Source organism: Diorhabda sublineata, chromosome 5 (genome assembly GCF_026230105.1).
Source record: "Diorhabda sublineata isolate icDioSubl1.1 chromosome 5, icDioSubl1.1, whole genome shotgun sequence".
Classification (NCBI taxonomy): domain Eukaryota; kingdom Metazoa; phylum Arthropoda; class Insecta; order Coleoptera; family Chrysomelidae; genus Diorhabda; species Diorhabda sublineata.
This window is the reverse complement of record NC_079478.1, coordinates 1-883,552: the sequence shown is the minus strand read 5'-3', so window position 1 is coordinate 883,552 and position 883,552 is coordinate 1. Positions and strand designations below refer to the sequence as shown.

The 883,552-nt window shown below is 30.9% G+C and overlaps 30 protein-coding genes and 5 long non-coding RNA genes across 78 annotated transcripts in view; 14 read left to right on the top strand and 21 right to left on the bottom strand.

The window, feature by feature from the left end:
- The window catches only part of LOC130444349 (dehydrogenase/reductase SDR family member 13-like), a 15,875-nt gene extending 6,254 nt beyond the window's left edge, over nt 1-9,621 (top strand). Inside the window, exons 2-4 of the mRNA XM_056779435.1 lie at nt 7,825-8,148; nt 9,040-9,368; nt 9,430-9,621. Coding sequence (XP_056635413.1) covers nt 7,825-8,148; nt 9,040-9,368; nt 9,430-9,621 — 845 coding nt within the window. The remainder of the gene's footprint in view (nt 1-7,824; nt 8,149-9,039; nt 9,369-9,429) is intronic.
- Nucleotides 9,622-18,216: 8,595 nt separating this feature from the next.
- LOC130444348 (uncharacterized) lies at nt 18,217-22,408 on the top strand. The gene is made up of 5 exons (XM_056779434.1): nt 18,217-18,256; nt 20,599-20,760; nt 20,822-21,137; nt 21,488-21,880; nt 22,282-22,408. The coding sequence occupies exons 1-5, from the start codon at nt 18,217-18,219 to the stop codon at nt 22,406-22,408; spliced, it is 1,038 nt and encodes a 345-aa protein (XP_056635412.1).
- Nucleotides 22,409-29,729: 7,321 nt separating this feature from the next.
- Nucleotides 29,730-81,360, bottom strand: LOC130444369 (uncharacterized). The gene is made up of 5 exons (XM_056779463.1): nt 81,073-81,360; nt 44,127-44,363; nt 32,726-32,964; nt 32,056-32,239; nt 29,730-31,989 (listed from the first exon to the last, which is right to left on the bottom strand). The coding sequence occupies exons 1-5, from the start codon at nt 81,136-81,138 to the stop codon at nt 31,432-31,434; spliced, it is 1,284 nt and encodes a 427-aa protein (XP_056635441.1). The 5' UTR covers nt 81,139-81,360; the 3' UTR covers nt 29,730-31,431.
- Nucleotides 81,361-86,625: 5,265 nt separating this feature from the next.
- Nucleotides 86,626-160,732, top strand: LOC130444346 (synapsin). Its single transcript, XM_056779433.1, has 11 exons — nt 86,626-87,051; nt 92,720-92,751; nt 92,800-93,022; nt 93,309-93,524; nt 97,068-97,289; nt 97,496-97,606; nt 98,594-98,698; nt 155,782-156,004; nt 156,233-156,393; nt 156,539-156,803; nt 156,878-160,732. The coding sequence occupies exons 1-11, from the start codon at nt 86,626-86,628 to the stop codon at nt 157,048-157,050; spliced, it is 2,157 nt and encodes a 718-aa protein (XP_056635411.1). The 3' UTR covers nt 157,051-160,732.
- LOC130444226 (tissue inhibitor of metalloproteinase) lies at nt 100,813-147,569 on the bottom strand. Of its 3 annotated transcripts, none has more exons than XM_056779284.1 (5): nt 147,419-147,569; nt 110,020-110,140; nt 102,078-102,266; nt 101,825-102,024; nt 100,813-101,403 (listed from the first exon to the last, which is right to left on the bottom strand). In XM_056779284.1, exons 2-5 carry the CDS (start codon nt 110,135-110,137, stop codon nt 101,263-101,265), a joined length of 648 nt encoding a protein of 215 aa, XP_056635262.1. In that variant the 5' UTR covers nt 110,138-110,140; nt 147,419-147,569; the 3' UTR covers nt 100,813-101,262. The 3 variants fall into 3 exon arrangements, with proteins under 3 accessions (XP_056635262.1, XP_056635263.1, XP_056635261.1); XM_056779285.1 differs by having other exon boundaries at nt 147,415-147,558; XM_056779283.1 differs by lacking the exon at nt 147,419-147,569 and adding an exon at nt 144,576-144,646.
- A 509-nt stretch (nt 160,733-161,241) lies between the features above and the next one.
- Nucleotides 161,242-174,223, top strand: LOC130444061 (uncharacterized). Of its 2 annotated transcripts, XM_056779036.1 has the most exons (6): nt 161,242-161,555; nt 163,682-163,831; nt 165,517-165,699; nt 165,754-165,948; nt 166,674-166,959; nt 169,423-171,489. In XM_056779036.1, exons 1-6 carry the CDS (start codon nt 161,273-161,275, stop codon nt 171,467-171,469), a joined length of 3,144 nt encoding a protein of 1,047 aa, XP_056635014.1. In that variant the 5' UTR covers nt 161,242-161,272; the 3' UTR covers nt 171,470-171,489. The 2 variants fall into 2 exon arrangements, with proteins under 2 accessions (XP_056635014.1, XP_056635015.1); XM_056779037.1 differs by lacking the exons at nt 161,242-161,555; nt 163,682-163,831 and adding an exon at nt 164,291-164,498 and having other exon boundaries at nt 169,423-174,223.
- LOC130444062 (glycine dehydrogenase (decarboxylating), mitochondrial) lies at nt 173,371-180,900 on the bottom strand. The gene is made up of 7 exons (XM_056779038.1): nt 180,681-180,900; nt 179,873-179,951; nt 177,883-178,049; nt 177,464-177,821; nt 177,250-177,410; nt 176,964-177,191; nt 173,371-176,907 (listed from the first exon to the last, which is right to left on the bottom strand). Exons 1-7 carry the CDS (start codon nt 180,867-180,869, stop codon nt 175,120-175,122), a joined length of 2,970 nt encoding a protein of 989 aa, XP_056635016.1. The 5' UTR covers nt 180,870-180,900; the 3' UTR covers nt 173,371-175,119.
- An 832-nt stretch (nt 180,901-181,732) lies between these two features.
- Nucleotides 181,733-185,612, bottom strand: LOC130444063 (protein transport protein Sec61 subunit alpha). The gene is made up of 5 exons (XM_056779039.1): nt 185,392-185,612; nt 185,186-185,253; nt 184,921-184,986; nt 184,530-184,740; nt 181,733-183,293 (listed from the first exon to the last, which is right to left on the bottom strand). The coding sequence occupies exons 1-5, from the start codon at nt 185,396-185,398 to the stop codon at nt 182,215-182,217; spliced, it is 1,431 nt and encodes a 476-aa protein (XP_056635017.1). The 5' UTR covers nt 185,399-185,612; the 3' UTR covers nt 181,733-182,214.
- Nucleotides 185,613-186,331: 719 nt separating this feature from the next.
- LOC130444068 (transmembrane protein 65) lies at nt 186,332-194,412 on the bottom strand. Of its 5 annotated transcripts, none has more exons than XM_056779047.1 (6): nt 194,332-194,393; nt 193,935-194,122; nt 190,622-190,747; nt 190,189-190,230; nt 190,016-190,083; nt 186,332-189,296 (listed from the first exon to the last, which is right to left on the bottom strand). In XM_056779047.1, the coding sequence occupies exons 1-6, from the start codon at nt 194,379-194,381 to the stop codon at nt 188,997-188,999; spliced, it is 774 nt and encodes a 257-aa protein (XP_056635025.1). In that variant the 5' UTR covers nt 194,382-194,393; the 3' UTR covers nt 186,332-188,996. The 5 variants fall into 5 exon arrangements, with proteins under 5 accessions (XP_056635025.1, XP_056635024.1, XP_056635026.1 ...); XM_056779046.1 differs by having other exon boundaries at nt 186,332-187,387; nt 188,981-189,296; nt 193,935-194,368; XM_056779048.1 differs by having other exon boundaries at nt 194,336-194,366.
- Nucleotides 194,413-194,841: 429 nt separating this feature from the next.
- On the bottom strand, nt 194,842-196,998 carry LOC130443711 (COP9 signalosome complex subunit 5). 2 transcript variants are annotated; one of them, XM_056778464.1, is made up of 5 exons: nt 196,509-196,998; nt 196,225-196,459; nt 195,968-196,162; nt 195,649-195,916; nt 194,842-195,342 (listed from the first exon to the last, which is right to left on the bottom strand). In XM_056778464.1, the coding sequence occupies exons 1-5, from the start codon at nt 196,679-196,681 to the stop codon at nt 195,164-195,166; spliced, it is 1,050 nt and encodes a 349-aa protein (XP_056634442.1). In that variant the 5' UTR covers nt 196,682-196,998; the 3' UTR covers nt 194,842-195,163. The 2 variants fall into 2 exon arrangements, with proteins under 2 accessions (XP_056634442.1, XP_056634443.1); XM_056778465.1 differs by having other exon boundaries at nt 194,842-195,321.
- Nucleotides 196,999-197,682: 684 nt separating this feature from the next.
- On the top strand, nt 197,683-200,269 carry LOC130443708 (sugar transporter SWEET1). Its single transcript, XM_056778461.1, has 4 exons — nt 197,683-198,340; nt 198,401-198,683; nt 198,792-198,911; nt 199,946-200,269. Exons 1-4 carry the CDS (start codon nt 198,171-198,173, stop codon nt 200,057-200,059), a joined length of 687 nt encoding a protein of 228 aa, XP_056634439.1. The 5' UTR covers nt 197,683-198,170; the 3' UTR covers nt 200,060-200,269.
- A 1,236-nt stretch (nt 200,270-201,505) lies between these two features.
- On the bottom strand, nt 201,506-204,687 carry LOC130443709 (uncharacterized). Of its 2 annotated transcripts, none has more exons than XM_056778462.1 (2): nt 202,583-202,733; nt 201,506-201,885 (listed from the first exon to the last, which is right to left on the bottom strand). In XM_056778462.1, exons 1-2 carry the CDS (start codon nt 202,671-202,673, stop codon nt 201,683-201,685), a joined length of 294 nt encoding a protein of 97 aa, XP_056634440.1. In that variant the 5' UTR covers nt 202,674-202,733; the 3' UTR covers nt 201,506-201,682. The 2 variants fall into 2 exon arrangements, 1 of the variants encoding a protein (XP_056634440.1); XR_008909871.1 differs by lacking the exon at nt 202,583-202,733 and adding an exon at nt 204,446-204,687 and having other exon boundaries at nt 201,781-201,885.
- LOC130443710 (uncharacterized) lies at nt 203,902-206,826 on the top strand. Its single transcript, XR_008909872.1, has 3 exons — nt 203,902-204,290; nt 205,325-206,154; nt 206,618-206,826. It is a non-coding gene; the product is annotated as an uncharacterized LOC130443710 (long non-coding RNA).
- A 2,105-nt stretch (nt 206,827-208,931) lies between these two features.
- LOC130444572 (G-protein coupled receptor 143-like) lies at nt 208,932-214,649 on the top strand. The gene is made up of 6 exons (XM_056779779.1): nt 208,932-209,387; nt 209,678-209,789; nt 210,016-210,110; nt 210,197-210,375; nt 212,374-212,701; nt 213,570-214,649. The coding sequence occupies exons 1-6, from the start codon at nt 209,238-209,240 to the stop codon at nt 213,786-213,788; spliced, it is 1,083 nt and encodes a 360-aa protein (XP_056635757.1). The 5' UTR covers nt 208,932-209,237; the 3' UTR covers nt 213,789-214,649.
- Nucleotides 214,561-216,243, bottom strand: LOC130444573 (uncharacterized). 3 transcript variants are annotated; one of them, XM_056779781.1, is made up of 4 exons: nt 215,893-216,243; nt 215,676-215,828; nt 215,418-215,619; nt 214,561-214,932 (listed from the first exon to the last, which is right to left on the bottom strand). In XM_056779781.1, exons 2-4 carry the CDS (start codon nt 215,697-215,699, stop codon nt 214,667-214,669), a joined length of 492 nt encoding a protein of 163 aa, XP_056635759.1. In that variant the 5' UTR covers nt 215,700-215,828; nt 215,893-216,243; the 3' UTR covers nt 214,561-214,666. The 3 variants fall into 3 exon arrangements, with proteins under 3 accessions (XP_056635759.1, XP_056635758.1, XP_056635760.1); XM_056779780.1 differs by having other exon boundaries at nt 215,676-215,842; nt 215,893-216,132; XM_056779782.1 differs by lacking the exon at nt 215,676-215,828 and having other exon boundaries at nt 215,893-216,139.
- LOC130444571 (dynein axonemal intermediate chain 4-like) lies at nt 216,234-220,186 on the top strand. 3 transcript variants are annotated; one of them, XM_056779777.1, is made up of 9 exons: nt 216,234-216,361; nt 216,432-216,678; nt 216,899-217,224; nt 217,753-218,256; nt 218,554-218,963; nt 219,051-219,183; nt 219,301-219,489; nt 219,564-219,785; nt 219,907-220,119. In XM_056779777.1, exons 2-9 carry the CDS (start codon nt 216,563-216,565, stop codon nt 220,071-220,073), a joined length of 2,067 nt encoding a protein of 688 aa, XP_056635755.1. In that variant the 5' UTR covers nt 216,234-216,361; nt 216,432-216,562; the 3' UTR covers nt 220,074-220,119. The 3 variants fall into 3 exon arrangements, with proteins under 3 accessions (XP_056635755.1, XP_056635754.1, XP_056635756.1); XM_056779776.1 differs by having other exon boundaries at nt 216,250-216,632; nt 219,907-220,186; XM_056779778.1 differs by lacking the exon at nt 216,234-216,361 and having other exon boundaries at nt 216,584-216,674.
- Nucleotides 220,187-220,647: 461 nt separating this feature from the next.
- Nucleotides 220,648-227,156, top strand: LOC130444565 (integrator complex subunit 5). The gene is made up of 14 exons (XM_056779768.1): nt 220,648-220,994; nt 221,047-221,239; nt 221,344-221,469; nt 222,043-222,278; nt 222,336-222,471; nt 222,540-222,619; nt 222,694-222,838; nt 222,892-223,047; nt 223,328-223,589; nt 224,100-224,344; nt 224,441-224,646; nt 224,704-224,991; nt 225,060-225,371; nt 225,430-227,156. Exons 1-14 carry the CDS (start codon nt 220,761-220,763, stop codon nt 225,655-225,657), a joined length of 2,847 nt encoding a protein of 948 aa, XP_056635746.1. The 5' UTR covers nt 220,648-220,760; the 3' UTR covers nt 225,658-227,156.
- On the bottom strand, nt 225,609-231,382 carry LOC130444569 (uncharacterized). Of its 5 annotated transcripts, none has more exons than XM_056779770.1 (8): nt 231,216-231,382; nt 230,540-230,626; nt 229,150-229,397; nt 228,696-228,960; nt 227,842-228,056; nt 227,191-227,460; nt 226,634-226,798; nt 225,609-226,581 (listed from the first exon to the last, which is right to left on the bottom strand). In XM_056779770.1, the coding sequence occupies exons 1-8, from the start codon at nt 231,253-231,255 to the stop codon at nt 226,306-226,308; spliced, it is 1,566 nt and encodes a 521-aa protein (XP_056635748.1). In that variant the 5' UTR covers nt 231,256-231,382; the 3' UTR covers nt 225,609-226,305. The 5 variants fall into 5 exon arrangements, with proteins under 5 accessions (XP_056635748.1, XP_056635751.1, XP_056635749.1 ...); XM_056779773.1 differs by having other exon boundaries at nt 225,609-226,538; XM_056779771.1 differs by lacking the exons at nt 230,540-230,626; nt 231,216-231,382 and adding exons at nt 229,574-229,677; nt 230,054-230,183.
- LOC130444570 (uncharacterized) lies at nt 228,969-233,279 on the top strand. The gene is made up of 3 exons (XR_008909974.1): nt 228,969-229,226; nt 229,294-231,944; nt 233,204-233,279. It is a non-coding gene; the product is annotated as an uncharacterized LOC130444570 (long non-coding RNA).
- LOC130444566 (A-kinase anchor protein 10, mitochondrial) lies at nt 233,089-235,349 on the bottom strand. Its single transcript, XM_056779769.1, has 3 exons — nt 235,160-235,349; nt 234,952-235,107; nt 233,089-234,779 (listed from the first exon to the last, which is right to left on the bottom strand). The coding sequence occupies exons 1-3, from the start codon at nt 235,191-235,193 to the stop codon at nt 233,299-233,301; spliced, it is 1,671 nt and encodes a 556-aa protein (XP_056635747.1). The 5' UTR covers nt 235,194-235,349; the 3' UTR covers nt 233,089-233,298.
- Nucleotides 235,350-239,966: 4,617 nt separating this feature from the next.
- LOC130443725 (uncharacterized) lies at nt 239,967-240,640 on the bottom strand. The gene is made up of 3 exons (XR_008909873.1): nt 240,503-240,640; nt 240,361-240,440; nt 239,967-240,000 (listed from the first exon to the last, which is right to left on the bottom strand). It is a non-coding gene; the product is annotated as an uncharacterized LOC130443725 (long non-coding RNA).
- A 1,434-nt stretch (nt 240,641-242,074) lies between these two features.
- Nucleotides 242,075-251,377, bottom strand: LOC130444345 (ras-related protein Rab-23). Its single transcript, XM_056779432.1, has 3 exons — nt 251,345-251,377; nt 243,133-243,254; nt 242,075-242,246 (listed from the first exon to the last, which is right to left on the bottom strand). Exons 1-3 carry the CDS (start codon nt 251,375-251,377, stop codon nt 242,075-242,077), a joined length of 327 nt encoding a protein of 108 aa, XP_056635410.1.
- Nucleotides 243,167-301,795, bottom strand: LOC130444344 (uncharacterized). Its single transcript, XM_056779431.1, has 5 exons — nt 299,783-301,795; nt 297,695-299,554; nt 294,396-297,365; nt 251,345-251,450; nt 243,167-243,254 (listed from the first exon to the last, which is right to left on the bottom strand). Exons 1-4 carry the CDS (start codon nt 301,709-301,711, stop codon nt 251,382-251,384), a joined length of 6,828 nt encoding a protein of 2,275 aa, XP_056635409.1. The 5' UTR covers nt 301,712-301,795; the 3' UTR covers nt 243,167-243,254; nt 251,345-251,381.
- On the bottom strand, nt 258,462-259,330 carry LOC130443726 (uncharacterized). The gene is made up of 2 exons (XR_008909874.1): nt 259,174-259,330; nt 258,462-258,684 (listed from the first exon to the last, which is right to left on the bottom strand). It is a non-coding gene; the product is annotated as an uncharacterized LOC130443726 (long non-coding RNA).
- LOC130443724 (uncharacterized) lies at nt 282,040-289,300 on the bottom strand. Of its 3 annotated transcripts, none has more exons than XM_056778487.1 (4): nt 289,173-289,300; nt 286,085-286,347; nt 283,026-283,296; nt 282,040-282,285 (listed from the first exon to the last, which is right to left on the bottom strand). In XM_056778487.1, the coding sequence occupies exons 2-4, from the start codon at nt 286,270-286,272 to the stop codon at nt 282,262-282,264; spliced, it is 483 nt and encodes a 160-aa protein (XP_056634465.1). In that variant the 5' UTR covers nt 286,273-286,347; nt 289,173-289,300; the 3' UTR covers nt 282,040-282,261. The 3 variants fall into 3 exon arrangements, with proteins under 3 accessions (XP_056634465.1, XP_056634466.1, XP_056634464.1); XM_056778488.1 differs by lacking the exon at nt 289,173-289,300 and adding an exon at nt 288,677-288,822; XM_056778486.1 differs by lacking the exon at nt 289,173-289,300 and adding an exon at nt 288,677-288,803 and having other exon boundaries at nt 282,040-283,296.
- A 3,245-nt stretch (nt 301,796-305,040) lies between the features above and the next one.
- Nucleotides 305,041-321,895, top strand: LOC130444076 (uncharacterized). Of its 4 annotated transcripts, XM_056779062.1 has the most exons (21): nt 305,205-305,505; nt 305,841-305,883; nt 306,258-306,276; nt 306,941-307,038; nt 307,523-307,612; nt 307,982-308,182; nt 308,387-308,506; nt 309,607-309,903; nt 309,989-310,069; nt 310,452-310,523; nt 310,943-311,023; nt 311,670-311,832; nt 313,097-313,257; nt 314,067-314,265; nt 314,808-315,120; nt 315,698-315,999; nt 316,690-316,891; nt 317,194-317,357; nt 317,513-317,594; nt 318,811-318,969; nt 319,991-321,895. In XM_056779062.1, the coding sequence occupies exons 6-21, from the start codon at nt 308,001-308,003 to the stop codon at nt 320,143-320,145; spliced, it is 2,733 nt and encodes a 910-aa protein (XP_056635040.1). In that variant the 5' UTR covers nt 305,205-305,505; nt 305,841-305,883; nt 306,258-306,276; nt 306,941-307,038; nt 307,523-307,612; nt 307,982-308,000; the 3' UTR covers nt 320,146-321,895. The 4 variants fall into 4 exon arrangements, with proteins under 4 accessions (XP_056635036.1, XP_056635038.1, XP_056635040.1 ...); XM_056779058.1 differs by lacking the exons at nt 305,205-305,505; nt 306,258-306,276 and adding an exon at nt 305,041-305,153; XM_056779061.1 differs by lacking the exon at nt 306,258-306,276.
- A 5,991-nt stretch (nt 321,896-327,886) lies between these two features.
- On the top strand, nt 327,887-753,755 carry LOC130443851 (ephrin-A4). 6 transcript variants are annotated; one of them, XM_056778717.1, is made up of 7 exons: nt 327,887-327,969; nt 328,700-329,004; nt 505,036-505,090; nt 514,599-514,661; nt 721,932-722,335; nt 722,957-723,176; nt 736,795-753,755. In XM_056778717.1, exons 5-7 carry the CDS (start codon nt 722,105-722,107, stop codon nt 737,169-737,171), a joined length of 828 nt encoding a protein of 275 aa, XP_056634695.1. In that variant the 5' UTR covers nt 327,887-327,969; nt 328,700-329,004; nt 505,036-505,090; nt 514,599-514,661; nt 721,932-722,104; the 3' UTR covers nt 737,172-753,755. The 6 variants fall into 6 exon arrangements, with proteins under 6 accessions (XP_056634695.1, XP_056634693.1, XP_056634696.1 ...); XM_056778715.1 differs by lacking the exon at nt 505,036-505,090; XM_056778718.1 differs by lacking the exons at nt 505,036-505,090; nt 514,599-514,661.
- LOC130444343 (mpv17-like protein) lies at nt 595,301-598,712 on the bottom strand. Its single transcript, XM_056779430.1, has 2 exons — nt 598,527-598,712; nt 595,301-595,672 (listed from the first exon to the last, which is right to left on the bottom strand). Exons 1-2 carry the CDS (start codon nt 598,710-598,712, stop codon nt 595,301-595,303), a joined length of 558 nt encoding a protein of 185 aa, XP_056635408.1.
- On the bottom strand, nt 600,120-614,413 carry LOC130443852 (mpv17-like protein). Its single transcript, XM_056778721.1, has 3 exons — nt 614,407-614,413; nt 602,169-602,387; nt 600,120-600,539 (listed from the first exon to the last, which is right to left on the bottom strand). Exons 2-3 carry the CDS (start codon nt 602,361-602,363, stop codon nt 600,189-600,191), a joined length of 546 nt encoding a protein of 181 aa, XP_056634699.1. The 5' UTR covers nt 602,364-602,387; nt 614,407-614,413; the 3' UTR covers nt 600,120-600,188.
- Nucleotides 753,756-754,433: 678 nt separating the features above from the next.
- LOC130444261 (enolase-phosphatase E1) lies at nt 754,434-770,741 on the bottom strand. Its single transcript, XM_056779327.1, has 6 exons — nt 770,426-770,741; nt 764,167-764,399; nt 762,974-763,227; nt 762,009-762,181; nt 758,602-758,737; nt 754,434-758,134 (listed from the first exon to the last, which is right to left on the bottom strand). The coding sequence occupies exons 1-6, from the start codon at nt 770,519-770,521 to the stop codon at nt 756,318-756,320; spliced, it is 2,709 nt and encodes a 902-aa protein (XP_056635305.1). The 5' UTR covers nt 770,522-770,741; the 3' UTR covers nt 754,434-756,317.
- Nucleotides 770,742-772,780: 2,039 nt separating this feature from the next.
- On the bottom strand, nt 772,781-801,945 carry LOC130443732 (serine/threonine-protein phosphatase 2A 56 kDa regulatory subunit gamma isoform-like). Of its 8 annotated transcripts, none has more exons than XM_056778503.1 (11): nt 801,579-801,886; nt 801,444-801,488; nt 797,706-797,853; nt 783,790-783,989; nt 783,102-783,277; nt 781,713-781,974; nt 780,468-780,758; nt 778,387-778,616; nt 776,927-777,104; nt 775,620-775,656; nt 772,781-773,939 (listed from the first exon to the last, which is right to left on the bottom strand). In XM_056778503.1, the coding sequence occupies exons 1-11, from the start codon at nt 801,579-801,581 to the stop codon at nt 773,935-773,937; spliced, it is 1,575 nt and encodes a 524-aa protein (XP_056634481.1). In that variant the 5' UTR covers nt 801,582-801,886; the 3' UTR covers nt 772,781-773,934. The 8 variants fall into 8 exon arrangements, with proteins under 8 accessions (XP_056634481.1, XP_056634483.1, XP_056634478.1 ...); XM_056778505.1 differs by having other exon boundaries at nt 797,706-797,826; XM_056778500.1 differs by lacking the exon at nt 775,620-775,656 and having other exon boundaries at nt 801,579-801,945.
- Nucleotides 801,946-802,148: 203 nt separating this feature from the next.
- On the top strand, nt 802,149-816,290 carry LOC130444332 (protein O-mannosyl-transferase 2). Of its 2 annotated transcripts, XM_056779417.1 has the most exons (15): nt 802,149-802,478; nt 802,532-802,615; nt 802,690-802,774; nt 803,472-803,576; nt 804,725-804,833; nt 805,067-805,335; nt 809,445-809,551; nt 810,264-810,313; nt 810,410-810,552; nt 811,478-811,660; nt 812,339-812,597; nt 813,547-813,695; nt 813,815-813,965; nt 814,896-815,036; nt 815,956-816,290. In XM_056779417.1, the coding sequence occupies exons 1-15, from the start codon at nt 802,447-802,449 to the stop codon at nt 816,171-816,173; spliced, it is 2,085 nt and encodes a 694-aa protein (XP_056635395.1). In that variant the 5' UTR covers nt 802,149-802,446; the 3' UTR covers nt 816,174-816,290. The 2 variants fall into 2 exon arrangements, with proteins under 2 accessions (XP_056635395.1, XP_056635396.1); XM_056779418.1 differs by lacking the exon at nt 802,690-802,774 and having other exon boundaries at nt 802,444-802,478.
- Nucleotides 806,635-808,525, bottom strand: LOC130444333 (4-hydroxybenzoate polyprenyltransferase, mitochondrial). Its single transcript, XM_056779420.1, has one exon. It carries the CDS (start codon nt 808,408-808,410, stop codon nt 807,325-807,327), a length of 1,086 nt encoding a protein of 361 aa, XP_056635398.1. The 5' UTR covers nt 808,411-808,525; the 3' UTR covers nt 806,635-807,324.
- A 787-nt stretch (nt 816,291-817,077) lies between the features above and the next one.
- On the bottom strand, nt 817,078-832,695 carry LOC130444128 (anillin-like). 8 transcript variants are annotated; one of them, XM_056779151.1, is made up of 7 exons: nt 827,997-828,094; nt 827,791-827,931; nt 825,692-825,910; nt 823,629-824,344; nt 821,392-821,743; nt 819,351-819,688; nt 817,078-818,510 (listed from the first exon to the last, which is right to left on the bottom strand). In XM_056779151.1, the coding sequence occupies exons 3-7, from the start codon at nt 825,756-825,758 to the stop codon at nt 817,899-817,901; spliced, it is 2,085 nt and encodes a 694-aa protein (XP_056635129.1). In that variant the 5' UTR covers nt 825,759-825,910; nt 827,791-827,931; nt 827,997-828,094; the 3' UTR covers nt 817,078-817,898. The 8 variants fall into 8 exon arrangements, with proteins under 8 accessions (XP_056635129.1, XP_056635131.1, XP_056635127.1 ...); XM_056779153.1 differs by lacking the exons at nt 825,692-825,910; nt 827,997-828,094 and adding an exon at nt 832,560-832,695; XM_056779149.1 differs by lacking the exons at nt 827,791-827,931; nt 827,997-828,094 and adding an exon at nt 826,529-826,717.
- A 5,466-nt stretch (nt 832,696-838,161) lies between these two features.
- LOC130444127 (uncharacterized) lies at nt 838,162-842,036 on the top strand. Of its 2 annotated transcripts, none has more exons than XR_008909912.1 (4): nt 838,162-838,596; nt 838,651-838,843; nt 839,207-839,469; nt 839,866-840,568. It is a non-coding gene; the product is annotated as an uncharacterized LOC130444127 (long non-coding RNA). The 2 variants fall into 2 exon arrangements; XR_008909913.1 differs by having other exon boundaries at nt 838,219-838,596; nt 838,651-838,847; nt 839,866-842,036.
- The last annotated feature ends 41,516 nt before the right edge of the window (nt 842,037-883,552 follow it).

Here is an 883,552-nt window from a genome sequence, read left to right as displayed (position 1 = left end):
AATAATTTAGCTTTGAAAGAAAATGCTGGTGATATATCTGAAAAATATTGTTTTTGGAAGAGTCCGACTGTGGGCTGTATACCAAAAAAGTTAAAACTGTAGTTTATTTTGTCGAAAAAACCAAAAATATGAAATCTTCCACGTTTTGGAGTGGGTTCTCAATTTTAAAGAATAATTTAGCTTTGAAAGAAAATGCTGGTGATATATCTGAAAAATATTGTTTTTGGAAGAGTCCGACTGTGGGCTGTATACCAAAAAAGTTAAAACTGTAGTTTATTTTGTCGAAAAAACCAAAAATATGAAATCTTCCACGTTATGGAGTGGGTTCTCAATTTTAAAGAATAATTTAGCTTTGAAAGAAAATGCTGGTGATTCATCTGAAAAATATAGTTTTTTGGAAGAGTCCGACTGTGAGCTGTATACCAAAAAAGTTAAAAATGTAGTTTATTTTATCGAAAAAACCAAAAATATGAAATCTTCCACGTTATGGAGTGGGTTCTCAATGTTAAAGAATAACTTAGCTTTGAAAGAAAATGCTGGTGATTCATCTGAAAAATATTGTTTTTTGGAAGAGTCCGACTGTGGGCTGTATACCAAAAAAGTTAAAAATGTAGTTTATTTTGTCGAAAAAACCAAAAATATGAAATCTTCCACGTTATGGAGTGGGTTCTCAATGTTAAAGAATAATTTAGCTTTGAAAGAAAATGCTGGTGATTCATCTGAAAAATATAGTTTTTTGGAAGAGTCCGACTGTGAGCTGTATACCAAAAAAGTTAAAAATGTAGTTTATTTTATCGAAAAAACCAAAAATATGAAATCTTCCACGTTATGGAGTGGGTTCTCAATTTTAAAGAATAATTTAGCTTTGAAAGAAAATGCTGGTGATTCATCTGAAAAATATTGTTTTTGGAAGAGTCCGACTGTGAGCTGTATACCAAAAAAGTTAAAACTGTAGTTTATTTTGTCGAAAAAACCAAAAATATGAAATCTTCCACGTTTTGGAGTGGGTTCTCAATTTTAAAGAATAATTTAGCTTTGAAAGAAAATGCTGGTGAAATATCTGAAAAATATTGTTTTTGGAAGAGTCCGACTGTGGGCTGTATACCAAAAAAGTTAAAACTGTAGTTTATTTTGTCGAAAAAACCAAAAATATGAAATCTTCCACGTTTTGGAGTGGGTTCTCAATTTTAAAGAATAATTTAGCTTTGAAAGAAAATGCTGGTGATATATCTGAAAAATATTGTTTTTGGAAGAGTCCGACTGTGGGCTGTATACCAAAAAAGTTAAAACTATAGTTTATTTTGTCGAAAAAACCAAAAATATGAAATCTTCCACGTTTTGGAGTGGGTTCTCAATTTTAAAGAATAATTTAGCTTTGAAAGAAAATGCTGGTGATTCATCTGAAAAATATAGTTTTTTGGAAGAGTCCGACTGTGAGCTGTATACCAAAAAAGTTAAAACTGTAGTTTATTTTATCGAAAAAACCAAAAATATGAAATCTTCCACGTTTTGGAGTGGGTTCTCAATTTTAAAGAATAACTTAGCTTTGAAAGAAAATGCTGGTGATTCATCTGAAAAATATTGTTTTTTGGAAGAGTCCGACTGTGGGCTGTATACCAAAAAAGTTAAAACTGTAGTTTATTTTGTCGAAAAAACCAAAAATATGAAATCTTCCACGTTTTGGAGTGGGTTCTCAATTTTAAAGAATAATTTAGCTTTGAAAGAAAATGCTGGTGATTCATCTGAAAAATATAGTTTTTTGGAAGAGTCCGACTGTGAGCTGTATACCAAAAAAGTTAAAACTGTAGTTTATTTTGTCGAAAAAACCAAAAATATGAAATCTTCCACGTTTTGGAGTGGGTTCTCAATTTTAAAGAATAATTTAGCTTTGAAAGAAAATGCTGGTGATTCATCTGAAAAATATAGTTTTTTGGAAGAGTCCGACTGTGAGCTGTATACCAAAAAAGTTAAAAATGTAGTTTATTTTGTCGAAAAAACCAAAAATATGAAATCTTCCACGTTTTGGAGTGGGTTCTCAATTTTAAAGAATAACTTAGCTTTGAAAGAAAATGCTGGTGATTCATCTGAAAAATATAGTTTTTTGGAAGAGTCCGACTGTGGGCTGTATACCAAAAAAGTTAAAACTGTAGTTTATTTTGTCGAAAAAACCAAAAATATGAAATCTTCCACGTTATGGAGTGGGTTCTCAATGTTAAAGAATAACTTAGCTTTGAAAGAAAATGCTGGTGATACATCTGAAAAATATTGTTTTTTGGAAGAGTCTGACTGTGGGCTGTATACCAAAAAAGTTAAAACTGTAGTTTATTTTGTCGAAAAAACCAAAAATATGAAATCTTCCACGTTATGGAGTCGGTTCTCAATGTTAAAGAATAACTTAGCTTTGAAAGAAAATGCTGGTGATACATCTGAAAAATATTGTTTTTTGGAAGAGTCTGACTGTGGGCTGTATACCAAAAAAGTTAAAACTGTAGTTTATTTTGTCGAAAAAACCAAAAATATGAAATCTTCCACGTTATGGAGTGGGTTCTCAATTTTAAAGAATAATTTAGCTTTGAAAGAAAATGCTGGTGATTCATCTGAAAAATATAGTTTTTTGGAAGAGTCCGACTGTGAGCTGTATACCAAAAAAGTTAAAAATGTAGTTTATTTTATCGAAAAAACCAAAAATATGAAATCTTCCACGTTATGGAGTGGGTTCTCAATGTTAAAGAATAACTTAGCTTTGAAAGAAAATGCTGGTGATTCATCTGAAAAATATTGTTTTTTGGAAGAGTCCGACTGTGGGCTGTATACCAAAAAAGTTAAAAATGTAGTTTATTTTGTCGAAAAAACCAAAAATATGAAATCTTCCACGTTATGGAGTGGGTTCTCAATGTTAAAGAATAATTTAGCTTTGAAAGAAAATGCTGGTGATTCATCTGAAAAATATAGTTTTTTGGAAGAGTCCGACTGTGAGCTGTATACCAAAAAAGTTAAAAATGTAGTTTATTTTATCGAAAAAACCAAAAATATGAAATCTTCCACGTTATGGAGTGGGTTCTCAATTTTAAAGAATAATTTAGCTTTGAAAGAAAATGCTGGTGATTCATCTGAAAAATATTGTTTTTGGAAGAGTCCGACTGTGAGCTGTATACCAAAAAAGTTAAAACTGTAGTTTATTTTGTCGAAAAAACCAAAAATATGAAATCTTCCACGTTTTGGAGTGGGTTCTCAATTTTAAAGAATAATTTAGCTTTGAAAGAAAATGCTGGTGAAATATCTGAAAAATATTGTTTTTGGAAGAGTCCGACTGTGGGCTGTATACCAAAAAAGTTAAAACTGTAGTTTATTTTGTCGAAAAAACCAAAAATATGAAATCTTCCACGTTTTGGAGTGGGTTCTCAATTTTAAAGAATAATTTAGCTTTGAAAGAAAATGCTGGTGATATATCTGAAAAATATTGTTTTTGGAAGAGTCCGACTGTGGGCTGTATACCAAAAAAGTTAAAACTGTAGTTTATTTTGTCGAAAAAACCAAAAATATGAAATCTTCCACGTTTTGGAGTGGGTTCTCAATGTTAAAGAATAACTTAGCTTTGAAAGAAAATGCTGGTGATTCATCTGAAAAATATTGTTTTTTGGAAGAGTCCGACTGTGGGCTGTATACCAAAAAAGTTAAAAATGTAGTTTATTTTGTCGAAAAAACCAAAAATATGAAATCTTCCACGTTATGGAGTGGGTTCTCAATGTTAAAGAATAACTTAGCTTTGAAAGAAAATGCTGGTGATTCATCTGAAAAATATTGTTTTTTGGAAGAGTCCGACTGTGGGCTGTATACCAAAAAAGTTAAAAATGTAGTTTATTTTGTCGAAAAAACCAAAAATATGAAATCTTCCACGTTATGGAGTGGGTTCTCAATGTTAAAGAATAATTTAGCTTTGAAAGAAAATGCTGGTGATTCATCTGAAAAATATAGTTTTTTGGAAGAGTCCGACTGTGAGCTGTATACCAAAAAAGTTAAAAATGTAGTTTATTTTATCGAAAAAACCAAAAATATGAAATCTTCCACGTTATGGAGTGGGTTCTCAATTTTAAAGAATAATTTAGCTTTGAAAGAAAATGCTGGTGAAATATCTGAAAAATATTGTTTTTGGAAGAGTCCGACTGTGGGCTGTATACCAAAAAAGTTAAAACTGTAGTTTATTTTGTCGAAAAAACCAAAAATATGAAATCTTCCACGTTTTGGAGTGGGTTCTCAATTTTAAAGAATAATTTAGCTTTGAAAGAAAATGCTGGTGATATATCTGAAAAATATTGTTTTTGGAAGAGTCCGACTGTGGGCTGTATACCAAAAAAGTTAAAACTATAGTTTATTTTGTCGAAAAAACCAAAAATATGAAATCTTCCACGTTTTGGAGTGGGTTCTCAATTTTAAAGAATAATTTAGCTTTGAAAGAAAATGCTGGTGATTCATCTGAAAAATATAGTTTTTTGGAAGAGTCCGACTGTGAGCTGTATACCAAAAAAGTTAAAACTGTAGTTTATTTTATCGAAAAAACCAAAAATATGAAATCTTCCACGTTTTGGAGTGGGTTCTCAATTTTAAAGAATAACTTAGCTTTGAAAGAAAATGCTGGTGATTCATCTGAAAAATATTGTTTTTTGGAAGAGTCCGACTGTGGGCTGTATACCAAAAAAGTTAAAACTGTAGTTTATTTTGTCGAAAAAACCAAAAATATGAAATCTTCCACGTTTTGGAGTGGGTTCTCAATTTTAAAGAATAATTTAGCTTTGAAAGAAAATGCTGGTGATTCATCTGAAAAATATAGTTTTTTGGAAGAGTCCGACTGTGAGCTGTATACCAAAAAAGTTAAAACTGTAGTTTATTTTGTCGAAAAAACCAAAAATATGAAATCTTCCACGTTTTGGAGTGGGTTCTCAATTTTAAAGAATAATTTAGCTTTGAAAGAAAATGCTGGTGATTCATCTGAAAAATATAGTTTTTTGGAAGAGTCCGACTGTGAGCTGTATACCAAAAAAGTTAAAAATGTAGTTTATTTTGTCGAAAAAACCAAAAATATGAAATCTTCCACGTTTTGGAGTGGGTTCTCAATTTTAAAGAATAACTTAGCTTTGAAAGAAAATGCTGGTGATTCATCTGAAAAATATAGTTTTTTGGAAGAGTCCGACTGTGGGCTGTATACCAAAAAAGTTAAAACTGTAGTTTATTTTGTCGAAAAAACCAAAAATATGAAATCTTCCACGTTATGGAGTGGGTTCTCAATGTTAAAGAATAACTTAGCTTTGAAAGAAAATGCTGGTGATACATCTGAAAAATATTGTTTTTTGGAAGAGTCTGACTGTGGGCTGTATACCAAAAAAGTTAAAACTGTAGTTTATTTTGTCGAAAAAACCAAAAATATGAAATCTTCCACGTTATGGAGTCGGTTCTCAATGTTAAAGAATAACTTAGCTTTGAAAGAAAATGCTGGTGATACATCTGAAAAATATTGTTTTTTGGAAGAGTCTGACTGTGGGCTGTATACCAAAAAAGTTAAAACTGTAGTTTATTTTGTCGAAAAAACCAAAAATATGAAATCTTCCACGTTATGGAGTGGGTTCTCAATTTTAAAGAATAATTTAGCTTTGAAAGAAAATGCTGGTGATTCATCTGAAAAATATAGTTTTTTGGAAGAGTCCGACTGTGAGCTGTATACCAAAAAAGTTAAAAATGTAGTTTATTTTATCGAAAAAACCAAAAATATGAAATCTTCCACGTTATGGAGTGGGTTCTCAATGTTAAAGAATAACTTAGCTTTGAAAGAAAATGCTGGTGATTCATCTGAAAAATATTGTTTTTTGGAAGAGTCCGACTGTGGGCTGTATACCAAAAAAGTTAAAAATGTAGTTTATTTTGTCGAAAAAACCAAAAATATGAAATCTTCCACGTTATGGAGTGGGTTCTCAATGTTAAAGAATAATTTAGCTTTGAAAGAAAATGCTGGTGATTCATCTGAAAAATATAGTTTTTTGGAAGAGTCCGACTGTGAGCTGTATACCAAAAAAGTTAAAAATGTAGTTTATTTTATCGAAAAAACCAAAAATATGAAATCTTCCACGTTATGGAGTGGGTTCTCAATTTTAAAGAATAATTTAGCTTTGAAAGAAAATGCTGGTGATTCATCTGAAAAATATTGTTTTTGGAAGAGTCCGACTGTGAGCTGTATACCAAAAAAGTTAAAACTGTAGTTTATTTTGTCGAAAAAACCAAAAATATGAAATCTTCCACGTTTTGGAGTGGGTTCTCAATTTTAAAGAATAATTTAGCTTTGAAAGAAAATGCTGGTGAAATATCTGAAAAATATTGTTTTTGGAAGAGTCCGACTGTGGGCTGTATACCAAAAAAGTTAAAACTGTAGTTTATTTTGTCGAAAAAACCAAAAATATGAAATCTTCCACGTTTTGGAGTGGGTTCTCAATTTTAAAGAATAATTTAGCTTTGAAAGAAAATGCTGGTGATATATCTGAAAAATATTGTTTTTGGAAGAGTCCGACTGTGGGCTGTATACCAAAAAAGTTAAAACTGTAGTTTATTTTGTCGAAAAAACCAAAAATATGAAATCTTCCACGTTTTGGAGTGGGTTCTCAATTTTAAAGAATAATTTAGCTTTGAAAGAAAATGCTGGTGATTCATCTGAAAAATATAGTTTTTTGGAAGAGTCCGACTGTGAGCTGTATACCAAAAAAGTTAAAACTGTAGTTTATTTTGTCGAAAAAACCAAAAATATGAAATCTTCCACGTTTTGGAGTGGGTTCTCAATTTTAAAGAATAATTTAGCTTTGAAAGAAAATGCTGGTGATATATCTGAAAAATATTGTTTTTGGAAGAGTCCGACTGTGGGCTGTATACCAAAAAAGTTAAAACTGTAGTTTATTTTATCGAAAAAACCAAAAATATGAAATCTTCCACGTTTTGGAGTGGGTTCTCAATTTTAAAGAATAACTTAGCTTTGAAAGAAAATGCTGGTGATTCATCTGAAAAATATTGTTTTTGGAAGAGTCAGACTGTGGGCTGTATACCAAAAAAGTTAAAACTGTAGTTTATTTTGTCGAAAAAACCAAAAATATGAAATCTTCCACGTTATGTTTTTTTTATGTTTAAAAAAGATTGTGTAAAAAAAGCATTTCGATTTCGTTAATTTTTCCAAAAGGACGCGTGATTGAAAAAAAAAGGATATATTTCCGATTTTTACGGCCGCCATTTTGAATTTTCCGAATCTGAAAAAACGTAAATTTTTTATAGCAGACTGTCTATATTTTCCTATGTCTCGATCTCGATACGGCTATTTTCAGTATGATTGCCAGTTAAAACATTTTGAAAACATTTTCATTTTTTGGAAAATTTCAAGTCGAAAAAATTTTTATTTCACAAATCGACTTCCATCATCATGTAGGGCATAAAATTTCCTATAAATTTCATCTCCACGATTTGTTTGTGCGAGTACTTCAGACAAAGTTATGAGCAAAAATACCATCGAATTTTAGAGCTTTCAAGCTGCGTTTCGAGTTTCCAGAGGATTTGGTTAGAAATCTAGGTGACCCCTCATTGATATATTTTTTGATCTTACTTCCCCGGACTATCGTGTCTTTCAGCGTGTTAGAACAAATAGTAGGTTATTGGATCATCTCCTACTGCCTAAATTTTTCTTTAACGGTTATCAATCCTTCAAACAAACTTTTTTTGAAGCTCATCAACTTTTTTTCACATTAATTCTTGTTATAGCTTTCCTAATTATTTGATTTTGAATTCATATTCATGTTGCAGCTGTTGGATTCCAAACTGCACTCCATCTAGCTTCGAGAGGATGTCGCGTTATCCTAGCAGATAAAAAAGAACCGGCTAAAGCTAAAGCTAAGATTATAGAAGTTACAAATAATACAAATATCGAAACTAAACTTCTCGATTTCACTTCATTGCAATCGGTGAGAAAATTTGCTGAAGAAATAAAAAGGGAAGAGGACAGATTAGACATTTTGATAAACAATGCCGAAGTTGGAAGTAGGGGAAACAAACACACTGACGATGGGTTGCATTCGACCATGCAAGTTAATTATTTCGGACCCTTTTTGTTGACGCACCTTTTGGCAGGTGAGTAGTTAGTTAACCCCCTCAGGTTAACGTTCATTATAAGGCGTTTGTGAATCATATTCGATTCGACACGTAATTTTAACAATGTTGAATCAAATATTAATTTCTTTGTCTGCGTTTAAACTAATATACTTGTGTGTTAATCAAAATAAACTTTTTTACTCGAATGACTTGAGATTACTACAAGACGGGCCATAAATTTTTACACTTTTGTGACTAGGAAACGCGTAGGGCTTAAATCAAGTGTAAATTTAATTAAATCATGGATTTACATCTTCGAAACAATCGGGCCGACACGAATGGGCATTTCAACGGAACAAATTGCTACTTTTGGAGCAGAAAAATTCTCCAATAGGAACACCAATATATCTAAAGGGATGCCTAACCTAACCTAACCTAACCTAAACTAACCTAACCTAACCAAATAATCTATTGTCGATCTAGAGCTCAGTTACACGCAATGGACGTTCTGAAACAAACAGCAGAAAATTTTACATTCCATTTTCTTACGTCGTTCCAGGGTTTCAAAACATTTAAACCTCTTCTTCTTTCGTGTATTAGGTTTAGTTGCCTGCTTTATCTTCGACATCCTTGCCTCCTATCCTGCCTCAAGGTTGTCGCTCCATCTTTTATCTGGTCTCCTTCGGTTCAATGGGTATTTATCGCGCGCCATCTTGACCAGTCTTTTCTTTCTTTCTTTCTTGATAGAAACCATTTCTTTCCTTGTCCAGTAGGAACTTTCATCTCTGCTGTTTCCATAATTCTTTTAGTTTCTGGCCGTGTCTCAGCGGTGTAGGTCTTTATGGATTTTACCTTGGCCTTGTATATTCTCGATTTAGCTTCTATTCCGATTTGTTTATTTCCGATACATTTAATATTTCTTCTTTATAGATCTGTTGAAAAAATCAGCTCCGAGTCGTATCATATTTGTTAGTTCCGCTCTGGCATTCTGCAGCAATTTGAGTTTGGAGAATTTGAATCTTCCTCCGGGACAAGCTCTATCGTTATTTCGTCAAATACTCCTCTACGCAAACTCCAAAGCTGCAGTGGTAATAGCTGCCAATGGATTCGCTGATAAACTGAAGGACCACGGTGTTACCAGCAATTCTCTACATCCGGGCTTAATAAATACGAAAGGTTTCAGAAGATCTGTTCGTATTGATGGTATAAGGACTATATACAGATTATTGAGATTCGCGTTTCTCTTTGTTTATGGAAAGGTAATGAAATTTTAATTATATTTCAGTAGTTACGTTATTGGGGTTTCAATTGTGATTTCAGACTCCCGAACAAGGTGCCCAAACCGCAATTCATCTGGCTCTATCTAATCAACTAAAAGAAACTAGTGGCAAACATTTTTGGGACTGTACAGTATTTCCTCAACCTCCCGTAACATGGAACAAGAAATTCTGTGATGATATTTGGAAGTCTAGCGAGCAGTTAGTTGATCTTAAAGACGAAGAAAAGTTGTAATTATTTATTTTCAAACTATTTATTATACATTATTTCCTATCCCTCTAGGTATTGGTAAAATTCTACTTTGTATTGAGATTGTTAACTACAAATTTAATAATTACATTTTTTTTTTAATATTAAGACTTTAATTACCAACAATAAACTGAATTGAAGCTACAGTAGGGATCTAGTCCTGAGTATGGAGTCATTACTGGGCAAAGCTGTCTGCTGTCTTATTACCTGGTATACCTTGGTGTTCTGGTGGCTATTTTAGGGATACTTTTAGAGTTTGTTTGTATTCCCACGCTAGCTTGGACATGCATTAAATACCTTTCTGGATGTGTTATTTTCCTAGTGGTATGGAGAGCTTTCATTATTGTCCACAAATGCCCGATCCAGCTCCTTGCGCTAGCTTAAACCATCGATGTACCAAAAAGATGCATTACAAGCTTGCGGAAGATCTTTATTGATGTCCAACATGCTGTGGATTTGGTCCATTGGTTTATCATTGCTCTCTAGCTAATCAGATTTTCTGGTTTCAATTTTTCTATGGAGATTAGCCTCTAGGTGTCTTTAGCAGAGCCTATAAGGCTGTGCTATAGCAGAGAAGCCTTTGAATTTTTCCTCAGTAATCAAGGGTTTGATGACTGTTTGACATACCATCTTGGTTGTTTTTTGCGATATATTATCAAGAAATACCAGGAATATTAATTAGTAATGTGGCATTCAAAATCGATTGTTTATACTACGTTTATCTATAAAACAAAAACACTGATGGGATTACGAGAATTATAATTTCGGTTCGGAACATTAATTTGTAAATTGTAATAAAAACTGAATCGTTTTCTATTATATTAAACTAAGAAGTTGTAAAAAAAAACATAGACAAACTAAATTGTCCGCTATCGATTCGCATATTGAATCGAGTTTAATCTAAGCTAGACAACCAAACGTACGTACACACACGAAAATTGTGTTGCCTACTATAAAGTTGAGTTTCACAAAAATTTTCTTGTTCAACTAGACATCCTTGTTATTTCCCGTAGTCGAATTATAAAGTCTTTTTTGGTCGACCTTCTTGGCGTCGACCTAGACACCACCGAAGACCATCATGTATCTGTTGATATTCTTCAGTCCTGAAAAGTGCGCGGTTCAGCGGTGAACTCAAATTTTGAATATTTGATCGAGTGACATTCTAGCACGTTAAGGTAAGTGCCCTTTTTGGGAAAGCAATTTAACGTTTACGTTTTCGACAATAGGAAATGGATTCGGTTTATTCAGTTTTATTTAAATTTTAAAAATCTGCGTACAATAAAAGTTAGAAATTTTGTTTTAATTCAAATATTTTAAAATATATTTTTAATTTATAAGAATATTTATGACATATATCGTTTTTCTGCACATAGAAGGATGCTAAATTTATATTTTAAATAATTCCTGTCGGTGTTTAAAACGTTTTTACCTGTTTTTGTAGTCTCTTTCCACGTTAAGTTCTCACCCCCCATAAAATGATGCATTTCGATTATTTCATGTAATATCTAATAAAGTTTCTATTTTTGCGTACTCCGATTTTTCTCTACGTTTTGTCGAAATATCCGAATATCTTTTTCGGGCTACAATTCTAGAATTCTTAGTAAACTTATTAGGTTTTGATTGGATCAACTTTCTAAACCTAAAAACATATTTATGGGGTTTAAAATCAGTACATCCCCTCGTAGCTTCTTTTTTGTGAGATGTCGTCCATTAGTTTATTTAAAATATTTTATCGTTGTATACTAGAAAGCGTTGGTTATAATTAATATAATTATTGTAACCCAAAATATTTTTCGTGGGTGTCATTTAAGTAAAATGTTTGTCGTTAGGACCTTGAAAATTAATAATCCCAAATCACGAATGAAAATTTAATCTTGTTTAAAGATTGATCTAGAATAACTTCAATTACAAATTTAATCTTTTCAAAGATCCACACACGACACACCTTTTTATAAAACAAGTATTTTTATTCTTATTATTAATCTGCAATCCAACAAACTCATTATACTACAATACAATTTTTGACAAGTCATAAGATAATTCTTCAATTTTCATAAAGGTTGTTGAACGTATAAGTTTTTTCGAGTTTTTTTCTCAAATTTTATTTCGATAAATTCAAGCAGCTACTATTTATTCTTTCACTTTTGTTTTCAAAACTGTCGGCAGATGCTTTACGAAATCTCGTAAAAATTTGACATTAATGATGGTTATCGATAGAAAAATATGAAATAGTTTTTTTCTGAATGTATAAAATAGTATAAATAAGAAATATCAGTTGACAGTTTTTTGAAAATTCTTCTCTATCCATTATTGACAGTTTCCTTTTTGATTCGGAATGATTGGTTCTGATATTTTTTTAATAAATTCTATTTGATAGTTTCTGAAATAATTATTCTGAAGCAATTATTCAAAAACTCGAAAAGTTTATATAAAATAATCAAGACATAAAAAGCAGCAAACTGCACCGAAAAAATTACCAAAAATAAAAAAGAAGAAACTGAAGTAAACAATGGGATGTCAAAAACATAACCTCGAAAAGCGAAACTTTCAATTCCTGTTTGTGGCAAAAAACAAACTAGAAAACTACTTTTAGATATAAAAAGCGTATTTGAAATAAAACTTTGTAAAAGATGAAATTTTTGTGGTTACTCAAATGGTTGGAACCAACACAGCCAGCTGTTAGAGAATGCAATCAGGTCTTATTTCCACACTTTCAAAGATCTTAGCGATACTATCTGTTTCCACATATAATCCCGAGAAGACTTTTTCTTCTTAAAACTCCACAAACCAAAAAAGACAAAGTAATCAATCCAACACGAAAGATAATTGATTAATTCGTTAAAAAGAAAGCTTGTAAACTAATTTTAATTATATAATAAGGGAATTTGGTTCTATTATACATATATGTAATAAGTAACACTTCATTAGAAGAATTTGGTTTCCTCTAGTTTTCTCCCAACTCTCCCAAACGAACATTCCATTAGAATTTGGTTTCCTCCAGTTCCCTCCCAATCCTCCAACGCCAACATTTCATTAGAAGAATTTGTTTTTCTCCAGTTACCTCCCAACTCTCCCAAGCCAATATTCCATTAGAATTTGGTTTCCTCCAGTTTCCTCCCAATCTTCCAACGCCAACATTTCATTAGAATTTGGTTTCGTCTAGTTTCCTCCCAACTCTCCCAAGCCAAAATTTCATTAGAAGAATTTGGTTTCCTCTAGTTTTCTCCCAACTCTCCCAAACGAACATTCCATTAGAATTTGGTTTCCTCCAGTTCCCTCCCAATCCTCCAACGCCAACATTTCATTAGAAGAATTTGGTTTCTCCAGTTTCCTCCCAACTCTCCCAAGCCAATATTCCATTAGAATTTGGTTTCCTCCAGTTTCCTCCCAATCTTCCAACGCCAACATTTCATTAGAATTTGGTTTCCTCTAGTTTCCTCCCAACTCTCCCAAGCCAAAATTTCATTAGAAGAATTTGGTTTCCTCTAGTTTTCTCCCAACTCTCCCAAACGAACATTCCATTAGAATTTGGTTTCCTCCAGTTCCCTCCCAATCCTCCAACGCCAACATTTCATTAGAATTTGGTTTCCTCTAGTTTCCTCCCAACTCTCCCAAGCCAAAATTTCATTAGAAGAATTTGGTTTCCTCTAGTTTTCTCCCAACTCTCCCAAACGAACATTCCATTAGAATTTGGTTTCCTCCAGTTCCCTCCCAATCCTCCAACGCCAACATTTCATTAGAAGAATTTGTTTTTCTCCAGTTACCTCCCAACTCTCCCAAGCCAATATTCCATTAGAATTTGGTTTCCTCCAGTTTCCTCCCAATCTTCCAACGCCAACATTTCATTAGAATTTGGTTTCCTCTAGTTTCCTCCCAACTCTCCCAAGCCAAAATTTCATTAGAAGAATTTGGTTTCCTCTAGTTTTCTCCCAACTCTCCCAAACGAACATTCCATTAGAATTTGGTTTCCTCCAGTTCCCTCCCAATCCTCCAACGCCAACATTTCATTAGAAGAATTTGGTTTCTCCAGTTTCCTCCCAACTCTCCCAAGCCAATATTCCATTAGAATTTGGTTTCCTCCAGTTTCCTCCCAATCTTCCAACGCCAACATTTCATTAGAATTTGGTTTCCTCTAGTTTCCTCCCAACTCTCCCAAGCCAAAATTTCATTAGAAGAATTTGGTTTCCTCTAGTTTTCTCCCAACTCTCCCAAACGAACATTCCATTAGAATTTGGTTTCCTCCAGTTCCCTCCCAATCCTCCAACGCCAACATTTCATTAGAATTTGGTTTCCTCTAGTTTCCTCCCAACTCTCCCAAGCCAAAATTTCATTAGAAGAATTTGGTTTCCTCTAGTTTTCTCCCAACTCTCCCAAACGAACATTCCATTAGAATTTGGTTTCCTCCAGTTCCCTCCCAACTCTCGCAAGCCAACATTCCATTAGAAGAATTTGTTTTTCTCCAGTTACCTCCCAACTCTCCCAAGCCAATATTCCATTAGAATTTGGTTTCCTCCAGTTTCCTCCCAATCTTCCAACGCCAACATTTCATTAGAATTTGGTTTCCTCTAGTTTCCTCCCAACTCTCCCAAGCCAAAATTTCATTAGAAGAATTTGGTTTCCTCTAGTTTTCTCCCAACTCTCCCAAACGAACATTCCATTAGAATTTGGTTTCCTCCAGTTCCCTCCCAATCCTCCAACGCCAACATTTCATTAGAAGAATTTGGTTTCTCCAGTTTCCTCCCAACTCTCCCAAGCCAATATTCCATTAGAATTTGGTTTCCTCCAGTTTCCTCCCAATCTTCCAACGCCAACATTTCATTAGAATTTGGTTTCCTCTAGTTTCCTCCCAACTCTCCCAAGCCAAAATTTCATTAGAAGAATTTGGTTTCCTCCAGTTTCCTCCCAACTCTTCCAAGCCAACATTCCATTAGAATTTGGTTTCCTCCAGTTCCCTCCCAACTCTCCCAAGCCAAAATTTCATTAGAAGAATTTGCCTTCCAACTCTCCCAAACCAAAATTTCATTAGAATTTGGTTTCCTCCAGTTCCCTCCCAACCCTCTCGAAATTTCGTTCTGGCTACGGCCTTTTTCCTCTTGGTCATCAACTTCTAAGCTTGTGCAGATAGCGGTCGCATTGGGAGACAGATTAAACACCCAACGTATCCAGGTGAGTGTTTAGGAAGATACTTCAATGTGAAGAGCTACTTAATTGGATTGGAAATGCTTGTTCACAGATTATTTGGTTTGGGAAGCTTTTGCTGGGCGTTATTTTGAAGATATATCACAATACTACTCTTTTGCCTCAATTGTCGTCGTATATTAATTCTTTTTCATCAAGACAACAACAAGCAACGAGACAGCTGATGATTCGCCGCGGCCTCCTCGTTTACCAGATTTAAATAACATCGAATATGTGTGACATGAAGAACGGAGAAAGTTCTAGTGTTAAAAATAGAAATTGTTTAATTGTCGATGCATTTTCTTTTGGATTTTACTGTTAGGTATTGAAATGTAGCTAGTTTCAGCGATCTTCTTTGGCTTAATTTATATAATCGTTGGTTATTGTTGTTTACATATATCAGTTTCATTAAAAATGATAATTAAAGAGGTAGTTTATTATTTTTTGATACTTGTAAACAATGATTAAAATTTCGAAATTATGGGATGAATGTTTTTAATGTTTAATAATTCAGGATCACTGTCCAAAATGTTTTCGCGTCATTATATTAATAAAAATGATTCATCATTCGCGATGGAGGGGCAAGAATTTTTTTTGAGGTTCTTAAAGATATTGCTAGCAATTAGAAGAAGTAAAACCACACTTTTTAATTACTTTCCTAAAATATAATAAAGTTACCAATGAACTTCAAAATCAGCGTTTCTTTTAGGTTTTTTTTATTAAAAATTAATCTACGAGGTACAGTTATTATGTAACTAACGCCGCTACAATAAAGTACGCATGCGTCCAACGACTGTCAGTTGTTTAGTCTTAAGCCTACTCTTTCGAATGCGATGTATACCGTGTTTGTAGACAAATCAGTGTAGCTGTTGCCTTTGTTTGTATTGGGTTTGTTGAGCAAAATATTGTTGTGAAATTTCACAAGAAATTTGAAAAAACTACAACTGAAACAAGTGTATGGCAAGGAATGTTTGTAGCATCCACGTGTTGATGATGATATCGAAAGAGTGGATGATCTTTTTTCGATGCGACAGTGCGATTGTTGAATCTACAGGAATTTTCAAATAATGTTCACATGAGAATTAAACGAATAGTGTGTGCAAATAAATGGTTTTTTAACCTAAAATTTTGTATTTTATAGTGGCGGTAGTTATGGGGGTTGATTATAGGGTTATTAGTCACGATATCGTCCTCAGCGAAAGCGTCAAATTTGACATATTCGCATCAGTGTTGCCATATTTAGAAAAATTTGTAACCTTGGATCAGTTTTTTCTACTAGGCCATTTTACATAAGTATAAGTGCACAAGTGGAATTTTAAATGAAGTTGTCCTCGTAAAAAAGGTCGAAAAATGTACCAATGAAACAACTACCAAAACATTTCGTCGATTTGAGTGTGTAACAGGCAGTCGCATGGTTTTACGGTTTATTGACTTTCGACGTTAATGAATAATGTTAATATTTTTTTTCGTTTCTCTCTCGTCAATTCTTTAGTGCAACTCGAATAATTAATTATCCTTTTCTTCATTGTTGATTTAGTTGAAGGAGGATGTTGTACTGTTAGATCAATACTCAAATAATAACTTTTGCCACTTTATACGAAGTAATAAACGAAGTAGTGACATAAAATCACAATGAACTCACAGTGGCGTCGAAAGTTTTCAAAGTATGATTTTTAATACAACGCACGAACGCAAATTTTTACTTAGATTTTATTTTAATGGAGAAGCGGGCTCCAAAACACCTTGACCAATTTTTTTAATGAAAGTGACAAGAATTTTTTATTAGACGGGTTTTTGAATACAGTTGCAACTGAATCATTAATTAATTGATTGTTTGTGTGAATTAAATTTCTGAGTGAAACAAAAAAATATACTGATCAAAACGTTACTAAGTTGATTTCCAAAAAACTTCATCCCAATGCTTTTTTCTGATGTATAGATAACCTACAATGGACATACTTCATATTCGTATCCTTGGAATCCTGGTAGCTTTTTACCATGACGCGTAAGTCCTGATACATTTTCGTTTTTATCTAGTGATTCTCATGATGCCCAATTTTTCCATGTAATGGTGGAAATATCTTTTTATCACGAGCTGAGAATGAATTCAGGACTATATTTTTCTTTACGGCTTCCATTTTGTCTTTCAAGGGTCAGTTACTTCTTACCCAATGGTCTTGTTTAGACTGTTTGTTTACTTTGTACTGGCAGCAGATTTATTTCCATTTTGAGCCGTCATTGTATTCTCAAGATCGGAATATATATTAAGAATATTACACTTTGTCGTTTGGTTTCCACAATCCCACAACAAATGGTTAAGGAACACCGAGTTCACCCATAACTTCAATTTGTAGACACTCATTTCTTTGGAGATGTGGAAGCTTCCCAGGCAGGTCTTCTCCCTCAACCAGTTTTTATTCTAAGTATACTTGCTGAGTAAAACTTTGATATTGTGTATTAGAAAATATCAAAGATATTAGAAGAAGCAAGGCGCAACTCATTGTAAAATCGACTGCTCAAAAATTTAATAAACACTCGGTAGTGAGTGCAAGGTTAATTTGGAGCTTATCGAAGATGACCTTGAGTTTTTTGAGTACTTCAGGATGACTCACGATAAAATAGATGGCGATAGAGAAGAAACTAATTTTCGTCATCGATTTCAACCAAAAGAAAGACTAGCAAAGTAAATTAAATCAAATAATTTAACAAGAATTCTATCAGTTCTTAAGAAGTATTATTTTTGGTACTTTTAACCACAAGTGAAATAGGTCTGGAGCTGCGTCCTTCTGACCCGATTGTTGGGATGCATTCTGTGAGATTGGTTTGCTTCAGAAAGGTCCTTGATGCACCGTTCTTAACTGTTCCAGTCTAACATCCATGTCTGATGGATGCGCTGTCCGGGGCTTCTATTCCGAAGGTGCGGAACGCCGTTAATGGCCGTGACGACGCAGTGGGGGCGCGGCTTAATCCATTGTCCATCTTGTCGTTAATTATCCCATTGGAAGATGCAAATTAAAAAATTATTTCGTCCTATTACCTATTCTTGGTAAATCTATTGCGTTATTTCATTAGATTTGTTTACTTTTTTGTTTTTGTTTTTAACCTAGGATTTGTTCATTTGATTGATTCGAACAATTGGAGTATCCGCTTCGGAAAAATTTTATAATTTCTTATAATTTCCATGTATACAATTCTTCATATTTTATTCAAATTCATTTGTGAAATGGTTGAACATAAACTTTTTGTTTAATAATTAATTTTGATGGTAATAGGAACTACAATTTAAACAAGATTTTCGAATTGCTACAGCCTTGACATTTTGTATTGATCTAATTGACAAGACGAGATTTTGTGAGGTGTGACTAATAGAAACAAAAGCACGTAGGATATTTTATCATATAAATGACAACCCATACTGTACCTGCTGGAAATCAAAATGCAGGTATCTGACTAATAGAATTAGAATTTGAACTTGACTATCATTTTTGGTTCGTTACATATCATACCAAATCACAAAACATATATTTTAAATTACCTTATCGAGAGAATTAAAGGAATTTGATTGACAGACTTTTTGCAATTAAATTCTGAACTCATTATAATTAAATTTTGCTTTGTCCTGAGTTTAAATAAAACTTCTTTTAAATTCCTATTTTGTGCTAGATTTTCTAAAGGGTATTTTAACATTTTTTAATTTAACATTTCCTGCTAAAATTCTTTATGTCCTGTCTTTTTGTTTGCTATTAATCTGGTTTATTTTCTAATAAAAAGGAATCTAATATCAATATATTTTTCAGAAATAATGTGATTTATAATAATAATCAATCAAATTGATGAATTTTTTAAAATATTTCTTCCGCATAAATTTGAATGAAACGAGGTCTGGCTATTAAATAACGAGACTGCGCGCCTAGAGGGCGCCCTAGGAATTGGGTATCTAGATATTTGGTCTATGTACGCCCCAAAACTCGATTCCTTCACTATTATAGTTTTTGTGCAGTAGCGGTTTTAAGCGAATATGTTTTTTTCTTGTGGAGCCACGCATCAATCTCAAATTCCTCGTTAAATTGGCAAAAAAACTCCGACTGAGTGCTATGAACTGTTGCAAGCGGCCTTTGGGGATAATTATCTATCTGGTGCACGTGTTTTTGAGTGGTGTAACCACTCTGAAGATGACCAGCGCCCAGGTCGGTCTTTGACTGTTTCAACTCCGGAAACAGTGACCAAAATCAACCAAATAGCGCGTGTAGATCGTCGAATGATCCTCCGGATGATTGCCGAGGCTGTAAACGCCGATAAAGTAACGGTTAGAAAAATTCCGCGCGAAGTTGGTGCCAAAAAATCTGACTATTGACCAAAAGCTCTTGCGTCAACGGGTCTGCTCAGATTTCCCTTGAAAAGTTAGAAAAAGATTGATGAAAAACGTTATTAATTGCGACGAAACGTGGATTTTTTAATACGATGTTGAAACAAAGCGATAATCGATGCATTGGAAGACGCCTGAATCGCCCAGAGGATCAGTTTGTCAAATAAACTTACTATTTGGCAACACTGTGCACCACAACTTGCTGGTCAGTAAGCGCACTCCACTGCTCGAGCACCCAAGGTACGTAACCAGATTTGGCACCGTGCGACTTTTTTTGTTTGATAAAATCTGCTTGGAAAGAGACCCGATTTGAGTCGATGGCAGCGGTAAAGCAAAAACCCAATAGCATATGACGTTTATGACCAACTTTCAAAAGATTTCATGACATTTCGATAATGGTGAACCTTCTGGTCGTCCAATTGTTCCAAAAAGTCCACAAATTCCTTATAGCTAATAGTAAATTGGAATAACTGAGGCCTGCATGAACATTGGACCATGAGAAAGGTTTTTTCGGAGTGGATACTTAGTTTACTCACAGTCGATCAAAAACAACAACGTGTTGATGTTATATGACAATGGAGGAAACATGGAGCCATCACTTCACTCCTGAATCAAAACGATCATTATATGAGTGGATTACAGCTGGTGAACCACAACAGTTAGCTGGAAAGGTTATGGGTTCAGTATGTTGGGATGCACATGAAGTATTCTTCATTTAATATCACCTAAAGGTGGAGATAATCAATAGCGAATACTACATGGAGTTATTGGATCGTTTGAATACAAAAATCAAGGTAATATGTTTCAATTGAATTGAACGAATTATACTTCGAATTGCTTCATCATCCACCGTATAGTCCAGATCTGGTCCTTAAATGACTACTTGCTATTCGCTGATCTCAAAAAAATGCTCGTTGGTGATAAATTCAGCTCAAATGAAGAAGCAATTTGCTGGAAGTGAACCCTATTTTGAGACATAAAGACAAATGCCTCTAAAAGCACGGCATCTTGAAGTTGGAGAAGGGCTGGAATGATTGTAGTGTTTTTGAAGGAGATTAAATTGATGAATAAAATCGATTTTTGCTAAAAAAATGTGTTTTTCTTAGTTAGTTACACGACTTATTGAATGATGTGTTACTATAAACTTTTGAGATCTGATCAAACTACCACTACAACATTATCAACAGATGCTAGGAGAAAATTCAAAAGAATCGTAGTTGGCCAATAGAATGAACTTTGTGTTTCAGCACACACACGTTTTATGACTCGCCAATATTTGCCTGAGCTTGTATGGTATAATTTTGAAGACCTCGTATCTTATTTAAGTCTATATAGAATTTATTTACGTTCGGTAAAACTACATTCAACTTTACCTAGTCTGTACATCATCTAATAATTATTTTTTAGGACATAAATAGTTGAAATGTCAAAGTTATTAGTACTAAGTCTATATTTGGTTAAGATGGTAGCTGGTCATGGTAGACTGATGGAACCTCCTGCAAGAAATTCCATGTGGCGGTTTGGATTTCCTAATCCTGTTAATTACAATGACAATGAATTATTTTGTGGGGGGTACGCAGGTACGTTGAGTTTTATCTAATGTTAAATATGAAGTGACTGTGTAAACTGTTTTATTTTCAGTGCAGTGGGAACAAAATGAAGGTAAATGTGGAATCTGCGGAGACGCTTACCACATCGAACAACCGAGACCGCACGAAGCTGGTGGTATTTACGCTAAAGGAATTATCAGCAGACATTTTAGTGTTGGACAAAATATTGATATCGAAATCGAATTAACAGCTAATCACTACGGAAGATTCGAGATTCTGCTGTGTCCTAATAATAATCCCAAGCAAGAAGCTACACAAAGTTGTTTTGATAGGTTCCCTTTATATTTGAATAATAGAGAAATAAGCTATATCATCCCGGAAAATGGGAAGAAGAAAGCAGTTTTTAGGTAAATCTTTGAAACAGCACAATTAAATTAATGGAATGATTGTCTGATTGTCACGACGTGGTTCTGGTATGCTGAGGTCTAGCTCTCTAATCATCTCTTGTAATCTGCCTAGAAGTCTTCCTTAAATTGACAATTTTAGATACCAGACTATCTCTTATGTTTAACTTCCTTCTTATATACCTAATCCATTGGACATTTTCCAGTTTGCATAATCTAATTCATAACCAATTTCGTTGTAAGGGATTCAGTCTATCTATAATAACAACCATTTTCAATTTGCAAGTGTCAGTGAGAAGTTGTGGGAGTAGATTTGGGAGTAGCGGACAATTTTCACCGTATTTCAATTGTAGGTATCAAGTTCGATTACCCCCGTACATAACTTGTACACAATGCGTTCTACAATGGACTTACTACACTGGTAATCAGTGGGGGATGTGCCCAAATGGTACACAAGCTCAGGGTTGTGGAAAATCGGAAACGTTCAGAAATTGCGCCGACGTGGCGATACATTCTAGCACCGGGGGTGCTGTACCCCCAATATTTGTGGAATCTTTGAATCCGTATCAGTTGTTTTATAAAGATCATAGACGACCAGCACCTTACAATGTAGTACCACTGGTGGTTCGAGATCAAGTTTGTCTTCCTCATGGCTTATACAGAATGATTCCCGGTATGGCGGATTGGTGTCAGAAAAATTGCTTGAAGTATCCACCAAATTGCCCATTGAACATTTGTACTTGCCCGTAAGTATGATAGCTTCTTTCATTTTATTTTTTTTTTAATTCTACATTTGAAGAAAATTTCGTAGTTTTGAAGTATTTTCATGGATATTTGTTAGTGGAAGAACATACGATTTTATTATTTTGCCATAAACAGATAGTTTTAATTCGTCGTGGGACACCCTGTTTATATTATTGTTGTTATAAAAACAAAATCACCGTCAATCTTAATTAATTATTTCCCAGACGATGAATACGCAAGTATTCGAAAGCTCAGAAAATATATTAAAGTTAGTCCACTTTGGTGTTTCATTGCCACGATCTCAATAAGAAACCGCTCATAATACAGCTGGCAAAGAATTCTTCACAATTAATATACAAATATATATATGAAAACATGATTGAAATGTTATGATTACTTTTAGGAATACTTGTGAAGCTGTCGGTGCTTATAAAGGAAATTTAGCTGCGGACGTTTTTTGTATGGACAAGTGCATAGTTTATCCAAATGAAAACTGCCCTTTAACAGACTGTTCTTGTTATGAAGAATGAAATAGAACACGCCGAAAAAAAAAGAGAAAAAGCTGATTTAGAAACATTTTATTCAACCCATAGAATTTTGTGAATATTATTTGGAAATACCGTTTATTAAAATTTGTACGAAATTTTGTAAAATAAAATATTTATTTTGTTGTTGACGTTTATTTTAAAATTTGAGATTGGAATGGTTGAAAATAGATTTACGGACAGAAATAAGGGATGCTGTCAACAGATAGGGGTTTAGGAAGAATGAGGGGAGAATAATAAACAATATATGGCACTAGAAAATGGAGTGAGGATACGCAAAAAGTAGAGATTTTCCTTTAAAATGACAAACAATAATATTTCTCGTTTTGATTCGCAAACGAATGTCTCGTTACCTCTCATATCCCGCGCGAGAGTCTCGCAGAGATCCTGCAAAAGTCTCGCAATTTTTTATGTTTCCTGAATAATGGAATCAACGAATTAAATAATTTTTATTGTAATGAACAAACACATATTAAACAAAGGCATCTATATTATGTAGTATCAAACCAGTTTCCTCATGGTTAACGAAACCCGGGAAAACAGTCTTTTTGTCGGTACAGATGTGGCTTGGATGCTTCATCGTATTACCTATAGCATTTCTATAACTTAAGGTGAAACTGGAGATTGAATTGAAGCTTGAACTCAAGATGAAACTCTAGTTTAAGCCAATAATAAGCAAATGTGCTTTATTTTTCGGGTTACGTTTGAAACAACATATTTTGTCAATCCTCGCGGAAATATAACACAACTTTTCCGAAAGAAAATAAATCCGTTTGGTTGGTTTAAAATTTTGTATGTACAACAAATAAAAATAATCGTGCAACTTCTCTGACGATGAGGTACCACTTTCAGTACATATCTTTATAGTCCGGTCAATTTAGATCAAATTTTGGTGAGAAGCTTGGCTTTATAATGAAAAGTCAAAAGTCAAAATTTGTGGTTTTTTTGAATTTTTCTCGAAAACAGAAACTCTTCTGTGCATGCGTCAATCATCATGACTTTTCACACACAGATCCATCTTGATGAGATCTATCGTATCGTATAGTTTATGAATAGAGTTTCATGATGAACGTCCTGGGGTTATCATACTTTATCAAAATGACTTTAGTTTATCCAAGGCAATAATTCTAAAATAATAGTGGCGATATCTCGGAAAGAAATATTTTTTGATAAAATTCATAATAATTACAGAACATTCAGACTTTTGCCAGATTTGAGATACGACAGATAGATAAACTTTCAGGTTTTTGCGAGACTGTAGAGCGAAATTTGAGATAAGACTTGAACAGACTCGTCTCGTTTCGTAAAAAAAGTATTGTCTCGAGTCTCGTCAATAATATCGTGAGCTAGTGGCATTATCTCGAAAAGAAATATGTTTTAATAAAATTCCTGATAATTAGATAAACTTTCAGATTTTTGCGAAACTGTAGGGCGAGATTTGAGTCAATACAGTCTCGTATTTTCTCGTAAGGACTAGTATCGTCTCGAGTCTCGTCAATAATATCGTGATCTAGTGGCTTTATCTCGGAAAGAAATATGTTTTAACAAAATTCCTGATAATTAGATAAACTTTCAGAATTTTGCGAGACTGTAGGGCGAGATTTGAGTCAATACAGTCTCGTCTTTTCTCGTAAGGACTAGTATCGTCTCGAGTCTCGTCAATAATATCGTGATCTAGTGGCTTTATCTCGGAAAGAAATATGTTTTAACAAAATTCCTGATAATTAGATAAACTTTCAGATTTTTGCGAAACTGTAGGGCGAGATTTGAGTCAATACAGTCTCGTATTTTCTCGTAAGGAAAAGTATCGTCTCGAGTCTCGTCAATAATATCGCGAGCTAGTGGCGTTATCTCGGAAAGAAATATGTTTTAACAAAATTCCTGATAATTAGATAAACTTTCAGATTTTTGCGAAACTGTAGGGCGAGATTTGAGTCAATACAGTCTCGTATTTTCTCGTAAGGAAAAGTATCGTCTCGAGTCTCGTCAATAATATCGCGAGCTAGTGGCGTTATCTCGGAAAGAAATATGTTTTAACAAAATTCCTGATAATTAGATAAACTTTCAGATTTTTGCGAAACTGTAGGGCGAGATTTGAGTCAATACAGTCTCGTATTTTCTCGTAAGGAAAAGTATCGTCTCGAGTCTCGTCAATAATATCGCGAGCTAGTGGCGTTATCTCGGAAAGAAATATGTTTTAACAAAATTCCTGATAATTAGATAAACTTTCAGATTTTTGTGAGACTGTAGGGCGAGATTTGAGTCAATACAGTCTCGTATTTTCTCGTAAGGAGAAGTATCGTCTCGAGTCTCGTCAATAATATCGCGAGCTAGTGGCGTTATCTCGGAAAGAAATATGTGTTAAAAAAATTCCTGATAATTAGATAAACTTTCAGATTTTTGCGAGACTGTAGGGCGAGATTTGAGTCAATACAGTCTCGTCTTTTCTCGTAAGGACTAGTATCGTCTCGAGTCTCGTCAATAATATCGTGATCTAGTGGCTTTATCTCGGAAAGAAATATGTTTTAACAAAATTCCTGATAATTAGATAAACTTTCAGATTTTTGCGAGACTGTAGGGCGAGATTTGAGTCAATACAGTCTCGTCTTTTCTCGTAAGGACTAGTATCGTCTCGAGTCTCGTCAATAATATCGTGATCTAGTGGCTTTATCTCGGAAAGAAATATGTTTTAACAAAATTCCTGATAATTAGATAAACTTTCAGATTTTTGCGAGACTGTAGGGCGAGATTTGAGTCAATACAGTCTCGTATTTTCTCGTAAGGAGAAGTATCGTCTCGAGTCTCGTCAATAATATCGCGAGCTAGTGGCGTTATCTCGGAAAGAAATATGTTTTAACAAAATTCCTGACAATTAGATAAACTTTCAGATTTTTGCGAGACTGTAGGGCGAGATTTGAGTCAATACAGTCTCGTATTTTCTCGTAAGGAAAAGTATCGTCTCGAGTCTCGTCAATAATATCGCGAGCTAGTGGCGTTATCTCGGAAAGAAATATGTTTTAAAAACATTCCTGATAATTAGATAAACTTTCAGATTTTTGCGAAACTGTAGGGCGAGATTTGAGTCAATACAGTCTCGTATTTTCTCGTAAGGACTAGTATCGTCTCGAGTCTCGTCAATAATATCGTGAGCTAGTGGCATTATCTCGAAAAGAAATATGTTTTAATAAAATTCCTGATAATTAGATAAACTTTCAGATTTTTGCGAAACTGTAGGGCGAGATTTGAGTCAATACAGTCTCGTATTTTCTCGTAAGGACTAGTATCGTCTCGAGTCTCGTCAATAATATCGTGATCTAGTGGCTTTATCTCGGAAAGAAATATGTTTTAACAAAATTCCTGATAATTAGATAAACTTTCAGAATTTTGCGAGACTGTAGGGCGAGATTTGAGTCAATACAGTCTCGTCTTTTCTCGTAAGGACTAGTATCGTCTCGAGTCTCGTCAATAATATCGTGATCTAGTGGCTTTATCTCGGAAAGAAATATGTTTTAACAAAATTCCTGATAATTAGATAAACTTTCAGATTTTTGCGAAACTGTAGGGCGAGATTTGAGTCAATACAGTCTCGTATTTTCTCGTAAGGAAAAGTATCGTCTCGAGTCTCGTCAATAATATCGCGAGCTAGTGGCGTTATCTCGGAAAGAAATATGTTTTAACAAAATTCCTGATAATTAGATAAACTTTCAGATTTTTGCGAAACTGTAGGGCGAGATTTGAGTCAATACAGTCTCGTATTTTCTCGTAAGGAAAAGTATCGTCTCGAGTCTCGTCAATAATATCGCGAGCTAGTGGCGTTATCTCGGAAAGAAATATGTTTTAACAAAATTCCTGATAATTAGATAAACTTTCAGATTTTTGCGAAACTGTAGGGCGAGATTTGAGTCAATACAGTCTCGTATTTTCTCGTAAGGAAAAGTATCGTCTCGAGTCTCGTCAATAATATCGCGAGCTAGTGGCGTTATCTCGGAAAGAAATATGTTTTAACAAAATTCCTGATAATTAGATAAACTTTCAGATTTTTGTGAGACTGTAGGGCGAGATTTGAGTCAATACAGTCTCGTATTTTCTCGTAAGGAGAAGTATCGTCTCGAGTCTCGTCAATAATATCGCGAGCTAGTGGCGTTATCTCGGAAAGAAATATGTGTTAAAAAAATTCCTGATAATTAGATAAACTTTCAGATTTTTGCGAGACTGTAGGGCGAGATTTGAGTCAATACAGTCTCGTCTTTTCTCGTAAGGACTAGTATCGTCTCGAGTCTCGTCAATAATATCGTGATCTAGTGGCTTTATCTCGGAAAGAAATATGTTTTAACAAAATTCCTGATAATTAGATAAACTTTCAGATTTTTGCGAGACTGTAGGGCGAGATTTGAGTCAATACAGTCTCGTCTTTTCTCGTAAGGACTAGTATCGTCTCGAGTCTCGTCAATAATATCGTGATCTAGTGGCTTTATCTCGGAAAGAAATATGTTTTAACAAAATTCCTGATAATTAGATAAACTTTCAGATTTTTGCGAGACTGTAGGGCGAGATTTGAGTCAATACAGTCTCGTATTTTCTCGTAAGGAGAAGTATCGTCTCGAGTCTCGTCAATAATATCGCGAGCTAGTGGCGTTATCTCGGAAAGAAATATGTTTTAACAAAATTCCTGATAATTAGATAAACTTTCAGATTTTTGCGAGACTGTAGGGCGAGATTTGAGTCAATACAGTCTCGTATTTTCTCGTAAGGAAAAGTATCGTCTCGAGTCTCGTCAATAATATCGCGAGCTAGTGGCGTTATCTCGGAAAGAAATATGTTTTAAAAACATTCCTGATAATTAGATAAACTTTCAGATTTTTGCGAGACTGTAGGGCGAGATTTGAGTCAATACAGTCTCGTCTTTTCTCGTATGGACTAGTATCGTCTCGAGTCTCGTCAATAATATCGTGATCTAGTGGCTTTATCTCGGAAAGAAATATGTTTTAACAAAATTCCTGATAATTAGATAAACTTTCAGATTTTTGCGAGACTGTAGGGCGAGATTTGAGTCAATACAGTCTCGTCTTTTCTCGTAAGGACTAGTATCGTCTCGAGTCTCGTCAATAATATCGTGATCTAGTGGCTTTATCTCGGAAAGAAATATGTTTTAAAAAAATTCCTGATAATTAGATAAACTTTCAGATTTTTGCGAGACTGTAGGGCGAGATTTGAGTCAATACAGTCTCGTATTTTCTCGTAAGGAGAAGTATCGTCTCGAGTCTCGTCAATAATATCGCGAGCTAGTGGCGTTATATCGGAAAGAAATATGTTTTAAAAAAATTCCTGATAATCAGATAAACTTTCAGATTTTTGCGAGACTGTAGGGCGAGATTTGAGTCAATACAGTCTCGTATTTTCTCGTAAGGAGAAGTATCGTCTCGAGTCTCGTCAATAATATCGCGAGCTAGTGGCATTATCTCGAAAAGAAATATGTTTTAATAAAATTCCTGATAATTAGATAAACTTTCAGAATTTTGCGAGACTGTAGGGCGAGATTTGAGTCAATACAGTCTCGTCTTTTCTCGTAAGGACTAGTATCGTCTCGAGTCTCGTCAATAATATCGCGAGCTAGTGGCATTATCTCGAAAAGAAATATGTTTTAATAAAATTCCTGATAATTAGATAAACTTTCAGATTTTTGCGAGACTGTAGGGCGAGATTTGAGTCAATACAGTCTCGTATTTTCTCGTAAGGAGAAGTATCGTCTCGAGTCTCGTCAATAATATCGTGATCTAGTGGCTTTATCTCGGAAAGAAATATGTTTTAACAAAATTCCTGATAATTAGATAAACTTTCAGATTTTTGCGAGACTGTAGGGCGAGATTTGAGTCAATACAGTCTCGTATTTTCTCGTAAGGAGAAGTATCGTCTCGAGTCTCGTCAATAATATCGCGAGCTAGTGGCGTTATCTCGGAAAGAAATATGTTTTAAAAAAATTCCTGATAATTAGATAAACTTTCAGATTTTTGCGAGACTGTAGGGCGAGATTTGAGTCAATACAGTCTCGTATTTTCTCGTAAGGAAAAGTATCGTCTCGAGTCTCGTCAATAATATCGTGATCTAGTGGCTTTATCTCGGAAAGAAATATGTTTTAACAAAATTCCTGATAATTAGATAAACTTTCAGATTTTTGCGAGACTGTAGGGCGAGATTTGAGTCAATACAGTCTCGTATTTTCTCGTAAGGAAAAGTATCGTCTCGAGTCTCGTCAATAATATCGCGAGCTAGTGGCGTTATCTCGGAAAGAAATATGTTTTAACAAAATTCCTGATAATTAGATAAACTTTCAGATTTTTGCGAGACTGTAGGGCGAGATTTGAGTCAATACAGTCTCGTATTTTCTCGTAAGGAAAAGTATCGTCTCGAGTCTCGTCAATAATATCGCGAGCTAGTGGCGTTATCTCGGAAAGAAATATGTTTTAACAAAATTCCTGATAATTAGATAAACTTTCAGATTTTTGCGAGACTGTAGGGCGAGATTTGAGTCAATACAGTCTCGTATTTTCTCGTAAGGAGAAGTATCGTCTCGAGTCTCGTCAATAATATCGTGATCTAATGGCTTTATCTCGGAAAGAAATATGTTTTAACAAAATTCCTGATAATTAGATAAACTTTCAGATTTTTGCGAGACTGTAGGGAGAGATTTGAGTCAATACAGTCTCGTATTTTCTCGTAAGGAAAAGTATCGTCTCGAGTCTCGTCAATAATATCGCGAGCTAGTGGCGTTATCTCGGAAAGAAATATGTTTTAACAAAATTCCTGATAATTAGATAAACTTTCAGATTTTTGCGAGACTGTAGGGCGAGATTTGAGTCAATACAGTCTCGTATTTTCTCGTAAGGAAAAGTATTGTCTCGAGTCTCGTCAATAATATCGCGAGCTAGTGGCGTTATCTCGGAAAGAAATATGTTTTAACAAAATTCCTGATAATTAGATAAACTTTCAGATTTTTGCGAGACTGTAGGGCGAGATTTGAGTCAATACAGTCTCGTATTTTCTCGTAAGGAAAAGTATTGTCTCGAGTCTCGTCAATAATATCGCGAGCTAGTGGCGTTATCTCGGAAAGAAATATGTTTTAACAAAATTTCTGATAATTAGATAAACTTTCAGATTTTTGCGAGACTGTAGGGCGAGATTTGAGTCAATACAGTCTCGTATTTTCTCGTAAGGACTAGTATCGCCTCTAGTCTCGTCAATAATATCGTGGGCATCACTATTTCCGATGTTTTGGAATAAAATACGATGAATTATTGAAACAATTGAGAATTAATCACAAATTTATTGTTGTATAATAATATTTACAAAGGTGATTACAGTTTTCTTTACAATTTTTAACAATCGATCATTAACCTATATATTAATATAATTTACATTTTCAAATTCCTTTAAATTCAGTTAGATATCATACTTCCTATTATATAATAAGAATTTTATTTTCTGTCAATTAATGGACTAGATAATATTTTTTTCTTGTTAGTTTTGAAAAATCTTTATCGATAATTATTAATAATATTAATGGGTATACCAGGATTAAAATAACATTAAAACTTATTAAAATTGATGTGTAGTATTTATCACAATAGTTAAGTGTGTACAATTAAAGAAAAACAAAAATATAATATTGCGTGATAATTTATTATTGAAGGCTTGCAACTTTAGTTAACTCAAATTGTAAAGGGGACGCTGAAGAATTATATCAAGTATTTATCGTAGTTTGAAACAAAGTATATAGTTAATTTCTTATTTGAAAAAAAAAACATTGAAGCATAATTATAAAGTTACTCGTCAATACTAGGTCGACAAATAAGCAAAGTCAGTTTTAGAGAAATCGTTCAATATAATTTATTAGAGATAGAGCAAGAGCACGCATCTAAATTAACTTACATTCATCCAAATTAGTAATTTTATTATCTTACCTTACAATCTAGTATTGTCTGTAATTCATTTTAGAATAATTAGTGACGAAATTACACGATAATGTTCTGATTTTAATAATATGATTTGTTTTGTGTACAATGTACAAGAAGTATAGATTTGAGGAAAGAAATATTCAATTTGAAGCAACAGCAAATAACCGATATGTAATCAAAGCTGTTCTTCATCTTCTATTTCATATCTTTCCATGTGAAATGTTGTAGATTTCCAAAGAATGTAGATGGAGGTCTTCTCCTCTACATAACAGAACTGCACTGCACGTGCATTGTCTGCTGGAATTAGCGTCTTCAAGTGTCCATTGACAAGGGGTTGACAGGAGCGTCTTTGTCTGTCTCAACCTCCGTAGACCTCTTCAAACCTTCTTTTTCAGTGCTGTATTGTTTTGTAACTGATGTTACTAAAAGATCAGGTTCTATGAAGAGTTTATCCGCTCCTACATTTTAATCAATCGAAGGGTAACTTTATTTTTTTTCTACATTTACTGAAACGGACATTATAGAGGTCCTTTGCTCCATTAAAAAAAATCTCAAGCAGCATAGAAAACGCGTATGAAGCAAGGATACATCTTGAAACATCAGGATTTAGTAGATCTATCAAAACATGGATCAGAATTAGAGTCAATGGATCATGGACGACACTACTAGGAAAATATTTGAAGAGTTGTGGATTCGATTCAATATCTAGATGAAGAAGATGATGTATTACAACAGAGAAGGTAACTTGGAAGAATAAAGGATATTAAAAGACTTGTTAACGATGATTACCAGGATCTCGAGTAGCTCCTTAGAGAGAGAATAGAGAATAATAAGCGTGGTAAGGAAGGGAAGGATATGGTCGAAATGATAAGATAATTGATGCGTTTTACACTTTTATCGTCTAATATTGTTCATTTTTCGGTTTATAAAACTGATTAGTTCCAATATTTCACGTCTATTCTTGAAAATTTTCACTTAAACTTTTAGTGCGACTATATGGTAGTTCATTTTGATTTGGTGAACACATTCAAAGGTACCTATTATCTTTAATTAATTCTATTTGTTGCTATAGTGACTTCCGATGTGTGACGGAGGACCTCGTGGTTTGGAATTATAACTTCTACTACCGGGTCTTGAATGGACGATGGCGTAATGGTCGCTGTGTGAAGATACGGATCGCGTTGAATTCATTGTCGAACCACCTGACGCGTATCCTTTTGGATTATGAGGCGCTCCGTTTAAGGAATACCTTGATCCGTACTGACTTCCGTGCCAGCTTCTATAAGGATCGTAATCTTCTATTATACTAGGTTCCTTTTCGATAATTTCCGTTCTAGCGCAGGCGCAAGTCATGGCGGAGCATAGGAAAATATTTATTATCAACATCAATAAGAACAGTATACCTAGTGCTACACATAACCACAGTAGCCATGAAGGATGTACGTTTCCATCGTCGCATAATTCTTGTATCCGTGGAGCGTCGGCTGGATCTACAACGAAGACACTTGTAGCTGCCATTAGTACACCTTCGTCTGCGTTTAGCGCTCTAGATTTTACTGAATCTCCGCTACATATTAACTGAGGACAAGTATCTTTGCAAAGGGATACGTCACACTGAAACAAAATATTTAAATTTTTAAATTCCGCTCTAAAATGATTTATTTTTATTAAAATAATCACCTGAAAATGGACTTCGGAGCTATCTGGAAACCTGAACATCGATTTGAGTTGCGCATTCGCAGTTCCTGTTTTGATATCGTAAGCAAACGGACCTAAAAGTGTATCTTCGTCTACCGGACATCCTCTGTCGTCCAAAAGTAGTACGGTGTCATTGGGTTTGTTGAAGGCAAAACAGTTCTTAACTCTAGAAAATAAAAAGGACACGCTTTATGAACAATCAACAGTTTACATTTGTATGATTTGTAATGATGCAGCAGGCGCTCGATTGATTCGAAAACGTAGAGAGTGCTAGACGGTCTTTTGGTGACGAGCCTGACCTTTACAAAGTTCAATTGGTGTAAGAATTGAAACCTCAGGACATTTTGCCACTACTGGAGGACAACAAATCCAAAACACGACATCAGATTCCACTACATTCGCGATGACAGAGCCAGAAATTATAATTTTTTAAGGATGCACATCATCGTGCCCGAAGGTTCCAGCGGATGGCAGCAACTTCACACACATCCAACAGATTTCTGACAGGAGTTCGTCAAATTTTTTCTGGCAAATTGATTTCCAGAAGAGGGGTTACGTAATATCTGAAATTTACTTTAACAAATCTAGTTTCCCTTGCACAATTACAAGAGAATACCTGTATAGGTGATATTAGTGGACGATTTGATCATACCTAAATCCATATATACCGTCCGGTCTGGATATTTCAGTTCGTAAGGTGTATGGTCGATGATAAACTGCTTCGGTGACTTTTCGGTTATTTTCAATAAGTCTCAGAGATACCGAGGAAGTTTCGTTTCTGGAATTTCTAAAGCCCAATTTTCCGCAAGTAATAACGTAGAATTTATCGTCGGCCAGCTCGAGTGTACGATGAATACGGACTGCTATAGGTACTGAACGCTCTTCCGTTTTCTGTAACCGAATGGAAATTATTTTATCATTAATTTATGTAAAAAAAGATTATTTGTATGCCAAGGACTGAAAGTGCTACTTTGTTGGACTCGTACACAACATTTTTTAGACGACGCATAAGATCCGAAACTATTTCAATTACTATGAGGAAGGAAAATAAATAATACAGAATTATAAATATTTTATTTATTGAACAATATAATGTACTTAATGATATTTGTAATGTCAATATTAATTTTTTTCTTTTTCATCATCATTCATTGTTATTCATTAATTTAAACAGAACTGTTTTGCTGTCACTTTCACTACATGGAACACACAAAACGCAACTTTCGGTATGTAAATGAATACAGAACGAACAACTTTCAGATACAATTTGTAAATGTGTTTGTGTCTTCGATAGAATTTGTTGATTGATTCGTATTTGTGGTGGAAGAGATCATCGAACTGATACTGTCAACTGTAAACGTTGAAGTTGTCTACTCCAGAGTGTCCCGAAAGTGTTTTGCTGTCACTTTCACTACATGAAACACACAAAACGCAACTTTCGGTATGTAAATGAATACAGAACGAACAACTTTCAGATACAATTTGTAAATGTGTTTGTGTCTTCGATAGAATTTGTTGATTGATTCGTATTTGTGGTGGAAGAGATCATCGAACTGATACTGTCAACTGTCAACGTTGAAGTTGTCTACTCCAGAGCGTCCCGAAAGTGTTTTGTAGTACGGAACTGTCACTACATGGAACGCAACTTTCGGTATGTAAATGAATACAGAACGAACAATTTGAGTTACAATTTGTAAATGTGTTTGTGTCTTCGATAGAATTTGTTGATTGATTCATATTTGTGGTGGAAGGAAATATTGTGTTAGCAATTTCAATGTTGTTTGTGAGTGAGTCATCTATATAAGCTTTAAGGTTATGCAAAATCATCGAAGTGAAACTATCAACTGTCAACATTGAAGTGGCTAGAGTTACATTTAAGGTTGTCTACTCCAGAGCGTCCCGAAAGTGTTTTGCAGTACGTAACTGTCAACTGTCACTACATGGAACACTCAAAACTCAACTTTCGGTATGTGAATGAATACAGAACGAACAATTTGAGTTACAATTTGTAAATGTGTTTGTGTCTTCGATAGAATTTGTTGATTGATTCATATTTGTGGTGGAAGGAAATATTGTGTTAGCAATTTCAATGTTGTTTGTGAGTGAGTCATCTATATAAGCTTTAAGGTTATGCAAAATCATCGAAGTGAAACTATCAACTGTCAACATTGAAGTGGCTAGAGTTACATTTAAGGTTGTCTACTCCAGAGCGTCCCGAAAGTGTTTTGCAGTACGTAACTGTCAACTGTCACTACATGGAACACTCAAAACTCAACTTTCGGTATGTGAATGAATACAGAACGAACAATTTGAGTTACAATTTGTAAATGTATTTGTGTCTTCGATAGAATTTGTTGATTGATTCATATTTGTGGTGGAAGGAAATATTGTGTTAGCAATTTCAATGTTGTTCGTGAGTGAGTCATCTATATAAGCTTTAAGGTTATGCAAAATCATCGAAGTGAAACTGTCAACTGTCAACATTGAAATGGCTAGAGTCACATTTAAGGTTGTCTACTCCAGAGCGTCCCGTAAGTGTTTTGCAGTACGTAACTGTCAACTGTCACTACATGGAACACTCAAAACTCAACTTTCGGTATGTGAATGAATACAGAACGAACAACTTTCAGATGGCGTCGTCTAAAAAATTGATTTTTTTTAAACCTAATTTCGGTTAAATTATATTTGTTGCTAGCGGTCGTATTTATACGAATCTGGCATTATAATTACCAAAAATTTTGATTTTCTATAGTTTGTCAAGATAACTGCATCCAGGGACGGTTGATTTTCAAAAATTTGACTATAATTATCATGTTTGTGCTGTTGACTTATTTTAATGCTTTTTTAGGCATCATATTCGCTTTAGTACTGGAAGTACTGGTGACATATCTGTTCATTATTCAAAACAATATACTATAATTCCCTTCAGAAATTTTTTATAACAATTCGTCATGGTCAACGAGTATACAAAAGAATTTATAACTAGAAGTATATTATATATTGAAATTGTGTTTTTATTGGCAATTAAATTTTAAATTGTTCGTTCGCAAGGCTTCGAAATGAGCGAACCGCCTCTGCGGTCGGATACAAAAGTCCAAACTATAAAATTATCTTTAGACGTAAATTAATGAGAACATAATTGGAAAATGGCGAATGCGAAGTTGATTAAGACGTTTGCATGAAGTATATAAAACGATTAAGAGAAATAATTAGAAAATCCCCCCGAAACTATCACTTAATTGATAAAGATGGCAACGTTGCTTACAAAATTGATATAAGTGAAAAAAAAACGAGGATGGACAAACATCAAAGTTTTATTTCGAGAAAAAATGTTAATTGAATTTTTCTTATCAATTTTTGTTCGTTACAGATCTAGAGTACAAAGTTTACATGTTTATTTTTATCTAAAATTGGGGATACATGTTCAAAATCGAGTTTTTAACCAATTAATTGCTCATAAGTATATTAGTGACATTTTAGAACCACATGTTGTTTCTTATGCCCATTTCACAGATAATGGCTTCGTGTTAATACATGATAACACACATCCCTTTGTTCTAGAATACTACCCCAGTACTTAAAGGTTTTAGACTGGGCATGTGCGGGGTAATATTTGCAGTTGCAGTAGTGGGACATTTTGGACCAAAATTAATTTGATTATTACCATCTGATTGCAATGATCAGAAATCATAGTGAATTGATAATTCTACAATTAATCAAAATTTTTTACTAACAAAGATGTTCAGTTGAGAATATCATGATATCCAAAGAAAAAGCGTATTAAAAATTTATTAGTTATACTCGTGAGAAAATTCTTGATGATATTATGCTTACTAATAAAACAATTCGTATGAAAAATTGATTTTACAGCCTTGATACCTCTATAGTTGTTGTTTTTATGAACGTTTTACGCTTCCATTAAAAAGCTAACAAAGTTTTAAATTGAAAATATAATTACAAATTCTCTAATAAATCAGACGGATTACATGATTGTGTATTGAAATTGCAGAATCATCGAATAAACATAAACCTTTTTTGTAATTAACTAACCAAATAGGTACTATTTTTATTTGCAAAAAACCAGGTGTTTGTTTAATTAAACTAACCGTTTTCTCTTTCACAGATTTTGTTCTTTTGAATACAGATTTCAACGAAAGTGTTTTGCAGTACGTAACTGTCAACTGTCACTACATGGAACACTCAAAACGACCGTTTTCTCTTTCGCGGCTTTTGTTCTTTTAAATACAGATTTCAACTAAAAAAACAGTTATAGAAAACGCGAATTGGAACTGTCAAAATTGAACTGGCTAGATTCACATTTATGGAAGTTCAAGTTGTCTACTCCAGAGCGTTCCGAAAGTGCTTTGCAGTACGTAACTGTCAACTGTCACTACATGGAACACTCAAAACGACCGTTTTCTCTTTCGCGGCTTTTGTTATTTTAAATACAGATTTCAACTAAAGAAACATACAGATATCGCGAAATGAAGCTGTCAAAATTGAATTGTCTAGATTCACATTTATTGAAGTTCAAGTTGTTTACTCCAGAGCGTTCTGAAAGTGTTTTGCAGTACGTAACTGTCAACTGTCACTATTTGGAACACTCAAAACGCAACTTTCAGTATGTAAATGAATACAGAACGAACAATTTCAGATACAATTTGTAAATGTGTTTGTGACTTCGATAGAATTTGTTGATTAATTCGTATTTGTGGTGGAAGGAAGTATTGTGTTAGCAATTTCAATGTTGTTTGTGATTGAGTCATCTATATAAGCTTTAAGGTTACGCAAAATCATCGAAATGAAACTGTCAACTGTCAACATTGAAGTGGCTAGAGTCACATTTAAGGTTGTCTACTCCAGAACGTCCCGAAAGTGTTTTGCAGTACGTAACTGTCAACTGTCACTACATGGAACACTCAAAACGACCGTTTTCTCTTTCGCAGCTTTTGTTCTTTTAAATACAGAATTAATGAAATTCTATTGTGGTCTAATAGACAATAGTGTTGCAGAACATTGCTGTAAACTTTCTGATATACTTATAACTTGAAAATACCCAATCAAATAGTTGAGATCAGCTATCTCGAGATTAAAATCTGCCAATCTATAATTTACCTATCACTCTATCCTCGACTAAGAAATATTTTCAGAAAGAATTTCAATGAACCGTCACTAGTAAGAACTCTGATTCACGACAACAAATTACGAATATATATTATTTGCAAGTGTGCGAGGAAGCATCGCTTATCGGTTATACCACATCTTTTAAGCTCATGACATAAATTCTTCAGTCGGTTCGTTCAGAGTTTCAAGCTTGCGCCGCAGTCCGCGTTCTATGATTGAAAAAAAATTCTTTCAATCGTGTTAGCCACGCATTGAATACCAAACAAAAGAATAAATACACGTCGTGATACCTACTTGCAACTATTTATAATGTATTAAGCAATTGAAATTAACCATGACGATATGCGATACCGTACGTTGATTTAATTTAATTATTAAACAATAGGTCAGACAGAGAATTAACAGCAACGTTGTTTATATGTTCATATTAGTTGGTTAGTTTTTTATTATTCATTTTCAAATTACGCGCCCAAAAATCATCTCATTACCATGATTTCTCATCGTTGCAATGATATAGATCAACCATTTTATTTATATTTATAGCAACGTGCTCTAATCACATCACAAGAACGCCTTGGCATACTTCTGATCCTCCAAGACCTCCAATTTTGATCCAAATTTTTTCATTAACACCTATTGCAGTTGGTATCAAATCGGTGGGTCTCATATATTTATTTTTGAATGTAATCTCCTTTTAGCTCCATACACTTTTGCTAACGATGTTCGATAAGTTCGATCACCTCTTCATTGTTGGAAAATCTTTGATTACCGAGCTATTTTTTCAAATCTGGGAAATAAGGACGTTTTTGCTCGATTTCTTCGCTGGAACGTTTCGAAAAGTTCGGTTAATAGTTTTTCCCTTTCCCTAGATAGTCAATAAAAATTATCCCATGAAACAGACGCCATGACCTTGTTTGCAGATGGAACGGTCTTTGCCTTTGCCTTCTTTGGAGTTGGTTTTGATTGTTGTTTTGTTTCGTCCATGATTATGAAAATACGCAAAAATTTGTGCAACGTTGCCAAATACTCCATAGAAACATCTTCACAACACTGTTTTTGTTCTATTGTGGGCAAACGCGGCATCCATCTTGTGCACAGCTTTCTCGTGTCTAGCGCACTTTTAGTCGACGCTTCGTGGATTTTCTTTGACCTTTTTGATTTGATCGACTACTGCGATTCTGGTCTTTCCAGGTCATACGTCCTCGTTTAAACTCTTCTACCCAATATTTTACTTTTAATAACGAAAAAGCAGTCTCACCAAGAATATAATCTAGTTCAGTTTTTATATTGCTTGGACTAATGCGTTTCAAGAACGATGATTTTACAAATTCACTTTTGATGGCTGCCAAACAAATACTAAAATAATATGGAGTCTTCAAACTTGAAACATATGCTTTATGGAGTGTATGGAGCACCATCTCACAGGGGGGCTTAACTTAAAAACTGTGTGCTTGTAGAAGGTAAACTATAAGTCAAAATTTGACCAGATTGGCGTTCCTGTCGAACGAGATATCATATGAACTTAGTTATTTTATGTAGATTGAAGTAAACAATGCTAAAAACTATTCACGTAGTCCAAAATAATTTTGTAAACTTAACCTAGAAAATTTACTGTGAGATAACGCTGAATGTTGATTAATTATTGTGAATTTGTAAGAATTTTTGCACGCGATCTTTAGGTCAGTGCAAGTATTTTTGGGACCATCCTCGTAGAGCAGAAACTGTGTTTTCCCGATCTGTCAAGATTAAAAACTTATAAGACGCTAAATACAATTAACATTTCAATATTTTTTCTCTGAGAATCAAACTATTCGATATTTGTCTTGTCTGTTTTTTTTGCAGGTTTTGTTCTAACAATAATAAAATTCCACTAACGCTAATTTTGTAAGCAATGTTGCCATAGCAATCTAAATAAATAATAATAAAGTTTCAGCATGCCAGACTTCTATTTCTACAAGATTATTTTTGCATAATAATTGATAGATATGTAAAAATTGCTTTAAACAATTCGAAATTACAAATCGCTTCCTCGCAATCAATGTTATTAAGTATTTTCACAATTAACAAATAATGCATATTATTATCTATACCTGCATGTTTCTGATTCATTGTGACATACCGAGTGTTGCAATTTCATTATAAAGTAAGACAGAAACTGTGTAAATTACCAACGAATAACTTTTTTTACAACAAAGTTAATGATATATAAGAAAAAAAACTGTTTAACCTTGATAATGTGGTTTGAGGTTTACATATTCAATATTCTTTCTATCATTAATAAATTAATGATATTGATGAAATAGTTGGGGGTCTCCTAAAAAACCGTTCACAATTGAGGACAAATAAAAATTATATGTCGTTGTTAGTGTTGGATTTTTGTTAATCATTATATGATGTAATAGAAGAACCAGTAGAGCAAACAACAATTGTTGCACTGGGTTACATTGAGTACACGGACCCAGGCGAGGCGTTTGGCATCGAGGAGAAATTCATTCTGTCTCCGTTTCCAGAAACTCAAATCGCTCGACTCGTAGAATTTTTCGTCAATTACCCTCGATACTAAATATCCTCATTTGGCTCTGAATTGTGTACTATTTTTGAACCTCTTTTAAAAATGTTCGAACTCGAAGTATGAAACAAACAAAATGCCAATTGCTCTAGAATTTTTGGAGAAGCAAGAAGGACGACGTGGTCGGGGATTGAGGTTAATAAATGTGGAAGATTTTAGGTCGTTCGAACCAATGAGTTTCTCAAACAGGACTGGAACAAATATATGTACTATTATCTTTTGTTGTGTTCCAAATATTTTTGCTCTAATCGAATGATTAAATCAATCAATATTGACTCTAATTGGATATCATCATTTAATTATAATTACATTATTTATGAAGCTAATTGACATATTTCAACAAATTGTGCCACCAGCGTTCTAACCCCCATTCATTTTTCAGTTTTCTCATCCATGATGGTATTTACGCAAACCGGTATTTATCTTTAAAATTGATTGATGATCATCGATTTATCGGATCACGATATTTTGAATAATAACAGCAACTGAATGAAACCACATCCGATGAAGAAAACTCAATTTTTTTTTTATTCAAAGTTATCCGTTTCCTGTCAAGGTAATTAGCGGTGGTAAATCAATTTCCAATATCAAATTTTGTTCTGAAAATGAACCCAGAAAGAAAAACTATTATATGAACGAAAATACCACCTGGATGAAAAGGAATTGTGGGATTAGTTATATAAGGACGAAGAGAATGAAAATCCACTGGGAAACCAGTATTTAAATGGACATAATGGTGAAGATAAAAACGATTTAAGAAATAACAAATACTGAGGACGCTGAAGGTACTGACGCTACCGATAAATCACCTAAAGGGAAGATAATAAATAACTAGAAGGTCAAGAGCATCGAACCTATAAAGGGGAGACTAGAATCCCGGGGGATGCCTCCTATTTTCGAGGTTGGAAGATTTTTCATCCAAAGTAACCCCAGAAATAGAAAGAACCGTAAATTTAAAGTAAAAAATGTCATATAAAGTTTTTTCTTCAGATCAATAGTTTTTGAGTTATTCGCAATTGAAAAATATGATTTTTCGTCAAAAAAACCGCATTTTTAATAGTTTTTTACGTATAACTCTGTAATGATGCATTTTATCGAGAAAAGTGTGATAAACAAAAATGAAGCTCATAAAAAAACAAAGAAATTGAGATATATAAAAGTCGTTTCGACTGAAATTTCAGTGAGATATGATGTAAAATAATTGAAGCTAAAAAAAATGCACTGAAACTAACGCCATTTCATTGCAAATCAAAATTAAACTTATTCCTTGTACCAAATACTCTATTTGGATGTTATTCACGACATCTGAAAGTTCGGCTGATTAGAAATGCATAATTTTGAGAAAAATTAGCTTTAAATAATACTTTTTTATGATTTTCCAAAAAGTTGTTTTTTGCTCATTCTTTCTCCATAAATATAAGAGACACAAAAACAAATAAACAATGAAAATAAAGAATTTTTTATGACGATTATTTTGCTTTTTTTATTTTTTTTGTAGTATAAAAATTGACGGAGTTATAACCAAATTAATCTGTCACTATAGTGCCCTGAAAATTATCTTTAAAATGGTTTTTTGTAGGATGTGTGTAGGAGTTATATAAGAAATTGAAATTTTTGAAAAAAAGTTTTCATTCATGAAAAACGCTACTTTTTTATTATATTTTTATTAAAGGGGTGGTGTTTAATGGGTGTCAGGGTGTAGAGAATGAAAAATCACTTTATGCTTGGAAAAGAAATCAAAATCAAAACAATAACAGTCATCAAAAAAATATACACGGTATAGACAATTAAAAATAGTAGAGACAAGAAACTTTAATATCAAAAAGAATGCAAAATCTAAAAGTTGGCAGTCGTAAGATTTATTAAATCTTTGCACACGGGTAGTTTTTAAGGGTAATATGAAAATAAATATGATAATTCTTATGAACATCCATAAATATTAGACAAATTGCCATATCGATGTAGTCGCTGCTGGGAATGATATGTATGTACATAATTTATGACGCCCCACTATGTGATATACAATAATTGACAATGAATATTCCATAATTACATGTTATTATTGATAAAACTGCCCGTGGTTGCGAATATGATGTCTAGTTCAGGTCAGGATTCCTATATCTTGAAAATAAAGTCCAATATCAAATTTGTAGCGAAGTGAATTAAACAAATAACATATGATAATCAGTGCTTAGAAATATATCAATAAACAGAGTCAATATTAATATAAAAATTCATATAATTTGAATGAGAACCAAACTTAAGAAGAAAATAATCCTTCTAAGCAATAAGCTGACGCATCCAACACGTCGAAACATTTTTTAAGGTGACTGGTTTTGAAATTTTGAGACACATCTACATGTGCAGTAAGACGAAACCTGGAGCCCACTCAAGAATTGTGCTCAGGAGTGTTTGCTCAGATCTTGAATGTCCTGAAAGCTATTGAGTGCACATTCAAACTAGTGCAGGACAGCATTAGCTAACAAAAGTAGACAGACTAAAATATTCATAATCATACCAGCTAAGAAGTTGTCCAGAAACGACATTAAATTGGTAGTTGGTTTTCTGAAAGGTCTTTGCAACGTCAAATAGTATCTGAAGTGCAAACCATGGATACAACAGAGCATCTACTTCGTAAATGGCTTTGGTATCTTGAAGGAATATTTTGGAGGCAGAAAAATGAGATGTAGAGTCTTGCGCAAAATATATTCTGGTGCGTAGAAAGCGAAAATGTCTCATCAAACAATCTAATGTAATATTTTTGATCGAGATTAGTTTCCTACAAAAATATTTGTCTCATAAAAAGGTATTTGTAGTATAGAAACAGGTTTATGTCATCGACCTACATAATCATCACGACTCTCTATATATGATTATTTTTGCTTCACAATTCTTCTTATAATTGAAGTAAATAATGAAGAATCTTATCTATTCTGTACGATTTAATATAAAAGAAGTAGGCAATACTGAAGCCGTTCGAAATTACGTTAAACCTTAATACCTTCCAGGATTGCGTCTTGTAATGAACTAGTTCAATTAGTCGGCATAATTAAAATACGGCACAGCTGCTTGAATGGGTGGTATTTGTGTCTAATGTGATAAATAAGTAGTTTGAATACAAAGGAGTGGTTTAACGTGCATAATATAAATGTATAAACTGTAAATTTAACATATTTATGACTTGTATATATATATATATATAACCGTGTATTGTTATTTATTTGTATTAACGTCGCTAGCTAATTGAAAATATTATGAATGAAATTTTATTCGTTATTCAATTACCTAAACATTCTATTCTATTTGAAGTAAATTTTTTGTATATACGAGGGTTGCTACTCAAGATATGGCAACACTGATGTGAATATGTCAAATCTGTCATTGACAGTTTGACATTGTTAATGGTAAACGTACTCAGACGAGAGCTATTTGAGTTATTTACAGATATTTAATCGGTAGACATTCAGTAGACCTCTGCAAATCTTAAAAATTTACTACAGAAATTCGGAGTCGGTGGTCGCTACTTTAAGAGCGGTAACTTCGATTTTCGGTCGTAATTCTCGACCTAGTAGACATGCAGTAACAAGTTTAGTGAAAAAGTTTGAGTCTACATATTCATGAGACTACGGTTTGGTCGAAGCCGTTGAAACGTCCGTAGCAAATGATCCAAATAAGTCAATTCCGCGGCGTTTTCAAGAGTTGGGCATCGCCAAGTCCACTTTACACCCATATAAGATAAGGTTCACTCAAGAATTGAAGCCGATGAACCTTCCGATGCGACGTACGTTCTCCGATTAGATGATTGGAAGATGATCAATTTCATCGCAAAATCATCTTCAGTGACGGAACTCATTTCTGGCTCAATGGGTTTGTCAATAAACAAAATATGTGGTATTGAGCGTTACAATCGATTTATTGAAGAACAAGTCTGATGAGCGGGTTATCTCAAGAAAAGGATCAGTCGATTGGCTGCCTCGTTCGCGCTATTTGACGCCTCTAGATTTTTTTCTTTGGGGCTACGACGTTGGAAGAGCTCAAAGCCAACATTTAACGCGAAATAGCTGCCGAAATGTGTGGCCGAGTCATGGAAAATTGGGTCCGACGAATCAACCGATGTCGAGTTCCGTTCATAAATGTTTTGAATGTACTTCGACCCGACAATAAAGTTTTTGAAATATCTCAAATGGTTTTCGTTTTATTTTGAAAAAAAGTTGTAAAGTCCTTATTGGAAAATTATAATTCATCGAGTCAATTTCCAGCATCCATCTGCTTCTTTCATTCACTAGTTATATATATTTTTAGCACTAAAATGTTGTTTTTTTTTTTCGTTTCCCAAAAAATTTATAAACGTTTTACTTACATTGTTAACAAACAGTCCGCAATAATCTGGCGCTCCAGGCTGAGCCATATAATTGATGTCGAGTGTAACTGATTTTGAGCCGTCTCCATATTTCATACAAGACGTCGTCCGGAAATCCCTAGCGTGTACAGCTCCACTAAACGAGTTATTAAAATTCACTCGAATATTCATGTGGTTTCCTTTACACGTAGCCGAAACTTGTGGAACGAAGTCTGTTTCTGTTAACTGACTGCATGTCTGAAACAAGAAATAAAAATTATATTACCTACCAAAGTTACAATTTATCCTAGAATATCATGAAAGGCTTCAAGAAATTATAAACATTTTTTGTTCCATAGACAATTTATATTAGAACGTTCTGCGGCGTCTTCCTTTCCTAATCCTCGCTCGTTTTTTCATCGTTTCATTCCTTCGATCCATATTTTCCTTGGTCTTTCTCTTTTTTGGTTTTCTGGTGGTATCCATTACGTTACTTTCTTGGGTAATCTTACTTCTACACTCCTTTGTTCCTTAAATCTAGATCCTTGGCTTTCTCATCTTCTTTAAAGTTTCTCACCATGTAGTGAAGAACCTGATCATCAGCAAATTGTAGTGAGCTTAAGTAACGTCTTCAATCCCTATGCCCATAACTCTGCATTCTTCTGTTCCACTTAGAGATTGCTCCCTTTCAATATACTACAATCCCCTCGCTACACACCTTTCCATACGTTTTTTCCATTGATCGAAGTAGTGCTGGAAGTCTTCTTTGGTGAGTCTTCCATCGACTAAAATCGGGTCCCTTTTAAAGCAGATCTTTTTCTAACCTTTCGAAGAAATCTTAGCAGACCCGCAAGAGCTTTTGGTCGGTCAATCAAATTTTTTGGCAATAACTTTTTGTCATATGTAATTCATCGTTTAAAATTTTTTTAACCGTTTCTTCGTCGGCGTTTACAGCTTCGGCAATCATCCGGATGATCTACAAGCACAATTTGGTTGATTTCGGTCACTGTTTCCGGAGTTGAAACAGTCACAGGGCGACCTGGGCGCTGGTCATCTTTAGTGTTCTCTAAAAAGTGGTTATACCACTCAAAAATACGCGTACGAGATAGAGAATTGGCCACATAGGCTTCTTGCAACAATTTAACGAGAAATTTGGGATTAATACGGTTTTCGGCACGTTCGTTTCAAACAGCTACTGCAGAAATAGTATAATAGTGAAGGAATCGTGATTTGGGCGTACATAGACAAAATATCTGGATACCCAATGCCTAGGAAGCCCTCTAGTAATTTTTCGAAAGGATAGATGTTTATTTTCGAACTTTTGTTATTGGTATTGTCAGATGTATTACATAACTACTAACATCATTTCTATAATATAGTAATTTCGATTGAACGAGAACAAATAACAGCTGTTAGTAAGCGGATATCCGCAAAAATTATTTAATTTGCATTTTTTTTTATTCCAGGAAATGAAGTGTTTTGGTTGAAACATGATTTATACATGGTAACTTGTAAGAGAATTATGTAAAATATAAATAACAAGAGGGGACTAATTAAAGAATAGAAAATTTCACTTTACACCAATTAAAATTAGTGAATACAAAGCTTATGAAAAAATACGAGGATGCTTCCAGAAATACCTAGCCCAATAAAGGAAATATAAAAAAGATCGAGCCCTTTTTCAAGTCTGGGAATAGAAAATAATACGGAGGTGCATGAGGTAGCAATTCGAAGTTTAATTCATTAATTTTGGCCATTGCAATAACAGGTATGTGAGCTGGTGCATTGTCTTGATTGAACAACACTTTTTTCTTAGCCATATTAGGCCGTTTAGCTTGATTTCTTCGCTCTTTTATTAAAAAAAAACAACGCCATGACCTTGCCTGCAGATGGAACGGTCTTTGCCTCTTTTGGATCCGGTTCTTCCTCTTCAGTTCATTGTTTTGATTAATATTTCGTTTCTGGTGTGCGATGTACAGTGGTATTTTACTGCCATCTTTGGTTGAAGCCAGGTTTTTTTAGGACAATCCTTGTAGTAACCAATTTTAACTTATCTTTTCGTAAAATGGGCATATTGCTAAATAAACTGGAGTTTGGAATAATGTATTTTAGTTCCACAGATAATTAGTTATATTTTAATTCGGAAATAATCTTTAAATAATCTAAAACTGCATATTTTCTTGAAGATTGATACAATGGATCATAATTTAAATTACCGGTGAAGCTTATTTAAGTACAGGTTTCTAGAAGATTGTGTAAGAGATATGATCGTCCATCGTCAGAAATAAATAATAATTTCCAAGTTACACCACGATTATAAGTAGGTAATAATAACGTGATTTGTCTGAAAGACAATGCAACTTCATCGACTCATCGTTATTTTACAGGGTGTTCCAATTGGAATGAGATATACGTCAAAAATATCGACATAAATTTTAAGTTGTCGAATTGTTATTTGTGGTTAACTTTGACGTAACTGCAAATTACCTTGATGGTTTTTATACATATAAACAAATATTATATGGCTTAGAATATGTTCTTTTATATAAACAAACCGTCTTTAAAGTCTTTTAAACCAAAAAACGAAACAGTTATTTGTCTAAATTCCTACAAATGAAAGAGATTATCAAGATTTTGAACTTGTCACATGAATAATGAGAATTCTTTTACGTAATATATATTTACCTTCCTATTTTATCACAATATAGTTAAAACGTGATGTTTAAAAACGCTTGACATTAGGATCTGCATGAACTTGACTTTTTGTCATGCAGAGTCTCATCTTCGTTGAAAATGTCACCGTTTCAAAATCGAGACTCGCAGGTTTGGTTTGCATTTCGCAATTCAGTTTTCTCAAGTTTCTACAAAAACCGTTAATTTGAGATATATGAATTTAATAGATTTTGGAAGCCATATTAGACCTGACGTACTTAATCTTAGAAATATAATTTTTTTAGTGGAGAGCTGCTTGTGTCCAAAAATTTAATAAAAACTATAGTTTAAAATAACGAAGTTTGGGTCCACTTCTGGTATTATCGGAAACCCATGCAAATTTTCAGAGCACTAGTCCCAGTACTTTCCCATATACGTATCGATTCAGCTCGTCCTGAAGGACGACCCTGTGTAGTCTACGTCGATTTGATACAAGGGTTGCTATTTAAACTTTGAGAAAGAAAAAAATATTAATAATTGGATAAAGTGTTGCTTTTCAAAGAGTTGCTATTTTTCAAAATATTCTACATTAAGATTAATGTGTTTGGACCAATTTTCGAAGCATTTTTTCCATTCTGATTGAGGTACTTCCCAAACATGTGATTTGAATACTTCAACCGGTTCTTCAGTTGTAGAAAAACGTTGATCTCGCAATTTATTTTTGATCAGCGGGAATAAGAAGAAATCATTTTGTGACAAACAAGGATTGTACATCAATTGGATGTTTTAATTGGTCAAAAAAGTTGGGGGATAACGATTCGTTTCCTGCGATTGGTTTCCCTGATTTTCTCGACCACTTTTGGCAAAAAAATGCTGTTGTACCATTCAGAATTGATGGTTCTACGTTGCTATAATAAAAAATTGGTAACAAGTTCAGTTATTCCAAAAATGTAGGCGATTTTTGTTTAGTTCCAAGATTCTTATATCTTATAGACGTTTTTTTGAAGCGTCGCGATTAAATATTTCTACGCGAAAAAATCTTTTTGGCCGCCAAATGTTCATCAACATTGAATGTATGCGATTGGAACTGATGTCCAAGGACGTACAGCATCTGGCACAACAGTCTATTTTGGACGACCTTCACTTTAGCGAAGTGCGACCAAGATTGAGTTGAAAAAACCAACAAACATGGTGGTTTATCATCAAAAGTCGAAGCGAGTTGGTTTAATCTACGTTGAAAGTCAGCGCCATTATTTCACCAAGATGAATGTTTCAAGTATCTGTAAATAACTCAAATAGTTCTGAGTACGTTCACATTAAAAATGTCAAACTTCATGATGGCAATTTGACATATTCATATCATTATTGCCATATCTCGAAATATTTCATTTGGCGTCTATTAAATTCGGCAGCTATAAACTGATGGTAATATTTATGAAATGTCTTTTGAAGATAGTAAAGTGTAGACATGAGATAGAGGCTATTTAGCCAAATTCAACTTATCAAAAATATCTAGTTTTCTTAAAATTAATTTAAAAAATTAGTTATCCAAGATACTTTTTTAACATTTCTTTTAACATTTTTACATAAAATAGTTCTACTATTCGAAATTGTTGTCTAATAGAATGATAAGATAAAAAAGTTATACCGGTTGTTGGAAAAATTGAGGTTATGTTGCGGGAAGTTATAGAAAAAAACGATTTTTCTAATAAATCTGAGCATCATTTTCAAACGTTTGTATGTCTGGTCATGAACATTTTTGGAGAAATTGAGTTGCTAGACTAATTTGCATCACTGGGTTATAATATACATGATACCACAACTACAAGCATTTTTGTACAGAGTCTTTATACAAGAAATGACCAACCGACCATAGATTAAGCCCAATTTGATATTAGACTTTCGATATATAGAAAATTTAGTTTTCGAAATATCAATTTTCAATTGCAACTTTTATCATCTCGCGTCAATTTACAAATTTCATTACAATATATCTTCGTTTTAATAATCGTATTCAAAATATTTTTCTGTTATTAATTTATTTATTAACGATACTTATTATTGATATTAAACACAATAGCACGTGAGAATCATTATTTACATATTTGTTGTAATATTCCTAATTGGTTCAAGCTGCTTCGCCTACTTTGTTCACCTCAAGGTTATTTGTTGATTGATCTTTTGTTGTTGAGGCACTAAAAATGTTAAAGATTTTATAATAATATTCTAATAATAAGTAGACCACAAACTATTTATACCGAGTGACTAGATAAAAGTGTATAATACTACATTTCATAATAAAGTAGTAAAGAAAAACTGTTGAAAATATTTCTGAGATGATTACCTGGGGCTAAATCGCTACCTCAAGCTTTTATAGTGAATCGTATATTCAAAAAAACTCGATATATATTATATAATATATCTTTCTCTCTGTTTATGTTACCCTATAATAATATATAGAATAGTTTTTTTAAAGAGTTTAAAAAGACCTTTCAAATGACCACTGATAAAAAAAAATTGCACTGAAACTAACGCCATCCCATTGAAAATCAAAATTAAACTTATTCCTTGTACCAAATACTTTATTTGTATGTTATTTACGACACCTGAAAGTTTGGCTGATTAGAAATGAATAATTTTGAAAAAAATTGGCTTAACGCTAATTTTTTTTTTGATTTAAAAAAATTTTTTTTGCTCGTTCTTTCTCCGTAACTATAAGAGATACAAAAACAAATAAGCAATCAAATTAGAGCATTTTTTATGACGATTATTTTGCTTTTTTCATTTTTTTTGTAGCATAAAAATTGACGGAGTTATATCCAAATTAATCTGTCACTATAGTGCGAGGATTGCACAGCCCTTTGACCCTTTATTAATAAAATGTGGAGGGTCTCAACTCCTTCTAACATACATAGGTTTATAGCCCTGAAAATTATCTTTTAAATGGTTTTTTGTAGGATGCGATAGCTTCAAAATTAATGGGGTTACATAAAAAATAAGAATTTGAATTTTTTTTGTGATTTATAGTATATGAAAAAGTTTCAAATTTTGAAAGTTGCTGTTTCAGTCTGTGGTTCTTAAGGGGTGTCAGGGTGTAGGGAATGAAAAATCAGTTTGGAAAATACACTTGAATATCGCAACAATTCAAAATCGAAATAGTAGAGACAAGAAACTTTAATATCAAAAAGAATGCAAAATCTAAAAGTTGGCAGTCGTAAGATTTATTCATTCTCTACAAACGGGTAGTTTTTAAGGGTTGAATAATAAAAATTGGTAACCAATTAAATTTTATTAAAATGCTATGAATTTTTCACAGTAAAAATGAAATTGCAACGTTTTAAATAGTTAAAAGATTGTTTCCTATGTTATTTTCATCAGAAGGGTAGTTTTTAACTATTTTTAAGGGTTGATACTTCAAAATACATAATTTTTGTATTATACAATATGTTAAGATACTTATGCTACATAAACGAAAAACATTTGAATTGAAAAAAAAGTAGGAAAAACTATAATATTGGTATTTTTCGATAAAGGGCGGTTTTCACCCCTTAAAAACAATTTGCACACCTTGCGATCATGTAGATATTGATATGGAGGGTAAGATGAGCTTAATTCTAAATTTTCAGGAAAATCGGAGAGAGAGTCCGGAGGTTTGACGACATTTTGAGCTTGAATGCCTGCACTAGGAGCTCAAGAAATAAATATTATTCTCAAATAGTAACTTTTTTCTCTAAAATTAATCTTTTTGGAAATTATTAATAAAATTGTCGTGACTTATAACGGGGAAGGAAGCTTTGTAGGTAAAAGCTTAGTCAAAATATTGGGAGGCTAATCTTTTCGGAACTGTATCCTTTATCATTGATATACTTATTAGAAAAAAGTGTCATCGTTATTTCCTTGTATTAATATCTAATTACAATCTATGTAGGTGAGTGACTCTTTGAAACAGTTAATACAGTATAACCCGACAGAATGTAATTGCATATCTGTTGCAGCTGTTATTGGATATTATTCAGATCGTTCTGGGTTCAGGGAACACACACCGCTGGGCAGTGGATCTTTATAATGTTTTATACCGTTATGTAAGTGAGAAGCGCCTAGCGAAACGAATTATTTTTCCACCGAGAAAGTAAAAAATCCTATTCCCGTAATGTTGAATCAATAGAACGGGCGATAAAAGCTTACAGGGAGCTACATATTTTTTTCTAACTGTCCGAATAGTTGAACGACAACCGTTTTCTTGGAAATATATGTTTCAGACGCCCCGAATTAGGTACAAATGTATGCTAAAAACAAATTACATTTAAAACGTCAGTTTTTATTTGTATCTTTTTCCAACACTATGAATGTAGATTGAGTTTTCGAAGTAATTACACGTACTAAAATTTTATGGAAACTTAATTATGTGAGTTATTGATAATTGTTTGCAAACAATAATGTTTTGTTGTCGAAAAACCAATTTCGTTAGTACATAAATGTCAATCTCAAACATTAAAACAAATTCAAACAATCAATTCTTCTTGTAGTGATGTTTCAGTTTGATCAGTATCAATAACAACAAATATTAATGTCTGTAACTATAAAATTTAATCGAACTGTATAAAGGGAAAGTTTATTATTATATTGTATAACATTTATCAATACTAGAATCTCAAAATTTATGGTCTTATTAATATGTCGAAATCGTGATTTAAATCTGTTTGTGAAAGCGTACCTGCCAAAAAAATTTGTTAAATGATATTCGAAATATTAATTTATTTAAACAGATTATTAAATTCGTTTTAAATGGTTATCAATCCAATAAAATATCATCAATATAACTTTCACTATTGCCTAAATTCCAGGGGTTCGTGTTACTGGTAATATAGGTCATACATTATACACGATTCGTTCCAGAAATGACGTTCATATAAAACTAGATACAATGTCTTTTCGATTCCTTTCTGTAGATTTGAAATTAAGCATCGAAAATTTTAAATACATTCGTTTCAAATGCGCTTAATTTTTGCTTCCCAAAACTCTTCAATAGGGCGCGATCATTGGGAACATTGTCTGGTTATTCTGTCGTATTGACAAGAGACTAAATCAGGTCAAAATATCATTTCGTCAATGATGTGTATTAATAAAACCAATTTTGGAAGGCATCTCCCTGTATGAATATGTTAATCCACCCAGGGCCCCCGTAAGGGCTATTGGCGCAAAAAAGGATTTTAGCGACCCTCAAGGCACTTTGAATTATCTTTTTTTATGGTAGGTAGGTGTTTGAAATAAAGCAAAGAACTGAACTTTAAAAGTCATTTTTATTTGTAGACTAAAATATAAAAATGAAATAATAATAATAAATTCTTGTTCACACTCATTTTAAAGCATTTACTTAACTAATGGGTACAGACACGTTGCTCATAAATACTAGAAAATAACTCAAAACTAAAAATCACATTTTTTTATGAACAAATAACAAAAATATTGCCTCGTATCTACATATAAAAGGTTGTTATTTTGAACAGCCCGCTATTTCGGTAAATGTCACTTTTGAAGCTGTCATTTTTTGACATTTGACAAGTAGAAACTACGCCATTAATGAAAATGCGTTCAACAACGCATTGGAATTATTAAAATTCACTATAAAAATGGTGAAAGTTTGGCAGAGACGGTTCGTAAAACTAAAACATTTTTGGGTCGACGTGAAGCACCTTCTCGGACCGAAATACAGAAATTGGTGGAAAAATTTGAGCTGTTGGGACAAGTTAGTGATGTGAAGAATAAAACCCGTGCACGTCGCTCAGGAACAACTGAGAATATTGCTGCTGTACCCCAAAGTGTTGAAGAAAACCCAGGTTTGTCCTTTCCTCGTCGTTCTTTGGAATTAGCCATTCCACAAACGTCATTACACCATATTTGGGTCTTAAGGCCCATGAAGTTCAGTTAACACAAGAACTCAAGCCGGTCGATCATCAACAACGTCGTGTCTTGGGGCTCGGAAAACCCAAGAGTTATTGTTTAAAATCTTCTCCATCTTCAACGCGTGACTGTTTGGTGGGGTTTATGGTCTGGCGGTGTCATTAGACTTTATTTTTTCGAAAATGAGGCTGGAGCAACAGTTACGGTGAATGGACTGCGCTATCGAAAGATGATTAATGATTTTTTATGGCCGTAATTGGATGGTATTGATTTGGACAACGTTTACTTTCAACAAGACGGCGCTACGTGCTACACAAGTAACGAAACCATCGATCTTTCACGGGAAAAATTTCCGGACCGTGTTATCTCAATTGGCCACCGAGATCTTGTGATTTAACACCTTGCGACTTTTTCCTTTGGGGCCAACAAAGAAAGATAAGGTCTACGCCAACAGTCCAGCATCGATTCAAGACCTCAAAGATGGAATTCGTGAGGCTATCGAGGACATAGGGCAGCCGCTTTGCAATTTGGTTACGGAAAATTTCATGAAAAGGATATGGTCCTGTAAGCGCAGTCGTGGCGGCCATTTGGCTGATGTTGTGTTCCATTATTAACGGCATACCTTCCTCTTTATAATGAAATAAACATCCGATCATTTATCTCAAAAAATGGCATTTGAATTAATCAAAATAACACCTCTTATTGGAAAACCTGCTACAACGTGTTAATCAGAAAGCGCAAAACATGAAATTAGTTTGTTCAGAATCGTGAGTAGAGTCGATTTCACTAATAAAAAATTAAATTTGAATCAAATTTGAATCAAAATAATATTTTATAATAAAAATAAGTAGGTTTTGCGCTTTTTTATTAAGTAGTATATAAATACTACAATATTGCAAAAAATATACTTCTTATAACAAATACCTGGAAAACTTCGTTATAAAATGGGATGTGGGACGCCAGATCAGAACAATTTTTTATTGAATTTATGTTTTCCGTGTGGTAAAATAAAAAAATGATGTCTTGTTAATGCATATCGAAATTCCGCGCAAACTGATTTTCAGTATATTTCGGACATTTCTTCCTTGTCCGATGTTTTAATTTTTCTTTAGGTCTCAGCTGAAGGTCATATAAGAAATTTATTAGTCAATCTTTTGGGTTTTTTTTGTCAAAACTTTAAACCGCCCACCTTGTGGAAGGTTTAAACATGTTACTGAGAATTAATTACCTGCCATATTTGACATTTGATTTTAAAACTTACAGTAGGATTTTTACGATAAAAACTAAGGTCCTTCCAGATATAAACATTAGGTCTCATCAAATATTCGATATAATTATCTTTTAATGGTAATGTACGAACTTGAAAACACCGGCGGTCAAAATTGGACACACTGTATATATATTTTCTAATTAATTATTAATAAAAGAAAGATTGAAATATTAGCCATGTAATTATACATTTCTGAGGTAATCATGATGTCAATTAATTTACAAAATAAGTAGGATCTACATTTCGTCTCCACAAAGTGGGGGCTGGAATTATTACAAAATTATAATGATTGTTGATTTAATTGAATTCTTATTATGTTACAAAACTCGTGAGTTGAGTAATTGAATTGTTTAATGGAAAATATGGGCGTATCTTACAATTTATAAAAATATTTTGCAATTATTATATTCGGAATCAACTTATTGCAAAACATCTTCATTAATTATGTCAGTCACGATTGGAGATTGTAGTATTTGAAGAAGAACTCCCATGTTATTCAAATATATACTCCCATACTATTTTTTTTATTAATCAATCGCGGAGAATACATTACAAAAAATAAAGTAAGTCTTGCCATTTAGCCAATCACACAATTTAATGTAACAACTTTTGCACATGAAATAAATTACGTCTTATAGTTCGGTAGATATGATCTTGCTATGCCATTCAGTTTAGACAAAATTCTAGACCGTTGATCCAAATTCATAAGGAATCCAAAATAAGTTCTTTGTTTCGCATACCCATTGGAACTGGAACCACGCGATTAGAAAACCGCCTACAATAGTTTTCCATGCATCTACAATTTCCTTTACAAAAACCAACTACTGAATAAGAAATTGTCAAATTTGATATATAAATTCATAACTGATTATTGAAATATTGAAATAATGAAAATGTTCAGTGAATTTGTGAAAATTATTCGTCGTTATTGAAAGGCATTAGTCCAACCAAGAGAAAGCTGTTTGCGAGATGGAACGAAAACTTTGTAGTAAAGATGTTTCCATCGAATGTTTGACAATGTTTTACAGAAATAAAACGGAATTTTCGCGGCGTTTCATAACCATGGATAAAACGTCAATCAAAACAATGGACTGAAAAGGGAGAACCGGATTCAAAGGAGCCAAAGATCGTTCTATATGCAACGTTTGGGTGAAGAAATCAAGCTAAACGGCCTAATATGGCTAAGAAAAAGTGTCGTTTCATTGCAATGACCAAAATTAATGAATTAAATTTTGAATTTCTACTTCATTCGACATATTTAGCCCCCTCGGATTATTTTCTGATCCAAAATTTGAAAAAAAAGGCTCAGTGGTAAAAGATTTTCCAACATTGAGTCGGTGACGTCGGACTATTTTGAGGAGCTTGACGATTCTAATTATCGAACTTATTGAACTAAACTTGTACATGTGGTCACTGTTGTCTGATATTAACACGTTGAGCCCCAACCAAAATTGATAAACTTTCTCCAGGACCCATATGGGTTGTTGATACAAGGCAAAACACATTCATTGGGGAAATTGGCGAAAAACTAGGACTACCCATAGACATTGTTCAAAAGGACCTGAAGCGATGAAATTACTAGCAGAGAAAACGATAAAGGAATAACAATACTAAAATGGAAGGATAATGATGCTTTCTACAAAGTGTGCTGATGAGACAATAATTTGTCTGATCAAATGCCAAGCTTCTTTAAGAAGGACGTTGAAGAGGCACAGGAAAATTGATATTGAGCTGTAAGTTGGTAAAGAAATTCCCAAATCAGTGTTGGTAGCAAGAAGTTGGCGACAAAAGAAACTACGGCTGTTGCTGATTAAGAGACGCCAAAACCAAAAAAAACCCATTGCCTAGTGAAGAAGTTACAAGGTACCAAGGAGTACCCTGTGTAGGGTACAGTAAAAGAAAACAAAAGGACCAAGAGTAAGATACTGTTTCAAGGACCAAGGACAGTTAAACCAAACTATAAAACGCATTTTAATATAGTCCCTTGGCCGCGGAGAAGGTTCGAAATAAAATACGTCGTGCGGTCCATAGGACAGCTCTGGGCAGTGGGGAAAGTGCAGTTGCGGGCCTACGGAGTCGCACCGGAGCTCAACGTGTTAACCACTATCATGATCATGAGTATCTTTTGATGTGGAACAATGATTTTGTACCTTATTTACGCCAATATTGCTAAATATGAAACAATGGACATATTTGAGTTTGAAATTACATAATTAAAAAGCATGTTCTGTGAAATTATTTCCATCAAGTATAACAAATTATTATTTAAATGAATGAAAGTAAAATCGAGCAAAAGGTGTAGGTAATAAACGATAATTGTTATTGGAATGTTATTAGAAACGGAATGTTGTTGATGCGTACGATTTCATTTGATTTGTTGTGCTCAAATAAAACAAACCTTTCCAATTCCAAAATCGCTTTTGTTCTTCATGGTTAGTCTTAAGTAATCATCGGGATATTGAGTAACCGGGTATTTTGTTTAATTTGACTTAGATTAATTCGCTTAGATTTCGGTCAAGTGTTAGATTAAATTTTTCAATTGATATTCTTACTAACAATTGATTTTATAATCCATTGTAGGTAATTTGTTTCGATAACTATGAGAAGTTGTACAAGAAATATCAATTTCATTCCATCATCAATCATTTGATGTGGATCCTTAAGGTGCTCCTCTATTTGAGACCCTTGCAAGTGCATTTTCTGTGAGTTATTTCAGCTCTGTGTCCACTGTGGTTTTTGTAAAAACACTTGGAAAACGTAGAATGTTGTCTGAACGAACAAACATCAGTAACCTATAAATTACGCTGCTCATAAGAATTTTTTTAAGTTCACAAAACCATAGACAAATGAAACAACCCGTCACCCCACCAATCTCGATTAAATCAGCTTTCGAACAACAATTTTTGATGCCGTTAGTGATATTCATACTGAACACACTGTAACCACTACACCGACACTCACAATTAGACTGTCTGACGCACGTTTCTAACTTAATTTACTTAGTTTTGTCTCTGAAGATGATAACTTGGATATCGAAACGCGCGTTAGACAGTGTGTTATTGTGAGTGTTGATGTAGTTGTAGTAAAAACAGTGTGTTCAGGTTATTTTCCGAACATTCAGATCATGAACGGGTTAAACCGATATACAGGGTGTCTCACGATGAGTAAAACTAACTGTATATGGCAAAATACTCATAGTAAAATCGTGAAAATTTCTACGTTCAGATTAGAACACCCTGTATATTAATATATTTTTGAAATCTACGTAAAATTTTAGTATACTTTTGTCTAAAAACTTTTTTCTAAAAATGCATACTTTTTGAGTTATTAATTGTTTTGTAAAAGATTTTACCGTTGTAGACCCTTATAAATTATTTTTTTCAAAAGACACCCTTAAAGATATAAAAATGGTTTCTATTCGATTGCTTTTAGTAAGGTTAGACGTATTTGAATCTATGTTGAAAAACTTTTCATTTTGTACAGGGTGTGTATTAGAAGTGTTCAAAGTTTAGCTTCATAAATATAAAATTTCTCTATTTTTTTAAATAGAATCACCCGGTTTTTTCTATTTTAATGCATTCAAGGGTTAAGTTAGGACATTTGGATTAGTAAATACGATTTGGTTTGATTTTTTTACAGACCTTGACAAGATAAAGAAATTTTTTTTATTTATTAGTGCTTGTATAAACGGGTCAAAATAAAATTTAGACCACACCTGCATATCTTGAAATTTACAGAAAACATTCAATATCTGGATAACGGTAACGTTTAGGTATAAGAAAGTATACATGAATTTGCCGTATTTTTACCTCTCAATGCAATGAAACTGAAAAAACCGGATGGTTCTATTTAAAAAAATAAAGAAATTTCATATTTATGAAGTTAAACTTTGAACACTTTTTATACACACCCTGTATAAAATAAAAGATTTTTCAAAATTGATTCAAATACGTCTGACTTTACTAAGATCAATCGAACGGAAATCATTTTTATATCTGTAAGGGTTTGTTCGTAAAAAAATAATTTATAAAGGTCTGCAAAAGTCAAATTTTTTTCAAAAAAATTATTGTCTCAAAAAGTATGCAGTTTTCGAAAAAGGTTTTCAAACAAAAGTATACTAAAATTTTACGGAGATTTTAAAAATGTATTAATATACAGGATGTTCCATATAAAATAACAAAGTTACAGTCGACTTCCGGTTGAACAGATAGTTTTAATTTGTCCTGGGACACCCTGTATATATGATAGTAATCAATTTTCGATATCAAAGTATTTATAACTGATATCATGTTAATCTCTTATAATGAAATGAGGAAGACAAAAAGCTTCTTAATGTCAAGACGTCCAATATAAAAATTTCAATAAATACAAAAAACAAACCGAAAAAAACTCAAATCAATAACATAAATAACGGAGTACCATTAATTCGTATCTGTTAATTAAATTAATTAAAGCAGTTATCATAAAAATTAATGGACTTGTTTGCAGATTGGGACATATATGCATGCATATAATTTTAATAAATTCGAATTCTTGAAAATAAATAAACAATCTAAATGAATTTCTGTTTAAAAATTCTCGACATATTTACACGAATAATAAAAAAGTGATGATTTATATGGTGACTAAGTTTGACTTTAGCGGTCGCGTTCATTAGAATTTCAAGAGATGTTTAATAACGTTAAGCGTTTCCTACCGACCATGTTTGTTTAATGACGTCAGTGTATTTACTTACGATGACATTGAGCTACGTAAATATATACTTGAACAAACTTATTTCAATTTCAAATAATACCAAATGGTGTGTTTGCTTTTGGTTTTACAAGGGTATCCATTCTTTATTTGGGTTACATTCAATATCAGGTAACTCAGAATAAATACCATGACAGTTTATTATTTACTAACTATTTTCATCCTTTTAGCGCCGAGAAACCTAAACGGCAAAAACTGTTAATTTAATTAATAACATATTTATGTTATTAGTTATTCATATTATAAGCAACCCCCCTTTGAATGATTTCCTTCTGAAAATTATGAAAATTTTCAGGATTATTACAACTTTCCAAATCGTAAAATACTCCGAATCAAGTAAAATATGTTTTAATAACAATCAAAAGATCGATATTTTTATTTAAATTTTTCTATAACAAAGCTTGTTTTTGGCAAAAAAAAAACATCAAAATTCCAACCAATTCGAACCTAAATTTAAATTTTTGACAAGCTTTAATACGAGGGACTTTTTTTTTCAACCTCCGATCGCTCCGTGCAGACGCTACGCAGGTAGAAGAAAGCGCTGTAGACGACTGCGAAGCTCTCACACTACACCGCCATTGTTGAAATTCAGGCGTCAGTCGGCGTTGTGCTACAGCTACGTAAACATGTCCGCAACTATTAATGCCCCCACCAAGTTCGATATGTTTTCTACAGGCTGCAAAAAACCATCGGAGAATGAGTCGTTGTGAATGGTGTCGAAAGTTTAAAGATGGCCGTAATGATGTACATGATGGTTGAAGAAAACAGCAGTTTCCAGAAGTTTCAAGGTCTCTTTCAAGGACCTTTCAAAGTGATTTAGTCGAAAAGTAACCGTTTTGGTAATAAAATTATTGTTTTATATGAACTTGACTTTTATTTATAGCCTATCGGAGGTTGAAACTACTTAGTTGCTTTAACAAAAAAACGCCGCCAAAAACGGTAGAATCCTTTGTTATTTTTTTTCTCTCATCGTATATTCTGCTTGCTAAAGTAAGCCATTGAATTTCTAATAGCGTTTGTTGCCGCCCCTCGCTTTAATTACAGCTTTCATTCATCTTGGAAGGCTTCTAGACAGATTTTGGACGTATCCTTGCGGAAGGTTTTCCCAGAAATTAGAAAGAACATTTTGAAGATCATCTAGTGTTCTTATTGGTACCGGATGTTGCTGAATTTGCTATCCTAGATGATCCCAGACATGCTCTATTGGGTTAAGGTCCGGGCTACGTGCAAGCCAATTCAGAGTGGGTATCTCGACCTTTTCTAAGTACTGCGAACCACTCAAGCAGCATTATCATGCATTAGCACAGAGTTGTCACCGATATGAGGCATATAAGGTACTACATGGGGTTCTAGGATATTGGTTAAGTACCTGTCAGAATTTAGTCTTCCATCATTCACTGGTACTAACACCGTGCGTTCCTCGAAAGAAACCATGGTAGAGCCACCATCAAAGCTTTCAGTTTGTTAAAAATTAACCGTTCACCACGTCATCTATATACTGGTACACGCCTATCTGATTAATACAGACAAAATCTGGATTCATACTTGAATAAAATATTGGACCAAAGTTGAATATTCCAATTTGCGTCTTCTCGAACAAATTCCAATCTTGCTATTCGATGTTCTCTCCTGGAGGACCTCTAGCTGGCACTCTGTTTGTAGGCTTATTCGGACATTACCAACAGATCTGTTTGCAGCCTTCGAGCGGTGGTATGCCTAATTCTTAACGCCGTTAACCTCAAATAACGATCATCTACTACCGAAGTTACCCTTCCGCGGCCTTGTCTCGGTCTTCTGGTTAGCTGCCCAGTTTCTTGGTAGCGAATACTCCAATTACCCCGGCGACGTATCTTTGACTGCGGCTTACAAAAAATTTGCAAAAAAATTGTGATATTTTTTTGCCCATGATAAGAAACCAGAAAAGATTAAAATTAAATATTAAAAATATCCTAAAATACTAGTGGTGCGATAATTTTTGTGGGTGGTTTATAAAAAGCGATTGAATTAAATAATTCTAGCAAAGACAAAAATTGGGTAAATTTGTGGTTCAAACTAAATCAAAAATTACGGAACAAGTGGAAAAATTTCACATACATGTACAGCATGAATAATATAATTTTTTTTTTAATAACTCGTACCAATGATTCCGATAAATATCACTCAAGTTGAGTAATAAAAAAATTATGATTATGGAGAGTGTAGTATGAATATAAATACCCTATACACCCTATAGCAAAAGATTTACGATTAAAAGTACAGTACAAATTAATGATATTTTTCCTCGCAAGTGAATGGTACAATCAGAACGAAGTCAACCTTGAATCAAACTGCAGTTCCATTACTACATCTTGGCCGTTTAACGTTCCTTCGAAGAAAACATGATTAATATCATTTCGTACGAATCCCATCCCATGTATTATTATATCCACCATTTTTCTAGCAGTTGAATCGAAGTTATTTAACCTTGTTAATGGTTAAGGGAGATATGAAAAATGAATATACTCGAATTAATACGGGTTAGAATGAAGTGTATACCTCCAATTTTTTACAAAACCGATTTTAAGTCAGGAGCAGAATATACTGAAATGGTATCGATAGAAAGGCCTGCGCCATTACCTGATCTTAACTTTTATATTTATAGGAGGAAATCTACGAAATATAAAGTTTCAAAGGATAAACAGAACAAATTTGAATATCAAATAACATACTCAAAAACACAATTAATTGTTATTTTTCGAATCAGTAACCTACTTTGTTGAACAACACCAAATATCGTGATGCTAATTTGTATTCTATATTCGATATACATATTAAAAATTCAAGCTTAATCCTCCTAGAACTGTCAATTCAATCTGTTAATATTTTGATTATCGGCTATTAAAAAAAACTATTGAAAAAAAAAGTTTTTTACAGATTAAGCTTATTCTAAAATCGCGATCAGAGCTAATACTCACGAATGGAACTAGTTAGACCTCCACAAGAAACTACTATGGAAATTTTTATAAAACTATTTCATAATTTGGAACGATAAATATCATATTAATCACTCAGGGATTTTCATTGTCTAATTTCTTAGCGAATATAATTATTCACCAGGTCTAGATATGAACGCCCACTACTTTCTAAACTTCTATTAGTATATCAATGGTTCTGAGTTTTCCAAAGTTTTGTTTTATCATCATTAGCTGAAGAAGTTCACGTTCTTAGTCAAAAGGATTTATGCATTACTTCTTTATCTAAACCAATTAGTATATGAAATTTTCATTTCTAAAACAACATCTTCAGCATTTTTTGTTTTAACTCTGCGGTATATTATTATTATTAATGTCTTTATTTTCAGTTTTAATCCCTATTTTTATTTCATCTAATACAGAGGTGTTAAACTCAATTTTGCAGAGTTTGAGTTGAGTTTGAGAGTTTGAAAATCTTATCAATGTTATAAAATATGGTAAATAATTATGTTGAGCTCGAGGATCCAGATACATGTGTTCTCTTGTTTTTGACACGCTCGTTGATGTCAGGTATCATATTCGTTGTAGTTATTTTTGAGAATTTACGGAGATGTATATTCTCTTAAAATATTTGTGTATAAAATGTAAGAGCGTTAATCTCATTAAATTTTTCTTTCAAAATATTGAAGATTGAAGATCTATCAACTCCATTTGCAAATGAATTGGTGCCTGTGAAGCTTCAAAATTGAATAAATTCATTTCGTGAATGTCTTCAAAACTAATGTTGAATTCTGTAATCAAATTTTGTTGAAGTTGAGAATATTCATACAATTTTTTTTGTTTACTTTGCCAAATGATTTTAAATGAGGGAAATGGTCTAAGGTTTGATTTTTTACCTGGTTTTCCAACATCCTCAACTTCTTTTCTTTGAATATATGAATACATTCGAGTGACAATCAGATTTTTAAACTGTAACTTTATTTTCAGTTCTGTCAAATATTTTTTGATATCTACCAAAAAGGCACAATCAATGAAAGCTTGAATAGGGTCATGTAATATAAAAAAATCTTTCTAAAACTACTCCTCGACTGAGACAAGGAACTTTTCGTCCAAATCTTGTAGAAACTGCCTGAACTGTCAATAATTTAGTCCTCTGATCCTTATAAAATTTACAATTTTTATTAATGATTGCATGACACGGTCCATTTTTAAACGTTTGAATGCCAATGATTCCTGATTAAATATACAGTGAAATCCCACGAAATTTCCTGATATTTTTCTTCTTAATTTAGTTCAACGCCGTAGACTTGAGAGTACGAGTATTTAAAACATCCGTGGAGGAATCGAATCAAGTCTAAAAGCTGTAAAAACATGATTCTTCCTCTGCGGGACGTATCTTTGACATCTGGATGCTTGGTTGTGGTTCCTTGGCACGGAGCCTCCACAAGTTTGATGTAGATACAATTTACTTACTTACAAGGGTTCCAATATCGATCGGGGTTTTAGTTTTCGAAGAGGAGGATCTTTTGGAGACAATAATTGTAAATCTTTCACTGTGGGTATGTGGGCTATGTATTGTAACCACGAAGTTTTGGATAACATGAATATTTAATAGCCACGGAGGTACTTGTTTTGTACCACCTGCAGGGTGCGGAAATTTTGTTTGGTATGCACTAACTCTGCCTTTTTGTTTTCAGCAGTATCTTTAGATATTTTTGCTTTGTTGTCTCGGTTTTCAGTTGTTTGAGAAAGTTATTTGTTTTTATTTACCTGAACAATAGTAACGAAAACTGCGTGGTGCTTTAGCAGATTATATTTTTCAATTAATACTAAACAAAAGATTGTAATGGCCTTGTAACAAGTTATCGAAAAAGATAGTTATCGTAACTACCTTGTTCTTTGTTGGCGTTAATTCTTTGTATAGTTTAATTCGCTTTATGATTTCCAATCAGCACGTTGCATTGCCATGAACTTTAAATCAAAGTTTTCTCTATAATAACTTGAATTTATAAAGTGCAACGTGATACGAATGATTTTTGATGAAGGAGAAAGAGACATTTATTTACAGTGAATGTTATTTCATAAAATATCATATAATAAATAACAAAGAACTTGAAAAAAATAACACATATAATGCAGGTACAGTTTTTTTTTTAATTTGACTCAATTTACAAGTTAATAATTTTATTTTTAACCAGAAAACATCATCCATTAGACATAAAATACGGTGTTGTTTCTCAAGATATCACTCCATAAATCGTGTGACTAAGAAAAAGACATTTTTTTTGTCAAAAATCGATTTTATTAATCATTGTAATCTCCTATAAGAGCAATACAATCACCCCAGCAATTTCTTCTTTATTTGAGCTGAATTTATCATATTTCTAAGATCGGCGAATAGGCATTAGTGCCTGTGAGTCAGATCTGGACTATACGGTGGATGAGGAAGCAATTCTAAGTTTAATTCGTTCAATTTAATCATCGTTGCCATCGAATTGTAAATCCGTGCATTGTATTAGTAAAACAATGTTATTTCTTTGGAATATGAGGTCGTTATACCTTGATTTTTGTATTCAAATGATCTAACAACTCCATGTAGTATTCGCTATTGATTATCTCCCCTTTTTGGAGATGGTCGATGAACAATATTCCATTAGCATTCCAAAATACTGAAGCCCCAACCGTCCTAGCTGATTGTTGTGCCTTTGGAAACTTCGGATGTGGTTCACAGGCTGCAGTCCACTAAGATGATGATCGTTTTGATTCCGGAGTGGAGTAAAGGATCCATCGTCACATATAGACGCAAAAAATCTAATTTATTACGTATAAACATGGCCAAACATTGCTCTGAATCATCAACTGTGAGAAAAAACGGCACCCACTTTGAAAGAAGCTTTCTCATGGTCAAATGTATCTCTATGACCTCAGCTATCTCACGTAATTTCATTTTACGATTAAATACAATCAACTTGTGGACTTTTTTATGTTTTCTGGAGTAAATACATCAATTGGACCTGACCAGAACGTTCACCATCATCAGTGTCTGTACGACCACGTTTAAATTCAACAAGCCAATAACAAATAGTTGTTTTCGATAGAGCAGAGTCTGGGTAACACTTTTGAAGCCAATGCTGAGCTTGTACAGTTTTTTTCTTCGCCAAGAAGTAATGATAAATTAACAGACTAAATTGGTTTGAATCCATTCGCTTCAATGGCTGTCACTATTTTCTGTCTAATCGAAATGTCATGAAATTTTCCACTTAGTCTTTTGAAAGTTGGTACTTCATGAACGTCATACGGATTTGACAATGGCAGCGCCATCTGTTTGTCAATCACATGTCTTATTGAGTGATATCAATTTGCACCGTCAGAATCAGAATCAGAAACAGCTTTTGTAAACCTCCTGATAGGAATCAAGTCCTTATTCAATGAGCCAAATTAAATGAAAGTTCAATGTACAGAATAAAACCATAATTAGTAACTAAATTATAGGTAATAGTAATAGGTAATAATTACTAAGTCCACAGGAAAAATTAAACCAGTACGCAGCATGCCCGGAGTCAAATATTATGACTAGAAGTCGTTTACAGAGTAGAAGACACTTTCCAGTAAATATACCCTCAAATTATTGCGGAATGATATATTTCAATTGAAAAGTGATTATGCATTTTTTTGCATTGTAAAATATTGAGCCGTGCAAATATCTTTCTAAAATTAGAGAAGCGTGTGTGTGTTTGTGAAAGAAAATGGATTGGAAGCAAGGCCATCAGCCACAGAATTTTTCAATGATACTTCTTAGATATTAATTTTAATATCCTTGATAAAATATATTAATAGTTCTAAAGTTTGTCGGTTATCTATGCTCACAAGGTTTATGAGGTTCAGAGGTTGGGAGTAACTGCAACAAATTGTTGAAAAAAATCTGATTGAGATCAGCACAAGGATTATCATCGCAGGCATCAGATACAACAGACTGATGATTGGTAAGATGGTAAGAGTCAAAATTTTTGATCTTCTAAAGAAGTCCCTTCAGTGAGTCCGAGTAAGTATCTAACAGTTCTCTTTTGTAGTTTGAAGATTCGTTCAAATTGAGTCGCACCACACGTGCCCCAAAAGAAAAAAGCGACTCAATAAAAGCATAAAAGACTGTTAAGGAGATGGTCAAGATCAGTTATTTGAAAACTCCCATTTCGAGGATTTACCCACAACAAGCCCTAAAAATGTTACAGATGTTGATATTATTTAATAAAAAAGGCTGCGATGTATTTTTATGTGATAAAATTTTGGTTTTAGAAACATTGAGACAGAGAAAGTTTGAATCGTACCATGCTTTAAGGGTGATTAGGTCACTAGATATAGTCCGTGAGATCAGGGTTGTTCTAAGAGAAACTAGTCTACAAAAAGACATATTTTACCACTGTTTATCAAACCTGCTTCATTCCCCTCTCTCTTGTAGGTTAATTTCTAAATAATAATCCATAGAACGGTAGGAAATAATTCAGTGAATAAATAATTGACACATAATTTTTAGAATTTAATATACTTCCTATGAATTAACATAATTATTAAATTATTTCGTTGCCAACAACAAAAATTAAGTTGAAAGGATTTTAATTGAACAGTTTTTTATAAATACAATTTTGAAATTCTATTATTTATTATTGGTACTCTGGTTAACCTCAAAATTTACTACTTTTCGGTTAAGTATATCGCAGTAAACAGACAATATTAATAATTTGAAAAAAAATATTTTAAAACCTTTTACATAAAACATAATCATATAAAAATATTGGATAACGTATGCACATGAGGATTACAGTCTCGATTCCTTAAAAGGAGCGGCCGAAGTGAGAGTGATCTGACCTCTAAGAACGAACGGTAAGTAGGCTCAAATCTGAAGTATCAACTTCCCACATGTCTTATGGGTAATATCAGTTTATGGGTAGAGTCAGTGCAGTGACAAAAAAAAAATGAATATTTGAATGAAATAATATGAAATATTTTGATAGACGAAAAGACCAAAATTCCTCTCCTGGTATATATTTATATCTCTCTATCAAGTAATTTTTGAAAAACTGCAGATTTCGAGTTTATCGCCACCTCTAATAACGAATTAAAATGTTAAAACATCGCGTGAGGTTTCTAATTAACACATCTCGTGCTATTTTTTTAATTCTAGAATAATCTCTCGGTTGTTTGGATGAATCAGTTTTATTAGTAATAAGTTTCAATACAGAAAAATGCTTCAATTCGTATGAACTTCAGTCGAAAGCCTAGCGTTTCAATATTTAAAGTTTTAACGTTTTTAAATATGTTAAACGTCTAATCTAGGGCATTTTTGAGTTCATTTTTCATTAAGAAATAAAAAATAATGTTTACTCCCCGTATAACATTCGGTAAAACATTTAATAAACCGTCAGTCCACGTGGACGCATCATCTCCATTGTTTACCAATCAAAACATCGAATCGTAAACAAAAACGCATTTCTATTGGCCGAAACTGTATTTTTTCGAAATATTCCTGCCAGACAGCTTGCGAGAAGCATTGGCGTTCATAAATTTCTTTAAGTAAATAGAAAATATGGCGTTATTTAGACCATGGGCGAATGAAGATAATGAAATTGCACAGTATAATCTGTTATAATAATAAATAAATAAATAAATTATCCATTATCGAGTAGGCACGAAAGGGGTTGTTGTGGATGATTCACAGAACCGAAAAACATATAAAGAAAAACTGAAATCAGTTAACAAACTGATCAAGATTTTAAACTTTTTATGATTAGATAAATTGCGACATTAGAAAAATGTAACAGATTATCCAGAATACAATTATACCAGTTTAGAAACATTGCGTCAAGTTTTGTTTGCAGCTTGAAGTTCTAATAGACGAAGGGGGTACAAAAAGGACTCAGCTCATGTCTGGTATCCTTTTTAAACCAAACTCTCTTACAAGAAGGTACAGTTTACTAGTCTATTTACGTTTTATAATTTGATATTTAGTTGTAGCAAGTTAACGAAGTATAATAATAATTTTTTTTCAAATTCCAAGTAAGACTACAATTAAGTGCATCTGTATAAATAACGGCGTATAATACCGTCCATTTTATAATGATTTGTTTGTCTTTTAACGAATACTTTCTCACATAAGATATACATATTATTATTAAAAGTATTTATTAAAATAATAAATTTATAAAATGAGGTATCTACGCCTATGGTAGATCGAACAAGGATTTTTATAATCTGCAATTGATTATAGTCAAAGAGCAATAATTTATTTATAAAGTATATAAATTTTGTTATATATAACGAAATAAAGTTATTTAAATATAAAACAATCATTTTTTAACTGTATTTACAAAATATTTTTGTCGAAATAACAGAATTTACAAAAGTTATTTTCGAAAAAATTTCATAATGAATTTATTTGCCATCTTTTTCTAATTAATGGCCATCTATTATTACAATTGAACATCGACTTTGTATATTTTAAAATCCATCGAATAATATTGCTCACAATTTAGTATTTTCTATTAAATTTTCATTTTTTCTTTGAATAGATTCAACTTTTAGATCTTGTTTTCCTCAATCACTTCTTCCCGCTAAGTTTTTACCATGCGAACTGGTAGAAGTAGTTACTGAATCCGATGAAAATAATCAGTCAAATATAGCCATCAATCGTAGACAAATACTTGTTACTCAAAATATCATTTTTTCTTTTTTAATCTATAGAAATATTCACAATAATATTCAACTAAATAAGCTTGATGTCGTAAAATAAACTATTTTATTAAAATTTTTCATATAAAGTATTGAAATTAGCTAATTAATATTACAAGCAGACTTGTTTCAATGATAATTTTCTCAATAACCCAATTTAAGTACAGTTTTACTGTTATCGTACTTATTTCTTCACGTACGATTTGAATAACTATTCTGTGTATTACCAATTAGGTGCTACCTTAAATAATAACTTTGGATAACGTATACCAGTGCTCGTGAAAAATTTTACACCTAATTAAATCTGTTAACCTTTCAATGTTTATATAACTTATGTTTAAATAAACCAATGAAATCCGTGAATTGATTTTTGTGTGAGTTTCCTCAATCGTGAGGCTTATAACCTCTTTGGAATGTCTCTATTCCCTATTTTTTATTGCCTCTTTGTATATTTCTCAATAATACTAGTGAAGTAGTTGGTCGTTGACTGTTTGATTTGACCAGACCATCTTATAAGCGATTGATTTCTATTTATTTTTCCCTTGCTTTTTCCATTGTCTAACACGCGTTTTGACTCAAAAAATAAATAGTTCACCTTCAGTCTCTGAAGACGATAACTTGGTGGTATTCATAATGAACACACTGTTTCCAGTACCACTACACTAACACTTACAATAACACTGTGTGACGCGTGTTAGTGTAAACAGTGTGTTCATTATGAATATCATAAACGGTTCCGAAAATTCCAACTTGGTTAACATATAATTTTATTTGATAATATTAAAATTTCAAGTGATTTCACTAGTGTAATTGTTAAAATAAGAGAAAGCGAGTCGTAAATGAATTCCGTAAAAATAAAAAAATAGTTACAACTATCTTGATTCATACTATCGAATACTTTCATCCAATCGAATCAGGTACTCTTTCAGTTCCTTATAAGCGACGCGTTTTCTCTATTTAGAAAAGTGTGCGACTGAGAAAAAATTGCGTATCTTATCAAAAGAAAAATTAAGCAGCTGTAAGTTATTTAAACTCGGCTCAAAACTAATTATTACGTAAACGAAAGATTAAAACCATTAAATTATAATATATAAGGTGTCGATTTGAATACGTACCACATTCCTGAAGATTTTGGAAACAAATAGATTACATACGAAACAATAAACAAATGGATGTTGACAATAGAAGATCCTGAAAATGGAAATGAGCGTAAAAAAGCTGATAGTAAACCCAAAAAAAGGGAACATGAGAAAGATCTAATGATTAGAGAACGGTAGACGCCGATAAAGAAACGATTAAAAAAATTTTACACCAGGAATTACATGATACAAGTCTGTGCGAAGCTGGTGCTAAGAAATCTTATTCCTGATCAAAAGCTCTCGCGTCAACGGGTCTGCTCTGGTTTCCTTGAAAGGCTAGAAAAAGATCCGCTTTGAAAGGGACCGGATTTGAGTCGATGGAGGCGGTAAAGCAAAAAACGGAGAGCTCCTAAAGGGCCTCACCAAAGAAGGTTTCCATCAATAGAAACAACGTTTGAGAGGGAGCATTCGAATATGGAATGATTTTTATAATAAAACCGTTTTTCGTTTTGATAAAAACAGTGACAGAAACGAAAAAAGACTAAGAAAATCAAGAAAGTTAAACTCAGAAGAAGAGAAAAAACAACATCACAAACGAATGAAGTTGTAAAAGACCGGATTGAGTGGCAAAAATAGATAAAAGGAGAGGAAAAACTAAAACCCCAATATTCTGACAATAGAAAGAGCATAAAGAAGTTTAGAGAAGAAGTTTTGATAATTTCGATAGGTATTTGACTCTTAGTTGCTCTCTTAAAGGGTTAACAATTATTTTAATGCCTTTATTAAAATGTATCTTAATGTTAATCAAGTTTCGATCATTATAGAATGACAACGTAAATGCAAAATGAAGTATTTTGTAATTAAAGTGATATTAAAATCATATTTAGCTTGTACTTTTACTTTTAAAAACAATTTTAATCATATTTACAACAATGCGCCAGAAAAAAAACCATATTAAACGTCAACTGTCGTCATTAAACATTTCTACACTGAGAAAACTGTTCTAGTAAACGAATAAATCACCATACAAATTCACAAATACGAATATTTCAGTACAAACACGAAATTTAATAGTGATTTTCATTGAACCGATATGCAGATAATATCACGGAAGTTTTCTTCATACATGGTTCATAAACTTATACAAGGACGACGTGAGCAACGGTAAAGAAATAATCAAATTAAAATGTATTATTTAAAATAACGTGTGTAGCGAAACATGCAAGTATTGCATAAAGCGCTGCGTGAATTATTAGAAAAATTTTAGTTAAAAGTTACTCGTTCAGTGAACGCGATAAGATATAATGAATTACCTTATAATTTAAGATAAAATGTTTATGATAAAGATAAAGCGAACTTATCTGCTCTTAATAAATAATAATTCTAATTATTCAATGCAGCTATTATATATTTTTTAACAATTAAATTCAAATTAACGATTAGAGCATTTCTAATTACTTTCTAACTGTTTCTTATTATCCACGATACGTATGTAACGTAAATTATTATTTAAATTGCTCGAATTAATTAAATACTATATACTGGATGTCCAAATAAGACTAAAAGTCGAAGTGAGGTTAAGGTATTTAGAAAACAAGAAGGTTCTTTGTGTTAATAAACATTTCGCGATATCATTTATCAAGATTTGCTGAAGAAAGTTATTCCCAAACTGTCATCAAAAATTTGAAAGGTCAACTTCTAAATGCTAATGTCTCGAATTAGGTAATTTATCGAGGTGATTGTTATTATGGTTTTTTTGTGTAGTTTATCGGCCGAGTTTGGTGTAAAATTCCTAACCGTGTGAAATTGTGAAACAGATCGTTTACATTGTTTATTTTTCCACGTCGTATAAATTGATTCAAAGCATTCATTATCAATATTTTTTAAAATTTGAAAAAATAAAATAACCTCTCATTTAATTATTGTGAAAAACTCTATATTCAGTCGAATATTTATACAAATTTTTTCCATTTTACAAAAAGTTATAATGTTATAATCTTGTTTATTATATTTTTTTATACGTATCTAACTATTAATCAGTTTTTCAAGAAGAAATATATTTTTCTTAATAGATCGTCTTGATTCCAGGTCAGTTTTTGATAAAAAATTAGTTTCAAAAAACATGACAATGAGAGTTTGCATAATTATATTAATCAATAGATCGCCAACAATATGAATATCAAATTTAAAATCTGTTTTAACCACAAACTATAATTTTTCTTTCGCTGTTATTTTCCAAAAATATGTATATATAAGTTTCAATTTTGTGATTCTGTTTCAAATATTCAATTTTTATAATTGAAATTATGCTTTTTTGACCTTTAAGTCTATTTTCTAACTACTGAGATGTTTGCCCAATGTAAACAGCGTCACAATCTTTTGGTTTTGGTTATATATTTTAGTTTAGAGAAATATTTCGATAAACTATTTTTTTGGCATACTTTAATTTCATATTTATTGATATAATTGGGTAGTTATTGGGATAATTCTTGTACATATGGAAAAATGTTTAATGTTTTGATTCTTAGTTTCGGTTTTGTTCCTCAATTCCTGATTTTTTACCTGATTTTTGAAACTGTCAATCGCCAATTAAGGAGATTTATCGAGAAAACTCATAAAAAGATCTAAAAATTAACAATCCCATAGAGTTATTATGATGAAACTTGGAAACATCGTATCAAAACTAGTATTCTAATAAATCTCAGTACCGTTATATGACTGAAAATTTTTATATAATATTCAAATTCAAAGAATGTTACTTGGAATATTCAAATTTTGGGTTGAATAATAAATTTGACCACATATTTTTACGTAATCAAAAAGATTTCTTCCAAATTTTTGTTCAATAATAAAATTAATCAATTAAAATTTCATGATGATATAGTACATAGAATCTCGACCTCATTTAGCTGCTGGAATGTTTACTATACCGAATTCTACAAAAAAAATTTGATATAGCTGAATATCCAAAGTATTAGATGCGTTAAACAGTTTTTAATCACATAGATGATATTGAATTTTTAGTGACAATCCTGTATATATATATATATATATAAGGTTTTTTTACAAAAAAATTTATGGAAAACAATGTTTTTTACGAAAAACCAACGATTTACTTTGATCCATGTTTTAATAAAATTTAAAAGCCGACGAGTTGTGGTTAAATCGATTTTTCAAAACCTCTCCGTGTCGTAATAAAGAATGAAAGTTAACGTATTCAGAATCGAAGGATCGGAGAAGAAAATTGAGAAAAAACATTGAAAAATCACAATAAAGATAATAAATAAATAAGCAAATCGTCGATTAGACAAATGTGGAGTTCTCAATCATCTATATTGTTGGTTAAATTTCTCATATGATGTAAAAACTCAAAATATTACTGATAAAAATATTTGTTTTCAACTTTTTTCTATAAAATTACCGAGAATCAAGTTATTAAGCCGCCACGATGTGTTTTGTACATAATGTATAACGAATAATATTGATCTCAACTATTTTTTTTTTCATACCCAAACAATAATTTCGAAATCGGAGAGTAGAATTTTTTGAAAAATGAGAAAAACAAGAAGCGGTAATACATCAATGAGGGTGTTTTAAGTGTTTATCTTTTCGTCCTACTTCCTCTATCTAGGCAATCCATTCTCCTAGTTCTTTTATTATTTCGTGGGTATTCTTTCAATTAATACAAAGTGCTTTTCGATAAGACAGATTATTGAATATAAATTAGTGTTAAGATCTTATGAACAAAGAGAGTTAAAAAAAAACGTCTTGGCAAGCAAGATAATCCTTCAGACTACACAGCCTAGAAAGTGACAAATGATCAGTATCTGTGGTTGTTATAAATTATGCTTCTTTATCTTTCGACCGACGATGAAATTAAGCGAGCTTTTCCTTTTAGGAGTGTATGCAACTGTCCGACTTAATTATGTAACTTTTTTGGTATTACTTTTCATTTTATCTCGCCATACTACCGTCGATTATTTATATCTGCGCCTTCGAGTGATCATAGGCGGGTTATAAAATCGGAATGAGGAATTGCGGGCTTTAAAATATATTTTGATAATTGCCTTCCTTCAAGGCGACGCCTAATTCGTGTACGGATTTAAGCGTCTGTACTCGTTTTAAAGAAACTTCCATCTTATCAAAAAAATTGAGTAAATTTCTTTGATTTATGATTTCTTGCCCCTTTTTATATATTAATGCATCTTAATGTTCTTGATTTTAGGTCTTTTCTGTTGCAAAATCAGTTTTTTAATCATTGTTGAAAGTCTTTACCAAAATATTTTGATAACGTCAGATTTCATCTTCCAAAAATGATTTAAAAAAAACTAATTTGAACACAGAAAAGACCTAAAATCAATAATATTGAGATGAAAATATTTTGATAAACACTTAAAGTCGAAAAGTCAAATTTTATCTTCCAAAACTGATTTAAAAAAACTAATTTCAAAACAAAAAAGACCTAAAATCAAAAATATTGAGATGAAAATATTTTGATAAACACTTAAAGTCGAAACGTCAAATTTTATCATCCAAAACTGATTTAAAAAAACTAATTTCAAAACAAAAAAGACCTAAAATCAAAAATATTGAGATGAAAATATTTTGATAAACACTTAAAGTCGAAACGTCAAATTTTATCTTCCAAAACTGATTTAAAAAAACTAATTTCAAAACAAAAAAGACCTAAAATCAAAAATATTGAGATGAAAATATTTTGATAAACACTTAAAGTCGAAACGTCAAATTTTATCATCCAAAACTGATTTAAAAAAACTAATTTCAAAACAAAAAAGACCTAAAATCAAAAATATTGAGATGAAAATATTTTGATAAACACTTAAAGTCGAAACGTCAAATTTTATCATCCAAAACTGATTTAAAAAAACTAATTTCAAAACAAAAAAGACCTAAAATCAAAAATATTGAGATGAAAATATTTTGATAAACACTTAAAGTCGAAACGTCAAATTTTATCATCCAAAACTGATTTAAAAAAACTAATTTCAAAACAAAAAAGACCTAAAATCAAAAATATTGAGATGAAAATATTTTGATAAACACTTAAAGTCGAAACGTCAAATTTTATCATCCAAAACTGATTTAAAAAAACTAATTTCAAAACAAAAAAGACCTAAAATCAAAAATATTGAGATGAAAATATTTTGATAAACACTTAAAGTCGAAACGTCAAATTTTATCATCCAAAACTGATTTAAAAAAACTAATTTCAAAACAAAAAAGACCTAAAATCAAAAATATTGAGATGAAAATATTTTGATAAACACTTAAAGTCGAAACGTCAAATTTTATCATCCAAAACTGATTTAAAAAAACTAATTTCAAAACAAAAAAGACCTAAAATCAAAAATATTGAGATGAAAATATTTTGATAAACACTTAAAGTCGAAACGTCAAATTTTATCATCCAAAACTGATTTAAAAAAACTAATTTCAAAACAAAAAAGACCTAAAATCAAAAATATTGAGATGAAAATATTTTGATAAACACTTAAAGTCGAAACGTCAAATTTTATCATCCAAAACTGATTTAAAAAAACTAATTTCAAAACAAAAAAGACCTAAAATCAAAAATATTGAGATGAAAATATTTTGATAAACACTTAAAGTCGAAACGTCAAATTTTATCATCCAAAACTGATTTAAAAAAACTAATTTCAAAACAAAAAAGACCTAAAATCAAAAATATTGAGATGAAAATATTTTGATAAACACTTAAAGTCGAAACGTCAAATTTTATCATCCAAAACTGATTTAAAAAAACTAATTTCAAAACAAAAAAGACCTAAAATCAAAAATATTGAGATGAAAATATTTTGATAAACACTTAAAGTCGAAACGTCAAATTTTATCATCCAAAACTGATTTAAAAAAACTAATTTCAAAACAAAAAAGACCTAAAATCAAAAATATTGAGATGAAAATATTTTGATAAACACTTAAAGTCGAAACGTCAAATTTTATCATCCAAAACTGATTTAAAAAAACTAATTTCAAAACAAAAAAGACCTAAAATCAAAAATATTGAGATGAAAATATTTTGATAAACACTTAAAGTCGAAACGTCAAATTTTATCATCCAAAACTGATTTAAAAAAACTAATTTCAAAACAAAAAAGATCTAAAATCAAAAATATTGAGATGAAAATATTTTGATAAACACTTAAAGTCGAAACGTCAAATTTTATCATCCAAAACTGATTTAAAAAAACTAATTTCAAAACAAAAAAGACCTAAAATCAAAAATATTGAGATGAAAATATTTTGATAAACACTTAAAGTCGAAACGTCAAATTTTATCATCCAAAACTGATTTAAAAAAACTAATTTCAAAACAAAAAAGACCTAAAATCAAAAATATTGAGATGAAAATATTTTGATAAACACTTAAAGTCGAAACGTCAAATTTTATCTTCCAAAACTGATTTAAAAAAACTAATTTCAAAACAAAAAAGACCTAAAATCAAAAATATTGAGATGAAAATATTTTGATAAACACTTAAAGTCGAAACGTCAAATTTTATCTTCCAAAACTGATTTAAAAAAACTAATTTCAAAACAAAAAAGACCTAAAATCAAAAATATTGAGATGAAAATATTTTGATAAACACTTAAAGTCGAAACGTCAAATTTTATCTTCCAAAACTGATTTAAAAAAACTAATTTCAAAACAAAAAAGATCTAAAATCAAAAATATTGAGATGAAAATATTTTGATAAACACTTAAAGTCGAAACGTCAAATTTTATCATCCAAAACTGATTTAAAAAAACTAATTTCAAAACAAAAAAGACCTAAAATCAAAAATATTGAGATGAAAATATTTTGATAAACACTTAAAGTCGAAAAGTCAAATTTTATCATCCAAAACTGATTTAAAAAAACTAATTTCAAAACAAAAAAGACCTAAAATCAAAAATATTGAGATGAAAATATTTTGATAAACACTTAAAGTCGAAACGTCAAATTTTATCATCCAAAACTGATTTAAAAAAACTAATTTCAAAACAAAAAAGATCTAAAATCAAAAATATTGAGATGAAAATATTTTGATAAACACTTAAAGTCGAAAAGTCAAATTTTATCATCCAAAACTGATTTAAAAAAACTAATTTCAAAACAAAAAAGACCTAAAATCAAAAATATTGAGATGAAAATATTTTGATAAACACTTAAAGTCGAAACGTCAAATTTTATCATCCAAAACTGATTTAAAAAAACTAATTTCAAAACAAAAAAGACCTAAAATCAAAAATATTGAGATGAAAATATTTTGATAAACACTTAAAGTCGAAAAGTCAAATTTTATCATCCAAAACTGATTTAAAAAAACTAATTTCAAAACAAAAAAGACCTAAAATCAAAAATATTGAGATGAAAATATTTTGATAAACACTTAAAGTCGAAACGTCAAATTTTATCTTCCAAAACTGATTTAAAAAAACTAATTTCAAAACAAAAAAGACCTAAAATCAAAAATATTGAGATGAAAATATTTTGATAAACACTTAAAGTCGAAACGTCAAATTTTATCATCCAAAACTGATTTAAAAAAACTAATTTCAAAACAAAAAAGACCTAAAATCAAAAATATTGAGATGAAAATATTTTGATAAACACTTAAAGTCGAAAAGTCAAATTTTATCATCCAAAACTGATTTAAAAAAACTAATTTCAAAACAAAAAAGACCTAAAATCAAAAATATTGAGATGAAAATATTTTGATAAACACTTAAAGTCGAAAAGTCAAATTTTATCATCCAAAACTGATTTAAAAAAACTAATTTCAAAACAAAAAAGACCTAAAATCAAAAATATTGAGATGAAAATATTTTGATAAACACTTAAAGTCGAAACGTCAAATTTTATCTTCCAAAACTGATTTAAAAAAACTAATTTCAAAACAAAAAAGACCTAAAATCAAAAATATTGAGATGAAAATATTTTGATAAACACTTAAAGTCGAAACGTCAAATTTTATCATCCAAAACTGATTTAAAAAAACTAATTTCAAAACAAAAAAGACCTAAAATCAAAAATATTGAGATGAAAATATTTTGATAAACACTTAAAGTCGAAAAGTCAAATTTTATCATCCAAAACTGATTTAAAAAAACTAATTTCAAAACAAAAAAGACCTAAAATCAAAAATATTGAGATGAAAATATTTTGATAAACACTTAAAGTCGAAAAGTCAAATTTTATCATCCAAAACTGATTTAAAAAAACTAATTTCAAAACAAAAAAGACCTAAAATCAAAAATATTGAGATGAAAATATTTTGATAAACACTTAAAGTCGAAAAGTCAAATTTTATCATCCAAAACTGATTTAAAAAAACTAATTTCAAAACAAAAAAGACCTAAAATCAAAAATATTGAGATGAAAATATTTTGATAAACACTTAAAGTCGAAAAGTCAAATTTTATCATCCAAAACTGATTTAAAAAAACTAATTTCAAAACAAAAAAGACCTAAAATCAAAAATATTGAGATGAAAATATTTTGATAAACACTTAAAGTCGAAACGTCAAATTTTATCATCCAAAACTGATTTAAAAAAACTAATTTCAAAACAAAAAAGACCTAAAATCAAAAATATTGAGATGAAAATATTTTGATAAACACTTAAAGTCGAAACGTCAAATTTTATCATCCAAAACTGATTTAAAAAAACTAATTTCAAAACAAAAAAGACCTAAAATCAAAAATATTGAGATGAAAATATTTTGATAAACACTTAAAGTCGAAAAGTCAAATTTTATCATCCAAAACTGATTTAAAAAAACTAATTTCAAAACAAAAAAGACCTAAAATCAAAAATATTGAGATGAAAATATTTTGATAAACACTTAAAGTCGAAAAGTCAAATTTTATCATCCAAAACTGATTTAAAAAAACTAATTTCAAAACAAAAAAGACCTAAAATCAAAAATATTGAGATGAAAATATTTTGATAAACACTTAAAGTCGAAACGTCAAATTTTATCTTCCAAAAATGATTTAAAAAAACTAATTTCAAAACAAAAAAGACCTAAAATCAAAAATATTGAGATGAAAATATTTTGATAAACACTTAAAGTCGAAACGTCAAATTTTATCTTCCAAAAATGATTTAAAAACACTAATTTTAAAACAGAAGAGACCTAAAATCAACAACATTTAGATGCTTTAAAAATTATTACTATAGCTAGCTAGAAAAAAATATCAGATGACAGTAAGACGAAATAAATAAAGCATCTGGTATCTAGAATAAAGAATATCACAACAGTCTTGAACTTTAAAACAAACTTGCAAAATCAGAATCCTCAAAAATGTATTTGTACGTAATGAAATAACGGTTTTAAAAAAAGCCGTTTGTGCTTCGTATCCAATTTAAACTCTCCACTGATGGAAAATATATGTTGCGATTATCAGAGAAACAATAAATAAAATGTTCGGCACATTTAAAGAAGATGTAACGAAGTAGAAACAAGTCAAGAAATTAATGGGGTTTGGTTGTGCTGATTATAAATCTGTCAAATAGTGTGACTCGAATAAAAAAAAAGCGGTATACCTTAGATGATTTGTTGTAATTATCAAACGATTATTTTCTTAAGAATTCACCATAACCAAAAGCGAATAATGATCACTAAATATTATGTTATTAACAAAAATATTGATATGCGTTGAAAACTACACACATTCGAATTTCGTAAATTTTCACAGTTGATTGCATAAATGCACGATGACTTTTTTGTATTAACAATATACCATTACAAACATGGAAGGTTGTTCATGGTGGTTTGAGGTTCAACATAGTTATAGGTCATACTATTGTTGCATTGTTAGTAATTGTTATTGTATATTGTTGACTGCCTATTTTGGTTATACTTATATTTGTCAAGTATTGGTTCATTCTGTCCCAGCAAATATAAAACTAAATAAAACTTTCTATGCCTTTTTATCAATGGAAACATTATAAACAAACTTCAATCTCTTTAAGACCAAACTATTTGGTAGTCTCAAAAATACAAAGATTTGGACACTTCTGGAAAATTGCAGCCTGGAACTCCGCACCAGAATGCTTTGCTGTTACACCTATCCTGTTCTTCTATACGGATCCGAAAGCTGGACCATGGATGTCGCCACAGAGAAGAAAATTGATGCTGCGGATATCTTGAACGGAATATAAGACAAACATAGATATCCTATAACAAATGGATAACTTCTCACGACAATCAAGGAGAGAAAGTTGCAGTACCTAGGACATGAGCGATATGAGATTCTCCACCCGATAAGAGATATTTTGAACGAGAGAGACTTATGGGAGATATCTCCAATCCTGATCCAAGTTTGCCTTAAATTTTAAAGTAGAATTGGTGTAAAGTATGGCACGCGGATCTCCACCAGCTCGTCGTTCAGGACGAATGCTTTTATAAACCAAATTATCATTTTGGATTTAGAGAAAGCAACTCTAAAATCATGTCAAGTCGTTAGAAGAGAAAACTTGGCGCAGGCATTCGATAAATTTTGGCATAAGAGCTGGGAATACAAGATGTACTTGCCTAGACAGATTTCTGTTATCTTAGAATCCTACATCTAACGCAGACATTTCAGAATGTACACGAATGACATGCATGTATAAGAAAATGACACTCTAGCTACCTTTGCAGACAACACCTGTAAAAAATAGCCTTTAAGGAGCGGCAAAAATTGATATTTGATGATGATATTTAGCTATGAGGCTGTGCTAATCAAAGTAGTGTACAGATACTCCAAAGATTTCACAGCAAGGTACTAAGGAAAATCGTGGATGTATATTCGAAACAGTAAAGTTCACAAGGATCTGGATCTGGACACTGTTAACCAAACTTCTTCACCATACCAATGTTGAAGGAATCCAGCCCCTTGACGAAATTGAAGAAACACAAAAAAACCTCAAGAGAATTAAAACTTTTGAGTTAGTGAAGTGAGTATTTATTATATTGTACTGTATTTACCTCATATAATCTCGTAAAATTACTTAGAAAATGTATCCCTCTGTGTATTATACTGGGTGTGATCTGATTTTGGATATTTCTGGGCTATGGTAACTTCATATTCCTTGGATGAATTCAGAAGGTCATTAATGAGAATCACGTCCCAATTTTGTTACTTAGAGCCATATAAAAAAGATTACAATGTATTTCTTGTAATCAATAAAAGATAGCTTTTAGGTATGGACTAATCTTTACTGCTTCTAAGTCAATAGTAACTCGCTATATTTTGTTTTTACCTCGTCTTGGGATTGTTCAGATCTACCATGTCCTTTCGCAACAGATAAGCCGTAAATTTGTTTCCATTTCTTTTTTGTATACTTTTAACCAGAAAGATAAAAGTTTCTATATATTCTGAGTTCAAAAATAAAGCTATTAAGTCATTAAGTTATATTTTTAACACAATGTAACCATAATATTTGGATGAATAACTACAGTTTATTATAATTTATAAAATCACCTCACAAACGGTACCAAACTAACAGTTTCGTAAATGTGGGATTTCTGTACTTCATTGTTAACTTTAAACATTGTCGACCAAGTGATTCTATTTGAAATTATTTAAAGAAATGATGACGCTTGTCTAAAATTAGACACCTACCTCTCTGACATGTGCAATTATTAGAACTGTTACAAAAATCCTACACTTGACACTAATACCACGCATTTTTTTTTGTTCTATAATATTGCCTTCGAAACTACAAGCACTTTTCGATAACCGAAATCACATGTTCTGTCACCGAAAATGGTACAGAATGAATTTCTGTTCTTTTGGACCGCACACAACGGACAACCAGAGAAGCGACTACAAGAATGAAAGTTGGGTTCAGTTTGTTACCTATACGATCGTTGAATTCTCCATGTTCAATAGCGACAGTGTTGCCACATTGATTAGAGTTAATTTCCTAGAAGATGAACTTTATGTGGGAGTAACATAAAAGTGTCGATATAAATTGTAAAAACAGCTTCTATTCATTCATAATAATACGGATTTCTTCAATAACCATTAAAACCTCGTAACGGGTAATAACTCCAAGAAATATTGTAGTAAATTCGCCAGATTTTGATTTCAATTGCTGTTAAAACTTGATGTTTGGTACGTTTGTTCGATTTGAAAACGCTGTTTAGTATGAAACGTGGGCTTGTTTTTGTTCTTTTAGAACAGTGTTCTGAGTCGGTGAATCACAGTTAATGAATAAATAGCTGAAATACCTAATACCGCATATTTCAATGTTAATGATAAAAGACGATTTATATAGATACAGTATTTATTTATATTGATATTTCAACTTGACTTTCATACAGGAAGTCCCACGACGAGTTAAAACTATTTGACTATATGACAAAATATTATAAAAACACCCTGTATATCAATACGTTTTTGAAATAAACGTAAAATTTCAGTATACTTTTGTCTGAAAACTTTTTTCGAAAAATGCATACTTTTTGAGTTATTAATTTTTTTGTAAAAAATTTGACAATTGACAGACCCTTATAAATTATTTTTTTACGAACAAACCCTTACAGATATAAAAATGATTTCCGTTCGATTGATCTTAGTAAAGTCAGACGTATTTGAATCTATGTTGAAACATTTTTCATTTGATACAGGGTGTGTATAAAAAGTGTTCAAAGTTTAACTTCATAAATATCAAATTTCTTCATTTTTTTATATAGAACCACCCGGTTTTTTATATTTTAATGCATTCAGGGGTAAAATAAAAGGTAAATTCATGTATACTTTCCTATATTATAACCTAACCATTATACAGATATTAAATGTTTTCTGTAAATTTTTAGACAGATTTAATATTTAAAAAGTTAAACTTTGCACACTTTCTATACACACCCTGTATAAAATAATAAAATTTTCAACATAGATTCAAATACGTCTGACCTTGCTAAAAGCAATTGAATAAAAACCATTTTCATATCTTTAAGGGTATCCACGTAAAAAAATAATTTATAAGGGTTTGCAACGGTAAAATTTTTTTCAAAAAAATTATTATCTCAAAAAGTATGCAGATTTTGCAGATATGTATGTTCCATTCCAAACAACCAAGTAACATATTAAAGTATTAAATATTTTAGTTAAAAAGATCGTATCCGAAAATCCAAAAGTAGAAATTTTCATTATTTTTTTGACATATACAGATATAGTTTTAACTTGTCGTGGGACACCCTGTATTCGTACTAAATGGATGGGATAAATTTTACGTATTCACCTCATTTTTATTCCGGAGCAGTTAAGATCAATTTCCTGCTCGATTTTTGCGTCTAACATATTTAAATTCAATGACATCGCTCAAGAGCTCAATTGTGTGGCATCAAGCATGGATATCCCAGAAAAAGACATTGATCTAGAGACCCTGAGATGAATTATATTAAATAAAAAAGTCTGTCTATAGTTTTATATATAAATTTTCATTTTTATAACAATTTGAAGTTTTAGTTATTTGATATCGATGTTGAGTGAATCAAAATGTTTCTTGACGTTAAAATCGCACCATTTTTCAATTGTTTGGTAGACCAGGACGTATCTACTTCTTGATTCTTCAAGTAGTTTAATACCTGAAGCATTTGCAAACTATCTTACTTCAAATGGCATGTCTGATTTGCTATCTGAAGACATTCCAAGTAATTTGTTTCAACTTATTTTGAAAAATCGTTTTCTTTTCATAGTGACAATATTTCTCAAACTATTGGCGGTTTCTAAGAATTCAGCTGAATGTTTCCACTAAAAATTATTCATCAACAATCGATGAAAGAGCCGAAGGGACTCCGCGATCGCGGAACTGCGGGCCTTGCAAGTTAGAACGTGGTCCGAAACAAATATTACGCGTTCCAATATTTTTTGAAGATAATTGCGACTCAATTCCGATTAGACATAAATCATATTTGGTACATTAAAAATTTATTTATCATATCCGGGAAACAGAAATAAAAATAAATTCGAGATAACTTATCGGAAAAGTATATTTACCTCGAATTTGTTCGATGCAACGAAATCGCTTCTTATTTATGAGAGAAATAAAGTTATTGATCAAATTCAAGATGAATTATAGGATATAAAATAACTTGAAATAAAGTAATATTTCAAAAGATTGAAATTTATGTATTTATTTATATCAAACGTGAGGATAATAGTATACTAAAATGGAAATGTATTTCAGTAATTTCATGCTGAATATTATTTTATTCGCGCGTTTATTAGAAAGTATAAAAATATAGAAAAACGACATTACAGTTTTATTAAAAATCAGTTATCAGAAATCCTAATAAATATTTAATGGCGCTGTTTTTGAAATAGTTTGTATCCATATTTTGATTTGAACATAATCGAATTATAGATGCCGTTCTTTTGAAAATGAAAACCAAAAACCAGTTCATATATTTAGAAAATCAATATTGTCTGGAAAATGGTGGTTTTTCTGGTTTGAAAAATTGGATCTATTTTGTTTAATGTTTGTTTTTTCATATTTTGAGAAAGTGAAATATACGTTTTGTAGTTGACGATGTTAGCTTATCGGAACTTTTTCAACATTTGAATTACCGTTTCGAGTAAACTAATAATTCAATGGCATAGATTTTTTTATTAAAATTTTAACGTTGGGAGCTGTGAATTTTCGAAAACATGCCCAATTTTTCAGTTATAAGCAAACTGAATAATGATATTTTCCATGATTTCTGTTGTGGTTGACATTACAAAAAACTGCAAACGTCGTTCACTGCAATTTCACTTAGAATATAATATCAGTCGAATCAGGGCGATCTGCATAATTTAAATAGAAGTTTCATCAAAAGCTATAAGTCATTAGCGATTTCAGTAACTTTAAGCAGAACAGATATTTGAAACAAAGCTACAATTTTTCCCGAATTACTTATGAACCAGAGATGTCATATGATATAAATACCGCATTCTTTTCCACGTACAGATAGTTCATAGTATTATTGTTTACATTAATATACAGAAAAATTGAACAATTACCTTCTCAAATCAATCATTTTCTGTTTATTTGACTTTAGACATCCGTCACGATTATGAATCATACCGAACAACTGGTCCTTAGCAAACTCTGGACACCCTTAAGTCCAGATATTCCATTAGATTTCTATGATAATAATTTAATCAGTCTTTTTAAGTCTTTCAAATATATGAGTGATGTATCATCTAGAATAATTCATTAATTTTATTAAAATAATTGCAATAAATTCGTAATTAGTTTGTAGGATCTATCATATGGTTTTACACGCACTGCTTGCGGTGATTTTTTTTATATAAGTATATCAATTTTATCAATAATATCGATAACATATCATAACATTTATAAACTATTTTCCTCCAATGAACGTTAACATGATTACCTATTAGACCTCATTGACTATTAGTATTTCGAACATATTTCACAATTTTTTAACATGTAAGTACTTTTTTTATAAATTACATTCTAGTACATTCATTTGATCAATACTCGATTCATTGATTTTGAAATTAATTCAAAAATTAAAGAAGCTTTCCAAAGCTCAGTAAATAGGATCGGTAAAAATATTGAAAATCCTTAAATTCCATTTTTTTCTAATAATCTTACTTTTAAGATTAGTTGAGGGTTGATATCCAGTGCCTAGGTAAATAAAATATGATAAAATTGATACTGTAGATGTGTTTATAACCTATATAAGTTTATAACCTCCAAGAAATATCAAATTCGTATTTTTATTCCCCGAGGAAAGTTAACTTAAGTTAGTAGTGGTAACATCGATCTGGATTGGTCGTGATTTAGAATTAACTATCTTTTCTTAGATTATTCAAACATTTCCAACCCAGAATGAAGTTTTTTCAATTTTTCTATTTCTAATTCAGCTAGTTTTTCGAGGCACTTTATGATGTCAACCTCCAGCATTTGGCGTCAGGTCTTCATTACATTCTGTACAATAATTGTCCGTTGTTACTTCTTATTTCTGTCCCAACAGTACAATAGTCTTCTGGATTGAGTGTTTCGTGAACCAATTATTGTATTCTCTTCATTAATCCTTCGCTAAATCACTCAGGATATGCTATCACTTCTGTTTGTGTCTTTTCGGCGTTCAATCCCCTCGTATTTTAACAAATCTATCTGCCTTGGAGCCCCCTTCCATTTCATAGTGTCCAGGTTACCAACCGAGGATTACTCCAGTGTCCCGAATCCAGGATATTGCTTTTTAACAAGCTCATTACCACATTTTTTTGGTGATTCTTTTAAAGGTTGCTTGGCTGTCGTGTAGTTTGTTGTGATTGTGTTTGAATCACCACCTTGATAATACTTTTGGAGACTGAGTTCCTTTGGAAACCCATTTATTCCCCGAGGAAAGTTAACTTAAGTTAGTATTGGTAACATCGATCTGGATTGGTCGTGATTTAGAATTAACTATCTTTTCTTAGATTATTCAAACATTTCCAACCCAGAATGAAGTTTTTTCAATTTTTCTATTTCTAATTCAGCTAGTTTTTCGAGGCACTTTATGATGTCAACCTCCAGCATTTGGCGTCAGGTCTTCATTACATTCTGTACAATAATTGTCCGTTGTTACTTCTTATTTCTGTCCCAACAGTACAATAGTCTTCTGGATTGAGTGTTTCGTGAACCAATTATTGTATTCTCTTCATTAATCCTTCGCTAAATCACTCAGGATATGCTATCACTACTGTTTGTGTCTTTTCGGCGTTCAATCCCCTCGTATTTTAACAAATCTATCTGCCTTGGAGCCCCCTTCCATTTCATAGTGTCCAGGTTACCAACCGAGGATTACTCCAGTGTCCCGAATCCAGGATATTGCTTTTTAACAAGCTCATTACCACATTTTTTTGGTGATTCTTTTAAAGGTTGCTTGGCTGTCGTGTAGTTTGTTGTGATTGTGTTTGAATCACCACCTTGATAATACTTTTGGAGACTGAGTTCCTTTGGAAACCCATCGGCTCCTGTTTCATATTTTGTTTTTAATCCATCCTTGAAAATTGATTCATTTTTTGTATTCTCTTCACTAATCCTTCTCTAAATTACTCAATTTCTGTGTCAATAGAATCTTTTGAATCACCACCTTGATTTTCTCTTGAAGGATGTTGTGTAATTCAATATTTTCATATTTTGTGATAATTTATGATTTCGTTTTGTAAAAAATGATTTTTAGGATGTTTAACGACGACGCTCCGGTGGTTAACATGATCAAAATTTACAAATGGGAACCGCGATTTCCGTACGTAGGTCATATATCAATGAAACTGTCGGATAATACTTACATCAGTTTCTGGCCGCCTTTTACTTACTTTACATTCGACCCTAAATTTAACGGAAAAGAAACTTATTTAAGTGATGCGTTGAGTGAAGGAAGACGTGCCGATGAAATCATCCAGATACCAGCGAACAAAGATACCCAATCGAGAATCAAACAATTTTGGAATCGATATCTTAATGAAAATACCTACGATTTATTGAGAAATAATTGTGCTACAGTTGTAAAGGAAGCTTTGCGTTACGGTTGGAATTCCGATAAAAAAACTAGTTTTTTTCAAATAGTTGACACCCCTAATTATATATTTCATTGGGCAAGTACTAACTTTCGTAAAAATGATGTGTTACATTTCATTATCACGATTTTAAATTTTTTAAGAAATATTTCGATGATATTTATTTTATATAAACTGGTATCGTCATTTTTTATTGAGAAATCTAAAAAAAAGAGTTAATTCCTAAAAAAAATAGAATACAAAGTTTTTTTCAGTATATCCTTTTTGTTTATCCTTAGATTCAAGAGGTAATTTATGCTGATTTTTTTATTTTTCTCCACATTTCTTGCCTATATAATATAAAATATTTTGTCCAAGACGTAATTTTGAATATTAATCGTATTAGTTATGATCTTGAATACCGTCTTTGTAATTTAATAACTTTATGATCTGCATAATTTCAATATCTGTAACAACGTTTAATAATTCATTTTCATTTGATCCTATTTGTGTTTAAATATTTTTTTAAATTTTTGTGGAAAATCGTTGTTTATTGTATCGGTAGTTTTTGCATGAATTTAGCCACAATATGTTTTAATTGCGATAACAATCAAAAATGTACATTCCATCAATAAAAATGATAATTTATTTATTATTGATTAATTTTTCCCATCAATTATAATACTAACTGACCCCGATATATCGGAAAATTGTAGAAAAGTGAGTTACAAATACTGAGGAATGATCTAAATGTTTGTGCACTGTAAACAAATTGGTATTTTCATAGATATAGTTTTGGGATCTTTAAAAAAAATTATTATTCTCTTTTATAATCCTTTAATAAATATTTTTTCGGGTATCCGTTATTTCAATTCACCCTAAAAGTTTTTTAGATCTAGATTTTATACAACCCTATATTTTGGAATTTGAAAAATCTAAATTCTTTTGTTCAATATTTGACTATTTATTCCACTTTTACAAAGGTCGATATCCGCTCCAATGTGAAAAGAGTTACAAGTGTGTCCGCATTCAACAAGAATTTCGAAAACTACCCCAAGTCGAACTAGAGGGTATGCGTATTATTATCGACGAAATAGTTTGTGCAACGACCGCCGTACGGCGTTAAATTCGCCGCCCTTTCGAAGCCCGATATTCAGTTAAAATCATACTTTCATACAGACTTGATTTTTCGTGAAAATTTCAAAAATTGTTGGTGAAAATTGGTGCGAATATTTCAAATTTGTTTTTCCGATATTAGAGGTAAATATATAGGCAAGTTTGAAAACTTTTATGTAGTACGTGTTGCGGATACAATAGTTAATATTATCTAGTTAGAATTTTACTTCAAATTTTGTAGGTACGTGTGATAATACATTTTTTTCTTTAGAATTTTTTTAAAATTCACAACAGTAATATACTGATTATAAAATGAATCTTTTTTACAAGATTTATAGGATATTATTCAACAAACACGTAATGATAGAAACGGGGAAGAAGTTTGTGCTATAAGTCTCACCCTTTACTATCCAGTAGGATACTATACTTTTTCTATAACTATTGGATTAAATTTGATTTTTCCGTTACAAAATGAATTGTGAATCTAAAACAGTTTTGATAATTAATAGAAGGTTATGAACACAAATTAATTATGATGGAGTCTCCTTAATGGAATTCAATATATTTTATAATTAATCATCACAATAACCTTACGCTATACCGATTTCCAACCCCCATTAACCAACGTTTGTTCGAAATAATGATATATATGTTGAGTTTCGGGAACTTTTCCATTGCGTCAAGTTTATTAACACCTTTCTTTTGATTGATTAAAGTTTCTCAAACTTTTTGTCTATTACAATAATCTAATTTAATATTGCAAAACTCAGTTACCAAATATCTTTCCTTGGGGGCTTGATTAATAATATAGATTCAAAGTGGATTTGATGAAACCTTATTATATTTTTCCCTGTAGATTTACCAGATTTCATCAAATTACAAATACAACTGTCAAAATAATAAGAATCTACATCTAATAGTTCCAAAGTTTGTAAAAGAAATATTTAACCAACAAGAAAAAATACGATTCTAGATTATGGTTATCGTCAGAAACTTATTTTGAGCTAGCTCTATAATTTATTGGTTCCTATCTGTATATCTTGGACATGACATCCGAATGGAAAGAAAAAATAGAAGGATATGACTGTCTTGGGCCGTATTTGGTAAGCTAAGATACGTATTTAAGACAGATATACCGACATATCTCAAACGAAAGTTATTTGACTAATGCTTCATCCATTATGGATCAAAAATCTGTGAATACAATAAGAATAACTCAATCATGGAGTCATGGAAAGGTTGGGAATGACATTATGAGATAAAATTCGAATCGAAGACTAAACAAAAGTTAAGAATGCAATTGAAAGATTCAAACATTTGAAATGGAACAGGGCTGCAAGATTGTCAGATAATTGATATACGATTGAAAAGGATATCTTCCAACTGGATCCAAGATAACCAAGACCGAAAAATGATGCTTATGTCCTGCAGTGGATAAGATAGGTTGATAAATAATGGTGATCTAAATCGCAACCAGCTTTCCAAAGATGTAGTTTAAGAGATTGGGAAACATTTGAAAAAAGTGGGTTCAACTAAAAATCTCATTATAACTGTTCAAACAAAAACTGTAACTATTTTGTAGAGAATGTACATATAATCAAAAAATTCTTCACAATATGATATTAGTGTAGAATTTTTATTTGTAACAATTATAAATTATAAACTTTTGAAGTAACACTAGCACGGAATTGGATGCAGATGGATGCAGGAACATAATTTAAAAATTGATGTTTGGGTACGTAATCTCAGTACTATTGCTATTCAACCATTTTTAGTAGAATGCATATTCAAATAGACCAAAATATGAACCAGCACAAACCACATCGAAAGCTGAAAACCATAAAAAAAGCTCATGCTGTTAGTTTTGTGGGATTACAAAGGTTTTGTGTTTTTTGAGCTGCTTCCAAGGAACCAAACGATCGATTCTGATGTTTACTGTCAACAATCAAAGAAACTAGATAAATCAATCAAATAAAAACGACCAGAATTTTCAAATCGAATTATGCAAAGCCTCACACATCTTTGGCAACTTTTGGGGCTCGGCTGGGAAGTGATGCCATATCCCCCATACAGCGCGGATCTCGCACCATTTGATAACTTTTCTGAATTCTTTGAAATGTTAAACTTTCACAAATGAATATGACCTTCAATCACACTTGGTTCACTTTTTCATGAAGTTGAAAGAACGATGACAAAAGGTTATTGTGCAAAAAGGAAAATATATATTTGATTAAAAACTATTCTTTGTTGAAAAAAAGTGTCGTCAACCCATTCAATATTTGATAATGCGCAGATAAAAATAATAAAAAAAAAATCTTGAAGTAGTAACTCTCAACAGCCATTTTATTTAATGTTATCCCGTTATCCAGAGACCATTCGTTTCTCCCGATTCCACTGCGTATTGATCCATACAAACTCCCTACACAAAGTTTAATGACGGGAGAATGTACATTTTAATTTTTCCTTTTGCAGGCCATTAACAAGGATATCCACAAAGGATATTTTGGTTAGAACGACATCTTTAACCTTTTAAAATTTACTATAAAAACAGTACCAGAAAATTCAATCAAATAATTTGACTTTGACTAATCTACTAAACGGAGATTGAAATTGACGTTTTGAAAGATTTCTTTTCAATTGTTGGTTTTTATCGACTAAAACGCGATCCATATATTCAATTTTGTAACAAAGGAGATCAGAAAATATGGGTCGAAAGTTATAATTCCGTACTTCTCAAAATTCTTCCAGAAAATTATCCATTTCAATTGCGTACCAAGTAAATACACGGAGGTAATTGCTCACGAAGTTCAAATAAGAAACGGGCTAACGAAGTTTCCTCTTTTCCACTGTACATACAAAAGAAGCTTAATGTGCTTTGTGAAAAAGGTCTGGCATCTGATGGCTCATAATTAGCTATCTTGAGATTGTGCGAACGTGGGCATTTTGTTAATTACCACTACTTGTGCTTAGTCAGGTAAAATTATACAATTGAATTAAGTGGGATATTCTCAGTTAAAAAATGTTTGCTCATTACGAATTTTCAACAGATTTTACTCTTCTTGAACAATGTTCGATTTCCATTTGTATTCTAATTCATAGAAGATTGTCGAAATATATGTTGGAATAGTCAGAAATCTGAGTAAACCAAGTCTGCTAAATACGGCAGATGTTTTGGTTTAGTTTTTAATTCAATAATTTTAGAAAGGTTATTTGAATTTTATGGAAGAGTTCATTATCTTGATGAAATATGTTTTTCGTTGTAAACCAGGTTTTTCATAATGAATTTTGACTTACAACTAAACCAAAATATCACAATAATATCCAGAATTTAGTGTAGTGGTAATCCAGTGGCCAGATTCATTTTAAATCTCAAAAAACTAATATTTCTGATTCCTCAGACCTTTTAATATGTTTATGTTTCTAAATATTTTTGAATTTAGGTCTCTTCTGTTATAAAATTACTTTTTTTAATAATTTTTGAAAGATAGATAAAATTGAAATAGGTCAGACATCTAAGTATTTAGAAAATAGACTTAGAGATCATCAATAAATAGAACTGCACCTCTGACAGACGCAAAGACAAGAAGTCTTTCTAAGAATTGTTGTTGAGAAAGACCAAAAATAATCATCCAACGTAAGCATACAGGCTTACTTGTTTTAAACGTTCACTATCAACTCGCTCAGTCAAATTCGATGTTTAGTGGTGCCGCAACTTATTAACGCAGCATTAACAAGTTTTATACGCAGGAGCCGATGTTTCTATTGCTCAAATTAAGGGTGATGATCCTTATAAATAAATCGACAGCCCTAATAGCATAATTTTTTATTCGACGACAAAACTGTTATTATCACAGAATCTAACATTGTTTTGGGACGGAATGAAGTATGTTTGAGACAGTATTGTCGTTTTTCAAAACTAGTCTGGTCAAATTAGAACAAAAAATAAGAGTGAAGCTACATAAATTGCCATCAAGCTGAAAATCAAAAATAAAATTGTTTAAAATACAATTGAACATAAAATTTGAATATTTGAAAGGTCAAAAAAATGAGTTTTTCGTGATTATCAACAAAACAGTGAGTTTTATCATGAAAATACCTTTGACGAAAATTGTAGATCATAAAATTATCTACAAAAAACGTATAAATACTTTTTTTCCTACGAGCCACCGTTTCTAAGATATAACGATTCAAAAAGTTGTAAAAGCTGTCGTATTTAATTTTAATATTTTTAGCAGTAAACTTTTCTTACAACATTGAAATAAACCGAGACTTGTTGTGAGTATTTGTAAGAAATTTTTACGATAAAACGTTTGGCTGAAAAACTCATTTTTGACCTTTGACCTTGATTAAAATTTTTTCCACTCACGGAAATGATGGGGACCATTCAAATTTTATTTTCAATTGTATTTTAAACAATTTTACCAATTTTCAGCTTGATTATGTAACTAAATTGACCGGATTATACATAATTTCATAGAATAATATACCAGAGGTTGTTGTAATGATAATATTTTGTAATTTGATAAAGCCACTTTTACGAGATGCGACTAATATTATATAGAAATAGTCTCTAATTTGTCCCCCTTTTTTTTTATAACCAGTAAATATTTTAAATTTAACATATTTTTGAATGATTTTCTATTTATTTCAGAGTGTATCGCGTCGATATATTGAAAAATACAAGTTGATCGACATTTAATACCGCGTCGTCGTTTGAACGTACTGCGGTAGAAGTACCTTTAGAACCGGCAAAATTAGCGACTGTGGAAAGTATTGCGGCCCTACCGCAAACGGCCCCACCATTTCGTTCAGCAGCTTCAGACAGTCCTTCACTTCGAATGTCAATTACTTAAAGAGGAGGTTCAGCTCCGGGGATTTGTCCTCGGAGTGCGATGACGCAGATGCTCCCGTGGATCCATATTCCAAACCGCCACCGGTCACGTCGCAACCACAGGTGATCCGCGTAAACTCTTTACTCATAACCTCACTTTATTTTTAATATTACATTATTTCAGTTAAGTAGAAATAAGCGTCTTAAAATGTATTACAAGATATAAAATGATATTGTATTGGTGGCATTTGAATTAAGGTTTTGTCAGAAATTACACTTTCGTTGATGTCATCCACGTGTCTTATATTGTCAAGAGGTTTATTCTCGTATTAAACATTCTTCCAGTTACTTAATTGATCTTCCGGAACAGCGATCGCTGTTAATAGCGTGTGATCTTATTTTTTTTCAGGCACCTCCTCCTCCGCCACCATCGCAATCTAGTACCGCCGGGGATTTGTCGTTAAACTTAAAACCGGGTTCTAAAACAACTTCTGCACCTAGTTCGCCGGCCAAATCACGAGAGAGTCTCCTCCAAAGAGTACAGTCTCTTACTGGACAAGCTCGCGATCAAGGAGCTTCTATATTGGGAGCGGCTGTTTCAAGCGCAACAAGAGTAACTTCTTCGGTAAGTTTAAATTTCCTCAAACGTTGTTTCTATATACATTTGTGGAAAATATATTGATAAAAAACGGGACCAAATTAAAGAATATACAGAATTTATAAAAGCTATAGAACTCACTCTAACAACAACGTACTTCAAAATCAATTTTCTCGATGTTACATTATATAAAATTAATAATAACATGAAAATAGAATGGTGTACGAAACCAGCTTGGTCTTCAAGATATTTGAACTTCAATTCGTGTCATACTATGTCACCAAAAAAGATCAGTGACAATAAGTTTGGCTGCTAGATCTATCCAACCATCAGATCCTGAATTGAGAGGATTAGCTGTTCAAAAAGGAAAAACTGCATTCAAAGAAAATAATTATCCGTAAAAAATGATGAATAAGATATTAAAGAAAACGATAAACAGACTCTACAATCAATTAAAGAACAAAACAGAAAGAAAACATCAAAAAATAAAACATTTCCCTTACCATATGTACAAGGACTTTCCCAACAACTATCAAATTATTTTAATAAATTTGATATTAGTATGAGTTATAGAGGACATAATAAATTATCCAAATTAAAATTTAAAGCACCAAAAAAGGATATCATATATCAAGTGTCTTGTACTAATTGTGACGCTGTCTACATAGGGCAGACATCTCAGTATTTAGAAAATAGACTTAGAGGACATCAATACGCTAAAAAAAATAATTTGAGTGAAATTTATGGTTGTATTTTGTAAATTCTAATAAAACTACAAATAATTTTATTGATTAATCAAGTAATGCTACATATTTAAGGTGTAAGGATTAAAGAAAAAATTAATTTTCTATTTTCATTTTATTCTTATTTTGATTTTCATGAATTAGGTGATCTATTGATTAATATAAATACGAAAATTATCAGTGTCAATATCATATTTTGATAAAATCGAAACGTCAAATTTTATTTTCCAAAAATTATTAAAAAAATGTATTAGACGATTATGCGATATGTATATAAATTAATCATTATACAAATTAAAAAATAAAGTCCTGTGAACTTGTCTATGATAAAAGAAAATTCATCCACTTTACGAAATTTTAAAAATATTTTCTCGTAAAAGTAGCTACAACGCCATAATCCCGAACCGATAAAATTCAGAAGAAATGATGAGAATTCCACACGTTGAGCAATTTATAGCGAATTAAGAGAATTCGTGGCAACAAATCTTATTAACTCGACGCCACGGCGATTGAATGAGGTAATTTCGGCGCCAGAAAATCACAATCAATTTTTTTCATTAATTTATTAAAGCGACAAGTTTTAATATTAAATTTTCGACGTGTTGATATCTAAAAATCGTCGACTACAAAAACGTGAATCATTTTTTGTGTGTTGTTTCAATATCCTTCTCATTTTCGTTCTTTAACGGAAGACTTCTTTTGTATTCCCTTCATCGTTCCTCTCATTATTCGATAATTTGTTTATCATATTCTTCTTTTACTAATTCCAGCACCTTCACCATCGTTTGATCTAGATTTAGACCGAGGAAAAAACTTCTTCTACCAGCGCGATTCTCAAATAAAGTAAAAAATCCCAAAAATATGTACTGAATTTTTTTTACTATAATTGTTTATCCTCATAGCAATCGCAATGGACATTTCGAAGGCTTTTGACAGGGTTTGGAATATCAACTGACTAAATAAATTAAGATCGTACAGATTGTCGTCCTCACTTATCGACTGGCTTAGTAGCTTTCTCAAAGACCTTTCCATCCAGGTCGCTATCGATGGACACTCTTCACAAAAGTTTGAGATCAACGTTGGGTTTGGGATGGGATGGAAGCAATCTGACATAGTCAAGTGGTCGAATTACTTTAATTATCTTCACCAAATCTTGGAGCTGTCTTCGTCTGGATTCGTCTACCGTTGGAATATTGCTCGCTTATTTGGAGCTCGAACTTTAGGACCTTTGGCCCAATACCTTAAGAGAGCAATTTGACTTATGGGCGATTCAGAGTTGACCAGAAACAGCTTCGAACATAGAAGAAAGATCGCTGACCTGAGTCTGTTTTGCCGATACTTCCACGGCAGATGTTCTTTTGAGCTGTCCACCTTAAACAGTTCTTGTAAGACCTACTCAACAGGCAGGCTCATGAAAGCTGAGTTTGTCTGCAGAAGCCCAACACGTCAATTTATTGGTACATCTTCCTTTGATTAAGATCAATATTCAAAGACATCTACACGAACTGCACCATATACTCTGTACTTTGTTGTTTATCTTTGGATTTCTGCTTTTTATTTTCAGAACCTCCTTTCTCACATCTCTACCTTTTTCCAGTTGTCTTTAATTAGTTATTTTGCTTGTATTAGTTAAATGTAGATTTCGAGTTCATAAGTTGGTGTTTTTCTTTAAATTTCAAATACAAATCGGTTGTTTACGTTCGCAACTTTTAAAAAAAACCGAATTTTGTGTTATCTTATGAACAAAACTTGATTCACCATAAAACTCAATTCAAATAAAAAATTTTCGTTAGCTAGGTTCATTAATTGTGGGAGATTTATTGTCCCCGAGGAAACTATTTTTGGGGTTTAATGCATCTGATTAGTCTGCTTTCTATCAAATTTTTAGGAATTCTCGTGGAAAGTACGAATGTGTAAATGGGTATTTCATGATTTACAATGATTATTTAGTCTGTTTATATGAAAGTTCTAGCTCTAATCAATTTGAAATTTTGGTGGAAGCACCATAGTTACATAATATGGCGGGAGCGCAAGGTTTAATGTAGAAAATCAGATGTTCGAAAATGTAGAACTTTAAGGAAACTGTGACAAAACATGAAAAAACCAATAATACCAATATCAGAGGGTAATAATTTTTAGAATTGTAAATATGATAACGATAACTATTTTTAGAATAATTCACTTTTACTTAGAATACGTTTTTATAATTTGTCTATACGTGCAAAAACTTTTCCGAAAGGTAAAATAAAAATAGCGACTAACAAGAATTTCTGGAAAGTCAAATACTAATGGAGAGCTGGGGTCTACCATTACAAATAAAGGTTGTGTGCGCTACAAAAGATCAATGGTCAAAACTTGAGGTTTTTTGGATTTTTCTCAAAAATGGTAAGTTCTATCAAAAACAACCCTCAAATCAAAGTTGTAGATCGTAAAATTCTCTATAAAAATGATTCCGATGGTGTTTTTTCTAAAAGTTATCATTCCTGAAATATCGCTCTCCACCAATAATTGGCTTTCCGGGAATTTTTGTTATTTTAATATCCATATAAACCACATCAAAGTTCTGATAATGTTCACATAGAATCTTCATTTTTTTAATTAGAAACTGCATTAATAAACTATAAAATACAATCAAAATTTTTAGAAATTTGAGTGTAATAACTCAAATTGATAATTGCTTCGTATTCGTTTACTAAAATTTGTGTTTTGACTGATTTTATTTTGATATTTGGTTATATTTTGATAAAATATTTTATTTACGTATCGACGAGAATATTTTTGTCAGTGTATTTAATCGAAAATCGATGTATATCCTTCATTTTGACAGGTATCAGGAAGACACTTGACTCTCCTTGTTATAGACGATCAAAACACGGATTGGAGTAAATATTTCAGAGGCAGGAAAATCGGCGAATACGACATTCGAGTCGAACAAGCCGAATTTAGGGAAATCACGGTAACGGCGACAGCCGAGGGTGCCACTGTCTCAATGGCAGTTATTCGTGGAGGCACGAGAGTTGGAAGATCTTTCCGGCCCGATTTCCTGCTAGTGAGTAAAATTGAAGATCTGATTTTAACATGAAATTTCTATCAGATTATATTCATAAGCAAGATATGAAAATTAAATTAAAATAATTCTCAACTTTTAATCCATTTCGAAATGTAACTTTTCTCAAATCAATATTTCCGATAATCTTTCTCATCAATCAGAAAATTTTAAAAGTACGAGCGATATATATGGAAGTAATATTCTAGGTGAGGCAAAATTTGAAAGATGCCGGAGAAGATTACAGAAAATTATTACTAGCTCTGAAGTTTGGAGGAGTTCCAAGCATTAATAATTTGACATCGATTTTCAATTTCCAGGTAAGATCAATAATAAGTATATAGTTTTATGAATCAAATCAATATTTTTCAATCAATCTTTGAATTTAGTAGTTTATTATCCGATATAAAACTTGAAGCAACGAAACATCGAAAGTTAATGTTTCCTTACAAGTTGACTAGTCACCGTACTTAACTTGTTATCACATTTATCAATTTTGAAATTGATAAATACGAATTACAATGTTTCTAATACTGAACACTAAGAAAACAATTATTTGTTACCATTCTTAATATTGTTACGAAGAAGTTCGCAAAAAGGTTCGGCGAATTCGCGCAGCGCTTTCAATTTCTCATAAATGGCCGAACTGTGTAAGTTTTCTAATAGCAGACGGTTTGTTTATAGTATTTCTTCTAAATCATTTCTAGGAAATTCTATTTATTTATTTCTTTTTGTTCTAAACCAAGAAAATTCTTCTGGGACAGGTATAAAAGTATATATGTAGTGCAGTTAGCTCAGTTTTAAATAATTAGTCGTAGTAAAAAGAACGTGATATTTATAAGTAAATTATTATAAGTTAAGTGTAAATAAATTAAGAGACTGTGTTTATTAATTCACCCCACGAATAGGGAATGCAAAAAACTTTACATTGTAAACTTGTAATTTCGAATGGTGTTGAGGACTCAAAATAAAACTGTCCAAGTTTTTTTCAAAATGCCAACGTTTCGATTTTTTATTTGTTCGTTATCAAGGCTTCAACATTTGAATCACCTCTATGCCATATACGTTATCGATGTGTTCGTAAAACCCAGGTGAAGAAGTCAATCTTGATATTAATGTCCTTCCTAGTATGTAATTTCGAATGGTATGTGGATTGAGGACTCAAAATAAAACTGTGAAGAATGACATCTGGGTTTTCAAATCTATCGACAGCACATATGGCACAGAGTTAATTCGAATGTTGAAACTTTGATGAAGTTCAAATAAAAATTCGAAACGTTGGCATTTTTAAATGTTAATGTTTTCAGGACAAACCTTGGGTATTCGGCCATTTGGTACAACTTCAAAGACGTTTAGGCAAAGAAAATTTTCCGCTTATCGAACAAACTTTCTACCCAGATCATCGGGAAATGGTGAGTGATTTTTTTTATTATAAAATTCTCATCAACCATATACTAGTTACTAGTAATTCAAGATATTTGTTCAGATCAGTCAGAGGTACATCAGAGGTCGTAAAATATCAGATACTATTCCGAGTGGTACATTTGGTGATGATCTTTATCCGTTAAAAAATAGAAACTCTGCGGTTATGTGTTTTTTAGTTAATTCGCAATTGCGGCTGTCACATTTAGGTTTAGGTTTAGCATCAAATAAGTAGCTATAGGTCAGTCGGTTACGGCCTAGCACTGACCATGGTTTTAAGTAGTCTTTCATTTCAGGAAGTTTAAGTTTTATGGTTGATGGTGATTGATTCTTAATATGTTTCCAAATGATATGAATTGATCAAGTTTAATTGGACGAATTACAATAATTTTATTCAATATCACCAATATTGAGAGCTGTTCCTTATTGGGAACGTGGCAATGAAACACCAAAGTGGACTAACTTTAATATATTTTCCGAATTATGTATTCGTCGTCTGGGAAGATTTTCGGTGGTTTTCAATTGTATTAATTCTTGTAAAAATTTTTAAAGTAAATTGAAATTTCGTTCATATATCTTTAATGAAAGTCTCCTTAATCACGTTGGACTAATTTTTACCTGATATATTCTTTTTGTGTGGATCATTCCAATCCAGATTTTTCAATGTCATAGAACTTCATTCAGTTTTATCTTCTATTTCTGTAGACTCCACATCATTTTAAGCAATTTTCCAGTAGCTGTTTTATTTGTACTTTTTTTTGATTGTCGAAATTAGGATTTTTTGAATAGCATAGTGCCTAATTCTTATATATACCAATGTGGAATTATAGTCCAATAATAAAGAGGTTAATGACGTGTTTTTTTTTAATTATTATTGATAGTTGTTGTAAAATTTCCTAACTTTAGTTCCACTGTATACTTCGAAAATATTAACTGTTGGTTTATTTTATAACATATGACTCATATTGAAAGGGTATTGTTATTTTATGATCATAAATTTTTTATTACAAGTTAATTCACCTCAACAAACTAATTTAGCAACTCCAAACAAACGATACTTTTCGATATAATAAAGTGTTTAGTAGTTTTTCAACAATTTTTTGAAATATCATTCTAAAAAAATCAATAGTTTGCACATGCGTGTCTAAATTTCTGTTTTATGGAAAAAACTATTTCTACAAATACACCCCAACAAAATGAATTTTATGCTGATAACAACAAGCACACAAAATTATTTATATAACGTCGAAAAGGCACAGCGAAGTAACTAATGTCGTGTATTTTCCTTAAATACATATGAAATTAATTTGATTTCTTCCATTTAACCATTTTAACCTCGGTCTTCCATCTTGCGTCAAACTTTTCCCAGCACTTCTTCTATTTCTGTATTTGTTCTTCTTCTGTTTACAACATTATCTTTTTTCGGTCCCATAATAGTTCGTTCTCAACATTTACAATTCTCACAATAGGCTAGTTAACAAAATTTCAAGTTCAAAACTATAGCTTAGCATCTATTTCATCCCAAAAATATATTAAATTAAGAACGAGTTGATTTAGAAACGAACTTGAAATTGACCGCGTAAAAGGCCAAGACTGTCATGGCGTTATTAAAACTTTGTATTCGCTAACCTCAAAATCAGTATTTACATTCCACGGTAGTTAAATACGAGTCTCTGACTGCTGTTAGCTTTGTTAAATCCTGGCATATTATACCTGGTTTTCAAGATTAAACTAAAAACGAACCGTATTAATTCAACAATAATTGCTTAAAACTCGAAAAAACTCTATACGAAAATGACAGTTACAACATGGTGCGACGTCACGCTTCCATGCGTTTCTCTGATCGGTGTTTAATGTCACGTGATTAAACGTCTCATTTTGTCGATTTTAATTTCCAAAAATATTATTGATCTTTTGTTATTTTAATAGAAAAATTGTTTTTTTTTGTTTACTAATTTTGATCTATTTAATATCTTGGTAAATTTGATGTATTATATATACGTACAGTTACGAACTAGCCCACTGAGAATGACCCTTAAGCCGGTCCTGCTTCAATATGTTGTCGTAGTAATACAAATGCAATCAATAAACAATCAAAAAAAAGTAGTAGAAATAAATTTATTCAAATAACAATAATAACTTAATTATTTAACAAAATGAGTTATATTTACATAGTTATTTGAAAAATAACTTAATTAGAATTATAGAATTAGTTCTGATTCGCTAAAGGTAAAAAAAGTCTTTGATTAAATACATTAAATCAAATTTCAAAACTTCAATTAACATTTAAGCGTTTTCCTCGTTAATTAATACTGTGTAGGAAATCATTTTCACACTAGTTTATCTGAATTTATTACTTGGCTTTTGTACAACTGCTAAAAAACATGAAGATGTGACTGTCATACAATTTTGAGATTTTGTTTCGTCTTTTGCAGTGATTATAAATTATTATTTGAATACCATGCGACCAATTCAACTAGTTTGAGTTGTTCAATAAAAGTGAAACACACCAATGAACATTCTGTGAATATTTTTTATATATCAATTGTCAAAACTAGTGAGAAAAATTCAAGTTGAATCTGTGATTGCGAGCAGCGGTGATGGTGCTATTCCTTCTCCATTCTTTCGTACATGTCGATAGCAATCTAGTTTTAGCCCACATACACGATTGGTTATTTTGACGAAGACATATTCCCTGGAAATATAAAGAAAAAGAAATCAATATATCCCGGATTTGATGATTTATAGATGGTGTACAGTTTTCAAACAAAAAACTTAGTTATCAAAATTAATCATGTATATTCTTTAATAAGAACTAACCTGAGTAAATACTGTGATAAATCAATCATTCTAATGAAAGTAAAAACTGAAATTTCAAAACTTAGATTACGATTAACTCAATAAATTCTTCACGCATTGTTTGGTGTAGATTTATCATCTTGATCATTATAATTCAACGTCTAATTTTTTTTTTTCCTCACAATAATCTCATACTGAGAAGGCATTCAACCAATTTCTAGCTATTACTGTTTTTTTTTTTAAATATCTGACCTAAATTGCATTAGTAACTTAGTGACTTCGAATAAAATTAAATTTTTGAGCGTTGAGATACTCACTTCGTTGGATTCGCAAGAATTCCTCCAAGTACAACTATCGATTTGTCTGTGGCATCTTCCGTAGAAACATCTCCGTATTTTGCAATTACATCCATGTCTATAGAGTAATCTTAATCCTTTCTTCTGTCTTTTCGTCAAATGTTGCCACTCAGTATGAATACCGCACAAATTTACTTGTGCTCGTAACGCGTAGATTCGACCTAACAACTATATAAATCACACGACGAAATTATAATGTATATAATGTCAATACCTGATAGAACATAAGTTTTTCCAATATCTAAATTAACTCCACATAGTGAATCTTGCGCAGCTGTCATCAATTTTCCTGATTTCAAAGCTATTATTGCTTTTTCCGATGTCTTGAATTCCTTTTTTACTCTAACTTTATACACTCTTCTGTCTCCTATTATATGTTCTCTCTTCACTCGAGCCAAAATAACTGAAAAAAATCAAAAGTAAATAACAAATAATTGGTTCAAATATCTCATCCATTGATTATATCAGAAAATTTCTATGGAATCAACATTTAATCCGATACAATTTCATAGTCTGAATAAAAACCCTCGCAACTCGGTATGTTAGGTCACTTGAAACTATTTTTCTTCAATATTTTTTCGAAATTTGATATCTAGCTACTATTTCAATTCCTCATTGAAAAAATCTTCATCCATTTTTTTTTCATCGTCAAGTTTTTTGTGCCTACTGATCAATTTGGTTTGCGGTTTAAATCGACGATTTGTATGTTTGTAAATAAGTTTTTTTCCCAATTTTTCCCTACTTTGGGCGATGAGACTCAACTTGTCGACGACAATATTGCGAGAAAAAATTATATGTGACAATAACTCGACTATAATAAGCTATAAAATATGTAAAAGGTATAGTGAACTATTACGTTTCTATTTTTGTTCCGACCAACAACATAAATAAAGCTATTGAATGGTCTATTACTCTCATAACAATTGGTTATAACTTTAAATACTTCAGTCAACATCAACAATCGACAATACAAACGAAGTAGGTCAAATTAAAAGTTGCTTCTATCCAATTTTAGTCGGGCTGTTAATATTTTACTCCGTTTCGAATGCTTCTTTTACGATCGCTAGGTTGGGAGAATGCAGATCAATTCGATTTTATTGAGATACGGAAACATTAAATAATATTATGTTTTCAACGATTTCAATGTTATTCAAAAGTGAATAAAATTTGGGAAACTTTCTAAATGTGGCATTTATACTCGGGTTTGTAGATATGACAACACCGACATTTTTAATGACATTTGCGTCCATCATCAAATTTGATATTTTTACCAATGAAAATACTCCGAATGTGTTGTTATACGAGTGCCATTTAAATTGTTTATAGATATTCGATATATTGGTCAAAAAATTGAATGAATCTTGAAAGTTTTTTGCGCTAGTTTTCCGAATGTAATCATGGTCTTCCAAAATCGGCTGTTTTGCCAGAAAACATCGATGTTGTGAATAAACTGATGCAAAATCGTCATGTAACATACCGTAGAATTGATGCATGATTATTTAGGTGCCTAAAAGATTTTTTCAAGTTAGATTCCGCGTCTATGAGATCGTAACATGCGAAAAATCATGGATCTATGCATATAAACTCGCTAACCTAAACAACTATCGACTGTTTAGTCTTTCAAGTTGAGCCAAATCAAACGAAAGTCGGACGCGCACGAAACACTTCTAAGCAAACGGCCGCCTGTTTTTCCGAACTGGATTTCATTAGAGCCACGTAGAATGGTCAATTATGAATGGTACATCGGGATTTGTTTGCCAGAAAAAATCAAGGAAAACAATCGAATCATTCGCCACCAAGCTTCCACACATCAGTTCAAACAAAAACGTTTTGGAACAGTCAAAACATCGACTGATAGGTTATCAGCCGTACAGTCTTTGTTTGGCACCCAATGATTTCTTCTTATTCTCGCAGATCAAAAATAAATTGAGAGACGAACGTTTTTGTACACCTGAAGAAGCGGTTGATGATTTCAATTGACATATTTTGGATGTACCTGAATCGGAATAGAAAAAATGCTTCGACAATTAATTCAAACGCATGCAAAAGTGTATTGATCTCGAGTAACCCTCGTAGTACATATATTACATTACATTATTATTACATTAAATATTATTCTACATAATATTAAGAGATATTTCTCAAGATATGTTGTAAATTCCAAAGGGAAACGCTGGTCCAGATAAATCTTGTGAAAAAAATTAATAAATTAGTTCGTTTCTAAATGTAGCAACGCATAATTATCTACATCTTAAATTGTATAAATATTTTAATTATCCTTGAATATCCCGAACATATAATTATCCCAATAAATTTCAATCCGAGTTTTATCCATTGCAGACACCAACTATACCGGCAAATTAGTTGGGAGACGTAAATTCATAATCTGAAATTACATTTCAAGTACACAATTTAGATTTACGTCATAATATAAAGTAAAAAATTTAGTCTCGATAAAACTGCCTACGGGATTAAAAACGAATATATAAAACCGTAAGAAACAAGTTTTGTTCATAAATAGGCAGAATGTGGGAAAAAACGGCAAACCACAGACAAAAATTCGATTCAAAATTAATTATTTTCGTTGGAATATAGTTAAATATTTTACGTAACAATACGCAATTGAAAATTGAAATAAAAGGCCAATCATACAAGTCTCTAATTTGGAATACTGGTAACAAATGTTGGTTACTTTTTTTTTTGAGAGATTGTCAAATTCGTGAACTCGTACATTCTGAGTACGTTCAACATTAAAAATGTCATGCCACATTGTATTCTAAAAAAGTTACGTTACGCTGAATTATTGCCGCAAATGACTAATACATTTCCTCACCCTTAACCTGCTAACGACCCAAATAGAGACATATCAATGATTGATGTGCCCGTTTTGCAAGATTTATTAGAACGCCACTGAAATTCCAAAACTTTAGACTTGTATTTATATTTTTTGAAGCTTGAAAAAACACGGAGTTTATCAAATTATAACCGAAGTGAATTCTACCTTAAAATTCATGTTCTATTTTGAAAAATATATGGTTGGCCAGCCAATACAAATAACATAGAAATGATTTAATTTCATTACTTTCGTTCAGCCCACACCAGCATGTTTTCAGGTTTACGTTAAAACAACAACAATAACAATTTTTGAGGGAGGTAATTCGTAAATTCTAATTTTTAGCTCGAACCATCATTTGTAGATATTATTTTATATATTATACCTGAATTTCCACAGTCTGTCTACCTCTTCAATCATAAATAATAAATTCAAGGTAAAGTGTTGAATCTAGTTCGGTCAGTTCATTAATGTTGATACTCTTTTTATATATAATAGGCCAGAATACAAAAGAAACTTTTCGCTTTACTAAGAAAACAAGTGGAAGATCAAAAGAGTGATTGTGTACAAAAGAGACAATTGAATGTTTCTTTCATACTTTTAGCTCTTCCTTTACAAAGAGATTACTATAACAATGGCTGTTAGAAAACTTCGAGATTTATTGATCGATACAGATCCATGAGATACATTTCCACATTTAACGAAAAAACAAACGATTTTCATCTATAGTTGAATTTTTTCGTATTTATTAATAAAGAGTGATTTTTTTGCTGGTATCATTTTCTTAACATTGTTTTTGACAGATCACTCGTGAATCGTGTTTTGTGTCATTGTCAAACTCGTTCAGTTTGGTCTATAATTTAATCATGAATGAACAACGCTTGCAAATTGTTGAATTTTACTATCAAACTTCATACTCGGTTACGCGCACTTCTTCCAATTTGTGGGCAGTTTGGTCGGCCTACTGAGGGAACTATTCGGAAACTTGTGACTAAATTTGGGACCCAGTTTACACTATTGGACATTGAACCACTAACACGCGAACGTACAGTGAGGACCGAAGAAAATATTTCGACTGTATCCGCCAGTGAAATGTCGATTCGCCGCCGTTCTCGCCAAATCAGCCTCTGGTACTCCAGTACGTGATAGGATTTGGGTGTAAAACCTTATAAGATACAGCTGGTGCAAGAACTGAAGCCAATTGATGAATGGGTGATGGTAAAGTTGGAGTTTTTTAACGAAAGCTCATTTCTGGTTGAATGGATACGTCAACTATGAAAATTGTCGTATCTAGAGTGAAGACCAGCCGCAGAAATATTGCAAGAGCTACCAATACATCCCGAAAAAGTCACTGTTTAGTGTGGATTATGGGCAGGTAGCATCATCTTCTAAAGCGACGTTACTGTGAATGGCGAGCGCTACCATGTGATGATTGACGATTTTTTTTGCCCAAAATGGAAGAATTGGACATGTGAATTCAACAAAATGATCCCACATACCGTACGGCCGAATTGAGAACCGCCTTCGGTGAATAGTTTATCTCACGTTTGGGGCCTCTCGATTGGCCGCCTAGATTGTGTGATTTAACGCCTTTGGACTACTTCTTGCGGTTTTATGTTAAGACTAATGTCTACAGGAATAAACCGGCGGCGATTGACGCAATGGAAGCCAATATTGAAGCATTTATTCGTGATATGTTGGAGAGATTGTGCCAAAATCGGACTTTGCTCATGGGCTATCTAAAGCGGAGCTGCGGTCAACATTTGCATGAAATCATCTTCATACATTAAATTATACTGATCGTTCTATCGATTCCAATAAGGCTTTAATCAATTTTTATTTTATTTCCAATGCACTACACCACTCTTATGAAGATATTTTCAATATGGCGTTATTCTATATCCAATCTCATTCGGTACTGACCGCCCTCCATTGTCCAATCTCTCTATTAGGAGGCTGTTAAACATAATTCCCTGCAACGAAACGAAGAATCCTTTTTTTAAATTTCGATAATTACATGGTGGTTGCGAATTCTAAGCACGTAATGAATGAAATTAATACTTAAAAACTGATAATGAGTTTTTTAGTCATTCATTATACCGCCCTATAAAATTGTCCAGTAGAATATTATGTAGTTTTGTATTCCTAGATAGAAACATAGACAACATATCCGCTTGTTATCAAGCACAATAGACAAAAAAAATAATATCAAACTTGGTATCTAATTGGACATTCTTGAATATATGTTGATATATTAAGTTGGCAATTTATAGTATACTGTCAAACATCGGAATTTATTATCTAACAGGTAGATTATAATTAAATTGATTTGAATTTCCAATGTAACCATTAGTGAATTAACTGACAGCATAAAGGTTTTATAGTAGCATATTTATGTCATGTAAGCACATCACATTTTCAATACGAAAGGGGCCCGTTGAAAGGTCAATATTATGATATTATCTAACATTAAAAAATCGTAATTCAATCATCATCGTATTAATGGATTTTTTATACCCACATACATGTTTGTATGCAACAAATGTTTCATCCGAAGGATACTTAAACGATAAGTTTCCACCTGTAGAAAACGCGTTGCACTCTACTAGATACTAATAACTTTTATATATAACATCACTCAATAAGTCGCGTGACTGATACACAGATGGCGCTGCCGTCAAATCCATATGACGTTCGTGAAGTACCAACTTTCAAAAGACTAAGTGGAAAATTTGGTGATATTTCCATTAGTCAGAAAAAAATGAGAATCATTGAAGTGAAGCTACTTTTGTTATTTTCAATGGATTCAAAACAATTTCGTAGGTTAATTTATCATCGATTGTTGATGAAGAACAAAAATTGTACAAGTAATGGCTTCAAAGAACCATTTGTTAATGGTGAACGTTCTGGTCGTTCAATTGAGGTAGTTATTCCAGAAAATATCGAAATTGAAATTGCTTCAGATAGCTGAGGCTGTTAAGATATTAGAAGGCAGTGTGCTTACAATTATGAATGAACATTTGACAGTGAGAAAGATTTTTTCAAAGTTGGTGCCGCGTTTACTCACAGTCGATCAAAAACAACAACGTGTCGATGATTCAGAGAAGTGATTGGCTATGTTTACATGTAATAACTCAAATATGTAACAATGAATGAAACATGGATCCATCACTTCACTCCAGAATCTAAACGATAATCATCTGAGTGGACTACAGCCGGTGAACCAGGTTCGAAGCGTCCAAAGGCACAAAAATCAGCTGGGAAGGGGAGATACAATCAAAAATTAAAGAAAACGGCCTTATATTTCGCAGTTCACCAATACAATGTATCGATTCACAATTCGGTGGTAACGATGGTTAAATTGAATGGATTACACTTTTAAATGCTTCATCATCCACCGTATATTCCAGATCTAGTCCTTAAATGACTACATGCTATTCGCTGATCTCAAAAATATGCTTGCCGGTGATAAATTCCGCTCAAATAAAAAAGAAATTGCTAGAACTGAATCATATTTTTAATCAAAAGATATAAGCAGGAAAATTTTCGAAATATTTGCCCTGAATAGGCAACAGGACATGGGAAGCGATTTATGAAAATAAAAATAGCAAATCATGAATCATCCAATTAATTTAAATCATTATTTGAGGGGAATTTATCACTGTCGAAAATTTGTTATTTTTTTTCTACGGCTTTGAACAATCGTATCTTTCAATCTCTTTGTGAATATTCATTATGTATTCCTACCAAAAATAATGTAACAGTTGGAGATGAGATAGGATCAAATATTCCAAATTAATGGTTGTAGGCTTATTATTACGCGTTTAAACTTTTTTGGTCTTTGATCAGTACTAAAATTGACGTTATATTATTAAAATGTAATACAGTTTATAAAGGATATTATAATGTTTAATTCATCGCCGAATTGATCAAGTTGATTTAAAATATATGAGAATTGTACACGCTATTCACAAATTGAGGCCTACCAAGGGTGTCACGCCATGGGGTTACTTTTCACTCGTTGCAGCGCTACTTGAATTATATCTAAACTTTGAGTACAACAAAATGGACTTTAACATTGACATTTATTATGTTTGTTTTATAAATAAATATTCAACGTCGATGAGGTATTAAGCTGAATTGCACATTGCAAACATCTCAGTTTCCACAAAGTCATTTATTTCTATATCTTTTATTGAAACTTCTTTTATATTTCTTATCACATTTTCAAAAATGTCTTTTTGAGGTAGTTTTTGATACATTTTTAAATTATTGTGAGTACGCTAACATATTAACAAATGTCTGCCTTTTTGAAGGTATGTTAGGTTAGGTTCGTACGGATGAAATCGATGATGCTGAGGCTTGAGGTAGTACCCTTCATTATCCACGATCTGTAAACTTAGTTACTAGCCAACCAACCTTCCATCTTCCTTTTCATAGATTATTTTCAACCATTTGCAACACAGAATAGATTTTTTTCTAATCCTGATGTTTTTTCCATCAATCTATTATGTGGTTTCCCAGTATTTCTCCTTCAACGTAAAACTCCAACTGAGCAAACGCTCGATCGTCTTTTTCGCCGTTACTCTTTTTCGTTAATCTTATTATTATTTTTGTTTCCAATTATTCATCTCATGGCCAAATCACTCTGGATACCATGCAATTACTTCTGACTCGACATATACCTTACTCCGATCTCCGAGTCGATAGTATATTTTAACCATTCCATCAGTAATAGCACTGTTACTGTCCTTTCGGAATTATCTTTCCTTGTTTCAGCTCTAGCAAGCATATCCGTTTCACTTCATGGAGTACAGGAAGCCAGTGACTCAAATTGCTTACACTTCTTGGTTTTATAGTTTTTGATGTAATTGTTCCTAAGGTTTTAAAGGCTGTGTTTGCAGATTGTTTCCGTTTTATTAATCCCATTCCATTATTTTTAGTTTTTAGACGTTTGGAGATTCAGTTCCGTTGGTAGCACCTCCTTTATGATGGATTTTCATCTCATCTAGAAGACCCTTCATTCTTTTTCCATCAATTTCCTGCAGTTTAGTTGTATGTCCATAATTATTTTGCTGCTCAACCGAAAAGCGCTTTTTGAGGCTACTCCTTTTATGAACAATTCTATGGTCTACAGACTTGGCATTGCTTCTGCATCCTCTCTAGCATCCTCTGCAGTTTCTTTTGATAGGCAAAGTTCTTGTCCATCAATTTTGGTGTTTTTATGAAGAGAATTAGTTCGTGGTAATTCGAAACTCGCCATACAATGAATTTGTTATAAACTTTTTTGACTATTGACCACTATTTAATAGAAAAAACTTACCAAAATCAGACTCACAGAACCTTTCTTGCATATGTTGAGGCATGCACGAACAGGCATTTGAATAAACGATAATACTACAGAGACATCCAAAAGTGAAAAGAAGCCTGTTTGTATTCATAATCTGAAACAATTAAATATAACAATATAACAGAAAATATAAAACAGGTTCGTAGCTTGATTTACAAGACACAATTTATAAACTGTATATGTGACAATTAGAAATTAGAATAAATGTTATTGAGTCTTCTATTAGTTTGAATTTTCATTCATTTAAATATTAGTAAATATTAATTTCAGTGTAAACTCTGGTATAGCGAAAAAGAGAATGATTATTTCAAGGGTACCGTTGCAGTTTTTTAAAGTCTTGGTATGTCTCAATGTCAATGTATAACCACATCGATCATTGAAAAAATAATCAAGTGTGCATCCTTCAACCGTCGACAATTACTGATATTGGAGATATTTGCTACTATGCAGATCCATCATTCGGAAAAAATTGACACAAGACATGATACAAAAAAACACACTTTGAAATCGCTTCGTGTTTTTTAATGCTGAAAATTGAATTTTAATGTTTTTATCAATTTGATTTTGAAATGAAAAATCGTTGAGTGTACTCAACAATGTGACCAAACAACTTTCCAGCTCACAACTTTAGCATTAACAGTAATATTAATAAAAATGTCGATATTTGAAAAATTGCAAATAAATCTTTGGCTAGAGAAAACATAAAATTCTACATTCTACTTTACAAAATCACCTATATTACACAATCCAAACTGAAGGGCAAGTTACTATGAGGAATTTATTAAACGATGGGGGATTTTTTTTGACACATAATCATCAAATTATGCAATAAATATTTCTGTAGATGCGATAACCTATTTATTTTTTATTTGGCGCCGTTTACTAGTGACGCAAAACTACAAGTTTTATTCGAGTTATTTTTATAAACATTGTTTATAAACAGTATCTTAGTGCATCCTATGAAAATAACTTGATCTCGTCACATGGCATGTGTGATATTCAACTTAAACTGCATCAATTGTGCCAATAAATATAAAATAAAAACTCAATTATTAGAAACAGATATACGAGATATGGTAAGAAAATTTATTTTCTTTCGCTCTTTATTTTATCCATTTGAAAATTGTTATCACAATCTTATCTTTAGCTTCAATTTCTTCTACTGTGTTAAAGTTTTATGTTCTTATCATTTTTTTGGCAAATTTACTCTTTTGTTAGATTTTTTTTCCTTCATTCCTTCAAAATTTTCTCTTCCCGCATGTCCGCTTTAAAATCCTTCACTTCCTATATACAATCTAAAACAACTATTCGAACAAAGACATTGATATTTATTTCCCAATGAAGTATCGGAAAACTTTATATACAGATTTAGTTTTATGTATGGAAACTGGTTCTGTAAAAGATTTAGTACGTTGTTTCGAGAATTGTCGATTCAAAACGATCCAAATTTTTTAAGTAATGTCATGTTTTGCGATGACGCCACTTTTTGTATTAATAGAAACGTAAATCGGCATAATTGTAGATACTAGTCACGTAACAATCCTCGTTGGATGCGTGAATCCCGCACCCAATATCTCGAAAAACTAAATATATGCGCTGAAATAATAGGCGACAAAATCCAAGTAAGTATTATTACAAATTTTCAGACAATAACAATATTCTAAACGACAATATATTTGGCTACAACAAGATGGTGCCCCACTATGGATGTATGGTGGGGTAAATACCTAAATAATGTTTTTCCCAGAAGATGGATTCGAAGGCGCGGTTTTATCCAATAATTCCCGCGATCACCCAACATGAATCCTTTAGACTATTTTCTGTGGGATTAAAAAATATGGTTTACAAAAAAACCTGACATTGGATTGGAAGGAATTGAGCATTGGACAAAATTTTGGGCAGCATCTGCTGTAATCACAAACTTGAATCTATTTATAACATGACATAAACATTTAAAGATTTATCTTCAGTTATTGTATATTTTCTGAGCATGATTTCGATTTGGACACTAGACCTTGTAACGAAATTAGTATTAGCACATAAATTATTAAAGAATATTCAAATTGAATGAGAATCGTAGCCTAAATGTACAATATTTACTGTAACTTTGGTGGAGATACTGTAAATGTAGCTATAACTCCGAAATTGACATATAAATATACAGAGTGTTTCATTTGATACAACAATGTTGATTATTTTTCCGGAAAAAGGTAAGATCTGACAACATTGTAGATACCACAATAATACCGGCGTTACCACAAAACCCTCGCGTACAAAAAATTAATAAGAATCGTTTTCGAGATAATTGAGGCGTTTCATAGATAAAACTCACGCTGTACAATAATAAATAGAAAAGTTCAACACTTATCAAACACAACTCGATTAAAATTTGTTCAATATAAAACTTGGCATCCATTTAGTATGACTAATGCATCGAAGCTTTCCGAGAGATATTTATTGAGCTAAAAAAGCCTGGATAATAACGTGTTTTTTAAGTTGCTTCGTTTTATCGCATTATATTTTTGAGGTTATATGTCAAATTATGATTTATGATATGTCATTTCACTTTAGTTGACACCAACAATTGAACGAATTCGTTATATAAAAATACAGAGTATGAATTATCGATTTGCGTTTAATAAATTTTATTTCAATTATATATTTAGAACTAAAAGACAAGAATTGTTTGATTGAGAAATTTCATTGAAATTTGGAAACAAAAACTGAAAAAAGTTGCCGTTATTTAGACTACATAACCAGCTTATTGGATCGTTAGTTGAAGGATGTGTAATATGTCTTTTACTTGTACGAAACCGTTAAATTAAGAGATCGAGCAGACTATGGGATAATGGCAATGTTAATTTCTTCAAAATATCGCTTACAGGACGCGCGTTATCCTGTTAAAAAATGGTCCTAGCATATTCACGATGTAACCAACTCCATTTAAGTTTCCATCTAAAAAAATCGTAACCCATGTCATTACTTTATATATGAAGACTCTGCGATCACCATAGACTCACTATCAAAATCATAACTAAACATAATTTGATCAATTTGTTGAAAGAAATTTGTCTATTTATTAGTTTGCGTAGTATAAAAAGAAGGCATCAAAATAAACGTTATGTACACGGACCATAAGTCCTTATCTGCAATAAACAAACGGCAGCAACTTTCTCGTTCTTATAACTAAAATCCAATCATTACAATCGAGTTGAATATCGACCTTTCTTCTGCCAATTATATCACCAAAATTAGTGAGATTCGAAAAATATTCCTGTCGACTTATTTTAGGCATTATTTTCAAGTTCCGAATGAAATTACGAATTATAGACTGAAACTTCTCAAACAATATGACAATTTCAAAAATACTTTGCAAGCAATTCCAATTTCCAATTTTGATTTCTTTTTCAAAATAACCAATTAGTTATCGGTGGCTATAATTATATCTGACGCCCCGACCTCTTTCAGTTCCAGTTTATTTAAATAAAAATTCAAACAAAATTGATTGTCCGGTCTTGTTGTAGTACTGTATCCAAGATAAATGATAAATCTGTGTATATTGCGGTTGACCGAGCTACAAGATCGGGGACAAGAAGTAAATACAGGCGCCTGGTCTGAATCGACTTATTTGAACAAATACAGCGTGAGGACTTAAAAGGAATTACAAATAGAACCGTGTTACAACTATAAAAATATATTGTTTATAACAAACAAGGTATTGCGAAATGTATTTAAACTAAGTGTGTGTGTGTGTGTGTGTGTCAATTAACAGTTACAAAATAATGTTATTTTATTCATATTCCAACGTATCATAATGATATTCTTATGGATTTCATTTTCGGTGTTAAATAGATGACATACTTTATTAAACTTAGTATTATAATGGTTTGATTTTAGAGCAGAAGTTCCAAAACTTTTTTTCCTCGTGAATCACTTTCAAAATACTAGTTTGAGTTGATGCATTTACACAAGGACACTCCTATTGTAGAGCTTTCCGTGATGCACTTGGACCACTGTATTAAAACACTGAGTCTACAATTGAATATAAAATATTGAAGAATTAATATAAATGGACAACGACATCCTTGGTTTTCCATTTCATTATCACGGTAACTGGAAAAACAAAAATTAATTTAGAATCTCTCAATTGAAACTAATATTTGTTATCTGAGTCTGAGTCTAGTTAGACTAGACCAGTTCCATGCATAAACAAAATATTGCGATTTTATCAGACCTTCGAATCGGGCTAAAACTGAATATTTCATATGAACGCTTTCATCATATAGTTCACGTCAATTTGAGCATGAGAAAAATTGCTGCAAAATGGATCCTCAAATGGATGACACTTGGGTACATTTCTACTATCCAGAAACAAAGCGACAATCGATGGAATGGAGACACTCTGGTTCTCCAAGACCTAAGAAATTTCGTGTCCAGAAATATGCTGGAAAAGTTCTTGCCTCAGTTTTTTGGGATTGCCATGGAGTAATCGTGATTGATTTTTTTTTGGATAAGGGTAGAACAATAACTGGTGATTACTATTCGACATTACTGACCACTCTACGGGAAAAAATTAAAGAGAAAATACACGGAAAGCTACCCAAAGGTGTTTTGTTTTTGCAGGACAACGCCCGTGCACACAAATATCATGTTGCCATGCAAAAAATTCGTGATTTAGTGTTTCAATTACTACAACACCCCCCTTATTCACCAGATTTGGCTCCGTCCGACTATCATCTCTTTCCTCAACTGAAAAAATGTCTAGAGACGTTGCAGGTTCGCTGTAATAATTTTGACATTGAAATTTTGTTTGGTTCCATAGTAGACTAAGAATTTTTTGATATATCCTTGTATTTATATTTATATACAACTGCAAAAAATGGTTTATCAACTGGATTGAAGAGCAAAAAATAACAGATACAGATGAACAAGTTATAAACACTTATCTTCATTACATTGCGAACAATGATGTAATCAATTATTTACGTTCGGTGAAGCAGTATAAATCATTGAGCCTCTAAAATGTGAGTAGTTTTTTTATGTACCAAGAAGGGGAGAATCTAGGGGTTGATATTCATATATTTCGATTCAGTTTCTTGTTATTTTAAATTGAACAATTATGAGAAATAAACCAAACTTGCGTTTAGATGTATAAAGATTGTCTTATAAATAATGTCAATTTCCAATGTTCCCTATTTATTAAATAACCATTTTAATATTCCAAGTATAGCTCAATAATGTATTCTCTGGTTTCAACCCAATCTTCAGCAAGATCTTGATAAAACCATTCTTTGATTTTAGTTGCAAAAAATTATCGCACATCTTTGAATTGAAAATTTTTCCCACGTAAGACTTTCCGCTCGAATTGAATCTTTGCGACGACGAGTTCTAGTAATTTATCTTTGTCTAACCACTGATTTTCTATATTCGAATTGTCTAGACAAATACATTTTTTCATCACAAGTAATAATGCACGTAATAAAACAATAATCTTTGATGAATTTAAATGACGTTTCGTTTCAAAAAAAAAACTTCCAACATGCTCATAACCAAACCAACTTTTCTAACGATAATAAACTTTTCCGTGTGCGCTTCTAAAATGCATAGTTACACGGTCACCTGGTTTTTTGGCTCTAGAAAATCGAAAAATGGATGGATTCACAAAAAATACACTTTCGCGGTTAACTGGTTTTTTGGTTAGGTTAGGTTGGCTCTAGAATATCGAAAAATGGATGGATTTTAATGATCTTGGTCTCAAAATGTTCCATTTTACGGCGGATTTATAAAAAAATTAGTAGAAATAGCCGGAATGAAAATTTCTCATAGTTTTACTGTTTTAAATCGTAAAAAAAACGGTTTTGCAAAATAATCTTTTACAAAAAATTATCTCATTATCAGATAAAGTTCTTATATTTTTTTGTATTCTACATAAATTAATAAACAATTTAAAAAAAAATACAAAAGGAATGATTTTTTCAGTTTTTATAGCTTAAAATGAAATCGATGAAAAACAATCAATTTTCGTGAATAGTTTCGTACTATATTCTATATTCTATATAATCCGCCGTAAAATGGAACATTTTGAGACCAAGATCATTAAAATCCATCCATTTTTCGATTTTCTAGAGCCAAAAAACCAGGTGACCGCGAAAGTGTATAATTACCATAATTTTTTGTAAAGGATTATTTTGCAAAACCGTTTTTTTTACTATTTAAAACAGTAAAACTATGAAAAATTTTCATTCCAGCCATTTCTAATAATTTTTTTTATAAATCCGCCGTAAAATGGGAACATTTTGAGATCAAGATCATTAAAATCCATCCATTTTTCGATTTTCTAGAGCCAAAAAACCAGGTGACCGCGAAAGTGTATAATTACCATAATTTTTTGTAAAGGATTATTTTGCAAAACCGTTTTTTTTACTATTTAAAACAGTAAAACTATGAGAAATTTTCATTCCAGCCATTTCTACTAATTTTTTTTTATAAATCCGCCGTAAAATGGGAACATTTTGAGACCAAGATCATTAAAATCCATCCATTTTTCGATTTTCTAGAGCCAAAAAACCAGGTGACCGTGAAAGTGTATAATTACCGCACAGTTCAGTAAATTTTCAGTCTATGGTGTTTAAATAATTCATTTTATGATTATTAAGCTTTTTAGTAATGAATACAATTCATTCATTAAATGTATATAAAATAAAAAATTATTCAATACCTCTTTAATATAATCACTATAATCCAACTTGATTAATACACTAAATTTTATCCACTTTTTTCCAACGATTGTAATTTTTTTGAAGACGTTTCAACGTTACCGACAAAAGTAATAATTTACACTCCATAAATTAATTGGTTATTTAAATATAGTTTCGATATGATTATCTGATAATTCGTAATAGAGATGAGGAATAATTTCGTCATTAAACGTTTATAAAGTATCACTCATTAATCAAATTTTATTTATCGAATACGCAATCATGTGTCATATCTGTGTATTTTTTTATCTATAGTATGAATTTTTAATGTCGTTTCATGGTAAACGTTCGGAATTTCTCAAGTTCACATAATAAATACAAAGATATATCTTGAAAATGCAGAATATGCTGTTCAACTGTATTGATTTCCTAGAAATACCATCAATTATTATTCAGGTCAACGTCGTTTTGTTCTAGGAAAGTGAAAGTTCGTTTAGAAAAAAAATATTTGATATTTATAATGAGATAATTATTTATAAAATCATAAAATAAAACTTCCATTTTAAAGTTTGTAATCTTGTCTCGCCGCTCAAGTTAAATGACATAATTTGGTATTTGGAAATTCAATCTAATTATCTTCTTATAATATTGACATCAATACTCAATAATTCCGATTTTATAAGGCGTTTTTGTCGCAAATGATAAAGTTAATAAGGTAGTTGACCCGCTTATAACCTTTTAAATAATACAAAAATCTAAATGTGGGCGGTTTTGTAAATAAAGAATTTGCAGTGGGATCGTTTTTATATCATCTTCGCAATATCAACATTATATTTAGAACACGAGTTGAATCACAATATGTACAGAAAAAGAAAATAAAATTGAAATTTGGTCGGTAACAAATAAGCGTAATTTTAACAATAGATAGATTTGTTTAGGTCCAAATAAACATATATTTGCAAATTCTTGTAATTTACTTTTTTTTCTAAACAAATATTTCAAAAACAAAGTTTACAATTTCAAAACATTGGGTGTACTACCACATGAGTTCGTACCTGTTTCTCTACCTCAAAAAATCAGATGAAAAAAAAATTAATATCGTATACTTAGAATCTGGATATCAATGTTAAAATAATTTTTTTGAAAAAATATAGCTACTAAGGCAATCTATCAAGCCTATAGATACTCGGGTTGACCTTCTAAGCCAAAGCAAACTACAAATTATCTTGATTCATGCTTATATTAGGTTATTTAAAAGGTTATATATCGTTGCTTCCAATAAAAATCTGATTTATAGGAGAATTATCTCGACAAGATAAATGATAAAAAGACATTTGCGAACATATGTCAAAATTTATGAGGTGGTAAGGATGTTATTTAACTGTAAGGCAATAAATGGTATAATCTACTTTGGAAATGACTTAATTGAAAATAATTTTAATAATTATCGTTGTATCAACAAGCTTTCTAAATAATATAGAATGTAAAGTTTTAAAATTTTCAAAACCCTTTACGAGGATGGTTTCAGAAGTACCTGCTCTGTACTAGAGATGGTACAGTCGATGTTTTAAGTTTGAAGACACCACGTTGTTTTGTATTTATTTGACAGCCATCAATAGTGAATATGTAAACATCGTTATGTGATATAAAACTTTTATTTAAAAGGCATCAGCCTAATTAATATAAAAGCTGAACTAGATTCTACTCTATCAAGTGACGCCTCCAGATTGTTAAAGAAAATCTGGATGATCATCGCCTGAAAGTGCATGAGTTAGCAGACATTTCAAAAAAGGCTATTTTCAGTAGCTTGACGATTATTATTGAAAAGTGTCGCTGAGAAAAGTGTATGGATCTAAAAGGAGATTATGTTGAAAAATAAATCTTTTTGTTCCAAAATTTTTGTGTTTTCTTTGTTGGGTCAAGTACTTCTGGGAATTTTTCAACATTTCTCATGGATAAAATAACAAATATCTAATATAAAAAATAACACTTTTTCTCAATATCTTCTATTTTTTTATAAGAAACCATTTACATGTTTTATTGGGTGCGGTACCTATATAAAAAACATGATGTATTATTCAAAAATTCGATTATGTAAAACATTAAAAACAGGTCATTCACAGTTTCGTTTATGACCTTTATTTACAATATTTTCTAAATTCCCACATTGGCTTTTTTGCCGCAATTATTTGAATAGAAATCCCTAAGATAATATTGACAGTAAAGACATCACATCAGTTAAACATATAAAATTGTGCACAAAACAGTTAAAACGATTTTTATTGAATTTCTTTTTGTTAAATTATTCAAAATCATTGTCTAAAGTCCATAAAATAATAGATGTTTTTTTGTTTCCGTTATTAATTTTTAGATTAATTACCCGGGCATCCTTCACTGCTATCAATGAGAGTTTTGTTGAAAATGATCAGCAATACATTCAAACAAAATGTCAACTTCTGACAATAAAAATACTATTTCCCTTGGGACATGTCACTACAAACTTGACTCAAGAGATATAGTCAATGAAAAGTTGAAATGTTGTTAGTTTCATATATAAACTAGCTTATACCCGTTTTAAAGGTAAATGAATACAAATGGCGATTTGTTTTTGAAAAATACAGTTTTCTAAATACGCTTGAAGATTTATTGTTCAAAAAATCAGTTTCTAGGAGTAGTTGACAGTTTGTTTTTTAAAAAAAAACGGTTTCTAAAGACAAATGACAGTTGTTTTTGAAAAATGCGGTTTCTAAATGCAAATTACGGATGTTTTTTTTTTGAAAAATTCAGGTTTTAAAAGCAAATGAATACAAATGGCGATTTGTTTTTGAAAAATACAGTTTTCTAAATACGCTTGAAGATTTATTGTTCAAAAAATCAGTTTCTAGGAGCAGTTGACAGTTTGTTTTTAAAAAAAAACGGTTTCTAAAGACAAATTACAGATATTTTTTTGAAAAATTCAGATTTTAAAAGCAAATGAAGGCAAATTGCGATTTGTTTTTGAAAAAGGCATTTTTCTCATGACAATTGAAAGTTTATTGTTCAAAAAAAACGGTTTCTAAAGACAAATGACAGTTTTTTTTTGAAAAATGCGGTTTCTAAATGCAAATTACGGATGTTTTTTTTTTGAAAAATTCAGGTTTTAAAAGCAAATGAATACAAATGGCGATTTGTTTTTGAACAATACAGTTTTCTAAATACGCTTGAAGATTTATTGTTCAAAAAATCAGTTTCTAGGAGCAGTTGATAGTTTGTTTTAAAAAAAAAACGGTTTCTAAAGACAAATTACAGATATTTTTTTGAAAAATTCAGATTTTAAAAGCAAATGAAGGCAAATTGCGATTTGTTTTTGAAAAAGGCATTTTTCTCATGACAATTGAAGGTTTATTGTTCAAAAAAACGGTTTCTAAAGACAAATGACAGTTATTTTTGAAAAATGCTGTTTCTAAAGGCAAATTACGGATGTTTCTTTTTTGAAAAATTCAGGTTTTAGAGACAATCAATACAAATGGCGATTTGTTTTTGAACAATACAGTTTTCTAAATACGCTTGAAGATTTATTGTTCAAAAAATCAGTTTCTAGGAGCAGTTGATAGTTTGTTTTTAAAAAAAACGATTTCTAAAGACAAATGACAGATATTTTTTTGAAAAATTCAGATTTTAAAAGCAAATTAAGTCAAATTGGGATTTGTTTTTGAAAAAGGCATTTTTCTCATGACAATTGAAGGTTTATTGTTCAAAAAAAACGGTTTCTAAAGACAAATGACAGTTATTTTCGAAATATGCGGTTTCTAAAAGCAAATTACGGATGTTTTTTTTTTTGAAAAATTCAGGTTTTAAAGACAATGGATACAAATGGCGATTTGTTTTTGAAAAAGGCATTTTTCTCATGACAATTGAAGGTTTATTGTTCAAAAAAACGGTTTCTAAAGACAAATGACAGTTATTTTTGAAAAATGCTGTTTCTAAAGGCAAATTACGGATGTTTCTTTTTTGAAAAATTCAGGTTTTAGAGACAATCAATACAAATGGCGATTTGTTTTTGAACAATACAGTTTTCTAAAGACGCTTGAAGATTTATTGTTCAAAAAATCAGTTTCTAGGAGTAGTTGACAGTTTGTTTCTTTAAAAAAACGGTTTCTAAAGACAAATGACAGATATTTTTTTGAAAAATTCAGATTTTAAAAGCAAATTAAGTCAAATTGGGATTTGTTTTTGAAAAAGGCATTTTTCTCATGACAATTGAAGGTTTATTGTTCAAAAAAACGATTTCTAAAGACAAATGACAGTTATTTTTGAAAAATGCTGTTTCTAAAGGCAAATTACGGATGTTTCTTTTTTGAAAAATTCAGGTTTTAGAGACAATCAATACAAATGGCGATTTGTTTTTGAACAATACAGTTTTCTAAATACGCTTGAAGATTTATTGTTCAAAAAATCAGTTTCTAGGAGCAGTTGATAGTTTGTTTTTAAAAAAAACGATTTCTAAAGACAAATGACAGATATTTTTTTGAAAAATTCAGATTTTAAAAGCAAATTAAGTCAAATTGGGATTTGTTTTTGAAAAAGGCATTTTTCTCATGACAATTGAAGGTTTATTGTTCAAAAAAACGATTTCTAAAGACAAATGACAGTTGTTTTCGAAATATGCGGTTTCTAAAGGCAAATTACGGATGTTTTTTTTTTTGAAAAATTCAGGTTTTAAAGACAATGGATACAAATGGCGATTTGTTTTTGAAAAAGGCATTTTTCTCATGACAATTGAAGGTTTATTGTTCAAAAAAACGGTTTCTAAAGACAAATGACAGTTATTTTTGAAAAATGCTGTTTCTAAAGGCAAATTACGGATGTTTCTTTTTTGAAAAATTCAGGTTTTAGAAACAATCAATACAAATGGCGATTTGTTTTTGAACAATACAGTTTTCTAAATACGCTTGAAGATTTATTGTTCAAAAAATCAGTTTCTAGGAGCAGTTGATAGTTTGTTTTTAAAAAAAACGATTTCTAAAGACAAATGACAGATATTTTTTTGAAAAATTCAGATTTTAAAAGCAAATTAAGTCAAATTGGGATTTGTTTTTGAAAAAGGCATTTTTCTCATGACAATTGAAGGTTTATTGTTCAAAAAAACGATTTCTAAAGACAAATGACAGTTGTTTTCGAAATATGCGGTTTCTAAAGGCAAATTACGGATGTTTTTTTTTTTGAAAAATTCAGGTTTTAAAGACAATGGATACAAATGGCGATTTGTTTTTGAAAAAGGCATTTTTCTCATGACAATTGAAGGTTTATTGTTCAAAAAAACGGTTTCTAAAGACAAATGACAGTTATTTTTGAAAAATGCTGTTTCTAAAGGCAAATTACGGATGTTTCTTTTTTGAAAAATTCAGGTTTTAGAAACAATCAATACAAATGGCGATTTGTTTTTGAACAATACAGTTTTCTAAATACGCTTGAAGATTTATTGTTCAAAAAATCAGTTTCTAGGAGCAGTTGATAGTTTGTTTTTAAAAAAAACGATTTCTAAAGACAAATGACAGATATTTTTTTGAAAAATTCAGATTTTAAAAGCAAATTAAGTCAAATTGGGATTTGTTTTTGAAAAAGGCATTTTTCTCATGACAATTGAAGGTTTATTGTTCAAAAAAACGATTTCTAAAGACAAATGACAGTTGTTTTCGAAATATGCGGTTTCTAAAGGCAAATTACGGATGTTTTTTTTTTGAAAAATTCAGGTTTTAAAGACAATGGATACAAATGGCGATTTGTTTTTGAAAAAGGCATTTTTCTCATGACAATTGAAGGTTTATTGTTCAAAAAAACGGTTTCTAAAGACAAATGACAGTTATTTTTGAAAAATGCTGTTTCTAAAGGCAAATTACGGATGTTTCTTTTTTGAAAAATTCAGGTTTTAGAAACAATCAATACAAATGGCGATTTGTTTTTGAACAATACAGTTTTCTAAATACGCTTGAAGATTTATTGTTCAAAAAATCAGTTTCTAGGAGCAGTTGATAGTTTGTTTTTAAAAAAAACGATTTCTAAAGACAAATGACAGATATTTTTTTGAAAAATTCAGATTTTAAAAGCAAATTAAGTCAAATTGGGATTTGTTTTTGAAAAAGGCATTTTTCTCATGACAATTGAAGGTTTATTGTTCAAAAAAACGGTTTCTAAAGACAAATGACAGTTATTTTTGAAAAATGCTGTTTCTAAAGGCAAATTACGGATGTTTCTTTTTTGAAAAATTCAGGTTTTAGAAACAATCAATACAAATGGCGATTTGTTTTTGAACAATACAGTTTTCTAAATACGCTTGAAGATTTATTGTTCAAAAAATCAGTTTCTAGGAGCAGTTGATAGTTTGTTTTTAAAAAAAACGATTTCTAAAGACAAATGACAGATATTTTTTTGAAAAATTCAGATTTTAAAAGCAAATTAAGTCAAATTGGGATTTGTTTTTGAAAAAGGCATTTTTCTCATGACAATTGAAGGTTTATTGTTCAAAAAAACGATTTCTAAAGACAAATGACAGTTGTTTTCGAAATATGCGGTTTCTAAAGGCAAATTACGGATGTTTTTTTTTTGAAAAATTCAGGTTTTAAAGACAATGGATACAAATGGCGATTTGTTTTTGAAAAAGGCATTTTTCTCATGACAATTGAAGGTTTATTGTTCAAAAAAACGGTTTCTAAAGACAAATGACAGTTATTTTTGAAAAATGCTGTTTCTAAAGGCAAATTACGGATGTTTCTTTTTTGAAAAATTCAGGTTTTAGAAACAATCAATACAAATGGCGATTTGTTTTTGAACAATACAGTTTTCTAAATACGCTTGAAGATTTATTTTTCAAAAAATCAGTTTCTAGGAGCAGTTGATAGTTTGTTTTTAAAAAAAACGATTTCTAAAGACAAATGACAGATATTTTTTTGAAAAATTCAGATTTTAAAAGCAAATTAAGTCAAATTGGGATTTGTTTTTGAAAAAGGCATTTTTCTCATGACAATTGAAGGTTTATTGTTCAAAAAAACGATTTCTAAAGACAAATGACAGTTGTTTTCGAAATATGCGGTTTCTAAAGGCAAATTACGGATGTTTTTTTTTTGAAAAATTCAGGTTTTAAAGACAATGGATACAAATGGCGATTTGTTTTTGAAAAAGGCATTTTTCTCATGACAATTGAAGGTTTATTGTTCAAAAAAACGGTTTCTAAAGACAAATGACAGTTATTTTTGAAAAATGCTGTTTCTAAAGGCAAATTACGGATGTTTCTTTTTTGAAAAATTCAGGTTTTAGAAACAATCAATACAAATGGCGATTTGTTTTTGAACAATACAGTTTTCTAAATACGCTTGAAGATTTATTGTTCAAAAAATCAGTTTCTAGGAGCAGTTGATAGTTTGTTTTTAAAAAAAACGATTTCTAAAGACAAATGACAGATATTTTTTTGAAAAATTCAGATTTTAAAAGCAAATTAAGTCAAATTGGGATTTGTTTTTGAAAAAGGCATTTTTCTCATGACAATTGAAGGTTTATTGTTCAAAAAAACGATTTCTAAAGACAAATGACAGTTATTTTTGAAAAATGCTGTTTCTAAAGGCAAATTACGGATGTTTCTTTTTTGAAAAATTCAGGTTTTAGAAACAATCAATACAAATGGCGATTTGTTTTTGAACAATACAGTTTTCTAAATACGCTTGAAGATTTATTGTTCAAAAAATCAGTTTCTAGGAGCAGTTGATAGTTTGTTTTTAAAAAAAACGATTTCTAAAGACAAATGACAGATATTTTTTTGAAAAATTCAGATTTTAAAAGCAAATTAAGTCAAATTGGGATTTGTTTTTGAAAAAGGCATTTTTCTCATGACAATTGAAGGTTTATTGTTCAAAAAAACGATTTCTAAAGACAAATGACAGTTGTTTTCGAAATATGCGGTTTCTAAAGGCAAATTACGGATGTTTTTTTTTGAAAAATTCAGGTTTTAAAGACAATGGATACAAATGGCGATTTGTTTTTGAAAAAGGCATTTTTCTCATGACAATTGAAGGTTTATTGTTCAAAAAAACGGTTTCTAAAGACAAATGACAGTTATTTTTGAAAAATGCTGTTTCTAAAGGCAAATTACGGATGTTTCTTTTTTGAAAAATTCAGGTTTTAGAGACAATCAATACAAATGGCGATTTGTTTTTGAACAATACAGTTTTCTAAAGACGCTTGAAGATTTATTGTTCAAAAAATCAGTTTCTAGGAGTAGTTGACAGTTTGTTTTTTTAAAAAAACGGTTTCTAAAGACAAATGACAGATATTTTTTTGAAAAATTCAGATTTTAAAAGCAAATTAAGTCAAATTGGGATTTGTTTTTGAAAAAGGCATTTTTCTCATGACAATTGAAGGTTTATTGTTCAAAAAAACGGTTTCTAAAGACAAATGACAGTTATTTTTGAAAAATGCTGTTTCTAAAGGCAAATTACGGATGTTTCTTTTTTGAAAAATTCAGGTTTTAGAGACAATCAATACAAATGGCGATTTGTTTTTGAACAATACAGTTTTCTAAAGACGCTTGAAGATTTATTGTTCAAAAAATCAGTTTCTAGGAGTAGTTGACAGTTTGTTTTTTTAAAAAAACGGTTTCTAAAGACAAATGACAGATATTTTTTTGAAAAATTCAGATTTTAAAAGCAAATTAAGTCAAATTGGGATTTGTTTTTGAAAAAGGCATTTTTCTCATGACAATTGAAGGTTTATTGTTCAAAAAAACGGTTTCTAAAGACAAATGACAGTTATTTTTGAAAAATGCTGTTTCTAAAGGCAAATTACGGATGTTTCTTTTTTGAAAAATTCAGGTTTTAGAGACAATCAATACAAATGGCGATTTGTTTTTGAACAATACAGTTTTCTAAAGACGCTTGAAGATTTATTGTTCAAAAAATCAGTTTCTAGGAGCAGTTGATAGTTTGTTTTAAAAAAAAACGGTTTCTAAAGACAAATTACAGATATTTTTTTGAAAAATTCAGATTTTAAAAGCAAATGAAGGCAAATTGCGATTTGTTTTTGAAAAAGACATTTTTCTCATGACAATTGAAGGTTTATTGTTCAAAAAAACGATTTCTAAAGACAAATGACAGTTGTTTTCGAAATATGCGGTTTCTAAAGGCAAATTACGGATGTTTTTTTTTTGAAAAATTCAGGTTTTAAAGACAATGAATACAAATGGCGATTTGTTTTTGAAAAAGGCATTGTTCTCATGACAATTGAAGGTTTATTGTTCAAAAAAACGGTTTCTAAAGACAAATGACAGTTATTTTTGAAAAATGCTGTTTCTAAAGGCAAATTACGGACGTTTTTTTTTGAAAAATTCAGGTTTTAAAGACAATCAATACAAATGGCGATTTGTTTTTGAACAATACAGTTTTCTAAATACGCTTGAAAATTTATTGTTCAAAAAATCAGTTTCTAGAAGTAAGTTGATAGTTTGTTTTCAAAAATAACGGTTTCTAAAGACAAATGACAGTTATTTTTGAAAAATGCTGTTTCTAAAGGCAAATTACGGACGTTTTTTTTTGAAAAATTCAGGTTTTAAAGACAATCAATACAAATGGCGATTTGTTTTTGAACAATACAGTTTTCTAAATACGCTTGAAAATTTATTGTTCAAAAAATCAGTTTCTAGAAGTAAGTTGATAGTTTGTTTTCAAAAATAACGGTTTCTAAAGACAAACGACAGTTGTTTTCGAAATACGCGTAAATCGTAAATCAGATCAGTAAATCAAACACTATCGATAAACAAAACGTTTCATGACAAACTCTAGTTTTAATCAACAGCTAGTGAACGTTTTGGAATGTATATGTATCCAGAATTTTTAAACTTAATAGCCTTTGTATTCAATTATAGACTTTTTTTAGTCAATATTTGAAGAATGAATTCGAAGTATATTTGACCGTTTTGTATAATATCCACTTAGATATTACTGAATTTTGACGAAAAGAATAAATCAATCATTGATTTTCCGTATATTTATAACTTTCAATTCCATGAGAATGTTTTCAATTTTTTTATTTTTAACAATATCAAAAAAGAACGTTGGTGTTCGGCGTTACGTTACTTTTTTAACACATTGTATTTATTATCTCCCATTATGTTTTTCGGTATTACCATTAAATTATCCAAATAGAAAAGCATTAACTAATTAATCACTTTTATTATAATAATGATTATAAATAGACTTGTATAATTATACCATATCTGATGTTGATTATTTCACAGTCGTAAAATTCGAAAGAAAGCTGCAAATCTAAAACTACCAGAGTTCCCCCCCTGGTTATATAAATCTATAAATATTTATGTGCTAATACTCATGTTTCATTTCACAGTTTTTAATGATAAACGAATTCCAATTATTATAATTTTTAAAGTAACGACGCATCTACGAGGTATATCCACAAATAATTCCCGTTTCTATTTTTGTTGTTGCTTAGACTGAAGCAGAAGAAATATACGCCATTTTCAAATCCTTTTTTTTTTGGTTTTTTTACTAAGATAACGCCCCGATCTCATTTTGTGAACATGACAAACAAAACTCGTACGGAAATTTAGCTGCGACGTGTTTAATCATCCTCGGACTTTGTACTTAGCGACTTCCATCTCGTCTTATGCCTAAAATTTTTCCTTAGTGGTCAAAACTTCAACGATGATGACGAAATGGAAGAAAGAAAAAATGAGCTTTTCAATACAATAATGAGAACGACAATAAAACTACGTTTATATTAGAAAAACTCAAAAAAATTTTATGAGAAATTTTTAATCTATGTAGTAAATGAAGTGTTCGAAATATTTTATGAATTAATATATGGGTTTGTAAGAACAACAACAACATATGGTGAAATAATTAAATATTGAAGAATTTTTAATGAAGGAATTTATTTTGTTTAATTTTAGTGTGTCGAGTATATTTTTGGAAAATGTTGATAAACAGCGAGGCGCCGATGCTATAACATAAACACAACTCTCTGTCACGTTTCGTTGTGGACAAAATCTAATTTAAGCACAAAAATAAATAGATCAAAATCAACTTATATCGCCCGATACGTTCGATCAATTTTTTTAAATTATTGGCGAACATGGATTTCACGAAATATTTTCTACGGAAATTTTGAAATTGTGGAAAATTGTAAATAATTCAATAAATCAAATAATTTCTCATGAATCTCCTACAAATTCATTCATTTTTCTAAAAAAATACCAGAAATTTTAGTTGCTGTTTGATGTTAAACCTCCAATAAAATATTTTTGCGGTATTAAGCACCATTAACGAATTCTTCTGATGGATTATTACTTTTCTAATCGTTATAAACCGTAGAAAAATTTCCGTAAAAATCACAAATTAAATTTGAAAAATATACAAATAATTGATTATTCATGATCTTATTTATTCATAAACGCCTACTTATATTATCGATAAAAGATAATTGTAATAAACGTAAAGAATAAATGTCTGGCTCAATAATATTATGCATTAATGTAAATCAAATTATGTCACGAAGAAAATGCAATTGAAGGAAGCCAATTACGATCTGGTTTATTACTGTTGATATAAATAGAAGCAAATTAGTGGATAAAAAATGCGACGACTCGAAGAATTTCATTATGACGAAGTTTGCTACTTAAGTTTTGATATATGGCAACACTTATGTGAATATGTCAAATCTGTTCGACAATTTTAATGGGTGAACGTACTCAGAACGTTTTGTCATACGACTGCTATTTGAATTATTTACAGATACTTGATACATTCATCTTGGTCAAAAAATACTATGACTTTCGACGTGGACTGAACCAACAGCAACATTTGGCATATTTTTGACATAATTGGTTCAAAGAAGGCAACGAATCGTAGATCTATGCATATGAACCCGAAACTAAACAACAATCGACTGCATTTTTGGAAAAACTGGACATGTCACCACTTTTTCATTAGAGAAATGTAGAACGATCAAATCTGAATGGTACAACAGCATTTTTTTGCCAAAAAAATGCTTGACAAAATCAGGGAAACCAATCGCAGAAGACGAATCGTTATCCCGGGTTCTCTCACGTCAGTCCAAATAAAAACTTTTTTGCCACCCGTATATCGAAAATAAATTTCAAGGTCAACGTTTTTGTACATCCGAAGAAGCGGTCGATGCGTTCAAATCACATGTTTTGGAGGTACTTGAATCGGAATGGAAAAAATGCTTCGACAATTGATTCAAACGCATGCAAATGTTTATTAATCTTAATGGAGAATATTTTGAAAAACTGTGAAGTCATATCCAATTATAGATTTTATTTGTCTATTTGAACACTTAATCGGCAACCCTCGTATTATTGTTTTATATGATAAAAATATATGTAGAATGCGGTTGTTTTTTATACTAAATTAAAAACTAGCATTTGGATTCGAAAATGTTATTTCACGGTTTAATGTTTTATTTGAACTTATATTTTAATTTTTTGTTTTTAAACATATAACTAGCTTTTACCCGCGGCTTCGCTCGCATCGAATCCATTAAATAAGTATCAGAAATCATTATAATAGAAAAGAACGAACTCTGTAGCTATTTTAGATCTTTGAATGTAGAAAAATTGCCAAAAACATACAAAAATCCATAACTCCACATTGAATGTCCGCGCCTACCTCCTCTCCATCTCAACCGATTTAAGTTTTGAAAAACTCAAAAGAAAGAAGGTTTTTCAACGAGTGTTTTCAAACCAAAACGAACTCTGTAGCTATAATAGAACCTGAGATATGGATCTTTGAATGTAGAAAAATTGCCAAAAACATACAAAAATCCATAACTCCACATTGAATGTCCGCGCCTAGCTCCTCTCCAACTCAACCGATTTAAATGGGCAAAAGCTCAAAAGAAAGAGGATGCTTAAGCTAGTGTTCTTAAACCAAAACAAACTCTGTAGCTATAATAGAACCTGAGATATAGATCTTTGAATGTAGAAAAATTGCCAAAAACCTACAAAAATCCATAACTCCACATTGAATGTCCGCGCCTACCTCCTCTCCAACTCAACCGATTTAAGTTTTGAAAAACTCAAAAGAAAGAAGGTTTTTCAACGAGTGTTTTCAAACCAAAACGAACTCTGTAGCTATATTAGAACCTGAGATATAAATCTTTGAATGTAGAAAAGTTGCCAAAAATCTACAAAAATCCATAACTCCACATTGAATGTCCGCGCCTACCTCCTCTCCATCTCAACCGATTTAAGTTTTGAAAAACTCAAAAGAAAGAAGGTTTTTCAACAAGTGTTTTCAAACCAAAACGAACTCTGTAGCTATATTAGAACCTGAGATATAAATCTTTGAATGTAGAAAAATTGCCAAAAACCCACAAAAATCCATAACTCCACATTGAATGTCCGCGCCTAGCTCCTCTCCAACTCAACCGATTTAAGTTTTGAAAAACTCAAAACTCAAAAGAAAGAAGGTTTTTCAATGAGTGTTTTCAAACCAAAACGAACTCTGTAGCTATATTAGAACCTGAGATATAGATCTTTGAATGTAGAGAAATTGCCAAAAACCCACAAAAATTCATAACACCGCATTGAATGTCCACGCCTAGCTCCTTTCCAACTCAACCGATTTAAATGGGCAAAAGTTCAAAAGAAAGAAGGTGTTTCAGCGAGTGTTCTTAAATCAAAACGAAGTCTCTGTCTTGAATAGAACCTGAGATATTGAGGATAGAACGTGTGTATGTGAAAAACTCCCATAAGTAATGTACACAGGGAAATCGCATTTGAGTATAACTTGAGAATGGTGAAAATTAGATGAAATCCGATGGTTGATGGCTGATCTGTGCATCAATACCTTCCATTGGAAAAAAAAAATTAAGCAAATCGATTGGGTAGAACGCCTGAACGGACCCGGAATGAAAATCATCAATTTTTTTAATATATAAGATTTGCATTTACATTAATTTTCAAATGATGTATTAATTATGTTGAAATGTTGTCAATATCTCCACTATTACCTTGTATTACATATTTTGAAATTTTCAATTTAATTTATCATTATTTTTGTTCAAATTCTTATACCTGTAATTAGCTTTAATGTATTCGGGAGCTTCATTTCAGTCTTCCTAAAAATTTTTGAAAAATTCCTATTTAATTCGAATTGTTTTTTTTTGGAAAATACGAAATTCCTTCAGAATCATTATTTTATGATTTTCATTTAACGAAAATTTTGGTTGAAAGTCAATCACAATTCTTCTTAATCGATAACGCGGACTGTTGAAAGTGCTGCCCTTGAGGATAACGACTTTTCGGAAACTATGATCATGATCAAAATGGAAATCAACCTATAGATCACGTTCACGGTTATTCGGAAACGGATCGTTATCATTTGATAGGATCCTTTCTGCCCCGGCAGACCAATGGGTCAATGGAATCAGCTGACGAGTTGTCTCGTTTGTTAATGTTTTTTCGAACTTCAACATTATCAATTCCTTTTATATGGTTGTCTATAATTAGTTCCCATAATCAGCATAATTGATAGAGTACTGAAGCTTTCGGGTTTTATACTTTTAGTCATTAAAATTTGGAACAAAATGTGAGCAATTCGCTGAATAATAATTTAATATCATACATTTAGAATCTATTATTCAATTGAATGAATAGCATAGAAACATTAACGCATTAAAAAATTAATAGAAATCAGAAAAGGTTTTTGTAGATCATGTAGGTCCATTTGGCCAGCAAAAATTGATAAAAACGTTCGGAAACTGTTATGTTTTGGGTTAATATCAGCTGATGATCCATCTAATCCAGTCATGTCAAAGATATGGCCCGCGGGCTGCTTTCGGCCCCTGGGCCGTATCAATAAGGCCCGCGATCGCAATGTACCACAGAAAGAAGAAACATGTTTTTCCTTGTTTTTAGACTTCATTCGATGTTTTGAATACTCGAACTCTCAAGTCTACGGATGTTTATAAGTAATCGCCATCTATTAGCAGCAAAGGAAAGTTATAAAAATTCAGTTTCTTAACTTTATTGAATGAAAAACATGAAGAAACCTTCTGTTCAGTTTGCATTGCAATATTTTTCGTGTATAAAATTAAAAACCGCAATTTATGTAATAAAAATGTAAATATAGTTTTGATTATATTCATACCGAAACCTTTCAAACCAGATTCAACACCAATAATAAATATAACGGGGAGTGTGATTAAACAAATGAACAGAAATAATTTTTGCAAAACAGAATTTTGAAATAGTTCTAATAATATTTTATTACTTGGAATCAAAGGAAAATGATAAAATCAATTTTCATTAAAATAAACAACTGGTAGTGATATCAAAAACATTTCATTTGAAAAGTGATAGAGGTATGTTTCTGAATAAAATGTCTGTCTTGGTTCAAATTATAACTCTCAATATTAACACCAAATAAGCACTCTGTCTATTCGATATACGGCAATTAACTGAGTACGAGACAATCGCTGTAACGAAAGAAAATATTGACCTGATTTCACATAAACATCGATGGATTCAACACAGTATTAATAAGATCGGTATCAGCAAGTTAATGACAAGGTATGTATTCATAATCATTGAATGACATCACCTTATGATTTTGAGTGTGGAGGAAGCGATTTGAAAACATTTGAAAAATGTCGATACATGTAGTTGAATAGTCCAAGTACAGGTATGACAGTCACGAATGAAATCTAATGGAAAATGAAAGAAATCTTTGAAAGCTTTGAACGGTTTGCTGGTATTTCTACAAGACTGGCAGTTATATTTTTTTATTTTATTGTATTCAGTACTTATTTTACAATGTACGTTAATACAAAATGTAATAAGATATTTTTTTAAACAGTATAGCTTCGTAGAAAATCGTTCAGATCTCGTGATATGAACAGAATGATTCAATACTTCAGTACTTCCTCGGTAAACATACAATCAGTGATTTTTTAAGAGGTATAGGATTTGATTTTGAGAGACACCACAAAAAATTTGAATAAAATGAAGAAATCTTTATTGGAATCGATAGAACGATCAGTATAATTTACTGGATGAAGATGATTTCATGCAAATGTTGACCGCAGCTCCGCTTTAGATAGCCCATGAGCAAAGTCCGATTTTGGCACAATCTCTCCAACATATCGTACGGTATTTCACGAATACATGCTTCAATATTGGCTTCCATTGCGTCAATCGTTGCTGGTTTATTCCTGTAGACATTAGCCTTAACATAGAACCATAAGAAGTAGTCCAAAGCCGTTAAATCACACGATCTAGGCGGCCATTTGAGGGGCCCCAAACGTGAGGCGGCTCTCAATTTGGCCGTACGGTATGTGACACCGTCAAAAAAAATCGTCAATCATAACACGGTACCGATTGCGATTCACAGTAACGTTCCGACCATCGTCGTTTTTGAAGATGATGCCACCGACCCATAATCCACACCAAACAGTGACTTTTTCGGGATGTATTGGTAGCTCTTGCAATATTTCTGAGGCTGGTCTTCACTCTAGATACGACAATTTTGCTAGTTGACGTATACATTCAACCAGAAATGAGCTTTCGATAAAAAAATGGATCTTCCTCCAACTTTACCAGCGCCCATTCAACAAATGTTAGACGTTGTGGGAGATCGACTGGCTTCAATTCTTGCACCAGCCGTATCTTTAGATCCAAATCCTTTGATAGTGAAATTCAATACTTTGTAACTGTTGTTCGTTCGTAAGTCGAATCATGATTTGATAATGACACAAGACACGATTCAATCGTCATCTTTCCATAAATGTATCAGCAAAAAAATCACTCGTTATATTCGCTAAATTCATTTTCACTTAAAGTTAGATGTAGTGCGATCTAAGACGCATATCGCACAAAGATCTCATTATAAATTTAGAATCGTTTACAGCGATGACATCAGCAAGTTACGAATGAATGAAAATCCTGAAACGTTTCATTTTCTCGGAAAGGTTTTTATTATGTAAATTTTACGCACAATCTATACCACTGTCAAAGAGGTCATTAACGTTGTGTAAAAAATAATAATCATTCAAACTAATCCTTGAAAGAATATATAATAATTAATATAGTTACAGGAAATTCCAGAACTATCTTAAAATTTATAATATAAAATAAAATTTTATATTGGAATTAACATTTGTTCTAAATATCGAAACTGACCATTCCAACAATATACAGCATGGTAAATCATAAATGACGTTTTTGCGTGTGTTAACTGGGGTTAATTAGAATCTATACAACCACACTCAATTGTTTCATGTGGCGTATTATTTAAACCAGAACAAAACCAAAGACTAATAGGCGTGAAGAATTCGTAGGTATAATTTCGTCTATTGAATATTTATACCGGGTGTCCAACGACGTATATCTGTATATGGCAAAATGCTTATAGTAAAATCATTAAAATTTTTATGTTTGGGTTAAAACAAGAGTTTTACTCACAAGACTAGAGAAGATTGTGGGCTAAGCATTCGAAATGCCTTCAATTTCCTTTATGAAATGATGGTAAGTCGTGCGACGAATGAAGGCGTACTGAGAAGGGTTGAAAAACGCATTTAAATTCAAAGGAGCAATTTTTTAATAATATTAGACTTTTTTCCTTTGGATTTAATTTTCCATTAAATTTTGTAGCACATATTATTATTGTTATAAATGATTTAATTCGATGAACTTTTTATTAAAATGAAGTTAAACTTTTTATACACACCCTGTATCAAAAGTTTTTCAACATAGGTTCAAATATGTCTGACTTTGCTAAAAGCAGCCAAACAGAAACGATTTTCGTATCTTTAAGGGTTTCTTCGTAAAAAAATAATTTATAAGGGTTTGCAACGGTCAATTTTTTTACAAAAAAATTAATAACTCAAAAAGTATGCATTTTTCGAAAAAAGTTTTTAGACAAAAGTATTCTGAAATTTTACGTAGATTTCAAAAATGTATTAATATACAGGATGTTTTATTTAAAATAACAAAGTTACAGTCGAAAACCGAAATAACAAAAAAAATTAATAACTCAAAAAGTATGCATTTTTCGAAAAAAGTTTTTAGACAAAAGTATACTGAAATTTTACGTAGATTTCAAAAAGGTATTAATATACAGGGTGTTTTATTTAAAATAACAAAGTTACAGTCGAAAAACGAAACCTACAAAAAAAATTAATAACTCAAAAAGTATGCATTTTTCGAAAAAAGTTTTTAGACAAAAGTATTCTGAAATTTTACGTAGATTTCAAAAAGGTATTAATATACAGGGTGTTTTATTTAAAATAACAAAGTTACAGTCGAAAAACGAAACCTACAAAAAAAATTAATAACTCAAAAAGTATGCATTTTTCGAAAAAAGTTTTTAGACAAAAGTATACTGAAATTTTACGTAGATTTCAAAAAGGTATTAATATACAGGGTGTTTTATTTAAAATAACAAAGTTACAGTCGAAAAACGAAACCTACAAAAAAAATTAATAACTCAAAAAGTATGCATTTTTCGAAAAAAGTTTTTAGACAAAAGTATTCTGAAATTTTACGTAGATTTCAAAAATGTATTAATATACAGGATGTTTTATTTAAAATAACAAAGTTACAGTCGAAAACCGAAATAACAAAAAAAATTAATAACTCAAAAAGTATGCATTTTTCGAAAAAAGTTTTTAGACAAAAGTATACTGAAATTTTACGTAGATTTCAAAAAGGTATTAATATACAGGGTGTTTTATTTAAAATAACAAAGTTACAGTCGAAAAACGAAACCTACAAAAAAAATTAATAACTCAAAAAGTATGCATTTTTCGAAAAAAGTTTTTAGACAAAAGTATTCTGAAATTTTACGTAGATTTCAAAAATGTGTTAATATACAGGGTGTTTTATTTAAAATAACAAAGTTACAGTCGAAAACCGAAACATACAAAAAAATTAATAACTCAAAAAGTATGCATTTTTCGAAAAAAGTTTTCAGACAAAAGTATACTGAAATTTTACGTAGATTTCAAAAATGTACTAATATACAGGATGTTTTATTTAAAATAACAAAGTTACAGTCGAAAACCGAAATAACAAAAAAAATTAATAACTCAAAAAGTATGCATTTTTCGAAAAAAGTTTTTAGACAAAAGTATTCTGAAATTTTACGTAGATTTCAAAAATGTATTAATATACAGGATGTTTTATTTAAAATAACAAAGTTACAGTCGAAAACCGAAATAACAAAAAAAATTAATAACTCAAAAAGTATGCATTTTTCGAAAAAAGTTTTTAGACAAAAGTATACTGAAATTTTACGTAGATTTCAAAAAGGTATTAATATACAGGGTGTTTTATTTAAAATAACAAAGTTACAGTCGAAAAACGAAACCTACAAAAAAAATTAATAACTCAAAAAGTATGCATTTTTCGAAAAAAGTTTTTAGACAAAAGTATTCTGAAATTTTACGTAGATTTCAAAAATGTGTTAATATACAGGGTGTTTTATTTAAAATAACAAAGTTACAGTCGAAAACCGAAACATACAAAAAAATTAATAACTCAAAAAGTATGCATTTTTCGAAAAAAGTTTTCAGACAAAAGTATACTGAAATTTTACGTAGATTTCAAAAATGTATTAATATACAGGATGTTTTATTTAAAATAACAAAGTTACAGTCGAAAACCGAAACTTACAAAAAAATTTATAACTCAAAAAGTATGCATTTTTCGAAAAGAAAAAAGTTTTTAGACAAAAGTATTCTGAAATTTTACGTAGATTTCGAAAATGTATTAATATACAGGGTGTTTTATTTAAAATAACAAAGTTACAGTCGAAAACCGAAATAACAAAAAAAATTAATAACTCAAAAAGTATGCATTTTTCGAAAAAAGTTTTTAGACAAAAGTATACTGAAATTTTACGTAGATTTCAAAAAGGTATTAATATACAGGGTGTTTTATTTAAAATAACAAAGTTACAGTCGAAAAACGAAACCTACAAAAAAAATTAATAACTCAAAAAGTATGCATTTTTCCAAAAAAGTTTTTAGACAAAAGTATACTGAAATTTTACGTAGATTTCAAAAAGGTATTAATATACAGGGTGTTTTATTTAAAATAACAAAGTTACAGTCGAAAAACGAAACCTACAAAAAAAATTAATAACTCAAAAAGTATGCATTTTTCGAAAAAAGTTTTTAGACAAAAGTATTCTGAAATTTTACGTAGATTTCAAAAATGTGTTAATATACAGGGTGTTTTATTTAAAATAACAAAGTTACAGTCGAAAACCGAAACATACAAAAAAATTAATAACTCAAAAAGTATGCATTTTTCGAAAAAAGTTTTCAGACAAAAGTATACTGAAATTTTACGTAGATTTCAAAAATGTATTAATATACAGGATGTTTTATTTAAAATAACAAAGTTACAGTCGAAAACCGAAATAACAAAAAAAATTAATAACTCAAAAAGTATGCATTTTTCGAAAAAAGTTTTTAGACAAAAGTATTCTGAAATTTTACGTAGATTTCAAAAATGTATTAATATACAGGATGTTTTATTTAAAATAACAAAGTTACAGTCGAAAACCGAAATAACAAAAAAAATTAATAACTCAAAAAGTATGCATTTTTCGAAAAAAGTTTTTAGACAAAAGTATACTGAAATTTTACGTAGATTTCAAAAAGGTATTAATATACAGGGTGTTTTATTTAAAATAACAAAGTTACAGTCGAAAAACGAAACCTACAAAAAAAATTAATAACTCAAAAAGTATGCATTTTTCGAAAAAAGTTTTTAGACAAAAGTATTCTGAAATTTTACGTAGATTTCAAAAATGTGTTAATATACAGGGTGTTTTATTTAAAATAACAAAGTTACAGTCGAAAACCGAAACATACAAAAAAATTAATAACTCAAAAAGTATGCATTTTTCGAAAAAAGTTTTCAGACAAAAGTATACTGAAATTTTACGTAGATTTCAAAAATGTATTAATATACAGGATGTTTTATTTAAAATAACAAAGTTACAGTCGAAAACCGAAATAACAAAAAAAATTAATAACTCAAAAAGTATGCATTTTTCGAAAAAAGTTTTTAGACAAAAGTATACTGAAATTTTACGTAGATTTCAAAAAGGTATTAATATACAGGGTGTTTTATTTAAAATAACAAAGTTACAGTCGAAAAACGAAACCTACAAAAAAAATTAATAACTCAAAAAGTATGCATTTTTCGAAAAAAGTTTTTAGACAAAAGTATTCTGAAATTTTACGTAGATTTCAAAAAGGTATTAATATACAGGGTGTTTTATTTAAAATAACAAAGTTACAGTCGAAAAACGAAACCTACAAAAAAAATTAATAACTCAAAAAGTATGCATTTTTCGAAAAAAGTTTTTAGACAAAAGTATACTGAAATTTTACGTAGATTTCAAAAAGGTATTAATATACAGGGTGTTTTATTTAAAATAACAAAGTTACAGTCGAAAAACGAAACCTACAAAAAAAATTAATAACTCAAAAAGTATGCATTTTTCGAAAAAAGTTTTTAGACAAAAGTATTCTGAAATTTTACGTAGATTTAAAAATGTGTTAATATACAGGGTGTTTTATTTAAAATAACAAAGTTACAGTCGAAAACCGAAACATACAAAAAAATTAATAACTCAAAAAGTATGCATTTTTCGAAAAAAGTTTTCAGACAAAAGTATACTGAAATTTTACGTAGATTTCAAAAATGTATTAATATACAGGATGTTTTATTTAAAATAACAAAGTTACAGTCGAAAACCGAAATAACAAAAAAAATTAATAACTCAAAAAGTATGCATTTTTCGAAAAAAGTTTTTAGACAAAAGTATTCTGAAATTTTACGTAGATTTCAAAAATGTATTAATATACAGGATGTTTTATTTAAAATAACAAAGTTACAGTCGAAAACCGAAATAACAAAAAAAATTAATAACTCAAAAAGTATGCATTTTTCGAAAAAAGTTTTTAGACAAAAGTATACTGAAATTTTACGTAGATTTCAAAAAGGTATTAATATACTGGGTGTTTTATTTAAAATAACAAAGTTACAGTCGAAAAACGAAACCTACAAAAAAAATTAATAACTCAAAAAGTATGCATTTTTCGAAAAAAGTTTTTAGACAAAAGTATTCTGAAATTTTACGTAGATTTCAAAAATGTGTTAATATACAGGGTGTTTTATTTAAAATAACAAAGTTACAGTCGAAAACCGAAACATACAAAAAAATTAATAACTCAAAAAGTATGCATTTTTCGAAAAAAGTTTTCAGACAAAAGTATACTGAAATTTTACGTAGATTTCAAAAATGTATTAATATACAGGATGTTTTATTTAAAATAACAAAGTTACAGTCGAAAACCGAAATAACAAAAAAAATTAATAACTCAAAAAGTATGCATTTTTCGAAAAAAGTTTTTAGACAAAAGTATACTGAAATTTTACGTAGATTTCAAAAAGGTATTAATATACAGGGTGTTTTATTTAAAATAACAAAGTTACAGTCGAAAAACGAAACCTACAAAAAAAATTAATAACTCAAAAAGTATGCATTTTTCGAAAAAAGTTTTTAGACAAAAGTATTCTGAAATTTTACGTAGATTTCAAAAAGGTATTAATATACAGGGTGTTTTATTTAAAATAACAAAGTTACAGTCGAAAAACGAAACCTACAAAAAAAATTAATAACTCAAAAAGTATGCATTTTTCGAAAAAAGTTTTTAGACAAAAGTATACTGAAATTTTACGTAGATTTCAAAAAGGTATTAATATACAGGGTGTTTTATTTAAAATAACAAAGTTACAGTCGAAAAACGAAACCTACAAAAAAAATTAATAACTCAAAAAGTATGCATTTTTCGAAAAAAGTTTTTAGACAAAAGTATTCTGAAATTTTACGTAGATTTCAAAAATGTGTTAATATACAGGGTGTTTTATTTAAAATAACAAAGTTACAGTCGAAAACCGAAACATACAAAAAAATTAATAACTCAAAAAGTATGCATTTTTCGAAAAAAGTTTTTAGACAAAAGTATTCTGAAATTTTACGTAGATTTCAAAAATGTATTAATATACAGGATGTTTTATTTAAAATAACAAAGTTACAGTCGAAAACCGAAACATACATAAAAATTAATAACTCAAAAAGTATGCATTTTTCGAAAAAAGTTTTCAGACAAAAGTATACTGAAATTTTACGTAGATTTCAAAAATGTATTAGTATACAGGGTGTTTTATTTAAAATAACAAAGTTACAGTCGAAAACCGAAACGTACAAAAAAATTAATAACTCAAAAAGTATGCATTTTTCGAAAAAAGTTTTTAGACAAAAGTATATTAAAAATTCACGTAGATTTCAAAAATGTATTAATATACAGGGTGTTTTATTTAAAATAACTAAGTTACAGTCGAAAACCGAAACCTACAAAAAAAATTAATAACTCAAAAAGTATGCATTTTTCGAAAAAAGTTTTTAGACAAAAGTATTCTGAAATTTTACGTAGATTTCAAAAATGTATTAATATACCGGGTGTTTTATTTAAAATAACAAAGTTACAGTCGAAAACCGAAACTTACAAAAAAATTTATAACTCAAAAAGTATGCATTTTTCGAAAAAAGTTTTTAGACAAAAGTATTCTGAAATTTTACGTAGATTTCAAAAATGTATTAATATACAGGATGTTTTATTTAAAATAACAAAGTTACAGTCGAAAACCGAAACCTACAAAAAAAATTAATAACTCAAAAAGTATGCATTTTTCGAAAAAAGTTTTTAGACAAAAGTATTCTGAAATTTTACGTAGATTTCGAAAATGTATTAATATACAGGGTGTTTTATTTAAAATAACAAAGTTACAGTCGAAAACCGAAACCTACAAAAAAAATTAATAACTCAAAAAGTATGCATTTTTCGAAAAAAGTTTTTAGACAAAAGTATTCTGAAATTTTACGTAGATTTCGAAAATGTATTAATATACAGGGTGTTTTATTTAAAATAACAAAGTTACAGTCGAAAACCGAAACCTACAAAAAAAATTAATAACTCAAAAAGTATGCATTTTTCGAAAAAAGTTTTTAGACAAAAGTATACTGAAATTTTACGTAGATTTCAAAAAGGTATTAATATACAGGGTGTTTTATTTAAAATAACAAAGTTACAGTCGAAAAACGAAACCTACAAAAAAAATTAATAACTCAAAAAGTATGCATTTTTCGAAAAAAGTTTTTAGACAAAAGTATTCTGAAATTTTACGTAGATTTCAAAAATGTGTTAATATACAGGGTGTTTTATTTAAAATAACAAAGTTACAGTCGAAAACCGAAACATACAAAAAAATTAATAACTCAAAAAGTATGCTTTTTTCGAAAAAAGTTTTCAGACAAAAGTATACTGAAATTTTACGTAGATTTCAAAAATGTATTAATATACAGGATGTTTTATTTAAAATAACAAAGTTACAGTCGAAAACCGAAACATACATAAAAATTAATAACTCAAAAAGTATGCATTTTTCGAAAAAAGTTTTTAGACAAAAGTATTCTGAAATTTTACGTAGATTTCGAAAATGTATTAATATACAGGGTGTTTTATTTAAAATAACAAAGTTACAGTCGAAAACCGAAACCTACAAAAAAAATTAATAACTCAAAAAGTATGCATTTTTCGAAAAAAGTTTTTAGACAAAAGTATATTAAAAATTCACGTAGATTTCAAAAATGTATTAATATACAGGGTGTTTTATTTAAAATAACTAAGTTACAGTCGAAAACCGAAACCTACAAAAAAAATTAATAACTCAAAAAGTATGCATTTTTCGAAAAAAGTTTTTAGACAAAAGTATTCTGAAATTTTACGTAGATTTCAAAAATGTATTAATATACCGGGTGTTTTATTTAAAATAACAAAGTTACAGTCGAAAACCGAAACTTACAAAAAAATTTATAACTCAAAAAGTATGCATTTTTCGAAAAAAGTTTTTAGACAAAAGTATTCTGAAATTTTACGTAGATTTCGAAAATGTATTAATATACAGGGTGTTTTATTTAAAATAACAAAGTTACAGTCGAAAACCGAAACCTACAAAAAAAATTAATAACTCAAAAAGTATGCATTTTTCGAAAAAAGTTTTCAGACAAAAGTATACTGAAATTTTACGTAGATTTCAAAAATGTATTAATATACAGGATGTTTTATTTAAAATAACAAAGTTACAGTCGAAAACCGAAATAACAAAAAAAATTAATAACTCAAAAAGTATGCATTTTTCGAAAAAAGTTTTTAGACAAAAGTATACTGAAATTTTACGTAGATTTCAAAAAGGTATTAATATACAGGGTGTTTTATTTAAAATAACAAAGTTACAGTCGAAAAACGAAACCTACAAAAAAAATTAATAACTCAAAAAGTATGCATTTTTCGAAAAAAGTTTTTAGACAAAAGTATTCTGAAATTTTACGTAGATTTCAAAAATGTGTTAATATACAGGGTGTTTTATTTAAAATAACAAAGTTACAGTCGAAAACCGAAACATACAAAAAAATTAATAACTCAAAAAGTATGCTTTTTTCGAAAAAAGTTTTCAGACAAAAGTATACTGAAATTTTACGTAGATTTCAAAAATGTATTAATATACAGGATGTTTTATTTAAAATAACAAAGTTACAGTCGAAAACCGAAACATACATAAAAATTAATAACTCAAAAAGTATGCATTTTTCGAAAAAAGTTTTTAGACAAAAGTATTCTGAAATTTTACGTAGATTTCGAAAATGTATTAATATACAGGGTGTTTTATTTAAAATAACAAAGTTACAGTCGAAAACCGAAACCTACAAAAAAAATTAATAACTCAAAAAGTATGCATTTTTCGAAAAAAGTTTTTAGACAAAAGTATATTAAAAATTCACGTAGATTTCAAAAATGTATTAATATACAGGGTGTTTTATTTAAAATAACTAAGTTACAGTCGAAAACCGAAACCTACAAAAAAAATTAATAACTCAAAAAGTATGCATTTTTCGAAAAAAGTTTTTAGACAAAAGTATTCTGAAATTTTACGTAGATTTCAAAAATGTATTAATATACCGGGTGTTTTATTTAAAATAACAAAGTTACAGTCGAAAACCGAAACTTACAAAAAAATTTATAACTCAAAAAGTATGCATTTTTCGAAAAAAGTTTTTAGACAAAAGTATTCTGAAATTTTACGTAGATTTCGAAAATGTATTAATATACAGGGTGTTTTATTTAAAATAACAAAGTTACAGTCGAAAACCGAAACCTACAAAAAAAATTAATAACTCAAAAAGTATGCATTTTTCGAAAAAAGTTTTTAGACAAAAGTATACTAAAATTTTACGTAGATTTCAAAAATGTATTAATATACAGGGTGTTTTATTTAAAATAACAAAGTTACAGTCGAAAAACGAAACCTACAAAAAAAATTAATAACTCAAAAAGTATGCATTTTTCGAAAAAAGTTTTTAGACAAAAGTATACTAAAATTTTACGTAGATTTCAAAAATGTATTAATATACAGGGTGTTTTATTTAAAATAACAAAGTTACAGTCGAAAAACGAAACCTACAAAAAAAATTAATAACTCAAAAAGTATGCATTTTTCGAAAAAAGTTTTTAGACAAAAGTATTCTGAAATTTTACGTAGATTTCGAAAATGTATTAATATACAGGGTGTTTTATTTAAAATAACAAAGTTACAGTCGAAAACCGAAACTTACAAAAAAATTTATAACTCAAAAAGTATGCATTTTTCGAAAAAAGTTTTTAGACAAAAGTATTCTGAAATTTTACGTAGATTTCGAAAATGTATTAATATACAGGGTGTTTTATTTAAAATAACAAAGTTACAGTCGAAAACCGAAACCTACAAAAAAAATTAATAACTCAAAAAGTATGCATTTTTCGAAAAAAGTTTTTAGACAAAAGTATACTAAAATTTTACGTAGATTTCAAAAATGTATTAATATACAGGGTGTTTTATTTAAAATAACAAAGTTACAGTCGAAAAACGAAACCTACAAAAAAAATTAATAACTCAAAAAGTATGCATTTTTCGAAAAAAGTTTTTAGACAAAAGTATACTAAAATTTTACGTAGATTTCAAAAATGTATTAATATACAGGATGTTTTGTTTAAAATAACAAAGTTACAGTCGAAAACCGAAACCTACAAAAAAAATTAATAACTCAAAAAGTATGCATTTTTCGAAAAAAGTTTTTAGACAAAAGTATATTAGAAATTCACGTAGATTTCAAAAATGTATTAATATACAGGATGTTCTATTTAAAATAACAAAGTTACTGTATTAAATATTTTCGTTAAAAAGATCGTATTCGAAAACTCAAACGTAGGAATTTTCATGATTTTACTAAAAGTATTTTGCCATATACAGATAGTTTTAACTCTTCATATTAAAGAATCAGCACCATATTTGACTGGAAGATGTCATGAAAATGAAAACATGCGTAGAAATAGAAAACCCTTGGCAGAAATTGTAGTCAAACTAAATTCAATAAAATAATATTTTTATTAAAATCAGATGCATTTATTGTAAAATAATTTTTTAATGTTTAATTAAAATCTAAAAGCCACCAAAAACTAGAACAATAAATTTGAAATGTCACAAGGTATAAAATCCCGAATTTACATTGTTCGATTAAATGTGAATTGATAATTTTCACGCCGCCCACTATATCGGTCTATATTACATCATTAGTGCATCTGCAAAACCGTGTCAAGTTCAACTCATGCTATTAACATAATCGAACAAAAATAGATAAAAAATAAACTTACTCCGACTTACATACAGATTACGTAAATAAAACGAACTACCAGACATACCAAGTAATTTTAGAATAGTAAATCCACTTGAATTAGCCAATAAAGATACTAAAATGGTGCAAATTCCGACATCGCCTATTTTTATCAAAGGTGTTAAGTAAAAAGAAAATACCAAATAAATGTAATTTTATCATTAAAACACATAATATCGCGTTAAGCCTAACAAAATAAAAGTTGAAGGATATTTAATTATTTTCACTAATCTGTAAAGTCAAAACAGATGAAGCCATCAACGGAAAACAAAAATACCCAGCGGTTTACTTGATATTTAGAATTTCGTAGTTTTTCTTCAGCGGTGTGGCGAAAATAACGCAACCCACCTCGCAAGGTACATGATAATTAACAGGCGAAGAAAGCGTACACCATCCAAAACCCCATGCCTAGCTAGCTGTTGAATAGAATACTCAAATAATTAATAAACATTTCAAATTTTACACAGAAACGAGAAAGTTGGTAACAAAGTGTTTCGTAGCTTTTTCAAAGTCTTCAATAGTTTTCTGAGGTGTTGGAAATCATCATTGTTTAACATTGGAAATCAGAAGAAGACATCCAGCGATAAATCGAGTGTAACATTGCTCCGAATTACCTCAAATATTTAGTAGTTTGACGTGCTTTATGGGAGTTGGCTTGAGGAATCCATCTTGAACATATCTTTATCACAACAAAATCGATTGTATTCCAGTCTGTTATATCCTAAGAAACGCATCTACCTTTTTTTAAAACACTTGTCAATAATTTTACGCATAGCATCGTTGTTTTTCATTCTCTCTTCTCCATCAAAAACTTCCCCAATCAATTTCTAAATTGCCACTGGTTTCGCAATAACAAACGTGAAGGTTCACAAATTTGAGTTTAGGTTAGGTTAGGGTTTTCTTCACCTGCTTCAAGGGTTAGGGTTTGTCTCATCCTCTCCTTCTTGGAATGGAAGAATTAAGAAGAACTTAAAAGAACCCAAAGAAAGATAATGAGAACTATAACAGGCCCAAAGATAACACAGGAAGGAGAAAGAAGAAATAGAGAGAAGTGAACTGGGGAAGGAGAATATAGTGAGATACATAAAAGCACAAAACCTCAACTTGGCCGGGCACGTAATGAAAAGAAAACCAATTGAAATAATCAAAAGAAAAAAACGCAATGGATGCCAAAGAGAAGAGGCGGGTTGTGAAATACTCGGGGAAACGAAATAGAGGAGGACATAAGAGCACTCAATATAGAAAACTGGAGAGCAGAATTCCGGAACTGAAAGGAATGGAAAATAATAACAAAAGCAGCCAAAACAAACTATAAAAAATTAGAAAACGAGGAGTAATCCACATGAGATTGAAAAACTTGATGATGATGATGATGATGATGATGATGATGATTCGTGATATGCATGAAATCATCTTCATAGATTAAATTGTACTGATCGGTCTATCGATTCCAATCAATTTTTTGTGGTTTTTTTTCCAAACAAATCCTATACCTCTTAAAAAATCACTGATTATAATAGGTACACACCTTTTTGTTAAACCCAATGTCTGGCGCCGCCCAAACAACAATTTCTTTTTCAGAGAAATTTCGTAATTCAAATTACAGTATTGTCGGATAATTTTTCTTGGAAGCAAGTAAACTATTTCTAGTTGGTAAATATCGTAATCTTGTTTATCCGAAATAAATGGATCGCGTTTTTAATATTATTCACACTACAATTTGCGCAGCTTTCTCGATTTGTACCGTAGGCATTCTCATTTTACATAATCAATATCAATCAATTATTTATTATTATTCAACACATTCGTTCTTGTTTAAATAATGATGTTTAAATTTTTTTATGTACCAATTGTTTTACTTATTCAAATCTAATATTGAAACTTTCGAAAACCTCATCACGTTTATTATACTTAAATTTTAAGTACTAAAATCGTTTTTTTCTGCAACTGACTTATTATGAGGCATTTATTTATGTTTACACATTCGCCATAATGAGAAGCATTTTGTCTCATTTTTGCCATTAAATTTTTCTTGAATCATGATTGCTGTATACCTATTGTCAAAATATAAGCGGTATATTTGAAAAGATAATATAGACGATAAACTTTTGACCTGTCCAACTTGTATTTACATAAGAATTTTTATGAATAATTTGACTATGACTTCCTAAATCGTGATTGTTTTGCTAATATTTCATAACTTCATTCATCATCTAATAAATATAACATTAATATTGTCGGCAAATCTTTTCGAGTCACACAATAATGATCGTAATATTAACCGCAATCATATGATTCGTTAAATTTCAACAACCGAAATGCAATTCATCATGTAGAAAAGACTCTTTCAACTGACCACCCAGGATGAACGACTTGCTGCAATAGATTTTTTGCTTCCAATTTGCTTCCAAATCTGTTTAACTTTTTTGAATTTTTTGTTGGAAAAGTTTGATAAATAATTGCTCTATGAGGTTCTGTCTTATTACAGCGTCTGGGATTACTATTTATTCAAATCCATACCGAAACTCTTGCGTAGAATAAAAAAAATTGAATCCAAAGAAGATGGTGGAAAATGTTTGCATCTATGCCCAAAGAATGATTTTACCAAGGTCTCGAAGAGCTTGTGTTAACACGATGGACTATACTTCGATTGTTAAGGTTTTCTTTTTGCATAATTATTCAATAATAAACAAAGTGAACATTTAATCATAATTACCGATTAAGTATCCATTACATATTATCAAAATACCACCGCAAAAATTCTGTTTGAATTGGCTATAAAAATTGTCTTTATAAATAAAATTTTTTTCATTACATACTTACGAGAAATTGGGCAAACTGTCACCGAAAATTGATCGAATCCAAAACCGCGAAATCATCAACGAAAGTATTTTCGAACCACGTGTGTTGTTACTAAAATTCAACAAAAACCGACCGAAGCGATACACAACGAAATTCGAACTGAACTGAAAACGTTTCGCGCTATCTTCACACGGTTATAAATATGCCTACCTCACCTAAGGACTAACGAGATATTTGTGCCCAATTGGGCATGAAAATTAGGTAAACACAAACGTACTGAAACGGTCAACGAAAGTGAAAAGTTTCATTTTTGGTTTTATATTTCACGAAACTATACAGCAACTTTAGCACATTCCTTAAACGGTTTTATTATTGAAAATGTAAACGTTTAATATTATCAAAATCTAAAAGGTCATTAATTGAAATGAATTATTACTGTACGCTAGAAAATGTTTTATTTTTAAATTGCAAAGAAACAGAATTACATTGTCACCCATTTGCAAAAGTTATGAATCTGAAATGGTTCATCAATCTTTAATCTATTATTTATTTGAATGAAAATAACATAATAAACAAACTAAAACAACAAATGTGTTCAAGATATGGAAGAAAAATAAAAATTGACAGTAAAAAACGATTATATAGTGAGTATAGAAAAAAACTAATGTATTCAAGATAATTGAGAAAACTAACTTCCAGGATAGCCCCATGGGGTTAAGCTTGGTACTTTCAGAGCAAACCTCGTACTATTAGCATTAGCCATTAGTTAAATGTCATCGTAAAAAGTTTTAGTTCCGTCTGACTATGAAAAAATACCGAAACGGGCAATGTACAACTATAATACCTGTTTATCAAATCTTCAAATAGTTCCACAATGAAATAAAGTCAAAAAAATATAAATGACTGAATATTTCTGGTAGCAATCTGTTAAAAATCGTAATAGGAGCATTAACTTATCTTCTGTGTTTCAACACTAGAACCAATAAAATTTAATAGTGGCGTAAATTACGTTTAAAATAAATATATGGATTTATAGTTAAATGAACCAAAACGTTTTAAGGCACTACTAATATATAATCTTCTAAATAGTAAGACAAATAAAAATGAAAAATTTTGATGCCTCTAACGTCATATCAATCACATTCACACAGTTATTTTCCAAAATTGTAAAAACCGAAGTAACTTAATATGTAAATATTTGTTTTATGATATTTTCCAGCCTGATAATTTTATATATTTTTCATAAACAATATTGCAAGTATAAAGCCGATTTAATAAATAAACAAATATCGTTAATATAAAAATAAAAAAATGTTTGTTGGAATATTACAATTAATATTAAAGATTATTGAATCTTGCAATTACGTGTTAGCTTCTGCGTTTCAATAATTACCATAGAAATTCTATAATTAACATTCAATTCAATTATTGTTTTGATATCTGTTGACTGATTTTGGCAGTGCGAGCATCATCTAAAAGTTACGCCAATATTTTCAAATAAGAGTTTATTTTCGGATAGAGTTATATAATTTATAGTTAAATATAATGAATTTCATTTAGAGGGCAGCCACTATTCTAAAAAACATTTTGTAATGTCATTTCTGAGCATCTCGATATTTGATTATCATTCATTAGCTTTGTATACTTCGAAGTCATACCATTATCAAGTTATTGAGACTAGTCCATTTCTAAATCTTCAATTATTAGATTTTTTTACAATTTGAGCTGAGATCATCTAAATACCAGCCAATATCCGAGTTTCTCAAAGGTGGTGACTCCACAGACGCAACCGAAAATATTTTGAATGTTTCTCCACGTGCATGAAACGTTTGTTTTAGTTAGTTAGTTTTAAAAGGTCAAATAAGGTAATTTTAATCTCGCTGACTCCTTTTGACAAGGAATCCATGTCAGAAAATCGATAAAGTATCAAACCAATCTTGGCAACCTCCAGCTAGAAATTTGAAAAATAATCAGAGCAAGTTTTTGGGTTCCCCATATTTGTCCAAATAGATCCGAGCTAACCGATCCATCATATAAAACGTATTGTTTCAACGGCTACATATAGAACCGTTTTTTAATCTTTGGATCCTTGCAGACGAAAAATGCAAAATATAAAGCGTTTCATTTCCCAAAGAAAAATTGCTTCTCGGTATTTGGTATTAAATTCTAAAAACCACATTGCCGTGTTTTAATTTAATCATTCAATAGAGAATGCAATTAACTAATAAAAAACAAACATACTGTGTTGCGTAATAGATTTTATAATAAGAGTATGTAAAATTTACACCTACGCATTAGATCACTGGGTATTTTAAACATTTGACTAAAATCGGGATTACTACGAATATAAAAACTTGATTCAGTATGCACACTTTGTGATACAATTTGTGAATCATCCATTCTTGTACATTAGACAGCTTGTCGTGGGATGAATGGAATCCAAAAATGAAGTTGTAAAAACATAATCGTAATACTTAGAAGACCAGATATGACTCACACAATCGCATTACCTACCTTAAGCACGAACGCGTTCATATATTTCATTCTTAATAATACCATAAATTCTCGAAAAAGATACGTAATCGTACACATTAATTAAAATTATTTTGTATTGTGAACTTTATAAATCGTCTAAGATGATGATTAAGTATAAATTTTACTACTTTACAAAAAAACTGTCATAATCAAATTGGTAAATGTACAAATCAAAACGGATACCTGTGAATTTTGTTCTGCTAAATCGATGTTTTATAAACTCGGTCTTGTTAAGAATTATTATTTTCCTTCAACGTAAAAGGAATCCTTATTTTCCAGATGAAAATCTGTCGATGATGCTTACCGCGATTCATTTTTTACTGGTTGCGTCATTAAACCTAACTAATTTTGGGGAATTGGGGGATTAAAACCTTCCTTTTTCAGACAACATGATCGGAAATAATACATTAAAACAATTTTTGGTCAATCCTAAGGATAAAATGCCGAATTTGGAATAGAATATATATGAAATATTGGGCAGACTAAGAGATCCGTTATTGTGCGGTTTAAAGAGCACATAGCTGGTTTAAAATATTGGACAGGAAAATCGAGTATTGGCCATGATGTTACCATAATCATAACATAAATATTAATAACGTAAAATTGTTAAAAAATGTATCCAATAATAAATTGTTGGTTGCATTTGAAAGCATTGAAATTGTTAGCTTAAATAGAGAGACAAAGGGCTAATTCCTTCTAGTCGGCAGGAATTAATTTTCGCGGGAGAAGGTTTATTGGTGGGAAAATTTAGTATAAAACATGTAAGTCAAATCACAAACGCTCATCAGACAGTGTAATTGTGAGTATAGTTAGTGTAGGGGTGATATAAACAGTGTGTTCAGTATATTATAAACGGTTTTTGGTTTATAGCAAAATAATCATATTTAATAAAACACCCGGTATCATTTATTTCATTGAAATCGGTATATTCATCAATAATATGTTTACAAAACTTTATTAACAGTCAACAATTAACGCACGTTTTGATGATGATCATCTTCAGAGTTTATCGGTTTATCTTTACGGTGCATGTTTAGTCCATTTATAGTAAAGGTACCTACCAGCCAAATTATGGGTTCATTTTCTTGACCTATTTTAGCAATTCGTTGTATTTGTAGATGGATTTCTCTGGTACATAGCTTAGTTTCGTAGATTTATGTAAAAGAGAAAACTTTAGAGTAAATTGTTGATAGACAAGGGATTTTGAAGAACACATACATTTTCCGAATATTAATATTATTGTCATTCTTTTTGTTCACTATTAGGTATATATAAAATTGAGAAAAGCATGTTCATAATCAAGTTTTCGAGGAACCAAATCAGCCAAGGGGTTCAAGATGAAATGAACTTTCAATTTCTATAAAGAAGATACTGTCTAATTGTTTTAATTATGCTCCATGTGACAAATTATCAGTTGTAATGACAAATTTAATATCAACTTTCATCATCCTCTTAGAGCAACAAACTTTTTTGTTAATTATTATCAATTTACGGGACATAATAAATATATAAATAAATTAGACATAATATTTTTATTTTGCGCCTGTAATTATTTATAATTATGTATTTTTAAATATGATATTGCACTAAACTAATGAAATTGGCTCCCTTAGGTGCTGACTGTGTACTGAAACTTTCGTCTTCCATTGCAAACGATTTATTGGATCTATTTCTGTCGAGTACTTTATCGGTCTTATCTTTCTTTATCGACGCTCCTGGTATAATGTTCATTCTTCTGCTAGCTGGTAAAGCCGACATGGTACGGAATAAGTGTGAAAATTCAGATCTAATTTTATCGCTTTGCATCATCGCCAAAATTTTCGCTTGTCTTTTTTGTAATTGTTTCTTTCCGCTCAAGTCGTCTAGTTCGATTTCATTTATAACAGCTATACACCTGAGGAATATCGTTAAAGAAAAATTTAAACATTTAAAATTGATTATAAAAATATAGAAAGTGAGGAAATTCACCTTTCCAAGTACTGTTTCAATTTCTGGTCTGCAATTTTTTTAGCGGCGGCAATGCCTTTAGTCGCTTCTGCTATAGCGTCGTTTTTATTCAATTGCCTTATGCAAATCCTCATCATTAGTACAGTTAAATTTACATACCAACGATTTTCTTCATTTTTTTCAGATAAATTTATTCCTCTCATACAATATGATCTCGATACGTCGTAATGTTTCGCCATCATATGATACCTGAAATTACAAAATTTTCGATCGTTTCCACTACTTTCAATTTAATTATAAACTTTCTCTGAACCTAAACTAACCAAATATTAAATATCTATTCCACAAAGAAGAAACCTCCAGACTTCAACACCTTAGGGTTCACATGACAACCGGATGTTTTTAAAATGATCATGGAAAATTGGATATTTACTTTAAAAAAGTTTTTTTTGTACAGGAACACTTGTCAAATCATACCACTTGTTATTTACTCACTTACGAACAATTATGTCCGGCAAGTGTTGTCCATTTTGGGCAATACGTTGTTGTAGCCTTTGACGGAAACTGTCCTCAATTATTTGCAGCAGTACACTCATTAACAATTTTCATTTCCTTCAAAAATGACATTTGTCGACAAAATTGTAATCGCTGCTGAGAATCTGCTGCCCGACGGCTATCTTGTAAGGATGGAAATTGTGCTGCTGTTGTGCTACTTGTGCTTATTTGAAGTGCTGCCGAATGCCTCTAAATAGAGCGGCGTGGGCTTCTGACAAAGGCTTCTCTTATGGCCCCTCAATACTCTCGCGAGAATCTCGTGGAGAGTGAATGTGAAAACTTCTTTTGGGTACACACTCTCACAAAGTTATCACTACAGTTCTCCGCTCGATAACAATTGTGTATCGAAGGTTGTTTACCCAACGCAATATTGTGTTACAAGAAAGGACACTTGCATTACGATGGATAATTAAACTGACGGCGGAAATCTCGATGAACAAAACACAGGAAACCCCACCATAAGCGCCCTTGTATAACCCACTTCAAAAACATCCGGTTCCCGTGGATAACCCTGTATAACAAATTAATAATGTTCAATTTTTTCAACCTAAATACTGCTTGACGGCCTTTATCGTCCTCCACCAAATTGTGATGTTTTATAAGTCACATATTACACGACATAAAAGAATTCAGGAATAGGGAAATGACAAGTTATATAGAATCGAAGCTTACCTCGCTAATTCATAATAATACCATAAAGTCTCATCATCATTTTCCGCTGCTTCTAATCTATTTTCAAACAACTGAATTTGTTGATTGTAATCAATAAGCGGCGCGCGATAAACTTCAATAACCGAATCTCGTGAAGGATCTTTACTAATGGGTTGCCCTAACGATAGCAAAATCCTTTTTTCTTGTTCCCATTTCGGTTGATCTGGGTTGAGTCTATTTAACATATAGAAACCGTCCCTTACACTTTCGTAAACCAAATTTAGGTACGATTGCTTTTCGGGAAGTAATCGTTTCGATTTGTTGTCGCAATACAGTTTTAGTTTTTCGACGAGTTCAAGAAGACCGTTAAGATTGCGTTCCTTCAAAGCAGCACGGAGTCTAACACAAATCTTGTCCGCTTCTTTTCTAGTATTATCTTGATGAAGGGACAATTCTGCTTCTAATCTGTCTTTAAGGGCGCCAGATATTTTAGCTTGTTGGTATTTTACGGTATAGAAAGGTCGCCTCGTTCGTAATACTTCTTGTTTACCGTACACGGTGCTATAACAATCTTTTATGATTTCTTTGATTTTTTTCACACCTGCAATGAAATTAATTGACTGCAGATAGCGCTTGAATTAGAACGCGTCCTCCAGTGACATTAATTGTCATTTGCAAACTAGATTAATGAAAATATTGGACTGCACCTCGTACTTACCAATGATTTACAAATATAAACTGGTCTGGTCATACGTTATATTTCACTTTTAACAAGTGCATATGCGTGAATTTTATCATTTACAAATCAGTTATAATATATAAAAGAGTATTGAGATAATGTTTCATACTAACCCGTTTCATTGGGACACTTTATCCCAGGTATATCAGATAACTCTTTAAGAAACACTTTTTCCTTATACATTCGTTCCAAATACGTTTCTGCCATGTAATTTTCGATGTTAGTTGTATATCTCTGCAGCGGGGAAAAATTGAAACTTTTTTGTAAAGGTGGTATAGCAAATTTATCGAGTTCGTGACTGTGGAGGCTATCCCATATTTTCATCTCTTCATCCACATCCTCTTTTCCCGTATCAGTTTTTTTCTGCTTGCGGATCTTCTTTTTGGGTTTTTTAATTTTTTTATTCTTAGCTACAAAAGCAACTCGTCTACCGGCATTGAAATTCTCAAGCCAAGCTAATTTCCTAATTATCAGGAAGTGATCCCTCAACGGACAACCAGCAACGTCTCCTAAGCAATTCTGGATAGCTATGGAACATTTTCTGATTCCCATCGAAAAATGATCCGGTTTTTTTCGCAATGGTAGCAGTCTGTAATTTTGTACGATAGCATCTTCGAATTCGCAGCTCAGATAAATTGCGTGGGATCTTTCAGCCAGGGAAACCAAATCATCCGGATCCAAATCTATAGCTTTGTTTATATCTTCTAAAGCTCTTTGGAAGAAACACAGCTTACCCAATACTTTTCCTACAAAGGTATTATTGAATCTACCAAGATATAGCAAAAATTGCAGATCATAATTAATCTAAAATACTAATGCATCTAAATGTTCTTCATTTTAGATGTCTTTTGTTTTAAAATTTGACGTTTCGACTTTTCTTCAAGTCTTTATCAAAATAAAGACAGAAGAGACCTAAAATCAAGATGCATTTTGTAAATCGAAAATGAGGAATAAAATGTTTCGATATCTCGCTTCGTTTTCGAGATATCGATACTTGAAGTTGGAAAAACTAACCTAATCTTCTCGTGGTGCACTTTGGGCGTAAAAAGTTCAAAAATCGTGAATTTTTTGCAGCCGAAATTGTCTAAAAAAATTTTCTTCGCGTGAGGATCATTTTAGTTTTATTTTATCATTTTTTTTCTTATGGGGGGCTTCGATTGTAACTTTAAATATCGATATCTCGAAAACGAACCGAGATATCGAAAAATTTCATACTTCATTTTCGATTAATTTTGGCCTAATTAAATAATTATTCGATTCGTTTTTGTATTTATAAATCTATCGTTTGGTATTGACGATACTAAGATATATCATATACGTTTTACCTCTATCGACTAAGATTTTTTTATCGTTTGGACATTTTAAAACAGCTTCGTCAAAAAAGGGCATCGATCGTTCATATTGTTCTAGTCTAGCCATGTAATTGCCTATACTGTGCCACAAAGTTTGATATCCGTATAGCTCCGGCGGAGGGCCGAACGGATTAGCAGCCATTATTTTATCAAATTTATATTTTACTTCGAAATATGTTTTTCTTTATATAAATAAAAAAAAATTGTACGAAAAAAAGTTGACACATTAAAAAAATATGACGTTTCGACAAAACTCTGTACTGTCAATTGCACCGACACCTTTAGTTACCAATAATTGTGAAATTATAATCTTCGGATATGTCGTTAAACTTGGGACAAACGCGATTAGATGAAATTATGTTTCATTTTTCAGAAATTACGTAACGTACTCTCCCAATCTTTATGAAAAATCAAGAATGGGAAAGATTATAAAAAAGTATTGTTTATTAAAGTTAAAATCATGATTTTAGAGGTTATGTTACAAATTATCGGTTTGACAACTGACTTTTATTAGCCACGCGAAGATACAGTCACCAAGCGAATAATTTTTTCTTTAGATTAAACATAGTGATAATTGTTTTATTGAAAAATTATATTTGTTCCAGATAACGGCTTCTCGATTCCCAGTAGTTATTAAAATAGGTCATGCTCATGGAGGTCTCGGCAAGGTTAAAGTTGATAACTTGAACGATTTCCAAGATATGGCTAGCGTCGTAGCTGTTGCCAATACCTATTGTACTGTGGAGCCTTACATCGATTCAAAGTATGACATCCATGTGCAAAAAATTGGAACAAACTACAAAGCTTTCATGAGAAAATCTATTTCAGGTAAATATTACACAAGATTTTTGTTAAAACGTCTACAAAATAGGAAAGGATATTGATAATTATCGCTATAAGCCAAATACTAGAGCATCAAAAAAAGCGAGAAACATTCAATCGAATAGTATTCATTCGAATTCCTTATTCACATTGGGCAATCGACCACAAATTGGTGTCTTTGAGTGGTAATTTGAATTTACGAAAGAGAATGATATCGATGATTTAACGTTTCAGGTTGTTGGAAAACAAACACTGGTTCAGCGATGTTGGAACAAATATCGATGCCAGATAGGTACAAAAACTGGGTCGACGATGTATCCGATTTATTTGGAGGTTTGGATATTTGCGCTCTAGAGGTTGTAGTGGGTAAAGATGGACGAGAATACATAATTGAGGTGAGTAGTCCACTCGAAGCCCAGAAAATTTAGAAGGGAAAAATTGAGAAATCACAATTTATGAATAAAAAAGCCTCTATGAAAATTGAAAGAATTTTCGATTCTCTATTTTGTAATTTAGCGCTTTTTAATATAATTATTTCAGGTAAATGATAGTGCCCTGACTCTCCTTGGCGATACTCAAGAGGAAGACAGAAGACACATAGCAGATCTTGTAACTTCCAGAATGCAGGCTATTTGTAGACCTAGGACACCACCACCTCTTCCTGAAGAACCTCAGCCGCCTCCAGTAGGTCCTAGAGGAATATTAGGAAGCCTCAGTAGCCTTACGCATTCTGACACGCCGCCGCCTAGCGCCGCTGCTTCGGACGCTCCTTCCTTGGGTAGCGGTGGTAGAAGAGACAGTCAAGGTAAGTATCATACAGATGATATCACGTTATTTATTCGATAGATTTCTAAATTAATGTATCTTGTATTACACCAGCATCTCAATCAAGCACAATAAGCAGTGCTCCTAGCACTGGACGTCTTCCAGATCCTCCACCTCGACCAGGTTTTCAACGTCAAGGTAGCCAATCCCAAACTCTCGCTGAGGATACGGAAGATACAATGAAGAATCTCAGAAAAACTTTTGCCGGCATCTTCGGAGACATGTAAAAATTTATCCATTTAAATCCACATGTCGATAATTACCAAATTTGTTTCTATTGTTAGGACAGTTGATCCAAGTATCAGTCTACAATCTCTTGGAATAAAACGAATGATTAATGGCAATTTATTTCATTTAATTTCAATAATAAATAATTGAAATTTTTTGCTATAAATATGTATTGAAGGTAAGGGTTGAGGAAGAATTTGAAGAGATTGTTGAATGATTCGTTTAACTTGAATTGTGGAGTTGGTGAATTTTGCTGAGCAATATGTTGATGTATGTTATTCACTGCCTTGGGCCAGGTGCCAACAGGTACCTCTTGTTAAGTTATCATTGTTGTTGATCTGAATGTAAAACATTAATTGAATTTTTTTGATGGTCGTTAAAGTTATTAGCAATATTTTAAGTTGGTAATGTTAACAAAATTAAATTTCCATTATAAATATATTTTCCACGACAATGGTGAAATTTTACCAGAAATTTCCCATGTTACTCATAATGTACAGTTTGAATAAAATTTATTCACCCAAGCTGTTAAAAGATAAACTAATTTATATTCTAGTTACGATCTCATCGAGATTTCGTGAATACAAGTCGCGTCTCAAGTAACCACATTTCACTCTTACCAAACTTTGAATTCTTATTCGGTCGTACTAAATGTAAAATAATCCAAATTTTTGTATTATGTTCAAGTAGTGTTTAAAAATAAAATGACAATATTACTTGTGTGTCCTAATATTTCGATCTACTCTCTATGTCCTCTGTAATCTATAACAGAAATTTTTCAAAAAAAAAAAATAAAGATAAATAAAATATAAAGTATGTTGTGTGCATCGATGGTTATATATATATATGGCAACGAATTTTTGTTTATATAATTCGAAAATGGATTATCCAAAACCTTTGCTAAGTTATGAATACTTCGATTTAATATTACTGAAATAAATCAAAACAATCAAAATATCAATTTTGAGGATAACCTTTTCGAATGTATCCCTTTTAGTTATGCAACCAGTAATGTTAAACTAAAACGATCTCTAACGTGGCTTTATTCTCAGTGTATTACGGTGAATATATTATAAATCACATGTTGTGAATACACTGGAGCTCTGTCAATATGCCAATAAGCTTTAAAAACTGTAACAAATTATTATATATAGATTTTACATGATACGTAGTTATAGTTTTGTGGAAAGTAGCAAGAAAATATATAATATAATTACCTCCATTTAATTTCCTTTAGCAATATAGGGTTGTTTGGTGGATGTATATGTAATAGTACGGTCAGTTTAGACATTCGAAGTTACATAGATCAAAAAAATACAACTGAACATAGAATTTGAATGTTCCCCATCATTTCCGTGTTTAGAAACAATTTTATCAAAGTCGTAGGTCAAAAAAATGAGTTTTTCGCGATTATCAGCAAAACGGTAAGTTTTATCATAAAAATACCTCAGACTAAAATTGGAGATCATAAAATTATCTGCAAAAAACTTATCAATACTTTTTTTCCTACAAGCCAATGTTTCTGAGATATAATAATTCAAAAAGTTGTGAGTATTTGTAAGAAATTTGACTGTTGACTGGTTGGAACTGTCATCAAATAAATTATCAATTGATGAAGTTCGACGATGTTAATATGCAGCTTTGCTATTTTCTTGTGCAATTTTACTGATTTTCAGCTTGATGGGAATTTATGTAACTTCATTCTTATTATTTGGGCTAATTTGACCGGACTATGATTGGTTCTAATAAAATTTAATAGTACAACCAATTCAAAATGTTGCTTCCGACAACAGGAGAAATAAATTTTTGTAAAATTATACCCAAAAATACAATGAAAACATAATCCAAATCACTATAAACGTGATTTAAATTCAACAAAACAACACTACTTGCAGAGACATCTATGATAATAAAAATTATCAAACATGAGAAAAGAAAACTATAATATCGAATGACATTGACAATTGAAATATTAGAGATTTGCCTGTTATAAAATTGAAATGTATTGTGGATTTCATTAAAGACATAAATATTAATCATGTATACTAATTGGTAAAAGAGAAAATATTATTAGGATCAATTATATAATTGCAGGCTATGGTTAGATGCAGTTTGTACGGTAGGGTTTACCTCAAGTGATTAAATGTCGCCATATCATTTTCTTCGTTTTTAAGGTAGTGAAATCCTCTTCGTTATCTCTACACTTAATTTTTTAAAATCAATACATATTTTCGTATTACAAATATTGTCTTTATTATTTGAAATTGTAAATTCAATAACTTGTTATAATATTTGTTAGTTGATTATTGTCATATAATAAAAGTTGATTAAGCTTAGTATATGAAATTGGTAAAATGTTGTTAATGTCTTAATTTTGAATTAATGATGTTTATGAGAAAACACCACCAGAAAATGGAATTAAAAAACAATTAAACGAATCATTGTCTAATGTAGTAAATACTCGACCTGAAACCTCCAAGCAAAAAAAAACTTATTACAGAGTGAAAATAGTTTGAAAAACGGATGTAGAAACATTGATGAGAACAAAATTAAGAGATTTTTGAATGTTATTACAGTACTTAGATCAGTAAAACATGTAAAAAATGAAATATTAGTACTGATTTCTAAACCTAATGATAAAAGTGACCTGAATTGTAGCGGATGAAAAAATTGAGAATAAACAAGTAAGTAGGTCATAGGCTACAAGACTTGCAATACTGTATAAATATAAACCTGATAAATTTATTATTCAAACCTTATTTTTATTAGAAAGTGCAATTATGCATTCGAAAGTGGCAACTACAATTTTTTTGTAAATTATTATTGTTATGTGAAACATATGATGGCTAAAATTAATAATCAGTTTACGTGAATTCACATTTTAATATTTATTTATTTTCTTACACAATATTGAGAAATTTTACTAAGACTAGGTGTAATTTTACGATTTTTCAATAAAAATCTTTCAAAAGAAATTTATTTATTTTTTTTTTTGGTTAGTTTAACATGTTTGGAGATTAAAGAAATTTGTTTCTGATTTAGAAGAAGACAGGATTTCATGTAAAAATAAAACCTGAAATAAAACTTTTTCATAAATTCTTATCACTTTGTTGTAGAGTGAATAAAACATTAATTATTTTTCAAATTGAGCCCAAGTTAATTGCAAATCAAATTTTCTATTACCGATTATGGTGAGATTACCAAATAAATTTCTAGCAGTGTGTGTAAAAACATAAAAAAGAAAATTTATGCGAATTATCATCTTGTTAGAATTTATATATTTGAAATGATAATTGTAGTAACATTTTTTATGTTATATAAGTAAAATATATCTATAAATGATTAATTATTCTTGCCCACGAATTTCAGTTGAGGAAGAAAAAAAATATTGAACTGTAATTGTTATTTTCACCGCATTATATAAATATTTTTTGACTTGTATATTTAGAAAGGCACCTTAATTTTAAGAGTGTAGTATGAAATTTTCTTCATAATAGCAATAAAATTAAAAGGTATTTATATTAAGATTTTTGTGATTGTTTAATTGGTTATTTTTCATTTAAACTTTAATTGGCGTATGGAGGTAACGGTAATTGAGATTGTAGTAGATCAGCTTATATAAAATTCAATTTGCAAATTGTATAGTGTTACATTGATGGATATTGAAATAAACGATAAGAATTTCATGTGTGTTTTCTTCCATTAGAAAACTGTTAAATGAAAATAAACCGATATTACAAAGTTTTAATCAAATTATAAATAATTTTTGAATATAATTTACATGGATATTTTATTTAAACAATATAAATATTTCAGAACAGTTATTCATGAGTATGTAAATCATATTAACAGGTGTCCAGTTTGACTAAAATCACAAATATACTTATTTGTCACCATATGGTTGTAGATAATCCGGTGTTTGACTAAGACATAGATTATTATAGACAGATATAAACAAATGCACCTGATTTAATAATTCAATTGACACACACGTCAAAACACGCGTTTAAAGCTAACCCAAAATAATTATAACAACGCGTCTGATAAAAGTTAATATCAGTTATCACAACATTCTATTTTCGTAGCAAAAGTTGAATACTAATAAAAGTAGGTACCTATACACACATATATCAACAAGCGGAAATTGTTATCGCACAATTACTGTTACTGTATATTATGACCACACATAAAATCGAACCATTGGTAGAATGTCATCGTGAGATGTTTGGAGATCTTATATTAACTTCTCCAAATCTTACAACGGATAATTTCCCTAGGAAAATTATTATGTCTTTAGCGTATGATATCGGTTTACAAAAAGCGTCCGCGTATAATAAAGTGATGGAAAACGGTGACGAAAGTGAAAAAAGACGAGCTTCTGCTTTAGTGGACCAGCTTTTAATGGATATTTATAATAGTGTTCATACCTCCACAGACTATAACTCTACTTCTGGAAAATCGCATAAAAGTTCTTGGGCCGAAGTTGTTAATTTAGAGGATAAAGGTGAAGCAAGTTCATATTATTCTTCATTATTTTCTATTATTATTTGATCCAAAACCTATTAGAATAATTATATCGAAATCACTTCAATACATAACGTTTAATTGATTCATTTTTATATGCTTTTCTCGTTGCCGTACATTTAATGTAATCCGATACACGTGTTTTATTCGCTTCTTCGTAAAACGAATATATAACTGTCGATCTTTTTCAGTTTTTTTTGACTGCATTGTTATCAATTAATATCCTTTCAAAGACGATGGAATATTTGTCAATGTTTGTATCCTCAAATCTTGAATACGAGAAATCAGTTTTCTGTCATATTTCAGATGTAATTTGTTTACAAAATCATTTCCCATTTCGTTGAGAAATTGTTTTCATTTCTATTCAGTGAAAATTATCAATTACAGTTATAATAACTGTTTTAAATTCATCCCTAGTTTTCAATTCAACTCTTGTTGGCTTCGACAACTCAATTATTTTCCGGAAATGTATTGATTTTACTACTCCTGCAACTAGATTTTATGTATTTTATGACTTTTACTACATACTAAAGTTTTATTAACACATTAGCTATGGATCTTTTTCATCTTTTTAGACAGAGTCTCTCGTTAATAATGGCAACTAATTTTCCTCACATATAAGACTCGAGGAATTTCTAAGTTCATTATCATTCTAATTTACATTGCTTTTTATGAAAAATATAACATTTATTTGATCACAAAATGAAGACATTCAGAATTTGACTGCATTATTATCAATTAATATCCTTTCAAATGAACTGTTTGTATTCTCAAATCTTGAATACGAGAATCCAGTTTTCTGTCATACTTCAGAGAAAACGGTAATTTGTTTACAACATTATTTCCAAAACCATTTCCCATTTCCCAATTATTATTAGCCACATAAATTTAGTAGGAACTGTCAATTGTCGAATAAATGTTTACCGTTTCTTCACCCTAGTTGGTTTTAAATCCGAACTAACTAATAAGTATTTGTCACTTTATTATGTATTTAAAAAATAGTCTACTGTTGGTAACATTATGGAAGATGTCTATATAGCAATCGTCCATGTATTCAATAAAGAAAGAAATAAGCTAAAAAACGACTTTGGTGTGCAGTGTTGCCAGAGCTTGTACAATTTTAGTACATTTTAGTGTATTTTATACGCTAGTACATTTTTCCTTTTTTCTAATACAATTTCCTCGTTTTCTCCCACTGGGAGTATGTACTATACCAGAGGTGTTGATATCCAATAAGTTATTCTATAATAGAATACAATTTTATTTTTGACTCTGAAATTTTATTTTTTTTATTTCATTACTTACCTTTCATCTTTATCGTTGATTTCTGCAAATATAAAGTTATTTTATATTTTAGTTTAATAAAATAAACTAGAAATTGTAACAATAATTAAAAACCAGAGCCAAGTTGATTTATATTTAGATCGCGAGATATTTGTACTGCATTGCTAATTTTATCGGTAAACTTTATATAAATTTTTCATCCTTAAAATACTAATTGGCACAGTCTATAACAGTTTTGGAAAAAAAAGTTTAATTTAAACTTATGTTTATACATCTTTTCTATTTCAATTTTTACATTCAGCTTTTAAATTGTGGCAACACTGTCTGTACGTAATTATATTCGCACGTGTTTTTTGTTAAGGTTAACGTTGAAGTAGTCGCTAGCTGGAGAAAGATATGTTAGTCTGAACATTTCTCATCAAACAAATCTTCTAAATCCTTAAAAGCATCCATATTAAATATTCAATTATTTGTATGACGAATATTTCCAAAAATGAACTAATCAAGTATAAGTATAATAAACAAACAAATCACGATTGATGTGTATATTAAAGTTTAAGTTTCTAGTAAACTCTTGTGACTGTTCTAATAACTTATTTGGCAAATAATTCGATTCACGCGGAGGTTTACTTTATTAGAAGGTGAAGACGCCGAAATTTTTGGTTTTTCGATAAATAATAATTAGTAGGGACTTTATTAGGAAGCCTTAATTCACAACCAAATGCTAGAAAAGTATCTTTGTACAGTTAAAAATGTATAAATCAAATAATAATTTTTGTCTGTCGAATTAAGACGTGTGAATCGGTTATAACTTTATTTTAGATTTGGACGAGTTGTTGACGTATCTAACATGTTTGAAGAATTACGTGGAGCGCATGGGTAGTGTACTCGTTAGACAGCTGAAACGACGCGACGCCCTGCGCCGTCAAAGAGACGCGTATTGTGACGTCATAACCGAACATCTTGGTAAATGTAAGTACAAAATCAATAGTGGCGTTTATTATAGACCAGTCACTGAGTATTCTATAAGCGGTAATATTGTGACTACACAAAACGATTATGAATTGCTTTAGTAACAAATTTTTTACTAAAAGTATATTTTAAAACTTAACCGATGTATAACAGAAGTTCAATTTCGATTCTCGTCGCATTCCTTCGTCAAAATTCCACTGTAACTACTTGGAAAATTTTGTCGATTATTTGTTACAAAAAAAAAATATTTAGAAAGTTACTTTTGTCGATGATTCTTGTCCTTGAAACAACTTGAGTAAAATTTGCTATTTAAATTGTACGACGAATTTTTCGTGAACTGTCATACGCTCCGATTCGGCGCTAATTTGAAAGATCCCTCGAAAACCCACAATTCCCAATTGATCCAGTGTCGCTGCGTCCCGGAAAAATCAATCGGTTAAACAGCATGCTTCTATTTTTCTCTAGCCGCATGCGTATGACAAAGATGAATGGAAAACCGTAACGTGCAATTCTATTTTCTGGATTTTGAAACTCACCTGATAAAATGTATACAATTTAGTTTTGAACAAGTTATGATCAGGATAAAGACATGTTTTACCAATGAGCGGTTTTTTAAATTCAATACGTAAAGCTACTACCTCGAGTACTGATGGTTCGGGTTGTTCCAGTAAGTTTATATATTTTTATCAATAATAAACTCATTTTATATAATTATTTAAGCTCGGTAGTTTTTTCTTATTGATATATTACAAGCATATTGCGTGTTTTTATCTTAGAAATATGGACAGTTTTAATGTGGATAATGCAGAATTATTTTAATATTTATTAACACCGTTATAATTTTTGTTTTCGTTATAAACATATAGGTTATCTTCAGTTGTTTTGATAAATCGAAAGGTACAATGACCTCTTTACGTAATTTTCTTGATAAATTTGCAAAAACTTTTATTCTATATATTCCTGGTACGAACTTATTATTTGTGTTTAAAGTTATATAACAAAACAAAATTCGATGTTACAATTCATAATAAAAATTATAATTTAGCTTTGTGTTTTACAATTTTAATGAAAAAAAAAACAACTGTTAATTGAAAAACATCACAAATTTAAAAAAAATTGTTATAAACATGTCCGAAAAGCTTCATTCTATTGACAAGTAAAACCTCGACTGTTAAATTTTAAAACCTATCTCAAAATATTCATAAAATCGAGATTAATCCTGAAAATCTGTTACAGAAATTATTTGTCAAAAAACTATGATGAATTCCGATTATTACCTTGTCGATAAGATTTGTTAAAATATTGAAATCATATCCACAATTCCAATTTGGAATTCTAAATTACGTACAATATGTAGATTTATTTTCAATTTTCCAATTATAAATGAAAACCTCTGTATATATATATAGAGTAATTTGTTATTCGAAAATCCTTCACAAATCCCAAATCCATCTCGTACGCGGATTTAGAATTAAATTGAGATCCTACAATCTCCATGTTTAATACGCGAATTCAATTCAATGTCCGAAAATTAAAAATAAAAGTGCGAAAAAACATTAAAAGTTGGGTATATAAAAAAAGTAGCCAATAAAAAAAAATATAAGCGTCAAAAATTGTAGTACATCGAAAATCTAACGGTTAATTTTTTGACGTTCAACAAAATGTTTTTATTATTATCGTTGTAGGTGTGCCTGAAGGCGATTCTTCCGAAGATAGGCGCTTCAGTATCCACCCTTTACCAGGTGATACTGGGTTTTCACAATGGGCAAACGCCATGAAAATGGTAGCTCAATTGCCTGGTGGGATACCACCAGAGTTCAGAAGACGACTCTGGTTAACATTAGCAGATAAACATTTGTTAGGAAAAGGTAACTTTCGTAATTGATATGAAGATAATTTGTTGAAAGCGTTATTTTTTACAGGAGTCGATTGGCCTAAAGTAGAAAGAACCTGTTTCAGCGAATGGTCTCATCCTGCAGATGCAGAACTTGGCGTTCAAATAGTTAAAGATTTACACAGGACTGGTTGTAGTTTATTTTGCGGAGAGGACGGACAGGAAAACCAGGTACTTCTTAAAAGGGTTCTTTTGGCGTACGCAAGGTGGAACAAAGTTGTGGGTAAGTTTATAATACATATAAATAAATTAATAATAAAAAGAAAAACGTAAAATTATTTTAAAATACGAATCAGGAAACATTTGGTTGGGCTTACATAAATTATCTCAATGTATCTAAAAAGCAAACAATTTTGAATGTTTTCCTCGTAGTTGTTGAAATTCATCCCTAGTTTTCAATTAATTTCTTGGTAGCCTTGGTGTTAGTTTTACTACTCCCGCGACTAGATTTTATGTGTTTCATGACTTTTACAACATACTAAAGTTTTATTAACACATTAGCTAAAAGACTAATCATTAAATTATAACTAGATGATATGGATATCTACACAGTCAATTCAAAAAAAAAAAAAATACAGTTGATATAAATACTGATTTCATCAAGTTAAATGGACTGATATTTTGACTAATTGAAATTAAATATGGATTTGTGAAAAACTCGCGTTTCATACAGCAAAGCAAATTGTTTTCCTTTTATAAAAAATATTCGTACGTACCTTGTAGGCATTATTATTTTGCTGCGATGTTTTGTTTTTGTAAAGTAAATTGAAAGCTTTGTAATTTCGTTTTTTATAAAAAATACTACTTTTAAATCTGTTACAAGTAAATGGAAAAAAATTAGATGATCGTTTATAAAAACACAATCCTTTTTGACCGACTAATATTTAAAAATCCAATTTGTGAATTCTGTATTAACATTTTTTATGAAATTTCTCAATAAATTCATAGGTTATTGTCAGGGATTCAACATGTTGGCAGCTTTAATTCTTCAAGTAACTGAAAAATGCGAAAGTGACGCTTTGAAATTAATGATATATCTCATAGAAGGAGTCCTTCCGGATTCTTATTTCGCAGACAGCTTGCGAGGACTATCGGTCGATATGGCGGTATTTAGGGAGCTGTTGCGTACCAGATTCCCCCGACTTTCTAAACATTTAGACAATCTTCAGAATGCAGCTAAGGATGGGAGTAGAAGTTACGAACCACCTCTCACTAATGTGTTCACAATGCAATGGTAAGTTACCACTTTTATATATACTTTATACACTTTTTTATATTGAGTTGAATATTGATTTATATTTATATTATTAAAACAATAAGCAACAAAATCGATTTTTAATTGTGGGCCTTTTGAAATAATTTGAAACTGATCGATTCCAAAAATTTATCAGCTTTTAACCTCAAAAAACCACGTCGATCGCCTCCAGTCTCGTCGAAATTAATTGATTTGTTTGTGAGTTATCGTTAGAGAAACAAAAACCGAAAATGAAGTTTTTGATAATTGAAAATTTCCAAAAATATGGAAGTTATTGGTTTTACCCCGTTTTTCGAAAATCGAGTTTCCATCAGATCTCTTATAACTTTTGAATGGCTCGATCGATTCCATCGCGGTTGGAACCATTCGAAAAGGCTTGAAAAAACTTGATTTTAAGTGCAATTTGAACTGATGCGGACCAGTAGATTTTAAAAAATCTCAAAAAAACCACGAGATAAGTGTCTAAAATTTCTATTTCACATATATTTTTTTCATAGTAATACGTAGAGAACGTTGTGATTGACTATCAACAGTCAATAAATTATTGATAATTGAAAAAATATCTAAATATATTCCTTCTTTTCTTTTAATAATTCAATAAATCAGCTGTCGTTGTTGCAATTTCCCCATCAACCTTTATTATACAGAGTGTATTGGTATATATACATCGTAATTTATTATTAATATGCCACCCGTAATTATCTGTCGGTCGAACAGATGCAATTTGATGGTATGGAGTGTCATAATTGACATAATCCTTTTATTTTAGCTCCCCTATTTAACCAAGCCTTTTTGTACCTTTGATAATTTCATAACGTTTATTAATTATTCCTGTTCAAACGAGAAAATATACGAGGTTTGTCTCGAAAGTATCGAATCTACCTCTATATCTTCACGTCGAAACGTCGGCGTCGTTGGTAAACGACGTGCGTTATTTTACGTATATTTTCATAGTTTTCTTTGATTTTGATGATGATGATGATCACTACAGAATACAGAATCTTGAAGTATAGAACAGATTGCGTGATCCAGTTATATTAAAACTTCGCCAAAACATTTATCGAAACTACAGCAATAATTAATTAACCAACAAGTCGGTAAAGATTTTCCAGCTTTCGTACAATCCCTTAAGGTGATATCAGGCGTTCACTTTTTATCCATTTCTGTCTTTCATTCAGCATCTTTCATTAAGAATGAAACGTCTAGGCATTAAATGAATCAAAAGTGATAAATCGCACTCCGATGAACGAAAAATTAACGAATAACGTTCATTGTTTTGCCATTTTGTGAGAGAACCGAAAAGTGAACCGTCTTATATCACCTTTAGTAACTTTAGTTCCAATATGGTCCAAAAACTAGTTTCCAGAACTGTGGAAACGTGCCATTCGACGAAATGGAGTCGGATAATAATTCTATTTAGAAATTGGTATTTTAATACTCGAAATTATATAGATAAAAGGTTCGGCGTTCAATGAAATAAACGTAAAATGTATTCATTCGATAATACAATGAAATACTCTATGTAGAATGAAATGTGGAGACGGTAAAGGCATTGTATGAAGAATATACAATGGTAAAGGTATTGAAAGCATTGTGGGAAGATTCGAAACATAAAGTATAATTCAATTTAATTAACTAGATGTGCGAATATAGAGATAATATGTCTAGATATTTCGGTCGCTTTTATACTGGAATAAGCTCAATACTTTCCTAATGTTTTTTTATGTATTTCTTTGGCGATGGAAAACTAAAGCTAGAATCCAGGATCAATACACCGAAAGGGTTAAATCACTTATGAAATCCGAATTAAATGCAGGCAATTTAGTCCAAGCAATCATCAACTATGCCACGCCTGTTTCATCATACCCTTTTGGAATCCTGAAGTGGACGAAAACAAAGCTAGAGGTTATTCAGAAGTTGACACGAACAAAGATGACGAAGAACAACAAATAAAAGAGGGTGGGAGAGGCTTGATTGACTTTATTAACCCGCACTTTCGACAGGTAAAGAAACTACGTGAATTCTTTCGTACTAAATCGGAAATATCAACTCTACACCGGATTATATCCAAAGGATTATTCACCCCTCAATCTCGCATCGACAGAATCTGACTTAAATAATGTGTTGGTAGACATCATCACGACCTCAACCAACCGCTTGTTGACAAAGAAGCTTCAAACAGATGCTCTGCAGAGACCGAAGGCTTCATGATAGCTATCCAGGATCAAGTTATTAACACGAATAACTACAAGAAAAATATTATTAAAGATCCGAATACTCAATATGACAAAGCAGAAAGTGCCAACAAACATCAGAGACCATCCAACATACAACATCTGTTTGTAGTGTGTTAGTTAATACCGATTACCTACACAGGTGTTCACTAATTTAGTATTGTACTATGTTGTCTTTCTTATATAATTATTTTCGATTTGTTTGCAGGTTCCTTACACTTTTTTGCAACTGTTTGCCTCATCCAACGGTTCTTCGCGTCTGGGATTTGATTCTTCTTGAAGGAAACGAAGTTCTTCTACGTACGGCGTTGGCCATATGGCAAGTGTTAGCTGATAAAATCCTTACAGTAAGAAGTGCCGATGAATTTTATTGTATGATGGGTGTTTTGACCAGGGAACTTCTAGAATTTGAGTTAGTAGACGGTAATACTCTAATCAAAGCGGTCGTAGATATCGGACCTTTAACGGAACTGAACACACTTAGGGAACACTATTTATATAATATAAATCCGTGGGGCGCTACTTTGCCGCAAACAGTTGACAAACAATTGAAATTGTACCCAAAACAAAGTATCGCGCTAGATATCAGTGGACTAAAAAAACAATACGCTAAACTAAAACAGAGGCAAAGGCAGGCACATATAATTATAAGCGCAGCTATTTCTAGACAGTCTCCACCAGCTCCTCCGGTTACTATGAACCACCTATTATTGGGTAAAAGCGCTCTAATACCCGCTAAAAGATTAGGACCTCCAAAAGGTGCTATACCTCCCGCTAGGCAAATATCTTCCAGTACACTACATTGGAAAGATGCCCCAAAGCAAACTTCGAGCTCCAGTTCCAGCGATACGGAACTTTGTGATGAAGAAAATGGTTCTTCCGATGAAGAAGAACTATGTCAATTAGACCACCTACCCCTCGATAATGATAAGGATCTTATGAAAATCGACAATACAAGTGCCACTGTAGAAATAGAAACAAATAGTTCACCTTCCAAAAATGAAACACTACTGACGACTGACAATGTTGAAAGTGACGATAATTTAATAGTATTTAAAACTGAATCTGATGATGAGAATTTTGATTTTGAACAGTTTTTATCGGATCGATTAAAAGTCGACGATTTAGTTGAGGAACAACATGATTACTCTAGAAGAAATAGCGAAAGAGCATTGAAGATTATTCAAGAAAATTCTTTAATACTCCACCGAATTTTGCAATGTCAACCTCGATTATCTCCTTCGCCTCCATTGACGATAGAACCAGTTAAAAGTCCATTAGACAACTCATTCGGCGGAAATTATTCCGAAGTAGATAATTATTATAGTAATAAATACGCGACACAAAATCAAATCGATATGGGTAAGACGGAGGATGTTAAATCTCCAGAATACGGATCAAAATATACCAGTATACTTGAAAAAAGCAAAAGTTTAGATGAAAAATATAACGAACTGATATTAAATAAACCTACATCTAAAACGTTTGAAGGATTGAGCGCTATAAACAATGATTTCAGAAAGGAAATGATAATCGAACCGAAGCTATTTACTACAATTAATGAAGAAAACTCAGGCGACATTAACAATGTGCAATTGAACGAGGAAGATATCAAAACTATCTATAATAAATCCAATTTAAGTCCGAATAATATTAAATTTGACTCCACTAAACCAGAAACGATATTCACTTTCGATCGTCCGTACATATCCGGACAATTCCCAATCGAAATCGATTCAGCGTCGCCCAAGAAAGAATGCAAATCGACAATATTCGATCCTACGGATTCACATCTGAATAATTGTGAAGTCACCTCAAACGTATTATCAACAAATCAATGCTCAGATGACGTTTCTACTACTGAGGATTCAATTTTTGCCACGGAAATACACGACGACATTTTATTAGAAGAATTAAAAAATTACGATGTAAGTACCGATGTCAACATTGTAAATAGTCCTTTGCGATGGACTCCTTCGACCACTTGTTATAGTTATCTCACCGCTGATGAAGAAGGAATATCATCGATAGACAAGTTCAAAGAAAAATGTGATATTAATCCAATTACAAAACCCTTTCACTTAGACGTACTACCATGTACTAGCTCAAATCCAAAATCACCTTCGAAAACTCCCCTATCTCCTTCAAAATCGCCGTTTAGATCTCCAAATCAAAACTTCAATCCTTTTCCTGTACCGCTTTGTTCCAGACAAAGTAAAGAAGTCCCTTTGAAACTCGGCTTGTACAAAAAGTAGCAATTTTGCTTCTAATCTAACAAAATAAAAGTTTAATTTGTTATGAAAGTGACAAACAGAAAAAGATAAGTTAGATTACAAACTATATCATTAAAATTTGATATTAAAGACATACTGATTGGATAATATTGGTTGTATTTTCAAAAAAATCTAGTTTTTAAGAAGAAAAAAAAATACGTCGTAGCGAATTAAAAAGTGTAAAAATGTGGTTTTGATATTTGACTTGTTTTCATAACAATTAATTTCATTAAAAATAACAAATTCTTGAGGGAACTTTTCGTAATTGGAAAAATGGAGTTTTTGTTGTTATCATTTCAACTCTCTCTATCTTGAGCTAGTCTAAACTGTTTTACTTCTCTTATCCCAGTCCATTAACTAATATTCTTCAACCAAGAAGCTTGTTTCCTTCCAATTCCTCTACGACCTTCAACTTTACCCATCATAATCAACCGGAAGATATTAAATCGGCTACCAAGCATTATCTGTCCCAAATAAGTCTATTTAACCACATTTCAAAAGCCTCTAATCGATTAATGGTAGATAGATAGATAAAAGTCCATGCTTCGATATATAAGAGAACTGACCATATGTAACATTTGATCATCCGTTTCCAGAGTTGAAATTATTACCATAAGCTACCTCAACTCTACATTTTATTTCCTTATCGGGATCCAGTTGTTCAGTAATGTAGGAACCAAGACACTCTTTGGATCGCTTGTCCGTTTACCTGTAGCCGTGTGTCATGGTACAGCAAGGGACTAAGTACGATATATTTTGTTTTAGAACAGTTAATGCTTCGACCCAGGCATTGCAGTCCATTCAATTCGTCACAAAGTACAACTGTATCTTCTGCGTGTCTGATTGTATTTTTAAGTTAATTTTTACTCAAATTAAACAGTGGTTTAACTTCTCTGAAGATTTTGCATTCTTCTCTCGATTTTCCGTTCCGCTCTTTGGCGTCAATATAATTTTTCGATTATTCTTACATCGGAACTATCAACTTCTTTTTCCCCTTAATATATTTATTAACTTATCGTCGAAGTGAAACTGTCAACTGTCAACACTGAAGTGGCTAGAGTCACAAAGTTGTCTACTCCATAGCGTCCCGAACTGTCACTTTCACTACATGGAACACTCAAAACGCAGCTTTCGGTGAATGAATGAATACAAAACGAGCAACTTTCAGATGACGTCGTCTACAAAACAAATTTCATGAGTACGTAATGGGCTTACAAATCGTGTAACGTACTATACTTTTTCTACGCCCATTCATTTTTTTCCATTAAATAAAAACATCGCAATTATTTAAATTTTATTATAATAGTTCGATTGTGCCTTATTATTTATTACTATCAGACATATGTGTAGATAAAATTGAGAAAATGTTCGGATACAATCATATTTTGTTCAAGAAATTGACAATATAAATGACATTTTTATAGCACGCTACTTAAGAAAACGTATCCTATTTTTAAAGAAATTGCATAATGTGCTGCCTACATTTAGGGGCATCCCTTTTTCAATTCTAAATATATCTCGCTAATGCTAAGTTTTTATGCTTTTTAATTGACTAAATTTGTGTAAATAGACCAAAATTTTATTGCAATTTAATTAAACCAGGAAGTTTAAGTTTTCTTCTCAAAACGCACGTGTATGTTATGAGATCTCATTACGTGCATGTTAATGTCAAATGTCATTTACAAGAAATGTTGACAGAACGATTTTTGACGTTTACAGACATGGGCGTAGAAAAAAATAATAATTCACATTTGCTTGATAATTTGGGATCTAATTTGTTTCATCTAACGATACGTAATTTAATGTTATTTTTAATTGCATAAGTTTGAAACAATAAACTAAATAGATTCGGTTACCAAGGATGGAAATAAAACTTCTTGTTATGACCTTTAACACTTTATTGTATAGATCTAAATTGTAAAACCGTAAACTACAAATAATTTATTATCTATACAGGTTAGGTTAATTAAGATATTATAATTGGTAATATTTTTTAAAACGGTTCATAGAAGCATCAACTGTTGCAACCGATGTCGTTGCAATATAATTTTCATGTACGTACTAAAATCCATTTGGAAACAGTTCATATTTTTGTTCGGTTAGTGCTAGCATTGTTTATACACCCTTTTTTCTACAATTTTATGATTGTAAGAAGTCGTTACGAAGTTGGAATTTTTTGAACTTTAGTGATATTTATATTGTCTATTGGTACCACTACAACAACATCCATAATTGCACTGTCTGATCCACGTTTCGTCTTCTGTCTCTGAAGACGTTAACTTGGTTATCGAAACGCGCGTCAAACAGTATAATTATGAGTGTTGGTGTAGCGGTCGCAATAAACAGTCTGTTTAATAAATAATTGACTTGCTAGAAATCGAATATTAGTATCAATATAATGTGCCATTTACCCAAAGCATTTGCTACAGTTTTTACTAAAATTTTTAAATCCCATTCGTAATTTCTGAATTAATATTTTGATTAGTTTTATTATAATTTTTGTTTTAAACGAAAAGTGAATAGAAGAAAAGGGAAATAAATAAATAAAAAATTAATAATATTAGCACGAACTGCAGTATGTTAAATAATCATATAATAGATATGTAAGTGAATATATCCTTGTTGAGACTATTTGTGCTGTGCCAGGTCCGTTCGTTCTAAAAATATTTTGTAGCAAATAATATATATTTCCAAAAAGTTGTTATGCAAAAATAAACGTTAATTAACTTAGACAAATAGTATTATTATATATAATAGAACTTTCCTTTCAAAGAGAGGTAATACTGGGTAATACGAGGGTTGCTACTCGAGTTTTGAGATACGGCAACACTGACGTGAATATGTCAAATCTGACATTGACATTTTCTATGACTTTCAACGTGGATTAATAAACCAACAGCAGTGTGTCGATCAACTCGCTTCGACTTATGGTGATGAAGCACCATCTTGAGCCATCGTGTTTCGCTGGTTTTCTGAATTTAATCGTAGTTTCATTTCGCTAAAATGAAGGTCGTCCAAAATAGACTGTTGTGCCAGATGCTGTACGTCCTTGGACATCAGTTGCAATAGCATACATTCAATATTGATCGACATTCTGCTGTCAAAAAAATTTGTTCGCGTTTCGATTGGTGCAAAGAAATATTTAATCGCGACGCTATCGTGACAGGTGACGAATCATCGATCTATGCATATAAACCCGAAACTAAAAAACAAGACCATTCAAAACGAGCCGAATCCAACAAAAGTTGTTCGCGCACGAAGCATTTCGAAGCGAATAATTAGGCATGTCTCTACCGTTCAATTTGAGCAACCTAAAAAGATCAATTCTGAATGGTATGCCAGCATTTGTTTGCCAGGAAAATCGAGGAAACTAATCGCTGAACATGAATCATTTTTTGAATAGTCAAAACGTCGAATTGATGGGTCGTGATCCGTCGTACCGTTCTTGTTTGGCACCGAAGAATCAAAAATAAATTACGAGGTGGACGTTTTTTTTACATTTTTTTGGATGTACTTCAATCGAAATGCTTCGACAATTGGTTCGAACGCATTAATTTCACTGTAGTGAAAAACGTTAATGTCTATTTGAAAACTTGAGCAGCAACCTTCGTACAACGTTTGTAAATAATTCATTAATAATTATATTCGTCCAATATTGGTGGACAAGTACAAACCAAATGTTTATCGCCGTATATATCATCAATTCTTGCCACAGTCGGCCATATTTTCGTTTCGGGTTTAACGAAAGGTGCGGGGAAAGCCGCCTGCTCTCTACTGTACGGCCTTTCCCAAGAACTACTAATAACTTGCCCTTGGGTATGAGGCGCCATTTTCAGAGGATTAATTCTAACGTCGGATCTTCCCTCTTCGATATCTCTAATCTCTTCCCTTATAGATATTAACGAGTCGCAAAATCTGTCGAGTTCCTGTTTATCTTCGGATTCGGTGGGTTCGATCATAAGGGTACCAGCAACAGGCCAACTCATCGTCGGAGCATGAAAACCGTAATCCATTAATCTCTTAGCGATGTCGGCCACTTCTATTTTAGCGGTTTTTTTAAATTCTCTAGTATCTATAATAAATTCGTGGGCTACTAATCCCGATGCGGAACTTTTAAACAACGTCGTGTAGTGCGATTCTAATTTTTTAGACATATAATTAGCGTTTAAAATAGCGATTTGGGTAGCTTTCTTTAAACCTTTCGGTCCCATCATTTTTATATACGCCCATGATATAGGTAATATTGCACTAGAGCCGTAAGGCGCTGCGCTTACGGCACCACCAGAGCTACCGTTGTGTCCTTGAGGTATAATCACTGGATGGCCGGGAAGGAAAGGAGCTAAGTGAGATTTAACCCCGATAGGACCCATACCCGGACCGCCCCCTCCGTGAGGAATACAAAATGTTTTGTGAAGATTCAAATGCGAAACGTCACTACCGTAATCACCTGGTCTGCATAGTCCTACTTGAGCATTCATATTGGCACCGTCCAAATAAACTTGTCCGCCATTATCGTGTATTATCTCACAAATATCCGCCACCGTTTCTTCAAACACCCCGTTAGTCGAAGGATAAGTTATCATTAGACAAGATAAATTATTTCGGAATTTCTCGGCTTTTCTTTTAAGATCATTTACGTCAATTGTTCCATCGACACGAACTTTTATCGGTTCTACTTTCATTCCAGCCATTTGCGCACTGGCCGGATTAGTACCGTGGGCACTTATGGGAATCAAACATACGTCTCGATGAACTTCTCCTCTAGCTTCGTGATAACATTGTATAGCTCTTAGACCAGCATATTCGCCTTGAGCTCCACTGTTCGGTTGAAAACTGATTCTATCGTAACCGGTTATTGCGCACAGATCCTTCTCTAGTTCTTCGAATAATTGATGGTAGCCTTGGCACTGCTCGGACGGAGCGAACGGATGAATATCTGTAAAATGTTTAAACGAGCACGGCATCATTTCTGTGGTGGAGTTTAATTTCATAGTACAAGAACCCAATGGAATCATGCTATGGACCAAAGATACATCTTTATTTTCCAATACTTTCATGTATCTAACTATTCTTGTTTCCGAATGATGAGAATTGAATACCGGATGAGTCAAAAACGGAGAGGTTCTTTTGTAAGGACTTTTATAAATTGCATTTTCTCTAACCATTGGGCTGTGTATGATATTTTCTACATTTTGTGTACACCCGAAGGAATAAAATATGTCGTCTACGTCCTGTAATGAAACGGTTTCATCTAGAGCTATACCGACGCCGTTATCCTCGTAATATCTGTAGTTAATTCGTTTAACGGCTGCTCTACTTTTAATTTCTTCGATTGGTAATTTTGGATAAACTTTCAACGTGTCAAAAAATAGCTTGTTACACATTGCGTTTCCATCTTGTTGTAGGCCATGATGCAATACCTGAAAATAAACTCACAATAATTTGAAAAACCGGCGTATTATTTCATTTTCCGTACCAATGTCATATTGTGTATTTTAGTCGCAATATCTTTGAGCCCTTGAGGTCCGTGATAAACTGCAAACATCGCAGATATATTAGCCAGCAAAGCTTGCGCTGTACAAATATTACTAGTAGCTTTATCTCTTCTGATGTGCTGTTCTCTTGTTTGCAAAGCGAGACGATAACCGTCCCTTCCAGCCGCATCTCTTGTTACCCCAATCATCCTACCTGGCATCAAACGTACCTAAAAAAAAAAACAATTTTTTCTTTTTTTGAAAAATAAAAATTATAATCGAGCTCACCAATGATTGATTGCAAGCGAAAAATCCTGCATGCGGACCACCATATCCTAAAGGAACCCCCAATCTTTGAGAAGTACCAATTGCGATATCAACCCCAATTTCACTAGGAGGTCGCAGTAAGGTAAGGCTCAATAGATCTGTTGCACAGCAAACCAGAGTACCTACAATAAAATTCGTATTTCAATTTCTTTATATTCGATTTATCCAAACTCACCATTCGCGTGTGCTGCCTCAGCTACCGAATCAAAATCTAATATATTTCCTTCGGTATCAGGATATTGGAACAGCACCCCCGCGATATCTCTTCCCGAAAAATCGGCTTCGAATACATCGACAACTTGTACGGTCAATCCTAAAGACTGACATCTTGTTTGAATAACGGAAATTGTTTGAGGATGAAGTAAATTGGATATCAACAACTTCTTCCTCTTATTTTGCCTGTAACATAAAGAGAGAGCTTCCGCTGCAGCTGTTCCTTCATCTAATAATGAAGCATTTGCGACTTCCAGACCAGTAAGCTCGCTTACCATCGTCTGATAATTCAATAGACCTTCTAATCGACCTTGGGCCACCTAAAAAATTCGGTTTACATAGGAACAATTCCAGTTATAAGTTCTCTATCATCCTATCTACCTCTGGTTGATACGGAGTGTATTGAGTAGTCCAACCAGGATTCTCAAAAATATTTCTCATTATAGTATGCGGCACGCAACAATTATGATAACCCATACCGATGTACGATCTCCATATTTGATTTTTTTCTGCTATACTAGATATTCTTTTGATGAGGTTGTATTCGCCTAAAGGAAACAAAATGAAAACACTAATACTTCACTATTTTTAGTAAATAAACGAGAGCGAATTTCACTTACACAATATATTATTATTTATTACGAAACTGGTGATTTTTGTTTAGAAAAATTTGATCATAAAAGCACGTGGTGGCTAAATTAAATTATTCTCTTCTATGATATCATTTTGGTTTTCAATAGCAACAATTTTTTCATCGTAGTATTTAAACGATTAGATATTCTGAAAATTTCCCTCGTCGGTATAGCTTCTTGAGTTTGATTGTAATAAACATCGTAATGTATAAAATTACAAGGTCATGAATAAAATAATTAACGTCATTCTATAATTTTCGAAATTTGAATAATCTGTTATCAAAAACAAAAATATGTTTTGACAAATAACATGTTTCTAGACCCCCTATGGACAAATCCGATAAATGTTATCTTGTGTTCTTGTTGATCGAGCGAAAACAAAATCGTACGCGTTAGACTGAAATAAATCAGTTGCTATATAGTATGATAAAACAAATAAATGAATTTTAAAAAAACAAAAAGGGATATTTTCCATACACTAAAACGTACTTTGATTACGCCACATATATAATTAAAAGTTATTTTATTTTAGACTATTACGGTAGGCATGACTAGAAGAAAAATGGGGGGCACATCATTTTTCCCATGTTTTGAGACCTCCTGAACAGGATTATGATGGTTTTTCGAATGTCTATGGGTCCGATTTGGCTCAAAATTAGCATACATGGCTTTTTTGGCGGCGGATTGATGTTATTAGAGTTTGGTTGAAAACAAATGAATATTTCGAGGGATCGCAGTGCAAAAAAAGTGGTTTTTGACCTTTGCTCACCTCTGCAGGTCAAACGAAAAGCGACTGAAAAATGAAATTTCACATGTAGGTTCAATTAGTTGCGAGATGATTTCCCGTCTAAGGTCGAAACTTTCCATCTCCACCCCTCTCCATTTTATGGGCGTTTTTGTTATATTTTCTTATTTTTTGGCCAGAAAAAGTTTAACTAGAGGGTTCGAACTTCGCATGCAAGTAGAGGTGATGTAGCACAAAACGCCCGAAATCATTTTGATCGTTGTAATTGTTGAACTGGACCGCCTCCTATTTAATGAATAAAACGAGTGTGATCGTTGCTAGGGTGATTTTTTTTACTTTTACTATTGAAATTATAAATTTTCATTCGAAAGAGAGTTAACTTGTGACACGAAAAGTTATTGGGGAATAGCAAATTTTCCATATAAAGAAATAAGATTGAAGAGAATTGATATCATTTCCAAGAAATTCATTTTATGGAAAGATTTGTTTGCGTATTAGTTAAATTCGACTTTCGTGATGGAGCTCTGCTGCTCGCGGCTTTTTTTTATTGATACACTGCAATTTTACGATCCACTTCATAACATAGTGGTAAGAAAATGGTTAATTAGTCATTAACGTGACTCAGAAACCATTCTCTAACGGTAATTTTAGAGAATTTATTGTGTGCCTTAGTCTCTTCACTTTTTTCTCTGCTTGTTTGGTTCCAAAAGGGTGCCAAGGGGCTTTACTTAAAATAATGGGTGTTTTGGATTTAAATGTTGAGTAGATTCGTATTCGCAGCTCCATAGTTCTATTTCATACGACCTTGTTTTTGAGATGTAACTTCGACGTAAGTTTTTTATCTAGATATAACCCTAAGTACAGTAACCTGACATTTGTAGACTTTCCAAATGATCTTATTATGGAAATATTAATTGTAACAGATCATAATGAAATGGATAAACTTCTAGACTTCGACAATAAGATACTTAGTTTGAAAAAATTTCATGCTTACTTATAGGATCATCGATATTTAATTTTCCTTCTAACCTAATTCTTTCTGGAACGGCTTTTTCTGTCAATTCATCCAGACTCTGTAGAAAAATTTATATTTTGTCAATAATGAATCTTTTGTTTAACTATTCTTTGTCTCACGCTTGAATAGTCAAAATGTTTGGCTTTAAAAGAAATTTTTGAACAATTTTAAATCCAAATCCAAATCAAATAAACATAAAAAAATTCTGAAACCGATGAGATTAACGTTCCAGGGCCGGATTAAGCTAGAGGCTTGGCGGGGGGGGAGGGCGGGGCTATAGCCCCGGGCCCCATCGTTTGGAAATCATTTTGTATTTTTTGATGTGTTGACACCACAAATCTAACGTATTGATATTATTTTGTGAATTTTTCCGGGTTTCCGAATTCCTTACGAGAGCTCCGTCATTATTTTAGCCCCGGGCCTTATAAATCTTAATCCGGCCCTGGCTGATTCTAATAAAAATGATTCACGAGCTTTTTATATATTTTGTTACTGCCATCTTTTTTATCAATTTCTTGTACTGAAGTTATTTCGCATGTAGCATACAAAATTTATTCTTTTTTTAATTTTATTTAGGTGGTTCTTGATATCTGAGTATTTTGCGTCTCATTGTATTTTTATTTATTTTCAATACCAAATAGAAGTTTAAATAATGTCCGAATTTAAAGCGGATAACAAATATTTGATTATAGATAACGATGAATAGTATGGAAATTAAAGTAGTTTTTCTTATAAATTTGGATATCTCATTTTAATAACTATTTTTGTAAGAAAAAAAAATGTGTACCTTAAATCCCAGCGTATCCAACATAGTACTGACATCGCTTTCTCGAGGTCCTATGTGTCTGGCAGGAAAATCGTCATTTCTAGGAAACAAGGGTCCATTGGGACGCGGTGGTCCCGCACTCGCGTACCTCAAATTTTTCAACAAACTCCATTTTAGAAAAACACTATGGCGAGTAACTATCTTGTACATTTTGTGGCTAATAACGAAATAAATCTAAATCGTAAAAGTCGTATTTAATTATAAGTCAATAGTTAAGGGTAGAGGTCACGTATTGTGTACAATAAATGATATCGAGTAAGATATGATTAGTTCATATTTTTTTTTAATCGAAATCGTAAATTTAAGGTGGACGTTTCAACATACTATTACTTTAATTGTAATCATTTATCTTGTGTAATCATTATAATTTATTCACAACAATTACATTATAGACTATTGATATGTTTAAAGGCCGCCAAATACGATTATCGGCTTTCTTTTTGGGAACGCTAATCATCAACTTTCCAATTTTTTCAACTGTATAATTGTGGACGAGTAACTTCAGCACCATCAAGAGAAAAGAAAAAAACTTGCCACAACATGAGATCCTGCGGCTCATAATACTGAATTATGGGAAAAGATCTATTGGAAGAAGAATATCTTAAGATAAGGTCACGTCATCTGAGCCTCAGCCAACTTCCGAAACGGTACATTAAGAAGAAGAAGCTTTTATTCCATCAACAAGTACAAATCTTTTGATCTACCGTTATTTTCATTTAGCGGCTGCGCTTGAAATACAATGGAATGGCTCATCGAGTCGGCAGATGGCCACTAAACAAAGTGAAACAATATATTGCAAAAAATTTATATCAAGAAATCTAGTAGTAAAGAATCAATGAAATACATAATATTTAAAGTGACCAACAATCTATACCATTAGGCCCAATTTTACAAGTGAAGATTAAACAGTTTTACAAATCACGTTCGGTTTCTGATCTAGCGGCAGTTCAAACTTAGTTGTGTTATAATTGAGTATGTGTCAATTATTTTCTTCGCATTCAATCAAAAGACAGTTTTTGAGAAATTTCTGTATTTAAAATAAATTATGTCTAACAACGAATATTATAATAAATGACCGATACACACACAATCATACTGCATGAGATGATGAAACGTAAAAATAAATTTAAATTATAGTATGGAACACATCCACACGATATGTGGAAATTATATTTTTATATTTTCTCATTTTCAAATGATAAACATAATAAAAATTATGTAATAATGTACAATGAAAAATATATACGGATATAATTGGATATAATTTGTATCAATTTCAATTTTAGTACAAAAAATCTTTCACACACAAAGTGAAAAATGACATGAAACATTGTTACAAATAAATAATAACTATAGTGAACATTTTCGAAATAAACAAATAATAAACATCACAATAGTTACTATTTACTAAACAAAAAGAAAAAAATCACAATATCAGTCAAGCTTACGGCTTAATGATATCAAGATTATATAATATGTATATACAACATTTATTCTAAAAGAGTAATGCTCCCATTCCGCCCATTTCACTTTGTTCTTTAACAAATATTTCGAAATATTGATAAATAATAGTAACGGCGAGAAGTATACCCGTTCCTGAACCAATCGCTCCCATGAAATCCGCTAATACGGATAAAGCTCCTATGCAAAGTCCTCCAAATGCGGCAGCTGTCGGTATATATCTGTTTAGTTCGTGTATCATCGAATTGTCTCTGTGTCCTCTCATAACCATTTGTTGGTCTTTCAATTGTTTAGCTACATCTTTGGCGGAACTTCCAGATACTTCGATCCACGTTTTAGAGAAGAAGGCACAGGATCCCAACATGAAGACAATATACAGCATTGCGTGTATGGGATCTTCGAGAATATGACTAACGCTTTCTGGTGGCGATAAATAATAACATAATCCACCGATGGGGTAAGATCTTGCCGGACCGCCGCCTCCTACATCAGCCCAAACACCCAATAAATTAATCAAAAAGTTTCCTTGAAATTTAACAGCCAACATTTGAGAAATTACATACAAATTAGATACTAGAGCAGATTGTAATATAATAGGAATGTTTGAAGTGTAGAAAAGTTTTATTGGGTAGCTGGAATACTGTCCACGGTATCTGGCGCTCTTGATTGGTAAATCGACTCTGAATCCTTGGAAATATATTACAATAGCAAAAACGAGGACAGTAGCCAAGAGGTTCATCAAATTGGGAAGGTTTTGACGGTAGAAAGCTTCACGTAAACCTCTAATCTTATCTTGTCTGGTAGTCAACAAATGGAATAGAGCAATCACAGCTCCTTCAAATTCGGTTCCTCTTCCTGTATTAACAGTAGCTGGGGAGAAAGCTTTCCAGATGATTGTTTCACAAATGTTGGTGGCAATGAAGAGGGAGATACCAGAACCTAGACCATATCCCTTTTGGAGAAGTTCATCGAGAAGTAACACAATTAGACCAGCAACAAAAAGTTGAATAATGATAAGCAGACACACTCCAGCTCCAATTTCGGCTGGGTCTCCGTACATACCAGTCATTACATATACAATGGCTTGACCAACGGTGATAACCATGCCAAACACTGGAAAAAAAATAATTCTCAATAAATTAAATTATATTTCAACAGTATAAAAACATATTTATTTTGATGCACTCAAATAATTTGGAGAGTTGAGTAAAATATATCAAGATAATGTCATATCTCTGTTGAAACAATACAGTTGAAGGTCAAGATCAAATACAAATTGTTTCAAAGGCAAATGGAGATAGTTAGAGCTCATACGACTAAGATGGATGTCTTTATAAAATATCAAAGATTTTGTGTCAACATTTGGTATGAGGAATTGGTAGATGAATTGAGACATAAATAGAAATTATTGAGTTTATTGAGTCATAGAATATCTAAACAACGAGTACAAAAGTACAGAAAACCTGCATTTTCAAAGGTATGTTCAATAATTTGACCAAATAAATGTCTGTTTAAGAAAGTATTATTGGTTTTTGGCATAATACAGATAGTGCAATAATATCAAGAAATTCACTGTGTTAATCTGATACCAAAGCGTTTTATATTTAATTTTAAAATGTGAGAAAGAAATTAGAGTGAAAAATAAATAAATAAATCACTTTAACTTGATTCTTTCAGAATTATTTACCTGTATATACAAGTAACTGTTTATTTGTTAACAACAGTCACTCAAACTATACAGGAATGTACTACCTATGTAAATATGTTTCCTTAAAATGGATTTTGGGAGACACATGAGTGAAGGGATAGCTGATAAGCTTGATAAAGCTGAAGCAGGCAAGCCCATCATGGAACCTGAACCCTTCTGTGGTATCAGCTACACAACATTAGAAAAAGCATTGGAAAAGAAGGTAGATAAAAGCAAAACCAATTATTAGGACATTCTACAGGGGCTGAGACATGCACAGACCAGAGAAGATCTGCTGAATGTACAAACCTAAGTAGAATAAAATACTAACAGGAGGCCTATCAGATTTTGTTGCACGTAGGCAACTACAGCCATTCCTAATTCTAGACTTTCTAAAAGGAGTGCGATTAATAGATCAGCCGTAAACACTGGATATCAAAGCAAAAAAGAGGACCACAATAGGTTGCAGTGTATACGATACCCCAATATCTACATACATAGGTAAATTTGTCAAATTATCTACTTCTCAAAATTCATTTTATAATGTCCCATTAATCCCATTAAATCACAGTTTATTATTTGCAATTAAGGAATTTTTAATCAAATGCTACCAATAGTCAAATATTGTTCAAGGTTGATGTTGTAGATATTTCAGAACTTACATTTTTGGGCACCATTGAATAATGCCCGATCTTTAGGAGTATCTCCAACTTCAATAATCTTTGCACCAGCCAATAATTGCATGATCAATCCCGATGTTACGATTGGTGAGATCCCAAGTTCCATAAGAGTACCTCTATTTGATGCAAGTATCACACGAATCCAATAAAAAGGATCTGCAGAATCTGAACTCATTATACCAAATAATGGAATCTACAAAATTGATACATATAATGAAATAATTATCAAAAATAATTGAAATATCAGTGTTGAAGTATTAAAGATGAAGGCTGAATAAATCTGAACACATCTAATTTGAATAATATAATCAAAATATAGAAAATAATTCAATCAATCAACTTTTCATTATTAAAATATGTTTAATTTGCTCACCTGACAACATACTAAAAATATGAATAGTGTTATTGCTGTCCATAGTACTTTCTCCCTAAATTGGATCTATAACAGAAAATATAATGCCACATGTACTATGATAAAAACAGATGGATTACAAAATATGAATGAAAATGTTGAAAAATATACATTAAAACGCTTAGGTTTACAGTGTAACAGCTGTTAGTTGTTTATAAGCAATTACATCAGGATTAAAACGGGAAAATCAGGAAACTCCTAAGAAATATAAGTAAAAAGTACTCACTTTCCTCTCTGGTTTCGCTATTTCCGGTAGGATACTACAGAACGGTTTAATAACTTCCAAAAATTTAACTGGAAATAAAGAAAGTCTTGTAAAAATGGAAAACGAAAATAAGTAACTTTCTGGATAACATCCAAAAAGGGTTTCACTTCTTCAGAATAATCAACATAAAGTTAAAAGAATATTAAATTAATAAAATAAGTACTTACTACCCATTTTGTAGGGTTTAAACTACAATTTCACTTATAAATCACAGTTTTTTTTTCATTAAACTTCCCTCGGGAGCTGTCACGTCTCTTCTACCTCTAAGTTTGAAAGAAATTACGGTACTTCTAAGAGTTAATTCTAGCCTACACGTCGTACACGTAGCACAGCACAACGGTCACGTGACCGATGATGTTGGCGACCGGAGAATGTATCACAAATGAAAGTGGAAAACAATAATCGATTTTTATATTTCGAAAGCAAAATTGTAATCGGTTACGAATTATCACATTGATGAAATATTCATATGAAAATCAATTTATTATAAAAATAGGATAACTATATTTTCTATTTCTTTTTATGAATGTCATTCAAAAAAATAGTTATAATAAGAATGTATATAAATTATTTAACAAATTCTAATAAGCTTGACGCTAATTATCTTTTGAATTTAGTGCACATATTTTCAGAATAAGCAAGGTAATATCCTTACTTATTATTATAAATATCATCTACATCGTTTTAACAATATTAAATTTTCCTCGCGTTACTTTCGAGTATATAATCGAAAAATTAGAATTAATCGATTTTTAATGTAATACTGGTTGTCTATCTTAAGCGATACAAAAATATTTGAAATCAACTCTCTATAATTCGTCATGACACGTAAGTATAAAAAAGATGAAACTTTGCGATATCCTAAAAGTGAAAGTACAATTTTTTCTCATTAAAATGTTAGTAGTAGATAGTTTAATCCTTCTGACTTTTTTCAAATTTATTTAAAATCGGTTTTTACAGAAAATATTTTTGAGTACGTTCCAGAAAATTATATATATTTCGAAAGAAATCTTGTGAATATTGCAACTCGAAAACGGCTAATTCAAAAGAAATATAAACCTCGTGGAACAATATTTTTTTAAAATTTTAAGGTAAAATAAAACTCCATTAAGTCACAAACAACATTTATTTTTCCAACTAGTTTAGCTAATACTTTTTATGAGCAAGAATTAAGCTTCCCTAACTACATTTTTCAGTAATATTAATTCATCTTTCAATAAAACATTTATTCGTCATCACGTCATAGAATTTTCTAAAAACCGATGATGAATCTTGATTTTATTAACCCATCTTGAGAAGAGTTATTTAGAGAAAAACAATGGATACAAACGGTTCCTTTTCAATTGTCAAGAATGATATATGACTCATAAAGTGCATTCTATTTTTGTACCGCTACCCATAGGTGAAATGGGGCCTCACAACACCGGGGACTTTACCACAGATAACTAATAAACTTGAAACTCCGTCACAAATTTAAAAAAGTATTTGTTGGGAGAAAAGCCTGTCTTAAGTGCTTCTGCGTGGCAGTTTTAACTACTTTTAACTGTTGAAGTACTTGATGTGTGGTAAAATCAGTTTTATTGAAAGCCGACTTAAATATATAGTATCTACAGTACATAGTTTGTGAAGAAGTTGTAGAAAAATAGTGATTCTACTTGCGGACTACATTTGTTTATAATTACTGGTCCTAGAAAGATGGCCGGCTAAAGTATCAACATCAATTTTTTTGGACAACAATTACGTGTATCTCCATATTTAATAAAATAGATAATTTCGAACTAACTTTACAAGTGATAGTATTAATGTATAGAGCTAAAATAGAAATTTACAATCATATATACAAATAAAAGTTTCTAAATCATCGCACAAGTACAATTTGTTGTTGTTTTGGAAGTATACGAAAGTTGAAGAATGTATTTTCTGCAACAATCTTTTTACATAAACGGTAGACAGAATAAACGTAAGTATGACAAGTCCTAGACCTTCATAAATGTCAAAGATAGTTAAACTTGTTGAGAAACTGTGATAACGTACGCAATGATCGCGCTTGTACTCGCTCTTGACATCGAAGTTAACCAACTTTCTATTTTTTACGCGCTAATCGTCGTTGAACATCAAAAACATAACCTCACTTTTCTAATGTAGTTTGTAGTTGTAAATACCCTGAAAAATTAATCTATGATAAGAACTGGTGATTAACTTCCTGATCTAATCGACAATCAGGTTTTCTTATTGATGTATTTTTAAGTATCCGCTCAATAATAATTTCATATAGTAAAGTAAGTATATAATACATTATAAATAATTCAAAATCGTTGATCACTGTTCGAATTTCTTTATATTCATTCAATTTTAAGGTTATGTTTACTAACGAACCAGCGTCATGTTCTCGTTCATTCTGTGCACCGCTTAATTATGAAATATTCAGTTTCAGGATTTGTGTACACTTGAACTTTTTATTCTGTTTATACCACCAGTACACCAACACTCACAATTACACTGTCCAGAGACTGAAGGTAAACAGTTAGAGTTGGTGTAGTTGTAGTGTATTTAGTATAAATATAACCAACGGTTCCAAAAATTTCAGCTTAACAAATTTCCTTTTTCATGTCGATTTGCTGTTTACATTATTGGAACCGTTGTAGTTGGTTCAATATTTAGACCCCAATTACTTTTCTGATCCTATTAATGGTAGCTATCTCGATATTTCTGCAATAATATAATATGAAAATGTTTCTATTAATGTATTCGGGCACATCAGATGGAAATAAATGACACAATAGAGAACCAAAAATATTTCCTTACGGTATTCTTGAGTTATATATTCATAACAATTTCTTCAAGAGTTATCGATGAATTGTATATACAAACTGTGATACTAAATAGCAATGTTTTAATTATATAAGGTGGTCCATTATAATTTACGTTCATTTCTAAAGATGATAAGTACGTCTAAAAATTAAAGAAACCCATTTATAAACACTTTCTTCTTCTTTTTGTCGCTAAAACGATCATGTTTTACAAATAAAGAAAAAAAAATGATAAAAACTTTTGGAACAAATTATCTTTGGATAATTGAATTGCAAGTTACTTGATATCGTATAGTATGGATGAATTACAAACTTGGTATTCCAGATGGCAGCGATGAAAAATGTAAAATCCATAAGCAATATGGAAAATTTTATTTTGATCTACAAAAATGCAGAACTAATTAATAATTACGAAGCTATTGATTATTATTTCAACACGAGGATGATGGTAATGAAATTGAATAATTTACACATTTTTACAAGGAGGAAATTGAAAAGTTGTTGAAATCTACAATCAAAAATCGATAACAATGTTAATAAATAATAAAATAAAAAAAGTCAAAACGTTTTCTTTATCATTTCTATGAAATAGCTCGGAAAATACTCAAAAGAAATTACAAATTAAATAAAAAATTGTAATAAAATCTGGTTTATGAAATACTTGTAAAAACCGAAATTTTTTACAGTGTAAATCGATCAACAATTCCATAGAATAGATAAAGTAGTAATAGACAATATAGCACCATTCAACAATTGCAATATAATTTACTTTTATGTACACATTTCTGTTTCTGTAGACTTGATTACTTGAAAATTTACAGTCTAAAAATATAAAATAGATTTTTTCTCAAATAAATAATATATTTTAACAGTTAAAACCAACAATTCTAAAAATGATATAATAAAAAGAAGTATTTGGCTATAAATTAACTACAATCAAACCTACCAGTGTTGTACTTAACCTAACCATCTTCTTTTTCTTCTGTGTCTTCTTTTCTTCTAAACAGTAACGGACACATACCTAATAAGCAGCCCAAGGTTACACCCAAAACTCTACCGGCGTTAGCGGAATTTCTACAACAATTCATATCCAGCTGAATTGGAGAAAGTTTGGGAGGCGTAAAACCGATTCTGTTAGCCAGACGTTCCACATAAAATGCCGAACCGATACCCATGATATCCGATAAAGTGTTGCCCAAAGCTGCGGCACCCATCGTCGACAGGCAAAAATAAGACCCTAAGTATAAGTCAATATAATCTCCCTAAAACAAATAAAATGTTTTAAGCATGTTTTTGAATGATTAGGATGAACGAAAACCGAAATTAATCAATATATAATACACCATTTGTTTTAAAAAATTAATTTTACAACCTGGGGTAATCGTAAAGTTGCTCTATATTTTAGGGTGACAGTTGAAATATAACATAACTTTTCAAAGAGGAGGTTTTAAATTTTGATTGTTTAAAAAAGGTGCATAAACAAAAACGAAAAAAAAACAAATATCATTCAACTTCTTTAACGATGAAGTATTGCTTCGGTTAACATATTTTCAAGGCAGCTTCTACAGTTAAATTTGAGCTAATCAAAATCGTATTTTCCTGCAACAGTTTTCATAATTTCTTCATCATTATCATCGTCGACTTAATCATTTTTATTGAACTAGAGCTTAAAATACCCCCAGACCGAAGATTGTCGGTAACGCCATCTATAAAACGATTAAAAAACGATCCTTGTGGTTTAAACTGACGTTTGAGGTTAAAATTCCACTTGTCCCTCTTATAGTTACACCTTAAAAGTGTATAGCATATCAGGTGATGTATGTCATCTGTCGTTTAAATCGATTTACGGAAAATTATTAAATTATAGAAGTAATTTGAATTTCTTTTTGACCTAATCCAAAATAATTTTCGATCAATCGTTTCAAGTTTGGCGTTTGATTTTGAATATAAATCAATTTGTATATAAAACAAGCTTACTTACAAAAAATAACATGAAGAAATTATCGAGGAATCCAAATCCAATAAACGGGATGGAATTAGCTATTCCAACTGAAAGAAAATTTTAAATTTTTTAACAACTGTGTTTAATACTATAAATAAATAAATCTTATCGTCATTTAAATAATTGAAAGTTTAAACATTTTAGATACTTACTATCTATAAGATTTTTTGTTGTTGGTCTAGGAACTGATGCAGCTGTGAAAAAAAATTGGAAATTAACAAATTACGTAATAAAAAAAATATATTTTCTCTTCTCATTGATAACCCAAACGAATTAACTTTTGCAAAGCGTTTATTATCTATAAATTCGACTTATTCGAACATTCTCAGTTTCATTAGGAATGTGTGACTGATGTGTTAGATGATAAATGTAAAAATAATAATGAACTAGTCATTAATTTCACTACCATCCTATCAAGAGAAAGCATCCTATAATATCTACAGTAGGATCAAAATTTCCTCAATTTTGCCGCAAAAAATATGATTAACTAAGAGGAGTACATAATTATTAGAAAAATAAATAAAAATGTTAGTAAATAGTAAGCGTTATTAGGCCTCCACCAGCAACAGTAAAATAAAATCCTACCAATTTTTTTCTTAAGCCAGTCTTCTGGAAAAGGACAGTAGGATCCCGTAGGATCTACATCCCCAAGCCTGGGAAGTTTGCTAGGCCTACCGTACATACTTCTCCATCTAGACGCTGCTAGCTGACCTTCAATAATAGAGTTGTGTATTAACAAAAAGCCTTTTTTTTAATTAATGCAGATGGTGAACAGAAAAAAAATTAGTTATAAATAATAATTAGTATAAAGTAAATAAACAAAAATTATCCATACAGTACGCACACGACTATTATCAAAATAATAATAGTTCATTTTATTTTTGACTGCGCAGTGGAAAATAATAATTCAAACTATATTTTATGAATTATAATATTTGCAATATTATAGTTGAATGATTCCACATACTTGAAATGAGGACAAAAGAATATATGTTACGCTCAAAGACCGAAAACGGTCAATAGTTAATATAAATTATTAACAGTCGTTTTAATGTGAAAAATTATATTACTAAAATCAATTTTAGATGCATATCCACTTACTTGTTTTTGCATTAGAAATTGTTGTGGCATTTTTATTCCATTGAACTTTATGTTTGACACAATTAGGTTAGGTTAAGTTAGGTTAGGTTAGTTATATTAACTGTTGACTATATGGATATAAAAACGTTGTCATTAAACATTTATTCAAATAATGAGTGTTGTACTATTTTGTTACCAAATGATTATTAATCTGCAGCATTATATTACGTGAGCTGATGTCTTCTAAATCTAAAATAATTTCATTCGAGCTCTGGCTATGTCAGAACAGCCACTGGCCGGTCTTTCACCTAATTGGAATATATACAAAAAAACTATCGACACAATCAGTCAATTAGTGCATTCCACTTCAGTTTTTACTCGGTAAAAGTTTAAAACGTTTTCTAAAATTTTGGAAAAATGATCATCTAAGAATATAGACAAATTTTCTATTTGTATCCACATATTTCACAATTTTCTCATGAATATAATTTTATTGTAGGTATCTAATTAAAATTCAAAAGAATTTTGTATTAATAGGAGCTGATATTATTCGTATATGTAAAATTTCTTTTGCAATATTTTATTTATTGTGTACGTCTATTTATTAATGCCCCATTCGTGTTCAAACTTCGAAATATAAACGAAAAGCATGCGGGAGAAGTTAAAAATTTGACCTAATAAAATTCGGTACGATCAATAAATACCTGCTGCTTTTCGACTATTACGAACACGAGCTGTTGTGATTGAGGAATAGCATAGCAATTGACGTCAAATTTCGAGTGTATTTAACCTTCATAAAATATCTTTTCTATTAAATGTTTTCAATTCAATAGATATTATAATAATTATTTTTCTATTACTAACACAGCTGTTAATTTTGTTGCTTCACATGCTAGAACAAGAATATTCTTTCCTGTTCTTAACTTAAATATACAGAGTTGCGTGAAAGTCTGAAATAAAGTTATTTCTGTCCAACCAATAACTTGATGAAAATAATTTAGGTTGATCGAGACTGATATAAATGAAATCATTATAAAATTTTAGAAAACAAACTCAAAAACCAATTTTTTACATTAAATTTATATCTTTTATTAATCACTGTACCCTTATTTACTAATTTTTAGGTTGGTTTATTATTAAAGCGTGTTTTCTGTTTTAAGCTATTTTTCACCCTTTTAGTTCTATAGACACAAAATATATTGAAAATGTTCTTCAATCTCTACTAAATCGGCTCCCAGACGATGGTGAAACCTGTCCATTGAATTCTGAATAAGGTCAGCCACTATGTGTTGACCAGCCCCAAAGAAAGTAATCGAAATACGACTTTTGGATACAGAATAAACTCACAGCCCCGTAATAATATTATTAATAAAGGATAGCGCTAATTATTCTAATGATTTAGCTTCAACTGTTCAAGTAATATTAAAAACTATATACCTAGTGATTATGTTAATCCGAGGTACCATTTAATATAATAAAAAATGAAATAAAAATCAGATTGCAAGTCTTTAAATATATTAGAACATGTTTGCATCACAAGGTCAAACATATGTTCTCCATTAATATACGAATTTGAACAAAAATATTTGCAGACAACTTGGTTTTTATTGGATTTTGCGGGTTAGGAAGATATCTTAGGTTATATCAGACATAATCAAAAAGGAAATGGGACGGAAATTACATCTCAATAAAAACCCTATTTCATTTTTACCTAGAAAAATGAAAAGTTTCTTCTGGTTTACATAACAAGATAGTAATTTAAAAAGATTGGTTTCAAATACTAAGGAAAAGATAAAAAGGGAATAAAATAGGAAGGAATTAATAATTAATAGTTGTTAGGCTACATGAAACTTTTATTGGTAGTGAAAAGTTCGATTAAACGTTTGTTGTTGTCCAAATTAAAAAAAAAGCCACCCTTCATGAAACTTGACTTACCCTAGCCTTTTTGAGGAGATAACAACCTGTGCAGATAAACTTTATGTTGAATGAACAATAATATGTTGTTTCATGAGATACTTCGAGAGAAATGTGATAAAAACAAAATACTAGTTTTTATTTATTTCTAATCTCACAATTCATACATAATACTCAATTATGATGTACAGAACACATTTAATAAAATTAAAAATCCATCAAGAGTTTGCAAATTTTTAATTAAGCAAATCGATTTCAAATTTCGAGTTTTCCAGGTTTCCAGAGGCAAATTAACCTGGATTCATACTGGACTCTATTGTTCTCTAAAGAACATTATAATGCTACTTCTCAATAAGTAGGTATGAAGATCAGCTTGCTATAAACTTTAAAGTCAATATGTAGGGATAAAAAGATTTTTCACATCTGTTCAAAGTATTATTCAGACTCTCCCTGATATACCTATCTATACAAATTGGTATACTATTGTCGTAATGTATACTTGTTTATTTGTAAACAACTTTGGTTACTCATAATATATTATTTGGATATTACCTTTTCTTCACACATTACTTTTATTAATCACACAATTACACTGTTGACTTAAAAGCTTGTAGTTTGGTTTTAGAATTAAATTCAGTTTTTTATTCAATAGATGATGATAGAATCATTAATAATTCATCAATTATAAATCATAGAAATTTATAAATATGACTGGACAAATATTTGTAAGAAATGCAGTTTGAATAAGTTACAGGCTATTAAAATTATATATATAGATATAGAATTGAATGTGATTTTCAAGTGTCTATTTATAAATCATCTGATGTGTGATAACATTATGTTATATTTTAGGTTAACTAATATATTGAAATTATTTAACTAATAAATACACATTACTTTTTACCTTCGTATTCGTCTTTAACTAATTTTGATTGGTATTCATGTAGTGCGGTCATCAAAACGTTTCTCTCTTCTCCGTTTAGTCTTAAAATAAGTTCTTGAGCTTGGAGCTTTGATAAACCTTGTGTGGTACTTGTTGTTTCTGCATGACCTGCAGTTCCCATCGACACTGAGCTCACACCAAATTTACAACTATTATTTAAAATTAAATTATTTTGGTATTTAGCAAAATTTGTTAAACTAGTCTTTTTGGTAAAATAAATCGAAATCGAATTATTTAATAAGTTAGATATATTTTTAGTTCTTACTAGTTTTGTTGCCATTTTTATTAATGATTCGCGTTTATTACTTAAACGTAAACATTCTGTAAACAAATAGGTTATAAACCATAAAATTATTACCTACACACTTGACTTGTATTCATTGAATGAAAAAAATGAACGTTCTTCATTGTTTTTGTGAATTATTTGACATCTGTCACTAACGTCACTTCTTTTGACGTCATAAGGGCTTTTCCGAAACTCTGACCCTTAATTACCAACTATCAGCTGATTGCGGAATCTATCAAAGAATGCGATTTTGATCAGTTTCCGAACGACGCCTTCAATTTCTTGTGGGAATTTCGAATGTTAAACTTATTCTTATTTCGAGCGTTAGTATTTTCGTGATAGTTACTCGATTGTTCCAGATTTTTAATAATTGTTATTGAACAAATTACAGGCTCACACAGTTTTTGCACAAAATTTTAATAAAGAAAAGAACATTAACAAACGGAAAAACTTGTGAGCTGATTGGAGTTATTGCTGGACATTCTGAAAAGTTCTAATAATTAAAATCACTCAAAATATATAGTTTTTTAATAGGCTAATTAATTAATGGTAAAAACTTCTGTATATGGAAAGGTATTAAGATTTCTCATTATAAAAAAAATTTATTTTGAAAATTAAGTTTTATACATTATCAACCATACAAATCATCGAAACCAAACAACATAAAAAACAGTAATATTCAGTGATATCTATGAATGAAGAGTTTATTTGTGGATATACTAAAATCTAGTTGTTGTTTACCATAATATGTAATGCATATTGGCTATGGAAAAATTAAAGAAGAAAAGTTCAGGAGGAAGGTAAGAAGGTATAGATAATGATTACATATAATGATAAGTCGACAGCTAGCTGTTAGTCACTCCAATCTCTATAAATATTGACATTTATATCACTTGACTAATTTTTATTGAGATGCTGTATTACTGCTACTTGCTGGGGCAACGCTATTAAACAATCTATCTTTCACCATTTGAGCCATAAGTCCGTGTATAATTTCAATGGTTGTCTTGCAGCTGTCCTTGGTTGCTTTTAAAAGTTTATCTTCAGTTCTCTTTTCTCCTCCTACAATACAACCACAACGTCCTAAAATGAATTAATTTCTAAGGGTGGGTTTTATAGGCTGTAAAACCTATATAACAAGTAAGGGTACAATTGAATCAGTAGTAATAAACTCAAATCATAAGTAAATATATAAAATCATATATAAATGTACAGAAACATGAATAATGTTATGCAAAAAACTGATGGGGTTACTTTTAGTTTATGTAACTCGCCTTGGTAGCTTCCCCACCTTTTCTACAACACTAATAATTGATACTACAGGTAACAATAACATAATACCTGGAAGCTGAAATGTATTAGCTAATTAGTGTATAAAAAGCAACAGACCTATTGCAGCTTCAGATTGTTCCAATTTTTCAGATAAATCAAAAATTTGTCCCGTTGTATAATCAGCATTAGTAAGTAAACTAGAAGAACTAAGTGTGTTGACCCAATATTTATTCCACAGCGAATCTAATAATCTTCTATCCAAAGCAGATTTGAAATAAGATACTTCTAAAGAATAGTACTGTTTACAATGAACACCGAAATCCTCGATTTTGTTTAAGGGAATTGTTTGATATTCAGATGGTTCTTCATTGGCTGGTTTATATCCCTAAAGTAATATAATATTATTATTTATTATTAACAATTTCTAAACACTTACCTTAGGATATGTTCGAAAAGCACCTAAACATACTTTCCCAGCTGAAATTGTACGCACAGGATCTATTACAATAGCAACAAATGGTTCTTGGAAATTTTGATTCAACATTTGTGTGCTAACATCTATTCCTGATAACCAACATCCATATCCAGGATGGCTGTGGTACCACCCTATTGCATTTTCTTGTCTGCCAACCTAAACACAGAAATGTATTGAATATATAAATTTAACTAGTAAGATAGTAATACAATACATACTAATTTTGCAGCTTCAATATATGAACTCATATATTCATAAGCTTGAGCTTGGGCGTTTACTCGAGTTTCTGTACCTTCTACTGGTAATGCAAAAGAATCCATGACGAACATTGTATTGCCATCAACTTTACCCAAAATTAATCCCATTACCTCAAGAGTACCACCCGATCTTGCATGCATTACCATTTTCAAAAGAGCTAATGCCGAAATTTTGATATCTTTAAAAAAATGTGGACTGAAAATAAAAATAATGAATCTGTCGAAACATAAGTATATAAACTTACTCTTTTTCCCACGGTTTAGCAGCTAATATATCCTGTTGTTGCTTTCTATCATACCTATATATTTCATCAACCGAACTAACAACTTCTACGTTGTTAGACATTACCCACATTTTCTGGGCAACAGCGGAAGGAGATTGAGAAGTTGAACTAGGAGAGTTTTTTGCTTTAGACATATTCGAAAATATATGCAATTATTATAAACAGTTTAAAAATAATTTACATTTAACTTGTCAAAGTAACAATAAGAACAATCATTCGATCCCACGATGATTGAATGACTGGTGTTCGATTGCAGAACGAATCGAATACTAATGAGATAATAGCGATAATGGATATTCTAATAAAAAAAATATATGTTCTTTCAGATTATCACAGGGTTTTGATAAATCTTTATTACCCCAAAAATTATGTGTTTTCTGAATTCTCTTCACACTCTAAAATTTTTTACTCTTATTGGCATAGGTTTCAATGGTTTACCTTCCATTGACCAAAAGAGCATAAAAATATATGTTGCAGGGACGGAGTAGACAAATTTACCTATGACGGATGTGTAAAAATATTAAAACATTTGTTAAAGCTGTTAACCTTGTAACATTTTGTTAAATTCAGTGTTTGATAAGCAGCCACATTGTAATAATACAATCTTACTTACTTTATCTGAAAATGTCTGAAATTTATTAATTTAACGCGAATATGACATGTAATAGCTGTTCTAGGGCAGTTGAACGAGTTCTAGAGAAGTTCAAGAGCAAAGGAGTAGATGAAATTACAATTAGTCTAGAAAATCAAAGTGTGAAAATTAAATCTTCAACTCCAGAGGAGCTCTTAAATATTTAAAAAAAAAACTGGAAAAGAAGTGAGTTTGATATCTGAATAACATTTTATATTTGAGAACTTACATTATAATTAATATATTATATTCAGTTTTTAATAATTGTCATGTATTCTTGAAAAAATAAAATTATTATCAAAATAATATTGAAGCTAAAGCCTAATAATATGTATTTACTCGTAACCAACTGCAGCAAATTTTTCAAATGAGTTTATAAAATTTAGTCTTAAGTTATTGCCTTTAAGCAATTCTAATTTTTATATAACATACTTGCGAAAATCATAGAATTATAAGAATGTATATCTATGATTTTGATTTTATCAGCTATGACATATATTTTTTAGGTTAATTACAACAGGACACGACGATAATGTTAACCATACAATGATCATATCTAATCCTTTTACTCCGTGGTTTTTAATGACATTTTAATAATATGTTCGTGCCTGTGTAATTAGAATTTTTTATTTATAAAAGTAATTAATTAAAAGTTTAAAAACGAACATCGGATCTATCGTTTCTGTTTCCTGGTGTGTTATCATGTTTTATCAATTTTCAACTTCCTTTCAAAGTTGTAGTTTAACCAATAAAATACTTATCACACTTGTCGGAGTGGGAGATAATTGAGTCTGAATAAATAATTTTTAACACATTTTTAGTCTAAGTGGTGTGTAACTGTCAAGTTGATCTTATACACATACATACATTCACACTCATACGTCTGTTTTACTGACATAATACTTTATTTAAAAAAAGAAAAATTCCCAAATTCCAAGTGTACATTATCAATTATTTTCTAAAATAGAAACATACTCAGTGCAACCAATAATATGGAAAAATTGTCAAATACTCTCCAGCCATACAAAAATTTTGTTGGACAAGCTGCAAGTATTCTTACAATAGCTCAGTTTTTTTCTGGTACTTTTATATGTAAGGAGATATACCATAAAAAATCTACAGCTGGTATTCCTGCTGTTCCTTTCATTGGAGGTTTGACAATGTAAGTACTTATCTATTGATTATGCCATAAATATGTTAATATATTTTTCATATTATTTAGTGGTATCTTAATGCTAAAATTAGCTCTATTGATGGATGATCCAGCTATGCTTCAAGTCAATATAGCAGCAATCATTTTAAACACATTATATACTGCATTCTATTACTTTTATTCAAAAGATAGATACAATGAGATTTGGAAACCATTTAGTGTAGCAATAGGAATGATGGCAGTATTTTTAGGATACGCCAGTATAGAAGATCCTGCACAAATTGAATTCAGATACAGTTTACTAGTAACGGTTTTAATGTTGATGCTTGTTGGATCTCCTCTTATGGATGTGGTATGTTTTTCTTCACTATTACTAAGTATTATGTTTAGATGGAAGTTTTGTTTTCCAACTGTAAAATAGTACTGGGAAAACCGTAAAATCAATTCTTTTTGCTTTCAGAAAGGAATCATAGAAAAGAAGGATAGTTCCTCTATACCTTTTCCTTTAACATTTATGGGTTCTATAGTCTCTTTCTTATGGCTTCTGTATGGTATAATATTAATGAATATATTTATGGTTGTAAGTATTTGAAAATAATTTTACAATTCATGTTGAGCATAAAACAGAAACAAATATTTGTTACTGATAGGGATTGCCACATTGAATGAATAATTTATGAATGTTTTTCAGAATTATAAAAAATCAATTCAAGATAAATTATTATATATACAATTGAATTTGAGTTGAAAAGAAAATATATTTAGTAGTAGAATTCAATAAATTTGTAGAAACAAGCAGAACAATTTTAGTTTCCTATTATAAGAACTTATCTCTGATTGTGAATTGGTTATCGATAAAACTTCATTTTGAATTATTGTTTTTAAGTATCACCTTGAAATACATCTGATCTGAATATTGATTTGGAAACGTTTTTGTGAATATACAATAGTATTCAAAATGTTATTTAACTATGACTGAAGTATTAGGTACAATATCAGATCGACCTTTAGTATGTAAACTGCTATTTTTCTCCATTGGCCCTTTAGAAGTTCAAAGTTTGTTTATAGTATTTGATGGTGGGTAGCTACCCTTTCTTGAAGAAGGCTTAAAGTATTTTAAGGTCATTATGTTTCTTGTTTTTAGTCAATTTCTTCACATTGTAAATTATTTCGCGACCTTGAGAAGAAAAACAACAAATAGATATAATAACATGTTTCTGCACATTAAAATAATAAATGTTCCAATATTTAATGGAGTGAGATATTAACATAAATATTTGCGTTTTTATAAAAGTTGATAAACAGTGTATAGTATTGACGATTGATTAAATATTTACTAAAAATACATAAACTAATTATAAAATGTAATATTGTTCAAATAACTCTTTATCAAATCCAACTTAGATACCACACAAATATTGAAACTTTCTTTACCAATAATCAAACAGAATTTTCACCCCTTGGTATTTCTATTTGAAATAATGATATTTTTATATGGGTTAGTAGGATTTACCACAAACTTAAAATAGTTGAAGGACATAGTTTAATCATTTATTTGAAAATGTTTATTACCTAATTAGGAGCTAGGTGCTATAAACAAATTTTTAATTTCAGGTTCAAAATGTGATTGGTCTAATATTGTGCATGATACAGTTATGGCTGGTATACAAGTATCCTGCAAATCCAGGTCAGGACGAAAAACAAAAAAAGGCAGCTAAAATCAATTAAAAATACTTGATCCTTAGGACGTTGTTAATTGTCGTTATTGTTATTAATTTGTTGTTATCCGTTGTAGGTCGTGAAGATTAATTGGTCGATTACATATTTTTTAATATCAACCATGTTGAAGATTTTCGACATTTTATATATATATATTTATGAAGAAGAAATACAATTATCAGTTTTCATTGGTTTTTTTTTTTCATTAAACGTCTTAACGTTTTTATGTGCAAAAGTTTTTGTCCATTTTATGGACGTTCCAAACAGATGGCACAAGGTTGAATAATTTTAGTAATTCAAGCTGAATCCCTAGACATATCTGCTAGCATAGTTTTCAAAATTTCATCTTTTGTGATTGTATCTTAAAAATATGCTTTTTTGAGAAATATAAATAAAAGAATAAATTTGAAAATTCATTAGTTCCGAAGTATGAACTATCTTCAAATTACGCGCCGTGAATAAAATTTAAAATTGCTAGGATATTATAAAGGATGTCATATTAATAGTTCAAGTTTAGACACCTAGTCGACGTCAATTTGGTTGTCGTCATCCATCTAAATATAAGGATTACTTTTTTCGACACAATTTTGTAATGGCGGCTTTGGGTATTCGTAAGGAGTGTCACACAATATTTTATATAGTTCAAAGCTCATATTTGACAGAGCCAAGAAAATTCATTACCTGGACATTCCTGTGGGAATAACTATATATATGCTGATTCTCTACATATCGATAAATAATATAAGTTTAAAAATAATAAAATATACGATATTATTTTATAATATCCCTAGCGCCATCTATAAGCGAACACTCAAAGCTACCCTTACAGAATCGGGTCGAAAAAGTCGTTAACTACAATACCTTTTATGTATTTCGACCACTCCTATATTATTTATCTATATGTAAAAAATATCTACCCCTAATGTTTTAATTCCTACAGGCTTGTTTACTACATCAATTTTTTTGGGCATGTTTAAATATGCGTTTTGAACTATATTAAAAATCATTTTATAATACCTTCAGTACCATCTATAGGCAAATATCCAAAGCTACCATTGTATGATTGGTTAGAGAAAATTAATAACTACAATTCATTTTATATATTTTCGATCACTTCTATATTATTTATTAGAAAATATCTACCTTTAATATTTTAATTCCTAGGGGCGTGTCCACTTGCTCAATTTTCTTTATCAATTCAAAATGGGAGCTTTCGGTATTTACTTATAGATAGCGCTATCGGCATCATCGAATAATATTATATTTGCTTAAAATTCATATTTAAGCAAACCCAAAAAAAATGATCAATTGGATACTTCCGTAGGAATTAAAACATCAGGAATAAATACTTGGATGCCGATTTTCTACATACCGATAAATAGTATAGGAGTGGTCGAAAATACATAAAAGGTATTTTATTAATAGATCTCCTCAACCAATTTCGTAATTTGGGTATACGCTTATAGATAGCGCTAAGAGTATCATAGAATAATATTGTATATAGTTCGAAAAACAATTATTGAGTAATGAATACAAAATTGTAATTTTAAATTAAAAGAAATTACGATCCTTGTATATTGTATAAAAGATAAGTCGAAATAATTTGTTTTGTTTATTTTAAACAAAGCAGTTTCAATTAGAAATATCTCGACATTGTCCATTGGGATCTTTTTCTTGTCCTTGTGGACATTTTGTAGGAACGTATATGATATGTCTCATATTATTATTGTCTTCGTCCTTATTTATTGATTTTTGATTATAGCTGGTTGATTGTTGTCTAACCTTTTCGCCCAGAATCAGTTTCTCGTCTTCTTCTACCTCGATACTAGAAGAATCTGACGACAAATAACATAAAATTAGTAATTACAGTCAATGGTGTTGTGCTAATTTTTTTTACCGGAACGTGTATATATAATTATATAGACCAGACATATATATATATATATATATATATATATATATATATATATATATATATATATATATATGGGTTTTCCAATAAAAGGTGTTATTTTGAACAGCCCGCTATTTCGGTAAATGTCACTTTTGAAACTGACATTTTTTGACATTTGACAAGTAGAAACTACGCCATTAATGAAAATGGAACGATACACGCTTCAACAACGCATTGAAATTATTAAAATTCACTATAAAAATGATGAAAGTTTGGCAGAGACTGGAAGGCTGGAAAAGAAATAAAAAGGGAACAATGAGAAGCGAAAGTGAAAAAGAACGAAACGGTTCTGCGGAGATGTGGTGAGGATTTTTGTTATTTGCCATTTGGCTGGTGAACCGGATCGCCAGGCTACAGAAAATCTGCAACATCGACTATCTAAAACCAATTAACAAAGAAATGACCAGTTTAAAATCCGTTATAACGTTTATTCATATTTATCCATCATTCGCTCAATTTTATGTTATATTTGAAACATTATAAATCAAATCTAAGTTATGAACCATGGAAAGTAGCATTTTATAATTCATCTCAGAGTTATTTAGTGCACTATTGTATACAAAGATTTTGAATCTTACCTAAATTCTTCACAGAATCTAATCCACGTGCATCTCCTTCCATAAAAAGACAATGGAAGGAAAATATCAAGAGAATTGCGAATAACTTCATATTTTCTTGTCAAAGTACTTATTATTAAAAATCGGAAATCGGTTTTATATAAGTACTCCCTCATTGTACACGTAAAAATCAATTTAAATTAAACAATTATTTTTTAACAATAGTCAATATATATTCGGTAATAATTTTTCAATTGAAAAATTAATTATTATAACCAATTATTAGGTCCTAAAAACATTTAATTTAATTATTGCCAAATTGAAATTAAATTTTTCCATTTAGTCGCCATATTTTTATAATAATCGTGTAGCAAAACGTTTAATATGAAATACAAATACATCGTCTGTAAAGGAAATGTAGAAATTATCTAAATATAATTGTTTGATTAATTACCATCAAATAATGTATTGTTCCTTCATTATTCATTGGATTCAGGTTTTTTTACTTGAATAGAATTATAAAATTCATCGAGATGGACAAATTGTAAACTAAAAAGTGTTTAAAAATCATTAGAAAGTATATGTTTTCAGTTATATTTATACACTCAGTTTTTTAAATCCCATCTATAATCTGTTCTTGAACTTGACTTACAAAATTGTTCAACAAAATCTATAAAACAGACTGGCTTAAATCAGTATTCATTCCATTGGCTAAAAACAACAACCCCAAGTCCTGTGACGATTATCGGATGATCAGTTTGATAAGCCACACGCTAAAAGAACTCTTGAAAATAATCCAACAGAGAATATATCAAGAATGTGAAAAATAAAAATGTATATGTCTGTTTCATTGATTTCCAGAAGGCCTTTGATAAAGTCGTACACGATAAACTTTTAGAAAATTTAACAATTATCAGATCCAAACGATATACGTAACAACCACCCACCGATATCCAAGATCCCACTAAATTAGTAAGAAATAATAATCCGTGCCCAAAAGGACAAATGAAAGATTATAATGGAGTGTGTCAAGTAGTATTTGATTAATCAAACATAATCAAGATTTGTGTTGAAAATAAACGCTGCAAATTATTTTTATTTATTTTAGCCCACCCCTATATTACTTAGCGGTACATAGAGAATTAGAATGTAATAGTTTCAAATCCTATGAGCGTCTTCACTTGATCGATATTTTTTGGGTCTGTTTGAATACTCAAAAAGAATTAGTTGCCTTATCATTTGAAACTATACGTAACAGAATCGTTATTTCAAAATGTCAGATTAATTTGAAATTTGGCAAAATTTCTACACTACATTCATCGTTTATGAAGTGGTATTTCATATTAAATGTTTTTTAACTCGATTATCGAAGCATGGCGTCTACATACCTAAAAACTCAGCAGAAAGTGCATTTTTCAAAGTGGCAATAATAAAATTTATCAGTTTAGTTTTAGAACCGATTAATCGATTATTAAAATGAATTTTTTAATTGAAAAACAACTAAATAAATTTATTGACCATGGTTAGAAAATAATTGTTTAATTTAGAGCGGATGTTACGTGTCTAGTTGAGGGAGTATATAAAACCGATTTTTACCAATACATCGATAGTCTAGTAATAGTAATTGCTAGTTAACAAGAAAATATGAAGATATTCCCAATTCTTTTGGTAGTTTCTTTTTACTGCCTCTTTATGGTAGGAGATACTCACGCACAAGCTTCTGGGATCGGTAAGATTCAAAAACTTTGTTTAATATATAATAAATTAAGTGAAAAAGCAACAACAAATGTTTTGTATTCGTGTAATAAGCTGGTGTGACTAAGCTTTTAATTATGAATAAAATGCTATTTTAAATTGATTTAAAAAGAGACAAATCATACAAACCATCCGAAGGATTTTCCTTCGTTCTTATAGCTACCCTTAGAATCGGCTATAAATAAAGAATAGTTATATAGTCATTCTGTACAGGAGATTCCCTGATTACGTTATTTTTTAGTTCATTTGTAATGGCAAATAAAATACTTAAACTTTCTTCTTATTCACCTTTACTACGTCATTAAACTATAAACCAATAAGTAGTGGACTGTATTTACTGTTTAACTAAATTGTACATTGAAACTAAAACATTTATACACTCTTGCTAATTGACATCAACCAAAATACATAATATATAAATATATTATAAGATAGTAGCGCGCTAATCATCACACGCATGCTACCAAGGCCAAAAACCAAGTGTTACATTTCTTTTTCTATTTATCTTACGGCCGAGCGTTGGCCGACTAGACAAAAAAAAGGTCTTAAAAAAGAAACTACAGCTTGTTGCCACGGTAACAAAATTCAGTAAATACGGCGAACAGATTCATAACACGAAAGAAATATACATATATACGAGGTGCGTTAACAACACATTCTTTTTGCATCGAAAACTATCAATCTGACCTAACCTAACCTACCTCTCATCTAAAATGATATTTCTTTTTTAATTGTTCTACCTTAGACGATGTTAGTAAATTTTCAAACGGATTTTTCCAGTCGCTGTGGAACAGAAATAATTAACTTAAAATGTATGAACTCGCAAGTTTTCATCGCAAATTTTAATTTTCTTGGATCCATTACGCTAGTATTATTATTTTTTGATTAAATTAATATTTGAGAATAATTTTTTTCCCATTAAACAGAAATGTTTGTTTTGTGCTAGGTATATTTATATATAAGGTTATTATGAATTATTTTCATCAGAACCTTCTACTATTATTTCAGAAAGCGAGGAAAAGGTTAGACAACTACCCAGCGATACCCAAGAAACAAAAAGTAATGACGAGGGCCCTACTAAATTAGTAAGAAATAATAATCCGTGCCCAAAAGGACAAATGAAAGATTATAATGGAGTGTGTCAAGTAGTATTTGATTAATGAAACATAATCAAAATTTGTGTTGAAAATAAACGCTGCAAATTAATTTTATTTATTTTTTTATTTATATTACTTATCGGTACATAGAGAATTAGAATGTAATAGTTTCAAATCCTATGAGCGTCTTCACTTGATCGATATTTTTTGGGTCTGTTTGAATTCTCAAAAAGAATTAGTTGCCTTATCATTTGAAACTATACGTAACAGAATCGTTATTTCAAAATGTCAGATTAATTTGAAATTTGGCAAAATTTCTACACCACATTCATCGTTTATGAAGTGGTATTTCATATTAAATGTTTTTTAACTCGATTATCGAAGCATGGCGGCTACATACATAAATTCTCAGCAGAAAGTGCATTTTTCAAAGTGGCAATAATAAAATTTATCAGTTTAGTTTTAGAACCGATTAATCGATTATTAAAATGAATTTTTTAATTGAAAAATAACTAACTAAATTTATTGACCATTGTTAGAAAATAATTGTTTAATTTAGGGTGGATGTTACGTGTCAAGTTAAGGGAGTATATAAAACCGATTTTTACCAATACATCGATAGTCTAGTAATAGTAATTGCTAGTTAACAAGAAAATATGAAGATATTCCCAATTCTTTTGGTAGTTTCTTTTTACTGCCTCTTTATGGTAGGAGATGCTCACGCACAAGCTTCTGGGATCGGTAAGATTCAAAAACTTTGTTTAATATATAATAAATTAAGTGAAAAAGCAACAACAAATGTTTCGTTCTCATAGCTACCCTTAGAATCGGCTATAAATAAAGAATAGTTATCATTTGATACTAATCATTTTTCAAGTCATTCTTTTTGCATCTAAAACTATCAATCTGAGTACCTACGTCTCATTTAAAATGATATTTCTACCTTAGACGATGTTAGTAAATTTTCAAACGGATTTTTCCAGTCGCTGTGGAACAGAAATAATTAACTTTAAATGTATGAACTCGCAAGTTTTCGTTGCAAATTTTAATTTTCTTTCCATTACGCTAGAATTATTATTGTTTGATTAAATTAATATTTGAGAATAATTTTTTTCCCATTAAACAGAAATGTTTGTTTTGTGCTATATTTATATATAAGGTTATTATGAATTATTTTCATCAGAACCTTCTACTATCATTTCAGAAAGCGAAGAAAAGGTTAGACAACTACCCAGCGATACCCAAGAAACAAAAAGTAATGACGAGGGCCCTACTAAATTAGTAAGAAATAATGTTGATGTTCCAATTACGTGCACAGAAGGATATATGAGAGATGAAGATGGAGAGTGTCAAATAGTATTTGATTAATCAAACATAATCAAAATTTGTGTTGAAAATAAACGCTGCAAATTATTTTTGTTTTTTTATTTATATTACTTATCGGTACATAGAGAATTAGAATGTGAGAATTTCTAATATTTGAAATACTTTGAGCATGGCAAGGTAAAATCTAGGCAACTGCTTAATCTATATTAACTTTTTAAACACTTAATAATTAGTTGCTATCGGAATACTCAAACTTCAAAGAGAACTAGTCGTATCATTTGAAACTAATCGAGATTTACATTAGCTTCAATTGTATAAAGATAGTTATCTATCTATGTAATAAAAGAGTTACTTAAAAACATCAAATTGCTTTGAAATTTAACACAATTTCTTAGAACTGATGATAAAATAATTTTATACCATGTATGCTATTATATTAATCAAATAAATTTAAATTTTGCATACTTGCGAAGTAGGTGCAAGAACACAAAACATGACACCAAAAGGCTTAATTTTTTCCGAAGACGTCCTGAGAAACGGAGTCTATTATAACTGCGGAGTGAACTAGTTGTCGTTTTAATTAATTAACATTCATGCGTCAAATTACCTTCAAATCTTTGAACAAATCTGCTCTGTGGAGGTAGCAGTTTTTCACATTCCAATACTCATCAATAGAGCCAATAAATCTAGCGTCGTCTTAAATACATCGATACAAGTTAGTAGAATGGAAAATTTTCTAAAATCTGAACCCACAAGAATATAAAAACTTTTTTCGAGGTAAACAAATCGACTTGTCGATTCAAACGCAAATATATTCATTTCCAAACATCTAATTCACGGAATGTTACATTAAAATTTAAAGTAACTATCAAAATAAAGCATTAAAAATACAATTCATACTTTTAGGTTCATCTGGGGCATTATTCTTTATTTTTAATAGTATCAAAATCGCTTTAGTTGATTTATTTTTTCCTTTAGCCAAAAAACTGTGACTGAACACTTTTTGTTGACAATTGACACAGAACAACAGATGCTATCGACAACTGGTACAGAACAATAGCTGTTCTCATTTGTTATTGACAGTTGGTACATAATAACCACAGATAAAGTAGAACCTGAGTATTGAAGATATGTTATTGGCATGAAATTAAAAACTTTTGACTGTAAAAAGTTCAATAGTAATTAAATCATCAACTAATTATTTGCTTTAAGATCATTACCAATTACTAATAAATGAGACGGATGGGTCAAATAATCTATAAAGAATGAATTCTAATTTAAAATTATGATAATACTGCACTTAATTCAATGTTTAAAATTATTCTTAAACAAATTATCCTTCAAAATCGAGCTACATCGTTTGACTGAAACCTTTCTTCGAAGCAACTCTCTTTATATGTGCAAAATATATCAATTTTCTACCTTAAACATTATCCAACCAAAAATTGTGTTTTACATGGAGCAATAGCTAGTGACAACCAGTATAAAACAACTGCTGTTGACAGCTGGCACAGAAAAACGACTGGAATTGACAACTGACACAGAACTGTTTTTATTGATTTGTTGTTAAATAGTTATTTTTTATATATTATAACTGTTACATGAAATTAACGGTTATCAATGGCTGGTACTGATCAACATTTATTGACAGCTGATACGATAACTGCTAGTATAAAACAAGGACTGTTAATGATAACTGACACGGAACAATTGCTATTGACAATTGGCATGGAATAGTTACAGTTGGTTCGCCGATTCAAGGTATATTTTCGGTGGTTTGCTTTATAGACATTTTCCATTACTGAAAACCAATAGTAATTTGGGATAGATAAAATTTTACAAGTTAATTTCACATTTAAAAATTAATTAGTAATTAATTTAAAAATGTTCGTACTTTCAATATTAAAGCCATATATTGCTAAATAATTTGAAATTCAAGAAAGTGCTTAATATGAGTTTGGTTTCGGTTTGATTGAACTTTATTACAATTTAATTCGTTTGGTTCGTTGTAAAACCACATTATATCATCTCCTTTTTATAAAATTAACCTTCATACGATTATCTAAATTTAAAGATACAAAATTCCCTGTTTCATTCCTCCTTCAAATTTTTGAAAATTCAAAATAAGTAGATTCCAATAAATTTAATCGTCGTAAATATCTTTTCATAAAAAGTTACGATAATATGTTGATGAGTCGAAAAAATAATTATCTAATTATCACCAAAATTAAATTTCTCTTAAGAAATATGACCCCGTACGTGATCTTTTACTACAGACAGTGATAACATAAAATAAGTTTAAAATTTTCTCAAAAGGTGTAATCGAATTCGTTCGAGAAATGTGATACGGAATATCGTACGATATACATTACACCTAGATACATACATCTATACTCTAATATTATAGTAGTGAAGTGTATTTCATTCCGGTAACTGCAACTTTATGGCTTCCAAAATATGTTCGCGAGTACAGTAGTTTATCGGTAAATAATACAAAAATGGCAGATCCTACAATTCAAACGTTTTGTTGTTATCATGGTAACGGAACTGATATGGCTGTTATGATTATGGAAGAATTCAACACGGAAATTTACAACAGTATTTGTTTATTTTCATCAGCTTTAGGAATAATTGGAGCTTTTTATCAGGTAAATTTTTTGCTTTTATTTACTTGTTTAAGCAAGACAGTGACGTATCGAAATACATTTTAATGACATTTATAGTCTAAACTTACAAATTTTATACATAAAAGAAAATATGTAATAAATAAACATAAATTAGTAATAAAAAATGGTGTAAATAGTGGAAGTATTTAAAATTTACGGCTGTTAAATATTAGTATAATATATTATGTATCATTTTTTTTGTCAATAATAAACACAAAACTTTCTACATTAATTTATTATAGCATGTATTATTGAAATAGGACATTTTTTAGATTTTACCTAGAGAAGAATTTACACAAAACCACAGATGGCTGTCTTTTTCTGCTAAGAGAGGGCGCAATATCATTGTCTGGTTAGCTGTGGCCGATCTTTTAGCATCTGTAGGTTAGTTTGAACTGCATAAATACAAAACTTTTTTAACATAATTTAATCCTTATATTGTAAATCGCATTTCTATAAATAATGCTTCGTCACAAATGTATTTTTCAATAGATGTTGTTTACAGTTCGTTTTCAGTTTTTTAAAAACAACTGTAATTCATATTTTTTGGAAATATGATTATTTCCTCATTGTTTCCTGTGTGAAATTGATTTATTTTTATATTAATTAGGTGTAATGACTCGATCGACGGTATGGATTAGTTTAAGAAACATAATGCCTTCATCTAAAGATGGCGAAAGTGTCATATTTTGTGCTCTGTCTTCGGTAAGTAGCATAAATTCTGTTGAGAATATTTAAACAATTAATAGAGATTATATTAATTTTATTAATGGCAACAAAAATATTTTAAGGCTTTCACTCAATATTTCTACACTGCAACTTGGGTTTGGACCTTGTGTTATGCTATAGATATGAGACTTATTTTAACACAGAAGGAAAGTCCCTTAAAACTATTCCATTTGGCATCTTGGATCATACCCGCTTTCTTGACAGCAATAGGTTTAGTGTTGTTGTATACACCAGATGCAAAGTAAGAAATTTGTATTAAAGATAAAATTTTTTAACTAATTGTGAAGTATATTTCAATGTAATACGTTGGCAGCATTATGTTTTATATTTGTTTTATTTATTCTCAGAAATGATTCAAATGCTAGAACTAACGAATTAATAAATGTATATACTGGATGGACCTATAAAACGAGATCTTTAAAGTTTTCAATTTTTTTGGTTGATTATACTGTTATTAGTTTTTGTTTCCTTATTCTTGATATATATTTCGAGTTTTCAAATACGTTTGTATTCATCATCTGGAACTCAATTTAAAAATATGTATATTGTATTAAAAGTATGACAATATTAAAAATTACTTAGTTCATCGAATTGAACAGAGAATTGTAGTGTCATGAAATTTTGTATGAATGATTGAATTCATGCGATTCAAAATATAATGTTCAAAATGACACTTGACATAAATATGGAGGTTGTTTACTCTTGTTGCAATTCAAATGTATTTTAAATTTGAAATATGTAAAATTTTAGGATAGATTCGGTTAAGTTGTTATAAAAGACTCACAGACATCAGAAACGACCGTTTAATAAGCTTTCTACCAGTAGTATACAAAATATTTATAAAAATTATTAACAATATAATACAAAATTAACTAGATGCTGCACAACCGAGGGAATAGTGTGGATTTATGAGTAGCTTCAGTACAATGATATAAAGATTATCAGCTGAATAAAAGAATACGAAATACCATTTTAATTAGCCTTCATTGACTTCGAGAAGGCATTCGATTGAAGGCAATAGTTTCAAAATAGAATAATTGAGAGAGTATGATAGTATAACCATTGTATAAAGAATAGGATAGTATTTGAGGCGATTTTGCACGCCATCTAGTTACTTTTACGCTCGTTATTCATAAAAATGACCCGTAGCTTAGTGCCATCTGAAATAAACTAAATTTTTTTGGAAAGATCCCAACTGAAGTGAAAGTACATTGTTGCCGATTTTACTTTTTTTCTATAGGAATCTTTACAATAGAAAGATAAATTGAAATAAATGAATGTAAATAAAAAAAATGTTAAATTTTGGCATAAACGTCAGAAATCACGGATTTTTGTTCTGAGGTAATTGCATCCTTCATTTTTAATAACTAAATAAAACACTTAAAGTTTTAGTATAATTATTTATTATAATTATAACAATTATAGACTGGGCGTTTGAGAAAATTATCAGAAACTACAATTAGTACGGTCCTGTATATATTCCTTGTGCATTTTACAGCTACAACATTGTTAGCGGGAAATTCGAATGGCCAACAAATTGAGTGAATTTATTGTAATTCTAAAACTTTTTCAAATTCTCAAAATGTTTGTTAAAAAGTATGTGCATATAGTCTTGCTTCGGAACATTATTCACACTCTAATATTTTTGTGTTTGGACTATGTATTAGCAAGAAAATATGGATAGAAATGGACAAAATCTACTAAACAACCTGAATCTCCGTTAAGACGACTGTAAAACCCCAAAAATGTAGTATTTTAAATAATTTCATTAAATATTTTTTATATAATATTAAATAATTTTGGCGCCATCTGTTATTGGGGTAATTCGGCAACCAAAGCTAAGAAAACACGTAGAACTCTCCGCTGCCATTTATTGGTGGCGTTCACGTCGTTAAATGATATCCTCGTAAGGTTAACCTAACCTATCCTATTCTTTATACAATTGTAAGGACATAAATTTAATGCTGAACTAGAGGCAGTGAAAAAATTAATTAAACCATGTTTCAATTGGATATATCGCAAAATAAGTTAATTCAATTATCATAGATATTTGGAATTAAAAAACAGATTTATTTCGTTGAATTATTTCAAAGTGAATTACAGAAAGACTGTATTGTCTATAAATTACAGTATATGTAAGAAACAGATAGATATAATTTACTTATCACTTTTATCGTAAGTTATGAATATGATATAATTATTGGCCGATTTGTGTTTGATTAAATTTTAATAATTTCAGTTGTCACGGTAGATTAAGTTTTGGAGACACGCTACTTCGAGTACTTCCCAATTATATTGCTACGTATGTCCCAATCGCTACGGTAATGATGGCAAATCCTTGCCTATACGTATCATCTACTAAGGACATGGAAAGAATAATAACTAGCGCATCGGGACAATTCACATTGAAAGAAAGAGATATGATCAAATCAATAAAAATCAAATTTTTCGTGATAAATATAGTATTTTACATTTGTTGGATACCTAACATAATAAATGGTATTTTACTGTGGGCTTTATGGTTCCACCTTCCTGTTAAAGTTGTTATATCTTTTTGGTATCTTATGGTAAGTAAATGAAACAAATTTTCTCTTTCTCTAGCTATCGAAATTATTATTTCAAAATTCTAAATAGAATAAGTGAAATTTAAATCTGTTAAAACTACAGGAGGCTCGTATCCAATAGATAATAGGCTTTATATAATATTTCCATTAAATAATTATCAGAAATCATTATAATATAAAAAAACGAATTCTGTAGCTATATTAAAACCTGAGATATTGAGAATAGAACGTGTGTATGTGAAAAACTCCCGTAAGTAATGTACAGGAGGAAATCGCATTAGAGTATAACTCGAGAATGGTGAAAATTAGATGAAATCCGATGGTTGATGGCTGATCTGTGCATCAATACCTTTCATTGAAAAAAAAATTTAAGCAAATCTGTTGGGTAGAACGCCTGAACGGACTCGGAATGGAAATCATCAATTTTTTTAATATATAACATAAAAGACAGACGTTGATGCACTCTGAGTCTTGCATTTTGTACACAATAACAATCATTTTTCGTCTTAAACGATTTTCCTTCTATATGGTAATATGCCAAAAATGCAGAAAAGAAGGTTCCTATCATAATAATGTATAGGAGCTCCCTTTCCAATAATTTGGAGGTAGGTTATATACCAGGCTAGACTCAAGAATTGAGTTTAATTTCATATTTTCAAGTTGGAAAAACTAGTTTATTGTCAGTGGTTATAATTCTAAGCAAAGTGACATAAAGGAAACATAATTGATTTCCAAAACTTCATTAGCAAGTAGAAATACTGCTGGGAACGTAGTATCCATAAAAATAAGAGCTACTTTGTAGGACAACGGGACGATAAAGAAAAATACCAATATATCAAGGATTTTAAGATTAAATCCCCTAATTTTTTAGGCTTTTGTAAATCCCCTTCAAGCCGTATTTAATTGCATTGTGTACAGAAGATGGAGCAGCGGTACTGAAAGAGTAATATTACCTTGGCGTCATTTAGAAGCACGCGCGGATGATGTCAAAAGTAGCTCCAGTTCAAAATCGTCTTCTTATAGAGAAGAATTGTATCCATTATTATATAATACGCCTACAAATAGTGTTAATTTATATAAAAGCGTATAAAATGTTGGTAAATTAATATTTTTATTTTTCCCATTGGTCTCAACGTTCATTTAGGTGGTAAAATTTAGAAATAATTCATTCAGTATTTAAAGTCAATATTATCGACTGATATATTTCAAATATTTGAAATATAGCGTATTTATTAAAGTTTGAATTTTTATATAAAAGTAATATAGTTTCGATGTATCAATTTCAAATTCATTAAACGTGTTAAGAAGCTAAAGGTGTCTTTACATTCAGGGCCGGATTAAGCTAGGGGCTTGGGGGGGGGGGGGCTATAGCCCCGGGCCCCATCATTTGGAAATCATTCTGTATTTTTTGATGTGTTGACACCACAAATCTAACGTATTGATATTATTTTGTGAATTTTTCTGGGTTTTCGAATTCCTTAAGGGGGCCCCGTCATTATTTTAGCCCCGGGTCTTATACATCTTAATCCGGCCCTGTTTACATTGTAAGTCAGATGTACAACGTGAACTACTAAACAGTCCAGAACGAAGTAATATCAGCGAGGTCATCGTAGTCATCTATAGCTTAAAATTTTATTGCATTGTTTTATACCATTACTGAATGTTAATTAACTAAGACCTCGAATAGATTAAAATGATGATACGGCGACTAGTTTTTCTTTGAAATAAAAAATAATGTCAACAGAAAATTCCCAAATACAAGGCTAGTTCAGTTATTATTCTAACAAATAAAAACGTTTGTGTATTATAATAACAATCAATTATTAGGTTGTTACAAGTTTTGAAGTTGTTTAAATTAATTAATAATTAAAAAAACTTTAATCAAGCAGATATAGGAATGATCTGAAATAAATAAAAGATATTTTATTGTATATATAATTATTAACAATTAGAAGCAGTCGTATTTAATTATTGAAATTCCGTTACACATTCTCCATCAGCATCTTTTCTCTTTCCTTGAGTGCAAGTGACTGGAACATCTACATTAACTCTTCTGGCTAAACTAACATTTTTATTATTGTTTTCGTCGCTATGCATTGGTTTTTGAGTGATAGCTGAATCAACAGGTGGTATAATTTTCATATTTCTATTGTTTTTGTTAGGTTTCCATTGACTAACGTCATCGTCAGGATAAATTATTTTTTCGACGTTCTTCGTTTTGGTACTAAACGAATCTGATGACAAATACAGGAATAATTAGTAGTTATCGTAGTAAATGACACATATTTTTCTTGAAATTAGAAACATATTATCAGTAATCCATATTTACCAAAAAAATAAATGAAATATTCTGATTTCGATTTGCATTTATCTCCGGCAAATCAAAATTGTGTTGGCCAATGTTATGGCTAGAAGTACAAAAAACATGAAAATCGAAAAAAAAATTTGTTCAATATATTGCTTCTTTTCCTAAACAATATTCTTAGTATCAATTAAAAGTAGAAATACTTTATATCAGTGTGAAATCAAATTGATCCAGTATCTATGAAGAGAATACTATATTTAAGATTAATTCTCACCAACTCTATGAATTAATTTAAAGGAGCATTTTATTAATAATTTTACATAATCAGTAAACAAAAAAACATAATTTAACTTCACATTTACATTCATTTTTAACTAAATTTATTCCATATACAAAAAAGGATTTGAGGCTTACCTAAACTATTTACAAAATCTTGTATTGATCTTTGTTTGTCATATACGCCTCCTTTGATAAAAAGACAGCATTGTCCAGTCAACTCATTATTATCTATATGAATTTGTTCACACATAGGAGGTTTGCACCAAACATGGCAAAACAATAACAACAAAACTGTGAGAATCTTCATGTTCTTCACAATAATCTCGTCAAAAGCCAACTACGAATAAAATTCGCTTGTTTATGAGAGAATTACTTAAAACCGGTTTTATATACTTCCTTAATTTTATACTGTAACATCCAGTCGGAATAACAATTATCTTTTAACAATAGTGTTTATATATATATATAACGTAAATTCCAATAAAGAGTAATTTGATAGAATTAACCTATCGAGAGGCGTTAATATTATTATATTTAGTTGCTTTTCTGAAATTTGAAACCTATTCATGAATAAATTAATAAAATACTTATTAAAATAATCAATACATACGGAATGCTTGGAATAATTATTTCATTTATAGGATACTTGTTGAAAAATTCTTCGCACCCATCTAATTTTCTGGCTCAATTCAACTCAGAAAAAATCCTATTTCCTCACTACAACCAAAATAGTCTGTATATGGAAAATATGATATTTCTTGTATTTGTTCAATGTGATGTGAAAGCTTTTATATCTTATCGAAATTAGATTTGTGATATGTTCATGTTTTACAAGGCATTTTCATTATTTTGAACAATGTCTACTTTTTTTCTTTTTGTGGTCGTGTATCTTGTATTAACCAGCTAAAAATTTATGATTGTAAACAGTCGCTTTAGATTTTAGCAGTTTACCTAATAGAGAACTGTAATAAATGTATTTTAATTTGACATGATATGTATTTATGATTAATGTCTTATTGATCAAACAAAATGTCTTTCATTTGAACATAATTTCTATTTTATTCGGGACAATCAAGCAGGTAAGAAACTTTTTAATAATAATAGATATCATTTGAAAATGGATAATAGCATACCACAATATTCTCAAAGATTACAGACAAAAAAAAGGTATCTTGGTAGAAAACCAATTTTAGTGGTAACAAGACAAAAAACACTTCAAGATCTCGCTATAACTTATGAAGGTAAAGATGTAACTCCCAAACCTTTGAGTCCAGAAATTTATGCAGGAGGCAGAGAGAGACAAATCAGCGTATTTGATATTGGAGATCGAGATCGCTACTCAGATTATAAGTAAAAATTCCTTAAATCTACCATTAAAACTAAGTAAAGCACGTAGGTATATATCTATTTCTTAATTCGTTTAAGATATATAAGCTGCAATTTTTTCATTTAAAACTATGTAACTGTAGTATAATGAGGTGTATCTATACCCTCTCTTCACTTTGAAAAATCCTAATATGTTTTAATGTGCTTTGCTTGTTTTTTTTTTTTTAATTGTTTTACATAATAAATATAATTATTTCTTTTATAATTGAATGAAATAATGATTTTTTTAGAGCATCAGAGAGCATGTCCATACAAATGTACAAGTCTCAATCTACTGTAAGATTCAAACATGACATTGAACGACAATATCAGCATAGTTCTGTACAATTTAGAGGAAGTATTCCTTACGAAACCAGCAACTATTACTTTGACATTTTTATGGCGCAGGATAGCCAGATCGAAGTTGCACCAACAGAATCAGTAGTTAGTGACGATCATAAACTAAGTATAACAATGAAACAAATTCCCACAACAATAAGTTTGATTTTAAAAGAGACATCCACTTTTTTCTTATTAGATATGCCAAGCTGCACAGCCATTAAAGATACAGATGAAGGTTAGTTTTTATTTCATTGATGATTCAACTAGATATCATTTGATGTAGGGCTATAAATTGAGATTTAGTGCCTCTTGGCGTCTATTAACAATGAAAAAATAAAACGAATAACATAACATAAACCTAACTAACTACATATGAGATTAACTCTTGAGCAACTGCCTGAAATAACAATTAACTGATTACATTACAGGACAGGTTGTCAACAATATTTGATAAAGGAAAATTTCTTTGTGTATCTACCTACTAGGTATATTAAGAAACTATCCTAATTTTATTGGAGATTAAAGCTTTCAATAATATTTATGACAAATCCATAATAAAGTAATATGACCAAGAAGGGGTTCCTCAAAGGGAATTAATAAATTATAATAGTCAGAAGTTTCTATTGATTGTTTAAATGTTTGTACTATGTTTGTTGAATGTACTGTGACAAAGTATAAATGGTATAAACCATCATAAAATGCCTTTAAGTATATTCATAATACATTTTAGAATGTTTTGAAAGTTTGTTTTTATTGGCTTCAGGTAATATGGTGGAAGAAGACAATGAATTATATGATTATTTAACGGTTGGAAAAGGAAAAAACAGAAAAGTACTGAATGCGGAAACTCAGACTGTTCCTCTAGTAATGAAAACTAGAAACACTTCTTGTTTAAGAACGAAAACACTAGTTGGTACTGCTTTTGCTTCTGCTTGGGACATGTACGATACTTTTCAAGACGTTCAAAGTGAAACTGAAGAGAGCGATGAGTCTGAAGACAGCGACATAGGCCATCGTAAAATTGACGAGGAATCGTCTATTGATAGTTACAAACTATCTGTTGATGAGAAACAAATGAGTAAATTGATAAAAAATCCCAGATTTCAAGAAGCTGTTTGTGTTACTGAAAGACTGTTGGCAAACAATTGTTATAATGAACAACAGAAAATATTTAGGGGGTTGACTGTTCCTGATCCATTTAGGGAAAATATTGAATTCAATTATAGATTAGATTTATTATGGACGTTCAGTAATGCCGATACTATAGGTATACCTAGATATAAATATTATACAGGGTGTTTGTATGTGTACCGAGTTCGCTTATAGGAATATGTTTCCTCCAACCTAAATGTGTAATAAAATAGTAAATAATTGTATCAAATAGGTATCAAATTATTCGAAAAATTCTTTACTACTTTAGCTCTGCTTAAATGAATTTTGCAAACTGACATTTTACTAGATATACTCTAGCTTCGTCAAATGAAATTTATAATGATTGAGATGATCCTGTTAATAAGTAGCGGAATATATCTTGTAAATTAATCCAAGTGTACATTTTCTAAAGGTAAATCGGTGAATTCATTCAACTGGAACCCTAGAAACAAAGATCTGTTAGCCGTAGGATACGGAAAATTCTTTTTTCACGACAACATAACCGGACTAGTTTTAATATGGAATATAAAAAATCCAGTTCAGCCCGAAAGAAAATACGTATTCAAAGAGCCAATAACCGCTTTGCATTTTTCGAATAGTAATCCAGTTCTGCTGGCTGTAGGATTTTATAACGGTTCTGTTAAGGTTTTAAACATCTCAAGTAGAGACATAACAATAATAGGAGAAAACGTTCCTACTTTTGAACCGGTTTGGAGTATTATTTGGCAGTTTGGTAGAAATGAGAAGAGAGATGAAGAACTTGTTATGGTTACGTTTGATGATGGAAGAATCTGTGCATATTCTGTTCAAAGAAAATTGGAGGTGAGAATAGAGGTCTATCAATTTTTTGAACACTTGATTCCTAAAGTTTTTTGGTAGAATAAATAATAACAATGTTCGATTTTGTAGATGTCCCAACTTATGAGAGTGGGGAAAGCAGATGGAAAACTTAAAGGTTACGATGCAATGAAGAAATGTACTAGTCTAACAATCCCTGTGTCCAGATATTCCGCGGCTCTATTTGTTAGGCCACACCCGTTAGGTTTGTTATATTCATATTTTGCAACATAATTGTTTTTCTATTTAAGTATTGACAAGTATAATCAGTTTTTCAAAATGTATCAGTGCATATATACACCCACCCTGTATACCTTTTCAGATCCCAGCATCTACTTCGTTGGAACTAACGAAGGAACTATTCACAAATGTTCTTTGAATTATCTGAGTCAACATTTGGATTTATTTCTTGCCCACGAAGGTTCGGTACATGAAATGAAATTTTCCCCTTTTTTTAAACAGATTAGCGCCACTTGTGGTGACGATTGGCATACAAGGATTTGGGCAGAAGGTACTTTGATCAAAATTAAATCGCGTAGAGAGAAAATTCGTGAAAGTTATATTTTCCACAATTGTTTTTCTTAGGAATGGCGGAACCGATTTTATCGTTTGCCGGCTTACAAAGCGTTCAAGGTCTTGATTGGAGTCCTACACATTCCACAATATTGGTAACAATTCGTGCACAATATATAGAAGTATGGGATCTCCAAAGAAAGGTATACGAACCCCAATCAATAACGCGTTTGCCTTCGAATGCGCGATGTACTACAGTACAGTTTACTGAAACTGGAAGGTGTCTAGTTGTAGGTGATTATAACATGTTTTGTTATGTCTTTTGGTATTTAAACGTTAATAATGATGATTATTATGAAATTTAATAAGACACTTTTGCCACTACACCCTATATTTGATTAATGTTTTTTTACAGGTGATGTAGATGGAAATGTACATGTTTTCTGTTTAGAAGATATGCCATTTGAACCGTTTTTTCAAGAAAATTTACTTTTTGAATCTTTATCAAGAGCCTTGGTAACGGAACCTTATTTATTAGCCAATATCAAAAAATTGCGAAGAATGGCTCACGATGAAATTTAAGAAGTAATTGGAATTATTGTTTACTAATGATCTTAACTCGAAACAAAAAAATATTTTGGATATATATTTACTTATATGTACTTATTTTTAATAAAATTGTATAAAAGTAGGTACTCATGATGCTTTTAGTTTTCTTAGACCCTTTTATGTTTTTGTTGGTAATTGTCTTAATTTTTGAATGAAAATTAGATTTTGAAATATGTTTCTTCATATTTTGGTCTTAGATGTTTCAAAATCTGTCAAATGAGATCTAAAATAAAGACAAGTACCCATAATTAAACATAAATAATAGTGACGTTGGAATCGATTCTATAATGACGTCAAGTAAAAGTTTGTCGAGCAATATTCTGCACTAATAGTACAAGTAAGTTAAACCCAACTTTACCAGGTCGCTTTTGATTGAAGAATTAGCGGTAACTACACTTTCTACAAAACTTCTAATTAATCATAGCTCTTTTTTACAATTCATATTTTCAATAATTTCTCTTTTAAAAGCTACCAATAGAAAACGTATTAAAATTAGTAAAAGCCTTACGCTAACATATGCCTAAATTAAACTTAAATATTTGACAAAAGTATCCAAAACGTTGACAGAATAAATAATAACAAATTTTATGGTTAGAAATGAAAAAATATCGCCGATAATATTATTTTTATAGTTAGCAAGCTATAGTGAAAATTATCTAAATGTCGCAGAATAATATAACTACCGTAGTTAGAACTGCGCCACAACAAGACTTGATGAATGAATTGAATTTTTTCTTAAAAGGTGTAACGAAGAAAGAACTATGTAATGAAATTGATTTGACTAAGTCTGCACTAATTCTTTTAAAATGCCTACCTTCTACTAAAATAGCCGTTTTAGAATATCTTTGTAGCGTCTTTGAAAACGCGGCAAAAATATATATACAAGCTCTTGAGGTAAACAACAACAACGAAATATAAAGGTATAATCTATCTTATATTATTTTAGACTGAAATAAATACAGGAAAAGCGCCGCTTTCTTCAGAAGATGATGAATTGATAGTATCAGATATACATTCGGTTCTTTCGACTTTAATTGCTGATAATCCAGTTGCTTGGGCACCTTTGATAAGTTCGTGGTCATTAGAATTACTCGGGGAAATTTCCAGCAAATATTCTGGGAGAGCACATTTTTCATCAAGTAGGCATAATACTGTTATATTCAATTTGTGTTGTTATATATTAAAAGTATCCATTTGATTGAGTAAAAAAATGTTCTCATAAACAAAATTATTTTTTTTTTAGATTTAAATGAAACTTTACAATTATGGATGAGCTGTAGAGGAACTAGAACATTGATGGATATCAATACAAAATGTTTATCTAGTCTCATCCATTCTAATACAGAAGCATGTATTAGTGCGCTTTTAGGTATGCAATACCTGGTTCATTGTTGTTTGATTATTGATGTAATAAAAAATGGAATGCAAAAAATTTAAACTTGGTTTATATTATATAATGGTTGATGGAAAAATGAAAATTGTCCATATATTGTAAAATACTGTTAAATCTATAAACAAGTGTAGTATGATTATTTCCATACTAGGAAATGAAATTGAAATATTTAATAACTTTGAATGAAAAATCACAGAGTAAAATAATAGTAAATGAAGATATGTTGTTTTTTAACCTTATACAAACTTTATCAAAATAATATTTCATATTATTTTTAATTAATAATTTTCCATTGACTTTGTAACATTATTATGTTCGATATTTTATTTTGTGCACCTGTTAATTACTTAGTGATGGTTCAATTGCTTCCATTTAATGATATTATTCAATTGATGTTATCCAATGTTGGAAATAACTATTATAAAATTCAAGAGACTCAACTCTAAAATATCATTAACTTGAACATCCAATGCTGTATTATCTCGCAAAAGTTTTTCATATTTTTTATAAAAAGATTTTTATTGAACAGTTGTTTTAAAATACTTGTAGATACTTCTGTGAAACATTCACCACATTTTGATTGGGTTGTCGCTCATGTTGGTAGTTGTTTTCCCAATACAGTGATAACAAGAGTATTGTCTGTTGGTCTGAAAGATTTCTGCCAAAATAAATCCTATGATCAAGAATGTAATGCACCAAAATTAAAGTCTGTTGTTGGTATATTAGGCCATTTAGCCGGTAGCCACGTAGAAGATATTAGAAAAGCAATTTTGGATATGTTTGTTGTAAGTTTTACCATTGCTATATTATACATTCAGATATTAATGTAATCATTATTTTAGTGGAGCCTTAGGGAAACATTACAAGACACAGATATAGAAAGATTACAGAAAAAAGCGACTGTGCCATATATTCTACAACTAATATATCTGTCATCAACATTGCTTTCTTCAATTTGTATTGATATTAGAAATTTTTGTAAGTATTTATTTATTCATGTATTTATCTTGAATTTATGTATTAATAAATATTATTGTTTTTTTTAGTGACGGTAGATGTTATTGTGAGGCTGTATTATTTTGTTGAAAATTGGTGTAAATATTTTGGAACACCAGAAGCTCTAGAGGTAAATTATATAATTGAGAAAATATTTTTTTTGTTAAGTTAAATATGTTGGCAAAAATTTTCATTTTGTCGTAGGAATTAGTGACATCTTTAATCCTTCGTTGTGAGAATAATGGTATTCAGCTAATAAAGCTCATGTTTGAATGCATATTAATAGACAATATTAAAACAAATGAAGAGATTAAAAATGAAATAGTAGATAAAACCAAAGATCTTCTTAGTAAGTTGTCAACATAACATCTGTGATAAAATTGAAATTATGTCTTATTTTAGCGATTGTATTACAAGAAATGGAGGAATCTATTAGACATAACAATGCAGTTGGTCTTATTCAGTCTTTGTCAAAGGAAAGTACAGAATTGGTACAGATGCTACTGAGTACGGAAAAAGTTATATCCGATACTGCCGCACAAATTGTTGTACTATTAGGTAGGTTAGTAAAATTAATTGTAGTACTTTTTGAGCGCTTCACAAAAATGTTTTTCATAGATTTTGATCAAAGGAAATTTAGAATTATTTGCTTGTTGAATTACTGAAGCAAATTAGACATTATTATTGCGAGTGTTGATGTAGTAAAAGGTCTAAGATATTGCAATTATTTCTTTTTCTATTAGTTTGATTTTTTCTATTGAAATGTATATTGAAAATCTCCAAATTCTAAAATTTATTTTATAATGATCTATTTATATTTAATATTCACTCATTTCAGGTCATCTTTACCCATCATTGTTGATAACAATCATTCAATGTTTATTGAAATCATCTACTACTGATAACCAGTTGATTTTACTGATAAAAATTTTAACAAATGATCTTATTGACAAAACAGCGTTGCCCTATTCAGAAAAAGGAGGACATTTTTCTGTTGTAGTTGAACAAATATTAAATCGTAATATTCAAAAGTTTTGTACATCAAATGAAGAAAATTTAGATTTATCCCAAATGTGGCATAATCTTTTGAAAATGTTAAGGTGAGATTATATTGTTATTTATAAACTTGTTTTGTGATTAATACTCACATTTTAAATAATTTTTTCAATGTATATCTTAAATCTCAGCATTAATTGTAACATTGTAGCCGCCAGCATTATTTTCTATATTAAAACTGGAACTTTACAGGCCAAACGTTTATTTTAATTTAATCAAGTCCTAAAGTCCTCATGTCTTATATTTGCTCCTAAGTTTCGCTCGCTATATTATACTGTGGGATATTATCCTTGAACCAAAATTGAGAATGGGTCCCAATATATTTACCTGTGGTTTCTATTTGTAGTGGATTGATTTTTTCCGTTATTCCTGAAGAATATTTGCTATATAGAATGTCAGTAATTTTCAATTTTTGATTGAATTGTTTAGTTTATAGATCAAGCCTTCATGATTTTAAAAATAACAGTATTGGGTGTAGTTGTACATGATTTATTTGTCATTAAACATATGTTTTTTAATGTAGTATTAATAAAGTTTTTTCTTAATTACTAAAGGTGGGAAAAAAGTGACAAAGCTCCTATCTTGAAATCTAGAATAATTACAAGGTCTTTGGAAGCCAACTTGACAAATTTAACTGCTTTATTGAGCAATGAAGTATTGCATATGCATGTTATAGCAGATATATTGGATACCATGGAAATACCTGTATTAAATGCTTCATACAATCCACCAATAGCAGTGGTTTTAAATTTGACTCAATCAACTGTAAACTATTTCTTTGCCTGTTGTAAGGACAATGGTAAGAATACACACAAATATTTATGTACAAAATTATATTATCAATCACTTTTATATCAAATCTGCAATGAGATAATTAACTAATTCATACTTTTAGGTACTGCTTCAAAGTTGAAGGGATATAAAAAAGTAAACAACATACTTAAACGATTGTGTTTATATTCTAAGGTTGCTAAAGTATTAGCTCTTAGAGAGCTATTGGAAAGAGCTTTATTTCGTTGTGATAATATTCTGTTTGGTGCTAAGATTAATGAGATAGATAACGACAATGAAAAAATGCTTCTGAAGCAAAATAAAAAAATTGTATGTTGAATATGGGTAACTATTTCTTATTAATACAATAGATTAATTTATTTTTAGAGCAAAACTATACCTCTTACAAAACATTCTACTGTTTTCAATGGTGGTATAATTGGTACGGGTAAAAGAAAGTCTGTAACATATGACACACTTCCCTCTCAGACAATAGCGCATAATAAGATTCAATTAATAAATGCCATCAAAGCTTGTTGCGCTTTACCAGATGAACACAAATATACAGATATGTCTTGGGATAGTATGACGCTTTTATCATTATTATTGGTACAATTTGTGAGTCCTGATGTTATGTACAACGGATTACCATGGCCAGAGGAGGAATTTTCAAAGGTAAAATACTAATAAATCCGCATTCGATTTTTTAAATTAATATGAAATTTCTATTATCTACGTACTAGGTAACAATGGAAAGAGATTTATTTATTAGAAGACTTTTTACTAATACACCACTCCTTTGGGATATACTTAGTTTTGTAGCAGTTTATCGTCCAGCAGTTTGTTATTGTTCAGTATTAATAAGGGCTTTAACGGCCACTTTGATAAATCAGTGGAAGAGTATGGGTGAACAAAGTAAAGACGACGATTCTGAAAATTATAAAAATTTAATGTACACAACAATTCAGTTAATAGATATAATGGCACTGGGGCAACTTCTACCACCTCCTCTGTCTAGTATCCGAGATGTTTTACCATATCTAAAGTCCTTCGAGGTAACTTATCTTTTGAGATGGTTTGTATTTATCAGATTACATAATTTATGTTTTTCAGATTGTTGCTGTTCTGAGAGAATGCGTTTGGTGTTATTTGAGAGATCATATTCCCTCTCCCGCATTATTTGGTTGTGATTCTAATGGAGTTCATTGGAGAGATCCCATCATCGCTAGACCGCCGGACATTTATACAAATACTCTAAGGATTATAATGCAGAGGAATATAAAGTCTTTAGGTCATATGTATGCACAGATGTTTATTAATGTACCTTCACATGAATCCTAGTTGTTTAAATTGGAATATAATTTATAATTTTAGTATTAGATTTATTATTTAAATCAATGCGTTTTATATTTTTTTTTTCTCTTTTACTCATTTTGTTCTAGAAGGATTCTTTGACGAAAAACTAAATATTGCACACAAATAAATATTTAAAGTTTGAGCCACTAACCAAATAGAAAATCTATTTCAGCACAATTTTTTTCAAGTTAAGAATCACATAACAGATTTAAGCGAGAAAAGTTTTCTACTTAGTTACACTGGAATGAAATGTTAAACTTAAACTAAGATATAATAGATTTCATTGTGAAATCGTTAAAAACTCTTGTATCAGACGGTCTTTTACATGTTGTTATATTTAAGCTTGTTTTTAAGCTCTTTTTACTTATTAGTTTAAGCGGTCTCTTTTGTGTATGGTATTTGTGATTATATATATAGAAAGTATTTTGCAATAAGTAAAAGTGTTTTGATCCTTTTAATCGTACCTAAACTTGTAAAGATAACGTTCAATAATAAGCTTCGGAAATTTTTGTATGGATAAATGTTTGAAAATCTTCTCTAATATATCACGTCACAATAAAAATATTTAAATATTTACAAATTGATCCGAAAAACATTTAAAACTCAACTTTTCATATAAATATGTCTATATATTTAGTAATCGTGTAAATTAATGTCTAATCTTTTAAATTCTTCATCTTCTAAGAATCTCCATTTGTATCCCAAAATTTGCGATACTTCTTTTTCGACCGATTCATACGTCTGACTATTAGTTTCCAACCAAAAATAAAATTCGTCAGTCCAATCGGGTTTCGGTTTCCAGTCAGTTTCTATTATCACAGCGTCACCACGAATATATAAACGTTTTAAATTCCTTCCGTAATAAGCTAAAAGCAAAACCGTACAAGTTGATATCCTCTCAGTAATTATCTGAAATAAATAAAACGATAGAATCAGATGAAACTAATATAAATACACTTACCAACATAGATAAATATGTGCATTGTTGAACTAACATTACTAAATTCTCGTCCGCTCTTTCGGTAATTAATTTTGATTGTTTGAACATAGGTATATTTTTGTGACCGTAAATTCTTAAATCATTTCCATAAAAATCTATAGCTGTCACTATCGCATCCAGTTTCACCTATAAATAATAATATACATAATACGCTCAAACAAATACGGGAATATAATTTTCTTTGAGGTTCGGCCCTAATTACATATTATAAAAATTATATACTCTCGAACACGTAAATTAATTCACGGTCTTATTTCATTTATTAATGGACGTTACAGGTACGAAACTGATTGTTCTGCAGAAAGGACTGCTGTTGCTCTTACGAATGCAGTTCGTGTCGCTACTGTAAATAAATATGTACAGCAGTAGTCGTAATAGATTTATGTTTTATGTGAAAAAATTTAAATGAAAAGAAATTTATAATAGTTAATATTTATAATGTGAACGTATTTTTGAATAAAAATATGAAAAAGAAAATTTATTCTAATTGTAAGAATATAATTTCAAACTTTACTTACCCCAATCTGTGGAGAATCGTAAGTTATTGACCTAACAGGAGCATTTTCTTGCCAAATCATAGTTTTTGTGTCAATGCTTTCAATTTCCAAATGTACGTTCAAAGAATTATTATCTGTGCGGCATTTTTTCCAGCTACGTGAAGAAACGGGCATTATATTGATTTTATCAGAAGTATATTTATTTTGAACTATATGTAAGTGCTTTAGTTTAGTATATCCGAGTAGTTCTACTAAGTTATCTCCTAGATTTTGAGGACTTATATGCAATTCCTATCAAAATAAAAAATATATTTTCAAATTAATATTGCAAAACAACTATGATAATGTATAAAAAATTTGTCCACTACAACAACGGTAAACCCAGTTTGATGAGAAAACAATATTTTAAAAACATTGATACCTACTGATGTTTGAATAAATGAGACGTATGTAAAAATGTGAAAACTGGATCATTTATTAATTAAAATCCTTTACAGCCAATATTAAAAAGTTAATGGAACAAGTTAGACCATCATTGGAATATGCAAAATTTAAAATAAAAATTGTAACTTCCCTAAAACTACAATTTCAATTGAAATGAATTTTATATGCATTAAATCTGTGTAAAGGATTCTATTTTTTAATGCGATACTTTCGACAAAAGAAAATTACCTTCAGATTTAAAAATACTCCAACATGTAAAAGCTCATATTGTACTTTGGTGGTATTAATAAGGAACAACGTTCTTAGGGTTAAACAACGAGATTCACATACTTCGTCTAAAAGATACTGTGCCTCGGTGGGATCAAGCATCAAATCAATCAATTGTAAATTTTCCAACTTTTTTAAATTACCCATCAACCTTTTAATAGCTTGAAGTATTTTGCCTAAATAGTGAGAAGAAAAAAAATAAGTAAGTTTTGAGTGAAATTTTCACTATGATTCATAATGACCGTTACACAAAATATGAAAAAAAAATTAATGTTAAACATAAAGACTATTTATTTGTCTACCAGTTGCGCAACTAAAAAGTTCTGTTGAACCATACGTTCGAAGAGCTACAATGTAATTTAAATTCGTTAGTCACAGGTTCGTTCCAACACATCAAAAAACCGTTCTTGGTACGGTGATGATTCTGCGCAATAGAGATTACGTGTTCCAACCGGGCGATTACAGTTATACAAACGATTCTTATTTGTGTTCCAACTGACTTTCGTTTGTAAACCGTTACCGCGACGGTATTTTTGGTGAGAAGCGTGCTAAGCCGGAGATTGCGCAGAAAATATCTTCCGATATCCGTTTCAAGACCGGTTCAGACTACCAGGTTGGAACAAACCTAACTAAGTATCGAAAAGACCGTCCCTGAAGCGATTTATAAACGATACCTAAGTCGTTTGGAACGCAAAACAGAATCATATGTATAACGGTAAACGCCCGGTTGGAACACGTAATCTCTAGTGCGCAGAATCGTCACCGTGCCAAGGACGATTTTTTGATGGGTTGGAACGAACCTATGAACAACTTACCACCAGTACCAAATAATCGATTTCGTTCGTTATCGTCTTCCTCCAATGTCATATCACACGGAAACGTAAATTTGAAAAATTTTATGTTGCTTCCAACGCCCAATTCTACATTTTCTTTCTGTTCCCTTTGTTCCGTGTACCAGGAAATCATGTTCATGAATTCGTAGAGATTGTAAAAATTCAACATTGGTTTTATAGTCAAGTGTTTGAAATGTTTTCCAAATCCTGCAAGACAAGCTTGACAACGAACGTGGTCTAAAACATACTAAAAAAATCGATTATTTGGGTTATCCGACAAAAGACGAAAGAAAGAAATGATTTTACAAAATCCTGCGTGATGATTGGATAATCAAAAGTAAATATATAAATCGAGCCCTTTTCGTTTGATCTCCAAAATTTGTGACGTCAAAGTTATTGAATATTATTGAAAAAACACCAAAAACAAAATGTTTACCTGCCATCCACTGTAGTAATTGAATCTGCTTCTGGTCAGTGTGTTATCTCTTAAAACAAAACGATTCCATACGTAAGGTAAGCGAAAAGCTCTATACCAATTTCGACAAACTAAACTAGCATAATATTTCTCTCTTATTTCTAGATAGGAAAAAATTTCTTCCAGCAAAAGATCAGGAAGTTCCGACCATTTTGAATATTCCTTATTTTCTTCATCGTCCGAAACATTTTCGATATCGATGTAAACAGCTAAAATGTTTACATTATAATTTTTGCTCATATATTTTCGACGAATATATGTAGAATCTTAACAATTTATTTTGGGAATTACAAGTATTATTGCATGCTATTATATCACAATTTTGACGATTACTTTTTGTTAACGTATTGGTTAAAGCGAAACACAACAAGCTGTTAATAAATACCTTCTGGGCTTGTAATTTTTTCCCCGTACCTCTCTGCCCATAGTTCAGGTTTAAGGTTATGTCTTTTTGATTGTGACCACATATTAAAAATACAATTTACAAACCTACAATGTAAGTTGTATTAATAAAATGCACTCATAAATACAGAACAAACATTGTGGAGTCTATAACACAACTGAGACTCAAACGGCTCTAAGGTATGATGTGAAAAGTGAAGTATAAATATATGGTGTTTTCAACTTGAAAATGTCGCATCTTCATCTATATCTTTGCTTGGAAAACTAATTTTTATTTATCTTTTAAAAAAATCACTCACTTCGATCATTGTTACAAATCGTCGGGCATAGAGAATAATCTAAATCGTGTTTTTCACATAAAATTAATCTATAGATCTTAAAAATATTAACCTTGTTAATAGAAACAATTCAAAATTATTAGTATGAGAAATTTATTTAATTATAGCAAAAAAATATTCCTTACGTAATTAAATACAAGTAACGGTCAAAAAATATATAAAATTAACGACTTAAAAACTTCCTTATACGTTGTCGCTTTATATTTTACCTCTTTTATCAGAAAACATGTGTTTGCAATTAATACAATGTGCTACGGCCTTCTAAACAACAACCCAAGTACCAGAGGTCATAAAAACTGGTACTTTAACGCACGTGTTTTACAAGAAATATAAAATTTATTATTTCGAAAATAAGATTCATTTTTGGTTCGAAGGAATTAACAGTTTCTAGTCAAGTATTTTGTTTTAATATTGAATATCTATAACCTTTCCGTATCATGTTTTTGATAATCGTATATAAACTTTTGTTATTAACTTTGCAAAGATAATATGCAAGAAGAGACGAATTCAAATTAATGACGTGAATAACATTGAATAAATCCCAATACAACTAGTTGTTGTTCAAGTTGTGATGAAGACATTAAAAACAATCGCCCTAAAGAGTAGAGTACCTTTAGAACCGGTATTTTTTGAAGAGTATAACTTGTTATAAAGTATTTTCGAAAAGTTATGGTGTCTATCAGATTTGGTTGGATGAACTAAAAATATTTATAAGAAGATATATTAATAACAATAAAAATATCTACGAAAGAAACAAATATGAACTTTAATTTACTATGAAAAATGTATTACCAACGGTTAAATGGCTAAAAAGTCACATAATCCTGTTATATAAATCAAGTATAACAAAAAAATCAATTTTTTCCAATATCCTATGACAATGAAAATGCACACGTTATTTTTTTATTTCAAGATATATACGTTTTCATAGTTGAAACAGTACTAGTAGTATTTGAAGTTTTTTACCAATTGGTAAAAGTTGGTTAGGTAGTCAAATAGCGGAAAATAACATTAAAATATTTTGAATAATCTTTTTGGTTACAATATATATGGATATGCCCAATAATTCTACATTTTCAAATATTCGAGTTTGTTTGTTAGAATTTCTTAAAACATATTTTGACCCTGAGAACAACGAAACATATTTTAAAAATATCTTAGTAATCCGGCACCTGCTAATAATACATTTTGTTTATCTAATGAACCGACAAGATTGTGCTTCAAAAATAAGATACTGTATGTTAGTAAAGTATTTATTTGTGTTGTTTGTGATATGGGAACTCTTACCTTCATCGCTATCATCAACTTTCCAACACCCTTGATTCATTATTCAAACGAAAAATTATTATTACTTGAAATTTATTTCATATAGATATTTATGCAACAGACCTACTGCTAATTTCTCGTTCTAAAAATATACGGATAGGATGCGCGTTGTATCTTTTTGAAATGTTTTTTTTGGTACATTAGAATTTTATGAATACTCTAAACAACTTACACATTTTGTTTTGAATATGATACGGAGCTAAACAACGTTAACTTAAGTCGATTAACTTTGAGAAAGTAAATGGATTTTACGTATTTCATTCGGGAAAAATTACGTTTGACAACATCGCAATTTAAATTTTCTTCTATATTAATTGACTTTGTATTCTAACATCATGTACGCTAATATACATAAATATAGTTCAGTACAGTATTCTGAATAGAGACTTATAAAAATTGAGAGACAGAAAAATTTCAAATCAAATCATTTAATCGAAGTATCACATTCGATCTTGACTTAACAGAAACAAAAAAGCAAAATACAGAGTACAGTAAGGAAATAAGGAATAAGGTTATAAATTTGTACTTGAAATCAATTCCAAACAAAATCGGGAAAGAGTAACTAAGATAGTTTGGTCATAAAATATATGAAACACGAACTAAAGGTAGCAAGGAAAAACGAGGAACAGGATAGGAAATAATGGGAACAGCTGTGGATAAAGGAATCCACATAATGATACACCTCAACAGGTAAAAAAGCATCACCTGGATTAAGCCAAGCTTATTTCAAATATAGACTTTTCCTATTTATATAAATATAATTTATTCATACTATATTACAATCATATACTCATTAACAAAATTTTTAAATAATTAAATTATAATCTGCACATATTTACATATTATACAAAGTATATTTGCATATTTCCTAACAAAGCCGCGTTATTCATGGAAAATTTTTAATGAAATTTTTTAATATAAACAAAATTTTCCTGAAAATTGAATAATATATTATTTGAAATTGCTTTGATTTTAAATTTTAGAGTATATCTTTATGAATATAACCACAAATTCATATTTTAACAAATTTTATTACGTTCCTTGATCCAATGGTGTAGTTTTATTAAAACTTAATTTTTAAAGTTCAATATTATTAGTATAAGATTTTAATATATCTAAATATGGTTTGTATAAAAGAGATTTCCACTACTGTTTGTTTTTAAATAGCGGAATGCTTCACTTAAAATATAGTAACCTATGCAATAAAGAATAAAGTAGTCTCTAACTAAAATCAACACTTAATTGCTGTTATAAAGAAAAATGAAACATTCCATACTTCCATTGAAACAATGGAAGTAACTATATAATAGGGGAAATTTGTATGTACCGACAATACAAAGTTTCAGATTTTCTATCATATTATATGGTTCTAGATAGAGAAATGTTTTTAAAATGTCTGATCTTTTCAATCACTTTACTATTTTTCCATTCAAATCTATACAAAAGAATTAATCTTCTAGGTAATTAGAACGTTTGTGGTAATTTTCACATGAAAGATATTTCGAGAAAAGAAGTAAAAGTGCCATTCCAACAAATCGAAAATTTTGGATATTTCTGTTCTATGTTATTTAATGGCATCTTACAGATTCCTAATTATTAGATATTGTTGGTAAAATACATGAATACATTGAATATAAAAATTAGATGTGTTTTTAGAATTTTTAATATGTATATATATATATATATATATATATATATATATATATATATATATATATATATATTTATGCAATAAATATTTAGAAAAAAAATGTACATCTGGATATACGAATATTTTTAAAATTAAATTGAATATATTTTATGAAAGATACAAAGGGAAAACAGAAAATTAATATTAGTCAAATTAGTTTCCTTTAATATGGCACAATTTTTACTATTAATATAACCATATTAATTATTTTCTTTTCAATTATTATTATAATAAATTTGATAATGAATTTTAATTTTAGACTGAGGAATAAATTAGCTGATCTACTTCTGTATCCTTCATTCCATTTCAATAAAAAATATAAAAGATCAATTGATGCATTGATTAATTAACCAATCAATTATCCTGCTGTCTCAATGTAACATTTGTAATGTCCTTTACAATCATCTCTGCTACTTGCCATGCCATATCTTCTCTCTTCTTATCTTCATCATCTAAACTTATCACTTTTCTAAATAAATCTTTCAATTTAAACTGTTTCTTGTCTGGCTCTGGCTCAAAATCAGCTTCATATTTTCCCAACTCATTAACTCGACCTAAAGAGAGTCTATAGCATTTTTTTCTTTTCCAGAGAGCGTCGGGATCATATAATTCTCTAGTATCTATTGTCATGTCATTGGTTTTCTCACTTTTTCTAATATCTTCACAAGGTATCTCTAGAGCTAAAAATGTACTTTGACTAAAGCTCCTTTCACTACTACAATCTGATGCGGCATTACGGTATCTTTCAACATTCAAATAATCTACAGATTGTACCGTGTTTATTAAGTCAGAGAGGTATTTATAAAATAATTGTGAACTCAAAAATAACTTCAAGTAATTTTGTTCCAGTACTTTTTCAACTATTTTTAATGGTAAGTGAAAGCAATCAGGCATCAAGCCGGTTTCCCCACAAATGCTCTGTTCAACTGCCATCCTTACTTTATCACTAAATCCCAATGGGCAATGTGCTTGCAAAGAAAAATATTTATCATATAATACCACAGCATCAGTTTGTGCTTCGATAGGATCAAAAAAATCTTTTTGGTTGTTTAGCTGCTGCTGAAAGTTTGAAGCAGCTATCCAAAACTCTAATAAGCTCCGTTGATTTTCTTGCTCTAGAAATTCCATAAAATAAAACAAAGCAGTTTCATTATACAGTATATCATCTAGAATAACATTTCCGCTAGTTAACAAGTCAATTTGATATCTACAAAAGTAATCAGATCTTAAGAAAGTAAGATAGTAATCCTCCTGCATTATTTTGTAAACAAGATTCTGTACAGAATCGAAACAGTTAACTGACATCACTTTCTCTGTTATACAAATATTTTCCATGATTTCTTTTCTAATATCTTCTGTACATTTAATGTTACAAGATGCTTCTTGTGCAATATATTTTTTAAATATTGTTAAAGCCCTATCAATTATATTTTGTACATTTTTCTTTTCATTAATATTATAATCATCACTTTCTTCATCACAAATGTTATCACGAGGGGCTTTTCCTTCAGATATTGTATTATTTGATGAATAGTCACAAAGACTATTAGAATCTGCTGTATAAGAGTCACAATCTGTACTAACGGATAAACTATCATGGTCACCCTGACCATGTGGCACAATTGAATATGTGTTGAGTAATTTTGTATTTTGTGAATTGTGGTAGTTTCTTGATAATGATTTAAATGTTTGTATTTCTAACCAACAGTGTATGTAATCTGAGGCATTTCTGGATTCCATATAATGAATGTAATATTCAAGAGCATTTTTGTCCAATAACATATCTTCAAGTGTTCTTGATAACCGAGATTGTTCTTTGGTGGAGTCGTATTCCCCTAAAAAATTAAACAATTCACAATTTTACCATAATTAACACTTGTATTGATGATTAATCTTTACATTTTTCATAACCACTATAAATTACTGTCGTGTAAAACAAATATAAAAATATCAATAATCTATTTCAAATAATTACTTTTAATTAATCATATTATTTAGAATGCTTACCAATGTCAAATAATCCCTCATCATCAAATGAAGATAATGGTAAAATTGCATTTTTCCCATTAACATTTTTAAATGTATTCCCTTCAGATTCGGGTAAAACTGAGTTAAAGGTTGTTGGAGGATGAAGCGATACAACAGACAAGTGTTTTTGATGACCTAAAATTACCTCATAAACATAAATTATTTAAATAAATAACAACCTACATACCGTTTTTGTTGCCTTTTTTCAAAAACTGTAGCATTGTACATATTAATGGTGGATTGTCACTAAGCGTAAATATTTTTAACTTACAACCTTTTTCATTGTTTAAAATTATTTTCTGTTTTTATTTTTCTACATCGCATTTCATAAACAAACTTAATTCTAACATTATTCGTATGACACTTATTTCGTGTCTACTGTCAGAACTGTCATGTATTCATTAGTCGGACATAGATAAACCACAAGTTTTTTATTGCCATAAATGAAGCACAAACACACAAACAGTGTGTTTAGTATGAATATAACTATAAGTAATAGACGCATAGAGATATTACCATAGAGTAGGCATGCCTACAAGTGAGAGCGTCTCGCGAATGAAAAGAGAAAGAGAATCATTTATGTATTTCTATCTCTTTTTTTGTTGCGTAATGCGCATGCGTGTCTCTGATTCAACGGGCAACGGTAAAGTGCGTACACGAAATCTAATCAACGCGCATGCGCCATTAGACAGAGACAGCAATACATAAATTATTCTCTCTCTTTCTATCGGCCAGACGCTCCCACTTGTATGGGCGTCTTATAGCATGCCTACTCTATCTGTAATATCTCTATGAATAGACGTCTCACTAGCGATCTTACACCCTGTATACGATCCACTTTCCACATTGCTCAAGTCAAATTAACAATCTACTATTTGTTTGGAATCGCTTTTCACATATTTTATTTTTGATAGATAGATACTCATAATACATAATTAGCTATAGGGTTGTTACTAAATTAATAATAGAGTTTTTTGTTTCATAAAAAACTTTGTATGTCAAAGTTTCAAATATTTTTTTATTTGTTCGTAGGTAAGTAGGTAGAAGATAGTTTTTAGGGATTGTTATTCTACTTTTAGAATTCGTATGTTTATTTTATGGTCCAAATGTAATATTTACGATTGATATTTTGATAAATTGTGGAACCTTCTCATACCCTTTCTTTATCATTCAAAGAATTTACTTTTTTTTGCTGCATTTGTTATATCCAGAATATAAATGTGTTATTGACACAACAACACGTCCAGGCCAACCCTCTACCTACTTTTTTTGTTCCAAGAATCGATACTGAAATTATTAGATATCTTCGAAAACCAACCACCCCTATTTGTTTATTTAAGCAAACTTATATACCTCTTCTCGATAACACAAACAAAGATAAGAATGATGTTTTCTTTTGTAAATCGTATTCTGAATATACACAAAATTTAGCACTTGATAAAGGCTTTATTACTGCGTAGAAAATGAAACAGAAACTTTGAAACTTGAAATAAATTTAACACTGTCTAAATTCTACGTTCTTTCTTTACTTAATAAACATTTTCATGTACATACCTACCTGTAATCCCTAATTCGAAAAACGAAGATATATCGTAGAAAATTAGAAGTATATACCTAGTGTCCTAAACAGAAATACAAATTTTTTGCTACTCATACGTAAATTATCATTAAATTTAATGAACATTTGTTTAGGTTAGGAGATTAAGGATACTTTAAACTATTGATTGGTTATACTTGGCGTTTTCTTATTTCACAATAGGGTTTTCAAATATTCAAGATTTCCAATTAATTACATCACTTTAATTATTTGGATCGGAACAACATTTCCTATATGTAAAAGTTTCATATACCGACAAGATAAAAACTTTTCTCTCTACACTACTATTAAGTGAGAACTGTGTCAAATTGAAAATGTCGTTGGGACAATCCGGTACAGAAGACGCACGTGTTTAAGTAGCGCCTTTCATATCCGCAACACGTTATACGACTCGCATAGATAAACTAAAATTCTAATTTTTTGAAATGGAACCTCAATACTTTTACTTATTCTATGATTTTACGATTTTGTCGCCGTCTACCGAGCGATGCCGGAATCTATAAATAGTCTACCAGTTCTAAAAGTGTATGTATGATTGGTTGCCTCTTCTTAAGGGTATCCAAATATGATATTTTTAAAAACAATAATAAATAGGAAAGTATCGAAAAAAAAGCGCGTGGTTATATGTATTTTCTCATGAAGATTCCGAAAATTGTATTTACGCAGAATCAGTTAATTTACAAACAGAAAAATCAGTTAATTTACAACTTTTCTCTCATATTTTCATGAAAATATGATCTTAATTGTTTTTTTTTATTCCTTTTTTGTTCTTTTAGGAAAACATCGATGTTTGTCAATGTATTGAATAAACGTTTCTCAGCATGTAATTAGTTTTTTAAAAATACGTCGAAATTCAGTAACATAATTTGTGCCAATTCTAGTGGGAGACTAATTAATATATGTACTGGAAAATCGATCATTATATCAAGATTTAATTTAAAAAAATAACCGCCATAAAAATCCAGAGTTCTATGATTATTTGAAATTATCAAAAGCTCAAATTTTTCAAAACAATATTCTTCTAAATTTGTGAAAAAATGGGTTATCTCAAATTCTTTTTCTCAATGATTGTTGTTGTTTTGATATCTATATGCCTTTCCATTTGTAACCTTTTTGCTAAAGTTATTTTTGCTCACCTATTTTTTCTAGAGTCATTTTAATGAATAATCAGGTACCGATTAAATACAATTGACATTTATTTTTTCCTCAAATATATTTTCAAATAATATCTCACTTGCTGACGGAAATTTTATTAATCAAACTACATTTGTAAAGAACTTGAAATAAGAGTATCAATTTCACAATCAATTCTTAAAAACATTAAGATATCTACTATCTAACTTTATAATACAAGTTCAAAGTCAACAAATACAAACTAAGGTAGGTACTACAATAAAGTAAAATATATTAGCACTTCACCAGTGGCCTTTGGGGCAAAATATACATACACATATTGTTACAAGATATCACGAACAGTGTGACTCAGAATTCCTCGATAATTTTTTTAAAGATTGAGCTTTATTATATTATAACAATAATTGAATTGTTGTTTCAATAAATTTTTCAATAAAAACGCCAATATTGCTTATTCGCTTCTATTCTTTACAGAAAATTAAGTCTGAGTTATACCGCCGTCGATATACTGTTTGGAAGGATAGGGATAAAAATAAGGCAGTCAAAAAACTAGTTATCATGACATATACATGGCAAACTGTCCAAAATCAAATTATATTTTGGTACTTGTGTTAGTAATTATTGCAAATTATAATATCCTACAGGCATTACGCAATACGTTTTTCTTTTTTTTTTGTTTGTTGGGTCGTAGAACTATGGTTCCGTTATGATTTTTGGAAGATTGACTAGGGTTGAATGCACCTAAAACAAATATAAGTTAGATTAGTTTTTATTTTTCTAATTTGCCGACCGATAACACAACCGAAACGTGAGCTGTCTATGTAGTATGGCTAATTGAATAGTATAATAATTGATAAAAACAACTAATACTTATTTTGGTTCATCTAAAAAGTATTTTTAAATGAAATTTCTTCTACACGAAGAAAAGAAACAGAATTTCATCCAGAACTCTCAACTTCCAGGCTTGCTCGCAGTACTCTAAATCTGGAGTCGCCCAATGAAATCAGTCCAATGCCAGAAAAGGAACAAATTTGGAAATTGCTTCTAAAAGCATAATAAAATTTCGGTTATCTGTATTGCCACGGAACAAAAGACCACGGATAACTATAGATTTTATAGTTACCACAACTCTAAGGAACACATTGCGCCATTATTTTCTTCTAACTGCTCGAATATATTGTCCTCGCTTTTTTATTTCCAAAATACAAACTAGTTTCATGTACATTAAATCTTTCATATGCATGTTTCCAAAAAGACAAATAGTCTGAAAAATACAGATCCAAGTGACTTTGAGTAAAGTAAATAATTTCGAGAACCTTTTCTCCATTTAATTGTTTTATTTTAAATAGATCTTTATGTAAAAATCGATATCGATCATCGGCTTTTGATTTCGAAAAATTTTCATCCTCAATATTTTGTTCAAATTCAATTCATGAGAAATAGTCTTCAGTCTTCATTTACTAGCAATAGAGATGAATCATTTTTGAATTTGTGCTTTTAGATTTACTAGTGGAAATAGAATCTTCATGCGGAGGGACAGACAGCCAAACAGAATTTAGGTCATTTAAGAATGGGGAAGAAGTTTTATTAGTATCAGGAACAGTGTTACTATTATTAGTAGCTATTTGATGTTGCGTAATTAAATTGAGTTCTTCAACCACATTTTGCAAGGAATTCGATAAAGTATAATTAATAAGTTTTTATTTATACTCTTTATAAATGCATGTTTAATTAATACACTATACAAGATAGCTCAGATGTAATGTGAGAATATATAAAAATTTTAAATTCAGTAACTTTTAGTAAGTTTGATAAAGATAGCAGAATAGCTACACCTTCAATCAATCAAATGTTACATAGTGTATAACTTCTGCCCCACAGACTGCCTGACCCCCATGGCTCTATGTTAAATACGAAAACTATTTAGATGAAATTCTTGTGATTGATTTGGATCAATATTTATTAGATTTAAATATGGTGAAGTAAAACCACAAATAACATTCACTATTGCTCTTCTTTTACTTGACTCTTTGTGCAAATAACATTCAACGGGAAACATAATGTTGAGATTGAGATTACGAAATGATGATTTTTGTACCCAGTTATACTTACTGATGGTAAGAGCATCGTGAAATGTAGTGGTAGGTGTGAAATAATCACTATCTCGAGGATCTCGAAGTTCTGCAAGGCACTTTGACGCCAAATGTCTAAAAACAGCTGCTACATTGATATCTTCTTTCACGGATGTACGAATAAGTCGACACCCTAATGCACGGGTCAAAAGATCAGCTTCTTCTCTAAAATAAAAACAGAAAATAACTTGAATGAAATCTGAATAGAAACATATTACGATACTTATTTCTGTAGATTACATAAATAGCTAGAGAATATTCTAAATTATTTTTAAGTCTTCTATTTTGTTCTAAGTGTATTTGAACAGATGGAATTTTGGATTGAAATCCCTGATGTAAAATGTAAATGATTTGGCCCAGTGTATTACAAACAGAAGGTTTCGTTTTTTGTACTTTAACCAAAAAAAAACATGAATATTAACGAAAATAATTTAATATGTGGTATAATAGCTTGTGTAGGTGTTTTTATTTATAGATTTAATAGCACTGTAATTACTTAGGTATTTGAATCATTAAAATACTCACGGATTGACAACGCTTTGATCTAATAGATCGATTTTATTCTGTACAATCACAGTTGGAATCTCGCCACACTCGTTTTCTACCTGTAAACATAAAAATGGGAGTAAATAGTTAGGTTAGGTTAGGTTATAAATGTGGTTATTACTTTTTTCGCTGAAAGGTATCTAAATAGTAAATGCTACAATGAACAAAAGTACTGCTTGGCGTTTGATCAACGGATTTTTACGACAAGAAGCACTCATTATGAGAGGAAAGATATAAATGTTTGTGATGATATGATGCAGGTACTTTAATTGCTTTAATTTCAATCCAAAATGTCAAAAATGTGTAATTACAACATAAGTATACCACATTTACGAAGAATTCATAAAGCAAACAGAATTTATCTGTACAAAGTCAAAGTCACAGTTCGATCAATTATTAGAGAGCAATTTCAAAAATGTATTGAAAAATGTTCAGGTATAGGAGGAGGGATTTAATATGAAGTTTTCAACTTGAAAAGGAAATATATATATATAGGAAACAGGTAGGTTCATAACTTTAGTGAAAGTATTAATATGAATGATTTACTTTCTGTTTAATGTTTAAAAAAATACCAATATCTGTAGATACCATACTGATATCTAATTAGTCAGTCGTTTCAGTTAGTATTTCCGTGAAACAAAGAACTTTGATTGTGTTATGTTATTTTGTATTTTCATATGCAAATTATTATTATCCTCATTATGTTTCCCATGAAAAGCAGCCATTATTATTTATTAGCAAAAATATTACACGTCAGTGAACAAAGTGAATAAATAAAAGTATCAATTTTATAGTTCACACCAAAACTTTCACTACTTTCGAGCAGAGAATAACGCAGTCTATAATTCAATTTCTAATTATTATTGTATAATATCATAACTATTGGAATGTGGCAAAATTAAACACCAAAGTGTACTAACTAGACGTTATCAGTAAAAATTCGCATTTGCCATAATTTTTATTAAAGTATTTTGCATGCATAAGCTATCTGAAACGACAAAAGAGTCAAGACAGTGGATTGCAATGGAGAATCTGTTTCGGAAAAGGCAAATACCGTTTCATCAGCCAGAAAAGTATTGGAGACCGTTTTTAGAGATAGTCTTGGGTTTGTGTTCATAGATTATCTTCAGGTTGAAACAATAACCAGAAAATACTACTCATACATACTATGGTGAAGATAAAAATTGTAGAAAATTGAAGAAAAAAATGTCTTGTTCCATTATTAGTCTGTAAAATTTTCAGATAACCTTCCTGTGACTATATCCATTTATTTCGAATACCACTGATAGGCAGAGCTCCTTTGGATATCCGGAAACATTCTGTCTGTTACTTAAGCATAGTTGAAGGTTGATACCAGGGTATTATAAGATCAAAGTGGCAAGTAACTTTGAGTTAGGACTAATTACATTACAGTTGTGACAATATTATCGCTAAACTCTGTAATTATGATCTGAAAAATATATTTTTTCTATTTGTTACTTGAAAATTCTAAAAAATGTTAGTATCTTCGATTATTTTGTTATTTATATTCTACCAAAATGGTTTATGAATGTTTATGAAGTTTAGTATAATATTTATTAGTATAAAGAATTCAACGAATTATCCATTCTATTATTCTAGAGTGAAAATAGTGGCTTAAATCTACTGTTTCTTATTAAATAAAAATGACAAATCTTTCCGTACAGTATATGACTCAATTTACCTTAAGTTTCCAAGAATGTGCAGCTTCGAATGAATCTCTATCTACAGTTGAAAAGGCAAGAACGCAGGCTTGTGCTCCTCTATAATAAGCTTTAGTAATGGCATCGAATTCTTCTTGTCCCGCAGTATCCCACAGCATAAGTCGAACATCTTCGCCATCTACTCTGAAGTTTTAATAATTGTAATATAAATTGGGTAAAATAATAACTATACATGAACATTCACGCCCTTATAAGTATTATGATACAAAGCATTTCAATGAGAACTATCCATCTTATTCAAATTTGAGGAACATTTAAATGCTGGGATGTATTTAGATTTTGTAGTAAACCAATTACCTCTTTTAATGAAAGAAATCCACACTGATGGCGCCTGCTCACGCTAATCAATTCATTAATGGTGAATTGAATAAACTATTTCCTTGAAGATGGCCACCAAGGTCAGCGGATTTCAATAACATGGACTCATTTTTCTGGGGTCATATTAAGAATGAAGTGTACAAAATACCTCCAACAACAAGGGATGACATGATGGAGAGAATACGGAATAAATTTTGGAATGTTTCGTAATGATAATCGTGTACGTATAATTTGGTAAATAGGATAGTTTTTCATTGTTTTCTTCCTGTAATTTATTTGTAATATACTCGATTTTTCTGTATATTTGCAATACAACCTCAACAATACCAAACAGCAATGATAAAATGTTTTGAACTAATTATTTTAAGTATGGGGAATGCTCGATAACAAAAAGAAGTGTATTGGTAGTACTCTTCTATATTCACATAAAATAAAGGGTGATTCATTTGGAAAAAACCGAGAAAATAATGCACTAGTGTTTTTATTCACCTTGTATCATAATAAATGAAAATTAACGAAATAAATATACTATAATTACTCTAATTTTCAAATTGATTTCTCAAAGGACAAAAGAGGCATGAACTTTATCACCCTGTATGTAGAAAATGCTTATAGAGTGCCGATTGTAACTAGGTGCCAGTAATCAATTAAAATGCATGCTATTCGTTTTCAACAAAATCTTCATACTTACTCTATTTGTCTTTCTAAAAAATCTACACCTATAGTTTTCTTATAATCCTTAGTGAAAGTCCCCTTGCAGTATCTTTGGATCATGCTTGATTTGCCCACCCCACCATTACCCACGATGACCACCTGCGAATAAAATATATTTATAAATTAGACATTTGACTATTATAAAGACAATGATTTATAACTTCAATGTATAAAAGAAAAAAAATATATTTATAAAGAAACCATAGTCATAACTTCGAAACAAGTTCAACCCATTGAACCAATTCCACTCCTGCCGCAATTTTCTGTAGGACTCAGTATTGTTTCCTTAATTACAATTTTGATTATTTTAGCCATTTTAATAACAGTCACTGTAAAGAATCGAAAAAGATTTTCTCAAATCCAGATTCTCAGAGACTTCGAGGATGAAGTCAACACCAAAGGAGGGAGGAGAAATGTAAAAAGTTAAAAGTGTCTCAAAAAACATTGAATACTATAAAATGTCATATTTTGCATATAACCGAGTGTGAGGTTATAAATGTATTTATAAAACTCCAGAAATCCAGAGATAGATTGTGTTCAATGCTTCAGAATATGTAACTTATACTTAGATAAAGGTTGGTTTATGCAGCTAAAATTAAAACTAAATTGAAATTAACATTAAATTAAATTGAGAATAACTATAAGTTTTTGGTAAATCAATATAAATGCCTTGTATGGATCCTTCTTGTATACAAATGTGGATACAGACACTGTCTATAATTGTTCCATCGTCTTAAGGGCGTTGTTGACTTTTAGCATTGCTAAAATATCAAAATACCACGAATAATATTTCCATAATCAAAGAACAAGGATGTTGTAAACCAAACAATACCATCGATACAGACTGACCTAACATATTCTGTACTCATAACCTCACAAAATTAAGGAATTAAATTAAGAAGTAAATAAATGATACACTTTTATAGCTTATACAAACCATTAAGTAATGTTGATCACCTCACGCTTTTAGGACAATGACATTAATGTCAGTCATTTCACTATTATCATATTAATAATTATTTATTTTAGTTTTATTAATTATTTAACTGTTTACAAGTTTTTTTAGCTATTGTTTATTATTAAACAGTAATGATATTACCGTGAGTTAGACTACCTCATTAACTGCATTGTTTATTATGTTGCCTAATTATTTTTATACTAATTTGTTTAATATTATGGTGTTATCTACTAAGATTGCATTCGTATCTCCGAAGTTAATTGCAGTATAATAGTTTACATAAAAATGGCAAGGTTCGTCGACTCGACCCTATTAATCCTCTTCGCCTCCAAGAGATACAACTAGTGAATTATACGGAAGAAGTAGTAATTTCGTGACTCGTGAAAAACCAACTAATATAGTTAATGTTAATTTAAAATGTTTTAGTGTTTAGCTATAAAGATTATAAGGCCAGGTAAAATATGTGTTGTTGAATGGGTTCGACAGATATTATTTGGTCCGTTATTTGGATTCGACGAACATTAGTGGGTTCAAAAGATATTTGTTCCGTTATTTGGATTTGACGAATATTACTGGTTTCGAAAGGTATTTGGATAGACAGTTGTTAATTAACAAATTATTTTCTAACCGGATTTTCTCCGTATTTCTCTAAATTAGAACAATTGGCGGAGTTATCCTACTCAAGTCAACACAGATTCACTGTAACAAAACAAACTAAAACTTACGAATAACTGATTTGGTTACACGTTCCATAATATTGTGTTGAAATCCTCAAATCACGATATAAAAGTCTCAGTAATATTGAAAATAGATTAGAATACATATTTCCAGTAGTTGTGTCAATGATCCAAAAATGTGTTTACGCAATTTGTTGCAATTGGTTAACATCATTTAATAGGCAGAGTTCATATAGTTTCCTCAAGAGGATTAACGTATCAAATAATATCAAAAAATTGGCTGAGAAACCTCATAACGGGCGTGCGTGAAACCTTTTGAAACACAAAATACATCTCGGTGCTCGATTGCCACAAAGCCACAACTTTTGGGCGTTTCGACTCCCACTTCTCATTTCGTAGCCCCGCCCACGTATAGTGTTGTTATAAATTCCACTTTACTCTGAGGAGTACCCTGAGTAACGCTGATATAGACCATCATAAAATGGCTTTAGAAAGATCAAATTTTTATACAAAAACCACAAATGAATATCACGTACGGAGCCGATTCTTGTTACTTCCGTGAATAAAGGAATCAGACACGCACCAATCAATAAAATAGACAATCCAATAGCATTTTACACTGCATTGTGATGACTTGGAATATTGATAAATATGATTCGAAATGATCGGAAAATTACTTATTAGTGATTTCAGTCTGCCTATATTTTCAATTGATTGAATTAAAAACTGAAACATGACACATACATAATAGTTAATTGTATGTGTGAATTATTATTGATGAAAGAGGGTTTTTTTATTATGTGCAACTTTAATAAATTGAATAAAATAAAGTTTGGATAGTAATTGTACCATTAGAAACAAAATTTGAAGTCATTCCGTCTAGTATGAGGTTCGTACAACAATGGTAATTTGAATATTCGGCAGATTATTACCTTTAGTAAAATTAGAATGAGCATTTTCCAGACAGCTACAAATATTTCTTTTCATCAGATCTCGAATCATTTGTTCTTTACAGTGCTATAATTTCCATAGAAAAACAAATTTCTAAATGTACAGCTGGTTCCAAGACATAAATTTAATTGATTTGTTGCATATTTATCAACAGTATGACAGTTATATACTATTATGAGATGTGAAACAATTAAATTATACTCCAGTTTGTTTTGCCAAAATTCTGTAATCTAATGCATAATTTTCTTGTTTAACATAAACAGTTTACACTCACTAATTTATATTCCAAGTACTTACTCCATTCTTGAAATATCCTTATGAAAAACAATATCTGTATTGTATTGTATTAATTGTATACAAAGTTGGAAAAAGAGATTATCCAATCCAATTTGTTTGATATAACTTGCGTAATAGAAAAGTAAGAAACAAAATAATACTGTGAATTATTCAAAGATGTTGAACCAGTATTGAAAATATAATTACTGTGACGTCGTTTTTCGTGACATTTAGCAATCTTCTTTATCTCTTCTTGGACTTTATATGGAGTTCTCGGTGTAGATCGTTATTGCGGACATACCTCGGGCCGTTAACTATATTCCTTAGTATTCTGTTTAGATTCTTTGTAGGCCAGCATAATTACTTTCACTTGTACAGTCCCATAGCTGTAAACCATACCGATTTGATTATTTGTTTGTATATTAGCACCTTATTTTTCAATAGTAAGTTGTGAGCCTCTTCCTAGTAACTAATATCGATTTTCACATCCAAGTTTCAGTTCCTCTATTTTCTTTTTGATATGTTCTTGTCGCTTTTGTGTCGTATCCAGATGTAATCCTAGATATTTGACCGTTTTCATATATAAGATCATCTTATCGATTGGGGTAACTGGGAGTTTGTTTATCTTGACGAAAATGTAGCTAATTTAACATTTTCTGTAACAGGGGTGTCACAACTATATAACAGGTTCAGTATTAGTCTCAAAACACCTCCTTGATCAATACTGAACATCATTCACTAAAACTTTTCATTATCTAACCTATAAAAATTCAACGTCATTCATAACCTAACCTATTAAAAATTCCTAAAGTAACCAGAATCAATATTTCAATTAATCGAATTTCTATCAACGTCACTTTGAATATTGAATTTAAAAACCTATGAATTTTAATTTTTTTTACAAGAATACGATTCAAAACTACAAAAAATCCTAATAATTGTAATTAGAAATTTTATTATTTTTATACATACTTCTTATATTCTATTTTACCATAATTTCAGTCCCAAATGATGAATACATAAGTATTCGAAAGCTCGGAAAATATATTAGTTAGTCCACTTTGGTGTTATATATTTATTCTCGACATAATTAGCATCAACTTCATATTAAATGTATCCAAAGGGCACCATGAATAAAACCAGTTATAAAGAGAATATGCACGTATTTTTTTTATATTTTCAATATACTTTTTATATAAAACTCCATAAAAAAATATTTACTGTTGACAAAAAAGTCCCAATAATTTTTGTAATAATATCTCGGTTAAATTAAGCTAGTTTTATTACATATTACATTATATTTCATACGTAATCATCCATTAAAAATTCATAATCGAATATATAATTTAGAAAATATACTATTTAACTCCTTGAAAACAGCTGTCAATGAATCTCTTCACTAAGTGTTGGTCATTCCCTGTTATTTCCATCACTGAACTATCACAACCGAACTTAGTATGGAATGTACGTTCTACAGAGTTCTACAGATTGCAAATTTTAAAACGCAAAACGCTTTGCGTACACCAGAAACATCACTTGCACATGCGCACTTGACAATAAATAAGTTTAATAAAATAATTATTATAATATAAAGCGTTGAAACCCCGTTATTCATTCAAAAGCAATCTTATTTCTATAATGGAGTCTACCATTGATTTCATATGCATAATGCTTGGAAAGAGCTTTTTGTAGAATTGCGAAATTATATGAATGCAAGCAGCACGTAGCCGAGAAACCTTTATTTATGACAGATGACAGATTTACAGACTTCATATTCATTTGCCTGACATCAGCATCTTCTATTTTTTCAACAAAGTAATGCATATCTACGTATATGCTGTTTAAGCAGCCTACATTTCGTTATAAAATTCCACATAAAATAAAGACAATCACTCTGTTTTCGCAAACGCGACAATGTCTACATACTTTATTGTAGATGTACCAGATAGTGAAATGAAACAAGTTTTGTTATGTTTGCTCTACACCTTAATGTGATCATTAAAAGGTATTCGACATCATTGAAATATTGAATATTTTATGTTATAGTGATCGTTGAATAAATTTGATAATCACTAATGGCCTAATGTATTGTTCAATAAATCAAACGCGTTTCCAGACGGATGTATATGATGATATGAAGAAACAGGTTCATGAAAAACGTTTTATCGAGATTACGGGACAACGGCATTATTTACATTCCTCGTATAATTGCATCTACTTTAAAACAACTGTTGGTCGTTGTATAATTTGATTCACTTACACAATTATAGAGTGTTTATACTCGGATATTATTTTAACTGAAAAAATATAAGCTAATAGAACGAATACGGTAATAATTAGTTAACAATACTTTTTAGTTGGTTTTTGTCTGTGGAGTGTGTAAATAATGTATCAGATTTAGACATTTATTCTTTTCGTTTTAGAAAGTGAAGCATGAAAAAAGCTTTGCTCTCATTTTTCTTGTTTCTATTTTTAGTTCCAGGATTGTTGCTTTTTTTCAGTACTCTAAAAACTTTGAAGAAAATACTCTCCAAAAATAATTTGAAACAGCAGCATTAAATTGTTATGATATACCATCCTGCTGAAACCATTTTTTATTGCTTCGCTATTTGATTGATCAAAAAATTTAAATAGTTTTTCCGTTAAAATTGCCGATAATACTTGTCCAAACATTAAATTATGAAACCTTATCTATTTTAGAAACCCGCATCTATCAAGGAAAAATTTATTTCAATAATGTCCCAGACGGATCCTACTTCATAATTAATTACTGTTTTCGGTTGGCCAGTTTTAAGGGGTTAGTGTTTGGTGAACATGGTTGAATTTTAAAGGGCAGATACCTAATTACAATGAATACCTTTCACTTATATCAATGAGTAATAATTCATGATATTCAAATACATTTAATCTTTTAACTTATATGTTTCCACCAGCAGCCCAGGGAATACCGACTTCTACATCTGTCACAAAATATGTGCAGTTCATTTTTGTCCTGATCTTAAATTTTGAAATAAAAAAATATACTTCTTCGAGTTATTCAATTGTAGTATACGGTTTCTTAGATAGAATAAATTCACCTGAAACGCAATAAAAACGGCCAGGTTGTACTTTACAAACCTTTTCGACTTTTTAAAAACAATATTAATCTACCTGAACATTACAATTAAGATAAACAATCTATATCAAATTCATTTTCATTCTGTTAACTGCTGTGGTAGGAAATTATTTTCATATTTCATACAATCAAAAGCAATTAGCCTAAATAACCAAAAAAAATAATGATATCTCTAAAAAGCGTATATATTTTGGTCATTAATGGCTTTTTGTAACTCCAAGTATGATCTATGCATGATCAGGTGACCGATGTGGAAATTTTAGATGATGAAAATCTACATTTTCTATTTCTATTGCAGTTCTTCTATCTAATAAAATCGACTCAGTACTGCTATTGACACATATATCTGCCTAGACGTTAATTATAACTTTTCATAAAAGATTTTTTCTGACTTAAGACTACGATGATGAATTATTAGTCATTCAGAATGTTTTATTTTTTATTATGACAATACATGACACAATTGAGAATTGGTGATATTTCCAATCATACTGAGTTAAATAATGATCTAAATTTTTAAATGAAACAGAGTTTGAGTTTTTGTCATTCCATAATAGTATCTTTCATTGACTTACTTTCACAATTTTCATAACTATTTGATAGTCTGTGACCGCAGTTCATGATCTATCAAATCTTATTAGGGATGTGAATCATTACTTTAATCTTATAGAACTGACAAGGATAAAATAAAAATATTTAAAAAAATTTTAATGTTACAAGTATTTAAGAATTATTTAAGATGTTGATTATGAGAGCTGAAAAAGAATAATATTGTGAACATTTATGTACAAAAATTAGAAGGAAATTTGGTCATATAGAAACTATAACTGTCTAATAATTAGCTAAAAAATCCGCTATTGAGTAAAATTAAAAATCATGTACAATGTGATAATGGGAACCATTACGATCTGTTGATAATATATTAATTGATACCATGTATCCCTTATTCTACCCTCCATTAACGTATTGTCTCGGATAACCTAATATTTGTTTTATATTAATGTTAAGAATCATAAATCTACCTATTTAACTTCGAGTTACTATTGTATTCGTTCAGATTTATTGTACCTGACCGTTCCTAATGAGAGTCAAGGTCATATTTAAGCGATTTCAAGTGTCCTTTTGTATACAATAAGATTAGTATATAATAGAGCATATACACACATAGTGTGTTCTTAATAGTCTTGACATCAACGAGAGCAGTCGTCAGATTATTGAAACCACTTTATTCATTTATATTTTTTGCTCAATAAATAACATTTTAGAAAGTTGTGAGATGGGTTATTTAACTTGTTCATACTTTATGGTAGTACTATGTATATTCCACTGATCAACAATTTTTTCAAACATTACAACCATAATTGATAACATTAACTTTTTGAGGTTAAACGTAAGAATCTATGACAAATAATTTATACTCAAATCAACAGCTGATTTTTGAGATAATTATTTGGAAGAAATATTTTCTATACAAACAACTATTCTTTACATTTCTCTACCCATAATTTTTCAAGTTTTTCACCATCAACTGTATTGAAACCATCTTTAAGATTTAAGAAAATTTGTATCAAAATATTTTGATACAATTTTGGCTTAAAAAATACTTTTATTCAATTTTTTTATATCTACTATATAAGTAGGTACTATAAATAGAAACTATTTCCATATTCTGTAATGATCAAAATTATAATTTGGTGTGTATCGACAAAAATGTGTGTACATGATTTCTGGAGAATAATTCAACATCCGTTAAAATATATAACTAGTGAAAAATAGCTTTTTTCTTCAAAATAGGATCAAAAGAGCTGTCACTTAAAACTATATACCTAAAAGTGTTTCATTTATATACAGAAATTCATAAATTATCAATTTATGTATACCATATATACTAGAGTCAGACTGAGTTTTATAGTTTAGGTTTGGTCAACTTTAGTCTGTCTTAAAGAAGTTCGTAACTTGGTACTTGCTCGGATTGAATGTTTTGAAGAGAAAGGCATATCCATTGTGCTGAAAAGGCGCAATAACGTGAAACTGGCTTACATAACATGTATCTACATTTCTAATAGTAGAAAATATGACCGCTCAAGTTAGACTTAAATCACTAATTGACGTATTTCTCACATGACGAATGTTGTTATTAAACAAGTGATATTATATTTAGAATTCTTTACTAAAGTTTTTTTTAGCAAAAGCAGAGATATTACTGTATTACCTTCAGGGCCACTTCAAGTTCTTCTTCCCTCATAATGTTAGGCACGTGGCCCGTAGCCCCTTAAAAGGGCTCCTGAGCTCATCGTTCCTCTGCTATTCTCTGAACCCTAAAACAAAAAAATATGTATTCGCACATTAAATTAAATGGAGTAAAGTTTGATTAATAAGGAAGTACTTCGAAAACTATAAATTAATTAAAACTGCTGATTATAGGAGTAAATGTTCCTTGAGATACAAAGTGCAAAAAATCTGCATAATTATTTGAAATGTCTCCATTTACCCCACATATTTTGCGTTAATAAAGTGGAATGATGATTCAGTGTTTATTCATTTTTTCTGGGTGAATTTATTTCTAATTAAGTAATAGTTATATTAATAGGAGAAATAAGAGATGAATGTGTATTGCTTCCACTAATAATATTGTACTACGAGAAAATTGATCAGGTCTTTGCTTTTTTGCAATTTTTTATGTTTGTCAATCTTCATAAATGTATACACGCCTCTACTGTTACATATCTAACACCAAGAGTTGCCTAAATTTAGATTTGCATTATACCACAAATGAAACAAAAAAGTAAAGGATGGTGGGAGATGATGATGTGTTTGTACAGGAGATTCCTAATTACGTTATTTTTAGTTCATTTGTAATGGCAAATAAAACACTAAACTTTCTTCTTATTCACCTTTACTACGTCATTAAACTATAAACCAATAAGTAGTGGACTGTATTTACTGTTTAACTAAATTGTACATTGAAACTAAAACATTTATACACTCTTGCTAATTGACATCAACCAAAATACATAATATATAAATATATTATAAGATAGTAGCGAACTAATAATCACACGCACGCTACCAAGGCCAAAAAGCAAGTGTTACACTTTTTCTATTTATCTTACGGCCCATTGTTAACGGACTAGACAAGCAAAAAAAGGTCTGATAAAAGAAACCACAATACGGCTTGTTGCCATGGTAACAAAATTCAGTATATGCGGCAAACAGATTAATAACAAGAAAGAAATATACATATATACGAGGTGCGTTCACAACAGTGTTTAATAAATCTTATTCAATTATTAAACAGATTACTACTACGTAATAGCAGGTTGACTCTCAATTGAGTAGTTTTTCAGTTTGTTTAGTTGACGTAAAATATCGTATGTATATAAAATACAGAACACAAATTTAATACTTGGCGAATTTTTTAGTGGATAAATCACATACGATTACAACACTAACCTTTTTTCCTACGAACAGAATATGAGGTCGTTAAAATTAGCTCTGGCAACTAGGTGTCACTAAAAGAGCAGTTATAGTTTATTTATAATTGAGATGTGTGATCACAAATTTCATATGATGGCTCTTTCCTATAATAAAATTTTCTCACACCACCCTTTTCGGAGGTATCAAGCCTACAAAGTGGGTAATGATAATGAGACATTTTTGTCAAATTTTTGTTAAATGTTATTTGGAATTAGTTCACTTATTTTAAGTGATCTATTGATTCATATGATCGTGCAGGTTGTCAATGTCAAATCGTATTTTGATAAAGACCGAAATAGTTCGAAACGTCAATTTTTTTTACGTTTTTCCAAATAGTATATTTCATTAAGAGTCTGGATATGAGGATTTCGGATTTCGGAACTTTCGTGTGAAAAATTACGAAAAAATCCATTTCTGGACGTATTATGAACGATAATTTTTATTATAGATATCTGAAAACAACGCTAAAAATAAGAATTAAATTTAAAACCTAACCAAACACGATTAACATTACCATAGCGACGATATATTTATTATAGTTATTGTTTTATTTTCAGTCAGTTTAATTCTTATTAATTTTGGAAAAAATGCTTGAAAGAAAATCCAAATATTCTTAAAACATATTAGAACTAGCAGCACAAGCCAGTGCTGATTGGTTAATACCAAAATCCAGGTCGAGATGTGAACACGAATATCAAATTTTTATGGAATGGCGAGATCTCCAAAAAGTTAAAACTGTAGGTTATGATATTCTTCTAGTTTATTTTGTCGACAACGCCGAGAATATGTCTCCTGTCGGGGATATAAGGTGCTAACGCTGTATTTTATAAAAAAAGTATGAATGCAGAAACTTTTGTGCAACATTTTGCTAAATTCAAACTATCGGGATCTTTTTTAATTTTACATTTCACCATGATTTATAGGTTAAGCTAAAAAACGCCAATATTAATAATTCATCAATTTTTAAATTTCTTTTGACCGCCTTAGGCTCTGTAGTCTGGTATTGACCGCTCACCACATGGCGTTCGACATCTTAAAGGATTATAAAAATTTTAACTAATGAATGAATGTGGAATGATATATTTGTATGGTGATTATATTTCGAACGAAATCACATTTATTTATTTGAAAAATTAAAGTGGTACAGAAACCAGACACCCAGTAAATATTATTTTATCTCAAATATATTTCACGTACATGTTTATTATAAAAATGTCAATACAAGCTTGGAATTTGATTTCGTTTTAACATGGAATAAGAAAGATAAAGTTATATTCTGCCTGGACATAGATGACGGTTACAACGAAGGTAAGGTAAAACTTGCAAAACTCTTCAATTGTTGGACAGTATTGTTCATCGTAGTGTTGAGAATTCATGAAATTAATTGTATATACTAGGAAAATATTGAGAACCTGATTATGAATGAATATGCCTAATCGGACAGTCGCGCGCAACAAAAGTGAGTCGAACATCTGTATTTCAGTTAAAAGTGTCTCTACGTCGTCTCATGTCTTTAGCTACACAACGGTCATTTACACTTTAGAGCGGTATCTCTTTCCGAACTTTCGTTGTGCAGTCGACGAAAATATTCGTCGGCCGTACATTACCGCCTTATTATTCACACGATATTGAAGCTAGATTTCAATCGTCTACATTCGCATCTGACATAATAAATGTCATTTCGACTACAAACGTGGAGGGAATTATTCTAAATTCAAATAGGGAATAATACTGCATTCTAGATAATTAGAAAACGTAGTTAGTTTTTCATGAGAAATTCGAGGAGATATGATATAGTATGATATTTTTTTTTTTGTAAATAATTTCAATTCAGTTGGAATTTCATTAAAAACGCAAAGATTATGAGTTGTATACATTAAGAAAGAAAAAAGCGTATTTTTCGACGGGTTTTTGCCTTGATAAATATTTTGGATCAGTTTTTAGCATTCCTGTGTATAACTGAATTGAATCTAATTTATTAATTGTCAAAAAAACAGATAAATTGAAGTGTGTGCATTATTCAATAAAAAAATACAGGATATCATATTTCACAGGGTACTGTTAATAAGATCTCCAACATGTTTGAGAAACATAGTAAGTATAATATAGAAGTGGCCCGCCATATATTTTAGACGAAGATAGAAAGTTATGATTCTCAATAATCGCTTAGGTGGGAGAAGAAGGTATGACTTCAATGTCCCTACACATGAGATACCTTTGCATTCGAAAACATTTAAGTGGGGCTGAAGAAAAAGATTCTCTTTATTGACAACCAGCAACAAACGTAAATAAACTTCAAGTTTATCAGCTTTTATTCAAATTAAGTTATTGCTTGTACGGTAATATTTGGTTTCGTAGAGAAATAATGTACTTGATTTGGAATGAATAGAAAATTATTGATTCACAAATAATATTATTAAATTATACTACATATATTATTCAGTTTTCACAACTATCAACTAAACTGCTTACATTTTAATTGTTTTACCATTTGGCAAAATAACATTGAGATATAGCAAAGCTATGTTCAAATATATTTATATATAATTTAGTCATTTTTATTGTAATCCTGCAAAACGGTGATTTGTGAAAATAATAGTCAAACCTCATCCTTTCCGAACTTTAATTATTATGGTTTAACCGTAATTTTTAATAAACGCTGTTGTTTTTATCAAAATTGAATTTTAAAAATATGAATTGCAGTTAGTAATTTGTTATGATTGTAATTTATGAGTGAAAGGTGCACTACATTAATCATGATACTTTCTACAAAATTTTATTTATAAATATCCCGATGTATTTGCAGATACGCTAATTAATTTATCGTAACGTCAAAACAAAAATCTCAAAATATTTCTCGGAAATTCATCTAGACAGGAATAAAACGAAATTATAAACACGGAAACAATATACGATAACTTTTTCTAGAGGAGAAGGTTGACATAGATCCGAGGTTAATTTTTCAATATATAATAATAAATACACAATTCTATTATTAATTTTTATACAAAATTTCCGTTTAAAATGATTCAAAAACTTGTTAATAACATGTAATTTGAAAAAAATATTAAAGGATAACAGCGTTTAATATTTTTTCAAAATTTACTATTCCGCAATAATCATGTAACTATTACCTATGCGATTATTTTATCTTCCTGTTCATAACCTTTGCAATGTATCAATTACCTTCGTTTTATGAATACTTTTACTTTGTAATTAATCGTGAGATTATTCTTTCATTCGTTACCATAACGGCTTCTTGAAAGTACTCAAAAAGTAATTACAGAACATATTCTAACTTTTGAAATACTTGTATATATTCGTACATATTTATAGAAATAAATCGAGATTTTAGACAAAGTAGTGAAAGAATGTCCAAAAGGCCCACCTAAGTTATGATTTAGTGGTTCAAAAATATAACGTGGTAGACAAAAGTAAAAAAAAATAACATATGCATGCTACACACACTTTTATACATATTTTTACGGCATATATAAATTCTTTTATGCAAAAACAGCACAGTAAATATAAAACATAGGTTTCTTTAAAAATATTTTGGGCGACAAATTTGTCGTCGATGTGTCTGATTTTGGCGACATTTCTTGATGATTTGGCGACAATTGTTGCTATGTCGCCATGCTGGCGTGAACCCTACAGTGATTATAGAAAAAATACAGAGCAAAAACAATTTATTTAAAGGAGCCATTAACAAAACAATAATTAGAAAAACTATAACTGATGAAAATGTATTTGCAATACGCATACTGTTAATAATTTTATCATGATATTCTTCCACAATATTCAAGTAGGGTTTCATTGAGTTGGCATTGTTCTGACCCGTAATTTTTATAAGGTCTTGCTGTTGTACACCACTTCTGGCCAATCGACTAACCGCGGTCGATCTATTGCAGTGATTAGTAATTGTTTTATTAGTATTCAAGCCAATCGCTTCAGCAAATGGTTTTGTAACGATTTATTCTTAGGAATAATTTGTTGATTTTAATATTTGGGCCCATTTGGACATCAATTTTTTGAATAATCTAATGACAAACATTGCTATCGTCGTTTTCAATTAAAACTTTGCTTTCGGTATTCGCTCCATAGATAAAGGATAGTGGGATAGGAAACTGTTCACATTATATTTGAACATTGCGACTAGCGCCACCTTGCGGGTTTAGGAAACAGCAACGACTAAAGATTTGGCGGAATGTTTAAAATTTTCAGTTCAAATCAATGTTCAGGTTATTTGGATTACGAAAAGCAAAAATAAAATACTTTCCCTACAATATATTTTTATTAACACTAAGTATATAACTAGATAGGTACTTAAATTATATTCAAACATTTGAGATTTTTCATTTTTTTTTATTATTTTAATTGCTTTTCAAATTTTTGTGCAGCGTATATTTTCATCTTATCTGATGATTTTTCAACTTTTTGTTTCCCTTTCACAATCTTATTAATGTTTTTCAACCATACAAATAAATAAAATTTGGAAACATAATAAAGAAACGATTTGAACGTATCATGATCTTCACAACGAAAAATTGTTACAGCCATTAACGCAACAGTTAAAAACCATGTTGAAAAAGTTCTTAATCAATAAGCTTAAAATCACAAAAAAATTGCGGAATCCGAATAATGAGAGAATAACACAAAACTATAAACGCACAAATCAAACTATCCAATTTACTAAACACCAATAATAACCACAATAGTAATAACGAAATAATAAACTTGTTGCTGTACCTCTCAGCTGATATATCGATAAATAATTGTATACCATGCGCAATCGCGGAGCTGTGTTGCGCCCTCTGATGAATTTAGGAAATAAGAATATGTAGTGAACTTTCACGCTCATTAAAGTTACCAGAGCATGATTCGCTCCGAGTGTGACTGCAGCGCCACAGTGAATATGAACTACGGCAGGATGTCAAAGCATGTTTTATTACGTTTTTCAATAGTAAACAGAAAAATTTTGGAAAAAAAGTATGATAAATAGTAATGAATTAGTCGTCAAAAATAAATGTGACAATTTAATACTTACTACAATTTTATAATTATCTTGAGAAGCCAAAAACACAAGTATGTATAATGATAAAATATATAACAGAATGCAGTAAACATATATGAGGTTAAGTTGCTTTAAACTGTTTTTTCAATGGGATATGGAAATATTTGCTTAATTAATTGATTTTTATATTATTTTTAGTTAAACCAAAGAAATGGATATTATTATAGAAACAGGATTTCAGCCATCAAATAAAATTTCAACCAGAAACTATGACCAAGGGTAAAAATCTTGTTTTTACTGGACATGTGAGAGAAATTGAGGAACATCGACGAAACTTTGACATCTTTTTAATAAAGTCTCTGATAATTTAGATACTAGTAACAAAGAAGATGAAAGTACATCTGAAAAACGAAGCTTTACTGGAAATGATCTTGCAAATATTTTGATATAATAATTTATTTTTTATGATGTATAGTGGTGTAAAAGTCAATACAGTATTTTTATAATTAGTTACTGAAAAAGCAATAATTATCAAGTGACTAAAAACTAAAAAGTGTTATTGTGTGTTACAATAATGTATATTAAAAGAATTTTATTATCAGTTACTAATTTGTTAGTTATCAACAAGTTGTAGTATCAAAAGTTTCATGTATCAACATAATATAAATATATATTACAATAAGTTTAGTTATTAATTTTATTAAAAGCGTACAATAAATTTAAAATTTCTTACAAATTATCGTTTGTATTATCACAAGTACTTAATGAACAATTTTCATGAGTAATAAAATAGTTTTCATTTTCAGGATCTTTTTTATAAGAAATAATTTAAATCACCTTTTTGAGTACAGGGTTATATTCAACTCGATTTGTTACATAACCATTGTTCTTTGATTTGATACATAAAAATCAAGAAAGTAGCAGTTTCCCATCTTGTTATTTTTTCGAAACTTAATGTAGTCGAACATTTTTTCCTTTATAATATTTGTCTTGTAACAGCTCACTTGTTAGGTCAACATGGTTTTGACCTTAGTTCGTACTATCGTTTCTTCTCATGTTCCCTTAAAATTAACGCAGTCCGATTTAAATCTAATTGATACTTTCTATCATTGAACAAGTCTATAAATGATTTCATACAAATTTTTTACTGTAAACTGTATTTTTTGGTATGTTTTATTCTAAAGTTTTATCAATATTCTCAGTACTACAACCAAATCGTGACATTTCGAAATATTAAATATTTGAAACGTCAAAATCGTAATAAATCAACGTGATAAAGTGGAAAAAGCTCATGGAATCCGTTTACAGTTAAATGTACTGATTGGTTGTTTTCAATTTATTTATTGGTTTTCTACTGGAGCAAAAAAATTTCATTTTAACTATGTGATGATTTTATATTATTGAATTATCACGAATATTTGTCATTAATCCGATGAAAAACAAAGAAAAACTAGATTTTCTCAAACTAGTCACGAGTGTAATAAACAGTGAAAAACCAATTTCATCTGAAAAAATATTTTTACATGAATACTTGTAGATAATGTACTAACTTTAATACACAGAATTTATTCTGGCCAATTGAGCATCCTCTTCAAGGTTGAGTAGAGATAAATAAGAAAAAAATATTACTATTGACTTAACAAAAATGTGACGATCGTTACAATTGTGTTGATCGTCAGCAACAACAACCACATTGCCGCATTTATTGCAACCGACCGCTGTTATAACCTCAATTCTTCTTATACAATATCTTGAAATCTATTATTTTATGTCATTGCCATCATTACTTCCTCAAATTATTAAACTAATATTATAATCCTTATTTTTGCTGTCGGCAATGGATTTTAATAGATTTGGAAACATTTTGAAATAATCGTAAATGTATCTTGTTTACGTTATGGTTACATTAAGCTGACGTTAAAATTAGCTCGGGATGTAGTTACTTTCGTTACTTGGCAGTATGTAGTTATTTATAATTTAATAAAGTCGGGGTCAATAGTTTCTCCTATTAAATTTAATGTCTTTATTCCAATGAACGTTATAAATTTAAAATACGCCGATATTTCCTATATATATTTTTAGAAATATACATTAAAGAAATTTTTTCGAATCGATAATAATAATAATAATAAAATTTCTTTCTTTCCGACTAAGAATGATTTATGTAAGTTATCCGTAGTAGATATACTGAAAAGACCATAACTATCCATATCAAAATTAATCATTTATTGAGATCTCTTTGTGGTAGAGCGTTTTCGATCAAATATAGAAACACCCTGTATAACTATCCTCAATAAATTGATGAATTAATGCATCTAAATATTCTTGATTTTAGATGTCTTCCGTTTTAAAATTAATTTTTTTAATAAATTTGGAAACAAAATCAAAACATTATTAAGAAAACTAATTTTAAAACGGAAGACATCTAAAATCAAGAATATTTAGATGCATTAATGATATTTATCATCCTTTATACCTTTGTACCATTATATACAAATAACAAGAAAACCATTTTCCAAAAAAGTTTTTAAATTCCAAACTCCAAAATTGATAAATGTCTTCTTATGCGATTTTTCTCAATAAATAGAGTGAATCATAGAGAAGGTTCAAGTATATGATAATAAATGACATTAATTATTTTGAGTTCTAATATTTTTTATATTTACCTGAAGCTTGAACTTCCGCCAAATTAATTCTTATAAATCCTTTATTACTTACGAATGAATAAAAGTATGTATAAATAATTTTTGGCAGTAAATTTGGAATATTTTGAGTCATTTTAAATATATATTATAGAAGCCGTTGACACTGTACTAACGAGAAACTCCTTCGACATCATAACGTCACAAACATAGCGTTTCAAGAATTTTTCAATACACTGTCGTATCAAATATTAATGTAATTAAAAAAAAAAAAAGGTTTTCTGCTTATTACTGACAATGGAAAGTTTACATTTACTGACCCTTAACATCATAAAACATCAGAAGCCACGTTTAACTGCAAGAGATGTTTGCAGTAAGTTTAAAGAACATTCTTATAATCTAACTATATTTTGACAATTTCATTTTTATATTTATTTTTATTTGAAAGCGTCACTCAAATGCAAAAAATAAATCTACACTAAAATATTAGAAATCGGCACCAAGTAAACCATAATACATATTCATATGATGCAAACAAAAACAATTATTCAAATTAACAGTGTTAAATTTTTCGTAACGATTCCATTCCAGCAAGAATTTGGACACGAGCGCGTAGCGAGAGTAGCCGAAGCTGGAATGACCTTCTGTTACGAGTTTATACTATTTTCTCTACTTCGGCTTGTATTCACTTTATTTATTCATAGAAGAATTGTTAAAAATATACATTAGGGAAATTACATTACATTGACAACAGTCTTTTGAATTACACAGAATTTGAATAACACAAATTCTGTATCAAATAGATGTAATAATTTCAATATATTGAATCATCCATTCATTTATTTTGAGGTTAGGTCTTTCCAAGAAATATTTATTTTTCACTCTTTCCGGTTAACTATTGGATCTACATAATGTCCTTTTCAGAATCAGTTCTATATCGTTCTTTGGCTCTTCTGTAAAATTTTGTATTTGTTGTTTACGAGGTGCTAGAATTAAGCCGAAGATATGTAATACATATAATTAAGGACAAGTATTTGTTAATGTGGTCGAAGATAAAATATTGTATGATACTCGTGCTTGGAGTATTTTTGCACGCTTTTATCATAAATAACTATTGTGAGTTATATCCATAGATAGTTGAATTTATTTTCATTTGAAACATGCGTTTTCACTTAGATATAGTATATTTATTTATACATACTGTTTAATCATGGTAATTGTATTTCTATTTAGCATTGGAATTTAAAAATACCACCACGGAACACGTTAATAAGGATGTAGATATACAAAATGTACTATATTTATATAAATATAATTGTATAATTTACTATGAAGCTACTGACCTCTCTAATAGCTATTTTTGCCCGGATTTCAACCCACGAAAAACTTTGACTCTTCATAGGCGTTTCGCTCAGCCACTGAATAAAAAATATTTTTATCTGTACCTGAGGTGTATACTCCTTTATTTACATTAGAAGTACTATAGGAAAAATAATTACTTGATATTCGTGATTTTTTGAAAACATAAAAATATTAATATCAGACCATGGAAATAAATTCAATAATTAATATTTTTTGTTTTACTTACGTATCAAAATGTCTCAGTACTGAAGACAACTTTTAAAAAATATTAATAATAATTAGAAGAAGACACGTATAATAATAGAAACAAACTTGAAAAAATGCAAATAAATTAACAGGCTCTAAGAGTTAACCTCAATTTTTTGTTATTGATAGTAACTGATAGCAACTGATTAGATAGAAATGGAAGTGAAAAATAAATGTAGAGAAGAGTAAATTGAGAGAAAGATAAATATATATATATAGACAGTGATAAGATTAAAAAAGAATATAAGCTTAATTGAGGAAAATAATTCATAAAACTAGTTAAGAAGAATGAACAAACATTTAAAATGACGACAAACGTAGTGAAAATTGACAAGAATTGTAATAAAAATAAACAAAAAAAAGAAGAAGAGGATATTAAAAATTAATTAATGAAACATAGGAACGATGTTATCAACGGTATAAATGGGAAGCCAGGAAAGAGGATCAAAGAAAAAATTGAGCTGGTTTTATAATTTGGAAATAAAATGACAGGTGACTCGATGCACAAATAGGTGAACAAGATTGTAAACAAGAAGTGGCAGGCAAATTATTCCGACATAAAGAACTACATAAAAAGACACGGATAATTAGAGGCCAAAAAAAAAAAAAAAAAATCGAACAGCAACCCACGAAGAACATTCCGACACAAACCATTTCCTTGTAAAAGGAAAAATAAAACAAAATATAGTACATCACTAAAAGAAAATGAATGAAAGAAGCAAATGATAAAAAATTGGAAGAGGATGTTGAGGTAGTAAAAAAAGCTGATTAAAAGAAGCAGTGCGATGAAAAACATAGAAGAATAGTGGACAAAAATAAATGTTAATGCAGCAACATAAAAGAAATTAAATAAGGAGATAGGACAAAAAAAGTGGCGATGTACAATAAGACAATAAAACAAGAAGGCTGAGAAGTTTGAAAAGAATGGATTCCGTGAAAATGAAAACAAGCATTGATAGGACGTTACGCATACTATTAAGAGAAGATGAAGGAGACAAAGTAGTATAAGACAAGGTGGAGTGGGGAATAGAACAAAATGATCAAGTAACAACAACAGAAAATATCGCGTGAGCATAAAAGTAGCTGAGGAATATAAAAGTACCAGGACAGGATAAAATGAGTGAAGAATTATTAAAATGCGAAGGAGAATAAATACATGATGAGTTAATTGCTGATAAAAATATAGAAAGAAGAAAAGATGCCAATACAACAACAGATTAACTATTGCTGCCTTATACATGTTAACGAAGGTGATAGAAGAGAACCAGGAATGCATAGAAATTGAAATTTTATTCATATACTTTGACACCATTAAAAGAGAAGAGCTGAGTAAAGTTTTGAAATATATGATAATCCCACAAAAGTTGATGAAACTAAGAAAAAAGACCATGGAAAACTTAAGTAGGATGTGATGATGCACCCTCAGTAACAAAAAGACGTCATTGAGAGGGTGAATAAGCAATAATAATTTTTGTATGATTTTTCCATGGTCCATTTATTTTTTCTTATATATCTGCACCTCAAATTTCCGTTTCTTCAATATCAACATATTAATCAAAAACATTATTAATAATATTAGGTCGAAATTGTTAAAATCCGTTCCGCATCTACAACCGTAATATGTAATCTACGTATATTCAATGGAGAATGTTTAAAATTCACACTTATAGATATCTCAAAATGGAAAAATATATCGAAATGTGTTTTTTTCTATTATATTGCTTCTCGTCTTCTTTTATAAACCCCTATAAGAACTGCATAACTAGTAATTAACATTGTCTAGCGTGAATGTTAATCATTCACCAAGTATGTAAAAATCATTTAAGTAAAGGCGGAGTTTAAACTTTTTAAATGATTTTAAAAGTAATTTCCAACTTTTTATCGTGGTTACATTTGTTATAATTTTTTTCCTTTTAACAGTTCTTGATATATGACCCAGAGCCAATTATTCTTTGGACACCCCGCCTACATAAATATGATAATTTTATTTGTAACTTTTAAAAGTAAATTTTCTTTCACGTGTTCTTCACAATATTTATATATAATATTATTTTCAGTACACCAATGTAGTCCATGCAGTTGTCGAGTTGTAAAACAAGAGTTTAACGATTCCATAACATACAGTTTATGTAGACTATTAAAATAGATTAATTGTGTACATTACAAAATAGTATGCTGGCAGAAATATTGACTATTTGTACAAACTTCTAAATTGTCACGAAATATAACTATTTATTAACAAATACTCCCCAAATATTCACCCCAAACATTTCCATTGATATTCTTTTTTTAGCATTAATGCGAATGAATTTTTGTCTGAATATAGTTGATCTATTTTTTCTACCTGGATTTTGTAGAGGTTAAATTTTTTTTTATTAAAGTTTCATACTATGTTGTATGTGAATATGAATGTTGTATTCAATAAATATTTATGTAAAATTAGATTTCGTAGTTTTATTCTATGGTATTTGATATGTTAATTGAAAAAAGATGTCCAAAAAAAGTAAGTAGGGCAGAGTGGGGTCTTTTGACCTGCGAGGTCTAATGCTCCACGTACAGTGTCTGGCACAAGGTGGGGGTGATATAAAACCAAGCGGGAGGTTGAGGGATCCGCTACTGTTAGATAAGTCACCGGCCGTCGTCCATTTTAAGGGACAGCACGTGATATTGGAAGTTAAGTGCTAAAAGAGAAACACTAATATTATCCTTTGGTTATGGATTAAGTGTATTTCGATTTTAACAAGATTTTAATTTTAGGATGCGAAATTACACAAAACAGAGTATGCTAATATTAGTAAAGAATCAATAAAATAAGCTGTAGATGAAGTCCTTGAAGGTTTAAGTATCCGCAAAACTGCTAAAGATAACAATATAATTTGATTTATAACAAGCTGAGTACAGTTATAGACAAGTATCAATTCCGAGCTTCCAGAATATAAAACATCGACGAAATTAGTGTTCCAACAGGGTAACTTGAAACCGGGTAAAATAATAGCAGCCAAAGGAAAGCAAACTGCTGGTTCTGTTACGTCAGGAAAACTTGGAACTAATATAACAGTACATGCGGTCGTATCGGCAGCTAGAAACTCAGTTCCTTGTATATTTATATTTCCTCTGAAGATGTTTAAAGATTACCAATTATTGTGTTAAGAAAAATAATAAAAAGTTTAATAAGAAGTAGTAGAACTTCTGCCAGCTACTGTGTAGAGGTGATTATTTTTGTCTAGTGTGCGCTGGGTCTCGGTCAGTCAGTCTCCCAGGAAAAGAGTGAGTTGCATCGTATCTATTTGCCAAAATGGGTTCATGATAATTGCACTTCTGGTTTCGGTGCATTTTATGTTTGCACGAACTGTGACAGTAACTAAACTATTTAGGTTTATTTTCCCCAATACAAAATTTATGTTTGTTTTTGTTTCTATGTTTCATATGTTTTAATAACCCAGTGGTTCTGGTGATCCCATTGGGTGATTCAAAAAACCCCGTCTATGAGGTAATTAGCCTGTTTTAAGCAAAATGTAGTATAGGAAACACCGGAATTGTTGAAGTTTTTTCATCTCAATAAATAATCGACTGATTTAAAATGAACTTTTTCTAAATTATTCCTTCGTAAGCACCTTACATTGATTTAAACAGAATACGGATTAAGTGACCCCGCTCTGCCCCAGTATAAAAAATATCAGGTAACGTTATAGTAGCTCAATACCCTACCGAGGAAACAATTATCTTTCTAACCACAACAGCTGTGTGTATGGTATTACCAATAAAGACTAAAAAGCTAAAATAATCCATGCAACATCAGGAAGACGAGTAACCAAACTGACGTTTAAAATAACCATTACGAAAATTTAAATCTTGATATATAATATCAAGTTTATCATTTATTATAATAAGAGATATAAGGTAGTTCAAACAATCTATATTGTTAAGTTATCAATAAGCTTGAGATAGGTTGATTATTAATTTGTATAGAAAAGAATACCGAAAAAATCAATATCTGTTATAAATATGGCCGGTCGGTAGTGAGAGTAATAAACACGCGTGATCGGCTCATGGGATGCTAGTGGTACCTTTTATAACGATTCGTATTGGCTGAAGCAATGTCTGAGAAAGTCAAGTTTACACAGCTGCACGTTACATTGATTTATTATTATTATATTCTAAAAATTTTATATTAATAATTATTTTAAGCTTTTGTTTTATTATGTTATTTATTTACTTTGATAAAAATTAAACTACATTTCTAACATGCCCTATTATACAGTCAATAATAGGGCATGTTAAACATGTACTTTAATTTTTATTATTCTTTAATATGTGGTATTATAGTTATGTTATACATTGACTATCCTCTATTTTAAAATAAATTTTATTGTTAAAAGTGGCTGTGATATTCATAGAACTAAATTTAAACTGTCTATTTACGTTATTCAATCTGAAGAACAATCATTTCTAAACGCGTCATTGCTTTAATACTTTTAGAATTTTGACAAAATGCATCTGACGATACAAAGCATAATAAATATTTATTATTTATAAAAACTGGAGCGATTTTCCTCATTGCAACCAAGTTATTGTTTTAAAATTTAAAATTCAATTCAAATTTGCCACTAAATACCTTTTAGTGTTGTGTAAGGTGTGATACAGGCTTTCAATTTCTCTCTCACGCACTATGCACGTGATTACTCTCTGTAATGAGCGGCCCGATTGAAATCGGGGATCACGTAGAGTGTGAACTTTCTACTTCTTTGACCTTTTTAACTATTTTTCTTGATAAATTGCCTTCATTTTATATCTCTTTTTAAACTAATTTTATATTAAGAGATCTAGTATAAAGACATCAAGAAAAAAAATATTTATTTGATTCAATAAAAAATACAACAATCACCAAAGCCTCATACAACATCCTCGCAGATGACCAGTTTTCAATTTATGCGTATCAGCTGAAAAGTAGATGCCAAACGGCAGTTTATATCCCTGAATGTGGAGAAAATGTAACAAAATTTCGTTTTATTTATTAATTTGGTAAATATATTTTTGCCAGGTGATCAACCCAAGCGATAAATTATTTCTCATCATAACAATTTGTGTCACACATAGATTAACTCTGTGGTTACGTAGAATTGATTTTAAATGCGTTGTTAAGTATAAAGAAAGACCGGAAAGAGAAACACACCACCCAAACTAGAAATACCGTTTGATGGTATACAGACGCTACTAAAATATATACAACGGAGCTGGCGCTGGAGTATTTGGTGCTGGTACTTACAGAAAGAAATACTGATGGGTGGAAGTGAATATAGAAATCGACCCAAAGTGCCAAACCTTCATGCTTTAAACAAGTAACCGATAAGAGAATGTCTAGCAGAAACTGACGAGTGAAGATTCCGTAAATTGGAAGAAATGTTCTTCCATTGCATAAATGTAGAAGCGAAGATCTAATCTTTTTGATTGAGGTCAGCACGTATACTAATGTTTCTTATACAGGGTGCGGCAGCATAACTTCCTTTTTTAAAAAGTTCGCCATTTAGTCGGTAGATGTCGTAACGGAGTGCTAGTGGTCTCGTTCGAGAGGGGGGACTATAAAGTTTTGTCCCGGCACAGTTCAGTCGCCATCATGCGTTGGAACAGTGAGGAGCGTGCGTTTGCCGTTGAGGTTTACTTTTCGAGCAGATGTTCTGTGATCGCAACCCAGCGCGCCTTTCGGAATCGCTTTAATTTAGCCCCCTTGGCCCCTGTCCCGGACCGGAAATCAATTGTTACGTGGGTCACTACGTTCAGACAAACTGCAAGTGTGACAAGACGAAGAACTGGAGTCTCTCGGCCCATTAGATCACCGGAGAACATTGAGTTAGTTAGAACTTCAGTGTTGCGATCACCACGGCGTTCTGCGCGCAAACATGCGTCTGCCCTTGGACTTTCCGATCGTTCTGTGAGGAGAATACTTCATGATGATCTTCATTTTCATCCATACAAGATGGCAATTGTGCAGGAACTTTCTGAACGTGACTTCAATTCTCGGAGGAACGCGTGTGAGGTTTTTCTGGAAGTCGTTCCTGAGGACGCTATTGTTTTTTTTTAGTGATGAAGCCCATTTTCATTTGTGTGGATCCGTAAACAAACAAAACATGCGCTACTGGGCTGATACCAATCCTCGACAATTGCATCAACGGCCTTTGCATTCACCTAAAGTCACAGTGTGGTGTGAAATTTACTCACGTGGAATTATTGGTCCCTGGTTCTTTGAGGAAAATGAAGTCACAGTGACAGTGAATTCGCACCGGTATGTAAACATGTTACAGGAATTTTTTTTCCCACGGCTAGATGAGTTGGACTTAGGGGACACTTGGTTCCAACAAGACGGAGCAACGGCACACACTTCAAGAACATCGATGGCTGTTTTGAGGGAACACTTCCCAGAGCGCCTTATCTCAATTAGGGGCGATTTGGAGTGGCCAGCCCGCTCTCCCGATTTGACCCCTTGTGATTATTTCCTATGGGGTTTTTTGAAATCCCGTGTGTATGTGAACCGTCCAAGGACCCTACAAGATTTGAAGACGAACATCCAGGAAGAAATTGCCAACATAACGCCTGCTATGCTGGCAAGAGTCATGACAAACGCCAGAAATCGGTTTACTCAGTGTATGGAGAATGGGGGACGTCACCTAACTGATTTGATCTTCAAAACTCAGTAAAACAAAACTTTATGTATGTGCCTTTATTATAAAAAACGAATAAAAATTTTCTGATTCCTACAATAAGTTTTATTAACTTTTGAAAAAAGGAAGTTATGCTGCCGCACCCTGTACATATATAAATATATATTTATTCAATTTATTCATTCCATATACATTTATTATAACTAATTGACGAAATATTTTACATTAAACTTTTTACAATAGTCAATAATCTCGATAATTCATATTGGGTTGATTATCTAATTTTATGTGTTGTTTTCAAATATATATTTATATGAACTACATCGGTAATTATTAAAATATTTAATAAATACAAATTGCACATGCTCATACATATAATACATGAATTATAACGTACCTTGCAACCACGTGTTTGTTAGATGTTCCGGCAATATCATCTACACCTCTTTCTGCCGTAGTTATTTGAAAATATGTTCAGTTCACTTTAGCGGAACACAATGATAAAAATTAAAACGTCGCAATAACAATATTAATTATTGACATTTATAATAAAAACAGCATTATAAGTATGTCGACACTGATAAATTAGAAAGTTGCGCATCATAGGGTGCGCACCAAAAACGTAACGAGGTCATTCATCGATAGATTTTACTCCTCACATTTTTCTCATACCGGGCCCCTTTTATATGCAAATCGATTCTTAAGGAGTAAACTCCAAAAAGACCGTAAATAATTTAAGTAAAATTTATAATTCTATTTTGTAAATTCTAATAAAACTACAAATAATTCAATTGATTAATGCTACGTATTTAAGATGAAAGGACTAAGGAAAAATTTATTTTTTCTTATTAGAAAAAAGTTCTATTTTGATTTTATTCTTATTTTGATATTCATTATGTAGGTGATCTATTGATCAATATAAATACGCAAATTGTCAATGTCAATATAATATCTTGATCAGGGCCGGATTAAGATTTATAAGGCCCGGGGCTAAAATAATGACGGAGCTCTCGTAAGGAATTCGGAAACCCGGAAAAATTCACAAAATAATATCAATACGTTAGATTTGTGGTGTCAACACGTCAAAAAATACAGAATGATTTCCAAATGATGGGGCCCTCTTGGATCTCGGGCTCCTAGCTTAATCCGGCCCTGATCTTGATAAAGATATCGAAACGTCAAAATTTATCTTCCTTTTAAAAATTACCGTTACACTACTTTACGTTTAGGTTGCTATTGTAAATTTGGTCGTGCAGAAACCGATATACTTACGATATTGTCAAGAAACTAATTGTATAACAAGTTTTTTAATGATATAACTTGTCGTTAATCAAATACTAGTAAAAAGGATATTGTATATACTGCATAAGTCGATTTCCATGATACATATTCTTTAGAATATAATCCTTTTTACAATCCTTTTTGTCCGTTATCGATATCATTGTCTAATCTTTGAATCAAGGAATTTATAGAAACTACACTTGTGTTGCATGACAACATTCAATCATTTATTATATTTACAATGGTATTATTAAGAGCAGTTATAATAAATAAACTATGTTGTTGTATTAACTTGCAAACATTAGATTCCGTGATAAAATCTGGGCCGTATGCACATGTACAAGGTGATCCAGAATTATTTATAAGAGTAGATAGTATGTTTAATAATAACTTTGAATGAATCGGAAGTATACCGATTTTGTGAATGATTATAAGATATTAATATATAAATTCAAGGTGGTTCGCATTATAAGACAAGTATTTTATGTATTAAAAAAAGGAAACATTATTAATAGACGACAAATAATGATTAAAGTTTTACATCAATTTCTATCATGATCCTCTTGATTTATCGCATGAATCGCAATAAAATACAGGTAATAAGTGCATAAATATATATAGTTTATGTATTAAAACTACTTTTTTGAATTTGTTTAATATCGGAGCTCGAATTTTTTTGCAGATTCTGGATTTGTTTTTGATCGAATGAATTTGAAAGTCCAACATGGAATAATAATTATAATGAAATATATAAAAAAGATCAAATATTGATTTTGCTGACAAAATGTTGGCATTTTGAATACGTTCAAATTCGTTATACTTCATAAAATGTGATACATTTGAAAAACTTCTTTCGAAAATGTTTAAAAAGGTTACTAAACTATCATTTTTAGATCTGCACTTTTAGATACATATTAGAATCCAATCATTATTCTTTATTCTCTATAACAAATACTACACCCTCCCACCCCATTAATGTGTGGTGTAATATATGGATTAGAAATAGACCTCGCCTTCCAAAAATGTTTTTTATTCAACGGTGACACCCAAATTGTAGAGCTCGTACTAAAAATCCTTTGGCAGGCATTGGAAAACAATATTTTGAATCCTAGCACTCTACATAATGCAATATATTCAATATTGGACTCAACATCAGTTCTAGAAGTTATTGCATATAATTTTACACTCAGTATTAACGAATATGACATCTCTTACAAACTCGAAAAAAGCGATATGGTTAAATATGATTAGCTCAGGAAAAATGCCAAATTTAAAAATAAAACTTGAGCATTTCTTTTCTTTTGTTTGTTTCATTACTGTGGATAAGTGCTAGATATTTCACCTAAATTAATTTTAGCTTTGAATGTGTATTTTTAACGTAGGTAGTCGTATTATTTTAAATACGAAATTAAATGGCACTGTTAGAGCACTTTTTTAAGTCTAGAGTGCGTCCTCCAGTTTCAAAGCTCTAATATATACATATATATATATATATATATATATATATATATATATATATATATATATATATATATATACAGGGTGCGGCAGCATAACTTCCTTTTTTCAAAAGTTAATAAAACTTATTGTAGGAATCAGAAAATTTTTATTCGTTTTTTATAATACAGGCACATACATAAAGTTTTGTTTTACTGAGTTTTGAAGATCAAATCAGTTAGGTGACGTCCCCCATTCTCCATACACTGAGTAAACCGATTTCTGGCGTTTGTCATGACTCTTGCCAGCATAGCAGGCGTTATGTTGGCAATTTCTTCCTGGATGTTCGTCTTCAAATCTTGTAGGGTCCTTGAACGGTTCACATACACACGGGATTTCAAAAAACCCCATAGGAAATAATCACAAGGGGTCAAATCGGGAGAGCGGGCTGGCCACTCCAAATCGCCCCTAATTGAGATAAGGCGCTCTGGAAGGTGTTCCCTCAAAACAGCCATCGATGTTCTTGAAGTGTGTGCCGTTGCTCCGTCTTGTTGGAACCAAGTGTCCCCTAAGTCCAACTCATCTAGCCGTGGGAAAAAAAATTCCTGTAACATGTTTACATACCGGTGCGAATTCACTGTCACTGTGACTTCATTTTCCTCAAAGAACCAGGGACCAATAATTCCACGTGAGTAAATTGCAGACCACACTGTGACTTTAGGTGAATGCAAAGGCCGTTGATGCAATTGTCGAGGATTGGTATCAGCCCAGTAGCGCATGTTTTGTTTGTTTACGGATCCACACAAATGAAAATGGGCTTCATCACTAAAAAAAAACAATAGCGTCCTCAGGAACGACTTCCAGAAAAACCTCACACGCGTTCCTCCGAGAATTGAAGTCACGTTCAGAAAGTTCCTGCACAATTGCCATCTTGTATGGATGAAAATGAAGATCATCATGAAGTATTCTCCTCACAGAACGATCGGAAAGTCCAAGGGCAGACGCATGTTTGCGCGCAGAACGCCGTGGTGATCGCAACACTGAAGTTCTAACTAACTCAATGTTCTCCGGTGATCTAATGGGCCGAGGGACTCCAGTTCTTCGTCTTGTCACACTTGCAGTTTGTCTGAACGTAGTGACCCACGTAACAATTGATTTCCGGTCCGGGACAGGGGCCAAGGGGGCTAAATTAAAGCGATTCCGAAAGGCGCGCTAGGTTGCGATCACATAACATCCGCTCGAAAAGTAAACCTCAACGGCAAACGCACGCTCCTCACTGTTCCAACGCATGATGGCGACTGAACTGTGCCGGGACAAAACTTTATAGTCCCCCCTCTCGAACGAGACGTTACGACATCTACCGACTAAATGGCGAACTTTTTAAAAAAGGAAGTTATGCTGCCGCACCCTGTATATTATTTTCATTAATTAACAAATTTACTCTTTTATACAGTATTAATCTTTTTTAAGTTAAATAAACTCTTTTTGCGGTTGGTTAGACTATCGAACTTGAGGAGTAAACTCCAGTCGTGCGTCGGAGCTGACACACACACACACACACACACACAATTTTTTATCACTTATAGACTTTTATCATTATAAATTCTTATAGATGTGAACCATTTCTAAAAATTCTTTTTTTCGTGTATTAGATTCCGTTCCAAGAATTTTTGAATCTTTATACTTGAATTTATGTTTTTTTTTTGATATTTCACGGTTCGTTAATGCAGTTCTATTTTATTTATCGTATTGATAACCTCTTAGTCTATTTTCTAAATACTGAGATGTTTGCCCTATGTAGACAACGTCATAATTAGTACAAGACACTTGACATATGACATTACTTCTTTTATTTTTTGGTGTTTTAGTCCTTGTCCTTGCAAATATGGTAAGGAAAATGTTTTATGTTTTGATGTTTCGTTTCAGTTTTGTTTTTAAATAGATTGTAGTATCTTTTAATCCTTTTCTTGAATATTTTGCTTATATTCATTAATTTCTTTGGATTGGATCCGATTGGATAGATCTTGAAATTTACTTGTTCGTAACGTAAAATGTAATGAGGGTCAATGAACTAGATCGTCTTGGTAGCATCCTTATCTTGAACAAAAGTCTTCTTTCATAATTTAATACATGAATAATACATCTAAATCAAGCGATTTAGTTTATGCAGGTTACTATTCAGATTTTACCGTTCTATCTATCCTGATTTCTCTATCGACCTATTTGGAAATATGATGTCCAGGTATTGCAGGAAATTACGTTAGTAATAAAGGTATGTTCCATTTCACTGGAAGCATATGGTACCTGCCAGGACTGCCTTTATCGAGGTATGAATTGTGAATTTTGAGGTACTGCGAAATAATTATCTTCGTTAAAATGTCCTTGAGAACAAAGAAGGAATGATTTTTGCTTTATCTCTGTAATTATAATTATTTGTAAAACGGTTATCTCACATTTCGGCTATTTTCTTGAGTTGAGTTTGACAAAATTTGAATGGAGATTCGGCACTGCTAACTTCTAATGACAACCGATATTTAAAAAACAATTTACAAAGACGTTTTGAACGAACATTACCTCAGAAATTGTTTAATGTATTTTTAATGGAAATATAAGTACTGAGTATTTGATAGGGTGGTACAAATATCAGCTGGAATTTGTTAATAAACGCACGAAACATTCAGTGTAAAATTGGCTGCACTGAATATTAGACTGGACTGTTGCAATGCAATATTATTTTTTTTTTTGTCTAAAGCTAATGTAAAATTGGCAGAAATTTATCGAAAACTACTCGAGGAATTCAAGGATAAGTGTCGTTCCAAGACTTGAGCGTATGACTGGTGTTCCACTTTCCGTTAAGGCCGAAAAACGGTGACAAACGTGCCAAAAGCGCGGCGCCCTATAACAAGTGTTACCGATGAGAACGTTTGCACTGTTGAAAACTCATCGAAAACTAAATTCCATTTGGATTATAACGAATGGGATGAAAAGAAACAGTTAAATAAATCTAGTGTCTAGTTAGTCCGTTCTCACTAAACATGGAGGCAAATAAACCATAACTTCTTAAAATAGATAAATGTATTTAATGATTAAATCACATAAGTCTTTTCAATATAAAAAAATTAACTTCGCGCCAGCATCTAGTGGTCTTTGAGCAGCGACCCTGAAGTGAAGATGTACAGAAGATACATACGGAGAATCAAATGGAAAATAATAATAGTCGCGCGTAAAGCGACCTTGTCGTTGGGTGAACGACCTCGTCAACTTTGTCATTTTAGAGGAATCGAGAAAGAAAATGTGGGTTGTGCACTATCTGGTTTTCGCTATTTAATGTTTTTAAAATGTATTTTATGAAACAGGGCTTATCGAATATTTTTAATTTCATATATTAAATCTGTGGTGTGTGAAATATTTCACTTTATAATTAAATTTACATTTTTTTGCTATTTCATCGATCTTTAATACAGTTTTATTTTTTTTATCGTATCGATGACCTTTTAGTCTGTATTCAAAATTCAAAATATCGAATTGATGGGTCATCCGTCGTTGTTTGATACCCAATGATTTCTTCTTATTCCTGCAGATCAAAAATAAATTGCGAGGTCGACAGTTTTCTACCTCTGAAGAAGCGGTTGATGCGGAAAATCACATGTTTTGAATGGAAAAATGGTTAAACAATTGCTTCAAATGCATCCAAAAATGTATTGATCTCAATGGAGAATATTTTGGAGAACAATAAAGTTGTATCTAATTATAAATATGTGTTTTTATTTGTCTACCTCAAAACTTAAGTAGCAGCCCTCGTGAGAGCTTTCCGTCAAGAATAATTTTTCAGTTTTCCTTTGAGCGAACCGACTTATACAAGTTTGAAGGAAAACCATATGTCGGGACAGAAAAAAAAATATCGACAAACGGCCCTCACTATTTTAATGTTAATTTAATTTATTTTTAAAGGACCTAAACAAATTTTTCTGCTTCTTTTTAAATTTTTCTAGCGAAATCCCAATATCTTAGATATATGAAATAACGCCCTTCACATGCTAAGTAAACTGCTAATGATTTACTTTTTCATAGAGGGACAGAATCTCTTTCAAACAACAACAACTGTTCACTCTCACTCACCTCCTATTTAAATACTAGATACTTATAGACTGAAACAGGTGAAATTTTCGAATACGAGTGGACCTAAAATTCTGAAAATGTTTTCCACGTGTTTCTAGGGTTCCCTTTTGTTAAATTTCTTTCCCTGAAGCTTCTATATAATCCATTCTTAGGATATTCACCACATAATTGTCCATCACCCGGTAAAGTTATTCAGATACTGAGATATTAGTGTTTTGCCCCAGAAATTGATTGATTTATCCCAGAACCGGACTTAGGCATGGGCCAGCACGGGCGTGCGCCGGGGGCCCCCGCTGCGGGGGGGCCTCGCGACGAGCCATATGATTGATTTTTAAAGCGAAAAAATACATCCATAGCCAATGTTCAGATTCAACACAAATTTTTTTATGCGCTTGTTTTTAGGCTTTCTTGAAATCACCTCGTACATTGCGAAACATAGGAAACACTGCAAACTAAATCAATATAGCGTATTGTATATTGAAAATGAGCTACTGAAATCGATTGACTGCACTAGTGTTATTGAAGAATTTGTTGGTAGCAAAATAAGAAAAAAATGTTTTTAATTTATGAACGTAATTTTGTACTATTTTTAGTTAGAAATAATGAATAAATTGACTATAATGAAAAATCAACTTGATGTAGTAAGAACTCAAGTAAAACGCCCGCCTTACATAGGCCCCTTAAGTATTTTGGCCCGAGGGCCACGATGACTCTAAGTCCGGCTCTGATTTATCTTATTAAGGATTGTAAGCGAAAATCTTTCGCAACTAACAATAACAAAACATATTAAACAACATATTAGAAAGTATTTCAATGTAGAACATAAAAGCATGAGGCAATTATAAAATGATTATTTTGCTACCTACCCTTGATTCAAGCAAATATATTCATAACGATCTTATATAATTCACAAGAAATTTTATCACTTTTGTCTTGATTTGAATTTAAAATTTAAAATGAAAGTAATTAATGCCAACGCCATATTAATATCTAATTAACCTGAAAGTAAGATAAACTTTTCACTTTCTTTCAATACTCGTAACATTTTTAATGTAATCATAATGTAGATATGAATAAAAAAGCCTTAAAGTTGGAACATGTGATAAGCTAAGTAAGTAAAACTACCGAGGCACATCACTACTTGACACGGTCTACCGTTACTAGTATAACATCGATATTAACATACATCAAATCAGAATAGAAAGTACAAAGTTGGAGTATTCAATGGAAAACTTGGAAATTATTATTATTCATATCAATAAGCCATTAATATAGCCATGATTGGTATCCATGATAACTTAGTAGCATTAGTGTTGGCATAATACAAAATTGCAGCTTGGAATATTACAGAGGGAAAGAATCTAGAGAAGAAGAATATACAAAATTATTAGCGCCAAATGACAAAATATGGACAGTAGGGAAAACAACTGAGATCATGAAAAGATGAATAAAACTAGGAAATTAAGCATATTTTGCCAATCGAGACCTCAAGAGCTGCTAGATTACAAATAAAGACTAACCAAAGCCCCATTATTGTGGGGAACAAAAGTATTTAGAAGGATTTATGAAACATTTGGATTAACAAAGCAGATTGGCACATAATATACACACTCAGAAGAAGACTAAGTAGTTAAATTCAGAAAACTGCGAAGGTAGAAGATGGAAGAGTTGTGAGAGCACTCTAAAAACAAGAATTTTTACCAAGTAACGTATCCCCAAGAAAAAGTTAAAAAATAAGATTAATACTACATTTTAAGCAGGCTTATGACAAATAAATGGATACTGAACAGACTGTTTATACTACCACTACACCAACACTCGCATTTACACTTTCTGATGAGCGTTTCGATAACCATATTATCGTCTTCAGAGACTTAATGAGTTTACCTTTTGTGGTAAAGTGAAAAGTGCGTTCAGTATGACTATCACCAACAGTTCCAGAAATTCCAACTCAACAATAAATGGAGATAATCTACTAGGAAACTCGAAAAAAATTGTAAAGCTAATCAACCCCACACAGAAATAAACTATAAGGGGTTGCAAAAATTATGGACTAGAAATAAACCAAGAGAAAGCAAAGTAGATGGTGTTAAGACAGAAAGTGGTTGGTAATGAGGAATGCACATAGCAGTTGAAGCAGTAAAAACCGGAAAATATAAGATAGGAAAAGTTTCTGAATACGAATACCTGGGAGCATTAATATCGAATAAAAATGAAGAACGGACTGAAATAATAATTATAAGATTAGACAGTTAAGCGGTGGAATTATCTAGAGCAGCCAAAATTAGGAACAATAATATCACCACACACGGTAGCAAAACATGGATTTCAAAATACTTTGGTGGATAAAAGAAAATTAAGGATTTTGAATGTACTTAGTTCGACTATAATTTCAGTCCCCGAAGATGAATAAATAAGGAATCCTTAGTTCGGCAACCGAGGGCAAAAATAGGAAGGTGTGGCAGAAAATAATGTCCAGTTATGGGCATAAAAGACCTAATTTTTAAAAACACATAAAACTCTCACATTCACCGTTCACCCTGTAAGAACGAAGTACGCCAAGCATAAAATGTTGATTTGGTGGTATACAAGTACTAACAATAAAGATTCAAATTGTGCTCTAGACCGAGACAAAACATCTTCGAGTTGCAAAGCATTTCCCGTAGAATTTAAAATAAATTTATAGAATTAGTAAACAATACAGGATGTTTTTCAAAAGTTTCCATCCGACGCGTTTGTATGAATATGGTAAATTAGAAATGAAACAGATTTGGTTACATCAATGAAAGTTGTAAATTTGTACGTATGAAAATGTCTCAATTGAATTAGTAGTTAATTAAACATAACTATGAAATCTAACCTCAAACTCATTCGTTTCAAATTACTTCAGAAATCAAGGCAACAAACCTAACTTTGTTTTTAAATTATTGAAGACCGAATTAAACAAAAAAAATGTTTGACTCATTTTTTGTCTTGGCTAATTTTGTTCAATTAATCGATTTTTTTATATGGTATTCCATACACTTTCAACGGATTTTCACATTGGATGAGTATCAGGGTATTTCATTCGATTCCAGTGCAAATAATTCCCATAACTTCTTTTTTTGGAAATTGCCTACTTGTGCTTTGTTTTTTAAGCTATGTTCATTGATTGTCTAATTAACCTGAGCAATAAGTAACCCTTCGGTTAATAACCGCTTGTAAGATGACGAATTGATAATGATTTAGTTCAAGTTTTTTTCATTTATTATTTTGTGCTTAAAAGTTAAGTGTACTAGAAGTATAGTACAGTAAAATCAAGTGTTGACAGTTACACAACAGCACGATATAATTAGTTAATCAGCTATCTAACAAAAATGTCAAATTGCACCGTCCCCAATCACGTCTGCATCGAAAACCCTCCTGCAAATCGCCATATAAAAACAGAATTTTGCATATATACGAATTTTTTAAGCCAGACACGTCTCCCTTTACCTGGAAGCACCTGACTTTTTCATCAAAACTACGAAACTTTTTTATCTCATCCCAAAAGTATCTTATCCATAGAAAGACCGTTTGAAATCGAGTTTTTTATTATCAAGAGCTCTACTAGGGAGATAAAAAATTCAGGGAATTTCAAATTTGAAGATCACTTTGAACCCTTTGTGGTTGCGGTAAACGGTTCTCGAGATATTACAATATTTTAATGGATTTTTACAATTAGTTTAGTGTCGTTGATGTTAAGAGTAGATAACTAATAATATTTTTTTTAATTTATAATTCTTCAACTTATTCATACGTACGCCCCTGACACAGTGTTCGGCCCCGCCTTGAATTAAGACAACAAGCGAACGCCGCGCATCTTCCGTGCTTGTCGTGGCCCATTTACTTCAGACTCTACATAAGTGAGTTGATACTATTTATTTTAGTACAATAATAGTTAAAATAATTCACTATTTATACTTCAAGTCAATTTCTGTTTCAAATATTCTTACATAGTACATGTACCTGTATTCCTAACCTAACCTAACTTAACCTAACCTATATTCGTAAAATATATCAACCGGGTTATTAATTATAAATTACAAACTCCTCTTCACACACATCGTTCTCATTACTCATGGAAATAAATATATTATGTCATTAGCATCGTTATTATTTCTGATGAAAAATAGAATATTGCTCATTCGGACTAAAATTAATACAGATGAATCACAAAATTATTTTTTACTCCAAAAACACACAAATATTTTTTAAATATATACACATACAAATATTTTGATAGACTTTTCAAAGTAAAATGTAACTTGCTAATTGTGATGAATTACTTGCTTAGAGATATAAGAAGTGTCTTTATTACAGTTTTGGACAATATCTCAGATTATCGAATCTTTTTTCAATTTTAAAACACTCTTTCCTTCTAATGAATACAAGAAAAGTCCGATTTTAATCTTGAATCAAGTTTAATGTTCAAAAATATTCTGTTTTTTTATTTTTATAACTTCAAATTAAATTACTTGATGAATGGTTGCGAGCTGCCCGGCACTTAACCACCAAATCTTTCCATTCAAGTTTGAAGTTGAGCTTAATGACCTTCTGATTCAGGATAAATAACTTAAAACTTAATTATTGATTGAATTTTTATTATTTTTCCATTTAAATAAAGTAAACTCGCATATTTTAGAGAAACAAACACCTGCACTTTGAATGAATCAATATGCCACTATAGGGACACACTGTATCCGCTTACAGATTTGTATTTAACAATTTTTTTATTGTTAAATCACATTTGACTTAATCAGAGATGTGATTTTTGTCCCGTCTTATTGTTTATAAACTTTGCTGCTATGGAAATATGTAAAGTATAATATATACAGTTAAATAAACTTTGTGAAAATATTGAGTGAAACAAATTGCTCGTAAAATTAATAATTTGAGCTACGAGAAAGTTCAGTATATAAAATTAGCCATTTCAATAATAAACAGATTACTTGGTAATTGACGCGTAGAGTATGTGTCACATAATAACAGATTTTTCAAAAAGAAACAAATTTTAGATTATTTTATATCTTTATTAACCAATTGAAATATCATTAATAGAATGTTGTGAAATGAAAAAGGATTGGAGATTTGAAACAATTTGTAAATTATTGCTATTCCTTTACGTATCTTTATATTACGAAAGGAGTTTTAAGCGAACGGCTGCAGGCGTAGATCTTAACGAAATTTCTTCGCGAGAAACTATGTTTCGTATATCAAACTGAAAAGAAGACGCAGACGGATGTCGCGTGGTAACGAGGTTTGTTGGTTTCGTCCAGTTCATTAGTTACTTCAGGAAATATTAAGAGAGTGAGATATATGATAAAAAAAGATTCGAAAAAATACCTATTGAGCTATTGAGGCATCTCTTTCAATTTTAATTTTGATATATATTTTAAAACTCTAATAAATAAATAATTTTTTTAAATACGACATTATTCTTTCCATTAAAAACACTGTTGTGTAAATTTTTAAACCGTTTTTACATATTATTGAATATTGATTATCTCCTCCTACCAAAGGAGGTTGACACAGTCTGAACTATAGTGTACATAGTGTCCAAAAAAAATCTTTTTATAACACAGGAATAAAGTAACTAATAGCACAGTGAAGCAAATAGTCCAAAATAAAAAAAAAAATGAATACCGATTGTGTAAGTTGTAGTTCATTTATAATTTAATTCACAAGCAACAACAAACATAGTATTAGAAAAATTCAATTGTAATGTAAACATGATATTCATAAATCCAAGCCCCTAGAATCAGCTAAACGTAATGCTTGAAAATTTTGTTGAATGTGAAACATATGATACTTTCAGAAGACTTTATTTTATTATTCAATTTACATATTAAATGATGTACTATAACTATACGAACCCAAGATAATATTAATGGCTTTGCATTCTTTAACTGCAAAAATTTCTACATTAAATCATTTCAAACAGTTTAAAGGCGTTCTGAATTAATTCATAGTAATTATAGATAGGCGTTTCTTCCTAGCAAACAATCTGGTTTAATAAATTCCACGAATATGCTAGCAATACCTACTTGTCGAATCAAAAGGTAAAACGATGAATCTAGTAAACCTTACTTACATTGTGTCAACTCAAGGGAATAAAAACAATATCTTCGGAATTACCACACCAACAAAAACAATATAAGTGCCGCACTAAACTTGTCAACAGTCAAAAAAGTGTCGAAACGAGATGAAGATAACAGGAAAATGGTTTAGACAATCCGCGCATGAATACCTGAACGCAACTGAGTGTTGTTAGCTTAAGAAGAGAGAGAGATGGTTCAAAGAAGTCTATTCACCTGTTGTTGGACAGGTGCAAAGAGAGAATGGGCACCCCTCCGTCTTTATTGGAAAATATTTTTTAAATAGCTAACGTAGTATGACAGAGCGAATATTTGAAAAAAAAAGTATGTATGTCAGTGATCCTATTGGGAAATGGGACAATGTTGTATATTATCCATCATTGCAAGAAATATTTTAATGTAATTTCAACTGACTTTATCGAACAATATTATGATAATGAAACGTATAAATGTTGTGAAGACTATGCTCATTAAGACCATTATTGCTTGTTGAGTAGGCATAATGTTTTACGTCGATGAATTGCAAATGTAAAAAAGGGAATTCTTAGAACAGAGTATAGTTCTAGAATACATTTTATTTTTGAGATACAAATTTTATTATTTAAATAGAAAATTAACGTATACATATAACCAAATTATAAATGTTTTTGATATTTTATTGCTTCAGTTGTGAAGTCTATTATATTAATTTTTTGTCCAGTTATACAGAGTAAGTCACGAGGAACTTCTACCATATATATAAGACAATTTCCAATATATCTGTGGTTTTGGTGACACAGTCAATCAAACACAATTGTGTTTCTCTGTAAGAAAAGCGATTTATTGTTATTAACATGTAAACTAAAAATTACATGAAACAAAAGTATGCACCTATTTAGTACTAAACAAATATTTCATACCTGTAAGAAAAGAAACGACATTTAATGTTATTATTAACAATGTCTGTTCCAAAATCACAAATTAAAATAAACTTAAAAATGAAATTGTTTTCCAGCACACAATCACACAATACGACATTCGAGGTTATGCCCTGCTTCCCATCGATGACAGTGACAGATCATCTGTCACAAACGGACTTACGGCAAAATAACACGCAAAAGAAAATTATATTTTTCTTTACATATATATAGAGTAGAATACATCATGTAGGTACTAAACAGTGTCAACTCCTCTTTTATATTAATTTACTGTGGATTTTTGGATTCAAGGAATAATTTATCCCATCTCTTGTAAATTGGACTTCACCTGTACACAATGTCCTGTACAGCATTGGTGGATGATTGTTAATCCATCTACAAATTCCAACCTATGGATTTCATCTCCAGGATATAATCGCTGAACTAATTGAATATGATTTGGGTATAGATGTTTTTGTTTTATAAGAGTCTAGTGTTAATTGTAGTAACAGTAACATAGTAACAGCGTCAATAATGTCATTTTCCCGCGCGTGATGGTTGAAACAAACTATAATGTAATAATTGTAATGCTGTGGAAACTCATCATGATAAATAGAGAATTCTACAATTTTAAAATCATAACTTACAAAAATTCCTCTTCCAATCAATTCTGGAGAAATATATTTTCTTCTATATCCTAGCCCTACTCTCTTCTTGGGCCGTTTTTCCAAAAATCTCTCGTGTGCTCCAATACATTTGTAATCTTCAAGATGTTCAATCGTTTCCTTCTTCAGTTTTAGAGCAGCAAACATATGAACGGGCTTAAAGATTGTAACTCCTTCATCTTCAACCAGAATGTAAGGTACTCTACCAGACAGTACGTCCTTTGTAGCCTCAGCCGGTACTACGATTTTATAACTAATTGAAAAAAGAAATATACTTATTGGATATTTATAAAATTATTCTTCACGTTTATATGATATTTATTCACCAAACAGGAAAACGCTGCCGGACAGTATCACTATGATATAGTTTGACAAGTAATAATATTCAATTGATAGAATTTAATTGGAATTATGCCGGGTTATGTAACGCACCAGCAATATATGAATGACCGTCATGCGTGGATTAAACTGGAAGACGTTCTGGCGAAGTTTTCTTCTGTCGGTTTGAAACTTTGCCCACAGAAATGTCATCTATTCAGAGAAGAAGACAAACCTTACCTAGGACACGTAATATATGCAGAGAGAAAAAACTGATCCAGAGAAAACTGATTGCGTGTTTATAGGAAATCCCAATCTGAGCAATATTGGAATAGGCTGGAAAGAATTACTGCGTGGGAAGAAGAGAACAAGGGACAAAGTATCGCGATGGATTGAACAACTCCAAGAAGATGAGTACAAGATTGAATACCGTAAAGACCATTTGCACAGAAATGATGACACTCTTTCAAGAAGAGCTTGGAAGCAAGCACTGTTACTGAGCAAAACAAAAAGATAGACAAGTGATTGTAGTGCAGCCGGTAGAGGAGTGAAGTCGGAAAGCCGTCAACAATGTACAATTGATAATAAAGAGATAAGAAGCCTCTTGGAATTCAAAGAAAGTGGACAACGACCCAAACGGCACGATATTTCATCAAAGAGTCTGGATACAGGAAAAGCCTAGCGAATATTGTGCTTAGAGGGGAGCTTTAGTTAATAAACGACCTTTGGTACTTCATTGGAGCCAAATGTCGCCGCCGAATACTACCCTTGAATCATTATAACACTGAAAGTGATACTTTTCCGGTCCAGAAATATGATTTTACTAGGAAGTACTCAAACTATTATTTCTGAGATCAACATAATCATAAATTACAGAATTATTGCGCATAACATTTTTTATTGTCTATGAAATTGTTTTCTTGACACTCACTGTTTGTTTATTGTGGTGAGAAAAAATTTTATATAGAAAACATTTGAAATAGATAGTGATGATGATTTCAGATGTAAGGAACTCCATCGTAGTGCTGCTTCTGTAATATATTGCTAAATAAAATCCACGATAGAATATGAATAAACTAACAAATGTTCCATGGATTTTGGCCAAGAAATTATTATTACGGAAAAAGATATATTAATACTAAAAGATATTCGAAATTCGGTCTTTCTACGTACGCTAAAATGACAACTATAACCAAACAAGTTAAAAAATGCGTTGATTGAACAAAGTTAAAAGTTCATTAGGTGTTTTTAGAACTTATCACCATCTATATTTTCGCCTCTTCAGATAATTAAATAATATATAACCTACGTCGCACCTATTTATGAGGTGTACAGTTAGTAGTAGGCCCGTTTTAGTAGGTTTTCAATCAAATTTGATAGCACTCGAAACGCATACAAAATAAGGTGAAAAAATTAATTTTATGGCCCGTCAAATTGGAAACAGTGAATATAGCAAATTAAATTAATTTCACTCCTATAAAATGCAAAAACTAACAGCTTTTTGGAAATGATTGAATGGTTAATTTCGGAACAGTGATGGCTTTTATAATTAACCTAACCAATAATAAAATTATCGCTATTGGAACGATGGAATTCTCGCCTTTTTAGTGAAATTCTTACACAGTTCACTTTCTTCGTAAACTGTTGGCTGATACTACTGGAAATAGTATTATTGAACCTAGTTCAACGGTTAATCAATAAAAGATGAAGTCACTCACCATCTTGAACAGTTTCTACTATGATGACCGGCACAGTCAACAGGCGTGCGGCTGTGTATCCATCATAACTAGTTTGAACACGTTACTTTCTATCAAATAAGACAGTTGTAGATCCTTTATCAGATAAAGTAATAAAATTTAAAATACATTCTTTATAAAAAACGACCTAATTTGAAGCTTCAGTCGACTTTTTTCAAAATTTAATTGAAAAGCAATGTACAAAAAGTCCGACTCAAAAATAAAGCGACGTGATTTTGCACATTTTTCAATTTTCTTTAGGGGCTAAAATATAGAAGGTGGTGCTTTATCAAAACGACATTTTGTAAACAAATTGAGTAAAGTACATTTAGAATCTTAAACGTTGTGATGACTTATATCAACAAAAATTGAATGGCATTGAAGATGTTATACGTGAATCTTTTATTAAAACATTGTTTAATAAAATAAACAGACCAAGATACTTTATGGTATGCCATTGTATGGAATATACGTCGACTAAAAAAATTTTGTTGCTTATCAAAATACCCCGAATTGTTGAAAATGGTTCATTAACATATGGAAACATAGGACATCACATCCATAGGTTCACAAAGACAATTTTGTTGAATGCTTACAGATTCCATTGCTTCAAATAAGCATTGGGGATGCAAATCTTCATAATACTATAAGTATTATACCAAAGAACAAAATAGTAACATCTAAATTTAGAGAGAACAGTAATAATGTGAATTACTTCCTTATTTTAGGTAGAGTTCTAGCTATGTTTAATAATTGTACCATAAAACTTCAAAACTGTACAAAAAAAGGTATGATAAACGCTTCGTCTATGAATTTATCCATTTATTCTCAAAAAATCTATTTATAAAAATCAGTGATGAACTATATTTACCACCTTGGCCCCTCAAAGATTTTGCTAAATCTTTTTCGGTCAGAGAATAATTTTGTGGTCTGCCGAACAGCCGAAAAACTAGAAATTCTTGAGAAAAAAATGATTTACGGAATTACCTAGATATTAACATCGGTAAACGCTTCATTTCTTCCTCTTCTAGTTCCTGATATTCTGGTACAGCCGCTTGGGTTGGTGAAGGAGCTCTTGGTTCAGGCGGTGGAGATGGTGCAGGTCTGCCCATAGGAATTAGAGCTTCCTGCATAGTGGTTGTACGGTATTTAGAACACTCAGGTTTATATAGCATAGACCTGGGATGTGATGGGGGATAAACGTGCTCCGTTTTGATAGATTTTTCAAAACTGCTCAATCAAAACCAGATCTGTACAACAATGTTTCTTACTTATCATTAATAGTGGTATAAAGGGTATCCCGTAAATAAGTACTTGATATATAATTATATTTTTACCTTATTTGATAAAGATACAAACTAATTAAAGTTGCATTTGTTCTCAAAAGAAAGATATACAATTGTTTCGTTGCAACATATTTATACAAAGACTTTATTATATCGACAAATATCGCGATTGTCCTATTTTTGTGCTTTTTTCTGATGAATTTAGATGACTAGCATTGAGCTGTTAATAGAAAATATATTTCATTATTCACACCTTGTAAAAACTTCTTCAACAATAAACCTTGTGAACTTTTTGGCTCTATAAGAAGATAATGCACTGAAAGGCTAAAATATAATTCGATAGATTTCAGCAACTACTCACACATTTTCATCTTTTTATTTCCTATTATTTATCCACTCATTTCTATCTTGAAACTGCGAATACCAACAATAAAAGCAATGGTTTCTAACCAATCAACCATGAATCACTTTAAACACTCTACAAGTTAGTACATTATCATCATAGACAGTTTATAAAGTTAAGTTAGTTTCTTATGTTTTTGTCCTGTTGTAAAAAGCTAATATTACACGTCTTCGAGATCCACGTTTCACGACAGATACTGCATCTACACGATCTCATAACGTGACATAGTAGATGACTGATAAGCAGGGACGGGTTCAACTTAAACTATTTGTTTCGACACATTAGGCAATGAAACGATGTATATATAAGACTGTCGATAGACACTTTACGTGTTTCAAGTTTAATTTTTTTCGGCACATTAATGCCCTAAATTTATGGGAGGAATGAATTATCCAGGCCAGGCCTACAGAATTATCTTTTAGTCTTTAGAATATTATTCGGTGTTTTGTGTGTGTGTGTGTGTGTGTGTGTGTGTGTGTGTGTGTGTGTGTGTGCGTGTGAAAGATAATTCCTTGAAATTAAGTCCATCAACCACAGAAATATAGTTCGGAGGTGACCTAACCTAACCTAACCTAACCACAGAAATATAGTTCGGAGGTGAGTGTAAGGTTCCCTCAGTAAATTAACCAAAGTTGTACACTTTCTCAAAGGCATTAATATATCCTCTAACTGTGATATTTTATAATGTATTGTCCATAAAGTAACTCGAAAAAAATATGTTTAACGTTAGTATTTTATCAATTATTGTTGCTATGTAATCTTGAAACGATCTGTATAGATGAATATACAAAAATTACGCCCACAGAATGGGGAAGATATTTCGAAAACTTCATAACTCAGAAAAAACAATATGAGGAATTTGAAATGTCAAATTACTAGTTTATCTTGTACTAAAAAGTGTGTTTTAATAGTCGTTGATTTTTGATGCCCATTAAGAAAGAAAGATTCAGTATCAGTTGATAAAAAAGTGAGTAAGCTCTAACAAAAACTGTTTAATATTTTACAAATATAAAAAACCTTTTTCTTTCGCTCACTCTTAGAGAGTAGTTTCATAAAAATCGTTTATATCTTCATCATAGACGATAAACAAAAAAAGGATAAATAGTTGACGATGTAGTAACCTGAGGATGAAGATAACTCACAGAGGCTTCTTTATAGGTTCCAAAAAACTGTTACTATGAACTGTTAAATATATAAATATTCATGAACTGAGTCGGCGCAGTATCTAGAGCACCTAAAAGATGCAAACTCGCGATATATATCAAGAGGTAACTATTGTAACCACTAGTAATCCAAAGGCAAACAATAAAGCCATTTAATACTTTAAACATAAATTACATCTAGGATTTACTATATTCGGTCGGAGGAGCAAAGTGGAAGACCAGGCAGGATTTAATCTAACCAGTGAAAATTGCTAGTGTTTCATTGTAATAGAAAGTGAAATATAGGAAGTACATTTTGAATGTAGATTCAAGAATATGATTTTAAAAAATTAGATACATCCGTGATACCATGTAACTTGTCAAAATTAAAAATTTTGGTAGAAAAATGATTTATATCTATTCTTTTAATTTAATGTACTAATTTACGGGACACGTTGTATAATCATTACTCTTGTTGATATAAAATTGTTCATAGAATCAAAATCTTATCACCGACAACCTAGAAAATGTAAATATATCATCGGATACTTATATTTAAAAGTTCTAGTACATTTCTATGGTTTTTTGTCCACATACTACAATTACCATGGCGGAATAATCATAAATATGAATAAAGAATATGATATGAGACTTGAGTAACGTGAAAATGGATACACAGTGTGAACAATCTACAATTTTCATTACATTAGTAAAAAATAAGTGTAAAAAATGCAATTTGATTTCTAACCTTTCAAGATCTCCGTGAGGGGCTCGAGAGAGGGGCAAATTTTGATGTGTTTGGAATAAAAATAACTTAAAGGCACACTCAAAATAAATATTTAACAAACTTGACGTCGAACGGTTACTTAAAGAATGACAATTAAGGACAAGAATAAGTCAGATATCTAGTTCGACAATCTATTTGTAGACAAGTTAATTTTGATCCAACCTCCTGGCAAACGTTTATAATTAATTACTACTGGGTATTATTCTCTCAAGAAGTGTAACGCTAACAATGTTCCCTGAAGTAAAAATAAAATCTACATTCGAAATATACGGTTAATTTCAGGCAGTAATACCTATATTTTCGCAATAAATTCAATCATATACATTCAAAGTCTTGCATACTAATCAAAGATAGATAGTAATAAAATAATTTCGCAAATTCGTATTACTGTCTTTGGCAGGATCATCAGAATAGCGTAAGTTGTCTACTTTCATGAACGATCAGATCACACACTTACGAAGAACCGATGATAATATAATAATTTCATAAATTTCTACAATTAACCCTGCTAGGTCACCAGGAGACTATGTAACGGAATAATTGGAATCGATTTTCACCCACTGATCACACTTATCAAGCATCAATAACAATACATCGAGTTAATAATTCCATCCCTATCTCCGTACCAATATAATCAGGTTCAACGGAGTAAATAGACATTGCGGCGGCGTAGTGTTGTGCAAAATATCGAACAGCAGTTGAGAGGTTATGGACATACCTATAGTGAGAATAAAGTAGGACAGAATAGTTACACTTAGGGTAAAACTTGATTGTTAAAGATTAACAAAGTCCCACGGTGAAGCATTAGATGAAATGATTAGAGTGTGAAATAATCCATAATACGACCTGATTACAAATAAATGATAAGTAAAAACACTAAAAACACATGTTTGTATTTAATCCAATTAAGAAAACGAGGGTTCTTCAAAATGTTTCCGATCTAACAAAGAAACAAGACGTTTGTTTTTCCGAAATCTTTTCCATTTTTCAAAAAGTTGTAAAACCGTTCTGTATGTATTGTATTATAGCAGAGTGTGAAAACTATATTATGAGGAAACAAAAATGAAAAGGTGTAAAGTTGTGAGGAGTATTTTAAAAATTATGTATTGTTGTGAATATCATTTTAGTGCTTTTACTCCTGTAACCTCGGCCAATGTATAATCTAATCTAACCATAGATGATTATTGATATCAGAAGAATAATCTGAAAACAAAATTATCAAGTGAATTAAAGAATTTTAGAACGGTGACATTAATTTTCTCGTCATTGACTTTACAATATGACAATTTCAATAATGAATTTTGTTTATTGCATGCGGGTTTCTTTTTTCGCAATTAGGACTATTTAATTAAAAAAAATTCGTCCGCTAAAAATCACTTAATCATCCATAATTAGAGTTTGCTCAGCGAAAATATAAGTGAACACGTTTTTTACGATTTTGTCAAAACTACCGGCACCATTGTAATAAAATTCTATTCGAGTATGTTTTGTAATCTGATATATTCCATGAATTTGTTTTTATACCCGACATTCGTAGAGATCAATAGTTCATACCAAGCAGTATTCAATACAACTTTTTGATGGTTAGATTCATTAATCAAAAATTCAAATCAACATAATTTTTTGTCACACCAAAAAAGTACTATTGGCAAAACTGGATACTGTGTACCGTTTTTTACATTTTTTGCTTTAAAAAAGATGAAGTAATAACCAGTGTTGGTATTCTGGGATTAAGTAACGACCAACGGTATATTCAAAACTTTCCAAAATAAAACTAGAATAAAGTTCATCTTGGCGAGATGTAACCATTAAAAAAAGAAAATTCAACATTTATTGGAATCAAATCTTAGTATTTATGACGTTAATTATAGTCTACCAAAATTTATGTAAATTCATATTAACACAGAAACAGTTTTTTATGGTAAAATCTTATAATTATAAAACATACTTCGTAGCTATTCTGAATAAATAATTATCTAGTTATCGGTTATAATTCCCATAAAAATAATAATAGACTGATTTATTTGGTAACAATAATTTATAATTATTATTAATGGGACACTTAAACTAATTATTGATAACACTAGTTAACAAAAAAATATTGGTTTATCGCAAATAATTTCAAGTGATTTTGGTTCCAGTGAGGTAACATTTAGGATTGTGATAAAAACGCACGTTACATACATTTTTTATGTAGCTATAAGGAACAAAAAGTGATAAGTGACTCCTTTCCGCATACTACATGTTCCTTGTCGACTGCGCAACCGCTCCATATTGCCGTCGTCTTCATAACAGCCAAAACCAGTGTTGCCAGAGCTAGTACAATTGTACAATTTTAGTGTATTTTTCCTTTTTTCTAATACATTTTCCTTGCGTTCGCAAATATAAAGTTATTTTATATTTTAGTTTAATAAAATAAAATAGAAATTGTACTAGATTGTAACAATAATTAGAAAACAGAGCCAAGTTGATTTATATTTAGATCGTGAGATTTTTGTACTGCATTGCTAATTTTATCGGTAAACTTTATATAAATTTTTCATCCTTAAAATAATAATTGACACAGTCTATAACATTTTTGGAGAAAAAAATTTAATTTAAACTTATGTTTATACATCTTTCTATAATTTTATTAAATTTGTTTAAAGTTGGTACAAGTTGTGTGAAGTTGTGGCAACACTGTAAACTACATCTTTCATTAAAAGTTATCTTAAAGCCTTCCAGTTAAGAGACAATGAAATTATCGAATACAGATAATTAACAATGACGTCAACCAAAGCTCTGGCAAACTTCTGGAATAATTCAACATATACTCAAGCTCTTTGTATCTAATGAAAAGTGGTTAATTTACCTAAAGCTTAAGTTTGTCCTTGTACCTCTCAACTGCCACTGGTAATCACTTTGCAAACACATGCACAAATACCGACAATCCACACGAATCGAACAATATATTTTTTCTATTTTCTTTTTTTAACAATTTTATCTATAATTTTACCAATTCAATATTATATTTTCAAAGGTTTTATGTGATAAACGTACAGTTGTTAAATGTACAATTTTTATATGGTACAGTTTCCTTTTTTAAATCTGCGTAGTTATTTTCTTTGATACTATTATAGATAGATGTTGATTCTATTAAAGTTTCGGTGAATATTTTGCATCAATATTGATGGCATAGCTTCGTGTTTTTTTCAAATGACCTTACAATAGTATTAGCAATGTCTGTTTTTACTCAAGGAACAAGGAATATATATATATATATATATATATATATATATATATATATATATATATACGTTTCTGTAATTGTGTTTGATTTCCAGCCACCGAAATTTTTCACTGTTAAGGCATCATCTCCTGCATCTGCAAGGATAGTAGCCTCTGAACGACAGAAACAATATCCTGAATGTAAATTCATATTTGGTAATTTTAAAAATTCGGAAATTATTTTTGGCTGATTACCAATTTTGTTAATTCTGATTACTATTTTGATACATTTTTATTTTTGGTAATTAACAAAAAATTGTTCTAGAGACTTCAATAAACATACCAGGAATTACAAAGAATCGTTCTGTTTTTGCTTTTGTATCAATTAATTTAATTTGAAATTCATTTTATAAAATTGTAACATGATTTATTTTTCAATTTTCTCATTTGTTGACAACAATATCCTCAAAAATCCACACTACCTAAAATTTTATGCAAATTACTATTTATAATGCAATTTATGGAGTCTACACTCCATAATACAATTATTATCAATAAAAACACCTGCAGCGGAGATTGAGCCAACCATAGATTAATATTGATGTTTTGTATATTTGTATGGATTATTTAAACTTACTTTTGTAAATAAATATTCTTACTCCGGAGCTTCTAGGAGAAACTTTTTTACTTACTCTAAAGTTCAATTTTTTGATTTTTTAGTACTATATCCGGTAAATTGTAATTTAAGAAATCAACGCAATTTAGTGTAACTTGAAATGTCAATGTTACTTTTAATATTTATCATTGTTATTAACATTGGATGTGTTGTCCAAAGAGTCGAGGGCTTGTTTTTAGTAGATATTTCTTTCGTATAAGCAGTGATGACATTTACTGTTATATTTTTTATTCCGTTTGTCAGAGTCCAATCTATGAACTTTTTGTAACAAAGTTCATATTTACTTTTTGATTTTGTAGTAATAATGTGTAATACGTCTCCTTTGCGTATCTGGCGAAGTATTATTTATTGATTCATCACTGGATTCACTAATTTTTTAGAAATAATTTCTTTAAAAACTATAGGAAAATTTTGACAATTCATTTTGACGTTACTTTGAAATTAAAAAAGAAGAGTTGATGGGTACTAAACGCAAATGCTGTTTAATGGATTTCACGATACATTCTAGGATATATCTGAAATCATATCCCTTCTGTTAACTGAAATGACTTACATTTCCATTCTCTAAATTGTGCAGATAATGGATAACGTACATGTGGATGTAGAAAAAATTATTTACTGCATGGAAGAATTAATGAAGAAACTGAAAATTTACGTAAATATTATCCTGAAAGTGATTCGTCCGGGGAAATGATTGAAAGGTGGTTTTCTGTTTCATGGTAGATGCCCTTGTACTTAGTGATCGTTGAATAAAAATACGTATGATAGTTGTGAAGTTAATACTTCATCTGAAGAAGTATGAAAGGATACATAGAAAAAGCTGGGTACACACAAGGTGGGTACGATTATTGCTCAATGGTAATCAAAAGTTGATTTACCTAAATTTTTCTTAGTTATGTCACAGTGAATCAAATTAAGGTACACCATTATATCCAAGGAATAAAAATACATTTGAAATAATGGACTTCTTCCAAGAAACGTGCCCCTAAAAACGCACTGTTGTTTTCAGTCAATAAAGTTATGATAAAGTTATTGACATAAAATCATTTGTGAAAGTTTATGCATTAATGAAGGCAATTAGCAAGAATGACATAGTCAAGAAGGCTAATTTCAAACCCTTATAATGTAACAGGAATATGGAAAAAAGACTCGTCCATTGTGAGTGCATTTACAGAATTTCAAATTTCTAGCTTTACTGAAATTTTAGAAAAACTCAATTTTAGTCACCAACTTTTAAGGGTGATATCTCGGAAGTGGTGGGCTGTGGAAATTCTTCATTACCATATAAAATAGTTCAAGAGGTATAAATACACATATTTACTACTACTAAACTATAATTATTGTGATAACTACTATAAGAAATACTCGGTAATATTATTAACACCAAAAATATAAATATTTACAAAAATTTTGTTAATCTATTAGATAACTAAAAACGCACAATAATAAAAAATTAGTTACAGAAAGTGTATTTAAAGATGTATTTAAAGGTTTATGATTCATAAACTCACCTTCCACGTTGGTGTTGGTTGATTCCAAATATACGTGTTGTGTGGGAAGTAGATATTTGTTGATGTAACATTTTAAAGTTGATATGATGAGGATATGAATTGGTGTGATAGATGATTGTTTATTCTTTCACAAGACACTCGGGAAACACACAATTAATTTGTATGAACAAAAATGTTTTAGTCTATTTTAATAATCGGATCAAGCTTTATTTACAAGTGTACAAAAAAGGATTTTGAAAACATTTCATGCATTTGTACGGTTAATTAATGTTTTTAATCTCCTTACATTGTTTTTAGTCTTGAAATAATTGGAAGAGTCACTATCCGGCACAACACTTAAATAATCCTCAATTCTTTTTTCGCGATTTTTGTTAACGTGTATGGCGGACATCATATGCATGGGCTTAAAGTTTGTCACTCCGGTTTCGTCTATAAGAACATAGGGCACTCTTCCAGCCAAAACCCCTCTGGAGGCGTCTTTAGGTATAACCGCTTGTAATGTTCCGCGAGATATAAGTACGGGAAATTCTATATTGGTTCTTTTTACTAAATAATCTTCTATGGCGAGTAAGTTTTGTTTTTTCATTAGTTGCAAAGGTATGCTTCTGGAGGTTAATAGCGGCGACGGGTTTGAGATGAGCACTGCACTCTCTCGAATTAACTGTCGAATTCTAGGATCTGATTTAGCACACTCGGGATTTTTCCTAATTCTTGCGATGGCCGTTTTCAAAGAATAATCCCGTTCGGAAAGTTGCTTTATAAGAGTCATCCTTTTAAGCATATTGATACTTTCTTCTAATAGAAAATCCTGTGATGGATTAGACAGATCCTCAACTACATCATCCAGCCCCAAAGCTTTAGCGAAACTGGAAGCTTCTTGTATTAATTCGGGATATGTTGATTTTTTCTTTACCTGTTCCAAATTGGAAACGAGTGTAAACCTTATCGTTTCGACGATAGATATTTGAAGAACTTTAACCGCATCCTCTTCAGATGCTATATCTTTCAATTGATTTTCAATATTTTCGACAAGGTAATGAACTATAATTGGATTTATTTTGAGTATTTTTGCAAAAGCAATATGCATTACATTTTCGCTGCCCAAAACTTTTTCAATACTCTCGATTAGATCGGATATCGACATTCGTTTATCGACTATCATCGCAACTATACAGACTTTGGTATCTTCGATTATTCTCGTTAATTGTTTGAAGGCCGTTTCACAAATTTCATCTCTATCCAATTGCGTTTTCATAACATTAGTTAATTCCAAAGTTAATTTAATATCATTTTTCATCGACTGCGCTAAAATTCCTCCAATAGTTGTAAGAGCGAGTATTTGATCTTTCGGTCTATTTTTAAATACATCATTAGCAGCTACAAGAGCAGTTTTAAAGATTATTTTAAGTTTGTTTGAACAAGAATGAAATTTAATTTCGTAATCACCGGCGTTTGTACTTAAATACGACAAGTCTATGTTATCTGCTCGTACGCTATTTTTATCGCGAAAAGTCGATGCTCTTCTAGTCATTGTTAAAAGTATGTCTACCAATCTATTAATAGTATCTTGATTGTCACTTATTTTCGAAGCTATTTCCAACGCATCTTTTTCGGTGGCGTACGAAACTAAATTATTTTCATTTTCCATATGTTGACGTCGTAAGTCTTCGAGCTTTTTTTTCAATTGGGCTTTTTTATCTTCTAGATTAGCGATAATATCGTCCATATTGTCGAATAATTGCATTCGTAATTTTTCCATTTCCAATCTGTGTTGTTCTTGATTTAATCTGATAGCTTCCATGTCGAGCTCTTCTATTTCTGAATTGTTCAATTCTACACTGGAGATACTTGTGGATTTTTCTTCAGAATCGGAAGGTTCTTCGGCAACTTCTTCAATTATCATTATTTCAAGTAGTGGTTCGCTTGGAATATTGGGCTTCTTCTTTCTTTTCACTTTTCTTTCGCTTTCCGTCTGAGGTGGAGGCCGTTCGTCGGGCGTGGTTGCAAAAGTAAGTTGTCCATCGGCGGTTATAGCTGCTTGAGATGGTAAAAACATCGGCTCTTTTTCGTCTTCACCCATAATCAAACCACTAATTAACGTCGGTTGATTGTCAACGTTGGTAGTTATTCCAGGTACATATTCGTCACCGTATTCATTTTGTACAGTTTGTCCGGGTATGAAGACTTCTCCGTCTTCAGTCAGTACCATCTGGCCGCTTACGAAACATTCTTTTCCAGAAGATAGTCTTACTTTGACTCCACTTACCCTACGTTTCTTTTGATTTTCCTCCGGTGGCACATTTTCAATTTCGGCAATTTCCGCATTTCCCATACTTTTGATTAAATCCGGTATTTCAGTTATAGTCGGAAGTTGATCCAAAATTTTTGGGCCGTGGCTTAGAAGAGTTTCGTTAACGTTTTTAGTCGATTCCAAGTCATCCACCTCCATCTCTATTGGAATCTCAGTCGAAGGATCTGAAATTTCGTCTATAACTTTTTTAGCGTCTTCTTCGAATTTGTTCCAATCTAAATTTTTCATAGTCCGTTTCATCATCTCTTTGTAAGCTTTCGAATTTTCCCATTTCTGTTTTTTTCTGCGTTTCAAAATTTTTTTAAGTTCCTCCTCCCATTTTTCTTCGCGAAGTTCTTTTTCTTCGAATATTCTAGCGATACTCATTGTATATTTACCATAATGGTGTTGTTTTTCTTCGGCTTCCGTTGTCGCACCCTCCCCGCACATTAAATTGTCAAAATTTCCTTCAAAATATTGAATTTCTATTGGAATTTTTTTCTTATCCTTAAGTTTCACTAAAATCTTATCGGTTTTTTGGGAAACCATTATATCTACGATGTCTCCATCCCTAATTGCATGCTCAAAATCTGATTCAAAGACGATATTATATTTTTTATCGTGTACTGTATACGTATAACAACCATTTTTATCTTTAGTTTCTAGAATATTGAGGAGCAATTTATGATTTTCATTCTCCAAATCTAAGCTCGGTGTCATATAAGTGTAATCAGATGATTTGAAATGAGGCAATTTTCCAAAATTTTCTACTTTTTTCGATCGTTTTTGAGCGTGGTTCAACAACACTGGAATATATCGTTGAATTTTAGCTCCTAAAAGCCATTTTCCGGTTATCCTTAAAGTACGTAAGGCCTCTTTTGGATTAAGTGGTTTAAGTAGAGGTAAATAAAAATGTTTTTTAAAAATCTTACTTGCTCCAGTAATTTTGCAGAAAGATAGCACGTAATTTACCATGTTTTTTCAATAAAATTTAACACCAGCTTTATTTATTTTTATTACAACAATAAATGTAAACGTTTACAGCGATATTAATTATGAATGATTTTTATAAACTGATTATAAACCGCGTCTTCACTACACTTTTTTGTATATATATATATATACATATATAAAACAATTTTTGTTTCTAACAATTATTATTTATATCAAACAGGATTCGAATTCGATTCGGCTCGTTCGACGTCAGTAACTACCATCGCCGCGTCGTCGATGTGACTGAAGTGGCGTCGGGATGTTTAGCGGCGCTCTAACTGCTTCGGTTAAAATCGTTTTCCAAAGTCGTTACCATAAGTGTTCAGGACATTTTGATATTTGAGCATTCTTGTCGCACTCTTCGCTTTCTCTAAGATATCCTTCGTTTTTTCGTCATCGAAGAAAGTACCTTTTTTTATGCTATTCTCCAACTCTCTCAGCTTCTGGCTTTTTATGACTGGTTCTATGGGAACATACTCTTTGGGTTTTTCGAATTTCATATTTTTGAATTTTCTTCTCATATCCAATCTTAATTGATCTACTTTCGATTCTTCTTTTAGAATTTTTTCTTCCAACCTTTCCTTCATCCTCTTTTTTTCTTCTTCTTCTCGTTTTCTTCTTTGTTCTTCCAAAACTTTCAGCGGGTCCTCCATAGGTAATCTCGGCGTCCTAACAATAGGTCTTGGAGGAGAATCAGCTTTTTTAATTTCAATCGGAGGTCTCTTTTTAACTTTTTCTTTTATAAGTGGCTCGGGTGGATCTTCAATAACACGTCTACGAATGACAATCTCCTCCTCGACTTTTGGTTTTCGTTTCGGCTTAGGTGGAGGTGGGGGACTGTCGGAGAGTTGACGCCATCGTTTCGGTCGGTCTTCTTCGGTCGCTTCGAATTTCAACTGTCCTTCTTCGGTTATAGTCGAATCACCTGGCAAAAACATCGCGGGAGATTCTTCCTCTCCCATTACAAGGCCAGGAATCAGGGTTGGCTCGTTATCGTCATTGATTGTTATACCGGGAGTATAATCGGTATTGCCGTCTTCGTTGACAATTGTTTGTCCGGGTACAAAAACTTCATTGTCATCGGTTTTAACCATCTGACCAACAACGAAACACTCTTTATTACTACTAGGTAGGATAATTTTAGCTCCGGATACATTTGATATTTCGCACATTTCCCCGCTCTCTAGATTTTTTATAACCTCCGGTATCTCTTTCATTACAGGTAATTGGCTGAGAACTTCCTCTCCGCCCGCTTTCAATTTTTCCGCTACGTCCGTGGTGTGATCCATATCGTTAACTTCCATCGGTATATTTTCTTCTTCGACGACTTGTTCTTTTTCTTCGACGATTTGTTTGGTTTCTTCTTCGAATTTATCCCAATCCATGTCTTCCAGACATCCGGATAACATCTGTTTCCAATCAACGTTATCTTCGCCCTTGTGCTTCTTCTTCCTCTTATTTGCCAGTCGCATCATTTCTAATTCCCAATCCTCGACACCAGATTCTTTAGCTTCGAAGAATTTAGCTATGGTCATCGTTTCTTTACCGTGATGATGCTCTTGTTCGACATATTCTTTGGTCCATCCACTACCGCGATAGAGCGGAACATTTTCGTTGAACGGTGCTAATGGGAGAGTAACTTTGATGCCGTTACTCAATTTAAAAACGACTTTTTCGCTACGTTGAGCCATTATTATGTCAACAATATCTCTATCTCTGACGGCTTTTTCCATTTGGGAATCAATTACTAGAGTGCAATTCTTATCGACTACTTCGTATATATAATGTTGCCCTTTGCCCTTTGATTTGGTACTCAAAATTTTTTGTAATACGGCGTGATTATCCATATTATCATCTAAAAATGGTTCGACGTAGCGTTCGTTTTGATGTCGTTTTATTCTTTTCTTGACTATCACCGCACCTTTTCCTCTTCTTCGTTTTTCGGCAAGTTTCTCGTCGTGCGGTTTAAGAACCGGAATATAATGTTCTATTCGATTACCGAGAACGTTTTGTCCTGTTATTATTTTTCTTCTCAAAGCGTCTTTAGGAGACAATGGTTTCAATAAAGGAAGATAATAGTTCCGTTGGAAGAGTTTGCTGGCTCTGGTTATTTTGCAAAGTGATATCTTCACATTGATGGGCATCCTGACGACCCCGTTCCAAGTCGAATATAAATTCAGTTAAATATTTTTGTTAAACTAGTTAAGTACTACTCTGTCCACGCGCGAATCGAGCACAACGGCGATAATGAACTAGATGTTTTAAATTCAAATGGATTTCAATAAATGCGGATGATGATTGTATGTAATCGATACTTGGCCCGATTAATTGTTCTTAAAATAGCACCATGGACTGATTGATGTAATTGGCAGCTGCCATGTCTAAATAACTGATTTCCATATGCGGTGACGCCATATCCCCACCGAATCGAAAATGTTCCGATATTGGGGTGGTTCCAACCAATTGAAAGGCGTGCTTCTCTCCTTACTTAAATATTTTTTGTGATCGACGTCAAAAAAGTTGCCCCTTTTTATGCTTCTTTCCAATTCTTTTAATTTTTCACTTTTCACAACTGGCTCTAAGGGTACATACTTTGGTTTCGGCGGTTTATTTGCGGCCATTTCTCTAAGTTTTTTCCTTATTTCTAACCTCGTTTTATCTATTTTTACCTCCTCTTTAGCCTTCTTCTCCGTAAAATTTTCCACTCGTTCTTTTTGTTGTTGAAGCAAGTCTTTTTCCAAGAGCGGCACAGATAAATCGTACAAAACCGGCCCGGAAGCGGATTTTTTCAAAACCGGCTGCGCTTCGACATTCGGAACCGATAATTTTTTACCGCCTTTAGGACCTTTTGGGCCTCTTTCGCGACGCTTAGGACCCATACTTTGTGTGAACTGTCGCTTCGGTCTCTCGTAAACGAACTCCTTCTTTTCTCGTTTGGGGGGCGGCCGAATAATTTCTATCTCCTCGTCTTCACTATTTTGCTCCTCCTCTAACTCGACTTCCTCCACTTCAGGTAGTTCTGGCAAAGGTGGGGAAGAATCTATTTTGTAGTCGTCTTCGGTTTCAGTAAATTGAAGCTCGCCAGATTGCGTAATAGTAGAATCACCTGGCAAGAACACAGCTTTGTTTGGATCGTCGCCCATTACCAAGCCCGGAATAAGCGTGGGTTCGTCCTCGAGCATAACAGTAAATCCAGGGGTGTACTCCTCTTGACCTTCTTCATTCGTTACCGTTTGTCCTGGAACGAAAAGTTCTCCGTCTTCCGATTTCACCATTTGTCCCGGTACAAATCGTTCTTTTTTCGAAGATTTTAATTCCAATTTTAAACCTGATACATTCGCAATTTCCGTCAATTCACCTTCATCTTTGATTATATTAATTATTTCGGGAATTTCGGGCATTACTGGTAACAAATTAGTTATTTCTTCGCCAGCATTTTTTATTTTTTCTATAACGTTTTTCGTTTTATCCATATCATCGACAGCCATAGGTATGGGCGTATCGTCAACGGGATCGTGTTGTTCTTCTACCATTTGTTTAGCGTCTTCTTCAAATTTGTCCCAATCGATATTGTCAGCTTGAGCTGCCATCATAGCTTTCCAATCTGCGGTGCCTTCTCCTTTGTGTTTTTTCTTGCGTTTTGCGGCCATTCTCATCATTTCCAATTCCCATTCTTCGACGCCGGATTCCTTAGCCTCGAATAATTTTGCGACCGACATAGTTTCTTTACCGTGATGATGGGTTTCTTCTATTTCCTTTCTAGTCCATCCTTCGCCTCTATAGAAAGGCGCATTACCATCGTAAGTGACTATGGGCAAACTTACTTTCGAACCATCTTTTAAAACGACCGCAATTTTTTCTGTTCTTTGAGCCATCATTACATCGATTATTTCTTTATCGCGAATTGCTCTTTCAAACTGATAATTTAAAACAAGCGTACAATTTTTATCCGGAACTTCATAAGTATAACACTGTCCACGTCCTTTAGGTTTTCTAGATAATAACGAAAGGAGTTTCGGATGACCGTCCATATCTTCGTCGAAAAAAGGCATAACGTATTTTTTGTTTGGCTTCTTTCTTTGTCTCTTCTTTCCTAAACCTCTTGGAGTATATTTTCTTCTATACTGTCGTGCTTGGTATTCTTCTAAAACTGGAATATAATGTTCCATTTTACTGAGGATATTCTTCCCGGTGATTATATGGCGTCTAAGGGCATCTTTGGGCGATAAAGGCTTTAACAATGGCAAATAAAAGTTGCGTTGGAAAAGTTTACTTGCCCTCGTGATTTTACATAATTGCAACATAACATTGAGCGTCATTTCGATGGGTTTTTTCGAGAAAACGCCACTAAAAAACTTTTTTCGAAAATAAACCGAAGAGGTCAGTTCTATAGGATTTAGTCGCGGTTCGGTAAACAACTGATCAAAAAATATACAATGTGGTGGTGGGGTATCCCTTGTACTTGAACTTATTTTTGTAGCTTACGCCAATTACATTATAATGTTAAGGAGTAGACAACCGAATTATTTAACGGTATCTTTAGAATTTCCTTTGATAAGTGTCTAGAAATAGTCATCCTGACTAATTACTTTTGAGCAGACGTTAATTGTAAACTTTGAAATTTTCAACTGGCGTTCCCTAGAATATTCTTTTAGAGATATTAGTCATTTAAAAACGATAATATGATTAAAAATCTACTTCAATTACAAATAGTATCTAGTATTTTAATTTCGAATACCTTCATTTAACATTGATTTGACCAATTTTTATTATACTTGTGTAACACACCTTCTAAATGTCAAGTTTTTAATTCTATTCATCATGTGACTATTTATTTAGGTGACGATTTATTGGTTGTTATTTTATTCTTGACACTAGACCTAATTGGAATAGTTTTTGTAACACGTGGTAGATAAATTTATCTCTCTTGCAGGGTCGCACAACAAATGTTAAAACAAAAATAAATCGATACACGATTTGTACCAACTTCAAGGTAATCCAAAATGCCAAACCAAAAATTTATCAGCTAATTAAGTAGTTAATATTTTTATCTGTGATGGAATTATATCATAGAATTTAGAACGTAATATATATATATATATATATATATATATATATATATATATATATATATATATATATATATATATATATATAATTCAAAATGTATGACAATTCGTTCAGAAGTCACCAGATTTTTCAAAAAAGCGAGGAGAAAACCACAGTCAAGTCCCAAATGATTAATAACCTCGTCACGTACCATGGTAAGAGTTCTATAAAGAACAGAACGTACATTTTGAGAAAAAAACAAGGTTTGTCGTTTCTGTACACCTAAAAAAAATTGAAAAAGTGATTTTTTCTAAATCAGATTCGAACCCTTTTGAAGACACTGAGCATTAATACTTAGCTGTTAACGACATTAAACGTGTTTGTCCTGTATCTGTGTTTTAACCTTCCGTGTTTTTTGAAACTCAATTAAAGTACCTCTTGAAACAATATAAATTTGATTCAAACCCGTCGACATCATTATATGTTTCGGTCAAATATGTTCCTGGTTCGTATCCTACATTTAAGGTTGACAATAATATTTAGTAAAATTAATGTTCCTACCCTTGACATGTTAAAGTTATTTCATGACGATGAATTAGGGCATATCTAAAACTATTTTTCTGAACTTTACTATCGCGGCCTCAACTCCCAAGTTCTGTATATCGCTACGAGATTAAATGTTCAGTATTTGCTTCTTATTAAACATAAAATTTATCTAATGGGTCCTTATGAAGATATTAATTTTCTATAGCAACGGATTTCCGCTGATTTGATAGGTCCTTAACCAAAACAAACATCTGATAACATTTGTTTTAGTAATTACTGATTGGTTCACTACATTTTGTCTTTGTGAAGTTTATAGAATACCAAGTTTTTCTTCTTTTTGGCGTTTCACACATTCAAAATGATATAATAAATTGTTCATAAATGTGACTACGGCTATGGTGGCCAAGAGAGGCGCTGATTTATTACTCTACATCCTTTCCGAATGGAGTATAGAAGTGAATAGTAACTGGGCAGAAATTGTCTATTATTAGACACGTTAGAAAGTTTCTGCGATATTATAGATATTAATTATAAATAGATAGATAAAATTGCCATAAAAACAGGTTTTTGTGGGTATATAAGAACAAAAATCAAACTTCAATCAGTTTTATTTATTATATTACAAAATAAAAATCAAACTTCACCACAACTCCCTGGCATTACTACCAAATACTTTAATTATGAGTTGTTTGTTACCTTTAAACGGCTTTGTTACTATCCACATGTAGATATAATTATATTATTTTGTTGAATTGTTTCTAGTCACCCCGTAATTTGAAGTTATTTGAAAAATTTTGTTTCTCGGATTTTTTTTTCGGTTGTAACATAGTTTGCTGCCTAGTTGCTTGAATAAAAAATTATTATCTGTCGTTAAAAGATTATTGAAACTAATGAAAATGAATAATTTTAATTTTTGCTATGTAATAAAAATGATCAATTTTACTTTGCTATAATTGTCAATGAAATTGATTGAAATTTTAAGGTTTTCAGTATCGAATATTTCCTCCACTGGCAGTGATAACAGCTTGCAAACGACGAGGCTGTCCCATTCCTGCACCAGTATGTCGCGAAGCTCTCTAGAATTTCCGGGAACCGGCATATGTCTCGGTAAACGTGATTCCAATTGTATTCATGGGATTTAAGACTGAACTGCGTGCACGCTGGCCGTTCTCCTACACAATCGGCGCTGATCACGGGCCGTATAAAATAAATACTGACTTCCAAACTTTATATGTTTGTTTATACTAATCCCATTGGCTTTAATTTAAATGTGCACCATTTATTTATTTATTTATTTTCGTAAAGAATGAATATACTTTTTTATATATTTTTTATGTCCATTATTCCACCTCCGAACAAACTTCCTATCCAGGGCCGGATTAAGCTAGGGGCTTGGGGGGGCTATAACCCCAGGTCCAAGAGGGCCCCATCATTTGGAAATCATTCTGTATTTTTTGATGTGTTGATACCACAAATCTAACGTATTGATATTATTTTGTGAATTTTTCCGGGTTTTCGAATTCCTTAAGGGGGCCCCGTCATTATTTTAGCCCCGGGCCTTATAAATCTTAATCCGGCCCTGTTCCTATCATATCTTCTATAACACTGTCCACTGGAACAATGATGTGAATACATGAATGTTTAGTTAAATTATTTTTACGACAAAATGGTTTCAAACAAACATCACATTTGAATGGCTTTTCCCCTGTATGGACACAAAAATGTTTGTATAAACTCTGTTGATGGGGAAAAGATTTCATACAAATATCACATTCTGTGAGAAAGACCTTAAACAAATGTCACATTTAAATGGATTTTCTCTCGTGTGTACTGGCAAATGTTTATTTAAACTCTTTTTATATGGAAAAGAATTTTTTCCAGTGTAAATAGAAGAATGTTAATAAAAGAACATCGGTATAACTATTTCTCTTTACTATATTCGGATTGGGATCAGTTCTTATTTGATACAACAATATAGAAAATAAAATTTAAAAAGTTGCTGACTCGTCTAACAAAACATGACCAATATGTGGTGGAAAAGAATCTGTCATTTGTCTTTTCATTTGAAATATAAGATTTTGAACTAAGAATATCATATTCGTGGTTATTGGGTATATAAGGCTTATTACATTTTAGAAACTAGAATAAAATGAGTTTGCAAACTACGTAAGATATTTTCCTCGAATATATAAACACAGCTTACACTTTTTATAACGCTTTTTATTTAACACAAAAGCACGCTTTTAAAAAGTTAACAAAAAATCTTTTATTGGTAATTAGTAATGTTATTTAGTTTTTTTATTTTAAAAATAACGTTAGTCTTGCTAGTTCGTAGAAAGATGGTATGCCATTTTAAATTTTTTTGCCTTTAATTAACGAAACCGTGATTTTATTATCGAATTTCACCACTAGCTTCTATTAAGCGTATGAACTATTCTGTGGTTTGCAGCGAACAGAACTTTAATAACAACAATCCAATTATTATCTTTTAAGAGCAATATTTTTATTCCTGTGGCAAGTAAGTATTTAGTGGTAAAATTGTGTATTGACGCAACTCTAGTGGAAGATGTTGTCTCTAAATTTCTAGTAACTTAGGCATCATTGATATATTTAATACATATCATTTAAATTTTCTTTCAAATCACTGTATAGTCTTAACAAGAATGAAGTATATTAAGTAAGGATCTATGGAGATTTAATTGAAATTGGATCTTTTAGTTAGCAAATAACCAAGAAAATTTTTTTTTTCAATTGAACAATAAATATATTTATCAATGGCCCTGAAGAAATGATCATGATTTTTCTTAGTATTGTGGTATATCTGTTGTAATTTATTCATTTTCATGGTTTTAGAGATTATTGTCACATATCTGGGTTAACTGAAGATACAGATAGGGTAAGTATTTCATATATTTATTTCTTCATATTTGGATTTATTTCTATTTTAATTAGTACTAACACATATAGGTCTTATAAATGACTTGTTGGATTACTATTAGCGATAACTGCTCACCAGCCAAACCAAACTATATGAGTACTGCAGCTATTGTTTGAAGGAAAGTCTGATTTAAATGCAGTTTCATAACACAAAATGGTTAGGTTAGGTTATTATTCTAATACCAATTTATTGGGTGATTAGGTTACCATTTTATTAGAGTATGAGGAGAAATTAGAGAATAAATATATTGTTGCTATAGTTCAAAGTAACCAAAATCCTTTATTTAAGATAAAAGTTTAAAAGTGTTTTTTTAAAATAATCATTTTTTTCAGATTTGATACTTAGAATCAAGTAAGCTAAGTAAATCTAAATTTCTTATTTCTTAGACCTTTTGATATATTAATGCATCTAAATGTTCTTGATTTTAGATCTCTTCTGTTATAAAATTTTTTTTTTTTGATAATTTTTAAGATAAATTTTGACGTTTAGACTTAAAGAAAAACGAAAAAAAATTATCAAAAAAACTATTTTTAAAAGAGAAGAGTCCTAAAATCAAGAACATTTAGATGCATTAGTAAATTTAAATTATATATTGTGTAAATAAACCTTTTTTAGTTTAAAATAATTAGTTTAATGTGAAGGGATACATTGGGATGATTTGAAATATTTTTGTTGACTTGAGAGAATTGTTTGTATTTGTGGATAATTTCATAATATTGCAGATAATTGTAAATGACTTGTTACTTCGAAGATTTGATTCATATCTATTTGATGGAATATTTTGAAATGAAAAATTGCTAAAAACTTATTTCATCATTAGGTCAGATACTTTTTCTAATTATTTTTATGCAAGTATTTTTTATTTCTATCACAACTTACAATATTTTATTTCCTGGAAATAAATTACCCTAAAATGGTATCTTAGGTTCTTAGCATGATTTTTTGTTGCATGCACATTGTTTGCTTAAAACGATCTGATTAATTCAATTAATAAATGAAAATGATTTGATTTTAGCTTTTTTTGAGGAAGGAGCTATCAAAATTTGGAGAAATTCGAAAAATCTTTATACCATCCTCAAGAGAATTTGCTAAAATATATTTTACTGATAGCCAGTAAGTTTTTACTACTATATTTTGTGAAAATATTGATGTTGAAACTTGAAAACTGTAGTGACTTGCATAATTGTTTTTTGTAACGTGCGAGGAACAGCCCACATTATCACCAACATACCACGTTTTTTTTATGTAAATAGCAAGCATAAAAGGGTAAACTCTACTATATTTATGGTGTGATATTAGGATTTAAATAATCTACTTTTGCTCTCAATTTGAAAGGATTTAGTGCGCTTTTCTTCTTTTGGTTTCCACGAAAATAGATGTGGAAGCATGATTCGTGTCTGCATAAGGAGGGTACAAGGAGGTTTTGACTGGTTGAAGTCTTACAAAACCATACAGTTTACTATTTTGTAATATGAGAGGTTATTGATCATTGATATTATTTATCACAATGGATAGAAACTCCATTTTTAATCATTATATTCCATTTTCCAAATTTAACAAATCATTGTTGAGAAGACCTACATTTGAATGTTTTCAGCTCTGCCAGAAGAGCTGTTCAAGTCTTGAAGCAAAATATATTTGGTTGGATAGTCTCAGTCCAACAAGATAGCAAATATAGTAGTTCCGAGTAAGTATATAATTAAATTTTAATAATGATTCCAATTTTTTGCATTTAAACTAAAACAGTGTTTTTATAATCATTCAGTATTGTTAAATATTGAAATTAAGTTCTTGTGTAACAGTCATATGGATTGAATTCGTTGATAAATAAATAAGGGTGTGTTGAGGAAAACGCTTGGACACGTCGATTTGTATTTTTAAATGCTCTTTAAAAAATATACAGGGTTCTCAAGAGTCACTGTGTTGTCTTTTATATACTCTCATTCAAATCATTATTCGCCCTTGCTCGTATGTTGTTATATTAATCCTAAGTATTTATTATCACTATTTAGAATTAAAACTTTTAGCTATAATATTTTCAACCTTGACATTTCAGAGCTAGTAGTACATCAAGAATGAACTGTGACGATGAAATTGATGTTCAAACCTCTCAGCAGCTGTATACTGTTCATGGAGACTGCATAGAATCTCTTGAAGATGATATGGGCAATTTATTTGTTAATCTTGACGATGTAAGAAGAACTGGATTTGCAGTATACTCAAAAGAAGATTACAATTTTTCTATAGAGGAGAAAAGGTAAAGGCATAGAACCTATCCATTTTTTCTATATAATTACTATACCGACTTCAATTATTTTTGTATTATATATCTATTGATTGTATTTACTAAGTCCTTAAAATACTAAAATAAGACATCGTACAGGATAGTGAATAAAATAGATTGTTAATTACTCATTTTCTGTCCTAAAAATGTTGATTGATATAAACTTTTATATTGCAGGAATATTATTTTGAACGACTTTCACCAGTATATGCTATCTCAGGCAATGGCCTACCTGTATAAAAATAAAGAACTTCATAAATTCATAAAGGAAGAACAAATTTTAAACACAATTGAACGGTAAGTGATATGAGTTTGATTATTATTATAGAATTTGAAATTTTTCTAAGAGAATCGAATAAATTAAACAATCCTAAAGTCATCAATTATAGAGATTAACTTATTTACCTATGCTTTGGTATCTTTTTACAATCATACAAATTTATTTTCTAATATAGATATGCTCTTCAACTTTTCAAGTTTAGTACGCTCCCAATCAGAGCTATTTTCAACGCCTACAGCTTGCCTTTCAGTTTCAGACTTCTAATAAGCTATATATTGGTTTCAAAAAGGCTAGACTCTCGCTCCTTCAGGCTTCTTGTTCGAAGCATCCGTTGTATATAATTATAATGACGAGTTATTCTAGAACTTGGAAGGTTTAACTCAATATTCTGCAATGTACTCAAGTGCATCATCTGTGGATTTACATAAGCTTTTAACTTTGTTGATACTTGAATTGGAAGATAATAGCAGAGCTTGTTGAAAAGAATGAACTACTCGAATATGAACAGATAGTTTTTTCCAAAGTGTTGCTTTTCATTAAGCAAGCACGAATCTGCCTAGGCATTGCAATCTAAAACAACAAATTAATATTATTTAGTTATTATTCTTCTATATTTTCTTGTGTAAGCCTACCAAAAGCTTTAAAAAGTGGTTGAAACCATCGCAGGATATCCAAATATCAGTATAGAAGTTGTTGATAAAACCTATCCTCACACTTGATAACCCATATCTAAAAATTTTTTGTTTCTTAGTTTTTTCGTTCAAATTATCCTATTGACAGAATTTATTGTAAATCTTATCATTGTAAAAAACGAAAGCTTAAGTTGTTAGTATTTAAAAATTTAAATAGATCACTAACTAACTAGACTGCACTTTACGAACATTCCTCTTTTTATTGTAAATATTAAAATGTTATCTAACAAGTTACTTGTTTTACATTCTATTATTGAGAATTTTTTTGATAGATCTGTTGAAGAAGAAATATGTATTGTACCATATTAGTTTAGTATTGGGTGTTGAAGAATCATTATATAATTTTGCTTTTCTCTTTTAATAAAATATTGTTTTGACACAGTAAGATGTTGAAGGATCTTGTAATAACTTTATTTTTTTTTCAGTTGCCGTATGAAATTATTAGTAGATTCTCATGATAAACTTAATGATCGTATTGTGACTCAGTCAAACAATAATATACAAGTACGTGTTCCAAATTCACCGACTCCTCGAGATACAAACAAACACATTCCCCAAGATAAATCACTTGGCAGTCCTCGTGAAACAGAACATCCTTTGGAAAATAAAAACTCATTTACTGATGAATTAGACTATGTATCAACACCGAAAGTGCCATCCAATAGTTTCACACCAATACATACTCAAAGTTGCGTCGCAATTGGGACACCGCCCGGAAATAGGTAAAAGGCACATAAATATAATTTTCGAAGTGTCACAAATTCTTTTATAGAATAGGCATGCTATAAAATATTCATATTATTTTAGGGATTCAACGTTTAATAGAAATAACAATGGCACTTCTAACAATAATAACCGTCAACGATTTGGTCAAAATCGAAATGAAAGGTAAAAACTTTTTTATCTTATATGTCTATGTGTGTATTTATATTACCAATCTACCAACTTTTTTATTTTATTTGCAACCCCTTGTATATTATTTATTTTTTGGATTCTTCATGAAATTCTAAAGAAAATTCATGTACAATGTACAATTTTGTAGATGAGTTTATCTAACAATAGGGTGTATAATGATAAAAATAATTTTTGAATTCAATAAATATTTATAACTTGTAATGTATAAAAATCCGAAACAACTACTTGGTAATTAATTATCCCAGGTTGTAAAAAAGGTCTATTGATAACAGGCCCCCCAACTTTACATGCTACTAAAAATAGAAATAATTTAGTCTTTCTTCCTATTCATTTTAATTTCTATGTACTGGTTTAGGCAAATATCAAGAAACAGCAAACACAAAAATAGAGGTAATGGACGACCGAAATCTAAACAAAGAAGTAATAAGTAAGCAGTAAACATTTAAATAGTTTTCTTCTGCTACATTGCGATGTTTTTGATTTAAGTTTTTAGTTAATATATTCTCAGTGAATATACATATTGTTAATATTTGTGTAGTACCATCAGTAATTTATATTATAATATTAACAGTAATATATTTAAATTGTATTAAATCCTTCTAACCTCACAGTAGTGATTGTTAAGATTGTCTCTGCATGTCACTGTATGTCTTTAACTTCTCTTTCTTTATTTATCTGTCTGTCTGGGTGACAAACCTCGATCAACCGAGCTTTTCCTTAGCAGAATAATTTGGTCTAATTTATATCAACGCCAATGTTGAAATGTGCATTTTTTATTCTCACTACTTGTAGATTATCTGCGGTATTTCATACTTTGATTGTAGTATTGGGTATTTTTCTTTTCAGGCCAGGTACTAACAGCAATAATGAAGAATTATGGGATAATGATGGAACAGAACCAAAACAACAGTCTCTACAATTTTCCAAGTAAGTAATGCAGAAAAAAGTAGATTCAAATGTCCAAATTAACGTGAACTATATGATGAACGCGTTCGTATGAAATATTCAGTGCTTCATATATCCGTTTAAGCCCAATTCGACGGTCTGATAAAATCGTGTCATTAACTGCATAGATATATTCGGGGACTGACTGACTTCCCGATCGGTCATCATCTTTAATGGAAAATTTACCTTTTTTGAAGCTTGCAGTCCAATTTTTCACCGGTCGAATATGAAGGACATTGATCACCAAGGGTATTAAGCATATCTTCGTAAATCTGCTTACCTCTTAACCCTTTTAAATACAGGTACTTGATGGCTCAGTACTCCAATTTTTCGATTTTCGCAATTTCGGTGGACATCTTTTTTCTTTTAATTTATTGCGTAACTCTGGTTTCATTTTTTGACGTCAAACTTTACACTGACACTTCTAATAAGTTATTGTTCGTAGCTATGGTAACGCAATATTTTATTTATATCTATAAGTTATATTTAATTTTTATATAAAACTATTTTGTATACATCGATTAGATTCCAATATGTTTGAGAACATTCTTTTCATTAATAATTAAGACCAAGAGAAGATTTAATTATCAAGTAATAAATTTTCTATTATATCATTTATTTGTTTTAGAGATTCTCAATTTGATAAAAGTAGACAACAAAATGCTACAAATAATTCAAACATTGATAAAAGAACTGACTCGGACAAATGTGACACCAAATCACAAATTAATGATACTATGCATATGGACAGTTTAGAGAAAGTTAATTTGGAAATTAACCGATCATATGATGTAAGTATAATGCTAAGTATACCCCAATATTATATGATTTTACTGTCGAAACTGTCCCAATTCATCAATTGCTTTTATTTATTATTTTTTAGTATTTCTGTATGGTTTTTCAATATTTTCAGTTTTCATTGTATATAAAATGATAAAGTTACATTTTTACCAAAACTGATTTCTTTGTTAAGCCAAACTGATCAAGAACCACAAACAGTAGAAAAAAATGTCCAGGCTCATCTTGACCAATTACAGGAGTGGCTACAAAAATGGAGGATTAAAGTTAATGAGACCAAATCAATAAATGTAACATTCACGTTACGTAAGGGTATATGTCCGCCAGTTAAGTTGAACAATATAGAAATACCTCAATCAGATAGTGCCAAATACTTAGGAATCCCCCTAGACAAAAAACTTAACTGAAAACATCACAACACTAAAAAAGAAAACTTGATATAAAAGCAAAAGAACTACATTGGTTGATAGGGAGAAAATCCAAAGTCTCACTTGAAAACAAATTCCTTATCTATAAATCAGTCATCAAGCCTATATGGACATATGGAATAGAGCTGTGGGGTTGCACTTCCAAATCTAATACAAATATTATTCAGAGATCCCAATCTAAAATACTCCGCCAACTAGTAGATGCTCCATGGTATGTAACTCACGTGGACCTGGGAGTGCCCACTGTACAAGAAGTTATCCAAGAGAAGATCATCAAATACCACCAAATTATAGAAACCCACCCAAATCCATTACTAGAGGAGTTTTTAACGCCATGAAACGCGAAAACTCTGAAAAAAAGTTGGCCAATAGACCCAATATGGATGTATTTAGTTTGAATAATTGTGCTTTTGTTTACATAGGACCAACATCTCAATAATTAAAAAATAGAAGTTATTAATGTGATTAGCAAACTAAAACTGCACTAACAAACCATGTAATAGCAGAAAAACCTATATTTGTTTGAAAAAATAAAAATATTTTGATAATAGAGTGAAATTTGTAATTCTATTTTACACATTTCGATGTAACTATAAAATTTTGAATTAATAGTTGCTTCTTTATTGTATTTTAAAATTTTTAATAAGATAATTAAGAATTGTAAAAATTGTATGTTTAAAACAGAACAGTAGAAAATATTTCCTATTTCAAAAAATATTATTGATTGAAATATTTCCAAAATTGAGATCTTTTATTTATGAGAATATATGTCTATATTTATTTATCATTATATTTTTTGTAAATATGTTGATATCGTATTTTTTGTAAGGTACAAATAACTGAAGTAGAAAAAAATAACATCTGCTGGGCCGTACAGACTAAGTCATTAATAGATTTAGCTGAGTTATGTTTGGAAGATGGATCAGATTTAAAAATAGTTGAAAATGTACATAAAGGACAACTGGGGTTAGCCGAGTTCGAAAATCTTTGGTAAATATTTTCTTTTCACAAATTTCTACTAATTTTTTCTCTGTATTATTTTTATTTGTTTCGGTTTTGTCTTTTCTCCAAAACATTGACTGTGTCTATTTATGTATAATTGAAACATTGATTCCAGAAGATATCATTCACATTCAACAAATGAATTTAAACACTACAGTATTTTAATTTACTAAATTAATATTGAGACATAGTGTCGAATTGTCCCATTATGCCGGTTGTTGATTTGTAAACTTTCGAATTTGAAAAAAGCAATCAGATAACTAAAACTCATCTAACATTTTTTTCATTACTGATAAAAAGAATAATAAATCTTATAAGAATTCAAACTTATTTGCACCCAAGAAATTATTTTAAAGGAATAAAATTGCATATGAAAATTTATCTTCGAAAACGATCCTGCAAATTAATATAAATTGCTGAAATCACTAAAAAAGTTTCAGTAATAATAAATCTATTAAAAAAGGAAAAACCCACGAATCCGTTTTTACCATTATAACCAAACGATTGTTTAGGTATAATAATTCATTTTATTATTGAATTTATAGTCAGAAACCCAATGAAACCCATAAAATAATATCAAGTATTTATAGCTCTCTTTCTAAAACGCCAAATTGCCACTTCGATGCACCAATTTCCAATTAATAGAAGATGTAAAACAGAATTCTCGGCTTGATTCAATTCAATCTGAAAGTGTTAATCAATTTTAATTCCAGAAAATTCAATCTTTTCTTATACTAACATAACAATGTATGACTGATATTATCTTAGTTTGTATCGCTAAGGTCAACAATTTTTAGGTGCAGATGTCAAGTGATGTCGCTGAAACCAACTAATGTTTTTTTTGTGGATTATGGCAATAGAGCTGATGTGAGTGAGATTAGGGAATTACCAGATACATTTAGAAAAATTCCAGCATTAGCAGTTAGGTTAGCTATTCACAAAAACTGTCCTGTCCCAAAAACCGATACAAATTTGACAGTAAAAGTGAAGAAGAAGGTATGCTACTTAATTTATTTAAATAAAGAAAATAATTGATACTCTATTATATAGTACTGTTAGTACATTTCAGAAGTGAAGGGTAGAAGCATCACGTTCGATCTTTGCTCGACTTCTTAAACCGAATTGTTACTAGGAAGAAACTTGGGTACATTTCTACGATTCAGAAACATAGCAACAAACGATGGAATGGCTACTTTCTGGTTCTCCGAGACCTAAGAAGTTTCTAAAAATCTGCTGGAAAAGTTCTTGATTCAGTTTTTTGGGATTGTCATGGAATAATCAATGATTGATTTTTTGGATAAGGGTAGAACAATAACTGGAGATCACTATTCGACATTACTACCCACTCTATGAGAAAAAAATAAAAGAGAAAATTTTATACCTGTGAAATTTTTACTCAAAATCATTGCATTATTACCAATCTGTTAGAGAGGATATGATTTAAATTTATTATTCAGCCTATTAACTATATAAATATTTGTATGACTTAAAAAATTTTTTTTCTGCTTTAGACGTCCTAATGTCTCTTTATTTTTTAGTACAGCGATGATACATACGTTGTCGAATTGGATAAAACGTTCAATTCTACATCTACAGAGGAAGACAACTCTAAAAAGTCGGCACTAGAATCTGTACCCAAGAGTGAAATATCTGCTCAATCAGTAGAAGAATTTAAAACTGAATTAAAAGAAAGGTGCTACGTTGATCTACCCAAACCTTTGATTAAACTAAAAAATAATGATAAAGTGATGTTATTAGATATGGTAGGTAATAAATTTGCTGTCAAAACAAAAGAATGTGCTCAGAAAAGCAAAGAGCTGCTTGAATACATCAAAACTATTCATAAATCAAGTAAGTAAATGGAACGCGATCTAAAAAAAAAACAAAATCGTTTCTTTGTGCCTATTTTGTAACGAGGCTAAATGAATTGTTAAATTAAATATGGTATTCTTCTCAAAAGTCAATTTACAAAGTGATCCAAGTAAAAGTAATCACATAATTTTTAATTTCTAATTATCTTCCATATCATTTAGAAAATTATAGCGTAGATTAGAGATTGTTTAGTATCGTAATTTGATGTTTGATAGTATGCAGTGAAGATCTGCAATACTCTTACGTTTCGCTGATATATGTGAAAATGTCATGATTATATATTTTTTTGATTTATCTACACTGTATACTTCGAAATTATCTTTGTCAAATGAACAAATTTTAATGTTTATTGCTTGAGTATCAAAATGTGATTAGGGCGTCTAAAATGTATGTCAAACACTGGTAGGGCCCGATTCTGAGGCAGGCAAACATTTTACTGAACTTATTGTTGGTCTAGAAAAGCTTATTATTATTAATTGGCTATAAAACATTCTTTTTGAAATTAAACTATTTCAACTGCATTTATAAATTGACAATAAAATTATTTACATTGCAGGTTTGATTTTGAAACAAGTGAAAGTAGGTCAGATGGTATTAGCTAGTAAAGATGGTCTTCCTGATCTATGTAGAGCTGTTGTAATTAAAAAACAATCACCTGTACAGGTTACTATAGAATATTTAGACTATGCGGGCAGCGAAAATTTGTCGATTAAATCTCTTAGAAATGTTGATGAATATTTAGCATCACAACCTATTACATTACTGCTTACTCCTGACATAGAAGTTATGAATAAAATTTCAGAAACTGGTATTGATTTTATTGTGGCCTTGATTGAGAAGAAAGAAAAAGCAAACGTGGTAAGTAGTTGTCATTTTTGTGTTTCTGAAACTCTAACAACAGCTCAGCTTTCATCTGACCTCAGACTTCAGAGAATGATATTTTATTTAACCTAATTTGCTAAAAAAATTACAGTTCATGTCATAATCTTTCATCTAATAAATGATTATTAAAACTTCCAGTAAAAGTGTCCCGTTAGTTGTAGTGCACAATTTTGCAGAAAAGCATCTCCAATTGTATATGATATTGATATCAATCCATATTTCATAATGGTTGTTTGTTTCGTTCATGTATTCCTGTTATTGGGTATAAGATTTAAACAAATATATATTAACCAACCATGCAATAGCACAAAACATACATTTAATTTTGAAAATGATAAAGCCTTGAATACAGAATCAAATAAGAAGAAAACCATTATTAGAGATATATGAATGTGAGAAGTTAAATAATACTAAAAACCTGATCACCAGTTACGGTAAAATTTATAATTCTATTTCATAAATAATTTCAATTATTATTATTATTCTCCAATCCAGAGTCATAGAACCCTTAACAGGATTGGTTAATTCGATTAGACAATGCTCCTATATACTCATTATTTGAACGTAAATATATCTATTTTTGATTTATTAGAAATGGAAAAATATTTTGTTCAAATCAATAATAATTACTATATTCATATTAACTTGGTTCGAATTTCATTGTAGGTACTCACCAACGATAATGCTTTTGATTTGAAATTAGAAGATGGATCGCTTCTTTCACAAAAATTATTAGACTTAGAGAAATCAGAAGTACCTAACGATTCAAACAATTCTCCAAAAATTAATGAACTCGAACTCGAAAAACCTATATCAGTGGAAGCAGCAATCACACCTCTGAAATCTGCAATTCTGGAAGTAAAACCAGGTAAGGTTTTCAAATATAATAAATAATTTGAAGTTATACATCATTCTTTTTGTCCAAATTAGATCCGTTGCTTTTCACTAGCTTTTAGAATTTTCATGTTGTCTTTGGATTTAATAATTTAATGTCTAGATAATTAGACGCATTGGAAGGTTTTTTGTTTTGTACACCAGTGACTACATCTACTCCAATATAAATATTAAAGCTAACTATCATCCAAACTTTATGTCCAGTAAATTATTGATTTAGTGTCTAACTCTATTTTATTTATGTTAACAAACTAACTTACTGAATTCATTTTTTAGAATCAGACAACAGTATAATTACCTTATGTGACATGGATTACATTAAACCAAAAATTGGTTCAACTGATACTTATATCTGCTATACACTAAAAGATTTATCAGAAGTAGTATTGATTTCATTAGACGAAGATTCTGTAAGTTATTTGGAAAGTATTTATAATCTGGTGAGTCTTAGTTATGTTAATCTTATAAACTATTTTCTTGGCAATTGTTAGAATGGTCATCTAGATCATTCTATAAACCATCAGATTCATTTTATACAAACATATTGTATATGTTATATGATTATTATGATTTTCTAAACATCATTTGGTTACAGGAAATCAATGATGATGAACCATACGAACCTGAAGTATCTGAAATGTGTGTATTCTTGTATAAAACACCAGAAGAATCAGAAAGTAAGTAAAATAATTTTAGAAGAAGACTCCGCATTATAGAATATCTTTCAGTCACTGCAAAATATGCCTTATTACGTTTATCACTTATATTTACATTACATTATGTTTTAAATAACTCCAACAGAAAAAAAAAAGAGATGATTGTGGCTTAGTGGCTACATTAAAGACATCACATGAGCAAAATTTTTAACCTCATGTTTATTGTGACTAGTGCAACCATCTTATCGGAAACAAATCCTATAAAACTAATAGGAAATTATTGTACTGTAGGACTTATTTGATTTTGTACAAATTTCAAATATCAACTTTCCATTAAATTTCTATTAATCTGGAAGGGGTCTATGATATAATTCCCTAAAATTCCAACAAAAAAATTCAGTATACCATAATTATTAACCCTTTCAGTCCAACCGAATCGGGTAAATCCTTACCATTCAAAAACATTTGTTTTTTGAAAGGTATGCTTAGGAAAAACAGCAGAGTATCTTTATTTCTTCTGAATACTACTTACTAAAGTGCAATAAGTCAATAACTCACTAATACTAAAAAATCTTTTGTCGTTGTATCTTTAACAACAAATACTCTTTTTACTTTATCTTTCTGAATCGTCCTATAAGGGCTTGAGTTAATATGGACACCTGGTCAAAAACTGTGTTTATTAGATATTAGGAAAAATGCTCATGGTGATCTACAATGAAACAAAGAAGATAAGATATTACCAAAAAGATCTACATAATAAAAATATTGAAACAAATCGTATTGATTCATACTAGGCAAATGAATTCTTTTGCTTTTCGGTCTGATTTCAGTAAAGACCCCGTAAAACCTTCAGTAAAACAAAATAAATAAATAATTGAATTGGGGTACACATTTTTTAATAATTAATTAGAGCTTCATTCTTTTCAATCACTTTTTCTAATCTTTTTCATGTGAGTGAATTAAACTCGGATAAATATTTCCATTTAAATTACGGTCTTCCCACGCTGTTTCAATGGCCTTTCTGGGACGAAAACCAATCCGTATTATTTTAAATATTTCAGCACATTTTCCAAACCACATAATTAAATCGCCAATGAAGATATGTAAAACATTAAACATTTTTCTTCGTTAAATTACTTTCGAAGTAAAATAGATAATAAATTAGCAATATACTGAATTTTAAATTGAATAGTCGTACAATAAAACGAGTTTTAAATATAATAAAATTATTTTTTAGCTGTTTGGTATAGGGGTGTTGTATTGGATAACGAAGGCAAATATACCATATCAATGGTAGATTTTGGAATATTGGTTACTACCACTAGTAAAGACATAAGAAAATTCCCTGATCATTTGAAAGACATTCCTATGTTAGGAATTTTCTGCAAGCTCATAAGTAAGTTTCTGATGTTCAAGATACTCAATTATTAGTATAAATATATTGTTTGGACGTGAAGATTAAGTAGAGGTCATTACAGATAAATGTAATTAAGAATAAGTGTAGACAAGTAACACTACAAAAATAATGGGAGTCACGAGGTGTATAAAAGTCCCGATGGATTATCAGTGAAATAATAAATTTGATAGATTATCTATAGGGGACTGCTTTCTTACTTCCAGTTGTGTCCCATCTTAGCTACTACATCGCTAAGCCTCCAGGTTCGTAGTTTTTAAGAACTCTACGATCTAGGAAGACTCACAAGTTTCTCATCCTAAGCATTTTTTTCTATTAACTTTTGATACTAGGATATTCTGTAGTTAGATAATCCAAAGTTGTAAGCGTAGCATATTTTTTAGACTTGCCATGAGTTCTGAACGAACTTTTTTAAGTAATCCATAATTTGCCATAGTATTCTCTTTCAGATAAGTCTTTCTCCTATATTTGTCTTAATTCCCTTGTTTCCCAAGTGACTAGGAATCCAAACCAATTCTATTCATCCATGAATCGTCACGGATTGATTAATATATTTCAAAAGATATCAATATAAAAAAGATAGTATACTGATACCGAAGTAACAGTAAAAAGTATACCTTTAATTGTCAAAATAAAAATATTATTTAAATGGAATGAAAATAAAAAAGGAGAATTATTCAAAATGTACATAAACAAACCTCTGAACTTGAGTTATCAAAACGCACCGCAGATAATGTAGATGTGGATATTTGCAACCACAACCTATAATCTTAAAAAATATAGCGAATAAGTGAATACATACAAATGAAAATTCACTTCTATAAAAGTAGAAAAATGGTGTTTTGTCGGTTTTATAATCAAATTAGTTCCTAACTTTTTAATTATTTCGTATTATGTTAATATACTTGATTTCATAATTATGAAACAATGATCTTTGGATGCTTCCATAAACTGAGATTAAGTCTTTGTGAATCACATTTTCAGTTAATTATTTCATTTTCAGATATTCCACATACTCCAGAAATTCTAAATGAAATAAGGAATATAGTACAGGAAGGGGAGAATGTTGATGTTACCATAAAGAATGAAAATGATTTAACATATGATGTAGAATTACCAAAAGTTTATGAAGAATTGAAGAAACGGAAGCTTTTGTGAATTTTCATTTTGGTTTTATATATTTTGACTTTGCATTTGTATTGTAAAGTGTCTGCTATTAAGTTTTATTATTCATTTGGAGAAATCCAAAGAGGATGAAAAATTAATATTTTCTTTTTTTAGTAAGCTTTTTTTGTATAAAAGTTTTTGTCATTATTTTATTTGAAATCATTTTGAATTTTTAATGATTCCACTTTTTTGGTTTTAAAATATGAACATACTTTGTTGAATAGTTTGTAGATATGTTTTATTTGTTACTCCATATTTTTTTAATTCACAATATTTCACAATTCACTATATGCAGTAGGTTCTTTTGCTATCACACATCTCCATTTATTTTACTGTTCCTTCTAGTGATTTGGCGTAAAGTTAGATTCCATAATAGATGTATTATGCCATTTCGATATATTTTTCAAACAGTGTTGGTTTTAAATAGAAAACAATAAACTTTCAATAAGTAGAGTAATTCCGGGGGAGATGGGCTAGTAACTTTAATGCTTTACTGGGAAGGAATTTTTTTGATTAAACCTTGAGTTTATAAAGAGAATTAAACTTTATTTATAACTCTCATCAAAAATCAACGATGAATCACTTTAATGAATTAAAAAATAGAATTTTAACCTTTTAAAACAAACTAGGACTGGTCACCACCCCAGAAAATTCGAGAGTGATGGCTATAGTGGTCTGGGAGAGATCTTATTTTGTCTTTCTTTGTCTATTGCGCCCCAATAACCATGTATCGCACTCAGCCTCTCCACCGCTTTGATTGTCGCAAAACTCTTTGGGTAAACTAAACAAAAATAATCAGATATTGTTTATCCTTTATATTTGAAATTTTAATAACATATGAAACGAGATAATATAGGACGTAAGTAAGAATTGACAATATTAAATCAAGGTATTTGAAAAAAAAAATGATTTGGTTGAAGAAAAAAATATGAGTGAGTATTTTTTATAACATTTTTAGATTTAAGGAAAGTATGTTGACATATATATATATATATATATATATATATATATATATATATATATATATATATATATATATATATATATATATAAATATCAAAAAAAATGTTATGTAGGCGTGAATGTATGTAGATATTGGAGTGTCATATACACCGCGACCCAAAGGATCAATTGTAGCCCCCCTTCCTTGCTGCGATACTAGAGGACCCAGTCTCTACAGCTGATCTTTTAGTCCCACTCCTCTTAGAAATTTCAGAATGTTGGTTGACTGTAGTTATCAGAGATCTGCGTCTTCTATTTTATACGCTCCTAGGTGTAGTGCTCTGGAGTTTCATAGTGTTTCACACTTCGAGAGAATGTATACATTTTCGACATTATACATAAATTTGTACACTGATTGTTTTGTATGTTTTATCCTATTTAAACCAGCAAATAATTATAGATAATAGAGTCCATTTACAACAATTATTAATATTGTTATTGATATAGATTTCTAAATTGATATCTTCAATAAAATCATATTGATATGAAATATATTTTAAAAAATGAATTGTTGAAAATCAAAAGTTTTTTAAATCAGTATATAAATTACTAATTTCCAATGCCACACTATAATGCGATAATAATTCCTTCATTATGTGCAGAAGTCAAGATATGTATAATATAAAGATTCGGAGATTAATGGTTTTGATTGAAAGTCTATCTTAAACAATTGTGTATTTTCTATAATTCTTTATAAGTATATAATATACTACTTTATATAGGTTATATTTTTCAAGTTTTAATTGTAAAAGTGATTTTTTATTTTGTATTTAGAAATAAAAATATGAAAAATTCCTGATTAATCTTTCATTCGAATTATATATTAATACCTATATTTACGAGGCTTAGCCCAAAAGTATTGAGCCTATGTTTATATATCAGTGTCAAACTGCCGAACGACCACTTGCGGCAATACTGAAACTTAATAAATGTCTACGAACATTCTGAGCATCTGCAGGCGAACTCTGTGATCATGTCTGCCTGTTAAGTATGTCTTTCAAATACTGCTTTAGGTGAAATTATGCTAGAACTCTCAGAATAGCATCTGCTGTGATAGTATCGGAAAAAGTAACGGTCAGCGACCTGACTCTGTTAGTTTCTGGATCGCCTATATGTCGAATTGAGTCTGGCTTCTAAGGATATGCTTGGGAGCCGGGCTATAATTGTGTAAGCAATACTCGTTGGACGAATTTGGGCCTCATAGAGGATTAGAAGCTGCTGAGGGGTATATAGCTTTTTGGTCTTTAAGAGGGCTTAAAGTGTTTGTGAAGCTGCCTAGCTAATTTGGCAACGTGACTAGTCCACGACACGCATAAATACGATATGCTTATACACAAGCACGTGCCATCTCTCCCACATAATGTGACATCACAATCGAATTAGATTGTGAAGTATAATGTATTCTGTATATCTGTTATAAAGTGTGATTTTAATTTAAAAAGTAATATTTGGTACAAATATTATTTATATATGGTTATTGAATTAACCAGTTAAATTCCTCGTTCTTAAGGCTGCGTGTTGTTTACAAAGAATATAATTTCCTGCCTGTTCCGTAAAAAAGAGAAAGCAAAATTATTGATTCATTCAATATTATTTCTGTTGTGGGTATATTAAATTTATTTTTTTGAGCGAATCATATAGGTAAATAAACAATGTTTCAATCCTAGATATTTTGTATTTTATGGAATTAAACAGATATTCAATTTAAAAGACCAAAAATTGCAAGAATCAGAACATAATTCAAGGAAACTATCAAACTGTCAAATATAAGAATTTGGAAGTTTCAAAACACTGAAAATATGTTATTATTGAAATTCAATTAATATTCAATATGTTTTTACTAAAGTGAAAGATAAAACACCAATCAACAAATTGCTTAACATAGTGTATGGAATACCTTGTTTAAATTGTGACAAAAAGTACATTGGTTAGTCGAAAAGGTCACTGATCAGTCGGATAACTTCCCACAAGAGTGATAGCAGATTATATCCTCATAGATGGTCATTAGCGACTCATGCCTATCATGAAGGACACAATATGAATTATGAATCTGCCAAAGTTTTCACAACTGAAAAAAACTAAAAAAAAACGTCTATTTTTATAAACAACATATATTGCCCAAAATGATCAAAGCATTAATAAGAAAACTTAATTAAATAACATTAGTGTAATTTATGCATATCGTTTAGATTTTGAAAAAACATTCTATAAAAATTCAACACCATTAACAACCAACTAACCTCACTTAACCTATAAATTTCAAATTCACCTATAACGACCTATAAAAATTAAATATCATTCATAATGTAACCAATTAAAAATTAATAAAAAGTCCTATAGTAACCAGAATTAATATTTCAATTAATTAATATTTCTATCAACGGCAATTTGAATATTGAATTTTGAAATCTATGAATTTAAAATTTTTATAAGAATTAATACCATCGAAAATCTTAATTAATTATTGTAAGTAGAAATTTTATTATTTTTATACAAATTTCTAATATTCTATTTACCATAATTTCAGTCCCAGATGATGAATACATAAGTATTCGAAAGCTCGGAAAATATATTAAAGTTAGTCCACTTTGGTGTTTCTTTACCTCGTTTCCAATATATGAATATAACTCATTCACCTCACATATGACTTCATTATCCAAATAATACCGTTTACCATACAAGTGTTGTTTAGATTTTAGAAACAGCCGGTAATCGCTGGGTGCCAAATCTGAAGAATATGCTGAGCTAATTCAAAGTCTGAGCTATAGTGGTGAAGAACCTGTGACTGGGTGCGTTATTCTGATGCAAGCTACTTGGAACGACGTTTTACTTCTATTTCCTAAATTAATTTTGAAATTCGCTTATCTAATAAACACTTGTAACTGTGGCTAACGGTTGCAGGCAATTTATTTAAATTTAAATTACCCTCCATTTATGGTAGTGTTTCTCGACGTTTCCTCGTCCTTACTCTGCAATGTGGTCTCATCATTATAGTCATTAATCCATGAGTCATCCATTACTACTACTACTAATTGAAATTCCTTAGACTTTTCTACATTGTATTAAAAAAAGACTGCGAAGCTTTGTTCGACTTTGCATCTGTTAACATTATCAAATCGGCAGTAAGCGTTTTATGTACCAAGTATACCTGCATGTTTGTCAGTAGGTACACGACTGTCTACTAAATTTAAACTATCGTTCACCTATAAGCAATAGCTTAAAAGGTTGTTGTTGGATTAATTATTGAAGGCAATTTTTTTTCCTGTCACTTATTAAAATCAGTACATACTACTCAAACGTGAATAATGGGATGGATAGTTGCCTACGTAATAGGTTTGTTTCCCAGGTAATAATGTGATTTAAATGAATAGAAAGTTCTATCCTTCTGATATTTCGTCGTCACGAATCATGAAAGAACTACATCGTTACAATAGAATTTTTGTATGCAACCCATCATACAAAATATGTATAAGGAATTGCCTATTGACAGTCTTCACAATCCGAAATAATCTTAGTTTTATATGCGTTTTAAGGTGATAATTTATTATGAAGATGTATTGTTACAAATATAGCTTTTATCTGAATGAATGATAAATCAATAAATAACACTTAGGGAATTTACAACGACAGTGCTCAACTAACTGTTGCCAAACCATTAAAATTAATTGCCTGAAAAATATATTGATCATAATAAATGTTATTTTGTGATGCTGCTTATATAAATATAAACTATAAAATGTATATTCATTTGATGATAACATTTAATAAAAGCGGAAATAACAAAAGTACTAAATTATTATTAAAAATGTGCACAGAAAAATTATTATTATTATTACCTATAAAGTTTGTTTATATATTTACACCTGCAAATTAAGAATAATATTTCGATATGGGAACACAATAATAAAGCGACTTGAACTATGATATGACAAAGTTTGAAATGTTATTATCAAGGAAAACTACCTTAATAGGAAACTGATGAAACTACTACGATCCTCAATGAAGTCCGAGACAGAAGATTCAAGAACCTAGATAAGGCTTTAAAGACAGTTCATGCCTGTGAGGCAACGGATATTAGTTTGAGTAGTTATGAGTTATGTTACTTTAGAAAAGTATTTATACAAACAAATGTTTACACACAACTTTAAGACAATAAATATAAACTTATAATGAAATGAATTTATTTACAGTAGCAACAATTAATAACAAAAAATTTATAGATCTGCCTTTTTGGCATATATCATGACAAAGTATTTGTATTGAAGGGGTAGATCGGTAGAGATTTCTATTTGTATATAGCCTCGACAAATATATAGTATGGAGAAGGGTCAATTAACGCCACAAATGGAATGGAAGTCAGAAGTATGGATCATAAAAAACTTACAGACATATAGCTAAAATGGACAAGTTTGATTCACTGATCCTTACTATCAGCTCAAAACAAAGCAAAGGCAGTAAACAACTTCACCGTCTTCGCATTAAACCACATCTTGGAAGTAATTAGATATTCACAGACAATGAATACACATATTCCAATATAAAAACAAGAAAATAATTCTATAAACACCGAGTTCACCAACACAAGTTCTCAACCGAAATTTTTCACTTTTCTAGAAAACTGGATAAAAGGATACTAGATTTAAATTTAAATTTAAAAACCAAATACCATCTACAACTTTGTAGCTTGAGGCAAAAAATTAAAACAAAGTATGCTGCACAAAAAGATCTGCATCACTTTCGGATCCCTCACAAGGCAACTTCTTCAACAAAACTGAAGGATTCATTTGAGCGATCAAATATCATATCATTGCAAAACCATCTCACAAGAAGAACTTTATAAAGGAAAACTTCAATAATATGAAATAACGAATCTGCAATCTTGCAGAAGAAACTGAAAGCATTTACCGAGAAAATAAACAAATATCAATCCACGACGATATATTGTGACACATGGACTCCATCACAATCGTACCCATTGTTGTAGGAACCTTTGGTTAAATACCCAAAAAATTATAGGAAAGTCTCATAACAATAGAGATTAAATACATGGAATTTATTGAAGTCTTGTAGCATTGTCAGTGTTTGTTTGTTTGTAAAGTGTTTATCACCAATTTGTATTGATAACTTTTGTTATTGTTTTCATGGTGTAAAATCTAGCATGTTACTAAATCATGTTCCAAAGATTATGATCGTTTTATGTGTTCATAGAACAACAATATATCAAATGTATTTTTGACAGATACACTGGCAAGTAAAATAACTCTACGTTTGGTCCTGATTGTCATCAAGATTTCAAGTGAGTAACCAACTGATAGGTATGTACATCAGACGAAGTTTTGATTATTCATCCTTCTCAAGCCTATTTTGTTACGCATATTAAGAGCTCGATTAGACTATTAGATATTAGAGGGAAATTCTTAGATCTAAATATTGACAAGTTTTAGTAACATTTATAATTGGAAGCAATCAAATCGCAAAACTTTTCGCGTTAGTGGTGGATGTAGAACTGACTCCTGATTAATTTATAACTATAGACTTGCAAGGAATGATAAAATAGACTTTTATACGAAATCTACCTGCCAGAAAGCGTCTCTTACATTTCTGTGTGTCCTAATGTAGTACTCACTTCAAATACGATCATTGTGTCTCTTTAAATCATGTTTGAGCTCCTATTTTAGGCACTATCTGAAAATATGCATATATATTAAGTATTGATTACGGCGAACAAACTAATTTGTATGGAATTTGATTGTGATAGACAATTTCAAACCAGTAGCTAGTCGGTAAGAAACACTTTCGTTCAATTTAAAATAATAATGTCTCTAAATTGTCTACGAATCAACAAGGCACCTTTTCTTTCGTACCCAAGGTCTACCAAATAAATCAGTCTTACCAAACATGCTTCGACACGATATATATACTCACGAAAAAATATAAATACGCTATGGTAGAATTTTGAAAAGTTGGTGCTGCTTCATAAAATTTCTTAACTTATTTTCGATACTTTCTAACATCAATTTCTTTCTGCAGAAGTTGTATATTATATGCATCAGGCAGTACCTTGTTCTTCGTAAAGCGAAGCAGCGATATTAAAACAAAATCGTGGAATCAGCAACTGATAAATAAACGACTAACTATAATCGAGTCACACGAAATAATTTGGAAGAAGTTAAAGGCTGTTCTTATGAAGCTTAAAATGAGAAATTACGTTTCATTAATATTTCAAAAATAAACGTCTGTGGATATCGTATTTAAAGAGGCCTCGGAAAGTTTCTTAAGTGCGAGGCCATGGGCAAGTCCAGCAACACCACTGTTTTAATATAAGCAATAATCACGTTGGCATTAACTCCTAGAATAATCTATAACAGTTTAGTTTAGGTCTCGTACAGTTTTCAGTACGTATATTGAAATTATAGGTATTTATAAAGTGCGTCTTGCCAATAATTTGTGGAAATAAGCGTATTAGCAGTTACCACTGTCCAATCTACAAGTATACATTTCAAATAGTTTGTAATTTTCAATTAGTTTGTAATAAAAATATATTGGTAATTTCATATTTTTAAAAAGTAAAATTTTCAACTGACATGATTCAGTGATAAACGTATTAGGCTGGAAACTTTTCAGACAACCCTCGTATTTTCTTAAAAAACAAACAAAAGAAAGTGATTGTTAATTATAAGTCGAAGAATTATTCTCGGCAAAACTAATATTATCGTAAATCGGCAAAAGGGAGACTCCAGCTTTAATCAGTACCAAATGTTTGAAGGTCAACTTCGTATTTAAACCAACATTTTCGATAATATACATGTGCAAGTATGTATATGCGTGTGTGTGTGTGTATTATATTTTGTCACAAAAAATCGTTTTTTCAACCTAACTTAGCCTATTGTGTCACGTTACAAATCAAACATTTGATAGAGATATTTCCTCAAATTTCAATAATAATAATAATGATAATTTCAATCTATTTCAATAAAATATAAACTATCAAAGAAATTCCCTCGGTACACTTCACTAATACACGAATAAAAATAGTGTGAAGCAAAAATCATTGAACGAATAAACCAAGTTGTTTTTTTGTATTCATAATTGGGATAATTCTAGGTTTGACAAATAACTCTACTAATTCTATAATTATTTGATAACGACTATGCTTTGCGAAATGAATAACTCAGTTAATATGGAGAATATTTGTGAGCTGTATAATAGAGCGATTTCTATAAATATTTAAATTAATATTTATATAAAATCAATCAACCAATCCCCTAAAAAACATCAATATAAACTTTGTGAATAAGTCATTTATATACATATTATTCTGATTTTATAGAATATTCAACATAAAACTTAATAGTCTATTTCAAAATTATAATATTTGCAAAACTACGAGAATATTAAACAAAGAAAATCTGTTTGATTTTCAATATTGTCATTGTTGTATTTTTTATTAGGGATAAAAGTATTATTTCAATTTTTGTTCATTTTCAATTATTATCTAATAATTTTTATTATAAAGTATTCAATTCTCCTGAAATAATTCCAGTGATGGCAGCATCGACCGTCGAGATTCTTGAAACTATGATTGCGTCCATTGGCCTCAGGTGGAGCCACGGTCGTAACCAGAGAAGCTGTGCAGTGACAAAATGGCAATGGAATGTTGCTGCAAGAAGTGAACTTGTGAAGTGTTGTCGTTACATTTTCCGTGGAATTTCGCCTAAATTTTCACTAAATGCGGCCTACAAATAACATTTAATATATAGTGAATCGTGTCGGTGTTTGTGTGTGTTGGTTTTGGATCAATTTGTGCGGTTTCTTTGCGAATTATGTACCATATACTTTTAACAATAGGTAAGCCATGTCTTATCGTTCACCTTTGTATATTTTTTATGAATAGAATTTGATTTATCGATTAGGTAATGGTTTGTCAAATGCATTAGTTGATGATTTGCTTAAAATAATATGTATTTTTATTCATAAATGTTTGTTTATCGGCTTAATAATCAAATGTCTTTTGACATGTCAGATGACTTGAATCGTTTTTATTTGTTTTTTTTTTATTCAAGTTTTGATGTAAATACCGATTAATTTTATGGTATAAATAAATTGTTATGTGAAATGAACGAAGACAAAAATCAATTTTTCGACCGTTCCCCTCGTTTCTATTGATGAAATTTTTATAATTTGAAGTTTCATTAACTCAATTATCTTGATACCTGCCTTTCAGAAATTTCTGTGTTTCTCCACTTATTTAATTTTCTTTTGTTATTTTCAATAAGAGCCAGTTTTTGAAAGGAAATTTAAAAGAGGAATAAGAGATTGATAAAATGAAATTCCGCGATGAAAGTTTCTTCTCCTAATTTATCATTCGTTAACCGGTTAAAGTATATATTGAAGTGTGGTGTTACATACAGGAAACTTATCTATATGTTATGTACGTATGCATGTGGCGAACAATGCAATATGATATTGCACAAAAACGTTGGTATGCAAAATCTCGCTGCCAGTTAAGGGATACCTAGATTTTCAGATAACAAAGTTGAATGAACTGCATGCACACTGCTGAAAATTTTTCCTTTTTTTTTTGTAACTGTACACGGACTTCTTCAAAGATTAGTACCTAACAACTTTATCTCGAAATAAAATCTTTGAAGGAGGCTGGTACCCACTTTCATAAAATTAATTACTTATTCTCAATTTAAACGAAAGAAGGTAAAATAAAAACAATAAATAACGTGTAATGCTTTAGACTTTAGACCACTGTTATTAAAGAAAAACTTTGTCACAGTTTGTCCCGTCCCATTTCAGTTGACCCAATTGAAAAAAAATTACTAATTATTGCTGTTTCAGCTATTAAAAAACGGCAAATTGTTTCGTTTTGAGCACTTTATATTTTCTTAACATAATATGATATAATCACAAACCCAGCAAAAACGAAAACCAAATGTAACTTTTAAAAGTTACCATTGCCTAACATCCCCTTCATTTTTAATAACAGCCGTAATTCTTTGAGGCATGGTGTTTATTAATTTCCGGCAGTATTCGGGAGTAAAATTATCCAAAATTTCTTGTAGTCTTTCTTTGCAAGCAACTGCCAAAGTGTTTCTATTTATGATAAATCTGGACTACTTGAAATCCACTCTAAAAGTGGAATATTGTTGTCTGAGAACCATTTTAAGGCCTTTTTTGACTTATGGCATACTGCTCCATCTTACTGAAAAATAAAGGCTTTCCCAGCGGTTAAAGTTACTTTTCTTGTTGGCAACAATGATTCTTCTAAAATATCCAGGTACTTTTCAGTATTGACGATTGCGTTTATGAAATGCAGTTTTCCCACTCCTTTTGCAGATATCGAGCTCCACACCATCACAGATGCCGGAAATTTTATATTCCGCTTCAAAAAATCTGGATGAAAAGCTTCATTTTTATGTCGAATAATTCTATTTCGATCGTCACCCACGTAAACTTCAAAACGAGACTCATCACTCCAATGTATACAGCTCCACTGTTCAAAATTCCAATTTTTTTTCTCTTTGGCCCATTTAAGTCTATTTTTCTTTTGAATTTGAGTCAATAATGGCTTTTCTTTAGCATAAGTAAACCTGTCTTTTTGAGCCTGTCTGTGACATGTGGATCTTGAAACCCGCCTACCCACTGCATTACTCCAAAGTACACTTAGTTGACCATAATTAGCACGTCTTTTGTGTCGAATTATTCTTTTTAACGTTCGTTTATATTTTTCTGACAATTTCTTACGTACCGGCGTTAGGGACAATCGAACCATTTGCAGTATACAACACTGTATTTTGACATATTCACAATTTTCTGGATTTCTGAGTTCTTTTACCCATTTTTAAATAAGTGTATTATGATTAATCGAATTTTTTTGATCAATAACTTTTCCTCTACCCATTTTAAAAATGATACTCAACTTATTACTTCAAAAATCTATCTGTCACTTTGTGAATATATGACTTACACAGCCTCTACTTTATTATTTGCGTATTTTAGATCTAATGAAACTTTGAAGACAATTTTGGAAACGATGAACCCTTGTATTTCCATCGTATTAAATATCATTCGAAATATTTGACAATATTCATCCAAAACCTATTTTAGACGTAAAACTAAAAGTTTAAAATATGTTACTAACATCTACTTTTTGGCATAATCTAAAATAGGGTTGGAATTAGACAGAGGCACTAATAGAAGGTAAAAAGGTACCTGTTAAAACGCAAATCTTAACTGTATAATCTACTACCTAAGTAATCCCTAAACAATATTTCGAGACCTACACCTATAGCCGATATCGAAATTGAGTGGAACTGGACGGAATTCCCCGTTTTATTACTCTATACCTTTCTGAAATAGATTATAGTTGTGTTTTATCATTTAAAATTTATATTCAGTCCTTTTGTCGTCTTATCAGATTGTTTATTTTGAATCCTCCATTAACCTTATTTACATTTTTGATTTGATCTAATCACACTAATAAAAAAACTCCAAAAATGAGAAAAAATCAACATCAGGAAAATCCAAAATTGATGTTATTTTCCTACCAAGAACTTCGTTTCATATACAAATATATTTTGTCTTGGAAATACATGATTTTCTCCATATTTTTGAAAAAAATATGCTGCTCTTTAACCAGCAATATTTGTTCGTTCCATTAATGCTCTTCTGTTAACTTCCTTTTTCTATTTTAATCCCAAATATTTCAATAACTCTAATAAAGAGGTACTTCTTAATTTCCTTATTTTTCAGTTCGTCATTTACGATTCTGACATGTTCCTGTTGAAAAATTACTAATTTGTATAGCTAAATATATTTATTCTATTTTCAATACCTAACCGGCTGAAGTAACACTAATACCAATTGTGTCTACAAGTTTAGGCTTAAATTATTACTTCACGATAGGAAAGTTATGAAACGAAAGACTCGGTACTTCTTTGATCGAACTTACATTAAAATGTCCCTCTGAGTAGTGTTAAGAAGTTGAATTATTTTCCTTGCTTTTTTAACGAAACACATCGTTTTTTACAGGTATTTTCAGCGTTATTTCCACTCTCTCAAATGTATAATATAAATAGAAATGTCCTTAAATAGATGTTAACTTTCGTGAATAGATAAAAGGGGCATAGTAGGTCCGCTGTTGTTTTTTTTTATTATTTTTCAAAATATTCTATCAAATGTATGACAAACACCTGGTGCTCGTGAATTAAGTTGTTTTCAAACCATTTTCTGGAGCAAATTGTACAAAATTATGAATACTATTTAATAAATAGTAGGATAAGTACAGTAATCTGCCCGTCTCACAGCATTTTTGGTTTTAGGGCTCTTTAAATGACTGATTTTGATAATAAATATACGTCGAATCCAAAAATTCGCTTAAAACAAGACGTTAAACAAAGCTCACGTCGATTTCAACTTTTAGTACGGTCAATTAGTTTGGTTATGTCAATTATATCGTCGCCTCTTTTTACGATTTAATTTAAGGAAACTATTACGGTTGTCCTTGTGAAGAAGACAATCGATCTTATGTTGTTACGTTTGATTTCTGTTAATAGAAGAAGATAGTATGTAGATTGAATCACGTGATGATAGACCTCCAGCGATTCTAATATAAATATATTTACATCCTCTGAAGTAATATAAGATTTTTTCTCCTTTCCGCAGAATTTATTCTTGGATTTTTATTAATTTAATTCGTTAATTTTCGCATTAAATTATGGACGGCTTTGACCAGTTTCTATTATACCATCATAAGCATTGTAACAATATCAAACTGGCAGTTTATTATCAAAAATGGAAAGAAAATGAAATTATGGATTTGAATAACAGCTAAGCGGCTTCTGCCAGATAAATCGAGGAAGAGGTATGCGGAAACGTATCATTACTTCAAGAAATGATGTTAAAAAAAAACAGCTTATGAAAATTGAGTCATAACGAAAGAACATTTATCCAAATTTTGTAATTAATTTTGCGATTAATATTCATATCACTTAATATTACTCAAATTTATAAAATCATTGTTAGTTTCATGCTTAAAATGAAAAAGATAATGTTTAAAAGGGTATAAATTATTGCCATCCAGCGTTAGTTGACTTACAAGCCTTCGTCAAGGGCAATCGATACCTTTTTAGTAATTCGTCCTTCAAGACGGTGTGAAGATGCGTTGTTTATTTTTTGGTAAATTTAGACGAAAAATCAATTGAATTTTACATTATTTCTTTATCTATAATATGATTTTCACATAGAATTTTCCCCAGTGAACAATAATTGCACATAACTTACCATTCTGAATTTTATAAAATGTACGTCAGTTTGTCGCACAATTATATTTTCTCTATATAGAATTCTTCATGACTGAAAAGTTACATTCGATCATGACTCTCCGAAGAAGTTTTACTTGCAGTGAGCTTTTTATCAATACGAGCATATTTTTATTGTAACGTAGAGAAAAATTGACAAAGTATTTCTTTCTTACAGACTCTCCGTTTTTTGTTGGTATTACTAAAGTTACCTGCACAATTGGCCAGGAAACTCGTCCATCCGATAATTTTCATGTAACAAAATTTGCTTTGAATCGAATATTGAATTTATTTCTTTCTTTAAAATTGTGAGTTACTCTCAATCGCTCTACTTTATATATTCAAATTCCGAGGGCTGAAACCTTTTTGTTTTTCAATTTGTTTTGATACATTTCAAGCATTATTAATTTGACATACGAGGTATGGCTATTAAATAACCGAATAATCTAAGCAAACATCTCTGAATTTGGTTATATCTGATGGTCTTCTCCCAAATTAAAGTAGCTAGTTAAGCTAAACAGTCGCGCTCAGTTTGACTGTAGCAGTCGATTCCCGTTAGAGCGGCGGGAAGTAGGGAAACGTGGAGTGAAAACATTGTTTTGTCGCTTATGGCTTGCGCTGGTTTACGCTGCAAAATTCTTAGGCATTTGCGGCAGTGCTGCTTTGAAACGCGCCTTTCCACATATCGAGCCATAGTGTACATCAGGAGATCTCAAAAACAAACGTGGACTGGTTGAAATAAAAATTATTTTTTTGTGAAGATTTATTTGGATTCTAGGTTTCTTTCGATAAAAAATCAGTTTGAAGTAACAGGTGAACATAAAGATAAACCATGACCAAAATCATAAAAAAAGGTCTAGACAATATATATATATATATATATATATATATATATATATATAGAGAGAGAGAGAGAGAGAGAGAGAGAGAGAGATACATTTAGAGCTTTGAAAAACTGGTCTGTCACGGTAGTTTTCCTCGTAAATCATCTGCATCAACATCATCTGCATGATCTTAACACAATGAAATATAAAAACAAAAAAACTGTCACAAACCTTAAAGCTGCCGGATTGACGTAGATCAGCTGTTTAATACATTGTCTAATTTCAAATATATTTCACATTTGGTATCTTCCATTTTCAAATTTGATCTATAATTGTGACAAAATAAAGGAAAGGGATGCATGAAATTTGAAGATTTGATCAAAATATGATTTCCTTGGATTAAAAATCGATCTATTTTCGCATTTTGCCCAAACAAACTTTGCTTGTTAAATAAAATTAAATCTGTTCAATAGTTTTTGATGCCGTACTCTGTAAATGCGAAAAATACATCAAAATAGAATTTTCCTAGTTTCAACATAAATTTATGTTCGCTGGTCAGTTTTGAATGGATTTTCTTGTTTTTTTTTTTTTTTTTTATTTAAAAGATAACTCCACTCGTATTTCGATGTTCGAAACTTGTTTATGGATCTAAATTATTGCGATAAATAATGATTGTAGCTAATTGTAAAAATAATATTTCAAACGCGGTAGTCGGGCGTTTTGCCAGCTTATTAATATAGCACCTTTGCGGCGTTAATCTATTTACTAACTGTCTCCTTCAGCACTAAATGATATCTGTATTTCAACAAATTATTCATGCGATGTTGAAAATTTTACATATTCTGAAATATCGTAACTTCAAAGAAATTAATTTTGAAATCCAGGACAGTAATGCAAAAAAATTTCATTTAGATTTGTCTTTTTGGTCATATTTTTTTGTTGTATTTTTGGTCTAGGTCTTTCAAATAATTCGTGATATATTCGCTTTCTTCTTGATGGAATCTGCAAAGTACTTTTTATACGTAACTTATACGTATACATAGATAGGTTTTGGCTAATTCCACTGCGACCTTTTTAGATCTAGCAATTTATCAGCTTGAATCTTCTATGTAGTCCTTTGCTAGTGCCTTTCTTACGCTTACTATTTAACACTATCGAAGTTCTATAGAATGTGTTTTGTGGTTTCTTTCTTGCTTGTTTCTATCTGTATGGGCATAGCCATCTTCTTGGTCTAATTATCTTAAGTTTGCTATTAAAGCTATCTGACCTATCACATTATGGGTCTGGTTTGCTTGTTGTTGGTTTTATCTTTATTAATCAGTGCAATACAGATCGGTCCTAGTCCTACGTGTGTGTGAGGATGGTAACTTCAGCAAGATTTCCATTGCAGCCGAAAAAGTGGTTCTTACAGACCCCGCGACACATTAGCATTTATCTGTCATTTGAAATTTGTAACCACTTACTTCCCCGGATCTGTCTCTCTCTCTCTCTATTAGAATTTAGAAGCTGTAGAAGATGCAGTTTTATTCTTTCTATCGTATTGATGACATTTTAATCTATTTTCTGAATATTGAGAAGTCTGTCCTATGTATCGGGTGTCCCAATAAGAATGGCTCTCGGCCTTTCAAATCAATTTTTGTGAGTGAAGGGGCATATTCGCCGTTTCAAAGTACTTCATTTTCCCGTCGTCGACAGAAAAAAATATGAATATATACCACTTAGGGGTAGTTTTTACCCCCGCGCTGTCAACCCTCAAGATGGATTTTTTGATTTGCTGTTTTGAGGTGTCGATTATTACAAGTGTACAGAAATTTAGCTTTCATTCTTGCGATTTCAGTGACTGGACTATAGTCTACTCCCGAAGCAAAAAAATACCGGAAAAGGGTAAAAGTTACAGGTTCCTATAATGGTTCGTTTCCGTTTTTCTATGACAATCCTCTACACGAAAGCAGAATTTAATAATTAGTTGAATAATATATTCATAATTTTGGCAAATGATATTAATTAACAATGAATTTAACTAAACGAAGGGTATAATAGACTGGTGTATAAATATTAACTAATATTATATGTAAATATATTATTTTCAAAGTTTAAATATTTGATGATCTTGTTTACATCATGATTAAAGTGATATACTTGAAAACAACCGAAGCAAGTGGCTGATACAAAACGCAAACATTGTTTTTTTTTTTTTTAGTTTTTGTTCAAATATTTGAATTTTGCGGAACTTTGATCATAAACATATATCTGAGCTGTTATCTGTAATTTAAAATACTTTTTTTTAGCGTTCCGTACAAAAGTTTTAGGAAAATGTAGTCGAAACAATGAGATGAAAGTGTTTCAGGTAATCATCTTAAATTTTATTGTATTATTCTATGTAAAGAGACCCACATAAAATGGGTAGCCCAAAACGTAATAAACATAAAATTATAAATATTTGTTTTTATTTGTCTTTTTCAAATCTTAAGTAACAACCCTCGTATCAGTAAAGTATTTTAAAAAAACGTCAATATTTAAAATAAGTAAATGTATGACTTGCAATTTCACCTACTACTACTGTACACTAACTCTCGACTGATTCAAGTTTCCTCAACGTGAAAGAGAAGAACAGACATTCTTCGGATTCTACAATATTTCAACGTTGGCTGTTCTCATATTTAATTCAAACAGAAAATACGCGACTTTGATGTTTTACGTATAAATATCTTACATATTTACCAACGTGTAGTTGTGTCAAATGAAAGTTACGATTTTTATTTGTAACAAATGAACAGACCAATAAACACTATGGTGTACTCACGACTTGAATTGTTGGTAAATACCGAGGAAGCTTGTCGATTAGGTGCCATTGAACGAAATTAAGAATATGACGAATTAAATTGACCCTCACTGTCAAGGACGAAATAGCTTGTGTTACATGATACAAAATAAATGTCAGTAGAGTAAATATCAAAGAGCATGATTATTGAACAATACAACGATCACATTTGAATCGTTATGAGGTCGAATTGTCACATATTTATGTTTCAATCTCTATTTATATCCACAAATTTTATTCATATTCAAATGTAGTTTGATGTAGTTTCTTAATGGTACCGAAAATTATTCCACCTCAATTTTAATCCTTAAATTATTCCATCGATGATATAAGTACATGTTGCCAAGGGGCAATCTGATGCCATATTGTTCAAAAAATGACTATAAATTATTATTTTCACATCGAAAATATTTTTTTATATTCTCTAATGAAATACTAACTACAGTTGTAGATCGTGAATAATTTCCGGTAAAATCTGCCATTTACACCATGCGGTTATTTCTTTGTGACCTGTTTACATTGTGTTGTGACTGTTTTTATAGAAACAATTTCAAAGAAGGCCTAAATGGTGGATGCAAATAAATTATGTAACAAGTGAATAGTGTAGGGCGAAGTGAATATTTTAGTGCAAGTGTTAGTGTATAAATGAATTACGTAAGTAAGATTACGCCGTGCATATAAATTCCTCCTCCTGTTTTGTAATCAAAGACTTTTCAAATAAATAAAAACATTATAATATTATAAAAAATCGTTTTGTATATATAATTTTTAACTGTTTATTGTACCCGTTCACTAGTATGCGTTACCAACTTACCTTGAAGAATCGCTATCCATCTCCGACTCACGCTCCGGTTTAGAATTAAGCATTAAAGAAGATTTAGAGAAATTCTAATTATATATTGGGAAATTTATTAATGAAAAATACTGTGTATATCGAATGCCTTGCATTTACATGCACTGAGAGCTTTTGCTCGAATATACACATGGAAAAATGGATGAAATCCTCAATATATTGGATTTCACGCGTTCTGGATATAAAATGGAAATATTTATACTATAATGGATGTAAGTAAATACGCGGTTCGAGCCTTGCATAAAAAGAAAGGTCATAAATAAAAAAACTATGATCATTTTTCAATATATTCTCCCTACATTTCCATATATGTCTGACTAAAACATTATAAACATGTTATGCATCTTTAGAACCTGTTTAATTACATCGTCGAAACATTGTCATGAAGTAGTAGCCAACAACTTTTTGGCATGGGCTCTCCTTTCCACTCCATTGAATTTATTTGGGAAGTCAGATCTAATAAAAAAACTATACCTCCATCACCCGTTACAATCGATCGAATTACACATTCTTCCTCCTCGCGGCAAAGCTCTAAAAATCGCTTACATTCTCCTCGACCACTGCGCTGAAATTCGAGTTGAATCTTGCTCTAATTTTTGTCGCATTTAAATGCTCATGTAGGATTCTTGAAAAATTTGTTTTGGACCTGCCTGGCCTGATATGTGCTGCAATTTGTTTTGTTTCACTTAGAACAATTTCCGTTACAAGACCTCCCGCAGGTGGGACATCTTCTAATGATTCTCGTCCCTAGCGAAACAACTCAGACCAATTTGTAATTGTTGGAAATGATGACACAAGTCGCAGTAAACAGCCTCCATTCTGTTTTTGATTTGTATTGACGTTGTAAATCTTTTTTATTCAAAAACGGGGCGAAACTCAATTGGAACATTTTTCGTAACAACTTGACTCAGTGGTCCTTCGACCCTATTATAATAAAATGGTTCGAAGCAGCAAGTTTAAACTTTGTGTAAAGCTTGTTGAGACTTGTCACTGACGCGTACGTAAAGTACTGGTTGTTAGAATTTTTCTAACTTATTCGATACTCTTCACATGAAATTATGGGCAGTTTTGACCGGTTTATATAACATCATAAGTATTGTTATTTATATTCTCGAGTAATATTATGGCAAATATCAGCCAAATATCAAATTCTAACAAGATTACATTTCAATGTGTCATCCCTAAATTTTGAATCTTAACGAATAGTCCGTCTTTGGCATCAAGACAATACTTCCCACCATACCAATATGAACATAACATTATAAACACGCTGATAATTTTATGAAGATCAAGTGAACAGTACGGAAGATGAAAATAAAAAATTAGTTAGTTTGGAGACTCCCAATTCCCAAACGAGGACATGTATCGGAAAAGTTTATATGAATTACTAAAATATAACTCTTTGCTCACGACTTTTTCCCATTAATCCTGAGACACCCAGTATATAATCCAGCCAAATAAAATAACTATTGGAGGTTACATCATAATCTAGAATTTGCTAGAGAGACATATAAGTAGTAAATTAAGATGTACTTTCAAGGCTGTGGTAAATTTCTTCAATGCCGAATAAGTTCGGAAAAGAAAAGTTGGGAGGTTGGACTGCGTAAAAGGAGGACCCAGAATTCTTGAAATAGAGAATTGAAGGGTAGCCGCCAACGAGAGAGACCATCTAGTAATTGATTGAATGTGTTCTGGGTAGTCAATCAAGTAGATTCAGGTCATTCCCATATTTATATCTTACAACATTCCACACGTAAACTTGGCCATAAAATCTAGTATTGCAGAAAGGCTATAGCAATAAAAAGCTCCGATATAGATATCAGTATAAACAAAAGTACATTTATAAAATTTCGTACCACTTTTGTGAATTGTGAACTGTCTATATGCCATAAACAGGATGAAACTTTGTCAAGAGGTGAAAAAAACGGGGATAATTAAGTACACCGCAGTCCAAAGATTATATTTCACGTTGCATTTGAAATTTGTCAAATTGTTTTGTAATTTACTAAACATTTTCATTATATTTTAATCATACATTCGACTTACATATCGATCCTTTCTTTTTCTAGGGCTCTGTGTAAAAAACCACGCTAATACTTAGAAACTTAGAAAGTCTTCCGAATCTTCATCCCATATTATTTATTTCAACCGCATTGATCCAACTCTCTTGTTTGTTGATCATTAGACAAAATCTAGTTCGTTTTCCTTTACTTACCTAAATGCATGTAAACTTACACAAACATAGTCAATACTACATAGAAAATCCTAGAAATTTTATTGGATGTTTACATTGAAGTCTTCGAGAGACGTTTATTTAGAGGTTAAATTTAGATTTAATGTTTTCCAAGTAATAGGCTAGTAAAATATGTTCAATTACAATCACTGTCAATGCAAATCATAATCTAATATTATTTAATTGGGTACTTCTATTTGAGAAACAGTATGATGTTATTTTCATTCTAAAAATTTGCCGAGAGCCAAATCTGATGAATACGGTGGGTGGTCATGCAATTCGAAGTACAATTAATGATGGAAATTTTCTTTCAAGTGCGGTCGATTGTTCGCAATTTTTCTCTCGATGTTTTATACTCTCCCGCCACCTTTTTAAAGATATTCAATGTACACAATCCCATGAATATTGAAAAAAATAGTCACCATCACTTTTCCGGCCGATGAAACCTTATTTGCCTCTCGTATTAGGTCTCTCTTTGCCACCCCACTTTCTTGATTATTTTTTAATTTTAGATATATAGTGGCACCCAATTCAAGGACAGCTTACCAGTACTTGTAAGGGTTGTTACGACGCCATCTTACAAGCCAATAGAATGTGGAGTGTTTCAAGGCTCAGTACTATTTTGTTTCTTCTGTTTTTCAACGACATCAGCAGTAAAATATGTCTTTTTGCGGAAGATTCTCTTTTTTCTTGGAGGAACCCTCATGTCACGTAACTTCAAAGGACCATATCTAGCAAGCACTGTCTACAGATTTTGAACAATTTTTTGACAATAAAGCATATTTCTTCTTCTTCTGTTTGTTGAGGCTCGTCGTCAGTCAAGCTGATATGACAACGGTTGAATTCGTGATCTTAAATGATGGTGCAAAGTTTCCGCACACAGTAATCAACTCCTCTTTCATTTGCGAAAACATATTGCCTTTCAAAAATAAATATTTATTGACGATAATTCAAAAGTTACTTATACGATTATTTTCCAGCAACTAAACAGTCCATAATGGTTTGGTTTTCGCAAAAGTCTCGAGGAAATTGGTGATGAGAGCAATAATAATAAAATTATTTGATTGAACCATCAATTTCAAGTATTGTTTCATTTGGTTTTATCCAAATCGTGTGTATTTTGGTGATTTCTCCACTGGTCTAATTTCTGGCGAATTTCTTCCTAGACGAAACGCAGACAGACGAAGGCTGATGTACCAGTGATTATTTTTATCGTAGTTATGTGTGAAGTGAAAATACCTAAACAAAAATAACATACGTAAGAATGTATCGTAAGTCGCACAGTAGTAAGAAAGAAATTCCAATCATCTATAGACCTTTATTTATATTATCTGAATGTTTACGAGTATATGTAATTTTTCAACGAAAATCTATATGAAACGTAAAATGTTGGTCAAAGTCGAACGAACAATGTTTTTTGAGAGTACATTTTTCCATTCAACAGACTTGTAATCCATTTAGTCGTATCTATAATTTTACTCTTTATAATTGAGCAGAAACATACCTCGAGTACAAAGCAAAACATATTACTATAGTTCATTTAAAAAGTACATGGAGAAATAAACCATAATCGTGCAGACGCGTTTTGTCGCCTCTCGAATTTTTTTTGGGGCTTTTTTGGTATATTGTGTGATGTGTATTCGGTTTCTCCCTAACGCCCACAACTTTTAAGAAAAAGTTTAATACAAAATATGAACATTCCAATTTATAAGCGAACTTGTAAATAATTCATTTGGTTTTCTTTTGTCGTTTGTATTCGCCAGGAGCGGTTTCGCGATTAAGAACCCAACAATAGTCCTCTAGCATATTTGGTTAGGTTAGGTAGAGTACTACATCAACATAAAACTAGTTTTTTGTTAGCAAGCATTTAACTTTGACAGTTCAGGATAATAGGGTCAGTTTTTGGCTAGTACCAAAGAAGCTGTTGTGTCCAGTGTACTGAGTATCCTTCCTTCTAACGCCACTGCTGCGCAGATTTGTTAACACCCGAATTTCTCATAGCTTTGCACTGATTTTTGTCTAATTCTAAACAAGATTGATACTTGATAAATACCACAAGTAGCCAAAAAAGTATCAGTGGAAAAAGTAGTGATTAATGAAGAATGAATAAAAACTGCACTTCACCACATTTTTTTGGTTAATATGTGAATTTTTGGTGATTGTAAAATCTTATACATTGATTTAGTGTCCCGGATTTCTGTCGCCCGGAGTCTGCAACCCTGATCCATACTATTCTAGTAACTTTTCGGACTTGGTATTATGAATATTCCCAATAACTCACCTGTTACATGACAATAAGCTTTATTTATTATTGCACGTTCGGATGCGGAGAACATTATAAATTCCGTCCTTAACAGATACATTTAGTACAGGAAATATTTGAGGATGTTTCAGACAGACAACTACACTGATATGATGACTGTCGGGCCGGAATTTATGAGGATCGTATTTGTTGGGCCATTTTGTTACACATTTGAACGTAAAAACATCATTATTAGCATTATTAGATTCATCCCGTTCTCGAAAATGATGGGTACTCAGACGTTCTCTTTTACCAACCTATACTTTACGGTACAGGTATAAAGCAATATTTTAATGAACCTTTTCCTAGGTAATGGATTAAAAGAAGAGGCTTTATTAATTGGCTTAATTTAGCGTTCTGGGAAGAGTATATGAATAACCTTTGAAATTTTTCGAAACGTTGGATATAATTTCGAACCATGACGTCGATGGACACCTAATTCATAAATTCAATATTAATTCATAATATTATTTGTACGAGGATGTATTGATATTTAATTAGCTTAGACCAGTTCCATGCGTAAACAAAATATTGCGTTACCATAGCAACGGACAATAACTTAGTAGAAGTGTAAGTGTAAAGTAAACCAGAGCTACGCAATAAATTAAAAGAAAAAACATGTCCACCGAAATTGTGAAAGTCGAAAAATTGGGGTAACAAGCCATCATCAAGTACCTGTATTTAAAAGGGTTAAGAGGTAAGCAGATTTACGAAGATTTACGCTTAATACCCTTGGTGATCAATGTCCTTCGTATGCGACCGGTGAAAAATTGGACTGCAAGCTTCAAAAAAGGTAAATTTCCCATTAAAGATGATGACCGATCGGGAAGTCAGTCAGTCCCCGAATATATCTATGCAGTTAATGACACGATTTTATCAGACCGTCTAATTGGGCTTAAACGGATATCTGAATCACTAAATATTTCATACGATATATTTCATATAGTTCACGTCAATTTGGACATGAGAAAAATTGCTGCAAAATAAATCCCCAAATGTTTGAATGTTGACCAAAAGCGTGCAAGGGTAGAAGCATCGCGTTCGATCTGTGCTCGACTTCTTAAACCGTATTGTTACTATGGATGAGACTTGGGTACATTTCTACGATCCAGAAACAAAGCAACAATCGATGGAATGGCGACACTCTGTTCTTGCCTCAGTTTTTTGGTATTGCCGTGAAGTAATCAAGATTAACTTTTTGGATAATGATAGAACAATAACTGGAGATTACTATTCGACATTACTGACCACACTACGGGAAAAAATTAAAGAGAAAAGACGCGGAAAAATATCCAAAGGTGTTTTGTTTTTGCAGAACAACGCCCCTGCAAACAAATCTCATGTTTCCATGCAAAAAAATCGTGATTTAGGGTTTGATTTACTAGAACACCCTCCTAATTCACCAGATTTGGCTCCGTCTGACTATCAACTCTTTCCCCAACTGAAAAAAAGTTTAAAAGGTCGAAAATTTTCTTCCAACGAGGAGGTCTGGTTTGCAGATCAAGAAGAAACATTTTTTTTTAATAGTCTAGAGACGTTGCAGGTTCGCTGTAATCAATGTATCCAATTAAGAAGAGAATATGTTGAGTAATAAAATATTTTGACATAGAAATTTTTCAATATATCCTCGTTATTTTTGATTTAATTGATGTTCGTTTTATTACAATTGAGCAATCACGGAATTGGCAAAATTATCTGATGTTGCCGTGGGGTAAACAAATGCTTGTGTCGTAAGTTTTTGTGATTTGTGAGTTTATTTCATCGATTTTAAACCTTATTATTTCTAGTTTTTTGCGAAATTGCTTCTTAAAAAGTTTCTACAAAAAGAAGTGAGGAATTTTCTCCCGCAATGAGGCTTTATCGGTTTTTGTCCACTATACAGTGTTGTGCTTAGTTTAGGTAAATATAATCTGAAACGCAAGTAAATTAGAAACTTGTGGAAAATGAGTTGGATTCTGACTAAAGCGCTTTGCACCCAACGAAAAGGGGTCCTAGTATCTTTAGACCGCAACTGGGTTAACATTTTACAACATACTCATGTTTGAAAAACTTTGGAACACATCAATGGAGATTAATGTCAAAAAAACTCCCGTAACTTAATCACAAAATTAGTACAAGTGTGCTAAATTTTGTAATAGCTTGAATTGTTATTTGTAGTCTAATGTCCAAAAGAAAAACTCGGTTTCAGCTATATTGTTCATACTGAAATATATGTAAAATGTATCTAAGGACTTAATACTATGAAACAATACAAAACAAGTGTCACTACCGGAAAAACCAAGAAAAACTAACACAGGTACATACGAGTGAACAATTGTCTACTCCACGGCCGCAAGTTTGACGTAATTATAATATTGTTTCAATATACTTTTGAAAGAATAAAACAATAGCGAATCATGAGTCCATTATTCCATTATCGCAGTTTGATTAGATTTTTTCTGCAACGACGGTGTAAATGTTGCGAAAATCATGAAAAAATATTACATGCGAATACTCCCTCTAAATGTCTTTCTAATGATGTGTCACACCTGGTATATTATCTATTCAAAAATAAGTAGTTGAGGAACGGAAAGGAAAGGGGTTGACAAATGATAGATGTCTATATCGTGACAATGTGATATTTAGAAAAAAAAATTCGACGAAATACTGCAAAATATCAATGTGATTATTTTCTGTTGCACCTTCTGTATAATTTTAATGATTATATCAATTTTGATTGGAATCAAAAAAATTACAATTTAATATAGAATATATCCTATATAAATCCATTTACGTAATTATGAATGTAATCACACAAAGCGGAGGTATGTAGGGGAGCCGAAAATATGGGGCAATTTACTTCTATACCAAGCTGTATCCCCGAGGAGCCATAGAACCTCAAAGTGAGGCTCTAAATTAGTTAATAACTTTTGGAAAATCACTCCAGCTAGTAATATCTGGAATCTCAATCTAAGCCTGATCTGTGTTCGTTGTTCAGATCGGATGGCAGCAAACTTTTCAATCTTATTGTGCCACCATTGTCGAGCACTAACTGGCTAGCACATTGGGATGCGCAGACACTCTTTTACTATGTATAAAACGTTTTAAGGTTTCTCTGACAGATTACAGGGGGATTACCCTGGGTATTGGAGTTACTGTATTCCGTATGTCCATATGGTTAAGTAATGTAATGCTTTTCTTATTTATTTAAACTATTTCTAGCGGTAGAATTATCCACTAATGCTTAACACTACACTTATCTAATTCTTAACAAATTACTACTTTATATCGATGTGTTAGGGATGACATCGAATTAGTATTTACTAAATTCTCTGAAAAATAAAAAGGTATTCCTAGAAATTGATTGTAAAAAATAATATAAACGAATCGCCGCTGTATATATAAAAATATGTAGAAAAAGAATGAAACGGTTTCTGAGAACCGGCGCATTCGCCAAATCTTATCATAACTTTATGGTGGGCGGGTTCGTAACAGTAAGTAGAAGTCGAGCGAACCATTCTGGGTGTTTAATTGAATTAACCTTACATTTTGTAACTGTAAAACTTTCTATATATTTGTAATTCTTCATAAAACTCTATCATTTTCAAGGAAAACATGTTTTAAACAATGTTATTACAGAAAAAAGTCAATAGATGGCAGTGGATTTATATTTCAAATTCGACAATTCCATATAAGATCCCACCAGATCCAGAATGTGATGATTTGTTTGGTATTTTTAATGGCATTAATTGATATTAGATAAAAGTTTATCGAAACCTTTTGAGGGTTTTGAGGTATTTTATTCGAAATAAATATTATTTGCGCATAGCATTTGATATGAATTTTAATGAAACATTCATAATTTAATGGAAAATTGCTGAAAATGATCATTTCCTCTTGAACATAAAATTATTTTTTGCCCAAAATTGATAATAATTTTTGTAATGCATCTTCAACACCCCCTAAAGATAGTAATCACATGTATTGTCGTCCGGTGAATGGGGAGGCCAATATTGAGCACAATTGTTTCCTCGTTAAATCCACTTTGGATATTGGCGGTTTAAGAAGTGTCTAACAGTGACACTAAAATGAAGAAAATCCAAATAAATTTCGCGGGTTTGATAAAATAACTGATCTGATCAAAAAATGATGGGTAAGACCGAGTGATAGGTGTGCATATTTGTAATATCTCATCAGTTTTCTTTTAAAAATTAATATCCTGACAAATAAATCGACAGAGATTCACTCGCTGTGTCTCTGTGAGTAACCACTCGATTACTAAACCTCCTTCGATATTCTCCCACGTTTCTTCTCCACTTTCCTTCACAAAAAACTTAATGTATCAAATCATAACCAACTCTTGGATTTTGATTTTATGGAAAATAAACTGCGAAAATAAAAAAGTTACAAAGACACAATTTATCTATGGAATAAAAGTCTCATACAAATTTGGAATTATTAAGTTGAAGGGTTGCAAAGAAATCAATTTTTAAAAGTTTTGGGCTATACTTTGAAACACTTTAATTCCTCGTTAATTTGTATAGAGGTAAATTGCCCCCAATCGTCATATTTTCGGTATATGAAATTGCATTTTGCGTCCAAATGATTCCCTGCCCCTTTCACTCTATAACGATTATGACCTACAAAATATATGAATAAAAAGGGGTAGTGTATGATCCCGCGTTTGAAAAGGTTTTCAATAATCAATCGAGCAACAACAGTGATAACAAAACAAATCAGTTTTCATTAATGAAGCCACAAAATGAAGTAATTCACAATAATTGTAGACCAAATACTATACTCAACATGAGTGCTGCTCTTTTCTTTAAAAATATACGCGGCGTATCGTCACAAACTACAACTACTGCTACACATTTGGTGTAATTCCATATTTTTGAAATCATGTTCTTTGTTGTCTTTAGAAATTAAAAGATTCCGTAGTAATTCACGTAATGTCCCCTCGAAAAAATATCTCCAATTATTCTGCTATTTATTGTGGCCAAAGGACCTTCTATAAAATGAAATTATTGTCGGTATCTAGTTAACCAAAATATATTTTAGCTAAAAGATAACTAATAGACTAATCTATTTAGTATCATCCGCCCCGTGGTTAGAAGAGATCGTTTAATTAATTCTAATTTATACTCTATTCGTAAAGTACATAGGGTAATAAACGAACGAATTCAGGAACATTCGTCGGAAATAATTTTCGATTAGTCTAGAATTACTATAAATGCTGAGATGCTGACCAGGAAAATAGGACGTTTTTGGAGGGGCGACATTTACACCAACGAAAAGATGTTCCAATAATTCTCCACTATTAGTGAATGAAAAACTTATTATTTTAAATGTACACGATTGCACAAAATACGATTAACCCAAATTCCCTACTGTACAAGAAACTGTCCACCGATGTTCCCGAATGACTGGAGTTGGAAAGTCATTGCCACCTCTTCATATTGAATTGAGGCTAATTAAGCAGTGCTGACAACGTATAAACCTCAAGGGTGCAAGATATGACCTTAAAAGTTCACTTCTCACACTCCCATATAAAATATTTTCCCAAAAACCTGGGTGCTTACAGTGAAGAACAAGTTGAAAGAAGATGGGATGGGGCGAAGTGAGAAACGAAAAAAGGAAACCAAAAACGAATTCAGAGAAGAATCAAAGAAAAAAAGAAACGATTTTACAAGAAAAAGGAGTAAACATGAAGCTGTGTATAAATTTAAATAAGAAAAACAACGGTTGATTGGTGCGAATAAATAGTTGACTTTTATCATTATTGTATTTTTATTATGTAAAAAAATTATACGTGATGGAGCTGAAAAAAGTGTCACATTTTTTTTTTCAATAAAAAATATCGTCATCGGAATTGAAAATATAAGCTTACCATTGATTAACGTGTCTCACCAAATACCGTTTCGGAGTTAATTGTTGTGAATGCCCCAAGACTCTATTAAATATCAGCACAAAAATTAACGTAAATTTACAGAAAATTACCAAGGAGCTAAAGATTTTACAGGAGACTGAAATGTTTGTTCCGCCATTTCGGCCATCAATCATTATATCGGTCAATCGAATCTCCAGCCCCCGGTTAAAAACAGGTTTCTGCGAAACTGTAAAACAGCTTTCATTAAAATTACATTTTTATAAACTTGAAATTACTTGCTCGTGCAAAAATGAATTGTAGAATAAGTCCGCAGGGATAATGAAATATAATATTATATAATTTACCATTCATTCAGAAGATTATGTAAATATTTTTTTACCAAATTCCAATAATACTAAAATAAAAAATTAATATTCGTTAATAACGTGGAATCTGTTGTTATCCGGATTTAAATTGATTTTTTTGTCATTGGTGTATGTATTTATTTACATTTCATGTTCCTGTTTCTTGTAATTTATTTAAACTGCTTTTATAGCGGGGTTAAGTTATATACACACGTCTCTTATTAATATATTTATCAACTAACACTAAACTAGTCAAAAATTACTGGACTATATACTATAACTAAAACAAATAATATTATCCCAATATTATTAAAAGACCTCACGAACTGTATATTGTTTTTATAAATGGAGTAATCATTCTACTATGGAATTATGAAAAATGTAATCAGTAGACATTTTCTTTTTCACACTTCGTTCGTGAAAACAAAATTTTTCTAAACATTGATGTTAGAAACGTCAAAGTTCATTTTGACAACCTGGTGCCCAGTAAGCGGTATCTCGGTAATTATACACTTTCGCGGTCACTTGGTTTTTTGGCTCTAGAAAATCGAAAAATGGATGGATTTTAATGATCTTGATCTCAAAATGTTCCCATTTTACGGCGGATTTATAAAAAAAATTATTAGAAATGGCTGGAATGAAAATTTTTCATAGTTTTACTGTTTTAAATAATAAAAAAAACGGTTTTGCAAAATAATCCTTTACAAAAAATTATGGTAATTATACGCTTTCGCGCTCACCTGGTTTTTTGGCTCTAGAAAATCGAAAAATGGATGGATTTTAATGATCTTGATCTCAAAATGTTCCCATTTTACGGCGGATTTATAAAAAAAATTAGTAGAAATGGCTGGAATGAAAATTTTTCATAGTTTTACTGTTTTAAATAGTAAAAAAAACGGTTTTGCAAAAAATTATGGTAATTATACACTTTCGCGGTCACATGGTTTTTTGGCTCTAGAAAATCGAAAAATGGATGGATTTTAATGATCTTGATCTCAAAATGTTCCCATTTTACGGCGGATTTATAAAAAAAAATTAGTAGAAATGGCTGGAATGAAAATTTTTCATAGTTTTACTGTTTTAAATAGTAAAAAAAACGGTTTTGCAAAATAATCCTTTACAAAAAATTATGGTAATTATACACTTTCGCGGTCACCTGGTTTTTTGGCTCTAGAAAATCGAAAAATGGATGGATTTTAATGATCTTGATCTCAAAATGTTCCCATTTTTCGACGGATTTATAAAAAAAATTAGTAGAAATGGCTGGAATGAAAATTTTTCATAGTTTTACTGTTTTAAATAGTAAAAAAAACGGTTTTGCAAAATAATCCTTTACAAAAAATTATGGTAATTATACACTTTCGCGGTCACCTGGTTTTTTGGCTCTAGAAAATCGAAAAATGGATGGATTTTAATGATCTTGATCTCAAAATGTTCCCATTTTACGGCGGAATTATAAAAAAAATTAGTAGAAATGGCTGGAATGAAAATTTTTCATAGTTTTACTGTTTTAAATAGTAAAAAAAACGGTTTTGCAAAATAATCCTTTACAAAAAATTATGGTAATTATACACTTTCGCGGTCACCTGGTTTTTTGGCTCTAGAAAATCGAAAAATGGATGGATTTTAATGATCTTGATCTCAAAATGTTCCCATTTTACGGCGGATTTATAAAAAAAATTAGTAGAAATGGCTGGAATGAAAATTTTTCATAGTTTTACTGTTTTAAATAGTAAAAAAAACGGTTTTGCAAAAAATTATGGTAATTATACACTTTCGCGGTCACATGGTTTTTTGGCTCTAGAAAATCGAAAAATGGATGGATTTTAATGATCTTGATCTCAAAATGTTCCCATTTTACGGCGGATTTATAAAAAAAAAATAGTAGAAATGGCTGGAATGAAAATTTTTCATAGTTTTACTGTTTTAAATAGTAAAAAAAACGGTTTTGCAAAATAATCCTTTACAAAAAATTATGGTAATTATACACTTTCGCGGTCACCTGGTTTTTTGGCTCTAGAAAATCGAAAAATGGATGGATTTTAATGATCTTGATCTCAAAATGTTCCCATTTTTCGACGGATTTATAAAAAAAATTAGTAGAAATGGCTGGAATGAAAATTTTTCATAGTTTTACTGTTTTAAATAGTAAAAAAAACGGTTTTGCAAAATAATCCTTTACAAAAAATTATGGTAATTATACACTTTCGCGGTCACCTGGTTTTTTGGCTCTAGAAAATCGAAAAATGGATGGATTTTAATGATCTTGATCTCAAAATGTTCCCATTTTACGACGGATTTATAAAAAAAATTAGTAGAAATGGCTGGAATGAAAATTTTTCATAGTTTTACTGTTTTAAATAGTAAAAAAAACGGTTTTGCAAAATAATCCTTTACAAAAAATTATGGTAATTATACACTTTCTCGGTCACCTGGTTTTTTGGCTCTAGAAAATCGAAAAATGGATGGATTTTAATGATCTTGATCTCAAAATGTTCCCATTTTACGGCGGATTTATAAAAAAAATTATTAGAAATGGCTGGAATGAAAATTTTTCATAGTTTTACTGTTTTAAATAATAAAAAAAACGGTTTTGCAAAATAATCCTTTACAAAAAATTATGGTAATTATACACTTTCGCGCTCACCTGGTTTTTTGGCTCTAGAAAATCGAAAAATGGATGGATTTTAATGATCTTGATCTCAAAATGTTCCCATTTTACGGCGGATTTATAAAAAAAATTAGTAGAAATGGCTGGAATGAAAATTTTTCATAGTTTTACTGTTTTAAATAGTAAAAAAAACGGTTTTGCAAAAAATTATGGTAATTATACACTTTCGCGGTCACATGGTTTTTTGGCTCTAGAAAATCGAAAAATGGATGGATTTTAATGATCTTGATCTCAAAATGTTCCCATTTTACGGCGGATTTATAAAAAAAAAATAGTAGAAATGGCTGGAATGAAAATTTTTCATAGTTTTACTGTTTTAAATAGTAAAAAAAACGGTTTTGCAAAATAATCCTTTACAAAAAATTATGGTAATTATACACTTTCGCGGTCACCTGGTTTTTTGGCTCTAGAAAATCGAAAAATGGATGGATTTTAATGATCTTGATCTCAAAATGTTCCCATTTTTCGACGGATTTATAAAAAAAATTAGTAGAAATGGCTGGAATGAAAATTTTTCATAGTTTTACTGTTTTAAATAGTAAAAAAAACGGTTTTGCAAAATAATCCTTTACAAAAAATTATGGTAATTATACACTTTCGCGGTCACCTGGTTTTTTGGCTCTAGAAAATCGAAAAATGGATGGATTTTAATGATCTTGATCTCAAAATGTTCCCATTTTACGGCGGATTTATAAAAAAAATTAGTAGAAATGGCTGGAATGAAAATTTTTCATAGTTTTACTGTTTTAAATAGTAAAAAAAACGGTTTTGCAAAATAATCCTTTACAAAAAATTATGGTAATTATACACTTTCGCGGTCACCTGGTTTTTTGGCTCTAGAAAATCGAAAAATGGATGGATTTTAATGATCTTGATCTCAAAATGTTCCCATTTTACGACGGATTTATAAAAAAAATTAGTAGAAATGGCTGGAATGAAAATTTTTCATAGTTTTACTGTTTTAAATAGTAAAAAAAACGGTTTTGCAAAATAATCCTTTACAAAAAATTATGGTAATTATACACTTTCGCAGTCACCTGGTTTTTTGGCTCTAGAAAATCGAAAAATGGATGGATTTTAATGATCTTGATCTCAAAATGTTCCCATTTTACGACGGATTTATAAAAAAAATTAGTAGAAATGGCTGGAATGAAAATTTTTCATAGTTTTACTGTTTTAAATAGTAAAAAAAACGGTTTTGCAAAATAATCCTTTACAAAAAATTATGGTAATTATACACTTTCGCGGTCACCTGGTTTTTTGGCTCTAGAAAATCGAAAAATGGATGGATTTTAATGATCTTGATCTCAAAATGTTCCCATTTTTCGACGGATTTATAAAAAAAATTAGTAGAAATGGCTGGAATGAAAATTTTTCATAGTTTTACTGTTTTAAATAGTAAAAAAAACGGTTTTGCAAAATAATCCTTTACAAAAAATTATGGTAATTATACACTTTCGCGGTCACCTGGTTTTTTGGCTCTAGAAAATCGAAAAATGGATGGATTTTAATGATCTTGATCTCAAAATGTTCCCATTTTTCGACGGATTTATAAAAAAAATTAGTAGAAATGGCTGGAATGAAAATTTTTCATAGTTTTACTGTTTTAAATAGTAAAAAAAACGGTTTTGCAAAATAATCCTTTACAAAAAATTATGGTAATTATACACTTTCGCGGTCACCTGGTTTTTTGGCTCTAGAAAATCGAAAAATGGATGGATTTTAATGATCTTGATCTCAAAATGTTCCCATTTTACGGCGGATTTATAAAAAAAATTAGTAGAAATGGCTGGAATGAAAATTTTTCATAGTTTTACTGTTTTAAATAGTAAAAAAAACGGTTTTGCAAAATAATCCTTTACAAAAAATTATGGTAATTATACACTTTCGCGGTCACCTGGTTTTTTGGCTCTAGAAAATCGAAAAATGGATGGATTTTAATGATCTTGATCTCAAAATGTTCCCATTTTACGACGGATTTATAAAAAAAATTAGTAGAAATGGCTGGAATGAAAATTTTTCATAGTTTTACTGTTTTAAATAGTAAAAAAAACGGTTTTGCAAAATAATCCTTTACAAAAAATTATGGTAATTATACACTTTCGCAGTCACCTGGTTTTTTGGCTCTAGAAAATCGAAAAATGGATGGATTTTAATGATCTTGATCTCAAAATGTTCCCATTTTACGACGGATTTATAAAAAAAATTAGTAGAAATGGCTGGAATGAAAATTTTTCATAGTTTTACTGTTTTAAATAGTAAAAAAAACGGTTTTGCAAAATAATCCTTTACAAAAAATTATGGTAATTATACACTTTCGCAGTCACCTGGTTTTTTGGCTCTAGAAAATCGAAAAATGGATGGATTTTAATGATCTTGATCTCAAAATGTTCCCATTTTACGACGGATTTATAAAAAAAATTAGTAGAAATGGCTGGAATGAAAATTTTTCATAGTTTTACTGTTTTAAATAGTAAAAAAAAACGGTTTTGCAAAATAATCCTTTACAAAAAATTATGGTAATTATACACTTTCGCGGTCACCTGGTTTTTTGGCTCTAGAAAATCGAAAAATGGATGGATTTTAATGATCTTGATCTCAAAATGTTCCCATTTTACGACGGATTTATAAAAAAAATTAGTAGAAATGGCTGGAATGAAAATTTTTCATAGTTTTACTGTTTTAAATAGTAAAAAAAAACGGTTTTGCAAAATAATCCTTTACAAAAAATTATGGTAATTATACACTTTCGCAGTCACCTGGTTTTTTGGCTCTAGAAAATCGAAAAATGGATGGATTTTAATGATCTTGATCTCAAAATGTTCCCATTTTACGACGGATTTATAAAAAAAATTAGTAGAAATGGCTGGAATGAAAATTTTTCATAGTTTTACTGTTTTAAATAGTAAAAAAAACGGTTTTGCAAAATAATCCTTTACAAAAAATTATGGTAATTATACACTTTCGCAGTCACCTGGTTTTTTGGCTCTAGAAAATCGAAAAATGGATGGATTTTAATGATCTTGATCTCAAAATGTTCCCATTTTACGACGGATTTATAAAAAAAATTAGTAGAAATGGCTGGAATGAAAATTTTTCATAGTTTTACTGTTTTAAATAGTAAAAAAAAACGGTTTTGCAAAATAATCCTTTACAAAAAATTATGGTAATTATACACTTTCGCGGTCACCTGGTTTTTTGGCTCTAGAAAATCGAAAAATGGATGGATTTTAATGATCTTGATCTCAAAATGTTCCCATTTTACGACGGATTTATAAAAAAAATTAGTAGAAATGGCTGGAATGAAAATTTTTCATAGTTTTACTGTTTTAAATAGTAAAAAAAACGGTTTTGCAAAATAATCCTTTACAAAAAATTATGGTAATTATACACTTTCTCGGTCACCTGGTTTTTTGGCTCCAGAAAATCGAAAAATGGATGGATTTTAATGATCTTGATCTCAAAATGTTCCCATTTTACGGCGGATTTATAAAAAAAATTAGTAGAAATGGCTGGAATGAAAATTTTTCATAGTTTTACTGTTTTAAATAGTAAAAAAAAACGGTTTTGCAAAATAATCCTTTACAAAAAATTATGGTAATTATACACTTTCGCGGTCACCTGGTTTTTTGGCTCTAGAAAATCGAAAAATGGATGGATTTTAATGATCTTGATCTCAAAATGTTCCCATTTTACGACGGATTTATAAAAAAAATTAGTAGAAATGGCTGGAATGAAAATTTTTCATAGTTTTACTGTTTTAAATAGTAAAAAAAAACGGTTTTGCAAAATAATCCTTTACAAAAAATTATGGTAATTATACACTTTCGCGGTCACCTGGTTTTTTGGCTCTAGAAAATCGAAAAATGGATGGATTTTAATGATCTTGATCTCAAAATGTTCCCATTTTACGGCGGATTTATAAAAAAATTAGTAGAAATGGCTGGAATGAAAATTTTTCATAGTTTTACTGTTTTAAATAGTAAAAAAAAACGGTTTTGCAAAATAATCCTTTACAAAAAATTATGGTAATTATACACTTTCGCGGTCACCTGGTTTTTTGGCTCTAGAAAATCGAAAAATGGATGGATTTTAATGATCTTGATCTCAAAATGTTCCCATTTTTCGACGGATTTATAAAAAAAATTAGTAGAAATGGCTGGAATGAAAATTTTTCATAGTTTTACTGTTTTAAATAGTAAAAAAAACGGTTTTGCAAAATAATCCTTTACAAAAAATTATGGTAATTATACACTTTCGCGGTCACCTGGTTTTTTGGCTCTAGAAAATCGAAAAATGGATGGATTTTAATGATCTTGATCTCAAAATGTTCCCATTTTACGGCGGATTTATAAAAAAAATTAGTAGAAATGGCTGGAATGAAAATTTTTCATAGTTTTACTGTTTTAAATAGTAAAAAAAACGGTTTTGCAAAATAATCCTTTACAAAAAATTATGGTAATTATACACTTTCGCGGTCACCTGGTTTTTTGGCTCTAGAAAATCGAAAAATGGATGGATTTTAATGATCTTGATCTCAAAATGTTCCCATTTTACGACGGATTTATAAAAAAAATTAGTAGAAATGGCTGGAATGAAAATTTTTCATAGTTTTACTGTTTTAAATAGTAAAAAAAACGGTTTTGCAAAATAATCCTTTACAAAAAATTATGGTAATTATACACTTTCGCAGTCACCTGGTTTTTTGGCTCTAGAAAATCGAAAAATGGATGGATTTTAATGATCTTGATCTCAAAATGTTCCCATTTTACGACGGATTTATAAAAAAAATTAGTAGAAATGGCTGGAATGAAAATTTTTCATAGTTTTACTGTTTTAAATAGTAAAAAAAACGGTTTTGCAAAATAATCCTTTACAAAAAATTATGGTAATTATACACTTTCGCGGTCACCTGGTTTTTTGGCTCTAGAAAATCGAAAAATGGATGGATTTTAATGATCTTGATCTCAAAATGTTCCCATTTTTCGACGGATTTATAAAAAAAATTAGTAGAAATGGCTGGAATGAAAATTTTTCATAGTTTTACTGTTTTAAATAGTAAAAAAAACGGTTTTGCAAAATAATCCTTTACAAAAAATTATGGTAATTATACACTTTCGCGGTCACCTGGTTTTTTGGCTCTAGAAAATCGAAAAATGGATGGATTTTAATGATCTTGATCTCAAAATGTTCCCATTTTTCGACGGATTTATAAAAAAAATTAGTAGAAATGGCTGGAATGAAAATTTTTCATAGTTTTACTGTTTTAAATAGTAAAAAAAACGGTTTTGCAAAATAATCCTTTACAAAAAATTATGGTAATTATACACTTTCGCGGTCACCTGGTTTTTTGGCTCTAGAAAATCGAAAAATGGATGGATTTTAATGATCTTGATCTCAAAATGTTCCCATTTTACGGCGGATTTATAAAAAAAATTAGTAGAAATGGCTGGAATGAAAATTTTTCATAGTTTTACTGTTTTAAATAGTAAAAAAAACGGTTTTGCAAAATAATCCTTTACAAAAAATTATGGTAATTATACACTTTCGCGGTCACCTGGTTTTTTGGCTCTAGAAAATCGAAAAATGGATGGATTTTAATGATCTTGATCTCAAAATGTTCCCATTTTACGACGGATTTATAAAAAAAATTAGTAGAAATGGCTGGAATGAAAATTTTTCATAGTTTTACTGTTTTAAATAGTAAAAAAAACGGTTTTGCAAAATAATCCTTTACAAAAAATTATGGTAATTATACACTTTCGCAGTCACCTGGTTTTTTGGCTCTAGAAAATCGAAAAATGGATGGATTTTAATGATCTTGATCTCAAAATGTTCCCATTTTACGACGGATTTATAAAAAAAATTAGTAGAAATGGCTGGAATGAAAATTTTTCATAGTTTTACTGTTTTAAATAGTAAAAAAAACGGTTTTGCAAAATAATCCTTTACAAAAAATTATGGTAATTATACACTTTCGCAGTCACCTGGTTTTTTGGCTCTAGAAAATCGAAAAATGGATGGATTTTAATGATCTTGATCTCAAAATGTTCCCATTTTACGACGGATTTATAAAAAAAATTAGTAGAAATGGCTGGAATGAAAATTTTTCATAGTTTTACTGTTTTAAATAGTAAAAAAAAACGGTTTTGCAAAATAATCCTTTACAAAAAATTATGGTAATTATACACTTTCGCGGTCACCTGGTTTTTTGGCTCTAGAAAATCGAAAAATGGATGGATTTTAATGATCTTGATCTCAAAATGTTCCCATTTTACGACGGATTTATAAAAAAAATTAGTAGAAATGGCTGGAATGAAAATTTTTCATAGTTTTACTGTTTTAAATAGTAAAAAAAACGGTTTTGCAAAATAATCCTTTACAAAAAATTATGGTAATTATACACTTTCGCAGTCACCTGGTTTTTTGGCTCTAGAAAATCGAAAAATGGATGGATTTTAATGATCTTGATCTCAAAATGTTCCCATTTTACGACGGATTTATAAAAAAAATTAGTAGAAATGGCTGGAATGAAAATTTTTCATAGTTTTACTGTTTTAAATAGTAAAAAAAACGGTTTTGCAAAATAATCCTTTACAAAAAATTATGGTAATTATACACTTTCGCAGTCACCTGGTTTTTTGGCTCTAGAAAATCGAAAAATGGATGGATTTTAATGATCTTGATCTCAAAATGTTCCCATTTTACGACGGATTTATAAAAAAAATTAGTAGAAATGGCTGGAATGAAAATTTTTCATAGTTTTACTGTTTTAAATAGTAAAAAAAACGGTTTTGCAAAATAATCCTTTACAAAAAATTATGGTAATTATACACTTTCGCGGTCACCTGGTTTTTTGGCTCTAGAAAATCGAAAAATGGATGGATTTTAATGATCTTGATCTCAAAATGTTCCCATTTTACGACGGATTTATAAAAAAAATTAGTAGAAATGGCTGGAATGAAAATTTTTCATAGTTTTACTGTTTTAAATAGTAAAAAAAACGGTTTTGCAAAATAATCCTTTACAAAAAATTATGGTAATTATACACTTTCTCGGTCACCTGGTTTTTTGGCTCCAGAAAATCGAAAAATGGATGGATTTTAATGATCTTGATCTCAAAATGTTCCCATTTTACGGCGGATTTATAAAAAAAATTAGTAGAAATGGCTGGAATGAAAATTTTTCATAGTTTTACTGTTTTAAATAGTAAAAAAAAACGGTTTTGCAAAATAATCCTTTACAAAAAATTATGGTAATTATACACTTTCGCGGTCACCTGGTTTTTTGGCTCTAGAAAATCGAAAAATGGATGGATTTTAATGATCTTGATCTCAAAATGTTCCCATTTTACGACGGATTTATAAAAAAAATTAGTAGAAATGGCTGGAATGAAAATTTTTCATAGTTTTACTGTTTTAAATAGTAAAAAAAAACGGTTTTGCAAAATAATCCTTTACAAAAAATTATGGTAATTATACACTTTCGCGGTCACCTGGTTTTTTGGCTCTAGAAAATCGAAAAATGGATGGATTTTAATGATCTTGATCTCAAAATGTTCCCATTTTACGGCGGATTTATAAAAAAATTAGTAGAAATGGCTGGAATGAAAATTTTTCATAGTTTTACTGTTTTAAATAGTAAAAAAAAACGGTTTTGCAAAATAATCCTTTACAAAAAATTATGGTAATTATACACTTTCGCGGTCACCTGGTTTTTTGGCTCTAGAAAATCGAAAAATGGATGGATTTTAATGATCTTGATCTCAAAATGTTCCCATTTTACGACGGATTTATAAAAAAAATTAGTAGAAATGGCTGGAATGAAAATTTTTCATAGTTTTACTGTTTTAAATAGTAAAAAAAACGGTTTTGCAAAATAATCCTTTACAAAAAATTATGGTAATTATACACTTTCTCGGTCACCTGGTTTTTTGGCTCCAGAAAATCGAAAAATGGATGGATTTTAATGATCTTGATCTCAAAATGTTCCCATTTTACGGCGGATTTATAAAAAAATTAGTAGAAATGGCTGGAATGAAAATTTTTCATAGTTTTACTGTTTTAAATAGTAAAAAAAAACGGTTTTGCAAAATAATCCTTTACAAAAAATTATGGTAATTATACACTTTCGCGGTCACCTGGTTTTTTGGCTCTAGAAAATCGAAAAATGGATGGATTTTAATGATCTTGATCTCAAAATGTTCCCATTTTACGACGGATTTATAAAAAAAATTAGTAGAAATGGCTGGAATGAAAATTTTTCATAGTTTTACTGTTTTAAATAGTAAAAAAAAACGGTTTTGCAAAATAATCCTTTACAAAAAATTATGGTAATTATACACTTTCTCGGTCACCTGGTTTTTTGGCTCCAGAAAATCGAAAAATGGATGGATTTTAATGATCTTGATCTCAAAATGTTCCCATTTTACGGCGGATTTATAAAAAAATTAGTAGAAATGGCTGGAATGAAAATTTTTCATAGTTTTACTGTTTTAAATAGTAAAAAAAAACGGTTTTGCAAAATAATCCTTTACAAAAAATTATGGTAATTATACACTTTCGCGCTCACCTGGTTTTTTGGCTCTAGAAAATCGAAAAATGGATGGATTTTAATGATCTTGATCTCAAAATGTTCCCATTTTACGGCGGATTTATAAAAAAAAATTAGTAGAAATGGCTGGAATGAAAATTTTTCATAGTTTTACTGTTTTAAATAGTAAAAAAAACGGTTTTGCAAAATAATCCTTTACAAAAAATTATGGTAATTATACACTTTCGCGGTCACCTGGTTTTTTGGCTCTAGAAAATCGAAAAATGGATGGATTTTAATGATCTTGATCTCAAAATGTTCCCATTTTACGGCGGATTTATAAAAAAATTAGTAGAAATGGCTGGAATGAAAATTTTTCATAGTTTTACTGTTTTAAATAGTAAAAAAAAACGGTTTTGCAAAATAATCCTTTACAAAAAATTATGGTAATTATACACTTTCGCGGTCACCTGGTTTTTTGGCTCTAGAAAATCGAAAAATGGATGGATTTTAATGATCTTGATCTCAAAATGTTCCCATTTTACGACGGATTTATAAAAAAAATTAGTAGAAATGGCTGGAATGAAAATTTTTCATAGTTTTACTGTTTTAAATAGTAAAAAAAATGGTTTTGCAAAATAATCCTTTACAAAAAATTATGGTAATTATACACTTTCTCGGTCACCTGGTTTTTTGGCTCCAGAAAATCGAAAAATGGATGGATTTTAATGATCTTGATCTCAAAATGTTCCCATTTTACGGCGGATTTATAAAAAAAATTAGTAGAAATGGCTGGAATGAAAATTTTTCATAGTTTTACTGTTTTAAATAGTAAAAAAAAACGGTTTTGCAAAATAATCCTTTACAAAAAATTATGGTAATTATACACTTTCGCGGTCACCTGGTTTTTTGGCTCTAGAAAATCGAAAAATGGATGGATTTTAATGATCTTGATCTCAAAATGTTCCCATTTTACGGCGGATTTATAAAAAAATTAGTAGAAATGGCTGGAATGAAAATTTTTCATAGTTTTACTGTTTTAAATAGTAAAAAAAAACGGTTTTGCAAAATAATCCTTTACAAAAAATTATGGTAATTATACACTTTCGCGGTCACCTGGTTTTTTGGCTCTAGAAAATCGAAAAATGGATGGATTTTAATGATCTTGATCTCAAAATGTTCCCATTTTACGGCGGATTTATAAAAAAATTAGTAGAAATGGCTGGAATGAAAATTTTTCATAGTTTTACTGTTTTAAATAGTAAAAAAACGGTTTTGCAAAATAATCCTTTACAAAAAATTATGGTAATTATACACTTTCTCGGTCACCTGGTTTTTTGGCTCCAGAAAATCGAAAAATGGATGGATTTTAATGATCTTGATCTCAAAATGTTCCCATTTTACGGCGGATTTATAAAAAAAATTAGTAGAAATGGCTGGAATGAAAATTTTTCATAGTTTTACTGTTTTAAATAGTAAAAAAAAACGGTTTTGCAAAATAATCCTTTACAAAAAATTATGGTAATTATACACTTTCTCGGTCACCTGGTTTTTTTGGCTCTAGAAAATCGAAAAATGGATGGATTTTAATGATCTTGATCTCAAAATGTTCCCATTTTACGGCGGATTTATAAAAAAATTAGTAGAAATGGCTGGAATGAAAATTTCTCATAGTTTTACTGTTTTAAATAGTAAAAAAAACGGTTTTGCAAAATAATCCTTTACAAAAAATTATGGTAATTATACACTTTCGCGGTCACCTGGTTTTTTGGCTCTAGAAAATCGAAAAATGGATGGATTTTAATGATCTTGATCTCAAAATGTTCCCATTTTACGGCGGAATTATAAAAAAAATTAGTAGAAATGGCTGGAATTATCTCATTATCAGATAAAAATCAGATAAAATTATCAGATAAAATTCTTATATTTTTTTCTGTATTCTACATAAATTAATAAACAATTTAAAAAAAATCCAAAAAGAATGATTTTTTCAGTTTTTATAGCTTAAAATGAAATCGATGAAAAACAATCAATTTTCGTGAATAGTTTCGTTCTATATTCTTCAATGTTAATAGTTTTTGAACCATTAAAAATCGAAAAATAGATAAATTTTATAATTTTGGTCTCAAAATGTTCCATTTTACGACGAATTTATGAAAAACACGGGGGTAGTGGCTGAATTTGCGGTTTTTAATAGTTTTAAACCTTAAATAGTAGAAAAACTTTTTTTTATAAATCCGCCGTAAAATGGAACATTTTGAGACCAAAATCATTAAAATCCATCCATTTTTCGATTTTCTAGAACCAAAAAAACCAGGTCGTAGCTAAATTATGACGCCTGGGTAGTAAACCTTCATGTCAACCCACATCTCCAATGCATTCCCTTTTATAGGAGTAACAGTAGAACATGAAACATATGCAACTCTGTTTCTGCTTTTTCCGATTTGTCTCCGATTAATTAACATTCTTATTTCGTGTACAGATGGCGGATTGAGGTGAGGAGAAGTATCTCATATCAGAGAAAATTTGGAACAGTTGAAGATAAATAACAATTAAAAAAACTCCAAAAATGGTGCTGGTGCAGACAAAATGTATGCCGGGTTAAAAAGTTTTTCTATAATTTTATACTGAAGCAGTTTTATCGTCTTCTCTTTTATACACTGAAATTAGTTTTTAATGACCTACTTACTTAAATGGATACCATAAAAAATTGTTTCGTGTACTTGACATATCAACCATAAACTTATTAATATTTAATAATTTTTAAATGCCGTTTGTTATAGTAGATACTCTATCCGGATTGATGTTGTTTGCATTTGTATTTAAATAAATAGGCTGCTGCTTCAATTAATCAATATACAATGATATACACTCGAGGAGCATGTTAATCGTTTGATGACGTGATAAATAACTTGAGAAAACTTGGGTTAAGTTCTAATTTTGAATATAATTTATTGGAACAATACGTGCTTTCTTTTATCTAATTGCGGCGATGAATGAAAGTTAAAATACGGCGATGGCTTTATTTCACAACTTATAATTACCTATCGGATTATGAGTGATGATGTATGCGATAAGATAAAATGAAAAATACCATGGTGTTTATATAATAACATTATATATTGATTCTAATGATAAAAAATGAAAGTTTCTATTATAATAGAACAATGAGATTAAATTGTGAATGATTGCCAATATGGACAGTTAGTTATATTATACTTTCTTATGTTGTTTTATATTTATTGCACATAAACTTATCTTTCCAACATTACGTGTTCGAATTTTTCCGTTTATTTTTTAGCTTTTTCTGACGTTGCATAGCCTACGAGGATGGTCCCAAAACTACCTGGTCTGATCTAGAGATCGCGGAGTTGCCACTATAGTGTAAAGTACATAATCTATACAGCATATGTTTCAAGTTTGAAGACGATAATATGCGATGATTATCTGGTACCTCTTTGTGGATTTTCTTCAACATATCTGGAATTGTCCCCTAACCTAACCAAACTCTGCTAGCCAATATTTTACTGTTAACAACGGAGGAGCAGTCTCACCCAGGGTAAAATCTAAATCACCTTCTTTCTTGGTTGGGCTAAGGCCTTGGCAGAGTTATTATAGAATTCTAGAACTGTCGCGCTATTTTTTTCCGTTTATTATTCACATTTCATCCATTGTTTATTCGTACATTTCAACTGTAATTATTCACTTTTATGCACCTTTCAAATGACCCTTTTTCAGAAAACATGCCAACTATATTATTTTAAAGGTTCTGAAGTATCCGTTTGTTGAGAAACAATGAGAGATAACCGAACCGAACACAGGGTGGTCTGCATCACCGGAAAATATATCTCGTTCTGAAATTGCCGCTATAACACTTTTGGTGTTTTAGGAATAGATAAAAAAATTATTTCGGAGTTGATTGCTCAAGATTGATTTTGTTAAGAGCTTTTTTAGTGTATGGTATGTAGATAAACGACGTTAATGTTGAGTAATGTAACGGATAAATTAGATGTCACTAAATAAAGATAAGAGAGTAAATTTTCAAGATAATAAGAAAAGGAAAATACCAGGGGGATACGATATTAATTCCAAATTATTCTATTTATTGGAAAATGAATAATAACATCTAATAATGTTAAAGAATTCCTATGAAAGCTGTTCATGAATATATTAAAAGGAGTAGAGTGTGTATTTTAGCCTATCTCTATAATATGGTTTGACCAAGGTTAGTAGTTTAGTCGAGTAAACATTAGAATGAACGCAATGTAATGAATGGAGTGATAATTCTTATTGTAATTTTTAAGTAAGTCCTCTTATATACCTCAAAAACGATGATCACGGCTTTTCCTTAAAATCACACCAATATTTTTTTGGTTTGAAACCCGTGCAGACTTGTGGCATACTGTACTATTCCAGGCACAAAAACTATCCTATCACATGTATGCCAGATGAAAAAAAGCTAATCGCTATTATTGAAATGGAGGAAAGCTCCACGTTAACCCAATCTTCATGCTTCTAAACTTCAAAGAACTAAACCATTGATGAATTAGTAAAAGAAGAGTCACTGTGCTATATTGCTATAACAAAAAGTGTCTCCCATTTTAGTTTGCGGTACTTCTTCTCTCTTACCATTCGAATATCATGTTTCGCTGAAACCTCACTACTATGTCGCCAATTCTATAATTAATTCCTGTTTCAGTTATGACAAATAACTCATAAATATTTCTTTAAAATAAACTACTTAGAAAGATAGACCACCCACATTGATTTGTGGCCGTAAATCTTGTACGTTTGCAAACTGAGTTTCCTCCTTTCGCAATTATTTTTAACTAACATAGAAACGTCATAAATTATAACAACAGTGATTATTTTTCAATATATTCTCCCTTCATTTCCATACACTTTTAACAACGTCTGACTAATTTTTCTATGCCGCTTTCTATAAAAATATAAGTCAAAATATCCGTACGTAGCTTTTTTAATTTCAAAGTTGCTGTTAAATATTCTACCCCTTAACTCGGTCTTCAGCTTTGCAAATAATAGTCGGACGGGGCCAAATCAGGAATATATGGTGTTTAATCTCTGTGAAGCCACATTAATTAAGTTTGGTAAGCGAAACAGTGTGGACTGGAGCATTGTCTTAAAGCGTTGCGTTCACGGTTGTATTTGTTTCCTTAAAGTTAATCATTGTTTAACACAGACTCTTTTTTCTTATGCTACTTCATGAAATCTCGTTTCGATGTCGGATTATGGCCATAGATTAGAGCTCCATCGCCTGTTGCAAATGATCGGATTATCCTTTTTTAGTCCTCGCAGCAAAAAAATCTCTCAACATTTTATGCTTTTACACTGCGCCGAGAATTCTACCTTGCATTTATTTTTGTTATAGACACCGGCCACAATAATTTCTAATTAATTGTTTTCTGAAGTAGTCACCGTCACAGGACTTCCCGCACGTGGGACATCTTCCGGTGATTCTCATATCCAGTGAAACAACCTGGACATTAATTTTAATTTTAGTAAAAATGATCGACACATTTCACCGAAAACGGCCTCCATTCTGTTTTTATCAGGCTCGGTGTTAATCTTTCTATAGACTAAAATTTATAAAAGCGCGAAACTCAATTTGAGACATTTCACAGAACAATTTAACTGAGCGGTCGTTCGAGCTCAACTATAATTAAATGGATCGAAGTAGCAAGTTCAAACTTTGTGTAGTAAAGCTTCAGTATATGAAGCCAAGAACTATATGTAAGTTCCTTCTACATGTTCGATGCATTGTGTAATTCTATTTTGTTCATATGATTTCGGACAGTTTTCTTTTTTCTTTTTCATTTAAATTTTCTTATTTCTCTTTCTAAGTCCCTCTGCACTTCACAGACCGGATCCACATGTATCAATAAATTCTAGATAGAATCCTTTTTTCCTGCAGAAAAGTTGTTCACGCACTTTGCCATCACATTCTTCGTTGTTTGTTTGTATTTTTTTTTTGCTTCTCCAGTCTTTTCTATTATTATTTCACGATTCATAAAATTGGAGCAAATTAATAAGCAAAGTTTTGCACTATTCAACAAATTATACACAATTATCCTTCCGCGGCATTTAATCTTGATCAAACAGCAACTTACAATTAAGAAATTACCTTTTTGTAAACTAAGGTCTCACTCCATTAACTCAAAAGGTTTAATTGCTAACTCTTCAATATCAAGGATGTGGATTATTCATTTTATTTTTATGCTTTGTTCGATTGATTTCTTATAGCAAAACGAGACGTCAAATTGCTACGAAAGTTTCGGCGACTATCGAACATTTTAGAAGAATGTCTCTCTCCCGTTTTTTCCTTAGGATATACATATATGCACATGTTTTATGCGTAATGTTTCTTATAGTTCTGAGAGGATAAAAGGGGACGTTCCAAACTTTTAAGAAGTGATAAATTGGGAAAAAGTCTCCTACGTCGATCACTAACATTTTTATTTCCTTTGTAGGTACCGAAATAAAATATTGATATCTCTTTTTTATGTGTCTGGATGCGAATTCTGAGAATTGTTATTTTTGTAACAAATCGATTGGCTTGGGGTTATTGTAACTGTGTTAACAAAACATGCTAAAAAATTGCAAAGTAACTTTTTGTAAGCATAAAAACGAATTATTCCATCACCTTTTCAATTATCGAGATGCATTATTTAATAGATGAAGATATAAAATAAGGAAAACTGTTGCAACTGTATATGTTTAATATTCGTAGCATCTTCGTAAATGCCACAAATTAACAGCAGCAGAATGAATGCAATTAATATGACAATATTTGAGTTTTTTCGTATGTTAAGAGTTCGAAATTTAAAATATTGCGGAAGTCATTGACTTGGGTTGGGAATGAACGTTTTGTAAACGAGAATTTTTGAATTAACAATTAGCCATGCGATTTTTAAAACTTTGCAATACATTTTGCAGCATCCCTTCTCCTTATCTCTGTGGTACTCCTATATTTTAATTCCTGAATATTGGCTGTCTAAAGTCTAAAGGATTCATGTCGGGTGATCGCGCGGGCCATTCGATAAAACCACACCTTCCAATCCATCTTCTGAGAAAAATATTATTTAGGTATTGCCTCATCACACACGAATAATGAGTTGGGACACCATCTTTTTATAGCCAATTATTGTCGTTTGGGATATTGTTATTGTCTAAAAAGTTTTAATAATGAAGTTTTTTTAAATTTAATTGAAAATACTTACTTGGATTTGGAAATATTCGAGTCAAATTAGATATAAAACCATTTTCCAACAAATCTAAATAAGCCGGACTATTCAAGTTACCCTTCATGAAAAAGGGATCAATTATTTTGTGGTCTATTATTCCAGATCATACATTCAGTTTTTCGGGATATTATTTGTGGGATTCACGCATTCAACGAGGATTGTTACGTGACTAGTATCTACAATTATGCCGATTTAGGCCTTATCCCAAAACATTAAAAGTTTGGATCGTCTTGTTTCAACATTTTTCGATCATTAGGTCTGCAAACTTTTCGCGTCATATCAAAATCCTCATCTGACAACTCTTGTACCAACGTTACTTGATATTTCAATTTTTATTATGAATTGAGATACTTATTACCTGGGTCAATTGTATATGAATTCGTCTCATTGAATGTCTATTTCTTAGTTTTTATCAGAAAGGATGATTTTACCCCTAAAGAGCAAGACTCAGACGTCATGTTTGTAAACCTGATGAAATAGGTATGATGATTCCAAATTTTCAAGGAAATCCGCTATAACTAGAGTATGTATATAGCTCAAAAAACTGCTATAATGCATTTTCAAATAAACTATACCTAACAAATTTGTTAAGAGAAAAATAACTGACAGTAATGAAAGAATTAAAAAATGCCAAATTCATTTCTCACCCTAATAAGATAAAAATATCAAATTATTCAGTAATGTATTCTCTAACTAATATGATAAAAGCAATTGAAACTTGAACTTGTTTTAATTTGTGTTACAAATTTAACTTGAACGAAGTTGGATACGTTTTTAAAATAAAATTAATAATACTCCCAACTTCGCTTTTACGATGTGCAAATCCCAACAACCCGTTTCAGTAAAATAAACCTTAACTTAATTACATTGTTCATCCATTTTATACCAAAATAAAACCAGACTCGTAAAAAACTTTTGTTTGTACGATACATTGTTAATGTACGGTTTTTTCATAAATTTGAATGAGCGTATCGAGTTGAATAGTTACGATTACGCTATCAACAAAAACCTCTATAAACGCCGAGTTTACATAATCGAAAACGGTGTTACTCTTACAGCCAAGTCTAACCAAGAAATATTCATTTCTAGATTAATTGAAATACTTACCTGCTTATAAGTAGGTATAATTACTGTATATGCATGAAAATAGAATTTAACCATGGTTAGAAATAAATTTATATTGATTTTGAATCATTATTTAGTTAGAACCATAATTTCGATGAAATGAATTTATTAAATTTCTAAATTTTCTATCAATCAGATGGGAGTGACTTTACTAAATAGTAATCGTCCGCCCGAGGTCCAATTAACGCCCTTTGCTTCGTTTTGACTATCAGTGTATCAATAATTTTATTCTTTTGTAGTTTAAAGACGAATTTATGGATTCATACTTGAAACAAGTTTTGTTTTAGAAAGATTTACAATAGAGATATTTTGGCACAAAAACTTCACAATCCCGAGGTTCACTCTTTTTGACTTGATCTTATAAAGTCTGTTTTTATTCTAAATCCAATACAGAGTGCTCCGGGATTTGATGATGAAGAAATTCTGGAGCTAGTAGATAACGTGAAAATAAAGCTGCGACCTAAAAAAAACATATTTGAGTATATTTTCTAAATTATACATTCGAACATCATGAATTTCTAATGGATAATTACGTATTTTCCAATCGATTTTTCAACAAAAAGATTTAACTCGATGAAATTTATGGTTTAGGAGATATGTAGATTTTTAGGTCGTTGTACATTCCAAAGAAACCGTTCGTCATGCAGAGACATACTGAAGAAAATTATTATGAATTGTAATTATTTATTTATTGAAAATAATTACAGGAGGTATTACATCGTATTGGAAGAGCATTCCGATATTTTGCTTCATAGTGTCACAATGAAAGTTCATTTCGTTCCTTGTACCTACCGGTGTAGATATAAAAGATATAAAAAAAATGAATCCATTGTATTTAATTCAGGGGAACGCGGTGGCAATCCACTTATTAGGATGATTTTTTACAACATTTGCTTACTTGATACTAGCCTACTAGATGAAAAATATCATTAATCTCTTTCAAGTTTTTCTTTGTGTCAGTAATATGATCTTCGATAGTACATAGTACAAATTTTTATTTATTTCCAAGAAATTTTTGATTATGTATTAATACCAACTCTTTTTGAGGATATCTTAAAGCTTGGTATATACCGTACCGATAAACGCAAGGAACGAGATGATCGATAGGCTGAACTTCGAACATTTATAAGTTTTTTTTTGGTTTTATTTAGTTGTAGGCTAACCAACTAAATATTTCCACATTCCAGTTTTTTCAAGTCGTGTGACTAATTAAGAAGAAAAAAGATTTTATTCATCAATGTGATCTCCTTCAGTTTCAGCAATTGCTTCACAGTCGATGGACAATATTCTATGCGCATTCCAAAATACTGAAACCATAACCTTCCTAGCTGACTGTTGTTCCTTTGGACGCTTCGGAAGTAGTTTACCGGCTGCAGTCAACTCAGATAATGATCGTTTTGATTCCGGAATATTTCATCAATTGTTACATATCGACGCAAAAAATCTGATCTATTACGTGTAAACTTGGCCAAACACTGCTCTGATTCATCATCACGTTGTTGTTTTTGATCAACTGTCAGTAAACGCGGCACCCATGGTCCATTGTCAAATGTCCATACATAATTGTAACCACACCGCCTTCTGATATCTTTATTTATAGACTTTTTTTATGTTTCCTGGAGTAACCATATCAATTGAACGACCAGAACGTTCACGATCATCGGGGTCTGTAGCAGTAACACTTTTAAAGCCATTGCTAAGCTGGTTTTTTTCATTCATTGTGAATCCGGATAATTATTTTCTTTGAACGCAGTTTTTGCTTTTTGAATAGCTAATCATCTAAATTCAGGATCCGATAGTTGGATAGATCTATCAGCCAAACTCATTATCACTGATCTTTATTGTGACAATGAATGATATGAATATCTTGAGGATCTTGTTTGGTTTTGTATTCCTTTCTGTTCTTATGTTATTGTTACTTTTATATAATGTGACATCAAGAAAATTGTTTCCATTATTTTGCTCGACCTCGATTGTGAATTTTAAAAGGTTTATTGGTGGGAAAATTTGATATGAAACAGGGGTATGTCAAGTTAATAGGTTTGAGCTTACCTTCAGTGTTGATTTAGTGGTAGTGTAAACAGTATAATACTAGACCTTGGTCTTGCATTCGTCTTGCTCTGGTCGGTCATTCTAAAGGTGATCATGTTGCTTTTCCAGCAATAGAAGACAGAGAAGAGAATTATTTGTGAGTAAGTTCGAGGAATGGATTATTCGTCGAAGAAGGATGCTTTTAACAGTGGCTCTCCATTCTATTGAAGTTTCTAATAATCATACTCTGTGCAACAAATATATATTTTGATTTTGATTGATTGATTTTGTAATGCTTTAAACCTTTATCAATAGATATACTCTCTCAACACTTTCTATACAATTTGAGAACCGGAAAGTGTAATTATTAGATATTTTAGATAAGCTAACCTTATAAACAAAGAGTCATTTAACAGTTTTTAGAAGTTTGACAAACTTCACCAACAGCTCCCGTACTCAGAAACATAATTCAATATTGTTAAATTGGAATTCCAGTAGCGCAATTTTAATTTTTTTTTTGGCCTAATTTAATCTCGTATGAATTTCCACCCATTCGTAAAGATTATCTCGCATTCATGCTTGGAGTGCATTCTACGGCGCATTTTTATTATAAGAAGCAAATATAGGGAGAAAATTTTTAAATCGAGAAGCATATTATAAAAATTTATTAATTTTTCGTGAATTTACTTATTCTTCCGAGTACCATACTACTACATTCGGAGGATCGCAAATTTAAATTAAAATAGTGGAAACTATTGTTGTTTTTCTTGACTAGAGAAAAATTGGAATGTCGCAACATCTATATTTGACTTTAAAAAATCTTATATTGGCATTCGCAAAGCTATGTGTTTCTTAGTATTGAGCCCAGTGTAAACCATGTATTTCTTGAATTGAGATATACTTTTTCTGGCAGCAACTTTTAAAAGTCTAGTTCTTGCAATTGCTAATGTCATACCGAAACTGCTTCGAATTATTTAAAAAAAATTACATGTTACATCCTTATTTAATAAGAACATCGCCAGTGGAAAGTTGGGTTGCAAACAGAAAGGTCTTGGGCCCCATGTTGGATGAAGTCCTTCTCTAAATAATTAATAGGGAAGAGGAAAATCATGGGAGACCCGAGACCCTGCGAATTCCACGTCCTTTTCTGTTAATTTTCCATTTCCTCATTATTCCAATATTTATCGACAATTTATTCAATCCGTAAAGTATGCAAGATATGATTACAGGTTCCAGGACTTTGCTACCAAATATATCAAAATTGGGTTTCTTGAAATTAACCCTACAGAAAAATCACTTTGATTTAAGATTTATTATGTGAGTTGTCCTACTTTTTATGAAAACATAAATAGAATTATTCAAAAATATCAAATCACTTTTCCAACAAAGTTACATCGTATTTTGGAATAAACGGCTATGAATGTGCCGATATGGTCGCTAAGCAAACGTGAAAAAATATGTTATTCCGTTTGTAGAAAACATTTCAGAAGCAGAGGGAAAGTTAATGGTTTGGTATAAATAAAACGAGGGATATCTTTTAAATTCCACTATATTAAACGTACAAAACGGCAGTTTTTTTTTGTGAGCATCTTTTCATATTGTGAAGATTGACCATAAATTGATAATGACAGATGTCCTTTTTTAATGTTTGATAATACTTTTAGCGTAAAAACATCACGTGTTACAATTTCTTAAAAACATTTTTGATAAATAAATTTGTTGATTCGAATTGAAGTTAGGGACTTTGCGGTTTCGAGATATTTTGAGAAAACCATCATTACTAATAAAAATGTTTCTATTCTAAACTAAAATTCTGATAGATGGAGTAGATCACAAAAATTTTTGGAACTGGATTGAGAGTTTTTTACCATTTTTCTGCAGCTTTCTTAGAAATCAACATTGAGTTATTCCAATTTAATCTGAGATTTTTCTTCGTGTTATGCCATAAGAAATTTCGACTATTGGACTTATATTTTAAAACTGGAATATTGTTTTTTTTATCAACATTCATAATACCTTTCCCGAAGTATAAGGTTTCCATTGCACTAGCTAAGATGGGTCCTCAAATCTAATTTTAACTTATTATAACACTTTTTTAATTCTAATAATACCCACTCCAATTCTGGCTTCATAACACCAAATTATGGAGCAGCTCTATTGGTTTGGAGACTAATTTGTGCCCACGCTACTTTTATTTTTGCTATTTTGCCTACAAATTTTATAGAATTCCTTAATTATAATTTATATATGCTGAAATTAATTATTTAAAAAATTTTAAAACAAGAGAATCAAAATATTTGTTTGTTATCATTATTATTATTATCAATAGAAAATTAGTGTAATTAAATTATGTTGAAAATAATTGTAAGGCAAAAATCAATTATTTATTCTTGATCCGACTTATCTGAAGTTGTACCGTAATCATCGAAATCTCGGTTATCGCATGGCGAATTTTCTCCATCATTATCATTTGAGTATTTTGCTCCATTTTCGTTCTCATCATCATCATCATCATCATCATCATCATCATTATTACATTTCTCTTGTAAAATATTATCAATTTTTAGCGGAGTTGCGTCTCCAACAAACCATCCAGGTTTCAAGTGATTATTCATAAACCAACCAAACTCCTACGGATTAAGTTTAATACAGTTCGCAACAGTCACGCTCCACCACATGGAATTAAAGAATATCGTTCGCAAAACTTGTTTGAGCGACTATCCGTATGGTGGTATTGAAATTGAATATCATTAACAGCCGAAAAATCTTTTTCAAAAACTATATATCGACATTAAAGACGTGAATTCATGAGGACCTTCCATTTTTTTCCGAGAAAAGATCTGCATCATTCGTTAACGACGCGGACATTTTCACTGCACATCTCCATAGTATAATTGTCATTTTTATTTTTTATAAATATAACAATTTCTTCATTAATCAGTTTTTAAAAAGCAAATAAAATTTTTGATTATGTTTTAACATGTATGACGCAGTTTATTGCGCGACGCAGCGCAGCGCTGTCGTATCCTTGTCTCTTGCACAACAAATCAGTTGTCAGAATCAGAATACATTTTTTTTTTTTTAATTTTCAGTGTTTCATCTGATTAACAGATGAGGTATAATATAATTTTCTATTCCCGGATCATAAACTATAAAGACTGCATAATTATACGTCTAATCGCTTCGAAGTCACAGTCGTTCCAAATTAAAATTTTAAAATTTGACCAAGATTACCGAAAAACAGAGAATAAAGATACTTATGATGATCGTAAAAGAACTTATGATGAAGTAGCTTACTTAATAATACCAAATTCCTGAACAGCTACAGTTCGTGAAACTTTTTGAGGAAGTGGATGAAGTAGAACCGTAAATAATGATGAGAAATCGTAAGCGTTATGCAGAATTTTGTTGAAAATCTTTATGCATCCGTTTAAAAAACTGTATTAAAAAGTTTCATCCTGAACGATCACATAATGGAATTTTTTGAAATCATAATACGATAATGTATTGTTGACAGTCTCTTCACAGAATTTGATTCTCACAAAATCAAAATCAATCGTACTCCATCCAAGATTTCCAATTAATATCTTTAGGTTTCTTTATGGGAAATTTCGTAACTAGTTCAACACAATATTTCTAATAATTAGGGTTCACACCAGCAATGAAAATTTAGTGGTCCAAAAGGACCACCTAAGTTATGATTTAGTGGTCCAAAAATATAACGTGGTAGACAAAAGTAAAAAAATTAACATATGCATGCTACACACACTTTTATACATATTTTTTCGGCATATATAAATTCTTTTATGCAAAAACATAGGTAGGTTTTTTTAAAAATATTTTGGGCCATAAATTTGTCGTCGATGTGTATGATTTTGGCGACATTTCTTGATGATTTGGTGACAATTGTCGCTATGTCGCCATGCTGGCGTGAACCCTACTTATAATAATGTTAAAAAACGTCTGATTTAATAAAAAATATTCATTTCAACACAACTAATTACACTTTGATTGGGGTGAGGTATCACATGCCTTAATAAACTGTCCAAATCTTGGACATAATAACATTTTTAATTATCTTCTTTCTATATTGCCACTTAATTGAGAAATATTGGGATTCGTTTTAACATTATTCATTCTGTTTCAATTGAATTGATCATACGTCTGCAGTTTTTATTAACTAGACTTTGCTTTCATTTCCAGCAGGAGATTCGATATCAAATTAAATTTGATATAATTGAATTCTTGTTGAAAGACATTCTTTTTACGGGTATATGATGAGTATTTATTTCAGAATTTAAAAAAATATATATAAATATATATAAATAAAACTTGATTTTCATTTTTGATCGCTAAGTACTTAATTCTTAGTACTCCATCGGATCTAAAAAACTTTTGTTAACTTTTTCCATTCCATTTTTCTTTCTAAACTTAATCTTCTTTTAAGTTTATACTTTTAGTCCTCCTCCGATACTCGAAACTTTCTCAACTCAAGCAATGATTCGTTCGTTCGTTCTGTTATTGTTATTATATTTGTTGATAGTCGATGCACACAATCCCGTGATTATACCCAAAAACAGTCGCCATCGCTTTTCAGACCGATGAAACCATTTTTGCCTTTTTCGAAGCAGAAATCCATAGTCTCGAATGTTTTTTTTTGTTTTTGGAATGTAGTGGTGGATCCAGGTTTTATTGACAGATGTGATTTCGATTCATTTTGCTTGAGTACATCAATAAGATCTGAGAAATGTTTCTTCGAATTCGTTTTTGATCCAAAGTAAGTAACACAACGCATTTTGATATAGCGATAGCCTCTTGTACCTCTTTAACATTAATCTGATGAACCCAAATTTTTGAACAGCTTCAATAATTAATTTATAAATATAAAATTCCGATACAATAATGGGATAATAACGCTTAAGATAGGAAAATCGTTGTTTATTTCTACTTTGACCGCATATATTGTTCCTTCAAAGGAGAATAGAACTAGTATAACAGTATAAAAGCACCAAGGTCTATTAGGATTCAAGATCTGTTCAATTCTATTTTTACTCTTCCTGTCTGGTCGGTTTATCTGTGATAAATGCGTGATGTCCGTTGAAGTGGGATGGATAACTAATAAGTTGATGTCAGAGTGAAATGTTAATATAATAAAATAAAAAGGCGTAATTTGTAATAATCCTGTCGCACATACGAACATCCAACACATATTGTAGGTTGTTTGTACACCCACAGATAATCGCTCGCGTCTTGCGCTGTCACAAGTCAATTAAATATATACGATTGGAGTAAATATAAGGAAAAAAGAGCATTATTATAAACAAACACTTAATTGCTTCAACTACTTAAGCCAATGTCGAAAGTGAACCGATCTACTGTAATAATATGTTTGGAATAATAAGAAATCGTGATTATTTCTTAATGTGACGACTAGGTAGGTATAATTTGACGAAGTCCTGTTATGGGAAAACATATATATATATATATATATATATATATATATATATATATATATATATATATATATACGTTGAGTTACACAATTTAGTATTGATCGAGAATTCTAAGATGTTATTTGTCTATCAATTAAGATTTCCAAAATATAATAATTAAAAGAGCTATAAAAATCTCTTTCGATTCAATGTAGAAAATATTTGTAGAGCTTTATTCGTGATGGGTATAGAGGCAATTAAATGAACTCAATATGCTTTGAATAATTATTTATTTGCTGAAAATGTGGAGTTTCAATTTAAAAAATATACGTCAGATTAAATTGATAATTAGAATAATTAGATGTATTTTTCTTATACAAACTGTTATCACGGATGCTTTCAAGTTTATACAAAAAGTGAAACAGAAACGTACGAAACAAAGTGTTTTATACATAATTGCATACGCTGAAATCAATTCTGGACACATTTTTTCTTCTCTAAAACTAAAATCGTACCAAAAGTCGCGTGAAGCCATTCTATGCCTTGTTGTTGAGTAGGGCCTTTCTTAAAATGGGCGATTTCTGTTTTTGTACAAACTACTGCTTTCAACTTTCATTATCAACTTGCTAAATCATTTTCTAAATTGCCTCTGGCTTTGTCAAGGTTCACAAAGTGGTGCCACAACACATTAACGCCACCAATTGTTTGAGTGTAACCTTCGCGCGCTGCTTAACACAGTTCTTTCTACGAGTCTGTCCATTTCTCGGGCATTGCATCAGAACTCTGTATTCTCTTCTACCTCTTTTTCCATAGTTTGACCGTTATTTAGTTCTATACCATCTACCTGGTCAATACAATGCGTTGGTCTTCCTTATTGTAACTACCTCCATCATTTCCTGCCTCTTCTTTGTTGGCTCATTCTACTTATATATCCAAACTGTTTCTTTTCTATTTTAATGATTCATTGGTTCTAATTGCTATCTAAAATATTATATCATTAGTAGGGCAATCGGAAGGGAAAAAAATTGAAGTGTAATAGTTTTCGGTACTCATGCGTCGATTCATCCTGGACTATTCGAAGTGCTTCCTTCGTACGCGACCAACTTTTGCTGAATTTGACTCGTCTTGAAAGACCATAAAGACAATTGTTGTTGTTTAGTTTCGGGTTCATATGCAAAGATCCTTAATCCGTCGCCTGTCATGATCTTATAGACATATTTGAATTTTTAAGGCATTTCTTTGCACCAATTGGCACGCGCTTTTTCTGAGCGATTGTCAAATTATGCGGAAACTAACGGAAACAGTGCGACCACGATTGAATTTGGAAAATCAGGGAAATACAATGGTTCGAGATGTGCTTCGTCACCAAAAATTCCTTTTTTTGACCAAGATGAATGTTTCAAGTATCGGTAAACAACTCAAATAACACTCGTTTGACAACCGGTTCTAAGTTCTAAGTTCACCATTAAAAATGTCAAATTTTATGATGGCAATGTCAGATTTGACATATTCATATCAGTGTTGCCGTACCTCAAAACCCTCATATTCGGCCACAGTTAAAGTATACGTAACTAGTACTACTCAAATGGGTTGAGCACTTAATGTTAAATTGAACGCAACCAGCTTTTTAACAAAACGAAATGCGATTTATAGAAAACGTGAAAAATTTTCAGCAAATAATAAATTTAAAAACAGTTATTGAATTCAAATGAGCTGCGCATTTAAGAAACACAAGATAAGAATTCGAGCTTATCTAAGGAAAGCCGGGATGGTTGTAGCTCTCGAATGTGGTTAAGTTGCGGAAATGACGCCATTATTGATGTGTCGGTGTAGTAAATTGTGGTTGAGTTTTTTATGCTTCTGATATGGTCAAACCTGCGGCAAAAATTAGAGAAGAAAACGAAAGTACGGCAGGGAACTATTGGAGATGAAATCTGAGCTTATGCTCTAAAATATACGAAATATCGCTAAAGAAAATTAAAATTTTGTTAATGCTACATATGAAAAGCAAAGTTAAAGAGATTTAAGAAAACGTTTCCAGCAAATATAAAGAATAATTTCACCACGATTTAACTTGAATTTACTCGAATTTGTACCAACGTTTTAACACTTTTTGAATTGACAACAAATTAATATCTCTAATAACTTGAGTGGCTTACATAGAAACGACTAATACCCTACAATATTTAATCAAGGAAATATGGAAAAATACTTGACGAAAAATGTAACATGCTGGTTTTCAGGTTAAAAGTTTAGAGGAAATAAATGAATTGAGTTTAATAGATAACCAGTTTCTAAATCCGTGGCAGGCTAAATCAATGGTACTCACGTGGTTTGGTTAAAAGTACAAGAATGCACACAATTGCAGAAAACAAAAAACGTTAAACTTATTAAGAGCAACCTTCATTTTCATAAGCTTCAAACCTGACCGTTCAAGTATCGCAGTGTTCAGTTAAAAATCGATAAAAGACCTGTAGTTCCAAGATTACATTAGAATAAACAATACCTGCGTTTTTTTTATTTGCACATGTTTCGTTATAATATTTCTCATGTAGTATAATGGAATAGCCTCATTACAGGGTGTTGTTCGCTTCGGTGTCATTTTTTCTTGTTGTAAGGCCGATGTCCTTGGTTGCTGCTATCTGTGGGAGTACATATACCAATATATAAGATATCGAAACGTATTTTTTTATCGTTGCGATTTATTCAGGTTTAATTATGAGGTGTAGGCGGTACAGAGATACATAAATTAATGTCGAATCAATAGTTTTCTGACAGCGGGGTCGCTGCGGAACAATAAATTACAATTGAATAGGAATTATAACAAAAATAACATTTCTATTATATACCTGGAATTTTTAGTTAAACTCTCTCTATTTATAATTACTTTGTGTTTTAGAAATGACGGTCTCTTTTATGGTAGAAAATAATTAAGTTTGTGCCGATTGGACATATGACAGAAGAGGTATATAAGGATCTAATAGTGGCCAATATACTGCGACAATTTCATGTTACTATAGCTACCCACCTCATACCTCATGTTTATTGATGGTTTTCTTCAACCAAGTCACATAGACATGCTTGGGATCAGTTTCAAAAAGCCATTGACGACGCTAACTGCGATCAGAAGGCATACAGAAGTTAAGCAATCGTATAAAATTTATTGAACTGCTGAACTGCTGAAGCATGGATCCTCACCACTACATTTATAAAACGAAAAAACAGCGGATTGCAATATCTCGATAAGGTAAAGTGTGAAAAATTGCAGAAAAGTTACCGCATTTGAAGAAATAGAAAGTGTTTTACTATTCGGATAACGCACCTTCTCAAACTCTAGTGTTCACTATGGCTAAAATTCACGAATTGCAGTTCGAATTGGTTGACCACCTACAATATTCACCAGATCTGGCCCCCAGCGACTTTTTATTGTTCCCTAAGCTTAAAGTTTCACTTGCAGGAAAGAGATTTTAAGCAGACGAGAAAAACGGCTGCTATTATTTGGAAACATTTGAGCATCACTGGACTAAGTTCTCAAAAGAAGAATAAATAAAAATGATTATGGAAAAAAATGTCTTGGTTCTTTATTATGTTGGAAACTTTCCAGACAATCCTCTCGTATTTGGAGCAATTCATACTTTCAGGTACCAATATCATTGAGTCCAGTAGGGCTATCGAATAATTATAAATATGATTGTACATGGTTTGGGATTAATCAGATGCCAACAACGGTATATGACGCTATATCAAACGAAAATTCAAGAAAATAGATTCGATATTGATGTTCAATACTTTTTAAACATTTTTTTCATATACGTCATGAAAATACTAACAATCGTTTCATTTATTCATTAATTTTTTTACTCAAAAATATACATATTAATATTTAACTGTTTTCCGCTCAGAATCTGGCGGAAATTTATTTCTGGTATTAGAGACTATCTTTTCTATACATATTTTTTATTATGTTTCTACAAATTTCAAGACTTACCAAATAACAAATAGGAAAATATTTATAGCGTTCTGTCAGTAGTTCTATCCTATTTATAATTTTCAGGTACCTGGCTATCAAAAATATATAAAAGTGACTGTTATACTAAAACCATTATTCACACTACCATTACATCAACACTCACATTTACATTGTCTCATGTGCGTTTCGATAACCAAATTATCGTCTTCATAGACTGAAAGTTATCGAAACGCGCATCAGACGATGCAATTTTGAGTGTTGTTGTAGTTGTATTCAGTATGAGTGTCATCAACGGTTCCAGAAATTTCAACTTAGTTAACGGTATTTTCGGGCAAATTCCACAGTTTAAATGAGTTACTCCATAACCTTTGGAATGATAATTGTGAATATCAGTATTACTGGAACATACAGAGGTCGGCATAAGTCAGACAACAAATTTGCATTAAGAGAAAAAAAATTAAACGTCAAAATGAGTTTATTAAAAGAAGGATTTGAAAAATGGTTACTGTAGGCCTTGGTCAATGCATTTACGACAACATTTCTCAACGGAAAGGCAAATCCGGCGAGGCCTGTCAAGCTGTCAAGCGAAGAGTTTCAAATTCTTCTTCAATTGCAGTTCGACGGTGCGTGAGAAGGGTGCGTGGTCCTCTTGCAAAAACGCGATCCTTGAGAAGGAAGGCACCACAGGATGTCAGGTCACATAACCGTGCGGGCTGAAAGAATTTTCGTTTGCTTAACCATTGGTACGAACTCGTCCGCGACATAGACCATGAGCCGGTCCAGCGCAGTTATAATGGAAGTCTAAAATTTGGCGAATACGCCGGTTCGTTGCGTCATAGTAAACGGAACGTAATAGAAAAGTGAATTTAAATAAATTAAAGTAGAGGATAGTTAATTCTATAAGTAGTGGATAATTATTATTATATAAGTTAGTTAAACCTAATGTAAATAAATTAAGTAAAAAAACGACAGTGTGTATTAATCTACCAAAGCTTTGACAAACAATTTAAACAAATTAGGAAATAAGAAAAACATTACAGTATATTGCACTTTAGCATTCTTGATTTCTTGCATTACGGCTAGACTTCTGTGACGAGGTTTGGTATGTAAGATGAGAGTGGATGTGGGAATTCTAAATATGGAATATAAAATAAAATTGCTGGGAGCGTAATGGGAGTTTTTGCCATGATAATGATAAGTGTTTTGAGCATGCACAAGCCGAGAAACAGCTAAAAATTTTAATGAATTTTTAATCATGCAATATCTCTTAACACATACATAGCCAAATTGACAAAGGTGCGTAATCTGTGATTCTGGATTCGAATATAAAATTATATATGTATACTTAGTCATCGTTTCAGGTAAGTAACTGACTTTAGCTTTAGCTTTTCTTGATACTTTTCGAATCTGTTTCAGTGAAATTATTACAACGGAAAAAGTATTTTTGAGGTTTCTGTAAGTAAGTTTTTAAGCAGTTGACAAAATTTAAAGTACTCACTTCTTTTGGTAATGAATTGCTACTATTGCGTTCAATTCTATCAAATATGAGTGAGTACATTTTAAGGTAGCAAAGTGATAATCTAGTGGCAGCTAAAAGGTACGCGGACGAACTTGAAGCTTCAGGTGAAATTAACCCGTTTCCATTATTCTTGCTTTTCAGACTATACTTACCGCTTACCTACAGCCATTTCCCAATAAAACCGAGGATAATAAGGTCTAAAATCTAGCAAATAACTTCACAAACCACACATAAACTTACGGCAAAAGCATGTGTTTACCCCACTGAGGCCGTTTTTAAACGGGCATAAACTGATTTTGACAATTCATTAGATTGCACGATAATTTACACCTAAACTGTAACAGGAAGAAACTTAGATCACTTAGAAACAACAAAATATGCCTTTACTCTCAGCAAATTGATGTCCTGTTCTTATAAGCAGGAGATAACCAGGAGATCCATACAAAACTGCTTTTCGCAAAAAATTGGGAAATTCAAGCCGAAAAAAGCGATACTCGAATATAATTCGAGCAGCACTCTTCAATAGTTACAATCATGAATCGATTACATTCAAATTGAATGTATTCTGAATTCCAGTATTATATTTGTCAACAATCAAGGAAATTTAATTGCTGAAAAGAAGTAGATTATTTGTACTGAATCGGACATTTATAAAGTATTTGTATATATTTTCTACTAACAGCTAAATTGTATATTACATTACACAAAAATTTTATTTGCATTGTCGTTAGTTTTTTTTTTGATGAAAAAATTTAATCATAAAGAAATAGCGCAAAAAAATCAAGTTGCCGATGAAAAAATCTAGAACGAATGAAAAGAGTTATCGAGAAAATAATTACATAGTTTGAAATAATTTGAACTTATTTCGATATATAATTTTCATCTTTGGAATTATTTTTTTTTTTTTTTGCTTTTTTTTATCTCTGTGAATCAGTGCAATGATCAGTGAGATCCATTGGCGTACTCTAGAAATACGGAAATAAAATTAATTTATTGTTATAATTTATAGGAAAATTTTATGCTCAAGTAGAAATCTAATTGATGAATCAATTAATTTCAAGTTGACAACCAATCAGTACAACATTATACTGAAAACAGATCCCATATTAAAATGTCACGATTTTGTTGTACTCCTGACGAGAATATTAATGAAATTATGGAATTAAACATACAAAAAAATACCGTTTACAGTAAAAAATTTATATGGACAGCATTTATGGACTTTTGCAATGAGACAGACGGCTGAAGGATTGAGCTGTATACATGAGCAGAAAAGATGGTAAAGATTTCAAAGAAACTACGGTCAAAACCTTGTGGAAGCTAACATTTCCGAGAATAAATTGTCACTGGAAATCCGAAAAGAATTACTGGTATGATAATATGCGAAATAGGATTTCGAATTGGACAAAATCGTCTTCCGAAGCGATTGGCTTCAATACCAAGGAAAAAAATTACTAAACACTCCACTAGATCGACCGCGGTTAGTAGATTGCCCAAAAGTAGTGTACCAAGAGCAAGAGCTTATAAGAATTACGGGTCACGACAATGCCAACTCATCAGTTGTAAAAACTAACAAGTCTGCCATCTTCACTTAACTTTTCTAATTGTTTTTTGTTAATTATAATACCTGCGAATAAATTGTTTTCGCTCTGTATTTTTTCCATAATTAGAAAAAAGTTTTCTATCCGAATAACCCTCGAACATTGATAAATCCTCAAAAATTTTATAGCAACTTTTTCAAAATCTGTTAAAAGATTGAGAAAGAAGTGGATGGCAGTGCCTAGGCACTAAAAAGTGATTTCTTTCAACCAATAGGCATTAATGTTTGAGTTTGAGATATATTTCAATTTTTATGAATCCGTTCAATATGAATAAAATGAAATTATTATTTATTATTTCTCATCTTAGTTCCTGTAAATTTGTAAAAAAGTCAGATTCAAGTACAAAATAATGACTTTCATATCATTAAAAATCTTGGGACCACTGATACAGGAAAGAATGAGAAACGAAAATTCTCGACTAACTACATTAAAACGCTGGGATAAGAAGATTAGGATCTGATAACTTCCAGCGACTATCCTAATGGCCGTCTTCTCCAAATACTTTAGATATATAAAGAAGGTTTTGAAAATTTCACTTTGAAGATAGGAACCACATTAGATGGCTTTCCTTTATCTCTAAAAACGACAATATATAATTCAATATTTAATGAATCTTATTTAAAATTATTAAGTGGCATTTTTCCCGTGAATAATAAGACTTTTTTTATTCATTCATATTAACCAATTAAACATTTAACTCCATCCTCATTATTCATAACAAAATATAGGTTTTTATTAATTTTTCACATCATATTATACTGAAGGAACATAAAAAGGAGGAAAGTGAATCCTAAAGATATGATTTTTATGTTTTCTTCCTAAAAATATGACGTGCGATAAAAAAGGCGAATTAATATAACTTTGTATCGAAAGAGACCTTAAATCAAGGCCACATATTAAGAAAATGATAATATTGTATAAATAAAATAGATACGTAATACAAGTGATGTTAACAAACAAAAAAATATATAACAATTGATAACTAGGTAAAGAGAACGAATGAAGAAATGACGAAATTAGAAGACAAGATCTCTGAAATGAATTTTGGGGGAAGAAATTCAAAACTACGCGCTTGGAAATGTAGCTACCAAAAGAAACACACTCGTGGAAGGAAGAAATTTATTTCTCTTAGTCACTTAGCGTTCGCTTGGAAATGTTTAACTAGAATGAACTCCATCCATAACGTTCACTCATACTCGGGAAACTGTTTTCACCAATATGTAAAATGAGAAAAAAAAGTCAATGATACTAATATTTTCATGAGGTTGGAAAAATTATTTTAGTTCATTATACAACCTCAACTCTTTTCGTTAAATGAAAGAAAAGGACGGACCCTACTAAAGTCTACTAAAGTTTTCTTATACTGAAGGCTAAATTAGTTCGACAAGTTTCGGATGGAATGCATCAGTTACACAGTACCAGCGTCGATTTTGCGTCAGAAATGAGATTGACGTGAATTGAATTAATAAAACGCGCGTTTTTCTTCAAGATTGACATAATTTATTATGTTTTTTGAAATACTGTGAATAAATTTTCCAGGCATGACGTAAATGAAACAAATATATTAAAGAAGTTCTATTATTTCATTCAAAAGAAGAAGATATGCTGCTACAGTGTTCTTTAGGTAACAAATAGGGATATGAATAATCGGGCAGGTGTTTTTTTAATATTTGGAAGGAATAAATATAAACTGAATGTTCATTCTACAATAGAAGAGAAGAAATCTCGAGTTATAATAATATATCTGATAACAGTCATCAAATATACTTATTTGAGGGGATTTATACTGTTTTTAATTTGGTTAAACTAAGACTATAATAATAACAAATTAATTTTTTCATTACCGCACATGTCTCAAATTATATTAGAGCATAACAAATGACTCGATAACTTTTTTTCATACAACCTTTTATAGACACTCAAACCCATTTACAAAATCCACCAAAGTAGGTATATTTATACGTCTACTTTAGATAAACTTTTAATACACATTAATAGAGTGGAAAGTTCCCAAACATTAAAGAGTCAATTTTTTTTGAATTATACTTCGTTTGAGAGAAAACGATGAAAATCTAAGCTTATAGAGAAAGATGAAATTATTTGTTGCAGGAAGCAATATTTGAGAGAGATTCGAAATTTAAGAAAAGAAGACAAATTTTTTATTCGGATGGAACAGGATATTTTGTAAAAAAATTTCCAAATAGTGAATGTAGCCCCTTAATTATTTACTCATATTGGGTGATATGAAAGCTGTTCGTCAATTGTTGTTTGAGGCAAGTAAGGAAACTGATAGTTTACTCCTTATTAGAAAGAAATTACTTATTTTTTTAAATATATTAATCAATTCCGGCGCCCTGTAACAGGTCGGCGTCTAAGCCCTATTAGGTAACAATTCCGCGTGAAATATTTGTTTAAATTTAACCGTAATAAAATGCTTTATGTGCCTATTGAAAAGTGTTCGATGGCCGCTATTAGGAACTACTAGGTCTCACTAAATAGCAGACATAAACTAAATCTTATTGAAAAGTATATGGGCATAGTTTTGAAAGAGCAGCCAAACTACACAACCATTATATATAAATAAAAGATAGTTTGTCTGTATTTCCTTTATGGAATCTTAAACTATATATTTGATCATGTGATGATATTTAGCAAAGTTGTTGTGCACGAGCCAACGAAGGTTTCTGAGTGGTGCAAAATTTTTTCGCTGTTTTCATCTCAATTCGAAACAGTGACAGAATCTGTCAAAAATTGGCGAAACTATCACGGTAGTGGTTGGGGATTTTGGAATGTATGATTCGAGGTTATTTGGTTTCAGAAGAGGTAATACCGGTTTAAGACGAGGTTGGAAAAAGTAATTAAGTAATAAGAATGACAATGATATACCATCTAGACCGGGGTTTGAGTCTTTAGAAGACTTTAAAGCTTCGGAAAGCTCTGCTAATGAAAAGGGAAGATCAAGGTTATCAATTTCGTGTCCGTCCTTTTCAAACGGTCTCCCTCCTATATCTTCTTTATGTGTTTGTTTAAAGTCGTTCATGTAATTCTCATTGTTGTTCGAATTCAATTTGTATTCTATCTCTACAATTTCTTCTCAATCGATAATCATTTTTGGTCAGAAATTTTCTCAAGATGAAATAAATTCTTTCCAACAATCATTCCTTTTGTTCTTAAGAGAGTGTACCTGCTTCTGCGTTTTTTAATTCTTTTATATTTTCGTCGGTTCTGTGTAGTTTCAATCTAATAAAAGCTGCTTCATATAACAGTTCCAATAATATGGCGAGAACCCATCAACCATTTTGATGATTTATATTTTTGTATGACAATGACTGAAGGTTTATCCGAGTCACATTGATTATCTTTATGTTATGTCTGTGTGAATCTGTAAAACATAAAATAACTTTACTACTGAAGAATGAACAGACAATTTATTTTAATTCCAATACAGTTGGTATAACTTGAAATAGTTCAGCAATAAACGAAATGTGACAACGATGCAACCAAAAACCGTCTGTGAAAAGTACACGCATCGTTGAAACACTTGAGTACATACTCGAGCCACCAATATCTCGAGTGGTCCAAGTACTCGAAACACCCGAACGATAAACACGTGGAAAAATGCACGGGGTGGTCCCGTTCTTGTTTTCTTATCCATTCTCGAATTTATCGAAAATAGTAGGTATATAGTGCTTTTGTCGCCTTCGGTGTGTTGTTCAGGCGATTGTAGTGTCGCGCCGGACGTTCCATGGATAAGATAACACGCATACGATTTGTCTAATGTCTACACCAGAAAGAAAACTTTGAATGAAAGACATATAAGCTTATTTATTTGGAAAGGACAATATTCTCTTTTATTTACTTCAGTTTAACGTGCCTTGACAGTGCTGGTCATTGGCACAGAAACAAAACACGTGAAAATCACATGATTTCTGTTCTATGGGAGCTTTGAGGAAATCCAATATTTTCTTGTATAACAAATAACTTTGACAAAGTTTGGTGTGGTTGATGCGGAGTCTTATTGTTGTAAAAGCTTCTTCCATGTTAGAGGTTCCTTAGGCGTGGAAATCTGCACGCCTAAAAAAACAGCATGACTTTTGTGAGAAAGAACTTGTTGTTGTAGCATTTACTTAATTGCATGTAATGACGTTCCCAATGCTTTGAGATTATCCTATATTCCTATATATTGATCTTACTTAATCATTTCACGATTATCGGCACCGCAAGATCCTAAAAATTGTAGTAGGACATGTTACACACAGTTTTACAAACTTTTACCAATTTATCTCATTAGAATAGAAAAATAGGTGCAATAGATCGTTGATTTGGATTGACCTTGCTACGTTTCAAAAGGATTTAATCCCGCGTAAAAAAATGTGATTTTCCATTTGCGGTAATATTTAAGAAATGAGAAAAAAAAGAACCTCGAGGATGGGGATATTTCAAAAGATTGAATACTCCCGGTACTCTATAGTTATTTATCATTTCAATTTAATTTCAAAATTCGCGCTCCATAAAACCGTTACAGACACACCGTTGCAAATAATAACGACGAGATTTGAATCAAGGCGATTTATCAAGAAAAATAGGTCTAAAAAGTAAGAAATTCAAAGGAGAAAACAAGTAATTTTCTAATTTTCCGGTTAATACCGCGACGAATATGGACTTACATTCCCTCCGCCCGCAATTGTAAGTACAAGAACGTAATTGCTGACTAGTTTCCAATTATTGTGTCTCATCAGAGTGATACAGCAACCTCTCGAACGGAGTCTCTAATACGAATTGATGACAGCATCAGTTAGAGCTGATATTTGGTTTGTGTAGTTAAACAAAACAAAGACAATAATCATTCGGAAATTCACGGTTGAAAACCTACATCGACTCGTAAAAAAAAAACAAAAATGTCGTACGATTTTATTACCATAACAATACAGTTATGTTTACTGGTGTTATTGACAGTACAGTATTTGACATTTACAGTGCAAGGCGTAGATAAAGAGATTTATGTATTCTGTAACTAGAACGTGATTTATTATTATTATTATTATTATGAAAAAGATATTTATTTGAAGATTTCCATTCCCTCAAAAGTATTCAACTAAGAATATACATTTGTAAAGATCGATGTTCTAGTGATTGTTAAATGATACTCGTTACCCGAAGCATTGTTCCCAATTTTTTGTGATATAACCTTGTCCTGGAATATTTCCTTTAAAAGCCACTGAAAAATAAAGTCTTAAATAGAGAATTGTTTTATTTTTCTATGTTTATTTTCCCCTCAAAATAGTTTGTATGCGAAATACGTGGTATCTCGATAAATTTTAGATTTTCTTGGTTCCATATCTTATCTTAATATTCTTAATCCCGTTTATTTATTCTCTATAATGTTGTTTTCAACAAATTATACAAAAGACTAATACAAATTTATATTTATATTGCTTATCATATTAATGAAATACCACGTCTGGTTAACATGTAATAAAAAGTATTCAAATCTTTAGTTTCCTTCATTTACTTTTGACATAGTACTTGAAATACTTAACTATAATTGAAATACCAAATCTGGCTTATGTACTACTTCTGGACAACATCTTAAAAATACTCTTCATATTTCCTACATGCTGATTTTTGTTAACTATAATGAAAAAATCTCAACAAAGGCGGTCTGACATCGATTTATATCCACATTTATTTATTTCAAGACAATTTCGTTATTATTAAATAAATTTTGATTAACTCGTTAAATGTTGCACATATTAGAAATATTAGAAACTACTGAAGCAAATAATGTTTTGAATAAGAATATTATCTCTTTGAACTTGATTTACCCTAGTCGTCCGTCCAGGCATAGTACTAAATAGAATTTAAATATATGTGTGCGTTACATAACGGTTTTATATCGAGAATATGTGATTTACAAATCCATTCAACTTTCTTTTGCCATAAATAACTACCATAGTACTCAAAAAATACGAAACATTACACCTGGTACAGTATGAAATAGAAATCGAAGATCTTGAGATAGTAGCTAAAGCCGTCGACATCACATTCTTTAATAATTATTTTGAACAATTGCGAGAAAATAATAAAGTGAATTTAAACTACATGCACATTGCCTGCTGTGAACGATATAGTTATATTATTTTGAAATCTATCATGAATATTTTTCGATTTATATTCTTATTAACTTACATTTCCTCTTCTGTGCTGGAACCAAAACTTTTTATTACTTTTTTCCAATTTCGCCACTCGCTGTTTGATATATATTTTTTTTGCTTAAAAATCTTTTACGCAAATCCTCAAACATGGAAAGACTTTAGCGCAACAACATTTCCATTTAAACGATTTTATTAGAATTTGTGTTTACAACCTCAACAAAACCCTAAATCGTTAGTCAATAATCCAAGGTTGAAAATAAAAATAGACCGGGCAATCCAGATTTGCATTTGCTAATATTACGTTCTCGGAAACCCTATCGAAACCAGAAGATTAAATCGAATAACACATTTACCTACATAGATTTATTACCCTTCAGGGCTTTAACTACATATTTTCTTATTAAATCGAGCTGCCTCTTCAGACAGATTATTATCGAGTAATTTTGTATGATGAAATTCATTCGTATACTTTGAAAAACATTCAAAAGATACTGACATATTGTTTTTGTTTCAGGTAAGGAGATAATGTTATATATACAACTATTAAGTGTACGTAAGTTTTTCTTATAGATGTGCCCAATTAAAGTAGTTATGTCACGGTATGATGCGAACGTCGTAAGTTAATAATAAATTTGATGAAAAATGCGCAATTGACGCATAATTTTTGGATAAGTTCTAATTTATCGATGTCAAATCGTGAGAAAAACTCGCAGGTTTTGTGATCTGTCCGGTTTTATCTCCTTTAAAATTTTGAACTGTCTCTGATTTGTTGGACTTCATGGTAAAAATACTGACGTATCATTGTGAACATCGTTATTCTATAGCTTCAGGTCATTTCAAACTGACAAAAAATTGTTAACTGCAATTAACCATTTACAAATTTCTGGATAGATTTTAATCTATCGATGTTAAATCGTGAAACAACCTGTAGGGTTTATAATCTGTCCGGTTTTATGGTTGTGAACATCGTTATTTTATAATGAAGTGGCGTTAATAAATTATCGATATCAAATAATGAAAGAACCTGCAGGCTTTGTGATTTATCCGGTTTTATCACTCTTAAACTTTGAACTGTTTGTGATTTGTTGGACTTAACGATCTGTCGTATAATTATGAAATTTTAATCTGATGAAAAATTGTGAACTGTTTATAAATCTATCGATGTCAAATGGCGAAAGAACCTGCACGCTTTGTGATCTTTCCGGTTTTTTATTTGTTGATAAATTCCAACAAATTCTTCCCTGAAAAACTCTCAGATTTGATGGGTGGGTTTTCAAACTCCTCCGTTAACCATCTGGAAATATATCTATAGTTTATTTCAGAAAGGTATGGAGCAATAAAACTTCATTAGGTATGCAAAGGAACCACAGAGTGAACCAATGAATATTTAAACCATTTTCATAGTTTGGTATTGTAAAATTCTTTCTTTCATATATTGACCCCACCCGGGTTGGGGTCAATATATGGGTTTAGTCTATCGTTATCCATTCACAAACACTGAAAATAGTGTGCCAAAGGCGTGCCTGTAGGATACTTGTAAAAAGGAAAAAAAATTTATTTTAACAGAATAAAAATTAGGCATAGGACGCGTGATTTTTGCCTTCAACGAAACATCTTGAACTCATTTGTAATTTTTTAAAATGACCGAAACAAGTTAACGCAAACAGATTCCATTCTGTTTTTGATTTGTATAGGTATTATAATCCTTCTTCAGTCAAAAATTTTATAACAGCACGAAACTCAATTTGAGACATTTCATTCAAAATTGACTCGGTAGTCGTTCAAGTTATCCTATGATAAAATAGATTCCAGCAGCAAGTTGGAAGTTTGTGTAAAGCTTTTTGTCAATGATGCGTGCATAAAGCTTTTTGCGAACGCACTCTATTTACTATATGATGCCAGGTACTCGAGGACCCCTAATAGGTACATATTTTAACAAATTGATTGATAATTCCAAATATTCATTTGCATAATCTAAATATTAATAAGGTAATAATTAAAAATCTTAGCATTTACAATGATTTAGAAAATGTAGTAGCAAGAAAAAAATCCAATGCTCAATAACAAAGATTTTGGCGAACGCCTCTTGTGTAAAAAAGAGATAAGTATCTGTGAAAGTGTTGGAATAAAAAGAAAATATTTACACATACCTTACGGATACTTGTAGAATATTACTTTGACAAGTGGAGAAGCTGAACGAGATTTTTTTGCTTAAAGATATTTTCTCAATAATTCGAAAAGTGGAATGGAACACTTAATAATGTTTGCTTTTTAAAGACAGCTTCCAAAAATTCTACAAATAGCCAAATATATCTGTTAATTGTGTATTTCATCGTACCTGCACACGTTAAACACTGCTTCATAATAAATAATAACTGAACACTGCAGGTTTACACAATATTAACTTTGTAGGTAATAGTTATTTAGACATTTTAGAATTTTTCATCTATATTATGAAGGGTGTCCATAAACTCTCTTACCAAACGAAATAAATTCTGCACTAGGGCGGTCCGATAAGTACTTAGCAGCACCACCCTGTAGCGCGAGGATGGCAAGAGTTTTGTCGTAGTTTTGTTTTAATTGGATGCGAATTTATCCTCGAAAAAATAGAAAAAATATTGGTTGATGATTAGATTGTTGCGTATGATGACTTCTCATTTGATGCCCAACAAAGTGTTCAGCGAGTTTCAATGAGGTCGTAATCCGGTTTTGGATAAACCACGTCCAGATGTCTCAAAAGCTTACTTCGTATGGACGTGCATTTTTGTTTTTAACAATTTAACAATTAAAGTGGGTTTAGCTTGTTTTACACGTCCATATGCTTTGTTTTTCTCTTTCGGATAGTATAAAAATAAAAGTTATTTTTTAATACGACATAAACATCAAACAGTCAAGATTTGTATGGAGAAAAATGAACCCAAACCTAATGTCTTGACCCCGAGTTAAGTTGAATGCATTCCGCTACTTGTCCGGGCATTTTTTAATTAGATGAATGTCATTCTAGTAATGAACCTACTTTTGTACTGATCGTATCCCAAATATGCTTGATATCTGATACTTTATTGTTCAAGCGGACTGATACGTGCTCCTTCTGAACGTAACAGCTGCTATGCGAAAAGCACATTATCCGTAAGTAAGAATAAACGTTATAAACGCAACCTTGAGCAATTAAACGCACTCGCAAACATATTAGAATACCCAAACTACCTACAAACTGGAAACTCCAATGTAAATCATAAAAATTGCCATTCCCAGCGAAGCTCGACGCTACCTCGCCCATCATAAACCCATAAAAAATCTGGACACGACTGAGAAAACCGTTCTTTTTCCCAATTTATTCGTAGATAAAATAAAGTGGTTAAAGCGATGTAGTTACTTATCTTGTTGAATAAATATAAGATCTAATGTAATTTGTTCTAGCTGAGCGATATATCACTCCAAATTCGATGATCCGACCGACCATTTTTTCTGTCTCTGTGAAAATTAAACAGGAATTTCTTGAGGAATTATTGAATTTCCATGATACTGTGGGTTATTATGATTTAAATTTACTAATTTAATACCTACTGACGTTGTAAAACTAGAAATAAAATTTGATATTTGTATTGGAAAGCAATAAAAATGGTGAAAACTAATGTTTTCATTTAATACTAAATTGTTATAACAAAATGTATAAAAGTTTCCCTATAGAGAAAAGAAAAATAAATGCTCCCTGGCTATAATCTAAGACAGACATTGAATTATTCATAAAAGTCGAGTTATTAAGAGCCATTAGTTATTGGGGATGGTTCAGAAGATTTCGATTAGACGGTACAAAGATACGCAGATATGAGTTGTGTGCTTAAAACCGCTTGCCTATGTACGGTTATCTAGTTTGTCACGATCGAGAATGTATGTCCCAGGATGGAATAAACACACAAAGAATTGAAGCTTCATGTCAACCAATGTGTGCAAACTTCCGTAGAGGTAATGTAATGGAAACATACCCCGACTACGTAGTCAGAGAGAGAGAGAGAGAGACACATGCTTTATTGTTAAAATTTATAAACAAAAGCTTGTAAAAACTAAAAAACAAACATAAAAATAACTAAATAAAGATAAAATTAATAAATAATTACTTTATAAGTTGTGTATAAGTCCACAGCAAAAGTAAACCAGTATGTAGCATGCCTGTAATTAAGTATTATTATTAAAATAGAAGTCGGTTACAGAGTAGGCACTTATCAGTAAATATACCCTCAAATTATTGCGGGAAAAGATGATATCGATTTGATTCGTTAGTTGAGTACCAATGGCGATGTTAGTGTATGAAAAATGAAATCGACAAGTTTCAAGACTTTTTAGATGAATTTGAGATTCTAAAAAATTTTTGGTTAGGTATGAACGAATCTAATCTAACTCTCTTAGTTATTTGAAGCCATTTCTTTTGAAATTATACGCCATTCATGCGAATTTTTTATTTCAGTACCTTTTTTTGGTCTAATTAAAGATGTAGATACACTTTTTCATAACTCCCTCCCTTTTCATTTCTGCAATAAACGGTTGCATATTTTTAGCCCAAACCTCCAACCCAACATACCAAAATCCACCCATTTGCTGCGGTATAATATGGAAGTCTTACTCAAAATAATTAAGTATCTAGTAATAAATAGTTTCTGAGGTATTCTTTTGAATTAAAACTATACGAACTTTTAATTTTAATCAGAGAATTCGCAATACTACAAAAGACGTATCTTTCCCATCCCCGGTGGATCAAATTAACCCCATCTCCTGTCTTCAATCAAATTTTGTATGCTTCTTATGCACTACAATAAATTAAAGTTATTTTTAACGATATAAAAAATTTTGTTTGAGGTTATAAAGTTTTTTAAAAAATTGATTTTTCACTTCCAAGGTCAGCAGTAGCATAATGAGCCAAGATCGTAAAATGCCGTAGAAATTTAAGTGTTTTGTTATTGCTACTTCTGCTTATGAATGTGACGCCTTTTTTTTTATTTAAGTCGGTAGTTGTGACATTTAGGGTTTTGAGGTAGCTCTATAAAATTAGGTAGAATTTTTAGTATTTCAGTAGTGTTTCTGTATCGACATTATATTTTTAAATTATCGCTCTTTTTTAAGGCTTTTTTAAAGCTCTCTAAAATTAAGAAATTCCACTTAATAGCTATTGACTTAAGGGGTCGTAAGCAAAGGGATTAGCCGTTAAAAAATTGATTTTAATATACAAAACAATATGTGATCCCCCCCGTCACAAGATTTAAAAAATATTTCCATATTGTTTAGGGAATTAAATTGAAACTTTAAGGATTTCTTCACGTTCTAATAATTGCCAAATAATAATTATTAGCCACATAACTTTAGTAGGAACTTAAATGTTTACCGTTTCTTCACCCTAGTTGCTGTGAATCCGAAATAATAAATATTTGTCACTTTATTGTGTGCTTCAACTATTTACGGCTTCCTATCGATTTTATTGTTGTTTTGGTTTAAAAATGGTAGTTGATCAATATATTAGAATATAAAACTACAGATTCTCACAATTGGGAAAAGAAGAAAGTTGCTCGGATTGAAATTGAACATAAATTTAATGCTCGTTACAGGTTATAGCAAGTACATATAAAAAGCGGTGTTATTATGTAATATGTGAAAAAAACTTGAGACAAATCGATTTTTATTTTTATATTGACAATTTACAGTATAAAAATATTATCCCACTCCAGCACATCCTCGAAAATTCTAAATAAGTAAGGGGATCGTGTGGCATCTTGTTGGATTTTTGTTCTCTGTTCAGCAATAAAAAGTGTTTTTAAATTTGGTGCAATCAAAAGTGAGAAAATTAATTATTAAGATATAAAATTTTGATAATAGGTTCGTTCTAACCCATCAAAAAAACGGTCCTTGGTACGGTGACGATTCTACGTGTTCCAACCGGGCAGTTACCGTTATACGAACGATTCTGTTTTGCGTTCCAACCGACTTATTTGTAAACCGTTTCAGAGACGGTATAAACGCTTCTAGTAACCGTTCCAAAAACAGTCCCGACTATCACATTGGAACAAACCTATCGTCTCTATCACAAGAGAAACTTACTAAAAGACGTCAGTTTGCGAAATTTTTAATAATAAATACCCTGATCAACACGTTTTGCAGTCTACAGTTAGCAAAGTTGGAAAACAGTGAAACTAGACATGTTAAAAATATTGAAAAAACCGGCTAGAAATCTCCAATTTACTGATAAGGAAAAGTTAGATGTACCTCTAGGGACTGAGATCGAGACAACTCGAGAACTTGCCACCGATAATAATGTAAGTAAATCATCTATTTTGAGGGTTTTGCATAAAGAAAAATACCACCCCTACAATTTTCAGTTTGTTCAGGAGTCAAATGAAGATGATCCTGATAAAAGGCAAGAATTTTGTGAATTGATGGTTGACAGAAGGAACGCAGATTTGCAATTAATAAAAAGAAAAATTTTCGACAATTTAATTATCAATAACAATGGTTCTGTATAACAATTAGTTAATTGTTTTTAAGATAAATGATAAATAATGATTAAGGACACGGAGAGGCAGATACTTTTATACTATACATAAAAAGTTCGGGGTTACTTTTAGATCACATTGTGTATTAATAGCTTCAACAATTGAGTATTTAATCTCACACGACTGCTACTTGTATCGGCAACTTCAGACCTTTTGAAAGATCTCGTTCTAATCAACAATGAAGATGATGGCTGACATTGAAATTAGTTTCATGAAATTGTATACATTCCAAATGGTATTTATGTCTTGAATGTGTATTATCTAGCATTGATCGGTGAAAAACCTTGTTCGTATCTATAAACTACACAACAGTATTATTTGAAACGAACTGTTTGTTCGATTAATTGTTTTGCTCCGATTTCTCCCTATAACTATCGACAACTTATAATAACAAGTTGAACTTGATCTCTCGGAATATTATTAGAAACGTGCTGACTGGCAAAATGTAATCTGCTGTAGTGCGGATCATATTTCAGAAGTAGAAGACAAGGTCGTATATCTTGATAATTTTTTAGGGATCCCAACATGTAAACTAATATCTTTTGGATGATAAAATTATGTTAACACGTTTTTTATACACCAAATACTTTGAAAGATGTCAGGAACATCCTATTATATCTAGAGAAAAACAGTAAATCAAATTTAAAATATCCTTATATATCGTAGCACCTCCAACTTGAACAAAAATAGTCGGACATTGGAATATATCATTCTAAGCACGTGAAAAATTATATAAAAAAACTTACAACTCGAAATTAATAATTTATTACATACATTGATCTTACATAAGTAAGATCAAGAAAAACTTTGTCCGTTTTTCATTTATTTTTTCCAGAAATGGCCTTATTTTGTACGGGGCTATTTAGGGTCTTATCGTTATCGAAGACAAGCAAATTTATTCTTCAAAGCATAATTTATTGAACGACTGGAAGACCAATAAAACCAAGTCCATAATAATCATTTTAAATATTCATTAAAAGAAGAATGAAGAGAAAAGAAATGTTGTTTCAATTGTAAAGTATCTGATGGTATATGGAAGTATAGTCACTGTTCTGTTTTTTTGACAGGCTGTACAAAATTTAAATCAGTTTTTCCATGTCATCTTAAATATCTATTTTGTATTGAACCAGTGAAACACACAAACATACTCTAACTTTTATTGCCTTTATTGTAAATATATAGAGGCATAAAAAAGCCCCTAACAAGAAGAAAGGAAAGCATTGATTTAAAATATATATTTGGGGCTAAAGTCAACATTTTATTCAATAGATATTCCATTGCTTAAGGTGTGTAAGATTTCTACGTTAAATCAGTGATTCCCAAAGTGGTCCAGGTGCATCTCCAGGGGTCCACGGGAAGCTATACAACAATATAGATGAGGTGAAACCGCGCAATTATGACCGTATTGGATCCGCCTTCCAAGTGGTGTTGACTGAATAAAAAAATTGATTTGAATTATATATTTTTATATTACTTTAGTATATGAAACTTTTAAGTCAACCTTAATTCTCAGAAGACTAAAAAATCACTGTCTTCTGGATCGTTTGCTAAATTAATAACTAGTTGAATGTCTTGATAAGCCTCTGTAATTCTCGTTGGAAATATTTATCTATTTTAATAACATGATTGCACCTTTTTCCCGTGAGTTAATCTTAGAAAAAGCAAATTCGAAATCCTCTAGTTCATAAGTTACATTTAATCGCCTTCTTTTTCCTTACGGTACCTCAAATAAGTTCTAATGGATTTAAATCAGATGTTTATGGGGAGAAATGCAAGAGAGTGAGATTACATATGGAGTTCGTCAAATTCTATTCTATGTAATTTGATTACTTCACATAACTCAGCTGGATTAACTTTCACTGAGTTAGCAGGCAGTTTATCTCATTATTATTTGTCTTAATTCATTGAATTCATTTCAAAATACTAATCTCCATTTGATACTTGACCTTTTAAAATATTTGTGAACAAAGCTTACTTAGAATTGTCTACTTTTCGAATATGTGAAGACCGAACAAACGCAATACGCTTATTTTGGTACCTAAAATATTTGATTTATCCTTAATGCTTCATTTTTAAAGTCTTCAATTCAATTTTTCCAATAAAAAGTTTTCGATTTCTTTGTGTTTTCCTTAATTTTTTTTCTAACACTAACTCAACAGTTTTGTCTTTTATAAAAATCGCGTACCGAATACCTCCCATTTGATATTGGAGTAGAGATATAATGATTACCCTTTTGACTCGTTTTTTAAATGGTAAAAAGTTCATTTCACTGCTTGCATTTAGCAAGAAATAAATCTTTCATTAGAGCTTATTGAAACACCTGTAACAAATAACTAATTTCATTTCTATTCCACAAATTATATCTATTATAAGATGTATTAGTTTTGCAGTCTTTCAGAAAATTTAAACACATTTAAATACAGTTTGCGACATAAGACTTTGTTATGAAAATATGATAATTAGGGAAAAACTCCCATATAATGTGGACTTGACAAATTAAATTCCAAGACGCTTACGTCTTGGTCTAGTTCACCGTTATTATTTTTGGAAAACTTAAATAAGTTGAATATTATTTCGCTTTTTTACACTGAAACATTTGACCCTCGCCAGGCTGGAGAATTTTAAGATCTGCGCAACAAAAGTTTAACTCTTTTTTGCATTAAATTAGCATTTTTACAATTTACTAGAAACGGCGGATATTTATTATTTATAACTATTATATATATATATAAAAGCGTAATAACAAACTCCCCATGTATAAATTATTTGTCGTGCAAAATATCTTTCAGAAAATACAAGGAATAAATTTAAAAATTTGCTTCGATAATGTTTTAACTTTTTTCTTATTTTTATTTTGCAAGCAGGTCGCTTCTATTACTTAGGTAATTAGTGACAAGAATTATAAATGGGTTTTATTCTGTTAAGATATTGATGTCGTTTAAATATTTACAAAGATTCTGGATAGTACAATTTTTGCCGAGCGTTGCTAAATAAATTGTTTTTAAAGAAGCAAATTGATGAATTTAGTTATTTAATTCTAGTATTAAAAGTAATGACTGGCTGAATTATTTATTTATTTATTTATTTATTTATTTACAGTGAAATGTATATGAACAATTAAAAAATTCTGTATATTTAACGTTAATTCGTTTTATTGACTAAGATTTACATTGAAGTCCTCAATGTAGCAATCAGCGACCGTTGACGGCCTCCATCATCCGTGTCGTTTGATTGTCGTCAGAACCGCTCCTGAATTCGAAAGTAATGAAGTTGAAAATCTTCGAAAGCAGTTACCAGTAAAGGACTTCGGATCGGATGATTGTAAATAAATAGCGACGTCGGCCGGCAGCTTACCAAACGTGTTTACTCCAACTGGCCGGATAGTGCATTTATTGTTAACGTATCTATTTCACAAAACGAATTTTCTAATTCGTTTCTATTTCATCCAACTTCACGGCGACATCTACTAAATATATTATTGCCACTTTTATTATTACCATTTAATTCAAAAATTGATCGATTTGTTCCCTTATGAGACGTTTCGTCGCTTCTGAAATTCAAGTTATTTGTGATATTTGTTAATGTCTTTATTAATCTTAATCGACAAACTAGCTTTTATCATGGAATGGTTGCACCATATTTCTACACCTTCGATGTTTCCTCTGAAAAAGCCAAAAATTCAGTTTCACAAAACTCTTCATCAACTTTTTTCGATTCACACCATCGCATAAATCTACTGAATGCAATATTATACTGTTGTTTCAATTTCTAAGGTAGCAGATCCGACGGAACAACAATGTCGGCTTCGACGTCGAACTATGAACACACAGCTTCATTTTCGATTTCATCACTATTCATCTTTGTTGTTGCAGTACAATACATATTATTAATGGAAACACTTGACTTTTTACAAATTTAAATAAATGTTTGAAGGTTGTCATGACAATATTTCATAACACTCTGATATTATTAAAAAATAGATGAAAATTTGTGAAAATATAAATATCTATTTGTTAGTCGACTTTTATTCCGTATATAAACGTTTCCTGGTGATGATTTAAAGATAAATCAAAACATTAATTTAAATATAAGTTTTCTTTACCAATCCACAAATTAATCTTTTTTCTAAGAAATACATTTCTTCAAAAGTAGTGTTCATTCTGTGGAAGCCATTAATCATAATTTTTATTGGTAAGAATGTTTATTGATGTAGAGTTAATAAGATTTTCTTAAGCCTTTGTTGCGGCGAAGAGGTCATGAACCTTTTTTAAATATAAACAGTGTAAAACTTTTGGGTACTTTCGACAAGGCACCAGCAAAATAAATTTTACAAATGCATGCTATGATGTAAATAAATTTGATCATTAATAAAACGACTATAGATTCTGTATATAGACGAATTTAATTTTCGGAAAGAACTCTGCCAATCGCCTCAATTCCAATTGGGTTTTTACGAAACAAAAATATTTTACAACTTTCTGCATAATTTTCATCTAAAAAATAACGTTATGCCGATTAAAATCGGACAATGAATGTCAGAGACCGGCAAAAGCTATTTCCGGTCCCAGTTTTTCCATTTTTTCAATTGCTATTTGATTTCGTTACTATGAGAACGTTGTGATTAATTGTCAAGTGAGAGTTGGTTGTTTTTTAATATGTTGTTCATGTCAAGCTTGTTTCATGAATTGAAAATATAGATTCGGGTTTTGGAATGTCCGTAGTAGAAATTGCCATCTATTCCAGATAAAAATATCGCATCAAAGAAAGCGACTTATTGCCAATAAAATCAGAAGCCTTTCACGAATAGTCATACGAAACATTTAAAAATTCACGTCAACACAAAATGCAACAATGTAAAAATTATCTCAAATTTTAACATTCACAATTTCATTGGATAGTTTGACCCCACATTAATTTTGTAATGAACAGAGATATAGCGAATTTGAGACAGAATTGGATAATTTAATGTACACAATGTGCAGTATCTCTTGATGATAGTTAGTTGTGGTTAATTTTTCAAAATGACGTATTTGTTAGCCTCTATTCTCATATCTTTGTCAAAGTGAATGGCTCATCGGGCACGAATGAATGATTTATACTATTCAAAAATTTAGCTACAAACTGAACCAAGTATAATTAGACACTTGATGCTATTTAGAGAGTTCTACTTCTAATTACAACTTATAAATAGTTAAATTAACATTGCAATCTTCCCGTTTTACGACATTTTAGGTATTATAAAATGTCAATAGCTTCCGAGTTGATGATGTGTTATATAAATTCATATTAATCGATGTAAATTTAAATAAAGAGTCAAATTAGCTCTGAAAAAAACTGATTTCACCCATAAATACACGTTAAATCCAAAAATTCGCTAAAAACAATACAGTAAACAAAGCTCACGTCAATTTCAACTTTTAGTACGGTCAGTTATTCACATTAAGTCAACTATATTGTTGTCTTTTTGCTATTACTACTGTCAATTTAAAGGAGGTATTACATTTCTCTTGTGTAGGAGACAAGGTAATGTTTCATTTCTATTTATAGAAGAAAATAGTATGTAGAAAATAAGTGTGCGGTAAATTTTAGATTGAGTCACGTAATTGAGGACCTCCAGCGATTCTACTATTTGTGTATCCACATTATATTGATGGTATAAACACTTTAACAAAAATTAGTATCGCATTTCTGAATTCGCTCGCTACAACAATTAAATTCAATGTAATTTAATTAAAACGAAAAACGAACTAACTATAGTTTTGTTATCAAACATTTACATAAAGTCAGTTGTAGTTCGGTTTGTTTATAGTTCAAACAAAAATAGTAGAGAAAATTTTTCATTTGTAGTTTACAAATTTTCTGTTTCTTACCATTCAAGGAATATTAGTTCCGAGTTCCAACATGATCTTCGAAATCAAATAATTATCTAGACATTTTGATACTCGAATACATTCTCTATTAAATTCTAGCTATGAATATATAAAAGTAAGAATAAAGAACTAGAAATAGGCGAGCTTATCACAATAAATACGTAAAATGAAAATATGGGATCGTGCATACGAACAATTTATTTATGTTTAAAAATCGGTAGATGGCGTGTTTTTAGAATATAATATATTTTACGTAATATGTTCGTGCCATATACACGTCATATATGCGGTAGTTTCGGGAACTAATTACTTTTGGGTTATAATCTTCGTTATAGACATTGTCAACCTCTTCAACAAACGGATATTTTGTTATCAACATTTTAAATTCCATTTGCTTCTAGATATAATACATTTATAAATTTAAATGTTCCGCCATTACCTATCATAAATAAATTGGCGTCTTCTAGTTTTGTTAGTGGTTATTTTTTTTTTTGCTAACACTTTGGTACCATAACAAGATCGCACAAGAAATAGTTCTAGCGTTCTAACTGTAACGAGTTTGCCGAATTCGTTATTTCATTTCGCTCGTTATTTACAAATATTTTTGCTATTTATATCACTACTCAAATTTGTTTGTGTAGGAGTTTTAATAGCATTCAATTCACTCAAGAATAGAATTTGAGCGAGTAAATAAGATGCATCCAGTATACGCATCCAAGACAACTTTTATCGATAATCATTTGAAGAAACTTCAAAATTTCATCTGATGTTATGACTTCACTATTGTTAATTTGATATGTGATGCCAAAATAATTGTATTATAATCCGAGTTTGAGTGACTGAGTAAAAGATTAATTCCAGTAATTTGAGGTGACAACATATTCTGATATCTTTGTCAAAGTTGAATGGCTCACCGGACATTATGAAATGAACCAGCAGCTTAACAATTTTACAAATCTGCGGAAGGTTATATGGTATCGTCTCAAATAAATTTACCATCGACGCAAACAAATCATTTTGATATTTTTATGAGGTTCACTTTTTTAATACTGTACTAATAATTAACAATCTTTCGATTATTGGATGTATTGTAAATCTATTATTATCAAGAACAGTACCAGGATGGTATCAGAAGTACTTAGCCTGGCCTAAAGATGGCAGTAGTTGCTTGTGAAATACCACTGTATTCATTGGATTTGTAAACATGGAAAAATTGGTCGTTATACTTATAATATACAATACTTTGGGTGGAACTGCTTCTTCGTTATCAACAGTAAAATATTTGGTAGCAAAGTTTGAACAAGGTCGCACGACCGGTATCACGTTGGTCGACAAGATGAGATGACGACTCCAGAAATGTTGAAGAAAATACACAAAGTGGTACGGGATGATCGTCGAGTGAAAGTGTACGAACTAGCAGACATATTAGGCATTTCTTTCCCATATTAAATGGAAATTTCGACCTTCGAAAGCTATGCGCGAGATGGGTGCCGCGTTTATTCACAACGGAACAAAATCTGCATATTTGGCAATGTTTTACAGAAATATAAACGAATTTTTGAACCGTTTCATGGTTATGAAGTGGGTCCACTTCCTTCCCACTCGAAACAAAAGAACAATCAAAACAATGAACTGAAAAGGAAGAACCGGCTCCAAAGAAGTTAAAGATCGTTCCATCTGCAGGCAAGGTCATGGCGTTGGTTTTTTGGGATGTGCGTGGGATAATTTTCATTCACTATAACAAGGAAAAACTATCATTGGCGAGTATTATTCGAATAAATCAAGCGAAAACGGCCGCTTTTGGCTAAGAAGAGAGTGTTGTTTCATTAAGACAATCCACCACCACACACATCGTTATTGCTGTGACCAAAACTAATGAATTAATATTTGAATTGCTTCCTCATGCATCCTAATCGCGAGATTTAGCCCCCTCGGATTATTTTCTGTTCCCAGACTTGAAAAATGGCTCGGTGGTCAAAGATTTTCCAAAAATAAAAGGCAATTAATGGTTACTTTGACGATTCTTATCATAAAAGAGTATCGAACTATTTAAAATCGCTCGGAAACTTTTATGGAGCTAAAAGGAGACTACGTTGAAAAATAATTATATTTTGTTCCAAAATTTTTGTGTTTTCCTTGTTAGGCCAGGTACTTTTGGCAGATGAGGTAATATATCGTAAGGCTAAACAGTAACGGACTAATGAAAATTAGATTGAAAAAACTTTGTGCCAACTAATGCAAAGTTCGACATCAAAATGTTTCAGAAAAGCAAAATCATATTGGATAGTTATTATTTTTCTCTTTTCGAGAGGGTTCACTTTGCTTCGTTTTTTTTTAATGAATCCGCAATCTTGGGACAAAATTTTGATTTGAATTTTGAAATATGTAAACACCTCAAATCCTCTTGGACCTTCCCCTACATTAGATGAATCTACTGAAGACAAGACAGAAGTTGTCATTAAGAAAAGCAGAAGGGTTTGCATTGTTCGATCCTTAAGAATTAATAAAAAAATTCAAGTTTATTTCAAGTTGTTATAAAATACTTTGACATAAAACAATCTTATGAGAAGATCTGGACATATCTTTGATATGGACGTGATTTACGGTTATAACATATTTTAACGAAGAAAAGCTTTTTATTCATCCGTTTAATGAGAGGCAAATATAGAAAACGAGGTTTTGAGGATGGTATGCTCCCAGGATATTCGGTGTACATGTCGGAGAAGTCAGTCCATGTCAATAATATCATAGTTTTATAATGAATTCAAGATTAATTTGTTATTGGTTGCTTGATGACCATGTTTCTAATTGCGTGAGGGATGATTTAATACTGTGTTGAACATAAAACCATAATTATTTGCTTCCCAAGTCTCTAGGACGTAATTTTGCAATCTCTAAATAGTGTTTTCTCAGAGAATTGAAATTAAACTCTCAGTTTGTAATTTATACATTAAAAATAATTCAAGATGAAACCTCACTAGCTCACAGGTTGAAGAAATGAAAGATGGAACATGATCGCAACTATAAATAGTGCAAGTTTAACATTAAAGACTTTGGAATTGTGTTATTCAACCCTTCTGCTATTCGAGATGATGCTTTTTTGACTGAAAATAGTACTGATAATAGTAAATTAGTAGATATCAACATAAACAGATTTCTGCTGGTATTTCTAAAAGTTGTCCCGATGCTTTAGCTGATAGTAATTAACATCATTGCTGTAGTTGTCCTACCTACGCATGTACCCCAATGAAACTACTACTGTGAAATGTATCGTTGAAAAAATATTAGATATCTTCTCGCCTGTTCCAGTTGGGTCTATTGTTTTCCATTCCATGAAGGAGCAAGCAGCTTGTAGAAATATTAACTGCAGATACGAGATTTGCAAAAAGAAAGAAAAAATCGGCATGAAAATAAAAGAAACGAAATTATATTAAAAAAAATAAAATAGTTTCAATGAAATCTAATGGAAAAAGGGAAACTATAAAAGTTTCCAGCTTATCTTGAGATGAGGATAATGGAACTACAGATATTGGATGACTCTTTCGATGATATGAATGACGATGATGAATCTTACACTGGTTATGCGCGAAACAACGTGACTTGTAGGGGAAGATGATGAACTATTTCTGTTGTCTCCATAAATTGTGAGTTTTATTTTTGTAGTTACTGCTGTTTCTCGATATCCTTTCCTAACACAATAAAGTTTATTCTTGAAAATTTCTCATAATATCATAACTCATGACAACATAATAGAGTCCGACTTATATAATTATAAAGCAGTTTAATTTGTCAAAAAGGAAAATGTGATGAACCACTTACGACGCATTTAGACTCATAGTGAATTAATAATTCAAGACTGTCAACTTGTTACCATAATCCTATTAATAGAATCGGTGAGAATACACGTTTGTAGATTTCTTTAGTTTATTGATTTGAAGAAGCCACGTAATTTGAATTGTGATCATTTCAATGTGATAAAATCTCATTAGTCGATCTAATAAATTACAAAGGGGATTACGACGGGTTTATGATTCAACAAACTATTTCAATTTATCGATTATTGTCGTTCTATTTATATTGACTAACGTATATTTAGATGATTCACCTCAAACTCACCCTAATTTTTCAAGATCAATTCTTACTTGTATATCCAATCCCAAAAATACTCATTACGATTATAAAAAATTTGATTTTGTTAGCATGTTATGCAGTCGTTTTATGTAATATTGGTTGGGAATTAGTGGCAGCTTGAAATAAATGTAAAAGTGAAATCAGAACCAATAAATTGGGAAATTTCAATTACCCTATGTGTGATTTTGCTTCGGAAAGGACGTGTGAACAAGTAGTTGATATTGGAATTTGTTCAAACCTACGAGGAATAGCAATTACGTTCATATCAATAAATCTCTTTAAAACGAATAAATAAATTGATTTTCAATGTTTACAGAGGTCGGAAATTGAGGAGTAATTTAGTAAACCTACTCAAAACACAATTTTATAAAATAATATTTCGTATTCGTCTTTTTTCCATACCTTGTAAAGTTTTGTTTATAGTCATTTCAAAGTATTAAAAAAAGTACATCACGCCCCTACAGAGGAAAGCAGCTTTTTGTCAATGTGAAACTTATAAAATTTCAATTCTGCCAGAATGAACAGATCGTCCTCAAATATCATAACAAACGGGGGGCCGTTTCCCCCATTGAATTATACTTGAATTCATTTGCATTTTTTCCGAATTTCACATTAAATTTAAATAGATTTTATCTATTTTTTTGCTGAAATCTAACACTTAACTTAATTACAATTTTTGTAATCGTTGTTTTCTTTTTGTTATTTTGCTTATAATTATTTATTATTATTAATTTAATTTCTTAGTAGATATTTTGATAGAGACATACAAAGGTGGAAACACCCCGATGTCTTACCTGTTTTCAAATTCAATTTAAAAGACCTAAAATTAAGACAATTCAGCAACCAAAATTGTATTTGAAGTGGATGATATTTATGTTATATGGCATGATAATTCAGTTTGATTATATTGTGATGATTCATCTTCATCAGATGTTTTATGAATAATTTTACTGTTGACATCATCTTGTGCTGTATGAAATTCGTCCGAAATTTTACTGGAACGTTATCCTCCAAGCTGTATAACTGAATTATAATAAGTTTCTGAATTTGCTATCAACTGAGCGGCAGTTCGTCGGGAAACGGAAACCATCATATGCTTCTGGGATTTGTTGTTGATATTGCGCCGATAAAACATCACTGCTATCAACATCCCGACTAGAATGTTTACCACATTTTCCTGAAAAATCACGACATTATTTATCAGGTTAAACCAAGAAGGAAAATCTAATAAGGATATGTTAGGTAGTCGTAATTGGGGAACAAGGTCCAAGGCAAATCTGATGAGGACTATGTAAAGTAATCCTGATCAGAACCTTATAAAGTAATTCTGATGAGTATCTTATAAGGCACGAATGCTCACGACCATATAAGATAATCCTAGTAAGGACCATACAAGGTAAATCTAATCAGGACCTCATTAGTAATCCGCTTTACGTTATCAACAGGTCCTTGTCAGGTTATGCTGATCTTTATCTTTTTATTAGGATGCGTAAATACCTGATGAGATCGTTATCAGATCCTCACAACAAATTCTAGTCTTATACTTCATAAAGTGAATGGTGTGGGAATATCTGATATTCCTTTAAAATAAACAAGAAACATATTCTTTGATAATGAGTTTCACTTATTTTCTTTCTCCACAAACACGCTGTAAGAAGGGTATTTATTCAGTATAGATTCAGCCATTCGCAGAAGGATTCTAAAATAATCTGGAAAACTGCATTTTAATGACGTATTAACCAAATTGAAGCTCCTAATATTTTTGTTCGCAGCATTCATAATCGACGTTACGATGTAAACTTAACTTGTGAAACATAGTGTAGTAGTACGAACGCAATATCTTGTGGACTCTCCATTTATTTTACACTTTCGTATGGGTCACGATCTAAAATAATTTAGAATTATTAGTCACTCTTGTGAATCGCGCCCTCGAGAACGCGCCATTATATATATATTAGCTCTATCTCCTTGTGAAATCTCACAAATAGTGGCATTCCAACTCCACAGTGCAAAGTTATATATAAAAGTTGGGATAGAATATTTCAGCGGTGAATTCTGTCATTATATTTTTCTATGATAAAAAAGGAATATTATATCAGTTCCTTATAATAGTTATGATAATACTTACGTCTATTAAAGAGAAATTAAAAGAAAAGACGAATTAAAAAGAAAAATAAACATTGTTTTTACTTTCCAAGTGGATAATTGATGGTTTAATATTATAAGAAGGGGTCTTAGTACATTGTATAACATATAAATTGATATAATTATATTCTTTTAATAGAAACCTAATTCCTGCCTGTCAAGGGACGACCTTGGTATACACGAGAAATCGGAATAAAGCTTATTTTTGTTTTATCCCGTATTGTTAATTAGATTTTCCTCTATTTGTTTTCGTCGCTATTGTATTCCATCAATAGAAATATCCTGTTTTCTCGACCTTAATGAGGAAAATATTCAATTAAGTTGTATAAAGATTCACCAGACAATAATAGTTTCAGATGTCATAGGGGCCCTTTCTAATCTTAATCGGATTAATTTTAGTTATTTTGATCTGCTTTTCTTGAGAACGTTTCACTTACTTGAAGAAGAAAAAAATAGATCAGGTTCTTAAATACGATATTTAACGAATCGACTAAAGAACAAACGCAAATCTGTTTTATCCAACAATACATTAAAACAATTGTTTGGAAAAGAATGGTATATATGAAATTAGATGTGGCGATATTGGGCAGACTAAGAGATCCGTTATTGTCCGGTTTAAAGAGCACATAGCTCATTTAAAATTTGGACGCACCGGAAAATCAGGTATTGCTGATCACGCCCCCAGTCACAACTATGACATAAATAGTAATAATGTAAAATTGTTGATTGATGTAATATTAGCTTAAACAGATACAAAGAACCAATTCCTTACAGCCCACTCTATAGTTTAGTAGTCAAGAAATGAATGTCTAGTCTCCCGCCAAGGAGTTTTTCCCGATGGACTTAATTTTCGCGGGAGAAAATTTATTGGAGGGAAAATTTATTGTGTTATTGTGAGTGTTGGTGTAGAAAGTGTATTTAGTCCAAAACTGCATGTGAAACGACTCCCAGAATTTAAATTGAGTACTTTAGAATAAGAAAAATTAGAGAAAATAAGTAAATATTAGTGCAATTTGAGCTATTTTAAAATATTTGTATTCAAAATCGAGAAACGCTAGAAAATTCCTGAAAAGTGCTTGAATGTGTATTAAAAATTTATTATTTATTGTAAAAGTGATACATTTACAAGGTTTAAGTACACAGATTACATATTTGAAAATTTTGACAAAAATTATTTCGAAACTCAAAAAAGTTCTTCTAACCTTTCTTCTCCCAATTTTTTTAGTCTCTTTATTTAGTACCCAAAATTTTTATTTAGTATACAACATAGAAACATTTTTCTATCAAACGTCAATTTCAATATTGAGTTTTGACATCGATGAATTTAATGTTTTATAAAAGAAATAACCAATATCAAGACTCCGCAATTCTTTACTAATTATTTCCCTGACGGTGTATACATAAGTATTTGAAAGCTCGGAATATATTAGAGTTAATACACTTTGGTGTTTAATTTTGCCACATTCCCACTACGTTGACGTATATATATTTATATATACACGAAAAAGCGAATTTTTAGAAATTTCAATTTTATTTATATCTTATTTTATATTTTAACAAGTCAAAATTGTTGAAAATTCCTATAGTAACCAGAATCAATATTTCAATTAATCAATATTCCTATCAACGTCAATTTGATTATTGAATTTTGAATTCTATGAGATTCTATGAGTAGAAAATCTTAATTAATTATTGTTTATTGTTCGAGCAAGTAAAATTTTATTATTGTTATACATTTATACATATTTCTCATATTGTATTTGACCATAATTTCTAATTCAGTCCCAGAAGATGAATACGTAAGTATTCGAAAGTTCGGAAAATATATTAAAGTTAGTCCACTTTGGTGTTTCATTTCCACGTAAAACAGTGCGAAAGATAAGAAGGACGTTGATATGTCGGTTTCATTCGAAAAGTGCTAAAAGGTATATTGGAGAAGAATTAGGTTAATTGTATGCCGTTACAATAGTTGGAAGATCATAAAAAAGGTAATTTGGATTTCCATGAGTCAGGGGTTGGTCAGTTGAGCGACGAAGATACTATTGTTTTATTGAGGTAGTTGTTCTTTGAAACGTTCGAGGGATGGAAAAGGTCGTGAATGGAGGTGTACATTTATAATGTATTTTTAAGTGCGTCGCTCCCTTGTTAATAGAAACATTTTTTTTTTTTTTGAAGGGTGATTTCAAATGTAGCTCTAGATCGAATTTCATTTAAAAAATTGAACTTGATATTTTGTTAATGTGGACTTCTTGTATTTTTACTTGGCTTCAGTTTTCAATTTGGGGTTGCCATATGATATTTTTTGAATAGTTATGGAGTACTGACAGACTTAAATTATTAACGTTTCATTAGGTATCAAAATAGGGCTTTTCATTTTAGTAAAATAAAAATAATGATTATACAAAGTGGAAACTTTGAATAGACCAAATTCTATTTTTCAGTTATATAAATATTTATTTTCGTGGCATTATTTTGAGCAAAAAAATTCACTCATGTAGTACTTTTAAAGTAAGGTAAGGTATTTTTTTTGAAACTAGCTAATTAATCAATTTAAATCGATATTTTTTACGCATAAATAAAAAAATGATATCGATTTTAATGATTTACTAATTCGGAAAAATTATTACTAAATACGTTGTAAAAATAACTTAATTTCAATTGTAATATCAGGTCGCTGTTGATATATTCTAAAAAATGCAAGAACGTAATTTATTTTATATAAGACGACTGCTACTTACTTTGAGATATGGCAACATTGATGTGAATATGTCAAATCTGACATTGTCATCATGAAGTTGGACATTTTAATGGTGAACGTACTTAGAACCGGTTGTCAAACGAGTGCTACTAGAGTTTTTTGAAACATTCATCTTGTTAAAAAAATGCAAATAAATCGCGAACATTTTCGTGCCATGATTTTCTATGAATTTCGACGTGGATTAAATCAAAAGTAGTGTGCTGATCTGGAGCTGTTGTGTTTCCCTAATTTTCCGAATTCAATCGTGGTCATACTTCGCTAAAGGATAAATTTCGGAAAGGTCTTTCAAAATCGTCTGTGGCGCCAGAAAAGATCGATGGTGTGCATAAACTGATATTTGAAGATCGTCATGTGACATACCGAGAGATTCAGGTATACTTGGGCATTAGTTCTATTCGCAAACCTCAATATTGCTTGAACATTTGGCTATCAAAAAGGTTTGTTCATTCAATAGAAAATTGTTCGCGCCCGAAGCACTTCGAAACACATAGTCGCCTGTTTTTTCGGAATAACTGGACATCGCTACCGTTCCATTTGCGCCACGTAAAACGGTAAATTCTAAATTGTATACCAGCATTTATTTGCCAGAATTTAAAACTATTTTCCTAACTCTTCCTGTTACATATTTATTATTTGCTGATTTTTAGCGTTACTCCGTTTTCAAAGAGCGCCTGCTATTATATATTTTTTGTTTCTGATGATTTTAGTAATGGTCTAATCTTGGATGAGGAAAATTGGTTTTGACACCAGAATAACTTGGAATTGGTTGCCTGCAGTTTCGGTATCTAATATTGTGACCGTTTTCTCCGGATTATTATGCATTGTTCCCTATTCACCTAGTTTTTATGCAAATGTGGGAGCAATGGAAGGGAATCAATAACATGACAACAAGGGTTATATTCCTAGTGAACAATTCCTATATAATTTGCGATATTTTCTTTTTTGTTCACTGTATATTTCTGCTCTTGCCATATATTTATGATCATTTCGATTTATTGATATTTCTTGTCATATGCTTTTGACAGAAAATCAATTGTAGGTTTCTCTTTTTTTTTAAAAAAAAAGTCAATACTTTATATTATCATTTTTATTTCCAAAGTAAATTTTGTTTTTCTTTTTTTTTATTACTGTATATTATATATATATATATATATATATATATATATATATATATATATATATATATATTTCTAAAGCTTTTTTTAGCAAATACATTTCGTATTTTTTTAATTTCAATATCTTCTTCAATTTTATTGGTTCAAGTTGTCTACTTTCTTTATTATCTACTTTACAAATTCCACAAATCTCTGTAACGGCCTTAATGATTATATCTATGTTTTATTATCAGAAATTAAATGAAATCGGTTAAAATCTTCAGATTTTACGTAACGTGTGCTTCCAACCTAAATGAGTTCTACCGTATAATGTTGTGAGGTGGGTGTACTTAACATTCCAACTACTCCATAAAAACTGTTTTCATATAGGTACAACTGGTTTTTAATTGCAAAACGTTTTTGTGTAATTTCAAGGTGATTTTTATCACTTTCAAATCGCAAGCCAGGAATCTAATATTCAAACTATTGAGATTTGTTTCAATAAGTAACGGATTTCTTAATTGCTTTGAAAGATTTTCATATTTAGTTAAAACAATTGTCTTTCGCACAAAAATGCTTTTACTTTATAATTATTTTCGTGTTTTGTTTTATGCAACTTTTGCGGATATTTCAGAATGCCCCGAGCAATGATAATAGTTTTCAATAAAATTACAAGTTATACTCAAGATAGTTGCTAAATTATAAAATGACGAAGGCAAATGATACTCAATACATACAACGTAATATTTATGTTCTTCTAGATACCAAGATACCAAGATGGGTGGTCACTATTAATATTTTAATGATTGACACATTCATCCTTTCATCACCTATATACGAGTTATGATCAAATATTACAGTGTGGTATGGAAATAAAGTGAAAAGATAATCTAAAATTCAAATTATTTTCCTTCACCATCGACTAGCAATACACTTAACCCACCATTGAATCTGAGTTCTCTTAGAATGCTTTAGAATCTGGTAAGGTGGATGTGGACAGTCGGGAAGACCTTTAGCCGTTAAAAATTTCGTCAAAAAATCGATTTGTAGATTAGCGTGCTGTTATAATGAAGAAGAAAGTCCTTAACCTCTTTTTCGGGTACTTTTCTTCGTATATTTTTGCGAACGTTCCAGTACGCCCTTACAAATTTCAGAGATTACATTAGCAACAAACTTTGATTCACAATTGTGGAAAACAATTATGGTGACCTTAATGTTCCATTTTCATCGCCACGCGAGAAAAGTCACTGCATTCCCATTAAGAAATTTGGGCTCAGGATCATAACTTATCATTTTTTTTTGCTTATGAGTTATTTACTAAGTTTTAGAATAGTTAATCCTCTGTGCAAAGATAACAGTAGTCCAAAATAAAAGAGGTAGATTTGAATTCTTCCGCGTTTCCGTTCATGCAATTACTTCTTAAACTACTACATCAGCTACAATTTTGTTAGTCCGATACTGAATCGTATCGTCGCAAAATGGGGTACATACACCACCGAAGGCATGGTCCTAGTATCCACTTTTGTAGTGTTGTTTTATACAGTATTCCTATGATAAATATAGAATGTAAGGTACGTCAATTAAAACAAAAAAATGATATTTTCAAGGTTTCTTCTAACATCTGGGCTTCCGGACCCTCTAAATTAGATTAAAAAAAAAAAAATAATAATTATCATTTAATTGAATGAAACAAAATTTTGTACGATTAATATACGGACCTAATCGCAACTTTCCGTAATTAAGACAGCAAGGTAACAAAAAAGTTCCACCGCCCCACCCTACTGTTAATCCTTCAGTTTTATGAACGAAATAAACAGTTTTGTTACACATTATACACATGAAAGGATTTTTGTTCAATTATACAAATGTAAGTCATATTCCTATTCAAGTTTCGATCTCAACACTAACTCAACATGTTCAATTTCAACTGTCTCGTTTAAAAACTAAAATATGACTTTTCTATTGTTTCATCCGACTCTGCATTACCATATACGTAAATCTATGGACTCGACTGTATAGCTTGCCATATTATATTTCAACACCTTAACGAAAACGAAAAAAAGTAATTACAAGAAATCATAGATCATCTTTAATTACAGAAATCTAATCGCATAATCAAACCCCGGGAACTTCTTAATAACTTTTTTTTATCGATTTGCCGAGACAAAGCGACGTTAAAAATACGTCATATGACATATGGTGTTACCCGTCGAGACTTGGTACAGATACTAACTCGCCCGTTCGGAGTTTCGTTGAATAAATTAGTGAATATACAGTAATTTCACAAATAATCATTAATGATTGTATTATTTATTACAATTTAAAAAATTTCCTTCTTATTTTATTTATTACTTTCAATTAGATACAAACATAGCTGTTGAATTTACGAGGTTGATTCAAATATAAGATTTTCTACATAGTTTCCGTCATACTTTACACACTTTTGCCAACTCTCCGGAAGCTTTTGTATCTCTTTTTCGTAAAAATATCTCGGCTTATCACATTACCATTTACGCACGAAGGATTCTACCCGCGCGGTGCTTTCGTCGAATCTCCGTATTTTAATGAACCAAATAAATAATCGGTCTAACGGCGACAAATCCGGACTACAAGAAGGGTTTTTCAATGTTTCCCAACCAAATTTGTTTGACGTTATAATCGTAAGTTGTGCTGTATGCAATCTAGTATTGTCTTGTAGCAATATCTCACTGCGAATTAAAATATCCACACCGTAAACGAGTGTTTACTCTCCGGAATATAGTGATCTACCCACGTATCGCCTGTGGTAAATATTGGGTGCTATAAATTTTCTCGAAGCAAGAGACGCGTGCAAACTTCTCAGCGTATGAATTTCTGCTCAAAATTCAAAAGTGTTGGCCCTCATCTGGCTGAAATTTTGCGATAATCGAGCCGTTCATGAATAATTTGCTCAATACGAAAGTGGTAAGTTTTCTATCACTTCCCGGCTTTTTCGAAAGCGGAAGATCCACTCTCACGGTACTGATTGTTTGGCTCGTTTATTCAAAAATTCCGGTTTGTATTTGAACCACCCTCGTAATAAATAATTAGGGTTATGATAAAATAATGCACAAAATTCATAAAACCTACAATGTTCATTAAGAAACAATGTAAAACACGTTAAACATTTTTTTATAAGAAGCACTACTATAGGAAAATACTAAAAATATCGCTCAGCTGTTGAAATCCTGCGAAAAAGAATAAGGATCAATATATTTTCCCCTGACGACTTTCGCCCAAGCCAAGTAGCGACAATTGTGTCGATTTACTTTACCACTTGAACCAAAGATTGCCTTGCCTAGAAATACTAAAAAATGCCATAAAATTTCAAACTTCTGTCCTGGATCATCTCCCGAAAGTTGGAGTTGAACATTTGTATTGGTGCAGTTTTTCTTCCTTAAAAAACTTTTCTACTAAGCTCTGTTGTTGTTGCGTGAAAGTTATCTGACACAGCGGAATATGTGTCTATTTTGGAGCATCCCTCATGCTTAACGTTCCATTAAATTTTGCAACAGTTCTGCTTACTGTGCTTCTAGCAATTGAAGGTATAATGTATTTTTGAATTAAACACTACGATTCACTTATATCAACCACAAAGTAAGCATCACATCTGGTTGAAATTTTTGTAAAATTTCTCAACGCATGTGCAAATGTGTTTCTCAAGTTATGTAGATGAGTTCTGACATATTTAGGCTAAGGTTTAAAATGGTTTGACAACGGAAAAGTAAACTCCTAAGCACACAGAATATTCTCAAAAAATTAAAAATTGAAAAAAATATATATTGGAATTATCTATGCAAAGCAAACAATTCCTATAGTTTTATCATTTTAGAGAGATTCGCTTCCAGCAAGATGATTGGTTGTCATACTTTCAACAATAGAATAATTTCTTCGTATATTGTTATCTTGTAGCCACTCAAATCAACAGACTCATTTCCAATTAATTTATAAACACTATTTTCAGAATTTACGCGTCAGAGTATTTTTGTTCAATAGAAAAACTTCTAGTCCATTTATTATAAATCTCAGTTTTGGAAAGTGTAGTACGATCCATGAACAATTATTGAAAAGGTATTTCTATGTGCATCCGCGCTAGAAAACAGCAAATAATGCAGGATTAGATTACCCAAGATCGTCGATTAACCGAGAGAGATTTATTAGAAGCCTCAGGCATCTCATTAGGAAGTGCGAGCAATATTTTGACTGTAGTCTTGAGTTACAGAGTGGTCAGGGCTTTTTAAAATAATTGTTTTAATCGCATTGCTTTGAAGGAGATACTAATTTTAACGATTCACGAAAAATTTTTGCAACATTGTGGTAGAGAGCTGAGGGATAATAGATAATAAATTTTGATATTATTGAGCTGTAAAATGGATATTGTTTGATGCAATGAAATGTTTTGTTATTTCTACACTACAACTACACTTACAACGACAATAACAGTAGTTTGTTTAGTATGAATATCAACAACGATTTCAGAAATTCCGTCTTAATTGTGGCAAAAAGACCTTGCAATTTACAACCAAGTGAAATTATGTGATAGTTCTTATCAATAGAACTTATTATCGCTAGAAATTTGTATGGTCTTGATGTAAGGGGGATAGGGGAGCATAGGATAGTCGGAGAATTGGGTTCCACTTTATAATTCGCGCAACAAAATGTCAAAAGTCATTTCGTTCAGTTGTCAATATCACTAGCGCTTGTTGTTTTCGAAAATGCTGAAGAAGAAGATTGGCTTCGAAGAAAATAATCATGCAGTAAGCTACAGAACATTCAGTTATGCTCCCACCTTTACATAATATAGGTTTAATACTTTAACATTACTTTTACTGATTAATTTAATAATTTCTGAGGAAAATGTCTTGAATAAAAAAAAAACCAAGCTACGTATAATTCTTAAATACATTATCTTGCGTGTCATAGAGGAGATTTCAAAACGAGAAGAAAATTAAAACCTCTGCTAGTAAACGCTTCATCCAAACTTTGTGTCAATGCAGTATATTTAACTTCACATGTAAAATCATCATCGCAGATTATAGATAGTTTTTATCTACGTTACTATCATCACTGTTTTTAAACGGGTATAATTCTTCTTCAAAATCTATGTTATCTACAATATCATTCACAGTTTAATCAATACTTATGGGACATAATATACACCAACTTGGTGTATAATATCAATCAATTTTAACACTGAAGTTTGAAAACGTCAAAAATAATACACTTTCGTAATTTGTTCAATTTAACCATCGACATCGTTGCCATTGACTTGTGAATCGGTGCATTGTCTTGGTGAAATAGTGGTGTTTCCTTGATTTCTGCATTAAAACGATCCAACATTTATGTAGTATTCGCTATTGATTGTCTCTCCCTTTTGGAAATAAACAATATTCCATGCTAATCCCAAAATACTGAAGCTATAACCTTCCCAGCTGATTTCCTTGCCTTTGGACGCTTCGGACTTGGTTCACCGGCTTCAGTCTACTCAGATGATGTTCGTTTTGATTCCGGAGTGGAATGATGGATCCATGTTTCATCCATTATCACATAACGATGCAAAAAATCTGATTTATTACGTGTACACATGGCTGTGAATCATCAACACGTTGTTGTTTTTGATGGAACGTGAGGAAACGCGGCACCCACTTTGAAAAAACCTTTCTCATGGTCCAATTGTTAACACACTGTCTTCTGATATCTTTACGGCCTCAGCTATCTAAAGCAATTTCAATTTACGATAAGATATAACCAATTTGTGACCTTTTTTTATTTTTTCTGGAGTAACCACCTCAGTTGGATGACCTGAACTATCATAGGTGTCAGTACGACTATGTTTAAAATCAGTAGACCAATAACAAATCGTCCTTTTCAATGAGGCAGAGCCAAGAACACAACGGAAGAGGGTTACTTTAATACATTTAATAATTCGAATAGACACAAAAAACAGCAAAACGAATGAAAAATATCTCATTGTCGAACAAACCACAGTCTTTTTATGACACAATATTCCTTTACTTCTATTAGATGCACGATAATTTAAATATTCTATTATGAATAATACACTAACTCCGTATCTGTCTTTATTAAATATGTATCAAAGATATCGTTACAGTAATAAGGATGTGTAATTACCTCCGATTTTTTTTCCTTTTCAATAATTTTATTTTCGTTGGTAACGGTTGGTGGTATATCAGGTGCATTATGCGTTATTGATGAGTTGAAAATTGACCTGATTGAACGTCAAGATGGGTGTCAGATTGGCGTAAAACACTCGGGAATTATTTTGATAAATTGATCTTGATAAAAGATTTTTAAATGTTATTCGATCCTCAGGAATGCGTATAGTGTGTTTATATGAATTAGTCGTTCAATTGAGCAGCAGTAACAATATTTTGTCCGTTGTCACATCAAGGACGACACTTTTTAAAAATGTTAAAATTTTTAAATCAGACCTGATTCTAGACTTAGACAACTTATACAGTGTGTCAATAAAGTAAAGCATATAAAATCATGAAATGGATGAATTTATCATGTATTCAAGGAATAAAACTATGATTATAGACACAAAAAATTTTTTATATATGAAATACCGTCCGTTTTACTTGATTTGCAGATCATATCACTATTCGAATCAAATTGTTTATATATTTATGCCTCTAAATGCTCTTGATTGTAGCTGTAAATGATAAAAAAGAGCTGAATAATTAAAGTCAAATTTATAGATCTATTTTGACATTTTATTCTTATTTTGATTTTCACGATGTCGGTTATCTATTCATTAATAAAAACACGTAAATTGTCAGTGTCAATATTATGTTTTAAATTGAAGATTGAAATAAGTCGAAACATCGATTTAAAAATAATATCGGCTGCTATTTTGCCGGTTACATTCTTTCAGACTTCCGAAAACCCGTTGTCACAGCACCGGGTATTTTTTGACGAAGTATTGTTCTTAGTTTATCCATATCAACTCGACGCTAAGAAAATAAATCAGCTGGAGAAAGGTCTGAGCTGTTGGGAGAGCTCCTCTGAGCGAGATCAACTTGTTTGGGAACTTTTCTTTAACCCTTGGGTAAAATTTCGTTAGATGTATTAAATCCATCTATGCTCTATTGTTGAAATCTTCAACATGTAACTGGGGTTGATAAAAATCTAGTAGCATTCTTACATAGTTACTGGATCGATGTGCACCCTTTCGAAAAACCATCACTTTTGGAGAATGTGTAGTGTTTTGATTTAGGATCTCCCAAAATCCTCGAACGTAGGCTTCGTCCAGGGAAAAAATGTTATTTAAATTGACGAAACCGCTTCAACATAGTATTATTTTTCAATTCTTTGCACCAACTGTTCCATTAATAGTAGTAGCGGTTGCTACGAAGTTTTCAACCCATGATTTGATAGGACATACATGTGGACACTAATTATTATTGGGTAATTGGTAAAATAAGAACATGCCTTGCTTTCTCCTCAAACAATCCATTCTAACTTTTCAAGAACCGAGGAATTTTATGTCCCATTTTCTATATATTTACTATTTTTTTGTGAAAGTTTTTAATGCAATACTGTAAGTGCGGATATTTTAGTTTTTCATTATAAATATTGTCTCCATTTGGGAACAATTGCTGCTGAATTATCTTGAATCTCTGCAGTATATCGACCTGAAACTAATTAGTATTCAAACAAAGAAGTGACGCCAATATAATTAAATTGTGTCGACAAGTTCAAAAGAGGATTTCATTTCAAAAAATAATCAACAACCACGACGCTAATGTCTAATATGGACGTACAAGTTTGTGGAGAATTTTCTCTCAAATAGAATTTAAATCGATTAAAATGGAAAAAAAAATGCAATAATTGAATCAAACCGATCAAGAATTTATTTATTGTTATAGAAATAAAAAAGTATAGAAGGGATAATCGATCTATTATCTATCTTGTGAGACACGATATGGATTTTAGATGCATTGTTATAATAAGCAAAAAAGTAGCATATCAAGGTTGACTTTTGGAAAATTACTTCCAAATTCATTGACTTTATTGGCGGTAAGCTTAGAGTTGTGGATGGAGGAGAATTAGCACAATGGAGCAGCCTAGCTCCGCTGAGATGTAGGCACTCCTGATTCAGAATGAATGTTTCCTCGATTCAAAACGTCTCGCCTGAAAGATGCAGGACCAAGGTTTGAAGATTCGCTCAAATTGAGTCGCACAACACGTACCCCAGAAGTGAAGGGTATATCGGGGATGCGACTCAAAAAGGGCATAATAAACGGTTATAAAAGTTCAGTTCCTTGGAAACTTATCTGAGCGCAAAACAGGCAAATCTAAATTTTCAAGATAAATCGACTCCCATCCAAAGAATTTTCTATCTATATCAAGCACTAAGAGTTTTAGAGATTCAAAGACATATTCCACACATTTTTCTCGAATAACTTAGGTACTAATCAATCCGAATTGAATCTTTATTTGAGAAAATCACTGGTTGTGGTAGAGATTTATTAAATTTCAGTTGTTTATATCAAACCGGCATTCGAAAAACATTCAAGCGTTGATAGTTTGTAATTTAGTTCCAATCGATTGCCTACAAAGTCGTCTCAGTTCTGTATGATTGTATACTACTTGAATTGGTGATTGCAGTGAGTACCTGACATAGTACGATACAACTTTTCACCAAACAAAAAAACAACATAATGCTGTATCCTATGCTAATTTCAATTAAGTCAGTTGATATTAAGTAACACGCTACATCGATTTAAATCAATTTTACATAAGAAATGATCCGAACAAGTCAATTCTAATGATTTACGGATAAAAAAAAAACAGTCATTGTGGTTCCATGGTCCATTAAACACTTTATAATGAAGTATTGTTTTATATCGTGTGTGTTAAAAAGATTGAATTAGCTTTCTCTATTAGCTATCCACTAATTTTAATTTCGACTGCAACAATTAAGATGTTATATATAAGGACCGTTTGAATATTTGTTTATATTTATATGCGGAAACATTGAAGCGTGTCCACTAGATACTTTTGTTTGTTACTGTAAGTGATTGGTACATTTGACGATGTTTCCAAGAGTGATTTGTGCTTAACTTATTAAAAGCGTATTTCAAATATAAATAACACCATATAAAAATGAGTCTTTAAAATGATAGTTAGAGAATTTATTAATGATTCTGTATTGAGGAATTGCACAGATTTTCATTAATTTTCACTTATCTTCACTGATATTTTCCTCTTCTCGTCGATTAAACCATAAACTGAATGTTTATGTACATGTTACTTAACTTATTGACTTCACTTTTGTGCTTAAACGCAATTAATTAAACTTTTGGGGAAGAATTCACAATGTTTTGATATAGAAACAAAGAGAACTCTCTATGTGTAAAGTGTTGGTACAGTTGCGAAACTACTGGCGCGACTCTATCAAAATTCGGGAATTTGTAACAAAGCGTTATTGAGGGCGCCATCGTGTGTAAAGTGTCCTTGCTATGGAAGTGTAAGTTATGAATTTTACCAATAAATATTTAACATTTATGAGGTATTAATCAATTTATTTATGAAGAAATTAACTCCTTCGATTGATTGTGAGCGCAACGACCTGTGAATATTTGAATAATTGACAGCCAGATATTAAAAAACTTCATCGTATGCTAATATTGGTTATTGTAGAATATTTTTCTAGTACACAAAGGAAAATTAATAAAATTTAGTCTAATAGCACGGCGTCCAAGTACAATTAATCCCAAACGAATGATAAATCATGAGCAAGACGTGGTCTTAATATTGCAGAAAAAGCAAAACAAAGAGTTAACCTTCTGTTGTAAGTTTTTTGGAAAATATATGGTTTGTCTCATCGTTAGTTTTGCCGTTCAAGACGTTTAAAAATGTAAAATGAATTAGTTTTGGAACTGTATCAAGCGGAATCCCCGAATGCACACAACGTATTTCTTTCTTACGCCTAGACATCTTAACGTTGGCCTGATGCTTAATAAAATGACCTTGGCGTCAATGTGTGGGCACTCTCTTAAAACGTCCAACGAATATAGTTAAGTTGATCCAAACGTTGGATCCAACATTGGCCTCAATCAATGTGTGGAGCCGACGTTATGCAAGACCACAGTTAAGAATTACAAGACTGACTTAAGACTAAAACTAAGCATGCAAAAATCTTGCGGTCTTGTGTTTTTTTTTCACAACAGAGTTTAGTTTAAAGCTTCCGATATTTAAAGTCTTTGACAAAAAATACTCCAACACAAGGTGTCAGGCGATATTAATTTCAAATTATTAACGTAAAAATTAGTACGATTAATAATATTTTTACGTTTTGTACTGTACTCTTGGTATATAAATTGTCCAATAGAAAATCAATGAAATCTGGGGTTCTGCGATCTTGGACTAATAATAAATTGTTCTGTTTAGACGTTTTAGATTAATTGATTAATGTAATAGATGTAAAATAGTAAATGTAATAGATACTTTTAAACAAAACAGTCCATTTATTGAAAAGGTTATTATTCAAATTAATGGTAATATCTTGAATGACTAAGAAGCAGAAACAATAGCTCTTAATTCATGCAAATTGTATTTCGTTCTTAGAGACATGTAATACTAAAATCAAATTATTATTATTATTATTATTAGTTTGACCGAGCAGTTTTTATTGTAAGACCAAGAAATATTTACATTACTCACCGACATGAACTAGACATGTTGGTATCGGTTGAATAATTATAATTCCGTGGTGGATTCGTAATTAGTACCCAAATAAAAAACTACTTATCTATCTGCTTTATATCTGCGGCAGTTTGGCGCACGGCAACATAAATGATAATTACTTTCGTTTTTACTTGGAGGAAGGTCATGCATATATTGACAACGTAAAACAAATGTGAATAAAACCTGTCTATCTCTTGAAGTAATTTTATTTATCAGTACGAATTTAGACTAATTTTTAAGATTTCCATTGTATCAATTAGTTTTTCATTAATAAGCTTCTAAACAATGGATTTTTTTTACATTTTTTTCTTCAGTTTGCTACTTTGTTTATTTGTGAGTAAGACAATTTGGATTTGAATTTAGAAGAACCTCAAATCAAATTGGGTAATTTGAAAATAGGACCAACACCAGTTTAACTCTTCGGTCAGCAGGTACAAAACGTTACAATGTACAAATACGTACCGTTTGGACGTTTGTTTCTGTATATTGGGTAGATTATTTAACCTTTAAGGAATTATTTAATTATGATAGAATAGAAACAAACAGCTGATAACTTTGTTTTTTGTTGGTTACCAACCATCTGCCCCACATACTACCATTTTTTGAATGCCTCTAGGCATGGTCTAGTTACCTAGGCTAATATAATTAAATTATAGACTATAGACATATTTTTTTGATGTATATATGTTTGAAACGGAAATGTCTCGTTTATTCGGTCGTTATCTATGAACGTCACCTGATTCATTTGTACGTTGGATATACTTGAGACAATACAAAACTCAAAATAATATATTAACAAAGAAAAAGAAATGATCTCGTCAAATAAAAGTCAATTAAAGAATAAAAACACCAAAATTTATAAATAATTTAAAAAATTCAGTATTCAAAAGCTTTTTGTTTCAATTTAACCAACCGGTAGGAACACGCGGTTGGTAATTTGGATTTGGAAAACTTACCTATAAAACTAAACAAAAACATGTCTCGCACTACAAATAACTGCGATAGAAAATAGAGAACAGAGAAACATTTCGCACAATCATTTTCTTTATCTTTTGAATCGTAACTCGGAATCGTCAAAAACTATGACTGCTTCTTCAGTCGACTCTTCACTGTCTTCAATTTTTATCTTTTTCTTTTTGCGTTGTTTTATCATTAAGTTTCTTGTTTTATTCAACAAGAGTTGGTTGATCGGTTTATAATTGCAATGGCACTTTTCTAGGCTCTTTAGCATTATGCTGGGATCTCTAAATCATTTTCATACGGAGAAGTTGTCAATTCAACAGCTTTTTCAGCGTCTCTGCCCGCGAATTGTTCCTGGCTAATAAGGATAGAATATTCAGGCTACTTTTGAATTAGTTTTACTTTGACGGCTTAGTAGCTAGAGATCTTGGAATAGAAAATATTGAGGAATCATTTTGTCCACCACTGGTAACATTGGTGACCAAAGCTTCAGCTGGTGCTAAATGGTAAATTTGTTACAATTTACAAGTCAGGTACCAGTTACTTCAAATAAATTGACAAGGTTGCCGATCGAAATACAGCTTCTGTTCATGTTTTTTCTTAATATAATTCTGCTTTTTAATTTTCATGGTTCGTTAAACATCGATATACATCAAATAACAAAAAAAAAAAAAAAATAGTTTATCAATCCAAACACAGGACGTTTTCAATTCATTAAAAAACTGTCTATATTTTCAATCATGGACGAAAGTTTTATTTCTGTTGACGGACATTTGTATTACAGATTTTTTTATTTCGACGACTTCTATTGAATGAAATGGAATGGAAAATTCGCTCAACTCCAGCCCGTTCGAGAGAGTAACTGAAGCTGAAATTAGAACTGAAATCCTCAAATCCATTACTGAAAATATGTTAATAAATGGGTTGTGCACGTTTATTTTGACACTGAGACGGCAACAGTCAGTCGTTACATATTTTAAAAGTTCTTTCATGTCAAAAGAAAATTAATTAGCTAACGTGGCATTAAGAAGTTGTTGTTTGTAGAAATATTAACTACAGAATGTTAGCACCAGGATCTTTCACTGTTATCTACATAAATATTAACTGAATATATAGTGCTATTCACAAATATCCTTTTTATCTATCTATCTTTCCTATCTTGAACTTGTTTTTAGGTATACCAGAGTACCTGGAGAGAGAATTCATACTCTCTGCAGATATAGCAAGGAGGACAGTCGTGCCCAGTTCATTGGCAAGTCGTTCCATGAAAATTATAATTCATGAAAAGAAGTGAACATTGATTTCAGCAACACCTCCAACCTAATCAGACGTACTATTATTGCAGAGTTAAGGGATGACTTGGTCCACAAAGTAACTATTGTCGAAATGATAGTCGACTTGACGAAAAAAAGATACACAAAATAACACGTTTAGGTACTAAGACATCAAACAAAGGCGTATCCATTGAAGCAATAAAGAGAAAAAGTGCATTAGCAAACAAATCTATGATCGAACTAACTTAAAAAGTCACCAATTATCCCTCAACACCAAAATGAAAACCCTGTCAGAAGTTTGCCGTTTTTAGTCTTTCTACACGGACCGGAATGCTGAATCGTAAAAAGAAAATAAATTTATGCGAAGTCTTCTGCTGGGGTTGAATATTGGCAGTACTTTAAACCACTACAGATAAACTAAAAATAAAAAAATATATATATATATATATTAAGAACTGTAGGGTGCGGAGAAAATCATGAAGTTTTATTGCCGCGTAATCTGAAGAATTACTCTGGAAAAAATTAGTAAAGAAGTAACGGTTCTAGGCAGAAGATCGAGTCAAGAATCGCCCTCAAGGTATACAACCCCCTACAAAACTCATTACCGAAATCAGTATATGAAATTACGATGCTAAAAATAGTGATAGGGTTACAACAAAGAGATCCATAGTTTAATTAAGTAATTTCATTATTCTTAGATCTTATAATTTGAAAGTTACTGCTGCTACTACGATTAGTTTCCTTCAAATTTCTTTTAAATGTCTGTCTCTTTACGAATTCAAATATACATCCTTAAGAAAAGACTGCGAACTAATATCATGCAAGTTCTTTTGTCACGTTATGCACAAAGAAAAAATTCGATTCAGTACGTAACCTTGTAAAAGATCTTAGATTAGAACATTAGAAAACGTATTCTTTGTACGTAATCGCGTTGTTGCCATCTAAATAGTATTTCATTATAATTAAGTCTGCAGTTTCGGTACTTTGTCAACTACGGTAATTCGATTATTTTCATACACACGTTGAGAATGTATATTATAATAAACTTCAATCTAAGTTAATGTTTGGGTATGATAATTTTTTTCCCTGAAAGTATCCAATTAAATTTGAAATAATTATTTTTTTGACATTTGAAAATAGCATAACAATGAAACACCTTCAGTGTTATCATACTAAGTTATGAATTTTAACTTAAAGCTTAATATACTTCGTCATTCAAGCTCATGCTTCAATCTTTCTTTTATTTTTGGGCTTTTTATACATCTACAGGGCAGTTAGGTATGAGTTATTTTCATTAAAATGCCTTTAAAAAAGTACCCGATGTACATGCACTGGATAAGTTAGATAATGAACGAGTTTTCAGAAAGGCTGTAGTATCTCTGCCTGCAGTTATTCCAAAAATACTTGACAACGGGTTAGAACAGTTCGTTGATGTAGCATACATCAATTTTTTCCATAAAATTGGACTAAAAACAAGCTGGTTATATGAAAATGTTAGAACTGGTTAAAATACTTTAAGTATCAAGACTGTTTGGCTGATGTTAAAAACTTGTCAGTAGTGAACGATGCTGCAGAACGAGGCGTTAAAATAGTCATTCCAAATATTAAAATTTAATCTTTTCTTAATTTCGATTTTTGTTTATTGCTATTTTGATAAATATATGTCATTTTTATTGATATGATTTCTACAATTTTTCGGAGTTATTCCGAAAAAACAGGCGCGACCATTTTCTTCAAAGAGCTTCGTGCCCGAACAACTTTTGTTGGACTTGGCTCGTCTTGAAAGAAACCATACAGTCTATTGTTATCTAGTTTTGTGTTCATATGGATAAATCCATGATTCTTCGCCTGTCATGATCTTATAGACGCGTCCTTTAAAGCACCGCGATTGCATTTTTTCAGCATTTTTTTGCACCAATCGACACGAGCATTTTAAAGCGATTGTCAAATCATGCGGTATCCAATGCGAACTAACCTTTTTAAGAACCAAATGCTCATGCAATATTGAATATATGCGAGTGAAGTTAATGCCCAAGTATACCTTAATCTCTCGATTTGTCCCATGACGATCCTGCACAGCATGTTTTCTGGCACAACTACTCATTTTGGACGACCCTCATGAAATTAATTTTGTAGCGAATTGCTATCACGATTGAATTCTAAAAACCAGTGATGGCTCGAAATGATGCTTCATCGAAGTCGAAGCGAGTTCATCGGCACACTGCTGTTGGTTTAATCTGAGTCGAAAGTGGTAGAAAATCATCGCAAAACAAAAAGTAGCTTAAATTGCAAAAGCTGCGTTGTATGCATGAAAAGCAGAACACAGATCTGATACTAATTCCGTGGAATTAGGTCTTTACAATTTTTTCGATTTGTCCATTTATCTGCAAGCCAACTTTTACAGTTGGAATTTTAAGGATATTGACCAAGTAAAATTATCAAAACATTTCTGTCTTTTGATTTGATTGACATTTTTTAACCTGCTGCTGTCAGCATGAAAAACAATTTATAAATTTGATTAATTATAATCACGAATATTTTTGAGTGGGTAACCCTATCAACCCTTTCATTCAATAAAATATCATTTTCTACTGTTGGAAAGTGAAAGGACGTTCTTGGTTAGGATCTTATATTGGGTTTCCATTCTTTAAACGGACTTTTTTAGTGAGTGCAAGTATTTATCCAGCAACACAATAAAAAATTCATTAACTTAAAATGAGTGCTCTAAAAGAGAATTGTGTAATGACGGAAGCACTTAACTTTTAAGGGCTTGAGTATTGCAGCACTCGTCAATGTTCACTAAATCTTTGTGGTATTGAAAATACTCAACAAATATTTTTTAGCATAGCTGCTTTTCTAATTGAAATACAAATGGAAAATGGAGAATTCAGTAGAAAATTGTGCTAGTCTAAAAGACATGCTTTCATGGTTCAAATAAATTTATTTTTTTCTCAATATCATATCAATGTGTATTTGTAACGTTTCGAATTATAGTTCTTAGTAATAAATGTTTGTATTTGCTTCGGGTGAGATTATAGCTAGATATTCACTGTTGGCAAACGCCTAGAATTCTATTTTTAAGGAAAACTCCTGCCAATAACGTGTTACGAATTTTCTTTTCTTCCATTTCAGCTAATTTGAGTGACATATTGGTTATTTCTTATTAGTATTCAGTTCCAAAGCAAACATTAATCTTTCTCGTATTTTTCAACAAGTCACGAAAGACATTTAATTTATTAAATTGATATTTTTTTCTTGAGAATTACTCTTAAATGCCTCTTTGGAGCTATGTCACTGCTTATGACGAATAAAGCAAAGCCATAAGACAAACAAGTAAAAGTTTGCCACACCTTTTCGTGCTCTAATCATCTGTAAAATCTCATTTTAATTTTTTGAATAAATTACCCATATTTCAGAGTAATAAATGTCAAGTTGCGTACTAATTAACTTCTGAATTCTAGTAGTGTTAGCAGTTTTTTTATTAGCCAATATATACCATATTATTGAATTTGGTTATTAAGAAGTGGCTGGTTTTATCAACTTAAATCAGTCTGGAAATATAAAAAGAAAATGAGTGGAATTTCTTTTAAAAAAGACAGCTCATTTAAAATGCATTAGAAGATAAAAATTAATATTCGGTACAATAGGACTTTAAAAAATGAATCAAATAATAGATGTTACACTAATTTTCTCCAGGCTTTTCATTTCCTAACGTTTTTGTTTTGAAATTGTGCTTTCCAAAGATTTATTTGGGCGTCCTACTTTCCTAATTTCTTGGATAGTAGTTTCACTGCTGCACATTTCAATCCATTCCAATCCACTTACCAGTCCGACTTGTTGAATGTTCCTGTCAAAAAAACCGTACTAAAAGCATTGGACTTTTTGTTTTATTTTGCTCATATGTAGGTACATGTACATTGTCCTGGTTGCTTGCTTACACTTGTAGTATTTAAGTTCTTCTTAATATCTTCTTAAGAAAAAAATGTAGACAGTAAAATTTACTAAATTAGAATGACTTTCGTGACTTGTTGAATGTTAGCTCTTTAACCTCCGGATTCGCCGGTAATGGTTCCAAATCCTGTACACGCTGTTTTTTTGGCAAATATTTCTTTGTTCATACAGGGTGTTTCTATATTCGACCGAAAACTCTCGACCACAGAGAGATCTCAATAAATGATTCATTTTGATATAGGAATACGGGGCCTAGTTGCTGAAAATTTTAAATCAAAATCAAAAATTTCCCATAAATCAAGAACGCCTCTAAATTTTTTTTTGAAATTTGGTAACCAACATGCTCCTTAATAAAGTAATATTTTGACATAAACAAAATTTGAAAAATATTTAACCAGTGGCGCGCTGTCAGTGTTAGTTGTCATTTTTATCCCCCTATTTTTTACGCCACTGAAACACATTCTATTTTTATTTGTTTTGAACTACTTACGCTTAATCATTATTAGAAATTAAATGAATAATTAATTAATTTGTAAATTACTTACGTGCTTGCAGACTTTTGTTTAGAGACAAATATCTACAACACCGTTCATTTTAGCTCCATAAAAAGTTTATTAGTTTCTTAACTAAAACCATTCAGGCAATTTAAAACTAAATTGAAAAAATATCTTTTTTCTCTTAATTTATTGCGTAGCTCTGGTTTAATTTTTCAACGTCAAACTTTACACTGTCACTTCTACTAATTTATTGTTTATGCATGGAACTGGTCTGGGCTAACTAGATATCAATACATCCTCGTATGTTTATTACGGGTTCACGTTTGCTTTCTTTGCAAAAATGTTTGAATAATAAAAAATAACTATCGCAAGAATATGAACTTGAAAACGAGTGGAAAGAAACCGCAGAAAGCTACCCTATGAATTTTATTCGCAACTTTGGTGTAGTCATGTTTCGCGATTCTGCCGACATTATTAAACACGAGAATAATTTCCATCGTTGTAGGAATCTACTATTTTCAACCTCAAAAAACATATCAACAATCAACTATTTAATTTTCAGCTCCTATTACGGGATGAGTCAGATTGTCTCGAGTTTTCACTGCTTCGCCGGCATGTTTGAGGGTGAAAATAATGTCTGGGGTTGAGGGAATCCACTACTGTCCATTAAGAAAATACGTAGCAACAATTTGCAGTTCGGCTATTTCTCTTTTATGAGCAAACCTCCCATTACTTAGTATGCCATCTTTCAGCGTCTCCTATCTTATAGCAAGTTGCATTTAGCAATAATTAAGCGTTGAACATATTTTACACATTTCACTCTGCAACCATATTATCGAAAAGAATGGATCTACCTTCTGGAAAACAGTCAAACAGCGTGGAATGAATTTTATTGGGATTAATAGAGCGGAACGTAAAACTGTTGGGTATTGATCGAAACGAATGCAGAATATGTTTATATTATTATAGCTTTCCAACAAACACACTCTTCAATTTCAAAATACTCCTATTAGAGGCCGTTTTTCCTATGTGGTAATTCGCGTATCAGGAAATTATCTTCCAGTACCATGTTCGTAATCCTTAGAACTGACCACAAATATGTGGTTTATAATTTTGAATTTATTTATAAATGAAGTTTTCATTTACCATTAGTAATCGAGCCCTAGTTTCAATAATCTACCGAAGAATAATAAGTAATTCAACTTTTAATAATTCTCGATTGCTTGAATTTTATTTTCATCTATTCTATCTAGTAGGAACTCCTTCAATTTATCTGAATATGTTGTCGGGCTTATATTTTCAAATGATTGGGCACGTCATGATTATAATCAAAAATTTTGCAATTCACCGCACGTTTCTAGCACTCATAATAGCGACCGTTACAAATTTCTGAAAGTGGAATACTTTTATTTCTCCGTACAACGCGCCAATCGCTTGCTTACGTCACTAGCGCCGATCGAGTTTTATCCGACAAGCTACAGCAGCATCCACACCACGTGTCGTATAAGTATAAAGTATTTTTAAGTATGCCTTAGGGAGAAAAATAATGTAATAAAATGAAAAGGGGCAGTAAAAGGGATACTGTTTTATCAAGTACAAGTAATCGGTTTTGTTGTGAAGATCATTTTCAGGTACTTAAATTGTTTAAATAGCATATTTAAAACTTAAAACTTACGACACAGGGTAGCTTGACTTATTATTGTAACTATAATGTTAAAGAAAAAAGGGGTTTACAGGGGCTTTTAGGAACTAATAATTTTCAAAATTCACGTTTAACATGGAGCAAATTTGATCTCTAGAGTATTTTTCTTAAGTAAAAAATAAAATCGATCTGATTTTCATATACTTTTTTCAACAAAAAATTTATAATACTACAAATTTTATGTAAGTTGGTTTTTGCTAATTATCAGGCATTAAGTATTTCTCTATTTCATTTTAATGATTTTCTGATGAGAATCAGACACTTTTTTACACGAATGCCTTAAATCCAACAAAATCGAAGTTGAATTTGCTCCAAATTAAATGTAATTGTTTTTGTTCAAATTTTATCACTTGGTATATCAAAATCAAGAGAAACTATTTTGGGTTAGTTGACTGAGGAACAACTAAAGAAACGCGGCTCCATTTTTATCAACTAATCAACTCTGTCGTCAAAATGGCGACAAGCCACTCCAGCCAGTAGCATTTGGTCAAACCGCTCTCCTACACAATCGGCTCTGATGACGTAGTATTTATTTTGAACGGATCTCGGGCGACATAAAATAAATCCAGACTTCTAAACTTTGTTGTATTTATTTTCGTTAAAAAAATTTTCCAATCCCATTGTTCGATTAACAATTTGGAGCAAGCACGTGTCTTTCAACTTATCTTACAACTACTTTCTAAAGAATTATATCGGAGCAAGTTATTGTCTTTATCTGTTTCAGAATGTTCCCGGCTATTGCATCTCACTTATAACGACAGTATCCTGTTTTTCTTTTCTTTGAATCATTGTTTTTACATTCCAGTTATATTCAAAGAATGCAGAACACCCATTTTGTACATCTGGTCCGTCGGTGTATAATATCAATTTGATGACACATAATTAAAAATACCAGTTTACCGTAACTAAGAAGTAATCTTCGTGTAAACATAATAAAACCGCAACGGCTTTGTATTTATTTAAGGACTTTCTTTAATTTACCAACTCTGTATTAAGATGTTGAGCCATAAAACTGTTCAATATTTAACTTACGAGTCGCTGTTATAGAAGGCAGCGAAGAGGTATATTTACTAATATAAGTTTAAAGTGTTTTAGACGCGGTAAGCTTTAAAATCATATAATATTTAATTAATATGTTGTGTGGTGTATTACCTCATTTAAATTTATTATAACTTTGTTTCAATTAGCTTTTTGTAACGAGCTTTATTTTACACGTTAAACATATGTTAAGAATAGTTAGTTATTCATCAACTGGCAATACAATGTAAATATTCTCGATGAAAATATGGATTCTGTTGCGTTAAATCGTAGAAATATAAGAGGAATAAATATATTAATTTATTACACAGGGAGAGTATTGCTTCTCACGTGATGTCTAATTCATCCAATTCAACTACGAGTAGTCCAACATCTACTTGACAAATTAGTTCCAAACAAATAAAATATTTTGTTGTCTAGGGAACGAATAAAAAATAATGTGAAATATGCGAACTGGTCCGAAATCAAATTATCTAATGGTTTACTTACTTACTAAGACAAAGAATAATATTAAAATCTGTTAAAGGAGGAAAATGAAATATTACTTATGAGAATCAAAACAGCCGAAAGAATAAAGAAATAAAATAAAAAAACAATACTTCAGGAAGAGTAACGACATACGAATATTTTGGTAATATTTTTACAAAAAACGAGATAATAGATGCATGGGCTAACAAAGGACAAATATCGACTAGGTAATGAAAAATAAACAATGGCAAAAATATATATGTTTTTGAGAGAAGTTAATAAATGAAACTAGAAAGTAAAACAAATGAAAGGATTTTATTCTACTTCGCGTGCCGCCGTAACCGTTATCAATCGTCGAATCCTTTATTGGCTATTATATTGAGCATCATTGCTTCATTTAGTGCTGCTCGGAATAGCTGGCTGAATATTTGATTCCTCGAACCTGGACGAAGATTTTTTAACCAAAATGTTGGCGGATCTATACTTCTCGTACCCTTTCCTTTACATTACATTATCAAGTGAAGAAGATCGTTCTTTACAGGAGTGCAATTATTCTATATCGCTTTTTCGACTCAACTTATCTTTAATATTCGGCTATAAGACTACATTTTAAATGTTTCAAACGGTTGAGCAAATTTTGTGCGACCGTCCATGTCTCTACGCCGTATAAAAACACAAGACAGACATAACATCGTGTTATCCTCTTATGTAGATCAAAGTTAAAATCCAAAAGTTGGAACAGTAAGTCTTCATCTTCCACTTAAACAGCCAACACCAGATTGCGTACCGCGACTGGTTTAAGGAACATAATACAAAATATAATATAATTGAAATTATTTTATTGAATTATTTTCAGCAACATAATTTAAACCTCCTGAATATTTCAAAGCTCTTTCTTTTACATACTTTGCCATCTTCCCACTAGAGATCAATAAAGTTCGACAACCTCTACCACAACATATAATTATGTGATATTATAAATTTATAATATAATTTTTGTTCCTATGCCTATGTCCAGCGCCGTCGAAAGATGTTAAAATGGAATAAAAATACCGTATTACCTAATTCCAGTCTCAAATAAACTGCTTTCTTCACACCTTGTTAAGCGGCATGTAACATCAAAAGAAAAATTTGCCGCCCTTTTCAAATGTCGTCACACTAATATTGGATAACCTTCACCTAACATATATAAATATTTATTTTGCTAAGCTTCAGAGATTTTGTATATATTCTTATTAGACCGTAATAATTCTTGACAAATGTAAATATTGGTGGCGTTGTTGCCAAAAGGAAAACTGTATAAGAGTTTCAAGATAATCACGTGATGTGGATATTCATAAATATATAGATTTTGTTTTTCTCCATTTATATAAAAATTCTAGTGCTTAAAATTTGAGTTAAATAAGGATACTACTCTGAATTCGTGGAAGAGTTGATTGGTTGACCATGTTTATACTTTTGCTCCATATATACCTTGCCTTTAAGGATCTTCTATAAAAGGACGTACCAGCTTCCGTTACGTATTACTAAAATTTTGTAAACTTCTAGTGTCAATTGTATTTAGGGCCAGGTTTTCCATTATTTTCCTTTTTAGCGTAGTGTTCGGGAATATCTACTCTATAAAAGATCAAAAACAATCGACATCTTAATTTGCATTGTCAGCTGTGGTTTTGGGATTGGTGAAGAAATTTTTCGTACATAATCTACATTTTTCTTCTCCAAAAATGCTATGACCTTAGAATGTTTTCTTACAACATCGCTATTTTCAATCAACGCAACGTTTGCCCATAACGTGTGCTGGTGTTTCTTTCACAAATTTATTCAGTTTCTTTGGTGTAAAAGTCGTGGTTTTTTTGGTCGATTGCCTCCTAAGTGGCTTCTTAAGAACGTTGGCAGCTTCATATACTTTTCCACATGGATATTATGGTGAATATTTGGTTTGTGAATATTGCCAATATATTAGGAGGAGTTAGCATTGTGTGGAAGTACAATACACTTTCAATTTTTTACGGAACTTAACCAAATTTGATTGTTAATTTTACTCGGTGATTTATTTCACTCGGTGCTCGTGACAGTAATCTTCACCTCGTGGATAGTCACCTTTATTATACACTCGTGAATAATTGAAACTATTGTTTGACATTTGACGTTTCAAAACTTTCTGAATTCAATTGTGAAATCAATGCAGACGAAATTACGAGCAGAATTGAGTATATCATAATTTTTATTTGAATTCACAAACAATATATTAGTCACTTATGGTACAATTTCATATAATAAATATTTTGATATTATTGAAAATGAAATATTATCGTGTATGTAAATATATTTATCCGCGCACTGTTTCCAGATTTTTCTGATCTTGAATAAAAACTAAATTATTATTTGCTATACAAGTAATTAATCAAAAATTCGATATTAATTATTATTTTATGTTTAAAACTACTTATAAATACTAAAAAATAATATATTAGTATGCATAATTTATGAGAAAAATATATAAAAAATTAATTAGCTTCACTACGGGTTCATATTCAGCTTTAATAACAATTTATCCACCACGTAATTTCAACCTACACATCTGCATTAAATAAGGTATTTGTACAATTTTTTTGTATTGGGAATGTTTTTAATTAGTGACGCCATAATTTACAACAGTCATACATCAATAGGTATGAAAACACATTATGTGTTGAGAGCTCTAACTATGATTATGATTTTCCAAAAATTTTATTCTTATGTTACGGCCAAACTAACTGTTTATCTAATATATAAAAATTTAATTTAGGTATTTGTGTATTATATTGAAATATAAATTGGAGTGTACCGATTTATTTAGTGAAAACCATTGTCCCTTTTTCTTTGTCTTCCTTCTGTACTCAGGTACCTGTGACTTGCGATACTTTTTGGCCGAATTTGAAGTTGATACTACCTTAGTGAAAGTGAAGATCAGATAATTAATTTAGCTCAATTTACATCCCCCGATTTTTTCTACGTATTAAGTATTCTGTGTTTTGTTGATTCTAGTGTATTAAAATCAAGATTCGTATAAAATTCATATGAGGAAATAGGAATTACAAACTGTCGAAGATAATATTGATTATCTTTCTGAACTGTGAACAGCGATTGCTTTTTGTAACAATCATCGGCAAACGCTCAATGAAATATTATTCAAGTATTACGTGGTGCTTATGCTAGTTTCAGTTTTTATTGTTTAAATAATTTAAATGGTTCCTTTGATATGAACATAATTTGATCCAATCGAATCAGTTACATTTATTATGGAAGATTTATCAGTGGCTGTTTCAAAGATTATATATACTGACAACTGTAAAGTATACACTATAAACTTTTAATGAGCGTAATTTTAAAAACCACATTTCTGGCTTCACAATATGTATACACACATGAAAGTTGTTTTTCTTTTCACTTACTTGATTCCAAAAATATCTTAATAACAGTTAGTTTTCTTGTTTCATATCATTTAATTTCTTTTTTTATACATTATTATAACAATAACTATATACATAGTTGGTACGTATACTATTTCCCAGAAACAGTTCTCGTTAGGTGAATCTAGTTTTTTAACATCGTTTGCCGTACGGTGAGAATGAAAAAATGTAGACCCGGCCAACAGGTGAACTTGCCTCTAACAATTGTGAAACTTTGAAATTTTTTAAGCATCTTCTATTATCATCTGAGTGTGATACACGATTTTTTCGGCGATTTTTATGCGATTGTTGACCCATAACGAGTCAACGATGAAAAGAAATAACTGACAGAGGCGTACGTTCTACAAAAATACAGAAGCAAACTTTAATGTTAAGAAAGTAACAAATGATCGATAAAATTAGAATAAATTTACATTATGACAATATGTATGAAAATTTTTGTTTCATTTTTAATAATAAGTAAGTAAGTTTTTTTGTGTTGTCTATCATTTACGTTTTCGGTTGTGACATCGGAAAATGGCGAAAATTACAATCCAAAGATATATATTTACAAATTCAACAAGGGTCCTAATATAAGGGCAGGTTATTTCTACCGAAGTAAGACGATGACCGAATGTGTCTCATCAAAATATTGGTATTTATCAAGATATACAGTAGAAAATTTTTTTAATTGCTTATTTTTGATTTATATGGTTAACATAGATATATTTAGCAAAACTTTTTTGACTAAAATATCAATATACTGTTTAAGTTTATTGTATTTATTAAAAATTGTTTTGATTATTTATTAGCATTAATTAAACATAGATCCATGATATTGCTTCATTATAACAATGATAGGAGAAACAATAACAATATACACAATCTTTTAAAATGTTTCCAAGGGCGTGAAAAAGTTATGAATCACATGAACGTTTTATGCTGCTAAAATAAGCCAAAAATCGAAACGGCAAAATAAACCAAATTCTACTAACAAAGTCAAAGGTACAGTTGAGAAAATTAGGTTATCTTTCGTGTCCGGGTGACCTCTTTTTTATTGGTCTGATTATTTCGATGTTTCCAATGGTAACTGAAGAATTTTATACCTAGCAGCACGTATCTCGTCACCAAGCTATATCCATCTAAATTCGCTACATCAGCGAACCCAGTTGCTCATGGAGAACTTTCATCACCAAATGCTCGTTATAATCGCTCAAGACTTTGTCCATCTAAAACCTTGAAATAATAGTAGTTCGCGCATGTACACGCTATCATCTTGAAATTAAAATTTTAACAAATCCATTTATTCTGTCATAGAAGTGAAGAAAATGCAGTGTTGTCAGCTTCAACTCCAGATTCGTGGCCCTTGATTCAACAAGTTTCATTTTAGGGGTTCTAAAACCTCCTAAAATCCTCATGGGTTCTATAAATTTCTTGGTATTATAGGAAGATGTGTATATTAGCATTACTGTAAGATCAATTGAGTTGTTTTTGCTCCCAGAATGTGTGGCTCAAAATGTGACTTCCTAATAGTTTGATAAATATTTTTCTTTTATTGACGTTTTGTTTATCGGAAATTTTTAGGAACGACTAAAATAAGTAGATACATAATTACGTTTTTGATTAAAAAATTATTTAAAAAGATTTCAGAATATTATAATTATTCGATAACACACACACATTTGTCTCTACGCTCTTATTTTCATAATTTCTTATTACTAAGAAAAATGATATGTATTTTCAGAAAGAATTTCAAAAACACTCAATCTAATCTATTAGATGCAAAAAAGTGAATAATATCCTGAAATTAACTAGGTCTCTTTTTAAAATTCTCTCTGCTATACGCTCTTTACTTTGTATATTCAAAGGTCATTAGGGTAATTACCTTGATCATTACACTCCTTTACATTATATTTCTTACGTAAATGATAAATGATGATTGACGCTATTCGTTAGGGATGATTCCCCGTATTATATTCTTGATTGACAAAGGGTTATAAATTGTACTATACAAATCTACTACCACACCTAGTTGTTTTGAAATTAATTTCAATGTGTCTATTAAGGCTTTTGTATATACATAAGGGAATTCTCGTTTCAGAATCTCAACTCTCGTATATATACTATTGCTATATTAAAATTTTCTTGAACCTCCGCTTTTTTATACTCATACTCTTTCCCTCTGAAAGTATTGATAATGATTTTGTTATTTAATCAATGGTAAAAGCACATATATATATATATAACATTTTATACAATAATATTTTTTGTGTTGATTTAAATTGGTTATAAAACCACAAAAATCAATTGCAATCAATTAAACATCGGTTTAAACAAAAATAAACTCAATTAATAACCGATGGCCGTTTTTAGAATAAATTATTACCAGGGGATGAAAAATAGGTGCTTTATGTTAATTACAAGAGACAGGCACATTGATTGTATAAAGGAAAACTTTGTGACCCACGCCAAATTCTGCCTTTCGAAAAGGTTTGATTTTATGTATTGAATACACTATTAACTATTAACACTACACTAAAATTCACAAATACACTGTCTGATGCACGTTTTGATAACCAAGTTATCGTATGTTTACCTTCGGTCCCTGAAGAAGATAACTTGGTTATCAAAACGCGCGTCGGACAAAGTAATTGAGAATGTTAGTGTAGCTATTATAGCGGTCCCATTTCATATTTATAACAGGTCTTGTTATAATATGAAATAAATTATTAAAAAATATTCAAATTTAACTAATTTATTCAATAATTTGAATGTATTAGTTTAACTTTGGCGGTGGCCGATGTAGATATAATATCTGGCAATATAGAAAATATTTAGATTTTTTCAAGGTTTAAAAAATAAAACAAACATACCGGGTTATTGAAAAACTTGGGATTTTACAAAGTTAATGCAACTATAATATTGCATATTACGAAATTCTTACACAAAAATATTTATAGAGATATGGCAAGAATATTAATTTTCCTCTTGTATTCAGATACATAATTGTGAATTATTTTATTATATTAGAAGTGAATCTGAATGAACCATGTATTTTTGGCATTTATGGAAATAAAATAGTTAGGTTCGTCAAATGGCGTACATTGTAAACAGATGATTATTTTGCGCTTTCCGATATCAATCAACGAGGATAGTTTAAAAAAGAAAACACAAAAATTTTGCAAAAAAATATGTCTCCTTTTAGTTCCATACACTTTTCACGGCGATGTTCAATAAGTTCGATATTGTTTTTATAATAAGAATCATCAAGCTCCTCGAAATATCCATTAACTGCCGACATCACCTCTTCATTGTTGGACAATTTAGGATATTGGAGACGCTTTTTTGAGTATAGAAACAGAAAATAATCCGATGGGGATAAATTTGGGATTGTGTTGATGAAAGAATAGACAAATGCATCCAATTTTGCATGATTGCTTCTCTCAAACGTTGAAATAATTTCGCATAATATTCGCCGTTGATAAATTTTTCCTTTTTCAAGATAGTCAATGAAAATTATCCCACACGCATTCCAAAAAAACGACGCCATGAACTTGCCCGCAGGTGGAACGGTCTTTGCCTTCTTTGGAACCGGTTCTCCCTTTTCAGTCCATTCTTTTGATTGTTTTTTGTTTCGGATATGAAGTGATGGACCCACGCTTTGGATTTTCTTCAACATTTCTAGAGTCGTCCCCTCATTTGGTCGACCCATTCAAACTCTGCTACCCATTATTTTACTGTAGATAATGAAGGAGCTATGCACCCAGAGCAGAATCTAGTTCAGATTTTATATTAGTTGTGCTGATGCTTTTCAAATAAAAGTATTGTATCGATGATCAAGTTTTTCCATTTTTACAAATTCACCGAAAACGTTTTTCACAATAATTATATTTCTTATGGTAGATACGATCACCAGACATTTTGGAGTCACATTTTTTTAAACCTTTCGTTTATAATATTTTCATTTGTGGTATTTAGTTTGTGGTTTCTATGTGACGATTTGTGTAGTAAGTCCACCATTGATGGACGTTCCATATATCCACATTCTCGTCATACTAACCAACTCTGAAATCATATTCCATTGATTTAGCACTACAGAGTCGGATTTTAAATCTTTTCTAAATTGAGTCGTTCAAAAAGCACAGAATGTGTCAACCTATGTTCCACTTAATTCAGATTTAATGTAAGGTTGTAAAATTATAATAATCAGTTATTAGTCCATATCCATACAAAATAGTCGAACTTTATTGGTGACGTATAATATTTAATGAGCTTGTTTATAACCCCGTTTGAAATTCTGATATCTTTATTGCTTTGGCGTTAAAATATTTTACAATTAATAAAACAGGTTTTTTTATTAATTGGCAAGTGCATTTATTAAGTAGGTATAATATAAAATCGTGTTCAATTAGTACGACAATTTTATCAGTATATTTATTTATTAACATATAATTACAATAATAATTATGAACACTGATTAAAATTATTATTAATGTTTCTTTGTATGAAAGAATAAAATTAACCCAACACTATTACAAAATAGGTAAGTCAAGTATTTTAAGATGATTTTGTCGATTTCGTTTTTAAATCTGGATCTGTATCGACACGAAGAAATTTTTTCTTTTATGGAATTTGATTTTATATACTTTGGTTTGGAAACCGATTATATTATAAATCATTTTTTTAATTTCGAATAATAAAATATCTAGTTCAGGACAAAATTATCGATTGAATTTGAATAAAAAATATCTACGCTGCTGGGTTCAGAATAATTTTAAATAGCTGTCACGGAAATTTTATGAAATATTTATTGATAATAATGTTATGACATAATGCCACTTTTAGCAAAAAGTCTTTAGCCGTTTTCTGCATCTATTCTGCGCATTCAGTTTGATATTTCCATCAAAAATAACCAGGCGTCCACAAATCTGATTGTGAAAATAAATAATCGCATACATCACTTTTTACAACGAACTCTCCTTTTATACAAACCAGTGAGACTGTCGTCCATTAGGTAATCTCACCTTCACGGCTGTTATATCCTAAATAAACTCGTTTTTTGTGGTTCATCAAATATTTATAGTTGTTCTTGTGTGTATCGAGAGATTTTATGGCCTTCCTAATCAAGACACGAGTCAACGACGGTATTATAGGGGCAAATTCATTTCATTCAAGTTTCTTTTCTTTGAAAATATGGCAGAATTCGTAGAATATTTATATTTTTATTTTATTTTATTTATTTACACCACCCCACACCCCGAGGGTCAATTAAAAGATGGAAACACATACATAAGAGTTAACAATTGAACAATTCAAGTTGTAAATTACAAATAAACAATGGTAGGTACATTTAGGTGAAGTGTGAATAACATGCGTACAAAAATAGGAAAAATGTAAGCAGTTCTAGAATTCCATGATAACTCTGCCAAATACGAATAATGAGAAAGTTAAAGAACGGTAAAAATTTCCATTTTTATGTAAGAAATAGTGCTGCAAAAAATATTCTGAGAGTTCTGCGTATTGATTCATTCGATATAAAGAAGAAAATTTGATAATATTAGCTCTAGCCAACTTGAGGAGTATTTATTCTCAAAAGAACTAGCAATTCTAAACAGTCACTTTTATTCACCACAATTTTGTGAAGGAATATTAAGAAGAAGAGCACATACGTCCAATTGTTAGATTCTTCAAGTTAAAGCGTTGTACCATTGTGTTTTGGGGTATTCCTAATGGTGGATAAATATTGTCAGACCTAAACCACATATATTTATCACACTTTTTGTGAATATTATTTATTTTTCTGATATGAATTTGGTAGCTTGGGTCCCATAAAAGAAAAGTATATTCTAGTTTTGGCAGAACGAATTTATTAAAAAGTAAAGATACGGTTTTAACTTTGGTAAACTGTCTAGAGTTACTCAGTATGAAACCGAGGTTTCTAAAGATCTTTGAATTAATTAATATGAAGTGAAAGTTAAGGTATTACACTTTGAAATATTGATAGGATGTGCATTTTTATCGCACCAATCACAAATTGTATCTATCTCAGATAGAAGTAAGTGGCAGTCATCAATATTCGATATGGAATGATATAGCTTCAGATCATCTGCGTAAATGAGAACGTTTAATCCTAAGACAGTCATTTACAAATATTAAAAATAATAGTAGCCCAAGTACTGAGTCCTGGGGCACTCTAAGAGACGCGTTAATTTCTATGGAGTTAAAACCATGGTAAGTAACGTAAGTTCTCTATTCGTGAAGAATGACATAAGAAAGTTGGTAAATGAATCAGTTGAACCATCAGTTGGATAGCTTAATCAGAAGAATGCCATTATCCGAGCGATCAAAAACTTTTTTAAAAATCTGTATAGATGTCACCGCTATCCAATTGTGTTGCCGTATACTGCGTTAACAATGTTTTCAAAATGCAAATAATGACGTATCATAATTACTACTTCATATTTTTTACAAATATATGAAATTTTATCTTTCGCAAGATGTACACGTAATTATATCATTTTAAAAGTTGTATAAAATATCGATTGTTTGAAAGACAAATACCGTTAGCTCGTACATTACCTGTTATTTCGCTAGAGATTATTTTAGACCCATCCGTAACCTACCATTGGGTTTTCTATGATCACAGGTTTGTCGAATTGGTGCTTTATACTATTTATTATGTAGAAACTGTTCCTTTCCATAGCGCAGTGCTTAAGGCTTATAAAAATGTTTGAAAGTACATACCTTGTAACATTTATTGAATTTTAAAGTCGTGCCACAAATAATATAAATCTCATCAACTCAAAAGTTTACTATTTATATCAAATTTTGGGTAGTTTCTCAAATTTTATTTACCTTTTGTTAAGGTTAAGCAAACAAGATGCAATATATATATATATATATATATATTAAAAATTATGGGAGTGGGATGATTAGTCCCCTATATATTCTGGCAGTATTTCAACTTAGATTATCGCAAATATTATTTAAGAAAATATATCAATACATTAGAAGTTACGCAAACAGAGGTTCTATCTCACTTTATGCTAAATCAAAAGCAAACAAATCTGGCATTCATGAATTATAATATCGAAATAGAACTTAGTAAAGGGAAATAAAATTGTGTTTATTTTAGTACTATTTATATAAGCCATTTTTACATTACAGTGTTGTCTTACAACTACAACGGATGATGCCCTCAAGAAAAAATATTACATAGTATAACTTTGATGTTTCTCGGTAATTTGTTATAAATTTGAATAATAAAAACTCCCATATAACATAAAGAGTTTTTGGAAACTAAAACTAACTAAAAGTTGGTAAAAGAATATGCCAGGTGAAGATTACTTAATAGGAATTGTAATTTTTCAAGCGATCATTTGCTTGTTGAAAACATATCAATATTACGTAATGTCTTTTTCCCACGTCCGTTTTATTTTTTTTTTATTCATATAGAACGTAATTTTTGAATCGGTTAAATAGCGTGAAAAAAAAGTACCGAAGTGGCTAATTTTTTCATGCTTTTGCGTTAAAAAAAAAGTACCGTAAATTATCATCTTTCTCATGTCAATTTGTTTCTCCGATAAACTGTCACACTTTTATTTCTCGATATTCGTTGAAGAAAATTCGTTTTGTGTCTAATTAAAAGGAGTATTATTATCAGTGATGGAGAGTAATAGTGATGTGAAAGTGTAAAAGGCACACCAGAAGATGTTGTTGAATCGACAACTGCAGCGACTATGAATCTTCTCCCTGAGAAATCCAGGGAACAGTATTTAAAGGAATATAATTCTTTTATAGAGTGGCGTACTAAAAAAGGCATAAACGGCTTCACAGAAAGAATGTTACTAGCTTATTTTGAAACTAAATCCAAAATGTGAAAGTCTTCAACACTTTGGTCGACTTACCCAAAAGTGGAAGGCACCCTAATAGTAAATAACGACGTAGACATCAGTAAATACTCATTGCATATTTGAAAAATAAATCAGTTGGCTTTAGACCCAAAAAATCTAAGACATGATAATTTCTTTTTGCAGTATAGAAATGGAAAACGCAAATCTCAAGTTGTAGGTATCAATACATTTTCAAAAATTCCCTCGCATATCATAACATATTTGAATTTACAAAAAACAACAGTGGTCATACATTTCGATGCTCTTCGGCGTCTCTATTAGTGGATTCCGGTGGTTATATAATTCAATTCAAGAAACACGTTGGGTGGAAATCCAACACAGTTGCGGAGGGTTTCGTAGACGACTCGATAAAAAACAAAATGGATTCCGCAGTGAAAATTTTAAGAGGAACAACTAGTTCGACTTCAAGCAACATTGTAAATGTTCACGATCCTACCAACAATCCAATAAGTACTAATACAACTATAGACGATGTTATTTATCTTCACTTCAAATTAATAATGTTCACAGTTGCACTTTTAATATTACTATTACGAAATAAAAATTGATAAAAGTTCTGTCGAATTTTTTTAAGTCTACGGGCATAGAAAAATTTTTCTATGAAACTCATGAGTGAAGTAATTTTTTTTCACCCGTAGGAATTGCCTGTCAAACCGTCCTACTCGTGACAAAAAGTATGCCTTTACTCACTTGTTGCATAAATAACTATTATATGATGTCAGCATTTCATTACTACGACAAGTACCCATTATGTCCAAACTTGAGGAAATTTTTTTACGTAATATGTATTTCTAACATTTTTTGCATAATATACATCATCTGGAGACGAGGACTTATAGTTTTTCGTTTCGTTTTTTGTTAATTGGACAAAGAGGAGGTTTTCAAAAAGAAGTAACTTTATTGATATTTTCATCCACGGAGTGTATAATTGATATAATTGTTTATATCAGACCCTCCACATTCGTGAAAAAATTACTTTCTCTCAATGGCTTGTCAGAAAAATCCGAAAAAATATAAAAAAAACAGCCTTACTAGACGATTCCTTATAAGATGTGTTCAAGCAGAGTATAATTGTAATTAATTGATTACTACTAACAAGATTTGTAACTTTACAATTTTGCTACTTTGAAGAGGTATAAACCCGACATCTACATATTTTTCGGTAAATATCTGGAATAGTTTAAATAAATTTTATTCAGAATTTTATTGTGTAATACCTAGAATTGCTGCTATTTAAAAATTTAAAAATTTACTGATCGAAAAGATAACTAAAATTTATTAACATACCCGTTAGATGTCACTTTATTTTTTTCCAACCTCGCTTTGTTGGATGTACATATACAACTTTCCCATTGTAAATAACTTGGTATTACATATTCATAAACAAGAAACTAATCGAGCAATACAAGGGTTTTTTATGACTTTAATTTTTTCCTTTTTTAATTTAACTAAATTAATTGTTTCCTATTATAATAATACCGAATTTTTTTATTAAAAATATTTTACAATAAACTTTTAATTTATAACTGTTGTTACCAAATTCCTTCACGTTCTCTCAAAAATCTTAATATTTCTTAGTCCGGGAGCCAGTTGGCCTATAGTTGACCATCAGCTTGAAAATTTTCAGTGGGTGTAGTCGCAATAGTCAGCCACACACGTGCACTACACCCATTGTAAAATTAGGGAAAATTAAAACTTCTTTGGTACTTAAATTATTATATAAACAAACAGTTGTAGATTGCGTGTCGGCTTTCCTTTCATACATGTAAAAATCTGCTTGGTAAAAAATAGCAAGAAAGTTGAAATTTGGGTAAGTAATAGTTATCCTTATCACTTCACGAATGGCTTGTTAACATAAATCGTCGTAGAGTGAAAGTTAGAGTAGACAGAAGGCGGGTTTAGCTACGGCTATATTATTCTAGTCTACCAAGCTACAAAAAAACTGCAGAAAATCTGTAACATATAACTTTCAATGAAATAAACAGAGCATTTTGACTTGGTAACTTATCTAGATGTTTTTAAACGCGAAAAAAAATGCAAAATTAACGAAAGATGTCGGGAAAGAAATTTGCTTGATGCTTACTTATTGAATAAAATATAAGATACTCAAAAATCTCTAAAAGTGGAGTACATTAAGTCGTTATAGTAATCTTTGCACTTGAAAACAGTAAATCGCAGATATATCGGAAAAGCAAGAAAGAATTAAAAGATTTTTATCATTGGGACTATGTGTCTGTTTATTTATGACTTTTCGATCATTCTACCTATTATAAGTTATGGTGATTATTTGTTTGATCAAGTTTGAAACGACTTCATCAAGCAGAGCTTAAGCATTTAAAATGGCTGACATTTTTCAGCAAACTTGTGACACGAGATTGTTGCAGATCCATTCACATACCAACAACGAAGCAAAGTGAAGAAAAGATATGACTTTATTGTTTTCCATATTCTTCTTTAAGATCAATATACCCATGCGTTTGAATCAATTTTCCTTTCTGATGGAAGTATCTTCAAACCATGTGATTTCAATGCATCAACCGTTTCTTCTTCAACCGTGATTCTGTTGTTTCCAGAGTTTACCGTTATTACTAAGAGACTGGTAACTGGCGCATCCGAGAGTAATGACCAATTCATTATCAGCACATCGCTAAGAAATCGATCACTACCTGATGTTCAAAGAGCTCACAGAAATACGAGGAGTAGCTATGAATGGCTTGACATTCAGAAAAAGACTTGAGGCAGTTTACCTAGAGCCGAAAAGCCCAGCTACGGGCCCCAAATTAACACTGCCAAAGAAGTTTATTGGACTGACCAACAATGGGACTCCTACATGGTAGCAATAGAAGATGACGAGGCTACAAAAGACACAGGACAAAATGGAATATGTATTTATGTATGTAGAGTAGAAAGCGATTTCAAAACTATATAGTTACTCATTCTCCATTCATTGTTTCAATTTTACTTTCACATTTGTCATTCCAATGCCAATTACAACAGGAAGATGATAGAGTTTTATAAATTCATATTAAAAAAGCTTAATAAAAGTATTTGCGTAGAAGGACTTCTGTTGATCTGAATACATCTCTGTCACGTTCTACGTTCACTAAATATTTCTCCCATCTGTTAGTTATATGTATATTTCACATTTCTACATTTTTTAAACTAGGGATTATGTACTACCCCTAAAATATTGCGGTTATGAGCTATAATTTATTACCGAAGACTAGATGGTACCCATAAATAAGTAGCTAAGAATATATGGATGAAATATACAATCGTGCAGTTATACAACTACTTTGGCTTAATCACTAAATCTGAGTATCTTCAACCATATCGTTTCCGGGTTTACCTGTTTTCCGGAATAGAATTAACAAAAATATTTCGTTTTATAATATTTATATAAGAATTTTTCAAATTTCATCCAATCTATCATTGAAACACGTTTCGATCACATTGAGATTGTATTTGTTCTCATTAAATAGATAGTTGTTAAAATGGTGAGATGTAGTTTCGAGGGAGTATGCATGCCTCACCAATATCTGTTGAACTTCATTAACTCACTAATAGTAATCTATATTTATTATCACAGTCTTCGTACAAATTTTCAACAAAACAATCCAGAAATAAAATGAATTAGGAAGAGGAAGATCCGTTTTCTGGTAACGACATTAATAATGCATATCAAAATGACGATGAAGATAATGAAAACTGGAGGAGGAGATGTAGTCGAGTAGCACAGCAGATTGATGCAGAATTTGACCAAGTCATTGATAAAGATGCTCCACCACAAAGCATCGTGGAAATAGTTAACATGATATGTAAGCAATCATATACCTGATTTTATCTCTAAATAAAAAAACGTGGCAGGATAAAGACAAACAATATTTTCACAATATTCAGAGAGCAAAATGAGAAATCAATTCAACATGAACTTATTAAACTTCAACTGTGTGATAAATTGAATATTTGCCTTTTTTCTTTCACGAAATTATGATCAAGTAGTTTAACAATATAAAGTTAAAGAGAATTTATAAGTCTTTTCGAAAACTATAATCCGAGTTCGGGTAAAAACCTATCAACTGATTGCAGATCCTAACCCAGAAGGAGATTTAGATCACAATTTCCGAACGTCGCGTTCAGTTTTAGATAGAAATTACAAATTTAAAGAAGGATCTACAAGATCTTTTGTTTTTATAACTTTTTTGTGCGTTAATTCTTGTACGATATTTATTTAGTTATGATAGATTCTAAATGTTTAATAATTATTATTGAACAGTTATCAACTATTTACCTACTCCCACGGATTTTGCATTAAAGTTTAAATTACTAATAAACTGAATAACCTAACCTAAGCTGGGACCCGATCGATTCCATCAGTTTCCGAACATTCAGATCAATATCGAGTTAACCCGATCATAGTTTTCGAAAAGTCCTTATGCAAGATATCTGATGTGCGAATTATAAAAAAAAAAGTACATTCAAGAATGGAAGTTTTCCCATTTCATTTAGACGAGTGGAAATAGACTTTGTGGACCAACAGTGCTGTCGAAATTGTTAAACGGTTTATTCGCAGAATTTCTCTATAGGTTCACAGACGATTTTTCTGGAAATTAATGGTTTTTCCCACTTCTGACACCAACGTTAGAAAACAGTTTGATGTTTATGGTTGGATATGGAGAGAGTGGATGCTAAAGACAGAAGTGATTAGTGCGGTGTCATCTACACTAAGTTGGATGTAATTATTATAGTTTCAAGGACAGAGATTTCATATGTATGAATGAGGGGTCATGATGAATCTTGTGGAATATTGTTACGTGGAGTAAATGACTAAGCAAGAAAGTGATAAACCTAATGCAATGGATTGATAGATATAAAGATATATCAATTTGATGGATGGAAATGGCATTTGGTATAAGCAGTTTTCCTGACAAGTCTGGCTGTCGAACTTAGTCAAAAGTTTACTGAATATACAAATTAAAACGTTGAACAGCGTCTTTTAGTTTATATCAGCCAGACAGACACCTTTTCAAAAATACTTACCATTTAATTTAAAAATCTTCAATGGTTATTATCTATCATAAAGATAATCTAATAGATTTCATTTTTCATCTCAAAAATTTTATTTTCTTTACCTCGTTTCGTTTCGTTTCCATGTTTTTGATTTGATATTTAAGGTACTTAAGCAACTCAAATCTTTAATGGAAACACTAAAAAGGATTTCTAAAATACAATTTTGATCAAAAAACATTCCTCTAGTCACAATAAATTGAATCATATGTACATGGATATTTTTTGCTCAAATACGTATTTTCGACGCATGATATTGAAGCTTTACGTTTGATACTAGGATTAATTTTAAATAGATACTTTTTCTCCATCAATTTATTCTGAATACAAGAAAATAATTTCACAATAAGCAGTACTAGAGTACAATAAAGCCTTTTCATATCTGAACGTCAAAAATGCTTTCAATTTGTGGTATCAATTAAAATATTCTTGCATCGTTTTTGAATTTGTTTACTAAAGTAAAAGAAATCGTTTTTTTGTTTTGTTAAAAAAAGGTGTTTTGCAGATTGCAAATTTGGATATTTGATTTAACGCTGGTTTTAAATAACTTTTAACCTAAAAGGTCACATTTTGGGCTAAGTTCATCATGCAAATTTGTGTTGTCCCCGAATCAGAAAACGACCTACAGAGACAACTCTTCCAGTTTTTCTTGGTAAGCCGCCTACTCAGTATGAACATTTCTATCAGCAAAACCAAATGTATAACAATCGCGAAGGATCCGACAATACCTTAGAACAAGTTATGCAATTCTGTGCATAGACCTATCAAGTACCCACGACCCAGTTAAAGACCTAAGAAGCCAGATTAACAAAGCATCAGGATACCTACGAGACTTGTATCAGACCCATCATGACGTACGGCACGGAAGTCCGAGAGGACACCAACCATAACGAAGCAAATGCTGAGGGTGGCCGAGATGAAAACACTGAGATCAATAGTGGGGAAAACAAGAAGAGACAGAGTAAGAAATACAGATGTCGAAGAGCAATGCGGGATAGAAGACATTGTGAGATGGAGAAGATAACGTAAGAGGCAGTGGTACAACCATGTACGAAGGATGGATGAGAACAGACTTCCGAGAATAGTCCTAGAAAACAACCCGCCCGACTCAAGGCCTCCCGGGAGACCACCTAAAAGGTGGAAAGATAGTTGGCAATCCACCTCTCAGGAAAAGATGCAGAGGCAGCTTCAGAATTAACAGATCGACAGATCTCCAAGAAGTAGAAGGAGAAGACTATAAATATATTGATTACTTAAGTCATAAAAAACAATCTTCTGTTCTGTTGGAGAGATTTTTTTATTAACTATTACGCCTTCTCGATTTTATCTACTATAATTGACCTTCCTTAATTATATTGAAGTGGTATTCTTTTCACCAATCCCTGATAACCCGTTCCTGTTTCCGTTCCGTTTCCCAATTTAAGTTGAAGTCGATATCTTTTAAATCGGAATAACTTAGTACAAATTAACGCACGATTCCCCACGCATTCTAACTAATTTAAATTAATCTTTCCAAAAAACGTATTTTATCTAATTAGAACTAGTTTTCTGTATATTCATTTTCAAGTAACAGTTCTCTAGTTGTAACAAAGGCAATCAGTGAAAACTAGTTGAAACTAGATAAAAAACGTTGGTGGTGATTTGGAACGGGTTTCTGTAACATATATGTAAACGTTGATCTACTGATTGTTTCAAGTTGAAAGTAGATTATGTTGAAAATATAGCATTTTATAAATTCGACCGAAGACTTTTCAACAAACCTGTTTGTATAATTTCCGATCTTGGGTAAACAGCTCACAAAGATACAGAGCTCTGTCCAAGAGTAGCACATATATACATCAATATAGGTATTTTGATAATTCAAATAAGTTTTCACAGTGCCGTTCGTTCAATTCAAGACAACAAAATTTTATGTCAAATATAACAAATAATTGTAGTTTACGGCTCAAGGACGAAAGGTTGAGTTTATTCATTCATTCGATCATCAGCAAGGTATTTGTAGTATTGGCTATCAAGTAGAGTTACCGAAAATTACATCAACGGCAACATAAATATCAAGGAAGTACAAGAAAGCAAAATTGTGGAAATAAGAATAAATGTACCATACAAAGTATTAACAACATTATGGGAACAACTACCATAGAAATGCTACTTTTTTTGATATAACAGATAAAGAAAATTCACCTTTAAATTTTAATAATACATATTTGGTGTTTTTTATTGATAGTTGTAGATAAATTATAGTATAATAGTCGCGAGTAATGGGTATTACTCGCGACAATTTATTTGTACTGTTTTTTTTTTTCATTTATTTTCTCAAAATTTAATATTTCATCATTAAGTTTGTTGTGTCTACTGTAAAATTTGCGAATTAAGCCGTCGATATGTCTCTTTTGCCTTATGTTTTAGTGAACAAAATACTAAAATAACATAGTTATTATTTACATATCCGTGCTTCGAGGAAAGTAAGAAATATTTCGGACAATATTCAAATGTACCATCTGCATAAATAACATAGGAGGAACAAATCCAAATCCAAATTCGCTTTAGTTTCAAATACAATAATATTTTTTTCACAATCATTTACAAGCCAAAAAGTTCCATTCCTTGATGCCTTAAGTTGAAGATCATCCCATCCAAACTTTCATGCATTTCCGCAATTGACCGAAGTAGCCGTGGTAACATCTTTTGTTGTTGTACATATTTTGATGCCTTCGAAATCGTGAGTAGTAAGGTCCTTAGATTCTTCATAAGTCATCAAATTCTTTTTGCACAATAATATGTCGTTTGACGTTACTGTTAGGTTCATGTTGATGTTGTCCTTTTTGATTTATCACAGTTCTTCTTAAGGATTCACCAATATTGTTTTTTGTGCACTTCCACCTAGATACTCCAGCTATTATGGTATTACTAAAGCAATACTAATATTGTTTATATCACTACAAAGATTTACGAACTTATTCTTCCAATTCCACCACCGTGATGTCAAAACTGCCAAAATATTTCAGTAACTGAAGAAACAAAACCCCAAAAGTGTTAGAGCTCTAACGGTGATTACATTTTTTAAGAATTTAATTCTTATTTTCGGCCATACTTCGTATTCCCAATCGTTTATCTTCTTCTTCCTGCTGTGTATAGGCATCATTGCCTCTGCTCAGGCACCTAGGAGGTTGTCACTCCATCTTTTCCTAGTTCTTCCAAGGCTTCTTTGTCCTGCTGGTGGTTCGTCCCTTGATATTTTCACAATTCGTTCTTCCGTCATACGGTCAATGTGCTCATTCCATTTTATCTTTCTAGCCAATACCCAGTCATTGATGTTATCTATCCCGCATGTTCGTCTTATGTTTTCACTCCTTTCTCTATCCCTTAGTGTTCTTCCCGCTATTCTTCGAACTATTTTCATTTCTGTGGTCTCCAATATCCGTTTCGTTTTAGAGACAAACAGCAAAAAAGTTCAATATGATAATATCAGCGGCAAAGACAAAATCAATGGTTACTTCCAAGACACCGATCAGATGTAAATTTGTGGTGGATAACAAAATAATACACCAGGAAATGAAATTTAAATATAAGGGAATCGAAATATCTGGACACGGGCACGTGGAGACGGAAGTAAGAAACCAAGCTACAAGAGCCTCAAAAACAGCAGCATACCTAAATGACACAATCTGGCGAAATAAATACATTCGAACTGAAGCAAAAGCCCGCATATACAAGATCGCAATCAGACCTGTATTATCCTATGCAGCAGAGACCCGACCTGAGACCTCTAAAAATCGTTTATCTAATATATAAAAATATAATTTAGGTATTTTATTATATTATTGTATTAAAATGTGAAGTAGAGTGTATGGATTTAGTGAAAACCATTCTCTCTTTTCCGTTTTCAGATACTTACCTAACTCGTATACCTGTGACACTTTTTGGCCGAATTTACCAGTGAATTTATAACGACCTTAGTGAAACTGTAGGACATCTCCTGAATTATATATGATCAACAAATTTCGAATTTATCTAAAGAAAATACCATACATTTTATTTAGATTATAGTTTCTCAATAACCATCCTTATTTAAATAATATGTAAATATTTTTGAAGCTAAAAAATGTCTTGGTCTAATTCCTTTGTGATTTGTTCGAATGTAGACATGACAATAATAAAAGAATCTAACAACGCCACTGTACCAGAAGCGAGCAGTAGTCCTATCCAAGTAAGAATAATATGAAGCCATTTTACCTGTTTTCTTGTGAGACCCTTACCTGATGTAAACATTTTGTAGTTTCTTTAGTTGGAAACCGACAGTTGTCTGAATTTTAAACGTCTCCCCGGAATCCAGCCAGCAACAAGAGAGAAACTGTCATCGTCATAATATAATTAAATGCGGCAGAAATGCTCGTTTTCGGAATTTCGTAATCCGAGATTTTTTATAGTCGGGGGAGCAAGCGGTCATATTTTTTTGTTTTGTCATTTTTTTATTGCGGTTCGTTTTTGTTTGATTTTCGGGCCTCTTGTGTTTGTAGACATTTGTTGTGTCAGATGGTTAGCATTTATTAGCTGAACGAAAATTTATTATATATCCGATTGACAACGTTTTTTTTTTTATGATGTTGTTTTACATTTTGAGAAGGCGGCTCGCGTACGTCTTCGTAAGTATTTTACATGATAACTAAAATTACATTTTACCGACATTACGAATTATTACAGAGACTGTATAAACTTGATGACTCTACTCAATTTTGTTAAATCAAATGAATAATTTTTGATGGGATCCTCAATTAATATTCCAAGTAAAACGAAAGTTATATTTATCTTTGGTTGAGACTGCGAAAAACTTATATTATAAATTATAAAAACACCAGATTTTTTTCAACATTTTTTTTTTCATTAAGTCAGTTAAATGAATTGAATTTTCACCTTTTACGTTGTTAGGAAATTTATTGATGATATATTTTCTGGTCATAATACAACTGAATTACTGCTCAAAGAATTATTCTCGTATCCAAATTAAAATATTTAAATTATGTAATTGCATAATAAATATGCAATTACATAATTTAATTAATTAAATGCATATTCTAGCATCTAGCTACAGTACCTATGTATATTGAGTGTCTGAAGTAAAATGTTAAAGCGTTAAAAGTATTATTTTAATCCAAAATATGGATCGGTATGCAATATAAATATAGATATAAATTATAAATATAATTTAAATAGAAATCAAAAAATAAGCATAATATAAATAAAAATCATGACTACATATATGCATGTATTTGAACCAATAGTCGAACCATTTCGATTGTGGTTACGTAAAAACATATGATTTGAATGCATCAACCGCTTCTTCAGATGTGAAAAAACGTTTCATCGCCATTTATTTTTGATTCGCGGGAATAAGAAGAAATCGTTCGGTGCCAAACAAGGAGTGTACTGCGGATAACCCATCAATTCGATGTTTTGACTGTTCAAAAACGTTTTGGTTTGATTTGACATGCGAGAACCTCGCATTGTCATAGTGGAGAATGATTTGTCTTCTGGTTTCGATTGGTTTCTCTGATTTTTTCGAACAATTCTGGCAAACAAATGCTGGTGTACCGTTCAGAATTGTCCGTTGCTCCAACGGAACGGTGGCGTCATGTCGAGACCATTCGCTTCGAAGTGCTTCGTGCGCGAACAAGTTTCGTTGGATTTGGCTAATCTTGAAAGACCCGTATGGTCGATTATTGTTTTAATTCGGGTTCATATGCGTAGATCCATGATTCCTCGCGTTTCACGATTCTATAGATGCAATAATGAACGGACGACCTTCACGAAATTCTTCCTGTAGCAAAATGCACGGTTGAAATCAGAAAACCAGCCAATCACGGTGGCTCGAGATGGTGCTTCATCACCAAAAGTCGAAGCGAGTCAATCAGCACACTGCTGTTGGTTTAATCAACCTCGAAAGTCATAGAAAATCATTGCACGATTGTTTTCTACTTTTTGACCAAGATGAATATTTCAATGTATTTGTAAACAACTCGAATAGGACTCCTCTGACTACACGTTCTGAGTACGTTCACCATTAAAAACGTCAAACTTTTTGATGGTAATTACCGATTTGATATATTCATAATCATTGTTGCCATATCTCAGATCTTAAATAGTAAATTTTTGGCTTTTTAACTATAACTTAGTAGATTTCGATAATCACAAAGTTTCTCTTTATTTATACTTATAGTATCGAGAATTTTGACATAATACAAACTAATCGTTATGACTCTTGAATTTCTACTTAGTAAGAATGAGAAAGAGTGAATTAAAAAACGTGAGGTATTAGAAATAATTCTACGAATCTCCCAATAAAAATTTCAATAAAACTCGCCCTCCAATATTCATTATTCTTATTGAAATATATTATTGTCAAAACAAGAGCGTGTAGGATTATTTTCAGTACATACAAATAAGAATTTTAAAATGATAATTAATTATTCTAAGATGCCAAGACACTAGAGCCACACTGAATTTTTAAGTACCACAAGTAGTGGGCTCTGTCTGTCAAGATAACATGTGCGCGCTATTTACTATGTCTTCAAGGTCAGTTTGCTGAACAAAATGCGATTGCAACATGAATTTGGTGATGAAATTCTTTCACGAGCAATTGTGTTTCACTGGTATACACAATTTAAATCCAAGATCCAACCATCAAGATATTGAGGCAATTCTTGCTGGAGATCCACCACATCACCAAATTCAATTTCACATGATTCTTGTGAAAGAAATTGCTCCTCGTTTGGTGTCATATTATATTCTTGACGATCTCCAAAAGACAGAGCGAGTAAGAATCGCGCGGGAATCGTTAGAAATAATATGGCGAAAGATACATATTCGTACTTTCCAGAAGAGCCGTGTGTGGATTCACGAAGATTGATCAACACCAACAATGGCGAAAAATCTGAGGCCTGTCAAGAAACTAGTGTACCCAATTTTCTTCCGTAGTAAGATTAGTGAAAGTTTAAAAATCAACGTATATTGTACAGTTACAGCAAACTAGTCCACCACAAAATGTTCACTTCAACTCTTTAAGTCCGTATGCTGTAGCCCATTCATATTCTCCGTACGGGAGCGGGAACAATTACAATTTATCGAAACTTTCTATTGAAAGCTATACTTGTAAAATGAAAATAAGTTTGTTGAAGTGTTTTCATACAAATCCGTATGTTCCGTTATTTCCGATACTGTGTAACTTCCAACACAATTATAATATTTGTAAATGTAACAAAAAGGTAGGTCATAAGTTGAACCCCGTTTCTGGAGACTTAAACCAAATTAAAATTGATTCCTACAAATTTTTAGAGAGTTTCTAGGAAAATATAAAAAAACTTTGTCAATTGGTATTGAATATCCATTTAATTGCTACAAATACAATAAGACATTTGCCATTTAGAATATTTGATAAACACTGTACATTTTATAGACTTCGTAAGTTTAGATAGATTTAATCGATCGATCTCATGAAATCTTTTCAATGGGAAACTCTAGATCATCCTCCCTACAGTGTTGATCTGGCGCCCGGCGACTTTCGTTTGTTCCTGCACTTGAAAAAACACCGGTCAGGCGGTCAGCGTCTTCAAGACGATAACAAAGTCAAAACAGTTGTGATACAGTGGTTAATAAGTCAGGCGGCAGAATTTTATGAGGAGGGTATTCAAAAACTGCTGCCACGTTATGACAAGTGCCTCAATATTCACGAAAATTATGTAGAAAAATGTTATGGGACGACCAAGTTTGGTTAAGGGCATTTGAGAGTTTCTCGATTATATGAAATAAAATTACTTCCACTAGTGTTTTTAGCATGTCAATCTTCGTGATAGATAGAAATCAGTGATATCCACATTACCAAATCTGTCCTCAGAGAACCATCTTTGGCAAACACTAACATAAATTTTTGTCGGTTGCAACTATTATGTTGTTGTTGTCGCGGAATACAAAAAGCATACATTGCCCGATATGTTATTATTGTATTTCAACCCGAATTGCAATAAAAAATGTGATATTCAATTATTTAGAAACCTTAAATATCTTTGAGACCTGAACACAACGATATGACAAATACCAAACCAAACTTTCAGGTCTGGAGCATCAGTATTGACGACGATGGAGCTGAAATCGCCACTGCATTCGTCTATACACTTGTATGTTAGCTTAATTATAATTGGGGGAATCAAAAACATTCTAATAAAATATCTTTCTATTAATAATTATGATGATACAAAAGCTCACTTGCCAAATGTAGATATTAATTGAAATATCACATGTACAATATCCTAAGCTAGGCTCTTTCGCGCAATCTGGAAAGTACTATTATAGAAAGCATCGATTTTGTGAAATTCGTATAACTTATTTCCGTACCCCTCCATTTTATCGGATATCTATATACTCCGCATCCGGAAGCTCATTGCCAATTGGTGGTTTTTCTTTGATCAAAGGGAAGAACAACCTCAACACCCAATCTACTCAGATGATTGATGAAAGTTTGTTTTGGAAATTAAAGTGTATCTCCCAAAATAGCGCGTAAATTTATTGTGTAAACAGAAAATGTCAATTAAAAGGCTACCTCAAAGACAGTCAATTTATATTTAGAAAATTGTCCGACCCGCGTCTGCTTCCTTTCTATTTGTTGTTGTACGGTTTTTACAACTTGGAGATATTTCTAGCAATATATTTTTGTTAAATTTACTGCCTCCGGAGATATGTCATTGCTTGGGAATTTTCTATTAGAGCGTCTACATTCAAAAAGGGATCCTTAATGGACGGTAATTTGTTCCAACTCTACCAATTTATATAGAATTACAAACGAATGTATATACGCCCGCTTTTTTCTGTGTTTACTTTTCTAAAGTGTTTATGAACATCTTGCATAAAACATTCTATGTTGACTGATTTTTTATGTGTGACGTTAACATCAGGACACGGTAGGTTGGTAGGAATGAATGTGAAAAAAAAAAAAAAACGAAAAAAGATGAATTATATTAGAGACAGTTACACCAGCCAACAATAAAATACAAATTTTCATATATTTTTATGAACTGAATCCAAATGTGGTGTTAGTTCTCTTTCTATCAACCATTATTTTAGAGAAATAAACTTTTTATTATACGAGGTGTCTATAAAAAATCTTTATATATGCATACCATATATTACTAAGACCAAACAGAGCCGATATAAGTGAATTACGTCGATCCAAAGAAGTTATTTTGTTATAAATTTTAAATGGTATTGTCTGAGTATTATTGGACGAATGATTGCAGACATTTTCAAAAAAATACTAATAATGAAAGTGAACTAAACAAGTAAAACTATTTATTCATTAACTGTTATATAGACTCAAAGTTTATTTCAAAGAGTAGTGAAGAACGATTACTTCGTGTGTCGTATATGTATATTAATTCGCTCTAATAATAATTTAGAAATCTCAACTTTTCATGACAATGAAAAATATATCGTAATACATATGCTATTGGCGTTTGGATTTTGCTCTAACTAGTCAGCAAAGACTATCCATTCCTTATTGGGAACGTGGCAATAAAACACCAAAGTGGACTAACTTTAATATATTTTCCGAGCTTTCAAATACTATGTATTCATCGTCTGTAAAATAATTATTTGTGATTTGTAGGGGCTTTAAGTTATATAAATTCTTGTAAAAATTTTAAATTCATTATTCAAAGTGACGTTGATAGAAATATTGATTAACTGAAAATTAATTTTCAATTAAGACAACTATATTCGTAACATAAAATATCAATACAAGGTCTTTTAGACGACGATACCGAAATGCGTCAAAGCCCCAGGTATGTCGCTTTGTTGATGAGCAAAAAGAAGCCGATATACATTATTTTTCACGTATTAAGCTTGTTTCATAAAAAAAGAATAATTAATTTTCAAAAGGATACGTGCGTACATTTAGAAACACACCATAAAGATAAATAACTTTCAACGCGAATTTAAACTTAATGTGGATTGGAGTAATTTGAAATTTAAGATTCAAAGATATTTTTGAAACTTTGTTTGATTTTGATTCTTTATCTTCTCATAATTGAAATTAGTGTCTGCAAAAAGCCATTCTTTTATAGTTACACATCTCGGGATTATATTTTTATTTAATTTATGAAACTTATTGTTAAGCTACAATCAATGTTCAACTAGTTAATGGATATAATCTGTGGCAAAACCGTACAATACATAATGGTCTCATCTACATATTATATTAACGCCTATTAATTATTGATACATTAATTATACTATTATAATCACTTTACGCGTTTCTCGATGAAAAATTAATAAATCGTTATATAAGGAATACCTTTATAAAATCGGTTCTACCAATCCTACCATAGAAAAACTTTTTTGCAAAAAATAGTGAATTGAGGAGGACACAATAGACATAATAGATAGTTACGTTACAAGAATCATTATACGATCATTATGTTACTAGTGATGAATATTGTCAGCCGTCAACAGGGTCTGATAATATTGCGTGTATCATGATTTTTTATTCCGACGATTATTTAGAAATTAATTCTTCGTTGCAGCTATGCAATTTAGATAATGTCAAATGATGAACAGTTTTTTTTTACTGAACATTATTTATCTTGGCGTTTTTTTTTTTTTTTTTCGTTATATATACGAGGTGCGTCCAAAAAGTTCGATGAATGGTATTTGAGAAGAAACATAACAGAAAACACATCTCTTATTGGCCTGAAAAGTAAACTTTGACACTTTTGACAAAATGCAGAATAGATATCACATTTCCTGGAATAGCTTATACGTCCCCAAAATATACTCTCTTTAGGACCTTCTTCATACGAGGAAACGAGTACGATAGATGATGGAGAACAGTTTACGCTGATCCAAGAATTGACGCACGGAGATTGCGTTATTATGCAGCAGAACCCACTGTCCATTCTTGCTCAACTGTAGCAATTGTTTCAAAACTTCCTCTTAGAATGCAGTGTTTGCGGTTTGACTTACACGAACGAATTTCTGATGGAAGATTTCACCGTTGTCTTAAAACTATCAACATTGTCTTGATAATGGACATTTGATAGCGAAACAATAAGTCAAGGGAAAAACTGTTTGCTTTCTGATCGTCTGATAGCATGTGTGGAACAGATCTTCCCCATATTCAAATCTTCGAGGGCGATGTTCCAAACTGCCTCAGTCAAATAACGTATCATTTTCACATAATTTATTCCTGATACCAAGAAACAAAATTTATTAAAGAACTAAAACTAAGAGGTAGATACATATTTTTTTAATTTGTAGTTAAGTAATTATTTATGCTAATGTTAATTAATGTGTAATTTTGAGTAGTGGTTATTTGAATACCACTAGAAGTGATACCAACGCAATTTTCGTGATATTTTCATTAAGAATATTAATTCAGCTGGTATCCCCTGAAAGTACTTATTAACTTGGGTGACTCCCATATTTTGATTCGAAATTTTTAACTGTTTTTGTTGTTAAATGTTAATAAACAATAAGTATTATTAGATTGACTTTATTAATAATACATAAATGAAGCACAATAATACATGAATAAAAGTATGCACGTAACGCAGTATATAAAATGCACTTGAAAAAGTCCTACGTTTAATTATAAATGAATGGACTGTAAAAAAAAAACACTTTTGTATAAACACTGATAACTGGATGTGAACTGCTGAATGCGACTGGCTGTCGCGTGGGCTGGTGGCGGACTGACCGTGGTGGGTCATCCTTCGGGGCTCTTCAGACGGAAGGGGAAGAGCAATAAAATTTGGCTCTCTTGGTTTCCCGTCTACCTGGCATTTTCATTTCGCACAGGCACAATTATATTTAGTGTGCGCATCGTTGCTATACTCCAACAGTTTTGCTAGTGATTACTGCCCTTATCTTTGCATAAAGTAAGAATGTCTCCTCCAGAATTTGCTAATAAACTTACCGAGGTTCTTCTGAAACTATGCACGGTATAATTTCTGGTACTGTCAACAGCACTAAACATATTTTAGCTACATTACTTTTTGTAATTTGTAATATCATTTTCGAATTAAGTATTGTCATCCTCTTCGGCACACATAGCTCTATACATTATCCTGCAGTCACCTCTAAGAAGTTTGACTGCTAAAAAATTAGATGTAATACATACTTTTTATGACCCCAAATTTATAATTAACATCTGTAGGCCGAAACACGTTGGGTGTTCGAAATTCGGCTATAAAAGGAAAGGCTTCTATTTGTTTTGTTTATTTGTTCTAGCCGAGATATTGTAAATAGATGATATCTAAACAAAACAAACACGTCGTAATGAAGTGTAACCGAGACACAAATACAAAAATGTTAATAGAACTGACAGCAAACAGGGACTTGAGATACACACACATTTTACGTGATGTAGTATAGATAAAATGGCGTTGTCTTTTGTATATTCAATATATTTTTTGACTTTCAGTAAATTAGAAGACTCAAGTTGTTTTTGTTTGCTTTCAAACTTCTAATAATGCATTTCATAAAGATGTTTTCGCTTTGCAGAACTAAAAACTAAATATATAAGAAGGTATCGTTACCTTGAGCTCTGCAATACTTTAACAAGGCGAAAAAACCAACAATATCTATAAAATGTTGAGTATATCCACCGTATTTTCGAAAATAATTTAATTGGTGTTTGTTACACAAATAGACACAGTAATCCACTATTTTTTAAATAGTTCTGTAAACGCTAGATTTCTAGATTTGATTTTGAATAGGTCGTAGGCACAATGCACTGGGCATTTCACACAAATAACCTGAAAAAAGTGATCCTTGCTTGCATTATGAATAAATAATTGAACGCAATTTGACAATGTGTGGGAGACAACGTATATCATTTTGTTTGGTTATTTTGGGGCATTTACAATTTATTTACATATTTGCATAGCTTTATTTCAAAAGAAATACATAAATAAACATTTCTAAAATTGAACAAATACCTAATTGCATAGATATCTGAGCATAGATATCACTAAATATACGCATATTTTTTAATAGTAAGTAAGTACCATTTTGGAATTAAAAAAAGAAGTGCGAAGATATAGCAATAATTTTATTTTTACCTGAAATCTTGTACCTTAATCTACTTTTCTACATAATTTCCGTGAATATTGAGGCACTTGTCATAACGTGGCACCAGTTTTTGAATACCCTCCTCATTATTTATTTGGTCAATTGAAAGAGGGACTACTTGGCGCACAGCCGACAAATTTTCACAACAAAGATATCTGGAAGATTTCGAAGAGGTGGCAAAAGTGTGTATAGTGAGATTATCTAGTATTTTAGTAAAACTATAAAAAAAAATCATTTCTGTAATTTAATAACAAAATTTCTTCCATCATAACTCCGATTTAAAATTGAACCGCCAAAAATATATCCAAATGATACATTTCTCTCACAATAATTCAGCCAATGTTATGAACTGACGGTAGAAATATTTCTACGTAGGTCAAGGCTGCATATCCTCTTAGGTCTTCAACCAATAAATTATAAAAATGGCTTTAAAAACAGTAACAGATGACGCAATCTCAACTTGTAAATTTTTTTCATGAATTCACGTTGAAAATGCACAGATTAAGCCCACAGTATGCACTGATCAACCGTTACAGTTAAAAACTAATATCTTAAAGACATAATAACAAAAGAAATTTTGCTGTACTTTTCAATAACAGCTTATTGTTTAATAGAACTCACTAAATTCGAAATTTAATAATTGGCTTTTTGCCATCCTATCGCCCTGCACCTATACTTCGAAAGATATTTTTTACACTATTCAAGCACTCGTGATTACATACGTTCATTATTAGCAGCTCTAATTGAAAAACAGTGAGTTATTTTTCTCACTTCGAATAGGATGTATCTGTTAATTGGTTAGTTTCTGCTTTCTAGCTGTATTCATTCTAGAATCTTTATCTGACCTATAAAATGTTCTTATTTTCATCTTTCTATCTAGATAGGCGACGCTTTCTTCATTATAAGGTGAAAAATAGTCGGGTTTAATAGCGCCTCTGAGGCTGTAGTTGGGCAGGTTGACATAGTGCCTGTGATATTTCGATTTCTTAAACATTCAGACTCATTAAAATTTGTATATACTTTTTATCAAATGCAATATTTCACCATAAACAGAAGTAAAATACAAAAGTTCCACTGAATCAAACATTTTATATATCACTTTTAGTACAAAGCTCTCTTCTGTAAATCAATCAATTTTGTCTCGGTAGTTTCCCCCAAAATTCGGTTATTTGGAAGCCACCTTGCAACATGTTTTATTAATAATTCATGATGTATAGACTGTCTTCGCTTGTTAGGACACATCGATCGTAATTTTAACTACTTAAACATTATTCAGTGTTTAGGAACTAATATATCAACATATTCCGAAATAATCTACCGCACAAATTAGCATATTTTGAAAACTATATTACCCGACCTCGAAGTAACCAATATTTAATCCAGTTACAAAATGTATCTTTCAACAAAATGGAATAATATGAAATAAAAGAAGTAATAAAGTATTGTCCATATTGTTTTTCACACATCATAATGTTTACATAGCACAAAGTTTTAGTAAGAAGAAACTAGTAATAATCGAGAGCGGTTTGACGAAAACGTGACTTTTTAATGGTCTTCACAGCCGTTTTCATCCTGACAGATATTATGCTGCTTACTACCACTACCTGACCATTGGCCTAACCTAGAACTGTAAATTCAGCAGCTCTGATAAGTCTATGAAGAATTTTGTCCACAATCAATGACCACAGAAGGGGGGATAGAATCCCTTTTTGCAGACAATCCTTCTCTGTAGTAATGGTAGGGGTGTCTCTGTTTATTTCTCTCGTTACTATACTCTGTTCCCATGATTCTCGGCATTTATGGTTCCTGAGTCGAACAGTAAGCCTTTGGAAGGATCTATAGATTGTTCCATTTGGTTATTGAGGTACTCAATAAATTCCTTTCAAATATGCTTTGGCTGAGATTGAACTCATGTATTCCCTCCCCGAATTATATTCGAGTCGTTCTCTTATATTTCCCAAGTTCCTTGAAATAGTTGACTAGAACTGTTCTATAGTTTGCCCAATCGCCAGTATTCTTTACGTTGTTGAACCGCTTTCTTAGCACAATCCTCAAACATCTCAGTTTCTCAGTTATCTTTGATTCCACTGGACAGTTGATACCAAATGCTACCTTAATTAAGTGATTGGAGGCTTCATCTAGTTTCTATACCGTCTCTATATTATAGGTAGTACATTAAAAATTTGAAAAATGTATTAAAAATTGTGGTAAGTTCAAAAATAGCGATATACAGAGTTGAATACGCCACAATAGAGAAAAAATGTTTGTGTTGCTGCTGGAACTACTGATTCTTGTTCAAACAAACTGCTTCAAAGTACAAATAATATTTCTCGTGGACAATATCAAACGGATGGAATTTTGTGAAATGATGGAAAGACAAAACTAAAACGATTTGAAAAACCAGATTTTATGCGGATGAATCTCCGTTTCAGATACATCGTTCACTGTGGGGTCTCGGGAAAGTAAACACTTGAGCACAAACATAGCATATCCGGCTAAAATTATAGGTATACACTGCCACACAACATTTTTTTGATATATGTACATTTTTAATTATTTTGTTCTAAATTTTAATATGAGTTTTTCAAATAAAACAATTTTTCAATGTATTAATAATAATAATAATACTTATATATGTTTTTGAGTGAAACGAAACGCAGTGGACAGGCGAAGTATTTACAGAGTCGGAACCGAAAGATCTTGAATAAGTTTAATTTGAATTGACACCTACAGCAAACAAGTCCCCTCAAATATTGTCACTCGGAATTCATGCTACAATACTAGAGATTACGTTCTTGTGAAATTTTCAACTAAAAATGTAAAATACCGTTATGCTGCCGTAATTAATGAGATTGATGTCGATGAAAACGACTAACGTCGTATTTTCCACAAGGCAGACAGAATAAGACATTTCAGACGTGACATTTGATCGAGTTATCCAAGAGTAAGATAATTCTGACTTGATTGTAAAGGAAAACAGAACATTAAGTAAACATCAGTTTACTAAAGTTGACGTTTTCGAGCGCTAATTTTTGTAGAATTTAGTTGAAATATCTCATTTAAGAAAAAGCAACTGTTTTCATGATACTGTATACTGAATAAAGCATTTAATTATTTATAGTATAATAATATGACTATGTTGTTATTTCCATTGAGGTACCTCCAAAACATTTGATTTGAACGCATCAACCCCTTCTTCAGGTGTGGAAAAACGTTGACCTCGCAATTTATCTTTGTTTTGCGGGAATAAGAACAAATCATTGGTTGCCAAACTGGAAGTGTACGACGGATTATCCATGAATGTTTTGACTGTTCCGAAACGTTTTTGTTTGAACTGATATGCGTAGATTCATGATTCGTCGCTTGTCACGGTCTTATAGACGTGACGTTTTGAAGTACCACGATCGAATTTTCTCAGGATTTCTTTGTACAATCTTCTTGACAGCCAAATGTTCATGCAATATTGAATCTATGCGAGTGGAACTAATGCCCGAGTACGCCTCAATCTCACTGTATATCACACGACGATCTAGCAATATCTGTTTACGCACAACCTCGACGTTTTCTTGCACTATATCCGATTTTGGATGGCCTCACGAAATTCATTCTGTAGCGAAGTGCGACCACGACAGAATTCGGAAAAGCATCGAGATGGTGCTTCATCACCAAAAGTCAAATCAAGTTGGTCGGCACACTGCTGTGATCCACGTTGAAAGTCATAGAAAATCACCGCTCGAAAATGTTTGCGATTTAATTTCATTTTTTGACCAAGATTACTGTTTCAATTATCTGTAAATTACTCCAATAACACTCGTACGACAACACGTTCCGAGTACATTTAACATTAAAAATGTCAAACTTTGCCATAACTCAAAACTTTAGTCGCTATTTGACAGTACAACAGTCCTCTGACTTACGTAACAGTCTTCTGTCACGGTCAAAACAGTCCCCTGTCATAATTTCTTGGAAAATCGCTAATAACTAGGAAAATATGAATAAATTCAGGAAGTCTCCTTACCTAACTAGAATAATAATTAATTTTATTCGAAATGGAACAAACATATGCTGTTAAAATATGATTTATTTTTCACTTATTAGTAATTTAAAAATGTGTCTCTCTGTGTTTTTAAATAGTATTTTATTTATGAATCCCGGTGAATCTCATCACGATAATCAGATATTTTGATCGAACACAAGTGTGCAAAGTTAAAAAAATGAATTTGATCGTTCATAGTAGGACAAAACCTAGGCGAAAAAGTCGTTAACAAACATAAATATGAAACTAATAAAAACGTGTGTAATGACCATCGTATAATCTTGTTGTAATTGACGTTACATTTTACAAATAATTTATAAACGACACATCCATTTTTATTTTCGTAGAACCATTCTATCTATATTAATAATATTAATCATTTTTAATAAGTCACCGCACAAATATTTGTCCCTAATTTAGCGAAAGTAAAAAGTAATTAATATAATTCCAAATGTTAAGCAATTGTTTAATTTTTATCAACTATTACTTTCGGTCCGTCACATTGAAAATGTAAATTACATAATTAGCCATAATCTTCGAAGGTTATTTAGTGCATAACTAAAGACATTGCTCGTTTATCTAATATCTACATATCACGGCAAAGATAAAAAATCGATCTATTTTTTATGGACGTTAATTAATTTAAAGACTGTAATGATTTATGTAATAGAATAATCAGTAGACTAATGGTAACTTATCGTTCTTATTAAGTTAAAATAAATGAATGTGTCCGATTAGAATGATTGAAAAAAAAAAAAAAATAGAAATAAATGTGTATCGAATAAATACAGATTGTGAATTGAAGTTGGTGGATCTAATCGGTGTACATTAATAAAAAGGATTCGGTATCCTTTGTCAACGCTTCTAGAGATGGACTAGTAGAAAAATTAAATAAACTTTTTTACAACTATGTTTAAACTATCTACTTCTATCGCTGCTGTATGGTTCGGCTATTTCTTTGATTCAAGCAGCCTTTGTGACACTTTACCACAAGAAGAGTTTGCAAACCTGGTAGCTGATGCGGACGAAACTGTTTTGGAAGGAAATGCCAAAAAAATACTTCATACAACCGAAAAGTACGCATCTAAATTCAAATCAGCAAAAAGTGTGTTATTGAACCAATTTATAGATCGTTATATGCTTTAAAAATCAAATGAAGGACTCTTGCCAGTGTTTGGGCGTGTTTATTAGAAAGAGTGAGTTACAAGCTCTATTTTCTGCGATTATGATCCACCGGAAAACAAAAAAAAAATAAGAATCTAGACCTTAAATCATCTATACTCATCCATGCGAACTTGAAAAAATGTATCCAATTATAAAAGTAATACCTTAACCTCCTAACATGACAGTCTCTAAGCTTACACGAGACGTACCTTCAAACTCGTACTGGATAATATGTGATGTTATCCTGAAATTAATATTATGCAATGTAGGGAGAAATTTGATAAAGGAATTATTGGAAGATGCCTTATCTATTGGAACCATGCTGGAAAAAGTTTTGGACTGTTTTTTCTCTCGAAAATGGCACAAATTCAAGCTTGAACTACAAACTTTCATACTAAACACACTGTTTATTACTATTACTACACTCAAAATTACAATGACATGGATTTTTGTAACCAAGTTATCGTCTACAGAGATCGAAGGTATATTGAAACTCACTAACTTGATCTATCTATATACATTAAAGTCCGTCTCTTCCCGCAAGAAACAATTCCAGCGCGTAAACCACTTCAGTGAGAAATTTCACATTTACTTCCTAACTAATAAACTATAAAGTGGACTGTGAGGAATACTAATTAAATCTATTGTTGGATACAGTGCTCAACAATTTTACATTATTAATATTTATTCCAAAATTATGACCGATAGCGTTTTCGACCAAGCTCGGTCCATATCTTAAAGGAGTTCTTGGTGATGTATAAACCGAACATTAACAGATCGCTTCGTTTTCCCAACATACATCTTGTTATAATGCTCTAAATTATTGTTTTTTCATTTTTTCGTTTTTATTTTGGAAAAGGAACTTTTTAAATTAGAAATATTTATAGACATAAAAAATCACCATGAGCATTACTGGACCGGAAGTTTCGCCGACGTTTTTACTTGTTGTGTATAAACGTCAAAGACCGAAAAATTTTAAGTTCGAATATTATTGTATTATATTTGATGTGCTCAAAAATTGTAATGACCATAATATCTAACAATATTGTACTATTAAATCCTTACGGCTTCAGTCCATTTTATTGCTCAATCACTGCACTAACAAAGACTACTGAAGGTAACTTATGATGGAGAAAATTGGCTTTATTGCTTGTTGGATTAATCCATAATCTAAGAAAACTAAACGCTGAATTTTATTAGCTCCACGAATCAATTAATATCATTTTAATTGCTTTGGAGGTTGACTTGGTGCTGAAATACCAATACAAGATTTTCTGTAGAACTTTGATAGCGTAGAGATTGCTGAAGACGAGTTTTTCAAAAGTGAAAGTAATATTGACGACTTTTTTATTTGATGATTGTTGTTTTGTAGAGGGTTAGTTGACCCCTGAAACTGAAACCTGTTTAATTCGCTGCCTTCTGATGTTATGACATTTAAGTTGGATTTATTAACTCTAACCTTCGAGTTCGGGTTCGCGTGGGAAACTAAGTTTTTGATTTTCCTTTATCGCTGGGGATTTAATAGGCAGGCCTTGTTTGGACCAATCAGAAATGTCTTTTCACATAACTACAAAATATTTTTCGTATTTCGACATTTTATTTGCATGGCAGAAGAAAAATCTCAAATTTCTCTTCAAGCATTGTCTTTATTATACTATTTTTATAAACTTTTTTTTCTCAAAGTTGTTTAATAATCCGTAATTGTGAATGATTTCCAAAAGCAATTCAACAATGTTTTTCGGGATCTACTCACATTGTATAATTTCCAACGTAAACTGCTCCGACATACCAATACCTTTTCGGTTCAGATTCATAAAATTTGAGAATACAAATAATTATAAGGTATGCCACATTAGTAGAATAAACGGAAAATTGGCCATGTCCCAGCGAAAAATCGGTGCGAATTAGAACGCGAGCGCGGACGTTTGTGTTTCTAAATCACGCTTTGTAATCCTTTTATGTTGAACGCGAACAAGGGCGTCGGTGCGGACGTGAGCGTAAAAACTTATAAATTGACCTTTAATAATAATGCATTCAAGGATATTCTGAAAAGGACTCAATAAATTTAGATGGATAACGTTTCAAACTGATAAATATCGATAATTGTTCAAAATACTCCATTCACTTAAACATTCGTATCACAAAACCTTCAGCGCTCCTTCGGTCGATGAAAATCATTGTCCACGAAATTTACATGTTTAATAGTGAGTGCAAGTAGTAATAATACCATGTAATTTCCAGTATTTATAGTTATGCTGTTGCATTTCTTGAGGCAGTCAATTAGCTGCATCCCAAGCGTATTCACAAACTACAGAGCCAGTCGAGGTTAATATTTAGTTACAAAACGTGCTTGGTGTATCAAAACATATGGGTTAGTTCGAAAGGTTTAATCAATGTTTTTTAAGCAATATTATGAACATTCACTATCTCTTGCCAGGCTTGAGAAAGTAGTTCGTGACACTGATGGAAGCAATATTACCTACTGAGGTTGATGTCCTATACCATCAGCTACACAGGTTGTGCTGGATGCTGAAAATTAAGATCCGTCCCCTTCCGAGCAGTCAACTTTGCAAGTGATCCGTCGAAGACCTTTGAAGATTCCGTTTATGCCGACTGCTCAGTCATAGCTTTCTCACAATTTTTTAAAAGCTCATTTGCTATTCCATCACTGCCTGTAGCCTCTAGGTTTTTTAGTTTTCTCTGAGCTCACTTCCTTTGTACTTATTCTGGTCTCTTCATCAGTTGTGATTTTTGGTGTTTCCGGTTCTTCTGTTGTGAGTTGGTTTTGTGAGTACAATCTTTTTAAGTAGTAAATCCAGGTATTTATTCCTATATGTTTTACTTCTACTATTTCTTTCTATTCAAAAACTCGAATGTAAGGCTACATACAATACGCGAACAAGATTGTAAATTTTGTGTTGTCTATTTCGTTTTTGTAATTCTGTTCCCCGACGTGCCACAAATTTGATTGGATAGCGACTTCCCACAATATATATCGAGAACTACTCGTATCGATATTATATGAAATAAAATATAAGTAAAAACAAAAACGACATAAGTTCAAAACAGTACATCGTATTAAATGACAAAAACTCTGTTGAAATTGTAGGATCTCCGTGTTATCTAATACAGTTGTATTCTCATTCATTGTGTAAAACCCATGTGTGCTTTTGTGTTATTTTTCCATTAGTCTGAACAATATCATAACCTCTATAATAATATTTATATGTCACGCCATTTCATTCCATGACGGACAAGCGAAACTCATTAGCATTTGTTGACTCCTTCGCAATACTATTTCAACGTTTTGGATATTATAGTCGTGTGTGAACTATATGTATAGTAAACAAAACACACTTCTTGTCAACTGCAACTTCACTTGGACAGAGGATAACATCGATATGTTGAGTTTTAATTAATACGAAATACTGCTAATGAATTTTATTGACTTGTAATTTATTTGTATTATAAAAGTACAAATTTATCCAATATTTCTTTATATCATTATCACTACTCGATAATTATTAATATGGAATAGAAAACATTATATTGAATTACCTTTTCGTTTTTTTTTTTTTTGGTTGTAAATTGATATCAAAATCGACACAGAAGTATTATTTAAGACAAAAAATATTATCTTATTATTCTTGCAATTCCACATTTTGTTATAGTCATTCTATTTTAAAAATTTCTTAGGTTAGCATAGGAAAATCTTTTTTTTTTTATCCAATTTGATTTTATTATTTAGTACAGTTGCTTTCGCGGCTTCAATTTCGGCGATAACTTCTTAATCGGCGCAAAATTTCTGTCCAGTAGCATCCTCTTGAGATCTGAAAACAGTAAAAAGATCTGGAGAATACGGTGGATGTAGAAAAACCGTGGAAACTAGACTACTAGATGAACATTCTATATAGAGAATCCTTTTGACCAAGCCATCGCAACGAAATGTTTTTATTTAAAATATCTTATTCCATTTACTTGGGATATCAATGTAACTCCAGATTCAATATCAAAATTTCGTATGTTACAAGACTTCAAGCTTCAATCATAATTTACCAGCTATATATTGTGAAATTCAAAAATTTCAGGGCTTGATTGTATATATAATCTATCAAAAGAGAGACTACCGAAATTTGCGTTAATATTAAAAATTCGTGCAAATCATAAAATTGTTTTATCGAATTAAAAGTTTGTTGGAGCAACGTGGAGAATTTTGCATCATCTCACACAATTCAATTGACTTAGAAGCTGAAGATAAATGATCGTAGATATCGAGGATGTTCCCTGGAGCAGGTAAAAACTAACTCTAATTTTACGAGAAATCATCTTCAGCAATGAGTTACAATTCTAGTCGAAAGGGTGTGTCAACAAACGATGTCTTCGAAAAAAATCCCTTTTTAGCGTATATTTTAGGTTCACATGAATACAAACTATAGTCATTATTACTTGAAGGTGGTGTGATTTGTCCAGCTACATCTTGTTACCTAAAGTCGTGAGTCTATAGGAATAAGCTACCAACCCAAGCGGATTTCAAAGCCAACGTAATCCATACCAAAAGGTCGAAAACAACCTGATTTATGTAGCTCAGTTTCAATGCGCCAAACATATGTAGACAATTATTTGATTTAAAAACATAGCATTGTAAGTGCTGATGGTACATTTCACACATAGTTATTAGCTTCAAGGTTTTAACTACAATTCTTAATGATATTTTTATGATATTTCATTTTACTTTGCCCAGCATTCTATCTTATTCTTTCATAATTTAATAAAAATGTATTCTTTGTTTCGTCATTATCACCCAGACGTAATAAAATCGTTTTTAAAGTTTTATATTGAGTTTCTGAACACCCTGTATAGACAACATCTACTCATTTAGCATGCTATTTATTTGAATATTCTAATTTATTCGTCTTACTCTAAGGGATTTCAAATTTGAAAATATGTTACATCAACTTTTAAATGTAATACTAAATACATATTTCTCCTCGTTCTTAATATCAAAGAATCAAGACTTGCTTTTACAGCTGCGCTTTTCAAGATTTGATGTGTATAATGGGGTACTAAAATGATAAATTACTCGAAATCTGCTACTGCGTTACAAAGAAAAAACTAAACACTCCCTTAAGAAATAATTATAATAAAGCGAATGCGAATAAAAAAGGAAAAACTTCTCAAGTACTCTCTCAACTTGGATAAACTCTCGCAAGATTTATGTCGTTTTTATGACTTTCTTAATTTTTATCGGATTATATCTCTTTAACAAAGGGGAAACATTGTATAACATGTACGGGAAGGAAAATAGCAAGAATATGGTGCAGTTCTCGCGAATGTCACATTTTATTACAATGATATAAAAAATTGATTTCAAATGCATTTAATTGAATTTTAGCTTACGATAAATAAATTTATTTCGATATAAGAATTCATTTAAACTATTCGACCCATAGTGATTCTTTTCCAATGTGTGTAAACTCGGGCTGTATTAAATACATCAGTCACGTTCTGTGACTAGGTCGATCAGTTAACTTACAACTGACCAGAATTGAAAATATACACAATCTTCTTCATTGGCATAAACGCATTGGCATTGGCATTTTTTTTTTTTTTTTAAAGTTGGTCCGTTAACCATGACACTTAATAGTCATCAGCACAAATGCGAAATAATTCAAAATCATACGGATGTACCTAAACTAAATTATTTTTTCATAAAGTCAGATCTTATATCTATAGAAAAGACGCGATTATTGAAATTGATTTTCATTCCGTGTCACATACATTTTTTATACACACATTTTAATCATTTTATCCATATATTCGATGGGAAATAATTAATTTCAATGTTCAATGCACAAAAGTGCATTTATATATGTGATTATTACTTTTATTATAAATAAAACCATTTTCCTACACAAAATTCTTTTTTTTTGTATATAAAAATATATTTTGAATTGCCATTAGTACATTAGTCGGAATTTTCGGTACCGTTGACGATATTCCATTTCAACACATTTTATATTTCCACTACACGAGCGCTAACAGTTTTTCATTGTTTGACATATCGATAACCATATCAGCAACTACAGTTTGTCTGTCGGTATTCAGACAAAAGACGTCAACTTTCTGTGTTTAATCGGAAATTCCTTTCAACAATGTTCACAGATACGAAAGCTTTGTATGAATGTGGATAATATAGATCCGTTTTAATTTATTTTACTTTCAAAACAATTTCACTTCACGCTGATCTACATAATATCTAAAACTAATTAAATCATACGAATAAAGTATTCAGTTTTCCCTCTGGTTATAGAAATATTTATAGAAGTCTCGATGGTAGTTCAAACAAAGTTCAATAATTTAAACTTACTTAAATACATCAACACAACCATATACAAAAAATATAAATTTCTTTAATTTCTCATTTATTAGACCTTTTGATATGTTTATGTTTTTAAATTTTATCGATTCTAGGCCTCTTTTGTTTCAAAATTAGGTTTTTTAATAATTTTTAAAAGATAAAAATTGACATTTCGACCAAGTCGAAATGAAACAATGAGAAGTAAGATAGAAAAAGTTCTCAATTTCACTGAAGGTTAAAGTAATTGAAACTGAGACGGTACTGTATACAGAAATAGGGATATTTTCAATGAGAGATCCTCCGATCTTCAAGACAGAATTGAGTGTTTGCTATTGAAGGGTGAGTTCTTAGATGTTCTGATGTCAGGGAATGGAAGGGTGGACGGGTTATGAAAAATTTCTCACACGAGAACGCTACCAGTCTGCTTAATTTCGGTAACCGTGTCATGAGAAAACTAATGGGAAGAAGAACTGGAAACACCTTTGATATTAAAGGCACTGGGGGATGGAGCTAGCCATCTCAAAAGATATCAACAACAAATCAAGGCTGATCATCGGAAAGCACCTAAATGCGATGAGTATTACGCAAGTTTCTCAATGAGGGGGAAAATCTACTCGACGTGCTTTTTAAATGCACTCCCCTCCGGTGTAATAGATAAGACATTCTAGGAAAGAGCGCCAGAGAATACATCAAAATCAAGAATACAGATTAGTAGGTCTTCATAATACTACTCCAATCCGTGAATTGTCCTTTGTAGGACCCGGGAACAATGGCAGAATTGTTGGTAGTCTGGCTCAATCAGAATCTAGTGGTATTTTGCTTACATAAAAAAATATTTAACATATTTTTTTGTATGTGCGTTTCTACTGTAAACACGTATCCATTATCTTTCATATCTATAATCTCTCATCCCCAACTTCGGCTTACATACGTGTAATTAACCATTATTATCAGATTATTGATAAAACAACATTTGATAATCAGTTTAATGAAATATTTTGATTAAAGAATTAATGTAACAATTTATGAAACATATGAATTTAATTAATACAAGTGATGGAACCGAGAGGAAATATTTCTATAAACACGCCACATTAACGACTTCAAATAAAAATTTGGTAGTTACAAAACGGCAGCCGTTAAATCTTGCACCCAAATTAACAAATTCTTTAGCACCGCTAATACAACTCAATATTGTAGTGCCAAATTGGCAGCATACTCATTTTCATCATGGAAAACAGAACCGTGTCGAGGTGGAATCTTAACAAGAATTTCTGTGTAAGGATCATTAAAAATAATTGTTTCAGTCATTAACATTTAACAATGTTGAGTTTTATATTGCTATTGACTAATTGATACAATTATTACGCATAAGTTTTTTTTTGATAATTGATCAACACTTTTGAACTATACTTAATGTAATATGGTTTTGTTTAATCGAATTCTTAATTGAACAAAAGAAGAAAAGGTAAAGTGCCTTCATTTATTCACGAATGGTCATTGTGTAGTTTATAAACGGAGCTGAAGAACTAAGTAATCCTTAAACTGTCATATCCAAATCTACCTAATTTACTGTATAACAATGAGATGGTTATTTATATGTCATCATTGTCCAGTGTCGAAATCTAGTATTAATACAATCGAATTTTGAAGATTACTTCGACTAAATTATTATTATTTCAAAATAGAGACAAAATATCCAAACACTTAATCCCAAAAGTTTGGAAGCGAATTGCGCGAGCAAAAATTTAGTCCGATTCTATAAAAACGGACAATCTATTGAAAACTATTATTGCTTGTTAAAAACTTGAGGCTTTAGATCAGTGGTGGATTAAAGATATATTAGTTAAAAAGTTTTTTTGTAGTTACATCGAGATAAGCAAGAGACGGTTTATGATTCACAAAATATATTAAAAAGTTTCGTATACTTGTAGGTATGCTTGATAAGATGACTTGTCTCATAAATCTACTGTGTCCCTTATACACTATAAATTTTTGAACATTGTTTGTTTATATCTACTTGCTCTTACCTGAATGCTCTTAAGTGTCAAGTACCTAGATGTGCCTTGCATGTATATAGGTAGATGTTTGCCCTTCTAATGTACGGCATTTTGCATCGTTGTTAACAGAGATATCCGTTCAAGCAGTAATGTTTTGTTAGAAGTTTAACGTGGTATCTCCTCAGTATATTTTACACCATTATGCTCTGGTATCTACCATAGCATCCATCCCTAGGTTAATTTTACCTAAGCATTCTGAAACCATTTTGGAATCGGCGCCATAATGACCACCTAGCTGTCAGACATTATTATTTTCTCTGTTGTATTTTTCTTATCGATCTTGCACCCAGTTATTTTTACTTGTGTCCAAGGATGAAAAAAGTCCAGTAATTCACGATAATGCGCTCCAGGTGCACGGCACTGAGGGACTGAGATGGCAACAGTAGAATTAATTAGATGATTAGAATTATTTCAAAGCTTTCCTCTCGCTTGACCACTAGATATTTAGATACGTAGAATTTTAGTCGCCCTTTCCGATATTGACATTATTTTTTTCTCATACTCCAGAATATTTACCATACTCTCAGTTAACTTTTTGTTGAAAATATAATTTTCCTTACAGTAATTTTCCAATTATCATTCATCATTGTTGAATAAATTTAGTAGCTCGCTGTGTCGATATCGAAACTATTGAAAGTAGTAGGATTTTTATAATGGGAGCTATTCACTATTTATAGACTATTGTGTCTATATTTTCATGTGGGCGTACTTACTAAGGTCAAGTCACAGGTATTTCCTTCGTTCTGAATAATTGGATGAGTCCAAAATAAAAACAGATTAGACACTTTTGTAAAAATATTGTTGAAGAAATGAATAATCCAACTTTGAAAGAGACAATCATGATATTAGTTTTGCTAGATGTTTGAGACGTTCAAGCCGACAAATATGCATCACTTTTTTGTCAAAATGTTTTCTTGTAAAATCTACATGTGCTTGTAAAATTTTTTATGAGCTCCAGCGCTTTCATATCCTATTTTTAACAGTCCATCTAGTGGTCTCCGTGTGTTTGGTTTATGGTTTTCTGCTCATTTTTTCTTTCGACATCATTGTTTATGTTCTCTATCCCATCTCACTACATCCTGCATTCCTAATAATTCTTAAATATCTTGACTTCTTATTATTCTATCTTTGAGACTCACTTCATTAATTGTGTCGCTTTCTATCTTTTGTAAATCCTCGTCTATTGTGTACTCATTGCATTTCAGTTTTTTCATATTATTCCTCTCAAGCATCCGCTGATACTTTCATCGCTTGATCTTGTGTTTTCTCTTTTAAATTCCTCTCATTTGATATTGCTTCTCCAAGCTATTTGAATTTCATTGTATTTTATTGTTGATGACAGTTAGTTTACGCCTAGTCGGATTTTTGGCTTTGACCACTGTTGATCCTTTCAATGATTCTCTTCATGATAATATTGAATAGTGAATTGAATACGTCTTCATGTTATATCCTAGTCATCATTTGTACTTCTTTGGACAGAACTCTTTTGATTTTTTTGTTAAACGTATTATGAATATAGCATCCACCGTCGGTCTATTATAATTTGATTTTAGTGAAACGTTTTAACGGGATATTAACAAGGTTATATTTTTAAAATTTTCGAATAAAGTGACGAGTTTCTTTTTCAGTTTCTCGCCTCTATAATTAAGTAACTCGTTGTTCAAATTAGGTGCTTTTCGATTTCTATATGAATATTTTACTTCAAATTACCCTGTAAAAAATAGATCGAGGAGCCAATTATTATCATAGATATTACCAGATAATGTTTGTAGTTGTGTCGTGAATGTAGGGAACCCTACTGCTGAAACATGACATGTTCTGCAAATCAATATCATTCAATTTGTTCACTGCTTGAACAGCTCATTTTCGAAAATGTATGGTCTCTATCTCATTATCTTCACGTTGTTAATTCATTGTTTTCTATCATATACACCAGTTTCATCGATTTATATAACAATCAAAGTGCAAATGAGCTTCTAAAAAATTATTTTTGTCATCACGATCCCGTGATACGATATTAGACTATTGTCCTTGTGTCAATTGAACTACATTAGTAAGTAAGTTGGAATTTGTGGAACCGTTGGCGATATTCATACTGAATACACTGTCACTACACCAACACTGACGATTACACTGTCTGACGCGCGTTTCGATAAACAAGTTATCGTCTTCAGAGACTAAAGGTAAACTGTTTACTAGTAACTGTAACTAGTTCGAATATGTGATTACTTTATGTAACGTTGGTTTGGATATGAAAAGTAATGAATATAAGCAAGTCTATAAACAATATTGTTATGATATTTGATGAATGAAAGGAATGAAACGTTGAGCTGCACCTTTAGACCTTTGTTGACTGTGAAGGATTCCGATACTTGATTTCCGATTTTTACAGACTTCATAACTTTCTATGAATTCGTGATGGCTTTTGTGGGAATATGGTTAATGTTGGTATTCTCAAGAACTTGTGTTATCGTAGGCCTTTTGTAAATCTATAAATATTAGGTGTACTAGTATATTTCTTTATGTTTCTTTATTTCGTCTCTTTCAACTGCTTTAAAGAGAACGCGTTGATGCCTGTACAGGACCTTCCAGCTCTAAATCCACTCTGTTTTTTTTTACATTTATATAAACAAAAAATGACAATTTAAAAAATACGATAAATATGTTAATCCTGTTTTTAGTTTGTTTAGACGTTTCGGTGATCTTAGACATATAATTTCAAAGTAAAAAGCAGCTCGCAGCTTATTTAACATAAATCATTGTGCTAAAAATCGCATTTTACCTAATAAGGTCCGTTGGGAATTGTATATGGTAATTTATTTACATACAAATTTTATGAAAATAAGTTTTTCTGCTATTATACGTCATACAATGAATCTAAAATGTTCACCATGTCATTTTATACTTGCTGAATGACTCTAAACTGCTTTTTGCTCGGTTTGTTCATCCCAATTACTTTCGTGTATATATTTTTGTTAAATTTGCATTTCACGTCCCGATTTTGGGAGTAGAACGTTTTCATGCACGGCATTAATATAATCGTGATTTCAGGAATAGTACTTTTTACTTCCATATCAGATTCATTCATTCATTATTATGAATTTAAACTTGCCCGACCATTTGACGATGTCATTTCTATCTGAAAATTCTTATAGAGAGCGCGATTAAAGTATAAAAAAAATTCATTGTTTTGTCAACAATTTATTCTCGATTTTTTCATTGAATCATTGTTTTGAATTGAAATGGAGCTCTTCTAATATCTTTTGTCTAATGTCTTTTAATAATTTATCCAGAAGTATTATACTGAACTGACTAAGTTATATTATAATTTATTCAACGGATAATTGTACACTTCGATTTTTGGTCGGTGGTTTGTGACTAAGAATGTAACCATCCGTGGAATTACCAGTCAAGGTGGTAGGAGTCAACCATGCTGTCTACTCTAGCTTCGAAGTAATAAGTTGCAGCTTGTCCTTCTCTTTATTGTTTTGATTTTTGCCTGTCGTTTTGGGTCTAAGAATGAAACTATCCGTGAAATTACTAGTCGAGGGAACTAATTTAGTTGCGAGATATGAGCTTTAAATCGTACGGTCTCTTCATTGTTTTGATTTTTTGTCCAGTGGTTTTGGATAAGAACGTTACAACTCGTAAAATTGCCAGTCGAGGTGGTAGTAGCTCCAAATTTTGTTGTGAGATATAGTTTTGTGTTTCTATTGGTTTTAGTCTTTGCAGTAATGGATGGTAACTTATGAAACGGGATTCTGTTGATTTATATAGTGTAATTCTTCATTTTTAAAGGTTAATTTTATCAACCAAATTATTTAACTACATTGCTAATAATTTTCAAAAAAAAAGTGGCAAATTCTTAAACTGAAAAATAATTGTTGTTCTCCCATTTTTCAACCAAATTATTTACGTATTTATGCGCATATTTTGGATTTTCCATTTGCATATTTGAGTTTCTTTACTCATAACATATTACCTCATAATTGTTTATTTATTTTACAGTTGTAAATAATAAGCGATTTTCAAACAAAACTAATTAACAGGAACAAATACATTTTCCATTCTACTTAATTAGTTGTTCAAATTGTCTTCGTTCTTTTCTTTCCATTTATCCAAGTCTATTATAAAAAGCTAATAGGAAATTACGCAGTTGCTGATTTGTTATTTGACGCGCTGTTATCAGTATTCTGTTTCTCAGCTCATCCCAATTATCAGCTTTTGTCTGGTACACAATGCTTTTTAGATAATCCAACAAAAAGTAGGCTATAGGTGATATCTGGCTGGCCCCTCTATTATCCCCGACCTCCAATCCGTTTGTCTTCGAAAACTTAATTCAAGTGACTTCGAACAGCAAACTAAAGTGTGTTGTATTTATTGTAATTCAATAGATTATGAAAAACTGACATTATATACTCTAATTCGTCACATTTTATTATCATTTCTAATAAGTATGAATCATTTTCAATGGTATCAGTGGCATCATGAATGGCATCATTTTCACGAGTTTCTTCTGTGAGAATTTTAGACACAAACATGAAAAAATTATTCATTCATTCATTATTATGAATTTAAACCCTGCCCGACCATTTGACGATGTCATTTCTTTCTGAAAATTCTTATAGAGAGCACGATTAAAGTTTTAACAGTGCGATTTTTGACAACAGTCCTTGCAAATAACATTTAACAAAAATATGCACGTAATGAAAACTCATAACATATACGCGCGTTTTGAGAAGAAAACTTCTTGGTTTAATTAAATTGCAATAAAATTTTTATTTATTTGGTCTATTTACACAAATTTAGTCAATTAAAAAACATAAAAACTTTTAGCATTAGCGAGATAGATTTAGGATTGAAAGAGTGATAAAAAAATTTTTCACTTCGTGCGTAATATACTATTTACACTACGGCGATTTATGCTTATGCTACAACTAGAGGTGTATGAATGTCACCCTTAGGGCACAATCATTTTCTTAGTAACCATGATATATAAATAACTATTAATCAATTTTAGTTAAATATTGTGCTAGAAATTTAATTTTTTTGATAGGTTGCCGTTATACTAAAAAGAGTATCTATTATGAAACTTTCGTTGAAAAATCTATTGATTGAAAGGGAAATTCACTAATATAAACATTATTTTTAATGATGTTGATCAATTTAGTTGATGGTAGTATTACATTTGTAAGAAATGATAATAATTATAAATAGCTCCATACAACAGAATTCCATGTCAGAGAACATTATCTCTAATATATTTCACGCAATAATATCTTTTAGTGTATCAACAAATCAATGTCTGTTATTGAATAACAGAGATAATAGAATTTGATAAAAATACTGTCGGGTTCGAGGTTCGAGCACGCCTCTGACTAATGATCCATATAAAAAACCAATTCTCCCCTTTTATCTCTATTGACTACCACTTCTCTCTTCATGATCCTTACGATATCGTGCACAGTATAAAGAACCGATAGCTAACAGCCCAATAGATAAAAATCTAACGAAGTCGGTACCGAAAAGAATTCGAAAAGAATAGAATGGCCTTGTGCCCTCTGGCCTATTCGACTGACTAAGGTATTTTTGGAAATTTCGGAGACTGAAAGGATGTAATGAAATTTTAGGACACGTTCATATTATTTGGTAATAAAAAATTTCTGTAGACAAAATGCAAAATATTTTTTCCCATCAAATTATAGTATATCTAACAGATGGAGGCCTATAACTATCAACTACAATATATTATTATGCTTACAGTTATTCAATAATTTCGTCAGTTGATTTCAGACTTTTGTGGGTATGAGAATGATTATAGTTATAAACATTTTTAATTCACATTCTTTTTTTTAATTCCCAACATATTTTTCATTTACGTTACTGATCGTAACTGTTCAGTATACCCACAATAAAAATCCTCAACAATAACATCTTAATTCTATTTTGAAAACGGTAACTAAATAAACATTATATACAACAAATAACCGAGAAAAAATCGTTTAGATATAAATACTTATATAGATCTATATGAAAAATATACAAACAAGAACACAAGGAAACTGGAATAATGGTTCTTTTGGTTCTTTTAATACAGTAGGTATTAACCATTCTTCAATGAAACATTGAAGACGAAAAAAAAAAGAGAGAGATAAGTTTTATTGTCATTAGAAAATAGTACAATTTTATCAACAAAACAACACAATTCCATATTAGATAATAAATAAATATAAAAAACAATTTCACTCAATATAGTAATCAAAATATATATAATAATCTTACTTTACACACTAAATTGGATTATCCCAGTCTTTTGAGTATACGGTAAATTGTAAAATTCTGCCACAGACTAAGAAATGTCTTTGTCAATCTTTGTCCAAAGATTCTTTCTTCTAGGATAGGCATGAACGGATCTTTCAGTTGAGACAAATCATAGCGAAGATTCAATTCGAAAACCGAGTAGTAAGTTGTTAAAGCAGTACGAGAGTTGAGCTGTTTTCTACATCTATACGCATAGCTACTCTTATTTGATGCGAAACCTGAACCAAAATGTAGCAACTGCAATTGCAAATTGACCATTAAACAAATAATCGGAGAATGTCCATTCTCTTAACTCAGAAATATGATAATCAAATCTACCACTCGGAACAATGCGTGAAATTATAGGACCTAAATACAATATTACTTAATATTTATAGATAAAACAATTTTTACTGAATCGTTAATGACCAGTATACGGTTGATGCGAATTTTGTAAAATAAAAATCTTTCATTTTCACAACAGTAGCCGTGTGATTTTATTATTCGAATAGAATCAAAATCAAGTCGATTAAATCACTTTTGGAAAGTTTTACTCAAAGTAAACACGAATGGCAATCTATCCACATGGACACAAACGTTAATTGACGTAATCTCTTCTTAAATGTAAATATTAAATTCAAACACGTAGAAAATGTTTGATGTTAGCAGACCCGTAGGTATATTAGTGTAGTGTGGTGATACCGAACATGAAATAAGGTTAAGCACCTTCACTTGTCTCTTGTGTCTGTTAATGTATTTGAAAACGACGAGTGTTAAGAGCGTCCTACAGTCGTCACTCGGTACAAATGAAACGTCAATGGCAGGTTTAATCGAATCCATAATTCGATTGAGATTGTCAATGATGGATTCCTCGTCAGTCGATTGGTGTGTTCACAACCACAGGCGCTTCATGAAAGAAAATCTTCGGTATAAGATGTATCAGAATATTTAGTTCTTATCTATATGTGGCGTTAAAATATTTGTGATGAGTTGAAATCTACAGGCATGTTCGTACTTTGATGATTTAAGAGAAATTTGAATTGTCCTCCAAATTTTCAACTCTTTTGACGACGATCAAACGACACGGAGAATGGCAGTTTTTTTCCTGTTCCTCCAATCTGTGTGATGAGCTTTCTGTTGCTTCAGCAGCTGCAACATCTGCAAATAGCAATAATCAACACTTTGAACTAGTATAATAATCAAGTAGCAACAATACAAGATGCTTAAAGAATTCATTATTAAAACTTAGTTAATAAAACAGTTAATGTTAAATAAGCGGAATTTTCTAATTAATATTTTACATTTCATATTATCCATTATACATTTATCACTGTAAATATAATTCCAAAAAAATTTATTTCTTAGAAAATTATTACTTTTATCTGTTGAAAGTCTTTTTTAACTAGTATTAAAAGTATTTATAATCATGCTTTGTTATAAAATTCAATTTTCAATCATGAAAACTTGAATAAAAATTGTCAATTTCAACGTCGGTTTCATAAAAAAATATTTTTAACATGCTTCCAGAGAACAATCACTTTTAACACTTTTGATTGTCATTAAAAGTTGCAGATTTAAAGGCAGTTGTAAACTTATTTTTTTGAGAACTCACCGGTGAACTCATTCAAATACTAGGATGTACTAAATCAAAAAATCGCTTTGATTTATAACAGAATTATGACATACAATAAAATTATTCATCGAGCATACATTAAAAAGTAGCTAAAAAATTTTAAATAATTTCACTTTATGTAAAGAACAAGAAAGCTACTTGTCCAGATCTTTCGACTTTTACGTAATTTTGAAAGTAATGTTACTATAATTAAATACTCTTAAATATCTTTCAAGATAAATATTATATTATTTTTTGTGAACTTGTTAAAGGAGTCTTGAAAAAAAATCCAGTATGGTTATACAAATTAGTAGAACTAATGCAGAATCGATTAAAATAGTGTTAACATATGCTGCAAAGCCTAGAGCAACATGAATTTTATGATAATGTGGGCAGATTTCCACAGCAATCACTGTTGTTGTCTATAGACAACCTCGTACACACGGAGTGAGGTATTTGGCGTTCTCTCTTTGGTTTCTTACAGAAACGACAAGAGCTATCGGGAGTTTCCACGATATTGGTAATTCATCGGACTGTTGTGTGCAGTGAAACATACCAGTAACTCTTCCTAGTTCATATTTGCTTCCTTTTAGAAACAGTTGGAAGAATAAGAAAAAAATATGTTTGAAAAATTTTTCTTTCTTCCTCAGGTGATCAACACGCACGATTAGCGTATCTTTCCAGCTGAAAAATATAAGATTCTGAGCCCATTTGGGTACCGAGCTTTGTTCCTGGGCCATATATTCTTGTCCCTACTTACCTATGTTTCATTTGGAATGGATAAGATAGTGGAAATATGTATTCCCAACAAAGTTAACAAAATTCGTTGTGTTTGTTTGGTATGACGTAAGTGTAAAGAAAACATGATGGAGTGTACGTGTTTACTAAATGCAAATGTTATTAAAAATCATCACATTTTTGCGATCCCGACAATTAACGTATTTCAAAGAAAAGATTTCAAATTTATTTTCTAGTTAGTTGTTATAATAATTCACCATTTGTCGTCGAATGAAATATATATTTAAACATATAGTAGTTATTGAAAAGCAATTAGTACAAAATCTATACCTCCCATAATTTCTGCACCGTTACGCTTATGATATAAAAGGGAGGAAACGATACAAGGTTTATGGATAAAGGTGTATCTTCGAATAAATTTATAATTGGATTGCTAATTGGTAAAATTTATTGCTGAAATAATTGTGTCAGAGGTAGTGGGCTTGTTATATTCCAACATATTGAGAAAATGGTTTTTATTTTTCAGTTTTCGAGTTTTGGAAGTGTGAAATAACGTTTTAGAATGCGTTTAGTTTGTGTATTTATTGGATTATATAACATCGTTAAATTAATCATTTGAGGAAAGATTGTTATTACAGATGATTCCTGTTAGTAAATTCAATAATATGCAGACATATCAGTCGATCAATAAAATATTCAATGACAGTTTAATCTGAAGTTATGACAAAGTAACGGACAAATTATATAAAACGTACAACGTTCATTTAAAAAAAAATGCAAAAACAAAAACAAAATAAACTCCAAACAATAGTGAAAATTTGGAACCCAGTATTTGGTACCAATAATATAATCCGCTACCAAATCATAGTCTTAATGTTGGAAGATTTCTGAATAACCAGTTTGAAGAAAGGTAGATTAGAAGACGTAGATAAATGGAGTAGTCACCTAGGTCAATGGTACGAAATAGACATGAAAGGACTCTTATAACTCTGTACGTCAGATAGTAAATGTTTGGTTTAATAAATTGTTATGGGTTTGTTAACCTGTGAGCTTTAAACACGCTTCTATTAGCTTCACTTGTTTGTGGGTTTGTGAGCGTGTGAGTTTGGACTAAGAGCAAGTGGCTGATTACTGTTAGTATATCCCACCACTTCAACTGTCTGCGTTTTTGGAAAGTCGCAACAAAAACGCTCTCTACAGGTACATATGTTGATGGTGTGGCGTTCGACCACGTTTCATTCAGTCTGTTGACAGACAATGTTGTGAAAATACGTTAAAAGTACGGAAATGTTTGATACTGAGGTATTTATAATTGAGATTCAAACATGGCCCCCGTTTTGGAAGGTAAATTTAAAGTAGAATTTTAATAGAGACATCAAAAAAAAAAAAAAAATTTGAGTAATTGCAAACAGTACGTTATACTTCATGGTTTGATCTGAACTGAAGTAGAAAACCGCTTAAGCATAGCCATGTGCAAAGAATTTACAATACAATTTAAAATCTTGACCGTAGGATTTCATCAAAAGAACTAGAATAAAATAAACTGTTTGACGTGTTGTCACATTGTACGTATAATCCTATAATATGTCAGTGAAGTCAATAGCCATTATTAAACCTATTTTATTCTGAAGAGAATATGATCAAAATACTTTCATATACATTTCATTCTTTTCCGTGATAGACACGCCAATTAAATGATATTGTATCAATTCTTGTTAGATACGTTATTCGATTTATGTCTAAAGTCATATGGATGACGTTTTTATAATTAATGAAAATTTTTAATCGATAGGGATTTCAAATTTTCCATTAAAATTCAATTTCGTTGGCGGAAGCAATGATATCTATACACAAGGCCTTCGAAAAGACCCGATATATCTGTGTCATTAGCTTCAAAAGTCCAGTCACCAACGGTAAAAATAGAGTTTATTTATTTCTCATTTTTTTCGGACAACATCGATTTACTTTTGAGGGATGAATACTACCATTTATCATACAAACGAAGTAATAAGTCAAGAGTTTATGAACTAAATGAAACAAATATTAAATTGGACACATTAAACATGCCCTCATATTTCAAAATGCAAATAATACCTTTTTACAAAAAATTAATTATTGTAAAAATACAAATAAAATCAAAATTGAAATTATTGGTATAATTTTTATTGGCATCACAATCAGGAAAATTATTAATAATATATAATTATAATAATAATATTTACCAAGTTTCTCTTTCATATTATGAAGCAAAGCACGGTTTTTTTACTTTATACGAGCGCATGTTTATGTTCTGCAAGTACTGACTGATTTGCTCATTATTCTTTAATTGTGAATTGTTTTTTTGGCGTTTATGATTGTAGTTCAGTCCGGCGAGTATATAAAATGGGTAAAACCAAGGAACTATCGTTGGAAACTGGTGAATTAATCGCATGTTTCCATAGTCTTGGCAGAAATAATAATACCAATGCCGCCGAATCAAAAATATTCATTCACCAGGAGCTTTGGCGATATAAAACGTTCGGGCGACTTAGAAAAACCACAACCGCTAAAGATGAACGGGGCAAGAGATAGCAGCTTCGATCAATAATTCTAGGGATCGGTCTCTAAGTACTACTAAAATGAAAAAGAGATTGAGATAAGCAGACCTTTTGGAAGGGTAGCATTGAAGAAATATATTTTTAAGACTTTTAAGACAAAATAAAATTAAAAGGTTGCAATAGGCTAAAGAACATTGGACGCATGAAGAGTGGGAGAGAGTGTTTTGTAGTACTGAGTCAAAGTTTGAGGTTTTTGCATGTAAGAGAAGAGTACTTGTGTGCGGATCTCGTATAAGAAGGTGGAGGATCGATGATGGCTTTTGGAGAAACGGCGATTGTAAACCTGGTAAAAATTGAGGAAATTTTGACCAAAGAAGGCTGATTGGCAGAAAATTTATCTTACAGCATTACTCGATGCTGTGTGAAAGGTATTTGAAAGAATGGGATAAGAATAATGTACTGAAAGTAGTGTTTTGACGAATGGAACCAAATAACCAGTTTTATCGTGAATAGTTTTTGAGTTCTCATCATTCTTTCATCTGGATTTTAATGTAAGAACTGTATCAACGTTTAAATTATCAAATTTCTTTTACATTTTTGTGCAACAATTTTGAAAAAATCTATGTTTAATATTAAATGGGGAAGTCTGGTAATCATACTTTTTAAACGAATAATTTTAATTCCTTGTACAATTCTAGGCAAAAAAGTACTTAGTAACGTTAATGGCGAACCCATTTACAATTTATCATTTATATCTTTTAAGATCTAGTTCATCTTTAACTACCTTACATTCTCAAGAAAATAAAAACAATCTTTCACAACACATCAATATTTATTATAAGGTATACCTTTTCGACAAGGCCCGAACACGAGTTCGTAGACGGTAGATGTACAGGATGTATCGGTAAAATCATATCAGCCAAACGAAATAAATTCGAAATTATAAATGAATCGGGACAAGCGCGAAAAAAAAAAACGTTGGAACCATACTAATAATTTATTTAAGAAGCACATCAACTTTCTTACGTAGTACATTATGTATTAATGTACTTTTCGCTCCACAATATTTCGTCTTGGCTCCAATAAACATCCGACAACTAACTTGTGGTTATCCCTGAAGAGGCAGTGGGTTATCCCAAATAACTAGTGTAGATAAAACTTGGGATGGGATGCATAGAGAATGATATCATTCAAATATCATCATCAAAAAATTAGTAATGGAATCGATTACAATCGCTTAAATGTTTCTTGCCGTCCCAAAATGACATCCCTCCAGATGAGTTTTAAATTTAGGTAAGAGAAAAAGGTCTTATGTTAAGTCAAGTAAGGATATTAAGAAGCCGCAGTAATATTTTTTTTGGTTACAATGTCGTTTATTATCAAACTTTCATTATCGAAGGTCTTCTGCTGCAGAGTTTAATTCCTATCGACTCTGACAATGCGTAAGATCCCCTAGGCTCTTAACAAAACACTCGCTTCGTAGGTCTGCTGAAGTTTTGCAAAATTTTACTTCAAATACAGTTTCACAAAACCAATTTAGTAACTCGCATTAAACTTCTATTGCATGTTAAGCTGTCGCGTGATCTCACAATAAGATCTTACAGACTTCCCGAAAACCATAATAGACATTTAAACTATAACACATCCACTCGCATATTAGTTAACCAAAACCTGACTAGAGACTACGAAACTTTGAAGTATTATATATCCTTAACAATGTGAATTAAGTGGAAGTGATAGATCTTCTATAAAATTTGAGCATCCCCTAGTGCCACATAAAAAAGGGAACACAATAGATAGAATGAATTATTGGACGAAAGCACTACCGTTAGTTTGTAGAGTATAACTGAAGACAACTTCATTTAACTGAGTGTCGGAGGAACCTTATCCTTTGATTAAAAACATCAAAATACTTTTCCATCAATTCAATTCTTCAAGTAATATTATAATGCCGTGTCCAGGGGATAATCGGTTTCGAATCACTGTTTCCACAACTTCCACAACAAGTAAATTGTCGTCCCCGCGATCGACAATTTTGAAAGTGCGGATTCGGATTCAGCCCCACGAACAAAGTTATATACTATTGCGACTGCCTTTGTACTATTGTATATTCAACCCTATTGAAAATATGTGGTATAAGTTAAAATCCAGAGTGAGATTTGAATTTCAATTTATAAATCTAAATGAGGACGACAGTAAAAGTGAAAAATTCAGGGCTAACAGTTGATAAAAACTTTTATGAATAATGCAAAGTCATTACAACTGTTTGTATCAAATTCTCATTCTACAATAATCAGTTGAAATATTACATTTTATATGTCATATCTATTAGTGATGTAACGAATGTCATTTTTCCAAAAATTTGCCGATGCGAATGCAAATATTTTGTTCAATTGTCTGTGACTTGTTGACAGTCTCGAGGTATATAATTTTTAACTTGGAAAATAAGTTTCTTCATTGCTATTTTTCCTTAAAGAAGTATTTTTGTTTGCAAGTCTATATTTTTGTTTTCACTAAATTTATAGCTCGATGTAGTAGAATATAGTTTTTGTTTAATTATTTAGCATATTTCAAACTAGGCCAAATTAGCTTAACTGCAGACACTTAATGGTACTAGACGACAGTAATTAGATGATACCGCGTCTGCGTAGTTTGCAATGACTTTTTTAGTTCTTGACGTTTTTTCAAGTTATCTAGCTGTCAAATAAAATCAGTGTTCATCCAATGTCACTGTTGCGTTTGTCTACACCTTGATATAAAATGACCCCATGACTGAAGAATTATGTGTGCTGAAGTTATCCGCGCATTAGGTGCCACTTTCAACCAAAGTCGTCTTATAGATGCCTTCTATGCAGAATGATTCGAATTTTTCGCGTCGGTTCATTGATATAGATGAAAGCTGCATCGAATACTATGTTTTTGAAATGAAAAAAATAGTCAAGAAAGTGAATTGCGTAGGGTAAACCTGCTCCTCAAATGGCAAAAACGGTTTTACCGAACAAAAAAGTGATAGCGCCCATTTTTTTGCACAGTCATGGGATTACGATAGATGAACATATCAACAGTCTTAAGGAAAACTTTATGCGTCATTGCTTGAGAAGTTAAAGGAAAAAATTGCAAAAATAATGCGAATTTGAAAAAAAAACAAGTGCTTATCTACCAGGAGAACGCACCTTCGGTGATCGACCTGGCTAAAATTTACGAATTGCACTCCGAATTGGTTGACCGTCCACAGTAACTAGATCTGGCCCTTTGTGACTTTATTCTCTTTCCTAACCTTAAAGATTTACATATTTTCATCAGACGATAACGTCATTACAAACGTAAACGCCTATTTCTAGGAGAAGGATATTCCTATTATTTTGAAGAGTTAAAAAATTACTTAGAGTTAACTGTAACTTGAACAATGTCTAGTTCTTTTGTTAAGGTCGTATGGTTTTTTTTACTGTTCTCTTACCGTTCAAACCTACATATTTGATTTTTCTCTGCAAATGTACGTTATTTCTTAACCTGGATTTGTATTACAGATTTATAACAAGAAGTTATTTAGAAGATATGAAAATTAAGAGATATTCAATTAGACAAAAACCAAACATTACTCCAAAACTTTGGCGGATTTTATAAGAACAAAATGGTTATGTTAATTCACATCAAACATGTATCTTCTCGAAGATACATGTTGCTTTAAGACAACTTATACATATACAAAATAAGAAGATTCATTAAGTTAAACATTACATCAGAAATACTTATCTTGTGATAAATATTACGAAGAAATTTAAGTGATGTTAATTTCTCATTTCAAACGGTTGTTCATTGGGCCATTGGCAGTATTATTTCGTCGACTGTATGTTATTTTATGAGAAGGTAGAAATGAATCAGTGGAGTAGAAAGGATATTTTTGTATAGTGGACACCTTTGACATTTCTACTTGATTTCGATATGTGATCTTTATCATCTCGTGTTCTTTTACGTGTACATGAAAAATATTAACTAACACTGAAATATCATACAAAAATGACTTAAAATAAAAATTGATTAGGTATTAATACGTTGAGTAGGCCACAATTTATCGAACAAAGTGAAAATCCACAAGGTGGATAATTTTCTGAAAACTGACAAACATGATGTTTTGAAGTAAAACAAAGAGTAAAAAATTAATGAATTCTGTTCAGAACAAATTTGGAATCTTTTGCGACATAAACCACTTGAAACTTTAATTTGGCAGGCATCGATGTTATTTCATTTGTAAACACGGTGGCTCGAAATAATGCTTCATCACCAAAAGTCGAAGCGAGTTTATCGGCACACTGCTATTGGTTCAATCCACGTCGAAAATCATATAAAATGATCGTACCAAAATGTTGGCGTTTTAAAACCATTTTTTCACCAAGATGAATGTTTTACGTATCTGTAAACACTTGTATCACATTCTGAGTACGTTCAACATTAAAAGTGTCAAACTTTATAATGTCAGATTTGACATATTCACATCAGTGTTGCCATATCTCAAAACTTGCAACTAGCAACCCTCGTAGATATGGTTTTAACTTACAGCTATGTGAGTTGCTAAATAATAGCAGTATTTTCATGCAGTTTTTTCAAATGTTTTTTGACCGTATGTTTCGTTTCCGCCTCGTTTAATCAAGGTTCTTATACTTATGGATCTTCAACGCGTGTTTTGTATTAATCAATATTCTACTGTAATTAAAATTTTAGTTTGTTTCCTCATTCCGTACGTTGTTTCAACTACATATTCTTCCGAATGCATGATTAAAAAGTGAAATTCTAATAAGAGACGCTGTTATAAGTTCCAAGTCGAATTTTATGGGCCTATAAGCTATTTCACAATAATTAGAGAAATGCTGGTAAAATGATTGGTTAGTTTTTTTTTCTAATAAAGACAACCAGAAACTAACCGGGTCGGTTGACTTTTGTAGACTTTTACAGACACTTGCAACCGAGCAAATCATCTGGTAATTTTTTTTTAAACTCAAATTTGTCTAATTAAAAATATACTCACAAGCCAGATTTGTGAAATTTCTCCCTAGAATTGCAACTTGCACGTAATAAAATGGCACCAAATCGATAATGTTGCGAGTGCAAGATTTTGCATGAAACAACCAACTGAATTTCATGCATGCATATTCTTGATCAAGAAATACTGCGTCTTGCATTGAATTGCACGTTGTATTGCATCATTCCAAGCGGCCTTTAGAAATCACGTCATCAATAAAAAACGCCACATTGTTTAGTATATGTTTGGGAGAATCATTAATGACTGTTCAACGTTATGAGATTCAATACTTTTACTTGAAAGACTTAACCAATATTCAAAGAGTGATACTTCTCTCTCTTTGCTCTCTCCCTCACACGTTTATAAATCGAAACAGTTGTTTATTATCATGTCACATTGTAAGCTATTATGTGTATACTCACGTCAAAAATCGACAAGTTTGAATTTGTTGTTACATGTCCACAGTAGAGGCCCGAATTCGAAATAATCAAAATGGATTGTGTCTATTTACGCATGGTGATTAAATACGTCGATTGCGGAAAGTTGAGAAATGTCTAAGTAACATTCTAAAAGAACAGAATGTAGTTCAAAAATTAGAGAAATCAGCTCACAAATATCAAAACTTAGTCTCAGTGACAACCCGCTAAAGATTTTGAAATCATTATGGATAACGAGTCATATTTTACTTTTGATAGGAGTGAAACAATGAAACAATGAATAAAAAGAGTTATTATTGTTAGAAAGTCAAGAAAGTATATTCAGAAGTGTATTTTATAATGGTTTTAAATTAATGCAGTTCATGTTTTGGCTAGATATGTCAACTGTTCATTATGCAAAAGACGTTGTAGGAGCTTTTGCGGAGTTGAATATTTCGTTTATTGAGAATTCATAGAGTAATTGAATACTTTTCGGACTAAACTTTCTTTTCTAGGTGAAATGTAAAAAATGGGTAGTGAAGAGCTGCTACCAAATATACCAAGTCTTAAACGGCAATTTGGTGATTAGTAATCGAAACAATTTTCAATTGAAGGCTATTTATTTGGAATTTTGAAATAAATTATTGATAGAATAGAAACAATTTACATGTTTAAACGTAAAAATGTACCAGCAGAGTACCTAATAAGGAATAATTGCTACTATTCTAACGAAACCAACATATTTCAAATATTTCCAATAATAAAAGTAGCTATTTCATAAATCTGGATATGTTCAATAAATACCAATTAAATTGTCACTATAAACGTGCTTGGCATGACTATACCCAACCTGCTGCTGATAGAATACAGAGAATTATGAAAAGAGGAAGATACATGTCGTTAACTTCAAAGAAAATTGGATAATTATTTTTATTCTGATATTTAAGGACAAAATATGGAATTTATATATGTTATTATTAAAATTTTAAGTTAACAGTTTTTATCCCATAAATAAATTGTATAATTAATTTTCAAAAAAATTAATGAGGTCTACGATGTTTGAATTTGCCATTAGATGTTTTGGTAAAGAGCATTTCATGCCAAATATCATTATTTGCGTCGGTATTGCATAATCCTCGGTGTAAAATGCTTTTTCTTATAATTATTGGGAAGTTGTGTTAAAAATATGTCATTTTTTTCCGAACAAAGCAGCCGTCTTCAACCTTTTCTTCATTAGGTGCAGGTGAAATAATAATATATTATGTAATAATATAATATAATTTTTAGTCTAATAAAATAGATTAATTGTCGCCCGTCCTCTGTCTATGTTTGCTTGTTATATTTCTACTTTGTCTTGCAGTATTCATTGATCTTCTACAGTCTCATTGTTATCTAGAAGCATAGTATGGAAGTGAATCATCGTGGATATTAGGATAAATTTGGACTATGTCAGAAAAATATCGAAAAATAAGTATTTCCTACAATACCAGCCCTGGTACACCGATTTTGTGTGGCCCGTGTGTTTGGTATTCTTCACCCAATTTGGATTTTCATCAAATATATTAAATGTTTTACTAAATAACATAGTGCTCAAATAAAATGTTACCTTGTTGTAACATGAAAATGGAACGGCTTCAAATAATTGGAATTGCTAATTTAATTATATAAATAAAATTCAGTTTCTCGATCACTGCCAAACTCAGCCAACTGAAAAATAAAACCTACTCTATATTGATGCTTTTTTCTTCAAATATTTGATTTTGAATACATGTACTGCTAATCTATTTACGACAAGCTTGTATCTACCTGACTTAGGAGCGAGCCTCTATGACATGTCATAGTTCTCTATATTTTTTTTTTGATTTTGCTTATTATTAGATTTAGAGAAAGGTTCAAGATTCAGTCGTATTTCAAATAATGTACTTGCTTCTTGTGGAGCTTTGATTCTGTCGCAAACACCAAACTTCATTATTGTATTTCAAATCACAAGTCTGCATGAAAATAAAACAAAATCCGTAATTAATAATATACAAACATGATTTCCATAAGATAAAAACTAATAATAATAACAGTATTCGAAGAAAAAAATAGTGAGACCAGCAAGAAAATTCAAAGAAAAAGAAGGGATACAATTGACGATGGTTTCTTCAAAGTAAGATTCACTTGACAATAGTATACAATTTGTGTTAATATTTTACGTCATAAATTTTTAAAGATATTCAAATACTTTTTACATGGACCGCTCTGTAATCGATGGGCATCAAGACACGTTGACGCTCGTTGTGAATACTCTTTTTCATTGTTTTAGGTGTTAAACCAGCCGATAACAACGGCTAAAGAGGTAATTACCGGGCATTACGTACACCCATAAAAAATGCCGTGACCACGATTGGAAAATAAGAACCTTAACATTCTCTTAAACAAAAAAATGACTCGACGAGAACGGCCTAGACCAGGGGTCGGCAAACTTTTAGGACAGGACAAGTCCGTAAATAAAATGTGTCATACAGGACCAAATTATAAACTTGTTTATTAATTATGAATTTTCGAAAACTATTCTTTCCAAAACGGAAGTTTGCATCCTATTACGAACTTTATGAAAGTTAGTTGTTTTGGAATTGAATGAGTTCATATTTCAAAAAATTAGAATCCGGGAAAATAGTTACTTGATAAGTGAAAACATACTTTTTCTTCTTCTCTCTCAGTTTTAAATTAATATTTACCCAACATAATTATTATTATAGTGGGTAAGTTCAAACGTATTGAATTACTCGTCTAATGCATTTCATAAAAGTTTTAATGTATTAAATTTCAAAGTAATTCTAATTATTTTGCAGTAATTCTGTACACATATAAATATCTAACAATAGTATTCCTAAACTTATCGTTGAGTTCTTTGTCTTTTATGACAGCTTCGCATAGCGAAGCACAAAGATTTATGAAAATATCGGAGCTGCCCAGGCTATTTTCTTGATACTTCTATTATTTTTAAGACAACCGATACCTTGTTATGATTTTACAAACTTAATTATGAATTCAAGATATTCGTTCTGCTGTCGCTTGAATCCACAAGTTTTGATTTAGTTTTTAGCAATATCTCTAGCTATTGTTTTGATTCCTTTTTCTGCATAAACGGTTAAACACTGTTCTTAATACATTTTTAGAGATTCTTCAATAACTTTTGTCGCTCAATAAAAAATGACTACGTCTTTTTGAAAACTTGTGAAGTTTCATTCCTATATTCTCCGTTGTTTCAATAATGAAATATTCTGCTGTAATAAAACTTTTTGTTTTGTACGGTGTGATATGAGAACTATTGTTTAAAATGTACAAATACTCTTCACCTTATATTCAAACAGTGTAAAACTGCATTTTAAACTGGTCTCAAAGTCAATCCATCTGAAGGACCTTAACACCAAAAAATATAACTATTGTAGATGACTAGAGTGTACCAGCATGATCCTGAATCAAAACTAGGAGCCAAGGAGTGGTTTGAATCCGAATCTTAGACTCCAAAGTCGGTTAAGGTCCGAAAATTTATTTTTTTGGTTACGAGATGTTTCTCAAATGACCGATTTATATCTTTTCCAAATAATTAGGTGATGCAGTTTGAAGACTTGGTACAATTGATCGAAGAGGTATGTCAGGTTTGTACAGTTTTGACAGATCATATATTTTAGGAAGATTTTTTTCCTATACGGACTCGTAGGATCCTGCTTAAATTGTTTTATCATTCGATAATGTCATTATTTCATCATTATAATCATCTGATTTTGTTTCATTAAATTCATTGGTTTTAGTAATATTTCGGGACTCAATATTAATCTGTTGATTTTTCTTCACCAACTCATTTTTAAAATTGATGATAATATTACAAGTATCAGATATTATTTTTACTTTAATCATATGTTGGTGCTCTATTCAATATTTCATAAGATACTTGTCACAAGAAATATTTTGTGCAAAATGTCAAGCCAGTATTCTATTTTCTGTGTATCTTCATAAATAGGCTGTTTTCTCAACATAAGGTTACTATTTATTTATTTGTTTCTTTGCATTTTGTAAAAAGTGATTCGGCAAAAACGTATTAAAAGGTCGAAGGTCTAAGCCTGCGGGAATCATCATATATGCAAGGTCTATTAACAAAGTTGCCAGCCAGTTTTCTCTCTAACCTACTTACTAATAATTTAAAAAAACATTTCACGAACATGTGGAATTTATTAATGAAACATTTTGTCTCTATTTGAATAGTTTTCAAAGTTATCCACTAAGAGTCGAACCATAGTTCTATTGGTATTCAATGTGTGGTTTGATATTACTTTTAGTTTCTTTTATATAAATTTTCATATCATTTTTCTTACAAATAGTATATATATTTTATCTACATTTATCAATACGAAAAATTTTCATTTGTCTAAAATTTCCACCGGGTATTGGTAACTAAAATTTCTCGTTTATCGTTTACAATATTTCATTCATTTTGATGTCTTTAATTTCCTCAATTGTTCATTTCTTAATCTTCTAAAGTGCAATGCCTGCTTTTTATTTATCTGAGAAATACTATGGAAACTTATTTTTTAATTTTAGTGCTCTTCTTCTTCTTAGAGTACCGCGTATCAAGTCCCCTTGACGTTGGCGTCAGCTCTATCTTGAACTAGTCTAGATAACCGTCCTATTTCCCTTATCCCAGCTCATTCTCTAATATTCTCTAATATTCGTATATTACTTTATTTAATAGTGGTTCGTTACAAGACATATTTTCATATTAGTTCCAAACAATATATTGATTATTCAGGTTTTTTCACCATAAAATGTGTGTGGTATTATTCGTTGAAATTCAGTTCAGCGGTTTCAATGTTTTATCAGTTATTATATTCTTATAAATTAGATTCATGTTGGGTAGTTATTAGTTTTTAATTTTGCTTCATTATTTCGGGTTACGATTCAGGATTGTAGTTAGTTTGATTGCTCTATCAAGTAATCCATTAATAACACATCGTGATAATTCGGATGGTTTGGATTAATTAATCTTTGTATCTAATTAACGTTGTGTCTTAACAGTTTATTCTTTTGGTATCTACAATGCCTAACTTGATTTGTATATTTCCATCGAAACTATTGAAAGCAGATGATCGATAATTAATCTTATGATGAAAAACAGCTGCTATATATCGTTTATATACTAATATTGCTTCAAATGTTTAATACTTGTAAGTAAATGCTCCAATACGAACTTGAACAGCCGATGAAGATGAATCGTTTAGTAACTGAAAGTGTTCTTTTATATTTTGCATAATAATTATCATTAAATGTACGATTTTTTTCTTTGGCATATTAACAACATCGACGAATTCTCTAAGTAAAGGTGATTATATAATTCATAGTAAAATTAGTTATTATTTAAGGCGTATATCTTGGCGACGTTGCTTAGTCACTTCGGTGTCTAGGTAGGCCCAACAATGTCTTGCGATGGTAATTATATTTTAAAATTTCCCCGAAAGCCAGTTAACTTTTTAAAATCATAATGAATCGTTTTGAAATAGTTTTAACTTTATAAATAAGTGAAGCAATTAGATCTTTAATGTCAAAAGCGAATAAGGATTTCTTGCGAAGTCTTCGAATGAATACTAGAAGACTTGGCTAAGATAATAAAACCAGTTATGAGAAGGGAATTGTAAAAACTATTTGGAGATTCTCGCGATGCTTTTGCAACAAAAGTTTTTAGAAGATGTTGATCCATAAATACTTTTTAAAGACATAGTTTTCGATGATGTCTGAAACGCATGTACGACCAAAAAAAAGCTCTGTACAGCTCTGACAATGGAATGATCAACAAGATTGTGGAAAAACTATCGTGACAAGACTGACAACAACAGAATGAATTACGAAAAACTACCAAATATCTGACCTTACGCCTAGTAGAATTTTTCAAGAACGGAGTCAATATTTATGGTAAATTCACTAGCAGATGTTATCGAAAACCATATCATATTCTCCAAAACTGCCTATAGCGAAAAAAACCCAATTGCTGCATCTAAATGGTTAACATCAAACTAATCGCTTGTTCTTAAGTCCTAAGTCTAGTTTTTTAATATAGGAATAGAGATTTATGGAAGTTCATTCTTGCAACTAAATGGCTTTTAAAACTGCGATACAAACTGTGTTTTCTCTGGTCTATATTTTATTCATTAATGAAAAAACCATCAAATCAGTTGCTTTATTGCCCTATAGACATAAAACTTATCAAATAATCATTTAAAATTTCCCACAGTGCTTGTTCCTGTGTATCAATCCCGCGTCTACGTTGCTGATAAGTAAATAAGTTTTGCAAAAGCCAACATTTTTGTTGTCGTTGGAGTCAGCGAGACAAGACAGTCTCCAAGCGGTACAATCCCGCCCGAAGTGGGACGAATGGTCACGTTATTTTCAACTTTACTTTCGTGATTTTTTGCAGGTTGTACTTAATTATATTCTAGTTCCTATGATATCATCACTACCCCAAAAGGTATTTTATTTGTCAGACCATTTTATGTTATTGCATTTTATTGTATCAAAGTCATACATGCTGATGCTTGCTTTTAAAATTCAAACCGATGTTTGATTATATTCAATTGGAATCCAAGTGAATGATATGTCACAGCAGATGAAACTTGGATGCAACATTTTATATCAGAAACAAAAATACGATCGAATCAATAAGTTTCATACTTGTTTCCAAAAAAAACCAAAGTGGAGAAAAATTATTGATACTATATTGATATATAAATGCTTGTTGTAAATAAAGAAATAATGGCAGACACTCTTGTTTAGCCGAACTTCCGAAAAATTATTTTTTAGTTTGAAAAAATGAGAAACTCGTTGTACTAAGTCTGTGAAGTTTGAAGAAGCTTGATAAGTCAGTTTTTTATTAATCCTTCCTCGTATAAACCCTACTTAACATAAAAAAAAGATTTTGTAAATGAATGTATGTGGAGTTTAGTTTTTGTATGTCTATGAAAAACACAAGTCATCGTTTTTCTTGAAAATAGCTTCGAAAATATTTTTACAGAAAACGGAACATTACTGCCAACGTGCAGATTATAATTATTATTTCCTCTAAGATATACTATTCCTTCAAACTGGACTTTCAAGTTAGTTGCTTCGTAACGGTCATTAGTTAATAATGATCTCCGTTTTCATGCAATTATCTTTTTACACGGGTGTAAAAGAAAATTGGCTGATGAAACACATTGAAGAAAAATGTTGCGAGCCAATATTTAGAATTCTCAATCCGCTAGCAACGCAGATCAGAATAAAAATGATGAGTGACAAGTTAAGTAGAAGATTTTGTATATTTTGGAAAAATAAATCGGATTTGATTTTACGTAACAAACCAAAAAGGAAAGTAGTCTGGAGGAAAGAAGCGTCTTATTAATTTGAAATCGCAGAGTATTTAGATTATTACTTTTTGTAGCATATAGTGAGAATTAGTGATATACTGACCACAGAAACTATTTTTAATAAAATACGGTCGTCCTTTGTGAAAACTGATAATACCTACAAAAGTACCGAGAAACCGCATTTGGATACCATTTAGGTTTAAAATATTTTAAGTTTCAGTGAGAGAGTTTGAAAGATTCCACTAAACCACACAGATAAACAAAATTGTGGATGACCAAAATTCCTATAAGAAATCTACAATATTTCAATTAATAATTACTAATATAATTACTTTTTTTTATTGGTTGTTGTGATTGATTGTAAATTTCTGTTTACAACTGTGTATAGTATATACATACATATATCTTAATTATAATGAAGTAGTTCTGAGAAAGGGTTGCTTTCTGAAGTATTGATCCGGATTCACCACTTATCGGAGTATGATGAAGATTTTTGATTACATAATCATCTTTATCTGCAAACATTTCTATATATTTTTATAGTATTCTTCAACTTTTCAATTCTTAGATCTTTTTATATGTTTCTCGTGCAAATTTGTCTTGATTATTTTAGGTCTCTTTTCTATAAAAATCAGTTCAAAATAACATGTAAAAATTGACCTACTTCGGTCTTTATAAAAATTTAACTTGTCACTGACAATCAACTATATCGTGAATATCAAAAATTATTCGTAGTTTTTTATCAAGTCACTAAGGATAAAATATTGAAAATTTAAAACTCCGTTGTGTTTATAAAATTATATTTTATGAACCTGTCAACAGAAAAACGTGAATTTTAACAGAAAAAAACGAATAAAATTATCCAAATATGATTAATTTTTATTTATTGAATGAAACAACTGTTTCAACGTTTTCGTGTGTGTGTGTGTGTGTGTATGTGTGTAAACTGATCTAAAATTTTCACAATTTTCTTTATTCAAAATTTACCAATTTTTGTATTAGCCACCTTGTACGCCGACAATATTATTACTTTTCGTAACTATCACCTGGGGGGTTGAATACATCGGTAGACAGGTGTGTTAAATTTGATGCAAATCGTCATCGAGTAAGGCCCATTTGCATATTTCACACTCTGCTAATACAGCTACGGAGAATTAACTGGAAGTAATAGAAAACCTCCGGCCAAACAGTAAATCATGTCATTTTTATTGCCTATGTCTTTTGAACAGGAAATTTTTAATTTTGACATTTTTGTAGGCAATCATTTACGATTGTCTGCCAGAGAATTACCATAAAAATTTTTAGTTGAGGAAACGCTTTCCTCATACAAAAGAGGTTTTGCTGATCTTTATATAGTGTCTTCAAATTACAAAACTGATTTATTTTTATAGCGCAGTATGGAGAGGTAGATCTATAGAAGATCTCTCTACTTTAAACAATTTCAAACGAATTAATTCTGAATATGCTCAATAATGTAAATACATTCCTTCTCAAGACCATTTTTCCATCTAGTAGGCATATTTTCCATGTTGGACCGATAAAAATCACATTTACATTTTGACAGCATCCAAATATCCAAATTCTTTGCCACTTAGAAAATGTAGAGATTGGAATAAATGCAATATTGGTTCAATTCATTAAATTTTCTAAGGTGCGTCAAAAGACAAAATTTTCATTAACAACAGTGAGCCTAAGTCTGCTTCTGCTGCAGACACAATTTTGGCGTTTACTAAACAGTTTCAAACATTTTATTTTAATTTTTTCATTAATTATTTTAATACGTCCTTTTACCACTGCTTTTCTTTTATAATTAATACGTCGATTTGTACAATATGAAGATGATTTTGTAACGAGTACAATTTTGTTATCGTTAATCTTGTTTGTTTACGAACTATTCCTAGTTTACTATACAACAAATGTTTGATTAAATGAGGAATATTTTCCACGCAACCAAACATCTTGTCGTACAAGATCTGGGGCATAAACTTGATTAGATGAAATAGTCAATTCCCATTCAACTGAATCTAATTAGGTGAAATTAGACTGGTTGGTATGAACTAGATAGCAAACAAAAGAGCTCAATGCGTTTGAAATACCTTGGTAGATATAAATCGCTATCGTAGAAATTTGTGGCATATGAATATGTATCAAGTGAAAGTACATAACATTCATTGAACCAATAAAATGTAAAATAAAAATGAATTCGTATCATTAAATCAATTATTTAATGTTAATATTTTAGAATGTTTTACAATGCACAACATAACAACATGTCATATTGAAAAATTGAGAAAAATATTTAAATTTTTTTATTACATTTGGAAACTGTCAACTTTTTTTAAGTTGTAAATATCAAACGTAAGGTTCCGATATTTTTTACATTCAAACATCGTTGAAAACCTTACACTGTTTTCTATTTGTCAACATAATTTCCACATTTTACTACACGCGTTTGAAGACGGTGCTCCAGTAAGTCTCTCGCCAATCCGTCGAGGGAGCGTATGACCTTTACTCGGACTTCATCGTCCTTCTTGAGGTGATTGCAACCTAAGTATTCCTTTAGCTTGGGACTGTACGTGGGATGAAGCATAACAGTGCACCCAAACTGCTTCAAAATCTCCTGTCTTTTGCGAGTAACGTGGGATTGAGCGTTGTCGTGAAAAATCCCTATTCCCGGTACTGTTGTCGGATTAATCCTAGGACCTACTCTCGAGGCTGTAGATCATTTAGAACCTTACTTTTTGTTTTTATTTATGTTAATAAGAAGTACTTAAAAACAAAATTGGCAACAAAGATTTTTCCCAGCTGCCACATTGGTTTCAGAAATACTTAAGCCGATCTACGAAAGCACCGTCTTCACTTCACCAAGATTTTTAAGCAAAAATACTGTATGAATAAGTTTTCACTGATTTTGATAATTTATTCAGAGTGTTGAAACTTGTTTTGGACTATTCTGCTGATCAATTAACGTGTGTTCTACTTATTTGCATATTTAGATGGTAAATATGCTTTTTTAAAAAAATTTCATGTTGCACAAATAATAGTCCGGATTCGTATCAACTCGCTTATCAGAAAGTCGAAACTTAAAATAAATATTGAATCATGCCGACCGGAACATCGAATATACGTACACAGAAAGCTGGCAACCCTGGGGCGAAGAATTTAGTCGACAATTGTGGATGGAACAAATTTACTCAACGTATGTTAAACAATTAAACAAGAATATTAAATTGAGTAGATCATCATCATGTACTCGGCTGAATTTTATCGACTCATTTCTGACGAATACTACAAAATGAATTTATACTATTTTTCGAATTAATACGGATCATATAAAGGTCCGTTGGCAGACGTTATTTAGAAGTGCGGAAATAGAATTATAAAATTGTAATAGTTTCTATGAAATTGAAAGAAATACGAGTTGTTTGTTTATTTAGAACTATATCAAATTAGTATTTAGTAAAGATTTTCATTCTCCTTTTTTAAAAAAAAAATTGAAGACATATGAGTTTTGATTGATTCCATTCGTTTTATTAAAAACTATTCCCTTTTTAAAAGGTTACAACATATAATAAAATGATATTAGTGAAAAATCGAGCCAAGAACTTTTCTAAAAATAAAAGTATAAAGAACTAGCTTCTACCTCCGGCTTCGATCTCATTGAAGCCATTAAATAAGTATCAGAGATCATTGCAATAGAGATAAATCAATATTGTAACTATATTTTATTGTTCGCTGAGATTATCAATGTTTAAAAATTACTACATACAATGAAGTGAAGAACAAAATATACTTATAGATTCCGGGACTTTCTCCGGTATTCACTGCAACCCAAAGGATCTATTGTGTCCCCCTCTCCTGCTGCGATACTGGAGAACCCAGTGTTTACAGTTGGTTCATCAATCCCACACCTTTTAAATAGTCTGGAATGTGGGATGGCTTTAATTGCCAGAGATCTTCGTCGTCTTCTATTTCTCAATCGCACCCAGGTGTAGTGCTTTGGAGTTCCTTTGGCTTTACCGCCACTCTGCACCTATACCTAGATAGATAGATATTTTGTACAAGACTCTGCATCCTATTGTTCTGCTTCCAAAATACATAGACTCCTCCCAAAGAAGGTTATTTTTTGGGGGGTTTTTGTGTCCCACTTCCCTAGTTGTCGGTACTATTCCTACGAGGTACTCAAGCCTTTAAACGGAATGGGCAGGATATTCGCATAATAGATGCTTTGCTGTTTCCATGGCTTGCTCGCAGAATCTGAAATTGTCGTCATTTGCCAAGTCTTAAGGTAGTATTTGACAGGACAGTGACCTGTCAGAAAACCGACTACCAGTTTCATGTCGTTTTTGGTCATCACGAGAAGTTTTTCAGACTTCTTAGCTGATATGGTTATGGATATTTTGGATTGTCGTTGGCCTGGAGTATTTCTCCAGTAAGACTCCATTTGAGACCACAGTAGGATTCTGGTCCAAGATATGGAGTCGTTGCTCCTCTTTTGGTAAGGCTGTCTGCTTCCGCATTTTTTGGTATACCCTTGTGGCCTGGAAGCCTCATTAGGATTACTTTGTTTTTGTTTGCTAGTGCTTTTAGAATTGCAATAAAATATTAGTATTGATTATGTAATTTTATATTATTAACCGCAATTCTATTATTTTAGCTATAAAATTTAGATTTTACTCTAAATATGACTTGCAGTAATCTATGTTCCCCATTTTATATTAATAATCGTAATTTTATTATTGTAACTATGAAATTTCGATCAAGTTGTAGCTTTTAATTTGAGAATCACTTTGTTCAATCAATAAACAAACTCTTTTCGCGACAGATGGCTCCGGCTTGATATATTTCGACCAATGATGAACCAAAAATGATTTTCCATTATCATTTTTCGGCTTTGAGGTTTAACGATTCCTATACTAGAGGTACTAACAAGCAAGAAGATCCAACAGCTGCAATTTCATTAATTTTTAATAAATTTATGGATAGTTGTCAAAATGTATATGGAATGGGACAGACTAAACTCAAATTAAAATTGTTTTGACGAGAAGATATGTACTATTCAAGCTCAATGGATAAACAAGGTACGAAGGCGTACTCTGATCCCTTCCTTTCTTCGCGGTGTTATGATCGGATAGGCAGATAAAGGCAGATGATTTTTGTTCTAATCCTAACTTTTTAATACTTCTAGTTTGAAAACTGACCTTCCACATCTCGGAGGGGGTCGGAGTTTTTTTGTAATTATAGGTGTTCTCAATGCTTATTTAATATTCGTAACTTATAACGTTGTAAAGCGCTCTAATTTTTTTGTTACCCATGTTGTCTGGTGATCATCGTAGATAGAGGAGAGAAAAGATTTATATTCATTTAAAGTAGTGTATAATTTGGTCAAACATCCATTGTCTGAAAATGGGCCCAAATTATAGATTTTTTCCGCTCTGGCCTAACTGAGCCACCTTTCCGATGATGTACTAAAAGTCCCATCTTCCCTGTTAAGGGTTATTCTACTTTCACAAATTTTAGTTTCTTTAGCATGAAATTTATTAACCATTTTTATTAAAATCCAATTTTGATTATGAATTTTTTTTTTCGAAGTGAAGAGTTTTGATAAGCAGTTTATTATCTCTATTATATAAGAATCTTATTTTTTATGATTAGATACAACACCCGATTATTTATACACACTTTCTATTCTAATATCCACAACTTTCTTTTGTTTCAGGTACAGTGGGTTCTATTATCTTGAATATAAATCTCAAAAGTAAAAGAACGCGAAAGTAAGTGAATACTGATTATTATATCAATCGTTGTCATATCTTTCTAGTAATAAAAATAACTGAATGGCAAAACTCTCAAAACAATTATATTTGTCTTATCTCTTCCTCAAATATTCAATGACAAAGTGATATAATAAAGTGCTGTTCAAAAATCTCCCTCCTTCTTTCAGTGTTTTCAACCATACATGTACAACAAATTTTAAGGAGTTTATCGCCCATTAATACGCATTAGGAGTGTCTAGTCAATCAAATAAAAGCTACAATACATTTAAAAACATACTAATTATCATGTAATATCCTCAAAAATATCAGAAAGTTATTTTTTTCGAAAAGATATTAGTTTTCGTAGCTTTAAAACCAGAAAAAAACCAATGCTATTTTTATCCAAAATACTTTGAAAAGATATTTGTTCTTTTATCTTTACAAAAAGACAAAAATCATTGGCCGAAGTTAGCACGAACATAAAATTCACACGTTGCAATCAAACCTCACGCGATGGGAGAGAGATCGTTTTTATCGCTCAACATCCACAGAATTAAAACATAACTTTTGAAATTAATTTGTTTGGTGCTCAAAATGACCTTCCTTGATTACGAATACATGCTCGAGCTTTGGACATTGGGTAATCTCCTTCGAGGATAGCGCTCTCAACGTGTAAAGTTTATGTTTGTACTAACTTGGGTCAATTTTAAAGTATTTTCTGTAAAAATGGTATTTTTCGTGTTTTAAAGCTACGAAAACTAATTTATTTTCGAAAAAAATTCCTTTCTGATATTTTTGAGGTCGTTAAATGATGATAATTAGTATGTTTTTTAAAGTATTGTAGCTTTTATTTGATTGATTGGAGACTCCTTATACGCGTTAATGGGCAATAAACTACTTAAAATTTGTTGTTTTAGTTTTATTCCATACAAGCGGCAGTAAAACTCTCATAAAAGAATAAAACACAAAATTAACCGTATCTCAAAATCCAACAAAAATTGCACTAAGACATGTATGCCTACATCGTTCCCCCTATTAATGTTCCCAAATCTTCATATGGAAGAGTGAGAAAAAACTGCTTCTACAGAAACTTCAATAATTTTCATCTTAATCAGATTACAACAATTTTATAGAAAATAAGTTTAATGGAAACAAAAAGTCAAGTATCTAGGTATGACGCTGGATATTTAACTCCTGTGAAACAACACGAAAAGGAAATAACACAAAGCAATCATAGTTCTAATGGTATGGAGAAACTCGCAAGAAAAAAAATTGGACTGCATTATAAATATCCTAATGTGGATGTACACTGCCAATGACATAACTATTTATCGGATAACGGATAACGAAATATGTATCTTAACAGTATTACTAGACGGGAAAAAATATCATTAAATGGTATACAAAAAGACTAAGAAAGAAACTGACAGATGTGTATAGACTTGGAACGAAATATGTAAGTACTCTGAAAGCTTGAAAAAAACTTCAACCATATTTCAAGCAAAAATTCACGCAATTAAGTGATGAGCTCAATTCAATATCAATAAGAAGAATAGACGTCAGAGAATAATTATTATGTGGGGTAGACATGCAGAGTTATTAAAACACCAAAATTTTCTGTAATTGGTTCTAAAATAGTTTGAAAATACTCAACGAAGTAGTCAGGAGTCAGGAAGAACTTTGTTGATGTGTTAGTGGGTAAAAGGATAAAATAACGAAAAAAGAGGTCAAAGCAATCTACTTTGGACCAGATCCTTTTTGTGGAATCAGCATTGGTACATATTGGAAGAAATTCATAAAAAATATACAAACGCCATTTGGCTAATTGTTTGCATCTTGACTCTGTAATTTTTAATTGAAAGTACTTAAAACCAACAACAAATTCATTTATTGAAAAAATGTTCAAAGATTTTCACTTGCTAAAAGAAAAAAAAAATGTATTATAATTCTCGATCGAAGAAACCTTACAAAAGTATTCGCGAGTTTTATCTGAGACTGTACATTATTGCTCTTCAGAGGGGCCTAATATTTTCTTGAGAAATCCCTCAATGCGATTAATTTGTAATAACGAAGTAAGAGGATGAAAAGATAAAAGAGCAATGATTATTATTTCTGAGTGGAATTGAAAAAAGTAAGTATGGCATAGGATAAAAGAAAATCAAGTTGTTTTCTCTGCGATTTTCTGAAAATTACATTTTCAAGCCGACTGACTTTTAGTACAATAACTATAATTGAGTTAATTAAATTTATGAAAATTGTACCTCGTTATCAGTTAAGTACTTGTTAGTTAGAAGAATTGGGAAAATTTTCTAAAAGGAGGGAAATTTAATTTGACAACAGTTATTTCCCATTTAACGACCGCAGAAAATGTTGTTTCAAGCTTCGAGTATATCTTTATTTTAATTGATTGACAAAATTTAATCAATTTTTCACCTCCGAGCATTTCCTCGCAGTTTTCTTGATATTCCTCCATCTTCACCAATAGTTTGTGGCTACTTATTGAGTGGATGTGGATGCTATTGTGGAAAAAGTTTCCCCTTTTTGCACTAATCGCTAACTTTAGGTTCAAAGGAAAAAAAATAAGAGTCCATTCAGGCAAGAAGAAAAGAAGCAAACGCTGGAAAGAATTCCACAACCAACTACAGGAAAAATTGCCACCAGCCATGAACGCGGAAGAAAGTTGGAACATAATCAAAACTGAAATACAGCAATCAACTGAGAAAGTTAGGGTTCTCGAAAACGGAAGTTAAAAAGCCATGGATGACAGAATAAATACTCACCTTAATGGAAGATCGAAGAATCGAACAACATGACCAACAAAAAATAACAATATGCATAGGACCATACGTAGTAAAATAAAAGAGGCGAAAAACAAGTAAATAGCTGACAAGTGTGAGAAAGTGGAACTACATAGAAAACATGATTCTGTCAATTTTCATAGCAAACTAAAGGAGTTAATACAAACTTTTAGAAAACACACCATCGGCTTGATTAGGGTAAATAACAGAAGTATAACTGAGCCAGAGAAACTGTTGTGGATGGATGAATGTCTGGGAGGAATACATTCAGAATCTATTTTACGATAATAGAAGGATAGATGTAAATAGTTACGAGACTCCAACGGGCCCAAGAATAACAGAAGCTGAAGTGGAATTCGGTATTAAAAATCTAAAGAAAGGCAAAGCTCCTGGACATGATAACGTCTACTCGGAAACACTAAAATTAATAGATACTAAACTCTTTAACATAATATATGATATATTCCCCTAAAATTCACTTTTGTGGCTATCCCGAAGAAACCCAGTGTCATGAAGACTACAGACTGATAAGCTTGATAAGCCACGCACTTGAGGCTTTTTTGAAGATTATACATAAACGAATATGTATTTAAAAAGTGCGAAGAGATTAGTGGTGAAACGGAGTTTGGGTTTAGGTACCAGGGAAGCACTAGTCTGTGTGCTGTTAGACTAATTCAAAAATGCAGGACATGATAAATTTTAGAACTTTCCAAGTGTACAAAGTGGATTAGGTATTAAATTCCAGGTAAAATTTGTAAGTTCTGTGTTCGGATTTGATTCTTGCGTAGTTAGATGCTAAAGTTTTGAATCGAATCGTTTCAAAAGTAATTCGCGTGCTTTTAGAATCGATTATGTTGCCAAATTACACTAGAATCCAAAGTTATTTTCTCACAATGAACTCAGTGATTCAATACGTAATCTGAGTTTATCACAAGAATAGAAAACGTCAGCCTTAAGATTAAAAGGAAATTTATTGGTACCAATTGTAACAATTACAACAGACTGAACGTAATAACGTAAGCTATTACCATTTTTTGCAAATTGAGCACTGGTGCTCACTGTAATGAAATCGCGAAGCTGCCTCTAGACATGGGTTTAGAAGAGTACAAATCAGTTGAGTGGCTTCTTTTGATGTAAAAGAAATTAAAAATGCTTCTTTCTACACAATGGAAATAAATTTGCATTAATTCCAATTGCCCATACAATAAAACTCAAAGAAAACTATAGAAATGTTGAGCTAGTTAGGAAATTATTTAATTTAACTTTCAGTAAATGTATTGAGGAAGCCGTTGGTAAGTAAAGACAAAATCGTACTTTCACCATTATATATCAATGAGCGATTTATCAAAGAGAAGGTTTGTAAAAGAAATGAGATTATTTTAATGACATTTAATGACAGAGTACTTTTCATATATTAATCTGAGGATTGGAAACAGATCCTAATCGGTATCATATGTACTTCCGACAAAGTCAAAGTGTCTTAACACGTATCGTTCCACGTGGGATTGCATGGAGTGGCGTGGAGTGGTGTGTGATGGGCTGAGGATGTACACAAACAATTGAATTGACGTGGCGTAGCGCTAATGCGTTCCGGCCTTAAATTGTCCACAGAACAATAGAAAAAAGTTTAGACCCGTAAAATTACGAAGCTTCAACATTTTATTTATCTCTATAAAAATAGATTATAGAAGAATGTTTTCGATTAAAATTATGAAATCGAAATTGTCTAGTAATATTTTAGATCAATTAAAAATTTAAAAACAAATATTTGCATTTGCAACAAATTGATTTACAACATCATATAATAGTCTGTATTTTAATATATATGTAACGCCCCGATATATTTATAAATCGACTAAATCGCCCATCAAACTTATTATCAAATCGAGTTACCTTGCTAACGGTAGATTAAATTAAGATTTATCATTATATCCTCATATATTTTAACACTCTATGAAACACCTCATATTTCAAGAAGTGCTCGTTCTCTACGCCGGGCACTTTAGACCCATTTCACCAATAATATACCATCGACAGGACCCCAGGTAATAAGAAAAAGAAATATGAAAAAAAAAGTACATATATCATCCCATTCAAATTGTCCATCTATATGAGAGAAGACTTGGAAGTAAAAGGTTCCATGACCTCTGTTCATACGATGATACCAACATTATAATACTTCACCTTGAGAGTGTTATATCTGCAACCAAACAACAATGAAAAAAGGAATGAACCATAGACGTCGACAAAAAAATTTTAATTTTTACCAGGCACATATTCGTACATGGGAATTGTACTAGATACTCATTATCATTATCCAAAAGTATGATATTTTCAAAACAAAAGTAAAATTGGGAATTGTTTAACCGGCGTCGATAGTGAGATAAAAAAAGTAATTGTGAATGTGTGGATGAACCGCAGATGCGCATCCTATTGGAATCAATCAATACTAGCCGAATTTGCTGACGAGACGTATAATATATATTAACGGATCTCAGACGAAGGATGGAGTTGGATGTGCACTAACCAAATATTATGAATCAGATTTCCACATATATTGTATGAAATCAAAATGAAATGAATTCGTCATTGCGGTTACTGTACATTTTTACGAAAAAATTGGAAACACATTAAGTTGAAGTATAAGTTGACATCGTTTACAATATATTTTCATTCTCTATTCAAAAATGTTGTAGATTTTATTACATATTATTACAAAACATCGTTTAACTCATTACATTCAGAAGAATCTGTTTTTTACACATATCCTCATACAAATAAATCAAATAATGTAAAATCAGGTGACCGTAGTGGCTATCCTATCGTTTCTTGTCTCACTATCTACCCATTGAGAGATATTGGATTGAAGTAATAGCCACAGATCATCTTTATTTAGATGGTTTACAATGTTATTTGTCTGATGTCCTTCAGATCACTGACTAAGTGTGTTAACGAGATGCAAGATAAAACCTTTACGCAAATTTTTCCGGTGCTTTTTTCATGTCCACACGTAATTTTGGAACTGAATTGTCACAACAAGCATTTCCTTTTACAGGAAATCTACCAAAATTACACCTTTAGAAACGTAAAATGCTGAAAGTTTCCACTAAAATTCCTACAACAGTTTCATCATAAGCGATTTTATCTTTCTTCTTATAATGAATGTTTTCTCTTGTAAGAAATTTATAATTTTTACGTATTAACCACCTAAAACGAATTTTTTTGTAGAGAAACACAGGTTCTTTAAAAATATTCAAATACTTGATTTTCTCCAATTCAAAAAAGAGATGTCAGAGATTAGTGTTTAACTAAGCAGGCTGAAAATGAAAATTTCAATGGAGAATTTTTAATTTTTCACAAAAATTGTTTGACCTACCCGGGGAGTTATGGAAATATTATTTTGATAAAACTTTTCAAATACATGCATAAAAAGACATGATAAAGAAACGACATAAAATTATCGATAGCGACAAAATTATTCTTTGGAAATGTTTTTCGAACGTTTTATAAAAATTCTTTCTTCTGACGGCAGCGTAATCCATCTCTGAATTCTTTAGTTAGCAACGTCCATCGCTGTCGTTTTATTTCCACCTGAATTTCTTTTTCATCTCTGACTGGTTGTCAGGGACACGTGATAATGATACTGTGAATGGGAGTTTTTTTAATGCACATTTGAGTTTCTCTCGCTTTCTAGATCATTTATCAACGATCTTGACCGTACAATAAGACATCTAAAAGCATCATAATTTTCATGAGAAGGTCAAATGGGTAAATTAAAAAAAATTGCAAAAATAATTCTTTGAACTTCTTTGAACATATTTCTTTTCATTCAGTGTTTGAAGTGCTCGACGATTACTGATTTTGCTTACCGATAGCTTACTTTTTGTTAAATATTTATAATTTTTTTGCAAATAAAAAATATACAAGTGAGTCTGAATGATCATTAATGTCACTGGTAAAATTGTGATAAGCCATCATAAAAACGGGACAGAGCAGAAATGAAAAAGCAAATCAAAATTTTTTATTCGTATTCCAATATTAGAACGAGATACGAAGAAAGTCACTGTATAGATCTGTGCCATATGTTGGATGTGTTTCTTTTAATTTCTTGATTAGTTTCACCGTTCTATTTAACAACTCCCTTACATTTCAATAAACACCGTGGATCAAAGATACCTCTACTTTAGAACATGGAGATGTGACAACGTAGTCGTAGTAATTGTTGTAAATCAAGTAGAGGGATCAACTTCACGTTTGATACGATCCTAGAGAAAATTTCGAGATGGATGGACTCAGTTGGCCTTAAACTAGCACAGCACAAAACAGGGCTGTACAGATTTCAAGTAGGGTCCAATTAGATGTAAGTTGAGGAGCAGTTGATCGCATCCCAGCAAGCATAGCTCGTCAGTGTAGAGGTCTATGGAGTAAGGAAAATTTTGGCTTATAACGAACTTAGGTTATCAAAACAGTGAAGGTGAGGACATCCGAGGAGTATATGTAATGAGGAAATCGGTGACACTGGTCTAATTAGAATTAAGGTGATATTAGCCAAGACATGGCACTGGTAGAAACCTGAATTAGCAGTCTCTAAGTAGAGGTAATTACACGTATAATAACATCACAAGTTCAAAAATAAAAATTAACAAAACTTATCAAAAATCTCACACATACTTGCCAAACTGTAATTTGTTTACCAACTCTGATTTCAAATTTGTTTCGTAGTGTTAAGTAACGTCTTCCCTTATTCGCTCAGTATCGAAAATTCTATGCGTTCATTAACACGAATACATCAAAAAGTTTAATATTCTTTACTAGGATATTATTCGTATCTAAATTATCCATTATTTGTTGACATAACTGCAGTTTCCTTTGTGGATCATCTTCTAATAGTTTTTTGAGGGCTGTAATTTTGTAAGGATGCAGTTTATGTCTTACTGACTTTCAACATTATCAGGTATTTGCCTAATATACATAATAGGATTTCTTATAATGGAAAGTAGTCTTATTTCTATAAGATATATCGATCGATGAAGGACGTATGATTATGTTAAGAACATAATCGAAAATGACGTGGAATCAAACAAACACTGTAATTGAGATGAAAAATATATGAAGCCAACTGGTCAAATATAAGCATGAAATTATAAGCGAATTCTAGATACAAATGCGCTATCTAAAATCTAGTAATAGAAATAGGCGCCATCTACCGGATATCTGTGCAACTTAACTCTCGAACCGCCATCTATTGGGATTTTATAGAACTAACCGATAAATACACACACTAGAGTCTTATAATAATTTGCAAAAACAAACGCTTATAAAATTTGAAGAAAATTGTTTCAGTAGTTTCGGAGTTTATTGCGAACAAACATCGTGACAGGAAATTTTTTTTTATATATATAAAGATATATACGCTTTTCCTGAAATTTCTTTCTATTCTATTGTTGCGATATAGGTGGCGAGTCGGATTATTTTTCTTTGAATAGATGCGTAACGTCCGTTTGTATTCTTACTTCATCATCAAATTAAATCATTCATAAAATCCCATTTTTGTATATTTCAGTTGAATAAACCATATTGAACGATTCCGTAGAAAAAACTGTCTGTTAATAATCGATATTTTCAAACCTCAAAACATTTGTTAACGTAAAAACCACAACAATACCAAAGCGACCAATCGAATATTTGAATCAATTATTGTGTGGTTATTAAAAACATTCAGCATTTTATTCTTTCATAAACTTTTCCGAGAAACGTATCAATTTGATATTCTGCCTAGACATTTTCATTAACTCACACATTTTATATCAATAAATATCACTATTTTATAAACATTCTGATGTGGCAGTTTTTTTTGTCATATTTGTGGCTTTTTATTCTATTTTCCAGGTATTGGCTTCTTTTGCCAATATATGTAGCTTCGCGCTTATTACAAGGAATTTCACAAACAATATTGCTCTTTTTTTATTTTGTTAGTTATTGATTTTATTATAGAAAAGTGTTTTAACATTAGGTTATTAGGTTTAGTGCAAATTTTCTTGAATAAATGTTGGAAATGTTGTTACAGACCATTTATAAAATGAAGATATATAAATTATTGATTATTATTATTTTGTAGGGCTTAAAATTTTTTTACTCTGTATTCTATAACTAGTTTTATGGGGTAGTTATCTCATTGTAATGCATTTTTGCATTGGCGATGCTAGTTTTTCGGCATCCAGTATCCAGTTTAATAGCACGATCTGCAAGGCCTATTATAACTGATTTGTTTTTTGAAAAAGGATTGTTTGAGTTGAAATTTATGTTTCTAGATGACCAGGTTACCTTGGTGTTATCATTCTGATTTTATACTGTTATTTTTGTGATGTAAAGTAGTATCTAGAAAGTTAATTTTATTATTTTCTTCAACTTCCATTGTATAATGTAATTTTTTTTCCAACGTTGCTATAACAATGGTTATGGTTATATAAATAAAAAACGAGATGCAATAATAAGATCACGTTTAATGTTCTTGACATACGCGAAAATTAATAAGAATACATTTTTGCTGATGCCTTTCAGAATTCGTGTTATGAAATATATTCACTTGATGTTGGGTGTAAGATGATGTGTTAGGACGTGATAAAATTATGCACAGTATGCATAAACTGTACAATGACCTTATTTAACTATTAAAAAAGCAGTAATGTTGATTATTTTTCAATAATTCTTTATTTTTTTTATTCCAGGTATAGGATCAATTCATAATTGATTTTCCAGGTTATTTCATATTTATTGATGAAGTTTTACAGGTAAGACGAATTTATTCCGCATATTTAGTAAACACAAACTGAAATTTTATTATTCAACGACTTAGTTCTAGCCATTACTTGCGAGTAGAACACTATATTTTATTTCCAAAAATATATTAATAATTTTTATCAATATGATAATGACACTAGTTTACAGTACCGTTTAAGAAATTTTAGTTGTTGCTGACTATGTATGATGTGCTATTTCAAAAAATATTATTAGATTAGAAGATTTTCATCAGCTCTAGTTCCTGAGCAATAGATAAGGATTCTTTCGAAATACAGAAATACCTATATAACACATTCTATTTATTTGTTTGATAATTTAAATGGTCAAAAACAATCCGTTATATTGACACGTGAACGTTTACATTTAAGTAAGAAGTTTGTTTGTTGTCCGTTACATATTCTCAAACATTGAGAGGTTTCTTTTGACTTTGAATTGATGTTTAGAAATAACACTGTGATTTTCTGGTATTTTCAACGGATTTGGGCTTCATTATCATTTCTAACTATATTTTAAAGTCCATTAAATAATCAAATATAATCGATAAAATGCCGAATATACGTATTTTATCATTACGAACTTCAAAGTAATGGTTTCGTAAAATTCGCTTACGTTCACTGTTACTTAGTGATCGGATTACTAATCGAATTATTTTCGTCTTGCTGTACCTAGTTGAATTACGGACTAGATGGTCATCGGACATACATTTTTATATGAAGTTATTGGCAATTCAATTACGCTACATTTCGAACAAATCAATATGCAATTTCGCAAAGTAAATGCACATATAAAGTACCACAGAAGCGTTAAGAATGCTTAAAAATGTACCGCCAATAAATTATCATCATAAGTATCATGTGCAAAAGTGAATTAATTACATTCTTGTTCTGTATTATTGTATAGTACAGTGGACCGTTATAGTTTAATTTCATCAATATAATTTACTAACCTAATAAGCGTTACAAATTATCAATCTAGTTATTGAGTGTTATTATTAGGATTAGGTTAGGTTAGGTTAGGTTAGGTTAGGTTAGGTTAGGTTAGGTTAAGTTAGGTTAGGTTAGGTGAGGTTAGGTTAAGTAAAATGATCTAGTTTAGATCGCAAAATGTAATAATAGATAAGATTTGATAAATACGATACAAACAAGTGTATACTGAGTGACAGAATTTATCCTCTGCACCTCCATTTGTAAAAAAGAAGACCTTTACTATGGCGAGTTGTAAATGGATATCTATAATATTAATTAACAAAAATAAACCAAATAAGAAAGAAATAAAATACAATATAATTACCAAAAAACATTTTCTATACTAATGAGACATGATATATTTATTAAAACTATAATACATATAAAAATTAATTCTTTAAAAGTTGGTATTTACTTAAATATATTAGGTCGACAGGCCTGTCTGAGAAGTTTATTTACATTATATACAATTCTACTCAATTTTTGTGTACTGTCGTTTCTCTGCCTTGATCATTTTTTATCGTGCAATTTGGATCATCTACGGACCATCGAACACGACTCAATTTTTCGACGACTTTCATGAGTTATAATTTCCGGTAACATTGCTTTTTTACCAAATACTAGTTCCAACGATTTATAATTGTGATAAGTACTGGAGCTGTGTTGTAACAAATAGCAAAATGTTGTATCAATACGCCCCAATCGGTATGTGTGTTGTGCACGATGATTCCGTCATATCCTCCAATAATTTGATTACGATAAGGTGAAGGAGTATTATGCTGATTGTTAAGTAATTAGACAAGGATTTGAATCAGTTCATTCTTGTATTCGGTACCTATATTTGTCCTGATTTCTTCCATTCAACAAAATCTTTAGCAACTGTAACCGCTTCATTATTTCGAATTGGTTTGATGACGGCTTGTTTTGTTAACACAGATTCGTGACAACATAAACGTGTTCGCGCTCCGGACAAATGTATCAATGTACCAATACATATAAAAATCAAAAGCTTTATGCGGTGAAAGTGTTATTACCAGGGCTCCAAATGTCTAGATGTTGCTTTATTAACTTGACATTTATAACATCTTTTACAAAAGTTAGCAACTTCCGCCAAACGGCCGACAACAGGGAATAATGTATTCGCAGCTTTACACGTCCACCCAACTACCCTACTTACTGCTTACTTGAATAAACAAAAGAAAATACAATACACAATTAAAGAAAAATCAAACAGAAAAATAATAAATAACAAAAAAAAAACAAACAAAAATATCTGCGAGGAACCGTTGCCTTTTGAATCGGGCGTCAACTACATTCCAAAAGCCAGAGGAGTAATTTTTGTATCAGATCCAAACATAATAAATACTTTCTTTAACAAAATCCTACGAACCTACCGCACTACCTCCCACCTCTCTCCTTCTCTCTGAAATACTGATTTGGTCATAGCTTGGTACCCGGATGGAGCTCGGGTCATTTATGTTGGACCTTTTTCGTAAAAACTGGACTATCAAGCATTTTCTACAAATGAACTATAGTTTGTTTATTTACGACTTTTGAATTATTGCGTGCTAATTATTATTAAGTATTAAGTATTTATTTGTAATATTTTTTTATAAAATCATTAAATTTACATTATTCTCAATCGGAATTTCTAAACTTCTCGCTTTCTCCCACCGCTGGTCGGTCGTCAGAGCTTTGATATAACACAGTAAGATACGGCTAGACTTGTTGTCTCACTCTAACTGCCATCTATCTCTCTGTATTTTATAAAGCAGAGCATTTTATAAATTTCGCCCCCGCCGCCGGACGAACTATGACTGTCATTTGCCGTCCCCGACCCTCTACTGCCGTCCACATTTCCTCCACCGCTTCCCATCTAGAGACTAAATATTTTCTAATACGTCCTAAGTGTCATTCAGTTTAGCGGTAAATTCTATTTGATATTTCATTGATGGGTGTACTCGTAGTTTACCACAAAAGAAAAAGAGTACAGTTGCGACCTTTCTGATAGAAAGAAAAGATCGTATTCATTTTAGATAACGAAACATTTTACGAATATTGATTATTAAGTGAGTCACTGTAAAATGTTTTCTCCATTATCAAATCATATAACAACAAAGTAACAAAAAACTTGGGACTCGCGGTTTTACTTCACAGTCAATTAATTTTGTCACGGTTGTTTCTTTTATTGACGAATAGTCTAGTTTATTAAGAACAGGAAACACAGAAAAAAAATATATATATAACACGATCCACTTAATTTATTGCTTTTATTATCTATAAAAACTAAATTTTTGTTGAAGGTATAACGCAACCTGGTATTTCATTTATTTGACGACCAACAAATATGTTTAGGATCGTTAAAAAAGTTTATTGGTTCTTTTGAAGCATCAATAACGAGCTGGTGATATTTTTGTATTTTACGGATATGCGGTTATTGAGTCACGCGTACAAATTCGAGCAGTATTTGATACCAATATTGCGAAATTTGTTACATAAGTTGCTTGTAAAAAATTTTTTGTAACTCGATCGAAAACTGTACCAAATTAGAAAGAACCAAATACGGTTTTTCACAAACGTATTATTAATACAATATATAAGGGTTATCTGAAAATTTTCAGATTTTCAGATTTCGGCCATTTTAGGCGCTCAATTTATATTTGACAATCGTAAAAGGAGCATTCTGAATGGCCAAAAACTCGATAAATTCACCAGGTGGTACTGTCATAACTATGCGGCTTTGCGTTTGCTCACCGACAGTGCATCGGATTAACATTTTCCAGGCCTTATTAACGCGTTTTAAGTCAAATTCGTCGGATTTTTTGCGCCGTTTCACATAAAATCTGGATTCACCACCACACTCCAAAAATGACCTTCATTTGGGATAGTCATGGGATTGAGTATCTTCGAAAATGTTAAACAATAACAGGAAAGCATTACATTTCATACCCTGATAAGGTGAAATATTTACAGAAGAATATTAGTCCATCAGGGCAACGCACATCTCACACGATGATCACCATGTCTAAAATTCACGAACTAAACTTGATGAAGGTTTGTGGCAAATTGTATTCACTAGCGTAGAATTTTTTCCTGTTTCCTAATTTCAAAGTTTTTTTTGCAGGAGACACATTAGAGCATCGCTGACTAGGTATATAGACTTAGAAAGACATTATGTTAAAAAAAAATGATTATAGAAAAAAATGTTGTTTGTTGTTTCTTTATTAGGTCGGAATTTTTCCAGGCGTAGATAAGAGTAGAAATCAAAACTGATTACTTTGTAATTAAAACGTAACTTTCCAGTTTATTTAAAAAAGTGAACACACACACTTTTATGGAATATTTCTCAATGGAATCTCAGATGGAATTTTCTGAAATTGGTAATATCTATATTATAAAGTGAATTTATTGCCAAAAAATGAAGTTTTCATTTTTTCTTGCCATCTAGCGGTTGAGTAGTAAGCTTTGAATTAATTTTTATCAACTTCTCTTATACAGCTTTGTCGAATATTTTGTTTGTTCGAAAAATAGTCTGTGAGAAACATATTTTTAATTAGACACCTGGTAGAAATGGTACAATAAATTTAATGAGAGTCCTGAACTTTACTGGAATGGTGGTTATGTAAGTACGGACACGAACAATTTCCGTTCAAGTTGAAATAAACAAAGCCCATATCTTTTTTAATTATCTGTTAAGCATCTGCATACCATACTTGTTTTGCTAAATGTTTCCCGTTTCCTAATTAATTAAACTTACCCTAGAAAATCAATATTGGTATTATTTTTCAATAGACCGAAATTTAATTAATCATATTTGTGTTTTAATCTTTACTGTAAATAGATGTAATTACATTTTACCCAGACTGGCATTTTTATCGTCGTCTTTATTGTCGTCTTTACCACACTCTTGTTGTAAGTCTTGGCTGGGATGGTCTTCAGTACCTTACGCGAATTACTTTTTACGACTCCATTAAAATCACGTCGTCTTCCCCGTAGCGTATTTTTGAGTTTCGAAAAATCAACAGGGAGCTAACTCTGGCGTTGGCTGAACGATGACCCTCATTCGAATTCATGGTGAGCCACATAACAATAATCGAAAAAAACGATGAGCATTATCTTGATTTTCGACCGACTCTTACGTGCAAAATTCGCTTTATTGTTGGGCAGTTTCACCAGTAATGAAACGTTTGAAGAATGTCCTTCCCCAGCTACATTGTTGAACTTGTCTTTTGCTATTTCCACTTAACGGTGTTTTTGTAAAAGATTCAGGTCTTTGGTACTAGTCTGGAATTTACACGCTTCTCATACAAAACATCAACCAATTTATAAGATAGGTTGAGATCCTCTGCTATCTGTTGGATGCCGACACGACGATTTTTGAGCACTTTTCCTCATTTTTCTCTTATATAAACAGAAGTAGATGGGCGACTCGCATGAAACAAGTTTTCGACGACTGTACGATCTTTATGCCATTCAAATAATATCCGTTTACGATGCAAAAACTCCACGTAATCCTCCTACAACATTTTCAACAATTCCGTAACCACAATTCTATTAGAAACACATTTGTTCAAGTTTTTTTCCATTGTCAATATCGCCTTCCAAATTTTCCGCATCGTAAACAAACAGCTGAAAAACGCATTAATTGATATAGGGCGTTGAAACTTTACATGCGTATAAAAAAAATTTGTATCGATTCAGGAAGAAAATGTGACCGATTCTATTTACCGGCAAAAGTATTCATATGCAGTTTGCAAGGCGCACAAACGACTCCGACCAGACGATCGCAACCAGCCAAAGTGAACCTGTGATATACAAGTGACTTGTGCGAGCATCAAAACACACTGTTTTGCATTTTATTTTCATTTCATTTACATTTTTATTTCTCGTAGTTCTTTATGTGTTTTTTACTTTACGTAACGTTGAATACATCAGGCAAATTTTATTCTAAACAATTTGTAAAATGAATTCGAAATGTCTGATAAAAAGTACGATCCATCTATTTCAAATGTATGTTTTGTGTGTTGAGACAAGCAACGCCAAGTTTGTACCCATTTTTGTTGGTAAATCTACTATAGGTTTGCTGTATGTGTTGTAAAAAATGGATTCGAACAACACACATACAATGAGGTTTGTGTTGAAGTGCTGAAGATGCTCACTAAATATCAAAATCTGTGTCTATGGTTTTCAAGACATCCTTCAAGTTCAAAAATAGATGAGGATATGTAAAACGTGGACAAACTTCTTCAAATATGCGATTAGAGTATTGGAATGTTTTTGAATGAGGAAGGAGACCTACCATCAGCTTTCTTCTTCGGTGCTGTACCACAACTCGCTTTTGAGTTTTTAGAAGCTAAAATGTTTCCTTGTAGACAGATTTCGACATGTATCCTCAATCACAAGCGAACAAGCATTTTCCATTTGTAGAGCTTCCCGTGGACCCCTGGTGCATCTGGACCACTTTTAGTGGTTTACTTTGTTTATTCTTGGTATATAAGAGTACACCAACTAACTACCAATACACACGTGAAAAGAAACTAAACTCGAAAGTGACTGAAGGTAACAACTGGTTGCCAACTGATTAGTGACATGTCTCTACACACACAGCAGACTATTCTTTTTACAATTAATTGTATCTGAAAAGTATATTCATTTCCTTATTTTAACAAAGTGACGAAGCTATTCCACATCCCCTTTTGAAGTTTAATTATAAAAAAAAAAAAAAATAAATAACCTTATCGTCGAATCAAACAATTCAAATTTCTTCATTCGATCATCAAGCATATCCCGAAGATGCTCGACCGAATGCAATGCAGAGCAATTTGACCTGTAGGCGATCCAGAGTTGACCAGAAACTTGGACAACTCAGAGTATAGAAAAAAGGTCGATGACCTGATTCTTTTTTACCGACACTACCACGGCTGATGCTTTTCCGAGCTATCCAACATAATTCCACCTAGAGCAGTATTTGCAAGACCTACTCAACAGGCATCGCATTAATTAGTGATTAGGAAATGTTGGTGTAAGATGTACCAACAATATGTTTTCGGATTCCGAATCATGCTTATAAGTTTTCTCGTTGAATTTATTACATTCTCATACAATCTCGCTAATTGATAAATTATGAGGTGATCCCCTCAACGTACCAGAAAGTTAAAATTATAATAATAATAAAATGATATGTTACGAGAATATATCTACTTCAGCAGCAAGGATACCGTTTGTTCATTTTTGAATTTCATCTATCGTTTTCATGTCCAGTCGTCTGATTCCACGACTAATTAACTCTAATTTAAAGACCGTTCCCTTTCCAGCGTCGCCGCTGTTCAAAGGCCTTGTGGTAATGGGGACGGTAAAGAGCTCTGGAATGGGTGAATAGAGAGGTGCCAGAGGGGGTGTAGAATATGGACGGACGGTCGGCGGTCGGCGGACGGAGGATGAAATTCAAAAGGTGTATTCGCGCCGTCTGTTTGGCTTATTGATTTGGTAAATATAATGGGAGCGAATTAAATTTTCGTTCTATGTTTTCGATGCTTTTTAGAGTGATAATAATGGATGAAGGCATAAAAGGTAGTAGAAATGGTAACTTGGGGCGGATTGAGACCGGATTGAAAGCTATTTTGATAAGGAAAAAGGATATGAAAAAGGTTTCTTCCAAAAAGCCTCGAAGAATCAGTTATGAATGATTTAGTAGAAATACGGGAATATTAAAATGCAAAGTAAGAATATTGAAAAGTTTGTTACATAGGAAGGGGAAAGAGAAACAACAGGATATTTGTAGATTATTTGTTATATTGGAAATTATATATTTTATGAAAATTTTATAATTATAAGAAGGAATTAGAAAAGTTCTGGGATATAAAGGTACTGAAATTCCGGAGCTAATTCTGGAAAAGCATAATTATGGGAGCTTGGACTGAAATATAGGAAAATGTACGGCTAATTGGAAGAAACCCCACTCTGTCTCTTTATAATAAACTTACGCTTCCTAAGCAGATACTTAAGCCTGTATGGTATCCAACTATGGAGATGCATCAATCCAGCAACTAAGTAATCATCCAAAGATTCCAAAAAAAAGCACTGAATGGAACATTCGCAATAGAGACCTCCATAGGGACCTGGAAATGGACACTGTTGACCAGACTGTTAAGAAATTAGTCAAAGTCATGAAGGAAGGCTCCATCATTATGTCAATCTTGAGGTTGTCCAGCTTCCTAATTATACTGGGTTGAAAAGAAGACTTAATAGGATCAAATTACTTCAGTGTTTTTAGTGTAGAAGCAGAACTTGTGTGTGTTCATGTTAAACTCAGTGCCATCTATTTTGCTCATTGATAACTGTTAACCAGATTGTAATGTTGTGTTTGCCCTGTGTGTTGATTGAAAAAAAATTCATATACATCATATGTTTATAGCTGACAGAATGGTGTAATAGAGACAAGGTGTGTTCTTGCGCACGACCAAAATTTCCAAAACGCCTCCATATTGGAAATTCAGATAATCAAAAGACTGCGAGAATCCTGGAGAAGCTAATATGGCGGCATTTTGGAAGTGCGCAGAACAGGTCGAAAATTGGTCTACGGAGAGAAAGAACGCACCTTGTTTCTATTACATCATGGCTTATAGTTGTGATAGTGGCGGCCAGGAATCGTTGCGTACATACCAATAACATAGTCTGAAGTTTTTTCTTCCTTCAAGCATCAGCGAAATTCCGGATCATCCGCAGTTCTTATAGGATGCAGACGGCCGGCGTCTCAAACAAGATAAATGTCCAGATAAAAGGCCAAATACCTGTCGTATTCCGCGCATTTTTAAATTGAGCAATTGAGATTGGTAAGACGGACAGAAAGCCCAGGCTGGCAAACAAACCGCATCTTCGTTGCATGTTTGATTCCTAATTACAAACGAGGGTTGTCTTGAGACTTAGTTTCAGTTTGACAATCGTAAAAATGAGTTGTTGCAAAGATTTTTATGAAAAAATTGAATATCGAGCTGTACAGTGTTAAAGAGGCTACAGCAACGCTGAAAAAAGTGTATAGACTTAAAAGGAGACTACTTTGTAAAATGAAAATGATTAAGGAAAACAAATATCTTGTTTCTTTTGATCGGAAACTTTTCAGACAATCTTCGTGCATAGATTCTTAAGTTGAGGTACGGCTAAAACTAAATGTACTTCTTAATGACAAATTATTTTTAAAACTGAATAATAAGGAAGGTACAACTCTTCACAGAAATGAATTGAGTATTTTAATTATCTGCCAAATGATTTAGACGACGCCGACGTAATTAATATTTTGAGAGCGATTGTAAGATAATAGGATAATTAATTTCTTGTCATCATCTACACCATCCCATATGAATACAGGGTAGCTCGCTTAATAAACGAAGTCGATTGTGCATTTAAGAAAATGTGCTAAATTTATGAACAATTATTTTCATTATTAATTGAATACGAAGCATAGTTTTTCAATTATTTCTATCAGCATCTACATACTGTATTTAAGAAATTAACTATTGTAGTAAAAGACATTTACACAATAAAAGACAGGTGATATTTATTGAATTATCACAGAGCTCATTCTTTTCCTAAAAAGAATATTTGACATAATTCATTTAAATGGATGAAAATGTACAAATAAATATTTCAGGTATTGACTCTCACTTCTTTTCCAAAACTACCCTGTATTCATATGAAAAGAGGTGGATGGTGACGTGAATCAAAAATCCTGTTGTTTTATCGAATAATGTCCAAACCAAAACCGAGTAGCGAGTAGATTAACCTGTACTTCATTATTATAAATAATCGATTGATAGAATATATATACATATATATATACATACATAGAAGTTTTATTTTTCTCTTCGATAAAGAAACTGCATAAACAAACTTTGAAGTATCGAAGAAACATACATTCAATTATGAAAATTCTTGAATCGGTATTAAATAACCTAAAAAGAGTCATCAATTATATAATAGAAAACAATTTCAGTGAGATATATTCCTTTTATAAAATTTTAATGGAATCACATATAATTTAATTGATGGCTACTACATATTTTTGAAATATTAAACTAAAGAGAAATCATTTATAAGTAGTTTATAAGAAGGGAAGAATTATAAAGTATTCTTGTGTGTGAATCATATTTATTCTGCAATTTTAGCGACTTTTTAAAACTATCAAATGATATTATTTCATTAAAATTCACTTAAATGAGGTGATCATTGATTTAATACTGATTTATTTTTTTTTAATTTATTGATTTCGTTGTATTGGCTCGTATTGCTTCCATTCTTTTTATAAAAAATATTCATGTGTTTGTTTTGGTGGACATTGTTTACTTTGATAATAACTAATCTGATTGAAATGAACTCATTCGAAAAACGGGAAAATGGATTTTAAATTTTTTATTTAGACCCTTAATTGTTAGTATAGTTGATCAAAAAATATTGCTATCTAAATGAAAACAAAATTTAGAAATCCTTGATCTTATTAAAAGCGAGGTGTATATAACAAATACAAAACTAAAAACTCGCGAAATAGGGGGATGTGATAATGATTTATGGATTTTGATGTTTTGGTAATGTGATAAAAAATTTAGATAAAAACCTTGGCAAGAAGATTTATAAACATGTCAAAGTATTGAGGAAAGTAGGTGGTCTGCTTAAGGTACTTCGTTCCAAACAAATAATAATTTTGGTAGAATCGCAATACGTTGTAGTTACCCAAAAACAGGTGTAATTTCATAGGAGGTATTTTGAATAATGATAAAGACTTATACACTCACTGTAAAAGAAAGGACGCAGATTCGACCGACATTAAAAAAAATGCAGAGTATATCTATTTGTGTCCTTACAAATTATTCATTAAAAAAAGGAGAGCTCTAAACAAACATTTTTATTAAACTAAATTAACCAAATATTTATATATAACCTGACCGTTTATCTGTAAATGGATCTCGATCGCGCACAGGCGCAATTTTGTATTTTTTTCGCGAATAAAATAGCAAATTTTTTTATGTACCGCGTAAAATTTTAAACCATTGATAAAAATTTTTCTAATGGTGACCAATTAATAAATCCAAAAGACGTTTTTTAACCAATATCTGACCTGTTTAGATGTTGCCGAAAAATCATTATCAAGGAGTTATTCTTTGTTCATTTTGGAACTTCTAATGTCACCGAGTATATTCAAATTTGTTGCATATATAACGAAAATTCTTGTAATCTCATTATTTCCCTATAAATAGCTTTTATATATTATAAATGTATCACCATTGAAACATTAAAAGTTTCTCTAGATATATTTACTCTCATTTAGACAAATATCATATCAGGACAAAGCTCAAATATAACATTCAAAGTAAGTAATGTCACCAGTAAAACAATATTTAAATCAATTTTCCATCAAATCAAAACAATTTAATTAAATTATGAATATTTGAATGCAAATTGTTGAAAAACATTTGAAGGCTATTTCAAAAAGAACGAATGAACATTTCATTGAATAACGTCGGTATACAATCAACAGTTTGTAATATAATAACTAAAATTATTGGCATTATTTAGAAAATTCGATTTTAAAAATGTTTATATGTTATGCATTGTATGCCTTTATTACCAGAGGCGTTTGTTTATGTTATCATTAATATCTGGAATAATTTAATTACAAGTCATTGAAAATCATGTGAATGTATTTTGGAACAAAATAGAATAGAAATTGTTGCATTTTTAATATTTGCATTTATATATTTGAATGCACGGTATTAAATTTCATGTCCAATTACGTCGAAAACAAATGAGAATATTTTTTATTTTTAGTTCTATGAAAATAGTCATATCTTCTGCATGTACTAAAACTTCTATCAAATTTCTTGTATCACATGCAAGGTTGGTCAAAAAATAAAAATTTTACTAGAGAAGAGTGAAGTATTTATTTTTTATAAATATCTTGTAACATGTACCTAATATACAGTGCTAGACTCTCAACACGGATCCAAAAGTCTATTTTGAGAGGCTTTTTGCACCAAATCCGCATTCAAATGAACCTTTCCTAGGCTTTATTGACGCGATTCCACCTCTACACACTGAAAATAAAAAAAGGTCAAAACATTGGATTGCAAAAGGCAAACCAATTCCGATGAAGAAAAAGATGGATTCATAGAACTGAAAAGTGAAGGCAACAGTTTCTTGGAATAGTCATGGGATTGTGTTCAACGATTATATTCAAGAAGTCAAAAAAATAAAAGGTATTATGCAACATTACTTGATGAGGTATAAGGAGATATTGCAAAAAAGCGATCACACTCTCATCAAATATTAACAGATAATAAATTTTAATCGTATTTTGTTGTTGGATTTTCAATGTGCTACTGGGAAATGAACGTATTTTATTATCCAACTTCGTACTTATTATCGGGAAAACTCATAAATCTCACGCCCATTTCAATCACTGTTGAAATTAGATTTTTACTGGAAACTGAAATTGTCCATGATGCACCGAGGAACTTGTATGGGAAAGCGAAACAAGACGGGGGTACTTAACAAATAGAGGTAAATAAAACAACAAAAAACTCAGACCTAATTGTACATAAGAAGTGAACAAATTTCACATATAAAAAGACAGTAAGTATTAATAAAAATATTTTACCTTTTATCGAACAAAAATTCATCTTGTTGGGCTTTCAATGGGGTATCATAATTTTACTTGTTTTGCTTAGCTTTTTCTATTTATTAAAATGATGGTCACTGAAAGATGGTATAGAAAGAATATCTTCTGGATTTAGGCATTTGTTATGAACCATCTCGATTTTATTAGCTGGAATGGTGTTCAAGGAAAATGTAGAAAATTGAAAATTCCTAACCTGTAAAGCAGTGTGGAATGGACCAGGATTAGTTGAGACGAACAGAAATGACCATTTTCTTGGACCATTTCATCAACTTTTTTGATGTTATCGTTCTTAAAAGAGGTGGATGGACCACCACTCGCATAAGGCAAAAGGCAAGTTTTTGACAACTTCACCACGAGCTCTATTGAATGCTTTGTGCCACTCAAATACATACGTTAGAATGAAGTAAATTTCCCAAAACACTTCTGCAACATTGGCAACGATTCTGTAGCTGTAATTCCATTGGAAACACAAACTTTCCAACAAACTCGTTGCTCAAATTTTGTTCCATAAACAAATTTTTGTATCATAAACAAACTGCTGACACACACACACACACATTAATTGAGATAGAGCGTTCAAACTTTACACGTATTTCGAAAAGTACTAATTTAGAAAAAAAAGTTACCGACTCGATCTACGACAAAATTTATGAAAAATCATTCCACCCGTAAATTCAATATTACGACTATAAACTGCACCTTTCATTTCAATTCAAAAATACTAAATGAATTTAAATGGAAAAATGTTATGTTTGTATGAAATGTAAATTTCTTACCGAAAATGTTGCTTACAGTGAGTGTTCCCATGTTTAAAAATATAAATATCAAACATATTATTTATTAAATATATCTCTCAATTTCTTATTTCTAGACCCTTTTATATGTTTTAGGTACTGAATCGTCTTGATTTTAGGTCTGTTGTAATTGTTTGATTTCTTTCAATTATTTCAATCTTTAAAAATATATCACTTCACATGGCTAGAAATTAATAATTTTTAATTATTTTTGTGCATTAAGGAAAAATTATTTCTTGTGATTGAAACAGATTGTTTACAATCATATTATTTTTGACTTGTTTTAGGAACTAATATTCAATCAGGAGAAATCCAAACTCAAGAAGATTTAGCAACAAAAATAATCATGATATATAATATGGCTAGTTCCCCTAAAGTAAGACTACCTTTATCTAGCGAGCGCTACGACTTTAGTGAGAAAAGACAATCGGTGAAGAACAAGCCACTTCTTTTCATATCTTATGATTTCATTTCAAGTCCATGGGCACGAGGATCGAGCATGACATAAGTGGGACAGACGCAACGTATAGCAACGATAAAGCAACTATAAAGTCTCTCCATCTAGCATTATGGACTGTAATATACCCAAATTACAGTTGTTTGTTTTAATTGTATATAATTATGTCTCTCGCAGATCTTTACTAATTATATTAATTTCCATTAATTGTTCCAAACTGATTATTACTTATTGAATATATAAAGCCAAATCATTATTTTTATAAACAGATTTGTTGTCGATATTGAAATATAGCACCATATGCCACCACATACTACAACTGAATGATTGTTTTGTGTGCTGTCTAATTAATTTATTTCCTTAATATTTCAATTAAAGCTTCAGTGATTTTATATCACATAATGCTACTCATCTTTGCTATAATGTTTCCTTTATGACTGGCTGTGATAGAACAAATTATTTGCAATCCAACAGCTGTTAAGGTGGATTTTTTTTGTAGCCTGTTGCAATCTTGATATTTTAATTACTCTAAAGAATTTTAATAAATCTAACCGAGTCAGATAAGGATTCTAGTCAGTCAGTATATTTTATAAGAGAACTACCCTATATATTCCGAGGTGTCATGAAATTAGAGGATTTAGAGCTGGCAACCCAACGTTTCTAAAATTCCACCATCCTCTATCAGTTCTGACTACAGTTGGTCTTTCAAGAGCAACTGTGTTTCGCAAAATAAAAAATATTTTGATTCACGTGGTATTTCATATTTATCCAATAATCGAGACGACACAATTCTCGATCAAAGAATTTCCAATATTTTCCAACTTTTATACAATGTATATATTTTTACATTGATGAATATGTATGTATTCGAAATATTCTAGATTTTGATCGACCTATGGTTCGCAGTTCGAAGTGAGGATCATGTTCGCCGGGGAATGTTTAGCAACACGAACCAAATAGGTTGCTGTTGGTTTTATTTTCGAATTACAGACTTCCAACTAGAAGATATTGTGCTGCTCTGAAGAGACGAAATTGCGAGACAGTAGAAATGTTGATAACCACAAAAAGGTTTATAAACAACTCATTTTTCAGAGGAGATGTAATTCAACATCCATCGCAGAATTACCCAGAAAATTAGTTGTTTTCGTAAAGTGATAGTTCAAAGATGGTGTTTTAACATTAAGATTATTATAGATTTTGAAATGTGACGCCACTTCCTCAACCCTCTTCCACCCCCTTAACGTGTGACATATTTTATGGATGGCCCCTTATGGATGACTTTAAATTTTCATAATTTGAATTAGGTTAGGTCGTTATGAGCGAAGCTGAATATTCATTGGTTAGATTATGAATGAACATTTTCAGGCCTTATTGATGTGGTTTAAACACAATCAGTCGGATTTTTTACGTCGATTCATATCTGCAGATGGAACTTGGAGAAAAACAGATAAAACAGTAGATTGCGAAAGGGGAACCTGCTCTGAAAAAGTCTAGGATGGTTTCATCGTCCTAAAAAGTGATGGCGATCTTTTTTTGGGATAGTTAAAACGATAAGAGCATCTTTGGTGTTTATACTTAAGAAGAGATGTTGAAAAATGAAAATGATTGTGAAAAAAAGTCTTGTTTGTTCGTTAGGTCGGAAACTATGATTGTTTTTAAAACCCTTATTTTTGCGTCAATTATTCATAACATAAAAAAAGAATAGGAGAAATCAAATGTTTTCAACTCACTATAGAAATTTTTTCATGGACTTTACATCAACGACACCTTAGAAGTGTGAGTGTGAAGTATTCCCCACTTCTGCGTAAAACTTGCGTTAATTGAATATCGAAAAAAAATCTAGGAACAATATACATTACCCACCTAACTAGTAAATAAAGTGGATAGAGTTCAAGTAATGTCAGTAATTCAATATGCCTTAACACTTGTCAAGCAAGCCATTCGATATGACAAATCCTTTTTGAGTAATTTTAGCACGCACGTCCGATGCTCTAGAATTTAATATACCTTGTGGAGAAAAAGTAATAAAGTATATATTCTGGTATATATAATATATAGTTTGACGTTTAATATTGGGGCTCAAATTTACGAATTTGGAAAGAAAAAGAATAAATAAATGAATGATATAAAATATAATTCCATTGTTCCATTTAAAAGAAATTCTTTGAACCACCATTTTGTTCAAACAAAATATAATGGATCTGAAATATATTTTTCGAAGGCAACTGTCATTCGGCCAATAAAAATTATTTGACTTATTCATACTTAGATAGCAACTGATACGAAAGCTGTCTACAAAATAAGGTTCCCAAGGACGCTAGATCTGTGCTCGATTTCAAAAGGATGTAGACTTCTTAAACCGAATTATTACCATGGATGAGATTTGGTTACATTTCTATGATCCAGAAACAAAGCAACAATCGATGGAATGGCGACACTGGTTCTCCAACACCTAAGAAGTTTCGTGTCCAAAAATCTGCTGGAAAACCTCTTGATTCAGTTTTTTGGGATTGCCATGGAGTATTCACGGTTGATTTTTTGGATGAGGGTAGAACAATAACTGGAGATTACTATTCGACATTATAAATTAATGGTTAACTTCTAAAATTAGATACTTCCAAAATTACAAAAAAGTATCGCAGATCAAAAACAAATAGTATATTACAATACAAGGGCCAAAAGTTAAATTTTCGGCCCTGCTTCGCCTCGGGCATCATGACGAGCAGGATCGAGATTTTAACTTTTGGCCCGTGTAGTTTATACGATTTTTCTTCATAACCGGTCGAAAGTACGTTATTAATTTCACTTTTTATGACATTAATAATTATTTATTAAGGTTCGAGGTAGCAATACTAATGACAGTAATTAACAATTGTCATACCAACAGAATAAATAGTCCCTAGTTACAAGCAAAAATACGCTTGAGAAATTTTTTCCTCCCGCTATTATGGGGGACGTGTGTGTACTTTCTACAGGGAGTAAATATTGAACTTTCGTCCCTGCTACTTTTGGACCGAAGTATGAAGAAAAAATTATTTCAATCATGCACTGAATATCGCAAATCAAACACCAAAGACCACGAAATAAGTTTACATCTGATGACGTTTGTTTGAAAACAAAATTTGACCAAAGAATGGCAAAAATAGCGACTATCATACATCAATTTTGTGTTTCAACCGACTTACACATCGTTCAGATTAGCAGGTTGGAACAATCCTAATTTTTTGGTTTGCCTCAATTAGTTGAGTTGGGAATTGTGTGACAATTATCGGGACGATATCTGACAAACATGCAATATATAAAGAAATGCAGGGACAACAAAAGTGTTTTATGTTTACTTATAATTGTTCATAAATAATAAATGATTTTAATGAATGATATAAGTTCGAATCGAGTATTCCTATTAATTCCAGAGAGAACAATGTACCTTCGAAGTAGTTATTTGGTTTGAAATAAATTACAGACCTAGTCGAGAATTTTCATAAAACCAGCTACTGATTCGAAATCGTTCCTTTCGTTTAAAATCATCTTCATGGTATATAAAGAATAAAGGCGAATCGTGTCTAAGGCCAAGGGCAATTCTGTGAATTTGAAACGAACCAGAAGCTGCGGAATTCACGATAAATTAATATTTAATATGAACTTGATACTATTTTAGAATCAGGGCTGTATTTGCAAAGTGGAATAGATTTATTGTCAAAAATTTTACTATATAATAATTTGAATTAGTTTTAATTAGTACTGGCCTCAGCATTGTAATGTTATACTGGGGCTCACCTTTTAGGTCATAAGAGTTTTTTATTACAGTAGATTTTGGGCAGTTTTACTAATATTTTATTATGGATTTTAATTAAATAGTGTAACCGAAGTGTTTTGTTTTATTGCTGCAAAAGTATCATTTAGTGCACTATTTTAATTAGGCGAGATTGTTGTTCTAAGATGATTCTAATAGTATAAAATTTTTAGTTTATTACCACTGATATTCAGAATAACAATTATTATTATAGCCTTACAACATATTAATGTTAACGATAACATTGAAAAAAGATTTGAAAAACGATATTTAGATAGGTAGAAAACAAAGTGTATGTTAAGAATTTAGTTCGCAATATGAAAGAATATGAATTCGAGTTTGAAAGCATAAAAGTACAAGCATTTTTTCAATAGGTCATCCCTCTCTTCGGTGTAATCAGAAGCTTCTATAGAGATTGAGAAACTGGAGTTGATAAAGAGATTTTTATTATACTTCTTTGAAAACACCTTATTCTTATCTGTCTTTGCAGTAAAGTAAGATGGACTTTTCCAGGTCAGCGCATTGAAAAAGTTTTCCCGATCTCAAATTCTGTACGTGAGCTGAATAAAAATACGTCTAAATAGAAATATGCAGCAGAGTAAACTGAATTTGAGGAAGTAGATAAGCTGTCCAATATTTGCAATATTTTGACTTTTCCTCTTCGGCACTTTTTTCTCTAATTACTTTATCTACAAAAGTTGGATAGAAAAAATGACTGATAGTCTTAGAAGTTCGAATTACAACTACAACAAAAATTGGTTAAGTGAAAAATGATACATCTACTACACTGATTAAATAAAAAATAAATTAAAGTTATACACAAAATATCTAGATCGGAATTCAATATTGAGATTGATAAAAGGATTAGAGCTTAAGACTGTGGTGTATAGTTAATTAATATATACTGATACAGATACAGATGAAATTAAATTAGATTAATTCATCTAAACAATATTGCACTGCTGTTATTAGCAGAAAACATTTATTTATATATATTTAAGCCAAGACTACCATTAATATACCACGGCTGGTATACACAATTTTGAAATGTTTTTTCTCCAATATTTATGGGAAAACTAATTTGATGCGAAACAGACTATATTATAGCCGAAAGTGTAGTAACTGAAGTACCAAATAAAAGAATATAACATTAATCGTTATCGTGACTAATGAACAAGTTCATTCTATCCGAAATTACTAGAAATTTCTCATAACTAGGAATCCTACTCAATAGAAGATCTTTGATTGTATTACCACTAATATTAACTCTAATATGCATTATTTTCCGAACTGCCATTTTGGTTCCTTCTATTTTTAGCGCTAATGGAGGTGTCTGATTGAGTGGTGTTGGGAAAGTTGGATTATTTTCCTCCATTTTTTTTTATCGCAATATACCGTTTCTACAGATATTTAGAACGCAGGTGTCAATATATGAAATATATAATTAGAAATGTCCTTAAATAGATATTAACTTTCGTTTAATACCTCCTGATGATGAAAGAGATTGAAAAGGTCCGTCGTTGTTTTTTTCTCGAAATCTCCAAATATCCATTCAAATTTATAACTGTTAGTTAATATACTGTTACAAGTATAATCATGCACTTGTTTGACGCAATTTTGAAAATTCTACAGATATTTACAACGATATTTTAGGTATTGTAAAGTTTACGAGTTGATTATGTATTTACCGATGAAAATTTTAATGAAGAATCAAGATAGTTCTTGAAAAAAACTAATTTTCATAATCAATCCAAAAATTCGCTTTAAAAACAACACAATAAACAAAGCTTACGTCAAATAAACTATTACGTATGTCGTGTAGTTGTTCTTGTGAAGAAAACAATCGATATGTCTTCGATAAATGTTACATTGAATCAAGTGATGGAAGACCTTCTAATTCGAAATTTTTGATCGTTTCTTGAAATATTACCAAATAATTTGAAAATTAACATTAAAACGTATTTAATATTGTTAATGAAAATGTTGTGAACTTTATCGTGTTTGTTTCAAAATAATGTAATACTACTACTACTAACAAACAAGGTTTATAAATTAAAAAAAAAATCTTTTTTATTTGACTGTAAATTTATCTTGACATTGGTTGAAAAATATTTAACTTTTTTTTTTTTAGAAAAATTTGATCGTTATGAAATTTGTTTGACTATAGCAAAACGTGTTTCATAAACTCGTTACATTATTTGTTGAATTTGGTGTTATAATTCTAAAAATCTGTTTTTATATAAGTAGAATGTAACGTCGAGTCCATTCCTGCGTTTCGTGATTCTTCACGTGCAAATATAATCAGAAGGCAAAATTCGGAAATTATTCCTAAATCGGATACGAACGTAATAAAATCAATAAAAAATGGGCTGTTATTATGCAAATTCATCACAATTTGGAACGAGATATTTTTTTGATTCCCCTCTAATGCCTACTTTATCGGTTTGGTCTCGGAATGTTGGAATGATTTAGTAATTTTCGAAGATTTGAATCGAAGTTCAATTGTTTGTGATTTAATGGAAGGTTTGTTTGTGTTAGGTGTACGTCTAATAGATAGGATCTACGTTATACGAAAGAACCGACTTCTTTACATTATTTAAAAGGCAACAGGATAATTATTTGAATGTTCAGTTTTAGTAACACAAAATGAAATATTAATTATTGTATTGTCTATATTCTATATAAGTAGTTTTTGTATTTTAGTAATCAATTCAATATTCAAATTTACTTTTTTTTGTAGATAATTGAAAATTCATTCAATACACCAGCAGTTTGATAGTGACTTTTAATTGATTATTTATTCGTATTTTTCATCATATTATGCTATCGACTCGGCATACTCAATCGAAATTTCTTCTAACTAACTTTCGTTAGCTCCGTAAAGTACACGTTTGGTGCTTCCCATTGCTTATGATATTGTGGTTACAGTTCGAATAAATGTACAAGAAGTAGAAAAAATTATAACTTCAACAACAATAAAAGACATAGAGGACTCCTAAAAATTGTCATTCTGCATTCCAATAGTACGAGGGTGGCTACTTAATTTTTCAGATATGGCAATACTGATGTAAATCTGTCACTACATTGTTAACAGATACTTAAAATATTCGTCTTGGTCAAAAAATGGAAATAAATCGCGCACTTTTTCGTGCAATGATTTTCTACGACTTTAGACGTGGATTAAACCAACAACAGTGTGCCGATCAACTCGCTTCGACTTTCAGGGGTGGAGCACTATCTCGAGCCTTCGTGTTTCGCTGGTTTTCCGAATTCAATGGTTGTCGCACTTCGTGTTACAGGATGAATTTCGTGAAGGTCGTCCAAAATCGGTTATTCTATTAGAAAACGCTGTGCGTAAACTGTGCGTTATGTGATTTGTTCACGTTGGATACTATATAACTCGACAATAATTGCTCAAAAAAGCTAGTGTTGATTGGTGCAAAGAAAAATCGATCATAGTGCTTCAAAAGAGGTCTATAAGATCGTGACAGACAATGAATCTTGGATCTAGGCATATGAACCCGAAACTAAACAACAATCGACTATATGGTAAACCAATCGCCGAAGACGAATCATTCTTCTCCACCACGACAATGGGAGCTCTCACACATCGTTTTTGAACTTTCAAAACAACAAATGATAGGTCATCCGCCGTGCAGTCCTTGTTTGGCACCCAATGATTACTTCTTACTTCCGTAGATAGAATAAATTGCGAGGTTGACGTTTTTCAATACCCGAAGAAGCGGTTGATGCGTTCAAATCACATGTTTGGAAGGTACCTCAATCGGAAAGGAAAAAATGCTTCGAAAATTGATTCAAACGTATACAAAACCGTATTGATCTTTGTGGAGAATATTTTGGAGAACAAAAAAGTCATATGCAATTATAAAGATTTGTTTTTATTTGTCTACTTCAAAACAATTACTATTTGTATTGTGTAACCTGTAAATATTGAACGTACTTTATGACTTAGAATCATTTGCATATAATGTTGATAACTTTCATGTTAATTCAAACGAAATAAACTAAGATAATAATTTCAGAAGTAAACGATGTTTTTAATGCTAGTTACTAATTCAATTATACTTACAATTAATTTATAAGTGTAAAATAAATTTATTAATAAATTGACGCAGTCATGTTATTCCATCGAACTGCTATTATTTAATTATTCTATATGGTATTTTCTGCGTAGACGCATATTTGTCAGATATATCAATTAATAGTTGTGAATAAACTATTATTAACGTATCCATGAAATAAGTGCCATCTATTTACGCTTTCAAAACATATTAAACACCTAAAAAAATCAAAAAAATACGTAAATAAGAAGCTATCGATAGTCTTGTTTACCTTGAGTAAAAGGTAAAATATGCGTTGCAATAAAAACGTTCCCAGCAATTTTCCGCAATCAGTATCAGTAGACGAATAATTAAGGTAATTTAAAGCAACTGTAACAGTTTAGAGAACTTACTATTATATTATATCATGTTTTTTTTTATCAATCGTTCACAGAATGAGAGTATGCTGTATCATTTTCAATGCGTAATTTGTAACTTCAACGATTTTTACGCTCTCCCATGAAAATCATGATGTTGATGGTAGAATATTTTGAATTTACTAAGGATGAAAATGTTCAATTCCTTCATTTGAACAATAGTCTAGTTAACATTTGAATAATTCCTCATGTTATGTATATTTTCTAATCAAACTATTGACTCGGAATTTCGCTTTTTATCACAATTCCTCCATAAAAGTGTTGCAGTAAGTGACGATACGAAATTGGATATTATGCTCGAATTTTGAGAAAACCCACATACTTTTAGTTGAAAAGCTGTTCAAAGGGAGACAAATCAAATGAATCCTTATACAATGCTACCAACCGAGGAGTTCGTGTGAGACGATTTCTATAGGAGAACGTATTTTTGTGAGCAAATGAGGGGGCAATGTTAGATATGCAATATCGTGAAACAGTTAATGTTTGGTTAGGCACTTGGTCATTGATGGCAACTTGAATGAAAATAAATATTTAGAACTGCTCAAACATAATGTCGTACCAACGGTGGATAGGGAAGCGCGGATGGATACAATGGGCAGCAACATCCCTGATCGGACGCCATTAGACTAATGTTTGTATGTCAAAAGTATTGTATATAAAACCCCTCAACAAAGATGACTAGAAAAGACGATTCACGCTTGCGATTAGATCAGTCACGCCTGAGATGTTAATTATATCATGTATAAGTAAATTCTGCTACTTGAATAGAATCCAACTAAAGTGGGAAATTGACAAATTCATTTTTTTAATCACGGTTACTCATTTTTAGTTATGGAATCTATTTGGACTGGGCGTTCAGATACTCCTCGGAATACTAATGATTAGAAATCAACCTGACCATTTATCTTATCTGATTTATTTCAAGTACTGTCTTCTTGTTTTCGATTTGTTCTCTCGCACTCCACCCCAAGATATCCTCTCGACCATTTCTTTTCACCTATTCTATTTCACCTTTACATCTTGCACATCGAGCATCTTGCGTAATCCATATTGTCTTAAAGTGCTTCGCGATATAGCTACCAATGGCCAAAAATCGACCCAATGACCAAGAGTTTTCTGATTTTTTTCGAGTCTCATGAGACAATCTCCCACTACCTAGATGGTTCTTTGAAGAGTGCCTGGAGGTGTTGCCAGTGCTCATGTAATATACCTATTTGCTTGTCTCAAAAGTATATTTTGGTATATTCATATCTACATTAATTTGAAGGTTTGAACCGATTACATTACAATATTGAATTTGATAATAATGAGTTCGCCCATCTTTTTATTCATTTTTATGACAATATAAATTCCGGAAATTCTTTTTTCAGAGTTTCGGTAGAGAATATGTTTGATGTGAAGTATGTATACACTTTCAAGGTTTCGTAACACTAAATTTCATTCATTTCAAAAGTCACAAAAGAATAAACAAAATGAACAGTTGCGACCAAAAGAATTTCGAGAATTGCATCGACCGGGTTTTTCAAATGTCAAGTTTCTATAAGTGAGTATACGAAAAGCACTTGCCCTTGTTTTCACCATAATAATTTAATAAAACTAAACTAACGACTAAAAATATTATGAGTCTATTTTGTTATTGAAGTTACCTATGTCTGTCACATTTTTTTTTTAAATTAAAATTTATCAAAAATGTGTATCGTTAATAAATTTCAAATTTATATTTCTGCTGAGTCAAAAGGCTATTCCACTATTACTAGTTTATTCCAAAAATTCAGTGGAAATATATATATTGAATATTCAGTTTATTGTTTAGCTGCTGCAAAGTTAGCCCTTTGGTTTCCAGGGATTTGGCTGAGTTCTGGAACAGAAACGTGTATTTTATTTATAGATATTGGAAACGTGTTGAATTCCACGTAATATTTCATGAGAAAACGTTGCTTATTGAATCAATAGTGCTAACTGCAATGCATGATTGATAGTTGTATCGGGTGTCCCAATAAGAATGAGTCTCGGCCATATCTCGGGAACCGTTTATAGTACAGTTTCGGGAAAAACAAATTTATAACAAAAGTGATTTCAAGAAAAACCTGGAAATTATTTACAGAGTTGTAGGTCCACCGTCAGAGGGCGTAATTAAATACCAAAAATTATAAAATGGAGAATTTACAATTTTTGCCTAATTAAGATGCATTTAAACTATGATTATCGTTTTCTTCAAGAAACTCAGCGTATACTCGATTTAACAAGTTTTAGTCTATCTCTTCAAATAAGAGGGAGGCGGAAAAACGCCTCTAAGTCCAGTTCTACTTGACCTATCTATGCAAACTTAGTCTTTTTGAAGAGAGCTCCTTTCTAACAATGTAAGAGTTATAATTTCGAAACAACCTAATGAGTAACGTAGACACTAGAGAGCGCTATTTATTTATTTTTTTAAATCTAGCTATCCTTGAAAAAGTTTTAGAGTTTTAATGAAGGAATATAAAAGTAGACCAAATTAGCAACAGAATAGCGAAAACCGCATGTCGATATCTTTTTCGTTTTACGAGATATCCTGCGAAATGTGTAAATTTTAAGCATTTATTCTTTGAAGAGTAGATTGAACAGCCTCCATACACTGTATCTAACTCCTCTTTCATTTGCCTAGGCGTATTTTTTTCCTATTTTCTCTATTTTCTTCGATTGTCAAACAGAAACTAAGCGTCCAAAATGGCTGTAATCAAAGTGAGAATCTATCAATGCATATTCAAATATATTTAGCAACTTTTAAAATCTCACATCTTCAGGTTCAGGTTGGAAACTTTTCATTCATGGACTTTCCCCGGCAGCTGGCTAGAACCTTGGAAAAAATAAGTTTCCAAAATCGATTATTTTTCTTTAGTAACATGGTTGATTTTTTTTTAGTTTGATATCTTGCAACGAGAGTAAGTGATTTTCGATAAAATAATGAATACTACTAATAAATAAATCAATATAACGACACTTTTTTAAACTTTCTATTAATTTGATATAAAGTCATTGAGTCAGATTGGGATTATTTTGATTTTCTGATATATTCTGAGTATTGTGAATGTTGGTACAAGTGGTAGTCTTAACAGTGTTTTCAGTAATAATTTTTCTCTTCTCTACTTCTACATGTTAAGACTAAAACTCCTTCCTAATCATCATTTACCACATTCTGTGCTAAAAATCAAGTAGAAAAGATTCGATATTAAATATATTATTACATTTTAACGATGTACTTACAAAGAAAACCTCATCTGATAAAAACAACCATTTAATTTTCAATTTTTTCGTTTAGTATAACTTTTTCCCAAAGCCCACGATGAACGACTTCCGGTATTCAGAGTCGTTTTGTTTCAAAAAAATGAGAATAATATATTCAAACAAATTCAAATTATACAATTACTCGGTCTGGGGAATCTCCGTATAGGGCGGCCATTTTGAGAAATATACTCTTGGCACGCCATTGCCAGTAGGTCCTTTACTATTCAGTCCTTTGTTTGCAGAATGCTAGCAGTTTTATAAATTTTATTTATGCACAAGGGCGTAGCGTACTTTCCTACTAACAATTTAAATAACATAAATTATTCAGTATAAATTGAATGAATAAAAACGTTTCTATGTAGTCGATTAAAAATATTTGATTATAGATCTAGTGTCACAATTTCCATTTGAATCAATTGAATGTACCATGTTTGTTTGTAATGGATGAAAAATAACTTTTATAAATTCTTTTTTTCAATAAAAAATTTGAATTTCCGGTGAGTAACATGGGAAAAATTTGATATTTTCACAAAAACTACATTAATATAATTTCAGTTGTTTAAAAATTTGACATATTTTGCGAAAACTATTAGTCAAGGCAATTTAGAAACTTGTACTTTTCAAGCAATTGTCGGAACTTCTTTCATAGCAAAAAAATAAGTACTATCCAATAATAACCGGTATAGCACTACTGTGGACCTTTGTAGTACGTAGTTGTTCCGATAGTGCACCTCATCATGAGTTCATTTCCCTCTGTTAAATCGATGTGGCCTGTGCTCTGTTCGTTTTCAGTGATAGTGCTATACATTAATATTCTCGTCAGTACTACAATTAAATCGTGACATTTTCAAGTATTAAATATTTGAAATATTGAAATCGAAATAAATCAATATGTATCCATGGCAACGTAATGAATTGAAAACATTCCCATGGGATCTGTTTTCAGTATAATATTGTACTAATTGGTTGTCCTCAATCAGATTACTTCAAACTAATTGATTTCATTAGATTTCTATTGAAGCAAAAAAATTTCAATATTGCAAAGCGGTGTTAGTGAAAAAATAGGCGATTTATGGCAGGCACGGATATGGTTATTCCACCATGACAATGTACCTGCACTCACAGCCATTATTGTTCAAAAAATTTTGCCCAAAATTGACGCTGCTTAATGCCATTTCAGCCATAAAAATGTACAACAATGTTTCGAACCATGGAAGATCAAACGTATTAGTTGTGATTAGTTAGAATATTTATATATAATATAATATAATATAATATAAAATAATTGGATTGAATCAACAAAAACTAGAGTCTGCATGTCGAATTGTTTATGACTTATGGTCGCAGTTTCTGTATTCTGACAAAACTCATCATTATATTTGATTCTCCATGGTCCATTCTATCTTTTCCTCAAAATCTTCCTTCCAAAAATATTTATGTAATCTGTAATTTTCTTTATTAAAATCCACGTTATTATTGGCATTAGAATGTTCTTATATTCTCTGATTTTATTGGTGATATGTGCTTGAATTGTTTGGTTGCATCTTCCTCAGTGTTTTCGTTTACATCCTTGGTAAGCTGTACACCCATGTGGAATATATTGCCCATTCCAGATCATCATCTCCTATTGTAACGTCCTCGATCATTCCGCATCTTAGTAACTGATATAAACGGTATCTGAAGACGATAATTTGGTGTAATTGTGAGTGTTAATGTATTGGTGGTGTAAACAGTGTACTCAGGATGATTATTACCAACGACTCCAGTTTCGTTACTCAGGTACAGAGTACTCCGAATAAAGCATAAAACAGTTTCTTTCATTACATTTTTTAAAAGCTGAAGGCGTTATTACATAGATACATATAATTGAAGTGTTCACTAAAATATTAGTTTGCGGATTTGGTTAATAATACGCATCATTATTTAGTATTAGATTGAACAATAAATGGTCAAAAATTAGTGGTAAGATGAACATTTTTACCTTAAAGGCTGAGACGATTGTTTGCGTGTTTCACGAAAATAAACATATTTTATAAATATCTGTTAGTATAGTTCCCTATTTTATCCTCTATTTTAAAATTTGTTCACTTTAATGAATTTCAAACAATTCTTTCTTCCATTATACTAATTTCCAGTTCGTTCACTCGCTATTATTTTATTATGTAAACCATTTTACGTTACTTATTATTTTGAAATGTAATAACAGATATGAAATTGGTAGTTACAGTTGTTAAAGATTAATACCATGAATTGTCGGTAATATCATCATATAAATTATGTATTTCATATAACATCATGTCATAAGTGGTCTTTATTTTATACAAGGTAGCACAAAATGATATTTACATGTGATATTTATCAAAAAAAGTTTCTAAAAGCGAATGATTATGCCAAACACATCGTAATATTCAATTTAAATATTCATTTAAACTCAGAATCACCAGAATTTATTCTGTTATACATTTATATTGTAGGAAGGCGGATGAAATAATACAAGTTAAGTTCATTCTTAAAACTTTATGACAACACTATACCAATTACACTAATTACTACATCACAAACACTGTAAAACAATTAACACTAATAACTAATTTTTGCGTTGTAGAATTTTTCTGAACTGTCTTGTAAGAAGCTCGACAATTGTTTTCCTAATGCAATAGGGAGTCACCTGCCTTTTAGAGCTTCCACTACATTATTTTATGGCCGGTTCCCTTGGATGGCGTGCGGCTGTTTACCCATCACATTATTCAAATCTTCCTGGAATCGTCCCCGTTGTAGGTATTCGAGAAGATCTTAGATGATTGGAGTTATGATTATTTTGATCTCGGAAAACGTGTGTTATACCAGATCATTGAAGCCACCACAAGATAAGAATCAACGACGAGAATACCAATGAAGTGTATTTCAGTACAAACTGAAAAATATTGGACCACTACGTGGTCATAGGAGTTATCGGTAGAAGATGAAATTTAGGGACGAAAACCAAAGTAATACATGATCGAGACGATTATTCTTATAGCAAACTATCGGCCCAAGACTGTCAACCTAACATTTATGTAAAGGAGCTAAAGGAGTATTAAAACGAAAGAACTATGTAAGGCAATCACGGTCAAGGAAAAAACTTCATTCCATTCTTCAAGGCTCAGTCGAATATACCATCGAAATTGGAATAAAATGGTTCTCTTCATTCAGAATGAATTGTTGTTTGGAGTTGTGTGTGTGAGGGAAAATCGTGATGTAATAAAAACCATTTATCAAATTGAATGAAGATACAATATTTTTTACTAAGAAAGTCAGCTATCACTTGTAACCGTTTTCTGATGCCTTCTAGTTTGTTGACGACTGAATCAAAACACTAATGGAGTGGAATGTCAACTGACAATTTTAAATATTCAATATATTTCAGTCGACACTTCTTTCGAGTCAAATAAGTAGATGATGAATATTTTATCCTGTCACAGCTAATGCCTATCTCATCTACTGGGAATCTCGATAAAATAATAGTGTCACACATCCTGTACATTTCGATCGACTCCAGTCTTTTCCTTTGGATATTTTATAGATTACGTGGCTGTTTCAAAACTAAAATGGCGGTGGCTGTAAAAAATTAATCGAAATTGATTTTATTGGAATATGAGTTGTTTCACAATAGCAAGAGATGACGTGGATTGACTAAGTGGTTAACGAGTTATCACAAATATTTGATACGTTATTGTACATCGTGAGTTTGTTTGAAGAATCTTTAAAAGAAATTTTCAAATCAAAATCCAACAGGACTAGTAATTTATCTACGTCGATAAACTTTGGGCGCAGTCGGGCGGAGTTAAATGAAACCTTTACTCTAGGAATATCAAAAATCTCCTAAAAAGCAGAATCGGAAAAATGAGGAAGTGATTGAAATCGCAATTGAATAACTTGAGCCTATAAAACAAGGTTTCAACTAAATTGCGTTTTACTAATCCTCTGGAAATTTACACACACACACAACCTTACTGTGTCATTTTTATAAAATTATTTTTCTTTGGACTTCGAAAAGCCAGTAATGTGGTGGCCAAATCAAGAAAAAACGGTTGGAATGCCATGGTGCACCGTGAATTTCGTCGCAGATTTCTTGGCTGTCCGATTCCAACACGACGAAAATTGTGACTTTAAGCCACTCTCACCGAAAATTATTATAAGCGAGCGATGAAACTCATTTCCAATTGAGCGATTAGTAAATAAATAAAATAATCGTTTGTGGGACCCCAGAAATCCATATATCACCCATCAAGCACCAATAATACCGCTCATAATTACTAATTGGTGGTGTGCTATTTTCATTGGAAGGGCTATCGGGTCATTTTTATCGTATCCATAGTAATAAAAAACAGAAAGCAATGAAACAGATGAAATTACAAAAGAAATTTTAAAATATATATTGTCGTATTATATAACAAGTTCTTGAAAATTTCAGAAACCGTAATAGGTAGTGGTACGAAAGCTATACAATCTCTATCTCCAAAAAAAGGCAAAGGAGAATAACTTTTCTCAATACAGCAAACAATCTTATTTGTAGATTATTAAAATTAAAACTATTTATCTGTTTTTTACCACTCTATTTAATATTAAATAAACAATTAGCTTCTCCATAGAAAATAATGATGAACAGTAAATATGTTACTGAAACAACTGGCAACTAGGTTTTATTTAGAATCCATGATTGTTATACAATAATAGTTTGCAAAATTCTTGATTAACAGTAGCTGCACGATTGTAAGTTTCAATACTTAATAGTGACTGAGGAAACTATTATCATAAATATAGAGAAGCAAGGATTTAAGCCACTTAATGTTAGTCTTTCTGGTCTTGGTGTACGAAATGGTGATTATGTTATTAAAAGCAGAGAAAACGGGTAATATAGGATTTGAATTAATATCTTATAAATAATACTTTTCACTGCATTCCGCAATTCGTTTTGTCATGATATCATCTTAGTAAAGAATTTTGTAAAAAGCTGTAATTTTGAGAACCTTCTTCTAATTTTGGAATTTATCAAAAGTCATATCATAAAGGAATAAGTTTACCGGGCAAAAACTCTTAACATAAAAGCGACTTATGGAACAGCTTGTTGTCCTTATAAAGAAGAAACTCCATAACTCCACATATCATTTAGAAAACGTTCCAATTGAAATAGATACAAACTAGTTTAAAACTCATTTATGATAATTATATATAGATAAACTTTAAATGAACAACTTTCCACTAACACTGACGTATCTTTACCATTATGTTATATCACTTTTAACTTTCATAATAATATGAATTCATTCGGGCATGTTATTTACAAGTTATGCCATGAATCTTTACTATACTTTTCAAATCCTCGTCAATTATACCATGCATCTTCGTTTTGCTGGTATATACATTACTCTCCTGCATTTATAGTTTGGCATAAATTAATTTTGGTATATTTCTTTACAGTTCGTCGATTATCGGCAACAACGTAATGTTGATATCATAGATACATCGACGACAACATAAATAACAAGTTAGTTTTGATCTTTATACATTGTCAGACCAGTTCTTTATTAATTTTCCAATTTTTGGATATGTTGTGATTATAGAATTGTAAGTAATACATATATCTGGTCTAAATCCTTTTAGAAACGATTTTTTTATACAAAAGGATCCTAATACTTTCAATTTTATGTTGTTGGAAAAGTGGCAAAAAAAATTTAGTGATTCTACATACAACATAATCAATATTTTTTGAAAAGGTTTTTACGTGCGATAAGTCGCAACAAATATTGAATTACCTTTTTCCGGAAAACGTGACTCAATTGTTAAATTGAAATACTCTACCCCTATACTTGCGTTTACCTAGGCTTTAAGGTAAATATTGTTTTAACATATTTTACATTATTTTTTATCAGGTTTACGTAGTTTATTCAATCGAATTCTTTCTCGAAGTTGATGTAAATATATGTATAATATGTTTTAACATTCTTGTGAAAGGATTTGGGGCGATAAGATTGTTTCTATCGTTTCGTAAATATGGTCGACTCTCCACAGTAACACTTTTTTTGATATTTTTCTTTTAAAACTGAAAAGTGCATGCAATAATTACTGGAAAGGATGATTTATCTTTAAAATCCGTAATCTGTTTATAACTGACTTGAAATCAAATATTCAGTGATTCTTGATATTTACTTAGTAGCTTAGATTCTGTTGCTGTTTTTTATGTTAACTATTATTTAGAATTTGGAATTCTCCACAAACAATTTTTGATCTGTTCCTAATTTGCTCTAGATTTGGATTAGGTTAGATGATATTAAAGAAACAACTTACAACAAGAAACTATCAAGGAAGAAATAAATAAGAGAATTCTATACTTATTTGGACATTTAACAAGAATGTAACAAGATAGATTAACAAAACGAATATAGGAAACAACAGATACAGGAAAAGAAAAGCAACAATGAATCAAATGATGATATTGGCACACATATTGTCTTTGAGGCCATCACTTTCTAATACGTGTTCCAGTAACGAGATAAGAATGGAAAAACGAAAAAATTTTATTTAATTTAAGACAAATAATCAGGTTTTCAAAAATTTGTGTTAACATCCCTCTTCAACTTTGGTACACTTAAATTTTATATTACTTTACTAGAATTATAGATATTTGATGTTGAATAAATCCTCACAATCCTCAAATGTTCTAAGCATTTTCATTTTTCGAATTTTTTCCATTTTCGGACTGAATATTAACATTATTTTCGTTCAGATCAACTTGATCAATTATAATACAAATTTACCTTCATTGTTTCTCAGTTTTTTTTAAGTCGATGTTGGAAGAAAGCCGAGACCAAATTAAAATAACTGCCTGGTTTTTTCATTCCGTTATTGCATGTTAACACGCAATGTCGAATATCACGTTATTTATTTGCAAAATTGGAAATTCTTACCAATCGAATCTAAGATGATTGCTACAAAGTATTTTCCTATTATTAAAAGATTTTTTAATCATAAAATTGGAGAAAAAATTACTTTTTAGAAATTATCGAATTGAAATTAATTCAAATGCATTAACGAGTCCTGTCATCAATTCCATTAGTTCATAGAAATGAAACCAAAGATTCGATTTAGTTCTTCCTCAGGTTCGAATGAATGTTCTGACGCTCTAGCGCGTTCCATATAAGCACAAATAAAAATGTAATTTGAAAAAATCTCCTTCGAAATAGAGTCCTTGGTTTTTTTAGTAAAAACATCGATGCTGTACGTTAACTAATATTGCAAATCGTCGCTGCAAAAATTCAATCGTGTTGCTTTAAAAGATGTCTATAAGATCGTGACAGGCCACGAATAATCAATCTATGCACTATGAATCCGAAATTAGACAACAATCGCCTGTATGGGTCTTTTAAAGACGACCCAAATGCAACAAAAGTTGTTCGTATCCCATTACAGCAACGTAAAATGGTTAATTCTAAATGGTACGTCATGATTTGTTTACCAGAAGTGTTCGAAAGAATCAGGGAAACCGATCGCAGAAGACGAATCATTCTCCACCACATGCAATGCAACTCTCACACATCAGATCAAACAAAAACGTTTTGTACAGTCCACTAAACGATTTCTTTTTATTCTCGCGCATCAAAAATAAATTACGTCAACGTTTTTCTATACCGAATGCCTTCAAATCACATTTTGTGGAAATACCTCAGCCAAAATGGAAAAAATTGTCCGGCAATTGGTTCAAACGCAATATTTTGAAACCCATAGTCAATTATAAATATTTGTATATCCCATAATTTGAGCAGCAATACTCGTATAAGTGAGTAGTTCTGAGGATTTTTTTGAAAATGGGAAAAACTGCCATCTAATATTTGTTTTTAAAAGTCAAGACTCCTACTCAAATAAAGGAGGAATTAGACATTGTGTACGAAGACTCTCATTTACTACCGTAAAATTTTGAGCAGCCGAAATCAAACGTGGCCATATCCAGCTTGACTGACGATATGCAATTTGAGTCGGTTAAAAACTGCGACAACGAGCGATATCTTCGAAAAAGTCTAAAAGTTAGATCAAAAGCGCATTCGAATGAATATTTCCCATGCTTTATTGAAATGGTTTAAGCAAAATGAGTCGGATTTGTTACATCACAACTGAATCAACCACAACATTTTTTAAACAAAAAAAAATCACTCAAGATACTGAACTACACGGGGGGAACATACTATTAAAGAGGAAGATTGTTTCATAGGCGGTGATGGCGACCGTTTTTTGGTATAGTCGTGGGATGGTATTCATTGACTACCTACAATAAGAGGAGAAGAGTATTGCGCTGCTTTTCCATCAGGACAACACATCTTCTTATATCCACTTCGGTGATCGCCATGACTAAAATCCACGATTTACATTTCGAATTGGTGTATCCTCCACCGTGTACACTAGATTAAACCTGCAGCGATATTTTCCTATCTCCTACTTTTGTAAAAGAGAGATAACGAGAACGTTATGTTTTGAAAAGGAAGATGTCAACTTTTATTTTGAAAGGTCCAAAGGTCGAAGCATCGCTGTAAGGAGACTATGTCGAAAAATTAGAATTGTTGTAGAACAAAATGTCTTGTTTCTTTGTTAGCTCGAAAGCTTTTCAGACAACCCTCGTATACTAAGCATTTTTGAAAAAATGCAGACTCTTTTATAATTTTTTGATATATTCTACATTTGTCTTTTCTCTTATAACAGACTATAATAATTCCTTCTTGTAAGGTAGTAGGAGTTGCAATTTTCAAATAGTAATACAAGAATCAAGTTACATTTAATCATTTGATTTTTTTAGACTTTATCATGCAGAAATAATTATTACACATAATTATAACCATAACCCATCGGGTGATTATATAACCCTTATTACGTAACACGTAATTGTAATAATCAAATTACTAATAACCTATACTGTTGATGTAATATACTATTTATTATGTTAGGAATAGAATAAGAAAAAAAAACCATTACATTAAATTCCTTTGACAGAAGCTGCCACAAACACTGCGATCATATTAAAAAGATAAATAATGTATCTTGTAATTTATTATTAATTAAAAGTTTTTTAATCAGTTTTAAATCATCTGCAAATCTTACAGTCTCTATAAAAGTATTTCATTATCATTATGTAAGGTTTCGGGTTATTAATGACTCTCAGATTAACCGAATATAATAAATAATGAGTAGAGTTTCACTTTTTATATTTGCAATGTTCACATTGCGTTTTCTATACCTTCTAATTGATAATTATGATGATTAGAAACTTTATGACAAATCTTTCTATATGAAACTAAGTTAAGGCATAAAATAAAGTGCGTATTTGAAAAAATAGAAAGGAACTCGAAACATTAGCAGGATATGTAGATGTAGATAATATATCGAAGACATAAAATTTAAACTGCTCTAAATAATAAAAACAAAAACCTGAGAAAAAATTTTGTCTTCCAAATACTATAAAACTGTTTCAAACGCTTGAAAATATACGTATTTTCTTTGAAATGGATCCTCAAAAGTTTTAATTGAATTTGCCCAGGCCATAATAAGACCGATTGAAATAGAAATCACCGCATTTTTGCATTTTTTTACACTACTTTACCTATAACTTTGGTTGTAATGACTATTTTTTCAAAATTCAAAAATGGAAATATTCGTTAGAAGATTTGCAGCCGGACTGTTTTATCAGAAACCCCGTTACTATTGTAGATAATAAATTATGGCCGTTTAAACAATTAAATTATTAATAACAAAAACTGACCAGGGTGCCGACCTCGCAACCCCCATAAAGGGCTACGGGAACCACTGCCAGCGCCCGTACTGTAGATTATTAGTTGTAGATAAAAACAGGAACAGCTACAATTTTTGCTTATTATAATAAATATTTCGTGTATTCATCTTCCTTTCACTTCATTTTTTTTTATTGTAGACAATTTTTACTTACACAGAGTAATAACCAATCATTACCAAGGTTGGTGCGATTTTAATTGCTGATAGAAATGGTTTAATATTTTCTCATTAACATTGCTCACTTGTACTATGACTACTTATGTCGATACCAAATATTTATAGGTTTGTTTTATTTAAAAATATCACTAACAGTAAGAGAATGTTGAATTAAAAGTGCACTATAGTTGTTGAAAAAAATTGTTGCGCCTGACATGAAAAGGATATGTTCAACTTTATTTATTAGACTAGTCATAGTTTAATGTTTCAACGTATAAATAACTTTATGATATTGCACCATAAATATTGCTAATATGAGAAATACGTCTTGTAAATTGTAAAACAATTGATCATACACAAGAGATATGATTTTATTGTATATTAAAGAATGAATAGAAATAATGGCTATTGATGATATTTTATTCTTGATTCAAATTATTCCATTCAAAAAGAAAAGTTATTTTTATTTAAATATCAATATATATGATGATGATTGTCTAGAAACAATTTATTGGTAATCGATTAGGGACTAAACTTTCAGAAACTACCAAAATATCGAAAAAAAAAAACAGCTAAATGACTAGAGCAGATGAGTTGTTATGAGGTTTTATCATACTGTCACATTCGTCTTCTTCTATCTCTGCTAATCTGCGAGTAAATTGGTGTCGCCTTTATCAGCGAGGTTCTGTTTTTTTTTCATAATAAAAGTATCACAATATACTTAAAAAATTACCTATAGTGATAGCTGTTTATACCTGACAACCTAGTAGTTTGTCTTGTTTCTTATTATCTTGAAGCAACATCTAATGAAGAATCATTTTTTTAAATAATTAAAAATATTTTGTCCAATATTTTTTAGCAAACCCATTTTCAATATATTTTCTAATGTATTAAATTTATTATGAAATATTTCTCTTGATTCTCTTATCAGCTCGGTAAGTTTGATTTATTTTATTAGACTATTACCGAATTAACAATGAATAAAGCCCATTATAATATAAACAAATTATGATTCCATTTACTTCTGTTGTTTAAGAATGCAATAACCTATAATATTTTATTTTTACTGGTTCAAAGAATTTATACCCGTTTAGGTTTTTTTTCCAAGAAAATCAAAGATTATTATGAATAATGTCGTCCTAATACTAAGTACTTGTTTTTGTAAATATTTAAATACAATTGACAATTTCTATTTATGTTGTCCAATCGATGTAACTTTCAATTATAAAAAAAATATGACCTCTTGTGGTGTATATTATTCTACATTCATTCTTTTTATAAGGCAAAAAGAAGTAAAATAATATTGTAACATCTCGATAATGGAACTTCTTATTTTTTCTGTAATACAATTCAAATTGATCGCCCAGTTTCGTCTCGTGTGAAACCCTAAATCTGATTTTACCGAAAAACCATACATATCGGTTTTGGTGAGAGAAAAAGTTAATATATGTCGTAAAAATTTATTGTGAGTGAGAAAACGTAATAAAAATAGTGACGTAAACATGTAAATTAGAAAATTTTATTCGTAGCTAGTTGTGAGTCAATTCTATTTTGTTAGTAATTTATAGCCACTTCTATATTTGTTATAAGTAGTCTAAGATCCGAATCGGATAAGTTATTCAGATGTATATATTAATTTTATAACAAATTTAATATATTAAAAAATATCACACTGATTTAGTAGGATACCACAAATGTATAGAGTGAATCATATTTTCAATGTAGATCTTTGCGAGTCCAAGGGGACAGGAACAATTTCATATGGGATATCTCACTTATTATCTATGATATGATTGGAAGAAAAATAACTAGATACTAAATTCATATTAGACCGATCGTAGTTTTAAGTTAGGTACATTCAAATGTATAATATATTTTTTATATTCCTATTATTTATTGTAGAAATCTCATTTCTATTAAATATAAAAAATTTTAGAAGATGAGAGTTAATTTTATTCTAATCTGAGACGACTTTATCATCTTTAGATTCACCAGTACTCATTACATTGTTGTCACTACCGTCATTTGTCGCATCCTCTGATTTGAAAGTGACATTGAGGTACTTTGTTTCCTTGCTACTCAGATAGTTTGTCGCAATTTGAGGTGCCGTTTGTATATATATTTCATTTTAACAATTGTCAACATGCTTAGGTACTAGTGGGCGCTAAGTTGTTGATTGCACCCGGGCGCTACGCGAGCTAGAGGCTCCTCTGCACTGTTCTTCGGAGCTTCCTTAAGGACATATGTAAAATACATTAAAGGCAACAAGCTTTGATTCCGTTGAAGCAGTGAGAGAGAAAGTGGCACGCGTCCTGAGGTTTGCATGGAGTGTTGTAGGGTTAGAAACAGAGAATACCTTGTATTTACCAAACATCAACTAAAAAACATATCATACTCAAGTAATATGAGACGTACGTCCTTAAGAAAGAATTTTGAGAATTGTAACTAGATACTCACGTTATATCCGTCTTTTAGTTAGAAGTTAACCAATTTTTACGAGCAGTTTAGGGCACTAGAATAAAAATTAATAGATAGGTTTCGGAATAGATCCGTTGGGGATCATAAATTCGGGTGATATCAGATCGGCAAAGAGCCACAACGAGGAAACTGGACAGGGAAGTAGAGTTCAACTAAGTCAAGCGTGTTATCTCTCAAGTTTACTAATGGACACCTCATATGATTTGAATAAAAATTATGATTAATTATGAGTAAAAAGTGTTTTGAATCATTATTATTCAAATAAACATGAACGACATTTAATGATAATGGAATATTTAGGTAAACGATAGCAATAAGTTATATAGCAAGTACTGTTTAGGAAATTACAATTATATTAATAAGTTGCTGTCAGATCTTTTTATTATACTAAATAGCTGACATGTAGATCGTTTATAATTATTGTTATAAGTTGCTTTACATATGTGTAGTGTTTAACTCGAACGGAAACTAATCGTATATCATCAATAGCGCTAATCGTATGTCTGTTTAAAAAAGGAAGATAACATCTACTAAATCAATCAATATAACGCTAATTCTCTCATTAGGTAAGCAATATAAAGTAAAATGCTTTTATTCACGGAAATACAACTAAAGTAAACCGTAAAATGATTTCCATAAATCATATTTTTATGGTGCCACAAAAAACTTTGTTTTAACAATTTACTAAACATGAACCCACTTATTTATAATATTCCATCAAAAACATTTTTCTCGCTCTTTATATTTTCATTAGGTTTCTTCATTCAGTTCTTCATACTCTTCTTATTTTCTTTCCTTTTCTTACAATCCGTAGTTAAGTTTTACTTGCAGTAGTTACGTAGCGTTACAGTAGATGTCATTCATCTACATTTTGTGAAAGTAGTTTGCAGTGATTTTGATTCCCCAGATTTTTGTCCAGTCGTTTATTTTGTTAAGATGTTGTTGTTTGTGTGGTTTTCCAATATTACTACTTTGTCGTCAACAAATGATGCGGTAGTTTTATTTCTATTTGTCGACAGTGAACAAAAAATATAGAATAGGTCCAAGCATGCTACACTGGGGTACTACCGACTTTACTGGGAAAAGTTTACTTCTTTCTAATATGAGGTATATGGTGTGGGAACTGTATCTTAAGTTTAAACCTTGGCGCGAAACCTTACCGAAGGCCTGGCTCACATCTAGAAAAAACTGCTACACAATAGCTTTTGTCTTCAAATGCACGATTTATAGTGCCCACTATCCTATGCACTTGTTCGGTGGAACTATGTTTCGATTATTGGTATTTTCCTAGTGACGTTATTAGGAGGTTTCGCAGGATTAGGGATATGGGTGATTTGGGAAACTTTACACTGGGCGGAGTATCTTAGACGTAGGGTTGCATTAAAGGTAATGGTCAGCAAGACTATATCTTTCCTATGAAGTTCTTAGACTAGTTTTCCTGTGATGAGGTTATAACCTGGGGCATTATTAGGACGAAGGTGGCTTTCAATCATTGTATTTACTTCTTTTGCCGTGAAGAGTTTAGGGAGTGGTGAGTTTCTGTTCTCTGCTTAATTTTTATCTCTTCTGTTTGACTCCAGTGTGATGGAAATGGTTTTTTTAGTTAATCAAGATATTTTATGTTTCTGATAGCTTTCCATAACGAATAGTCGGACTCAGCAGTGCTGGACAGGTTTTTAAAGGATTCTTCGAATTATTTGTTTTTCGAGCACTAATAAGTTTTTTACTTTACGGGAGGCAGTTTCTTATCGTGATTTGGCACGTGGATATCTAGTGCATTGCCATGTTAATCTTTTTTGTTGTAGTTTTTGTGCTGTTCTATTTGATAGACATGTTTAAAATTACTGAGTTTTGTCTAAAAGTGAGCTGACCTCATTTCGGTCAATTTCCTTCTTGCTAGGATGTTCGATATTTTGATTTATTATTAAGTAGGTACGTCAATTGGATACTGAGGGCATCATAAGGATTTCTTCCGTCTTGAAGTGCCTTGGCTCTTAACGTTGGTAGTGGGTTTTGGTAGCTTGAAGGTAGCCAATTTGTTAGTGTTCTCTTCTCGCAAAAGAGAAGCGTAAGTTTATCTAGGTTAGAGAATGACCACATCATGACCAAAAGACTGACGCCCAGCAGCTTCATACTGTTGCCATACAGTTACCATAAGGATGGGACCTCCAAGACATATTGAACAGACAGAAGCAGTATATATAAGTGTAGGTAGATAGATGGATATTTGTGGTATTATTTATTATTTTATTATTTATTATAAATTAATTTACAAAAGGAATACCGCGAGAAAACTATACATAAATCACATTAACTGATCATTTTGTTCATTATTCCGATAATTTTTCACACAAACACTCATAACTTTAATAATATTTTAACATATTTACATAAAACCATTTTATTCATGATTTCCAAAGCTGGAAAATAATTAAAAGATAATTAGATGCGCGGCCCAATGGGAAGCATTAGAACGAAAAGTGATATATTCTGTATATAAAAGTGTGGAACGAATTACCCTATGCAATTATGCAAAAACGTAAAGTGGAACCCTTTATTGCCGTCGTCGATATCAGGGAAGTAGTTTCTAAAATTATTCCCGACGACTGCTATTTTATATTCTTTATATATGAAAAATTGTTAACCGAGAACTTAAGTATTTTTTAATCGTTCAGCTTTGCGCTTTACTACTGTATTACAACTAAGTTCTACTGTATTTTTTGTTAATAATGTGAATAAATTGAAATCTATTAGTCCTGGAGTAATTATAACCAAGTGTTTTTTTTTTCTTGTTTTTACTGATTTTAGCCTCCTAGTTTCAGACATTATTTATAAATAGATCTTTTAACGAGGTGTTCATACGTTACATAATACATACATTTTTATATTCCGCCAGCTTGTACCCGCTTATATTTTATTAAATTTTTAGTTATTTAATTAAATCTCAGGCACCCTGAATCACAAACTATTATCAAATATTTATATTGATATATAGAAAACCACCGGAGAAAATTGTCAATTTGAAGAATTATTCTCATAGTTCCACCACTGATTTGCGTCGTCCGCCTACTACACAAACGCTGAAACGATTTTGCATCGAAGTCTTCTCAAAACGTCGTCGTTTATATGCTAGGAAAATGCCATGAGTAAAGTCGATGAGGATGCCATTAAAGCCCTGCCCTTATATTTAAAACATAGCAAGTTTAACTGACCGAGACAGCTCGGCCCGTTCCCTCAAATATTTATGGCTATATTTTTATGAATTTATAATTTTTCCGGGTCATCTTCCTCGTGACGGAGGTTAGATGTGAAGGGACTTTTCAAGCACGGAGCTGGATAGAGCAAACATTACGGAAATTGTTTCTTTTGATTGATTGTTTCTATGTTTTATTTAAACTTGATGGACAGATTTTCAGGGCGTCTCACAACCATAGCGATCCTAAACTTTCAAACTAATTTTTAACTGATATTCACTTGATAAAGGGTGTTTTTCAAAGCTGAATAATTTTTGTTGCAAAAATAGCAATATTACTTAGTTATATATCACGTTCCTCCTCTATTTTGCATTTTCCACACAATATTCCTCCATTCCTTCCTGTTCACAGCTTTTTCTCTCCAATTCTAATCATTATTATTTTTTAGATCTTCCATTACATAGACATACCATCTCTATCTTGGTCGCCCCTTTCTCTTTTTACCCTATTGGTCTTCTTTGTAGTACTAATTTTGGCATCCGTTCTCTATGTAGTCTCTCAACAACATGTCCCAACCATCTCACTCTATGTCCCTTAATAAACGAGCTTATTGTAGCTTCTTCATAAAGTTCCTCCAATTATTCATTAGTTCTTCTCCTCCAGCCCTCTTCTGTGTATACTCCTCCGTAGATTCCTCTTAGTATCTTCCTCTCCAATCTTTCCAACATGGCTTCATCGGCCTTTTTTAATATCCAAGTCTCACAAGCGTTTGTGTATTTGTGGTTTATGTATTCTTATTTTTGTTTTTCTTGACTTTATCAGTGATCTAATACTTACGAACTATATTTCTGTTGTTTCCTTTGGATCTCAAAGTGCAGAGTCTTTCAAAAATTGGTTTAAATGCTAATATATATTTTTTCCATTTGTTATTTAGAATAAAGCCTGACCCCAACATTCTGTCTCTACCTCGAGATCGAGGTTATCATGGATGCATGTAATAAGTAAATCAATGAATGTCGACGAGATCTGAACGATGAGAATTGTAGTGGCAGGAGAGAGTGGCAATCAGGTATCGGACAACATCTCAAGACGTTTTAAACGCGATTTTATTTATAATCATTAATCTTAGTAATAAAATTCAATATGCACCTTCCCCAATTGATAATAGAGTATCGTACTTTTCCGCTAAAACGCAAACTATTAAAAGCCATTAACTGAAATTGGCTATAAAAAAGTTGATATAGTTCTCTTAAATCTAAGTCACACTACTCAGTATATTCATAAATTGAATAGTTTTAATCGGTTTAATGTGTACTAATTATAGTCATTGGTTGTGTTCAAATTTTCGCCGCAACATTTAATAGTTATTCATTGTATAACTGTTTTAGATAGCATTTTATTCACGCAAGATTGTTAAAAACGCGAGAGTTGGCTAGAACGTTTAATTTTCTTAAGTGAATGAAATGTGTCTCAAACACGCATAGAATACAAAGGTTTATCCACAATCAAACTTATTTATAATCAAAATCGCCGAAATTTCCACTAATGTAAAAAAAATTCGATGTGTCCACTCTCACAGCAGCCGATTCTTCCAAAGATTACAAATGAAGTCAAGAAAAAGACCTATAACTTAGATATTAGATACGGAAATGAATGAAACTAAATATTAATAAAACTAATAGCATGATGCGAGTAATAGAAACAGAAGATAAAGTACATAACATACAAATACCGAAAAAAACAAAGTGAACTGATGAAAAGCTAGAATAGTGATAATAGAAAGTAATGGCAGAAAAGAGGCAGGAAATAAAAGAACTAGGAATTATTTAATTTATTGATTATTCTTTGGGAAACAAAAAAGATGGAAATAAATTGTGAAAAAAATATTTGAGAGCCCGTAGAAATGCAAAATGAAACATACACAGAAAAATTGAAGATACAACCAGTTAAAGGTAAAGTACCTACATGAAGCATAATAAAGATAGTTCGAATACACATGCAATATGCCCAAATACGTACAAGCATCTCTTACTCATACAATTAACATCGAGTTACTTTGGCTAAATGATTAGGCGGGCATCAATAACGAAGCTGACTGATAATTCCTTGAACAGTAATTTTATTTTGATAGATACCACGATCAGAATTATTCTGTTTGATAATACAGAACTATTAATGAATTAAGAAAAATAATTTTATGAAAATTTCTTTTAATTTATTGAGAGGTAGCAGATCAGTAATATACTCTTTATAATCATCCTAATCATCAGTAACACGTAAAAGTTGTGATATTCGATGAAAAATCGAATTGAACATAAAAATTAAATCTAAGATTATTATAAGATAAATATCTCGCACGTAAAGTTCAGTAGATCAAACAGGGATTTTGTAAGCTCCAGCGATGTGAAAACCGAATAGAATTTGGAAAGGGTGTAGAAGATATTTGATATCACGAACTATTTATTAATATTAATACGAAATGGACGGCTGAAGGGGTTGACAGAGGTCGGAATACATTGGAAACGATATATGTATAACGTAGAAATTGAGAAAATCACTTTACAGAAATTCGCATGGGAATTACATCGAATTATTCACACGAAGACTGAATAAAAAATGATCAATTCAAACCAATACAAAATTACATTATGTCGATTAAACCAAAAATGAAAATAATTATTTTCGTACATTGTTAAGCGATATTCTTTTAACAAAATGTCCCTTTAAGAGACACAAGCGAACGTTTTATTTCTCTTAGAAATTAAGTCATTAAATTTAATTGTATACTTTCAATAATTACCACTTGGATGTTCACCTCAACGTCGTTAACCTATTTTGTTTTTAGTTTGAAATCTAAATATTTGTGTAAGTAAATGCATATAAAAACAACTCAGTTCAAACAAACACCAAAACTATACATAGTGATGTAGCCCACTTAAATAGACTAAAAAATATGTTTCGGGATAATCAATTTTTTAACATTCCTGATAAATAAAATCCGTTTTTTAGACTATGAGAATTTGGTATGACTCAGGATAAATGAGACCACTGATATCACTTCTAAATATTAACATATTACTCATTGTCTATATTTGTTTGTATTAACGTGCAACGTACAGAAGTACTAACATCTGTGGGGTAGGTCTAGAGAGTCATATCTCTCAATTGGCTGATGGGTATAAAGATGTGCAACTAGTTTATTTGGGTAAACTCTTAACTGGTTCTGCTAATTCTTTGTTAGTTTGGCACATTCTACAATAATTGCTGGAGCTTTGAGATCTCTATGAAGTACGTGGCCATCTATCTGAGTAATTTGTATTGGAAATGCTGTAACTTTATTATTTTCGGGTTGCTTGCTAAACCAGAGTTGTGTTGTATTTTCTTGTAAATCGGTTCAACCTGTAATCTATTTAGCCATATCGAGGATTAGCACCTATCTAGATAGATACTTAGTTAATTAGCTTCCCCTTCCCTAGTCTATTTTTAAGCATTTTCAAATCAAAATTAAGTTCATTAATCTTTCTATTTCTAAATCTGCTATTTTTTCGAACAAATCTTGTGTGTTGTCCTTTCTCCGTCAAGGCGAGATACCCACAAAGCAGATGCTCTCTCTCTCTTCTTCTCCTTTACACTCGTTGAAACAGTTTTTTAGTAATCGCTTCAATGGTTCAGGGTTTCTTGAATCTAAGCATCTTTTTTGTATTCTCTCCATAGATCCTTTACGAAATCACTCTGGGTATCATGCAATCACTTTTGTTTGACCACGTATCCTGAAGTTTGATATTGGTTCCTGTGAATAACATCTTTTGAAAATTAGTAGTAGCACTATTACTGTCTATTTGGCATTCTCCGCCTTAGAGTTTCCTTTCTCTTGATACTTTCGACGTGCCCAGTAGAGGCTTACTTCGGAGCCACGAATCTAGAGTCTAGTATATGTTTCATACCTAGAGATCTTTCAGTGTGACTAACTCACAGACAAGGTAGACCACAGTACAGATAGGAACAGGTTTCTTAGGTTGAGTAACAGAGGAAGCTGGTTAGTCGTCGGTTATCACAGATACAACTCAGGTAGGGTCGCCGAATTGAACTTTCGGTTCGGTAAAGTAGAGGTAGAGACAACGTTTAGTTATAGGCAATGACTCTCCTGGAAAACTATGACCAGAGAAAATCTGTTGAATGTATCAACCTAAGTAAGAATAATCTACGGATACTAACGACGCTAGACTCAGTAGATAATGCGGCGTGTAGATTCTGTTGCACAGAGCTCATAACCTCTATTCAGCTTCTCTTGAATAACTACACCTGAAAGCGTATGAAATTGAAAACGAAGATCTCTAGCTAGCTACAGCCATCCCACATTCTGAACTTTCTAAAAGGAATGGGATTAACAGACCAGCTGTAAACACTGGGCTCCCCAGAATCGCATCAATAAATACATACATACGTTACAAATCTTCTGAAAAGGTCAAGGTTTTATTGACACATATAGGACAATTTTAGTGAGAGAGTTTTGCTTTGAATCCAGCAACGCACGGAGATTTCTCCAGCTCTGAAGAGCCTAATTGGTTTATGGCGAGTGCAACCAAAGAGACTGCAAATTTGTGACCGACTAGGCCTGTACCTAACCTGAACCTTATTTTATCAGAACAATCCGAATATACGAGGATGGGGTGGATATTGATTCGAATGCGGGGTTTGGGAATTTGGTTCCAAAGTAAGAAAACTCGGTCACGACGCGCGGATATCTTGCGCAAGTATAATTCTTCATTCAGTATCAGTAATGATAACGACTGACGTGTACAGGTTGAGTTTAGAAACTTTTGAAACTACCCTCGTATAGTAGATAAGTATTAAGTATCTTAAATCTATTAGATTATATTAAAGACATCGTTATATATAAAATATTTTTGTGTAATTATGATAATAAGGAATTATTATAAGTTGACAGAAACTATTGGCGTGTATTTTTCTTTTTCCCTTATTTAACTTATTTAACTTCTGCTATTTTAAGATCAATCGAGTAACACGATTTTCGTATTTTTTTCTATTGTTTTTGTTTCATATTTCCCAAAACGACATTGCTATGCTAGTTCGCTAAGCAGTTACTAATTATAGAAACCTGTATTCGGATTACCATGTAAATATAGTAATAAATTTCTAAGATGTAGCGTCTTATTAAACGCAAAGGTGAAAAATAATTGATAATAGAGCGCCTCGAAGCTTTGTTATTTACAGTCCACAGTAACAAACATTTATTACCATTCGTTCATATCTTGTCACGCAGTTAGCGTATCGAAATTCAGTAATTTTCCCATAACTAATAAATTACATGTTTATGATCAACTTTATGTCTGTTTGTTGTTGTAAAGGTGTTATAGACTGGGGATTATAGTAAACACTACTTAAAATATTAAATTCTTATTTTTTCCCAATTCAGCTGAACATGAAATGAAAACGGCTTTAACATAAAAGCATCCACTATTCAACAGGAAAGCAATATGATTCAAGTTAAATATACTATCTACAAACCACACGATTTGGAAAATATTTCATACTGAATCATAATGTGTTGGGGAATTTCCGAACTTGCCTCTACCAAATCGTGCAACAATGTGAAAGACGTACCAATAATTGTTAAAAACGAGCTTTGTTGCCGACTACTGGTATCTGTAACAACTAACTAAAATATGGAAACAGTGGCGCTAACGTTAATTGAGCAGCTGTATCAAACTGCAGTCCAGCTATCGGAAAAAATTCAAATATTCGATGGTTCTTTACGAAGAATGCTGAAACGCATGCACTCCGGTTTACTGTCCGCGTCGCCACCACGCATTTCAAGAGGATGATTTCGATCGCAGATTTGAATTTTGTGAGTTGTACCTCGGTTGCAGTCGGGATAATCCGCATATCCATCATTGCATTTTGTGGTCTGATGAAGCAACCTTTAAGCTGAACGGTACGGTCAATTGGCATAACTGCGTGTAGTGGAATCCATACGAGAGGTCTCGTGAGTACTTTTTTGAGGATCTGGAAATGCTCGAAAATTTATTTCATGCAGGATGGAGCTTCGCCGCTCGTTGGCACGTTATCGTTTTGTCTAATCAAGTTGAATTTTGTCTAACGTGGGAATTATTGAAATAAAACGAGTCAGTCGATATATATTTTAATAAAATTTGGATGGCAGTTTCAATCTTTTAAAGAGAACCAACATTTTAACATTTTTAAAATTTGCAAATGTTCCTAAAACTTCTCTTCGAACAAATATTAAATATTTCTGGACGTGCATGTCTGGTTGGTATTTGTTAATTATCGTTTCTTTGATGGCTTTTTTTATATTTTGTTGATTTGGAAAAACGCTATCATTCATCAAATGCAGACATGAAAAATATAGTTGCTGTTTGAAGTAAACAATATATCACCGAACGTGTTACGAAATGGAAATACATGAGATTTTCAGGCTGTCACATATGAGGAACAATTCAACTTTTACTTAGGTATTTAGGTGAAAATGGTTAATTTTATCCAAGAAGTAAAAACATTGTTCTATTTCAGGAAGATTCCCCTAATAAGCAACTCATAAAGATGAATGTCAATACTTTTCTTATAAAACATAATTCCCTATACCTAGCTTAGAATAGAATGGAAACAATTTCTTGTACTCGTCAATTTTGTAGGTTCTTTTTCGATTTATAATAAACGAATAAAAGAAAAAGGAACAAATTTGATGTAGAATATTCGTAATTGCTTGAAAAATACCATTGTATTAGAAAGTACACAATCTATAAAGCATAAGTTTGAAGACGCCACGTTGATTAGTTATTGTTTAGTAATCATCAATAGTGAACTTTTTGAGTGAATTTGTAAATATGGAAAAAAGTGGTCATCGTTATGTGCTACAATACTTTTATTTGAAAGGCCTTAGCCCAACCAAGAAAAAAGCTGATTTAGATTTTACTCTGGGTGAGACTGCTCCTTCCTTAGCAACAGTGAAATATTGGATAGCAGAGTTTAAATAAGGCTGTACGATCTCCAAAGATCAGCATCGCAGTGGTCAATCACAGTCTTCTTGTAAGTGACTGAGTAGTCGTTTGAAGCAGACCTCAACTACTTACAGAGCTTCCTGTTGATTTGTAAAGAGGTCTCATGAAATGAGTGACTAACCTTCGATTTCTTTATCGTTTGGTTGTAAGCCTCCTTTATATATAGGAAAACCTTAACTGCAGAGCTTCCAACCTACGCCTGGACCTACAATAGACATACCGCCGAGTTCAGTGCCTCTTGTATAGTGTTAAATAAGTTAAAAATACCCTTCTGTATATTTTTGTCCAACGAAAATAAAATACAATTGGTATGATGCTTAATTTAATGGCGATAAGAAATATTGTAGAGGCTTCTACATGGGGACTGACTAATTAATTACAAGCAATACAAATTTTATTAACAATAAATTATTTCTATGATAAATACCGTTTCAATAAGTTGACAACGGAATAGTTGGCTCGTATTCTAATGTCATTGTTAAACTTAAATTTATTGAATAGCAAGCATCGTAAAATAAATGATTCGCCCTCAGAAATTGGTAATTCTGCGAACGTCTGGGAAGTCTTAGAACGTATAATTTTGAATGAACAATAAATTACGAAAAATTATATTACAATCAAAACATCAGTTAAATAATATCTAAATGTCTCGTCTTAACTTGTTGGGATTCGTAGCTCTCTCAAATCCGTATCGATAAAAATATTGTTTCAAATAACTTCAAATTGAAAAATCATTTGGATATGAATGTGGCAATTCGGGTGGCCACTTGATGGCACCACGTTAAGATATAATTTTGAAACTCACGTTTTTTTCCTTGGACTCTAACCAAATATCCTCAGAGTGAACTGAAAGTGATAGGTCTGTAGTTCAATTTTGTAGAGATATCTCACTGTACAAGGAAACAATAAATACAAACTATTCGCGAACTCGGAACTGTTATTACAAATTCAGAACTCATCAACGCCCGCACGATCAATTTGCGCATGCGATCGGTCCCTAAACTGATTCAGAATCAGACCCGCGAACAAAGCTATTATTATTGGGTTTGTGTTTAACTCCTAGATAAGTTCTATGTATTTATATCTTACTGTTTCGTAATATTAACCTGTCTTGGTTTGAATCCAAAAAACAAAGATATGTAGATGTGTTGTACACTTGAAATTTCTCTAGCACTTGATCGAGTAGGAAAAACGCGTCGATAGAGGACTGCTTCATAAATTCTAAATATTAGTATCACTGAATGTAGTTATGTATGTAAATACATTTGTCCTCGCAACATTTTCAAGCAAAACTATTTTATACCCAGTCCAGATTTTATTATGACTTCAACTACCATTACCTTAATACAGATACAAAATTCCACTTGTACCGAAGTTAAAAATAGAAAATCTACTAAAACATTGAATAATTTAAGAAAGCTGTAGAAGAAATGGTATTAAAGATGTTAGGTAAATCCCTTTTAAGAAGTATGAAATTCCTTTATATTTGCAACTTGCCGTCTCTCGAATTACAAAGTGGATGAATTAGATATCCAGACATCTTTAATTCACTTAATGGAAATTTGATTGGGATATAACTGCAAAGAGAGCAGTATCGTTGGCACTGAAACACCAGAGTCGTACTAAAAAATTTTTTTATATACGTACGTAACAAATAGAGAGATCTAAGGAAATAATATATACTTACTCAGGATATACAAAATTTCGGCCAGACCCACATAAATTCACGAAGTAAGACCCGACATATCGAAAGTTATGTAGATCAATCATACCAACGAGTAAGCAACAAAGGACTATTCAGGGAAGCACTAGATTTAGAAAGAAAGACTGCGGGAACGTGGATGATATAAGAGATTAACTTGGATAGATACGACTTGTAAAACTTAAGTTAAACTCTGTAAGGAAGAAAAAATAACTTCCGATCTTCCTGTGTTAAAAGGGCAAAGTCATATATGAAGATTAGAGTCCTGAAAAGAGAGAAATATATCATTATATCACTACGATTCCTTATTATTAAGTTTTCAAAACGAGGTTTAGATAATAATTGTAATTGTAAAGCAATTCCTGGTAAATCCCTGGAAAAGTCCCGAGTTTCCACAGCATCGTTGTATTCAGGCTCTTGTTTCTCTGGAGGCTGAATTGACTACCATTGACTACTTTTTGATATTTCCATTTTGCCGGCCAAAGAGTTATCGACCCATTTAGTAACATTGTTGGATTTCCAATTCCCATGATGATGTAGTATTGAAAGATCTGCTCCCCTCAAAATTAGATTACCTACGGCCTTTATATACTTCCAGATTCGGTAATCACAGAAATTTCCTCATGTTTTTTGCCATTTTGTTAAATTTGTTAAATCTCACAGACTTCTGGATCGTTTACATAAAATGTGTATGGTTAAAGTTTTGTTTATTTGTTGTTGATTTGATATTAACTTCGATAAAAAGGGAGAAATGAAATCTTCCATATCATCAATTTTTAATTTTCGAGGTTCATTACAACGACATGCACCTTTGAAATCAATAGGTACAGTAGCTTGGAAATTGAAAAATACAATTTTTAATAAGATTCTTCCAACATACCTCTAACAGCTAGTACTTTTATTAGAATTGCGTATTTTGATATAACAACACAATTTTTAATAAATATGATACAATATCGAGTATTGAAATTGAAACTCTTCAAATTTTTTTACAACAAATTAATTTACCAACTAACAACCCATAAAGTTACTGAAAACGATTTCAAAATTTTGTATTGGTTTGCTTAGATGCAAATAATTACAAATATTGTTGGCTTGTTTTATCATACTACCAGTGAGAAATTATATATTATTATAATGTTTCTCATTAGTGAAAAATTTTTCGTTTCGAACATATGGAACCGATGAGAAAAGTTTTATTAAATCCGTCTTTGGTTTTGTGGTTTTTATAATAAAATTTCCCTTCCTACTAAATATATTGGATCCGACCCTGTTAAGAGGTCCACTTTAAAACGACTTCCATTTTTTGATGCAACCATTTAGCCAGGCGTATTCAAAAAGTTGAGTGGGTGAATGTGTGCAGAAAATATTGGGGTATACGAGCTGATGCCTTCGATTAGGGTGATTTTTTCTAGCATTTTTATTATCGGCATTTTTCATGATTCGTTGCACGGCTTATTTCTATGTTTATTTTCGGCGTGTAACTCTGCTTTAATAATGCGAATATTCGAGGATTTCGTACAACAATCCAAAGAATGTTTTTTATTGGAAAATTTGGTAGAGTCCGAATACTCGATTTTATTATTGTGAAATTTATGCGATGATGTGTCGCATTGATTTATTTTCAATTTAGTTTTATTGAATATTTTCCGTTTATTCATAGGAATACAAGTATTCCTCTGCTCCGGTGATAAGCACCATATCAAAATTATACATATAAAGGGTGTAGGCTAATTTTGAAATCTGTTTTATTATAGCACCTGGAAACTTTAAATACAACGACTGTAGATCGCTTAGGAAGTCGTTTGGTTTTCCAGTTGTTCTTCCTCCAAAATACGTAGATTTTTTTTAAAGGAGGCTATTTTTCTCGGGGTTTTTTGACTCACTATCCAAGGTGTTAGTACTTCTTCTTCGAAGTACCTATATACCATATATTGCATTTTGCTACAATCGGTCAGATATTCGGAAAGAAGATGCTCCTCTCTCTATACGCCATACTCGAAGAATCTACGTACCTATAGCCTTAGAAGTGTCAGAAGACTAACCACCAGCTTAATCTTATGTCTGGATATCTCAGGATAAATTCCTCAGACTTATTTGGTTATGAATCTTTTGGATTGTGCTAGACTGCATCTGATCCTTTAGCAACCTATTCAGTTTTTTGTTAATATGTCATCTGAACGAAAATTTGGAGTCGTTGCCCTTTTTGCAAGGCTCTCTGCTTTCTTATTATCTATTATACTCTGGTGGCTTGCTAGCTACATACTTGGTATCAGGTGATATTGTTAATTGTCGTCACTGCGAAATTTACAAGCATGCAAAATAACATTACAAGCAAATTTTGTGCTTACGTCCAGTTTAGAACTAGTTTTGAAGCGTACGCGAAACTAGCCCCCATTACTAGCGTAAGCTTGTCTGCTATCTAATTAAAGCACATGCATAACAAAAATACAGCTCTCATTGGCTATTATCCCCTTCGTTGCCACTAATCAGAGTCGATCGTCGAAATGCGCATACCGATCTTGCAGCAAAAATGAAACACTAGGGAGTTTCGTCGGTACGTTAGGAGGGCCGTCATAGGCATGTTTATATTACTCAATAGACCCGATAGTAGCATTAATCAAGGATCGATCGATATTTCGGTTACCTATCTCGTTAAATGCTAATAATGAAAGTAATTAGTGAAGAAAAATGAGATTCTGAAACTTGAAAAATATCATTATTATACTCGGTCATAGTTAGAACATAATAACCTTAAAGGAGTTTCTCGAGAAACGATAAAAATCATAACTAGAATATCAGAAAGTGATAACTCCACTCAAGTGTTAATCACTAAAAATCTATTGAACTATCAGTTTAATAACGACGTTGTAAAAAATCCCTGTTACACTGCCAAACATAAAGTAAGTGAGATTAATTCGTGAAACACACTAAATTTCAGTTTAGCGACAGTTTTGTTACGAGAACGACCTCGTTTGGGAGAAATGTGATTGCACAAACATATCGTGGATTTATATACTATGTTTAAAGATTTTCAGCGAACATATAATAATAGATAAACCCGTTAAACTTGACATAACTCTGAATTCTATTTGTTTTTTTTTATGATATATTGGAAGAGAAATTATCACTGAAAACTAGGTCCTAGGTAAATGGAGAAGTTATCAATAATCTGATTTAATCTCTTAGCACTAGAAGGCTAACAGATAATATTGTGGACGGAATGCTATCAAGACTAGTAAACACGTATCAGGTCTGCCTGAAGGATCTTTAGATCTTTAGATTTGCACCATCACCCTTACAAAATGGTTTAGGCATTGAACGAAAACGATTTTGCTTGACATGAGGAGTTTGCTCACCAGCCTCTGGTCGATTGACGAGGCATATTTTTATCCCACGGGATTTGTGAACAAACAAAACTTCAGGCACCTACAGAGTTCCTCAGCACATGCTTGGAGAATGATGTAAAAATCGTCTACAAGAATGAATTAATCGGGAAGAACGCCATCTGACTGGTGTTATTCTAAACATTGATTAACTATTTAATTACGTTCATGCTTTCAAGTTTTGTTTTCTAACTTTTATCGTTTATCAGGAACCGCCGGAGTATAACATACACTTTTTATTAATTCTTCCATTCCTACACAGAACTGATTATAAAAAATTCTTGAAACTTCTATTTTACTTATTTATTCTAATTCGAAAACATTTCACCAACAAGTAAATTTTCTGGATTTATATCGATTTTAGAATTTTTTTGTAGAAAGTGATGAAAATTTGCCTACGTTTATGCAAAAATATCAAAATAAGTATAATTACTAAAATAATTTGAAATTTTCGTAATTCCAAGGCGGGTAATGTAGATTTGGTATTATGATTAATAGATTAGAAGAATTTCAAATGAAACCAGTAGAATTATAAAGTTTATCCTCTATTATTCAATTTTCCAATAGAAAAAGTGAACACATGCATAAGACAACATCATGTTTAAAAATTTCATATGCTGATCTGGTGTGTGATTCTAAGCAAATACGAAAAATAAAGAAGAATATGCTCTTCATGCAGCACATTGTATTTGTACCTGTTCGTGAAAGTTTTGAAACATAAAATGAGTTTTTTTTATGCCAAATGTTTTCCATAGTTCGCCAATAAATCTATTTATCCCGTTATATCATTTTAACGATGTTTTTCAACGCAGTTGCTTCCATGGAATAGGTGTGCTTCTTTTTATCCAAACCATATAATTAATTTTACTGCCTTCATAAACCCTTTATAACAAAATCGTCAAGATTGGCAGAGAATGTAGGTCAACGAAAAGTGATTAAAAATATATGTATCTACATATATACATTCTGATTATGAAAACATAGTAAAAGTTTTATTATAAGCTCAATGAATTTGATCTTCTTTCTATAACAATTTGTGAACTATGTAATTTTAAAGAGAGAATGCAAATACGGTTCAAATAAAATGTCAAATGAACTTAATTCGATGATTAAATGATCGCAGGTATGAACCATCGAATTTATTTGTTTATACCTCTCAAGGATTAACCAAAAATATTGTATATCCAATGGCATTACGATAATTTCAGTATTTGTAGATAATTAAACACTAAGAATAAATAGCCGCTATAGAATAGCTTAAGATTCGACCTTTTCACCTTCAATTAACACGACTTCAAGTTTTTATTCAACACAGCTTATACATTCAACATCTCTGAAAGTATACTAATACACATACTCACACGCTATCGATTGGTTGAATTGTGATAAATATATATGAATGTCGTTAGGTATTGTAATAAATTTCTGATAAAAATTTTCATCAAAACGCTCTAATTGTTACAGCTAATTTCCAAAAGATCACATTTAAAACGTGGGACAGGACAACATCTGTTGGGTCCGCTAGTTTCAATAGATTTGTGTACAATGAATATTTTTTCTGTATCTGTGCATATATTTTTTATATAACGAAACGAAACTTACTCTGCTAATATACCTCGAATTCTGTTGTTAGACTTAGAGATTTAGAGCTTGCGGGAGATCTTTATTGGCCCATGGTTAACGGTCATTGATTAACACTTCTAATGAGATGTCTTTGTCCACCATGGTATAAATTTGATCTATTGGTTTCTCACTGTTTTCTAGTTTTATTGATTCTGGAATCCGTAAGTGGCCGGTTAGATTCCTTTCAATTTTTTTTGTGTATTAGCTTGTGAGCGCGGCTAAATGCCTCTATTGTCATTATCAGATGAAGCGGGCGCAGATTTTGCAACGCCTCTAAGGCTGTATTGAGGCATGTTGACATGGCCCTTGTGGTATCCAAACATATCAGCCTTTAAATATCATTCAATATTTTCTGATATTTTGCATGGTTTTCGACCACCAAACAAGTAATGCGGGTGTGACTGTAGCTTTGTTGACCTTTTGATATACCCAATACGCTTAAATCCCCATGTCTTGTCTAGGAGTTTGCGCCAAGTCTAAACGCAGTGATTCTGTAGAGTACCATGTGAAAGGAAGGAATTTTTAACAGTTTATAATTCCAAATATACATTAAAACAATTGATAGGTTAGGGTAAAAGGATAGAATACTAAATTTGGAAAAGAGCGTTATATGCATTTGGAACCATCGAGATCATCAAATGTGAGAACAGTTCGAATAGGGACAAAGATCCTATTCCTTACAGCCTTACACTCTATAGTTTAGTAGTTAAGGAATAAATGTGAAGATTTCCGTCAAGGAGGTTTTCCCCTTGGAATTATTTTTCACGGGAGAAGTTAATAGATTTTAGTTTACTTTCAGTCTCTGAAGACCATAACTTAGTTATCGAAACGCGCGTCAAACAGTGTAATGGTGAGTTTTGGTGTAGTGGTATGTAAATAAATTAGTTAAAAACAACGAAAAACTTTTAAAGCGAAAGTGAAATTAATATTTCCGTCATTTTATTCTTATTAAAATTCTTATTAAATATATTAATAATGTAATGCGAAAGATTTGGTTCGTTTTTAAAATACTGGACCAAGTACTTTCCCCATGATGATTTTCAATACATTTATAATTGAAACGGATTGGTCCATTGAGGATATACTTAAGATTATGCCAGTTTCTTGGAAATTTAGATAGGTTTACATGGCTAATTATAAATTCGACATTTTACAAAATGAATTAACTTAAAAGTGTTCGAAATACGTTTCATCGCAATAGAATATACAACATAATATGATTATCGCGGTTTCCACAAAATGCTTGTCTTCGTTTGTTATAATGCGTCTTTTGTCTATTTTAGTATTTCATTTTTCCGAAGAAATATCATTTCTTTACGATGCTAGGCGTCTGCAAAAATATAAAATCTGTTATTTATTTGTATACATAAATTTTCTGTTGTTATCTGCTTAATGTTTTTATTAAAATTATGATTTATTGAATAATCTTCGAAGTGTGGTACTTCAGGACCCGATTCGATCTTTAAACGGTAATGTACTCGTATTATATATGTCTTTATTTATTTATAATGACATTAGGTAATAATTTATCAAGAAATAAGTAACCGCACTAAATAAAAACTTCTTTCTCACCAGAAATTTCTTTGTGTAATTTAAAATTGTAACATGATTTTCATGATGAAGTTCATACAAAAATTTAGATTACTTTCTGTGCATAATCATATGCACTTCAGTTAGAGCTTGGATCTGTTTCCGATTAGTCCTACCAATCGTCCTTTTGCCTTCCTTGCCTTGTCCACTAAGTACCTAGTCGACATGCTCAGTCTTTAGTACATGAATCTCACATATTTGGCATCGATGATTCAGGTATTTTTTCTCCTGTGATGTCCACGCTATCCTCTGCTATTTTATTAGCATGTCGAGGTTAGCATGTCTGCCTTTCGATCAGGAATCTTCTGTTTTTTCGGTGGTAACGCAACAGCTTATTCAGTGCTCTGGAATATATGGCTTCTCTCATTTTGAATATCATGTCTTCGTGTCAAATACAGTCGCAAGCTCGTTAAATTAGCTCAAGCGTACAAGTCTTCAAACATGTTATAAGCTTGCACGTATGAACATACGGCATATAACAGGCACCAGAAATTATTATTGCAACCTTAATATTAGTTTTTAAACTGTCTAAAAGGTTACTTACGAAAATTATTTAACGTGTTTATATCAGTAGTTCAGCTGTTTTCGTCTTGCATTTTCCATCAACTTCACAAGTGTAGTCGGTATGTTATCAACAATGATTAGTGACCATTTCAATAATTTTTAATATAATGAAATAGCAAAAATTTTTGTAATTCTCATTTAAAATTATCATTTTTGTGTGATTAAAATGCTAACTAAAATACTTATTATTAGTACCAGTTAATAGATTTACCTGTTAAATTCAAGTTATTGCTCTGTTCCCAGTAAAACATCTCTAATCCTGGTAGATAAAAAAAATTGTTTTTTCTTTTTCGGTTAATGACTTGTCACTGTTATTTATGTATTTCTATGAACGAGGGAGTGAGTGTAGAGGATTACACTGATTTATTCCTTAAACGTTTCGAGCAATAAGCAGAAGACTTGCACTATAAGGGTGAACACTCACTACTCTTATTTTTAGCTACAACACTCTTTTTTCGTTTTCTATACCATAAATCACGTTGTTATATTACATAAATACAATCAAGCTCCATACATTTTCATAGAAACATACTAAAACTGACCAGTAAAATTTTTTCACTATAAAACGCATTTTAATAACTTTCTGAGAACAATTTGTGCCTCACAATTTATTGAGTATAATTTTATGATTTGCTTTAGTACCCAAAAATTCAATATACCTACGAGGGTCGCTACTTAAGTTTTTAGATATGGCGACATCATCATAAAGTTGTGTACAGATATTACAAACATTTAGCTTGGGCAAAAATGGAATTAATCGCGAACATTTTCTTGCGATGGTTTCCTATGACTTTCGACGGTAATTAAACTAACATCAGTGTGCCGATCGACTCGCTTCCACTTTTTGTGTTGAAGCATCATCTTGAGCCACCGTGTTTCACCATTTTTCTGAATTCACTCCTGGTCGGACTATGCTACAAGATGAATTTCGTGAAGGTCATCCAAAATCAGTTGTTGTACCACAAAACATCGATGTTGTTTGTAAATTGATATTGCAAGATTGTGATGTGACATACCGTGAGATTGGGGCATACTTGAGTATTAGTTCCACACATGCCATATTTCATGAAAATTTGGCTGTCAAAAAGATTTGTTCGTGTGTATTGATTAGTGCAATTAAATGCTGAAAAAATTCAAACGCTGTTCTTCAAAAGAAATGTCGTCACCGTTCCATTAAAGCAACGTAGAACGGTCAATCCAGAATGGTATAACAGCATTTGGTTGCCAGAAAAAATCAAGGAAACCAACGAGTCATTCTTCACCACGACAATGAGAGCTCTCGCACATTAGTTCAAACACAAACGTTTTGGAACAGTCAAACCATCCGCCGTACAGTCCCTTGTTTGGTAACCAAAGATTTCTTCCTATTTTCTAAAAATTCGTTATTTCGTAAGCCGGAGACTTTAAGGAAATATAGATAAAAAGGTATCCTTACGAATAGGCTGTTTATAAATAAAACTTTTATTGAATTGATTGAAAAGCAGCAATATTTGAATTGCTGAGCGTTCATAAAATGATGATGATGATGATGATACAATGTGTCCATGTTACATGACATGACATTTTTCAATTTAATTTTTTTTGTAATTGATAAAGAATAACAATTTCATATCTGGTAGTTATGTAATACTTCATATTTGTAATAAAATAGCCATCAAATTGATGGTGTCGCCTTTTAACGAATTTATCGAATCACCAATTATCAATTCTCTATCTGGGCAACAGAGTATAGAATAAAATAGATATTTGGACGTTTGACAGGTTAATGTAAGGTAAAAGTATGTTGTGAATCACTGTAAACTATTGAAGTTCCAATATATTCAAGGCATGTACCTATATCTAGTCGTTAAACTAGAAAATAAGCTTGATTTCTGACATGTACGACGAATTGTTAGAAAAGTTAAGGTATGAATACTCTAAATATTTATGGGAATATTTATGCGATGCAAACCGTAACTTCTATAATAAATATCAGTTTTATATGTTTTTGTTGATAAATCTTCTTGATTTTCAGTCTCTTCTGATAGAAAATTAATTTTTAAAACTGGTTACAACATTTACTTTTTGACATATTAGAAGAGACGTAAAATAAAGACGCTTTGGAAACAAAAAATTATTATTATTAACGTCATTCTCTTGCAAAAACTTCTTTCATTTGATATGAAATATATAGAAATTTTTGTATCACTATCATTTTGAATAAAAACTAGAACATATTCATATATACTATGATTTTGAGCTGCGCGCTGGAGTCAAATTCTAGAAAAGTCGACCGCGGTACTATCTTTCCATTTTTTTCTGGGTTAACTGTCAAAATCAAAACTATATGTTTTGCAGTCAGATCTCTATTTATAAATACAAGATTTTTCCAGGAGATTGATTGATATATTCTATTGATAAACATCAATAATTATTATTTTCTAAACCAATACAAAACCATTCGATTTATGGAATATTGGATAATCCATGATAATTTGTTTAACGCTAAGTTTCTTGCACGAGAAACCTTTCTAAAATTGCTTCTATATTGAAATAAACTTGGTTTCAGGTCAGTGCTAGCAATCATTGAAGTACTAAATAGTTTTTTAAAATTATCTGTCTATATCATAGTTACTTATTATATTATAGGGGTATATTCGTTCTATTTTCACTTAAAGGAGCAGAAAATTCGGTAGAAAAAAAAATAACAAACGATTCTGTTGTCTTGAGTAGCGACCCATTCTATAGTTTCAAAATAGACAAAGGACAATACGGTTCTAATATAATTTTTCGACTTGCAAATTAAAAAAAAATTCTAGTCATGAATTTAAATTATTTGCACTTATAATTCCCGAGTGCATTAAATACTGACCGCCACTGTCAACAGTCTAGACCGGAGGAAATATTTTTTTGAATGCAAATAATGGGACGACTTCTTTGAAAATAATCAGGAAACGCGTTCCCTGACGACACTTTCATTTGTTACCAGGATTAATAAGTAGTACTTTTGTTGTTGAAATGGTGAAATGCTCTAAAATTCACCCCAGTATATCATAACAGTTTTGCGGTAGAAAGTCTTTGATTCTTTTTACAGATCTTCACAAAAGAATATAAAAAGTATATTTCCATTAAATGGAATCACAAAAAGCCTTGTCATTCACCCACTGACTCATTTACGAGTATTTATTCATTAAGGATACACAGAAAATTTCCTTAAAATTGCAGTATTTTTTCACGAAAACTACTAGAATGCTAGCTGTAATCAGAAAGTGTACACAACAGCAGTTGAGCAACAATCAAACCTAAATAGAAACTATCGATTTGAAGATTTTCTAAGAAGAAAAAGTATACCACATTTTATATCGACTAGGGGCTACTTTGTAGGTTATCGACCTCAAGCATTTATTAAAATAATCTTATTGGACACCGTTTACGTAGGTTTTTTTGCTATGGTATTTGCAGATGTAGGTACAAGTGTAATAGCTTCTAGGGTTAGTTAGCAGTAATATCCAATGAAAAAACAAAATGTTAGCATCTTCAGAAGAAGGCGAAAATGCAGCCTCAGTGTCGACTACTATGTATTGTAAATATTGGAATCACACCTGCCGATTGACTGGTGCTCTAGCAATAACAATCAATTAATAAATCCAATTAATACCTTGAAAGGTGAAAAAGAAATTACGATTACGAACTAAATCCTACTTCTTCTTATTCTATGCTTATTTATGAACTATAAAATTGATGAATGAAATATGTCTAAGATAGTCTAAAATTAAAACAACTCGGTAACCATTTATTTACAATCGTGCATTAAATTCCAATTGACTTAAGGTTAACTTTTATGAGTCCGTAGACGCCAATACTCGCCGAGAGTATTAATATAGAAGACACACTATTGTTTTTACGTTTAAAATAAATTAGCAACATTTTAGAATATTGTGTGACTAAAGTACGAATTTTCTATAACAACACTAGTCGATAAGAAAAATTTTTATAGCATAAATCTCTTCAAGTGAATTTGGCTTCAAAACGTCGAAAGCCGAAGAAAACTATAGTATTAAGCCACCATTTTATGACACGCTACTTTTCACAATTATTGTCAAATATGAGATATTTACTTAAATTCTTTCTTGATGGTATTTTGCGGCTAGTTTCCCTGAATAACATACAGAATAACAGCTTTGTTCTGATAAAATCGCTCTAAGTACACGGAAAATGTGTAAATGATAGTCCAAAATATTTGCAGAAATTCATGATTATCTGAAAAATTTCCTGTGGCTGCAATTAAAATGTCTGGACTTACTTTTCGATACTTTTCGAGCATAAAATGAATGCTTCACTCTTAATTATTTTTCAAATATCCGAATGTACAATAATTATTTCTTCATTAATTTTGGCTTCGCTTAGAGATAGAACTTATTTTTCAAAACGTTAAAATCTGTACAAACTTTGATTGATATAAAAAGTTCTGATATCGCAACTTTAAATGCCTATAACTCAAAAACTAGGAGTCGTATGAGAACTTTATTTACATACATTATTTTCACGTCATCTACTCACTTCCAAAATTTCTGCTTCAAGTCCCGGCTTACCCTGTATATTTTGTATTGAGAAAAGCTCTTTCAAAAACATCAAGTTTATGAAAATCGGAGAAGCAGAATCGGACTTAAAGGCATTTTTTCGTTCCCACTTTAACCCACGTCTTATTTTGAAGAGATATCGTACATAAAGTGTCTCTCAACTGGATAAATTTAAAAAAAAAATTGTTTTTTTTTAATTTTAAATTTTCAAATATGCCCCATAGTGGTAGACCCAAAATTCAGTTCTCAGGTGTAATAAAATTTTCTCACACACCTTGTACACCAAGTAATTATTATTATTTCACATAATCATAAAAAATAATACGATGAACAGCTAACTGTTATGAAAAGTATAATATAAAAGAGAATATTGGTCGTTCAGTACTTCAATTAAAATGATTGTTGTTATTTTTTTTATCGGCTTATAAGAATATGTCGTAAACAAAACTATAGCATTCCTGAAATGCTGAAGGTAACCTGTTTAAAAAATATCGCAGTAAGAAGATGATTGCTCAAAACATTTTTTTCAACATTTTTCAAATATCTTTAATCCCTAACAACGGATTGGTAAATACGATGAAATGTAGCAAGTATGTTGGCCAGTATTCTTAAGAGAACTTGTCACTTAGCTTGATTTCCCAATTACAAAACAGATTTATATCATCGTTCCCTAATACAAAATGTCGACCGGTGGTATAATGTTTAATTATCATTTAACCGGTTTCATTCGAACATCAGGTGATGATCGGTAATTGCCATAGTCGTACCCGGACAATTTATTATAGAACAAAATTAGATAATAAGCAACTTGATCATTCTTTCAATAAAGGAACTTAAGGAATTTAAGATTTCAAGTTTAAGAATTCAATTTGTAACCAATATGAGAAGAGGAAACGATGTTCCAGAATTGTTTGGAAAACCCCAGTCGAGGTATGAACCAAGAAGGAGAACCGTTTGCACCATATTTATCGGTTAAAAACTCAAAAAACAGATGAATGGTCATTGGAATAAATCGACTCTTGCTGTTACAATTGATTTGTTTGGAAGAAACATACCCGAAATATAATAAATTAATGTATTTTAGATCTAAAATGTCAGATATTCTATTATCAAATTCAAACGTAATTATCTCTCAAATTTATTCATGTACCAAACTTGGAATATTTTGAGGGAAGAATTTTCCTTCGAAAAGCAGTAACTAACTTTCTTATCGTACAAGTTTTTGTCGCGAAATTCGTAGTAATTTGTTCATGGTAGATTCTATACTCAATGTAATAGAAACACGAACACCCATCTGATATCCCAACATTCCAACATTTAACTAACATGTTTATCATAAAAGTTTTATTATAAGATTAGAATGTGAGTTCTATCAGTTTAATATCCCTGTTTTCATATAACGATTTTTTTACTGTAAGTTCTGGACCATGCTGATTAGAAACTATACTGTGAGTTTAAAAGGACAAGTTGTCGTTCGAATAAAACTCTACTTTAATAAAGGGGACTGTTGTTATATGTTATCTGGCTTGGTACCAAATTCCCAAACAGTAAAAAGATATCAAATAAATCGACTTCAATGGTGCTAAAAACGATTAATGTAAAATGAAACATTATTGTGATGATGTGGGCAGTTATGATAAAGAGTTTCGTTGATTATCGCTTAATAACCTTCATCTAGGACAATATGAATGCGTTGCACATAGAAAAAATTAAGAAATAATAGAACCTAATATGATTTCTTACCTCAAGACACTTCAAAATCCAATTTCTCATGAAGATAACGCTTGACCAAACATAACCAGACAAAATACTACTACTAGTTTTAAATTCCTCTCATATCATGATCTTCAAGATCCTTAGATTTATCCTTAATTGCACATGTGTAAGACACAATCGCTCGAAGGTTGAGAAATGTACTGCGTCCTTTTCAAACTTTGATGAGATACCTTACTTAGTGTTTGAGTTTTATATTCCTAAGCATATAAATAAAGTTTGCATGTCTGGTTTTCCATAAAGGAAGAGTATGAATTGCTTCCAGAATGTGCTTGATGGTATCTGATACCCATGACAAGCAATGGAATATAATATATAACTTCAAGCTATTTTCATGTCAACTAATTTAGTTTTAAGCATCGTCCTGCTCTCATAGGTTTAGATACTGTTTCATATTTTCCAGATTTTTTATTCATTCATTCATTCTTCATTCTAGTGTTTATTTCGTAATCATTACACTGTCCTGAAATTTGACTACTACATGTTATTTATTTCATTTCGCTATTATTTCGGTATAAATTTATGAATGTTTAGATATTAGGTACTATTTAGATATAAAAATAGACACTAAAACATAATTTTTTCGTCTCAAGTATTTTTTTATTGTTGATTATGAGGTTTATAAATTATAGACAATTTTTTATTTAATCTTGCCTCTTAATATTCAATTGTTAAATTTTTAAACGAAACCAAATAATAATATAAGGGTCATAATTAAAAATTTTCAGTTACCAAACACTTGAAAATTATTTTGAACAATTGTATTAAATTTTTTCAAGATGTACCCTTTTTCATTAGATAAAATGATTCATCGAAAACTTCTGAGCAGCACTCTTTTAAATTTTTTTAATTAGCACTTCACAAGACATTAATGTTTAATTGTCACTGTTAAATCATCGAACGCGTAACTTTTTCTTGAAGGCCCGAACAGAAAAAAAAAATTGTTTGATGAAAAATATGGGAATGCAAGCAAGAGCATTTTTTTAATTTTGTGATATATTAGTCAGTTGTCACAAATCTAATCGATTTTCTCAATACTGCTTGAGCACAGGAAGCAGTTTCACCTCAAATCACCAAACAACTACGATTCATCACTCGAGGTATAAAACGTTTTCTGTACATTCATTAATACATTATCAATCATAAATGTATTACAATTCACTCATGCTTGTTTTTGTATATCAGTTGAAAAATTAGTTACCCTTCTTAAAAATCGTGATCTTCGGGTAACAATTTTCTTACATCTCCTTGTTTCCTGAGATAATATCATCAGTGGGTGCCCCGCATATTAACCTTCTCCTACTAAATTTTGCATAACAATTTAACTCTGTAGATGACAAAAGAAAAGGCTGTCCAAAACATTTCACCAAAGATTAATGACATATCTTCCATATTAGGTCTTTTTCAGAATCATAATGGATAGTGATACGAAAGTCACGTAAACATTTTCTTCTATTTAAGGACGTATAACGATGTTAAAAACATCAGTTAAGAAATGAGGCACTCTTCTTGAGGCGATAATTGGTCACCAATTTCCTCACAACCTCAGTGTTTCCTGTGGTAAATGCCAGTGGGTGTTTAGTCTGTTTTTTTGAATTCTGCATACCAATTGAACACTATCGCTTACGAAAATGAAGACGTATTAAAAATTGTCATCACAGTTTGAAAACATCGTCGTTTTAGATCCTTTTTAAAACTGCGAAAGTCACGTTGGTCTGCATTTAAGCAGAAAATTTCTCAACCTTCGTTAATTTGACAGCATCGCGCCCAACCTCGTACTAAACTGATCAAAACCTTTCTCACCATATAAATACATCAAATTCCAAGCATTCCCCCTACAAGTACGAGATTAATTTAGAAAGCGGAAAAAATTTTAAACGTATCAACATATTTAGATGTTATTTGGCATCAAAGTATTAACAGGCCAAAAGTTTCAAAATTATTTATTCAAAGAAACTACAAATATTCATTGGTCTTTTTCTTATTGCATGCCTAATAATAATGATCAGATTGAAAAGAAAAGGAAAGAAAGGAAAGAGGCGCAATATAAAGTATAAAATTACATTTCACCAACTTTATGGCCCGCAAAGTTTTGAATCTGTGTGAATAATTTTACAATAGCTACTGTTAACTCTAAGATAAACTACTACAGCTTACGATATTTATATTTGTGTTACTATATCTTAGCCAAAATATTTTTAAAATCATTTTAGACGTAATATCTATAAAAATAGTTCTTCACGCTATGGAGAATTATTAATTATCAGTCCTACCCAATGGATACGGCTTTGATAGTAGCGCATATGTAGTAAATGATAAATGACCGAGCCGTACACAATAAATATTTAAAATCGCCTATAACCGATGTGTTAAAATTTAAAAATGAATTACCTCCTGATAATAACTAATTCTCGCTATGTAAATCAATATCGTTACCAAAAATATTACCGATGTTATCTGAAAGCAGAGCAAATTGGAACTTTTAAATTATGAGGTACAACCCATTTCTATTGAAAGTTGGAAAATCAAAACGATTAATCTACAAGTCGTTATAAGTACTTGATAAATGTTGTCATGACCGCAAATGTGAATTCGGACGTATTGAGTTAATATAGTCCATAACGAATTACAATTACAATCACAGCATTGAAAAAGTAGAGAAGATTAAATATTCAGGAGACATTGTCAACAAACACGGAAATACAAATCTGGTACAGAAATAAATCCCGAATTCCATAAGCATGCTTAATATGAGCTTAAAAATGAATCGTTTTTAATTAAAAAGTGTTCTTCATAAAAATATTCATATTTATGCCTTCTTCGTTATGTTGAAATGAAGTTGAAACTTATGAGATTTGCTTTTATCTTTTGGTTGTTAATATAAGGTAATCTTAATATCGTTATTTTTTTTATTTTCACCTTTCCCATTTAATTTCCTCGCATTATTGGCGCTCTCTTTTGATTATACTTACTAGGGCAGAAGCTTGAGTTGTCTCCAGAAGGAAAAGAAGTTGTAGGCAGTCAATCAAGAGATTGGAAAAAGGGAAAATGTTCTGAAAGGAAAAATAGATATGCTGTTACTTTACTGATGTGATGGAGTGATGAAACATTTCAATTTCTCAAATTTTTAAAAGTCATATCAACAAACCTTGTTTGTTAATTCGGTTGAAATCCTTTTTGAAAAATGGAAATCTTGAATATATTGTAATTGAAAGAAATGTTCCTATGACCCAATAATTATGTGTTTCACGATTATGCTAAGAAGAATAGTTAAGAAAGAATATAGGAGTATTATGATTGAAAAAATTAAAGAAGTAATGTGGAAATAATAGTTACATTCATAGAGCTTAAACCAAAGATCAAGAAATATGTGAATAGTCCAAAATAACGTAAGAAGCAATCCCCAAATGTTTGAATATTGACCAAAGCGTCCAAGGGTAGAAGCATCGTGTTCGATCTGTGCTCGATTTGAAAACGATGTAGACTTATTAAGCCGAATCGTTACTAAGGATAAGACTTGAGTACTTTTCACGATCCAGAAACAGAGCAACAATCGATGGAATGGCGACACTCTGGTTCTCCAAGACCTAAGAAGTTTCGTGTCCAAAAATCTGCTGGAAAAGTTTTTGCTTTAGTTTTTTGGGATGCCACCCAAAAAATTCGTAATTTAGGGTTTGAATTACTAGAACACCCCCCTCATTCACCAGATTTGGCTCCGTCCGACTATCATCTCTTTCATCAGCTGAAAAAAAGTCGTAAATTTTGTACCAACGAGGAGGTAATAAAAGCTGTGGAGGTCTTGTTTGCAGAGCAAGAAGAAACACATTTTTTTTGAAAGATCTAGAGATGTTGCAGGTTCGCTGTAATAAATGTATTCAATTAAGAGGAGAATATGTTGTGTAAGAAAATATTTTAGCATTGAAATTTTGTTTCATGATGTTTCATGATTTTATTGAGAAAAATATTACTATACTATGAGTAGTACTAAACATTATAATGAACAAAAGGAAATATAAATATTTTAAAATGTGCTAAACATTACGATTCACGCGTACTAGACTGCTGTAAATTATTAATTGATATTTTTCATTTACGAATATTTACATATAATTTGACAAAATGAAGCTTCTAATGGCGATTGATAAATAAACAAAAATCACGCAGAACAAACAAACACCGGCCAAGTTAACTTGTAATGATTAGCATAATTAGTGACACCAGCACGAGACAACTTAATAGCGTTGACGGGTTTACACATTATATATTTATAAAGTCATTCTTTATAAATTCAATGGAAAGAAAATGTATAATTACTTCAAATATTAATTTATTCTTTTAATTTTTATCGACAGTAAATTAAATAAAAATGTGAGTTGCGGTTTTTTAAAAGTTTTATCATTTATTGTTTATATCGAAGATAATCATAAATAACTGCGCTTTGCAGGTTATTTAATAGGTTATTATTAACATTACAGTTGATTCGGTTTTATTTAGACACAAAAAAGGCGGCTTGACAAATAAATTCAATTATTTGAATGATCTTCAACATTAGTTCAATATTGGATGAGAACAGTTAAGCGAATTCGCAATTTAGTTTTAAATGTTGAGGTGTTTAAATTTATTTTGCAACTATAATTAATTAAAATAATCACTGTTATTTCCACGTGGAAATGAATATTTTCTGCACAAATGGTAATGCTGGAATCATATTAAATGTATATGAGTACCATGGGGCTTTACTTATTGTTTTGTGATTTCTATTAAAAGATATAGTTCGCTTTTTGTATCGCAAGAATATTGCGAAGGAACGAAAACCCGAAGTTTTATGGAAAAGGCAAATTGGCTCTCAAAATTTGAATTCAGCTGAAACTACACGAAGTAAATCCGATCCAGTAAACGTAATCAAAACTTTTAGAGAGTCCCAGTAAAATAAAATACGTTATTGCTGAATAAATTTGTTTTTTCGAAATCGGCAGTGAAGTGAAACATTAATGCCGGTCGATTGGTCGATAAAAATCTGCAGTGAAATCGCTTTTTAATGGCTAGGCCAAGAAGTATTGATACTAGGAGTCCGAACGCAATGTTAGAAGAACGGTATCTATATAGGGGACAGATATTTCGCCAGTAGGGCGCGCTACTATTCAATATGTACACTTTTAAATAATTACGCGGGTAGTCTTATTGCTATTGACACAGAATTAATACTAATAATATTTTAATATAAGCTAAGGCGATAAAGACAATATCAAACCCAGTGAATAATTCAAATATCAATTTTGTCCTGTTAAAATGTCATCAATGTTAAGTAAATTTAGTGATTTATGTTGTAAGTATACCTATATAATTGCTGTTACAATCTTCAGTTAACGTAGAAATATTCTTCATATAGATTAATGCTAGGACACTCAAATAAATAATTATTCTTATTCTTTATTTGGGGACTTGCAATTTGTTATATTACAAATTTGAGAAACACATTTTTCTGCATCTTATGAAGTACGCGCTCACTTTTTATATATCTATTGCAAACACTTTTGATATTCATTTGTATCTTCTTCACGCTCTTCCTCGCATATATTGCAAAACCAATTTTTTTTCTACGTTTTCTCAAATTCCGTTCTCCTGTTTTTTGATTCAGTTTCTGTTTAAACTTTCTACATTTTTTTCGGTAGCCCTTCTGCTTTCTTTGCTTTCTAGTCGTTTATGGTCCGAAAAATGAATTTAAATAATACTTCAATCACCACTGAATATAATTGTACATAATCAACATTATTGCTCATTTATGAACAATAACGGATCAATAAAACTCTGTCTCAAATAATTCAGAGATTTCTAAATTCTATGCCATCAAAAATTTAGTGGCGTTCAAGGCATTTGATGTAACTATCAATGTTTTCAATTGTAATTATTTGAATCATTACCCGTTATCGCGCAGACGAAGAGCTGTCGTTCTCTATTTGGCAGAAATAAAAATAATTTAACCATAAAACATTTGATATCTGATGGACGAAATGACGCAAAATATTTCTATAAAACTGATTTTCGTGATTTTGATTATGTGAAAACGCTCACATGTAGAGACAATATTTAGAGTACTAAAAAGTTCAAACAAACTTTCAGCTTATTCATTCTGATGTCAATTCATTGTCCAATTTAAAGTGACCGTTCTATGAACTATGCTGTACTAATGGATTCATAATCAGAGCTTGTCAAAAAATACGTAAACGACATTATTAAATATTAAAATTTATCATAATCATGTTGCGATTTTTACATTTGTTAAATGAAAATGAATAGTTCCTGTAAATTTTATTTGCCTCAATAAAATCTATGTTTATTAAATTTTTTCTCTATATCTCGTTATTTGAGGTACAAATAACACAATGTTCGATTTTGTTCAGTTCGACAGTCTCGAAGATTTATTAAAAGCGAAAGAAATCTTGATACTTTTTTATACCCTTTGTCAACCGTTTCCCTTTTCTATTTCAATCGGACATTAGTTTTGGTGCAATTTTTCGATGTGTGGATGTTAACTGGCAAAAAATCGGTAACCAGCGGACCGTTAATGCTTTGATTTACTACTTGGAGTTTAACCTACATCATCGTCGCGGTATAGTGGCGCGCCAATAACACGAACATTCTACGAAATACCGTTGAAAATATAAAATAACTAGTCATTCGATTACTAACCCTAAAAGATTGTTTTCGAAATATATGTGAAAAGAAATATATATTCTGATGAAAATTGTGACAAAGGAGATAAATATTTGTTATATATTTATTCTTAGTGGACTTGATTATTCACATACTTAACTGTCATTTTAAATAACTGACTAATTTATACGTGTATTGTGTAAGAAGTGCTGTTCATACCCTTACTAGATGTCATATGTCATATAACCACTGGTTTCTTTTGTATTAAAGTATATAATGTTATAAAAATAAAAGTTTGTATTTTTAGGGTATTATCAGACATCGCGCTTTGTCACAAACTATCAAAATTTGGCCCAATGATAAAAGTTAGGTGTCTCGTCAAAAACGAAGCTGTATATTGACTTTTATTAATCACTGAAATCCCTTATATGTGGGCCCGTGGACTATTATACATACATTTCTATCAATTGCTTTAAACTTATTATTTAAAATAAAATTTTGTGCAGATAAACGATTCTTTACTTTTAAAATTTTATTTACTAAGCAACATTCGAGGTCGTTTTCAATGAAATTCCAATCTTTCTATGAGACATTCATTTTCCCATTCGTCCATTCTTCTTCATAATATTTTGACAGCTTGGCATTTAATTTCTTGGCAGAGCCCGCCGCTTTTTAATACCACTACGGATATAATAACATACATTTTAACGTAATGAAACTGCGATAAAAAGTGTATTTAAATCTTTCGCGAAAACTACATTGTTTCAACTTTGCCAGCGGTTTTTGCACGAGTGTTTTCTGCATTCTGGCATTCTTTATGCTCAATAAATTTATGATATTACGTAATATGAATAATTATGATCAATAATATTTTAAATTAACACACTATTTACTACGCCAACTACGAAGGTACCGTCTTCGGAGACTGAATAACAAAACAATTTTAATTGAGTTTACATTTAATTTGAAATCTACGATATTCTGGAAGGGTGGATTGGAGAATAAATTAAATTCTCCACCAAAAACTTGGTATTTTAATCTAATGGAGTACATTGTAATTCAATCCAGTATAATCCAACATAGTTTATCCCAGCCGAAAAGGTAAATTTGACCTGACCTATAATTCAATTAATAACTAATCATCGATTATTCGGACAAGGAACTTTTAAATTCGCCACATGGTGTTGAACTAATCAATACTAATTAGGTTCTGACCCATTTTAATAAGTGACAATCAAAATAGATGGATTCAGATAACAGTAAATGACATTGAATATTCCAACACCATTCTATATATTTTTATCCACGTCCTCCATTAAAATTAAGTATTTAAAAACTCATATAAATAAGTGAAATTATTTGTTATACATACGTCTACAAGAGTGTGAAAAAGAACAATGCTTTTTAAATGAAAGTTTTATTTTAATACCCAGAAGCGTGCTAAAAAGTATAATGCTTTCAAATGGGATAATCACTATGATACTCTTTTTCATTTATAGATTTATTTCGTTAGATAATTTTGTGTTGTGTGGTCTATCAAAGACTCTGTAATTGTAATAATCTTTGTACAGCAATTAAGAATTGTGAAACGTCATCGTCATTTTACAAAACATTTTTCTAATTACGAAAATTGCGTGCAATGGAATTCAAAACCTGCTTCCGGAAAAGTCAAAATAAATAAAAGTTAATAAAACCATATGGCGATTTTTTAGATTGGTGTTATACTAAAAAAAATGAAAAATTACACGGAAAATGTTATCGTATAGTTATATTTATTGTATATTTCTCGGAAAAGTCAAGCCAATATCAATGGAAATCATCAACGTTATGTCCCATTATTCAATGTTGAAAACTTAATTAACATAAATCCATTATTATATTATTTGAAGAGTTTCTACCTTTGTGCTGACAAAAGATGGTAATTAAAAAATCGTAATGCGTAAACTAATCGTTTAAAACTAATAGAAATTTATTTGTTGCTATCTTGATAGTTGTTTTTTTTTGTTTCATTAGAAGAAATTAAAATATTTCAACTAGTATCTCTCTATTAGTAAAACTATTAGTCGAAATGTCTGACCGAATTTATAAACGACCGATCGTTTAACAACTTTGTGACTCCAAGTGGTGATGTGGTACAGGATGTTACTTACTCATCCATTTCGTTTCTTTTGTCGGCGAATTTAGATGTTTCCCTAGACATCTCGTTCGAATCGACAGTCCCTGTGAAACGATACACAACCGATGAAATCTCGATGATGGTAAGATGCATTAAGGCCGACAAACGTCGAACAATTAGCGAAATCGCCTAATCATCGGTGTCAATAGGCATTGTGATGTGAGAGGACGAGACATTATTCAAGAATCAAGAAGTCGAAACGGTGTTTGGTTGATGTAGAGACAAAAGTGTGTAAGAGAACCGGCTTAAAGACAGGCTGTATGCGGAGGACGACCCTTTCAACGTGACTCCTCAATAATTGTTAAAGACCTATTCGAATTATTTCTAAAATAAAAACCTAAACCCTATAATATGTAATTAATAGAATTATAAAGCATTTTGTAATCAAATGTACCGGTATATCGTAAACCGTTAATATATTTTGTGAAAAACCATCGTAAATTAACTAATCAGTAGGGGCTTTGTTGTTTATGAATTTGAAGGGAAAGTAACTACAAACCCATTTACAATATTATTAAGCTTTCCATCTATAGCTATAATTTACGGGACTTGTATGAGACCGATAAAGACATACAGAATAAAGGTTCCAAACCGGAACAAATAGAAAATCGTCGAAAAAACCACAAGAGATCGAATCGTAGATATACATACGAGGATTGCTACTTAAGTTTTAAGATAGACAAATCAATACAAATATTCATAATTCGATATTACTTTCCAAAATATCCTTCATCAAGATCAATATACATTAGCGTGCGTTGAAACCGATTGTCGAAGCATCTTGTCCATTCCAATTGAAGTACCTCCAAAACATGTGATTTGACTGCTTCAACCGCTTCTCCGCGTGCATAAAACCATTGACTTCGCAATTTATTTTTGATATGCAGGAATAGTTCATCTTCTGCAATTATTTTCCTTGATTTTTTGAACAATTCTTGCAAACAAATGCTATTACCCCATTAAAATTTGACCATTCTACGTTGCTCAAATGGAATGGTTATTCCGAAAAAGTGGGCTTCGAAGTGCGACCACGACTGCAAAGCACAATGGGTCGAGATGGGGCTTCATCACCAAAAGTCGAAGTGATTGATTGGCACACTGCTGTTGGTTGGATCCACGTCGAAAGTCATAGAGAATCATCGCAAGGAAATGCTCGCGATTTCAATCTATTTTTTGAACGAGATGAATGATTCGAGTATCTACTTTCACCTTTTAAAAAGTCTTCAACTTCATAGCATTATGTAAGAAATCGCGATTAGAAATACTAATGGATAGTTCTTAGTATTTTTCAAAAACGATTTATCATTTGAACTATTGTATTTGTGTCAAATTACACACATATTGTATTTTATAACTGTGTTGAAGCTTAGTGAAGAAGAAAAGCTCTTGGAACAGAAAATATTTCTTCTTCTCTTAAACGTACTAGTTTTATAGTTTCTCTTGATGTTTTTTTGTATTGCAAGGTTATAAAGTGTAAAAACACACAAACAATTCACCTTCACACCATCGTTCTATAAGAACAAAAAATAAACGTATAATCAGAAAGAAAGATATGTTGTTTCTAAAGCTCTCTTCGAACATATTTTGATAATAGAAAAAGATATTAAGCAGTTCTATATTTTCGAATAGCTATTATCATAGCTATCATCATAAAATTACTATCACAGACATCAAAAACGTAGTTGTGGTAATTTAACGGATTAAAATTGATGATAGATGAAACTCTAATATAGAAATTACAATAACATATACATACTTTGAATTACTACATGCGGATTAAAAGCGATAACGAACTATTTGAATAAAGCAGTGTATAGATAAAATAGTAATACAATCGAAAAGTTTAGTAATAGAAGCATAAAACTATATCTATCCCAATAGAAACCGATACAAAATATCTGTTTAAATATTACGAGTAATGTAAATTTTTTCTGTAGGCATAGAGAAAATTGTACAAGTGCTTAGTCGGTCTAAAATGACAGAGAAAAGATCTCGCTTCTTGGTGATATACTATGTTTTTTCTTTCTAGGGAAAGCTAATGCCAGATCTTCTTCGGTCATCGTTATTTTCCAATCTTTTTATTTAGTCATCTCCTCTAATCCGCCTATATTCTAATCGTTTTTGATATTACTTTTTTTGCATCAATCGATGATTTACCTAGATATTTGAAACTTTTGCACATCTTTTCATTGTTGTTAACAAGATTTTAGTGCCCTTATCAATTAATTTGTGAGTTTTCTTAACATTTATATCCTCTCAATAAGAACCCAGTCCTCAGGAAGTACAAGTGTCATCTCCAAGCTCTACGTCCATGCTGTACGTTCATGCGAACTTTTAGACTTAAGGACACTTTTCAGATACGTTTCAAATAGTATTAATAACAGAAAAACTATATAAAGTACCAATAGTTACCAATACATGTCTGGCAACTCAGTAGAAGTAATCGTTAGGAATAATATTCCAAAGGTGTACCTTTTAAGAATTGGTACTTAAACTTTAACTTTTTAATTGTTTGTATTTTATTTATATGTCCAACATCGATGTATTTAGCAGAATTCTTTTGATAAAAATAAAGGTATACTAGGTGGATATTATCCAAAATTAATATTATCTACGCTGGCTTATTATTGGTGGGCTGATTTTTTACAGGAAGAAATATTTAGGTACATAATTCACAAAAGTGACAAAACATTTAGTCTACATCTACATCTAAACTGCACTTTATAAACTGATTTATATTAGAACGTTTTTTTTAGTAACCATCTTGAAAAACTACGTTTCGATGAATATATTACCAAAAGATAAATATAAATAAATATTTTTGTCAAATTTAACAGTCAAAACAGTAAACCATTAATCAATAAATATTTACAGATAATACTCAACTCAACAAATTAAAAATATGCAGAATTTTTTTTATCTTGAAATTTTCATCACTCCTACCTTTGGAGCACCTACAAATTAGTTCTTAAAAGGACCGATCGTGACAATAAATATAAGTTAAATCCAAAAATTCGCTAAAAACAACACGGGTAATAAAGCTACTTCAAATTGAACTTTTACCACGGTATTCAAGTTACACCAATTATAATGATTTAAGATACTATTACGTATATGTCTTGTGCCTTGTAAAGAAAATAATGGATCTTATCTTTGATTTCTATTGATAGAAGAAAATAGTTTGTAAAAAATATGTTTTCGATAACTCGTACTATAATTATGTTAAACTTTCTAATAAGTTGCCATATTACAAATATACATACAATTTTTTTTATAATCATATATATTTTAAATATTCCTCGCAAATTGATTTTTGCGTTTATATGAATAAAGATACTACAAACATTTTTTTCGTAAAGTATAATCTCTAGACCCGTCTGACTTTATGTCGTTGCTCTTTTTGTAGAAAACATTGGTTCTTTATAGACGCTTTTTATCACAATCCGAATGGTGGAATTTCTCATAATTTGATTAATTTCAGATCGTGCATACATAATTTTTCACTTAATTGTCGCGACAACAATCTGCGCTCATTTGTTCTCAGTTTTTCATCATTCATGATAAATGACTTAACTTGCAAGACTGGCGACATCCTAAATATTTTTAAAAAAATCTGATACACCGACAGACCCAACATCTAATCCATTGTATTGCCTCTTTCTTTTTCTATAATCCTGAACAATTTCTGAATACTTTTCACTATCTTTTCTTCTATATTGTAGATATATATTAACATAATATAGTGAGCCAATTTGAGTAAATAATCTATTTCCCTAGAATTGTCAAGTTATATTTTTGGTCATGTACGGCAGATAGAAAAGGGGCGCTGCAAATGAATTGAGTGATGATGAAATCAAATTATATGTGATGATCGATAGAAAACATATTAAAAGCAAATCCCAAATGCATCCCTATAAAATGATATCTACTCAGAAAATCGTGGAAGACGATTTTGGCAATAGAATCACCCTAAAAAATTTCTATTCTTTGCTACTACATAATTCGCGTACGCTACTACTTTACCCTATCTATTTTTTATTGTCTTCTTTTTATTGGTATTTGTTGTCACATAATCCAGTGCCTAGATAAATAATGTTGCTAATAGTGCATTACCTTGCTTCATCTCTTTAGTTATTATAAATATTTCGGTATCACCACTTTGTGGTTTTACTAGAGCACTTGAGTTTTCTTTGGTCCTGTCGATTAGTTTTATCAACTTCGGTGAGTTTTTCAAGTATTTCAAAGCTTAACTCATCTCTTTTCTTTTACTTGTGTTAAAGGCCTGGCGGAAGTCTATGAAGAACATTTCTTTATCTATATTGCATTCCTAGGTCTTTCCTCTTATTTGATTTATCATGTGTATATCATCAATAGTAGGTCTGTTGGATATGAAAGTGCTTTATTACTCGTTTCTCATTTCTCTGCAAACTGCACTTTGTCTGTTTTGCACAATTCTTGTAGTTTGCAAAAAGTGTTTTTCCCTGCTATTCTTCCATTATCTCAGATCTCCGTTTTTAAGTAATTATTACTTCTTCCACTCCATTAATGCATATTTTTTTCAGCAAGTGACATAACTTTTCATGCAGTTCATAAAATATTTAAATATCTACTCTGTCAAGTAAAACACCAAAAAAAGTGATGACTACAATCATCATTTGGTGGCTGCGCGGTTATCTCATTAACTTACTTTAAGGAATTAAATGCAACCGTGAATTCGGCATATTACTCTGACTCCCTAAGGTAGTTACGTTAAGAAATGATCGAAAAAACGTGCTTACTTCATGAAAATACTCCAGTCCACGCTTTCCAAGGCTACTGTATACGAATGTGGCTTAACAGAGATTGAATATCCACCATATAGCCTTGATATGACCCTATCCGAATATTTTTTGATCTCAAAGCTAAGGGCAGAGTTAAGGTGTGGAAGATTTAACAGAGGTGATGTAATTAATAAACTGGCGATGTACGAACATTTTTTCCATAAGGATGCATCGTATTTTTATTGTGACATAGAAGCTATGTCAGACGGAAATAAAATGAAAATATATTATAACCATAATTAATATGATCATAGTTCTTTTAATTTCTTTCGATGTTTGGCTAAGCACTCATGTTTGACCAGTATCAACCTCATGTTGTGTGGATTAAATCGTCAAAATCCAACTCTCTAACAAACACTCATTCGTGTACTCTTTATCTCAAAGGGCTGCTGAATTGCTGCAAAAGTATAACTACAGACATCCTTTTATAATCTAATGGGTTTTTTCGAAAATTATCATAACGACGATTAAAATGTTCTTGAGGAATCCCTATACATCATTTTGTGATGTCAATACAAACGTTTTTAAAATCTCATCAAAGCTATGTCATTGTAGTGTGCATTCCAAAACCGCAAGCTCTAATAACTGTTACGACAAAGATACTGAAAAGTAGGTAAGCGCACCTTTTTGATGAACGACTTCATTGTTACGAAACTTTCTAACACCCTTTTATCAATTTACCACACTACGAGCGCTGATGAATCACACGTATTATATTCGAATTTATTGCAAAACGAGAGTGTTCAGTCGAGCCTTTCAATTACCGATCTCTTCCAATACCAAATGATGTCATTTCATTTGCAGTTATGCATATGATAAATAACAAAACAATTGATTAAATTGCCAATATATATTGAGCGCCTTCAATATCTTGTTAAGAACAAATTTTGAAAATATTTTTGTAGGTGAAAATCGAAAACGCAAAGACAACAATAAAAAATATTATATACAGCGATTGATAATGATTTGGACATAGCCCAAAGGTGGTTTATTTAGATCAAAATATAGAGATACCACCACCGTCCCGTTTCGGTTGGTACACCTACTGAAATTTTTAATTTTATTAAAAACAAGATTAAAAATTGAATTTAATTTTTGGAAAGTATATGCAATTTCTTGAGGTCCCATATGTCAAAAATTACTTCTTCAGGTTTCAACAATAATTGAACTTTCGTACTAAATTTGATTATAAAATATATCGCAAGGTAATAAAGAATATATAATTACTTACAAAGAAAAGAAAAATCCGATTCCCAATTCAAAACGTTTCGAAATAAATTGTAAACTAGTTGGTTATTACTGGCATAATGATTGATGATAAAGCAAAAAAACCTTCAACATTTCTATGAACTGAATTCCATCTTCTAAATTGTTATTCCTTGAAAATTCCAAATATGTGTTTCATTTTTTCCGGAAACTGTATCTATCAACTGGGTGCTACATGAATGATTCCTGATGATGGTACCTTTTTACTTAAAAAACATTTTGAGTTTGGTGCAACATCGGCCTATATTTTAATTTTAACACGTTTACCATTAATCATGGATAATATTCACGATTTGGATGCACCAACCAAAATTAATTCTCCAATCTCCCAGCTTCTAGTTGAAGGCGTTGTTAAAAAACAATTTCAATATTATAAATTGTATTCGAAAGCAATACTCACGATTCGAAACAACTTCGGATAATGTAGAATTGAATTTTAATGTTCATGACAGCTTTTATGGTTAAATAAACAAACAATTAAAATTACAATTTAGTCGAAAATATTTGTAATGAAATTGATTGAATACAAATAAGGATATATTACGAGGGCGGGTTTTTCAAATGAAACGGAGGTTTTTGGTTAGGTTGCAATATGATTCGGACGATTTTTTCCTTTATGGAAATACTCCAGATTTAATTTATCAAGCTGAATCAAATGAATTCATTAGGTATTCCCAATTATCAAGAACCGTAACAAAACTTCTTGAATCTCACACCAGTTACGAAACAGAAGTAGGGTTTACCGGGAATTTTTCAAAGGAGTAGGGGAATACTGCCATTGTACTAATATCCTGGCACTTTTTAAAGCAATGAATTAAATTAATGAACAATAGCGTTCGATTGCGGATTCCTCGAAATATAGTCTGAAAGCTTGTTTACTGAACAACAGTAAATCTCTAGAAATCAGAAATCTCTATATCAATAGAGATGACTAATTTAAACGATTGAATTGAATATGTCATTGGTATTAATTCTATTTCCAGTTACATTTGATTCTTTATTTCTAAAGTATACCAATGGATCTTATCGATTTCTGCTCGATATTTAATCAATTTCAAAATCAATATATTACTTAAAATATAAATAATATTCCATAAGAAAAATATCTAGTGAAACTCCATACATATTTTTGGGCTTGGTAACTACTTTTTGTTTGCCGGTCATCAGTTTTACTTTGTTTTCCTGCAACGTTTGTTGTTTGAGTTTTGTTTTCCTGGCAAACGATACTTACTCTCCACCAGTTTATTTGCAAAGTTTGACATTTCAATTCCTGTAGCGTGTTTTTAATTTTAGTATCTACTAAAATGCAAACTTGAGCAAGCCAGTGTTTTCGCTTATGATAAAAATACATATTTTCCGATTATTTTCGTTGTGTTTATGAGTTTGGTGAATATTCACTGTTTTTTCATATGATTATAATGAAACATTGTATTACAAATACGCCAAGTGTTTTACAGTTTCTAATTTCCCCTAACGCGCAGCATAGTAGTAAAAGTAACGATGATAATTTACTACCAATAATGTCGTTTGCTACCCGAAATAAATTTAATTAGAGAAAATAGAATAGCTTCCATTTAAAAAAGATAGAGTTGACATACATTAAAGTATTAAAACGATATTCTATTAAACTAAAATTTGAGTCAATCAGCTACATTATCGGCACATAAAAACATTCAAATTGAACTGCTAGGGGCGATGCATTTAAAACATTTTACTGATTCGGAGAGAGAGTAAATTCGTTGTTTTCAAAATTCATTTTGAATTTTCAATAAGATCATTGCTAAATGTGCCGTTTTGACCTTTGACTTCTGCCATTTTTTTATAAAATCATAATTCTGCCACAACTGATTATATTATAAAATTAAATAAAATTCTGAACATTACCTTGGCCGTTAACGTGTTTATGACTACCGTAATAGCTTCATTTTTCAATCTATTGATAATAGAAAAGATCCTAAACTCATCCTTAAAAGGATTGAAGAAATAGGAATAGAAAAATATCAATGGTCCGTGGTCATGATAATATTTGAATATTACTTATTGTTTTAGTTTTGAACGGATCAATGGAATTTATTACCTTGTCGCATTTAGTAATAAATTGTGAGCGGCGATCATTAAAAAAAAACTAATTAAACTACACTCTCCCATTATATTAAGAATGCACTAACAAGCACTGAAATTAACCTTCATATTTGGTTAACATAAATTCAGAGTGTTATAGCAAAAAGATGGAAAGAAAATAACATAGCAACATTGTTAAAGCTTCTTTATAGGAGAGATTCGAATCCGTAAATTATAGATACCTACATAAGATACGTTATTAAAAATGAATGAAACGCATAATATCATTGATTAAACAGATTTTTATTTAAAATAATTGCCGTCGAAGATACTCTTCACTTCTTAGGTTCCGGTTTATTTATGCGTACAGTCTTCCAGGTTAAATACGTATTCCAAAGAACGGCTACAGATTGTGTTACAAGTACCTGATAGGCTATTGGTACATAGTTGAAGTTTACGAATTGCACAAATGGCCATATTTTATAATTAGTTTTCATTATATCTTTGTACTTGTCTTTTATTTCCTCTTTCGTTTTTTCCCAAGAATTTCCATTTACAAATATATTGATGCTTGTTACAAAAAGCGGAATCAATATAAAAGGTACAAATACTAATTGATCTATCAGCATTTTTTTCAAACCAACGTAAGGATCTTTATTACTTATAGTAACAGCCAATACTCTGAAAAATGTTGAAACTGTCGGACCCTGAAACATAAATTTATGACGTTATAAATAATATATGTAGGTACCGACAAAAATAACGTTTTAGAGTACTCATTCGTTATACTTTTTATTATGATGTTAAATGAAATAATAAACAAAAATAAGAGTAACTTAATTTTGAAACTACAATTGAAAGGGAAATAAGTTGCAGAACATTCCACACAGACAGTCACAGAAAATTAAAGAACTGAAACACCTTCCGGGAAACTTGGATGAAACGTGTAATTTTTTCAAAGTATAGATAAGTGAGGTAGCAAAAAAAACAACCAAAACATTGACACCATGGTGGACTACCCAAATAAAGGAAGAAATAAAAAAGGGACATAGAGGGGATATCTGGCAAGCAGACAGTAGTTGGGACAAGTGATAGTTCGCCTCCCCGTGACTTCTCTCTATCCAGCCTTTTACATGGGGTAAGAGGCGCGCAGTCCATCTACCTCGTTGATCCGCATCATAGCTTAGCTGCCACTAATCTATGATCACAACTCTTTCTTCGTTCACGATTCTAGTTTTGTCGATCATTTCACCGGCCTTTTACGTATTCTCTTGTACATTTTCGTGCGTTCGAGTACTAGCATATCTCGTACTGGCTCTTATATAGAGCCGTATGCACTGCATATTCTAAGAGCGGCTCTACGTTACATCTTGGCTATTCTTTTACGGTAAATCTCTTTCGATACAGTCTCTCACCTCTGCGCTATACAGAAGTACTGATTTATAGAATATATTTTAGAGTTGAATGGTTGAATTATAATCATATTAGAAAATCCCTAATAATTCACTGGCGATAATGTAGATAATTAATTTCAATTTTTATAGTTTGTTAGATTATAGTATCATACACTTTTTTACTGTTGATGTAATTTGATAATACCCAATATGTCAATTTAAATAAACATTACATTACATTTCTGGATTTTCTTACACAATTAGTATGTGTGAGTTTTTCAATTTCTCATGAAAATTTACCGAAAAATAATTGAAAATTGGAGATTGATCAATTCAATCGTTTCTACACAAACATGACTCGATTATTCACAATGTTCAAAGATTTCATTTCATGACTTCAATCACAAAAACTAAAAATGTATCAAGATTAAAAGCTTTTAGCTCCTAATGCCCTTTTTTCTATTGTATATGAGACATTTTTAGAAAAGAACACAAAACGCCTCATTTTGGTATCTCAATCATTTTAAAAGAGGTTCCATTAAATTTGATAAAAATTAATAATTTTCGAATCCATTATTTTTATCAATTTGAATAAAAAGTTCCTGTCTGGTCACAAAAAGCTACTACAAATTGGTGGTATAAACACTATAAAAAATGATTCTTGAAAGCATTCTTTTCTCTCAATTAAATTCAATGTCTACATATTGTTGAAATATTTACTAACGGTATTATTAAACAAACAGAATTACTATTTAAGCAATTATACTACCATTAAAACTATAATAGCAAAAAACAAAAAATTGCTATTATATACAACTAGACATTCCATATGAAAATTATCAATCTGCTTTGTTGTTGACGCTTGCCGAACATTTAGCGAAGTAATTTTCAATGTTTGTTGTACGAGCAGTCTTCGCTTGCACATTCAGTACAGAAAAATTCTTTTGATTGTTGTTTACTAGAAACTAAATCTAACTTCAATAATAACAATCCTTGAATATGTTGAAATAATCATAAAAAATGTTTTTGATGAGAATTAAGTGTCACATCTAGAAGGTTTAATATGAGGTCTCAAAGGTATATATTTGTGCAAAAAATATTAATTTTCACGTGAAAATATAGTGCTTAATATAATTAATAATTAAAAACACATTTATTTTGTAACTTCAATAGAAGAAAAAAAAGACGAAAATTGAATGAAAACTGAAAACTTCCTAATTTAAGAATAGAATTGGCTATCTAAGTATATTTTTGAGAATTTTTTTGACCTTACACAAACAATTATGAGTTCATTCAAATAGGATCTATTTTTTTTAAATATACTGATTATTGTTATGTTGAAATTATAATAATACAACGACACCCAGAGGTGTATCATATTCCGACACTCTCTTTTACACAAGGTTCACGCTGAAGTACATTATTTTCTACCGTATAAAATGTTTCTGCACGATTGTTAGTGAACAGAATAATCTCGAAATCATTTTCAACAATAGAATGCAAACATTCTTGCTCTAGAGTGAGAATAATTACTTTGTCACACTTATTTCTTATGTGTTTTGTATGTATTTTTTAATATCCAACTAGTGTTATAACGAATATTTCCTAATCCAACTTTATAAACATTTTATTACCATTATTAAAATGTCAAGAAAAAAGTATACCCGATAAAATGCAAAAAATTCTTTGTGAAATTTGAAATTAAGCAAATAATATACACGAAGATCTGTTGCCGCGAAAATCAAACTTGAATTTACACAGCAAAGGAAAAACAAACTCCTTTTCAAGTGTTATCTTAATATTTTGGCTGGTTGACAAAAATGTGAAATCGTTCACAGTAATTTAAGAGTTGTCAGCAAATTGAAACCATCAACATTATGATCCCAGTACGCGATGCTGAGGAGTACCATAATGATTAAAAATAAAATAGCAAAACGACGTATATTTTTTAAACAAAAATCGTAAAAATATGTTAGAAAACACCAAAAAAGCTAAACATCTGAATAAAGTATTTGCTGCTAAACGCTTAAAAAAATCTCATGGTAGATTGCTTATAATCATAACATAACATAAAACATAACTATTAAGTCAATCCTTTCAATCAAATTTAAAATAATTATATATAAAATGATGATACGATGATAAATTATGTAAACGATATACTTACGATTATAAAGAGACCTACTAATCCAACTTTCAAAGTTCGCCTAAAATCAATTTCATTTATTGGCTTTCTTAGAACTACTGTCTGACCTAAGAGATCTCCAGTACATAGTAATGTTGACACTTGGAAGGCTTGACTTACTAATAACGGATTTTTCAATACTTTTTGTATGATGTGTCTAACGGCCATGATTTATGTTCGTAATTATTGCATTCCTATTTTAAATTCTCACAAAATCAATTTAGTAACGAAACATTTAACACATAATTTTTGACATATGTCTATCTTAAGTCAATTAATTGAATCGTTTTTTTGACAAATGCTTAGATTGTCTACCAACCTGAACAATTAAAATTTATTATTTTTTCTTCTTCTATGTTGACTTTGTGATTAAAATTTATTGAACTAAATAAAGTATCATTTACCTATTTATTAAATAGCTGATCCATCAAACATCGTTCCGCCTAATAGTCAATGAATGTATAGTCCAAAATAAATATTTAGTTAAGTATTCTCAAAATAATTCGAATATAAATGAAAAAGAACAAAAATTAAGTATCTCAATCGCGTCCTATCAAGACTTTATTGAATCTATGTAGGTACATTGTGAAGCATACGATGTAGGTACCGGATGGGCAACTAAGAAAGTCTTTTATTGTACTTTTACTAATCACTTCAATTTTTTTTAATCGAGATCCCTCGTAGTTATGTTATTGGACAATTACCATGAATCATTTGGTATCTCATCTCCAGAACTCTTTATTAAAGTCTCTCGATAGAATTTATATTTGGTAAATACGCTGAACCCCATACCTGGATTCCATGTGTCAAGTTTAAGTATTGTGAAGGAGGGACAGTTTGTTTGTGAATGTCACACAGTTGAGTATTCGTCTTGGAAAGCAACCATAAAGTAGCGATCTTCAAGGCAGGATTTGAGAATAATAAAATAATTTTAGGGACAGAATTTTCTGATTTTGTTAAGTAGACCAAAATACCTGACTTGATCAAAGGCCTGATTTACATCCAGGTATATACCGGAGCAGTAATTTTATCTTTCAGGTCTTGCATAATTTTATTTGTTATTGCTCGATGGTAGCATGTTCCTCTCGGAATCCGAAAGGATGCTTCGGAATAACTTGGCTTTCATTAAAAATTGGTTTTATTGTGGTTTTTAGAAGTTTTAATTAGATAGTATTAGAATTAAATTGATTGGTCTACAGGAAGTAACTTCTTCATCCGGTTTCCCAGGTTTAGGTATGAGGATTATTTCAGCAATTGCATTATAAATGAATATTATCATTGTACCGGCTTTTTAGGTAGTTGTTGGAGAAGTTTCGTTGTAATAAGGTCAGGACCCGGAGACGTTCTGATTTTTAGTAGATTAATTGCGTGTTGGTCGTTGTCGTTCTGGGCTAGGATCCTCAATCAGCTGAAATGTGATCTAGTTGATCTATGATCTAGTTGATCTAAGATCATAGTTCAAAAAAACTCTAAAGATAAGCATACTATAATCCGTATGTTTGATATAGAAGCAAATAGTCATAACGTCGTAGGCATCATAACAAGTTTAGAGAAAGGAATGGTTAAGTGAAAGACTTTTCTGATTTGAGTTGGTTGTGATTTATTGATAATAAATATTCACACTTAAATAATAGTTATGTGATTTTACACTTTACTAACTGTTTTCCAAGATAAATACGAATTCCAGAATAAACCAACAGTTTGTGCAAGCAATACTTGGTAACGAAGCGGCATAAACTTAAAATTTACGAATTGTACAAGAGGCCATACTTGGTAATTAGTAATAAGAATGTCAAAATATTTATCTCTTATTTGCTGCTTTGTGTGTTCCCAAGTAAAACTATTTACGTACATTTCCACAGCCGTCATGACAATCGGTAACATTCCAGGTGCAAAAATAAGTTGATCAATCAGCATTTTTTTAATCGGTGCATAAGGATCTTTCGCGTTGACGGTCCTAGCTAAAAATTTGTACCATGCTGACGTACTTGGACCCTAAAATGAAAATATGCGTCAAGAAAAGCAATAGACAAAAATGTTGAAATAGAAAAAAATTATTAAGCCACAATATTTATATATCTACAATGAACAGTATTGTACAATTTACAATCAATTTCTGGGTCAATCCCCAAGGTAAAATATGATATTTATAACAAGCCTTTGTCGTATCGAATCAACCTCAACTGAAACGTGTTACGAACTCGACCATTGATATGGACTGTGAAGCCGGCCCTGTTTTATTTCGCTGATGCGCTGGCTAATTTGTATTAGATCTGTTTACCTATTTTTTGTTACCTGTTTACATTATGTTGTGACTGTTTTTATTGAAAATAAAGCCTATTCATTTGTTTACGAATACCTAGAGATTTCCAGTAAATGAAATTTCTGCAATGGGATAATACTATTTAAATTAGGCTTCGGGAAATCAGTAAATAATTTGATATTATAATGAAGTGTTAATGCATGATTTAGTGAATAGTTATAGACTAAGATTCCTCATGACTAGATAAACACTTATTATCTTCAAAATTATCTGTTTTTTTTTTCTATTTTTTGCATTTTGGGAAGCGAAGCTCAGCTACACCATGAAAGCCTACTCAGTCTATATTTCGTTCTTATTCTTCTCGGATTCAGAGATATGTTCACGATCTGGATAAATTTCAATCAATTATGTATATATCTCGTGTCGAGTCCTCATCGTATCTCTTAACACTAAGCATCATTAAAATTTCACTTCACTCAGTTTCACTCACTCACGAGAATTTTGACACATTATTTAACGAAGGATATAAGATAAATAACGAAAAAGTTCTACTTGGGTATTTGCGACATTTTCAATCATGAAATTGAAAGATCCATTAGAACCTTCTGAACAGTTTGAATTAACCTGGGATAAGCATAATCAGTCTATATAATAGGTTATTCTTTTGAAAATTCATATAATGAAATCAAACTTTTCTTGTTTCGGAAATTTTTCGGTTCACTGTTGATGCAAACAATAATAAATTATGCGTTACTTTTTATTCAAATCAGTCTGCCAAATAGGTAAAATGTGATTGTGTGACTGTTTTTCGCAGTCCAAATGATCTTTAATAAACTATAGTCATGCTTATCGGTGTGCTGTGGTCAACGGAGGTCATTGTTACCTCAAATCTTCCCAATTTTTATTTATAACGTCACACAAACCCTCGAACAAGTGAAGAAAACCTTCTATTAGGGTTTATTCAAATGATAACTGGCTTGAAGCTTTTAAGTTGTGGAAAATTAGGTTACACAAATTCGTTGATGTATATGGTGACTACTTTGAACACAAATAAAATCATTTTCCTGAAAAAGTTTTCTCGTATATTTTAAGATATAGCGTTATCCATGTATTATCAAAAGTTTGTGCAACGCACGCTAAATAACTTGGATATACAATTATTCCTTACCTTAGAATTATATTCTGTAATTTTCTAAGTGATAGTTCGAATATAAGACATAACCTTTACCAATCTTCGTTAATTAAGTTATTCGTCACTACAGAATTTTATTCACTACTAAACTCGACTTTTATCTCTACTGATTTGATTTTTATAATTTATCAATTTGTCAAACATTTTGAAAATTTGATGTTGTACTTACCACTATAAATGCGCCTAGCGAACCAAACTTTATAGTTCTTTTGAAATTAATTTCATTGAGAGATTTTCCATCTATTATTGTTTGAGTAATTAAATCTCCAGCACTCATTAACGCAGTTACCTCAATGGATTGCACCAGCATAAGTCTATTTCTTGATATAATTTTTTTTATATTATTCACAAAATTGTTCGCCATCTTTATAAATGGTATAGCATGGTACTAAAAATATTTCTATAATTTAACAATAATCAATTTCGAATAAGTATTTAAGGTTAAACATTTCGAAGTAATCCGTCACTTTGACGGTTATGATGAAGCAGCGAAAGTCTATCAAATGTTCAAACGTTTGTCGAAAAAACGGAATCAAATGTCAGAAAACTTTTTATGTATAAATCAAAGATGACGTCACAACATCATTGTGACCAATAATTTGAAATGGAACCCTGTGGCAAACACCTCTTTTGTCTTACTGTGGGATGAAAAGTTCATTTTTCAACCCCTATAGGCGGGACAAAAATGTAGTGCCTTGTTCTCTTCCGGTTAGATTCCATTGCCGCGCCCGCGCAAAACTCACTTTTCCTCCCGGTAACCTAGCAACAAATTGTTAGTCCAGTAATAATAGTCAAATGAGGGTGAGTATCTCAAAATATGAGATGTGAGACCATAAAGTTGTATAAATGTTTATTTTGACAATTTAAATTTCAATTTTGCCATATCTTTAACCAATTTCGAGATAGAGGGTAGTTCCGAACTATTTAGATCTTTAATAGGTAGTCTCGATTAAAAACACGCTTTATAAAGTTATAATCTATTAATAAATATATAAAATCTACATAACTTGTATTTTTTTTTATAAAATACTAGCTTTTACCCGTGGCTTTACTCGCACTGAAGCCATTAAATAAGGAAAAGAGATCGTCACAATAGAAATAAATCAATATGATTGAAAGCATTGAAAGCATTGAAAGACTCATCTGTAACACTTAGAAATAAAATTTTGAAAAGCTCTTCTGGTTCACTAAGTGATGGAAGTGAAACTTTATTGCAACATTCCAACTGTTTCAACAATCAAAGTATTATTACGCATGAAATTTCGACGACGCGTGGTCTGCATTTCTGCATTATGAATTCTACTCGCCTGCGATTGTTCTGGCGTTTCTATCGCTCTCATATCGTAGTTTGTCTATCTGAACGAATTCGTACCTGAAAAAGAGTTTCAGCTGTTCTCAAAACACTTTGTCGCTGTCTGCTTGCTATTGTCTTCTCAGCTATGCGTCAGCCGAAGATTCCTTATTTCGTGCAACTTTTGATGAACGGAACATTTGCATCTGAGACATTTTTGAAAAACATAGTAAGAATGATAACCAAAGAGTAAAATCTAAAATAATGTAACCACAGAAATAACACCTAACCTCAAATAGTATTCTGCATATATAATGACTGAAACTTCATTATTGGAATGCTAGATGTCCTTGAAGAAGCTAAATTTTGAGATTTTCAACAAAAAATTGTTTTATATCTCGTAAAAAATATTTTTTTTGCAAAAAGTATCGCGTATGTTATTTCTAATACCTCCAAGAATATATGTACAAAGTTTTATGATGATCGGTTAAGTAGATTTGGCGTGAAAGCGTAACAAACAGACTTACATTCACATTTATTGTATTAGTAAGGATTACCTTATAATAATTAGTAATAGGAAAATACTTTAAATATTTCTTAATTCTAATCTCATTGATACTAATAATAAGAAAAGCAAGGTTGCAGTGCTCTTTAGCATACGGCCTGTGTAATGGGCAAGATTATCTCAATGCTTCACCATATCAAAGTGATATAAATGAAGATATTACTCTTGCCACCGAAAGGGAGAAAGAACTGAAGACAAATGTTGTTGACGGCGAGAACAGAGACGAATTTGAAATTTCACAACGACAAAAAGACTATAATTAAGAAAAAGGAAAAAATTTGAAATTAGAATTAGTTTTTATTTTTCAAATTTCAACGTCCAAGAATATACCTACGTATGAAATGGTATTTTTCAATGAAAACAATAATTAAAAATTTAATTCTTCTTTTCTCAGTTGATTCTGAAGTAATTAGTATAAATAAGATTAGAATTGAAAAATAATTGAACGTTTGAACAAAAGCTATAATCAATCAATCAATCCTTTACAATATTAATAATGAATAGGGTGCATATAGTATAAAACCCATGAGAAATGAGATATTTGCAAAAAATTTATGAACAATCGGTTTTTTGACCTTGGAATATCCGTAGTCGCAGACACCTCGCGGCAAGTAGGTTTTGAGACAAGTTTTGGGGTGTTAAAATAAAGGTTTATACAAGCTGTTTACCTTTTATTCAGAGGTGAAACCCCTAATATTTTCGAACTATGTTTATGATAGTTTCAAGGGCATCTTAAAATAAGTGACGAGTGTAAATTTTTAATTACGTTAATTTCTTATTTCTTAGACCTTTTAATATGTTTATGTTCCCAAATCGTCTTGATTTAATAAGTCTCTTCTAATCGAAAATTAATTTCTTTTAAAGAAAGATAAAAATATGACGTTTCGACCTACGTCGTAGAAGTAGAAGTAGAAAAGATTGCAAAAAAAATTATAAACTTCATCCTAATAGGACTCTAGCCGCCCACATTTCTCTGGTTCCATACGGTAGTATTTACAGGATGTCGAAATTGTCGCTATAGACTTCTATCGAGCATTTAAGGGATAAATTTAAGAGAAAAATACGGGCTAGAAATTTTGCACCAGCCACGAAATTTGACCTCAAAACGACTCACTGATGCCATCAAAGAAACTTATTAGGTTCATGAAAAATCAATTGTTATTACGGCCAGACACTAAATATTAATTTCAAATAAATTATTATTATTATGATGAATTAAAACTTGTATTTTTTTCTTTGCCAAAAAAATAACTCTATAACTACATAGACCACTAATTATAATGCTAAGACTAATAGCTTTGAGATACTGTAATCAGAAAAAAAATTGAAGCTACAGATTTTGACCGCGAGCATCTTGAATCGATTTTTATTTCTCACACGTTTATATTCCTGCAACATATAGTGAGTGTCAAATGTAAAAGATTTAATATCAAACATCAAAAGTATGTACTTATTTATGCAAAAAAAAAACCTTCATTTTCACTTTTCAAATTTCAATTAATTATTGTGGCTGAAGTGAATTTTTTTCAACATAAAATACAGTGAATGTTTGTCAAGTTTGCAAAGGATTTCAGGTGTTCAAGTACCGGAGATTCGTATTAACATGTGTTACCAGATTGCGGATACATTTAAAATTTAATAATGCAATAGATTAGTGTTGTACGACTTTCATTAATTGGATTTGAAAGGATGTGTCTACTATTGCACAAGAAAATTTGAGTTTTAGAGATAAAATTATATTTAAATTTTATAGTAGTATTAGTAGGTCTCACAAACAAAAAAATAAAGAAGCAAATTAAAGAAAATAATGTTATTAATGGTGATATTCCATTGTTTATGAGTTTTTCAATGACCCCGCGCGCGACATATCTTTGTACATAAAAAATAGTTTGGTAGGTTGGAGTTACGGGTTTCAAGAAATAAAATTCCATTTCATTCGCAACAAATATGTCCAACTTAAAATCAAAGGTTTCTTCCGACTCTGGATCGTGTAACCCTGATGGTTTTCAATGAATGTATCATATTAAATAACAATCATTTTCATTTCAGGTATGTGCGATATTAGCTGATATTATACATCAACCAAGGTAATTTTTTCAAACATTTATTAATTAATTAATACTCTTCCACAAACTAGTTAACATAGTGAACCCTAAACAACACTAAAATCCCCGACAGATATCGAAAAAGTCTTGGAGCTCTTCAGCTCAGCTACCAGAAAATATAATCCAATATAATTTATGCATAGTTTTATTGTAATCCTCTAAGTTATTTTCATATTTTTTGTTTCTGTACCAATGACCAGAGTCATCAAGGCATGTTAAACTGAAATAGAAAAAATAAGAGCCATAATCAAAAGAATTAACAAGATGATGCTATTTTCGGCAATTTTTGTCCGAAAATTTTGTTTAAGAAAAACATTATAGTGGAGCTTTCAATTTATTCCTTATTCAATCAAAATGTTTCCAAATCAGTTCCGCAAATAACAGTACTCATTAATGGTAATCTGAATGCAATGATTGATTACGTAAACGGTCTCAATATCTTATCATTCATAAAAATGATCGTAAATTGACGTGGAGCTATATAATTTTGAAAAAATTATCTTTTTTCATTAATTTTGTTTTGCTCAACGGAATAAAAAGCAGTGGATATTTCTTTGTAATGATATAGAAAATTGGTCATGCAAAAACATTCTTTATAATCGTTATGCCGTTGGTGAAATTCAACCCACGCGTAGAAAGTGTACACAAAGGTAGAGAATGTGCCAACTAGATTCAGAGGACGGGATTTTTTTGACAGTATAATTACAACATGACAATTTTCTCATCTTTTGAGGCTCTGTAACAATTCATTGCTGTATAATTTTATACAGGGTACCACAAAGTGTATTATTTAAAAACGCATGCTGTTCATCGCTAAATTTGTCGTCAAACACACATTTTTTTATTTATAAAAATACCTCTACATCTCGAGCATACAAAAAAGCTTTCTTTTATAGTACGATTTATCTTTACCATCAAAATAGCTTTCAGTTTTGGCAATAACCTATTGATCGAGGCCAAACTTCCGTACAGCAAGCATCCTTTTGTCTGAGAATAGGAAAAAGTCACAGTGGGCAGATTCCAATCCACGCAATTTTGACATCGTGTTAATTGATTTGTGACACGGTGTATTGTCTTGATAAAACAGCACTTTTTCAGCCTTTATCACATATCGACGCGAAAATTCGGGTTTATTGCGATTGAACTGCTCGGAATCATTTCTTTTCAGTCGATTTTGAGCTTACGCGGCAGCCACTTTGAGCTTTCCCTTGCTCAAATATTCATTCACGATATGTCCAACACGTTCCTTTGATATATTTAGGGTCTCAACTCTACGGTTTTCAGATATTATTCTGTGGAATTTTTTTATGTTTTCGCCGGTGACTACCTCTTTGGGGCAACCACAACTCACATCACCTCGTTGAAACTTAGCAAACCAATTCTCATCGATTGATTTTTCTGGAGCAAAAGTCGAATATATTTATCTTCTTAAATAGTATTTTTTTTTTTGACAAAAAGCAATGCTTTATCAACCCAAGATATTATTTTTTATCCATTGTTTCAAACTAAGAAAAGCAGCTTCGCTCAAAATACCATAACTCACAAACTAATAATACGACAGCTGTCAAATTTATACACGTGTCTATTGAAGGTTGTGTCTACCTGGAAATCATATCAGAACCACCATTTATGTTTGAATCTACCAACTTATCAGCCCACCTAATATACTTGTTCGGAATGTTGATTTGTCGTACAAAATAAAACCGTTCAACTCTGGTAGTTGGTTAACTAACAACCACCCACTGCATAGCAATTTCAGTGAGCATTGTAAAATAATCAAAACAGCTGCCTATGTGTAGTGTGAAGAGAAACAGCAACGTAACAAGTGAAAAGCTGTTCCTGCCAAAGAACCGCCACAAGCGTTGAGCCGATTGCCAGACAACTCCGACACGTTCGTTTCATTTTTGGGAGAATAGATGACGGAGAAAATTTTTGACTGCTATGATACAGGTTATAAAATACAACCAGATGTGTTTCTATGATACCGACTTCCTTTTTTAGACACAGTGAAAATAACCTCCCACGAAGTTACTACACTTTCTTCTGTTATTACCTCTTATAGTCGGAATCGTATAATTTAACAATGATACATTACATGGTTTCGCCCGTGGGTTCTCATACTATACGTTTCTGCTTGAGGTTTTAATTTCAACCACATGTGTTTGAATCAGCAAATTAAGTCCCCTTAATTCATTTATTAATTTCATCAATTAACAACCTACCTGAAGCATCTAGTTTCTTCTTTTTATTTAATGCCCTAGAATTGATTGTGCGGTAAACGTAACATTCATTCAATCATTCTAAATAAGAAATTGCGAGATTTTATATACATCATTATTCGAAATTCCGGAAACGTGACTCCTAGATCCTCTAAATCTTGTTCGATCGATTCATCTATACCGATTATAACCTGACGAAGGATACTGAAACGAACGGAACAATAACAGGGCGTCTTAATCCATTCCTTGTTAAAGACGATCCTTGTTGGGAAGATTCAATTTCTTAGTTCAAACCTTAATACTAATGTTTTTCAGGAATAATTACACAAGTGAATTTGGGCACCAATCGGCTGTAGATAATTGACCCATTAAAATAGATTATTTCTCTTTAGAAGCTACTTCATGGGACATAGAGAAATATAAGAGGGATTTAGCAGCTTTTAGACATTATTAGCTGTTAAAAAGGAAATCGTGCAACTATTGTATATTTTTCTTTCATATGGAGTATATTAAGATGTTAGCTATAGACATGTTCCCTCCCTCCGTTTCACTCCATTGACAAAATTGTCATTTCATTAGAATTTTTCGATGATCAGTTGAATATGGGTTAGAGACTATTTAAATCTGAAGATATGTTTAATAATAGGATTTATTTGTCACCCTTGGTGGTCTTCTTCTTCTTCTTATTTTAAGACTGTGTCTTGTGTTTTTAAAGAGGCAGCCTAAGTTGTGACTGCGAGGACCAGCTCTCATACCAGCGCTTTGGTGGTCTTCCAGGCGGTCTACTTGTATTGGGTCTCTCTTACTTTGCGATTTTCGCCAGTCGATCGTTGTTCATTCTATTGACATGATCTCTCCATGCTCTTCTTCTAGTTCTGGCCCATCTCACTATATCCGGAACGTCACACATTCGTCTGATGTCATTGCTCCTTATTCTGTCTCTTAGTGTTTTCCCTGTGATTGAGCGTAATGTCTTCATCTCGGTTGTTTTAAGAATCCGTTTAGTAGTTGCAGTCTCCGTACTCGTAATGTAAATTATCTGTGTTAACTATAACCCTGTTGGCTTTGGTCTAGAATAAACACATTACAACACAATAAATACGAGATATCCTAGGTAAGAAATGATTACTGATAATACCATATGAAAATATGTATAAAACTTTATACAAGAAATGTACAATTTGGTTCCCATTCGACTCGTACAGTTTGTTTATTATTAAGATAAAAGATTTTCTGATTTGGAAAAGTATTTGTGACTGAGTAACCATGAAATGGGAGGAGTCATTTATTTCAATCGACAATTCCTGGCTAATATTTGTTTCTTGGGGTATATGAGAAATTTAATATCCCCGCGAAAAAGAAAACTTTAAACTTCGCGCTGATAACGAAACTTCGCTCCCTCTGCCAATATAATTATATGAAAATTGATCGCTTACAAAGTTACCCATAATTACAGGATAATAAGGTTGTTTTCAATCTTGCATGGATGTATTTCGTCGTATATTAAGTGGAAATGATCAAAAAGTGTTGTCTATTGAAAGAAGAGTAAACATTCAAATTTTGTGGTAACTATAGCCTCAAAAATTCGACCCCTGACATCTAACTGAAATTAGTTTTTCCTAATAATTTTTGAAAGATAAAAATTGTAAACCTATTTTCAAACTTGGAATATCATTTTGGGAAACTTACTACTCACACCACAAGACTTAGGAAAGCTACTGGCAAATAACTACCTAAAGGATTCAGCCTCCAAGGTGATATACTTCATGGATGACTTTGAAGAATGGAGGTTGTAGTGATATAGACCTCAAGCCACCGAAATAAAATTCATGTTTAGTCCCATATTTGCTGGAAATGATCGAGTGCTAAATTGAAGAAATATGTTTCAGTTACTTATGGAAAACAATTGAAAATTTAAAATTGAATTTTAATCGCACATAATAGATAGAATCTTGTATTTGATGTTGGTGTTTGAGTGTTGCCGAAGCCAAAAATATTAGTAGCAACCCCCGTATTACAGACTAATCCCTAGAAATATAGGAAAAGAATAATCCACCCGCCTCTGATATAATTCAACCCTCACATTTGCACTTTAACGTACAGTGCAGCAGAGACCGTAACGCGAAAGGAAAAATGGAAAACAGAAGAAATAAATTAATGCGGCGAGTTGAAGTAGTCAAAGAAGAGGCGGAGGAAAACAAGGACGGACGAAATAAAAATTGGAATCGAGCTAGCTGCTTTTCAAACAGAAAGGAATGTTATTTCAGCATGACGTTTAAAATAACAGCTGTTCATTAAAAAATTTAAAACAAAAAAATACTGTTTATGTGAAACCTCTTTATGATTGAAACGTTTCAATTTAACATATAATTCTATTTAGAAAATGTGTTAACTTTGCAAGTGAAGTGGCATTAGCTGGATGAAATCAAATTCATTAACGAATACAAACTATCCTATTCTACTGACTGACAATACGCACACTTGTCTATTGAATAATGATGTATAGTACATTCTTTTGGAAACCATATTATGACCTCGTGGTGTTGAAATGAGATAGCAAAAAAAAACATTAGTTTCTAATCAGCAATCGAGTTCTTTTTTAATCCTTTTATTGTTAGTATTGACAAAAATCAAATATTATCTATATTCTAAGCATTTTTTTTGTAAATTAGCAGCAGAGGAACTATTTAAATACCTATATATTCACACTTATTTTTACACTTAAAAATTATATTTTGACAACATATTTATCTACAACTATCACATTACGATTAGGATGACCACGGGAATATTGACAACTGATCACGATAAATTGTCAATTAATAGTATATTATGCAATGAGCATTTAATGATAGGCTATCATTAAATAATGCAATGCATAATTTATGCAATTTCAGCCTAATCTGTTCCTGTAAAAAGGTTACAAAAATAGATAGACTTATTTTCATATGTATAATCGAAATGTGGATAGCATTCAGAAGAGCAGTGTCGCACTACCTGTAAAAATTAAACTACGATATTTAAGAAAAATATTCTTTGCTTACCACCCGCTTAACTGGAACGACGCGATGTCTGCATTCGTCAAACCGTCGCTGCGGAGTGCGGGAAGCGCGTCGCGAATTCGAACGAACGAACGACGAACCGTGGCTACCACGACGGGAGAGGTGGGGGAACGGTGAATATACTTGGTTCGTCGGTTGATCGTGGTGTGCGAGCATATATAGTGCGTGACTCGCGGGCGACACAATTTTTTTTAAATTTTTTTTATTTAAAAACCCGGTCTACAAATGAAACCTTCCCCGGACGCTCCCCGGATGCCCTCTAAACTAGGACAAATTCGGGGAAACCCGGACGGATGGCAACCCTAATGATAGCTATTGAAACACGATTTATGGAAGTTACGGCACGAGCCTTGACGAGTAAAGTAATTGATACGAGTGTCTTAATAGCCATTAAATGCAAGTTGCATGCGATATTCTTAAAATTTATTAAACTTATGAGAAAATTGTTAGTTATAATTGAAGTATTATTTATTTAAATTATGCAAGTTACAAAATAAACATTTTGGAACAATTTGGATGTCTCCACTATATGTTTGATAGTTTAAATTTTAAAATTGAATAATTTTTCCATGTATATTTGGCGATTTAATTTTTTTAGATAACTGAAAAGCTGCTAACCTTATTTTTGTATTTCCAATCCTTAGTAAATTTTTTCGTGTGCTTTAGCCGACTTTACTGGCAATTAAAAATTTTCATTATATTTTTCTGAAAGTGCGACGAGTCTGAAAATTGCGAGACGACAACAGACGAGTCGGTGACTCGTTCCTTACGCACGAGATTATCAGGCAACGAATTAAGAACGGCCGCATTCGGTGAATAAAGGTGGCGTGGATTCGAGTAACTCTTCATCGCTGATGTTTTGTTTTTCATCATCATTCATTAATTTAGACAAAACTTCGGGTAAAACAAATAGTTTCAGAAAATTAAAAATTTAAGGTTAAGCAAAATCATCGAAGTGGAACTGTCAACATTGAAGAGGCTAGAGTTACAAAGCTGTCTACTCCAGAGCAGTGTTTTGCAGTTCGGAACTGTCACTTTCAGTACATGTGGAACACTCAAAACGCAACTTTCGGTATGTAAATGAATACAGAACGAACAACTTTCAGATGGCGTCGTCTAAAAACAATTTTTTAAAAACGAACATGAATTAAAGTGACAGATAACAAAATATTGCTATGGAAATTGCGTTATTTTCAGATAAGTATGCTTACATGACGTTTCATATTCGGCTTCGCCTCTCACGAGGATTTTTCACGCACTCACGGAGAAATCCTTATTTTGAGACTCCTAATGAAATATACTATTGTGGCCCTTGTGACTTGGTCTATAATATTTGATGAAATTGGACATTTTCACATATATTTATTAGTATTAGTAAAATTGTACCTTGTATCTTAAAGAATATCATTAAAGTGGTAGTAGTGCATATTTGAAACACTAATTGTAGTATGGGAGTAGAAAAATAATGTTGATTCAATTCAATGGAATACTAATATTCAATCATTATGTCAAAAGTGACCTCCAAATAAAATCTTGTTCCTTCTTTCCTCTTTTCTTCTTTTCTCTTTTCTTCTACTAATCAACCTCTTGAGAAGTAGATGTCCAGCTTTCGGGCCATTTCTTGAGGAGTCAGCTAGGAGGTCTCCTTCAAGTTGGTTTTTCATCCTTTGCTCATTTGTCTCATCGATCTTTCATCATTCTACCGTGGTCTCTCAAATGACGTCATCTCAATCTCGTTAATCGTACTATATCCTGAAATTTCAGATCTTCTCTTATAGTTTTGCTTCTTATTTGATCTCTTAAGCTTTCAATGTTTCCATTGCTGCCCTCATCATGTTCTTCGTTTTTGTTGTGTGCGCTAGAGTTTCCTCTGCATATGTCTTACGATTATTTGGTATATGCAGATTTTACTATCAGTTGATATATATTCGTTTGACTATATTTAATCCAGCAGAATGCCAGATGTTCCTGAGAAAGTATCCCATAGAATGTGATTTAAAAACGAATCCATGATATACTTTCGTCTCAAGATGTTTTTTCTGCTAGAGAAGGAAACACTTGTCTTTTTTTCTAACTGAGACTATAGCAAAGTAGAATTGTTCAGTTCCATTAGTTCGAAATCAAATTACAATTGTCCATTTTCATTAGTATTAATAGACTTTGATCAACAAATACTTTTCACTTCAAGTAATCAATTAGTAAACTGTGTTACAATGAGAAAACAAAAAGCGACCAAAAAAATTTCGAAAATATATCCAAATTACGAGGTGATCCTTAATTTATGCAATGGCTTTAACATGAAAAAATTGTTTATTCTTTATAACATTGCATTGAAATTTAGATATTGAGAAACGTCCGGTAGCTAACAACTTGTGTGTGAGATGAAAATTCATTGTTGCAATATTACTTAAAATTATGCTACAGCTTTTCCTAGTTCGATGAACGTGAAACTTCTGATTAAATTGACTTGGCGTTTTCCGAACACGTCACTAGTGCTTCAACTAATTCAATCGACTGCGACAATAAAACTGATCGATTGGTTTGTCCAGTAAGTGGAGTACTATAAAACGTAGTAATATTATAAACAAAATATATAGTTTATTGTACGAACCTTGTTTTTAAAAACTTCGGTACAATCACTTCGGTTTTTAATTGGGTCCAGCGACGTGTCTTACACGTGCGATAGTAAGCACCTTTTGAAGTTTTTCAATAAGTCAGAAAACGTCTTAAAAATCCTATGAATTGCTTCATAGCAGCTCCAACTTTAGAAATAGACTAAGCAATAGGATCTTCAAGACATCTGATCACGTTTAAAACGCGGAAATCCGTTTAAAAGTCGTTTTCGGCATTCATCATAGCGTAACGAATACTACTCGAGAAATAAAAAATAATCGATTATTCTTTTTCACACTTTTTCACATTATCGCATTATTGAATTAAACGTAATGTTACAAACATACTCCTTTCAATATTTCCACCACACCAACACTCACAATTATACTGTCTGACGTGCGTTTCGACAACCAAGTTATCGTCTTCAGAGACTGAAGTAATTGTGAGTGTTGGTGCAGTGTTGGTGTAGTGACAGTGTATTCAGTGTATGAATATCGCCAACGTTTCCAGAAATTCAAACTTAGCTGTTAATGAAGAAATTGGTTAACTTACCAGTAAACTTTTACCAAAACTGCACAATTCAACGAAAGATCAATAATTTCAGGTCAAATTTAATGGAATTCAAAATGAATTTTACTTGAATCTCAAATGCATAATGTACACTTTATTTATGAATAATTTAAAAATATTTACAAGCAAATGATGTTGTGCAGTAAACTCATTTGATTTATGGTATAATTCCACTGTAAACGTACACATTAACCAGTTAATATATATTAATTTATAAACATTATCTTTTTTGCATATCACTACATACCGACTACTACCATGTTTTCTGTCTGATGAACGCCGTACGAAGACAGAATTTATTTTTTCTCACTAAAATCCAAAAGCTGTAAAATTTGTTATGAGGATCTGATGTTTGGTACAAAAGTTACAATGTAATGTGTGAAACAACTTTATATTTTTAAAACACCGCATAAAAATAAATTTCTAAATAGTCTTTATCTTTATCTATAACGGTCATTTGTTTCGAAACATAGAGGTTACGTGGAAAGTTTTTCGGGAGTTTTCAAAATTGGTAATTATATAGATTTTGATGTGCTTTTTCCGAATTTCAACTTTGTCCTTTCGTATTTTTGCAGTTCGCGGCACTATATTGGAAAAATGACGCGTAAAATCTGTTTTTTGACAATGTATCCTTTTCGACACATTTTACGATGAGAATCGTTATTTAGAAAATTAAACTACAAAATCAATACTTGTGACTCATGTTCATACCACCTTATCCGATGACATACAAACATGCTCAAAAGTATATATAGAATTTTTATGGTTAAAAGTTCCTAGATACTTGATTTTCGAAGCTTTAATTAGTAAGATAATATGAAGATTATTATATTTCACGATAGGACTGTTACTTGAATGTTGTTGTCTCAACGAGTGCTTTAATAAAAATTATTTTAATCATTTTAACAACGTGTTTCATTAAAGAAAACATTTTCATACATCCCCTAATACGATAATGGAATTATAAACTATTACTGTATATACATTACATTTATATATTAAATAGTTTTTGAAACAATATTTTATACATTTCCTAGATAGCTTCGGAATTATATAAATTTCCTAGGATTTGTATACAATTTCTAGATATCATACATTTCCGGTAACATATCTCTATGAGTCAATTTTTCAGCATTTGTTATTGCTCAAGGTTTACCGACAATACCTGAAATCTACTTGATAATGAGTAATGACCAAAACGCGTGTTGAGTAAACTATACGGTGCTCGTACGCCAAAACTATATGTGAAACTTTATGTGAAAAATTGTAGACGATTGTCTTCAGTTTCACTCTGCATATAACATTACTTATCGTAAAACGAGTCAAAAAGGAGATATAGTCAAAAAACTGCTTTTAGCCGCTTAGCTTTTTACAATATGGCATCGCGAGTGGAAAAAGTACGAAGTGGCAAAGTTGAAATTCGAAAAGGGAACATCAAAATCTATGAAATTAGCAATTTTCTAAATTCCCGGAAAACTTTCTGGGTAAAGCTATCAAACGACTATTATACGTCAATTAAATAGATATAATACGCTTTTTGCACTTTTAGAAAATTTATTGATAATTCTATATTATTAAACAGAATAATGCTGACGATCAACACAAAAGGATTAATGTTCAAGGAATTACTTACAACTCATTTGCGCATTATATATATATATATATATATATATATATATATATATATATATATATATATATATATATATATATATATATATATATGTTATCAGTCTACTTCGTTCCGTTTTTGTAGTCAAAAAAATTAATTAAACCCAGTGGAAAATAAAGGCATCCAAGTGAAACATCTTGCATACGAGTATTTCCTTAAGAGTATCTCATCTGAAACAACAAGACATTTTTTTCCTTAATCATTTCTATTTTCCAACCTAGTATCTTTTTCAGTCTATAGATACACATATTTGTCGTCTTTCTCCTCAAAATAGGCGTTTACGTATGCTATGACGTCCTTGTTTGATGAAAATCTCTCTTCTGCAAGAGAAGTTAGAAAATAGAAAAAAGTCGCTGGTGGCTAGATCTGGTGAATACGGTGATGACTATATGGAAAAACCTAAAATCGTATTTTCGGTGAAATTGATCGAGAAAAGATTCTTGGAATTAAAATTAAAAGTACAATATTAACTTCTTTTCTGCACTATAATCCTGTCTATTTATTATCATACACTCTCAAATAAACTGAAGAAAAAGTTTAATTTCTATCATCACGTATCAAATGTAGCAGCATTTTTTTTTATCGTGTAGACGTTAGCATTAATTAAAATATGGTGACTAAAGGTGCACCTCATACGACGAATCTGCAATGGAAACCACTCGTATTCATACAAATACCTTCTCACCCCATAAAAAGAGTGAGTGGCACATCAAAGTATCGCTGTGAAGCCTACCTGAGGTGACACGGAACTCTTCTTTATTTTTTTTTACGTCGTTCTCTTTTTATTTTGTTCGTCCCGGTAACCGAATCTTGTACCAAGTATTTCGCACGTCGACAATGTTGGGAAACTTGATACCCGCGAGTCCACCCTGTAATGGAGATAGAAAAAGTTTAAGGTGGCTTATTGTCATTAAAAAGGAAGTTTGTTTCTATATGCTGACTATATAAACAAAAAGTTATTTGCAACAATATAACATATTGTCTTGGTCTTATTGTCGTTTTGAAGGTTGTTTTTGAACAAAAGGAATTTACAATTTCACAATTCTCATTTAATTAATTTAATTAATTCCCTATTTAATATAAATATACACGCGTTAGGTGCTGCGTTTTGGACCAAAAGCGTATTCGAATAAATATGTCCCAGGACTCATGACACATGTCGGATTTTTTTGTCAATTTATGACTTAAGATGAAACCTGGATCCACCACCACACTCCTAAAACAAAAAATAGTCAAGAAAGAAAATTGGAAAGAGCGAACTTGTTTCGAAAAAAGCAAAGACGGTTTTATCGGTCGGAAAAGTGATGGCTACTTTTTTTTGTATACATAGAAGGTGAAGCAACAATAGTTGTATAGTATTAAGCATCATTGCTTGATAGGTTAAGAGAGAAGTTGCAAAAAGCGACCGCGCTTGAAAAAAAAAAATGTGCTTCACTATCAGTACAACGAACCTTATCACACTTCGGTGGTCGTCATAGCTAAAATTCACAAACTGCGCTTCGATTTTGTTGTTTCTTAACCTCAAAGTTCACTTGCAAGTGAGAGATTTCTTCAGACGAGGACGTTCTTATACTTGAACGCTCATTATTTGGAAGGGGGAATAAAAAATGATTATGGAAAAAATGTCTTGTATCTTTGTTAGGTCAGATACTTTTCAGACAACCCTCGTATACCTTGAAATAAAGCAACACGTCATATGCTGAACAATATCATAGCCCAATTCCAGCTTTAACAAGATTTCAGTCAATCAATTTCAATCATTTCTTCGACTCTTGTATTTATTTGGTTAAAGTACAGCATTTCGGTATATTTTATCTACTTATTGTTCCTTCATCATACCTAAACCATCTGGGAACTTTCACTTCCTTCCTACACACCAGCTGTGGATGACAAATCGCTCTATTTTTCACTCAGGGAAAAAATTTCTCCAAGTTATCGAATAGTTTGTAAGATATTTCTCTGTATTGTACTTTCTATTAATTGTATATATCATCAATTAAATTGAGAAACTCATTTGAACAATGGTTATTTCTAGGTAGAAGTTCAAATGTACGTGTATATAAGTAACGGCAAATTTCATCATTGAATCTTCGGATTAGGAGAAGTACCCTAGAAACCTTCCTCGCAAATCCGCCACTGTAGACGCACACCACACAAACAACACGCTACTCATATAATTGTCGTACGTTAGATACTCCAAATCACATCCTCTGTCGCGCTGTCAAAGGGTTCCTCAACACTTCTCTTCATTCCCCACTTCGTCCCACAACACTACCTACACACGCAATACTCTTCTCCTGGCTTTATTCACGGGCTTGTCCCTATCCGCCGACACCTCTTAACTTACTTTTTACACCCCCCAAGCTCGTTAACGCCACAGCTTTTAATATCGCTGTGTGCGTGAAAATGAAAAGGGCCTAAGAAAGGATATGCGGCGGGTTGTTGAAGGGGGTTCGGAGTTTTGACCTCGCGGGACGCACCTTACTGACGATGTATACGGTGAAAAGGGCTGATGTAGCCCGTATTGTATTAATATTTGCCAACGCTAACATCAGATATCAACTGTGCTGTGGTTCATAAAAAGAATTTCGTTCAATGCTTTAGTTAATGAGTATTTTCATAAATAGCTGTGTTTATTGGTTTCTGTAGTAAATTAAGTATTGAGGAAAATTTAAACGAAAGGAAAATATCAACATGAAAATTCTCTTTTATTCAGATATTTTCTTCAAATAGATTAGAGCTCAGTAGGCTCACCAATTAGATGAGCCAAATATCAGTTCATAGATTTTGCTATGCCTACAAAGATTACAGATTTTAAATATGTAAGAACTGAAAAAAAAGTTAACGCTCTTATTCATTATATTACGAGGGCAATGATTTTATTTATGTTGAAAGTAATAACCACCACTTACATCAATCCACTTATGTATCCGAAGCTTCCAAAGCTTGAAGAGAATAATCTTTTGGAATGCTTTCAAAATATTCGTTAAGGGTTTAATTTGTGTTTAACGTATACGGTTTCTGTATAATGTACAACTAACGTAATCTTGTTTCATTTATCCGCTGCCTAAACTCAAGAAAGATAATTCCTTGTAATTTCAATAGGGAACCGGCATACAGATCTTCTCCTAAAAGTGATATAATATTGATAAATTTGTAAACTTGTTCATATTTATGGTTGTATGTTATTATACTTCCACTGACAGCTGGAAACCAACTGGCACCACCTGGGGTATATCAATTTGTAAAATGATTCATAGCTTTCTGATATTTTTACTATTTAGAAGTACTACTCTACCGAATTTGATAATTATACGAAAAACCTAACCTAACCTAGCCCTTTTCTCTATTCATAGCTACATCTTTTGGAAACATCAAGGAGTTTCATGAGTTTGATAACATTTCAAAAACTTTTTACCACAACCATATTAAGTAAAACCGAAAAACAGAGTTTATGGGTGAATTGGTTTATAATTTCTAGCGTAGTATTGAATCAGATAGATATAAATAAATAATATCAGCTTTGAATTATAGTACTACATCCACACTATATACTACTATATCACATTATGTAGTGAATCTCTGTGAAAAATTAAAGCTTTTTACCGGAGTAACGAAATGGTGAAAGTACTTTGAGCTTATCACAGTTAATTCAGTTGAGTTGATTTGGGTGAAAGAGGAAAGAGAAGTACCAACGAAAAATACAACCGAATGGTGTTAAATATCTGACACAAACGTTAAATACGGTCTCCTCAACTGGTAAATGGAAAAAATGTGTTCGGCAAGATATCAAAGAAGAGTAATGTATGAGTAAAACGGATGAGATAATTGATACCGTTGTCGAACAATAATAATTGCTTTTCATGGCAATGACGTTTCAAGAAGTAGAGATTCCTAAATGCTATAAATATTTAAATTTAATTTTTTCTTATAATGAAATTAATTTTATTGTTGTCTGTATGTTGTGTGTTATCAACATCTATTACTGCTTGATAAATTGTGTGCTCTAAAATATTATGGGCTCAACTGAAAAAGGGAAACTATAAAAATTATTGTTTTCAATTAATTTTTAAATTTTCGTAAGTAAGCAATTGCCTAATTTGCTCTTTATATACAGTGTGTTCCCGAATAAGAGAAACGATTATTGTAAGATATAAAAAATATTAGATTCCAATTTTTATTTTCTGAGGTTTCGCCCTGCTGGACAAAAAAATAATTCATACCATAATTTATAAACTTCGAAAAATCAAGTATACTCCGGGATTTTTTGAAAAAACCTATTTTTTTTTTGTAGAGTAACGTGTTTTTAATGTGGCAAATCTGTTCCTCATAAGATACAGTACACCAAACATCCATTTTTTTTTAAATACTGCCTTCTTGAATTAATTACTTAATGGGATTGCCTTCTCTTCAGTACCCACAGTTTTGGAAAGCAGCTAAAGTACCTGCACCATAATCTTTAGTATCTTCCTTCTTCTAATGAATGCTTCATTGCAGTTGTTAACTTTTGTCACCTACAGAGGGTTTTTATGTATGAATTGTTGGCTCAAATCACTTTTTTTAAATTGCAACAATCCACCTAAGCACAAGAGATGGTGTTGATGGAGTATTCTCATTTTTTTCATAGTTTTTATTATTTTTGTATTCGCTTTTATGACATGTTACATACAACACAATAAACTGCAATTCTTATTCGATTTGTTAAAATATTAAAATAAAATCTTCTAACTTTATTCTTTCGAAACTATGAAAAATCGATTGGTAATTTATTTTTTTTAATACTCAACATACAAAATATCAATTCAAAGTTGATATAAGAATTTCCTTTGGAGTTTCTCCTTACGTTAAATACGAAAGATTGAAGAATTTATAATGAAAATTCAATATTTGGAGAAAAATATATTTTCCTCTTTAAAGAAAAGAGTATATTCGCCGGAAGAAAGAAAAAAACAATTTCTTTCCGTTGGCGGTATAATAATTATTTCCAATAGTAAAATGTGTTTGAAGTTGAGGAGAGTAGTTCCGCTCTATTAATTCACTGTAAAATTGGTGGTTAGTGTTTCACTAGTATTTTCTCCTTTAATATGAATGTAGGACATAGAGTTACATACACATTGTACAGTATTGAAAAAAATTACATAGAAAGCAGCAGCTGGAACGTAGATTGGTGGAAATGTATCACTTGATTATCAATTTTACACTCTAGTCCAACGTTAAGTAAAATACATGATAGGAGGAGACAATTATTTAAAAAATAATTTGTAGAAATGTAGCTGCTTCTTGTAAAATAAATTTTTGTTTATACAAAAGACTCGTTTCTAATTGATTGACCTAAGTAAATTTATGTGTTGTTCGTTCTATTTATTTCAACACTTTACTTCGTCATCTTGCTTTTTATTTCTTAGTTTTAATGTATGATAATAATAATCGAAGTCAATTCATATCCTTGTTTCCACACTCCTGTTCATAAGTTGGGAGAAGTAGAGTTTGTGCGGTTGTATTGCATGTAGCTACGTTTACCAAATGTTTATGTGTAGGTATATACATGACGTGTATCAGTAAATACGATTTTATTCTATTCAATGGCAGTTGAGTGAAAATGTTCGATGTATATACCGGAATTTTGCCTCTACGGTTGCTTTCAAAATATCAGAAACCCTATCACCATCAGCTGATTAAATTCTATTGAAATCGCTACACGCTGCAAAACAAACGGCTATGTTGTTTTTGTTTTATGTAGTTCATTTATTTATGTAATTTAATATTACACTGTTTTGCAGTAACTATACCAAAATGCGTTACCGAACTTACAATGTATGTCTGATAATAACGTTATGAATAGCGGAGCAACATAAAATAGTGAGAATTATAAATAAAAATAATTTGCAACTGTTGAATTTAAAACGTTCTGAGTGGCCACGAAAAAACACAGCCGCTGAAGATAATCGTATTGTATTTATCAGCAAACGTGATCAACGACCCAGCAGCAAGAAATATCAGCTCAGATCAATGAATCTAGGGTTCTGTTTTTGAGTACAGTGAAAAGCTGGTCATTTTGGAAGTATGGCAGTGGAAAACCTTTTTAAGGCATTGAAATAAAATTGAGAGCTTGCAGAAGGCTAAAGAACATAAAAATTTTTAGTTTTAGTTTTATTGAGTGATGAATGAATAAGAATATGATGAAAATTTAAACCCCAATACTCTAACACTTGAAAAGGTATGAGGAGCTTTAAAGCGAAAGAAGTTTTTATGTGTTGAATGGGTCACTACAGTTTCAGTAGTCGATATCTTTATATATTGTTCTGCCAGTTGAGAAAATATACAATTAAAGAATTACTCTGTATCTATTACTATCATTTCTTAATGTTACATTACTATCAAAAACTCATATTTCGTTCTTCATGTAATGAGACATATATCTATGAAAGGTTTGATTAATTAGTAGAAAACCTTCAGTATTCAGTTTTATTTATATCATAACTTTTCACATTTCATATTTTAATGAATATTTTTTTAATTTATTGAAAATTCAATGAAATCGTCGAAAGGTCAAATGTGAAATATTAATTACTATGAATAAAAATATCTCAAATATATTTAACTATATTCGCTTTATAAATCTGTTGTAAGGAAGGATTAGAATAATAGTACATAGAGTATGAGTTATTAAGATTGATTGAAAACACTCAGGTCAAATCTAACAAGCTTTATATTTAGAATTCAACAAAGTGCGTCAAGGCCAAGAATCTACATCGCTAAGACTTTCACTTATTGATGTGTATTGTATATCACCAGTCAGGACTTTGCTAAATGGACTACCTTTCTGGGGTCTATGCAGCTTAACTCTTCTGGTTTTAAAAAGCTTCAATGTAACGTACTGTAGCTGGCTGTTATTTTTGGTTCTTTGCAAAACGACAAGATCTGTCGGAAGTACCTCAGATGGTAACTCACTGGTCAGTGTTCGATTACTTCAAACCTCGCATCTTACTCTATGTTTCTGATTTAATATTGTTCTCTCAAATTTTTATGACCATTACTTGATCGTTTTTTTAGAAACCTATAAAATCATGTAGTCCTTTGAAAGAAGTTGTCTACTTTATTCGCCAGGTGATCAACTTTTTTGACAAATTTCGTTGTTTGCTCGCAGTAAATTCAAATTCTGTGTGCATTCCTATATTAGCTCTGATTCAATTTTATAAGAGTTTGAAGAGCTACTGCGACCCCATTAGGATAGCAAGCTTGGTTCTAGGACTATTTATACCTAGTACTATTTGTCCTTTCTACATTTTTGAGCCGTAAGTGTAAAACAACAATAAGCTTCGTTACAACCAAGTCACTCTATCTCTTAATGTTATAATCTTTTCAAAAAATATTTTGCAATTGCGCAGCAACAGAAAACTCGAAGGTGTACGAACATATCCAGTTTATAGCCGATTTATGGTTACATTCTTAAACAACCAGTAATTTAGAGGTTAATTCATAACAGCTTTAAATGTTGGATCACACAGTTTTAGAATACGTGGGTTGTCTGATACATTTCCTACCTGAATATAAACATGTCAACACTTATCAATATAAGGTGAATCATCAAAAAGACATATGCTACAATATTGTCGCACTCAATTTCTATTCTATTTCGATCCCGTTAATTACTATATTTGGGGACGATTGACGCAACTAGTTTACACAGGAATTATACTATTAGAAACCTTTTCCAATTTCCTAACGTTTCCTAAGTTTTACTAGTACAAGAGAAGGATACTTGAAAAATATGTTTGTTTGTTGAGCCGGAAATTTTTCAGGCAACCCTCGTACATGAGAAACTCCTAGAACCGCTCACTTATACTCATTAAATCATTCAATTTTTATTTCAATTTCAAATTGGATTGATTCTTTCAATGACCATTGAACTTTATCTACCGATTAAAACCATTTATCGACGAAATACGAAACTATTCCGTTTTCTTGTATTCTAAAGTCCGTCGCCTTGAGAAAAAGGTTTGCCTCGTTTGATAGGAAAGAATCTAAAAATCAGCTATCGCCGTAAAGTTTTTATCGATTAGAAAACAAAAACCGTTCAATAAAGCGTTCCGGAAATGAACACCAAGAAATAAAAATGAACCGATTCAATTCCCACATATATCTTCGTACCTGGCTTGAGGTTTGTTGTTATGCCAGCGTCACAAGAATTCGCACACGTGACACTGGACGTCTCTCTCGCAAAGCGTCTTTTGATAAGCGTCGGTATTCACAGAATCGGATTCCTCTATAGAAATATATCCATTAAAAATTGGAAAATATGTTGATATTTGATGAACGTCGAATAAATCTACACCTTTCGTATGTCAATATTAATGCATTATTATAAATATTATTACGGAGTGACAAAAATCTGAAAAAGCATCAATGGAAATATACACAAAAATTGTGTATATTGTTCTGGAGAATGTTAATTTGACGCCGCTATAATCCAATATATGCACGGTTTTTGGGCGACTATTCGACCGTCGTCGGTTGTATTTTACTCTTGACATTTTGCTCACAGGAGGAATTGACATCTACAGAACCTACTGTTAGTCACTAATAGTCGAACCGATCGCAACTTCTAAAGATACCAACCTCGATTGGCGACACATCAAGAGTAAGGAACCACCGACGATGGCCTCAAAAACCTTTATATAATTTACCCTATAATTTATTTGAAACTACATGCTAGAGTAGTACCACTTAGTCAACTTTTTAACTTTTTAGATATAACCCTCATATACTAATTTAAATCGATTTCTGAGAACTTCATACTAAACTCTCGCCAGCGTATCTATTCAACTTGAGAGTCATTTTGTAGATATAAACTGAGTAACGTTTTATTTTCAAAAACTGATTGTCCAAGGAAAGAAGGAAATATCAATAAGTTGCTTTAACGTTATATATTCTCAGGTCGTGAACATACTATGCCGATCCTGTGCTCAGTACATCGTTCGCAATATTAAAATAACCCGGAAAGCGTCCGGATATCTTGAACTCTATCCTGTGCGGATACGGACGCGTGAACTTCTAAAATATGCCAGACAATAAATTTGCGGCGGATGCGACTTTGATGGATCGACGGCGGAGAAAAATGCGCAAAAATAAAAATATGATACTGCCACCGGTTACACCCACGAATTACTCAGTTTACAGAAACATTTAATCGATCTACTAGGAAAAATTGGCTATAAATAACAATTTTCATAACGAGTTGTATGAAATTGGGTTAATTATATATTAGGAAGTCGATACTACAGCCTAATAAGTATCTTATAATATGTATTCAAATATAGTCGGAATATGCAATGGCATTATTAGACATAGAGGAAGGCATGAAGATTAAGATATAATCATAAGTTATAACAAAAATACAGCCATCTACAGATCTAGGAATTTACAGAGACTTCAATGGGCAGGCCAATAGTGCGGATGAATGAATATTGAATGCCGAGAAAATTATTTGATTTTAATTTTAAGGGGGTGGCAGGAATAAGTCGCAGAAAACGCAATTAGTATTTTAAAGATACGAAATTGGAAGAGGGCAGATCTGAGCACAATCAACTTGTGAAGAAATCTTAGAGATTTCAATGCCTGCAGCGGTTTGTAGCCCCATAGAAGAAGAATATTGAACAAAATAAATAATAAAAATAGTAGTTAGGTCTTCTAACGTCGCGGTATACGTTTTGTGGTCAAAAAATATGGCGATTGATTGATTTTTTATGAAAAATGACTCACACTGCGCTTATTCCAACTAGTACGTGTAGATGTATCCAAACTTATTTTTTTAATTGAAAAATAAAAGAATGAAACATGGGACAACATTGGATATATTGATTGTCTGAAACAAAAAGGTAGATTTTGAGATACCTGGTGACCTCTCACAGTACTTTGCCTTAGCGGGGTGAGGACGCACTGCCTCGCCGGACCCTCACTCGACCCTACTCATTGAATTATGTATGGATCAAACAAACAAAAACAAGGAGGAGAAGAGAAAAAGAGAGGAAGAGGAGGCGAAGAATAGAGAAGGAGATTTGAGAAAGAATTCCTCAGAAGACAGAGATGGATAGAGAATACAACAAAGAGAGATAACTGCGGACAGCTGAGAGGGCGATGGGAAAAAGAGAAGGGAGATAAAGCATGAAGATAAGAAGACGGTGGGTAATAACGGAACCTGACAATGTAAGGGCAATGAAAATTATAGGAAAAATGAGAGAAAAAGCAGATAAAAACGAATGTGAGGAACGCGGAAAGAAAGAGAATCGATTTGTCAAAACCAGAATTTTGGAACACAAATCAGTGAAAAACGCATTCTTCTATTTAAGTATATTTAGTAAAAAAATTTTTTTCCGAAAATAATTTAGCTAAAAAATACCTTTTCAAAAACCAATTTGATTACAAAATAGTGTTTTTAATATTTATTCTTCTCTCTTTGTAGAGGCTTTTCATTAGTTGTATTATCCTCCAAAATTGTTATAATGATTAAATTTGGGGAATGGTAGATAGAGTGGAAGGGTCTCGCTCGCTACCAAAATTGGGATTTTCTATAGATTTTTATGCACGTTTTAATAGAATAATTTCACAAGGTTATTACATTAAACATCAATACATAATATTTAGTTATCTTTTAATGAAATCATTATTATTCAGATAATTTAATTATACATCAAAGTCAGCCACATGAGAGTAATTAATTCCACAACTTTATAAACAATAATTTTTCCATCTAGTATTAGTGAAACCTATAAATGAAATAGTTTCAATTTCAGATTCAACTCTCATTAATTGAGAGGATTAATTAATTATTATTTCCAAAATATAAAACGACCTCCAATTAGTTGAAATTATAACGGTAGAATTTAATTTGGAGAGGATTTAGTAATGTAAATGCAAGTATTCAGAAAATTTCATGTTTAACATATATTATTACGTAATTCGATAATAATTTGAAAATAATGGAATAATTAACGAACTACACATTGACTAAAACAAAAAGATTCCAATAAATCCTGTTTAAAACTTCTATTAGCAAACAAATGAAAAGTTTAGGTCTCTCGAAGAAACTCATATCTTCCAAGTATTCAACACACTCACCAATTATTTGAAACATATTTGAGAAAAAATGACATGTGAAATCTACATGTATCACAATTACAATGTACAAAGATGTATTACAGAAAAAATTCGACAAAATTCGACGTACTAAACTAGTAGTATGAAATATATAAAAAAATTTATGTACTTTGGGGAGCATTCATAACAAGTGTTATAGCTCAATTAATGATGGAAAATCTTGTGGACACTTAACATAAATACCCCATCTTATTTTGATTGCCTGGATAACACTATATAAAAACAGAATGGTATAAAAAACAAATTTAGTCGTTAAGATTTTTAAACTTCAATTCTTGTAATACTGTGACTCTTAGGAAACTACGTTCATTGGTCAAAAAGATCACTGATTGAGGACCCTAATCCAGAACGAAATTTTTATTACAGTTTCCGATGGGTGTGTTGTTCTTGATATTTCATGTTATTATCTCCAAAATTCTTCTCAGTTTAAAGACCTTGATAAAAGAAAAATAAATAAAAAATATGGCTACTTAACGAAAAACCAGATCATAATCGGGTCACCCTGATCATAGTTTCCGAAAGGTTTTGTTGTCACTCAAAAAAGTCGGTGATTATTAGTTTAGCCAACTAGTAGATTATAAATTAAGATGTACAGCTATTAAAAAACCAAAACCTAACCGAAATGATTGATAACTTATTCAAGAGAATAATTGAAAATAGTCTCGTACAATAATAAATGGGTTAATAAACAAATCAGATTTTACATAACAAAATCTCGCCGTTTATCAAATTCTGTCAGTAATTATCAAATTGGAATAAACATAAATTTTGATGCTGTTTAAATTGGACAAATATCTCAATATTGGAAAAACAGATTTAAAAGTTATTGATGAAATAAAAAATATAAGCGCTTTAAAAAACTACAAAGTAGAAAAAACCATTAACTTCATTATAAAAATTTAAAACACAGCGGAAACAAAAATATCCTAAACATTAATATCTATGAGAAGAATATGTACAATTGATTATAGTTTATTTGAAAATTATTGATAACTAAATTTCTATGACGTAAACGCCATAAATAAGGGACGGGAAATTTCTAAAAAAAAATAAAATATTAAATTCCACCATCTTATTCCTTGTTCCTTGTGATTTAATAATATTTAACAAAATGATAAGCTTCACATTTCTGAAAATTATATAAGTACGAGGGTAGAGTTAAAATAAATTAGTAAAGTAAGTATTGTTTTACACAATATTCTCCAAAAAGATTAATGACTTCCATTCTTCTGAAAGACTTTGGAAACTGTTTTACCACTTATCCATTGATATAAACAAAATTTCGTATTGAAAGGCGTCGACTATTTATTCCAAAAACAAAAACCTTCATTCATGATATTCATTCAAAGAATTGTGCGAACTCAGGTCTTCTGCTGTATATTATGAAATTTTGATATCTGAAATGCATGCCAGATTGTTTTAGCGATGGATGAAACGTTTTAAAGGTTGATTCAATAAATCTTTAATATCTCATTTTCATTAGTACGAAATATAATAAAAAATACTCTAAAATGAAGAAAAACTCTAAATTCACCTCCGTCAAAGTATTATCCCTTACTAGCAACAAACATATCCTAAAATTGGATCCATGATGGAAGCATATCTGATACCTAATCTTCTGAATTGTTTTTATCTGTTCTATCAAGATCTTATGTCATGAAATTGATCTCCAAACGTCTGTCTTTTCAGGAAAAATAAGAAGTTGCGTGCATGGGATTGAAAGGTAGAAATTTTCAATCTCTATATTTGGATGAAAACTTTTTTCATATCGTTTTTTGTTTTTTAAATTTAAGAAAAATCTAAACCTAACATAACCTTACCTTCGAACGAATTTAAACGTTGTTTAATTATGAAAAATTATATATTTTCGTTAGGTGATGTTGAGAATTGTTCAAATTGACAGCTGACCCTACCTATCCCAACTCTGACCCTATCCTTACCTCACACTATTTTGTTTTATATACACCTACTCACCTACAACCAGATTTACAGCATTGATTGCGGATTTTCTTTCGGTAAAATCGAACTCCCGCATTTTTTATTTCAAATATTAGTTTTGCTTTATTAAGATGCTCAAGAATCTTTTCCGAATTTGGCGGGTTTCTCTTGTAGTAATAGCCTGTGTTCTATATTTTAGGGAACTCATCCTTGATAAGCTGATGGTTCATAATCAGCAAACTTGTTGTTTATCGATTTATCCCAGGTAGAATACAGTTGAATCCAAGTACTATGTCAAGTTTTATTACGATTTTTAACTCTTCTGAAGAGCAGAGGGGTATTTTGTCTTCGTAAGTATCTAATGGGCCCCCAATTTATTGTTGAGTCTATAGTACAAACCTGATATATTTCTATGAAACTACAATATAATATAAAGTGAATAAATTGGCTTGTCTCACTACCACATAATATCAATTTAATTAAAGGTAAATGCGAAGTTAAGGGTCCGTTATGACCTATATTGCTTAAATGGGGGATTTAATACCCAAACCAAATTCTAAAAACGAGTGAGTGTGTAATTTATTTTATGCACGAAGACTTCGAGATCTTTATTAAAAATTAATCAATTTCAGAGCGCGTGTACCGCAATTACCCGTCTGTAACAATAAAAAAATTGTCTCCTCCCTTTGATATTCAACATCGTGTTGTACAAGTAACTTCTAATCGCGGTTCATCCATTCCGCACCACACATCTTTACGTTAATTAATCATAACGCTTTGGAAAGTGTATGGAATGATGGAATCGCGGTAAGGGGGAAGTAGTAAAGAAGGAGGAGCAACGTAAGGTTCGGATTTAATTTGGGATTATTTATCATTTGTGATTCATTAAGCAATAACTTTGCTCGACGGTAACTGTTACAAAGTCGAAAAGTCGTGACTGTATTTACCACTTATTATTACCTCTTTCCATCGCTGATGCTTCTTACTAGAAAACAAACGTTCTTAGTGAATATAGTTTTAAGGGTTATTTTCATATTTTTTGAGGTATTAAATTACCCCATCTCTATATAATAATAGTTTTTACAAATATTACAAATAAAAAGCTATTAAGTTATTCTGCAAAACTTGAGTATGCACTGAAAATTAAAAGATCTAAGAAGAAATGTATTTGATATGTTAGGACAACTGCCAGCTTTCTTTTATGTTCCTAGGTGTCGAATCCTGTAATTATTTGATGCCTTGCATTCAGCAAGTATAGATATTTTCTTCTCTAGCCTACAGAATCTACAGTCGTCTTTTGGGTTTATCGAGTGTCCATTTAAACAGCACTTACCGGAGGTGAAAACCTGTACCTACATATTTCTTCTTCTGGCTAATGTATTCTCCCGATATGTTTTGTTAGAGTTTCCTGAAGTGCTTCCGCTTGTCTTAGCTCTACTATGTTGTACTGATATTGCTAACCAGGCCAATATTTTAGCCATCATATCAATTATCCCTATCGATAGCTAAAACTAGAGCTGCTTACTCTGTAGGGGAGAATAGGAGAATATTATTTCACCATAAGCCCAAATAATATCTGAAGCTTTATTTACTGAGAAGGAACAAAAAATTCCTCTTTTTAATACAACTGCAAAAAGAAAAATAGATAAAATGACAGATGAAGTAAAACAGTCAGTGGTTACGGTTTTTGAAACTTCAACTTCAACTGAAAGTTCTGATATTGCTAGCCAGGCCAATCTATTAGCCTTTGTTAGGTTTGAATCTAATGAAAGCGTAGAAGCAGAACTGCTCTTTTGCAAGTATTTGTCGTCAAAAACAACAGGCGAAGAGATTTTTAATTATATCGATGATTTTATTACAGATAATGAGATAAAATGTGTTGGATGACGACTGATGGTGCGTGCGTGCTTATATAGAAGTACTTTACTCTGATTATTCCGTTAATAGTGGGTACCATCCCGTTATTGTTGTCCTGAAAGGATGTCCAAATGTGCTTACTGCAACTGCTTTTAAACTACTACTTTAAACAAGTATATCGATCCCATTAGGCCTCGAACATGTGAAATCATTACTTCCACAATATTTTACGTGGGGACATTAGCCTTAATGTGGTGATCAAAAGGGATTGAGCGAATTCATTTTTAATTTTGTAGTTTTTTTGTAAATATCTTCATAAATGTGGGAAAGTATTAATAGTGTAGTGTAGTGTAGTGTAACAAGCATGTAATATCATACTGAATCAAGATTTTTCTGCTACCAAGTGAATGAAATTTACAATTATTAGGGTAGTCAGTGACGTGGGCTGAAAATATTTTAACCGATTTGAATATATTGAGTATAACTTGATGGTAGTTAATAGTTTCTCTTTATTTTATCCACAACAAGGGGGTTAAACTTATATTGAGCTGCGGATAAACTGAAAAACGAAGTATAAAAATTAATCTAATATTGAACTCATATTAAATAGATAGATAGATATGCTCAATGTATTGACTTATTGTGCCGCCTGATTTGTGAATAAACTATAATATTGTATGTTTGTGAAGTTTTAGAAACTTTATTTAAAATGTGAATAATGTAAACATATTTTTGTTTTATAAAACCTGTTTTTTTCTCGAGTTAAAAAAATTACTATTAATGTTTTTGGTAATTATAGTCCCAAAGGGCATAAAACATCGACATATATAAAAATAAAGCAATTAGCAAAGGTATTACTGGAAAGTCAAATATTCAATTTCCAACTTCATAAATCCCACCAACTGTTGAAAGTATCCAACGTAGTTGGTTCAAGTAATTACCTGCTATTATTTTACTTCTAACTACATATTCTAAGAATATTTCATCGATATCTCTGATCAAGATTTAACAGACTATGTTTATGGTATAGCTCTTATTCTGTCAATTTGGTAACGCAAGAATGGTTTCCGAATTATATTTGCAAGCAACTTATCTTTCCTCATTTTATGGCGAATGCGTCAGTATTAATACTTCCTTAACATTTTGGATTATTTTCACACGTTCGTGTGCAATTCTTCTTCGCATCCCATTCTCCGAGATTGTTTCACTAGATGTACGGGTCGCCTCTAATTACCATTTGCTATATATGGGTATGGGTTTAGAAGGATCAGAACGGAGCAGTATAAAGATATACGACAAGAGATATTGCTATTTATTGAATTTTTTATACATTTATAAACACCATCGTCGCGTAGATTCACTTACCATTTCCAATTAAAATAATTTTTAAATCAAGGAAATTAATAATCTTATTTTTATTGATTTTATAGCTAAAAATATGGAAAAGAACAAATTAATAGTTTGTATTTGATTATGTGCAAAAACATGCAAAAACTAACTCAATGAAAATGTTTTCGTCAAACCGCCGTCGTATATCTGAAATTGGGATAGAGAAAAGTTTCGAAGTTTGGAGTTTGCGGTGTGGTATTTTGAAAACGATTCAATCATAACCACTTTTTCACAGGTAAAATAACTGTTACCATGGGTGGGTAATTTATATTAAATAACTTCTATATTAACCTATGTAACTGATAGCTGAAAGTATGGTGGTATTGTTGCTTTTTTTTGGATAATCGACTATATCAATTCTGAAACTGTTCACTTGGGGATGACTTGTTCATTTTATAGTTCGTTTCAAGATATTTCGTTACAACTTTCTACCTGTAAATCGACAATAATCTCTGAAAGATTAAATTATTGTACTGAACAAATAAATTTTGTTTTTCTTTCTCTTCTATTTACAATATGATAGATAGTATAGGGAGAAATTACAAAAAAGCGACCGCATTTGAAGAACAAGTGCTTTCCCATTAGGTCAATGCTCCTCCTCTCCTCCACTTCGGTGATCGCCACGACTAAAATTCACGAATTGCACTTGGAATTGGTTAACTATTCTCCGTATTCAGCAGATCTGACTCTTAGCGACTTTCTCCTGTTTCTTAACTTTAAAATTTCACTTACAGGAGAGATATTTTCATCAGACGAGAACGTTATCGCATACATTAATTCCTATTTTAAGGATAAAGAATGCAGCAATTATTTGGAAAGGTGCAAAAGGTTAGAGTATTGTTGAATTAAGTGTTTCCATTAGGTATTTTTAAAAAATTATTATTAAAAAAATGTCTTGTTTCTTTGTTAGGTCTAAAACTTTTTAGACAACTCATCTTTATTTAGTTATTTTCATGTTCATTTATTCATTTCTATGTGAAGATTATTTCAATGAATTAATTCTGACGATCAACTACTTACCCAGGAATGCTTACAGGTAAATACCTGATATCAAGACGAAATATCTTGGAACGAACTATAAATATGGGTTAGGTATCGGTGGTGTATTCATGCAAATTATTTGGGATGTTAATATAAACTTTAGATTTCGAATAACCTCATTGAATAGACTCCAGATAATTGGTACTGGAGTTAGAATAGGACATTTAAATAATGATTGATGAAATGTTGGGTCTAAATATGCTTTTGATCAATTGTTATTGTATATACGAGGTGTTATAATGGATAAGAAAGCTGTTGGATCATTCTGTAAGTCCGCTTCCTCTCATTAACGCTTAAGTACCGCAATATCTTGTTTGTCATGTTGTCATCATTCTCCAAATGCTTTCCACCAACGAATTCTTTAAGTCTTGGATACAGATAGAGAAGTTTGATGGTGTAAGGTTAGTGCTGTATGCAAATTTTCCTATCAACTTTTTGTATTAAGTCTTCCTTCATGACATACGATTTTCAGATTGCTGTCCGATAACCTTTGTTCTTCATTCATTTGAAAGATCACATTATTCACACACGTATCCATTATTCATTACACTATTAACAGCGTATTTCAGCAAGACGAACTTTTTTGACATGGTGACAAGCGAAGCAATTTAATCTTACAATTTATACCGACCAAAATAACTCTCGTTTTTATTATTCAAAAATGAACAAGTATACAGGGTATTTCAAATAAAGGTGATCCCTAGGATAGGTAGGAAACCGACAAAATAATTGGCTTAGTAAAACGCCATTACTACGAATTTACCGAAACTACTGGCAACATTGTAATGAAATGTTATATAAATATATTTTGGAAAATATAGTAATAAAGTAATATAACTTGGTAACAAGGTAGTCTTGGTAAAACTTGATACTGTGTACTGGATTCGGAATATTTTGCTTAGAAAATTATGAAGTAATAACCGATGCTGGTGTAAAGTAATGATACAGCTATTAATTAAACACAAAATCACAAACATGAAAGCAAGAAAAATACCAAGAAACATAAAATGGAATTCAGTTGGAGTGGGCAAGTGTTTACACGAATGTACAAATGTATCGTTTTTTCTAAAGAATACATTAATCTTCTAAATGTTTAGTGATTTGTAATTAGGTTATTAAAGTGACGTTTTCCAATTATTGACATGAATTAACCAGTTTAGTACAGACTTATTCGTTAAGATACCGCCAAACAGTGTAATCCAAAGGATTAGAATCACAAGGCCGGGGAGGCCAATGAATCGGAGCTCTAGCACCTCTACCAATCCATCGATTTTGGATATGGTTACTCAATCAATTACCATACTTAAACAATACAGCAAACGGAAAGTCAAGTTTATGAATCGAATATAAGCGAATTTTTCTCATGCTTATGCTTCTTTTTTCCATCTGAGCTTTTTCATCTTCATCGACTACCTTTTTGTTTTGGTCTTTTGTTATTCACACTTTTTTACTATACTGTTCGTTTAAAAAATGTAACAGAATTTGTTGTCTCGAAAAATCATTTCTTGTTACTCTCAATTAGGTACTTAATCCTTATTATTTTCATAAAATTCAGTTTGATTTCCAGTTTGCTACTGGTTTACTCAGAGTTATTTGCGCTGTAGCGTAGCTATGAATGCCATTTTGTTTATGATGCCAATTAACTCCTTATTTACCACGTTGCTTTGTCTCTGTGCCTTACATATTGTCTAATATTTCTTTTTGATAATATGTCTTATATCCTTTTATGTTCCATATAATTTTTCTCAATTCTCCTACTATTACATAAACAGTTTCTAGAATTCAATTAACCTTCTTCGGATGAAAAAAATATATTTATTTTATACTACAACTTATGTAACACTCTGTATATCTATAACTTGTTTATCATATTTAATTTAGATGCCTACACTAAGATAGTAATTGTGTATTTGTTCTTGGTATTGTCAACCCACAATATAATTATATTTCTTTTCGAAAAAGATGCATTTATATTAATTTTTTTAAATTGAAACCTGATAATTTTATCTTCATACTTCAACAAAGGACGACGGCCAACATTCCATTAGAGCGTTCAAGACAAGGTTCAGCCGATCACAATGTCTTATAAAATACATAACAATAAAACCGCAGACAGTATTTTTGTGTACTGTCGATTACTTTCCCGATTTATTCTTGTAAATATTTTAATAATAATTGAAAATATATTTTCTATAGATAGAAATTTAACGTCGGATTCCAAATATTTAACCGTTTTAATTATAAGGTACAGATTAGTCGGTATACAATCAACCGTATACCTTAATACCGAATCCGAAATTTTAAGAACCACAACTAACCAGCCAGACAAGTGGGGATGTAGCGAATAGTTTCAAGTGGGGATGTAGTGTAAACGAGAAACTCACGACTTTTTGACTCAGTATTAAACGTGTGATGAAAGGGAGAGGTTATTTATTTTAATTTAGCGTAGACGCTAAAGGTTAACGGTGCGTGAAATTATAGATTCGTGTAGCGGGGCTAGAAAGGTGTTGTTCTACCTACCTCAACATGTAAGGCGTGAACTACATACACGTGTGTGAAAAGTGATAAGTTTGTGATTATTATAAAATGATAAGTGTATCTGTGCACGTTGGATCTTATGGTGTGAATAGTTCTTCGGTTTCCGAGCCTACAAATCTAAAGAGGAATGTGAGGTAAAATAAACATGCCGTCGTAGCATTCGTATAAAATGTTTTTTCACCTTCACATTAGATTCTGTTTGAATTTTCAAAGCAATTGTGAAAAATCAGTGTAAAATGATATTATTTTAAAAATATAGTGAATGAAAGATTAAGTTTTATGTAGTTTGATTCATAACATAATTATTTGGGCTTCTCTTATCGAAAATTTATATTGCCTCGGTTATAAGAAAGTTATAAGAAAACGTTTCTGATTCACATTCTTGGGTATTTTCACACGTGTAACATAAATATTTACAAAATTTATATGAAAAGGTAAATTAGGTTATGCTATTTTTATTCTGATAAACATTACGAATAAATTATTGATTTTATCCTAAAAAGAAAACTGTTTATATGTAAAGAATCAGTTTTAGATACTTTTCGTAACAAATCAGTAAGTCTTGTGTTAAACAAATGTATATATAAACTCTTAAATAATGTACTCCAATCTAACCAGGATAATAAACATCAAAAACTATTTATCACAAACTCTCGGCAACCCACTGAACATAGGACATAAAACCAAGAAGATCCTAAAATAGCAGAAACTTGTTTTGCTATCTAAAAGATGCATGAAGTATACTTTGAAATTGTAATTGCATTTATATGTTCTTTGTAGAGAGATACAAACGTGTTTCTTTGGGTTATTATCCGTTATCAGTACAGAATATTCAGATTTCAATACATCAATGCAAAATATCCAGATCATTTGGCTCAACAATTTGCAATTTGTGTGTTGTCGTTTATGAAGGTTGTTTTTTTGAACCAAATGAATTTAATAATCAGTGAAAAATTTATTACATCTCAATTCTTGATTAATTGAAAAAAGTAAATTTTTTAATATTTTTGTTGCTATTTTTTGGTTTTTCAAAATTGTAATCCGTCCAATTAAATGATTGTCACATTTTCACATTATCTTTGGACTCGTCTCGTCAAGCTGAGTTGTTTGATACATGACTACATTGAACGTTTTACAATTTTATAGACAAAGCGACACATATATTAGATAATATAAAATAACAATTTGGCTTAATAATAACTATAATACAATATTAATATCGTACTCCATACTAAATATTGAATGATGATATGGTAGATTGTAGAATTCTGCCACAGAAAGGCACACGCAATACGAGAATCGAGCTATCTAGACACAGATTTAAGGGTAAAACAAGCAGAGGATAATTTTTTCGCCAAGGACTCTACATATATTGAAGGTCCCCGTCAATATGTACACCAAGAAACTTGATCGCTGAGTTTTAGAAGTTGTAAAAATCCTTTGTAGGATAAAACTAAACTTTTCTCAGTGTTTAAACAGAGCCAGTTCGTGTCGGACCAGGACTTAATAGTAATGAGATCTTTGCATATGGTAAAATGTAAAGCTTTTATATCTGGACCACTCCAGGATACATTTGTGTCATCTGCTAAAGTCAATTTATCTTTAATTCGTAAGTCTGTGACATCATTAATAAATACCAAAAGACGTACTAGACCCTAAACTGAACCCCGAGGTACACCATTGCCACTTGGTAAATTACTCGAAACTTACTATTAGCTCGTATCAGTTTTCTACATTCAGGGTAAGATACCTACACTCTTGATCTAGTATTGAAGATTAAGGCCTTGAGTCACATGTTCACCTGCTACTCGTCCCAAATTCTAAGTGTTGCCGAATTTATTTCATTTTATGACAATCGCAACATTTCTAATATATTTTTTTGTATTCCACTAAAAGCTCCAATATCAATACATTTAAGAGTTTTCGTTGCAACTGTATCCCCAAAGTATTTTTCTCTCAAATTATCTCCATTTTAGGAAGAATTTAGATACGCCTAGATTATATTTATTTTATTTTCAAAGAAACTTCACTGTAATCACCTACGTATTGTTAAATTTTAATTGAAACATTTCAATAATGGCAACAGCAATTTATTTATAATATAATTTCTCAGCTTAGAATAATCAGTTTCAATTGTGAGCGTGGTTAGAATGGCAACGTTAATCACGACAACTGAAAAATAACATTTATAATATTCTTTTGTCTATAATAACGTTTACTTATGAAGGTAAGAAGTATTCGTTTTGTAGATTCCTGTGTTAGAATTTTTCATTAGTATCGGGCGATGAAAACTGACAGCATATTGTTTTTATCACTTAAACGACTTTTGAACTACTCAGCTTACTTATCCCGAATACAAACTGTCAAAAGCATTATACTCAGTTCACATACTAAACTTGCGCACTGTCTGAGACTATTTTCCACATTTTCGCTGTGCCACATCTGCTCAATCTCAATTGGGAGATTAAACTGAAAGGTCTGAATTGACTCTTGTATCAAAACTACGATGCCAGGTTTGTTATTCGTCACTTATCTATTGGTGATAATGTACCTATTGTATTAGAGTTTAAAATTGTCATTTCCGAGCACCTTCTGCGGCTGATACTTGTAATAAGGTGTACAAGTATTAAGAAGACGGAACTTGTTGGCCAACTTGATTATTCCGGTGCAGATAGTCAGTATTAGTTGAAAAACTACGAGCAGATGTAGGATGTTGAATGCTCTCTGTTATTTTTTGACACTTTCTGCATTTCTTTGATTGAGCCTTCGAACTCTGAAAAGAGAGTGCCGAGTTCTATATTCTATTATTATTAGAAATATCTTCATTTAATGGTTTTAGTTCAATAGTGACAAATTGAGAAGCCAAGCCCACATGATAATTCGATATTATGGCGATTTTTGGTTTCCCTGTTGATACCGATTACAATATTCGATGCTCCTCTCTAACTTTGTCTTTTCGACGGCAACTAAATTATTGGACGCCGCTGAAGCCAACAGAATCCTTTGTTATTTTATACTTTCACCGTATTTTTTCCTCCTTTAAGTAAGAATAGAACAACTGTACCAACGAAGAATTTTTTGTAGTGAAGATCTTTGTTCCAGGCATACGAAAAACAGAGTCTAATTTAAATAGCAATAACTTAATACTTGACAACAACGAAATTTGATTAGTACTAAAAATAAATATTAATATTCTATTATGGAGTTTGTTTAATACTAATTGAAATATTATAAAAACTAAACGCAGTCGGTATTGTCGGCATCTCTTTATATTCCATGGACGGAGGTGGAATGTTGGCTTATACATTATAGGAACACATATTTGATAATAAACAACTTCTATCTCTCATTTAGCCAATATTATATTTTGTAGATATTTAGTGTACCAGCTTTAGGAAGATTTGAATATTGTTTAATTTGTTAGTTCAGATTTTATACAAAAATTTTTGTAGCTTCGAGGATTGCTACTTAAGTTTTGAGATAGACAAATAAAAGCAATTCTTTTTAAAAAAAAGAATAAAATTTTGACGTTTTGACTTTTCTTTAAGTCATTCTTGGAGAATGAAGAGGTGTTTCCTTTTACTACTGCTAGATATCCGTAAACCTAAATGAATTGAATTTTGAAAATATCTATTCCAAAATTGACGGACTTTCATTTCATCGCTATACCACTGGACATGAAATGACAACTAATTCGGGATATTGTTTAATAATGCTATAATGTTTTTATGCTTTTAAATCTGCTCAAATCGAGATATTTATGTGTATTCAAGCTTAGAGACTAACCATCGAATTACTTAAAATTGTTATTTTACGAGAATATCGATAAAATAATCTTAGAGATTATGATCCCATAAGGAATGTTAAGACTTGCTCTTCTTCATTATATCAAATTAATAAAAGCGTTAGTTATTTCAAACTATAATTTTATTAAATAGGATTCAGATAAAAAGCATTACGAAGACCTCAAATGAAATTTATAGAATGTGTAATGCAATCTTCTTAGTTCTAGTTTTTTCTATTTAATTGTAAGACTATTTAAACTCTTGTTTCCAATTAATTGAAGTCCGAGATGACTTTTTATGATTCTTTTGAGACATTAACGGTTAATTAACTATGATTAGTTATTAAAATAATAACTGAGAACTTGAATTAGAAAAAATATTACGTTTATACTGTTTTTTGAAATCGCTGAATGTCTAGGAGAAGAAGACGAGAAACTTATTGTCTGATAAAATACAAATATTTATGATTTTTGATTTAGTCAATTAGTTTTAATACAGAAACTGAAAATGTCCGATTGCTCGGGATTTCCCATATTTCTGTATTCTTTTTCTTAAAAGCCAATTGTACCAAGATTTTTACATATTTCAAAATTCTTACATCCTTTATTAAATGTAAATAAAGTGTGTTTTATTACACAATGTTCCATATTTTGAATAGAATAAATCAAAGTAGGGCTAATAAAAAAATTAACTATTTAATTTCCCAAATTTCAATAACTTTCCACTATGAATTATACCTCGTACTAAATTCAGAGAAGAATCCGTTTTTCACATAATCACGCTTGTTAAAGTGAAGAATTTATTGAAATTATAACTGGGAACTATATAATTGTTTGTCTTTTAATGCCGCTATAATAGCATGCTTTATTCGTTTTGATTCGTCGAATTATAATCACGTGATACAATTAAGCAGACTTTTCGAGACGTGTTGTTATCACCTGTTATTTAATATCCATGGGAAAACATTCCATTGTTTCACTTTTGGTTGAATTTTTTTAAGATCGATTAAAAAACTTGTTTTATTAAAATTTAGAAGGCATTTCACACTTTCGATTTAATATGGTTAGTTAACTTATATTTCATCTAAACTATATGTTTATTCATAATATTTATCCCATAATTATTGAAATTGATTCAAGCACTATCCAATTTTCTAAATTTCTGACACCTCTGCTTCATTATTTTTTCAAAAGTTACTTGAACTATCTTTGAAATGTACGCAAAATATATGGAAATAGTAGTTAGTGTAGTAGGCGTCGAAATACAGACAGATTATTCATTTCAAACTTAATTTGACTTAATACATCACTGATCTTTTTGAACCCCCGGCCCCATTATGTTTGTCAAAATTAGACACAATTATTACAAGACAAGAAGTGTAATACAAAGTAAATTTAATTTGGTTATCCAATGAAAATTGGTTGACTAAAATTATTATTGAAAATGAAAATGAATACAAACGGAAAATAGTGCTCGACATACCCCTATAAACTTGGCTGGCTCAACTAAAAAAATGAATGTAAAATTTATCGTAAATAAAAGTCTTTTGAGGTACTATTTAGGTGTTCAAATGAAATATTAGGTGCATTTATAGTTATTGAAAATTTTACAAAAAACGAAATAAGTAAGTCTGTCAGGTTTTTATAGTCTATTTCAGAAATGTATAGAGTAATAAAATGGGGAATTCCGTCCAGTTCGGCTCAATTTCGGTGTCGGCCATAGATGTAGGTCTCGAAATTTTGTTTAGGGATTACTTAGGTAGTAGATTATACAGTTACGTTTTGCGTTTAACAGGTACCGTTTAACCTTCTATTAGTGCCTCTGCCTAATTCCAACCCTACTTCAGATTCGGATTTCCTTTTTACAAGTATCTTACCGGCACGCTTTTGGCACACTATTTTCAGTGTTTGTGAATGGATAACAATAGGCTAAACCCATATATTGACCCCAACCTTGGTGGCACTACCTGCACTTGTTAAAAAGAAAGAATTTTACAATGAAATCAATGCTAAACTATGAAAGTGGCTTAAATATTCGTTGGGTCATTCTGCGTTGCCTTTGCATACCTAATGAGGTTTTATTCCTATTTGAATAAAAATAATTTTGTTCCTTTTGTTTCCCTTAAGATAATTACTAAGTGCAACAGATTCTTCTTCAGATTGTTCTTTCGATGACCTCACTAGAAGTGATTCGTCTTGATGAGACGGGTGCTTGTTCAAATATCAATGATCGTATTTAAAATCGATTCCATTTTTCATTTTGTTCCTTAACTCATAATTTGGTAATGTTAGGTGCCAGCTTTTGATATTTCACCGAGCATACTTTCATCTAATAGTCTCAACAATAATCCATTCAAACAGGATTTACGTGCTCCTTAAGTGCAAGAGATTCCTGTCAAGAAGAATTTTACATTCAATTTCTAACTATCAAAAATTTCTTGAATAACTTTTTCTTTAGATGACGTTACTAGAATCTAGGATATTGATGAGACAAGGTCAAATATTATATTGGAACAAACACACGTCTCATCAAGATCCTCATCCACTTGTAGAAAGCTCATCGAAACAAAACTCATTTAAGGAATTTTTGAAGGTTAAAAATTGAATATAAAAAACTTCTTGGAAGGAATCTGTTGCACTTAATGTGTAGAATCTAACCTAACCTAACCAAATTATGAGTTAAGGAACAAAATGAAAATTGAATCGATTTCAAATAGGAAGGAATTCAAATCAAAGGAATTTTTGATTATTAAATTTTAAATATCGAATCGAGAAGAAACTCACTTTAGAGCAAAATCAAAAATACTAGTACTGTATTGATATTCGGTATCTAGAAGTTCTGTAGTAAGGAATTAAAACGTGCATAGAAACAATAAAGGTGTTAATGGTATCCGTTCTTCTTTGGCCACGAATATGAGTTTCTGGAAAGTGATAAAAGGATTGATTCTGTTTCGGATAGCTCGACCCATTCAATGCTTATGTCTTCAAATATTCTAAATCTCTAGTGCATTCGGACTATTCTTGTGCGATGGGACCTAGCATTGCCATCCATCAACATGAGATTGGCTCTAATTGAATTTTGGAGAAGATGAATTATTGGTTCAATAATATTTCGAAAATATTGATAAGTTCTGATATCATCGGATCGACGATCGACTTTTAGACAGCCAGTACTCTTATATCTTCACGTACGTTTAATATTAATAAAACAAGGATTATTTTCTATCACACTTCATATTGATTTGAAAAATAGTTTAGATCAATAGAAGTTAAAAAGTCTTGGTACTTCCCGTTTTCAAATTAAATTAAACTCTTCTATAAATAGCCAGTATTGTTCCTTTTTTCGACGGATAATCCCCACTACTAATAGGACTAAGAAAAGGACGGGTTTTCGATTGTGTTCACTCGTACGTAATGTGTGAAAAATAATATGGCCAGATGGCGTATTACTTACAGCGTTTCTAAGTGAGGACAAGCATTGTAAAAATAAAAACTCTCTCGCCTGCATACAATCGCGATCCGTACTCGGAACGCAGTGCCGGATAATTAAAAAGGAAATTTCAAGGGACGAAGACCCTTAATAAGCTACACTGAAAAAAATTAATACTAACATTGATCAGGTAGATGTGACGGGATTTTTGTATTGATATCTGGAAAAAAAGTTCAACTACCATCAGCTCTCCTGACATTCCTGCATTATTACAGATACGTTGACATTCTGATTAGTTGGAAGAATATCATCATAATCTGGACGTCACACGTGGGGCAGGAAGGTCCCAAACCTGGTAAAAAATCGAAAAAGTAATTAGCAAAGGAAACCTACTTTTCATAATTTTTGAAAAAACCAATATCTTCTTCATTATAACACAAGTGTTTATTATTCATCCTTTCACTACTATCTACGGATAGTGTACGTGTACTGTGAATTTTTTTGTGTGGATTTTCACAGCTTTTGTTTGAATTTCAACATGGAACCTTCGACTTCAGGTATGTAACAACATTTTAATAAAATTATATCCGCAGAAAAGTTAATGTATTTACTTGATATTATTTAAAATAAAAAACAGAATAAAACAATATTATTTTAACATTTTTCTCCAAAATATATTTAGCTTTTCAAAATTGTATAGTTTTATGTCTGTGTACTGATGAAATAAGATTGTGTAAGAATAATGTTTTGATTTTATCATTATTTTATTTCAGGAACGAAATCAAACGTTTATTTCAAGGAGAGAAATTTTTAATATTCACAGAATTTCAAATAAAAATGAAATTGATGAACAATTTGATTATTTAAAAGATGAAATAATGAAGGGAACTAAATGTGAAAGTGAAGAGCTTTTAAAGCGCTTAAATAAAACTTTATCATATTTCAAATCACAGTTTAAGTCGCGCTGGATGAAAGCGTTCAGGATAGAAAAAAGGTTTCTCAAAAATCGTACTGAGTGGCTTGATACATCAATTTCATTTACAATAAGAGACTCTTAAAAGGAAAAAAGGTCGCCCAGTAAACAGTTGAGAGAGTCTACATCAATAAATGTATTAAATTATGCCACTCAAATTAGTTTAAGAGTTACTGGACAAACGCAAGCTTCAAAATTGTTAGATGATATTACCAGCACAACTCCTAAACGTGCGAGTCGATACAGAAAAGCATTTGAGAAGTCGTTTAAGAAACTATGTCAGGTGAAGACGCTCTAGCGGTTTTAGTAGACGCGAAGTTATCTCGACACCAGTATGACATAATCAGGATGGGTGCTCAAGAAAAATTTCCTTCTTATAAAGGAGTTCAAGCTGTATGTAATAGCTGTATCTTTTTTGTATGGATTTATATCTTAATCTTAAGATAATGTCTTTTTAATTAAAGTAAAACTCAAAATGTAGAATATGTGATTTATTTGTTGTAATAACACATCCTATTGATAATTCTGAGTTCCTGATTTATCGCCAGGTATAGGACCTTTTTGTCCCAGTATGTGTCATGTAGTGACAATTTGAGGTTACTGCTGGTTAATTTCTCTTTTCATTGCTCTTAGCCACTGTCTTCTATTTTGCGTAAGATTATAGCAACTGTGTTGAAGAGTGTACAAAGCAAAGATCAGGTCCTCTTAATTTTTTCCAATAAATTGTTGGATTAATTTGAACGCATCGGAATTGTTTCAATTTAAGATAAGTTTGAATAGGGACAAAAGGCCTGTTCCTTACAGCCTACTCTATAGTTTAATAGTTAAGGAATAAATGTGAAATTTCCCACTGGAATTATTTTTCCCGGAAGGAAGTTCATTGTTTCGAAAATTCAGTATGAAAGAGGTAGGTCAAGTTAACAGGTTTTAGTTTACTTTCTTTGTTTTCGAAACGCGCGTCAAAGAATTTAATTGTGAATGTCGGTGCAGTGGTACTGTGTGTTAAGTATGAACGTCACCAACGGGTCCAGAAATTTCAACTTAATTATAAACGAGTTCAGAACTAATTTAAAAAAAAAAAATAGTAGTAATATTAATAAACGAATACAGTACTGATGAACAACATTTCACATACCTTAACGAAACTTTACCATTGCATTAGATCGCCTTTAACTTTAATATCAACATGGATTCTCCTGGGCATTATATTTACAATTTACAGTACAATTCTTGACAATATTTGTCTTCTATTTCATATGTTCCTCGACGTAATGCTCTAGACTTCCATAATCTTTCAAACGCCAAGAAAAAGTGGATAGAGATTTCTATCCACTTACCGTTGGTATTTGTAAATTATTCTTCTAGCCAGCTCTAACTCCTTTAGATTCATGGTATCTCAAAATATACACTCTCTGGCTCTCGAATTATTAGATATCCCGTCTATCTACCGTCCGTTTTGTTCTTTAAATGTATTGGAGTATTTTGATATTTGAAAATGAAACTGAGTTTTCTTCATGGAATTTGCAATTTGGATATTATTTTTAATATAAGTAATTACAGCATTAATTTTTAATTGAATTTCAATTTCAATTATTAAGCATTATATGTTTCTAAATTGGGCAAAATATGTATAAAATAGAGAATTTCTGGCATTATAATATCGCATGCATATAGTTAATTTATTCTGTATTGGAATATAAACAAATGAAAGGGGGAAGTAGCTAAACACTATCGAATCTTAATCGAAATTTTAATATGTCAATATTAGGGTAAACTACCATAAAATTTGTTTTAATCTGTCCGTTATGGTTTTGCACATACATGCTTATAGACTCTTAGTAGCTGCTATTATAAATTATTGCGTAGTAAATAAATTTCTAAATTAGTAAAACGCAATAAGTAGTAAGTCTAAAAAATTGTAGTGAAACATTAGAAATATCTCATAAAAAATTATAAAATAAAAACGAAATAATCGAATAAAAAATATTAATATCCACAAGAGTGGGAATGTATTTAAATACCATCGAAAAATTTTATAATACTTGATAACTATATTACTCTCCCTTTTAGGTATTTTTCACTATATGTATCATACCTGAAAATTTCTTGTGTCTCCAAATCGGAACTGGTTAAATTTCCTCATAAAAGCATTTTCTGCGTTGGCTTTCTAACAAATTTTACAATCGTCAGCTTTTGATAGACCTATTTTCATCATCTGGCTTTTCACTAAAATTTTCCTTAGATTCCACAATATAAAAGTTTTGAAGAAACTTTTTAGAATGGTTCAGTCTGGAAGCATCTGCTTGTACAGCTACTTAGCCGTAATGAGCATCAGGTGCTAGTCCTAATTACTTCAACTCTCATCATGGATTTTGGATTATCTATATTTGATTTGATTTTCTTTTCCTTGAAGATTTAAATGTTTAAAGATTCGCTGATGAGATATGTACATGCTTTGAGAGAACGACACTTTCTGCTTCTCAATAATCTCATTAAATGAACTTTTCTGAGATAGCCCTTTAGCTGAGCACATTCTATTAGCTCCAATGATAAACACAAAAGCATGAATTACTCTTCTTTAGGTACCAGGGTACCAATTTTTATGAAAGTCACTATGGCGTACATCTAGTGCGGTATTTTGAAGTGACTATTGAAATTTTGATTGGTTTGTGAAATTGAACACTTCAATAATTTTGAACGTTTTACATATTCAAATTAACTAACTCGTAGAAGAATATTCCTCAGGCCAGAATTTAGGGAAAGAGTTCCGTACGTGCCTTTACCTAAATTAGCCGTCTTAAACATCTGGAAATTTCAAGAATATTATCATAAAACATGATAATATTGCCTGTTATTCTTCATAGCGTTGTCTCTATTCAGTTATCTGGATTTCAGATCTCCCAAAGGGAGGAGTATATGCCGCAGTACGGTATAATCAAATTGTAAACATTAACCATATTTCTAACAATAAATAAATCAATATCTTTGGTCACAGTTAATTTTTATATATCAATAAGAATACCGTACGACACGACAACTCAATTTATTTGACATTTTTCACCCCTAGATCATATAATAGTAGTCAGATTACACAATACAGTTGTTCGATTCGAGAGGGGTCTAGGCGAAGGCAGGTGGAGCGCTTACAAGTTACCCCATCTACAGGCACTCTGTTACAAAAAAGGTGTCCCTTTGAATAATCAAAATATAAACAATAATTTGCTTTTAAAATGTTTTTCTAATAAAAAATTGATTTGAAAACGAAATTAAATCAAATCAACCTTTCAGATTATCAAATTTATTATCTATCTACTTTGTATTATAAGCGTATCATTGATCATTAAATGGTAAATAAATAGTACTGATATAAATCATCATTGTTAGAAAACTTAACTTGCAATATATCAGTGTAAATTCCAACAGAATGTCGCGGTAAATTATAATTAACTGGGTTTTCACCATACTATTCAAATCTAAGTAGATCAGTGTCAAAACAAAAATAATGCTATTACCTTTTTTATCAATATATATATATATATATATATATATATATATATATATATATATATATATATATATATATATATGTATAATCACTTCTGACCATTTGATCCTGTCTTTGGAGGTATTAATGAATTCTCCCGGACCAATTTTTAATATTATGGAGCAGCGACATCCTCTTTCTGCCCAATCCATTTCTTCCCTCTATCAAGAGTTGAAGCAAAAATGCTATCACATGTCTCAGGTATGCTTTTTTCCTACATTTCATCGCCCCCAGCAATTCACGTTCTCTTCTTATTCTTCTCTGGCTTTTCTTGCAGTCCATGGAACTCTCATAATTTTTCGGTAGATCCACATCACAGATGCCAATCCAATCCAATCTGTTTATTGTGTCAACTTTCAGTGTCCAGCCTTACAATAGTATATTTAATATTTTGTCCATTTTATTCTGAGGTTGAGTTCAAAGTCAGAGTTCCTAAACGCGTTTTTGAATTCCATGAATGAGCTCCTTGCTTTTTCTATCCGTGATTTCATCTATACGTCTGATGATGATCTTTACACAACCAAGTTCCTATACAGTTTAACTTTGTTATCCGTTCAATCTCTTTTCTATTCTATGATAGTTTTACTTCCAGGAACTTATCGCATTTGCGGACTAATACAATGAAGAGTAATTTTCATTTTAATGATGACAATAATGAAAAATTACATTAAAAACGATCTTTGACGAAATTTTTATAGTCACATCCCAAACTACGTAATTTTATTGGGCTTTGAGTAATACTTAAAGTTAGTTTTGGGGATTGAGTGAAGTGCACAGAAGCGCACAGAGCTTCGAGGTTCGACTATGAAATTTATATAAAGTTTTTCTCGCGTGTTAAGAATGAAAGTTAAGTTGAAAATGAACATTAATATCTTCATTTTTCGACTGTCAATGTCTTAACTGAACTGAACAGAGTTGCCCCGTTGCAGAATATGATACGAAACAGACTAATTAACTAGCTGGTAAAGTCATTGTTCGATGAAAAAGACTTTTTTGGGTTATTTTTATTAGTGTACGTTTATTTTCAATCAGTAATGAATGTATTTCACGACGTACCAATTTATCCATTTCTCAAATGTTATTTATCCTGTATAATAGATAATTATTTTAAAAACTAGTAAATTAAATGAAACAATCGGCTTGTTTTGGTAGTTCCGTTAATATTTATTTAATTATTACGGAATTTACGCGTTACTTTATTGACGCGCACCGTATATGATTTCTTTTAGAATATAATAGAAAAGGATTATGCCCATCGACAGTTTCTCATATGAAAAGTATTTGCATAGTTAGATGTTTTGTTAGTTGATATAACATTTATCTACTTGGAAATTGTAGATGTAAGAGTGTTAACCCGATCACTATCATCTAACAACATCTACAGTAAGCATAATGTATAAACATCCTGTTTGGTAATATTTTTCTTCTATCTTTCTAATTATCGGCATTTTGTTTGTTATGGATTGTTGCTCGTATTATCTTTGACTAGATTTTTCTGATGATTGTAATTTTAATTTTTGGACAATGTACCTACGTACTATATCTATCCTTCAAACTGATATGCTACGTAGGTACTCTAGAATAAACCCGATCTTATAATAATATTATACAGTTTTGTTCATCTTTTTAGAGGTTGACAACCTTTGCACTATGGTTAGTTTCTGTCAAAATTTTACATAAATCTGACAGACAAATTGGCTTTAATACTCTTATAAAGAAAATTGTTTGTTTTGTCTTTCGACAGTTGATTAATAGTTAGATATTTATGCAACAAGTGCAAAAAGTGTTTATTACACGCGACGTGAATTTGTCTAAAGAGGCCGCTTGGCCGAGTTTGATAAACACGTCGAGGGCTGCACACATTATTTTTCCTAAGTTTATGAAAAAAATGTTTTATTTAGGTGTAGATAAATAAGAAGCGTAATTTAAGAGGAAAATATTTAATAATTAATTAACACTATCGGTTAATATTAAGAAAGTTAGGAACTAGTAGGTATTTAGGAATAATTTAACTTAAATATTATTTGTACCATTAATATTTAATATAAAAGTACACTTTTTGCAATTTTCAATATTAATATTTCTTAGTGAATTATTGAGACGTAATTTCGTGTATTTGTGATATATATCGAACAAATTTAATCCTTCATAGTTTCATAGTTATCTTCTAAAAATTACGGTGAAACCTGTCTACATATCAAAACGACGCAATATTTCAATCCGTTGTGCGATATTGCCGCAAGACAACGCCAGACCACGTACAGCTCGGCTTATGATGGAAACTTTTAACGAATTGGGTTGGGAAACACTGGAATACCCTCTTTACAGTACCGATTTTTAATCATGTGACTATTAATTATTTGGTCCATTGGAAGAGGCACTTAACGAACTGCGATTCCTTCTTGCGCCGAAGGTTACGTGACAAACCGAGAAATTTCAGTTCTGTAAGTGTAATGAAATTTTTTATAGCGAAATTCTGATTTATATTTGATCCACCCTCGTATATATCATTCCAACATCCTCTTCATAACTCAGGATTTTTGATAAAAATTTGGTATCATATTATAAACGTGAAAATTATAAGAATAAGTTATGCCACATCAAAAAACAACTTAATTTTTGATCAAACACTCATCTCGTAAAAAAGCGTGGGTTTCATTTACATTTTTATAATGATGTTACATTTACATACAACTAAAGATGAAAAATTCGAACCAACTGATATCAAACAGCCCACGCTTTGTTTAGATTGATTCAGTTTAGTTAATTTCTTTGGTCAATTATTTATTTTTATTGTTTTTAAATGAAAAATGAAAAAATCAAGTTATTCTGATCTTTTGATCATTCTATAACCTTGTATATCAATTATTATAGTATGAATGAACTTAATAAATTATTTATTCTACAACTTTTGTTTTTGTTTTATTTGCTTCTATAGAGGGTAGAGGTAAAGTGAAGTAACTCAAAGCGAATAAATGTCTAGCTGTATACGACATATCGTTCAAAAACCTTCCAGAATAGCGCTATTGTAGACGAAGGGTATGTTCTGAATATACCAATACCAATTTAAAATATTATATATTATCATTGACTTCATTAGTTCATTATTGAAAATTTTAAAATGTGTTTGAACAAAAAAAAGTAGTAAATATAATCTAAAAGAAATTTATCCTGATGCAAATTTGGCTCCACCCGTATTTAACACATTTCTTCACTTTTCCATACAAACAGACGATTTTTCTTTGTCTCTACCTTCCATAAGGCTTTGCTAGAAGTGAATCCTGTCTGTGATTTCTGTACAACGAGAATTTCGTACCTCATATGATGTTTATCTACCTACAGTTCAAAATCCATATAATCATTACTTTTGAATTATAAATCTGTAAAATCGGATGATTCTTATTGAAACGCTCTGTATATATTACCATCTTAAAACTGGTGTAGGCATATGGTATCAAACTGTAGGATACTGCGGCAATTTTAACACAAAGGTTGATCAAAATTATACTCAGGTTAACTAGTTGTTACACCTTTCAACACCTCCACCACCCCTGTATTCAGATTAATTTATTTAAATACATGGGTCATGATATAAACTCGCGTGCATAAAGATCGGCCCACTGTAAACTTTTCGCTTTAAATATTTATTTTTTTAAATTATTAATCAGATCAAAAAATAAATATGCTCTTTGAAAGACATGACAGCATATCCTGAAAAAAATTTGAAACTGATTTGATTCATATCAAAAGAAATCACACAATCACAAAATTCGTTGTGACGCTGCGTTTTTTCTCTTAATGTAAATTTGTTACCTGACTCTGTAGATCATTGTTTCTCGTGATCAGTACCAAATTGTATATTCCTGAAACCTAGTTTGAAACCGAATGGTTATTAAAAAGTAGTGTTTTCATTTTCTATACTATAAAGACTGTTTCGAGTTGAAAGGTATCGATGTAACTTTCGGTGAATAGATTTGGCTACAGTGTTTCTTTCATTTACTTTGTATAGCGAAGTTAAAATAACGTATTTATCTATATTTAGTATTCTATTCACCAAGTAGTAACTTAAAAATAATTGTCTATTATAACAGATATTTTACCTGCTTTTCATACCATTCAAGGCAGTTCTAGGAACACTCCTAGACAATCCATTGTATTCTGAAGGTACATTGTTGTTAAGTTTTCTAACTTTGGTATTTGCACCCTATTATAACCTTGGTTTGTATTATTTTTATTTTATTTAGTTTGTGGTGAAAATCGATTATCGTTTAGCTTCTTCCTACAATAAATTAGTTATTGATTAGTGTGTTTATTTACAGAGTATTTGAAAATTCCACCACCAACAACCCTTGTTTCAAATGATATTCAATTAAATGAAAGTATTTGTGAAATTTGTCCACGAGTATAATATTCTCATAGTCGTTGAAATCAACTTTTATGTCAACACTCGGTTAATCTTTTACATATTCTTACTCGTATATATTTTTATTATATTTAAGAAAAAAATAGATTGTACTTTGTTTTTATCACAGGAACAAATATAATCGAAGAGCTCCCCGCGGATCTCTGAGATACACTTTGAATTATTTTCTCCAAAATGATTATTTTTCCGATTTTTCAAAGTCATACTTGGTAAAGGAATCATTTGTTATTTTTAAACCTTCTTCTTGCAGCCCTTTTGGCGTCTGTATTGACAACCTCCTCGTTTCTTGTAACATCGATACTACTGAAATTTGAATAACTGCAGGTGCTCGCTGATATTTAACGTGTTCAAAGTTGCAATTTCTCAATATACTTCTTGATGGCATCACGACGAGTAATTATAGTTGAATCATTTGACAAGCTCATTCGCCAACAACTCAAACCTCAAACTACCTAAACCCTACTAAATGGAAAATTTCAGTATTGTATGAAAAGATTCCAACAGAATTCAAATTATGTACCTACTTGTCCCCCATCGTATCGTATGAACGGTTATACTTACACTAATGAAATTTGGAGGGTGAAAATAAACGGTGGTGAGTTTCTCTATGAGTCTTATCAAGATACGTTATATGAACAGATGACGTCATACGGCCATTATGGCCAATCATTTTGAATGGGACCTCATGGCAAGTAAATACCTTCACAGCAATATCAATTTTGTTTCGATTAAGACGAGTTTTGAACTGATAAATTGATTAATTGATAAATTAAATATATAAATGCTGTGCTATATAATTATGACAAGATTGGTGTTTAATGTATATATGGATTTGGGATTTCTTATATACTGCAACCCAAAGGCCATGTTTCTTTAGTGTCATCATGTCTCCTCGAGATTCAACTAAAAGTGTAGCCGACGATCTTCAAAATGAATGAGCTGTACATGAGTTAGCGTTTTCAAGTTGAAGAAAATTAGCCACTATTTTGGGAACCTTATAAAACTGGTTTTTACTTAGCACTTGATTGATAAATTTCCATTGTAATATGCATAAAACAGGCGGCCATCTATTGCTGCTGCTCGGGTAAAGGGCTATGTACATTCGGTAAAATTCGACATATTTTTCATTAACTTAAAAATCTCCAGTTTACAATATTCTTTGTTTCCTCAAGTCACGACTTGTGCAACGACACGTTCTCGAGACAAGTCAGTAAAGATTTTAAGCATTAACACTGTGAGGAATAAAACACAAGGAAATGAAATTATTTTTAAAGATCAATGGAAGCCTATAACTAATGATTTCAGTGATTCCATGAATAGATAAGAGATCGTATTAAAATCTCAAGAAGTTCTTATAACAATAGAAGATTTATTCTGCCAATATTAAATGAAGAAAACTTGAACACAAGTTAAAAAATGAAAGCGTTTATTTTATACCACAAATATAAGAAATTTACTGATATTCATAGAGGTAAAACTGACTAAAAAAGTAATTTTTCAGTAGAGGTAGTTGTAAATCACAACCAATTTCACATCTTGTTTCATCAAGTTTTATAACACAACAAGTTAGAGTTAAGTGCCGAATGGATACTGGGTCATTATTTTCAACACTGGTACTTCTTTTTCACAAACAAATTCTCTCGCATTTCTGATGTGGGTTTGGGATTGACTGTATGAAATAGTAATACCTGACAAATTACAAGGGTCGCAGAAGTCATTGAGCTATTTTCAAGTTTTATTGTTTTTACTTTTAGCTGCTATAGATCCTTCAAGCAACGTCTAAATAAATAAATCACACGATCTACCGAAAACTCATTACTCTATCTTCAATATCAATACCAATCTATGATCGTAGATAACGTGAGAAGGAGTGCAATTGGGCATTAATTCGATACTTGAATTTTATCTTCTCCTGGCAGCTTTTATTGTCTTATCGACTAAATTTTTATAAAATTATTTATCATTTGTACCGAATAAGCTCATAAAAAATCAAGCTTTACTTGAAAATGTACCTTCAAAGAAATGTTAACGATAAAACTATTTTCGTTTTATGACCAGGTGCCGGTAAATAACAATAAGATGTTCCGTTTTTTTACTGTAAACACGTGTTTTGCGGTGAGATACAAACGGCGAAACAAAACAAGATGGTTTTAACAGATGTATCGTTTAAAATATGCGCGTATTCACTTGAAGGAAAGAATCAATCCGAGATTGAAGCTAATATCGAATGAATTCTTCATTTAATGAGATAATATGGAGAGAGTTAAGTTTTAAAATCCTTTCAATCTTTCTATTTTGTATAGGTACCACTTTTTCATCAAAATCCATACTTGTCCTTTAAAGTGGTGGCTCCGATCGGATGACATGCAAGCTGCTATATCTGTACCTCCTTGGTCTTATAATGGCTATTTTCAATTTGAGCTCAACTGAGGACGTGACTCAATGAAGCAACTACTTTTTTGCAGTTGTGTTTATGAGAAATGCTTGATATCTGATTAAGAAAATACACGGCGCGGTTCAAATACTTGAGTAAGCCTCACAGCTTGCCTAATGACATCAATTTGTTAAAGGACATCGTCCTTTTATAATGTAAAGTGGGGCACGACGTGCTTAACGTCCCTTGGCTCGTACAGTCGATTGTTGTTTTGTTTCGGGTTCATATGTATAAACCCAAGATTCTTAGCCTTTCACAATAATATAGACCTCCAACACGAAAAAATCTTTTTAACATGAAATATTGAATGTATGCGAATGGAACTAATGCCCAAGTATACCTCAAACTCACGGTATATCACGTGACGATCTTACAATATCAGCTTACGCACAGCATGGATGTTTTCTAGCACATCCTGTAGCGAAGTGTGACCACGACAGAATTCGGAAAAGCATCGAAATGATGCTTCTTCACCAAGAGTTGGAGCAAGTTGATCGGAACACTGCCTTAGATTTAATCCACGTTTGAAGTCTGCAAACAACTCAAATAGCACTCGTATGACAACACTTTCCGAGTACGTTCACCATTAAAAATGTCAAACTTAATGTTGCCATATCTCACAACTTAATTAGCAATTCTCGTACACTGTATATACATCTGCGGTTTGGTGTAATATGAATTTCAGTCTGTTAAATTTGATACAAATAGGATATTTGTGTATCTACTAAAACGTATTTTTATTTTCTTTGTCTCTGTTTATGGTCCATTTACGAGACAACTTAATCAAAATGCTCTCCGGTTGATCATATATTTTGATCTCGGAAAACATTGCGACGATCCTTAAATATGAAAATGAAATTAGAATTGAATAAAAAAAGACACGCCTAGATGAACTTTTATATATTATAAAGTACATCTTTACCGAAGGGAGCCCGTAGTTCATTTTTCAAAAACAGCGACAGCAGCTATCGGTTTTTTCCAACTTTAAATTTACTATATTATGATAATCAATCATCTGCTTTCAATTCGAGTTGGTAGGTACTCGTCGTTATCGAGTAATTTTCAAATGAAAATAAACTGTTCATTTGTTGAGGTCGGTTTGAAAACAAAAACGTTTAATAAAAATTTTAAATAATTTCTACTTGTATATAGCAATCTGCGATGGGCGCAGATCCACTTGTGGATAAAAATGGGCCCGAAATAATGAAAAACAGACGACTGGCGTTTATTCGTTGACAGCTGGAAACGTGACCTAAAATGTATTTTATTAAAATATCGGAATAAATACGTTGGGGTACCTCGCTAGTCTTGAGCTTTTGTCAATTTAAAAATGGTGAACATTCTTCTCGTTACACTAAGTTTCTCTGTGTTTCTATTTTTGGACAATAGAGCTAGACAAGGGCGATAAGTGAGAGGGAACTGGCCCTTGAGAGAAAATATGGAACCCGGAAAGAAAAACTTATTCTAGAATTCATTTGTAGCTGTATGGAAAAGATTAGAGTTGGTATCGTCATCTTGTGTTCTATTGACATTGATAACAACTTTTTTTTATATCGTCTACCGCTCCATATTGGAAGTTACATAGATGTGGATTTTTAAACACCTCACCTCTAATAAACATATTCAAAAGGTTTAAAGATAATGCCAGTTTGTTGATTGTTTGTTGATTTCTAGCCACTCAAACTAAAAACTATTTTCATTCTATCTTTATGTTATTCCAGTGCATGCAAATTTCACAGATGTGAAATTCAAACTCGGATTTGATAAAAGTTCATTCTGGAAACAATGAAAACCACTCAACTATGAAAAAAGTAATCTGTGTAACCGATATTGTAACCAAACTAAAATGCAGAGTAATAACCAGCATGTTAAATCGCTAATCAACGTTAATTAATGTTAACTACTACTAATTAAGATTAAAAGAAACGATTAAGTTGAGGTTATGAAATAAAATATCACTGTGTAAGATTAGATAAACATTTCAAATATGGGATTAAATTTAAAATTTAAATTAGCTTGTATGTTAACACAATGTTGAAAGTTTTTTGTGAATTCTGTATACATTTCCAAATCTGAATATAAATCAAAGCGTTTAGTACGAGTATATCAGTTAGAATTAAGCTATCTCGAAATTTCTTTAATTGCAAAGTTGTAGTAAGTTATTTGGCAAAATTGTCCTACTTTTCGTAGCAGATATGCTCATTGCTTTTTTCATTGTGTTTTTACAGTAAATATCGCTAACAACATTTTTTACATAGATATGTTCACTTTGTTTATTAAATAATCATACAAAAATAAAGCCTTAATATTCGAAGTATAGCCCTTCGTATTCTATGGTTTTAACGCATGGGTATTTCTCCAATAAACGACATACATTTGGATCAGCTGTCCACTATAGACCTAGACATTCATAGCTGAAGTGATACCATAGTACAATAATATATTTTCCACCAGACACAAGAATTTCTGCTCGAATCGACCGCTCTTTGCGACAGTATCTAATTATTATCCTAGTCTAACCAATGATTTTCCATGATCAGGTTGATTAGATAAATCCATTTTTCATCGTAAGTAAGTAATGCGGTTGATAAAACCATCATCTTTGGCAGGGCAGCTGTTCATAAACCTTCTACTCGAATTTTCGCTTGAACGTCTGTTAATTCGTGTGACACCATTCGACAAATTTAAAAAATCTTACCTAATTATTTTAAATGGCACTGAATTGTATCTTTAGAGTAGAAATGGTGGAGGTTCCCCATTATGCATTAATACTTTAGCACTATATTCAAATGAATCAAATTAAAATTTCGATTTTTTGTTGAATGTCATATTTATGTAGATCACAAATAGACCAAGGTCGAGAACTTTTTAAACCAAAAACAAATAATAGAGAATAAAGAGAATGTAATACAAATGAAAGGAAAATAACCAAGGTTGAGAAGGGGAAAGAGGTGAGTTCATACGGGTAAGAAACGGTTTATCTCGATTTCCGGCAAATCTACAAATCGTATAGAAAAAAGTTACATAGCAAAGTTGTAGGTAATAAAAAAATCTACAACTTTTGTATCAACAGTTTTTTCAAATAACCTCAAAATTTTGGTGAAAACTTACATTTTAATGTACCAAATACGCTGTAATTTATTTGATTCTGCAACCTTATTTTAACTTAATATCGAAAAGGCAACCTAATTTTCAATCGAAAATATAAGCTTTTTTTGAAATATTTGATGAGCTTTTTGTTCGTCGAAATATCTACTTTCTGATGGTGGGAAAAATATTACCCTCACCATGGTGTATTTCTCACAAAAAAAAATTATTAATTATTATTAATATTCAATTATTTATTTAATAATAATATTATTTTCACATATGAAAACCTAGTACGTATGTGACACACTCTATAATATTGTTTACCATTGACTTGTTCGGCTTTACTGCAGTTTCTCTTCCGAGTACAATTGAATAGCGACTTAACTTGAATTGCTAGATTGCTTATGATCTTGTTTGTATTCTGGTAATTTTATCGATCTATCAGTGCGTTTGTGTTTGTAATTCAATGATTGACAGTTGAATCATTGCAGGAAACTTTTTTAGAATACGCTTGAGATATAAGCCTGGATAGAATTTTGTTTTTTGAGTGTTATATATTTAACATTTCGTTATGGATTTCTATGAATACATTCTGTTTTCCAAGGAGAGCCGTTTTACTAATAATGTAAAGAATAACCGCATATATTGCACCAAGAAAAATTATTAAAACAAGAGAGTTTTCAAGAAAGTTTTCATTTTAGTGTTTGGAATGCAATAAAAGTTAATGATAATACTGTACCGATTTTTTCATTGATTTATATTAGAGGTCATGAAAGACAGGCATTAGTCAAACTGAAATAAACTTTCAAACCCTTTCAATGTACTTGAATAAACATTTTTCAATGTGTAATTCCTATTTTAAATTTACAACACATATCTATCAAATATGATAATTAATCTTCCACCTTCCAATTATGTTGGTATTGGATCAAGCGGAAGACGTAGAAGGGATTCAAAGACGAACTCACGACCTGACCTTTTTTACACTTATACGTTAGTCTAGTTGAATTATACACCATTTGTAAACGATTATCGGTTACTTCTGTCTATAAGGTGTTTATTTCATTGTTATTTTTTGTATAGCATGATATAAAAAAATATGACGTACTTACCATTTCAAATGAAAGAGAATATAAAAAATAAAACCTTTATTTGAAACTTTATCCTTATCATTAAAAATTTCAAAGTTTCCAATACTAATGAAATTTTATGTATTATCAGGTTAAAAACAAACGTATTACACTCTTGATATATGATAATACAGCAAGACCTCTTCAATCCGAACTGCGAAAATTTACCCCGTTCGGGTACGTGGAGCATTTGAATTATAGCACAGAAACTCTATAGGGTATATTTAATGAACTATAATTAATAGTATAGTGGAATTTTAAATGTATATTCATCTGTAAACGGAATAGTACATCCAGATTCCAATTCCTGTTGTATAAAAACTTGAAGCAAAAGTTTTTTCTCAAAATTCACCTTTGTTTTGAATAATGTTTTGGTCCATTGGCTGGATGAGAGCTGTGCCATTAGGAGGCATGTATAAAACTGTGTAAAGTATCCTTTCAGTCATTCTAGAAATATAGATCTCGACACCCTAGTATTTCTTCGCTCCCTGTAATATACTGGTCGCTTTCTTATATATGCAAAGGCACTAATCAAATTTGTTTTTGGCTTAGTATGTAGTCACATTTCAGCAGAACTTTTATTTTGGCGATAAAAAATTTGAGTGAAATAATTTAATTAATTTTCTTAAAATGTCTAAAATTTCACTTTTCTCAAATTCTGGATAATAGTTTCTTTTTCTCGAAAGCAATATTCTAGAACAATTGAGAACAAATTTGAACCAACACAGAACGCGATATCCCGAAAATGTGGGGCTACTTCAAAAATAATTTTTCGCGAAATTTCGAACAATATAGAATCTACACCATCTACCAAAATAGTGATAGGTCCCGAGAGGAAGTAGAAAGTTTTTTTCTCACTTAATTTAAAAACTTACAGTATGAACAAATTTACTCGGGTTCTTTCTTCGATTGATGTTTCGAACATTATTATTATTATTATCATCAATCCATTGTTAAATATTTTCTAGTTCAACTATTTCAGAAGTTTTCACATATCACCAAGCTTCTTAATTTGTTGTTTTGCTTGCATCGATGCTACTGGCTTACAAAACTGACCGCTCCCTCAAATGCTGTGGAACATCGTGGGAAGTACATTTTATATTTGTTTTAATTTCATTGTTTAGAGATATATTTGTTTGTAAACACGTAATCCATCCATTGTCTTGTTAATGTAGAATTTATAATATGGATCGGTATTTCTATATGTGGAATAGTTTTTAAGATATTTTTTAAAAATGAATTTGTTTTCGTAATTTTTAAATTATCTAGATAAACAATAATACGGAAAAGGGTGGAGTTTAAGAGTTTAATTTATTGAAATAATAATCACATCAGCAACAGGCGAAACATTTTTTTCACTCTGCAAATGCTTTACATATTGATCAAATTGATACGGCATGAACTAATTGTTTGTTACAAATACAAACTCAAACTAAAAAAGGGAGAGGCAGAGAATACGAAGATGGAGAAGAACTATCGAAAAAGAACTACAACAGATAAACATGGTAAAAGGCTAGCCAAAAATAGATGGACATGGAAAGACTTCGTCAATAAAATTGAACAGAACCCACTAAGCGACGTATGAGGATAGTAACCTCATCGTTTGACTGATTTTTCATTTCAGAATTGTAGTGGTAGATCCAACTTTATCTTTAATTATGAATTAATGCAAAAAATCCGACTAATACAGGTATAACTGTTCAGTCAGTAAGTGGCAAATGCGTTCTTTTAATATGCCAATAGCTTCTTCTATTTCTCTAACCTCAATTTGACGGAAACTAAGTGAGTAAAATGGATGAAATTTGGGTAAGACTGGATCAATGAAAATATCGCTCGATTCAGTGAAGCAAAGGTTTGGCTATACAAAGAGTGAAGGACGAGCGGATACCCAAAATTCACTGCAGTAAAAAAGATCCTCGTATCAGATGGATTAATCGATTACGAAGATAAACAATGAATGTGAGAGGATATACACGTTGATGAAGAACAGACCAGTTTGAAGGCGAATTATTAAGGAGATCAAGGCTCACACAGAGCTATAATGTCAATTGATAAGGTATATTGATAAGTGCTCATGTCTTCAAGTTGAGGTAGGAAACTTTTTAGACTACCTTCATAGTGAAATTAAATATTCAACGTTGGGATACGTGCATTGCTAATCAAGAACAGCACTTTGAACAGATTGATCCAAATTTTGTCATTCTTCCTTTGTTGTTAATAAATTAATTCACCGTATTTTATTACCACGCCTCGTATAATCAATAATTTCATGGAAAAAATAAGGGAAATACTGAAATAAAATTTCACTATTCGTGTTCGTCGATAAAATAAATTTTAAATGTGAATATTTCCTCTATACAATTTCTCAGCCATGTAAAAGAAAATGCCTCGTTAATTTGTATGAACCGACAGAGCAATTCTAATGGGCTAAACAGGTACTTCACTTCCTTTAACTCTACCTGCTTGGTTCGCTATGCGTACTTGTTTACACGATATGGCGGCGTACCAACTTTAAAAAATGATTGGTACCGTGTATAACAGCCTAAGGTTCAGATAGGTCAGCATTCTTTAGTCAAGCTAAAACCTATTTTAACTAATCCCCTTACATGCTCGTTTGAAATTATCGTCATTTCCTTTGGAAACACCAGTTATGTGCAGTTTATTATCAGATGTTGGGATTGTTGTTATATTTTAACGTCTGTTTGTAATAGGCTAGTCTCTTTTATTAATACGAGTTGATTGGAAGTCATTTTTATTATTGCCGTTATATGATGTATAAATATTGCCGTAATCCGTACTAAAAATTATATTTAACTATCAGATATGTACTCAAATCGAATCCAGTTGTCAGTTCGAACGCAAATCTGCTATAAAAATTACAACTAATTAAACATATACGTAATCTATTGCTCGATGTGGCGTGGGCAGAAATACAGATACTTAAAATATATTTTCGAATAACTGCAATTAGTTGCTTTAAGCTCAAAACCATTATTACAATCCGCATACCTGATTGTTGAATAAGTTTTAGTGTTCGATCTTCACCCTTGATTTGATTTGATTCAGTAATGTTCTAAGTTGAGATATTGAGTTAGCATGAAGTCGGAGAGGGCCAAGTCTGCTAAATAGTTATTTTTTACGAATGAAAAATGATCACTGGTAGAAACCATGCAAGAATGTCTAGGACAGGCGCACAGATGAATAATGTAGAGGAACCATGCAAGACAGATAAATAAAAATACAGATGAAGAAAGAAAACAGGCAAAAGCAGGAAAGTATGTGAATGAAGAAATAAGATATCTTTACCGGAAGGAGATTAAGAAAGTTGGCCGAATATTTCGATAATCTACTGAACGACAACAGAGAAAACTCCCAATATCATGAAACAACTGAGAGCAGAGCAGGATGATGAAAGGAAATCGAAGAACTTTCAGTCAGGTAAAGGGTGAAATATGGCGAATTAAGAATAATAAAAGTGTAGAAGAAAATGGTATCACAGCGGAGATTTTAAAAATAAATGGGCGAAGGCTGTATAAGAGGGTCTGTAGATTGATAAGAAAAATTTAAAAAGAAAAGAGGTTTCCAAATGATTGGAATACCAAGAAGAAGGCTTCAGAGAGGCCGAATAACAGTGGACCAGATTTTTTATTTTAAAATCAATATAGAGCAATAATCAAGACCAAAATCTAGAGCTACTACTTTTAAGTGTCCACGGAAACTAAGAATGGTGTAACTGACTTTAAATAGAAATAAGATCAAAGTATTATCTGAAAGAAGGCTGGAAAGTTTTCGAGTAAAAAGAGGGCCGAAACAGGGTGACCACTTATCTACTTTACTTTTTATCTTCACATTAGAGGTAATCAAAAGAAAAGCACAAGGTTTAATCTGTCACCGGAAGCATCATATAAATAATAATAACTCTTGTTAGAATGAAAAACCTTTTATTACTTATATTTACTTTTGCATTTAGCATCTTCAAATTTATAGATTAAATTTGAATGTTTATATGTGACGGTAACGTAGATGATGACTAATTTCATTATTAGTTTGTTAGACTATATGAAGTATATGAAAATTTATACAATTTTGAAGCTACATAGCAAAGTAATAATATATTTCCACCAACGGCAAATGTTCATTTGTTGTAAATCGCGATTTCAACAAGACTTTCTGAAAGGATAGCCTTTTCACATATTTTCTCATTTATTCAGGACCGGTAGGTGATAAAAATCGCATACCGATTCGCACCGTCTTCGTCGAAGCGTAATAACCACCAACCGAACCGACTGATTCTTCCTCTTGAATACCCGACAATCGAGATTCGTGGTACAACTTCCAACGTTACGTTACAGGTTCATACTATTTAGAAGGTTAAGACAAGATAAGCAAAACCGAAATAACCAATTTATAGTTGTGTTTTTATGGAGATCACACTTTTGTCTACCAATGTCCAAATAAATTAAATCGAATATAATATAAATCGACCCATCTTATTTTTTATCGCTTTTTTTAAACGAAAACTTTCTAAAATGGTTACTAAACCTGAAATAATTTTTATTGTTTAGTTTCGGATTCATGTACACAGATCCATGATTTTTTGCATCAATCTGACGGTATGTCACATTGACCCTCTTGCAATATCACTTACGCACAGCACGATGTTTTCTGTCACAACAGCCGATTTTGATCGACCATCACGCGTAATTAATCCTGTAGCGAAGTGCGACTACGATTGAATTCGGAAACCAGCGAAACATGGTGACTCTAGATGGTGCTTCATTAGCATAAGACGAAGCGAGTTGATCGACACACTGCTTTTGGTTTAATCCACGTCGAAAGTCATAGGAAATTATCGCACGAAAATGTCGCGATTTAATTCCATTCTTTGACTAAGATGATTGTTTCAAGTATCTATAAACTCAAATAGCACTCGTATGACAACACGTTCTGAGTACGTTCACCATTAAAATTGTCAAACTTTTTGATGGTAATGATAGAGTTGACATATTCACATCAGTATTGCCATATCTCAAAGCTTGCAACTAGCAACCCTCGTAAATACTAATTGACAGAATAAGACGGAGGTGTGACATATTTAGTCCAGCATCCAAAAAATATTCATCCGCAAAATATGCCCTTGTCTGTGCAATTACCTCTTCATTCTTCCGAAATCGCTTTCCACCAATTTAGTTTCTTGATTTTGGGAGAGAAAGAGATTGGAGGAGACCAGATGTTTTATTAGGAGCAAAGTTCTTTGTTTCAATTGTATTTTCACATCTCAAGTGTAGGTGTTTCGAAGTTTCATCTACATACAGACAAAAAAAAATCATTTGCATTGTATTTAAAGATATACTAACATTCGTTTGTATTTTTAATACAAAAGAGCTTAATCAGATTCCAGAAATCGCAGCACCAATCTTGTAAATTACTTTTTCATATGGAATGCAAAATAATAATAAATGCTAAATACTGTACAAACAATCGACTGGAATTATACATATCGATAGCTATATTTCGCACTTTCTTCGAGATTCGTTAAGTATAAGGGCATGGATTTTATTATTTCTGGAACAGTTACGGTAATTGACGGTCCTGGAAGTTCAACAAGCACAAACCGTGCTTGTTGAATACTATTTACGTAATCTTTCCTCGGTTTCCACGTTTCATTCACACTTTGAAATGTTTTTTCGTCTTATTTGCTCAACAACAAAAGCAGTTTTGATAAGAATGGTAAAACTAGTGTATCAATCAAATTATTGGCAGCATCTGAAAACTCTCTCTTAATAAAAATAAAAAGTCACTATGGCAAATATTTGCTTATTCAATCATTGCAAACTGGATTGTAATGATTAGTTTTTGGTTACTTTTTAATATGTAAATAATAATCAAACATCGAGTTACTGTATATTGTAATATTCAAAAAATGATTGTTATCATCGGTGGCAAAAAAAGAATGTTCTCGAGGCGTTATTGGATTGGTTGTTATTATTGGTCAATGAATTTTTTTTTAAATTATATTTATGCACCACCAGCTACTCAAACGTTGATTAAAGCAATACCATGTATGATCAATACTGCTAATCATTCTTTAGAAATACCAATTGTTACAGTTAAACAATTAATTAACGTTTAGCAACCATGTTGGCAGAAGGGCAACTGGCGATTGCTGTATTTGTTGCCACTGCATCAATGTGGTAGAGAAGGGATTGATTGATATGTTACACACTAATAAATCATCACTATGTATTTGTATTATAACTCAATATAGTTAAATTATTGCTTCTCTCTCTATTGATACAATTGATTTCACTTCAAAGACTGAAATTTCATTGAATTCTACTATTAATATCGTAGTTGTATATATGTTATCAATTTTCAAACATATTGCCTCTATATTGTCAACAATGTTCTTTAAAATATCTTTTCTCGCAAAATATGAACGTCTACTAAAATTTTTCAACAAAAAAACTGCTTTGATGGAAATTTTATCGGAAAAGTCTACGATCATTGCTTTTCCTCACATTTCCCACAGAACTCTAGTGATTTGTCTTTTAAAAACAGATAAAACGTACTTTTACCACCAGATTTGCAAGTTTTATAGGAAATTGATAAAACTATCTAAATCGCAAAATGTAAGAGCTTGCAGATATGTATTTTTAAGGAATTTTGACATTTCTATAATGTATTTTCACATAGCAAAATCGGAGATCACATAAATTATTTAATATTAACATTATTACGTTAAAATTTACTATTAATAAGTAGTATGATGTATTTTAAACACATTATTATTATACAGCAAAAACGGGAACTTTTGGATAAAAAATAATGAAGTAATAAACTTAAAAAAACTTTCATTTTGACTTTCTGCAAATCTCATAAAATCTATTTGTTAATTATACAAAGATACCATTAATTATTTTTTCTCCAAAATTATATTTCTGTGAAGACAGATGTGTTAGCCTGAGTTTCTGGTGAAAGTTATAAGCATTTGATTATTATCGAAATTCCTGAAGCTATGTAATCTTGTTTCACTCTAGAGAAGGCTACAACGCAACAAAAACATGCAGAGAAATTTGCGTATCGGGTTTGAACGTTTCCGCTTCTACCGGACTCTCAATTAAAAAGCCGATCAAATTTTACAACTGATCCAGATAGATCGTCATGTAATAAGCTGTTAAGACATCGCCGAAGCACTAGATATTAACCACAACCATCAAACAGTTTAGTATCATTTAAAAAGGCTGGAAATATTAAAAACAGACATGGTACGTAATTGTCAATTAAATATTCAACGTATTTAATTACTTGCTAATCTCCTACATACAAATCCTCCATAACAGAATAATCTACTTCGTCATATTGATATAACCTTATATCAATCTAGAGACTAGATTTTTCTAAACCACAACAGATTCAAATGAAATCGAAAGTCAATTATTCCCATTTCAGACCAAACATTGCTAGCTCTTTGTTGGATACCCATTTCAAAATCATAAACAGTTTGAAGTAGAGAAAACTATGAACCTGAATTATTACAATAAACAATTGATACTAAACAACTATGTAAAGAACTTTACTCTGAAGTTAAAAGTTCCCTCCTAGAACCTAGAACATAGTTATGTCATATTTAACTTACAAGCAAAATTATTTGGATTTACATTCATTGACTAGTAGAAACTTTTCCTTTTTGTTAGTTGTACATTCGATTTCTAAAACATTAAAAACAATTTTATTGAAAAGGAATGTCCATTTGCTTTTAATCACATGTAAACAAATCAAAATTTGACTGTTAATGGAGTCATAATTAGATTTAGTTAGAGAGTCTTTATAAGGACCACGAACGTGTTCTTTAAATGATAATAATTAGAATAATCTATGCATAAATTTGATGTAGATCCCGATATTTCAGGTTTCACTACTCTCACTAATCAATTTAAATTTAAAAATCACAAATATTCCACTAAATTTCCATTCCTCTCTTATTGGGATTAAAATCGATCACTATCAAAACAAGAAAGGAAGATTTACTTTACTTTAAGATACTCTGTCTCTCTCCCCCTCTCTATCTGTCTTCAAATCACAATTTGGTTAGGAAATTCCACGATGATTAAGCCTTTAGCGTTACAGACTTATAGCCCTTTTTGATATTTAGTATATTTCTGTCAATGTAAAAGTTTTATAACTGATGATTACTAGCACAAAATCATAACGAATATATATTCGTTTTGTGGTCTTGAAAGAAAACACTCGAATGGCTACTTTCAGATTCAATAACTCAAGTTAAATTGAAATACGTTAATTAAAGTTTATTCTGCGATTTGTGAATTATTATAAATAAGTTTGTTTAAAAAGTTTCGCAAACTTGTCCTTTCAAAACCTCAACGGTTTCCTGTTTTGTTATGACATTTGGTTGTTTCCCTATCCATAATAATTCAGACCCTTACCTTTTGATCTCTAGAAATGTAATTTAAATAAGTTGTTTGTATATTTCACATAATTAATTTATATATGTACATAATAAGGTTTTCCGCACGTAAAAGCCAATTAAGGGAATTTGAAGTCTATCAAAAAATATCTTCTTCAACGCTGCGATATTATATAAAGTATAAAGAATGCTTGAAGGATTTAGGTGATTTCAAGAGAAAATTCTATTTTTTAACTTGTACAATGTATGATCATAAAATAATTGTATAATGTATGACTTTATGTAGTACCAATCACTTTCGCTACATCTAATCAATTCACATCCATTCAAAATTTTGTTTTGTTTTTTTGATTTCAAGCATATTTCATTACAAATATTTTCACTGAAGATGTTTGTATATATCATAATCCTGTTGTGAAAATCTGGAGTTCTCAATTGAAAACCAGTTTACCTCATCCTAAATAAGCTCGTCAATCAATGTCAATTGAAAAGGTAATTGGTTTCTTCGTCTCTAAAGAACAACCGAATTTTATACAGCAACGTTCGCGAAAATATTTGAGAAGAAAGAGACCTAAAAATAGGCCAACGGCTTTAATTTTGTCGCTGTCTATTCACAACTGTACAACTTTCTCAGTAGATTTAGCAACGCTTGACACCATTCCAATCACGAAGAACCCGGCTTCCAGTTATTAACCGTTTTAGTTTGATTTTAATAAAATAGTTCACCGTATTTTTTGATTACACCTCGGTGCTAAGCGAACCTGCAACGTATGAATAGAATTCTACATTCCTCTTTTTGGTTACATATTTAATCTTAGGTTGCTTTTCAGATTCTTTTTTCATCTGTCCTTCAGGTTGCATTTCTTGGTGCGTATTTAATTTCAAAAATGTTTTATTTATAAAAAAAACTTGTCTTACCCATTACTTTAATAAATCTCGACTCTCATCTAAAATCGCTACATTTCGACAGCTCCACTTGCTTTCTCGAGAAACAAACAAGTAACACGAGATAGCTGTTTAGTTGCACTTTTCTACTTCAGTAGATATGAGGCGACAAATTTTACATCAAACACGATATTTGATATTCAACAAGATCGACTCGAAATCTTGTATAACGAGCGATGTTGTTAGATTTTGATTTTACATTATTGGAAAGCCAATACGTTGTCGTTTTTTATTGTTTTGAATTATAGTTCCTAAAAATGAATGTACTAATAGGATGAAGATTTTTATATTTTCCATTGTTTCTTAAGTAAATAAAATATTTATTCACAGATTTCTTCTAAAGATCAAAAACAAACTTCGAATAAAACTGTCTTCTAATATCTAAAGTTAATTATAGATATAATAGTAGGAAAACCAAGAACAAACAATAAAATGGAGGAAAAAAGACTCACAGACCGAGAATAGTTTGACGAAAACCCTTGAGAAGTTATCCATGAATTTCTACCAGGAATATTTTTTTACAATACAAACTGAACTTTTGCGAAAAAAATATTAATAAAAAAGACATATTTATATGACGTTATAATAGGCTACATAATTTTACTATCAAAAATTGGAGATTAAGCAGAGAAAAAATTTTTAAACACGTGTTTTTGTACATATTTAACGATTTTGAAACAAATTCTTAGTATTTTTTAAATGTCAAAAATAACTTCGTGAAGATTACATTTCCGCGCTGACGTATATCGTTCGTTTTGAAACCGAACCACCCAAAATTTGTTCAAATTTTCCTAAATTATTGGAAAGGATTAAAAATAAGGAATCTATTAACAAAAAATTGTATGTAAGTATTTTTGAAAGACACAACAGTTTTTCAGTTACATTTTCTATTGAGTATTTAAATGAAGTTACATACAAAATAACACAACAGTTACAAAACCTGTACACAGGTAACTCCCGAGAATCGTAAAATATAGTCCAATACTGGCGATATTTATCGAATCGCATATTATGTTAGTATGTAGGCGCACATGTTAATGATTCATTGAACGGATTCGTGCTCGAGAACGTGCTTGGACGCAGTGGAGGAATATTCCCTTCTTCGTATTACGCATAACTGCAGAAAATTTGTCCAAAAAATATTTCATCAAGATTAACAATAGATATATACGCTACCAGACAGTACAAATTGTCAAATTCTTATAAAATTTCTCTTACACCATTTAAAATGAACATGGTAGCTTTTTAAAGTTGTTGCCGAAAAATAGGCTACCGGTTCTAATGGGAGAAGTAATTTAGAGTTCTTCATCAAGAAAAACACATAGTAATAGTTAATGAAACTAAACAAATACAGTCGCTTTGACATCTAAAGTGAACGAATGAAGAAAGAGCAACAAAGATGGTAAGATGAAGTAGAAAATAGAAATTTGAAAATAGAAAGAAGGTCAAGAATGAGGCTGAGTAATAAAGGAGACCATAGACTGTATAACCGAGAAGTAAGTACGTAAGTACTGACCAATACCTCACCCAGGGAATTCCAAGTAAATTTTTTAACTTCCAAATAGCATACTAAATCCAGCCAAATATACCTAACTTTCGGAAAACCCAAAAGTCTTCTACCTGATCATTGTTCCATACTTACACGAACCCAGGCGATGCGCTTTGAATCATGAAGGAATTCGGTTGGTCACGAGATCGTTAAGCGACCAGATCTCGTCGGAGCTGCGCCGTTCCGGTGATCATAAATAAAAGGGTAAAATGATGTCTCATTTGAAACTCTGTATAACTTACCTTTTCTTGGATACTTAACTCTTCCAAGCATTTCGTGAGAAATCTGGTGAAAACTGTGCTTTAGGTATCAAAACAGTATATTACATAACGAGTTTGGAAAGTGATACCTAAGCTGATACCTAACGAGTGCGAAATACACTCTCCAACGAATTGTGTACACTATTTTTCCTACGACCACGTGAAAACTTGTTCAAAAAACGTATTTTTAACATAAGAAAGTCAATTAAACAATATAACACATGTGTAGAAAAGTATATAAACACGTGTGCTACAAAATATTTTTTAGTTTGTAATAGTAGAAATGTGATAAAAACGAAAAGATTGATTATGAAATATTTTTTGTAAACTCCTAACTCACCTGTTAGTAAAATCAAGATAGTCATGAAGAATGTTTTCCTTCACTATAGAGAATAAATTTCCATTTATACATTACCCAGTAATAGTAATAACACTTAATTTTAAAGTTTAAATTATCTTGCAGACACTTGTATCTATTTGAACACAAATCACAACAAACTTCTCTAAAATAACCAAAAAATCATATTGTCTACTTTTTCAGTCTTAAATTAGGCCTATTGCCTTTCGACACGCAGCTAGATTTATATTGTATTCGCGTATTCCCTTTATCTTTCGAGACCATATGTAACATAAGAAAAAGAAGCATTTCAATATTAGAGTAATTCACCTGAATCAGAAGTCTCTCTTGTTGAACAGATATTCTTTATTTATTATTACCGATATAATTTCTTTTCGCTAAAATTACTTAATTTTTTTTGCGATTTGGTTGCGTTGATACTTTTTTTAATAGTCTTTACTCACGCAACCCTCATATTTATTAGATATTTTTTTGTGCACCGACTTGAGGGTTTGATGTAATTTAATTGAAATTCAGCCTACAAACCATCCCCCTAAATAATGTGTGTGACGTCGAAAGTCTTGAAAATAATTTTTACTAGGTTTTGTCTAGAATTCATGATCGAGAAAAGTCAAAAAAAAAAGTTTATGGTTTGAACTCGTGAAACAATAATAGAGAGATGTAGAATAATTTCTCACGTATTGTAAAATATCTATCATTGTAGTGAGATCTAATTTCTCAGTTATCAAAATCCAAATCTTCCTTGAAGTGTTACAAATCCATTTGATACGGCAGTTTCTCCATCTTAGGCGATGCAATGCCAACAATTAGCGCACAAATTTTACTTATGCTTTGAAAACAGTTTAAAACAATTTCCATAACAACGCTACCAAAACAATCGGCAATTATTATTGCTGTCAACTTTCTAAACTTTCAACTTTTTCTGATAATACTTATATTTTTTTAGAATCTTATATATCACATTCTTATGGAACATCGTTTAGAACACATAAGAACCGCGTCGGATTAAGAAGTAGTGGGGTATGGGGCTAAAATCGACCCGGGGCCCACTTAAGGAAATAAAAAACTATTGTATAGAGTAAAAAATTAGTGTGTGGATTACATTACACTAATTCATTCATTTCATTAAAGATTCCAATCAATTTTTGGAAAAAATGCACATTTTACTGTAGATCCAATATTGCTTCTAAAATGAATGGCGAAATTAGTAAATTTGCTGGACCCCTACGTACTCGGAGCCTACGGTTCAGCCTCCGCTAGATCCTCCCTAAATCGGACACTGTATAAGAACAACGCATACGTAGATAAAGTACACTTGAAAAAATGGCACATTTCTTCCTCACTTGATTTGCGCTCTGGAGAAATATGCATGTATGGATTTTGAGGTTAGTTTAGTGTTTGTAACCAGCGATACGTTGAATGTTATCAATGTATTTTGATATTTTTTCAAACTAAATAATACAAAGTATCACAGTCGGAAATCATTAGGTTAGAAACTAATTTTGTATAAAGCTCCAAATCATCTGGATTTTTGTTAAACGTATTCTAACCAGCGTCAAATGTTACTTGTACTGACAGAAAAGACGACATTTATCTTGAAAACAACTGGGGCATATCGTTTAAATGAAATGAATCCGTTCTTTTGCGATACCTCCACCTTATTTGGAGCAGAGATTTTATCGCTAGTCCATTACCGGTCAGCTTCAACATAAGTTTTCCCTTTCTAGAATGGTATAATTCGTATATGGATCTACTTTGTCTATATTCAATTTTTTTACATTTAAATTGTAGTTAATTGCTTATTAAACAAGTTATATAATTGGTAATCTTAACGCTTTCTGTAGTGTGTATTTAATCATATTATATTTATTGACAACCGTTAAACTGACATTTATTGAGCTGTTACTTGTAAGAATTTATTACATTTGCTAAGTCCAAAAAACTAATTATAGGTTTATTACCTATTTATGATTAACGTATTAATGATGTTCCATTTGAAAATAATTTCAAATGAATACACATTAAAGAAGTTCCCGACAAATAAACCATATAAATAACCTACACATACCATGTCTTGGTAGAGGGGTTCGCTTTTGCGATTATACAAATTATCGTCTAAGTGATTTAATTTATCTATTGTTACTTAAAAGACTAAAAAATGATCAAAGAATTCGCATCCCAAAACTGATAAAACTGTGGCGGGTATCAAATTCTCACGACAATCAAAGTGTTGCTAAAGAAAACGTCTTGAATCATTTATAACATTTTCTCTCTTTCACTTCAATGGGCATGTCCACAAACAAAATTGTAGAAAAAACCCTAAATTAAAACATCAAACATCTCAAACTGACGATTTGGGCGGTAATAATTTCAAAAATCGCTTTTTTTTAAATTCACTGGACGATTTAGTAACTGTTAACTTTGTCATACAAACATATTTGTCTCGTGCAGAGGAGATATTCCAAGATCTCCCTGCACTCCAGACACATATCTCTAGCTGATTTGTTTTGGAGTTATCGATTCTATGTGAATAAACCAAGAATAATAATCCAATTACAGAAGAATGTACCTGGCGCTTTGTGTGGAAGAGTTCCACCAGCTATTTGACATCACCAAAATTATTTTTTATATCAATTTTTAAACCTTTAAGGTAGTAACAACCTTCAAGTACCTTAAGAATCTGATAAGAAACGATGCCAACAGTTCAATATCCATCAAGGAGCGAACAACACAAGCTGTATTCTGGGCATACTACGCGAATCTGAGTCCACTGAAGATCAAACAGATCATGCAGAACTACAAAATTCTTATTCGCATAGTAGTCTCGTACGATGATGAAATATGGACGCTGACATAGTACGATAAATAAAGATTAGGAAGTTTCAAAAGAGAAGTCATCTGGAAAATATATGGGCGCCTGAAAGTGGGACATTAATAGAGAATCCTATATAACTCTGAAATGGACATCCTACAAGATCAAGACATTTTTCGTTTCATCAAAGCTTGTTGAGGAGACCAAGGCTCACACAGGGTTGTAAAACGTGGTGAATAATGTAAGGGTAAGTATGTTCTGTATTATAAATAAAAATTTGTTTGCATACCATTTGTTTTCTTTCTTAATTTCAATTTTTAAAAGTATGAACCACCCTGTATTAAATATATTTCAAATCTTAGACTGTATAAAGTTAATAGGAAATACTATTTATAATTGTCTGTTGGAACCGTTTTTTTCTTAGAAATCTCCAAATAACAAACTTTGTAAACGCATCTATTTACTCACGGTAAATAAAGTGGATTTTGAAAGAATGGGAATTTACAAATTATAACGTGATATTTTTATTGGCGTAAATCTTACCGTGCATAAACTGTTTTATCGGCTTAGATTATTCCCTGTTTATGTAAGCATCATTTAAAGTAATTTCGGAAATATAATACATTATGTGGCCCTAAAATATGCTTTCATCTTTACAGTGAGCGAGTATATCATTCAAGTAACTTTATGGAATACGTATACCATATGTTTTAACGTAACAAACACAATTACAGCGAAACAATTCAAACAAAAGATGGTTTTTTAGCGAAATGAACCGATAAAGTTACTTAAACGCTTTGATATTAAAATTATATCTTGAGGTTTCGAAAAGCCGCCTGAAGATACCGGTAATGTATTAGCTAGAAACCATGTTATAGATATAGCATAAGGTTTTTTGTTGTTTCAGTCTTTATACTCCTTCATATTTTTAATAAAGACACTTTTTTATCCATGTATAGTTTGATGCATAAAGTGTTTTTTCATCAAAATAATTTTTTAGCGTTTCTGCCCAATTTCGACAATCCCGTCAATGTGATAGTTAGGGTGTATAATTCGATATCAGAATCAATATGCGTTCCAAAGGATCTATTGTGTCATCAAATGGTTCTGGACGACCTTCGAATCGAGGTTAGAGAGACAGAAGCGGTATATCAAACGAACTAACTGAAGAATTATGAATGCGGAAGCTATTCATATATTGAACCAAAAAAGCATTCGAATGAATATTTTCCTGTCCTTATTAACGCCGTTCAAACAAAATGAATCGGATTGTTTTGCATCTATCATAACTGTAGAAGAAATTTGGATTCACAACTACTCTTTGGAAACTAAAAAACAGTAGATTAAAAAAATGAACCGGCTTCATTGATACCATCGGGCAGGAAAGAGATTCACGTAATTCACGAATTGTACTTTAAGACCATTTAAGACCACCCACCGTGTTCACCATATCTGATTCCCAGCGAAATTTTTTTTGTGTTTTCTAACCTTCAAGTTTCACTTTGTGTATAGATTTAACAGAAGTCTATGGTAAAAAATGAAATGATTACGGAAAAAAATATCTTGTTTTCGGACAACCCTCCTATATTGGATTGTGTCTTCACTCAGGTGCGCGTAGTTCTATGGTTATATCTTTTTCCCAAGATACAATGAGTTCTTTGAATTCAAATTTAGCGGTATATATACGTTATATAATTATTAAGTTCTGAGTTGAATAAATGGAACCTCTTTTTTGAACTATTCAGAGAAACTATAAAAAATGACCTATTTAAATAATTAATGCTCATTGATACACAAAAGCATACAAACTAAAACTTCTCTATCTATATCTTCACAATTTTTCTGCAATTCGTTACCATAATCCAGGTATCTGTAAAATTTTTTGCTAGAATGATCTACATACTGCCGAATAGTATCGTCAAGTTTCGGATTAAAGGATCTTCCAACGACTTGCTATATATTGAGAATGTCGACAAAAGTACGATAACCAAGGTATAGTTTATTTTCAATCTCTGAAGATGATGGTCGAAACGCGCCTCAAACAGTGTAATTGTGAGTGTTGGTGTAGTGGCAATGTTAACAGTGTGTTCACTATCAATATCACCAATGGTTTTGGAAATTCCGTCTTCAGCCCTCATAATAATGTGCAGTGCTGTTGGCAGTACAAGGACTCCAGGATTCTAATTTGGATTTTATATTGTAGAATAAATCGTATAACCATAAAAATTCACGTCATCACCATTGCAACTGTTTCGCTTTACTCATGCAGGTATATTCGATAATTTTTAGTATTATCAACATTATTTTTTTAAAGATTTCATTTGAAGATTATTAATCAATATGGTGTCAAGTATACCGTAAAACATTATTCTTCGATGGCAATGAGCGTATTTCGTTTTTATTTGGTTATTTGAACTGTGGTTAAGGAATAAATAATTCATTTTCTTATAAATGATATCTAATTTACACTACATTAATAGACTATATCGACAGATTTTCAGTGCTTTGCCATCAAGCAACGTGATGGTTGGCACAATTTCATCGACAGAAAATATAATTAGGCGATCGATTAACGGCTGGCCTGCCAAGACTAATTTCTCGTCACCACGAGCACGTACAGGTTTGGATTTTCAGTAACACGTTTAAGGGATCATTTGATGTATTTTTAGTAATTATATTGAATTGAAATTAATTTTTCTACATTGCATAAGCGAATAATATTATTTCATTTATGTTTTCAAAATCTGTTATTAAATCTATAGTTCACTTTTCCAATTCTGAAAAGAATCTTTTTCTTTTGCTCAAAAAATATTTTCATATGTTAATCTATAGTCAAATTTATCCACTTTCTGTTTTTTCTAAACCAATTTTTCAATTATCAGTATTGCTTCATATATTATATGAGGTGTAATCGATCTTTTAAAGAGAATTTATATATTTTCACTGAATTCATGTATTCTGAATACATACCTCTCCTCTAATCGTATAATCCTCCATTCAAGCCTTCTATTGTTTGAAATCGTGTTGGAACTCTTCTTCTCTCAACAGGACGGGACGCGGACTTCCTTCTTTTAAAGCTTCAATTGACTCCAATAGATAGAAATTGCATGGTGCAAGAAAAATGAGGCTGATGTTTTAAGAACAAGAATTTTATCAATTCCTACAGTTTGGTCAAAACTGGCCAAGTTGGGCAACTATTCATAACTTAATTTCACATTTAATATTTTTCTGTCGAAATAGAAAAACGAACAATGATGCGAATGAATGCTAAACTGATATGTTTACAGTAGCGAAAGGGACTACATTCGTAACAGAAGATTTAATGCTAACAGCTGTCAGTTGTTTACGTTTAGTATCGTTGTAAACACATTGTAAACAATAACAAAAAAACGAAATAATACACATGCTGTTAATAATTTGATTATGATGTTAAACTCTGTACCATATTTTCTTCTCATGTTTATAGTCCAATTCTTCAGAATCAACGCCAATTTTTCCGCCGTCCGCAACAAATCGTGACATTTTGAAATATTAAATATTTGAAACATCAAAATCGAATTAAATCAATATGTACCTATCCATGGCAACGTGTTAAAGTGAATACAGCCCATAGGGTCTCTTTTCAGTATTATGTATTGATTGGTTGTCTTCAATTAGATGACTTCAGACTAATTGATTTCATTGGATATCTACGACTAAAAATTTTTAGTGAAATGAAGAATGTTAAGAATAAACCTAAGATTTTTCTCTGGAAATATCTAAAAAACCACAAATTTTGTTATAAATTGAAGGTTCGGTATACCAAACATGCAACGTGTAGTAAATTATTTTACTAACTATTGGGACATGAAATGAAATCAGTGTTGCATGCCCCAACCAGCAAAAACGTTATTAAGATCCCATTTTATGAGGTCGAGTAAATCCGTCTCAAGAGTTAATTATGTATTAGGAGCAGGAAGCTTACTCTAGAGAGTTAGGTTAACTGGATCTTATAAATTCGGCCCTGAAAATATTTTCACAAATTTTGCTAGTAACTTTTTTCAAAACCATTTTTTTTTAGTTTCTTTGGATGAAACAAAATAAGAAATTGTTGCTCGTATAGAGAATAGGCGAACAATCAATAAGAAAAGCCATTTAAGTACTATTGCATCATTATAAATGCCGAATTCCAACATTTTTTTTTAAATTGATAAGTTAGTACAAGAACTAACAGAATAAAATAATCGGAAACGGTACAAAAGAAATCACGTGACCTTACTACTCCTGACAATCATCATCCAACGCGTTAACACGTCAAAAGAGCCCAATACGTAAGCATATAAAACCTCTAATACATTTTTGACGTCACATAAGAGTCATCTGTATTCACTTTTAGCTCTACTCTAAAATGAATCTAAATCAGTGCTACATTTTTTCATAGTTTGATCAGAACCAGCGAAACCTCTGATAAACTATTCCTTTCATGCTATTCAGTCTTTCATGTTACCTCTCTATGTCAGCCCAATATAAACGTAAACTCAGAAAATCCTGTGTGTTGTGTGTCCACAATAGCAAAAGTAATCTGTATTCATTTTTAGCTCTACGCTAAAAACCATGTAAGTAATCCAGAGTTTTATTTCTAACTTTAATATTTTCACTGGAAACGGCAAGAGCTATCATAACAATTCCTTTGCTGACATTCTTTTCTTTTTTTCTTTCTGATTACTTAACCATAGTCTTTCTGGTTTTAATTCATAAGCTTTCACAACTGGCAGACAATAATAAGTACACATTTCGTTTGATAAACTTCTCTGATACACAAATACTTGCTAAAGATATTCTGTTGAGTTTCAGTTTTTTTGTAGTTCGTTTTTTGGTCTATTTAGGTAGCAAAGTCTCCTGGATCAATTGTTGGTGAGAACTAATTAAACCCGGCCTTTCAATGAGTTCTGACGATCAATGATCAGATGATAGTGCATTGAAGTTCATAGGGAGTATAAATGAAATGTCTTTCATGGACTATAATCCGGCTTTTCTTATTATTTAACAACCAGATGTGTTGTTCTTCTTTTTGAAGATCAGCTCTTATAATCAAATTAATAGACTTAGAACTTCTACTTGGTGCTCTAATTACAATAGACAAAAAAATTCTTGCCGTAGTATCAATTTCAATATAATAGTAGAATGAAACTACCTAAAAACGAAAATCGAATAGAAAAAGCTGTCAGTTTTTTTGTTAAATTAATAAACCACATACAAAACAATTATGTTTAATATTAATTTTAAAAATATGGAATGGACGCCAATATTTTCATATTTTTTTTCCATCGTCACTAAACATGGTTTTATATAATAACATAGTTTTTAAACATATGTCGATAAGTCTATGATCTCAAAAAAAATGCTTAATATTGAGTTTTTGCATTAACCCATATTAGTACAGGCTTATAACGAATTTTCCGTATTATAAAATGTGGAAAACGCGGAATTTCTTTTTCAAAATACCTTTTTCACATTTGGTCTGACTTGTGGCCTCACAATGAATTCTCCACAAATATAAAAAAACTTGTTAGGAAAAATTTTACAACTGTGGGGTGTTTGGTTTGTCATTTTTGTTGTTTAAAATTTTTATTAACTAAACAGAACCATACCAACTATCCTATGTTAGAACCTACCAAAACCATCTACAATATAAAAAAATCACTTGATTGGATTAATTGAAAAAAAAAATTGCATAACGAATGTTTTATATAAAGTTCTAATTATTAATTTTTGTTTTAGGTGAGTTCGTAAGGACAGACGGTCATTGTCACGTTTATTGGTAAGCGATATTTACTTTCGAATTTGTTTGTTAATCAAATAGTAATAGTTTAATTTCACCAATTTTTCAAAAATTGTTTCAATATAAAAACAGATCTACAGCTCCAGCGACATGACGCTTGTTTGACACTATTAGATTCGTAACCTTCGGTAATTAAGGGTATAAAACTTTCATTCCAATTAGAGGGGCAGTATTTATTGTTTAATAATATGCGTATGTTATAGGTAAATTGCTAATCATTGTCAATATATTTGACATACTCCGTACAATGCGTAGATAAATATAGAATAGCGCGAAAATTCGAGAAAAAGTTATTACTATTGAACTAAGCAGTAACGTCGATTGATTTTACGATGTTTTCTTCAACCCCTCAGATATTACATTATGTAACCTATATTTTTGTAAATATATGTCAGGTGTAGGGTCATTGAAAAGCACGTGAAAAATGGAATCTCACAATATCCCTTTTTTAATTTTATACGAGTGAGAGAGTTAAGAAATGAAATTCTTTTAAAAACAAACACTTCTTTTCGCTCCATTGTTTGTTTGTTTGTTTGTGAGTGAATCCACAATATCGTGACACAATTTTGATTTGAATTTTATGGTACTAAAAATCTCATTATTCCAAACTTAAAATACTTCAAAGTGAAGTATCGTTTTATTCCCAATTTTCTGATTAAAAAGCTCACTTCAGGTACAATTATTTATTAATGAATATTTATTATACAAATACATACTTTTGAAGCTTAATATTAATCCTTTAAACTTAATACATTCGTATCATGTTTAAGATTCATTTCACTTATAATAATTATAAACCTTTCTTGTTGACTAAATTCAATTTAATTTGTAATTGGTTCGAAAAAGATTGAAGCTTTCTCATGTCTGTATGTTAAAAATGCTTTCAGTTGTCAATTCAAATATTATTCCGTTGGTTCCATGAAATTTATATTTAATTCCTAGTAAACATGTTAGTTTCTTATATAATGACAGTCGAAAATTTAAAAAATTATAAGGGAAACTAATTTTAAATCAAAAGAGACCTAAAATCAAGAACATTTAGAAGTATAAAATATCAAAAGGTCTAAGAAATTGAAGTAAACATTTTTTCTATCGAAAATGCAAACAATCAACATTGTAGGTATTGATCCGTTCAAGACAGGCGTCATTAACGAAGCAGACTGATGATTTTTATATAGAGGGCGCAATTAACTTGTCTACAAGTGCTTACTTATTACGTGATACTTTAGTGTGGATATGATATTAATTCCTTGTACAGTGATTCTGTTTGTACTATGACTAAAATTGTTGTATTCAATAAACAAATATCAATATCCTAACAATGTAAATGAATCTTTGAAAATTCTTTTTTATGGTATTAATGCTATCGATAGATGAATTAATGTAGCATATTATATTGAAAGTTTTTCCTCAACACCTTCCAGAAGTATTAAAAACGCCGAGCATGGGAAGTCCGAACACCCAATTTTGTTGATTTACCATATTTAAACAGAAATGTTATTGCCATGGAAACAGTGTATCCAAGTCCTGATATTGTTGGAATGCGAGGATAGACTGTAAAGTCGAAGAGAAGTGTATGTAATGCAAATTATCGAGTAAATCACATTTCACAGGTCACTAGTAAGATTTTTCATAAATTTGAAGCTACAGTAAAGGTTTTGCCCAGAGCTGGCCGATCATATTTTTAGAACGAAAACAAAAAGTTTGCAATCGCCTTATCACTCCAAGAAGATTTACATTTGTGAACAGTTTCATTGGCAAAAAATTATGCTGCATCTAGACGACCGATCGGGAGGTTTTTGAAACAGAAGAATACTCTTCATATATGAATTCAGAAAATGTGTGCGTGATAGCGTATGCAGATACTCTTTGATTTGTTAATAGGCACAATTATCGTTTTTGAGGTCAGGAATATCCAGTCCAAAACATTATTGAAGCATAAATATATTGAAATGAGATTTTTTGTAGCCTTTTTTTCGAATTTATCAAGAAATTCGTTGAAAATTTGATAAAAACTGTAGATTTTCCTTATTCCTATACAAAATTTTCTCATAAGACCTCTCGTTTCTGAGAGTACATGAACATATGTAATCATCCATTGAACATTCATAATTCGTTGGTATGAATAATTTAGAAAATATACTTAAATGTAAGTTCGGATTACGCAGCTTTTAATGCCTATAACTCAGAAACGAGGGGTCGTATGAAATTCTCACTTCCCGAATTTTCTGCATCAAGTCTCGGAATACCCTGTATCACCAACATATTTATATTATTATTGGAAAACTCTTTAATTACCGTTTATCTTTTTCAATATATTTCCCATCCATTTCTAGGGTCGCGTGATGACATGAAAAATTACCACGTCTGTCAACACCTAAATTACTCAATTTTCTTCTTGTTCGAAAGCATATTACGACTTATTATCAAACAGTGAAAAATGAGTTGACGTTGACGTTTTCTCAATAAATATTTATTAAAAACGATTATGAAAAGTCATTTTTTCTAATCTTTTATTAAAACAAAGCTACTCAATAATTCTGTCATGCCATTACAAAAAAAAACAAATTGATTACTAGTGTGAAAACGTAAGATGAGTCAAAAACTTATGTTGAAATAAATATAGATTAGAACAAAAAAAAAACAGATACGTGATACATCATCAAATATTTTTTTATTGTTTAGAAACTGATTTGACTCTCACAAGTCTGATGTGACTAGTGTGTATTAATGTAGTTTTTGTTCGGTATCGAATATCACCAACGTTTCCAGCACTTTGAACCTAGTATATCTTTACAGTGCTTGTCATAAATAATGAAAACTATACAGTTTTGAACAATACATGTTTTAAAATTATATTTAACCGTTTTTTTTTTGTGAATGCGGATGTAAAGGTTTACCACAAAATTTAAGGTACGATATACTGTTTTTCTCTACATTTATAATATTAGGAAGGTTGCTACTTAAGTTTTGAGATAGAGAAATAAAAATAAATATTTTTAATAGGATATGGCTTTATTTTGAACCAATTGTTAAATAATTTTTTTGCAATTCATTTATGAACTACGGGAATAAGAAGAAATCATTGGCTGCCAAAAAAAGACTGTACGGAGGATGACCCATTTATTCGATGTTTTGATTGTTCAAAAACATTTTTGTTTGAACTGATGTGTAAGAGGTCGCTTTGTGTGGGTGCAGAATGATACGTCTTCTACGATTGGTTTCCCTGATTCTCTGATCTTAACACTTCTGGCAAACGAATGTTGGTGTACCATTTAGAATTGACCATTCTATGTTGCTCTAATGGTTTAGTTATTCCGAAAAAACAGGCGACCATTTGCTTAGAAGTGCTTTGTGCGAGAACAACTTCTTTGGATTTGGATTGTCTTGAATCACTTATACAGTTTATTGTTTAGTTTCGGGTTCATATGCACAGATCCAAGATTCATTGTCTGTCACGAGCTTATAGATATTTTGAAGTACCTTGATTAAATTTTTTCAACATTTCTTTTCACCAATCGACACGAGCTCTTTTTTGAACGATTTGAGGTATCTAACGCGAACAAATGTTTTTGACAACCAAATTTGTTGGTTAGTATGATTTTTCTAGAATTCAAAGAACTATAGCTTAGTACTAACGGGCCTTAACATTTAACAAGCCGGTCCTGTCACGAAATATCGCCGTTAATAAACGATTAATAAGAAAACCACCTTGGGAGTAATTAAAAGCTTTCGGATTATTACTTCTAAGTTTGTGATATACTATCTGGCAGAAATGTTTCTCCGGGAAATTTTATAATCAGCCTCCGTATCAGATTACTTTCATCCCTAACCCGTATTAATTATAAGTTTTTGCAATAGTTCCGCTCGTAAGTTTTTTCCGCTAACATTTTCTCTTTAGGCTAATTGTTTTTCGTTTTGGCGCCGGAGTTTGTGAAGTTCTTGTTGCGGGATATTTTCATTACTTCATTGTTATGGTTAAAGGTAAAAGTTATTCGCATCAAATCAACATTATCTGATTTTTGAAAAGTTAGCGACAAACAAGGATTATGTACGTATTATTTTATCAAGATTCCTAGTAGAGTTCTAAAGGGCGATTGTTGTGTACTCAACCATTTCTATTTTTTCTTTTAATTTTCTAGCTACTCACTTTTCTTTCCGATTATTTATTGATAGACGGAGAGATGGCCTCATAACTTTATCTTACTTTAAAAGAATCCTTTCGTCTAGTTGAAAAAGCGTTGTCTGCCAGAATTCCTACAAAAACAAAATACCTTTGGATATTTTTCCGCGTCTTTTCTCTTTAATTTTTTCCCGTAGAGTGGTCAGTAATGTCGAATAGTAATCACCAGTTATTGTTCTTCCCTTATCCAAAAAATCAATCATGATTACTCCATGGCAATCACAAAAAACTGAATCAAGGGCTTTTCCAGCAGATTTTTAGACACGAAAATTCTTAGGTTTTGGAGAACCAGAGTGTCACCATTCCATCGATTGTTGCTTTGTTTCTGAATCGTAGACATGTACCCAAGTCTATATCGTTTTCAAATCGAGCACAGATCGAACGCAATGCTTCTACCCTTGCACGCTTTTGGTCAACATTCAAACATTTGGGGATCCATTTTACGTCAGGGTATTTACTTTCAAAAGAAAATTATTTCCACTGCTTAGACTTGCTTTACTCGTAAGAGTAAACGTGAGTTTAATATTAATGTTTGGATTGACCTTATCGATCATTAAGATTGATATTGAAACATGCATAATGGTGGATTGTAGTGGATTGGACGAGGAAAAACTGTCCTCAAGAGTGGCCTCCCCGCTCACTTAACCTCAGTAAACGTTATTACTTTCTTTGAAGGACGTTAATGGAGTTTTTTTATTCTTCTCTATTTGATTCTTCCACGCATTATTTACAGCTTCTCTCACAAAAATTAACATAAACACTAATAACGTATTTACTCTTTCAAAAAATTATAATCGATGTAATAACTAGAAAAACTGAATTGAAAATTATCAAATTTTATATATAAATGCATAGCCAACTCTTGACTTTATTGCAACTTTTTAAATAACATTGTTAGAAATATGCTTTAAAAAGAAAAATTACAATAGTTTCAAATTTCAATTGAAATGATTTGAAAATATTTTTTTTTAATAATTTTGGATCCTTCTTTGAGTGCGTATAACTTCTCAGAGAGTCAATTTTGTATAGAGGTAAATCGCCCATAATAGTCATGTTTTGGGTTTCCCTATACTTTTTTGCTCATTGTTGATTCTTATGCTGGACTCACTGTATACAATGTGAAAGACGAATTTAATTTATTCAACTGACATATTGAAAGAAAAGAATGTAAAAAATAATTCATTTTCACACATTTTCCCCAAAAACAGCTTTCTACTACTACTAGTACTACATAGAAACAGTTTGTTAACATGAAATTTATTCTCGGTTTCTCCCCACGTCGAAGTTGAAATTTTCATAATGATTTTGTTTTCGCTTCGAGCGTATTAATCCAGAACAAATATTACCCTAGTTATAACTATGCTCGTTAGCATCGTTTCTGTTTCATCGTACTTATTTGGAAATTTTGACATTAACTAAGGCCTATATCAGATTTGCAACATTTGCATAAAACCGATGTAACGTGTGAAAAGTTAGATACAACTCCGCAAACCCCATTGATCGAGAATGTCGATTCCGTTTGGTTCAATTTTAGAAATTCAAATTTGTTTGCCTCGTAAGAGAGAATACAAATTTTCAATAGAACATTATTGATTGTACGAGGAAATGGAAAAACCAACACGATTTGTAAGAAAGAAATTTGGAAAAACTGGGATTAGTTCTTTTATAAATAAAGATGTGTATAGAAGTGAGCTTGAAATCGATGTGGATAAAAGACTTCTTAAGCAACTTGTTAATATAATTACCACAACGGTGACTACGTTCAAACAGTTTATCCAAAGTCAGTGAAAATATCCCGTATCATATTTTTTTGATTTGATTTAATTTAAGCATTCAACAGATCAAAATTGAATGGACAGTAACTGACTGAACAGTAGCTGACTGACAGTATGAAAAATAAAAAGATGATGTCTCCTTGGCCGCTGAAACCAGCACCAAATCATTATAAAAGTCCACTAAGTGAAAACACTTATCTGTGAGCCTGTTGACTTTAAGCCAATTAGGTTGACTCCCATAGATCAATTGCTACAATTTTGTGGGGAGTCTAATTGGAACTTGATTCAAGTTTCGATGGCTTAAAAATTTTATCTGTTCCGATAACGTTGAAATTGTTAGTAAATGACTACAATCTTAAACACTGAATAAATAATTCGATATCTATTTCTATGAAGACGATAACCAAGTTATCGTCTTCATAGACTGAAAGGTAAACAGTTTACCTCCAGTCTCCGACTGAAGATAACTTGGTTATCGAAACGCGCATCAGGCAGTGTAATCGTGAGTGTTGGTGTAGAGGCTGTGTAAACAGTGTATCCAGTAATTTTTCAAACTTCTGAACTGTTATAATGATTTATTTATATTTTCAGGGCTATAGTATAGTATAATCCCAAATGTCCAAGAATTCATTGATTTCAACATACTTCTACTCATCAAGGCAACTTCAAGATTTTCATTAAAAATTGAAAATACTTTGTATAATAAAACTTTAAAAGTTTGCTTTTACTTGAAAACAGATTTCAAAAATTTTTTTCCGAGCGATAACATTTAATGGTTGCAATTTACAAGTGCTCATGGAAACATTGTTGTCAAGCAAGGTTTGCAAAAATTATAAGAATTTCTGAATACGTCGGTTTCGTGATCCAACAAACATTTCATTAAATTATTCATTCTCAATTAATTACAAGCATATAGATAACAGGTATGGTCGAATGCATTAATATTTATTTGAACCAAATGACATCGATAAAAGTACAAACAATACCTCTACAATGTGGTTCTATCTCCAAATACAGTAGTGTGTTATGTCCTTTCAATTAATATTCAGAAAAAAATCTTGAAAAGAGATTCTTGGGAAGACATTAAAATATTTCCGTTCAGTGAATCACAACAGGGACGGATTACAATCGATAACAATTATTATATGGGAAAAATCTTTTTTACTGGTCAATTTAAATTTAATTATGCTGGTAGACAAAATGTTTACAACATGAAGATGATTGGCATACTCAAATTCTAAAATGACCAGAGCATTTTTGTCATGTCTGGATGCTTACAGTAGCAAAAGAGGGCCAAATCAGGCGGATAACATAGGCAATTAATCGATTAGTGCCCAAATTATTTCATTTTTTCTCTTCATATTCTCCGATACTGTATGGTATCCGCGAACGTTTGAAAGCATTTTTATTACGAAATATATATGTTATAATACAGAATAAATTTCCTATGTACTGACACTTTTGGCACATTGCTCTACCAAAAGATTTAGATCCTATTGTAGCACATCTACGTCTGCTACATGTAGTGAGCGATTAAATTGCAAGCATATTTTTATGTTGTTGAAGTCGAAGGCACATGTAAAGTCTCTCCAACAACTTCCTGGCAATAATTTGAATATTTTTACGTATTATAAAGAACAAGGTTCACTTACGGTCTCATTATTCTGACTGGTTTCTCCAATTCTCTTATTATTGAACAATTTCATTCTAGCAGGAACCCTTACTTGACGACCCACAATATCAAAAACTAATAGGAGGTATTAATAAATATATAGCAAAATAGGTGCCAGTGAGGTTATGAATTTGTGAGGACATTAGGATTACGAATAAGTCATCAACCTTTTGGAGCAAGTCATCATTGTCATTTACATACCCAAAACTTGCGAAAGCGAAAAACCTCTTCTAAAATGATAGAAGTATTTTTTATCATCAAATTATCTTCAATCAACGTTTTCCAAAAACGCCCATGGATACCATATGGTATCAACGACTTTAGGATGGAACACCCTGAATTAGAAGTATTAATTGATATTGTATCATTCATAAGCAACAAATAGATGAATTACCTAAAATAAAACAGAAATAGCTAAAAAACTACTTACGCCCATTGAATGTTTATTGTTTTATAAATAACAAAATCACATGGTGTAATTGATGTGGATTTTATTGAGGTGATTATGGAAAACCTGTTACTGTTGCCCAGGAACATTATAGATTAGTGAGTTCAACATGACAGGACGAACAGTCACAGTATTCGACAAACGATAGAATTGCTGCAGGAAACATTTGGAGGACACATTATTTTTGAAGGTTATAATTTCACCTACCTGTCACTGATCTTATGCCACAGGATGCCTATTTGTGTGGTATAATGCAGATTGAAGTCTTTAGTCGTACAAACCTATCCAGAAATTGGGATGATTTACGTGAGAACATCATGTTCATGATGAAGGTGATAAATTAATTAATATAAATACGCAAATTGTCGGTGTTAAATCATATTTTGATAAAGACCGCAACAGGTTAGGTTACCTTTATCTGTCTTCCAAATATAAAAAAATTATTTTAAATCAGAAGTGAGCTGTTATGAGACGATTTAGAATCATAAACATATCAAAGGGTCTAAGAAATAAAAAATAATAAGCAATGTATTTCAGTATTGTGTATTTTTGCACATACTATACTTCAAGAGATGTACGATTTATGTTAGACCATATCAGACTGGGGACTGGTTCAGGTGTTGTGTCCCCACGATCGCTAGATACTACCCTACCTAATAGATATACCCTTGCTATTCAATGAATAGTGTAGTGAGGGGATTTCCTGTATATTACTAAATAAATGGAAAATTAACAAATCGACGTATTTTTCGTGACCTCTCGAACTTTATTTGCGTTTTGTGCAATTTCATTGTTCGAATATCATGTCATTCTTATGAAAACCGAATCGGTGCTAATAAAATACTTCCTCTATATCGAACAATAGAGCAATCTCGATCGTATGTTTATTTTAGAAAATGGACAATATAGGCTTTGAAACAATACTCAGTATAAATGAAATCCCTGATTTTCATTGGAATGGAAATGACGAGAAAATTATGCGGAATCATATTCGGTAAGCTGAATTGACGAGTACATCAGGTATAGAGCAGTAAAGTATGTACTTAGTTGTCTGCACAATTCAATGTAAAACCTTAGCAACGCCCCACGTTACAAGCTCTTACCCGTATGGATTTTACTACATAAAAGAGATCTTTTTCTCTAAAATAGCAGCTGCTGATTTAATAAAAAAGCGAATTTCTCATAAAGACGTAAGCACTGAAACGAACAAAACAACCTTTGCGTAGAAAGATCGATTCTTAGTATGTAAATAACATGAATGCAAATTTTCTTTGATAATCCTATCCAACAAGAATTTACTTCGTAATAATGCCATTTGAAAATAATTAGTTACTTTGTACTTTCAAATATTCAATTACATCACTTAAATTGAATATTATAAACTATTAATTCGGCTAGAATTCGAATGGAAAAAATAATATTTAATCGTTGGTTCAATAAAAAGAATTGAAATTAAAACTGTCGTATGATTCTGTTCTATTTGTGTTAAAATATTTGTAAAAAATTCGCAATACCTAAATCCTGAATTTATTACGAAAACATTGCATTTTCACGTAAGCCGGCTTTCGAAGGGCATATTCATTCATTTTCATAGTATTACCGATATTTAAGAGATTAATGGAAATAACATTTTTAATTTTCACATCCCGAGAACTTGATTTTTTTCTATAGGGGGTACGCAAACATACAAATGTCGCTTATAATTTTATTTTTATCATCATTTAAATGTTCAATTGGTAATAAGTCACCTAAAAAGCTCGCCATAACAACCGTTGCTGCCACTGCTTAATGTATTGACCATATCTTTTCACATGCTTTAAATCAGCTTCAACATCAAAACTTCGGAAGAAAAATATCCATGATTTCATTTATATAATAATTTTATCCTCATTATTTCCTATATTCAATCGTGATCTAACTTTGCTAAAGAATGAATTCCTTCAAGATTGTCTAAAATCGGTTGATGTACCAGAAAGCATCTTCGTGAGTTTAAGGCATACTTGCCTTTTCTCGTTGGATACGGCATAATTTGACAATTGCTCAAAAATAGCTCGTGTAGATTGGTGCTGAAAAAATTCAATCGTGGTACTGCGGTACTTCAAAAGACCTTCATAAATGGGGACAGACGACGAATCAGAGATCATGGATATATGAACCCGAAACAACCGAACAATAATCGACTGTATAGGTTTTTCAAGACCAGCCTAACTGACCATGTCGCCAATGTTTCATTAGAGCAACGTAGAACGGTCAACGCTGAATATTAAGATAAAACAAAATCGAATATTGTGCTTAGTGAACATGTTAATATCTCTCATATACGGTCCTGTCAAACATTGAATGGCCATATTTCTCAAATCCGATATTATTATTCAGCAGAATTAAATGTAATGTTCAAAAACTGGACTTTAATTTACCCCCTTTTGTTAAAAAAGAACGGAATCATCGATTTATCAGGACAGCACGTTATCAGTTTTATTAAGTAATTTTTTTTTACTTTAATTGTCTGTTTTTCTAACTATCGACAATTTTCTTTGTTCAAGCTATATCTAATCTATACAATCAGTACTGAAAGGGGTACGTGTGGGAGTATTTTTTTAACTAAAACACGTAACTAGTATTTTTAGTTTACTGATTAGTCTACTGCGGATACGATTAGAATATATTGAGTGAGATGATACACGAGTGTGATTCATAAATAAAATTTGTTATTGTGTACGTGAGAAAATAATTTACATTTAAATAAAGGTAGGTTATATAAATTTGTAGTAATATAGAAATTTATATGAAAATTTTCAGACATTTGTTACGTTTTTTCATACTTCTCTAATTAATGTCTCCAACGTACCATAGTTAAATCTGTCAAGACTACCCGTTTCAAAAGTATTGAATTTGATGATTACTAAAGAAAGAAGATTAGAGTCTATCAAAAATAATCAAATAATCTTACCGTTCAAATAATCCAAAACATCTATTCAACAATTTACATAAATAAGAAGAGTTGCTAAAAATATTTTTTCATACACCTCTCGCATTTGGCTAGAGGTCACGGTGAAAAATCCCATCATGTTTTGCTTTAATCTCTAAAAAATAAATCCGAAGAATGCCTACCCAAACCATAAGTTATGGTATTTTTTAAAATGTTATGACTTTATGAGATAACAATACTGGACACGTTTAAATGTGAATATTTTCCGTTGTAACCCGTAGAGAATTGTCGATAATCATAAAAAAATAACCAGAGAATTGTGAATCAGGTTTTTAAACATTAGTCAGACATCGTGAAACATGAGCGTCAAATTTGATAGGGTTAGGGGATTTTATTTACTCTTTAGAAAATATTTTGTACCAAATAATTAATGAACTAATTAACCTTAGAACACTGTAATGTGATTTAAAATAATAAATTATACTTAGATAGTGTGTAATTTCGAATAAATTAGAGTTATGATGTCAACGTTGATATTAATATTGGAAACACTGGGATTTTGATGGCTATATTTATAACGTGAGTAGTACATATGCAGCGTTATATCTATTGAGATATACTACAAGGTTTTCTGATAAAATGATGATATTTATGTTCAATTTATTCACTATCAACATTATTGCAATTTAAAAGCTTGAAGACAATCATCTTTTAAATGTTGTCATAAAATTGATGCATTGTTTCATTTATCACCCCTTTCGTCATCAAACGTCGACGACGTAAATGTTTGTTTAGGTTAGGTTGGGTTTCTTTAGTTTAATTAATTAATCACACATGACCAAATCATATTAATAGGGTGGATGTTCACTGACTATAGCATTATTTTCATGTATAAATTTTGGGCTCACACCAGGGCGAACCATAATCAACACAATCCACATAATGAACCAAATAGTCCAAAACATATGGGGGCAACACATTTAGAGAGTTATACATAATCTTTATAAATTCTAAAAGCACCTTTGACTCAATAAATATAAAATTATAAAAGATTTGGAAACCCTAAAGGTACCCAGAAAATTAAAGATATAAATAGAAGCTATAATACAAAACCAGAAAGCCAAAGTAAGATATCTGAAAACACTAAGAGAAGAAATAAAAAGAAACGAACGAGTCAAACAATACAAATATGATTTTAGAGAACTTAATAATATGAAAACAAATCAAATATAAGCAGTAGCATACGCAGACGATGTAAGAATATTGGATAATACAAGAGAAGAACTGATAAAGGCAAACAAACTGGAAACAAAAGCAGAAAAAGTCGGTCTAAAAATAAACCAAGAGAAAAACCAAACGCATGAAGAAAACAAAAAAAGGCAAAAGAGAAATAGACCACCTAAGGACACGTATTTGGAACTGTATCCTCGTTAAATTATCTAAGAGTAACAATCGGACCCACGTTTAAACAAAAAATAAGAGAGAAAATACATAAAGGATATCGAACACTTAAAAAAAAAGTCACTCAAAAGCAAAAATATTAATAAAAAAACACTGAATAAAAATATATAAACATTAATAAGACCAACTTTTCCATACGACATTGAAACAATTGTCATAAAAAAAGGAAGAAGAAGATCTGAAGATAATCGAGACAAAAATACTGAGAACTATACTCGGACCAAATATAACAACAGATAGAGAGTGAATTGAAGAAAAATAAAGAAATAGAAGAAAAACTCGGACGACGAAAATATAATATGGTATATAATATCAGGTAGTTTAAGTAGTAGACGGAATGATAGTAAGGAGAATATTTAACTTTGATTACTTGTCCGCAACTTTAGTTCCATTATAGAACTTAATTTCCTTGAAGCATTTCAAATTAACGGATATTTCAAACGAACAAATAAAATTAGAAGTTTCTCCATTTTCAAAGTGCCGTCTATTTCAAGCTTTTTCACCTTTTTCCCATTAGTAATGTTATTTAACGTAAAAAAAAGAAATTATGAATCACATTTTTGGTTTACTTCACAAAAATTGTAAATATACGAGAGTGATTCGAAACGTATAAGAAAAACGAAAATTTTAAAGAGTTTCGAAATATTTCTCAATATATCTTTTTACTAAGATACACTGGGTATAGTGATACTTCAGCTTCTCTAAATCCTCTGGAAAATACGTTTTCTCGAGGTGTACAAAGAAGATATCTGCAACGGAGTTGACCTACTCTTATTTGATAAAAATTTCTGTCCGGCGAGTGAAGTTCTCAAGTTTTGAAACAAAAAGAAGTCATACTGATATAACAGTGGTAATCACCTTTGTGGCACTATTTCCAAACGATGCATAAACTTCTTCGAATTTCTCTTAACCGACAAACGACTACGTTGAAACCCGTTGTACCGATTGTTGATAGTAGCCATCGAAGAGAAATACACTGCATCCAAACGCTCTTTGATTTTCGCCACTCAATTTCAAACAAGAAATGAATCTCCAACCGATATTGTTGTCCTTTTACCATTTATCTAAAATCCGTGGATACGCTCGATCCACACGCGACCAAAACAGAACTACGAATCCGATCCGTCTGAAATTGCGACAATAACAGTCTACGAGAATATATTAGACTAAAGTGTAATGATCTTGAATGACTACTTATCAGACTGCCCTCGTACTTGGCAAAAATATAACGAAATTGCTATTTCATGTTATTTAAGTCATGTTTTCTTTATTCAGCACTACATTATAATATCAAAAGATTGAAACTCATTGATTTCTAAAAGGAAATTAAGTTAATTCACAATCTTACAATAAGATTGAAGAATTGTTGGTTATTTTGAAGAGAAGAATTAGTTTCATAATACTTTAACACTGAGGCATACTTTGAATACGTTACACAACAAAAAAGATTCAATTAACTGATTGGATTCTCACACATGAATGTTAATAAATTAAACTTTTAACAGTTAATACTAGTCTTTCAAGTTCAGCGTTTATTAAATAGGATGTAGTGGAAGCGAAGTTAGAAAGCGTTATGGTGAAAAGAATAACGTTAGTTTAGCAAAATTGCTAGAATTTTAGACTAGAAGTTTATAAATTATATGGTAATTGTCGACAAAGGACTTTCTAACAGCAATTCGTGTGTTACGTTATAACAGAGTAAAACTAGCAGACCTCACCTTATTCAATGTCAACTTTATATAAAATTTCCATTTTAAAATAATTAAGCCAAATTTAATATAATTTTCTTGATTCAAAAATAACGACTATCAATGAAATTCCTCTTTCGACGACCAATATAAACAAACATCGATCACTTAATTATACAATGTAAACATCGAAACTTGATAAAAATAGACTACATAGTCATAGTCATACTACTTAATTTCCGTTTGGGAAAAAGCAGTCTGATAAAGCTCATGAAGCCCTATGAGATTGGATTTTAAGGATAATTACCATATCCATAAAAAAGGGTTCACAAAGAAAGCCGATGAGAATCACATTAACTCTACTAATAAGTGTGTATCAGAGATTTACAAGAGATAATTTAAGAAAGATTTGAATATACATTGAAAGAAACAAAGAATCAACGCTATATTTATTATGAAACAGCTAGAAAAAAAAAACAATGGCAGTAAAATTCAAACTATTTATAAGGCGCTACAAAATATTCATATGAGGATTAATAGGGAAAAAACAAACTATAGCCGTAATCATCTTCATTCAGATCACGTATGTCCACTGCTGGACATAAGCCTCCCGTAATTGAATTCATCTGTGTCGATTCTGTGCGACATTCATCCACTCCATAATGTTTTTTGCTCAGCATCCTTCCGTGACTAGCCCAGTTCCATTTCAAGTTATAACTAACTATGGTAATAGAAAAGAGCATGCAGTATACAGTTAAGAGGATAATATGACGACCACCCGATGGCACCAGTATCGTATTATCGTGCAGTATAGTCTCGTAGACAACATTTGTCGAAATCTTAGCCGGATCGGACTCCTAGTTATGTTTTGACTAGAAAAAGAACAATATCGTTTGGTGCATTGATTCTTGCTTTTGGAAAGGAACTGTTGGTTTCTGATGTGCCGCATTCAGTTGTCCAGAAAACGTCTACCACGAAGGATAACAGGAAATTTTTGTCCCAAAAAAGCTGTTGGTGCTATTAGTACCGTGTTTGTTTACTCCGGTCATCAAACGCAATCATAAGACCACTTCAAGAGTTATGTTTGACGTTGTTTAGCGTTGCAAACCTTGAGGAAACATATTTTTAAGGCCACTTGACATGATGCAAGACAACGACAAAGTAAAGAAGAAAAAGTGGTCAGCTACTGCCTTGATTTTGGAGTCTTATGAGTTGGAGATAGAATTGGGCGAGAAAACATATAAAATTATATTTGAGAATGGATGAAGAAGCATGTGAAAAACTCCTAAGTAAAATAAAACATAAGATAACTAGGAAATCTTTGACGAAAGACGTAATATCAGCACACCAGAAACTCATTTCTTCCTAGAATTGCAACTTGTACGCAATAAAAATGGCACCAAACTGATAATGTCGCAAGTGCGAAATCTTGCATGAAACAATCAGCTGAACTTTTGATCAAGAAACGTTGCATTGCATTGCACGTTGCCTTTAAAGAGACGGAAGAAGTTGCAATAACGCTGGGTTAAGTTTGTCGCACTAGAAGAAAACTCTGCACAAAAATAAATGGACCCTTTTGCAAAAATGTTCGTTTATTTTGTGAAGGCTAAGTACCTACCAGAGCAAGAGTCAAAAAATTTAGATTTCAAATTTTCTTTTAGAAACGAAGTATAAACGGATAAAAGCAGGGAAGAGAATGTGATCTTCAGAAAAAAAAGTACCAAAAGAAATTGCAACAAAAGTTCAAAAAAAAGTAGTAATATCATTATTACGGTGCGAAAACGCAGACAATGAAATAAAAACTGAAGTAAAAATATAATTTTTGTGGATGATAATAACTGAAGGAAAACAATAATACAAAGGAATCACAATAAATCGACAGAATTGGAAGCTAGATCGACAAGAGAAAGAATTAGAGAACAATTGATATATCACTTACAATGAATAGGTGAAGAAAGTATGGTAAAATAGGTATTTGAAGCTAATTACTAGAGTTTAAAGGAAGACCAAGAAAAAAAAAGTAAAGGCGATGCAAGTGAAAGAAATAAAAAGACTTCTAAGGATTTGAATAAATTGAAAGGAACTGGAAGAATAAAAACAATCTCACATTCATCAACCTACACTTGTAATTATACAGGGTATAAGAATGAAGAAAAGCGAGTTTTATATTGACATTCTTTGTAATATATTGTGTGTACATTATGTTTCAAATTTATGTTGTATCTATATCTGTGAAAATACCATCTCCTTGATTTTATATCCGATTCGGTTTTTAAATCTTCTGGCTCTATAATCTTCTTATTTATCTATTTTTTTTTCGAAACTAATTTCTTTTTCTTTCTTCTTTTGATATATCGAACGAATAAAAAACAAAACGCCTATGGTACGACATCTTCAGAGTCTTTTCTTACTGCTAAAATCTCTACACCCATAATATAAATATGTAAATGCCTCTGCATAACTCAGATAACTCTGCCATTGTATGATTCTTTATGGGTTTTCTAATAAGGAGTGTAGGAAAAAAGTACTGCTCAAGATTTTTTTACTTTTCCATCATTTGAACTAATTGTTTTATTTTACTTTAAAGTAACGTTTAGAGACAATGGTATGATGTTAATTCTTGTTATAATCTGAATTTATATCTTAAAGCAAAGCAAATATCGATGTTAAATTATTTATAGTTCGTTCCAAGATATTTCCTCTTGACTTACCACCTGACAATTATCTCAGAAAGCTGTCAGTATTAAAGTAAATAGTAACAGGGTCGTGTTGAGACTTACTTCAATTTTAGAAAATAAATAAAAAATCAATTTTAGTCACCACCTTTTAAGGGTGATATCCAGAAAGGGGTGGAGGAGGCAATCACCTACTGAATTTTGTCGCATGAATTTGGTATATTAACCGAAACCTCGTAGGAAATCCTGTATTTTCTAGTTATCCATAATATAGAAAAAAGTTTTCTCCCGATAATCATGATATTCCTTATGAAAATTTATTCAAACTACGACTATGGTTATTAGTTTCCTTTTAGTGAATCTACATATTTCTTCATGTGATTTAGATAAATGAAAACACGGATAATATTTCAAATCAATTCAATTAACACCAAGTGACCAATCAACCCATAGGTATTTTAATGGTACTGTTAGAATATTAGGCCAGTATTAACAGTTACAGTTGATAAACAACAGTAAAAAACAAAAAGACATGGGATACAAATTTAGATGTTAGCTTTCCTTATCTTCAAATTAATTCTTAATTTCATTCTTTGGTAAATAAATACAGATTAAGTTAAGTTCGATTACCTAAGAGCAAAATGGAAAATAACAATTGGGAGACAGACCACGTTAGATAAATAAATAATAAAATTGAATCATAAATATTGAAAAAGAAGGAAGTGGTTGAGAAATTCAAAGAATATACCGAAGAGTATAAGAAATATGTGACAAGATCAAATATAAAGTGTATCAATAGAAGAGATATGGAGCAAAATGAAGTATATGACTCTACGATTTTCCTTTTGTCATAAGATGAAATCCACATCTTAAAAGCCACATCTACACTCGTCGAGTTTCTGCATTTTCCTTGTACCCTAATGAACTCATTTAAAGGCAAAAAGATCGACGAAAGATGATAATGTAGCTGTACCCTACTTGTTCAGTCTATCTCTTTCAACTAAGCTTTGTTTTTTATAGAATTTGTTTTTCTTTAATATAATAATTCCTGAATTCATTCAAGCGCGCATACGCACTCTAACAAACATTTCAACCTAGCCCTGCATTAGAAAATATTCCTTTATTAGTTATATACTATATACCACTACTATATACCACTACTATATACCATATCCACATAAAATTTTTGAGAGAAAGAAGGTCTCTCAAAACTTAACGGTAGCAATCACTATTTCTCCCGATTGACTCGTACTACATGTGTAGATATCTTTATCTAAAGATATCTAGATATCTTTAATAGAACATTTATTACTAGAACATTCATAAAATATTTCCAGAGTATTTGACAGCTGTATAGTTTAGATAAGGACAAGTTAAATGGAGAAAAGCAAATTTAGCTAACTTCGATAACCGTCGTATCATATCGGTAAACGACAAGTTAATAAAGAATAGCTTATGAAATAAAACTAGAAATCACTTTATTATAATAATTATCAACTGCAAGTATATTTCCTGAAATATATTCTTACTATATTGAAATATTAGATATTTTTTTTCATTTTTTGTCAATAAACATAAATTGTATTTTATCGTTTTCCAATTTACTGCCTTTCTACACAACAAAAGCAATTTAGTCTATTAGTAATATGTAACGCTCTATATACGTTTACTTTCGTATTCAATATATTGGATCTATTTAAGAAAACAATTTACATTTCAAAATTGGTAACAACACATTTCATTAAAATAAAAATTAATAAGTAGATTATGGTTTACAAATCTGATTCGGATGGAAATTTCTAATGAATATTTTTGAATTCAAGCTTCGAAGCCGGTTTCATGATCTTATCCCTTATCGGTACTCTCTCTTCAAGTTTCTTTTTGATTTACCATTCTAGTAGTGTCTAAATCATTTTTTTTTTATTCTTTTGTTGTATGCCGCAGCATGTCCCTTATTTCTAAGTCTGTCACATCTTGCGATTCTAGCCACAACTACTCACATAGTCCATCTTTTTGGCTTCGTGTAGATTTATTGTTTTTTTTTTAATTTAGAAGCTACATTAGTTGCTATTTGTTATTGTTAACCAGGTTTGGAACTACCATAGGAAACATCAGCAGTCATTCCTTCGAGGTAGTCTTTCGTAAAATTTAAAACAAACTGTAGTAATTCTTTATCTCTCCACTTTCAGTAAACGGCAACCTTCTCATTTTCATGTGGACCTTGACTCCTCCAGGTGCTTCCATCTTTTCTCCATTGGCTCTTTTTTTCTGTTTTTGAATTGGGTCCTGAACAATGATTACATATATTGGTTTCCAAATCACCGTTCTATATGTTCAACCAGGAATTCAAAATCTTTTTATCGCCCCTTTGGAATGCTTCGTAAACTTTCCAGTGCATCGTCTCGAAAAGCAACTATCAACTACATAGCTTTCTCTATGGAGTTCCATCCATTAGCATCGGTTACAACATTGGACTTAAGACGGTAGACCAAGACGATTCACCGTCAAAGTAGGGTGATTTGATTTTCGCACGGACTACTGCGCATCCCAGGGATTATGGTGTTTCGACAGAAACCACATGTTCATCAGTACCTTTGGCCGTTGTTTTACCATCGCCTAAGCTACCCAGCTCTTGTTCCATTTTATTCAACATGTTTTTCTTCTAGTCTGCTTCGATCTTGTTTGTTGCTTCGATCACCAATCTCTTCCTCTCTTGAACTTTCCATAGTTTCTACTTTGTTTGTGAATCTTGTCTAAAATAATTTACTTAACAGTTTTTACCGACTAAAAATTTGAATTTTTCCGAGTGTTAAATTGATCTTGAATTGTGAATATTTTTGACTTTGTTGATCAAAATTATTGGAACTGAATTTTTCATTAAATCAAGTAAGAAAACAAAAGATTTTATTTTATAACAAATAATGCTAAACATTCTATTTTGAAATGGTCCGGCATTTACGTTTGATGGGGTTCACCTCCTACGTTTTAAAAATTGTCCTATCAATGATTTTGAAATAAATTTTATTAATAACTTCTATTAATTTCGTTTTAATGATCGATTTGTAGTTAATTCCCTGAGTTCAGTACTGATAAATTTGAATTAAAGGTGCACAAAATATACCAGTGGTAGGTATATATTACCAAACAATTCTACTTGTTCACATGACTATATTGCGTCTAACTAATTTTATAAGAAAAGCTTTGGAAAAGTAATCAAGAGAAATAATATCCAATTGAAGTTCCGAGCTAGCGCATTCAAGTGCCTTTGGTCAATGCCGACAATTAACATAACGAACCATAGTTTTTCCTCCTATAACGGGAGTCACATACCAAGAATATTTCTGTAAAGATGAATATCTCAATTCACTGAAATTTTTTTTTGCTTCTTGTATGGTTCACAGCTAACTTACTCTTGCTTCTCGATAAAATTAATTGATTAAGGAAAAAATTTTAATTTTTATATTTATACTGAAGTGAAACGTTTTTTGAAATACCATACATCTTAAGCCATTTTGGTTGTCAATAAATATTACCCTATTACCATTTCTACGCACTTTCTGAATCGGTGTTGTAATGTCGCATTGAAACCTTATTCTCTCCATCGCGATCTAATAATCTCTCTAATATTATACGATTCTAATCCGCCGTATAGTCATTTGAATGCAAAATATTTTAGTAAAATCTTTGCTAGAGAAAGACACCCACAGGAAAATCTATTCAAATAGAAAACTTTAGACAGAATCTGTACCGGTACCGACGTAAACCCTCGCCGAGTCTCCCGTGGAGCCCTGGACCACTTTGGGAATCACGGACCTAAATAGTACAAATCGATTTTCATATGTATATAGAAGAAGATATATATTAGAATTGTCATCCTTTAAATGGAAATCGTAGAAGTCAGGAATATTTGATTATAATCATATCTGAGAATTGATTTGATGCGATGCTTATTGATCATTCACACCTATTAATAATCAACAAAATGTTAAAAAAACAAATATAATACTGCGAAATTTACACTTGTCGTAACCTCAAGTTGTCAACCTTACTTGGTAAAGTTATTTATTCATTGACAAAGACGCGGTCTCAAAGTTTCCTGGAAACAAATCCAGATAACTGTAGACGAGAACAAATGGAACAAACGAGCGATTATTCAAGGAAGTTGGGAAAAAGAAAATGTAGAGTAGGGGAACATTAACAATCACAAGAACGCTGTAAAGTACTACCAACATAATTACAATTATAAAGACAAATTAAAACGGAGGGAAAGCTTCATTTATTGATTATTGTAGAACTATACGAAGTTACTTACTTCTCATATCTATCTACCCTATCTACGGGCTTAAGACGTGGGGTTGAGTTTCTTTTACCGTCAAGTATTTCTTCCAAAATTGATTCCACTTCTTTCGGTCTTTTCATTGTGGTTGTACCTCATGTAACTTCTTTCCTCTGTTCTCAGTAGCTTTGTTGATTTTGTCCATACAGATATTCCTTGGTCTTTCACCGTTTCTCGCTCTTACTGTTTGAGCTTCTAGAGTTCTTCTTGTATTCTTCCCTACGCCCATTCTTTTCACATGTCCTGACCATTTAGTTGATATTCTTCTTTATATTGTTCTGCAGGTTTTGTATTTATTATACATACCTGTGTTTTGTTTTTGATGTGGTTCTCAAATTTCCGCGGGATACTTATTTCGATGTTTATATCTTTTTCCTGCGTCTTTCGGTGTATCGGAACCATATTTAGTATGGGTATAAATACTCATTTAGAAATTTCTACTCTCATTTCCTTGAGTATTTCATTATTCTCTAGAAAAGATGTTTTTATCGCGTTAGAAAGATTTCCTGCGTTTGCTGCTCTTTCTGGTACATCTTTGAAATGCTCTATTTGTCTATTTCTAATTTTGAAGCAGTGAGTCTGTTTCTGTGCTTCTGATTATCATCTTGGTTTGTTCTGTGTTAATGTTCAATATTCATTCAAATTCTCTTTTCATTTTGCTAGAAAATTTATTGTTGATTAAGTATAATTAGATTTACATAAATTTTCATTAATGTTCACTAATCTACATTGATTTTTACCTTTACTCGTTGATAAAACTATGAACTGCATGTTTATGTACACGAGAGCTGACTTCACTTTCACGTTTAAACATAATTAATTGAACTTTTGGCAAGAAAGCCGGAATGTTTTGATTGCTATTTAATAGAAACTAAATTTAATAGCGGCCCGAGAATATTTGAACTGAAATAAAAACTGACTCACAGCATTTTTCACAGGCAGGAAAAGCTTCATTGTATGCTTTTAATGTTTATTGTGTATTTTTTCCGTGTTCAAGAGAAAATTAATTGAATTTAGTGAAAAAGAAAGGTGAGTAATATTAATCCCAAACATATTGAGTGTCACAAAGCCTCTGAAGTATGTGTGTGTGAAAAAATTCCCATTTTGAAATTATAGTGTTTATTATAATTAGATATTGTGGTTAAAATGATAATAAAATATGAGAACAAAAATAATATCCATTTAAAATAATATCACCCCACAAAAATTATCGCATCACTGATTATTTTTTGAATATTTTAAATGTGTTGCCTGTTTTTCGAATTTTATTATTATTAAGAATTAAAACACCAATAGATACGTCTTTTGCAACATTTATTTTATATCAGTTTAATCTTCAGAGGACAAAAAGTTTGATTTACCAAAACATAGAAAATATCAAAAAAATTGTACAAAACATCTATACATAAAAAATGAACGGTGCATAAACTAAAACCAGCCAATGAATTTCTAATAGCGTGTGTTGCCGCTCCTCGCTCTAATTACAGCAATTATCTCCAGTTTAGACATAAAAAGGTGATTCTTCACTGAATTTCGTAATTATTCCAAACATAAATGTAACAAACCAAAATTGATTAGTCAATTTCACATAAATTTTTATGTTTGCGAAAAAAGTGTAATCAATTATTACCCAAAAATTTTCTATTCAAATTCTTTTCACAGAATTTGTAGTTTTACCACTAATCGAGATAAACCGTTTTTTACTCTTCAAACTGACCCCCTTCCATTGCCCGATCTCATATCGCTCGTAAATTATTTTTCCTCACATTCTTTTGGTTCCAAAAATTATCGACCCTGGTCTATGGTGCAATGACAATGAAAAAATTAAATAATTTACAGTTTGGACATCGAAACTATAAAAAGTGAGTTTATGCAGCCCTCATTTTGACTTTTCAAAACCTAACAAACACCTACTTTCAAGAAACATTTTCTCTATATTTTCTTATTTTATTAATTTCATTCTATTATTTTGATTAACTTGCCCCATTAATAAGAAAATAAAAAACTTAATCAACAATTTTCGGAAAATTTTTGTTTTTAAATCTACTTATTATTATATTATTTTGCGGGAGCAAAAATGGAAACTTTGTCAGCTTAAAAGGCTCGATTTTCGATGCAAGCCGCGTCGCAAACTCCAGCGGAATTTATTAGAGAATTCAGGAAAATGATGGTGGGTCGATATATTTCCCAACTTCCCTGGACTAATTTTGCATTTCTATTTGTTCTATTTTCATTATAAACATTATTATCAGCGAAATTCATTGTTCGTACTTCATTAAATAAATATTTTTACAAAAAAATTATAAATATTATTTACCTATTATGCTTTTCTAACGAACTCTATTTCGTTGAAGATTCAAATTTAGCACAACACTGCGAAGAGAAAGAGCATACGGATGTGTTTATTTGAAAAGTTCGTCATACAAATAATATTCTAAACAAAACGCATGCGATATTTATCATAGTAAGTGAGGAGTGCATGTGGCAGAGTAAGTTTAAACTCCAAAAGATCGATTTTTAATGGTCTTTCTAGTTACTGGGGGGATGAGCCTCATTATTCCAAGAAAATATAAAGCTGAAAACGCTCTTTGCCGAACATATTAATATGAAAAATTACTGCCGTCTCGACTTCTCGAATGTGAATGCTAGATTTCTAATGGTATACGAGGCAAAACAAGTTTTTTATACAGAGTGGAGGAACTATACTGCAAATACGTTTTTTGAAATAACAAAATTTTAGTTTTCATAACTAGAAACTAAGAAAAATAAAATCAAATTTGTCGTTTGTTCATTTATCAGTCCATCTTAAACTTTAGAACGAATTTTAAAGCAGTTTTCAATATAATTTTTCACCGAAAGTTGTACAATAATTTTCTTACACTCCCCATTGCTTAATTCTCATACATATAGAAATAAATAAAAATGTTTCATAAAAAACTTCACCAAATTAATTAATCTTTGTCAATATTACTTCACAAAATATATAGGGTGTTCCGGGACTTGTTGCAAAAAATACATAAATTTAAGGCTTGATATTGATATCATTTACATTTGCCATTCAATATTTATCATGTTAAGTATTGATTTTACCTTGAGACAAATTTAATTTATTCAACTGTTGTATTGATAGAAAATAATGTACAAAAACTATTTTTAATGTGAATTTATTTGAAAATGTTTTTCATGTTATTGAGTAATGTATATGAACGATCTGGATGCAACATCATGTATTTATATATTTTTAGCTTTCCATAATATGTTGATGTGTAAAACATAACAATTCAAAAAATAATCCACGTTTGTTCATCCTACGACCCGCACTGGTTTTCAGTTTCATACAAGTCTAAATTCCTTTGCTTTAAATGTCAAATGCAACAAATCGATTTTCATCTATAATTTGTCACATATACATAACATACGTTTCGAATTCAAACTTGTGTAGTTTTCGTAAAGATTGTAACCGCAAAATATTTTTTTTATTTCAATAAACACACCTATGACATTAGTCGAGATATGGATAAATGGATAAAGAGAGTGGGTGCTAAAATATCTTAAAATCACTCAAGTGTACAAACAGCGGACAAATGATATAGCACAAAACTGTTATCAGAGACAACTTAACCGGCCAAGTGTAGAGATTAAGAATAAGTAAAGTTTCATATGAAACCAGTTGAAAGCTAATATATTGAATACCAAAGAATAAGAAAGTGTGAAATGTGCGGGGAAATTAAAAATCAAAATAAACATTCAATCAAACAGGTACGTGGCAGGACAATTCCTGTTTATTCTCAGGTACGATTTATCGAAAAATTAATTAGTTATACTTATCTATTTTCTCGGTTCTGGAAATTGTATTATTTTCAACTACACTAACACTTACAATTACACTGTCCGTAGGGCGTTTCGAGAACAAAATTAACTTCTTCAGAAATCGATATCGAATGAATATCAGTAACGTTTAGTTCCAGAAATTCCTACTAATACGAGTAATTTCAAATTATTTTTATTGAGATAACTACTTAGGAGTGTTGATAAGTTAAATTTGGACAATACATAGATATGATGATCAATGATGCAACTTTTTGCTATGCCTCCAAAGCCATATATTCAAATACATTATGCAGCACTACTTAATAACCTTGTGTATCTAAAATCTTATGCTTGATATTTAAATTCCTTATTAAAAATTCTTTCGTAAAATGTACCAGTTTTTTGACAAACGTTTTATTTACGAATGTTAGCTGATACAATTGTCGACACCCGTGACGAACGCGCATTCAAAGCTCAAAGACAAAATCAAATTAGACAAGGTGCACATAGAATGATAAAATGATTTTCAATCCAAATACCTGGGTTTCATCCAAAAAGTCACGCCCCCGTAACGAAAAAGGAATTCTTTCATTTTTATTTTTTACTACTCGAACAAATTTAGTTCAAAAGTTCTTGGTATATAACAATAGACAATAAAATCAATACCGAGCAAAACAATAGTTGGTAGGTAGATTTCGTATTCGGCCATATTGAAACCAGCTTCAATATTAATTCATGGACGGTATTCAAATTATCCGATCGTATAATATTGAACGAAATACGGAAGTAATGAAGCTTTCAACCAAATTTTCTATTTGAATAAAAATTACAAACGCTATTAGCGAGAAATAATCCTGAATATGTGATGTACACCACTGAATTCGCAAACCATCAAGAGCAGCAAAGTGCATAATATAGTACTCATTTGAGAGCAATGTCGAAATCCTCTAGAATAGCTTGGTTTAAGCCGAGAGAGTTGAATACAACATAATAAAGTACGGATAAAAATATCTGACTTTAAACTATTCCATTTGGTAAAATCACTTTCAGGCCAGACTTCAGCTTAACAAAATTCGAATAAAATAAATTAATCAGCTATAAGTAACATTATATATTTATTTATTTAGGTTTCATTTTTGGCATAAAATTTTTTTGATTTGATAATATTTTTGAAATTACTAGGGCTGTTCAAAAAGTGAAGAAAGTTAACAAAATTAAAAAAAAAAGGAGTGTAAAAAAAGTTTATTATCTACACCTGAAACAGCGATAAAATAAGTTGAGGCACTTAGATAGTAGTGAACAAGCTTCGACATTAGACAGACAGCTGTAGCCTCTCGTCATTATAGCGCTGTGTTCCTAGAAGGTTGCGCCTTCTCCACTTGTCTCCACTTTTCACCCACCTGTTTTCTTCCATTCTTGCTATATTCCTGACGATATAACTTCTTCTCCATTTATCTTGTTCCACTCGTATCTCTCTCTATCTTAACACTCCTCCCTCCCATGCATTTAGCCTGCTTTCCTCTTATTTATGACCCAGCATTCACCACCATACAACACCGTAGGTTGTATAACTGTCCTGTAAATTCTTAGCATCGCTACCCTTGAGATATTTTTGGACCTAGGTTTCCTAGATTTCCAACCGTTTTATTGCACTTTATTTATTTACCAATCTCCTGTCGAATTTTCCAATTTCGTCCCCTTCACATTACCGTCATTTCCAGTTAATCAAACTCTAGTACTCTATCGAACTGGAACTCCTTGTTATAATCTGAACCCTCCTATTACCTGTGCTCAAGACCGAGATACAACGTGTCATCGATGAGAGAAAGCCACTCAAACTGTCATGGAAAATTTTATGAAATTAGCAAGGATATGTGTGCATAGCCACTGGGTTAACATGTTTTCACTATTTATTCCAATATATTGCAATAAAAATATCTTCACTCGCTTAGGAAAGTTTAATTCTAAAATTAAATTATGTTCTCTTATTGAGATACCTAGTATCATATTCATCATAAAATTGAGCTCAATTAATTCATAAATATATTTTATTTGGTACGCGTTGAAAGCATCACTTACTAAGGCATATTTTTGGTACCAAGGACTCCATAAAAACACGTAAAATAAATTTTATAGTTGAATTTATTTTCTGCTTGAGCATTAATGAATGTATCTAATAATTCCGAACTAAATTTCAACGAATGAATATGAAAAGTCTAAGGAATTTCCAACAAGAAAATTAAACGATCTTATTTTTCGAAAATTTTTTTGTGAATTAATAATAACACCATATAAAAACCTATTTAAATCATTGTTTTTATATAATACGTCAGTTAAATAAATTGAATTCGTTTCAAAATAATCCTACCCATATATGTTAAATATAAAAGGCTAAAAATCAATCATCAATGTCATTTTTATTAAATTATTGTGACTAAAATAGAATATAAGGAATAAAAAAACATCCATTTTGAGTTTGAAATGGATTTGAGGTGTTTAAGTACCACAAAATTCAAATCACAATTTTGTCTAGAGACAAACAAACAACAAAGAAAAGTGGAGAAAATAATGGAAACAAGTGACTCGACTCTATGGTCAATCTTGAAAGCAACATGAAAAAAAAACTTTGTTTTCTTCTCTTCTGGAAAATATGTAGCCAAAAATCAAAAGACTCCGTCCACAATGGAGGAAACAAATAATTTTGATTTCTATGAGAAAAATTGACGGAACAAAAGCGTAATTTTTTTTTCAATTATTCGAGCAAAACTACCGATAGAAACATTTTTGATGAAGAATGAGTTTTTCCTTGAAAGAAAAACTTATTTTTCGACTAGATCACCTCATCCTTTTAGTAGACACCACGATTAATATCTCGAATGGAAAAAAGGAATGCCTGGTATTATATTCATATACATAATCATATATGTCATAAACCAGTGTATATCTGCTGTTAGTCTCGTGTGTGTGTGTGTTATTCTTTTTTTTTCAATTGTGTTTTCCCAACATTTCTTAAAGCATCCTGGTTTCCTTTTTCCCGTTTTTCCAGACTGCCAAATGGTTTTGCCGGTATGTTGATCTCCATTCTTCAAAGGTGTCCAAACCATTTAAGTTTTTGTTCTTTTTCAATTGTTTTGATTTTGTTCTATACTCGTCTTCTTTTATTATTTGGATTCTTATTTAATCCTTTTTGGTGACACCTCTGACTCTGATTTTGCGTTAAAGTTACTATTGATTTATACACGTTCGTGTTGATATGTTTTCTTTAGGGGGCGAAATATGGAGAGAGGCTCATTAAAAAATCCACAAACTGATTGTAGTATGTGAATTTTCGAAGAAGTAACATAAATTAGCATAAATTACAAATTTTTATTGTACTTGCCCTACAAGACTACTTAATAAACAATAAATATAATATTACTATTCATTACAAAGGAACTATTTACAAAATACGGTAGTTTTCGAAAAGTATTTTCCAACATAATTCGTTACCCTTGATCCACCTATGCTCCAAAGTCTAAAAAATACATTTTCTGCAAAATTACTGTCCATTGACTTTTTCAATTTTGTGAAAGACAAAGCTCTCGGGGTCACATCTGAAAAATACGGTGGATTAGGCAGCAGCTCGTAGACTTATTCGACCAATTTGTCTGGGGCGAGTCTCCAAGTGAAGGCCAGTGCTTCGATGCTCGTTGACCTCTGGGTTGTACCAGTAGATCTATATCACGAAACGAAGCAGAAACAACTTCAGCTTGTACTTGGACAGCTTTTAGAGTAGTCTCTCGACTGCTTTTGTTGTTGAGATAACAAACGCGGCACCCATCCCGCCATTAGCTTTCTCATGCTCAAAATTTCATTTAGAAAAAAAGTAAATTTATGATTTAAATATATGTAAAGTAAACTAAAAATGAATTTATTCTTTTCTTATTCTATATTTGTTCAGTATATTGTTAAGTCCACCCTGTAAAATCTGTTCAATTTTAATACGCTTCGTAGCACCAAGTACTGGTTATTATAAAGAATCAAAATGAAATTCCAAAAAAAAAAACATTTGTGTTAAAGATCCTTAAATCTGGATTATCTTTAATTTACGACATGTAGCGCATCTTATTCGACAATTATTTACCATTTACCATATTAACAGAATTGGTATTCAAAAGACCACGACTGCAAAACCAGTCACAGGAGCCGAACTAAAATATTGGATTACGTACATTTGATACAAAAGCGAAAACCACTTGTCGCCATAAACAACTTACATTCAGGACTTTCGTCGTATTAAAATAAAATTTTGGTTGTTATTTAAAAAATATTAAGGTTGGATATGTCATGGTCAATATTCTCGGCTTTTCGAAGATATTAATTTATACTTATAAGATTAAAAATAAATTTCACTGTAATATATAATTGTTCATTATAAGTAATTGTACTATCTGCTAGTGAATAATACCAAACATTTAGAAGACATAAACAAAAAGATTCACGTGGTAGATAAATGTACAGCTTCATTACGGGAACTTCTGAGCCTAAAATGTCAATATTTCAAACAAAATACTTGAATGAAAGATCGTCCAGTTGGATCTAAAACGACATACCTATTAGTTGCCCTTCGGTAACATAATCAACTGGTTTGCCATAAAACGGGTTTGAAATGTTATATTGATGTTTATAATGTAATTAGGCTCAAAAATCTTATTACATAATTCACATACTAGACTGAAAATGGTTATTTATTCTCGTTTATGATCAGTGGAAGCGACATAAAGTCTCTTAAAATAACATCATTTCGGATGTTGCTTTGAATATATAGTTTCAAAGCTTCTTTTATATCAATTGCACAACTCGTGAATTTTAATTAGATGTAAATAATTAAGATGAGGAATATAAAACGCTGCTCTTTCACCACTTAGGCTCTTAAAACCGTCCGTATATATTCTGGGTGTTTCAAAAAAAGATTACAGCCTCATTGGTTTTACGGGTAAAACACTGCGGAAAAAAAAATGTGTACTCGCTCAGTAAAGAAAGTGATGGCATCCAAAACAATTACCTATTCATTAGAAATTATTATGTCATCAAATAAACATGAAGAAAACTAAAATGTGTCGAGTTTGAGAATAATGAATAATACGCACTTGCTTTATGACAATGCTCTGATCCACACTGCTTCGCTTAACAAGGCTAATGGACACAAATGTGGTTTCACAGAGATTGAACATACATCATATAGCTCTGTTCTGGTCCGTTTGACTATTTTTTGTTCACAAAAGTTAAGGTTTTAAGTGGTAAAAGATTTAACAGCGACAATGAAATTAAATTGGCAGTGTACGAATATTTTGACTCTTAAAGATGCATCATATTTTTATAGTGGTCTAGAAGCTTTAGTCAGTCGTTCTGAAAATGTGGGGGAATAAAACGAGAATAATAATCAGTTTTTCTTTTTTCTGAATATCTCTCTTAGGCTAAGAACTCATGGACTGCACTACATATTAGAACCAATCTCTTTGATACTATCTCTAGTTATGTCTCAAAGAAATAGTCTACAACCTCTTGTTCAGGCAATTTCTCTACGAAAAATATGTAATGAATCCAATGTACTCCTACTCTTTGTTTATCAACATCCGTTTAATTCTTTCAATCACTAATATGGAATTTTAATATTTCTCTTATTAATCGTCTTTATTTTATTACTATTATTGGAACGTGATAACGTGATGGTATTGAATTCAATAACTACAAAATATAGATTGTAACAACACATAAAACTGACGCCCTTTGGAAGAAAACAAAACAAGCAGAAATGCCCAGCTTTTCACGCTCAACTAGTAGGTACCTGTAAATATTAATCTTTGAAGTATATACCAAAATAAATGTTATATTATTTCTATTGAAGGAAAATAAATTCTATAACATTTTATTAAATTCTACAATTATTGCTCTCCCGATACAAATGTATTAATGTCATTGTAAATTTCATAAAGGCAAAATCTTGATTTTAATAAAGTACTTCAAATTTGATTACTGTTCAGTTTTTAAAAACGTTTGGAAACATCATACTTTCTACTCTGGTACAATGGGTCTACCTGAACTATTTATTTGAAAGCAACAGGAAACTTCCCTTACACTCACACACATGTCCATGGAGTTGTATTCATCACAATCCTGGAATCTGTTCTGGATATCTCTCTTGATATCTATTATTATTTCATGAAATATACTAAAATTTATGTCACATATTTCTTCTTTCAAATACTGACATAATGGGATGTGTGCTTCCGCTTTTAAATTTTTTGCAGAAACAGAACTTTCCTTTCCTAGCTAGATACATTACTGAATGTAGTGGAAATCAGAGTAGACACCTTATGGGTTATAACTGTCAAATATTGCCTCAATATGGCCGTTATAAAGTCGTTACATAGAAAATTGAATCAGTAAGAAGAGTAAACGCCTTTTTCTAAATATTAAATTAGAATATTTTCAAGTGAGAAGGGTAAAAGCCAATAAAAAATGAAGGAGAGTCGCCGGTTAAATCACAGAGCCTCATAATAACCAAAACCTTTTTACAAGAAGAAAGTTGTAGAGTTCTTGTTCAATACGTTTTATATGGATATCAGGAACTTTTTCTTATTTTTGGAACAGAGTATATGAGCTCCACGTTATATTTATCCCCGTTCGTTGATTGGATGCACAACATTTCAGTATCTTTTCCAAATTATACATATGATGATTACGTATGTCCATGTAGTGTGTTTAAATAAATAATTCTACACTACTATCTGAGGGCCAGGGGCGGCTCATGCCCAACTTTCACAGGGACGACCTTTACAATCTAAAGGTAGCAAAAATAGATTTTTTAACAATAAGGTTCTCTTTGTTTAACTCGATAAAATTTATGGTTTAAAAGATACGTAGATTTTTAGATCGTTGTACATGCCAAGGAATCTCTTCGCTTCGAACATTTATTATAGCTTTTTTTTGTTTTCATTTGGTGGTTGGAAGTTGTAGGCTAACCAACTAAATTTTTCTGCATATCACGTTTTTCCTTACGTAAGTAACACGATGTTCGACAGTATGCAGTTAAATTAGGAATGTCTGATTGTGTTTTAATATCTCCTGTCAGTATTTTCAATAAATAATCACAATTTATAATAATTTTCTTCAGAATGTCTCTTTATCGCGAACGGTTTCCTTGTCATGTACAACGATCTAAAAAACAAAGATTATCTTTTTGTTGAAAAATCGATTGAAAAATTCATTTTTGTCATCTTTAGATTGTACAGGTTGACCCTGTAAACGTTACATATCGTAAACCATTGGAGACGAGGCATCTTTAGCGTTCAGATAATAGAGTAGAATTATTTATTCCGTCTAACACACTACATGGATATACGTAATCATCCAATGAAAATTCATAATGTTCGAATTTATAATTTAGAAAATAAGTTCTGATATAAAGACAACTCGTCGTGTGAGACTTTTTTTTAAGTCACAGCCTTATTTTCACGTCTTCTACTCACTTCCAGAATTTTTCGCATGAAGTCCCGGAACACCCTGTATAGTGGGGGATACTGAATCGATCACAATGCTTGATGTGGTCAAATTATCGTCAAAAATAGTTCATAATAGTTTTAGTGGTATTGAGTAGTACAAAACAGGAAGAAGCAGTAAGTGTAAATTTCCTATATTTTCAGTAGCTAAATGAAAGTTGAATAAAAGAAATGAATGGATAAATGCAGTGAGGGAAAAAGTGTATAACCTCATTCTGTAGTGTGCTATGTTTTATTCTAAAATTAAGATTCATTTTGTGAATATATAAAATATTTGCATTTAAATAAATGTAAAATAACGATTAATCGCCGATTTATTAAAATCTTTCGCACTCTTTGGGTTTCTGAAGCAGTATGTTTACATCTGCCGCCAAGATTGTAAACGCAATAACATTAATTTTGTTTTTCAAAATGCTCAATGTCGATCTGTAATATAAAAAATTATTGTAGGCTCGATGTGAAATTGAAAAATATTTTACGTCCTGTACATCCATAATTGGAAGTAACTATCGATTGACAATCCAATTATCATTAATTTTTGTATTTTTTATACTCAGTTCACGATCATATATCTATTATACAATTCTTACATATGTTATACTAATGCCGATTTTAAGCCACCATCAGATGACGTTTTCGTCGCGCATCCTGCAAATAGAAAACATATTTCTTCGCGTTTTTCATCTCGACATTTCCTAATGATAATACCGAGGATGAGGATGGTTGGTTTATTTCTGTCTTCAAAAGAAAATCAATACATTTCATGGTCTATTTACGTTTAATATTTTGAACCCTGTTGAGAGTGTTTACTTCAATTACCACTACTAAATTTATCAATTACCGTAATTAATAATAATTAAGAAAGTGGTTAACCTATTTTAATAAGTTAAAAATGGGAGTAAATTAAGATCACACTCCTCTACTTAATGTATTTAAATAAAAGCTAGACTATAACAGTTTATATCTTATTGCCTACAGCCTGCTTCTCCTTACTTTAAGGAATTTCTAATATAAACTAATCAGCATACTCTCTAACAAATATGGTACAGACATTAAACATTGCATAAAGTAAATTGCTGCATGAGTTAGTCATTGTACGGTTTCAGACATAAACTATATTGCGAAATCTGATAAAGACAAAACAACGCCAAACTTAATATCCATCAACCATCAAATATGGGAACATATGAATATAATGTACGATTTCAATCTCTAGTGGGTTTCAAGAGAAACATTTAATTGCACCATATTGTTCTCGATTACAATTTGCTGGCTTTTTTTAAAAACAACTCATTCATATTCTTACCGCGATTATCAACACTTTGATGTTTCCATGTACCTACCTCGCTTAGAAAAAAAATAATAAATGCAAAAGAAATCTTTGTGATTTTTTTTGCTTTACATTTGTAATGAACATTGATAATTTCATTTAAATATACTCTGTTAAAAAATGAAATAGAGGGTGAGTCAAATATAAACCGGAATTTTTGAATAAAAGCACTAAAAATTTCGTGTCCTAAAACTTGTTTTTTAGTGTACTTATACCCATAAGCGAGAATGATGTACCAGTGTCTGTTGCCAACACATCAAAATTCGATTTTTGCTCAAAAATAATGTAAAATCCGTGGAAATTTGTCGAAAATAACTCGAGAATTTCGGGGATACGTGCTTCTCCAAGACTTAAGTTTATGAATGGTGTTTCGCTTTTCGAAAGAGCCGAAAGTGGTAGTAAACTTGTGGCATGCTCGGCACCCCGGGACTAGTGTTACCAATAACTTTTTTCGCGGACATGTTCTCTCACCATAGTAAACGCGCGTCTATGGAGTGGAGGACAAAAGACGCCCCAATTAAAGCAAAGGTTACACTATTAACAGGGAGGATGTTGTATACTGTGTTTAGGAACACGAGAAGAGTAATTGCGATTGTTTTTCTCACTTATGAACTGCGAACGCGCAATATCATAGTAACCTCCTAAAAAACACGGTGAAACCTGTCTACAAATCGAAACGACGCGATATTCCAATTCAAGACAACGCCAGACCGCTTAAACCTCGGTTTACGATGGAAACGTCGAAAGAATTTTGTTGGTTGGTTGATTTATCGACAAGTGACCATTATATTATATTTGGTCCATTTAAAGAGGTACTCAACAATGATACGAAAGCAATTTGGAGGTAGAATCCATCGTGAAAAATTATATTTTCTACAACAAAAATGCATTGATCTAAATGGCGAGTATAACGAAAAAAAAAAAAATAGAGGGAATTCTGAGCTTTCCAAATTCCTGCCAATATTAATAATTAATACCGATAAATATGTTTTTTATTGAGCAAATTCGTAGAGAACCTTATTTTATGGAACTGCCGGGAACTAACAGCTTAGTTTCCGGCTTGTCCATAAATATGAAGCTAAACTAAGTGAAACTAAGTATAACTAATTGATGAAGAAAGTTCCGATGATGAATACGTCACGCATAGAAATAAGGATTAATATTGTCTTATCTGTAACTTACTGCTTTTATAAATAGATCACATAGTTTGGTACGCATAGGAAAAATTACTCCAGCTATGTGAACTAAGGTAGTAGCTTAGCTTTCGGACTTTAATCCGAGTTAAGAGATTCAAAACTAAATGAATACAACTTATAACCGTTGAAGGTGGATGAGTTTATGACTAATAATTGCAAATGATACAGTCCCTCTCGAACTGAGAGGACAAATTAGTACAATTAATACTTTTTGATGTTTTGATTCAGAATTCGACCTGAAATGAATTTATACAATAAATTTTATTGAGTAAATTTATATATTTATAATAAATCCAGGCAACATTTATTTCATATTCACTTTATAGATTTAACGTTCAATAGGGTGCAATTTTAATTTATATTTGATTCAACTTAACGATTTATTGATGTGTTCAATGTACACGATGAATGAAATAACTAAATTAAAACAAAAAGCTAATATGTTATTCGTAAAATGAAAGCTACATCAAACAACCATATATGATAACATCAAAGGATTATTAGTACTTAAATTCCTATTTCGATTTAATTTTCTCCATAAATTTTTATAAGCTCATTATTTAATTAAAGTTAGTAGCCCCCGATTTTTTTTTTAAAAGAACAATGCAGTACAATCTCGCCTATATTTTTTGACCTTATCATCATTGCTGACTTCAGATGCGCATTGATGAGTATAGACCTTACGCAAAGAATGCCACAACAACCGCAGTTACCGCTGCTATTTGTGTTCTTGAAGTTAGAAATGTACAAACGTGGACTCAGAGGATAGGGTGTGTAAAATCAATCACCTTTCATCTTATGTGCAATTCAATTTTTTGTTAGTATTATTGTGAAATCCTGGCTCATAGAGAAATACAAATTTCAAGTTTTTTGTTAACGTAGTATATGTACAGAATCACTCATATTTTAACGTAAACCTTTGCGGGTTCAAGGGAAAGAAAATGTACGTCTCATAGGCGTGCGGCAATAATAATTATCGAATAAGTTATTACTTATGTTAAAGGACAAAACAAGTCTGACTAACTGCGATTCCTCTCCATGAATTACGAAACAATGATACCGTGTCCAGAAAGAAACTTTTTAAACCTCATCGGTTCTGGTGAAGCTTAGAAATCGTTTTTTCGACGATTCACATGAACTTACAAATGTATACATTTTTGAAAATTGATCTTAAAATGCAATATTATGCACACAACATAATTGACGTAGAGATAACAGATAAAGCATATTGAAGTTTGTTCATACCTCTTTTGATTACATTCTCTTCGATGAAATTCGGACCAATGATTCCGTTTCCATACTGGACACTCAATTTTGTACTTTCTAAAGGAACTTGTTGAACCGTGTTGGGACTAGTGAAGCCTAGAAATCGCTTCATATGGACTGACAAATGTAAATTCTACATTCTAGCATACCGTCTGGGTGGAAATAATACTCTACCAGGAACATTTTCTCTATACTAGTTGACTTGGTTATCACATTATGTAAATAAAATAGTGTTGTTGTAGTAGTATTTGGGTCTTACTATGTTTAAGTTTAGTTTTAATACTATTTTTAGGTTTTTTCTTTGTTACGTTTATTCTATAGTACGAGTATTTCATAATTAAACGTTTATTTGTATTGGTTTTATATATAAGCGAAAACTAGAATATATCGCGTACAGTAAAATTGTACTTCCAGATTGATACGCCCTCCGAATTAAAATAATTCTACGCGCCACTTATAGGATAAATGATAAATAATTATTAACGATATCTAGACAAATACGCTCAAATTTCTTTTATTTATAAATAAAAAAAAACAATTTTAGTTATTATTAGAAATATAAATAGAAGACTAGCATATATGTATGGAGTATGGAGTATATTGCGTGTTAAAAAATTATGAATTTATTTGAACCCAGCACCACCTGCTACCCCTTCTCATTTGAAAATTTGATAGAAATAATTATTAAGCACTTTAATATAAGTTGAACGAGCAGGAAAATAAGTGTAGTTTCACATATAAAAATTTATTTGTTTCGTAAAATGAACTCATCCATCACTTAAGAATCTACTGTATATCCAAATTTCGTGAAATTTGAGGTGCGAGGTAAAATAAATGTTTCCGAATATGTGTCAGTAAGAATCCTCTGTTCATACAATATTTACGTAATTACGTTTTACTCATTTCCTACTGCAAACAAACAATAAAAGTTTTAATGCGTTTTAAGTGCTAAAACAACGTAAAATATTAAAATGTAAACTGAAACGATTCAATTTATCTTTAAAACAATTAGGGGATTGATGCTAATGGAATACTCAGTTAGAAAGGACACAACAACAATAAGAATAAAAGTTTTGTTGTTAGATAATCTAACCAATATATCTATTTTTAATGGTGATTTTAAATCCATCTTAAAATATTTTTAAAAGCGAAAAGGAATAACTAATATACCGAAGAATAGATTAGATTGTAATCGTATCAAAATGTTGAAACAGCATTTAACGCTTTTACTATCATATTTTCATTTTCATCTAATGCAAACAAAAATATTTGAAAACAAGAAAACTTATCTGAAAAATGTTAATTAATCGATTAAGTAACCGATAGATTTATAAATAAACTCGGTTTAAATATGACATTGAATAAACTATGTCAACTGCTACTATGTCTTATACCGTCACATGTTGAGAGAAGCAGTCACAAGTTAAGACCCGTCTCGTCTCGTCTCGTCAGTTTGCTGCTACAGCAGTGACATCGTGTTTATAGTAGTATTATGAAAATTGAAAAAAATGACTCATGAAATGCTATATCTCTTTGGTGATAAAGTATTAAGTTAGTTTACAAATGGTATGAACAATTTGAAATTGAAAATGAGTCAGTCAAGCACGAGGACGTAAAAAACAGATAAAATGTGTTACAGTTGACATATGTTCAAACAGGCTAACAATTGAGTATTCGAGAGCTTAATGAAGAAATTACAATCTGATTCATGCATAACATTCCAAAAGATAATTGATACCTAATTCAGATTAAAATGGAAGCTTGACTTACTACTATTATTTTAACTGAAAATTTAAAGTTCTAACTGGAATATATCAACCCAAAAACCCCTGTAAAAAACGTCCTACATAAAGGTAATGGCCATTGTTTCATTCGATTGTGAGAGTATTGATCTATCGCGAGTTTTTGGCCCCGAAAAATGCTCCTGTCTCTCCTGAAAAGCTACTCACCATTTCTAACTCTCTAACACCCGAAAAAAAATGTGCTATGGAAGAAAAGTTTTGTAACCATTGAGCAAATGAAAACCATTCGGAAAAAGTCGCCCAGAAATGCTTCAAGTCATGATTTGTCTGTGCATTGTATCCAAGGGCAATATGCTCAAGATTTGTTGAAACAACATAATTCCACCTTGTATCACACACAACAAAGAATTTTGCTAGCATTAACTTGATCAGAAACTCTTGCAACAAAATGGGTTTTCAAGAGTTTTTATCGAGATGACTGCTGATGCGAAACCTGTGGAAAGCATTGTTGAAGTGATGCAGTCCATAAAAAAGCTAAAAACTTCCGTGCCTTGTGTAATGGCGAGAAAGGTTTTGGATACAAAGGAAATTGTTACTAATTGCGATAGCTGGTGCAAGAATTGAATGTTGAAATATTGATGGTAACTATGTTAAAAATTGAAATTCATGATACAATTTACGTACATAACTACATTTTTTCCTATTCCATTACAAAATGATTCTTATTCTAAGAAATGGCTCTCATATATTATTTTCTAGAGTCTAGATCCAATTTATATCAGTTATTGACTACAGCAAATGAATATCCTAGTTCGAATGTTTTAGAAAATCTATAAAAAAAAAACATTTTATGAAATGTAGATATAAACTGCTGCCGATATTAAATGAGAACGAATGATTTTCACACATGCCAAAAATACTGAGAGAGCTGAAAAGTTAATGAAATAGAGAAAAATGTCGAAATATAGATCTTAGATTCAGATAATGTCAAGAATGTGAGAGGGAGATTTAAATTATGACCATTTTCGAGGAAGTAAATCGATGAAGTTCAGTTTGAATCCTTTGTTTTATACTCAACAAAAAGTAGGACATCGGATGTCAAATAGCAATCGATTAAAATTATTCTGATTTCTGTATTTTTCCGAAAATATTAATGAAAAAAGTTTCATTTTTTGTTGTCAATACATCTTTTGCTTGAATACTGATAGAAGAAAATGAAAAAATGATAAAAGTATACCGAGAAAAATTTAACTCGAGCAAATATTATTGATGCGTCCCGATTTTGTTTTTAGATTTACAATGATCGTAAATAACGCCATAAGAATGCACTGAAACTGTGTTTAGATTGTTTAATAATTTATTGATTATAGACCGCGTTGTAACAGTTTCATTCAGACCACCTGACATCTGACAATTGTAATAAATACTCTACTGTTGAAAATATTGTAGTACATACTATTCCTTGTAATAATTTGATGATCGCAAGCGCATTTACTTAACTTGTTGAACACCTTTTTTTGCATTTTACATAATAGTGCGGCTGGGTCCCTTTGAGTTCCGGGAATTTTACCCTCAGCCCTGCTGGTAGTGCCTGATCCAATTTATAGGCCTACTTTTGTCAAAGATAAAAACTCTCGTTTCAAATTTAGATTCTTATACCAAATTTCAAAATCTTCGGTCTACTATAATTTTTAATTTTTCTATGTTCATGTCAAAAATAATAGACTAATATATTTAATAATAACGAATTTTTGGTCTATATTGAAAGATAAGATGTTTGGTGACACAAACATTTTGTGACGTTTCAGCTTTTTACAATGCATAAAGTTTGCGTTCTTGCGACTATACTTGTTTTTTGCCAAATACTTTTAAATATTAATACGCTTATCCTTATATTTTATGTTCATAAATCGCCGATAAAATATTATATATTCAAGTGTGGACACATATACAATGGAAAGACAATCATTATAAATACTATTAAAAACACCAAATCTATAATCTATAATAATAATAATCTTCGTCTTCAATTTCATTCACATAAAATCTCTTGTTGGAATTTTAGTAACCATAGAATATTTTCAATTTTTTTCCTACACAATCTTGATCAATCGGTAAATGGATTAGCGCCCCTCTAAGTTACAAAAGATTTGGCAAGAGATTTCTCGAGTAAGCAATCAGTAGCAATGGATCCATTTGAGATTTAAGATATCAGGCTTCGTTAATTAACTAATCGACTACACTCAAAAACAAAAAACTTTGAAATTCCCTATTCGACACTACTAAAGAATTTTCTTCTCTCTTAGTCTCAACGGAATTTCTTACGAGGAAGTTCATTAGTTGCTCGGTATCTTTAGATTAATTCTGTTGGAATTTTCAATAATCTCTTTCTATTCAGTAACATCGATAATTATCAAGCTGTTAATAAAATCTAAACTACCCAATACCTGAAAGATTTTTTCTAATAGATTCAAACAAAAAAAACTTCATAAAGAAATATTCGGCATTATTTGCAAATTTTCTAGTTAATTATAAGGTGAAATGTTTAGAAAAAAATGTCTAGTGTGAAATAAGATAAGACGAGATTTCTATTCTCTTTATGAGCAAGTAGATGAATAATAGTGAGGCGAGGCAGTATATTTTGTCGCCTTTTTGTAATAAATATAACCAAGTAAATACAATAAATACTTACTCCGAAAAAGGAAAAGCAGATAGCCATGTCGGTATTCTAGCAGAACTAGTATATGCACATACATGTCTTTCAACAGAAATATTTCACCCACTTCTCATATACAAAAACTGTAACGAAGGACAATTATTAACCACCAAAAAATGAAAACTGGCGAAACGTCACGTTGCGTGTGATATCATCGCTAGAATTATTCTGGAAAGAATAAGAGAACCACTAAACGACAAACTACGCTTAACCACGATGGATTCAGAAGTGATAACTTTTGCATTGACCATATTACATCAGTGAAAATAATATTGGAACAAAGAAAAGAGTGAAAACTTCTAAAATGCATTTGATGCCTATTACTAAAACAGAAGGGAACGAAGAGCTCTCCGCCTCGACACGATCCATTTTGATTCTGAGATGTGACTCTCGTATTTGGGCTTCTAATCTACCCTAATCTTATGCAAATCAAATCTTAATTTAACGTACAAGGTATAAACTTGAGCAAAAACTATTCTTTAGTGTAAAGTCTAAAAGTTCAGAGATAAAACTCTGAATGACGAATTTATGTTCCACTGGATATGTCTAAAAAGATCAAAACGGGTAGATGGGATAACGTGAATCGATTTATATATCGACCACAGTTGTTAGAGAACATTTACACCAATATTCGTACCCACATGTAGCTAGAAAAGTGGTTGTTTCTCATAATTATATAAGAAAACCGAAAAAATCTGGTGTGGAAATATGTTATTTTCAAACTGAAAGTTTCCATCTCTAGACTCCGAAGAAATATTTACTGTTAAACTGGACAATAACATTATATTAGGATAAACTTGTTGCATAAAATGTAATGTGAAATTCACTGCAATTTACTGCCAAAAGGCAAAAAGTCACTAATCGTCTGCAAACCAATACTCTGAAAGAAATTGCGTATAATTTCTAAAAATCTGTTAAAATGAATATTTATTACAGAAATTAATAATATTATTGTTGCTTATACTAACATTATTAACTTTTATTTTTTACATGGAAACATATTACTTTTTATGAAAGAAAACAAGTTGCTTACTTTACATTATAGAAATGGTTAACGCTACACAACAATGTTGTTTTTATTGCTGACATTGTGTGCTTATTATTTTCCTTTAAATTGTTTCTTCAAGCTCATAAAACAAGATATAAACAATTATTATTCTATAAAGATACAAAGAAAACTCCCTATAATAGTAGACAACAGTTAAAATTTTATTGAAAATAAAATTCCAACTCCATATCTCTATCGTGAAAATTCTTTTCAGTCCAGATATTTTATTCAGAGTTTTTATGTGTAACATTTTGCACTCAAAATCAAGACAGAAATATGGAATAAACGCAAAAAGAACAACTTTCTTATTCAAAATAGGTAGGTACTAAAGACCCTCTGTTTCGAAACTTTCCAATTCTATTTATAGATTTATCTCCTTGATACTTCATAGAAAGTCCTCTCGATATTATATTCATTTTCATTTCGATCTTTTATTACTTTTTTCTCTCTCTAGTGCATTTTTTTCTTATCTTGTTTCTAGTATTATTATAATATAGTCAATCACCGTAGCATAGTTGCCTTAACCTATCGACCAATTCTACATATTCTGCTTCTCTTAATCCCAAAATTTCACTAATCAGTTTCTTCTTCATCTGTTATTTTTTTCCCTGTATCTTTCTATTAAATGTCCACTATTCAATTATTTTTATCCTGTATAGTATTTTTTATGCAACTCTTGATATTTCTATATCCAAATTTTTGGCATGACTCTTTTCCATTTTACCAACCTCCCGTTCACTTCTCTGAGCTCGTTGCTCTGAGCCACTTTTTCCAACCTAGATAATCAATTTCCTCAATATTCTTTATGCTTTAGTCGTTTCTAGCATAAATATTCAGTGAAAAAGTATATACTTGTAGTCTCTCATGAATGTAGTTCTTATTTCCAAAAAAATAGAATGAATAGAAAAAATCCATGAGATGGTGTCGAATTCTTAAACCAGATGGTGTGATTGGCCTATTTCGTTTATAACTTTTGATATTTATAAACCCAGAACTCTGTATTTTCTAGAATTTATAAAAAATGAAACATTTTAGATTTATCTATTCATTATTTTATAATATCTAACCAACATATGTTTGAAAATTGAATTTTTACTAATTATAGTGTTTGTTTTCAGGTATCCGGTTGGTTTGTTAGTCATGTAAACGGTGTCCATGTCTCTAAAGATTATAATCGAGTGGTGTACGCGGTGGCAACACTAACGACGGGGACGTTATCAGTTAGACGACCACCCTTAGTGGCGGCGTCTACATCAATTAGAAAACCCTCATCCTCGGCGGAGGAGGCAGCATGACGATGACAACCAGATGGCAGTATTGTGAACCCAGCCGGCTGCTTCTGCACGCCGTCATTTTCCTAGCCTTCACTTGTCATTGGTTCGCACTAGCAACAATGCCAGGAGCAAGCAACGCCAAATTTTATACAATTTATTGGAATTCGTCGAACCCCATTTTTCGCATCGACAATACTGACAATGTAATTGACGTTAATCGAAATAACGTTAAATTTGAATATGATCAGGTAAGTTGAATTATTATTACTTTCATTAAACCTGCGCACTCATTAATCTCAATTTGTACGTTAAGTTAGGTTGATACGGATAACTTTTACCTAGATTGGTAGGAGAACTGAGACCCATTGTGCATCAGAAAATACTAATCAGAATCCTATTTTGAGGTCCAATGAAAATCGTTCTATAAAAATGACACGGATTGTAGGAAAAGCGTTGTACTCATTATATTGATGAATAAAACAAAATTAGGCTAAAAAACTTGTGTTTGGTTTACTAAACAATAGACTTTTAGCTCGATGTGCTATGTGAAGATTTTTTTATTACGAAAGAAAATTTCTCAACAATTATTATTTGAATATGAATTATCTCAGATATAACTATACTGTACAACTGTTTAGATTTAATTATATTGCTTTCTACCTTTTATTAGTTTAATATCAAATTTAATTGTTGTTTGGTTCAAATGTAGTACATAAATTGCTGTTGTAACGTACAAATTATTTGAAAAAGATTTAGGTACGTGTTGAAATCTAGCCTGGCTCTGTCCACTATATCGATGTGTCAAATATAATTTTCGACTTTTGCATGTATCATACCGTATCGATATTAATTATGTTGTGAACTTTTAGGTCGACCTAATTTGTCCGGTATATTCGCCTGGCACACGGGACGAAGAAATAGAAAAATATATAATTTATAACGTTTCCAAAGAAGAATACGAAACGTGTAGGATAACGAATGCCAATCCTAGGATAATAGCGGTTTGTGATAAGCCATATAAACTTATGTACTTTACCATAACTTTTCGACCGTTCACCCCACAACCTGGAGGATTAGAATTCTTGCCAGGTAAGTTTAATTATTCATTTTTGAAAAATGGACTTATAGATTTATCAATTTTATATTTTTGCTGTTATTCTGGTAACAAAAGATAATAATAATCTATTTCTCATTAGAAGTGATAATCAATGACCACCAATCATGATTCGCAAACTCAAAATGCATCTCTAGCGTATAAAGATTATTCAAAGCTAGCACATTGAATTGGATTGGGCATTTTTGGACTCCATACCACTAGGAAAATCACTCACAATCCTTCCTTCGCTATAAAACACATTCTCTTTGATACAAATGGCCTTAAAGACCCTGATGGCTTTTAAGTGCACGTCCAAGCTAGCGTGGACTCTAAAAGCACTAGCTAACAGAAACAATGTGGCCTAATGTGATTATCAGACAATGATGGAGCAGACAACCTTGTCAAAAAGGAGCAGCGACTTCATATTTTTGATGAGAACTCTACTGTTACCTCAAGAGATATCACATCAACCACGAACTGAACAGATACCTATAGAATTAGATGTCTGTCTGTCTGAGGTCACTGCCCCGTCAAGGAACTATAGGCTACGCATTCCAATAAAAAGCCTCGGAAGAGTACTGCCAACACCTCAGGAAATGAGATAAGGAAACCTCTTTTAGAAGGAGTCTACGTATTTTAAAAACAACTCTCTTTATAGGTATAGGTCTATTGTGTCACTAATTTATTCCACTCTTCTCATCCCTACTATGATATCTTTTTTCCTTTTTTTTCTTCTCCTACTAAGCATTCCTACTATCGTCTTGTTCCATGTTTGCTTCGGCTTTCTTTTCCATTATTAGTTTAGATTTTCTCTCGTGATTACCATACATAGTTAATACTGGTTGAATTTTCAATTATTCTCTTTTATGTTTACGTTTCGTATTATATATTGGATTGTAATTCCAATGTTCTTCTTAAATACATCACTCCTATGGATCGTTGACTAAATAAAATCATAAACAACACTTATTTTTGACTGTACGTCTTTCCTTTTCTTATACATCCTTATTCTTATTCTCATCTCCTCAAAATTAATTCCATAATGTTCCCGTTCAAAAATTCGATCCCTAAATCAATCAATTCAATTATTAGTTAAATTGGAAGTACTTATTTCCGACAACTGGGACCTTGATAAATTGATTGTACGACCTCGAAAATGCTAAACTAAGTTACTTGTTTTCATTATGATCCTAAACCATATAGCCCTGCCTATAATAGTCCATGAAAAAACGAAAGACCACTGCTCTATGCCGAAGTAACGGCTAGACTGCAATGAGCATCTCGCTACTTATCAGACTGGATCATTTTTTTTAAAAATGCTAACGGTTTTGCACTTCCGGTTACTGCTCTTTGTTACATGTTGAATAATCTTGTAATACCAAAGTTCTGTAATTTTGCTGGATTCGATTATAATACTTGGTTTAGTATTGGGATGACGACACCTCACATACTCCAATTCATCAGCAGAATCATTTTTATGGATTTTTCTCTGTGGGGTTACAGCACGATGCTAAGAAATTTAAACCGATGGAAAAAAAAACTATTAGATCGCATCGGCCAGTAATAGAACATTATCGGTTCTGTTTTAAATAGTGATAGCAGCGCGAAGGAAGACATTTTGATAATGTTTCAAAGCAGAACGGGTTAAAGAGAGGGCTGGTGTTCGCTTATGTCTTGTTTTCGAATTATCTAGTTGTCTAGTAAGGGATAAATAAATACCTATTCATTATTCGTCTACTCGGTATGATATATTACTTAAGCATTATCATTTTATTTCACTTTAATTAAGAAGTTTTTTTGTTGTAATGCATGGTATGTAATTATAATATGAATTTAGTCACTTGTATATAAAGTAAGAGTATAGTTTTGAAAAAAGAATGGGCGGGTAAGGGGTAGTAATATGGAAAGTTATAAGGGAAGTGATATATCATTGGCATATAGAAGTACGAAAAGGAGATTTGATTGGTAACGAGAACGACGTGAAAAAAAACTGAGAATGGTTTTATAGCCAATAGGCTAGATTCCCAATTATATTATTATCTCTAAATGATTCCTTTTTGTTGTGAAATAAAATGTACATCACATTTTATTAGCCGAGTTATAACTTATTGAAATGAGGAAAACATTTTGGAATACTTTGTATTAAATAGTTTTCGAATTCAAATAATAAATTGCTATCATGTGTAATTGAATATCTTATTACTTTTATGTTGAACGCGCTTCATAAAAACTGTATAAAATAAAAAAAAAGTATCTGAATACATGTGTGAAACCCTATAGTAATTGAAAAATAAAAAAGCGGTAGCTTTATTGAAATTCAACCAAGTGTATGTATGCAGCGTATTATAAATATGGTGTAAAAGCCCTTCATGAGACCCATACGAAGAGGGAGCACAAGTTCACACCCATAGTCTGACTTCTTTATTTATTAAAACAAAGGTCTTCCATGGGTACAAATGTCCATCCTTTATTTTAAAAAGAACGAGAAAGAACAAAAAGTATGGTGCTGAAACCCTATAAGGTTCACAAGATGGCTGTTTTTACAGTCAACGTCATTGGTGAACATTGTCGGACAATATGGAAGTAAAGAATGCTTGGGGGAGATCGAGCAAACAAATCATTTTTTATCGACTTCCTTTACTTATAAAAAAAAGTGTGTAGATGCGGTTGAGAAACTTGAGATCACGGTTTCTTATTTCAAATGCATGAGTCACTTGATTACTTACCTTTTACATTATATAATGTCACTGAGGTGTTTAACTTGTAGCCTGAGATCAAATTTTTATTTATTTTATAGAGACGGTCTTGCTCTTTTATTTTTTACTCAAACTGCACAATATTAATACTGTTCACAATTTTCAAAAACCATTCAATACAATTTATCTCTGTCTTTAATTTCCTCAAGAAGTATTTTGTTTATTGACTGACTTTGGCTGCATTTGGTAAGCTGAGAGATATTCGGTATGTCTCGAACGAAAGGTCTTTGGCCAATGCGTCCTTCCAGTATTGACTTATGGACCGGAAACACTAACATTGATACAAAAAAGTGTAAAGAAAATAAGGCATTTGAAATTAGCTATTGTTTGGTCTCAAGATCTTTTAAATGCAATGCAAAATGCTGAATTACCTCTGTGGTTAATGCAATGAAGGTTTTTTTTTATTATAATAACAACGAGTACTGTAACCAGAGCTCTTCTAATACACTCATGAATATGGCAGGATTCGGTCGATCTTTCATATCTATAAATTCACTAATCGCTACACATTAGCGGCCAGCTATTTAGTTTTCATTGTAATTTTCTCAGAATAACGCCACTAATAACAGAAATTCTTCAATAGGTGCCTACTAACAATAGGCATGGAATGTTGAGAATTGTCATGCCCTTATATAGAATAGAAGATTGAGTGATGTAAGAGGAAGATATAAAAATAAACTATATGAACGTAGCCCATCCATTGATAAATAGATGATCTTCACATTTTGGCTCCTACACGTCTCATCCAATCATTTTCAATTGATCGAATTGTTGGAAAATTATCTTTGGTAACCAAAGCCTTGAACGACGTTCTATACTATCAGTAGTCTTTGGAGGTTCTCCAAATCCAGGCAAAGTTGATCATAGGACCATTTGGAATAACATTTCCAATTAAACGGCATCCGTGAACATATTCGTAGTCAAAAATTGAAAAATTTCGAGGATCTTATAATCGATCAAAGGAATAACGAGTTGAAGAATTCTTCGGGAAATATTATAGTTCAATTCTCAGTTTGAATTCCAATATAAGAAATTGCTAGAATATCGAGATTACGTGACTTGACTTGACAATTTTAATTGGTTATGTTATTTTGAAAGCTGCAGAGACGTGATTTTTCTTCTACAATGTAAATAAAATGTTTAAATACAAAAAATATTTTGGGGTTATGTGAAATGACTCGAACATAACGCGAATGAGAGTGTCAGCGCGAGCGCGAACGTAAGTCTATTTTACAGACTATCCATATCTTATCATTTCAATAAATTGAATAATTTTATATATTTATAATCAACAAAAATACGCATAATATATTTTTCTAATTCACATCCTATAATAAAAATCATGATTTAAAATAGAAATATAAATATCATCACGGAATAAGTAGACTTACATCTACCACAAAATTGTTTGTGATGTGGGATGTCATTTCAACTACATCCCCAATTCATTCCATTTGTCTTTTCATAAGCTATTCAATGGCTTATTGTCATTTGACATTTATTAACCTACTCTTTTTTAGAGACCCCTATCCACTAGGGGAATTTTATCACTGCATCAACCGTTTATTGATCCATGCGTCAGTATTTTATCATATTTCTAAAACTATCAATTCTTCGTATCAATACAGTTGTTTCTAAAATATGAATAGTCAAAAGTACCGAAATATGGTCCGTTTGGAAAGTACTGGAGTAATATATCTAGAAAAATTGGAACTTACATATTTTTTAAAATAAATTTATAAACTTTTTCGCTCGCGCCGGCTCTGACGGCTTTGTTTGCATTAATCATAAATTAAACAGATTAGGAAATGTTATTTATAAACACAGACGCCCGCGCTCGCGTTCAAGTTCGCGGAGAGCGGCCAATTTTTATTTTCGATGCTCGCTTCCTGGTGTGCCGTACCTTGGTGTTATTTGTGTTTGAATTGTCGATGTGGTTTAATTTTACGACAGTATGGAGGCACAAAATTCCAGTGAATGCTCTTACCTGGGCTAATGCTAGGCTATCTTGTATATCAAACAAAATAACAGTATAAAACTTATTTATAACGTAAAATATTTATCGTTTGAAGAGTAAAGTAATTGTTTCTTTGTTTATTATTTGCAATAAACTTGCTGTTAACTTTTCGTTTATTCCCTTTACACTCCAGCTTTATATAGAGAGATTTGGATGATACTAAGCTTAGAAAGGTGAACACCGAAATTAATATTATCCAAAGTTTTAGCCGTAATATAACTATTGATAAAATTGATCAAATAAAAGATATCTGTTAAACGTTTGACAAAGTCTAAAAGATAATAAAATAAATTCTCAGAAGCCTAGAATGTTTCTAAAACAAACAAATAATAGCCTTTTATTTCTGATTCAAGTGTATAATGCTACATCCGGAACAATCCCGCACAACCAGTAAAAGATTTTATAGCTCGTCATAGAGCAGGAAAACAAACATCATTTCGAAAATATCGCACATTCCGGCTAATTATCAATTAGAAATAATTACTTTTCACGCCGTTCGCGCTCTTGCTGCCGAGTTATAAATTAAAACATAAAATTAATAGGCAACTCAAACAATTTCAACCGCCAAATATTTTCGTGGTCCTCTAGTTAACTTCATAACGAGTACATAAAAAAATAGAAGATGCTTTTAAGTTAATCAATCCATGCAGTCATTCAATACGGATCGAGCTTAAATTTACATAACTAAACTTTCGAAAAAAAAAGGAATGTATTATAATATTTTCAGCCACATTGTGAAAATACTTTAATTTTTAATTTGTCTCGTGGATTAATTTTCCCCGTTTCTCTCTCAATTGACAGAATCGCCGCTTCTGTTTTCGTTAACTGTTTATCTTCGAAATTCTTTTCTATAAAGCTATTCCATGACATTTGGCGGTCAAACGGCAATAGGCAAGCGGCAAACACCTATGAAGCGTCAAACGACAGCAATGTAATTTGGAATTGACCCGTTGGTAATTCCTACTGAACACACTATTCACGCTACCACTGCATAAGTTTTTAGATTCGGCAACACTGTGTGAATATATAAAATCTGACATTACCACTATAAAGTTTACCATTTTCAATGGTGAACGTACTCAGATCGTGTAGTCATACGTGTCAAAAAATGGAATCAACAGAAGTGTGCCGATTAACTCGCTTTGACATGTTTCGTTGATTTTCCGAATCCAAACGTGGTCGCACTTCTCTACAGAATGAATTTCCCGAAAATAAACAACAATTAACTGTATGCGTTTTACAAGACGAGTCGAATCCAAAAAAAGTTGTTAGTGCACGAAGCACTTCGAAGCAAATGCTCGGAATAAGTGAATATTTCGCCACGGTTCCTTTGGAACGTAGAACGGTTAATTGTGAATGGTACGAGTACATCAATCAGCATTTGTTCACCTAAGTGCTCGAAAAAATCAGGTACACCAATTGCAGAAGACTAATAATTCTCTATCACGACAATGCGAACTCTCACACATATGTTCAAACAAAAACGTTTTAGAACAGTCAAAACATGGAATTGAGGGGCCATCCGCTGTACAGTCCTTGTTTAGTACCCAATGATTTCTTCTTATTTCTGTAGATCAAAAAGAAATTGCCAGGTCAATGTTTTTCTACACCTGAAGAAGCGGTTGAAGTGTTCAAATCACATGTTTGGGAGGTACTTCAATCGAAATGGAAAAAATGCTTCTATAATTAGTTCAAACGCACGCAAAAGTATATTGATCTCAATGGAGACTATTTTGAAAAATTATGAATATTAAAGGATATCCAAATATGGTGACAGAAGTGGAGAATAAAGATAAACGAATAGAAATCATCCCCAGTGACCTACACGATAAGAAAAAAGAAATGCCCATCAGTTTTCATAAATAACATACAGCTACTACTGGTCAAAACTACAAAATACTCAGGAATATAATAGAATCGGAACTCACGCGGAAAGAACATTGAGTATAGAAACAAAATTACTTCCAGTTCGCTACCCATGTTAATTCGTCACAAAACTGTCGAAACAATCAGCTTGGGAGTTGGAACCGATCTTTTCATTATAAATAACAAAACATACAGTATATATATATGCACTTTGCACATGCGTTGCATCAGTTAAAACTGATGACCGTTTTAACTGATACGATCGAAATGACTGACAGTGATTGGGATCTTTTGGTACAAATATAAATTGCTGGTTAATTTAGAAATGTTTGGTGATCAATTAGCTATTCCCACTGACAGATTACATTTATCCGTTTACAAAAATACAAACAATTCGCTACCCTTTAACTCCATTTGATATAATCATTTGATAAAAAATTTCAGTACTTGAAAGTTGCTTCTGATAATTTGCCGATTAAAAGGTATTTGATGTATCAAAGGCCCTTTGAAAATGCGTAACTATTATTGCCTACTAATAAAGTTGTACAACAATTTGGTAACATAAATGTTATTAACTCGTTTCCAAGTTGGAATTAATAAAGTTACCTACTAATAATTGAAATTGATGAAAACTTTACGTTATGGTTTTGTAATCATGTTTCAATCATATACGAGTTTCAATACGGAGATTTAACTGGTAGATATTGAATTTAGTTTCATCAATTAGAGAATATTTAATTATAATATGTCGATATTACCAATATCATGAAAGTATAATTAAATGATTTTTTAGTATGAAAATAATATCTTAAATTATTATCATCAATAGTTTTGTCAGAATATTTACATTTCTTCAATTCATAAGTTGTATTCGCATTTCAACAGCTAATCGTTTCAGGAATTCAGCGTATGCGTTTTCTTGAATACAAAAATGGTAAAGATATAGATTTCATTTCTCAGTATAGTCTCTATTAAATTGTGCAACAAGTGAAAAAAGTTCAACTTTTCTCACAAATGTGTGCATACTATACTTTTTCTACAACTGCACAAATTGAAATAATAAAAGTAATGTAAAGTAATGTTTATTTCTATGATTAGTAAAACCAAAATAATACTAAGGTATCCTCTTAACTTAAATTTACTTTTACTGGAGAATATTCTCGTCATTTGTAGCATAATTGCCATTTTTCTGCTTCTGAAGGTAAATCATTTATTTTATATGCTTGACGGACGTTTCGATAAATTTGACATTAACAATGTCAAGAGAGTACAAACAAACAATTCCGTTGTTACCTTAAGTTGTTACGTATATTAATAAAATTGAGCCTCATTGCTCAAATGCATTAAGAAATGTATTTTTAAAAATTTGAAATGAGTAGTCATAAACGTATTTTATTGCTCTCAACTCTTTCACGAAATTTCATCTAAAAGTTCTTATTCTTTCTCGAAAGTGGTCCTTAAATCATTCCACTAAATCCATTTTATGTCTGTTTATATGCCCAGTCCTATTTAATTAGGTATATTCAGACACTCTTATCTACGCTACATTAAAAAGTTATATTTTGTATTTAAAAAATGTTATTTTTTTTAGTTGCATAATATTTGTTCAAAAATTTCTAGCTCTCAAATTTCCACTCTAAAATATAAAACATTTTTCAGAAAATACCAGATGTGAACATAAAATACAAAGAATGAAATATAACCAGCAATTACTTCCCCGTTGCCCACTTGTCAGACCGCTACCGTAGTCACTTTAGGAAGATCATGCTTGCAGCATCTATGTCGAAACATGAACCTTGAACATCGCATTTATATTAAAATGGAAAAAGAAATAAGTTCGAAAAAAAGACACAAAATGTCAGTATATAATATGTAGACTGTTTACAAATAATATGAGCAATTTAAAAGTGGCCTTTAGTTGCATCAATCGATTGATTACCTGGGAGTTACTTTGACGTAAGATGGAAAAACAGAAATCGTGAATAATCACGAAAAAGAAAATAAGCATAAACATAAAAATGAAAGTATACAAATCGATAACAGTACCTACCTTAATATATGGATGTGAAACATGGGAATGAACAAAAATATTTAGAATAATATAGAGATAAAACTACTAAGACAATACAGGATGGACAGGATGAGAAATGGAACGGTACGGAAACATAAATGGAAGAACACCACAAAGCCTTATAAGAAACATGACAGAAACAACAGGATATAAGAAGTGAAGGGAAATAAGGCCCAGAAAAAGTAAATAAAAGAAGAATGAAAACTAAAACCCCAATATTCTGATGCTCCAAAGGACAAAAAGAGTTTCTAGAGAAGAAGATCTAATTTTCTCTGTTTTCTTGTTGTTATTTGGCTTCTCTAATAAAATAATTTTATGAACATCATTAACCGTAATTATCTTTCGATTATGTCCATGTTTAAATTAACGAAGTTGAAGAATGAAAAGTTGATTTAACTATAATAGCTAGACATCTCAAGTTGTTATTAGTAATGATGAGTACTATAAACATGTAGTGCTTAGTTTTAAGTATTATCAATAACTATATAATATGAACAATGAAATGTTTTGTTAATAATTGTAGTACAATTATCTTAAAAAAAAACATGTCGCTTATACATTTTTACATTCTCAATGAAACCTCTAGTAGAAAGAAAATATCAAAACTTAGTAATTACCGAATATATTATGTACATGTCAATAACAATTTCATATAAGACAAACTAATAATTATTTCTAAAATCTATTTGAAGTAAAAACACCTAGAACATTAAGTAAATTGCTATGTTGAAAAGGCGGCCTATTCATTACACATCGTATTGATGTTTGCAGAGAATATTTAATGGAAAATATTCTAAGGCGTTTTTTATAGGCCATACTTAAAAAATTCATTGAGCTACCCGTCACGGTATCGATTTATTCGCTCCCCCTTTTAGATTTTTGTCATCTAAAATACCACATTTCTATTTTATTGGAGACATTTCATTGTAGCAATACATTTACTATTCTTTTTTTGGGTAAAGAGTCTCAATAATTTTATTTAAAAGGAAATTGGTCTGCTCTGTAACCATTATAATTACTCGTCATTAGTTATCAACACACTGATTATTCGTGTTTGAAGTTCATTAGCTAGCCGATTAACAGTTTTTTCTTTCACATATTATACTATTGTCAAACTTTCATTTTTATTTTTTATAATTGCTGATAAGCATCCTGATTTTGTTTGTGAAACACGAGCCATATCTCCACGTCAAGACTACCTTTACCATCAGTAAGGCCTGTTTCCAACGTATTTGGTTCGGTTCGTTATCGGGTACTTTTCGATCACAACCGACTAGGGGGCAACGATGCTTTGGTCTCTATTCGCTACCTAATAGGAACAGTACAGCACCGAATACTCCATCGACACAAGCATGTTCTGAATAGTTTGAATACATTCCCTCATAAATGTATTTTGGCGTTGAAGACAGTCCTTTAACTTTCCAAGAAATTCATCAAACGATTTAGTTGGAAGTATTTAAAAAATTGGTCTTCGTTTTCTCTTGACTTCGGGAAAATAGTACAGAATTCTAAATTCTTTCCGCAAAGGGATGAGAGGATGCACCCAATACATTTTTGTATATCTCCTTCGTTTTCTATACAGAAAAAGCATGGCGTTTTCTCCATGATGACTACACCACAAACCATCTCCAAGGAGATCTATTGGATGTATCAACCTAGGTAAAAATAATCTACGAATTATAACGTTAGGTTTAGCAAATAATGCAACATGCAGATTCTGCTACGTAGAGGACGAAACCTCTATTACCACTCTCTCGAATTGTGAGGGACTACGGAACTCCAGAACGTTGTACCTGGGAGCGTATGAATAAGACTGTGAAGATCTTTGGCAGCTAATCTGATCTAAACAATTTTGTCTCAAAATGTGAAAAGTACCACTGAAGTGTTGATATGTCTGTGATATCATATAGTAAACGTTGAAAAACAATGGTACAAGTTATTCAAAAGGCAGATAATAACCAAGAACGGTTTAAAAAGTATACAAATGTGTTAGTTCAAACAGCAAATTGACTATTCGAGAGCTTATGAATGCATCTTTGCAAATTGTCAAATTTTAACACAATCTTCATGTAGAATCGGATTTATCGTATCACATATCGTATATTGAAATGTATGATATAATTAAATATAAATTCTAATAAATTTATCATTTTTGTTTCTGTTCAATAAATCCTAGAAATCGGATGCTGTAGGACCGATTTGTCATTCATCAATTAACCAAATTCAAACGTATCAAATTCTTTTGATATATTTAGAAACCCAAATGTTAAAGACGCTATGTTCAATGAACTCTATCTCCCGAGGAAGTATTTTCGTATCCAAATCAAATCAATAATAAATTACGATACATTTCGAGCTTCTTTTAAAAAGGAAATTTTCAAATATCCTATTTTAAAGTTATAAAGATTTAAAGATCTCACTTAAATTTTAGATATCTGGGATGAGTCCAACCGGTTAGAGATTTGCTGGAAAAAATGTATACAGAAAACTTTGTTGGAATGTGAAAGTGTTTATGGAAAAAATGTCTTGTTTCTTTGTTAGGTCGAAAACTGTACAGCTCTCATTAGTTAAAATAATGTTTTGGTACTTGGATAAGTGCATTATAAAATACCTCATTTCAAATATTTACAAAGTTATTTTGTTGATAAAGAGACAATATGTAAAAACTTTGAGTTCGAAACTGTGGGAAATAAAAATTTATGAACGTTTTGAGTTCTAATAAAGCGAGTGGTTTAAATGATAGGCTGCAGGGCCAACCATATTTCAAAATTTTTAAATACTATTGGGATATAGTTAAGCTGGTTTATGAGAAGACCGGTTGGACTCATCCTTTTTTACTGACTCTTGAGATATCTACAATCATCGTTTCTATGAGTAACAAAATTATTCCTTTTATTTACTATGAATAAATGGCAAGTTAAAGTGGCATGACATTTTTTTTTAAATATTATACATAATTCGTTTTTAGTTGGAATCTCCAGCCGTGAATGTTGGTTAGATTAGGTTAACTAGCATTGTTGGCCTTTTTAAGGGTCTGATAGAGCAACAAAATCGATTTTTTTGGCAACTAATATAATTTTTACCCATTTCGCACTAATCTAGAATAATAAAATGTCATTATAGAACAAAATTCATTTGGAACAAAAAAAGTAGCCACCTATGTCCACAAATTAATTTATGCTAAATAGTCAACATGTTGTGTTTTGTGGAAAACCTGTTTAAGCCATACGAGTATTCACGTATTTCGAATTTTTTTATATGCATGCTAATTTTTTTAATGTCTGTGAACTTTCTTACATATTTTTAAAGCAACTAACCAAATCGGAATTGAATAAACAAACGTCATTTGAAATTTTCGAACTCGTGTTCACACAGCATGAAATGACTTTAATTTCACTTATTATAAGAGAAAAATTGCAGATATTACATTCATATATACACAATGGTAAGAATGTATCTAATTCGATTTCTGTGAATAGCGTGACTCATTTTATTATACCGTTTAATATTACTTTCTTATAATTTATTTCATTTGTATTTAAATAACAGTAGTTGAAAACTTTTATTATTTTTTGTCCAATATTGCGATATAAAACAATTTAAAACTTAGTAACCTTATCATTTAACGTATTCATTTAGTTTTTAATCGATTGAGTACTAATGTGTGTGTGTGTGTCTAAAGTAAATTTTTGGAGATGTTACACAGAACCTGTTTTTTCGATTTTTTGATTTTATTGATTTGGCAACCGTTAGTTTCGCCCATAAAGCAGTTCCTTAAATTCCACATTCTGTTTACCTAATCAATCATCACTGAAAAACGTTCTTAATCTTGATGTTATCAACACATGAATGATGGTCTAAATTATTCCGACCTCTTTCAACAGTTTCATATCTATTTAATTACGGTCAATCTTTTTATTCGCATTCTTTACCATTACAGGGATATAATTAGTAGTTTGTTTGTCAACATTCTAGAGATATTATCCGAATTTTAATCAAATTACAAAATGAGTACCGATCACAAATAATATTACTATTATTAATTTTTTTTTCAATAATTTACATTCTGTTCTTCATTTTGCTTCGATGTTTATTTGTGAGTGAATTCGCAAGTACTTGAACACCTCAAGTATTCAAATGCGACTTTAATTTATTTACCTGACATAGTTAAAGAAAAGAATGTTAAAAAATTTCATTTTTATATGTTATTATTATTAATATATTATTAAGACTCAAATACATAAACATATTCTAACATGCAAATATTTTCTAATGTATGATTATATATATATATATATATATATATATATATATATATATATATATATATATATATATATATATATATTCCAAAATACTATATGCTTATCATTACATGGAAAAATCCAAACTACAATCCTCATTTTGGCACTTATCCATGAATTCACGATTGGATCAGCCTTTTCACAACACTTTCCATTAATAATATTGATTTGTTATTTCTATTTATGTTAGGTTTACAAAAAAATGAATTGAAAGTTTTTTCAAATAATTTGGGCCATCTGCAGCCAATTAGAAGTATAAAAGGTGTTCTGTTATGCCAAGAAAACTTAGTAACATATTTTTTAAACTATATATAATTTCAGTTTTTCATGATCTATTAAATTTATTATTTTGTCAAATTTAGCCACGTTTACCGAACATAGGACAATCACATTCTTTTTTATGAGGTACTGCACTATTTAAACAAATATGTTGATGGGTTATGAACAGTATATTCAGTATACTTTTAATATACTTTATAGATGGTTATCATCATACATATTATCAAAAAAACTTACTCAACTTAACATTTTTGTGAATCTGTAAATTAGTGTTTAGGTTTCAAGTAAAATTTTCATTTAACTATTATATATTTGCAGGTCAAGATTACTACTTCATTTCCACATCTACAAGCGATGATCCCCATAGGAGGATAGGAGGTCGCTGTACAACCCACAACATGAAGATAATTTTTAAAGTGTGGGGACCTCCATCAACACCCGCAACAGCTGTCCCCCCTCCAATAACGGCGAAACCATCTTGGTGGTCCGTACCATCACCACGTACCACCACGTCCTCAACAACTTGGACGACTCCAACCACGGTGTCGTCATCTACTACCACTAAGAAGTCTAAGACTTACAACAAACATCCCAACGAAGTAGTGAAAAGTGAAGAATTGACACTGGGAGGTGGTGCACCCACCGCCACCAATTTAATAGTGGTCGCGTGCTTGGCGGCGTTATTTATACGATGAAATTTTTGATTAATTCCCGAAATTCGAGCTCAGAACCCTTCTGATCATAAACGATATAAAGAAAATACTTGACAGCTCCTCATACATATATATATGAAATTTCCGAACATACCGCACCTGTTGGTTTTTTGGATTATATTTCTGAGTATATCAATAAGACTTTATGTGTTCTGATACCCCTTGCCGTAGGTTATGACTCTTATTATGACCTAAAGTTATTCTAATTTATAAACAAAATTTGAGATCCATCGATCGTCTAGGTACTTATTGCGGCTCTAAAGAATTGATTTAATAAATACAAAATTATTTATTGAATTTGTATATATATAAGGCCTAAGCTGTGTGAATAGTTAATTTTATATTACATCTGATGAATGTGTTTTGAGAAAGTTCAATAAATTTTCACAGTATAGCAAACGTCATATGTCCAGCATTGTTTGAACATTTTGATGAATACATTATTATTTGTCTCAATAAGTTATTAGATATCTGTGAGAGTTTACCATAATGATGAACAAAATAATATTCTTTGACAACTATAAAAATTTGGAAAGTTACAACCATTTTTTTTTAAACCAGTTCTTTGGATAGCTGTGATATTTCCAAGATGCCTTAGGCAAAAACCCTGTATATATATTTGGTAACTAATTCGTAAGATAAATTATTTTTAGTCATTGGAATTTTACAATTCCTAATCTTTTATTGAGACATTTTACAATGCATTTCTCTAATATTATGCCTAATGTTATTGTCAGGGTTGGTGTCATTCTACAAAAACAGATATTTATTTAAACTAATTTTTATCTCTATTTATATCATCAAAATGTAAATATTGTTACACTCTTTTCAATACTTCAAAATAATATAGTTATTTTTAATTACAAAATTTGATGGAGGATAAAATAACATATACTTAAGACAAATATTTATAAGTATAGTAACATTCAATTTCATTGTGCAGGCAAATTTCCTATTGTTGCATTACATGATTTTTCACTCCTCAAAAATGTATTGTGTTCAATGGCTATTTCCAGGAAACTTTTTGCTTCAAAAATCCACTTCCCCTTTATAATATTTGTAAAAAGCGTTTATAAATTAATGTTTAGTAATTGTGAAAAATTTCAATAGGATACATCCTCGCATTTATTATATTTATAATAATTGTATAACAACAATACAAGTCATAATTTTTTCATAATATTTGTTAAAAAAATTCGTCATACAGTACAACCTAGATAAAATAAAGACCAAGGGCACCGTTAAATAATGTTAGTAATGGAGGTTTTTACTTACTAAAGATTTAAATTTTTTTAAGGAGTTTTTATTGGTTTATATTTTCACTTACAGAGGTTCGTTTATGAGCTTTCTTTAGAACTTTAGAGATAGACGAGCTAGGTTAAATGCAAATAAAACATTGAAAGGTCAATATATATGTACAAATACATACTTACTTTATTTTACATTTAAAGGTACTTTTACTAAAGTCAATTTTATTCTACATAAAAAAGTCTCCAATTTTTTTTGTTTCAAACTATTACATTTTCTACATCAATTTTATTTTCAATATTGAAAAAATAAGAGAAAATATCATCGTCTGCAATACTGCATAGTTCTATAGAAGGTCCTAAAGTGTTAACAGCTCTCCTTCCTTCGCTGATAGATATTGTTGAAGTTGGATCTTGTGACTCGTTATTTGAATAATCGACTATATCATCGCTCTCAGTATCATGAATAACGGTATACATTATTTCTTCTTCTGTTAACGTTCCAGCTGTGGCTACTTAATCATCGCATGTGCCAAATTATTCGAAAGTACTTTTAATGTGAAACATACACTTATTCTATTGCATCTGTACTGGAAAACCACAAGCTTTAAAGCAGTTTATCACTGAATTGGATGTTACATTGCAACATCCTAATTACTTGCAACACATTGATAGAAGAAACTGTATTTGGCTCCATATCAGTTATCATTTTTTTACACTTTCTTTTCTGCAAAAAGGTTTTGACATTTTTGGTTATATCTTGATTCAGCGGTCGAATTTGTGATCTTGTGTTTGCCGGCATGTATTGTATGAAGAAATTTTTTTTTTTTCGATAGTCATTTATTTGTCTATTTTAATAAGCTATTTTTAAAAAAGTTCTCTAGCTATCCATGCTTTTTATTGGTTTCATAGTCCAGAGGCAGTGATCTGCAGCTCGCAAAGTAACGAGGTTTCTTTAATTTACCAATCATTATTGGCTTGAAATTCTCTTTACCTGTAGAATTTGCACAAAGCAGAATCTTTAGTCGTTCCTTGCTATGACTCTCTCGATGACATTTTCCATTTTTAAATGTCAATGTTTTGTCAGAAGGGCATTTGAAAAATAGTCCCGTTTCGTCAGCGTTAAAAACGTAATGAAGGTCGTATTCATTAAATAAACTTTCCAATTGACTGTTTCATTCTGTGCAAAATTCTTTACTTACGCTTGCACTTTCATGAAGGCCAGATTACGTCGTTTTCTGAAAATTTCCATTCAACAATTACTAGCATTACTTGCATACTCTTCAGCTTTTCTCATGTATTACAAACTGGGCTTTCCTATTCAAACTACATTTCACTGTTTCGATCGCTTTTAACTTCTTAGTTGTTAGTGTTTTCACTCACAGTGTGCAAAGAGATGCTCTCGCAACAAAAGCTGAAAGCTACTGATACATACATATAAATGAGTTAATGTACTTAGACCTTAGAGTATTTTGAAATCATTTGTTCAGCATGTGTAAGCAAAACCAATGGGAACAACAGGGAACCTTTTTTTGCATATTCAATAATGACTATATTTTAAGTAAAAGAGTTTTTGGACTCGCATTTTATGAATTTATAGAGGTAATTACGTTGCCGAGGTTTAATTTATCAAAGTTTCCTTATATTTCAAACTAATGTGGCGAAATTTGAAATGCATTATACAGCTTCAAGTGTGCATATTGAAATTAATTATTTGATATTTTCCATGTGATAAATAGAAGCAACATTATTATCTTGAAGTTTTGAAAATGTTAAATTTTCGAACACTGTTTTTGTGTCTAGCAATTTTGCTTTAATGCAACGATTTTATTTATTAGGTATTACAATATAGACTGCTTTACAAAAAAGTGTGATATTTGATACAACCCTGCACATTCTATATTTTTATTTTTGTCTTATATTATTGCAAATTAACTTACAATTTCACATATATCTTACTTTTAACAATTAGTCTGCTTTAAAGAGGATTTACAGATAATAGAGATGACAATCATTCAATAAACCATTTATTAGAATGGTATCAATCACTGAAATATTAGTGTACTATTAAATATATTCTCTCAAATAAATGAATGCCTATTTATATTCGGGTATTTTTTGTTACTATTCCCTTTTTTGGTGTTTATGTTTTGAAATCATATCAAAAATACTTTATAATAAAAACTGTAATCTTTAGAACCTCCAAACAGTTTTTTATTTAGTATCTAGTTATTTGAATTGATATATCTATTAACAATTTTTTATTTGTTACTTCTTTTAATATTGCTATCTATAATAAAGTTCACACAGAAAAATAGAAGTTGGATTTAAATCAATTGATGTGATAATTAAAAATATTGGAGACACTATAAGTCTACAATACTAAAGAGAAATAATTGTGGATATCTATGTGTATGAAACTATCATTTGAAACTGATCAATCAATGTGTGTTTCTATTTTTGAAAATCAAACGTTTTTAAGTTTCATAAAAATGTAGATTAACACTCAAATCACCATTAGTAACGTAAGTATAAAAATTCTCAAGAACTTTTGCTAAATATAAAAATGATTAAATAAAAAGTTGGCTACTGTTGATTTTGTTAATATTTTGATCACCAATGATCAAATATTTTCTCTTAGTCCTCGCTGCATCCTATCAACTAGATAAAATTTTAATGATGGAAGGCTAATTTGAGCATTGTTTGCAAAATATTGCAACAAAAAAATAGCTGGAATAATTTATATTTTATAGAAAAAAGACATCGACAAGTTCTTAACACTTTCCAATTTTGCCCCATAAAAAAGATAACTTAAGTGAAAAAGGTTAAGTAACTGAACATGTTTAAAATCATCCAATATTGAAATATCCATAAATTTTACTTATCAAATATTTTGACCATTTATATAGATTACTTATCCATTTTTTTGCCACTGCAACAAGTTTTATAATTGTATTTGATTTTGTTTGAATATTCTTGTAAATGTCCAATGAAAATGTTTGCAAGGATCAATAATCTTCCATAAATTTAAAGTTGGATCCCAAAAATTGTTAAATATTCCTAACAAAATATGTTCACCAACAACTACTGCTATAATTTACTCTTTAATTTACATTGTTTCAATGTATTATTTCTTCACAGGTATCCTAAAATCTGATTTGGCAAATACAGTGTACATAGATTTAAACACTTACTGATTGCCTGTAAAAAACTCTTACTATTATTATTAAAATAAATGTTTCTGGCCCTCCCTCCCACAAGTTTTCAAATTGTAATACCCCATTTTACAAATCTGGGATCCATTAACTAATTGACAACTATTGTATCCTCGAATATTGCCGCAACAAATAGTTAATACGATATTTAAACTGAGAATTTCAATAAAATCATTAACCTAATTAATTCCAATTTTCTAGTGCAAATTTCACTAAAACGTGACTATAAATTATAATTAACATAACTGTTCCACTTGATTCTCAATCCACTCTATGATTACCCTTTTCTGTAATTTTATTACCATCAAAAAAAAATAAGTATCAAAACAATAGGGAGGTTTAGAAAAATTGGAAATTTTTGGAAATATTTAACAGATTCGTTTGTAATAAGAGCTCAAATAGTCCACTTTTATTAATAACAATGTGTAAATCTATTATATATGGATACAGCTGTTTTAAGCCATGTCAATAAACATTTCATTTTAAATAATCCTGAAGAAAAAAAATCATTTGGAGATTAATCTGGGGATCTGGGTGTAGCCTCATAAAAAAATAAAAAATAATGCTATTATTAAAAAGTATTTTCCAAATAATATTTAACCTCTTAGTTATTGTTAGCACAACAGCCTTGCTAAAACACATCTAGAAAGGTTTTTAAGAAAGTTTTCTTCTCCATTTTGAACCATACTTTCAAAAAACTGCATCTGTTTAATCTCAATAGGAAATTGTTTCGATTACATTTTTTTGAATTACAATATTTCAGCTGATAGCTGTTTAATTAATGAAAGCTGAAGACCACTATAGTCTGGTAAAGTAGAGTGGGAATCTAATGAAAAAGTTAAGTATTACTTACACTGGAAAGTTGTAATTAAGTTGGTTAAAGATTTGATACTGATATTCTAATGCTTTGAACACATGTTTTTCAATAGTATATACTGGATGATGTCAAAAATGATTATATGAAATACTCTACTTAAATTGCAATAACTTTCTTAAAAATTTTCAATTTTATGATGTAAATCCAAATTCATATTCCATAAAATTTGTGTGGCTTCCAATGAAATCGTTTTGTTACATTTTGATATGAATTTTCCATATTTGTTATTAACCATTATTTGGATTGAAAATAGTATATTGTGCAAATTGTGTAGAAAATGAGTGTGATAAGCCAATAAATCACGAGCCTGAGTGGTTTATCATCTTGTTACACAAGTATGAAATATCCAGTTTCCACACGTGTTGAACAATATACTATTCCGACGACATACCTGAAATACTTTATGAACTTACGCAGAAAATTGTGCATTTTGGTTTATTAGTACACAACTTCTGTGATAGTTGAGGGATGTATTCATTATTCCGTGTAAGTCGTCGGAAAATATCTTACACTCCCACATATTATTATTTGAAAACAGCACAGTACAATTTATGAAGTAATGTAGGTATTACTATTAATATGAGTAATAATTCACATTATCATTTACTTTCAAAGAATCCTCTATGAAGCAAACTATTAAAATCACAATAAACATTACGTGTTTTGTGAAAGTAATAACTATTATTATAAATAATCTATACTTTATCTGTAATGAAACGGTTCTAATTAGTTATTGTGTCAATACATTGAATTAAACCCATTAAAAGTTCATTTATTATAATCTAATAATATCAATCAACTACAAACAAATTATTATTAACTACAATAGTAATGCATTACAGCCAACTTTGGTTCTCATCTACAAATAGCAATGGTTTGTATTAAAGAATAAATTGGAATAAAGGTTAATGTATACGGGGTGTTTGAAATATTTACAATTTTTCACTATGTAAAGAAACTTTTTATTTAAAATTGAAAGTATTTCTAGCCCATTTATAAAAAAAGAAAAATATTCAAATTAATGATCAGATTCTATACTAATATTTTTCAATACAAGATATACCAAAAGTTTTTTTATTTCATCAGATCTTTGGAAATAAATCTTAATTACTTTCTCTACTTGTAACCTATGCTACAACCTGAAATTTTTGTATCAAGCTATAAAAGTTACTCAATGTCATTATCTTCGCTACATCTATTTTCTATCTCCATCAATAATAACCACATATAGCAAGATTCAATCGATTCCACCTGATACTTTTTTATCTCAATATTATCCACAATTTGATTTTAGTTCAGTTAATTAAAATTTTGAATTGAATAAGCTTCCTTGTACAAACAAATACAATAGTTTCTTACTATATGTTAGTAAATCGATTTTATTGAACTAATTCATTGAAGTTTGAAATACAGAATCTGTCGGAAAAACATTATGGGGGACTTTTCTTATGAAATTAGCCATGAAATATTGTAGGTATTGAAAAATTATCAAGTTTTGCTATAGTACAAAGGAAATTATCAATTTTCAATAATGAAAATAGATGAGAGAATGAATATTTTAGACATACGGATTTTCCTAATTAAGATGTCTTCAATATTAAATATTGTTATAGAAATGTTCGTTTTATAAGAAAAGTCTAGTAAGAGCCTTTGTTTGCTAGGTTTTATCTTAATGCAAAATGAGTGGCCCATATCTGGTAGTGATAATTTATCAGGATATAACCAATTCTTTTTTTATTTATCAAATAGTATAATAGTATTCAATAAAGTATAATTTGTTTGTATGATTGAAATGATATGGTCATACAATTACCAGGTATGTACATATCAGATGTCTTTTATTGTGATTTGTAATAAGTGGGCTAATGTATACTAGAAGATTGAGATTTTATTTTGAAATTGTTTTAACTATTTTGAAGGAAAATAGTCCAACAAAAACGTTATTCCAAAGCTGGCTACCAAATTATTTCATTATTGGTAACATAAAATGTTAATTAAACCAAGAGAAAATAATATATTGTTCAACTAGTGTGAAATATCCAGTTTACACATTTGATGTACTCGTATACTATAGTTTTTAGTCAATCTATAGGAACTAAAACTTTGCTTCATTATTGGAGTGATTTCTTTTCACACTAGTGCAAAATACACAATTTTCCACACTATTTCGTAAGGTGAAATATTAAGTATTTCATGCAAGTCATTATAACATACGTTTATGGAAAGTTACATGTATTGGGGATTGAAATTAATTGAAAGCAGTTTCAGTAGCATTGAAGACATAACTCGAAATATTACTGTTTAGTTGGTTTTAAAATAAAATCACAGGGTAAAAAAGTAAAAAATGGAAGAATATTTCCTTAAGCTGAAGAAAACGTTTTGAGGTATGATATACTTCAGTAAATTTTTCATTGTATCAATCAATTGAGAATCTTAGTCTAAATTTGGTATGATGCAATATAAATAGGTGTAAATATAAAGTTAACTTTAATGTCAAAAAGAATCTATGTAATATAGTTGCAAGTTATCAAATACGTTTAAAAATTCTACAGTATTGAAAATAATCTTATTCTATACTTATATAAATGGTTTAAAACAAATTTGAAAAAAAGCAAAGACAATGAGGCTATTTTACAAATTTGGAAACTGAAATATTTAGTAGCGTCTTCACTCAATCCAACGTCACCAATAATATAAAGAGGTTACGAGTAAAATAAATTCGAGTGAAGATGAATGGATATCAAGTCAATTTATTGTTGTCTTAAGATCAAATAATTTGAAAAGTTTATAAATGAAGCATTTAAAACATTTATAATAATTCCAATTAACAGCAATAAAAGATATTAAAATTTTTTTCATCCAAAATTTTCTTGAATATTAGAAATATGTTTATTCTGCTTACTTTATAGAATTTATTCAATATTCTCATTGTTGTATATCATGTTTCAATAGGTTTATGTATACTGATATGTAAACTAAGAATTTTTCTATAAATTTTTACCCAATAGATGCAGCTCTTAATTTAAATTAATATGAAAACAGTAAGAACAATAAATATGAAAAATAAATTTACTAATAAAAAAGGAATCGCCAGGCTGTTGAATATTTTATGTTGGATTAAAATGCTTTCAGAATAGAATCTCATAAATGGCCTAAAGTTTGAGTAGTGAGTAAAATTTCAACGACCAAATTTAGACAATATTTTTCATTTAATTGTCGTTTTGTTTGAAAGAATTGGTGGTGTACAGTTTTGGTGTTGATTGAACCCAATAATAATAATAATAATTTTTTATGCGTAGTAAAATAAAATGAGCGCATAGTGACCAATTCCGAACTAAAAAAGAAGAAAAAATGTGTAAATGTTATATTTTTCGGTCAGTTGATTGTTTCTTAGTATATAAACAGTGTTGAACATTTGAAATAACCGCGTATTTGTATAACTGTGAAGACTGAAACTAGTTTTTATTGTGTTATATATGAAGTATTATCCTTATAGAGTTCGGCTACTGGCGTTTTTAGCTCTACCCTCCTTTTTGCAGATTTTCATGCAAGTACTTATTTTTGTTTCAATAATGGTTGTGATTTTATTTTATATAAGACTATTTGACCATTTCAAACATCTACAAAAAAATAATGGTTTATAAGTTAAACTTATGTATAGTTTTTTCAATCATATACAAATTCACTCACTCAGTTTGGTTGTAATGTTGTAGTGCATGGAAAAATTTGGAAATTGTCATCAATATTGTCTTACTTATAATTATAATCTAAAAAATATTTTTGTTGCTTTGTTTTTAAAACACTTCCAACAGATTTGTTGTTGTGGATCAATTTACTATCTAGAATCTAATGGATTGAAGAGATCAGTGTGAGAAAAATGTCACCCTTCAGACTGGAATTATCAAAATAGAGGAAAAATTACCAGTGAACCTTAAGTGAATACTACAAAATGCAATGAAATTCTTAACAAGAATTTGAAGGTTTTTAATAGATGAATTTTGCAACTGGAATTTTTGTGTGAAATGGATTCATACACTTTTTACACTCAATTGCATCGTTTAGAAAGTTAATCATTGTTTGCCAACTTCTTTGAACACAAAATAAAAATTGGCAACATCATAAAAACCACAAATATTTTCCATGGAGGCTTTTTTAAGCAAATAATTGGAAAATTGGCGGTTAAGACCTAAGTAGGTATGTAAAGACAATTATAAAATCTTATTGCCAATGAAACGAACGAGAAAACTAAAAAAAATCCAAACTTTTACATCATTGGAAAAAAAGTTCTGATAAAAATTAGCACATCTACTGCTCTGGTACCCTTCCTAATAATTTTTACCTTACTACATTCAAATAGAAACAAATATAAACGAACCTCACTTACAAATAGTTATTAAATTCTATTGCTTTGTTTATATATAGAGATAGCTGAGAGCCGCTATATGTAAAATCTTTGAAAAAATAAGAAATGGTGTCGAAATATTCGCTGCAAAATAATTTCACCTGGCAAACCCTGTTTGTATGCCTAAATTTTTCTTTTCCTCTAAAATAATCATTCTTATTTTTACATCAGAAGACTGAAATGAGGTTTTTTTTGCAGCTCTTCTAATCCTTCATCTAAACGACTTATTATGAGAGATCTTCTTCAACCTAGCGATGCAAATCTTAAACGACGTTTTGCTATCAGATATATTTAATCAGATAATATTTAAACTAAATATTTAAACCACATTATTCAACTAAACGTTATAAAGCCATAGGTACATTGGGGTGTAACAATTTTATTACAGAGAAGGCTTTTGTCTGACTTGAACAATATTGAAGATTTTAAAAATTTAATTAAAAAAATTTAAGGTGTCGCGAAACATTTTACAAAACACAATAGTGAGAAGTATTCAAACTGCTCTATCAACATTCCAAATTGTATGTTAATTGGTAAAACAGCTGAAAGAAGTTTTTATTATAAAAGTTGTGGATACGGAATGCAATATCCACTTGAATCTGTTAAATAATGATGATTAAGTCCTCTTATTAGAATCTCTCTAAAAAATTTCAAGTTAACTGTTACCAGAAAATCTTGATATGTATAATATTAATGGTATATTACAAACAAAAACATAAAAGGAACATTCCTATCTTTTCATATATAGGAATCATACCAATAAAATTACAAAGACTGACAAAACCCTAAGAATGCATAATATATTTTGTGGGGGAAAAAAAGGAATCTACAATAAATGCTACCAGAATAATGTTTGTTATGAAACAGATAATAAGCTTCTGGTTTGAACATCTGGAAGGAAGAAACAGGAAAAAAGCTAAGGAGTGATTGAAATTGGAGTGTAACAAAAAAATCATACAATGAAATAAAAGAACTGTTCGTTGACAGAAAAAAAATATAAATTGTGGATAGGAGAATTTAAAACATTCAATAAGTGAACGGGTTGTTTGTAACTTTATTTTCATAATAAAATTTCATAATATAAAGAAAAAGTAATTTTGTCGGTAAAAAATAATTGTCACAATTATTCAAATTGACATACTATTAGTATTATTAGAGGAGTTCTCAGTATACGCTAGTTCACTTATGTTTCTGAATCCTAGTTAGTATTAACATTAAATTTAAATGCAATCAGGTTGACACTTCTTTATAATCCTTAAACTCTTGTGAGAATATCTAACTACATAATTTTCTTTTTCTCGTGCTTTTAGATAACTCCACTGACCTTAATACACCAATAATAGAAAAAATAAAAGCAAATTTAGACCTTTAAAAAAATTTATAATATAAGTGTGACTATTGGTTATGAATTGTTTTTATTTTATTTGAATATCAAAATAAACAGAAATAAAAAATGATTTTGATTAATAATTAATAACTAATATCTACTACTTTTTTAGGTTCGAACAATTTAAAATAGTATCAATTTAAAATTTCTTTGAAACGAGCTCTTATAAAAGTATGACAAAATTGTTTAAAGTTCCTTCCAAAAATTTTGTTTGTTGAGTGAGAGTAAATGTAAAACCATTTATAAAATACAAATAAACATTTATACATAGTTTTGTGAATATTACATTCCAAATGTTCCTATAAAATATTTTCCTATTGAAACGAATTTATTTATAAAATATTGGATATTTGAAATGGATCAATATGTCTAATCTGTACTTTTGTAATTGTTTGTATAGAGGTTGTAATCCAAACGAAATATTTTTAATAGTTTCCATAAATATTCTCCATTTAATAGTTAAACTGATATAAGACTTCACTCTTCTTTTTAGTAGAAAATACAATTACTTTATGTAGATCAGCAATTTTCAATTCAACAAATACTTTTTCCATGATTTGAAATTGTGGTGGAATCTAGACTCAATTTATATACCTTCGTTTAAAAATAAGCTATAAAGCGGTAGTTTACAAATTGTAGAAAATATATGGTAACATAGTGGACCTCAGGCCTCCGAGTAACCACAACCAATTTAAGTCGAGGTTACTCGAACCTTATCTAACCTAATATACCTTCACTACCTACAAATGATTAAAGAAGTTTTCAAAAAAATCTTTTCAAGCCGTGATATAATAAAGATAAGAAATATTTTGGTAAAATTTCAATTCTATTAATTCTATAATGATACACAGCAAAAGCAAGTTCATATAAATTGCCAGGAAACAATATCAGAAAATAAGGAGATAGTGAACTGGCATAAATTCTATAAGAAAAAGTACCAAGAAATATTTTTTATGCATGTACTTTCTAAGCTATAAATGAAATTATTTTCTTGATTTTATTATTTTCCTGTGAGAATTAGTAAATACGAGCTGCTACATAAAATAAAGACAAAAATGCTCAGATGCAATATTAATTATGAGTGTAGAATTACTTGAATAATTTATTTTAAATTGTAGAAATTTCAATGAGGATTGTTAGGAAATACTTAACAGGAAATGAAACGGGCATTACATTAAAAATGAATAGTTCCTTAAATAAATACTGAATTATGGAATAAAAAATGGTGAAACTTTCATATATTCACTGAAATAATGTTTCATTCAATTCAATATCACCAGTGAATATTTTAGATACCTTTCAGGGAATAATTTGATGGGTTACAAATGTTGAATATTAAATTCAAAGCCACTCCTCAACTCAATTCTAGTGAAGATTTTTATTTATGTTAACCACTATGTTACTTTTTAATACTTTATAATTTCCTGTCCGATGTTTTGCCAATAAACCAAATTCAGCTAGTGTTTGAATTATATGTATCATTGTAAACCCGCTTAAAATATTTGTATCCATAGAGTTTTAATTTATTATTTAATAAAATTTGCCATGTATTATTTCTTGCCATTTTTTGAAAGATGATTTTATACAGTTTATAAACTTAACAAAACTGTTTTGTTTTTTCTATCAATTTTAATGCATTTGAATTGTATTTTTAGTATAAAACAGCTGATTTTCTCTTATCAAGTATTAATATTGGTAACATTTTTGTATTAATGTTATTAGATTTTAGCTTTTTAAATAGGCCAACATAAGTTTTGATATTAAATATACAAGTACGACATGCAAATAATAAGCGAAAAATTTATTCTGAATGCTTTCTATGAAGTAAATAATGTGCTATACAAATGAATACATTGGATGATAGTTTTTCAAAAAGCAATGTACATATTATAACCATAATTTTAATAATACATTACTGAAAGAATGGTAATCTAAGAAATGTGCAACTGTTTATTAACTACGTTTCTCTCAAAATATCAGAGGATTAATTCTTTTTATTTTGATCATCTACCAACTAGTACTCAAGTCTGCCAACGACTAGCTGTAGAGTTTTTACCCAGGGCTAATTCTTTTCATTTTTATTGAATTTTAATCATCATCTTTTGCCCATCACTTCATCGGCGTTGACTTTATAATATTGTATCCAGATGTGATTAAACATGTTTGACACAAAGAGCCAAAGCTAACAACAAATAGAAAATATGTGGTGCTTTGCTTATAAAAAATATTCGAATTTTAAATCGTTTGATACATAAACTTATTTAGCGATTTAGTATTTCAGATAATTCTCCATTCTGCACTATTTAATGTAGTGTTTACTGAGAATAAGATGCACTGATAAAACAAACAATATATTATTCTGCCTGTCTTGTTAAAAGTAGAAACTATACCAAATAACAATTCCAAACCGTAAAGAAAACACTAAAATCTGATAGACAAAGCAGAAGACCATTTAGCAAGTGAACAACATTAAAAATTATGTAGGACAGGGGTAGGAGAACTTTCACTATGTTTACAAGAGTCCGTAGAAATGCGTTAAATTAAGGTTGTGCTGCAATAGCATAGGTCTACATTTTAAAAGAGCTTTTTTTAGGTTATATTTATAAAATAATTTTACGCTTCACTAACAATTGAGCTTTTCACTAATCCAGTCACAATAAAAATTTTCAGGTTTAATACCTACCATACATTATATCTGCTCAAACTATGAGTTTGATATCTAAAAAAAATCGATGTTTTTCCCAATTTTATTCCATCGGTTTTGTTCTAAAAACGGTAAGTTGGCTAGACAGTAATTCACACATTTTTTAATTCATAAGTGTATTTAGGATTTTCAACTATTGTACTGATCTAAATATGTACTACTTTAATTCAATGGCAAAAATTTCATTTTTCGAGAGCATATCTTAATATCTGTTTCTGGCATCATTAGCAGCAGCCAATGCTGTGATGAAATATAACTTTATGAAGCGAGGATCTCAAATAATCGCCTAGACTAAAAGCTTTAATATATCTTCAATATCTTACAACTCATCATTTTACACTAGAGATGGGCAATATGTCGATTAATACCGTATCGATGTTTTTAAACAAAATCGATTTATGCAGAACAAAAAATATCGATCGAATTTACACTGATACTCTAATAGCTGTGGATGAATATTAGTAATAGGTATTGATTTTTCCAAATAATAATATCGATATTACGATATTTTATTAGTGTTATTCTGGTAGTTTTGAACTGTAATTTATAGCATACATCTGGATACTTTCTCAACTTTTCCACATAAGAGATAATTCTCCTTACCTCTTCACTCCGAAATAATATGAATAACTAAGACCGACACATTGTAAATAAATTATTATATAAAACTAAATACGTTATAGGAACAACAGTACAACGCCAACTAGTGAATTTAAACACAATGATTACGTTTTGGACATGAACATTATACAAAACGACCCAATTCTGTAGTCAACATGGACGAAGAATATAAATCTACCTACATCAAATATAGAGCAGATGATGATAACTCCTGTAGATTGTTTTTCGATATCCCATTGGGAATCTAAGATTATTCTGGTGTGGAAGGTATCTGATTATTGGGTTCACATTCATTTTCAAAATTGAATGTTTTGAAAACTTCTGGTGACTTAGAGTATTTATTTGTTTCCAAATCTAATCTACTTCTTTCTCACCTTTATTCTAACTAATGTATTGTTAAAATTATCTAGATGCTTTCGTTGATTGGGTTAATTTTGTAATTTAATATTTTTCTGGTCGTTCCAACTTTAGCGGTTCTATTTATTTCCGTCGTCGTAAAAAGTGTGAAAATATGTTAAAATACTGAATCCATATTTTCAGAATACTGGTTACTTTTGGCATATAAAAAATTCATTGAACCTTTGCTTTATAGAAAATGTTCAAATTAAATTAATGCTAAATACTAAAACTAACACAACAAAAAGTTTTGATTCACCATGTTGCTAAGAGAATATATAATAATTGCACAAATCTTTTGAAAGATTAGAATATTTTTAAAAATGAAAATATTAATTTTTATGCTGCCGACCCGTAGAAAAGTTAATAAACAATTTTCTCAAAATCTTGACAAAACTCGCCACAAATTTAATTTCTACTGAATATTTTAAGCTTGTAAATTTAAAAATGTGCAATTTTTTTTTCTTTAAATGCCAATTTTATATAGTTTAATTGAATGGTAGTGCTAAGTTGTACGAATGCACTAAATAGTGAACATGCACTGGTAAGACAAAATTGCTTCATTAAATCAATAGGATTAAAGTATACTAAGTTAATTCACTACTATTTTTTTCATAAATGAGAAACATAATTGGATGATAGAATAATGAAAATTTATAATAAATATGATAAAAACTTCTAAAATCAATCAAATTTAGTAGATATACTTCTCACAAAATGGTTCGATCTAGTCCAATAAATATAGAAAAAATGTTATAACATCTCCTAATTCTATTTTTCAATAAAGTTCATAAAACCACCACATTTATGAGAAAAATATTAGCAAATATATTTATTCTTGCTCTCTTATTTTTGTTTTGTATTTAATATATTTATTCCAGTTTAGTATAATTTTTCAATTGCTAAAAACGTCAGTGAATCATTTGTGTCTAGAAAAGTAGGTTTAAATATAATAATCCGATGTAATAAGTTTACTTGCAAGCCATAGTGATAACTATTAATCCATGACAAAAAAAATCTGCTCGCAATGGTTTATCATCTTTTCAGAAAGCAATTCTTTGGTATGACCAGTATTTGTACAAATAAAATATGTACTCTATAGGTGAACTCGTCCAAAAATATCCCACATACTTACCTGCATGTATTGAGTTTTGTGTGACTGGTCGAATTTTTTAGAAATTTTTTTATTATGGCATTGTTTAAATTAAAGTACTGGTTTTCTAAGCTATTACAAATTAAATAACTTTGGCGAAGTTATTGTATTTTCCTGAGAACGCGAGATAAGAATTAATTTCAAGATAGATGTAGTTTGACTTCTTTTTGGTGTAAAAAATAAATAGGTATATACCTATAGTCAATACTACTACTTGTTCAAGCACATTTAACAATGTTTAATGTCTGCTTTGTTTTATTTAAGTATACTACTATAATTGTTTAGTATACTTAAATGAACAATGCACTAAGGCCATGTTAATTTGTTGCAGGCTATAGATATAAAGAGCACAGTACATTGATTTGAATACATGCTGGATTTTATGTCTCGGATCATTGTAAATTATGTTTCATTAGTATGAATTATTATCTTTTAACTTAACAAAATTGTATTTATATTGGATATTTTTATTACAAAATTTTGTTGAATAGATGAACACATTGTATGTATAAGAATTGTAAAATGCACTCTATATACATAATTATATAAATATACATACATGCCATTTTCCTGGGTTGTTTCATTTCTTGTCTGATTGCATATATGGTATTCTAGTCTTATTCGATAGTCCCTTCTGTCGAAAGTTATTCTAGTGAAATTTGGAAACTGAATAATAAAGATTGTAAAATTGGGAAACTATAACCAGAGTAGATTTGCTGAATGTATTAACCTAAGTAAGAACAATCTACGAATACTAACAGGAGTTCTATCGGGGCACTGTCGCCTCAACAAACAACTGAAGACACTAGATCTAGCAGATAATGCGGCGTGCAGGTTTTGTTGCACTGAAACACTAAGAAACTCCAGAGCACTACACCTGGGAGTTAAAGCTATCCCAAATTCTAGACTATTTAAAAGGAGTGGGATTAATGCTGAAGAACACAGGTTCTCCAGTATTGCAGCAAAAAAGGGGGACACGATAGATCCTTTGGGCCGCAATGTATATGATATATTCCTTCTGAAATTTTAGCACACATTCTTGGATAGTTTGGGAAGTTATTTTTGCATAAAATCGTTTTTAAGCCTCTAAAGCAGGTCCCCCTTAATATTGTAAGAATCATGATATTCCTAATTTTTTGTTTTTTTTATGTATACGTTCCTTGTCATTTTAGCCAACGATGCAGATTTCTAAAAATTAAATATCCTTGACATTAAAAAAATTGGGATTAAAAATAAAAACAATTTTCAACGCTACAAAATTTTTATTATGGTGCTTAAACGTATACAATAAATAGGGCCTCTTATTAGACCAATCGTTACACCAAAATATTAAAACCTAAACGAAAAAAAAAATACAAATAATGACAGTTACAGCAAAATTTATTATCACAATTCAATTGAAAATTGTAATGATTGAGTATTTTCAAATTAAAAAAAAAAACAATTAATCACAAAGGAATGTTTACTTTTACACTAAGTACAAAAACTAACTAGAAAAATTGTTATCGTCAAAATTATTAAATACGGGGTAATAACGTCTTCCCCTAATTACAGCTACAATTTACAGTCTTAAAATGGAGTAATACTCAAATACTGGGAATTATTACAAACAGATAATTTGATATAGAAAAAAATGCCAATTCATTCGCAGTCTTTACATCCAGTCTTCTTTGACTTGTTGGCACTTATTTTTTGGAAGTTACCCTTTACACTAACAGGAACAATTTAGATCACAAAATATGAGTAATACTCAAAAGTATGTAACCTGGAAACACTGGTGAAAAGAGTTAAGATAGAAATTAATTATTCTAATACTAAATTATAACCTACACAAACAGATTCAATACAATTTTTAGAGTATTTTTAGAATATCCCCGATACAAACAAGAGATTCATCAAAATAAATGCAGTACCAATTTGTTAATGTTTTTTGAATAATTGTTACCCCATTTGTTTACAGAGAGGAAAAACATTTTAATTATGTTGAAAAGATTTTCTTTATCAAGGTTCTGCGATGTTTTCAAAGCAACGGTTTTCTTTTGTAATTGTCATTTTTTCGTCAATATGTCAGGGAGATATGAGACACATTTCAGGTATGAGGCGCCTTCAGAAAACATAAATTTCAAATTTTGCGGATTGAAGAGCATAGATGCCAAAACTATTTTATTATGTTATCTGCCTAAAGAAGCCCTGTTTAATCTATGTAAGATCCAGATTTTGCTCAAACTGTGGCGCATTAAAGTTTACAAATCCCAATTTGAAATGAAACATAACCCGTCAAAACTAATGAGACTGAATTCCCACTAGCTAACAGTGCTAAGGAGCTTACTTAGACTGAAGACTAACTTGGCAGAAACACATATTCATCACGTAGAAGCAGTTAGGTCTAAAACTAGACTAAATGTACTCGCTCATAGACAAGAAATCCAAGCTATCAACTAAAAACAAAGTGCTACTGTATAGAAGCATATACTGATGTGGACATACGGAATTCGACTCTAAGGGATCACCAGCAATTCCAACATAGAGCTTCTGTAGAGATTCCAGAAATGTGTCTAATAATGTTACAAGTGCGAGACATCCAAATTAAATCAATCAAAAAAATGATATTGCAATTCAGTGAAGAATCCTGTAACAGAGTGTTAATACATTTAAATAGTTATTTAATCGAAGCGGTGAAGGACGGCATCTTAGAAGAATAAACCCCTCATAATCAAAATGGGTTTTGGTTTCAAAATTTTACTACATGAACAAATGTGTACCCATTTTTTCAAATCATACAGTAGTTTGCAAAGATAATCAACATATTTACATTTCAGTCTTAGATGTAAATTTTCGAGATCCAATATTCAGTCCAAATGAGACAGGAATGTTTCAACCTACCATTAAAATTGATTATTCAAATGAAGATTCATTTTTCACAGTACATTTTATCATAATTGTACCAGTGTTCCCAAAGTTTCTTGTGAAGTTTGCAGATTTTATTCTACATCACAAAAATAGAAATGCGAACCTCATTCTTTATGTGATATAAATCAAGAATAAAATCGTTGAATATTGATGAAAATAAATAAGATATAAAATAAAAATTAAGAAGTTTGTAGGCATAAGAAAAGAAATCACACATTACACTTCAACACTTACTGAAGGTGTGCTTTCTTTAGTGGGCTCCTCAATTTTTTTTAATTTAATATCTTCTACATTACTATCGGCAAGCTTACTAGATTCACCATTTTGTTTCTCTTCAGTGGTTGAAGTACCATTTGATACATCTTTTGTGATTAGGGAGGTTTCTTCTTTTGTAGTGCCGTTTGTTTCTTGTTTTGCAGTACAGTTAGTTTCTTTGTCTACGCCATTTGCCAAATCACTTTTATTTTCTTTTTCGACTACTGTAGATACGGTCTCTTGACTTTCTATTTTACTTTCTTCATTCTTTTCAGTAACTGCTTTAATTTCTATTGATTTTGCTTCTTCCCCATTTTCTAGCGAAGTCGTTGTAGACTTTTCTACGCAATCTGATTTTGGGTCTTCTTTTTCATTACTGGGAACAACTTTTTCTAATGCTTCATTCGTTGTGGAGTTCTTTTCAATTTCAACTTTAGGACGATTTTTTTCTAATTGTTCTTTATTTTCTAGTACACTATTTTCCTGCTTAGATTCCTTCATTTCTGTTTGAGTTGATTCATTAGTTTTAGTTATAGATTCTTCAGTTTTCGTTTTTGTTGTTTCTATGGTTTTTGTTTTTAGAGATTCTTCCTTCATCGTAGATATTTCTGTTTCCATTGTTTCAGATTTTGTTGGTTCCATTTCTGTCTTTGCTAAAATAACTGTTTCCATTATTATTGACCCTTCTGCTTTCGATTTAGTTTCATCTAATTCTGACTTTGTTGGTTCTATAGTGTCCATTTTTGCTGATTCTTCAGTTTCGGATTCTTCTGATATTTCGGGTTTTGTTACTTCTTTTGATCCCTGCTTCTGTAAATCGTCTGTTTCTGTGTTTGTAGATTCTTCAGTTTCCATTTTTGATTCCAAACTTTCTATTTTTGACGCCTCTTCAGATCCTGTGTTTCTTGACTGTTCAGTTTCTTCAGTTTTAGACTCATCTGTTTCCATTATTGACTGTTTATCTAGTTTAGAAATAGCAGTTTCTTCAGTTTGCTTTTCTGTTTCTACATTTTTAGCATCAGTTTTGTTATCAGATTCGCTTGGATTTTGTGCATTTGTGTTTACTTCAGTTACCACTTTAACATCTTTTTTGGTTTCTGCTAAGTCCTCTTTAATTTCCTGTTCAGTGGTTTCATCTTTACCTTCAACTTTATGGTCTTTTTTTTCTACCAAAACTTCTTTTTCTTCTACCTTAGTTTTTTCTTTTTTCTCTTTGGGATTTTCTTTTGTTTCAACTTCTGAGTCTGCCTTTGTTTCTAATTCAACACCTTTTTTAATTGCCAATTTATTATCTTCATTCGCCACATTAACTTCTTCTATTTTCTTACTTTTCTTCTCTTCTTGTGAATCTGTATTAGCTGCATCCTTCGATTCTTTTACATTTAATTTGTCCCCTTTGACAGTTTCAATTTGTTGTTTCTCTATCGCTTCTTCTGTTTCTGTGTCTTCTTTAGTGTTTTCTTGTTCTTTACTGTCTAATTTTGGTCTATCAATTTCAATTTTATCATTTGCTTCTCCAGAAACAGGTTCTGCTTCCATTTTTGTAACATCTGTTTCATTTTCGTTAATATTTGGTGGAACTTCTGTAATACTGACTACATTACAGTCAACTTTTGGTAGCTCAGTCGCATCTTTTTTAGTTCCAGCAGAATTATTGTCCGGTTCCATAGATTTGTCTTCTACTTGCGGTTTACTTGGAGATTCTTCCATGTTTGTGGCAGTAGTTTCAGTCTTCTTTTCAGATATTTCTTCAGTCTTTTTAGCAGTTTCAGATTTCCCTGTAAATTCAATTTAGATTACATAAACAGTGTTAACATTGTCTATATATTATAAATTATTTATCACTAATATTTTGTTTCCCAGGGGTAATGAGTTTGGTTCTAATTGAAGTTGAATACATTTGATATAGAAGTTTTAATATTTTGAAGCAGAAGCTATAGAAAAATCAGAAACCATTTTTTTAAAAAACTAAGCAAAATTACCCCGATGTAACAATGTATACACCAAAATCAGTGAGGTGCGTCTAGTGAAAACGAGAAGATATTATTGTTAGTGAGTTTTGATGGGAATGAGAAATGTCGAAAATAAAAAATATAAAAAAAAATAAAATAAAAATATAGTTAAAGTCAAAAGTTTACAGATGATCCATTTCTATGCATGCAAGTTTAGTAACGAACCTAAATAAATTTTTGATAATAAATGAAGAAATTTGGAAAGAATATTGTTATCTGATATTGAAAATTACCTTCTGCTTCAAGAGGTGTATCTACTTCCATGGCTTCATCTTCAACTTTTTTGCTGGTAGACGGAGTCTCAGAAACTGTCGATTGCTTTTCTTCAACTCCATTTTCAGTTTTTGCAATCTTAGAAGGACGTTCTTCCTGAACGAAAAGATCAAATGATGGATGACATGATAAAATGAGAAAATGATTTGATACATTTAATAGACAAATAATGAACATAACAAAATGCAATGAGTTAATTAGCTTTCTTTGGTTAAAAAATGATTTGTTGTGCACATAATAATATATTAGACTATGATAAAACAGAAGTTTATTTCGTATATCACCAGATAACTTGGTATTTGATCCATTTCTTATCCTATAAACTTTGAATATTTGATAATACATAAAACTTTACCAAGTAAATTATATGATTCTATGTATATATTATTTGAATATGGATGTAGAATTACGACTTGTTACTGATTAATGCCCAAAAAGTGATTACAAGAGGTTATTAGAGAAATTTCTTCACTATGAGAGTGAGAGAGCAAGTTAGTGATTATCATTGTGAATGCCGAAGGAAGTCAGTTTTTACTACATATTCTAGCAGTGTCAGAAGTATTTATAGACAATAAAGTCTATGTCGTTATTGATATGAAATATTCTACAGAATGGAAAAGTTGAAAATAGCGGACATAATAATATTTCTAGTTCCAGATTTCTAATAAATTCCAGTTTTGTGCTAAAAATGAGGTTTCTTTAGGTTTAGCCTGAAGTACTTTTTTCATTTGCTTGCAATGGCTTGTACTTCTTTCATACAATCTACAATATCAATTTCTGCTAGATCTATTCTCATCAGGTGCTTCATGTGAGAAAGTGTGGTTTGATTTTGCTTAGATCCAAATCTAAACACTTTTTTAACTGAAATACACTGCTGGGGTGCTCTTTTCTTAATTTTCTCTACTTCCTACACTTTCTCTTATAGAAGCACTCTCCAGAAATGCTCTAGGCCAATCAATGGAAATCTTTATCTGACAAGCACATTAGCCGCTCTAAACTTTCTTTCATTACTTTAAGGATAGGAGTTCAGACCATTATTTTTGAGTATTTCATCAAGTTTTGCTGCTTGACTATCACAATGAACCATTGTCAATTTCTTTCCACGCATATTTCTATGCATCTTTCAATTGCAAGTATTGTGCGATGCTCTGACAGAAACAGCAGTTACCTATAAATAGTCTAACGAGTTAAAATTGAGAATTGTGAAATACACATATTCAATCCAAAAAATATTGCCAGATGGGGGAATATAATTTTTCTATTGTTTGATTGAAAATTGTTAATGCTTGATGAAATTAGATTGTCGATTGAACTGATGCTAATTGAAATGAAATGTAGAATACCATTAATGTAGTGACGAAACATTACACAATGATAGAACTAAAATATAAGTAAAAATTTTTGCAGAAAAATTTCCGTATAACATCGATTTAATAAAGCATAGTAAGATATTAGTTTATGTTAATATCATATTACAAGTTAATTTCTAACTTTTAGATTTGACACGCAAATTGAAAATAAGTTTTAAAAAAGGGTAGGATAAGTAAGTGGTGGCCGGTAAACCAAAAAATGTAATTCAACAATTTATTTTTAATTCACTTAAAACATTTTTTAAATATGTACAATTTTTTGATTTGATACTACATAATCGATAATCTATGAGGTATCTTCAATGACTAAGCCAGATGACTTTAATAATAATTATATAGACTACTGTTCAGGTACAAGCATTATAAACATACTATTCTTTATGGAAAAATTGCAGTATTCATAGGATTTCGATTCGAAGGAACTGAGTTTAAGGTTGCTCCTAATAATTTTCTAATAGTAAATTAAGTAGATCCAGTTCATTCTTTTTCTAGGAATAAATATTTTGTTAGTGTGTTCAACAAAATTTGAATATTTCTCAATAGGGAGTTTTTAAGGGTTTCTTCATATTTATTTTTCTGTAAAAAAACTCAATTGTTTAAATGTCTTATATTCAGTATTTTCTCTATTCAAACTAATTTCTAAAACAAATTTAAAAAGTAATTAAAAACATGAAGCCTCTTAAACAAAAAAAGCCGCAATTGATCTATGAGGAGCTAAGTTGTTATCCTGTTGAAACATTTCAATTTCCCCTTGGTAGAAGGCAACTATTTGAATGTTACGTATTAAGCCTAACATAAGTTTACAGAAAAATAATTAATCATAAAGGAAGTAAATGCAGACAAAGCAAATATTAATTTGTCAATTTAAAATAACCTCAACTGTTGTAGTCATTGAAAATACCCGTATTGAAGGAATCTGTAAATAAGAGCACTGGATCCATAGTTTGCTTGGAATTAAAATGTTAGGTTGTAATTCTATTCCTAAAGCACAACAGAAGCAACATTTAAGACATGAAGCGAAGCTAATTAAGGTAAAGCTAATAAGATCTTCATTTTATTTTACTTACACCTTCATAACACTAACCATTTTTCAAACTGCAACTCACCACAATCACTTTCAATTGGTTTTAAACAAGATGAAATTTTGCCCGCAAAATTGGTATGGTAATGAATAATAAATTATAAATAGATACATATGAATATATTTAAAACCTCAAGACATTTTTTTTCAGTTTGTATATTGGTCAACATAATTTGTATCTAAACATAATTACTTACATGACTCTTCATTCAATTAAAAGAGGTAATTGTTCAAATGTTCAATATTTTACAAGAATTTGGATAATATGACTTAGATCCTTCTGCCTAACGTCTTATCATCAAAGCTTGAAGATATTAAGGTGAACTTTTCATTTATTCAGATTGAATACGATGGGTTTTCAAGGCATTGTAAGTGCTTTTAAGTATAAATGTAAATTTTGTTTTCAAAAATTTAAAATATATTTATTTTACAAGAGACAAAATTGGTTTTGTTTATTATAATTATCCTTGAACTGTAAATAAATAAAAAGCAAATTATCAACAAATATTCTTAGTTTAAGCATATAAAAATGGATCAGTCAATTGAAAAATACCTGATCTATTAATTTTTTTATTAATTGAAACGCCAAATATTTTGGAGAAAAATACTAACAGTTATAGACTTTTTATTTAAGAATTATTTACAAAAAAAATATTGCAAGTCACTAAACTACTTTTTCACATGTTAAATGACACTAAATATTATACAACACAGGTACCATTTAGCTTTATTAAATTAGAGCTGTCCTTTATAAAATTAATGAACAAAAATTTCCTTAAACAGTTTCATATCAACAACAATCTTATTTCAATTGAGAAAACATTTTAGAAATGCATTTGTTTTAATTTTTGCTCTTAAATAAAAATATTAAAAAAAAAAATATCTACTTATGTTTTCTAGATTTGTTTGAACGAACCTCTGTTGGTGTAGTTTCCTCTTCATTTTTACGTTTGGTTGGTTTGTCAAACGATAACTCCTTGAAACTGGAAATTACAGGAAATTCCTTGGAAGATTCTTCAGGTAAAACATCATTTCCTTCTCTAGTAATAAGAATTGCAATAATTCCAGCGGTCTTGGCTGCTTTGGCTTCTAAAAATGGTAAAATACGATTTTAGATTCATTAATAAATTTGTAAACCAAAAAAAAATTCAATCTATCACTGTATATTTCGAGGATAAATTATAATAAAATCAAATAGATTCTCACTTCAATCTTCCCCATTCATTCTTTGCTGTGTTTTATTTAGCATCAAAATCAAACAGTATTAAAACGGGTTCTCAAATTGATTTGAAACGATTATTTGTGGATGTCGAAAATAACCAACTTACAAAAATTTGAGAATTTGAAAAAAATTTATGGGGAGACCAGAATAAATTATTAATGCGATGGATGCTATTATGAGAAAAACTGAAATCTTATTTTATGAAATAGCAATGAATAAAATTATGTCAAGTGTACTTTGGAAATATTTTCAAGCATTAGATTATTTTTGACGGTATTATTTTAAGAATAATGACTATTGTAGCAACTTTAGGGGACAAAAAGAGCTACAGTAATATTGACAACTTCCATTATAAAAAGTTATGTTTGAAAGCTTTCCTTTTCTAAATAATATTTAGTAAACTCTTTGTTAAGCATTTTATTTCATGATTTAAAAAACTGTGGTTAAAATTGTTTCAAATCAATAAATGGAACGTAGGAACTTTCATGTTATACTGACTTCAATTGGAAATAAAAGCAAATTTGACCTTTAACCATTTCATTGATAAATAATCAATTTTTTCTCTGGTATTTATAAATATAGGGCTTTGGGAACAAATATTAAGAAAATCTTGATTAGGTTGCTGGTTCATAATTGCAAATAATTATTTTCTTAATTACCTTCTACTTCATCAGTGACAAATACAACTTCTTCTGGTTTGACATTGATTTCTTTACATATCTTTTCATAGCTAGCAGCCTCAGTTTTGGATCCAATACTCTGATCAAAATATTTGGAGATACGTTGAGATAAATCTCCTTCGGTGGTATGAGAGAATAAAAGCTCCTGAGATTTTTGACTACCAGTAGAATAAATAGCAATTACTCGTGTTTTGGCCCACGAATCCAAAGCAGCAGGAACGTCCGGGAATACACTAATAAAAAGAAAACAGTTAATGGATACATCAGTATAGTTCAATTTTCATAGTATTTTTTAATTTACTCAGTATTGAAATAGGCCGCAATCCAATTTTATGGGTTATGGAAAACAAAATGAGGAAGATATATTCACATGACTAGCTCCTGCCAACTTTAATAGACAACACATGTTCCATCGTCAGTTCAAACGAGAGACTCGTCACAACAATAAAATTTTAATATATTTTATTGAAAGGGACTGGTAATGTAAAGATTTAATTTCAAACAATAACTGTTATCACATATTGAGACATTTCCAGGATTTAAATTCATTAAAAACTTGATATTCTTATAGCAATTATTATTTTATCCTGGAATCAAGTACTATGTTCCTTCCAAAGTTGTAGAATCATACATATATTTCAAATTTTAAAATACTATTTAAAGGAGTCTCCTTTACCAAGGAATAAAGATTCTGGTTAAGGGAGATTTACAAATTTTTATTTTATCTTTAATATAAAATGAAGTTATTTTACCAAAAATAACAAAATACTAAGAAATGAAGACACATACGAAGAAAGAAATGAAGACACATACGAAGAAAGATATAAAAACTAAAAGGATTCAAAGAGAAATATAAATTGGTATGCCCATCATGTTTGTACACTGAAAACAACTGAGAAACTTCAGTGACATATGGAAAAGAGATGATATCGTTAATTTTGTTAAATAGCACACACTCTGATGCTTTGATCCCATTCTTAGGGTAGAAGACAATAATACTACAAAGAAAATAATCGAGATAAACCTCAAAACTTCAAGAGATGGTAACAAATCACAAAGTGTTGAAATATCTGTCATGAACATAATGAATGAAAAATGAATTATTGAAAATGTACGGATTCATTATGTGAAAAATTTTTAATTCTTAACGCAGTAATGAAAAGAAAACTTACTGTGCTTTGAGTTCACCATTTTTATATCCTTTTTCATAAATTAAACCTTGAATGGTTTTCAAACCTTTGTTTTCACTATTTTTCTCGGTAAGTTCCTTAATCAGAGTTGTAGCTGCCTCTTGATCAATGTCACCATCTTTTAATGATTTGATGGCCTCTTTAACGGACTCATCTTCCCAGGCTTCCTTAAGAAAAGTTTCTGCTTGTTTGTCAACATAAGAGAATAGATTTTCCTGAAAAAAAAAAATTAATAACATATATATATATATATATATATATATATATATATATATATATATATATATATATATAAACTATAAAACATGTAAACAACGACTTTAGTCACTAAGAGAGTAAAATAAGACCTCTATTGTGAAGTGTTTAAAATTAGTGATGTAAACTTACAAACTACCCTAGATTACATGGTTTTATACCATATTATTAATAAAAGTTATTAATTATTGTGTATTTAGTTAATTATTAACCAGAAAGGATAATAAAAATGTTCTTTCACGTCTAGTTTTAGAAATACTTAATTATTTATAAACTTGGTTAGTTTGGTATCAACAATATCAAAATAATTAAAAATGACAAATTTTGTCCTTCTATTTATAGTTTTTTGAGCCAGTTTCTCTTAATAAAGACCAATAGTAATCCTCTAACATTCTCATCCATAATCCCTGATAACGTCCAAAAATGTTTGAATCATGTTACTATAGAAAACATTCAAATGTGATGAATCTTCACTGACAAGTAAGCCATAACATATTCATAATTTTTTTTTCAAAAACTCTAATAAACTGTGTAATTTCGTTCAATTTTTCATGTTCATTTTCATTCATATGTATAGCCCAAAACTGATAATTTGCACGTTTCTTAGAGAATACCTCCCAAAAATACGTTTTTTCTATTTTAGGGGTAGCACACCCCAAGAGGGTGATAAGATTGTTGGTAATAATTCAGCACACTGTGACGACCATAAAGCAAAAAAAAAATCGTAGGAGCAATTTAAGTTGAACTTTTGGGAGAAAAATTGCTCTGTTTACTGGCCTAAGACAGGAGCCTGCAGTTAATCAACATTCAGTAAAATGTTGAAGGTAATAACATAATGTAAACAACTCTTGATTGAGTTTTATATACCTTTAAGGTCCAATTTTATTTCATTGAAAAGTAATTACATTAATATAGTTGAATGATGATTTTTTTTAGGTAGAAGTTGTATATTTTCTCATATTTAAATCACGACCAGCATGATTCTAAGAAATTTAGTGTTTATTAAAATTTTATGATTAAAAATACTGAAATGTATTACTTCTCAAAAAATAGCAGTAAAAGCCCCTAATTAGATATAATAATGGTTTGGAATATACCTTCTTCAATGGATTTTAACAAAATTATTTGAATGGTTATCACTTCTAGTTTAACCTAAATAATAAAATTACTGTAAACCCTGGTTGGCTTAATGTAAAATATTTAGGGTCATGAAGAATCAAGAATAGTATTTAAACATTTTATCATTTGTCTTCCAAACTGTTCAAATTAGACCCGTATATCTCAAAATAGAAGCAACTGTTTTAGTAAATTATATGTAAGATAAAAAAAAGTCAATGGGTAGACTGCTTTGTGTCATCGACCGCCCGCCTTCTACGCCTGACCTATCATCGCACGATTATTTTCTCTTCCCTTTAGACATCAATACAAGCAGCTGTAACACAGGTGTTTAAACAAAACTATGAATAAATTCGTCGATCGTTCCAAATGTTATTAACGACTTAAAATTTGAATAAGTATTAACTGCCGAATCTCATATAAGATTAAAGGAAAAAAAATGTAAAACAAACGGAAATAAAAGTGTCGTTCAAATATATATTAATGAAAAAGGAATGAATAACCACAAGTTATCAAAAGGTGAGAGCAAAATTTCGACTGTGAAAATATTACTCTTCATTCCTGTTTCATACATTAATTTGCAAACTATTGTTTTAAAGAACATCACGCCAACTTATGCGAGTAGAAGTTTCGAAACTAATCAATGTAGTCTTTGCAAAAAAATTATTACTTCACAGTACTTAATTGGTGTTTTGTGGATTTACTATTATCTTTTATTAACGGTATTAAAGCTAAAACAATACTTGTTTGAAAAAATGTATTTTATCTCACCTACAAACTGACAATAATCTTTGGAAGCTGTTAATTGCAAATAGCAGCAACCGGGTCGTACTTCGTAAGTAAATTTATTTCTACTTAATGTCGTATTTAAATTAGATTATACAACACTAATATTTTAATTGTAAAATAAATAAAAATTTGAATATAGAATTGTAAAATTGAAAATTTTATTAATTGATTACTAAAAATATGTTTTGACGGCTATTCCATGTGTAATGTCACTGTTGTCATCATTTAGATTTATAACCAAAGGGTTAAAAGCAACATTTGCATCTATATAGCAATCTTCAATTTTAATTAATTTCTCTATTCTACTACAGTCACATTAAACATGAGTGAAATATTTCTATATCTTACCCCAGATTACCGATAAATGGGTACAATTGGGTTGAATATGGAAGCAGTCACAGATCAGCCATAATATCACAAGATTCTCTTTTTCACAATTAAATGCTGCTAATGCATATCAGCTTTGGTCAAAATAAAAGTCACAATTCAACTATTATTTTCAATTTTTATTACTTGCTCTACTTTGTATTGTTTATTTGGAAACAACTTCAGTATCTTTATGGTAGTTGAAACTTAATCTTCGTTTTTTATTCATTACAATGTATTCAAAATCCAATCTTTTTTTATCAGGTCTGATTTATTGTAATGCATTGTCCTCTTATTTAATGGTGATATTCACCCACCTTTAAGTATATCCAATATCAGAATTATACCATATCTCATAATACTATATTATTTCTTATAAATATTTAGTAATATTTTACTTTATAAAAACCGATTTTGTGCAGCAAAACAATATAATATAGCTGAATCAAGTATCTGGCAGCAGTGATTAAGGATTTATTAATACATATAATATGTATAATGTATACATTATACAACAGTCATGGATAAAGATAGAAAAATGATCGATTCTCACTTCTGTATTAACAAATTAATGATGAATGGTACTCTCTTAACAAGTCTGGTATTTAAGAAAACTAGTGAAATCCAATTTTTTTCACTTATAAACATTAGATATGAATACAAACTTTGAAGAATTTTCTATCATTCCATACTTACGAAATTTTGATAATATTACACAATTTTTTGTTTATATTTTTGACCCATATAATGAAATCACTTGATTTGGAAACTTACCAATGTAATGTAGTATCAATTTATATGCAAAATTCATTACTAATTTAATCACTACAGAATAATTACAAAATTATAATAATCATGTGTTGATATATGATACTAGGTCAAGTTAGCTGTATCAGGACAGTCTAAGGTGTATCTGGTGGAAGTATAGGGTGTCCAATTACTTTGTAGGCTTTCAGCATCACAATTAGTTCTCTATACACTATCTGTCCAGCTTATGTGTTGTTGGTTGTGTATTTGAGTTACAAATCGTACAAACATATTCAGAATTAGTAGGTACCAGCTAGCCTTTCAAGGTAGCTTGAAAGTCCCCATTTGCAACTTATCCACCACGCCCTAAAGTAGCAACTCGGTTTATAATTTGAAATTTCTATTATGAACAACCTTTCATCTTAGAACAGTATCTAAAAATTTTAAGTTTACTTGGAACTTTATACATTGTTATTTATATTTACACTTAGTCAAAATGAACAAAATATGAAACATAACACAAATTGAGATCAAACTTTTTCTAAATTTTTCCCTTGTTAATTTTCTAAGGAGCCTATCCCGATTCCATAAAGGTAAAAAAACTTCAACAATATCATGATATTAAATATCTTGATAGTTATAAAAATTAATTGGTTAAGAAGTATATTCTTAATCAATAACTAGTTTATTCATTATAAAATATTATCTATAATTGAAACTTTGATAGATTCAAATTTAGTGGTTGTAGGATAAATAATGTAACAACATACTCTTAATAAAATAACAATATCTGTTGTTTGTGATATTTCCTAATTAAAATTCAGAAATTGAATGTGTGTATATTAAACATATTAAAGTCGAATTTCTGAAATCATGTGATAATTTTACAATTTTATCAAATTTATTAGCAATTAAAACAGAAAATGTTAAAATAGTTATTATTTACTTGATATCAATGTTTTATGTTCATACTTTTGGAATATTTTGTTGTTTTGTTTCAATAAAAATCATTTTAAATGATTTGCTATTTCATGCTTTACATACATTAACTGCTAGAATGGTCATTTTTCTAATCACAGCTAGTGATATTACTTTATTTGTGTCACATCTAGGCACGAGTTTACATAATGTTCCAATGTTTGAATATAATCCATTGGTTACAACACTTTTGAATATGGATGATAAGATTTATTTTTACGAGTCAATGTTAAGGTTCATGAATGTAAATACATCGCTTCTATTAATCCACTAATTGTAAACTAATATTATGAACATGTTTTATAGTTTCATGCTTTGTATGTTCTAGTAGCACTATTCATATTTACATAAATGATTTGCATATAGTTTTTTGTTGTCGTACACGGTATGAAATATGAAATTGATGTTGTTTGCTCAACATATTTCTCGAATATAAAAAATAACAAATGCTTATAGTCTCCTCTTTAATAATAGTTATAGTAACAAACTTAAGTTCAGTAAAAAATAGTAAATTCTCGAAATAAAGGTATAGAATTTTATTATAATTTTAGTTATGAACAAATAAAACCAATTCTATTCCTCATTCGAGTACAAGAAAATTGAGAGTGTAGAAACATGACACTATGGAACTGAACAAGAGGAGGAACATTGAGGAGAAATAATAAATGAGCCCAGGTTTAAATTGAACCCTTCCAATGTAATAAAAGGAAATAGTGGTTTTAAAAATAAAAGGAGTAGCAGACGATTAAAAATTAAGACTAAAATTCACTACTTCAGATCCATTCAATGGTAAGAACTAATTACCAATCATACTTTCATGATTGTGGTTTTAGGGAAATGGTTGACAAAGGGTTTGATTATTTAATTCAATGGATGGTTAAATAGTATTTTACAAAAAAGTTGTTTAGAATATCTATAAGTTAGTTTAGTGAAGAAAAAGAATATTTCAAATGTAATGCATATTTGTTAAGTTTAATAAAACAGGTTTAAAAATTATGCTTCAATTGTTGCTAATAATTTAAAAATAACAGGACACTGATATTCAATATTAATAATATATTTATAATTGTTATGAAAATTTAAGTTATGATTAACAAAAATATATTTTTGTTACCTTATACTAACTACAGAGAAAATAAAATTGTATGACATTCAAAACCTTTTAGATAAATGATCTGTAATTAAATTTATCCTACCAGAAAAAATAGAATTTCTATTCAGAGACAATCCTTTTCTTTGTGAAGAAATTTTACCTGCCAAAGCGCTTCTTAATTATGCTAAAATTCTTAATACAAAAAACCAAAATATATCATCTCATACTACACAACTAAAAAAAATCGTTAACCTTTTCCTGTATCAACAAGTTCCAAAAATACACTTTATGGAAGACAATAAAAAAAATCAATGTAATATCAACTAAATGAATTATAATTTACAATTCATGCTGACGTCCACTTAGCAACAATATTAATGCTTTATATTTATGCAATGCAAAAATGTTTACTATAAAACGTGTTACCAGTTTATACCCCAGACTACCTGGTCCAGGTGTCAGACTTTAAGAAAAAAAAAGATAACAAAAGATACAATAACATGGAAACTTTTCAAATGCAGTACGTAACAATTGGTCAAATCGAATAAAATCTACAAAGGAGCCGTTGAAAAAGAGCTACTTCTGCGAATTTGTGGCAAACATTTTGCAAAGACTGTACACAGATGTGAACGCACTATGTATGGATCAAGGGTTGATTTTTACCTGATTCAAGGACAACAAGCTAGAGCATTGTCTCTTGAAAACATGTGTAGTCAAAAATATAATCTATTTTTAGGTTTTCAATTTTATATTCGCAGAAAATATTTGGAAATTGTCAACAATTAAATAAATTCATTAAGCCCACCTAGACGATCCAATGAAAATCAATAAAAGTTCTTATTTGCGAAATAATTTGAAACAAAGAAGAAATTAACAAAATGTAAAACAGTTACTCACCTTCAGAAACGTTTTAGAAACCATTGTACCGGCGACGTCCAGTAATATAACAGTGGATTTTTCCACATTTAAAAGATTTGCGTTTTCGGCACTCATTTTGTGTTTTCCACAACTTCGAATGACTAGCACTATTTAATTTCAAGCAATTACTCGTAAAATATCGTTTTATATGAAAAATTAGGAAGAAACTATCAATTAACCGGTTCTAAGTGCAAGTGATCCGGTCTTTCTCTTAACGTAAATGGCAATATGGTGAACTTCGCGTCTATGGAGAATGCGCATGCAGAGAAAACCGCCAAACGAGACCAAACGAGAAACCACGAAGAAAGCAAAGCTTACCAACATTTATAAACGTTATAAAAATTACGTTCATCTTTTTATTTATATTTTATTAAATATATGGACAAAAAAACGTATATGTTACATGTTATAATATCAAACTTATATTTTTGCACATTAAATATAATTTTTATTTATTAATATACAAAAATTTGAGATTTAAAGTAGGTAGATAATAATTCCAGTTTCAGAAGTTTATATATTTGTTAATGGTATGCCTGATTTAGAATTTTTAAATTCGGAATCGTAATTATTCCAATACTGCTTGTAAATGGTATTTACAAATTCTTACAATGTTTTTTAGTAAAAGATGACAAAGCTAACAGATTTTGACATACAGAAAGTCCAGTTTTTTTTGTTAATTCCAAAGTATAAAATTAATTCTTAAATTAAACTGAAGTGATATTTAACTACCAATATTTTAATTTGGTGACCTATTAGAAGAGACATAAAATGGATAATAGTAGTGTTCCTTTTGTATGAAATCTCAGATAATTTGAACTCATTTCATTGTAGCTCATTCAATTCTAAGTCTCATTCAATTTGCCTCAAAATCAGATATTTATTATATTTAACCCCCCCTTGAGGATGCAGTAGCAACTTTTGTTTTATGGATAACTCGGTTAAGTTATTTGACAAATGATTTGAGTTTGAGGATATATTTACATGTTTTTGATTAATGCCTAATGATTAACATCGTAATTAAGATTTGCGAATTTATTTTTATTTTACTTTAGTAATGCATTAGTGCATTTTGGGTTACAGTAAAAGCATGTCTCAGTTTGTCATTGTCAGTTTCCATTCCATTAATATTTTTTATTACAATACTTTTAGAAGTGAATCTATCGCATAGAAAACAGCGCCATTTAGGTTAAACTGGTCTGGCTTATACAAGGTGTTTCGGAATAGCACTCCAATTTCTCGGGGAATGATTCGATAGGTAAATATAAGGAAAAAAGTTGGTATAAAAAAACTTCCAAGAACGCTTCATAAGCGAGTTATAGTGAGTGATATTGAATGTTTCGAGTCTGAAATTGTCATACAAATTTGTTTGGTCTTTGATCTGAAAAATTGAATAAAATAGGTCTCAGATCTGTAACTTTAATAGTTTTTACGTTAACTGACGTAAAATACAAAAAACTCAACAACATACACTTCTTTACGTTTAGATAACGTTAAAATAACTTCGTTAAATGCCTAATAAATGCAAATAAACCTTACAGAAAATTTAATTCTGAAGAGAATGATGTGTACAACCTTAATAAAAAGTAAATGCAAGTTGAAAATATCTTTTTTTTACTGAATGAAAATCAAAACAAAAATGAGCAAATTGTGTAAGTAAACTTATATTTAACGATGTTTTTACTCAAATTTTCAGGTCAAAAACCGTATAGACCAAACAAATTTGGAATCCGGGCGAAATCTATCGCTCACCATAACTCGCTTATAAACCGTTTTTAGAAGTTTTGTTATACCAACTTTTTTCCTTATATTTACCCACAGAATCATATCAAAATCAATTTATTGATTTTGATAAAATTGATACTATTAAAAAAGTGGAATTGCGTAAGTGCCTATTGAAAAATTCATTTGGTCTTCATTTTCTCTTAGCTTCGGGAAAATTCTTGCCGCAAACTGATAAGAGGATGCACCCAATAAATTCTATTATTTCTCCTTTGTTTTTTCATTCTTCTATAAAGAAAAGGAATGTCCTTCGACGCAGAAAATATGGAAATACGTTTGTGTTGAAATTTTCAGTGATTTTGTGTGCTCCAAATTCTTGCCGCAAAGTGAAGAGAGGATGTACCCAATAAATTATTGTCTTTCTTCTTTTTGGTTTCTATCAAAGACGAACCGAATGGAATCGCATATGTATGAAACAGGCCTAATGAAGATCGGCCCTTATGCGTCTTCGAACTTTGACAATATTTTTTCGAATAATAAGAATAACACATTAAATCTTCAAAATCAAATAAACCAGGAGCATATAAATATGAAGGATATTAAAAAACAATATGATTCTTATAATTTATTATAACGTTTACCGAGCATGTATTTAAACGATTTTACATTTCTTAACAAAAAAAATCAAGTGAAAACATTCAAAAATATACAAATACAAATAGTTTACGAATTTATCTTTTTGTATACGCTTTAATCTAATTTTCAACGAACCTTCTCTTTCTTATAGCAATTTATTATAATGAGAAAGGTGAACGGTTGAACAAATATACAATATTATTTATACTGTTATTAAGGATAAATAAGTCAATAAAAATAAAGTTTAAATTAAAATATATATATTCTACAAAAATATGTAACATTTTCAATACATTTATATCTTTATAGACAAAATTTGACCATTTACAAATTCTGACTACCGAAGTCAAATCTACTTATGACACTTAAAAAAATATTAACCTGCCCTACTCTGACCCAGTCAGTAATTCAAAAAGAAATATCCACAGAAATACCACCATCTATCTATCGACAGTTAATACAATATAGTTTATTTAAAAGCATTGTATAAAGAAAATAAAAGTATATAAAGATTTATATTTGAAAATTACATATCAATAACTTACATTTCTTAATTTGACAGGCTGCTGAATGATCCGATGTACAGTAATGCACTTTGCAATATAGTCAAAAAAATAATGCTGGTCAGGGGTGAGAAAAATTTTGATTTTGTTGAATATGTGATTAAGTGGTGAAAGTTGAGCTGTTTCATCTTTGAAACTTCATTTAAATATATACAAATATAAAAAAGAGTGTTAGATAAAGATGGCATATGAATTATAATTCTGTGGAATCCTAACTCGAGATGTTAACATTGACGTATAAATCATATACATAAATAACTACTAAAATCATAAAAAAATAACATTTTCTAACAAAATAAATATTATACAGTGATAAGCACGGTGACTCGTTCGGTTACTGATTGCCACGGCAGTTGACATACCGACATCTTGATTTGCTCCGTCAATTGGCACAATTCTCACTAAAGTAAGGGGAGCGTGAAGTGAGACTAGCATTTGTTGACATCTGGAGGTGTTACTAAATACTCATCGACCCTCTTGTGATCCGACAATGCGTTCATCGTGTACGTATCTTGGGGCAGTTCCGATTTACGACGGATTAAGGGTTTGTTCATATTACGCTGTTTTTTACTCTGGAGAAAATAATAAATTTCATTTACTTTATTGTTTTTGAACCATAAATTAAATTATTGTTAGATCCGAATTTATACGATCGATCATATATGTTGACAAAGAGAAAACTAAGGGATATATTGAAACATCTTAAAAAAAAACAAGACAACTGATTATAAACTTCCCAATACAGTTAACGTATAATTCATTATTTGGTTAAAACATTTGATAAGATTAGGTTAATAGTTTAATTTTGTTAGTGTAACATTTCTACATAAAATCAAATTAGTTTCTTATAAATACTTTTTGCTGCTGAAAAAACATATAAATTTGCTAGAATGTAGCTACTATTTTTCTTTTCATTTGTCATAGAGAATTCCATTAAATGCTTTCATTATTTGTTTTCTGGCCATGTATTCAGGATCCTTTTTCTTGTTTCCACATTCCTCTACATTTTCTTTTCCACTGAATTAGTGCCTTTGCCACATATATCTTAAAACGTATCTCGCAGACCCTTATCAATTCTAAATAGCTCTGATATTTTATTACCTATTTCTACAAAAGTTTTCATATTCGCGTATAGATTCTGAATGACTTTTAGCTGTTTCTTGGAGTACTTTCTCTAATTTAGTAATGAGTTCGTTATCGTAAGCTTTCTGTAAGTCAATGAACAATAGATTTGCTTTAGGTGGAATACATTATCTGTACAAGTTCTTCCCGCACTAAAACCAAATTGTTCCTTTTCTTGGTGTTTACATTCCGTTTCTATCTAAGATTTTTTATCATTCTTCCATAGACTCTCCATATGATATTAGTTACAGATAGTTTTTACAGTCTAATTTGTTGCCTTTATTGTGTATAGATGTTATAAAGTACAATTTTTTATATTCTGGTACAGCTTTTCGGTTCCACTTTTAAGTTGTTCTGCGTTTATCTTCCCTGGTCCCGTTTCTTTACAATGTTTTAGATGTTTAATTGCATTTTTACTGCATTTTGATCTATGTATTTTTTCACCTACGATTTGGAGCCCATTCTATGTTTGTAATTGTCTCTATTTTCCGAAAGAAGGTTTGTGTAGTGTTTTACCCGTTTATTTGTCGGAATTAACTGCAACGGACTATTGAGCTTTTCTTCTGTTTTTACTTTTTTAATAAATCTCCAAGCTTCCAAACTTCCTGATATTTCTGATCTCTTTTCCTCTCTCTTATTCTTTGTCTTTTTGTTCCCTGAAGTTTCTTAAGTCTTCCTTGTCTTTTGTGTTCAGCCATTATTGCTATAATCTCTTTTTTTCATCAACAAATTCTTTTGTTTTATTGTCCCATCAACATTTTTTACTATTAAGTATGTTTCTAATTTTATTAAAAATATATCAATCTATTATTTGTGAAGTTTCAATTAAAATTCTATATAATAATTTATTGCCCAAATTCATTACAATATTTCATAAGATTAAAAGTCGAAATTATGCTTTATTATTGCTGGAAATTGAATCAAATGAATTGTCTGATAATATAAAATGATTAACATTTTCATAATTCAACACTTTTAGAATTTCACACAATTCATTAAACATTGGCTAAAATAACACAGATTTTGTTGCTCTCGTATACAATGTGTTTTAGTTGGATAATTGATTTTTCAAATTTGGTGCTGGGATGGGTATTTTCAATTTAATGATAAAAAAAAGTATGTATACTCACCCAACCTAATTTTTTTTCTTGAATTGTATTTTATACCCTACAAAACAAAAGACTTAATAAACTCCCAAAAATTTAGAGAATTATAAAAGTATCAAAATTCATAGAAAAGCAGCAACTTTGTTACATTTCAGTAAAAATTTCTGTGTTATATAGCGAATGTTTAGCGAGTGAATTATTACTTATTATAAAGAGGCATGAATTAAATAGTGTTTATCGCTAGCAGCACACATGTCAGATGGAAATTTAAGTATATTGTATTATTATTTTTCCATGTAACTTCGCTTTTAGTTATAAGTTCAATTTATGAGTTGTGATTTCTATATAATTATTAGTTTAGTTTATAGAGTCTCCAGTATGTTATGATATTTATTACAAACTTTTATACTAAAACACCAATTTACTTTAAATTACTCTCAATGTTTGTGAACTTTGAATAGTCAATGGCATCAGGTGCAAACAATACATCATTTAAACTCAATACATTCATTGTATAGTTTATAAGAAAAAAAACTATAGTGCTTGATATCAACAACCCACGATTTCCGTTCGCTAAATAGGATACATGTACTAATATGACATGATTTAGTGAAAGAATAATCTAATAATTTTTTTTAAACTAGAGGTAATACAAAAAAATTAGTGCATCGAATCAAATTCACTATCAATTATTGATGGATTTTTAACAGTACTACTATTTCAACTAATGGATATTCTAAAATTTTTTCCAAAAAAAATTTAACGATTATTTAATATATCTTTCTCTATGACCTCCCGAACAGCGTGCCAGCGTGCCGGCCACATGGTTGCCGGTAAACGTTGCTTTTCAGGTAAAAATAATGATTTTTTATATAATTTTAAGACTAAATTTGGTTGAGTTGAGTAGCGAACCATAGAAGTTTATTCTATATTTTGTTGGATAAAATGCTTTCTGATAAACTGAAATTAATATTCACACATCTTAACCTTACATTTAATTCATTACAGGATAACACTTGATATATGTCAAACAATAAAGAACACATGAGTTGTATGACAACTAATTAGCAACAAATTTCCCCATATTCTGTCATTTGATATTATTGTATGTATTTCCAAAATTTTTGTAATCTTATTAAGTTACCATTAACGTGGTTTATTAGGAATCAGCTGAAGCAACAAATTTCATTCATCGGCAACTATTTTATAAGTTTGCCCTTGGAGAGTGAGGTAATGTAATGTTTTTTCCAGTTTTCCAGTCTGAATAATTTAAATTAAAATTATGTATCATTTCAATTTGATCAATGAAATTTATGAAATGTACCACTTACTTCTGGATCTTCATCTTTCAAGTTATTAATATTTAGGTCTTCATCATTTTCAGGGCTAGTTAATATGCTGTTAATCAAATTATAGTTTCTTGACACACTGTCATATTCGGGTTTTCTTGATGCCAGTACTTCTACTTTATTCCAAAGTTCTTGACGTTGATGCTCTCTTTCTTTTTCTCTAAAATAAATTGGAAATAATGTCAAATAATGTTTCCAAGATGAGAATTTCAAAGATCTAAGCAAAAATGTATGATGGATGATTGTATTTTCGAAATCGTAATATAATCATGACTGGAGCAAATAAATTAATGTTATCTATGAAAGATAGTTCAGTAAACATCTATTATATTGATAAACTCTATGTGTGTATCACATTTTTGAATGATCTGCGTCGTGAGCTCAAGAGTGTACTTCAGCCAATCTGTATGCATATGGTATTCCAATGCCTATAAAACATAGAGTTCTCTAGTTCTTGAGTTTTACTGTTAAATATGATAAACAGATAACTGGAGAGCCACATATTTGATTTAAGCAACAAAAACACATAAGGATAGAGAATAAAATAATAAATAAAATCGTTATAAAATTTTTTACCAGTCTTATGGTTCACGAGGTATTCAAAACGTTTTGGCAAAAAACATTTTTATCAAGAATATTTTTTGTTAAAGCAGTCATTAAAAATATGAAATGAACAGTATCTCAAATTTTTTCTTAATTTTGATACCTGAAGATATAACAAATAAAATGAGCTATAATTCATTTAGGTCGATTGAAAAGCTTTCCATCTATTAACAATTAAGTTAAAGCACCAAATTTTACTGACACTTTCTGAAATTATCAGTGACATATTTGTATTGATGTAATTGACCTTCAGTTTACCATAGTAATTGTTTCTGTTGATAATATTTATTCTTTTTAAACAAGTTACGAATAAAAAATCGTTTCAGACGAAATTTTCTTTAACCAGCATCAATGATGATGTGTGTGATAATTTAAAATGGTGAACAAAATGGTTTTACTAAATATCCTTACTTTATTTATTTGTTAGACAGTAATTTGAAGAGTGAATACTGGAATAGACAAGAGTAGCCACTTTGAACCATTGTTTAATTGGGGGTATTGAAAAGAACTAAGATACACAAAAAAGTCTGTAATATCTTCACTTATTTATAATTTTACACCAGTCACTGCATCTCATCAGTACGAGGTATATGATCTCATGTTCACACTATCTGAACCAAATATGACAAAAAATCGAGTATTGCAAAATGAAATCATTTAATATTTCATATTTCAAAGTATAATTCAAATATCATTAAATAGATATGACATCTGTTTGAAAATAAGTCAAAATAATCAGAAATAAAACTGATCACTTCTGCATTGTCTTTCCATTCAAAAACTGAAAAAATTTGTTTTAAAAATCTATATTGTAAAAATAAAAATGATATAATTCTTACTTTTGTCTTTCTTGCCGATACTGTTGAGTGCAATCATCAAATAATTTCTGATCCATTTCCATGAACAGCTTCAAAGCGTTATAAATAAGCCCGTGAATAGTCTTGTTCCAATGAGTCTTAGAATTTCTGTACAAACTTGGAAACATTATAGGTAGAATCTTTACAACATTCTCTGATACCAAAGACATCACATATTCGTTATTCCAGTAATATAACGCACGTTCTGCCACCTAGATAAATTATAATCAATATCACAGAGCACAAAATCAAATACAAATAGGAAATATTATATGAAAACTAATAAGGATTATAAAGAATAAAGACATATGGCTACATTAATGTGGTTCGGGATAAATTTTAATTCATAATAATATATTTGTGCAATAATCATTTAATAATAACTAGTGTGGTGAGGATCCAGTAAAACAGTTGGATTTATTCAAATTCAACATACAGTTTGGTCTATAAAAATTTAATAAATTCTATTCGAGTTAAATTAATTGCTCCTTCCAAAATTTTTGTTCAACACTGTATAAGGAGATATAATCGTTAATAAAAGAAAAAATTCCATTTAAGACATTTTATATTTAGAATAAACGATTTTACTTAGAGTATGCTAGGCTGTGTCATACAAGAAATGAAAATAAGCTGAAATCTCCAAATTATAAAATCAGTGATCATAGTAGGGATTAATTTTATTTGTCTTGGGTAGCAAAATATGATCATCATAAATTTTAGTATAGAGAATAATGGAAAAGTCATTCAGTATTTTAAAAAATTACACAACAAAATCAAAACTTTATATAATTAGCATGCCATTGGCAAATGAATAATCAAATATTTGAATTTGTTGTGGTACAAATATTATCGTTTAACCTGCAAAGGATTTTGCATACTGTTGTTAATTGATTTCTTTATGATTGTAAGGTCGAAGATATGCGGATATGAATGTATAATTGTGGCAGTACAAACATCGAAGTGGCTAAACCATTTCATTGTTTTGAGGAAAAATGGAGTCTATTTATTTATTTATATCGATCAATTAAATATATTGTAACACAACCACTTATTCCAGAAATTAAGGTTTACAATTTTCTAACGAAAATGTTAATGTTATATTAAAATTCCAAATGCCAAATTGCTTCCCTCCCTCTTGACTTACTCTGCTTTTAAAGCCAATTTAATTCTCTCTAGAATAGATCTTTCAAACCCTAGAAACAGAATAGCACTCCAGAATAATCATAGCTGTGAGATCATATACACAAATGGCAAGTTATAAGATAAAGAAAAATCACCACACCAATTACATTATACTGCCATCTCCTTAGTGATTCCTTCTGAAATGATTAAACACTACTGGCAAGGATCCAATTACTTGTAGAATTCATTCCTCTCCACCTTAAACCTACAGCATGCACTCATGGTTCCACTCGATCTCAGTGGGTTTTATTTTTAGACAGCCAAGCTTACGACAAGTTTTTCTCAATAGGCTTATGGTTACCTTTCGAGGTATCTGACCCAAAGTCCTATTCATTTGTATTTTTATCAGACTTGACTATACTAGAACCAGTGATTTCTTTACTCGTCAAATAAATATAAACACAACCACTTCTCCTGAAGTTGGTCGAGTTTATTGAGGCGGTTCAATTGAACGACGAGACTCCTGTGCTATCGTTGGCGAAGCTATATATGGAGTTTGCAGTTTTGTCGAGTATATCGTTGATAAACAAGAGAAAGAGAGTAGGTGATAAGATGCATCCCTGAGGAACACCAGCGTTGACCTCAAATCTTCAGAGGTGTGTCCTTCCATAGAGACCTGGATGGATGGATGAAGCTACTAGAGCAGTATTGATGATCTCAATATTTGATTGTTAACAACTTTCTCAATGACCTTGGCAATGGTTGGGTATTTCTTCAATACAATTGGTTCGACGTCAGTGGCTTTATTGATGTCTCAGTCTTTGAGCTTTTGCCACATCTTAGTATAGAATTTCTATTTCCGTTAATGATGAACCAACTCCAGGCAGGCTGGGTAGTAGTTTTTCCCTGCTTAAAAGAAGTAATTACTTTTCTAAACTTACTTGAAAGTGTGGAGAGCTGACACATTTTGATAACTGTCGAAACAAAGGTACCATCACTTTTTGGAATTCTGCTGGTTCTATAACATCCAGTATCTCTTCAAGTTCATTAAGGAACATCACTTCCTTCGGACTGTGGGTCTTTGGCCAATACTTCAACAAACTTTGGATTACCGATTGAGTGAGAGACGCATCCTTCTCTAAAAACTGAACTACGCAGTAGGCCAGTTGAGCATGGTATACCGAGAGGCTTTTTACTTTATGTAAAGGCATTAATGCTCTCAATAAAAATAGCTAAAACATATTGAAAAATAATTTTCCATTACAAATACTGAAAAATATGTGAATAGCTCTTTGAGTAATGAATTTGTAACAATAATTTTATTAGAATAGAACTATTAAAAATTTGATTTCATCATTACTTTTAGTTTCTACTTGACCTTTCAACAAAAAGTACAAGATTTTTTTTATTTGTCAATTAATAATTTTCGCAGTATATATTGTTGTTATCTCTTCTTTGATACTAGTTACAGAAAAACCTTGGTAATAAAATTCGAGGTACCATAAACAATAAAGAGAAATATTTTCTAAATAAAACATGATGAAAGTTAATTATAATTTGAACAAAGGAATAATCAAGCCTGGACAAAAGACTGCACATATTGCAAAGAGGTAAGAAAAGAAATTGATTGTCTTGTGTGTTCTAATAGACATCCTAAACTTCATACATATGGGTAATTGTTTTGAAAGTTATCACACTTTAAGAAATCTTAAGCTCTAAAATTAATGTTATTCTTTTACAATATAATTTAGCAAATATTTCTTCATTGAAATGCTGGGAACTAAATGTTTTGTTTTATTGCAAAGACTCCATGTTTCTTCTACATTACAGGTATGTACTTGTAACTAATGTAGTGCTGGAGTTATTGGTATCCTCTATGAGTTATTAGGCTGGAATGCAAAGAGTTAATATTAAACTAAGTAGCCAGATTCCTTTCACCCATAACTAGATAATATCGAAAACACAAAAATAAACAAAATATTTTGAGCACACTTCTAATGCGTACTGTGACCAAAAATGAGAAAAGTGGACATTTCAAGTATATTTTCTTGCACCCCCTTAAACACTTGACAATTTGGACTATCGGCCAGGTTTTCATTCCATCTGTCCCACTGTGCTTTGGGACATTTCTTGTTAGTTCTCCTTCTGACTATCTAAGACAAACGAAAGTTATACTACATATTTACCTTATGTTCATCTTTTAATGGCAACGCAAATCCATTTATGATAGATCCCAGAATTTCTAATAACTCGGCTATGCCGTTGTGATGTTCGGTTTCATAAATAAACCTATAAAACACGTTGCTTATTTGCTTTCGAATAAAAGCTCTAAGGCCCAAAAATTTGCCATATATTCTATGTAGTGTAGTCTTGAGTAAATCTCTCTCCCTCGGATCTTCCGAATCGAACAGATCTAATAATTGTAATACAAATTTTTGGTCTATATATCTGTAAAAAGAATGATATGTAAAGTAATGGTACAATATGTAGATGATTATTTATACAAGGTGTATAAAAGTTCAAGACCATAAAATATATTCAAAAATAAGGGCACTGCTTTATGTATAATGTTTTTCTAAAACTGAATAATAAGGAAGGACTTTTTAAAAGTGTAAACTGAAAATCTTATTTTTTCAAATATCTCTAAATAATGTCAAGCATGTGGTGAGATTGTAAACGAGGTTGGAGAAATTATGTCAAAAGCCAGAACAGATCGATAAAAAACAGAAATCAAACACATAGATCTATAGGCAGACTTCTAGAAAATGGTTGGAGTTGGATCTCAGCGTTTCAAGAAGAGCTAAGGAGCAGGCTGAATATTCAGTATTGAACAGGACAGATTCTTATTGAATGAAAAAGAAAAGGAGACATTTTCAAAATCAGGATACTGACAGAAAACAAGAAAATATATACAAAAATAGAAAATCCGATAAAAATTAACTACATATTAAATAAAACAATAATGGGATGCAAAAATAAAGATAAGGATTGAAAATGAGCGTACAGGAGGCGATTGCTTGAATTAAATTAACATGGGTTTTTCCTATAACAAAATTTTCTCAGCCCAACCCTTTCCGAGATAACACCCTTTGGTGACCTATATTGATTTCATTTTTTTTTCTAAAATGTCAGTATTGCTAGAAACTTGAAATTCAGTAACTTTCGTGCACTCGCAAAGGACTAACTATGGATATTTCTTCCATATTCATGTTATAATATACGGGGGTAAAATAAGCAGCCCTTACTTAATTTCATATCAAAAATGTTTTTGGTTTGTGTTATTTGTGTAGATTTATTTTCCACTTCCAATCTTATAGATTTTGGAGCTGAGCTGTCAGAGTTGCTGTAAAAAATGACTGTATTATCACAAATGTTCCTGTTACAATATTTTCTGTCATCGAAGAATCTGATATATATATAGTAAATAAAATAGTGATCTTGGAACACTGCCCTATGGTACCATAGACTTGATCCAGAAAGTGTCTGAGTCTTCTCCGTTAATATTGACCTGTCTATTTGTTGAGTAAAAGTTGAAGTAAGATTTAAAAATATGTACATGTTTCTTATTAACTTACCGTTTTGCAAGATTTGGTTGAAAGTCAGGTGCTTCGAGTACCCTAAGAAAGAGTTCATAAACGAGTTGTAAGTGGGGCCAGGCAGCCTCGAGCGTTGGTTCATCTTCTTCGGGATCAAATTCGGCACCATTGGGGTTCGAAGATGGGGGAAGAGTCCGAAAGAGGTTGACAGCAAACTAAAATATTCATTATTATGTTAGATTATGTGCGATAAAACAAACATTGAATATACGTAACATAAACTCATTAATATGATTTGAAGACATTATACAAAAAGTTTAACCTTCAATTAAGCTCTATAGAATCTACTGAATTCACTGTTTACACTACCAATAGACCAAAACTCACAATTACACTATCTGAAGTGCGTTTCGATAACCAAGTTATCATCCTTAAAGACAGGAGGTACACAGTTTTCTCTCTGAAGATGATAATTTGGTTATCGAAACACGCGTCAGACAGTGTAATCGTTAGTGTTGGTGTAAACAGTGTATTCAGTATGAATATCGTCATGGTTCCAGAAATTTCAACTTAGTAACCATTTCTCAAACTAATTTCAAAACTGACAATGATTATGATAAAGTTTAATGTCGGATTTGAGCAATATAAATTCGTTTTGTTCAGTGGGTCCATCACTGACTCTGAAACCATTGACTGAAGAATTTTATAAAAATCTATTAAATATTACCATATTTACAGCTTCTCCGTACACGTTGTCAGATATTACACCCTTTTGTGTAGTGACATATTCTACCATTTCATGGAGAGCGGTCCTTTTAACTTCTTTCCACTTCAAATCCGAAAGTGGATCGGATGCGAAATCAAATAAAACACAACACTGCCTAAGCTTTTGTATGAAAAGTTCTTCCCTTTGGTCTGGTGGTGCATCTAAAAATCAATAATATTTCATGAGTATCTATACAAATCCGTTATTTAACAAATGTTTGTAGATAAGACGAGAGCTGATCCCTTTACTCTGCTCCCGACCCCCTAAAACTTATCGAAATAAATATGTTCAATCTCTGAGAACTACTGATTTCCCGCATATCCGAGGAAAATCGTTTACCACCGAAATTGTACTTTAAGTTTAAGAAAAAGCCTGTGATGTAGCAGAAGCTCAACTAATTCTAAGGTTACCTGAGCAATTGCGGAGTTGTGATCGAGTGCGTTATCCTGATGTTAGAACACTTTTGCGCCACTTCCCTTGGCGTTTTTCTTTCATCACCTTTAATAATTTTGGAAGTGAATTGACAAAACGAGTACCTGTAATTGTGACTCCCTTCTGCAGGTAATTTACTAAAGTTACGCATCAGCATCTCAAAATATAGTTGCCATGATCTTCCTTGTCGAAAATTAAATCTTCAATATTTTAGCCAGCGATGAACCTCGATGTTACTACTCTTCACTCTGCATTTTGATCTCGACAATATAGTGATTGATTCATTCATCCATTGTTACTAACCTTTTCTTTGGCTTGTCTATACCGCATTGAAAGACGACCGCGAATGTCTTCCGAATTTGTTTGTGTTTATCTATCGTGGTAACTACGTCCAGCTCGTAGTAAGTATATAACCACATGGTATGATAAATCACTATCTTCAACTATTTGTCTAATATCCGCACGTCTCTCTCGCAACACGATATCATGGGCTTTTTCAACATGACAACATCATTAACTTCACATAAAGAATTTTTGAAGTAAATATCAGAAAATGCTAAAGTTCGGTTATCAATTTAATATTTTGGATTGGTGATGGTATAATTTTAGTACAGACAAATTAGGCGATTTTGAGCTAAAACCTTAAATTAAATTTACGACGATTTTTTCATTTTTTGGATTCTGGGAGGTTTTGGGATATTGAATAAGAAGTCTAGCAACTCTTAACAAAATTACGGGCACGGATTTTCGAAATTTTGAAACGCGAATAACTCGAAAACTATGAGGAATTCGAAAAACTGCTGAAACAAAAAATGTAGAATACCAAATTCTCTACAAAAAACTATCCAAGGTATTTCTTCATAACTTCAAAATTTTTATCTTAAAATGAGTTTATAGACTCAAAAATATTTTGAAACGTGAATAACTCGAAAAAAGTGGTGCAGATAATTCTCTTCAGATTGGTCTTCAAGCACTTTTTCCTAACCTCAAAATTTTCGTCATAAAATAGGTTCATGTAATCAAAAACATTTTGAATTGCGGATAACTCGAAAACAACAATTCGAAAAAAAGTGTCTAGAGCCAAAACTGTAGAGCATAAAATAAGTACCCACATTCTTGTGAAAGAGCAACTATTAAGAAGTCTGTGAATATTAAAATAATAATAAACCGAGAGCGAAGATAGTGTTCATGATCGCGTTTTTTAAAAGTTACTTCATTCGAAACTAAGAAGTAGTTCATGTGTGTTATATATATGAAAATATTGATGATAACACAAACGACAAATCTCTCATTGGATTTGCTTGTTTATATGGCGATTGATGAAATATATCCATTGAAACCTCAAGTACTTATATGGCCAATATACCTCTTCATCTCGCAACATTTTTGAAAATTTCTCAAGTCAAAAATTATGCTAGATTACCCAAGTAGAAAATAGGGATTCTAACCATCATGTTGCATTTTGATTTTTTGAAAACGAAGTAGCAGAGATAAGAGACTGAGAAAGGTACATAAAATAAAAAGACGACAAGTAGTTGGCGTCAATATTTTGATCTTGAAAAACATTTTAATTTGAACCTTTTATAGTTTGATTGTTCTAAAATTTTAATTTGTGTTGATTATATAAGAACTATTTCTGTTGTTTATTTTTAATTAATAAATCTATTGATATTACTTTTATAGCGTTTATTGTAAAATTAATAGACAATAGTAAAAAACGAGTAATATAACAACATCGATTATTTTCTTAAGAGGTATTATTAATTGATTTTTTAATTAAAAATCGATTTTTTTATGTACAATAATGTCACATCACTACACCGCATGATTACTGGACGTGCTAAATCTGTAAGTTGTTTAGGATATTTGTAAAAATTGAAATATTGCGATTTTTTTTAAACTAAATAAAAGTATATTATATTTTTCTTGAGTGGCAACAATAAACTCTATAGACCTTTGATAAACCTTCACGGTATGTTTTTTTTTGGAAACAATGCAGAAAACCTAAAATTTTTAGCACTAGCCGCCACTGTCCCCTGGTATATTAACAATAAAATATTTTCTTTTATCTATAAATTTTATGCTGTTGTACATTCTAAAGATAAAACAAATTATCTAATCAGCAAATGTGTTACTAGTTAGCATATTTATGCGTTATTAAATATTGCAATGCATTGCAGTATCACGTTCCACATTTACTAAATCACAAATATTATTCGATGATCAAAAAGAAAAGGAAACCACATTTATTTTTGTAATTTTGATTTATATTATCTACGTTTTCTGATCGATATAATTTTCCGCAGTTCCAACTATACATAAATATTAGCCTGAATTAAAATAAATATTATAACGTTCTATCTTTTGTACTTGACCATGAAAATAGAGTGCAATCGTAAAAAATATGACTACAGAGAGAGTTTGTAATTTCGAATGCTAATGAAAATTTCATTAATTTCCATTTGAAAGGTAATTAAAAGTAACAATGTTATGAGTAATGTAATCAAACAATTCAATTAAGTTGTTGCAATTAGGGAAATATTTCTAAGGTTGTCCATTAACTAGTTTAAAATTTTTTAAACGCGATTGGCGGTTGTTTACAACTTTACACACTTTTAACTCTAATTTAATTTTAATTTGACAATATTTTGTTTGTATGAATCATATTTGGTATATTTTTCTGTCAAAGTTGTGGTTGTGCACTAAATTTTGCACCGTTGAATATGGTACCTTGGTCAATTTACTTTTTGTTTTGATTGGATTTGAACAACATCGTTTTACCAATACTTGGTATACGTTTTTCACTATTATATCTTAAAATCTCATAATATGTTAAACAGCTATCATAATAACAACATTAAACTGTATATCGAAATTCTAAATACTCAATACAGTCCAGTGTATTTAGATCACTGGTTCCCAACCTTTTTTGTTTCATAGACCACTTTCCGCTGGACCCTCCTGCAGCTACATTACTACAAATTTCCAAATCTCGAAAAAAAGTGACGATTGGATCTATCTATAGAAACATGTAATGTGGCTAAAGACGAAAAAAAAGCTAAAATTGATTGCTTGATAGGATTAATTATTTGATAATGAAATCCACTAAACAAATATTCGATTAAATTTTAATTGATTGTACATTGAGTGGATATCAAAAGTTGGGCAATCGAAAAAGTGACTTTATCCAACTCTACTTTTTTAACATCTACAGTGACTCACAGCACAAGAACCAATCAATTCTCACAAATTTAACTTAGAAAACTTGCCATTCGGAGTGGTAAAAAGAAATATAGTGTTACGAACAAGTTCGCCAAATTGTGCCCTAGACCGGCCCTGTCGAACTACTATGGAATTTTAAAAATTCAACGGCCCTACACATAAATCTCATGTTGCCATACAAAAAATTCGTGATTTAGTGTTTGAATTACTACAACACCCCCCTTATTCACCAGATTTTGCTCCATCCGACAATCATCTCTTTTCTCAACTGAAAAAAAGTTTAAAAGGTCGTAAATTTTCTTCCAACGAGGAGGTAACAGAAGCTGTGGAGGTTTGGCTGGCAGAGCAAGAAGAAACATTTTTTTGGAAAGGTCTAGAGACGTTGCAGATTCGCTGTAATAAATGTATCCAATTAATTTTTCAATATATCCTTGTATGTCCACTGGATTCAGCATAATGTTGGGAGTGATCTATGAAACAAAAACGTTTGGGAGACAATGGTCTACACCAACGCCGTTCTGGAAGGATTTTGAACCGTTATTTATCGTATACACCTGGACACTCTTTCAATTTTTCTTCCATATGAGATATTCCTCCTATACCCTTCATATTCTTTAGATATGGTCCGTTTCGGAGTTGATATGGTTTAGTTATAAATTCACAATCCTTAATCATCAAATGAGTGCAAAGATATATTTCTAAATAAGTATAAACTGTATACAAGTCGTCTGTATCTCTTTCGGATAAAAAGATGAAATTACAGTGGTGCCTTCACCGTCATTATTCCCGATATACATTGTACTGAAGGACGGGTATGAACATTAAAAAAATTAATATTGAATTTATTGCAAATTACAGAATCATATTGTATAAATTATATCGGTAATTCGTGGGTTGCTATACTTAGAAACTAGATACCAAAAACAGATGTTCATCATTAAAAATATCTTTATTGTTCACGACAACAACCACGGCGGACATTACATGCAATTGTTAATCTGGCTTGTTTACCAGTTTCGTTAACTTGGACAAATTAATGCTAGGATATTAATTTAGACCCTATTTACGAGGGTTACGAGGGTGAAAAGTTCCCAGCATAACAAAGGAACAAGACATTTTATATCCATAATCATTTTTAATTTTGAACATAGCAACCTTTTTATTTTTATACACTAAGACCCTTTCAAATATCAGATGCCATCTTTCTTCTCAAAATTGACGTTTAAGTATGTGAAACATCTTCCTCTGATAAAAATCTCTCTCCTGCAATTGTAATTTCAAGGTAACAGGAAAAAGTTACTGTGTGCTAGATGTGGTAAATACTATGTGTGGTCAAAATGAAACATTTTAAAAAAATTGCATTTTCTACCTTGGGTTGTTTGGGAGTTATAAGCAGGATAATTAGGTAAAACTAATACATTCCATTCTTTTACCAATATATAGATAATTGCATTACTGCCGTACCAAAGAACCAAACTGAAAAAAAATTCAATTCTTATCATAAAAAAACATTCACAATCGAAATCGATCAACATAATAAAATCAAGTTTCTTAATGTCACATTATAAAAAAAATTAAAAAAACAAGAGACCTAAAATGAAGAACATTAAGAAGCATAAACATATATCAAAAGGTCTAAGAAATAAGAAATTATACAAATTCATACAACTCTTATTTCAGACGAAAATACTTGAGGTATAACTTAAAAAATATTTTAACTGTCTACTAAAAGAAGTGTCAATGGCATTAATCAAATTAGACTATAGCAAGAGATAAACCTCCAATTATAACACGGTAGAGATCGAGAGAGACCACGAAAGAGATGGAATGACAATCTAAAGCTAGGATGGGGATAGATATCGAAGAAAGAACAGGCTGTTAATCTATTATGCAATAAAGAAGAAGAAATATTTGACACTTCTCCCAATTAATTATTTGTAAAAACAGTTCTATACGTCTAGAGAGTACCTAATTATACCTATCTTCGGTAATTCTAAAGAAGAACTGAAAAGTTGATGTATTTATCATTTAATATCTGAAAGAATCGTTTCTGAGCGTCACATCATTTTTATATGCATGTCGTTGTGTCGCACTAAACACGTAATTTCAGTACGATGAATATTTTTCTTAGATGACTCATTTTTTACTAGATTTTAATTTACTGAAATCTACTCATTATTATCTTGTTTCTTTGTAATTCAATACTTTTTATTTTGTTGTTTTATAATATTTTTAAGACTATAGGTACATACTTCTTAGCTCTCCAATTTCTGAATGTTGTGATATCACTAACTTGGGCACAATGCCGTATTGTCTCATTTTTATGTCACTGTAAGCGTTTCACATCACTTTCTTGATTAATCGTAGAAAGCGAATTGTACAAATAAAGCTTTTTTGCATTTCTAAGTATTCTCACTAAATTAGCAAAACCGTCGTTGTATCGAATATCGAAAGATTTACGTTTATAGGTTATAGGTCACTGATAAAAATATAGTAACATAAACGTAGCTAGTAAGGTGAAAATATATGAAAAGTTAATCGTAAAAGAGTGTATTGTTTCTTATAATTATTATATTTGAGCAAATAAGTAATTTTATAAAATATGTTCGAAAAAATATTTTTCAAATATTACTCGTATGACAATACTTTCTGAGTACGTTCATCATTAATAATGTTAAACTTTATGATGGTAATGTCAGATATGACATATTTGAGTGAGTGTAACCATATATAAATACTTAACTAGCAACCCTCGTATAGTTTCTAGATATTATACTCTTTTAAACATTTAGTTTTTGCATTTTATTCCACAAATTGATACATGTATTAACAAAAATGTATGGAATGTAAAAAGTGTAGCATTCGATGTTAATTAGATCGTTTTTTACATCATCCATGTAGAACGGTAATACACATTTTTTCTACGTCGGCGTTGTTGTAGAACAAATATGAATTTGTTAATTTTGAATAATAAATTTATTAGTTTGTTAATTTTTTTTTTGTTTAATTTATTCAAATATTGACATATCTTGATGATAAATAATTCATTTCGTCTTATTCTTGAATAAACTTTAATTTTTCAAGGTCCAGTTAAATACTATAAATACTTCTCAAAACAACGTATTTAGAAACGCTTAAAATACATGGAAGTGGTGTTGCATTTTTAACTGGTATTTGTGTATGCAATAAGAGCTATACGAAAAAAAAAATTTAAATACATTTTCCAATATCAATAGTATACATCTTTTACCCTAATAACATGCCTGAATAAGGAAATTTTACTTTATCTATGTTTGCAGACGATACTGCCACACTAGTAGTAGCCGCAGAGAAGCGACAGAAAAACTACAGTTATCAATTCAAAACATAGACAAGTGGGCAAAAAAGTGGAGGATTACAATAATATACACTTCAACTGTACCAATAGAGCTCAACCATATACACGAGGATATAATGAAAAATTTTTAGCCTACTATAAATAGAACCAAACAAAATTTCAATGTCAAAATATTTAATCACTCAACATATTCTCCTCTTAATTAGATACATTTATTACATGGAACAAGCAACGTCTCTAAGCCTTTTCAATCACTTTTTCTTATATTCTTGGCATGAAGTGAATTAAATTCCGACAAATATTTCCATTTAAATTAAGGTTTTTCCTCACTATTTCAATAGCTTCCCATAGTTCTTGATTTCTTTTGTTAATTTTTTTACCAACCACCCCCATAAATGTTTATTGGGATTTTTACCAGGACTCTTTGGCGGCCACGGTAAAGTCTCAATATTGTTTTATCGAAACTATTGTTGAATTACGCGGGCGGTGCGGCAATTATCATGTTGGTAAATAAAATCGCCGTGAGCATTTTGAATATCTCCTACATGGATATTGATGTTTTTTTGTCCTAGTTATTTACAAGCGAGTTTGGCTTTTCCACACCGTATACACATCAGTATAATATGCTGAGTTCCACGACCCTGACCCTCATATTTTCATAGTATTTTGCACAATGTAATATACCATCCCGAAAGTCACAAATTGCAGAAACATTGGGCAATGTTCCAAAAAGTTTGGTGTCAAACTTGCGAACGTGCTTTGATTAAACAGAATTCTAGTCTGTGAATCCTTGTAAAGAATTTGATGGTTATATTTAAAATTCCCTCAAATATATAAATGAAAGATTCTCAACTATAATTTATCAAGTTAATGACGACTACATTAAATATAAGATCGTAGAAAATCAATACATTTATTTTATTGCGAACGAAACTACCGATTTTTCGAGGCGTTTAATTGTACTACTTAAGTTTTGAGACAGATAAATACAAATATTTATAATTGGATATGGCTTTATTGTTTTTCAAAATATTCTCCATGTTTTTCAAAACAATTGTCTACGCATTTTTTCCATTTCGATTGAGGTGTTTCCCAAACGTATGATTTGAGCGCATCAACAGCTTCTCTAGGTGTAGACAAACGTAGACCTCGAAATTTATTTTTGATCTGCGGGAATAAGAAGAAATCATTGGGGGCCACTCAAGAATTGACCGTTCTACGTTGCTCTAATAGAACAGTGATAGGGAAGTCAAACTGATTCCAAATATGCAATAAAATAGAGGGTGTTTAATTAAAAAAATATGCAAGTTTTTGTAAAATTTTGAATAGTATTAAAATGTGAAGATTGATGATGGCTACAATTCCGCAAATTTTCAAATTGATATCTCAAATCACAAAGGAGGCTCTGATTTTTATAACAGTAATCACCCTGTATATATATGAGCATATTTAAAAAAAATTTTTACATATGAATCTGATGAATGAAGTTATCAAATAAAATTGATATAATTTAGGTTAAATTTCAAATTTTTGAACTCAAAATTCCACAGTTGAAATGTTTACAAATATTAATGAACCATCTTGTATAATTCGTAGTATTCAACCACCGAGAATAGAAACAAAAGTTGTAGACACACTGAATTTCGCTAAATATAGATATTTAGTCATTCGGATCTAACTTCAAAAAAAATAATTCACCTTTCAACACAGGAAGGCGTCCCAAAGATTGCATACTACGTATCGCTAACGAATTTTTAATAAAAATCTTATCCGCCACATCAATCGGTCCAATCGCCGTTTTTCCGGTCATCGTACTTCCCCAGAAAGATATTTTACATGGAAAGCCGGTGTTTTGTTGTAAATCATAAGCAGCTTTTAGAGAATCTATACTCGCAGAAGCTACAAGATCTAATCCGCTATGGAAAGAAGGCGATTTCGGAATACCTAAAGGACTATTATCCCGACCTCCCATAACATGACCTTGGGCGTAAGTTGAATGAACCATATTCGACACAAATTATTATCAATGATGTTTGTCTGTATCGAACACAACGCCACTCTCCGGCACTCCCGGGAATATAAATTCACTTTGATTTACACAGCGCCGATGAAATAATTTTCATTGTCACTAAAACACTAAAGGGGATTTGTTTCGACTGCAAAGACTGAACGGGAAAACGGGGAAATAGCCAAACCTCACAAGAAGACAGGGTTACGAAGACGCAACGTTGCCCAATTGTGCGATGGAAAATGTCTGACATATAACACGTCTACGTATGACATTAAATATATATAAAATCGGCTTAACCATGCGCCGTAAGGGCAATGGTGCCTTACCCAAAATTTTTAGACCTTTATAAGTATATTTGATTAGTTTAACGCATCAGTATATCTTGTTGAGCCGTAAATAGTGTTCACAGTATTATAAGATTAGTAATAAAATGGCGACATTGACACCAACGAAAAGATGTTCCAATAATTCTCCACTATTAGCGAATGAAAAACTTATTATTTTAAATATACACGATTGCACAAAATACGATTACCCGAAATTTACTGTACAAGAAACTGATGTTCCGATGAAGACTATTTTGGTGAAATGATGAAATATCTTCCGGCTGATTCAGTAGTAGTTATGGATAACGCAAGTTATCATTCTCGACGCATAAAGAAGACTCCAACTTCATCTTGGAGAAAACAAGAAATTATTGACTGGTTAACCATCAAAAGTATTGAATTTGAAGATACATAATTTGATAAAAAAAGAACTATTGGCTATAGCAAATTTACACAAACATCGTTTTATGAAATACGCTGTGGAAGATATAGCAGAAAAATATAGTGTAACTGTGCTGCGCACACCGCCATATCATTCGGCTGCCTTTTTAGATACCGCCCAGGCATTCGACAAGTCTGGCACTATTATACAAAATGAGTATAAACCTCCCGCACAACCTTTTCAAAATCCTAAAATCCTACCTGCAGAACAGAAACAGAAGTTCCACAGGGAAGTGCACTTGGTCCGATCCTCTATCTTACGTACACAGTTGATATTACTACACACAACAACCGTAACTACCGCAATATATGCAGATAACACTGCTGTGCTAGTATCTCACCAAGACCCAGCTATGGCCTCTCACATATTGCAGACAAACTTAGACTCTATTTTCTGGTGGCTAAAAACTTAGAGAATAACAGTAAATGAAAATAAATATGTGCGTGTTACATATACCCAGCGGGGAGGAGCCAGTCCAACTGTAATATTAAACGGATATATTCTGGAACAAAAGGAGAGAGCGAAATACCTTGGAAGTTGGATGAGATATCCAAGTTTGGTCTTTCTTGCTCTGTGTTTTATTTATTTTTGTGTTTTCAGTACTACCAAATGGCTGAATTAGAATTAAAGATAAAATGTGTCGTTTTCATCATTATGAATCACATCATTACCAAAAAGAAAGGTAAACAAAGGAGACGTTGTTTGGATTAAGAATCTATATGTGAATAGAACGCCGTAGCCTTCAACAAAATCACAATAATGTCATCAATTTGTAATCAGACGTACAGACTGAACATCAATGCACAACGCATGACGCAATCATTTACATCGTTTCATTATCCGTTTCCCTGCATACATTTTTGCGCCGCATTGTTGTGACATACAACACATGAATTGATGTCAGATGTATACCCAAATTCACACTTCGTTTCCTTTGTAGAGACAAATTGGAAAAGAAGAGGAGAATATGTTGAGTAATAAAATATTTTGACATTGAAATTTTGTTTAGTTCTATTTATAGTAGGCTAAGAATTTTTCAATATATCCTCGTAAGTTGGTAGTTCTCCATTAAGAAGGTTGTAAGAGTCAGTCATAGTCATCGAAGAACAAGAACAATTATAGAAATTTTTTCAATATTGTTGAGTGTAGATTTAGTGCAGAATTCGACTCGAAATGTTTTTTGAAATGTGGCAACAACGTTCAAATGTATGCCGGCAATATGGATTTAGTCGGGGGATGTTAAACGAAATAACGACATGTTGGTATCGTACATGCGTATCAGGAGCACAGAAAATTTCACCTGTTAAACTGTGTAGGAGGCAAGCTCTTCCCAACAAGTGTGGCTTGTAATTCGCTACAAAAAAAAAATCTCAAAATTCATAAGCAAAGCATACATGGTTCATCTGTGTCGTTATCAGAAAGAGTCAAGCCATTTAAGTTATTGCAAGACTAGGCAAATAAATATTAATAGAGAAAAAAGCAGAATCAGACACGTCGAGTGGGTGGACGAAGAGAACATTGATATAGAAAATCTGAATATAATAAATAATAATATTATAAACGTGAGAAACATTCTGTTCCAGAAATCTTGAGGAGTGGTTGGAAAATACTTTTACTGATTAATCTAAAATGAGTGTATAACTTAAGATACGCCAAAATCACGTTTAATAATCCATATTCTAAAATTTACTTATTATTTAATAAAACAAAAACTATCATTATATCTCAACAGTCATATAATATGACATTAGATAATTTATTTAGCTTGCAATATTGTTACGTTATCCTAGACAGACAGGGTAGAGTACGATTGTTACGGTAGCGTTACAGACAGGCAGACAGGCCATGAAATTTTGATTTTTCAGCGTTACGTAATTTATGAACAATCCTTAACTGAAAAAATTATTCGGCCAGTCCTCGGATTGGGAATCAGATTTAGATCTATTGGATATACAAATCGCAAATTTAGTTCAAAAATGTTTCTTCAGTAATTTTATTCTTATACAAATATTACACAAATTTTATTTTTCAGTTTTATTATTGGTAAACCCTTTTTTAATTTTTTTGAACTATAATTTATCTCGATATTTGAAATCTCTACGTCATGATTGATTTGTATGTGAGCTTTTTTTTTGGTATAAGTACCTAAAATTTATTTTAATGCTCTATTAATGTAGGACAAGTTCTTTATCGCGATCCAATCTAATTCAGTTATAAATAATATTGTGAGATAATGAGGTATTGACGTGGTGACGTTTTGTTCCATGGTACACGTTTATTTCCGTGGAAATTAAACAAACAGAAATAAAAATCAATAAACAGTCGCGACGGGAAATCGAATAAACAATTCCGATTTATTCAGAAAGTAAGGATTAACTAACAAAAACAAAAAATATTCGTGTCAATAACTTTTTTCTTTCGCAATAATAACGGCAATGGGTGATATGATAATTCAGAAGTTTATGCAAGAGTCAAGGTCGTAAAAAAGTGATAACCGAGTTTTTTTAACTATCAAAAAATATGAAAATAAATATTTGACCTAATTTCAAAAATATATAATGATTAAAATGTTTAACAGCTATTAGCATATCATTAAAACAGAACAGATAATTTTTTATTTCATTTCGGAAGATGCTAGTCGATGCAAATATTTATCCACAATTGTTTATTCATCATTATGGGGAAAAAAATAACAGGGTTGTAACAGAGTTGAAACTTTTGTAACTTTTAGAACAGTGGCATTTATTTTCTCGTCGGTTATTTTATTTAAATTAATCATTACTTTTCATTTTTCAGTTTATCTATATTAGGAGATATCTTGTACACGGTTAAGTAAAGGATCATATTAGTGAAAAAAATTGATCACCAGAAATTCTCGAGCGCATCAGATTAAGGTAGGGTGAGTCAATAACATGCTCAAAAGTGTATATTCCACTAATCTGACAATTTGAAAGCAGCGTAAAGAAAAGGAAGGGCTACAAAGTTGTAAAAAAAAACGTCATCTTGACATTCTCATACGTAGCTATTTTTTTTTTATTTTGAACAAAATAATTCAAGGATAACGAAAAATAATACATCACTCTATAAGTCACGTGGCTAAAAAAAAATTTGCTAAAAATAGATTTTATTCGTCAATGTGATCTCCTTCAAGAGCAATACAATCATTCCAACGCTTTTCTAACTTCCTGTGGTTTAAAGTGACTTTTGAGGTTTAAATTTCAATTGTAAAATTTGGCCTAAGAGGCAGATCTCTAGATTCATTGATCTGAATTGCTATACCGTGAATTGTCGATCACGTTTACTGATCAATACAATAAATTAATCTTTAGAGTTTGTGATTTTTCAATCGTCATCATGGATGCATATTTTTTCACGTTGTAGTCCACAGTACGTCGAGATATTAATAATACGGCGGCAATGGTACGGTTACTTTTGCCTATACTATGAAGACTCGCGATTAAGGCACGAGTTTCAATCGATATTTCCTTGGTTTTACACATTTTAAAACTACCAAATCTGAATCTGAAAACAATTCGTATACGAATTTCACAAAAACATGTTTCGGTGCAATCAACAGCACGTACTTGTGTCTTAAAAGGCGAACTGCGATTAAACTACGATCATAAACACCGAAGAAATAATGAGCAAAGCGCTCGTATAAAGTAAACAAATAACAGACACTATTATTTTTGGTTTGTAACACACCGTTTTGATCTTCGATTGACAATATGAAAGAGAAATTTATTAAAGTCTATTATTTTGAAATTTGATGAATAGATTATGATATGGGCAAAAACTTTTGACCGATTGTGTATCTTAAAATGTTTTTCGCGATAAAATTTTATTCCGTTTGTTGATGAATTGATGAAAGTTTAATGAATTTCTAGGTCATCCTAAATATATAGAAATAGTATGAATTGTTTGAAATTTTACGACTTTCAGTAAATCAGAAATATAATAGATTTGTAAAGTAAACAAGTTGTATAATAAATTTGATATAAATAACTCATTGTGGCGTAGTGAGAACAATTCAGTACGATTTATTTTGAAATCCGATACATACATATATAAACAGTTGTCGACTTAATCATTCAAAATTCTACGTACCTTTTAACGGCGGCAAAACATCCAACTCTTGGTTTTTGGGAATGTTGAATCTGGACTGTCTCTTCTCTTTTCTTGAATTTGTAATTGCTCCTGCCGTCATTTTGTTCTTATTAATAGGACTCTGGGGAGGAACAGAAACGGTTTTAGACTGAAAAAACACCAACTATAACTACACAGGCCGCATGCACATTCTTTAGGTATTATTACCAATGCCACATCTACTGATTTTCGCCTACGAAATATGCTACTTAATGACATTATAAAATAATAAAAACTATCAATTTCAAAAATTGTGGTTTGTGGATCTCATCGCCAATAGTAAACAAAATCTTAAAATAGATGCACTAAGTCACAGCGTAAATAGGTACTAGCCTACTAAATATAAAACAAAATATTTCCATGGGATAGTGGCGTTTTTATATAGGCCAGTCAATGAATATTTGATGTTTTAACACCTCTAAATTATTACCTCTGATAATAACATTGATTCATGCTTATTATAACTTCAATATACACAAGAATTCTTAGCCGAACATAGAAAGAAAGGTGAAAAATAAAAAAAAAAGTGTCATTATTTTTCAATACATTCTCCTTTTATTTCCACACATTTTTCAGAACGTCTGACTAAAGCTTCTGTCACTATAAAAATATGATGCATCTTTAGAGTCAAAATATTCGTACACCGCCCGTTCAATTTCATCATCGCTATTAAATCTTTTACCCATTAACTTGTTATTCGGCTTTGCGAACAAAAAATAGTCGGACTGGACTAGATCAGGAATATATAGTGTTTTCGCGACCTTTGTTTTTTTAGACACGGGCTCTCTTTTCCGATACCACTCCATTGAATATCTTTTGGATGTCGGATCATAGTAAAAGATCATAGATTCATCATGTGTTACAACTGAAGGGATTACACTTTCTTGATTCTCGCGACAAAGCTCTAAAAATCGTTAACAACATTCTACACGACGTTGCGTTGTCATATTTAAATGCTCATTGAATGTGTTAGGGTGTAGTCATCATCACAAAACTTAGGAGATGACCCGCAAGTGGGTAATCTCCTCATGATTCTCGAGTCTAGCTAAAATAACTTAGACCGAATGTTAATTATTGAAAATGAAGGACACAAGTCACCGTAAACAGCTTCCAGTTTTTGATTTGTGTTGGTATTAATCCTTCTTTAGTCAAAAACAGCGCGAAACTCAATTTGCGACATGTTTCAAAACCACTTGACTGAGTGGTCGTTCGATCTCTACTATAAGAGTTACTATTTAAGTTTTGAGATAGACAAATGAAAACAAATATTTATAATTGGATATGGCTTTATTGTTTTTCAAAATATTCTCCATTACAATACATTTTTGAATGCGTTTGAACCAATTACCAACATATGATTTGAACGCATCAACCGCTTCTTTAGGTGTAGAAAAACGTTGACATTGCAATTTATTTTTCATCTGTATGAATAAGAAGAAATCATTGGATGCCAAACAAGGACTATATGGCGGATGACCGATCAATTCGATGTTTTGACTGTTCCAAAAACGTTTTTGTTTGACCATAGGTGTGATACGCATTGTCATGGTGGAGAATGATTCGTCTTCTACGATTGGTTTCCCGTATTTTTTCGAATACTTCTGATGAACAAATGCTGATGTATAATTTGGAATTGACCGTTCTACGTTGCTCTAACGGAATGTTGGCGATATGTCTATTTATTCTGACAAAACATTATTGGATTTGGCTATTCTCGAAAGAACCATACAGTAGATTATTGTTTAGTTTCTGTTTCATATGGATAGATCCATGATTCGCCGCCTGTCACGATCCTATAAACGTCTTTTGAATAACCGCGATTGATTTTGCTGCAATATTAAATGTTTGCGAACTAGTGCTTAAGTATGCACCAATCTCACGGTATGGTACATAACGATCTTGCAATATCAGTTTACGCACGGCATTGATGTTTTCTAGCACAATAGCCGATTTTGGACGATATTCACGAAACCCATCCTGTAGCGACTGTAATAAACAATTATCTTTTTTTTACTCAGCTTCAAATGTAGACTCTTAAGTTGGCAGGAGGTCGTCTTTCGCGTTGGGGCCCGTGTGAGTGTAAAGAATGTTCTAAATGATTGTGGAAGCGGAGTGAGGGTAGGTCCACTATCCATTATCCTATTACTGTTATATTCACGATCTGCATGGGAGATTTGGGAGGACTCTTTCATACAATCCTCAAGAGAAGCATTGTTGAATGGACTTTCCACCGGATTAGAAAACCCATCAGGTAGGTAATAATTCAGAAAACTATTTCGCAAGCTTTCATTTAGTTTCAGTTGTCTGTGTATGTATGAATAATATATGAATTTCCTTATCTTTATTTATAATTTCTCACTTATTTATCAAATTCTAAATATCAAGTTATTTGAGCATCTTCCATTTTTGTTTCTATAAAGATTTTTTTACTATTATTTATTATTGCGTTGACTTGAGTTCAATTGATAGCACATTTTATATTTAATATAAATTTTGATTTTAGGAAAGCTGCTTTATGGGTATTTGAATCGATAAGACACTTCAAACTATCATTGTGCCAAATTTCAGAAAAACTGGCCAAAATCCAATTTCCATAAGAAAATCTACTCATGGAGTAGGCGAGTTACTTGTGTTTAGGTTTTATCTCTTTAAGCAATCAGTTTATGCATTGCCGTTAATCTAATCATTTTGCAGAATTGAAGATATCTAATTTCAAACTAATATTGTGATAATGACCTGTTATAATTATAAAACAATTTGCTGAGGTGTTTTAAGCAAAACAATGTTGCCACTGAAAATATTTGAAGTGTTTTTAATGAATACCAACTAAAAATCTGAGTATATAAAATTTATGTAATCATATTTTTATTTCTGCAAGTTGATAACATTTTTGAATGGAGAATTTATATAAAACTGATTTAAGAATGTGAATTTACAATTTAAATTTCTAGTGTTTTGTGATTTTTTATAAATATGTGCAGTAACCGAAATAATTAATTTATTTCATTTCGCTTTAACCCAGTTTATTAATTAAAATTCCAAAGTATGTTTGATTATAATTCCTGTCAAGAATGTTCTTCTAAAAATACGTTCATATAGAAAATAGATTATTATTATTCACTATAATTTATAAAAAAATTTCTCCAATTTATGCTGTAGGTTCAAACACTCAGTATAACTTGTTATCATTTATGTCAATTAGATTATCACCAATAAGATTTGACAAAAATAAACTTTTACAATAAAAAATAAGGATTTAACTCAAAGTTGAAGTGTAGAAATTTATCACATTGTTAAGGAAATAATGTATCAAAGATTCAATTATAATTATCAAAAATACTCCCGAATATAAAAGCATACATGACTTAAATGGATTATTTATATAAGAAAATGAAAACAATATTAACAAAACAACCAACATAATACACTTTACAAGTAGGTTCTGATAAATTTGCAAGCCATAACAAAAATGCGATGCTCATTCCAAACAAGTAGATAATAGATTTCCATTACAATATTATTATTGTTATGTATGAACCATTGAAATGTTAATATGAGCACAAAAAATACTTAAATTCCTATTAAAAATGCAAAGTTATTTCAACAGATTCCTGGTCTAAAAATAGCATTTAATGTAAACTAACAACTCGTAATGTAACGCGTTTCCTACTTATTTAATTAAAAATATGAAATACTCACCTCTACATCATTTTCGCCGTTTCCTATAATTTTATTCTTTGGATCCTATAAAAAATATGTACTGATAACATTTAGACTTACTAACCTATTTGACATTTGGTTGGTCTTGATTAAAGTAATTTATTTCCTACTCACCATTTTGATAAGCGTTACAATATGGATAATTATTAATTAGGAAGGCTGCAGATAATCTTGCTAATTGTAATAATAAATTAACAAAACAGGAATGGCCACGGCATCAATCAACAAATTCCGTTACCGAGTAGTACACTTCTACAAAAACCACAACACTAGAATTAAATCTTTAACAATAAAACTAGTTGATTATTTCTAACACAATAGCAGATATAAAAATATTATAATAGTTATCGAGATAATTAATAAGGTATAAAAAGGGTTAAAATATACATCGCACCGGACATTTTACAAGTAGTGGTAAATAAAATAAGTAAGAACTATCAACAGAGACATTCCAAACCATTTCATTGGTTTAGACGAGAGTGCCATCTATATGAAGTTATATTAGTTTCTAAAGTAGTTTTACAGTAACTGTTAGTAAATACTTACATCTTATAGAGAGCCAAATAGATGACGCCGTATAAAAATCCATGGGAAATCACAAAACCAAAATGCTACACCTGGATATTATTCTGTGATCTATGCCACGATTTTCAAAAAGATATAAATAATCCCAAAACAAATAAATGAAGTATGCCTATGTATTAAAATATATGAGAAAGAAGATTTGATAGCGATATTAACCTTCAATTTGATTTTCACAACAAATAGCTTGAGATTAAGCAGGAACAAGGTTTTATTAACGTTTGAAACTACCAAAGTTATATAAAAATTGAGATGAGCGAAATAACCTCTGTTTATCAACTGCTAAATATCTTCCCGTAAATAACGGAACTTCCATGCACGTCCGCATATATACACGTTACATTTATGTACATACATATTGTAAAATTGAAATATCAAATGAAAAATATTGGCTATAAAGATGGCCCAAAAAATATATGATACATCGACAAGGTAGTTATAAGATATCTTTAACATAATTAGCCACTCTAGTTGTAATATTTTAGGACATGGTGGTCAATTTTTGGAATACTATATATTCTCAGTATTTTTACACGATTTTATAAAATTAGTGAGCCAGATCATATTTGGTAAGTATTACAAATATGTATGTATATTGTAGTTTTCACATCTATGAAATGTAATTGGTAATTAACTATTTTAGTTGGGATGAAACCCATTTTGGCAAAATGGGAAGTTGGTATATTAACAGAACTTTCTTTTTTGATGTTCATCCACCATTAGGAAAGGTATGCTACATAGATTTTATAGAAGCATATTTTCAAAGTATGGGTACTAAAAATTGATCATATTTTACATATGATCATTTAACACGTTGAGCCTCAGTTAGGTCAATAGGTCCACAACTGAACTTTCCCCACAGCCCAGATCAGAGGTAGTTTATTTCAAACCTACTCCTCCATAACCCATATTTAAATATTTCACTATTCGGTTGGACTGCCCTGGGTCTTTGAAACACTTATTCCATTTGATTTTTTTCATGATTTTCAACTCGATTGTAAAACAAACACTTTTTATATTTTTTTGTTTCCTTCAACATGATTCAAATAATATTTGGTTAAAATTTTCAATTTGTACTGTCTTTACATTCCAAAACACATCATACATTTTTGTATACTTCACATAAAAACATGAATCATCATTCAAAGAATAGAAAAGCAAATAAAATTCAGTTTTTCCATACTGCAAGTAGGGTGTACCTCCAAAGAAATATAATGAAAAGATTCCATATAGGGTCTGAGAATATAAAAAAAATTTGGTCCTAGGGGAAAGTTTATCAATTTTAGTTAGGGCTCAATATGATAAAAGTCATTTTTTTTCTGTTTCAAATTAAAAAATGAGTTTTACAGAACTTCGCCTTTAGGTGTAAATATTACCAAAAGTTACTTATAATTCGGCTGAGGGTAGGTTATTATTTGTTTTTAGATGTTGATTGGTCTTTCTGGTTATTTAACTGGCTATGATGGAAAATTTGCTTTTGATAAGCCTGGTGATAAGTATGAAAATACGTCATATTTAGGGATGAGAGTTGTAAGTAACACCAATCATTATTTATAAAATCTCAAGTTTTCGTCAATTATAATGCTTCCAATAAGCTAATAAAGTAGATAAAATAGTTAACACTTCAGACGGAACATGACTTTTTATGTTGTAGCTAATTTCTTACAGCAAAATTGATTTTGTGTTATTACTGCCATTTAAAAAAATTCAAATCTTATAATAAAGTTGGCAAATATATTTTCAATATAGATGGTGATTGCAAATTAGTTGTTAACCTTTCAAACAGTGGGAACGCTAGAAAATTGAAAAATTTCTGAAAATGGAAAATTTTTAAATCAGATACAGAAGACTTGAAGAATGAAAATATTATTCAGCAGTTCATTTTAAATCGTTACAATTGAATAAGCACAAGATATCAAAAAAAAAGCTTTTTTTGGAAACAATTAAAACAGTTTTTAACTTTGAGCTTCAAGTACAGAAGCTTTGTCATCACTGGTTGAATGTTGTTAGGGGATAGTGGGATTGATGAGAATAATAACTAACAATACACATGTTCTTAGAACTCAACTAATGATAGATTTTATTGACCATTGACACATCTTAGATAAACCTTTTTAAAAGCTCATTATGATGTAGGGGTTCAACTTCAGAATGTTTGATAAGGAAAGAATAATCTCAATGATAGAAGCCAAATGTCAAGTCATCTGGTAATATGTTGTTTACCATAAACAAACTGAAAATGTAATAATATGAATATCAATAGGGGTCAGTTGGAGCTTAACTCCAAGTTTGTGGGGTTGCAACCCTTGTCACCCGGCCGCCATTTTAGAAAAAGGGTATAGACCTTTTTTGTTATATCTCGCGAACTATTCATTATATGAAAAATTTGTATAGATTTAATTTGTGGCAAATCGCTTTGACTACAATTATATTAATATGATTTTTTGTCGTAAGTTGTAAATTTAAAAAGTTCAGAGCTAAAAAGTGCAAAAATTTCCTTTTTGCAGATGCACATGCGAAACCCTTCCTCTTTACTCAGTCTTTAGCGAGACTAGTACTAAATCTGATAATTATATCTGTTTGACAGACAGATTTTCCGTTTAAAGGGTTAATCTAACATTGTATTACTTTTAATCTATGAAATATGTTAAGATTCAAGATGAGTTGTTTGATTATAGTTTTGCAGTGCTCTTGGAGCTTCTATTGTACCAATGACATTTGTAGCAATAGAGGGAATGACTGATAACATATCTGCAGCTTTTTTTTCTTCATTGCTCATCCTTTTTGGTAAGCAAAAGTAATATGTTTTCCCATATTTATTGTATGATACCTCATAGAAAAATATTTGTTCTCAAAATCTTTCTCATATAGTGAAGCAACAATTATCAATTATTAAAACTTATTATATTTGCAAATTTAAGTGTGTGTGACACTGTGTTTAGTGCTTTTTTAAATACACAAATTTATGAGTAGTTTATTAATTTCATTATTACAGTTATTTTATTAATAATTTTTTACAGATGTTGGTCTTATTACGCTTTCCCAGTACATTTTACTGGATCCGCTACTATTATGTTTCATGATGGGCAGTTTTATGGGAGCAGTAAAAGTATCTTCCAGCAAAACAAAAGAATTTTCATTGAAATGGTGGTTCTGGCTAATATTCACTGGAACTATGTTAGCTTGTTGTATTTCCGTCAAATTTGTAGGACTATTTGTGGTGTTACTAGTAGGTTTAATGACTGTTTCTGATCTTTGGAATATTCTTGGAGACTTGAGCAAATCTGTGGTAAGTAAAATATTTGTCATACTATTTCAATGAAGGTTAAGCTGAAAACTTGAAAATATAAAATAGATGTTCCATAGAGTTCACACCAGCAATGAAAATTTAGTGGTCCAAAAGGACCACCTACGTTATGATTTAGTAGTACAAAAATATAACGTGGTAGACAAAAGTAAAAAAATTAACATATGCATGCTACACACACTTTTATACATATTTTTACGGCATATATAAATTCTTTTATGCAAAAACAGCACAGTAAATATAAAACATAGGTTTTTTTAAAAATATTTTGGGCGACAAATTTGTCGTCGATGTGTATGATTTTGGCGACATTTCTTAATGATTTGGCGACAATTGTCGCTATGTCGCCATGCTGCTGTGAATCCTACTCATTTATCTATTCACATTCAAAATATGTTGGTCAAACAGGATAAATAATTGCCACCTTTGGAACATAAGTAAAAAACAGAAAATAGACATAAGGATTACAAAGTGAAAAAGGAGCAGGATAGGTCATACATTATGGCAACCAGCAACAAACATAACTATACAATCATTTTATTATTATACAACAAGAGATCTGTACGAATATGGAAAAGAACTGTAATAGATGAACTTAATATGGAAAGATGCTACAGAAATAGACTGAAACAGAAAAAATGGATAGCCCTCGTCATCAAAATTTGGATGGAACCCACAAAACTACATATAGTGATCTTATCATTTTACCAAAGCTACTAGGTCCTTCACTCCACTGGGAAGCTATACGCCAATGAACAATGAAAATAATAATTTACAGAGATAGATGCTTTGATTATTCAAAAGATCAACAACTGAAAGTGTTCTCTAAATTATATATTAAAAGAAAAAAGTGAGGTAATGGAAAATTTATTTAGTTCTGTTTTTGATGTGTCTAAAAAGGTTACAGAATAAACTGGCAAACTAGACACCATAATATAGAAAGAATGTAGACTAAAAAGAGAGTGAAGAAAGGAATAAAAAATAAGAGTAAAAAATGATTACTAATCAGGATTGTAATAAAATCACAAGCCAAGGTGAAGAAGCATTGAACAGAGCCATAGAAAGTTTCTAAACTAATATATAGTATTGGAAATATTTTCTGGAGCATCATTGTAAAAACTTCACCCATCTTATGTCCCAATTATCCGTTCAAGTTTTCAATAGATCATCATAATAAATTATAATAAACTCAACAGTTTTGCAAGTTTCCTACTTTTGGAGTGCTCCATTTGTCTATAATTTTGCCAACGGGGAGGTAATTTAATAAGTCTACAAAAGAGAGAATTATTAAATAATTTAATCAATTGAAAAGATTTATGATAATATAATTTCAAAAATAATTTGAATTATTTTTCTCTGTAATTTGATAAAATTTCTAGCTATGATAAGAAACATTTTATTTCTAATAATCTAAAATTAAAAATCAATTGTGAATAAATGTGGTGAACTGGAAACCTAATTTATCAATCCAATCTATCATTAGGAGTAATTTGTTGTAGCAAAACAATACCATATTATAGTTGAATCAACAAAACATTTGACAGCAATGATTACTGGATTTAGGATATTATTAAGGTCGAATAAACAGATGTATAATAGGTACTGTATATAATAGTCATGGTTAATCATATTAAACCTTACATCAGCAGAATATTTTCTGCACTAGTTACACAATATACTATATACATAAAAAGATATAAGATGCATACTAAGCAGTTTCTTTATTTGGGTAACTTCAGCTATCCTAAAACATATGGCAAGAAAGAAATACAATAAATTTTCATTTTCCTTATCTCTACTAATAAATCAGTTTTTAATGAAACATAGACAATAATTTATTATTTATTTCATTAAAACAATTATTAGTTTTTAATTTTCTTCAATGACACATTATTTTGACTTGGAAATATTAGATGAATTAAAACAAAATAATAATAAAAAAAATAAATAAAACATTAATTGTTTTCACACTCATTGTAAATTTAATGGTAACAGATATTTCTTTTCCTTATTTTCTTTAGGTTTCTCTTTCTTCAATAATATCCCCAAAGTAATGCCACAAAATATAATAAAACCTACAGTAGAATTAGAAACAAATTTTCTAGAGCAGTCGCTAGCATCATTAACTTTTAATGAAATGATTTGATTTGCAATGTGTAAAGATACTAAGCTCACAGCAGTGTAATATGGCCAAGTTTGCGAATTCATAATTCCAGATAGTATGAGACTTCCTATCATCGTTGATGCAAATCCACTCAACCATATTTTTGTATAATCATTAAATTTAAGTGCAGTGGATTTAATCCCTAATCGTAAGTCGTCTGATTTATCTTGATGGGCGTAAATAGTATCATAAATAATAGTCCAGCACACACCAGCTAAGTATAAAGGTACACATATTGGTACGTCAACATATCCATGTATTGCACTGTAACCTAGCAGAGCACCCCAGTTAAAAGTCAATCCTAAAACTAACTGTGGCCAATATGTAACTCTTTTCATAAGAGGATAAGTAACTACTAAAGCTAACGAACTAGCACCGAGAAATACACTAGGCCAATTTAATTGTAATAAAATAGCTAAACCTACACTTAGTTGTCCGGCAAGAAACACAAATGCTTGCTTCATAGATATATCACCATTCACTAAAGGCCTATCTTTGGTTCTTGCGACTTTTCCATCAATATCTTTATCCCACATATCATTTATTGTGCAACCAGCTCCTCTCATAACTAAAGCTCCTGTTGCGAATAATGCTAACATGGACAGGTCTGGTATAGAACCTGGAACTGCTGCTGAAGCAATACTCCAACTGCATGGCCAAAATAATAACAACGTGCCTATAGGTCTATCAAACCTCACTAGTTTTAAATATGGCTGAACTGTTTTTGGTGAATTGTTGACTAATTTTGCAGTTAAGGATTTATTATCAGATGGTGTTTCCTTAAATGTGGGATTTGTATAGCTGGAATTGAATGCCGATAAACTATTTTGAAGTTTACTTTCGAAAATTCTTGTATATCTGATATAATTTCGTGTAATTAACTTTGATAACATGTTGAATTTAAATTGTTTCCACTATCTTTTCGGGTACATTTTCTTTGTGCGAGTTAGGTTAAGTTGTGTTGGTTATATCATTTGGACTTGACATTGACTTTTTTAGTGTGCTTTTTTCATATGGCCTTGTCTGTTTAGGCATCAAGCAACAATTTAAGAAACGTACAATAAAATTTACATATTTATAATATAATATCAATTTAATTAACACTTATTATTGTTTTTTTCAAAAAAAAAACTTAAACTTATACAGGGTACTGTGACATTTAGCGACCAGTATACAAACTTCAATAATCTTTTTATCGAAAATAGATAATAAGAGCCATTATATTTGTGTTGATAAATAATTTTCATATAAAAATATTTCACGAAATAAGGTGATATTAACGAAATTTACGATTTGTTTGATAAAATGTTTGAAGTCTTGAGCTAAAAATTATTCACATTTGTACGACAGTGCATTAAATAGTAGGACGTTTTGATATTATACTTCTGGCAAAAATTCCGGGTATTCGAAACCACAATAATAAGTAAAACTATAAGCAAAATCTTCAATTTTATAGTCGTTAGCGCATTTTTTTTAATTATGACTGAGTTTTAAGGGGCCATTTCGAAGTTGTTTACCACTAGTTGAGTTTTCATGCCCAGGTTATCATTTAAAATCTCATTAATTGATTTGTGGAACATAGTTATTTAAGCGGCTATTATTGTTAGAATTAATTAGTAACACTTTTTTTAAACCTACCCAACACAAACCACGGTTTTCAGGTTATGAATGCTGATTGAAACTAAAACTAAAAGAGTATTCAAAGATACTAAAGTAGTTTCAACTAAAGAAGTATTCCTTAAATGAGCTCTCTAAAGAAATCTTCAGTAATGATAATAGTTCTTTAGTTACATACTCTTTTAGTTGCAACTAAAGAAGTTTCACTTCCTAATGTAATATATTTTAATGATTTGGTATTTGTCGACGTTAAAATTTGTATTTTAATATTTCAACTTTTATTAAACGAGAATTTTTTCAATAATTTCAGAGTCACACATTGAAGAATCTATTGGCCAGAGCTCTATGTTTAATTGTACTACCGGTACTACTGTATATTACATTTTTCTACATCCATTTACGAGTCTTGAACAGAAGGTACGTTTTTTTGTCATTTATCAAATACCTCTACAGAGATTTTCAAAATTGTGGATCGAAAAAATGAAAGCAAAAGGATATTATATCGATGAAACAAAAATCTAAATATACAATATTACAGACTGTAGTTTTATGATTATTATATTCCTATCTATATATGTTCTTCAATATATGAATATCAAAATTTTGAACTATAAATATCAATATTATTTTTATTTGTTGTGCATCACGTAACTATATGATAGACAAAAATTTTCGAATGGAAGAGTATGTTGAAGATATTTTATTCTGCATAGAAATGGGGGAATCTACTATAGGCCCAGATATTTTCGATATTTACATGCCAAAAATGTGTTGGAATATGTACTGAGAGTAGCGGTTCAATAGCAGGTCGAAACCAATGACTTCAAGTTCTCATTTGGTAAATAGCAACCAATGCGATTTAGACTCATTGCAGGTGCCATAAAGAAGCATTGACTGCTGACAACTTACTATGGAGCTGCCGGGTATTCTTAAGATTGTGATAAAATTTCTAGAGTTTTTTATAGGTTGATTTCATTGAATAAGCATTATTAGAGATCTTCGCCATCTGTGAGGAATTTATTTTTTCTTCAATCTTTGATAAACAACAGTGTAGTTTTGTAACAATTTTCTTAAGACATGATAGCGCTTTTATTTGATGATAATTTTTGATATTTCTTGTAAATTTTAGTGGCAATGGAGATGGATTTTATAGTTCCGCTTTTCAGTCTCAATTAATAGGTAAGTAAAAATTAGTGTTCAAATATCGTAGAATGAAGTTATATGCCAAATGTCTTCTAGTAGAATTATTATTTTGTTAAAAATGTTTTTTATTAGGTAACAGTTTGCATAATGCCAGTATGCCACATCAAGTAGCTTATGGAGCGATAATTACAATTAAAAATCATCGTACCGGTGGGGGATATTTACATTCGCATTTTCATTTATATCCCGAAGGAATTGGAGCCAGGCAACAACAGGTGAAGATGTTTGAATTTATTTTTCTATTAATTTCCAAAATAAAATTTTTACACACTCAAGAGATAATCTTTACAAAGGTATTCAACACAAAAATAACTGTTTCAAGTATACTAAATATATTTTTCTGAAAATTGATCGAAATTTATAAATGATGAATTAAAAATTTTCGTACCACAATAGTTTTATATACTTTTACTAAATTTTGATGGCTTTTTTTATGGATAATATCCTTGATGTTTCGACTCAATGGCGGTCATATAATTGTATCAATCAATAGATCAAAAGTATATTAAATCAACGTTTCATTATTGGAAACTTATGTCTGCACAAATAGCTTGTACCAAACATAGCCATTATTTTCTGGGCGTGGGCAACTATATGTGGGTATTGTGTCCTAGATGAGGACATATAAAATTCCAATTTGCTGGTGTTCAGAAATAGTTGCTTCAACTCGAGCACCTACTCGAGCTTCATTTTCGGTTTTCGCTCATATCCCCGTCCGCGTTCGCATCTGTTGTTTTATGTGCGACGTGCACTGTTATTACTGCCAATTGATAATAATGTAATTTCTGATAATAAGAAAGCTGTACTTGATTTTTTGTTGGTCGCGGGCCGGATTTCAACGCTTTGCGGGCCATAGTTTCCCCATCCCTGGACTATATAGTACCATTTTAATATTTTGTAAAATCATTTTAAGATTTCAATTTGATATGTAAGTTTAGAAATTATTTTTTTATATGAAAATTGTCCATTCTACATAAATTATGTATGATTATTTTTATTACATGATTTAACTTCATTTACATCTTTTGCTTAGTAATCATTTCGAAAAAATGTATTCTATGGATGAAATTATATTTTTCAAATTAATTTTATATCAATTTTTCTTTATAATATCAACTAACCTCAATTATTTTTTCCTAGATCACAACATACACTCATAAAGATGATAACAACAAATGGTTAATAAAAAAATTCAACTCTGAATCATATGATGGAATTGAAATAGTAAAAAATGGTGATTTGGTTCGTCTAGAACATATTCCTACTCGAAGAAATCTACATTCACATAAAGAACAAGCTCCAATTACTAAAAAATATTTTCAGGTAAAGACATATTGTATAATTAAAGGGGTATTAAAGGTACTGGATTAGTTTTCTGGGGTGGATTAATGGTTTAGCTGTAAACACAGGGTTCTCCAGTATCGTAGTAAGAAAGGGAACACAATAGGTATACGAGACCCCAAATCTAAATATGCATACATATACATACCAAGCTCACATAACAGATGCTGCCAGTTATAACAAAGAATCATGAATGAGTGACAACCATCTAAATTTTTCATTCTTTTAATCAGGATCGATCCGGGGGTCCTTCGATTCTTTATTAGTTAGATTCACTGATGTTAACAGGTTGTTTGAGTGCTCAGTAGTATAGTCCACTTAGAATCCTTTTGTTACAGTTATTGGAATGACCTCCTGTAAACCTAATTTTATTTTATGGACTTTCTATTTTATGGTATCAGTTGAAAAAGTTCTAAATGTAAAAATACCAAACTCAACAGATAGTGCCATTCACTGACAAATAGTTCTAGATAGATCCATATTGCATAACCACATGACTATTACAGCTATTTGCGTGACCTACCTATGGACAAATGCTATTTTATGGACTACTTATTTATGTCTTTCAGTTTTCACTGTAGCTATAGCAATCTTTGCTACAAATAATAAATTATTGCAAACATATTATGGGTCTAAAATGGATTATTGTATTTATTTCAGGTTACCGGATACGGAGAAAATGGAACAGGAGATGCCAATGATGTATGGCGAATAATGGTTATTGGAGAGAAAGTCGGAGCAGATGTTACAGCAGTAACTAGTAAATTGAAATTCATACACTATCTACAATCCTGTATTTTAACTACCACCGGCAAACAACTGCCGAAATGGGGTTATGAACAGCAAGAAGTCACTTGTAATCCAAATTTGAGAGATCAAAATGGAATTTGGAACGTTGAAGAAAACATTTTTGAAGCATGTAAAGATATTATTCTATTTCTTATTATGATAAGTTATTTGAATCGATATTATATAAATATGGCTGTACAAACACTGATAATGCTTTTGAACAAAATGTTCAGAAGAGGCGATTACACCAGAAAACTAAAAACAGTTCGGAAAGTCATGAATTGGTGGCGTTTCCTTTATATCAATGAATCCATAATTCATTTTGCTGTTTGGAGCAACTTGGGCGAAATAAAAAGAATGTTTTGTGCCAATATGTCTTCAAGAATTAAACTTGGATTAAGCACTGAGCTAAATCAAAACGACAGGCATTCACTTTTTTTATCTAGAAATAACAATAAAAATTATTGATTTTTATATGAAAATTTATGTTGCTTTTAATTTTGAAAGATGATGTTCTAGCCTTGATGGGAATTTTTATTTTCACAGAGTGATCCCATTGATAATTTATATATGTTCCTAATATTACCAGCGTTCACTTTTTTATTGTTAGTTTATTGTGAGCTCGTGTAAGGAATATGAATTTTATTGCATATTTCACTGTTTACAGAAGGTCCAATCTTGCTGTTTTCTAAAACCTTTCTTGTTCTGCGTAGAGGGGATAATATGCAGCCCTATTATTTCTTCCGTTAGTTCACTCCCCATTCTAATATTGGCTGATTTGTTGTAATAGAGGAGGTGCTTTATTCGGTTATCTATCTCTGTCGTGTTTGATGTTGTCGAATGATTTGCTGTAATCAATGACCAAGAGGTATTTTGTGCATGACTCTGCACCTCATTGATGTGCATCCATAAAGTTTTCCCAAAAGTGACTATTCGCTTAAACAATCTACAATGTAACATTATAAGAAAATCTTCCCTTTCAAAATTTTTTTCGTCAAATAAAGGTTCTAATTTTTTTGTAATTTGTGTATAATATTAAATATGAAATATCGCCATTGATTAATGTCTCTTTTTTTTAGTACCGAATGTTAATTTTGAAGTATACGCCCCTAGTTTTTTGGAACGATTTCTTGAATCTCACGCCGTAATGTTTCAAGGAAATGCTGGTTTAAAACCGAAAGAAGGAGAAATTACATCACGTCCTTGGCAATGGCCGATCAATTATAGAGTATGGTCTATATATATATATATATATATATATATATATATATATATATATATATATATATATATATATATATATAAAAATATTAAATATAAGTAATAATTTTATTTATTCCTTTTTAGGGACAATTTTTTTCCGGAACTCAATTTAGAATATATCTGCTTGGAAATCCTGTAATATGGTGGGGGAATTTGATATTTATTATAATATTCTTATTAGCTTTTGGTGTCCATGCTATCAAAGTACAAAGAGGATATGTAAATTCTTCAAGCGGTAAGTAACAGGAACAGTATCATGAAAATATTTCTTCAGCTTTAATTGATAATAAGAATAAATGTAGGAATTAATTATTGTAATAAAACGGATCCAACTTTCACCCAACCACATGCTTTAAACAAAACAAATTCAAAAACAAAGAGTGGGTTTAAAGTGCAATATTACCGCCGCCATTCCTCAGAAAGCGCCGTAGCGAAAATGACAACATCAGAAATTTTTTTACGGCTTGCAGAGACAGATTCTATAGTTACTGTGCAACGTTCGTTTCGTATTAAGTTCCGTAGTGATTCTCCGGCCTATAAGAACATCCACAGATAGTATCATCATTTTACTTAGTAAATGAAAGAGTACAGGACGAGTTAGTGAAGAGAGTGTTGAGCAAGTACAATAGTCATTCACGCCCAGCCCAGATTGACAAATTTAGATCATAGTAAAAGATACACAACAACTATAACGCGTCTACAATTGAATCATGATTGTTTTCCAGTGTACCTTAATAAATCGGGTATTCTACAGTCGCCATTTTGCAGCTTCGACTATGCATCGATCGATGCATTTCTTCGATTGACCTTAACTTCCCCTCTCACTAAATATTAGCTCTCTCTTGGCATGACACACACATACACGCACACACATCCATAAGACAGTCCCCCATTTGAATGTAAATAAAAGTTAAGTAAACTTTCTCACAAGCCAATCCCACATATCCCAAATATAGGCCATCCTAAATAACCTTTTGTTTGTTAATAAATCCAGTTCAAAAAACCGAACCGGAAGTAAACAGTTCTATTAATTGGATAAATGGATTCTATGATCTCAGAAACGCTAAACTAACCTGTTTTATGATCCTGAACCGAACAGAGGAGAAAGTTTACTGATTTTTCATCTTTATTCCTTTATTTTTTATGCAAATATGTATCATTTTAGATTCCTATAAGAAGAATTTGTCGGCTTGTGCTTGGTTATTTTTAGGATGGTTGTTACATTATATACCGTTTTGGGCAATGGGCCGTGTACTCTATTTCCATCATTATTTTCCAGCTCTTTTATTTAGTTCCATGATAACAGGTAAATAATTTAAATAATAATATTGAAATATGGATATTGGTTTTTTTACTAAATATATGATAAACTTTAACTAATAGTTTTAAGGACTTGTGAACTTGATTACTTTTTCCCATGCCATGTCTTTTGGACAAATTAGTACAACTAAAATTTCTTCTTCGCCGTTAATCCCTCCACTCCACACTACCAGTTTCAATAAAAACCAACTCGGTTTTTGCTTACAAACCATCCAAGAACCTACTCGTATTCTTTGATGCAACATCACGTGAATCTTTCTTCACGACTTCTGTAGGCTCGTTCTCTTTTATCGCTACCATGAAGGTACACTAGACTCAACCACAAAAAACGACTATTTTTTTCCAACGATACTGTGAAAATATCATTCATGAAAAAATTATCGTTAAAGTTTGATTTCTTAATAATATTATTAATGGGTTTATCGTAACGACTATTGAGTTTTTAACAGTAATCGAATTTTTTACTCAATACTCGTCAATTATCAAACTGAAGAATTTTAGCGATGCGTGTTCTAATAGGAAATTAAATCTCCTAGAAAAAAGCTTTCTTAGTAAATTAAAGTAAAACAAGCCGTTTCCTTGTAATCGTGCCTTAAACATTGATTTATTTTTTTAATTTTACATTTCGATTTTTGTAACTACCAGAAATATCAATAGTTACTTATTTTTAAAGGATATTTAATACTATACAAAAAAGGTTTCTTAACATTTTTGACTAAATTGATAAAGACTGAAACGTCAATTTTTATCTTTTAAAAATTATTTAAAAAACTAATTATATTTGTTTTTATTTGTCTATCTAAAAACTTAAGTAGCACCAACCCTCGCAACAGTGGAAATATTTGTTAAGAAATGTAGTGAATATAAAATTTAGTTAAATAATTTTAAAATTTTTCTTGTTTTAGGCATATTAATTGATTACTTGCTAGAAGAAATTCCAAGCTATTTTTCACCAAACAAATCTAAAATAGTGTATGAAATACTTCTAGGACTAGTTCTGTCGACAATAATTTACAGTTTTTATCTATTTGCTCCTCTTGCTTATGGAATGGTAGGACCATCATCCAATGAAGTGAATTCTACCATGCATGGACTGAGATGGATGGAAAGTTGGGAATTTTGACCCAAGTTTTATTTATTATGACATAATATTTTATCTATTATATATATATACATTATATTTTATATCTATGATATAATTTTTAATTTTTATTTTTGTACTTATTTATGGCTTATAAAAATCAACTGAAAAATGAAATTGTCATTTTTTTAACACTTTTATATTCCCTGCATTAGAAAAAACAGAATTAATTCGCTAATTGCTAAAGTCTCTGATCTCATGTGTCACATCTTTTTTGTATAATTCAAGTTGGAGTTTGATGTTGAATTTGTGTTGTTTAATACTGGTTCGAACGCTTTCAATCGATTTATCAACATCCTCATTCTAACTCTACCTCAATTTCACGTTTTCCTACTAAATACAGAAATATTAGATACAATTCAAAAATATTAAAATCGCTATTATTTTTAAATATAGAAATATAGGAAAAAATTATAGTACTTACCAGATTTTTCTGAGTCCAAGGCTTCTACTCGCAAATCTTCAAACTACAAAAGAGGGTTCTTAGCTTACCTACCTACTCTACGTTTAGAATTAGTTAAGGGCTAAATATTTTACAATGCAAAAAATGCACAATCACTTGCCAATTAAAATCAAATCATTATCATTTTTTCCTGCATTTCGAAATAATTTGAGGACATATTTACTGGAAAATTTTTATTCTAATAATAATAAAATTTAATTCCAGGCATGCTGCATACTAGTTTAATTTTTCTATACTAATTATTACTTTTACATATAATTTTGTTATTCATTCATTATTGAAATTTTATTTTATTAGTATCTTTATTTAGTTATTTTTATGTTTGTTTTTTAGTTTTTACAAGCTTTTGTCAATAAACCATTTTTCACTCTCTGTTCTAGAGCTTCTTTTAATAGATATTTATTAGGAAATAAAAGGAGTAGGTAAATTTTCAAAAGTTCTTTATTTGATACAAACAACTAATCGTATTGAGTCACAAATAACCCTAAATAAAAAATAACAGATTGTGTAATAAACGTTTTATTACATAACACACTTTAAAAACGATAATGCTACTATGCCAAAAAGTTTTTATTAATTAAAATGAAAATATTTCTGAATGGTACAATAGTTCATATCCATGTTTCATAATTTTGTTTCAAATTACATTATAACTCAATTTTGTTGGTTAACAAATACATCCTGATAACGCTTTATTCCAAAAATATTACTCACATTGTTGAAAGGCAACTTAAAGATGGTATTACGACTATAGCGATATTTGATTAATATATATGGTAGTCTACGAGCTGCTAAATATAATATCCACAAGATTGTGATTGTCAAAAATTATAATTTCGTATGAAAATCTATTCACCTAAACGAAGTGAACTTGTCAATTCTGATTCTAAAAAGTTGCATATTATCCTAGTGTTTCATAAATGTAAAGACTTTTATCTCATAACCATTGGTTTTCGCTAAAACTATAACTCTGTATTACAGCTGATACACTATACACTACGAATCAAAACATTTTTGTATTATTTACCAAATAATCATAATTTCGGTCGTTAATATGTTAAGATGAACAAAATTTCTACAAATTATCGCATAGTGTCACTTCGTTTCAAATGTTTAATATGTAATAAGTATATGGGAGTTATCCCATATATAAAACTAATCCAGTATTTTAAACTATATAAAAAACAGTGAAATCTATTAACAAACAAAATAACACAACTAATCAGTAAATAAAAAAATAATTTCTAGGAATACATATTATTTTTCAAACCATTCCAACTTAGAAGTGATTGAACAACGAAGTTCAGTTCACTTTCCCATGCTTTCAGATCTGATAAATTATCAGCAGAAATAAAATATTTTTTAATATCTAGATAATCCCGCAAAGGCAAATACAGTGTTCTCGGTCGAGCACAAGCGCTTCTATCGGCGAATGTTATCTTGAGTTCCGTGCAATATCTCAAATCTACAACGTCGATGGGAACAGTTGATTCTTCAGATGGGTAATTCCAGTATTGTAAAATAAACCCATCCAATATGCACCATCTTCTATTCCAAGTTATTACGCCGTTTTCTATTCCAACTGTCAGAAATCCAGTTAGTTTATTGGTTAATTTATAAGTATATTGGACGTTCATATCGAAGAATGGTAGAAGAGGATTATTGGAACAAATATAATCCCATTTTACATGCAGATTTCCATCATCACTAATTTTTCGTAAGTCTGAATGTCGTATGTTGCATTTACCAATTAGATTGAAAGCAGTATTTTCTGTTTGGATAAAGGTATTCCTTGGATTACTTTTCAGATTTTTGTTGCATCGTATGATACTTCTCGGAGATGGGCATTTACCATTCTGGAATATGAACAAAAAATATTCATTTTAGTGAACACTTAATAGATATTTACGATATAAGTGTCGTAAAGATTCATATTACGAAATAAGATGGGAAACCCATTGAATATCGACATGGTGGATGGAAATCCAGTAGTGTCGCTGAAGGATATGTAGAAATATCCTTAGAAAACAAAAAAAATATAGCTACTAAAATAATGGGAGGAGAAATAGTTTCTACAAAAAATTCAATTGAAATTGAAAAGAGCTACCATATAAAATTATTTCAACTATACAAGATGTCCTTAAAGTAGCATTCGATTTTTTTAATAAAACGCCCTATACAGCGTCTCTGAAATAGGTTGAAAACTGAAAATAATTGGGGTTCACTTAGTAATGCCATTCCTAGTCAAGATAAAGGACGTTGAAAAAATACATTTCTTACAATTTTGCAGAAACTTTTTTATAAAATTTTATACGAATCTGTTTTGGAAGCTGATACGCCTCATGCGTTTGTTTTTATATCTGACTCTCATAGAGGGCGTTAATTACACGGTTCATATCAAGTACTACTTAACATAACTTTTAAAGTTAGGTTAAGCACTTAAGTTATTCAATTTCACACCAAAAATGTGCTCTTGATAAAATTCGATACTGTATATAGAATTTTTGACAATCTAAGATAGTGACTAGCCTCCAGTTGTTGTTGTTTTTAGTTATTTATGTTGAGTGAGATAATAAATAGAAATAATCACACTCCAGCAACGATGTCATTGAGTAAAAATTATCAAGTTTTTAAGAACGAAGTGTCTATTCTTGGAACCAAATAATATAAACATTTAAATAAATCTAAGCACTTACCTGATATACACAGTTTTCATCAACTATTAGTAAAGAGTAGACGGCAATAGTAATATCGAAATCTTGATGTAATTTTGAAAATTTGAATGTTTTTGGTACACTAACGGTTCTATCCATATCTTCAATGATCCCACTATCTAAAACGTATTTTCCACTTTTCAGAACGACTATAAAATATTCTTGACAATCTGTGAATTTTTTCGAGGTCGTTTCTTTGTTTTGAGTGAAAGTAACATCTGATAACAGTATTTCTCCTGTGCATCTACTATCGGCAGCTGAGACATATGATTCAAATTCTATTACATTTATTTCATTTACGAGTGCTTGTTTTGTTATAGCTGAAAACAAAAATATTTGAATATACTTCGGAACAAATCGTGTAGATGATAAAAGTTTATTTTTTGTGAAGCACTAGAATAAGGCATAAACCATCTAAGAAAATCACGTGTGCATTACTAAAAACCAGAAGTCAATTTGTCAAGTTTTACACGTGTACCAGAACCGATAGAATAAATTTTTTTCCCTGAAAAAAGTGAGCAGTGTAAAAGTTAAATCTAACTATTCAGTGCAATATCTGCATCTTCTGATATTCATATTATATTACATTTTTTCTACAATGAGCACGCATGAATATCAATATAGAACCTGTGGCTGAGTGATTTAAAACGGATTTGATAGACAGAATTTAACACAAATTAACATAACATTATAAAATTTTTATAACATTCATTTAATAAATACTTTATACATTTTTATTTATATACTACTCTTTTTCTTTCGTACATAAATGATCTACTTGACAAAACTGCAAAGCCGCAGACCATAGCACACTGGTGTCGTCGTTCGAATCAGCCACCCCAATAAACACCCAAATACGTCGTAGCAACAGATCACCATCAATATAGATGGTAAACATTCTGGAGTGGGGTGAACGCAATCTGATTCAGTTTATTACAAGAAAGATCCAGACTGCTGTTTTTACATAGAAGGCTGGCACATCAGCTCAGTATTTGGTCTTGTCTGAACATAAAATATCACGATAACCGCACATTCGCTTGTTGAATGTTAAGGTCTTGGTATAGTCACTTAGCAGAATTAGCTGAGGCAACTTCACATAAACTTGGAGCCCTCTTTAAGATCAAAAAACTATATATTCCGCAACAGCTTCTAATCTTCTAAAATGCTCAGATTCATTCATATTTGGAGTATTGCTCGCACATTTGAAGTTCGGCTCCCAACCATACCCTTAAGATGCTCGACTCAATACAGAAAAGAGAAATTCAACTTATAGGCGATCCCTAATGAACCTGAATCTTGGGACAACCTAGAGCATAAAAATAAGGTCGCCGACCTGTCTCTGTTTCACCGATACTACCACGGCAGATGATCTTCCAAGTTGTCTAGCATAATCCCACTTAGAGCAGTTTTTACAATATCTACTCAATAGGCAGACGTGGCTCATGACCACAGAGTTCGTCTGCAGACGTCGCCCAGAACGTCAATTTATGGAAACTTCTTTCTTTGGATAAATGCAAGCCTGTGGATTCAGCTACCAAGGCTCGTCTTTCCCGAACACTACAATCTACAGAGTTCCAATATTAATATCCACAGGTATCTCCACATTGGGGTTTACACTCTTCTGCTTGTTTTTTACATTAAAAAAGCTCTGTAAAGGTAACAAAAAGTTTTTCATTTTTCGTACCTTAGAAATGGTTTTGATAAAGAATATTAGATTTTGTGGATGTTTAGGCTATCAAAAATTTATAGTGAGAATAGTGTCACAAATAATATAATCAAATGGTAGTTCGTATGATATTTAAATATAACTTAAAATAGTGTTTTACATACCAAAATGTCATAATTCTTCACACAAACAAATGAATTATGTGATCATTCTGTTAGGTTTGTCCAAGAAACCCATTTCACTCACTTTCTTCAGATACAAGTAGTAATAATTCGATTAATAAATTGTTTAATTTGATAATCGAAGTGATCACATAATTATTCCTATCTATATTTTATAAATAAATAAAATACCTACTCGCAATAAGTAAAATTCTTTCTGCTTCTATTCGTTCTCTTCCAACGATAAAGTTCTTTGAACTCTTACAGTAACTGAGAGCTTTAGACGTTTGAAATATAATAGAATGTTGTTTTGATAATTCCAACTTATATTGATCCAGAGTGGAAATAGGTTTTTCAGGCGATGGACAATCCTTGTTTTCATCAAATATAATCTCTTCATTTTTGGTAACATCACTGCGAGACGTCCATTTTGACTTATTACGTTTCAAAATTCGTTTTAAAGAAGATCCGATAGAGGTAGTTGATAATAAAGAAGATATTCCTGAAGTCCCAATGCTTTCTTCACATGCTTCCATGTTTGAGTCACACTAAAAATACCATAATTTCATATTAATTTGAATGATTCCCGAAACATGAATTTGAAACTCTTGCGAATCGGAAATAGTTATTTATATTACAAGGAATGTAAGTAACATTTACTAGTTGAGACTAATTTGCGTCCAAGCCATAAAGAGGGCTAATAATAAAGTTCAAGACTAGTAAATATACTTACATGCCGTGAAATGTAGAAAAATTTTTTCCTTTTCACGCAACATTTATTCTGAGGTATCTATTAATTTTATTCGATACTTTTCGAATGAAATTATGGACCGGTTTCTACAGCATCTTAAGCATTGTTATTTTATCAACGTCAAGCTGACAGTGTAACCCAAATCTAAATGGATATAGAAGAAGCAACAAACATTTGTTGGCTTCAACGGACTCAATTCTAATTACAAACAGTTATCAAAGCTACTAAACAATGATTATAGATAGATTTCAATATTTAGCGTGCTTCTTTGGCATTTTTTTCAATATGAGATAAAACTTAATGTGTTGTACAAGATCACCACAGACCCTGCGATCACTATCTCACTAAAGCAGCTTCAAGGGCTGCTATACAAAATTAAAAGAAATCTTTCCCCAAACTACTACCCACTTCTGAAATTACTTACTTACTTAACCAACAGAAGATTCGAAACAAAAGTTAATGAGGAAAAGTCTGAAAATTTTACCAGGCCAATAGACCTTATATGAGGTATAAGAGGCATCACTGGATGTAAGCCTCACCAAGACATCATAGATGTTAGATTATCTATCTACACTTGCGAGCAAATTAACCCATAGAATGTAAAAAAATATTCTGATTTTTAATAAAAACTTGTAATAAAAAAAAACTAAAGCAGCTATAGTAGTAGTCTGACAACCTAGAACTCCTCCCCACGTCTTAAATGATGTAAAAAATCATCTTAATAACATTTTTTTTAATAAGTGGATTGGTCGGGGAGGTCCTTTTGCATGGCCATCGTGTTCCCCACATTAAATAGAATGGATCAACTTTTTTGGAGATATATCAAAAGCTTGATATATGCAATACCGGTAAACATAAGGAACGATAGAATAAACTTCCATTGTGACGTTAAAGACAAAATCTTGGAATGTTCTTCCAAGAAATATCCTTTGGAAGTGTGTAGAAGTGCAAGGTGCCCACTGCGAACATTTATTATCAGTTTTTTTTGTTTTTATTTGATATATTGTAGGCTAACCAAATAAATTTTCCTACATATTAATATTTTTCTTACGTAACACAATAGTCGATAGTATGCAGTTTAATTAAAAATGCCACCTGTAAATATGTTCAATAAATAATTTCAATTTATGATAATTTTCTTCAGAATATCTCTTTATGGCGAACGGTTTCCTTAATATGTACAAAGATCTAAAAATATACATATCTCTTAAACCTTTTCGTTTAAAAATCGATTAAAAAAATTATTTTTGCTATCTTCAAATTGTGCTAGTTATTCCATCACACTAGATGGATATACTTATGTCCATCAAAAATTCATAATGTCCCAGCTTATTTTCACGTCATCTATTCACTCCCGAATTTTTTTAATGTCCCGGAACACTCTGTAGATTTACGTGTTTTGCAGGGTAAAGGTTCTGATAGTGGCGATCCCCTGATGGTATTAGGTAAAAAAATGTGCTAAGAAGCCTAATCATGACGGGAAAACTTAATTTTATAATATTTAAGCCATAAGATATGCAAAAATCAAAAGAATAAGAGCACAGCTCACGAGAATCTGTGAGTGAAATAAAAAAAATTGCAATTTGCATTCTATAGTCATAAAAACATCCTATGATCTCACTGTTTTGACTGATCGCCGCTGTGAGTTGAGTTAAGTAAAGTGTTATCTATTGAATACTTACGTTACACGCACTTAGTTCATTCAAACTAGCTGCGTCTCCAAGTGCTTCGACCAAAAAACTTCTTGGGTCGTATTCAGAACAAGAAGAAATAACATCTACTTCAGAAGAATTCGAATCGTTCGAGATATCTTGTGTAAATTCGATATTAAAATCAGTGGATCCTATTAAATCTTTTTTTATGAACGAATATCCGTCCAATGTATTTATTGATCCACACTCATCGCAATTTGTATTTGCCACTGTTTCTTCTTCAGAATTATTACTTATTCTTGAAATCCTGCGTGTGTACATTCTACTTACATAGTAATTTAAAATATTTTCATATTTATTTAGTATAATACTTTGAATGATTGCAGAATCATTTGATTCCACACTGCTATTTCTCAACAAGGCCGTTTTTCCCATTATGGGGCGTTTATTTTTACTTCCCTGATGAGATTCTTTTGGATTGACATCGTTCCCAAAATTATTTTGAATAAATCTACCATCACTATCAGTATTTAGAGTTAATGTGGATAGTCTATTCTTGTTTATTTGTAAACGATCTACTGTAGCTGCTCTATTATATAACAAATTTTCTTTTACCTTGTTATTTTCAGTGTTTCTATAAGATACGTTTGTGTTGTCGTTAGTTTTACATTCTTTAAATGACGAGCTTCCTTTTCCTGGAGAGGTAGATATATCAAAATTATCCATATTTTTTACTGCTTTTGTACCTAAAACAATTAATACTTCAATCGTAGAAGTTTTGTCAATTGTAATTATGTGAGAATGTTAAGAATATATACAGTATGAAACAGCCAAATAAATAATGAGGAAAATTGAGAAAAAATTATAAAAGGATGTGTTATATGACACTGGTCAATACCAACTTTCTTATTTTATATGCAACTCCCTGTATCAAAAATGTTTCTTATTGCTCTGCTTTTATTACCTCCTCGTTTGAAGAAAATTTACGACCTTTTTTTCAGTTGAGGAAAGAGATGATAGTCGGACTGAGCCAAATCTGGTAAATAAGGGTAGTAATTTAAACCCTAAATCACGAATTTTTTGCATGGCAACATGAGAATTGTGTGCAGGGGCGTTGTCCTACAAAAACAAAATACCTATGGATAGCTTTCTGAGCCTTTTCTCTTTAATTTTGTCTCGTAGAGTGGATCGTAGATCGTAGAAATGTACCCAAGTGTCATCCATAGTAACAATTCGGTTTAAGAAGTCTACATCGTTTTCAAATCGAGCACAGATCGAACGCGATGCCTCTACCCTTGCACGCTTTTGGTCAACATTTAAACATTTTGGGATCCATTTTGCAGCAATTTTTCTCATGTCCAAATTGACGTGAACTATATGAAATATATCATATGAAATATTTAGTGATTCAGATATCCGTTTTAGCCCAAATCGACGGTGTGATAAAATCGTGTCATGAAATGCATCGATATATTCGGGGACTGACACAGAAACTGGCCATCCCGATCGGTCATCATCTTCAATGGGAAATTTACCTCTTTTGAAGCTTGCAGTCCAATTTTTCACGCTCGCATAAGAAGGACATTGATCCCCAATGGTATTAAGCTTATCTTCGTAAATCTGTTTACCTCTTAACCCTTTTAAATACTCGATGATGGCTCGATACCCCAATTTTTCGATTTTCACAATTTCGGTGGACATCTTTTTTCTTTTAATTTATTACGTAACTCTGGCTGACTTTTTTGACGTCAATCTTTACACTGACACTTCTAATAAGTTATTGTTCGTTGCTATGGTAACGCAATATTTTGTTTATACATGGAACTGGGCTAGGCTAACTAGATATCAATACATCCTCGTATCTCCATTAAATTTGTTATCAATGAAGAAGGGACCTTTATATGATTTCCAATAATTCCTGCCCAAACATTAAACTTTTTAGGATATTGCGTATGTTTTTCTGTCATCCAATAATGATTTTCATTAGACCAATAGTGGCAATTTTGATTATTAACATGACCGAGAGGTGTATATTTGTTATCATCATAAATCAATACATCTTCTAATTGGCTCACATTGTTATCTAGCATTACCATTATTCCTACCGACATAGTCTTCCTGAGTTGGTATCATTTCATATGGATGCATTTTATTTTCCATCAATATTCGAAAAATTGATATGTGGCTAATGTTGAAAAATGGAGCTGCTTTCTACTAGAATCATATGGGTTTTCTGGAAACCCAAGCATAATATACAATTTCGTTTCATCATTAGATTTTTATTTACTCCCTGTAGAAAGTACACGCACGTCCTAAAAAATTCATAAAAGTAGATATCTACGCCTATGGTAGATCAAACAAAACTGTCGGCAAGGGTGTTTATATAAGTTTTTATAATCTGCAATTGATACTGGAAGGACTATAAAAAGGATTATCAGTTTCCTAACAACAATTAACGTGATCCGAACATTCGGATCATAAAAGTTAACCCGATCATAGAAAATTCCACATTTTAAAATTTCATATATAAACTCCTTACCTCATGGACTATTCGCCATGAAAATATGAATATCTAATTAGGTGAACTATAGTCTAAAGTTTAGCCACACTTTTCACTAATCAAATAGGAATTTCAAAGTTAACAGACGTGAGCATTGTGGGTGTGTTAATTGGAACGTACCATTTAGCTGTTTATTTTCAGAATCGATATCAACAATGTGAAGAAATTAAATTATAAAAAACTGACAACCGGTCACAAAACTAAAATTGTACTCAAGCCGGTTCTGCCTTATTATACATCGAATTACCAGGTTTTTATGATATTCTACATAATTGCAACTCAAAGTGTTCAATTTAAATGAAATAGATTTATGAAAAATATTAATATGGACAATTATTAACGATATTACAATTTAATAAACTGTACTTACGTTTTTTACAAAATAAATTATTTATACACACTTTCCACTGATTACTGTCCATATATTTTTATTTTCAAAAAATAATTAAACAAGTTTTTACATATATATCAATACATACTCCTAATGCTACGAATAGCACAATGAATTAGTTCGTCTTCAGTGATAACGAATTACTTGCAAGTTCGAAACTTGAATACACTGAATGTGCTCAACCAATTTAGTAAATATAATACAATAAAAGAATTAGCGCGTTTGAATCAACTTGACGTTTGCAATAGATAGATCCTTTATAAAATGAACATGTTTGGGATAACACGTTCGACCTTTTATCCTATCCATAGCCAAATTCACAAAACACCCTCTTAGATTACTTATCTATTATTTCCGATCGTACGGTTACAAAAAATTTGATTTTAGTGAATTCGTATATGGGATTAGCTTAGTTTAATTTAAATAATTGATAAAAATCTTCATATTCACGATTTTCGTTGAAATGATTAATAAAATTATTACTTTTTAAACTTATTATAGAATAATAATAATAATATTATTATAAAATAATTCGTCAAAGTATGAATGCATTGAACTGCTTCATCAAAAGCATGCGCAAAAGAAGCTCAATTCAAAGATGATCACGCTACTAAATTTTTTTCGTCTTCTTTCGTAAATCTAACCGTCGTAATTAATTAATTAATAAATTGGCCAAAACAGTTATTATCAGTATTTATCAAGACATACGTCTGTGCGAAATATACTTTTTTAGTAATCTATGGAAAAAACATACAACAAAACAGAATAATTAAAAAGTGAACTATATAACATAATTATTATTCAAACTTAAAATTATGTCGAAAGATGTTCAATTTAAAATTACTTAAGAGCTTAACAAAACAAATTGAATTATTAAATTACTATAAAATTTTTAAAAATAGATAATTTATTTTGTAAATAAGGCTATGCAATTTCATTGTTATTATTAATAAGTGGCAACAAATATATTTTACCTTAAAATAATACTTCTATTAAAATATAAAACGTTTACGTATCAAATGGCGAAAATTATAGTTCGAGATATATTTCGTGATTTATAATCAAAACAATATCAACACATATCAAATATTTACCTAATTTTTTTAATTTAATTTCCGTCTAAGGTGTCAATAAAATATTGGATCTATTTTATATGTGTATTAATAAAGAAACAAGATTAGATATAATTAAGAAATTTAATGCAACTTTAAACAAGAAAATTGAAAAATAGAAGGACTTACCAATATAAATTTGATGACCATCGTAACTCTTACTTTAAACTGTTGTTTCTTCAGAAACCACTAGAAATCATTAAAATCAAAACAAACAATTTTATTTAATATCCATTTACACAATTACTAATTTAATGGGTAGCCAAATACCTAAAATAAATATAATATTGTAAGCAATAAACATTAATTTGACCTGATAATATAGAAATACATACTAATACAAAAAGCTGAATCATATAGCAAATGAGATTAATGTTTCTGTTAGTAGTTTCCCATGAATTTGTAATTGGATATATTCTCAAAACTTTAATACAGGCGTGTTTTATTTTAAAATTGTTGTAACCGAAGCAAAATTGCAAAAGTAATAATTAAAGTATTATAAATAAAGGTTAAAAATTATACACTAAACTTCTGGAAAAGAGAATACGTAAAAGTGAATTGGAAGGACAACATGCAACAACATACCATCCGGATATAAAAACTAATGATAATATATTTCAATAAATTTATAGCAAGTAATCGAATTAACATGAAAATAAGAACAGAAGAAATATTTTGACTTATTTTTCATTTAACAAAAGTTTTCGGCTCAGTGGAAATATAGGAATATAAGAGTCTGCAGGAGGTGGAAAACTGAATGGAGTACCGCAAATGAAACCATAGTAAATAGAGGAATTAGATTGAAAATTATTGGTCTCAATAATTAATAATAAATTGGTCATCAACGTTGATTGTTGTTATTAATCGTAGTTTTCATAATTCTAGAACAGATGGCGTCTTAAGCTAATTTACAGTTATTCAGGGAACAGCGAAATTCATTCACATTAAAAACCTTAATGCCCGTAGTAAGAAGACTCGATGTGCACGTGTTGAAAGAGTTCATGAATCAGTCGAACAGAGAGCAGAAAAAAATGCAGCTCAAGGAATTCGCACAGCTGAAATTCGTAACCAAGTTAAATGCAAACTCACTCAAATATATGAGAATTGATGAGATTCGACTTCAAATTAGGAAGATGGACTTTGAAAATTTTCAATCAACACAAAGTGACAATCGACCTAAACTGGCATCAATGGTTGTAAATCGACGATATTTATCTTCCTAATTTGAAGTCGAATCTCATCAATTCTCATATATTTGAGTGAGTTTGCATCTAACTTGGTCAGATATCATCGATTTACAACCATTGATGTCAGTTTAGGTCGATTGTCACTTTGTGTTGATTGAAAATTAACGAGGATATTAAGGAAATTAAGGATACTTTAAACTATTGATTGGTGATACTTGGCGTTTTCTTATTTTACAATAGGATTTTCAAATATTCATGTTTTTCTTGGACAATTTCAATTTCCAATTAATTATATCTCTTTAATTATTTGGATTGGAACAACATTTCCTATATGTAAAAGTTTCATATAAACTTTATGTAGCTGTCAGTATTTTCCATATTACTGCAAAGCGTTATCATTAGAAAAATACCATGAAAACTGGGCAGTAGGAAAAACTAAGATATAAAATCCAAGGAAATAAACAGTTTAGTACAAAAGGGTATTTTCTCAAATTTCGCAAAACAATACTGTATATTTTTATTTGGCAAATAGGATGTCCCGAAAATAATTGAACATAACAAATATATGATGATTTTTTTAGACGAATTGTTCTATTTGTTCAAATATTCAACTCGACATGAAAAGTATGAGTCAGTTTTGTGAAACTTACCATGTGTCTAGGTTTTGCTAAAATGTTTTATTTTATTGTTTCAAGTACTTCTAATCTACATATATTAATAATAATAATATATAGGAGATGATTGTTTGTATAAAAATAAGATGGATTTTAATGATGAGACCTTAAATTGAGTTTTTTTATTTCGAATTTCAGTAGGCAGAGAAATTTCGTGCAATTGTAAAGATATTATCACCCGGAAAATAGTAACTTTTAGTTTCTTTATTATCAAATTTGTATTTATGTTTCTCTCAGAATCTGTAGTTTCGAAAAGAAAAGATTAAGAATTGTTTCAAATAAAACGGCATTTTAAGTATTTTTTATTTTATTATACTATAGGGTGATATATAGAAGTTAGTTGATACATGGGAAATTAAACCTCAGTTATTTTCTTAGTTATCATTGAAATATTTTCATTTTTGTATAATTATGTGTAATGAAAATATTTGTCTTTTTCTATGATGATGATGTTTATATTGTACTTATTGTCAAAAAATAATGAGAACGAAATTATGAAATAAATGAGAATATTGAAATTTCTCTTCTTTTATTTTTCTTGGAAATTTCCTTTCGGCTAGCAAGCAAGAGTGAGACGAATTTTTCACTTATTTAAACAGTAGGATGATAAATGAAATTATTTTATAAATTTAAAAGATGCCAGATCTGAAGACTAGGACGGTTAATCGTATTATGCTTTTGGAATTCCAAAGTTTGCTTTGCAGCTTTCATACCCTCTACTTTTGACGGTTTATTTTTAAAAATTTTGCATTTGAAGTTCTTCAAATAAAAAAGGTTCAAAAAATTGAGATATAGAAATTTCTGTGGTGACTTCCTTCTACTTATCTATTTAACCGAGTAACGAAATACTCTCGAATGGATTTGCAAAATGGAAAGGGGCAAATTTATCTTGAAATCAATAGTATTTACTACGGAAGACAAATTAGCAAATTGCGTCACTTATTTTATTTACAAAAACTCTAAAACATGAATTTGATTTAGATTTTTATTACTAGCAGCGCTATCTATGTACAGAAGCTCATACTGAACTCGTTTCAATATTAGTTTCTACTATTTCGTATGTCTCAGCTCTTGACTTTTTGTCGCCTATTTATAAAACTGAAAGGAAGATGGCGTCCGTTATTTTCACACCAATTTATTTTTTTATTAAGACCAAAGTTGTGTTAGAGTGAAGAAACATATTTTTATTGAATAAAGTATCCACCATCACGGAAATATGAATGGAAACTTCTAAAAAATTGAATCCCATACTCTTCGAACAGTGGTTGATGGTCGAATGCCCAATAGTGACATCTCTTATTGAATAGCTCGGCTCCATAAATTTTGAGTATTAATTTCATTAGGAAACATTGTTTGTTAAATGTTTAGTTCTCTTTGTTTCCACTATAAAATTTTATTGATATACAGGGTGCGCCAATTTTGTTAAAAAGTTGAGTATTAGAGGGTCGTTTTAATACATATCAAAAACATTTTTTTATTAGTTGTATTTGAGGTCCATATTTTGAAATAGAACGCTAGAACGCTTTAAACATAATTTTTTGAAAATGAGATTAACATTTTTTCAGTACTTTGAGAGTGGTATACAAATTTATATGAGAGGTAGGTAAATAAAAGAACCCTCTGTAACTTATTGTAAGTTGAGAAAAAGAATTTAACCGACTTTCTTAATAAGATGCAATATCATCATAGTCGATGAAATTGTAATTATTTGTTATTTTATATACAAAGTGAGCCCAAAATTGAAATTCTCATTACATTTCTTCTTTCGAATGTATCACATTGTAATTTATCTTCGTGTAAATTTTTTTTAGTATTCCCTATACGTAAACTTATAAGAAAATTATATATATATATATATATATATATATATATATATATATATATATATATATATATATATATATATATATATATATATATAATTGTCACATTGGTTTTAGGGTCCAAAGGTTTTAGATCTTCACTTTTCTTGTCATAGTAAGACCTATAAATATTCTGTCTTGGCAATAGTTTCTCAGAAACGTCTTCACAGAGTTTCGGGTGCAAAACTTAACTTATCTTAACACTTCTAGATTTAAATTAAATTGAATTTTGTCTCTATTAAATTTTATATTATATTTTTGTGCTCTTTCCAAAACTAACTGTAAATTATTATCATGTTCCTTTTCATTACTGCCAGTTATAATCAAATCATCAATGTAAAGACCTATACCTTCAATGTCACCAAATATTTCATAGTTTTGTTTTTGAAAGACTTCAGGGGCTGAGCAAATTCCAAAAGGTAGACGACAAAATGCATACCTTCTAAAGGGTGTTCCAAAAATACAATATTCTTGACTTTGTTCATCAATTCGAATTTGAAAGTACCCGTCTTTCATATCTAAAACTGAAATATTCTTTATTATTAAGTTTAACAGCTATTTCCTCGGCTGAAGGAATTAAACATCTTTCTCGTTTTATTGCTAAATTCAAATATTTTGGGTCAAGACACAAGCGTAAATCCTTATTGTTCTTTTCAACTATCACCAGAGGATTCAACCATTCAGTTGGCCTATCAATTTTTCTTATAATACCTTGTTTTGCAAGATCATCAAGCTTAAGTTTTAAACAATCATGCAGTGCAAGTGGAATCCGTCTAAGTGGTTGAACTACCGAAACTGTACCTTCTTTTAAAGTAATGAGATGTTCTCTAGGAAAAGAACCAAGACCCTCAAAAACTACTGGGTATCTTTTAACAACATTTAACAACATGATCGAGTGATATAAATTGACCAGAATCTTCAACAATTGAGTCTACTCTTTTTACTAAGCTTAAATCAACGCAATCAGCACAACTCAGTAGTAGCAATTCGTTATTATCACAAACTGCAAAGAATATGTTTCTAACATTGTCATTAACTTGACATTTTAAAGTGATTTCTCCTAATGGAGCGAATACATAATCACGAATGCCATACGGAGCTAGTTTGACTTTAGATTTTTGCATTTTATCAAGAAGCCCTAGTTTTTTAACAATATTTAAAGTCAAAATGCTTACTTCGCATCCTGTATCTAGCTTATGACCTTCTACAATAATTTTCTTCAACCATGACAATGGTTTCTTTACACTACTAACAGAGCCAACTTTTCTTATAGACTGAACATATAACTCATTTGAACTGCTCTCACACTCAATATTTTCTGATTCACTATCACTGAAAGTTTCAGTTTCTACTTCTCTTGTTCTACAGATGTCTATTGCTTGTGTCAACTTTAGATCAGATTTTCTTAACAATTCTTCTCTAGTGCTTTGGTTGTAGATGCCCATCACTATCCTTTATCTTATGAATTCTTCTAATAAATTACCATAACCAGTTGTTTTTCCTGATGTTCTTAATTCTGTCAGAAAACTATCAAAACTTTTTCCCTCTTCTTGTGTTATACTGTTAAATAAGAACCTTTCATATATAACATTTCTCTTTGGTTCATAGTGATCTCTAAATTTTTTCAAGACATTATCAAGAGTTTTCTGGGTCTCCGGTAACGGATCAAAAGAGTTAAATAAATCAAGACCATCATCACAAACTAAGTTCAATAGAATTGCAACCTTTTTTTCATCATTTTCATTGCTTAAACTTGTAGCAGTCAGAAAATTTTGGAATTTTTGTTCAAATTTTTGCCAGTTATTAGCTAGGCTTCCTTCAATGGATAAAGGATCTAGAGATTTGAAGTATGATTCCATTGCTATTGGCTTATACTTATATCGCGCAGCAAAGTCCAGCTTACTAATACCTAAGTACGAATGTACGAAATTTACTCAAACTTTTATATAAAGTTTTTACACCTGACACCATGTATTATTCCATGATCCGATCTATTTTGTTAAAATAAAACTAATCTGTTAATGTAACTCCTCGTGTATTTATTAGAACCTGTTAACAAAAGCCGCGTATTGGAATCGTCTTTTCTCAAGTCCAAAACATTGGCCTCAACCCCCCATGCCTGTTGAGCCAATTAATTGTAACTTTTAATTGACTCGTACAAAGGTGGCGGGATAGCTATGAAATAAATATATAATTGATAACCTATATAATACATCAATTGTTTCTCAATTGTTTCAAAAAATTACTCAAGGATTTTTATAATCTGAATGAATTCCTTTTCATTGATTAGTAATTTTAGCCAATATATGTTCAGAAAAACAATGGTTATTCTATAAGAAATTGTTATGATGTTTGTAGAGTGTTTATAATTCAATATTTTTAATGGTTTACAATGGATTCTGATGTGTTTATTTTAGAAATCTTTCCTTTATATTATATTCTGTAATTGACCATTATTAGACCTTTTTTTTGTTAAAAGTATCCTTCATCTATTTTCTACATTGGTTATCGATAATTTACAAGAGGTATAAAATATTTGAAAAACAACACGTGCGGTGCAGTTTAGGAACACTTTTTATCTGTTTGTAGAATAGTTTGTTTACATTATATCGAGGGTTTAATACCGATAACGAAAAATGACCGTGCAGCCCCTTCTTGGATGCCTTTGTCTTTGTTCCAAGAATTGTTTGTTTCGAATATATTATTTTTTATATTTATTAGATTACGTTCAACAAAATTCTTAGAGAGATAAGGACCACCCTACACTATGAGAAATTTTAAAATCACAGTATTCTACATAAATAATAGATAGTTGGAAGAATTTCTTATTTACGATTTTCGAATTTATTTTTCATATTCATGAGAAAAATAACGTTCAATAGAATATTTTCCGATATCGTTTATGTAATTTGGGGATGAGGACCACCCTACATTATGGGAAGTTTTAAAATCACAGAATTCTCGATATCAAGATAACAAAAATGTTTTGATTTGGTCTTTATACATACCTATGCAGCTAATTTTTTGGAACTTGGAATGAATTTCAGTAACATTGTTTCAAATTCTACGATCCTTAATTAATAAACAAATTTTCATGAACCTGTAATCACTAATGAAAGTACTAATTCGAAAAACGAAGTTATGTCGTAAAACATTAAATGTATACAGATTCCCAAAAGGAAATTAGTATTATTTGCTGCCTACAACCTATACTTATATAGTCATTTAATAATATTAAGTTATTGTGAATTGTAATAATTAAATCTATGCCATATTTTATTGTATGTATTATATCTATTATCACTAATTATTTAAAACTTTCTTAGAAATATTATTAAAAATATATCTTGTTTTATATATTTTATCTTTGAAAACACTATTTTATTAAATATGGAAATTATATAACAAAATATGTAATATTTAATTACTTATTATTTAATAAATCAAAACTTTACATCTTCTCAGATCATTGACCCCTTTCGAATTCTTTGCGAATGTCTAGACTTGTTTTTGACTTGCGCACTGTGAATGTTGAAGTCACAAGCTTTAAACAATGCATTTAATTATTTAGATAATGAAACTTTGACAGTATTAGAAATTCGGGCAGACATATTTGATGCTAAATTTTCTATTCGTAAAATTTCGTGTAATTTTGTTTTCGGTTGTGAAGTGAAAACTATTTTCTTATTGATATAGGTAAGATATAATTCTCTTTATGTAAAAATTAACGAAATTTGTCCAATTAAAGTTTCCAGGAAAATGAACGATTTCAGTATATTACATTTTATGGAATGCTAAGGTTTTATTATTTTTTTTAATATTTTCATAGTAATTAAAATTAAGCATCTTCTTCAAATAATTTGAAATAGTGTGAATCATTAATTTACTTATAAACATTAAACAAACGATAATCTAAAATATAGCATCAAAAAGTTCGTTTATCCTTGTCTGTCTAGACAGCATGTCGTCCATCTTTGTAGGTCGACGCAATTATTGGTCACGTCAAATCTTTTCAACTGTAATGTGTTTTTTCATATAAAAATATATATAGATATTGATATTAAAATACCTTATTTCGATTGTAGTACAAAATAGTTATTATTAGATAAATAAAATACAGAGATACCGGATCTGTTTAATAACGACAAAAAAATATTTCGATTTCTAGTTTTAAAAATGTGACTAATGTTGAAAATTTTTATTGGAAACTTTGGAAATTTTCAGTATATCGATAGAAAATAGTCTTTATTTTAAAATTTTCGTGAAACGGATTGAAAATAAACATTAAAAGAATTTTCCGTGTTTCAATACAATATTGTGTGGTGAAAATCATGGATACCCGGAAAATTCTTAACTACCAAGATGATAATTTCTTCATTTGTGAACTGGTGAGTGATTTTTTGTCTTATTTATTTGATTTTAAATTTACTACCTAAAATATTTCTTGTCATTTGGTCTCAGATTATGAAGTGAAAACAATTTTCTTTTATATATCGGTAATATGCGGCCATTCTTTTGTGATGAATGAAATTATCAAGAATGTTTTTCAGGTGACTGATTTGCATTTTGAAAACTGTTCAGTCAAAACTTTCAATATTCACTTTTCAATTATTTAATTTCTTGTATGAGCTTCTCGGGGTACAATAATTCGTAGGTAGGTAGAAGATATTTTTTAGTGTTGATATTTCAATATCTTTCAAGGGATTGTTATTCTATTTTTAAAATTTTATGTTTATTTTATCGCCCAAATGTAATATTTACGATTGATATTTTGATAAATTGTTGAACCTTCTTAGACCCTTTCTTTATCCTTCCAAGAATTTACTTTTTTTTGCTACATTTGTTATACCCAGAATATAAATGTGTTATTGAAAAATGTCACGTCACAGTGTGAGATGGGGCATTATCGTTAAAAAAAAACAAAAACCATTTGACAGTAATCCTCGGAGTTTGCGAATTCAGTTAAATACATTTTATCGAAAACTACGATTTTATTGATTGATTTTTTACATATAATAATAATATATATATGGAGTAGCAGTTTAGAAATATGACTTATATATAATTATTTGTGGATAATAAATATAGGTTAGAAAAGGTTAGTGTAACATGGCTATACGATATTAGAATAAATTAGAAAATATGTCGGTTATTTAGATTTACAGGGCGACGAGAAATTTTGGAATGGTTGAAAATAATGTACTAGAAGAGATCTCGAAACAAAAATTCTTGTATATTGCAGCATTTAACTTCTAATTATTATTCACACAAGAACACTCTGTATTCAAAGAGTGGAGCATATCAGCTAAACAACTATTCGAATATTTCTATTAATGAAAATTCGGTTTCATAACACCTCGTTTCTTTCTTCCTTAATATTGGACATATTCCACCACCTCTTAGCTATTTTTCTACTAGAATGTTATTCTTTTCTGTACTACTGCACACACTGGTATGTCTTTATTGTTGTTTCCATCACGAGATCCACAATGTTCTTCCTGTTCCATTTAAAATTCCTTCAAAGTATTTAGCCCATCTTTTAATTTTTCTTGTGGATCAATTAAGGACTCTTGTCTCGTTGTCTCTTATATAAGGTACTCTGTAATTACCTAACCGTGTCCTCTCGTGATTTTTTTTCTATTGGTAGGGTTCACACCAGCAATGAAAATTTAGTGGTCCAAATGGACCACCTAAGTTATGATTTAGTGGTCCAAAAATACAACGTAGACAAAAGTAAAAAAATTAACATGTTACTCTTCATGCTCCATTCTCTCAATATTTTCAAAAAATCACTCAAGATGTATTATAATATGAAATCCTATTCACTGATTAGTAATTTCAGCCAATAGGTATATGTTCAATAAAACAATGGTTATTCTATAAGAAATTTTTATAGTGAAATTAAATTATTTCAAATATTCAAGATTCCTTCGGACAATTTCAAATATCAATTAATTCTCTAACTCTATTTGGATTGCAACAACATTCTTTTATGTAAAACTTTCATACGAACTTTCTGCAGTAGCTTTCATATTTTCAATGTTACTGCAAAGCGTTATCATTTGAAAAATACAGTAAAAAAATTTCATTTGCAATAGAATACCAAGAAAGGATTTAAATATTTATAATCTCTACACCAAATTAAATTGTTATATATTATAAAGGCAAAATAAAAATTTGAGATACCCATCCCATCAACAGTTTGACAAAAGTTAAATTTTGGGAAATGAAAGTTCAGTTAGTTTCGTAGTTTTCATTGAAATGATTTCATTTGTGTTACTTATTAGGTGTACATTGAGAATGCTTATTATTTTCTAATGATTATGATGTTTATATTGCATCCAGGATTTTCTTATTGTAATAACCAAACATGATAAGCATTTTTGTCTTCAGATTAGTGTTTCCTCCCTCGTTTACTTGTTGTTTGATATCCAACTTTCTATCCTTACCTTGTTTCTTTTCGTTTAGTTTGACTGAAATTCTCTTGACTTTAATTTTATTATCAGTGTTAATAAATCAGCTATACTTCCTACAGTATAATCCATCACAAAATATGTAATTATTTTGAGTTTACACAAGAGAAAATATAAATAGAGAGAGGCTAACTTTTTCAACTATGCGATTCTTCTTTTTTCTTCATTATTAAATTATTCTTTTTCGATCGGATATATAGTCTTCTTTATTATTAAACATCAAATAGTATTCTTTTTTAATTAAAATAATGGTTAGATGTTCATATGTCAAATATTAATTAATCCCAATGGAATAATAAACTAAATATAAATGAAATTATTTCAAATATTAAGATTTGCAAGTGAGAATTCGATATTTTGGAGCTATCTCCATTAAATATGTTTAATTTTCGAATAGAACAAGATTATATTAAGGTTAGGTTCATTTTTGGAATTAGGGTTTGTTATTGGGCTATAACAATAACTCTGTTATTTTTATGACTTATAACTATAATTTTAATTCTTGTATTATTCATCATTAACACTAAATTCGTAATAGTAAACATAATTTGCTTATATTTTCATGATATTTTATCGGAAAGGAAAAGCAATGCTGAAAATCAGACTAAGATATTTTTTTATGGGAAATTTGAAGGTTTGCACTCAAAACGTGTCTACAAATTTGTCATTATTATTTGATAGAATGTATAATAAAAAACGTTGATGGGGGCAGTTGCAAGTTAAACATTAAATTTACCAGGTATTAAATAAATTATTTAATTAAATTCAAATTAGGATAACCATCATTCTGCAGGTTAAAGTTTATTCTGGAACAGCACATCTAAAGCACCTAGAGCAACTGTTTCAGGCAAATTAAAGTTATTGATCAAGTTATGGAAGACACTTCAATGTTACCATCGATGAACATGAAGATTGAGAAGTCTCGGCTGGATCCATCTTGAAAACAAATATGAAACTTGAGCTGACAACTCTTAAATTGAAAAAAAGTGAGTATGTATCTGAATGTCTCAAATTTCATCAATATATTACTTTTCTAATTTATTCAATGTTGCATTGAACTTTGAAAAATTTTTTTTGTAAATTCATATATTTGGCAATCGTTTCATGGTAGCTAGAATAATAAATCTCCATGTATTTGGTACAAATGAAAACAGAACTTGATTTGTTATATTCTTTTTTCGATAATTCTTAAAGCAAAGATGTATTATAGATTTGCTTTTTTTATCAATAAATTTCTTATGCAAGTTATCAGTTTTATTATATTTCAACTGCTGTCATTAATGTTTTTGAACTTTTAAAAGTTGATCATATATCTGCCTGTTTAAATTTTTGTCCTTTATCAATTTCAGATTTGAAGAGTACCTGATGCCTCCAATGTAAAAGCAGCCAATGTTTCCATATGAAAGTGTTATCAAAGATAAGGATGGAAAGTGTCAATTCCATTACTATTCAATCCTGATGTTTCTTTTGTTGAAAAAATAAATAAACTATTAAAAATGAATACACCAAACCAAGTGACATTTATATTAGTTGGAAGTGTGTTAATAATTCGAAAATTATACCAACAGTTTAATCAACTATTAAATTATCAGGAGATAAAGCATGGTGGAATGTGAGTATGCATTAGATTTTCTGATTCATTTAGTATCAAACTGAAAACAAAATTTCAAAATGGAAGATGCCGTTTGTGCAATTTATGGGAGTTACATCTTCGTGCATTGCTTACTTGTGATAGACTGTTATGGATTTCACTTGAGTAGAATTTTTTTGCAAAACTACTAGGAAACGTATAAATGATTGGTATTTTTTTGGATTATATTATAAAATACAAATAATTGAGAAAAACCCTGTATATCATAATTAATAAAAATAATTTCAGAAATAATATAATGTGAGCCTCTGTTAAATAACAAAAATTCTTTCATCTTTTAGTTGTAAACAACTTATAATAAAATCAGGTATTGAAACAAAAAAGGAATTTTTTGTATAATTGGAAATTATATTTCAGGTGTAAAAAGAGATGAAAGGCAGTGATCCTTGGAGTTTGCTCTGTTTCTTAATTTCCACGCATGTGCCTAAATCAAACGGCAAAACGTCGGAGCAAACAGTGAAAATGAGTTGTCGAGGTGTCGAAATTTGCTTAGGGGTATCATAAGATACCAAAATCTCATCCCCTATGACTATTCGAAATATAGGTTTTCATTGCAACTTAGAAATGGAACTTACATTGTGGATGTACCTCGTATGAAGGAAATTCTAAAATCAGTTATTAAAACTTTTTATTCAAATTTTTCTAAAATTTTCGGTCCGAATTATTGCATCAAATTTTGATTGAAATGATATTTTTTGTTATTTAATGAGTGAGCAGAACTTTGATCAGTTATTGTTGGTTTTTGTACTTTTGGGAATTCTAGGAATATTTTATTGAAATTAATATAGATACAGATATTAATTAATGAAGAAAAATAGTTTGAATTAATTTTTGAATAACTTTTTTAACATTCAGAAAGTTTTAACAAACATCCAATTAAACTTACAAAACAATGTTTTCGAAACCTTTAGGGATCTTTTGAAATATAAAGTTAAATTTGAATATTTTATTTGTTGTTGTGATTAGAATTTTGTGTAAACATTATGGAAATGGAATGAAATATGAAATCGAAATGAAACAGTGTGAAAAAATTATATCTCAAGAAAAATTATTAGAAATCAATCTATAACTTTAAATTAAAAGAATTATTTGAAAACAGTAAGTATATAAAAGTATCTAATTCTGAATTTACAACTTTTAATGGTTTACTATGGAGTCTGGTATGTTTATTTTAGATATATTTTAGGGACCATCATTACACCCTTTTTTTTGTTAAAAGTATCCTTTATTTTTCTACATTGGTTATCAAGAATTTACAAGAGGTATAATACATTTGAAAAACAACACATGCAGTGCAGTTTAGGAACCTTTTTTATCTGTTTGTAGAATAGTTTGTTTACATTATATCCAGGGTTTAATACCAATAACCAAAAATGACATGACTGTACAGCCCCTTCTTGGATGCTTTGTCTTTGTTTGAAGAATTGTGTGTTTACATTTCAATCTTATTTTTGGCATTTATGAGATTATGTTCAACAGAATTCCTAAATAGATAAGGACCACCCTACACTATGAGAAATTTTAAAATCGCAGTATTCTAGATAAATCTAAAGTAATACCAAAATAACTATACATGTTGAGGGTTTATTACTAATAAACGAAAATTGACCGTTCAGACCCTTCTTATATGCCTTTGTCTTTATTCCAAGAATTTCTTGTTCACTTAATGTTTCGAATATATTTTTTTTATATATATATGAGATAGCATTCAACAGAATTCTTTCAGAATGTTTATTTAACTTGGAGATAAGGACCACCCTACACTATGAGAAATTTTGAAATCACTGTATTCTAGATGAATAATCGATGGTAATACCATAATAACTATACTTGTTGAGGGTTTATTACTGATAAAGAAAATTGACCGCCTTTGTTTTTGTTGGAAGAATTTCTTATTCACTTTGCATTTCGAATTGATTTTTGATATTCCTGAGAAACATAACGTTTAATAGAATATTTTCTCATATTGTTTAACTAATTTGGGGATGGGGACCACCCCTCATCCTTGGGAAATTTTCAAAACAAATAAATAAACAATCAAAAATAATACCAAGATAACAAAAATGTTTTGATTTATATGCAGCCATTCTTTTGAAACTTGAAATTGTTTTAGTCAGTATCATTGTTCTAAATTCTACGTTTTTTAATTAAGAAATATTCTCATGTACCTGTAATCACTCATGAAATTACTAATTCTAAAAACGAAGATATGTCGTAATACATTAAAAGTATACAGATTCCCAAAAGGAAATTACTATTATTTGCTGCCCATAAACTCTACTTATAGAGTCATTTAATAATATTAAGTTATTGTGAATTGTAATAATTAAATCTATGTCATGTTTTATTGTAAGTATTATATGTATTAACACTAATTATTTAAAACTTTCTTAGAATTATTCTAAAAATATATCTTGCTTTATATTACTTTATTTATTTTATCTTTGAAAACACTATTTTATTCAATATGTAAATTATATAACAAAATATGTAATATTTAATTACTTATTATTTAATAAATCAAAACTTTACATCTTCTCAGATCATTGACCCCTTTCGAATTCTTTGCGAATGTCTAGACTTGTTTTTGACTTGCGCACTGTGAATATTGAAGTCACAAGCTTTAAACAATGCATTTAATTATTTAGATAATGAAACTTTGACAGTATTAGAAATTCGGGCAGACATATTTGATGCTAAATTTTCTATTCGTAAAATTTCGTGTAATTTTGTTTTCGGTTGTGAAGTGAAAACTATTTTCTTATTGATATAGGTAAGATATAATTCTCTTTATGTAAAAATTAACGAAATTTGTCCAATTAAAGTTTCCAGGAAAATGAACGAATTCAGTGTATTACATTTTATTGAAAGCTAAGTAATTAAAATTTAGCATTTTGTTAAAATAGTTTGAAATTGTGTAAATCATTGATTTACTTATAAACATTAAACAAACGATAATCTGAAATATAGCATCAAAAAGTTCGTTTATCCTTGTTTGTCTGGACAGCATGTCGGCCATCTTTGTAGGTCGACGCAATTATTGTTCACGTCAAATCTTCAACTGTAATGTGTTTTTTCATATAAAAATATATATAGATATTAGTATAAAAATACCTTATTTCGATTGTAGTACAAAATAGTTATCATTAGATAAATAAAATACAGAGATACCGGATCTGTTTAATAACGACAAAAAAATCTTTCGTCGATTTCTAATTTTAATAACGTGACTAATGTTGAAAATTTTTAATGGAAACTTTGGAAATTTTCAGTATATCGATAGAAAATAGTTTTTAATTTAAAATTTTCGTGAAACGAATTGGAAATAAACATTAAAAGTGATTTGTTTTTCTTTAATGTTCGTATTCGTGGCATGGCGTGGCTTTGTTTTTGACTACCAATGTTGAAATCAATGCATTTAATTATTTAAATAGTGAAATTTTGACATTGTTACTAATTCGGGCAGACATGTAAATTTTCTATTAGTCAAATTTCGTGTAATTTCATTTTAGATTGTTACGTAAAAACTATTTTCTTATTGATATAGGTAAGATATAATTCTCTCTATGTTAAATCAACAAGAATTATCCATCTAAAGTTTGTGTGAATTCAGTTAATTACATTTTATCGAAAGCTACGATTTTATTGATTGATTTTTTACATATAATAATAATAATAATTTATACATGGAGTAAGAGTTTAGAAATATGACTTATATATAATTATTTGTGGAAAATAAATATAGGTTAGAAAAGGTTAGTGTAACATGGTTATACGATATTAGAATAAATTAGAAAATATGTCGGTTATTTAGATTTACAGGGCGACGAGAAATTTTGGAATGGTTGAAAATAATGTACTAGAAGTGATCTCGAAACAAAAATTCTTGTATATTGCAGCATTTAACTTCTAATTATTGTTCACACAAGAACACTCTGTATTCAAAGAGTGGTGAATTTCGGTTTCATCTATATTTTATCGAAATATCTTTTTCTTTTGAGTATATTCAAAATTATAAAACAAGTTGTCAATTATCAAGACAGCAATTTGAAATATCATTGTTCTTAAAAGTTGAAAATAAATTAGTTTATATTTCACATTAATACTTTGTAAAAAATGTAGGCTTCTATAGTTATAGTCCATTACGCCCTTTCGAAAAAATATTCTCACATCTGTGAACCAGATGTTTTATTGCTGTAGTAGTAGGTAAAGATATGGATTTTTCCAATAAGACCCATTCAAAATGTACAGATAACAAAATGATAAAGTAATAAATATTATGGGTTCGGACTGTTTTACATTTTGTACAGAGCTGACCAAAAGAAAATAGTTCACTATCATATTTGGCAGTATTGATTATCAAATTTTGAGAAAATGCTGATATTTTTACCGTCTCTCCAAAATAATTATAAGTCTCAAAAATTCTTCTCTAATTTATAATTGTTTTCTTGGTAAACATAAACTTGGAAAAACAATATGATAATTAATAAAGTTTCGAGGATTCACAAACTGGAGATCTTTTGAGTGGTTTAATAAAGCATCTTCTTCTTTCATTCAAATCCAATTTGGAGAAAATCGTTGATTATATTATTGCAACTATGTTACAAAGTGGGGGTGTTTATTTTGGAGGAAATAGAGATCATTTTTTTAATAACCATCATCATTTTGTATTAGTGCGGAATCAATTATTTGTACACACCACTTTTGATATACAGAAAACAATGTGGAAATAATCTCAAATCATTCTGTAAGATAAATACATGGAGAAAATATGACTTTTCAATGAAACAGTTACTGTTAGAAATTATCTCTTCATTTAATAAACTTTTTGTCATCACCCCTTCATTTGTTTAGAATCGCCTTTCACATTTTATACACAAATAATTCTTTTCTCTTCTTATTAATCGAATAACCAATGCATTTTTCTTCATATTTGTATAAAAGTTGATTGATTCTAAAATAATAATTTAATTTTCTTACGAATTTTCAACAAAGTTGAGTGTTATTTAATCGACATCGCAGTATTTATTCTCCAAAGTGCTTAAATGTGCAAATTCTAACAAGTTTATAAAGAATTTCTAATGCAGATCGATAGTAATAGGAAAAAGAATATAAAAGCCCACCAAGTTCGATAACTACAAAACATTACTTTTGAATAAACTGTACCAAAAAAAAACTTCAGGGTTCCAAATATTTCAATTCTGGTATGTTTATGTTAGAAATCTTTTATGAACCATTATTAGACCCTTTTTTGTTGTTGAAAGTATCCTTCATCTATTTTTCTACATTGGTTATCGAGAATTTACAAGAGGTATAAAATATTTGAAAAACAACGGTGCGGTGTAGTTCTAGAACACTTTTTATTAGTTTGTAGAATAGTTTGTTTACATTATATCGAAGGTTTAATACCGATAACAAAAAATGACCGTGCAGACCCTTCTTGGATGCCTTTGTCTTTGTTCAAAGAATTTCTTGTTTACCTAACATTTGGAATATATATTTTTTATATATATGAAATAACGTTCGGCAGAATCCTTTGTTAATGTTTGTCTAATTTGGGTATGAGGACCACTCCAAATATGGGAAATTTTAAAATCACATTATTCTAGATACATACTCGTAATAATACCAAAATAACTATACATGTTGAGGGTTTAATACCGATAACGAAAATTGACCGTGCAGCCCCTTTTTAAACGACTTCATCTTTGTTGGAAGAATTTCTTAATCACTTCACATTTCGAATTTATTTTTGATATTCATAGGAAATATATTTGGGGATGAGGAACACCCTACACTATAGGAATTTGGAGTTAAGGACCACCTTACACTATGAGATATTTCCAGAATCCTCGATAATTATTTAAAATAATACAATATATATTGAGGGTTTATTACTGGAAACTCCGAAAAATTACACGTGCATGGTCCTTCTTACTTACCTTTGTCTTTGTTTGAATTTTTTATTTACTTTACATTTGGAATTTATTTTTGATATTTATAGGAAATATAACGTTCAATAGGATGAGGACCACCCTACATTATGGGAAGTTTTAAAATCACAGAATTCTCAATATCAAGATAACAAAAATGTTTTGATTTGGTCTTTATACATATGCAGCTATTTTTTGGAACTTGGAATAAATTTCAGTAACATTGTTTCAAATTCTACGATCCTTAATTAATATAAAAATTTACATGTACCTGTAATCTCTAATGAAAGTACTAATTCGAAAAACGAAGTTATGTCCTAAAACATTAAATGTATACAGATTCCCAGAAGGAAATTAGTATTATTTGCTGCCCATAAACTCTACTCATATAGTCATTTAATAATATGAAGTTATTTTGTATTGTAATAATTAAATCTATGCCATATTTTATTGTATGTATTATATCTATTATCACTAATTATTTAAAACTTTCTTAGAAATATTAAAAATATATCTTGTTTTATATATTTTATCTTTGAAAACACCATTTTATTAAATATGGAAATTATATAACAAAATATGTAATATTTAATTACTTATTATTTAATAAATCAAAACTTTACATCTTCTCAGATCATTGACCCCTTTCGAATTCTTTACGAATGTCTAGACTTGTTTTTGACTTGCGCACTGTGAATGTTGAAGTCACAAGCTTTAAACAATGCATTTAATTATTTAGATAATGAAACTTTGACAGTATTACAAATTCGGGCAGACATATTTGATACTAAATTTTCTATTCGTAAAATTTCGTGTAATTTTATTTTCGATGGTGAAGTGAAAACTATTTTCTTATTGATATAGGTAAGATATAATTCTCTTTATGTAAAAATTAACGAGATTTGTCAAATTAAAATTTCCAGGAAAATGAACGATTTCAGTGTATTACATTTTATGGAATGCTAAGGTTTTATTATTTTTTTTTATATTTTCAAAGTAATTAAAATTAAGCATTTTCTTCAAATAATTTGAAATAGTGTGAATCATTAATTTACTTATAAACATTAAACAAACGATAATCTAAAATATAGCATCAAAAAGTTCGTTTATCCTTGTCTCTCTGGACAGCATGTCGGCCATCTTTGTAGGTCGACGCAATTATTGTTCACGTCAAATCTTTTTAACTGTAATATGTTTTTTCATATAAATAGATATATATATATATATATATATATATATATATATATATATATATATATATATATATATATATATATAGAGGCATTAATATTAAAATACCTTATTTCGATTGTAGTACAAAATAGTTATTATTACATAAATAAAATACAGAGATACTGGATCTGTTTAATAACGACAAACAAATCTTTTCTAATTTTAAAAATGTGACTAATGTTGGAAATTTTTATTGGAAACTTTTGAAATTTTCATTATATCGATAGAAAATAGTTTTTATTTTAAAATTTGCGTGAAACGGATTGAAAATAAACATTAAAAGAATTTTCCGTGTTTCAATACAATATTGTGTGGTGAAAATCATGGATACCCGGAAAATTCTTAACTACCAAGATGATAATTTCTTCATTTGTGAACTGGTGAGTGATTTTTTGTCTTATTTATTTGATTTTAAATTTACTACCTAAAATATTTCTTGTCATTTGGTCTCAGATTATGAAGTGAAAACAATTTTCTTTTATATATCGGTGATATTCGGCCATTCTTTTGTGATGAATGAAATTATCAAGAATGTTTTTCAGGTGACTGATTTGCATTTTGAAAACTGTTCAGTCAAAACTTTCAATATTCACTTTTCAATTATTTAATTTCTTGTATGAGCTTCTCGGGGTACAATAATTCGTAGGTAGGTAGAAGATATTTTTTAGTGTTGATATTTCAATATCTTCCGAGGGATTGTTATTCTATTTTTAAATTTTTATGTTTATTTTATGGTCCAAATTTAATATTTATGATCGATATTTTGATAAATTGTGAAACCTTCTCAGACCCTTCCTTTATCCTTCCAAGAATTTACTTTTTTTTGCTACATTTGTTATATCAAGAATATAAATGTGTTATTGAAAAATTACCCTCTACTACCTACTTTTTATTTGTTCCCAGGATCTATAGTGAAATTAGGTATTATATATCTTCGAAAACCAAACACCCTTTTTTGTTTATTTAAGCAAACTGATATACCTCTTCTAGATGTTTCCTTTTGTTATTCATATTCTAAATGTATCCAAAATTTAGCACTTGATAAAGGCTTTATTTATTACTGCGTAGAAAATGAAACAGAAATTTATAAACTTGAAATAAATTTAACACTATATAAATTCTACGATGTTTCTTTACTTAATAAACATTATCATGTACCTACTTGTAATCACTAATGAAATTACTAATTCGAAAAACGAAGACGTAGAATATGTATATTTTTATTTGGCAAATAGGATGTCCCGAAAGTAATAGAACATAACAAATATATGATAATTTTTTTAGACGAAATGTTCTATTTGTTCAAATTTTCAACTCGACATGAAAAGTATGAGTCAGTTTTGTGTAAATTACCATGTGTCTAGGTTTTGCTAAAATGTTTTATTTTATTCTTTGAAGTACTTCTAATCTACATACTATATTAATAATAATAATATATAGGAGATGATTGTTTGTATAAAAATAAGATGGATTTTAGTGATGAAACATTTTTTTCACTCCATCTTTTTTTTGGAGATATCACAACTACAATGTTGAGACCTTAAATTGAGTTCTTTTTATTTCGAATTTCAGTAGGCAGAGAAATTTCGTGCAATTGTAAAGATATTATCACCCGGAAAATAGTAACTTTTAGTTTCTTTATTATCAAATTTGTATTTATGTTTCTCTCAGAATCTATAGTTTCGAAAAGAAAAGATTAAGAATTGTTTCAAATAAAATGGCGTTTTAAGTATTTTTTATTTTATTATACTATAGGGTGATATATGTATAGAAATTAGTTGATACATGGCAAATTAAACCTCAGTTATTTTCTTAGTTATTTTTCTTGGAAATTTCCTTTCGGCGTACAAGAGTGTGAGGAATTTTTCACTTATTTCAAACTATACGATGATAAATGAAATTATATTATAAATTCCAAAGATGCCAGATCTGAAGATTAGGACTGTTATTCGTATTATGCTTTTGGAATACGAAAGTTTGCTTTGCAGCTTTCATACCATTAACTTTTGACGGTTTATTTTCAAAAATTTTGCATTTGAAGTTCTTCAAATAAAAAAAAAACAAAAATTTGAGATATAGAAATTTCTGTGGTCACTTCCTTCTACGTATCTATTTAACCGAGTAACGAAATACTCTCGAATGGATTTGCAAAATGGAAAGGCGCAAATTTATCTTGAAATCAATAGTATTTACTCGAGACATAAATTAACAAATTGCGTCACTTATTCTAATTACAAAAACTCCAAAACGTGAATTTGATTTAGATTTTTAGTACTAGCAGCGCTATCTATGTACAGAAGCTCATACTGAACTCATTTCAATATTAGTTTCTACTATTTCGTATGTCTCAGCTCTTGACTTTTTGTCACCTATTTATAAAACTGAAAGGAAGATGGCGTCCGCTATTTTCACACCAATTTATTTTTTTATTAAGACCAAAGTTGTGTTAGAGTGAAGAAACATATTTTTATAGAATAATGTGTCCACCATCACGGAAATATGAATGGAAACTTCTAAAAAATTGAATCCCATACTCTTCGAATAGTGGTTGAAGGTCGAATGCCCAATAGTGACATCTCTTATTGAATAGCTCGGCTCCATAAATTTTGAGTATTAATTTCATTAGGAAACATTGTTTGTTAAATGTTTAGTTCTCTTTGTTTCCACTATAAAATTATATTGATATACAGGGTGCGCCAATTTTGTTAAAAAGTTGAGTATTAGGGGGTCGTTTTAATACGTATCAAAAACATTTTTTTATTAGTTGTATTTGAGGTCCATATTTTGAAATTATCTAGAACGCTTTAAACATAATTTTTTGAAAATGAGATTAAAATTTTTTGAGTACTTTGAGAGTTGTATACAAATTTATATGAGAGGTAGGTAAATACAAGAACCCTCTGTAACTTATTGTAAGTTGAGAAAAAGAATTTAACTCTTTCTTAATAAGATGCAATATCGTCGTAGTCGATTAAATTGTAATTATTTGTTATTTTATATACAAAGTGAGCTCAAAATTGAAATTCTCATTATATTTCTTCTTTCGAATGTATCACATTGTAATTTATCTTCGTGTAAATTTTTTTTAGTATTCCCTATACGTAAACTTATAAGAAAATTGCTAAAATTTATTGTAAACCGTCATTATTACCATTTCTTCAAAAAAATGTGATCAATTCGGAAGATTCAACCTATATATATATATAATCTACTTTGCAAAGCATTTACAAAAAAATGTGTTTGTAAGAACGGAATTTTTTTTTGGAAAACTACTAGAAAACATATATGATTGATATTTTTCTAATATTATATCGTAAAATACAAATAGTTGAGAAAAACCCTGTATATCATAATTGGTAAAAATAATTTCAGAAATAAAATAATGTGGTCCTCGCTTCTGTTAAATAACAAAAAAATATTAAAACTTTTAGTTGTAAAAAACTAATAAAATCAAGTTTTGAAACAAAAAAGAAATTTTTTGTATAATTGGAATTCGAAAGCGAACATAATTTTATTTAAAAATATCGTTTTAGTGATAATGATTTTGTATTTTGTAGGAATTTTGATTTGAGAATCGCAAATTTAGTGAAAAGTAATTTTCCGTGAGAAATTTTCTTGTTATATTTTGTTTAACTTGAAAACCACGAAGGCGAATTCGACAAATTTTATTACTTGGATGATTTTTTACTTTTTTGCTTGCAACACGTTCATTTTGAAAACTTGATTTTATTGATATAATTTTCATTTATAACTAACTCACTCAAGTCGAATAAATTATAACATCTTGGGTAATATAACTTTGAATTTATAATACCGGGTACCATCTAAAAATTGTGGGCTTGATTTTTACGAGGGGGAAAATTTTAGTGGCTGACAGATTTAAGAAGTAATTAAAGTTTTTTTCTGAATATATTGTTATATAATTTTCATTTATTATACATACAGGGGCAATCTGTTTATAAATATAGTGTTTGATTGAATGGTTTGACGTGAATATTTAAAGGAGACACAATCTATTTGCATAATTTTTTGTACTTTTTTAATTGCAAGGGTATTTAGAAAAAATATTACAATTCATGTTTTTTTTCAGGTGTTGGTGCGCGATTCTACGCGAAATTTTAACCCGTTAACGAAACGAAAGGTAAATGTAGTGCACGTTCCATAATGCGGTTCGCCAAAAAGTAGTTGATTGTTGGATAAATAACAAAAAAAAAATGATTTTCCATTCTTCATAACAAATATTTCAAACTACATATTTTACGTTTCTACTTGGTACTGCTAGATAATTCAATTCATTTAAACGTACGTTGAAATTTTCCAATATTTTAAATCAAACAAATTTTTCTCCATCCATTATTCCAAAATTTATCCTGAGAAATTGATATTTTTCCCAAAAATTGAATGTAATACAATTTCAATATGATATACGAGGTATATCCACAAAGAAAGTTCCAATCATATGATAGAATTGCTCCAATACACCTCAAATTCACTTTGATTCGAAATAGTAGTACATGGATCCTTCTGATCAATATAAATGATAATTAGATAAGTAAGTAACTTGAAGATGTGATTTCCATTCAAATGACTTTCTGAGTAATCTGTTGAGATTTTCCTGATCTTTGAGAACAAATCTGTTGGGTTAATGAGATGATTGTGTGATGAATGTCTTTGGAATTTGATCAAAAATGAGGCAGGCAACCGCCGCGATATGGAAAAGTGATTCGTAATTTTCGGTATCGATTTCGGAAAATTTTCTCAATTTTTTCAAAAAATTACTCAAAGATTTTTATAATCTGAATGAATTCTTTTTTACTGATTAGTAATTTTAGCCATCAGAAAAACAATGGTTATTCTATAAGAAATTTTTATAGTGAAAATAGATTTTTTAGAATTCAATGTTTTTAATGGTTTACTACTATGGAGTCTGGTATGTTTATTTTAGATATATTTTAGGGACCATCATTACACCCTTTTTTTTGTTAAAAGTATCCTTCATTTATTTTTCTACATTGGTTATCGAGAATTTACAAGAGGTATAATATATTTGAAAAACAACACGTGCGGTGCAGTTTAGGAACCCTTTTTATCTGTTTGTAGAATAGTTTGTTTACATTATATCGAGGGTTAAATACCGATAACGAAAAATGACCGTGCAGCCCCTTCTTGGATGCTTTGTCTTTGTTCGAAGAATTGTGTGTTTACATTTCAATCTTATTTTTGGCATTTATGAGATTATGTTCAACAGAATTCCTAAATAGATAAGGACCACCCTACACTATGAGAAATTTTAAAATCGCAGTATTCTAGATAAATCTAAAGTAATACCAAAATAACTATACATGTTGAGGGTTTATTACTAATAAACGAAAATTGACCGTTCAGACCCTTCTTAGATGTCTTTGTTCCAAGAATTTCTTGTTTACTTAATATTTCGAATATATTTTTTTTTATATATATGAGATAACGTTCAACAGAATCCTTTCAGGACGTTTATTTAACTTGGAGATAAGGACCACCCTACACTATGAGAAATTTTGAAATCACTGTATTCTACATAAATAATCGGGGAAATTTTCAATTCACAGTATTTTCGATAAACAATCAAAAATAATACCAAGTTAACAAAAATGTTTTGATTTATATGCAGCCATTCTTTTGAAACTTGAAATTGTTTTAGTCAGTTACATTATTCTAAATTCTACTATTTAATTAAGAAACATTATCATGTACCTGTAATCACTCATGAAATTACTAATTGCTGCTCAAAACATTTCCTCATATAGCCATTTAATAGTATAAGTATTAATTATCACTAATTATTTAAAACGTCGTTTGAAATATTATTTAAGAAATCTCTTGCTTTATATTGTTTTATTAATGATTTTTTCCATACAATGATAATAAAGATATACAGGGAGTATCAGTTGAGAGATAGGTATGACTTATTTACAACTAGGATAACTTATATACGATATTAGAATAAATTAGAAAATATGTAGGTTATTTGTACTAGAAGTAATCTCGAAACAAAAATTCTTGTATAGTTCAGCATTGAACTTCTAATTATTGTCCATACAAGGACACTCTGTATTCAAAGAGTGGAACATATCAGCTAAACAACTATTCGAATATTTCTATTAATGAAAATTCGGTTTCATCACACCTTGTTTCTTTCTTCTTTAATATTGGACATATTCCACCACCTGATATAAGGTACTCTGTAATTAACTGTGTCCTCTCGGGATTTTTTTGTTCTATTGGTAAAAATTTCTCAATTCTTTGTTTTTAAACTTGATGGTAAATGAAACTTTTCTCAGAGTTGACTTCAAATTCAAAAATGTGATTCATATGTTTCATTTGTGCAACTAATTTTGGTATACATATACCGTATTATGAATAAACTCTGAATTTGTGCACACTTTGTGCACTAGAAACAACTGAATTATAACATGTAACTCACCCTATACACATGATCTGCTGTCCAAAATGTCCATATCAAGTAATGCTATTCTCAATAGTCTTTAATAAAAGTCTTGTACATTTTTTTCAAAAATACCCAAAATTATTTTTAGTATACGGGTAGGTTGTTCGTTCTATTGATGTCGGTATTTAGTTAAAAGAATTTAATATTTTATGATGGACTTCCTTTTTATTATTCTGAGGGTTTGCAGCTTTATTATACTTTTATTGGTGCCGAAATGTAAATTTATTTATTTTCGAGGAACATCACGTTCAATGTAACCTTTTTTTATCCTTTCATGTTTATTATTTTACAAAATTTCATATTCAAAAATACACGTTTCAGAGTTTGCAAAAATACCCAAAATTATTTTTAGTATACGGATAGGTTCGTTCTATCGATGTCGGTATTTAGTTAAAAGAATTTAATATTTTATGATGGACTTCCTTTTTCTTATTTCAGGGAATGCAGCTTTATTATACTTTTATTGTTGCCGAAATGTAAAATTATATATTTTCTAGAAACATCACGTTCGATGGAACCTTTTTGATCCTTTCATGTTTATTATTTTACAAAATTTTATATCCTCTCAATAATTATTTAAGAACGATAACCGCCCGATACTAATGTGTCTAAATTCTACGTTCACCAAGCAAATAATATCTTTATTTGAAATTACTTGTAATCATTAATTGAAAATAAGGCTTTAAAACAAAGTAGTAGGAAAAACTAAGATATGAAAGTACAAACAATACCCGAATTATTATGGAGGTGTATCTTTATATGGAAAATAACCATAACCCAACCATCTTCTCTATAATTTGAATGTAAATTCACTTATAAAAACTGAAACACATTATGATGTTTCAAATACGGGGTAGCGCGAAAAACAAATTTGGTGTAATCTTAGTGGTAATCAATTAAAACGAGCTTCACGGAAAATTCCCGTTTATGAATTTTCCGAAAATTGTTACAGATAGTTTCCAATATTCGTGTCCATACCTTATTTTCGTAAGTTTTTGAAAGAAAAATGATACGAAAACTTTTTTTTGTGATACTAAGATAGGAACGAGGACCACATGATATTTTTGAAAAATTTTCAAATCACAGCATAAATATTATACTGTCATTCTTTTACTATTATGTTTTGAAATATAATTGCTAATCATCCTGTATATACGGCAACACCAATGTTACTCTTCGTGCTCCATACTCTCAATTTTTTCAAAAAATCACTCAAGATGTATTATAATATGAAATCCTATTCACTGATTAGTAATTTTAGCCAATAGGTATATGTTCAGAAAAACAATGGTTATTCTATGAGAAATTTTTATAGTGAAGTTAAATTATTTTAAATATTCAAGATTCCTTCGGACAATTTCATATATCAATTAATTCTATAACTCTATTTGGATTGCAACAACATTATTTTATGTAAAACTTTCATACGAACTTTCTGCAGTAGCTTTCATATTTTCAATGTAACTGCAAAGCGTTATCATTTGAAAAATAAAGTAAAAAAATTTCATTTGCAATAGAATACCAAGAAAGGATTCAAATATTTATAATCTCTACACCAAATTAAATTGTTATATATTATAAAGGCAAAATAAAAATTTGAGATACCCATCCCATCAACAGTTTGACAAAAGTTCAATTTTGGGAAATGAAAGTTCAGTTAGTTTCTTAGTTTTCATTGAAATGATTTCATTTGTGTTACTTATTAGGTGTATATTGAGAATGCTTATTATTTTCTAATGATTATGATGTTCACATTGTATCCAGGATTTTCTTATTGTAATAACCAAAAACCAATCATAATTTTTCTTGTTTTAATTATCATGGAAATTTCCTTGCGGCGAGCGAGCAAAAACGGGACGAATTTTCCACTTATTTTAAACTACACGATGATAAATGAAATTATATTATAATTTCATAAGATTCAAAAGATGACAGATCTGAAGGCTAGGAAAGTTATTCTTATTATGCTTTTGGAATACAAAGTTTGCTTTCCAGCTTCCACAGCTTTAAGTTTTGACGGTTTATTTTTCAAAATTTTGGATTTTCTTAATTTAATAACCACAAATCAATTACCTATTATGAGAAGTTTAAAGAAATAATGAAATAATTTTTGATTTAGATTTTTAGCACTAGCAACGCCATCTTTACAGAGAAGCTCATACTGAGCTTATTTTAATATTAATTTCTACTATTTCGTATGTCTCGGCTCTCGACTTTTTGTCACCTATTTACAAAACTGAAAGGAAGATGGCGTCCGCTATTTTCACAATAATTTATTTTTTCATTAAAACTAAAGTTGTATCGGAGTGTAGAAACATATTTTTTATTGAGTTAATAAGTTAATTATGAAAAAAGTATAAATAGAAAAGTCTAAAAATTGAAAAACACACTCTTCGAACTGTTGATGATGGTCGAATACCCAATAGTGCCACCTCTTATTGAAAAGTTGTATTTCATTACTTTTCAGTAATAATTTCAGTAGAAAACATTTTTTTAAGTGCCTACTTTTCTTTGTATCGGATATAAAATTATATTGATATACAGGGTGTACCAATGCTGCTAAAAAGTTGAATATTAGGGGTTCATTTTAAAACGTATCAAAAACATTTTTTATTAGATGTCTTTGAGGTCCATAATTTGAAATTATTTCGAACAAGCGAAACATAATTTTAAAAACATGAGGATGAGGTTTTTTTTAGTTCTTTGAGAGGTGTGTGTGGGTAAATTTATATGATAATCGTCGGTAAATAAAAGAACGCTCTGTACTTAATTCAACTAGACATTACAACAAAAACTCTAATGACAAAATGTAATGTCCATCGAAATAGATTAAATAAATTGCTTAACAGAAATTTTGAAAAAAAAAACATAATATCTATGTATTATAATTATTTGATTTCATATTAACGTTCAAGTTATTTTTCAAACAATTTTAAAAAATGGAAGATTTGAATTTTTTTTTCTTACAGGTGTTTGTGCGCGATTCGACGCGAAATTTTAACCCGTTAACGAAACGAAAAATATCGATAAAGCGGTTTGCCAAAAGGAAGGTGATTGTTGAATAAATAACAAAAAAACATATTTCTTCAATTTTTGTAACAAATATATATTTCAAACTACAAATATATGTGTTTCTAAAATGGAAATGCTGCTGCATCAGGAATATAAAAATAGATGTAAAATTCTATTTTCTATTATCGTTTTTCTGTGTCACGTTTCTTTCCAAAACTTAACCTGTCTGAAAAAAAAATTTTTAAGTAATAAATTTTTTACAAATTAAATTTACAAATATAAAAAAAATTATAGATATCTGGAGAATAATATTCGTATGAATTTGTCTTTTTATGTTTGGTATTTTCAGTTAAGTAAATTGAAAGTATGTGTGTGATAATTATTGTATCTTGTATGCGTGTGCCGTTTTGCAATCTTCATATCGATGACTACTTCATTTGTTATAAATTTTCGTTTTTCTTTCCCAAACTGGACCTGAAATTTAAAAATATAAAATGTTGTAAACTTCGGATATGTGAATTACTTTGATAATAATTGAATGATAAAATTATTATACACTATTTTGTTCTTACACGGAACTTAATAAAATTGAATTTTTCGAAATGAAAATTACATTTTTTTAATAATAATTCGATTTTCTGGACATTTTATTTTATAATCGACTGTGAACAATTTAATCAAACGTTAATTGTTTCTAAGTTATATCAACCCTTAAAAAAAGAAAACTGTATCTGTTTCTTTTTTAATTCTGAATGTTTTCTGCTCAAGTTAGTTGAATGTATATGTGTAATAATATATTTTGCAAAATAAAAGATTTTCTCAAGGGTTTATTGAATATCGATAGCTACTTCATTTGTTATAAATTTTCATCATTCCTACCCATGTTCGACTTGAAATTTGAAAAGATAAAATGCAATAACTATCTAAAGTAAACTTCGAATCTTACTTATAGACAATTAAATAATCAAATCATCATATATCGTTTTTTCTAATGCAGAACTTTACATAATTAAATTATTCGAAACTGCAATTTCATTTTAACAATAATCATTTGAGAAAAAAACATCTTCTGGGCTATTTTATTATAGAATTGACTTGTAAAATTTTTCCAAACGTAAATTATTTCTAATATATATCAATCATTTAAAAAAAAGTCTGAATCTGTTTATTTTTAATATTCTCTGATTAAGTTAATAGAAGAAAGTATGTATGTAATAATGATAAATACCATTTATGGAATGGAAATTTTCCAAAGTCCATCAAATAGGAAGCAAACTTGTGTGAAAAATCAAGTTTTCCAATCTTCATATCGACAGCTATATCATTTGTTATAAATTTTCGTCTTTCTTTCCCAAACTGGACCTGAAATTTAAAAATATAAAATATTGTAAAATTCGGATCTGTGGATTATTTTGATAATTGATTGATAAAATTATTATACACTGTTTTGTTCTTGTGCAGAAATTGATAAAATTGAATTTTTCGAAACTAAAATTCCATGTTTTTAATAATCATTTGAAACAAAAATTATTTTCTGGACTATTTTATCATATAAGCGACTTGGAAAAATTTTTCAAAGTTATTATACATCGTTTTTTTCTAAAACAAATTTTTATAAAATTGAATTTTTCGAAACTAAAATTCCATGTTTTTAATAATCATTTGAAACAAAAATTATTTTCTGGACTATTTTATCATATAAGCGACTTGGAAAAAAATTTTCAAACGTAAATTATTTCTAATTTATATCATAAAAACACTGAATCTATTAATTTTTAATATTCTCTGGTGAAGTTAACACAAGAAAGTATGTATGTAATAATAAATACCTTTCACGAAATTGGAATTTTCCAAAGTCCATCAAACAGGAAGCTAACTTGTGTGAAAAATTAAGTTTCCCAATCTTCATATCGACAGCTATTTCATTTGTATAAATTTTTATAATTTGTATAAATTTTCATCCTTCTTTTCCATTATCGACTTGAAAACTTGAATTTTGAAGATATAAAATCATATGATAAATATCGTAAACTCCGAAACATTTAATTGAATGATAAAATTATTATACACTGTTTTTTTTTTCAATTTTTGAAAGTTAGAATTTCAATATTCTCTATTAATTTTTGGAACAAACCGTCTTGGTGTTCAGAATTTTGAACCTTTCACCACAAAAATACTAAGAAGAATGAAAAATGCCCCACCCCACATGTTCTGATCGCTTTGTTGGGATTGGCTACATCTTTCGAACCCTTGTTTCGATTGGCCGAGAACAAAGTTGGGTGAAGGAAGAAGGGCCTCTCTTATAAATACGTCGTTTCTCTCAGTTAAAGGTCATACCATTTCAGATTTTCGCGGCGCTCAAGCTTACGTTGTAACTTATTATTCAAAATACTTTTGAATATTATTGTGAATTGTGAAGTGCATCATTTACAAATGTAAGTAATTTCTGTCTTTTCTATTTTGATTTTTGTATTATTGATGTTTAATATTTTTGTGAATATAAAATTTATTTATTTTTATTTTTGAATTTATTTTTCAAATTATATTCTGGGTATATTTTATCTTTTGGGACTTATTTCATTTTTTATTTCTGGAATTGTGATATTTTAAAATTGTTTTTTTCTTTAATTTTTTTTTCAATCTTGAATTATTTTCTTATATTTTAAATTTCAATTGTAATTTTGTGGATAAATGTTAAATTTTCACTGTATAATTATTCCAGATTTTCAATTGTTACTCTGAAATTAGTTATTCGTTGTTACTGTATTCTTGCATAAATTTTATTTCCCGTAGAAGATCTTGTCATCTTCGTTTTGAGTTCTTACAATTTTTTTCATTATAATATTTATATGAAATTTCTTAAGAATACTCTAAACCATCATTCGATTTTATTAAAATTTATTATTTTCTTGTATCCAAATCCAGAAGTAAATTCATAAATTCAAAATTTTCTCGTAATTCAGTAATTGTCTCATACCGCATGTTTCATATCTTGTTTTTTTATTTTTGAGAGGTGGTTGTTATAGAAACGTTCAATTTGAAAAATTGTAAAAAAATTCCCTATATTGAGTTTAATTTCTATAGTTTCTATTTTTTCTACTAATGTTTAAAATTTATCTGAATATGAATAATTAGAATGGTCGACAAAAAAATGTTTTTGTAGTAACACAAGAATGAATAGCATATTGTGATAAAATGAAAAATAAGAAAAAAAAAATAAATAATAGTAACACTTAAGTTTTTAAGTTACATTTTCAGAATCATATTCATTTGTAAAATATTTATTGAAAAAAATCATTTCACGTTTTTTAAATCTTATATATTTTCACCATAAATGAACTGCGGCGCGTTTGACTCGACACTTTCGTCTTTATATTCACTTTTTGCATTAGGAACAGAACCGCTTACTAAGAAACTGAACAAAATACTAATTTTTAATGTTATTTTCATGTTTATTATTCTGAATAATAGAGTTCAGGTACTTTTTCGGCTATAAAATGTACCGATTTTATCCGCTCCTTTATAAAATTACCTACCTGCTAGCCAATAAAAATAGGGATAATTGAACTATTGAAAAGTCCTAGGTATTAGGAATTAATGAATATTTTTTTTATTATTAGACTGGTATTTCCATTTTAAAAATTGATGTCTCACTAATGTGTTATGAAATTCTTGTCGACCATTTTTATTATACATAAAAAATTTAGGGATATATCATAAAATATGTTTATTATTCTGAATAATACAGTTCAGGTACTTTTTCGGCTATAAAATGTACCGATTTTATCCGCCCCTTTATAAAAATACGTACCTGCTAGCCAATAAAAATAGGGATAATTGAACTATTGAAAAGTCCTAGGTATTAGGAATTAATGAATATTTTTTTTATTATTAGACTGGTATTTCCATTTTAAAAATTAATGTCTCACTCGTGTTATGAAATTCTTGTCGACCATCGTTATTATACATAATAAATTTAGGGATATAACATAAAATATTGGGGTGCAGTAAGTTTTATTTTTATATAAATGAATGAATTAATTAAAAGGTTAGATAATGACGATAAATAGCGGCTTGTGATAAATTCATCCGAGAATTAACTTTGGACGAAATATGACGGATCGCAGTAAAAACAACCATCTATCGTTAAAAAAAACTGAACTTGATATTCAAATATTGGAGAAAAAATGGCGACATCTTGTGGTTGGGCTGGTGCATCATACTCTGCAAAAAAGTTCATTGACTGCGTTTCTTTACTGACAGGCCGTTCTGGATTTTGAGGTGCTGGTGCTGGTTTGATTTGTAGGTGCATAGTCGGGTAATTGTGTCTGGTGACGTCTCGTTTCGACGGTTAGCAGTTTTTAGCCGGTCTATAGTTTCCATTTTTCTATTGTGCGGACTTGAAGATGATGGAAGTTTTTTTATCATCATTTTTTGTAAAATTTATCGGTCGAAGGATGAAAAATGTCGTGAATGAGGGGGAGGGTGTACCTGTTTAATGCATTTTTACGCGAATTTTCATATAAATGAGGATAATGAATTAAGATTAGATAAAGACGATAAATAGCGGCTTGTGATAAATAAATACGAGAATAGCTTTGGACGAAATATGGCGGATCGCAGAAGAAACCTAACCAACTATCGCTGACATAGCTGAAGTTGTTATTCAAATATTGGAGAAATTTGGGATTTATATTAGACAGATTAAATTTCTATCAACAATTAACCTCTCAAATTATGTTGAAATAAATTTGAAAATTTGTTTTATATTCAAAGTTCATAAATGATGCACGTCCTATTTTTTTATGCACGCATTGTATTTATAATTGCGACAGAGTAATAATTGTTAGCGTTGTTCCTTGCAAAACTAATACATGTTTAACAACTTGGCAAGTTAGTAATTTGCTTTTGGTAATAAATAATCATCTCACTAATTTTCCAATCAAGACTTTGATTAGGCTAGAGAATAAATCGTGGGGTGCATGAAATTTCTATCAACAATCCAACCGCTCGTATTAGGTCATACCGGTATTTTTTACACAGTACACACAGATTTCTTTAGGACCTACTATTTTGTTAATATTGATTATTTATCAAAATTATCTTTTTCAAGAGATTTGGCAAATTTAATCTTTCATTTTTAATTTTCAAAACTTTTATTATTATTCACACAACCATTAATTGATGGAATGGAATATATACTCAGAAGGCATTAGGATCTGTCTCTGAAGCAACCAATGGCAAAACTATACAGTTATGATAATTAATTACAATATTCAATTTGAGGCCTCAATAACTGCATACATATATATATTAAATAAATATGCACTATCTTACGGTTTAGTCTAATCAAGGGTTAAATTTCGACCATTTACTTAGGACCTTATTTTTCAACCTCGATATGTTTCTTACATAATTCTTAAATAATTCAAATCATTTTATTCAGGTTTTTAAGATTCGTCCACAAGACATTCACCGAAAAATAATTAGTTAGATGCTATATATCGAACTAAACACACTATGGAAAATTTCGCAGCTAAGAAATTATAAATAAATAAAAAGATTTTTATAAAGAACTATTTCTTGACTTGAAACAGATTTATTAATGCTCTGTCGCATTTATGAGTAACTTACTGTATCTACTTTCTATTCAATTATTATCTGGCTTTCATCACATTTTTTACATCATGATTATTTTTTTATTTTCAATGGAACTTTTCAGTTTTTCCTTATATTTTCAAGGCTTGGAAATGTGATCGATTAGTAAATTTTTGTAATGAATCGTACACGCATCTTAGAGTAAAATCACATTATCAATAGTATTAGACTTGGGGCGCGTGAAATTTCTATTCATATTTATTCAATTTGGTCCATTATATCCCTCTTTTAAATAGAAATGCTCAATTTTTAAGGTTTCTATCTTTATCTATTCCAATACCCAGAATCCATACAGCAAGCAAAGTTCTCTATTTGACAACATCCAAGATAAAGTCAATCTAATTGTGTCTCTCGATAAATAAAATTTTATTCGTTCACCTCACAATAAATAATCAATTTCTTTTATTCGCGTCGATTTAATTGGATAATAATCGGTTATACAAATTATCACAATACTCCTCATCAATTTAGGGTATTTATTAGACTAAAATGGGGTGGGGTGCGTGAAATTAATATTAATACTCTATCGCTCGTATATATTAACTGCTATTTACATAAAACATATCAAATTATTCTTAATTAATAATAATTAGTTGTTATTATTGTAGATTGTACCTTTTCAATCTATCAACAACTCTATGAAAAACATCATTTTCGTTTATTATTTGTGCTGAAAATCCATAATATAGACTTTTCCATATTTTAATCTAATCAATATCCTAGATTGATGAGGAGTGATGAGATAAGTGATAACGAATAATAAACTATTATCTTTCTACATGATTCTTTTAAAGAGAGAGCCGCTCAATTCAACTTTTTTCCCAACTACTTTTTATAATTTTCTTACATATTGGAAATATTCTGCTCTATCACAACAGAATTTCTTTGGAAAATATCCATCATCATTCTAGTGCATGAATAAAGGCAAAAAATTGAATCGTGGGGTACACCATTTTATCAGTCAGATTAGGAATTAGTAACAATGGACCAATAATATAATTATTGATATTTAGTCTTCTCTATTCATGTCTTATTAGGTTGAGTTAGGTTTTTAATTAGCTACACATGGATACACAAACATTTAATACTTCTATAAAAACTTGACATTTAATCTTTCGATGTGGGAAATAAATTCAGGTAAAAACTGATACCAAGGTTGGAGTATTTTCACTATTTTTCAGTTGATAAAGTTAACAAACATATTTTTCTGTTGATTACATTTTCAAGTTTTCGGGATAAAAAATTTTTCTTGAAAATTTGTTAAAAGATGTAATAAAATTGGATATAAACATTTAACTTATTTAACATACATAAATTGAAAGCTTGATTATCATTGAGGAGATATGATAAAGTAGATACCAACATAATTTATGTAAAATTGGAAAACAAAATAATAAGTTACAACCCGCGTACCGGTCTTGATTCATTCACAATCGAGTGAATGAGTAATCAAACAACACTTCGCGAACACTATCGTGATCAACATGTCTCAGTAGGAATATCAATGGCGTTTATTAGCAGCGCGGTCAAAAGGTAAGTTTTTTTGAGTTATCCGCATGATTATGAAAAAATGTATAAAGTCATCTAAAAAGTATTTTGCCCTTCTCGATTAAAGTTTGTTGAAATATTTGTTTCCTAAAATCTATGTAAGTACATAAGCGCTTTCATTTCTTATCTTGGATATTTGTGGACATTTATTTTTATATCAGTGACGGAGTGGGAATAAATTTGAGGTCATGATTTTCGACAAGATTTTTTTTTGTACATTGAGGCTTTTGTCAGACTTTGCAGTATCATGGCTGTACGATTTGATACGATACGACGCAACAAATGACTAATTTTGGACGCTGGTGTAAGGCCTGGCCTGGTATTCTTTCTATTGGCAAATTCCGGGAGCTCTAATCAGTATAGTAACCAATGGACCATTGGACCAGACCAATGCCTACGGGCAGTAGTCCAGTCTGTTTTCATTTATCAAAATTCCTACGTTATAATTTTTAAAAATGCGACTTTTGTTAAGAGTTTTTTTCAAAATCTCTCTCTCTGTTTATTGGCGATTTTATACTTAAAAGATCGATCTGATCGCGCTCAGATTTGTACACTTGCGTGGAATATTCTGGTTACAAGAGAAGCAGGAGATAATTAAGCTAGTATCGGGTTCCTTTAGGCATTCTGAAGATATCATATATCGTCATTTGAAATCATTGGCTAGGATCTATGAAAGTTATGGAATTGTGCTACAGGTATAACCGATATTCAAGCGAAACTTCGAATAGATGTGTATAAACAGCTCCTTGTCTTGGCAAAAGATGATCGATTATTTAGATTATTTAGAAATCAGTGGTTAGACAAAGGAAAATTACCAGAACCCGCTGCAAAAAGAGATCGATTCAAGCGAATAGCCTTGTTGTATGTTTGGTGGAATTATGAAAGATGATGAGTGAACTTTGAAATTATTCCAGATGGTGGAGTTATCTATGCCGAGGTATATAGTGGACAGCTGATTCAAAAGTATGAGGTTTTATGTTAAGTTCTCAAAGATCCTGTTGAATGTTGGGTTAAAACCATAGATTAGGTACGATTGGCTCAATTTTGAATATTAAGGCTTTCTTTTAGTATGATTTATTAACAAACGAAATGAATATTGGAAACAGACATTATTTATGAGACATCATCAATATTTTCTATCTTATTGAGAAATGGCTCCTTTCCCTTTGCTTCCCAATACCGCATCCTCTTTGTAAAACGGGAAAATACTTTTTAGGTAACTTTATAAATTTTTTATGAATAAAATAGAATCATACATTGTTGTTTATGAGACTGGTACTTGAATGCTAGCTAATTATTTTCCAACGTCCGTACATTATCTACATAATGATTGTCATATTTTCAATAGATTTGACACTTTCTTATATTTTCAAGTTTAACCTTATCCAATCATTGATATTCAATTTGGTATTTTCTTTTAAAAATTTATACGCAGTTTATTACGGTTTGACTCTGTTTGTATCTCTGAGTAATTGCATCATTGTACCACTCAATCCAAGACATCAATTAGACTTGAAATAATTCGTTGGGTGCGTGAAATTTCTATCAATAATCAAACTGGATAGGAAGAAGACGACGGACGCGGCTCGTGAATATCGAGCTCGTCTGCAGACGCCCGGAACTTTGGAATTTAACGGAACTCCTTTCTTTGGAGAAGTGCAAGCCTGAAGAATCAGCTACTAAGGCACGTTTTTCCGAACAATACAATTTACATTAAAATTCAAACCAATATCAGCTTTACAAGACAGTCGCGCACCACACTCGGAACTACTCGAGTGTAATGGGGTTTATCCTCTTGTGCTTGATTTTTACATGAAAGGAAAAAAACGCTCATATCAAATTAACTGCTATTTACATTTTTTTGCTTTAGATTCAAATTTCAATGTCATTTTATTTTTTGTCCAATCAATGCTTTAGATTGACGTGGTATGATCAGTAGGTACCTAGAAGATAATCAAGTATATTCTGACTTGAAATTCATTCTTTTTATTAAATTTTATTATATTATATATTATTTTATTATATTCTTTTCACCTGTTTAATTTTAATAGTTTTTTATTAGAAAGCATAGCATATTTCTTAAATATGTAGATGAATATTATTAGTGAATATTTATTCGCTCAAAAACGTTAAGAAATAACTAGATCTAGCTACTTTATATCAAAAACAAAACTCAACCGACTTGTCTTGTTAAAAATAGCTCCAATAGTTAAACCTTGGAAATTACGAACACTTATATATATTACTAAATTTAAAAGTTGGAAAATGATTAGGTAAATCTTAGGTATCAGTCATCACAACACCTCCCAAGTTCCAGCCATACCATAATCGTAGGTAATAGGTAGATATCTACCAATTATTTTCGGGGTCGGGGTAGCGTGAAATTCCTATTAAGAATTAATGTCTCATATTCATTTAATTTGGTCCATTATATCCTTCTTTTATATAGAAAAGTTTCAATTTTTTGGGTTTCTTTTCTTATCTATCTCTATGCTCATATATAGCAAGGACAGCTCTCTATCTAATAGTTTCCAAGACAAAAGCCAATATAAATAATTTTTTTTGTCGTGTATCTTAAAATGAATAAATAATTTCTTTTATTCGCGACCATTAATTTGGATAATATTAATCGGTTATACGTTATACCACAATACTCCTCATCAATTTAGGGTATTGATTAGACTAAAATGGGGTGGGGTGCGTGAAATTAATATCAATACTCTATCGCTCGTATATATTAACTGCCATTTATATAAAATATTTCAAATTATTCTCAATTAATAATAATTAGTTGTAATTATTGTAGATTGTACCTTTTCAATCTATCAACAACTCTATGAAAAACATCATTTTCGTTTATTATTTGTGCTGAAAATCCATAATAAAGACTTTTTCATATTTTAATCTAATCAATATCCTAGATTGATGAGGAGTGATGAGATAAGTGATAACGAATAATAAACTATTATCTTTCTACACGATTCTTTTAAAGAGAGAGCCGCTCAATTCAATTTTTTCTCCCAACTAATTTTTATAGTTTTCTTTTTACATACAACCATACAATACCCATACACACAACTTACGATTAAGAAAATATTCTTGGAAATATTTAGCTCTATCAACAAAATTTCTTTGGAAAATACCCATCATCATTCCAATGCATTAATAAGGGCAACAAATTAAATCGTGGGAAATTCTATCAACTATCAAACGGTCATATATACTTTTATTTTTTTCTCGAATTTATCACATTATTCTATACATAATTTTTGTCTTGCTTTTCAATTAGAATCCTCCGCTTTGTTTTTGCTAATTTCATTTACAGAAATTATTTATTTTCCTCCATCATATATTCGTTGGACTACAAGTAGTTTTTTTTTACTTTCTCCTGAAAAAAAAATGCTAACGTGCAATTAGTTATACCAATTAAATAAAAAATGAAAACTTTGTGTTATCAGAAATTGGCTGAACTTGGGAGATTAGTTAAATCCTAGTTATTAGTAATCTTATAAGCGGCATCTATCAGAAAGAAATCGCGGTGTGCGAATCCACACATATAAAATCATATATATACATATCAACAGTATTTAAGAATTATTATCACACATGATACGAATTTTTAGTTTAGATTTTAAGATTAATGGTTACTGGTAGCTAGGATTAAATTACTTTCTGGCTTTTAAAATATTATTGACAGATTTCCAATATTATTAATCAACTTCAACATCAAGTTCAATAATCTTCTGTTGTGCGCATTTTTCAGTTTTAACCATTGTATTCTAATAATTTCTTATGAAAACAAAATATCAATCTTCATAAAAATTAATTAATCCAAAATCTCTTGAACGATTTTTTATAAAATGAAAATTGAATCGACATCCTACTTTCTATTCAATAAAATTAACTCTTTTATAATTTTCTCTATTTTTGAACTTTTAATTGTTGGTTTAGTTGATAATTTACGTCTATGTAATGTAATACACATTTTCTCTTGACAATAATTTGAATACAGATGTTAATAGCATCCAATGACAAGCCTAAAATTTAAAAGCTGGGAGGTAATTAGTAGATATTTTAAGTAGTTTAGTGGCATTAACAGTGAGAAAAACAAGAAAACACCAGCAGGAACAACAAGAAAAACATGAAAGCACCAGAGGTATATCATCGAAAGGTAGGGGATTGTATTTAATCATTCATAACAATCATCGTTTCGATCAGACTAAAAATTAAACACTAGAGTCACGTGATATTCTATTAAAATATTAGCCGATATACATTAGTATTAGTATTAAAAATAATTTGGATGGTAGTGGCGAAGAAGAACGACTTGCAAAAATTTTGGATTTCATATTCTAGTCAAATTTCCTAAATTAGTCATGCCATTAGTACTCACGTAGAGTTTACCAAACTATTATCTTTTTGCTCGATAAAATTATTTTTCTTCTCAATAGAAAACTGTTTTGAAATTTTTGTACAGTCGAAAAAAATTTTTTTCTACATCTCCATCTCGCTAAGTCAACAACCAATAAAATAATTTCTATCAAAGTTTTAGCTAGCCCCTTATGTTCATTTTTTTCTTCAAAAACTTATCTAATATCTAACTAATCTTGATAGATATTCTATTCTAAGTTATCATAATACTCGTCATCAATTTGGAATTTGGGGTATCGATTAGACTTGGGTGGGGTGCGTGAAATTAATATCAATATTTTATCGCTCATATATATTAACTGCTATTTACGTAATACTCATATTTCATTATTTATTTCAACCAATTCATATTTTGGTCTAATCAATACCCTAAATTGATGTTGAGTGGTATGATAACCGGTAGGTAGGTACCCACTCGGGACCTAGGGAATATCTTTGTTCAATTACTCTATTTTAAAAAAAATGAACCATTTCAAGTTATTTTTTTATGCATTAGATAACAATATCCACGGAATTTCACTTAATTTTCAGTTATTATATTTTGAAAATTCATATGGACCTCTCGATTTGAATAACGACATTTCAGACAATATCAATGGATTCGGCATTTTATGCCTAAAAATGTCATTAACAAATTCATCACAACATGAAATTTTTCTTCATGAAATTCGAAAGCTAGCAAATACGTAATTATTTAAATTTCAGTGAATAGTCTACTACAAATACCATATAAAAAATATTCAATTATTAATTTGAGGGTAAAATATACTTGATTATTATTATCACAGCAACTCTTTGAAATATATGGATGATTGATGATTGTAGTAATGTCAATAAACATGTATACAAAATAATTTAAATACTAAGTACTAGGGTTTAAGAATAATGACTTGGAATTTTATTATATATTGTATGTAATCAAATTTTCAAAATTGGTAGGTAGAATCTACAGAACTAATTACTCAATAAAATGATTTTTCTTCTCAATAGAAATGCGTCGTCATTTCACTTGAAATTATTGGAAAACTACCAGGTAATTTTTTAATGTATAGTCAATAAAGACAAGCAATATGTATGGGTAGTTAGTCCTTTGTACTACTCTTCAATATTTTTTTCACCACTTAGGCTTACGATAAAATGAAAAATGACTTACTCATATTATGAGCGGCCAGAATGATGAAATTATAACGCGCCAAAAGACAAATTTTTAGTCTGATCAAACGGATTTGTTTATCTTTCAACTTTTATTTATTTGAAATTTCCTGCTTCAACTTTATTATTTGTATATGTACAGTAATTGAATTGTCAAAAATAAGGAATCAAACTACTGATAATTCAGGGTCTCACATTGTAAACTTTTTTTTTCGACTCCTCTTTTGTGTACTCTATGAGTGATTTCATTTCTCATTAATCTACGCAGTCAACTAAGGGTTGTAGTTCTCCCTCCTTTTCTCATACTTCATTATATTGAAACCAATTGTTGGCGGGTCACCTCAAATCATCTTTGACATTCGTTTCCAGTACTAAGGGTTTTGTTTGCTCTCTCTCATTGTTTCTGGTTTTGATTCGTCATTTGTGTCCCCTAGGAGTGGTTCAATTTCTTATTCACCTACGCAGTCAACTAAGGGTTGTAGTTCTACCTCCTTTTCTCATACACAAAATACAAGTTTTTCTTTATTGAAACCAATTGTGTTGGTGGGTCTCCTCAAATCATCTTTGACATTAGTTTCCAATAAGTAAATACCAAAGTTTTCTCCATTATATTCACGTTGATTGTTTTTATCGGGAATACGGATTGGTGATTCGTGTAGGATTGATGTAACAAAAGCAATATGGGTAATTGGACCTAGGTACTATTCTTCACACTTCTTTCCATCAATCAAGGATTTTGAAAAGACTAAAAATGAAATTCGGCGTAAAATAAAAAAAATAGCAGTTAATATATATATGAGCGGAAGGGATTGTTGATAGAAATTTCACGCGCCCCACGATTCATTTTTTAGTCTGATCAAAAGAACTCGATTGATGAGATAGTTTTGTGAGGCTTAGTACTTGGGGTTTCACCGATTATACCTGCTTTTCATCCATCACCTGCACTACATCTTTCCTCTCGATCAGACATTCAGCTGAATAATTTTCCTATTTCCCCTTCAATTAATTCAAACATTCCTGTTTCGATCCCTCTTTTGTGTCGTCTAGGAGTGATTCCATTCTCATTCATCTACGCAGTCAACTAAGGGTGTTGTTCTCTCTCATTGTTTCTCGTTTTGATTCGTCATTTGTGTTCTTAAGGAGTGGTTCAATTTCTTATTCACCTATGTAGTTAATTAAGGGTTGTTTTCCTCTCTGCTTTTCTCGTGCGGAAAACACAAGATTTCCTGTATTATATTGAAACCAATTGTGTTGGTGGGTCACCTCAAATCATCTTTGACATTCGTTCCCAGTACGTAAATCCCAAAATTTTCTCCATTATATTCACGTTGATTGTTTTTATCGGGAATACGGATTGGTGATTCGTGTAGGATTGATGTAACAAAAGCAATATGGGTAATTGGTCCAAGGTATTATGTTTTACACTTCTTTCCATCAATCAATGATTTTGAAAAGACTAAAAATGAAATTCGGCGTAAAATAAAAAAAATAGCAGTTAATATATATGAGCGGAAGAGATTGTTGATAGAAATTTCACGCGCCCCACGACTCATTTTTTTGTCTGATCAAAAGAACTCGATTGATGAGATAGTTTTGTGAGGCTTAGTACCTGGGGTTTCACCGATTATACCTGCTTTTCATCCATCACCTGCACTACATCTTTCCTCTCGATCAAACAATCAGCTGAATAATTTCTCTATTCATATTAATTAATCCAAACTTTCCTGTCTCGATTCGTTTTTTGTGTCCTCTGGGTGTGATTCCATTTCTCATTAATCTACGCAGTCAACTAAGGGTGTTGTTCTCTCTCATTGTTTCTCGTTTTGATTCGTCATTTGTGTTCTTAAGGAGTGGTTCAATTTCTTATTCACCTATGCAGTTAATTAAGGGTTGTTTTTCTCTCTGCTTTTCTCGTGCGGAAAACACAAGATTTCCTGTATTATATTGAAACCAATTGTTGGTGGGTCTCCTCAAATCATCTTTGACATTCTGTTGCAGTACGAAAATCCCATAATTTTCTCCATTATATTCACGTTGATTGTTTTTATCGGGAATACGGATTGGTGATTCGTGTAGGATTGATGTAACAAAAGCAATATGGGTAATTGGTCCTAGGTACTATTCTTCACACTTCTTTCCATCAATCAAGGCTTTTGAAAAGACTAAAAATGAAATTCGGCGTAAAATAAAAAATAGCAGTTAATATATATGAGCGGAAGGGATTGTTGATAGAAATTTCACGCGCCCCACGATTCATTTTTTAGTCTGATCAAAAGAACTCGATTGATGAGATAGTTTTGTGAGGCTTAGTACCTGGGGTTTCACCGATTATACCTGCTTTTCATCCATCACCTGCACTACATCTTTCCTCTCGATCAAACATTCAGCTGAATAATTTTTCTATTCACATTAATTAATTCAAACTTTCCTGTTGCGATAGGCCTTCTGTGTCCTTTAGGAGCGATTCCATTTCTCATTCATCTTCGAAGTCAATTTAGGGTTGTTGTTCTCTCTTTATTTCTCGTTTTGATTCGTCTTTTGTGTCCCCGAGGAGTGAACTCAAAACATCTTCTATATTCACGTTGAACGTTTCCATCGGGATAAAGGATTGGTGATTCGTGTAGGATTGATGTAACAAAAGCAATATGGGTAATTGGTCCTAGGTACTATTCTTCACACTTTTTTCCATCAATCAAGGCTTTTGAAAAGACTAAAAATGAAATTCGGCGTAAAATAAAAAATAGCAGTTAATATATATGAGCGGAAGGGATTGTTGATAGAAATTTCACGCGCCCCACGATTCATTTTTTAGTCTGATCAAAAGAACTCGATTGATGAGATAGTTTTGTGAGGCTTAGTACTTTGGGTTTCACCGATTATACCTGCTTTTCATCCATCACCTGCACTACATCTTTCCTCTCGATCAAACATTCAGCTGAATAATTTTTCTATTCACATTAATTAATTCAAACTTTCCTGTTGCGATAGGCCTTCTGTGTCCTTTAGGAGCGATTCCATTTCTCATTCATCTTCGAAGTCAATTTAGGGTTGTTGTTCTCTCTTTGTTTCTCGTTTTGATTCGTCTTTTGTGTCCCCGAGGAGTGAACTCAAAACATCTTCTATATTCACGTTGAACGTTTCCATCGGGATAAAGGATTGGTGATTCGTGTAGGATTGATGTAACAAAAGCAATATGGGTAATTGGTCCTAGGTACTATTCTTCACACTTCTTTCCATCAATCAAGGCTTTTGAAAAGACTAAAAATGAAATTCGGCGTAAAATAAAAAATAGCAGTTAATATATATGAGCGGAAGGGATTGTTGATAGAAATTTCACGCGCCCCACGATTCATTTTTTAGTCTGATCAAAAGAACTCGATTGATGAGATAGTTTTGTGAGGCTTAGTACTTGGGGTTTCACCGATTATACCTGCTTTTCATCCATCACCTGCACTACATCTTTCCTCTCGATCAAACATTCAGCTGAATAATTTTTCTATTCACATTAATTAATTCAAACTTTCCTGTCTCGATTCGTTTTTTGTGTCTTCTAGGTGTGATTCCATTTCTCATTAATCTACGCAGTCAACTAAGGGTGTTGTTCTCTCTCATTGTTTCTCGTTTTGATTCGTCTTTTGTGTCCCCGAGGAGTGAACTCAAAACATCTTCTATATTCACGTTGAACGTTTCCATCGGGATAAAGGATTGGTGATTCGTGTAGGATTGATGTAACAAAAGCAATATGGGTAATTGGTCCTAGGTACTATTCTTCACACTTCTTTCCATCAATCAAGGCTTTTGAAAAGACTAAAAATGAAATTCGGCGTAAAATAAAAAATAGCAGTTAATATATATGAGCGGAAGGGATTGTTGATAGAAATTTCACGCGCCCCACGATTCATTTTTTAGTCTGATCAAAAGAACTCGATTGATGAGATAGTTTTGTGAGGCTTAGTACCTGGGTTTTCACCGATTATACCTGCTTTTCATCCATCACCTGCACTACATCTTTCCTCTCGATCAAACATTCAGCTGAATAATTTTTCTATTCACATTAATTAATTCAAACTTTCCTGTTGCGATAGGCCTTCTGTGTCCTTTAGGAGCGATTCCATTTCTCATTCATCTTCGAAGTCAATTTAGGGTTGTTGTTCTCTCTCATTGTTTCTCGTTTTGATTCGTCTTTTGTGTCCCCGAGGAGTGAACTCAAAACATCTTCTATATTCACGTTGAACGTTTCCATCGGGATAAAGGATTGGTGATTCGTGTAGGATTGACGTAACAAAAGCAATATGGGTAATTGGTCCTAGGTATTATGTTTAACACTTCTCTTTCATCAATCAAGGCTTTTGAAAAGACTAAAAATGAAATTCGGCGTAAAATAAAAAATAGCAGTTAATATATATGAGCGGAAGGGATTGTTGATAGAAATTTCACGCGCCCCACGACTCATTTTTTAGTCTGATCAAAAGAACTCGATTGATGAGATAGTTTTGTGAGGCTTAGTACCTGGGGTTTTACCGATTATACCTGTTTTTCATCCATCACCTGCACTACATCTATCCTCTCGATCAGACATTCAGCTGAATAATTTTCCTATTTCCCCTTCAATTAATTCAAACATACCTGCTTCGATCCCTCTTTTGTGTCGTCTAGTAGTGATTCCATTTTTCATTAATCTAGGCAGTCAACTAAGGGTGTTGTTCTCTCTCATTGTTTCTCGTTTTGATTCGTCATTTGTGTCCCCAAGGAGTGGTTTAATTCCTCATTCATCTACATTAATCATTGGTATCTAATTTCTAGCTACACCCTGTATTATTTTAATTTCTTGTCCTTCGCATACACTCCGTACCGAAATGTGGTCTACACTTTCGTATACACTCCGTACAGGATAGGTGAGACTAGTTAGGGGAAAACGATTGCCACTTTGGTTGTTTTATGTCAGTAGAATAGAATAGAGTAGAAAAAAGTAGAGTAGAGTAGATTTATGATTCTCAGTATTTCTTATTATTTGTTCCATCATTTCAGAGATTATTATATACCGATAAATCGAGGGATTTAATGTCAAAAAACATTCATCCACTGTTGTGTATTATATAATTGGTAAAACTGAAGAGAAAGGATTTTCTAATTAAACACAAAAATATCACATATAATAAATAATTTCATAAAAACAGATTTACGAACGTAAACCGTAAATAACCATTTTTTTTTCTGTGCTGCAAACAAAAAATTCTCTTTATTATTTATTCATATTGTCATATTTCGAAATTTCCAATTTTCTACGGAGTGTTTTTCAGTACCATTATTTCCTTTTCATCCTCCATTGATGTGGTAGATGTGACCCACTCGCATCGCCCGGTGAAATACCACCGCATCGGATCGAGGCAACGTGAATTGGACTAATGGTTTCCAATTTCGTCGCTGTGCCGATGCGTCCGGTTTCCAAAATGGGGAGTAAATAAGTCTATTGTTTTACCAATTTTCCAAAATTGTTGGTCATACACATAGTCCCGTTTTTTGTTTCTTGTTTTCTGTGCTGCGAAATACTCGAAATGTATTATTTTTAAACTAATCGAATTCATTTAGGGCTTCGAATCTTTCCGAAATTCTCGATTCCAGAGTTCTTCAGTTCAGTCTAATTATCTCGTAAACGTAAAACTCAAAATATCTGCTTATTTCATCATATTGAACATTTTCATGGGACATACGTATTGTTTATACTTATATATATTTGTTTTCAAAATAATCTTGATACTACTGGGGTTCAAGAACTACTTACATTTTCATTTCATAATTTAATCATATCTTCGAAATTGGTCATGATATTTTATTGCCGCTCTCTATTTTACATAACTTGATATTTTCTTCAGTTCAATCTCTATTTAACAACAAATGAAAAATATCTATGAACGTTTTAGCGAACTCATTTTGATCATTTCACATTTCACTCTTCAAAAACATTTATCTTGATCGAATTTCCATGTGCCTACAAATCATCATGATATTCGTCATCAGTTTGAGGTATCGATTAGACTAAAATCGTGGGGTGCGTAAAATTAATATCAATACTCTATCGCTCATATATATTAACTGCCATTAATATAATATACAGATTTCATTTTTCATTTTAGCAAATACATATTTTAGTCTAATCAATACCCCAGATTGATGATGAATGTTATGATAACCGGTAGGTACTTGGGATCTAAGCATTAACTCTCTTAAATTTAGATCAATTATTCTTCCATTTCCGGAAGAATGGGGCACATCTTAATTTATTTCTTCATGTTCTGGATTTCAAAATTTAATCAATTTTAAACAATTCTCAATTATCATGTACAAATTGAAATGTTTAACCTCAAAATACTCCTTATTTTGATTTTATTTGGAAGATAAATAAAAGTAGTTTATTGAAGACAAAAAATGTCCCTATAAAACTTTTGACTGAACTGAAGAATGGGTTTTTCTTTCCTTTTCACTTTTATCAATTGAAAATTTCCTGGTTTAATTCAAATTTTGTATCCCCCCGTGAAGTAGGTAATTTTATTTCCTTCTGAAATTAGAATCGTTGGACTTGCTTTAGGCTCTCGTTATCTTATCCTTGCCATCGTCCCAATATTCTCGGTAATCTACGTAGTCGATATAGGGTTGTTCTTTCACAATAAATCATATACCCCAAAATTTCTCTATTTTATAAAATCAAAACTAATTGGTTAGGTCTCAAATCATCATTCACATTTACATAAATTGTCCTTTACCTTTTCAGTTTCATTTCCTGGGCTATAAACCCAAAAAAACTTCTATATTCCGTTGAACGTTTCCATCGAGAATAAGGATTGGTGCTTCGTGTAGGATTGATGTAACAAAAGCAATATGGGTAATTGGTCCTAGGTACTATTCTTCACACATCTTTCCATCAATCAAGGATTTTGAAAAGACTAAGAATGAAATTAGGCGTAAAATAAAAAAATAGCAGTTAATATATGTGAGCGAAAGAGATTGTTGATAGAAATTTCACGCGCCCCACGACTCATTTTTTAGTCTGATCAAAAGAACTCGATTGATGAGATAGTTTTGTGAGGCTTAGTACCTGGGGTTTCACCGATTATACCTGCTTTTCATCCATCACCTGTACTACATCTTTCCTCTCGATTAAACATTCAGCTGAATAATTTTTCTATTCACATTAATTAATTCAAACTTTCCTGTCTCGATTCGTTTTTTGTGTCTTCTAGGTGTGATTCCATTTCTCATTAATCTACGCAGTCAACTAAGGGTGTTGTTCTCTCTCATTGTTTCTCGTTTTGATTCGTCTTTTGTGTCCCCGAGGAGTGAACTCAAAACATCTTCTATATTCACGTTGAACGTTTCCATCGGGATAAAGGATAGGTGATTCGTGTAGGATTGATGTAACAAAAGCAATATGGGTAATTGGTCCTAGGTATTATGTTTAACACTTCTCTTTCATCGATCTTAGAGCCTTTTGAAAAGACTAAAAATGAAATTCGGCGTAAATTAAAAGATAGCAATTAATATATGCGAAAGGGATTGTTGATAGAAGTTTCACGCGCCCCACGACTCATTTTTTAGTCTGATCAAAAGAACTCGATTGATGAGATAGTTTTGTGAGGCTTAGTACCTAGGGTTTCACCGATTATACCTGCTTTTCATCCATCACCTGCACTACATCTTTCCTCTCGATTAAACATTCAGCTGAATAATTTTTCTATTCCCATTAATTAATTCAAACTTTCCTGTCTCGATTCGTTTTTTCCGTCCTCTAGGTGTGATTCCATTTCTCATTAATCTACGCAGTCAACTAAGGGTGTTGTTCTCTCTCATTGTTTCTCGTTTTGATTCGTCATTTGTGTCCTTAAGGAGTGGTTCAATTTCTTATTCACCTATGTTGTTAATTAAGGGTTGTTTTTCTCTCTGCTTTTCTCGTGCGGAAAACACAAGATCTCCTCTATTATATTGAAACCAATTGTGTTGGTGGGTCACCTCAAATCATCTTTGACATTCGTTCCCAGTACGTAAATCCCAAAATTTTCTCCATTATATTCACGTTGATTGTTTTTATCGGGAATACGGATTGGTGATTCGTGTAGGATTGATGTAACAAAAGCAATATGGGTAATTGGTCTTAGGTACTATTCTTCACACTTCTTTCCATTAATTAAGGATTTTGAAAAGACTAAAAATGAAATTCGACGTAAATTAAAAAAAAGCTGTTAATATATATGAGCGAAAGGGATTGTTGATAGAAATTTCACGCGCCCCACGATTAATTTTTTAGTCTGATCAAAAGAACTCTATTGATGAGATAGTTTTGTGAGGCTTAGTACCTGGGGTTTCACTGATTATACCTGCTTTTCATCCATCACCTGCACTACATCTTTCCTCTCGCTAAACATTCAGCTGAATATTTTTCTTTTCACTTCAATTAATTCAAACTTTCCTGTTGCGATAGGCCTTCTGTGTCCTTTAGGAGTGATTAAATTTCTCATTCATCTTCGAAGTCAATTTAGGGTTGTTGTTCTCTCTCATTGTTTCTCGTTTTGATTCGTCTTTTGTGTCCTCGAGGAGTGAACTCAAAACATCTTCTATATTCATGTTGAACGTTTCCATCGGGATAAAGGATTGGTGATTCGTGAAGGATTGATGTAACAAAAGCAATATGGTTAATTGGTCCTAGGTACTATTCTTCACACTTCTTTCCATCAATCAAGGCTTTTGAAAAGACTAAAAATGAAATTCGGCGTAAAATAAAAAATAGCAGTTAATATATATGAGCGGAAGGGATTGTTGATAGAAATTTCACGCGCCTCACGACTCATTTTTTAGTCTGATCGAAAGAACTCGATTGATGAGATAGTTTTGTGAGGCTTAGTACCTGGGGTTTTACCGATTATACCTGCTTTTCATCCATCACCTGCACTACATCTTTCCTCTCGATTAAACATTCAGCTGAATATTTTTCTTTTCACTTCAATTAATTCAAACTTTCCTGTTGCGATAGGCCTTCTGTGTCCTTTAGGAGTGATTAAATTTCTCATTCATCTTCGAAGTCAATTTAGGGTTGTTGTTCTCTCTCATTGTTTCTCGTTTTGATTCGTCTTTTGTGTCCTCGAGGAGTGAACTCAAAACATCTTCTATATTCATGTTGAACGTTTCCATCGGGATAAAGGATTGGTGATTCGTGAAGGATTGATGTAACAAAAGCAATATGGTTAATTGGTCCTAGGTACTATTCTTCACACTTCTTTCCATCAATCAAGGCTTTTGAAAAGACTAAAAATGAAATTCGGCGTAAAATAAAAAATAGCAGTTAATATATATGAGCGGAAGGGATTGTTGATAGAAATTTCACGCGCCTCACGACTCATTTTTTAGTCTGATCGAAAGAACTCGATTGATGAGATAGTTTTGTGAGGCTTAGTACCTGGGGTTTTACCGATTATACCTGCTTTTCATCCATCACCTGCACTACATCTTTCCTCTCGATTAAACATTCAGCTGAATATTTTTCTTTTCACTTCAATTAATTCAAACTTTCCTGTTGCGATAGGCCTTCTGTGTCCTTTAGGAGTGATTAAATTTCTCATTCATCTTCGAAGTCAATTTAGGGTTGTTGTTCTCTCTCATTGTTTCTCGTTTTGATTCGTCTTTTGTGTCCTCGAGGAGTGAACTCAAAACATCTTCTATATTCATGTTGAACGTTTCCATCGGGATAAAGGATTGGTGATTCGTGAAGGATTGATGTAACAAAAGCAATATGGTTAATTGGTCCTAGGTACTATTCTTCACACTTCTTTCCATCAATCAAGGCTTTTGAAAAGACTAAAAATGAAATTCGGCGTAAAATAAAAAATAGCAGTTAATATATATGAGCGGAAGGGATTGTTGATAGAAATTTCACGCGCCTCACGACTCATTTTTTAGTCTGATCGAAAGAACTCGATTGATGAGATAGTTTTGCGAGGCTTAGTACCTGGGGTTTCACCGATTATACCTGCTTTTCATCCATCACCTGCACTGCATCTTTCCTCTCGATCAAACATTCAGCTGAATAATTTTTCTTTTTTCCTTTCAATTAATTCAAACATTCCTGTTTCGATGTCTGTTTTGTGTCCTCTAGGAGTGATTCCATTTCTCAATCATCTACGCAGTCAACTAAGGGTTTTGTTTGTTCTCTCTCATTGTTTCTCGTTTTTATTCGTCATTTGTGTCCCCAAGGAGTGGTTCAATTTCTTATTCACTTACGTTGTTAATTAAGGTTTGTTTTTCTCTCTGCTTTTCTCGTGCGGAAAACACAAGATTTCCTCTATTATATTGAAACCAATTTGTGTTGGTGGGTCACCTCAAATCATCTTTGACATTCGTTTCCAGTACGAAAATCCCAAAATTTTCTCCATTATATTCACGTTGATTGTTTTTTTCGGGAATACGGATTGGTGATTCGTGTAGGATTGATGTAACAAAAGCAATATGGATAATTGGTCCTAGGTATTATGTTTTACACTTCTCTCTCATCGATCGTAGAGCCTTTTGAAAAGACTAAAAATGGAAATCGGCGTAAAATTAAAAGTAGCAGTTAATATATATGAGCGAAAGGGATTGTTGATAGAAATTTCACGCGCCCCACGACTCATTTTTTAGTCTGATCAAAAGAACTATATTGATGAGGTAGTTTGGTGAAGTTTAGGACCTGGGGTTTCACCGATTATACCTGCTTTTTATCCATCACCTGCACTACATCTTTCCTCTCGATCAAACATTCAGCTGAATAATTTTTCTTTTCACATTAATTAATTCAAACTTTCCTGTTGCGATTGACCTTCTGTGCCCTCTAGGAGTGATTAAATTTCTCATTCATCCTCGTAGTCAATTTAGGGTTGTTGTTCTTCCTGCTTTTCTCGTGCAGAAAACATAAGATTTTCTCTTTTATATTTACGTTGATTGTTTTTATCGGGAATACGGATTGGTGATTCGTGTAGGATTGATGTAACAAAAGCAATATGGGTAATTGGTCTTAGGTACTATTCTTCACACTTCTTTCAATCAATCAAGGATTTTGAAAAGACTAAAAATGAAATTCGGCGTAAATTAAAAGATAGCAGTTAATATATATGAGCGGAAGAGATTGTTGATAGAAATTTCACGCGCCCCACGACTCATTTTTTAGTCTGATCAAAAGAACTAGGTTGATGAGATAGTTTTGTGAGGCTTACTGCCTGGGGTTTCACCGATTATACTTGCTTTTCATCCATCACCTGCACTACATCTTTCCTCTCGATCAAACATTCAGCTGAATAATTTTTCTTTTTTCCCTTCAATTAATTCAAACTTTGCTGTTGCGATTGGCCTTTTGTGTCTTCTAGGAGTGATTCCATTTCTCATTCAGTCAACTGAGAATGTTCTCTCTCATTGTTTCTCGTTTTGCTTCATTTGTGTTCCAATTTTTATATTTGCTAAAGAGAATCTAAATTCTAAGGACTGAAGAATATCTAAAAATTCTAAAGACTAAACAAAATCTAAAAATTCTATTTGCTAAGAGAATCTAAGAATTCTATTTGCTAAAGAGATGCTAAAAACAATCCAAGACTAAAAACAACATGCTCAAGTCAAAGAAAATATCAAAAGAATATCAAAGAAAAATGTAAATATCAAATCTATTTCGTCAACTTTAAGGTAAGAACTTGTTGCAACAAATTGTAACTATTGAGAGTTGAGTGTTTTAATGTTTTTGATTTTACGTTTCCATTTAATTCTTCACCATTCTGTGCGAAAACCAACTACTAACTAATAATTTTTAACGTAAAGTTACTAAAGTGTGTTTAATTTGAAGGTAAGTGTTTACTTGAACAATTTTATGGACAAAATATTAATTAGGAAATGGAATAAATTTTATTAGCTTTATTTGAAAGGTTATTGAAAGAGTTGCATTAATTTTTGTTTGTTTTAGCGTCCCGGAAGTTTGTGTAATGGCTAAGGAGGCAGCAGGAGTTGAAGTGAAGTGTTGTTATATTTATGTTGTTATATGATGATGTAATTTTTTTAGTTTTATTAGAGCTAGGAAATTGACTTTAATGATTTGTAAATATGTTTATAGTTAGTTGATTTAATGTAAGCTTAGGTTAGGTCCACTCCTGGGAGCTGTAAGACCTTGAAGTTGGTGGAGTGGCTCAGTAACTTGCTACTCTTTCGAGCCTCTAGGACGGGAGAGTAGAAGCGAAGCTAACAAACAGCTCACTGTTGAAATAAATTTTAATAAAAAATACATTGAGACTTTAATTTATTACCAATTTGTCAAATATTTGTTTTGGTTTTATTATTTGGTTTTTCGCACAGAAAAAAATGGAAACTCTGAAAAATATTTATTTAGTATTTGAGAGAAGTTGACACTTTTCAGGAATTTGGTTGTAGAAAATAAATAAAATGGTACACGAGGTTGCGCCTCGTAATAATTCCATCTATTTTATTTAACTACACTTTATTTAACATAACATATTTTGCAATTTAATATTGAGTTGATGAAAAATATTAGTTTGAATAAATAGAATGCGAGTGGGATGGAGTCTGAATGAAATCAGTGTGGTGTTGTTTGTACGGCGTCGTGCTTTGTGTTGCCTAATTGGTTTGATACAACTCCGGTTTATTTTGAAAATTGAAACATTTGTCAAAATTTATTTTATTTATATAGAAAGATGTAGAAATAGTTGAGATTCAAAAACATTTGTGAAAAGAAATGAAAATGAAAAAAAATTTGTTTATATTTTCTTGAATGTTTAAATCGAAAATCGCCTAACCTAATTTAATATTTGTTTAAATTTATAATTTTGATATTTACATTTTTCTTTGATATTCTTGAATTTTGGGATTTTCTTTGACGTTTAAAGAATATTTTCTCTAGACTTGGGCATGTTTGTTTTTAGTCTTGGATTGTTTCCCTAGCATCTCTTTAGCAAATAGAATTCATAGATTTTTTGTACCTAGTCTTTAGAATTTTTAGATATTCTTCTTTAGTCCTTAGAATTTTTAGATATTCTTTAGTCCTTAGAATTTTTTAGATTGTCTTTAGCAGTTAATATTTTAAAATTTTCTTTAGTCTTTAGAATTTTTAGATATCCTCTAGTCCTTAGAATTTAGATTCTCTTAGCAAATAGAATTTTTAGATTATATAAATAGCTAGAATTTTACATTTAGAACAATTAGATTTTAGATATTCTCTAGCTAGCAGTTAGTATTTTTAGATTTTCTCTAGTTCCTAGAATTTTTAGATTTTCTTTAGTCCTTAAAACTTTTTAGATTGTCTTAGCAGTTAATATTTTTAGATTTTTTTTAGTCTTTAGAATTTTTAGATATTCTCTAGTCCTTAGAATTTAGATTCTCTTAGCAAATAGAATTTTTAGATTATATAAATAGCCAGAATTTTACATTTAGAACAATTAGATTTTAGACTAGCAGTGTTAGTATTTTTAGATTTTCTCTAGTTCTTAGAATTTTTTTTTAGATTTTCTTTAGTCCTCTTAGAATTTAGATTCTCTTAACAAATAGAATTTTTAAGTTTTCTTTAGCAGTTTCAGATTTTTTTATATTTTATTAGTCTTGGAATTTAAAACCTAACCTAACCAAAACCTAAACTCGCCAGTTATAATTTTTTTTAATTCTTAATAAAAATAAAAATTGAGTTTTTTTTCTCTCCCACCTAGCACTTTTAGATTCTCTTTAGAAAGAAATAAGAGTTTTTAGATTTCCTTTAGCAGTTTGAGATTTTATTCTAGTGTTAGAATTTAAAACCTAACCTAATCAAATTTTGCTGGTTAGCCATTCTTTTTTAATAAAAATAAAAATGAGTTTTTTTCCCTCACACCTTTTAAGCAGATTCTTTTTAAAAATGAGAATTTTTGGATAGCAGTTTCAGTATTTTTAAATTCTATGAGTCTTAGAATTTAAAACCTAACCTAACTTTTTTTCATTCTTTTTAATAAAAATAAAAATTGAGTTTTTTTTCTATCCCACCTTTTAGCCAGATTCTCTTTAGAAATAAGAATTTTTAGATTAGAAATTTAAAACCTAACCTAACCTCGCCGTTTTTTTAATTCTTTTTAATGAAAATTTTCTCTCCCACATTTAAGAAATAAGAATTTTTAATTTTCTTTAGCAGTTTTTAGTTTTTTAAGATTCTAATTTAGACAGAACCTAAACTTAACCTAACCTCGCCGGATTAATAAAAAAAAATATCAACCTAACCTAATCAATTTTTTTTTTTTTTTTTTTTTTTTTTCAAACTCAAAATTTGCCATGTGAATTATTTTCGAAGTCCAATTTATTATTATTTTTAAGCGAGTCAAATTTATTTTTCAAATTTTTTTTTTCCAAGTCCACTCCTAACCAAAGCCACTTTCTTTCGAAACCAAATTTGAAATTTTTCAATACGAAACAAAAATAAATTGTGAAATCCTTTTTTTTTTTTTCTCAAGACTAATTTTCAAAAACTGAAATTTATTCGAAGATAAATTTTTTCAGTCAATTTTTTTCCTAAGCCTCTTTCGTAAACAAATTTGAAATTTTTTAGGTTAGGTTA

What these genes read in the sequence shown, in the direction of transcription:
- LOC130444261 (XM_056779327.1), bottom strand. Translation starts at nt 770,521, where the DNA reads ATGAGTGCCGAAAACGCAAATCTTTTAAATGTGGAAAAATCCACTGTT. An exon ending in AATGGTGAACTCAAAGCACA is followed by an intron (nt 763,228 to 764,166) that starts GTAAGTTTTCTT and finishes TCTTTTTATTAG; the next exon opens with TGTATTCCCGGACGTTCCTG. An exon ending in TACACCTCTTGAAGCAGAAG is followed by an intron (nt 758,135 to 758,601) that starts GTAATTTTCAAT and finishes TTGAATTTACAG; the next exon opens with GGAAATCTGAAACTGCTAAA.
- LOC130444068 (XM_056779045.1), bottom strand. Translation starts at nt 194,253, where the DNA reads ATGGCAACAAAACTAGTAAGAACTAAAAATATATCTAACTTATTAAAT. An exon ending in AGTTAAAGACGAATACGAAG is followed by an intron (nt 190,748 to 193,934) that starts GTAAAAAGTAAT and finishes CTATTATTGAAG; the next exon opens with GTCAGCTAGCAGCGTCTAGA. An exon ending in ATTTCTTCATGTTATTTTTT is followed by an intron (nt 189,297 to 190,015) that starts GTAAGTAAGCTT and finishes TATTTGTTTTAG; the next exon opens with GGAGATTATATTGACTTATA.
- LOC130443724 (XM_056778486.1), bottom strand. Translation starts at nt 286,272, where the DNA reads ATGCTATATAAACCTGAGTGTTCTAAATACCGTACAACCACTATGCAG. An exon ending in TTACCGATGTTAATATCTAG is followed by an intron (nt 283,297 to 286,084) that starts GTAATTCCGTAA and finishes TTTTTCAATTAG; the next exon opens with TTATAAAATCGTAGTACCGG.
- LOC130444346 (XM_056779433.1), top strand. Translation starts at nt 86,626, where the DNA reads ATGATTTTTAGGATGTTTAACGACGACGCTCCGGTGGTTAACATGATC. An exon ending in CGGTCACGTCGCAACCACAG is followed by an intron (nt 93,023 to 93,308) that starts GTGATCCGCGTA and finishes ATTTTTTTTCAG; the next exon opens with GCACCTCCTCCTCCGCCACC. An exon ending in CAACAAGAGTAACTTCTTCG is followed by an intron (nt 93,525 to 97,067) that starts GTAAGTTTAAAT and finishes TCATTTTGACAG; the next exon opens with GTATCAGGAAGACACTTGAC.
- LOC130444571 (XM_056779776.1), top strand. Translation starts at nt 216,400, where the DNA reads ATGGATAATAGCATACCACAATATTCTCAAAGATTACAGACAAAAAAA. An exon ending in CATTAAAGATACAGATGAAG is followed by an intron (nt 217,225 to 217,752) that starts GTTAGTTTTTAT and finishes TATTGGCTTCAG; the next exon opens with GTAATATGGTGGAAGAAGAC. An exon ending in CTGTTCAAAGAAAATTGGAG is followed by an intron (nt 218,964 to 219,050) that starts GTGAGAATAGAG and finishes TCGATTTTGTAG; the next exon opens with ATGTCCCAACTTATGAGAGT.
- LOC130444062 (XM_056779038.1), bottom strand. Translation starts at nt 180,869, where the DNA reads ATGTACAAGATAGTTACTCGCCATAGTGTTTTTCTAAAATGGAGTTTG. An exon ending in AAATATCGATGATCCTATAA is followed by an intron (nt 178,050 to 179,872) that starts GTAAGCATGAAA and finishes TGTTTCCTTTAG; the next exon opens with GCGAATACAACCTCATCAAA. An exon ending in ACACTCCGTATCAACCAGAG is followed by an intron (nt 177,822 to 177,882) that starts GTAGATAGGATG and finishes CGAATTTTTTAG; the next exon opens with GTGGCCCAAGGTCGATTAGA.
- LOC130444345 (XM_056779432.1), bottom strand. Translation starts at nt 251,377, where the DNA reads ATGAGGGAAGAAGAACTTGAAGTGGCCCTGAAG. An exon ending in AACTTGAAGTGGCCCTGAAG is followed by an intron (nt 243,255 to 251,344) that starts GTAATACAGTAA and finishes TTTTATTCGCAG; the next exon opens with GTGGTCATCGTGGGTAATGG. An exon ending in TTTTTAGAAAGACAAATAGA is followed by an intron (nt 242,247 to 243,132) that starts GTAAGTATGAAG and finishes TTAAAACTTCAG; the next exon opens with AGTAGATGGCGAAGATGTTC.
- LOC130444333 (XM_056779420.1), bottom strand. Translation starts at nt 808,410, where the DNA reads ATGTTATCAAAGTTAATTACACGAAATTATATCAGATATACAAGAATT.
- LOC130444572 (XM_056779779.1), top strand. Translation starts at nt 209,238, where the DNA reads ATGGCAGATCCTACAATTCAAACGTTTTGTTGTTATCATGGTAACGGA. An exon ending in TAATTGGAGCTTTTTATCAG is followed by an intron (nt 209,388 to 209,677) that starts GTAAATTTTTTG and finishes GACATTTTTTAG; the next exon opens with ATTTTACCTAGAGAAGAATT. An exon ending in TATTTTGTGCTCTGTCTTCG is followed by an intron (nt 210,111 to 210,196) that starts GTAAGTAGCATA and finishes AAATATTTTAAG; the next exon opens with GCTTTCACTCAATATTTCTA.
- LOC130444566 (XM_056779769.1), bottom strand. Translation starts at nt 235,193, where the DNA reads ATGCTACAGTTTTTGAAAAAAGGCAACAAAAACG. An exon ending in GAAAAAAGGCAACAAAAACG is followed by an intron (nt 235,108 to 235,159) that starts GTATGTAGGTTG and finishes AGGTAATTTTAG; the next exon opens with GTCATCAAAAACACTTGTCT. An exon ending in TGAGGGATTATTTGACATTG is followed by an intron (nt 234,780 to 234,951) that starts GTAAGCATTCTA and finishes TTAATTTTTTAG; the next exon opens with GGGAATACGACTCCACCAAA.
- LOC130444343 (XM_056779430.1), bottom strand. Translation starts at nt 598,712, where the DNA reads ATGGCCGTTAGACACATCATACAAAAAGTATTGAAAAATCCGTTATTA. An exon ending in TAGTAGGTCTCTTTATAATC is followed by an intron (nt 595,673 to 598,526) that starts GTAAGTATATCG and finishes TTTATGTTTCAG; the next exon opens with GGTCCGACAGTTTCAACATT.
- LOC130444226 (XM_056779284.1), bottom strand. Translation starts at nt 110,137, where the DNA reads ATGAATACAAACAGGCTTCTTTTCACTTTTGGATGTCTCTGTAGTATT. An exon ending in AAAAACTTATGTTCTATCAG is followed by an intron (nt 102,025 to 102,077) that starts GTATTGACATTA and finishes TATAGTTGTTAG; the next exon opens with GTCGAATCTACGCGTTACGA. An exon ending in ATTCTTGCGAATCCAACGAA is followed by an intron (nt 101,404 to 101,824) that starts GTGAGTATCTCA and finishes TTATATTTCCAG; the next exon opens with GGAATATGTCTTCGTCAAAA.
- LOC130444344 (XM_056779431.1), bottom strand. Translation starts at nt 301,711, where the DNA reads ATGACGCTCAATGTTATGTTGCAATTATGTAAAATCACGAGGGCAAGT. An exon ending in ACACTTATGGTAACGACTTT is followed by an intron (nt 297,366 to 297,694) that starts GGAAAACGATTT and finishes AACATGGTAAAT; the next exon opens with TACGTGCTATCTTTCTGCAA. An exon ending in ATTTCAAGACTAAAAACAAT is followed by an intron (nt 251,451 to 294,395) that starts GTAAGGAGATTA and finishes TTTTTGTTTTAG; the next exon opens with GGTTCAGAGAATAGCAGAGG.
- LOC130443711 (XM_056778464.1), bottom strand. Translation starts at nt 196,681, where the DNA reads ATGTCTAAAGCAAAAAACTCTCCTAGTTCAACTTCTCAATCTCCTTCC. An exon ending in ATATTGAAGCTGCAAAATTA is followed by an intron (nt 196,163 to 196,224) that starts GTATGTATTGTA and finishes TTCTGTGTTTAG; the next exon opens with GTTGGCAGACAAGAAAATGC. An exon ending in ACAATCTGAAGCTGCAATAG is followed by an intron (nt 195,343 to 195,648) that starts GTCTGTTGCTTT and finishes AATTCATTTTAG; the next exon opens with GACGTTGTGGTTGTATTGTA.
- LOC130443709 (XM_056778462.1), bottom strand. Translation starts at nt 202,673, where the DNA reads ATGAAGTTATTCGCAATTCTCTTGATATTTTCCTTCCATTGTCTTTTT. An exon ending in AGATTCTGTGAAGAATTTAG is followed by an intron (nt 201,886 to 202,582) that starts GTAAGATTCAAA and finishes ATTTGTCGTCAG; the next exon opens with ATTCTTCTAGTATCGAGGTA.
- LOC130444128 (XM_056779151.1), bottom strand. Translation starts at nt 825,758, where the DNA reads ATGGAAAATAAAATGCATCCATATGAAATGATACCAACTCAGGAAGAC. An exon ending in CTATGTCGGTAGGAATAATG is followed by an intron (nt 824,345 to 825,691) that starts GTAATGCTAGAT and finishes TAATTGTTTTAG; the next exon opens with GTACAAAAGCAGTAAAAAAT. An exon ending in ATGAACTAAGTGCGTGTAAC is followed by an intron (nt 821,744 to 823,628) that starts GTAAGTATTCAA and finishes TGGTATTTTTAG; the next exon opens with TGTGACTCAAACATGGAAGC.
- LOC130443732 (XM_056778498.1), bottom strand. Translation starts at nt 792,824, where the DNA reads ATGGTTCATTCAACTTACGCCCAAGGTCATGTTATGGGAGGTCGGGAT. An exon ending in ACGCCTTCCTGTGTTGAAAG is followed by an intron (nt 783,990 to 792,517) that starts GTGAATTATTTT and finishes ATTGATTTTTAG; the next exon opens with ATGCACCACCAGACCAAAGG. An exon ending in CATTAAAAGATGAACATAAG is followed by an intron (nt 780,759 to 781,712) that starts GTAAATATGTAG and finishes AATATGTTTTAG; the next exon opens with CTATTTTTATTGAGAGCATT.
- LOC130443852 (XM_056778721.1), bottom strand. Translation starts at nt 602,363, where the DNA reads ATGGCGAACAATTTTGTGAATAATATAAAAAAAATTATATCAAGAAAT. An exon ending in CGCTAGGCGCATTTATAGTG is followed by an intron (nt 600,540 to 602,168) that starts GTAAGTACAACA and finishes TTTTCATTTTAG; the next exon opens with GGTCCAAGTACGTCAGCATG.
- LOC130444076 (XM_056779058.1), top strand. An exon ending in ATTTTAAACACAATTGAACG is followed by an intron (nt 308,507 to 309,606) that starts GTAAGTGATATG and finishes TTTTTTTTTCAG; the next exon opens with TTGCCGTATGAAATTATTAG. An exon ending in CAGTCTCTACAATTTTCCAA is followed by an intron (nt 311,024 to 311,669) that starts GTAAGTAATGCA and finishes TATTTGTTTTAG; the next exon opens with AGATTCTCAATTTGATAAAA.
- LOC130444569 (XM_056779770.1), bottom strand. Translation starts at nt 231,255, where the DNA reads ATGAATCAAGGGTGTTGGAAAGTTGATGATAGCGATGAAG. An exon ending in AGTTGATGATAGCGATGAAG is followed by an intron (nt 230,627 to 231,215) that starts GTAAGAGTTCCC and finishes AAATATTTTTAG; the next exon opens with TTCATCCAACCAAATCTGAT. An exon ending in GCACATATTTATCTATGTTG is followed by an intron (nt 226,582 to 226,633) that starts GTAAGTGTATTT and finishes TATTTATTTCAG; the next exon opens with ATAATTACTGAGAGGATATC.
- LOC130444369 (XM_056779463.1), bottom strand. Translation starts at nt 81,138, where the DNA reads ATGCGTGGTATTAGTGTCAAGTGTAGGATTTTTGTAACAGTTCTAATA. An exon ending in GCGGACTGTTTGTTAACAAT is followed by an intron (nt 32,965 to 44,126) that starts GTAAGTAAAACG and finishes ATTCGGTTACAG; the next exon opens with AAAACGGAAGAGCGTTCAGT. An exon ending in GACGGTATATATGGATTTAG is followed by an intron (nt 32,240 to 32,725) that starts GTATGATCAAAT and finishes TTTATTTTCTAG; the next exon opens with AGTTAAGAACTGTTTTGCCT.
- LOC130444348 (XM_056779434.1), top strand. Translation starts at nt 18,217, where the DNA reads ATGACAACCCATACTGTACCTGCTGGAAATCAAAATGCAG. An exon ending in ATTTTGTGGGGGGTACGCAG is followed by an intron (nt 20,761 to 20,821) that starts GTACGTTGAGTT and finishes TTTTATTTTCAG; the next exon opens with TGCAGTGGGAACAAAATGAA. An exon ending in AAGAAGAAAGCAGTTTTTAG is followed by an intron (nt 21,138 to 21,487) that starts GTAAATCTTTGA and finishes TTTCAATTGTAG; the next exon opens with GTATCAAGTTCGATTACCCC.
- LOC130443708 (XM_056778461.1), top strand. Translation starts at nt 198,171, where the DNA reads ATGGAAAAATTGTCAAATACTCTCCAGCCATACAAAAATTTTGTTGGA. An exon ending in TTCATTGGAGGTTTGACAAT is followed by an intron (nt 198,341 to 198,400) that starts GTAAGTACTTAT and finishes CATATTATTTAG; the next exon opens with TGGTATCTTAATGCTAAAAT. An exon ending in TAATGAATATATTTATGGTT is followed by an intron (nt 198,912 to 199,945) that starts GTAAGTATTTGA and finishes TTTTAATTTCAG; the next exon opens with GTTCAAAATGTGATTGGTCT.
- LOC130443851 (XM_056778718.1), top strand. Translation starts at nt 722,105, where the DNA reads ATGACGATGACAACCAGATGGCAGTATTGTGAACCCAGCCGGCTGCTT. An exon ending in TTAAATTTGAATATGATCAG is followed by an intron (nt 722,336 to 722,956) that starts GTAAGTTGAATT and finishes GTGAACTTTTAG; the next exon opens with GTCGACCTAATTTGTCCGGT. An exon ending in AGGATTAGAATTCTTGCCAG is followed by an intron (nt 723,177 to 736,794) that starts GTAAGTTTAATT and finishes ATATATTTGCAG; the next exon opens with GTCAAGATTACTACTTCATT.
- LOC130444063 (XM_056779039.1), bottom strand. An exon ending in TAGCGAAACCAGAGAGGAAA is followed by an intron (nt 184,987 to 185,185) that starts GTGAGTACTTTT and finishes TTTCTGTTATAG; the next exon opens with ATCCAATTTAGGGAGAAAGT. An exon ending in ATTCAATGGTGCCCAAAAAT is followed by an intron (nt 183,294 to 184,529) that starts GTAAGTTCTGAA and finishes TTTTTTTTCCAG; the next exon opens with TGTTTGGCATGGTTATCACC.
- LOC130444332 (XM_056779417.1), top strand. Translation starts at nt 802,447, where the DNA reads ATGGCCCAAAAAATATATGATACATCGACAAG. An exon ending in GAGACTTGAGCAAATCTGTG is followed by an intron (nt 805,336 to 809,444) that starts GTAAGTAAAATA and finishes CAATAATTTCAG; the next exon opens with AGTCACACATTGAAGAATCT. An exon ending in TTACTAAAAAATATTTTCAG is followed by an intron (nt 811,661 to 812,338) that starts GTAAAGACATAT and finishes TATTTATTTCAG; the next exon opens with GTTACCGGATACGGAGAAAA.
- LOC130444061 (XM_056779036.1), top strand. Translation starts at nt 161,273, where the DNA reads ATGTTTGGAGATCTTATATTAACTTCTCCAAATCTTACAACGGATAAT. An exon ending in TGTTAATTTAGAGGATAAAG is followed by an intron (nt 161,556 to 163,681) that starts GTGAAGCAAGTT and finishes ACTTTATTTTAG; the next exon opens with ATTTGGACGAGTTGTTGACG. An exon ending in AATGTGTTCACAATGCAATG is followed by an intron (nt 166,960 to 169,422) that starts GTAAGTTACCAC and finishes ATTTGTTTGCAG; the next exon opens with GTTCCTTACACTTTTTTGCA.
- LOC130444573 (XM_056779781.1), bottom strand. Translation starts at nt 215,699, where the DNA reads ATGTTACAGTATAAAATTAAGGAA. An exon ending in TACAGTATAAAATTAAGGAA is followed by an intron (nt 215,620 to 215,675) that starts GTATATAAAACC and finishes TTTTATTCGTAG; the next exon opens with TTGGCTTTTGACGAGATTAT. An exon ending in AGATTTTGTAAATAGTTTAG is followed by an intron (nt 214,933 to 215,417) that starts GTAAGCCTCAAA and finishes ATTTGTCATCAG; the next exon opens with ATTCGTTTAGTACCAAAACG.
- LOC130444565 (XM_056779768.1), top strand. Translation starts at nt 220,761, where the DNA reads ATGTCGCAGAATAATATAACTACCGTAGTTAGAACTGCGCCACAACAA. An exon ending in TATATATACAAGCTCTTGAG is followed by an intron (nt 220,995 to 221,046) that starts GTAAACAACAAC and finishes ATATTATTTTAG; the next exon opens with ACTGAAATAAATACAGGAAA. An exon ending in ATGTATTAGTGCGCTTTTAG is followed by an intron (nt 221,470 to 222,042) that starts GTATGCAATACC and finishes AAATACTTGTAG; the next exon opens with ATACTTCTGTGAAACATTCA.